The sequence below is a fragment of the Capra hircus genome, chromosome 5, assembly GCF_001704415.2.
Source record: "Capra hircus breed San Clemente chromosome 5, ASM170441v1, whole genome shotgun sequence".
NCBI classification, from domain to species: Eukaryota; Metazoa; Chordata; class Mammalia; order Artiodactyla; family Bovidae; genus Capra; species Capra hircus.
Window position 1 is genome coordinate 35,400,254 of NC_030812.1, and position 1,003,678 is coordinate 36,403,931.

Genomic DNA, 1,003,678 nt, shown 5'->3' on the forward strand with positions numbered 1-1,003,678 from the left:
TCAAGACTGCTTTGGCTATTCAAGGTCTTTTGTGTTTCCATATAAACTATAAAATTTTAAGTTCTAATTCTGTAGAAAATGTCACTGGTAATTTGATAGGTATTGCTTTGAATCTATAGAGTGCTTTGACTAGTATAATCATTTTCAAAATATTAATACTTATTTCTCCATCTGTTTGTGTCATGTTTGCATCATCTTTGATTTATATCATCAGTGTCACATGGGTTTTTAGTAAAGGTTTTTTGTCCCTTTGGGTAGGTATATTCCTAGATATTTTATTCTTTTTTTGTGATGGTAAATTAAATTGTTTCCTTAATTTCTGTTTCTGATTTTTGTTATTAGTGTATAGAAATGCAAGATTGTTATGTATTAATTTTTTATCCTGTGACTTTACTAAATTCATTGATTAGCTCTAGTAGTTTTCTGGTGACATCTTTCTATGTATAGTATCATGTTATCTGCAAACTGACAATTTTATTTATTTTTGAATCTGGATTTCTTTTATTTCTTTTTCTTATCTGATAAACCTTACAGAATTTCTTTTAATTCTGCTTGTTCTAATGCAAAGGTGAGCATCATAGGGATAGGTGTGAGTATGGAAGCAATGAAGAGTGTAGAAAATTTATTAGATGACTTTATCATCATCATCATTAATTTTATGTGCTTTATTTCCAAAACATAGAATGGCTCATACTTATTCTTTCCTTAAGGAATTATATTTGTCTGGAAAATATTAGATGTTAAATCTTATTCTGCCTTCAGTTTTTAGTAAGAGTAATTCCCCTCCTCCTCTAGATTACTTTTATTTAAATGAATTTGTTACTCCTACTGAATATACTTGAAAGCAGTATTCATGTCCCACTCATCTTAAGCTTTCAAACAGTGCAAAGGTTAGCATAGAATAGAATCTTTATTAATAATTTTATGCTCTAGATTTTTCTCATATTTATTGAGGTATAATTGACAAAAAAATTTTAATATGTTTAAAATGTGTATCCAAGTACTGCATTTCGGACTCTTTTGTTGACCATGATGGCTACTCCATTTCTTCTGAGGGATTCCTGCCCACAGTAGTAGATATAATGGTCATCTGAATTAAATTCACCCATTCCAGTCCATTTTAGTTCGCTGATTCCTAGAATGTCGACATTCACTCTTGCCATCTCTTGTTTGACCACTTCCAATTTGCCTTGATTCATGGACCTGACACTCCAGGTTCCTATCCAATATTGCTCTTTACAGCATCGGACCTTGCTTCTGTCACCAGTCACACCCACAACTGGGTCTTGTTTTTGCTTTGACTCCATCCCTTCATTCTTTCTGAAGTTATTTCTCCACTGATCTCCAGTAGCATATTGGGCACCTACTGACCAGGGGAGTTTCTCTTTCAGTATCTTACCATTTTGCCTTTTCATACTACTCATGAGGTTCTCAAGGCAGGAATACTGAAGTGGTTTGCCATTCCCTTTTCCAGTGAACCACGTTTTGTTAGAACTCTCTATCATGACCCTTCTATCCTGAGTGGCCCTATACAGCATGGCTCATAGTTTCACTGATTTAGACAAGGCTGTGGTCCATGTGATCAGTTTGATTAGTTTTCTGTGATTGTAGTTTTCATTCTGTCTGTCCTTCAGGATGAGGATAAGAGGCTTATGGATGCTTCCTGATGGGAGAGACTGACTGTGGGGGAAACTGGGTCTTATTCTGATGGTTGAGGCCATAGTCAGTAAATTTTTAATCCAATTTTCTATTAATGAGTGGAGCTGTGTTTGCTCCCTCTTGTTTGACCTGAGGCAAAACTATGGTGGAGGTAATGAAGACAATGGTGACCTCCTTCAACAGGTCCTGTGCACACACTGCCACATTCAGTGCCCCCATTCCTCCAGCAGACCAGTGAAGACCCACACCTCCACCGGAGACTCCTAGACACTCACAGGTAAGTCTGGGTGAGCCTCTTGTGGGTTCAATACTCCTTTCTCCTGGGTCCTGGTGCACACAAGGTTTTGTTTGTGCCCTCCAAGAGTCTGTTTCCCCAGTCTTGTGTAAGTTCTGCAATCAAATCCCACTGCCTTCCAAAGTCAAACTCTCTGGGGGTTCTCAGTCCCTTTGCCAGATCCCCAGGTTGGGAAATCTGTTGTGAGTCCGAGAACTTTCTTGACAGTGCAAGAATTTATTTGTTAAAAATTATTCTGCAGTTTGTGGATCGTCTGCTCAGTGGTTCTGTGGTGGGGTTAATGGTGACCTCTTCCAAGAGGGCTTATTCCACAGGCTGTGTAACCCAGGTAGCTGCACCCTGAGCCCCTTCCCCTTGTGACAGGCCACTGCTGACTCATACCTCTGCAGGAAACTCAAATACAGGTCTGGCTCAGTCTCTGTGGGGTCTCTGGGTCCTGGTGTGCACAAGATTTTGTTTGAGCCCTCCAAGAGTCTCTGGTTGGTATGGGGTTTGATTCTAAAATTTTCCCCTCCTCCCATCTTTCTGGGACTTCTCCTTCGCCCTTGAACATGAGGTATCTTTTTTTAGTGGGATCCAACATTCTCCTTCCTGTCGATTGTTGTTCAGCAGCGAGTTGTAATTTCGGAGTTCTCACAGGAGAAGATGGGTGCATGTCCTTCTACTCTGCCATCTTGCCTTTGCCCTGTAATGTAGCACATTACATATATGTGTGTGTAGATGTATATATATACACACAGAAACACACATACATATAGAGACACATACAGAGAGAGAAGAGAAGGAAAAGAAGGAGGAGGAGAAGGGAGAGGAGAAAAAGAAGAGGAAGAGAAAGAGAAAAAGAAGATTTAAGTTCTACTTTATTAGCAAATTCAATTACGTAACACGTTGTTTTCAACTGTAGTCACCATGCTCTATTTATGTACTCAGACTTTTTTATCTTATAGCTGAACGTTTATATTTCTTTACCAGTTTCTCCCTATATCTCCCATTCCTTAACCCCTGGTAATTATTTTTATATTCTCTGCTTTTATGAGTTTGATATTTTATTTTAAAATTCATATCTAGGTGATCACGCAGTATGTCTTTGTTTGGCTTGTTTCACTTAGCATACTGTTCATAAGGTCTATCCTTGTTGTTGTAAACTGCAGGACTGCCTTCTTTTTCATGCCTGAATAATATTCATACATCAGTCAGTTCAGTTCAGTCCCTCAGTTATGTCTGACTCTTTGCAACCCCATGAATTGCAGCACGCCAGGCCTCCCTGCCCATCACTAACTCCCGGAGTTCACCCAAACTCATGTCCATCAGGTTGGTGATGCCATCCAGCCATCTCATCCTCTGTCATTCCCTTCTCCTCCTGCCCCCAATCCCTCCCAGCACCAGGGTCTTTTCCAGTGAGTCAACTCTTTGCATGAGATGGCCAAAGTATTGGAGTTTCAGCTTTAGCATCAGCCCTTCCAATGAACACCCAGGAGTGATCTCCAGTATATATACTTATGCATATATGTTTTCTGTCCAGTCATCCATTGAGAGACATAAAGTTTGTTTTTACATCTTGGCTATTGTGAATAATGCTGCAGTGAACAGGGGAATGCAGATATCTGAGATCCTGTTTTCATTTCCTTTGAAATCTCACTCAGAAGAGAGATTGCTGGATCACACAATTATTTTATATCTTTGAGAAAATGCTATTCTCTTTTCTATGGAGATGGCACCAATTTACATTCCCCACAATACTCAAGGGCTCCCTTTTCCCACATTCTTGCCAAAATTTGTCTTTCTGATGATAGCCATTCTAATGGGTGTGAGGTAATTTGTTGTTCAGTCACTCAGTTGTATCTGACTCTTTGCTATCCCATGGACTGCAGCATGCCAGGCTTCCCTGTTTTTCATCTCTCCTGGAGTTTGCTCAAACTCATGCCCATTGAGTCAATGATGCCATCCAACCATCTCATCCTCTGTCACCCCTTTCTCTTCTTGCCCTCAGTCTTTCTCAGAAACAGGGGCTTTTCCAATGAGTGGGCTCTTCACATCAGGTGGCCAAAATATTGGAGCACCAGCTTCTGCATCACTCCTTCCCATGAATATTCAGGGTTGATTTCTTTTAGGACTGGCTGGTTTGATACCCTTGCTGTCAAATCTCATTATAATATTTATTTGCAATTCCCTGATCATTAGTGATTTGGGGCAATTTTCATGTATCTGTTGGACATCAATATATCTTCTTTCGAAAAATGTTCATAAAATCATCTGCCCATTTTTTTAATCAAATGTTTCTGTTTTTTGCTATTGAGTTGTGTGAGTTATTTATATTTATTTTCAAGATGGACCCTTTATTATATATATGATGTGCATATATTTCATTTCACAGGTTGCTTTTTCATTATGTTGGTAGTTTTCTTTGCAGTAAAGGAGCTTTTAGTTTGAGGTGGCCTAACTTCATTATTTTTCCTTTTACTGCCTTTGCTGTTGGTTTCAAGCCCCCCCAAATCATTGCCAAGACCAAGGTCAAGTAACTTAGCCCTTTGTGTTTTTCTGGGAGTTTTACAATTTCAGGTCTTAAATATAAACCTTTAGTCCATTTTGAGTTGGTTTTTATGTATAAGATAAGAGTGGAGAAGGAAATAGCTACCCACTCCAGTATTCTTGCCTGGGAAATCCCATAGACAGAGGAGCCTGGCAGGCTAGTGTCCATGGGTTGCAAAAGAATCAGACCCAACTTAGGAACTAAACAACATCAATAAGATAGATGCCCAGTTTTATTCTTTTGCATGTGGCTGTCAGGTTTCCCCAAATCATTTATTAGAGACTATCATTTCCCCATGGTACATTCTTAGGTCCCTTGTCATATCAATTGAACATATATCCATGGGTTTCTTTGTAAGCTCTCTGTTTTGTTCCATTGATCTATGAATCAGCTATTATGCAATAAATTTAGTGTTCCCATGGGAAGAGGTGAATTCAGGAGGCTCTTCTCTCCTTCTTGGACCAGAGTCTGTCTATAGCTGACTTTTAACTCAGATTTTAGACTAAGGGGAAAGAAAAGAAGTTCTAACTCACATGGAGTCCAGAGAGTTGAATAAAAGTGGGTTTGAAGCCAAAGCCCCAAAGGCAAATATTTAAATATGTGCCACCTATGTGCCTAGGAACTGGGAACGGAATGTGGGAGTTGGAGAGTAAGCCTGGGGAGATGACTGCTGCTGGATGGAAACAGCCTGAGGGGACAGGAATGAAGCAACCTGCAGCTCAGAATGCTTGTGGAGACCTGGATTGCCATAGAAACGAGGCACCATTAAAAACCTATGAGTATCTCAATATATGCACAAAAAGCTTTTGATAAAATTCAACACCCATTTATGATAAAAACTCTCCAGAAAGTAGGCATGGAGGGAAACTACTTCAACATAATAAATATCATATACAAAAAACCCACAGCAACCATTATTCTCAGTGAGGAAAAAGGGAAAGCATTTTATCTGAGATCAGGAAGAAGACAAGATGTCAACTTTCCCCACTATTATTGGATATAGTTTTTTTTTTTTTTTAATTTTTTATTTTTTTTTAAATTTAAAAACCTTTAATTCTTACATGCGTTCCCAAACATGGATATAGTTTTAAAAGTCCTAACCACAGCAACCAGAGAAGAAAAATAAATAAAAGGAATCCAAATTGGAAAATAAGTAAAATTTTCACTGTTTGTAGATAACTTGATACTATACATAGAAAATCCTAAAGAAACCACCACAGAACTACTAGAATTTACCAATAAATTTGGGGAAATTACAGGTTAAAAAATCAATACACAGAAATCTCTTGGACTCCTATACACTAACAATGAAAAAATTAGATATTTCTATGAAATTAAGGAAACCATTCCATTAACCATCACACACAAAAAAGATTTAAATACTTAGAAGTAAAACCCCAGTACTTTGGCCACCTCATGCAAAGAGTTGACTCATTGGAGAAGACTTTGATGCTGGGAGGGATTGGGGGCAAGAGGAGAAGGTGACGACAGAGGATGAGATGGATGGATGGCATCACTGACTCAATGGACATGACTCTGAGTGAACTCCGGGAGTTGGTGATGGACAGGGAGGCCTGGCGTGCTGCGATTCATGGGGTCGCAAAGAGTCAGACACGACTGAGCGACTAAACTGAACTGAACTGAAACCTACCTAAAGGGACAAAAGACATGTACTCAGAAAACACTGATGAAAGAAATCAAAGATGACATGAACAAATGGAGAAATACACCATCTTCTTGACTTGGAAAAATAAATATTGTGAAATTGCTGGAGAGGGTGTGGAGAACACAGAACCCTCTTACACTGTTGGTGGGGATGTAAACTGCTATAACCACTACGGAGAACAGGATGGAGGTTCTTTAAACAACTATAAATAGAGCTACCATATGACCCAGAGATCCTACTCTTGGGCATATATCCAGAGAAAACCATAATTCAAAAATATACATGTACTCCAATGTTCATTGCAGTACTATTTACAATAGTTAAGATATGGAACCAACCTAAATGTCCAACAGAAGAATGGATAAAGAAGATATGGTACATATATAGAATGGAAGCTTACTCAGCCATAAAAAGGAACAAAATTGTGCAATTTACAGAGACTTGGATAAACCTAGAGACTGTCATATAAGATGAAGTAGTCAGAAAGAGAAAAACAAATATATGGTAACATATATATGTGGAATCTAGAAAAATGGTATAGATGATCTTATTTGCAAGTCAGAAATAGAGACTCAGACATGGAGAACAAATGTATGAATACCAAGGGGAAAGGGGGAGTGGGATGAATTGGGAGATTGGGATCTACGCAGGCCCACTGCTATCTATAAAATAGGAACTAATGGGAGCCGCTGTGCAGCACAGGAGCTCTACTCAGGGATCTGCAGTGACAGAAATGGGAAGGAAATCCAAAAAAAAAAAAAAAAAAGAGTATTTATGTATTTGTATGGGCTTCCCTGAAAGCTCAGTTGGAAAAGAATCTGCCTGCAATGCAGGAGACCCGGTTATATTCTTGAGGCGGGAAGATCCGCTGGAGAAGGGATAGGCTACCCGCTCCAGTATTCTTGGGCTTCCCTGGTGGCTCAGCTGGTAAAGAATCCACCTGCAATGCAGGAGACCTCGATTGTATCCCGGGTTGGGAAGATCCCCTGGAGAAGGGAAAGGCTACCCACTCCAGTACTCTGGCCTGGAGAGTTCCATGGACTGTGTAGTCCATTGGGCCACAAGGAGTCAATCATGACTGAGCGACTTTCACTTTCATGTATTTGCATAACTGATTCATTTTGTTATTCAGCATAAATTAACACAACATTGTAAAGCAACTACATTCCAATAAATTTTTAAAAAATTTTCCAAAAATATTCTTGTATAAATCAAAGTGAAAGAGACCACATTTGCTGAATACACACATAGCTCACTGCAGTAGAACTTGCCTCCCTGTTCCCTTAGCCTCAAACTCTCTAATCTGTTCATTCAAATCAATTAAAGCTGAGCATCTACATCCATAGAAAAGCTTCTACCTTTCCAAAGATTTTAAAATACCTTACTGTCACACATGTTAAGACTTCAGGGCTCCAGAGACTGATTCTCAGGATTTACCAATCATGGGGGACAGAGCCAACCTTACCCAGCACCTACAATTTTCATTCCCAGTTTGACACATAAAGACAAGTGATTTTATTTTTCCTAATCTCTGGGCTAAGTGCAGCTACCACTTTGGAACCCAGGGAAGCAGACTCAGATGTCTACTGTAGGCCTTACAGCCTAAGGATGTTCACCTACAAAATAGAATTAACAATATCACCTACATCATAGGGCTTTTGTGAGGATGTAATGATTATTTATAAGTGTCTAGCACAGTACCAAACATAATGTATGTATGCAGTAACTGTATTTTTTCTAACACTTATTATTATTCTCAAGTGCCAAAGAGACTGGTAGAAGAATCTTATTTCTAAATCCTTTACAAAAAGCCTCTAACTGCAGCCTAAAGCCACTAGTTTGCTGCCAATTATTCTGTTGAATTTTCTTCCCAAGAGATATTCATTTATTCAGATCCCTCAAATGAGAGTCAATCTTTCCCCGTTAGCAAATACATGTCATACTTTCTATAGTTCTCTTCCTGAGCCTATGACATACATTAGTATTCAAACACAAAATTCTTCCTTCAGAGCCTGCAGGCAGCTGCAAAATCTAGCTCAGTAGGGCTCTGAGAAGCCCTGTCTCACCCTGGATCCTCTGGAAATGAGGCAGCTGTACCACAGGGTTGTCCCGTGAGGGCTTTTAATTCAGCCAAAGCCCTGCAGAGAAAGGCTTCAGGTCATCATTTCAGAAAAGTTCGGGAGACATTGCAGAACAACCTGATTTTTAATTACCAAAATTGTAAGAGGGATAAGTTTAGATTTCTTGAGATCCCTAGAAATAGCATCACAATTTCCCTTCATTTGGAACAAATGAAGAATATAAATTCTTCACACAAACTCTAAGAAAATGTTGCCAACTGCAGGCCAGTCCTACCCACTCCTCTCTGAACTGCCCCACTCACCAACTAGCTGGATCAATACAGGGTCCTAAGCCATTACCCCAACTCAAGGAAGTGCCAGCCTTTACAGGTACCTCTTATTTAGTCTATGTCCTCAAAGATACCTGCATCTTAGTGTTATTAAAGGAGCACCCAAGACTAGTTACTCCAAATTCCCTTAAATATTCTGAAAGTTGTTAAAAATCAAGAATGAGTTAGACATGAGTTCACATCCCTGCTCTGTCATTTACTAACTGAATCTTGGTGAAGCTCACTTTCTAAATAAATGGGAATGTATTCTAACAATATTGTCATATCCACAATATCTAATGTATAAGGTTGTCAATATTACATTCTTTTATTTATAGGTTATATTTATATAATATAGTCCCTGAGATTAGTGACTTTTTAACTCAGAAAAGAAAGAAAACCAAAGAAGGTTCACTATAGGACTGAATACACAATTAATCTGATTAAAATAACTGATATATGTGTGTGTGTGCTCAGTCATGTCTGACTTTTTGTGACCCCATGGGCTGTGCATCAGGTTCCTCTGTCTGTAGAATTTTCCAGGCAAGAAATACTGGACTGGGTTGTGATTTCCTACCAATAAGTCCCAAAAGAATAAAAGAAATTGAAAATTACTCCTAAGTTTAAACAAGCTTCCATGGTTACAATGCAAATGATGAACTGTACAAGAAAAGGGTGAAAACTCCCACTTTGAAAGCATGAGGTCTGCCCAGGTCCTGGTCAACATACTTGTCATACTGTTGAAAGGTTGCTGCTGTGAGCTGTGTGTTACACCAGAATTTGTGACCTCTGGAGGAGAGGATTTTGATCCAGGGTCAGAGATGAGGCTTGACTCCTTGAATCTTTTTTGTGTTGCAAAGTTTTATTAAAGTATAATAGAGATAAGGAAAACTTCTAACATAGACATCAGAAGGGGACAGAAAGAGTGCCCCCTTGCTAGTTTTTAGCAAGGTGTTTTATGTCCTTTAGAAAGCTATTAATCAGATAAGAGAGACACATCAAGGCTGAGGGAGTTTCACCAGGCCCCTCTCCCACAATATACACTTTTGTAGGAATGCACAAAGTGTGTCATCCCCTAGCCATAAAACAATTGACAGGGATACTGGTTTGTTGAGCCATTATCAGCCCAAAGTTTGAGAAAAGAAAAGAAGTTAGTCTTAGGCAGAACCATTTGAAGAAAGGCAAATTCCAAAGTAAATACATAGTTTCATTAACATAAGAAAAAACCATTTGGTTTACTCAAGGCAGAACCAGGTGTCCTCAACAGAGAATTTTAAAAAGCCTCTTTTAGTTTTGTGAGAGTGGGGAAAAAAAAAACATCTGCCACTTGCAGTTTATTTCCTCCTGCCACCTGGGGACCTCTGGCCTTTCTGCCTGTTACCCTCTCACTAGGATATTCTTTGGAGTGAGATGTAACATTTCTTTGGTTTCCTTTCTCTGTTGCCTTCTAGATCCTACAGCTGAGGCCTGTGTATGCCTCCCTGCTGACTATAATTTCTTGATCAATCCTAGGAGAATTGAGATATTTGAAGACCTTTAGCCCAATTCTCTGGGAGGTGGCATCTAGTGAGTCTTGCTTTTTATCTAGGTCTAAGTTTTGGTTTACGTTTTCCTGAGATGTACGAGTTCCTCTTTTGTACTTAAATTCCTGTTTCATTCCTTGTAGGAGCTTCTCAGAACCTTTAAGTTTAAAATTTTTCATAGTTTTCAAATCCCCTCCCAAGGACTAGACTCTGAATGTCTGCACAGAAAACTGCTCGAATCGAACACCAAACTGTCTTTTGATATGAATGAGAAAAATATTGAATTGTTAAGCTATTGAGATTTTAATGCTGTTTGCTACTGCACTTAGCCTAATACTTAAATTTTCAGGTGGAAATAGAAGGAAAGTGGTCAGCAGTTTGAAAATCAGGAAAGTACTGTGGTATGGGAAAGACATTTGCAAAAATCTGTTACCAAAAATAATTTGGTAGGCACACCTTGTGCTTACTGAATTGTAACTCTAGGAAAAGAGGTTAGAAAACAATCTTAGTAGATACAAACTAGTGTTGTCCACATTTGGCAGGTTATCGGAAGTGGTCAAACAGGAGATGGCAAGAGTGAATGTGGACATTCTAGGAATCAGCGGAATAGAATGGACTGGAATGGGTGAATTTAACTCAGATGACCATTATATCTACTACTGCGGGCAGGAATCCCTTAGAAGAAATGGAGTAGCCATCATGGTCAACAAAAGAGTCCGAAACGCAGTACTTAGATGCAAGCTCAAAAACGACAGAATGATCTCTGTTCATTTCCAAGGCAAACCATTCAATATCACAGTTATCCAAGTCTATGCCCCAACCAGTAACGCTGAAGAAGCTGAAGTTGAATGGTTCTATGAAGACCTTCAAGACCTTTTAGAACTAACACCCAAAAGAGATGTCCTTTTCATTATAGGGGACTGGAATGCAAAAGTAGGAAGTCAAGAAATGCTGGGAGTAACAGGCAAATATGGCCTTGGAATACCGAATGAAGCAGGGAAAAGGCTAATAGAATTTTGCCAAGAGAATGCACTGGTCATAGCAAACACCCTCTTCCAACAACACAAGAGAAGACTCTACACATGGATATGGAGATGGTCAACGCTGAAGTCAGATTGATTATATTCTTTGCAGCCAAATGTGGACAAGCTCTATACAGTCAGCAAAAACGAGACCAGGAGCTGACTGTGGCTCAGATCATGAATTCCTTATTGCTAAACTCAGATTTAAATTGAAGAAAGTAGGGAAAACCACTAGACCATTCAGGTATGACGTAAATCAAATCCCTTATGATTATACAGTGAAAGTGAGAAATAAATTTAAGGGCCTAGATCTGATAGATAAGTGCCTGATGAACTATGGAATGAGGTTTGTAACATTGTACAGGAGACAAGGATCAAGATCATCCCCATGGAAAAGAAATGCTAAAAAGCAAAATGACTAACTGGGAAGGTCTTACAAATAGTTGTGAAAAGAAGAAAAGCGAAAAGCGAAGGAGAAAAGGAAAGATATAAGCAATGAATACAGAGTTCCAAAGAATAGCAAGAAGAGATAAGAAAGCCTTCCTCAACGATCAATGCAAAGAAATGGAGGAAAACAACAGAATGGGAAAGATTAGAGATCTCTTCAAGAAAATTAGAGATACCAAAGGAATATTTCATGCAAAGATGAGCTCAATAAAGGACAGAAATAGTATGGAACTAACGGAAGCAGAAGGTATTAAGAAGAGGTGGCAAGAATACACAGAAGAACTATACAAAAAAGATCTTCATGACCCAGATAATCATGATGGTGTGATCACTCACCTAGAGCCAGACATCTTAGAATGTGAAGTCAAGTGGGCCTTAGAAAGCATCACTATGAACAAAGCTAGTGGAGGTGATGAAATTCCAGTTGAGCTGTTTCAAACACAGAAAGATGATGCTGTGAAAGTGCTGCACTCATTATGTCAGCAAATCTGGAAAACTCAGCAGTGGCCACAGGACTAGAAAAGATGTTTTCATTCCAATCCCAAAGAAAGGCAATGCCAAAAAATGCTCAAACTACCGCACAATTGCGCTCATCTCAAACACTAGCAAAGTAATGCTCAAAATTCTCCAAGCCAGGCTTCAGCAATACGTGAACCATGAACTACAAGGTGTTCAAGCTGGTTTTAGAAAAGGCAGAGGAACCAGAGATCAAATTACCAACATCCGCTGGATCATTGAAAAAGCAAGATTTCCAGAAAAACATCTATTTCTGCTTTATTGACTATGCCAAAGCCTTTGACTGAGTGGATCATAATAAACTGTGGAAAATTCTGAAAGAGATGGGAATACCAGACCACCTGACCTGCCTCTTGAGAAATCTGTATGCAGGTCAGGAAGCAACAGTTAGTACTGGACATGGAACAACAGACTGGTTCCAAATAGGAAAAGGAGTACGTCAAGGCTGTCTATTGTCACCCTGCTTATTTAACTTATATGCAGAGTACATTATGAGAAATGCTGGACTGGAAGAAACACAAGCTGGAATCAAGATTGCCAGGAGAAATATCAATAACCTCAGATATGCAGATGACACCACCCTTATGGCAGAAAGTGAAGAGGAACTCAAAAGCCTCTTGATGAAAGTGAAAAAGGATGGTGAAAAAGTTGGCTTAAAGCTCAACATTCAGAAAATGAAGATCATGGCATCTGGTCCCATCACTTCATGGGAAATAGATGGGGAAACAGTGGAAACAGTGTCAGACTTTATTTTTTGGGGCTCCAAAATCACTGCAGATGGTGACTGCAGGCATGAAATTAAAAAACGCTTACTCCTTGGAAGAAAAGTTGTGACCAACCTAGACAGCATATTCAAAAGCAGAGACATTACTTTGCCAACAAAGGTGCATTTAGTCAAGGCTACGGTTTTTCCAGTGGTCATGTATGGATATGAGAGTTGGACTGTGAAGAAAGCTGAGCACCGAAGAATTGATGCTTTTGAACTGTGGTGTTGGAGAAGACTCTTGAGAGTCCCTTGGACTGTAAGGAGATCCAACCAGCCCATGGTAAATGAGATCAGCCCTGGGTGTTCCTTGGAAGGATTGATGCTGAAGCTAAAGCTCCAATACTTTGGCCACCTCATGCAAAGAGTTGACTGATTGGAAAAGACTCTGATGCTGGGAGGGATTGGGGGCAGGAGAAGAAGGGGACAACAGAGGATGAGATGGCTGGATGGCATCAACAACTCGATGGACCTGAGTTTGAGTAAAATCTGGGAGATGGTGATGGACAGGGAGGCCTGGCATGCTGCAGTTCATGGGGTCACAAAGAGTCCATGACACAACTGAACAACTGAGCTGAACTGGACTGAACTGAACTACAAGAAAGAAGGGAGCTTCCCTGGTGGCTCAGAGGTTAAAGCGTCTGCCTCCAATGCGGGAGACCTGGGTTCAATCCCTGGGTTGGGAAGATCCCTTGGGGAAGGAAATGGCCACCCCCTCCACTACTCTTGCCTGTGGAATCCCATGGATGGAGAAGCCTGGTAGGCTACAGCCCATGGGGTCACAAAGAGTTGGGCCCGACTGAGTGACTTCATTTTCACTTTACAAGAAAGAAACGAGCTCAGGAAAAAAAGAAAAACTGGCCACATTATAAGTGGAAATGAGAGGCACTATAAAAAGTCTAAAAATATGGGCCATCAAAGGGTTGGGAATATCTTTGTTTCTAGAGCCCAAAGACTAAGTGATGTGATTGAGAAAGGCTTTGAGTAACCAAACTTCTACTGATCAAAGTGACTTAAGTCTTGCACCAGAGACCATACATATTAATAATGATTTTTAGCCCACCATTAAATTAAGAAAAAATAATTTGAGGGAACAAGCAATAAAATCAAGCTGATTAGAGATCAATATCTGGAAAGCATCTTTGGGTATGGTAGCAGGCATATGGTACTGATTGCCAGCAAATAGACTTGAAACTTTGGTCATGAGGAAATTGCATGGCACAATGAAACCACATGGGTGGTCGAAGGGAGGTTGTAATTAAACAACATAAAACAATCATTTGATAGACAGCGGGCTGACAAAACTCTGCAGCCCAAGGAAGGAACAGCCCATTTCAGATGTGCCAATGAAGAGGAGATAAGGAAGAATCTCCCACAGGATAGACTCTAACTGAATTCTGCCAAGAGAATGCACTGGTCATACAAAATACAGTTTTTCCACAACACAAGAAACAACTTTATACACGTACGTCACCAAATGGTCAATACTGAAATCAAAGTGATTACATTCTTTGTAGCCGGAGATGGAGAAGCTGTGTACAGTCAGCAAAAACAAGACCAGGAGGTGACTGTGGCTCAGATCATCAGTTTCTCATATAAAAATTCAGGCTTAAACTAAAGAAAGCAGGGAAAACCACTAGGCCAGCAAAGTGAAAGTCACTCAGTTGTGTCCAACTATTTGCGACCCCATGGACTACACAGTTCATTGAATTCTCCAGGCCAGTGGGTAGCCTTTCCCTTTTCCAAGGGATCTTCTCAATCCAGGGATCGAACTGAGGTCTCCCACATTGCAAGCAGATTCTTTACCAGCATTGTACAAATTAAATCCAATTCCCTATGAATATGCAGTGGAGGTAGCGAATAGATTCAAGGGGTTAGATCTAGTTAACAGTGTGCCTGAAGAACTATGGAGAGAGGTCCAAAATACTGTGCAGGAGACAGCAAACAAAACCATCCCAAAGAAAAAGAAAAGCAAGAAGGCAAAGAGGTTATCTGGGGAGGTTTTACAAATAGCTGGAGAGAGACAAGAAGGGAAAAGCAAGGAAGAAATGGAAAGATATATCCAACTAAACACAAAGTTTCAAAGAACAACACAGAGAGACAGGAAGGCTTTCTTCAATGAACAGTATATAAAACTAGAAGAAAACAACAGAAGAGGAAAGACTAGAGGTCTCTTCAGGAAAACTGGAACTATTAAGGGAACATTACACCCAAAGATGGGCACAATAAAAGACAGAAGCAGTAGAGATCTAGCAGACACTGAAGAGATCAAGAAGAGATGGAAAGAATACATGGAAGAACTGTACAGAAAGATCTTAATGAATCAGATGACTGTGATGGTGTGGTCAGTCACTCAGAGTCAGACATTCTGGAGAGTGAAGTCAAGTGGGCCTTAGGAAGTGCTGCTGTTAATAAAGCTAGTTGATGTGATGGAATTCCAGCAGAACTATTTAAAACCCTAAGGGATGACGCATATGCCATTCAATATGTCAGCAAATCTGGAAAACCCAGCAGTAGCCACAGGACTGGAAAAGGTCAATTCTCATCCCAGTTCCCAAGAAGGGTAGTGCTAAAGAACGTGCCAACCACAGGACGATTGTACTCATCTCTCATGCTAATAGGGTCTTACTTAAAATCTTGCATGCTAGGCTTCAACATTATGTGAACCAAGAATTTCCAGATGTCCAAGCTGGGTTTAGAAAAAGAAGAACTAGAGATCAAATTGCCAATGTTCGCTGGATCATAGAGAAATCTAGGGAATTCCAGAAAAACATCTACCTCTGTTTTATGAACTACGCTAAAGCCTTTGACTGTGTGGATCATAACAAACTTTGGAAAGCTCTTAAAGAGATGGGAATACCAGAACATCTTACCTGTCTCCTGAGAAACCTATATACGGGTCAAGAAGCAACAGTTAGAACCCTGTGTGGAACAACTGATTGGTTCAAGATTGAGAAAGGAGAATGACAGGGCTGTCTGCTGTCACCCTGTTTAACCTATATGATGAGTACATCATGAGAAATGCTGGGCTGTTTGAGCTACAAGCTGGAATCAAGATAGCTGGGAGAAACATCAACAACCTCAGATATGCAGATGATACCACTCTAATGGCAGAAAGCAAAGAAGAATTAAAGAACCTCTTGATGAGGATGTAGGAGAAGAGTAAACAAGCCAGCTCAAAGCTAAATATTAAAAAAAAAAAACAAAAAACCTAAGATCGTGACATCCAGCCCCTTTACTGCTGCTGCTGCTGTTGCTAAGTCGCTTCAGTCGTGTCCGACTCTGTGCGACCCCATAGACGGCAGCCCACCAGGCTCCTCCATCCCTGGGATTCTCCAGGCAAGAATACTGGAGTGGGTTGCCATTTCCTTCTCCACCAGCCCCTTTACTTCATGACAAATAGAAAGGGAAAAGGTGGAAGTAGTGACAGATTTCCTCTTCTTGGGCTCTAAAATCCCTGCGGGTGGTGACTGAAGCCATGAAATTAGAAGATGATTGTTTCTTGGCAGGAAAGTGATGACAAACCTAGACAGTGTGTTGAAAAGCAGAGACTTTGCCAATGAAGGTCCATATAGTCAAGGCTATTGTCTTCACAGCGGTCACGTACATTTGTGAGAGCTGAACCATAAAGAAGGTGGAGCACCAGAGAATTGTGTCTTCAAACTGTGGTGCTGGAGAAACTCCTGAGAGTCCCTTGGACAGCAAGGAGATCAAACCAGTCAATGTTAAGGGAAATCAATTCTGAATATTCATTGGAAGACTGATGCTTGAGCTGAAGCTCCAGTATTTTGGTCATCTGATGAAAACAGCCAACATATTGGAAAAGTCCCTGATGCTGGGAAAGATTGAGGGCAGGAGGAGAAGAGGGCATCGGAGGATGAGAAGTCTGGATGGCATCACCAATGCAATGGACATGAACTTGGGCAAACTTTGGGCGATGGTGGGGGACAGGGAGGCCTGCCATGCTGTAGTCCATGGGATCACAAAGAGTCAGACATGACTGGGCAACTGAACAACAGACAGTGGGCTGACAAAACTCTGCACCCCCAAGGAAGGCACAGCCCACTTCAGATGTGACAATGAGGAGAAGAAATGAGGAAGAAAATTCCCCAGGATAGAGTCGGGGGGCACAGAGCACAATGCACAAAAGAATTCCTTCCAGACAGCTGACTGGAGAAGAATCAAAGATCTTCCCCTGCTCTCTGGGTTAGGAGCCTTCACAACACTTGCCCATCTGGACCACCCCTGCTGGGTAATGGCTGTGTCTCCTTGTTTTACCTTTCCAAATGGAACTACTCTTTTGGTGAACACTAAGGATGGACACTAAGTACATAGTGACAAGTCTATGACAAACTGCACCTGACAAGTTATAGAGGACATATCTTATCTAGATCCCACATACATTATCTGTATGTGGGAAACTGAGAGAGGATGAAAATTTGGTTACCAGAAAAAGCAAGCAAAGGTGAAAATACTAATGTTCAGCAAAATGCACATTCCCTTTCTACATTTCCGAGTGTCCCTTACAGTTAGGTATGCTCAGATAATTGAGATCTAGCTAATGGAATGTGAGCAGAAGTGAGGTAGTCTAATTCTAGGCATAGTCCACATAGCATCCTGCAGTGGAGGCCTGCAAAGGCCTAGAATAAAAGTAGAAAACAACAGGCCACGGGCCAAATATTGCTGGGGTTTTTTCAACATATTTTTATTAAAAGTAACTTTTTAAAAACAAAAAATAAATCATTAGAAGAGTGGCATTTTTGCCTTTTATATCTGATTTAATAGAAGACAGATGGGCTGTCTTGTCAGCTTCATTTGAACATGTTTTGGTAGAAATATAAGGAAAAGTGGACCTCACACAGCCAGGCAGTTGGAAAAGAAATTTCATGAACCTTCTGAAAGGGTTTCAGGTACCGAAGAGTCCTCAGATCATGCTTTGAGAAATAAAGAAAGAGAGTGCTAAGTTGTGTCTGACTCTTGTGACCCTATGGACTGTAGCCTGTCAGGCTCCTCTGCCAGGCACGAGATTCTCCAGGCATGAATACTGGAGTGGGTAGCCATTTCCTTCTCCAGAGGATCTTCCTGACCCAGGAATCGAGCCCAGGTCTCCAGCATTGCAGGAAGATTCTTTACCAACTGAGCTAAGCAGGAAGCCCCAATACTTTGAGAGAGAGTACAATAAACTGTACTTTCTCAGTTAATGACTATAGTGAATCAGTTTTAGAAAGAGTGATTCCTGCTATGGGCAAAACATTTTAAAGAAATTGCAAAGAGTGGCAATGGGGAAGGAAACTTGTATTCTCCCATTAACTCACTTTAAATTATATCAATTCTCAACTTAAGTTCATGAATTGCTCTTAGCTAGCCAAGATTACATATTAATATTTTTTCCAAATTTACTTTTTCAAACTAAGAAGAGAAAGCAACACGTCATACAAATGTTCACATTTTACAGTGGCTTTATAGTTTATAAAACCTCTTTCTGCGTCCACCTGATGTCATTTAGCTCTTAGAAGCTGCTTTATATAGGAGGAAACCTTGGAGCAGAGAGGGGACTTGCCAAGACTGCCATCAGTAACCAGGCTTCCTTGTAACAAGCAATGTGCTCATAGGACAATTCTGCTCTGGCTCTAATGAAAAAACATCTCTCTTTCAAAAGCTGGCTTTCCAACCTAGGAACAGGGGACTTTTTATTTATGTTCACTTTTCAAATACAAGATATAGCAAATAGATATGAACTGAATTTCATTTGACACAGCATACAATATGGCTGCAGGAAGAGCAGACTGAAAAGACAAACACAAACACAGAATTCTATCTGTTTTATAATTAAGGAACAGTCCAGGTAGTGCTAGTAGTAAAGAACCCGCCAACCAAGGCAGGAGACTTAGGAGACTCAGGTTCCATCCCTGGGTTGAGAAGCTCCCCTGGAGGAGGGCATGGCCACTCACTCCAGTATTCTTGCCTGGCGAATCCAATGAACAGAAAAGCCTCACAGGCTATGGTCAATAGGGTCTCAAAGAGTTAGACATGACTGAAGTGACAGCATGCACAGGGTGAATCATTAAATGAATAATGAAACAATTGAACTTGCAAGAATTCTTTTCTAGTGCCCATATTTTCAGAATTCCCACTCTCTGCCATCCAGTGGACACACCTACCATGTTTTGAGACAGCAGGAGAAGCAGTGGAAATGAAATCATGGTCCTAGATTCCCGATGCAACAGTGCATTCTTCAGAAGTTGCAGATACCTGGTTAGCTCAACATTTTATGGAACAATCATAACGTGGTTCCCACAGACGGCATGGTCATCAGCCACAATATTCCAGGCCCCAAAAGCTACTGCATTCCACTTGTCTCACTTCAAAGCTCTTCTTGCCCATGTTGTCCGTGGTGCCACTTGGGGTGTCCACATCCATCACTGCTGCCATATTGGAACCATGCCCTCTGTGGTCCTCACTGCCTTTTTGTTCAACCATGAAGGGAATTTAAAAAAAAAAAAAAAAAACCTGCTTCATTGACTACACCAAAGCCTTTGACTGTGTGGATCACAACAAACTGTGGAAAATTCTTAAAGAGATGGGACTACCAGACCACCTTACTTGCTTCCTGAGAAATCTGTATGCAGGTCAAGAAGCAACATGTAGAATCAGACATGGAACAATGGACTGGCTCAAAATTGGGAAAGGAGTACATCAAGGCTGTATGTTGTCACCCTGCTTATTTAACTTATATGCAGAGTACATCATGTGAAATGCCAGGATGCATGAAGCACAAACTGGAATCAGGATTGCTGTGAGAAATATCAACAACCTCAGATATGTAGCTGATACAACTTTAATGGCAGAAAGTGAAGAGTAATGAAAGAGCCTCTTGATGAAGGTGAAAGAGGAGAATGAAAAGCTGGGTTAAAACTCAACATTCGAAAAACAAATCATGGCATCCAGTCCCATCACTTCATGGCAAATAGATGGGGGAAAGATTTAATGTTCTTGGGCTTCATAATCACTGTGGATGGCGACTACAGCCACAAAATTAAAAGATGCTTGCACCTTGGAAGAAAAGCTATGACAAACCTAGACAGCATATTAAAAAGCAGAGACATCACCTTGCTGACAAAAGTCTGTATAGTCAAAGTAGTCATGTATGGATGTTGAGAGTTGGTCAATAAAGAAGGCTGAGTGCTGAAAAAATGGTGCTTTCTAACTGTGGTGCGGGAAAAGATCTTGAAAATACTTTGGACAACAAGGATATAAAACCCCAGTCAATCCTAAAGGAAATCAACACTGAATATTTATTGGAAGGACTGATGCTGAGACAGAAACTCCAATATCATGGTCATCTGATGAGAAGAGCCAGCTCATTGGAAAAGACCCTGACGCTAGGAAAGATTGAGGGCAGGAGGAGAAGGAGGCGACAAAGGATGAGATGGTTGGATAGCACCACTGACTCAATGGACATGTGTTTGAGCAAAGTCAGTGAAACAGTGAAGGACAAGAAAGCCTGGTGTGCTGCAGTTCAAGTGGTCGCAAAGAGTCAGACACAACTTAGCGAGTGAACAACAAATGAGCTGAAATGGCTTTACATTTTTAAATTATTTTTGAAAATAAGGGTGATAATATTCCACAATGTTCAAAATTATATGAAATTTAAATTCCAGTGTGCAGGTGGTACAGTGGTAAAAGAATCCCCCTACCAATGCAGGGGGCACAAGAGACATGAGTTCAGTTCTTGGGTTGGGAAGATACCTTGGAGAAGGGAATGGCAACCCACTCCAGTATTCTTGTCTGGAAAAATCCATTCCCAGGGAAGCCTGGTGGGCTAGAGTCCATGGGATCACAAAGAGTCAGACAGCACTGAGCACACACATGGCACTGGTCATAAGCAGAGTTTTAGTGGAACACATTCACATTCATTTCTGTCTTGTTTAATGCCCGCTTTTATATTATAGCAGAGGTGAATCTGCAACAGAGACCATGCGTGGTGCCCTCAGTTCAAACCCGTTGGCTGTCTCAATGCAGTCTACATTGCAACGATGCAGTTATAACAACACCGTTTGACAGCGGTCTATATCACTCTACTGTAACTTTTTTTTTTTTAACTAACAATGCATATTCATCAGGTCAAAACTGATGGACTTCATATGGTGCATGTTTAAGGCATAGTGGAGTGTGGATTATTTTGTTATCAAATTAGGTGCCAAAGCATTGTGTATTTTCCCAATGACCTTTTAGTTGGGTAGGCAAAGTAATCCCCACCCCCAAACTCCAGTTGTGAAGTGAAAGTCATTCAGTCGTGTCCAACTCTTTGTGACCCCATGAATTATAAAGCCCATGGTATTCTCCAGGCCAGAATACTGCAGTGGGTAGCCTTTCCCTTCTCCAGGGGATCTTCCCAATCCAGGGATCCAACCCAGGTCTCCCACATTGCAGGCAGATTCTTTATCAGCTGAGCCATAATGGAAGTCCAAGAATACTGGAGTGGGTAGCCTATCCCTTCTCCAGTGGATCTTCTTGACCCAGGAATCAAACCAGGGTATCCTGCTTTGCAGGCAATATTTTTACCAACTGAGCTGCCAGGGAAGTCAAACCCTGGATATCCATACCCTAATCCCTGGAATGAGTGAATTTGTTATTTACATGTCAAAAAGAACTTTGTATACATAAAGTAAAAATATTAAGAAAAAAAAGGACTTTGCAGATGCAACTAATTTAAGTGTCTTGCAATAGGCAATTTAAAATTTAATCTCTATTCAAGACTTTATTTATAAATGTTCAGATTAACAGCATTTTCTACATCAAATCAAGGACACAACAGTGTGAATAAATCCTGTCAGAAAAATAAGACTCTTTGTAAATAAGGGAACTGTATGTTTATAAGCCAGTCTTGAGTTGCATGACTGATACCTTGTATCACAATGGGTAACTTTTTTCTTTTGTTTTTGCAAATATATACACACATCAGCAAGTCAGGGTCCCTGGGGGAGTCCCTTGGGATGCAACAGTGTAAGCAAAATAGATCTCTGTTAACGCGTTAACAGAATGCACCAAACTGCTCTAGGATTCTCATTTTAAAAAACAGAAATCATTTGCATTTCTATATAACAATGAAATTGTTGCAATTCTATTTTTCTAACAATGAAAAATCAAAAAGAGAAATTAAGGAATCAATCCCATTCACCATTGCAACAAAAAGAATTAAATATCTAGGAATAGATTTACCTAAGGAGACAAAAAACTGTACACAGAAAATTATAAGACACTAATGAAAGAAATCAAAGATGACACAAACAGATGGAGAGATATTCTATGTTCCTGGGAAGGAAGAATCAATATTGTGAAAATGACTATACTACCAAATGCAATCTACAGATTCAATGCAATCCCTATGAAATTACCAATGGCATTTTTCACAGAACTAGAACAAAAAATTTCACAATTCATATGGACACACAAAAGACCCAGAATAACCAAGAAGTTTTGAGAAAGAAGAATGGAGAAAGAGAAATCAACCTTTCTGATTTCAGATTATACTACAAAGTTATAATAATCAAGACGGTAATGTACTGGCACACAAAAACAGAAATATAGACCAATGGAACAAGACAGAAAACCCGTAAATAAACCCATGCGCCTATGGATACCTTATTTTTGACAAAGAGGGCAAGAATATACAATGGGGCAAAGATAGCCTTTTCAATAAATGGTGCTGGGAAAATTGGACAGCTATGGGTAAAAAGAATGAAATTAGAACACTTCCTAACACCATACACAAAGATAAACACAAAATGGATTAAAGACCTAAATGTAAGACCAGAAACTATAAAACTCTTAGAGGATCACATAGGCACAACACTCGATGACAAAAATCAAAGCAAGATCCTCTGTGACCCACCTCTTAGAGTAACAGAAATAGAAACAAAAGTAAACAAGTGGGACCTGATTAAACTTAAAAGCTTTTGCACAGCAAAGGAAACTATAAACAAGGTGAAAAGACAATCCTCAGAATGGGAGAAAATAATAGCAAATAAAACAACTGACAAAGGATTAATTTCCAAAATATACAAACAGTTCATACAACTCAATGCCAAAAAACAAACTCAACCAAAAAGTGGGGAAAAGACCTAAACAGACATTTCTCCAAAGAAGACATACAGATGGCTAACACATGAAAACATGCTCAATATCACTCATTATTAGAGAAATGCAAATCAAAACCACAATGATATTATCACCTCACACTGGTCAGAATGGCCATCATCAAAAAGTCTACAAACAATTTAAATGCTGGGAAGAGTGTGGAGAAAAGGGAACACTCTTGCACTGTTTGTAGGAATGTAAATTGATACAGCCACTATGGAAGATGGTATGGAGATTCCTTAAAAAACTAGGAATAAAAGCACCATATGACCCAGCAATCCCATCCTAGGCATATACCCTGAGGAAACAAAAATCGAAAAAGTCACATGTATCCCATTGTTCATTGCAACACTATTTATGATAGCTAGAACATGGAAGCAATCTAGATGTCCATTGACAGATGAATGGATAAAGAAGTTGTGGTACATATACACAATGGAATATTACTCAGCCATAAAATAGAATGCATTTGAGTCTGTTCTAATGAGGTGGATGAACCTAGAATCTATTATACAGAGAGAAGTAAGTCAGAAAGTGAAAGATAAATATGTATTCTAACACATGTATATGGAATCTAGAAAAATGATACTGAAGAATTTATTTACAGGGGAGCAATGGAGAAACAGACATGGAGAATAGATTTATGGACATGGGGAGAGGGGAGGAGAGGGCGAGATGTATGGAAAGAGTAACATGGAAACTTACATTACCATATGTAAAATAGATAGCCAATGGGAATTTGCTGTATGGCTCAGGAAACTCAAACAGGGGCTCTATATCAACCTAGACTGGTGGGATGGGAAGGCAGATGGGAGGGAGGTTCAAAAGGGAGTGGATATATGTATACCTATGGCTGATTCATGTTGAGGTTTGACAGAAAACAATAAAATTCTGTAAAACAATTATCCTTCAATAAAAATTTTTTTAAAGAAAGCTAAAGGCAAAGATAGAAATGAGTCCACAAATTAATCAAATCTTATTTTCCACACATCCCACGTTTGGGTTTTATTTAACATTAACTCTACAATGTCACCCTATTACTATTTGCATGCTTGCAACCCAGAAAGATATATTTTTTGCTTTGGTGTCTGTAAAAAGGGATTTTAAATGTAGAATTTAAATGCTGCAGCTGAGCTGAGTGCATCATATGCTGAGGTTTACCTGTCCTACTTCAAACAACTTCTCAATTCCCAGCCTGAAGTCAATTAGAAATCAATGAACAGAAGCGGAGAACTTGTTAAAATATAAGTTTATTGTCTTAAGAAATAAGATTGCTTCCTTTGCAATACAGTATTCTCTCAGTGGCCAAATCACCTACTACAAAGTGATAACTTACTTTGTATCAATACAAATACTGAAACACCATTAGAAACACTTTCCTTTTTACAAAACAATTTATGCCAACTTTATGATGTAAAATAGCCTCTCATACTAAGAACACTAAAAGTATCTTAAATTATTTCCCTGTAGTGTTAAAAACGCACAGTTTAAAATCCCTTAATGGAAGACCTGCAGTAGTTCTGGCTGTCTGGTTCAGAATCTCATTATTCTAAAAAGACACTGAGACCATTATTATCCTAGTGTTTCTAAGGTAATCACAAGGCCCTTATTAAAGGGGAGGCAAGACAGTCAGTCAGAGGAGGAAATGGACTGATGGAAATAAATGTTGGAGTAATGTAATTACTGGCTGAGGCCACGAGCCAGGACTCCTCTAGAGGCTGTGAAGGTCTCCCTGCAATGCAGGAGACCCTGGATTGCAGGTCTAGGGTCATGTCCTGCAATGCAGGTTCAATCCCTGGATCAGGAAGATCCCCTGGAGAAGGGAATGGCAACCCACTCCAGTATTCTTGCTTGGAGAATCCCACGAACAGAGGAGCCTGGTGAGCTACAGTCTATGGGGTTGCAAAGATTTGGACATGACGGAAGCAATTTAGCACACATGCATACAGAGGCTGCGAAAGGCAGAGAACTGGATTGTCCCATAGAACCTCTGGAAGGAACGTAGACTTTGATATTAGCCAGTTAGACTCACTTTGAACTTTTAATCTCTAGAACTGTAAAATAATAAATTGTGTTGTGTTAAGTCACTAAGTTTTCGGTGTTACAGCAGCAATAGGAAGCTGATATTGTATGTCTTAATATTACCAGACAGAGTACACACTGAAATATTCCCAACTGACAGGAAAATATTGTCCAGAAAAATTAGAAAGTTTAAAAACAAAATACCTTAACATAGTAGAGTTCCTTCACAAAAGTAAAGAAAAAATAATTAGATTGCAAGCTAAATAAATTTTCCAATGGCTCATTTGTTAGCCAAGCAAGAAAGCTGTTTACTTATGTTGAGTTAATTAAATTGTGTTTGACTGTGGCTGAAAAAAAAAAATGCATCCAGAAAAAAATAATTCAAACCTATTACCCTTTGATGAGTATAGTTGCTCAAAAAGTTAAGGATGATGGAAACTGAAGGAAAGTTACAGGGCTCTAAATAGCCCGGAGTTAAAACTCCCCTCTGGGTCTTCCCCACTATTCTATACAAAACAAAGAACTCTCTCACCCAAAGGAGAAAAAAAATGGACATTAAGGTTGATTACATCCAACTCCCAGCAGGTCCCAGCCTCAGGCCTATCTCCAGAATTCCTTGTCCCAGCTGTTAAAGAGATAACTAACCCGAACAAGATCATGGCATCTGGTCCCATCACTTCATGGGAAATAGATGGGGAAACAGTGGAAACAGTGTCAGACTTTATTTTCGGGGGCTCCAAAATCACTGCAGATGGTGACTGCAGCCATGAAATTAAAAGACACTTACTCCTTGGAAGGAAAGTTATGACCAACCTAGATAGCATATTCAAAAGCAGAGACATTACTTTGCCAAAGCTATGGTTTTTCCAGTGGTCATGTATGGATGTAAGAGTTGGACTGTGAAGAAGGCTGAGTGTTGAAGAATTGATGCTTTTGAACTGTGGTGTTGGAGAAGACTCTTGAGAGTCCCTTGGACTGCAAGGAGATCCAACCCGCCCATTCTAAAGGAGATCAGTCCTGGGTGTTCTTTGGAGGACTGATGCTAAAGCTGAAACTCCAGTACTTTGGCCACCTCATGCGAAGAGTTGACTCATTGGAAAAGACTCTGATGCTGGGAGGGATTGGGGGCAGAAGGAGAAGGGGACGACAGAGGATGAGATGGCTGGATGGTATCACCGACTTGATGGACGTGAGTCTGAGTGAAATCTGGGAGATGGTGATGGACAGGGAGGCCTGGCGTGCTGCTATTCATGGGGTCACAAAGAGTCAGACACGACTGAGCGACTGAACTGAACTGAACCCAAACAACCCTGGAGAAGAACAGACCCCCTTAAGACAGTAGATTTCCACATATATGCCTATGTATACCTACTCTTTTCTTGGGTTAGTGCCGCAGCTCACTAATCTGACTGCTGCCCCTTCCCGCCTCATTAAAGGTGATCTGTTCCTGTAAAGTGCCGGTCTCGTTGTTTTTCCTAACCTTGCCTTCTCTAACTCCCTTACCCTACAGAAGCAACATCAAGAGTTGACAAAAACATTAACAATAACGTAGATGATTTTGTGTGGTTTGTTCTTGATCCTTGATAAGTAAATACTACCTGTACTACCAGTTGCTCATTGGATGTCGAGTTTTAAGCTACTGAATCATCTTAGTAGAAATACAGGTGAGTATCTGTCCAGAGAAGTTTAGAAAATATTAATTCAATACAACATGGAGTGGAATCTTCTAAGATGTATTACAACTGATGATGGTAAAAATATGTGTGGATCAGAAAAAGGTTCTGTGGACAAATGAACAAAAATAGTGAAAAAATATTTAAAGCCTATGGTTGTTAATTGTCTTATTTATGAGCAAAGTCTTTGCAGAAAGTATTTGAATCTATTATGTGTTGTTGAAACAGAAGTATCAACAACATATCCTATTTGCTTTCATGGATTTATCCATTATCACTTCCATAAACTTTTGTCAGGAATAGAAACTGGATTTCTTACATTTCCCTCCTACATGGTAGTTGAGTAGTGGATGCATGGTTTAGCAGTTTTAATATCTTACTGTCAAATTAAACAGATTCAAAATTGAAATTTTCCTGAATAACAAAAGCAGTGCTCAGCCACTATTGTCAAAAACTAAATTACTTTGGAAATCCACTTTTTCCACAGAATTGATAATGTTTACTGAATTCAACCTAGAATTTGAAGGCAAAATACCACTTAAGTATGAGACATGTACACTGAGAAGTCATTTCTGTAACACCCTGATGTTTGAGCCACAAGTAATGTCAAGCTGCTTTATACACTTTCTGTACTGTAAATTTAAAACAAGAAAACAAATCTCCATTCCCACATAAATTTGCAGTGATATACTTTTCCAGCTCAGACTCCTGTAACAGCAATACTTTGGACATAGCAATGCAAGTTCAAAATTTTCCTTATTTCAAAATCAACACAGTTGATCAGTTAAGGAGCTTCCTTCTAATCTTCATCAGAAGTGATTAGTTTGCAATGTAATGACAAGTTAAAAGGCACGAGAAGAATCTAATAGAATCCTAAACCTATCTTTTAAGATATGAATATGGCCAATTAAAATCATACGCTCATGGACTGATATCAGTATTGGCAGATCATATCATATGAAAAGATGAAATATGAAAAAATACCTTAATACAGAGTAGCATTACTCTACTCTGCAACCATTTTGATTATAGGGAAAGCAATTTTAAGCCTCAATTAAGCAAAATTATATCCCTCAACAAAATAATCCAGTTTTTCTCACTGAGAGGCTTATATTACAAAGAACTATACTTAGTTATTATATTTTTGAATTTTATCAGAACAGTATTTGCTGAAATTTATTTTCTCTCTTATTCAGTAAATACCTATATAATATCTTTGATTTTTCCTCTTGATTGACAAGGCTTAAAATATTTACTGTCTGGCCCTTCAAAGAAAATGTTTTTTACTTTAATATAGAAGAGGTTGAGCTAACAGATAACTGGAGACTAGAATGCTAATTGCTAGATGGTGAGTTGATCACTCAAGACTCGGTTGGACTGCTGAATTAGAAATTAACTTTCATTGTGGTAAGCCACCAAGGTTTGTGGGTTGTTTCAACAACCAGTGCTACTTACCATGACTAAAACAACCTTTTCATTATGATTGAAATTCACATTTAAGGAAACCTCAGAAACCATGAGAATTTCCAGGAAATACTAAGTCGCTCTGGGAAAAAGCTACAGATGCATTATCTTAGCAAAGTATTAAATCAGCACAGGGAATTCATCTTTCATTAAGTCAGCCGACATTGTTCAAGGCACTGTGAGGAAGGTTATATGCAAGGTTGATTTGATATTTCTCTGTGAATTATAAATTACCACTTATTTTTGAACTGAGTAATCTAATGCATTTAAATCAGCTGATCATTAGAAGTCAAATGTTATCATTTGTTCAATGGAAATCTTCTCTTAGATGAAGAAAGAACATGCTTTTTTGCTCTTCTAAATGAGGAATATCTCATCTCTTGGAATGATGCTAAATTTTTCCTTGCTTGCAAACTAGACAAGAATACATTTTGAGGTCTGAATAGGACATTACTTTGAAATACCCCCGGAGACAGCACTGGGCAAACTTCTGTAATGAAATGCAGCCACCAAATTTTCAATATTTTGTCCAATTGTATGGAGAACTAGGAAAAGCAAATCACTGAGGAAAGAATTTTTTTTTTCCATTTGGCATTGTGAAGTGAACAATTACCTGAGGTAATAAGTATTTCACTTTCTGATTCAGAATAGAGTCAGATCCATAAAATTAAATCATATAAGCAAATCTCAATGTTTCTTTTAAAATCACATGTTTTAAAACTATTTTCTAGATGGGTTTAATATGACTATGTATCCTAGGTCTCATCCTGATCATTCTAATTAGTTTTCCCCCAAATGTTCCTAAGTATGAGAATCCATTGGGCAAGTGATTTTTAGTATGTCTGTTTTGGTACCCAGAAACGGATTCATTAGGTCAAGTGAAAGTCTAAGAGTCTGGGAGGTTGAAGTGGCTGTTGCATAATATGAATTGGGTTCACTCAGCCTGCATTTTGCCTTCTTCAACTCTTACAACTAGAGTTCTGGCTGCAAACTATCCCACTATTTAAAATGAACTTGCCAAAAATTTGGAAGGTGAAAGCAAAGTGGAAGACATCTTTCTACCCTTTTTCGGCTATTTCTGCTCTCCAGCACGGTTATGGTCATGAGTTTTCTCAGGTAATATTTCATTTTCTGTTACCCAGTTTTCTGTGTGTTAAACAGTGGCAGTTTCTGAGGTAATAGTGGGGTCCCTTTTTTTCTGGCACAGTTCCAGTGTTGACTTACAGTTTTGGAATGTTACTGGAGGCCCAAACAGGAAAGTATCTGTATAACATCTAACTATTTTGTAGGCATCTAATTCTCTGCCTCATGTCAGTTCCTGCTTAAAATACCCTGAGTTGTTTTTGTTTCTTAAACTCAACTGTGACTAATAAAGAATATGACATCAATGTTAACACCATACAGCAGTGGGTTCTAGAGCAGTACAATTGTTTCTATCTCTTAAAAACATTCTTTCCTCACTGTATAGGGATGTGTTTCTGAGATTTATTAATGGCATCAAGATGACCTTGAGATCCTGGGTTGACATTTGGGAAGCAAGTAGGCTAGCCTGTTGATTCCCTACACTACCTCCCTTCCCAGCACACACATCAGAGGATCAAGGATCATAGCAAACCTTTTCACCGTTGCTTCCAGGTGGAGAGAACACCATTAGGCAGAAACCACAGACCCTTATTAGAAGAAATGAAAATTTAATAGATATGGGAAGGCCATCCAAGTATAAATTTCTTAAGGGCAGATAATTTTCATTGGTTTTTTAATGTTACAATCATCACACCTAGAACAGTGCCTGATAGTCAATTATAATTACATAAAGCATTTAATGAACTGATGAACTGTCAGTGAAGATTTGTTGAACAATGAGTTAGTATGCTATGCCTCGTTTAGTCGCTCATGTTCAACTCTTTGCCACCCCATGGACCATAGCCCACCAGGCACCTCTGTCCATGGGGAGTCTCCAGCCACCAGAGAATCACAAGAATACTGGAATGGGTAGCCTATTCCCCCTCTAGGGAATCTTCTCAACGCAGGAATCAAACCAGGAACTCCTGATTTGGATTCTTTACCAGGGAAGCCCAATGAATTATTAGTATAGCACTAAAAGGTGTTACTACTTCTTATCAAGGTAAAAATTCCAGAGCCTTGTCTTTCTTCAAGGCTTGGATGGTATATTAGGACTTAAAAAAAAGGGGGGGGGGGACATTCAGGATATAGAAACAAACATTGGCTATAAGTAGCCTGGAATTTTATTTACCAACCTAAATCTCTGAATACTATGATTTTCACCTCTTTCCCTTGCCCACTGGGCTGGCCACTCTGTGATTCTATGTTGTGTTTCAAAGCTGCTCTGAGTTACTATTGGCCACAGACAGTCCCTCAAGTTATATCCTAGAAATGACTCTGGTACCTTCTGTTGGAACCAAGCCTAGTTTTGCATGATTTTAATTTTCTAAGCCCCTTACAACTAAGTAAGTAAAGTGGGTGTTGAAGTGAAAGCTGTTCTTAGTAACAGGAACTAAATCTAAATTATCAAAATCAGTATGCACAGTTAGTGTCAAGTGACTATAAGGTAACTTAAAATTAAGGCCCAGAACACTAGGCTAATGCATAAATCCCTTTTGGCTAAGATCAAGATTATCCCAAGAAACATTCATATGGCTGAGGATTGATGGTGGACATTGAAATATAAGAGCTAAGATAAGAAGTAGGTTATACAAGTTGATATAAACTCTGCTGCAGAAAATTTTATTTTTTATTCATTTATATCAGTCCCATTTGCTGACCTTTATCATCAAACATGAATTCCCAGGTTTGAATAGAGGGGAGCTCTGAGACAAGAGTTGGACACGACTGAGTGATTTTCATTTCACTTCACTTCACTTCTGAGACAAGAATACCCAAGCAATATTTTGTCTTGCCAAATGAATTGAATCTTTCTGTTAGGATTCCCTCACTTCCATTATCATTGTTGTATTTACTCTTTAAAACCATGGTCCAATGAGGAAAAAAAAAAAAAAAATCCTTCAGCACAGCTGAGCTGTATTGGCATTAAAAAAATGGCCTATATTGTAAGATAGATAAAATTAAGCTCAAAGAAAATATAAACCACATATAAACTATACACTTGCCTAGGAAAAAGCTCCCTTGTAGCCTTCATAAAAACCTGATATGTTGTCACCTAACTTGGCTTCCAGCTCTCTTTGATTCATTCTTATTTCCATGAAACAGAATGCATCTGTCCTCAGATATGCTGATAAATTTCCCCATCTTCTTACTTTGGCAACAAATCTTCTATTCTGGTGAATATTGAAGTTGCTCTTATACAACTCAGTTAGTCTTTCTAAGGTTTGGCTTCCCTGATGGCTTGGTGGATAAAAAATTCTAAAGTTATGCAGGAGACACAAGAGATGTGGGTTTGACCCCTGGTTGGGAAGATCCCCTGGAGAAGGAAATAGCAACCCACTACAGTATTCTTGCTTGGAAAAACCCATGAATTGAGGAACCCAGCAGGCTACCGTCCTAAGGGTGATAAAGAGTTGGACATAATTGAGCGAATATGCTCAATGCATGACAGTCTTTCTAAACTGCTTCTGTTCATTTCAGTCGTGTCCGACTCTTTGCGACCCGATGAATCACAGCACGCCAGGCCTCCCTGTCCATCACCAACTCCCGGAGTTCACTCAGACTCACTTCCATCGAGTCAGTGATGCCATCCAGCCATCTCATCCTCTGTCATCCCCTTCTCCTCCGGGCCCCAATCCCTCCCAGCATCAGAGTCTTTTCCAATGAGTCAACTCTTCGCATGAGGTGGCCAAAGTACTGGAGCTTCACCTTTAGCATCATTCCTTCCAAAGAAATGCCAGGGCTGATCTCCTTCAGAATGGACTGGTTGGATCTCTTTGCAGTCCAAGGGACTCTCAAAAGTCTTCTCCAACACCACAGTTCAAAAGCATCAATTCTTCGGCACTCAGCCTTCTTCACAGTCCAACTCTCACATCCATACATGACCAAAGGGAAAACCATAACCTTGACTAGATGGACCTTAGTTGGCCAAGTAATGTCTCTGCTTTTGAATAGGCTATCTAAATTGGTCTTAACTTTTCTTCCGAGGAGTAAGCATCTTTTAATTTCATGGCTGCAGTCACCATCTGCAGTGATTTTGGAGCCCAAAAAATAAAGTCTGACACTGTTTCTACTGTTTCTTCATCTATTTCCCATGAAGTGATGGGACTGGATGCCATGATCTTCGTTTTCTGAATGTTGAGCTTTAAGCCAACTTTTTCGCTCTCCTCTTTCACTTTCATCAAGAGGCTTTTTAGCTCCTCTTCACTTTCTGCCATAAAGGTGGTGTCATATGCATATCTGAGGTTATTGATATTTCTCCTGGCAATCTTGATTCCAGCTTGTGTTTCTTCCAGTCCAGCATTTCTCATGATGTACTCTGCATAGAAGTTAAATAAGAAGGGTGACAATAGACAGCCTTGACATACTCCTTTTCCTGTTTGGAACCAGTCTGTTGTTCCATGTCCAGTTCTAACTGTTGCTCCTGACCTGCATACAGATTTCTCAAGAGGCAGGTTAGGTGGTCTGGTATACTCTTCTTGCTAGTCTCTGGAACTCTGCATTGAGGTGGGTGTATCTTTCCTTTTCTCTTTTGCTCTTCACCTCTCTTCTTTTCACAGCTATTTGTAAAGCCTCCCCAGACAGCCATTTTGCTTTTTTGCATTTCTTTTCCATAGGGATGGTCTTGATCCCTGTCTCCTGTACAATGTCACGAACCTCAGTCCATAGTTCATCAAGCACTCTATCTATCAGATCTAGGCCCTGAAATCTATTTCTCACTTCCACTGTATAATCATAAAGGATTTGATTTAGGTCATACCTGAATGGTCTAGCGGTTTTCCCTACTTTCTTCAAATTAAGTCTGAATTTGGTAATAAGGAGTTCATGATCTGAGCCACAGTCAGCTCCCAGTCTTGTTTTTGCTGACTGTATAGAGCTTCTCCATCTTTGGCTGCAAAGAATATAATCAATCTGATTTCGGTGTTGACCATCTGGTGATGTCCATGTGTAGAGTCTTCTCTTGTGTTGTTGGAAGAGGGTGTTTATGAGCAGTGCATTTTCTTGACAAAACTCTATTAGTCTTTGCCCTGCTTCATTCCTCATTCCAAGGCCAAATTTGCCTGTTACTCCAGGTGTTTCTTGACTTTCTACTTTTGCATTCCAGTCCCCCATAATGAAAAGGACATCTTTTTTGGGTGTTAGTTCTAAAAGGTCTTGAAGGTCTTCATAGAACCGTTCAACTTCAGCTTCTTCAGCATTACTGGTTGGGGCATAGACTTGGATTACTGTGATATTGAATGGTTTGCCTTGGAAACAAACAGAGATCATTCTGTCGTTTTTGAGATTGGATCCAAGTACTGCATTTCAGGTTCTTTTGTTTACTATGATGGCTAGTCCATTTCTTCTAAGGGATTCCTGCCTGCAGTAGTAGATATAATGGCCATCTGAGTTAAATTCACCCATTCCAGTCCATTGTAGTTCGCTGATTCCAAGAATGTCGATGTTCACTCTTGCCATCTCTTGTTTGACCACTCCTATTTGCCTTGATTCATGGATCTGATATTCCAGGTTCCTATGCAATATTGCTCTTTACAGCATTGGACCTTGCTTCTATCACCAGTCACATCCACAGCTGGGTATTGTTTTTGCTTTGGCTCCATCACCTCTAGTAGCTTTGTTCTAAACTGCTTAGCACACATCAGAACAAAAGACTAGACTTAATTTTTGTGATTCAATTTCCAACCACTGTTGGAACTTAGCAATCACTGTTTGAATAGCAAACATTTGTTGGAACCCTTACAGTTATCAAGCTTTATGTAAGGTTCTAAGCATACAGTCGTGAGAGGTCACTGCCTTTCCCATCAAAAAGCTGTCTGTGGTACCATGGACAGAACCATAAAATCAACTAAAAGGCAAGGCATGATATATTGGAACTGAATTATCAAAATAATTACCAAATATGGCAGGTTTTGCAAAAATTAAGGTTTAAGATCAGAAGTAAAGAATTAGAGCATGAACTTACAGTTGCCAGAAGGAAGGATTTGGGGAAGGGATAGCCAGGGAGTTTGGGATGAACAGGTATACACTGCTATATTTAAAAAGAATAACCAACAATGACCTACAGTATAGTACAGGAATTCTGCTCAGTGTTATATAGAAGCTTGGATGAGAGAGAGTTTGGGAGATAATTGATACTTGTACATGTATGGCTGAGTCCTTTTGCTGTCTACCTGAAATTATCACAACGTTGTTAACCAATTATACTCCAGTACAAAATTAAAAAGTTTTTTTAAAATGAAGGTTGAGATTCTTCTCATGGAACAGAGTGTTGGATGTAGCAAACAGCCACTGGTGACATTTAAATTGCAGCAAGGCTGGACTGTAATATCTGAGATAGAGCTGTTTTCTAAATCAGATTGCATCAATTTTGAAAGTGGTTTTTTCCTCGAATAGCCAAAGCAATCTTGAGAAAGAAGAATGGAACTGGAGGAATCAACTTGCCCGACTTCAGGCACTACTACAAAACCACAGTCATCAAGACAGTATGGTACTGACACAAAGACAGAAATATAGATCAATGGAACAAAATAGAAAGCCCAGAGATAAATCCACACACCTATGGACACCTTATCTTCGACAAAGGAAGCAAGAATATACAATGGAGTAAAGACAATCTCTTTAACAAGTGGTGCTGGGAAAACTGGTCAACCACTTGTGAAAGAATGAAACTAGATCACTTTCTAACACCACACACGAAAATAAACTCAAAATGGATTAAAGATCTAAATGTAAGACCAGAAACTATAAAACTCCTAGAGGAGAACATAGGCAAAACACTCTCAGACATAAATCACAGCAGGATCCTCTAGATCCACCTCCCAGAATACTGGAAATAAAAGCAAAAATAAACAAATGGGATCTAATTAAAATTAAAAGCTTCTGCACATAAAGGAAAATATAAGCAAGGTGAAAAGACAGCCTTCTGAATGGGAGAAAATAATAGCAAATGAAACAACTGACAAACAACTAATCTCAAAAATATACAAGCAACTTATGCAGCTCAATTCCAGAAAAATAAACGACCCAATCAAAAAATGGGCCAAAGAACTAAATAGACATTTCTCCAAAGAAGACATACGGATGGCTAACAAACACATGAGAAGATGCTCAACATCACTCGTTATTAGAGAAATGCAAATCAAAACCACAATGAGGTACCACTTCACACCAGTCAGAATGGCTGCGATCCAAAAATCTGCAAGCAATAAATGCTGGAGAGGGTGTGGAGAAAAGGGAACCCTCCTACACTGTTGGTGGGAATGCAAACTAGTACAGCCACTATGGAGAACAGTGTGGAGATTCCTTAAAAAATTGCAAATAGAACTGCCATATGACCCAGCAATCCCACTGCTGGGCATACACACTGAGGAAACCAGAATTGAAAGAGACACATGTACCCCAATGTTCATCGCAGCTCTGTTTATAATAGCCAGGACATGGAAACAACCTAGATGTCCATCAGCAGATGAATGGATAAGAAAGCTGTGGTACATATACACAATGGAGTATTACTCAGCCGTTAAAAAGAATTCATTTGAATCAGTTCTGATGAGATGGATGAAACTGGAGCCTATTATACAGAGTGAAGTAAGCCAGAAAGAAAAACACCAATACAGTATACTAACACATATATATGGAATTTAGAAAGATGGCAATGACGACCCTGTATGCAAGACAGCAAAAAAGATACAGATGTGTATACCAGACTTTTGGACTCAGAGGGAGAGGGAGAGGGTGGGATGATTTGGGAGAATGGCATTGAAACATGTATACTATCATGTAAGAATCGAATCACCAGTCTACGTCTGATGCAGGATACAGCATGCTTGGGCCTGGTAAATGGGGATGACCCAGAGGGATGTTGTGGGGAGGGAGGTGGGAGGGGGATTGATGTTTGGGATTGCATGTACACCCATGGTGGATTCATGTCAATGTATGGCAAAACCAATACAGTATTGTAAAGTAAAATAAAGTAAAAATAAAATTTTTTTTAAAAAAATTAACAACCTATCAAGACTAAAAAAAAAGAAAGAAAGTGGTTTTTTGGTTGTGAAAAAACAAAGTTGATTTAAAGGTTTATATGACTTTGGCCATCTTTCTATTGTTTTATTTTAAATTACATACAAAAATTTATTTTCTTTGGACAAGGGATAATTAACATACAGTCATAATTTTGACAGTGTTATATCAATATTTTTAAACTCAATGTTAATAATCCAGGGTCACAGTGACTTTAGATAATTTGAATTTAAGTATTTTATTATCTCTTTGATTTCAAATGAGTCACCTATCAATAAAACACTGGACTATAGGTATGCAAATATTTGAAAGTTAAATTTGAATAACAAATAGGTTCTGCTGACCTTTTTCTTTCTAAATCTCTAGAGATCAGGAATGAAAAATGCAGTCAATTTGCACATTTTTATTAAATATTCTCTGTACTGTTTAGTGTTTTTATTATTTTCAACAATAGACATATTTTCATTAAATATGTTTTTTCATATATTACATATATTTTCATTTCATTAAGAAGTTTATTTAAAAATAATTCTTACAAACTTTCCTCACTTGGGAGCTAAATATTTCCTCTCAGTTTCTCTAACCATGAAACCATTTCACTTGTATTTGGCAAGACAAAGGTGAAGAGTTTTGTTACAAATCATTGTGAGAATGCACACAACTGTTCAAATGTTTTTGAAACTTTTAAACTTGCTGTCAACACTTACATGGCATCAGTGAATAATCCTGGGAAATTTTGAATCCTGTTTCTTCATTTTCCTTATGAGATTCAGAAAAGAGAACTGACGTACATAGGACCACATACTTCCTTAGTTTATGACAACAGTGGGGATATAACCCAGAATTTTAAGACACTTTTATTATAACACAGCTGTCTCTTTAATTAGTTATGAAATAATAACAGGTATCTTTTGAAACAAAAGTTGTAAGTAAAAAATTCTTTATATCCCACAAGTGTAAATAGATCCGTGATAAAAAAGTGATATAAAATCTCAGTGTTCTAATTTAGGATATACTAAGAAAATTTTGTTTAACATCAGTGTTTGACTTGAGTGATAAACAAGGTAGCATCTAATCTTAAGTCAACGTAATACCTGAATAACATATTACAGTTTTTTCAATCCATGAGCATTTAAAATTAATTTTTATTTAAGTATAGTTTCTTTACAAAGTTATGTTAGTTTCCACTGTGCAGCAAAGTGAATCAGCTATACATGCCCCTCTTTTTTGGATGCCCTCCCCATTTAGGTCACCAAAGAGCACTGAGTAGGGTTCCCTATGCTATACAGTAGGTTCTCACTTTTTCACCTGTTTTGTAAATGTGAATCCCAGTCTCCCAGTTTATTCCACCCCCTCCCCTATCCTGGTATCCACTCATCCATTCTCTGCGTCTGTGTCTCTATTTCTGCTTTGCAAATAAGTTCATCTGTATTTATTTTCTAGATTCTACATATAAGCGATATAATGTGATATTTGTTTTTCATTTTCTGAGTTACTTCACTCTATATGACAGTCACTAGATCCATTCACATTTCTGCAAATTCTTCTATTTTATTCCTTATTATGGTTTATATCAGCAAAAACAAGACTGGGAGCTGACTGTGGCTTACATCATGAACTCCTTATTGCAAAATTCAGGCTTAAATTGAAGAAAGTAGGGAAAAACACTAGACCATTCAGGTATGACCCAAATCAAATCCTTTATGATTATACAGTGGAAGTGACAAATAGATTCAAGGGATTAGATCTGATAGACAGAGTGCCTGAAGAACTATGGAGAGAGGTTCCTGACATTGTACAGGAGGCAGTGATCAAGACCATCCCCAAGAAAAAGAAATGCAAAAAGGCAAAATGGTTATCTGAGGAGGCCTTACAAATAGCTGAGAAAAGAAGAGAAGCTAAAGGCAAAGGAGAAAAGGAAAGATATAAGCATCTGAATGCAGATTTCCAAAGAATAGCAAGGAGAGATAAGAAAGCCTTCCTCAGGGATCACTGTAAAGAAATAGAGGAAAACAGTAGAATAGGAAAGACTAGAGATCTCTTCAAGAACATCAGAGATACCAAGGGAACATTTCTTCAAAGATGGACTCAATAAAGGACAAAAATGGTATGGACATAACAGAAGCAGAAGATATTAAGAAGAAGTGGCAAGAATACACAGAAGAACTATACAAAAAAGGTCTTCCTGACCCAGATAACCACGATGGTGTGATCACTCACCTACAGCCAGGCATCCTAGAGTCTGAAGTCAAGTGGGCCTTAGGAAGCATAACTACAGACAAAGCTAGTGAAAGTGATGGAATTCCAGTTGAGCTATTTCAAATCCTGAAAGATGATGCTGTGAAAGTGCTGGACTCAATATTCCAGCAAATCTGGAAAATTCAGCAGTGGCCACAGGACTGGAACAGGTCCATTTTCATTCCAATATCAAAGAAAGGCAATGCCAAAGAATGCTACAACTACCGCACAATTGCACTCATCTCACATGCTAGTAAGGTAATGCTTAAAATTCTCCAAGCCAGGCTTCAACAGTACATGAGCTGTGAACTTTCAGATGTTCAAGCTGAATTTAGAATAGGCAGACAAACCAGAGATCAAATTGCCAACATCCATTGGATCATTGAGAAAAATGTCTCCTTTTGCTTTATTGACTATGACAAAGCCTTTGACTGTGTGGATCACAACAAACAGTGGAAAATTCTTAAAGAGAGGGGAATGCCACCTGACCTGCCTCCTGAGAAATCTGTATGCAGGTCAAGAAGCAACAGTTAGAACTGGATGTGGAACAACAGACTGGTTCCAAATTGGGAAAGGAGTACATCAAGGCTGTGTATTGTCACCCTGCTTATTTAACTTATATGCAGAGTACATCATGCAAAATGCTGGACTAGATGAAGCACAAGTTAGAATCAAGATTGCTGGGAGAAATATCAATAATCTCAGATACACAGATGACACCACCCTTATGGCAGAAAGTGAAGAAGAACTAAAGAGCCTCTTGATGAAAGTGAAAGAGAAGTGTCAAAAAGTTGGCTTAAAACTCAACATTCAGAAAAGTAAGATCACGGCATCTGGTCCCATCACTTCATGGCAAATAGATGGGGAAACGGTGGAAACAGTGACAGACTTTATTTTGAGGGGCTCCAAAATCACTGCAGATGGTGACTGCAGCCATGAAATTAAAAGATGCTTGGTCCTTGGGAGAAAAGCAATGACCAAACTAGACAGCATATGAATAAGCAGAGACATTACTTTACCAACAAATGTCCATCTAGTCAAAATTAGTTTTTTCAGTAGTCACATATGGATGTGAGAGCTGGACTATAAAGAAAGCTGAGCACTGAAGAATTGATGCTTTTGAACTGTGGTGTTGGAGAAGACTCTTGAGAGTCCCTTGGACTGCAAGGAGATCCAACCAGTCCATCCTAAAGGAGATTAGTCCTGAATATTCATTGGAAGTACTCATGCTGAAGCTGAAACTCCAGTACTTTGACTGACTGATGCAAAGAACCTACTCATTGGAAAAGACCTTGATGCTGGGAAAGACTGAAGGCAGGAAGAGAAGGGGACAACAGAGGATGAGATGGTTGGATGGCATCACCAGGAGCTGGTGATGGACAGGGAAGCCTAGTGTGCTGCAGTCCATGGGGTTGCAAAGAGTGGGACACACCTGAGAGACTGAACTGAACTGAACTGTACCACATCTTTATCCATTCTTCCCTTGATGGGCATTTAAGTTGTTTCCAGGTTTGGCTATTGTAAATGGTGCTGTGATGAACACTAGGGGTACATATGTCTTTTTGAATTATGGTATTCTCAAGGTATATGCCTAATAGTGAGATTGCTGGATCATATGGTAGTTATATTTTCAGTGTTTTGAAGAACCTCCATAATGTTCTCCATAGTGGCTATATCAATTTACATTCCCACTGATACGGTAAGAGGGTTCTGTCTTCTTTACACCCTCTCCAGAATTTATTGTTTGTAGATTTTTTGATGATGGCCATTCTGACTGGTCTGGGGTGATTGCAGTTTTGATTGACACTTCTCTAATAATTAAGGATGTTGAGCATCTTTTCATGTGTTCATTAGCCATCTGTATGTCTTCTTTGGAGAAATGTCTGTTTAGGTCTTCCACTCATTTTTTGATTGGGTTGCTTGTTGTTTTGCTATTGAGCTTCATGAGCCATTTGTATATTTTGGAGATTAATCCCTTGTCAGTTGCTTCATTTGCAAATATTTTCTCTCATTGCGAGGGTTGTCTTTCATCTAGTTTATAATTACCTTTGCTGTGCAATAGCTTCTAAGTTTCTCTAGGTCTCATTTGCTTATTTCGTTTTCAATTTCATTACTTCAGGAGGTGGGTCAAAATAGATCTTGCTGTGATGTATGTCAAAGAGTGTTCTGCCTATGTTTTCCTCTAAGTTTTATAGTATCTAGCCTTACATTTATGTCTTCAATCCATTTTGAGTTTATTTTTGTGTATGGTATCAGGGAGTATTCTAATTTCATTCTTTCACATGTAGCTCTCTGGTTTTCCCAGCACCACGTATTGAAGAGGCTGCCTTTTCTTCATTGTATATTCTTGCCTCCTTTGTCATAGATTAAGTGACCACAGTCACTTAACCTATGACATTAACCCAGACATAAGTGTGTGGGTTTATGTCTGGGCTTTCTACCCTGTTTGTTTCTGTCCTTTGCACCAGCACCATACTGTGTTAATAATCGTAACTTTGTAGTATAGTGTGACGCCAGGGAGCATGATTCTTCCAGCTCCATTTTTCTTTCTCAAGATATCTTTAGCTCTTCAGGGTCTTTCGTGTTTCCAAACAAATAACAAAACTTTTTGTTATAATTCTGTGAAAAATGCCCTTGGTAATTTGATAGGACTTGCATTGAATTGTTTAAAGTAATATAGTCATTTCACAAAATTGATTCTTCTAATCCAGGACGTAAATATGTTTTAAACATTCCTGCTTGCAGAGCACTGTCTTACTTTACAGAGGAAATGATTGGGGGAGTTGGAGAGGATTAAATGAAAGTAAAGGACATCATGTTTTTATTTAAATAAAACCTTCAATGTAGAAGTGGGGTGGGGGGAGCCCCATGAACAAATAAACTAACTTTTTTGCTAATTAAAAAAAAATTTGTTATTTGCTAAGATATAGTGAGAGACAAATAACTCCCTAACTTCTCTCTTTTCCTTGCATCCCAGGTTCCATTCCAAGTATAAATAATATACCTCAGTCTTAAAAATAGTTCCAGAGTCTGATCTCCTCTTACTACCTCTCCCATTAGGTATCAGTTTAAAGATCTGGACTCCATTTTTGGATGTTTGATTATTTACCCTTCCCTCTCACCTTTCTTCCCCAGTGCTCTCCCTCCTTTGGCACCAGGGGAGAGACAAACCAGGTGTGGGAGCCTGCAGTTCAGTCCCCCTCTGCCTAGCCTAAAGCAATATCCTTTTCCTGCTCTAAGACATTTTTGAACCATCTTGGGGCACCTACTCGGTTCTCTCCACAAACCTTGTTATATAAGTAATACGCGTTTCCATGCCCCCTCTTAATGTGTGATGGTGGGGTGAAGGGGTGAGCTGATAATCATGGCTGACATCTGAAATCAGTTTCGACAGAGGTACATCCAAAGGAGTGACCACAACACGTTATAACCCTTGTTTAAGCTACCACTGCCTCTTGCCCCAAGTATTGCAATAACCTATATTATTGGCCTCCCAACCTCAGCTCTTATCCAATTTTTGTCTATTTTTCATAGGGTAACCAGGGTAATGGGCTTCTCTGGTGGCTCAGATGGTAAAGAATCTGCCTTCAACAACAGGAGACCCCAGTTTAATCCCTGGATTGGGAAGATACCCTGGGGGAGCGTATGGCAACCCACTCCACTATTCTCAGTTCAGTTCAGTTCAGTTGCTCAGTCGTGTCTGACTCTTTGCGACCCCATGGACTGCAGAACATGGAGCTTCCCTGTGCATCACCAGCTCCCACAGCTTGCTCAAACTAATGCCCATCAAGTTGGTGATGCCATCCACCATCTCATCCTCTGTTGTCCCCTTCTCCTCCTGCCTTCAGTCTTGCCCAGCATCAGGGTCTTTCCCAATGAGTCAGCTCTTTGCATCAGGTGGCCAAAGTATTGGAGTTTCAGCTCCAGCATGAGTACTTCCAATGAATATTCAGGACTGATTTCCTTTAGGATGGACTGGTTGGATCTCCTTGCAGTCCAAGGGACTCTCAAGAGTTTTCTCCAACACCACAGTTCAAAAGCATCAATTCTTCAGTGCTCAGCTTTCTTTATAGTCCAGCTCTCACATCCATACATGACTACTGGAAAAACTGTAGCTTTGACTAGATGTACCTTTGTTGGTAAAGTAATGTCTCTGCTTTTTAATATGCTGTCTAGGTTGCTCATACCTTTTGTTCCAGGAGCAAGCATCTTTTAATTTCATGGCTACAATCACCATCTGCAGTGATTTTGGACACCAAAAAAAAAAAAAAAAAAAAAGAAAAGTCTCTCACTATTTCCATTGTTTCCCCATTTATTTGCCATGAAATGATAAGGCTGGATGCCATGATCTTAGTTTTTTGAATGTTGACTTTTAAGCTAACTTTTTCACTCTCCTCTTTCACTTTCATCAAGAGGCTCTTTAGTTCTTCTTCACTTTCTGTCATAAGGGTGATGTCATTTGAATATCTGAGGTTATTGATATTTCTCCCAGCAATCTTGATTCCAACTTGTACTTCATCCAGCCAGGCATTTTGCATGATGTAATCTGAATATAAGTTAAATTAGCAGGGTGACAATATACAGCCTTGATATACTCCTTTCCCAATTTGGAATCAGTCCATTCCTTGTCCAGTTCTAGCTGTTGCTTCTTGACATGAATACAGATTTCTTAGGAGGCAAGTAAGGTGGTCTGTTATTCCCATCTCTTGAAAAATTTTCCACAGTTGTGATCAACACAGTCAAAGGCTTTGGCATAGTCAATAAAGCAAAAGGAGATGTTTCTTTGGAACTCTCTTGCTTTTTTGTTGATCTAGTGGATGTTGGCAGTTTGATCTCTTGTTCCTCTGCCTTTTTAAAATCCAGCTTGAACGTCTGGAAGTTCACAGTTCACATATTGTTGAAGCCTGGCTTGGAGAATTTTGAGTGTTACTTTGCTAGTGTTTGAGATGAGTGCAAAGAATGTTCAAACCACCTCACAATTGCACTCTGGTTCTTCTGCCTTTTATAAATCCAACTTCAACATCTGGAAGTTCCTGGTTGTATTCTGAGCATAATTTTTGCTATGCAAGAATTTCATTTGGCCTGCCACCTCTGCAAGGAATGTAAGGCTATAATCTTCAACTGAGAGCCATGAGCTGTGTTTACATTCAGTAGATGGGAAAGGAGAATGGCTGGGATCAGTTGGTTCTATGTTACACCAGGCACTGTGGTAATTAAATAGAATGATTATTCTACCAGTTGTTTTCTGAATGCTCCTATACTTTCTTTAGATTTCTGCCCTGCAATTTTCACATGGAGGGGCTTGCAGGATGCTATTTGGGAAGCTGCAGGTTGTCTCCACTGTTTCCTTTTTGTCCTATTGAGTTGACTCCCCATGTCAGTCCTTTAAAGCTAGTGGGAGCCCTGTGTTTGCATCCCTTCCAAAGAGATGCAGCCTTACTGAAAGCTCATGGGAAAGGGTATGCATTGACTCTTCCTCCAAGCAAGACGGTTTCCACAGAAAGCTGCATGAAGTAAGTGTCTCACAGGAACTTCAAGTTTTTACAGTTTAATCTCCCACATATTTCTTTTTGTTAAACATAATTTAAGAAATAGGTTTCAAATCATTTTTAAATGCAAGACTCAAGTATGTGTGATGTGCTGACTAATAGCCCCCATGGAGATATGGTATTATTACACTTTAAACTTGTGCAATCCTGACACTGGATGTGAAATAAAAACATGGCTTTCTATCACCTTGCATTTGAATTAGTGACTTTTAATTCAATTTCTCATACTTTACATTTGACTTTATTTGTAACTCTCTTTGTGACACTTAGCATCCTATGTCTTTATACTTTTACACCTACCATTTTTTATCATGCTATGTCTGGTATTGCAAGCTAGTCTTCCCCAGACTGTAAGCTGCTTGAAGGCAAGGAAGGTATTTTTGTGTCATCTTCTTGACAGTGGGCTATATCCTTCACCAATTGAAAATTTCTCTACATGGTGTAAGTCAGCACCCAGGGTTTCTTAGCCTCCATCCCAACTTTCTCTCTATTGAGAAATAGTCACTATAAACACAATAATAATCTTTAGTCAACCCCCAGATGTCAAAGTAACTCATATTAGGGGCAGAGAGGGCAGTACTTCTGGCAGTAAGATTCCATACCTCATACTTAACCCTGGTTCCATCAGCTGTTCTTAGTTAGTGGGGTGAAGCCAAGTTCTCCATCAGGAGGGTCAGTGGCTGTTCTCACCATGTTATTAGATTCACACGTTCTTGTGAATTATTATTTTCTTTTTATGGACTGTCTCTCTTCATCTCTAATAATGCTCTGTTTATTTTTACAGTCTTAACATCATCTGATGGTGACTTGTTTAAGTGTCTGTATTATAGACTGTTTTCCTACCTTTGTCTTCAATCTTATGTCTAAAGTATATATATAGTAAAGAGCATACACTGGCTTTTTCCTTTTATAACCAGCGAGAAAACTTATTACCATATAATAAAAATGATTACTTTTCCCCATTTCCCTAGCTAGCTGTAATGTTACAAGTTTAGAACTTTTAATCTGTTTCGCTCCCTTCACATTTGTGTGTGTGTGTGTGTGTGTGTGTGTGTGTGTTACTCTTTTTATGTGAAAAAATATCACTTCATAATCTTCTGGCTTCTATCATTTCTCTGCCATATTAAAGCAGTCAAAATACATCCCTGGCTATCTAAATGCTGTTCTCTTGTCTTTGTTTTTAAATTGTTTTATTGAGATATACTTTTATGTAGTTTCCTATTTATTCTGATGGGGGTTCTTGAATGAGTGGCTCAATATCTTTCATCAATTTTGGAAAATCCTTGTCTATCATCTATTTAAACATTGCATCTTGTCCATTCTCTTAGTCCTTTCCTATTGAAATTCTGTAAAATAATTATTTGCTTTAATCTGCATAGCACCTTTAACCCTAAATTCCATTTTGAGTGACATTAATATTGCTGCTCCTGCTTTCTTTTTGTTTGCGATTGACTTGTATTTCTTTATCCATCTGTGTCCCTTTTGAATAAAAGAATTGCATGATTCTTTTATTTTACGTAGGTTACTCATAGAGCTTCCCAAGTGGTACTAGTGGTAAAGAACCTGCCTGCCCTTTCAGGAGACTTAAGAGACATGGGTTCAATCCTTGGGTCAGGAAGATCCCTTGTAGGAGGTCATGGCAACCCACTCCAGTATGCTTGCCTGGAAAATCCCATGGACAGGGGAGACATGGGACAGACAAAACCCTATGGCAGGCTACAGTCCACGGGGTCTTAAAGAGTCAGACCCAACTGAAGCAACTAAGTGAGCGCGCAGACACACACACGTTACTTATAAACAATGAAAAGTCAAAGTGTTAAGTGTCAAGTTGTGTCCAGCTCTTTGTGACTCCATGGACTGTAGCCTGCCAGGCTCCTCTGACCATGGGATTCTCCAGGCAAGAATACTGGAGTGGCTTGCCATTCTCTTCTCCTGGGGATCTTCCGGATTCAGGAATCAAACCCAAATCTCCTGCATTGCAGGCTGTTTCTTTAACATCTGAGCCACCGGGGAAGCCTGCACACACCACACACACACCTGTTACTTATAAACAGTAAGTAACATAATATATAATATATATGATGTCTAACAATTCCTGTCTTCAAACCTTTCACTGGCATGAAGTTTAATAATTGATATACCTGATTTTATTTCTTCCTCTTAATTTATTGTCTCTTTTTCTCACAATTTACTTTTTCCTTTTAAAAAACTATTGCTGTTTTATTTAGTTTGCTATTCATTCCATCTTTCGCTCCCTGTTTATTTGGAAGTTCCATTGTTCTTTTTCAGTAAGGTAGGATCAGCACTGACCTTACCCTAGCGATCCATACACAGATCTTAATCTGTATTCATCAGCTGAAGTACTAATTCTTTGGCTCCATGCCATTAAGCAATTGCTTACCTAGACCACAGGAGAGGATGCCCTTTGGGTTTTTTCTCCCAGGACCACAACAGAATTCAAGACTCCCTTCATTCCTACTTGCCAGTAGCTTAGGGCAGCTGCTTGAATTCGGAACTAAACAGCTCAGAGTCGTTCAGAAGAGGAAGGAGGCTATATTCAGGTAACCCTGTTTCTAGAATCTCAAGTGCCTCTCATATACTACCTCATTTGATGCTCCCACAGAACATCTTCACAGTATATTCATTTCCATGATGACTGCATCAGGAGAGATAGGCTGTGCTTCACCACAGAGTGGCGCACATCTGTCTTTGCAGCTGAGCGATTGGTTTCATACTACTTTTTCAGGATGCACTCCTTGGGAACAATTTGGAGCCTATTCATTCCTCTCTGGAACTGTCTCTATTCCAATTAATACTCAGATTGGATTAGTTGGGAGTACTTTGTGTGTAATCTCTCTGTGTTACCTAGGTTCACAACCACAAATCCGTTCCAGAGACTTCCCATTCCAAGGACTGCCATGGCTGTGCAGGACAGATATGAAATGATAACTATTGTAGTTACAGCAATCATTATAATAATTTTGGTTACTGATTACTGATTGCTCACTTTACAACACTGGGCAACTTAAAAAATATATTGTTAATCTTTGCAACTTTACAGGGCAGTGTAATTATCCTCTTACTACAGATGAGGAAATGAGGGCTTCAGAGAGTTTAAATGATTTGCTCAAATTCTTTTAGATGTTCAGTGGAAGAGCCTGGGTGCTGACCACCTTGGTTTGCCTGTCCTTCCCTCCACTGCATCTCAGGTGCTCAAGCTGGGCTCAGACAAGCTGTTGGTTTATGCAGAGCCGCCTTAGGGGAGGGGAGGACTGAAGCAGTGTAGTTACAGCACCATCCGTGATCCCACCAATACAGCTCAGAGAGTTCTCAGAATGAGGATGGGAATTAGATGAGAATTGGAATGGAAGACTTTCTCAATTTCTTTGGACTTCGTTCTCTCCATTAGCACTTCCTGTGTCTGTCTGCCATGCCATGTGCAATGCTAAAGCCATTTTCCTCCTTGTCAGTGTCCCTCTTTTTCTTCCTTTCTCTGTTTCCCTGCTCCAATTCTAAGCCCTATTCTTAATTTCAGCTGCTAAAGTAGCATGTGATCACTAGCAAAACTAAAGCTTCAGGAGACTTTCCAGATAAGTGAGAAAACCTCTTCATCTGGCAGAAGTTGGGGCAGTAACTGAGGCCTTGAGAGGCAATGGGGCTGACTGGAGTGAGGTTCTGCTCATAGCTCTGCTCCCCCACACAACATATTACCTTGTTAAGACTAGAAGCGGTAGCTCATAGGGCTTAAGGTATGTTCTCTCTCAGAGGTACTTAAGGAAAATCCCTGAAGATGGATGACCAGATAAATAACAGGCTGACAATTGGCCATCCTATCACTCTTAAAAGGGTCTAATCTGTGCCTTGAGGAAATGAAACTCATATTCTGGTATGCCTCCATTATATAGGGTAGAATAGACACAGCAAAGATGAAGGCTGCAAAAATTAAATGTGGTATCTGCAGGTCTACTAACAGCTGTTACTGGCTATCAGTTGATGTAATTATATTTTCATCTTTAACTACTCATTTGTACTTTAAAATTTAAATGTCTTAGCAAGTAACTAGAATTTTTCCTGGAGGCTTTTCCTGGTGTGTGAGTACATATTTTTAAGCAGATTCATGTTTATGCCCCAAAGTCATCAGTGCTGACGTGAAAATAAAATTACTGCTTTGGACTCCAGCCCTGAAAGAAATCACTATCGGTTTTCTTAAAAAATATCTTATATACCTAGTCTATCTTTTTTTCCCCTTTTTTCCTGCATTCATCAGAAGCATCTTCCGCAACCTGTCAAGTATCTCCCCTCCAGCCATATGTAGATACTCCCAAGACAGGAGAAAAGGTGATTTTCCCTAGCTTCTGATCGGAGCAGAGCACCATGAACTATTCGTCAAAGAAGAGTATTTCTGTTAGACTTTTGGTTGCAAGCAACAGAAATCAACTTCAGCTAACTTAAATAAAGAAAAGTTACAGGAAGGATTTGGGGAGATCACAGAATCCTTGGAAAAAATGGAGAATCAGGCTTGAACAATACATGAGAATCAAGAAGACTTGGCATCAAGAAACACAAACTGATGGTCCCATAGGTGAGTCCAGTTAAAGATTTTGTGCAGTCACCACCACTACTGGACCCTTTAGACTTACAACCTTCCTTCTGGAAATATGATATCAATTATCTCTGTCTTTTTGCCCAGTTGTCTCAAGATTCAAAGCCCAAGGTGAGAGCATCTGACTGTCCAAGTCACATGTTTGTTGCTGGAGTGTGAGAAGAGGTAGTTTCTGACTCCTTGCTCTCCCCTAGTCAGGAGATCCTGCACTTAACGCACAGAGGGGCCATCCCCATAGTCAGAAGTGTATTCAAATGGTTGGTAACCAAAAAATCCACTTTGGATAGTCAACAATTTCCCAGTTCACTTAGATAATTATTCCAGCTTAATTTCACACTATCTTGATGAATCCATCAGATTTCTACACTCCTAGATTAACTGGATGAATGATAGCAGTCTCATGTGTCTATGTGTCTATGAACCCTGGCCAAGTGGGGATAGAGGCCCTTCCTATGGGACATACACATATGAGACATCAGAGCAATGATTAGAGTACTTCCTTCTCAAAATAGTTCTATGCCTAAATGGCCTTAAAGTCTAGAAGAAAAATCAGTGTTTACACCCCCAACTTTGAATTTTATGCCTCCTATATAACAAAGCCCAAGAAATGTTTTTTGAGTATATACTTATAAGAGCTACTTTTTATTTGGCACTTAGCTTCATACCAGGCACTGTGAAAAGTAATTTGTATGCATTATCTAATTTAATTGCTACTATTATTATCCTTATTTTACAAATGAGGCATCAAGTGTAATGAGGTTAAGTAACTTCTTCAGTGTTGCACACCTAATATGTGGCAGAGTCCTCAGAACCCTAGTCAGTCTAGAGTAAGCTGGGTAATGAGATACTTCCTCAATGTGTGCTCTGCTCTGAGCTCCCAAGAAATGACTACTGACATTTTATTTTGGCCGTGCCACGTGGCATGCGGTAACTTGCTTCCCGGATCAGTGATGGAACCTGTCCCCCTGCAGTGGAAGCTCGGAGTCTTAACCACTGGACCACCAGGGAAGTCCCACTGCTGCCATTTTAATTGCAGCTCAACCATCTTTGGGCTCAGTTTTATTATTATCATCAATATAAATGTATCAGAGGATAGAACAGAGCAGAAACCAAAAGCTGTTTCTGCCTCTCTCTCTGATTCTACTTTCTTATACAGTCTATCTGTATCTTTCTTTTTTTTCTCCTGGTGGGGTGGGGAGGGTTTTGAGGGGAGCAAATACTATCATTGGTGCTGTGTATGTACTAAGTCACTTCAGTCGTGTCCTATTCTTTGAGACCCTATGAGCTGTAGCCCAGCAGGCTCCTCTTTCCGTGGGATTGCTGAAGTGGCTTGTTATGCCCTCTTCCAGGGGATCTTCCTGACCCAGGGATCGAACCAGCATCTCCTGCATCTCCTGCATTGGCCAGCGGGTTCTTTACCACTAATGCCATCGGGAAAGCCCCATACTGTCACCTACAAGAGAACAAAAGGCTTTGGGACACAGTTGGGATTGCTATTTCAAGGAACAGGAGGAAATGGAATTTTCCACTTGGATTTAGAGAGGTAGGATGTCCACATACATAAACCAATTCCTAGACAGAAACTTGACACAGGAAAGAATCCATGAAACCTGGAGAGCTTTAAAAAAGAGAGAGAGAAAGAGAGAGAGAGAAAGTTGACAGTTGCTAATTGGTTAATTTAGTGCTTCACTAAAATAACTCCAAATTTGAGCACTGCCAGATGAACAGTAGGAAAAGTAAGCAGGAAACACATCTAATGCACTTAATGAAGTGAAATGCATGTGACTATTAGTCAAACAAGAAGCTGGTCTGCATTTTCTTGTCCACCCTTTACAAGGTAAGGTTTTCCTGAAGTAATATATGAAAATGCATAGAGCAAAAGGGATACTCAATAAATATTCATTCACTTTCCTCCTCCAACCCAATTTACCCCTTCATCCCATGTTTGCAAGGAGAGGATCTGAGGCTACTCCATGTGTTATCAGCAGAGAGAATTTGTGCATGCCTCTGGTCCCTCAACAGCAATTCCTGGAGAACTGCTATATGTCAGAGACTATGCTCAACACTGAGGAAAAGCAATAAACCAAACAGACATGGTTCTTGTTCTTATGGAACTCATAGCCTTGCACAGCCATAGACTTTAAATCAATTCAGTTCCGTTCAGTTGCTCAGTCGTGTCCGACTCTTTGAGACACCATGGATTGCAGCACTCCAGGCCTCCCTGTCCATCAGCAACTCCCGGAGTTTACGCAAACTCATGCCCATTGAGTCGGTGATGCCATCCAACCATCTCATCCTCTGTTGTCTCCTTCTCCTCCTTCAATCTTTCACATCGTCAGGGTCTTTTCAAATGAGTCAACTCTTTGCATCCCAGATGAACAGTAGAAAAAGTAAGCAGGAAACACTTTTAATGGACTTAATGAAGTGAAATGCATGTGACTGTTAGTTAAACGAGTAGCTGGTCTGCATTTTCATGTCCAAGTCCTGGACTTTAAATCAGTGATTGCTTAACAACTGTCATGATGTGTGCTATGAAGACACAGAATCCAAGGAGTGGAAAGGAAGGGTGTCCAGATCTAGAAATAGTCTCCCTTCCTTCTTTCCTCCCTCTTCTTTAGCTATGGATCCCACACCTGATATAATTAGGCAAGAATAGAATAGAAGGCTTCCCAGGTGGCACTAGTGTTAAAGACATAAGAGATATAGGTTTGATCGTTGGGTTAGGAAGGTCCCCTGGAGAAGGGCATGGCATTCCACTCCAGTATTCTTGCCTGGAGAATCCCCACGGACACAGGAGCCTGGAGGGTTACAGTCCGTAGGGTTTCAAAGAGTTGGACACGACTGAGCAACTAAGCACCCACAGAGAAGAATATAGTGCTGTCATTGTGTATGTTAGCTGAGTTGTGTCCAACTCTTTGAGACCCTATAGCCCACCAGGCTCCTCTGGTCATGAGGTTTTCCAGGCAAGAATACTGGAGTGAATTGTCATTTCTTCCTTCAAGGGATCTTCCTGACCCAGAGATCAAATCCCCATGTCCCGGGTCTCCTGCATTGACAGGTGGGTTCTTTACTGTTGAGCCACTGGGGAAGCCCAGTGTGTAGTGCTGTGTGTTTGTATGAATCAGGTTGTGCCTTGCCTTCAGCTCAGGCTCAGACCAAAGCCTTGAAAGGAGTTCCACCCAGAGTCCTTAGGGAGTGTACACATGGTTGGCTACTTTGGGTCGCCTCAGTCCCCAGGGAAGCTCCTGGCAGCACAGTCTGAGCCAGAATCTCAGGTATCCTTAAAATAGGCCAGCAAATGATGTCTGAGATGGCAGATGCTCTGGTTTTAATGGCAGTGAGGATGATGAGGTTGTGTTGTTACATTATATTTTCTGTGTTCTTAAATTTCCACGTGGCTTTATAGCTAAGGAATTGTTCTTGTCCTAGCACTGAGCTTTGAAGAATCTTTGTATCACAAGTATAGAGACATATAAGTGCTAATATGTGTGAGCACCCAAAAACTATTTCTTGACAATAATAGCTAAACTTTTATGAAACATTTACATGCTAAATCTGATCTCTTGGAGGCATTATTATCTTACTTCATTGAGACCATGAGGCTGTGGGAGTTTTGAAATTTAGTTCAGTTCCTAAGGTGAAAGTGTTAGTTGCTTAGTCATGTCTGGCTGTTTGTGACTCCCATGGACTATAGCCCACCAGGCTCCTCTGTCCATGGAATTCTCCAGACAAGAATATTGGAGTGGGTTGCCATTTTCTTCTCCAGGGGAAATTCTTTCCTAACACAGGGCAGATTCTTTACCACTTGAGCCACCAAGGAAGCCCCATTCAGTCCATAGGAGCTTAAATATTTCACTTTGAACAGAAAACTTTAAATCAGGATCTCAAAATTGTATTACTATCAGGGCAATTCTTTTTACTATGTCACCTAAGGCAAGTTATTTAGCTCCTTGGGCAATGGTTCTTAAAGTGAAGGTGTTGTAGCCATGCATTCCAGGAAACAAACTCATTCAGAAGGGCAATGCAGATAGTGGAGTGCAGTGTATTACACCGGCGGGCCCAAAGCAGAGTCTCCTTTTAGCCAGGGACCCCGACCAGCATTTGTGAAAACCTTTTATACCCTACATGTACGTGTCTGAACCCACCACTCCAAATTCCTTGAGACTTACAGAAACCAAGGAAAATACAATCCCAATAACCCCATCATTCACGTGCTATGTGCTCATGTGCTCAAACAGTCAAACAATTAGCCAATAATCAATAAACCTGAGGTTACACTCTGAAAGATACAGAAAAATTTATGGCCTGTCTGGAGGAAGGGGTGATAGTGTATGTTTTCTCTTAGGCAATGAGTAACCTAGATACTATCTTCAAGGTTGCCCAGTCTGGAAGGGGTCTTACCCTTCTGTTGTTGTTTTCATAGGCACTAAACACAGAGTTCAGAGCCCATTGGAAAGGTGGCCGAGCATGCTCAGCATGAACAGGCCTAAGATGGAGTCCAGGCCCTGTGAATTCCTTCTTCATTCCCCCATCTTGATGCTCTTAACTCATATTATGAGCATCATTCATAAGGATATATTGCACCCTGGCTCTCCGACCGCCAATTTGGGAGAATGACATCAATCTTCAGGTTACAAAGTTCATAATACATTGTAAAATTCAGGGTCCACAAAGAAGAACTATCAAGGCAACTATAACAGTGGTAAATATAGTTTTCCACCAATCGCCCTTCACCCAAGATAGGACCAAAGTCCAGAAAGGAATTTGACATTGCTTTTATCTGGTTTTTCATGTCATCTAAAGCAGCTGATACATTGCCAGATAAGTCAGGAATGTATACACAACATTCAACCTTAATTATAGCACAGGTCCCTCTTTGAGCAGCTGTGAGTATGTCCAAAGCCATTCTATTATGAATTACCACTTTTCTCATTTGGATATGCTCTTCATTTAAGGCTTGGATCACTTTTGTTCTATCCAGAAGGGCCTGTTTTGTGAAATTAGTCAAGGCTTCTACTTTAATCATGATATCTGTTGTCCTTATAGAGGATACGAATAAGGCAGCAATACACTCTTATCAAGGAGTACGTCAAGGCTGTATATTGTCACCCTGCTTATTTAACTTCTATGCAGAGTACATCATGAGAAACGCTGGACTGGAAGAAACACAAGCTGGAATTAAGATTGCCAGGAGAAATATCAATAACCTCAGATATGCAGATGACACCACCCTTACAGCAGAAAGTGAAGAAGAACTAAAGGGTCTCTTGATGAAAGTGAAGGAGGAGAGTGAAAAAGTTGGCTTAAAGCTCAACATTCAGAAAATGAAGATCATGGCATCCAGTCCTATCACTTCATGGGAAATAGATGGGGAAACAGTGGAAACAGTGTCAGACTTTATTTTGGGGGGCTCCAAAATCACTGCAGATGGTGACTGCAGCCATGAAATAAAAAGACGCTTACTCCTTGGAAAAAAAGTTTTGACCAATCTAGATGGCATATTCAAAAGCAGAGACATTACTTTGCCGACTAAGGTCGGTCTAGTCAAGGCTATGGTTTTTCCAGTGGTCATGTATGGATGTGAGAGTTGGACTGTGAAGAAAGCTGAGCACCGAAGAATTGATGCTTTTGAACTGTGGTGTTGAAGAAGACTCTTGAGAGTCCCTTGGACTGCAAGGAGATCCAACCAGTCCATTCTGAAGAAGATCAGCCCTGGGTGTTCTTTGAAAGGAATGATGCTAAAGCTGAAGCTCCAGTACTTTGGCCACCTCATGCGAAGAGTTGACTCATTGGAAAAGACTCTGATGCTGGGAGGGATTGGGAGCAGGAGGAGAAGGGGATGACAGAGGATGAGATGGCTAGATGGCATCACTGACTTGATGGACATGAGTCTGAGTGAACTTCGGGAGTTGGTGATGGACAGGGAGGCCTGGTGTGCTTCGATTCATGGGGTCGCAAAGAGTCGGACATGACTGAGTAACTGAACTGAACTGATACTCATATCATTGAAACACGGATCTTGTCCACCTAGCATGTAAATAAGGTAGATTTACCGGGGCTACTGGGGTAGATTTACAACAAGTAGGTTAGGCTTTTTTTCACACTGGCATTTATATCAAATGTAACCCCATGACCCGAGTCTATTGACCGTAGGTCTTACACAAAGAGAGCAAGGAGAGGTTATGATTGACAAGAGAGAGGAAAGTCTATTCTTGTCATCCCAGAAAAGAGCAGAGTGGTTTAAAATCTCCTTGGCAGAGCGGTGACACCCACCAAGGAAGTCCATCCATGACTGAGAGAGGCATAGCCCTACATACCCAGCAGTTGGAAGTGTTGTGGAAGTCTGCGTAGGAATGTGCCCATGAGATGAAAACATTGTCCTGAGTTGAAACAGAAGTTAAATTCAAAATCATGTTGATGAGGCCAAGCAGCAGGAGTTGATTGTGCGGCTTCATCCTGAAGGGGCTCATCCAGGATCTTCTTTTCCTTCTTCTTAAGGATGGCCTTGGTCAGCAGGGTCCCTCGGTGCAGTCCACTCAGCATTTTTTGGGTCTGCGTGGTATGTTCTCTTCACCCTCGTATGATGGATCCAAGGGACAATACCTGCAACTTTAACTGCAGTAGGGGTAGTTAGAATAACATAAGGGCCCTTTCACCAAGGGGCTAGCGAATCATGCTTCCAATCTTTGACCCATACTTGGTCACCAAGAGTAAACTCATGAATCTGTTCCCCAAGGGGGAACGGCACCCTTTTCTTGTACAAACTTGGTTACCCGATTTATTACCTTACCCAGTTCCATCTGCTGTGAAGTCCTATTCCCCCTTACCTGAGGCAAATTTGCTGACACCTATTTTATTATGGGAGGGGAGCCTCCCATTCACAATTTCATATGGAAAATAGCCCTGGGACTGTGGGGTCATCCTGAGTCTGAGCAGAGCCGTCGGAAGCAAGTTCACCCAGGAGCAGTCAGTCTCTATGATCCACTTGGAGAGTCTCTTTAATGTCCAGTTGGTTCATTCCACCATCTCAGAACTCTGGGCCTATATGCAGTGTGCAGTTTCCGTTTGATGTTTAAAGTTTTGCTTACTTGTTGTACTAAATCAGCTACAAAAGCCAGGTCATTGTCTGAACCAATGCTGGTAGAAGTCCAAATCTGGGAACTATTTCCCTAAGCAGGCACCGGGCTACTTCTGATGCTCTTTCAGTCCAGGCAGGAAAAGCTTCTGCCCATCCCGAGAACGCACATACCATGACCAGCAGGTAACGGTAGTGTCGGTGAGGTTTCATTTCATTGAAGTCCACTCCCAGGTGTTCAAAGGCAGCGTGCCTTTCTGCTAAATACCCAGAGGTTTTTGTCTGAATACCCGAGAGGCAGCATTAACCTGTGAGCAGGCAGCATGGCCTAGGTGGGTCGCTTGGTGTGTTTGGCTTACCAGATTGTGTGCCAGCTCCTCTGGTACCAATAATTTGCCACTTGGCAATTCCCACCATCCCTTTTCAGTCTTGATGGCCCCTTCCGCTTTGGCTAACCTGACAGCCGTTGTCCTTGTTTTATCAGGCTAGTGCCATCAGTATACAGGACCCAACTAGGGTCTGAACCTTGTGTCCTTCTTTAAAACAAACCCCAGCTACCTTACCTCCTCCTTGCAGATCTGTGCCTCCTTCTTCAACACCCGGTAACCTGCTTCCATCAGCAGCTGGAGCAGTGCTTTTGTCCCTTCCCAGCATTTTTCCTTGGTCTTCGGGGCCAGCAGCAGGTCATCCCCATATTGGGGAGCCAACATCCATACTCTTCCGGATGGAATGAGTTCAGGTCAGAAGCCAAGGCTTCCCCAAAGATTGCTGGGGATTTCTTAAACCCTTGTGGGGGAGTCCAGATGAGCTGTTGCTTGGTGCCCCCGGCTGGATCTTCCCATTCAAAGGCAAAGACGGGCTGTGACGCTGGGGCGAGGAGTACGCAGAAGAAGGCATCCTTGATATCTAGGCGAGTATAAACTTTAGTCCTCGGTGGGAGGAGGCTAAGTAAGGTTTAGGGGTTTGGAACAGTGGGGTGTAAAGTCACAGTAGCCTGGTTGACTAGCCTGAGATCCTGTACAGGCCTATAGTCCTGTCCTCCTTCCTTTTTGACTGGCAGGATTGGCGTATTACAAGCCGACTGGCACTCTACTAGAATGTCCGCTTGTTTCAATCTATTGATGTGGGGCAGTATGCCAGCCCAGCCTCTATCAGTTGTGGGTACTGGAGCCTTCTAACTGGGATGGTGCTTGGTTTGAGTTCTATTATCACTGGGGCTCGATATCTAGCCAGCCTGGGGGGAAGGGGGCTTTGTCTTTCACCCAGACCTCAGGGAATAATTGAATTAGCTCTCTCTCATGCTCTTCCAGCCCACCTGGTTCTTCCTTCGGAGGCTCATGCAACCTCCACTCATCTTGGGGTGGTATTGAGAGAGAGAGCTAATAAGTGATAGTGTCCATCCGGAAGGTGGGCCTCTCCTCAGGGGAGTAAGTCACTTGTGCTCCTAGTTTGGAGAGCAAGTCTCTTCCCAACAGGGGTCCTGGGCACTCAGGAATGTAGAGGAACTCATGAGTCACTTGGTGCCCCCCATCTGACAGTTTCTGGGCTGGCAAAATGATTTAATCATGTCTTCTCCCGATACCCCAATTACAGTGGTAGTCTTTTTGGACAGTGGTGCCACAGGTTTTGTTACTACCAACAGTTCAGCTCCTGTATCCACCATGAAGTCACTGTTTTGGTCCCCCACTTTTAAGGTTACCATGGGCTCTCGGGGACCTGATATCTCTGAGCCCCGGCAGCCCTATTTAATTTCCAAGTCAGCAAGCCCCACAAATGCGGGAGCTTCCTCTTCCTTCCTTGCCTTAGGGCATTCATTTTTCCAGTGGCAAAAGCTCAGCACCGGGCACACTGGTTTGGCTGTAATGGGGCCCAGGGCCTCCGTTGGGACCAGTTGAAGGACTGTCCTGTCCCTGGGGCAGAGGAGGCTTTCCGAATGGCCTGAGATAGACTTTCCCAGAGCAGCAGCTAGCATTGCAAATCTCGTCTGTTCTCTTTCATTCCATCTGGCTCTCTGGCAGAGCGCAGTCTCTGCTTAATTCCAACGTCTCCCTCCCCTTCTTGGCAGTACTCACCGGGAGAGATGGGTATAGCTTGGGTGGTTCGGCTGGAGCCGGATCCTGGAAGTGCTGGCCAGAGGTTCTGTCACCGGGATCAGAGCCTGCTGAGGTGGCGGCTCTACGACCTCAGGAAGAGCTGGCAGAGGAGCAGCGGCTGCTACAGGACTTCACCTGGCCCTGGATTGGGCATTAAGGCGGCCTCCAATCCTGATGGAGCACTGAGGCAGGAGCATCACTATCCAGTATGGAGGAGGGGTCAGGTCGACCCATCCAAATCCTGTAGAATTTCCTTTTTTATCATCAGTCAATTTTTGTGCCATTAATATTTTTCCCTTTCCCTTCTGGATACAGAACCTTGTCCAAGTAGGAGGGTCTTGAGCTAACCCTAGCTATGAGTCAATATATGGATATTGATCCAGGTGTCCCAGCTCTCCTCTGAATAGACTGCTTCCACTATTTTTAAGTTCATGGTGTTCTCTGGTGGCCATCCTATTCCCATAGGGGGCCATTTGACCTCACAGAGTATGTGGAGGCGGTTAGGCTTCATCTTCACCCCATAGTCTCCACCTAATCCCTTCTTAAAATTTTTAATCATGCACTCCAATACAGTTGCCTTAGATTCACTTCCTCCCATCTTGCTTACCTTCTTAGACCTTCTATTTTTTCTTTCGTTCTGTCTACGAAGTTCTCAGTACCCTATGTACTTCTGATATTTCCACTCAGTGACACTTGAATTGCCATTCTGCCTCCTTCCTAACTGGGGTGAGAAGAGCCTTACCTGCCAGATCCCAGAGGGAGAAGGGGGATTGGCATGCCTTCACCTGCTGGTCAGCACAGCCAAACCAGAAACCACGTGGTCCAAGACTGTTTCTCCCTTAAAGTCCGTTCTGCCTTGGTGGGCTTGATCAGGTGCGGATGAAAACACAGATGGATTAAATACACCATGTCCCTGGCCATCTCCAGAAAAGCCAATTCATACTCACTTATGTATCCCTTTCCTTCTAGCCTAACAATTCCAAGGGGGTCAAGAATTTCACAGCAGATGGGACACCTCCTGGGGGAGGGCAGAATACGAGCATACAAGGACGAGTTTCCTATCCTAAAAATCCCCTGGCGATCGCTGGTAATAATTTTCCCTGAGACGGCGTGGACACATCTCCTAAATGACCTTCACAAATTTCCTTCCTAAACCGTAGCACACTCGTCGACCTGTGTACCAAGCAATCGCTGCTGCCTGCCTATTCCAGGCCCTTGTGGGTCCGTGCCCCTTCTAGTCCCTCCCAGGGGGGTGGTCAGGCCCCCTCTTCCACCCTGCCGGGTGGGTTCCTCCTCACCTGAGCACTCAGTTCCCTTGCTGCTGTTCACTACCTGCCAAAGCGAAGAAACCGGGCATTGAAAGGCTGAATTCTTCCAGAGGGGCGAGGCGCCTTCCCCCCTCTAGGAGATTCAAGCCACAAAGCCTCCGGATGGCCTCAAATGAGACCTGTCTCCTCAAAGTGAGGAGTTTCCCAGCCAATGCACCAAATGTAGCCACACGTTCCGGGAAACAAACTCACTCAGAAGGACAATGCAGATAGCGGAGTGCAGTTTATTACACCGGCGGGCCCAAGACAGAGTCCCCTCTTAGCCAGGGACCCTGACCAGCATTTGTGAAAACATTTTATACCCCATGTGTATGTGTCTGAACCCACCACTCCAAATTCCTTGAGACTTACATAAACCAAGGAAAATACAATCCCAATAACCCCATCATTCATATGCTATGTGCTCAAACAGTCAAACAATTAGCCAATAATCAATAAACCCGAGGTTACACTCCGATAGATACAGAAACATTTATGGCCTGTCTGGAGGAAGGGGTGATAGTGTATGTTTTCTCTTAGGCGATGAGTAACCTAGATACGATCTTCAAGTTTCCCTTGTCTGGAGGGGGTCTTATCCTTCTGTTGTTGTTTTCATAGGCAATAAACACAGAGTTCCGAGTCCATTGGAAAGGTGGCTGGGCATGATCAGCATGAATTCCTTCTTCAAAGGGGTTAAACTAGATAAACTCTAAGATCCTCTCCAGTAGTGCCATCTTTTTAATTCAAACAGATGAATTCTGCCTTCTAATACATAGAAGAGAGAATGATGGTCATAAAGAGTTTTAAATCATTTGCTTTCCCTATTCAAGAGAATGCATGAAAAGAAAAAGCTGATGTTAATGAAACCTAGCCTGAAGCAATATTTAGTTTCTTTTTTTTACAAAAATATTTTCCAACTCCCCGTGGATAATCTTTATACCTGGTTAGATAGAAACTTCAAAAGTGAAACTCAAGTCTTTTCCAATGAATTTAAAATGAAATCCTAATTAGAGTATGTTCTATTTATATACAGGTGAGAATTGGGAGGGGGGCAGCTTTCCCCTACCACATTTGTAGAAAGCTTTTGAAAAATGGCAGTTTAGATAAATTTTGTCAATCTTCCCACCGTGGCTAGCTTTCAGACCTCCAGGAAGTTGGAAATGATTATTGTCCTTTCAACTAGAGCATAAGACCAAGTTTAATTTTCCCTGCTTTAGCCAAGATTTGGGGGCAATCATGAAAGAAAAAATATTAAAGTGCCTCTTACAAATTTTTCTGCCTCCAAAGAGAGAAAAATAAAATATTTCATGCTGCACCAGAGAACTGTATGAACTCATTCTTATTTGTAAATGTCAATCAAATAATAGTTATGGATACCTACAAAGTATAGTTTCTCTCTAATTTGAAATTGGCCAGGTTATTGACTGACGTCTGAGTACTGATTTCCCACAGACAGAGGAGCCTGGCAGGCTACAGTCCATGGGGTTGCAAAGAGTCAGACATGGCTGAGCAACTTCACTTTCTTGCACATTTCTGAGTACTGATCACAGTTGGAGTTTGGTGTGTAATTTGATGTCATTCTTCCCTTTGCATTAATTAGAAGCTGAGTGGGAGCTTTAGGGCTTTCGGTGGAGACAGTGCCTATAATGATTTATTTAAATTCTGACCATGTTTTCTAATTATGTAAATATCCAATCACCCTTATTGCTGACTTGACTCTTAAGATGTTGAGAACATTTCCTATACATAATATTTGGCAAAGTTTCCAGGCTCCTGTGCATTAAAAGCTATGAGAAAAGATGTGTTGCAGGGAAAAAAGAATCAAGTTGAGCGCTTTTTTTAAATAATTCAGCATTCTTTTGGAGTGAAAATCCAGCAGTTACATTTTGAAGTGCTAACCATACATCCAGCGATGTTGAAAATGCTTTTGTTCACTTGGAAGAGCAGAATGGATCATCAAACCCTCAGTGTATTTGCATGCAGTAGCATGTAGGGTGGCAGCCATTCCAGGGCAGGAAGTGAACACTGGGTGTTGACTGAATTCAGTCATAAGTTTGGAATGGCCATACTTTTTAATTTCTAAAATTATTGTCTTTTATTATGTGTTAATACTGGAGCTAATTTCACCAATCTTTGTTGCATACAAAGTAAAAATGTTACTGAGGGGAAAGTCCTGCAGAATTATTCAAACTATAGAACAAACTCCTGGAGTTTCTGCAAGATAAATTTGGTCCAGCTTTTAAAAATGTCAATTGGGCAATTAGATTTGCTTATTTATCCTACTTCAATATTTTTAATGACTTTAAAATTTCCACTCTAGTAAAAGAAGAAATGATTCTAGTAAAAAAAAAAAAACATGATTTTAATTAAATTTTTGTATTTTATCATTTTTATTAAATTAATCATTCTGTGCATAAAATTTTGTTTTTTGAAATCAAGTCATTACCCTTCTAAAAAATATCAAACATTTTCTTAAAGGATAAAGTTCAAACTTCTCCATGTGACAATTAAGATCCTGTACAAGTTGGCACTGACTTGTGCTTCCTGCCTTAGTTCTCATTGTTTGTTTTTTTTTTTTTAATAAAAATTTTATGTATTTAAGGTGTGCTATGATCTCACTGGGCCTAAAATTTGCATTTTTCTAATGATTTTGAGCACATTTTCTTTTTTTTAATAGTATACCTTTAAAGTTATTGAAATAACTATCACAAATAAGGCATGCTGCTGCTGCTAAGTCGCTTCAGTCGTGTCCAACTCTGTGTGACTCCATAGACAGCAGCCCACCAGGCTCTGCCGTCTCTGGGATGCTCCAGGCAAGAACACTGGAGTGGGTTGCCATTTCCTTCTCCAATGCATGAAAGTGAAAAGTGAAAGTAAAGTCGCTCAGTCCTGTCTGACTCTTAGTGACCCATGGACTGCAGCCCAGGCTCCTTCGTCCATGGGATTTTCCAGGCAAGAGTACTGGAGTGGGGTGCCATTGCCTTAAACAAAGATTAAGAATTTCTTTAGGGAATGGCCACAACTTTTCATGTGCAATTCCAAGAGCAAAAACCAAGTATTAGCAAGCTCTAGTTATTTCTTACCATTATACCCTGTTATTGTTCACTTCTTCCCGAAATTTCTGACTTGCATCTCTTAAAACTCTCTTTTCTGTTTACTGTGTGGCAGCTATGGTGGCTTTCTTGTTTTCCCAGACACCATAAGGCACAGGCCAGCCACTCCCACCCCTGCCCCAGGGGCAGGGCTGCTAACCTTCCAAATGCTGCCCAGCTTGCTCCCACTTTCTGCAGATCTCGAATGCCATCTTATTAGAGACATCTACCCCGTGCACAGGCCTCAATCATCCCCTTTCCTGGACCCCTTCCTCATTATCAAACTCTATCTCTCCAAGCTGGTTTATTTTCTTCAATTGTTATTATTTGACATATATTTATCTATCTTCCCTAACTTATTACACACAACCATTATCTCAAACTGACATTTTTTATTTATTGGAGTAAAGCTGATTTACAATGTTGTGTTAATTACTTCTGTATAGCAAAGTGATTCAGTTGTACATATATAGACATTTTTTTATATATTCTTTCCCATTATGGTTTATCATAGGATATTGAATATGCTTCTCTGTGCTATACAAGAGGATCTTGCTGTTTATCCATTCTATACATAAAAGCTTACCTTTGCTAACACCAACCTCCACCCCTCCCTCAAACCCCATCCCCTGGCAACCACTAGTCAGACTCTGTTCTGTTTCATAGTGAGGTTCATTTGTGTTATATTTTTGATTCCACGTGTAAGTGATATCATATGGTACTTGTTTTTCTCTCAGAGATAAGTTGGCACAGCCATTGTGGAAAACAGTATGGAGGTTCCTCAGAAAACTCTTTGTTTTGTATGTTTTTTATCTCTCTCCTTCTGTTGTATTCTCAGTGCCTAGAACAATGTGACAGTCATTCAACAAGTACTTATTGATTAAATGAGTGATTGAATTATGGTTGATAAAATTCTCTTTAACTTAACAATGTCCCTATTACTTAAAAAAAAATAAAAAATAAAAAAATAAAATAACCCAACAAAACAAAAACAAGAACAGAACAAAAATCCCACAACACCTCCCACTCAAGCCTTCAAGCCCCACAACTTTTCAGCATAACATTCCAGGCCTCCAGCAGTTGGGCTCCCATCTCCTGATATAATCTTAACTTTCACGGTATATTTGCCTCTGGCTCATGCAATATCAGCTCCACTCCTGAGGATACACCCAGCATCCTGGGTGTGTTTACTCTCACTCTAGGTTTTGTTCCAGGGGCAGTATGCATTTCTTTATTTACCTGATTAAATCTTCACTTTCTGCATTTGTTTGCTAAGACTGCTATAACCAAGTATCACAAACTCAGTGGCTCAAACAACAGAACTTGGCTTTCTCACAGTTATGGAGACTGCATGTCTGAAATCAGGTGTCCACAGGATCGGCTTCTTCTGAAGGCTACCAGGAAGGATCTGTTCGAGGCTCTTCTTTCTTAGTTTCTGGTGGTTTATGGCCAGCCTTTGGTATTCCTTGGCCTCTGCTACACTGCTCTGATCTCTGCCTTTATCTCCTCTGGTGTTCTCCCTGATGTGTGTCAGTGTCCAAATTTCCACTTTTTGTGAGGACATCAGGCATATACATCGGGGCTTCCTTGGTTGCTCAATAGTAAAAGAATCCACCTGCCAGTGCAGGAGACACAGAAGACTGGGGTTTGATTCCTGGGTCAGAAAGATCCCCCAGAGGAAGTAATGGCAATGTGCTCCATTTTCTTGCCTTGAGATCCCATAGACAGAGAAGTCTGGTGGGCTACCTTCCACTGGGTTGCAAAGAGTCAGACAAGAATGAGCACACACACAGTCGTATGCATTAGGTGGGACCCAGCCATCCTTCCCTGGTGGCTCAGATGGTAAAGAATTCTCCTGAAATGCGGGAGACCTGGGTTTGATCCCTGGGTTGGGAAGATCCCCTGTAGAGGGGAATGGCAACCCACTCCAGTATTCTTACCTGGAGAATCCCCATGGGCAGAGAATCCTGGTGGGCTACGGTCCATGAGGTCACAAAGAGTTGGACAGAACTGAGCAACTAAGCACAGCACGGCATGCATCCATCCTACTCCAGTATGACCTCATCTTAACTAATTACATCTGCAACAACTTATATCTAAATAAGGATGCATTCTGAAGTATTGGGAGTTAAGACTTTAGCCTATGTATTTTTAGGGGATACAGTTCAATCCATAGTACCTTCCTTCGAAGCCTAGAACAAATATCACTTTCTCCAAAATGCCTCCCTGATTCTTTTAGTGAGAGTCCCTCTCCCTTCTGTGTTCCCATTATGTTTTCTTTATGTCTGTATTCTTCCTTTGACAACACCTATTTCACTAACTCATTCACTTACCATTAAATCCTTTAGGGTTTTTAGCTTGTCTCTGGGAACATGCATCAATTAAGATATGCCTTCTGCCCTCCTGAAGCTCCTAGACTAATGGGAATGAGAGTCTAAACGCTAGAAAGACAGAGATTAATCCCTTGGTAAAATTTGGTTGATTTCAATATTTACTCTTTAATTTAATATTGCCATGATAGGTACATATAGAGAAGCAATGGGATAACAAAAGAGACTGTTTCAACACAAAAGACCCCTACTTTTCTCTGGAAAGATCAATAGAAATTTGGCTGACCAGATGGGAAACAACAGAGATTTCAAGGAGAGGTGGCAGTAGTTTGGGGCAGGCATGAAAGAACAAGCCATGCTTGGGATGTTGCAAGAAGTCAAGGAGGTTGGTAGTGTAGAAACATGGGGAAAGGTGGGAGGGGTCATCAGAGAATCAGACTGAGTTCTTCTGAGTCATAATTAGGAAATCAGAATGTTGACTATAATTCTTGTTCTCTACAATTTTGTCAAAAGTCTCAAAATTGAGGGCAGTTGTGAAGAGGAGCAACAGACATCTTGTGAGACCTTATTAAGATGAGTCCAGAGCACTCTTTCTCCCCACCCCACTCCTTCCAGATCGTATAAGAGATAAAGGCAGGAAATCGTGTGCTTAGAGGAATAGTGGGCTGCATATCTTTTTTCTCTTCATGTTCTCATACAGGAAAAAAAGGAAGACAGGTGGAGAGAGACAGCATAAATGAGCAAGAGACATTCAGAGGGGCTGGGAGTGCCAGCAAAAAGAAGCAGCCAAGGAGATCCAGACATAGAGAACAGACTTTTGGACGTAGTTGGGGAGAAAGAAGTTGGGATAATTTGAAAGAATAGCACTGAAACATATATATTGCGTATGGAAAGTAGAGAGCCAGTGGGAATTTGCTGTATGACACAGGGAACACAAACCCAGCACTCTGTGGTAACCAAGAGGGGTGAGAATGGGAGAAAGGTGGGAGGGAGGTTCAATGGAGGGGGACATATGTATATCTATGGCTGATTCATGTTGGTGTATGGCAGAAACCATCATAATATTGTAAAGTAGTTAATCTTCTAATTAAAAATTAAAGTAAAACAAAAACAAAAACCACAAGAAGCCAGCATTTTACTCCTATGCTGCTGATGCTTGTTCAACTACAGAAATTCTTAGGCTCTTCCCAGTGGAGGGGAAAGAATTCTTGGGAAACATACGTGGACCTACAGGCTGCATATATTGACATTTCCTGACCAGAGAACCTTGGAGATGAGAAGACGGGCAGAGCTCCACATTCAGGCAGCAAAGCTGGGAGCAAGGAGAACATCAGGGCTGGTTTCTCACTCAGCCTCAGGGTGGTCAAAGGCGCCTCACAGATGTTCACCCAGGGAAGGGTGAGGGTGCCTCAGGGATAAGACACAGTGTGTTGAGTTGCTGGGCAAGTGTTGCCAAGCAGGTGGGCGAGGGGCATGGAAGAGTCCAAAATAGGTTCCCGAGAGAGTGCTTCACCCACTATGAGGATTGTACACTATGGAGTTCTGAGGAGCCCACAAAAATGCTCCACAGGAAAGCCAGCATCTGGCTGCTGCTGCTGGAGGGCACCACTGCTGAGGAGAGAAAGACATGCTTCCTTATGTGATTAAATAACTCTGACCTCTTGTTTTTCTCAGTCTCTTTTCTCCAGCCCATAGCCTAGAGCTAGAAGCAAGAGAATGAAAGGAGGGATCTGAGAAAAATAAAAGGCAGACCATGCTCCTCCATCCCTTTCCTGCTACAGGACCCCTTAACTCAAATTTTAATTCAGACTGGGTAGGTGTGTTTTTCCATCTGAACTGCAAATTGGATGTATCATCTTATTCAATCCACTGGATAAACCTGCTACACATAGCTTATCTTACAGTGGATGCAGAGTTGCCAAAGGTTTTCGGTCAAGGAGATGTGTACTCAAGTTGTCATTGGAGAAGATAACACCAGTAAAATTCTACTGTTTTTCCACAGCCCAGTCATTACTTTGTCAGGTTAGCCTTCTCTTCCCTCACCTCAGTCAATTCTCCTGCTTCTAACATTTACCCACATAGCAGTATCTGTCTCTTTTTCAGAGAGGCATGGGCTAGTTTTGCGCTTATTATCGACATTCTTTGATAAATGTGCTCTCCCACACGTGTATGGATGGCTAATGAGGATGGAAACTGCCTGCATCTTTTCTTTTGTGCTGTTTTATTTTTAGGGCCTAGCATTCCTTCCATAAAAATAATAAATAAAAAGAAAAAAATACCTTGTTTTATTGTGCTTTGTCTATTGCCTGCTTCACAGATATTGAACTTTTTACAAATTGTAGGTCTGTGAAAATCTTGCATCTTCAGATGCTAATTAGCCATTTTTAACAATAAAATATTTTAAAATTAAAGTATGGAATTTTAAAGGCATAATTATATTGCACACTTAATAGGCTACAGGCATACATATATGCATGCTAGTCGCTTCAGTCATGTCTGACTCTTTCTGACCCTATATACTGTAGCCCAACAGGCTCCTCTGTCCATAGGATTCTCCAGGCAAGAATACTGGAGTGGGTTGCTATACCCTTCTCCAGGGGATCTTTTGTATGCACAGGCAGACCAAAAGTCCATGTGGCTGGCTTTATTTAGATATTTGCTTTGTTGCAGCGGTCTGTAATGTAACCTGCAGTATCTCCAAGTCTGCCTGCACACAGTTGCTATGACTAAGCTGTAAATTCTCTGAAAGTGGGAACTATGCACTATTGGCATTTATGTTACTAAGATTATCTAGAAGATTATTGCACAACTCTTTGTTGAAATTGGATTAATTTTATTAATAAATTACCTTTAGTGATTTTGAAATCCAAGGGAGCTGATAATTCCTACATGTTCTTTGGAGTCTCAGGATGTTCCCCTGTCTATTCTGTTCTGCTGGCCTCAGTCATGTTGTCTTATCTCCTCACGGTTTTGTTATGTCTTTGACTCCGTGTGTGATTTTGATTTGGAAAGCTACTTGTAAAAAAAATTCGAGGTATGAAACAATGTATTCCTTCAGGAAATTTTTTATTTGCTCTACAGGTACCTGGAGGTATTAATATTCAGGGATCATTTTATTGCAATTTCAGAATTAGATTTTCTGAGTGATATAGATGTTTTTGTTACCAAACAAAAGATCATGTTCCTAACTTGCAGTGAATCCAAATAAACTGAAATATTGGACTTTAGAGGAGAGAACAGTTTCTTGAAGCCCCAAGCAAGGAGAACACGTAGTTCATGCTGTGTTCAAAACCCTGAACTCCCTGGTGGTTTGGGAGAAGGAGTTTTTATAGGCAAAATTTGGGATAAGGGCTGTACGGTGTGTGGCTTTCTTCTGACTTCTTTTGTTCAGTCACTAAGTTGTATCCAACACCATGGACTGCAGAACCAAGCTTCCCTGTCCTTCATTATCTCCTACAGCTTGCTCAAACTCATGTCCATTGAGTCGGTGATGTCATCTAACCATCTCATTCTCTGTCACCTGCTTCCCCTCCTTCCCAACATTAGGGTCTTTTCCAATGAGTCAGCTCTTTGCATCAGGTGGCCAAAGTATTGGAGCTTCAGCTTTAGCATCAGTGCTTTCAATGAATATTCAAGGTTGATTTCCTTTAGGATTGACTGGTTTGATCTCTTTGCCATCCAAGGGACTCTCAAGAGTCTCCAGTACCACAGTCCAAAAGCATCTGTTTCTCAGTACTCAGCTTTCTTTATGGTCCAACTCTCATATTCACACATGACTACTGGAAAAACCATAGATTTGACTATACGAACCTTGGTTGACAAAGTGATGTCTCTGCTATTTAATATGCTGTCTAGTTTTGTCATAGCTCTGTGGACATTTGAGGCAGTGAAAATTTTGTTTAGTCTTCAGCCATCTCACCAGGATCAACAAATGTTCCCAGGGCAGACCAGCCATTAGGGGTCTCTTTCTCTTGCCAGTGTTGGCCTGATATTCCTCACTCTGTTATCTCTCTGAACACGTAACAGCTCTCTCTCTCTTTTCTTTAATCTTGTGTCCGTCTTTCCTAACTGGTCTCAGTGACAGTCCTCAAAGCTGATCCAACTGCCTTCTCGAGTCTATCATTACTGGTTGCTGAATTTTGAAAATCACAGTGTTGAACTGATAATGCATTTTGCAACTTTAAAAGAGTGACCACTGGCTTTGGCAGATTTTCAATTAGCCATAGTAGGAATCTTGGATTCTTGCCTGACTACTGGGTAACATTTTGAAAGCTACCAGGAAATGTTAATAAAAATATCAGATTTCAGAGTTCAGCCAAGTGCCTCCTGAACTTCAGAATTAAATTGAATAGATTTAGCTTCAGAATAGATTTAAATTTCTATGCAAGTCAGTCTTAATTCCCTATGAATCTATTTTCATCTTGGTTATGATAAAATGTGAGTAAGAATTAACACTGTGGTAATTTACATAGTTTCCACATTGACTCCATTTATTGAAACAGTAGGATATGTGAACAGGAAAAAAGAAATGGAAGAGTGATGGCCAGACTCTGTGGACAAAGCTTTCTGTGGTGACTTTAAGATTATTTATCCATTAATTCATCCAGCATTTATTAGAACTCCAAATTGTGTCAGGTATGATAAAGGATGCTGGAAATGGGAAGGAAAATTGAAAAGAAAGCCATGGTTCCTGCCCTCTCAGCAACCGCTTAGTGTACAATTACTCTAAGAACATTCCAAAACTTTCTGACACTCATTCAAGAATGTTTTATTTGTTCTACTGCCGAAACACATTTGGAGTGGGTCCCAAAATTAGCACTTCATGGCAACAAGAGATGGCCATTGGCTGAGAGCAGTGACCGGGGTGTCCTGGTCCATGCACAGGTTAGAAAAGAATTTCCAGACATGAGGCAAAATGAAAGGCAAATGAAGTTTATTAGACTGCGAGACACAGTCAGAACAGAGGGCCAAGCTCATGGGAGAACCGACATTGAACAGGGGTCTTTAGTCCATTTTTATACCCAGGGTACAAGGAGTGGGATAGTCTTTGTGGCTCAGTTGCTGATTGGGATAGTCTTTGAGTCTTTGTGGCTCATTTGCTGATTGGATGGGGCCAACACCCCATCCAAGAGTAAGGCCAATACTTTCTGCCTATGGGGTAGGAGGGGAGACAGGTTATACTGCTCAGGAGGACCTGAAATCAATTAATAGTTATAACAGGAGAGGGAAGGATGATAAGGATCTATTTTTTTTCTGTTCCTCCATTCCAAGGCCCTCTTTGGTTTGTTTGTTTGTTTGTTTCTGTTCTTTCCTCCTTGGGACACCACACAGGGGAAGGAAATAAGAAAGAATTGGTAAATTGGGAGGAGAGTTTGCTGCTGTGCTGTTTGGGTTGGGATGGGCAAAGAACTTGGTCTGCAAGGTCATCCCAAGCCCTAGCTTCCACTTCACTGTTTTCCCGTTGTATTGAAGGACTATTCCCTGGATGAGAATCCCTTTCTCCTACTTCATTTCTCCTCTTGTAACAGGGAAGAACAAAATCTGACTCTACGTTTTATCTGTTTCTTTAACCTTTGCTTTTTGTTGTTTTTGTTACTATAATCACAAAAAAGATATTCTCTATAGCTGTAAGCATACATAATGGCCTGCCTTGGGGAACCCTGCCCCCCTGCCTGAATGTTAAACTAAAGTGCCTCTGTTCAGCTCAGGGGGAAATACCCTGACCCTGCCCACTTGTGAATGGCTGCAGGAAAGAAGAAATTAACACACCCACTCCCCCAGGCTAGTCAAACCAGGAGATATTTTGCAAGACTTATTGCCTTTTTACTTTATTTCCCCTCCTCTTCCACTTCTCTGTTCTATAAAAACTGGCATCCAGACCCTGATAAGATGATATTCTAGGACTCTAGTCCACCATCTTCTCAGATGCTTGGCTTTCAGAATAAAGTCACTATTCCTTGCTCAACACCTTGTCCCTCCAACTATTGGTCTGTTATTTGGTGAGCAGACTTAGCTTGGACTTATAACCCTCTCACTGGGACCAAAGCAAAACATCACAGTGAGACTTATGCTCAGATGGGCGCATCTGTAATGAGATCTGGATGAGACACAGCACTGTTCCTGACATTTTAATAGATCAGAAGCTTTCATGAAAAGCCAGAAAGAACGGAAATTCTTCAAACTCACTAATTTTGCTTACACCTTAGATTTTTTCAAAGGATTCCTGGAAAGAAAGCAACTGATGGGCCAAGCACATTTACTAAGTTTGAAAGAGAATTAGAAAGTTAAACAGACTAGCCAAGTCCTGTGGAAATTAATCAGGCTCCTCATATTAGTTCTTCTTGTGTCTTAAAACCAGGGATAAGGCCTGGAAGTCACAATGTCTCTTGCCTTTCTCTCTACTGTAAATGATTCAACCAAAATGACATGTCTTGGTGAAGTACAAACATTTATGAATAAGCTGATCGAACAAACATGCCTTGAACTTGGATGTGGAAACTGCTGCTGCTAAGTCGCTTCAGTCATGTTCGACTCTTAGCGACCCCATGGACTGCAGCTCACCAGACTCCTCCATCCATGGGATTTTCCAGACCAGAGTACTGGAGTGGGGTGCCATTGCCTTAGACAAATATAAATGTTGTGATTTGACAGAGGCAATCTTCCCTGTTGGCTCAGCGGATAAAGAATCTGCCCACAGTGCGGGAGATGCAAGTTCTATCCCTGGGTCAGGAAGATGCCCTGGAGAAGGAAATGGTGGCCCACGCCAGAATTCTTGCCTGAAAAATCCCATGGACAGAGAGGCCTGGCGGGCTATAGTCCATGGGGTTGCAAAGAGTCGGACAAGACTGAGAGACTAAGCAGCAGCAACAGCAGAAAATAAGAAGTGGGAGGATTACAAACGTGAAAGATTTGAGAATTAAAGGGCTAAAATATGGAAGTAAATGCAACTGCCTTAACACCACTGTAGTCCCAAGGAAGCTAATCTGATATTGTCTGTTTTAATTGCAAAATTGTACTGTTTTGCTGTTGGTTTGCTATTATATTAGGTAGCTGATTAATTAATTAAGTAATTGAAGTGAGCTTGGTTGTCCAATTAAATTTTAATTAATACAATAATTGGAAGCAGTCAAAAAAAAACATTGCTTAGCAGCAGCCCTTTGGGACCTGCTTTTGAACAGATCAAAATGATTTATAATTAGATGTCAATTATTTACACTGCTGAAGAGCCCGAGGACATCCTGAAGTTTATTCTGAAGAGGCATAAACTCCTTTTCATGTATATTTATTATTAATTTTCTTAGAAAGATACCTCCACAGAGAACAAACTAGATCTTTGCTTGTTTTAAAAAATTCTAAACTCATGGCAAGGGAATTAATAGAATGTTCTTATTTGGGGCTTCCCTCATAGCTCAGTTGGTAAATAATTTGCTGGCAATGCAGGAGACCTGGGTTCGATTCCTGGGTCAGGAAGATCCTATGGAGAAGGAAATGGCAACCCACTCCAGTGTTCTCACCTGGAGAAGCCCATGGACAGAGGAGCCTGGTGGGCTGCGTTCCCTAGGGTCACAAAGAGTTAGGCATGACAGTGACTGAGCATGCTCAAGCATGCACGAATGTGTCATCAACTAGACTGGCTGATGTGCTCCTTCCCTTCCCTCCTTTTTTTATTGGTCTTTCCTGCCCTCCTTCCTTCTGCTATGATCAGGCCACCCAAGATGGCTGTTCTCTTGCTCTCTGTACATCTCCTGCTCAACCAGCCCCTGCCTCACTTACATCCTACTCACATGACTGAACTTCCTCCTTGCCTTCTTACCTTCTGCACATTTAGTGACTGTTCTAATTTTCAGATCAGAATATCTTCACTGTGATAGTTTTACAAAGAGGTAGTAAGGTACATGCTCCTCTACTGGTTTTGCTGGTAAACACTGAGACAACCAGACATCAGTTTCCCTTATAACTGATAACCTTCTTCTTCCCCTGATAGCAGATGGCTGCCATGTCTTGCCTGCCCTCTGCCGTCCATGATGGGGTGTTTCTCCAGGATTCTTTTTCTCCCAGTGTGTAAAATACCCTATCTAATGTACTACTGATGTATCTGTCACTGTTTCTGAGCTCTTTCTTCTTTCCTGTCTTCTTTTCTTTCTTGCTACTTCCATCCCTCCATTGTTTCTTTCCTCACTGCTACTTTGTTGGAAGGTTCTGAGCCTTTCTGTTTGTCTGTGTGTGGGGATACACTGATTGTTTGTTGAATGTACCTTTCATCAAAGATATTTTATACTCTTGAACTTTCATGAGTGTAAAGGAGAACTTGCATGAACATTGTCTCCTTTAATCCTCACAATTTAATGATACTTAGGGAGAAGGCAATGGCACCCCACGCCAGTACTCTTGCCTGGGAAATCCCGTGGTCGGAGGAGCCTGGTAGGCTACAGTCCCTGGGGCCGCTAAGAGTCGGACACGACTGAGCGACTTCACTTTCACTTTTCACTTTAATGCATTGGAGAAGGAAATGGAAACCCACTCCAGTGTTTTTGCCTGGAGAATCCCAGGAACAGAGGAGCCTGGTGGGCTTCTGTTTATGGGGTCCCACAGAGTCAGATATGACTGATGGGACTTAGCAGCGGCAGCAGCAGAGATAACATTTTTTCCCCCCACTTTACTGATGAGAAACTAAGTCTCAGAAAAGCAAAGTATCCAACTCAAGGTCAACTGTTACTAAGTAATTGAATGTCTAACACCCTCACCAGTATTCACCAACTTTACATGCCATGAAATTACAGAGTAAAATGCCTATTAGATGTTTCATGATTATGCTACCTGAGCAGATGGCAGAGTCTGGCCTGCAAATATTCTTTCCCTCTCAGCTCATTGTTCACTTCTCTATCTTAAGTGGCTAAGAGAATACCAGCATCTTTCCATGTTACATGAGCTTAAAGACTCTACCAACTACAATCTCAAACAGAGAATTCTCTGAAACCCAATCAGAAAAATTCAAAAGATTTTAAATGGTCTTCCAACTCTCTAATTTTCCCTGCAAAATTAGAACATTTTTGTTCTAACGTAGATTTTCAACCCAGAGGTCAAGTTTTTTATGTCTCCTATAAGATAAGATGCAGGTCCTTATCTAATGCTTCTTCCATGAAAGTCGACAAAAGGATCACACAATCTAAAGGTAATTTTGACTTGTGATTTTGTTAATGCATCCATGTTGAACCACTTCAACTTGCCCATTATAATTTCACATTTGTACTTGGTATAAATGCCCAGACTTAAGCATTTTTTTCATTTTAAAAAGCAAAGTCTAAAATTTAAAGCTATTTTTTAAAAACTAAATCTAAGCTATTTGAAAAACTAAGCTATTTTTTTAAACAAGCACATGATCTCTATTCTTCTTCCTCTTTCTGACAATGTTAAAATTTCCTAACTTGATAAATTTGTGAATTTAAAAAATAATCAGTGGGACAGCATGTCCTCTATTAACCTGGACCAGGTTAAATCCTAAAACAAAACCCCCCAAACTTGATAATAATATTCCATGAAAAGAGTTCTGAAGAGTCAAATATGGTCACTGTTGAAAGAGCTGATAAAGAAAATGGAGATATGACTTTTAAAATACATTAAAATACATATGCACATATATTAATGAAAAAATATATAACTTTGCATATATACATGAAGATATATATATACATTAACATCAGTTCAGTTCAGTTGCTCAGTCACGTTCGACTCTTTGTGATCCCACGGACTGCAGCACGCCAGGCTTCCCTGTCCTTCATCAACATCCAAAGCTTGCTCAAACTCATGTCTATTAAGCTGGTGATGCCATCCAACCATCTCATCCTCTGTTGTCCCCTTCTCATTCTGCCTTCAATCTTTCCCAGCATCAGGGTCTTTTCCAATGAGTCAGTCCTCTGCATCAGGTGGCCAAAGTATTGGAGCTTTAGCTTCAGCATCAGTCCTTCCAATGAATACCCAGGACTCATTTCCTTCACGATTGACTGGTTTAGTCTCCTTGTAGCCCAAGGGACTCTCAAGAGTCTTCTCCAATACCACAGTTCAAAAGTATCAATTCTTTGGTAATCAGCATTGTTTATAGACCAACTCTTACATCCATACATAACTACTGGAAAAGCTATAGCTTTGATTAGAAAGACCTTTGTCAGCAAAATAGTGTCTCTGCTTTTTAATATGCTGTTTAGGTTAGTCATAGTTTTTCTTCCAAGGGGCAAGTGTCTTTTAATTTTATGGCTGCAGTCATCATCTACAGTGATTTTGGAGCCCTCCAAAATAACGTCTCTCATTGTTTCCTCATCTATTTGCCATAAAGTGATGGGAGTGGATGCCATGATCTTCATTTTATGAATGTTGAATTTGGGGCTTCCCTGTAGCTCAGCTGGAAAAGAATCTGCCTGCAACACAGATGACCTGGGCTCGATCCCTGGGTTGGGAAGATCCCTTGGAAAAGGGAAAGGCTACCCACTCCAGTATTCTGACCTGGAGAGTTCCATGGACTCTATAGTCCATGAGGTCGCAAAGAGTCAGACAAAACTGAGCAACTTTCACTTCACTACACATTGACATAATACACATAAATATGCCAAGAATACTCTAAGATTCCATCATTTCCCCTTAGGTAGGGGGAATATGTTGGCTGATTTACTTGGTAATAGATTAGAGGAGGGCTTCTCCAGTGGCTGAGGCATTCGGACATGACTGACCGACTGAACTGAACTGAGATTAGAATCAGATGGAATGTTTTGAATTAGGTTCCTACCTATTGCTTTATTATTATACTTACATTTAATTTTTGTTTCTACAATTGGCTAAAACCCTAATAGAAGAAATGGGCTAGGGAACTAGCAGGTGTCACAGAACCCTGAAATTGCACGGACATGCAGTGGATACAGGCAACTGCATATATTACAATTGTTGGTCAGTTGCTCAGTCATGTCTGACTCTTTGCGACCCCATGGACTTCAGTTTGCCAGGCTTTCCTGTCCTTCACCATCTCCTGGAGATTGCTCAAACTCATGTCCATTGAGTCAGTGATATCCAGGCATCTCGTCCTCTGTTGTCCCCTTTTCCTCCTGCCTTCAGTCTTTCCCAGCATCAGGGTTTTTTCTAATGAGTCAGCTCTTCGTATCAGATGGCCAAAGCATATTCTTATTAAAAATCTTAGAAGATTGTGGCTGCAGAAGGAGGTCATCAAGAGGGCATGACCACCAGTTGACTGAAGAGCTGGACCTAGCTGGGCAATCAGGGGCTCCTCACCTCGTCACCTGGTGTTAAAGGATATATTCTGCCCACCGTTCCCACAGTGGAAGCTATTTTCAAGGATGCAGACTTTAGGGAGTAACACCCTGTTGAAACTATCCTGATTGTGTATGTGACTGAATCCCATCAAGGCGTCTATATAAACCTTTAAAATTCTGGCAGCTACCTGGGTGGAAATCTATTCATCTCTTGGCTGCCCAGGGCCAGTCTCATATGTAAGCTACCTTGCTTATCAAACCTGCCAACTCCCAATCTGGAATGGTCTGTCTCTTTCTTGGGACTCTCTTTGCATGCCATGTATGAGGACCAGTTTCAGATTTTATCTGGGAAGGTTCTGACGTTTTGAACCCACAGTGGCTTGGGGGTGTGCTATCTCCTTAAAGGCTGTTGAACAAAACAACCCACAACATAAAAACTGAGTCAAGTTTATTCAGTGATTACTGACTACTATAGCCTGAGAGACAACCTTTTACAAAGCTCTGAAAAACTTCAGAAGAGGTAAGGGGGACGGTCAGTATATATGTGATTCTGGCAAAAAGTGTACCTGCAACCAAGCTCACATCTCAGGAGAAGGTTGCTGCTGGTTATGAGGAACAGGAATCTTAGTTAATGGTTTTAGTGTTTTTCTCAGTATGAGAAGATGCAAGAAACCAGGTTCATAAAAAAATTTCCTCTGAAAATATCTATCTGAAGGCCTGTTCTACCAGTTTTTCCAGAGTACAGAGTGCCTCATTTCTGATCTCTACTCTGATCTCTATCCTTCCCCCATTCTGCCTTCATCTAAATACTCAGAAGATGGAAGTTAAAGTAAGGAAAGATTTTCCCAGGTGGCACTAGTGGTAAAGAACCCTCCTGTCAATGCAGGAGACACAAGTTCCATCTCTGGGTTGGGAAGATTCCCTGGAGGAGGACATGACAATCCACTCCATTATTCTTGCCTGGAGAATCTCATGGGCAGAGGAGCCTGGTAGGCTACAGTCCTTGGGGTCAAAAAAAGTCAGACACGACTGGGGCAACTGAGCACACACACACTCTCTTGTTTATAATTTTAAAATGTAGCTATTATAAATGAATTTCATTGGCTCTTTTACCCACTTGTAGATTCAACTCCTGCAATATTCACCCTCAAGTAGTTCTAAGAAACCCAAAGGACTGCTGTATGTGTTCTCACAGATAATTAAGCCCCCTTGGGACTTTGCTATTTCTCCATTAAGTTCCAAAGATCCCTTTGGGCACAATAATCTTCTAGTAAACTCTTCCATTGCTCCCCCAGGCATCATTGCCAGTGCACTCTGCTCCACAGTAGATACAAGTGCAGGGGCTGGAACGCCTCTTCCCTTGTGTTAGAATTTGTCAGAGGGGTCCCCAAGCAGCGCTGCCTGTACACAACACTTCCAGAATTTGTATGTAAAACTGCTCCTTCAGTTTTTAGTTGTCATTTTCTCTCTCTCTAGACATGCATCCGGGCTGGAGATATATTTGAGTGACAGCCACTATGTACTCAAAATGCTCATTCTCTTTCAATGACAAAGGCTTTATTGAGGTGTGTCATGCCTGCTTCCTTTTTCCCTTTTTATGAATATGTTTCCAGGAGGCTTCTCAGACCCTGTGAAGAGACTTCCGTTAGTGCCATGCCCAAGTATCCCAGACTTATCAGAATGCCAGCACTAGACGTAGATTGGACTAAGGATGAAACCCTTGCTATAGAAATAAGAACACACTGATGGACTAGTAGAACTGAAAAGCCAGTTGATGCTCTGATGCTTAGGCAAAAAATAACAATAATAATAATGACAATTTGAGAAGAGAGCAACTCAATGCCTAATGTCATATTCCTTTGGGGAAAAGAGTCTAAGGGAAAAACTACATAATTGTGAGCTAGCTTGGAGTTCTAAATCGACTCCTTCCTAAAATGAGGAAAGTAATTCTGGATATAGAGGCCTGGTTTTGTGACTTCTTGAGTATAAAATCTCTTTTATCTTTAATTTTCTCATCTGTACAATGGAAGATCCTAATAAAATTGGAGAAAACCATGGACTTAGATGCTACACTTCTCCTCTTTGGGCAAAATTACATATATAATAATTTTTAAGTCCCTCCTTTCAATTAGTGAAAACATGTGCATTTAAAAAAATTTTTAGTGTCAGAATGAAAACAATATTTTGTATAATACTCTCTGTAACATGTGAACATCAAGGGTCAGGTTGGTTTAACATTTTATATTTATATCACTTTTACAAAGTCAAGATAAGATAGCCTGAGCTTGAATATAGTTTCTTTTTGACAGAAGGCCTCTGTGCCTAACTGCAGCTTTCTTCTGTTTGTTCTTCAGAATGATCTGTTGAAGGTTGCTCAGGGGCCAGATCTGAATAAAATGGAGGTGGGGGGCGGGGCGGGAAGAGAGAAGAGCATCCCATTGATGCTGGTGTATCTCGCTGAATTCTCTGTCTTCTCTTGAGGTCTTGAATGGTACTCTAGGACACTGGGGGAGACAAGTGAGAGATCATTTGCATCTTCTGAGCACTGTGAGAAATTTTGCTTTTAAGCACTAAATTTCTCAGGTCTGATTAAGAAGAGCTAGGAATTAAAATGAAGTTAATGGCTCTTCCCTTTGAGCTTACTGAATTCTTTCCCTAAACCCCAAAGTTTACCCCTATTACTGAGTTGCTGGGTGGATTGACTTTGTACACTCTAAAGCACTATATGAATATTTTTAGGGTAGTCAACATGTAAGATAGAATATCAGAGCTGATTTATTAAGCAGCCATGTATTGCCAAGATTTAGGACCAAAGTCCCAGTGAAGATTGATGTTATGTGCCAGAAATGCAATATCTACTACAATAGCCTGGAGCTAAAAATTAGAATTGCAACAATAGAATCAATTCTCCATTCTTAACAGGTTCCCTTAATTAAACCTGCAATGATCCAATAGTCTTTGAGGACTGTTTCTCAGCTGCCATGCCCTGATCTGCACTAACGAAATGATTGCTGCCACTGAGGCCAAAGATGAGTAAAGTCACCAAGACAGGATGTCCTCCTCTGTGGTGTCTCCACTTTGGATGTTTGCTCTTCTGGTCAGTGGAACTGCTGGGTTTGCACTGTGCTCCAGCAAGAATTACAAATGGGAAATCCATCTTTCATGGTTCTGCAAACCACACTCATCACAGGCTACAGAGAAGGGCTGCCTTTTGCTCCCACTGTCTCTACTGTATTTCACTAAGAAACAGCTATCAGTCAGACACAGATGTTCCACTGTATATTAATGAAAGAGCTCTTCAAGTTGCCTTTGGATTTTTGACATGTTCTCCTTTCCTTTTTCCTTAGGAGAGGGTTAGAAACTTTACATTCAACCCCAAGTGGCTCTTCTCCTTTGTCACTAGCTTTTCCTTTGTCTAAACTATGAACCTCAGTCTTCTTCCCTTGGGTTAACATTTTCCCCCAAGGGCTTTACTGGGGGAACCCTCAGTTCCCAAAGCAAGTAAACTGATGTTATACCTATTTTCATTAGTCTTCCAGAAGTATTTAGCCAAGTCTGGATTCCAGAGGGAAATTCCAAATTGGGCCTCCCTGCTCTAAGAATAATATCCAACCACAGAGTATTGAGACTCACGTGTAGATTCTACACTTTAGGACAGTTTTAGTATGCAACTAGTTGTCTGAGGTGTGTTTCTCTTTGCCTAGAAATGGAATGGGGTACCTTCTGTAACTCAGTTGGTTATAAACTAAATTTTCACTGAAACTTTGGTATTTCACCCCACAAGTAATGTTCCTTGAAGGAAAGATGTCACATTTGGAAAAGTATCTCATCTGCACATGTTTGCTCATTTATTCAAAGACTGTTCTTTAGTATCTACTATGTGCATGTCCATCAATGTTCTAGCTGCTGGGTAGAGCAGTGAACAAGATGACAAAGCTCTGGGCTTTACGTTTTTCAGTTGCCAAGTTGTGTCCAACTCTTTGTTACCACAGGGACTGTAGCACTCTAGGCTTCTCTGTCCTTTGCTATCTCCCAGAGTTTGTTCAAATTCATGTCCATTGAGTCAGTGATGACATCCAACCATCTCATTCTCTGTCACCCCCTTCTCCTCCTGCCCTCAATCTTTCCCAGCATCAGGGTCTTTTCCAATGAGTTGGCTCTTCACATCATGTGGCCAAATTATTGGAGCTTCAACATCAGTCCCCCAGTGAATATTCAGGGTTGATCTGCTGAACAAATAAACATGATAAATCTGGATTGTGATATATGCTGTATAGGAAATTGTTTTAGTCATCTTGAGCTGTCATAACAAAATACCATGGACTGGATGACTTAAGAGGAATTCATTTCTTCGTGATTCTGGAGGCAGGAGATCTGAGATCAGAGTGCTCAGCATGGTCAGTTTCACATGAGAGCTCTGTTCCTGGCTTGCAGATGGTTGCTTTTTGGCTATGACCTCACATGGTGGGGAGGGGCTTCCCAGGCAGCTCAGTAGTAAAGAATCTGCCTGCCAATGCAGGAAACACAGGATCAATTTGTGGGTCAGGAAGATCCCTAGAGTAGGAAAAGGCAACACACTCCAGTATTCTTCTCTGGGAAATCCTATAGATAGAGGAGCCTGGCCTGGCAGGCTACAGTCCATGAGGTTGCAAAAAAGTCAGACATGACTTAACAGAAACAACAAATAGCAACACATGGTGGGAAAAGAGAGAGTGGCTTTTTAAAATAAGGGCACTAAACCAATCATGAGGGCACCACTCTCCTGATCTTATTTAAATCTAATTGCCTTTTAAAGGCCTTGTGTCCAAATCCATCCATCACACTCGGAACTAGGGCTTCAACATATGAATTTTAGAGAGGTGCAATTCAGCCCCTAGCATAGCTGAGAAAGTGACAACTCTGTGAGATGTTCAAATAGGAATTATTCCAGGCATAGGAAGAGCAAATACAAAAGCCCTGAATATCTAAAGAATATAGAAGGTGAATATGACTGGAGATAAAGGAGAAAGATATTATCAGCTTGAGTAAGATGGTAGCTCTGGAGAGAGAAGGAAGTGTTAACAGATGAAGCAGAAATACAAAAGTATCAAGGTTAATGGATTAGAGGTGGAATATGAGGAAGAGGAGGAATCAAGGTGACTACTGAGCACTTGGATGCACCATTAACTCTCAAGGGAATTGGGAACTTATGACCCAGGAAAGCAAAAGCCACTCTTTATAAACTGAGAAAATTGACAAACAGTTTACCCAAATGATCCCACAAAAATTCCTATATAGCTATGGGTTGATCATTCTGAAATATAATAAAGGTATCTTCAAAATACGTTGTTGTTTTTTTTTTTCCCAAAATGCGTCTCTGAGACTTCAAGTCTAGTAAAATGAAAACCAAAAGATGGAACTGATCAAAATCAAGTTATGGATCATGAATTCATATATATATTTGACTTGCCTTCCCTCAATTTATTTCAATTATATATATGCTCATGTGAGAAACAAGTTATTTCTGTATTAAAATAAATCACGAATAACTATCTTAGCAGTAAAGCACTCACCTGCAATGCAGAAGATTATCCATAATGCAGGAGACTCGAGTTTGATTCTTGGGTCTGGAAGATCCACTGGAGAAGAGAAGGGCTACCCACTCCAGTATTCTTGCCTGGAGAATTCCATGGGCAAAGGAGCCTAGTGGGCTACAATGCATGGGATCACAAGACTCAGACAGGAGTTAGCAACTAAACCACCATCACCATGAATAACCATAATAACTAACATTTATAAATGCTTTGTTCTCCTTTTTAGAGACTTTGAGCATGAATGCGATTGTGCTAAGCAGCTTCAGTCATGTCTGACTCTGTGACTCTATGGACTGTAGCCTACCAGGCCCCATTGTCTGTGGGATTCTCTAGGTAAGAATGATGGAGTGAGTTGCCATTTCTTTCTCCAGGGTATCTTTCTGACTGAGGGATCAAACCCACATCTGTCCTGTCTCCTGCATTGGCAGGTGGGTTCTTTACCGCTAACGCCACCTAGGAAGTCCATGTTATTAATTAAGTTAATGAACTAGTGCAAATAATTGATCCTTTCAACAGTGTTCTCATTAGGTGCACTTTACAAATGGTGAAACTGAGGCATAGTTAGCAGAAATGAACATTATAAAGTGTTACAGCTAGTAAGTGAGCAGAATCAGGATTAAGCACAGCAATCTGAAACCAGACCTCACCTCACTCTAATGTCTCATTCTTGATTAAGAAGGCTAAAGAAGCTTGGGCAATTAATGGGTTAAATACACTTATTTGCAAACTAATGGTTCTTGAAAAAATTGTAAATGTTTGTAAAAATCATCTGTAAAAACACCTTTATATATTGTGTAGGCTCTTATAAAGCCTACAATTTCCAATTTATAACACAATAAGGACTTTTTCAGGGCAATCCAATGACTTGGTCTTGAGAGAAACTGAGTCCACTTTGTGATTTCTCTCCTGGAGTTTGAACACTGGTTGTCATCATCCTTGAGAAGTTGTTTGATCTATTCAACTGACCTTGACCTGTTAAATTAATTCCAATTAATAACATTTACCTGTTTGTGCAAGCTGTCAACAGATCTATTACTATAAATATGGCTATTTGACAAATCAAAGGCAAAAAATAATTTATTTCTAGAGTGCAGAACTATTGATTGATTTCCTACCATGTGCCAATTACCAAGCACTGGGTCCTTTCACAGTTTTAATTACTCCTCAGTAAGCACAAGCGCTTCTCTAGTGGCTCAGACAGTAAAGAATCTGCCTGCCAATTCAGAAGACACAGATGTAGGTTAGATCCTTGGTTTGGGAAAATCCCCTGGGAAAGGAAATGGCAACCGAATCCAGTATTCTGGGCTGTAGAGTTCTATGAACTGAGCAGCCTTGTGGGCTACAGTCCATGGGGTCACAAAGAGTAAGACACGATTGAGTGACTAACATTCACTTTCAAACACAAGACCTGGTTTCCTGATTTTGGTATAGAGAAAGAAAATGACTGACTTTTTAATATGACAATTTTAGAACCAACAGTGGCTTTATATGCAGTTTATTTTTCTCTACATCATGATATTGTTTTCTTCTAATGAGTTATACATGAGTGCCCCTAAAAAATGATCCAACTTTCTTCAGTGATTTTCTGAAAGAATGTTTTTCAACATGTCATTATTTGCAGAGAAGTAAGTACTATTAATAGTTGGTGTGCTAGTCCAGCACTGCACTTAATGACAGAGTAACCTGAGATGAGATTTGGGACACAAACTTTTAAATGTTTCATATAATTGTAACTTGCTTTGTGTTCTGAGTGGTGCTCACTAGTTAATGCTGCTGCTACTGCTACTGCTAAGTTGCTTCAGTCGTGTCTGACTCTGTGCGACCCCATAGACAGCAGCCCACCAGGCTCCCCCGGTCCCTGGGATCCTCCAGGCAAGAGTACTGGAGTGGGGTGCCATTGCCTTCTCTGCTAGTTAGTGCTACATGTTGTCAAAACTTTTCCAGCATCTCATTTTTATAGATAATAACCTTAGCTTGATTCTTACTGAGCAGGAGGTACCTCTGCTAGTTTTTCTCAACAGGCTGTGTGGAGGGAGAAAAATCAACAGCCCGTTAATAACCTCAGTGCGATGAACAAGTCCAGGAAGAGACTCAGTCAAGTTTTGCATCCTCCTGACAGTGAAATACATGTTTTTCTTATTTAGATGCACAGTTTACAAGCCATAGTGGACAGTTTTGCAGAACTTCTCAAGGTTAGATCTTGTGCTTCTATAAGGCCTTACTGAGGGTGCTATGAGTATATCTATAACCACCCTTTCCTGCCAAGTTCAATTCCATAGAGCTTTCTATCCTTGAATGTGCTCAATAAATGTTAAGGCTAGCTAAGTAATCAGAAGAAAGCTTTCATCACTTGCAAAGCTGGGTGGTAGTGATTTAACAGAGAAATCTGAACAGTCTCCACATGGCAAAATGTACAAGATTAGAGTGATTGCGTTTTTGATTTTAAATATATGCCAAATGTATTATGAATTTTAACTTACTTAATCTTGGCGATTGTTAAGAGATAGGGATGGACTTCTCTTGTGGCTCAGCTAGTAAAGAATCCTCCTGCAATGTGGTAGACCTGGGTTCGATCCCTGGGTTGGGAAGATGCCCTGGAGAAGGGAAAGGCTACCCACTCCAGTATTCTGGCCTAGAGAATTCCATGGACTATATAGTCCATGGGGTCACAAAGAGCCAGGCATGACTGAGAGAATTTCACTTCACTTCACTTCAGAGATAGGAATAATGGAGGGTTGATTTTATCAGAGCTGGAAGCCATTTTTTGTACTTGATCATAACTGATTCATCCTGGTGAGTATATGGCTACTGTTAGTCTTAAACTTAAGGCAGAATATACTAGTGGAAACTTACAGTGGAGCAAAAACTGCACTTTTTATGCTGCTTATCATGAAAGATGCATCGCTGTTAAGTCATGACTCCTATACAGAAATAGGAAGAGTCCTGGAATGTTATTAAAATGAACACTGTTGGAAATAAACAGATTTGAGGAGAACCAGACTTTAGTTCATTGTGTCACTACTTATTCTTACCTTCCCAAGAAGAATGTCACCTATGTTCTTTTTCTGCCTTTTTCTCACTCACCTTTAAAGAGCTGTATTACTTTAACCATATATCCACCTATTCCTGCTAAACTCCCTTTTTGCAGGTACAATGACATAAGTTTCCACTAACAATCATTTACAGAATGGTTTGCATCTCAAAAAGAATATCCATTTCATTTCTTAGTGCAGTTCTTTCAAGTAAGAACCATTTAATTCCAGATGTTCATGTGATGAAACTGAGGCTCAGGACCAATGAGGACCATTTTCCATGGCCATGTGCCAATAATCAACAGAGTGGGGAAGGCAACATGGGTGCCCCAATTATGCTGCTCTGAATATTTCTGCACATGTGGGTCTGAACTACTTCTATCTGAATTGTCTGAGTTGTTTTTACAAATGGTGATTTCTGGGCTCCATCCCAGAATTACTGAATCAGAATCTCTTGCAATATAGCCTATAAATCTCATTTGAAGTACTACAAGTAATTCCAATGCATACTCAGTTTAAGAATCCCTCTATCATACTATAGTACCATTGAGCAAATCACGTACATAAGATTTTGGTTTTATGTTTGTTTGCTTTAACACAGTTCATCGTTAGAACAAACCTGTTTGTTGTACAGAACAGGTATTAACTTTCTGCTTCTCCCTTTCCCCCAGTGCCTTTTAAGGTTGATAAACTGAGACAGGGGGAAAGTGATTTGCCCAAAGTCACATAGCTTTTCCCAGATTTAAAAGCATTCATGCAATTTAAAGTGCCATTACCAGAAATCATTTGAGTAAGACTGCCTTTTACTGTGAACCTATGCTCTATTTGCTATGGAGGAAAATATTGTTTTAGTAATGCTCATTTCTGTGGTGTAGTCTGTGTCTATGCAGACTTTGAAGATGGAGTGTAGATTTCTAAATTAGGAGTAATGAGCAAATCTTGACAGAGAATGCAATACTGCTCTTTGAGAGTGACTTTCTATACTAAGTTCCATTTTGTTATATTATTTGTTTAGGTCTCCAAAGGTCTAATTCAACAAAGAGGAGGTGATAAATTCAAAGCTTCTGCTATGGGTCAGTGGGGATGTGTACCCTTTGATTGCGACTATTAGAATGTATACAATATGGAAGACATCATCATTGACTAACGATCTTTTCTGACTTTGTTGTCCCATTTGAGCACTTTCCTATTTGTGGCACTGTGGAAGGAAATCAGTTTGGCATTTACCTAGGATGGCATATTTTATTTTTTGCCATTAAAATTTTGGGGAAATGACATGGAAATTGCCATTGAAAAAGGCAAAAAGATTGTGGATGTTCTGTATTGAATTGATTGTAACTCATTTTTCCATCACTTTTTCCTCCTCCATCTCCCAAAGATGAGTGCAATTTATGGTAGTTTGAACATTCTTTGGCATTGTAAATTTGGAAAACTCAGCAGGGCCACAGGACTGGAAAAGGTCAGCTTTCATTCCAGTCCCAAAGAAAAGCAATGCCAAGGAATGCTCAAACTACCGCATAACTGCACTCATCTCACACACTAGCAAAGTAATCCTCAAAATTCTCCAAGCCAGGCTTCTACTGTATGTGAACCATGAACTTCCAGATGTTCAAGCTGGATTTAGAAAAGGCAGAGAAACCAGAGATCAAATTGCCAACATCCGTTGGATCATTGAAACAGCAAGAAAATTCCAGAAAAACATCTACTTCTGCTTTATTGACTGTGCCAAAGCCTTTGATTGTGTGGATCACAACAAACTGTGGAAAATTCTTCAAGAGATGGGAATACCAGACCACCTGACCTGCCTCCTGAGAAATCTTTATGTAGGTCAAGAAGCAACAGTTAGAACAGGGCATGGAACAAAAGACTGGTTCCAAATTGGGAAAGGAGTACATCAAGGCTGTGTATTGCCACCCTGCTTATTTAACTTATATACAGAAATGCTGGGCTGGATGAAGCACAAACTGGAATCAAGATTGTCGGGAGAAATATCAGAAACCTCAGATGTGCAGATGACACCACCCTTATGACAGAAAATGAAGAACTAAAGGGCCTCTTAATGAAAGTGAAAGAGTAGAGTGAAAAAGTTGGCTTAAAACTCAACATTCAAAAACCTAAGATCACAGCATCTGGTCTTATCACTTCATGGGAAATAGATGGGGAAACAGTGAAAACAGTGGCTGACTTTATTTTGGGGGACTCCAAAATCACTGCAGATGGTGACTGCAGCCATGAAATTGAAAGATGCTTGGTCCTTGGGAGAAAAGCTATGACCAACCTAGACAGTATATTAAAAAGAAGAGACATTACTTTGCCACCAAAGTCCATCTAGTCAAAGCTATGGTTTTTCCAATAGTCATGTATGGATGTGAGAGTTGGACTGTAAAGAAATCTGAGCACCGAAGAACTGATGCTTTTGAACTGTGGTGGTGGAGAAGACTCTTGAGAGTCCCTTGTGCTGCAAGGAGATCAAACCAGTCTATCCTAAAGGAAATCAATCAGTCCTGACTATTCATGGAAGGACAGATGCTGAAGCTGAAACTCCAATACTTTGGCCAAGTGATGCAAAGAACTGATTCATTTGAAAAGACCCTGATGCTGGGAAAGATTGAAGGTGGGAGGAGAAGGGGATGGCAGAGGATGAGATATTGGATGGCATCACCGACTTGATGGGCATGAGTTTGAGTAAGCTCTGGGAGTTGGTGATGAACAGGGAAGCCTGGCGTGCTGCAGTCCATGGAGTCACAAAGAGTTGGAGATAACTGAGTGAATGAACTGATCTGATTCCCCCAAAGATATGACCCCTTTGTGCAGGGTTCAAGTCCTTGTTCCGACCTTGGGCAACTCTAAAGGGCTCTCCCAGCTCTAGAGCTCCCTGTACATTGGGTCAATTTTGTTGCCCTCAGAATAAGAACCTAAGGATGGTCCAGTCACATCATTGGTTACTGATAGGCTGAGACCAGCACAAAACAGATAGAAAGTTATAACAGCCTATATTTGCAATAAGAAAATAGAAGTAACAGATCACAATGGCAAGGAGACAGGAGTTTCCATATTCCAGAGGGATGCTGTGGCTAGTGACTGTGCTAGAGAGTGCTGATGTGACTTCAGTAATGAAGAGCCAAGGGACATATTAATAAGTCTAGGGACAGGAGCAGAAGGAGAGTTAAAGGATGCTGGCTGATGAGTGTATACCCATGTCAGTCTCTGAACTCTGTATCAAGGGTTATTGGACTAAATGTGCACATGAGATCTCCTGAGGGATCTTCACTGTTCATCTCTTCTATTTGAGCTCTACGCTTCCAGTGTTTATTATATTTTTCCCCCTCTGATTCAACCTCCTCTCCCTTGTCTCTCCTCCCCAAATCACTTTTCTCCAACCCTAGCAAATTTTCCTTAATTTCTTAAGGAGATCAGCTTAGTTATCTGTTTGTCTTACTCCTCATCTATGACCCAAATTGCCCCCTAAGTTATACAGCTAACCTGGCTGGTGTGTGCATTTTGGACCCAGAGCCAGTTAAAATATCTGTCAAAATTGCAGAAAGTTACAACTCATTTTTATTTAATATTATTTTATTTATTATTTATTTATTCAAAATTATTTGATGATGCTTTCACGAAAAAAAATATGAGAAAGAGAAGATTCCTTAAATTTAGGAAGTAAAGGGATCCAGTGTTATTAGTTACTCAAGATGATTTGATTACCATAATTAGACCTTAATTTTGCTGAATTAAATTTTCTGGCATTAGAGAAAAAAAAGAAGATGGGAGATTATGTAGCACTGATATTCTGGCAGAAGAAAATATTTAAACTAGTCAACAGAAATTTTTTTCATAAACTAAAGTCAAGCATAAATTTATTGCATGTCATTAAGTAAGAGATGATACGACTTGCAAAAGATGTATATTAATAAATGCTTTCAGAATGGACAGCCCTTAAATCGATGTTCTTTGAAGCTAGAGGGCATGGTGTTACACTGTAAGGGCAATTCTGTAGAATAGCGGAAAACACACTGGACTTGGAATCAAAGATCTGAATCTGAATTTTGTAAAATCTTTATAGAAACTCTGTTAACATTTTTATCTCTAAAGAATACTGCTTGTTCATGAGTCTTTTTGTGGAAATAAAATAAATTCATATATATGAAAGTGTATATATTTGCCTGGCTTAAACTAGAAGATAAATCTTTTTTAAACTTGACCTGGGAGGAAGAGGAAGATATGGGAACATATTCATCTATCAACTGCATATATTTTTCACAGGGCATTTAACTTTATTTTTTGCATTTTACATGTATAATTTTCTTTCAGAAATATTATTTACATTTTAGAGAAAGAAAAGAGGTTCTTGATCCTGGGATGATCTTGGTGCACAGAGATTCACAGATTTTCAAAAAAAATTAACAAAACAACAGTAATACCATTTTTCTTGATTGTTCTTCTAAGGATGTGCTATTAGCCTCACCTTCTAAGCCAGGGGAGTTTCACAGTGGGCTGAACCCTCTCTGCTGCTGAAATTGGAAACTAGGAGGCTTTTATAGCTTGAGGGAGAATAGAGCACAGGGTCTTTCTTGGACCCAAATAAGGGACTGACAACCTTCCAGATTAGCCCACAGCAACAGAAACTGCTATCCTCTCACTAGCACACAAGGGAATACTGCTGCTCAAGAAGTAACTAGAAGTTTTTTAAAGACTCTGTGGTAAACATATCTATGTATGGCAACAAAATATATTAACTTCTGTAAAGAAAATTAAGTGTCCTTAAAGACATTCAATTATAGCTTCTCAAAGGACTGATTTTAAACTTAAATGTTTAATAAATGAATATTAAAAAAGAATTGAAATTTTGAGAACCAAAATGCTTGAGACAACTTAGTTTCTCAAAATACAGGGGAAACACACAGAGGTATGCAAACCATCAGGGAATATGTAAAAGACTTGGAAGACAGATTTAATAAATAGAGCATAGATTTAACGGGAATTCCAGAAAAGATAAATGAGTATATGGAAGAAAGGCTATAATTTAAATAAGAAAAGGAAGAGGAGTGAGAAGAAATTTCAACCGAGCTAAAGAATTACTTGAATCAATAGATTAGAAGGGCTTACTGAGATCCAGGAAGGAAGGATTGAAAAAAAAAAAAAAAAATCACATGTACCTAGGGATATCCTGGTAAAATTTTTGAACTCTAAAAAGAAGAGGAAAACATATTCAAGTTTCCAATAACAATGAAAACTCTTCAAAAGGAAAAACAATTTTGTATCAGGCTTCTCAGTAGCAGCAATAAAAGCTAGAAACCAGTGGAAAAAAAACCTTAGGACTGGTGAGAAGAGATGAGTCCAACCTAGGAATCTCTGAGCATGGTATTCTCCACTGTTGCTGCTGCTGCTGCTAAGTCGCTTCAGTTGCGCCCAACTCTGTGCGACCCCATAGATGGCAGCCCACCAGACTCCTCTGTCCCTGGGATTCTCCAAGAATACTGGAGTGGGTTGCCATTTCCTTCTCCAATTCTCCACTAGTTAGGATGAAAAATTTGAGGATATACAAATCCTAAGAATATGGCCTGCTACCACCCTGTCAGAGAAAAATCACTCAAGAATAGATTTAAATGGATCCAAACAGAAACTTCTTGATAGGAGGTGTGTAAGAGCAGAGGCATTCGTTTTGAGCAACTGGTTCTGCACTTGCACAGTTAAATCTAAATAGTTAACAATAGAGTGATTGGAGACACACAAAAGGAACACTAGATCATGATACTTAAAAAGAAGGAACACCCTGCGATCGGGACAATCCCTAAGAGGTTGGGTGGCCCAGAGCAACTCAGCGATGTGTGATGAGGAAAATAATTGCCTCCCAAAGATGTCCATGTTCTGACCCCCATGAATGTGCTATGTTTCATGGCAATGGAGACTTTGCAAATGTGAGTAAGTGATGAACCTTGAGACAGGAAAATTATTCTAGATTGTCAATCTAAGCATATGAGTCATTTCCATAGAGACTTCCCAAGATATGGACAGTGGAAAGTTTTACTACAGATGAATGGCCAAACACATGCCACATCACTGACTTTCAAGAAGGAGTAAAGCCCATAAGCCAAGGGATTTGAGAGTCTTCCAGAAACTGGAAAAAGTATGTATCCTTCCCTAGAAGTGAAGTGAAGTGATGTGAAGTCACCCAGTCGTGACCCCATGGACTATAACCTACCAGGCTCCACCGTCCGTGGGATTTTCCAGGCAAGAATACTGGAGTGGGTTGCCATTTCCTTCTCCAAGAAATCTTCCTGACCCAGGGATTGAACCCGGGTCTCCTGCATTAGAGGCAGACGCTTTACCGTCTGAGCCATCAGTCTCAAGAAAGAAACACAGTCCTGCTGATACCTTGCTTTTAACCCTTTGAAATCCATGTTAGACTTCTAACCAATAGAACTGTCAGATAATAATTATGTGCTGTTTTAAGTCACCAGGCTTGTGGCAATTTGTTATAGCAGCAATAGGAAACCAAAACATGGTAGTGTCCACTCAAGTCAGCTGCCCTTAAAAGAAGACCACACTGTTACTGACAGCACTATATGGGACTAGCCCGATAAATTCTATTAGAAACAGGAATGGGGACCTCCCTAGTGGTCCAGTGGCTAAGAATGTGCCTTGCAATGCAGGGGACATGAGTCCAGTCCCTGGCTGGGGAACTAAGATCCCACATGCTGCTGAGCACTAAGCCTGGCACCACAACTATTGGGCCTGCGTACTATCATTGGAGAATTTGTGCACCACAGCGAAATATCCGCGTGATGCAACTAAGACCCGACACAGCCAAATTAATTCATTAGCTAATAAAGCAAAAAATAAAGACAGGAATGGTCACTTCGGTTAAAAAATATACTTAGGCATTGTTACTTATAGGAAATACCCTTAAAACAAAGTAATATCATATTGAAAATGAAAGGACTCTAATAAAGTTACAGTGGCAATATCAGTATCAGGTAAGAGAGAATTTAAGGCTAAAAGCTCTAAAGAGCAAAGATATTGCAAAATATTAGAGTACTGCTTATGAAGACAACAAGGCACCATGTACGACAACCTAAGCAGCTCTTCGCAGAAGTCCATTTGTCTTGTCACTTTGGCAAAGCTATATTTTAACTAACCTTTTGTATCAGGTCACCCTGTATAAACCCCTAACTAACCTCTGAACAAAGCACACCTTTCAAATTTTTGATCACATGATGACTCACTTAACCTGTTGATTCTTTTCCCACATTAAAGAAGCAGAAATAAAAAATAAGTAATTAATGGATGACTAGATCACTTCCCCAACTTCCCCTTCAGTAATCTTGTGAGCAGATAGTGTGAACAGATAGCATCTAAAAAAGATCACATGCAGTTAACAAGCCTGCACGCACTGGTAAAGAATCTGACCTCCTACCTCAAGAATTAACTGAGATCATTTTCCTTTTTTCCCTTTAAAATCTTTCATGGCTGAGTGGAGTCTTCAGAGTTGTTTCAGGACACAAGTTCAAAAAAAAGAAAAGCAACGTTTTCCTTTCCTACACTTGTCTCTAGAGTATTTGTTTTTGAACAGTGAGCAGTGAAACCTGAGTTTTGTAATGGTTTTACAAACATATATTTTTAAAACCCTTATTGGAAATGCAAAGAAAATATGATTTTAAAATGTAGTCATAATATTTTAAAATGTAGTCTTAATATTTGTTTAAACTTTTTGGACTTTAAAAAAAGTCAATTTTAGTAAAGGAAATTAGAGAGCTTTCTATTTTTTCCCCTAAATCTTATAACAGCTTAGGAAAAATATTGCTTTCTTTAAGAAAGAACTCCAGTTTGAATAACCTCTTGTCTCTGGTAAATTTTTAATGGTACCTCTTTAATGATTCCCCAGAATCTTCCAGAGCAATTGATCATTTACTTTACTCTTTTAAGGGATTAACTTTGAAAATTTGTATTTTACCAGGATGCTGTGCTGGGCTTAGTTGCTTAGTCCCATCCGACTCTTTGCAACTCCATAGACTGTAGCCCACCAGGTTCCTCTGTCCATGGGGATTCTCCAGGCAAAAATACTGGAGTGGGTTGCCATGCCCTCCTCCAGGGGATCTTCCCAATCCAGGGTTCAAACCCAGGTCTCCCACACTGCAGGTGGAGTCTTTACAGACCTAACCACCAGGGAAGCTCAAGGAATCAAACCAGGGTCTCCTGCATTGCAGGAGGGTGATTTCACCAGGGTAGTTTTCTATAATTGTATCTGAATTTTTCTTAGTATTCCCTGATTGTTATTTGAAACTCTCTCTTATTTTCAGTTCTCCATGATTGGTCTTTAGTCTACATTTTCAGTTCCACCTTGCATTAATCTGCTTCATACTTCTGGCCAATCCTCAGCAAATCACCAATCCCTTCCATGTCATCCTTTTCTTTGAATGTTCTCTTAGCCTTCATGCTCTGATTGAATTTAGGTTTCTTCTTAAATCATCACTTCCCTTGAAGCTCTTTCAGACAAGAGAAATGCTGTGTCCTTCTTACTCTTCACTGTTATTTCTAGACCATTTCCCCTTCTTCTGTACATCTGTAGAAATCCCAGGTGATATTCTGCAAAGTTTTTTTTTTTTTTTTGACTCCTCTATACCCCATCACTTTTTCATGACTATCTTAGTATTTGGCCCCCTGTTATTGCAAAGGGTATCTTTGCCATAAATATATGACCAACTGTTGAAACTGGGGAGAGTTTCTCCCATCTAGTCCTGAATCTTGGGGATTTAAGTGTCCTCTAGATGCCCTTTCCAATGCTGCGGGCCCTAGGCTCCTTAATGTCTTCTGCAGTATTCTCATCTTTATCTGTGCTTGTGCCACATCCCTCTCATGGAAAATCCTAGGACATGTTACTGCAGACAACTACACAACCTTCCGTGCACATGTGTGTGCCCACTACGTCACTTCAGTCATGTCCGACTCTTTGTGATCTTATGGACCGTAGCCCATCAGGATACTCTGTCCGTGGAATTCTCCAGGCGAGAATTCTGGAGGGGACTGCTGTGTCCTCCAGGGGATCTTCTCCACCCAGGGATGGAACCCGAGTCTCTTACATCTGCTGTATTGGCAAGCGGGTTCTTTATCACTAGCGCCACCCGAGAAGCCTGCACGACCTTGGTAATATGGATTTCAACACTCCTCTCTGATTATAACCTCTGCTGTGCTTAGTTGCTCAGTCATGTCTGACTCTTTGCAACCCCATGGACTGTAGCCCACCAGGCTCCTCTGTCCATGGGGATTCTCCAAGCAAGAATACTGGAGTGGGCTGCCATGCCCTCATCCAGGGGATTTTCCCAACCCGGGGATCAAACCCAGGTCTCCCACATTGCAGGCAGATTCTTTACCGTCTGAGCCACCAGGGAAGTGATTAATCTATTAATTAGTTTACTCTCTCTGTTATCTACATTTCAAAATTCTGTGACTCTATTACAGAGGCATATAATCAAATGGTCACCTTCGCAGTATTTCTTATCTTTTTATGTACTCTCTTTCCTTATATGGCTACATCCCATATTCCGTCTATTTTTTCTTTTTGTGTACTCTTACCTCTTGTGCCTTTTTCTTCCTGCAGCCTATCTGTTTGACAGAAGTCTGTTAATGCCAACTCTCTGCCTATTCAACGTCTATACAGTTTATGTTGCGGTTGGAAAACAGGAAAACTATGTTGACGTTTTCTTCTTCAGTTCAAAACTAACCATTGTGTTGTCTGATAGTGTTTCCCTAGCATTTCTCTCATCCTCTCAGACAAGTATGTCACAACTTATCCTCTCCCTTCAGAATTCTAGCACCTTTCATCCCCTCTTATCTAATGATGTTTTCTCTTTCATTGAGAAAAAAACACCAAAACCTAAACCAGTAAGACCTCCCACTCCCTGGAGACCTACAAGCTCACACTGCAGCTCCCTACTCTCTAGACCTAAACACTTATGCTCTGCCCTCCCACCTGTTTCCATGGCTCTGAGTTACTGTTTCCACCTGTGCTCTAACTGCTTCAGTCTCTCATCTCTGAGAACATCTAGCAATTATCCCTTATTATCCCTTATCTTTCTCTCTCTCCTGAGTCATGCCTGGCAACATAGAGCATAAAGTAATAGTTTCCTTCGTAACAGTTCTTCTCATGGTGCTTTCTCTCTTCCAGCTATGTTCATTTAGCTGTTCTTCCTTTTACCAAGGGATCACCATAGAACCATAGAAACTCAATGTTTTCACTTCCTCCTTTCTCATTCTTTCTAAACCCCGCCTTAATCAGATTTTATAATTCACCATTCCAATAAAATAGCTCTCATCAAGGTCACCTGTGGCCCCTACCTTGCTAAACCCAATGACCGTTCTCAGTCTCCATCTTACTCAACTAATTGGCAGATCCAACACATGAATCACTCTTTAAAAAAGAAAAGGTTGATTGACTGACTGACTGATTTTTACATTTTTGACTGTGGTGGGTCTTTGTTGCTGTGCAGGCTTTCTCTAGTTGCCGTGAGCAGGTGCTATTCTTCATTGTGGTGTAAGGGCTACTCATGTGGTGGCTTCTCTTATTGTGGAACACAGGTTCAAGGTGTGTGGGCTTCAGTAGTTGCAGCGTGTGGGCTCGGTAGTTGCAGCGCAAGGACTTTAGAGGCTCAGTTGCTTAGCAGCATGTGGATCTTCCTGACCTAGGGATCAAACTGGTGTCCCCTGTATTGCAAGGCAGGTTCTTAACACTAGACCACCAGGAAAGTCAAGATCACTCTTTTCTTGAAAAATCCTCATGATTTGGCTTCTGAGACATCATCCTCTTGATTCTCATACCTCACTGGCCATTTATACTTAATCTCCTTTACTGGTTCTACCTAATCTCCTGACTTCTAAATTTCAGAGGATGCCCAGGCTCAATGTTAGAATATCTCTCTACCTTCACGTGGTGATCTCATCTCATCTCATGGCAAGAAGTACCATCTCTGTCCTCACTGCTTCTAAATTTATGTCTGTCTTTCCCTTGAACTACAGATTCATATAATACTTCATTTGCTAGGACCAAATCCTTGGAGTCATCTTTGACCTCTCTCTTACATCGCATAAAAATTTTAATTTGTCATAAAAGTCTTTTCAGATTTATTTGAAAACTACATCAAAAATTCAACCATTTCTTGTCACTCTTCCATAGCTATTTTAGTCCAAATCACCATTATCCCCCAAATGTATTTCAGTAGTCTCCTTTTTTTCCTGACTCTGCTTTTGACCCCCTAGATGTAAATGGCAGATAATGCTACTCCTTAAAATATTCTCCAAAGTGCTAATATTTTCTATTTAAAAGTGATCTGTGGACCAATCATTGCATCATCTATGAGCTTATTTGAAATGCAAAATCTCAGGCCATATCCCCACACCAACTGAATCAAAATTTAGAGATTTAATGAGATCTTCAGGTTGTTCATATTGCACACTGATGAGAAGAAAGGCCCTCTGAGTTCTGTCCCTCTCCCACACTCCCCATCACTTCCTGCCATGCTCCCCATTGATCCTGCCCTGGAATCACTACACCTTCTTTGCTCATTGCTGTTCTCTGAGTGCATCTGTCAGGCTTCATCTTCAAAGTCTTTGCATTAACTGTTCCTTCAGTTCGAAATGTACTTCCTCCAGATACCTGCTGTGCTAAGTCGCTTCAGTTGTGTCTGACTCTTTTCAACTCCATGGACTGTAGTCTGCCAGGCTCCTCTGTTCATGGAACTTTCCAGGCAAGAATACTTGAGTGGTTGCCATTTCCTCCTCCAGGGGATCTTCTCAATCCAGGAATCAAACCCGCATCTCTTATATTGCCTGCATTGTCAGACAGGTTCTTTATCACTAGTGCCACCTGGGAAGCCCAGATATTTGCTGTGTTCTTTACTCATGACTTTGCTCAAAAGTCACCCTTTCAGAGAGATCTTTGCTGACTACTTCATCTAACAGAGCAACCAAATCCCCACCCCTACATTCTCTTTCTCCATTTCCCAGCTATATTTTGCACAGTTGGTATAATATAAATTTATTTGTTTTTTATATATGTCTCCATGTTAAAATGTAAGATCTATGAAAGCAGGAACTTTCTGTCATCTACCATGGGAGTCTCTGGTTCTAGCACGCCATCAATAAAATATTTGCTGAGTTAATGAATAAATGCAATGGGCACCTCAGCTGCACCTGATTCTTTACCATTTCCCGTGCATACTCTATCCATGTGTCTTCCCCTATTGTTGAAATGGCAGCCAGACCCAAAACCTTCACTCAAACACTGTGTCTTCCGTTAGGCCTTGCCTAACTTCTCCAGGTGAAAATAATTTTTCTTTTCTCCTTTCATATTTAACCTTGTATTGTTATTGCAGCACCTACCACATCCTGCCTCATGCTTTGTGTATTCAAATTATCAATGATCTTTTTTATCAGTTTTATCGAGATAAAAATTTACATGTAATACACATGTAAAATACACACATTGTAACTGTGTAGTTTGAGGAGTTGACAGATGCGTACCCCATCCAACCACTTACTCAATCAAGATATAGATTATTTCCATTACCATAGGGACATCTGTCGTCCCTTTAGCAGTCAGTCCCCCTTGCCCCACTGATTCCTGTATCAGGTAATGACTAATCAAATTGTATCATTAGAGCTTACTTTGCCAATTATAGGGCTAGAATAAATTGTAAAATACAAACTCATTAGAATTTTATTGCTTTTGCCCAGTATACTATTTGAAATTTACCCATGTTATTATGTGTATCAGTAGTTTCTTCTTTTTTATTGCTGAGCAGTGTTCAAATATATAGATATACCATAATTTCTTTATCCATTCACCCATTGATAGACCATTTAGTCATTTCCAGTTTGGGCTATTTTGAATACAGGCCCAGTGAGCATTTGTGTGGGTGCCTTTTGTGGACATAAGATTTTATTTATTTTGTGTAAATACCTCAGGGTCAAAGAGGTGGATTTTATAAGCATTGTTTATCTATATAAAAATTAATTACATGTTTCTGAAAGTGATTATATAATTTATACTCCCATCAGCAATGTATGAGAGTTTATTTTGCATTTCCCTGATGACTAAAGATGTTGAGCATCTTTTCATGTGCTTACTGGCATTCTTATATCTTCTTTTATAAAATATCTATTTAAGCTTTTTACTTATTTTAAAAACTGACTTTTCTTATTGTTGAGTTGTAAGAGTGTTTTATATATTATTTATACTAACATCAATATATTTTCATATGTACTTATATATTCTGAATACAAATAATTTATTAGAAATTGCAAAGATTTTCCCCATTGTTGCTTGCCTATTTATTTTCGTAAAATCATATTTTAAAGAGCAAAAATTTAAATGTCTTTTTTGTAAGTACTATTTATGGTCTAAAAAAAATCTTTGCTTACCTAATGTCACCATTTTATAGTCAAGAATTATCTCTAATTCTAGGCAATTTTTGCAGGTATTCAGTGATGATTGTATGACTGTTGAATTTAAAATTATTAAAGCTGGCAGAGCATGGCTCTAATGTAGCTAATTGTCACCCCAGTTGTTTAGCTAATGATTAAACATGTGAGTGGTCAGCTCAAGTCATATGTGACACTACCAAAATGGGATTGCTTCTGTCATAATGTTCCTACTAACTGTGATCTTAGCAATCACTCTTCTATAGGCACCAAAGAAGCATAAATTCAGTATCAGTCACATACCTGGAACCAACAGGAATCAGATCTTTTTTATGAAAAACTGGATTTGCAGAGAGGCTATTGATACTTCCCTGGCGGTGGGTGTGTGATCAATCACTGGTCAGGGAAATAAAATTTCCCCATACTGCATGCTATGCAGTGTGGCCAAAAAAAGATAATAATAATTGAGAAAATAATAGTAAAATAAATAACAGAAAGGGTATTGAGTAGCTCGCAAGATTTAAGGGAATCTACTAAAGCAGGCTTTGTAAAAGGCAGGAGCCTAGATGGCTCTGGAAACCGAAGATTCTAGCATGATGCCTCCTCCGCTTGTGCGGTGGTTTTTGTGGACAACATCTCTGATGAGTACCTCCTCTGAACACCTTGACATCTATGGTCCACCAACTGGAGTGAATTTTAACTGTCCCTTAATTTCTGCATTATTTGTTCATAAATCAATATTATGTGGATTCCCAGCTCACACTAGTGGCAAAGAACCTGCCTTCCAATGCAGGAGACATAAGAGATATGTGTTTAATCCTTGGGTTGGAAAGATCCTCTGGCATAGGAAATGGCAACCCACTCCAGTATTCTTGCCTGGAGAATCCCATGGACAGAGGCACCTGGTGGGCTACAGTCCATGGGGTTACAAAGAGTTGGACATTACTGAAGCAACTTAGCATGCACACATGCAATATTATGGGCAGAAATATCAAATCCATTGAGTTTTTTGTGTGTATCAAGCTGCATTCTAGGTGCTGAGGATCTCCTCACAAACAAAATATATAAAAATGCTCTGTCTTATGAAGCTTAAGGTATTGAAGAAAGTGTGGAAAATAATGATAAATTTGATAAATAAGCAAAATATATAATAGGGTGATGTGCCTGTTACTGGTTTTCTAGAGAGTGTATCTCCTATTTTGGCTCCTATAATAATCAAGTGGGCACTTTATCATATATAAATGTATGTGATAATCACCTAATGAGATGTTGGGGAGGCAAAAAGAAAGAAAGAAAAGTATTATAATATGGATATCATTAATTTAAAGCATAGATGAATGCTTATTATTCACATTTTCCCAGTAACATTTATTGAACTCTTTATTCTAGGTACTATACAAATCACTTTCATATATATTATTATTTCATTTCATTCTAATAACAATCCTATAACCCCTAAATTACTATCCACTTTTTCTTGAGATAAGGCAACTGGGAGTTGAGAATGATTGGACTTATTTGAGGTTGGACAATAGAATTCATCCCCAAGTCCTTTCATTCTACATCCTGTGTTTCTTTCACTACGCCATTCATTAATTAACAGTGAGGACTGGCTACTGGAATTTTGAGTGAGAGGAAGTTTCTTGTGTGTTCAACTTCCTTCACATGGTTCCTGTTCCCTACCCTGACACATGATAAATTCCACAAATGTCCCTAATCCAGCAGAATAAGTGTTAATGATTTTACCTATAGACTTCATTGATATTTAAAAATAATAACTGGCCCCTACTGCAGTTCAGGGCTGATCATTTCCACTTCTGGGGATAAGAAATCAGAGGAAGAGAAGCAATTATTGCATCTTGCACTGACTGATGAAGTGTTTCTCATCCATATCAAGTCAGATCATAAAATACATAAAACTGCATAAAAAAATTACCAGCAAGTAGGAAAGTGTTTCCACTGACCTCAAAAACACTCAAAGTGTCACTAATCCGGGGGTCACAAGAAGGACCATTATCATTGCTTGTTTTCTTCCATTAAGTGTTTACACTTGGCATTCTATTTGGCAGTAAGCTCAAGGTTATGCTGTCAGTGCAAGATCATTAGCTTTACAATTTTGCAAAAAGCATTTACCTTAGCAAATGCTCATCCCAACCAGAGTGAACATGTTTATGTCCAGGTGTAAATTCTGTTGCTGGAAGATCTGCTTGCTAATTACACTGGCTACTGTTCTTTATTTTTCTATGCATGAATTGGGCAGCAGAAATTCATCAGAAACCTTTTCTTCCTGAACGACATTAGCTGAAGATTTTAGCATAAGCTTGAACTGTTGTGCCTTAGTAAGCAATTTCCTCCTGCCAGCTGTCCAGGGCAAGGTCTAAGAGGCTGTGCCTCTTTCACCCCAGCATCATCAAGGCAGCTAGAAAAAGTGACAAATGTCTAGTTGTTTTTGGTTAAAGTGGTGTCAGTTTGAGGTCAGAAAATGTTCAGGCTGATAAATATCTTCACTTTTTTCTTCTCTGAATGCTCTTTGAAAAGGAAAGATGTGATTTAGAGGGGAGGCAGAGGGGGTTGGTAGATGAAAATAACACTTCAAAGAGCAAGTAGAGCATGGTGGAGACTGTGTTTAGGGCTTGACAGACAAGGATGATGCTGTCCCTACCTACAAAAAACTCCCCAAGCCAAACCCTAAAACCCTCAGTCTAGGAGACAGAAGACCATATAACAAAGTTGTTGCAATATATTGCAGTATATATTTGTTACCAGGATTGGCTCAGGTGATAACAGAGGACAAGAAGTTCTATAATATGCTGTCTGCAAGCTGGAGAACCAGGAAAGCTGGTGGTGTAAGACAGTGGAATAAAGAATATGGTTAGACTTGTGAGTACATTGGAGTGGCTGCCATGTGGAATGTGTTGGAAGTTATGGCAAGATGAGGGGGAGGGAAAGTTAAGTGTTTCTAGAGTTCCAGGAAAAAGAGGGAGCTTCTGAATTATGGCACACTTGGTAAGGATATAGCTGAAGTGACATATTGGATGTAGAGACTAGGTATGCGGAATGATTGAATAACTAAAGTCAGAGAAAGCAAATCATCTAGGATAACTTCTTTCATTACTTGAGAATCTGGGAACTGTAGGGCCAGTCATCAAATAGGAAACGGATGCAAACTGTTTTAAAGCCAGTTTGGCAGGGCAGAAGACAACAGCTTATTTGGTAAATATGGTATCTTCTTGTGGAGAAGAGGTAGATGGGGGGGGTCTATGCTTTCTCTTATCCACAGATTTGCTACTGGATGGCGTGCCACTCTGAAAGTCAGTCAGGCCAAATTCTACTAAAAACTCAAACATAACTAGCCAAAAGGCACAAGGCCTGCTGACATGAACAGCTGACTCACTGAAAAAGACCCTCATGTTGGAAAAGACTGAAGGAAGAAGGAGAAGAAGGTGACAGAGGGTGAGATGGTATCACCGATTCAATGGACATGGGCTTGGGCAAACTCTGGGAGATGGTGAGGGACAGAGTAGCCTGTCGTGCTGCAGTCCACAGGGTTGTGAAGAGTTGGACATGACTGGCAACTGAACAATAACACAAGAACAGTGCCACACTCTGCACTGGCCACCTGACTAGCACTTTGCAGAAAAGGCTTAGGATAAATGATTCCAGAACTTTCTGAGAAAAGGGGCAGACAACTCTCTAGCCTGGTTAGGTTACAGAGTTCTGTGTGGAGGGGGAGATGCCCCCTGTTGGCATGTTAGCCAGAGGCTCTTCAGTTCAATTTGGTCGCTCAGTTGTGTCTGACTCTTTGTGACCCCATGGACTGCAGCATGCCAAGCCTCCCTGTCCATTACTCTTGCTGGGTTCTTATTCCCTGTTGTTGCAAGTGAAGACTGTAGAACATTCCTAGACAGTCATTTTTCCTGAACACTTTCATATCTTCAATTGTTATTTTTTAAAAATTTTAATATACTTTAGACTACTTAATTTAAGGTTTTAGATTTTTATAATGGTAATTCAAATGTATAGTAACAATGATTGAAGCCTGATTTCTGATGAGATACTTTTAATACAATAAATCCCCTTAGGGCATAGAATGAAATTAAGTTGTATAACTGTTTAAAACTTAAAACTACTTCACACTGTTTATGTAGTAAAATTTTAATGTAAGTGGTTAAAGTAAATTATCAATAAAATAGGAAGGCCTGTGGGAAAGTCTTTGTCTTTGCTCAGTTGCTAAGTCGTGTCTGACTCTTTGCAACTCCATAAACTGCAGCATACCAGGCTTCCTTGTCCTTCAGTATCTCCCATGAGTTGGCTCAAACTAATGTCTATTGAGTGGGTGATGATGGTGGGAAAGTGTTAGACACACTAAACATATTAATTCAATGCTTCTGATGTTCAACTATATACATTTGGCAGGTACATTTTAAATCTAAAGCTCAAGAGCAAGGTCTTAGAAATGTAGAATTAGCTGTCATCAATACAAAGCATATAGATGAAAAGGAGGGATGAAATGAACAGGCCTGAGTGAAACTAAAAGATGCTTGCTCCTTGGAAGAAAAGTTAAGACCAACCTAGACAGCATATTAAAAAGCAGAGACATTACTTTGCCAACAAAGGTCCATCTAGTCAAAGCTATGGTTTTTCCAGTGGTTATGTATGGATGTGAGAGTTGGACTATAAAGAAAGCTGAGCGCCAAAGAATTGATGCTTTTGAACTGTGGTGTTGGAGAAGACTCTTGAGAGTCCCTTGGACTCCAAGGAGATCCAACCAGTCCATCCTAAAGGAAATCAGTCCTGAATATTCATGAAAGGACTGACGCTGAAACTGAAACTCCAATACTTTGGCCGCCTGATGCGAAGAGCTGACTCATTTGAAAAGACCCTGATGCTGGGAAAGATTGAAGGCAGGAGGAGAAGGGGACAACAGAGGATGAGATGGTTGAATGGCATCATTGACTCAATGGACATGAGTTTGAGTAAGCTCCAGGAGTTGATGATGAACAGGGAGGCCTGGCGTGCTGCAGTCCATGGGGTTGCAAAGAGTTGGATATGACTGAGCGACTGAACTTTACTGAACTGGAGCAGTATACAGATCAGCTACAAATTTGTTTGCATAATCAACCCTGTGTGGATTTCTTGATTTCCATTCCTCATGGGTAATAATCAGAATGACTGAACTAATTGCTTGTATTAACTTATAAATCTCAAATAACCCTGTGAGGTTGCTGTTGTTCTGTCACTCAGTTTCGTTTGACTCTTTGTGACCCATGGACTGCTGCACGCCAGGCTTCCCTATCCTTCACCATCTCCCAGAGCTTGCTCAAACTCATGTCCATTAAATGGGTGATGCCATCCAACCATCTTATCATTTGTCACCCTCTTCTACTCCTGCCTTCAATCCCTCTCAGCATCAGGGTCTTTTCCAGTGAGTCGGCTCTTCACATCAGGTGGCCAAAGTTTTCAGCATCAGTCCTTCCAGTGAATATTCAGGACTGATTTCCTTTAGGATGGACTGGTTGGATCTCCTTGGAGTCCAAGGGACTCTCAAGAGTCTTCTCCAACACCACAGTTCAAAAGCATCAGTTCATTGGTGCTCAGCCTTATTTATGGTCCAACTCTCACATCCACACATGAAAAACTATGCTTTGACTATATAGACCTTTGTCAGCAAATTAATGTGTCTGCTTTTTAATATGCTGTCTGGGTTTATCATAGCTTTTCTACCAAGGAACAAGTGTCTTTTAATTTCATGGCTGCAGTCACCATCTACAGCAATTTTGGAGCCTAAGCAAATAAAGTCTCTCACTTTTCCCATTGTTTCCCCATATGTTTGCTATGAAGTGATGGGACCAGATATCATGATCTTAGTTTTTTGAATACTGAGTTTTAAGCCAGCTTTTTCACTTTCGTCTTTCACCTTCATCAAGAGTCTCTTTAGTTCCTCTTTGCTTTCTGCCACAAGGGTGGTTTCATCTGTTTAACTGAGGTTATTTATAGTTCTCCCAGCAATCTTATTCTACTTATTGTAGATGAAGGAACCAAATCACAAATAAGTAACTTCCCCAATATTGCATAAGTCCAAAAAAAAAAAAAAACCCAATATGGTGCTTGTGCCCTTTGCATTAAAGTAAAAAATTAAAGTTTTGTTAGCAATGGAGACAAGGGAGGTGGTTTTACTAGGTGAGTTAAACAAGTAAACATATATATTTTCTTTCTTTTATTTCTAAAACAGAAAATCAAATTACTCTAAATAAAAACTAAATGCTCTCCTTCTGGAAGGCCCAGCCTTGTCTCAGAGCTTAATGAATCTTCTTAATTAAACAATGTGATCACTAGGAAGAAGCATTTCTAAGTGGCAGGCTGAAGGAGAGGGCAGACAGCAAGAGTAATCCAACTTGGGACTCTCTGGAAATAGTGATGTGCGATTCTCCCCATGAGGGAAGGAAATTAGTTTGGCTCATCAGGAGGTCAGGTACTCCTGAGGAACAATAACTCTACCCAGACAGTCCTTACTGATTGTGTCTCTCTGGATGGCTGTGTGTCCTCTTCTCTCTGCCACATGAAGTCCTGAACTGAATTTGCAGCTCTCCTGGGGCCACCAGGTAGAGAGAAATAGTTCTGGGTCTCAGGTCACAGGGCAGCCCCGGGTCACAGCAATGAATTCTTTTTGTGGTCCCTGAAAGCACAGCCCAATGGCTTTTCCTCTGGAGACAGATCTGGCTGCCAGCTCGATGTAGCCTTTCTTCTCCTTGAGGTGGTCACACAGGCCGGGACCCCTCTAGTGGCTGTGATAGTGCCTGCGAGGGTGGGGTTTGGCATATCACATTCACAAGAAAGCTTAATTTTAAAATTTTCTTTTTTTTTTCCAAGATGACTTCATGGACCTGCATAGAGGCAGAGGCTGTGGAATGTGGGGTGTATAAAGAGGCCAGCAGGGTTCAGGTGCCAGGTTCACCCTTGCCAGCTGTGACATTGGGGCCATTGTGTCATCCTTCCCTGCCTTAGTTTCCTCACCTATAAAAGGAAGATTAGGGCTTCCTTGGTGGTGCAGTGGTAAAGAATCCGCCTGCAATGCAAGAGACTCGGGTTCAATCCTTGGGTCAGGAAGATCCCCTGGAGAAGGCAATGGCAACCACTCTAGTATTTTTGCCTGGAAATTCCCATGGACAGAGGAGCCTGGCGGGCTACAGTCCATGGAGTCTCAAAGAGTCAGACGTGACTTAGTGACTAAACAACAACAAACTAAAGATTATCATACTGTCTACGCCATAGCTACTGAAATTTTAATAGTCCCATGACAGAACATGGTAAGTGTCAGCTGCTATTGTTAAATGGGAACCACTAACTGAAACCGCCACCCTGGCCAGGCACCATAGTAACCACTTGCATGAGTCATTTTATAACAGGGACTCCTGGTAAACACAGAACTAACAAGCTACTATCAACTGACAGCAAGAGTTTGGGAAAGGTCAAAAGGAGAGAGGAGACTCCAGTTCACATGTCCTACCAATCTCCCAACCTCCTTCTTGCTGGAATCCACCTTGGCTGAGTGATGCTTTCACCACTAGGAAGGACCCTGAGTCAGAATAATTGGCAGAGACAACCCAGAAACTAACCAGATTACCACAAAACCAGAGACTGTGAGCCACAGGGCCAAGCAGGTCTCCTGGGTTCCTTTACCCTCCTTTCTCCACTAGTGCTCCTTCCCAACAAAGTGTCTTGCTTTGTCAGTGTATATGTCTCCTTGGAAATTCATTTCCCAGTGTTAGATGAGTCCATTCTCAGGTCCTGGAAGGGGTTCCCCTTCCTGCAACACCACTGTAATGATTATATGCAGACAGAGAGTGAAAGTGGGAAGACTTGACTAAGACATCCTTTATATAACCCTACCTGTGACTCACCTGTCTGTAATACACTATGAATTAATATCTTTCAGAAATTCCATTCAGTTCAGTTCAGTTCAGTCACTCAGTCATGTCCGACTCTTTGCAACCCCATGAATCGCAGAATGCCAGGCCTCCCTGTCCATCACCAACTCCCGGAGTTCACACAAACTCATCTCCATCAACTTGGTGATGCCATCCAGCCATCTCATCCTCTGTCGGCCCCTTCTCCTCCTGCCCCCAATCACTCCCATCATCAGAGTCTTTTCCAATCAGTCAACTCATTGCATGAGGTGGCCAAAGTATTGGAGCTTCAGCTTCAGCATCAATCCTTCCAAAGAACACCCAGGACTGAGCTCCTTTAGAATGGACTGGTTGGATATCCTTGCAGTCCAAGGGACTCTCAAGAGTCTTCTCCAACACTATAGTTCAAAAGCATCAATTCTTCGGTACTCAGCTTTCTTCACAGTCCAACTCTCACATACATACATGACAACTGGAAAAACCATAGCCTTGACTAGATGGACCTTTGTTGGCAAAATAATGTCTCTGCTTTTGAATATGTTATCTAGGTTGGTCATAACTTTTCTTCCAAGGAGTAAGCGTCTTTTAATTTCACGGCTGCAATCACCATCTGCAGTGATTTTGGAGCCCCCCAAAAATAAAGGCTAACACTGTTTCCACTGTTTCCCCATCTATTTGCCATGAAGTGATGGGACCAGATGCCATGATCTTTGTTTTCTGAATGTTGAGCTTTAAGCCAACTTTTTCACCCTCCTTTTTCACTTTCATCAAGAGGCTTTTTAGTTCCTCTTCACTTTCTGCCATAAGGGTGGTGTCATCTGCATATCTGAGGTTATTGATATTTCTCCTGGCAATCTTGATTCCAGCTTGTGCTTTTTCCAGCCCAGCATTTCTCATGATGTACTCTGCATAGAAGTTAACTAAGCAGAGTGACAATACACAGCCTTGATGCACTCCTTTTCCTATTTGGAACCAGTCTGTTGTTCCATGTCCAGTTCTAACTGTTTCTTCCTGACCTGCATACAGATTCCTCAAGAGGCAGGTTAGGTGGTCTGGTATTCCCATCTCTTTCAGAATTTTCCACAGTTTATGTATCCACACAGTCAAAGGCTTTGGCATAGTCAATAAAGCAGAAATAGATGTTTTTCTGGAACTCTCTTGCTTTTTCCATAATCCAGCAGATGTTGGCAATTTGGTCTCTGATTCCTCTGCCTTTTCTAAAACCAGCTTGAACATCTAGAAGTTCACAGTCCACATTTTGCTGAAGCCTGGCTTGGAGAATTTTGAGCATTACTTTACTAGCGTGTGAGATGAGTGCAATTGTGTGGTAGTTTGAGCATTCTTTGGCATTGCCTTTCTTTGGGATTGGAATGAAAACTGACCTTTTCCAGTCCTGTGGCCACAGCTGAGTATTCCAAATTTGCTGTCATATTGAGTGCAGCACTTTCACAGCATCATCTTTCAGGATTTGAAACAGCTCAACTGGAATTCCATCACCTCCACTAGCATTGTTCATAATGATGCTTTCTAAGGCCCACTTGACTTCAGATTCCAGGATGTCTGACTCTAGGTGAGTGATCACACCATCGTCATTATCTGGGTCATGAAGATCTTTTTTGTACAGTTCTTCCATGTATTCTTGCCACCTCTTCTGAATATCTTCTGCTTCTGTTAGGTCCATACCATTTCTGTCCTTTATCGAGCCCATCTTTGCATGAAATGTTCCCCTGGTATCTCTAATTTTCTTGAAGAGATCTCTATTCTTTCCCATTCTGTTATTTTCCTCTATTTCTCTGCATTGATCACTGAGGAAGGCTTTCTTATCTCCTCTTGCTATTCTTTGGAACTCAGCATTCAGATGCTTATATCTTTCCTTTTCTCCTTTGCTTTTCACTTCTCTTCTTTTCACAGCTATTTGTAAAGCTTCCCCAGACAGTCATTTTGCTTTTTTGCATTCTTTTCCATGGAGATGGTCTTGATCCCTGTCTCCTGTACAATGTCATGAACCTCCCTCCATAGTTCATCAGGCACTCTGTCTATCAGATCTCATCCCTTAAATCTATTTCTCACTTCCACTGTATAATCATAAGAGATTTGATTTAAGTCATACCTGAATGGTATAGTGATTTTCCCTACTTTCTTCAATTTAAGTCTGAATTTTGCAATAAGGTGTTCATGATGTGAGCCACAGTCAGCTCCCGGTCCTGTTTTTGCTGACTGTATAGAGCTTCTCCATCTTTGGCTGCAAAGAATATAGTCAATCTGATTTCGGTGTTGACCATCTGGTGATGTCCATGTGTAGAGCCTTCCCTTGTGTTGTTGGAAGAGGGTATTTGCTATGACCAGTGCGTTTTCTTGCCAAACTTTATTAGCCTTTGCCCTGCTTCATTCCGTATTCCAAGGACAAATTTGGCTGTTACCCCAAGTGTTTCTTGACTTCCTACTTTTGCATTCCAATCCCCTATAATGCAAAGGACATCTTTTTTGGGTGTTAGTTCTAAAAGGTCTTGTAAGTCTTCATAGAACCGTTCAACTTCAGCTTCTTCAGCATTACTGGTTGGGGCATAGACTTGGATTACTGTGATATTGAATGCCTTGCCTTGGAAATGAACAGAAATCATTTTGTCGTTTTTGAGATTGCATCCAAGTCCTGCATTTCAGACTCTTTTGTTGACCATGATGGTTTCTCCATTTCTTCTGCGGGATTCCTGCCCGCAGTAGTAGATCTAATGGTCATCTGAGTTAAATTCACCCATTCCAGTCCATTTTAGTTCAATGATTCCTAGAATGTAGACGTTGACTCTTGCCATCTCCTGTTTGACCACTTCCAATTTGCCTTGATTCATGGACCTAACATTCCAGGTTCCTTATGCAATATTTCTCTGACAGCATCAGACCTTGCTTTTATCACCAGTCACAGCCACAGCTGGGTATTCTTTTTGCTTTGGCTCCATCCCTTCATTCTTTCTGGAGTTATTTCTCCACTGATCTCCAGTAGCATATTGGGCACCTACCGACCTGGGGAGTTCCTCTTTCAGTATCCTATCATTTTGCCTTTTCATACTGTTCATGGGGTTCTCAAGGCAAGAATACTGAAGTGGTTTGCCATTCTCTTCTCCAGTGGACCACATTCTGTCAGACCTCTCCACCATGACCCGTCTGTCTTGGGTGGCTCCACATGACATGGCTTAGTTTCATTGAGTTAGACAAGGCTGTGGTCCATGTGATGAGATTGACTAGTATTCTGTGATTATGGTTTCAGTGTGTCTGCCCTCTGATGCCCTCTCGCCACACCTACTGTCTTACTTGGGTTTCTCTTACCTTGGACGTGGGGTATCTCTTCACGGCTGCTCTAGCAAAGCGCAGCTACTGCTACTTACCTTGGACAAGGTGTATCTGTTCACGACCACCCCTCCTGACCTTGTACGTGGAGGCCCTCCTGTGCCCGCACAGCCGCCGCTCCTTGGATGTGGGACTGCTTCTCTCGGCCACTGCCCAGGACCTCGGGCGAGGGGTAGGTCTCTCCGCCACGCTTCTGTATAGTCCACTGCCACCGGCGCGCTTCTGCGTAGGCCTAAGTTGGAGCCCAGTGTCTGCTCTCCTCAATCTCTGTGGTGACCCATTGAAAAAGGTGATAGTTCAAGTTTTCCCTTCCTTTCCAAAGCCTCAGTCCTTGACTGGGGACCCTTTCTCACCCAGGAACAGCCAGTGCCTCCTTGTTTGTTTCATTTTCGTCGTGTCAACATGGCTGATAAATAAGACAACTGCACTGCAACATGTTTTATATATTTTTCTATTTAAAGAATTTTTCTAAAGAAATAAGACTAACTTTTTGGACATAAACCTCAGGATGACCATATTTGATGATGCGGACAGACTCTTTGTGACCCCATGGACTGTAGCCTGCCAGGCTCCTCTGTCCATGGAATTCTCCATGTATGAACACTAGAGTGGGTTGCCGTTTCCTTCTCCTCACAGGGAATAATTAAGGTTAAAGGAAGTAATAAGGGTGGGAGCCTGATCTAACAGGATTACTGTGCTGACAAGAAGAGACCCCAGAGAGCCCACCGTCTCTCCCTCTCCCTCCTTTCCTCATTCTCTCTCTCTTTCTCCGTGTCGCTTATCTCAGCATGCACCGAGGGAAGACCGTATGCACACATAGTAAGAAAGTGTCTGCAAATACTGAAAAGAATCTTCAAGAGAAGCTGAATCAGGCAGAACCTCCATCTTGAATGTCTAACTTCCAGAACTGGGAGAAAATTAACTTCTGTTGTTTAAGCCTCCAAGTCTAGGCTATGTTGTTATGGCAGTCTGAGCCAATTAATACAGTGTTATTGATGTATTATCTAACCATGTTTGTTACGGTTCTCTGTTTATGCAGAGAACATTATTATTTCCTTTTTTATTCTATTATTTCCTTTTTTTTTCTTTTAAAAACGAACATTTTTCTGCCTTCTTTTTCTGCCTTCCCTCTTTTTCTGCCTTCTCTGGCCAGTTTGAAATGAACATTTAATATGATTCTATTTTCTCTCCTCTCTTAGCATACAAATTATACTTTTAGGGTTCTTTTTAGCGATTGCTGTCATGTGTGCAATGTATCTACCAACGAAGTCTACTCTCATGTATTGTGTACTGCTTTATATGTTGTGCAGTCGCCTTATAGCCAAGTATTATCACCACCCTCCCATCCTTTAAAACCATCCACTTCACTCATTTGTAAGCCATAATCACCCCAAATATTGTTTAGTATGATTGTATTGCTGACAAAGAGTTATGTGTCATTGTTTAAGAAGAAGAGTAAAATATTTTATCTTTTTTGTTCTTTCTCCAACTCTATCCATTTCTTTATATAGATTAAAATTCTCACCTATATAATTTTTCTGCTCTCTGAAGAGCTTCTAACATTTATAGAACAGGTCTACCAGAAATGAATTCCTTTGGTTTTTGTTTTAAAAAGACTCTATATTTCCTTTTTGGAATGATAATTTTACTCAGTACATAATTCTAAGCTGATTTTTTTGTCAACTCTTTAAATATTTTACTCTCTTATTGCCTGCATGGTTTTCTGACAAGGAGTCCAATGTAACTTTTATTCTCATTCCTTTTGGCGTTAGGCATATTTTTTCTGTCTTCTTTTACAGTTTTCTCTTTTTCTTTGACTTTTCTGCAGTTTGAGTATGACATGTCTGTGTATTGATTATGTGTTATTGATCGTACTTGGTGATCTCCTAGCTTCCTTTACCTGTGGTTTGATGTCCGTCATTGTGTTGCTTCTCATCCTGCTGACTATGCCACTTGCACTGCTGATCCTGTTTGTGACACCAGCTGTCTTGCTGTTCACACTGTGTGCACTGTTCGCTGAACCCAGGGTAGGCAAGGAACTAGCTAAGAGGCTGCAAGGAGACTCAAGGAACAACAGCAACTGCAGACGTGTTCATTCTCTCCTGGGTGGCATGGCAGCCATAACACAGTCTCCCTCCTGGCGGAAACAAGAGCTGCAGCAGCCGCCACAACGTAACCATAATGCAGCCAAAGCGCAGCCAGAACGTAACCTCATGTAACAGAAAACATGCTGCGGCTCCAGTGTAGCCCCAGCGGAGCAACAGCCAGGGCTTTCACGGTGAAGCTCACACAGGCGTACTGCACAAAGCAGCACGTGGCCAGGCGAGTACCTCGTGACGTGCAAGCACAGTGCTACATGTGAGCTCAGCTGTCACACAATCATCTACAAAACATGCGGCAAGAGCGGGAGACAGTGGGGAGAGGGAGCCCTACTGGCGCCATCTTGTTAGTTTTCCCACAGTCATTGATATTGGAAAATTCTCAAATATTATAAGTTTTAAAATTTTTTCTGCTTTATTTTCTCTTTCTTGTATTCCAATTACATAAGCGTAAAAATACATAAATCTTTTGCACTTGTCTCACAATTCTGGATGTTCAGCTTTTTAAATTATTATTATTATTATTATTTTACATTTTACTTAGAAAGTCTCTAATGACATATCTTCAAGTTTACTTATTCTTTCCTTGGCTGTGTTTAGTTTATTGATGAGCCCATCAAGGCATTCTTCATTTTATTTACAGGTTTTAATTTTTAGCATTTCCTGTTTATCCTTATAGAGTTTTATCCCTGTTTATAGTACCCATCTGTTCTATGTTGTGCACTTTTTCATTAGAGACCTTGATATATTAATCATAGTATTTTTATTCCTTAACCGATAATTCTAAAATCTATGCCATCTCTGAGTATGGTTATTATACTTGTTTTTCTCTTCTTAGACTATGTTTTATTCTTGCCTCTTAATATAATTTGTAATATTTTGTTGAAAGCTGAATATGCATAGGATAAAGGGAGTTGAGGTATACAGCAGCTAGTGTGAAGTTTTATGCTAATCTAACTGGGACCTGGGTCATGTTTAGTGTTTATTGTAGCTGTGGGTGGCAGAGGCTTCAGTTTTCAGTTTCCTTTAATGTCATTGTTTATATTTCTTCTCTTGTCTTGGGTTTACCAAAGAACTGCTTCTTAAATAGAATTTGTGTATTGTAGATCTTTTAGCTGTAATCCATTATAATGATATTGAAGCCCTACTGATACAATCCTGAGGTTTGGGGGACCAGAAACATTCTACAATTTTATGGTTGAATCTCAATCTTTTAGTGGGTCTGTGTCCCTGACCTATGACTTTTACAGATGTTCTAAAGTTACTTTTTTTCTCTCTGTAGGTGAGACAGAAGGGCTAGAAGGACCTGGAGTTGAATAATTACTCTTCCCTCAGGTGGATAAGGATCTGGTAAAGCTGTTTTTCTTAGAGGTTAGATTTTTATTATAAAGAATGGATTTTTCTCAGAATGATTTCTTTCTCACTTTCCCTGCAAGAAATATAGGAATTTTTTCTTAGCTGCTCAGCATGAGAACTTGGGGATTCTACAAGGTGAACCCTGGAAAGAGTGGAGGGCCCTAAAGACTGGACCCTCAAGAGTTCTCACTGTAAAGCTAGTTTACACTCAAACTCTACCAATGCACCAAAGTTATCATTTAAGTGCTCCTACCAGTTTTTGCCTTCAGTAGCTCCGAATTCAGATAAGCGGATGTCACCTGTGATTCTCTGTGTTTGGCTATGATCCTCTGTATTCACCTATCTTTCCCAGTCTCAGGGTGACAATTTGCCCCTGTGGCCTCTATTTCTCTGACATATCTCAGAAAAGTTGTTGATTTTCAGTTAGTTCAGCTTTTTCATGGTGTAAATATGGGAGCCTCCAAGTTCTTTACATGTTGTAGCTGGGGCAAGAAATTCATCAATTTAAATGATCAATTGCTTATTTGTTTCACTTGCTTATTATACTACAATTGGGCTTAAGCACTTGAATTAATGATTGCAGAAGAACAACCACTGATTGGTTAAAAACCATTTCAGCCTTCAGTGATGGGATTTTATTAGACTGTCCTTCTACCAAGCACCCACCAACTTGCCAACTTAAATACCAAGGTCTGTTACTTTCTGGCATGTTCTGTTCAAAATAAGGAAATAATCAATACTTCAACACTGATGTATTCCTGCAGGTGGCCTTTAAGAGTAATTCAAAAGAAAGAATATGGTCATAGATCACGTTTTTCTTTAGTGAAAACCTACAACATCCATTTGGTTTGATTGCTGAACTGTGGAGACAGAGAACTCAAAGAGAATGACCTTCTGCCCGCTAGCTCTCCAGGTTTCCTTTCTCAGCACCAGTGAGTTCTTCTCTTGGACTCACTTTAACATTTCCTTGTTCATGCCCTGCCACCCACTTACATACCAGGATGTGATCCTGAAACCATCTGCTTCAGAATTAATCTGGGCTGTGTGTTTTAAAGTGCTTGCTCTAGGTCCTGGGTTAGGACCTTGGGGGTTGAGGTGTAGAATCTGGAAAATCAGCTCCTTCTTATTCCTGACCTACCGCCACCTCCATGGTTTCTACATTCACTTAGCACATTTGAGTCAATTCCAATGAGGTGGATAAACCTGAAGCCTATTATACAGAGTGAAGTAAGCCAGAAGGACAAATACTATATATTAACACAAATATATGGAATTTAGAAAGATGACACTAATGATCCTACATGCAGGGCAGCAAAGGAGTCACTGACATAAAGAACAGACTTTGAACTCAGTGGGAGAAGGCGAGGGTGGGCTGATTTGAGAAAACAGCACTGAAACATGTACATTGCCATATGTAATAGAGATGACCAGTGCAAGGGCGGTGCATGAGGCAGGGCACCCAGAGTCTGTGCTCTGAGGCAACCTGGAGAGATGGGGTAGGGAGGGGAAGAGGGAGGGTGGTTCAGGGTGGGGGGCACACATGTGTATCTGTGGCCAGTTCATGTTGTTGTATGGCAAAAAACCATCACAGTATTGTAAAGTAATTATCATCCAACTAAAATAAGTTTTTTAAATAAAAAAATGCTTAATGCCACTGCTCTTACATTAAGCATTTAAGAAACCACTAAGTTTAACTGAGTTTGAAGGGATCTTCCCAATCCAGGGATTGAATCCAGGTCTCCCGCATTGCGGGCAGATTCTTTACCAGTTGAGCCACAAGGGAAGCCCAAGAATACTAGAATGGGTAGCCTATCCTTTCTCCAGTGGATCTCCTTCTTCAGGGGATCTTCCCGAACCAGGAATCGAACCAGGGTCTCCTGCATTGCAGGAGGATTCTTTACCAACTGAGCTATCAGAGAAGCCCTGAATGTACAGCAGGCAATTCAAAGGTATTAGGTAGATATATACTACCATTGTGCTATAAAGAACATCAAATGAAGATGTGATTCATGCCTTCAAACACTCAAATTTAGTAGAGGAGGCAGAATAAAATGAAGAATTATGGTGCTTATTAAACTTAGATACATGTGGTAACAGAAGCAGGAAAGACTATTTCTGAGTAAGGGGATCAGGAAAGATGAGTGGAGGGGGTGACATTTACATTTAAGCTTTGAAAGGTAAAGAAGGAAAAGCGTGTGTTCTACGCAGAGGGAACCCCAGGAGCAATAGCAAGGATCCTGGCAGTGACTGACAGGCGTGCGCCACTGTGGGAGAACTGGAGAATGACGTGAAACCAGACAGTCAACTGGTGACAGCCCTTGGATTCTAATGTAAGGAATCCTGTTTTATTCTGATAAAAGGAAAAGAAGGATGGGGGGGGTGGTTATTGAAGATTTCTAAACAGTGGGTGACACTGTGAAATATTATGCCAGGAATGTGAAAGCCAAGATCACAATGAAAGACAGGTGGGAGGTTGTGGCAACAATCCATGTGATAGATAATAAAAAGTTAGTCTGGGTGGGTAGTAGTGGAGGTGGAGAAGAAGGTATCAACTATATATTAGAAAGATTTAGATTTGCTGCCAGTTTCAATGTATTTTTTAAAAAATTGAATAATATCAAAGTTGATGCTGAGGTTTCTGGCTTCTGTAAGTAGATGCTGCTGCTACTGCTGCTGCTGCTAAGTCACTTCAGTCGTGTCTGACTCCGTGCGACCCCATAGACGGCAGCCCACCAGGCTCCCCCGTCCCTGGGATTCTCCAGGCAAGAACACTGGAGTGGGTTGCCATTTCCTTCTCCAATGCATGAAAGTGAAGAGTGAAAGTGAAGTCGCTCAGTCATGTCCGACTCTTCACGACCCCATAGACTGCAGCCTACCAGGCTCCTCCATCCATGGGATTTTCCAGGCAAGAGTACTGGAGTGGGGTGCCATTGCCTTCTCCGTAAGTAGATGAGTGGTTAACAATAACCAAATGCAGACTTATTAATTGAATGATGCACCTCTCTAGATGCTTCTAGAGATAAATGTAGTCTCTAAAAATTTGAGATAATGAAGGTTATGTATTATGCATTAAGGGTAGCATATCATAATGAAAGCAGATCTTAGACAAAATTCTGTGTCCCACATCAACATTTATTAGATATTTTCTAAATAAGCATGAAAGAGTGCATGCAATCTGCCTTGTAATCATAACATCCCATCCCTCTGTTCTCTTAAGTGACTTAAAACACCTTGCATGAAAGATTCACCTGAGGCAGACTGAACAATATTTTAGAGGCAGAATGTGGTCACTTTTCTAGTAACCATCAGGAAACAAGGATTCTCTGGTTTGGTGGCTGGATCTCAATGGTCCTGAAGGGATTAAGTCTTGAGTGCCTTCTCTGAGTGTCTTTCACCAGATTTGTGAGGTTCCTATTCTGCATTCATCCAAAAATGAGAAGTATCATTAAAATATCTTCATCACTTAAATATTATTAAAATATCTTATTACTAATTTCACCAATGAGAGATGACTTCTGGCATTCATCATACTGTGTAGTAAGATCAGTTCTGAGATCAACATAACTGGAACACTGTTGAAAGCACTTTGAAGTGCAACCTTTCTGATCTAATGTTAGCTGACCCCCCTAGAAATGAGATTTCCTATCAGGACCACTTACTGCCTAGAATATATTTTAAACAAATATGCACATTTTGTGTTACCGTGTGTTGAAGAATTTTAAACTAATTTTTACATAACAGCAAGATCTGTAATACAAGAAAAGGGATGGTTTTGAGAAAGGAAAAATAATTTGCTTATGTAAATCCTGACATTTTACAAAAATATATAGCTATGCATAATAGGATTTTGATCATTGAAACAATCTCTTTTCAGATTTACTTATTCTTTGCTTTTCCTTGGTATCATGTAAAATCCTCTGCCAATAGAAGCATATAGCAAAAGCTAAAAGTGGTTCTCCACTAGCAGTTTTCCATTTTTTTCCCTCCACAGGGATCTGCATTTGAGTAAACTGGTTTTCCAAAGAAATGAAAAAGGAAAATCCTATCAGAGCAAAACTAGCCAAAGAAATGACACATTTCCACATGAAGGAATTTTAAGTGTGTTAATTCTCTGAGTGTTGCAGAAAATGAAGCATACAATATGTCTGTAATCAAATTTGATTCAATGGTACTGAGGCTTCCCCCATTTTAAATTCTGTATGTTGCAGGGAAAGTGTAACAAATAAATTCTGTTTGTAGGGCCATGGTAAAGGAACACAATAGCATAGGCAAAAAGAATGGGTCAAACTCTGCTAGGATCTCTGATTTCTGCCTCCCAGGCCTCCTGCTGTCTTCCCATCACACTACTGGTATGAAGTCAGTGTACAGCACAGAGCAGGCTACACATATTGTCGGGGGGGAAGAAGTTACCTATTTTTCTAGGTTCTTTGGCTGAGCATAGAATTAAATTGACATGAGATAGGTTAACAGGAGAAAATCAAGCAAAAGTCTGATGACAGGTATACATGGTAGAGACCCAGGAAAACTAAGAAACTTGCCCCAAATGGCCAAAGCCCTCACCTTAAATACCATCTCCAGCGAAAAACAAAAAAGATGTTAGGGGTAGTGGTTTGAGATCTCCAAGTGGAAGAAGACAATTCACAGGGAGATGGAAAAGCAAATGTTTGCTGTGGCAGGCAGAGACAATAGGACATAGAGTGGACTCTGGTCTCTAGGCGCTGCCTGGAGTTTCCTCCACCTCAGCCAGCCCATATTCTTTGCAAACATTTCTGGTGGTATTCTGCAGCCATGAAATTAAAAGATACTTGCTCCTTGGAAGAAAAGCTATGACAAACCTAGACAGAGTATTAAAACACAGAGATATCACTTTGCTGAAAAAGGTCTCTATAGTCAAAGCTATGATTTTTCCAGTAGTTACGTATAGATGAGAAAGTTGGACCATAAAGAAGGCTGAATGCCAATGAATTGATGCTTTCAAATTGTGGTGCTGGAGAAGACTCTTGAGAGTCCCATGGACAGCAAGAAGATCAAACCAGCTGATCCTAAAGGAAATCAACTCTGAATATTCATTGGAAGGACTGATGCTGAAGCTGAAGCTCCAATACTTTGGCCAGATGATGTGAAGAACTGACATACTGAAAATACTCTGATGCTGGGAAAGACTGAAGGCAGGAAAATAAGGGGACAACAGAGGGTGAGATGGTTGGATGGCATCACCAACTCGATGGATGTGAATTTGAGCAAACTCCGGGAAATACTGAAGGAGAGGGAAGCAGGGTGTTTTGCGGTTCATGGGGTTACAAAGAGTCGGACGTGACTTAGCAACTGAACAACAACCACTTGTGATAGCTTTATTCTGGCAACAGACCCTCTACCTGAATTCTTTTAGGCAGTTAACTGGATAAAGTCAAAGTTTCTTCTCCAAGTCTTTTGAACCTACAGTATTTTCATCTCAAAATAATCCACAAGCCAAAGAGATGTTGTGGTAGCAAGCTTTACTCGCCTATGATACTTGTGTATCTATAGATAATTCATATGCCTATAAACTTGAATCTGGTTATACTCCTTTCTAGTTGTGCAACATTGCCCACCACCTTTCTGAACTTCCCTCAGCCTCAGTTTCTTAATCTGTAAAAAGGAGACAATGATTATGTCTATCACAGAGATTACCTGGGGATCAAATGAGCTAATGAGTGTGACATGCTTTAAAGAGAGCCTGGTTAGCAGTAAAGGATTCAGCACATGTCACTGTGTGCACTGCTGTGCAGTGCTGGGTGAGACTGAGCTCTAAACTTTTGCAGCAGCTGTGGTCCTTTGCTATGGCGACTCTCTTGTGTTTATGTAAGAATCTGATGAGTAGTTCTTCTTAGTTATGTATAGGCTGATTTCCCTTGAGGAAGAAGGAGCAGGCCATTTGGTCATGGACAAGGGAATTCCCTCTCAATTCCCCTTGATATGTAAAGGAGAGTAAAAATATGGGGCCCAGAAACCTCCTGGGAGGGAGAAAGATCTACATCACCTCTTTGAGATTCAATATTACCCCATGCTTTTAGTTAGTTATCTGGCAAAAAGGAACAACATGGACCCTAACGGGGTGTGTGTCCCATGGAAAGGGAGAGTCTAGGTTCAATATCAAGTTTAAAAATGCTTTGGAGGCAGAACTGCTTTCAGTCCATCATGATTCCAAGGCCGATGGAGTCTCAGAACCCAGCATCCTGTCCACTGCATTTTGCTTTGTATAAAAAATGGCCTTACACTGAGGATAAATAAACTAAAGAGCTCTACTTTGGGAACTCAAAGACAGGAGCAGGGGATTCTCTTGAGCCTGTTCTTTTTAAAGGCTATAAATTCCTAAGGGTGTCATCTTAGCAGTGTGAATCAACCCCTGTTACTAAAAGGGACCAATTTCCAACAGCAACTCCATATGGCAATGAGGAATCAATAATGAAAATGGACTTGGCATTTCTCTCAAATGCAGACAGGGCTGAGTGACCTAGGTTAACAATTGAAGTGAGAACACTTTAGAGAGATGTTACTGGATTCTGGATAATTTGGGCAAGCAAGCTTTTAGTTAGGAAAATGAAAATCATAATATATGATCTGATCATATATTTTGTAAAGCTCTCATACCACTTACACTGCATTCATTAATCCTTCCATTCATCTATCCACTTATTCATTCATTAATTCCTTTACTCATTTATCCAATCAATATGTACTTATTGAAGATGCTTTTTAAGATAGAGAGCTTTGTAAGATATATTTTTTTGCTATGATGGGTCAATAATCTAATCAACCAGACAGATTTCATAGAGTAGCTCATAAAAATATATGATTACATTCAATTTGTTACTCTCTTGCTAATGAAATATTGTATAATCTTAAAATCCAAGTCATTACTTTGTGCTAAATTATTTCACTTTGTGTGTGTATGTACATGTGTGTGTGCACACATGATTGGCAAGTTTTGTGTTTATAGATTAAGGGGAGGACAGAATACTTAGGCTGGTCCACTTGGTTTTAGTGTAGTGACTGCTATTTTGGTGTATAAGTTTGTTTTGCAAAACAAAATAAAAAATAAAAGCTCTATAATGTACTACATGGAGAAGAAAGCCTTAGAAAGCATGCCCTGGGTGGGATCTTCCTCATCTGTCTATGGAGATAATTGGCTCCTAAGGAAGCATTGCTTGTCTTTTCTTCTGATGCCCACACTGAAGAGGTAATGATGAAGACAGCTTGCCTAATCATCTCGTATTCATGAATATCCATACCCTAACACATCAGCTTTTGTGGTTCTAGAATAAATGAATTCCCACCCAGCTTCCTTGGTGGCTCAGATGGTAAGGAATCTGCCTGCAATGCAGGAGACCTGTGTTCACAACACCTGGGTCAGGAAGATCCCCTGGAGAAGGGAACAGCAACCCACTCCAGTATTCTGGCCTGGAGAATTCCATGGACAGAGGAGCCTGGCAGGCTACAGTCCACTGGGTCCCAGAGAGTTGGAGACGACTGAGCGACTTTCACTGTTCATGGATTATCAAATATTTCTGCATCTGTTCAGTAAAGGGAATATTATTAATAGTGCAGTAAAAATAAGGCTGCATCTATGTGTCTGTTTCTTTGCTAATCTTCTATATATATACGTATATATATATATATATACATATATATATATATATATTGAGCTCATGATACTGGAATAAACATGTTCTTTGCATGGAAGAAGACATCTAACCCAATATTCCCTAATTAATAGACTCTCTTAAAAAGCGTCCCAATATCCTTAGAAAGTCTTTGAGCACCCAGGCAGAATGAGGAAGGAGCTCACTGCCTTATTTAAGAATTCTTATTCATAGCAGCATCTCGCTGAAGTATTCTAATCAGCTGTCAGGCAGGCAGGTCTCCCCAAAGCTTCTGGACAGCCCAAGGCTCACAGAAAGATGGTGGAGAAGGGTCAGGCTGACAGATTGTTTTTGCTGTCTTAACGAGCACAAACTAACTGATTTTGCTGAAAAAACTCTCTGGATTATGATGGACAAAACATTTTTCATAACATGATATGTTTTCAGTGAGCAGTTCGGGTTTCTTCCTGTGGAAGCTGCCAATCCAGCTTACTTGTTCTAGTTTATTTCTTATCAATATTTTGCCATGATGACTCAGCCTCAGCAATTTCCCAAATACACAAACACATGGTTAGAAAGCAGAATATATGCGTGCACGCACACACACACTCACACATATGTACGTGTATATTTGTCCTTTTTTTTTTTTCTTAACCTGGGATGTCCAGTGATAGAGGCTGACATCAACTGCTGAGTTATTTTTTCTATTTGGTTGTTTAATTCTCTCTCAGGGTGAATGCTTTCTGTAAGCATTAGCATTTGGTACAAAGACCTTAACACTTTATCACTCCTATGTCTATGCATATGCCTCCACAACCCTGGACTGGCTTGCCAGGCCACTTGCCACAACCTATAAGTCCACATACATTCCAAACATGGGTTACTTTTTCTTTCTACACAGAATATATGACCAGGTGAACCAACCACAGCACTGCCCATTGGGAAGAATTTCTCTTTCCAGTGTTTTTCAAGGCCATCCCTTAATGAGCCGTATTAGATTTGGTGTTCAGCTGTGTCATATTCCAAGCCAAGCCACCCATAAACCAAGCCTGAGATTTTTTTTTTCCCTTTTAGTTGTTAATTTGGGATCTGTCACATATCTGAAAAACAGATGAGGAAAGGATACTATCATAATAAATGTGGATACTGTCAGTTCAAGCTGCTATAACAAAATTTCATAGATGGAGTGCCTTAAACAACAGACATTTATTTCTTACATTTCTGGAGGTTGAGAAATTCAAGATCAAAATACCAACAAACTTGGTGTCTGGTGAGGGCCAGCCTCCAGGTTCAGAGACAGCTGCCATCTTGCAACATCCTCACATGACAACGAGATTCCATTCTGGGATATTTATCTCCTTTTAAGGGAACATACTGACTCGATGGACTTGAGTCTGAGTGAACTCCAGGAGTTGGTGATGGACAGGGAGGCCTGGCGTGCTACGATTTATGGGGTCACAAAGAGTCAGATATGACTGAGTGACTGAACTGAACTGAACTTAACTGAGGGGCACATATCCCATCATGGGGTCCCTACTCCCAAAACCTCATCCAAACCTGGTTGCCTCCCAAGTCCCCACCTCCTACTGCCATCACACTGGGGATTAAGCTTCCATATATGAATTTGGGAAAGATACAAACCTTCAGTTCACAGCAGACGCCATGGTGGTGGGATGGGGTCTGGCTTACCCTCCTTCACCCTTCAAAGTGCTCTCTGGTCCTGCCTATACCTGAAGCCAGATGTATCACTCATCTTACAGTGAACATTTCCTGGGTGTACCCAACCTATAGTTGGCTTATAAGCAATTGAGTTATATGGTTAAGTGATGTTCCGTCTCTACCAGGGCCTAGTCCCACGTCAAGAGTTGTTTTACACATGTTTTACACTCTGCTGCAGATGGCATGGACTTGCTCCAGAAACCCAGGAAAACTGTTGTGATTTTCTCAGTGGGACATGGCACAAACGCCACTCAGCCTCTTTTCACATCACTGATGCCTCCAGCTCTGTAGGGCTTGTTGATCTTATGGTCCAAGTGGTGGCAGAATTTTTTGTTCCTCACCTAAAAACTGTTGCAGTTTTTTCTTAATCAAAGCTTAAATCCACTTAAACCTGGAAGCCTTTCATGTTGCCTGCTATATGGACTAGGGCTATGTTACTATATGTGAAACCACATTAGGCATTGTGATTCTTCTTTTCTTTTTGGTGGCAGATCCACTAATTTTGAAGGGAATGTGTTAGTATGTTCTCAACCACTGGACCCTGAAAATTTTACAAATGAATCAGGTACTTGCATTTTCTGAGGGCCCATATCCTATAGGATACATACCTCTTACCAAGACCTTCTGTATGTTAACCATCTTTTGCTCATTTGGCCCAGCAAATAGAATAGCACTGGTAAAATGAGTCAGTGTGAAGTTCTGTAGGATGTCTAGAGGATCCAGATTTCTTTGGACCATGTTTTGATAGGAAATGGCAACCCACTCCAGAGTTCTTGCCTGGAGAATATCAGGGATGGGGAAGCCTGGTGGGCTGCCGTCTATGGGGTTGCACAGTCGGACACGACTGAAGTGACTTAGCAACAAGAGAGTTTTCCTTCAACAACACTATAAATAAACACTTCTGTTAGATTCATGTGAATGCAATCTGATACTCCTTTTTAATTTTTTAAAATTTTGTATCAGAGTATAAGAAAAGTTATGACCAACCTAGATAGCATATTCAAAAGCAGAGACATTACTTTGCCGACTAAGGTCCGTCTAGTCAAGGCTATGGTTTTTCTAGTGGTCATGTATGGATGTGAGAGTTGTACTGTGAAGAAGGCTGAGCACTGAAGAATTGATGCTTTTGAACTGTGGTGTTGGAGAAGACTCTTGAGAGTCCCTTGGACTGCAAGGAGATCCAACCAGTCCATTCTGAAGGAGATCAGCCCTGGGATTTCTTTGGAAGGAATGATGCTAAAGCTGAAACTCCAGTACTTTGGCCACCTTATGCAAAGAGTTGACTCATTGAAAAAGACTCTGATGCTGGGAGGGATTTGAGGGCAGGAGGAGAAAGGGACGACCGAGGATGAGATGGCTGGATGGCATCACTGACTCGATGGATGTGAGTCTGAGTGAACTCCGGGAGTTGGTGATGGACAAGGTGGCCTGGCGTGCTGCAATTCATGGGGTTGCAAAGAGTCTGACATGACTGAGCGACTGAACTGAACTGAACTGAACTGATAGCTGATTAACAAAGTTGTGATAGTTTCCTGTGGACAACAAAGGGATTCAGCCATACTTATACATGTATCCATTCTCCCCCAAACTCCCCTCCCATCCAGCCTATGATACTCCTTTTTAGTTAACTTATAAAATAATGCACTCAATTTGCTACAGGAAGGCTGAGTCCCTAGGCAAAGTGTCTCTGCAGCAGAGATTGGCCTGAGGAGCTAACAGTTGGAGGTGTCTGCTGATCTGGGCAGCTCATCTCCAAGTTCGCCAGAAGTCATTAAGAGGATGTTATTGGTATTGTTGGTGTTTGGGGACAACTATTTGCAGAAACAAGGTTTCATTGTTTTGTTTTGTTTTTAAGAAGTGGACCAGAGCTATAACTAAGATACCTTATTACCTTTTGACTTGCAAGTTATCTATGTATGTAAACCCAGACAATGCATTCAACTGTGCTGCTGGAGAAGACTATTTTTGGGGCTCCAAAATCACTGCAGATGAGGACTGCAGCCATGAAATTAAAAGACGCTTGCTCCTTGGAAGAAAAGTTATGACCAACCTAGGCAGCATATTAAAAAGCAGAGACATTATTTTGCCAACAAAGGTCTGTCTAATCAAAGCTTTTGTTTCTCCAGTTGTCATGTATGGATGTGAGAGTTGGACTATAAAGAAAGCTGAGCACCGAAGAACTGATGCTTTTGAACTGTGGTTTTGGAGAAGACTCTTGAGAGTCCCTTGGACTCTAAGAAGATCCAACCAGTCCATCCTAAAGGAAATCCGTCCTGAATACTCATTGGAAGGACTGATGCTGAAGCTGAAATTGCAATACTTTGGCCAACTGATGAGAAGAACTGACTCATTTGAAAAGACCCTGATGCTGGGAACGATTGAAGGCAGGAGGAGAAGGGGACGACAGAGGGTGAGATGTTTGGATGGCATCCCTGACTCAATGGACATGAGTTTGAGCAAACTCCAGGAGATAGTGGACAGGGAAGTCTGGTGTGCTGCAGTCCATGGGGTCGCAAAGAGTTGGACAAAATTTAGCAACTAAAAAACTGACCCCTACACATCTGTTGATTCAGCCTTGTTCAGTTACTGAGTGACCCCTATCCAAATTTATCAGTGTCCCAGGAGAGCCATCCTCAGCAGTTGTGATGTGTTCTCATAAGCCAGCTCCTGTTTGGGGTGGGGTGGGCATTAAGATATTTTCCCCTTCTTATTTGTTGTGTCCAGTTGGCAGGGACAGAACACAGCCTGGTCTCTCACCTGCTGTCCAGCTCTACTGGTAACCTTCCTTAAATCCCACACCACTGCATGGAGGCCGCATGCCCCAGGAAACACAAACTGGTCAATTTCCAAGCCCTGAGTCATCCCTGTAACCCTGCTTGGGCCTCCCCCAGGAAAGCTTCCTGCTTCAAGCTGGATAGATTGCTCTGGAACCATGACAACACTGTGACAACTTTGGCAGATTCTGCTGCCACTCCTCCCATCAGATCCCTTGGATACAAAGCATTTTCTGCCTTCTTGAATGATCATTCCTTAGCCCTTTCAAATGGATGAACTGCACGGGGAAATGAAACCCTCAGATCTGACTCTCATTTCCCTCAATGTCAATTCATTACCTTGCTTTTCAGGTTTGGGTTCTGACACATACTTGAGCCCTTGGGTTTCAAAAAAAGACTCCTCTGCTCTGTCCTTTAGAAAAGACAACAGGGAGTGGGGTCATGGTGGGGTGGAGCATAATACAGTATATATCACTGCCTGGAATTATGAGGTTGTTGTTGTTCAGTTGCTAAGTCATGTCCGACTCTTTGCAACCCACGGACTGCAGCGCACCAGGCTTCCTTGTCCATCACCAACTCCCGGAGTTTACCCAAACTCATGTCCATTGAGTCGGTGATGCCATACAACCATCTCATCCTCTGTTGCCCCTTTCTCCTCCTGCCCTTAATCTTTCCCAGCAACAGGGTCTTTTCCAATGAATTGGCTTTTCACATCATGTGGTCAAGGTATTGGAGCTTCAGCTTCAACATCAGTCCTTCCAATGAATATTCAGGGTTGATTTCCTGTAGGATTGACTAGTTTGATCTCCTTGCTTTCCAAGGGACTCTCAAGAGTCTTCTTCAGCACCACAGTTTGAAAGCATCACTTCTTCAGCATCCTACCTTCTTTATGGTCCAACTCTCAAAATCATACATGACTACTGGAAAAACCGTAGCTTTGACTATGTGGACCTTTGTCCGTGACATATCTGCTTTTTAATACACTGTCTAGGTTTGCCATCTTCGGGCATGGGGTAGCTCCTCTTGGCCGTGGCCCCTGATCTCGGGTATGGGGTAGTACGTCTCAGTCACCGGGCTGCGGCGGCTGAGAGGACCTACCCCACACCCGAGGTCAGGGGTGGTGGCCAAGAGGAGCAACCCCACATCCAAGGAGCAGCAGCTGCACAGGCACAGGAGGGCCAAGAAGAGCTACTCCACGTTCAAGGTCAGGAGAGGTGGCCATGAGGAGATACCCCTGGTCCAAGGTAAGGAGCAGCGGCTGCACTTTGCTGGAGCAGTCGTGAAGAGATATCCTATGTGCAAGGTAAGAGAAACCCAGGTGAGACTGTAGGTGGTACAAGAGTGTATCAGAGGGCTGCTGCTGCTGCTGCTGCTGCTGCTGCTGCTGCTACAAAGTCACTTCAGTCGTGTCCGACTCTATGCGACCCCATAGATGGCAGCCTGCCAGGCTCCTCCATCCCTGGAATTCTCCAGGCAAGAACACTGGAGTGGGTTGTCATTTCCTTCTCCAATGCATGAAAGTGAAGAATGAAAGTGAAGCCCCTCAGTCGTGTCCGACTCTTTGGGACCCCATGGACTGCAGCCCATCAGGCTTCTCTGTCCTTGGGATTTTCCAGGCAAGAGTACTGGAGTGGGTTGCCATTGCCTTCTCCACATCAGAAGGCAGACACACTGAAACCATAATCACAGAAAACTAGCCAATCTGATCACATAGACCACAGCCTTATCTAACTCAATGAAACTAAGCCATTCCGTGTGGGGCCACCCAAGATGGATGGGTCATGGTGGAGAGGTCTGACAGAATGTGGTCCACTGGAGAAGAGAATGGCAAACCACTTCAATATTCTTGCCTTGAGAACCCCATGAACAGTATGAAAAGGTAAAATGATAGGATACTCAAAGAGGAATTTCCCAGGTTAGTAGGTGCCCAATATGCTACTGGAGATCAGTGGAGAAATAGCTACAGAAAGAATGAAGGGATGGAGTCAAAGCAAAAACAATACCCAGTTGTGGGTGTGACTGGTGATAGAAGCAAGGCCCAATGCTGTGAAGAGCAATATTGCATAGGAACCTGGAATGTCAGGTCCATGAATCAAGGCAAATTGGAAGTGGTCAAACAGGAGATGGCAAGAGTCAACGTCGACATTCTAGGAATCACTGAACTAAAATGGACTGGAATGGGTGAATTTAACTCATATGACCATTAAATCTACTACTGCAGGTAGGAATCCCTTAGAAGAAATGGAGTAACCATCATGGTCAAGAAAAGAGTCAAGAAAATGCAGTACTTGGATGCAATCTCAAAAATGACAGAATGATCTGTTTGTTTCCAAGGCAAATCACTCAATATCATGGTGATCCAAGCTTATGCCCCAACAAGTAAAGCTGAAGAAGCTGAAGTTGAGCAGTTCTATGAAGACCTACAAGACCTTTTAGAACTAATACCCAAAAAAGATGTCCTTTGCATTATAGGGGATTGGAATGCAAAAGTAGGAAGTCAAGAAACACCTGGAGTAACAAGCAAAGTTGGCCGTGGAATACCCAATGAAGCAGGGCAAAGGCTAATAGAGTTTTGCCAAGAGAATGCACTGGTCATAGCAAACACCCTTTGCAACAACACAAAAGAAGACTGTACACGTGGACATCACCAGATGGTCAACACCGAAATCAGATTGATTATATTCCTTGCAGCCAAAGATGGAGAAGCTCTATACAGTCAGCAAAAACAAGACCAGGAGCTGACTGTGACTCACATCATGAATTCGTTTTTGCCAAATTCAGACTTAAATTGAAGAAAGTAGGGAAAATCACTAGGCCATTCAGGTATGACCTAAATCAAATCCCTTATGATTATACAGTGGAAGTAAGAAATAGAGTTAAGGGACTAGATCTGATAGACAGAGGGCCTGACGAACTATGGAATGAGGTTCATGACATTGTACAGGAGATAGGGATCAAGACCATCCCCATGGAAAAGAAATGCAAAAAAGCAAAATGGCTGTCTGGGGAAGCCTTACAAATAGCTGTGAAAAGAAGAGAGGTGAAAAGCAAAGGAGAAAAGGAAAGATATATAAGCATCTGAATGCAGAGTTCCAAAGAATAGCAAGAAGAGATAAGAACGCTTTCCTCAGTGATCAATGCAAAGAAATAGAGGAAAACAACAGAATGGGAAAGACTAGAGATCTCTTCAAGATAATTAGAGATACCAAGGGAACATTTCATGCAAAGATGGCTCGATAAAGGACAGAAATGGTATGGACCTAACAGAAGCAGAAGATATTCAGAAGAAGTGGCAAGAATACACAGAAGAACTGTACAAGATCTTCACAACCCAGATAATCACGATGGTGTGATCACTCACCTAGAGCCAGACATCCTGGAATGTGAAGTCAAGTGGGCCTTAGAAAGCAGCACTAGGAACAAAGCTAGTGGAGGTGATGGAATTCCAGTTGAGCTGTTTCAAATCCTGAAAGGTGATGCTGTGAAAGTGCTGCACTCAATATGCCAGCAAATTTGGAATACTCAGCTGTGGCCACAGGACTGGAAAAGGTCCGTTTTCATTCCAATCCCAAAGAAAGGCAATGTCAAAGAATGCTCAAACTACTGCACAATTGCACTCATCTCACATGCTAGTAAAGTAATGCTCAAAATTCTCCAAGCCAGGCTTCAGCAATACCTGAACCGTGAACTTCCAGATGTTCAAGCTGGTTTTAGAAAAGGCAGAGGAACCAGAGATCAAATTGCCAACATCTGCTGGATCATGGAAAAAGCAAGAGAGTTCCAGAAAACCATCTATTTCTGCTTTATTGACTATGCCAAAGCCTTTGACTGTGTGGATACATAAACTGTGGAAAATTCTGAAAGAGATGGGAATACCAGACCACTTGACCTGCCTCTTGAGAAATCTGTATGCAGGTCAGGAAGCAACAGTTAGAACTAGACATGGAACAACAGACTGGTTCCAAACAGGAAAAGGAGCATGCCAAGGCTGTATATTGTCACTCTGCTTATTCAACTTCTACGCAGAGTACATCATGAGAAATGCTGGGCTGGAAGAATCACAAGCTGGAGTCAAGATTGCGGGGAGAAATATCAATAACCTCAGATATGCAGATGACATATGACACAGTGACTTTCTGTCACTAATGACAGAAAGTGAAAGAGAGTGAAAAAGTTGGCTTAAAGCTCAACATTCAGAAAATGAAGATCATGGCATCCGGTCCCATCACTTCATGGGAAATAGATGCGGAAACAGTGGAAACAGTGTCAGACTTTATTTTTTTTGGTCTCCAAAATCACTGCAGATGGTGATTGCAGCCATGAAATTAAAAGATGCTTACTCCTTGGAAGAATAGTTATGACCAACCTAAATATAATATTCAAAAGCAGAGACATTACTTTGCCAACAAAGGTCCATCTAGTCAAGGCTATGGTTTTTCCTGTGGTCATGTATGGATGTGAGAGCTGGGCTGTGAAGAAAGCTGAGTGCCACAGAATTGATGCTTGAACTGTGGTGTTAAGACTCTTGAGAGTCCCTTGGACTGCAAGAAGATCAAACTGGTCTATCCTAAAGGAGATCAGTCCTGGGTGTTCATTGGAAAGACTGATCCTAAAGCTGAAACTCCAGTACCTTGGCCACCTCATGCGAAGAGTTGTCTCATTGGTAAAGACCCTGATGCTGGGATGGATTGGGGGCAGGAGGAGAAGGGGATGACCGAAGATGACATGGCTGGATGGCATCACTCACTCGATGGATGTGAGTTTGAGTGAACTCCGGGAGTTAGTGATGGACAGGGAGGCCTGGTGTGCTGCGATTCATGGGGTTGCAAAAAGTCAGACACGACTGAGTGACTGAACTGAACTGAGGTTTGCCATAGCTTTTCTTCCCAGGTGTAAGCATCTTTTAATTTCATGGCTGCAGTCACCATCAACAGTGATTTTGAAGTCCAAGAAAATAAAATCTGTCACTGTTTTCACTAACAGGTGACTGAGGATAAAATGCCAAGGCAGCAGAATGAGAAGACATGAGACATCTCCCTGACGATTTTCTCCCCACACAGCTGTCATTCCTCTGGATCTCAGGCTGGTGAGACTGGCTTAGATATTTACACTTAGACCCCATACAATTGATTCAGTTAGGGCTGTGTGCCAGTTTTTTCTTCCAGCCCCTACAAAACTAATCAAATTAATGGATGCTGCTGCTGGTTCTCATCAAATGCCATTACAATATAACTCTTTCATGAATAATTCTAAACATTGACTCTAAGCAATTGATTATGAGATCTACATTTTTCAAATGGGAAGAATAATTGATGTTTTCAATATGTGAATGTCTTCTAAGGAATTCTGAGACACAAGTTATAAGAGTACCGCTATAATCATTGTTCATTTGAGTCCTAGAGCTCCTAGCTTCATGTTTGTTTTCTAATTTTGGCTTCCAGAGAACAACATGTAAGATCTTGCAAATCTGTTTCATCATCTCTCTTCACTCTGTGGTTCCTTCCCGTGGATGCCCTGAGTGCTTTGGGTCTGCAGAGAGCTGTGAACTACTCACAGTGCTACATAGAATGAGGTAGTGTACTTCCTTTCTTTGAAAACCAGTATCTCAGAATACATGGTCAGTCATCATGTCACAGCCTATGCAATCAATCACAGTAAACTCACCCATCTAGTCTGTAGCAGAAGCAACTGACTATTCAGGTGGGGATATAGAACCTCCGTCTCATGGACTGGAACATGGACTTCCAGTTGCCATGCTGATTGGCTGCTCTTTGTTTTAATTGCCTCTCATGCTTTGTCCTGGTTTGGTTCTCAGCACCTATCTTGAGTCTCCTTTACCTAAGGAAGAATTTGTACACATTTTCTGGCTCGATTGTGACACTCCATTTCAATGAGATTTTGGTTAATTTTATGTGTCAATTTGAGGGGCCATGCATTGTTGCTATTGTTCAGTCACTAAGTTTAATCGTTTTTACAACCCCATGGACAGGAGCCCACCAGGTTCCTATGGGATTTTCCAGACAAGAGTGGGTTGCCATTTCCCTCTCTCAGAGATCTTTCCACCCCAGGGGTCAAACCTGTGTCTCCTGAATTGGCAGGTGGATTCTTTAACACTGAGCCAATAGGGAAACCCAGGGCCATGGTTGCCTAGGGTTTGCTACCATGCAATCTATTTAGGGCTTGAAGAGAATGGAAAGTCAGAGGAAGGAGCAGTCCGCTTCTCCTTTCCTGCTTTGCTGATTGAGATTGAACGTCTCATCTCATCTTCTCCTGCCCTCATACTGAGATTTGTGGCATCAGTTCCACTGGTTCTCAGGCCTTAGAGCTCTGAATTACATCACCACTTTTCTGGGTCTCCAGCTTGCAGAGAGCAGCTGTGGACCTTCTTTGCCTGCACCATCTTTTGAGGTAATTCCTTGTAATAAATCTTCATATCTATATGTGCATATCTGTACATCTTCTAAATCTATGTTCTATTGGTTCTGTTTCTCTAGAGAGCCCTGGCTAGTATACCCCTCACTCCCCAGATCAAATGCAAAAATTTATCCTATTTCCCACCTAACTTAAATAAATTGTTTGGCTGAGTCCATTCCCTTACAACATTTATCATCAAGGGGGTCAGAGAATTTGAGAATATTATGCTACTCAAATGAGACAGTTCTAAGTACAAGTACACTGCTTCACTATATAGCTATTCAGTCAAATTTTACCTCAAGTCATTGCTATATGCAAGATCAAGGACTTTATAATGGAATAGTAGATTCAGATATGCAAACCTATAAAGAAAGAGAATGTTAAAGACACTTTGCTAGATGAAAGTGGGTCATGCATGGATAGTCATTTTCAGTTTGGAAGGTGAAGAAAGCCTTAAAGAGATGATACTTGAGTTAATCCTAGGGGCATGGTGGAAAAGGGTATTTCAAACGGGAGACACTGACAATAGCAGGGTTAAGTGATATGGAGGCTCACTAGGGGAGTAGTAAGTAGTTAAACATGGATGGATGATCAGAACCCTGTGGGCATGGAAGTCAGAGACAGTCTTTAGTGCCAGAGCGAATTCTGCACTTTAGCAATGATCCCTGAATTGATGTTTGTGAGACAGTCACCTATGGAACTTTAAAAACTCAGCTCAGTGGCAGTTCTATCCTAAAGCCACTGAGGTTGAACTCCTAGATGTGAGACATGACTGGGTTTACATTTTGTAAATGCTTCTCCAACTAGAAATTATAAAAATTGTCCCTGTCCTTTGTAAACAGGGAGCTAAAGGTGTTTCCTAGAATCCCCTGTGGTTAGGCAGACCCTGAAACAGAATTTTGGCCAAGGGCACGCGCTTCTCAGGTGGCTCAAGTGGTAAAGAATTTGCCTGCCAATTCAGGAGATGCAGGCAGAAGATGTGGGTTCAATCCCTAAGTCAGCAAGATCCCCTGGAGGAGGAATTGGCAACCCCCTGCAGTACTGTTGGCTGGGAAATCCCATGGATGGAGGAGCCTGGTGGGTTATAGTCTACAGGGTCAGAAAGAGTTGGACACATAGAGTGACTGAGCACACACATGCTGAAAGTGATGTGATGTAGGGCACTTCTAGGTCTGTCCCTACAGCCTACTGTGAGATTTTCCTCACCTCTCTTTTCTCACCAGACGTCATTTTTTAAATACACAGAAAACTCTAGAGTCAAGGAACCATTGTTGGAATATGTCTGGATCCCCAAATGGCTGAATGGAAGGCCACTCAGTGGACATCTGATTCAGTTGTAACATGAGGAAGAAATGAAATCCTATTATGTGTAGGCATAGGGAATTTGCATTTGTGCACAATAATATTAAAAACTATTAACTGAGCAATAAGTGGTCACTGAAAAGGTAAAGTAAATATGACCAGATTTAGAAAGATTGTTTCATTAATGTGTGGAAAATGATTACACTGGATAAAGGCAAGCATTGGGAAGAACACTGCAGCTATCCTGGGGAGAGGCGATGAGATCTCTGTGTGGCAGTCTGTGATAATGACAGACAGTAGGAGACAAAGCCTGTGAGATACAAAGTGAATGCAATCTATTCCCACCGGAGACCATTTGGATACGTAAATGGCAGAATCTGGCGGCTTTCTGGCATCTTTGAAACTCTAAATATTGCTCAAAAAATTCAGGAACATTATGATTTGTTCAAAGATAGTTTTATAGTAATTTCATCATTGTCAATAGTAATTGTTAGAGTTGTCTTTCTCGATTTGGCCATTGCTTTTTCTCCCATCTTACACATTTTGTTTCATTCAAGAGTGATTTTTAAGTACAAATCTTTTCTCATGTTGGTTAGATTGAAGTCAACTGAACTATCCAGATAAAATAATGTATTCAAGGCAAATGTCTCTAAGCTGAATGGAAAACAAAAATCCTGTTTTTAAATATCATTCTTTGAAGCACCACGGCTTGGCCGAAGCATCGCCTTAATGCCATGGGCTATGCAGTTGGGGCTTTTTCTGAAAGGCAAGGCTGGAGCAACACCCTGATTCAGAAATGGCTACCTCGACTGCATCCTAATACACTTGGAAGATGCTGAAGGGCAGGGGCTCAGGTGTGCGCGTGTTGGCTCTTGTCTAAATGTGAGGACACAAGCCCTTTCACTTCAGGATTTATGAAAGGTGGTGGATTACTGGCACGATGAGAAAGTCCTGATAGGAGAAGCTAGTAAAGCAATCATAAAAGGAAGGAAATAATTGAAGAACTCTAGAGCAGAGGAAACCTTGAGGAATAAGTTTGGCTCAGCAGCTCCAAGGGATTATGGTCATTGATTTCAGACAATTTAGCCACTTGCTCCAAACTAAGGAATCTGAACTTCTGTTAAAAGTGAAAAGGGATTACATTGCAGTTTGCAGAGTTCAAAACCATTACAGAGAGACAGAAAACTTGGAACAAACAGGCTAACCACATTCAATGCTGTGTGGAGCTGCTGGTGAAGGCAAGCCCCCGAGCTCCCTTGGAAGATGAGCACTGGAGGGACCTGAACCTCAGGCCTGGGACATTACCTGCCACCTGCACGGCTTGTTGCTGTTCACAGGATGTGTTCACGTGCAGTCTAAGCTTATTCTTTTCAAAAACTCTGTGAGCTCTTCCCACTTTATGGATTAGAAACTAAAGTTCATAGTGTTCAAGGGTCATATTTTCAAGATCAGTGCTTATTTATCACAATATAGCTTACTCACCTTGGTAAAGACTTTAAATGATAAATTATGGATGATTACTTCAAAATATGGTTGTTTCCAGAGTCCATGTTCAAATTATGCTTTTTAAAACTGGCCAATCACTAAGCACTTTTTATAGTTTAAATATTCATAACTATATATTATTACTCTGGCATCTGCCTGAGGGTTCATTTAAAACATGCAGAGGTCCATTCTTTCCTTTCAAACCAGGAAAGGAAACCATGCAAGAAACCAGTTCCAATGTTGGAGATTGTATTAGGACAAATCTGTGTTGTGGTTCTATAAATGTAGCTTAAATCAGAACACCTGGCAATAAATGCCATTTCATTCAAACTTACCTGTTTCAATCATATGATTTAACTTGCAAATTGCTTCCAGACAGCTGTTTGAAATTATTTAATTTAGATTCTTGAGAGATAAGAATTGCTAGAAAGCATGCATATTATGGTCTTACAACTGCTTCTCAGGTCATCCTCACCAAAGATCCTGTTTGAAAGATACTCTAGTTTCGATGGATCTTTATGAAGGATTGTAATGGAAAATAATGGGGCTTTGGATTCAGGCAAATTTGGGTTCAAATCGTAACTCTGTATTTGCTAGCTTTATTATCTTGGCCCAGTTAATAAACCTCTCTGAACCTATTTCATCATCTATGAGATTAATTAGGCTTCCCAGGTGGTTCAGTGGTAAAGAATCCACCTTCCAATGCAGGAGATACAGCTTCAATCCCTGGGTCGGGAAGATCCCCTAGAGGAGGAAGTGGCAACCCACTAGAGTATTCTTCTCTGGAGAATCCATGGACAGAAGAGCCTGGAGGGCTACAGTCTATGGAGTCCATACTTACTCTTAATGGTTAATGGGAGGATTAAATGCAATAGTTTGCACATAGAAAATAATCAAAATGGTTTAATATGGATATGAAGAATGAACAAAGATCTAGATAGAACAAAATATTTAAGATAAGGAACATCTATAAATCTGTTTTATTACTGTAGTTCTCAACTGTAAATTATAGTGGTCTTTCTCAATCATGCAGGTTAAGCCCTTAAAAAAGCTAGCAGTAAAATTACGTTGTGTTAAAAAACTTGAAACCTTATGAAAAATTATGTTAGAAGACAGAGCTTAGAAATAAGCCTATGAAATATATTAGATGTGTTTCATATTCTCTGAAATAAAGTAACTGATAATTCACACTCAAAATCAGTGGTATTTTACGCTCAAAATCTGGTATTTTACATATGTTAAAATAGTAATAATACTACCTAACGTTTTTTAGTGTTTCTCACTAAAAATTTTCAGAATGTCTATCCCAAAGGATCTGCAAGATATTTTTGTTCACAAGATGTCAGCTTTTATATGCTAATAATACACTACAGACATTGCCCTCCTGTCTGATCTCTCATCAAGGAAGCTGCAGTCTTTCAACTGTTACATGTTGATCTCGTCCTTCTCATCTCGTGTTGTCCCCTCCACCAACACCTATGTCTGTAGTTTGTTTCCAAGGTCTCATACCCCCACTTTTGGGTCTCACCACACTCCCTGGGGCAGATGCGGCATCATTTGAGTGTAAGGATGCTTAGGAAACCATCCAACCTTTTGGGTCACCCCCTCAGTTGTATTCAATATCTTTTTGAGTCTCCTGACTAACAGGCAGGAGTACTGCCCTCATGATAACTTCATATTGAAGTTCCTTTGACAACAACCACCCTCCATTCCCTGAAGTTTCAAGGCCCATGTGCACTAAATCTGCCATTTTTCGTTTCCAAGACTTCCTTGCTGCGTTTCCATCCACGCTCTACCATCTGCCTAACCTTCTCTTTCTGTTATAAATATCCATGTCATTTTCCAATTATCTTCAACAAGAGTGACTTGTAAGCCACAAATGCTACATCTCAACTTCTCTAATTGTTCAATTATAGTATAGCCTGGTCCAGCCTGAACGTGCAAGGTGCCTGACCTTGGGGCTCTTATCTATGTTTGTTCTCAATCACAACCGCATGTACACAAACATGTTTAAAAATAAAAATAGGGATAAAGAAGAAAAGTGCCAGTTTATCTGTTGCAGAACTAATTCAGTTGCTCTCTCCTTCCTAAGGGCAGAGTGGTTAATAGATCATAGAGTTTGGCTCTGCAGAACAAAGCTGGGGGAAATCAGGCCAGATAGAGTGAAAGTGAAGTTGCTCAGTCGTGTCTGACTCTTCGGCTCGTGTCTGACTGTTCAGGCTGGACCAGGCTGTACTATAACTGAACAATTAGAGAAGTTGAGATGTAGCATTTGTGGCTTACAAGTCACTCTTGTTGAAGATAATTGGAAAATGACATGGATATTTATAGCAGAAAGAGAAGGTTAGGCAGATGGTAGAGCGTGGATGGAGTTTAGTTCTGTAGAACAAAGCTGGGGGAAATCAGACCAGAGAGTGTAGGAAGTCACATCTCCACCTGAGAGAGAAAAGTCTATAAAAGCACAATACCCAGATTGGGGTTGCATACCTGAGAATGGGAGAAGGCAATGGCACCCCACTCCTGTACTCTTGCCTGGAAAATCCCATGGATGGAGGGACCTGGTCGGCTGCAGTCCATGGGGTTGCGAAAAGTTGGACATGGCTGAGCGACTTCACTTTCACTTTTCACTTTCAAGCACTGGAAAAGGAAATGGCAACCCACTCCAGTGTTTTTGCCTGGAGAATCCCAGGGGTGGAGGAGCCTGGTGGGCTGCCATCTACGGGGTCGCACAGACTTGGACATGACTGAAGCAACTTAATAGCAGCAGCACCCAAGAACGAGGGCTTCCCTGGTGGCTCAGAGGTAAATAATCTGCCTTTCAGTGCAGGAGATGGGGGTTTGATCTCTGGGTCAGGATGCTTTCCCTGGAGAAGGAAATAGGCTACCCACACCAGTATTCTTGACTGGGAAATCCCATGGACAGAGGAGACTGGCAGGCTACAGTCCACAGTCACAAAGAGTCGGAAACAACTTAGTGACTGAACAACAACAATAACGCAAGAGTGAGGTGTCAGTTTGCAGTGACGACAACTAAGTGTTAAGATATGGTAGGGTGCTGAGATTCTGGCTGTCAGGTAATACAGTTGGCATCACAAACTATCTTCCCCAGTCGCTCAACAGTAAAGAATTTGCTTGCAAAGCAGGATACACAGGAGATGCGGGTTCAGTCCTTGGATTGGCAAGATCCCCTGGAGGAGGACAAGGAAACCCACTCCAGTATTCTTGCCTGGAGAATCCACATGGACAGAGGAGCCTGATGGGCTGTAGTCAATAGCGTTGCAGAGAGTCAGACATGACTGAAGCGACTTAGCGTGAATGCATGGGACGCATAAGACAGCCAAAGAGTGTAACAGAATTGCTCGTAGAGCCCGGTCATGAGATATGACAGTGCTATCGACTCTTACTTTCAGATATGAATGTCTGTGTTGAACAACCTTCTGTTGTCTTGTCAGAGGTAGTGCCACTGGACACTACATGTGAAATCTGATGCTATCAAGGTGACAGGGGATTTTGTGTCTGAGGACTCAGAATAAATGAAGAAATAATTCTTAACATTTCTAATAGGATTCGCTGATGATCTTAGATATGTGCAAGAAGATAAGTGAACACAATAAGGAGCCACCACAGGGAGATGAGATAACTGACTGTGGTTATATGATTTAAATGGGTATGTGATGATAAGATTTATGTCTAGGAATATATTATAAGGCATAAATTCGAGTGTTTATTTAATTTTCCATTTAAACTGCTAATGAAGTACTCAATGATACAGGATACTAAAATCATGTCAAATTAGTACAATTTCTACACTGCACAGAAGAAAATACTATAATTACTGAACAGTAGAAATATAATTGTTTATAGTCCTTAAGCATCACAGCAATTAAGTCATCACATGTGTTATGCTTTCTTTAGAATTTTGGTTAGTAATTTTTAATCCTCTTCTTTTAACTCTCCATTTTCTGAATTTACTACACATTTTTTAAGTGTCCTTGATAGTCCAAAAGTTTTGGTATTCATAAAGCTCTGTGGAGTCATAACCCAGTGACATATAAGTCCAGATCTGAGACTAAGCATGGATGGGTGTGATTTTGACTTTGAGTTTAATTCATTTCCTAACCTTTAGTTGGAATAGGTACAAACGGAATGTACAATACAACAAAAGGGGTAGCAGAAGGAGGGAGACCCATGTGCAGATGACAAGGTCCAGAGTGGTCTATACAACTGAATACTGGAAGCCTTTGAAGGCTTGAATCTGGTTTGACTATTAAAATGTCATCCTTGAAAATAAAATAAAATAAAATGTCATCCTTGGAAATTATTCCATTTGATACTAAAATTCATGGAAACTCTAAAGACATATTTTCATATCAGCTGATATCCAGTTTCTCCAGGAAACCCCCTAAATCACCTAAGCATAGTGCTCTAAGGTTGATGGATTGGTTTGTTTTTTATCTTATCTCTGCTGACAAGATTCCTTCATGAAGTACTTCTTCTTTAAGAGCCATGTAAAGATCCTCAAATAATATTTTAATAAGGACTACATACGGATAATAACACCCACTTTCTAAATCAATTCCTTCCTCATTCTACAAGACAATGATTTTCAGAAAAAGTAAAAATATAGTCTTAAATGGCATTATCTACTTGTCCCAGAGCCAAAAGTTGAATGCTCCATGCTATGGAGATTTGGTAATGGCCAATGTTCTTACATATCAGGGATAATGTGGTAAGTTCCTTTGCACAGAAGGGGCAATGGGTTACCATAGTGAGCTTGATCTCTGCAATTTTAGTGTCAGAGATATTTATGTTCCTAAGTACCCCATGCATGCTATTAAAGGTAAAAGAAACAGCAGGGGCATGGTTCCAATTGCTGAGCAAACAATGGTAGAAAGATGTTTATTAAAGCTGACTCTCAAGTGACAGATAAATGCATAGTTCTATTATGCATGCTAATTTCAACATGCAGCAAGCTTAAAAGCAGAGAGATCAAAACAAGAGAGGTTTTAAAAAATCATAAAGACAAAATAGAGCTATGTTGGTATGTGACAAGAAAATAATTTTGCCTTAAAAGTGAATCTTCCCCAACCCTCTCAAGAAACATGTAACCACAATTTATGGAACAAAATTAAAAGCAAGCTGGGATTGTCCCATTTCTTAGCTTGCCTGGCTTTGAGTTAAAAAAAAGGCGGGGGGTGCTGTTGTTAAATTAAGATACAATTGATCCTTCTATTGTAAACAAAAAACTAGATCACATAATTACTGATGTATAATTCTGATTTATTAATGTACGATGTTTAGTTCTTAAAAAAAAGAAAACAACACAAAAACACACACACAAAAGAAGCCAATAAACAGACTTTTTCATGCGCGTCTTCTTTTCTACCTCACAAAGTTCCATGGCATGATTTTTAGAGGTGTTCCCCGGCTCAGAGTTGGCATATGTTTTTCAGTTTTCACTGTCCAGAGCCATATTTACAGAAAGATGTACAAATATTGTAGATGGTAGGCTGCACAACCCTCACATGATTAAAACTTCAGTTCCTTGGTTTTCTAGGGCTTTGTGTCAATGCCAATAAACTTCAGAGTTTACCTAACTGTGCCTCTCAACCTTTGGTCCCAAAGGTGAAGGGCAGGATTTTTAATCAGGTAGCAATTTATCTGTAATTAGGAAAACATAATTATGTATTATCATCTAATTGCAATTACTGGTTGGAGAAAGTCACATTTCACAAGTAGTGACCCATGCTGGATTGGCGTTCTCCTATTACTGAATTCTGCATCTGTATTTGTATTTGGCAGGAAGCCAATAAAAATTCAAAGGTAATCACTATGCTTCTCTGCAACTATGCTTCTCTGTCAAAGTCACCAACTCCACTGCTGAATAAGAAAGTGAGACATACTTTCTGAACCACATCTTGGCTATATCTGTTTCCTGCTCAGACATCAAGTGGAGATGAAAATAATTGTATACAAAAAAATAACCCATGTGAAGTAGGTTAGAGAACTGTTCCACGCTTCATTTCTGGTACAGTTAAAAAGTTTAATGTCTCAAGGCACCACTATGGTTGAACATTGGATACGCGGGTAACCAGCTAATCTAGTAGGCTGTAAAGTCAGTAAATAGCTTGTGCAACTGTGAAAAGCAATCTCTAGAGGACTGTTAGATATACTGTAGGCACAGGTATCATAATAATACAAATAGAAAACAATGAGTCCTAGAAAAAGCATGTTGAGCACCGTTGTGGCATCATTTGTATTTCTTTACCTAACGCTATGTAAACCTCACATTTACGAAAGGAAAGACTAACTTCTGAAAGTTACACTCAAGGCTGCTCTTTGTGCTTTCCCCAAAAGTGGATCTAGTTTGTCGGTGTACTTTTAGAAGTCGCTGGATCCCCGTCACCCTCAGCGGTGCTGGCTGATTCATTCAAGTGCGAGCTCAAGTTCTCCGATGTTAGGTGGGAAGACTTGTAGACGATCTCATTGAAGTCAGACCTGATGCACACCAAGGCGGGGTCATTCAGTGGGTCTTCCACCGAGGCCTGGGTGTTTTCTCTTGTGATTCCCATGTCCTTGCTGTGTTCTGAGGGAGATTTCCTTCTCATGCGAGTGTAAGTTTTGTCTTGATTCTCCATGCCTTGCTCATTTTTCAAAAACCTTCCAAAGAACCAAATGAAGAATCCAAACCACACAAAAGCTATTAAACTTGGAACAAAAGCCAGACACTTGACATCGAGGCTTGCCCCTATGAACCTGCTGTGGAGGAACATGTCTCCCTCAACATAAGTTTTATTAGTCCGAGGGTTGGTGTGGTTGGACCGCCATTCCCAGGATAGCTTGGTTCTGTTCAAATCCTTTAGACTCTCTGAGTCTTTGACTGTATATATCTTCTGTCCTGGGCCAATATATTGTCCATATTCATGAGGCTTATAAAATATCTGATTCTTCCACATATTAAGATCCAAAATCAAGACGAGAAAGATAATTCCATAGTTAAACCATTTGCCTGCATTAAAAAAGAAATACTGTGTATTAGTCAAAGACTGATAAAACTGCAATAGGGTTTTCTCCTATAAAATGGAGATAATGGTATTATAGCATAAACTGTTAATGTTTTAGACATGTCAACAATTTTTTGAGAGTACTATGCTGCCATTAAGTCAATTGGCAAAGGGAATTTACTAAATGGATGTTAAGCATGTGAAAATGTAACTCTTGATCCCAGAGCCAGTAATTTATGGTATTTACACTTAACTAGACAAAGTCTCCTGGCTTCTAAGGCACCACCACTATACTCTAATTGGGTTTCATGTAGGTTATTCTCTAGAACATTTCAATTAAGGTTTAAAAACAAGTTCTAATAAAATTCTTAGAAAAGTCCAACATATGATTGAATATCTCTTATGGTTTTATAATTATGTCTGGAAAAGAAATAAATCATTTTGCAATGTAAGCACAAAAGTGCATCAATTGAATTCACATTGCTGTTTGTTGGTGACCTGTTGATTAAACTATTAGTCAATGTGGTTTAGATCAATAATCCTTGAGCATTCATTTCAAGACTTTAAAAATAATTGCATCAAATTCTCATTGAACAGAATTCATTCATCAGACATATAAATATAACCAAATCTTTAGAAGATATGATTTGGAGAGACTATAACCACTATGACTTCTTTGTAGGATTTAAAAGTCCTATATAAATAAGATATTATTTAGAGACATATTATCTAGTGAAATCTTTGCATCTTTAAATGGAAATAATGTGGAAAAACTTTGAAGGGATACTATATTCCATTACAATTTTTATTATAATTCATTCCAAATTTTACAGTATGAAGTGTTAGCTTAGTAACACCTCATAGTATGCTATAGCAAATAATGTGATATATTTACAGATTCTAAAAGCTTTAGTTATAATTATTATATATAATGTCAAAATTATTTTGTATTTAAAAATAATTATATTGAACATTATTAAATTACAGCCTCACATGACAGCTAGGATCTTGGGAAAACATCTTAAACTAAAACTGGTAAACACGTATTTTGTAATACATACTTCAATAGAACACATAGCTTAAATATGACCTTCGGTGGAGGAAAGGAGGTTAGGAAAATATTTTATCATCATCATTACACATTTTCAAGCTCCTATAATGTGCAAATATGAAGGCTTTCCCAAACCCTTGTCTGGATCCCAAAACCCACTAGCTACATTAACTTGAGTTAGTTGCTTAAATTCTCCAAACTCCAATTTCTTTACAAGCAGAAAGTAGCAGTACTTATTAAAGCGGTTAACATTTCATGAGATTATTATATACTAAGTACAATGTTTGCTATATAATAGGAACTCAGTAATTGTCACTATTATTATCATCAAAGCCTTGCCTAAGTCACGATAATGTCTTCATTTGCATGGAAAGGTACAACTTCTGTATGAAGAGAATTTATTTAAACCACAGGAACAGAAATTATAACTGCCTGTCCTAAAATCATTCAACTATACAGGGTTTATAATATTTGTAATAAGAATTCTTGCCTGAATGATTAATTTGGCACACCCAAACTATAAATTAAACTGGGGACACTGGAGACATCTCCAGATATGAAAAGATGCTTATAACACCTTGTACTGTTAAGTTCAAGCCACTCCTGCCCTCTTGTATCTTCAAAATGAAAACAGAATCAACCGTAAAATAAATCAAGAAAGCTCAAGCCAGAGAAATTCCACCAAATACAAAGGCAGGCATCATTGCCAGATATTTATTGTATTCATAATAGACTCTGTGGAGGATACCTTAGTAGATCCTGAGGGTATATGTCACTGCCTTCAAGGAAGGAACTTACATCTTATGGGAGAAAACAGAAGAGAGACATCAACAGATAAATAATAATAATAAGAGGCCACATCTAAGAGGTATCAAAGGAGTAATACAAACGCTAAAGACATTGAGAAAATGGACTAAAAACTGAGTGCTAACTTCTGCAGAAAGAATTTTGAAGGAAGTAGCAATTCATGAGGTAGCGAAAGAAAAGGACAGGGAACAGTTTGGAGAATGTTCTGCTTCTTTTAGTATATGTTTTTATTATGCTGCAGATAGAATAATGTACAGAAAAAGATCAGCTAATGTGGAAGAGAGGGGGCAGAGAGAAGGGAAAGAATGGAGACTATCATAGGAAAAGAAGGCATAGCAAAATGAGGGACCGGTGATATGAAAAGTTCAGGGATTCTCATTCAGAGTCATGGAGGCACTAAGTTTGTAGCTTTCGTGATTGAAGCAGTTGCTGCTGCTGCTGCTGCTAAGTCACTTCAGTCATGTCCGACTCTGTGTGACCCCATAGATGGCAGCCCACCAGGCTCCCCCATCCCTGGGATTCTCCAGGCAAGAACACTGGAGTGGGTTGCCATTTCCTTCTCCAATGCAGCAAAGTGAAAAGGGAAAGTGAAGTCGCTCAGTCATGTCCAACTCTTTGCGAGCCCATGGACTGCAGCCGACCAGGTTCCTCCATCCATGGGATTTTCCAGGCAAGAGTACTGGAGTGGGGTGCCATTGCCTTCTCCGGATTGGAGCAGTTAGGAGAGGGGTTTTGGGTCCTTCTCTGTTGTAGGAGATCCATACTTATTCTCCTTTTGTAAATGACATCGGTTATGAAGCTATGGGGAGGGGAAGAGGTCCTTGAAACTGTATGACTGACCATCAACTTTTTGACTCACAAAGTGAAAAAAGTGCTAATTTCTCAGTCATGCCTGAATCTTTCCAACCCTTTGGATTGTAGCTCAACAGGCTCCTCTATCCATGGAATTCTCCTGGCAAGAATACTGGAGAAGGTATTCCCCCCTGACCAATGGAGGAAACCCTGGGTCTCCTACGCTGCAGGTAGATTCTTTACTATCTGAGCTCACAAAGGCCCCTTGGAAAAACCCTGCTTAGATCACATTTATCAACTCATGAATAGAGCAGTCTCCCATATGGGGTTTCTGTTTCTAGGGTAATGATGTCAGAAATTATACATAAGCAGCACCACAGAATCAGAAAGGAAAAAGAGGAATGCTCATGGAGCTTAGAGAAGGGTGCTTTTCTGGTAGCTAGAAGATGCTCAGTGAATAACAGTAAAAGGAAAAAAAAATCAGGGAAAAAAGTGGTAGTGAATGTACAGTGATCAAACTGAAGGAACTCTGCAGATAGAAAGAGCTTTTTTTCATACTTTCAAATTATTTTCTCTACCCAAGTTGAATGGTGCTGGGTCAGCCTGACCACTAAACATTCACATTAAAGAATCATGTTATGTCACTTCTCAAGTGACCTGGTGTCCAGAATGTGTTGCCTGACATGGATACCATCACTCTGCTCTAACACATCTTTACTGATTTGTGAGAAGGGAATCCTAGGGACAAAAACTGCAGCCTGGACACCAGCAGACGGAGATCAAATAGTACAATGTGGGTAATGCGTTTAACCTCTCCAGATCTCAACGATTTTAGTTTCAAATTGAGTTAACAGAAATAGATGCCTTCCAGTTCTATGATTCTGTCCTCTCCCTCCAAACCCTTCTATTTGTTAACTATGTAAATTCAATTTCTTGTGCTGTGAAATAATAATAATATAGTAATATAATATAATTATAATATAATTAATAATATATAAATAATATAATAATAACCGGTGTTATTATTCAGTTACTCGGTTATGTCCGACTCTTTGTGACCCCATGTACTGTGGCATGCCAGGCTTTCCTGTCCTTTACTATCTCCCTGCTGCTGCTGCTGCTAAGTCACTTCAGTCGTGTCTGACTCTGTGCAACCCCATAGACAGCAGCCCATTAGGCTCCTCTGTCTCTGGGATTCTCCAGGCAAGAATACTGGAGTGGGTTGCCATTTCCTTCTCCCTAAGTTTGCTCAAATTCATGTCCATTGAGTCAGTGATGCCACCCAACCATCCCCTCCTCTGTCATCCCCTTCTCTTCCTGCCCTCAATCTTTCTCAGCATCAGGGTATTTTCCAATAAATCAACTCTTCATATCAGGTGGCCAAAATATTGGAGCTTCAGCTTCAACATCAGTCTTTCCAATGAATATTCAGGGTTGATTTCCTTTAGGATTGACTGGTTGGATCTTCTTACTGTCCAAGGGACTCTCAAGAGTCTTCTCCAGTACCACAGTTCAAAAGCATCAATTCTTCGGTGCTCAGCCTTCTTTATGGTTCAACTCTCACATCCATACATGACTGCTGGAAAAACCATAGCTTCAACTATCTGGACCTTTGTTGGCAAAGTGATGTCTCTGCTTTTTAAAATGCTGTCTAGGTTGATCATAGCTTTTCTTCCAAGGAGCAAGTGTCTTTTAATTTCATGGCTGCAGTCACCATCTGCAGTGATTTTGGAGCCCAAGAAAATAAAATCTCTCACTGTTTCCATTGTTTCTCCATCTATTTGCCATGAAGTGATAGGACTGGATACCATGATCTTAGTTTTTTGAATGCTGAGTTTTAAGCCAGCTTTCTCACTCTCTTCTTTCACCTTCATCAAGAGGCTCTTTAGTTCCTCTTCACTTTCTGCCATTCAGTTCAGTTCAGTTCAGTGGCTTAGTCGTGTCCGACTCTTTGCGACCCCATGAATCGCAGCATGCCAGGGCTCCCTGTCCATCACCAACTCCCGGAGTTCACTCAGACTCACGTCCATCGAATCAGTGATGCCATCCAGCCATCTCATCCTCTGTCGTCCCCTTCTCCTCCTGCCCCTAATCCCTCCCAGCATCAGAGTCTTTTCCAGTGAGTCAACTCTTCACATGAGGTGGCCAAAGTACTGGAGTTTCAGCTTCATCATCATTCCTTCCAGAGAAATCCCAGGGTTGATCTTCTTCAGAGTGGACTGGTTGGATCTCCTTGCAGTCCAAGGGACTCTCAAGAGTCTTCTCCAACACCACAGTTCAAAAGCATCCATTCTTCGGCGCTCAGCCTTCTTCACAGTCCAACTCTCATATCCATACATGACCACAGGAAAAACCATAGCCTTGACTAGACGGACCTTAGTTGGCAGAGTAATGTCTCTGCTTTTGAATATACTATCTAGGTTGGTCATAACTTTTCTTCCAAGGAGTAAGCGTCTTTTAATTTCATGGCTGCAGTCACCATCTGCAGTGATTTTGGAGCCCCCCAAAATTAAGTCTGACACTGTTTCTACTGTTTCCTCATCTATTTCCCATGAAGTGATGGGACCGGATGCCATGATCTTTGTTTTCTGAATGTTGAGCTTTAAGCCAACTTTTTCACTCTCCTCCTTCACTTTCATCAAGAGGCTTTTGAGCTCCTCTTCACATTCTGCCATAAGGGTGGTGTCATCTGCATATCTGAGGTTACTGATATTTTTCCCAGCAATCTTGATTCCAGCTTGTGTTTCTTCCAGTCCAGCATTTCTCATGATGTATTCTGCATATAAGTTAAATAAACAGGGTGACAATATACAGCCTTGAAGTACTCCTTTCACAATTTTGAATCCATCTCTTGTTCCATGTCTGATTTTAACTTTTACTTCTTGACCTGCATACAGGTTATTCAGACACCCGTCAAACCACTTCAAAGGATTATCATGATTGTTGACTAAAAAATATTGTCACAACCTGAAAGTAGAGAGCTATTTTATTTGGAGGGAAGGTTAAAGACGCCAAATCTAGGAATTAGTTCTGACAAAACTGCTCTAAGGAGGCAGGAGGGGAAGTCAGGAAATTTGTAATAAAGGGAGCAGGCAGTTTGAACATCGAAGATCAGGTGTCAAGTTAAGGAATTTAGCATTGTATGTACTGGAAGATGCAAGCCTCCGGGCTCACTGAATTCATTCCTTTCACATGCACGTCAGCTGTCTGGGGCCAATCTTGTTTCCTTGTTCACCTTGCTCCTTGCATTCCCCCAGCCCCTAAGCAATCTCTGTGGGGGTAGCAGCATCTGCTGGATCTCAGTTTTGGGAGTCCTCTTTCACATTTGGAGGCCAGATATTGGTGATGATTGTGACATTTCTTGTTAATTAATATGGCAGGAGATATTTTCATTTCACAGGTTATAATGGAAAGTTGTGGACCTGCAAGGTAATGCTAATGGTAATGAACCTGCCTGCCCATTCAAGAGATGTAAGAGACGCCAGTTCAAACCCTGGATCAGGAAGATCCCCTGGAGGAGGGCATGGAAACCCACTCCAGTATTTCTGCTTGGAGAAGACCATGGACAGAGGAGCCTGGTAGGCTACAGTCCATTGGGTCGCACAGAGTCATACACGACTGAAGCGACTTAGCATGCATGCAAGCACAATGAGAAATGGTATTTGAGAGTTTTCTGAAATATATTGTTTGCCCAAAATGTAGGGTAGTATTATTTCTACAATTTCTTCTTTCTGTTTCTTCAATCCAGTTAATATACCATATAAGTAGAGAGAACAGCATGTTAATGGTTTCTAACAAAGATATACCCTCAGTGTTTCAGTTTGGATAAAACAGAATGAATTACTGAGCAGTGACATTAACAGGTAGATATCACTGGACCAATTGGGCTTCCCTGCTGGCTCAGATGGTAAAGAATCTACCTGCAATGTGGAAGGCCTGGGTTCAATCCATGGGTGGGAAGATCCCCTGGAGGAGGAAATGGCAACCCACTACAGTATTCTTGCCTGGAGAATTCAATGGACAGAGGAGCCTAGTGGGCTACAGTCAGACAGGATTGAGTGACTAACACTTTTACTTTCACTGAACTAATTACCTAAGAGGCCCCAGTGTGTATCTAAATGTAAATATGCATTGTGAATCAGCATATTCAACATGTTAAAAATCCCCAGCAATTGATAATTTGTCTACAGCTTGCAGTCCAGAGAAACGCACACAAAATGTGAAGCTAAATAACAGGGGATAGATTCTCCCCATACCTTCACTCCATTTCCATAGCCGAGAGACCACGTGGGGGTGGGGAAGTGTGGAGGGGAGAGAATTATATGAGGCAGGATTCCTATTGATTTATTTCCTTTTCTGCTTCTGTGAAGGTAGCCTTGCCCTTTCCCCACTGCTGTAGTTGCTCAGTTGAAAATGCAACTGCTGAAAATAGAGAAGAAAGGGCTCTTCTTACTTTTTTGCGTCCTGCCCACCTGACATAACTCCTGCTCCATTTATCCATCGGTACAGAGGAAGGATGTCCATCTTTCTCTGCAGTCCTTTTTTCCATTTTCCTACACAGTGCTTTGTTACCTTTGCAATATTCTCTCCTCTTTAAAAAATTACAATTATGAGATGCAGCAAACTAGAAAGCAAAATCAAGTGGGACAACTCAACTTAGTGTGCTTGTCCATGAAGTGAAGGAGTTGAGTTATATAACCCTTAAGATTTCTTCCTAGTTCTAAAAGTCTTCTTGATGAGTCTACGAAATAAACACAGCCTAAACCTTAATGTTTTATGATGGAGCAGAAAATCTCACCATTAGAACAAAAAAGATGCAATACACATTTTTCAGTGGAGAAAGCTTTCCTTAAAAAAAAGATGTATATTCTCAGAAATCCTGTTTACCATAAAAAATAAATTTGAGTCTCTGAAATGACTCACATGAAAAGGTGTAAGACACAGAAAAAGAAAAAGACTAACAGTGCTTCTATTGCCATTTTTTCATGTGTGTTGTTGTGAATGTACAGTCAAGCAACCACAACAAGAGGTTTGGTATTTTGGCATTAATTGCATGAGAGTTTTTGCATTTCCCCCTGTTGTTTCAACTACATAGCATAATGTAAATCAGCAAGGAGGAAGGGTAAGAATCCATACATTATTTCTATTTATCTCCTAGAAATACCTCACTGTCTCCTTTAATGAGAAATCCCTGCATGGTGTTGTGGGATTGCTTCTTTCGTGTGCTTGTAATGAATCTTACTGATTGGCAAAAATGATATTATGATGGTAATTTTATCATTTTACTTTGTGGGAGCTTAGAGAATCCTGGGCTAGTTAATTTTAAAAGAATTCTTCATTAAATATCAGCCTCATTTTAGCATAGGAAATGACAAGAGTTTGGGGAAAAGTGTTATTTTTTTCAACTAAGGAAAAATACTATATGTGCTGATATTTCTACCTATAATAAACCTTTCATGATTCAAATATGCAATTATAATATTTAAAAAAAAATCTTTTACTCAGTAGGGTTGCCAGTTAGCATTGAGGTTGAGCTGTGTTGTTAGCACCTCTCTAGCAAGAGGTGTCACCATTTGAGCGGACTCTATGCCCAGTGGTCATGCTCCACAAAGTCACCAGCATCCATTATGTGATCACAGGAAACCCTGACCTTGAAGAAGATGAAGTTTGTATAATTAAATAAGTAACAGTGTGCTGTAATAGGTTTCCTGGCCATGTTGAATATCCTCTATTTCCAGACCTGATCAGTGTAAACAGGGCACTCTGAGTTAGCCGCTCTTTAAGCACTGGCCCCACCCCCCCCATCCCCCTTGCAACCAGGTAATTTAAGAATATCCAGAAACCACATTAAATGCTTGGGTCATGAGGAGATGGTTGAGCAAATTGGAGATACTTACTAAAAAGTTCATGAACTAATAAGAACTGAGTTAGTAAATTATCTCAAGACTTAAAAGCAAATGAATATAGCTTCTCAAAATGCCTCTTGTCATTGTTACTTTCTTAAGTAGGAGACTACTCCTTTAGGACATAATCCAATATGATGAATACAGGTAGAAACTTGTGATGATGAAAAGCAAAAGAAAAGGATGTGAAGTTGTACTGAATTCAATTACCATCACACTCTGACTTTCTTGAGACTGGGAACTGTGCTATGCTCATTTCTGTATTCCCTAGATCCTTGTTTAGTTTTAGACACATGTTAAGTCCGGAAGTGTCCATTAATCAATAAGTAAAGTCTGAAATACTATGTCCAGGAAAATTTCAAGGAGTGAAGTTCTAGTCTTTCAAATCAAATGCCATTGTCACAATGATCTGGTGAATTCTAAGATACTGCTAAAATCAGATAAAGTCTGGAAAATTGGGAAAAACAAACTATTTATGTCTTAAAGAATATGATGTTACATATCTCAAGTCTTTCTTCTGGCTATAAAGAGAAATATCTGAAAAGCATGTGAGTTTTACTATAAAAACCCTCATCTATGCATAAATGAACCCAGGACACCTTAGTCTGGACAGGACAGACCAGCTTAGGGGCAGCAAGGGCTGACAGGCGATGGGCAGAGCAACCATGGCCTTGAAGAAGATGAGTTTGGGACAAATAAAAGGAATTGCTGCTTTAGGCAGAAGTAAACAGTTAATGCTAGAGCTTTACAAATGTGTTGGAAATGGAAATTGCTGCAGGAAAGGTTCAGAAAAATTCATAACTAAGAGAATAGTAAGAGATCCTTGTATGCTTTGGATAAATTCATGATCATTGGGGACTGTCATGGTGAAGAAGATGCATTGTATTTCCCTATAACAAGTCCCTTGCTAATTTTGCCAGACAGAATATTCTGCTGGACGGACCACTGGCCTGCCCTTGCCAGCACTTTCCAAGATCTGATTGACACAGGAGAGCTCCTTAAAAAACAATCCTTGGGAACTAATTTGCCAGAAATCATGCACCTATGGAAATAAAATGAAGGACATTATTTTTATGCATTATTTTCCACATCCTTGCCATTGTGAAGCACCTCTGCCCTCGCACTGCTCAGGAAACTGAAATAGAACACAGACCTAGGGAGGCTTGTTTACTGCTACATTTTCCATTTTTGCCGAAAGGTTCCCATGGGCCTCGTCATGCCAGTAGTGTGAATTCTCTCCTCACAGATGCACAGGCCTTCCTTCTGGCCTTTCCCCCAACCCTCTCCTAATTTACTCAGATGATGGCCACCAATGGGACACTTCTTTTGTCTGACTGGGATGACAGATGGCAGAGCTTCCAACGGGATTGGCATTAATAGGACTTGGGGAGCTTCAGAGTCTGAATTGAGAGGCCATTCCTCTCTGGCCTCCAGAGACTTGGTACATCATATTTTGAATCCATCTTTGCACTCATCTTATAGGTAAAAGGGGAGAGGGCGAAAGAAATAATTCTATGGTTGTATTTAGCATTTACTTTCAGGAGAATGAACAGCGGACTTGCACTAAAAGCACCAGTGTGACCCAATCACTAACCATTTATCCCCTTTATCACTAAAGTCAAAATCCCCAGGAAAAAATATTTTAACACACTCTTGGAAAAGAGATGATTTATTTTTATAAGCTGTAGCTCAGCTTATAAAATGAAAGCTCATACATACTGCAGCAAACCATCTGTCGGGGGGGATCCAGATGAGCTAAACAGATGCAACAATTCAAGTTATTTCTGACATGAATAAATAAAACTAGCTAGGAATCAGGATTAAAAAAATACTCAAATCCTAAAGGCTTTTAAAATGTCAATGGGAACTCATCAGTGTCAGATAACCCTCTACATATAGAGCATTTCATTGGGAGAGAGATTTTTTTTTTTTTCATTCCTAGCTTTGTCTTTCTCGAGGACTCAGAACATAACTGCTATTTACATAACAGCAAAGAACTCAGAATAGTTGATAAATAATCAGAGAGCCCTCTCTCAGGCTACCTAGTATTTTTTGAATTATAGGGAAAGCAGCTTCTGAATGGATAAAAGGAAAAGCTTTAGGTAAAAACAGTGAGAACTTAGTGAGTGCTTGCTTCACGGCAGGCAATGCTTTAAGTGCCTTGTACATATTAATTAATTTCATCCTCACTGCAATCCTATGGGATAAGTACCATCACTGTCCCCATTTAACAGATGAAAACACTGAACCTCTAAGAGGTTAAAGAGCTTGACAAGGGCCCTGCCACCAGTTAGTAGCAGAGCTGGAATCTACACACCAAATCTTTACATTCCATTGCCTCAGCATGCACTGAACGTCTTTTCCAGATCACAGAGAAATGATAACTGAGACCATCAAGCCATCCTTGACCCTGGAAGAATCCCAGCCATCCCTGTCTAGGCTCTTCTGGTACAGGACAAACAGAGAGAGCATTAGACACAGCTGTCTGGCAGTCTGTAGGATCCTTTTCTAGCTCTGTCTCCAGCTTCTTCTGGGCCTTTCTCCAGTCATGCTCTGCTTTGGGACCTCCTCTGTTTTGGCCCCAGCTCTGAATTTTCTAACTCCTCTCAGATATGCCTTTCTCACTGACGACCCCATTTAAAATTTTTATTTGTTTATTTGGCTGCATCAGGCCTTAGTTGGGGCATGCAGGATCTTCACTGTGTCTGGCAGGATCTTTTCTTGCCCCGCACAGTCTCGAGTTGTGGTACATGGGCTCTGGAGCTCATAGGCCCAGTAGTTGTGGCACATGGGCTGAGTTGCACTCCATGCGGGATCCTAGTTCTCCCACCAGGGATCGAACCCAGATCCTCCGCATTGCAAGGCAGATTCTTAACCACTGGACCACAAGGGATGTCCCTACCCCATTTCTATTGAATGTGTATGCTGCCCCTTGGGTTTCGTTTGATAAGATTTATAGAAAGCACATAAATGCTGAGATGAGAGGAATTCTGATTGCAGGAAATGTTTCTCAGTAGCTGTATTTTCCAAAGTATGATCCTCTGGCTACCTGCAGAAGCATCACTGGTGGTGCTCCAGAGAATGGCAGATTCCAGGCTCCACCTCATACCTGAGGCATCTGACTCTGGGTGTGCGGCTGATGGATCGTTTACACAGCTTTCCAGGTGATTCCCATACAAACTAAAGCTTCAGAACTATTGACAGATGGAGAGTGTTTCATGCTTAATGATCCCAGGGGTGATTCTATATTTACTGACCCAGAAAGTATTAAGGTCTACCTACAAAAAGCAGAACTTGGAGGAAACCATCAAGCTAGCATTTGCGGTTCTCTTGGAAGTTTGTGGGTACTCACTATTGAGCATGTTAAAATACAACACAGTGCACTATGTTTTAGATATTTTACCTGGGTTTGCCCAGAAACAACTATTTCACAACATCAAGTAAAGTCAAAGGCCTTTCAGGGCAGATGGGTGGTACTCCAGAATGGCTTCAGCAACCTCTTCCATCAATTCACAGAACAAAGAGAACAACAGCGACAAAACAGAAGGGGGAACGTTCTGATTTTCTTCAGTTTCCCTGGGTCGGGAAGATCCCCTGGAGGAGGGCATGGCAACTCACTCCAGTATTCCAGCCTGGAGAATTCCATGGACAGAGGAGCCTGGTGAGCTACAGTCCATAGGGTCACAAAGAGTCAGACCCGACTGACGTGACTTGGCACACACACATGCATTCTTAAGTAGAACATTCCAAATTATGTAAGCTTTGGGCATCACAAAACCTGCCCCTACCCCTGTCTATACATGACAGCATATATGACATAGCTATGCATAAGAGCCCTGAATTAAATATTTTTAACAGTTTTATTTTCCTTTCCGGCCAATGGACTCTCTGAGCCTCCCTCCCCACCTCTCCTCTCCTTTTTTTAAACTTGATGTTCTACACTCAAATAGGATATTTTTGAAAAGCCTTCTGATAGTCAGCGACAATATTAGTGCCATGATGGTCTGAGACAAGAGCTGATAGTAAGAACAGATGGTTCTGGCAAAAGCCCACCCAAAGGGATATGATGATACCATGTGTGTGATAGCTGTTTTAGAAGTCTGAGAGGCAGTGTGCTGCAGAGATTAAGTGGGGACTCTGAAACCACACTATGTGACCTGAACTCAAATTGATTGATTTACCCAGCAAATTTAATAGACGGGCCTCATTCATTTTGAATAGGAAAAGAAACCTGCTATATCTTCCCTATTCATGAGCTCATTCTCCAATTTAGGAAGGTCGCCTCATGCTCAAAGCAAAAAACAGCCTTCAAGTTGGGAAGTAAAGGTTTTTTTTGCAGCACTCAGATGTTCACGTTCTCTGCGCTCAGGCTATTTTTATTCGGCAGCACAGACGGTCGTGTAAGCACAGATTTCTTTGGCAGTTTTTATTATAGCAGGTGTAGGATCCTAGGCCATTGTCCTTAAAACACACACGTTCACTACCTGCATTTGAACAGCTTGAGAACTAATGCCATTCTTTATTTGATTATGTAGCTTACTGATTCTTGCTAAAAGAAAAAAAAAAGAATTATAAAACATAACTCTAAGAACATAACTTGTTTAGATGAGAATGACTGAGATGTCATGAAAGAATATTATAATAAATCATATTCAAGCCATTTCAAGAGCAGGACATATTTGTAAATGGAATAATCTAAAGATCCACAAGAGAATGACTTGAGGCAAACATGGAGCCTTGCCACAGCAGTAAGTTTCACTCAATCAAATGAGAAGTGGCCTGAACTCCCTAAAGGAATGTGGTCTGACTGGAGCTGTAGGATACCATTGTTTTGATCTCAGCAGCAAATGAAGTAGAAAGCACAAAGAGTATTCATGTTGAAAAAATATACCGAGCTGTATGTTGTGAAAAAGAAACCTACCTAATGAACAAAACCCAGGCAGAGTGGCCTAAGGAGTGTGGCAGAGACAGCTAGTGATATTTCCTAGGCTAGAATACAAGACCTGATACCACATGGCTGCTCAGTGGCAGATCACGTCTCTCTGTTCTCCTTGACTCTGTGTGGGGCTATCTCACTAGGTACTCCTCATGGAATGTGAGTGGAGGTGACACGTTCTATTTCCAGGCCAGGTGGCTAAGAAACAGACAAACTCTCTCAGTCATTTCCCCCATTCTTTTTATTCCCATTTGCCCACTGGATGCTGAAGCTGAAACTGTTAAAGCACCAGGAACTTAAGTCCAGAATGATGGTCCAGAGGCCCCCAGTGATCTGGAACCACCTTGCACTGCTAAGTGAGTAAAACTAAACTATATTGCCAGATGCTTCTAAACTGTTACCATTTTCATTTTTAAAGCAGCCAGCATGACTTTAACCAGAAGACAATCAAATCATGTTCGAAATTTTACCTGTTATGTGAATATGATATTCCTCCTTGAAGATCTTCTGGAAGAAAGGAATCTTGAACTGCATATGAGGAGTATGCAAACCGGGAAGATTTACATCAACGTCTCCCATGAAATGCGGAAATTCCCAGTCCTGCCAGAGAAAACCAACATGACAACATATCTGTGATTTGTTTCGTTCCTAAGCAGCAAAACACCAAAAATTGACTTTTTATAAGCACTTATTTTAAAATCATTTAAATGCAGCCAGCTGTTGGTTGTATCTGTTTTGTTCTGTGATGGTTGTTTTCTGTACATTAGGTAGCAGGATGCAATCAAAATTAAAATTAAGTCATAACTTATATCCTCAGATTTTCCCTTTAATGTGATAATAAGAAACCAATGCAGAATTGATGTGCATTAATATATGTTTCTTTCTTTCATTATGGAGGTCTGATCTTAAATTTTTATAGGAAGGAAGTGATCCATATTTTATAAATATGGGGTAATTTAGTTATTTTTTGTTCCACTATTTTTTAAAAATAAGAAATTTATACCAGCGTATTTTCTGTAAGAAGACAAAGAGGGTCTAATTCATTTAACCAAGTTCCTCAATTCACATCAAGGGAGTTTTATTAATCATCTATGCTAGCAACTATATGGAATGGAAAAATGCCAAAATCTTCTGTCCTGTTCTCTTGCAATTTAGCATCAGTTTGAACCAAATGATGGAAGGCCTGACATGCTAGCCTGAGAGATGCACAGTGAATTAATTCCAAAACTGTCATTAGTTATTTCCTTGTTGTCAAGGCAAAATCATGTGGGATGACCCTCCTTCTCACAAGGAAGGAAAAAAGATGCAAATGAGGATATTTTTAGGTGACTCATCTGCTCTTGGTTTTTGGATAGAAGCACCAAATTAAAGTTCATAACTAGCATGTGAAGAAGAAATACACTAAATAATGAAGAAACCTTAAGCTGAATCCATGTTTTTATTTCCAGTAATAAAATTATCCCTAAATTAACAAACAGTTCTATATTTAGTGAATATTTTCTAAAGAACTTGGAAATGAAAAAATAATAGAATATTAATTTAAAATTTTAATCCATTATTTTGACATAAAAAGTTAAATTTTTCTGAGATTTCTTTATATGAAGCTAACTGAGGTGTGCTGATAATAGTGTGCATGAACGTTTCATTCCATTTCCCTCTTTGCAGAAAATTCTGATTAAGGGAGAACAAACCTTAAAGGAAAGAAGAATATGTGAGTGGTGGTAATCAGGAAAGTTTTCAATGTTTATTAATTTTTTATCTATGGATAACTTTAAGCCAGTTATAAAAAATGAATATATAAGTATAAAAATAAAATGATGCAATATCATCCCTTACTACTGGCGTGTATGCCAGTATCTTGTTGGTCTTGCTTTTCCTGGTTTTTCATCATCAGCAAATAGACATGTAATTTTGGAAATTCAGAAAACCCAAAGCACTGATGCTGGATTAATTTGGAATATTTTGATCTAAAATATTAGTGTAAAATGGATTGGAATAATACTTGTGAACTATTGTATTTTATTAAAGTGCACTTTTTTTTTCATTGATATCATCTTGCTATGTTACTCAGAAGACACTTGCAAAGAATTAAAATTGAATTTAGTCCTTTGCTAAAATATAACTGACATTTGCCATAAAAAATTATGCTTGGCAATGATAACCAGAGAATCTTTCACTAGTCCAGGATAAGAAACATAAAACATTATCAACAGAGCAACTCCCTTTCTTACTTCTTGGTTTAAGGAAGAATTTAGGATTAACAGATACACACTACTATCTATATAAAATAGTCACACAATAAGGACTTACTGTATGTATAGCACAGGGAATTATATTTAATTCCTTGTTAATGGGAAAAAATCTGAAAAGAATCACTGAATCACTTTGCTGTATACCTTAAACTGACACAACACTGTAAATCAACTACACTTCAATTAAAAAAAAAAAGGGAGTGAATACTTCTTGGTAGTAACTGGGCAAGTGTACTTAGTGCACTTTTGGACTGTTATTGTTTAGCTTTTCATTTCATGAAATGAAAGCTTTCTACTGGGTATGAAATTGATTTTAGTTTGAAAGTAATCTCTAGAGATTTCTTGTATACTGGGATCAAATCCTCACCTCCCCCCAAATAGTTCCTTAATTATATCCCAACTGTACTTGGAGATAGAAAGAGGAATTCAGGAAATGTAGACTAGAGGACGGGAGAAAGTCTTCCTCTTCATCTAGATGGTGGCATTCTTTTCTTTCTTTCTTTCTTTCTTTTTTTTTTTAAAGAGATGAAGGCAGAGAGTTTGGGGGAAAATGTGAGAGTAGTATCTTACACCATCTGAGAAATTAAAAACAAAGAAAGAACTAATAAAAGAGATGATACGTAAAGTCTCTCAGATTCCCCCTTTATAAAGACCAGATTCCCCCTTTATAATGACCAGATTCCCTCTTTATAATGACCAGATTCCCCCTTTATAATGACCAGATTCCCCCTTTATAAGACCAGGGGCTTCCCTGGCGGCTCAGTGGTAAAGAATCTGCTTACCAGTGCAGGAGACGTGGGTTCGCTCCCTGGTCTGGGAAGACCCCACATGCCTCGGAGCAACCAAGCCTGTGCACCATAGCTATTGAGCCCAGGAGCCACAACTTCTGAAGCCTGAACACCCACAGTCCTGCTCCACAAGAGAAGTCACTGCAGTGAGAAGCCCACACACCACAGTTACAGAGCAGCCCCTGGTTGCCACAGCTAGAGAAAAGCCCGTGCAGCAAGGAAGGCCAGCACAGCCAAGCAATAAACAAGCAAAACGACCAGATATGGGTTTTAAAAGCTGTTTTCCTTAGTCTTTTAACTCCCTGCCTCCACCCTCTCCCTGCTACTCTTATTTTTGTAGTTTAGTTCCTCAGTCGTGTCCTGACTCTTTGCAACCCCATGGACTGTAGCCCTCCAGGCTCCTCTCTCCATGGGATTCTCCAGGCAAGAATTCTAGAGTTGGTTGCCATTCCCTTCTCCAGAGCATCTTCCAAATATAGGGATCAAACCTGGGTCTCCTTTATTGCAGGCAGATTCTTAAATATCTGATTCACCAGGGAAGCCCCTAGTTCAATTCCTACTCTGTATATTTCTGAAGATGCATTGCTGAATCAGTGTAAATTTTGACCTTGGCTTAGAATGGAATGGTAATAATAAGCATTGCTACCACTTTCAATACATTTTGGGCTCATCTTAATGGAGGTATCAGACGGTAGTGATACCTTAATTATGTTTTTTTTTAATATAGGAGATAAAAGAGGAAGAAGAATGATATTCTCAATCCCCACCTTCATCTCCAAATCCCACAGGCTTCTTGGGAAGGTGAGATAATGCCTGAACAGCAACTAGCACATTGCTGGAAACAGAGGGAAGAGACAGAGAAATAGTCAACGAGCATGGCTGATTTCCCAGCATCATTCCAAGGTCAGAGTGTTCCTGAGAGTGAAGCAGAGGAAGCAGACAGATCTGTTTTCAGGAGAATCACACAAAGCTGCTTCAGGGTCCAAGTGGAAAAGGACGAAGGTCATCTTCTCCTGCCCTCATCCACTGCATAGTGCTGGCCTCCTGAAGTCTCTGATGGGACTTTGGTCAGAGCAGAGTCCTCCCAGAGGGCACCAGGAGCAGGACCATAGGGAAGGTCATGTGAGTGACCTCAGTGGAGGATAGAAGAACAGGAGCAAACTAATTTCTTGTGCAATGTGTATCTCACACTGTAGTGACCTCCAGGATAACTGGTGGACTTTCACTGTGATGGGGGAGGCATTGCTACCATGCAGCAGGAGCTGGTAACCTAGCAACATGTGAAACTAAAGGCCAAAGAAACCCAAGGATACTTGGATCATACATTTTCAAGCACTGGCAATGTTCTAGCATCATCCTAAGCTACACACTTATAATTACATACAAAATAACCCCCCGAAACTTGCCATTATTAACTCATTTTACAGAAAAGAAAAATTTGCCTCAGAGAGGTTAAATTGTGACAAAATGAGGTAGCTGTCATATGGCAGAGCACAGGCGAAAGAATACATATTTTCTGCTGGGCCATGCTGCCTCTGACTATGAAAACTGATGACCCTTAACTGCTTTTGACTCATTACTAGAATTATCTATACCTGCTATACCTGTTCTGGGGGCTTCCTGGGTGGTAGAGCGGTAAAGAATCCACCTGCTAATGCAGGAGACACAGGAGACATGGGTTCTATCCCTGGGTTGGGAAGATCCCCTGGAGGAGAAAATGACAACTTGCTCCAGTATTCTTGCCTGGATCGTCTCATGGACAGAGGAGCCTGGTGGGCTACAGGCCATGGGGTCACAAAGAGTCAGACACGACTGAGCAATTGAGTGGGCATGTACACTATACCTGTTCTTACTGAGAACCACTGATAACAGTCATTGCATGTTCATCTCTCATCAAAAGTCAGTTCCATGAGTGGCTTTAAATGATTTCCCCACCCCAACCCCAGAAGTTTCTCGTATTTTATCCAAGCCTAATTTGACCAAGAAGATCAACTGTAACTTTTTCTCCATTAATCAACTGTCCCAGAGGTTGCTGATTTACATAGACAGTTGAGTAGGGAGATTTGACCAACAGGAGATTACTAGCAGGTACTGAGATTCTCTTGGCATCAAAACTATGGATGTACGGTAGTTTCACGCACAGATTGTATGTACATGTTATGAGAGCCATGGTGTTCTTCCCTTCTGCATATATTTAAAAAATTATATTCTGAACATCAGATGAAAACGTTGATGAAGCAAGATGTACTCAGCTACCTAGATTGGGGTAGAGACAGGTGGGTCCTGTGATTTTACATTATAATATGTTCATTTACTCTGTTCTTTAAGGAATGCTATCAGTATTCAGTAATTCAAAGCTTCCTTACTACGGTCTCCTCTCAAATCCAACAACGCCTTCAGCCGTCTGTCCCATTTGTGGCTCAGTGATGTGAGAATGATTTAAGTACATTGTGTCACTCACCCTACTCTGGTTATGATCAGCTTACGGTAATGAACAGACTTCTGACTTTGTATCTTGCTTCATATATGAGAAACAGCTAATTTTTATTCAGTTGGGTATATTTCCCATATAAAAATAAATGAGAAATGTCATGGTATATATCTACTCAGATTTCTTACATACAAGGGTTTACTTTTGCTTATAGCTATAAAAATCACATTTGAACACTGATGTCCAAATTGCATTTGGACGAGTAATTTGGGACTGATGTGTCCAAATGTGATTCCACCCAAGTGTGGCTCTATTATTCATGGATCACATCCGGATAGACTTTCAGGACGGTGTTCAATATACAGTCTCAAGATATCCTGGATTCATCATTTCCTCACATTTTCTCATTGAGATACGTGCCCTGGGGTTCAGGAAAAGCACTTGGTACTGTGCAGAGGAACTCAAGCTTGAAACCAACATGGTTTTGAATTCCCCAACTAGCATTCAATTTCCCAAATCAAATGAAGGGGCCCCCATTTCTATTTAGAGAAGTATTAGGGGATAAAAATGTAATAACAGTGAATGCTTTACCCTGCAAAAACGAAACCATGGTTTCAGAACAAAAATAATATTTTAGGAGCTAAAGACTGGCCACTTGGTTTTTAAGAAATTTAAGACATGATTTAGATAATAGTTTGCCAAAAGTATCGGTAACAATTTAGAAAAGAATTGACAATAGATTCCTAAAAACTGATTAAAAACACCACTTTTCAGTGTAATAATTTGCATATCTCTTTATAGGCACTTAGATTATAAGGATTTAAATGATTTCAAAATTCAACTTTACAGATTTGCTTCTTTCCCTTTGTTAATCTCCATTCTTCCTATTTCAGAACTGAATAGAGGTCCATGAATATCAGAACATTATTCTACCCAAAATGTTCCCAGCTTGTAAAGTATCCTTGGTTTTTCCATGCTTACCGTGTCCTAGCAACAAGATTTTAGATGACAGTGAACAGTGGTGGTCTAAAGAATTGTACTCATGCTTTGGAAGATATTTTTGCTTCTTATTAAGAATCTCAAGTGCCTGATTTCTTTCAGGAACAGTACACTTCTCCTAATTGGCAAAACTGCCATGGTATCACTTAGCTGAATAAATCCTTGGAAACCTTGATGTACAGTAGATGTTGCTTATTTGTTTGTTTATTACCTGCCTCTCCCATTGGAAAGTAAGCACCAAGCAACATAAGGAATTTTCTCCTGTTTTGTTCACTGTTACATTTCTCCATTCCTGCAGTATATACTAAGAACTCATATACTTGATGAATTGATGAATGGTGCTCTTTGAAAGTTAAAGATATACAATTACTTTTGGGTTTCATGTAAATGGAATTTAGTTAAACAGAGCAATAAATATGTGGTTTTGTAAATAATATTACACATCAAACTGAGATTCATTATAATGAAAAAAATGTGTTTTTCCCTATAACAAGGTGTATTGCAATTACACAGACAGTAATTACTTTTAAGAAATTTTACCATCAGGCTCTGGCATGATAGCAGTGGGTTTTTTAAGATAAGTTTTATTATATCTAGACAGCTTGAAAGATCATTCCTTTAACCCAAAGATTAAGTCATTTGCCAAAAATCACAGAGGAAAGGAAACAGTATATAATGGGAGGAAGAAAGCGGTCAAATTTAAATACCGTTAGATGAGGCAGTTAATCGTTGGGGAATTAGTAAAAATGCTCCTTGTGATGATCCAACATACCCTTTTAATTCCCATATAAGTGTAAAGGAGCTCATGAGACACGTTCAACCAAGTTAGAGAACAAGAAAAGAGAATGTAAAACAACATGTGATTAAAAAATTTTAGATCATTTCCCACAGTGGGTGACACTAGGAAGGTGATCAAGGCAACAACGAATATCAGAGATGCCCAGCAATAAACATGAAGGATGTACAAAAAAGAACGATCAGCAGGTTAATTCTTATAGGGATCTTTTGACAATTATTCTTATAAGTTATACTCTCATTTTCTCCTAATACTCATTATTGTTTTTTCCCGCTCTGGGCAAATGAATTCCATACTCTTTTGGAGTTCTCTTTCAGGAGTCACTTATGGTATTTAAAAGATTTAAAAGCTTTGGGGAAAAATCTTGTCTTTCTGATTGAAGTAGGCTTTCTTCAATGAGTAGAAGAGATAGAAGATCTAAGTCATCACTAAGACAAATCCAAGTCAAACTGTAAATCCTTACATAAAATGTTGAAAGAAGTTGACTCAAGATTTTTTACACATTCTAAGATACGGATGAACTCTCAGAATTGTTGTTCAAACAATCTAATTCATCCTAAAGGCATATTTTGTAGTGTGGTTTAACGTATTTGCTTCATCAGTAATCCTTTTCACTTGCAAAGGCCAATAGGAATTTCCCTGGCTAATTTTGAAGCCTGTGTACCTCAGTGAGATTTGAGTAAGTTTAGTGCCCATAGAGAAAGCAAATAAGTCAAGCCCAAAGTAGATTTGAGAAGTGAGTGTAGCTTGTTACTTTTAAGAGACTACCATGAGTTTCTGGTACCACAGCAGTGGGGTTTTTAAGGTAAGTTTTATTATATCTAGACAGCTTGAAGGCATCATTCCTTTAAGCACAAAGGTGGAAGAATGTCTGATGAAAAGCACGAGGCCTCATTTACAGATGTCCTGCCCGGGCAGACAGATGCAGTAAAGGACGAAATAAAAGCCATTCTTTAAGTGTTTACAGCTAACAGAAATGCATCATGTGGCCTCTAGGAATAATGGGAAATCAATATCCCTCACCAGGGCAGTAGAGTTCACCAATATGCACCGAAAGAGTGCTTGACATTTTACGGACTCCTATGTGTGTGTGGGGGTGAGGGGGTAGGGTGCAGGCAAACCATTGACTAGGACAAGTTGCTGAAAATGAAAGCTAATACAAAGACTAAAGAAACATGGTGTCATAACTCAATGATAGATCCTTTTGGATAAAATCTTCCATCCATCATCAAACAACAACTTGACTTATTTTGCACTTAAGATGAATGAATATTAGCTATATAATAAGTTGATATTTTAAAAATTGAGACCACCTAATAACTCTTTTCCTAAAGAGGAAAATGTGAAGTCTGGTGGAAGAGTTTTTGAACATCACATTTTCATGTTATTTTTCAGACACTGGCTGCAGTTCAATAGTAACAGCCCTTGCTTATTTTGTGCTTTATTGTATTTGCACATTTGGTATAAAATGTCACTGCTCCAGTTATCTGTTCTGGCTCTATGCATGCTGCCAGGAATGGTCACATACAATTGTCTGAATGACTAATTTCTTCTATAAGCTATATAGGAAAATTAATTGCATACTGTCAAAACAGTAGATATTGTCCTTGGTAAAATTTTAATTTAATATTGAAGTCATTTTTCTCTGTGAAAAAATAATAGTGGAGATCAGTGGATAAATGTAATTCAATATAAAAATATTCACAAACCATAGACAGGATATAAGGTTGATCAGATGTGTGGTTGAGGTAAAGGGCTCTAGTGTTTCTTGCAATAGGTTCCTTTTTCATAATTTATTTGTCAACAATGTCTCATGGAGCACATATTCTAATAGAAGAGAGACCAGTCAATCAGCAAATAGAAATACAGTATGATGTCAAATAGAGATAAATGCTCTAAAGAAAATAAAGCAGGGTAAGGGGATGGAGCACGGTGAGTTAGGGGCGGGTACTAGTTTAGTTAGTCAAAAGAAAGCTTCTTTGAGGGTGACCTTTGTATGGAGTACTGACTCATATGAAAGAATAAGCTCTGCACACCTCTGGAGGAGGACATCAGCTAGAAGGAGGAGCTAATGCAATGGCTCTGAGGAGGAAATGAACCAGAAATGTTCAAGAAACAGCAGGAATATAAGGGGCATATAGGAGGGTGAATGATGTGCAGAGTGGTAGGTTGGCTGCAGGAGGAATAAAGGCCAGTTGCAATGCGGGAGACCGGGGTTCAGTCCCTGGGTTGGGAAGATCCCCTGGAGAAGGGAAAGGCTACCCATTCCAGTATTCTTGCTTGGAGAATGCCCATGGACAGAGGAGCTCGGCAGACGTCAACCCATGGGGTCGCAAAGTTGGACATAACTGAGCAACTGAGGACAACACACAAGATGACTGTCGTAATTTAGGTGTGAGATGATGGTGGTTCAACAATGCTGATCAGGTCTTCAGATCAAGAAGTATTTTGAAGTAGCACCAACTGAGCTTCTGAATTTACCATTTGCTCCAGCAACTGGTAAATCACAGTATCATTTACTGAGAAGGTACAATTTGGGGAACCAATCAACTTGTAGAAGATAGGGAGGTAGATAAGAAATCTAGAGATCTATTTAGAATATGCTATTAAACACTGAGTAGAGGTATTGTGTAGGCAGTTGGCAAACTTAGGGGAGGAACCAAGACTGGAGATGTAGGTACTTCCCTGGCAGTCCAGGGGTTAAGACTCCAAGCTTCCACTGCAGAACCCTGAGTCCTATCCCTGGTTAGTGAACTAAGATCCCACATGCCATGTGGCATGGCCAAAAAAAATAAAAAATACTGGAGATGTAGGTGTAGGAGTCACAATGATATAAAGCCACAGAGCTGGATAAAATCATCTTGGAAAAGGAGCATAGAAAGCCAAGAGAAGATAACCAGAGACTGAACACTGAGGCACACTGACATTTAGAATTTGGAAGAGGAGAAGCCAGTAAGGAAAACAGAACAAGAATGACATATATTATAAGAAGAACAAAAGAAAGTTCAGATTAGAAGCCAGGTGAAAAAAGTGTTTCAAGAAGAAAGAAGTGGTCAACTTCACTGAATGCAGCTGAAAGTCTGAGTGAGAAGACTGAAAGTTAACCATAGGATTCAGCAATGTCAGGACTGTTGCTCTGGATAAGATCCCCAAGCTCTGGAGGAAGCTAAAATTGGAGACAAAAGCCTGACTGCCTGGTTCAAGAGAAAATGGCAAGTGAGAAGTAGAGACAATAACTGTAGATCTCTTATGAAGAGGTTTGCTCTTAGTAGGAACAGAGTGAAGAGGCAGGAGAGAGGCTGGAGAGAAACTACAAGTCTTTTAATTTCCAATAAATTATTGTTAGTATAAAATAAAGTCAATGTTGACTGAGTAGGGGACTCTGAGACCTGAAATTCCCTTTTTATATTTTCAACAGCTCCTGCAATGGCTAATGTGTGCACCAGCATGGATGCATTGGTTGTTTACAGCTGCTGTCTACTCTGGTTGATCAATACCTTCACTGTATCAGTAGTTAAATATTCTGACCATCACTCTTTGTGAAGTCAAGAGGGCTGCTTTTCTGAAACAAAACAAAACAACGCTAGGCTAAGTTCACTGTATCCAGAGTGCAATGGAGTTTTAGAAACAGTAGGCTGGATCCTTGCTGCTCTACTAACATGATTTCCTTCTGTCTTCATCTTTCTCAGAGAAGACAATCACAGAGTGTCTGCCTCTGACCCCCAGTTATCACTGTCTGGTGATAACATGAACAGAAAGTAAAACCTTTAGAGCAATGGATTTGAACTACCAGAAATCCCAGGCCTTTCTTCAATGAGTTTTAGGTCAAGAGAGTTCATCCTCTGAGCGCTAGAGAAAAATTATCAACCCTCAAGTAAGAGAGTAAAGACTAGAAAAACAAGATATATAGAGGCAGGTTGGAGGAATGAAAAGAACAAAATACATTTTGTTGCTGGGGAATTATACCTCAGTGAATCTAAAACTTTTCTGAACCTATTCTTAGTTCAGAGATCATTGGCCAAGAAAAACCGAAAATACATTGTTTTACTTGTTGGAAACCTAGGAGAGTGATTCTACCACCCTCAGGGTCCTTTTGAAAAACAAGTCTCCAAGCTGGGGTAAAGAAGCCTTGCATGCATCTTAGCAGTTGCCTGTCTTTATATTGACACGTTCCATTCAGAAAAGCCCGAGGTGACTATTGTCGGCTTGGTTTATAGAATCCACTCAGCACTTTTAGACTGAATGTGAAGTCTATATAAGAAGTTCCTACTAACTCATGCTACTTGCACATAGAATTGTATCTGTTAATTGAATTGTACCATACAATTCAATTAATTCAACACATATTGAATACCAACTATATGCAATGCATTTATTCTCAAAGAATACCAAATGGCATTAATAAATAAAGAAACTAGGCTCTTCCTTCTGCAGATATAGACAATGAGGGTCAGTGATGTCACAAGACTCCTCCCATATTATAACCTAACAGACAACTGGTAGAGAAAAGATTAGATGAAATTAAATCAGTATCACTATGTTTCACTACATCCCCCCTTATTAAGAATTCTATTTAACAGAAAAAAAAATCCTGTTAAGAAGACTGTATTTTCATACTATAGTCAGACAAAACAAACCAACATTTATCAATTTATCATAAACTTGCAACATTTCATACTATATTCAGACAAAACAAACAACATTTATCATAAACATTTATCATAAAGTGTATCAAGCACTTGATCGACAATAAACCACATGCAAATACATGTGGCAAGGAAAATTTTTCTCATTTTATAAGGGAATAAACTGAGGCTCAGAGAACAGTCAAGTAGCTTGCCCAGTCCTGCACAGTGACTATCAAAAGGGTTGGTTCCCAGTCTGACTCGAGACTTTTTTTTTATACCATATCAAGCTTGTTCATTAATTTTTTCATTATGCACTAACATTCCAACTATCTCCCCACCTAAAAGTCAGTTGTCATGTCAATGTGTATTTCCCTTGGATGCTAACTTACGTCTGTAATTAAAACTTTCCTCTTAGTGGTATGTTGTAGCTCATCTTGAAATAATATTTTCTTAGAATTATCTTGAAGCAGCACCTGCAGCACATGAGGAAGCAATCCTGCCTCGTTTCCATTGTAAAGTCAAAGAATGGCAGTGGGTCTGGGTTTACCCTGCAAGTCATTGACAAAGCCGCAACATACCCAGGCTGCGGTGCATGTTTAACTCTAGATGGTTTATGCTGTGCTGCTCTCAGTCACTTTGGTCATGTATAACTCTTCGCCACCTATGGACTATAGCCCGCTAGGCTCCTCTGTCCATGGGATTCTTCAGGCAAGAATTCTGGAGTGGGTTGCCATGCCCTCCTCTAGGGGGATCTTCCCACCCCAGGAATCGAACCCATATCTCTGGTGTCTCCTGCATTGCAAGCAGGTTCTTTACCCCCTGAGCCACCTGGGAAACCCCTAGATGGTTTATGGCCATCTTAGAATTTTTACTGCCAATTCATAGATTTGGCTCTAAACTTAGAATACTTGTAGTAATGAATACTCTCTCCCCAACTTCTTTGCACTTCAGTTTTCTTACCTGAGAATATTTTCATCATACTCTGATGGCAGACTCCTGTATCATTGCACTAGAAAACAGGATTAATTTGGGGGTGATTTGGTGCCCACTAGTGTTGACTTTTCCCTAGTGGCTCAGATGGTAAAGAATCTGCCTAAAAGGTGGGAGACCCAGGTTTATTTCCTGGGTTGGGAAGATCCTCTGGAGAAGGGAATGGTTACCCACTCCAGTATTTTGCCTGGAGAATTCCATGGACAGAGGAACTTGGCAGGCTACAGTCCACTTGGTAGGCTACGAGGTCACGAAAGTCGGATGATGATGAGCGACAAACACTTTCACTTCAGTGTTGGCTATTAAACCTTGCAACTTCCTAAAAAGACACAACTTTTATGTTTCTTTGGAAGCTGAATAACAGTGAGATTTGCATTACTAATGCATTGTGGCTTGACATATCATTAAGTGATAAAATTTTATATTATGTAGGTGACTCAAGGTAGCACAAAAACACGAGAAAGAGAACTATAAGAACAATATAACACATTTAACATATATTATCTTTATAGCTTTCTTCCTTGTGTATATATATAAATATGGTCATATATATTATAATTTAATGTAATGTGTGTAAAGAAGGAAGTGCCAAAGAACTAATCCTTTCAAATTGTGGTGTTGGAGAAGACTCGTGAGAGTCCCTTGGACAGCAAGGAGATCAAACCAGTCAATCCTAAAGGAAATCAACCTTGAATATTCATTGGAAGGGCTGATGCTAAAGCTGAAACTCCAATACTTTGATTACATGATGTAAAGAGCCAAATCATTGGAAAAGACCCTGATGCTGGGAAAGACTGAGGGCAGGAGAAGAAGGGGACAACAGAGGATGAGATGGTTGGAGGGCATCACTGACTCAATGGACCAGAGTTCATGCTAACTCCAGGAGACAGTGAAGGACCGGGAAGCCTGGTGTGCTACAGTCCATGGGGTTGCAAAGGGTCAGACATGATTTAGAAACTGAACAACAATACAAAAAGATATACATTCTGCACAGCTCTCTAAAAAATCTATTTTATTTTATCTCAAGTCTTCCTTGTTCCATATGTCATTGAAGTTACTGTGTTTCTGGGAACCTCTCCAAGGATTAATTCTTCTTGTTCATAATTATGATAGGTAGAAGATGACACAATTTTTATAAATATGTTATTAATAATCCATTTAAAGCCTGTCTTGCTATTTGATTTTAAACAGAATTATCAGTGTAAGCAACATTGAAAAGTCATCACTAATATTATGGGATTGAAGCCCCATATAATATCTCTGTTCAGTATATTAGATTTTAATGAAAAGTGTCATATTTAGAAATATTACAAACAATATCCTGTGGGAACAAAGTAACAGTGAACTTTGGGAAGGTGGTAAAAATTATCAGAAAATAATTTTATACTACCTCAGGATAATATCTCATAAAATTTTTATTTGTAAAAATTGGTAAGCTTATGGTTCTGAAAATTGACTTTTAATGTACAGAAAAGCTACATGAAAGCAATCATAAAAACTAAACATAAAACATAAAATTTTGCCTTCAAGCATTCAATTGTACTTGGTGAGTCATAGGTAAATTTGAAATTATTACATTTGCAGTTGCCAAAAGCTTTGTTTTATGGATATCTGTAACACATATACATAAATCAATTAATATGTTATTTTTCCTATATAAATTCAGGTGCACTTGATTTATTACTTCTCACTAGAGGAGAAGTTGGCCAATCCACATCATTATGAAACTGTTCAGGCAATAGACTGTCTTCAGAAATTAGTTTTATAAAGGTTCCAAATTGTTTTACAAAGTTATAGCTCTCTGATAGATCCCCACTCCCACTCTCAATTCAGAGATACTGGGTTTTTAATAATTGTATTTCTCTTTTAAATAATAAATCCACTCTTTAACAACTAAATACCCATACTAAAAACTTCAAAGAATCAGGTATCATTTGCTTCTAAATATAGATACACAATTGCCTCAGCCAGAAATGCAGATTTCTTCATATTTCTTTTCTGGAAAAAATACAGACCAAGAATGCTTGTGTGTTATAATGTAAGCAACTACAGGAGATACTAATTAACTCAGAATCAGTGAAATATTTCAATTGTACTTCCTGAGGCTCAATTACATACAATGAGAAAGAATATATATGATCAGAATTAACAATTTTTCTATTTTTCTTTTTCAAGTCAATGATTATGATTTAGTATGCCCTCACTGACAAGCATATAGTACCATCTATAGGTTACACATTCTATGATCCAAAATAAAGATATGCCCTCTAAAGTTATTTAAATGTAAGGAAATGGATTTCCTTTTACTAATATTATTAAACATTCTGCTTGTCATCCCTCCAGCCAGGCACTGAAGCATGAACTGTTATGACAAACAGCCACCATTCAATGAGCTAATGAAACAGGCTCTGCACGAGCATAGTTATTTACGTATGTTTCCTTGTTTTATCTTTAAAATAATGATACAAGGTGAGTTTTCCTTTTCCCATTTTGCAGTATGGAAACTGAGGTTCAGAAAAGGTATTTGACTTACTTACTATAATGTATAAGTGGGAAAGTAGCTGCCAAGCCCCAGGCATCTCAGTCTTAACTACTGCTTTTTTTTTTTTTTTTATGTAACTTGTCTTTTCCTTTCATGACATCATCTTTCATTGGCTAAATGTTTGTACACATGGCAATTTGTCATGTCAGCCCCTCTTTTCCATACTGGCCATACAGTAGTATCTCCAAGTTGATCTAGTTCTAGGCTCTACCTTCATGAAGTTTACAGTTTGAATGTAGCACAAACACACAAACAGAATAATTTCAGAAAATGATTAGTGCCAAAGAGAAAATAGGCTAGGATGACTGGCTAGGAGAAGTTACTTTAAGTAGAGCTGGAGAAGGTCTCTAGGTAGATTAAACCTCTCGAGTGAAAGGTACCAGGTAAGGTGATGTATGCTATGGATGCAACAGGGAACAAAACAGACCAACAGAGACCCCACTCTCAAGTATAATAACTTAAGTCAAGAGGGCTTCCCAGGTAGCACAGTGGTAAGATGCGGGCTCTATCCCTGGGTCGGGAAGATGCCCTGGAGTAGGAAATGGCAACCCACTCCAGTATTCTTGCCTTGAAAATCCCATGGACAGAGGAGCCTGGTGGGCTCATGGGGTTGCAGAGTCAGACACGACCAAGCACGATAGCACATACAGAGAGAACAAAAGATGAAAGAAGTCGAGTCAACTAGATGAAATGAGGGAAAATTAGTTAGTGCTGTGAAGGAAATAAAGTGAAGACTGAGAAAGATAATAACAAGGAGGCCACTCAGGAGGCATCCTGGAAGAGGTGATACCTGACCTGAGAACTGAGGATGGGATTGATCCAACCACACCAAGAGAAGAGAATATTGTGCAAAGCAAGCGCTCAATTCTCTACTTTATCAGGGTATTCTGCTTGGTCCTTGGGACACAATGGTGAAAAAAAGCCTATGGACACTATAATTTATTGGTGCGTGTGAACAAGTTGGAGGTGAATCAAATAATGATGGAAATAGAACCCCTTGTTTAATATATTGTTTGCAGATATCTTTTCACATTCTGTAGGTGGCCCTTTAATTTTGTTGATAGTTTCCTTCTCTGTGAAGATTTTTAGTTTGTTACAGTCCCGTTTGTTTATTTTTGCTGCTGTTTCCCTTGCTTGAGGAGAAATATACAAAAAAATATTGCTTAGACTGAAGTCAAAGAGATACTCTGCATGTCTTCTAGAAGATTTATAGTTTCATGTCTTACATTTAAGTCTTTAACTGGTTTTGAATTTACTTTGAATATGGTATGAAAAAGTAGGTCAGTGTAAGTCTTGCATGTAACTGTCCAGTTTTCCCAAGACTATTTGCTGAAGAGTCTTTTTGCCTTTGTATATTCTTGTTTACTTTGCCATAGACTAATTGCCTATATAAGTCAACATTCAGAAAATGAAGATCATGGCATTTGGTCCCATCACTTCATGGGAAATGGATGGGGAAACAGTGGAAACAGTGTCAGACTTGATTTTTTGGGGCTCCAAAATCACTGCAGATGGTGACTGCAGCCGCGAAATTAAAAGACGCTTACTGCTTGGAAGGAAAGTTATGACCAACCTAGATAGCATATTCAAAAGCAAAGACATTACTTTGCCAACAAAGGTCTGTCTAGTCAAGGCTATGGTTTTTCCAGTGGTCATGTATGGATGTGAGAGTTGGACTGTGAAGAAAACTGAGTGCCGAAGAATTGATGCTTTTGAACTGTGGTGTTGGAGAAGACTCTTGAGAGTCCCTTGGACTGCAAGGAGATCCAACCAGTCCATTCTAAAGAAGATCAATCCTGGGTGTTCATTGGAAGGACTGATGCTAAAGCAGAAACTCCAATCCTTTGGCCACCTCATGCAAAGAGTTGACTCATTGGAAAAGACTCTGATGCTGGGAGGGATTGAGGGCAGGAGGAGAAGGGGACAACAGAGGATGAGATGGCTGGATGGCATCACTGACTCGATGGACATGAGTTTGTGTAAACTCTGGGAGTTGGTGATGGACAGGGAGGCCTGGTGTGCTGCGATTCATGGGGTTGCAGAGTCAGACATGACTGAGCAACGGAACTGAACTGACTGAAGTGTGAATTAATTTCTGGGCTGTCCATTCTACTCCACTGCTCTGTATGTCTGCTTTCCTGCCAGTACCATACTGTTTTCATTACCATAGTTTTGTCCTATAGTTTGAAATCAACTTGCCCTATAGTTTGAAATTGCTCTTCTTTCAGCCTGTTCTTCTTTCTCAAGACTGTTTTGTCTTAAAATTATTTGTTCCGGTTTTGTGAAAAATTCCTTGGTATTTTGATATGGATTGCATTGGATCAGAAGATTGTCTTGGGTATTATGATAATTTTAACAATATCAGTTCTCCCAGTCTATAAGTACAGTGTATCTTTCCATCTGTTTTTGTTACCTTCAATACCTTTCATCAGTTATCTTACAGTTTTCCAAGTACAGGTCTTTTACTTCCTTCCTTAGTTTTATTCCCAGGTATTTTATTATGTTTTGATGCAATTGTGAGTGGGACTTTTCAAATTTTTTTTCTTTCTGATAATTTAGTGTATAGAAATACCACATATTTCTGTATATTAATTTTATATCCTACAATTTTATTAAATTCATTGGTGAGTTCTAGTAGTTTTTTACTGGTGTCTTTAGGATTTTCTATTTATATAGTATGTTATTTGCAAACAGTGACACTTTTATTTCTTTTCCAATTTTGATTACTTATATATTTTTTTCTTGTCTCATCTTTTGTGGCTAGGACTTCCAATACTATGTTAGATAAAAACTGGCAATAATGGGCATTTTTAGCCTGTTCTTTCTCTTGAAAAACTGCTTTTAGCTTTTTGCCATTGACTATGATGTTAGCTTTAAGCTAGTCATATATGGATTTTATTATGTTAAGGTATGTTCCCTTTGTACTCACTTTGTGAGAGGTTTTATCATAAATAAACATTAAAAATTTTCAGATGTTTTTCTGCATCTATTGAAATGATCATATGACATTTACTCTTTAATTTGTTAATGTAGTGTATCACATTGATTTGTTGATATTGAAAAATCCTTGCATCTCTGTGATCCCACTTGATCACAGTGTATGAACCTCTTAATTGTTAGATTTGGTTTGCTAATATTTTGTTGAGAATTTTTGCCTCTATGTTCATCAGCGTTACTGGTCCATAGTTTTCTTTTTTTGTGATATCTTTGTCTGGTTTTACTATTAGGGTGATGCTGGTTTTGTAGAATGAGTTTGGATGTACTCCTTCCTCTACAATTTTCTGGAATAGTTTGAGAAGGACAGATGTTGATTCTTCTCTAAATGTTTGCTGGAATTAACCTGTTAATGTCTGATCCTGGACTTATGTTTGTTGGGAGGGTTTTTTTTTTTTAAATAAATGATTCAGTTTTGTTATTGGCAATTAGTCTGTTCATACTTTTGATTTCTTTCTTTCTCTAGTTTCGGGAGAGTGTACATTTCTAGGTATTTGTCCAATTCTTCTAGGTTGTTCATTTTATTGATGTATAATTGTTTATAATAATCTCTCGCTATCCTTTGTATTTCTGTGGTTTCAGTTGTAACTTCCCTTTCATTCCTGACATTACTGATTTCAGGCACTTTCTCTTTTTTACTTGATGAGTCTGGCTAAATACATTTTTGTATATCTTTTCAAAGAACCATCTTTTAGTTTCATTAATCATGTACGGCTTTTTAGTAGCCATTTTATTCATTTCTCCTTTGAACTTTAAGATTTCCATTCCATCTACTAACTTTGGGTTGTATTTTTTCTTTTTTTTCTAGTTCATTAGGTGTTGGTTTAGTTATTTGAGATTTTTATTTTTTCCTAAGGTAGGTTTGTATCACTATAATCTTCCCTCTTAGAACTGATTTTGATGTATCCCAGAGATTTTGGATCATTTTGTTTTCATGTCATTTGTTTCCAGGTATTTAAAAATTTCCTCATTGATTTCTTCAGTGACCATTCGTTGTTTAGAGCACATTGTTTAGCCTCCATGTGTGTATTTTTGCAATTCTTTTCTTGTAGTTGATGTCTACTCTCTCTTTCTTTTTTTTTTTTTGTTATTCTGCTTGAGTAATTTCCACTACTTTTTCTGTTCACTGATCTGTTCCTCTGCATCATTTAATCTACTATTGATTTCTTCTCTTTTTTTCTTAGTTATATTATTCTTCAGCTCTGTTTGATTCTTTTTCACATCTTTCTAATTCTGTTAAAAACTTCTAACTTCTTACTCTGATCATCCATTCTTCTTTGAATTCTTTAAGCACCTTTATGATCATAACCTTAAACTATCTTTCAAATATTTTGCTTATCTCCATTTTGCTTAATTCTTCTTCTGGGGTTTTATCTTACTCCTTCACTTGGAACATACTTTTCTCTGTCACCTCATTTTACTTAATTCACTGCTCTTATTTCTTTGTATTTGCTAGGTTAGTTTCATATCCTGATCTGAAGAAATGACTTATGCAGGAAATGTCCTATGGGGCCCAGCAGGGCACTCCTCTCTGTCATCAGAGCTATATGTTTTAGGGGTCCTCCTATGTGGGTTATATGGGTCCTTCTGTTGTGGTGGGTTGACTACTGTGGGCAGTGTGGTAGGAAAGCTGGCCACTGGTCTGTTAACTATCTGACCTTGCCTTGAGTGGAGGCTGCCAGCTGCTGGTGGGCAGGACTATGTTCTGGCACAGCTGGCTGTACTGTCAAGGGCATCCTGGTCCCAGGGCTGGCCCAGAGGCAACTGGTTATGGAGTGCTGGGCGGTAGAGGTAGAGGTGGGTCCTAGAATGGTCCTAGAATGGCTGCTGGCTGCTGGCTGTGAGGTCCTGAGATCATGGTTGGAGAAGGGTTGCATGGTTAGTGTCTGCCTGCTATTGGATGGGAGGGTTGGTGGGGAAAGGGGAGGGGTCCAACATGACAGAGCTGTTGATGATCTTCTGGTGAAGCCAGATCTTGACACGACTTTCTAAGAGATCCAGGATGTTCCAGAATTGGTGTTAACCTGCTAGTGGGTGGGGCTGAGGCCCTGGTAGCACCAGCATCCCTGGTAGCACCAGCCTGCTAGAGGATGGGCTACATGATGACATGGCTGGCTGTAGGGCTTCACTAGTCCTGGGGCTGGTGGCTGAGGCTTACTCCTGGAGCTAATACTGGCCCACTGGTGGGCAGATCTGGGTCCTAGGGTCTCTGGCTATAGGGCCCAGAGGTTTCAGAGGTGGCTTAAGCCTGCTGGTAAGTAGTTTTAGGGCCCAGGGAGTACTATGGTTAGTGCCAGCTGACTGGTGGGCAGGGCTGTGTTCCAGGGTCTCTGATTGCAGGATCCTGGGGCTCCTGGAGTGACTGTTGGCTGGCAGGTGGATAGGGCTGAGGCTGGGCTCTCTGGTGGGTAAGACCTGGTCCTATAACAACTGGAGGCTTGGGGAGTCTTAAGACAGCTGGCTTGCTGATGGGTGGGGCTACGTCCCTGCCCAGCTAGCTGTTAGACCTGAAGTGTCCTAGGACTGGTACTGGTAGGCAGAGCCAGCTCCTGGAGCTAGTAAGCTAGAAGGCAGATTCCAAAATGCTGCTTAATGGCACCAGTGTCCTTGTAGTAGGATGAGCTCCCAAAAATGGCTCCTGTGAGTTTCTATGTCCCAGGGTGTTTGAATTGCTTCCTCCTTATCCAAAGGCTTTCCAAGATCAATGAGTGTGTATTCCCCAGCTTGCTTTCAAATCACTGCATCTACCTGGGGTCATAGAGCATTGAGATTTTGTGTGAGCCCTTTAAGAATACAGTCTGTATTTTTCATAGCCCCCTGGTTCTCCTGAAAGTAAGCCCCACTAGTCTTTAGAGCCAAATGTTCTAGGGGTTCAGCCTTCCCCGTGTAGGACCCATGGGATTGGGAACCAGATATGGATCTTGGACCCCTCAGTTCTTAGGAAGAACCTCTGCAATTGTAATAATGTTCATTTATGTGTTACCTAACTGGGGGTGGGGGGGATGGGTCTTGACTATATTGTGTTTTCATGCCTCCTATCTCACTGTGGTTCCTTCTTTCTATCTTTAGCTGCAGAAGTTCTTTTCTCCTTCTCTCCAGGTCACTCTCATAGATAGCTGCTCTTTGAACAGTTGTGAATTTTGGTGTGTCCAGGGCAGGAAGAGAGCTCAGGGTCTTCCTACCCTGCCATCTTGGTTACTTCACCAGATCCTCTTTTCTTATAAAATTCTGACTTAAGTTCTTTTTTTCCTCAAGATAGATACTCTTACTAGAATATGTAGTAAAATAAAAAATGCAACCTATAGAGCTGCCACAATGTTCAATGCATATTATTTGAACACTATTGCTAAAGCTATAAAAATATGAATGATCTGCAAAATTTCTGTGAGCTAGTAGAAATGTTTTTGGTGTCCTACATAAACCTAAGTCAGTTTGCAACATTGCTTTCAACTATAGAATAGTTAAACATGGGCATATGAGTTAAGAGACATAAGAATATTGAGAAAAGTGATTAAAACCTCAGGATTCCCAAGTCCATGCTTAACACTATATGCCTTACCCATATTGAAGCTAGTATTGACTTCATACTCAAGTTATCATTTAGACTGATGGTCATTTAGAGTAACATCAGCCTGGCAGTTTCCTTGGCCAGTATTTACATCACATTTCAACACTTATTAATGTTTACCTTAACCAAAGCCACTATTTTTTATCCTTGAGTGGAAGTAATGACTTTGGTAAATGACTATGTCATAAATCAGATAACCATATAAAAACTCACCACTAAAAACAGTTATATGCATATCATTTCCCCCAACGCCTCTATAATTAATAAGAAAACCACAATCTTATTTACCTCCCTGAAATGGGACGTTAGGTATTGATATTCACGTACACATCTAATTAGTTTCAGAGAACATTTGGCCATGTAAATTAAAAGGGCAGAAAAATTATCTGTTCTATCCAAGTAAATCTATTTTCCTCCATCTGGTACAAATTTGTGTTTTCTATGAGTCAACTTTCTCTTTTATATCTGGTTTCACACTATCAAAGTAATTAAATTAAATAAAGACATGATGGAAAATAAAATCAAACCACTTGTTTGAGCGTTGACAAAAAATTGATTTTTCGCTTTTAAAGTGGCTGCTTTGCCAACCTATAAACATAGTAAGTCTCTAGACAGATTTATTTTCTCACCATTTCTTTTTCTGACTTACATGCTAATTTTGAAGTATGTTTATATAGACTTGTTATAACATACTTATACATCCATATTAATCTGATAATTCTGCATGTAGAAATCTTTCAACTAAGGAAATAACTTGAAATTAAAAAACCTTATGCATAGTTTCAATTTGTTATTACTCAATCTAATGAAAAAAATAGAAACAAACTTAGATAGAAGAGTAAAACTAATTATGGCATATCATTCCATGGAAAATTGTATAAGCTTCTCAGAATTATAATTATGCAAACTTTATGACATATTGTTAAGTTAAAAATACATAATTTATAAAATTGAATATATACTATAAGTATAATCTTGCCTATATACAGTAAATAAAAATCCAAATTAAAAACTAGCAATATGGAGATAATATACCAAATTTGTTCTGTTATTGTGGTAAAATTACAGATGGTTTAAAAAGCCCTCATTTTTTAAATTTCTAAAGTTATCACATTTTATTTTAATTTCATAGCTAAAATATTTATAAGCACACTCTAGACACACATTTTTCAGAGCAATTCCTTTTTAAAAAAAAAACTCTTTAATTCTAATAGTCAATTTCTTTCTTTAAACTCTAACCTTATATTGTCTTATAAATCTTGCTTTTATTCAATCATGCTTTTATTTACTTTTGGTTGAAGCAATTCCTTTTCAGCTCTGGGTTCAAAGGGGATATAATATCACCTGCATTCTCCCAATGTCCCCAGTGTGCCGTGAGATTTAATGAGATAACACATCCGTGCAGCACTTTAGACTCCATAGAGAAAGATGCTATATAAAAACAATGCATTATAATTATTTATGTTTTATAAAACCCACAGAGATATTAGAGCTACAATTTACACAAGCAGACAGGGCTGGACTCAATCCAAATGTAGGCCAGACAATGTCCCTTAATGCCAATCCCTACAAGGCAGGAGAGGGAGGAAGTTGCTCCCTGCTCTGAGAGCACTAAAGGCAAACCCCACTCCTGCAATGTTAAAAACGTGATACTTTGGTTTTTATGTACAATCTTCTAAAAATTACAGTTTGTCATTTGTGTTTGCTTAATATACTGTTCTCCCTGGCTCTGCTGAGTTCTGAGTATATCCTCAATTATTTATGAGAAAAAAGCTTCCAGAACCAGGGTTAAAATTCAGCTATTACTCATTACTAGAAATCATCAGACGATCTGAGGCATTGTTACTAAGGAGGAATAACACAACTTCTGAATTGAATTAGAGGTCATTTAATATAGCCACCCCTTATCTCATGTACAAATCCCTTAGCCAGCTCCTCCTAAGTGCTCAATCACTTTCTGAGCATTTGCAGGAAAGTGACACTTTTACTTTCTAAAAACAGCTCTGACACTTAGCATGTTCGACTCTGCATTTAACTAGATCCTGCCCTCCATTGTCCTGCTTTCTGAAATCTCTCTAAGTGTCCTTCCTCTGACTTAAGTCATTTCACTATGCTTTGCTTCTTTGTTCATTTGTTTAGCCAACATTTACTTTGCAGGTATTGTGTAGGCTTCCTGTGAGGCTCTGGGAACACACAAGTTTGATACTTCTCTCTCCTACAGGATCTCACAGTCTAATGGGACACAGACACCAGGATAGAAAAATCATCAAATATGGTAAGTGCTATGTTGCAGGTAGGAAGTAAAATGCCAAAGGACAGAGTATCCTGCCTGAGAGCATTTACAAAGGCTTCCCAGAGGAGATGATCTTTGTCCTCTGTTGAAAAGACGACTAAGAGGGTTAATATGCTGTCAACTGAAGCGATTGTCAAAGAACAGAAAAATAGGTGTGAATGGTCCAGGCTTGTGCAGGGAAGGGTGAGAAATTCAATGTGGTTGAAACTGAGTGGCAGGGATGGGGCTGAGGGACCTGCTGACGGCTTTATTTCCAACACTTCCAAGATTGGACTTTATGCAACATGCAATGGGGCCAACAGAGATTCTGGAGCTGGTGGATGATGAGATCAAATCAGTCCTTAAGAAGATGACTGTAGCAATAATATAAGAAGATTAATGATTAGAGTGGGGAGAGTTATATTAAAAAGTTACTGTAAAAGTCTATGCAAGGCATGATGAGGCCAACGATAGGAATTTGGGAGTGAGATTCGAAAAATTAATGTTGGTATTGATGTCAATATATTGGATATAAGAACCAAAGGTATGGAAGAAACAAAAATCAAATCTGAACAGATGGTGACATCATTAACAACAACCACAAAATATAGGAGACAGAACAATTTGGGCCACAATAGTGAAGTTTTGAAATGCCTCAAATTCCTTTTCTTCTGGAGATGCCTTGGAGAAGGCAATGACACCCCACTCCAGTACTCTTGCCTGGAAAATCCCACGGACGGAGGAGCCTGGTAGGCTGCAGTCCATGAGGTCACTAAGAGTCAGACACGGCTGAGCAACTTCCCTTTCACTTTTCACTTTCATGCATTGGAGAAGGAAATGGCAACCCACTCCAGTGTTCTTGCCTGGAGAATCCCAGGGACAGAGGAGCCTGGTAGGAGGCCATCTATGGGGTCGCACAGAGTTGGACACGACTAAAGCAACTTAGCAGCAGCAGAAAGGTCATAAAACAAGTTCTGATGTCAAGTATGAGACTCCTATAGGATACTCAGTGGCAGTGTCCAGAAGTCAAGTGGTCTATCGGTCTACAGCTTGGGGAAGAGGTCAAAGCTGAAAAGAAATTAGAAAAAGATATTCCAAATAAAATAAACAAAAGAAAATTATCTAGAGGAACTCAGTTGAATACCTAGTGAGGCACTGAGATGATACCCCTTATCCTGTCCAACTCCATAAACTCATTCAAAAGACAATACTATAAATACTATAAATGAGAAATGAATGAAAGGAGCTTAATTTAACTACACTTTCCTCCTTTATAATTTACATTTGGGTTTAGTTTTGTTGTTGTTGAGTGTGGTTCTTTTCCTGTATCTGTTTTACATGTAATCTTGTCACTATCATTCTTTTCTTACTCATCTGTCTTCCCCAAGGCATCTCCAGAAGAAAAGGTTGTTGAGGCATTTCAAGACTTCTTATTCTTAAAAAATTGCCTTATTATCCCCCATCTTCTACCACACATACACTGTTACTGGGAAGTTGACCAATGAGGCTCACAATTGCACATGAACTTGGTTCTCTCTCTTACCAAGTGGCATCTGCCTTTTCCATTTCTTTCTTTTTTTCCCCTGACTTTCAACAGACATCGACCATAGAAGATAATGTTCATGAACCTGCTAGGAAAATACTGGAAAGACACTGAGGATTTTCATTAGCCTAGAATTTCTAGAACCGCTGGTTTTGCCTCCTGCTAATGACTGTTTAAAATGTTTTCAATTCTGCTGCTTCTCAGGCTGATCCAGCCTCTTGCTTCAGGCATTCTTTCTGTTCCTATGCACTCCCTTCTTGTGGTGCTATATATAGCTTACTCTATCAAGTCCCTCTATTCCTCCCATAGGATGGATTATTTCCCCCAGTTCTCCCCAATCCATCATACAAATGAACTCCTCACAAGCCAGTACCTAAGAGCTCTCCATACATATCTGATCATATCTGATTCAAGGGAAATACAGATTGGGTGATCATGGGTAATGCCACATGTCTCAAACAGAATAAGTAGGTGGAGTTTATGTAATTTCCAAATAGCCAGTGGAAAGGAAATTTCATATAAAACAGAACTAAATCTCTTTTTGTTTTAGACATTCATTTTGACAAATTCAAAAGACTATCTCATTACTAAATTCAAACACAAACTTGATCATTGTAAAGCAATATAAACCAAAAGATACAGATTTCTAAACAAATATATAGACCTGAAAAGGCCAAGTTATATAAGAAAAACTCATGTTTCAAACTACTGTGCATCATTTAAGTTTTACAGTACCATGCATGAAATTTTAGTTTCCTCGGCCTTTGGAAATATTAATAAAAAACAGCACTGTATATCCATTTACTTTGGGTCTGCTGATTTTATTATTTTCAATACTAATAAAAAGTTATATAAGTATGCTGGTCAGATTAATTCTAATTTCATGCTTTTCCCAGTGATTATGGTTCTGCATAGAATTTTCAAAAGAACTGAGATGACATAAAATTTCTTCCTATGACTAATTTTCTTTATAGATTAATACTACTAAAAATTATTCCCCAAATTAAAAGCACTTAACTTTCTTTTCAGTAAAATGTTCTTTTTTCAGCTTTTAATTATCAAGCATATATATCTGTCTTAAGAAACAGAAGGGGAAAAGGCAAGTAAAGTAAATAAAAATGAAAAGAAGATAAATCTGTTCACCAGTCTCCTAAATGACCCCAATGCAGAAAAGGCTTTACTGAGGGCGATTGCTTGGGAAATGCAATTTCAGTGTTTTTGTGTGTGTGTGGTTTTTTTTTTTTTTATGCCATTGGTGATATATCTACCAATTTCAGTGCTGTGTAGAGAATAGGAACGTCATTCTAAAAGCAGCTCTGATTTTAGAAATCACTTGGGATGAACTGTCAGAAAATATTCCAAAGTATGTTCTAATTGCTGTAAACTCACCTGAATTTTGACAAAAGCAATAGCTTGATTTTAATTTTTAAAATTTTTATTAAAAATCCACAATCAAAAGACAATTATATTTTCCCTGTGTGATTCATATCAGATTTCTGTATCAGAATCCGAATTTATTTGTATGCCTTGAGTGATTTAAAAAAGTATGGCAGGCAAGACTTTCCTAAAGAAGATAGGCTATTCCCAGAAATGAACTATTTTTAGCAAAAAGAGAAAATGAGAGTGAGAGTTTTTAAGAAAGTATCAATGATATGGGCATATACTCTGGATAAAAACTGGGTCAGTTGGAAACATAACCTATTGATTGGCTACTTTATCTTTCTTGTCTTTCATTTCCTTAAACTGACATTTGAAGCCAAGACCGTTATGGTCTTCTTTGGAGCACCCTGCCCACTAGGAGCACCCTGCCTATGTCAAGTTGGCTGATTTGGTCTTTCTCCTATGCTACACTGTAACAACTTGAAGGCAAGAACTATGTCTTATTCATCTTGTATGTTCTTCATGCCTGATATAGTTTTGAGAACAGAGTAAGAGGATAAAAAAATCAATTGAAAGAATGAGTGAGTGAGTAACTGAATCTATTCCATAAGGCAGCTGCATTTTACTAAGTTAGGAAAAAAAGGACAGATTAAGTCCTCAGGGGGGGAAGGATGCTACTTCCAAAAGAGTGCTCAGCACCTCCCTGGGAGCCTGAAGAGTAGATTTTAGAATGCATTCTCACATAGCGAGACATAGAACAGCGCTCTGATCTGGCAGGAATGTCAATTGCCAGCCTGTGGTTAATAATAGAGGGATGCTACAAGCACTTGGAAAGAAACAACTTGTACTTCTTAAACCAACATATTCTAAACGAGCTGAATTTTCTACATTATGAATTCTGCTAGAACACCCAGACAACCTGATTCTAGTTTTCATAGTTGTTAAAATAACTACATTATTTATATTTTACTGAATGGGTGACTTTTTTTTTTAGCATGTTTTGTAATAGATAAATTTACTTACTGTTTGTTGAAACAAACAATAGAAAATTTGTGTAACAGAGGGCCTGAAGAATGAGTTAAATTGATCTATCATCTACTAACTTTCATGGAAAAAAATTAAACATAGATTTGCAAAAGTCTGAAGATATTCCATCACACTTTATGATCTAAACCTTTGAAAGTGGTAAGGAGATGTATCATTGATATCAGTCTATGGTATTTTAAGAGGGACAAAAATGCGGTTTGTTTGAATTCGTATACCAGTGAATCTCTGTTACCAATGTATACTTGACTAATAATAATAATATAGTTTCAGTACTCACTGTGGTTAAGAAAGGCTTTCAACACCCAATTTTTATTATCTCACTGGCACAAGACTTTAAACCTAGAGATACAGGCTAGGATGTAAAGGAATCAGCTCTTTAGCAAAAGCAGCACCCTTTAAGGATGAGGAAAGTGAGCCTTGTAGAGAAACATGAACTCTGATGGGAAAAGAGGTCTAGTCTATTGTAATAATCCTAATGCTTTACTTCAAGCTTCCTTCTGTGTCGTGTGTGTGTGTGTGTGTGTGTGTGTGTGTGTGTGTGTGTGTGTGTTTTAGTCTGGTTCTTGCTGTTATCAGCACAAATTGCCCCAAAGATTCAAAAGTCTCCTTTTCTTAATATAAAAAGAAAAACTACAGTTGAAATAAATTGCTTTCCCCTTTGTTCTTTTTCATATAATTAGGTCTTAGCATTAACAGTCCAAAGAAAATTTAAGAAAGTAATTGAGATATGAATTCAATAAATACAAAGTTAGATATAATGCATATACTTCTATATGTGGTAATTAATAATTAATACCATCACCTACTAGGCTCTACGACTTTTTATCCTATGTGTTCTATCTTAAACTATGCTTTGGTAATTTCTGAGATGTCCTTAGTGTTAAACATTGTTGTTCTTTTAAGAAAATCTCCATAAAAACACTTTTTATAGCCTCCCAAACACAACTCCCAAAGGTCCCTCTATTTTTGTTTTTCAAACACAATGCCCATATAAGATTCTAACCAGAAGCTGAGTCAAGTACTTTCTATTACTCTGTTGGTCTCTGTTTGTGATTAGCCCTCTTACTAAATCATAAACATATCCCTCTGAGGCCACGATGCTCAGGCTTGACTCACTGGATACTACTCTTACAGAGTCACTTCAATTGCTCTCTGTGCTTGTGTGCTAAGTTGCTTCAGTTGTGTACAATTCTATGTGACCCCAGGGACTGTAGCCTGCCAGGCTCCTAGGTTCCTGGCAAGAATACTGGGGTCAGTCGCCATTTCCTCCTTTGGGGGATCTTCCCGACTCAGGGATTGAATCTGTGTCTCATATCCCCTGCCTTGGCAGATGAGTTCCTTATCACTAGCACGACCAGGGTGCTACCACTAGCACCTCAATTACTCTACAGTGAGATTCAAATATAGGCATTTTTTTAAAAGCTCAGGAAATTCTAATATGCAGCTTATTTGAAATTGTTGTTCCTAGACCTGACTATAGAAACATTTTATGGAAAAATTCTAATGATAGGGACAGCTACTGTTTTTGTACTTATTATTATTATTATTTTTTACTATTTCTTTGAGTTTTAAAAAATGTTGTCCTGTCACTTTGATCCAATGATTGGTAACTCTTGTAAGAAAAATCATCTCTATTATTAAGCAAAACACAAAGTTCCCTAAGAGGGAAGTGACAGTTTACTTGAAGAATGCTATGACCCTAAATTATTTTGGGAACAAAGCCAGATATAAGAAAATTAATTAATTACCTTGATGATTGTCTCTTCAGAACTCTCCTGTGCTCATGTGTGGAGGGTTTGGAGTTTATGTTGAGAGTTTCCTTTGCAACTAAATACATAAGCGTGCTACCAGAACTGTGAGGTTATGCAGCAAAATAGGAATCATTCAGAGAAACTAATACCTTTTTCCTCTGTGAATACTTAAAACTTAAGTGCCTTTGAGCCCAAGAGTATTCTTGGGTCCACATCAGAGATTTTTATGATTCTATCACATTTGTGAGTTTTTTGGAGTTCAAATTTATTTCTACATCTGAGGTTTAACATGCATGGCTTTGAAATCCTTCCAGAATCTGTTACCTTTGGGGAAAATTTCAAACTTTTAATTTAGAAAACTATTCACCATGGAATAAAATATTAAAGGATAGGTAAAAGTGATTTAATTGCAAGATTACACATATACATACTGTGTGTGTGTGTGTGTGTGTGTGTGTCGGTGTGTGTGTGTGTCTGTGTGTATATGTAAAGACAGACTGAATAAAAATCTTGATGGAGAAAATTAACAAATTATATTCAGTTGTCTAAAGAAATGGCAAATCAATGTTCTTATCAGAGAAAAAGCAATTAAAATTAATTCATTGGCTTCTAAAATGATCTCTTCTCACATGGCATCCCTTGGAGGAACATTATTTTCAATGATATGCTTGCTTAATACAACTATTTGCAAAGGGACAACCCACTTCAGTGAGCTGAAGATTTTACTTACATTTGGCCTAATGTGTCTTTCCCCTTGTGTTGGAAACCTCAGTTAAAACTTACACAGACTGTCAGCTAGGGTAGGCACTCAACTCTGAAATCACTCTGCTGACTCAAATTGTGTTCTGGAGGAAATTGGTCAAGCTACATTTGACACAATGAAGAGCAACTCAGCAACATATGCAGAAGTGACACGGCCTGGAAAACGGAACCAAGCATGTCCTGCTGCTCCAGCTTCAACTATCATGCAGTGTATGCAAAAGTCTAAGAGAAGACAGACTTATGAGTCCTTTCACTGCTGAGAAAAGGAAAAAGAGGGAGAGAGAGGAGAAGAAGAAGAGGCTCTGTCATGCGTCTTGTGTGCTGCACACAGCCTGTGTACTTTGAACAAGAGATTACGGACAACCACACTCTGCATTTTGAAGCAGGATGACCAAAACCCTATTAATCCACTTAAAGAGTGAAGGACATGGTACAGGCATCATTATGTAGGAACTGAAAGTTGATTTAGATCCACCCTCATGGAACACTGCAAGTGGCATACACCATTACTAAAGCAATATGTCACTTATAACTTACATACACTGCCAGACATTTGTCCAAAATACTCTTTTCTAGAGCATAATAAAAGGAGAGCAGTGGGAACAAATAATAAAAGTCTGGCTTTCCAGCTAAGACCTAGATTGAAATGATGTAAGTTAACTTATTTAAAGGTAATCAAATTAAACAAACAAAATGGTTTTATTTTTATGGAATGGATAGAATTTTAGACGAAAGTAATTCAATGCTATAAAGGACACAGATTCACAGATCTCAATTTCATCTGTTAAAAAATGAAACCTTAGTTAGCAGATGATCTGTGAGGTCCCTTTTACCTTTAAAATATTCTGTTCTTCTACAAGTGAGATAAATTATCTAGTAGAGGATAAAAAGCTATATTGTCCCTAACTGTCATTTTATTTGCAGACCATAAAAAAAGAGACAATTAATAGTACCAGGCTCACTATTCAGCATACTTTGAATTTTAAAATGTAGAATTAATTACATCCTTACTGAAAAATAACATTAACAATCAGAAAATAAAGTAATAATCATGATATGTTGACTGTGTAAATGAATCACAATTAGCTCTCTGTTCACCTTAATCCTTAAAGACTTTTGTACTACTCTGTCTGATCTGTCTTCAGCCCTTATTACCCTTGAGCTCAGCACTGACCAAGCCAGGCAACCTCCCAATCCAGGTTGCCCTCCCTGTGTGACTCCATCAGGCTTTCAAACTCCCTGTCAAGGCCATGGACATGGTTCTGACTCAGGTCTACCAAACACACTCAAGGATGATCAGCTTAGTGCCAAGCTCTTCCCACCAAAAATATTATTTCAGAGAGATGGTGACACAGCACATGCGAGACTGTGGACATTTAAAGCCAGTCACTATCAGAGTACCTCACTGATTATCACTTACTGATTTTAACTTTTTTTGTTTCTTTTAAATTGTGGTAAAATAACATAAAATTGACCATCTAATACATTTTTAAGTTCAGTAGTTTTAAGTACATTTACACTGGTGTATAGCCTCATTAGCATCCATCTCCAGAACTTTATCTGCCCAAACTGAAACTCTTGTATTTAATAAAATAAAACTCTCTATTCTATGCCCTGCCCCCTCAGCCCTCGGCAACCACCATTTTACTTTCTGCATCTACGAATTTGACTATTCTAGGTATCTCACATAAGTGAAACAAATAATACAATACTTGTCTTTGGGGGATGAGCTTATAGTTACAGCAGGCAGATAGCTACATATGAGCAGAGAAATGGGGGCAGGAGCCAGGTGGCAGGAAGTCACCCATAGGCAGACAAAGGAAAGCAGGAAATGATAGGAAATTGGATGATAAGTGTTTGAGTAGCAAAGAAAGGTGGGGAAAGGTGGGCATCTCTCAAGTCCAAAAGTAACCTTTTGCTCACTTTGCTCTCCTTACCTTTCTTATAATGCACCAACACTATGACACTTCTGTGTGTTTTAGTCGCTCAGTTGTGTCCAAGTCTTGGCGATCCCACTCTTTGTGATCCCATGGTCTGGGATGCCATGGACTGTTGCCCTACAGGCTCCTCTATCCATGCAATTTTCCAGGCTAGAATACTGGAGAGGGTGGCCATTCCCTTCTCCAGGGGATCTACCCAACCCAGGGATTGAACCCAGGTCTCCCACATTGCAGATTCTTTACCGTCAGTCACAGGGAGGCCCAGGACATTTCTGATTTAAGCTAATGGGGGGCAGAAATCCCTCCTCCCATCAGGAAAATGGAGCTGGGGTGAAAATCAGGGAAGTCGACCCCCAAACTCCTTTTCACCAGTGACTATTCCACCCTTTCATTGTATGCCCCTCATAACTAGCTTGCCAAAGAAACTCAGTGTGGCAGCTCCTCACCTGCCTGCCCGCTTTCCCTCTAAGAGTGTATCCTTGGTTAAATAAATTTTCCCTTTACCTCTCTGCTTCATCTCCCAATTATTTTGTGATGAAGAAAGAACCTCAAATTCACCACCACCAACAATTTTTTTAGGAGAATGTGTAAAACTGGAGGAGAATCACAGTTCTAATTATGGGCTATTAATAGACAACTGCTTAGTTTTAGAGAATTTGCTTATCATTGTAGGAAATAAGGCCTGAAAAGGAGAGTTGGAGCTGATTTCTGGGTTGCAAATATTGTCTCCTTTACCACTTCCTTCGAGTTGGCTGTCTCTTTTTCTTCACTTCTCCCTTATTTGTCAACAATGTTAACATCCTTCAAAGTCTTAGTGTCTCCATCTAAATTGCAAAGGGTTTTGTTTCTTAGGTTATTATAAAAGAAGAAAAGCACATTTTGGTCTCATACTAATAAAACAAAATATCATTCATGTAACCAGCTAACTCTTCCATTGTATTTAATGATTTTTTTTTTTTTTTGACTAGGCAGCACCTTTTTTTTTCCTTTGACTAATCAGCAGAAGGAGAAGGGGACGACAGAAGATGAGATGGTTAGATGGCATCACCAACTTGTTGGACGTGAGTTTGAGCAGGCTCCAGAGTTGGACAAGGAAGCCTGGCATGCTGCAGTCCATGGGGTTGCAAAGAGCTACACATGACTGAGCGACTGAACTGAATCAGCACCTTATTTCTGCTTTATCCTCTGCTCACCCTTTGTACTAGCAACATTTTGCCTAGATATGCAAATCGTTGCAGGCTGACCTTGATAAATGGTCTGTGTTTGTGTAATTTAGATTAGTTCAGTAATTGTTTGGAACAGAGGCCAGAAATCTTCCCAAGGGTATTAAACATTCACTTTCTGGACTTGGTGGTCTGAGGAAGGGAAGGTGAGACCAAGTTGCTTTACCACCTTTGCTCCAAGGTCATATCTCTTCTTGCTGCTTACAAGCAGCTGTCTTGAATCCATCAGCTGGAAGCAAGCTGAAAAGAAAGGAGTATTCCCTGGATTTCCCAAGATGCTAAGATGTGGTAAAGCTGGCTAACCTTTAGAAAAATCACAAAGCCAAATGGAAAAAGTGATAAAAGTGGTCCTGTGGCCTTTAGACATGACTAGCAATCTGCTGTGGTTCTGCTTTAAAGAGCTGGTTCCCCAGAAGACTTCTTGAGAGACTAGTTGGCTGACTGCTAGCTTTACAACCTATTTTAAGTTTGTTTTCTTATATAGAACTATTTCTTTTTTATCTTTTAAAATATCTAAGGGCTCTTACAAACAATGAATACCAGAAGGATTAGGATAACCTCTAAGAATCCTGAGAATCCTGAGTTTGTTAAAATTTATTTTACTGAAGTATAGTTGATTTACAATGTAGTGTTAATTTCTGCTGTACAGCATAGTGATTCAGACATATATATATATGTGTGTGTGTGTGTATATAAATATATACACACATTCTTTTTCATATTATTTTTCATTAAGGTTTATTACAGGATATTGAATTGGTTCCCCGGGCTTTGGAGTAGGACCTTGTTGTTTATCCATTCTGTGTATAACAGTGCTAACTGCTAAGTCATGTCAGTCGTGTCTGACTCTGTGTGACCCCACAGACGGCAGCCCACCAGGCTCCTCCGTCCCTGGGATTCTCCAGGCAAGAATACTGGAGTGGGTTACCATTTCCTTCTCCAAGGCATGAAAGTGGAAAGTGAAAGGGAAGTCGCTCAGTCGTGTCTGACTCCTAGCAACCCTGTGGACTGCAGCCTACTAGGCTCCTCCATCCATGGGATTTTCCAGGCAAGAGTACTGGAGTAGGGTGCCATTGCCTTCTCCGGTGTATAACAGTATGTATCTGCTTATCCCAAACTCCCAATACTCCCATTCTGCACCTCCCAACCCCCTTGGCAAACACAAGTCTGTTCTCTATGTCTGTGAGCCTGTAGAATCCCAAGCTTGATCTCTACCCCTTTGCTCCCCTTACCTGAATGACAGGAGGCTTAGTCCTGAACAGCTTTCTGAATGACAGAATTCACTACTGACCACAGAAGCCTCCTCAGAGAGCCTTGCTGCTTAGCATTTTTTTCTTCCATCAATCCAAAGCTGTTTCCTTTAATATCCTCCCCAACGCCATCCTATCCCTTGAGCCCACAGCCAACACATTTTCATTCCTTTTCCAGACTGTCTTTCATGAGCACTGCTGTAATTTCTACCCCAGTTCCTCACTCAACTAACTATATAACATATCCGGATGCCTGTTCTGGCAAGACTGCAAATTCCTTTGTGACGTGGTTACTTTTTCTAACACGTTCTGGCTAGCTCACAGACCAGTCTTAGAAGGTAATGCCTATATCTGAACCCAATGACAACCCAGTCCATCTCCTCAGGAAAGAGTGTGACAAACACCAACCCTGTTCTAGATGCTATGCCACTTTTAAAATATGAAAATGTGCATATGGTCAGAAATTCAAACATGCCTACAGACATATGTAGTGGCGGCTGTTTAGTTGCGAAGTTGTGTCTGACTTTTGCAACCCCATGGCCTGTAGCCCACCAGGCTCCTCTGTTCATGGGATTATCCCAGCAAGAACACTGGAGTGGGTTGCCATTTCCTTCTCCAGGGGATCTTCCCAGATGCGGGACTGAACCTGCATCTCCTGCATTGGTAGGTGGATTCTCTACCTATGAGCCACCAGGGAAGCCTATAGGCATATAGATGCCTCATTTAAAAACACTCCCTCCCCTCCTTCAAAGCCTCTAGCCCACATCTCCCCAGCACCGCTCTCCCCTTCCCCCCACCACCACAAACACAACTACATGGTATCTCTTAAGAAAACAAATTCTTTACATGCACAGCTAAGTAATTAAACAACTAGGATGATAGGGTTGAGCTGTTTCTTCCTCAAGCCTCATATATTTTGACAGGAAAGGCCTTCCATAGCTGGAAATTGGCCAAAAAGTGAGTAGGCAAATGTGCTAAAATAGAGTTATGGTGATACTGGCTAACCTTTCCAGAAAAGCAGAAATTACAGCCAGATTACAGTGTTCATAAATGAGGTCCTATGGCCTTTCTATCTGATAGGCAAAAAATGAATGATCTTTACTTTGATTGTTTTTTTCTAATTTATGAGTGAAGTTGAATCTCCTTTAATGTTTATTAACTATTTACATTTATCAACTATGTCTTTTACTCATTTTTCTCCTTAATATATTTATTTCACCTAGAAGTGATTCTGGTATTAAATATTTAGGTTGAGATCCAAATTCTATTTTTTTTTTTGCAAACACCTAGCCTGTTACCTCAGTAGTTATTGAATAATTAATTTTTTTCCCACTGATGTGAAATGTCAACTTCATTTTACTTTAGATTATTTCTATATATCTTTTAGATGTGTTCTAAATCTCTACCTTAATCCAGTGAATTTCTATTACTTCTTAATGCAGAAACTATTTTAGTTATGATTTCATGATATATTTTAATATCTGGCTCAGATATTCACAGCTAATTTTGCACATGTATTTTTCAATTTTAAATGTAGAACTGTCAGGTCCAAAAAAGTCTTGTTGATTTGGGAAAAAATATATATATATTGTAACACATGTATATATATTTATATATTTGACATATGATTAAAAAACATTAAAATACTGGTGATATTGAACCTTGCTATTTAAAAGAGAACATGTTTTTTCTTATATATATTTATAATTATATATTAATAAATATATATTAATAAAAATCATGTTATATATTTATGTTTATTATATATCATATATAATTAATTATTATATATGATATAAACATTTAATATATAAACACTAATATTTGTTTTATTAATATTAACAATATATTTATTCATATATTATCATTAAAAATATATTTACAACATATAAACATATATTTTATTATTATAAAAACAATATATTTATAATATATAAACACCAATATATTATAGAAAAATAGAATTATTAATTATATAAAATTATGTTGTATATTTATTAATTATATGAATATATGAATAAATATATATTTATATTATGTATAATTTATAAATATATGTAAGAAAAAGCAATGTAAAAACATGTTTTGCTTTGAATGTGTGCTCAGTTGCACAGTCGTGTTTGACTCTTTGCGACCCCATGGACTGTAGCCCACCAGGCTTCTCTGTCCATGGGATTCTCCAGGCAAGAATACTGGAGTGGGTTGCCATTTCCCTCTCCAGGGGATCGTCCAGACCCAGGGATTGAACAAGTGTCTCTTGCCTCGCCTGCATTGGCAGGCAGATTCTTTACCACTGCGCCACCCAGGAAGCTTGCTTTGAATGGCAAGGTTCAATATCACCAGAATTTTAATACTTCTTGTATATATTTATATATATTTCTAGCAGGAATTTTCAAGACCTTCTTCACATAAATATTTTTATTAATTTTATGGGAGCTGGTATATCTTTTGTTGTGGTGGTTGCACTTGTAAATGGGATAACATTATATTGTCTAAGTGGTTACTGATTATAAAAAAGCTATTTATTTTTTTTTAATTTTTTATTTTTTTTTTTAAAGTTTAAAATCTTTAATTCTTACATGCGTTCCCAAACATGAACCCCCCTCCCACCTCCCTCCCCACAACATCTCTCTGGGTCATCCCCATGCACCAGCCCCAAGCAAGCTGCACCCTACGTCAGACATGGACTGGCGATTCAATTCTTACATGACAGTATACATGTTAGAATTCCCATTCTCCCAAATCATCCCACCCTCTCCCTCTCCCTCTGAGTCCAAAAGTCTGGTATACACATCTGTGTCTTTTTTCCTGTCTTGCATACAGGGTCGTCATTGCCATCTTCCTAAATTCCATATATATGTGTTAGTATACTGTATTGGTGTTTTTCTTTCTGGCTTACTTCACTCTGTATAATTGGCTCCAGTTTCACCCATCTCATCAGAACTGATTCAAATGAATTCTTTTTAATGGCTGAGTAATACTCCATTGTGTATATGTACCACAGCTTTCTTATCCATTCATCTGCTGATGGACATCTAGGTTGTTTCCATGTCCTGGCTATTATAAACAGTGCTGCGATGAACATTGGGGTACATGTGTTTCTTTCAATTCTGGTTTCCTCAGTGTGTATGCCCAGAAGTGGGATTGCTGGGTCATAAGGTAGTTCTATTTGCAATTTTTTAAGGAATCTCCACACTGTTCTCCATAGTGGCTGTACTAGTTTGCATTCCCACCAACAGTGTAGGAGGGTTCCCTTTTCTCCACACCCTCTCCAGCATTTATTGCTTGCAGATTTTTGGATCGCAGCCATTCTGACTGGTGTGAAGTGGTACCTCATTGTGGTTTTGATTTGCATTTCTCTAATAATGAGTGATGTTGAGCATCTTTTCATGTGTTTGTTAGCCATCCGTATGTCTTCTTTGGAGAAATGTCTATTTAGTTCTTTGGCCCATTTTTTGATTGGGTCGTTTATTTTTCTGGAATTGAGCTGCATAAGTTGCTTGTATATTTTTGAGATTAGTTGTTTGTCAGTTGTTTCATTTGCTATTATTTTCTCCCATTCAGAAGGCTGTCTTTTCACCTTGCTTATATTTTCCTTTGTTGTACAGAAGCTTTTAATTTTAATTAGATCCCATTTGTTTATTTTTGCTTTTATTTCCAGAATTCTGGGAGGTGGATCATAGAGGATCCTGCTGTGATTTATGTCTGAGAGTGTTTTGCCTATGTTCTCCTCTAGGAGTTTTATAGTTTCTGATCTTACATTTAGATCTTTAATCCATTTTGAGTTTATTTTTGTGTACGGTGATAGAAAGTGATCTAGTTTCATTCTTTTACAAGTGGTTGACCAGTTTTCCCAGCACCACTTGTTAAAGAGATCGTCTTTACTCCATTGTATATTCTTGCCTCCTTTGTCAAAGATAAGGTGTCCATATGTGTGTGGATTTATCTCTGGGCTTTCTATTTTGTTCCATTGATCTATATGTCTATCTTTGTGCCAGTACATATCACTGATGAACATAGATGCAAAAATCCTCAACAAAATTCTAGCAATCAGAATCCAACAACACATTAAAAAGATCATACACCATGACCAAGTGGGCTTTATCCCAGGGATGCAAGGATTCTTCAATATCCGCAAATCAATCAATGTAATTCACCACATTAACAAATTGAAAAATAAAAACCATATGATTATCTCAATAGATGCAGAGAAGGCCTTTGACAAAATCCAACATCCATTTATGATAAAAACTCTCCAGAAAGCAGGAATAGAAGGAACATACCTCAACATAATAAAAGCTATCTATGACAAACCCACAGCAAACATTATCCTCAATGGTGAAAAATTGAAAGCATTTCCCCTAAAGTCAGGAACAAGACAAGGGTGTCCACTTTCACCGCTACTATTCAACATAGTTCTGGAAGTTTTGGCCACAGCAATCAGAGCAGAAAAAGAAATAAAAGGAATCCAAATTGGAAAAGAAGAAGTAAAACTCTCACTGTTTGCAGATGACATGATCCTCTACATGGAAAACCCTAAAGACTCCACCAGATAATTACTAGAGCTAATCAATAAATATAGTAAAGTTGCAGGATATAAAATCAACACACAGAAATCCCTTGCATTCCTATACACGAATAATGAGAAAGTAGAAAAAGAAATTAAGGAAACAATTCCATTCACCATTGCAACGAAAAGAATAAAATACTTAGGAATATATCTACCTAAAGAAACTAAAGACCTATATATAGAAAACTATAAAACACTGATGAAAGAAATCAAAGAGGACACTAATAGATGGAGAAATATACCATGTTCATGGATCGGAAGAATCAATATAGTGAAAATGAGTATACTACCCAAAGCAATTTACAAATTCAATGCAATCCCTATCAAGCTACCAGCCACATTTTTCACAGAACTAGAACAAATAATTTCAAGATTTGTATGGAAATACAAAAAACCTCGAATAGCCAAAGCAATCTTGAGAAAGAAGAATGGAACTGGAGGAATCAACTTGCCTGACTTCAGGCTCTACTACAAAGCCACAGTCATAAAAAAGCTATTTAATTTCTATATATTAAAACCAAATATATTTCTAACTGTCTCTAGTATTGTTCGTGCTGATTCTCTTGGTTTTCTGAGCATATGACCCTATTAACTAAAAACATGATAATTCTGCTTCTTTCTTTATACTTCTGATTTCTTTCTCTTGGTTAATTTCATTGGCTACCATTTCCTGCGCAATGGAATTATAGTATGGCAGACGTTTTAGATTGTTCCAGTCATGGTCGTTTCATTTCCTTTTTCAAATGACTTATTGCTTGCTAGAGGCTAGGAAACTAAGCCTCTAGCTTAGTTCCTAGGGTCACTTCAAGCTTAGATCCAACCTATAATCTAGCTCACACTGAGAAGAAGAAAATGTCTCCTCATGAGATTTGGAGGGTAGAAGTGAGGCAAATTGTGCCGTGCTTCTGGTCTGTTGATACTCTAAACCAGGAGCACCCTCATAGACATTCTGAGGTTTTCTCAATCATACAGAGACCCTGTGTCTAATGCCTTCTTTTGCAGGTACTGAGAGGTAGTGGGCAGAGCATTTGTTTTGCTGCTGTAGGTCATACCTGAGATGGTGTGGTCATGGAGCTAATTGTTGGGATTGCTGGGTTTCCCCTACTTCGTAATCCCAATGGTGGCAGCAGCTCTCCTGGCAGGCCAGTTTTAGACTGGAATTCTGGGTGACGGACTTGGAAGCTAAGCCTAGATCTTGCTCCACAGTCTTCAAACCATTTCATAATCACTTCTGCCACATGACAATATCTAAAATACTAATATTAGTTAGAATGGCTTCTGTTATCTACCAACCAACTCTAATGATAGAAGACCCTTAACTTGTTCCTAAATTGAAAGGAAATGCATTTAGAATTCTAATATTTAGCCATTAAGTATGTTGTTGGCTTTTGAAAATGGGATGCCTATGTGCACATATACAAATATATTTGCATAATGCCTTTGAAATACTTTTGAAATTATTCCTTTAATTTCCTCTATATTCAGGTTATTTACTCTTCTCATTTATAATTTTATGGTCTATTTTTTTCCTCCTTAGTTTCTTTAGCTTCCTGCTTTGAAAGCCAATGTATAGTAAATAAATATCCATTATCCATCCACTGTTTTTTAAAAATGTGCTATATTGATACATGTTACTTTATTTATTTATTTTTTTTTGCCTTTTTTTTTCTTGTATGGAGAATTTTATTTTATTTTTTTTTACATGTTACTTTAAAACCTGTTTCCACCATCTTTTTCATGTGTGTCTCTGTGTGCACATGTATGCACACACACGTGTGTGTTTTTAAAGAGTAGAAGCCACCTTTTACTTCTGTTAAATTTCATCTTATTAGATTTGGCCTAAAGTTTTATAATCCAATATATTATCTATACCTTTCAAGTTAGTTTCATCTGCAAATCTGACCAGAATGCAATTTACTTAGAAAGAAGTTAAGTAGGAGAGGATTAAAAATAAAAGCCTGTTGCAAACCTTTAGAAATCACGTTAAAGACTGATATTAATTTTTTAAATTAACATATTAGTCCAATCTTCAGTCAGTTCTGAACCCACTAAGCTATGTTAACACTTATCCCACATTTCTTCACCTTAATTTAGATCAAGATGTTGTGTTAAATTTCTCAAATAATTGACAATTTCCTAGGAGGTCAAGACACATTTTACAAAATAATTGTTTCAATAAATTTTTAAAAATACTTGAGACAGCAAAAGAGACACAGATGTATAGAACAGTCTTTTGGACTCTGTGGGAGAGGGAGAGGGTGGGATGATTTGGGAGAATGGCATTGAAACATGTATAATATCATGCATGAAATGAATCATCAGTCCAGGTTCGATGCATGATACTGGATGCTTGGGGCTGGTGCACTGAGACGACCCAGAGGGATGGTACGGAGAGGGTGGAGGAAAGGGGGTCAGGATGGGGAACACGTGTATACCTGTGGCGGATTCATGTTGATGTATGGCAAAACCAATATAATACTGTAAAGTAAGTAACCTCCAATTAAAATAAATAAATTTATATTTTAAAAATAAATAAATAAATTTCTCATCTTTGGAAAAGAAAACAAATTTCTACAAACCTCAGTTCTAATGTAACACCTATAGTATCCTTTAAAATAAAAAATTATCTACTTTAAATATTTCCAGTATTTCCCCATCATAGATCAGTGGTTCTTAATCATTCATTGCTGCCTTCTCTATTCTGTCAGTTGCAAAGGAATGAAATATTGTTAGACTGCACATATATTTATAAACACTTAATTTATACAGTTTTGTCCAAACTATTTTGCACTTCTCAATGCCAAAATATTTTGAATGCCTATGTGTCTATAAAAAGCTTATATCTAACAAATACAATACATATACTTACACATAAAATAAACACATAAACTCAATTATAAGATGTACTAACAACTTAATAATCATTTTTATGATGAAAAGAATATAGGAATAAAGTATTAAGTGTGTCCACTGGCTTTTGAGATGCAGTTAGATGTGAAAATGTGGGTGTTAGAATGGTATACATGCTGTGACTCTGACTCCCAAGGATCTCTTGCAAGGCTGGTTGTCCTCATCTCCATCAGAAGATACATTATTTTCCTTTTCAGACAAATGTGTAATTTGGTCCTTTTGAAATATGGAGTCAGGTTTCCAGTCTATAGCAGAGGGTGTTTCTCAAGGATGGAGGCTATGATTGACAAGAACTGGGATCACCCCCTCCACCTCCTTGTGCCTCTTTCAGCCTCTCCCAGCAGCTCTGTTACATTCTTATTTTACTGTATGCCACAAGGTATTTTCTACAAGTTTCCAAAACCGCAAAGGAATATTACACACAGCAGAAAGGAGTAGAAGTTATTGAAGGGATTGAGTTTCAAATAATAATTTAAAAGCTCAATCTTGCTTCTCACATGCTTAAATTCATAGCACTACCCCTGTCAGCAGCTTCAATTTCTGGGAATGCAAAAACTGCTCTAGCCAACAGTGGGTTTTGCTGAAGTTTACTCATATTGTTTTGAATAAATAATTTTGTAACAGCTTTGGAGTGCAGTGTTAGAGGGGAGGAAGGGCAAGGAAGAAATATCTAAGTGTAAACATTTATAAAGTATAGTCATAAAGTGCTCTTACTCATGTACTTACTAACATGTACTTACTCATGAGTGATATCATGTTTTACATATAGACCTTATTGGGAAAATGAAAAGGCTTTGGTATAAAAAGAAAAGCCTTTAAAATGTAACTTTCAGGCACTTTTTCCAATGCCTAATGGAGTGCTTTAAAACCTAAAACCAGGAATCTAGGAATTATTTGCTTCTGGTTTCCAATAAAGGTTTGTGAGAGTTGGACTGTGAAGAAGGCTGAGTGCCGAAGAATTGATGCTTTTGAACTGTGGTGTTGGAGAAGACTCTTGAGAGTCCCTTGGACTGCAAGGAGATCCAACCAGTCCATTCTAAAGGAGATCAACCCTGGGGTTTCTTTGGACGGAATGATGCTAAAGCTGAAACTCCAGTACTTTGGCCACCTCATGTGAAGAGTTGACTCATTGGAAAAGACTTTGATGCTGGGAGGGATTGGGGGCAGGAGAAGAAGGGGACGACCGAGGATGAGATGGCTGGATGGCATCACTGACTCGATGGACGCAAGTCTGAGTGAACTCCGGGAGATGGTGATGGACAGGGAGGCCTGGCTTGCTGCAGTTCATGGGGTTGCAAAGAGTCGGACACAACTGAGCGACTGAACTGAACTGAACTGACTGAATCAACACAGATCACTAAAAATCGGTAAAATGTCATAAAAGCTTGCATTCTATTTTCCTGAAAAACTAACTGTGTCATTTCTCTAGTGAATGGTTAGAAAATGAAATGGATTAGACATGTCCTAAAATACAAATTAGTAGTTCATGGCAAATAGGAACTACATGTATGTCTGTATCTATGTATAAAATATATGTACAACAGTGGTTTAGCTTGCATGAGAACTTTTTATTCCTTACCATCAATTCATTTATTTATTCCTCTCCTATTTTAAAAGAATCATAATGTTTATTATTATTATTATCCACTTTTTATAGACAAAGACAATAGGACTTAAGAGGTTTAGAAACTTGCATAAGATAACAAATTAGTAAATGGGGATCAGGGTTTATCCCAGCAAATCTGAGCCCAGGATCTATCCTCTTCAGCATAAATACTACATGGACTACCCTAAAGTATTTGGCAAGAAATCATTATCTGCATTGTTCTCTGGACAAAAATTATGAATCATCTAACAGAACTCAAGAAATTAAGTTAAACATGTTGACTGTCATGTCTTAAATTCACTCTATTTATAGAAAACATATCCCCAGGTGGTGCAGTGGTAAAGAATCTGCCTGCTGATGCAAGAGATGCAGGTTCAATCCCTGGGTTGGGAAGATCCTCTGGAAGGGGAAATGGCAGCCATTCCAGTATTCATGTCTGGAAAATTCCATGGGTAGAGGAACCTGGCAGGCTCCTCATGAGGTCACAAAAGAGTGGGACATGACCTAGTGACTGAACATGCGTGTGTAACACTCCTACTATTTGATAAATTTTAGTTTCAACTTTAATGATACAGATTTGAAATTCAGAAATTCTTCCTTTTAATCCTGACTCTGTATTAACTAGATGACCCTGAATATGACAACTAATCTCTCTGAGTATCTGTTCTTTTATAACTGGTACTCCACCTGATTGAACTGCTATGATGATTAATGAGATAAAAGAAGTGGGCATGAGTTAGATAATAAGAACATGATTTAAATAAAAAGTATTATTCTAAAATGACTTTGTTCATTGTCTTACTTCTTTTAGACTTTATTCTCTTAAGAGGGCTTCCCAGGAGGCACTAGTGGTAAAGAACTTGCCTGCCAATGCAGGAGGCTTCAGAGACATGGGTTCAACTCTAGGTTTGGAAGATCCTCTGGAGGAGAGTAAGGCAACCCTCTCTAGAATTCTTGCCTGGAGAATCCTCATGGACAGAGGAGTATGGCAGGCTACACTCCATAGCATTGCAAATAACTGGACACTACTAAATTAGCATGTATGTACTATCCTAAGAATCTACCCTAAACTTCTAGAAACTTTATTATGAGCATGTTAGTTTCATGTTCAATGCCACCAGCGGCCCACATTACTAAATCCGTCAAGTGTATGTGCCTCTAGGTTTTTTCTTTATTAAAATATTTAAACACAACTGATGTAAAGTAAAAAAAAAAAAGTCTGAGTCAAAGCTGGTATAAATTCTAAATCAATTGAGCGGGTTTTTTCCCCCTCTCTATCCCTTAACTCTTTGTATTTCTAATCCTACTTTCTTTTAGGGATTAGAGTAAACTAGACTAGAAATCTCTCCAAGAAAATTAGGATACCAAGGGAATATTTCATGCAAAAAACATCATAAAGGACAGAAACAATATAGACCTAACAGACGCAGAAGATATTAGGAAGAGGTGGCAAGAATACGTGGAAGAACTGTACAAATGATCTTCATGACCCAGATAACCACGATGGTGTGATCCCTCACCTAGTGCCAGACATCCTGGAGTGTGAAGTCAAGCGGGCCTTAGGAAGAACCACTACGAACAAAGCTAGTGGAGGTGACAGAATTCCAGCTGAGCTATTTCAAATCCTAAAAGATGATGCTGTGAAAGTGCTGCACTCAATATGCCAGCAAATTTGGAAAACTCAGCAGTGGCCACAGGACTGGAAAAGGTCAGTTTTCATTCCAATCCCAAAGAAGGGCAATGCCAAAGGATGCTCAAACTGCTACACAATTGCCCTCATTTCACATGTTGGCAAGGTAATGCTCAAAATCCTCCAAGCTAGTATGTGAACCAAGATCTCCCAGATGTACAAGCTGGATTTAGAAAAGGCAGAGGAACCAGAGATCAAATTGTCAACATCCTCTGGATCACAGAAAAACATCTACTTCTGCTTCATTGACTACCCTAAAGCCTTTAACTGTGTGGATCACAACAAATGGTAGGAAATTCTTAAAGAGATGGGAATCCCAGAACACCTTACCTGCCTCCTGAGAAACCTGTAAGGAGATCAAGAAGTGACAGCTAGAATCAGACATGGAACAACGGACTGGTTCAAACTTGGGAAAGGAGTATGTCAAGCCTATATATTGTCACCTTGCATATTTAATGGAGGAGCCTGGTAGGCTGCAGTCCATGGGGTCACTAAGAGTTGGACACGACTGAGCGACTTCACTTTCACTTCACTTTCATGCACTGGAGAAGGAAATGGCAACCCACTCCAGTGTTCTTGCCTGGAGAATCCCAGTGACAGGGAGCCTGGTGGGCTGCCATCTATGGGGTCGCACAGAGTCGGGCACGACTGAAGTGACTTAGCAGCAGCATATTTAACTTATATGCAGAGTACATTTTGTGAAATCCCAGGCTGGATGAAGCACAAGCTGTAATCAAGATTGCTGGGAGAAATATCAACAACCTCAGATACGCAGATGACACTGCCCTTATGGCAGAAAGTGAAGAGGTACTAAAGAGTCTTTTGATGAAGGTGAAAGGAGAGTGAAAAAGCTGGCTTAAAACTCAACATTCAAAAAACCAATCAAGGGATCTTGTCCCAATATTTCATGGCAAATAGGTGGGGAAACAAAGGAAACAGTGACAGACTAGTTTTTTAGGCTCCAAAATCACTACAGATGGTGACTGCAGCCATGAAATTAAAAGATGCTTGCTCCTTGGAAGAAAAGCTATGGCAAACCTGCTGCTGCTGCTGCTAAGTCACTTCAGTCATGTCCGACTCTGTGCGACCCCATAGATGGCAGCCCACCAGGCTCCCCTGTCCCTGGGATTCTCCAGGCAAGAACACTAGAGTGGGTTGCCATTTCCTTCTCCAATGCAAGAAAGTGAAAAGAGAAAGTGAAGTCGCTCAGTCGTGTCTGACCCTCAGTGACCCCATGGACTGCAGCCTTCCAGGCTCCTATGTCCGTGGGATTTTCCAGGCAAGAGTACTGGAGCAGGGTGCCATTGTCTTCTCTGGAATGGTAAACTTAGACAGCATATTAAAAATCAGACACATTACTTTGCCAACAAAGGTCCATATAGTCAAAATTATAGTTTTTCCAGTAGTCATGTATGGATGTGAGAGTTAGACCATAAAGAAGGCTGGGCACTGAAAAGTTGATGCTTTTGAACTGTGGTGTTGGAGAAGACTCCTGAGAGTCCCTTGGGATGCAAGATCAAACCAGTCAATCCTAAAGGAAATCAGTCCTGAATATTCACTGGAAGGATTGATGCTGAAGCTGAAGCTCCAATACTTTGGCCACCTGATGCGAAGAGCTGACTCATTGGAAAAGACCCTGATGCTGGGAAAGATTGAAGGCAGGAAAAGGGGATGACAGAGGATGAGATGGGTGGATGGCATCACTGACTCAATGTATAAGAGTTTGAGCAAACTCCAGGAGATGGTGAAGGACAGGCTAGCCTGCAGTCCATGGAGTCTTGAAGAGTTGGATATGACTGAGCAATTGAACAATAACAACTTTCTTTTGTTCCCATGCTGTACTCAAAGGGGCTTTGCTCATGGCTCAGATGGTAAAGAATCTGCCTGAAGTGCAGGAGACCTGGGTTCAATCCTTGGGTAAGGAAGATCCACTGAAGAAGGGAATGGCTACCCACAAGGGCTTTTTCTTGGAGAATTCCATGGACAAATGAGCTTGGTGGGGCTACAGTCCATAGGGTCACAAAGAGTCAGACATGGCTGAGTGAGGTAATGTTCACCTATATAATTTGCTGTCAAAAGTTTTTCCTAGGTACAAGATAAGGCCACTCAACTGACTCATTATTTATTGTGATCACCTTCCTTCTAAACCTTCTCCTATCTTGCCTTATTACGGTTTTTGTGAACTTTCTTTTTCTTGAACAAAAGATTCTTTAAATTCTAGGCACTTGAAAAGATGTTGAACATCACTAATCAGCAGGGAAATGCTAATCAAAACCACAATGAGATGTTATCTCACACCTGTCAGAATGGCTATCATCAAAAAGAATACAAATAATGAACATTGGCAAGGATGTGGAGAAAAGGGAACCCTCCTACTATGCTGGTGAAAATGTAAATTGGTTCAGACACTGTGGAAAACTTTATGGACATTTCTCCAAAATATAAAAACAGAATTTCCATATGACCTAGCAATTCCACTCCTGGGTTTATATCCAAAGAACTCCAGAAAAAGTTACATGTGCCTCAGTATTCATAGCAGTGTTATTTACAATTGCCAAAGTATTTAAGCGCTTTACATGTCCATCAACAGATAAATGCACAAAGATGTGGTATATATCCATATACACGCACACATGTACACACAATGGAATACTACTCATCCATGAAAAAGAATGATATTTTCCATTTGCAGCAACATATATGGATTTGGATGGCACAGAGGAGCCTGGTGGGTTACAGTTCATGGGGTCGCAGAGTCAGATGTGACTGAGCGACTAACACTTTTTCTTTCACTTTCATGATAAGTAAAATAAATCAGACACTTTATAATACCACTTGATATCACTTTATGATATATGGAACCTAAAAAATAGTGAATAAAACAAAAAAGAAGCAGACTTCACAGATGCAGAGAACAAACTAGTGGTTCCCTGAGGGGAGAGGAAGGGGGGTGGGGATATTAGTAGAGGATTTTAAAAAAGGATTATTATGGGATCATATGAAATCATATGTATGAAATTTCTAAAAATTGTAAATGGCTCCTCTTGATTTTCAAGACCGTTCATAACTTGACTTCAGGCTTCAGTTCCCACCACTAACTACCATGCATCCTGCTGGACATCCTTAATATCGTCCCATGTGTTCTGTCTATTCCTTTTTCTACTCAATCAACTCTCTTCCAGTCTTCATACCTCATTTTATGATGCCCTCCTTATAGTGTCTGATTTTTGTTTGTGTTTTAGTCTTGCTCTCTTCACTTAACTATAACTTCCTTAAGGTGAAAGTTCAGTCTATATGGTTTTTGAGAACACTTTTATGGTGCTAAGCACATAACTGGTGATCTTTTTTCTGTCTTAGGTGATACACCAAATACTCTCTCGGCAGCATGGTGCCTATTAAATGTCGAGCACTGTGTCAAGCTCAGATGTGAGGTGGGTTCAGATGTGAGGTGGGCACTATTCACCGGCTCACAGAGAACATAGAGTGGGGAAGGTTCAGTCCTGTGCACACATGTTCAGTAAACAGTGGCCTTTTCTATTTAGGGAGCCTAGGGGACTGACAATAGACCAAACCTTAGGCAGTTAAAGCAGGTTTCTCAGAGGAGGTGACCCTTAAGCTAAGAATCCCAGAAAGAATAAGAGTCAACCATGTGAAACAGGCCCTAATTTAATTTTTCAGCTTCCTATGATGATTGAGCTAAAAGGGATTTGGAATTGGCCTCAGGCCCAGAGCTGCACCCTGACTTTTCAAGAATCTCACTTGCAATCGCATTCTCCTAGCTCTTAGTTTGGTGGGTTTTCCATTAAGACACATGACTTTACTCAGGCAAGCTAATGATATGTATAATGCTATTTTCCTAAAGTCAATGAATCCATGCCCTTAATTACACTCCTGGTCAAACACTTGACTTGAAATAAAATGTGGTAAATTGAACATCAGTATTTCTACCACAGGTAAAATTCTATATTGTAATTACCTGTCTTTGATTTGGATAGAATTTGTAAGAATATTTAAGAAGAATGCAATTTTTTAGGCTTTAAGAAAAAGTTTGTCATCAAAGGAGCAATGGAGAGAAAGGACACTGTTATTTACTAAGTGCTTTGTTGTATGCCAGGCACTAACAAATCTAGTTTATAGTCTTAAAGAACTGTGTTGGTAAATACAACAAAGTCCTTTTATCAGTTTGGTTCAGTTCAGTTCAGTCACTCAGTCGTGTCCGACTCTTTGTGACCCCATGAACTGCAGCACGCCAGGCCTCCCTGTTCATCACCAACTCCCGGAGTTCACTCAGACTCACGACCATCGAGTCCGTGATGCCCTCCAGCCATCTCATCCTCTGTCGTCCCCTTCTCCTCCTGCCCACAATCCCTCCCAGCATCAAAGTCTTTTCCAATGAGTCAACTCTTTGCATGAGGTGGCCAAAGTACTGGAGCTTCAGCTTTAGCATCATTCCTTCCAAAGAAATCCCAGCACTGATCTCCTTTAGAATGGACTGGTTGGATCTCCCTGCAGTCCAAGGGACTTTTAAGAGTCTTCTCCAACACCACAGTTTAAAAGCATCAATTCCTCGGCGCTCAGCTTTCTTCACAGTCCAACTCTCACATCCATACATGACTACTGGAAAAACCATAGCCTTGACTAGACAGACCTTTGTTGGCAAAGTAATGTCTCTGCTTTTTAATAAGTGAGAAAATTGAGATTTCAGATAATTTAAGCAACCTACCTCAGGACAAGGAAGACATATTTGAAAAGCAAGCTTATATCCATGCAAAGTCTAATGTCTTTCCCTATAGCACCTTCTTCACCTAGTTGATTGGTCAGAGGGGTAATCTGTAATCCAGCTCTGCAGACAATACCAGGTCCCCTCTTTTAATATTCCCATAACTTCTTGTACTTTTCCATAAGAAAAATCACCATAGTTTGTTCTTTTGTATATATTTCTATATTTCATTGATTAATACCTAGTTCTGCCACTAGATTCTAGGCTCCAAAAGGGCAATGCCATTTTTATCTGCCACATTTAATACCCCAGGCCTGGCATGTTGTTGGCATTTAATAGGTACTTATCAAATAAGTGACATTGATAGCCTGTGGTCTGAAGCAAGAAATTTGGGAGTGGTTGATCAAAGACACTTCCAGTAAGAACAATACAGTCTCAGAGAGGTGAGAGATGTACAAGTTGCTTGAGCTGTTTTTGATAACACAATTGTTGTTTGCTGGTTTGAAAATATTAAGCAACACTCTCTAGTAATCTATCACACTTATCAATTGTAATAAAAATATATATAACATGATAAAAAAACAATACACAAATACCTATTTTAAATTTGCTAGTATTAGTTACAACTGAAAAGGTATAGCTTTACACAAAATTATTTTTAAGATAATTTAAAGTTACAGATATTTAAAATCCTCTGGTATTAGTTAAAACTATGTATTCAGTTCAGTTCAGTTCAGTCACTCAGTCATGTCTGACTCTTTGTGACCCGATGAATCACAGCACGCCAGGCCTCCCTATCCATTACCAACTCCTGGAGTTCACTCAAACTCACGTCCATCGAGTTGGTGATGCCATCCAGCCATCTCATCCTCTGTTGTACCCTTCTTTTCCTGCCCCCAATTCTTCCCAGCATCAGAGTCTTTCCAAATGAGTCAACTCTTTGCATGAGGTGGCCAAAGTATTGGAGTTTCAGCTTCTGCATCAGTCCTTCCAATGAACACCCAGGACTGATCTCCTTTAGGATGGACTGGTTGAATCTCCTTGCAGTCCAAGGGACTCTCAAAAGAGTCTTCTCCAACACCATAGTTCAAAACAGTATACACACACTCAAATGCCTGACTAGAAATAAATAGTATTCAATATAAATGGAATATCAATATTTTCATAGTGATATACTTCTACTTTTATGTCTGGTAGTGGTGTAGTCACTAAGCTGTGTTTGACTCTTGCAACCCCATGAACTGTAGCCCGCCAGGCTCCTCTGTCCATGGGATTCTCCAGATAAGACTACTGGAGTAGGTTGCCATTTCCTCCTCCAGGGGATCTTCCAGACAGAGGGATCAAACCCCGGTCTCCTGCATTGCAGGTAGATTCTTTACCAAGTGAGCTACGAGGGAAGCCCAAGTACATACATTTATGTATATGTAGTTTAATATCATTTTTATAAGACTTTAGCTATAAATTGATTCTGCCTAAAAGAAATTCCATAGGATCATGTTAGTGCATGAGATCCTATATATTAATCATGCTGGGGTCATAAATTTTAACTTAGACTACAATAGGATTCTATAGAATAATTTCATTAGTGGTCATATTATTAAAAAATATTTAAAGAGAGCCTTAAAAAAGCACATTTAGTTTAGTTTCATTTGGCCCAGTTCTTTGATACAGAACAATCTGGTATAACACAGTGAAAGACTGGCTCATTAGTCTAAATGAGGAGGTTTTTTTTCCTCTTTCTATTAAGAAGCACAATGCTCTGCAAAAACTTATTCCATTTCTGCAAAGTGAAGAGAAGAAGAAGAGGGATTAAAATAAAGCATTACATAATTTATTTCTTACAGCAACACTTGGTAGCAGTGTTGCTGATCCCATCATTTAAATAAGGTAAGCCAGACCCCAGAGATGTTCCATATGTATCCACTGCACCAGGGGTGGTAATTGACCCATGCGGGGTGTGTCTTCACTGGGCCTCAGTTTACATACATGTAACAGAAGAATAATCAGTGCCTGATTCATGTGATAAGTTAGTAAGTGTGATGCCTCCAGCACAGAGTTGATACTTGGTAGGCATTCATACAATTATTGAATTAATATTACTTTAATGAGCTAAATCTATTTGGGGAAGCATAGGTAAAACGCATGTGTCCAAGGTGATAAGAATGAAAAATTTCCTTGTCAGTCCATGGGTAAGTGTCACGGAGCATTGCGGTGGAGCTGGATGCCGTGAGGGACAGAAGAGTGGCAGCAGGCGGGGATCTAGTCCCCAGACAGCTTCCCTCTGGATGGGAGGGAGAAATCCAGTGTACAAGAAAGGGTATCCGACACTGTGAGTAGTAAAAAATGTTGACTTCTATAGGAAGCATAGAAAGGTAGTCAATACTGTCTGTTCAATTTCAATGAACTCACTGCATCATTAATTCATGAACAATTACCCTGTGATCCAAACTGTCAACAGTTAAGCTTAAATTGACAAGAGGTTCCTTCTTAATTGCTTAAAAGCTCTCTAACTGTTTGGCATGCAGGCTGAACAAAGAAGAAACAAATATGAAACCCTGAGGAACACTGAAATGGGCTAGAACTTAACAGCTATTAGTGTTAGGCTGGCCCCAGAGGGGACTCTTGGCTCATGAAATATTGCTATTATTAAAGTTGACAAGGATCTCCGAGGATCTAATATTTCATGTGACAGTTTCTGATTTGGCACCCATGGTGCTGTATTTACAGTATAGTGCCTTTGCTTCTGTAGAGATTAAAAAGACACTTAGACAATCAAGAAATTTGAGGAGGGTGGTCCTAAGATGTTGGAGGAATAGGACGGGGAGACCACTTTCTCTCCCACAAATTCATCAAAAGAACATTTAAACGCTGAATAAATTCCACAAAACAACTTCTGAATGCTGGCAGAGGACATCAAGCACCCAGAAAAGCAGCCCATTGTCTTCGAAAGGAGGTAGGAAAAAATATAAAAGACAAAAAAAGAGGCAAAAGAGGTAGGGACGGAACTCCATCCCGGGAAGGGAGTCTTAAAAAGAGAGAAGTTTCCAAACACCAGGAAACACTCTCACTGCCGAGTCTGTGGCAAGCCTTGGAAGCACAGAGGGCAACATAACAGGGAGGAAAAATAAATAAATAAATAAAACCCACAGATTATGAGCCCAATGGTAACTCCCCCAGTGGAGAAGCAGTGCAGACGCCTGCACCCGGCACTAGCAAGCGGGGGCTGGGCAGGGAGGAGGCGCGGGCTGTATTGCTTAGAGTAAGGATCTGGCCTGAATGCCCCGAGGGCAATCTGAGTGAAGTAACTTGGGCTAGCAAACCAGACTGTGGGATAGCTACCACGTGAAAAGCCCTAAGACACCACCAGTCCCATGCACAGAACAAAGGACTGAATAGAACTAGCCTGCTGCAGACCATCCCTCTCTGGTGACAGGCAGCCAGAGCCGGAAGGGGGCAATTGCAGCCCTAAGAGACATTATCTACCAAACTGCAAGAAGCCTTCTTTGCTAAGACTTCTTGGGGTTCTGGACAGTCAACATCCTCCTGAGAAGGTGCACTGGTTGTACACCCAGAAAACCGAGCGGTAGGGACGGGGGAGGTGATAAGTCACAGCGACTGTGCTCGCCAAACACCTCATCACTGCTCGGACCAGGGAAGGGCACAAAACGCAGGCCCTACCGAGTCTGCACCTCTGAGGACTACCTGAGTGCCTGAACCTGAGCGGCTTAGACCTGGGAGGTGCATGCAGCCCAGGGCTGGCCTTGGATGGTTCCCGGTGGAGCAACCTAGAGCCTGAGCAGTGTGGGCAGGGAGAGCACACGTGACATGAGAGGGGCAGGCCCAGTGTGGCTGAGGCACTGCGAGCACATGCCAGTGTTATTTGTTTGTAGCACCCCTCCCTCCACACAGCGCGACTAAACAAGTGAGCCTAAAAAAAGTGTCAACCACCACTCCCTTTGTGTCAGGGCGGAAATCAGACACTGAAGAGACCAGCAAACAGAAGCTAAAACAGAGGGAACCGCCTTGGAAGTGACAGGTACAATAGACTAAAACCCTGTCATTAGTACCAACTACATAGGAAGTGGCCTATAGATCTTGAGAAATATAAGCCGGACCAAAGTAGTCACTCAGTTGTGTCCGACTCTTTGCGACCCCATTGACTGTAGCCTACCAAGCTCCTCTGTGCATGGAATTTTCCAGGCAACAGTACTGGAGTGGATTGCCATTTCCTTCTCCAGAGGATCTTCCCGACCTAGGGATCGAACCCAGGTCTCCTACATTGTAGACAGACACTTTACTGTCAGCCACCAGGGAAGCCGGACCAAGGAACTATCCAAAAATGAACTGACCCCACAATACTCACAACAACACCAGAGAAAGTCCTAGATATATTTTTACTGTTTACGATCATTCTTTAAAAAAAATTTTTTTTTTTATTTTTAAGTCCTCTATTACTCCTTTAATTTTCACTTTTATAATTTACTATTACTTGGCAAAAAAAAAAGACCCTATTTTTTAAAGCAAATTTCATATATATATATTTTATAATTTTTGTGACTTTTTTTTCTTCTTTTCTTTAATATTATATTTTTGAAATTCCAAACTCTACTCTAAATTTTTAATCTTTGCTTTTTGGTAATTTTATCAATTTTATACCTTTTAAAACCCAATCTTCAGTACCCATTTTTACTTGGGAGCGAGATTACTGGCTTGACTAGTCTCTCCCCCTTTGGACTCTCCTTTTTCTCCACCAGGTCGCCTCTGTCTCCACCTCACCCCCTCTCTTCTCTGACCAACTCTGTGAATCTCTGTGTGTTCCAGATGGTGGAGAACACTTAGGGAACTGATTACTGGCTGGATCTGTTTCTCTCCTTTTGATTCCCCCCTTTTATCCTCCTGGCCACCTCTGTCTCCTTCCTCCCTCTTCTCTTCTCTGTATAACTCAGTGAACATCTCTGAGTGGTCCAGTTGAGGAGTGCACATAAGGAAGTGATTACTGGCTAGCTTGCTCTCTCCTCTACTGATTCCACCTCATCTCATTCGGGTCACCTCTAACTCCCTCCTCCCTCTTCTCTTCTCCATGTAACTCTGTGAACCTCTCTGGGTGTCCCTCACTATGGAGAAACTTTTCATCTTTAACCTATATGTTTTATCAACAGTGCTGTATAGAAGGAGAAGTCTTGAGACTACTGTAAAAATAAGACTGAAAGCCAGAATAGGAGGCTTAACTTCAAATCCTGAGAACACCAGAGAACTCCTGACTCCAGGGAACATTAATTGACAGGAACTCATCAAACGCCTCTATACCTACATTGAAACCAAGTACCACCCAAGGGCCAACAAATTCCAGAGCAAGACATACCACGCAAATTCTCCAGCAACACAGGAACACAGCCCTGAGCTTCAATATACAGGCAGCCTGAAGTTACTCTAAAACCATTGACATCTCATAACTCATTACTGGACACTTCATTGCACTCCAGAGAGAAGAAATTCAGCTCCACCCACCAGAACACCGACACAAGCTTCCCTAACCAAGAAACCTTGACAAGCCACCTGTACAACCCCACCCACAGTGAGGAAACTCCATAATAAAGAGAACTCCACAGACTGCCAGAATACAGAAAGCCCACCCCAAACTCAGCAATATAAACAAGATGAAGAGACAGAGGAATACCCAGCAGGTAAAGGAACAGGATAAATGCCCACCAAACCAAACAAAAGAGGAAGAGATAGGGAATCTACCTGATAAAGAATACTGAATAATGACAGTGAAAATGATCCAAAATCTTGAAATCAAAATGGAATCACAGATAAATAGCCTGGAGACAAGGACTGAGAAGATGCAAGAAAGGTTTAACAAGGACCTAGAAGAAATAAAAAAGATTTAATATATAATGAATAATGCAATAAATGAGATAAAAAACACTCTGGAGGCAACAAATAGTAGAATAACAGAGGCAGAAGATAGGATTAGTGAAGTAGAAGATAGAATGGTAGAAATAAATGAATCAGAGAGTAAAAAAGAAAAATGAATTAAAAGAAATGAGGACAATCTCAGAGACCTCCAGAACAGTGTTAAATGCCCCAACATTAGAACCATAGGAGTCCCAGAAGAAGACAAAAAGAAAGACCATGAGAAAATACTTGAGGAGATGATAGTTGAAAACTTCCCTAAAATGGGGAAGGAAATAATCACCCAAGTCCAAGAAACCCAGAGAGTCACAAACAGGATAAGCCCAAGGCAAACCCCCCAAGACACATAGTAATCAAATTAACAAAGATCAAACACAAAGAACAAATATTAAAAGCGGCAAGGGAAAAACAACAAATAACACACAAGTGCATTCCCATAAGGATAATAGCTGATCTTTCAATAGAAACTCTTCAGGCCAGAAGGGAATGGCAAGATATACTTAAAGTGATGAAAGAAAATAACCTACAGCCCAGATTACTGTACCCAGCAAGGATCTCATTCAAATATGAAGGAGAAATCAAAAGCTTTACAGACAAGCAAAAGCTGAGAAAATTCTGCACCACCAAACCAGCTCTCCAACAAATGCTAAAGGACCTTCTCTAGACAGGAAACACAAAAAGGGTGTATAAACTCAAACCCAGAACAATAAAGTAAGTGGCAATGGGATCTTACTTATCATTAATTACCTTAAGCGTAAATGGGTAGAATGCCCCAACCAAAAGACAAAGACTGGCTGAATGGATACAAAAACAAGACCCTTATATATGCTGTCTAAAAGAGACCCACTTCAAAACAGGGGACACATGCAGAGTGAAAGTGAAGGACTGGAAAAAGATATTCCATGCAAATAGAGACCAAAAGAAAGCAGGAGTAGCAATACTCATATCAGATAAAATAGACTTTAAAACAAAGGCTGTGAAAAGAGACAAAGAAGGACACTACATAATGATCAAAGGATCAATCCAAGGAGAAGATATAACAATTATAAATATATATGCATCCAACATAGGAGTACCACAATATATAAGACAAATGCTAACAAGTATGAAAGGGGAAATCAACAATAACACAGTAATAGTGGAAGACTTTAATACCCCACTCACACCTATGGATAGATCAACTAAACAGAAAATTAACAAGGAAACACAAACTTTAAATGATACAATAGACTAGTTAGACCTAATTGATATCTATAGGACATTTCACCCCAAAACAATGAATTTCATCTTTTTCTCAAGCGCACACAGAACCTTCTCAAGGATAGATCACATCCTGGACCATAAATCTAGCCTTGGTAAATTCAAAAAAACTGAAATAATTCCAAGCATCTTTTCTGACCACAATTCAGTAAGATTAGATCTTAATTACAGGAGAAAAACTATTAAAAATTACAACATATGGAGGCTGAACAACACGCTGCTGAATAACCAACAAATCACAGAAGAAATCAAAAAAGAAATCAAAATATGCATAGAAATGAATGAAAATGAAAACACAACAACCCAAAACCTGTGGGACACTGTAAAAGCAGTGCTAAGGGGAAAGTTCATAGCAATACAGGCATACCTCAAGAAACAAGAAAAGAAGTCTAATAAATAACCTAACTCTACACCTAAAGCAACTAGAAAAGGAAGAAATGGAGAACCGCAGGGTTAGTAGAAGGAAAGAAATCTTAAAAATTGGGGCAGAAATAAATGCAAAAGAAACAAAAGAGACCATAGCAAAAATCAAAAAAGCTAAAAGCTGGTTCTTTGATAGGATAAATAAAATTGACAAACCATTAGCCAGACTCATCAAGAAACAAAGGGAGAAAAATCAAATCAATAAAATTAGAAATGAAAATGGAGAGATCACAACAGACAACACAGAAATACAAAGGATCATAAGAGACTACTATCAGCAATTATATGCCAATAAAATGGACAACGTGGAAGAAATGGACAAATTCTTAGAAAAGTACAACTTTCCAAAAATGAACCAGGAAGAAATAGAAAATCTTAATAGACCTATCACAAGCACAGAAGTTGAAACTGTAATCAGAAATCTTCCAGCAAACAAAAGCCCAGGTCCAGACGGCTTCACAGCTGAATTCTACCAAAAATTTCGAGAAGAGCTAACACCTATCCTACTCAAACTCTTCCAGAAAATTGCAGAGGAAGGTAAACTTCCAAACTCATTCTATGAGGCCACCATCAACCTAATACCAAAACCTGACAAAGATGCTACAAAAAAAGAAAACTACAGGCCAATATCACTGATGAACATAGATGCAAAAATTCTCAACAAAATTCTAGCAATCAGAATCCAATAACACATTAAAAAGATCATACACCATGACCAGGTGGGCTTTATCCCAGGGATGCAAGGATTCTTCAATATCTGCAAGTCAATCAATGTAATACACCACATTAACAAAGTGAAAAATACAAGCCATATGATTATCTCAATAGATGCAGAGAAAGCCTTTCACAAAATTCAACATCCATTTATGATAAAAACTCTCCAGAAAGCAGGAATAGAAGGAACATACCTGAACTTAATAAAAGCTATATATGACAAACCCACAGCAAACATTATCCTCAATGGTGAAAAATTGAAAGCATTTCCCCTAAAGTCAGGAACAAGACAAGGGTGCCCACTTTCACCACTACTATTCAATATAGTTTTGAAAATTTTGGCCACAGCAATCAGAGCAGAAAAAGAAAAGGACTCCAAATGGGAAAAGAAGAAGTAAAACTCTCACTGTTTGCAGATGACATGATCCTCTACATAGAAAACCCTAAAGACTCCACCAGAAAATTACTAGAGCTAATCAACGAATATAGTAAAGTTGCAGGATATAAAATCAACCCACAGAAATCCCTTGCATTCCTATATACTAATAATGAGAAAATAGAAAGAGAAATAAAGGAAACAATTCCATTCACCATTGCAACAAAAAGAATAAAATACTTAGGAATACGTCTACCTAAAGAAACTAAAGACCTATATATAGAAAACTAATAAAACACTGGTGAAAGAAATCAAAGAGGACACTAATAGATGGAGAAATATACCATGTTCATGTATTGGAAGAATCAGTATAGTGAAAGTGAGTATACTACCCAAAGCAATCTATAGATTCAATGCAATCCTATCAAGTTACCAACGGTATTTTTCACAGAGCTACAAAAATTATTTTACAATATGTATGGAAATACAAAAAACCTCGAGTAGCGAAAGCAATCTTGAGAAAGAAGAATGGAACTGAAGGAATCAACCTGCCTGACTTTAGGCTCTACTACAAAGCCACAGTCATCAAGACAGTATGGTACTGGCACAAAGACAGAAATATAGATCAATGGAACAAAATAGAAAGCCAAGAGATAAATCCACACACCTATGGACACCTTATGTTTGACAAAGGAGGCAAGAATATACAATGGATTAAAGACAATCTCTTTAACAAGTGGTGCCGGGATAACTGGTCAACCACTTGTAAAAGAATGAAACTAGAACACTTTCTAACACCATACACAAAAATAAACTCAAAATGGATTAGAGATCTAAATGTAAGACCAGAAACTATAAAACTCCTAGAGGAGAACATAGGCAAAACACTCTCCGACATAAATCACAGCAGGATCCTCTATGACCCACCTCCCAGAATACTGGAAATAAAAGCAAAAATAAACAAATGGTACCTAATTAAACTTAAAAGCTTCTGCACAACAAAGGAAACTATAAGCAAGGTGAAAAGACAGCCTTCAGAATAGGAGAAAATAGTAGCAAGTGAAGCAACTGACAAACAACTAATCTCAAAAATATACAAGCAACTCCTGCAGCTCAATTCCAGAAAAATAAACAACCCAATCAATGGGCCAAAGATCTAAACAGACATTTCTCCAAAAAAGACATACAGATGACTAACAAACACATGAAAAGTTCTCAACATCACTCATTATCAGAGAAATGCAAATCAAAACCACAATGAGGTACCATTTCACGCCAGTCAGAATGGCTGTGATCCAAAAGGCTACAAGCAATAAATGCTGGAGAGGGTGTGGAGAAAAGGGAACTCTCTTACACTGTTGGTGGGAATGCAAACTAGTACAGCCACTATGGAGAACAGTGTGGAGATTCCTTAAAAAACTGGAAATAGAACCGCCATATGACCCAGCAATCCCACTGCTGGGCATATACACCGAGGAAACCAGAATTGAAAGAGACACATGTACCCCAATGTTCACAGCACTGTTTATAATAGCCAGAACATGGAAGCAACCTAGATGTCCATCAGCAGATGAACGGATAAGAAAGCTGTGGAACATATACACAATGGAGTATCACTCAGCCATTAAAACGAACACATTTGAATGAGTTCTAATGTGGTGGATGAAACTGGAACCTATTATACAGAGTGAAGTAAGCCAGAAAGAAAAATACCATTACAGTATACTAACGCATATATACGGAATTTAGAAAGATGGTAACAATAACCCTGTATGCGAGACAGCAAAAGAGACACAGATGTATAGAACAGTCTTTTGGACTCTGTGGGAGAGGGAGAGGGTGTGATGATTTGGGAGAATGGCATTGAAACATGTATAATATATATGAAACGAATTGCCAGTCCAGGTTCGATGCATGATACTGGATGCTTGGAGCTGGTGCACTGGGACGACCCAGAGGGATGGTACGGGGAGGGGGGGTGGAGGAGGGAAGGGGGTTCAGGATGGTGAACACGTGTATTCCTGTGGCGGATTCATGTTGATGTATGGCAAAATCAATACAATAGTGTAAAGTAATTAACCTCCAATTAAAGTAAATAAATTTATATTTAAAAAAAAAGAAATTTGAATGGCACCACTTCTGTGACTTGCTGGCTACTGGAAAAAAAGAAAAAGGAAAGGATAAACTTAAAATATGCATGCCAGGACTTCCTGGTAGTCCAGTGGTTAAGACTTCTTCTAATACAGGGGGAGCCAGTTTAATTCCTGGTTGTGGAGCTAAGATTCCACGTGCCTCATGGCCAAAAAAACAAAACATAAAACAAGCAATAATGTAGCAAATTCAACAAAGACTTTAAAATTTGTCCAAAGAAAAAAGAAATCTTAAAAAGCATGCCAATAGGGGAAAAATTAACCTTTATTTGATCTACAAATCAAATATTAAAGAAGTCACCTCTATACAGAAACTGACCAATTCACAAATGGTATGATTCCAAACTTTGTTTGTATATTGGTTCCTGGGCAATCAAACATTTATGGTTCATACTAGCTGAACCACATTTTACAATTTAGCTTAGTTGAGATGGTGTGAGTTTTAAAGAAATATAAAATAGTACTGTCACCTTACAGTAACATAACAAAATGGAGACCCTCTGGCTGCTATTGTCCAGAAAGAGGTTTCCTTCCACCTATGAGTACGGCAGCAGGCAGGAATATGTGTGGTCAACATGTGGATGGTGGTGAGGTGGCAATATGTCCTCATCTACCCACAAGCTACCCATGTGTATGGGATTTCTGTATATTAGTTCAGTTCAGTTTAGTTCAGTTGCTCAGTCGTGTCTGACTCTTTGTGACCCCATAGACTGCAGCATACCAGGCTTTCCTGTCCATCACCAACTCCTGGAGTTTACTCAAACTCATGTCCATTGAGTCCATGATGCCATCCAACCATCTCATCCTCTGTCATCCCCTTCTTTTCCTGTCCTCAATCTTTCCCAGCATCAGGGTCCTTTTCAATGAGTCAGTTTCTTGGCATCAGGTGGCCAAAGTATTGGAGTTTCAGCTTCAGCATCAGTCCTTCCAATATTCAGGACTGATTTCCTTTAGGATGGGCTGGTTGGATCTCCTTACAGTCCAAGGGACTCTCAAGAGTCTTCTCCAACACCACAGTTCAAAAACACCAATTCTTTGGTGCTCAGCTTTCTTTATAGTCCAATTCTCACATCCATTCAGGACTACAGGAAAAACCATAGCTTTGACTAGATGGACCTTGGTTGGCAAAGTAATGTCTCTGCTTTTTAATATACTGTCTAAGTTGGTCATAGCTTTTTTTCCAACGGGCAAGCATCTTTTAAATTCATGACTGCGGTCAGCATCTGCAGTGAGTTTGGAACCCCCCAAAATAAAGTCTTTAGCTGTTTCCATGTATTGTTAACTGATTGTTCTTGTCCTTGAATTTTTCATAACTTCAGTGAGTATTTAATTGGAATCAAGAGCTTAGACCTGTGCAATATGTAGCCACTAGCTACTGGGGGCTAATAGCCGCAAATAGTCATGGGCCTATTGAGTATTTGAAATGGGGACAGTAAGAATTGGGATGTGCTATTAGTAGAACTAAGAACGAAGGTTGAGCACCAAAGAATTGACGCTTTTGAACTGTGGTGTTGGAGAAGACTCTTGAGAGCCCCTTGGATTGCAAAGAGAACAAACCAGTCAATCCTAAAGGAAATCAGTCCTGATTATTCATTGGAAGGACTGATGCTGAAGCTGAAGCTCCAATACTTTGACTGCTTGATGTAGGGGGCTGACTCATTAGAAAAGACACTGATGCTGGGAAAGATTGAAGGCAGGAGGAGAAGGGGATGACAGAAGAATAGATGGTTGGATGGCATCACTGACTCAATGGACATGAGTCTGAGCAAGGAGAAGATGAAGGACAAGGAAGCTTGGCATGCTGCAGCCCATGGGGTAGCAAAGAGTTGAACATGACTGAGCAACTGAACAGCAACAACTAATTAGTAGAAACTACACACTAGTGACTTAGCATGAAAAAGGAATATAAAACACCTTAAGTTTTATATGGATTACAAGTTAAAATGATAGTTTTCTAGATATATTGTATTCAAATATATTATTAAAATTAATTTATATATTTCTTTTTAAAATATGGCTACTACAAAACAAAATTATATAGATCATTTACATTGTATTTCTATTGGACAGAGGTGTCTTACAGTATAGGAACTTAGGAGGCTAGAGGGATCCTAAGGTTATTAGGAGGCAGAACTCCAAATAACTCAGATATAAAGCTTTTCTTTTAACTGATACAAAAATGTTTATAACTTTAAAGAAAAACAAGAATGGCTCATCATTAGGGAATGCGAATGAAAACTACTTTACACCTATTACAAGGAGTATTATCAAAACCCCCAGAAAATAGCAAGTGTTGGAGAAGATCTGGGAAACTGGAACCCTTGGGCATTATTGATCAGAACTGAAAATGGTACAGTCACCATGGACACTGACATAGTAGTTCCTCAAAAAATTAAATTAGAATTACTATATGATATGGCAATTCCACTTGTATTTTATGTACAAGATAACTGAAAGGACTCATGTAGATATTTGTACACCCACATTCACAACAGTACTATTCACAATAACCAAAAGGTAGAAGCAATTCAAGTTTCTATGATGGATGAATAGATGAACAAAAGTGGCATATCCAAACAATGGAATACTGTTGTAGTTCAATCGCTAACTCTGTCCAACTCTTTGTGACCCCATGGACTGTAGCACACCAGGCTTCTTGGACCTTCACTATCTCCTAGAGTTTGCTTAACCTCATGTCCACTGAGTCAGTGATGACATCCAATTATCTCAACTTCTGTCACCTGCTTCTCCTGCCCTCAATCTTTCCCAGCATCAGGGTATTTTCCAATGAGTTGAGTCTTCTCAATGGGCTATTATTCAGGCTTAAAAAAGAAGGGAATTCTGACATGTGGTGCAACATGGATGAACCTTAAAGATATTGTATTAAGTGAAATAACCAGTCAAAAAATGCAAAATATCATATGATTTTACTTTTATGAAATATGTAGTATAGTTAAGTTCATACAGACAGAATGTAGCATAGTGGTTGCCAGAAACTGAGGTGAAGAGAGAATGAAGAGCTATAGTTTAATGAACATAGAGTTTCAGTTTTTCACATGAAAAATTATGGAGATGGATCATGGTGATGATTGTGTGAGCAAAAAAATTATTCTGATGCTATTAAAAGGGCGGCTTTATTCAGAACTATTGCAGTAGGTGCCAAGACCACCATAGTAGGGGAGAGATATTGGGCTCAACTCTAAACACAGTAGAGACAAATGAGAATTCATATCTAAGGAGCAGAGTGGTTAGGGAAGAGGGTGGGAGGTGGTGTCAATGGATGGAAAATTACTAATAGGACACATCAAGGATATGGAATTCTTACTAAACCAACTTAACAGGATTCTTGAAGAAGGCAGCCAGGGGTGATTAGATAAAGGTTGAACAGTCACTCTAAGCTGATGTAGTAGGATTTTTGCTACAAAGGGCTAGGCAGGCTTGAGCATAAGGCCAAGGCAGGAAGTCTAGCAGAGGAGAGCTCTTAGAGAAGCCTGACTAGGCTCTGGTCAAGGACAGTGGGTGCTATGTGTATGCTAAGTCACCTCAGTTGTGTCCGACTCTTTGTGACCCTATGAACTGTAGCCCACCAGGCTCCTCTATCCGTGGAATTCTCCAGGCAAGAAGACTGGAGGGGGTTGCCATTTCCCGCTCCAGGGATTTTCCCAACCCAGGGATGGAAACTGCATCTCCTATGACTCCTGAATTATAGGCAGATTCTTTACCACTGAGTCATGGGGTGCCCAGTCAGGGAGAGAGTCTTTGTCAATTGCACAATAATGTGAATATAGTTAAAGCCACAGAACTGCTTAGTTTTATGTTATCATTATTTTGCCACAATAAAAAAAAAATTACCAAAAAAAAAAAAGCAAGCTATGACTCATACCCATCATGGACTTCTCTTTTCTTTTTCTTACAGTCTGAATTTTAAAAACTTAATTCCATCTCTTAATAAGGCTAAGGACTTTGTCTTTAAGACAAAATATCTGTCTTATATCAGTGTCTCAGTATTTTAAGAAAATTAATTTGGTTGAAAACTTTCTCTTCCAGGTTTTATATTAATCTTCACTATCCTGGACAAGTTTCCTGAAAATGTTCCAGTTTTACAGGAATTTTTCTGAACACAATTCTGGATAAGTCAGCTGAGCAGTTCAGACTAGAACTGAATTTATCATGTCAAATTTGAATTGATATTTCTTTTAGTATAGCTCTAGCTCCTATTAAGTTTTTTGGTTTGTTTGTTTATTTGTCGCCATAGCATGGTGATGGTTCATATTCAGCAATAAGACGTTTTCATGCCTGTTGTTACTAAGTCTCTATTCTGTATGTTTGCAGCTTGACTTTTCAAAACCCTTACACTTCTTAATAAATAATTTAAAATTACATTTTTCTACTGTTCTAGAGGTGTGGTGCTCAAATATTTTGAACAGTGAAACTCTGAGAGATACTGTATAGGAATCTGCCACAAAATGGAAGGTGTTCTGATTGAGGTAGATAGTCCCACTTCCATTTACCACCAGTTTTGAGGTCTTGGTCTCCCCTTCAGTGGCCTCTGTGACATATCTGCAGAAGCTAGAGTTTTGGAAATGCAATTGTGTCTATATATACTGAGATATATTTTCTTACTTCTGACATCATATCATTTCCCTAAATTCCTTAAGCGATTCACTCTGATTTCAAGAGTCATTGAGGTAAGGCATCATGGATACAACAGACTTTGTTTATAATCTCTCTTTTAAAAACTATTTCTGACTTTCCCTTTACCTCATAACACTGGGCTTTTTAATGGTCTCTGAACTCCCTAGTAATGAGAATATCTTTCTGTGAAAGGAAGATTCTAGAATTCACTGAAAACAAATGAGCTGAAATGGTAGCAAAAATTCAAGATGCACAGTAGGGAAAAATGTTCCATATCTCAAGCAAAGACAGCTTTTAGTTATGGATTGTAACACTGATTATGACATTTGCTTTGCCTGGCTCGAATTTGCCTGGCTAGAATTATAATGTCTAGTCTGAGATAATAGTTTTCCAAAAGTAGCTAAATGAATGAACTATAAGATCTAATAGTTTTCTCATAGCTACATTTACTTACTGGCTGAATAAAATGCACTGTTCCTTAAAGCATCAAACTCTATGTAGAACTGACAGTGTTAGTTTTGCTGAAATTCTTGGTAGTTTCCATAATCCATGGCAAATGAAGTTAATTCAACTCAATATATATTTATGGGAACTCTTACTGCATCACATTGGCCAAATGGTGGTGATTCTAAGATAAGTATGATGGCTTCTGCCTTCTAGTGCACCCTGCACTGCTTTGGAACTTGCAAAGGAAATCAGCCTTAGCTAATACAATTAGTATCAACTTTCAAAATATTCTATAGTCAAAGCATAAAAGGGTTCTTAATCACCTTGAGAAAAAGCTCGGGTTTTTGATCAACTAGAGATAATGTCAAACTGCATTAGGATGACAAGTCTACTATTTAGAAATTATTTAGCTGGCTCACTGCTTTACAGAGAAAAACATATTTTTTTCTTTTTTCACAGAAGTTTACAGAACTTTTCACAGAAGTTCAGGCTTGGGTCTGGCTAATTAAGTCATGTGTATAATATTGAGGAATACATTTTTCTTAATGGGCATTTCATGACAGCTCTCTAGCCAACTCTGAAAGTGTAGAGATATGGGATTAAAATATTGAGAGCTTCTGACCCCCAATTGTGGGTTTCTTACTGACTCGGAACTTCAGCTGCACAGCACACTGATATCTGAAAGGATTGACTTCAAATACAATAATACGCTTGAGTAATTTGCTTCTAGAAAAACTACAACTCCTACTTCAAACTGTTGTGCAACAATAAGAAAAAATTTTCTTCTATACAGTGGAAGGGAAAATTGTCCATTAATGGCCACAAATATAAATATAACAGATGCTAAAATACGTAACATGCTCATTATCCCAAGACATTCAGTGATTAACTATGCACATTTTCTTTTGTTATGCAAAAACATGCAGCCGCTTTATTGAACATTATAAGGATTCCTAAGCAAGTAAAAATGAGCATGTCTTTCAGTTAACATGCTGTATAACACCAACCAAATTTCCAATGGAAGCATAAACATCTTCCACTTAATCATCTCAGCAAAAATTATTCATTTGATTCAGAACACAATGCTGCTACTCTTCTATATAAGTCAGGCAAATTTAATTATTTTCCTTTATACTTATCCTCTTAAACATAGTTTTATATCTGAATGCATTATATATTCACTTTAATTTTTGTAACTGTGGAAATGTGAATTATGTAGTTGTGATCCTTTCTCCGAAATTTTTAAATATTCACTAAACTTTTTCATTTAATTTTCAGTAATTCTTATTTTCAGAGATGCTAGAATCTTAGAATAAATGATATGTATTTTATTCATCTTTATATCCTCAGTACCTAGCCTATACCTAATAAATATTAACTACATATTAATATATGCAAGAGCAGATAAACACATCTTTGAGTGTTTCAATGACTTTTTTTCTGAGTAAGGTCACAGTGGTGAAACTTCAGAAAAAAGGTCATGTGAGAAATGGACTCTCAAGGATTCTGGGCCATTTGGCTCAGGGCAGAGGGAAGGGAAGATCTATCTGTTAGAGATCAGATAACTTATGAGACTCAAGTTTGAGAAGGAGAAGACTCATGAACTTGTCTAGATTTTTGAGAAAATTCAAGCCCTCATTTGGGCAACACATTGATGACTGTGGAAAGGGCTCATAGGAGTAAGTGTGAGGCTGCCAGATGAGGCTGGGGTTGGGAGGGCTCTCATAGGACACAGGATTCTCCTAAAGAAAACAAGCGCCATAAGAGATTCCAGAGAAGTGACATGATGAGAGATGCTGTGTAAAAGGAAATTCAAGGTGGGAGATGGATCTGAAGCTCTGAATTTCAACACACTGTTCTTAGTACAGCCTTCTGGTACAGTAGAGAATGGTTACATGCTTTGTTCCACTTGACAGTGGAAGATAACCAGCATGTTCCTTCCTAAAGTCTATGTGTTAAGCCAAACATCCCATCATTCCTTTGTCATTCTGGTTCTCGCAATATCCTGGTTGTTGACCTTTGGGGAAGTTCGCTGGTTTGTCAATGTCTCTTGAAACACAGTGCCCACAGTTTAGCATCAAGTAGAACCCACAAAGGAAAAGATTGATAGATTTCATCAGACCTAAAGTGAAAACTGTGGAAAATTATTCAAGAGATGGGAATACCAGACCATCTGACCTGCCTCTTGAGAAATCTGTATGCAGGTCAGGAAGCAACCGTTAAAACTGGACATGGAACAACAGACTGGTTCCAAATAGGAAAAGGAGTGCATCAAGGCTGTATATTGTCACCCTGCTTATTTAACTTCTATGCAGAGTACATCATGAGAAACGCTGGACTGGAAGAAACACAAGCTGGAATCAAGATTGCCAGGGGAAATATCAATAACCTCAGATATGCAGATGACACCACCCTTATGGCAGAAAGTGAAGAGGAACGAAAAAGCCTCTTGATGAAAGTGAAAGTGGACAGTGAAAAAGTTGGCTTAAAGCTCAACATTCAGAAAACGAAGATCATGGCATCTGGTCCCATCACTTCACGGCAAATAGATGGGGAAACAGTGGAAACAGTGTCAGCCTTTATTTTTTTGGGCTCTAAAATCACTACAGATGGTGACTGCAGACATGAAATTAAAAGACGCTTGCTCCTTGGAAGAAAAGTTATGACCAGCCTAGATAGTATATTCTAAAGCAGAGACATTACTTTGCTGACTAAGGTCCATCTAGTCAAGGCTATGGTTTTTCCAGTAGTCATGTATGGATGTGAGAGTTGGACTGTGAAGAAGGCTGAGTGCCGAAGAATTGATGGTTTTGAACTGTGGTGTTGGAGAAGACTCTTGAGAGTCCCTTGGACTGCAAGGAGATCCAACCAGTCCATTCTGAAGGAGATCAGCCCTGGGTGTTCTTTGGAAGGAATGATGCTGAGGCTGAAACTCCAGTACTTTGGCCACCTCATGCAAAGAGTTGACTCATTGGAAAAGACTCTGATGCTGGGAGGGATTGGTGGCAGGAGAAGAAGGTGACGACAGAGGATGAGATAGCTGGATGGCATCACTGACTTGATGAACGTGAATCTGGGTGAACTCCGGGAGATGGTCATGGACAGGGAGGCCTGGCGTGCTGTGATTCATGGGGTCGCAAAGAGTCAGACACAACTGAGCAACTGAACTGAACTGAACTGAAAGTGAAAATAGCTGCAAATTGAACGAACTCAGCCACAAACAAAAATGTGAGTCTCTGATTACCTGCATCAGAATCATATTTGGGCCTTCTAAGATTCAGACTCCAGAATCTTATCTTTACCTTTTATATAGTATTTTCTATGAGTAGTGCTCAGGAACTTTCATCAAACATGCATATGCACACACACACAGACCCAGACACACACATATGCATGCACACATACACAGCCACTCCTTACCACATGCAGATAACACTAGGTGATTCTTGAGCAGACTCAAGGATGACAACACCTGCAAATAATCTTAATAATAAAACTCAGGACAAATATTTATGATACATATTACAAGAAAAGAGGTAATATCGTCAATGTGCAGACAGCAATTGCAGCCAATGAAGCAAACAGTAAGCATCTTAATAAAAAGTGAACAACAAACTTATATAAAGAATGAATATAAATAGCCAATTGAGAAGGAAAAAATGACCATCCTTACTACATGTCTACCATCCCTTATATTCAATAAGGAAGTAGAAAAGCTCTGAAAATATTTTTTCCAGCATTGATACAGCAGTAAAATTTAATCTGACTTGAGCTCATTTGGTGGTAAAACCTGTCAAGAAGAGAGGGTATTGATGGGCTCTGTATGTTGTACTCATTGTGGATATTCATGTTTCACTGCAGAGAGATGCAGAAGGATGTTTTTGTTTTTAGTTGACTATGCTACCTAAGGCCCCTAAAGGTGGTTGGAGAATCTACAGTTCTATATTATCTTGCTGAAAGTAAAAAAGAAATCCAAGTTTTAAGAGTTGAATAATGATCATGGACATATGTAATTAAAGCAATGTATATAAAAATAAAATACTCTTTTTTGCCAATCAAATTGGAAACTATTAATACAGATCCAATATTCTTTGCTGTTGAGGTGAGTGGTCACCTTCTGGTGCTTATTATGGGATTATAAAGAAAATAACTTCTAGAGGGGAATTTAACTGAGTATATTAGAAGTCATTATAACATGTAACACTTTTTACCTAGAAATTCAATTTCTGAGAACTTATCTCAAGGAAATAATCAGTGTCATGTTCATTGAAGCATCACAAATAATAATAAAATGGAAACAAATGTTTAACAATAGGGAATCTGTTAATACCATCACTGATAAAATTATAATACATTAATTAAAATAATTTTTTGAAAGAACATGTAATGATATGGAAAATTTTAATAATATTGTGAAGTGAAAAAGCATTTTACCAAACAATAATAATGCAGAGGATGATTCTGTTTGGGGGAAAAATATGTATATATATAAGTTAAAGTCTACAAATAATGATGAATTTATCTGGAAGATTATATTGTAAATGATTTATTATTTATTCTGTTCTGTGCTTTCCAGTCTTTTTTTTCCAAAAACTTGTAACCTTTTTGTAACTTAGGAGTCTATACTTGAGGAGTGGAGATTAAGAAAGTGGAGTAGAAGGACATGGAGCTCACCTTCTGCCACAAATACGTCAAAAATATGTCTACACAAGGAACATTCTCACAGAAAACCAACTGAAACCTGGCAAAAGATCTCTTACACAGCCAAGTAAGAGTCACTGTAATTGGGTAGGATTCCTCCCCCCTCCAAGAGAAAGGTATCATGATAAGACCTGTGCCTGTGGAAGAGATCTGTGAAAGAGGAAAGGTTCCCTTGCTCAGGGAACCCCCACTGTCAGGTGAGAGGCCTCCAAGGACAGGTAGTGACCTGGTGGGGACTGAATCTGCTCACACAGAGTGTGCAAGTGCTGGCTTGCCCAGAGGGATAGGCACTGATGGCTGCCAGTCACTTTACTTTCAAGTTGGAAATCAAAGATGGGCAGGACTGCTGATATGCACAGGTACTAGGCGCTGAAACTCAGGCTTCAGTGGATAGTCCCTGGGAGAAGACTCAGTCTAGCTGCACAGAGACAGCCAGAAGGGCTTAGAGTGGTCCTGGGCCATCATGTGTGCAGAGTGGGATGCAGTGCCACCATAGGAGCTCCAATATCACGGGGCACAGGACAGGGCATGGGTCTGCCATAAGAATCCCTTTGTCAGCATGCTCACCAGGCCTGGCTCGAGTAGCAGGAAGCTTTGTGAGCTCACATGGGATGGAAGGGGGCTGACATCTGAGCCGATCATCATCTCTGCTAGGGGGAACAGGTCCAAGGGCAGGTCCAGCAGTGGCAGACATTGTTGGTGTACACACCAAGTGGTGGGCAGCATCACAGAATTTCACATCCTAGAGACGGATCCTGTAGAGGTGTACTCAGCCATTCCTTTCCCTACAGGGGTATTCCAGTTCCACTGATCCCACACTGCAGCTTGGAGTTAGATCTGGGGGCTTCTAATCCAACTGGAGGGCCAACCCTAACCTCAACAGATCTGTGACAGCCACAGAATGAAGAGGAGATCTTGCCCAATATCCAGTTCAGGTTCTAGTCACCATAACACTAATCAATCACAGCCCCTATCAAGGGGATAACAACCAGCATACTGAGGAAAGACACAGCAGGCATCCACACCAAAAACAACCCTCACGTCAAAAATATTGGACTCACACAGTCTATGCAGGGGTGTGTGCATGTATGCTAAGTGGCTTCTGTTGTGTCCAACTCTTTGAGATCCTAGCTCATCAGGCTCCTCTGTCCATGGGATTCTCCAGGCAAGAATACTGGAGTGGGTTGCTGTACCCTCCTCCAGGGGATCCTCCTGACTCAGGGATTGAACCTACACTTCTTACATCTCCTGCACTGGCAGTCAGGTTCTTTACCACTAGCACCACCTGGGAAACCCCTACAGAAGGATGCTGCCACATAAAAAAGAGTCCTTCAAGACCACATTAGATAATTGTTTCTCCTAAACTCATAGAGACATAGAAACTTAAGTAAAATGAAAAAAAGCAGAGAAACTACTCCCAATCAAAAAGAGAAATTCCCTGAGAGAACAGAGTGAAATAGGTCTCATCAGTCTACCAGATGCCAAGTTTAAAGAGGAGGTAATAAAAATGCTAAAGGAATTAAGGAAAAAAATTTTTTGTAAAGGAAGATTCTTGACATAAATGCTGATCACTGTAACAAGGAACTAGAGACTATAAAGAGAAACCAATCAAAATTAGACAACTCAATTGCCAAGATAAAATGTGAGCTTAAAGCAATGAATAGCAGACTAAATAATGCAAAAGAACGAATAAGTCATCGGGAACATGGAATAATGGAAACCACCCAATCAGCAGCAGACAAGAAGACAAATTAAAAAAAAAAAAGTAACATATGAGATCTAGATGACAACATAAGGTGTGCCAACCTATGTGTGATAGGGGCTCTAGGAGGTGAAGAAAGAGAAAAGGAGATCAAAAATGTATCTGAGGAAATTATGGCTGAAAACTTACCAAACACAAAGAAGGAAATTGATATCCAGGTATTGGAAGCATGTGTGGACATGCTCAGTCATTTCATTTGTGTTTGATTCTTTGAGACCCTATGGACTGTAGGTCACCAGGCTCCTCTGTCCATGGGATTCTCCAGGTACGAATACTGGAGTGAGTTCCCAGGCCCTTCTCCAGGGGATCTTCCTGACCCAGGGATCGAATAGCGTCTCCTGCATTGCAGGTGGATTCTTTACCCACTGAGCCACCTGGGAAGCCCTACAGAAAGCACATAGTGTCCCAGATAAGATGAACTCAAATAGACCCACACCAAAACATATTATAATTAAAATGGCAAAAGTAAAAGATAAAGAGGATTCTACAACAAGGACCTACTACGCCTACTCCATGGCACAGGGAGCTCTACTGAATGCTTTATAATAACCTATATGGAAAACGAATCTGAAAAAGAACAGATATATGTATATGTGTAACTGAATCACTTTGCTGTACACCTGGAACTAACACAACATTGTAAATTAACCATACTCCAAAATAAAATAGAAAATTAAAAAATAAAAACAAAAGAGAGAAAAGATTCCAAAGGTAGGAAGAGAAAACAAAAAGTCAGTTACAAGGGAACTCCCATGAGGCTATGTGCTTATTTCACTACAGAAACTTTGCAGGCCAGAAGGAAGTAGCAGGATGTACTCAAAGTCCTGAAAGGGAAAATTCTGCCACCTAAGATACTCTATCCAGCAGTAATATTGTTTAGAATAAAAAAAGAAACTAGAAATTTCTCAGACAAACAAAAACAAATAGAGCAATGCTAAACCTACTCTAAAAGAAATATTGAAAGGTCTTCTTGAATAGAAAATAAGCAAGAATCTATAGGAAATATCTCACATTAGACAATATGAAAGGAAAATATATAAAAGGACTGAAGATTGTAAGGTCAGACCCTGGGGGCTATGATGGGCCGCCCCTTCCCTCCCCTGCTGGTGGGGGAAGTCCCTAAGGAAGGGGCCTCCCAGATCCCGGGGACCAGTGACAGCACAGTTAGCCAGCTAAAGCTGTGCCACCTCCGCCACGTAGAAGGACTTATCAGCCCGCGACACCTCAGCCTGGCAACCTATCCAAACCCCCATCCGTTAACCTGGCCATCCCTCGCAGTGTGCATATATAAACAAACTTCTAACACAGTCCGGGTGCGTGAACTTCCTCGACCTGCCCCATTAGGGTCTGGGAACCCCACCTGGGAGCGCTTCACCATTAAAGCCTGTTAGACACTCTTTTGGTGTGCTGGTCGTCTTTTACCTAACAAAGATCACTTAAATTTCAAGGCAAAGATTGAGAGACAATCAAGAATTTTAATGTAATTATAACCATAATTAACATCAAAATGATAAACATAAAGATATAAAATAGGACATCAAAAAATCACAATACATGGAAGTAAGGAGTAAAAATGTAGATCTTTTAGAATGTGTTTCAACTTATATGACTATCAGCCTAAAGCAAGTAGATATAGTTATGGGTTAAATTTTAAAATCAGGGTAACCACAAATCATAAAGATACAATGGATTCACAAAACCCTAAAAGGAACTTTAGCATAATACAAATAATCAAATCACAGAAAGAAAAAAAAAAGGCAAAAAAAAGCAAGAACAACCACAAAATCACCTGGAAAACAATGTTTAACATCACAAGAAATACGTGCTTATTAAAATTTACTTTAAATGCCAATGAACAAAATGATCCAATCAAAAGACACAGAGTGGCAGATTGGATAAAAAAAAAAAAAAGAACCTGTAATATGCTGCCTACAAGAGACTCACTTTGGAGAGAAAGATACATATAGACTGAAAGTGAGGGTATGGGAAAAGGTATTTCATGCAAATGGAAATCAAATTTAAGTGGATAGAAATTATTTCAAGTATCTTTGTTGATCACAATGATGTGAAAGGACATCAACTGAAGAAAGAAAAACAAGAAAAAAATGATTACATGGAGATAACACAACATTCTACTAAAAATCAATGCTTCAATGATGCAAACAAAGAGGAAATCATAAAATACTTTGAGACAATGACCATGAAAACACAACAATATGAAATCTGTGGCATCCAGCAAAAGCAGTTTGAAGAGGGAAGTTTGTAGCAACAAAAGGATTTCCTTAAAAAAGAAGAAAAATTTCAAAAAACAACCTAACCTGCCACCAAGAATAATTAGAAAAAGAGGAACAAACAGAGCCCCAAATCAGCTAAGGATGGATTTAATAAAGATCAGAGAAGTGATAAACAGAGAACACAAAACAATAGAAAAGATCAACAAAACCATGAGCTGATTTTTTGAAAAGAAAAGTAAAACTGACAAATGTCTAGTCAGGCTAACCAAGAATAATAGAGAGAGGACTCAAAATAAACAAAGTAAAAAATGAAAGAGGGGAAATAATAAATACTACAGAAATCCTCTTCCTGTCTCACAGCCTTGTTATGGCACAGGGACTTGTGTAACTCAATGAAGCTATGAACCATGTCATGCAGAGCCACCCAAGATGGACAGGTCATAGTGAAGAGTTCTGACAAAACGTGGTCAGCGGGAAGAAGCAACTACAAACTGCTCCAGTATTCTTGCCATGGGAACCCCATGAACAGTATGAAAAGGTGGAAAAAAAAAGACACCAGAAAATGAGCCCCCCAGGTTGGAAGGTGTCCAATATGCTACTGAGGAAGAGCAGAGGGCAATTACTAATAATTTCAGAAAGAATGAAGTAGCTGGGCCAAAGAAGAAATGACGCACAGTTGTGGATATGCCTGGTGGTGAAAGTAAAGTCTGCTGCTGTAAGAATAATATTGCATAGGAATCTGGAATGTTAGGTCCATGAATCAAGGTAAATTGGACATGGTCAAGCAGGAGACGCCAAGAGTAAATACCGACATTTTAGGAGTCAGTGAACTAAAATGGACAGGAATGGGCAAATTTCATTCAGATGACAATTATATCTACTACTATGGGCAAGAATGCCTTAGAAGAAATGGAGTAGCCCTCATTGTCAACAAAGGAATCCAAAATGCAGTAATGGGGTGCAATCTCAAAAACAATAGAATTATTTCAGTTCATTTCCAAGGCAAATCATTCCAAATCACAGTAATTCAAGTCTAGGCTCCAATCACTGATGCCAAAGAAGCTGAAGTTGACTAATTCTGTGAAGACCTACAAGGCCTTCCAGAACTAACACCAAAAAGATATCCTTTACATCATAAGGGATTGGAATGCAAAAGCAGGAAGTCAAGAGATATCTGGAATAACAGGCAAGTTGGGCCTTGGAGTACAAAATGAAGCAGGGAAAACGCTGAGTTTTATTAAGAGAACACACTGGTCATAGCAAATAACCTCTTCCGATAACACAAGAGATGACTGTACACATGGACGTCACTGATGGCTAATACTGAAATCAAGTTGATTACATTCTTAGGAGCCGAAGATGGAGAAGATCTATACCGTCAGCACAAACAAGATCTGGAATTGACAATGACTCAAATCATGAGCTCTTTATTGCAAAATTCAGGCTTAAGTTGAAGAAAGTAGGGAAAACCACTAGATCATTCAGGTATGACCTATAACAAATCCCTTATGAGTATAGAGGAGGTGATGACTAGATCAAAGGGATTTGATCTCATAGACGGAGTGCCTGAAAACTATGGATGGAGGTTGATAACACTGTACAGGAGGCAGTCACCAAAAGCATCTCCATGAAAAGGAAATGCAAGAAGGTAAAATGACTGTCTGAGAAGGCTTTACAAATAGCTGAGGAATGAAGAGAAGTGAAAGGCAAGGGAGAAAGGGAAAGATATACTCAACTGAATGCAGAGTTCCAGAGAATAGCAAGGAGAGATTAGAAGGCCTTCTTAAACGAACAATGCAAAGAAATAGAGGAAAATAATAGAATGGGAAAGACTAGAGATCTCTTTAAGAAAACTGGAGATATCAAGGGAACATTTCATGCAAGGATGGGTATAATAAAGGACAGAAACATTAAAGATCTAACAGAACTAGAAGAAATTAAGAAGTGGCAAGAATACACAAATTTATATAAGAAAGGTCTTAATGACTAGGATAACCATAATGGTGTGGTCACACACCTAGAATCAGACATCCTGGAGTGTGAAGTCAAGTGGGTCTTGACTTCCTTGTAGGAAGCATTACAACAAACAAAGCTAATGGAGGTGATGGAACTCCAGCTGAGCTATTTAAAATCCTAAAAGATGCTGCTGCTAAAGGGCTGCATGCAATATGTAAGCAGATTTGGAAAACTCAGCAGTGGCCACAGGACTGGAAAAGGTCAGTTTTCATCCCAATCCCAGAGAAGGGCAATGAATGCCAAAGAATGTTCAAACTACCATGCACTTGCACTCAGTTTACATGCCAGCAGGTTATGCTCAAAATCCTTCAAGCTAGGCTTCAGCAGTACATGAACCAAGAACATCCAGATATACAAGTTGGATTTAGAAAAGAAAGAGGAACCAGAGATCAAATTGCCAACATTCTTTGGATCATAGAAAAGCAAGGGAATTCAAGAAAAAAAAACATCTGCTTTATTGGCTATGCTAAAGCCTTTGACTTTATGGATCACAATAAACTAAGGAAAATTCTTAAAGAGATGGGAATACCAGAATATTTTTCCTATCTCCTGAGAACCTGTATGCAGGTCAAGATGCAACACTTAAAACCAGACATGAAACAATGGACTGATTTAAAATTGGGAAAGGGATACAATAAGCTGTATGTTGTCATTCTGTTTACTTAACTTATATGCAGAGTGTATCATGTAAAATGTTGGGCTGGATGAGTCACAGGCTGGAATCAAGAGCGTCAGGAGAAATGTCAATAACCTCAGATATGCAGATAATACCACTCTAATGACATAAAGTGAAGAGGAACTAAAGAACCCCTTGATGAGAGTGAAAGAAGAGCATGAAAAAGCTGGCTTAAAACTCAACATTAAAAACCCTAAGATCATGATATCCATTCTCATTGCTTCATGGCAAATAGAAGTGGGGGAAAATGGAAACAGTGATAGATTTTCTTTTCTTGGGCTCCAGGATCACTGAAGACTGTGACTGTGGCCATGAAATTAAGAGGAGCTTGCTTCTTGGAAGGAAAGCTATTAAAAACCTCAACCGCATATTAAAAAGTGGAGATATCACTTGGCCAACAAAGGTATATATAGTTAGAGCTATGGTTTTTCCAGTGGCCATGTAGTGACATGAGAGTTGGACATAAAGAAGGCTGAGTACTGAAGAACTGATACTTTTGAATTGTGGTGCTGGAGAATACTCTTGAGAGTCCCTTGGACAGCAAGAAGATCAAACCAGTCAATCCTAAAGGCAATTAACCCTGAGTATTCATTGGAAGGATTGATGTTGAAGCTGAAGCTTTAAGACTTTGGCCACCTAATGCAAAGACCCTGATGCTAGTACATATTGAAAGCAAAAGGAGAAAGGGGTATCAAAGGACGAGATGGTTAGATAGCATCACTGATTTACGGACATGAATCTGAGCAAACCCCAGGTGACAGTGAGGGATAGATGAGCTTGGTATACTGCAGTCAATGTGGTTACAAACAGTCAGACATGACAGTGACTGAGCAACAACAATAACCACAGAAATATAAAGAAATTTTAAGAGAATACTATGAACCTCTATATGCCAACAAATTGGACAATGTAAAAGAAAAGGTCAGGTTTCTAGAAACAAACTCTCTGCCAAGACTGAGTCAAGAAGAAACAGATAATTTGAAGATATTAATAGCTAGAAGTGAAGTAGAATCTATAGTAAAGAAAAGCTCCTCCAGAACCAGATGGCCTCACTTGGAAATTCTACCAAATATACAAAGAAGAACACATATCTATCTTTCTCAACCTACCCAAAAAGACTGAAGAGGAGAGAACACTCCCCAAATAATTCTATGAATCCATCATCACCCTGATAGCAAAACCAAACAAACCCACTGCAAAAAGGAAAATCGCAGGCCAATATATTTGATGAATATAGATGCCAAAATCTTCAACAAAATATTAGCAAACTGAATTCAACAATACATTACAAGGATCATACACCATGATCAAGTGGGATTCATTCCAGAAGTGCAAGAATGATTCAACATATCCAGATCAACCAACTTGATACAGCACATTAACAAAAGAAAAGACAAACACCACATCATCTCAATAGATGCAGAAAAAGCAAGCATTTGAAAAAAATTCAACAGTGATTCATGATAAAAACTCTCCCCAGTGGGTATAGTGGGAACATATCTCAACACAAAAGCCCTTAATGACAAACCCAGTCAGCATAATACTGAAAAATGAAACGTTGAAAGCCCTTTTGCCACTAACCCATACTGTAAATCAATTGTATTTTAATGGAATAAAGTCAATACATTTTTTTAATTTATTTTTTTATTGAAGGATAATTACTTTACAGAATTTTGCTGTTTTCTGTCAAACCTTAACATGAATCAGCCATTAGGTACACATATATCCCCTCCCTTTGAATTTCCCTCCCATCTCCCTCCCCATCCCAACCCCTCTAGGTTGATACAGAGCCCCTGTTTGAGTTTCCTGAGCCATATAGCAAATTCCTGTTGGCTGTTTTACATATGGTAATGTAACCACCTGACCTGCCTCTTGAGAAACCTATATGCAGGTCAGGGAGCAACAGTTAGAACTGGACATGGAACAACAGACTGGTTCCAAATGGGAAAAGGAGTATGTCAAGGCTGTATATTGTCAACATGCTTATTTAACTTCTATGCAGAGTACATCATGAGAAATGCTGGGCTGGAAGAAGCACAAGCTGGAATCATGATTGCCGGGAGAAATATTAATAACCTCAGATGTGCAGATGACACCACTCTTATGGCAGAAAGGGAAGAGGAGCTAAAAAGCCTCTTGATGAAAGTGAAAGAGGAGAGTGAAAAAGTTGGCTTAAAGCTCAACATTCAGAAAACTGAGATCATGGCGTCTGGTCCCACGCTTCATGGGAAATAGATGAGGAAACAGTAGAAACAGTGGCAGACTTTATCTTTTTGGGCTCCAAAATCACTACAGATGGTGACTGCAGACATGAAATTAAAAGATGCTTACTCCTTGGAAGAAAAGTATGACCAACCTAGATAGCATATTGAAAAGCAGAGACATTACTTTGACAACAAAGGTCTGTCTAGTCAAGGCTATGGTTTTTCCAGTAGTTATGTATGGATGTGAGAGCTGGACTGTGAAGAAAGCTGAGTGCCGAAAAATTGATGCTTTTGAACTGTGGTGTTGGAGAAGACTCTTGAGAGTCCCTTGGACTGCAAGGAGATCCAACCAGTCCATTCTGAAGGAGATCAACCCTGGGTGTTCCTTGGAAGGAATGATTTTGAAGCTGAAACTCCAATACTTTGGCTACCTCATGTGAAGAGTTGACTCATTGGAAAAGAGTCTGATGCTGGGAGGGATTGGGGGCAGGAGAAGAAGGGGACGACAGAGGATGAGATGGCTGGATGGCATCACCGACTCAACGGACGTGAGTTTGAGTGAACTCCGGGAGATGGTGATGGACAGGGAGGCCTGGTGTGCTGCGATTCATGGGGTCACAAAGAGTTGGACACGAATGAGCGACTGAACTGAACTGAACTGAACTGAACTGAATGTAAGTTTCCACGTTACTCTTTCCATACATCTCACCTTCTCCTCCCCTCTCCCCATGTCCATAAGTCTATTCTCCATGTCTGTTTCTCCATTGCTGCCCTGTAAATAAATTCTTCAGTACCATTTTTTTAGATTCCATATATGTGTGTTAGAATATAACATTTATGTTTCTCTTTCTGACTCACTTCACTTTGTATAATAGGTTCTAGGTCCATCCACCTCATCAGGACTGACTCAAATGTGTTCCTTTTTATGGCTGAGTAATATTCCATTGTGTATATGTACCACAACTTCTTTATCCATTCATCTGTTGATGGACATCTAGGTTTTTCCCAAGTTCTAGCTATTGTAAATAGTGCTGCAGTGAACAGGGGGCTACATGTGTCTTTTTCAATTTTGGTTTCCTCAGGTATACACATAGGTGTGGGATTGCTGGGTCATATGGTGGTTTTATTCCTAGATTTTAAGGAATCTCCATACTGTCTTCCATAGTGGCTGTATCAATTTACATTCCCACCAATAGTGCAAGAGCATTCCCTTTTCTCCACACTCTTTCCAGCATTTACTGTTTGTAAACATTTTGATGATGGCCATTCTGACCGATATGAGGTGAGATATTGCGGTTTTGATTTGCATTTCTCTAATAATGAGCGATGTTGACCATCTTTTCACGTGTTTGTTAGTCATCTGTATGTCTTCTTTGGAGAAATGTATGTTTAGGTCTTTTTCCCACTTTTTGATTGGGTTGTTTGTTTTTCTGGCATTGAGTTGTATGAGCTGCCTGTATATTTTGGAAATTAATCCTTTGTCAGTTGTTTCATTTGCTATTATTTTCTCCCATTCTGAGGGTTGTCTTTTCACCTTGCTTATAATTTCCTTTGCTATGCAAAAGCTTTTAAGTTTAATCAGGTCCCATTTGTTTACTTTTGTTTTTATTTCCATTACTCTAGGAGGTCATAGAGGATCTTGCTTTGATTTATGTCATCAAGTGTTGTGCCTATGTTATCCTCCAAGAGTTTTATAGTTTCTGGTCTTACATTTAGGTCTTAAATTCATTTTGAGTTTATCTTTGTGTATGGTGTTAGGACGTGTTCTAATTTCACTCTTTTACACATAGCTGTCCAGTTTTCCCAGCACTATTTAATGAAAAGGCTGTCTTTGCCCCCATTGTATATTCTTGCCTCCTTTGTCAAAAATAAGATACCCATAGGTGCATGGGTTTATTTCTGGGTTTTCTATCTTGTTCCATTGGTCTATATTTCTGTTTTTGTGCCTGTACCATACTGTCTTGATGACTGTAGCTTTGTAGCATAATCTGAAGTCAGGAAGGCTGATTCCTCCAGCTCCATTCTTCTTTCTCAAGACTGCTTTGGCTATTTGGGGTCTTTTGTGTTTCCATATGAATCACAAATTTTTTGTTCTAGTTTTGTGAAAAATGTCATTGATAATTTGATAAGGATAGCACTGAATCTGTAGATTCCATTTGGTAGTATAGTCATTTTCATAATATTGATTCTTCCTACCCAGGAACATGGAATATCTCTCCACCTGTTTATGTCATCTTTGATTTCTTTCATCGGTGTCTTATACTTTTCTGTGTACAGTTTGTCACCTTGGGTAAATTTATTTCTAGATATTTAATTCTTTTTGTTGCAGTGGCGAATGGGATTGATTCCTTAATTTCTCTTTCTGATTTTTCATTGTTAGTATATAGAAATGCAAGTGATTTCTGTGCACTGATTTTGTATCCTGCAAATTTGCTATTCACTGATGAGCTCTGGTAATTTTCTGATATTATCTTTAGGGTTTTCTATGTACAATATTATGTCATCTGCAAACAGTGAGAGCTTTATTTCTTCTTTTCCAACCGGGATTCCTTTCATTTCTTTGTCTTCTCTTATTGCTGTAACTGGGACTTCCAGAACTATTTTGCATAATAGTGGTGATAGTGGACACCCTTGTCTTGTTCCTGATCTCAGGGGGAATGCTTTCAGATTTTCACCATTGAGAATCATGTTTGCTGTAGGCTTATCATATATGATCTTTACTATGTTGAGGTAGGTTCCTTCTATACCCATTATTTGAAGAGTTTTAATCATAAACTGGTACTGAATTTTGTCGAAGACTTTTTCTGCATCTACTGAAATTATCATATAGTTTTTCAGTTTGTTAATATGATGTATTGCATTGTTTTATTTGCATATATTGAAGAATCCTTGCATTCCTGGGACAAACCCAACTTGATCATGGTGTATGAGCTTTTTGATGTGCTCCTGAATTCTGTTTGCTAAAAGTTTGTTGAGGATTTTTGTACCTATGTTCATCAGTGATATTGGTCTGTAGTTTTCTTTTTTTGTGTTGTCTTTGACTGGTTTTGGTATCAGGGTGATGGTGGCCTCATAGAATGAATTTGGAAGTGTTCCTTCCTCCACAATTTTTTGAGAGTTTTAGAAGGAGAGGCATTAGCTCTTCTCTAAATGTTTGATAGAATTCTCCTGTGAAGCCATCTGGTCCTGGGCTTTTGTTTTTTGGGAGATTTTTGATCACAGCTTCAATTTCAGTGCTTGTAATTACATTGTTCATAATCTCTATTTCTTGCTGGTTCAGTCTTGGAAGATGGAACTTTTCTAAGAATCTGTCCATTCCTTCCAGGTTATCCATTTTATTGTCATAGAGTTGTTCATAATAGTCTCTTATAACCCTTTCTATTTCTGTATTGTCTGTTGTAACTTCTCCTTTTTCATTTCTAATTTTCTTGATTTGATTCTTCTCTCTTTTTTTCTTGATGAGTCTGGCTAAAGGTTTGTCAATTTTGTTTATCTTCTCAAAGAACCAGCTTTTAGTTTTATTAATCTGTACTGTTGTTTCTGCTCAGATCTTATGATTTCTTTCCTTCTACTAATTTTGGGGCTTTCTTCTTCTTTTTCCAGTTGTTTTAGGTATAAAGTTAGGTTGCCTAATGATTTTCTTGTTTCTTGAGGTAGGATTGTATTGCTATAAACTCTCCTCTTAGAATTGCTTTTGCTGCATCCCATAGGTTTTGGCTTCTCTGGTGGCTCAGAGGGTAAAGTGTCTGCCTGCAGTGCAAGAGACCTGGGTTTGATCCCTGGGTCAGGAAGATCCCCTGGAGAAGGAAATGGCAACCCTCTCCAGTACTCTTGCCTGGAAAATCCCATGGACAGAGAAGCCTGGTAGACTACAGTCTGTGGGATTGCAAAGAGTCGGACATGACTGGGCGACTTCACTTTATAGGTTTTGACTTGTCATGTTTTCACTGTCATTTGTTTCTAGAAAAATTTTTTTATTTCCCTTTTGATTTCTTCAGTAACCTGCTGGTTGTTTAGAAACATGCTGTATAATCTCCACAGGTTTGTGTTTCTTACAGCTTTTTTCTTGTAATTGATATCTAGCCTCATAGTGTTGTCGTCAGAGAAGATGCTTGATATAATTTCAATTTTCTTAAGTTTAATGAGGTTTGATTTGTGACACAAGATGTGGTCTGTCCTGGAGAACGTTTCATGTGCACTTGAGAAGAAGGTGTATTCTTCTGCATTTGGATGGAATGTTCTGAAGATATCAATGAGATCCATCTCATCTAATGTATCATTTAAAACTGTGTTTCCTTATGAATTTTCTCTTTTGATGACCTGTCCATTGGTGTGAGTGGCATGTTAGTCTTCTACTATTACTGTGTTACTGTCAATTTCTCCTTTTATGTCCGTTAGTGTTTGTCTTATGTATTGAGGTGCTCCTATGTTGGGTGCCTAGATATTTATAATTCTTATGTCTTCCTCTTGGATTGATTCCTTGATTGTTACGTAGTGTGCTTCCTTATCTCTTATAATCTTCTTTATTTTAAGGTCTACTTTGTCTGATATGAGGATTGCTACTCCAGCTTTCTTTTGCTTCCCATTTGCATGGGATATATTTTTCCATCTTCTCACTTTCAGACTATATGTGTCTCTAGGTCTGAAGTGGGTTTCTTGTAGACAGCATATATATGTATCTTGTTTTTGTATCCATTCAGCCAGTCTGTGTCTTTTGATTTGGAGCATTTAATCCATTTATATTTAAAGTAATCATTGATATATATGTTCCTGTTGCCAAAAATGGCAAAAATTGAGAAAACTTAATTGTTTGGGGTTGGTTTTGTAGATCTTTTTCCTTCTGTTGTATTTCTTGACTATATAAGTCCCTTTAACATTTGTTTTAAGGCTGGTTTGGTAGTACTGAATTCTCTAAACTTCTGCTTGTCGGAAAAGCTTTTTATTTCTTCATCAATTTTGAATGAAATCCCTTCCAGGTACAGTAATCTTGGTTGTAGATTTTTCCATTTCAGTACTTTAAATATATCCTGCCATTCCCTTCTGTCCTGCAGAGTTTCTGCTGAAAGATCAGCTGTTAAGCGCATGGGCTTTCCCTTGTATGTTACTTGTTGCTTCTCCCTTCCTGCTTTTAATATCCTTTCTTTGTGTTTAGTCTTTGTTAGAAGGGACGAGGGAGCCTGGTGGGCTGCCATCCATGGGGTTGCACAGAGTTGGACATGACTGAAGCGACTTAACAGCAGCAGCAGTTTGATTAATATGTGTCTTGGCGTGTTTCTCCTTGGGTTTATCCTGTATGGGACTATTTGTGCCTCTTGGACTTGATTGACTATTTCCTCTTCCATACTGGGGAAATTTTCAACTATAATCTCTTCAAAATTTTTCTCAAATCCTTTCTTTTTCTTTTCTTCTTCTGGGACCCCTGTAATTTGAATGTTGATGTGTTTGATATTGTTCCAGAGGTCTCTTGAGACTATCCTCAGTTCTTTTCATTCTTTTTTAATGTATTTTGCTCTTCAGAAGTTATTTCCACCATTTTATCTTCCAGTTCACTAATTCAGTCTTCTGCCTTAGATATTCTGCTATTGATTCCTTCTAGAGTATTTTTAACTTCAATAATTGCGTTGTTTGTCTTTGCATGTTTATTCTTTAATTCTTTTAGGTTTTTGTCAATTCTTGCATTTTCCCCATTTTGTTTTCAAGGTTTTTGATCAACTTTACTATCAGTATTCTGAATTCTTTTCCACTATTTTCTATTCATTAATTTGGACTTCTGTGTTTCTATCTGTTCCTTCATTTCTGTAGTATTTCTCTGCCTTTTCATTATTTTTGTAAACTTATTGTGTTTGAGGTCTCCTTTTCCCAGGCTTCAAGTTTGAATTCTTTCTTCCTTTTGGTTTCTGCCCTCCTAAGGTTGGTCTAGTGGTTTGTGTAAGCTTCCTGTAGGGTGAGATTTATGGTGAGTTTTTGTTTGTTTGTTTTTCCTCTGATGGGCAAGTCTGAGTGAAGCGGTAATCCTGTCTGCTGATGATTGGGTTTGTATTTTTGTTTTGTCTGTTATTTAGCACCCTGTCCTGCACAGGGTGCTACTGGTGGTTGGGTGATGCTGGGTCTTATATTCAGGTGGCTCCTTTGTGTGGTACTCCCTATGGTTAGTTCTCTGGTAGTCTAGGGTCTTGGAATCAGTGCTCCCATTCCAAAGGCTCAGGGCTTGATCTCCAGTCAGTAAAGAAGACTACACAAGTGGTTTGTTATGGCATTAAGTGAGATTAAAACAAATATCCAAAAATGAGAAACCAAAGATGAACCCCAGACAAATGGCAGTCACAAAATCAGGCAAACGATAATTAAAATAATGGGATATACACGTACACATATACACCCATGAGCAAAGTCAAAACAGTCCAACAAAAATAAAGTACAGGAGATTGATCCAGCAAACAAAGGTAATAAAAAATTATATTAACCAGTTAAGAACAAAAGTAACTAAAGCACAAACTGAAAAACAAAACTAAAGCAAGGTGCCAAGTGGGGAATAAAGCAATGAAAACAAAATTAACAAATATGTTGAGAGGACAGGAAAGAAAAAAAAAGAAATAATAGATATGCAAAGTTAAATAGAGGTAGATGAGGATTTATATACATTAAAGATTAACCTCAAGTGGAAAAGAACAGTAGGAAAGGCAAACAAAAGAATAAATGTAGAGAAAATATACTAGGTTTAAAAAATTAAAATTACAAAAAAGAGAAAAAAAAAAACAGAAGAAGAAAGAAAAACAAGGAAAAAAAGGAAAACAACTCCCCAGAACTGCAAAAGGCCAATGTAGAAAGGTAGAGGTTTATAACAACAATAAAAAATGTGACTGAGAAAAAAAAGAAAATAAAAGTTCAAAAGCTTAATTAGATTTCATAGTGCCAATAAAATCGACAACTCCAACAGCAGCAGGGTAGGGGTGGGGAGGGTGGTTTGAGGGAAAAAAAGAAAAAAAATCCAAAAGAATCTATAGAACAAGTCAAAACACAAGAATAATAAATGTTTTTCTTGAGTCACTGCTGTCAGAGTCCTTTCCCTTTCCGGGAGTCACAGTCCACCTCACCTCCCTAGGATGCCCTCCAACACTGTGCTGATCTCTGGACCTGCTGTGGGAGCAGCTCAGATTCTAATCTGGTCCTACTCTTGTGTGTTCTTGCCTCCATAGTCCACAGCTATCAGAACTAGTGCATCTTTTGTAGGAGCTCTCAATGACCTTTTATATATTCCACAGACACAGAGTCTGCCTAGTTGATCATATGAATTTAACTAGCTTGTACAGCTGGTAGAAAGGTTTTGGGCCTTCTTCCTTAGTCACACTGCCCCTGGGTTTCAATTGTGGTTTTATGTTCATCTCTGCACGTGGGTTGTTCACTGGGGTTTGCTCCTGAGGCTGCCCTGGAGGACTTGGGTTTGGTGGTACAGCTGCTTGGGCCGCAGGGGTTCTGGCAGCATCAGGTACTCTGGGGAGTTGTTGGCTAGGGCAGCAGGAAATAAAGTGCTCTAGAAGGATTCCCTTCTAGTAACCAGTATTGGCCAATACGCTCCAGTATTCTTGCCTGGAGAACCACCCTCCCTGACAGAGAAGCCTGGCAGGCCATAGTCTACAGTGTCGCAAAGAGTCAGACACAACTGAAGCAACCCTGCATGCAGATGTAAGACTCTCTTTGCCCGTGGCAGCTCTGTCCCAGAGAGAGTTGAGTGTGAAGGTGGTGCAGCTGCTTGGATTGTGGGGACCCTGGTGGCGCCAAGTGTGCAGGGACAGGGACTGCCTCCACCACAGGAGTTATGGCCCTATCAGTCTTTTTTTGAGCCTCCTGTAGCTGGCGATCAGAAGGCCCTTTTGGCCAGTGTTTCTCCTTAGCTCTGCCCATGCAGGCACTTAGAGGGCTTCCTTGTCTGGGGTCCTTCTCTGTTGTTTGGCACATCAGGCACATAGAGGGGCCCCTTTGGCTGGGGTCCTATTCTGTAGATCGGCACATCAGGCACTTAAAAGGGCACCCTGTGTGGGATCCTACTCTGAAGTTCAGTGCTCAGGTGTTTGATGGGCCAGCCTCTCTGTTGTTCATCTACCAATGCTGGCTTGTTGGGGGACAGAGTCTATGGTGATGGCTCCATCCCCTACGTGTGACTCAGCAGTGTCCCCTTGCTTCCATGGCTGCCAGACTTTCCTCCACTGGGAGTTCCCACCACAGTCTCCTCCTCACATCCCCTGGATCCATCTCTTCACAGTCAACAGCAGTCCTCACCCTGGGACTTCTCCGCAATCCCCAAACTCCAGCTCCTAGCCACTGCACCTTCCAGGGGATCTATGTCCCTGTCTGGGGTACGTATGGTTGTGGCAAGGACTGTCTGATTCTCATTCCATTTAGGCTGCTACAGATCAGCTGTTTCATTATCAGTCTGACTCAGACAATTGCCCCGATGTGGGGACTGGACCCCTGCTTCAGTACCCCCACCCACCGCGGGCAGGTCCAGTCCTGCTAACACTCCTGTTTCCCCCTCAGTTCCTTTGTCCTACCGAGTTTTGTGGGGGTCTATACACACTTTTCTGCTGGTCAGGTGCTCCTGTCTGCTCTCAGCTGGTGTTCTGCATGCACCTCTCTGTCAGAAGGTGTACTCCTGATGATTCTGTGGAGAGAGATGTGCTCCCTGTGCACCTACTCCCCTGCCACCTTGTTCTCAAGTCAATACATTTTTAATATAGTACCCCAAATTTAAAACAATTCTGCTGAAATATACTGACCGTTAAAAAATGTTGTATCCTGTATGCTTCTATTAGTATAGTCTAAGTCAACATAATAAAAGATGAATTAACAATATATTTATAATTTGGTATACTACACACAGGATTTCATATAAAGCATAATAATGATAATGATGGGCTTCTCTGGTAGCTCAGCTATCCACTCTACTATTCTTGGGCTTCCTTGGTGGCTCAGACAGTAAAGAATCTGTTTGCAATGCAGGAGGCATGGGTTCGATCCCTGGGTTGGGAAAATCCTCTAGAGGAGGGCGTGGCAACCCACTTCAGTATTCTTGCCTGGACAATCCCCATGAACCGAGGAGCTTGGCAGGCTACAGTCCATGGGGTTGCAAAGAGTTGGACAAGACTGAGCAACTATGCACACATGATAATGATAGTCAGAGTAATAACAATAAAACATCATAGGAAAATAAATCTAACGAAATTACAGGCAATCAGAAGCTATGCTGCCAACAACACTTCTCCAGGGAGAAGTGTTTCTCATGTCTCACCTCCTTTTCCTCCCATAATGACAGGAATGGCTTAAAGATGTGGGAAAACAAAACCAAAACACTCTAATTTTAAAAGATGGGGGTAGAGAAGTTCTACCTCAAAATAGTAGTTTGATAATATAAGTATTTTCATTTACTCTCTAAACATAGAGATTATTTACCTTATGTAAAAATCATGTACAGAAAGAGGAGTAACAAGGCATGGAACAATAGAGTGTAATACAAATAGCTCCTTTATCATTCCAGAGCACAACAAAAGTCAGGGGCTTTTAATTTATTTATAGGACTAACATGACCAAGATAAAAATTAGCAGGAAGGAAAGGATACACACATCTCACTTACAAATATACTTGCAAAATTGACTGCAGCAGTATACTATAAATAATGCACTATCACAAAGAGCAATAACTCTAGTGGTGTAAGGATGGGTCAAAGTAAGAAATCTGTTTTCATGGTTTACTACATTAAGAGTGCAAACTAAAAAACATACTAAGAAACAGCAACTCTATGATGTTGAAAAGTTGCTTTATTTTATAAAACGTTCACCATAAATTCCTGGGCTTCCCAGGTGGCACAGTGGTAAAGAACCTGCCTACCAATGCAGGAGACATAAGAGGCCTGGGTTCGATCCCTAGGTTGAGAAGATCCCCTGGAGGAGAGCACGGGAACCCACTCTAGCATTCTTGCCTGGAGAATCCCATGGACAGAGGAGTCTGGCGAGTGACAGTCCATAGGGTCACAAAGAGTCAGACATGACTGAAGCAATTTAGCACACACACACACACACACACACAAATTCCTGATTAAAAACTTAGCAAATGCTTTTCTTAATGTGTTAGACACCAACAGCAAAAATGAAACAATGATCAAACAAATCTGTAAGAAAAAAAAAAAAAACTAGAACCTCAGTAATGGATAGTATCAACTCATGTGCTTGATGTTCATAAAACAATTTTAGTATTGATCAAATATCTAGCAGAAGGAAATAAACTCAATCTAACAATTAAAAAAAACTGAAACACAATAAAGTGTTTTTGACCTATGGACTAGCAAAAAGATTAAAAGAGCAATAATATCTCATATTAGCAAAGATGGAAAAAGATGTTAATTTTCTAGCACTACTTATTTAAAAACTACTATAAACTTCATGCCTTAAAAACAATACAAATTTATTACCTTATAGTTCTGGAAGTCAAAAGTTCAAAATGGTTCTCATGGAGCTAAAATGAAGGTGTTGGCAGACCTGTCTTTGTTCTGATCCTAGAATCTGCCTGCATTCCTTAGCTTATTGGCTCCCTTCCTTTATGTGCAAAGCCAGCAATACTGGGCCAACTCTTTTTCAAGCTGCTATCCTTCTGATTCTGCCTCCCTTTTCCTCTTTTAAAGACCTTTGTAATAACATTGGGCCCTCCTGGGTATTATAGGAAAATCTCCCTATTTTAAGGTCAGCTGATTAGAAACCTTAATTCCAGTGCCAACTTAATTTCTCTTTACTGTATACCTTAACATATTTGGAGGTTCCAGGGATTAAGATGTGGATATCTTTGTGTGTGTGTGTGTGTGTGTGTGTGTGTGTGTGTGTGTGTGTGCGTGCTGGGGTGCATTATTCTGCCTACCACACGGAGTATCTTCAGTCGCTGTTGGGGGTATATAAATGATCACAATCTTTCTGGCAGACTGACTTTAAAATATCCCTGTAGATTACTGTGCATCATGGGACTATAGTTGTATATTAATTAGATTTGCAAGTTCCCTTTAAAGCACAGCTTTAAAACAGATCTCAAAAGAACTGTCAAAAATATTTACACTGGCCCTACTCCACCTAGTTTGGGGGCTGATGATCTACTCTTTCTGATTCACAAGCAAGTTACAATCATTCAGATAAGGGAATAATTTTCTAAAACATTTAAAAACACATCAGACTTATTCTTACTGAGGGATGAGGGCATCAGAAAGCCATTTTAGTGTTGAGATAAAGTGTCCAAATGAATTTGAACAGAAAAGGTGAGAGTGCTTCAATACTCTAGATCTCTGAGAGTCAGTAATTTTAGAGAAGTTTCATTATTCATTTAGGTATTTATCTTTTGGGGGACCATCTCAGAAAATACATATTGTATTAACAAGAGAACTCTAGCAGTCAAACAGAAAATGTTTCTGAGCTGCTAATCATACAAATGCAGACAGAATTAACACCTGGACCATGCTGAAGATGATAAGTTTAGTGTCTTCTCCATGACAAGGCTTGTCTCATAAAATTCAAGAAATTTTATTCTAATGAAATTATTATCTTTTTACATTTCATTATACTCTATCTCACACAGCTATATATATTTCCAGTTAGAACATCTCGTTTTATTAGAATTCCTTTTTCAAGTTTTCCCACTTTACATTGTTAAAATCTACAATTTTTCCCTCTCTTCACTAAAATAAACCATAACTTTTCAATTATAATATAATTTTATTATAAATAAATATAGCATAATTTTATTGTAAAATATAATAAACATATATTTAAAGGTATGTTTGTTACTAAGTTTGAACCTTTGAGTGATTCTATATTAAATACCAAGCAGACTTATATCATTATTAACATTATGTAGTAAGGACTTAAAAATAGATGATTGTTATTTTTATAAATTAATAAATTATCATGGAGTCTCTATGATTATATTTAGGATTACGAGCTTTTAAAGTTTTAAGTATTAATTCATTTTTTATAGTCTTTCCACCCACAATAACAGACATTTTTACCTAATGTTAAAGCAAGTTGTTGTTTATCTATCACTCCATTCTCAAGGAAGCCCCTCTGCTAAGTCAAGGCTCAGTCATAATATTCTTATCTCTTTTCTTTCTTCCAGGAATTATAAAAAATAAAAAAGGTTTGTCATGTTCAGAATATCTCTCTGATGACTTTTAAATCAGAATTTTTTTAACCTGTTTCATAATACAGGGAGGAACAATCACAGCAACACATTTTTCCACTCTTTCAGCCTCTTTTCCAGCTGTCTATAAGGGGTATATTAATGGTGGTCGTGGAGGAAACCACTTTCAGCTAGAAGAGTTTACCTGAGCAAAAAATGGGCTCAGGGAAAAGCAGTAAAGTTAGAACAAAGACTCTACTCTGGATTTGGATTGTGCCCTGCAAAATATCAGATGATAAATATTTCTAGAACCCACACCACATTTAATGTATAAGCTGTCTAATGTCAACAGGACCTTAAAGGAACCGTGTAAAAACAAACATTTTGATTTTTGATCAATAGAAATACAATTCTCATGTAGAAAACTTATAAGAAGCTCATAAAAGTACACTGGCCCCAAAGCCTAAAAAGATAATAAAATCACTTCCATTTGTAAATACTGTAAAACTTTTCATTTAAAACATGGTTAATGAGTCCCAGTGACTTGTCAGGTACTGATCTAGGTGCTGGTCTGAGTTTAACCAACACCTCTTGAATAGTCTCTATATTTGACTTACCTATGGCATGTAATTCTCACAACTTTTGAAATAGTGAGATAGTTATATACACATAAATGAATAAACACAATGCAATAGGGGAGTACCTCTAATTGAAATTTATAAAAATTGCCTTAGACATATAAAAAAAGAAGCACTTAGGTTTATCTGAGAGAGGCAGATGAGGCTTCACAGAGAAGACTGCATTTAAGCTGAGGATTGAAAGATGGCTAAGGGCAACCAAACATGCACGCTGAGGAGAGGCCTTTGCATTGCATGTGCAAAGACCTGCACCATGAACAAAGACATCATGGTTTTCGTAACCAATAGGTATTTAAGAATTAAAGGAATATAAGCTGTAAAAGGTGGGGGATGGGAGGGAAGGGAAGATGAAGGCCAGGAAGAAGCCAGCAGCAAAGCATGGATTAGATGATAAAAAGCCCAGTAGAGTGTGCAAATGAATTTCTATTTGAAGAATTTGGAGGATCAAATTTTTATGTAAAAAAGATTATTTTGGAGAAATGGAATAAGCCTAAAAAAAGAGAAATGGTATTGTACTCATATAAGTGAAAGTTGATGGTAACCCAAACTGAAGCAGGAGCTTCCCAGGTGGTACTAGTGGTAAAGAACCTGCCTACCAGTGCAGAAGACATAAGGGACGCAGGTCTGATCCCTGGGTTGGGAAGATCCCCTGGAGGAGGGCACAGCAACCCACTCTAGTATTCTTGCCTGGAGATTCTCCGTGGACTGAGGAGCCTGGCAGGGTACAGTCCATAGGGTCGCAGAGTTGGACATGACTGAAGTGACTGAGCACACACACTGAAGCAGAGGTTTGTATAAGGGTGTACAGGAGAAACAAATTCAAGAGATGTTTAGCAAAAAGAAGGCCTAAGCTTGACTGTTGGCTTGAAGGCAGGTGAGAAAGAAACATCGTTTATATTTTTCCCAGTTTTTTTTTTTTTTTCCACTTGAGTGACTAAGTTGATAGTAGTCTGAGGGATTCATGATTGGTTCATTTTAAAAATGATAACCCAGAGAAGTTCATGGAACATCCAGGAGTATATAGGTAGTGGGCAGTTAGATATCTAAGCCTGACATTCAGCAGAGGTATCTGGATTTGAGAAAGATTAGAGAAAGACCAGCTTAAATGGAGGACTTGATGCCATGATGCGGAGGAACTGTCTTGGAAAAATAGCTGGGAAAAAAAGACAAAGAGGCTAGGGAAGAACCTCAGGGTATACTGATATATCAAGGCCATGAGAGGAAACAAACATATAATTTGTCTTTGCACTAACAGGTAGTCCCATGGAAATCAAACAGGAAAAAAGTTCAGATATTCAATAATTAAGAGGCAGTCATAAGACAAAGTGAATGTCCCCATTAGATCTTATTTCTGCACTTACTCATTACATGTAAGGACCCACTTATTTTCATATATGTATAATCAGAATATACCTTGGCCTCCATGACCTTGTCCTCCCCCTGAATCTTGCACAGAAGCCCATCTTGAACTGAAAATAGGAGGATGGGACTGAGGGAAAATAATGCCAAAAGGATTAGAGAATATTATATATATTTTGAAATTTCATTGAGAAGCTGGATATAACACTGCATTTGATAGAACCAAACTTTCCAGAAAATCCTCTCCCTCTCCTAAGTTCTGTTAGCTATAGCAGCTGCCATCTCTATATCTTCTCTTTTTCTTTTCCCACAACAACTCCTTCTAACCCTCTGGCTCCTACCATCCTACTGCATATGCCGGAAGCCCCTCTATGTCCCTGAGTTTCCTAATTTTGCATCCATACTATCATCCTATTCATTAAAACAAAAGATATCTTGGCACCTAGTCACTTTAGAAGGAATGAAAATAATTATAAACAACCAATTTTCATTGCTTTCCCCAGGCATACTTTTATGTAGAAATTTGTTATAAAACAGAAATTGATACTTCTTTGGTTTCATGCTATTCTATTCTTCTCAACTTGCCAATTGAATGTACTCAGCTATCAAACAAATATTAAACAAATAAATGGTAAGCATCTCAGAAATACATTTTTTAGCAAAGGGATATTTAAAAATATATTTTCATCAAAATTAGAGAAAAATGCAAAACATACATATTTGATGTTAACTGTTCAACTTTTCACAATATGTACCACAAGAATGATGTATTTTTATAGGAGAAATGCAAAATTCAGAATAATTCCCCAAACTTCATCAAATGTGATAAATTCTGAGTACCATCTGGCAATGTGAATTTTCTTAGGGTTCTTTTGTGTAATTTTATGTATAGCCATCTGAATTGTAGTAACTACAAACATTCACTTATAACTAGGACATTACCTTAGAGCAATCAGTTTCAGAGAAATCCATTTGAGCAAATAAAAACTCATATTCACAGGCCAAATCCTCTAGCTATAAGAAGACCAGAAAATCTGCATTTTTAAGTGGCTCCCAGGTGACTGGAGTCACAAGAATCATCTGTAATGCCTAGTAATCCCTCAGCCCCACTGTATATTTCTAAATGAGAAACTTCTAGCAATCTCCCTATAGTCAGAGAATTCACACTTTTGTAAGTTTTGGTGATTCTTCCAAACAGGTAAGGGTTTAAATCATCCCCTTAGTGTACATCTCTACTAGCAGATTATGGATGCAATGCACTGAGACTTCAGCCTCTTTATATATCATCACATTACTATAGTTATCTGTGTATGTGTGCTCAGTAGTTCAGTCCTGTCCAACTCTTTGCAACCCTATGGACTATAGCTTGTCAGGCTCTTCTGTCCATGGGATTTTCCTGGAAAGAATATTAGTGTGGCAAAGATATATTCAAAATGGATTAAAGACCTAAATGTAGGACTAGAAACTATAAAACACTTAGAGGAAAACACAGGCAGAACACTCTTATGATATAAATCCAAGCAAGATCCTCTATGATCCACCTCCTAGATTAATGGAAACAAAAACAAAAAAAAGCAAGTGGGACCTAATTAAACTTGAAAGCTTTTGCACTGCAAAGGAAACTATAAATGAGGTGAAAAGACAATCCTCAAATTGGGAGAAAATAATGGCAAATGAAACAACTGACAACTGATTAATTTCCAAAACATACAAGCAGCTCATACAAGTCAATACCAGAAAAACAAACAATCCAATCAAAATGTGGGAAAAAGACCTAAAGAGACATTTCTCCAAAGAAGACATACAAATGACTAACAAACATATGAAAAGATTCTCAACATTGCTGATTATGAAAAAAATGCAAATCAAAACTACATTGAGATATCACCTGACACCAGTCAGAATGGCCATTATCAAAAAGTCTACAAACAGTAACTGCTGGAGAGAGTGTGGAGAAAAGGGAACGCTCTTGCACTGTCGGTGGGAATGTAAATTGATACAGTCACTATGGAAGACAGTATGGGGATTCCTTAAAAAACTACAAATAAAATCAACATATGACCCTGCAATCCTACTACTAGGCATATACCCTGAGGAAACCAAAATTGAAAAAGACACATGTGCCTCGATTTTTATTACAGCACTATTTACAATAGCTGGACCATGGAAACAACCTAGATGTCCACTGACAGATGAATCTTAAAAAAGTTGTGGTACACATATGAGATAAGATACTACTCAGTATAAAAAGGAACATATCTGACTCAGTTCTAGTGCTGTAGATGAACCTAGAGCCTATTACACAGAGTGGAATAAGTCAGAAAAAGAAAAATATTGTATACGAACACATATATTTGGACTCTAGATGGCACTGATGAAATTATTTGCAGGGCAGCAATGGAGACACCAGGAGCATATTGGGCACCTACCGACCTGGGCAGTTCCTCTTTCAGTATCCTATCTTTTTGCCTTTTCATACTGTTCATGGGGTTCTCAAGGCAAGAATACTGAAGTGGTCTGGCATTCCCTTCTCCACTGGACCACATTCTGTCAGATCTCTCTACCATGACCCGTCCGTCTTGGGTGGCCCCACACGGCATGGCTTAGTTTCATTGAGTTAGACAAGGCTGTGGTCTGTGTGATCAGATTGACTAGTTTTCTGTGATTATGGTTTCAGTGTGTCTGCCCTCTGATGCCCTCTCTCAGTGCCTACAGTCTTACTTGGGTTTCTCTTACCTTGGACATGGGGCATCTCTTAATGGCTGCTCCAGCAAAGTACAGCTGAAGACTTTAAGGGACTAGATCTAAGAGACAGAGTGCCTGATGAACTATGGATGGAGGTTCGTGACATTGTACAGGAGGTGGGAATCAAGATCATCCCCAAGAAAAAGAAATGCAAAAAAGCAAAATGGCTGTCTGAGGAGGCCTTACAAATAGCTGTGAAAAGAAAGGAAGTGAAAAGCAAAGGAGAAAAGGAAATATATAAGCATCTGAATGCAGAGATCCAAAGAACAGCAAGGGGAGATAAGAAAGCCATCCTCAGGGATCAATGCAAAGAAATAGAGGAAAACAACAGAATGGGAAAGATTAGAGATCTCTTCAAGAAAATCAGAAATAACAAGGGAACATTTCATGCAAACATGGGCTCAATAAAGGACAGAAATGGTCTGGACCTAACAGAAGCAGAAGATATTATGAAAAGGTGGCAAGAATACACAGAAGAACTGTACAAAAAAGATCTTCACAACCCAGATAATCACAATGGTGTGATCACTCACCTACAGCCAGACATCCTGGAATGTAAAGCCAAGTGGGCCTGAGGTAGCATCACTATGAACAAAGCTAGTGCAGGTGATGGAATTCCAGTTGAGCTATTTCAAATCCTGGAAGATGATGCTGTCAAAGTGCTGCAATCAATATGCCAGCAAATCTGGAAAACTCAGCAGTAGCCACAGGACTGGAAAAGGTCAGTTTTCATTCCAGTCCCAAAGAAAGGCAATGTCAAAGAATACTCAAACTACCACACAATTGCACTTATCTCACATGCTACTAAAGTAATTCTCACAATTCTCCAAGCCAGGCTTCAACAATACGTGAACCGTAAACTTCCAGATGTTCCAGCTGGTTTTAGAAAAGGCAGAGGAACAAGAGGTCAAATTGCCAACATCCACTGGATCATTGAAAAAGCAAGAGTTCCAGAAAACATCTATTTCTGCTTTATTGACTATGCCAAAGCCTTTGACTGTGTGGATCACAACAAACTGTGGAAAATTCTGAAAGAGATGGGAATAACAGACCACCTGACCAATATTCAGGTCAGGAAGCAACAGTTAGAACTGGACATGCAACAACAGACTGGTTCCAAATAGGAAAAGGAGTACAACAGGCTGTATATTGTCACCATGCTTATTTAACTTATACGCAGAGTACATCATGAGAAATGCTGGGATAGAGGAAGCACAAGCTGGAATCAAGATTGCCGGGAGAGATATCAATAACCTCAGATATGCAGATGACACCACCCTTATGGCAGAAAGTGAAGAAGAACTAAAGAGCCTCTTGATAAAAGTGAAAGAGGAGAGTGAAAAAGTTGGCTTAAAGCTCAACATTCAGAAAACGAAGATCATGGCTTCTGGTCCCATCACTTCATGGGAAATAGATGGGGAAACAACAGAAACAGTGACAGACTTTATTTTCTTAGACTCCAAAATCACTGCAGATGGTGATTGCAGCTATGAAATTAAAAGATGCTTACTTCTTGGAAGGAAATTTATGACCAACCTAGACAGCATATTAAAAAGCAGAGATATTACTTTGTCAACAAAGATCCATCTAGTTTTTCCAGTGGTCATGTATGGATGTGAGAGCTGGACAGTGAAGAAAGCTGAACACCGAAAAATTGATGCTTTTGAAGCGTGGTGTTGGAGAAGACTCTTGAGAGTCCCTTGGACTGCAAGGAGATCCAACCAATCCATCCTAAAGGAGATCAATCCTGGGTGTTCATTGTTAGGACTGATGCTAAAGCTGAAACTCCAGTACTTTGCCCACCTCATGTGAAGAGCTGACTCATTTGAAAAGACCCTGATGCTGGGAAAGATTGGGGCCAGGAGGATAAGGGGATGACAGAGGATTAGATGGTTGGATGGCATCACTGACTCGATGAACATGGGTTTGGGTGAACTCCCAAAGTTGATGATGGACAGGAGTTGGTGATGGACAGCGGGGCCTTGCATGCTGTGGTTCATGGGGTCGCAAAGAGTTAGACACGACTAAGAAATGAACTGAACTGAACTGAATGGAGACACAGACATAGAGAACAGACTTATTGACACTTTCTGCTTCCCTGCTTCCTTTTCTCTCTTCATCCTTGTTTTCTTTTTAGCACAGGTCTGTTTACACTGCAAATTCTACCCTTCTTCATAGCTTATTTGCCATTTCCACTAAGAAAGGTTCTTACTATGGGCACCAGGTAATGGACCCAATCTCTAGGATCACTAGACTAGACTGGACTTTGAGCCACTATCTACTCAATATTCCTCAAGGCTCATCTTGCATGTGCAACTCCAAAGTGAATGGACATTTGACTCAGAAACTACAGCTGCAGGAGGAGGAAGGAGTGGGTGGGATATATGTAGAGAGCAACATGGAAACATATGTTACCATATGTAAAATAGATAACCAACCGGAATTTGTTGTATGACTCAGCGAACACAAACTAGGGCTCTGTAACAACTGAGACGGGTAGAATAGGGAGGGAGATGGGAGGGAGGTTCAAGAGGGAGAGAACATATGTATACCTATGGCTGATTCATGTTACTATTTGGCAGAGACCAACACAACGTGTAAAAGAATTTAAAAAATAAATCAATCAACAAATAAATATTAAAAAAATTATACTAGTGTGGGCTGTCATTTCCTCCTCCAGGGGATTTTCCCAACCCAGGGATCAAACCTATGTCTCCTGACTCTCCTGCATTGCAGGCACATTCTTTACCCTTGAGCCACATAGCTAAGATCCAAAGAAGCCCAAATGACTAACTGTAATTCACAGCATAAGTTTGAAATACTTCTTAACCAAATTATTTTCCTCTAACCAGATTATATAATTTCAATATGTAAAAATATCACACTTCAAGTGCCTTTTTAAGACTATCATAAAAATAACATGGGTCAGGAAATGCTGTCACACTGTAGATGAGAAAAAATGAAGTGACTTAACCAAGATCACACTTTAAATCCTGCCTCTAGTCTGTTGCAGGAGTGTTCCCTTCACTCACGAAGCTTTCTGCTATATGGCAAGTGCTTTGCTTTGGACATTACTTGAGTATATTAATTCATTTGATATGTACAATACTACAAGATCTGAAAAAACTGTGGGCTTTGGAATCATAACAGCTGTGTTTTTTCTTTTTTTTAATCCCAATTCTGCTGAGGTCAGACTCTGTGTACCTTGGGCAGTTCCCACTTTGCTCATTTGTTAAATTATATACAATAACACTATCAATCCTTTAGGAGGGGTTGAGAAGATTAAATAAGATATTGTGTGCCTAAGCATCCAGGTCTTTGCCCAGAATATAGTAATTGCTCAGTGAATGCTAGCCTTTTACATTAGTTTCTACCCGGTATTCCTCAAGGCTCATCTTGCATGTCCAACTCCAGAGTTAATGGAACTTTGACTCAGAAACTACCTATCACATGGTCTCAACTACACTTTGCTCTCTCAAGACTGCTCCTTTGAAAATGGCTTGCACTCTGGGAATGATGCGGAAAGGAGATATACAAACGCAGAGGAGCAGAGAGGAGCCTTTCAAGTGCTAGATCCCACTTGTGGGTCAACTGGTGGGGTCACGTCCTCTTCATGAGGACGTCTTATCGGTTTGTCATTCTACAACAAACCTATAAAACTCTGACCTGTAGTATAATACTTCCAGTTTGAAACTTGCCCCAGTGAAGCCGAGGGCCTGATGAAATGACTGAATGTGTTAGTCTTCAACATCATACTTTGTTTTATCATGTATAATTGATGCAATGACAAATGGCAACACAATACATGCGATCCAGGGAGAACCATGATACATCCGCACAAAGATAGGGTAGCAGCCAGGGCTGGAACACTCTTTAGGGGTGATGATCAAGAACTGATCATGCCACAGCACCTGCAAACAATGCATCCATTGGAAAAATACTAATTTAAGGGAGTTCTGTTTTGCTGCCTCAGTGTGGCTTTGAAAAAATTACTGCTCATGTGCAATAGTGTAGAATTTATATCTTCCTAGTTTTAAAAAATCATATTCCAGCTCTTTTTTAAAAAACAAAATACCTCTGGGTCAGAAGCATTTAAAGGGGCTACCACTTGAATGTCTCTATTTTCCACTTGCTTAAACAAATCTTATCATTCCTTCAAGCTACATTCTCCCCCACATTATCCATAAAGACTTGAGTGATCTTTCCTGCTCACAATAATCCCTCATAGACCTTCCCACTTGTTTTCAAACTGGGATCTATTTCATATGCTATCCAGACTATTAGTTTCATTTTCGAGTGAGTGTGTTTGTCATATACTGCAATTGAATTCTAAATTTTATTTTGCCTGATAACCCCAATGCTTCCAGTTTACCTATCACCTTCTGCCAAAATCTGTTCTCTGGCACCTCCTGCCTGCTTGGTTGGCCTCCATCACGCTGCATAGACATGACTTATGGTAAGTCTGTCTGCTATTTGGAGACCAGTTTCTGGGACTACTAATTAATATTTGAGGTTCCCCTCTGTGATTATCCTCTAACTTTTCTTTTTAAACAAAATACCTTGGGGTCTGAAGCATTTAAATGGGGCTACAATTTGAATGTCTCTATTATCCACTTGGACCAACAATGATGTCAGAAGCACAAAATGGTGACAATAAAGCTGCGATTCGATCTCCTAGACACATATCATGAAGAGAACCAGCATTTATGGTTAATCCAGGTATTATTTAAAGGATAAATCCTTATTTCATATCATCATGTCGACCTATGACAGAAATCACCTTTACTGTGTTTTCAAACAGGAGTGTAGAAATCGCATAAGGAAAATGAAGATATAAAATAAATGTGAAGAGAAGTTTTAAATACTTTGAAGAAAGTTATATAAAGTATTCCCAAAGCTGAAGAAGATGCTAAAACTGGAGGACAGACATTTAAACAACCCTTTCTAAGTAAGCTGTAAACAAAACAGTTGAAATAACTCATCCTACAAATATATGCCAACTTGTCAAAACACTATGGCTATTTAATTAAAATAGCTTCATGCTTGTTGCTCTGCCCTATGTTCTAAAGGAACTGATTCCGCTCTCAAAACAAGTGCCCTACTAAAGTCAGGTGAATGGAGTTTTTAAATAAAGTCTATCAAGAGATACAATGTCTATTTTTTTAAATAGTCAATGATGCATGGAACAGAAAAGAAATACAATTTAGATTTGTAAATGTAATTCAGTGAAATGACTGTTGAATGTAATCTTCATAATTATTTTTTCAGTGCATTAATAATTACTTTTCAGAAAATATTACTTCTCTTTAAGTGCTTTCCAACTAGACCAAAGAGTCCTTTTTAATATTTAACTGAGCATTTTATTCAGATTTTTATTTGGATATTTAATTACTGTAGGATCATACTTCAGTGGAAATGACCTAATCTGATAGTATTGATGGTTCATTCTCCTGCTGTTCATAAACATTTTACTTCTTGAAAAATCTCATATTCTTTGGCTTTCCTGAAATAATGTTATATTCATCCCTTTATTTATTCTTTCATTCAGCAAAATATTTATGGTAAGGCTGCAACATACTGAACATAAATTAGCTGTGAAAATGAAAAAATACATTTCTTCTCCTTGAGCTCACATGTTATAGGAGGAAAGTAGGTATGTAGGTATGAAAGTAATAGGCAAGTACATAGATAAATTACAAGAAAGAGAAGCATTGAAAAGATGCATCAACAGTGTTTTCACACATATTCACCAAAATATAATCCTTAAATCTATTTTTCCCTTTAAAAGTCTCTTTTTTAAAAAGATTTCTCCCATCACTCTGAAATACATAAAGCTATTACATATACAATGAATATTTAATCCATATTATCTACCTATATGTATATTATATATATCTATATATATCTAAGAAACACACAAGGTATTGAGAGAAGATTTCTAGAGGACAAGCTGTTAAAGAGAAGAAAAGTTCAAGGAAACACATATGTGTTCAAAACCTCCCTGTATTTACCTGTAAATTCTAGCAGTTTAACTCATGACTTTCTCCACCACCTGGGCACTTTGTTCAACAGATGTTATCTTGATGCTAAGTTATACCAATCCAGGTATGAAGCGCAACAGTTTTTTAACCTTCCCACACCAATCCATCAGAGTTGTTATGTAAAGCATTTTTGATAAACGAAGAAAAAATTAAAATTTAACAATAGATATATTGCCTCACACACTAGCAAAGTAATGACTCAAAATTCTCCAAGCCAGGCTTCAACAATACGTGAACTGTGAATTTCCAGATGTTCAAGCTGGTTTTAGAAAAGGCAGAGGAACCAGAAATCAAATTGCCAACATCTGTTGGATCATTGAAAAAGCAAGAGAGTTCCAGAAAAACATCTATTTCTGCTTTATCAACTATACCTAATATTTTTACTGTGTAGATCACCACAAACTGTGGAAAATTCTGAAAGAGATGGGAATACCAGACCACCTGACCTGCCTCTTGAGAAACCTGCATGCAGGTCAGGAAGCAACAGTTAGAATTGGACATGAAACAACAGACTGGTTCCAAATAGGAAAAGGAGTACGTCAAGGCTGTATATTGTCACCATGCTTATTTAACCTATGGAAACGCTGGGCTGGAGGAAGCACAAGCTGGAATCAAGATTGCCAGGTGAAATATCAATAACCTCAGATATGCAGATGACACCACCCTTATGGCAGAAAGTGAAGAAGAACTAAAGAGCCTCTTGATGAAAGTGAAGGAGGAGAGTGAAAAAGTTGGCTTAAAGCTCAACATTCAGAAAACTAAGATCATGGCATCCGGTCCTATCACTTCATGGCAAATAGATGGGGAAACAGTGGAAACAGTGGCAAACTTTATATTTTGGGGCTCCAAAATCACTGCACATGGTGATTGCAGCCATGAAATTAAAAGTCACTTGCTCTTTGGAAGAAAAGCTATGACCCACCGGGAGAGCATATTAAAAAGCAGAGACATTACTCTGCCATCAAAGGCCCATCTAGTCAAAGCTATGGTTTATTCCAGTAGTCATGTATGGATGTAAGAGGTGGACTATAAAAAAGCTGAGCGCTGAAGAATTGATGCTTTTGAACTGTGGTGTTGGAGAAGACTCTTGAGAGGCCTTTGGACTACAAGGAGATCCAACCAGCCAATCCTAAAGGAAATCAGTCCTGAATATTCATTGGAAGGACTGATGCTGCAGCTGAAACTCCAATACTTTGGCCACCTGATGCAAAGAATTGACTCATTTGAAAAGACCCTGATGCTGAGAAAGATTGAAGGCAGGATGAGAAGGGGTTGACACAGGATGAAATGGTTGGATGGCATCACTGACTTGATGGACATGAGTTTGAGCAAGCTCTGGGAGTTGGTGATGGACAGGGAAGCCTGGCGTGCTGCAGTCCATGGGGTCGCCAAGAGTTGGACAGAACTGAGCAACTGAACTGAACTGACAGCATCACTGGCCTCTGTGGTCATCACCACTGCCTAGTCCTGCCCACCTCCACCCACTCACACACACTGGAAAATTTTACTGGCTCCTCCACTCACTCCTGCCTATATCTATCTTTCTAGCCTTTCACCTCTCCTCCTCCTTCTCTTCCTTTCTCTTCCATCTTTCACTCTGTCTCTCTTCTTGTCTAGTAAAAACCCCAGAACGTTCTCTAACTTATGAAGAGGAATTTCCTTCTTCTAAAGCCTTCATATTTTGGGAGGGTGGGTTAGCTGAATTTAAAAGTGTCAAGGCAGGAATTTTTACTTTCAACCTGAATAATTCATCTAAATATAGTCTTTTTCAAATATCTCTATTTTTTCTACTCATATCTATTCCATTAAATTGCGAATTCCTCTCTGCAGCTACAGACTCCTGTGCACTGTGTTACTGATCTTTGATCTCCTTTCCCCTATCCTCTGTCTCCAGCACCTGCTAAGATGAACACTAGAAATGAATTTTTAAATGTTTTCTTATCTTAATGGAACAAAACTGAGTTTTCACATTGATGACTATGATACTGCTGCTAGTTGGAAAATTTTTTCTTGTTCCTTGTTCTGTCTTCTAAAATTCAAGATGCTTGTCTTAATTTAATTTCTTTTCTGAAGCTCCTCCCTCCTGTTCCGTCTACACTGCTATCTCTCTTTTGTTTATTTTTCTTTTTTGGTGAACCCCTAAGACACATTTTGTTCTTTGCTTACCCTGTGTGTGTGTGCTAAGTTATTTCAGTTGTGTCTGACTCTGAAACTCTATGGACCATAGCCCAGCATGCTCCTCTGTCCATGGGATCTCCAGGCAAGAACACTGGAGTGGGTTGCCATGCCCTCCTCCAGGGGATCTTCTTCACACAGGGATCAAACCAACATCTCTTATGTTTCTTGCGTTGACAAATGGGTTCATTACCACTAGCACCACCTGGGAAGCCCTTGCTTCCTGGACAACATATATTTTTAATTCTTATATGTCTTAGGTATATCTTTTCTTCAATATAGCAGAAAAGATGAGTAGGTGGGATATATGTGCTTAGTCACTCAGTTGTGTCCAATTCTTTGTGACACCATGGACTGTAGCCTGACAGGCTCCTTTGTCCATGGGGGATTTTCCAGGCAAGAATACTGGAGTGGGTTGCCATGCCCTTCCCTCCAGGGGATCTTCCCAACCCAGGGATTGAACCCAGGTCTCCTGCAGTGCAGGTGGATTTTTTTTTTTTTTAACCACCTGAGTTATCAGGGAATCCCAGATGGAATATAATGGCAGATTAAATACTTAAGGAAGGAATTCAAGGAGTATATAAAAGTTAAATGACATAAACAAATTTGAGACAAGATTTCCTCAGAGGGAATGTTCTTTACAATTTACTTCTTGTGTTCTACAGTAATGTGTGATTTATATGAGTCATGTTATAGTTTATTGGCATCTGTTTATGCCTTAGTTCTAGCGAATTTACTAAAACTCAGAAAAATGTGCTACAACAAATAGTATTCAGAAAAATGTAGAAAAATTCTAGTTAAAAGTCATAAAAATAAATAATTGCACTTTCTCTGAAAATATTCAGAATGGGCCTACTAGTCCTGTTAATATAAAATCTTTATAGCCATACTATAAGATTCTATGGTTTTTTTTTAACCAAGCATTAAAACATCTTTCAATCATATAAGTTGAATTTTCCTACCATTATAAAAGCCTAGAACCAATTACTTTTAAATCACTTAAATAATTCTAATGAGGCAAAACCTTTTAGTAAAACTACTTCTCCATTTCCACCAATTTCTCTACTTTCCTATTTCTCTTTTGTTAGAAATATGTGGATATGAAGTGGATTAGATCAGAGCTTAGTTGGTTATGGACTTGTTAGGACGTTTGTGTTAGATATTTTTAAAAGCTTGAATATATATGCCTTCTGAGGCTCTGATTCCTTAAATCCACTCTCTCACCACATGTACTAGTTCCTTGAACTTCAACATGATGCTCCCAGAAGGGGACCAAGTTTGCATGAAACTCGGTGCCAAAATGCCACTACTTTATCCTCATCAAGCAGTTATTACTCTGAGTCTATTGCTGCACATGTAAGGCTCTGTGCTAGAGAGGCTCCAGGGACAGATAGTTATAAGCAATGGCTTATGCTCTACCAAGCAGGAAAAGGTGAAATGCTGATTTGCAGGTTGGGTAAAATGTGCCTCAGGAGTTGCAAGGAGGAAGTCATCCCATGGCTTTAATGAGGGGGCACTGGAATGGTATTCAGTGGTCAAGTCAAAACAAGCAGAACAGGACTGAGAGACGTGATCTGGGAAAGAAACAGAGGATCACAGACATCCTGGAATTAAGCTGCTGGGGTCAAGTAATAGTCCTCAGGGCTGGGGCAGAGCCAGATCATAGACGATGTGAGAGAATACATAGATAAGGTCAGACCACACAGGGCACTAACAGAGAGCTCCTGGGGTCTGGACTTCATTCTTTCACAATGGGAGTCACTGACAATATTTTTGGTTGAAAAGTGACATACACATCATGATGTTTCAGATTGGAAACTTAGGAGGGTGAGTTGTATAGGGCATATGGGCCAAAGGGACATCTGGAGGCAGAAGGTTCAACTGGAGATTAGTTTACAATAGAACAGAGGAGAGTCAGGACTGGAATGGTGGCAGAGGACTGAGAAGGAAAGATGAGGTTACAAGAGGCATGCATGCTCAGCCACTTCAGTCATGTTTGGCTCTTTGTGACCCCATGGACTGCAGCCTGCCAGGCTCCTCTGTCCATGGGGTTCTCCAGGCAAGGATACTGGAGTGGGTTGCCATGCCCTTCTCCAGGGGATCTTACTGACCCCAGGGATTGAACCCTCAGCTCCTGTGTCTCTTGCACTGCAGACAGATTCTTTACCCACCTGGGAAGCCCCACAAGAGACGTAGCAAATGATGAATCAGTATGCCTGGCTGGCTTACTAAGGGTTGAGAGAGAGAGCAAAGAAGTTAATCAGACCTCCTCTGGGGGGCCTCATCTTCTACTCCTCCTTGTATTAGACACCTATTAATCTGGTTTTTGAGGCCCAACTTCTCCCCCATTTATCTTTAGGACTGCTTCACTCCCAGCAGGACACAGACGGATGTAGGACAATCTGGTCCCTGCTACTCCTTCCCTGGAATCCAGAGGCAGACCCAACAGCCAGAGAGCAGTCTCTCTTTCAGGTGCTGACTGTGGCCATCTTCTTCCATGTGAACTGGAAAGCTGAAAAAGCTGCTTTACAGCAAAAGAAAATAAGAAAGTAGCAGCGAAGAAAAAAAGATGAGAGCTGGAGAATAAGGGCTTGGTCTGGGCTTCCTGTTACACTTTAGTCTCTGCTTTCGTGTGCCACTAAAATGCTACTGCATACCTCCTCTTTAATTCTGCAAGACAGCCTCATCATGCAGCCATACATTTCCCCCTTTCCCCTTTGACTACGTTGGCTTGGCAGGGTTACTGTTACTTGTAGCCAAAACAGTCCAAACTGATATATTCCTCAGCAGAAACTCTCCATCTTCAGTCAAGGTGTTCTGGGCACTCTCTGAACACTTTAGTATTTACTGACTCCACACTTTCATGCCATTTCCTGCATCTAGAATGCCTTTTCCTTCCAAATCCTGCTGACTCTGCATGCATAAATCCTGATTATCCTTCCTTCCACCTCTCTTTTATTAAATACTCTTTGAGTGACCCATAACATTGGCAAATTGTAACATTACATTTTCCCACTTCAATCCCTGATTTTAGTGAACCTATTGGAAGAATAATTAAAACTATATAAAGAAGGTAAAAGGTGGTGGATGGTAGTAGGAAATCAAGACACTTATACTCTCACATATACAAATGAAAAGATAATGGTCTACTTGACTATGAATACTTCTGACACTAAGATGGGTTCAAGAGGTACCAGTAGGCCACTTGGGCAAAGTAGATATTTTACAAATGATAGCATATTCATTAAGAGGAGTGTTAGATGAAAGAAAATAAAAATAGTCTTTAAACAACTAACGCATGACACATTATTGTGTAAGTGCTATAAACTTAATTTTACAAATATCCAGAGGAGGTCCTACAGCAAGTGAGAGACAAGGAACCTTGCCAGGGCTTCCCTAGGGCTTTCTTCACTATGCTAAACTTTCACACAGGAAATAAAAAAGATGTATGTCAAGTTTTAGATGAGACAATAATTCAATTTTATTTAATTCTTAAAAATAACAATGTATTTTAAATTGTCATCCATTAAAATAATACCATTTCCTGGTGGCCCAGACAGTGAATAATCCTCCTGCAATGAAGGAGACCTAGGTTTGATCCTTGGGTTGGGACGATCCCTGGAGGAGGGCATGGCAACCCACTCCAGTATTCTTGCCTGGAGTATCACCACGGACGTAGGAGGCTGGTGAGGTACAGACCATGGGGTTGCAAAGAGTTGGACACAACTGAGTGACTAAGCACAGCACAAAAGAATATATCCTAGGAACGATCTTGAGTCTCATGCCTGGGCAATGTTATATACCAAAACAAAGAAACAAAAATACAATCCCCCTCAAAAACAACAACAATAACCACAAAGCAAAACAGATTGTTATTCTCTTTCAAAACACTAAAGAATATCTTTTATAAAGGCATCTCTTTGCCTCTAGAAATGAGAAAACCAGTCTAGTATTCTGTGAAATCTCACATAAATTCTGAAGATAATGAAGTTTATTTTCCCTTCAGCAATGGAGCCTTTGTTCTGGTGACTTACAATGCCTCTGGAGAGGAAAACACAAAACTGCCTTATGAAAGCAGTAAGAGAATGTCTAGCAAATGGATGGACATTTAATGAACAAGACAAAGTGCCAAAGTGCCAAAGTGCCAAGTGATAGTTAATGTCTCTTTCTGCTTAACTCAAAGGAACATCCCTAGGACCCAAAGCATTCACACCAGAAGATTACATGAGTAGCACTGGTTAGCACAAAGCCACTTTACAAACAATCTGTTGCTAAGCAGGGCAGAAATATTGTTTACATAAAAATGGAATGAACTCTTGTGAATGCTGAAAGAAAGTGATAATTTCCATAACCAGAAAAAGCATTTTTATATTATTCCATTTCAACTGCTTTAAAACCCTGAGTTGCTTTGGCAATTGCTTATCTTGGCTTCATTGGTTTTATATCATCCTCATCTCTGCAGCTTTCCATTTACTAAATGACAGTGATTTTTTTTTCCCCTGAAGCTTTGGCAAAAAACAAAACCATTCTGTATGGTTTCCAGGGCCACCTTGCAATGGTCATACAATGACTTCTTGGTGCCCTTCTCATAAAAGCCCATTTGGCTTATACTCCCAGCAAAAGGGCTGAAAATATGATTAGAGAAGGCTCCATTAATAGCAACTGTGAACTATGCATTTCTCTAGCTTTATGGGGCCTTTCACTGAATGATGTTTACAATATAGAGAACAAAGCTTGGGGTGGCTTCAGTAGAGGAAGAAAATACAAAGACATTTACCTGCATTACAATAAGGAGGTCAAAGACCAAGATGAAAGAAGCCAGGAAGGCTCTGGAAACTTCATCACTGGGCAAAAATCCCCGATTCAGCTTGTCCCAGCTGATCCAGTCAGTTGTAATGACAAGTACAACCACAGACGTCAGAGTAAAAAGAACTGTCCTGCAAGGAACATGACAGTAAAGAACATTAGAGTAATAATACAAACAGTGGCGAGTGCACATGAGCTGCTGTATTAAACATCTACCCTTTGCCAAGTACTTATCCTAAGGCATAATCCCCAAAAGGAAGATGAAAAGAGAAGCAACTTGAGCTTTCTTTCAAAAGCAATTAGAAAAAGGTATGATAGTATCTCTTTCAAGAATGTTCCCAAAGAAAAATAAGGCACTGACTATAGAACAAATAATTACAACAAAATATTATAAATAACCTTACTTAGTATACCATACATTCCAAAGAGAGCATTGGTTGTAACTCTCATTATATATACATGGTTTTACTGAAGGTGGCAGACATACTTAAAGCAGATGGGTAAGAAAGTCCTTGAATTCCATGATCATTCTAAAAAGAGAGAATATAGATAGATGGGGTCTCCTTCATCATCCCCATAGCCTGACGAGCTCTGTAGAGAAGCCACTTCTACATGCCGAATGCATACCTCTTCTCATGGGACTCATATCATAGATCACTTCGGGCCTAGTGACCTATCCAGGTCACACAACGTCTGATTCCCCCATCCCTAGTTACATGATACTGTGTGTGTTAGTTACTCAGTTATGTCCGACTTTGTGAATGCACGGACTGTAGCCCACCAGGCTCTTCTGTCCACAGAATTCTCCAAGCAAGAATACTGGAGTGGGTAGCTATTCCCTTCTCCAGGAATGGCTTCCCAATCCAGAGATCGAACCCAGGCCTCCCACACTGCAGGTGGATTTGGTACCATCTGAGCTACTAGGGAAGCCCATAAGATATTAGGGGCCTGAGATTTTTCTTTTATATATTTTTATAGCCTCCATAAAATCATACACAATTATATGCAGATGGAGTTCAAAGAACATTGGTTGAAACTGTAACAATTATCAAATAAAGTCTTAAAGAAAATACTTAAATTGGTCTTTGATACTGATATTCAAAGTGAATCTGAAATGTGGGCGGTGAAAATGCAATCTGCCAGAGAATGTCCATCATGTAGTAGAGCCTCTGCTTTTAGAGTGATCTTTATACAAAGATATTGTTTTGAATTATATGAAGAAAAATGAAAAAGAAAAAATATTCTGAAAATAATTTTAATGTAAAGGAATAAATAAAATAGAGAAAAGAAAAATGGAATAATATGAATCATCCTAGAATTCTCTTAACAACTGAACAAACTACAAATTTCTAAACTAAAACTTGAAGTTTCCTTTTTACAACTTTCTGTTTGGAACAGGTTATATTTTTATAAAATGAATATAATGAACTCTTCTTTAGATTTTTACCCTATGAATAGAAAGATACATTTTTTTTATTTTAGAAAATAAAAATATCTTAAAATGTATTAAAATTGTGGATTCTAAAGAACTTGACTCATTATCTCCAAAGTATAAATTAAAAATTATCTATGCTAATGTTTAGAGCATCTTCAAGCATTTCCTGAAATCCAAATGGATTAAATGAGCATGAGAGAAATCCTAAATAATTGTTAACTACAACAGAAAGAAATTGCAAATATTATACAGTGAAACATAAGAACAATGGAATTAAAAAAATTTTTAAGTCAATTTGTTTTTGTCTTCTTGAGTTTTGAGAAACTTTAAGCAAGTTTGAATTAAATTACAATTTCTTTTGTCAACAAAAATATAACAACTTTCACGAAGAATAGATGGATATTGACTATTTTCTGAAGCTCTTTTTTGATAATAAAGGTATTTCCTCTTCACTCTTGGCTTTTCATATGTATGCTTCACAAGGATGCTATGAATATATATACTTCTTAGTATACACTGTATAACTTGTTCAGTCACTCAGTTTTGTCCAGCTCTTTGCAATCCCATAGACTGAAGCATGCCAGGCTTCCCTGTCTGGTACAGGTTGGTAAATGGCTGGGATCCCAGTTCTCTCAAGCTTGTCCCTTTCTGCCTATTTCACAAGGCTCCCGAACCTTCCTGTTATCCAGTATGAGAGGGTGAAGTCTTGGTGAAACAGGGTTACAGCTCCAAGGCTAGCATCCATCCTATTGGTCTGAGCCTGTGGTTGATAGGTTAGTATTTTTAATGTCATTGCTGCACTTTCCCCAAGAGACACCTGAAATCTTATTTTTGTGAAGACAGTTGATTACATAAGAATTAATATTTAATATTACTTCATTGGTCTAAGTATGGTAACTGATACTGTAAAATTGAATATTAATGCAGAGGCATATTTTTAGGTGACAAAATATGAGATTTTGAAATAACTGTTTGATGAATAATCACAAGTCTCACCTATTACAAAATTCACAAAGTTATTTTGTTTTAAAAATTTGTTTTATTGAAGAATTGTTGATTTACAATGTTGTGTCAATTTCAGTTGTACAGCCAAGTGATGCAGCCACACCCACACACACCCACACACACACACATATATATATTCTTTTTCATATTTCCCATTATGGTTTATCACAGGGTACTGAATACAGTTCCCTATGCTATACAATAGGACCTTGTTGTTTATCCACTCTATACAAAATTGTTGCATCTGCTAATTCTGAACTCCCAGTTCATCCCTCCCCTATACCCCTTTTCCTTGTCAACCACAGTCTGTTCAAAGGAGTCATTCTTACTCATGCTAATAATCTCACTGTACTGTGAATAGTCATTAAAAGTAATTATTAAAACTCTTTGGTAATTAGAATTTATCATAATATCTGTTGTAGAGCTTCAGAGCTCCACAGAACTTCCTGAGACCAGAATGTCTCAGAGCTTCCTGAGACCAAATCTATACCAATTCATGTCTTAGATGTTTAGTTTATTTGATATATTTTATTTACCCGATAAATAATAATACTCTTCCTAAGAACTTTTCCTAGGTGCTTTCTTGGCTTTATTAATTACTTCTGTTTTGACAAAGAGTATTGCTACAGATCTCAAGAGAAAGTTACTTATAATATTTTATTATTCCAAAGAGAAATTAAAGGAAGTATTCTGCCTGATATTTAATATTTAATACTACAAAAAGAATAAAAATGGCAATCATTAAATATGAATGCATAGCTCAGAGAAGGAGCTCTAAAAATAAAGTCAAGAGGATGGAATAAAGAAAAGGAAAAGGGGATCAAAATCCATTAATTGGTTATTCCACCTCCAAAATTACATTCAATGCCTTATCTAGATATAGATAAGATGTAGACAGTTTGTGGAAGCAAAACTATTGCTTGTGATTTGTTTTTCTGAACCACCTCTTATAAAACTGATAGATTGTACCATGCTATGATAATTCAGTTAAAGCACCAGTTTCAAAGAGCCATGACTCTATTAGGTTATACAAAAATAGTTACTTTTATGTGAAACTTCTATGAAGGAAACAGTAACAATAACAAATTACTAGTCATGGGCTTCCCAGGTGGCTCAGTGGCGAAGAATCTGCCTGCAGTGCAGGAGACATGGGTTCGATCCCTGGGTTAGGAAGATCCTCAGGAGAAGGTAATGGTAACCCACTCCAGTATTCTTGCCTGGAAAATTCAACAGACAGAGGAGCCTGGTGCATTACAGTCCATGAGGTTGCAAAAGAGTCAGACACAACTTAGCGACTAAACAACAACAAAAATTTACAGGCATGCCACCTGCAATATGTCACAGACTGGTATAAGAGCTTTACACAAATTAACTAGTATAATTCTTGTGTGTGTGTGTGTATAATTCTTACTACAATCCAATATCAACTAACTCCAAATTGCAAGTGCAGAAACTGAGTGAGTGAAAGTTCAGTTAACTGAACCTGTGCTATGGATTTTATCAATTACATAAAATAAAAGATATAAGATGACTCAAACCCAGGCTGACTCATGAAAATCTGTGTAATAACTGCTATACACACTGCCTCTCATTTGAAGCACTTGATTTTACTCTCTCATTACTAGATCCATAGCTAAGATCTCACTCATTTTCCATTTTTATTATTAATGTAAGTTTAATGTTGGAAAGTTATGATCCAGGAATGCTTAACATTGAAAAGTAAAAGTGACAGAGCCTCTAACAAGAACTGACAGGAAATGGTTAAAAAGGATAGTGAAAATGGATCCTCATGGATGCTAGCCATCAATGCAGCATCCTTTGGTTTTTATTTAACCAATATGGTTGAAAAGATGTTTACTCTGGATCATGATTCTTGGGAGTTCCAACTTCTCTTTTTAAATAGTCTCCAATTAAACAATTATCTGGATTATTTCTTTTCAAGCTGTAGCCAGCAGCAGCAGGACATCCTGGCTCATCAATTCTACTGCCTCTGGTTTCTGGCCACCAGTCAAACAGAAAGAACTCACACATAATTATCAGCTGAAGTGGTTAGTCTCACATCCATGTTTTCAAATTTCCAGTGTGTTTGCTTTCCCTCAATTACTGCTAACTCCTCTTAAATTAATAGGAATTAGAATGTGAGACCAAGAAGGGTTAAAAGAGCTTTTCTAATTCACTGCCCAATCTTTGGGCTTGGCTCCTGGGAACCACAGGGTTGCTATGGAATTGTGAATTTATATGTGCACTATTAGTTGTCAGTTAAACGAGAAAATTAAATGCTTCCAGAGAGGTTAGGGAACTTGCTCATGTCACATGGATTGCCAGGGACAGGACTTGCCCTGTAGTAAACTACTTTCTCTCTTTAGCTAAAAATCTGCAGATATGCTAAAAAATTTAATATCATCTGGATCTCATCTGGAAACATACTTTATAATCTACTCAAATATCTATTATGTATGTTGATTGGAAACAGAGTAGTGCATGTAAATGAATCAAGATAATTCCCCAATAGTGGTTTAATTCATAGTCTTAACCATTCTTTCACTCTTAATTTCTTGATTTTTGAAAAAATATTGAACTTCTATTTTAAGTAACTAGTTAATGTTGCTTTCCCTCTTCCGTTCATAACCACTGTAAGACAGACTTATTGCACAATTAAATAGTCTGAAATCAGAGATTAAATCAAGAGAGAGAAGAACTGGTATTGAGCTTGGATTATCCACAGAGGGCTAACTCAGTGTTAATCATCACACAATTTCATTTTGACTAAACCAGGCAGCAGGGATGTAGAGAATCTCCTAACTCATACGTTATATGCTGAATAAAACAAAATCATCAAAATTTGATCATGTTTTATACTACTAAAAATAGCAGTTTCATGTGATTCAACATAATAAATGTTTTCATATGTTTTAATAGATTAGCCATTACTCATGTTCTAAAATGTTTATAATCTTTTATTCCAGTCATGAATATCATATTTTTTTCTGATTATGTGGCACAATTACTGTAACTGCTAAAAGAAGTAAAAATCACTTTGATTTCTTTCTATAGTACTTGTGTTAAAATGTTGGAGCTCAATCAAAACAAGTCAGATAGTATTTTATAATTTTTCATAAGAAAATAAAATTCTGTGAAACTTATTAAAAATGAAAATTCTAATGTTATCACTATAAAAAAGAATGAATGCATGGATCAAGATGGCAAATTTAATCTTACAATTAAGTTAGTTATAGTTTCATATGTTAAAGTACTAAACACATAAAATGAAATGTGACATGCCAATAGAATTTAAAATGATTTAATATCATTATTTCTCACCATGTTGTTTAGAGGGGAAAATAAAACAAGCAGGCATAAACAGAATACTCTTCTTCACTTTCCATTGTAAAACTGAGAGCCAGTTCGAACATCCAGTTCCATTTGGAACACCAACTACCAGCACACAGAAGTTGTGACCTGAGAGATGGCCATGAGAGAATCCTGACACTTTTCATTTTGCTTGTTTTAATGACCAATGTTACCACTGCAACTCTGTGAGTAAAACCACCACCACCTAGAGCCTCAAGCCAGCTCATCCTGAAATTCATGGGTTTATTCAGCACCATCACCTAGCTAATGAAGTCAAGATTGCTCCTTAGAAGTCCATAAAGAAACGGTTTTAGTGTCCTTCCTGTTTCCCACTCTTACGAGCAAGAAGCACCAAGGGAACACAAAGGTGATGCTTGCTTAGTGACCTAGGGAAAGGGCACAGCTTCTCATGTGGCTTTCTTTAATGCTACAGTCAGTTCTTGGCCAACCTGAACAGATGTGTTAAGATAGGATCCTGTGAAACAAGATGCAGTTATTAAACTTATCTTGTTTGTGGCTCTATGGGGATTTGGAGATGGTAAAGGAAATTATTAGACTTTAATGCTGTCCATTAAACTATATGTTTATGTTTTATTTATCTTTATATCTCTCTATTATTCCATGAAGAAAAGTGCCCTGAATACAGCAGGAGCTCAAAATGCAGTGAACAAGTTGAAATGAAGAAGATGTTTAGCAACTCTTGTTTCTGAAAGGGCATGAAAGAGGTGGCTAAAAAAGGCACCTCTGAGTTGGGTCATCTGGCCATGCAGATTTTAATTTATGTGGACAGGGTCCTGGCATGCTAATCTACATAAACAATGCCCCTTGGAGTTCTGCGGTATCCAACCATTGCAACTTAATGTGGAATCCTGGCCATTGGCAATTTTGACATAAGAGGTGACAAATGAAATGGCCACATTCCTTTCAGTGGCCTGAATTTCTCTAGTCGTGTCTGAATGATGTCAGTTTACTCAGAGGTACTTAAAAATAGCTTATTGATACAGAGCATAGTTAGTTTTGGTCACAAGAAATCAATTTAGTTTCTTCGTGTTTCATAATTCTAGATGTGGAACAAAACACATGTTTTAGGAAAAAATTACTTAGTGCGCTGCAAAGTTCTTTGGATTTGGGCTGTGTCATCCATTACTAATTATCAATGACTGGCTGCTGCTGCTAAGTTGCTTCAGTTGTGTCTGACTCTGTGCGACCCCAGAGATGGCAGCCCACCAGGCTTCCTCGTCCCTGGGATTCTCCAGGCAAGAACACTGGAGTGGGTTGCCATTTCCTTCTCCAATGCATGAAAGTGAAAAGTGAAAGTGAAGTCGCTTAGTCGTGTCCGATTTCTAGCGACCCCATGGACTGCAGCCTACCAGGCTCCTCCGTCCATGGGATTTTCCAGGCAAGAGTACTGGAGTGGGGTGTCATTGCCTTCTCCGAATGACTGGCACATTACTGATATTTTAAAAACAGTAAGCATAAATCAATTGATTTAATCTAGTAAAGCTCAACATTCAGAAAACTAAGATCATGGCATCTGGTTCCATCACTTATTGGCAAATAGATGAGGAAACAGTGGAAACAGTGGCTGACTTTATTTTGGGGGGGCTCCAAAATCACTGCTGATGGTGATTGAAATGAACTAAATCTCTCAGTCATGTCCGACTCTTTGTGACCCCATGGACTGTAGCCTACCAGGCTCTTCCGTCCATGGGATTTTCCAGGCAAGAATACTGGAGGAGGTTGCCATTTCCTTCTCCAGATGGTGACTGCAGCCATGAAATTAAAAGATGCATACTTCTTGGAAGGAAATTTATCACCAACCTAGACAGCATGTTAAAAAGCAGAGACATTACTTTGTCAACAAAGGTCCGTCTAGTCAAGGCTATGGTTTTTCCAGTGGTCATGTATGGATGTGAGAGCTGGACTATAAAGAAAGCTGAGCGCCGAAAAATTAATGCTTTTGAACTGTGGTGTTGGAGAAGACTCTTGAGAGTTCCTTGGACTGCAAGGAGATCCAACCAGTCCATCCTAAAGGAGATCAGTTCTGGGTGTTCATTGGAAGGACTGACGTTGAAGCTGAAACTCCAATACTTTGGCCACCTGATGCGAAGAGCTGACTCATTTGAAAAGACCCTGATGTTGGGAAAGATTGAAGGCTGGAGGAGAAGGGGACGACAGATGATGAGATGGTTAGATGGCATCACCGACTCAACAGACATGAGTTTGGGTAAACTCTGGGAGTTGGTGATGGACAGGGAGGCCTGGTGTGCTGTGGTTCATGGGGTTGCAAAGATTTGGACACGACTAACCGACTGACCTGAACTGAGTGGAGGAAATAGTATTTATTCCTCACCTGCCCCCAAGCTCAGATACTTCTGCGACTGATGGTAGTCCCTTCAGTATTTACAGAGCAAAGGAAGAGGCCTGTGCAATGCAAAATTAGGCTTCATGGACCTAACGGGCATGCTAATTCTCTGTCTCTTAGCAAACTCACCAACCCAATTTTTCTTCCTAGTGAATTACCATGTACATACTAAATAATTCACCAATTCAATAGAAGAAAGCATGTGAAACATACTCTACTAATTGTTACCTCAGGTATAAAATGTTACCACAAATCAGTAATGAAAGTGGTAATAAAGATAAATACATAAATGCTTATTAACTACAGATAATGCCAGCAAGAACTATACACCTGTTTGTTTATTTAATGAAAATAAAATAAGAGCTATGATATTCCAAATACATTTTTGACTTTTAAACATGCCAAGCAGAAATTTTGAGTTAAACATACCATGTTTCATGTTTTCCTGTTAAATTTATTTTCTAAAAAAGAAGAGAAACTAGGATCTTATGGGGGTAAGCAGAACCCAACTATGATTTATTTGTTTTAAAAACTGGGATGAATTTATATACTGTTAAAAATGGAGGTTCAGGTAAAATTATGTGACTTCGTTGAAGCCAAGATATTTAATAAGTCAAGCCAAGGCTGAAAGTATATTTTCAGTATCTTTTCAAATATCTCTTGAAGAAGATGTATCATCAGGAGACTGTCCACTGGGAAGAATGCTTTCAGAACTTAAGTACCCCTGGAAGAAAGAATCTTTTCAAAGATACTGGGTACATAATATAATAGCTAGGAAAGCAGATATTACAAACACAAAATACTTCTATGAAAGAAGATGACAAAATAGACCACAGAAATAGAAAAATTCCCAACAGTCTTACAAAAATATGTAAAAGAAATTATGTCATGTCACAATGGAAGATCAAAAAATTAATATTAGGATTCATAAGAGACAACATGCTCCATTCTTGAATTCTAATGGAAAAGATTTTTTAAAACATCTAAAGCTTTATTACTGCAGATATATATTTATTTTCTCTTGGGAACCTGTGAAGAATCTTTGATTTGTTTATAAATAATTCAGGACAAACTAGAAAGAAAAAAAAAAACTACTTCACTAAAAAAGAGGAAAGGAGCATGTCAGCATTAGTCAGAGAACCAACTTATAAATTTGATTTAATTAATAGTAGATTGCTGGCATTTGAAAAGTAGGTCATCCATCTTATCTGGTCAATCAGTGGAGAATTTTGAAGCTGTGTAAAAGTGCAATTTTATCAAGAATTTAGATAGCTCCTTGAGAAAATAATGCTATTTCAGGTAATGTACAAGATTGACAAATAGTATTGCTTTTTGAATAAGAAAGTCATATTGTAACACATGCATGGACACAGAAAATTCAAGAAATATTTGAGCATGTAAGGCATAGACATAAATTGAAGGGACAGAGGAATGATCTCTGCCTTTAAGGAACTTATCACCAGCTAAAGGAAGGCAACATATACAAACAAATCCAAAGTTAAGCAAAAACCATGCTGCTATGGAAGTTTTCAGGAATATCTGATTTATTTTTATTCAGGTATGGAAAGTATATTGGACATTTAATGAAATTAGACCTAAAAATGAGTAGATTGCAATAGTGGAGTGGATATTGCAGATAAAAAGCAAATTTGAAAGAAAATATGGAAATAGTAGTAGTGGGTAGTAGTGAAACTTTTAGGAAGAGTGACATATTTCCAAAGTTTCTAGACTGTGTGGCTAAAAAGATTGTGAAGTCATTCACTGAAGTGAGAAATATGAAATAAAGCAGGAATGAAATATTTTGAATCCTGTTTTGAACACCTTGTTGAGTTTAAGGGGCTGGTAGGACATCCATATAGGAATGATCAATAGTCAGCTGGTGATAGGAATTTGGCCAAGGATAGATCAGGCCCTGGGTTTTGGTTCATTCAAATACAAGTAATTGTTAAAATGTGTGTTTAGTTGCTGAGTCATGTCTGACTCTTCTGTGACTCCATGTACAGCAGCCTGTCAGTCTCCTCTGTCCAATGAGAGCTTCCAGTTAAGAATACTAGAATGGTTTGCCATTTCCTTTTCCAGGGGATTTTCCCCACCCAGGGATTGGATCCATGGCTCCTGACACCTCTCCTGCATTGCAGGTGGATTCTTTATTGTTGAGCCAACGAAAGAACCCATAATTGTTAAAGACATGAAGCTTAATAAGATTTTTCAGATAAAAAAAGGGGAAAAAAAACCCAGAAAGTCAATGACAGAATCTTGAGGATCATCTCTTTTTATGGTATATCCAGAGAAGGTTGGTGGATGAGAAGGCCAGAGACATATGACAGGATATATGAAGAAATCCAAAATAAAACAATACTTTAGGGGATTACCTTGGTGGTCCAGTGGCTAAATATCCACCTTCCAGTGCAGAGAACATAGGTTCAGATTCCACAAGACAGAGGGCAGCTAAGTGCAATAAGAAAAGCCAGAGAGTCGTAATGAAGAAGCAGAGGGCCACTATGAAGACCCAGGGCAGCCAAAGAAACAACTTTATAGAAGCCAGAAAGATAATTTCAAGAATGAATATGTGGTCAAAACAGCCAAATACTAGGCAGAGGTTTTACAGGATAAAGACTGAAGATGAACCACTGTTGAGGACACTTTTTTCTTTAACATATAGACTCCTTTGAAAATTGCAAAATTGGATGTAAACTCAGACATGGGCCTAATTTGTGTTCTGCTCCCAGGATCTCTACTAGCAAAGAGGAAGAGACAATTGAGGAAATTATCTGGAAAATCAATTTAAGACTATTTGGTTGCAATTAACCAGTAATTGACGATTTTATTGGCATTTACTCAAATATCTCCAGCAAAATCATCATTTTGCTGAACAGCTTAAGTCCTGGAGAGAAGTTGAAGCACAGACTGAGAAAGAATAGGACATAGACCATTGCAGTAAAGCATGAATGGTATGGTTATAATGATACAGAGGATAAAATATATATGCATATAAATTTGAAAGGGAAAATTAATAGAACTCATGCTAAACTGGATGATAGTTATTGAAATAGGGAAGCTGGAAACAAAGTTGGTGTGAGAACAGATTATGAGCTGTCTTTCTTTAGAGAGCCACAGAAACCTATATACCCTCGGTATTTCGCTGGGTGCTGGGAGCAGGCAAAGTCTAAGAGGACCTTCAGTGATCCTTGTCCTTGTACAATCTCCTCCCTTTGAGTCTGGGCAGAACCTATGAATATTGTGAGATATCATTCTTGTGATTATATTACTTTACATATCAGAAGGGATTCTTGCATATTTAATGAAGATTACTGATGACTTGGCCTTTGCTTAACCAAATGGGAGATTATCTGGGTGCTCCTAACCCAACCACATGAGCTCTTTCAGAGCAGAGACTGGTAGCAGTAAAGGGGAATGGAGAGCTCTGCAGTGTGAGAGGGAGGCTTCTCTGTTGTTGAAATGGAGGGGGTCATTCTCATCTAGGAGCAGGAAGCAGCCCTGGCAGGCAGCACAAAAATGGGGATGCTAGTCCTATAATCACAGGGAAGTGAAAGATGCCCACAACAGAAATGAGCTTGGAGAGGACCACGTCTCCAGATGAGAAGCCAGCTGACAACCTGTCTAAAGCCTGAGCAGAGAATCCAGCCGCCACATAATACCAGACATGACCTACAGACTATAAGAAAAAAAAGTGTTGTTTTTTTAGACACTAAATTTGTGGTGATGTGTTACGAAGCAATAGAAAATACAGCTCTAGAAATTTAGGATTCTTGGAATCCTAAAATAATTGCTTACTGGAAATATTTCCAGGCCAGATATAGAATAGAAATGCTTAGGTCTTGAAATCTGACATAATTAAGATCAGTCAAAATCGTTACCTATCCAATCTGGAAAATAAACTCAGGCTTCCATGGAACATCTATTCACAGGAAAATGCTCACTTAAATTAAAAAAAAAAAAAATAGCCTTAGAAGAAAACTTGGCCCAGCTACTTGTCTTCAAATGCACAAATAATTGTAGAGGGAAGGTTCTTTCAATGTCTTTTCTTAAAATGTAACAAGAAAGAAAGATGCTTTCAAAGTGCATTCAAGCATGTTAAAATGCCATCTAATACCTAAAAGCAATTTTTCTTAGTTAAATTTAACTATCTTTGCTCTAAAAGGTTATTAGTCTGGATCCACTCTATGAGAAAAGCTCTTCATATATATATTTAAAAGAAACCTTGTCAAAGGAAGACAAAAAATGGTCATAGCTTAGAGTACTTATTTATGTGTACTCAGAAGATTAAGGCTTAATTTCTTATCTCTGAAATGGTGACAATGTTTATGATGATAAAGAAGAAGAAGTAAATGATAATGATAGCAGTTATAATGTAGTAGATATTATATTATTGCACTCAACTCTCATATAACCAATCCTATGAGGTAAGTACTATTAATCACCTCATTTTGCATAAGGAACACTAGACTTTCAGAAATTAAATAACCTGCCCAAGATCACAAAGCTTAGATTTTAATCAAATAGGGAGCTTAGATTTAAATCAGGGTATCTCTGACTTAGGGGCTTCCCAAGTGGTGCTGGTGGTAAAGAACCCGCCTGCCAATGCAGGAGATGTAAGAGACGCAGGTTTGATTCCTGGGTTGGGAAGCTCCCCTGGAAGAGGGCATGGCCACACACTCTAGCATTCTTGCCTGGAGAATCCCTTGGACAGAGGAGCCTGGTGAGCTGCATGGTCTCCAAAGAGTTGGACACGACTAAAGCAACTGAGTATGCATACAGGTACATCTCTGACTTCAATGCCAAGCTCTCAGCCACTTTGCTATTTTGGCTTACCTATTTATGAGGTTGTGAGGGATATATACACAATAAATGAACATTTTAAATATTGTTTTTACATTTTAAAGGCAATAATCCAATCATTCTTTAGTCTTATTTCTCCAAATTATTCAACAGGTATTCAAGCATAAAGCTACTATATATTATCTCATTCTCAAATAGGTAAGGAAATTTTCTTTTAAATTATAAGAGTTAAATGTTTTTTTTTTAATTAGAGATGATGTATTTAATATACAAACCCATATTTCTCATTGGTAATAATTTTCTGTGCTTTGGTGGCATTATGAGATAAAAGGGCCATCCACTCTGGAGTTGGTGGTATGCTTGTACAGGCACAGAAATATCTGATTTGGCCCAATGGAAACTTTGAAGGTATCACCCATTAACCTAATGAAATTGGGTGATTTTCAAAACTTATCATCATATTATGATAATTTGAAGAACATTTAAAGGATCTGAGGTGCATGAGTCTTGGTAGGTAGTTTTCAAAGGTAGGTATTTTTCTGTGTGTTTTTTTTTTTTAATAAATAAAATTTGGATGAACTGAATTCATCCAGTTCAAACTTATACATTTCACCCAGTCTACTGTCCTCATTCCTTAAAGCTACAGTTCAGGTACTTAGCTCTCTAATACCATCCATTCCTCATCTAAGAACAAAAGGCTCTAGTGCCATTCTAACTTCCTTTTCAGTTTAGAGAATTTAGAAGGTCATCCCTTTTCCTTCATTTCCACTGTTAGATGTTACAGTCTTTTCTCATGCCTAGATCATTCAACACTGATGATGTCACATGAATTTAACTGCGTGTTTGATAACAAGATGATGGGACTGTGTGAGTCCAATAAGCATTATTTTAGTACAATGGATGGGAACCTTCAAAAGAAATGTCAAACCTCTATTTTTCTTATGTTTGTGATAATAGTTCAAACTGTTCACTGTGGGATATAGGAGGCTAAAATGTTGGTACTAGCTAGTGGGGACTCTTTCTTCCTACATTCTTCCAACTTCCAGACCCCAGATGGGTTACTTTGAGAAGAGGTGAGATGTACAGAGGAGGTGGGATTGGGGAACGCTGCCATAGAGCGGAAGCTCAAATACAGAACAGTACAATCAGTTCAGTTCAGTTCAGTCTCTCAGTCATGTCTGACTCTTTGAGACCCCATGAACTGCAGCATGCCAGGCCTCCCTGTCTATCACCAACTCCCGGAGCCCACCCAAACTCATGTCCATTGAGTCGGTGATGCCATCCAACCATCTCATGCTTTTTCGTCCCCTTCTCCTCATGCCCTCAATCTTTCCCAGCATCAGGGTCTTTTCAAATGAGTCAGCTCTTTGCATCCGGTGGCCAAAGTACTGGAGTTTCAGCTTCAACAACAGTTCTTCCGATGAACACCCAGGACTGATCTTTAGGATAGACTGGTTGGATCTCCTTGCAATCCAAGGGACTCTCAAAAGTCTTCTCCAACACCACAGTTCAAAAGCATCAATTCTTCAGCACTCAGCTTTCTTTATAGTCCAACTCTCACATCCATACATACTAGGAAAACCATAGCCTTGACTAGATGGAACGTGTTGGCAAAGTAATGTCTCTGCACAGTACAATACATAGAGACAAAAAACTCAGCCATAGAAAAGAAGGAAATAATGCCACTGAAGCAACATGGATGGACCTAGAGATTATCATACTGAATGCAGTAAGTTAGAAAAAGACAACTACCATATATCATTTATACATGGAATCTAAAGTTTGATACAAATGAATTTATTTACAAAACAGAAATAGACTCACCGACATAGAAAACAAATTCATGGTTTCCAAAGGGGAAAGGGAGTGGGGAGGGATAAATTAGCAGTTTGACATTAGCAGATACAAGCTAATGTATAGATATAGATAGATATATAGATATAGATGTATGTTAAATTAGATAAACAAGGTCCTGCTATATAGTACAAGGAAAGACATTCTATATGTTATACATAGGGCTTCTCTGGCGGCTCAGTGGTAAAGAATCTGCCTGCAATGACGGGGACTAGGCTTTGATCCCTGGATCAAGAAGGTCCCCTGGAGGAGGAAATAGCAATGCACTCCAGTTTTCTTGCCACAGACAGAGGAGCCTAATGGGCTACAGTCCATGGGGTTGCCAATAGTTGGACATGGCTGAAGCAACTAAGTTTCCTGGCTCATCTAATAAATAAACCATAATGGCAAAGAACTTGAAAAAATATGTGTGTACATATATATTAGCTTTATCCTTGAATATCTATTGGATAATTTAGAGAAATAAGACTAAAGAATGATTGGATTATTGCCTTTAAAACGTAAAAACAAGCATAGATTAAGGCTATTTGAAAAGATAGGTTTGGAAAGCTATTTTAGGATCAAAAATGATACATTTAATTTTTACCTTTTCTACCAATAGCCTTTTTTGTAGTGGTGCAGTTAGGGAATTTTAGCAAATATTAAACCCCAACAGCTGAAAATTTAGAAATCTATTGGCTTCCCTGGTGGCTCAGATGGTAAAGCATCAGCCTGTAATGTGGTAGACCCAGGTTCGATCCCTGGGTCGGGAAGATTCCCCCAGAGAAGGAAATGGTAACCCATTCCAGTACTCTTGGTAACCCATTCCTCATGGACAGAGGAGCCTTGTAGGCTACAGTCAATGGGGTTGCAAAGAGTCAGACACAACTGAGCAACTTCACTCACTCACTCTTGGATATCCAAAGATAAACATCTTTTATATCAAGATGATAAATTGTGTTCTTTTGTTAACCACTTCAAATCCCATTGATGTTTTAGTGATGATCTACGCACTCCAGTGTTCTTGCCTGGAGAATCCCAGGGAAAGAGGAGCCTGGTGGGCTGCCGTCTATGTGGTCGCACAGAGTTGGACACGACTGAAGTGACTTAGCAGCAGCAAAAGCAGCATAAAAGGAAGAAAATCCGTAATAGCAAGGAGAACATGAGGGAGAAAGATTCTGATAAATTTTCAGAGGAAGGAGATAATTGGATTTGGATATGTGTGATTCGGAATGAAGGCTGCAGGAGCAGAGGCACAAAGGCTTAGCAGGCCGTCGTTTCAGTAAGCTTCCAGGGAGCTCAAAGCAAGGAGACAGCAGGTGTGAAAAACAGGAAGCGAGGTGCAGTGGGAATGAGCCTGATAGAATTCTCTTTATTCTCTTCTCCTATCCATGGTTTTGGGCAGCTATTTGAGTATAAAAGAGAGAATCTGTCTGACATTGGTACTGGTTACATGGTCTTCACTGAATGTCAGATTTAATGTCATTGCCTTAATTGCATGATCAGTCATTTTATTTGATTCTTCAGTGGATCAAATTTAAAATATAATATATAATTTAAAAATCATTAGTGGGTTTACAAATGTTGATCTGAATCAATAGACGAAACATGGAAGGCAATTACAGTTCCAATGACAAGTGTGTAATTAACCTCTACAGTGCAAAAAAAAATAATGTAGCTGATAGAAGTTTGAAGAATGTGGAAGGGCAAAAACGTACAGAGAAACATGGAGCCATTATTTAAAGGAAAGAAATAGAAGAACCAATACTAAGAAAATAAATACGAAGCACTGCAGAGTGGGCTGGAGGGGCAGTAGAAGGTAGTGGAAAAGTGAAAGGGAAGTTGTTTGGTCATGTCCGACCCTTTGTGACCCCACGGACTGTAGCCCACCAGGCTCCTCCACCCAGGGGATTTTCCAGATAAGAGTACTAGAATGGGTTGCCATTTTCTTCTCCAGGGTATCTTCTCGACTCAGGGATAGAACCTGAGTCTCCCACATTATAGGCAGATGCTTTTACCATCTGAGCCACTAGGGAAGTATAGGAGAGTAAATTTGCTACGTTTTGATAGTTTGTTGTTATTATTGTTTAGTTGATACAATTAAAAAGTGGGTCAGATGGTAAAAAATCTGCCTGCAGTGCAGGAGACCAGGGTTTGATCCTTGGGTCTGGAAGATTCCCTGAAGGAGGAAATGGCAACCCACTCCAGGGTTCTTGACTGGAGAATCCCATGGACAGAGAAGCCTGGCGGGGTACAGGTTGAGGGGATGCAAAGAGTCTGACAGGACTGAGAGATCAGCCATTTCACTTTCAATACAATTGTTTAGGATTAGAAAAAACAGAACTAAACAGGAAGAGTTTTAAATAGCCACTGTGGGGAGTGGAACTAGATGTGGTAATGGTTTGCTTTTTATTTTATGTCTTTTGGTGCCACTTCAATTTTTGTTTTTATCATAATGCATGTATCAGTTATAGGGCAATAAAACATCACATAACAAACTGCAAAATCATTCTAGTTTAAATGCCAGACAATAGAGCAGAAGAAATCATGTCTTAGGCATCAGACTTCCGTAAAGTTAATATTATTATATAACAGGAGAAAGTTTCCCAATTCATTTAATGTCTGACAAAGATAGAAACAAAAGGAAAACTGTGGGTCAATCTTAATATGAAATTGTACTCTTATTAATTAAAGTTCAAGGAAATTAAAATTTAAACCACAAAGAAATACTTCCACACACCTACTAGTTTGACAAAAATGTAAGTCTGACAATACCAAGATATCAATGAGGACATGGAGCAGTGTCAACTGAATTATGTTGTTTAAACTATTATACCACTTTCGAAAACCATTTACTGCTGTATAATAAAATTGAAAATGCCCATAGTATGCAAGCCACAGTTCTTGCAATGACACTAGAATATTTCTAGCATAATTGATCATAATGACTAACAAAAAGATAATTAGAGGCAGCACTAATTCTGTGGATATGTAAACTACCTTGTATTAATGCAAATAAATATTTACAGTGATGAAAATAAATAACTCACACCAACAACACAGGCTTCCCAGATGGCTCAGTGGTAAAGAATCCACCTGGCAATGCAGGAGACGCAAGAGATGCAAGTTTGATCCCTGGATTAGGCAGATTCCTTGGAGTAGGAAATGGAAACCCATTTCAATATTCTTGCCTGGAAAATTCTAGGGACAGAGGATTCTGAAGGACTACAGTCCATGGGGTCACAAAGAGCAGGACATGACTGAGTGACTGAGCACGGGGCCCAGAGCACACCAACAACACAGAAGGAACTCAGAGATGTAACGTTGACCAAAAAAAGCAAGATGCAAAAGTTTATATACAAATCACTTAAAATTCAAAATTTAAAATATGTAGAAATTAAAGAACACACTCCTAAATAGCTAGTGGATCAAGAAAAAATTGCAGGGGAAACCGCAAAATATTTTAAAATGAATGAACCAAAGACACAACAAATGAAATCTTATCAGATGTGCTGTTTACAGACAAAGAGCTGTAAATGCCTCTGTTTAAAAAGATCTCCAATAAGTAAGTTAACTTTGCACGTTAAGAAATTAGAAAATGAAGAACACTAAAACCAAAGCACAGAATGAAGGAAATGGTTGAGAAAGGCAGTCAACTGATGATTAATGTGTGTGTCTGTGTGTGTGTTTAACGTCTTTATTGCATTTGTTGCAATACTGCTTCTGTCCTACATTTTGGTTTTCTGGCCGTGAGGCATGTGGGATCTTGGGTTCTTAGCTCTCTGACCAGGGATCAAACCTATGCTCCATGCATTGGGAGGCAAGGTCTTAACCACTAGACTGCCAGAGAAGTCCCCATAAAAGGTGTTTTATCCATACATGGAATGTTCTTTGGTAATAAAATGTAACAAATTATTAATAAATGATACATCATAAACAAACCTAAATATTATGTGAAAGAAATCATCCATAAAAGACTACATATATGGTTCCATTTGTATGAAATATCCAGACTAGGTAAATAAATACAGACAGAACACAGATTGGTGAGTATCTAAGGAAGGAAAAAATGAGGAGCAACTGCTTAATGAGTACAGGATTTTCTTTTGGGGTGATGCAAATGTTTTGGAACTGAATAGAGGTGATAATTGTACATTTCAAATATACCAAATGTTACTGGTTGTATACTTTAAAATTATTAAATTTTTATGTCAATTTCACTTCAGTAATAAAATAATAATAAAAGTTGAAAAAAGACAAAAACATGTCCTGAATTTGTTCACTTGTCTCCATGTCCATTACTTACACTCTAAAGAACTGTCCTCTTTCATTTGGACTATACAGATACGCTTAGTTACTGCTTGTAGTTTTTGACTCTCTATGATATGTTGTACCAAGCACCAAAATGGCCTGTTTAACATAATCCAAGTTGTATTACTCACTTCTCCAATGGTATCTCATTATACTTGGAATGAAATCCAAAGCCATACCTACTGTTTACATGATCTCACCTTTTCCTATCTCCAATATCATCTGGTACCATTTTCACTCTGGCCTATTCCGTGTTCCTAGACACACCAAGTTCCTTCCTGCTTTGCGGCCTTTGAATCCCTGTTCTCATCTTTGCTTTTCTGGTTTCTTATCATACAGTATTCAGCTTACATCTCAGATAAGTGTTCCTTGAACTCCCAATCAAAAACAGTCACCCAAGCGTTCTTTTTCATGTCATCTTATTTTACTTCTCAAGAAGACATCTTTGCAAAGCTGTTATTTTTTCTGTTGCTTGTTTTTCATCTGTGTGTTCATCATTCACTATCCCTGTCTCTCATTTTCTGCAATTATACTGCCTGGCTTCTAACTCCAGCTCTGTCACTTTGGGAACAACTTACATTATCTGTACATAACTCGTAAGGTTGTTGTGAGGATTTAACAAGGTAATGTTTATACAATGCTAAAAATATTGCTAGTTTTAATATATGCTAGTTATCCCATGGACAGAGGAGCCTGGTAGGCTGCAGTCCATGGGGTCGCTAAGAGTCGGACATGACTGAGTGACTTCACTTTCACTTTTCACTTTCATGCATTGCAGAAGGAAATGGCAACCCACCCCAGTGTTCATGCCTGGAGAATCCCAGGGACGGGGGAGCCTGGTGGGCTGCCGTCTATGGGGTCGCACAGAGTCGGACACAACTGAAGCGACGCAGCAGCAGCAGCAGTTACTATTATTACTAATATTTATTTAGGTTCTTTCAGTGAATATCCATACACATGGTGAAATTCAGTATTACTTATTTAGGTTCTTTCAGTGAATATCCATACACATGGTGAAATTCAGTATTACAAATATATAAATATAATAGACAATATGTAGTCAAAGCACATCTTTATATGTTCTCCTTTTGTTGGTTTTATGTTAGCTAGAAAATCACCTGTTTGTTGTTCTCTGAGTAATGCCCATACACATATACACTGAATAATCAAGGTTGCCCATGCTGTCATTCACTTCCTTTGCAACAATGAGGTGAGAATTCTCTTCTCCTCTATGCCTTCCCTTAAATCTTCTCATCAATGTTATTCTCATCTGAGGGATCTCTGAGCAGGCTTCTCACTCCAGCCCCACCAACACACACACACACACACACACACACACACACACACACACACACACACACACACAAACCTTCCTCTCAGAAACACTGCCCCATGTTCCCCAAGCCTCAGAGTTAAGGTAACAGATATTCAGGGAATAGCACTGCTAGTGGGTCATTTACCCACTTCAGTGTTCTTGCCTGGAGAATCCCAGGGACGGGGGAGCCTGGTGGGCTGCCGTCTATGGGTCACACAGAGTGGGACACGACTGAAGTGACTTAGCAGCAGCAGCAGCAGCAGTGGGTCATTCTGAAGCAAATGGTTCAATGTTCACATTTGTGATTTGTGGGGAAAACAAATGCCAAAGGGTGACGCTTAATTAATAGTTACAAAATCAAGGTGATGAGAGAACACATCGAAAATGGATTCTGAATTTCCAGCTAGTGGTCGATGTTTTAGGTAGACAAAAGAGACGGAAACAATGAATGAGAAACAGATGAAAAATAATGTATTCATAAAGAAAAATATGCTACCTCATAATTCTCTGGTTTCTCAGATGGCAAAGAATCTGTTCTCAATGTGGATGACTGAGGTTCGATCCTTGGGTCAGGGAAGATCCCTTGGAGAAGGGAATGGCAACACACTCCAGTATTCTTGTCTGGAGAATTTCATGGACAGAGGAGCCTGGAAGGCTATGATCCATGGGGTTGCAAAGAGTTGGACATGACTGAGCAATTAATATTTTCACTTTAAATCACCGATTAAACTAATAGTTCTGTCATATTAACTGTACATTATATACATAGTCAGTGTTAGCTTGTTTGTAGGTATACTGAAAATTCTTTAGAAAGCCATGAAATTGAATAAGTAACATTTTAGAGACTAAAACAGGGATTCTAATTATAAAATTGAAATGCTGTAAAACATTAAACAATTCAATTACTTTGAAAATGTTAATGTGATCCTCCAGGATATAAAATGAACCTTCAATGAAATAAATTATGAACTATAAGAATATGTCCTGTTACTCTATTTTGTTTTAGCCAGTGAAGGGTGCATTTTCCATTTATGCTTTTCATGTACAGTAACATGTTTTTCCATTTTTTCCTTACTAGAGGCATAATGACAATTAAGTCCAAAAAAACTATCTCAGCAGTGATGGCAGCTCAGTGAAATGGCCAATTATCTCCAGGGTTAGCCATCTTATCTAGATGGCAATATCTTGCCTTAAAGGTGCCATGTCATTCAAGAAATGCTTAAAATAATAAATGCAGAACTGATCTCATGCTTTTCTAAATGGCATAAGAAATCATACTAAACAAACATACAGAGAAATATTACATTTCTAAAAAAAACTTTGTTATACATAAAAGCAATTCTGAATTCATTTTACCATATCATTAACTTCCCAAATTGAAAGTATTTTATCTATTTCAAACACCAGCCTATTTAAAGTGTTAACTTATAAATGCCACTACCTCTCAGTGAAAGAGCAAAAATCATAGCTTTCTACCAAGCACAATTTCAATAAAAAATACTACCTAAAAAATAGAGCAGGCATTAATACAAATTCTGGTCAAGAGATTTTTCCTGGCTTCCATTCTTGAAGTTAACTGCTTCATTTAGTAAGAGAGCAATATTAAAAATGAATCTCATTTCATGAAAATAGTGGTATATCATATTAATTGCTATAAAACTGTACAAAAGGGAACACAAACCACATGAAACTTTATTCTGGGAGCTATAAAGTATTCATAACTATTACCTTTGTACCTCAGACAAGCTATCTCCTTCATCTTCCTCAAGCATATGCATTTGTGGAAGCAACAGGAATGAACAGAATTCTCTATTCTTTTAGTCTCATTGAGTGAACAAAGGGCTTCCCTAGTGGCTCAGATGGTAAAGCATCTAATTCCAATGTGGGTGACCCAGGTTCAATCTCTGGGTTGGGAAGTCCCTTGGAGAAGGGAGTGGGAACCCACTCCAGTATTCCTGCCTGGAGAATTCCAAGGATAGAGGAGCCTGGTGGGTTATAGTCCATGTGGTCGCAAAGAGTCAGACATAACTGAGTGACTAACACTTTCTCTTTGGGCTTCCCTGATAGCTCAGTTGGTAAAGAATCCACCTGTAATGCAGGAGACCCCGGTTTGATTCCTAGGTCAGGCAGATCCTCTGGAGTAGGGATAGGCTACCCACACCAGTGTTCCTGGGCTTCCCTTGTGGCTCAGCTGGTAAAATATCTTGCCTGTAATGTGGGAGACCTGGGTTCAATTCCTGCCATCTACTTCCAAAGGAAAACTGAGTTTTTACTTCTTTACTATTACAGTTACCTGTTACAAAAAATAAATAATGTTTATTTTCAAATTTATAGAAATTGGAACACACATACATACACATTACATAATATGTGCATGTGTGATAAACTGAAAAAATTGTGATACATTCAAATTTTAGAATATTGAATATAGTTTGTATAATACTTTTTTTTACTTTGAAGACAGAACTTGTCTTTAGTATAAAAAATGTTTGGGAAAAGGCCTGAAGAAGTTGGCTCACACTTATATTAATCCTTAAGTGTTTCTCTTTTACATAAAGCCCTTTTGGATTTTCTTTTTAATAGCAAAACATTGGCTGTTTACATTCCAGTTCATTAAACAAGGTAATTTTCCAACTTTGAATAAAAGTCATTATCCTGTAATTTATACTCAAATCAGTAAAGAATTACAATAAGGTGAATTTCATGGGGTGCAAAGTGAAAAAAAAAAAACAAAAACACTATTCCAGAACTTCATTCAGAGGGACTTGCTTTTAATTGAGCTTTACAATAAGGCTTTGTTCCAAATTCCATTCAAAATGCTGGCACATGTAAAGGTTTTTCAAACACTCTTACTTTTCAATTTACTACTCAACTGGGAAAATTACAGTGGTTTTCTTTACCAGTTAAATGGCTCAATATCAACAGCAGGAGTTACTGAACACCGCAGTATCTTCTGTCTATGTCCTATGATTAAATTAGGCTGCTTCCTTAAGCTTTACGTTTTCATATGACTTTTTTGCATAACAATGATACAAACATTTGCAGCATTCAGTTTTTCAAATATACACCTTCAGAAAATGTGGTACCAAACGGCCAAATCTTCAATGATATCTAAAGACTTTCTAACTAAGATACCAAAACTCCAGAATTTTGACTCTATAGGAGCCAAAAACTTCAGCTTTTATGCACTTTCCATATTATATTTTGATATTTTGATCAGTGGTGTGGGTATGGAAAATTAGTTTCTGAGTTAGGCAAACATATTTAATTACAACTCTGCTGCTTACTAATTATGTGATAATAAGCAAGTTTATGCTCTTCGAGCCCCAGTGTCTTCATCTGTAAGAAAATGATAATATCTACCCTGATTTCCCCAGGGGATGGTTGGTGGAGAACAAGATGGTGGATTAAAAGGACATGGAGTCCACCTGCCCCCAAGAACACATCAAAAATATATCTACATGTGAAGCAATTCTCACTGAAAACTGACTTGAGACTGGTAGAAAAACTCTTGTTAAAAAAACAAAACACACACATCAAAAGCACAAAAAATACTCTTGTTAAACAAAAAAACAAAAAACACACAGAATCCGGCAGAAAGGCATGAGGAACAATCAGGTTGGGAGCTGCACCCCTAGGAGGTGTATGTTATATTAAATTACTGAAAGGGAAGGCCTGCAACCTAGGATACTCTACTCAGCAAGTTTATTACTTAGAACTGAAGGAGAGATAAAGAACTTTTTTGAATAAAGTAAATGTAAAAAGAGTTCACCTCTATTAAACCCACCTTAAAAGAAATGTTAAAGGCTTTTCAGTAAGAAATCAATATCTATAGGGAAGAAAAAATCTCACTAGTAAAGGGAAATATATAGTAAAGGCTGTGGATCAACTTTACTAAATAATATCAATGTGTTCTACTTATAAGTTTTTGTACTTTTATATTTTTGAAATTTATATCTTAAGGACAGTAAACAGTGTAATTTTGTAATCTGTATATAACTACTACCCAAAAATAAAGGAAAATTCCATGACAAGCTGTGAAGAACTCAATTTATGTGATTAACAGAGGTACTAGTATATTGAAGTATATGCTATATAAAATCTACTATGCAACTCACAAAAACAAACCAAAATATATTTAAAGCAACTTGTTAAAATCTTTTCTTCTTTTTACTTGTGGATTCTGATCAAGATTCTTAACCTCAAGATTTGGCCCATCTGCTTCTCTTCCAGCAGATGGAGCTATAATTACCATATGGTTTCTCACGGTGAAACTAGTGGGAAGTCAGGAAGTATGGAAGATAGTTTTAAAAAAACTAAGCTAAACTCTATCCATGAAGTGATATTTGTCCTTTTTTTTTTTCCCTTCTAAATAAGTGCAGCCTGAAGTATCTAACAGAAGCAGAAGATGTTAAGAAGAGGTGGCAAGAATACACAGAAGAACCATCAAAAAAGATCATGATACAGATAACCATGATGGTGTGATCACTCACCTAGAACCAGACATCCTGGAATGTGAAGTCAAGTGGGCCTTAGGACGCATCACTATGAACAAAGCTAGTGGAGGTGATGGAATTCCAGTTGAGCTCTTTCAAATCCTGAAAGATGATGCTGTGAAAGTGCTGCACTCAATATGCCAGCAAATTTGGAAGACTCAGTAGTGGCCACAGGACTGGAAAAGGTCAGTTTTCATTCCAATCCCAAAGAAAGGCAATGCCAAAGAACGTTCAGACTACCACAGTTGCACTCATCTCACACGCTAATAAAGTAATCTCAATATTCTTCAAGCCAGGCTTCAACAGTATATGAACCATGAACTTCCAGATGTTCAAGCTGGTTTTAGAAAAAAAGCAGAGGAACCAGAGATCAAATTGCCACCATCTGTTGGATCATTAAAAAAGCAAGAGAGTTTCAGAAAAACATCTATTTCTACTTTATTGACTATGCCAAAGCCTTTGACTGTGTGGATCACAACAGACTGTGGGAAATTCTAGAGATGGGAATACCAGACTACCTTACATGCCTCTTGAGAAAACTGTATGCAGGTCAAGAAGCAACAGTTAGAACTAGACATGGAAAAACAGACTGGTTCCAAATAGGAAAAAGAGTACGTCACCCTGCTTATTTACCTTCTATGCAGATAACATAATCAGAAATGCTGCACTGGATGAAGCACAAGCTGGAATCAAGATTGCCGGGAGAAATATCAATAACCTCAGACATGCAGATGACACCACACTTAGGGCAGAAAGTAAAGAACTAAAGAACCTCCTGATGAAAGTGAAAGAGTAGAGTGAAAAAGCTGGCTTAAAGCTCCACATTCAGAAAACTAAGATCATGGCATCTGGTCCCATCAGTTCAGTTCAGTTCAGTTCAGTCGCTCAGTCATGTCATAACTTTCCTTCCCATCACTTCATGGCAAATAGATGGGGAAACAGTGAGAGACTTTATTTTGGGGGGCTCTAAAATAACTGCAGATGGTAACTGCAGCCATGAAATTAAAAGACACTTGCTCTTTGGAAGAAAAGTTATGACCAACCAGACAGCATATTAAAAACAGAGACACTGTTTTGCTGACAACGGTCTGTCTAGTCAAGGCTATGGTTTTTCCAGTAGTCATGTATGGATGTGAGGGTTGGACTATAAAGAAAGCTGAGTGCCGAAGAATTGATGCTTTTGAACTGTGGTGTTGGAGAAGACTCTTGAGAGTCCCTTGGACTGCAAGGAGATCAAACAAGTCTATCCTAAAGGAAATCAGTCCTGAATATTCATTGGAAGTACTCATGCTGAAGCTGAAACTCCAATACTTTGGCCAACTGATATGAAGAACTGATTCATTTGAAAAGACCCTAATGCTGGGAAAGATTGAGGGCAGGAGGAGAAGGGGACAGTAGCAGATGAGATGGTTGGATGGCATCACTGACTCAATGGACATGAGTTTGAGTAAGCTCTGGGAGTTGGTCATGGGCAGGGAAGCTTGGTGTGCTGCAGTCCATGGGGCTGCAAAGAGTCGGACACTACTGTGTGACTGAACTGAACTGAACTGAACTGAAGTACATGTTGTCATGGCAAATAATGGTCACTGATATAGCCAGCTTTAAAGTGAATTCACTCTGAATAGTATTTTCCCCAAATACCACATAAGAAATAATGTACAGGGGTTTTTTTTGGTATTTATTATAGGAGATAATAATAGATGATACGACCAATGGTTTGAAAATAGAGAGTATTAGATAGCGCCTACAAAGTGGAAATTTTTTCTTAATAAGGACCTCTTTTTGATAAGTAACAATTATAGCATGTTTTAGGTACAATTTCTTTTGATGTCACATAGCTTCTCATCTAATATTAAAGGAGTTTTTACATCTATGCACCTGATGATCAAGGCAGGATCTGAGGGAAAGTTTAGACCTCTCCTGGCCAGAAGAGAAGTCAGAAAATCACAAGTGAATTTATAAGGCACAATTTCACAGAAATTCCCATTGTAAACACAGCAGTGACTACAAATTACTTAAGAATGTGCTTTCTTACTTTCTCTAGCCATAGGTAACTGTGGGATTATTTTGGTGGCCAAGCCCAGTCTTCTGGACAGCACTATGTGCCTTGGAAAAACACATCAGGTACCACTAGTCCCTGTGTGTGTGCTACGCTGCTTCAGTCATGTCCGACTCTTTGCGACCCTATGTATACCTATGGCTGATTCACGTTCATATATGGCAGAAACCAATACAATATTGTAAAGCAATTCTCTTCCAGTTAAAAAATAAAAAAGTGAGACGGTGACTCTTGAGGCTTCTTTGGTTTTTAAATTTTGTTTATTTATTGGTTCACTGTTGGCTGCACTGGGTCTTTGCTGCTTTGCACAGGCTTTCTCTAGTTGCAGCGCTGCCCCTCCCTGTGGTGTGCACGCCTCCTTGCCGTGGAGCACAGGCTCTAGGTGCAGACCCTTCAGCAGTTACCGCTTGTGGCCTCAGTAGCTGTGGCTCATAGGTCCAGAAGACAAGATCAACCAAGCACATTGCTTTGCAGCATTTGGAATTTTCCAGGACCAGGGACCAAACCTGTATCCCCTGCATTGGCAAGCAGATTCTTATACACTGTGCCACCGGAGAAGTCTGGTGACATTTATTTTAATAATACATTTAGTCCAACGTATCTAAACATTATCATTACAACCTGTAATCAAGACAAACTTAGGGAGTTGATATTTTACATTTTGTTTTCTTACTAAAGCCTTTATATCCATGGTATACTTTGCACATCTTTGTTCAGACTGCCATATTTTGCAAACTCAGTAGCCACTTCTTCCCGATGGCCCCATGCTGGAAAATGCAGACTAATGAAACACTCGGATGAGAGACTTAACTGATCAATACTCATCTCAGCATTCCAGTAGCCTGTGAGCACAGCCACTACTGTGTGTTTGTTAATTCTTTTATATGTGATTTTCGAGGAAATCTATCTTCTCCACTGAGATGCCTTAAAAGAAACATTGACTATTGAATTGTAAAAAGCTTTCCAAGGTAAAATGTAATTACAAATGTTTTGAACCCATCTTTAATGTTTCTTCAAAAGGTTTTGAATAAATATTGATTCCTTCATCTAACAAGGTTGATTTTTCTCCTCTAAGAGTTTAAATAAAAGAAATGTCAAAACAGTCTAATTTTTTTCCCTGGTGATGCCTTAATGTTAAAAATATTTCCCTAGAATATACACCATATGTCATCAGGAAAGAACATTTTTTTTCATAAGTGAATGAAACTTCATAATCAGCCATATGAGCCACAAGTCTTTCAAACTATTGAAAGAAATAGGACAACCATTATTCAATGACGCCATGTCTGTCCATATTATTATAGACAGTAACTGCCTAACGTAACAAGAGCTAATGCCAGAGGAAAAATATAAACACGTATTTTTAAAAATTTAATGGAATGAATACAGAACTTCTTTTAAGCCTTGGAAGGGTCTGAACTACTGTCTAACATCAAACATGATGCCACAGATTCATTTTGTTCACAAATGTCTACCTTATGCTTTAGTACCTACTGAGTTGAAATCAAAGCTAAGCTAAACAAAGAAATTCTTAGTAAAAAGGTAGTTAAGTTTCCATCATGAAAAAAGTAACATTTGAACCATTTTTAATACATAGTACAATTCATTTTTTTTTATTATACTGAGATATAATTGACAAAAGGGCTCCCGTGGTGACTCAGAGGTAAAGAATCCACTTGCCAAAGGAGGAGACAGATGTTCCATCCCTGGATGGGGAAAATCCTCTGGAGAAAGAAGTGGCAGCCCACTCCAGTATTCTTGCCTGGGAAACCCCACAGACAGAGCAACCGGGGGAGTTATACTCCATGGGGTCAAAAAGAGTCAGACATGACTTAGCGACTAAACAACACCTTGACAAAAATTGCATATATTTATGGTGTGCAATATAATATTTTGATAAACATATGTATTATGAAATGATTACCACAATCGAGCTATTTAACAAATCCTTGACCTCATATAGTTGTCTTCTTAGTGTATGATGAATAAATTTAAGACCTAGTTTCAGTAAATTTCAAAATAATGAATTAACTGTAGTCACCATGCTGTACATTAGAGTTCCAGAACATTTTTATTTTGCATAACTGAAACATGGTGCCCTTTGACCAATGCCTCTCCATATGTTTTCTCTTTATTTAAAGGTAATAAGCATGCAATGGACATAAACCTGGGCAAACTCAAGGAGATGGTGAGGAACAGGAAGGCCTGGTGTGCTGCAGTCCATGAGGTCATGAAGAGTCAGACATGACTGGGTAACTGAACAACAAGAAGCATTAATAACCTCTAGGTTTTCTGAATCTGCTTATTTTAAAGATATGGGATACAAATTATACTAAAGAAAAGTATGAAAACTAACAAATTTATGACTGAACAATAATGAGTTAAGAAATGTTATAGCAGAAAGAATTTTGTCTCAACTGAAAAACCTATGTGCACAATATATACTTTATTGAAAATACAAACACCACATTTTCTCATGGATTTCCTCCCTATTGCATATTATAACTCTTTGTTCTGAGAAGAACATGCAAAACAAAAATTCTCTCCTGAATGATGTGTTCTGTTTCACTGAGTAGAACCAACGTACTGAGAGTTGAGTGGTGTCCAGACTGGAGTGGCGCTTGAGAAAGAAAAGTGTCTCATGGGTGTCCAACATTCCCTTCCCCTCTCTTCCAGTGACCTAGTACATGGGCTCTTTGAGGGGACTGGAATGTGCCCTCCTCCAGGGAATCTTCCTGACCCAGGGATTTAACCTGAGTCTCTCGTACCTCCTGCAATGGCAGGCGTGTTCTTTACCACTAGCACCATCTGAGAAGCCTTTTCTTTTATGTGAGGAAGGGTTAACTAGGATGGATAGGGGCCATCTGTCAGGGGCAACATGAGCCAGCCACAGACCTGGAAATAGGAAAAACCTATGCATAAAACTGGGCTGTTTATCCAAACAATGTCCAAGTTATAAACCCTTTTGAAAAAGACTTAATACCAAACAAAGTATCATCACATGCTGGGACTGGTAAAACACAATAACCTGTAGAAAAAAATCTGTGCATTTTTAAAGATAATGAAAATGCTTTTAAAGCATTGATATTTATTAATCCAAATAATGCTATTTTCAGAAGCAGAAATCAAGTAAAATAAAAGCCTATGCTATTTTATACTTTTTAATTGTATCTGTAAATTCTTTTTGGGGTTTGTGACATCATACTAAATTCTAATGCATTATATTACTACTGGCCATAACTTTTGGTATAAAATGCAAGAATGTATGGTAATATAAGGCACTAAAATTCTACACTGAATAAATCTACATCAAAATCCACATGAAATACCCATGTATTATTTATAAGAGTAATTTCATCTTGTGATTCTGATCAAATCATAAATAATGAGATGAGGCTGAAAATGAAATTTAGCTTTATTGAAACATGTGATTGCATATTTCTTCCCTTTTTCATATTTAAAAGGTTAAAACATGACATTTTGGGTCCACATTCAATACTAACTTCTTTTAAGTATAATAATGAGATTCTATATAACTGACCAACAGAGCTTTAAATGTAGCTGCATGTGGCTGTAATTTTTAAAAGTGCAGAAATGCAATAAAAACACAGAAAAGGTATGCTATTTCTTCAAAACATATATGTTGCTTGTTATATATGAACATACAAATATATATTAAATTTTTATATAAACTTATATATATATATATAGTATCTGATCTTTATATGTGCATATAGTTGTATACATAGTATGTGGGTATATTGTTGTTGAGTTGCTTAGTCATGTCTGATTCTTTGTGACCCCATGGACTGCAACATGCCAAGGTTTCCTGTCCTGAGTTTGCTCAAACTTGTGTCCATTGAGTTGTTGATGCCATCCAATCATTTCATCCTCTGTCGCCCCCTTCTCCTTTGCCCTCAGTTTTTCCCAGCATCAGGGTCTTTTCCAGTGAGTCAGCTCTTCACATCAGGTGGCTGAAGTATTGGAGCTTAAGCTTTAGCATCTGTCCTTTCAATGAATATTCAGGGTTAATTTCATTTAGGATTGACTGGTTTGATCTCCTTGCTGTCCAAGGGACTCTCAAGAGTCTTCTCAAGCACCACAGTTCAAGAGTGTCAGTTCTTCGGTGCTCAGCATTCTTTATGGTCCAACTCTCACATCCACACACAACTACTGAAAAACCATAGCATTGACTATATGGACCTTTGCCAGCAAAGCGATGTATAAATTTGAAAACAAAGTTTTTTCAAAACTGCTGACCACAAATGATGCCCCTAAATAGTGTTTCCAGCAATGTAATTGGAGTTATAAATGACTGATATGAATAATGTAATATCAAATGCCCTTGGGGATCTAAGGTATTATCTGGATTGGCTCCCTAAGTCAGTTGATCAATAGCACACTTCACTTAATAACAATCCTGTAGTGATCATCAGTATCCAGTGATGTATCCTCATTTTGAAATATGAAAGGATTGTTTTTCAAAACTTATTTTCCATTTTAAAATTATGTTTTAATGCTCATAGTTATAGAAAAGCACATAATAGAAAATAAAATTACTCAAATAAGAATAATTTGATGGATGATTTCCTGCTAGTGCTTTGTAATTCTTTGACTGTATTTCATTCCAGTATTTTTTCTGTAGCTATATGTGCATACCTGTGTATGTGCAATGCATGTACCCACATGTGTGTGCTACAAAACTATTATTACGCCATTTCCAAGTTTGCATCCTGATTTTACACTAAACTTGTTACATGGTGGGTATTTTATCAGAAAATATTAATGTTCTTCAAAAATATTATTTTAGCTAAACAGCTAATGTTAAAGAATATTCCATGACAAAAGTTATTTAGCTTATTTAGACTTGCTATCTTTTTCTCATATGTCAGTATTATAGACCCTAGTCAATATCTAGCATTTTCTTAACTTATACTTTTACAAGCAGAATAATTACTGAATCAAAAGTTATGATTATTTGAGGGTAATTTCTGTATTTTAAAAGTTGTTTCTTAGAAAGTTGATTCAAATTACACTCCCCACCAGCAGTGTATAAATGTCTATTTTTATCTTATACAGTGGAAACTTAAAAAAATATCTAGGCCAATTTGATAGGTAAAGATGGTATCCTGCAGTTTTCATTAGAATGTCTGTGTTCAATAATCAAGTTGTTAATTTTACACGTTGTTATTTTTATGTATTTTCTATAAACTTTATTTTTATAGTGTTTTTCAAATTGATTCTTTAGTAAGAATATTAATCATCTCCGTTTAAAATACGTTCCCAGTGTATCAATCATTTAAAACGTTTTAAAATTATTTTCTATTGAAAATGTATATATAAACAAATATACACAGATATATATTATATAGTCAATATGTCAGTCTTTTGACTTGTGATTTTTTCTTTTGATGATGAGAAATTTGTTGAGTTTACTTAAGTATTCATAAGCCATTCTAATCTATGTCTTTAAATTTTTTGTTTCATAATGGTTACTATTACCTTACTTGAATTGTTGCCTCTCTTTTTTCTTTTTGGTCAAATGGGGTAAAGGGAAAGAAAGGAGGATCAAACAATTTTTTTCCCAAGATCATTTTCCAAGATTCTCTACTGACAAGACCTTTATTCATGTTTTTGTAATGTTTCTCTTTGATTGTGTCTGTGTATTTGTAAGGGTTCATGTAGAAGGGGTCAGTATAGCATAACGGCTTTTGTGCATTCTGAAATCACAGTGGATATTGTGGCTCTTACACTTACTAGTGTGTGACCTTCAACAAATTACCTAATCTGTCTGCTCACACCGCCTACATGTGAGTAACAATGTCAGCCTCACACAGATGCCATGAAAATGATATGGAGTCAACATATAAAGTGCCTAGAGAATACGAACTTCCTGCTGAATTAATGGAGTCACTCAAATAATCGCAGTTTCTAATCTCCTTGAGCCCATTATGTAGATTTGTCTTTAGGAAAAGGAGCTCCTTACAACCAACACTTGAAATTCAGCAATTCTGCTCTTGTGGCTTAGAATGTGGGGAGGCTCATCTAAGTCTACTGCCTTCCCACCTTCACTACCCACTGCCTAATTATTTATAGGAAAAATAATTGCAGGCTTCTTAGCATAGTGTTTAACAGCAACTGGTTCATTCCCTATTTCCAAACTTTTTCCATCCTTTAACACGGTTATGCTCCAGCTTTCTAGCTTCAATATGTTGAGTGGATGGCTGCTTCTTGCCTTAAGGTGCCTCCTTAGGGCAGAATGAATTGTTCATAAACCATAGGAGCCCACATTTTAAGTTGATCACCCTGAACATCCTTGCCAAATATGGTGAAAATTTCAGCAATGTGTATGCTAATATTTGCAGCTGTTTTTTTTATTCTGGGGCTAATATGAGAATGTTTTAACTGTATGATTGAAAAAAGATAATATGACCTCTCTAATGCACAGATACTCACCCGATTCATTAATGTTTCATTACCAAGGTGAAAAAGTAACCATACTGCAATTAACAAATGCATCACATCAATACATTGCATACTTCAGACTTACACAATATGACATGCCATAATTTTCTCAATAAAAATAAGTTTTAAAAATTCTCATTTATTTCTTTCCTGTATTTTGATAGGTAATTTTTTAAAGATATAAATGTAATATTAGACATACCAATTAAAACCACAGTTCAAAAATGCATTAGGTGCAGACAAATATTATTTGATTCCACTTATACCAGGTAGCTAGAATAGTCAAATTCAAAGAGTCAGAAGGTATATTGGTAAACGCCAGGAGCCAGGGGGTGGGTATGAGGAGGAATGGGGAGTTAGTGTTTAATGGCAGGAGAACTTCAGTTTAGGAAAGTAAACACTTTGGGAGATAGATGACGGTGAGAGCTGCACAACAATGTGAAGGTATTTAGTGCCACTGAACTGTACAGTTAAATATGGTGAAAACAGTGTGTTTTACATTATATTTTATATTGTATTTTTCCACAATAAAAAACATTTAAAAAATGCATTGGCTCTTGACATTTATGTTATAAGCACTGTTTTTTTTTTTTAAATTAGAGGCTAAATAGAGGACTGCATTCTTCTTCTTCTTTTTTTTTTTTTTTAATTTTAATTTTTTATTTTTTTTTTAAATTTTAAAATCTTTAATTCTTACATGCGTTCCCAAACATGAACCCCCCTCCCACCTCCCTCCCCACAACATCTCTCTGGGTCATCCCCATGCACCAGCCCCAAGCAAGCTGCACCCTACGTCAGACATAGACTGGCGATTCAATTCTTACATGACAGTATACATGTTAGAATTCCCATTCTCCCAAATCATCCCACCCTCTCCCTCTCCCTCTGAGTCCAAAAGTCTGGTATACACATCTGTGTCTTTTTTCCTGTCTTGCATACAGGGTCGTCATTGCCATCTTCCTAAATTCCATATATATGTGTTAGTATACTGTATTGGTGTTTTTCTTTCTGGCTTACTTCACTCTGTATAATTGGCTCCAGTTTCACCCATCTCATCAGAACTGATTCAAATGAATTCTTTTTAACGGCTGAGTAATACTCCATTGTGTATATGTACCACAGCTTTCTTATCCATTCATCTGCTGATGGACATCTAGGTTGTTTCCATGTCCTGGCTATTGTAAACAGTGCTGCGATGAACATTGGGGTTACATGTGTCTCTTTCAATTCTGGTTTCCTCGGTGTGTATGCCCAGAAGTGGGATTGCTGGGTCATAAGGTAGTTCTATTTGCAATTTTTTAAGGAATCTCCACACTGTTCTCCATAGTGGCTGTACTAGTTTGCATTCCCACCAACAGTGTAGGAGGGTTCCCTTTTCTCCACACCCTCTCCAGCATTTATTGCTTGCAGATTTTTGGATCGCAGCCATTCTGACTGGTGTGAAGTGGTACCTCATTGTGGTTTTGATTTGCATTTCTCTAATAATGAGTGATGTTGAGCATCTTTTCATGTGTTTGTTAGCCATCCGTATGTCTTCTTTATCTTTCTCCTTCACCTTCTTCTCCCTCTCTTTCTCCTCTCTCTTAATTGTTGTCTTCTTTTTGCTAAGTAACAACTATCAACAGCAACAACCATAAAATTCTAGTCAATAATCTTTATTGCTCTCATTTTGCTAGAGAACAATAAATATTTTTTCTTGGACAGAGTTAGGTGAGTCTGACATTTCCTTAAATGTCTTTAATGCCTACCCAGTGTCAAATACCCTTAGATGCTTTCTACAACCCTGTGGAAAAAGTGAGGCTCAGAAGGTTAAACAAAGTGTTCTAAGTCTTTCAACTGAGAAAGTTATTTCATCTCAGTGTAAATCAAGCCCCCATCAACACCCAACTCAAAGACTAGGAAGCAGTACTATAATGTAAAGATGAATCAAGAGATGTGAAAATGAAAAGAAGTCCTAAATAACAGAGATGGAGCAGGACTCCATTAAAAAATGGTACTTAAGATGAATTTCTGGAGATGTATGAAGGTGAATAACTGGAAAAGGGAGGAAGGCCCTCTAGGGAGAGCGGAACATGGTCCACATCCCCCACTTCCCAGGAAAGCATGGAGAGCTTGCGTTCTTGTGAGCAGGTGGCAGGTAAGCTGGTTTCAGTTCAGTTCAGTTCAGTCGCTCAGTCGTGTCCGAATCTTGGCGACCCCATGAATCGCAGCACGCAAGGCCTCCCTGTCCATCAGGGAGTTCACTCAGATTCATGTCCATTGAGTCAGTGATGCCATCCAGCCATCTCATCCTCTGTTGTCCCCTTCTCCTCCTGCCCCCAATCCCTCCCAGCATCAGAGTCTTTTCCAATGAGTCAACTCTTCGCATGAGGTGGCCAAAGTACTGGAGTTTCAGCTTTAGCATCATTCCTTCCAAGGAAATCCCAGGGCTGATCTCCCTCAGAATGGACTGGTTGGATCTCCTTGCAGTTACAGATGTTCAAAGATGCAAACAGTAAATGGAGGTGGACCTGATGCCCGTAAAGCCTTGAACACTATGCTAAGAATCTGCACTTTTTTGTTGCTGTTGGTAATGAAGTAGAAGGCAGGGGGTGGTAAGGCTGGGGTGGAGATGATCTCTGGGTGGCATATTACTATTTTGAGAATAAAGGTTTCTGAGAGTGATCTGGTCCAGTCAGCATTTTAAGAAGCTAGTGCTAGATGCTTTACTTTGTTATTTACTTGTCTGTGACCTCAGAAATACATGCTTGACTTACCTACAGGTGAATATCTTTTAACACCATTTTCTTTAACCATCTAGAGTACAGAGTCACTAACTAAAAGATTAGTTAGGAGTGTTGGTAGATTCAGTGTCAACTAATAAGATTATTCAATATTTATAATTATTCAATAAGTTAATTACAGTTTTACATATACATGACAGAGCTCTGAACTGTTTGCTCGGTGATCTGCGACAATGGTCAGACTAGGCTTGGTTTCAGGTTGCCATTACAGACCATTAAGTGCCAGGTCTCAGGGGAGCTGAATCTGTCACCTTATAAGCACCTTTAGGATTTCCTCAGTATAAGAAAAGCATCCAACTGATGGCTGATAGGCCCCAAACGCCCAGGTCCTAAAAGAAGTTTTGAAAGCAGGGCATTTTCACAGCTTATAAATTGGCCATGACAGAACTGTCAGTAACCACCTTTTAAATGCCTCCCTGGGATTTCAGGTTTTCATTTTGGAAGGTCTGTTTTCATTTTATACCCAGTTAAATTATGGTGATGCTTCAGCTTTTTCCTTTAATAATGTTGTAAATCTATTTCAAAGATGAATGCCTCGGCTTTGTGGCTCCTCCTTAGAGTTGTCACTCACTCTGGAGATGGCTTTGGTTCCTGTAAAGCCATTTTCCCAGGATGAGACTATATGTAAAGGGGAAATGGTAGGGGCATCCAGCAGAGCAATCATGGCACTGAGAACCCCCTCGAAACCTTGACCTTCTTTGGATATTTTGCCCATTATGTGGATTGCAGTTGTTTGATAATTTCAATTCCTGCAGCCTAGAATAATGAGCAACAATGCCCAATGAGAGATTATGAGTATAGCCCCACATACATTTGAATAGAAATCCCCAGAAAAACAAACAAAACAACCTTTCTCTATTAAATATGTTTATGTTCTTTGCAATTAAAAAAAGACTAGAGCACAAAAGGAAATATTGCCTTCTCATTCTGTTGCCTTTTTTGTTTTGCAAAAAATCTTTTATTAGTTGATTTAATCAGTAATATTACAATAGCTGCATTACTCACTAAGGACGTAAAGTGCAGCTAGTCACTACCACACAGACTTCTCTTTGCGAGAGGGAAGAGTAATGATCTGAAGATACAGATTACAGCGATAACATAAGTGAGCTATAATTTGAAGGCCTAAATGCCACTGCTGTGAGCAGAAATGGGAGTTTTGCTAATGCCAATACTTTCAATTAAATGGGCTGAAGATTATCTGGCATACACTTAATAGTGCCCAATTCATTCACGAGGCAGTTCTAGGTACCTGAATGCTAATTCCAAACTCCTATTTTCCCTCCTCTCTTGCACTTCTTTACATGATTAAAATAAACGTTGTTTCTGACTGATTGTCAGTCAAAGCTCCGTGCAGGATACAGTGTATACAGGGCCCAGAAACGTCTTTAGACCATCAAGCATCAGCTCACTGGAAGGTGCTGAATAAATTAAACCAAAAATATAAACCCTCGGTTGATGTCTTTGAACTTCTCAGCAAACATTCTTCATACATATTTAATCGCTCCATTGAGACTGTTACTGTTTGGAGAGGTTCCAAGCATTATTTCCATTCCATTAATTAGTAAGCTTTCAGAGTGTCTACTCCTTAACCCAAAATGATTGAGTCTACAAATGCCTTCCCACTTACTGACCTGCACGCTAATTGAGTTTGCATATAGATTAAAAGAAAAAGTGTGTTTTCAGAAATTGTTCAAAATATATGACTGTCATTTAAATTCCTTGTAGCAGGAGAAAATGGCATGTCAAAATGGTGACACTAAACATCTTGTCTGAATTGACTTTTTAAAACACGATGTGCCACAAACAAAGTTACAGGGGCTGGAAAAAAAGAAGCTGAAATAGATTTTTCAATGCGAAAGCACACTGTCTTCTTTAAAAGGGGAATAAACACTGTGGCTATATTAATATCTTATTCTGCCAGTTTCTAGCTCTCCTTCATGTGGTAAATATATTTATAGAAGGAAAACATAAATTTCTTGTATTCAGAAACAGAAAGCTGAAACACAGAATATCTTATCAATATTATTTAGTTCTACTCAAGGAAGAAGCTAAATGTTTCTTAACATTCTTTGATAAACATACTTAAAAATGGTGAGGTATTTCCAATGAAGGGTACATTACCCCCTGAGCAAAGTAAAATTCATACCTTCATATATATGTTGTTAAGATAAAATAGAACTAATGAATTTTAACTTTATGTGGTTCAACTTGAGAAACTGATCTTATAATTTTCATATTTAGTCACCTCTTTGCTATCCTACAGACTGTGGTCAAATTAAAATTCTTAAACCTCTAGACTAATATAGAATGAATGAAAGCATTTTCTACAAAATGATGCATTAATGATTGTCTTGACCCAGCACATATGGAGTTATAGAAATGCTATGTAGTGTACATATAAGACGTTTCTTTCACATGGTCATTTTCATCAAAGAATGTAAGCTAAATTGAGATTATAGAAAGTCCCATTTTCCTGTTCCTCCTACCATTTTCCGCTAATAATCATGTCCAGAGTTCTCAGGAGTACTTTCTTAGTTTCCTCCCCAATTTTCCCTTAGATAATTAAAATTAAAGAATAAATGGTTTGAATTCATTCATATTTAGTTTTTAATTTGATTTTTAACCTAAGAATATAATAGGTAAACTCTTAGACAGTAATGACAAATAGAATCTTCTCCAGGGTTTCTCAGGCTAGGCCTTCTAATTAATTGATCCTGGCTTTAAATTATACAAGAAAGTAACCTAGAGGCTATTTTTGCATATTCCATGAAGACATTACTTCTAATATGACCTAAATCTGATAATGCCAGTATTGAAAAGACAATGAACAAAAAGACACAAGATGAATTAAAAATCAAAGATTGACACAAGAATATTAAGGACTTTTAATTTCTACAATTATCTACTATTGATTGAGAAACCGTGACTAGATGACTTCAGGGGAATGTTAAAGATATCAAAAAAGGAATTTCTGTACTATATGCAAAACAAAAAAAGCAAGGAGAGAGTCACTGGTAAAAAGAGAACAGTTTCTTAATAAAGATGTCAATAGGATTTTTAAGTATCATAAACTCACTCTAAAATAAAATACCTGTTTTAATTTTATCTAAAATAGTTAGAACAATCAAGAAAATTTGGAAAATGAAAAACAAATGTGGACCACTCCTATATAAAGTACAAAGTTCCACAAATTAATAGTTTATTTCTTCAGAGTATAAATAAATGAAATATAGACTAAAACAATGGAAAACATCAATGAGACTAAAATCCAGTTCTTTGAAAAAATAAGCAAAATTGATAAACCTTTAGCCAGACTCATCAACGAAAAATAGGAGAGGGCCCAAACCAATAAAGTGAGAAATGAAAAAAGAGAAGTTATAATGGACACCACAGAAATACGAAGGACCGTAAGAGACTACTATAAGCAACCATATGTACATAAAATGGACAACCTGAGCAATTTAGTACTAACAGAAGGATGGAAAATGTGCATCACTAAAGAAACTTTAAGAGTTCAGAGATTAGACTATAAGTATTGCAGTATTTCAAATCTGTGAGGGAAAAGAAGGCTTGGTCAATGGATAGTGGTAGGACTACAAGATTTTCAGTCTAAAAAATAATGGTAGATCTCTAAGTTAAACTACATAAAAATAAAATATTTCTGCAAGGCAAAATACCTGCCACAAAACCCCAAAAAAGCTCACCATTACCAAATAAAAAGGAAATTATCAATACCATCAAATAAAGAGGAATAAAAGTCAAAACTAAAAGGAATCACCATTTTTAATCTAACAAAGGCATGGATTAAAAATTCTGATAATATGCTGTGTTGGTAAAAATGTCTAATAAAATACAAATTATCAAATAATCTCATGCATTCCCAGTGATAGTGCAATTTGGTAAAACTTCCAAGAAAATAAATTCATTATACCTATTAAAATTAAAAGTGTATATGCCATTTAGCCCAATAATTACATTTCTAGTGACATATACTGTTTCATACAAATATGAAATAATATATGTTAAGAAAATAATCACTGAAAACATTTGAAAACATATAAATGTATATGAATAGGGGAGTGGTTAAGTAAATTATGGTTCATCTATGCTATGTGGAAATATATAAAAAAATATATTATTAAACAAAAGCATGTGATGAACAAATGTCTATAATACACTCTCATAACACTAGTATACAATAAACAAAGCAATTAAATATACACATGTATATGTGTATAAAATATAAATGTACTTACATCATTTCTAAAATGATACAAAATGTAATTAGCAATAGATTCCAGGAGAACTGAGTGACTGGGAGATGAGACTGGAGAGGATGAAAAGGTCACAAGTTGTTGCAGTCTGTTCCCTCCTTTTCCAAAGGGATAAACATGTGATTATTCCATATGTGCTTGGCAGCCAAACCAAGAGTGGGCATGTAATTAGAGTTAGGCATTTTGGATGTAAATATTAGTCATATGTGCAATTTTGGGGAGGTGCCATTAAAAGAAGAGAGATATGCGTGCGCTTACTTAGTCCCTTCCCCTACCCACAGACTGAAATGTGAAGATTCAACTGGATTTCCAGTATGTACCTTGGCTTATGAGTTACAATGCTAAAGAGCAGTGCAGCAAAATGTGAAAAGGTTGGAAATCTGCAAACCATGCATCATTGTACCGACCCTGGATTGCTTACTTCTGGAGTCTTTCAAGCCACTGTTGATCTTAGGTTTCTGTAAATCTGAGTTTACATGATCCTAACTAATATATAAGTTGGAATCAAGATTGCTGGGAAAAATATCATTAACCTCAGATATATAGATGACACCACCCTATGGCAGAAAGAAAAGAGGAACTGAAGAGTCTCTTGATGAAAGTGAAAGAGGAGAGTGAAAAAGCTGGCTTAAAACTCAACACTCAGAAAACTAAGATCATGGCATCCGGTCCCATCACTTCATGGAAAATAGATGGGGAAACAACGGAAACAATGAGAGACTATTTTCTTGGGTTCCAAAATCACTACAGATGGTGACAGCAGCCATGAAATTAAAAGATGCGTGCTCCTTGGAAGAAAAGTTATGGCCAACTTAGCATATTAAAAACCAAAGACACTACTTTGCCAACAAAGGTCCATCTAGTCAAAGCTATGGTTTTTCCAGTAGTCATGTATGGATGTGAGAGTTGGACCATAAAGAAAGCTGAGTGCCAAAGAATTGATGGCTTTTGAACTGCGGTGTTGGAGAAGACTCTTGAGAGTCCCTTGGACTGCAAGAGATCCAACCAGTCAATCTTAAAGGAAATTGGAAGGACTGATGCTGAAGCTAAAACTCTAATACTTTAGGATGGACTCCTAAGATTCATCTAAGCCACAAATCTCAATTTTGGTGGGGAGCAGGGTGGCTCAGATGGTAAAGCACCTGTCTGCAATGCAGGAGACCTGGGTTCGATCCCTGGGTTGGGAAGATCCCCTGGAGAAGGAAATGGCAGCACACTCCAGTATTCTTGCCTGGAAAATCCCATGGACAGTGGAGCCTAGTAGGCTACTGTCCATGGGGTCGCAAAGAGTTAGACACAACTGAGCGACATCACTTCACTTCACTTCAGGGAACTGACACATGAATGTAACTAGAGACACTCACCAAGGCATGTTTAAGTCTTACAAACATAATTATGAGTGAAAGAAGGAAAATATAGAGCATGATTATATAAATCTTAAAATGGGAAAGGACTAAATCAAACTGTTTAGAAACTCATGTGTGATTGGTAAACTATTTTTTTTTAAGCAAGGAAATAAAATTCAAATAGTGGTTAACTTGGTTGTGGAGGGAAGAAGATAAAAAGGCTTTAACATGAAACAATCATTGGCGGGCCTCTGGGAAGTTGATTTTTTTTTTCTTGACTTAGTAGAGGATACACAGGTGTTCACTTTATAATTACTCATTATATAGTATGTTATGTTTAAGTCTTTTTCTCTGTGTGTGTTTTATTTCATAATTTTAAAGAAAAAAAGGTTTTAAGTGCTCCAGGCAAAGGGGATAAAATGTATAAAGATACAAAGGCAAGTGATAGTATCAAGTCATGTGGAAATCAAAGACATTCATTATGGCTAGAGGGAAGCGTGTCAAGGGAGTTGCAGGTGGGAAGTGACAAGGGATGAAGTTAGAGTCAAACATAAGCTTCATAAAATTGACTTTGAAATCCTGGTCTGAAGTCAAGAAACCTCCAGCTCCATTTTATTACCACTGCTTTGGCTACTTGGGGTCTTTTGTGTTTCCACACAAATTGTGAAATTTTTTGTCTTAGTTCTGTGAAAAATGTCATTGGTGATTTGATAAGGACTGCATGTAATCTATAGATTGCCATGGAAGTATATTCATATTTACAATATTAATTATTCCAATACAAAAATATGGTGTATCTTTCCATCTGTTTGTGTCATCTCCAGTTTCTTACAGTTTTCAGTGTAAACGTTTTTTTGTCTCCTTAGGTAGGTTTATTCCAAGGTATTTTATTCTTTTGGATGCTTGGGTACCCATGTAAATGGGATTGTTTCCTTGATTTCTCTGATATTTTGCTATCAGTGTATCAAAATGCAACAGATTTCTATATATTGACTTTGTATTCTGCAACTTTACTGAATTCATTTATTAGTTCAAATAGTTTTTTGGTGGTGTCTTTAGGATTTTCTATGAATAGTATCATGTCATCTGCAAACAGTGACAGTTTTACTTTTCTTTATCGATTTGTATTCCTTTTATTTCTTTTTCTTCTGATTGCCATTCCAAAACTATGTTGAATAAATGTGGTGAAAATGGACATCCTTGCCTTGTTCCTTATCTTAGAGGGAATGTGCTCTCAGCTTTTCACTGCTGAGAATGATGTTTGTTAACTGTGGTTTGTCATATATGGCCTTTATTATGTTCAGTTCAGTTCAGTCACTCAGTCGTGCCTGACTCTTTGTGACCCCATGAATCGCAGCACGCCAGGCCTCCCTGTCCATCACCAACTCCCGGAGTTCACTCAGACTCACGTCCATCAAGTCAGTGATGCCATCCAGCCATCTCATCCTCTGTCGTCCCCTTCTCCTCCTGTCCCCAGTCCCTCCCAGCATCAGAGTCTTTTCCAATGAGTCAACTCTTTCCCACTTTATGGAGAGCTTTTTACTATAGATGGGTGTTGAATTTTGTCAAAAGCTTTTTTGCATCTATTGAAATGATCATATGGTTTTTATTCTTCAGTTTGTTACCATGGTGTATCCCATTGATTTGTGGATACTGAAGAATTCTTACATCCTTGGGATAAATCCCTCTTGATCATGGTGGATGATCATTTTAGTATATTATTGGATTCAGTTTGAAATCCTATTAAAATTTTTGGAAGTTATCATAAGTGCCATCTTAAGTAGAAGCCATTGAAAGGCTTTAAACAGAATAGGCATTTTATTCTGGCTTCTGAGTGAGGAATGGATTAAGAGTGAGCAAGGATATTGGTAGGAAAGTGAATTAGGTAGCTATTATGGTATTTCAGAAGAAAAGGGGTGACAATCTGAACTAGGGAAATGGCAGAAAGGATAGCAAATACTGGGCAGATTCCACAAATTCCACAATTCTTCCTACAAGAAGGAAGAATTTATAGGACTTGATGAATTATTGGATATGGTGGTATAAATCGATGACAGTGCCATTCTGATATAGAAAGAGAGAGAATTAGGGAGACAGAGAGACAGAAGGTGGGCTGGACCAGAGGAGAAAAGAGCAGAATAGAACAGAAAGTTCCCTTTGGGAGACTCTGGGACATTCAAAATGAGATACTCATTAATCACCCATTTGGTACATATTTATTGGATGTCTGCTGTTCCAGGCACTGAGAATATAAAAGTGAAACAATAGAGGCTCTGCTCTTATGAAACTTTCATAAATCTGAAACTTAGGTAAAACCCAGGTGGAGGGAGAAACTGGAGCCATCATTTATACTTTGCATTTTGGGAATAGAGAATTAATAGTGAGTGAAAGTAAATATTTCTAGAAAACCATACCATGTGATTCAGTAAGCTGGACAAACAGCAAACTGAAAGACTAATTATAATAGGACAAGAGGTCATAATTAATTTGAAACTAATTTAACCTGATTGTTATTCAAAAGCAGGGAAATGAGTGTCAGCTCCTCTACTTACTCACTATATGATATCAAGCAATTCATGGACCAGACCACTCTTGTTTACTCATTTACAAGTGTTGAAAGTGTTATTTTTCAGTCAAGTTTGACTCTTTGCAATTCCATGGACTGTAGCCTGCCAGGCTCCTCTGTCCATGGGATTCCCCAGGGAAGAACATTTGAGTGGGTTGCCATTTCCTACTCCAGGTTATCTTCCTGACCCAGGGATTGAACCCAGGTGTCCCACATTGCAGGCAGATTCTTTACCGCATGAGCCACCAGGAATGCCCTCGTTTACGAAACTGGGATAATATTACTACTCCACAGAGTTGATGTGTTGATTCAATTGGATAGCATGAAAACACCTTGCTCAGGTCAGAAGAGTGGCTTGGCACTGAATCTAAATCTGGAATGACAATTATAGGGTGCTTTTAGATGATGCATGGAAAAGCATATCACTGGCACACGCATGTAACTGCAGAGTTAAGAGCTCACAATATTGAACAAAGGAGGATTTTTTAAATGTAAAATCAGTCTGGTTTATGTTAATCTTAGAAGTAAACATTTCCACTAATTTATGAAATTATTGTGTATTGAATGCGGCTCCATATTAAAAGCATTGAAATAAAGAGCAACATTTCCCCCAATGCTGACACATATAATTACAACAACCTTTTTTCAATATAGTGAACATTTGTTAGGTGTTGAAACACTAATTGTAGTTCCCAAAAGAAATCTTATGAACAGTGCAATTGCTGGAAATAGAAGCATATCTATGGTCTCTACCAGCTTTACAAGGCAGGAAGCAGAAGTATGGGAAAGGCTCCTAGGGATCAGAAGGAGTCAAAAGATGGTGTCTAAAAAGTGAAAAATGGGGGAAGTAATGGAAGTAATCTGGAAGTGAGCCACTCTAGAATTCCTGTGCACTGTGCATGAGCTGTGTGATGTGCCCTTCCTCTAGCACAGTACATTCATCTGAGCTCAGTAAGTACACATCCCTCTCTCACAACTATGTACTAGGAAAAATGACCTTGTCTCAACCAATGAGAGGTCAGGGTGGTGTGGCTCCACTCACTCATAAATACAGAGTTTGGGTTATTTCTTTTATTTGGTATTGATATCTCCAACATGATGTTCAATGGGCATCTCAACTTGACATTTAATATTGTATTGCTCACTTCGAAAAACTCTGGAAGTAACATTTCTTTTTCTTTCTCTGATCCTCAGCTTATTTGACATAACTTGGGTGTTTAACAGACACCTATGCAAAGAGATATCTTGATTCTCCTCTCCAAGTTGCTTCTCTGCCAATTTCCCATCTCTAAATGGCATCAGTATCTACCCAGGTGCTGAAGGTCACAAGTTACAAGTCATCTTTGGATCTTCTCTCTCTGTGCCTCCTCATGTCTATTTTTCCTCCAAGACATATTCTGAATCTATGAACACCTCTCTATCTCTACCACCACCTTTTTGGTGCAAGTCAATATCATGTCTTGCCCAGGTCACTGTTTTTCATATTATCTTCCTATAATTCATTGTCTACAGAGTAATTAGAATGACTGTTTTTAAATATTGACTGAAATTTCACAGTGGCTTTCTCCTCTGCTCTTTAGAGTGACCCTCAGACTCCAAACCACATCTTTCCCACTACTGCCTCTTGGAGTGACCTAATTTTGAAGGACTCTCCACAATTTTTTCACTCCCTGTGAGCCTCACTGGGTTTCTTCTATTTTTAGAATAGGGCATGCTTGGTTCCTATCGCAGGGCTTCTGCATGACCCAATTCCTCTGCGTGGAATACCTTCTCCTGATCTTCACATGGCTGGCTCCTTCTTGTCATTAAGTTCTCTAATTAAGGATCCACGGGAATTTCCCTAATGATACAGTGTAAAGTGGCTTCTTTCGGTCATCAACCTGTTTTGTCTTCTTTATGGCAAAAACCATTATGGGTTTTTTAGTTACTTGCTTGCTCGTTCAGTTTAACCTGTATAACTTCACCAGAATGTAAACTGCAGGTTTACCAGGTACCTTATCTGATTTTTCTCATTTCTGTTCAGTTTCTAAAACAGTTACTGACACACAACAGGTAATAAATATTTATCAAATTAATAAATAACCCCCCATGTCTGATATGTTTGCAAATCCTTCCAAAATATAGCTCGAATCAAGCTATATCTTTTCATCTCAGCTGCTTCCTAAGAAACAACCACTGTCTCTCTCAAGGATGCCTGTAATGTCCTTTTAATTGGTCTCTTTCTTTCCTTTAGCAGCTAGGGCAATCTTTACGAATATAAATGAAATCATATTGCACATCTGTTTTAAAGTATCTAGTGACTTTCCATCTCCCTTGGAACAAAATCATAACACCTAAACTGATCCAGGCTCTGACTGCCCACTAGGACTCCCATATCACTACCTTACCCATCCCAATGTCTGCTTTTTGTCTCTCCTTAACCTGACTAGTCAACAAAACTTTCTGAATGTCAGGTTCTTCAGCTGTAAAATCAGTGTTTCTGAAAAGGCATATGAAGCTTCACAAAACTTCACAAATATTTACTGGACACCTGCCATATGTCAGAACCTTGCTGGGTCCTGGGAATGGAAATGTGAACAGACTCAGTTGCTGCTTTGGAGATCAACATGTAAGTAAACAGACCACATGATGGTGCAATTAAAGCTGTAACAGAGGGAAATCTGGGTGACATGAGATCAAACAGAGCCCTGGAAGGGTTTGCCAAAGAGGAGACAATCCTAGAAAGGTCCTTTATAGGTTGTAAAGTACACTAGAGACACAACATATGTAAGTTAGCATTATTGTTCAAATATAGAAGTAAGTATAAGGTTTGTTTTCAGGAAAGTTTGCTCTTCCTTAACACATGATTTTTCCAGTGGTCATGTATGGATGTGAGAGTTGGACTATAAAGAAAGCTGAGTGCCAAAGAATTGATGCTTTTTGAACTGCGGTGTTGGAGAAGACTTTTGAGAGTCCCTTGGACTGCAAGGGGATCTAACCAGTCCATCCTAAAGGAGATCAGTCCTGGGTGCTCACTGGAAGGACTGATGTTGAAGCTGAAACTCCAATACTTTGGCCACCTGATGCAAAGAGCTGACTCATTTGAAGACTCTGATGCTGGGAAAGACTGAAGGCAGGAGGAGAAGTGTATGACAAAGGATGAGATGGTTGGATGGTGTCACTAACTCAGTGGACATGCTGCTGCTGCTACTAAGTCGCTTCAGTCATGTCCAACTCTGTGCAACCCCACAGATGGCAGCCCACCAGGCTCTGCTGGCCCTGGGATTCTCCAGGCAAGAGCACGGGAGGGGGTTGCCATTTCCTTCTCCAATGCATGAAAGTGAAAAGTGAAAGTGAAGTCGCTTAGTCGTGTCCGACTCTTCACAACCCCATGGACTGCAGTCTACCAGGCTCCTCCATCCCTGGGATTTTCCAGGCAAGAGTACTGGAGTGGGTTGCCATTATCTTCTCCCAACGGACATGAATTTGGGTAAACTCTGGGAGTTGGTGATGGACAGGGAGGCCTGGTGTGCTGCGATTCATGGGGTCGCCAAGAGTCAGACACGACTGAGCGACTGAACTGAACTGAACTGAACACATGATTAGGCAGAAAAAGCTGTCTGATAAACTGAATTTCTAGCTAACTTGCAAAGCCATTTTGTTCCAACTTGTGAATATTTCAAAAATCTAATAATCCATTTCTTTCTTTCATAAGTATAATAGACTAAACATGATTGAATCTTTTTTCCATGGCTGCAAATAATAAAGTGCCCTAGGGTCATGTTTCTGCAAATCAACCATGGCTGTGGCTCTGTAATGCAAATACTGAACATGCGGGAGATTAAACTTGACATGGAATTAGCCAATGGCATCCAGACCTTAGAAACTGCATTTGCAAAAATCTATGACATTAGATTACTTTTGTATTATATAACTTTATTATTATTTTTTAATAAAATTCATTGTTTGGGGATTGGGATCAGTTGGGCTAATTTTTTATTATGTTTATATTATGCATGTGCTAGGGCTGCCATACCAAAGGACTACAGACCAGCTGGCATGAAAACCAGAAATTTATTTTCTCTCAAGTCTGGAGTCTGAAGCCCAAGATCAAGTTGTTGGATGGCTTCTTCTGAGGCCTCTCTCCTTTATCTCTTCCTTGTGTCTTCACATGATCTACCCTATGTGTATCTCTGACTTAATTTCCTCTTCTAATAGGGACATACGTCATATTGGAATATGGTCCATCTTAATGACTTAATTTAAACTTGATAACTATTTAAACTTAAATACTATTAATTACTTACAGTCAAATTTTGAGGTATTGGGGGTTAGTACTTCTAATACGAATTTGAGGAGATATATTCAGGCCATAAATATGTATATGATATTTGTATATATATGATATTTGTATAGATATACATGTTACACATGTATTATCTATATTATATATCTATGTTTTGAGCTCAGTATATATACTAATTTCACTGGAGTTTGAAAGTGAGGCAAACTCTCCACACTTCAGGGTAGAAGAAAAATCTATGATACTAAAGTATTAGTATCATGATACTAAAGTATTAATCAGACATGACTGAGCTCTGAACTGAACTGATGATACTAAACCCAGGGGGTCTGTTGGTTGCATTTATAACTTGTTTAGAAAGAAATAATCCATCCTATTTATGCTATTTTAAGGGCATTTCCAGTGACCTTTATCTCTGCCCTCCATCCTGCTCTTATCCAGAAACAGAGCCCATATCTTAGCCCAGTGCCCACCAACATGGAGGAGATGGCCATAGTATCTTAACAAACTACAGTAAGTGTATAAGGGCAAGTTCTGAGCCAACACTGGCAGTGATTCTATGTGACTCTGGGAAAATGTGGAGGCTCCCCCAAAGGACAAAAGGACTTCCTGAAGGTGGCTACATCATATTCTTCTATTTCTTTCATTAAACATGTAGAGCACTGTTTAGACATAGAATCTACATGTACCATGATTGTCGTTCAGTCACTTAGTTGTGTCTGACTCTTTGCAACCCGCATGGACTGCAGGACACCAGGCTTCCCCGTCCTTCACTATCTCCTGGAGTTTGCTCAGACTCACATCCATTGAGTCAATGATACCATCCAGCCATCTCATCTTCTGTCATCTCCTTCTCCTCCTGCCTTCAATCTTTCCCAGCATCGGCGTCTTTTCTAATGCATCAGTTCTTTTTATTAAGTGCCAAAGTATTCAGCTTCAGCTTCCACATCAGTCCTTCCATGGAATATTCAGGGTTGATTTCCTATAGCATTGACTAGTTTGATCTCCTTGCCATCCAGGGAACTCTCAAAGCACCATGATAAGGTGAAACAAACATGAGTATGTGTTTTTAAAACTGTTTTATGACATTAGTTAGAAGCCTGAGTTTCTTTTTGTGTATAACAAGGATAATAACATCTAGCTCCTTGGGTTTCACAAAACTTAAGTGTGATAATATATTTAAAACAGTGACTGCAGTACAGTCTCAGAGATATTAGTATCCTTTCTCCTTCTCCCAATCCAGTCCAGTAAATTCAATCCACTGTGGACACAATTTTGTTAAAGACTATTGCTGCAGTGCAGATAAATAATCAGGGATCACTTAACTGGAGTCTTCTACAGCAAGGACAGATTTACTATAAGCAATGATGCTAAGTGAGCAATTCATTAACCTCAGAGACCTTCAGTTGGCACCACAATATTTTGCATAAAAAATTACACCATGGTAAAATCACTGGTGAAGATATTTATATACTAAAATTGCTTTAATGGTAACAAATAATAAACTGTCTTCATGTAACATTTGTGAGAAATTAGAATCCAGTTGAAGATTATAGGACTATACACACACACAGACATACACACATACATACCTTATACAAAAGAAAATATAAACTCATTTATTCATGAGGATAAACACACACACACATACACACACACACACTAAATTGCTGTTGATAGTTTCAACCTTGGCAACGTTCTTTTCTTTTAATTCCAGTAACTCTATTGCTGGAACTATTTTTGCAATGCAACTGGGGTAATTCAAATGTACGCCAAGTACATTTTAATGTGGTTTCATGGCAGTTTTTCGGCCTGTCATTTTCTTTCTCTGATACTCAAATTTCATTTCATTAAGTACTAAGTTGCTTCACAATACATTACAAAGGAATCTCAGCCAGCATTTTAGAAGTGTGAGGGGAAACCTAAAAGTGGTCTGCTCTTTCTCATTTGAGTAAAGTATTTTTATTTGAACATATAGTTTTTGTTCCCTTCCCTACCGCACATTTAGCACTCCACACCAAGATACATGAAAATGCTGCGCTGCGAGAGTGCAGCATGTAGTAATTTTACTTTATCAGAGCTGCAGATGTGAATAAAACATGCATATCCTGGGGCACTGAGCTCAGCATTCCCATCCCTTATGGATGGAGGGAAGAGTGGAAGCCTGGTGGTACAGGTGGCTGCTCTGCCCTAAGCTTCTAGAAGACAATGTTGGGGACACATGACCTGGGAGAGCTGAGGAAGACTGAAATGCAGTGAGCCTGTGGAGAACAAAGCTATGGTGATGTTTTTTAAATTCTCCACTTTTCCTACAATGACAGCTGCACTCATTGATTTATCATAGGCAGTCACATAGCCTCTGGCATGGTTTGGTTACTAAAAGAATATTCAGAAGAAAGGCCAGCTTCACAAAGGGACTGGGGGATCACACTTACACAGTAGGGTTTCAGAGGCAAAAATGAAGCTCCCAGTGACTTCCAAATCCTACTTCACATGCCTTCTAATACTTGAAATTTTTCCAAAGGAAATTTCCTTTTAGCCTAAGACTTTGTCAAAAAAACAAATATTTCTAAAAATAATAGGTAATTATTAATATTATAAGTAATTACTTTAATTAAGTATTACTTTAATATTACTTATTAAAACAATAAGTAATTCTTTTAGAAATATTTGTTTTTTTGACAGTCTTAAGCTAAAAGGAAATTTCCTTTGGAAAAATAATTACTGATTCTTGGTTGCCCCTTGTTCTGGACATGGCACAGATGAAACAGGGTAGAGAAAGGTGATCAAAGAGTATGTAGATTTGAGGTAGTTGGAAAAAGAGTCCAATTTAAAGTATTGTACTTTGTGGGTTCTTAGGTAGATTGACTGTCTGCAATGCAGAGACCTGGGTTCGATTCCTGGGTTGGGAAGATCCCCTGGGAGGAGGGCATAGCAACCCTCTCCAGTATTCTTGCCTGGAGAATCCCTGTGGACAGAGGAGACTGGCAGGCTACAGTCCATGGGGTCACAAAGAGTCAGACACAACTGAGCAACTAAGCACAGAATAGCACAAGCAGACTGACAATGATTGAAATCCATAAAGTCTAAGCCTGACTTTATCTAGTTGAGTAGAATAAAGATGATATTGCATGAATCAATAATAAAACTTTCATAGACCAAGGATTATGATCAATTCAATATATTCTCATATGCGTCCGCATGCGAGTATACATATGTGTGGGTTTATGTGCATCTGTGTGTGCACAGAATGTGTGTGGACCCAGTGTGTGTGTATGTGTGTGCACATCCTGAGGTGTTGTACTTGTGTGTGTAACGTATAAGGGAGTTAAGGCAAAGGCCGGTAACAGATTTCAGAATGAAGTTGCAGGTGTTGCACAAGAAGGGAAGCAAAAGGGGTAGGTCATGCGGAGAGGAATATTTTTCAAAAAAAAGATAAAGGAACACTAAGCTTTGTAAACAGTGCAAAGTTAGTAAGATGCAGGGGAGGTGTGCTGACAACCAGGTGATGGATCACATCCCAGGAAGTCCTCATCTTCTGAAAAGGCCCAACCAACTGGCAGGGTGAGGGAGTCAATCATACTTTTCAGAAGCTTCTCAGTATTTCTTTCTGAGCTAGTTAATTAAGGTGAAACTCGTGTGAATGGTAGGAAGCACAGCCCTAAAACTTGCAGGAAACTCATGGTTTATGAGGAAGGGAACACTTTGGATACCTAATGCTGATTCATGGTGATATATGGCAAAAAGTAACACAATATTATAAAGTGATTATCTTCTAATTAAAAACATTTAAAGAGTGGCATATTCTTAGCAGCCAAGTAAGTGCCAAGTTGGAGAAAAATAGAATATTTTAATAGTCCTTGTTTGGAACCATGTAAGAAAACATAAGTAAATACTCATTTTGGTGGTAAGAAAGACACACTGAAATGTGTGTTTTTTAAAAAATGCATAAAAACTGAAGCAGCAAGTTCCAAATGATGGTCAAGTTAGACCCCCCTCCCCACATGAGGAGAGAAGGTCTAGGGTGGAGACTGAAGGTTCTTTAACACAGCTGAAGGGCCCAAGTCATCTACAGGAATGCTTACATTATAATGCTGGAATAAGAAGAACTTAGAATAAGGAAATTTCTAGGGAGTGGCCCAGGGACTGGGGACTAAATGAAAGTTCAAGGAGAATTTTCAAATCCTCAGTCCATGACTTTTCCCCAAAGTTCATAGTTTCAGCACCTTCTTGTATACACAACCACCACACGTGATTTACAGAATAAAGTATTCTGAAAAGATTTAAATTCCTAAGAAGTGTAGCATAGGGCATTATAGTGCTGCTTGAATGCAAGGTCGGGGCGGAGATGCAGTGAGGATTATATTCTGGAACTATGGAGGCTTCCTTGGAGTCTCGGACAGTAAAGAATCTGCCTGCAACGTGGAGGATCTGGGTTCTATCCCTGGGTCAGGGAAGATCCTCTGGGGAAGGGAATGGCAACCCACTCCAGTATTCTTGCCTGGAGAATTCCATGGACAGAGGAGCCTAGAGGGCTACAGTCCATGGGGTTGCAAAGAGTCAGACATGACTGAGCGACTAACACTGACTGGCTGACTAAGCCAATATACTTTAATCCTTGGCAATTCCTAGTTTCTATTATCTCAGGGCTCCTCTGTAAATAGCCCTTGCTGTCTTGAACAGAGGAGTAGAAATAATACAGGATGGATACAATATGAATGGAAATAGGAGAAATTGGCTTTTCTAGCCATGAGTATTAGAAGTAAAAGAAAGATAGAAGACGGATGAAGAGACTAGACAGCAAGTATCTTACCCTGCTATACAACCAGGGTCCACTTCTTCCAGGAGGAAGTAGTGATGTGTAGAAATGACCACATTAAAAAAAGTCCTCCAGCATATCAGGGTTTCCCTGGCTGTAGTCCAAGGAAAGCGGCAGGTTTTTCTTACAAAAGGATGCTATTACAGCTTTAGGACACTGTAGAGGGGTAGGGCTATGTACAAGAGATTAAACTTGCTCCAAATACCTCCTGGAGAGGACAGCACAGGCCTGCAATCAAGACAAAGGGGTTTTTGAGACTTGAGTGGGAAAAAGCACATGGAATCCCTAAGTAGAAAAAGACTTAAAAGATCAGACAGAATTAATCATATGTCAGTCATCTCTGTCCACAGATAAAGCTAAATCAGCAACTCTACTGCAGAGATCAGCAAAGATACAGAGCTTTTCCTCTCCTCTATCATCAAGAAAGGCAAGAAAGTCTAAAGGGGAAAGGAGATCTGAAAAAATTGAACATTAACCCCAAACAGACAGACTTTAAGTAAGAATGAGTCCTCTAAAAGCGACCATTTAGATCCAAAACCTCAGAAGTATCATTAACTAGTAATTTAAATTTTTTTGATGATCTCTCAAACCTACAAATTCTAGTAACTGGAAGCAGGCTTATAAGGAAGGCATGATAGAGATCACAATATATTCTAACTTCTTTACCTACCTATAACATATATATGTTTGAGATATCTCTACATTGAGATGGGAATGAGATCAGTAAATAAAACAGAAAGTCCATAATTAGAATCTTACTGTAAGGCTAGAATACTGGCCATATAAAGCCTGCGGCTGCTAGCCAGGAGGTCATCCAGAATAGGCATCTTCTCCCATAAACTGAGTTTACTTAACAATTTGGCAGAAGGCCCCTCAAAATATTAGAAAAGGAGATAAATGGCCTTTTCTTCTTTCCGATCTTACGATGACACAGTATTTAAAAACTAAGCCCAAGTAAATATAAAATGTTTTTAACAGGACAGCATTTTAGAGATGGGGTCAATCTATATGCTACCAACATGGCTTATCACTGATGACGTTAAGCTTGAACATAGAGCTGGGGTTATGTTTGCCAGAGTTTTCCACTGGCAGGTGACTTTTTTCACCCTTTCCTTACTTTACCCTTTGGAACCAAGACAAAACTTTGGCCTGCATTCAATGAGTGAGCAGTTGAGTTTCACTATCTTGAAGGAAGGAGTTTCTCCATAAATTATTTAGAATTCTTCAACATGGGAGACTTCTATCTTCTTCTTCATTTATTTAATCAATCACGTGCTTGCTTGCCTAGTTGCTCAGTCGTGTCTGACTCTTTGTGACCCTACGAACTGTAGCCTACCAGGCTCCTCTCTCCATGGGATTTTTCAGGCAGGAATACTGGAGTGGGTTGCCACGCTCTCCTCGAGGGGATCTTCCCAACTCAGGGATCGAACTCATGATTCCAGTTTCTCCTGGATTGCAGGCAGACTCTTTACCCACTGAGTCACTGGGGAAGCCCATTCAATCATTTATGCCTATTCAATATTGATATAAACTCATGAATACCTATTTGATACTTTGAAGCATAACCCAGTACTATTTCATTTATTTTGCTGATCAAATTATTCTAAATTTGGTCATTAGAAGCTCTTTGAAATTGACTCATGAGTCCCTTTGACATGCCTCTGATTTTGTTTTTGAACACTTCCTTAACTTCTGGTTTCCAGGGCTTCCCAGGTGGCTCAGATGCTAAAAGGGTCTGCCAGCATTATGGGAGACCCAGGTTCGATCCCTGGGTTGGGAAGATCCCCTGGAAAAGGGAATGGCAACCCACTCCAGTATTCTTGCCTGGAAAATTCCATGGATGGAGGAGCCTGGTAGGCTACAATCCATGGGGTTGCAAAGAGTAGGACACGACTGAGCAACTCCACTTCCACTTTAACTTCTGGTATACTTCAAGATACTCTAGGATCACTTTATATATTATCTGACCCAGATCTAGGGTTGAACACTTCTCCCAAGTACCCTGATTTCTTTCATTGAAGAACAACATTAGAAACTAAGATTTGGTCGCTAGGTGTGCTTTTTGCTACCAGAGTGTCATTCTGCTTAAGCCCTCTCAGTGTACAGAACAGGAAATATATGTATATATTCCAACCCATATACACAAACATACCTAAAATTATTTCTGTAAGTATACATCTATCTTTATATTAAACTAAACATGAATTTATACTGATATTTCTGACTCTAATCTAGTACCACATTGCTCATTGTAACCTCACCCACCCACCCACCTTACTTATTTCTAACTTTCCAGTTCCACAGCTAGAAATCCACTGAAAACCATGCACCATTTATTTATTCATTGATCAACCTCAGTATACATGTGAAGCAGGCTCAGAATTACTAACCCATGTCCCCAGAGAAATAATTTTACCAAATAGTTATTTATCTCTAGCTCCCTTTTTCTTGGTTTTTCAGTTTCCAATCAAAACAGTTTCCCACATTTACTTAGATCAGCATCTTTTTTATTCATCTCCACCTTTCATGTCATTAAAAATCCTTCCAAAGCACAGCTTTCAATGGCTGGATAGTTTTCCATAAAATAACCATGCTAAAATGAACATTTCCTTACAATATTACTTGGAGTTGCTTTAATCAATATTCTGAACTCTTCATGTCTGTTCAAACACATAGATAAGCTTAGATAAGAAAATCATCTACATAGAATGATAGAGTTTTAGAATCTCAAGAACTTTGGATGTCATCTAGTTTATTCCTGCAATCATTGCTGAATTATTCTCTCTTTCTGGCATATTTTCTGCAGGAATATTAAATTCACTCTTTTCCAAGGAGAAGGTCCTTTGACTAGCTGTAATATTTAATATCTTCACACTTCTAGCATCCCCTAGTAAAATGCTGCATTTTTATTGTAGTTGTTAGTGCCAGCTTTTAGGACATCAACTGTAATCTTTATTTTCAACCTTGCAAATATGTTTTAAAGAAATGAAGTCCTTGAAATTCCTGAAGATAAAATAAGAAAAACAGCAATTGCTTTTTCATATAAACACTTCAGTGAAGATTCTGTTAATACATCATGCTTTATTGGCATATTAAACTACATATTGTACATCTTCTTCTTGCCTAATTCCTATAATTGAGAAAAAATGATATACAATTACACTAATTTAAACTACACAGAATGTTCTGATTATTACTATTGGCTTATATGACCTGTTACCTTAACATATCCAATCATCAGCAAGTTCTTTTAGTCTAAATTATATCGATTAAAAAATAATATAGAGAAGCAATGTGATATAGGAAACAAAAGTATATTAAACAAGGAACCTATAGTCCTGAGTGTTCATTGGCATAGAGATAATAATTTTGTTACCTTGACAGGTCACTGAACTGATTTTTGTTTTGATTTCTTTGTCAATAATATGAGGGTATTAGAACAAAAACAGATAAAGTCAAAGGATTCTTGGACTTGTCTCTTTTTTTATCCACCCAAATTCATTTGCAAGAAGAAAGACAAGGTTACAACAACTTATTTGTGAAAATGTGACTAATAATTATTAACTGTGCTTAATGTCTTAAAATCTTGGATTAAGTGAGGCTCACCAGTGCGATTCTGTGTAAGTTCTGAAATCAGCCAGCCTGCACTCGAACCCTAGACAACTTCTGTAAGACAGAGATTTTTTTTAAAGTGCAGATAATGATGATGATTACCTTTCAGAGTGGTGGTGTGGATTAAATGAAATGATGACAGTGAACGCCCAATGCTGGCCACATAGGAAACACTCAATAAATGATACCAATTTTGGAATAGATTTCTAAGGATATTTCAATAGTGAGGTAATAACAGAAAAGTTAATATGGTTGAAAGTAATATAAAAAGGACTTGAAAAAGTGAAAGTGAAAGTAGCTCAGTTGTGTCTGACTCTCTGTGACCCTATGGCTGGAGCTAATTTTCCTATGGAGGTTTGGGCTCCTGTATGGTTCATATACGGGCTTCCGTGGTGGCTCAATGGTAAAGAATCTGCCTGCAATACAGGAGACCCAGGTTCAATCCTTGGGTCAGGAAGATCTCCTGGAGGAGGAAATGACAACCCTATTCCAGTACTCCTGCCTGGGAAATCCCAAGGATAACAGAGCCTGGCAGGCTGCAGTCCATGGAGTCACAAGAACTGGACATGGCTTAGCAACAAAATCACCACTGTCATGGCTCATATATAATACTCTGGGTAGGGTAATAGCTACGTAGAGGTCAAGACCAGTCCTGGATTAATCACCGCAGTCTGGCAATAACTCAGACTCATAACTGGAAAAGTAACTATAATCCTGTGCCAGACTCATTCAGAAGACTCCAGCGAGAAATACGGTGGCCTGAACCACAAAGAATCAGGCAGAATAGCAAATGGAAAAAGTAGAAGGTCCTTGAATTGTACAAATGTCTGACAATTGCACACACTAGCAAAGTAATGCTCAAAATTCTCCAAGCCAGGCTCCAACAGTATGTGAACCATGAGCTTCCAGATGTTCAAGCTGGATTTAGAAAAGGCAGAGGAACCAGAGATCAAATTGCCAGCATCTGTTGGATCACTGAAAAAGCAAGAGAGTTCCAGATAAACATCTACTTCTGCTTTATTGACTATGCCAAAGACTTTGTGTGGATCACAACAAACTGTGGAAAATTCTTCAAGAGATGGGAATACCAGACCACCTGACCTGGCTCTTGAGAAATCTGTATATAGACCAAGAAGCAACAGTTAGAACTGGACATGGAACAACAGACTGGTTCCAAATAAGGAAAGGAGTACATCAAGGCTGTGTATTGTCACCCTACTTATTTAACTTATATGCAGAGTACATCATCAGAAATGCTAGATTGGATGAAGCACAGCTAGAATCAAGATTGCTGAGAGAAATATCAATAACCTCAGATATACAAATGACACTACACTTATGGCAGAAAGCAAAGAAGAACTAAAGACCCTCTTGATGAAAGTGCAAGAGGAGAGTGAAAAAGTTGGCTTAAAACTCAACATTCAGAAAACTAAGATCATGGCATCTTGTCCCATCAATTCACGGCAAATAGATGGGAAACAATGGAAACAGTGAGAGACTTTATTTTGGGGGCTCCAAAATCACTGCAGATGGTGACTGCAGCCATGAAAGTAAAAGACACTTGCTTCTTGGAAGAAAAGTTATGACCAACCTAGCTGCTGCTGCTGCTAAGTCACTTCAGTCATGTCCCACTCTGTGTGACCCCAAAGACGGCAGCCCACCAGGCTCCCCTGTCCCTGGGATTCTCCAGGCAAGAACACTGGAGTGAGTTGCCATTTCCTTCTCCAATGCATGAAAGTGAAAAGTGAAAGTGAAGTCACTCAGTCGTGTCCAACTCTTAGTGACCCCATGGACTGCAGCCTACCAGGCTCCTCCATCCATGGGATTTTCCAGGCAAGACAATTGCAGTGGGGTGCCTTTGCCTTCTCCAGACCAACCTAGACAGCATATTAAAAAGCAGAGGCATTATTTTGTCAACAAAGGTCTGTCTAGTCAAAGCTGTGGTTTTTCCAGTAGTCATGTATGGATGTTAGAGTTGGACTATAAAGAAAGGTGAGCACTGAAGAACTGATGCTTTTGAACTGGTGGTGTTGGAGAAGACTTTTGAGAGTTCTTTGGACAGAGAGGAAATCCAACCAGTCCATCCTAAAGGAAATTGGTCCTAAATATTCATTGGAAGGACTGATGCTGAAGCTGAAACTCCAATACTTTGGCCACCTCATGCTAAGAACTGACTCACTGGAAAAGGTCCTGATGCTGGGAAAGATTGAAGGAGGGAGGAGAAGGGGATGACAGAGGATGAGATGGTTGGATGACATCACTGACTCAGTGGACATGAGTTTGAGTAAACTCCGGGAGTTGAGTAAACTCCCCTGTCAGGGGATGGACAGGGATGCCTGGCATGCTGCAATCCATGGGATCTCAGAGTCAGACATGACTGAGCGACTGAACTGAACTAAACAGAGGAGATGGTATAGGATCACAGACCTGTATGTAGGATACCAGACTGTGTTTATGACATCTTCACATTCTTAAAATACTTTCTGTTTTAATGTTTTGTACTGGTCTTCTGGAACATTTTGGACTCATTAACCATGACAAAGAGAAATGAAAAATGTGTTTCTTATCACGTTTGGCCAAAGTTGGTGATGGTGGCAGGAATATAAATGATAGAGCCCCAAGGGAAGGGCAATACCTCAAGGGACGTAGGGCTACTCGTACAGATGAGCTTCCCGCCCCACCCCACCCCCCCCCACACACACACATCAGAATGTCCTCATTCCAGGGCAATGCTCTACTAAAAAAATATACGAAGGCCCTAGTTTTGTTTATAAAAGAAGAGTGTACTCATTTATTCTGGCATCAGATACTGAACACATGTTTATTAAATAGTCAGAAGGCCCTGGGAATACTGAGCAAAACAAAACATGATCCCTTCCTTGAACTCACAGTTGGAGGAACACGGTAAGAAAACCACAAAAAATGCCAACTTTCTTAACATAATTGGGAATAAAAGCCTAAATTATAAATCCCTGCCTCTCATTAGAGATTAGAGGTCTCTAATTATCTTCACTCAACCACCGGGCACTCAGCATCAGGCCAACACTGTTGCTTGTCTGGCTCTGAGTTTTGAGCCTAGTATGGTCAATAGGCCTCTGGCAGTTCCTGAGAGGCAATCTTGCCCTTTCAGGTAAATCCACGTGTGTGTGCAGCTCATGGGCTCAGTCACTATGTTTAGCTCACCCCAGTGCCTCTAACAACTATGGACAGTTCCTGCTCTGAAACCCCAGCCCTATGACAAGATTATTCATATATAAAAAATGTTTCTTTTTGCCAGATATCCATTTGGACATGAGAATGCTAACTATTCCAATTTTCTCACAAGTACTCTTTTTTTTTCTTTTTGCTGAATCTTCCATGATCTGAAGGTTCTAGTTCTCTGTGCTGCTTCTTGACTTCTGCTTTCTTCAAGGGCCTAATTAGATTCAATTTCCTCTGGGACTATTTCCATGACAACCTTAATCCTCTTTTGTAATGTTCTATTTCCAAATGGAACTCATGGTCAGCATGAGATAATTTCTGTTGATGAACCATATCATGTGACCTGCAATCACTGTATTTGTGTTTTGATTTGTCCAAACCAACTGCATGGATCTTGGGAGCTGAAATCCAATACAAGTTTTCTCTCTCTTCTACAATTTGAGCCTAACATGGAATCTATTTTAGCAGCTTATTGAATGCTTGGTTAAAGTACTGCTGATTCTGAATTACATAAAACAAACATATGGACAGGTTTAAAGAAGATTGGCAGATAGCAGCATTTACTTCTCAAAAGTTCACTGAGCCAAACTGAAAATGTGTTATACTAAGAACACATTCATTTTTTAAATGTACATATTATAAGAAAATATTAATAATGTGATGTGCTATCTAAAGCTCATCAAATCTTGAAAAAGTTCTAATAAATCTTTAAAGATTAATGATAATATTTTATTTCAGCACTCATAAAAGAACATGCATCTAAAGAATTCTAAAGAGGTTTGACAAATAAATATATTGCATATTTCTGTAATGAGTACTAAACCAGAAAACCAGATGAAAACAAAACAATCTTTTAATTTTTTTATCTCTCATTCTCTCTCTTCATATAAAGGACATTATTGAGACTATTGGTGAATTTGGAATAAGGTCTATAAATAAAATATTGTATCAATGTTAGTTTTCTGATTTTGACACTTGAACTGTGTGAGAAAATATCCTTGTTTTAGGAAATAAAATATCACTCTTTCTTAAAAGAAAATAGTTTTAGGAAATACAATAGAGTACTTGTCCTTTCCTGAAAGAAGGACATTCTCTAACATGAATATTGTCTAACTGTCCAAATCAGTAAATTAATATCAATACATTCAGTTCAGTCGTACAGTCATGTCTGACTCTTTGCGACCCCATGAATCACAGCACACCAGGTCTCCCTGTCCATCACAAACTCCCAGAATTTACCCAAACTCATGTCCATCGAGTCAGTGATGTCATCCAGCCATCTCATCCTCTGTCATCTCCCTCTCCTCCTGCCCCCAATCCCTCCCAGCATCAGGGTCTTTTCCAATGAGTCAACTCTTCATATGAGGTGGCCAAAGTATTGGAGTTTCAGCCTCAGCATCAGTCCTTCCAATGAACACCCAGGACTGATCTCAATATATTACCCTTACCTAATTATATAGCAAGTGAGAAAGAATGATAAAGCAAATGATTTTAAAATTTGTCAGCTGAGGAACATGGATGAAAGGTATGCAGGAATTCTTTTTACTATTCTCACAATTTTGTAAGCTATAAATATTTCAAAATAAAAACATAAGATTTGTAATACAAATCAGCAAAATATTTAAAGTATTATTTATGTTGGACATACTGTCTTAGTGGGTTTGCTATCACAAAATACCATAGACTGGCTTATAAACAACAGAAATGTATTTCTAACAGTTCTGGAGTCTGGAGAATCCAAGATCAAGACGCCCACAGATTCAGAGCCTGGGAAGAGCCTGCTTCCTGGCTCAATGCCAGTCAGCTTCTTGCAGTGTCCTTACTTAGTGGAAGAGGTGAGGGAGCAATCTGAAGCCTCTTTATTAAGAGCACTAACCCCATTCATGAGGCCTCCATTCTCATGACCTAATCCCCTCTGAAAGAGCTCACCTCCAAATGCCATCACACTGGTGATTATGTTTCAACATATAAATTATGGAGAGACACAGGCATTTGGTTTATAGTACATGCCTATGTAACATCTATCTCCTACCTCTAAAGTCTCTTAACATTCTTATTTTATCTCTTGAAGTATATTTTGTTCCAAATTTTCAGGCATCCTAAATCTTTCCTCCCCAACCACACATCCTCTGAAAATGAAAGCCCTCATTCCATTTATAAAACTCAGAAGTGGAGGCAGTCCTAAGCTGGCAGATCACTTTCTCCCCCACAAATTCATCAAAAGAACATTTGAACGCTGAGTAAATTCCACAAAACAACTTCTGAATGCTGGCAGAGGACATCAGGCACCCAGAAAGGCAGCCCATTGTCTTCAAAAGGAGACGGAGAAGTCTTGAGGCTACTGTAAGAATAAGACTGAAAACCAGAGGCAGGAGGCTAAAATCCAAATTTTGAGAACACCAGAGAACTCCTGAATCCAGGGAACATTACTCAATAGGAGCTCATTAAACGCCTCTATACCTACACTGAAACCAAGTACCACCCAAGGGCCAACAAGTTCCAGAGCTAGACATCCCATGCAAATTCTCCAGCAACACAGTAACAGCCCTGAGCTTCAATAGACAGTCTGCCCAAAGTCACACCAAATCCACTGACATCTCCAAACTCATTACAGGACACTTCATTGTACTACAGAGAGAAGAAATCCAGCTCCACCCACCAGAACACTGACACAAACTTCCCTAACCAGGAAACCTTGACAAGCCACCTGTCCAACCCCACCCCCCCCCACACCCCATAGCAAGAAGACTCCACAATAAAGAGGAACCACAAACTGCCAGGATACAGAAAGGCCACCCCAAACTCAGCAATATAAACAAGATGAAGAAACAGAGGAATACCCACCAGGTAAAGGAACAGGATAAATGCCCACCAAACCAAACAAAAGAGGAAGAGACAGGAAATCTACCTGACAAAGAATTCTGAATAATGATAGTGAAAATGATCCAAAATCTTGAGAACAAAATGGAGTTACAGATAAATAGCCTGGAGACAAGAACTGAGAAGATGCAAGAAAGGTTTAACAAGGATCCAAAAGAAACCAATTGAGTTAGACAAGGCTGTGGTCCATGCGATTAGATTGAATAGATGTCTGTGATTTGGTTTCAGGGTGTCTTCCCTCTCATGCCCTCTCACAACACCTACCACTTTACTAGCCAATCTAATCAAACGGACCACAGCCTTGTCTAACTCAATAAAACTAAGCCATGCCATGTGGGGCCACCCAAGATGGGTGGGTTATGGTGGAGAGGTCTGACAGATTGTGGTCCACTGAAGAAGGGAATGGCAAACCACTTCAGTATTCTTGCCTTGAGAACGCCATGAACAGTATGAAAAGGCAAAATGATAGGATCCTCAAAGAGGAACTCCCCAGGTCAGTAGGTGCCCAATATGCTACTGGAGATCAGTGGAGAAATAACTCCAGAAAGAATGAAGGGATGGAGCCAAAGCAAAACCAATACCCAGCTGTGGATGTGACTGGTGATAGAAGCAAGGTCCAGTGCTGTCAAGAGTAATATTGCATAGGAACCTGGAATGTTAGGTCCGTGAATCAAGACAAATTGGAACTGGTCAAACAGGTGATGGCAAGAGTGAATGTTGACATTCTAGGAATCAGTGAACTAAAATGGACTGGAATGGGTGAATTTAACTCAGATGACCATTAAATCTACTACTGTGGACGGGAATCCCTTAGAAGAAATGGAGTAGCCATCATGGTCAACAAAAGAGTCCGAAATGCAATACTTGGATGCAGTCTCAAAAATGACAGAATTATCTCTGTTCATTTCCAAGGCAAGCCATTCAATATCACAGTTATCCAAGTCTATGTCCCAACCAGTAACGCTGAAGAAGCTGAAGTTGAACGGTTCAAGAAGACCTATAAGACCTTTTAGAACTAACACCCCAAAAAGATGTCCTTTTCATTATAGGGTACTGGAATGCGAAAGTAGGAAGTCAAGAAACACATGGAGTAACAGGCAAATTTGGCTTTGGAATGTGGAATGAAGCAGGGCAAAGGCTAATAGAGTTTTGCCAAGAGAACACACTGGTCATAGCAAACACCCTCTTCCAACAACACAAGAGAAGACTCTACACATGGACATCACCAGATGGTCAACACTGAAATCAGACTGATTATATTCTTTGCAGCCAAAGATAGAGAAGCTCTATACAGTCAGCAAAAACAAGACCAGGAGCTAACTGTGACTCAGATCATGAACTCCTTATTGCCATTTTCAGACTTAAACTGAAGAAAGTAGGGAAAACCACTAGACCATTAGCTATGACCTAAATCAAACACCTTATGATTATACAGTGGAAGTTAGAAATACATTTAAGGCACTAGATCTGATAGATACAGTGCCTGATGAACTATGGACAGAGGTTCATGACATTGTACAGGAGACAGGGATCAAGACCATTCCCATGGAAAAAAAAATGCAAAAAAGCAAAATGGCTGTCTGAGGAGGCCTTACAAATAGCTGTGAAAAGAAGAAAAGTGAAAAACAAAGCAGAAATGGAAAGATATACACATCTGAATGCAGAGTTCCAAAGAAGAGCCAGGAGAGATAAGAAAGCCTTCCTCAGCAATCAATCCCTTTGCATTGAAGAAAATAACAGAAGAAATAGAAGAAAATAGAAGAAACAGAAGAAATAGAAGAAAATAACAGAATGGGAAAGATTAGAGATCTCTTCAAGATAATTAGAGATACCAAGGGAACATTTCATGCAAAGATGGGCTCAATAAGGACAGAAATGGTATGGAACTAACAGAGGCAGAAGATATTAAGCAGAGGTGGCAAGAATACACAGAAGAACTGTGCAAAAATGGTCTCCATGACCCAGATAATCATGAGGGTGTGATCACTCACCTAGAGCCAGATCTTGGAATGTGAAGTCAAGAAGGCCTTATAAAGCATCACTACGAACAAAGGTAGTGGTGGTGATGGAATTCCAGTTGAGCTATTTCAAATCCTGAAAGATGATGCTGTGAAAGTGCTGCACTCAATATGTCAGCAAATTTGGAAAACTCAGCAGTGGCCACAGGACTGGAAAAGGTCAGTTTTCATTCCAATCTCAAAGAAAGGCAATGCTAAAGAATGCTCAAACTACTGCACAATTGCACTCATCTCACATGCTGGTAAAGTAATGGTCAAAATTCTCCAGGAGAGTCTTCAGCAATACGTGAACCGTGAGCTTCCAGACATTCAAACTGGATTTAGAAAAGACAGAGGAACCGGAGATCAAGTGGCCAACATCCACTGGATCATCGAAAAAGCAAGAGAGTTCCAGAAAAACATCTATTTCTGCTTTATTGACTGTGCCAAAGCCTTTGACTGTGTGGATCACAATAAACTGTGGAAAATGCTGAAAGAGATGGGAATACAAGACCACCTGACCTGCTTCTTGAGAAACCTCTATGCAGGCCAGGAAGCAACAGTTAGAACAGGACATGGAACAACAGACTGGTTCCAAATATGAAAAGGAGTACAACAAGGCTGTATATTGCCATCCTGCTTATTTAACTTCTATGCAGAGTACATCATGAGAAATGCTGGGCTGGAAGAAGCACAAGCTGGAATCATGATTGCCGGGAGAAATATCAATAACCTCAGATATGCAGATGATACCACCCTTATGGCAGAAAGTGAGGAGGAACTAAAAAACCTCTTGATGAAAGTGAAAGTGGAGAGTGAAAAAGTTGGCTTAAAGCTCAACATTCAGAAAATGAAGATCATGGCATCTGGTCCCATCACTTCATGGGAAATAGATGGGGAAACAGTGGAAACAGTGTCAGACTTGATTTTTTTGGACTCCGAAATCACTGTAGATGGTGATTGCAGCCATGAAATTAAAAGATGCTTACTGCTTTGAAGGAAAGTTATGACCAACCTAGATAGCATATTCAAAAGCAGAGACATTACTTTGCCAATAAAGTTCCAACTAGTCAAGACTATGTTTTTTCCAGTGGTCATGTATGGATGTGAGACTTGGACTGTGAAGAAAGCTGAGCACCGAGGAATTGATGCTTTTGAACTGTGGTACTGGAGAAGACTCTTGAGAGTCCCTTGGACTGCAAGGAGATCCAACCAGTCCATTCTAAAGATCAGTCCTGGGTGTTCTTTGGAAGGACTGATGCTAAAGCTGAAATTCCAATACTTTGGCCACCTCATGTGAAGAGTGGACTCATTGTAAAAGACTCTGATGCTGGGAGGGATTGGGGGCAGGAGGAGAAGGGGACAACAGAGGATAAGATGGCTGGATGGCATCATCAACTCAATGGACTTGAGTTTGAGTGAACTCTGGAAGATGGTGATGGACAGGGAGGCCTGGCGTGCTGCAATTCATGAGGTCACAAAGAGTTGGACACGACTGAGTGAACTGAGAAGAAATAAAAAGAGTCAATATATAATGAATAATGCAATAAATGAGATTAAAAAAACACCCTGGAGGGAACCAACAGTAGAATAACAAAGGCAGAAGATAGGAAAAGTGAGGTAGAAGATAGAATGATAGAAAAAAATGAAACAGAGTTGAAAAAGGGAAAATGAATTAAAAGAAATGAGGCCAACATCAGAGACCTCTGGGACAATGTTAAACGCCCCAACATTCAAATCATAGGAAGAGAAAAAGCAAGACCATGAGAAAATGCTTGAGGAGATAATAGTTGAGAAGTTCCCTAGAATGGGGAAGGAAATAATCACCCAAGTCCAAGAAACCCAGAGAGTCCCAAACAAGAGAAACCCAAGGTGTTACACCCAAGACACATATTAATCAATAACAAAGATCAAACACAAAGAACAAATATTAAATGCAGTAAGGGAAAAGCAACAAATAACACACAAGGGGATTCCCATAAGGATAACAGCTGATCTTTCATTAGAAACTCTTCAGGCCAGAAGGGAATGGCAATGTATTTAATGTGATGAAAGAAAATTAGCTACAACTCAGATTACTGTACCCAGCAAGGATCTCATTCAAGTATGACGGAGAAATCAAAAGCTTTACAGACAAGCAACAGCTGAGAGAATTCAGCTCCACGAAACCAGCTCTCCAACAAATGCTAAAGGATCTTCTCTAGACAGGAAATACAGAAAGGGTGTATGAATGCAAACCCAAAACAATAAAGTAAATGGCAACGGGATCATACTTATCAATAATTACCTTCAATGTAAATGGGTTGAATGCCCCAACCAAAAGACAAAACCTGGCTGAATGGATACAAAAACAAGACCTTTATATATGTTGTCTAAAAGAGACCCACCTCGAAACAAGGTATACATACAGACTGAAAGTGAAGGTCTGGGAAAAGATATTCCACGCAAATAGAGACCAAAAGAAAGCAGAAGTAGCAATACTTATGTCCGATAAAATAGACTTTTAAACAAAGACTGTGAAAAGAGACAAAGAAGGACACTACATAATGATCAAAGGATCAATCCAAGAAGATGATTTAACAATTATAAATATATATGCACCCAACATGGGAGCACCACAACATGTAAGACAAATGCTAACAAGTATGAAAGGGGAAATTAACAATAACACAATAATAGTGGGAGACTTTAATACCCCACTCAAACCTATGGATAGATCAACTAAACAGAAAACAAGGAAACACAAACTTTAAATGAGACAATAGACCAGTTAGACCTAATTGATATCTATAGGACATTTCACCCCAAAACAATGAATTTCACCTTTTTCTTAAGCACACATGGAACTTCTCCAGGATAGATCACATCCTGGGCCATAAATCTAGCCTTGGTAAATTCAAAAAAATTGAAATCATTCCAAACATCTTTTCTGACCACAATGCAGTAAGATTAGACTCAGTTACAGGAGAAAAACTATTAAAAATTACAACATATAGAGGCTGAACAACATCCTGCTGAATAACCAGCAAATCATGGAAGAAATAAAAATATGCATAGAAATGAATGAAAATGAAAACACAACAACCCAAAACCTGTGGGACACTGTAAAAGCAGTGCTAAGGGGAAGGTTCATAGCAATACAGGCATACCTCAAGAAACAAGAAAAAGGTCAAATAAATAACCTAACTCAACATTTAAAGCAACTAGAAAAGGAAGAAATGAAGAACTCCAGGGTTAGTAGAAGGAAAGAAATCTTAAAAATTAGGGCAGAAATAAATGCAAAAGAAACAAAAGAGACCATAGAAAAAATCAACAAAGCTAAAAGCTGGTTATTTGAGAAGATAAATAAAATTGACAAACCATTAGCCAGACTCATCAAGAAACAAAAAGAGAAAAATCAAATCAATAAAATTAGAAATGAAAATGGAGAGATCACAACAGACAACACAGAAATACAAAGGATCATAAGAGACTACTATCAGCAACTCTATGCCAATAAAATGGACAATGTGGAAGAAATGGACAAATTCTTAGAAAAGTACAACTTTCCAAAACTGAACCAGGAAGAAATAAAAATCTTAAGAGACCCATCACAAGCAAGGAAACTGAAACTGTAATCAGAAATCTTCCAACAAACAAAAGCTCAGGACAAGATGGCTTCACAGCTGAATTCTACCAAAAATTTAGAGAAGAGCTAACACCTATTCTACTTAAACTCTTCCAGAAATTTGCAGAGGAAGCTAAACTTCCAAACTCATTCTACAAGGCCACCATCACCCTCACACCAAAATCTGACAAAGATGCCACAAAAACAGAAAACTACAGGCCAATATCACTGATGAACATAGATGCAAAAACCCTTAACAAAATTCTAGCAAACAGAATCCAACAACATATTAAAAAGATCATACATCATGACCAAGTGGGCTTTATCCCAGGGATGCAAGGATTCTTCAATATCTGCAAATCAATCAATGTAATACACCACATTAACAAAGTGAAAAATACAAGCCATATGATTATCTCAATAGATGCAGAGAAAGCCTTTCACAAAATTCAACATCCATTTATGATAAAAACTCTCAGAAAGCAGAAATAGAAGGAACATACCTGAACATAATAAAAGCTATATATGACAAACCCAAATCAAACAGTATCCTCAATGGTGAAAAATTGAAAGCATTTCCCCTAAAATAAGGAACACAACAAGGGTGCCCACTCTCACCGCTCCTATTCAACATAGTTTTGGAAGTTTTGGCCACAGCAATCAGAGCAGAAAAAGAAATAAAAGGAATCCAGATTGGAAAAGAAATAAAACTCTCACTGTTTGCAGATGATATGATCTCTACATAGAAAACCCTAAAGACTCCACCAGAAAATTACTAGAGCTAATCAATGAATATAGTAAAGTTGTAGGATATAAAATCAAAACACAGAAATCCCTTGCATTCCTATACACTAATAATGAGAAAATAGAAAGAGAAATTAAGGAAACAATTCCATTCACCACTGCAATGAAAAGAATAAAATACTTAGGACTATATCTACCTAAAGAAACAAAAGACCTATATATAGAAAACTATAAAATACTGGTGAAAGAAATCAAAGAGAACACAAATAGATGGAGAAATATACCACGTTCATGGATTGGAAGAATCAATATAGTGAAAATGAGTATACTACCCAAAGCAATCTATAGATTCAATGCAATCCCTATCAAGGCACCAACGGGATTTTTCACAGAGCTGGCAATGTCATCCCACTCCAGTACTCTTGCCTGAAAAATCCCATGGATGGAGGAGCCTGGGGCGCTGCAGTCCATGGGGTGGCTAAGAGTCGGACATGACTGAGCAACTTCACTTTCACTTTTCACTTTCATACACTGGAAAAGGAAATGGCAGCCCACTCCAGTGTTCTTACCTGGAGAATCTCAGGGATGGGGGAGCCTGGTAGGCTGCTGTCTGTGGGGTCGTACAGAGTCGGAGACGACTGAAGTGACTTAGCAGCAGTAGCAGCAGCAGAACAAATAATTTCACAATTAGTACAGAAATACAAAAACATTGAATAGCCAAAGCAATCTTGAGAAAAAAGAATGGAACTGGAGGAATCAACCTGCCTGACTTCAGGCTCTACTACAAAGCCACAGTCATCAAGACAGTATGGTACTGGCACAAAGACAGAAATACGATAAGTGGAACAAAATAGAAAGCCCAGAGATAAACCCACACACCTATGGGCACCTCATCTTTGACAAATGAGGCAAAAATATACAATGGAGAAAAGACGATCTCTTTAATAAGTGGTGCTGGGAAAACTGGTCAACCACTTGTAAAAGAATGAAACTAGAACACTTTCTAATACCATACACAAAAATAAACTCAAAATGGATTAAAGATCTAAATGTAAGATCAGAAACTATAAAACTCCTAGAGGAGAACATAGGCAAAACACTCTCCGACATAAATCACAGCAGGATCCTCTATGACCCACCTCCCAGAATATTGGAAATAAAAGCAAAAATAAACAAATGGGACCTAATTAAAATTAAAAGCTTCTGCACAACAAAGGAAAATATAAGCAAGGTGAAAAGACAGCCTTCAGAATGGGAGAAAATCATAGCAAATGAAGCAACTGACAAAGAATTAATCTCAAAAATATACAAGCAACTCTTGCAGCTCAATTCCACAAAAATAAACGACCCAATCAAAAAATGGGCCAAAGAACTAAACAGACATTTCTCCAAAAGAAGACATACAGATGGCTAACAAACACATGAAAAGATGCTCAACATCACTCATTATCAGAGAAATGCAAATCAAAGCCACAATGAGGTACCATTTCACGCCAGTCAGAATGGCTGCAGTCCAAATGTCTACAAGCAATAAATGCTGGAGAGGGTGTGGAGAAAAGGGAACCCTCTTACGCTGTTGGTGGGAATGTAAACTAGTACAGCCACTATGGAGAACAGTGTGGAGATTCCTTAAAAAACTGCAAATAGAACTGCCATATGACCCAGCAATCCCACTGCTGGGCATACACACTGAGGAAGCCAGAACTGAAGGAGACACGTCTATCCCAATGTTCATTGCAGCACTGTTTATAATAGCCAGGATAAGGAAGCAACCTAGATGTCCATCAGCAGACTAATGGATAAGAAAGCCGTGGTACCTATACACAATGGAGTATTACTCAGCCATTAAAAAGAATACATTTGAATCAGTTCTAATGAGGTGGATGAAACTGGAGCCTATTATACAGAGTGAAGTAAGCCAGAAAGAAAAACACCAATACAGTATACTAATGCATGTAATATGTATGGAATTTAGAAAGATGGTAATGATAACCCTGTATGCGAGACAGCAAAAGAGACACAGATGTATAGAACAGTATTTTGGACTCTGAGGGAGAGGGCGAGGGTGGGATGATTTGGAAGAATAGCATTGAAACATTTATATTATCATATGTGAAATGAATTGCCAGTCCAGGTTTGATGCATGATACAGGATGCTTGGGACTGGTGCACTGGGATGACCCAGAGGGAGGCAATGGGGAAGGAGATGGGAGGGGGGTTCAGGATGGGGAACACATGTACACCCATGGCAGATTCATGTCAATGTATGGCAAAATCAATACAATATTGTAAAGTAGTCTCCAATTAAAATAAAGAAATTTATATTAAAAAATAAAAATAAATAATAAAGAAATAAAAAACCAAGAGCAAAAAGGCTATTTGCCTATTAGAAAAATGAAACCAAAAAAATAAAATAAGAAATAGAACTCAAAAGTTCGTAAATACTAAAATACAAGGCCCTGTACAAAGTGAGAGACCATGCAACATATATGTACTAATTTTAAAAATGAAGAGAATGTGCTTTTCTGGAGTTTCATTCTTATTCTAAATAATAATGAAAAGGATAGTCAAATATACGGTTTTTCCAGTCGTCACGTATGGATATGAGAGCTGGACTATAAAGAAGGCTGAGCCCCAAAGATGCTTTGATGCTTTCAGATTGTTGTGTTGGATAAGACTCTTGAAAGTCCCCTGGACAGCAAGGAGATCAAATTAGTTAATCCTAAAGGGAATCAACCCTGAATATTCATTGGATGCTGAAGATCACTTTGGCCACCTGATGTGAAGAACCGACTCATTGGAAAAGATCCTGATTCTGGGAAAGATTGAGGGTGGGAGGAGAAGGGGGCAACAGAATATGGAATGGTTAGATCACATCACTGATTCGATAGACATGAGTTTGAGCACTCTGAAAGATAATGAAGAACAGGGAAGTGTGGCATGATGCAGTACATGGAATCACAAAGAGATGGGCACAACTTAGCAGCTGAACAACAACAACAACACTGGTATAAAGTTTTTTTCAATGACATTTTATATTTAGGAAAATAACATAATGTCTAATACCCATATGCGAAAGTTCCCCTTTCTTATTTGAATCAAAGAACATTAAAAGAGTCAAGATATTACTTCTCAACTATGTCCTTCCATAATTGACCACCTTACAATAAAACATGGCCCACCAAACTCAGAAGTGCTTGGTTAACCTCCAAAATAGTGATGGTTTGTGCAGTATAAATCTGAGAAAAGCTTAAATTCAGGAGAACTGATGACAAGAAACCACTATGGAGTAGAAGAAGAGTAGAGATGACAGTGTAATTGGCAAATGGCAAGGTAGAGAGTGTATGCATGCTAAGTTACTTCAGTCGTGTCTGACTCTTTTTGACCCTATGGACTATACCCACCAGACTCCTCTATCCATGGGGTTTCCCAGGCAAGAATACTGGTGTGGGCTGCCATTTCCTCCTCCAGGGGTTCTTCCTAATCCAGGGATGGGAACCAAATCTCCTGCATTGCAGACAGATTCTTTACCACTGAGCCACCAGCGGAGCCCCAGGTGGAGAGTAAATGTGGGCAATCCTTTCAAGAAATGTGAACTGAAGAGGGAGAGAATTGGCAAAGGTTACAATACCTGGTATTTGTTTTCTTCTTAGAACTTATCATTGTAATTTTATTTGCTTATTTTTCCTAGTCAATCAATAATCTAGTTGGTAAGAAAGACAGCAAATCATGTGACACAAGAGCTATGTATGTTTCCTGTTCACTGTTGCATTTCCAACAGAACTCCTAATACAGTCAATAGTGTGTTATTCACTCAGTCGTGTCCAGCTCTTTGTGACTCCATGGACTGTAGACCACCAGGCTCCTCTGTCCATGGAATTATCCAGGCAAGAATCCTGGAGTAGGTTGCTATTCCCTTCTATTCCCAACCCAGGTTTGGTCAACTGCATTGCAGGCAGATTCTTTACCATCTGATGAATAAATGAGTGAGACAAGCTTGCATGTTTCGTTGATCACTCTGGAGCAAAGCTTTGTCCAGCTTACACATGGAGACACTGGTTCTTGTTTGGTTTCTGAAATGTGAGTCACTCATATGCCCAGCATTATAATCAGATTTTGTTTAAACTTTAGGCTAAATAAAGGGCTTTCCTGATAGTTCAGTTGGTAATGAATCTGCCTGCAATGCAGGAGACCCTGGTTCTATTCCTGGGTCGGGAATATCCGCTGGAGAAGGGATAGGCTACCCACTTGACCACTCCAGTATTCTTGGGCTTCCCGTATGGTTCAGCTGTTAAAGAATCTGCCTGCAATGCAGAAGACCTGGGTTTGATCCCTGGGTTGGGAAGATTCCCTGGAGAAGGGAAAGGCTACCCACTCCTGTATTCTGGCCTGGAGAATTCCATGGCCTGGAGAAATCCATGGGATTGCAAAGAGTCAGACATGACTGAGCACTTTCAGTTTCACCTTAGGCTAAAAATATACATGTGAGAACAAACTTAGTCTCATCTGATCTGACACTTGCCTATACCTTCTATCTCTATTTCATCAGAAAACTTCCCAGCGCCAGTCTATGTCTGACGCAGGATACAGCATGCTTGGGGCTGGTGCATGGGGATAACCCAGAGAGATGTTATGGGGAGGGAGGTGGGAGGGGGTTCATGTTTGGGAACGCATGTAAGAATTAAAGATTTTAAAATTTAAAAAATAAAAAAAATAAAAAGAAAGCTTCCCAGGTGCAACAACAAGCATCAAAGCAGTTCAGTCTTTAACATGGTTAATGAATCCATCCCTTCTTCTAAAGACAGAAGGTACAGGGAGATCTGCCCAGCAGGGGAAAATGTAGGAATACGATATTCTGAAAACAAGAGCTGGCATTAAGGAACCAGAACTGCTGGGGGGAATTCAGAAAGAAACTGCACATGGGTGGGGACTGTCACAGGCCTCAGCTTGTCTTGGATGAACCTTGCCCTGTATTCTTTAACTGCCTTAGTTTTGATCAGTGGCCCATGAAATAAACAATGATTCATTTCCAGTTGATAACAGTAAAAGATTTGCCTTGCAGAGAAAGTTGAAGTATTATTTACCAGCCATCCTGGTTTGAAAACCAATCAATTGTGAGTTTTCAACAGTGAATGATGCGCCACAGAAACTGAGTTGGTGGCTCGCCCATCTCAGCACTGAATGTGAACCAAAATGAATCATGGGCACTAAACAACCAGCTGTACTTGGTGACACTGAGACTTTGTTGTTGTCTCATTCAGTCTGCGAAAAGCTGATGGACAGTTATGATGGGAATGATTTAAACAAAGATTGACAGCTCTTCTGAAATACTAATTATCTCCTGAATAGGAAACTTTAATTCTAACTGGCAGATTTTGACCAAAGCCCACAAAAACAAACACTGTTTTTTAAGGAGGACTTCTTTATGCTAGCAAAGACAGTTTAAGACACTTATACTGTGGTACTTTGTATATAAATATATATACAGGATGAAGATAAATACCTCAAAATATTCCACTAATAGTTACTAGGGAAATAGCAAGAGTGAAGATAATATTTGGGCTTTCTAATAGGTAGAGTCATAGAAATACTTGGAGCTTTGTTAATATGAAAGACTTGCACTTTTATTCTATTAGAGAAAGTGGGATGAGGCGCATTCATGAGAAAGAAGGAAAAGACAGGCAAGGGTTCCTACACTGCTGAGATGAATTGAGACACTAAACTTGGTTAAATGCTGCTTTTTTTTTTCTAGAATTTATTGTTCCTATTTTAATTTTGTGCATTTATATTATTATATGTGAACTCAGGGACTTTAGAAAACATGACCTATACTTTAGAAAAGTAATAAGTATGACTTAGGCCTCCCAGTGCAGGGGAGTACTCCATATGACCAGTAAATTTAAAACTGAAGAGGAATAATTCTGTTCTACCAATAACTGTTACACAGAAAAACTATGCAGTATTTCCAACCCATTATTAAAGGGCATTTTCTTTCAAAGATTTATAAATCAAAGGATTGTTCCTGGGCTCAGGGTTGCTATTCCAGGGCTTAGCAATTAAAAGCCTGTAACAAGGAGGTTCATGTGTGCTAAGTTGCTTCAGTTGTGTCTGACTCTGTGACCCTATGGACTGTAGCCTGTTACGCTCCTCCATCCATGGGATTCTCCAGGCAAGAATACTGGAGTGGGTTTCCATGCCCTGCTCCAGGGGATCTTCCCAACCCAGTGATACAACCCACATCCCCTACTTGTCCTGCACTGGCGAGCAGGTTCTTCACCATAGTGCCACCTAGGAAGCCCCATAAGAGGGAAGTACTAGTAAGTAAGATAACACCAATTTGTTGAATTCCTTTTCCTTAAACTTAACTCACCTTTAAGAGATGAGGGAAAGATCCTAAATTTAAAATTTTCAGGGTCAGTGTGTGGCTAATGTTAAGTCTCTATAGAAACATATCCCATGCTATTTTAATTGACTTTTTAGTGTAGGTAAAGCACATAATTTGTAACCAAGATGATTTTTTTTAAACTGAAAAAAAAAATTTCTAAACATTTTTCAGAAAAAAACTCCTAAGCACTATCAGTTTTTTAATAAACATATCAGTTGATCAAAAAGTCAAAATACTTTTAATTATCCTCATCATTTTCAATGAAGTCTTCTATCTGAAGAAATTTTCAGTAATGTCATAGAGTATCTTAGATTTGACAGTTCTCACCAAAGTAGTCAACATGACAAGGGTATATTTAATGTTTACTGTGTACCAGGAACACAGTCCTAGGGACACGGTAAGATGCAGTCATGCTCTCAAGTAATGTAATCTGAGCAGAAATATGGAGAGAACTGAGTCACCATTTGACTTTAATACATTTCTTTAAACTTTTAAAGATTTTTAATTTAAAACTCTATTAACTATTTATTCTCTATCTTCCTACTAAAACATGAGAATAACAAACAGTAAATTGTCACTACAGAATTTAAGAGCTTTTCATTCAATATCTGGGCAGCAAATAATTTGAAATGAGCTCTATCTCTTGGGGGGGAAATGAATATGCTCTGGATGAAACAAATACATTAATAACCAAATCAGTAAACTATATTTAAATTCTTCTGGGAAAAACTAATTTTTAAATGTAGATGTTCCTTTAGTTTTCTCTCCTACCTTCTAAATCCCCTCACTGTTCCTCTTTCCTCCTCTCCTAAACTTGGGTTTACCCTTGATACAAGAGAGGTACAAGTCTGGAATCTATCAGCAACATTCCAGAAAACCATTCTTGTCAAGCTCATCACTGATGGTAATTTTAGAGTGAAGTCTCATTGACACTTTGCATTTTGATCTTATTTGATATATCACCAGCATTTCACTGTTGACATGACTGTCTCTTGATATTCTCTCTTTTCTTGGAATCCATGACACACCTGTTTTGGAATTTTCATTCTTTTTGTCCCCTCTTTTTCTGTCTTCTTTGAAGATGCCTCTTCTGACTGCTCCTAAATAAAAGAGCTCTGCAGGTTTATTCTAGCAGATCTTTCACTCTGTGTGTGTGCGTGTATGTGTGTGTGTGTGTGTGCACTAAGTCGCTTCAGTTGTGCCATACTCTTTGCAACCCTATGGACCATAGCCTGCCAGGCTCCTCTAACCATGGGATTCTCCAGGTAAGAATACTGGAGTGGGTTACCATGCCCTCCTCCAGGGTATTTTCCTGACTCAGGAATTATGAGTCCTGCATTGGCAGGCAGTTCTTTACCTCTATCGTCACCTGGGAAGCCCTCTTTTTATTCTACACCCACTCAAACACTGTATATATATAGATAATGACAGCTACAAAAGTATAAAAATGTGAATCAAAATACAAATGTTAGTTGTATTCTTGTCTCAGACATCACTCCTTAGCTTCACGTCCACATAGAGAACTGCATAGTAGGCACCTCAATTAGTACAAGTTCAACATGCTCAAGTCTGGATTCACTACACCTCTTCTTAAGACTTGGTCCTCCACCAGGCTCTCCTATCTCAGTGAGTACCATAATCACCTTTTCAGTGGCTCAAGCCTAACCACTCAACAGTACCCTGAACTTCCTCTGCCTGACCTCAATCTACATACCTAACCAATCATCATGTTTCTGGCTACTCCTTATCCTGGATGACATCTCACCCCTAGGTAAACCATCCCTATAGCTCACCTCAAACTATATCACAGCACTTACACCTTGGTAGGTATTTCCTCCTACTACCATATTTCTCCTGGAGAAGGAAATGGCAACCCACTCCAGTATTCTTGCCTGGAGAATCCCATGGGTGGAGGAGCCTGGAGGGCTACAGTCCACGGGGTCGCAAAGAGTTGGGCAGGACTGAGTGACTTCACTTTCACCATATTTCTCACAGGACAGAACATTATGCTGTCAGAGTCCTTATTTTCACTTTCAAAGTTGCATTCTCAGCATCATAGAGAGCACCTGGTGCTCATAATACCAGTTGTAACATTCGCTGTTGTTCAGTTGCTCAGTTGTGTCCAACTCTTTTCAAGCCCATGGACTGCAGCACATCAGGCTTCCCTGTCCTTCTCTATCTCCCTGAGTTTGCTCAAACTCATGTCCGTTGAGTCAGTGATGCCATCCAATCATCTCATCCTCTGTCATCCCCTTCTCCTCCTGCTCTCAATCCTTCCCAGCATCAAGGTCTTTTCCAGTGAGTCACCAGTTTGCATTAGGTGGCCAAAGTATTGTAGCTTCAGTTTCAGCATTGGTCCTTCCAGTGAATATTCAGGGTTGATTTTTTTCAGGATAGACTGGTTTCATCTCATTGCTTTCCAAAGGACTCTCAAGAGTCTTCTCCAGCTCACAACTTGAAAGCATCTGTTTTGGGCACTCAGCCTTCTTTATGGTCCAACTCTCACATCCATACATGACTACCGGAAAAACCATAGCTTTGACTATAGGGACCTTTAGCAACCTTCAGCAACACGATGTCTCTGCTTTTTAATACGCTGTCTAGGTTTTTCTTTGGAGAAATAAATGGCAACCCACTCCAGTATTCTTGCCTGGAAAATTCCATGGACAGAGGAGCCTGTGGACTACAGTCCATGGGATCTCAAAGAGTCAGACATGACTGAGCAACTGAGCATACATAGGTGTGTCATAACTTTTCTTCCAAAGAGCAAGCGTCTTTTAATTTCATGGCTGCAGTCAGCATCCTCAGTGATTTTGGAGCCCAAGAAAATAAAAGCTGCCATTGTTTCCATAACATACCATAATACCAGGTAAAGTAAAGCAGTAACAACTGACATGCAATGGTAAGTAATAAAGCCAGGATGGGAAGTCAGGCAACCTGCTCCAGTTGTGCTTCTAACCACTTCTAACCATATTGTACCCAGTGCTTAAGCATTTACTTAAATAAGTTAATGAAAAGACTTTTTCTTAATTCAGCAAAATTATGTCTTGAAGGGCATGGGCATTAATGCCCAGGCGTAAATATATGATTGAGAGTTAAATCCCTAAGGCATAAATATAAAATTTACTTTTTACATGAAAATCACCAAGTGATATAACACATCAGTCTGACAAAATAGTAATGCAACATCAATCATCTATTTATTCAGCAGTAGGAAACTCAACATTTAGCAAGAAAACCAGGTGAAGCAAATCCTTGAATCCATCCACTGTGAAGTAGCCAGATTTAAATGGAGTCTGTTAACTTAGTGTGGTGTAAAAAGTGAAGGTTATTGATTCAATAGATACACTTACATGACCTGGGCTAAAAATGTTCTGCTTTTCCTCACAGAGGCAGCTTTTAATTAAAGATAGACAACTGCATAAAGAGGCATGTTGAGGTGGAAGGAAGGATGAAGGCAAAAAGACAAAATCCATCCAGAGAGAAGATATGGGCTCATTTATTACTTGGGAAGCGAGGCAAAAAATCTGTGCATACTCTAGTTGCCCCTGGAACCTTTCATGAATTATTGTCTACTGCAAAAATTTTGCTATAATGATGATGTAATTATACAGAACATATTAAATTATAATTAGTATCCTCTCTATTAAAAATCAATATGCAGTACTTTTCTAGTTAAAAATGTAGAGTCAGAGAATCTTGAAGTTTGATGAAAATTTTAAGTGATTTACCTTTTTTCTCATTCAATGTGAAAATCCTGTATAGCATCCCTGAAGGATTATGTAGTAGTCTTAGCAGGAATACTTCCACTGATGGGAAATTTAGCAGTACATCAGGCAGGCTCATTCAGCACTCAGAGACTCATGTTAATAGGGCATTCTTTCATACTTGGACCTAAATCTGTTTCGTGGGACTTACACTCATTGACTCATATCTTAGTCCATTTGGGCTGTAATGGCAAAATATCACACACTGGGTGACACATATACACCAGACATTTATTTCTCACAATTCTGGAGGCCTGAAGTGCAAGACGAAGGTATCAGCACGGTCGAGTTTGGTGAGACCCTCCTTCCTAATATATAACTGGTGCCTTCTCAATGTGCTCTCACATGGTAGAACGGGCTGTGGCCTTTTTGTTATAAATGCACTAGTCCCATTTCTACAGGTGCCATCATCACCACCTAAGCACCTCCCAAAGGTCCCACCATCACACAGGGCAACAAGAGTTCAACATAGGAATCTTGGAGGGACGCAAACATTCAGACTATAGCAGTCCATATTCTGCTCTCTGGAGTAAAGCAGACAGAATTACTCTCTAACACCTTAATCTTACAATAGAAAATAGCATTGCAGAGCTGAAAAGGACTGCACAAAATAACAAACATCCCTTTTACAGAAAAGAAAATGGAAACTCAAAGTAGAAATATAGGACATACACCTGGACATTAGTAAAGCTATTACTAAAACCCTTCTGACTGATATTTCCCCAATTCTCCAGTCCTTTTATTACTTTATTTCATTTATTATTATTGTTATCCTGTTACTCTCTCACACATATATATTAAGACAATAATCATTTCTTGATTAGCTCTTGTCTGGTCAAATAACCTTGTTGCTGCTGCTGCTAAGTCACTTCAGTCATGTCCGACTCTGTGCGACCCCATAGATGGCAGCCCACAAGGCTCCCCCGTCCCTGGGATTCTCCAGGCAAGAACACTGGAGTGGGTTGCCATTTCCTTCTCCAATGCATGCAAGTGAAAAGTGAAAGTGAAGTCGTTCAGTCGTGTCTGACCCTCAACGACCCCAAGGACTGCAGCCTTCCAGGCTCCTCCATCCATGGGATTTTCCAGGCAAGAGTACTGGAGTGGAGTGCATTGCCTTCTCCTAATAACCTTGTTAGACTTGAGTAATAACCATAATACTCAAAGTAGAAAAACCAGCATCAGCTCATTTGTTTCTCAGTCAAGAATAAAAATAATCATGGTCAAAAGTTGCCAGCCCAAACCATAAGAGCACTAGACAAAGTACCTTTAAAAAATATATAAAGTGAAAAAGTTAGTTTAAAACTCAACCTTCAAAAAGCTAAGATCATGGTATCCAGTCCTATCAATTCATGGCAAATAAATGGGAAATGATGGAAACAGGAAGAGACTTTATTTTGGGGGGCTCCAAAATCACTGAATTGGTGACTGCAGCCATGAAATTAAAAGACACGTGCTCCTTAGAAGAAAAGCTTTGACCAACCTAGATAGCATATTAAAAAGCAGAGATGTTATTTTGCCAACAAAGGTCCATTTAGTCAAAGCTATGTTTTTTCCAGTAGTCATGTATGGATGTGAGAGTAGGACTACAAAGAAAGATGAGCACCAGAGAATTGATGCTTTTGAACTATGGTGTTGGAGAAGAAGAGTCCCTTGGACTGCAAGGAGATCCAACCAATCAATCCTAAAGGAAATCAGTCCTGAATATTCATTGGAAAGACTGATGCCGAAGCTGAAACTCCAAAACTTTGGCCACCTGATGCAAAGAACTGACTCATTGGAAAAGATCCTAGTGCTGGATTGAAGGCAGGAGAAGGGGATGACAGAGGATGAGATGGTTGCATGACATTGCTGACTGGATGGATATGAGTTTGAGCAAACTCCAGGAGTTGGTGATAGGGAAGCCCGGCATGCTGTAGTCCATGGAATTGAAAGAGCTGGACATGACTGAGTGACTGAACTGAACTGAATCATCAAATACAAAACAAATGAAATGCAATCTCTTCTATGCAACAGAGTAGAATGGAAAAGATTGTTTATACCCAGACACACACAGCCATACACTATGCTTTCCAAGTCTAAGCATCTAATTAATCACAGGCCACAGTTTTTACCAAATGCTTTGGCACTATAACATCTGCACTGCCATCTTTCTAGCCTCCATCATCGGTTTCCTTGCCATTTTCTATCTAGCCCTTAAAAGACAAAAATTTTCACTTTCTGCTGTGACAGCACTCCACTTTTTAGGGTACATCAGGACAGGCTGGTTTTTGTTGCCCTATCAAACATCCCCAGATCTCAGTGGCTTAACATTTACAAAGACTTATTCCTCACTGCGATTCATGGGGTTGCAAAGAGTCAGACACGACTGAGCGACTGAACTGAACTGAACTGAACTGATTCCTTGCTTATACTACATGTGTTGTTAAGGATGCTGGCTCTATTCTGGTCTTTCATGGAGCCTGAATGACAAGGGCTTCAGCTAGACACAAACTCCAACAGTGGCTACCAAGAAAGGAGCCATTTTCAATTCTTCTCATTGGCAGTTAAATGCTTCTACTTAGAGGTAACCCAAGTCTCTTCCATGCACATTTTAATTGGTCAAAACAAGTCATGTGATCAGAGGGTACAGAAAAGTGCAATCCTCTTAATGTGTCTCCAGGGCAAGGAACTGAAGTATCTGTGAAGCCCGAATGACGCACCAGCTCTCCCAATTTCTTCTTCCACTGATTCTTCTACTAATTACATAAGAGTGTCTTCCCTTATTTTTTAATATAAAACTTTGGGAAATATCTTTGTGACATGTTTTCCCTCAAAAGCATATAAATTGTATCTCCAGAGAGTAAATAAAGCAGGGAGATAGATACTAACATAAATATTACACTACTTGTTATTTTATGTTCATGTTTATGCACATATTCACTTCAGATACAGGTGAGTGAAAATAGGCTTTGTGCATCCCTCTGGAAAATAGAACAGTATGTGGCATTAACTTGGGGCTTCCCTGGTGGCTGAGACATAAAGAATTATCCCACAATGTAGGAGACTTGGGTTTGATTCTGGATCAGGATGATCCCCTGGATCAGGGAATGGCTATCCACCGCAGTATTCTTGCCTGGAGAATTCCATGGACAGAGAAGCTTGGAAGGCTACAGTCCATGAGGTTGCAAAGATCAGACACAACTGATCACACACACATTACAGCATTAATTTAAGATTTAGATTTTAAATTTTTATTCTTTGTAGTTAACAAAAGGCCTGGGAATGGGGCTTTGGAAGGGTAGTTCTATAGTCTGTCCTTTTGCATTTAGTATTTTCAAACCTACCACAGTTGAGTCTCCTCCAAGGCTTAAAGGCCCATGAAATGTACCTTCGCACATTTACTGAAAGAAAGAAGAACCATTTCCTCTGGTGTAGAAACATCTATTACTAAGAATTAAGGAAGAACTTAGCCACATAGTTGCAAATGAAATATTTCTGACAGACTCAGAGATGTGAGTTAAGCAGCTACATATAGGTAAAAGGTAAGTTTACAACAGCATAATTGCATGTTGTAATGTTTATACTCTGGCACACAATCACACTGCAACTTATAAAGGCTTTCCTTTGCAAAATTTCTTTACTACAGATTTCTTTTCTTTACATAAATTCATCTCTCCTTAACTAGGGAAAAAGCAAAAAAAAAAAAAAAACCCTCTTTTTGAATGGGTAACACAGAGTATGTAAATACTATCTTTTATTTCATTTAAAACCTTGCCAATGATTTCTATATTTTTATCTCCTAGAGCTAAAAAAACAAATGTTCTTTATACTTGCTAAATCCCTTTTATCTGAAAAGTAGAAACAAAAAAGGAGATTTCTTTGCTTCCCACATCATTTCCTTATTCACCTTTTTACATCAGATTTTCCTTTTTCTAAAACCATGAATACTGTTGTCAACATAATCTGACTATATGTAATGGATAAAATAGGAAAAAATATGTTCAAAGTGGTATTTAAATTTTCCTCCAATTGTTTTATGCTCTCCATGCTCTGAAATAAAACAATGAAAAATCATCTCTCAAATATATTATCTAATAAACAAAGTGTGTGTTAGTTGCTTAGTTGTGTCCGACTCTTTGCGACTGCAGCCTGCAATAATCAACGGGCTGCCTTTGAAGATACATTTAATAATACAAAAAATCTGTAAACATAGTAAATGGATTTAAAAAAATGACTATGTTAGTTATTTATTTTTGGCCACTCCAGGGGGCATGTGGGATCTTAGTTCCTTGACCAGGGTTTGAACCCCTGTGCCCTACAATGGGAGCACCAAGTCTTGACCACTGGACTGCCAGGGAAATCCTCCAGAGTAAATGGATATTTTAAAAGAGACATAGCCCATAAACACTTTCAATATTAGAATTTACCTCCTTTTAAATCATGATTCTTTAAACCCCTGCACAGAATTCTATAGGGTAGAATGATCTTCCAGAATTTCAAACTCTTATTTAGCACCATTACCTAAATAATGATTAAGGATAGTCATTTGGAATTTGTACACCAATGTATCCTTGGTTTTTCTGGAAATAGTCAAGTGTAAAGATTAAGAATTGGAGCCTTAAAGTCAGAGACTTATACTTACACTAGTAACACTTACTTATAGGGTTATCAGGATGAAATGAGTAAATACTCAGCACAGAGACTGGAGCAAAACATACCTTCAGTAAAACATGCTATAATTATTATAATATATATTATCTGGTCAAGCTACATGGGGGCTTACAAACAGGAAATGATATAAAGTTAAATGCATCATAAAAATAGGCCACACTTGACTCAGAGACAAGCTGTGAATAAACATCTACAAAATCATATTCATTTTTATAGTAGTAAAAAATCTATTTTTGTTTACTTTCTAATTCAGTTCAGTTCAGTTCCGTCACTCAGTCGTGTCTGACTCTTTGCGACCCCATGAACTGCAGCACACCAGGCCTCCCTGTCTATCACCAACTCCTGGAGTTCACTCAGACTCATTTCCATCGAGTTGGTGATGCCATCCAGCCATCTCATCCTCTGTCGTCCCCTTCTCCTCCTGCCCCCAAACCCTCCCAGCATCAGAGTCTTTTCCAATGAGTCAACTCTTCTCATGAGGTGGCCAAAGCACTGGAGTTTCAGCTTTAGCATCATTCCTTCCAAAGAAATCCCAGGGCTGATCTCCTTCAGAATGGACTGGTTGGATCTCCTTGCAGTCCAAGGGACTCTCAAGAGTCTTAATAATTGAATTAAAAATACTATATATCTAAAGAAATATTTAGTAATATTGCTGAAGCATAAAGATAGCTTAGAGTGTATACTTTCTTCCAAGTACTTAGTAACCATGGTTTTTGGAGTCTGTACATGAAAAAATAAAATAAAATCTCTGAATTAAATCCAAGAGTAAAGAGATTTTTTCTTTTTGAAATGCAGGTAAACAATATGCACTTTATACAATTTATGAAGTTAAAATTATCATGAATTACAAGCCTTCTGAGTGTCAGAGTAGATAACTTTTCACACACCAGGTTGAATCCCTGTGCTTGCACAGTGTCACACAGCCTGGTGAAATGCCCTTCTTGCTGTTTCTATATTCCTACCATTTCTGTCTAAGCTTGTTCAAATATATATAACATTGACTCCGCCAAAAAACAAAGTTCTATAAGACATGGATTGTTTTCTCATTGCAATAATTGGGCTGGACAACTAAAGGAAATTACATAAAGAAGTGCCAATGAGCCAGATGTGGTCTGTAGTGAATTTCCCTCCCTGCACGATTTCTTTAAAGCAAAATTACATCCTGTCAAATATGCTGGATTATATCAGATTTCATTGAAAATTCTAGCTTATTTTTACTGAGTCAAAAACCTACTTACTCTGATAAAATCTCATTTGCTTTACTGTATTAGTAAATGTATCTCTTGTAAATGGGTATATGCAACAATGTGTAGGCAAAAAGTGATTAGTTAGGATAATGGTTTTCATCATTTTAATGATGGAGCATAGTGTCCACTAGAAATGCCTCTCTAGATAGAATTCTATATATTTAAAGAAAACTAAGTCCAACTCAAGTCCTTTGTGAATAAGGCAAGACACAGTCAATAAATGAAACAGTCTCTTACCAGAATAAAATGATCCTAACATTTCCTTTCTTCCAGAAAGCTCTTGCAGATTTTCCCCAATCAGGATAGGGTTTGTCCTGAAGCATCATATCAGTGACCTGCAACAATGAAAGAAAGTTATTAGGCACTTTCATAAATCTTCCATTCAGCTATATATATATATATATATATATATATGTATATATATACACACACATAAATATACATACATGTATACATATATATATACACATACATATATATATACATAAATATATATACAGAAATTATATATATATAAAATCTACATTTTGCTAAGAATAAAATATGTATTTTAACATTAGAACACATGCAGAGATAAAAATTATAAGGATATATTTCCTTCAGTTAAAAGTTTTCACAGTTCATTTGACTTTACATAATGAATGAGCATATTCAAGGTCATTCAACATATCAAATGGTGATATTCTTTTACATTAGATAAATAAAAACTGAGAAAATTCAAAAAAAAACAAAATCCATCAAGAGTCCAAAAGACTGTTCTATACATCTGTGTCTCTTTTATTGTCTCGCATACAGGGTTATCGTTACCATCTTTCTAAATTCGGGAGGGGGAGAGGGTGGGATGATTTGGGAGAATGGCATTGAAATGTGTATAATATCATATAAGAAATGAATTGCCAGTCTAGGTTCGATGCAGGATACAGGATGCTTGGGGCTGGTGCACTGGGATGACCCAGAGGGATGGTATGGGGCGGGAGGTGGGAGAGGGGTTCAGGATTGGGAACACGTGTATACCCGTGGCAGATTCATGTTGATGTATGGCAAAACCAATACAGTATTGTAAAGTAAAAAATAAATAAAATAAATAAATAAAAACATCCATCAAGATGATCTTATATAAGAAAGCATCTTAAGATACTGTTAACTTCTCCATAGAAACAAAAACATAATATTTAAATTAAATGCCATATTCTTTTAAAATGTTTCTAAATCAGAAACTCCAAAATTCAAATACTTCCTGATGTTTGAGATTTTTACCTATACTACTAGTCAAAATAGTGACTTCTTTTTTCTCCCTTTTCCCTTTCAATGGTACTAACCCTTTAAAAAATACATTTATTTATCTATTTCGCTGCATCAGGTCTTAGTAGCAGCACGTGTGATCTTTTGTTGTGGCATGCAGGCTCTTCTCTAGTTGTGGCACATGGGCTAGTTGCCCCGAGGCATGTAGGATCTTAGTTCCCAGATCAGGGACCAAACCCATACGTCCTGCTTTGGGAGGTGGATTTTTAAAAAATGGACCACCAGGGAAGTCCCATGACTTGAACCCTTTTATGGCTCATTTATTATAATTATCCAGCATTTTCTCAAAAATGTTCTACCTCTTTTTCTCACACCCACAGATGCTGACATCTTGGGTAAAGTCACATCACCACTGTGAGGTTTTTCCCTGCTCCTTCCACCTGTGGTCCTGAGTCATCCTTCTTATGTCTCATATCACTTTCCACCTTCTATTTTCCTCATTTATGTACTATTTCCCCTCTCTTCTCTACATTTTAAAATTCTTGAAGGTGAAGATTTGTCTTTGTTTCCCTTTTAACGTCCAAGAATCTTTTACATAAAAGACTTCAAAATATTTGCTCAAAGAAGATACAAGGAAATGAATTGATACAAATGCATGCTTGTTTTTACAAATGCATTAACAGCAAGATAGGGGTAAGAGGTTAAGAGGTACAAATTCCTATATATAAAATAAATAAGCTAAAATGATATATTGTACAACATGGGGAATATAGTCAATATTCAATAAGAACTTTAAATAGAGTATAATCTACAAAATATTGAATTATGTTATACACCTGAAACTAATATAATACTGTAAATCAATTATACTTCAATTTTAAAAAGCACAAAAATGCATTAACAAACTAAACTGCTCACTGGCCACATCTCATATTAATAGTTTCAGCCAATATTAAAAATAATCATAAGTAAATACCCTATTACAAAAGTATGTTTAAAAAGCTGATAGAGATGGGGAATATACTTTTTCTAATAAAAGAAGATGTATTTGTGTATGTACACACACATGTTCCTTTTTTCACAAAATATACCTTCCTTTTAAGAGAATATTTCATTAATTATATATTTAATTGATAAGAGTTCAAATTCAAACAAAACAAATTCAAAATTAAGAAACTATATAGGATGAGATATACTGAATTGAGTAAGGAAACATTTTCATCATCCATTAAAACATACTTCTTCATGCTCTTTTAAAGTGTTAACATTACATTTAAGTGTGACTTCCAACAATGATCTGACTGGAATGGAATGAGTGAGATTTAATCATTTATGATGAAAGATTTTGACTGGGTAGAGGGGGAATGTCTTCTGGATTAGTGACCCCTTCAGTACTACTGGAATTTCTGTGGAAGGCACACCAATTCTCAGGCAAGCCCTTCTGATGTGCTATTCAACATCTAAGAAATGGTCTATAAAAACACTCACTGGCATGCTAGTGATTAAGATGAAATCAGAACAGAGGGTGAGGAGCCCAGTCTCCAGGAAATATTCACTCATTTCTTCTTTATACTCTTTTCAACATCACTTCTTGGATAGAACTCCCAAGCTTCTCTTGGTTGATGAGAACCAAAGCAAGTTCATGGACCGTCACTGAGTAATATCGTGAATTTATTATACCTTTGTCTTAACTTGGCTTACACCAACTTTGTGTGTGATATGGTTTTACTACTGAATCTGAAGACTCAAGTATAAGTAGTCTTAATATAAACTTTCAGTTTATTTCTTTAAATTGTTAATGACTTTGGTAATTGTGAATGCAAGTAATATTATGAATTCAAAAGGAAAAACATTGGTTTCATCTACTTTTAAAGGAAACTTATTTATTAATGACTTTATTATTTATTTTCTTCATGACACTTTACAATTAGAAGATTTTATTTTCTCACTCAGACTACTGCCTATAGATTGTATCTTCAATCAAAAAAAGATTCATGATATTTAACAGAATGAACAAAGGGAAGATCATAGAATAAAAGTGAACCATGAATCAAGTGAGTTACATGCTTACGAGAAAACGAGTAAAGACAAAAGCAGAGACACTTAAATTCCATATATTCTTGGGCATAAAAAGTTTTATATCATAACTCCCCTTGAGGAAAGAATTGCTATTCTTCCGAATATAATGACTTCATCCACTATTCCTTCATAACCGTCTTGAATAACAATTCTCTTGTCAAATTTTATTTTTTACAAAACCTCAAGGTTAAGTAAATAAACACTTAAATAAATATTTCATGTTTCACCAGTTTTGTAACAGATTTAATTAATTCTGTTCAGCAATATTTATCCTGTTTCAGAAAGTGGCTGCATGGTAATAAATATTTTCAAGGTACAGAATGATTACTGGGTAGATTTTATTCAATTTTCAATGTTTTCTCCAGGGCACTTTCTGGGAAATACTTATTATATTTTCTAGAAGGAGGCAATCTGCTGCTATATACCAATTATTACAGCAGCATGTTTTGTAAAAATGACATTCAAGGATAAAGGCTTTTTTCAGGAAAATGGCAAGATGAGGCAAAGAACATTTTTCTGACGCTAGACAGCTGGTCTTTTTCACCTCCAGCTCCAACTCTTTTTTAAGTCATATCATCAGATCAATGTCAGGTCACTTGCAGCTAAATTGGCAGGAGCAGAGACAGTCATTAAAGGGATGCATTCAATAAAGAAAAATCCAATTACCTTCTGCATTACAGAAATCAAATGCATTTCTTATGTTGGTCAAGGACAGTCTTTGTGGGAAAAGTTGCAGGAAAGGGGTTGCTGAGGACAATGCAAAAAAAGGTTGCTGTGTAACATAAATACAATGCAAAACTTGCTGATGCTTCTCTCTAAGGAAGATTATTAGAATTTGAAATTGTGGGACTTTCTCAGCTGAGAGATATTTGTTTAACTCTTTGAGTTTCACAATTGTTTCCTTATCCTTTCCTCTTTACTAGGTCTTTGCATAAAATTTAGAACTTCATTATGTTCCTTATTGCATTATGCCTTGAAGGTAGTTTTACTCAGTAGAATACAAGCTTATTGTAAGGTTTGATAAATGACATCCCACTCCAGTATGCTTCCCTTAGAAATCTGTGGACAGAGGAGCATGGCAGGCTACAGTGCAGGGTTGCGAAGAGTCAGACATTACTGAGCGATAACACTTTCACTTTTACTTTCATTGTGCAATTTGACCAGAAACATGAATATCGTTTTGTTGTTTTTTTTTTTTTTAAGTTCTTTAAATGTTTGGTAGATTTCACCAGTGAAACCATTATGTCCAGGGGCTTTTATTTGTTAGGATATTTTTGATTACTGATTCAGTTTTCTTACTAGTTATAGATCTATTTCTTTATAATGTAGTTTTGGTAGGTTTTGTGTTTCTAGGAATTTCTTCATTTCATCTAGATTTACCCCACTTTTTGGTGTATTGTTCATAATAATCTCTTATAATCCTTTTTATTTCCTGAATCAATAGTAATGTCCCCACTTTTATTTAGATTTTAGTAATTTGAATTTTCTCTCTTATCTTAGTCTGTGTAGGCTAAAAGTTCATTATATTTATTGATTTTTTTCTAAGAAAAAACTTCTGGTTTCATGAATTTCTATATTGTATTTCTACTTTTGTAGAGAGGTAGATGAATATTGAGTTTTAAAAGTCAGTGTTAAGTGTTAGTTGCTCAATCATGTCCAACTCTTTGCGACCCCATAGACTATAGCCCACCAAGTTCCTCTGTCCATGGACTTCTCCATGGACAAAATACTGGAGGATACAGTAAAAATACAGCAAAAATACTGGAGTGGGTAGCTATTCCCTTCTCTCAACCCAGGGATTGAACCAGGGTCTCCTGCATTGCAGACAGGTTCTTTACCATCTGATCCACTGAATATGAAAGAAAGTAATCTTTACAGGAATCTAAGTGAAAACTTTGCTCTCGTGTGAGTTGAGTGTATGTGATGTGGAGAGTAATAGGGCAGCAGGAAAATAACAATGATGTCAGTAATACCTTACATTTCCTAGTGAACTTAATGGATTACAAACCCTTAGATGTACTTTTCTTAACAATTTTTCAATTTTATGTTGTTATATCCCATCTTTTGTCCATAAAGAAAAATTAGTGAGCAGGGTTACACAGATGCTGCTGCTGCCAAGTCGCTTCAGTGGTGTCCGACTCTGTGCGACCCCATAGACGGCAGCCCACCAGGCTCCCCTGTCCCTGGGTTTCTCCAGGCAAGAGCATTGGAGTGGGTTGCCATTTCCTTCTCCAATGCATGAAAGTGAAAAGTGAAAATGAAAGTGAAGTCACTCAGTCGTGTCTGACTCTTAGCGACCCCATGGACTGCAGCCTAACAGGCTCCTCCGTCCTATTAATATTTTGTTCAGCAGTTAGCCTGCCCTCCTTCTCCATATTTTATCTCTAACTAGCTTTAGATTTGGTGCAAAATAATCAACCCCTCTGTGTCTCAGTTTCTTATTCATCATCTCTCTGTGTTAGTTGCTTAGTCCATGGACTGTAACCTGCCAGGCTCCTCTGTCCATAGGATTTTCCAGACAAGAAGACAGAAGTGGGTTACCATTTCCTTCTCCAGGGGATCTTTCTGACCCAGGGGTCGAACTCAGATCTCCTGCATTGTAGGCAGATTAGATTCTTTACCATCTGAGCCACTGTTCTTCATCTAAGGGCACATAATACATATTAACAGGTATTATAACAGTAATAATTGATGTTCCATGGTTGATATCTGGAACTTCTACCCAATCATTCTGCTTCCTGTGACTATGTTGAATAACTAGATTTGGAATCAAAGGGATTGACAATCAAATCATCACTTCCATAAAGACAAGACGATCATATACTGAAGTGTTAGAAAGTGATGAAAATATCCTATAATGTTAAAAATATGCTATAGTTTAAAATTGCTGTTAAAAAGTAAGGCAATGGAGGTCAGCAACCAAAGCCTGCAACAATCTAAGATGGTTTCCTAGAAGATTTATGTAATGTAACTGAGCATTCATTTGCATTTTACCATTCCCCACCTTTTCCAGTCTCATTTTCTTAGCCCAATTATACATGCAGGTACTCAAATGTATGCGGTGGTGGTGGTTTAGTCGTCAAGTCATGTCCGACTCTTGTGATACTACGGACTGTAGCCCACCAGACTCCTCTGTCCATGGGGTTTTCCAGGCAAGAGTACTGGAGTGGGTTGCCATTTCCTTCTCCAAATGTAGGTACTGCATACAGTTTTATGTTTAGCATGTGATATTACTGAAAATACTGATTTATTAAAGATATAATATCAAAACATAATAACAATAACTATAGTTACATAGTGCCTCTCTTGATATAGCTATTATGCAGTGAAATATTATTTAAGGGATATAGTGCTATTCTATTAAGGATATATGTTAACAGTATTAATGAGCAAATTTACACATACAATTTGCATTCTCATTTGAAACTGTTCTATTTAACCATACACCTTGAATATTATACAACAGAACATGCAAAGCTATTTAAATAATTTCTTCCTTTATTTTCCTCTCCCATATCTTATGAGCATTCTACTGAAATATGGGTCTCCCAGGTGGCACAGTGGTAGAGAACTACCTGCCAATGAAGGTGATGCAAGAGATTCGGGTTCGATCCCTAGGTTAAGAAAATCCCCTGGAGTAGGAAATGGTTACTCACGCCAGTATTCCTGTCTGGAAAATTCCAAGGACAGAGGAGTTTGGTGGGCTATAGCCATTGGGGTTGCAAAGCATTGGACACGACCAAGTTACTGAGCAAACACACACACACACACTACTGAAATATAAAAGGTTTCTATTTTTTCTGAATATTATCTTATGGTAATGATAACCCAGTATGCGAGACAGCAAAAGGGACACAGATGTATAGAACAGTCTTTTGGACTCTGTGGGAGAGGAAGAGGGTGGGATGATTTGGGAGAATGGCATTGAAACATGTATAATATCATATATGAAGGAAATCGCCAGTCCAGGTTCGACGCATGATACAGGATGCTTGGGGCTGGTGCACTGGGATGACCCAGAGGTGGATGGTATGGGAAGGGAGGTGGGAGGGGGGTTCAGGAAGGGGAACACATGTACACCCGTGGTGGATTCATGATGATGTATGGCAAAACCAATACAATATTGTAAAGTAAAACAAACAAACAAAACTTCATTTAATAGATGTATTTTATTATTTCTTTCAATGTTATTTACTCCTTAGTACAGCACTGATAAAATATTTTTGCTGATTATTCTCCCTCTGCCTTCTCCCCCTCCATCACCTTATTGTACTTATTATCTTATTTTTCCTACTAACTTTTTGATTTGCAAAATATCTTAAATCCCTATTTTTTTAATCATCTTTAAATGATATCTTTCCCCCTCATCTAAAACAGATGAGAACATCAGAATATTATACTTTCTTACATCATATATCATTTCTATGTTGTTATGGTTTTGGAATACATCTACTCTGGTCTCTAATCAGAAGTCATGCAGTTTTTGGACCTTAGTCCTGGAAACAAATTGCCTCAGTGATCTTTTCTAGCACTATAGCTAGAGTTTTTCCACTACGTCAAATGCCTGAACTTTTTTTCTACGATACATTCTTTGGGGAGGTTCATGATAACAATGGAGCCTACACACAAATTCTTTCTTTACACTCCAATTCAGTTCAGTTGCTCAGTTGTGTCTGACTCTGCGACCCCACTGACTGCAGCATGCCAGGCCTTTCTGTTCCATCACCAACCCCCGGAGCTTGTTCAAACTCATGTACATCAAGTTAGTGGCGCCAGCCAACCATCTCATCCTCTGTCATCCCCTTATTCTCCTGCCTTCAATCTTTTCCAGCAACAGGGTCTTTTCCAATGACTGAGTTCTTCGTTTCAGGTGGCCAAAGTATTGGAGTTTCAGCTTCAGTATCAGTCCTTCCAATGAATATTCAGGACTGATCTCTTTTAGGATGGACTGGTTGGATTTCCTTGTAGTCCAAGGGACTCTCAAGAGTCTTCTCCAACACCACAGTTCAAAAGCATCAACTCTTTGGCACTCACCTTTCTTTATGGTTCAACTCTCAGATTCATACATGACAACTGGAAAACCCATAGCTTTGACAACGGACAATTGTCGGCAAAGTAATGCCTCTGCTTTTTAATACACTGTCTAGGTTGGTCAAATCTTTTCTTCCAAGGAGCATCTTTTAATTTCATGGCTGCAGTCACCATCCACAGTGATTCTGGAGCCCAAGGAAATAAAGTCTATTACTGTTTCCATTGTTTCCCCATCTATTTGCCATGAAGTGTTGGAACCACATGCCATGATCTTAAAACAGTCTAGGAGGCTACAGTCCGTAGGGTCACAAAGAGTGCACATGTCTGAGCTACTAACACACACAGTAATTAGGTGGAATATGAAGTTACTGAATCACAATTGTTTTCCTTAGAACTGAGGGCATTGTTTCCTTATTTTTAATACTCATATGTGTTCAATTTTATTTTATTAGGCTGTGCCGGGTCTTCATTGCTCTGCGCAGGCGTTCTCTACTTGCAGTGAGAGGGCCTACTCTTCGTTGAGGTGCTTGGGCTCCTCATTGCAGTGGCTTCTCTTGTTGCGGAGCACAGGTTCCAGGGCCCGCAGGCTTCAGTAGCTGGGGCACACGGGCTCAGCAGTTGCGGCTCGTGGGCTCTACAACATGGGCTGAGTAGCTGCGGTGAATGTGTTTAGTTGCTCTGCGGCATACAGAATCTTCCTGGAACTGCAATCAAACCCATGGCCCCTGCACTGACAGGTGGATTCTTATCTACTGCCACAATGGAAGTACCAATTTGTATTCATTTTTCACTGGAGGAAAACTGTTTACAATATTGTGTTGATTTCTGCCATATAACAATGTGAATCAGCCAGCCCTCAGTTCAGTCGCTCAGTCATGTCTGACTCTTTGCAACCATAACACTATTGAGTGATGCCAAGGAGAAATATCAGAAAACTGGAGCCTGAATTTTTTTTCCTTTTTTTTTTTTACAAGTGAATTTTATTTTTTTTATTGCTTGGAAGCCTGCAGTATCTTTTTTTTAAGTGTAATAATTTTGCTAAGTTTTTTGTTGTCTGTCTCTTTTCTAGACACAACTTGCCTTTTAAGTCTAAAGATTCAAGTCTTTCTTTAGTCTATTAAGTCTTTGGGGCATACTTTTACTTTTTCTGTCTTCGATGTCTATACCTCTTTTTAATTTTACTCCCTCAGTCATATCCTGTACTTTGACTTTGGGTGTGTTGATGAATGTTTCTGGAGATTCCAATTTGACTTTTATTCCTCTACTTTTTCTCTTCTGCATCTCTCCTTGAGCCTTTCATCTCTCATTTCTTCTACTGTCTTACACCATCCTCTCTAAATTCTTTTTTTCCTCTAAAGTCTTGCTCTGAAATCTTATTTTATAAAGAAAATGATTCTTCTAATTTTATTAGTTCACTGAGATGTTTTTATCAAAATTGTCCTCTGGTTTGTGGTATCATTTTTCTGGTGGAGGATTCAACTATTATTGGACTTTCTTGTTATTTTCTCCCTTTTTATTCTTAATAACAAAACTCTCATACTGGCTCATTTGGAATGGATTGCCATCTGAATGATGTGAGTTGCTCCTAGACTAGCATTCTGCAAGAGGCAGAGCCCTCTCCCAATCAAAACACCTATCCCCATGGTGAGAGTTAAAGCTTAGGCAGGCGGTCCAAGGCCTTTAAGGAGGAAGTGAACATTCTCACTTATGCTTTCCTTAAGCCTTGTGCATAATGTATCTTGCCCAAGAACTGGCCTTGCTTCAGGTCCAGAACTAATGACTACACAACACAATGTTTTACTCATAGGAATGCCTTTCTTAGGCTCTATGCTAATGATTTTAATTGTGACAAATCTCGCCTGGGAACGTGTTTCTCAAGACTCTTCCCTCTGATTACACAGCAACAGTATATCTCACCCAGAGATTTTCACCCAGAACCCATTCTCCCTGGCTAATCTTGTGCCAAAATTATCTCGGATGTATGCCCTGGGAAAGGATCTGGTGAAATTTTTACAAACCTTGAGGTATTCTTTTTATCTGTTCTCAGCAGCCAGTTGAGAAGTATATAAGGCCCTGCTTAAACTAATGCGGGTGGGTACTCTTTCCACGCCCTTCTGGTGTCTATGTCAGAAGCTTTCTCTGTCCTGTCACTTGAGATAAAATTTTGCTGCACAAAGCTCTGAGTGACTGAGACCTGTCTTTGGTCCCACTGTTAAATCTTCTTCGGAGACCACAAATCCAGCGACACCGTTCAAAGTAAGCTATCACCATTATTCCAGGCCTTTCAGGGAGTACCACTTACCTTGGAGAATTGTCCTTTGCCATCTGAGCCTGAGAGCAGTAGCCATCATATCTCCACTTAGCACTGTCTTGAAACATAGCTGACTGTCACTACATTTGGCAACCCTCCATCACAGATCAAGCATCTGATTTACTCCTCTTTTAAGATAAAGTTAGAATCTTTGATACTTATACTCTACATTTTGAGTTCATTGCCTATATCTCCTATCTTAAAATAAAAATTCTATGTTACTATTTAAAGTGATTATTAAGAGGCTTCTTTTTTTGTTGTTTGTTTTCTTAATTTTTATTTTTACTTTATTTTGCTTTACAATACTGTATTGGTTTTGCCATACACTGACATGAATCAGCCACAGGTATACATGAGTTCCCAGTCCTGAACCCCACTCCCACCTCCCACCCCATATCATCTCTCTGAATCATCCCCGTGCACCAGCCCCAAGCATCCTGTATCCTGTATCAAACATAGACTGGCGATTCGTTTCTTACATGATAGTATACATGTTTCAATGCCATTCTGCCAAATCATCCCACCCTCTCCCTCTCCCTCAGAGTCCAAAAGTCCATTCTAAACATCTGTGTCTCTTTTGCTATCTCGCATACAGGGTTATCATTACTGTCTTTCTAAATTCCATATATATGTGTTAGTATACTGTATTGGTGTTTTTCTTTCTGGCTTACTTCACTCTGTATAATAGGCTCCAGTTTCATCCATCTCATTAGAACTGATTCAAATGTATTCTTTTTAACGGCTGAGTAATACTCCATTGTGTATATGTACCACAGCTTTCTTATCCATTCATCTGCTGATGGACATCTAGGTTGCTTCCATGTCCTGGCTATTATAAACAGTACTGCGATGAACATTGGGGCACAAGTATCTCTTTCAATTCTGGTTTCCTCAGTTATCTTAAAATAAAAATTCTATATTACTATTTAAAGTGATTATTAAGAGGCTTCTTTACAATGATATGTATTTTTGGCAATTTTGAGACCATCAAAAATAATTACTACATCTGTGATATACTTGTCTCCTTTTTGAATAGTATCTATCAGATGACCTAAATAACATTCAAAGTTCACTTTTATTTAACATTGTTTTAGATTAATGCCTTCCCCAAATACAACTTTATTCAAAATAAAATTAAACATAATATGCGATTTTATAGTTATTTGAACATAAAGCAGGTTAATAATTTCTGAGAGATTATTTTGAAGAAAAGCTTTGCTTTATACTCAGTATAGTATATATATGTAACAAAATTTTAATTAGGTTATGTGGCTACCTATATTATCAGATAAGTGAAATATGAAAAAGTGTTAAGTTGATAGAATGATAAGCATTCTGTAAGAGCATTAATAATTTTCATCTCTTAAAGGTAACAATGCTAATCATTTTCCAGTAGTTTTCCCATGTCATGAAATTAAGGCAAAATATACTATCAGCAGGGACTTCCAAAGTGGCTCACTGGGTAAAGAATCCTCCTGCAATGTGGGAGATGCAGGAGATGCAGTTTGATCCCTGGGTTGGGACGATCCTCTAGAAGACAGCAGGGCAACCCACTCCAGTATTCTTGCCTAGAGAATCCCACAGACAGAGGAGCCTGGCGGGCTACAGCCCACGGGGTCACAAAGAGTTGGACAAGACTGAAGTGACCGAGCAGCACATACGCTATCAGCATATGGTGGCATATGATGGTCTTCATGGATTTCTCCAATTATTTCTTAAACACTTGAATAAATGTCCTTGTATAATTGTTATTATGACCAAGATTTGTCTTTTCTTTGTTCATTTTTTAACTTCCTTGTCCAAGTAAGAAAGTAAATTGAGATGATCAGTAATGTAATGATTATCCACTAGAGCTGCAATATTCTTTCCCTGACTTCACTGATGCTACTTTTATTTAGATTGAGGTATATCACACATATTAATTTGTACATATTAATTGTACAAAATTCTTTAGGTAGAATTATGAGCCAGTATTTGGAACTTACTAAGCAAGAATAGTCAATTAATGCCAAATATTCAATACCAAGCAAATCCACATTTTGGCATGTGCTTTGAAATTCCCTATAGTGGTTCATTCAGGGACAGGATGAGAAGTTACAAAGTTTCTTCAATTTGTAATATTGAAGAAACTATTTTTGAGGGCTTTAGTTGCCCAGAGAATTATGGTTCAAGACACACTAATTTACCAATAGCTAAAGCCAACATCAAAATGAGTGAATCTTCACATACCCAGGCCAAGAAGAAAGACTGCTTATCATTATGAATAACATGAACACGACAGTGAGTAAAAAGTCATTGGTCAGAAACCAGGAAGTGTCAGCACTTAAACTGGACAGGAGGAAAAGATGGTGAGCAAGGCTCCAGCATTTCTTGAAAATGTCCATTTTACTTCTATGTTTCTAAGAAGATGGATGGGAAGAAGTCCTTGTTCATACTGCAGCCATATATCCCCAAATTTCTCCCACCATCATCAGAATTGGAGTAAGGAGTCGGACTCTTTTTTTTTTTTTTTTGCTTGATGTTTGACTACTGACTACTTTTAAGCCTCACCATCCACTCTTCTCTGGATGGTAGAATATTCCTTTTCTTCCCAACCCTGTCCCTTCACTGCTTGGGAAGCTAGGAAGACACAGAAGATATATAGTCAAGATTCCAAAAGAGGTGGAAAAGGCCTTTATCAATGCCTGGAAAAATAAAAAAAATCAAAAACAATTTCAAACAAGAAGGATATTTAGTCTAAGATGCATGCTACTAAAAATTATCCATGTGCATAATATGTTTGGTTTATTATAAATTTATTTATAGATAAATTAAATAAGGACATGTATTAATCATCTACCTTAAAGAGTGAACAGGAGTGCACTTTCATGTGCCTTATCTGTGGTGTTGCTACATTGTGTAATTCTGGGGGGTGGTGTGTGGTAGCCTCTGGACGTGGACAGTGGCCAGCCTGTATATTTTTATGTGGTATTCCTGTTTTATAGGTATCTCTGTATCACTTACAGCAAAGTATTATTTTCTTATCCTCCCTCATTGGTCATTCCATACGGAAACAAAGTCCAAATGTGTTTCTTTGACACTAGGGAAATACTGTACCGTATAGGATAATGCATGTAGTTTTCTCCATTTCATTGCCATCTGATCCCCCACCGCACACACCATACCATATACACAGATGCACACATACAATCTGCCTTATACAACAGCACTTCCAGTTGAGAAAAAGAGCCAAGTCCAACCAGGAAGAATTATGCATGCTCACTGAGGTACATGAGCTGAGTATACAATTAAGTAAATGGAAACCAAGGATGAAAGTTTTCTAAATTACCTAGTGATGCCTTGAATGAATTGCTACAAGAAATATCTGAAAATCACTGGCAAACATCTATTGGTGAACATTAAACCTGGAATGTATTCTATAGCTTTTTAGAAGCACAACCAGGATTTCATATAGCATGAATATTAATGCACCTGCTTATTATCTCCAATGATAGCTGCACTGCTTTTGTGATGTATTACACCTTATTGCTGGATCCCTACTGATTTACAATGAGTCACGGGCTGTTTTATTATTAAGTAAGGAAATTAGGCATGTCTCAGAATATAGAAGCATTTAGAAAAAGATACCTGAATAACCTGAATACAGAAATAGACACAATCTAAAAGTACCTTCCCAGGCAAGGTCTGCAGAGTTCCCAACAGTGTGTTAACAGATGCAAAATAAATATGATGTGCCCCAGTACAATTTGCTGTATACCACACTGAATTATAATTTAGAAAAAATGGGAAGAATGAAAATTACTACTGGTTTTTCTAAGCAAGGAGCCAACAGGAAAATATTTACATTATCTTCTGACATGCTATTCCTTATGAGTGGCTAAATTATTAAATGATAGTAGCTGAATATTACATGGTTAAGAATTTATTTTTGTTTTGTGACTTGAAGGAATAAGCAGCTTTCAGTTTCTAGACTTTCCTTATTTTTTAATATAGATATTATTGTTACTAGAGAAATTAATTATACAAAATAGGCCGTGTTACAATAGCTTTGTAATTGTACATATGAATGGATGGCCAATAGAAAGACAAAGAGAAGATGCTTTCAGAAATGTGATTATAAGAATCATTATTCATCAACAGTCCTTATATCATAGAAAGAGCAAATATCTCCCCAGAGGGAAAATAAAAGTCATGTTAAGGACCTCAGGATCCTAGTTTCTGAATGAAATGTCTACAACAAGCAAGTTCTAATGAGAGAACCAATGGAGCTGGCTCAGTCTCCCAAACCCAGCACCATTATATAGCCTGCCATATGGCTTGCACAAAATTTATCAAAATATTTCAGTCAACTCTGATAGGTGACAAATCTCCAGACCTCAGATTTCAGTCAACTCTGATAGGTGACAAATCTCCAGACCTCAGTTGACTTAACATTCCTATTGTTAGTAAATAGTAAGTCCAAGAAAATGAACTTATATCAACCATCTGACATAGGTTGTCATTGGTTGCCCATATTTTCCATAAATTTGAGAGATTATCAAGTAAGGCAGCCACCAAGTAACATACCTTATAAGTTTAAGCAAGCATTATTTCTATGCTCCATTGTTGCCTGAACACAGATGGACTAAATGTTTGGGTGATATAACAGCAAGCTCAGAATTCAAAAGCAGTGACCTAAATATGTATCTTTGCAATAGGATTATTATTTCAACATTCATTGTCTAAAAGTAAAACTAAGTATTTTCATTTCTAATAAAAGTAAAATATTGGTTTTAGGGCATATTTTAAAATTAAACTCAGGAAGTATCCTTTAACCAAGCTGTTTTCTGTTGTTAATATATCACATGCAGCTACATATTTAAGATGTTTTAATTAAAATTATTAAAAGTTATATTTATATCAAAGAGCATATTATATATATTAAAGCATTAGGAATACAAATAAATAGTATGGCATGTTCCCACTACTTACCTTGGAAAAAACAGAATAAAAACAAAGACTTTTAAGCCCTCTGTGTACTCATCCCTAGTCAAATTCCCCTAGGGTTACCACAGTTCTAAACTTTGTATTTTGTAATTCCCATTTTCCTGTTTTTCTTTGTGGTTTTACATCATCTGGTTGTAAACATAAATATAATAGAATATTGTTTAGTTATTTATATTGTACATTTATAAACAAAATAATATAATGTGCTTTTCTTGTATCTGGCTTTTTAAATTCAATTTGCTGATATTATCTAGAATAGAGCATATAGTTATACTTCAATATTCACTGTATCTCTATTGCTCATTTATTTTCATTTTTCATATGGCTTATTTGTGCTTTTTTCATTTAATTTTGATTAATCTCATTAAAATTGTTTAATTTTATTAGGTTTTCAAAATTTTCTTGGTTACTTTAATTTCTCTTATAGTACCTTAGTCTTTATTATATGAATCTCTGCTCATATATTTCTTCCTTATCTTTTAAAACTGATCTCCTGCTTTTAATCACTATAAGTTCTTAATACTGAATACTTATTCATTTTCAGTATCTCTTTTTAAAATATATGTATTGATATTATGATGGTAGATGTATCAGTTACTAAATGCTGTCAATTTCTCCTTTATAAATTTTGAAGGTATGTTATAGGGAACCTATTAGTTTAATATTGTTACATGTTCCTGGTGAATTCATTTTATTCATCACAATGTGGTAACTTTTCTCAACCCTAAAATGCCTTATTTTCCCTTCTAAACATCCATTTAGCTTGATATGATGCAATTATATCAATTTTATTTTGGATAATGTTTACCTAGTACATATTTTCCATTCTTTTATTTTCAAAATTTCTCCTTTATATTTGAGGCACGAGTTTTGAAAACAGCATGTGGAAGACAGAATTCTTAAAGAGATAGGAACACCAGGCCACCTTACCTGCGTGCTGAGAAACCTGTACGCAAGTCAGGAAGGAACAGTTAGAACCAGACATGGAACAACAGACTGGTTCCAAATTTGGAAAAGAGTATGTGAAGGCTGTATATTGCCACCCTCCTAATTTAATTTATATGCAGAATACATCATGTGAAATGCTAGGCTGGATGAAGCACAAGCTGGGATCAAGATTTCTGGGAGAAATATCAATAACCTCAGATATGCAGATGACACCATCCTTACGGCAGAAAGTGAAGAAGAACTAAAGAGCCTCTTGATGAAAATGAAAGAGGAGAGTGAAAAAGCTGGCTTAAAACACAAAATTCCAAAAATGAAGATCATGGCATCTGGTCCCATCACTTCATGGGAAATAGATGGGGAAACAGGGACAGACTTTATTTTCTTGGGCTCCAAAATCACTGCACAGCCATGAAATTAAAAGACACTTGCTCCCTGGAAGAAAAGATTTGACCAACCTAGACAGCATATTAAAAAGCAAAGATATTACTTTGCCAACAAAGGTCTATCTAGTCAAAGCTATGGTTTTTCCAGTAGTCATGTATGATTGTAAGAGTTGAACCATAAAGAAGGCTGACACCAAAGAATTGATGCTTTTGAAATGAATTGAGCTTTTGAACTGAGAGTCCCTTGGACTTCAAGGAGATCAATCCAGTCAATCCTAAAGGAAATCAGTCCTGAATATTCATGGGAAGGACTGGTGCTGAAGCTGAAGCTCCAATACTTTGGCCACCTGATGCGAAGAACTGACTCATTAGAAAAGATCATGATGCTGGGAAAGATTGAGGGCAGGAAGACAAGAGAATGACAGAGGACAAGATGGTTCGATGGCATCACTGACTCAATGGACATGAGTTGAGCAAGCTCTGAGAGATGATGAAGGATAGGGAAGCCTGGTGTGTTGCTGTCCATGCGGTCGCAAAAGTTGGACACAACTGAGTGACTGAATAGCAAGGTAGAATTCTAAGAATGATTCCCAATGATCCTTGCCTGTTGGATCCAAAGAATTCTGCCAACAAATTCAATGAGCTGGGAAGTGGATTCTTCCCCACCTCCTCCAGGTAAGAGCTTAGGATGGTCAATACTTTGATTTCAGACTTGTGAGATCTGAACCAGAGAACCCAGTACAGCTCATGGAGATGTCTACCTTCAGAAATCTGCAATATGACTTTGGGTTAAGTGGTGAGGTTTGATAACTTGTGTGGAAACAGAAAACTAATACACAGCACATAGCTTAAAATTGCTTTAACCTAATCTGTCAGTCTTGCCCTTTAAAAACTAATTGTCCTTACTAATATAATTTCTTTCTACCACTTCATTTTTTATCCTCTATTGCTTCAACTTTTCTTTTTTTCCTTCAGTTTGCCTTTTTTTCAGATTGTTATTGTTGTTTAGTCATTAAGTCATGTCCAACTCTTTCTGACCCTGTGGACTATAGCACACCAGGCTCCTCTATCCTCTACCATCTCCTGGAGTTTGCAGAAATTCATGTCCATTCAGTTGGTGATATTATGTAACCATGTCATCCTCTGCTACCCCCTTCACCTTCTGCCTTCAATCTTTCCCACCATCAGGGTCTTTTCCAATGAGTCAACTCTTCACATCAAGTGGCCAAAGTATTGGAACTTTAGTTTCAGAATCAGTCCTTCCAATGAATACTCAGGATTGATTTCCTTTAGGCTTGACTTGTTTGATCTCCTTGCAGTCCAAGAGATTCTCAGGAGTCTTTTCTAGCACCATAATTTGAAAGCATCTTTCAGATTGATTGAGTTTTTATTAGTATTTCATTTCTTTCTTCTCCATTGATTTGGATGCTATAGTATTTATTTCTGTTTACTAAGAATTTGCTGTAGAAAGTTTACCCTGTATGCAAAAATACTCAGTCACAAAAAGGAATGAATTTGAGTCAGTTATATTGAAGTGGATGAACCTAGAGCCTGATATACAGACAGAAGTAAGTGAAAAAGAAAACCAAATACTGTATACTAATGCATGTATATGGAATCTAGAAGAATGGCACTGATAAGCCTACTTGCAGGGCAGGGATAGAGACACAAATGTAGAAAATGTACATGTGGACACAGTGGAAGAAGGAAAGGGTGAGATGGACTGAGAGTTGCATTGACATATATACACTATCATGTGTAAAATAAGTAGGTAGAGGGAGGGGCTGTATAGGAAATTCAGCTCCATGCTCTGTGCTTTGTGATGACTCAAAGGTGGGATGAGGTGGGGGAAGGGAGGCTCAAGAGGGAGGGGATATATGTATACTTACAGCTGATTCACACAGCAGAAAGCAACACAACATTACAAAGCAATTATCTTCCAATTAAAAATAAATTTAAAAATAAAGTTAGAAAAAAAGTAAAATCTAGTTAATCAATATCACCACTCTACTCCCAAACAATTCAATGAACTTATAGGGACTGAACTCTGATCACCCCTTCCCACTTAGATGCTAATTTGTTCAGAATCTTAGTTTCATTTGGCTTTTATTACCACCTGCCTATTTTTTTTAACAAATAAGTCATTATGGTACTTTTTCACAATCATTTTTGCTTATATTTAAAAGCATATTAAACATTTTTTGGTTCATATATCCCTTCTAGCATGTTTGCTTTTTAAAAAATCATTTTTCATGCATCTTAAATATAATGTTGCCTTGAGAAGTTTCTTTAGTAGGAGTTTGTAAAGATAAAGTTTGCTTTACTTCTTAAGAAAGTTTCTACTTGGTTCTTTCTTTACAAAACAATTTTTGCAATGCATGCTGTTCTAATTTTCTTTTAGCACATTGAAGATATTCTCCTGGACTCCTTTGTTGCTGGTTAGAAATCATCAATCTGTCATTTCAGATAACTTGTTTTGTTCTCTTGTTACTTCTAAGGATATTTTTTCCTTTGATAATACGTATGTTCACTCTCACTTGTCTAGGGATGGAAATTTTGAATTTGTTGTGATTTCGGAAGCTGAAAATTCATAATTTTAACATCAGGGAAAATTGAAACCTTTTTTTCCGTCAAATATTACTTCATCCATCCTATTTCAACCTCCAGAATTTTGATAAGAGGCACATAAAAGCTTGTTACCTCATGTCTTTTACCTTCTTTAAATATTTTCTATTTCTCTGTACATCATTATGGAAAATATATTTCAGATGTATTTTATAATTTAATAATTATAATTATCTATCTTTAATATGCTCTTTAATTCAACAACTAAAATTTTCATTTCAATCATTATATATTTTTATTCCTAAAAGTTCTGTTTGGGTCATTTTTAAACATGCTAGTAAAGTAATGCTCAAAATTCTCCAAGCCAGGCTTCAGCAATACGTGAACTGTGAAACCCCTGATGTTCAAGCTGGTTTTAGAAAAGGCAGAGGAAACAGAGATCAAATTGCAAACATTCGCTGGATCATGGAAAAAGCAAGAGTTCCAGAAAAACATCTATTTCTGCTTTATTGACTATGCCAAAGGCTTTGACTGTGTGGATCACAATAAACTGTGGAAAATTCTGAAAAAGATGGGAATACCAGACCACCTAACCTGCCTCTTGTGAGAAATCTGTATGCAGGTCAGGAAGCAACAGTTAGAACTGGACATGGAACAGCAGACTGGTTCCAGATAGGAAAAGGAGTACATCAAGGCTGTCTATTGTCACCCTGCTTATTTAACTTACATGCAGAGTACATCATGAGAAACACTGGACTGGAAGAAACACAAGCTGGAATCAAGATTGCCAGGAAAAATATCAATAACCTCAGATATGCAGATGACACCACCCTTATGGCAGAAAGCGAAGAGGAGCTAAAAAGCCTCTTGATGAAAGTAAAAGAGGAGAGCGAAAAAGTTGGCTGAAAGCTCAACATTGAGATAACGAAGATCATGGCATCCGGTCCCATCACTTCATGGGAAATAGATGGGAAAACAGTGGAAACAGTGTCAGACTTTATTTTTTGGCTCCAAAATCACTGCAGATGGTGACTGCAGCCATGAAATTAAAAGACGCTTACTCCTTGGAAGAAAAGTTATGACCAACCTAGATAATATATTCAAAAGCAGAGACATTACTTTGCCGACTAAGTTCCGTCTAGTCAAGGCTATGGTTTTTCCTGTGGTCATGTATGGATGTGAGAGTTGGACTGTGAAGAAGGCTGAACACCGAAGAACTGATGCTTTTGAACTGTGGTATTGGAGAAGACTCTTGAGGGTCCCTTGGACTGCAAGGAGATCCAACCAGTCCATTCTGAAGGAGATCAACCCTGGGATTTCTTTGGAAGGAATGATGCTAAAGCTGAAGCTCCAGTACTTTGGCCACCTCATGCAAAGAGTTGACTCATTGGAAAAGACTCTGATGCTGGGAGGGATTGGGGGCAGGAGGAGAAGGGGACAACCGAGGATGAGATGGCTGGATGGCATCACGGACTCGATGGATGTGAGTCAGAGTGAACTCCGGGAGATGGTGATGGACAGGGAGGCCTGGCGTGTTGCAATTCATGGGGTCGCAAAGAGTCGGACACGACTGAGTGACTGAACTGAACTCTTTCATTCCTTAGTTATATTTTCAATTTCTTCTTTATTTATTTGAATGCATTATTTGAAAATATCTTTTTATGTTCTACATGGAAGATTCTAAAAACTAAACTATCAGTGGGTCTGTTTCTGCTAGTTGTATTTATTGCTGTTACTTGTTTTTTTGTGTCTTTTGTAATTTTTGACTGCATGGTAGAGTCTGGGTCCTCCCAGTGACTCAGAGGTAAAGAATCTACCTGTAATGCAGGAGATGTTGGAGATGCAAATTTAATAAGCTGTCTAAATTGTTCATACAGAGAAGGCAATGGCACCCCACTCCAGTACTTTTGCCTGGAAAATCCCATGGACGGAGGAGACTGGTAGGCTGCAGTCCATGGGGTCGCTAGAGTTGGACACAACTGAGTGACTTCACTTTCACTTTTCACTTTCATGCATTGGAGAAGGAAATGGCAACCCACTCCTGTGTTCTTGCCTGGAGGATCCCAGGGACAGCAGAGCCTGGTGGGCTGCCGTCTATGGGGTCACACAGAGTCAGACACGACTGAAGCGACTTAGCAGCAGCAGGTTGCTCATAACTTTTCTTCCAACGAGTAAGTGTCTTTTAATTTCGTGTCTGCAGTCACCACCTGCAGTGATTTTGGAGCCCCACAAAATAAAGTCTCTCAATGTTTCCATTGTTTCCCCATCTATTTGCCTTGAAGTGATGGGACCAGATGCCATGATCTTAGTGTTTTTGAATGTTGAGCTTTAAGCCAACCTTTTTAATCTCCTTTTCCACTTTCATCAAGAGTCTCTTCAGTTCTTCTTTGCTTTCTGCCATAAGTGTGGTGTCATCTCCATATCTGAGGTTATTGATATTTCTCCCAGAAATCTTGATTCCAGCTTGTGTTTTATCCAGCCCATCATTTCTCATGATGTACTCTGTATACAAGTTAAATAAGCAGGGTGACAATACACAGCCTTGATGTACTCCTTTTCCTATTTGGAACCAATCTGTTGTTCTATGTCCAGTTCTAACTGTTGCTTCTTGACCTGCATACAGCTTTCTCAAGAGGCAGGTCAGGTGGTCTGGTATTCCCATCACTTGAAGAATTTTCCACAGTTTGTGGTGATCCACACAGTCAAAGGCTTTTGTGTAGTTAATAAAGCAGAAGTAGATGTTTTTCTGGAACTCTCTTGCTTTTTGAATGATCCAACAGATGTTGGCAATTTGATCTCTGGTTCCTCTGCCTTTTCTAAAACCAGCTTGAACATCTGGAAGTTCATGGTTCATGTATTGTTGAAGCCTTGCTTGGAGAATTTTGAGCATTATTTTATTAGTGTGTGAGATGAGTACAATTGTGTGGTAGTTTGAGCATTCTTCGGCATTGCCTTTTTGGGGGATTGGAATGAAAACTGACCTTTTCCAGTCCTGTGGCCACTGCTGAGTTTTTCCAAATTTGCTGGTATATTGAGTGCAGCAATTTCACAGCATCATCTTTTAGGATTTAAAATAGCTCATCTGGAATTCCATCAAATCCACTAGCTTTGTTCATAGTGATGCTTCCTAAGGCCCACTTGACTTTGCATTCCAGAATGTCTGGCTTTAGGTGAATGATCACACCATTGTGATTATCTGGGTCATGAAGATCTTTTTTGTACAGTTCTTCTGTGTATTCTTGCTACCCCTTCTTAATATCTTCTGCTTCTGATAGGTCCATACCATTTCTGTCCTTTATTGAGCCCATTTTTGCATGAAATATTCCCTTGGTATCTCTAATTTATTCTTAGTCTTTCCCATTCTATTGTTTTCCTATATTTCTTTGCACTGATCACTGAGGAAGGCTTTCTTATCTCTCCTTGCTATTTTTTTGAACTCTGTATTCAGATGGGTATATCTTTCCTTTCCTCCTTTGCCTTTCACTTTTCTTTTCTCAGCCTTTTGTAAGGCCTCCTCAAACAGCCATTTTACTTTTTTGCATTTCTTTTTCTTGGGGATGGTCCATCCATAGTTCTTTAGGCACTCTTTCCATCAGATCTAGTCCCTTAAATCTATTTGTCACTTCCACTGTATAATCGTAAGGGATTTGATTTAGGTCATATCTGAATGGTCTAGTAGCTTTCCCTACTTTCTTCAATTTAAGTATGAATTTTGTAGTAAGGAGTTCACGGTCTGAATCACATTCAGCTCCCAGTCTTGTTTTTGCTGAGTGTATAGAGTTTCTCGACCAGTCTTCTCTTATGTTGTTGGAAGAGGGTGTTTGCTATGACCAGTGCATTCTCTTGGCAAAACTCTATTAGCCTTTTCCCTGCTTTTTTCAGCTGCCTCACCATATTCCTAGTAACGATTTAATTTTTCCACACCCTTTCAATCACCCTCACATAGAACATGACATTTTAAAAGATTCCAAGTTTTCATCTTTAATCCTAGAGAGGCATGACTAAGATCTCAAAATAATTAATTCTACAATGAATAAAGATATTTAATAATGTTCAAAAGTGCATAGACAAATAAACTCATAGGTTCTCTGTTTTGTTTTCAAGTCTATAAGTACAAAGCTGGATACACTGAAGAAATGCCTCCCCTTCCCACACATACCTTATTTCTATCTTAACTGGTATAAAGCAGAGAAAATGCTAATCAAGTTTTCACTTTATATATTTGGGAGTTTAATATATGCTTTCTGATAGTCAATTAACATGCATTTTCTCCATGATCTTGGCATTACTATATTCCCAGAATGGGGAGCAGAAGGTGCTTGATAACTGATCCAGTGTCACACTGGCAGAGCTGAGATGCAGACTAAATGTCAGGATGTCCGATTCTAAAGTCCAAGCTGTTATCCAGTGTGCCCTGTGTCTACTTCATTAATATTAACGATGGTTTATTTCAACAAACAATTTACCATCTATTTTTAGAATTTTTTGTAGAAGGATATTTTATTTAGTCAATGCATTCAACCAATACTTCACCTACATTAAACATACAATAATTTGCAGAGCACTCTTATTAACATCAGTTCACATGTGTCCACAGCCATTCAATAGTTTGCACTCTTCATTTAACAATGGGGAAGCAGACACAGAGAAGATTCACGACATGCACAGAACAGTTTAGTATGACAGTCAAAGTAAGCCGTTTTATTCTTAATCCTCTCCCTTCCCTGACACTTACATTTGGAAAATGACAATCCCCTTTAGAAAAGACTGAAAATACTGAACATCCACCATATCCTTGAGAGACAGAGTCGGAGCAGGAAACCCAGGCCTAAGCTTCAGTGCGAAGGATCTTGGATGCAATATGTGGCCCCTGATTCTGAAACTGGAGACTCTGCTGCTGGAGAGAGAATGATGTCGACACATGAAAATCCTGTTCCCTTTAAACCATTCCCTGGTGGCTCAGATGGTAAAGAATCTGCCTACCATGCAGGAGACCCTGGTTCAATCCCTGGGTCAGGAAGATCCCTGGAGAAGGGAACAGCAACCCACTCCTTGCCCTGAGAATTCCATGGACAGAGGATTCTGGTGGGCTACAGTCCACGGTCACATAGAGTTGGACACGACTGAGTGACTAACACTTTCACTGGTCTAGTCCACTAAAATTGAAAATATTGAGGAAATTGTATACAAGAGGGGTGATTAACGTATTAAATCTGAAAATTAGGAAGAAACATTTTAGAGCCACAATTTAGTGCCAATCTTATACCCTTCCCTGGTGTCTCAAGATGGTAAAGCGTCTGTCTACAATGTGAGAGACCTGGGTTTGATCCCTGGGTTGGGAAGATTCCCTGGAGAAAGAAATGGCAACCCACTCCAGTACTCTTGCCTTGAAAATCCCATGGACGGAGGAGTGTGGTGCAGGCTACTATCCATAGGGTCGCAAAGAGTCGGGCACGACTTCACTTTCACTTTCACTTACCCTTATACATCCCTATTTATGTGAAAGCTGACTCTGATCATAAATAAAATAAAATGTGTGTCCACTGACTCATTTATTTTTCATCGCAAGATCTGGAAAATGTTTATATATTTTACAAGTATTTATTAAATGTTTCCTTTTTAAAGTTTTGATAACCACACACTGATGTACTTCTTTACATATGGGAAAACAACTCAGCTGCTTTTTCAACTCAATGTAAAGCAACGTTCAGTTTACTAAATACTCACTGATCATTAACTCTGGCTTCCACTAAGTGTTATGATAGTTCACTGACTTGTTTCAAGTTGTTCATTCTAATAATGAGAATAATAAGCCCTGTGTCCCTCACAAGATTGTTGTGAGCCTTGCGGTGACTAATTTTGTGTGCTAACTTGACTGGGCTAAGGAATACAGGAACCTGATGAAACATTATTTATGAGTGTGTCTGTGAGTGTGCTTCCAAAAGAGATTAGTATTTTAATTGATAGACTGAGTAAAGAAGATAACCCTTCTATTGATGGGCATCATCCAATCCATGGAAACTTTGAATAGACCATCAGGTGGAAGAAAGGTGATTTTCTTTTTTTTTTATTCCTGTTGGGACATTTATCTTCCTCTGTTTTTGGACATTGGTGCTCCTGATTCTTGGACCTTCAGAACTTGGACTGGGACTTATACCATGGCCCCTGTTCTCAGGCCTTTCAACTTATATCAGTAAACCCCTGGCTTTCAGGTTCTCTGACTCCCTGATATTCAGATTCAGATTGAATTATACCACTGGCTTTCCTGGCTCTTTAGCTCACAGATGGCATAGGATTTTCTGGCCTCCAAAATCTCAGGAACCAATTTCTATAATAAATATTCTCACACATATGTATATATATATATCCCCTATGTGTGTGTGTGTATATATATATATATCCTATATCCTATGCATATATCCTATATGTGTGTATATATATATGTGCATATATATATATATAACCTATATTTTTAGATATATATATATATATCTCCTATCAGTTCAGTTCAGTTGAGTCGCTCAGTCATATCTGACTCTGCAACCCCATGGACTGCAGCACACCAGGCTTCCTTGTCCATCACGAACTCCTGGAGCTTGTTCAAACTCATGTCCATCCAGTCAGTGGCATCCAAACATCTCATCCTCTGTTGTCTCCTTCTCCTCCTGCCTTCAGTCTTTCCCAGCATCAGGATCTTTTCCAATCAGGCAGTTCTTCGCATCAGGTAGCCAAATTATTGGAACTTCAGCTTCAGCATCAGTCCTTCCCATGAATATTCAGGACTGATTTCCTTTAAGATTGACTGGTTTGATCTCCTTGCAGTTCAAGGAACTCCCAAGAGTCTTCTCCAACACCACAGTTCAAAAGATTCAGTTCTTCAGCACTCAGCTTTTGTTATAGTCCAACTATGACATCCACACATGACAAGAAAAAGCATAGCTTTGACTAGACAGACCTTTGTTGACAAAGTAATGTCTGTGCTTTTTAATATGCTGTCTAGGTTGGTCATAGCCTTCCTTCCAAGGAGCAAGCGTCCTTTAATTTCATGGCTGCCGTCACCATCTGCAATGATTTTGGAGCCACCCCCCCACTCATTGTTTCCCCATCTATTTGCCATGAAGTGATGGGACCAGATACCACAATCTTATTTATATTTATATATATATATATATATATCTTCTATGTGTGTGTGTGTATATATATATCCTATGTGCAGAGATATATCACCTATGTGTATGTATATGTATATATATATCACCTGTATATATATCTACTATATACATATATATATATATATATATATATATATATACAGACATATATCTCCTATGTGCATATATACAACTCATATTAGTTTTGTTTCTCTGGTGACTCCTGACTAATACAGGCTTGGAGGAAAAGATACTATTAAGTGATCTAATATGTAATGTAATTATTGAACAAAATAAGCATATCAGAGTCCCTGCCCTCAAGGAGATTAGAACCAGGAAGTAGAATATACTCAAATTGATTCACTGCAGGACAGAACAAAATGTTAGCTGAGGTCCTTACAAGTCTATCATCTCTTATCTAAAATTTATTGGGGCCAGATATATTGCAGAATTTTTTTTTTAATTTTAATTTTTACTTTATTTCACTTTAAAATACTGTATTGGTTTTGCCATACATTGACATGAATCCAAATTCTTCAGATTCTAGAAGGGAAATGTGGTAGACATACAGTCTACCAGGTATCACTTCCACAATAAAACGCATTGTGTTTCTGTAACAAAACACATGAGTCTTCACAACTGTTGGTGTAAATAAAGGGCACAAAGAGCCTCATGTCAGTTCAGATGTGGTTTTGCCAAAAAATGAAGGCTATGTAGATTTTTCCATGAAGTAAGTTATAAAATATTTTTTTTTCTTTTTTAGCTTTCAAAACTTTTGAGGTTTTGGAATTGTGGGTAAAGAGTTATAAATCTCAGGAGTGTGTAACTGAAACATATTTCTCATCCATTTCTTACTCAATGTATTCCTTTCATTTCTCCACACAGTTATGTAGATAAATGGGCTCTCCTCCTGGCAAAAGCCAACAACAGGCATTAGAATCGCCTAAGCAGTGTTCCTGTCACAGGGTTGCTGAGTCTCACCCCAGGACATGCAGATTCTATTTGTTTGAAGTAGTATCCAGGGCTGAGTATCTTTTCCAAAGTCTATAAATGATTTTCTATACACACTTGTTATGAGAGCCGTGATTTCATATATTTTTGAAGACAATATCTTTGCTCTTTTGTTGTTCAGTCACTAAATTGTGTCCGACTCTTTGCAACCTCGTGGACTGCAGCACTTCCCAGCACCCCAGGCTTCCCTGTCCTTCACTATCTCCTGGAGTTTGCTCAGACTCACATCCATTGAGTTGGTGATGCCATCTAACCATCTCATCCTCTGTCACCCCCTTCTCCTCCTGCCCTCAATGCGTGCTAGTATCAGGGTCTTTTCCAATGAGTCGGCTCTTCGCATCAGGTGGCCATAGTATTGGATCATTAGCATCTTCCCTTCCAATCAATATTCAGGTCTGATTTCACTAGGATTGATTGGCTTGAGCTCACTGCTGTCTAAGAGACTCTCAAGAGTCTTCTCCAGGACCACAATTGAAAAGAAACAATTCTTCAGCAATCCGCTTCTTTATGGTCAGTTCTCACATTCATACATGACTATTCCAAAAACCATTGCTTTGACTATATGGACCTTTGAAACCAAAGTGACGTCTTTCTATCTGACTTAATTAGGGCTTCCCAGGTGGCACTAGTTGTAAAGAATTTGCCTACCAATGCAGGAGATATAAGAGAAACATGTTCGATCCCTGGATCAGAAAGAAATCCTGGAGTATGGAACAGCAACCCACTCCAGTATTCTTGCCTGTAAAATTCCATGGACAGAGGAGCTTTGCAGCTTATAGTCCATGAGGTCATGACTGAGCATACTTAATAGCTTAAGAAAATCAACAAAAAAGAATGCTTAACATTAAATTAACCACTCCTCAAATCCAAAATTGAAAATCGAAACTTAAGCATTTTGGATGTTAGATTTCACTCTCCGACATAAACCACAGTAGGATCCTCTGTGACCCACCTCCCAGAATACTGGAAATAAAAGCAAAAATAAACAAATGGGACCTAATTAAAATTAAAAGCTTCTGCACAACAAAGGAAACTATAAGCAAGATGAAAAGACAGCCTTCAGAATGGGAGAAAATCATAGCAATTGAAGCAACTGACAAAGAATTAATCTCAAAAATATACAAGCAACTCCTGCAGCTCAATTCTAGAAAAATAAACGACCCAATCAAAAAATGGGCTAAAGAACTAAATAGACATTTCTCCAAAGAAGACATACAGATAGCTAACAAACACATGAGAAGATGCTCAACATCACTCATTATCAGAGAAATGCAAATCAAGACCACAATGAGGTACCATTTCACGCCAGTCAGAATGGCTGCAATCCAAAAGTCTACAAGCAATAAATGCTGGAGAGGGTGTGGAGAAAAGGGAACCCTCTTAAACTGGTGGTGGGAATGCAAACTAGTACAGCCACTATGGAGAACAGTGTGGAGATTCCTTAAAAAACTGCAAATAGAACTGTCATATGACCCAGCAATCCCACTACTGGGCATACACACCGAGGAAACCAGAATCAAAAGAGACACATGTACCCCAATGTTCATTGCAGTACTGTTTATAATAGCCAGGACATGGAAGCAACCTAGACGTCCACTGGCAGACGAATGGATAAGAAAGCTGTGGCACATATACACAATGGAATATTACTCAGCCATTAAAAAGAATACATTTGAATCAGTTCTAATGAGGTGGATGAAACTGGAGCCTATTACACAGAGTGAAGTAAGCCAGAAAGAAAAACACCAATACAGTATACTAACACATATATATGGAATTTAGAAAGAAGGTAATGATAACCCTGTATGCGAGATAGCAAAAGAGACACAGATGTTTAGAATGGACTTTTGGACTCTGAGGGAGAGGGAGAGGGTGGGATGATTTGGGAGAATGGCACTGAAACATGTATACTATCATGTAAGAAACATGGGGCTGGTGCACTGGGATGACCCAGAGGGATGGGATGTGGAGGAAGGTGGGAGGGGGGTTCAGGATGGGGAACACGTGTGCACCATGGCAGATTCATGTTGATGTATGGCAAAACCAATACAATATTGTAAAGTTAAATAAATAAATAAATAAAAACAAAAAAAGAGTATCATGAAAGTGGGTTGTCTATTCCATTAAATTCTGTATTTTGAGTGCCATCTTGTCTGTTATTACTTTCCCTAGCTGGACACTTCTGTAGCTCACACTGTACACAGCTGATGTGGACTAATGCTTGGTCTACAGCTGGTCCTGTTTGTCATCTCTGTTCCTTTAACTGAGCAATTTAATCAGTTCTTGGCATAATTCTATGACGCTCTGTCAAACAGTCATGCTAGGTTGCTTTTCATTTTAGAACAGGTAACCCCAGAATTTCACACATTTTTAGTCATCTTATCTAGTATGTCACATTTTTCTTTCAGAAGAAATTATTTAAACTCTGGATAAAAACTGATTTTTCTAAAGTTACTTCTATATCATCTTATAGTGATACAGAGAAGTTAATTTTGATAGTATTTCTAAGTTCTTTCCTTGTGTTGAGGAATAGCAGCATATTACTGCTTTTCTTTGCCTATTTAAGGTTTCTGAACCTTTTTCCTTTTCCCTTTTACAAAAGAGATGTTTAAGCATTGCAGGTGGCTGAGATTTCTTTTGTTGTTCTAAGGAGTAATAAGATGATATTTTAACTTTTATTTCAGGTATAGCATGTTGTCATATCCCTTTGTATGTTACAAACAACTTAATAAAATTCATGCTCATGATAACATGAGCCTAAGGTAAATACCTTTATGTCCAAGAGTATACTGTTCTATAGAAGAAAATCTAACATTCTTTTAGTATCTCCAGCTTATCAAAACCATTCTCACAAACCTTTACATATTTTTCACAGTGATAGCAAATCTTTTCATACAATACAGAGGAAAACTATTTTCTGTAGCAGCACTTGACTGAAAGGAAGATTCCCAGCAAGTAGCTATTTGAAATGAGTACTGAGAATATAAAATAAATCCATTCCTAATTGCAGCAATGAATTGGACATGAGAATCGCTCACTCATTTATTCTATAAACATGAATTAAGAATTATCGATGTGCTAATGCACTATTCTAGATTCTTGGGCTACATCAATGAAACAAACAAAAATTATGGTATTAACATTCTGTTGGTGTTTCATCGCTAGGTCCTGTTTGACTCTTTTGTGACTCCGTGGACTGCAGCCCTGAGGTTCCTCTGTCCTTGGAATTTTTCTAGTGAGAGAAACACTTAAACAATAAACGTAAAGAAGTTACATATTATAAAGTGATAAGGGACATGGAAAAAATAAAAACTAAGCATGGTAAGACAGATGGGTGGGCAGGGGCAAGTAGCAGCCAAGATGGGGATGATTGCAATTGTACTTGGAGGGGGAAAGGACAGGCTTCATTGAGATGGTGGCATCTGAGCAAAACGGACAGAAGTTGCATGATGCTAAACACAGCGCAGCAGGAGCAGGGAGGCCTGTCAGTAAGGTCTGCTGGTCTCCTTAGTTAGAAATGCCACAAGCAGGGCTGAGTTGCTCTAGAAACCATGATAACATCTATAACTCTCAGTTTCTCTTTACCGAGTTAAGGGGCCCTTGAATGAGTTAAGCATTAAGATGCAGTAAGATGGAAAACCAGTATCAGAAAAACAAGAAGGAAAAATGAATCAGGATTAGCAGCAAACGGTCAGCAGAAAAGCAAAGTCAAAGTCGCTTATTAGATGCGAAGATAACTGAAGTTACTGAGAGAGAAAACAGAACCACCGGCCTAAAAGAGGAGCCCAAGTCAGGAAGAAATAAAATCAGATACGGAGATGTAAGTAGCTCACATTGCCCCAGTAATTTAATGTGATCTCCAAGGCCTGAGTGTAAGCCTTCCTGACTCATAAGGTATCTCATAACTATTTTACTGTACAATATACCTTTCAAATTTGTCCTGAAAGAGGTACTATGCACAAGTTCTTTCCCCAAACACTAGGTTAGACTATTTTTACTTCATTTCTTAAGCAATTCTCAGATCTACCTAAAAAAAGGATTTAATGTTATTAGCTGCCTCTTGAAATAGAAAGTTAGCATATTGATTCTTCCTTAGACCTCATGGACAGACAGATCAATGCTAAGTAAATCACTGGTTAGAGCTTCATAATGAGTCAGTGAGGATCTTACAAAGCGTCTCTCTGTTCAATACCTTCATATTTACACCCTTACATGAAGCAGCCTTCTCAAAAATCATATACTAATGGTCCAGTGTGGTTTCTTAAGAGCAGCAGATAACTGATTTTCAAACACTGGGACACAGTGTTTTGCCTGAGAAGCTGCCTACTGTTTTGTTTGGTTTAATTCTATTTATGACCCAAGACCCAGCACAAGTACAATATGCCCATTCCCCCCATTAGACTATGAGCGCCTCTAGGTTACAGATCACAGTGTATTCAACCTGAACCCCCTCACACTTTCCTTGGCACACAGCATTATTTTGAAAAACATTTCTGGGTCTGTTTCTGCTTTGTAAATAAGTTCCTTTGTATCAATTCTTTTCAGATCCCACATATAAGTGTTATCATATGATACTTCTCTTTCTCTGCCTGACCTACTTCACACAGTATGACAATTTCCAGGTCCACACATGTTACTGCAAATGGCATTCTTTCTTTCTTTCCAATGGCTGAGTAATATTCCACTGTATACCTGCACCACATCTTCCGTATTCATTCCTCTGTTGACGGACCTCTAGGTTGTTTCCGTATCTTGGCTACTGTAAACAGAGCTGCAATGAACATTAGGGTGCACGTATCCTTTCAGACCGTGTTCTTCTCCAGATATATGCCCAGGAGTAAGGTTGCAGTGTCATAAGACAGCTCTGTTTTTAGCTCCATACTGTTTTCCACAGTGGCTGTACCAATTTACACTTCCACCACAGTGTAGGAGGGTTCTTTTTTCACCACATCCTCTCCAGCATTCATTGTTTGTGGATTTTTTTTTTTATGATGATAGCCATTCTGACTGGTGTAAGGTGATACTTCATTGTAGTTCTGACTTGCATTTCTCTAATAATTAGTGATGTTCAACATCATTTCGTGTATTTTTTGGCCAAGAATGATCTTATGGTTACCAGAGGAGAAGGGTGGGAGGAAGGGATAGTTAGGGAGTTCAGGATGGACAGGTACACACTACTGTATTTAAAGTGGATAACGAACAAAGACCTACTATATAGTACAGGGAACTCTACTCAGTGTTATATGGCAGCATGGATATGAGTGGGATTGGGAGGAATATGGATAAATGAATATGTAAGCCTGAGCCCCTTTGCTGTCTACCTGAGACTATCACAATATTGTTAACTGGCTATTCAGTTCAGTTTAGTTCAATTGCTCAGTCGTGTCCAACTCTTTGAGATCCCAATGACAGCAGTTCACCAGGCTTCTCTGTCAATCAAATACTCTTGGAGCTTGCTCAAACTCAAGGCCATCGAGTCGGTGATGCCATCCAAATATCTTGTCCCCTGTCATCCCCTTTTCCTCATGTGTTCAATCTTTCCCAGCATCATGGTCTATTCCAATGAGTCAGCTCTTCGCATTAGGTGGCCAAAGTATTGGAACTTCAGCTATAGCATCAGTACTTCCAATGAATATTCAGGACTGATTTCCTTTAGGATTGACTGCTTTGATCTTCTTGCAGCCTAAGGGACTCTAAAGAGTCTTCTCCAACACCACAGTTCAAAAGCATCAATTCTTCAGTGCTCATGTTTCTTTATAGTCCAAATCTCATACCCATACATGACTACTGGAGAAACCATAGCTTTGACTAGATGGACTTTTGTCAGCAAAGCACTGTCTTTGCTTCTTAATATGTTGTCTAGGTTGGTCATAGCTTTTCTTCCAAGGAGCAAGTCTCTTTTAATTTCATGGCTGCAGTCACCATCTGCAGTGATTTTGGAGACAAAAAAAAAATAGTCTCTCACTGTTTCCATTGTTTCCCATCTATTTGCCATGAAGTGATGGGACCAGATGCCATGATCTTCATTTTTGGAATGTTGAGTTTTAAGCCAGCTTTCTCACTCTTCTCTTTCACTTTCAAGAGGCTTTTTAGTTCCTCTTCACTTTCTGCCATAAGGGTGGTGCCATCTGCATATCTGAGGTTATTGATATTTCTCCCAGCACTTTTGATTCCAGCTTATGCTTCATTCACCCTGGTATTTTGCATGATGTATATAAGTCTGCATATAAGTTAAATAAGCAAGGTGACAATATACAGTCTCATCATACTCATTTCCCAATTTGGAACCAGTCCATTGTTCCATGTCCAGTTCTAACTGTTACTTCTTGACCTGCATACAGACTTCTCAGGAGGCAGGTAAGGTGGTCTGCTATTCCTATCTCTTTAAGACTTTTCCACAGTTTGTTGTGATCCACACAGTCAAAGGTTTTGTTGTAGTCAATAAAGCAGAAGTAGATGTTTTTCTAGAACTCTTTTGCTTTTTCGATGATCCAATGGATGTTGCATATTTCAACCCTGATTCCTCTGCCTTTTCTAAATCCAGCTTGAACATCTGGAAGTTCTTAGGTCATGTATTGTTTAAGCCTAGTTTGAAGAATATTGAGCATTATTCTGCTAGCGTGTGAGATGAGTGCATTTGTGCGATAGTTTGCACATTCTTTGGCATTGCCTTTCTTCGGGATTGGAATGAAAACTGACCTTTTCCAGTCCTATGGCCACTGCTGTGTTGTCCAAATTTGCTGGCATATTGAGTGCAGCACTTTCACAGCAAAGTCTTTTAGGGTTTGAAATAGCTCAGGTGGAATTCCATCACCTCTACTAGCTTTGTTCGTAGTGATGCTTCCTAAAGCTCACTTGACTTCACATTCCAGGATATCTGGCTTTAGGTGAGTGATCACACCATTGTGGTTATCTAGGTCATGAAAATCTTTTTGTATAGTTCTTCTGTGTATTCTTGTTACCCCTTCTTAATATCTTCTGCTTCTGATAGGTTCATACCATTTCTGTCCTTTATTGAGCCCATCTTTGCATGAAATATTCCCTTGGTATCTCTGATTTTCTTGAAGCTATCTCTAGTCTTTCCCATTCTATTGTTTTCCTCTATTTCTTTGCACTGATCACTGAGGAAGGCTTTCCTATTTCTCCTTGCTATTCTTTGGAACTCTGCATTCAGGGTATATCTTTCCTTTTCTCCTTTGCTTTTCACTTCTCTTTTCACAGCTATTTGTAAGGTCTCCTCAGACAACCATTTTGCTTTTTTGTATTTCTTTTTCTTGGAGATGGTTTTGATCACCACCTCCTGTGTAATGTCACGAACTTCTGTTCATAGTTCTTCAGACACTCTATCAGATCTAATCCCTTGAATCTATTTGTCACTTCCACTGTATCATAAGGAATTTGATTTAGGTCATACCTGAATGGTCTAGTGGTTTTTCCTGCTTTCTTCAATTTAAGTATGAATTTGGCTATAAGGAGTTCATGACCTGATCCACATTCAGCTCCTGGTCTTGTTTTTGCTGGCTGTATAGAGCTTCTCCACCTTTGGCTGCAAAGAATATAATCAGTCTCAAATCCATGTTGACTATCTGGTGAAGTTCATGCGTAGGGTCATCACTTGTGTTGTTGGAAGATGGTGTTTGCTATGACCAGTTCATTCTCTTGGCAAATATCTGCTAGCCTTTGCCCTGCTTCATTTTGTACTCCAAGGCCAGATTTGCCTGTTACTCAGGTATCTCTTGACTTCCTACTTTTGCATTCAAGTCTCCTATGATGAAAAGAACATCTTTTTTTTTTTTTTTTTTGGTATTAGTTCTAGAAGGTCCTGTAGGTCATCACAGAACCATTCAGCTTCAGCTTCTTTTGCATTACTGGTCGGGGCGTAGACTTCGATTACTGTGATATTGAACGGTTTGCCTTGGAAATGAACAGAGATCATTCTGTCATTTCTGAGACTGCACCCAAATACTGCATTTGGACTCTTTCATTGACTATGAAGACTATTCCATTTCTTCTAAGGGATTATTCACCACAGTAGCAGATATAAAAGTCATCTGAATTAAAATTGCCCATTCTAGTCCATTTTAGTTCATTGATTCCTAAAATGTCAATGTTCACTCTTGCCATCTCCTATTTGACCTCTTGCAAGTTACCTTGATTCATGGACTGAAAAGTCCAGGTTCCTATGCATTACTGTTCTTTACAGCATCATACTTTACTTCTATCACCGATCACATCTACAATTGGGTATTTTTTTCACTTTGGATCCATTTCTTCATTCTTTCTAGAGGAATTTCTCCACTCTTCTCCAGTAGCATATTGGGTAACTACTGACCTGGGGAGGTCATCTTTCAGTGTCATATATTTTTGCCTTTTCAAACTTTTCATGGGTTTCTCAAGGCAAGAGTACTGAAGTGGTTTATCATTCCCTTCTCCAGTGGCTATACACTAATATAAAATACAAAGTTTAAAAAAATTACTGAGGACCAAACATTATAAATATATGGCCCTTGCCTTTTATAGATTTTCAAATACTTGATAAATGATTAAATGAAAATATAAATATTAGGCTAACAACATTAGCTCTACAGGGCATAATATGAGAAATTATATATAGTCAAAATTCCTCTTTTAGCATATAACACAAAATAAAGTATTTTTGAAAAATAGAAAAAAATGAGAATTTTGCTTTAACAAACATATAGATTAAAGGAACCAGAGAAAATATAAAGATCATAATGACCTTTATATTTTTTCCTATTTACTTCTGTCCATCTAGATTAGCTTTATATGGGGAATATAAATATGTAAATATAAAATCTGGATACAATTAAAAAGCACATATACATTGAAGTGTTTTAAGAAGCCTCCCCAGTGAGAGTCCATCTGTGCAAGAAACTAATAGGTACTAGAAAGCTTGACTGCCTTCAGAATTAAATGAGGATGCTTAAATATAAAATTACTGCTGGTTTAATATAAGGTTACTTTCTATATACTCCCAGGTTCTCTCACTTCAAATCACTCCTGAAGCGAATGTCAGGCATGCTTAAAGAAATGGTAATTCCTTCATTCCACCAGAGAACCACTACTGATTCTTACTCACATGAACTGAAATTTAACGTGTTTCTGAAGCACTACAGAGTAGTCATGATTTGGGAGATTGGAGATGAAATTACTTTTGCTTTTCTAGTGTAATTATTATTTATTTATATCTTTTACAAATTCATAACTTTCTTCCTTTTGGTTTTCTACCACAGAGTTTTTATAAAATGAAGGATGCTAAGGTAATCCTTCTATTAGGGACAGTAAAATTAGTCTTCCTAGATATACAAGGTGGCTAATCAAAATTATGTTAAACTGAATAGTTTTGAAAATTACTAGATTTTTAAACTATATTTCTTATAAAAATAGGTTATTCTGATAGTGAATCATTCTCATTTCACCTATCCTATTACATAGAATTATTAAGTGTTAAGTGTGACACAACATATGGGGAGGTTTGAAGGTAAGCAATTTACACATGCATGTCTCTCTCTTTGTATCTTTTCATGTACATTTAACAGCTCAGAGAGAATTTGCTAAGTTAGCTATCAATTAAAGAAACAAGTTATAAAGTGAAGAACACTGCTCTCATTTAACTTTTCTTTGTTTGCCGACCCTACATCTCTGAAGGAGAAAATATTCTGATTACCCTCATTGAGGCATAAGGTTCAGTGGGAAGGCAAGTCAACAATGGTTGCTTGACTCAGCTGTCAGTATTGGTGTTGTAAGGACTAGGACTTCCCATGATAATTATAAGAGCAGACATCAAAATCCTAACCATATCTCCTTATCACAACTCCCAAATGCCCTTTTCACCAAGTGGAGGTCTTGGCAGAGATTCTAGGCAAATCATCTGCCGATCATTCTTATTCTTCCTGCATAAATGCCCTTTGGAGTTCTTACTGGATACATATCATTATCTGGCTTATATTGCTGCAGAACCTTCTGGTGACCTGTTTTTAAATTTCTGCTGTCTGGTAGAATGGTTGATAGGTGGCAAGTGAGAAAAGACACTAATAATAACACTGTAAGAACACAGGAGCTTATCTGTATATATTAGGGTAGGTCTGAGAATGAACAAGAGATCCTAAAAACTGATTAATCTCAAACATCAATCAGATTCTTTTCTCCTGTGCACCATGTTACACAGAAGTGGGCAATAAATAAATGACCCCAAAGCCATGATATCACAGAGCAGAGACCCTCTACCTGTTTCAGGAAACAGACTACAATGCTATGGCACAGGCAACAACAACCATGTGGACATGCATCTAACAATAGGGATTGCTTGGATGAACAATTGCATATTTATCCTTAAAAAGTAATGTAATGTAGTCATTATTAATAATTCTCTCATGTGAATGAGAAAAATATTATAACTACACCAGAATTTAAACTGTTACTCTCTCTACCTGAGGATTATTGGCAATGCTTTGTTTTTTCATTTGTATATTTCTAAGTATAGTAAATCATACACTCCTACATATGAAAAAACATACAACACAATAATTGATTACAAATGGCTATAATGATGTCCACAGGAGTCTTTTAATACCCTAAATATGAAAAAAGTAAGCGTATATAATAAGATAGGGTAGGCAACTAATGGGCTTCCCTGGTGGCTCAGATGGTAAAGCGTCTGCCTGCAGTGCAGAAGACCCGGGTTCGATCCCTAGGTTGGGAAGATCCTCTGGAGAAGGAAATGGCAACCCACTCCAGTACTCTTGCCTGAAAAATTCCATGGACTGAGGAACCTGGTGGGCTACAGTCCATGGGGTCGCAAAGAGTCAGACACGACTGAGCGACTTCACCTTTACCTTCAGGCAACTAATAGATCTAGAAAGTTATTTTAGCTTAAAGATTTGGAGAAAGAGGATTTTTTTTTAAATCATCAAAAGAAATTCTTTCTGTGTGTAAGACTGAAGTGTCACTGGTTAACTCATCAAGCCTTTGCCAATCACTGCAACCAGGCTATGAGATACCTTCAAATAGCTGCATTTCTAGGCGTGTCAGGGTGTGTGTGCTTGAATTATCTATCAGGCTCTTTTCTGGGTTTGTAATAATGTTATCACTCCTCAAAACCTTTTAGTACGTAGAGAGGACATGGTGAAATGTCAGGTAGTTCTTTCTGTCATTGTTGCTGACAGATCTTACTAGACAAGATAGAGGGACATGAGATGCCTGTGGTTTGATGAGGGAATATTGATAATAAGGTGATGATAATAAGGAGGCAGTGATGGGAACCTGTTCACCAAAAATGTGTGCTCGTGCATATTACCCAGGGCTAAGTTAATACCAGGAAGTGGTCACTCACCTGGAGGCCACGTTTCCTGAGCCCTTCCTGCAGCTGGGTGAGGTATCTGATTAGTTCTCAATGGAATGTGAGCTGAAGTGATTTATTTCACTTCTAGGTGATAGTAGTTATGAGTGGGTATGCTTTCTCCACCTCCTTTTTATATTCTACCTAGATAAAGAAGACAATGAGATTTTTAAGGAATGGCATCTTTTCCCAAATGGAAAGAGTCCAAGTCCCTAAATCACAACATTGAAGAAAGTGACCTGCCAACCACCATGACCCACATTGACTGTTATATGGTACTAAAATCTTGGAGTTACTTGTTATTGCTGCACATGTCCCCCTAAATAACACAATGATGAAGCTATTCAGTCTTAACTGACTACTCACTATGTGCCAGGCATTTTGCCAAGCAATTTACATACTCTGTTCCATTTAAAGTGTTTCTCAGATTTTGAGATGTAGCTATGTCATCTTCTTTTAAGGGTAAAAAAAATAAGATAGAAGAACTGCATAATTTATCAAAGATAATTAAAATATTATATCTTTTATATGGGAGGTTTGAGAATCTTATTTAGGATTTCTGACTTTTCTACACATGCTTATAACAATGTGTATTTACAGGCTTGAAATTGGTTGAATGACCTTATCCAAAGAGATTGGTTAATGAATCACCTAGAGGGAATGCTGAAGTTTAATATACCAGTCAAGGAATTGGATGACATACAGTTCTATGATTCAAACCAGCGGGTGACAGGGCACTGGCAGAATAAATAGACTAGATTAGAAAAAATGGTCAAAGCATGTATTTTTAAAAATGCAGACACGTCCTGGATTTTACAAGTTAAAATAAGGTTAGATATAATTTTTATCATCATAGGCAATAAACAAATCAGAATGGGAGAGGCGGCATGGCTTAACAGAAGCCTATGTAACAAAACATAGTTTTCAGTACATTCAATATGAATGAATAAGTTGATGTGATTATTAAAAACAAATGTAATCTTGGCCTAAATTACTAGTGTACCTAAAACATGAAAGCTGATAGTATAGTCATTTTCTGGGTATAGTCATAGCTGGAGTAATGATTTATAGTGCAAAATCCACATTTCAAGACAAATGTTGCCAAAATATTGACTGTGGTATCAAGCTATCTTGAAGTCAAGTCAACTCAGAAATGACTTGAGCTGTAGCTGTTTGCCCTGAGAAGAAAATATTTAGGTGAATTATATCATGTACCTTTAAATATATAATATGAAGTTTTGGTATGTCCACAACAGTTGGAGCAATAATCCAAAAATATAAGCTTAAGAGAAGTGATTTCAGGTCACTGAAAGGAGAAGTTTTCAAATAGTCAGACTTATCAAGACATAGAAAGGGTTTCCCCACGAGGTAATGAGTACTCCATCACTGGAGGCATCCAAGCCTATCCTAGACAATTCATTGGCAAAGTTGTAGGCAACAATCCAGTGAAAATCAAGATCAATAACATTATCACGACATTCTCTTTCAAAATTGAGAAACCACAACTAAATGGATAAGTGTAAATTTTAATCAACTCATAGCTCAATCAGTCTTCACTTTATAGGGTATAAATTTTGAATTATTAATAACTTTCCTGAGGCACGGTGAATCAGGGAACGCAAAGATCTAAGAAAAATAAGTGAGGGTTTCTGACTGAGTATACCCAGCTTGCAATCATTAATTAAATTTGCAACAGTCCCTTTCACATTACCTGCAGAATCACAGCCACAGGCAAATGTAGAACACAAATAAGTTATAAGTATATAAACATTTCTGTTACACTCAAGGTTTGTGATTATACATGTGGAAAGGGTAGATTGCTTTAAGATTTAGGTGATGGGACTGCCAAGCGATTATTCATGTGGTATTAAGCCTTAAATGATCTATAACAGTAAATCTTTGGTGTAAAGAAGAAAAGGAAGACAGATGTTCAATATTTGCCCAGTATATTTTTGTTCATCCAGCAAAGTTTGCAGATTTAGATAACTGACCATTTTGCCCACAAAGGGTTGGGTATCTTTGTGTTCTAAAGCATTGTCTCCTTCCTAAAATGGTCTGCACTGCATTATAAACAATGCTTCTACAAGAAACCAGTGAGGAATGGGCTTTTCTTACTGGAAATGCTACTTGCATCTCTTTAATGGTTTATAACTCAATCTTTTAAGTCTGAGAAATGCAGCTGGGATAACAAGTGTGTCAACATGAGTTATGTGATGGGTCTTAGGTGTTTTACAAGTCACACTTAATCCCTTTCTTTCTGAGCTGGTGCTCCATTACACTGTACCACAGTTCACGGTAGCCATTTTTTCTCTTCTTAACTTGGTCACTCTCTTCCTATATTGTTTTATAAAATTCTTTGAGGGCAGCGTTTTAATTATGTTGAGACCATTATATAACATTCTTTCCATCACCAGCTAGAATTTCAGTACTGGAGCAAGGCAGAAAGTGAAATGACTAAGGAGTCAAGTGTCAGCTCAGTTCAGTCACTCAGTTATGTCTGACTCTTTGTGACCCTATTGACTGCAGCACACCAGGCTTCCCTGTCTATCACCAACTCCTGGAGCATGCTCAAACTCATGTCCATTGAGTTGGTGATACCATCCAACCATATCCTCTGCCGTGCCCTTCTCCTCCTGTCTTCAATCTTTCTCAGCACCAAGGTATTTTCCAATCAGTCAGTTTTTCGCATCAGGTAGCCAAAGTATTGGTTTCAGTTTCAGCACTGGTGCTTCCAGTGAAGTCAAGACTGATTTCCTTTAGAATGGACTCGTTTGATCTTGCAGTCCAAGGGACTCTCAAGAGTCTTTTCCAACACCACAGATCAAAGGCATCAATTCTTCAGCTCTTCAGTTCAGTTCACTTCAGTCGCTCAGTCGTGTCCGACTCTTTGCGACCCCATGAATCGCAGCACGCCAGGCCTCCCTGTCCATCACCAACTCCCAGAGTTTACTCAGACTCACATCCATCGAGTCCATGATGCCATCCAGCCAACTCATCCTCTGTTGTCCCCTTCTCCTCCTGCCCCCAATCCCTCCCAGCATCAGAGTCTTCTCCAGTGAGTCAACTCTTCTCATGAGGTGGCCAAAGTACTGGAGTTTGAGCTTTAGCATCATTCCTTCCAAAGAACACGCAGGACCAATCTCCTTTAGAATGGACTGGTTGGATCTCCTTGCAGTCCAAGGGACTCTCAAGAGTCTTCTCCGACACCACAGTGCAAAAGCATCAATTCTTCGGAGCTCAGCCTTCTTCACAGTCCAACTCTGACATCCATACATGACCACTGGAAAAATCATAGCCTTGACTATACAGACCTTCAGCTCTTAGCTTTCCTTATAGTTCAGCTCTCACATCCATAAATGTTCACTGGAAAAACCATAGCTTTGACTAGATGGACCTTTGTTGGCAAAGTCAAGTGAAGACCAATCAATTTTTGTCTTCCAACAGAATTACTTTTTAAAGGAAAAAAACACTTCCTTTTAGTTTAGTAAACCAAGGTTAAAATGCTGAAAACAAGCTCTCTGTGCAGTGTCCCTTGGAGTCTAGGTTGTTCACTGAACTCTCTTCCGTACACCTCCCAACCCAACAAACATAAGGCAGAAATTTAGTCATTCTGAACTTCAACTAACATGTTTGAGGCCTACTGGGTGATAAACTTTTAAATGGTTAGATAGTATCACTGACTCAATGAACATGAATTAAAGCAAATTCTGGGAGATAGTGGAGGATGGAGAAGCCTGGCGTGCTACAGTCCATGAGGTCACAAAGAGTCAGATATGACTTAGCGACTGAGCAATAACAACAGGTGATAAACTACATACAAGATGATGGGGATCCATAGATTAACAAACCGTAGATCCACTGAGGAGAACACAGTTTAGTAGGGATCTCTATGCATGTGATCACTAGCTAACAAAGACTTCCACACTTAAGCACTAATGAGATACCAATTACACATCTCAGTTTAACAACAATGTATGATTCACTCACTCAGTCATTTCACAGATGAATTTATTGAACACCTACCATGCGCCAAACATTACATTCTAGGTGTTACATGTATAGCAAAGAACAAAAAGATTTTTTTAAAAGTCCATGCTCTAGCAGAGCTTAAATTCTACTACTTTTAAGGGACTAGATCTGATAGATAGAGTGCCTGATGAACTATGGATGGAGGTTCATGACACTGTACAGGAGACAGGGATCAAGACCATCCCCATGGAAAAGAAAGGCAAAAAAGCAAAATGGCTGTCTGGGGAGGCCTTACAAATAGCTGTGAAAAGAAGAGAAGTGAAAAGCAAAAGAGAAAAGGAAAGATACACCCATCTGAATGCAGAGTTCCAAAGAATAGCAAGAGATACGAAAGCCTTCCTCAGCAAATGCAAAGAAATAGAGGAAAACAACAGAATGGGAAAGACTAGAGATCTCTTCAAGAAAATTAGAGATACCAAGGGAACATTTCATGCAAAGATTGGCTCGATAAAGGACAGAAATGGTATGGACCTATCAGAAGCAGAAGATATTAAGAAGAGGTGGCAAGAATACACAGAAGAACTGTACAAAAAGATCTTCATGACCAAGATAATCATGATGTTGTGATCACTCATCTAGAGCCAGACATCCTGGAATGTGAAGTCAAGTGGGCCTTAGAAAGCATCACTACAAACAAAGCTAGTGGAGGTGATGGAATTCCAGTTGAGCTATTTCAAATCCTGAAAGATGATGCTATGAAAGTGCTGCACTCAATATGCCAGCAAATTTGGAAAACTCAGCAGTGGCCACAGGACTGGAAAAGGTTGTAAGTGTATCCCCAGAAACTAATATAGCATTAGTTATAAAACATACATTTAATATATCTTTGTTGAAATGATTATGTTAAAGTTATTCATATTCTGGCCTAAAAAACTAAATATAAATTAAAATGTAATAGGCAAAATTTCACTGCCATGTTATATATTAAGTCAAAAGAAGTAAACAATTTAGGTTACAAAACTCAAAGAATAATAAAGTATATTAGAGCAGAGTTTAGAAATATTTTCTGTGAAAGGGATAGTAATCACTTAAGATTTTTGGTGTTTATAACTTCTGTCATAACTTCTCAATGTACCACAAAAAGTCATACACAATATGGAAACAAATGAGTGTGGCTGCACTCCATTAAAACTTTATTTACAAAAACGAACAGTAGGTTGGATTTTGCCAATGGGCCAGGGTTCTCTGACTCCTTTAGTAAAGTATCTGTACAACAGTATATTTGGCAATCTTTAAGGAATGGGAGAATTTATTTCAGATGACCGTTTTATCTACTGCTGTGGGAAAGAATCACTTAGAAGAAATAGAGCAGTCCTCATAGTCAACAAAAGAGTCCAAAATGCAGTACTTGGGTGCAATCTCAAAAATAACAGAATGAACACTGTTCATTTCCAAGGCAAACCATTCAATATCATAGTAATCCAAGTCTATGCCCCAATCAGTAATGCTGAAGAAGCTGAAGATGAATAGTTCTGTGAAGACCTACAACAGCTTCTAGAACTAACACCCAAAAAAGGTGGCCTTTTCATCATAGAGGACTGGAATGCCAAAGTAGGAGGTCAAGAGGTACCTGGAGTAACAGGAAAATTTGGCCTTGGTGTGCAAAATGAAGTAGGGCAAAGGCTAATAGAGTTTTGCCGAGAGAACAAACTGGTCATAGCAAACATCCTCTTCTAACAACACAAGAGAAGACTCTACACATGGACATTACCAGATGGTCAATAGCAATTTCAGTTTGATTATATTATTTGCAGCCGAAGATGGAGAAACTCTACACAGTAAGCAAAAACAAGACCAGGAGCTGAATGTGGTTTAGATCATGAACTCCTTATTGCCAAATTCAGACTCAAATTGAAGAAAGTAGGGAAAACCACTAGACCATTCAGGTATGATCTAAATCAAATCCCTTACTATTATACAGTGAAACTGACAAATAGATTCAAGGGATTAGATCTGATAGAGTGCCTGAAGAACTATGAATGGAGGTTTGTGACACTGTATACAGGAGGCAGTGATCAAGACCATGCCCAAGAAAAAGAAATGCAAAAAGGGCAAATGGTCATCTGAGGAGGGCTTACAAATAGTTGAAGAAAGAAGAGAAGTAAAAGGCTAAGGAGAAAATGAAAGATATAAGCATCTGAATGCAGAGTTCCAAAGAATAGCTAGGAGAGATAGGAAAGCCTTCCTCAGAGATCAGTGCAAAGAAATAGAGGAAAGCATTAGAATGGGAAAGACTAGAGATAGCTTCAAGAAAATTAGAGATACCAAGGGAATATTTCATGCAAAGATGGGCACAATAAAGGACAGAAATGGTATGGACCTAACAGAAGCAGAAGATATTAAGAAGAGGTGGCAAGAATACACAGAAGAACTGTACAAAAAAGATCTTTATGACCAAGATAATCATGATGGTGTGATCACTCACATAGAGCCAGATCCTGGAATGTGAAGTCAAATGGGCCTTAGGAAGCATCACTGTGAAAAAGCTAGTAGAGGTGATGGAATTCCAGTTGAACTGTTTTAAACCCTAAAAGATGATGTTGTGAAAGTGCTGCACTCAATATGCCAGCAAATTTGGAAAACTCAGCAGTGGCCACAGGACTGGAAAAGGTCCATTTTCATTCCAATCCCAAAGAAAGTCCAATGCCAAAGAATGCTCAAACTACCACACAACTACACTCATCTCACATACTAGCAAAGTAATGCTCAAAATTCTTCAAGCCAAGCTTCAACAATACATCAATCATGAACTTCCAGATGTTCCAACTGGATTTAGAAAAGGCAGAGGAATCAGAGATCAAATTGCCAACATCTGCTGGATCATCAAAAGAGCAAGAGAGTTCCAGAAAAACATCTACTTCTGCTTTATTGACTATGCCAAAGCCTTTGACTGTGTGCATCACAATAAATTGTGGAAAATTCTTCAAGAGATATGAATACCAGACCACCTTGCCTGACTCTTGAAAAACCTGTATGCAGGTAAGAAGCAACAATTAGAATCAGACATGGAACAATGACCTGGTTCCAAATTTGGAAAGGCTGTATATTGTCACTCTGGTTATTTCACTTATATGCAGAGTACATCATGAGAAATGCTGGACTGTATGAAATACAAGCTGGAATCAAGATTGCCGGGAGAAATACTAATAACCTCAGAAACACGGATGACACCACCATTATGGCAGAGAGTGAAGAAGAACTAAAGAGCCTCTTGATGAAAGTGAAAGAGAAGAGTGATAAATTTAGCTTAAAACTCAACATTCAAAAAACGAAGATCATGGCATCCGACCCCATCCCTTCATGGCAAATAGACGGGGAAAAAATGGAACAGTGAGACACTTTTTTTGGGGGGTGGGGCTCCCAAATCAGTGCAGATGCTGATGACTGCAGTCATGAAATTAAAAGATGCTTGCTCCTTGAAAGAAAAGCTATGACAAACCTAGATAGCATATTAAAAAGCAGAGACATTACTTTGCCAACAAAGGTCCATCTAGTCAAATCTATGGTTTTTCCTGTAGTCACGTATGAATGTGAGAGTTGGACTATAAAGAAAGCTGGGCACTGAATAATTGATGCTTTTGAACTGTGGTATTGGAGAAGACTCTTGAGAGTCCCTTGGACTGCAAGGAGATCAAACCAGTCAATCCTAAAGGAAATTTCCTGAATATTCATTGATAAAGCTGATGCTGAAGCTGAAACTCCAATACTTCGGTCACCTGATGGGAAGAACTGACTCATTGGGAAAGACCCTGATGCTGGGAAAGATTGAAGGCAGGAGGAGAAGGGAATGACAGAGGATAAGATGGTTGGATGGTGTCACTGAATTAATGAACATGAGTTTGAGCAAGCTCTGGGAGTTGGTGATAGACAGAGAAGCCTGGTGTGCTGAAGTCCATGGGGTCACAAATACTGAGCCAATGAATCAACTGATTGAAAAATATTTACAAAGCATGTTCAATAACATGCTGTGATCATAATTTTTAGAAAAGTGAGACTCTGCAAATTGTACACAGAGATTTATTCAATATGGTCAAAAATATAGGCGTGGAAAAAAGCCTGAAAATAAACAAATTGAATGGTAAAAGCAGTTACCAGCAAGTCATAAAGGTATGGGAAAATGTTTTCCCTTCAAACTTTTCTAAATTTTCTTAAACACTAACCACTTATTTTATGTTTATATATAGATATGGAATGCATCATTTTAGTAATTAGGAAAAATAAACATTAAAGATCTTTAACTGTAAAGAAAATTCACCCATAGAAAACTAGAAGAAAATACAGGGAGCTTATTTAATCTGACCTCTTGATAAAGGAGGATTTTCTATGCCCTTGTCTATGCATTTTGAAAATAAATTTCAAAGAAAAGCACTGAAACAAACAAAACATTTTATTAAAAAAAATCATTTAAAGTACCAAAAACAAATTGGCATGTTTTGTGCAGAAAATACAACAGATGAAACATTAATATAATTTCCATATTAAGTAATTATAGATAATAACAGGAAAAATTCTTGTCTTCTAAGCGGTCAAAGAATAAGTGTCAAAACAGACAATTCGTGAAGTTACATATATCTCACAAATGTATGGAAAAATGCACATTGTTACTCAAAAGAAGGCCATTAAACTAAACATCAGGGTAAATGGTTCCCAACTATAAAATTTCATTGCAAAAATACTTTGAACTGGTATCCTGAACAAAATACATGAAGTTATTACAATAACAATATAAGATCAAAAGATATTTTGAAATTACAAAAATTTGCCATATAGTTGGGTATGCAAAAGTGAAAAAGAAATACTGGCAGTATTATGTGTTGAATTCAGTTCAGTTCAGTCGCTCAGTCATGTCCGACTCTTTGCCACCCCATGGGCTGCAGCACGCAAGGCCTCCCTGTTCATCACAAACCCCCAGAGTTCACCCAAACCCACGTCCATTGGGTCAATGATGCCATCCAGCCATCTCATCCTCTGTCGGCCCCTTCTCTTCCTGCCCCCAATCCCTCCCAGCATCAGAGTCTTTTCCAGTGAGTCAACTCTTCACATGAGGTGGCCAAAGTACTGGAGTTTCAGCTTCACCATCATTCCTTCCAAAGAACACCCAGGACTGATCTCCTTTAGAATGGACTGGTTGGATCTCTTTGTAGTCCAAGGGACTCTCAAGAGTCTTCTCCAACACCACAGTTCAAAAGCATCAATTCTTCGGCACTCAGCTTTCTTCACAGTCCAACTCTCACATCCATACATGACTACTGGAAAAGCCATAGCCTTGACTAGATGGACATTTGTTGGCAAAGCAATATCTCTGCTTTTCAATATGCTATTTAGGTTGGTCATAACTTTTCTTCCAAGGAGTAAGCGTCTTTTAATTTCATGGCTGCAATCACCATCTTCACTGATTTTGGAGCCCAAAAATATAAAGTCTGACACTGTTTCCACTGTTTCCCCATCTATTTCCCATGAAGTGATGGGACCAGATGCCAAGACCTTAGTTTTCTGAATATTGAGCTTTAAGCCAACTTTTTCACTCTCCTCTTTCACTTTCATCAAGAGGCTTTTTAGTTCCTCTTCACTTCCTTCCATAAGGGTGGTGTCATCTGCATATCTGAGGTTATTGATCCAGCAATCTTGAATCCAGCTTGTGCTTCTTCCAGCTCAGCATTTCTCATGACATACTCCGCATATAAGTTAAATAAGCAGGGTGACAATATACAGCCTTGATGTACTCCTTTTCCTTTTTGGATCCAGGCTGTTGTTCCATGTCCAGTTCTAACTGTTGCTTCCTGACCTGCATATAGGTTTCTCAAGAGGCAGGTTAGGTGGTCTGGTATTCCCATCTCTTTCAGAATTTTCCACAGATTATTGTAATGTGTTGAATTATGTCACCCTAAAAGAGAGTTGGACTGTGAAGATAGCTGAGTGCCAAAGAATTGATGCTTTTGAACTATGGTGTTGGAGAAGACTCTTGAGAGTCCCTTGGAATGCAAGGAGATCCAACCAGTCCATCCTAAAGGAGATCAGTCCTGGGTGTTCATTGGAAGGACTGATGCTGAAGCTGAAACTCCAATACTTTGGCCACCTCATGCGAAGAGTTGACTCATTGGAAAAGACTCTGATGCTGGAAGGTATTGGAGGGAGGAGAAGGGGCCGACAGAGGATGAGATGGCTGGATAGCATCACCAACTTGATGGACATGAATTTAGGTGAACTCAGGGAGCTGGTGATGGACAGGGAGGCCTGGCGTGCTGCAGTTCATGGGGTCACAAAGAGTCGGACACAACTAAGCGACTGAACTGAACTGAACTAGAAGATATGTTGAAATCGTTCCCCATAGTACCTTATTTAGAATGTCATCTTACTTGAAAATAGGGTCTTCACAGATGTAGTTAGTTAAGATGTTCCACTGGAATAGGGTTGGTTAGCCCTTAACCCATTATGACTGGCATCCTTATAGGAAGCAGAAAGAGACACAGGGTGATGGAGAAGGCCTACTATATAAAGATATAAAGATAAAAGGGGAAAAGTCACTCACATGAAGGTGGAGGCAGAAATGAGAAAGTATTATGCCACAAGGCAAAGAATGCCTAGAGTCCCCAGAAGCTAGGAAAAGGCAAGATCCTATCCTAGGTTCTTCAAAGGGAACATGGTGCTGCTAACACCTTGACTTCAGTTTTCTAGCATCCAAAATTGTGGGAGAGTAATTATTTTTAAACCCTAATTCTTTGTTATTGCAGCTCTAGGAAAAATTAGTAACAGAACTGACAATGCTGAAACAACCTCTGAAAACTGTCCCTCAAGTGGTTTTCCACTGCTCCTTGTGCAAATGCCATCCTTTCAAACAGTCTTCAGGACTGCCTGATATGGTCACTGCTTACCACCCAACTTAGCTCCTAAGCACCTCTGCCTGGCCCACTCTGCTCCAACCACACTGGCCTCCCTTGAGTTCACAGAATCCACCAGTGACTTGGCTGCTTCAGGTCTTTGCGCACATTGTTTCGTCTGCTTGGAATACTCTTCCCTCCACTTTCTCTCTGCCTGATTCTTCCTCAAACTTCTGGTCTGAGCAAATATTTCACTATCTCTGACCAACACCTCTAAGTTACCATCCCCTGATATTCTCTTTCATGGTGCTCAGCTTTTAAAACAGAGAATATTAGAGCTGGGGAGTCTGCATAGATGTGGTATTCAGAGAGAGCCTCTCAAGAAGGAGACATGTTAGCCCACTGAAGGAGCAAAACATTTTTATTACATATTAAATACTATTGCTAATAAGCATAACTTGAGTGAAATCTCTTAGGAATCAAGTTGGCTACCTGTATTAAGAGGCTTAAAAAATGTTATCTAAATAAATAAATGGGGGAAGAAGGGATAGTTCTTCCTTTCAAAAGAAGTCCAATCAATGAATGTAAAAGGAAATGAGGGAAGTATAAAATTACCACTAGGGTTAGGGTTAGGGTTTTGCTTCAGGCAAAATCCACTAATAGATGCTAAAAAGACTGGGCAAAAGTTTGAAGAGAAATAGAAATATTTGTGTTGTCTTAAAGTTATATTTGGAGCCACGAAATTAAAAGAAGCTTGTTCCTTGGAAGGAAAGCTATGACAAACCTCAATAGTGGATTAAAAAGCAAAAATATCACTTTGTTGACAAAGGTCCAAATAGTCAAAGCTATGGTTTCTCCAGTAGTCATGTACGGATGTGAAAGTTCAACCATAAAGAAGACTGAGTCCTTAAGAATTGTTGCTTTAGAATTGTGGTGCTGGAGAAGACTCTCAAGAGTCCCTTGGACGGCAAAGAAATCAAACCAGTCAGTCCTAAAGGAAATCAACACTGAATATTCTTTGGAAGGACTGATGCTGAAGCTGAAGCTCCAATACGTTGGCCACGTGATGCAAAGAGCAGACTCATTGGAAAAAGCCCCCAAAGCTGGGAAAGATTGAGGGTGAGAGTTGAAGAGGGTGATAGAGGATGAGATGGTTGGATGGCATCACTGACTCAACAAACATGAGTTTGAGCAAATTCCGAGAGATAGTGAAGGACAGGGAAGCCATGTGTGTTGCAGAATCAGACATGACTTAGTGACTGAACAACAACAACAACAAAAACAACAAAGTTATATCCTCAAAGTTTTTTTCTTTTTTGTCAATTACAAAGAGAAAATGTGGGATTCTGGATCAAATCTTGGAACAGAAAGAGGCACTGGCAGAAAAACTGATTAAATTCAAATAAGATCTATGTTTAGTTAATAACATTATACTAACGTTAATTTTCTCTTTCATATAAGCGAATTATGGTTATATAAGACATTAATATTAGGGGAAGTAGACTGGAGGAGAGAAAGGTACTCTCTGTATTATTTTTGAAACTGTTTAGTCAGCTTAAATTTATTTCCCAAAAAAATAGTTTAAAACAAACAAACAAAAAATTAACCCACAGGGAAAAGAGTGCATTGATCCCTCAGGATATAAATTTTACTGGTTTTCCCCCAGAAAGTAGAAAGAATCTTACTTGGTTCTTTTAGAACTTGTTGGTCTATAAAATGAATGTGCATATTTCTATATAAAAATTCAATTAATAATTGAATATTTTTTCTGAAGTCATATTTTCTGATTTCAAAAACTACTACAAAACTATAGCAATTAAAATAATATAATAATGGCACACAGACAGATATAGACCAATGGAATAGACTAGAGAGTTCAGAAATAAACTCTCACATATATGGTCAAGTGATTTTTTTAAAAGATGCCAAGACCATCAACAGTGAAAGGACAGTCTTTTCAACGGTGTTGATAAAACTAGACATCATATGTAGTAGAGTGAAGTCAGACCCTTTCCTTCTATCTCATACAAAAATTAACTCAAATAAATAAAAAACCTAAACATATAAGAGCTAAAACATTAAAATTTTAGAGGAAAAAACAGGAGAAAAGCTTCATGACATTGGATTTGACAATGATTTCTTGGTTATGACACTTGAAGCACAGACAACGAAACAAAACTGATAAATTGTACTTCATCTTAATTAAAAACTTTTGTGCATAAAAGGACAATATCAACAGTGAAAAGGAAACTCATGGAATGGGAGAAAATATTTTCACAACATATATCTAGAATGGTTTCCTATCCAAAATACATCAAGAACTTCTACAACTTAGTAACAGAAAGTGAATGTGAAAGTCACTTAGTCCTGTCCGACTCTTTGTGACCCCATGGACTATCAGGCTCCTTTGTCCACGGGGTTCAGGCAAGAATACTGGAGTATTCTTCTCCAGAAGATCTTCCTGACCCAGGGATCAATCCCATGACTCCTGCATTGCAAGGCAGATTCTTTACCGTCTGAGCCACCAGGGACGATCTGATTAAATATGGTTAAAGGACATAAGCAGACGTTTCTCCAAAGAAGACGTCAGATAGCCAATAAGCACAGGAAAAGAGTCTCAACATCACTAATCATTAGGGAAATGTAAATTAAAACCACAATGAAATACTTCACATTCAATAGGACAACTATTACTAAAAAAAGTAAAAAACAAAAAGAAAACAAACAAACAAAAACCCAGAAAATAACAGCTGTTGGTGATACTAGAACCCTTCTGCATTGCTGGTGGGAATGCAAAATAATATTCCTGCTTTAGAAAACAGCAAGGTGGTTCTTCAGAAATGAAACACAGAATTATGATATGATATAGACATTCCACTTCTGGAGAAATATCTGAAAGAAGGGATTTGAAGAGGTATTGTACACCAACATTCACAGCCACAGATTAGCCAAAAGGTGGAAGGAACCCATATATCCATCAATGGGTGGACAGACATACAAAAGATAGTACATACATGCAGTGACATATTATTCAGCTTTAGAAAGGAAAGAAACTCCAGTGGATGCTTACAACATGTATGAATCTTGAGGACACTGTGCTAGGTAAAATAAACTAGCCACAAAAGACAAATATTATATGATCCTACTTATAAGAGGAACCTAGAATAGTCAAATTCATAGAGACAGCAGTAGAGCAGTTTTTGCCAGGGCCTGGGTGAGAGAAAGAATAGAAGTTATTATTTAATGGATATAGAGTTTCAGTTTGGAAAAATGAAAAAGTGGTGGAGATTAATGGGTAGTGACGGTTCCACAAAAATGTGAGTTAATGCCATTGAAGTGTATAACTAAAAAATGTTAACTTTTAATATTTTAGAACATATGCTTCAACATTCTCCATCATGGAAGAGTTTCCATGAAGGCATGCTGCTGCTGCTGCTACTGCTGCTGCTGCTGCTAAGTCGCTTCAGTCATGTCCCACTCTGTGCAACCCCATAGACGACATCCCACCAGGCTCCCCCATTCCTGGGATTCTCCAGGCAAGAATACTGGAGTGGGTTGCCATTTCCTTCTCCAATGCATGAAAGTGAAAAGTGAAACTAAAGACGCTCAGTCGTATCTGACTCTTAGCAACCCGATGGACTGCAGCCAACCAGGCTCCTCCATCTATGGTATTTTCTGGGCAAGAGTACTAGAGTGGGTTGTCATTGCCTTCTCCACCATGAAGGCATATGTATCCCTAATTTATTCTTTTTAATGGTTGCATTATATTATAAAATCTGAACACATCATAATTTAACTCTTTTTCTACTGATATACATGAGTTATTTTCAATTTTTGGCCCTTATACTCCACATAGCAGTGAAATTCTTAGCATATTTACTTTTTTGCAATGTGCAAGTATCTTTGTTGGCTAGATTTCTAGGATTAAAATTGCTGAATCAAAAAATATTACACTTAATATTTTGGTATGTGGCTCAGTTGCTTTCTTAAAAGTTTATAAAAGTGGACATTTCCCCTGATAATGTATGAAAATGATCATTTCTACATATCTTTGCCAACACTAGATTTTATGACTCTTTGCCCCTGCTTTGGCAATCTGATGGTATGCCACCAAAAAAAAAAAATGATTCAAATGGTAAATTTTATGTTATGTATATATTACCACAATAAAAATGTTAAGTACATATGTAGGGGATTCAAAAGTTCTAATTTGGGGAATCTCAATTAATAAAATAACATGAAAAAATTGAAAAAGCTTGATGCAAAACATGCATCATTATTTAGAATAGCACAACACTAGAAAGAATCTAAACAACAATGAAAGAATCCTTAAACTAGGTTACAACCACACAGAGTTATGCTGCAGTCATTGAAAAGATTTTGATAACACTGAATAAATGCTCATTGTTAGTGTGCTAAGTAATTAACACTGAAATGTAATTATAATAATGTAAAATGGCATAAAAATTTAAAATAAAATATTAACCATGGTTTTCTCAGGTAGTAAGAATATGAGTGTATTTTTTCCTCTTTTTTATTTTCCACTGTTTCAGTAACACCCACATATTTCTTGTACAAATAAAATGTTTTAGGTGGTTAATTGTCACAGCAAACAGGGTGGTCCATTAATGCTGCAGATCCAAGATTTTTTAAATCTGGCCTAACAGTATAGGAACTTAGGAAATAAAAGGACAGTTTGGAATTTTCAAGAGGATATTAAACAATTTATCTTTTAGCTCCAACCGTGTAGGGCTCTGAACTACACACCTGTATTATGCATACTGCTGCTGCTGCTGCTGCTAAGTTGCTTCAGTCGTGTCCAACTCTGTGCGACTCCATAGATGTCAGCCCAACAGGCTCCCCCATCCCTGGGATTCTCAAGGCAAGAACACTGTACTACTACTACTACTAAGTCGCTTCAGTCGTGTCCGACTCTGTGTGACCCCATAGATGGCAGCCCACTAGGCTCCGCCGTCCCTGGGATTCTCCAGGCAAGAACACTGGAGTGGGTTGCCATTTCCTTCTCCAATGCATGAAGGTGAAAAGTGAAAGTGAAGTCGCTCAGTCGTGTCCGACTCTTAGCGACCCCATGGACTGCAGCCTTCTAGGCTCCTCCGTCCATGGGATTTTCCAGGCAAGAGTACTGGAGTAGGGTGCAATTGCCTTCTCCAATTATGCATACTATGAACTGTATTATGTAATGCAACATCAGATATGTGTATCTGTATACATCACTTTCTTTACCCCACTGGGAAAGAAACTAGGATTCAACAAGACTATGTAACTTACTGAGTGTACCACAAACTGGAAGTGGCAGAGTTGAAGCAAGAACCCCAAATATCTGATTTCAGAGTCTATAATTTTCTACACTGTAATATCAAATCCAATAGGGGCAAGAAGAGTATACCCAGACATCAAAAAAGTATATTAGTCTCTAGGGGGAGGAAAAGTTAATAAGTTTTATAATCCAGCAGGACTACACTGCATTAAGTATTGTTATGCTGGAGGATTTGACAGCAGAATCATCCATGGAGATATTTCCTATGGTGTACAGCAAATTCATGTTTAGTATAACAAAGTACATTTTACTGCACATGAATTGAGATAAAAATCCATTAAAAAAATCCTCTAGGAACTATCCTATTGTACAGATCCCAAATTTCTGGGAAATTCAGGTAAAAGAAAGGTGTAAAAATCTTATAAGAGATGTGGTAATTTTTATAAGAACAGTGTTCCTTCAACAAACATTTATCAGTCAACTACAGCGGGCTAGATGCAATCCTACTATGGAATGAAACATTATAGCTTTAAGTCTTGACAGACTGAGGGTATATTTTAAGCTATTTCTATGGTTGATAAGAAGCCTTGTAAATTTGGCTAAGAAGGCTAATTTCAAAGACAGACAACTTGGAGAATTCTGTGTAGAAACTGCTCTTAACCATTCAATGAAGAAGACTTTGCAGAATGCTTAAATCTGTGTGAACATAGTCTGACTAGAGGGCTAATCGTTTTTTAACTGCAAGGCTTATAGCAGCATGACCACTTAAGTAGTATAACATGTTTATTTCAGATAATTTGATTTGTCCATCTAGAAACCAGTGGGTCTCGTGTAATTCACCCCATACAGACAACTTGCCCAAATGCAAGCATTTTCAATGTTTAGGCTGGTTTTCCCCGGGGGACTATTCTTAGTAAGGAGATTCAAGTTGACTCTGATCCAAAGACAATGTGAAGCTTCACTTCTTCCACAAAATTTACTGATATACCTCCCCTAAATATTCATTCTTATAGATTCTCTTAAAAACAAAAAGCTCAACTGAAGTTAGTGCTACTAACCATGAAGGTGGTTTAATGTAACATCCAGAAATGCTTAAGCAATTCTCAGAATATAGACAGTGTCACTGTATTCATTTCTGCTGCTCTGACTACCCACTCAACCACAGCTAAAATTGCCAGTCTCTTAATTCAGAAATCTCTTTATTAAGGCATTTTCTTAGGTTATTCTTTCCATGTCAAAACTATTATTCTACATTTCCATCCTATTGTTTCTGACCAGGGCTTTTGCCCATTTGCTCAGAATGGCATGATTCTGTGATTTTGGTTTATATTTTGACCCCTTGGTGCTGAGATTGCTCTAGTCTCCTTCATTCCATTGTGGATTCAATGGATGATGGAGGAGACATTATGCCCAAACCCACCCTAGCTCCTGTCTATGCCCCCAGGAGTCTTAGGAGCCAATTCAGTTAACTTGGGATTCTTCTCATTTGGGAAGGGAGAAAAACCAGAGGCTGTTCCAATCTAGGGGCTCAGTGCTAAGTGAAAATAAGAAAATGCTTCAGAAACAAATCCAGGTGACTTGGTGAATTATGATGAGTGGCTTCAATGATGCTAAATACCATTAGAAGATTAGATATGCTTGTCTTAAAACATAAAAGTAATCACGATTCTACCTAGAATGTTACATTTTAGACCTCCCATTTCTGAATACTAGCTAATCAATGGCAATCCAACAAAGTTTAAAATTAATATAGCTTAATGATGCTCATCATTTCCTTCTGGGTGAAGTTATGAAATAGTTTTTCTAATCATCATTCTAGTTAAAAATAAAGAAAGCTTTTCTCTTTTCATGCTCAATGCTATAAATGCTCACAAAATTGATGACTATCAAAAATCTTTATCACTGTACTTTCAAAGGTGTAACACATTTACCTATTGCTTCTAAAGCAAAGCATGCAAAGATAAGAGCTTATTTACAGACTGATTCTATTACCTTCTTGAAATTTCCATGAAAGATCATTTCAGAAATGCAGAGTCCAATAAAGACAGAAATTCTATTCTATTACTAGATAAATGTAGAGCTCTTTCTTAAAAAAAAAAAAAAAAGGTCTTAGAGCATTTTTTAAGCTCTCCATATCCCTAGATGTTATGTCATGGAATCATCTTGTAGACATAGGTATTAAGGATGTTTGAAAAGCCTTGGTGAGCAATTCAAAAATGATGCTCATACTGCTGAAGAATTTTAATCTCATTTCTTAAATGTGCTGGTATCTAGACTTCTGTTTAAATGCAAACCTTAGGAATTTGCTAAATTGCTCTCTTTTCTTCCCAAGAGGAACATGTAAACTTTGTAGCAAGCCATCTCTAAAGTTTTCCAGCTTATTTCTTCAACTGGCAAATCCCTTCTGTAAGAATGTAAGTGAGCCAGAAAAGAGGACTGAGGCTGGTCAGGAAGTGTCTTTAATCCATGAAATGGCAAAACAGATATTAACTACATGTATTTATCCAGTGCTGCTGACCAGTCAAAATATACAGATAGCATCAGTGAAGATTTCCCTAGGTTCCCTAGGGTACAAAAATAACTTGCAAAAGGCTGTTTGTTTTTAATCTATGATTCAGTACTCAATTTTGAGAAAGGCAAGTCTATAATACCCATGGAGATGACTGCACAACTAGGTGAACATTAGTCTACATTTATGAAACAGAGGCAAGATAACATCAGAGATGTTTTAAATGGAACAGGTCCTCAGGTCTCTGAGTGATCAGTATTTATTCAATCTGCAAACTCTCATAACATCATCTGTGCATTCATTCACTCCATCTTAAAGCTACAAATAACAACTGGAAGACAAAAGTCTATTTTCTGGAGCTCAAATACAGCATACTCCTTTTCTTATTCTTTAAATTCTCTTTCATGGTTTCAAATAATAGGCAAATTCTGATGACTCCCAAAGAGCTGTTTAGAGCCCAATTCAATATCTGTATTCAACTGCTGACTCACTCCTGTACCTGGATGTCCCATAGACACCTCAGACTAACAGCTGATCTCAATACATTCCTCACCATTTATTTCTCACCTTCCTGAATTATGGATCTTAGTGATACTACCTGGAACAAGTATGAATCACAACAAACTGTGGAAAATTCCTAAAGAGATGGGACTATCAGACCACCCTAACTGCCTCCTAAGAAAACTATGTGCCAGTCAAGAAACAACAGATTAGAACTGGATACAGAACAACTGACTGGTTCAAAATTGGGAAAGGGTAGTCAGGCAAGTTGATTCCTCCAGTTCCATTCTTATTTCTCAAGATTGCTTTGGCAATTCGAGGTTTTTTGTATTTCCATACAAATCTTGAAGTTATTTGTTCTAGTTCTGTGAAAAATATGGCTGGTAGCTTGATAGGGATTGCATTGAATTTGTAAATTGCTTTGGGTAGTATACTCATTTTCACTATATTGATTCTTCCGATCCATGAACATGGTATATTTCTCCATCTATTAGTGTCCTCTTTGATTTCTTTCATCAGTGTTTTATAGTTTTCTATATATAGTTCTTTAGTTTCTTTAGGTAGATATATTCCTAGGTATTTTATTCTTTTCGTTGCAATGGTGAATGGAATTGTTTCCTTAATTTCCTTTTCTACTTTCTCATTATTAGTGTATAGGAATGCAAGGGATTTCTGTGTGTTGATTTTATATCCTGCAACTTTACCATATTCATTGATGAGCTCTAGTAATTTTCTGGTGGAGTCTTTAGGGTTTTCCTTGTAGAGGATCATGTCATCTGCAAACAGTGAGAGTTTTACTTCTTCTTTTCCAATTTGGATTCCTTTTATTTCTTTTTCTGCTCTGATTGCTGTGGCCAAAACTTCCAGAACTATGTTGAATAGTAGCGGTGAAAGTGGGCACCCCTAACTTGCCTGACTTCAGGCTCTACTACAAAGCCACAGTCATCAAAACAGTATGGTACTGGCACAAAGACAGACATATAGATCAATGGAACAAAATAGAAAGCCCAGAGATAAATCCACACACATATGGACACCTTATCTTTGACAAAGGAGGCAAGAATATACAATGGAGTAAAGACAAACTCTTTAACAAGTGGTGCTGGGAAAACTGGTCAACCACTTGTAAAAGAATGAAACTAGATCACTTTCTAACACCACACACAAAAATAAACTCAAAATGGATTAAAGATCTAAATGTAAGACCAGAAACTATAAAGCTCCTAGAGGAGAACATAGGCAAAACACTCTCAGACATAAATCACAGCAGGATCCTCTATGATCCACCTCCCAGAATTCTGGAAATAAAAGCAAAAATAAACAAATGGGACCTAATTAAAATTAAAAGCTTCTGCACAGCAAAGGAAAATATAAGCAAGGTGAAAAGACAGCCTTCTGAATGGGAGAAAATAATAGCAAATGAAGCAACTGACAAACAACTAATCTCAAAAATATACAAGCAACTTATGCAGCTCAATTCCAGAAAAATAAACGACCCAATCAAAAAATGGGCCAAAGAACTAAGTAGACATTTCTCCAAAGAAGACATACGGATGGCTAACAAACACATGAAAAGATGCTCAACATCACTCATTATTAGAGAAATGCAAACCAAAACCACAATGAGGTACCACTTCACACCAGTCAGAATGGCTGCAATCCAAAAATCTGCAAGCAATAAATGCTGGAGAGGGTGTGGAGAAAAGGGAACCCCTCCTACACTGTTGGTGGGAATGCAAACGAGTACAGCCACTATGGAGAACAGTGTGGAGATTCCTTAAAAAATTGCAAATAGAACTACCTTATGACCCAGCAATCCCACTTCTGGGCATACACACCGAGGAAACCAGAATTGAAAGAGACACATGTACCCCAATGTTCATCGCAGCACTGTTTATAATAGCCACAACATGGAAACAACCTAGATGTCCATCAGCAGATGAATGGATAAGAAAGCTGTGGTACATATACACAATGGAGTATTACTCAGCCATTAAAAAGAATTCATTTGAATCAGTTCTGATGAGATGGATGAAACTGGAGCTGATTATACAGAGTGAAGTAAGCCAGAAAGAAAAACACCAATACAGTATACTAACACATATATATGGAATTTAGAAAGATGTCAATGATGACCCTGTATGCAGGACAGCAAAGAAGACACAGATGTGTATAACGGACTTTTGGACTCAGAGGGAGAGGGAGAGGGTGGATGATTTGGGAGAATGACATTCTAACATGTATACTATCATGTAAGAATTGAATTGCCAGTCTATGTCTGACGCAGGATACAGCATGCTTGGGGCTGGTGCATGGGGATGACCCACAGAGATGTTATGGGGAGGGAGGTGGGAGGGGGGTTCATGTTTGGGAACGCATGTAAGAAATAAAGAATTTAAAATTATAAAAAAATAAAAATAAAATAAAATAAAATATATAGAAAATGAAAAAAAATAAAGCTCATAAGTTCATGCTTTAATCATAAAAAAAAAAAAAATGCAGTTGGGGGAGGATGCTAAGACCAAATAATATAATGAAAGATGCTCCTATCAGCTCTGTCACTCAGGAAATTACAAGGGTTTTAGGAATTCTGTGCCAGGAAATGGAGCCAAACACCAAATATATATATATTTCTCCTCGTATCACAATATCACAGTAAAAAAAAATAAAATTCCTATTTATTTAAAAAAAAAATTGGGAAAGGGTATGACAAGGCTGTATATTGTCACCTGCTTTTTTAACTTCCATGTAGAGTAGTACATCATGCAAAATGCCAGGCTGGATGAATCACAGGCTGAAATCAAGATTTCCAGGAGAAATATCAACAGCTCAGATATGCAGATGACACCATTCTAAGGACAGAAACTGAAGAGGAACTAAAGAGTCTCTTGATGAGAGTGAAAGAGGAGAGTGAAAAAAGCTGGCTTAAAAGTCAACATTCAAAAAATTAAGATCATGGCATATTGTCCCATCACTTCATGGCTAATAGAAGGGGAAAAAGTGAAAGAAGTGACAGATTTTATTTTCTTGAGCTCCAAAAGCACTGTGGATAGTGACTGAGGCCATGAAATTAAAAGATGCTTGCTCCTTGGAAGGAAAGCTATGATAAACTTAGAGAGCATGTTAAATAGCAGAGACATCACTTTGCCAACAAAGATCCCTATAGTCAAAGCTATGGTTTTTCCAGTAGTCATGTACAGATGTGAGAGTTGGACCACAGAGAAGGCTGAGGCCTGAAAAATTGATGCCTTTGAATTGTGGTGCTAGAGAAGACTCTTGAGAGTTTCTTGGACTGCAAAGAGATCAAACCAGTCAATCCTAAAGGAAATCAACCCTGAATATTCATTGGAAGGACTGGTACTGAAGCTCCAATACTTTGGCCACCTGATGTGAAGAGCTGACTCATTGGAAAAGACCCTATTGCTGGGAAAGATTGAATGCAAAGGAGAAGGGGGCAGCAGAGGATGAGATGGTTAGATAGCATCACCAATTCAATGGAAATGAATTTGAGCAAACTCCAGGAGATAGTGGAGGACAGGAAAGCCTGGCATAATGTAGTCCATGCAGTCACAAAGAGTAGGACATGACTTAGCAAAAGAAAAGAAATTTAAAAATTTAATGAATGAATTAATCTATCCTAACCATAGATCAACAGGGAATAGGGAATAAATATAACAGGAGCACAAACTGAAGGATGGAAACTAAATGATACCATAGCAATAACAATAACTAATAGGCAATAAATACTTTCTATGTGCCATATGTGCTAGGCATTTTTCTAAGTGCTTTGTCTGCATTAACCCATTTAATCTATATGCTTATTGAATTTTAACTGTGAAGCCCTGTACTAGAGTATATCACACACATATGCATTTAGAAATGATAGCATATACCACTCTACTGATTTAATTCACAAAACCCCTACAAAGTAGACATTACACTCATGTTCCTTTTATGGAAATGAAATTCTTAAGTCAATAAAAATAATAACAGCTAGCATTTATGATGGCCCAAGTTCTACACTAATTGTTTTACAAGGATGTAGGTATCAGTTCATTTCACTAATACAGAAACTGAAGCTCAGATCATGTAACACCTAAGTAATAGGACTGAGATCTGAACCCAGCCCTAGATAAACTCAACAACATTTTCACTATGAATAAAAAGGCTTAACTTGTCTCTATCATTTTTTGTTTATTAAGACAAGAGACATTCAGAAACATTTTCATCAAAGCACCATTACAATCACTAACCTCCAGGAATTAACTTTTATTTGCATTAAATATTAAATGGGAGAAAACTCCCATTTTGGTGTCAAGTAAATGAGATGTTACTCAATATCAATAATTATCCCATTGCCCAAGGCTCATGAAACTTCTTGGTTGTAATCACTTAATAACTGTAACCTTTGGCATACAATGCCTCCATTTCTCCAACTGTAAAATGGGAGTAATAATACATATACATTTTAGCACTGGGTTTAAATACATCAATAGATTTAAAACATTTTGGGCTTCCCTGGTAGCTCAGCTGGTAAAGAATCCACCTGTAACGCAGGAGATCCCAGTTTGATTCCTGGGTCAGGAAGATCTGCTGGAGAAGGGATACTACCCGCTCCAGTATCCATGGGCCTCCCTGTTGGCTCAGCTGGTAAAGAATCCCCCTGCAATGTGGGAGACCTAGTTGATCCCTGGGTTGGGAAGATGCCCTGGAGAAGGAAACAGTTGCCTACTCCAATATTCTGACCTGGAAAATTTCATGGACTGCAGAGTCAATGGAGTTGCAAAGAATCTGACACAACTGAGCGACTTTCACTTTAAGTTACCTTAATTTACCAACAATGGGGAGATGATCAGGTTGATGAAAGGGGATATGTAATGCTCACTCTCAAACAAGATTCTCTGGGCTTCCCTGGTAGCTCAGCTGGTAAAGAATCCACCTGCAATGCAGGAGACCCCAGTTCCATTGCTCAGTCAGGAAGGTCCACTGGAGGAGGGATAAGCTAACCACTCCAATATTCTTTGGCTTCCTTGGTGGCTCAGCTGGTAAAGAATCTGCCTGCAATGCGGGAGACTTGGGTTCAATCCTTGGGTTGGGAAGATTCCCCTGGAGAAGGGCAAGGTTACCCACTTCAGTATTCTGGCCTGGAGACATCCATGAACAGTGTAGTCAGACATGACTGAGAGACTTTCACTGCATTTAGAAGGGGCTCTGGCACATGAGTGCAATAAGTTTTACATGTGATTGTTGTTACTATGGCAACTACAATAATTTCTTTGGAATCACCAATTAGAATCAGAGTGCTGACAGAAGAGCTTCATAAACAGTACAATAAAATCCAATATTATTCAGTGGTTGTATCTGTAGAAAATTATGTACAACTCAAAATTTTAAAATATAAGTAACAGTTTTCATTAAAATAATACTCATTGATGGATTATTTTGCACTTTAACCAATCATTTCCTTTTATAATTTATTTTCCAAAATGAAAAGATTTTAAAGTAAGGGAGAAAACTTGGATTTTTATATATTATCTTTCCTCCAAAATGAATTACATACACACACGCACACACACACACACACACACTGCTGTTATTTAGTCACTAAGTTGTGTCCAGTTCTTTTTGTGGCCCCACAGATTACAGCCTACCAGGCTCCTCTGTCCATGGGATTCTCCAGGAAAGAATACTGGAGTGGGTTGCCATGATCCTCCACGGGATCTTCCTGACCCAGGAACTGAATCTGCGTCTCCTGGATCTTCTGCATTGCCAGGCTCAATCTTTACCATTGAGCCACCTGGGAAGCCTACGTGTGTGTGTGTGTGTATATATATATATATATATATATATAGTATGTACATATTAGCAACAAAAACCTGTTTTTTTTCCCCAAATACAGATACAGAAGTTTGCATGTTTTGCAAATATTTCTTCAAAGCAACATTCCTATATGCAGTGACTTCTGTTCTAACAGCATGTAAACATAGATGTGTATCCACAGAGAAATGTTGATTCATCAAGGATCCAACGTTGCATACGTTCATTACTTAAAGAAACAAAATGATTAGTCAAACAAGGACTGTTTTTGTCAAGGCATTTTTTTTTTAATATAGGTGGGTAGTTTTTCTCAAAAGCAAGCTTAGATCCTATACATATTTCTAAATGGTAACTGTAATATTTGCAAATAACAGTTTCCAGCGCTCCAGCTTGGGATTAATTCAAATTTACCCAGGAATTTCAGATGAAGCCCAATATATTTATCACTCATTTGGAGGCTTCCCTGGAGTCTCAGACAGTAAAGAATCTGGCTGCAAGGCAGGAGAGCCCCTGAAAAAGGGAATGGCTACCCACTCCAGTATTCTTGCCAGGAAAATCCCATGGACAGAGGAGCCTGGTGGGCTGCAGTACATGGGATTGCAAAGAGTCGGAAATGACTGAACGACTAATATTTTCCTTTTCACTATATATATATATATATATATATATATAGACACACATGTGTCTATATATATATATATACGTGTATATATATATACACACACACACACACATATATATACACGTATATATATATATACACATATATATATATATGGAGAAGTACGTGACCAAAATAACTTAGATGCTAAGGTAATGACTGATTCGGTGATTTAAAAGAGTTGATGCTGTTTGCAAATGCATGAGCCTTATTCCAGGGAGTAGCTTGGATATTTACACATGCTCAGTCTTTATTTTTATCTTTGGAACACCTTCAGGAAATGTCATGTTGTTTTTCAGGTTAGCGGCAGGGTCCTGCTAATTTACAATCTGCCGCTTCTCTCGCAGTCTTCCATTGGCCAGGGTTTTTGTGCTTTCATCCGCTCTCTGATTTGAAACTAGGAACCTGGGTGGAGATGCCCATTATTCTAAATTGCCTACATTTGTTTCTGTACCTTCTCTGTCATTTCCACATTAGCACTTTGTTTCTCACCAGGCAATCTGGTAGCTTGGATTCTTTTTTTCAAGTCACTTTTAGTATCTCAAGAACCAGCCCAATTAAGTTCATTCTTTTGATGACTGCAACAGATTTACAAGTAATTAATAATAATTTTGTCAGCATTTTTACTTTTAATGGTATGTTAAGGGAAAACGGGAAATAGAGTGAAATTTGAGGGCATCGAGTGCTAATTCATAGGCATGCAGAAATTACATGACTCACAGTTTGATACCAAATCTTGTGATTATCTGGTGTACATTATACTTATGAATTTCAAGGATGAATGGGTAAAGCCTTCATTAAAAATTATGGACCCACTGTTTAGGAAAAAAAATGCTCACATTGAAAGTGGGGCTAACATTTGGTAAGCTTTCAAAAGCACAGCTCTGCAATTGTTTCAGCCTGATTAACCATTCACACCTTTGCATTCATTTTAGAAAACTAAACCATCTGACTTTGCTTTTGTTTCTTAAAATAATTTAAAAAGAGAGAGAGAAAGGTTTTTAAAAAGTAAATAATGTGATTGGACACTGCAGCATGTTGTTCCTGCAGGAAAAGAGAACAAGACCTCAAGTCTAACAAGCTGGCAAATAGTATTTTCTGAAGGGATGGACAATTGAAGAAGGCAGATATTTTAAGACGGTAACATAAGACCGTAATTATATATGAAGAGGAGCTCTTAGCATTTTGAGGCTCTACGGGTACCTGCTTTCCATTATATATTTTTCATCCACCCCTGACTTCCAATCACCCCAATCACGATAGAATTTCACCATAGGCATCGGCCCAGTCGCTCAGGCTGCTGGCATCCATCCTGTATCCTGCGACCCTAGCTCCTCCTCACCTTCTCTGCTTGCACATTAGCCACAATCTGTCAGCCAGCTGTGCAGCAGCAAGGCAGAGAGCAGGGCAGTCACAGACAGCTAGTGACAATATGGTCAATAATCACTTTTCCTATTGTATAGAATCTCTGTAATTGACTTTTACAGGCTTTGCTCATTCTTTTAAAAGTGTCCAAATGAAATTTAATTTTTACAATAACATTTTAAAAGTTTATTTTCCATCTATACTCAAATACCCTATACACAACATTTAATACTGAACAATACAGGATTAAATTTCTTAAGATGTCATGGCAACCAAAGATGAAATTTGAATTTGAATAAAAGAAGTTGGCCTCCCTTAAAAATCTTCTCTTAGCTGGAAAGAATGCTGATATAATTTTATGTGGAGTCTTGTCAAGTGCATTCAAGAAATGTCAAACCATATTTTTAGCCATGGAGTTTGCTTAATCCCATAAGACTCTTTCTCGCCTTTATGTTGACAAATGAACAGGACTGAAATATCAGGGATCTGGGCTTCTGTCAAGATCCACTTCGCATCAAAAGCTGTTGTTCTTGTGCAGCTGTTTTCTCAAATCTTCCGAATTAAAATCTACACTTACCTTATCTTTTGATTCCCCTGGGTTTTCTATTGAATTCCTTTGTTGTCACACCTTAATTGACTCCAAGCTTTACTTTTATAGACAAGTCAATGAACTGTTGTGGAAACATAATGTGGCAGGAAAATCAGATGAGAGGCTCTTGATAATTGTCATTGACTAGGAAAATGTCATTTTTATGCATCTGCTTCTCAAGTTTGCTTCTTGAATGGCATATTTAGCCTAAACTTCCTCCCTTCATATTTTTTTTACATATAATCCATTTTAGAGACTATTAAATTAGTATTTTCATAAAATCTGCAACCTGGACCCTACTAAAATAAACAGAACTAAAAATATATGACAAGAAATCTTTTAAAAAATGAGCATATTTTGCCTCTAATCTTGATAGAGGAATTCCAGTACTATTGGAATTAAGAGCCCATCAGGAGAGAAAAATTATAAGATAAAGTTTGATGGCAGTTAAATTTTAAATTATCTACTTTGCATCAAGATTATACTTTAAGATTCAGCATTCTTCAACACTACTTTTTAACCACTTATTTCAGTAAATATGAATTCTTATTTACCCGAGACAGTCCTATCATCATTTGGAAAGTTTAACTGACAGACAAGTATTTGTTAAAGAATATAAGCCTTTCAGTGGGAGTTTTCATCATTAAACATATTTCATGCAGTTCATATCTTAATTCCTATAAGCAAAGGAGACTCTAGCAAATGATATAACATTAGCATCATGCATATTTATAATTTAGAGTGAGCTACTTAAGGTTGACCTCATTTTTGAAAAAACTTATAAAATGGTGAATATACAATCTTGATGTTACTTCAGTTTAGCTTAGTTGTGGGAATAATAGTACAGTATAGTAAAAATAAAAAGATGTTAAAATTAGTAAAAAAAAAGTCTTCATTCAGAAAATGCAAATTGTGGACTATATTTTAAGATGTTCTCATTTATGAAACACTATAATTTTTAAATTAAGTAACACTAACAATATGAACAGTCATAATTCCACATGCTTCATTTTTATCTCACAGCAGTTCACAGTCATATTCCCTAAGCAATAATTATTAAAAGTAACCCACCCTCTGAGCAAATGGCAACAATACTTAGTGCAACAATATTTAGTAACATTTAATGCAAGTAAAGAATCAAATTAAAGCATGTAGAGAACTGGGGGAGTGGGTCATTTGATGGTGGGAGGATGGGCTAAAAGGAACTTTATGTAGAAGGTACTCTATAAGAATAGGCAAAATGATGACATGACTATCCTTCTCCATCTTATGAACTGGGAGAAGGTGGGGGATGCCTGTCCTCTCTGGAGAGGCAGACTTCTTGAATAATTTGTGCCAAAGCCAAGGCAGATGCTACTGGTTAGCTTTTTAGCAAAGCTGGTGTATATTCAGTACAGTCTGCTGTGCATATCACAAGAAGTCAAAGTTGCTCTGTAAGAAACCCAAATCAAGATCTAGACATACACCACTGGAGGCGAGGGGAAATGTATAGAGCACTCACATTGCCTTGTGGCAATGTGTGTGCCTCTGGGGTGCTGCCACTCAGTGAGAAGACCAGCCCTCTTCTCACCCATTCTGCCTCTTCATTCCCCGCTTCATCTCTGTCTTGGACAGTCTCCCAGCAGCAACACAAGATTCCTTCCTTTGATTCCCTTCAGCCTTACTTAATATCAGCTGGTTATGACCCCAAAGAATATGCCAAAATACTCCCACATCAAACTTACTGGAATCACCTAAGAGAAATGGTCACAAACTTGCCTGCACATTAGAGCTCGAGGAATTCCACACCCAGATTACAATCCAGACAATTTAAGTCCCCTCCCTGTTGTCTCAGGCATCAGTGGTCTTTGAAGCACTCCAGGAGATTCCAAAGTAAAGACAAATTTGGGAACCACTGCCTTGTGAAATGCAGATTAAAAAAAAAAACTGATTGGGGTTATCAGTTAAACAATAAGCTTGGTTCACTGTACATATTTAGAAACTGCCTCAGAGTGCTATGGATATTGACACCCTAGTGAGATTTGCACAGTGCAGTCAGCCAACAAATCCAGCGTGCGTGCCAGGTCTCTTGGTACCCATGCTGGTAATGGTGAGCCTGACCTCAATAACAAGTGTTTCATTAACACTTGAGAAAGTGTTCCTGGGAAAATGTTTCTGCCTACTTGAGCCTTCACTGTTTGGGTGAGATGAGCACTAAGTGGTACAAGGACTGGGGTTGTTCTCATCAGCTGTGATTAGAGCCTAGGTACTTCCTGAGTCCCCTACATGGCCATCACCAAACAGGGAGAACCAACCCTTAGAGAATGGATCAGTTTAGGAGGTATGCTTGAGACGTTCCAAAATGGCACCTGCCCGAAGCTCACTTCTCATCCCCATCTCTCCACGTTCATGTCATGTGTCAGTCAGTCTGCAGCTTCACAAAAGCAAGAAGCAGGTGGCAAGTGGGTAGCATCTGTGCTGAAGTTACAGCCTCCTTCTCATTCCTGGTATTTTTGCACTAAACTGAAATATTTTGTCTCTTTGTGGAAATACACTCTCTGGTTCAACACCTCTTCTCCTCCACCCTGTTACTGCGTACCCTTTTATCTCATACCAGACATTTCACACTGTACTAGAGTGGCCTGGCCCTCAGAGCATTTGAAGTTGAAACTCCAGTATTTATTATTTATGCAAGTTTAACACAGAAAGCCACTGTCACTCATTGAAACTTCACCACAAACTGATGACTTAGGATATTGAAAGAAGGTGGGGAAGATCTGAATAGACGAAAAGATGGTGCAGGACAACAATTCCTACGCAGCATGAATACCCACCAACACAGCAAGTCTTGCGAAGGGCTGGCTGGGGCAAGGCACTGAGGAGATTCCTTTAATAAGAGGAGGTTAACACTAAATGCAATGATCTTTGAATTCTATTTTACAATATTTAATATATTCTAATGTTTACTTCATCACTCATTTGTTATTACTCTGTAGGTGATTTTGTTGTTCAATTGCTAAGTAAGTTCTGACCCTTTGCAACCCCATGGACTGTAACCCTCAGGTTTCTCTGCCCATGGCGATTTTCCAGGCAAGAATACTGAAGTGGGTTGTCATTTTCTTCTCCAAGGGATCTTTCTAGATCAGGGATCGAATCCACATCTCCTACATTAGCAGGTGGATTCCTTACCACTGAGCCACCAGGGAAGCCCCTGTAATTGCTTACTATTAATATGTATTTAATAGGTGAGATTAATGAATAAGGGATGAAGTGTCTTAGGTTTCTTTGCAGCATCAAAATTGGGGAAAATATTTTTAAATTACACTTAGAGACAACTTAGTTCATGAGTTTTATCATGTAAAAATATTAGTAAAAATAAAAAGATAGTGGGAATGTAGCAAAAATATGGTATCTGTGGAAATGTTTGGGCTAAAATTGTGCTAAAAATAAAATTGTACAATCCTCTGTTGAGTAGAATACATTGTTAGCTTCGCAGGGCTTTTGACACTAGAGAACATATTTTCTCAAAAATATTATGATCTATGCACATGTGTGCTAAGTCACTTTAGTTGCATCCATGTCTTTGCGATCCTATGGACTGTGGCCCACCAGACTGTCCACAGGACAGAGAGTTTAGAGATTTTCAAGATTAAGAAAGTAAAATGTGTGAATAGGAACCAAGAATAATAATTCTGCTTATATTTTAAGCGCTCATATAATCAAAATAAGATTTGTAAAATATATATTTGCTTTATTGTACATGAATATGTTATTTTTGTATTTTAGAAAAAATCATTTTTCAAATGGTCTTTGAAAAGACATTTTATATCTCTACCAAAACAGTAAATCCAATTTGTTGGTAAAAGAAATATTTCTCTTTTTTTTAAATTTTTATTTAAAACAAAATGTTTCAACAATTTAATAATTTTTATTATCTTTAGTCCCCTTTTAATACTCAAAAGCATTATATTATAAGGTTGTAAAGTATGAGCTCCCCAGGTGGCTCAGGGGGTAAATAATAAACCTGCAATGCAGAAGATTTGGGTTCAGTCCCTGGGTCAGGAAGATCCCCTGGAGGAGGGCTTGGCAACCCTCTCCAGTATTCTTGCCTGGAGAATCCCATAAACAGAGGAGCCTGGTAGCCTATAGTCCATGGAGTCTCAAAGAGTGAAACACGACTGAAGCGACTGAACATGCAGTCATAGTAAAGTAGTAAGTCACTATATAAATATGCATTTAATGAATAAATGAGTTTAGATATCTAGCATATGGTTAGACAGAAAGTTGATTCATTCTGCTAATCTTTATTGAAGCAAAATAAGATGCATTATGGTTTTTTGAATCTGCACTTGGATTTTTAAAAAATCATCCATTGATTTTGTCACCTCTAGTTGAAATTGAAAATGTCAAATAGAAATTAGGATAATTATATGATAAGTCAAGGGAAAAAGTACTCAGATCTTGAAAAGTATTAGCTTTCATTTTTCTTCCATAGCTACAGGTTCACAGTATCTTTTTCATGATGTATTTTAAAACCTTTATGAGAGGTGCTATTCTTTTCAATGAAAACGGAAGGCTACTCTCCAGGTTTCCTGTTTCCTGTTTTATCTCAACCACTTGACTCATTTAGGTAATACTTCTCAAATATATTCTCGGCAAAGTAGTCAAGAATAATTTGGAATTTTTAAGTTGGTATGAGTGGTGTCCTGACTTTCTTTCTGTGATCCCTGGTATCTAGCATTAAAGGAACAACTGATGTGAACTTACTCTTCTGTTCTAGTTAATGTCTTCATAAATGTCAAAGGTCACTTCTTTTATATTATACGTAACTGATAAGTCCCATTAGTACTGTATGCTCAGTTTAGTCCTTTTCTTGTGCAGTAGCATGTTCAGGAAGCTACTCACTGAGCAACTGGTAGTCTAGTGAAGGATCCTGGAGTCAAGCTTAGGTCTGGCATAAAGAGCAAAAGGAAGTTCTTTATTTCCCAGCCAGATTTCAGATATATAAGAACAGAGAAGAAAATATGGCAAACATGGTTTTACTTCATCATTCGTTATCAAAATATTCCCTCTGCTCACTCAACTACTTCAGTCTCTTGAAATATGATGTACGAGCTTTTATAAACAACAGCAATGAGACATAAGTACTAGTACTTCATTGCTATAAATTTCATTTTGATGTTTATAGAACATTTAACTACAAATGCAACATACACTGTGAATATAAAAAATCTTTACTGCTCAAAAAATCCTTGAGGCAAACAACTGCTTAAAGGATAACAATTTTATGTAAACAAAACACTTGGGACTTAAAAAATCAGGAACTGAATTATCTATCTTAAAACTATCACATAAAACTATTATTCTACTTTCTTCCAGCCTCAGAAATAACATGCTTTCAAACACCTATATTTGTTAAAAGGGAACAGGAATAATGTCTGAGTTTTCTAAAGTTTAAAAGGGTTAGCTTGTACACTCGTGGTGGATTCATGTCAATGTATGGCAAAACCAATACAGTATTGTAAAGTAAAATAAAGTAAAAATAAAAATTAAAAAAAAATAAAAGGATTAGCTTGGCTAAGATGTGATGTACTATCACTTAGTACCTAAAAAGATACACACTCCCCTCTTCCAACTAATGACTAAATTAAACAAATTTTATTCACGCACTGGCAGAAAAAAGTATCAAACCAACAAAAGCTATATTCCATGTCTTGTTAATGTTTATGATTAAATACCCTCAAGAAAAGTATTTCACTTGACAGGATAGTAAAGTAGTTGAAAGCATTGAAAGCTAACTGAAATTTTACACACACATACACAAAATAGTGCTTGACCTACAGGAAAGGCACTAAACTAACAAAAAAAAATGTAAAAGATAAGTAATCCAACTACTTTCAAAATTACTACATAAAGAAGCACATAGCTTCTTTTTTGAGGGTTCTGAGCTAATATTAATAACCAGCATTCATTTCACTATATAATGGACTTTCAGAGGCAAAAATATCAGCATCTCCTAGCTTTTATTTAAACCTCAGGCAAATGATTGATAAATAGTGATCTAAAAAGTGTGGAATATTGAGTTAGAAAAATCACAACAAATGTGTAGACAAAAAGGACACCTGCCTTGTGGAAGTACAAACCAAGTAATAGAAGTATAGTATCATGAAAAGATGCTGCAACTAAGCTAGGGATGGAAAAGATGAATGTGAGCATCTCCTGCCTCTAGTGGGAGTGTCTCTCTATAAGGGATGTCCATAGTACCTTTCACATCTTAATGTAGCTCAATCCAATGCACTTTCCTGGTACCCTTTTTATGCTTAGAATAATATATTCCACACATTTTTAATAAATAAATATAAAGTACATACATAGTATAACATACTATGGAATTTCTGTTAGATATTGAGGTTAGGAGAGTTACAGCAGAGACGGACTTTGTGTCTCTATTCTTAAATATCTATATTCTATACTACAATCTATTTTACTCAGAAATCCTTTTTTTTTACATCATATTCTGTTAGTACTTTAAAAATACAAGAACCCTAAAAAGCAAAAGACGCTTGATCACCATTTGTGATGCTATCAGAAAATAGGAGGTTAGACTCTCCAGTCTTATTAATTTTTTAGTAAGAACTTATTATTTTGAAGGGACATGAAACACAATGCTAAAATATTTATAGATACATTAAAATATTTATACATGCAAAGTCAAAATGACCATATTTGGTTCCCTCTAAATTTTCCAGAGAATAAAACGGAAATATAAAAAATATTTCCTCCCTTAGATTTCTCATTTCAATCAAATAATCAAATGAACTGACAATGTTTTTTGACAGTTGTGGGTGCCATTCAGTATAACGTTCTTGGGTTTTCTGTGTTATAGTCAATGGTGTGTCATACCCACGTCCCCGTCACCTACTGGTATACTCCAATCCCCAGGAACACAGAACCTTCCCAGTGGTTCAAGTCAAGGACAGACTACCTGAGACTATGACCACATCTTTGCTCACCTCCTTCCCCATCTGTCCCTTGCTTCTCTCATCTCCTTACAGATTTCCCTGAAGAGCATTTCCTCAATGTGCTTCCAAATCCACTGGCATACACTTCACTGTGGTATCTCACTTTAGAGAGAATCTTCATAGAAAGAGAGCATATTATTTATTTAAAGGATTGATCCAGTTTCCTATTTCACTGTATAAAATAATGAAAAGCAATGTAAATTTACCAAGCATGGAGTAGCCTACAGTCATGAAATAGCTTCAGTGAACAGGCAGAGAGAGCAAAAGAGGAAAATATCAGAGTAACACTGGGTTCTTGGGTCCAGCTCCAACAGTTGTTCAGTCACTAAGCCATGTCTGACTTTCTGCAACCCCATGGACTGCAGCACACCAGGCTTCACTGCCCTTCACTATCTCTGGGAGTTTGCTCAAATTCATATCCATTGTCTCTGCTATATGTCTCCATTGAGTCAGTTGTGCCATTCAACCATCTCGTCCTCTGTCACACCCTTCTTCTCCTGCCCTCAATCTTCCACAGCATCAAGGTCCTTTCCAGTGAGTCAGTTCTTCCCATGAGATGGCCAAAGTACTGGAGTTTCAGGTTCAGCATTAGTCCTTCCAATGAATATTCAGGGCTGATTTCCTTTAGGGTTGACTGGTTTGATCTCCTTGCTGCCCAAGGGACTCTCAAGAGTCTTCTCCAGCACTACAATTCAAAGCATCAATTCTTTGGTACTCAGCCTTCTTTATGGTTCAACTCTCGAATTTGTACATGTCTACTGGAAAAACCAGAGCTTTGACTATACAGATCTTTGTCAAAAATGTGATGTCTCTACTTTTTAATACATTGTCTAGGTCAGGAAGCAACAGTGAGAACTGGACATGGAACAATAGACTGGTTCCAAATAGGAAAAGGAGTACGTACATCAAGGCTGTATATTGTCACCCTGCTTATTTAACTTCTATGCAGAGTACATCATGCGAAACACTGGGCTGGAAGAAGCGCAAGCTGGAATCAAGATTGCCGGGAGAAATATCAATAACCTCAGATATGCAGATGACACCACCCTTATGGCAGAAAGTGAAGAGGAACTAAAAAGGCTCTTGACGAAAGTAAAAGAGGAGAGTGAAAAAGTTGGCTTAAAGCTCAACATTCAGAAAACTAAGATCATGGCATCTGGTCCCATCACTTCGTAGGAAATAGATGGGGAAACAGTGGAAACAGTGTCAGACTTTATTTTTTGGGGCTCCAAAATCACTGAAGATGGTGACTGCAGCCATGAAATTAAAAGACACTTACTCCTTGGAAGGAAAGTTATGACTAACCTAGATAGCATATTGAAAAGCAGAGACATTACTTTGCCAACAAAGGTCCGTCTAGTCAAGGCTATGGTTTTTCCAGTGGTCATGTATGGATGTGAGAGTTGGACTTTGAAGAAAGCTGAGTGCTGAAGAACTGATGCTTTTGAACTGTGGTGTTGGAGAAGACTCTTGAGAGTCCCTTGGACTGCAAGGAGATCCAACCAGTCCATTCTAAAGATCAGTCCTGGGTGTTCTTTGGAAGGAATGATGGTGAAGCTGAAACTCCAGTACTTTGGCCACCTCATGTGAAGAGCTGACTCACTGGAAAAGACTCTGATGCTGGGAGGGATTGGGGTCAGGAGAAGGGGACGACAGAGGATGAGATGGCTGGATGGCATCACTGACTTGATGGACGTGAGTCTGAATGTACTCCGGGAGTTGGTGACGGACAGGGAGGCCTGGTGTGCTGCAATTCATGGGGTCACAAAGAGTCGGACACGACTGAGCGACTGAACTGAACTGAACTGAGGTTTGCCATAGCTTTTCTCCCAAGGAGCAAGTGTCTTTTAATTTCATGGCTGCAGTTATCATCCACAGTGATTTTGGAGCCCAAGAAAATAAAATCTGCCACTGTTTACATTTTTCCCCATACATTTGCCATGAAGTGATGGGGCTGGATGCCATGATCTTAGTTCTTGGATGCTGAATTTTAAGCCAGCTTTTTCACTCTTTAGCCCTCATCAAGAGGCTCTTTGGTTCCTCTTCACTTTCTATCATTTAAGTGGTATTATTTGCATATCTGAGGTTGTTTATATTTCTCTCCACAATCTTGATTCCAGCTTGTGATTCATCCAGCCCAGCATTTTGCATATAAGTTAAATAACCAAGGTGACAATATACAGCCTTGACATACCCTTTTCCCAATCTTGAGCCAGTCTGTTTTTCCATGTCCAGTTCTGCTGCTTCTAAATCTGCATGCAGGTTTCTGATTTTTCCTTCAGTTTTCATATATACTTGTTCAATGATTTTGCAGACTATGGTCCCTCTATTCAGTGTTTCATGGTTTAAATTCTTTTATTATGATAGTTCAGTAAATCTATTAATGCTACTTAGTTTTAGATATTAAATCAATTCAATTATACTCTTTATTCTGTCATTTTGAAATATCAGTGTAAAGAAATAATTAGAAAACTGGCATTGATCATGATATGAATTAATAAACTCAATTTCAAAAAGGTAACTAGCTAGATGTGATGTTGGTTATATTCTAGGTTAGTATTCACACACAAACTTACCATTTGCAGAACAGTCCTTAAAATAATGATGTGTATGTAACAAAAATTTGAACTAAATAAACTATAACTAATTTGGTGAAATGAAAAAAGTATAAACAATCACACCCTTTCCTTATTAAGCATGCAATAAACATGGGACAATAGAAAAACTCACCAAGTTTCAGGTATGTATTCATAATTACAAAATTTATTTCATATTTTCTATGTTTAAGCTAGAAAGAAGGGATGGTATGGGGAAGGATGTGGGAGGGGGGTTCAGGATGGAGAACACGTGTATACCCATGGTGGATTCATGTCAATGTATGTCAAAACCAATACAATATTGTAAAGCAATTAGCCTCCAATTAAAATAAATAAATTTATATTAAAAAATAATAAGCTAGAAAGAATAGTTTACTCTTGAATGCTGCAAAGGTATTTCTCATCTCTATTCTGTTCTAGATTTGTAAATAAATACTAACCCAAAAGTATAAATTATTTTCAAGTATGTACCATTCTTTAATTATTTCTGCCTCTGTCCACTGAGGTTTAACCAATTTTCTGTCTTATATAGTACAGTAAAAACTCTCTGCTTAAGTGGTTGAAGGGATTTATCTCAACCTAGTTTTCTTCCATTGCCCCCAGGAGCAGAACCATGCCCCTGAAATCAATAATGACCACTCAAGAAACCTTCTGGTGGGATCTGAGAAGCTCAATCTTTATATTGCCAAAGACTGTGTATTGTATAAAAGGTACATCACCATTCAGGAGAATGATACACTTGAACTTATTTACAAAACAGAGAGACTCAAAGACACTGAAAACAAACCTATAGTTACCAAAGGGGCAAAGGGTGAGGGATAAACGAAGAGTCTGGGATTAACATACTCCTACTGGGGGCTTCCCAGGTGGTGCTAGTGCAAAAGAACCCATTTGCTAATACAGGAAACCTAAGTGATGCTGGTTCAATCCCTGGGTTGGTAAGATCCGCTGGAGGAGGAAATGGCAACCCACTCCAGGATTCTTGTCTGGAAAATTTCACAGATAGAGGATTCTCATAGGGCTGCCAAAGAGTCAGACACAACTGATCAACTAAGCACATACTCTATAAAAGAGATAGCTAACAAGGCCCTACTATATAGCACAATGAGCTACAATCAATATCTTGTAATAACTTATAATGCAAAATAACACAAAATAATCTTTAAAAGAATATATATATATATGCCATACTGAGTGAAGTGAGTTACAGAAAGACAAATTTGATGACATCGCTTACATGTGGAATCTAAAAAAAGATACAAATGAACTTATCTATAAAACAGAGATAGAGCTACAGATGTAGAAAACAAACCAAGGGGATAAGGGGCGGGGTGGGGGGTGGAAATTAGGAGATTGGGGTTGACATATACAGACCACTATATATAAAATAGATGATGGCCTATATGGAAATAGAATTTTAAAAATGAGTGATATATGTATAACATGCACTTTGCTGTACACCTATACCTACCACAATCTGGTAAATCAACTATGCTCTAATGGGAATTTTAAAAACAATTGATTACTTCCATTCAAGGGTGTCTCCTAGCTCATGTCCTCCTGATTATGGACACAGGCTCAGCAGGAGGAAGTGCACAGACTTATTGTCGGAAGGCAGGAAGGGAGCTGGTATACAAAAGTGTCCCAAACAGTACAGCTCCCATCCCTCCAACCTTGACAATACTTTAGAATGCCCATTTTATAACACAAAGTGACAAAACTGAACAAGAACAGAAGATAAAGAAGTTACGGCTATGTGTTCTTACAATATATCTATTTATTCCCACAATAAATATTTCTTGAGCACTTTTTTAATGCCTGTATACACAGTATGTGGTCTTATGATGTAGGGTGCTTTATCATGGCATTAGTGTTTACCATCAGAACTGTCTTCACTTTATTTTTATCCTTCTTCACCTCTCTACTAGTGGTAAAACCCTATCTGCCAATGTAGGAGACAAAAGAGACTTGGGTTCGATCCCTAGGTCAGGAAGATCCCCTGGAGAAAGAAATAGCAATCCACTCCAATATTCTTGTCTGGGAAATCCCATAGACAGAGGCGCCTGGAGGGCTATAGTCCGTAGTCCACATGGTCACAAAGAGTCGGACACGACTGAAGCGACAGCACACACACAAGCACCTCCCCACAGCCATGGGCTTCAAACCTAGAATGTGATGTCCCTATCACTATTGTGAGCCATGTACCACCTACTGCTGTAAAACAAAGTCACCAGAGCAGGAGGAACCAGGGGCTGAGGAAAAGGATGAGGATAGAGATAGGATAGGGATAGATAGACAGCAAGTAATTTTTCTTCTGGTGAGGGACAGAAGCAGGTGTCATCACCATGTCTTCAAAAATCCCCTGTCACTTAATAGCTCAGCAGAGCTGTGACCTCTGTCTTTCAAAGGGAGGGGTGGTCAAGCTGAAGCCATGTGCTGTGGGACTGTCTGACCCTCCTCAACTCCTTGCTTAATGGCACAGAGTGTGGGCAAATATGGGGATACATGGCCATGGTGCCTACACCCATGTTTTTGCTTTTGTGTCTCTGCAACACAGTAAAAGGGCCAGCTCAATGCTGAATTAAATAACTGGTCATTTTATATATTTCTCTTATCCTAATTTTTTTTTAATCTATTAAAAAAAAATAGCAACTTTAACCCTGACACATGGCCCTCTGCCCAAGGCATACAACGGAGTCCGGAATGGCCAGGACTGCCAGAGAACTGAACCGAGCAGAGCCTGACACTTAGTAGTGTGAGGGCCAAAGTTTTTTGCCAGATTGGTTCATACTGGCCTCACCTGTGGATTACATCAGTTCTGATGTGCCTTTTAAAACCAAGGGAAACTTCTGAATTATTTCCACCGGAGAAAAATTCTCTATTTTTAAAATATATTGAAAGGCATACTTTTATCAGAAATGTAAATAATCACTTGCTTTTCCACAAGTCACCTTCATCATTGATATTCATTTCATGATGAGAATTCTTTGGACAAATGAAGGTCAAAGCTTCCCTAGGCTCCTCTCAAGAGGAAAACTATTATTTTTTTAAATGTTATCAATGCACACATATGTAGACATATAAATATTTATATGGAAACGTACTGCCTAGTCAGTGAATAGAAATGGGAATAGAAATGATGTGCTCTGGGAATCCTCTCTGTGTGACTGAACTTTCAAATCAAGAGAAAACTTTTTTTTTCCCCCATCTCTGTCCCTGTGACTAACGGGAAAAGGTCAGTTTTTCAGATAACATAAGCAGAAAGGGATTTTGATCCTTCCTCATTTTACAGAAAGGAAGAGATGAGAGACTTCAGAAGGTTTGCTGGCTTAAACCTGTAGCACAGTTTTCTTGACTCCCAATCCAGTCTTAATCTACAGTATAGGAAAAGGTAAAAAGTTATAAGGTTAGCTAGTAGAAATAGAAGAAATTAAAGTACTAAATTTAAGAGAAACTCTGACGATAATCTGGATGATAGAGAGAAAGACTACAGATTGAACTGTGGAATTATTGGTATTCCCTTAAACCACAAGAGTAGGGCAGGAGACTGCATGGTAAAAATCCAATCAGGAAGGGTTAAAGGGCAGAGTCATACCCTGCGTTTGCCTCTCAGTGCTGCCCAGACATTGCACCGACCTTATGGTTCAAAAGAAAAACAGCTTAATTATAAAAATAACATAACCAGTCAATACAGGCAGAGCTATATATACAGCCTGTGTATGTGTGTGTGCGCTCAGTTGCTCAGTTGTGTCTGACTCTTTGTGGCCCCAGGGACTGCAGACTGCCAGATTCCTCTGTCCATGGGATTTTCCAGGCAAAAATACTGGAGCAGGTAGCCATTTCCTTCTCCAGGGGATCTCCCTGACCCAGAGATCAAACCTACGTCTCCTACATTGCTGGTAGGTTCTTTACCACTGTACCACCTGGGAAACCCCTATATGGCCTAGGAAACACTATTTTGTGGGAAAGTCTGAGGAGAAGTTGGGTGGAATTGGGTCACAAATAAATAACGGTGTCATCACGGAAAAGGAAGTGGTTTCTGTATCAAATGGCTGACTTGAGCCCGCAAACTTCAAAGCAGACCTTATGTTTCATTATTCTGTTGCTTCTCCCTGCCTTTGAGAAGGGTCAGTGCACACTTCCGTGAAAAGGAAATGTACCCTGGGCAATAGGTAGAAAATCTCAAGTGCCTGGACCCCAGGTCTGAGATAAGGTGGGATTCTTATGCTCCTGGAGCTTCAGAGGAGGGATATAAAGTCTCCAAAGCCTAAAGTTTGGATCGATGACCTTCCTTTGCATTACTTCAAGGGACTGGGACCAGTCAAGACAATGGGGGTTCAGAAACATGAACAATAACAATAAAGCACTTATATCTCCCTTACACATCAGCATTTTAAGTCTGGTCCCAGGACCACACATTTAATCTTCACAAAAAACCCAGGAGCACCAATCGGAACTATTAATCCTTTTTAAGACACGTGCAAACTAAGGCTCAAAGGATTGTATATTATTTGTGGAAGGTCAAACCATAGGTGGCAAGATTAGAGAATCCAAATTTCTGAATTGATCCAGTTCTCTTTTGCATTTTATTAAGTAGTCATCATAAAATGAGTCAAAATCATAGTTCGCAATAAATGCAAAAATTTCCAGAAGGCATCAGCTCAGAATTTAAGGAAATTAGGAGTTTAAAGTTGATCTTTCCTTTTAAACGGTTTTCCCAGTGGAAACAGATGAGGCTGCCTGGTCTTAATGTCTAGCTTATGCTCATTCCTATTTCTAGTGATTACAAACAAATAACATTTTCAAATTTCAATTTTAAAAATAATAAAATGGAAAGCATCTGGTAATGGGTTCTGATAACATTCTAAAATTAAATAGAGGAGGGAGGAGTTTCAAAAACAGGCTAGGCAAACTCTTTTATGGTCACTTGCAAAATGATGACAGTAGTAGCTATTAAGAAATAACTGCTTCCTGTACCCTGAAAACACCTGTTTCAGGTAAGAAACAAAGCTATTAACAGAAATGGCAGTAACAGTTGTGACAATCGCCCTGCAGTGTCAGGAGCACGTCTATAGGGCATGTCCCTGCCAAGTTGTGTTTAATTTGGGCATCATCTTTCTCTTGGTAGGTCCTCTCATTTTTAAGTGAATGAATTTGAATAAAGCTAATTAGGATTAACTACACTTATGAAAGGTGTCAGCGAATGCTAAAGTGTTCCATTTTTATAAGCCCAGATGGCTCAGTGGTAGAGTCCACCTGTCAAGCAAGAGACACAGGTTCGACCCTTGGATCAGGAAGATCTCTGGAGAAGGAAATGGCAACCCATTCCAGTATTCTTACCTGGAGAATTCCATGGACAGAGGAGCCTGGTGGGCTACAGTCCATGGAGTCGCAAAGACAAGACTTAGCAACTAAACAGTAACAACGCTCTTTGCATTCTGAGACTCTCATAAACCTATAGGACCCAGAGCCTTTAAACGACATAGTGTCTTTAATTAACTCAGTGTTTAAATACAGAAATTACTCTCCTGGCAGATGAGCCCAGCATGAAACATGGTTTGTCTAATTGCTGCAGACACAAAGACTGATAAGGCACGAAAGAGACTAAAACAGATAACTCTCAGACCTCCTTAGTTACCATTCAGTTAGTAGGTTCAACTAGGAAAAGAAATGCAGAAAACCATTTTTAAAGTCCTTAAAGATACTTCATGTGTCTTATCAGACAGCCCAAACAGTATTTCTTACCTTAAAAGTGTACATGTCAAAAACAAGCAAATAATCCTTATAAAATTATTTAAAATTTCCCAGAAGAGTTTTCCATTAATTTGATGAATGTGTATGTCCCACACACATACATATCTATACATATACATATATACACACATAAATGTACTTTACATATACAAATATATCTCAGTAGACAGTCATCATTAGTATTATAATTGTATTGATGCTTTTTCCTGAGGTAAACAGATATTGCATATAATCTCTAGATTTCTCTTTCTCATGAATTTGTTCCCCTTGCAAGAGAAGTAACTTCTGTCCTAAACCATGAAAAATAGTGTGTACTGAATAAAATCCAATTCACATTGGTTGAGAAAAATAAAACTGTATCTTTAACCCTTGGGAGGACAGAGGAATGATGTAACAAAATAAATAGCACTGCTATGTCAAAAAGGAGCTGGGCTGACAGGAAGACCAACAATTAGAGCTCAGCATTTCCAGTGACTTACTGCTTGGAAATTTAGGGATAACTGGACTTGGATTATCTAACAAGCCTGTTACTGAAATGACTGTTTTAATTTGGTGAAACAAATGAGACTTTCTCATGTTTGAGGGCTTTGCAAAAGTGCAATAATGCTAACCATGAAAACAAGATCCTTCTTTTTTCACTTTGGAATGTTTTTTGAAATATAACATGAAATAAAATAATTCATGAGGCGATTGATTTAAAAAGAAAAATAGTGTGTATAACATTATGAGCATGTCTTCCATCTGACATTTGAAATGGGTGAAGTTAAAATTTCTTACCATCCAAGCTGTGACAAAGTCCCCCATCCAGGTCCCTACTGCAGCTAATTTCATGAAACTTTCATTTCGGATGCCCATATAGTCTGTAATGATATATGCTCTGTGGAAACAAACACACAAGACATTGTCCAGACTCAGACAACCATACAGTCAAAGCCTTCTGGTTCAGCAACATTCAAAAGGGAATTTTCCCCCTTTTAACAAACTTTCTTGCTTTTGTCTCACCAGATGCGTTTATAAATCTGAAAGGCTAGGAGGAGCTCTGAGGGTGTCTGGGTCAGTTCCAAATAGATTTGAAAACTGACTGTGGCTACACCAATTACCATGTGCCTTTCATTTTTGAGCTGCAGGACTGACAACAGCTTTTGGAAAATCAAACAGAAATACTCAGCAAAGGCATCATTCCATGCTCACTTAAGTATGAGGACAGCAGAAACAATTCCTGAATTAGAGTAACCAGAAAGGAAGAGAAGAGCTTACTTTCTTCCAGTTCTGTCTTCTCAAAGTCAGAACTATTGAAAAGATGCTAGGAGTAAGTTTTAAGTATAATGTCATATCTGAATAATGTTCAGAAGAAAGTCAAGACTTGGGAAAAATTTCCGCATAGGGAAGCAATGTAAAATTGTACTCAAATACATGTGACTTAAATTATTATTTAATAGCAATGGCCAGATTCCACTTCATCACTTGGCGTAGCTAGTTATTGTTTGCTTGCTATTAAACACAAGTTTATTTTCCTCAGAGCTCAAAGAAAGGTTCAAAGGCACACCCGACTACTAAAAACAAGTAATAAGATCATGCTTATTGCTTATTAAGCATTTTCATTTTCTCATTTGATAGTCAAGAAAATCCGAACTATCATTTTTCCCATTTGTAATTTCACTAAGAAAACTGAGATTCAAAAATATTACTTACCCTGCCCAATCAATACCACCTAACTAATGAATGGTACCTAGGAACCAAATTTCTCTGTACATATTTTTTAATTCTAAGTACTTTTTTTTACTCAGTTTTCTTTTACTTTAAATTTTGTTCCTTTTCTTAAACATGATAATACCTATACAACTTAGAGTGCCCATTAGATTAACCTTAAAACAATATGCAGTAGATAAATATTTGTTAGTTATCTATTGAAACTATGAAGAAGCACATTTTTGAAGTCATTGAGAGTTAAACTGCTTCCAATTCAGTTATTTTTTCTAGAGTTATTTCAGATAGTTTTTTTATCTGACATTTAAACACACAGATATTTACACAGATATTTAAATAGTTTTTTAACAACAAAAACAAACTTATAATTCTTAACAACTTTTTCCATGTGCTTCATCTACTTACTTTGGAGGGGCTATGTAAATATCTTAAGGTCTCATCTCAAAATTCTGGGCTTATTCCACGTGTTTCCATAATAGTCCCCCCCCCCCACCAAAAAAATTTAGCTACCAAAAACTGCATGCTAGCAATGTGCTAAAGATTGTTATTAGCATTTTAAAAACACAGTCCTCATCAATTTTCATATCAGAACAATGAAATGTATTGCTATTCCCATTTCACAGATGTGGAATTAAGGCTTTAGAGAGTTTTTGCAACTTTCTCAAGTTTAAGCATCCAATAAATAGACAAGATTTGAATATAAATTTGATTGACTCCCAAATCCATGCACTTAACTACTGTGCTATACCTTCTTCCTACAACTGTTAGTAGAGATATAAAAAGCACAAAGAATATCTCTGTTCCCAAGTATTTTAATAAGACAATGACAAGGAAGGATTACTTCCTGTGGGGATAATTCATAATAAGAAGCCACGAGAAGCATCCAGAAGCTACAGCTCCCTAGAGCTACCATCAGGTCTTGGATTCCCACTTATACTGAGTTCACGCATCTAAGCAGCTCCTGGTCACTGGACTCAGGGTACTATAGCATAGTAGCTCTTTCAATTGTCCAGCTTTTTCAATGACACCTACTTTGAAGATTTTGTTCAATGTTACATCTCTACCTGTTCACTCTGCCAATTAATTCCAGAATACATTGGGCTAGGATAGAAATTCCTGGCTACATTCTTTGTGGTTGTATAGATGTATATAAGAGAAGGCATGATTCTTCTATTTCAGTATCTGAAAACAAGGATGAGATGGTAAGCATGCAACCGACCAATGATCCAGCAGAAAAACCCTAAAATTAAAAAAATATATATATATAAAAATAACTCCTCAAATCTGCTTAAAGTCATCTAAGAGCTGATGAAGCAATGAAGAGAAGAAAAACCAAGATACCAGATTGGTGAGCTTTATGGGAAAGTTAACTGTATTTTCTCTGGGGACATTAGCTGATTCCACATGCAAGGCAAGAAGATGAGAACCTGGATTTTGCCCTGGCAGAGAACAGTCTCAGTAGGTTAAAGAGGCAATGTTTGAAATTTAAGGAATCAAGATTCTTGTGAGAAAGGAGATGCTCAGAAGAGAGTAAGAGACACAGCCAGTTTTCCTTTCAAGACTTTTGCCAAATTATGAACTTGTGCACAAGGAAAGCTGATAGACTAAGCAGAAAGTCTTTATAGTCTACGGCCACACCATCCTGAACGCACCCCATCTTGTCTGATCTCAGAAGCTATGCAGGGTTGGGCCTCATTAGGACTTGGATGGGAGGAAGTCTCTGTAAAGTATAGCAGAGGTCTGGCTACTTCATGCTGAGGAAACTATCATAGTTCAGAAAATTCTGAGAGTATAGCCCAGGATATACTAGGGTAATGAAGACTAAAGAAAACCTGTGATATATGGGTTCTTGTTGAAACTGTAAATCAACCCCTTTTCTAGTCCATTTCATGACTGAATTAAGGTGATCAGCTTCTATTCTTCGCACTTAACAGAGGAAAAAGTGAACCTTTTCAGGAAGAATAAAATATCATCTATTTTTATTTATAAAATCCATCATTCAATCAAAAGTTACTAGGATGTCAAGAAACAAGACCCTATCAAGATCCTGAAAACCAAGAGAGTAAACAATAGCTAAAACTATTCCATAAGTTCCAGGACGACTGCAAGTCATTTTTATCTATTCTTTCCACTGTTGATACCCCAGAGCCTAGAGCACTGCCTACCAGTGGTAAGTAATCAGTAAACATCTGCTTAATTTATGAATTAACAAAGTGACCCAAGTTATTCAGATTTATTGATGCAGCCCACTCCAGTATTCTTGCCTGGAAAATCCCATGGATCACGGGGCCTGGTAAGCTACCATCCATGGGGTCACAAAGAGTCGGACATGACTGAGCGACTTCACTTTCACTACACAGGTAAACCAATATATATTAAACCCTAGAAATAGCAATAAAATAAGATTGACATGAAAAATTTTTACATGTTTTCAAATTGTTTTCTATGTTTACTTCACTTCTCCAACTACATTTATATATCCTTGATGGCAGAATAACTATCCTATATTCATGTAGAAAGATACATCAGCACAAAACAGGAGAATGTCCCTCCTCTGTGGCTGTGGGCACATGGTGAGTACTGAATGCCATGATAAAGCAGAGGACATAGCAGAGAGAATTTATTTAAGAATAAATTAGTTAATATATTTAAAAGTAAAGAGTGATATTTAAAATTTATTACTTATTCTAGACATTTCTCCAAAGGAGACATACAGATGACAAACAGGCGCAAGAAAAGGTGCTCATCATCACTAATCATAATATTAGAGAAATGAAACTCAAAACTACCTAGAGATATCATCTCACACCAGCCATCATCAAAAAGTCTACAAACAATAAATGATAAAGAGAGTATGGGAAAAAATCTTCCTACACTTCAGTGGGAGTGTAAATTGGTACAGCCACTATGGAGAACAATATGGAGTTTCCCTAAAAGGCTAAAAATATAGTTACCATATAATGCAGCAATCCCACTCCTAGGCATATATCTGGAGAAAAACATGGTTTGAAAGGATATATGCCCCCCAATATTCATCGCAGTGCTGTTGACAATAGCCAAGATACGGAAGCAACCTAAATGTCCATTGACAAATGAATGGATAAAAACAATGTGGTACATATTATACAGCAGAATACTGCTCATTTAAAAGAATGAAATAATGTCATTTGCAGCAACATGGAAGGACCTGGAGGTTATTGCATTAAGTAAAGTCAGACAAAGAAAAATATCATAGGATATGGCTTATATACAGAATCTAAAAGAAAAACTGATACAAATGAACTTATTTACAAAACAGAAGTAGAGTCACACATGTAAAAACAAATTTATGGTTACCAAGGATAAAAAGCAGGCAGGGAGGGATAAATCGGGAATTTAGAATTGACATATACACACTACTATATCTAAACCAGATAAACAACAAGGACCTACTGTACAGCACAGGGAATTCTGCTCAAAAATCTGTAATAACCTAAATGGAAAAATAATTTGAAAAGGAAATGATGTATGTATAACTGAATCACTTTGTTGTACTCCTGAAACAGTACTATAAATCAGCTAATGCCTGATACAAAATTTTAAAAATCTCCAGGTTCCTCTGTCCATGGGATTTCCTAGGCAAGAATACTGGAGTGAATTGCCACTTCCTTCTCCAGGGGATCTTCCTGGCCAGGGACGGAACCTGCGTCGCCTGTGTCTCCTGCATTGCAGGCAGCTTCTTCACCACTGAGCCATGAGAGAAGCTTCTTTTTTAAAAAGAGCATATTGTATCAAAAAATTTAGCAGTTATTCTAAATGTTGCTGCTCTGGACAAATGTAAAGAAGAATTACAAATAGGCAGACCTGCCATAAAAACTTTCAACAATGAGTTCACTCATTTGCATATCTATTAACATTTAGCACTATTTCCTACTCAGGTTGTAAAGGACACAGTGTGCATATATTTATATTAGCAATTCTGGCCAGTTTGAATATCACAGTGGACTCTGAAAAAGTGGTTATGGAGCTTATACACTCAAGAGTTTTTGGATACTGATTCAAAATTAAATTTTATTTGCTAGGAGCCATTGTTAAGTTTCAGTTTTGTTCAGTTTTAGCTAATTATTTCAACTATTCATACATCTTTGTTTTGCTTTGTGCTTTAACTGGTTATCCGCGCATAGATCTAAAAAAGCCTGCACTCTTATCAGCCTTGCAGGTAAACATTCATCATTGATATTTTCTCTAAAAATTCTAAAAGAATTACTTTTCAGGCTATAACTTCATTCCCCCCTCCTTGAGATTTCAAGTTTAACTGTCAAATCCATAACATAAATGTGAAAACATCAACAAAATCTTGGAAAGGCTCATAGTCATCGTAACCTCAAAACATGAGCTACTAAGCTTATTGCACCTAATGAAACTTATGTGTTAAATGGCCATAAACTAAACAGATTCTAACATGGACTAACTAGTCAACAAAATGATAATATGAAGAATTGGCCCTAGAGGTGAGAGTCTTGAGCACAAGCAACAAAGGTTCCAGCTTACTTCAGTCTATTACTTACACGTAAGTGGATTCAGTCATGCCAGGTGATTTAGGAGCTGAATCTCTGAAAGTTTAACAAGAGGCAGTAAAGATAGATCACCAACCCAAAATGGATTCATGCTTCACTGAAGATCCATCTGTGGCCAGCTGGATTCATAATGTCACAGCTGTCTCTTTCAGCCACGTTTGGGCAACATAAACAAGATTGGGGGCATCACAAACAAGTAAATCATGGATAAGGAGTTGACTTAACATGAGTACAGACCTGTATTAAACACAATGAACCTCAAGCAAAATCTCTAAGTGGTCTTAAGGCTTGGGGTGAAAATCTGTCGACATAAAATGCCGGAAATTAAACATATTATTAGATTAGCCTTTCTTAATTTTTTGTAATGAAATGATTAAAAGTCTTTAATTCAGTCACTTGTTCAACTATTATCCAAATAACCACATTTTAGTATTTCTTCTCAAAATGTCTACTTCTTGACTATTGAAAAACTTAGAAGGAGGTCAATACATGTGTGTGAACTTTCCAGGAAAGACCTAGGGTATGAAGCTACAGAGCAAAATTCACTGGAAGGTGACAACTGTTGCAGACAATTGTTAGAAGGAGTATCCTTGCCTCGCGAATTCCATGGAAGAGAAGCCTGTCAGGCTGCAGTGCACAGGGTCACACAGAGTCAGACGTGACTGATGTGACCTAGCAGGCACCCACATACTGGCATAACCAAATTTGCTGATATCCTATTTTTTCCCTTTCCTGGTAATTTAGAATCAAGACTCAAAGAGAGAAAGAGGAAATCTCTTTCCAGGAGGTTGAATGAAGAAAAGCCCAGTAATTACTGGTGACAATGTTCTATCCTCTGAGAGTTGTTCTTGTTGTTCAGTAGCTCCTTGTGACACCATGGACTGCAGCATGCCAGGCTCCTCTGTCTTCCCAGAGTTTGCTCAAATTCATGTCGATTAAGTTGGTGATGCTATCCAATCAATTCATTCTCTGCTGCTCCCTTCTACTTTCGACTTCAATCTTTCCCAGCATCAGGGAGCATCAGTTCTGCCAACGAATATTCAGGGTTGATTTTCTTTAGGATTGACTGATTTGATCTCCTTGAAGTCTAAGAGATTCTCAACAGTCTTCTCTGGCACAGTTCAAAAGCATTAATTCTTTGGCACCTAGCCTCCAACTCTCACAGCCATATGTGACTATTAGAAAAACCATAGCATTGACTATTTTCTCTATTTCTTTGCACTGTTCATTTAAGAAGGCCATTTTCTCTCTCTCTGCTATTCTATAGAACTCTGTATTCAGTTAGGATATCGTTCTTTTTCTCCCTTACCTTTTGATTCTCTTCTTTCCTCAGCTATTTGTAAAGCCTCCTCAGGCAACTACTTTGCTTTCTTGGATTTCTTATTCTTGGGGATGGTTTTGGTCAGCATCTCCTGTGCAATGTTATGAACTTCCAACCATAGTTCTTTAGGAATTCTGTCTATAAGATCTAATCACTTGAATCTATTAATCACCTCCACTGTATAATCTGCCTGCAATGCAGGAGACATGGGCTCAATCTTGGAGTCGGGAAGATCCCCTGAAGAAGGAAATGGCAGCCCACTCCACTATTCTTCCCTGGAGAATTCCACAGACAGAGGAGCCTGGTAGGCTATAGTCCATGGGGTCGCAAAGAGTAGGACACAACTGAGCAACTAACAACCTCAACTGTATAATCATAAGGGATTTGATTTAGGTCATACCTGAATGGCCTAGTGGTTTTCTCTACTTTCAAATGAAGCCTGAGTTTTGCAATAAAGAGCTCATAATATGAGCCACAGTCAGCTTCCAGTCTTGTTTTTGCTGACTGTATAGAGCTTCTCCATCTTCAGCTGCAAAGAACATAATCAATCTGATTTTGGAATTGACTATCTGGTAATGTCCATGTGTAGAGTCATCTCTTGTGTTATTGGAAGAGGATGTTTTCTATGACAAGCCTATTCTCTTGACAAAATTCTGTTAGCCTTTACCCTGCTTCATTTTGTAATTCAAGGCCAAACTTGAATCTATTCGTCACCTCCATTGTTATTCTGCATATCCTGATTTCCTACTTTTGCATTCCAATTCACTATGATGAAAATGACATCTTTTTTTCTGGTGTTAGTTCTAGAAGGTCTTGAAGGTCTTCATAGAACCAGTCAACTTCAGATTCTTTGGCTTCAGTGGTTGGGGCATAGACTTGTATTACTAGGATGTTCAATGGTTTGCCTAGGAAATTAACCAAGATCATTCTGTTGTTTTTGAAACTGTACCAAAATACTGCATTTTAGACTCTTCTGTTGACTATGAGGGCTCAGTTCAGTTCAGTTCAGTCACTCAGTCGAGTCCGACCCTTTGAAACCCCATGGACAGCAGTCTGCAAGGCTTCCCTGTCTATCACCAACTCCTAGAGCTTCAGTTCAGTTCAGTTCAGTCACTCAGTCATGTCCGACTCTTTGAGACCCCATGAATCGCAGCACGCCAGGCCACCCTGTCCATCACCAACTCCCGGAGTTCACTCAGACTCACGTCGACTGAGTCAGTGATGCCATCCAGCCATCTTATCCTCTGTTGTCCCCTTCTCCTCCTGCCCCTAATCCCTCCCAGCATCAAAGTCTTTTCCAATGAGTCAACTCTTTGCATGAGGTGGCCAAAGTACTGGAGTTTCAGCCAGTAGTTTCATTCCTTCCAAAGAAATCCCAGGGCTGATCTCCTTCAGAATGGACTGGTTGGATCTCCTTGCAGTCCAAGGGACTCTCAAGAGTCTTTTCCAACACCACAGTTCAAAAGGATCAATTCTTTGGTGCTCAGCCTTCTTCACAGTCCAACTCTCACATCCATTCATGACCACAGGGAAAACCATAGCCTTGACTAGACGGACCTTAGTCGGCAAAGTAATGTCTCTGCTTTTGAATATGCTATCTAGGTTGGTCATAACTTTTCTTCCAAGGAGTAAGTGTCTTTTAATTTTATGGCTGAAATCACCATCTGCAGTGACTTCGGAGCCCAAAAATACAGTCTGACACTGTTTCCACTGTTTCTCCATCTATTTCCCATGGAGTGATGGGACTGGATGCCATGATCTTCATTTTCTGAACGTTGAGCTTTAAGCCAACTTTTTCGCTCTCCTCTTTTACTTTCATCAAGAGGCTTTTTAATTCGTCTTCACTTTCTGCCATAAGGATGGTGTCATCTGCATATCTGAGGTTATTGATATTTCTCCTGGCAATCTTGATTCCAGCTTGTGCTTCTTCCAGCCCAGCATTTCTCATGATGTACTCTGCATAGAAGTTGAATAAGCAGGGTGACAATATACAGCCTTGACGTACTCCTTTTCCTATTTGGAACCAATCTGTTGTTTCATGTCCAGTTCTAACTGTTGCTTCCTGGCCTGCATACAGATTTCTCAAGAGGCAGGTTAGGTGGTCTGGTCTTCCCATCTCTTTCAGAATTTTCCATAGTTTATTGTGATGCACACAGTCAAAGGCTTTGGCATAGTCAATAAAGCAGAAATAGATGTTTTTCTGGAACTCTCTTGCTTTTTCGATGATCCAGCGGATATTGGCAATTTGATCTCTGGTTCCTCTGCCTTTTCTAAAACCAGCTTGAACATCAGGAAGTTCACGGTTCACGTATTGCTGAGGCCTGGCTTGGAGAATTTTGAGCAATTACTTTACTAGCATGTGAGATGAGTGCAATTGTGCGGTAGTTTGAACATTCTTTGGCATTGCCTTTCTTTGGGATTGGAATGAAAACTGACCTTTTCCAGTCCTGTGGCCACTGCTGAGTTTTCCAAATTTGCTGGCATATTGAGTGCAGCACTTTCACAGCATCATCTTTCAGGATTTGAAATAGCTCAACTGGAATTCCATCACCTCCACTAGCTTTGTTCGTAGTGATGCTTTCTAAGGCCCACTTGACTTCACATTCCAAGATGTCTGGTTCTAGATGAGTGATCACACCATCGTGATTATCCAGGTCGTGAAGATCCTTTTTGTACAGTTCTTCTGTGTATTCTTGCCATCTATTCTTAATATCTTCTCCTTCTGTTAGGTCCATACCATTTCTGTCCTTTATTGAGCCCATCTTTGCATGAAATGTTCCCTTGATATCTCTAATTTTCTTGAAGAGATCTCTAGTCTTTCCCATTCTGTTTTTTTCCTCTATTTCTTTGCATTGATCGCTGAAGAAGGCTTTCTTATCTCTTCTTGCTATTCTTTGCTCAAACTCATTTCCATCAAGTTGGTGATGCCATCCAACCATCACATTCTCTGTCATTCTCTTCTCCTCCTGACTTCAATCTTTCCCAGCGTCAGGGTCTTTTCCAATAAGTCAGTTCTTTGCATCAGGTGGCCAAAGTACTGAAGTTTCAGCTTCAGCATCAGTCCTTCTAATGAATACTCACGACTGATTTCCTTTACAATTGACTGATTTGATCTCCAAGCAGTCCAAGGGACTCTCAAGAGTCTTCTCCAACTCCACATTTCAGAAGCATTAATTCTTCGGCACTCAGCTTTCTACTCTTTCTGCTTTGTAGAAGAGGGCTACTCCATCTCTTTTAAGGGATTCTTGTCTACAGTAGTAGATATAATGGTCATCTGAATTAAATTCACCCATTCCTATCCATTTTATTTCAATGATTCCTAAAATGCTGATGTTCATTCCTAATGTCTCCTGCTTGACCATGTGCAATTTACCTTGATTCATGTACCTAAGATTCCAGGCTCCTATGCAACATTGTTCTTTTATCATCGGACTTTACTTTCACCACCAGGCACTTGCACATTATTTCTGCTTGACCCAGCAGTTTCATTCTTTCTGGAACTGTTAGTAATTGCCCTCTACTATTCTCCAGTAGCATATTAGACACCTTCTGACCTGGTCGGCTCATATACTGCTGTCATATTTTTTGCTTTTCCATACTGTTCATGGGGTTTCCCAAGCTAGAATACTGGAGTGGGTTGCCATTTCCTACTCCAGGGGATCTTCTTGACCCAGGGATCAAACTCACGATTCCTGCATCTCCTGCACTGACAGGTGAATTTTTCACCGCTGCGCCAACTGGAAGCCCTTAACTATTCTCCAAGTAAAAAATTTAGAGCTTAAAAATGCGGTTTTGAATACTTTGTTCAGTTTTAACATTACTTTTTTTTTTTTTTCCTTCTAGAAAGGAATGCCACTAAATGTGCTGCAGGAAAAGGATCGTCAGTTTGGCTGATAGACTTAGGTTAGTTTTCAGACTCCTAAAAAGAACAAGGATAAATATATTGTGCCCACTCTTTATGATGCTGCTTCAGACAATGAAGGGAGCTTTGTTTAAATGTCAATGTACTATTTACATATACACATTTTCTAAATGTGCTAAAGTTTAAAATAAGATTCTTCTCCACAGTTAAAAATAATGTATATACATATTTTAGTTAAAATCAATATGTTGAATGTGTCTCCATTGAGATGCAGGACACACAATGAGAGGGTGTCAACTGAGTGACAGGGAGTATCTGTGCATTTAACAGATAAGAAGTAGATAAGAGGTTACATCCCTTAGACTGCTAATGTAAAGGGAGCTTGATTTTTAAATAAAACATGTTGACAAAAGACTAAACAAAGACAGATTAAGTGTAGCTTAGAGGAGAGGCTGCATCTCTGACAGATCAAAGACTTTCACAAGTCTCCTACAAAGTGTCAGGAGAAGGTAAGGAAAAGATAGGCTTAAGTAGACATCATAAAGACTACAGAGCTGAGAAAGCTTCACAGAAGCTTGGGAGAGGAGTCTAGAACTGAGTTTGCCAATAGTATGGGTGATTGAGGGTAGCAAATATAGGACTCTTAAGTATTTTCCAGATGTTAAACCCTACTGATGTGTCAACTAGCACACACTTCTGCCCTCAAACATCTCTGGGCCTGGACCCTCTGTCTAAGAGTCAGGCTCACCCATGGGGCATCTCTTCAGCTAATTATGAATGCCCAATTATTATCAAATGTGCTTCAAATTAAAAGTGAGATCAATCTTATTGCTCTATAAATTTGCTCTGCAATTTCACTAATTATATAGCTTCTTTTGATTTAATAATAAGGAATTTCATTCTCTGATTTTTACAGTGTTTGCTTCACAGGTTATACCACCCCAGCCTATGGTAACAAGAAAAGGAAATAAGGCCACACTTTCACCCACTTGTGAACATTTCAAGTCCATCCAATTTTCTCCCAAAGAATTCAAAGATATTTCACAGAGTTTCATTTGTGCTTTTAGAACTAGTACTCTTAGCAACTTTATTCCAGTTGATACAGATGTCAAAAATGGTACCAAAGATATCCTCTCTTGTACTGATGTCCACTAAAGTTGTTATTGCAACTATTTATGTTGTTAGTGTATGTGTCAAGCCCCAAAAGTACACTGTAATTCTGTCATTGTGCCTATGCCACCTTCCCCAATTCTGAGATCAGTCATCAATGTACCCACATTATTACCTTAGTTCTATCCCAACACGTCCTAATATCAACAGTGCTGCTGATACCCTAAAGCATCAAACACCCACAGAGAATATGGGGAAATGCTTAGTATTTATTATTTTAATTAATACTGGCTTATAACATTATATAAGTTTCATGAGTACAACTTTATATTTCAATTTCTGTGTATACTACAGCATGCTCACCACCAAAATTTTAGTTTCTGGAGAATTCTGCCAAACATATAAAGAGCTAGTACCAATTCGTCCCAAACTATTCCCCAAAACAGAAAAGCATGAAATATTCCCAAATTCATTCTAGAAGGCCTAATACCAAAATCAGATGGAGGCACTACCAAAAATAAAAAAATAAAGATAAGAAAATTACCAGCCAATAAATCTGATGAATATAGATAAAAATCGTTAACAAAATATTGGCAATCAAATTCAAAAATATGTAAGAAGGTTCATACACCATGATCAAGTGCAACTTATTCCAGAGACACAGGAGTGGTCCAATAAACATAAATCAAATACTGTGATATACCACATTTACAGGACTTGCCTGGTGGCTTGGTGGTAAAGAATCTGCCTGCAATGTAGGAGATACAGGAGACAAGGGTTCAGTCTCTGGGTTGGGAAGATCTCCTGGAGGAGGGCATGGCAACCCACTCCAGTATTCTTGCCTGAAGAGTCCCGTGGACAGAGGAGCCTAGTGCACTACAGTCCATAGGGTCGCAAAGAATCGGACATGACTGAAGCAACTGAGCATGCATGCATCACATTAACAAAAGGAAGGATATAAATTAAATGACCATATACCTAGATGTAGAAAAACCATTTGGCAAAATTCAACATTCATGATAAAAATCCTCATCAAAGTAGAGGTAGAGGGAACATATCTCAACATAACAAAATCTATTTAAGACAAATCCACAGCTAACATCATACTCAATGGTGAAAACCTGAAAGTTCAGTTCAGCCACTCAGTCATGTCCGACTCTTTGCGACCCCATGAACTGCAGCACCCTAGGTCTCCCTGTCCATCACCAACTTCCAGAGTTCACTCACCTACCCTCTAAAATCAGGAAAAAGACAAAGAGGTCTACTCTCACCACTTCTATTTAACATAGTATTGACTTTTTTGGCCACAGCAATAAGACAGGAAAAAGAAATAAAAGGTCTCCAGATTGGAAGGGAAGAAGTAAAACTATCACTATTTGAAGATGACATGATGCTATATACATAGAAGACCTGAAAGTGAAGAGTGAAAGTGAAGTCGCTCAGTTGTGTCTGACTCGTTGTGACCCCATGGACTGCAGCCACCAGGCCCCTCCATCTATGGGATTCTCCAGGCAAGAATATTGGAGTGGGTTGCCATTTCCTTCTCCAAGAAGACCTGAAAAACGCAACTAAAAAGACTATTAGATCTAATAAAGGAATTCAGAAAAGTTGTGGGATACAAGATTAATATATAGAAATCTATTGCTTTTCTATACACTAATAAGGAACTATCAGAAATAGAAAGGAAGAAAACAATCCCATTTTATATCACATCAAAGTGAATAATATACCCAGTAATAAATGAGGTGAAAGACCTATACTCTGAAAATTATAAAAATTTTGATGAAGGGAATAAAAATATGATAAAAAGAAACAGAAAGCTATCTCATGCTCTTGGGTTGGAAGAATTAATATTGTTAAAATGTCCATACTATCCAGAGCAATCTACAGATTTAATGCAATCCCTATAAAAATACCCATGACATTTTTCACAAAACAAAAACAAGTAATCCTAAAATTTATGTGGAACCACAAACTGTGCCCCAAATTGCCAAAACTATATTGAGAAAGAAAGAACAAAGTTGGAGATATCATGTTTCCTAACTTCAGACAATACTACAAAGCTATCCCTGGTGGCTCAGTGGTAAAGAATCCTCCTGCCAATACAGGAGACACAGGTTCTATCCCTGGGTCAGGAAGATCCCTGGAAAGGGAAATGGCAGCCAGTAGCCTTGCCTGGGAAATCCCCTTGACAAAGAAGCCTGGTAGGCTACAGGCCAGGGAGTCATAAAAGAGTTGGACACAACTTAGTGACTAAACAACAACAAGAACAAGAATGACAGTAATCAAAACAACAGAGTACTGGCATAAAAACTGACACACAGATTGACAGATCAACAGCAACATAAAAGGAGCTAAAAAATAAACCCAACACATGATTAATGGGCTTCCTAGATGACACCAGTGGTAAAGAACCTGCCTGCCAATGCAGGAGATACCGGAGATGCTGGTTTGATCCCTGGGTCAGGAAGATCCCCTGGAGAAAGAAATGGCAACCCACTCCAGTATTCATGCCCGGAGAATCCCATAGACAGAGGAGCCCGGCAGGCTACAGTCCATGGGGTTGCAAAGAGTTGGACACAACTGAGCAACTTAGCACTCACAGTACCCATGCACACTTATGGTCAGTTAATCTATGACAAAGGAAACAGGAATATACAATGAAGAAAAGCCAGTCTCTTTAATAAGTAGAATAATGAAATTAGAACGTTTTTCTCACACCATACACAAAAATGGACTCAAAATGGATTAAAGACCTAAATATCAGAACAGAAGCCATTAAATTCCTAGCAGAGAATGCAGGGAACACACTTTTTGACACATATTGCAGCAATATTTTTTTAAGTTCATTTCCTAAAGCAAAAGAAACAAAAGCAAAATAAACAAATGAGACCTAATTAAAGTTTTTGCACAGCAAAGTAAACCACTGATAAAGTGAAAAGATAACCTATTAAGTTGGATAAAATATTTGCAAATAATACATCTATTAAGAGGCTAATAGCCAAAGTATATAAGTAGCTCACCCAACTCAATATCAAAAAAGCAAACAACCAATTAAAAATAGGCAGAAAACTAAAATAGACATTTTTCCAAACAAGATATACAACTGCTTAATAGGTACATGAAAAAATGCTCACCATCACTAATCATCAGAGAAATTACTGTATCAATGATTTGCAGTTATGTTCTCTCACCTTAGGATTCATGTGTAAATCCATGGGGACAGGAATAAAATATGTTATGATTTATTCATATAATTCCTTCCATTTCAACACTTTCCCACTGTCCTTAAGCAAGATATCTTTGTTTTAACTGCCTTTTCAGTGTTATTTTCCAGGAGGCTCTTTGGTGCCATACATAACAGTACTTCAGAGGCAGGATTGCATGTGAACTTGGTGGAGTGAGAAGATGTGCTTCTCCTCACCAAACTCAAATGATATGACAGTATAGGAAGAGAAGAATAAACTTGCAAAGTAGGAGAAGAGATAACAGAAAATGAGAAATATTAATAAAGTTTTTACAAAGCAGATTGAGAGATGATGATGGTTTCAACTCGCCCTGTAGTATGAAATTCTTTGGGGATATTAAGGAAGGACCTAATTCTGTTTCTGAACCTTGACAATACTCAGGGACTGGAGGAGGTTCAGTATTTCTAGATGTGAGAGACAGAAAGGATTGAACTTAAAATAGGATTGGAAATCCTGCATAAGTAGTTTATGTACTTTCTTCCAGTCAATAAACACAGAAAATGACTTGTGTCTCACCTAGCTAAGAAGGACATTTGCTAGCAATATCTGGAGAAATTCAAGCAGACTTAGACCCCTTAATGAAAACAGAAGCCAAAAATTTATATTTTTTTAATATTAAACAGTGAGCCCCATTATCTAAAGTACTACTTATATGGGTTAAAGATAAAGTTCCATTTCAAAAAAATCGACCAGTTCTGACCTTCCCCCAAAAGTCATTAACAGTTGAGGATCACCCAGTGAGATAAGCCAATTCCCATAGACCACAACCCCCTTCTACTCGAGTCTTACTGGTCACAAGCCTGTCTACGCACAGAGACTTTCCAATCATCTTTTACTGCCCACTACTGAGAACGAACACACTTCACACATTACCATGTATTTGAGGTAAATTTTTAACAACAAAAAGCTCAAAACTAAATAAAAATGAGGTACTTAGAGGAAATAGACAATACAAAAAGCAGAGAAAAAGTGTACGGATAGAATAAAAATACTTTCCTGATATGCAATGTAAAAATTCAGTTATATGCTATCTACGAATGGCAACCTAATCCAGTATTCTTCTCTGGAGAATCCCATGGACAGAGGAGCCTGGTGAACTATAGTCCCTGGGGTTGCAAAGAGTTGGACATGACTGAACAACTAAGCACAGCACACGAAAAATATAACAGGACTTCCCTAGTGGTCCAGTGATTAAGACTCCACACTTTGAATGCAGGGGGCACAATGTGATCCCTGGTCAGGGAACTAGGGGCTTCCTCTCTGACTCAGCAGTAAAGAATCTACCTGCAACGCAGGAGCCATAAGAAACGTGAGTTCAACCTCTGGGTCTGGAAGATCCCCTGAAAGAGGGCATGGCAATCCATCCCAGTGTCCTTGCCTGGAGAATCTCATGGACAGAAGAGCCTGGTGGGTTGCAGTCAGTGGGGTCACAAAAAGTCAGACACAACAGAAGCAACTTAGCACACACACACACACACGTAAGGAACTAAGGTCTCAGATGCCAAAAAGAACTCAACCAAACAAACAAAAAATATAACTAAAACTAAGACTACATAAGTGTTCAAAGAAAAACAGTAAAAAATGTTTAAAAAGTACCATGCAAACAATAACAAAAAGAAATCTGGTATAGCTATAGTAACATCAATTAAGGAAAAAATATTATTGTAAATTAAACAAAATTTAAACCCATCAGGAAGATACAACATGCCATCAAAATTTAGGAATTAAAGTAAATTAATAAGACAGCAAGAAAAAACAGACACATTCACACACACACACACACACACACACATAAAAATATACCCATGTAAGTCCAAAATATACATTCTTCTAATGCAACCAAGAATATTAGACATATTGGAAATAAACAAGGCAAACATTTTCAAAAAGAAAATGAAAGAAAATAAACAAGACTACAAAGCAAATCTCAAAATTCTTAAATGACTGAATCACATAGAGGATATTCTTTGACCATAATGTAACTAGACCATAAATCAACAATAAAAAACTAACTTGACAATCCCCAGATCTTTGGAAACTAAGAAATACACATCCAAGTAATATATAAGTCAAAATCAAAATCTCAGTGGGACAGAGAAAACATCTTGGACTGGAAAGTAATAAAAAATATCATGAGATACACCTAAAGCCATGCTTAAACTTTCAATTTTAAATACATATATTAAAAAAGAAAAAATGCTAAAAATTAATGAATTAAAAATATTTCTCAAGAAATTAAAGAAGTAGTAAAATAAACCCCAAAAAGATAAAAATAATTTTAAAATTCTAAAAATAGAATTAAAGTGGGAGAAAAAATGGAAATATACAATAGATAAGGTGAGAGAATTTGGTCCTATGAAAAGGCATAAAATTGATAACTCTCCAGCAAGATGAGTCAAATATAAAGAGAGAAGGTACAACTAAAGATTTCTGAAAAGTAAATATGTCACAAATGAAAAAGGGGCATTGCTACAGATCCTGCAGATATTAAACAAACAATAAGAGGGCATTTTATGAAATTTAGAGGAAATCAACACAGTAGAAAAACAAATGCCCAAAATGTACATAGGAACAAAAAAAGAATTTTAAAAAACAGATATATTCACAAAATTGAATTTAGAAAGTTTCCACAGGAAAATTTCCAGGCCCAGATGTGTACATGGTCACCAAGAGAAATAAGCAGTAATGTTTATAGTATCATTATTTATAATAGCCTGAAACTGGAAACAGCGTGAATGTCTATCAGCAGAAGAATGGATAAATATATTACAGCACAGTCATACAATGGAGACTATTCAACAACGAAAATGAACAAATTACTACTATACAAAGCCTGGATGGAGCTCAGAAACTTACATAAATGTAGGCAGACAAAAATAAAAGAGAACATGCTGTATGATTATAAGTATATAAAGCTCAAAACACAGGAAAAATGAAACTACAGTGATTAGGGGAGTATTCTAAGTGGTAAAACTACAAAGAAAAGCAAGAAAGCGAAGAGCATACAAGTGAGATATGGGTTACTTTGGAGAAACAGAGGTTTATTATTAGGAAAGACAGTCAGAGGGTTTCCAGGGTGCTGGCAATTGTGTTGTTGTTGCTGTTTAACACAAATGGTAATAACATCGGTAACATGGGTGTCACTTAAAAATATTTCAGTCAGTTCAGTTCAGTCGGTCAGTCATGTCCAACTCTTTGCGACCCCATGAACTGCAGCATGCCAGGCCTCTCTGTCCATCACCAACTCCCGGAGTCCACCCAAACCCATGTCCATCGAGTCGATGATACCATTCAACCATCTCATCCTCTGTCATCCGCTTCTCCTCCTGCCCTCAATCCTTCCCAGCATCAGGGTCTTTTCAAATGAGTCAGCTCTTCGCATCAGGTGGCCAAAGTATTGGAGTTTCAGCTTCAACGTCAGTCCTTCCAATGAACACCCAGGACTGATTTCCTTTAGAATGGACTGGTTGGATCTTCTTGCAGTCCACAGGACTCTCAAGAGTCATAAAAGTTGGGGTTCTAGGTGACTCAGTGGTAAAGAATCTGTCTGCAATGCAGGAGATACAGATTCCATACATGGGTTGGGAAGATCTCCTGGAGAAGGGCGTGGCAACCCACTCCAGGATTATTGCCTGGAGAATCCCATGGACAGAGGAGCCTGGCAACCTACAGTCCATAGGGTCGCACAGTCAGATATGACTGAAGCGACTTAGCATGCATGCAGGTAAAAATTAAGTTACATATGTGCATGTTCGATATGCTTTTATGTAGGTATGTTATTTCCATATTTTTAAAAAATCACCAAGAAAGTACTTGTTATTATAGAAAAGACTAAGAAATGGTAGCTATTACTGTCATAGATGAAACACTGGGCTAGCAAAAGATAAACCCAGCTTTTGGGAGAAAAATTATTTTTAGGTTGAATTGGAAGGTCCCACAAAGCGAAGAGGAAGAACAAGATAAAATTCCTGAAATATGAGCAAGTCTGCGTGTATTGGAGCAGGGCAAGTAGTGAACTATCTTGGCTAGAGCAAGCACAACATAAAGGAATCATAAAAGATGAAGCTGAAAATTAATGGTGTGGGAAAGGGCACTGAGTACCCACAAGGTAATTTAGTCCCTGTTTCAGAGCCTGTGGACAATTCACATTTGGAATTTAGACTGTTTTGAGTTTCTTCCACAAGGCATTGCATTTTAAACAGCTTTCTGCTTTTTAACTAACCATGTTTCTTGGTATCTCTTAATGGAAAAGTGGTGATATAGCCTTATCAAATGTAAGGACTACCATTTTGCCATCCATAATGCCTGATAAGGTAGAGATTAAATCAAGCGCCATTTGAAAGACTCATAAACAAGGAGATCTGCTTCACTAATTTCAAGGGATGAAGCAGAAAGTCACCTCAAAGCACATGTTCCCTCGATTCCAGGAAGAATCATGCTGGTAATTTTCCAGAAGTTCCACGCATTAGGATAAGAAACTTACTGGGGAAGGGGAATAGGAAAGAGTGTATTAAATCTCTGAGACTCTTGCAAAAATTCTCCAAGATCCCTGACATGCAGAGCTGGTCACGGGGGAGGAAATGGGTCCATCTACTCTTCAAGAGAGGAGGTACACAGGCTTGTGAAGGATGTGACTGTAGCTCAAGGGTAGGACAGAATCCTGAGGCCTCCCCAAACCAAACCTGCCAGCAAAGTTTGACTGATGGGAGCTCTTCTAAACTTCTAAACATTCTGAAGGGGGATATGCTCATGGCCCAGGTCGGGTCTGGGCCAGGGAGGGCTCCAAGGCATAGTGGACAGGAGTGTGTGTAATGATGTGGGTGCAAGCTTCAAATGACATACTACATGGCAGCTAGACCCAAGAACAGTAGAAGAATAATCAATAGCTTCCTTGATGGCTCACATTTGAAAAAGACCCCAGGGACCCCACATTGGGTCAGGTAAGGCACAAAATTTAAGGTCAACTGGGTACGGAAAGAAAGCTGAGCACCAAAGAATTGCTCCTTTTGAACTGTGGTACTGGAGAAGACTCTTGAGAGTCCATTGGACTGCAAGGAGATTAGACCAGTCAATCCTAAGGGAAGTAAATCCTGAATATTCACTGGAAGGACTGATGCTAAAGCTCCAATAATTTGACTACCTGATGCAAAGAACTGACTCACTGGAAAAGACCCTGATGCTGGGAAACACTGAAGGCTGGAGGAGAAGGGGACAACAGAGGATGAGGTGGGGGCATGGCATCACTGACTCAATGGACATGACTTTGAGCAAGCTCCAGGAGTTGGTGATGGACAGGGAGGCCTGGTATACTGCAGTCCATGGGGTCAAAAAGAGTCAGACATGACTGAATGACTGAACTGAACTGGGTAGGTTAAATTTAAAAAGGGAGACTGGACTCCTTGCTAATGAATGCAGAAAGAGTCTCAAGTCATTAATTTGAAAAGTTAAAATTAATTAGGACCAAAGTTGTACTCTGAGTTTATGAAGCATTCATGCCACCAATATACAATGCCATAGATTTCTGCCCAATCAGCTTAAATCTGCTGGGAGTATATATCATCCTCCACAAATACTAAAAGCATAGGCTTTGGGTAGGAATTAAAGTCTATCTGCCTAGAGACTTCTCTTCAGCCACTTCAGATAAAAAAAGCATATTCAACCCTAAAAAAATCAGCCACTAAAAATGCCTCCCAGGCTGCAATTTAACTTGAAAGAGAGGGTCAGCTACTTATTCATTCTTCTGGCAATACTGACTGAATACCTCCCATATGCCTGGAACTGTGTGAGGTGTTGGAAATACAAAGATGAACAAGATGTGGTCATTACCATTTAGCAAATGAAAAAAGACATGCAAATAAGTCAACAGAGTCCTATGTGGACAATGCTGTACACCAGGGGAGAGGCAGAGATGAAAGACTCCCAATTCTTCTGGTGTGAAAGAGAGGGGCCAGGGAAGAGCAGGCTTCACAGAAGACGGACAGAGGAGGGAAGATGTATTTGAAGTATAAGGGAGCAGATGTACAAAGTCAGAGAGAATTGAAAGCAGCAAGAATGTTAAAGGGAGCAGCAAGGGCCACTCAGAGCTGCTGCCAGATGCACAGTGAGACAGGAAAAGGGGCCAGGAAGCCAGGGCGGTATCACGGAAGGCTTTGCATAGCCTTCACAATCTGCTTCTTAAAATAGGTTACTAAAATGGGAGCATCAGAACAAAAAATTCCAACTCCCGTATCCTAGCATTTACCTGGATGTTATCTACTTCATGTCTTTAAAATGCTTTCCATTTAGGAAACTGTTATCAGTAAGGGTTCTCCAGAGAAAGATCAGTAGGAGATGATACATAGATAAAACAGATAGATAGACAGACAGCAGACAGACAGGCTTAGAAAGACAGACACACTTACATACACACGCACAGACAAATATACATAAACAAAAAGCTTTCTTTCAAGGAACTGGCTTATACAACTGTGGGACTGGCAAGCCTGAGGTCTGCAGGGCAGGCCAGTAGGTTGGAACTTCTTAGGAAGGAACTGATGCTGCAATCATTAGGGAGAATTTCTGATTTCTTTGGGAAATCCGTTTTTGCTCTTCAGTCAGTTCAGTCACACATTTGTCTCTGACTCTTTGCAACCCCATGAACTGCAGCACACCAGGCCTCCCTGTCCATCACTGACGCCCAGAGTTTACCCAAACACACGTCCACTGAGTCAGTGATGGCATCCAACCATCTCATCTTCTGTCATTCCCTTCTCCTCCTGCCCTCAATCTTTCCCAGCATTGGGGTCTTTTCAAATGAGTCAGCTCTGCGCATCAGGTGGCCAAAGTATTGGAGTTTCAGCTTCAACATCGGTCCTTCCAATGAACACCCAGGACTGATCTCCTTTAGGATGAACTGGTTGGATCTCCTTGCAGTCCAAGGGACTCTCAAGAGTCTTCTCCAACACCACAGTTCAAAAGCATCAGTTCTTCGGCACTCAGCCTTCTTTACAGTCCAACTCACATCCATACATGACCACTGGAAAAACCATAGCCTTGACTAGACAGACCTTAGTCAGCAAAGTAATGTCTCTGCTTTTGAATATGCTGTCTATGTTGGTAATAACTTTCCTTCCAAGGAGTAAGTGTCTTTTAATTTCATGGCTGCAATCACCATCTGCAATGATTTTGGAGCCCCAAAAAATAAAGTCTGACACTGTTTCACTGTTTCCCAATCTATTTGTCATGAAGTGACGGGACCGGATGATATGATCTTAGCTTTCTGAATGTTGAGTTTCAAGCCAACTTTTTCACTCTCCTCTTTTACTTTCAGCAAGAGGCTTTTTAGTTCCTCTTCACTTTCTGCCATAAGGGTGGTATCATCTGCATATCTGAAGTTATTGATATTTCTCCCGGCAATCATGATTCCAGCTTGTGCTTCTTCCAGTCCAGCGTTTCTCATGATGTACTCTGCATAGAAGTTAAATAAGCAGGGTGACAATATATAGCCTTGACGTACTCCTTTTCTTATTTGGAACCAGTCTGCTGTTCCATGTCCAGTTCTAACTGTTGCTTCCTGACCTGCATTATAGGTTTCTCAAGAGGCAGGTCAGGTGGTCTGATATTCCCATCTCTTTCAGAATTTTCCACAGTTTATTGTGATCCACACAGTCAAAGGCTTTGGCATAGTCAATAAAGCAGAAATAGATGTTTTTCTGGAATTCTCTTGCTTTTTCGATGATCCAGTAGATGCAAATTAGAAGCTGCTGCTTATTTCCATTTTAATTAAAAATTGTGAACTTGACGCCCAAGGTCAGGAGCAACAGCCAAGAGGATATACCACACATCCAAGGTCAGAAGCGGCGGCTATGAGGAGATACCCCACATCCAAGGTAAAAAGCCATGGCTGGGCTTTGCTGGAGCAGCCGTGAAGAGATACTCCATGTCCAAGGTAAGAGAAACCCCAGCGAGATGGTAGGGCTAAGAGAGGGCAGACAGACTGAAACCACAATCACAGAAAACTAGCCAATCTGATCACATGGACCACAGCCTTGTCTAATTCAAGAAAACTAAGCCATGCCATGTGGGGCCACCCAGGATGGATGGGTCATGGTGGAGATGTCTGACAGAATGTGGTCCACTGGAGAAGGGAATGGCAAACTACTTCAGTATTCTTGCCTTGAGAACCCCATGAACAGTATGAAAAGGCAAAAAGATAGGACACTGAAAGATGAACTTACCAGGTTGGTAGGTGCCCAATATGCTACTGGAGATCAGTGGAGAAATAACTCCAGAAAGAATGAAGGGATGGAGCCAAAGCAAAAAACAACACCCAGTTGTGGATGTGACTGGTAATAGAAGCAGGGTCAGATGCTGTAAAGAGCAATATTGCGTAGGAACCTGGAAATTTAGGTCCATGAATCAAGGCAAATTGGAAGCGGTCAAACAGGAAATGGCAAGAGTGAAAGTTGACATTCTAGGAATGAGCGAACTAAAATGGACTAGAATGGGTGAATTTAACTCAGGTAACCATTATATCTACTACTGTGGCCAGGAATCCCTTAGAAGAAATGGAGTAGCCATCACAGTCAACAAAAGAGTCTGAAATGCAGTACTTGGAGGCAATCTCTGAAACAACAGAACGATCTCTGTTCGTTTCCAAGGCAAACCATTCAATATCATGGTAATCCTAGCCTGTGCCCTGACCAATAACGCTGAAGAAGCTGAAGCTGAACAGTTCTGTGAAGACCTACAAGACCTTTTAGAACTAACACCCCAAAAAGATGTCCTTTTCATTATAGGGGACTGGAATGCTAAGGTAGGAAGTCAAGAAACACCTGGAGTAACAGGAAAATTTGGCCTTGGAGTACAGAATGAAGCAGAGCAAAGGCTAATAGATTTTTGCCAAGAGAATGCACTGGTCATAGCAAACACCCTCTTCTAACAACACAAGAGAAGAGTCTACACCTGGACATCACCAGATGGTCAACAATGAAATCAGATTGATTATATTCTTTGCAGCCAAAGATGAAGAAGCTCTATACAATCAGCGAAAACAAGACCGGGAGATGACTGCAGTTCAGATCATGAGCTCCTTATTGCCAAATTCAGGCTTAAATTAAAGAAAGTGGGGGGAAAGCACTAGACCATTCAGGTATGACCTAAATCAAATCCCTTATGATTATACAGTGAAAGTGAGAAATAGATTTAAGGGCCTAGATCTGACTGATAGAGTGCCTGATGAACTATGGACAGAGGTTCATGACATTGTACAGGAGGCAGTGATCAACACCATCCCTAAGAAAAAGAAATGCAAAAAAGCAAAATGGCTGTCTGGGGAGGTCCTACAAATAGCTGTGAAAAGAAGAGAAACGAAAAGCAAAGGAGAAAAGGAAAGATAATGCAGAGTTCCAAAGAATAGCAAGGAGAAATAAGAAAGCCTTCCTCAGAGATCAATGCAAAGAAATAGAGGAAAAGAACAGAATGGGAAAGACTGGAGATCTCTTCAAGAAAATTAGAGATACAAGGGAACATTTCATGCAAAGATGGGCTCAATAAAGCACAGAAATTGTATGGACTTAACAGAAGCAAGGGCAACCCACTCCAGTACTCTTGCCTAGAAAATCCCACGGACGGAGGAGCCTGGTAGGCTGCAGTCCATGGGGTCACTAAGAGTCGGACACGACTGAGTGATATCACTTTCACTTTTCACTTTCATGCACTGGAGAAGGAAATGGCAACCCACTCCAGTGTTCTTGCCTGGAGAATCCCAGGGACGGGGGAGCCTGGTGGGCTGCTGTCTATGGGGTCGCACAGAGTCGGACACAACTGAAGTGACTTAGCAGTAACAGAAGCAAAAGATATTAAGAGGTGGCAAGAATACACAGAAGAACTGTACAAAAAAGATCCTCATGACCCATATAATCACGATGTTGTGATCACTCACCTAGAGCCAGACATCCTGGAATGTAAAGTCAAGTAGGCCTTAGGAAGCATCACTATGAACAAAGCTAGTAGAGGTGATGGAATTCCAGCTGAGCAATTTCAAATCCTGAGAGATGATGCTGTGAAAGTGCTGTACTCAATATGTCAGCAAATCTGAAAAACTCAGCAGTGGCCACAGGACTGGAAAGGGTCCATTTTCATTCCAATCCCAAAGAAAGGCAATGCCAAAGAATGCTCAAACTACCACACAACTGCACTCATCTCACACTACACTAGTAAAGTAATGCTGAAAATTCTCCAAGCCAGGCTTCAGCAGTATATGAACCATGAACTTCCTGATGTTTTGTGTGGATTCAAAAGCTGGGTACTGGAGTTTACCTGAGTTTACACATAAAACAAACCAGCACAGAAGTTATTCCCAATTTACAATTAAAGACAGATTTCTTTTTATGTTCAAAAATATAACTCCCATCAACATCTGATACAACATTTTAAAATCTCTATGATTGTAAATTTAGAATATAACACAGAATCCTTGTAGCATTGCCTCTATTTTCCCTAGCACACATACACACAAAAATATAAATAGAATCTCATGAAATATAGATGATACTTCTCATCAATACTCTGAGAAGTCCATACTGATTTAGCTAAACTTTAATATTTTATCATTCAAAAATATTGAATAAATACTGAAACAGTACAGCAGTTCTGACATTTTAATTCCATTTCCAAGATCTCAGACCTGTACCTTGATCTATAATGAGTTCCATTTGCGTATCATTCATGCTCAAAAATATGCTTCTAGACATCTTTATAGAGTCCTTGCGAACTGGTTGGTTACAAGGCAGAAGAGGGCATGGGATACACCTCTCAGCTTCTTAATAGTGGTTGCCATGTATGTGTCCCAACAACCAGAAACCAGGAAGCGAGCTGAGCAGTCAGAGTCTGAACTGGGATTCTAAATCAAGGATTAACAGATAACTAAGGTCTATTTAAAGTTGCTCAGCCAATTGAAAAAAATCAAATCAGCAGCTCCAGGGAGGAGATTTAATAGAAACATGGTCACCAAAGTACAAAACCAGACCATGTCCGTAGGCAGGCACAAGGGCAGCTGGGAGCAATGCCTGAGGTAAAAAGTAGACCCTCTGGTTACATATACGGTTAGCTTTTCATCTAGCTCCTGGAGCTAGAGTGAGGGCATGCTAGGAGTGCTTCAAATGAGCAGAAGAATAGGCCCCAGGGAGGTCTCCAAATAGACATCAGTGTTGGAGCCTGGTGAACCTTACCTGATTTTAATAGACAACGCATTAAGTGCACACATATAAGGAAAGCCAAGCACATGGTGCCTTTTACTTAACATTGCATTGATAAAGAAGTCAGTGGCTTTAGTTAGTCTAACAATACATATGCAAATCAGCTGCCCTCAAAATTGAGAACAGAAGACAGCAAAGAGGAAAACTATTATTTCTACTAATTTCAAGTATTTGTCACCTTTTAAACTAATTGTCCCTTTTCCCCTGAACTTGTCTCTTTGCAATACAGTTTTACCTGATCTGCGAACACACCATCAAGGGCACCAGCTAATGCATGGCCCCCATCTCCTACCATCTGCTTTAACTTTTCCCTCTTCAAGCCCTCTAGTCATCAGTATATTGACATTATGCCTGAGTCTTCCTCTCTGCCCAGACTGACATTGGTTCCCAGGTCCTTCACCAAGGATAACAGGTGGGCATGCCCATTCCATCCTTTAGTTTTGACCATGCTCAGCTCATCCTCAGTCTCTGTGACATCTAGACTCACCCCAGGAGCTTTTAGAAAACATCACTAATTGGACCTCTTTCTGACAGAGTCTGACTTAAGCTAGTGTGGGCTGCAGACATCAGCATTTTTTAAAATTTCCTGGAAATGCTAACATTCAGCCAGACTTGGAAACCACCACTGTAGCTAAGGCCTCTTTACACTACTCCTGGTGGTCTGGAAGGCAATTTTGGGCAAGCATCAAGACCACATTGATCTACAAAGGTTCTTGGGGGTCACTACAAAGGACCCTGTAAAGCAGATTATATTCTAAAAGTTGTAAGCTCCCTAAGAGTTATAAGCACCAAATGACACATTTAAGTACACTTGGACAGATGAAAAATGATCAGAGCTGGAGCTTATGAAAAGGAAACATTTACAGCCTCCTGACTTCAAACAAGGTCCTCATTTATTCATTGACTGAGTGCTCATCAATTTCATTCAGAATAAAGTTAATCTCATTCAGAATAACCATGACCATCCCACCATCAGGAGACATCTAAACTCTGCTCAGAGTGCTTGAATTCTTTTAGCTGCCAAAGTTCCTGATGCCAGCTCATGAAAAAATGATGGAAATATCAAAGAACAATCTGCTTCAGAATCACTGATTTAAAAGCACACAGCATATGATGACATGATTTTACCTTTGATGATTAACAAAACCAGAATTTATTTAAATTAGAAACGTTCTGATTGAAATAAGCTATGATCATGAGGGGATGTACCTGGCACCACTACATTCAAAGTAGAGTAAAAGAAATTAATATAGCCACACCCTCTCATATATATATATAATATAGCTGCATAACTGCTCTCATTCACTTTGCAGGTAGTTTTCCAATAAGATTAACTATGGGACAAACATGAATTATGGGTCAAGATGAGAAGTTTAATACTATTTTAGGTTCTTTAGAAATGTGACAGTCATTCTACTAATGGCTGCTTTATATCCCCCAATGATGACTGAAAATGGGAAAAATAAAATGCAAGAATTGTGCTTTAAAACCACAGACAAAAATGAAACTACTTGTGATAAAACAAAAATATAATGAGATTTATCCAAAGTGGGTTATACAAATAAACTGTGAAAAGTTTAAAGAAGTGGAAAGGTTCTGATTAATTGTCCATTTTATAAAGCAACTACGGATGCATGCTCGGTTGCTAAGTCATGTCTGAATCTTTCCAACCCCATGGACTACAGACTGCCAGGCTGCTCTGTCCACGAGATTTTTCCAGACAAAAATACTTACTCCAATAAAAATTAATTTAAAAAATAGTACTAATACCTGGAAAATAAAGGCTGAAGAAAAAATTTAATGCATATTAATTTTAACAAAATGATATATTGCATAAAATGACATACTGCATATGATACACTTACTTAGAGCTAAGTAAGAAAGAAAAAGTAGAAGACAGAAGAAGACGGCTGAGGAGTAACTCAGGGAGATCACCAGCCTCCCCTCAAATACATCAAGCACTCATCAAGATATCGAACAACTACTACAAAGCAACTTCTAGGCGACAGCAGAAGACCCCCGGCCTCCCAGGGGGGCGGGTTAAGCTCCCCGAAATGAGGTAGGAAAGAGGACAGAGACACATAAAGGGAAAAGGTGGAGAAATCCTGGATGGAACCTTGTGCCTCGAGGGAAGGAGGGAGTCCTGAAGCTGGAGGAGTTCCTGAGCACTGGGAAGCTCCCTTGCAGGTGGGCCCAAGAGGGGACTGTGGAGTCTTGGAAAACCAGGCAAAGTAGGGACTTAGAGGGCAGAAAAAAAAGAAAAGCTGCACTTTTCAGCCCATGAACAGCTCACAGACTGTGGACCCAACCAGAAGGTAGGCTCAGGGAGTGAGGGGAAGCCCATAGAAGCCCTGCAGCCTGTGGTGCCAAGAGTGGGGAAGCATATAAACTTCTCCAGCACACGCAACCCTCGCAGCACAGAGGGAAGGCCGGCATACCGAGAGAGGGGTGGCATACAAACCTCTGCAGTGCACACAAATTGTGAGGTGCAGAGGGCAGTCCGGTGAGCCCAAGACAAGTGCACATTAGCCTTACAACACAGAGGGAGGGCTCAGGGGGCCGAGGCAAGTGCACACAAGACCTGAGATCCAGAGGGTGAGCTCAGGGGCTGAGGATGCAGAGGGCATGGTCGGGGAGACAAGAAAAGAGCCACACAAGACCCTACCTAGCAAGCTCCGGCCAGCAGCAAAGCGCAGGATCAGGGAACAGAAGCTCTGGCAAGGATTCCAGGAATAAGTAGGGGGCTGGCAGCAATGAAGACATGCTGAGAGGGCCACTTTGAAGCAGCTGCAGAAATAGATGCGTCTAACACTGCCAAAGCCAGAAGGACTGCCCAGAGGCACACTGAACCCACAGACACCCCAAAACCTACCACTGGACACTGCATTGCACTCACAGAGGCGAGATCCAGCTCCATCACCCAGAACATAGGCACAAGCTCACCCAACCAGGAAAACACCACAGAACCCTAACCCACCCCATCCCCGGGGGCAGACTCCACAGGCAAGAAGAGCTAAGACCTTGAGAGTCTTTCTTTTTCTTTCTTGTAAATCACACTGCTTATTCCCCCTATATATTTCTACCTTCATATTAGCCAGAACATTAACCCACCCCCACCCCCGGGGGCAGACTCCACAAGCAAGAAGAGCTAAGACCTTGAGAGCCTTTTTTTTTCTTTCTTATAAATCATATTGCTTATTCACCCTATATATTTCTACCTTCATATTAGCCTTTTGTGATGCTATAGAGTTTTCCTTTTTGTTTTTTCTTGTTTAAAAAAAAATTTCATTTTAAGATTTCTTTTTCACCCTTTTTTTGCTAATTTTTCTGACTGTGTTTTGAAATATTCAACTGCTTTTCTTCTAGTTCTTTACTCGCTGTAGCTGTTCCTGAATATATATAAATCTTTTTCATATATGTCTATTTATCTTTGCTTTTCTATTTTTCCTTTACTCTTTCTCTCTTTTTGTCACCCTCTTTTCCACCCCCTCCTTTATACTTTTCCCTCCCTTTTCCTTTAGCCAGACTCATCAAGAAAAAAAGGGAGAAAAATCAAATCAACAAAATTAGAAATAAAAAAAGGAGAGGTTATAACAGACAACACAAAAATGCAAAAGATCATAAGATAATATTATGAGCAACTAAATGCTAATAAAATGGACAACCTAGAGAAAATGGACAGATTCTTAGAAAAGTTCAACCTCCCAAGACTGAACCTGGAAGAAATAGAAATTATGAACAACCCCATTACAAACACTGAAATTGAAACTGTGATCAAAAGCCTCCCGAAAAACAAAACCCCAGAGAGCTTCAGAGAATTCTATCAAACATTTAGAGAAGAGCTAATGCCTATTTTTCTGAAACTCTTCCAGAAAATTGCAGAAGAAACACTTCTAAACTTCTACAAGACCACAATCACCCTGACACCAAAACCAGACAAAGACAACACACACAAAAGAAAAATACTGGCCAATATCACAGAGAAGGCAATGGCACCCCATTCCAGAACTCTTGCCTGGAAAATCCCGTGGACGGAGGAGCCTGGTAGGCTGCAGTCCATGGGAGTCTCGAAGAGTCAGACGACTTAGCAGCAGCAGCATCACTGATGAACATAAATGCAAAACTCCTCAACAAAATTCTACCAAACAGAATTCAACAGCACATTAGAAAGCTCATATACCACGATCAAGTAGGGTTTATTCCAGGGATGCAAGGATTCTTCAATATCCACAAATCAATCAATGTGATACACCATATTAATAACTTGAAAGATAAAAACCATATGATCATCTCAATAGAAGCACAAAAAGCCTTTGACAAAATTCAGCACCATTTATGATAAAAAACGCTTCAAAAAATGAGCATAGAAGGAACCTATCTCAACCTAGTAAAGGCCATGTATGACAAGGCCACAGCAAACATTATTGTCAATGGTTAAAAACTAAAAGCATTCAATCTAAGATCAGGATCAAGACAAGGATGTCCACACTTCACCACTATTATTCAACATATTTTTAAAGGTCCTAACTATAGCAATTAGAGACAGAAAAAAATAAAAAGAAATAAAAGGAATCCAGATTGGAAAAGAAGAAGTAAAACTCTCACTGTCTGCAGATGACATGATCAGTTCAGTTCAGTCACTCAGTTGTGTCTGACTCTTTGCAATCCCCTAGACTGCAGCACACCAGGCTTCCCTGTCCATCACCAACACTCATATCTTGCTCAAACTCATGTCCATTGAGTTGGTGATACCATCCAACCATCTCATGATAGTATACATAGAAAACCCTAAAGACACTATCAGAAAATTACTAAGAGCTAATCATTGAATTCAGCAGTCATAACATATAAGTTCAATACACAGAAATCACATGCATACCTATATACTAATAATGAAAAAGAAGAAAATTAAGGAATCAATCCCATTCACCATAAGCCTACCTAAGGCGATGGCACCCCACTCCAGTACTCTTGCCTGGAAAATCCCATGGACAGAGGAGCCTGGTAAGCTGCAGTCCATGGGGTCGCTAAGAGTTGGACACAACTGAGTGACTTCTCTTTCACTTTTCACTTTCATGCATTGGAGAAGGAAATGGCAACCCACTCCAGTGTTCTTGCCTGGAGAATCCCAGGGATGGGAGAGCCTGGAGGGCTGCTGTCTCTGGGGTCGCACAGAGTCAGACACGACTGAAGCGATGTAGCAGCAGCAGCAAAAAGGAGACTAAAGAGCTGTATACAGAAAATTATAAGATACTGATGAAAGAAATCAAAGATGACATAAGCAGATGGAGAGATATTCCATGTGTCTGAGTAGGAAGAATCAATATTGTGAAAATGACTATACTACCAAATGCAGTCTACAGATTCAGTGCAATCCCTATCAAATTACCAATGGCATTTTTCATAGAACTAGAACAAAAAAATTCACAATTCATCTGGAAATACAAAAGACCCCAAATAGCCAAAGAAGTCTTGAGAGAGAAGAATGGAGCTGGAGGAATCAACCTTCTTGACTTCAGACTATATTACAAAGCTACAGTCATAAAGACAATATGGTACTGGCACAAAGACAGATATATAGATCAACGGAACAAGATAGAAAGTCCAGAGATAAACCCATGCACCTGTGGTTTTTTGACAAAGGAGGGAAGAATATACAATGGGGCAAAGACAGATTCTTCAATAAGTGGTGCTGGGAAAACTGGACAGTTATGTGCAAAAGAATGAAATTAGAACACTTCCTAATGCCATACACAAAGATAAACTCAAAAATGGATTAAAGACCTAAATGTAAGAGCAGCAGAGGAAAAGATAGGCAGAACACTCAATGACATAAATCAAAGCAAGATCTCCTATGACCCACCTCCTAGAGTAATGGAAATAAAACAAAAATAAACAAGTGGGACCTGTTTAAACTTAAAAGCTTTTAAAAAGCAAAGTAAACTACAAATGGTGAAAATACAACCCTCATAATTGGAGAAAATAATAGCAAAGGAAACAACTGACAAAGAATTAATTTCCAAAATATACAAGCAGCTCATAGAACTCAATACCAGAAAAACAAACAACCCAATCAAAAAGTGGGAAAAAGACCTAAACAGACATTTCTCCAAAGAAGACATACAGATGGCTAAAAAACACATGGAAAGATGCTCAACATTGCTCATTATTAGAGGAATGTAAATCACAACTACAATGACTACCACCTCACACCAGTCAGAATGGCCAGCCATCATCAAAAAGTCTACAAATAGTAAATGCTGGAGAGAATGTGGAGAAAAGTGAACCCTCTTTCAGTACTAGTGGGAATGTAAACTGATACAGCCACTATGGAAGATAGTACATAGATTTCTTAAAAAATCAGGAACAAAATTACCATATACACTGAGGCAACCAAAATTGAAAAAGACACATGTACCCCAAAATTCATTATAGCACTATATACAATAGCTAAAACAAGGAACTTCAGATGTTCAAGCTGGTTTTAGAAAAGGCAGAAGAACCAGAGATCAAATTGTCAACATCAGCTGGATCATGGAAAAAGCAAGAGAGTTCCCAAAAAATATCTATTTCTGCTTTATTGACTATGCCAAAGCCTTTGACCGTGTGGATCACAATAAACTGTGGAAAATTCTGACAGAGATGGGAATACCAGACCACCTGACCTGCCTCTTGAGAAATCTGTATGCAGGTCAGGAAGCAACAGTTAGAACTGGACATGGAACAACAGACTGGTTCCAAATAGGAAAAGGAGTACATCAAGGCTGTATATTGTCACCCTGCTTATTTAACTTCTATGCAGAGTACATCATGAGAAACACTGGACTGGAATTAGCACAAGCTGGAATCAAGACTGCTGGGAGAAATATCAATAACCTCAGATATGCAGACGATACCACCCTTATGGCAGAAAGTGAAGAGGAACTAAAAAGCCTCTTGATGAAAGTGAAGGAGGAGAGTGAAAAGGTTGGTTTAAAGCTCAACATTCAGAAAATGAAGATCATGGCATCTGGTCCCATCACTTCATGGGAAATAGATGGGAAAACAGTGGAAACAGTGTCAGACTTTATTTTTCTGGGCTCCAAAATCACTGCAGATGGTGATTGCAGCCATGAAATTAAAAGACGTTTACTCCTTGGAAGGAAACTTATGACCAACCTTGATAGCATATTCAAAAGCAGACATTACTTTGCCAGAAAAGGTCTGTCTAGTCAAGGCTATGGTTTTTCCAGTGGTCATGTATGGATGTGAGATTTGGACTGTGAAGAAAGCTGAGCGCTGAAGAATTGATGCTTTTGAACTGTGGTGTTGGAGAAGACTCTTGAGAGTCCCTTGGACTGCAAGGAGATCCAACCAGTCCATTCTGAAGGAGATGAGTCCTGGGATTTCTTTGGAAGGAATGATGCTAAAGCTGAAACTCCAGTACTTTGGCCACCTCATGTGAAGAGTTGACTCACTGGAAAAGACTGATGCTGGGAGGGATTGGGGGCAGGAGGAAAAGGGGACAACAGAGGATGAGATTGCTGGATAGCATCACCAACTTGATGGACGTGAGTTTGAGTGAACTCTGGGAGTTGGTGATGGACAGGGAGGCCTGGCGTGCTGCAAAAAATACATGGGGTCGCAAAAGTTGGACACGACTGAGCGACTGAACTGAACTGAAAAGATGGAAGCAACCTATATATCCATGAACAGATGAATGGATGAAGAAGCTGCAATACATATATACAATGAAACACTGCTGTTGCTGCTAAGTTGCTCCAGTCGTGTCCAACTCTGTGCAACCCCATAGACGGCAGCCCACCAGGCTCCACTGTTCCTGGGATTCTCCAGGCAAGAACACTGGAGGGGGTTACCATTTCCTTCTCCAATGCACGAAAGTGAAAAGTGAAATTGAAGTCGCTCAGTCGTGTCTGACTCTTCCCTGCCCCATGGACTGCAGCATACTAGGCTTCTCCATCCATGGGATTTTCCAGGCAAGAGTACTGGAGTGGGTTGCCATTGCCTTCTCCCAGTGAAATACTACTCATCCATTAAAAGGAACACATTTGAGTTGGTTCTGATGAGGTGGACAAACCTAGAGCCTGTTATACAGAGTGAAGTCAGAAAGAGTAATATAAATATCGTATACTGATGCATACATATGGAATCTAGAAAGATGGTACTGATGACTTTATTTTCAGAGCAGCAATGGAGAAACAGACACAAAGAAGAGACTTATGGACATGGGGGGAGGGGAGGAGGGAGACGGTGAGATGTATGGAGAGAGTAAGATGGAAATTTACAATACCATATGTAAAACAGATAGCCAATGGGAATTTGCTGTATGACTCATGGAACTCAAACAGGGGCTCTGTGACAATCTAGAAGGGTGGGATGGGAAGGGAAATGGGAGGAAGGTTCAGGAGGGAGGGGACATGGGTGTACCTATAGCTGATTTTGATGTATGACAGAAAAACCACAAAATTCTGTAAAGAAATTATCCTTCAAATTAAAAAATTAAGTTCCAAAAAAAGAAAAAGTATTTTCCTTTCATCAATACCTACCAAAATGTATGGAATAACAAAATTATGTGGCAAACAATCTTTCTAGTTTTCTCCGGCTCATATGCACAGTACTCTTCAGCCAAACTGACTCCCCCTTGCTTTTCTAGTTCTGTGAGATTTTGCACCAGGCTGTTCCCTATGCCTGAAATAGCTTCCTTTATCTTTTCAGCAGTCAACTCTTGCCTATCTCTTGAAATAAAGCTCGAGTATCAGTTTGTCTTCCTGTCCTCTTCTACCTTCTAAAGCAGAGTTGGGTTTTCTGTCTTCTAAATCACAGCACTTTTCCCTTTGGTTAAGGCACTTCATAAACTTTTGTTGGTTAAGTAAGTATTAAAAAGGAATGTGGGTCATTATTCTCTGAGAAAGGGACTGGCCTGAATATAAAATGTTATTACTTTTCACATATATACGTTCCCTTTATTTTGTTGATTTTCTTCCTGTTTTTTTAATCATAAAGGTAAAAAAAGGTTCACTATTAAAACAAAAAAGCATTAAAGATTGGAAGGAAGATATGATCTGACATTGCATTATTCACAACTATTACAATTTCCTTCCAATATATTTTCTACATATTTCCTAAATAAAAAAATATTAAGATGTGGCAGAAGATTAGAGAGATGATAGGCAACTAGATAGATAATAATTTATAAAAGTAAATAACACAATGATTACAAAGAAGACAACTGATAATCAATACACCCCAATAAATGTATAATGCAAAGATATAGTAAGACATTTTACTTACACGATCTCTTGACTTGAAGAAGCAGGAAGTACTTAAACAAGTCAAACAGTATCATTCTGACATCTTTCATGGTAAAGTGAATAGTAATGACAGACCACAAAGATAAAAGATTTGCATCCCCAATATAGACGACATTAAAATGATGCTTTAAATTAGGTGGGAAGTCATTTCATAGTTCTTTTATCTTTCTCTCCCTCACTAATCAAAAGCAAAACAGCCTGGTTTTGTCTCAAACTCCTAGTGACTTCAGGATCCGATATTGCATATTGTTTGCCACTAGCCAATGCACCAGCAAACCCAGGCAGGGGAACTCTGTCAAGGGTATGTCCAGAAGCCCTGGGACAGAGTGGATAGATACTGGGGACAGAACCAATTATGGGGCAATTGATTCAACTCATGTGTTATGAATAGTAAAAGGCACTGAGATAGACAGCTAAAGATTAGAGAGGACAACTGCAATGCTAAGCTGCTGCTGCTGCTGCTAAGTCGCTTCAGTCATGTCCGACTCTGTGCGACCTCATAGACGGCAGCCCACCAGGCTCCCCCGTCCCTGGGATTCTCCAGGCAAGAATACTGGAGTGGGTTGCCATTTCCTTCTCCAGCAATGCTAAGCAGAAAGTGCTATAATTTAAAAAAAAAAAAAAAGCTATAACTCAAGGAAGGCTTTAATGTAGAAATGGCATCAGAATTGAAATTTAATGTATGAGTCAATTTAAGGAAGCCAAGAGGAACAGGGGGAATTTCAGGTGCAAGAATAACTAGGCAAGAAAGATCATGATGTATTCAAGAAATTCAAAGTGCTAGGAAACTGAAGCCCAAACCAAGGGCTACTACATAGAGAGGATCAGAGTGATGAAGATGGAAATGCAGGTAGCAACTAGATCCTGAAGAAAGAATTGTTTACATTTAATCCTGAATGTAAAGGGGGCTTTCACTGATCCAAGGCTTGTATATCAGATGTTAATTTGTATTCTATTGATACTAAGCTGGCAGCAGCATGGAGAGTTGATTGATAAGGCCACAATGAGGTGAAATTTGACTAGTCAGGAGACTGCCAAAACAAGTTACTTGAAAGACAGGCCTGACTAAGGAATCAGAAGCAGAGAGGAGGAGGTAGAGACACAGGCAAAGCTAACAAGGAACAAGAACCGACAATTTCCTCATTTGCAGGATGAGGATGCTAAGAGAAGGGATGGACTTAAGAGAAACTTTTGTATTTCGGCTTTAGCAACTGAGTAGGCAGTGGTGCCATTCATCAAATTAGAAAATATAGGAAGAGAAGCACATGTGAAAAAGGAGATACACTCAGTATTGGAAAAGCTGAGATTTATCTTCCTGTGGAACACTGGAGACATGCAAAATAGGTAGCTGAATATATGAGTCTGTACTGGAATGCAGAGAAGGATGTAAGAGCACTTAGGTTAGAGGTACAGTTTGTTCTTTACAGTTATAAAAGTGGGTAAAATTCCATAAAGAAAAGAAAGAGGAACTGAGGTGAGAATCCCAAGAATATCAACCTCAAAAAAAATCCAGGCTGCCTAAAGAGATGACTGATGCAGAGATAGAATCTGTCCAGAGACAGAAAAACTTTGGATTATATTAAAGAAATATAGGGTTTCCTGGGTAGCTCAGCTGGTAAAGAATCTGCCTGCAATGCAGGAGACCCCAGTTAAATTCCTGGGTCAGGAAGTTTCCCCAGAGGAGAGAGAGGCTACCCACTCCACTATTCCTGGGCTTCCCTAGTGCCTCAGATGGTAGAGAATCTGCCTGCAACATGGGAGACCCGGGTTTGATCCCTGGGTTGAGAAGATCCCTTGGAGGAGGGCATGGCAACCCACTCCAGTATTCTTGCCTGGAGAATCCCCATGGACAGGGGAGCCTGGCAGGCTACAGTCAATGGGGTCACAAAGAGTCAGACATGACCGAGTGACTGACTAAGTACAATGAAATACAACAAGAAATTCAAGAAAATGGAACAAAATAAGAAATTTTAAAAAGAGAAAATAACTGACAGTATGAAATACTTAAGTGAGGTGAAAAATTAAGAGTTGAAATATAGCTGCAACATTTAACATTCAGATCATTGTTGACCTCAACAGAAATATACCATTGGTTGAGTAGAGGAAAATATTAGAATATAGAGTTTGATCACATTTAGGAAGAAATTAAAAGGAGACCATGAGTATAGGCATTCACTTTAATTCCAAAAGCCTGGCTATAAAGGGACAGAATGACACACTGATAATTAGGCCTCATAGGCTTAAGAAGAGACACATAACTGTGTTTCTAATGGAGGGAAGTGAATCAGAATTCATGTTATCCTGTATCATGGCTGTTTTTGTACATGACATTTCTTCTCTAAGTTGCTTTACTGCAAAGGCACTAACTCAGATGTGGCAGTGGGTCAACAAATGTTACTTAATGAGTAAATGGATGAGGCAATCAATCAGACAGAATGTGAGGAATATAAAAAATATTGTATTAGAAGTACACCCAGACTTAAAAATTATAGAAACAACCCAATGTCACAGAATAAAACTGGAAGGGAGACATGTACATCTGAGATTTAGTTCATCTGACACCAAAAAAAAAGTTGGACGACTTTAGTTTAAAAAATTCCAATCATATGATGAGGAATGACAAAGGTTCTGATTCATCCCCAAGTCTGACACTCATCATAGCACGGAGTTATGCAGAAGTCTAAGGTTCTGCTTCACTCAGGTAGTGGTGGATTTTACGAGATTTTCAATGTCTGCTATGTGTGCAAAAAGAGGAGGGGGTGGCACACGTGCGACATTACTCATGTACCCCAATGAAACAGTTCACACACCCAGCTCTGAAAGGCAAGAAAATATGTGATTCGTTTTATTTTTCTGAAAGTTCATCCAGAACAAAGTTTTAAAAAGAAAATCCTACAGTGAGCTGAAGGCTAGAGAGATGTTTTATGCATGGCTTGTTTCAGAATCTTTTTTTATAAAAACCAAAACTAGCGTGGCCACAAGTCTCCATGAAGGAATCTGGGAGAAGCAGCATTTAATAGCAAATAATAGTGTTTGCTTTATTGCATAATACTTAGAAGAACTGAATGTGTTCCCACCTCTACCCTTTACACCATCTACTAGTACTGCTCAGGCAGTGACTTCTCAGCATCCATGATGCTCAGTGGACACTCTTTTATTAATCTCAGAAGACTGCTGTGATGGAGGCGTGTGGCAAGTATGATTAGCCTTACTGACTAGAGGGGAAACAAAGCTCAGAATAAATTACTTTTAGAGGCTACTGAGTGAACCAGAAGTGGATGTGAGAATGGTTTCTTTGGTCAAGCAGATTCAAGACCTGATTTAGGCATATGCTCAACTATTCAAGAGTCGTACTGGACTTAGTATCTGTGAGTTATTGCGTGCATCTAATACACTGCTAAAAAAAACAGTCCTACATGCAGCGATGAGCCCTCTATGAGTTTTATCTTGCCACAAAGTACTGCAATTTGCACAGAGGCTCATCTGCAAGCACTAGCAACGGCTTCATCCCTGACTGCCTTTATGCAGAGAAAGAAGAAGGAAATATGGAAGAGGAAGCTGCCATTTTTCTTTAAAATAGAAACAACTAAACAATATGTCCCCTTTGGCAAAAGTGATTAGTGAAACAAATAAAGAGCAAGGATCAACTATTCCTTTTAAATTCTATCTGGTGAATGCACGGATCACAGTTCAACAAACACATCTGTGAATGAAGATTTTTGTCCATTTTAAACTGTTGAGAAGATCTTACTTATTTTACTATGAAGTGTCAGAATGAAAAATAAATAAACTTATAGACTCAAATAAACAAATACTGAAAGGCCTATTTGGCCCCTAGAAGTCAGGTCAGACACTAATGATTTTTTGTCATGTTATTAAATTGGTTCAGTGTAGGAAATGAGAACTCTTATAAGCTCTATGCTACAACCACTGCATATCGTGTCTCCAGAATATGAAAAAAAAAAATGTTTCATAGATATAATTCTGGCCATCTGTTCACAAAGAAAATAAGACTGTTCTATAAAAGTTCATTTTAATATTAATGTTTTTTCAAAGAAAATATGTGGATTGAGCAGATGTCCAAAGAGTTCTTGAATTTCTAGTATTTTTTGAATTAAATGTTTTAAAAAATCGTTATTTCCTAAAATTACTTTTTTCCTTATTTTTTTGGTAGCTGTTAATACTCTGAGCTCTGGAGGCATGCAAACTTAGATTCAGATTCTCACCCTACATCTTACTATCCCTGAGGAACAGGGGAAAGTTTCTTTCTTATCTGACTCCTAAAATATATTCATTAAATGTGGTTTGTCTGCTGTTGTTAGTGTTTTATTATACCATCATAAATTTATTATACTTTATTGAGAGGTAGACAAGTAATCATTCATTCTGACTGCCATCTAAGGAAGATAACTTATCAGTGCAATGCTAGTAGTAAAATAGCTTAAAAAAGAGAAAAGGGATATAGCATAATAAGTAAAATACTGTATAAGCTCTGTTTTACAAAAGAAAGTCTACTTTTCTATGAATGGGACTAAATAGTCTTGAAATCTGATAAAGGAAATAAACTATCTATAATGGGAACACATCTTTTATTCCTCAAACAAAATACTCACTATCATTCTGTCAATTATTAATTTGATGTCAAGTATTAATTTGGATTATATAAATAAGAGAAGAAATTTTCCTTATTTCCATTGTATTTTCCAGATATATATTCTATAACTGTTACTCAATATTATAACAATATATAATTGTCATTCAATACAACAGACAAATTGGAACAGCTAACCCACTTATGGCAGAAAGCGAAAAAGGACCAAAGAGCCTCTTGATGAAAGTGAAAGAGGAGAGTGAAAAAGCTGGCTTAAAACTCAGCATCCAGAAAATGAAGACCATGGCATCCAGTCCTATCACTCCATGGCAAATAGATGGGAAAACAGTGACAGACTTTATTTTGGGGGGCTCCAAAATACTGCAGATGGTGACTGCAGCCATGAAATTAAAAGACACTTGCTCCTTGGAAGAAAAGTCATGACAAACCTAGACAGCATATTAGAAAGCAGAGACATGACTTTGCCAACCAAGGTCCATCTAGTCAAAGCTACAGTTTTTCCAGTAGTCATGTATGGATGTGAGAGTTGGACTGTAAAGAAAGCTGAGTGCCAAAGAATTGATGCTTTTGAACTGTGGTGTTGGAGAAGACTCTTGAGAGTCCCTTGGATGGGAAGGAGATCCAACCAGTCCATTCTAAAGGAAATCAGTCTTGAATATTCATTGGAAGGACTGATGCTGGAGCTGAAACTCCAAAACTTTGGCCACCTGATGTGAAGCACTGACTCATTGGAAAAGATCCTAATGCTGGGAGGGATTAGGGGCAGGAGGAAAAGGGGCCGACAGAGGATGAGGTGGCTGGATGGCATCACCAACTCAATGGACATGAGTTTGAGTAAACTCTGGGAGTTGGTGATGGACAGGGAGGTGTGGTGTGCTGCAGTCCATGGGGTCACAGAGAGTTGAACATGAATGAGCAACTGAACTGAACTGAAGGTATAACAGAAAGAAAACTGGAGTCCAGTTTCCAAAAATCTTAGTCTCTGTCAATAATAGTCATGTCTGACCTAAAGCAAGTTATTCACCCTCTTAGAAAATTGTGTCTGCTTTCATACATTTAAAATGAAGATAATACAAATCATAGGGCCTTTGTGGGGTTTAAATGAATAAATAAATAAGGTGCTTTAGTAACATCTAGCAAATGATACTGGCTCAGTAAATGTTTGTGACACACACATGAAAAATGCAACCTAAACACTACTTAATTGAAAACATTTAAATAATATAATTTTGATTAAACTGATTGTGTGTGCTCAAAATAATTTTTAAAAGTAAAGGAAGAGAGAAATGGAGGGCGGGAACCCAAAGCTATAATTTAAGTGACTTGACTTGTAGTTACAGGTAATATGACTAACTAATAATTCTACCTTACAGCAACATTATTCACACTCAGTTCCCAATAACCATTCTAGGGCAGCTAACATTTGGTAGCACCTGTTGAAATAGTAGTCCAGAGTGGTTATTCATACACTGGCAACTCCACATCTGGCATACAGTGACCACCAATCCCTTCTCTTGTCTTAATTTCTTCTCTTCTACACGTCACGAGCAGTGTCAATTTCACTCTTCTTCCTATAGTTTATATTACAAAGCTCAAGTTCTGGGGTTTGCTGGGTCACAATGTACCCGTGATGTTGGACACTAGATTGTTCTCTTCAACTATGACATGAATTAGTTTGGGGGGAGTGGGGGGAAGGAATAAAATTAAATTACCTTTTAACTTCTAAAATCTGGTAAACACCAGATTTTTTAAAAAAAAGTCAAGGATGAAATACTGTCTCGGCTCAGGACAAAAGAAAAATGGTTGTATCAGTTCAGCCATGTGACGCTCACAAATAACATGAGCATTAATATCTGTCACCTCATTGCCATGTGGATTTTAGTAGTAGGTGCTGAGATCCATTGGTCTGCCAAGTGATAGGATTCTAGTGGAGGCTGCATCCATGAAGAGTCAATCTCATAAAAAGATAAGGGGAAATCTGTCCCAAAGGCTGAAAACTAAAAAAGGAAAGAGAAGAATAGAAAAAAATCATAGGGAATAAATATGAGGTGACATTATTGAAAGACAAAGAAGAATGCCACAAGCATCAATAAAGCAAAATAAAAGAAAGAAGGGACATCCACACATGCGTAGAAAGATACTGTGACAGCTACAATCTATGAAATCCCAGAGGTTAGAAACGGGACCTGCAAATCCCTTGGTCAAAGGTGAGCAGGGATTTGTGTTTCTCAGATCAGTTCTATAATTAATACACCTTCCTTTGGACTTCCAATATCAGGCAATACAGGAACTTCTCTGGTCAAATGCTCTGTTCAAAACTCGTAGAAAAAAATCTTCTCAAAAGGAAAACATATGAAGTTTGCTAAAAGAAGTAACTATATGGCAGGAAAAAGAAGATCTCAGAGAAAGTAATCATAAAACTTTTATCAAAAAAAGTGGCAACAGAAAGTTTCAAAGAAAGTGGTCATAAAGCTTTTCTGTCCTCAGCTCACTGCTGCTATTGTTTAGTTGCTAAGTTGTTTATGACTCTTTTGCGACTCTGTGGACTGTAGCCTGCCAGGCTCCTCTGTCCATGGGATTCTCCAGGCAAGAGTACTGGAGTCGCTTGCTATTTCCTTCTTCAGGGGATCTTCCTGAGCCAGGAATCAGACCCTCATCACCTGCTTTGCAGGCAGATTCTTTACCCCTCAACTCATTACAGAAATAGAAATTTTCCTCTAACCCCAAATACTGTAATGCCAACCAAAATAACACAATGAATGTGAGATAAGAAGAGTAGAAGAGTAGTGTTTGGACTATTTCTGAAAAACATTTGCTTATACTGCATATTGGGGCTGGAGGATGGGACAGAGATATTGTCAGGTAGGGAGAAAATGAGGAGAGAACAAAGAGATAGAAAAACAGACAAGAAATAGAAATGGAGAGGTAGAGAGACAGAAAGCCAGAGAGAGGCATTCAGAGAGATGAATAGGGGCAAAAGGAGACAGACTTACTGAGAGAAAAGGGACTGCACAAGATCCCTAAGTTACTTCTTTGCAGGCAGGCCACATTACACCTAAACTGGTTAGATGGAAGTAAATATATCTTTTTAGATCTATAGACAAACAAATTTAGAGAGTTTCATGAATAAACAATTCTACATAGCCAATCCCTTATCTGGGAAATATAAATTTCCTATGGCAAATATAAATCCTACATGTTTTGCTGTGTTTTCTTCTCAATATTAATGGAGGATGGTCTCAGTTTATCCTCTAGGAAATAATTTTTCACTCTTATATCTCCCCTTAGGCTTTTTCTTCTCTTGGCTGAATAATTATTCTTCTACCTATTTTCCATGGTTCTAATTTTCTAAGCTTTTAATTATCTTTATTGGTTTCCTGAGCATCCTCTGCCAATCCCTTCAAGCCCACCTCAGAGTGATCTAAAAACAGGAGCCACAATGAACATGTACAGATCATTGTACTGCGCCTGGAGGAAATTCACCAGCTACACAGGCCACATTTCCTTGGGCCATCACAATCTCCTCTTAATACAGACATTGCAGTTACTCTTACTGTTATCAATGGGGAATAGGGCATAAAAAGATTAAAGTTACTCGAGACTCAGACTGGTAAGTGGACAGATACATGGGCAGGATCAGGAGTTCAGAGGTGTCAGCCTCTGTCAGAGAGGAGAGAGAAGGGACATGAGGCAGGGATGGAGAAGGGAGGCCTGACTCAGGAGGCTTGTATGCCTTTAGTTCAGCTCAATAAAGTTGCTCAGTCCTGTCTAACGCTTTGCAATCCCATGGACTGTAGCATGCCAGGCTTCCCTGTCCATCACCAACTCCCAGAGCCTGCTCAAACTCATGTCCATTGAGTGGGTGATGCCATCCAACCATCTCATCCTCTGTCGTCCCCTTATCCTCCTGCCTTCAATCTTTCCCAGCATCAGGATTGACAGGTTTGATCTCCTTGCAATCCAAGGGACTCTCAAGCATCTTCTCTAAAACCACAGTTCAAAAGCATCAATTCTTTAGCACTCAGCTTTCTTTATAGTCCAATTCTTACATCCATACATGACTACTGAAAAAACCATAGCTTTAACTAGACAGACCTATTGCAGCCAAGGACGGAGAATCTCTATACAGTCAGCAAACAAGACTGGGAGCTGACTGTGGCTCAGATCGTGAATTCATTGTAAAATTCAGACTTAAACTGAAGTAGGGAAAACCACTAGACCTTTCAGGTATGACCTAAACAAAATCCCTTACAACTATACAGTAGAAGTGACAAATAGATTCAAGGGATTAGATCTGATAGACAGAGTGCCTATCCTCCCCCCAAGAGGGCTTATGTGTGCCTTGGTAAGGACTTTTGTTCTATTCATTGGGCAATGTATATTTTGATAGAGTGGAGAATTAGGCTTGTCTTAAGGGGTGACTATTCTGGCCACCGTTATAGTCTGATCTGGAGTTGGTGGGAGAGGTTTGTGCCCAGTGATTAGGACTTTCAGCGTTTCTTGAAACACACTAGGTGAGAGGTGATGAGTCCCAGATCAAGGCAAATGCTATAGAAATGGAAGATGTGGATCCACATTCAAGGGCCATTAACGGATAGAGGGAGGAGAACCCGTGAAAGAGACTGAGAGCAAGCAGTCAGAGAAGCTGGAAGAGAATGGGAAGAGTGGCACAGAGGCTGCCAAGAAGCTCCAGGACCTGCACTTGGCGGGTTGCTCTGGTGACCCTAGGGGCTGCTTGTTCTGAGCAGTGGGAGCAGCAAGCAAACCGCAGTGGGCTGAGTCAGAAGGACATAGAGATAAAACTATCCAATCTGGGAGTCTTACGATGATAGTGAGGAAATCTGAGGGAAACTGAAGGGTCAGATGAGTTTTGCCCTAGGAAAAGTTACAGGTGAAGAGAAGAAGCAAAACATGAGCAAAGTATTATCAAGCATTACATTTTTATGGATGAAAACACATCAGAACTTGGCAATGAGTGAGCCTTAACTAAAAATAGAATGAATTGGCACTAAACACTGCTACAATATGCTGTATCTAAGCATTAATATGTGCAATAAATCTGAGATGATTAGGATATTTAAATGGAATTTATTTGTCTTGGCATGTTTAGATATTTTTATATATTCCAAACTCTAACTAGCACTGCCCATACAGAAAAGAATGACCAGTGCTACAAATACAAAGAATAAATCTCAGTTCTAACACTCAGTTCAGTTCAGTCGCTCAGTCGTGTCCAACTCCTTGCGACCCTATGCATCGCAGCACACCAGGCCTCCCTGTCCATCACCAACTCCCGGAGTTCACTCAGACTCACGTCCATTGAGTCAGTGATGCCACCCAGCCATCTCATCCTCTGTAGTCCCCTTCTCCTCCTGCCCTCAATCCCTCCCAGCATCAGAGTCTTTTCCAATGAGTCAACTCTTCGCATGAGATGGCCAAAGTACTGGAGCTTCAGCTTTAGCATCATTCCTTCCAAAGAAATCCCAGGACTCATCTGCTTCAGAATGGACTGGTTGGATCTCCTTGCAGTCCAAGGGACTCTCAAGAGTCTTCTCCAACACCACAGTTCAAAACCATCAATTCTTCGGCGCTCAGCCTTCTTCACAGTCCAACTCTCACATCCATACATGACCACAGGAAAAACCATAGCCTTGACTAGACGGACCTTAGTCGGCAAAGTAATGTCTCTGCTTTTGAATATGCTATCTAGGTTGGTCATAACTTTCCTTCCAAGGAGTAAGCGTCTTTTAATTTCATGGCTGCAGCCACCATCTGCAGTGATTTTAGAGCCCCCCAAAATAAAGTCTGACACTGTTTCCACTGTTTCCTCATCTATTTCCCATTAAGTGATGGGACCGGATGCCATGATCTTTGTTCTGGTCACTATATATCATTACTCCATATATTAGCAGATAATAGAATGCTAGTGATTCCCATCTGGCATGTTTATGAGGTATGAAATAACCCATGTTTTAAGTTTTTAGCTTCAGCATTATTTTCAGTACACCATATAATATGAAAGTACCCAGCACTGTGTCTGGCCCATTATAGAGGATAAATGTATTGAGCTAAACTCTGTCCCTAATTTTGGAGTCCTGCTATACCTGACTGCTGTGCTCAAGAAGAATCTTTCAAATTTTAATATAGTATTAAACACTTCCTGAACGCTTCTGCAGTCTGCATTCCAATGTTCTCCTACAATCTGTAACTTGCATTCCTCTTAATGCAGTGTCATCTCATCTCACGGCCCTCATCTCATGGCCACATATTTCTTTTACTCCCAATTAGCAACCATTTCTAGGTTCATTTTAGCCTTTCTACTGATACCAGTTTTTCTTGGTGGACTTTTTCAAAGTTCTGTTCCATATACATATGGCAAACTCATATTCAGTTTCTTGGTCTCCACCAATAGCATCTGAAATTCTGACCTCTAGATTTCAAAACTGTGTTGTATGGAGTTCTAAGCCAGGATTCCACCAAACTCATCTGTCCTTCCAAGCTTCAGCTAGAGTCTCTCTATGTTTATCAGGTTCACCATATTTTATAGTGAAAAAAAATCAATCTCAAATGTTTTTAAAATTTTTAAACATCCTGTTATATCACTGTTCTTCACAAACCTAAGGAATGACAAATAATTAAACAAATACCCCAGTACGTATACCATAAAAGAAAAGTATTCATGTTCCCATTTCAAATTTGGATGAAAAAAGTACAGTGCTAATAGTAATCTCTTCAACCAAGTCCACTGTGAACTATAGTAACATTTGGGTTAATAAAAGCAAAATACCACTGAGATCTGCACAGGACAATGGTAAAAATAGATATAGTCATCAGGCACAAATCTATTTAAGTATTTTGTGCTGGAAAGTTCTAAAAAATAAGAAGGAAAGAAAAATGCTGATACCAAGACAAGACATTTTGTTAAAGGATAATTAGTTGCTGCTCTACTTACAATCTCCTTAAAAAAGGGCAGGTAATTTCAGGTTTTCTGTTCTGTCTTTTTTAAATATATAGCCTGAAGTTGGCTTTGCCTATAACCAAATAACAGCAGATTTCTAGGCAAATGGACCGGAAACATAATAAAGCAAATTAACACATCATGAGACCACTCTGATCCCTGAACAGTAGAAACACACATAAGATGATGGGATGGCCCTTTGCCAGCCACACCTGAGGCAGGAAATGCCTGGGATAAGATGAGATCAAGGAATGACACAGGGAATCACTAAGAAGCAAGAAAAGAAGAGCTTATCTATTCCATGGCTAATTTAAAAGTAATATTTCTCAAACCCATGCTCTATATTATTTGAAGAAACTGAACAAGACCAATTCCTTCCAGAAATGTTAAGAGCGAACAAGAATAGCTAACCGGAAATATTGGATGTCACCAAATAGCCAATCTGGCTATTCCTCAAGAGACCGAGAGACTGATGATAGTATACGGTCTAGCCCCCAGCCTCTAAGACTCAACAACCTGATTTTGGCAGCAGTCTAAGAAGGGCACCATCCCAAAGGGGTTATTATATATTATAATATATTAATAATACAGAGAATGCTAATGTCCATATCTCAAAAGGGAAATATAATTGTCACAAGGACCAAAGTCCTCATATTTGTTCAACTAGTGTATTCTTTCCCAATTAGCAGACAAATCTGCAAAACAAAATTATGACCAGAAACCTATATGGTTAATATGAACTCAAGCAACATCAGTTAGATAATTCAGTTCTTTAGTAATAGAAAACAAAAGTACCTGCTGCTTCTGTCTTCAAAGGAGACATGCTCTGGGCGATGGAAAAGGGTTATCACTGACACCCTCTCTCCTGGACAAGGTCAGCCACATCATTCTAACAGTGACTTCAATGACTATAAGTGCTATGTGGGGGTAGGGTCACTGTCTTCTTGTCCATCACTATGTCCTGTGTCTGGTGTCTGGTAGGCATTCAATCTAGATTTGTGGGCTGAATGAACTCAACTCACCTTTTTCTATGTTTGCAAGGCTAGCCAATAAACATGATATTTCAAATACATTAATATCCAATCAGGTTATTGTAGAACTTGCTGACCTACGGAAATTTTATTCTAAAGATGATTTTACCCCTATCTGCTCTGATCTATTAAATATGAACTCTCAGGAGGGATAGCTTATATTCTTTATTTCAAAATTCATTATGGATGCATATATGAACTATCCCCAAGCACCATAAAAACTCACTTTGACCTATTCCAGATTATTTCTGGTTTACATAATTCCAGTATGGCTGCTAGTGAAGATCTAGAAGCCATCTTTGAGTCATGGGGATTAACACTTACACTGGAATTAAGTGGGAACTGTGGGATTGAGTCTTTTCTTCCCTCTTTCCTCGTCATCCCCAGTGCTGCTTTTCTTCAACTTTCCTTTGAATCTAAGAGCTCATTTTAAATTCTCATTTCTACTCCTGTACTGACATATATTCACTATCCAACCTCCATTCCACTCTATTTCTAGTAAATCATTTCTATCTCTCATCTCATGTTTCTACTTGTTTCCATGTTGTCCCATCAAATTTCTATCTGTAAATCACTCATCCCCTCATTCAAAAGCATCTTTGATGCAAATTTTATGCAAGATGACTTCCCAGTCCTCATCATTGGATGAGTTTGCTTATTTTTTCTCAACGTTGTTGCCAAGGAATTGTCTGACTTGAAGATTCCATATACAAAATGCCAGAAAAATATTAAACTGAATAAAGCAAATAAATATATTGATGCTTCAGGATCAGATTCTCATTAAAAGGCTGGTATATGGTTGTGTAATACTTGTTTTAGTGCGATAGGTATGTATATAATAGGCAAATGCTATTCCTTTTCACTGCTTACCACATTGCAGATGCAGAAACAACAAGCTATAGTGATGTAGTGAATCCAATGCCTGATGTCAATGCCTGAATAATGTAATTTTTTCTTATCATCCTCCACCAAGAAAGAGCTGATCATCATGGCAATAACATAACTAGTTAATTAACTAATCTTGATTATATCATACAACTAATATAAAAATGTGATGGTATATAAATATTAAACAATGTCATATATTCTCAAGCAAATAATACTTGTTAGTTGTTTACAAATTAGTTACTGTCTAAAAGAATCTCTGACACAGTGAGAATTTTGAAATTTTAATTCCTTCTCAAAGCTTTTCTTTTCAATTGAGTATATACTACATACCTGAACTTACACATGTGTGTATTTTATTTCTTTAATTTCTTCTATTCATTAGTTGCTAATAAGTGAATTTTGAGAAAGTTCAAAATTCAAAGCTCAAAATGTATGCCCACAGGATGAATTTTCTTAGTAATAATGGAATTCTTGATGTATCTTCATAACACGAATGGGAAGAATTAAATATCAAACAAGAAAGAAAAATCTAAAATGGATGTTCCTACTGATTGAATTATGCTCTTTCATCAACCATCTGATCCTGCTCCTGTGCAAGAGATGTCAAAGATAATTTTTAATACTTTTTACTAATGTATTTCCTTCATCACTCTTCTAGGGCTTTCTATATAATCAGCAAGCTGGCCAAAATAAAAATTTAGAAACCATTACTATTAATAAATGCAGGCTCCTGGGTAAAGTGTCAAAGCATTTCTAAAGGGCCAGATTTTAACCTCCTATTCATTCCACTTACTTCTGTCCAATTACTAAATGCATGCCGTTCTAACTGAGGTGCACATTTTTAAAGTTTGACATTGACATGGCCACACAGCGATCACAACTGGGCAGAGGCCCATGACTTAATATGATTTATAGTCTGTCATTGGAGCTAATGCACAGTGAATGGTTCAAAACCCTTTTTCCTTTCTCCAGCCCTTTAAATGGAATCAAACACAGGCACAATATTAATTTTAAACTTAACTTACTCTAATTGAATGGCAATGCTTTATTACAGTCATGTATCAAACAAGGACCATAATACATCATAAATGCCATAGAGCTAAAGCAGATCCTTTTGCGTTTTGCTTTTCATTCTCCTTATTTTTTTTAATCCACAGCACTTGAAATACCACCATTAGTATATTAATTAGTAAATTAGCATTACTAAATTATTCCTATACTAGAGACAGCATTCTTAATGATATGCAAACTGCTTCACACGTCTTCAAACAGATATCATAGAAACCCATAGCTAAAGGAATCTTAGGTGGTCATCCAGTCTATAAGCCCTCTTTCAAGAAGAATTCATTTTCTCACATGTATTCCACATCTCTGTCCCTTAGATGGTTTCGTCTCTTAGTGGCATCCAATATTGGTTTCCCTGGTGGTGCGGATGGTAAACAATCCACCTGTAATGCAGGAAACCTGGGTTCAACCCTGGGTCAGGAAGATTCCCTGGAGAAAGGAATGGATACCCAGTCCAGTATTCTTGCCTAGAGAATTCCATGGACAGAGGAGCCTGGTGGGCTACAGTCCATGGGGTTGCAAAGAGTTGGACACTACTGAGTGACTAACACACACACACACACACACACACACACACACACACACACAGCATCCAATATAAAGTAATGAGTTAATTATATTTCTTTTTTCAAACATTTGAGTAAAAAAAAAAAACCCATATAGTATGAGATCTACCCTCTTAACAAATTGTTCACTGTATAATACAGTATTCTTAACTATAAGCACAATGTGTACAGATCTCTAGAATATTTTCATCTTGCATAACTGAAACTTTACACTCATTGAACACCAATTACTATTCCCCCTCTACCTACCCCTAGTCTCTAGTAATCACCATTTTACTTTCTGCTTTGACTACTTTATATATCTTGTATAGTTGGAGTCATATAGTATTTTTTCCTTCTGTGACTAGCTTATTCCACGTGGCATAATTCCTTCAAGATTCATCCATACTGCTGTATATATTAGGATTTCATTTTTTAAGGCTAAATAGTATTCCAGCGTGTGTATATGTGTGTGTGTGTGTGTGCGTGTGTGTGTGTACATGTCAATGCCAAACTCTCTGAGACCCCATGGACTGAAGTCTGCCAGCCTCCTCCCTCCATGAGATTTCCCAGGCAAGAATACTGGAGTGGGTTGTCATATCCTTCTGCAGGGATTTTCCCAACCCAGGGACTGAATCTGAATCTCCTGCTTGGCAGGCGGATTCTTTTACCACTGAGCCACCAGAAAAGCACAGTGTGTGTGTGTGGGGGGGGTGAATGTATGTGTGTGTATCTCACATTTTCTTTACCCATGCATCTATCAATGGACATTAATATTATGTTCACATTTTAGCTACTGTGAAAAATGCTACAATGAATATGAGAAAACAAATCTCTTCCAGATCCTGATTTCGATTCTTTTTGATATATACCCAGAAGCAGAATTATTGAAACATATGATAAGTCGTATTTTTAGTTTTTTTGAGAAGCCTCCACACTGTTTTCATAGTGGCTCAAGCATTTCACATTCCACAGGCTTGCACAGTTTTCCATTTTCTTTACATCCTCACCAACACTTGTTTTTTCTTACTTTTTGATAATGGTTGTCCTCACTGTGATGAGGTGACATCTCACTATGAGGTGACATCTCACTATAGTCTTACAGAATAGAACTGTCATAAAAACATATATAGAGACCAAATGAAACATCTAGAGAAATGAAAATAAATGAAAGCCCAGTAATAAATCTACACATATATGGTCAACTGAACTTCAGTAAGGTCACAAAGGGGAAAGGAGAGTCTCTTCAACAGGTGGTGCAGGTAAAACTGGATTTCTACGTGCAAAAAAAAAAAAAAAGAAAGAAAAGAAAGAAAGAAAAATACACATCATATACAAAAATCAACTCAAAAGAGACTAAAACTGAAACTTAACACCTGAAACTGTAAAGATCCTAGAAGAAAACACAGGCAAAATTCTTCATGACATAGATCTTGGCAATAGTATCTTGGATATGATACCACAAGCACAGGCAACAAAAGCAAAAATAGACAAGTGAGACTACATCAAACTAAAAAGCTTCTGCACAACAAAGGAAACAATCAACAGAGTGAAAAGGCATCTAAGCAATGGGGAAAAATTTGACAAACCAAGGCAGTGGGAATTTGCTGTATGACTCAGAAAGCTTAAACCAGGGCTCTGTGACAAGCAAGAGCGGTGGCATGGGGTAGGAGGTGGGAAGGAAGTTCAAGAGGAAGGGGACATATGTATACCTATGGCTGACTCATGCTGATGTGTGGCAGAAACCAACACAATATTGTAAAGCAATTATCCTTCAATTAAAAATGAATACATTTTTTAAAAATTCAGAAACCATATATCTGATGAGAAGTTAATATCCAAAACACATAAGCAACTTTTACAGTAAAACAGAATAAAACTTAATTTTAAAAGGGCAAACGCTATGATGCTAATCATTTATTAACATATAAAGTGCATCACATCAGTATTTTGTATACCTTAAACTTACCTAATATTATTTATCAACCATATCTCAATAAAGCTGGAGGAAAAAAATGAGCAAAAGACATGAACATATGTTTCTCTGAAAAAGAAATAAAAATAGTCACTAGTAAGTGAAAACAAATATTCAGTTCACTAATCATCAAAAAAGTGACATGTTTAAAAAATCATATTCAATGAAAAAAATGATGATGGGGTTGATTTATAACTCCCCAGAAAAAAAGGAACTTCCTATAGTTGAGCTGAAAAATCAGAAATTATTTTTGTAAATATCTGTCTGACTTTCACTGTAAATATCAGAATTGGCCTAAAATGAAACTGTAAGGTCTATGCTGATACCCTCTATTTCCCTTGAGAAGCATCCTGGTCTCAGAATCGAAAGAGACACGTGTACCCCATTGTTCATCACAGCACTGATTTTAATAGCCAGGACATGGAAGCAATCTAGATGTCCATCAGCAGACGAATGGATAAGAAAGCTGTGGTACAAAAAAAAAAAAAAAAAAAAAAAAAAGAAAGCTGTGGTACATATACACAATAGAATATTACTCAGCCATTAAAAAGAATGCCACCTCATGAGAAGAGTTGACTCATTGGAAAAGACTCTGATGCTGGGAGGGATTTGAGGGCAGGAGGAGAAAGGGACGACCGAGGATGAGATGGCTGGATGGCATCACTGACTCGATGGACGTGAGTCTGAGTGAACTCCGGGAGATGGTGATGGACAGGGAGGCCTGGCGTGCTGCAATTCATGGGGTCGCAAAGAGTCAGACACAACTGAGCAACTGAACTGAACTGAACTGAAAAAGAATGCATTTGAATCAGTTCTAATGAGGTGGATGAAACTGGAGCCTATTATACAGAGTGAAGTAAGTCAGAAAGAAAAACACCAATACAATATACTAACACATATATGGAATTTAGAAAGATGGTAACGATGACCCTATATGTGAGACAGCAAAAGAGACACAGATGAAAAGAACAGTCTTTTGGACTCTATGGGAGAAGGCGAGGGTGGGATGATTTGAGAGAATAGCATTGAAACTTATATATTATCATATGTGAAGCAGATCGCCAGTCCAGGTTAGATGCATGAGACAGGGTGCTCAGGGCTGGTGCACTGGGATGACCCTGGGGGATGGGATGGCGAGGGAGGTGGTGGGGGCATTCTGGATGGGGAACACATGTGTGCCCGTGGCTGATTCATGTCAATGTTTGGCAAAAACCACTGCTGCTGCTGCTAAGTCACTTCAGTCGTGTCTGACTCTGTGCGACCCCAGAGACATCAGCGCACCAGGCTCCCCCGTCTCTGGGATTCTCCAGGCAAGAACACTGGAGTGGGTTGCCATTTCCTTCTCCAATGCACCGAAAGTGAAAAGTGAAAGTGAAGTCGCTCAGCCGTGCTGGACTCTTAGCGACCCCATGGACTACAGCCCACCAGGCTCCTCCATCCATGGGATTTTCTAGGCAAAAGAGTACTGGAGTGGGGTACCATTGCCTTCTCCAAAAACCACTATAATATTGTAAAGTAATTAGCCTCCAATTAAAATTAATTAATTAATTTAAAAAAGAGAAAAGTATCCTGGTCTCTATGACTCATATTGTGAGAATTAACTGTTACATGTAAAAACACTTGATAAACTTATAAAAAACTATACAATTATAGGATTTATGATAAAAATGGGATTGATGAAAATGGTAACAATTAGAATACTAAAATGATAAAAGAATTTCCTGGCTTGATACTTTAGGGCATTGGGGATAATTAATTTAATTTGAATAATATGAGAAAATCTGTTGTTATTCTTTCTTCAGAAAAAGCAATTTAGCCTAATCCAGCTCGAAGCCATACCAGCATTTTTGTAGATCCAAAACTTTATCATGCTCACCTTGAACTTTCATAGGCTCTCCCTCTCTCTGGAACACTTGTCCTCTCTTCTTACCCCCATTACAGTCTAACTTTTAATCATCTTTCACTTTACAACTTGTAAATGTCATTGCTTCAATGGAACTTTCCTGCCCCCAACCCTTCTTCACACTAGGTCAGGTCAATTTTTTATCACAGACCTTCAAAGCACCCTTACTCTTCTTTTGCAGCACCTGAAAATATCATAATCATAAAGTTACTTGGTTGTAATATATGCTCCATGTGCACAGGATTTTGTTGTTTTAGTTGCTCAGTCATGTCCAACTCTTTTGTGACCCGTTGGGCAGCACCCCTCAAGCCTCCTTTGTCCATGGAAATTTCCAGGCAAGAATACTGGAATGGGTTGCCAATTTTTTGTCCAGGGGATCTCTCCAACCTGGGGATCGAACCTGAGCCTCCTACACTGGCAGGTGAATTCTTTACCACTCAGCCACCTGGGAAGCACACAGAGGTAATATCTGTCTTATTCTGTTCATGTCTGTCCCCTGGCACAGCATTCAAGCTCAGCAACTATTAATAGAAAAAAAAAAAATTTGTAACTAATACTCAGTCTCTCAATCTCTATGTGGATAGAGCTGAAGTTCCTCCATACAGCTTGAGTTCTCTGGTTCTCTATTTTGTCTGCATATTTTTTAATGATTTCAGTATTTTTTGTTCCTATGAGCTGGCCTCCACAATGGCTATTCCTTTGACAATACCACACTCTTAAGTGTGGGGTGAAAGGTGATGCAATTTCAATGCCTTTGGGTGTTCCCTAGGTGCTGATAAAGTAATATCATTTACATAAGCCAGCATTAAAGTACATCCTCTTCCACCTCCTAGATGAGTTGATTTCATCACAAGTCACTCAGGAAAACCTCCAGTTCTAGGTTTCATGCCCTGCCCAGTACTTGGGCCACAGTGCTGAGCTCAGTTGCTCACTGGTTCACTCTGAGACAGTCAACATCATTTTTAAAATTAATTTTCGTTGGAGTATAGTTGCTCTACAATGCTGTGTTAGTTTCTACTATACAGCAAAGTGAATCAGCTTTACGTATACATATATCCCCTCTTTTTTGGATTTCCTTCCCATTTAGGTCACTACACAGCACTGATTAGAGTTCCCTGAGCTGTACAGTAGGTTGAAACAGCAATATTTTGATAGAAGGTGTGATTGAGAAATATACTTTCAGAAATTCTATGATTTTATCAGTATGTGAAGAATCCAGAATGCAGTAACAGCCTACACAAAGTTGAGCACTTAATCCCACACACTGTGGTATGAGAATGACTTATTACTATACTTAGCTTTGGGGCGTTTTATTATAAAGAGAGGTAGCTGACATGTATCAGATACTTCACTGTGATCAGCCCAACCATTATTTGCTACTAGTGAATCATGCTAATTCATATTCCAAGATGAGTCATCTCAGATCAGTATTTCCTGTCACTTGGGGCAGTTATACTTGCCCCCTCATCAGTTCTACAAATCTCATGGCTTATAACGAATCTTCTCAGACCCCATCTTTGTTGCCAGAAAATGTGGGCGTAGCATTTGCAAGGCTCAGCTAACATATCCAAGTAGATGGTTACAGCATAGCATGAATAAAAACTGATGACCGGACTGCACTTATCAGAACTTTTTACAGGCTAGCAGAGAGGGGGAAAAACCGGGTACTATGCAATGTTCGATTGTTTCCGGTTTTTCTACTCAAGCTTCTCTCGGGTAAATATAACATCTTGACTGCTGTCCTTCCCAAAGCCTTGAATTTTGAAAAGAATACAAAGTTGATTGTATTCTGCCCTCTTTTGTGCCAACTGACTCTGCAATGCTGAGAACAGAAATCCTTTCCCTTCTGACCTTAACATCAATCAGTGGACATTGTCAAACTTGACATTTTATTGTCCCTTCCTTAGTGGCATGCTGTAAATAGAAACATTATTGTTATAAATTGTTCTTTGAAGTTTGACATTGTACAAATTGCACTGTGTACTCTATTTTATTAAATGGTGAAACTCAGCAGGCTTTCTATGAGGAGGCCAACCTGTGATACTCTGTTCTCCTAAGAAACGAGGGCTGTTGTCAGGCTAGGCAAAAGGTCTCATCGTAACCATTCTGTCAGCAAATAAGTCATAAAATCTTTTCTTAGAATACATGTCAGAGCATTTATCCTGATCTTTAATACATGTTGTACCATAGAGAGGCAATACACTATATCTCAGCATGGGTTGGTGCCTGCACACAGCAAAGAATCAACATATAATTGCAGTATCAAAAATCAGTGGTGATGATGGTGGTAGTTTAGTCTCTAAGTCATGCCTGACTCTTGTTACCCCATAGACTGTAGCCTACCAGGCTCCTAAGTCCATGGGATCTTCCAGGCAAGAATACTGGAGTGGGTTGCTATTTTCTCTACCAGGGAATCTTCCTGACCCACGGACTGAACCTGGGCCTCCTGCTTTGCAGGTGAATTATTTACTTTGGAGCCAAGAGTACACACACACAAAAAGGCAACAGGATGGAAGTAAAGACGGAATCAGGCATTTTATTCTATTTAAAAGGATATTTAAATAAATCACAAATATCTGAATATATGCCATATTTAAGGTACCAGGAAAGATGTATGGAATACAAAGAATGATAAGACTGTCTTCATAGAGCTTATGGTCTAGCTGGATAAGTATCGGATAAACACATGAAACAGTAAGAAAACAAGATAGTACAGGACAAATGACTGCTAATCATGATAGATGTTTAGGACAAGAATTTGCAAACTATGGCTCCTTTATATAAATAATCCTTATAAATTATCTGTATGTGATTTTATTGGAACATAGCCATGCTCACTTTTAAAAATACTATCTAAAACTGCTTTCGTGCTACAATAGCAGAATTGAGTAGTTGCAACAGAGGTGTTATGGCCCACCAAACCTACCACATTTATTGTCTTTACTGAACAAGCCTGTCAGCCCCTACTCTTCTAGACTACTTTGCTCTGGGCGGGTAAAGAAGGGTTCAAAGTATGGGTAGAAGCCAGTGAAGGAAGCAATGAGGGAAGAATACTCTGAGCTGAGGGAACCAAACAAACAAAAGTACAGAGGTGGGCATCTATGGGTTGCAGTGATAGAGAGACCCACCTGGCAGCAGGTGATTGTTTGAAGAAGTGGTGGCCATGTGGAAGTGGTGGTTTTGAGTTGGGTACAAGAATAACAAAGCACCTAAATGCCAAGTGAAGAAATGAGGACTTTCTCTTCATAGTCAGTAGAAAGGAGCTTTATTATGATAGCTATTGTCATGCGTTTTGCTTTGTTTTAGCAGATAAGTAAATCAAATGAAAGACAGAGTCAAGAATATATTACCATTCTTTTTATCTCAGTAAAGCAGTCATTTTATTTCATATAACTAGATAAGTTCACTGTGGAGAAAGGAAAACCATCAGCTTTTTACACCATTTCTATAAATCTATCCTTCCTTTTCATTCATTTCAAATAAAATTTAACATTGTTATTTATAGTTTCTTACTCAGAACATACTTGTGTTCCTTACACCTGTGATCCATATTTTCTTCATGTTTATTACTTGAAGAATAAAAGCCCTGAGCGGCAACAGAGATAAAGAATGGTCTTTGGCCCCATCCTTTTTGATTTACAGGGTGTATGGTGGTGTCATTTTGATTTGCCCAAAGGTTAAAGCTTAAAGACAGTACAGAAAGTGCAGTCCTCCAAAGAGGACAGAAAGTGTAGTCCTCCAAAGAGGACACCAGGGCCAGCTCCCAGGGAAATGGTATTTGATACTTTTGCCCCTGGCCATCTGCCATTTGAGTCTCGTGCCGGGGCTACAGGTCAGCCTAGGGAAAGTTTAACAAGTCTGTTGAAGTATCTACTGACTCTTGAGTGGTGGCCAATTACTATTTATGGCTATCAGGCCTCTCTGAAATGCACACGTACATGTACATTCAGAGGTTAAAAACTCATGATGGATGCAATCCCAGGATCCAAAGAAGAAAGACCTCCAAATCTGTGGGTTACCCATGAACAAAATCCACCTCTCAAATGTCACCCAGCAATAGCTAAATCAGACATTCCAGGCTATCTCTAAAGTTACATGGAGAATTCAGGCCTGCTTCCAATCGAATGATGCTCTAGAGAGTGTGCTAGAACCTGATTGAACTCAACTAACCTAGTTTCATGGAGAATTTTCAGGTTACACAAGTATGAAAGGAAATATGTTATAATGAAAAACGCACAAGCTCTGCAATTGGAAGAACTGAATTTAATTTTACTCATTGAGCTCCCTTGAGCCAATCACTTAATTTTCCTGAATGTAATTTTTTTTTCCTATCTGCACAATGACATCTCACAATATTATTGGCGGGGGGGAGTCAAATGGAAAATATTTGTTAAACTGCAATGCAAACTTCATAATAATTTATGAAGTTTAATAATTTATAAATATTTATTACCACTTCACATTTATACAAGCAGTTTCTAAAGTAGTGTCCAGGGGGCCCCTTATCATTCTTTGTATTCCATATATCTTTCCTGATACCTTAAACATTGCATGTATTCATCCCACAGACAGCAACTACTGAATGTAATTTTCAGAAGTTCTGCTAACATTAGATGGTAACAGAGAAGCAAAAGTCTTAGAGAAGTTATCCCATATAAGGTTCCCTTTGTTGTGGTTGTTCAGTTTCTAAGTCATGTCCGACTCTTTCCAACCCCATGGACTGCAGCATGCCAGGCTTCCCTATCCTCCACTATCTCCCGGAGTTTGCTCAAACTCATGTCCATTGAGTTGGTGATGCTCTCTAACCACCTCATCCTCTGCTGCCCTCTTCTCCTTTTGCCTTCAGTCCTTCTCAGCATCAGGGTCTTTTTCAATGAGTTGGTTCTTCACATCATGTGGCCATAGTATTGGAGCTTCAGCTTCAGCATCAGTTCTTCCAGTGAATGTTCAGGGTTGATTTCCTTTAGGATTGACTGGTTTGATCTCCTTGCTGTCCAGGGGACTCTCAAGAGTCTTCTCCAGCACCACAATTCAAAGGCACCAAATCTTTGGCACTCAGCCTTCTTTATGGTTCAACTCTCACTTCTATACATGACTACTGGAAAAACCATAGCTTTGACTCTAGGGACTTTTGTCAGCAAAGTGACGTCTCTGTTTCTTAATATGCTATTTAGGTTTGTCATAGCTTTCCTTCCAAGGAGTATGCATCTTTCAATTTCATGGCTGCAGTAATAGTCTGCAGTGATTTTGGAGTCCAAGAAAATAAAATCTGTCACTTCTTCCACTTTTTCCCCTTTTATTTGCCATGAAGTGATGGTACCAGATGCCATGATCTTAGTTTTTTAAATGTTGAGTTTTAAGCCAGCTTTTTCACCTTCCTCTTTCACTCCCATCAAGACACTCTTGAATTCCTCTTCACTTTCTGTCATTAGAGTGATATCACCTGCATATCTGAGGTTGTTGTTATTTCTCCTGGCAATCTTGATTCCAGCTTATCCTTACTTCTCAGAAACTGGATTTAAGATGAACTCTCATTCCACCTGGGAACATTGGTTTAAACGTCTGATGATACCAGCAAAGTAGAGTTCTCTTTTATATAGAAAGCCACAGCATGGAGAATATATTCAGCATGTAATTCAACACAGTCATTGTTATGCTACTGCAAACATACGAAGCCAATGAGCAAATTAGATTTAGCATGGGGGCCTGAGGCACAGTGGGGAGCTCTGAAAAGAAAAGGCATTTGGGGATTCAAGTCGTCACATTAAGTAGGAAAGACGAAGTGAATAATTATCTTCAGATAGTGACCTTTTCTGATAAGGATGAAGAAAAGAATGAAAAACCCCTATCAGGGAAAGCTCATACTTCAAGGAATAGATTCTCCTCTTATATTTGAAATATCACTTTAAAGCACAATTTGGCTTTAAAGTTGCATTTTAAATAGCTATAATAATTAACATAATGATGTTTAAGTAGCTTTTATATTGATACAATGTTATCATTGACAATGGCATAATGACATACTACTAGGAAGGGCTTTAAAAATAAAAATGACCTACAGATATGATAGCAATGACCTAAATAATTATCATGATGAACTTTTAAATTCAATGAATATTGGAAGACTTTTCAAAGTACCAAGTATAGTACAAATGATAATTAATTAGCATAAAATAAAAGTGTCAAGCCAAGTTTAGTACTCAACTTGTCCCAATTATAGACATATTAGAATTAAAAGGCTTTAGGATGAAAGATCACTCTTAGCTCTGGGTTTAAAAAACATAAACATATTTCCAGCTAATATAGACTACTACCTATATAATAGAATATATATATGGTTTAGTCTGGTATCTACCTTCAACAGAATATTTAATCAGAAATGAGCATTCTTTTGGTGGAGATCATAATTTTAAATTGGATTTTAATAAAAATCAATAAGAAAAAGATAAATGACCCAATAGAGAGGGGGAAAATGGACAAAAGACATGACTAGACACAAGATATTTCACAAAAGAAGAAATATGTAAAAGTAATAAAAATATAAAGGTATTCATTCTTATCAGTAATTAAGGAAATGAAAATCAAGACTATAATGATATCATTTTACACACAACAGATTGGCACAAATTAAGAATTCTGACAATACCAATTGCTAGGGAAGATACAGATTCAATCAAATGTTGCTGGTAACAAATGTGCATATGCATTTTTAAAACAATGTGCCGTATGGTAAAACCAGTTAGGCACTACGTAGTAAAGTCATTATTTGGATAAACTATGATCTTCCATGCTTAAACTACTCTTCATTATATGCCACAAAGAAATTCTGCAAATGTCAGGAGACACCTGCACTAATATGAATAGCAGCATAGTGAAAAATAAGGCAGTATACACACTTGCCCAAATGCCCAAAGATAGGATAATGAATAAATAGCTTGTGGTATATTCACACAGTGGAATATTTTACTGCAGAGAAAATGAATGAAAGTGCCAGATACAGTATCAGGGATAGAAAAAAGATTAATACAAAAGTTCAAAGATAAGCAATATTGACAACAGTTGTGGGGGGAGTTATGATACATGAAACTGGTTTTTGTTGTTGGTTGAGCCATGGTTTGTGGAATCTTAGTTCCCCAGCCAGAGATAGAACCCAAGCCCTCAGAAGTATAAGTGCTAAGTCCTAACCACTGGATAGCCAGGCAATTCCCCATAAAACTATTTTAAAATAAGAGCATGGGAATAACAAACACAAAATTCAAAATAATGTCTAAAGGGATCCAGGATACTAGTGTTCTGATTCTTGATGTGGGCAGTGGTGTTCATTATATCACTGTGCCATATAACATACCTGCATGCTACATGCATTATTTTGTATTTGTAAATTGGTATATTTAAAACTCTTTAAAGATTTACATGTAACACCATGTTACATAATTATCATTTCATTGTTGTTCGGTCACTCTGTATTGTCCACCTCTTTGTGACCCCATGGACTGCATGCCAGGAAGCACGCCAGGCTTCCCTGTCCTTTACCGTCTCCCGGAGCTTGCTCAAATCCATGTCCATTGAGTCAGTGATAGATTAACTTTAAAAAGGAAATCCTATAGAAAATAGTAGCTATAGAACCTATAAAAAATATTTCCTTCATACACACTTAAGAGATCATGTAAAGTGATCAGAAGCATCAATTATATTTCAAATTTTCCTAGTGAAAAAACTGAATTTAGACTAAGCGACTCTTAAAAATGCTAACTGCTGAGTTCTTTTCTAACTCTTACTCAAATTTTCTATGCTATCAGAGACACAATAAATAGCATGAATACAGCTTTTATTTTGTATTAGTAGAAATAAAGATTAATATGGTTCAATGTCATTCTAAAAGAATTATTCTACTTATTTTACATATATGCAAATAGTCATTTTTTTGTCCAAACAATCTTATATTTCAAATATATAGCTTACTATTTCATAAAGAGAAGTTGGCCTTTACCTAGGAAACTTTTTCTCATATCCCTGTTTGTTCTAAAAGGTTTTAATAGTTTCTCAGATTAAGATTTATACAACTCACTCTCTCTCATGGTGATGTTGGCTCTGGTTCCAAAACCTCACTGTTGTACATGTGACTTATTACATTATGCTGATGTGATTTTATTAATGGAATTGTGAGACACTGTTTCTAATAAGCACAACTTCCAGTAAAGCACCTGCTTGATAGGATTAAAGATTTATTTGTTTACTACCTCCGTCAGAAGTTTTGCATTTTGGACTTACTCCAGCCTTGAAGGAAGTCACAAGAGAGTCATTAACTTTAAAAATAATTATAATCAATAATTGTGGAAGCATCAGATTCAGAACCTAGAAAAGTGTTAACCAGAAGAAAGTCATTCTATAGCAGAAAGCTAAGATTTATATTCCAAGGCCATCTAATTATTGATTCTTTACAAATCAATTTCTTTATGTATAAATAGATGATTACAGATCACAGAAAATTCTGTCTCTCAGTGAGAACAGTCACAGAGATTTGCATATATTTTTAATACTGCATGGCACAGAGGAACTATAAAAAATGAATTGGAAACAAGAAATGCTAGAACACCATGCATCTAATTAAGATTACATTTAGCTGAGTTAAATCAGACACAAATATGGTTTGTGATTTCACAAATGTATTGTTTTCAAATTTATGGCAATTAATTGCTTCAGGGAGATGACAAACATGACTAAATTAAACATGTCTTCAAAACTACGTATTTACTGGGAACCTACTACATGTCATGCAAATGTTAGTGCAATCAAACATGTTATGATTATCCATTCACAATGTTAGCTCATAAATAATTATGATATAATTATGCCATAAAGTCAAATGCATTAAAAACTGTGTACTTTTTCATTGTAGATCAAAATCAGAAACTAATTTAGAACAGGAGTTGGCAAATTTTTCTGTAAAGAGCCAAATAGTAAAGATTTTAGGCTTTGTACAGATTGTCCCTGTGGCAACAACTGTGCATGAGTGGGTGCTAAGTCACTTTAGTCGTGTCTGATTCTTTGCAACCCTATGGACTGTAGCCCACCAGGCTCCTCTGTCTATAGAATTCTCCAGGCAAGAACACTGGAGTGGGTTGCTATGCCCTCCTCCGGAGGATCTTCCCAACCCAGGGATTGAACTCACATCTCTTCCATCTCATTTCTCCATTGTCAGGTGGGTTCTTTACCACTAGGCCATCTGGGGAGCCCTACTCCACTATTTCAGCATAAAAGCAACCATATACAACAAAAAATAGATAATGGACAACACACAAATGAATGAGCATAGCTATAGTGCAGTAACACTATTTATGGGCATTGAAGTTGCATTTTCATAATCTCTACATGTCATGAAATATTATTTTTCTCATTTTTCAACCATTGAAATATGTGAATACCATTCAAATTATTCAAATTTTCTCCTATAATTCTGTAAATATCTCCTCTGTATAGTTGGTTGCTAAAAGTTTTGGGGTTAATAAAAAGAGCATCTTCCAGTTGCTTATTACTAGTGACAGTTCTTAAAGGGCAGGCAGGACTTGGAAAGACAGAGATGGGTTAAGAGTATTTCAGTGAAGAAGGCAAACTTCAGTGACAATCCACAGCCTGCATGGATTAGAAGACACATTAGGACATGACTCAGTGACTTCACTTTCACTTTTCACTTTCATGCATTGGAGAAGGAAATGGCAACCCACTCCAGTGTTCTTGCCTGGAGAATCCCAGGGACAGCGGAGCCTGGTGGCTGCCATCTATGGGGTCGCACAGAGTCGAACACGCCTGTAGCGACTTAGCAGCAGCAGCAGCAGCAGAGTCAAAGATGTCTGGAGCGAACTACAGAAGAGGAAGGACAAGGCAAGTGGTGAAAGGGCACAGAGAGCAGATCAGGGAGTTTGGGTTTCAGAGGTGTTGTAGCATGAAGGTTGAAAGCACAGATCCTGGAGTCAAACTGCTGTCTCCTGGCTCTGACCCTTATTAGCTGGGTGACTGGCTCGCTCTGTTTCAGTTTCCGCATTGACAAGTGTGGACTATGATAATGCTAAACTCATTAAAGGAGAGGGAAGATTAAAAGAGTTAAGACATGTAGCACCTGGTATGTAATACCTATTCAATAAATGTTAACTTTATTTTTTTTGTTTGTTTTTTTTTAAGATTTAAAATGTTTTATTTTTTATTTTTTTTTTAATTTTAAAATCTTTAATTCTTACAGAGAGATGTTATGGGGAGGGAGGTGGGAGGGGGATTCATGTTTGGGAACGCATGTAAATGTTAACTTTAAAATAGACGTAAAAACCATTCTTAGCTCATGGGTCATACCAAACTAGGCAGGATTTGATCCATGAGCCATAGTTTACCAAACCTGGCTTAGATATAAAATTAAAGTCTTTTTCCTAAAGTTACCAGCTTTTTGCATGACACTGAAAAAAAAATTGTCCTTCTCATATGGCTTTAAGATTTCTAAAATGGTACTTTGGATAGAATTAGCAAACCTCAATACTCTTCCAGGAAAAACTCCTTTATTGCATTTAACTTGAATTCATTTTTAAAAGTACGTCTCTGAGGATGATGAATACTGTAATGTCTCCCTTTGGTCTTATAAAATCTGATGTTGAGTTCATCAGATCTGCCTTATCCAAAATATCTTGATATATCTTTAAACACTAGAAATGAAACATGTTGAAGCAAATATATTGTAAATTGAGTCAAAGTGCCTTCCCTGTGGTTCATCCAATCATGCATACATTCTTGAGTTGCCCACTGAGTACATCCTCTGCCACGAATGACCCACCATGGATGAACCAGCTGTGTGTGATAAACAGTGTCAAAATGGAATATCCAGCTGAGGAGAGTCACTTTCCTAGAATGTTAAATAGTTCTTTCATATGTGTTGCATGACATCTATTCTCAGCCAGCTCATCTACTCTAAATTATTTGATTCAGTTTTATTAACTGCTACAAGAAATCAAATAATTCTGTGGGATCTTAAATATTTATGGATAGTTGGGGCATCTCTACGCTCCAAAGGAATGCTCCAGCAAAACATTCCTTGAAGGAAAAAATGGGGGCTAATAGTATGAAAGTGTCTTTTAAACAAATGGTGTTCCATTTATTACAAGTAAACATTTCAAGTAATTACAACATTTCTTTTTTCTGAGTTTTTATCAACACAGAAGTTACAGTGATTTAATTCCTACACTTTTCCTTTCTGAATTTTGTCTCTTGACTTTACATTTCTTTTGAATTACTAGCTTTGTCCCTCAAACTTCTTTTGAGTTTGTGTATTATAACAACATATTTCAGTATCAGAAAATTTCTAAAGCTATGTCTATGAGAAGAAAACACTTTCCATAAATAAGAAAATTTAAGATATGTAGCAGGAACCTGGAATTGTTAGCAAATTGAATAATAAAATAGTGCTGCCGGAATCGTTAGTTTGGTTTGAAGTACTCTGCCAAAATCATGAAGCGGTAACATTTTGCAACTTTTTCAGGGTCACAACTACAAGTGAAATTATCTTAATGTTTCTAAATTATTCTTAGAAGGTAATCTTCATTAAAAAAAATGTTTATAGAATAGTATGGCAATTTAGCAGATGATATTTCAAAATGAGAATAAAATCTTCCAGGAGTCATTCTCTTCAAATCAACATAAAGACTCAGTGAGTTAACAAAGCTCAGGACTAAGGCGTGACACTGTATCTGGTCACTTTGGGGGCTAGAAAGTGTATCGTTCAAGCTATTGTTTAATGTTTCTAAGTGATAAATTTAGCTCTGCTGCTGCTGCTGCTGCTGCTGCTAAGTCACTTCAATCGTGTCCGACTCTGTGGGACCCCATAGACGGCAGCCCTCCAGGCTCCCTCATCCTGGGATTCTCCAGGCAAGAATACTGGAGTGGGTTGCCATTTCCTTCTCCAATGCATGAAAGTGAAAAGTGAAAGTGAAGTCACTCAGTCGTATCCAACTCCTAGCGACCCCATGGACTGCAGCCTACCAGGCTCCTCTGTCCACGGGATTGACCATTCCAAAGAAAGCCCCTCAAAAAGTCTTCAGGCAAATACTCTCATATAGGCTATCAACCAAAATGGTTCAAACATAAATGAAAACAAAACTCTCCAAATTTGGCAAAAGTCAGAGCAGAGTTCTTGACCTGTTTGCAGCAAGCTGTTATACCTGTGGAAAAGCCAGCTTCAGAGTAGTTCAGTAAAGAAATAGGTTAGAGGACGATATAAATGTGACTTATTTAAGCAACTGTTCTAATGAACACTTTCCACTGCCTTCAGCAGGTTAAGAATATTAAAGCTTCATTCCTGCTGAGCATGCCTGGATATTTTCTATTTGTTAACTCCCCAGGAACTTGTTGTAATGTCTCCTGGTGAGTATAAGATGGTGTTATATTCTGTAGTTGCCAGCTGGTAGGAGCAAAAACACCTGGGCAAGGTACTTGCTAAATGGCATATTTCTTCTCCATGGCAGGCACTGCAGGCTGAGAAATCTGCTTCTCAGTGTTACATTTTTTTAAATACACTGTACCAAGTGTCAAACCAATAATTTATGTCCTGTCTTTACTTTCCTTCCTAGAAATGGGTGGTGGCTTCTGTGTCTGTTGTTTTTGTCTCTTCCGTTGGGCTAGTGAATCCACAGTCAGCTCTTTCGTTGTAATTACTAAATAATTTTTGTTAGTTTGATTAATGTGTGTCTTGGTGTATTTATTCCTCCTTGGATATATCCTGTATGTGACTCTTTGCACTTCCTGAGGATTTTCTTTCCCAAGTTGGGGACGTTTTCAACTATGGCCTCTTCAAATATTTTCTCGGGCCCTTTCCCTCTTTCTTCTTCTTCTGGGACCCCTATAATTCAAATGTTGACACATTAATGAACTATAGAAATAACCTCTGAAAGTACTGTCTTCCATGAACAGCTCTTTATCCCCACTGCTCTCAACTACAAAGTTCATCTACTAAGAAGGCAACTATTTTAATCTATGCATTACCAGAAATTAAGATATTTTTGTGGACACTGATTACTCAACTATATAGCAGTATTGGCTAACTGGGAATATGTGCCACTTTGTTATCTATATTTAATTCCACAGTATAAATGTAGGAACATGAACAGAATCCTTCACTTGCGTACTGTATATTAGTTACCCAGTCATGTCTGACTGCGACCCCATGGACTAAAGCCCACCAAGCTCCTCTCGGTAAAATTCTCCAGGCAGAAATACTAGGGTGGGTTGCCATTCCCTTCTCCAGGGGATTTTCCTAATTTAGGACAATCAAACCAGGGTCTCCTGCATTGCAGGCAGATTCTTTACCATCTGAGCCACCACTTTCATACTAAATGGCCTTCAACTTCATGAGCTGTGAGGTGTTAACAAGAAATAAAAACCTTTCTAAACACCACAGTAACAATCCATTATCATTTTTTATAAAGAAGGGATGCATTAGTAACATTTCTACTGAGGTTTATTTCCCCTTGCTTTTGGTGTTCAGATTATGATTTGCTAGAATGTTACATGGCCTTATTGGACTTCCCTAGTGGCTCAGACAGTAAAGAATCTGTCTTCAATGCAGGTGACCTGGGTTTGATCCCTGTGTTGGAAAGATTCCCTGGAGAAGAGAATGGCTACCCACTCCAGGATTCTTGCCTGGGGAATTCCACGGACAGAGGAGCCTGGCGGGCTACAGTCCATGGAGTTGCAAAGAGTCAGACATAACTGAATGACTAACACTTTCATTTACATTGCCTTAAATATATAATCGAAATACAATTATTCCCAACATTAATTAACAAAATAAAGGAGGCTCATTTGTCAAAGTAACCTATATGTCACAGACCACAATAACTCAGAATAGGGTCTTAATTTTCTCAACAACCCACCTTTCTCTGATGCCATTTCCTCATTAGCTTTTAAAGAACCTCTAGCCCCTTACAAAATCCATTCCAATTATTTCTTAGAGTGTGTAGAATATTTCTCACCTGTGTTTTTCATACAGTGCCTAAAGAAGCACCTGACATCTGCCATTCTCCTCCACTTCCTCCCAGGATAATGTCAGTTCATTTTCATGGTGGTAGTGGCTATGAGTGTATCTGCTGCTTTAAAACCTCAAAGGGAACTTTATCACCACTGTCAACACTGCCCCTGGCGCTTGGCCAGTGCCAGTCCCCTAAGCTATGACCCTGATGCCACGATGCCAGCACCGACATGGTGGGACCACAGCCCAATTTTGCTGACATAAAGAGAAACACCCTCCCTCATTATCATGCCATTATACCTGACCATGGTTCCATGCAGCTTTGCCTTATGCTTCTAATATCTCCTAGATATTCTCATTTAAAAGAGCACTTTTATTTGCCCCCACCCATGGCACATGCCCACAGCTGGCTAAACCAAAAACACTAAGAGGAGTGAACATCATGTGATGGCCAAGTTCAACTTTCCTCCTTAATAAATTAAACAGTTTGGACTAAGCTCACTGCCTGACTCTACCTTCCCATTGGCGTGCTCTTTCCCAGGAGGAACCCATGCACCCTAAGATGAAGAAAACTATCCCTGTTTTACACATGATTTTAAAATTTTTTATAAATTTAAAAAATAATAAAATAAGGATTAGAAACAAGATCTGCTATATAATTTGTGAGACCTGGTGCCAAATGAAAATGCAAAAGCTCTGTGTTTGAAAAATACTACAAATTTCAAGATAGAGACATCAGAGAATTAAACCAAGGGCAGAGTCCTCTTTAAAGAAGGCTGAGCACCAAAGAACTGATGCTTTTAAACTGTGGTACTGGAGAAGACTCTTGAGAGTCCCTTGGACTGCAAGGAGATCAAACCGGTCAATTCTAGAGGAAGTCAACCATGAATATTCACTGGAAGAACTGATGCTGAAGCTGAAGCTCCAATACTTTGGCCATTTGATGAGAAGAGCTGATTCTTGTAAAAAAAGACAAAAGAAAAAACCCTGATGCTGGGAAAGACTGAAGGTAAAAGGAGAAGAGGGTGGCAGAGAATGGGATGGTTAGATAGCATCACCAACTCAATGGACTGGAATTTGAGCAACCAGCAGATAGTGGAGGACAGAGGGGCTTGGCGTGCTGCAGTCCATGCAGTCATGAAGAGTGGGACATGATGTAGCAACTGAACAAGAACAAAGGAATCCTCCTGAGTACCAGGCCCTGGGTAACTGCAGATTACACATCCTTGAAGCCAGCTCTGCACAGAGAAGTGAAGTAACTTACACAAACCCACACAGCTACTGTATGCCTAAACACAAAGATTTGAAAACAGAGGTCTGACTATAGCCAGCATTATGTGCCCGGATTCAAGGTCACCAGGATCTCTATTCCTTTTGCAGTATCACCGTTATCCTTTAGACCTGAGAGCACAACTCAGGTTCAGGATGGGAGTCACAAAGTGACCTTGGTCTACTTTATTACATAGAAACAAGTTTACCAGTGAGCCAGTATAAGAAATCAGCACTCAGCACCAAGGAAAAAGCACAAGGAAAGGGTAAATTAAAAATACCCAGTTTCTGGGAAAATTGCATGGACATTTGGAGTATAGAAGAAATGGACTAGGAAAAAATAATGCATAGTGTACATGGAAAATAGCTTGCATCCCTTTCTATTTTTTGTTTTAAATTACCTCAAAAGTAGGGATGCTCCCATGTTCTGAAGGATTCCAGGAAAAGAGACTAACCTTCATAGAAAGATTCAATTTACCTCTTTCTCTGAAATTATATTGCTGAGACACTGTGAATTATTTTAAGAATCACAATTTTTACTTAAATGCAGCTATTAAACATTTTTCTGCTCTAAGACAAAAACTGTTGATATAGTTTTTGATAAAATCCCAAGTCAGACAGATCTGAAATTAAAGCCTCATTTATATCTATTTAGTTCAGTTCAGTTCAGTCGCTCAGTCGTGTCTGACTCTTTGTGACTCCATGAATTGCAGCACGCCAGGCCTCCCTGTCCATCACCAACTCCCGGAGTTCACTCAGACTCATGTCCATCAAGTCCGTGATGCCATCCAGCCATCTCATCCTCTGTCGCCCCCTTTTCCTCCTGCCCCCAATCCCTCCCAGCATCAGAGTCTTTTCCAATGAGTCAACTCTTTGCATGAGGTGGCCAAAGTATTGGAGTTTCAGCTTTAGCATCATTCCTTCCAAAGAACACCCAGGACTGATGTCCTTTAGAATGGACTGGCTGGATCTCCTTGCAGTCCAAGCGACTCACAGTCTTCTCCAACACCACAGTTCAAAAGGATCAATTCTTCGGCACTCAGCTTTCTCCATAGTCCAACTCTCACATCCATACATGACTACTGGAAAAACCATAGCCTTGACTAGACGGACCTTTTTGGCAAAGCAATGTCTCTGCTTTTGAATATGCTATCTAGGTTGGTCATAACTTTCCTTCCAAGGAGTGTCTTTTAATTTCATGGCTGCAATCACCATCTGCAGTGATTTTGGAGCCCAGAAAAATAAAGTCTGACAGTTTCCACTGTATCTATTTCACTTACTAGCAATGAAACCTTGAGGTATTTGCATAGCTCTCTGGGCATTTTATCTATGATTGAGTGAGATGATGCCTAAAAAAATAATCATTCAATAACTATTCATCTCTATTTCTTTCCTTTATGTTAAACATTTAACTCTTCTCATAGCATTTGCATGACTGAGTTTTTGTTAGCTTAGTTTTATAGGCTCTTTGAATTTATTTCTGATATTAATCAGGAAACAACTAATGATGCATATTTAATAAATAAAAACAATCATTATGCTGCCTACATATTCAGTTTACCCAGGACAAGCCCAGTTGACATGCATTTCAGCTTAGTTATTAATAAAGAATCCCTTTTTATTCTCAAAAGTATCCCCTTCTGAATGACAGATGTTTTGATCACCCTGGCTATAATGCAACTAGTATAACTTCAAAAGTTAACAGTCCTCTCATTCCAGATAAGCTGTTTTTAACAAAAATTGTTCTTGTTTAATGGCTTTAGATGCAAAAATCAGTCAGAAAAGAGGGAAATAGCAGTCATTCATCAGCACATGCTTAATTGGCACCTGCTTCCTGTAATCCCTTCATGAGGCATGAGAAGGCAATAAAAATTAAAATTAGATTTCTTCTTGTCTTGTATTTTTTCTTGCCTTTCCAAAAGAGTTCATGTACTAGAAACTTTATTAAGAACTATGTTCCTAGATTTAAATAATCACACATCCTTTAATTTTCCCTTACAAAAATAGCTGTTCTTTTTCTTCTATTACTTACTTTTAAAATATTTCTCGATTTGTGTAGCTCAAAATAAAGAACTGCACACTAAAGATCGATTTGAATATAGAGTCAGAAGGTGGCATCATGCTGTGTCTATACCACACAGTGGAGACTGGCTTTAGGAGGCTGCTTCCAATACCTCTCCTCGCTACTATCTCCACAGTACATGGTGCTGCCCTGACCCACCTGGTGCTCATTGCAGTGCCTTGCTTTTCACCTTTAAAGACATATCTGTGTCCCTATCTATACTGTAGGCTCCTCATGGGTTTTAGGAAAATCACAAAAATAATAGTGTTAGTTGCTCAGTCGTGTCTGACTCTTTGCAACCCCATGGACTGTAGCCCACCAGGTTCCTCTGTCCATGGGATTCTCTAGGTAAGAATACTGGAGTGGGTAGCCATTCCCTCCTCCAAGGGGTCTTCCCTACCCAAGGATAGAACCCAGGTCTCCTGCATTGTAGGCAGATTCTTTACCATCTGAACCCCAAGGGAAGCCACCATAATAATAGTAACTGAAATTTATTAACTACTAAATATGTGCCAAATCCTTTATATTCTTTATTTACTCTTCAGAAAGCCTCTAGAGTTTTACAGATTATTTTTCAAAAATGAGGCCCAGAGGAAAGAAAGAACTCAGCTGGGTTCACCCTGCTAACAGGAATCAAAAGTAAGTATGACCCAGAATTGGTTTGACTCTTTTAAGTCTATGGTCTTAGTACTGTTCTTCTTTACATGACCCCAAAATACACAGAGTTCTCCAGGCACAGAAAATAGAATTCTCCAGGTAACAGGCATCATAAATGCTCAAAAGTAATTTATTTAATCATAGGTTTAAATAAGCTTACAATACAGAATAGATAAACAAATTTAAAAGGTTTTCAACAGGAAACTAAAGACAATGAGGTTTTCTAAATCAGTTCTTTTAACCGTGAATTATTCCTCAGCTTAACACCCAGCACATATCCGACAAACAATAAACACTCAATAAACATTTGTTGAATGACAGAACAAACTTATGTTCAAGACTACAGCCTTGGGACTTTTGTTCTGTTTTATTCTTTGTGTTGCCAGGTTGAGCTCCCTATTTAAAACAAAGCCCTTGATCAACCTGAGCCCAATGTCACGCTTGAACTATTGGCCTCAATGCAGATCTAGTGAATTTAGTCAGAGAGACAAGAATCTATCACAAAAGTAACTCAGAGCCCAGGAACCTAATTTTTGTCAGAAAAAGGCAAGAGACAAAAAGATACCCTTCTCTACTAAGGATTCAGAAAAAAAAAAGAAGCAATGGGGATGTGAAGTCTGTTAGTGAAAAGAGCAGTATTTTTAGCTTTCTCTGAGAATCTCTTCTAGCGTATCTGGCTGTGTGAGTGAAATAAAAAAGTACAAAATGAAAATAAGGAGGGAAATAATAAATATGTTTTACATTTTCCTCTTCTGCGTTTGTTTCAAATTTCTGTAATCTTACCTAAAAGGGGAGTTACTTTACTTCTTCTATGCCTTCTCTTGGAGAAGGAAATGGCACCCCACTCCAGTACCCTTGCCTGGAAAATCCGATGGATGGAGAAGCCTGGTAGGCTACAGTCCATGGGGTCGCACAGAGTTGGACACAACTGAGTGACTTCACTTCACTTCACAACTTCTCTTATTCTCAAAGTCAGACTGGAATAAATGGGAAAAGCCTCTACTGGAGAAACCCTGTTTATCTACATCTGTGAGCAGTGCACTGGTCTGTTTTCTCTCTATTCCTGGATGTGAAACTGGAAGCCTCCTGTTTCTTGGTACTGTTCTGACGAGTGAATTTCCACTTTGATCAATATTTCTCAGAATGTTTTTGCAGATAATCTGCATCAACATTATCTGGATACTTACCAAGTGGGGATTTCCAGACTCTGCCTCACCCTCACTTAACCAGAGCCTCTGGGTTAGAGTTCAGAAATCTGCATTTTAAAAGAAACTCCCTAAATGATTTTTAAGCACATAGATATTTGAGACACAACCACACTGACCTTAAACCAGGCCATGACAAATCTCATTTATAGGATAATTATAGGATTACCTATTTCTGAATTCGGTCCCTGAGACTTCCTTGAATTTTACCACCTTTGCTAATTTTTCTCTAGAGTCATTTTGTTTGTTTGTTTTTGCCAGAGTGTTTACGACACAGAAAACTGTTAGTATTTGAATGAGTAAAATATGCTTGCATCCAAAACTCAGTTTTTGGTTGTTTATTGGTTGTAACTTTAAGCTATTTACTCATCTATATGGTTTAGTTTCTTTACCTGTAAAACACAAATAGTAGTAAAACATAGTAACATCTCACACATTGTTGAAAGAATTAAATGCAGTTTGTTTTCTCAATGTCATAAATAAGTTAAAAATTCCATTCCTTATAGTTTTTTACATTTGTATTCCTTGTATCTAATATGAGGGCCTTGCTGTTCTATCTTAGCCAAGTTGGAGCCTTGGGTCATTAATTATTTCAGTCCCAAGGTCTCTCAGATAAAGCATCAGTCTTGTGAAAGGAAGGGTGAATGCACACCTGGACAGAAGATGGATCTAAGGCTGAAGAGCTACATGAGCCCCTGCCAACTATGTCCACTCTGAGACAGGAGGAAAAATGTTTTTCTGACACAGAGAGCAGCTGCTCTGCTTCTCAGAGCCACTCGGAAACCCAGCATCAAGCACATCTTATAGCAACAGAAAACCACAGATTTAGTCAAAAGACGAAGGGCAATTGTTATCTTCATAAAATAATCATGTAACTCACAAAATTAATAAAAAGACACTGCCTTTACAAAAAGTTCTCCTGGTGCATGTTAAACGTTTCTTCCAAAAAAATATTCTATCCGTGAATTTTCAGCAACTCTTCTACTGTGTCACAGACCAGGAGATTGATTCTGCCTCTTCTCTCTATAGAATGTTTTTCTATACTCCTTAACTTTCTGCATTGCCCCAAGGGGCTCAGATCTTGTGTAACCAAGGGGGAAAAAGCTACAGAGTGATTACAGTCCACAACCCTTCAGAGGGAGCAGGTGCCCTTCAGTGGTCTCTCACTGGAAAAGGCTGGATGCACAGAGTAATGCATCAGCCAGGGAAGAGAAGCCAGGCTTCTCATAACAATTCTAAAGTGAGGTGCCAGAAATAATGAATGAGTCAGCGACATGTTTTGTTGTCCATATGTGTGTGCTCAGTCATTCAGTCATGTCTGACTCTTTGGACCCCATGGCCTGTAGCCTGCCAGGCTCCTCTGTCCACAGAATTTTCTAGACAAGAATACTGGAATGGGTTACCATCTCCTACTCGATTCTTGTCCATAGTGAAAGCAAAAGTCGCTCAGTCATGTTGGACTCTTTGTGATCCCCATGGACTATACCGTCCATGGAATTCTCCAGGTCAGAATAATGGAGTGAGTAGCCTTTCCCTTCTCCAGGGGATCTTCCCAACCCAGGGATCAAACCCAGGTCTCCTGTATTGCAGGTGGATTCTTTATCAGCTGAGCCACGAGGGAAGCCCAGGTATACTAGAGTGGGTAGCCTATCCCTTCTCCAGTGGATCTTCCCGATCCAGGAACAAACTGGGGTTTCCTGCACTGCAGGTGGATTCTTTACCAACTGAGCTATCAGGGAAGCCATAATTTGTCACCAAAGGCCCAAAAGGATGTCACTCAAGGCCCAAAAAAAGCCCTACACACCCTGCCCTTTGAACTCATGGAACTCATTGCTGGCCATCTTCCCCTGAGTTGTTCTAGTCTTTGGTATTGACTCAACACAGCAGGTACATTTTTATTACCTCAAGACTTTTTTTTTTTTACTTTTTTCTCAGCCTGAATGTTCCTCCCATCGATATCTGCAAGGCTCATTCCCTTTCTTCTGCCAAGTCTCTGTTAAAATGTTATTACCTTTCAGTGAGGCCTTTCCACTACCCAAATTGCAAAAAATTCCACTGCCTAGCCTTGTTTTACTTCACTATGTAATGTTTAAAATTAATACAGATTCATATATTTCCAAAAATCTATAGATTTCACTCAAAAAGTTGATTTAATACTTGAGGGTTTATTCTTTTCTGAACTGTAAAAAGATTAACAACTTTTTAAAAAATTATTGTTTATGCCATAACAACATCCAAAAAAAATTGAGGTACTTCAGAAAACAAGCCACATACATAGTAAACCATTACATAAATAAGAATTATTAAAAGTTATAAGGAGTAGAGATTTAAATGGTGATTCCCCATTTTACTTATTTTAAACCCTGTGGGTGGGCTCAAACTCCTTGGCAAGAATCAAGAAAAACAACTGTGACAATTGGCTGTCATGCCAATTTACATTTTAGATGCTCACATCAATTTACAAAACTGTTTGCACTAAATATTTACAGTCCATACTCTTCAAGGCTTAGGGCTGCCTTCAACTAAGCAATGGCTTCAAATCAGAATGGGTGACACAAGTAACTCAAAATAGTTAGCTTGTTTATGCTGATTCACCAAGTGAGTAGGAAGATCAACAATTCCAGAGAATGCTTAGAAAACCATCTTTTGCTTCTAAAGTTAAGGCCCATTCCCATAATCTCATTTACTTACCCCACAAACCCTTGCCAGGCTCTACCCCCATCATTCTCAAAGATACTAACTGGATCTCAAAACTTATTTACTGTTTACTTCATTTGTATGCGATGTTTTCTTTATAGCCTCATTAACATGGACAGAGGGCCCATATAACAAGGGTAACAAAGTAAATTGCTGCCCCACCTTGTAATAGGGATGAATATATCTGTCTGTATTGGGTCCATTTCTTTGATTTTAACCTTCGCTTACTATCGCTATTGCTACAAGTTAAGAATATTGCCTATTAGAGAAATGCAAATCAAAACCACAATGAGGTACCACTTCACACCAGTCAGAATGGCTGCGATCCAAAAATCTACAAGCAATAAATGCTGGAGAGGGTGTGGAGAAAAGGGAACCCTCCTACACTGTTGGTGGGAATGCAAACTAGTACAGCCACTATGGAGAACAGTGTGGAGATTCCTTAAAAAATTGCAAATAGAACTACCTTATGACCCAGCAATCCCACTTCTGGGCATACACACCGAGGAAACCAGAATTGAAAGAGACACATGTACCCCAATGTTCATCGCAGCACTGTTTATAATAGCCAGGACATGGAAACAACCTAGATGTCCATCAGCAGATGAATGGATAAGAAAGCTGTGGTACATATACACAATGGAGTATTACTCAGCCGTTAAAAAGAATTCATTTGAATCAGTTCTGATGAGATGGATGAAACTGGAGCCAATTATACAGAGTGAAGTAAGCCAGAAAGAAAAACACCAATACAGTATACTAACACATATATATGGAATTTAGGAAGATGGCAATGACGACCCTGTATGTAAGACAGGAAAAAAGACACAGATGTGTATACCGGACTTTTGGACTCGGAGGGAGAGGGAGAGGGTGGGATGATTTGGGAGAATGGGAATTCTAACATGTATACTGTCATGTAAGAATTGAATCGCCAGTCCATGTCTGACGTAGGGTGCAGCTTGCTTGGGGCTGGTGCATGGGGATGACCCAGAGAGATGTTGTGGGGAGGGAGGTGGGAGGGGGGTTCATGTTTGGGAATGCATGTAAGAATTAAAATTTAAAAAAAATAAAAAATTTAAAAAAAAAAAAGAATATTGCCTATAGTCTGAAAGTATAAAGGATAGACCATTCTCAAGGCTCTGACCTTTAAAGGAGTAACACTTTTCCATTTATATAAAGAGTTGCAGTAGTCATGTATGGATGAGAGAGATGGACCATAAAGAAGGCTGAATGCTCAAGAATTGATACTGTTGAACTGTGGTGTTGGAGAAGACTGTTGAGAGTCCCTTGAATTGTAAGGAAATCAAACCAGTCAATCCTAAAGGAAATCAATCCTGAATATTCACTGGAAGGCTGATGCTGAAGCAGAAGCTTCAATACTTTGGCCACCTGATGCAAAGAGCTGGCTCGTTAGAAAAGACCCTGATGCTGGGAAAGATCGAAGGCAGGAGGAGAAGGGGACAACAGGATGTGATGGTTGTATGGCATCACTGATTCAATGGACATGAGTTTGAGCAAGCTCAAGGAGATGGTGAAGGACAGGGAAGCCTGGTGTGCTGCAGCCCATGGGGTCACAAAGAGCCAGACAAGACTGAGCAACCAAACAACACAGAGTTTCAGAACAGAGAATAGCATTTGTCATCTCAGAGGTTTACAGGAACATCATGACCTTATGAGTCTAGACAGATGCAAGAACAAAGGATTCTGATACCAAGAAGTTTGCAACAACCAACTACCTGCCTCCCCTTTTAGTATAAAAGAAGCCTGAATTCTAACTAGGTAAGATGGTTCTTGGTAATAAGGAATTCATGATCTGAGCCACAGTCAGCTCCTGGTCTTGTTTTTGTTGACTATATAGAGCTTCTCCATGTTTGGCTGCAAAGAATATAATCAATCTGATTTTGGTGTTGACCATCTGGTGATGTCCATGTGTAGAGTCTTCTCTTGTGTTGTTGGAAGAGGGTGTTTGCTATGAACAGTGCATTTTCTTGGCAAAACCCTATTAGTCTTTGCCCTGCTTCATTCCACATTCCAAGGCCAAATTTGCCTGTTACTCCAGGTGTTTCTTGACTTCCTACTTTTGCATTCCAGTCCCTATAATGAAAAGGACATCTTTTTTGGGTGTTAGTTCTAAAAGGTCTTGTAGGTCTTCATAAAGCTGTTCAACTTCAGTTTCTTCAGCATTACTGGTTGGGGCATAGACTTGGATAACTGTGATATTGAATGGTTTGCCTTGGAGACGAACAGAGATCATTCTGTCATTTTTGAGACTGCATCCAAGTACTGCATTTCGGACTCTTTCAACCTAGATAGTATATTCAAAAGCAGACATTACTTTGCCGACTAAGGTCTGTCTGGTCAAGGCTATGGTTTTTCCTGTGGTCATGTATGGATGTGAGAGTTGGACTGTGAAGAAGGCTGAGCGCCAAAGAATTGATCCTTTTGAACTGCGGTGTTGGAGAAGACTCTTGAGAGTCCCTTGGACTGCAAGGAGATCCAACCAGTCCATTCTGAAGGAGATCAACCCTGGGATTTCTTTGGAAGGAATGATGCTAAAGCTGAAGCTCCAGTACTTTGGCCACCTCATGCGAAGAGTTGACTCATTGGAAAGGACCCTGATGCTGGGAGGGATTGGGGGCAGGAGGAGAAGGGGACGACCGAGGATGAAATGGCTGGATGGCATCACGGACTCGATGGACATGAGTCTGAGTGAACTCCAGGAGATGGTGATGGACAGGGAGGCCTGGCGTGCTGCGATTCATGGGGTCACAAAGAGTCGGACACAACTGAGCGACTGAACTGAACTGAACTGAACTGAAGATGGTTCTTTGGCACATTAGTCCGCCACCTTCCCAGTGCGCTGGCTTTCCACATAAAGTCACTATTCTTTGCCCTAACAACTTGTTTCTCACTTTACTGGCCTATCAGATGGTGAGCGCTATGAACTTGGACTCAGTAACAACTTTATTGAATTTCAGCTATAATTGTTTATCTATGCAAGAGTGGGATTTCTTCTTTATCTCATTTCTGCTGCTTACCACATAAACTCTTTCCTGGTTTTAAGGAAAATTTCAGTTCAAAAGTCTTTATGAAGTCCCATACCCTGAATGATTTACACAGATCTTTTACAAAATAAGATTTGTAATTTTTTTCAGTTTTATATTTAATCTAAATAAAAATATAATCTTATATATACATTTCTCTATGAACTATCTATTCATTTTTTTAAGAAATAATTACTGGGTGGCCAAGATAGTATAGTAATAAGACCCTAAGTTAACCTCCTCTCACAAGCACACCAAAATTAACAATATTTACAGAACAACTATTGATGAGAATGACTTAAATATTAGAAAAGATTTTATACAACCAAAGATTCAAAAAAGAAGCACAATAAGATGGTAGGCGGGACAAAGATCTGGTATAATTAAGACCTGCACCCTAATATAATCGAGGCCCAGTAAAACAGGCAACACATGAACAGGAGGATAAGCACAATTGCAGAGGTTCTCCTCAAGGTGCCAGGAGCCCATACTGGGCTCACCAGCCTGGTGATGTTAAACAGGAAAGACACCTGGCTCTGAAAGCCAGTAGGAAGTTTTGTACAGGAGAGCCAGGAGGCTATAAGAAACAGAGGCTCTGTCATTAAAGACTGAACAGGAAATCTCACACACTCTGAGACCCAGTGCATATGCAGTAATTCATAAGGAACTTGGGTTAGACCCACCTGCTGATCTTACAGAGCCTCCTGGAGATGTAGAAGGAAACTGGGACTCCCCACAGGGACACAGACCTGGAAACAGCCATTTGGGGGAACTCCTTCTACCATAAGAACACTGCTGCTGGAAGTGACATTTAGGAGTCTTCCCTCTAGTCTATCAGTGCAGGGGCTTACCCACCCACCAGCCAGCTGGCACCAGTCTTGGGACTCCCCAGGGCTGAGCAGCCAGTCTTGCTGGGACTCAGCTCTGCTCATTAGCAAGCTGGCAACATCTCTGAGCCCCCTGGGAACTGCTAGCAGCTGCTGTAGGAGCTGGTTCACCCACCACTGAGCCAGCACCAGTCCCAGGATATCCTAGCCCATGTCGCCATCAAACTAGGACTCAGATCTGCTCAGCAGCTGGCTGACTTCCAGCCCTGAGCCTGCCAGGTTTTGCAGCCAGATGTACTGGGACCATGCCTTGCCCACCAGAGGGACAGGAACTACCACATGAGATAGGGTTTGACAGCTAACCAGGCAGGAGCCCAGTCTCACTAACCAGTGTGCCCACAGTAATCAGCCCCACCACAATAGAAAGCCCACACAATCCACATAGGGGGCACCCCTAGAGCCCTGGTGACCAGAGTGAATGTACTCCTGAGCCCCAGAGGCCATCTGCTACGTGAGGCAACTTCTATAGGATCAGAACATGTAACCAATCTACATAATATATAGAATTAAAAACAGAATTTTGACAAAATGAGGTGACAGAAGAATGTATTCCAAACAAAGAAACAAGCTAAAATCCCAACAGAACAAAGTTAAATGAAAATAAGCTATCTGTTAAAAACTTCAAAGTAATGATAACAAAATGTTTGACAAACTTAGGAGAAAATGAATGAATATGGTGAGAAGTTTAACAGACAAAAAATGTAAAGAACCAAACAGAGCTGAAGAATACAATAGCAAAAAAAAAAAAAAACACTAGAAGGAATCAATAGAAGATTAGATAATATGGAGAAATAAATAAGCAATTTGGAAAATAGAGTAGTGGAAGCCACCCAAGTTGAACAACAAAACAAAGTTCTTTAAAATGAGGAAATTTTTAGGGATTTTCAGCACAACATCAAGCATAAAAATATTTTTGCATTATAGGGATCCCAGAAGGAGAAGAAAAAAGAGAGAAAAGAGAAGAGAATTTTTGATGTTCTCTGAAAACTTCTCTAACTTAAGAAAGGAGACAGATATCCAGATGCAGGAAACACAGAGATTCACACCAAGACTCATTGTGATTAAAATGGAAAATATTAAAGATAAAGAGAGAAACTTGAAAGAACTAAGAGAAAAGTAGTAAGTTATCCACAAAGGAATTCCCATAAGACCAGCAGTTGACTTTTCAGCAGAAATTCTGCAGGCTAGAAGGAAGTGGCATGATACAGTTTAAATGATGAAAGGGAAAAAAAAAATCTACAATCAAGAACACTATACCAGGTAAGGCTATCATTCAGAGCTGGGGGAGAGACAGAGTTTTACAGAGAAGGAAAAGTTAAACAAGTTTAGCACTACTAAATCAGCTTTACAAGTAAATTCTCTAATCAGAAAAGAAAACCACTAGAAATATGAAAACTGTGAAAGTAAACATCTCACTGATAAAGACAAACATACAGGAAGGTAGCAGATCAACCACATACAAAGCTAGAAAGAATGTTAAAAGACAAATGTAGTAAAATCATCTATATCCATAATAAGTAGTTAAGGGATACACAAGACAAAAAGATGTAACCTATGATGCCAAACATTACAAAACTGGCTGAAAGTTAGGAGAAGGAAATAAGTAATAAAGATCAGAATGGGAATGATAAAATAGACACTTTAAAAAGGAACTATCAACGAAACAAAGATCTGCTTCTTTGAAAAGATAAACAAATCTGATAAACCTTTAGCCAGAAGTAAACAAAATTAGAAATGAAAGAGAAGTTACAACTGACACCACAGAAATACAAAGGATCACTAGAGACTACTATGAAAAATTATGTCAATAAAATGGACAACCTGAGAGAAACTATGAAGTCCTAGAAATTTACAATTTCTAAGACTGAAGCATGAAGAAATAGGAGAAAAACAACAAACAAATTACGAGTAATGAAAGTGAAACAATCATCAAGATCTTGCCAAAAACAGAAGTCCAGAATGAGACAACTTCACAGGTGAATTTTATTAAATATTTACGGAAGAGTTAACACCCATACTTTTCAAACTGTTCCAAAACTACTGAAGAGGAAGGAATGCTTCCATATTCACTTTATGTGGCCAGCTTCATCCTGACACCAACATCAGGCAAATATACCAATAAAAAGAAAAATCATAGATCCATAACACTGATGAACATAGAAGCAAAAATCCTCAACAAAATATTAAGAAACCAAACTCAACAAATGATTCTAAAATGGGTACAGCACCACAAAAGACCCCAAATAATGAAAACATTTAGGAAGAAAAACAAAGTGGGAGGTATCCTGATCCCTAACTTCAAAGTATACTACAAAGTTAAAATAATTAAAAAAAGTATAGTACAGGCACAAAAACAGCCAGGTGGACCAATGAAACAGAATAGAAATTTCAGAAGTAAACCTACAGTTATAAGGTCAACTGATCAAGAGCCAAGAATATACAATGATAATAAGACAATCTCTTCAATAAATGGTGTTGGGAAAACTGGGCAGCTTAACATGCGAAAGAACAAAACTAGACCACTTTCTCACAGCATATACAAAAATAAACACAAAATGGATTAAAGACCTAAATGTAAATCCTGAGATCATATAACTCCTATAAGAAAACATAGGCATACACTTTGATACTAGTCTTAGCAATATTTTTGTGGATCTGTCTGCTCAGGCAAGAGAAACAAAACTGAAAATAAACAAACGGGACTACCTTAAAAAGCCTGTACACAATGAATGAAACCACCAACAAAATGAAAAGGCAGCCTGCTAAACAAAAGAAGATATTTGCAAACAATTTGTATAATAAGGGATTAATATTTAAAATATACAGAGAACTCATAAAACTCAACTTGAAAGAAAAAAAAACTACCAGATTAAAAGAGGACCTGAATGGACATTTTCTCAAAGACACACAGATTGCCTGCAGATACATGAAAACATGTGCAAATCACTAATCATCAAGTGACTATAATCAAAATCACATTAAGATACCACTTCACACCCATAAGAATAGCTATTAGCAAAAGACAACAAATAATAAGTGTTGGTAAGGGTATGGAGAAAGTGAACACTTGCACTGCATCTGGGATTGTAAACTGTACAGCCACAATGAAAACCAGCACAGAGTTTCACTAAAATTAGCTCCACTTCTGGACGTTTTTTTAAGACACAAACACTGATTTGAAAAGATTTATACACCTCTACAGAGAAGGCAATGGCACCCCACTCCAGTACTCTTGCCTAGAAAATCCCATGGACGGAGGAGCCTGGTGGGCTGCAGTCCACGGCGTCGCTAAGAGTCAGACACGACTGAGTGACTTCACTTTCACTTTTCACCTTCATGCACTGGAGAAGGAAATGGCAACCCACTCCTGTGTTCTTGCCTAGAGAATCCCAGGGACGGGAGCCTGGTGGGCTGCCGTCTATGGGGTCACACAGAGTCGGACACGACTGAAGCGACTTAGCAGCAGCAGCAGCACCATTACTAAAACTAAGATAACAGGGATTTTGTAGTTGTGCACTCAATTAAGCATAAGCCTACTACTGCTTAAAACTGAAGAGAGAACAAGTAGTTTGTTATATTACATTGGAAATCATACCATTCAGGAGAGAAAACACTGTTTTAAAAATGGATTCATCACCTGAGTCATTATACATATGAATTGCAACACATTTCATAGAAATCTTCACCAACAGACTTGCAGAACATGTCCACACCTTTTTCAAAGAGCCATCTGACAAAATACTCTTGCAATTAAGTAACTTTAGCACCAGTTAGTAGCAGAATCATGGATTTGTTTTTGACTTAAATCACAAGTCCTAAACTTTACTGAAATCACAAATTAGCATGAGCTTCCAAATACTTCTCCAGTGAAAAACATACATGTTATGCAAATAGCCAATGTTTAAATTAACTTAAAATCAGCATCAAATTTAAGCAGAAACTCTTTAAACATTTTCCAAAGCAAAACAGAAATAATGCCAACTGATTGACATTGTCTCCATGGCTTTAAGGAAAAACCTTCACCCGACCTATTTAATTTTGGCTTCACTCCAGAAGTTTATCATCATCTCTCTGTTTAGAGAATCACCTCATGCTCTGTGGTTTTCCTTTTTGATCCAGTAAGTCAGTCATAGGTCTCCCTTTAGAACTGTCGCTCAACAATCCCTTCAAAGAGACCCCCAAGAGGCCCATAAATTCATCTTGGCATACAAACATATTACTAATCTCCCTACCACACAGTTCTTCCTTTAAGAAATTATTTTAAATTTCCCTCCTTCCTTCTGATTAATGCCATATTTGAAAGGAACCAGCCTATTAATTTACAGCCTCTTCTTTGGTTGCTCCTAGCAACCACCTTTAGCCACTTTCTTCCCTTAGAGTCATGCATCCTTTACAACATCAGAAAATTGCACAGAATTTTAATTGGCCTTATTATATTTCCCCAAAATGAAATGAAGTAAGAACAATATACAGAGAGAAGAAATAAAACCAGGAGTGACAATTTTTTGTCCTCTTTAACCACATAGAAACTAGTTTTTTAAAGAGGCTAGTCTATGAGAGATTACTTTGAGCAGTAAGACTGCATTTTGAAAGCAAAATGGCCCTGCTAATAAAATATTCAAGGTTATGCAGAGACTACAAACTGCCAATGAGGGATTTAATGGATCTTCAGCATTCTTTCATATTCTTAAAAATCTCTTCTTGCTTCAAAATAGAAAAACATCTATACTGAAGAAATACTAATATACAGTCCTCATATTTTAGTGAATAAAATGATCAAAGATTCTTGGAGACAGTATTTGCAGTCTGAGTCTCTTCGCTAGTTCTGAGAACAGTCACTTCTGTTGCAGGTGGGACCATACTGTTTCAGTTTCAGCTAAATGTTACAACTGTTCAAGGGAGAAGACATCAGAGCTCAGAGAGCAAGATGCACTGCACCCTTTGATCCATTAGTTGGAGAGTTAATGCTTTTTAAAAACAAAGAATTAAAATTATATTTTAGGATCTCATCTTAAAGACCTTTTAGAAACTGGACCTAAAATCATGATTATCACACCCTTATGGCCACAGGTAAACTTCAGGACATTCTTTCCATTTCAGTAAACTGTTGAAGCTTTTTGTCACAGCATTTATCAAATAATACTCTCGAGAGAGAAACATATCAGCCCAGCTCATCTTTTCTTGTTAGGCCACGGATCATAAGTCACTAAGTAAGTACCGCTTAGCTGTTGCATTGTCAGGGGACTCCCATGTTCCAATCAGCTGAAGTCCAGAGAAGACTCAGACAATCTGGTTAAAACCATGGCTCCAAGGTCTATCCCTTCAGCGGAACTTTAAACATGAAAGTTCACCTTCTCAGCAGCAATGGGTAGAGAAAATGACAAGAAACATATGTAATACAGCCCATAAGAGCAAAATTGTGAAGTAGTCAATACGGAGAGTGGATGACATTTGGATTATTCCACCAAGGGTAGAGTCTCAGAAGCAAAAATGGAGATATTTCATAAATGATATGGACGCCTACATAGATACTTAAATTATTAGGTGTCCTAAGATGCTTACATTTAGTTAGTGGAAATTTCTTTTTTAATAAAACTGTCATATACTTTCCTGATACATTTGAAGGAAACATACAGTCCTTACCTAAATATACCCCTGGACTTTATCCATTTCTATTTCAAATGGCAACATTGCTAGAAAAATTTATGAAACTAATGCAATAGCATTGGAAACTATCTTTCTCTGTTCCTTGGCAATCATTTTATTCAGTTGTTTACTCATATGGGCCAAAACTTTTGCCTTCCTCAAAGTCCAACATTCAACTGTGCTTCCTCACACCTATTCTTTGAGTCCATCTAATCTCACACTGCATCTTCGATCTCTTCTCTCTACCACTTCCTTCTACCCTAGAAGTTTATTAGTTCGACTATTCTAATCTTAAAGCAATATGAAACCACCATAACAAATTAAATGCTCAGGAAATATGGGCCCTCCTCCTTATGAAATGACTACTTTAATACTTCACAAACAGTGATGTAAATCTTACAAGAAAACAAAACCAACTAATAGTACCAAGTATATTTTGAATTTTGCAGTTTTACTGACGTGTAAGGATAACAGAAGGTGTCATGTCATACGAAGCATAGATTTTTCACACACACACACACACACACACAAAATCTCATTAAACATGATTTTTTTCTCAGTCTCTTTTCTCGACCCTGGCCACTACACCTTGCCAGGAAATCCACCGACTAGAAAGAGTAGAGACTAAGCCTTTCCTCTTTCTCCCTAATTTATTTTGCACAGTAATTTTTTTATTCAATATAAAACATAACCCAGCCAAGCCCCAGCAGCTTTCTCTCAATCTTCTTCTCAGAGAAGTTCTTCCTATCTTACAAAGATGGTCTTATATGAGCTGCTAAGATGATAACATGCTCTCATGTCACTACCCAAAACCTTCCTCTGACTCCAGACACCAAAGACCTACTATCATATTTCTCTCCTGCACTGCCCAGTTTCCCCAGAGAATAGAGGACCTCAGCCTCTGATTTTTAACCATGAACTCCTCATTTCCCATGCAATTAATCTTTTCAGCTCTCAATCGAAACTATTTTCTTGACCTTCATCAAAGATTTCTTAACAACCAAAGCAAATGGGTCTGTCTAATTTTCTTTCTTTGTGTATCTTTTCAGAACCGCTAAAAACCTTCCTCTTTGAACTCTTGCCTTGGGGATGTGATCATAAAAGCAGAGCTCACAGTCAAATAATCCCTGGTGCAAATCCAACTTTGCCACTTAAAAAGTGCATGGATGGCCTTATTTAACAACCTCCTTATTATAAAAGCTTCTTTTTCTGTTCTGGAACTTGGTGATAGTGTTTCATTGGGTTGTTATAAAAAATAAAGTGAGTTAAAGTCACCCATACAGTGACTGAACCGAGTAAAAAGAAAGTCATGCCCCCCAGCACAGTAGACAATTTTCTATTTTTCTTTCTCTTTTTCCCTCAATGACCATTCTTTTACTCTCTTTCACTGGTGTTGCCTCCTCCCATCTGCTAAATGTGAGCATATGCCAAAGTTAGTTAAGACCTTGTTATTTCCCCCTCTTTGTTCTGTCCTCCTCTCCTTCTTCTGTCTGTTAGCCTCTGTCTCTCTCTCCCTTTGACCATCCCTCCCTCCCTTTCTGTACGTCTCTCCATCTTTCTTTATGTACGTGTCTCTCTCTACTGCTGTGTATGTCTGTAAAAACTCACCAGCTAAATGGCTTTCATATATACAGCCCTACACTTTCTACTGTGACTGCTTCTTCTCTTAAAATCTTCTATGTCTAAAACTGAATCATCTTCTCACCTTTGAAAACAGCTCCTCTTCAGACAAACTTTTCTCTATAAATGTCACCACTGTTCTAGCAAGTAAAACTATTCAACTACTAGAAGATGAAGTCCATAGTTTTCTGGGTATATTAGGCTGAAGCCCTCTGCCTTTAGCCAATCTCAGCTGTTCTTCCACTGACTGTCAGAAACATCAAGTGAACCCCTGCTGCACAGCTTTTGCTTTTGCGGGGCCTCTTGTCAGAATAATCTCTGCATTCCCCCCAGCTTTAACTTACGTACCAAGCCCCTTCAAATACTAGACTACCTCTCCCTGGATTCTTTTCCAGTTGCTCCAACTTTCCCCTGGAATGACTGCACTGAATATTGTTGATACCACCCTTTTGCACCTCATCTGAGTTTCTTTACATAGTTTAGTAAAGGAAAAGAGAGACAATGCTAGCAAACAAGAAAAAATGAAATATTTATGAAATCTCTCTTATATCTTAATCACTGGGCTAGGAGTTTTCACTAATCCTCTCAATAATCCTAAAAAGTAGATACCATTGTTGTATGTGTAATTGTTCCAGGGCTAGGAGCATTCATATTTGTCATAATTGAAAATCATTTGATGATACTTACTTTCTCGTGTTTCAAATCCCCAAGTTACTTGGGATAGTCCTTGCTAAAATGTGTCATAACAGAATTATATAGCAACGTATAAGCTATTCTCACTATGTTCTTCTTATTTAGGCTGTCACCATTTAGCCGAGTGAGAGGATGGGTCTGTAACTTTAGTCCATAAAGCTGTCACTACGATCCTCATGGACAATTTACAGTGACATGCCCATAGGCATGTCAAGAAGAAATACACATAAATGTCATAGTCAAATGCTTGGTGGCAATTTATTCTGCTTTTCCTGTTGCTGTAATTTTAATGAGCACACTGCAAGTTCTTATGTGGGGCATGCAATCCATTAGAGAAGGTTGCTGTACACAGTATGTAGGTACTTGCCTGTCACAGAGTGATTTGCTGACAACACGAAAAATATGCCTTATTTCTTCAATGTGACAACAGACAAAATGGTGCAAACTTTTGTAAATGACTTACAAAACGCTGCCATGACTCATTTAAACTCTTTTTTTTCAAGTAAGGACCTCCCCAAATGGAAAGAGCAAGGTTATCACGTGTTTCTGAACTACTGAAATACATTTGCTAGCACAAAGATTGGCAGAATTGTCGCAAATGATGAGCTTCTCTCCTCAGAATAATGGGGACTCTGGAAAAAAATGTGATACATAACTCTTCCACAGCTATTTGTATGTTTTATCTTTACCTTAAGGAGATTTTGATAAAGTGATAAGAAGGTGGGTATCAATAAGCCATTTCCTTATAAATGTATCTGTTATTCTAATTTCTTTCTAAACTATAGATGCTCTGAATAAACTGAAATACATTATTTCCTTCTTTAGTTCATACAATGATTTCTCTGACCTGCAAAACTGACAAAGGAGAACGTACAAAATACATTGACAACACAGTGAACCAAGAAAAAGTGAAGGAAAGATCTAAAAGCTGAACGCATATGAACCTACACAGCTTCACATCCACAACTGCAGTTTGCTGCCTGCAATAACTGTATGTACATTACAGAAACCAATCCCCTGCCAAACAAGGAACACTTTTTAGAATGAATGTAGCTATGTGGATTTTTTTTTAAATCACCATGACAACTTTTACTCCTTCAGTATATGAATTTGCCAACCGCTTGAAACAATGTAAAGGAAGAAGTATCCTGAAAACAAGAACCAGTTATCGGTTCATCTTTAAATGGATAGTGGAGAAAAATATGAAAACCCAAGAAAGTGATTACATTAGTATTCACAGCATAGAAAAACTGATTCAGGTAAGATTACCTACCAGTGCCTTCCTGGGTAACACCTGGTGAAATAGCTTTCTGTTGTGATTATAGATCATGTTCAGTGAGAAAAATATAGGTTTCAGATTTTGTCATACTGATTTGACTACCTCTTATTGCATAAGTGAGCTTTCATTTTTGACTAGAGGCTGCTGAGATTCTTAGTGAATATATTATTTTGAGCAAGTTAAAATTGTCCAGTAAATGATGTCAACAAGTATGATGACTGTTCTAGAAAATAGCACCTCTATTTCCTACATCTTTATATTGTTGGTTTTCTCCAAATTAAATATTGAATCAAAATAAACAATGAAACACAGCTGCTCTCAAACAGCTTATTATCAACACAACTGGAATAAAATAAATGTTTCAACAATGATTCATTTTTATATAGAACAACCTTGGTTAAACAAAATTGGAAAAACTGGTGAAAGCCAGACATTATGAATTGAAGCCTATAAAAGCATTAGATAGATCAGATTCAGTCACTACTGCTTAAAACACTGACACCATTTAATGTAAAACAAATCAGCTTCATGCAAGCTTTGTTATTCATTTTATCTTGATATATATTTTATAATTTTATTTCTAGATAAACAAACCAAGAAATATAGAGAAGTTTATGGATTCCCCTGCAGTCACACAGCTCATCAATGGCAGACTTTGGCCCAGAGTCTAGATCTCTAAACACTGAAGAGTGTTCTTCAGGTTGCCCTCAGTAATTTAAATTGCAATTGTCGTATTTTTTGACAAATATTCAGTTTTCTAATCTATTAGCTGGCCATATATATTTTATCTTTTTACCCAAAACACATAATCATAGTATTGACTTTTTAAATAGACTTTTTTTAAGATTTTTTTATGCGGATCATTTTTTAAAAATTTATTTTGAATGGTGGATAATCGTCTTACATATTGTGTTGGTTTCTGCCATACATCATCTAGATGGCTAATAAACACATGAAAAGATGCTCAACATCATTCATTATTCAGTTCAGTTCAGTTCAGTCACTCAGTTGTGTCCGACTCTTTGCGACCCCATGAAATGCAGCACACCAGGCCTCCCTGTCCATCACCAACTCCCGGAGTTCACTCAGACTCACATCCATCGAGTCGGTGATGCCATCCAGCCATCTCATCCTCTGTCATCCCCTTCTCCAAGACATGAAATCAAAACTACACTGAGGTATCATCTTACACGGATCAGAATGACTATCATCAAAAAAAAAAATCTATAAACAGTAAACACTGGAAAGGGTGTGGAGAAAAGGAACCCTCTTGCACTGCTGGTGGAAATGTAAATTGATCCAGCCACTATGGACAACTGTATGGAGATTCCTTAAAAAGCTATGAATAGAGCTACCATATGACCCACAATCCCACTAGTGGCTATATTCCCTGAGAAAACCATAATTGAAAGAGACGCACATACCCCAACATTCATTGCAGCACTATTTACAATAGCAAGGACATCAAGCAACCTAGATGTCCATCCACAGATGAATGGATAAGGAAGTTGTGGCACATACGTGGATCATCTTTAAAGTCTTTATTGAATTTGTTACAATATTGTTTCTATTTTGTATTTTGGTTTCTTGGTCATGAGGCACGTGGGATCTCCTCCTTCCAACCTGGGACTGAACCTGCACCCCTGCACTGGAGGGTGAAGTCTTAACCACTGGGCCACTAGGGAAGTCCTAGCACTGACTTTATGGAAAATTTTCTCTTAGAACCTCTGTGACATTATCTGACATCATATGCTGATTTAGAGGAGAACATCTTTTACTTTCTTTCAAGATATGAGTGTTGTACACACAAGCAATTTGTGTCCAGGGAGTTCACACAGCTTTCTTCGATAGCCCCTTGTTAACTCCTGAAATGACTTATTCCCTGTCTGGTCTGTCATTATCTTGTGTATTTGCATATTATTTGCCTCCCACTAGGAGTTCCTTAAGAGAAAGGTTTATATTTGTCTTATTTAGGCATGAATCTCCAGAACTGCAGCAGGACTGTAACTGGCACATAGAGATACTTTTTGTTTAATAAGTGATTCATTCAGAAAACACCCTTACCAACTTGGTAATTTAGACATGTAGCTTACATTTCTAATGGAGTCAGGGGTCACACAATACAGCAACCACATTTGATTTAACACTTCAAAGTAATATATGAAAGAATCATTATTTAAAGCAATTTCTTTCTATATTCTTGGCACAGGCTATCTCTGGCTTTCCCTTGGAGAGTCTCATAGCCATGAGACTTGCTTTGATCAAGCTGTGGCATCCATTCCTCCACCCTACACAAGGCACCTGCTCGTGTCTGCTCTGTGTAACAGCTCATGCCAACCTTGAGAGGAATCCAAGCCTCACTCCATGAAAGAGAAGTGAAAGTGAAAGTTGCTCAGTCGTGTCTGACTCTTTGCGACCCCAAGGACTATACAGTCCATGGAATTCTCCAAGCCACAATACTCTAGTGGGTAGCTTTTCCCTTCTCCAGGGGATCTTCCCAACTCAGGGATTGAACTCAGGTCTCCCGCATTGCGGGCAGATTCTTTACCAGCTTAGCCACAAGGGAAGTCCAAGCTTTATTCCATACTTGACTCATTAAGCCTTAGGTGACCCAAACAAGGCTGCTATTTCTCAATCCTTGAAATCACAACATAGGCTCCATTTATAGCTTCACTTTCTGAAGGCAGTTTTCCCCAAACTTCAAATTTGTGGCTTCCTTCTTGTCTTTGATTCCTGGTTTAAGGAATTTGGAAAGGTAATATGTGTTGAGCATAGAGTCTGAACCAGACTCCTTGGTTTAAATTGTGAGAGTCCATCACGTATAGATATGGAAACGTGAGCAAGTTACAAAACCTCTTGGTAGCTCAGTTTCTTGGTTTTCAAAACTAGGACAATAATACAGCTTGTCCCAGAAAGTTATTATGAAGATGTGAGATTATGCAAAATACATGTGCTATGTATATTTATAGTTATACTTATTCATACATATACATCACTTAGTGCCTGCCTCAAGTGTTGGTTGCTGTTATCAGGTTGAATGGACAACATATTTGTTCATTTTTTTCTCCTGTGTCATACACTTTTCTCCAGATGTCTTTTAAGTATAAATTTATGTTAAAATACAAAAGAGACAATCAAGCTCAAGTCTCTGCTATCTGCTAAAGTTGCCACACATACGCATTTTAAAAGCTATATTCTAACACCCACAACTGCTTAAAATTCCAAAATATTTCCAATTCTCTGTTCAAGTAAGCATAATTAAAACTTTAAAAATTTAATCTCTAGAAGGAAAAGAGATCAAAATTTAAGGTAAAATATTAGTTTGACAAATGATAAACTTTGTGTTGGAAACACCTTTCTCAACATGGTATAAACAGGTAGTTTGAGAACTGAAGTTTAAAAGGGGGTAGCAATAACCTCATTCCCTGATTCTGGGAAGAAAATTAGTAGGATATTTAAAAAATATTTTTAATGTATTTTAAAATGCTCACATATGTATTTTCATGTATGCATCTATAATTCAATTTCTTACAACTTATCCTAAAATCAGTGCATGCTTGCTCAGTTGTGTCCAATTATTTGCAACCCCATGGACTGTAGCCAGCCAGGCTCCTCTGTCCATGGAATTTCCAGGCAAGAATACTGCAGTGGGTTACCATTTCCTCTCCCAAAGGATTTTACCAACCCAGGGATGGAACCCGCATCTCTGGCATCTCCTGAATTGACAGACAGATTCTTTACCAACCATGCCACCTGTAAATCATGACTGCTACTAATTTAGATTATGATTTTGTTTTAAAAAATAAAAAGCTGAAAACAAGCTGCCAACAAAAGAATGTCACTTGTCATGTGGTTCTAAACAAAGCAAGTCATTAGCTACTGTAGTTGCTGACCTTCAACACACACTGAAAGCAGTTTCAGGGTAGTGATCAGGAATAAGGCATTTTGTGCTCTGGGAAAACTGGCAAAACAGGTCTTCAGATAGTTTTCAGGATAAAATTTTTAGGAGCCTGATACTTGCACCTTCCCATACTTAGAGAAGCACTAAAATCATTAACTAAGGTATCTATTACTCATAACTAGCAGCCATCTTCCCCTGGCATGCGTCATGGTTGCACATACCCCCTTCACCAAAATTGCAGGCACACCCCTTACTTCTTCTGAACAATTTCTCAGTGCTCTCTGAGAGGCTGTCTGCTGGGCTACAGTCCTCACTAAGACACTGAATAGACTTCACTCACAGCTTTTACACTGTTTGTTTTCTTTCAGTCAACAAAGCTAAAAGTATAATAATAGGTTATATAATTTTGGATTAAATGTGTGATAAATCATTGTTTAATAACTGAATTGCATAAAATATTTAAAATGTGAAAATGGTAACATACATGTAAAAAACAGGATCAAGATATATAGTAGGGCAAAATTTTTGTTCAAAGAGCATGTGTATTAATATATAACTTATTTAAAATACATTTATATAAGCACTCAATATCCAGGTGGTTCTAGTAGTAAAGAATCCATCTGCCAATGCCGGAGACACAGAGACATGGTTTCAATCCCTGAGTCAGAAAGATCCTCTGGAGGAGGGGGTTGCAACCCACTCCAGTATTCTTGCCTAGAGAATCCCATGAACAGAGGAACCTGGCAGGCTACAGTCCATAGGGTCACAAAGAATTGGACACGACCGAAGCAACATAGCCCATACACACACAATTTATTTCAGACACTGTTCTAAACACTTTACAGATATTAACTAACTTACTATTCATATCTACCCTATAAGAATGTTGTTATTATTGTTACCACTTTACAAATGAGGAATATCAAGCACAGAGAGGTTAGCAAATCCCCCGGCATCACACAGTCAGTAAGTGTATATGCCACTATTTGAACTCAAGGGTTCTGCTCCAGTGTCCATGCTCTTTTCACTAAACGTTTTTCCTAAGACTGATTTTTGACTATCCATATTTTAAATTTTTCTACAGTGAATTTCTGTTATTTGTAGAAAAACTGTTCTCAACAGCTAAATGTTTAATCTTTCCCAAAGTGTGCATTCATTTTCATGAAAAAAGATGTCATAGATGTAAATAATCAGTAGAGATTTTAAAAGTTTTTATTTTTTAATCGTGTCTAATTTTAATCTTTCTGTCTTTACTTAACAAAATAAGCTTCCTGCTAACTTTGTAAATTAGTCTGTATCATAGATTTATACTTGCCTTCATCTAAGTTGTTTTCCATGTTAACTGTATGAATTTAAACCACACCATTGTCTACCTATTATAAACAGAGTAATAAATACGTTACCAAACCAGGTTTGATTTTCCTGATATGCAGCAGGCCAAATGGCTGAGATGCCAAGGTTTGCAGCAAAGAGAGGGTTTATTCACAAGACAGTCAAGCCAAGAGATAGGAGAACAAGCCTCAGATATGCCTCCCTTAAAGCAAGGGGCTCAGGGTATTTATGGGATAAAGAATAAAGAAATAGCTCTAAAGTGTGGGGAATGTGGGAAGTGTAGGGAAAAGTGACTGGAAACGGGTATAATAATTGTCATTCTGTGTGGGTGTAGCTAAGTGACAGGTCTCTACATGTTCAAAAAAGGAGGTGCTTACTAGGAAGATCCGAGGGTGGAGTTTTCAACCCCCTGACTTCTAAAGGTCACTGAGCAGACACTCACTCATGCAAATCTGGAGGGTCAAAGATCTTATCCAGTCTTTACCAGCCCAGTTCAAACTAGACACAGCTGACTCCAAGTTGCTTGAAAACAATTCAGGTAAACACCTTATTATGTAGGTGGCGTGTCATTTTGAGGACATGCAAGTCTTTTGTAGCAACAATTAAAACAACATTGATTAGTGAAGGCAGATGAAATGGATTTGATTAATGATCACTATCAGTTTTACATGTGGCTCTCTGCTATATATCTAAGTAGGGTTCACACAGGTTAGCTTATGGTGTGGCTGGTGTATAGACTATGCTGGTATTTGGGGGCATACAGAATAGGACAGGTCTACCTCAACAATCTCATTGTTATCTAAAATGTCATTCATCACACAGCCTAACTCATAAGCCTAAAAACTAACATAACTTTGTACTCCAAGTGATAACAGGTACTTCTGATCTTCAAACATTTCTTGCGAAGAATTCCAGTTTCTAAATTATATTATGACATCTTTTTTGAAAGATGACATATGGTTTTTAAGATAATCTCTCCATGCAGCTTTCACAATTATTATAACCAACCCTTTGATACAGTTCAGTTGAATTTCAAAACTGATTGTTCATATATTCAGGGAGATTTGCAAGAAAATCAATTTTCAGATTATGGAAAAGGGCAGCCTTTTGAGAAGTCTCAATATGACCCCAAGGCATTCTTCAGAGTCAAAGCAGTTTAGTTCCCTCAGACATGTTTGAAAATTTACAAATTACTAGATAAAATTATTCCTTTCTAATCCTTGATTAAGATTTACAGGCACATAGATTCTTTCTAAATACAAATCTTTCAAAATAATAAAATATTCTCAATATATGCTTTGAGGGAATCTCTATTCAAATTGGTTCACCAAAGGCAGAACCTTCATGGTGTTTACAGCAAACATTAAAAACATGTCACTAGTTATCAAGGATGTCATTTTTCAGCAAGTGCTTTGATCTGAATCATTTCTTTCACTCATGATTACAAAATTCCAAAAACATTTAAAGTGGTCTCACCCAAACGTAAAGGTCACACTTCTACATGAACTAACATTCACATCAGCATAGTTCCACTGCGCTTTCACTGTCAACAGAATGTAAAATGGGATTCTTCCTGTCTCACTTTTGGTTGGGGCTTTAAACAACAGGCACCGATCACTCCCAAATTTCAAGGTGATGGTATAATTAAAAAAATAATAATTGATCTTTGTCCCAGGCTCTAGACACAAAGCTTCAAAAATCTTTGGGTTTCCTAAGTCTCTTGTTTCTCATACAAGCCACTCTGGACCATATGAAGTTTACGCTAGCAAAGTGACCCATGGTGGTGGGGGAGAGGGGGTATGGCCAGGTAGCTTCTGGATGGAAAGGCTAGTGGCCAGAGAAACCAACCACAGGATTAGAGGGTTAGAACTTTCAACCATACCCCACAACCTCCAGGGAGGGGAAGGAGACTAGAAATTTAGTTCAATAACATTGCCAATGAATTAATCACATCAATGAAATAAAACCTAGATTACAGCTCTCAACACTGAGGACTGGAGATCTTGGTGAACATACTGATGTGTTCTGTAGGTATGTGCCTGGAGAGGGCCTGGAGCTCTGTGCTCAGGAGCCTTCTAGAACTTGCTACTCTAAGTATCAAGTTATCTGACTGCTCATTTGTATCCTCCTTTATAATAAAAGAGTCTCTGTAAGTATAGCACCTTCCTGAGTTCTGGGTCATTCTAATGGATTTTCAAACCTGAAGGAGGAGTGTTGAAATTCCTGAATTTGTAACCAAATTGGACAGAAGTGCAGACAGCATTGGAATGGAGGACTTGCAGTTAGCATTTTAAATGAAAACAGTCACGTGGAACTCAGACCCTTAAGCTGTAGGGCCTGTGCTAACTAGGATAGTTAGTAATTGAATTGAATTAAATTGTAGGATGCCCATTTAGTGTTAGAGACCACTAAAGAAACCTTACAAAGGAGGTGATCAAAAACCTCTTCAACAATCCAGAACTGCATACCTACATCTAAGGCAAGAGAGACAGAGATAAGAGGCTGCAAATTACAAGAGCTCTTTGTATTCCTTGGGATCGGGGAGTGATGTTCTTGAATGTTAAGCCCTGGGAAAACAGAATCAGAGAGATTCATACCTGTCTTCCAGAACTAAGACGATACACACAGTCTACAACCTGAGAAATCTAACAAGGAAGAGACTCTGGCTACCTGACCCAACAGCCTCGCTGAGAGTTCTCCTTGCACTGAGGATAGACCGCAGCTGCAGAATGAGCTAAGCTAAAGGGTTTGTAACTCTTTGCTTTGGTCAGATAAAGGACGTGCTTCAGAGGGCCGACAAGAGTTGTCTTAGATTCTAGCCAAGAAGGTCCCTGGGACAGAATGGAGAGACCAGAAGTGTCTGGGAAATGAGGGTGGAACCAGAATTGATAGAAAGAGAAAGCCACATCAAGGGAACTATAAGGGAGAAATTCCCAATAATGCTGCATCAGGGTCTTCAGGGAACCACAGAGCCCCCACGACCGCCCAGAGAGTGCCAACAGAGCTTGCCAGGACAGTTCAGAATCGAGCGTGACTTCCCTACTTCTCTGCCCTTCCTTTGTTGTGGAGCCAGAGGCAGCCGAGAAAATTGGGAAGAGAAATCAGAGTGCTGGGTGATGAGATAAAGAGGCCAACCACTGCCTATTTTCCACAGTCAGCCTGAAGCAACCCGAGTCAAAAGGAAAGAGGCTTTCACTGAGCACGCTGGGAGGTCTGATTATCGCCCCTGACCCAATGAGCCTGCTTCAAGGAGGGCTAGAAGTAGCCAAATGAAATTATTTTTTAAAGGATGCCAGAAAAGTCATGCGATATGGGCTCAGTTTCATCACAAAGGATTGGAAAGGGTGAACAAATCCCGTAGAACCTTGCCCCCAAAATGCCTCAAACATATTGAAGGAAATGAATCACTCAGTGATATAAATGTCTTCCTATAACTTTACCAGCATTGCTAATGTGCACTGTTTTATTATGTGCCACACACATTTTATCTACACGATAACTCTATGAACTATGGGTACTATTATTTTCATCTTTATATTTGATAAGGAAACTAAAACTTGGGAAAATGAAATAACTTACCAGTATTCCATATCTACTTAGGGGTAGAGCTGGTATCTGAATCCAGATCATTTTGACTGCAGTGATGGTGCCATTCATTAATGTATCACATTAGCTTGCCAACTGAATGTCAATTTTTAAAAGCATATTGATGAAGCAGATAATGATGATTAAGTCCATACGATTTCTTTTAAAGTTGTTACTACATATTCAGGTTAGTTGCTTCTCTATTAATTTGAATAATAAGTGGTGAGCATGTGGGACATGGCCATTCAGGGACTAATGCCCCCACATTATCCCCCAACTCACCAGGGCTCCCATTCACCCAGTCATTAGTTGCCGTTTTAAGGATTTTAGCTTCTTTATCAAGATGATACGACTTCTATTGTCAAGTAACTTGATTATAGAGAATCTAAACATCATAGATGTTCCTAAGTTGCTACCTGATTTTCCACTTGACAGGAAGGGAAATATGCAGCGAAAGAACACATAATGCTCAAATTTCCTCTTTCAACATTAGTTCTCCCAGGGTCCAGTTTTACAATAATTTTTAATTATTATATCTCCAGGCTTCCACTTTACTTTATTATTCATTTATTCCTGAGAAATGTAAAGGTTTGACATTCCTTGCATATATGTATATATACATACATATATATATATATATATATATATATATATAGAGAGAGAGAGAGAGAGAGAGAGAGAGAGAGAGAGCATAGCTTTTGCTACTGTTGTCCATTAGAACAAATGTGGATATTACCTGTTATTATCATCATCATTGTTATTATCCTCCCTCTAGCATCAAATTGCTATAGCTACTGTTAGCTGGGGGGAGGGTTTGCAATACCTCTGACATTCCACAGGGTTCATCATATTTTAAAACAGCAAGTTTCCCTCAGGACATCAAGGGCATCCGTGTGTGTGTGTGTGTGTGTGTGTGTGTGTGTGTGTGTGTGTGTGTGTGTGCATTTCCTTCACCGTTTCGGATCTCCCCACCCTGAACTCTATCTGCAGTCTGTGACACACTTGGGAATCCTTCGACTCCACAGTATATAACACATAAAGGGATTATTATTGTTATCTTCAATTATCTCAGATCCCAAGGATTGTAATAAATAAAAGCTCAGGAATAATGAAATAATAAATTTTCATTTAGAAGAAGTAGCAATCTGAATATCTTTAATACATGCCATCACTCTCACTCCTAAACTTCCCAGAACGTGGGTGATATTGCCCTTGAATGTCCTCAGGGCTGTCAGTAAGATTAAATCTTCACTCTTTACTGATGTAAATTCTTAACTCAAAGGAATATAAGACATCCTTTGTGAAACAAAAGGTGACAGATAAAAATGGTTTAAGAAATTACTCTTTAGAACTATATTATTAAGCAGCAGATCTCTGAAGGGTTCTCTTACCAGACTCAAAGTTCCTTGAGATAATGTACCTAGCAAGCACAATGCCTCAAAATAGGCTTGTGCCATCAATATTAGATTTTTAAAAGATTTTTAAAGGAGAGGCAGAAACAATCCAGAGAGATGGGGACAAAGTGCTGGTAGAGAGTGTCAGGAAAGAGGTTTATCTACGTATCAACTTTTCAGTACCGAAAGACAGCAAGGTAGACTGACCTGCTTCAAGCTCTCACTGCTTTAGCTGCCCTTTGGAAAGCCCCATCCAGCAAACAAAGGCTGTGGTCTGTTTCCCCCAACTCCCCAGCAGCTCTGTCCCCTGCTGGGTTCCTAGCTTTCCAGTGCCCCACCCCCACCTCCACAACACTTCACTCCAACTCCACAGCTTACCTCTCTTCATTCTGCAGTAAAACTGTGAATTAATGATTGCTTTGACCTACCTGTCCCTCTATCCCTCTAGCTGATCAAATATTGACTCCAGTTAACTTGTTTGTAAAACCTGCCAAATAAAGCTTTATTATTCACTGAGCATTGATCATCATTTGCTCTGGAATGTTTTTTATTTACAAGGTGACAAAAATCAAAAGTTAATTTTTTTGCCTTTCATTTGATATGAGGGTACAAATGATTATACTCTTACATTTCTTAAATGGTATATTTAAAATAAATTTTGTTTCAGTTTTCTTTATGTTTCCCATAGTTTTAATTGTGATTTATAATATATAATTCTTGAAAATGTTTTGATTAATCCTTAAAAATACAAAAATGTCAAGTATTTATACTCTTTCTAATCTGAGTCCCACAATAATACTTTGCAAAACTGTAATCATTTATTTATTATTTAATTCTTCAAATTATACCTGAGTGCTTATTGTGGGTAAACATTATTTTTACAAGCAATGTGAAATTTTTGATGAATAATTTTGTAAAGTAATTTTTAAGGCCATTATTTTATGCATGAATACATATACACTTGTCAATTGGTACTCACACATAACTTCTCACAAGCAAAGAAATAAAGACATGGATAGGGCCTAACACAGGGATGCTCCAACTACCATTAAAATTAGGGTTTAATATACATTTAATATACATCCACTGTTTAATATACATTTTCTAATACTGTCCATTCAAATATCAGTACTGTGCCAAGAGCAATAAAGAATATAATAGCAAACATTATTACATCATTAAACATCTCCTATGAAATTCTGATTTCTTATAATACTATTTATTTTAGCAAGCGTTATTTTTTTCAGAAAAAAAAAAACACCCCAAATGGTGTGTATTTATATTTCCTATGCTTTGAATGTTAATATGCTCACAGCCATTAACAGCTAGTGTGGACAAATACACTTTGCATGGTTTTGGCCAACTGGTATTATTTTACCATGTTAAAAATTTTCTCAACCAATGAGCACACTACCTTGCCAGGAGTAGAAGATACTTTGAAACCCTTATTGTTCATTTAACTGTGACCTCTATTTTCACACTGTATTTTATGCTATGAAAACAGTTTTAATCTGTAACAGCAGGAAAAAAAAATTTGCAAGTGACAATATACAGCAAAATTTGTCAGATTCTTCTATAGCTGTTGTAATATGTATAGCCTTTAATGTATACAAAAGAGAAAGCAGAATACAAAAGAGAAAGAGGAATACCACCAACACTAAGAGAAAAAAAAAATCTTTATACAAACTCTTCCAGAGAATAGGTGAAAAGGGAACCTTTCTCAACTTAGTTTAGGTCAGCGTAATGCTGACATTAAATTCTGATAAGAAATTGATGCAAAAGGAAAATCAGAAGTCAGTTTCACCTTTGGACTAAAATGCAAATATTCTAAACAAAATATCAGTCAACTATACCCAATAATGGTACACTTTGATCAATTTAGAATTTTACCCTGAGAGCCTAGCACTTTGGGTTTTACAGTGTATAGTCATGTAAGGAATTGCAGACAAAGCCTATGGAGTATGAAAATCAGCCAGTAAAACTACAGACTCCTGAACAAAGCAAAAATTTTGAAAAAGTAACACTCTCTTGAGAGTCCTTTGAACAGCAAGGAGATCAAATCAGTCAGTCCTAAAAGAAGTCGACCCTGAAAATTCATTGGAAGAACTGATGCTGAAGCTGATGCTCCAATATCTTGGCCACCTGATGTGAAGAGCCTACTCATCAGAAAAGATCCTGATGCTGGGAAAGACTGAAGACTCTTCAGAGTCCCTTGGACAACAAGGAGATCAAACCAGTCAATCTTAAAGGAAATCAATCCTGAATAATCATTGGAAGGACCAATGCTGAGGCAGAAGCTCCAATACTTAGGCCACCGGATGCAAAGATCTGACTTGTTGGAAAAGACCCTAATGCTAGGAAAGACTGAAGGCAAGAGGAGAAGGGGACGACAGAGAATGAGATGGTTGGATGCCATCACTGACTCAGTGGACATGAATTTGAGCAAACTCTGGGTGATGGTAAAGGACATGGAAGCCTGGCGTGCTTCAGTCCATGGGGTCACAAACAGTCAGACATGACTGAGCAGCTGAACAACAACAGTACCCTCTACAAAATAATGAATTAGAAAATAAAATACACCCTACAGAGGGGAATGAGAAAAAAAAAATTGTCTTGAATACAGACAGAGGTAAGGGATTTGGAGACTGAACTCACAATATTTATGTGGTCAAAAAATCACAAGCCAAGATATTAATATCAAGTAATACAAGGTTGCTAGGGGCTATAGTTATGTGTGAAGCAAACTCACCTTCTCTCTGCAGTAAAGCACTCTAAATGCAAAACTCAAAAAATTCTATCGATTCTAAATTCAAGAGTCTATATTATACTAACATGAGGAAATAAGCAACCAGAATATAGAAATAGAAGAAAACAATAATAAAATCATACAAAAAATGTTGAAATTATATTCAGCATGTAATCTAATATAAAATAACTATGTTTAATGATATTTGAAGAATTTTTTTCCCAAGATTTTAAGAGATCATTAAAAACAAGTATACAAACTTTGGCAGATTTCCTGAAAAATCTAACAGAACTTTGGGACTAAGAACTAAACAGACATTTCTCCAAAGAAGACATACAGATGGCTAACAAACACATGAAAAGATGCTCAACATCACTCATTATTAGAGAAATGCAAATCAAAACCACAATGAGGTACCACTTCACACCAGTCAGAATGTCTGCGATCCAAAAATCTACAAGCAATAGAGAAATGCTGGAGAGGGTGTGGAGAAAAGGGAACCCTCCTACACTGTTGGTGGGAATGCAAACTAGTACAACCACTATGGAAAACAGTGTGGAGATTCCTTAAAAAATTGCAAATAGAACTGCCTTATGACCCAGCAATCCCACTGCTGGGCATACACACCGAGAAAACCAGAATTGAAAGAGACACATGTACCCCAACGTTCATTGCAGCACTGTTTATAATAGCCAGGGCATGGAAACAACCTAGATGTCCATCAGTGGATGAATGGATAAGAAAGCTGTGGTACATATACACAATGGAGTATTACTCAGCCGTTAAAAAGAATACATTTGAATCAGTTCTAATGAGATGGATGAAACTGGAGCCGATTATACAGAGTGAAGTAAGCCAGAAAGAAAAACACCAATACAGTATACTAACACATATATATGGAATTTAGAAAGATGGCAATGATGACCCTGTATGAAAGACAGCAAAAAAGACACAGATGTGTATAGCGGACTTTTGGACTCAGAGGGAGAGGGAGAGGGTGGGATGATTTGGGAGAATGGCATTCTAACATGTATACTATCATGTAAGAATCGAATCACCAGTCTATGTCCAATGCAGAATACAGCATGCTTGGGGCTGGTGCATGGGGATGACCCAGAGGGATGTTGTGGGGAGGGAGGTGGGAGGGGGGTTCATGTTTGGGATTGCATATACATCCGTGGTGGATTCATGTCAATGTATGGCAAAACCCAATACAGTATTATAAAGTAAAATAAAGTAAAAATAAAAAGTTAAAAAAAAAACTACAATAATAAATGCAAAAAAAATGAATAAACTAAAAGTCAAGTTACAGGTAGCTGAAAGGAGAATGAGTGAAATTGAATTTAAATAAGAAGATGTTACTTAAAGGTAGTTAAGAAGCTTAGCATGGTCAGAGAAAATTGCTTGCATGATACAGATTCTGTGAAGTTTTCTGAGACTTGCTTTATAGCTGACCTATTAAATGGCCAATTTTATAAACATTCCATGTGGCTTGAGAATATTCTGTATTTTTATATTATTCAATGGAGTACTCTATTTTCTTCCAGTAGATCAAGTACGTTTTTATGTTCACATACATTTATTTTTTCTGTGTACTTATTTTTCCATGTCTCCTTTCATTTCTGTCAACAATGGTTCTCTGTATTGTGATACTGTATTACTAAGTATGTGACAAAATACTACTAGCAAGTTAAATATTTTGTTACCTAGTATTGATATAATGATAATCTCAATAGATACAGAATAAGCACAAAAAATTTAATATGACTAATGAAAAAAGGAAACAAATTCTCATCTAACTATGAATAACACAAAGCTTTTTGTCCAAGAATATATCAAAAAGAAAGAAAATCTTATAGCACTCATTGAAAATCAAAAGGAAGAGACTTCCCATTACCACTAAAATGTACTGGAGGTTCACATCAATGCAATAATAGAACAACAAGGTATAAAATGTATAAGGAGTGGAAATGAAGAAATAAAGCTGTCATTATTTATAGATGATAAGACTGTCTACAAAGAAGCCTAGAAGAATGTACATATAAATTATTCCAGTTAAGAACAGATTATAACCAGTTTGCCAAATATAAGGACATTCCATAAAACTTAATTGCATTCCCATACACCAACAAAAAAGTATTAGAAAACTTAATTTTACAAAGTGAGAAAAGATATCTAGAACAGTCACACGAACCATAAAGAATCTAGACAGTGGTATTCTGCAGTCACTATGTACAGCTTGCAAAACTTCATTGCTAAATTTTCAAGAATTGTGCAAGTCAACTGTTAATTAAAGCCATTGTTAAAAATAATATATAAACATACAATTAAATACCTAGCTGCATCATTACATTTTGCGATTATTTGTGACCGTGAGTTTATTTACACCTACTATTTCTGTTTGGTGGAATACTATACAATAGTGTGCTACTTCATATCTCTTTCCAGATCTACATTCACATTACTATTGGGCCGGACAAAAAGTTCATTCCAATTTTTCCATAACCTGGCTCTAGTAGAGCTTAGATGCCTTTAACTTCGTCTGAAATAATTTTGTTAGATTGTATTGTGACAGCTGTCATATCAGCATGCATTAAAGAAATTCTCAAAATTGGTGAATCTTTGTGTAGCCATTTTAACATTGAAGATGGAAGAAAAGAAGCAACATTTTAGCATATTATGCTTTATTATTTCAAGAGAGGTTAAAATGCAACTGAAATGCAAAAACACATTTGTCCAGTGTATGGAGAAGGTGCTGTGACTGATTAAACATGTCAGAAGTAGTTTGCAAAGTTTTGTCCTGGAGATTTCTAACTGGATGATGCTCCACAGTCAGGCAGACCAGTTGAAGTTGACAGCTAACAAACTGAGACATTAATTCAGAGCAATCAACATTATACCAGGCAGGAGATAGCTGACATATTCAAAATATCCAAATCAAGTTTCAAAACTCATTTTCACCAGCTTGGTTATGTTCATTGCTTTGATGTTTGAGCTCTACATAAGTTAAGCAAAAAAACCTTCTTGACCATATTTCTGCATGCAATTCTCTACTTAAACATAACAAAAACGTTTTGTTTTAAAAACAAACTGTGCTGGGTGATGTCAAGTGGATATTATACAATAATGTGTAATGGAAGAGATTGTGGGGAGAAGAGAAATGAAATAAACCACCACCAACCATGAACAGCTCAGATGGTAAAGAATCTGCCTGCAATTTAGGAGACCCAGAGTTGTGAAGATCCCCTGGAGAAGGGAATGGCTACCCACTCCACTATTCTTGCCTTGAAAATTCCATGAGAGAGGAGCTTGTGGCAGGCTACAGTCCGCAGTGGCAAAGAGTCAGACATGACTGACCAACTAACACTTCACTTCAACCACAGTGAAGTCTGGTCTTCATCCAAAGAAGGTGATGTAGTGTATATGGCAGGACTGGAAGGGTAGTGGTGTCAGTCACTCAGTCGCATCCGACTCTTCGCAACCCCATGGACTGTAGCCTCAACAGGCTTCTCTGTCCATGGAATTCTCTAGCCAAGAATACTGGAGTGGGTAAACATTCCCTTCTCCAGAGGATCTTCTCTACCAAGAGGGTGAACACGGGTCTCCAGCATTGCAGGCAGATTCTTTATCACTGCACCATCTGGGAAGCCCAACAGGACTGAAAAGGAATCCTCTATTACGAGCTCCTTCCAGAAGAACAAACGATTAATTCCAACAAGTACTGCTCCCCATTAGAACTGAAAACAGCACTTGATGAAAAGCGTCCAGAATTAGTCAACAGAGAACACATAATCTTCCATCAGGATAACACAAGACCACATGTTTCTTATATGACCAGGCAAAAACTGCTATAACTAGGCTGGGAAATTCTGATTCATTCACCATGTTCACCAGACATTTTACCTTTGGATTTCCATTTATTTCAGTCTTTATAAAAGTTTCTTAATGGAAAAATATTCAACTCCCTGGAAGACTGTAAAAAGCTCCCAGGCACATTCTTTGTTCAGAGAGTGAAAAAGTTTTGAGGACATACAATTATGAAATTGTCTGGAAATAGCAGAAGTTAGGGGAGAAAATGGTGAATACATTGTTTAATAAACTTCTGGGTAAAAGTGAAAAATGTGTCTTTCATTTTTACTTAAAAACTGAAGGAACTTTTTGTACCCAACCCAATAGCCTGAAATTGGCCATGGTAGGATAATATAGACCATGAAAATCAGCAACTCTAAAAACCATTCCTCTTCTCCCTTAAGCTCAGAAAACCTACTGTGAAACACTTACCAGGATATCACTGAACAAAGGAATGAATCTATCAAAAGACATAAATGATATTTATGGTGGCTATTATAAAAATTAATTTATTGAGTACTTAATGTGTATCTTTAGGAAATAACCAAACAGATAAAAGTCTGCTCTCACTTCTAACAATTTGTAATATGGGGTTAAACACTATGTGAGTAAAAGAGGATTACAATTTTAAGTAGGTCAAACCTCATAGTGAAGGAGAAAACTAGAGAAAAGAATAAAGAGAAGAAAAAAACTAAACAAATGGAAAAATATAACACATTCACGTTTTCAACCTCCAAATTTGAAATATATAATTTTACCACCAATCTTTCTATACATGGATTGTGATGCCGAATAAATATGTCAAAAGTTTTTGGTAGAACTTAATAATCTAATTCTAAAATTTATAAGACACAGCAAAGCTCCAAGAATAGTCAAGATTTTTTAAGGAGGGCAAGGTTGAGAGCTTTTGCTTTACTAATGCTAATTTATTATAAAGTTATAGTAATTAAGATAATATGACCATGTTAGAATAAAGAATCTACAAATAAATCTTCACAAATTTGGAGGACTGATATATACTAGAGATAGCATGAAAGACTGGATGGGAAGGGTATAGGGGACCTAGTATTACTAGTGCCTAGACAAACAGGCATTCTTTAAAAACAAAATGAATGAACAAAGAAAACTGGGCCTATATCTCGTACCATACATAAATATTTAATTCAAATTGAGTAAGAACTTAGATGTGAAAAAGAAAGCTTTAAAATATTTAGAAGATTGGAGAATGTCTTCATGATCTCAGCTACAAAGGATTTCTTAAACAAGAACTATAATCACATTAATCTGTGGAGAAAAATAGCTAATAAACTCAACTACATTAAATTAAAAACTTTTATTTATCAACAGAACAAGTAAAAAAGTGAAAAACAAACTACAACAGAATCTAAAAAGAAATGATAGAAATGAATTTACAACACAGAAACAGACTCACTGACTTTAAGCAGGTGCTTATGGTTGCCTGGGTGAAGGATGAAAGGAAAGGACAGTTAGGGAGTTTGGGATGGGCATGTACACACTATGTTTAAAATGGATAGCCAGCAATGGATATGACACAATTGCACTCATCTCACACGCTAGTAAAGTAATCCTCAAAATTCTCCAAGCCAGGCTTCAACAGTACGTAAACTGTGAACTTGCAGATAATCAAGCTGGTTTTAGAAAAGGCAGAGGAACCAGAGATCAAGTTGCCAACATCCACTGGATCATCGAAAAAGCAAGAGAGTTGCAGAAAAACATATATTTCTGCTTTACTGACTACACCAAAGCCTTTGACTGTGTGGATCACAATAAACTGTGGAAAATTCTGAAAGAGATGGGAATACGAGACCACCTGACCTGCCTCCTGAGAAATCTGTATGCAGGTCAGGAGGCAACAGTTAGAACTGGACATGGAACAACAGACTGGTTCCAAATAGGAAAAGGAGTACATCAAGGTTGTATATTGTCACCCTGTTTATTTAACTTATATGCAGAGTACATCATGAGAAACACTGGGCTGGAAGAAGCACAATCTGGAATCAAGACTGCTGGGAGAAATATCAATAACCTCAGATATGCAGATGACACCACCCTTATGGCAGAAAGTGAAGAGGAACTAAAAAGCCTCTTGATGAAAGTGAAAGAGGAGAGTGAAAAAGTTGGCTTAAAGCTCAACTTTCAGAAAACAAAGATCATGGCATCCAATCCCATCACTTCATGGGAAATAGATGTGGAAACAGTGGAAACAATGTCAGACTTTACATTTTTGGGCTCCAAAATCACTGCAGATGGTGACTGCAGCCATGAAATTAAAAGACACTTACTCCTTGGAAGAAAAGTTATGATCAACCTAGACAGCATATTAAAAAGCAAAGAATTTAATTTACCAACAAAGTTCCATCTATTCAAGGCTATGGTTTTTCCAGTAGTCATGTATGGATGTGAGAGTTGGGCTATTAAAGAAAGCTGAGCACCAAAGAATTTATTCTTTTGAACTGTGGTGTTGGAGAAGACTTTTGAGAGTCCCTTGGACTGAAAGGAGGTCCAACCAGTTAATCCTAAAGGAAATCAGTCCTTAATATTCATTGGAAGGACTGATGTTGAAGCAGAAACTCCAATAACTTGGCCACCTGATGCAAAGAACGAACTCATTGGAAAAGACCCTGATGTTGGGAAAGATTGAAGGCAGGAGAAGGGGATGACAGAGGATGAGATTGTTGGATTGCATCACCGACTGAATGGGCATGAGTTTGAGTAAACTTCAGGAGTTGGTGATGTACAGGGAGGCCTGGCATGCTGCAGTCCATGGGGTTGCAAAGAGACAGACACGACTGAGTGACTGAACTGAACTGAATAATGACCTACTGTATAGCACATGGAAATCTGCTCAATGTTATGTGTTAGTCTGGATGGGAGGGGAGTTGGGGGAAGAATGTATGTGCATGTCTGAATCCCTTCACTGTTCACTTGAAACTATCACAACATTTTAATTAGCTATACTAAAAAAAAAAATAAAAAATAAAAATAAAAAGTTTTCTTATAAAGGCCCTATAAAAATTATATGACAACTGGGATTTGCTTTCAGGGTGGAAGAGTGGATTATGGGGAGAGATATAGTTGAAGCAAGAGTAACCATATACCAAGAGAAAATTGATACCATTGTAGCAAAGCAATGGTACCCATGCTCAGGGCACTATTCTCTAGTTCTGTTATGTTTGAAATGTCTCATAATAAAAGATCTGAAAGACTATAAATTTAAAGAAATTATTAATGACACATATACCTAGAAAAAAGATTAACCTCCAAAGGACTTGAACTCATAAAAAATTTAATATGATAAAGAACTGAATGGCAAAAATGTGGAGTAGGGGCAACAAATATATTTTCCACAGAAGAATATGAAACATCACTAAGCATAAAAAGACACTCAACTCCACCTATAGCTATGGGAATGAAAATTAAAACCCCAAGGAGATATCATATCACATCTACTAGATAGGAAAAAGTTTAAAAGTTTGATGAGAAGGTGAATAAATAAAAGTTGATCCACAGCTGATAGACGTGTGAATTGGAACAGGCAATTTAGAGAATAATTTGGTGGTATCTGACAAAGTGGAGATACACATAACCTACAACCTACAATTTGATTCCTACTTAAGAGCCTTGTGATGAGAGGAGAGTGAAAAAGCTGATTTGATATTCAACACTCAAAAAACTAAGATCACGGCATACATTCGTATTACTTTATGGCAAATAGAAGGGGAAAAAGTAGAAACAGTGACTGGTTTTATTTTCTTGGGCTCCAAAATCACTGCTGATGGTGACTGCAGCCATGAAATTAAAAGACGTTTCCTCCTTGGAAGAAAAATTATGATAAACCTAAACAGCATATTAAAAGGCAGATACGTCACTTTGCTGGTAAAGGTCAGTAGAGTCAAAGCTATGATTTTTCCAGTAGTCAAGTACAGATGTTGAGAGTTGGTCCATAAAGAAGACTGAGCACAGAAGAATTGATATTTTTGAATTGTGGTGCTAAAGAAGATTGTTCGGAGCCTCTTGGACTGCAAGAAGGTGAAACCAATCATTCCTAAGGAGATCAACTCTGAATATTCTGGAGGGACTGATGCTGCAGCTCCAATAATTTGGCCACCTGATGTGAAGAGCTGGCTCTTTGGGAAAGTCCCTGATGCTGGGAAAGAGTGAAAGCAAAAGGGGAAGAGGGTGGCAGATGATGAGATGGTTAGATAGCATCACTAACTCAGTGGACATGAATTTGGGCAAACTGCAGGAGATAGTGGAGGACAGAGAAGCTGGTGTGCTACAGTTGATGGGAGTCACATAGAGTCGGACATGACTTTGCAACTGAACAACAGCAACAGTATTTTCTAGCTGTATATATGTACACAAACAGACATGTACAAAAATATTCTTATCAACAATGTTTGAAATGACAAAAGGACTACAAGCAACCAAAATTTCTACTAAGAACAGAAAGGACAAATTATGTGTGGTATTTTTCTCAATGTAATACAGCAGTGAAAATGAATAGAACTTAGTCATGAACAACAATATAGATACATCTCAGACCAACAGTTAAGTGAAATAAAGCAAGTCTTAAAACATACATTATCCATATTAAATTCCAGAAATGCAAACATAAATAATATATTCATCAAAAAGGATTTATATGTGATAATATATGAGGAAAAGCAAATTATTATGAAGCAGAAGTAGATTTTTTTCTGGAATTCTCTTGATTTTTTAGGTTTTTCAAAATGCAAAATAATCATTCATTTTTATTTTTCAATTTTAATTTTACTTGAGTGTGATTTGTGGAGTCAATAGCTCTGGTAGGTTTTCAATCACTAAAATATGATGCGAGCCCTCTTTCTTAGACGTTCTGCAGTCCAATACTACAATCTACCATAGCTACCAAAAACTTAAAATTCTGCATCTGCATGACTTTAAGAGCAGTCATCATAAACTTAACTGCACGAAAAGACACACATATATTTTAATTTATTTGGACTAATTTAACAACTATTATTTATGTTGATTAAATCATCATTTTATTATTAATATCTATCAATATTCAAATCTAACACCAATACTATAATATGCAAAGCCAAATATTACTGATTTACCCACGAGACCACTAAAAGCAAGGACAGAGCCCCTATTTTCATCACTCTCAATGTTTGGTCCCTGAGAATTTCCTTTACTTTCTCATGGTCACAGCTACTAATTACATTAGTAACGTTGCTGGCTGTTTCTTATCCAGCATTTCTAGACATTTGTAACAGGAGGGTTTCTCTGATATAAAATCTATCATAATATAATAAGTGAAAGAACAGGTTTCTTCCACTGTCTAAAAGTAGAGTTCCTATGAAACCTTTCAAAAGCTAAAAAAAATGAAAAGTGAAGGAGCAGTTACCTTAGGACATATTTTGCTAATGGATGGACAAAATAATTTAAAAAAAAAAAAAGCACTAATGCCCAGAAACACATTTCAAAGCTATGGCAGCTTGATGCTGAGATGCTGCCTGTAGTTCCCAGGAAAGGAGTTTGGCAGTGGCTCTCATGATAATGCAGAGCGTGCTGCCTCCATAATGACTCAGTGCAACAGAACAAACCCTAAACCCTGTTTTCACTTTCACCTTCCTTACAAAAGCAAAATTTCTTTCGGTTAGTGAAAACAAGTACTGATGTCGGTCTTTCATTAAAGTGAAGTGGTGTAAAGCAAACTTCAGAAAAGCAGGAAATAGCTGTATAACCCCTTTCCTAAGAAAGAATGAATTTTCCATCTCCTTATTTTTCTCATCTTTCTTTGGTTGAGGGATTTTAAAATGTACACAGTGCTCTAAGATTAACAGCACCAGAGAATGAATAATACAATAATGACACAAATGATTTTTGCTGTTGACAAGGTAGATGAGAATAAAAAGCAAAATCAGTACATCTCTTTCTCCACTGAACTGAAGAAAACATCAGGTTCTATTAATGGTCTTTGATTCCATCCTGAGAAAATCACAAGCATCCTTAAGCTGAAGGCAAGTTGAGTACATCTATTTGGCAGAACCCCATCTAGTCCATTACCCATCTCCAATCAAGAAGAGTTACATTAAAAGCATTTTTATTAGATTCTATTCAGTCATCCTTGAAGGAGAAAGAAGAAACCTAGAAACTGATGTCAAAATATGCTTCTACACTTAGAAAATCCTTTCTGTTGAAGAGATTAAGAGGATTACCCCCAAATATGGAAGTTATTTTTAAAGAAATGTTCAAATACCAATCACAGTGCATGACCTTGGGCAAACCACTCCATAGTTTTAAGAACTCAGCTATTTCACCTGTTACTGAAAAATGTGTGAGGAAAATCAGGAAATGCCCTAATGGTACGACATGGTATGTTTCTACCAAGGACGTATTATGAGGATCAGAGGATCGATTTTCAGAACTGGCACAATATCATGGCATAAATCTAATCCTGAACACTGATTCACTGGTTCATTGATTAATTTACCTCATGCCTATGTTCTAGACACAGGCACATGCATGGAAATATGTATTTTTAAAATAACAATAACCTATACCTCATCATTCATGGACCTGACATTCCAGGTTCCTATGCAATATTGCTCTTTACAGAATCAGACCTTGCTTCTATCACCAGTCACATCCACAACTGGGTATTGTTTTTGCTTTGGCTTCATCCCTTCATTCTTTCTGAAGTTATTTCTCCACTGATCTCCAGTAGCATATTGGGTACCTACTGACCTGGGGAGTTCCTCTTTCAGTATCTTATCATTTTGCCTTTTTATACTGTTAATGGGGTTCTCAAGGCAAGAATACTGAAGTGGTTTGCCATTCCCTTCTCCAGTGGACCACATTGTGTCAGACCTCTCCACCATGCCCGCCCATCTTGGGTGGCCCCACAGGATATGGCTTAGTTTCATTGAGTTAGACAAGGCTGTGGTCCTAGTATGATTAGGCTCCAAAATCACTGCAGATGGTGACTGCAGCCATGAAATTAACAGACACTTATTCCTTGGAAGAAAAGTTATGACCAACCTAGATAGCATATTGAAAAGCAGAGACATTACTTTGCCAACAAAGATCCGTCTATAGTCAAGGCTATGGTTTTTCCAGTAGTCATGTATGGATGTGAGAGTTGGACTGTGAAGAAAGCTGAGTGCGAAAGAATTGATGCTTTTGAACTGTGGTGTTGGAGAAGACTCTTGAGAGTCCCTTGGACTGCAAGGAGATCCAACCAGTCCATTCTGAAGATCAGCCCTGGGATTTCTTTGGAGGGACTGATGCTGAAGCTGAAACTCCAGTACTTTAGCCACCTCATGTGAAGAGTTGACTCATTGGAAAAGACTCTGATGCTGGGAGGGATTGGGGGCAGGAGAAGGGGACAACAGAGGATGAGATGGCTGGATGGCATCACCGACTCAATGGACGTGAGTCTGAGTGAACTCCGGGAGTTGGTGATGGACAGCGAGGCCTGGCGTGCTGCGATTCATGGGGTCGCAAAGAGTCAGACACGACTGAGTGACTGAACTGAACTGACTGATACCTCATCACTGGAGAAGGAAATGGCAACCCACTCCAGTATTCTTGCCTGGAGAATCCCATGGAAGGAGGAGTCTGGCAAGCTACAGTCCATGGGAGTAACAAAAGAGTTGGACACGACTGAGTGACTTCACAGCAGCATACCTCATCATACAGCTTACTGACAGTAAATAACAAGTGTACACTTCAAATACAAAAAGAAAAGCTAATAGTGTATAACATCTAAGGCTAGACCTGACAGAGGGCCCAGAGGCCTGGATTTACACATCAGTCATCTCTAGTTTTGAACAGTTTCATGAATACCACTTGTAAGGCATATGACAAACAGTATGTCTGGAGTTCTAGAATATAACCCTCTACAATTCACTCAGTCATTGTTAAGAAATTTGATGGAAGTATAATAAGCCAAGGTGCTTCCCTGGTGGCTCAGAGGTAAAGAATCCGCCCACAATGAAGGAGTAACGGGAGACACAGGTTCAATCCCTGGGTCAGGAAGATCCCTTGGAGAAGGGCATGGCAACTCACTCTAGTATTCTTGCCTGGAGAATACCATGGACAGGGGAGCCTGGAGGGCTACAGTCCATAGGGCTGTGAAGAGTCAGACATGACTAAAGTGACTTAGCATGCATACATGCATGTGACAAGCCAGAGTGATAAAAATTACTGCATGGTAATATTTATTATCTTAAAAAAGAAAGAAAAGTCAAACGAATGCAAACAAAAAGTAGAAAAGAGGTTCCCAAGGGCCAGAGAGTGAGGAAATAGGTTGGTAAAAGGATGCAAACGTTCAACTATAAGATGAATATGATCTGAGGATCTAATATATAATTTTGGTGATTATAGTTGATAACATTGGTGGTATAGTTGAAATTTGCAAAGAGACTAAGACTTAACTGTTTTCAAAAAAAAAGAAATTTGAGTGAAACATAGAGTTTGACATCATGTGCCTCACCATATGATACAGTGAGCCAGAAACACCTCTCAGGTAACATTCCTGACAAAAATGAATCCAATCATGAGGAACCATCAGATAAACCAAATTTACAGATGCTTGACAACACTACTAAACTATCCTTTCTTGAAATGCCAAGGTTTTATAAAGCTGATTTCATATGAAAGGAGAATAAAGAGATGTGGTGTCTAAATGCAATGCGTGATCAAGACTTGCATCCTGGACTCATAAAACAATTGCCAGGATAGATGTTAATGGAACAGATGTCAAAATTTGGATGTGAACTGTGGATTAACCATTAATATCATATCAGTGCCAAGTGCCCTGATTTTCACAATTGTCTTATGTTTATAAACAACAAAAAAAGTGTTTAAAGGAGACATTTTTAGAAAGTAAGTTGAAGTATTTGGAGGTCTATACATAATAACAATAGGTATATATGAAGATAAAATGATAGGGCAAATATAGCAAACATATTAATAGAGAATCTAGATATCTGGGAGTTCTGCTATTTTATAATTTCTTTATAAGTTTTAAAACATGTCAAATAAATGGAAAAGAAATAACTGGATATCTTAATCAAGGATCTGAGAATATAAAAATGTTCCAGGTAGACATGGTACAGAGGAGAAAGAAAGATTTTTTAAGTAACATATATAATGAATGATTATAAATTATGTCAAAGCTATAGTTTTTCCAATAGTCATGTTTGGATGTGAGAGTTGGACCATAAAGAAGGCTGAGAGACAAAGAATTGATGCTTTTGAACTGTAGTGTTAGAGAAGACTCTTGAGTGTCCCTTGGACAGTAAGGAGATCCAACCAGTCTATCCTAAAGGAAATCAATGTTGAATATTCATTGGAAGGACTGGTACTAAAGCTGAAGCTCCAATACTTTGGCCACCTGATACGAAGGGCTGACTCATTGTAAAGACCCTGATGCTGGGAAAGATTGAGGGCAAAAGGAGAAGGGGGCAGCAGAGGATGAGTTGGTTGGACAGCATCACTGACTGAATAGGCATGAATTTGAGCAAACTCTGGGAGATAGTGGAGGACAGAGGAGCCTGGCATGCTACAGTTCATAGGGTCACAAAGAGCGACTAAACAACAGCAACGACAATTATAAACTGTGATAAGTGCTACAAAAAAACACAGTACTTAAATAAAAAATAACAGAAGCAAAAAAAAAAAAAATAACAGAAGCAAGTAGGAAGTGGGAACAAGTGGGGACCATCAGTGGGAACTAATGATATAAAGGACAGGGAATGTCTTTCTGAGAATGGGACATATAAGTAGAGACACATGGAAACCTCAGAAAAAGTACCAAAGGCATATGGGACAGCATGTGCTAAGGTCATGAAGTGGTCTCAGGTTTTTGATTACAGTCTAAATTTATAAGGAAAGACAGAAAGAAAAATATGGCAGCAGGGAACCAAAGAAGCAGAAGTATAAAATCAGAATGTCCTATGGTATCATTTTGGACACATGGGCATGCTTCAAACAAAGGAATGCCATCATAGACATCTAGAAAACAGCCAGAGTAAGGAAAAAGCCAGTGCTTCTCATTCAAGCGCAAGAGTCAGAAAAGTCACAAGCCAAGAAGTGATAAGTCATAGACTAACAGGACGACCTACAGCCTCACACTAGCCAATATGCTTTATCATGCAAAGGATGGACAACGTTTCTGGTCTCACACTGATTTGTGTTGACAACTAAAGAGTAACCACTCTGGGAGTCATCCTTGAAAGAGAAGGACAGGTGACCTGAGCAGTCTGAAGTTTCCTCCAAATATACATATAAGTGGTCCACGTAGGAATGGATATCCCTCTGACTGTACCTGGATTTTATAATATTTCAGTCAGAATTGCAGCTGTGTAATGAATCTAAATTTTGGAATTATATCACATACATAATTGACAGATTTGAAGTACCATCTGTTACCATATTTAAACTTCAGAAATCTTCTAGAAATGTTCCTTTCTCAAAGAAAGAAGATTCTTTAATACAAATTTTATAGAATAAAAAATGAGATGTTCCAGCATCATTGAGGCTGCCAGCATCATTTTTTTTCCTAAAATACAACATCTGAATTCACAAATTGTACTAGTATTTCATTACTAAACGTTCCTAAACTCATGAAAAGTCCTTTCAACACATATCAATAGAGAAATGAAAAAAAGAGGAATTTCTCTCTTCATCCTTGTTTTCTACCTTTAAATAAGTGAATTCAATTTTAACATTTACTCATTTCTCCGTATCTTTCATTTACCCACATAGTTTGTTTTCCTAAATTTATACATGTGTTAAAGTCTCAACTCTGCCTATTGTTATGTTAGGCTTCCTTCTTCTCAGAAGGAGAAGCCCAACTAGGATGAATATTTATGAAAAGTTAAACAAATCTCAACTTTTCTAGTTCCTTCCTAAATGAAAACCAGCATTGCATGAATCTACACAGTTGTATATTCCTTGCTTATGATGATCAAATGCTCCTAAATTGTATCTGCTCAACCTGCCTTCTCCCTCATTGTGTGCTAATGTTGATGAAAAATGAAATTTTTAATGTATGTCAAAATTTACAGGCATTTTTTCATCTACTCCTTACAACCATTTAAGAGTTATAATCCCCATTCTATATAAGAGGAAAGTAGAGCCTAGCAAAATCACCTTATTTATCTAAGGCCATTCACTCTTTTCACTACTATATAAGAGGCCTATCACATAAATGGTGGAGCAACCTATTCATCTTTTAGCTATAACAGAAATTTAATCTGTATACATATATATATATATATAGCCTCCTTGGTTTTTATAAAGTCATATATATATATATATATATATATATATATATATAGAGAGAGAGAGAGAGAGAGAGAGACGTGGTTTAGTTGCTAAGTCATGTCTGCAACTCCGTGAACTGTACCCCACCAGGCTCCTCTATTCATGGAAATTCCCAGGTAAGAATACTGGAGTGGGGTGTCATTTTCTTCTCCAGGGGATCTTTCTGACCCAGGGATCAAACCCATGTCTCCTGCTTTGCAGGCAGGTTCTTTACCAATTGAGCCACCAGGAAAGCCATATATATATACATATACATTTTATATATATATATATATATATATATATATCCAAAGATATATATATATATATCCAAAGAGATATATATATCTCCAAAGATATACATAAGTGTCTATGTATATATTTTATACCTACAATGACTAATGGTTAATTTCCGTATGTTAATAAAAGTCTAGTAAGAAATGTTTGGGTAAATTTGCCTCTCAATCACCATAATACCTTGACTTCTTTTCATTTGTTATTTGTTGTCCCCCCTTCACTTTCTTCCTCCCTCTCTCCTTCTATCCTTCTCTCCCTCCTTTCCTTCCTTGCATTTGTTCAGCTGTTTCCTGCTTTCTTCCCCAAAAGACTTATAGCATAACTACGTGCGTCATATAATAGACATTAAATAATTTCCTTACTTTTTTCTTAATAATTTGTTTTTATCAGTGCATATGGTCAATCCCAGAGAAGGCAATGGCACGCCACTCTAGTACTCTTGGCTGGAAAATTCCACGGACGGAGGAGCCTGGTAGTCTGCAGTCCCTGGGGCCACCAAGAGTTGGCCACAACTGAGCAACTTCACTTTCATTTTGCACTTTCATGCACTGGAGAAGGAAATGGCAACCCACTCCAGTGTTCTTTCCTGGAGAATCCCAGGGACGGGGGAGCCTGGTGGGCTGCCGTCTCTGGGGTCACACAGAGCCAGACACAACTGAAGCAACTTAGCGGCAGCACGGTCAATCCATGCTCTCTAAATCATCCATCACAGAAAGCAACACTGTAAGGTGGAGGAATGCTCTCTTTCACATCTGCCTATTCAGCAATAATATTTTTATTGTATACATTTTCCAGGTCATCCTATTTTATTTGACTTCATTTTCTATTAGTGGCATTTCTGTTGCTCAGCATATAGTCTAAGTAGATGTACAAATTGACTTTATTTTAGTTGCTCTTTGTTGTAACCCCCTTAATGCCATGCACTAGACCAACTGCACACATCTCCTGATAACTGCACTTAGCAGTATCATGCATTGGTTCACAAAGAGTAAATGTCAATAGCTCATTGTGTTTTCTGAACCCACTTTACCATGCTAATCTTCTGGAAAGGACGTCCCGTCCTCATGAGGACAGCTTTTGAAACACTAAGTCACCTTACTGTTGGTGTTCAAGCACAGTCTGTTTTTTCTGTTAGGAGGATTGAGTTTGTCAAACCAAGGTGAATTAAAGCATGAAAATCAAAAAAAAAAAAAAAAGGCATGAAAATCAGCATCATGTTTGAGCCAGTGAACTGTAGTCTTATAATTAATCTATTTCTTCTTTTGTAGTTTTTACTAGGTACTACAACTCATTGATGCAATTCATTGGAAATTAAATTAAAACAAGAAGCCTCCTTGGTTTTTATAAATTCATCTCTGTACTTGGGTAATATTTTTGTGGTATGAGTATAATATATGTGAAGACTACATGTACATGAACCATAAAAAATGGACATATGAGAATTATTTTGATCATTAGAGGGATTTTTATCTTTGAATATTATATTTTTTAATATTTCACACTATTAACTTTCAGAGTTGTCTTTCACATAAATGCAAAATTATTCCCAAAGTCCTGATGGCTTTTTAGAACTGAGTATCATCTACTCTGAAATATTTTGCTTCTATAACATGCTCACATTCCTCATAACACTTGTAGATAACTTATATGATACTTGTATTTCACTTCATTTTACCAGGGAAACATATACGTAATACACATTTATGTCTGTGCTCTAGAAATATTTGAAGGAGAATTCTTTCGATCCTCAGAGCAACCTCATGAAGGAAGTAGTATCGTTACCTTCATTTGGCAATTAAAAAAATGAGGTTCAAGGAAGTTCCCCTAGGTCACCTAAGCTGTATGGCCAAGTTCTGAATACAGAGTCTATACTCTTAATTTCAGAGTGTTTTAGAGTTTAGTGGGACTTCCTTCATGGTCCAGTGGTTAAGACTTCACTTCCCTGGTGGCTCAGACAGTAAAGCATGTGCCTGCAATGCAGGAGACCTGAGTTTGATCCCTGGGTTGGAAACATCCCCTGAAGAAGGAAATGGCAAACCCACTCCAGTACTCTTGTCTGGGAAATCCCATGCACAGAGGAGCCTTGTAGGCTACAGTCCATGGGGTCACAAAGAGTTGGACACAACTTAAGTGACTTCAGTTCAGTTTAGAGTTTAACAACTTACTTTATGCCCTTTTTTGTCACTTCTGTATTGGCATGAGAGCAATAAAAAGAAACTGGCTTTGAAAGCTAGGGAGCTTTTATCATAGGAAATCCACGGGACTGGGAGAAACAGAGATTCCACTCCTGGAAGGCACATAGCAAAATCCAGGGGGGTAAAAGCAGTGACCTCATAAGAGACTTGGCCAGGCCTATTGAGGGTCTCATGTGGAGGCAGAGGGTGACTGTGATTCATTGCAGGGACAAAGACGGTGGCAGCAGCAATTCTGGGGCATGAGCACTCCTAGAGGCTGCCATTAGCCCCATCTCACAGCCTGTAGCTCCAGTGACGGGATGAATCAGCTCAAACAACTAACAGGGAGGGACCAGAGCCCCACCCACCAGCAGAGGGCTGCTTAAAGTCTTCCAGAGGATGGTCATGTCCATCAAAGAGATAAGACACAGCTACACCCAACAGTAGAGTCCCTCCCATCAGGAACCCTGCCACAAGCCTCTTAGCCTCATCTACCAGAGGGTAGACAGCAGAAGCAAGAACTATAACCCTGCAGCCTTTGAAACTGAAACCACAATCACAGAAAGTTAGGCAAAATGAAACTGCAGAGGAATATATCTCATAGGAAGGACCAAGATGAAACCCCAGAACAACTAAGTGAATTAGAGATAGCCAAAAAAAGAATTCAAACTAATAATACTAAAGATGATCCAAGATATCAGAAAAAAAAAAAAAAAACAGAGACAAGGGTTAAGAAGATGCAAAAACTATTTAACAAAGACCTAGAAGAACTAAAGAAAAAACAAACAGAGATTAACAATACAATAATTGAAATGAAAAATACACTAGAAGGAATCAATAGCAGAAAAACTGAGGCAGAAGAATAAATAAGTGAGCCGGAAGGCAGAATGGTGAAAACCACTGTCCCAGAACAGAATAAAGAAAAAAGAATAAAAAGAAATGAAGACAGTCTAACAGACCTCTGGGATATTAAATGCACCAAAATTTGCATTATAGGAGTCCCAGAAGGACAAAGAAAGAAAGTACCTAAGAAAATATTTAAACAGATAATAGCTGAAAACTTCCTTAATGTGGGGAAAAAAGCCTCTTGATGAAAGTGAAAGAGGAGAGTGAAAAAGTTGGCTTAAAGCTCAACATTCAGAAAATGAAGATCATGGCATCCAGTCCCATCACTTCATGGGAAATAGATGGGGAAACAGTGGAAACAGTGGCAGACTGCAGGCTCCAAAATCACTGCAGATGGTGACTGCAGCCATGAAGTTAAAAGACGCTTACTCCTTGGAAGAAAAATTATGACCAACCTAGACAGTATATTCAAAAGCAGAGACATTACTTTGCCGACTAAGGTCCGTCTAGTCGAGGCTATGGTTTTTCCAGTGGTCATGTATGGATGTGAGAGTTGGACTGTGAAGAAGGCTGAGCGCCGAAGAATTTATGCTTTTGAACTGTGGTGTTGGAGAAGACTCTTGAGAGTCCCTTGGACTGCAAGGAGATCCAACCAGTCCATTCTGAAGGAGATCAGCCCTGGGATTTCTTTGGAAGGAATGATGCTAAAGCTGAAACTCCAGTACTTTGGCCACCTCATGCGAAGAGTTGACTCATTGCAAAAGAGTCTGATGCTGGGAGGGATTGGGGGCAGGAGAAGAAGGGGACGACCGAGGATGAGATGGCTGGATGGCATCACTGACTCAATGGACGTGAGTCTGAGTGAACTCCGGGAGATGGTGATGGACAGGGAGGCCTGGCATGCTGCGATTCGTGGGGTCGCAAAGAGTCGGACACGACTGAGCGACTGAACTGAACTGAACTGAAACAGTCACCCAAGCCCAGGAAGTGCAGAGTCCTAGGCAGTATAAACCCAAGGAGCAACACACAGGACACAGAGTAAAGCAACCAAACAGATGTGAATTTGAGTTTGATGCCAGCTAACTATCTAAGCCTGCTATGATGTGAACACAGAGGCCTTGTTGGGCCAATATGTACACAGATGCCATCTTTGGGTCATTTATATAATAATATACAAATCTCCACTTGAAAGACTAAATGTCAGTTACTTTGTGCAGTGGAAAAGAATGATAATTAAATACGTGAATTCTCCTCCTGTTTATATTTTTAACAAACGAGCTGATAAGTTTTGCTCTGATTTTAGACTCTGAGTAGAAAAAAAGAAACGTCTAGGTTTTTCAAGCTTTGTAATTTCTATCACCAACCTCAGTATCACTAGAAATCATGGCATACATTTTTGGTTTAACAAACTGAGGAGTAAACTGAAGAAAAATTTCGGATTTTGTAATTTCTGTGTATCGTAGCCTCTGTGCTGTTTTCAGCATTCCTCTAAACAGAGCAGAGATTGTAGGCTGAGTTCTAGCTGCTACCTAATTTTAGCAAACTGCCAACTCCTTAAAAATGTCCATAAAATACCCTGACTATTGAAAACTCAAGAATGTTTTTAAAATCATTAGAGTTTAAATGGAAACTCCCTAGTCCCAGATTTCAATCAGCATTCATAGCCTGGGAGTTTGCCCAGAGTTTGAAGCATATTTGCTTAAATATTCACATAAAACTTTAGGATTAAGAGGCATAAATGATAATGTTAGGCTATTTCCTTCCATTTACAGATGGGAGTTAATGAGGTCCCCAAATCACAACACTAGATGGTAACCAGTGATAGACTAGAAGTCAGGAATCTTGAATTCAAAATGAGTTATTGAGTTCTACTATGCCATGCTACCACTTTATAAATCGCACAGCTGGTCTTTGACCAGAGGAAGAATATACCAGAAGTAATATGAAGCATAGCACCATGTGTTCTTTTGAGAACACTGATTCTTGTCAGATTGGGCTCCGTGTAAATTAAAGACATGAAGTAACTGATTCATTGATCATGATACCTGAATACTGCTAACACAGAAACTTACCATGTTCACTGAAAGAGTTAAGCTGCAGACCCACAGAGAATAAATTAGTGGTTACCAATGCGGGAGAAGGGCCATATAGGGGTAGGAGAGTGATAGATACAAATAGACGTAAAATAAGCTCAAGGATGTACTATAGCTACAACGTAGAGACTATAATCAATGTTTTGTAATAACTGTAAATAGAAAGCAACCTTTAAGAGTTGCATTAAATCTTTTTTTAAAAGAGTTAAGCTGTTTCTCTTACCAAATATATCATCATTGGATTTGTCCAAAAGATCTGGAATTCTTTAATCCCAGTTTGTTCTTAATTCTAAATTTATTTTTAATTAGTATAGTTAATAACTGCAAATTTATAAGGAAATTCTATTATCAACTAAAATATTTCCTGTGCTGCAGAGTGGTAGAGGAGGAAGGATTTCTATTTGCTGAGTATTATCAGCAATCAGCTTCTATCACAATGAGACAGCAATCATTCTGTTTACAGAAGACAGGCTTCATTCTGTGTTGTTTTTTTTTTTTTTTCCTGAAGTTGGGGGTTATACATGGAAAGAGAAAAGTCAAAGCAGCTAGGAGGATTCATTATTCATGATTATAGAACCTTTATTAAAATACTTCCAGAGATATAATTCCATTTTTCAATAATTAGGAATGCAGGCAGCATAAAAGGTAACATTTGACTAGCTGATAATCTATACATATTTGAGCTGATTGATGAACCTGTCATTTTAAAGAAGTAAAAGTTAACACAAAGTTATGTTTATGAACTAAATCATTACATACAACTTAAAATAATGGCCCACTAAACTTGAATTTCTTTGTTTGAATGCCTTTATCCAGAAGAAGATAAGAGGAAGAAAAGGAAGATGAGAAGGCAGAGAAATGTAGAGTGGAGAGACTTCCAGACCAGTAGGAAAAAACTGGGTCCTGGTCCTGATTCCAGGGCTTCTGAACTGTGCAAATATGAATGAGTCAATACCTTCTCAAAGCTTTGGTTTCTATGCTGCCTCTCTCAGGGCTGCTGTAGGTGAGCATGCTTGGGAAATGTAATGGATCTTCCAGCAGAGAACGGCCGGTATGCAGTCACTCAGGGAAGCCAGACTGCTGTCAGACTTGCCTGAAGTGATCATTGCCTTAGGTTTTGGTATGTTTCACGTTCTGGGGGAACAATGAGTCTCGTCACACCAGATGAGCTTGTCCCACGATCGGGGGGAAAAATGGCTGCCTTTCATGACAAAGCCCCACAAGAAACAACAGTCTTTCATACAGAAACACAAGTAAACAAGCAAAAAACTCCACAGGTAATTCGGATTCATAAATCACCTGCTTCCTTGACCTTTGCCCAGAGCTGGGAACCACTGACTTAGATGAAGTCTACTCCTGGTTCAGTGCAGCTACAAGAGGGGAGAGTTAATTATCAAGAGTATTTTCTGGATAAAATAATTGATAAGGCCCTAGGGGAGCTATTTTTCAAGACATATTATATGCTGTTGAAAGAATTCATAATAGTAGAAGTCCCCATTTATATAACAACCAACAGAATAAAACATACAAAGAGTTACTCTAATCATAACATTTTTCTTAAAATAAGTGTCTCTAAATTACTCTGGTCATTTCTAATTAAAATTCTTTCAAATGCATTTCATGCAATATACCCTATTCACCAAAAGCTTTAGAAAAGTGTTGAATATTTGAGTTTTTATTGTATAGTTATAGTTCCGCAAATTCAGTAGGTGTAAGATACAATTTTGACCTTTCCTTAAAGCGTACATGTCATTTTCAAATGATCTGAGAGAAAATCTAGAGCTTAGGAACGAAGAAAACATAATGAATCTCTTTAGTGAAAGGGTTCTTCCTTTACTCAATCAGCAAATACTCTTTTTTGTCTTTTGTAACCATTTCTGGAAGTCTACTTGACTAGCTAGGGTTAGCACAATTCCACACATTTTTATGTTGCTTCTGTAAATTCAAGACAAAGGCAGAAAGAGGTTGTGTCTGGGCACAGCTGCATCTCACAGCATGAAACGAAGCCCAGCAGAATGGTCTCATCACCACAAACAGCCAGCACACAACAAATTGGGAGTGATTAATGCGTGATCCACCAACTAGATAGTCTAATTAAATAACAGTGGTTAATTGCTAATTAGTATGTGACTTATGTAGATAGAAGCACTTAGACTTGTCAAATGTTAAAAAGAACACTGAAAAAATCAAAGTGCTGTCATTTCAATGATCTATTTAAAAATGAGGCAGCAGAGCTGGAATTTTTTTGCCATCATCTGTCTAGTCAAAACACATACTGGAAACTTGTTTTATCTTTCTAAAACGGATTTCTTCCTTCCATTTAAGTAATAATGTTACTTTTGATGAAAGGCTATAAGCACTGAAATGAAACAGTATTTTGATGTTTGTATGGGGGGTAGTGTAATTTCTATTACTCATTTAAATGCCAGCATATTTGAAACGTAGCCACTACTATTCACCTGGACACAGCTGGTTCTCCCTTCTTAGATATTTATTTTCTGTGTACTTAGAAAGACCTGGTTTCAACCAAAATCCCCTCTATTTAGCTGATCCAGTAACATATATTCAGAATATGTAAATCTACTATTCATGAAATTCACCGTCCTTGGGGGCTAAGGTGGTAGGGCCTGCAGGATCTGAGATCTGCTTTTGGAAACCGTGTAAGACTTGCTTCCACAACTGTGAGATTTGGGAGGGGTGTTTTTTTTTTTTTTTTTTTTTTGGCTTTTATAGAAAAAAACACCATCTGTCTCCTCATTACCCTTAAAAAAAGAAGGAAAAGAAAAGCCTGAGATGGCATACTGATGCCAACCTTTACTTTCAATTATTTATCATCTAAAAAGAACATACATGGAGAAGGTTTCATGAATAATGCTTTCCCCTTTTGTAGAAAATGTAGTGGAAACGCTACATGCATACTCCTAAATGGGCAGATCAGATCGATGCCCATCTTCACTAAACATTATTTTTTCATAACCTCAACCAAACAAACCAACTAAATACCTTTCCTGTCTCCTTGGTGATAGTGACACATGTGCTGCCTTAAAACAAAAACCCATAAACAAAGGATTGCACTCTAAAATCACAACACATTCGCCTGAAAGAGGCTTGCGGATGCAGGGCCTACTGCATAATTTATCAGTGTGTGGCCTGAATCCCACCCTCCTCAGAATCACACAGAATCACTGAGGATGCTTCCTGGCTCTCACTCCACACCTCTGGGAACTTGCATTTTTGATGAGCACTCCCAGGTGATACTGATACAACCTAAATTTTGAGGGCAGTTATGGTATTTACCATCCAGAGAGGAAGAGCCTTTCACTCACACATCTTCAGATATTTTGCTCACCCTTTTCCTCCATCTTCATCCCCATGAGCTCTGAAGAGAATAAAGAAAACTGACTTTCAACTCTGAGGAGAGAAACAAATGGTGCTGTTTCCCATCTAGGTTAGAATATTCACTGATTGAAATGTAGACAAATGGAGTGAAAGCCCTAGAGAAAAGAAAACTGGATATTCCAGAAATAGTCATTAAGTTAGAAGGACGAAAGTGGCAGCAGACACCATTCCCAGTGCAGGAGGACAGAGTGACAGAGGGGTGACTGCTGCGGCCAAGGGGTGGTCCCGTGCCCTCCTTGGAAGTGAGCTGAATGAATTCCTGAAACTAGATCCAGGACAGTTGCTAAAAGAAATCACCCCTGCAAGCTTGAGGCCAGGAGGAAATAGCTGCACGCATACAGCTGGCTGGACAGATGGCTGCCTCTTAACATAAAGGAAAAAAAGGAAGAAATGCTCCTGAATAATACCAGGTGGAGGAGCAGAGGGCCCATAAGCAGTGGTCATCAGAAAGCAAAGTACTAACCTGACTCCCAGTGAAGCAGAACACAGTCAACCCCACCCTCAGCCACAGCGGGAGGGAGGAGGGGGCTAGTGCCAGCAGTCTAGCTAGTGGGGGCACCCGCAGATTAGCAGCTCATTGCTGACGATTTCTGTTCTATCATTTCTGAAGGAGCAGATTGCAGCTTTGTAATATTTCTAAGCCAGTGGGCTTCTGTAATTAAACTGACCCCTCGCCCCTCAAAAACCTCTACATTCAGTTTTTCTTAACCCCATTACATATAAATGAGTTGTATATTCTACTGGGGCTCTTCTGTTGTTTTGTTATTTTTACTTTTATACAGCCAATAAATCTCAGTTACAATGTACATTCACTGGACTATTAGGGGTTAACTTAGGAACATACCACTTCTCTTTTTATTGATTCTATGAGAAAAATGCATTCCGAGTTCCAAAGTAGTAATTTAAAAACAGAATCTTGGAACAGTACATGTGGGTAATTGAAGACTTCCTGTACAACTAAATTCAGACAAGTTGCATCTTCTGAATAGATGTCTTTGGTACAAGTGTTTATCCACAGTGCCCTCTAGTGGTTTTAATTACCATTTCAACACACATCAAAAAAAAATGAAAAAGTTCTCTGAGCAAATCCTTTCCCATATTTGAAATGGCTATACGTATTCAGAAGTCTCAGAACCATACAATCTAAGAATTTCATATCTGAGAAATACTAGCAAATATCATTTATTATCCAGTCAAAATTTGATCACTGTTCACTTGATCATGACACAAAAATATGTTATTTGAGGAATTAATCTAGGTCTCCCTTGGTTTTGTTCTATTTAATTAAGAACATCAGTATGGACACAACAAGCAATTTAAGACAGACGTTTTTTCTCTGATTCAAATTTTCTATTTTCTTTTTGTTTTTTTGAAGTCCAGTTTCCTTTCTTCCGGATGATGCACTATTCCCGTACAAATGTTAAAGCTAGTTACAGAGTAATAACAGCCAAAGGGGAAAAATGTTTTCCATGATAACTTCATCACCTGTGTCTAAAACCTCAGCTCTCTGATTTAAACATTATTACTGCAGTCGCCCAATTTGCTTTTTTCTGAACTGAATCTCCATGGTTTTTCAGATACCCCTCAACAAATAAAACCTCCGAAGTGAAGTTAACAACAGAAATTATGGCAGGCTTTGTGCTGTCCTCAGGCTAAATGCAAGATAATTTATCTTAAGCTTAATTAAGTTATATTATTTTCACATGCTTATCACTGTATTTCACAGGATACAACAAATAGGGTTTCTAAAGAAAGATCACAGTAAAGAGAACAAAGAAAATGAGGGAAAAAAGAAGAGAGCCAACATGAAAGCACAACATTAAAGAAAGAAAAAACAGTAATAACCAAGAATGGAAATACGAGTGTTTATTTTCCTTGCAACATCTAGGTGATTAATCAAGTTTCAAAAGATACACAACCCATGGTAATGGGTAATGTATCACAGCCTTTGATTATGTATGGAGCCACTTATACTTACCAAGTCATTAGGTTAGGAAGTTGGCTATTACATAGTACTTCGGTTTCCAGAGTGCTCCTCCAGAACCAGCAACACCAACATCATCTGGGAACTCGTTAGAAATTCTCAGGGCCCACTCCCCACACTGTCTCAATCTGAATATCTAGGTCTTCACACACCTTGCAGGTGACTCTGATGCAAACTACAGCTGAGATCCACTGTGATAGTAGATCAAATACTGACCTTAATTGGAAGCGGAATTCAGAAAACTGTACTGTTTTGTGATGATTCTGAGCAGCCTGATCTTAGGCATCAGTTTCCTCATCTTTGTAAAGAAGACGGTATTATCCACCTGATGATACAGGTAGCAAGCTCCTTAAGACTACTCGTGCTTAAGCCTAATCACCCATTCATTCATATTTTTAAATACTGATTGAGCATCTACAATATTCCAAGAACTGTTCTCTATAGATACTTGGGATCTATCAGTGAACAAAAGAGTGAAAAATCTCTGCTTTCCTAGAGTTTATAATTCCAGTGGAATAACACACACCTTAAATAGTAAACATATCAGTTTCCTAGGGCTGCCATCACAAAGTACCACAAACTGGATGGGTTATAGGACAGACATGGATTGCCCAGTTATAGAGGTCTGAAACCTAGCTGTCAGCAGGGTCGGTTCCTTCTGAGAACCGTGAGGCAGGAGTCAGTTCCCAGCCTCTCTCCCTGGTTTATAGACAGCTGTCTCTTCCCTGTGTCTCTCAATCATCTTCCTTCCACGTGTGTCTATCTCTGTGTCTTTTTCCCTTTTTGTGACACGGATACCAGTTGTACTGAATTTTACCTGCCCACTGATCTCATTTAACTCAATTACCTCTATAAAGACCCTGTCTCCAAGTGGTTACCTTCTGAGGTCTTAATCCTTCTGGGGATTAGGACTCCACCATATCTTTTATGAAGAAGATACAATCTAACCCATAACATGCACTAAATGAAGGAATTCTCAGTAAGTTAGATGATAAAGCATGCTAAAGAAAAAAATCAAGCAGGATATTTGGGTTCAGGAGCACAGGAGTTGAGTCAGGATAGAATTTAAATAAGGCCAAAACAGGCCTCAGTGGTTAGGTGATATTTGAGCAAAGACATGAAGAAGGCTTAGTAGGGATGTCAGAGAAGAGACCCAAGCATTAACATATGGTTTCTATGTCCACTCGGTGTCTGATTCATCATTACCCTTTGTCTTAGCCAGCTCTTTGCTGTGTGCTATGCAAAGTGAATCTACACAGGCGACTGGCCTCAATTACCGGAGAGCAGTGCTCCTGACTATTTTTTCTCAGGCTCCTGTTTCAAGAAAATCTGGAGATTTTTGCCGAAAGTCACTTCTACCAACTGTCTAAAAGTCTGAGAAACAAGATCACTAAACCCAACATATATTTCCCCAGGACATCAAAATATCATCTTCTGTGAAACCAAAAAGTAGTTAGAGTCTGTTTCACCATGACTACTTTGCTAGTCATTAATCTGATTCCCTGGAATGCAGCTTTTCGTGACCACCACATTGCCTACCTTTCCTAAAAACAGAATTTCCTATGAAGTTTCCCTTTCTAAATATTCAAGATTTCCTGAAGGATACTGTTCACCAAATGTAGACATCATTATGAAAAGTTCATATTTTATACTTAAAAGTTTCACGGAGCTGAGCTTTAGAAACTGAACCTCATATTCTTCCAATAGTATATTTCTACATATTTTTTCATTATTTTGATTTCCTACAATGCATTTATAGATGTGCTCTTTACATGACATAAGTGGCTGTGTGTTTCTCCTGAGGAGAAGAGAGGGGGTATGGTAGAAATACTCCTGGGTAGCAGAGGGCCTGGGTTCAGTCCCAGCAATTAATTTACCCTGAGCCCTTAGGGTCAGTTGTCTCAACCTTAAATAAGGTAAATGAATAAGGGGAAATCTGTGCAGCTCTCAGACTTCCAGCTGACATCTACACACCTGAAAGAAAGCACACACTTCCATCAGTATCAGAGGTTCACTAGAACATTGTATGAGGCTGCAGGTGGAGGTTAAGGGTAGAAGAGTTTTCTGAAAAATTCCACATAAAACGTTGACATATCTGAGACCAAGATAAGCTGTAATGTCACTGTTATTTTTCAACACCACCACCCCCTTCTGGTCCATCTAGTCTCTGAGCCCACCCTGAGACTGGTAATCCATGCACCAACGTTACTAGTACCATTACCATCTCCAGCAGCCCACTTCTCTATTACCACTGCTCACTGCTATACTATTACTCCTACGGTTAGCATTGCTTGATTGAGTGCTCAGTATATGACAGGCACTATGCCAAGTATCGTGCTTACTATGTTTTAGTCTATAGTCCCGTGTGTGCAAAAATATCACTTTATTTTTGCTGTGATAGAAATTCCCACCTCTAACTCATATTCTGCCTGGAAGCAGAAACTTCATATTAGTCCTGATAAATGCAGTTCCTCAATGGCCCAGGTCTAAGGCCTTCTGCTCATCTTTCTTATCTTCTCATCCTCCCCATCTCACCTGACCTATGGAGGGAACATGTCCATATCACTGTCAGAGGCAAGGGCAGAAAGGAATTTGTTATTCTCTGCATCAGTTCCCACTGGAATTCTATAAGGTTGCCTGCCCATTCACTTGCCTTGACCCATCTACCTGCAATGATTTCCGTTCTGTGACCACTATGTTCTAGGAATGAAGAGGCTAATGAGCATGGATTTCCACCTCCCAGGCTGTACACAATGATTAATACCTAGGGCTACCCTTCTTCAAGGTCCCCAAGTGTGTGTGAGGAGACATGTCTTCCTGTCTACTCCCCTTCAAAGCCTCCTGGGTATTCTCAGTGGCCATCATCCACAGGTGTCTTACTTCCAGTGATGGTTAGTTCTGTGAGTCACTTTGAATAACCCGGTTTTTCATACACTATTCTAGGTGTTGCTATGAAGGTATTTTGTAGATGTAGACATAGCATCCTAAAATCAGTTGTCTTAGTGTCAATATTGTATGAGGGCTTCATCTAATGCATTCTTCCTTAAGGCCTTAAATGCAAAATAGAGGTTTTGCTAAAGAAGAATAAATTCTACTTCCTGACTTGGAAGAAAAGTTATGACCAACCTAGATAGCATATTCAAAAGCAGAGACATTACTTTGCCAACTAAGGTCCGTCTAGTCAAGGCTATGGTTTTCCTGTGGTCACGTATGGATGTGAGAGTTGGACTGTGAAGAAGGCTGAGCACCGAAGAATTGATGCTTTTGAACTGTGGTGTTGGAGAAGACTCTTGAGAGTCCCTTGGACTGCAAGGAGATCCAACCAGTCCATTCTGAAGGAGATTGGTCCTGCGTGTTCTTTGGAAGGAATGATGCTAAAGCTGAAACTCCAGTACTTTGGCCACCTCATGCGAAGAGTTGACTCACTGTAAAAGACTCTGATGCTGGGAGGGATTGGGGGCAGGAGGAGAAGGGGACAACAGAGGATGAGATGACTGGATGGCATCACTGACTCAATGGACGTGAGTCTGAGTGAACTCCGGGAGTTGGTGATGGACAGGGAGGCCTGGCGCGCTGCAATTCATGGGGTCGCAAAGAGTCGGACACGACCAAGCGATTGAACTGAACTGACAGCCGCACCAGCTCTTGACTTTCCAGCCTGCCGGCCTATTCTACAGATTTCAAACTCACAATCCCATGAGAAAATCCTTGGTTGAGTATGTGTGGTGTGGTGTGTAGTGTGCGGGGGTGTGTGTAGTGTATGTCTGTGGTGTGTGTGTACATGTTTATGGCATATATGTGTGTGTGGTGTGTGTGGTATGTTTGTGGTGTGTGTATGGTGTATATGTATGTAGCGTGTGTGTATGTCTGCGGTGTGTATATGTGTTTATGGTGTGTGTGTGTGGTATGTTTGTGGTATGTGTGGTGTATATGCGTGTGGTATGTGTATGTGTGTGTATGTGGTGTGTATGTGCATATGTTTGTGGTATGCATGTGTGGTATATGTGTGTGTTTGTGTGTGTGTGCATTCACTTGATCTGGTTCTGTTTCTATGGAGAACCCTAACTAATATATTTCTCCTCCTACTCTCACTTCTTTAAACCAAAGAATTTTTATTTTAATATTTGAAAATAGCATTCTATTCCATGTAAATTGTAAGTCGATCAGGCATCCTAGCTACTGTAAATGATAAATACTTTTATCCTCACTTTGCAGATAAGGGAATTCAAGCTTAGAGAGGTGAAATAATTTGCTAAAGGTCAGTCAGCAAGCAGCAAGCAAGTGCTGGCTAATCTCCAAATCGTTGGTCTTGCCCATTGGTTGATATACTCTAAAATTAGTCTTTCTAGTGGCTATTGTTTGGCATAATTTTATGTATCAACTTGACTATATCATGGGGTGCTCAGATTAAACCTTATTTCTGAATATGTATGTATGGTTGTTTCCTGATAAGACTAGCATTAAAAATGGTGGCCTCAGTAAAGCAGATGGCCCTCCCCTATGCGGATGGACACCATCCAATCTGTCGAAGGTCTGAATAGAACAAAAACAGCAGAGGAAGGGAGAATCTGTTCTCCCAGCCTGACTGCTTCAGCCCGGGGCATCAGGCTGCTACTCTTGGACTGAGACATGTACCATCAGCCCTCCTGGTTCTCAGGCCTTTGGACCAGGACTGGAATTTACACAGAAGGCTTTCCAGCTTGTACAGAGTAGATCATAAAACGTCCTAGCCTCGTAATCACATGAGCCAATTCCTTAGAATGAATCTCATTTTTACATATATATTTTTATCACATATATTACACATAGTTTTTACATTTTCTCATATGTATGTACATGTGTTTCCTATTGGTTCTGCTTCTTTGAAGAACCCTGGCTAAGACAGCATACCTCCATGCTAACACACCTGCAGTGACACCACAGCTCCCACAGACACACTTCTCCAACCTTCCCATTCGAGCCTGCTTGGGATCAGTCAGTTTCTACAGCCACACTTTATTTTCTAATGCATTTCAATTCTTTGACTGAATCTAGGGATCTGTGTGCATGTGTGGTCAGTCACTTAGTCATATCTGACTCTTTGCAACCTCATGGACTGCAGCCCACCAGACTTCTCTGTCCATGGGATTTTCCATGCAAGAATACTGGAATGGGTTGCTATTTCCTCCCCCAAAGGATCTTCCTGACCCAGGGATCAAACAAGCATCACATGAGTCTCCTGCACTGGCAGGTGGATTCTTCACCAACTGGGAAGCCCAGAGATTTGCAATGACAGCTATACTTGGCTGGAGCTCTGACAACTTTTCCAGTCCTTCCCTTTCTCTCTTCCAATGTCTGGATAACCTTGTCTCTGTAATTCTCAAGCAGTAATTTACATCCTATATTAGAGCAGAACCACTATACTCCTTGCAAAGTGATCTGAATATTGTACCAGTTGAGATGGATTTTTATCTTTGATCTTATCTTGACTACTGGATTCCACAACCCTTTTAAACACTGACCCCTTTGCCCCAGCAGTGAGCCCCACTACTAAAAAGAATGCTGTTTAGTCGATAAGTCATGCCCAACTCTTTGCGACCCCATGAACTGCAGCCTGCCAGGCTCCTCTGTCCATGGGATTTCCCAGGCAAGAATACTAGAGTGGGTAGCCATTGCCTTCTCCAGGAGATCTTCTCAACCTAAGGATCAAACTCATATTTCCTGTATTGCAGGTGGATTATTTACCAGTGAGCCACCAGGGAAGCCATTACTAAAAAGGATACAGTCTGCTTATCACCCTCTCTTTCCCAGTTCAGGTTGAGGGAACCATGCCTACCACTGAATATGTTGTAAGTAGTAGTATTAGAGCGGGTAGAAGCATGGACTTCCAGAGAAGACAGAGTCGAATTCAGATCTGGACTCCATCAATTATGTATGTGACCTTCAAAAAGGTATCTTTTAAGAGAGTCCTCATATGTAAAATGGAGAAAACAACAGCAATGGCATCAATTGAAACAGTAATGGTAGAAATACCTAAAAAGTCTCATTAGTAAAAATTAAATTAGAAAATAACATCAAGTGCCTAAATTACTCCAGGCCTGTGACAATCACTCAGCAAATATTAACACCAGTGATGATGTAGTGATGATGATGATGAAATATCACAGGTTCCATGTAGGTGACCTTATTTTTAAAACCTCATAGTTATGGGGAAGTGGGGAGGGCAAAGGAAGAAACAAGAAGCCCAGTATCTTTAATAAAGCAGTTGATAACTAGTCCCAGCTGTGTGAGAAGTAGCCTGGTCATTACTGGCAGGGCATTCATTGACAGTGCTGTGCGGTGCTGTGCTGAATCATTCAGTCACGTCTGACTCTTTGTGATGCTATGGACCATGGTCCACCAGGCTCCTCTGTCCATGGGATTCTCCAGGCAAGAATTTTGGAGTGGGTTGCCCATGCCCTCCTCCAGGGCATCTTTCCATCCCAGGGATAGAACCCATGTCTCTTACGTCTCCTGCATTGTCAAGCAGGTTCTTCACCACTAAAGCTACCTGGGAAGCAAGCCCACATTAACAGTAGTAGGTGGGAAACACAGAAACACAAAGGTACTTTTTCTTCACTGTTTCATATTCAGTTCTCTGTCCCTGTACCAGAAAAGAAAAAAATAAAAAATTAAAACTAAAATTAACAGGTGCCTATGTATCATTTCTCCTGTTCTTGCTGCTATTTTTGTTGGAGAGAAACACATGGAAATAGAAGTTCCAGAAAATCTCTGCTCCAGGAAAATGAATGTTAATTGTTGAGTGTGCAGATCTTGGAGTCAAATATATCTGAGTGCTATCACGATTCTACCATTTTCCAGCTTACCTAAGTTCTCTCAGCCTCAGTTTTCTCATCTATAACCTCCAAGGTTAATGTGCTAGTCAAAATATTTTGTAGAAAGCAACAGAAACCCAGCTTAAATGAGCTCAGGGTATCAATAGAAAGTTAGAACATATGAGTCATGGGAAGCCAGAAATAAAGATGAGTTTCAAGAACAAGTAAAACTAGAGATACTGGTGGGGTCCTTTTTTCTGACTCTTGTATCTTCTCTCTGCATTGTCAATTTAATTTTGTCTTACAAAGACCAACAAGGTACAGTGGTAAAGAATCTTCCTGCCAATGCAGGGTTTGATGCATGGGTCAGGAAGATCCCCTGGAGTAGGAAAGGGCAGCCCACTCCAGTATTATTGCCTGGAGAATCCCAAGGACAGAGGAACCTGGTGGGCTATAGTTCATGGGGTCAGAAAGAGTCAGACACAACCAAGCGACTGTGTACTCCCAGTGTACACAGGACCCAACAAACAAAGCCAGTGAAAGCTGCCAGGGTTTCAGCTACCAGAGCAATTCCAAGTTTAAAAATTTCTTGGAAGCACTCCAATTAGCTGAGTTTAGCCAGTGCACACCTCCAATCGAACCAAATAAGCCAATGGGATATGGTTAAATAAGAATGTGGTTTCTCCTACAGCAGTGGGGGACTGGGAATAGGAGACAAGACGATGCTAGGAAGAAAATCTCACAGATATCCACTAAATTTATATATATATATATATATATATATATATATATATATACACATTTGCCTGAATCAGGTCTTAGTGGCCACATGCAGGATCTTCAAACTTTATTGCACCATGTGGAAATTTTCTGTTAAAGTTGTGGCATGTAGGATCTAATTCCCAGAACAAGGATCAAACTCAGGTCCCCTGCAATGAGAGCACAGTGTCTTATTCACTGGACCTCCAGGGAAATCCCCTAGATTTATATTTTCAAACCCCTTAAATATAAAAATAATACTTATAGTGATTTTAAAATTTTAATGATACATTTCAGTGAAAAGGGATACATTAAATTTAAGTAAAAATGGTTATAAAATTGAATACAGAGTACAATCTAAATTTTAGAAAACAATATATACTAAAATCACTGTAAGAAAATGTACTAAAATATTAAGTGTTTTTCATAGACAACAGAATCATCAATAATTTTCATTTTCATAAAAATGTTTTACTGTACTATATTTTTTCTTAAACAGGACTTATTATTACTTACACAATCAGAGGGAAAACAATAAAAGATTTCTGTTATGATTATTGCTGTTTTAATATCATCTATTCCATACATGGTTCAGATTAAATTCTCCTGTATCTAAGATAAGTTCATATCCAGTTAGTTTATCACCTTAGTAACAACCCTAGAGCCTGAGACACACGTTTTATAAGCTGTCTTGTGCCTTCTATAGCATTTGTGAAATTATCTGGAGAACATGTACTTATTTAAAGAGAGATCTACAAGATGAAGTTTTCAGAGATGACCCATTAAAATCCCATGAAGTGAAGTGAAGTGAGCTCGCTCAGTCGTGTCGGACTCTTTGCGACTCCATGGACTGTAGCCCACCAGGCTCCTCCATCCATGGCAAGAATATTGGAGTGGGTTGCCATTTCCTTCTCCAGGGGAACTTCCCGACCCAGGGCTAATTTCATAATCTGGCTGTGTATTGTTACCATTATTGCTTTGGTGATTTTTGAGTTAACAGCCTGGGACTTATGATCATTCAGTATTCTACAGTCCAGAGTACCAGCTAGACTAGCTAATGAGAAGACAACTAACTACTAGGGCTGCTTTCCTCTTTGAAGGCTAGTCCAGCTCTCCAAAGAGTGTGGGAAAACAGTTTCAGTTTATCTGGTAATGGTACTGTCAGTTTCTGTAAAATCACTAGGGCATCTAAAAAAATCTTTGGAAGATACCAGTTTTCAAAAATGGTTATCTCATGGGGGTTAAACAAAAGCCCTAGAGGCTTCAGAGTCAAAGATGAGGTTAAAGGCCAATTTTGCAAGCCGTGTGACCTTCGGCAAATTCCTTAATTTCTGAAGCCTCAGTTATCTCACTTATAACAAAGATGCTGCTCCTAATACACAACAGGACTGCTATATGAACTAAATGATCTAAAACCTGCAATATACATATGATGGACTAGGACACACCAGGCACGAATCAAAACTCCATTTTCCTCCTTCAAGCCCCATCCCAACCCCCTTCCTTCTCTTCTCTCCCAGTCCTAACAAAGGCCACTTCTAACAATCATATGTCAGATAAGTAAATACAAAATGTGATTTCCTTTGAACACATATATTCATGCTGACAAAGGGAAATAGAAGCCTTTCAATTCATTGAACAGAAAAAGGAGCATTGGAATGTACTACTAGATAAAAAAGAAAGAAAAATATGAGATGGCAGGACCATGTAGCTATTGCTGATTTCCAAAATCCTGGACTTTACAAGTTGTTGCTTATGTGTAAGCCTGTTTGCTTGCTTTCCAATCTCTGGTCCTCAAAAACAACAGAACTCAATGATATACAAAACTTACATGAGTTCCCAATCATCAGGCTTAGGAAGACAACTTGCATCTCCTCAATCTAGCTCTCAAAGGAGTTAAAACATATTTAACTGAGCTGAGGGATATAATGTGAATGTGAACGTGAAGTCGCTCAGTCATGTCCGACTCTTTGTGAGTCCCCATGGACTGTAGCCTACCAGGCTCCTCTGTCCATGGGATTTTCCAGGCAATAGTACTGGAGTGGATTGCCATTTCCTTCTCCAAGGGATCTTCCCAACCCAGGGATCGAACCCGGGTCTCCCGCATCGTAGATAGCCGCTTTACCATCTGAGCCACCAGGGAAGTCTTATCATTATAATATCCACTGTATAGATGTCTTACACTGTATAATGTCTTACAGGAAGTGGGCAGGAAGTAGCTGAGTAGGGATTACATTCTGGCACAAGGACTACAGTTTGACTGATGCCCTGCAGTTTTATTTGAATACCTTTCACTCCAGAAAGAAAAATCTACTAGCTCAAGTACTTTCATCTCTGTGCTCCTTTCTCTGCCTACAAGTCAGGGCACAGTCTTCCCTTTCTGTGACTTTTATCATACTCTTTTTGAAGCAACCGTTTCACTCTGTTGTCTATTTTTATTCATTCAACATGCACTTACTGAGTATCTACCATGTGCCAAGAAAAGGACCCTAGGGAAAGACAAGCAAAGAAAACATGGTCCCTCATCTCCAGGCTCTTGAGTTTAGAGGTGGGAAGTGACAAAAAGGTTACTGTAGCCCTATGTGGTAAGTAGGTAGGAATGTAGGAATAAAAGTCTTTGAAAGCACTTTACAGATCAAATTACTTATTGGTGGAGGTGAATAAATTGAACCTTGACAGGAGAGTAGGAACACCACCTTAGGGAAGGAAGTAAACAGGGTCAGGTGATGAGAAGGATACTGCAGCTCAGACAAGGGGTGGAATGGAGGCCCAGGCCAGACCTGGAGAACTGAAGACCTGAGAAAGCATGGAGAACCGACATATTGTCTAAATTTGAGAATGTGGACTATGTTAGAGGACAGATACAGTATAGATAAGTCTGAAGAAGCAGTTGGGGCTGGATCAAGGACACTGCCAGTCATATGAACCAGTTCATACTGAAGTATATGCATAGCAGTGGCTATTAAGATGGTGATTAACATGCTCCGTTTGCACTTTAATTTCTCTTTTGTTTCTATGTGGGAAAATGGACTGCAAAGGTAGAGGCTAGAAACAGATCAGTGTGGAGGCTACTTCAGTCGTTTCAGTGAGAAGTGATGAGGGGCTAACTTAAGGCAATGGGGTGGAGAACAAATAAATAACTCTCTCTCTCTCCTTTCTGTCATCTTATACATAGAAAACAATTGTCATCCAGTCCGTAAGTCATGTCCGATTCTTTGTGACTCTATGGACTATAGCATGCCAGGCTTCCCTGTCCTTCACTGTTTCCCAGAGGTTGCTCAGACTCATGTCCATTGAGTCGGTGAAACTCTCCAACCTTCTCATCCTCTATCTTCCCCTTCTCATTCTGCCCTCAGTCTTTCCCAGCATCAGGGTGTATTCCAATGAGTCAACTCTTCACATCAAATGGCCAAAGTATTGGAGCTTCAGCTTCAGCATCAGTCTTTCCAATGAATACTTACTGATTTCCTTTCAGTTCAGTTCAGTTGCTCAGTCATGTCCTACTCTTTGTGACCCCATAAACCACAGCACACTAGGCTTACCTGTCCATCATCAACTGCCAGAGTCTACCCAAACCCATATCCATTGAGTCAGTGATGCCACCCAACCATCTCATCCTCTGTCGTCCCCTTTTCCTCCTGCCCTCAATCTTTCCTAGCATCAGGGTCTTTTCAAATGAGTCAGCTCTGCACATCAGGTAGCCAAAATATTGGAGTTTCAGCTTCAGCATCAATCCTTCCAATGAACACCCAGGACTGATCTCCTTTAGGATGGACTGGTTGGATCTCCTTGCAGTCCAAGGGACTCTCAAGAGTCTTCTCCAACACCATAGTTCAAAAGCAGCAATTCTTTGGCACTCAGCTTTCTTTATAGTCCAACTCTCACATCAATACATGACCACTGGAAAAACCATAGCTTTGACTACATGGACTTTTGTTGGCAAAGTAATGTCTCTGCTTCTGAATATGCTATCTAGGTTGGTCATAACTTTCCTTCCAAGGAGTAAGCGTCTTTTAATTTCATGGCTGCAATCACCATCTGATTTGATCTCCTTGCTATCCAAGTGATTTTCAAGAGTCTTCTCTAGTACCACAGTTTGAAAGCATTAATTCTTCAGTACTCAGCCTTACTGTTTTAAAATATTAATTTATTTTAATTGGTGGATAATTACTTTACAATATTGTGATGGTTTCTGCCATATATCAACATGTGGTCCAACTCTCACATCCATGCATGACTACTGGAGAAACCATATTTTTGACAATAAGGATTTTTGTTGGCAAAATGATGTCTCTGCTTTCTAATACGGTATCTAGATATCTGGTTTCTCTTCAGAGAGCAATAAGAACTGAGATTTATTGAGCACTTACTATATGTAGCAGGCGCTCTCCTATATGTTTTATGTTTGACTCATTTTGTCTTCAGAACAATTCCCCATCATGAGGAATTTGAGGTTCAGATGAGGAATCTGAGGTTCAGATAAGGAAAATGAGGTTCAGGAATTAACCTGGACAAGGTCCTCAAAATTAGACATTATCTTCTATTTCTTTCATTATATAACATATATGAAATAAATTTGCATACAGGTTAATATATACCTCTATATTATTGGTGCCCAAGAAATATTTGTGCATTGGGTATTACAATTATTCACTAGTGGAACAATGTTTTTTGAAAAGAGATAAGTTTTCATCTCCCAAAGTGCTCAAGCAGAGACTGTGTGATGACTTGTCAAGCGTGTTTTAGAACAAAATCCTGCTTTCTATGTAAGCTTCCAGAAAATTCTAAAGCCCCCAATAGTACTAACATTTCAATGACTGTATGATTCATTGAGTTCGAAGGACAAACACCTGCTAGTTAACAGAAAAATACCTGAGCTTGTAAGACTCTCTATTAGTAAGAAAAATTACCATTAATCTCAAACACACTTATAGTCACCATTTTCTCCTCTGTTTACTATTTCTGATGCCTTTTGTCAGTGCTCCTTATATGACTGGATGAAAGAAAATATCTTACTGTACCAGTATACATAAGGATACTTACATCACACATATTTCTTTGGAAATCCTCTCAAAGTGTAATAGAGAGAAAGATATTTTATCAGTATTAAATTCCTCTTAGGTACATTTTAATTTCCTAAAGCGCTGGGCATATAATAATATGCTAATTTTCATAGACAATGTAGCATTTTAGAGTGGAATTAGGAATATATTTTGAGGAAAGATTGGAAATTTCTCAAGTCAGGGAACTATGCCTTTATTGCTTTTCTGCTATTAACTTGCTCTGGGATTTTAAGCAAGTCCCTTAAGCCTCTCTCAGCTTCATTTGTACTTCATTTGTAAAATAAGGACTAATGCTTAACCACTACCTCACCAGGATATACTGAAAAAAGAATAAGCTCATACAGTCAGGCAAGATACTTTGAGATTTTTGAATCAAAGATCCAGCAGATTAAATTCTAACTAATTTAAATGAATTAAAGATGCATACAAATGAATTAATATAATATACAGCATTATACAAAACTTTTACAGTGTGAGGTATAAAAACATTTAAATAGAAGATCATTTTCTAAATGTTCTCACCTTTTAAATTAAAAGCACTCATCTAAATTTCATCTTCTAAAACTCCAGAAGATAGTGAAATGTCTCATGATAGTATTTTAAAAGGAAATAAGGAGTTACCTTGAAGTCACTTTTGTATAATAAAATGGTTTACAAATCTAATTTCTGAAACTGCACAAGAAAAGACCTCACATTTGCTTGACCCTCAATACCTACATTTGTCTACCTATGTCATGTGGCTTTAAAGAGGGCAAAGGGTTAACAGCTGCCAGGAAAGCTAGAGTTGTAGACTGAGGGGGTGATGACCCATTGCTCTAACACCCGTCATTCCAAGCATTGCCTTTAAGAGGCTGTTTTGAGTTTTTGTTTTTAATTGTTTTTCTTACAATTAACATTTCCTTAGGCAGATCAGCTTCTACATTAGGAAATATTGGCCTTGATTTATATACTAGGTTAAATCTTATCAGAGGGCATGTTTTTCATTTTGGAGATACAGCCTAAAATGCTATCTGAGAGCAAGTATATAATATAGCCATTATCTCATTCAAACATATTGCCTTTAAGGTATTCAGATATAATACAGAAATAAAAATCTCTTTCTTTGAGAGTCAGGAAATGCTACTGATGGTGAAGATAAAAGAGATTTTAATATCTAAGCTCATAAATGTAGGTAAATCATTCCATGTTGACTTTTAAGAATAAAATCTTAGGTGAAAACCAAAATGATTATAATAATTGTTATTATTATTACTATTACTACTTGATAAATAGAGGAACACATTCTATGGAGCTGGCATTTGCTAAAAAGAGTTTAACATTTTAGAAGATTTAAGCAGCTAAGTGCAGAATCCCTTAACAGAGAGGACAATTGTCCAGAAAATACATATACTCAAATTCAAGGAGGTCATCAATCTGACTGGAATCTTCTAAGTGAGAGCTGAAATCTCCCATACCCAAATGTTAAGCTACAATCACAGATTATCAACCAGGTTTTGAAAAAGGATAGACAAAACAGCCATGGGTAGAATACATGGTAGAATATTGAATAAAATTACAGTTAAATAAAATACAGCAGTAGAGAGATTCTAGACCTTACACTTGTGAACCCAAAACTAAATTTCAAGTACAAATGAGTCATTAGGAAAGCATAACTGCAAAACTGCCATCGGCCCAATTCCAATTCCAGTAAGGTCCAAATCAGAGCAGTGACTGGAAAGCAATGAACAAAATAATCATATGCCCAAGAATAACAAATTCTGAAAACCCATACCAGAAATATGAAAATAAAGTTGGCACGAATAAATTGCGCCATCTGTAATTCTATTTTCAAAATATTTTATAAGGACCAAATAATGAAAAATTGGATGTAACATTTGCTATCTTATTAGCACTTGTAAAGGGTCAGTAAACACCCACACTATTGGAAAATGATACTTTCCACTGAGCATCTTTGCTTAGAGAGGGTATTTGAATCCTCTCGAAAACATCACCCTCACGTAGTTACTACCTATCAAGTGACATTGGTTTTGAGGTGACATCTATTTCCCATGCCCAACTTCGAAATTCAATGGAAAAAAAGTTGCTTATAAGGAAAAAAAAAGGAATGCTTTTTCATTTATGTATCATACTTAACAAACACTAAAAGACATACAACAGTTTGGAAAAATGCCAGTTATGATTCTGAGCAGCTTCTAATTGACCTCCTAACCTCTGTCCCATGTAATTCTACTGGTAGCTATTGTTAAATATTTAGTTAGTGCTTTATAGAATTTCTAAAGGCATTATAATGTATCATACTTCATCAAATCTTAAGGTTTTCAGTCAAATCTACAGCAGTTTAGCAACAGCTTTCCTAAAAACAACAACAAATTAAACACTAATGTATTAGTGTAGTATAATCATAAATTATGACACTGATGAGTTTCAGTCGTTAAAACTTGAAAAATATATGACATATTTGGAATTTATATATGCTAAACCTTGTAACTCACGCTCTTTTATCTCTTGTGAAAAGTAATTCTAAACCAAGGGTTAAACAACACAAGCATATAAACCTATATCTCACTTTTGCAAATGCTGTCAGGCATCTTCTATATTTTTTAATCAACAAGTGAGTTTTATGTGCCCTACTCTGTGGGTACACCACAGAGTATTTTATTTTATTCATTTATAAGAAGATATTTAACTGAAACTTTTTCTATTACATAAGACTAAGATTCTAAAGAAGTTTTAATGGAAAAGGAGTATATTATTTTAGTTGTTACAAAATTAGAATATGGTACAGTATCCTGAGAGATTGAAATTGGTGGTTTTTTATGATTAACTGCAGGTATTAAATACAGTTGAAAGCAAGATTCCGCCTCATTTTCAAATACGCATGTGTTTTCCTGCCAAATATAGAAATGAAATTTAATTTTCAACTTTCTGGAGGAGGCCAAGAAAGACTTAACTTGCAGATATGACAGTACTCAGAAGTGGCTAACACTGAATCATCAGAGAATGTAGGCTGATAAATGAACTCACTTTGCTTTCAAAAGATAATATGTATATTCACCCTAACTTTACAAAAGAAGAAATGCATGTAGCCAATGTTATGTACGCTAAGTCACTTCAGTCGTGTCTAAGATCTGCGACCCGATGGAGTGTAGCCTGCCAGGCTCCTCTGTCCATGGAATTCTCCAGGCAAGAATACTGGAGTGGGTTGCCATTTCCTTCGCCAGAGGATCTTCCCCACCCAGTGACTGAATCAGGTTCTTTACCACTAGCACCACTTGTCACTAACTGTATTAAAAGTTCTAACTCATTAGTACCTAAAATAAAGCAAATTAAAATGAGATTCAAGTTTTGTCTATTGGATTATTATTCTTTAAACTGACCTGAGCACACAAGACTCCCAAGAAACTAATTAAAAACTGTAAGCTGGTTCATCCTACCTCCAACCACCACCAAACACACTAATTCAGCAACAATTTTCAGAAAAATTACTTTTGTGAGAAATTCAGAAACTATTTGAAAGGCCTCTATACATCAGAGAATGCAAACCCAGACTTAATGAAGCCAGCTGAGAGATTCTGGATAATCTCTTGTCAGAGTTCTGTCCCTGGTACAGTGCCATATGGTCAGGAAGAGACCTCTAACCCCCAGCTTCACTCAAGAAGGAAAAGGGACTTTTTTCATTTGTCCAGCAGGGCCTTCCCAGAAAAATGACTTCTATCTTGACTGTCAGACTTTGATGTGTTCAGCACAAACTAGCCACCAGGGGAAAACGGAGATGGTGTTTTGGGCTGGTCAACACCATAGATCTTGTCCCTGCTGAACACAAATGAGTGGATTAAAAAAAATATTCTATCTCCGTTTCCCCCTGGGGAGGGAAAGTGTTGATCCCTGTGTCCAATGATCCAACTTCTTTGGAACCACCCAAAGAATTATCATTTGTCCTGCCAATCTTGGAGCTCCAATGAGCTCTGACATTCCAGCAGCCCAGGGGAGAATGAAGGTGACATCCTGGATTGATAGATACCACAGATCCTCCTCTTTGTTCAGCATATCATGAGCAGATGAAGAAGCCTAACTCTTAGATTCCCCCCGGGAGAGAAAGTTGATCCACATCCAAGGCCCTAACTTTTCAAGGGATGCCTAAATAATTAGCATCTGACTTACCAGTTTTGAAGCTCTGACAGGTCAAGCACAGTCTAGCACAGTTTGGGGGAGAATAGAGACAGCAGTTTGCACTGGTAGGTGCTATAGCTCCTCCTCCCACATTCCCTAGGTCACCACAGGACAAGGGGGCTAAAACAAAAGCTGCCTACCTACTTCAACCTCATGAAGGAAACAGTTCATAGAGGCCTCCAGAATCCCTGGCAAGGATGCTTGATGGGGTATTTTTCTGTACAAGGCTGCTCTGTGAAGACTGAGATAGGTGTCTGGCTTGTCCACTGCATAGACAACCCACACACAGGGTCAAAAAAATAATAATAATATTGAGGAATCAGACAAAGATATCACAAGCAAGGAATAAGATACAACTTTAGAATCTGACCATAAAAAAAAAACTTGTATGATTTATTTTACAGATAATTCAAAACAATTGTCATAAGAGAGGTCAAGAGAACAATGCATGAACAAAGGGAGAATTTTAACAAAGAGATGAAAAATATGTTTTAAAATAACCGAACAGAAATCACAGAGCTGGAAGAAGGCACTAATTGAAATAAAAAACTCACCAGAAGTTCCAACAGCAGACTAAACAGAAGAAAGAATTCATGAACTCAAAGAAGTATCACTGAAAATAATTAAGTCAAGGATAAAAAAAAATGAAAAAGAGTGAAGAAAGCTTACAGGATCTATGGGACACCAACAAGTGAACTGTTATATTAGATTATCAGAGTCCCAGAATGTGAAGAGAGAAAGGAAAACATACTCAAAGTAATAATGGCTGAACATATGCCAACTCTAGGAATAAAAAAGAAGTCCACACTAAGATATTATAATCAACTCGTCAAAAGTTAAAACACAAAGAGACAATTTTGAAAGCAGCAACAGGAAAGTGACTTTGTCACATACAAGGCAACCACCATAACACTGTAAGTGCATTTTTCAGCAGAAACATTGCATGTCAGTAGTGGGATGATATATTCAAAGTGCTGAAAGAAAAACTGCCATCAATGCATGTAAAAAATAAAAATCACATGATTGTCTCAACACATGAGGAAAAGCATCTAACAAAATTAATGATAAAAATCTTTTGGGGTGGGGGGAGTGGAGCAGACAATGAAGCCCATAAAGCTATGTAAGGAGGAAAAAGACTAATATTATTTTATTTTATATTTTGGCTGTGCTGCATGGCATGTGGGATCGGGGAACTAAAGGGAGAGAACCTGCACCCCTGCAGTGGAAGCAGAGTCTTAACCACTGGACCAGCAGGTAAGTGCCAGGAAAAGGCTGATTTTAAAATAAAATAAAACTTATGGAAGTGAACAACACAATCTGAAATTTAAAATGGATAGGTTAAAGAATAGAAGTTTCGTTCAAAGTTTTGAGAGGTAATTAGTAACCTAGAAAACATCTGTGGATAATATATAGTACACCACAGAAAGCCACAAAGACAGAAGAATAAGATTTTCTTATTCTTAAAATGAAATAATTAAGAGGGAAAGAAAATAAGATAAAATGGTATAACATATGTCTTATAGAAACACAAGAAAGGATATTAAAGAAATGAGAGAGAGACAATATATACTGGGATAATAGTTGAGAATTTTCCAAAAATCACAAATATGTTAATTCTAAAATTTGGGAATTGCAAAAAATTCTAAGCAAGATAAATGAAAATAAATCACATTTAGATATATTATAGTGAAATGCAGAAAACTTCAAATACAAACAGATTATAAAAGCAATGAAGGACACAGAACAATTATTATCTAAAAAAGAATAAAAATTACACAGATATTAGTAACAATAGATATAAAAGGACAACAGAATAATATCTTCAAAGCGCCAAAGGAAAATAATAGTCATTTCTAATTCTATATCTAGCTACACCTTCATTCAAGAAAAGAAGGAAATTTTTTTTAAGTATTTATAACAAAAAGTTTATTTCATTTACTTCTAAGTACATTAATTGCAGGTGATTTTTGTTTCTTCCTTATACTTTTTGTGTTTTAAAAAATTTCTACAGTGATCTAATGTTGCTTTTAACATCTAATATTTTAACATTAACAATTACCATCAAACAGAAGCAGCCAAGATGGCACAGTAGAAGGACCCTAGAGGTCACCTCCTCTCACAAGCAACTAACTGCAGAATTATTAATGTAAAAGACTGAAACTTACCCAAAAATATCTTCTACAACTAAAAACATAAAGAAGGAACTACAAGATGGTTAAGAAAGTGGATACAAGATACAATTAAATCCCACACATCCTGGGTAGGAGACCCACAAACTGGAGAATAATTATATTACAGAGGTTCTCACACAGGAGTGAGAACTCTGAACCCCATATTAGGTTCCCCAGCCCAGGGGTCCAGTACCAAGAAGAGGATTCCCCCAGAGCATTTGGCCTTGAAGGCCAATGGGTCTTGATTGCAGGAGTTCCACACAATGGGGTGGGGGTTGGGGGAGGGGAATAGAGACTTCTCTCTAAAAGTGTTAGAGAAATTTCACATGCACCGGGACCACCCGCCCCCCAAAAAGCAATAATTTGATAGGAGCCTGGGCCAGACCTACCCGCTAGTCTTAGAGGGTCTCTTGGGGAGGCAGAGAGAGGGGCTGTGGAGGCAGCTATGATTCACTCTGGGGATAGAGATGCTGGTGGGAAACATATCAGGGAGTATTCATCTGCATGAGCTTTCCTAGAGGCTGACATCTTGGCACTAAGACCTGGCCACATTCAATAGCCTATAACCTCCTTTGCTTGGATGCCTCAGGCTAAACAACAAACTGGGTGGGGACACAGCCCTACTCATCAGCAGACAGACTGCCTAAAGACTTTCTGAGTCCACAGCTAATTCTAGACAAAATGCTACCCACCAAAGGGCCAAGACCCAGCCTCACCCACCAAAGGGCATACACCAGAAGCAAGAAAACTAGAGTCCTATAGCCTACAGGACTACACCATATCCACAAACAAAGGCCAGATGGTTCCTTGCAACCAGCTTGTCTTTGGGTGACGAGAAGGGGCTGCATTGCTAGGTATAAAGGATATCACCTACTGAGGGCCACTTCTCAAAGGTCAAGAAATGTAACTCATTTACCACATATGTAAAAATACAAACAGCAATTCACAGAAAATGAGTCAACAAAGGAATATGCTTCAGATGAAGGAGTAAGATAAAACCCCAGAAGAAAAACTAAGTGACATACAGATAGGCAATCTACCCAAGAAGCAGTTCAGATTAATGATCATGAAGATGGTCATGGACTCAGGAAGAGAACAAATACACCGAGTGAGAAATTAGAAGTTTTTAACAAAGAATTGGAAAATATAAAAGACAACCAAACAGAAGAAGAATATGATAACGGAAATGAAAAATAGACTAGATGGAATCAGTACTAGGCTAAATGAGGCACAAGAGCAGATCAGTGAGAAGAAGACAGAATAGTGGAGCCACTATCGCTTAACAGAAAAAAGAAAAAAATAATGAAAAGAGACGAGGACAGTATAAGAGATCTCTGGGACAATATCAGATATGCAAATACTCACATTATAGGGATCCTAGGAGAAGAGAAAGAAAAATGAGCACCTAACCATGTAATGCAAATATTTACTGACATAATGGAAAACTTGATAATAACACAACAGTAGCAGGGGACTTTAACACCTACCTAAATCAATGGACAGATCATTCAGACAGAAAATCAAAACTAAAACATTAAGCTTAAATGACATATTGGTCAACTTATTAGATATATATAGAATATTACAACCGAAAGCAGAATAAACGTTCTTTTCAGGGGCACATGGAACATTCCCCAGGATGAATATTATTTGTTGTTGTTCTTCAGTCACTAAGTCATTGTCTGACTAAGTGTTACCCCATGAACTGCAGCATGTCAGGTTTCCCTGTCCTTCACTATCTTTCTGAGTTTGCTCAGACTCATGCCCATTGATTCAGTGATGCCATACAACCATCTCACCCTTCTGTTGCTCCCTTCTCCTCCTGACTTCAGATTTAAGAACTTAAGAAGACTGAAATTATATCAAGTGGCTTTCCAAACACTATGCTATGAAATTTGAAATCAACTACAAGAAAAAATGGCAAAAAAATACAGAAATGTGGAATATAAACAATATAATACTAAACAAGCTATGGATCACTGAAGAAATAAAAGAAAAAGTTCCAAAATCTATTGGATACAGCAAAGGCAGTTCTAAGAGGAATGTTTACAGGCATAAAAACCTCCCTCAGGACAGAAGAAAAATCTCAAATAAACAATCTAAGCTTACATCAAACAGAGCTAGAAAAAGAAAAACAAACAAAACTCAAAGTTAGCAGAAAGAACAAAAAAGTAATGATCAGAACAGAAATACATGAAGACTAAAAAACAGGAGAAATGATCAATGAAACTAAGAGCTGGTTCTTTGCATATAAACAAAATTGATAAACTTTTAGCCACACTTATTAAAAGAGCCCCCCAAAATAAAATCAGAAATGAAAGATAAGTTACAACTGACACCACAGAAATACAAAGGATCATAAGAGATTACTATGAACAATTATATGCCAACAAAATGGACAAACTAGAAGAAATGGATAAATTCTGAAAAGCATACAATCTTCTAAGACTGAATCAGGAAGAAACAGAAAATGTGAACAGACTAATTACTAATGAGTTGAATCAGTATTCAAAAACTCTCAAGAAACCCAGAATCACACAGATTCACAGATGCCATCTATGAAACATTTCAATAAGAGTTAAAAATCATCCTTCTCGGATTAGAAAAAACTCATGAGGAAGAAATGCTTTCAAACTCATCCTAAAAGTTCAGCGTCAGTCTGATAACAAAACCAAACACATCATCAAAAAAAAGAAGAAAAAATAAAAAGAAAGAAAGAAAATTATAGGCCAATATCACTGAATAACAGAGATGAAAAAATCTTCAACAAAACATTAATATTAGTAAGCCAAATTCAACAATACATTAAAAGGATCATGTATCGTGATCAAGTGGGATTTACCCCAGATGCAAGGCCGGTTCAATATCTGCCAATCAATCAATGTGATATGCCACACTAACAAAAGGAAGAATAAAAAGCATCTTTCCTCTCAGCAAATGTAGAAATACCTTTAAAAAAAATTAAATATCTATTTATACTAAAAACTCTCTACAAATGGGTATAGAGGGAGCATAGCTCAACATAATAAAGGTCATTTTCACAAACTTAAGGCTGAAATAACACTCAACAGTAAAAAGCTGAAAGTGTTTTCTCTAACATAAGAAACAAGACAAGGATGCCCTCTCTTGCCACTTTTATTCAACATAGTATTGAAGGCCCTATCCACAACAATCAGACAAGAAAAATATCAAAATTGGAGAGGAAGGAGTAAAACAGTCACTACTTGTAGATGACATGATACTATACATAGAAAATCGTAAAGATGCCTCCAAAAGACTACTAGATTCATTAATGAATTCAGCAAAGTTGCAGGATAAAAATGTGCAGAAACCATTGTATTTCCACATACTAATAACAATCTATCAGGAAGAGAAATTAACAAAACAATTGACAGTTGCATCAAAAAAATAAAATATCTAGGAATACAAGTAATCCACAAAGTGAAAGACCTGTACTCTGAAAACTATCAGATAATGATGACAGGAAATGAAAACAACACAAATAAATGAAAATATATTCCATGCTCATGGTTTTGAAGAATTAACACTGTTAAATGGCCAGCTAACCAAGGAAGATTCAATGTAGTCCTATCAAAATATCAATGGCAACTGTCACAGAACTAGAATGAATAATTCAAAAATGTGTATAGAACAACAAAAAACCCTGAATAGAAAAGGCAATCTTGAAAAAGAAGAACAATGCTGGAAGGGTCATACTCTCTGATTTCAAACTATAGTGCAGAGCTTTAGTAGTGAAAACAATATGGTACTGGCACAAAAGCAGTCACAAAGATCAATGCAACAGAATAAAGAACCCACAAGTAAACCCACATTCATATGGTCACTAAACCTACAGCAAAGAAGGTGAGAATATACAGTGGAGAGAAAGACAGCCTCTTCAGTAAATGGTGCTGGGGAACACTGTAAAGGTACATGCAAAAGAATTAAACTAGATCACTTTCTTATACTTTCTTACTTTACTAAAAAAGTAAACTTACTGGATTAAAGACAGACTTCCCTGATGGCATAGTGGATGAGAGTCTGTTAGCCGACTGATGGGACACAGGTTTGATCTCTGGTCTGTAAGGACTTCACACGCGACAGAGTAACTAAGCCCCTGTGGAGCCCACGCACTATGGAGCCCACGCACGACAGCCTGCACTCTGCAACTACTGAGTCCCCGTGTTGCAACTCCTGAAGCCCACGGGGCTAAAGGCTATTCTCCACAACAAAAGAAGTTACTGCAGTGAGAAGCCCCCACACTGCAACAAACAGTAGCAACCGCTGCTCACTGCAACTAGAGAAAGCCCATGCGCAGCACCAAAGATCCAACACAGCTTAAAATAAAAATAATAGCAAGTAAGTAAATTTTAAAAATGGATTAAAGACTTAAAGGTAAGACCTAAAGCCACATAATTCTTAGAGGAAACCACAGGCAGTAAGTTCTTTGATATCAATCTCAGTAATAGTTTCAGGTGATCTGTCTCCTCAGGCAAGGGAAACAAATGCGAAAATAAATAGGACTTTATCAAATTAAAAACCTTTTGCATATGGAAGGAAACCATTAAAAAATGAAAAGGCCACCTACTTAATGGGAGAGGATATCTGCAAGATGTATATGCTGAGAGGTTAATATCTAAAATATATTAATACAAAGAACACACAAAACCCCATATCAAAGAGACAATCTGACTTAAAAATGGGCACAGGACCTGAATAGACATTTCTTCAATAAAAAAACATATAGATGGTCACCAGACATGTGAAAAAAAATGCTTAATGTCACTAATTATCAGGGAAATGCAAATCAAAATAATAATGATATATCACCTCACACCTATCAGAATGGCTATCATCAAAAAGACAACAAATAACAATGGTTGGCAAGGATGTGGAGAAAAGGGAAACCTCGTGCACTGTTATTGGGAATGTAAACTGGTATAACCACACTGAAAAATCGTAGTTTCCTCAAAAAATTAAAAAAAGAGTTGCCATAGGATCTAGCAATTCCATGTCTGGATATTTACCCAAAGAAAACAAAGACAGTAATTTGAAAAGATAAATGCATCACTGTTTCCTGCAGCATTATGGACAACAGCCTAGATATAGAAACAACCTAAATGTTCATTAATAGAAGAATGGATAAAGAAAATGTGATGTGTATGTATATGTATATACATACACACAATAGAGTATTCAGTTCAGTTCAGTTCAGTCGCTCAGTCGTGTCCAACTCTTTGCGATCCCATGAATTGCAGCACACCAGGCCTCCCTGTCCATCACCAACTCCCAAAGTTCACTCAAACTCACGTCCATCGAGTCGGTGATGCCATCCAGCCATTTCATCCACTGTCGTCCCCTTCTCCTCCTGCCCTCAATCCCTCCCAGCATCGGAGTCTTTTCCAATGAGTCAACTCTTCGCATGAGGTGGCCAAATTACTGGAGTTTCAGCTTTAGCAACCTTCTAAAGAACACCCAGGGCTGATCTCCTTTAGAATGGACTGGTTGGATCTCCTTGCAGTCCAAGTAGATGGAAATAGGGTATTATGCTAAGTGAAATAAGTCACACAAAGAAGGACAAATTACTGTATGATTTCACTTTTATGTACAAGCTAAAAAATAAAACAAATGAAAAAACAAAACAAACTCATAGATAGGGTGAACTAACTGGTAGTCATCAGAGCAGAGGGAGTTTGGGGATTGGGTGAAATAGGTGAAGGGGATTAAGAGGTACAAACTTCCAGTTATAAAATAAATAAGCCACAGGGATGTAATATAGGGCATGAGGAATATAGTTAACAATACTTTAATAATAGATGTGTAGGTGGTGACTTGTTGTGGGGATCATATCATAGTATATTCAAATGTCAAATCACTATGTTGTACACCTGAAATTAGCATAATATTGTACATTCACTATACATCAGGTTAAAAAATGTTAAATGGATCAATAGAAAACTGAATCATTTATGTTTAAATAGACAGTCAAGGGGGTTTTTGTATTGCATTGTTTACTGTTTGGTATAACTTTGCAAACAGTAAAGGTACTTATAACAAAAGCACAATTTTACAAAGTAGAAAAAGAACTTAAATATATAAGTATTCATCCAAAGGCTCTTACTCTTTTCTGATGAAATCTGTTATCCCAAAATGACAATTGAAGGCAAGTGGGAGAGTGAGTTGCCATTCAAGTGTAATGGATTTATAATGTTGTATAACAAAATATTATTAAACTAACAAATTATGAAAGTGAAAGTCACTTAGTCATTTCCAACTCTTTGCGACTCTATGAATTATACAGTCCATGGAATTCTCCAGGCCAGAATACTGGAGTGGGTAGCCATTCTCTTCTCCAGGGGTCTTCCCAACCCAGGGATTGAACCCAGGTCTCCCTCACCACAGGTGGATTCTTTACCAGCTGAGCCACCAGGGAAGCCCAAACTAACAAATTATAGAAGCTTCAATTTGGAGCGGCCACACTGGATCTCTTCTAATGGTCTGTTCTCCTGGCACGTGCTCATCGCTCAGTTGTGTCTGACTCTTTCGCAACCCTATGTTATGGGCTATAGCCTACCAGGCTCCTCTGTCCATGGGATTTTCCAGGCAAGAATATTGGAGCAGGTTGCCATTTCCTCCTCCAGGGGATCTTCATTACTCGGCAGGAATCCGCGACTCCTGTGTCTCGTGCAGTGGCAGGCAGACTCTTTACCACTGAACCACCTGCAGAGCCCTTTTCCATCATAGATTATTGTTTGTTTAGCTGCTTCAGTCATGTCCGACTCTTCTGCAACCCCATGCACTGCAGCCCACCAGCTCCTCTGTCTATAGGATTCTCCAGGCAAGAATACTAGAGTGAGTTGCCATTCCCTTTCCCAGGGTCCAACATGGATAAGCCTATTTTATCAGCAGTTCAAAGTGGAGCCCAAGGAGCCAAAACAGGAGGCCTGCTGGGGTTCTATACTCAGGTAATCTAGCTTTGTTTGGGAAATTACCTTCTTTTAATCACCTTCATTTTCAGTTTCTATCATTTGTTTGCTAAAATCATTTTTTTTTAAATTGACATACCTGGCACTAATTACAAACTGATTGTTGTTGCTGACTCTTTCCTTTCAAAACAATACTCCAAATACAAAGCAGTATCTGAAAATAAACTCAGTAAGTAGTAATCATACCACAATTACATTTCACAAGCACTTTTATTTTTTATTAATTTAAATTTATTTATTTTAATTGGAGGCTAATTACTTTACAATATTGTATTGGTTCTGCCACACATCAACATGAATCCACCACAGGCATACATGTGTTCCCCATCCTGAAACCCTCTCCTACCTCCCTCCCAGTACCATCCCTCCGGGTCATCCCAGTGTTCCAGCCCCAAGCATCCTGTATTGAACTTGGACTGGCAGTTCATTTCTTATATGAAAAAAATTTCATGCCTTTAAAATTGTGTTCTTCATTAGTATTTCCTAAATTGGGGGTAATTATCAAAATGTGCAGCTTCCCAGGTGGCGCCCATGGTAAAGAACCTGCCTGCCAATGCAAGAGACATAAGAGACATGGGTTCGATCCCTGGGTCAGGAAGATCCCTTGGAGCAGGGCATGGCAACCCACTCCAGTATTCTTTCCCAGAGAACCCAATGGACAGAGGAGCGTCGACAGCTACGGTCCATAGGGTCACAAACAGTCAGACACAACTGCAGCAACTTAGCACACACATGGCACATCTCTTTAGAATATGCCACATTTTAGAAAAATATCACCTTTTTTGTCTGAATATTGCTTTCACATAAATATAAAGATTTGACCTTGTAATTTTCAATGTTTCATTGCAATTTTACTAGCATTTGGGCTCTGGAAGAATCCTGCTGTTTTCCTTGCAATAAAATGACTTTAAAATAACTTTCCAGCCCACACTTTACTTGGAGAGCACAGAAGATGATGGCTGTAAAAAATCTCTAATCAATCTCTAAAGCACTCTTGAGAATTTCAAGTTACTGTTTGAATTCTTTGCATGCAGAGATTTGTAGGAATTTATGAACATTTTCTTTCTATTGTTTTCTATCAAATGATTTCCAGTTTATCAATTTGCAATTTTTACTCATGTTGGGTAAGTATGAAAAAAATAATCTCAAAGGGAGAAGCTTCAAATAAACTCATCAAGTAGAAACTTATTTCAGTTCAAGAAACTTCTAATAGAAATGCTCTTATTCTGTTGATATTTCCTTAAAACTCTCTTTCTCTCCCCATGTTTAATGGAAAGGTTCCATTTTGCAAATAAAAGAAGACATTTTGGTATGTGTGCTGATTTTAAAATGAACATTTCATTTTGCACGATTGAAGAAAAATGAGATTAACAAAGAAATAGTAATAGATTGTGATAGGAAGCTCTCCCCGTACCTCTTTCAGACACCCAATCTGAGTAACAAATGTTTCAGTTCAAACCACAGTATCGCATCCAAACTATTTCAATGCCTCTTTTGCTCTTTATTGGTTTCTAAAAGGGTTTTATCAATAAGGAAAATTTATGTTCTAATCTCTTCCACTCTGGAATATAAAATCTTTCCTAAGGTCATGATTTTGTTTAAGTCTCAAAGAAATGTTAGTAGCTGCTGATAAAAAGAGATTAACTGCAGTGGAAAAGGTCGGGTGCTCATCACCTGATTAAAACACTATGTCAATGTAATATAGTAGTCAAGGTACACCTTTCAGATAAAGCAGGAATGGGAAATAGTAGTATATTTTTAAATCCCCCTGGTTGTGAGCATTCTGGTTTCATACACTCAAGGGAGGCCATATGGGCTAATAGAGTGGCTTAAAAGCGTTTTGAAAACCTATCCATTACAAGGATTTTATTATGCATTGTGAACCAACACATAAGAATAAATACAGTTTATAAAAGAGTGCCTATCCTTAATATGTATCATAACTAATATTTTCTATTCTTTTTTTAAAATGCTTTTTGAGACCATAGACTTGTTAACTGTGACCTTACACAAGGCTTTTAATCTTGTCTTCCTTAATTTCAGTTTCCACTCCAACTCACAAAATTAAATGAGCTAAAGTATGTGAAGTTCTAAGGATCATGAACTCTCAGTGTATTAATATTTTATTCCCTCCTGTCCACACCACACTTTTACTTTCTTTAGAGTCTATGCTCATATTACGTTGACAAAAATAAAAAAATTAAAATGCATCAAAAATTAAAATAAATGTACACACAAATATGATAGCTGGCTATAGAAACAACTTAATCACATCTCCTTGCATCCATGACCCTGCATCATCTACTTCCTTACCAACAAATGCCTTCTTTTGACCAATGAGATTCAAGCAAATGTGACACAAACAGAGGCTTAAAAATTGCTTTTTCATTAGACTTCTCTTCCTGCTACTGGGAAATCTCTCTTGCAACTTTTGAAATGCTGCCACCATGTGAACAAGCCTGTACAAGCAGGCTACAGACTTGTGGTCCAGCTGACAGCAGAATTGAACAAATATATGAGTAAGGTCATTCTAAAGCATGTCAGACTACAGCTGAATGAGATGGGCAAAGGAATATCCACCCTGAATTGCTGACCCATAGATACACAAACAAATAAAATGGCTATTTCATTTAAGCAACTATTAAATAAGTTGGCTTTAAGCCACTCAGTTTGGGGGTGGTTTATTATGCAGCTTTTTCAACTGCATAGTTCTCATTTTTATAGTAAGACTTTAAAAATAAGAACTTGCTTGAAAAGATACACATTAAGAAATCCTTAACCAGGGGAAATGAAGTCAAAGAACGTTATTTTTTTTCCAAGAATTCATGTAGCTCAAGTCTTTGATGGCTGAGCTCCTAAACAAAATATATATTAATAATATGTAAATACTCTCTATTTTGTGACTAGTGATGTCACAAGAGAAGTAAAAGAAAGAATATTTTATTCCCAGGTTACTTCCAGGAGAGACGACAACTGAGGAATCTGTGGTGTGATTTTTCCTGAAGAAACATGGCAAAGTAATTTTTAAAAGAAAATAGAGACCTTTCCCTAGTATAAGCAAAGTGGAAAACGTTACAAAGGCACTTCAAAAACTTGTCAGGCATATGTAGGGAAAAAATTTACTGAGGTAAAAAAGTAAATCATAATAAGTTCACTATTAATTTTTTAAATTTTTTATTTTGTATTGGGGTATAGCCAATTAACAATGTTGTGATAGTTTTGGGTGAACAGCGAAGGGATTCAGTCATGTGTGTACATGTATCCATTCTTTCCCAAACCACCTTCCCATCTAAGCTGCCACATAACATTGAGCAGAGTTCCATGTGCTGCACAGTAGGTCCTTGTTTTTGGTTATTGATTTTAAACACAGTGTGTACATGCCCACCCCAAACTCCCTAACTATCCTTTCCTCCCATCCTTCTGCCTCCCAGCAACCATAAGCTCAGTCTCGAAGTGTGTAAATCCACCATTAATTTAAAAAGAAACTTCACACTGGGCTTCTTGAATACTTTATAGAAACCTGATCAAAATAGGCAATTTTAAAATATGGGTCACACTTATATGGAAAATCTAAAACAAAATTATACAAATGAACTGATTCACAAAACAGAAATAGATGCAAAGACACAGAAAACAAATTTAGGGTTACCAAAGGGGAAAGGGGTGAGGGGAGGGATAAATTAGGAGTCTGAGATTAACAGATACAAACTACTATATATAAAATAGATACACAAGGTCCTACTGTATAGCACAGGGAACCATACACAATATCTTATAATAAGCTATAATGGAAAAGAATCTGAAAAATTATATATATATATACACACACATACATACATATAACTGCATCACATTGTTATATACCAGAAACTAATACAACATGGTTAATCAATTATACTGTAATTTTAATTAATTAATTAAAAAATAAAATTTTAAAGAATGGGTCATAATAATGTACTTCATCCCACACAAGGCCAAAAAAAGAAAAAAATTATAGTGGCAAAATTTTCAGTGGCAAAATTAGATATGGGCAAGATGTGACCAAATCTTCGAAACAAAGAATTGATTCTGATGAAATAATTTCAGAGAAATAAAAATAAAATGAAAAACACTGAAAAAAAAAAAGAAATCTGCACGATAAAGCATACATATAGGGTTCAAGCAAAAATAAAAGTATCTTAAAATAACTAACTACAAGCCTATTGGATTTAACTATAACTTGATCCAAGGTACCATCTTTTAATGTGTTTAATTAAAAGGGAAATGGCCAGGAAACAAGAGAGTGTGGGTTTCTTGGTAAGACCTGTCTTTTTCTATACCTAGTAAAGAGGGCTCCTGTCAAGTCAATGGGTCCACTGAGTCTGCCTTTTCATATTGTTCATTCAGTTCATGAACTGTTCACGGGCTTCTGAGTCTGTCTAACAGGCCTCTCCCTTTTGTGGAGAGGGAGGCATTAGAACCGATGTAAGTAAACAGTTGTGCACCTACTCCCCTTTGTTCAGGTGCACACTCACCTGAATCCTTCTGACAATTTGAATTCAATATTGCATTCTTCAGGAAAACTATTTAAGCTGACCCAATTTTCCTAACATTTGTAGTTTTGTCCTAAAATAATAAATTCACATTCCTACTTGTAGATTTTTTTAAAGTACTGTTTATATAAAGAAAGCTGAGCACCGAAGAATTGATGCTTTTGAACTGTGGTCTTGGAGAAGGCTCTTGAGAGTCCCTTGGACTGCAAGGAGATCCAACCAGTCCATTTTAAAAGAGATCATTCCTGAATATTCATTTGGAGGACTTATGTTGAAGCTGAAACTCCAATACTTTGGCCACCTGATGCAAAGAGCTAACCCATTTGAAAAGACTGTGATGCTGGGAAAGGTTGAAGGTGGGAGGAAAAGGGGAAGACAGAGGATGAGATGGTTGGATGGCATCACAGACTCAATCGACATGAGTTTGAGTAAACTCTGGGAATTGGTGATGAACAGGGAGGCCTGGCATGCTGCAGTCCATGGGGTCACAAAGAGTCGGACACAACTGAGCAACTGAACTGAACTTAACTAGTACAAGTAAAACTACATATGAAATAAAATTTTAAATTGTACAGATTTTAAAAATTAAAAGATATATCTCCCGAAAAGGTAATTTCCATAGTAGAATTCATATTCCTCCTCATTTAGATGTCATTTTATGATGCAATATGTTGCTCTGCTGCAAACATTAATGTCTCCTTTTTTTCATAACAATAAAGGATTCTGGACTTAGAAAAGACCTTAGAGGTCATCAGGTTTAGCCAGTCACCCAAAGCAAAAATCTTTTCAGTACTCTCCCTGACAAGTGGTTTGCTAATAGCTGTTTGAACCCTGACAGGGAACGAACTCATTGTTCTACCAACTAGAACAGTCCCTTTAGTTTCAAATGGCTTTAATAGTTTAAAAGCTCTTTCTTATATTAAACCCAAACTGATTCTCTATAACTGTGATTCATTCATCTTTTCTCTTTTCTGTCCCTCTGGCACTTCAAAGATTAAGACTACTCCCAATTGTACATGACAGCTCTTCAAGTATTTGAAGACAGAGATAACATTCCCAGGACTAAAATCCAGATTTAACAGTTCCTCAAATCAAATAGTCAGAACATTCTTTATTAGTTTGGTCTGGTCTCCAAGTACAAGCAGATGGTTGATTAACTTTTTAGTATATGAAATGAGACCTGATCAAAATGTATGAGACGTGGTCTGCTACTGCTTGAGTATGATTCTTTTCCTTATTTTGGAAAACAACTCTATGTATTACGGCATGAGCTATCCTAATAGTCATTTCACACTAGTGATTCCCATTCAGCCTCCAGTCAGCTAAAACCTTAAGAGCTTTACTAAACAAGCTTCCATTAAAAGTACAGCCTGGTACTGATGAAATTATTTGCAGGCATCACTGGAGACACAAATATAGAGAACAGACTTATGGACATAGTGGATGGGGGGAGGAAGGAGAGAGAGTGGGATGTACGGAGAGAGTAACATGGAAACTTACACTACCATATGCAAAATACATAGCCAATGGGAATCTGCTGTTTGACTCAGGGAACTCAAACCAGGGCTCTGGAACAACCTAGAGGGGCAGGATGGGAAGGAGGTGCAAGGGAGGTTCAAAAGGGAGGGGATCTATGTATACCTATAGCTGATACATGTTGATGTTTGGCAGAAACCAACACAATTCTGTGAAGCAATATATCCTTCAATTTTAAAAAATAAATAAATTTAAAATTTAAAAAAAAGTACAGCCTGTATTTTTCCGGTAGAATCCAAGTGTAGGATCTAAAGTTGTCTCTAATTTTCCTCTTGTTACTTTCAGCCCATTACTCGAGTCTATGCATACATGGTATATGCATGCTCAGTGGTGTCTGAGTCTGCAACCCCAAGGATGGCAGTCTGCCAGGCTCCTCTGTCCATGGAATTTTCCAGGCAAAAAGTACTGGAGTGGGTTGCCATTTCTTTCTCCAGGGAATTGTCCCAAGCCAGCGAATCTGTGTCTCCTGCACTGGCAGATGGATTCTTTACCATTTGCACCACATGGGAAGCCCAAGAATTCTTAATTAATTTGGTTCAGTTCCTCAGCCTCTTTATCATCATCTATACTACTGATAGGCTGATAGGCCAGGGGAAGACCCAGAGCCCTGTAGCACACCATTAGAATTGCTAAGGGTCATCTGGCTATTGGTCTTTTTAACATGTGCTTCTCCCTGTAATCCTAAAACCAAAACACTCTGTGTATTTTTTTCAGTATAAGATAATGAATTGTTATGATAAAGACACTGGGTTTTGGCCAAAAATCATCTTTGTTTAGTTGAGAATGCAGTGTACCATGATATCCTGCTATAATGTTTTCTGTTTAAATCTTTAAAAAATAAATATATTCATGCATTATATTAATAATCACCAAATGAATCCTATATAAAGCAGGTATTATTATTTTTATTTTATAGCTGGGAAAACTCAATGTGGCTAAAACTGCAGGTTCTCTGGAGTCAGAAAACCTGCGTTTGAATTCTGACTGTGTCCAACACAATATTAGCTACTTAACCTTTGTTAGCCAACTCTCCACCTAAGATTTTCATGAGCATTAAATAAAACGATACATAGAAATCATGTAACACAGCACCTGGAAAACAGTAAAGTCTTAACAAGCATTATCTATAATTATTATAGCCAAAGACAAGAGAGTTAGAAAAGCATCAGAGGCAGGATTTAAAGCAGAGCTTGACCTCAAAGCTACTACAAATATGCCTAGTCAAGGACACATACAACTAATTTTTTTTCTTCTTAGAAAATACAACCAGTCTTCCTGATCCTATCATTTGATTTCATAGGAAAAAAAATAGGATTTTGAGACTGGTAAGAGAAACAATGGAACCAAAGACATAGTCTACTTAGAGATTTTATAGTGACAACTTAAGGATAAAAACCAGGCTAAGGTCTAGGCAGAGGAATCAGAGGTCAAACTGCCAATATCTCCTGGATCACTGAAAATACAAGAGAGTTCCAGAAAAACATCTACTTCTGTTTCATTGACTATGCCAAAGCCTTTGACTGTGTGGATCACAATAAACTGTGGAAAATTCTTAAAGAGATGACCACTTGACCTGCCTCTTGAGAAATCTGTATGCAGGTCAGGAAGCAACAGTTAGAACTGGACACGGAATAACAGACTAGCTCCAAGTCAGGAAAGGAGTATATCAAGGCTGTATATTGTCACTGTGCTTATTTAACTTATATGCAGAGTATAAGAGAAACACTGGGCTGGATGAAGCACAAGCTGGAATCAAGATTGCTGGGAGAAATATCAATAACCTCAGATATGCAGATGACACCACCCTTGTGGCAGAAAGCAAAGAAGAGTTAAAGAGCCTCTTGATGAAAGTAAAAGAGGAGAGTGAAGAATTTGGCTTAAAACTCAACATTCAGAAAACTAAGATCATGGCATCTGGTCCCATCACTTCATGGCAAACAGATGGGAAAACAGTGAAAACAGTGGCAGACTTTATTTGGGGGGGCTCCAAAATCACTGCAGATGGTGACTGTAGCCATAAAACTAAAACATGCCTGCTCCTTAGAAGAAAAGTTATGACCAACTTAGACAGCATATTAAAAAGCAGCCATTACTTTGCCAACAAAGGTCCGTCTAGTTAAGGCTATGGTTTTTCCAGTTGTCATGTATGGATGTGAGAGTTGGACTATAAAGAAAGCTGAGCACCAAAGAATTGATGCTTCTGAACTGTGGTGTTGGAGAAGACTCTTGAGAGACTGTTGGACTTCAAGGAGATCAAACCAGTCCATCCTGAAGAAAATCATTCCTGAATATTCATTGGAAGGACTGATTTTGAAGCTGAAACTCCAATACTTTGGCCACCTGATGCAAAGAACTGACTCATTTGAAAGACACTGATTCTGGGAAAGATTGAAGGCGGGAGAAGGGGACAACAGAGGATGAGATGGTTGGATGGCATCACTGACTCAGTGGACATGAGTTTGAGTGGACTCTGGGAGTTGGTGATGGACAGGGAGGTCGGCGTGCTGCAGTCCATGGGATTGCAAAGAGTCAGACACAACTAAGCAACTGAACTGAAGAACTAGGTCACAAGATCAAGATGAGTTACAAGATAGACAAGCAGTAGTTCAAAGCGGGAAATTCATGAGACAGCAACAAATTCCTCTGCTATTAAGTATTTGAGGGCAAATATGAATGGCATTTTTATTTTGGGGGTTACCATAAATTTTCATGACTTCTCTAACCTTCCTGGGCCTTAGACTGAGAGTCTATTGTTATTATAGGATGAGAAATGAGAGATATTGGTCAAAGGATACAAAATTTCAGTTATGCATGATGAACAAGGTCTAGAGATCTAAAGGTTAGGAAGATAAATTTATTATGTATTATGCAGTAAATTCATTATTCATTAGCATGACATAATATTAACAGACATATCAATATTACAATAAAAATCTCAAAAGAGACATACAAATCTTCAACAAATATGTATTTTTGAACATTCAACATCACTAATCATCAGGGAAGTGCAAATCAAAATCACAATGAGACATCACTTCACACCTCTTAGAATGGCTGTCATCAAAAAGACAAAAGATAACAAGTGTCCTTGAGGATATGGAAGAAAAGGATCCCTCCTAAACTGTTGTTAGGAATGTAAATTGTAGCCATTGCAGAAAACAGTACGGAGGTTCCTCAAAAAATTAAAAATAGAACTACCATTAATGATTCATGACCGACTGAGTATGTACCTAAAGGAAAGAAAATCATTATCTTAAAGAAATACCCATGCTCATTTCAGTGTTATTCACAGTAACCAAGATACGGAAGCAACCAAATTGTGTCTGTAGAATGATGAATGAGTGAAGAACATATAAATATGTGTGTGTATATATGTTTATACATACATACATATAGTGGAATATTATTCAGCCTTTAAAAAGATAGAAATTCTGTCATATGAAACAATAGGGGTGAACTTTGAGGACAACAGGCTAAGTGAAATAAGCCACTAACAGAAAAACAAGTACTGCATAACCTCACCTGTTGTGTTAGTCACTTAGTTTTGTCTGACTCTTTGCAACCCCATGGACTGTAGCCCACCAGGCTGCTCTGTCCATGGAATTCTCCAGACAAGAATACTGGAGTGGGTTGCCATTCCCTTCTCCAGGGGATCTTCCTTACCCAGGGATCGAACCCAGATCTCCTGCATTTCAGGCAAATTCTTTACCATCAGAGCCACCAGGGTATCCCAGTCTTACCAATATGTGGATCTAAAAAGTTGAACTCATACAAGCAGAGAGTAGGACGGTGATTACCAGGGGTTTGGAGGCAGGGGGTGGAGGATGTGGAATGGGAGACACTGGTGAAAGAGCACAAAGTTTCAGCTATGCAAGATGAAGAAAGTCTAGAGATCTACTATGTATCATGGTGACTAATGGACTGTAGTCTACAGGGCTCCTCTGTCCGTTGGACTTTCCAGGCAAGGATACTGAAGTGGGTTGCCATTTCCTTCTCCAAAATTAACAAGACTATATAATATACTTGAAATTTGCTAAAAGAGTAGATCTTAAAAGTTCTCACCACAAAAAAAAGGTAACTGTAAGATGATGGATATGCTAATTGACTTGATTTTAGTAATCACTTCACAGTGTTTATCCCACTCCAGTACTCTTGCCTGGAAAATCCCATGGACGGAGGAGCCTGGCAGGCTGCGGTCCATAGGGTTGCTAAGAGTTGGACACAACTGAGCGACTTCACTTTCACTTTTCACTTTCAGGCATTGGAAAAAGAAATGGCAACCCACTCCAGTGTTCTTGCCTGGAGAATCCCACGGATGGGGGAGCCTGGTGGGCTGCTGTCTACGGGGTCGCACAGAGTCGGACAGGACTGAAGTGACTTAGTAGCAGCAGCAGCCGCCACAGTGTTTATTTATATCAAATCATCACACTGTACACATTAAATATAATACAACTTCTGTCAGTTATATCTAAATAAAGCTGGGGAGGAAGAATATAAAGATACAAAATTACATAGTTGTTTATTTTATGGTTTTCTAGTAAAAGAAATATCTATTTCTATGTTGTAACAAAGTTGAGGAGGCTGTATTAAATACATGATAACTGGGATAAAAGACAACAAAAATGTTCATCTGGAACAAGGTAAGGTAAGACAGAGGGAGAGATAAAAAATGTGCTTATCTTAGTTACTCGATGAAGAAGACAAAGAGAATTAGGAACAGAAATTCAGTTCCTTCAAGAAAACAGAAAGAATCATTCTTCTTCCATCAGGTATCAGTCAGCCTAATGTGTATTTAAGCACTAAGCACTCTTAGAAATAAGTTAAAGAATCAAGAACTCAGAAATACAGTAAGTCCATCACAAAGTTTACTTTTCAAAGAATAATTCCAGCATCATATTCTTTCATTTTAAACAAACAATAATATCAATATTCTCCTATACAATAAAAAGGTTTCTGAATAAAATCAAATTTTAAAATTCTGAAGTTTACTCAAAGTCTTTAATTCTGGGGCTCAACCAGAAATGTTCAATCAGGGCTTCTCTAAACACTGAGATTAATGACAAAAGATGGTGAAATGCCACAGTTCTGTGTCAGGTGATGTCAGACAGGATGACACAGACAGATCTTCCCAGAGTATAACAAAGGCAGGAAATTCTTCCAGTTGTGGCTTCAACTCAAATGCCTGAAGGGTATAGAAAAAGTTACTTTATTCTGTTTAATTAAACCCTTATTTCTCCTGGCTGACAACTGGAATGGTTCTGTGGAAAAGACTAGGTCACATAGAATTCTTCTACAATCCATAAGAATTCTTGTGTAATATACCTAAACTGACAAAATTATGCAAAACTATCTTTTTTTGGCTTCACAGGTGCCTCAGTATTCAAGCAAATATCACTATTTTAAAATAAGAATTCATTAAATTATAGCATATAAAAATGGAACATAATCTTCATTTAGGAATAGATTAAGAAGTTCACCTGCAGTATCCTTTAAATGCTAGGCGTCCAAAGAAGTATCTCAATAAGAATAATGCCATCCCAGAAACTAATCCCAAACCAAGGACCCAAGGTTGCCTGAGTATGCGTGAATGAAAAGCTCTGCAGTAGTAAGCATATGGCAGTCCCAAAGTACATGCCATTGCTGGTCTTGTTTCAGAGTTTTACTCTTGATACACTCCAAAGTAGCAACCATTTTATAATGTGGAGAAATGACTTCAAAATGCGGTGCTGGAAAAGACTCTTCAGAGTCCCATGGGCTGAAAGGAGATCAAGAGTTGATCCCAAAGGAAATAAACCCTGAATATTCATTGGCAGGACTGATGCTGAAGTTGAAGCTCCAATACTTTGGCCACCTGATGTGAAGAGCTGACTTGTTGGAAAAGATTCTAATGCTGGGAAAGATTGAGGGCAAGAGGAGAAGGGAGCAACAGAGGATGAGATGGTTGGATGGCATCATCAACTCAATGGACACAAATCTGAGCAAACCCCAGGAGATAGTGAAGGACAGGGAAGGCTGGTGTGCTGAAGTCCATGGGGTCATACAGAGTCGGACATGACTTAGTGACTAAACAACAACAACAAAACATAGTGAAAAACAACCTGCCAACAACAAAATATCATCATTTAAAGGGCTACCTCACTTTGCACTGGACTTCCTTGGTGGCTCAGATGGTAACACTTTCAAATCCATCATCATCATCTCTTATCCTTCTCAAAACAAGTCTAAAAGGTAAGTCTACAGATATGCACACTGAGGCTTAAAGACTTAAACAACTTGCATAAGCTCTGATAATTAATAAACAGAGCCAAGACTCAAAGCTCCACCATCTTATTGAAAAACTTACATTTGCCCAGTTACAGTCACTTTGTCTCCAAATCCCCTAAACCTGCAACCACTGTCCATTATTCCAGCTCCAAAGTCTTATCTTCTTGGTTCCTCTGTGTATGCTTTCACTTTCTAAAAAGAGCAAGAAATATACGAAGGAAAATGTAACACTTTCCAAACATGTTTATCTATAACAAAAATTATATTTCTCCATGAAGGAAAGAAAACTACAAGAAAGCCCAAGTAAGTGGTCAGAAATCTAGAATCACCAGAGAAAATACATTGGAGCACTACCGGGGTCCAGCCCCGGTTGGATCCAGGGTATCCAAAGCATGGACAGCGAGGCAAGAGAGATATACAGATATAGAGGGAGGTGAGGAAAGAATTTGCAGTTAAGAGAATAGAGGAGAGAAAAGAGGCTGATATTCCTTGGTTTACGCAGAAAGCCAATAAAGCCTCAGACAAGAGACTTGCTCTGTTCACGTAGGCCACAGGCACCCTCTTGAATAGCGGAAGGTGCCCTGCCTTGGACTCCCTCTCGCGTGGGTCTTAGAAGCCCAGGCAGGAAAGTGAACTCAGAGGGCCCCTAAGCCCCAGGGAGTCAGCCTGAAAATCAGATAAAGAAAGAAACAAAGAAAGACACAGGGGAGCCAAGTGATGATGAGGCGAGGCCCAAAACTTTGTTTTCCAGTGAAGCTTATATACCTTGAGCTGTACATAGAGAAGAATGGAAGATGCAGAGTCATGCAGGGTCAGCAGTCCTGACCCTTATCGAGACCAGGTTTTCTTTCTGCATACCTTTCCATATGCAAAAGTTTTATGTGATTTACATCATCTTCTGGCCAGGAGGCCTGCTAACATTTTATGACCCTTCTTTCTGATAAAGGTTAGTTAACCAGAAAACTTATTTTCTCTAAAGGTGATTCTTCTAAAGTCTAGTTATACAAGTCCTCCTTGCATAACTACAGTTAGTATTCCTCACTGCAGCAGTTTAAAGGAAGGTTTAAACTGAAAGCACTGGATAAAGCTGCATTCCTATAGGGCAAAGGTCCAGTGGCTATAACAAGGAAGGAATTTATTAACTCAAGGTTTAATGTTGTAAATATCAAGGCTACTTACTTATATTTCTATTAATTAATGCACTCCCAGGTACACAACGAAAGATATGAAAACTTGGCAGCAAGCATTGGCTCAACAATGAAACCCTTAGCCAGTTCTATTCTAATGATTTTTAACCCCTTGAAAGGCTGTACATTCCTAGAATGTTTTAAGCTTCCTGTGCCTCTCACAATTGGGAGGCTGTAAACAATCACAAGCATAACTGCAGGAGTCTGAACAAACCTGTCAGGCAAGCTAAAAAGTCATCAGAGGGGTTTGGATTGGAACACTCTTATCATGCCCAGGAGACTTAATAACTAGAGTTCTAAGTTGATTTCCTTCAGAGAAAGGTGGTCGGGGACAGCCCCCATTAATATCAGAAGAGTTTGGCGAAAAGCATAAGATAGAAAAATGGACAAATTCTGATTTGGGGGTAGATGCTCAAGCAGGTCCAGGGGATCCCTCGAGTCCTGATCTGCCTTGCCTGTCAGGTCTCTGTGCATGACCTTGTCATGGGTGGGATCGATCCGGGGAGTCCCTCGAGTCCTGATTCCGCCTTGCCTGTCAGGCCTCTCCCGTATGACCTTGTCATGGGTGGGATCTCCCGTGCTGGCTCCCGGCAGAGCACATGCCTTATTTGTGTTCATGGTGATCAAAATGGCCACAGACAAACCTTCTTTTAAACTTCTGCAGTGAGGTGTACTAACTGCAGTTACACAAGGTTTCAAACTTTTCCCTGCACACATTAATGCACACACCATCCATGATCAAGTAAGCTAAAATCACACAGGAATCAAAATTAAAAATTGGTTTCACATAGCCAAGTTTGCATCTGGCACCTTCAGACAGATATCAGGTATACTGATGTGAAATTAAAAAAAACAATGTTGTGAAAAGAAAAAGTATGCATCCATCACTTAACCTGGAATAAAAACTTCTGGCTGAAAAGCAGCTTCATATTTTCATTCTATCTACAAACTCCCAGTCATGGGGAAAGTTGACAAAATATGATAAGTGAGTTGAAAAGTTTTGAAAGGTTTACTAAAGCTAAAGAACTAAATAAGTAAAATGCCAGTAGTAAACACAGTAGTTCTGTAGACACATCACTCCTACAAAAATCAAACTCCTACAAAAATCATTCAAAACACATTATTTCATTAACATGTGATCAGCGTATTACTTTGTGATGGGTAAATTAATGCCACAGTATTATGCCACTGACTTTTCATAAGATTTCCTGTATGCTGGACATTCATTCTCTGGTAGCAATTTAGGCAACTGAGAATTATGTTTTCCATTCACTGTAGTATCATTTAAAATGTCACACTCTGTGCATGCTTCAGTCATCTCTGACTCTTCGTTACCCTATGGACTGTAGCCTGCTGGGCTCCTCTGTCCATGGAATTCTCCACGCAAGAATACTGGAGTGTGTTCCTACTGGAGTGGGTTCCATTTCCTACTCCAGGGATCTTCCTGACCCAGGGATTAAATGCATATCTCCTGCAGTGCAGGCTGATTCTTTATCACTGTGCCACCTGGGGAGCTGTCTGTGATTCTGTCACCTTTATAGCCTGTTGAATAATAAATCTTTTAGAAAGAAAATTCAATAATCCATTCAATCAACAAATGCTCACTGAGTACTTATTATGTGCCAGGTAGAAATCTCACTGCTGCTGCTGCTGCTAAGTTGCTTCAGTCATGTTCGACTCTGTGCGACCCTATAGATGGCAGCCCACCAGGCTCCCCCGTCCCTGGGATTCTCCAGGCAAGAACACTGGAGCGGGCTGCCATTTCCTCCTCCAATGCATGAAAGTGAAGAGACATCTCACTAGGTGCTGTCAATATCACAGCAAAGAAAATAGGCAGAACACTGGCTTTAATGATACATTAGACTGGACTGAATTAATAGGTATATACAGAACATTCCATTCTACAACAACAGATCATACATCCTTTTCAAGTGTACATAGAATATTCCCCATGATAATTAGCATGCTAATCTTTAAAAAAGTCTTGATAAAGTTAAAAAGATTAAAATCTTATCAAGCAGCTTTTCTAACCACTATGGTATAAAACTAGAAATCAACTTCATGAAAAAAATAGAAAAAAAAAACTTCAAATACATGTAATTTAAACAACATGCTAATAAACAACCAATAGGTCACTTAAGAAATTGACAGAAAATCAAGAAATAGCTGGAAACAAATGAAAATGAACACATAACATTCTAAAATCTATGGGACACAGTAAAGGAAGTTCTAAGGATGGTTTTAGTGTTATAAGCCTACCTCTGAAACAAGAAAAATCTTGAATAAACAAACTAAACTTACATCTAAAGTAACTAGAAAAAGAACAAACAAAACCCAAAGCTAGTAGAAGGAAAGAAAGAATAAAGATCAAAGAGGAAATAAAATAGAGAATTTTTAAAAAGTAGAATATTCAATGAGACTAAGAGCTGTGCTCTTTGAAGAGACAAAACTGATAAACCTTTAGCCAAACTTACCAACAGAAAAAGCGAGAGAGAATCCAAAGAAATAAAATCAAAAATGACGTAGGAGATATGAAAACCAACCCCAAAATACAAAGGATCATATGAAATTACTACAAACAGCTATAAATGCCAATAAAATAGACAATCTAGAAAAAATGAGTAGTTTCTATAAATGGACACTCTTCCAAGACTGAATCAGAAAAAAAAAAATATGAAGAGACCATTTACCAGTAATGAAATTGAATCAGTAATCAAAAACCTTTCAAACAGGTCAGGACTTTTTTTACAGAGAAGAATTCTACAAAACATTTAAAGAAGAGTTAATATCTTTCCCAAACAATTCAGAAAAATTAAAGATGAAAGAATGCTACTGAAGTCACCTTCAAAGCATCAGCCCAATACTAAAAGAAAACAAAGACACACACATACACACTCTTACAGGCCAGTACCATTCATGAACATATATGCGAAAATCCCCAACAAAATATTAGCAAATCTAATCCAACAATACATTAAATGGATCATATACCATAATCAAATTCGACTTTTCCCAGGGATGCAATGATGGTTCAATATCCACAAATCAACCAATTTGATACATCAAATTTACAAATAAAGAATAAATATCATACAATCATCTCAATGGATGTAGAAAAAGAGCTTGTTACAAAATTCAACATCCATTTACGGTAAAAACACTCAATAAAGTGGATATAGAGGGAACATGATATAATAAAGGCTATCTATGACAAAGCAATCTAGAAGCATCTACTCTAACATCAGTAACAGGACAAAGGTGCCCACTCTTGCCACTTTTATGCAACACAGTATAGAAAGTCCTAGCCACAACAATCAGATAAGAAAAAGAAATAAAAGAAATCCAAATCAAAAAGGAAGAAGTAAAACTGTCACTGTTCGTAGATGACATGATACTATACATAGAAAATCCTAAAGACATCACCAAAAAACTATTAGAACTTATCAATTAATTCACTAAATTTGCAGAATGCAAAATATATACAAAAATAAGTTGCATTCCTATACACTAATAACAAACTATCAGAAAGAGAAAAATAAGAAAAGAAACCCATTTACAACTGTATCAAAAAGGAAAATACCTAGGAACAACTATAACAAAGAGTAGGTTAAAGACCTGTACTCTGAAAATTATAAGACACTGATGAAAAAAATTGAACACAATACATACAAATGATAAGATATACTGTACCCATGGATTGGAAGAATTAATATTGATTAAATGATAATACTACCCAAGGCAAGTTACAGATTCAGTGCAATCGCTATCAAAATACCAGAGGCATTTTTCACAGAACTAGAACAAAGTATTCTAAAATTTGTATGGAAATAGAGCCACAAAAGACCTTGAATTGCCAAAGCAAACTAAAGAAAGAAAAATCAGAGGTACCATGCTCCCTGATATCACCTGTACTCTCTGGTACTGGTACAAAAAGATCAATAGGACAGAATAGAGAACCCAGAAATAAAGCAAAACTACACAGTCAATTAATTTACAACAAAGGAGACAGGAATGTACAATGGGAAACAGATAGCCTCTTAAATATACATGCTGGTAAAAGTGAATAGCTTTGTGCAAAAAAATCAAGCCAGGCTACTTTCTCATACCATATACAAAAATAAACACAAAATAGATTAAACACTTTAATGTAAGACCGCAAACCATAAAACTCCCAGAAAAAAAAGCTAGGCAGTAAACTCTTGACATCAGTCTTAGTAATATTTTTGGTGATCCGTCTCCTCAGGCAAGGGAAGCAGAAGCAAAAATAAACAAATGGGATTACATTGAACTAAAAATCTTTTGCACAGTGAGGGAAACTATCAGCAAGACCAAAAGACAATGTACTGAATGGGAGATGGTATTTCCAAATGATATGGTCAATAAGGAATTAAGTCCAAAACACTCAAAGAATTCATACAACTCGATATTAAAAAAAAAAAAAACCTGATTAAAAATTGGGCATAGGACCTGAATACACATTTTTCCCAAAGAAGACAAACAGATGGCCAATAGTCACATGAAAAGATGCTCACTTAGTAATCAGCAATCATGTGGGAAATTCAAATCAAAATCATAATGAGATACCACCTCACATCTGTCAGTATGGCTATTACCCAAAAGGTAACAAATAACAAGTCTTGGTGAAAATATAGAGGAAAAACTACCCCCTGTTGGTGGGAATGTAAATTACAGCTGCTATGGAAAACAGTATGCAGGTTTCTCAAAAACTGAAAAATAGAACTTCCATATGATCCAGCAATTTCACTTCTGGGACGCAACCTAAATGTTCATAAATAAAAGAATAAAGAAGATGTGATATCTATATATACAATGAAACCATATTCACCCATAAAAAGATAAAACATTTCCATTTGTCATAGCATGAATGGATCTAGAGGGTACCATGGTAAGTGAAGAAAGTTAAACAAAGAAAGACAAATGTCATATGACCTCACTTACATGCGGAATCTAAAAACCAAATCAGACAAACAAAAAATTAAAACAGAATCAAACAGTTGGCTCCCAGAGAAGGGGGGATGCAGATAGGTATAGGGGATTAAGAGGTACAAATACCTGGTTATAAAATTTTAAAAGTCATGAGGATGCAATTTATAGCATAAGCAATATGATCAATAATACTGTAAAAACATTGTATGGGGACAGATGATTACTAGACTTATCATGATGATCATTTCATAATGTATACAAATGTCAATAAAGTGCATTTTCACCTAAAAAAATTTTTTAAAAAACTACCACCCTCATAAAACTCATAATTTGATGAGAAATATATACAAGTAAAAAGGCAATTAAAACACAGTGTGGTAAATATGTTATGATATGGCTGATGAGCAGAGTTATGCAAATATAAAGAAGGAACATTTTACCTGACCTTTAAGTGGTAGGACCATTTTCTAAGAGGAAGTGATGTCTAAGCAGAGACCTGAATATATAGAGTCAGCCAGAGGTGAGAAAGGTATTGTTCTATTTATAGAACTGAAAGTTCACTTTGGATAGAACTTAGTCTTTGGGCAAAAGTAACAAAAGAGCATAATAACAAGGTAAGCTGGGGCCATATTATTTTGAGCCTTTTAAGCCATGGAAGAAGTTGGACTTTATTATGAAGACAATGAAAACGGAAGAACTGTAAGCAGGGATATCTGCATTTTAAGAGGAATCACCATAGTGTGGAGAATGAATTGGAAGGGGTAGCTGTTGCAGAATCCAAGGAAAAAACCATAGGGGAGTAGCAGTAGGACAGACCTAAGCAGATCCATTTGAGAGGTATTTAGCAGGTATAATCAAAGAACCTTTGTGACATTGAATGTATAAAATAAGCAAAGAAAAGAAAGAATGAATAGTACCTAAGTGTCTGGACTCAGCAACTGGTTAGATACTAGTGCCGTTCACTGTATGGAACAAAGCAGGGCTGCGATGCGGGATTTGAGTTGAGTTCAATTTGGGATTTATCAAGGGTAAATATTGTTGAGATGCTTGAATGGATACTTATGGCAGTTAAAATGATATGCATCCCAGAAGAAAAATAAGCGATAAATATTTTAGAACTACTGACGTAAGAACTGTCAATCAAGCCAAGAGGATGAGTCTTATACAAGAAGGCTGATGAGAGCTGAAGGAAAACTAAAAAGCAATACTTGAGAGGAGAGAATAAAAAGAAGAGGGGAGTATATGGACATAGAAACTAAGAATATATAGCATCTCAAAAAAGCAGAAATGATCCTAAGTGCCAAGCGCTGGAGAGAGAGGTCAAATAAAGACTAAGAAGTGACCATTAGATGTTTTGACAGGAGGTGATAGGTGACAGTGTGGATTTTAGACACACCCAGAACAATGGCAAGATTTACAACAGAGAGCAAGCCAATGAGATGGGTGCTAAAGCCTTTTACGTGGATAAGAGAGAATAATCAGCAAGTTGCTAGATGACAGGTTGGAAGAATTACAAAGTGAGTGCCAGAAGCCTCGTGGGGGTTTTATATGAGGGCAGGGTATAACTTTAATTTTTAAAGGCATGATAATAAATTGCAGCCCACTAACAGACATCTATCACAAAGAGTATCTGCTCCCATCTTTACCTGAAACCATTACGTGAATTTTCTGCTTCATTCTGCAAAGTAAAAGGGTATTCCCATGTCTCTGTTGTGCTTTCTCTGGTTAGCGATGCTATGACATTACTAGCTGAAAGCATTTTATCGTATCTTTTTATATTTCTGCTTATAATATAATTCTTACTTCCTGAAGTAAAATTCAAACTCATTTCCTGCTAAAAGGATATACATATATATCAATGTGTCACACAAAGCTCACGAGGAAGTGTTAGGTGATTTTAGCTAAGAATTATTTGAGCAAGTGCAGGCTGCAGTAAAAACTGCCAAGTCTGGAAACAGTTTTAAATACAGGTACTTTCTCATGCCTAACTTAAAGAGCATTACACAATTACTCCTAAATTAAAGTGGTATATGGCACCTGTAATCTGATGACTCAAAGAATTTGCACTGCTCTAAAGAAAGAAATAGAAAAGACCTGCAGAGTTTTAACTACCCCTATAGTCAGAACAGGAAGAGAAGTTGCCTTGAATTAACCTTCCTTCACCAGGTTTTCAAGCCAAATATACACCTTTTTGGTAAGAAACACTTAAAAAGTAGGCTGTCTCACAACAAATCATGGAATTACATAACTGGACAACTTGAAGATATTACCTGACAATTGCTTTTTCCTTGATCACAAGTAGAACTTTATATCTAAAAGAAACAATCCATCTGCAAAAAAAAAATTGGCAAAAACTTTTGCCATGATGCTTGATATTGTTGTAAAAGCCCAATAGGTAATACGCTCTCCTTAGAAACTAATGACTTCCACTTGGGTGCCACACCTACAATGAGGTTAGTCCTTAAGACTGGAAATAAAGACCATACTGAGACACCAGGAAAGAATCAGCTCACTAAAATTCATTATTCTAGTTACTGTAAGAAAATTACTAGGAAGGTCACTGAGGGTCTTCTTTATGACAATTCATAGAAAAATTATCTCTGACTTCCATAAGAAGATGAATAGTACCTCTAAAACCCACCATATGATACACTACACAGTCTCTGTGCCTGATCAGTTCAGTTTAGTTGCTCAGTTGTGTCTGGCTGTTTGCAACCCCATGGACTGCTGCATGCTAAGCTTCCCTGCCCATCACCAACTCCCGGAGCTTACTCAAATTTATCTCCATCAAGTCGGTGATGCCATCCAACCATCTCACCCTCTGTCGTCCCCTTCTCCTCCTGCCTTCGAACTTTGCCAGCATCAGGGTCTTTTCCAATGAGTCAGTTCTTCGCATCAGGTGGCCTAAGTATTGGAGGTGAAGCTTCAGCATCAGTCCTTCCAATGAATATTCAGAACTGACTTCCTTTAGGATGGACTGGTTGATCTCCTTGCAGTCTAAGGGACTCTCAAAGTCTTCTCCATCACCTCAGTTCAAAAGCATCAATTCTTCAGTGCTCAGCTTTTTTTCTGGTCCAGATCTCATGTCCGTACATGACTACTGGAAAAACCATAGCTTTGACTAGACAAACATTTGTTAGCAAGGTAATGTCTCTGCCTTTTAATATGCTTTCTAGGTTGGTCATAGGTTTTCTTCCAAGGAGCAAGCATCTTTTAATCTCATGGCTGCAGTCACCATCTGCAGTGATTTTGGAGCCCCCCAAAATAAAGTCTCTCACTGTTTCAATGTTTCCCCATCTATTTGCCATAAAGTAATGGGACCAGATGTCATGATCTTAGTTTTCTGAATGTTGAGTTTTAAGCCAGCTTCTGCACTCTCCTCTTTCACTTTCATCAAGAGGCTTTTTAGTTCTTCTTCGCTTTCTTCCATAAGGATGGTGTCATCTGCATATCTGAGGTTATTGGTATTTCTCCCAGCAATCTTGATTCCAGCTTGTGCTTCATCCAGCCTGGCATTTTGCCTGATGTACTCTGCATATAAATTAAAAAAGCAGGGTGACAATATACAGCCCTGACAGACTCCTTTCCCAATATGGAACCAGTCTGTTGTTCCATGTCCAGTTCTAACTGTTTCTTCTTGACCTGCATACAGATTTCTCAGGAGGCAGGTCAGGTAGTCTGGTATTCCCATCTCCTGAAGAATTTTCCACAGTTTGTTGTGATCCACAGAGTCACAGGCTTTGGCGCAGTCAATAAAGCAGAAATAGATGTCTTTCTGGAACACTCTCACTTTTTTGATATCTAACAGATGTTGGCAATTTGATCTCTTGTTCCCCTGCCTTTTCTAAAACCAGCTTGAACATCTGGAAGTTCACAATTCACGTAATGCTGAAGTCTGGCTTGGAGAATTTTGATCATTACTTTGCTAGCGTGTGAGATGAGTGCAATCGTGCAGTAGTTTGAGCATCCTTTGGCACTACCTTTCTTTGGGATTGGAATGAAAACTGACCTTTTCCAGTCCTGTGGCCACTGCTGAATTTTCCAGACTTTCTGGCATATTGAGTGCAGTACTTTTACAGCATCATCTTTTAGGATAGCTAACCTGAAATTCCATCACCTCCACTAGCTTTGTTCGCATTAGGATGTCTGGCTCTGGGTGAGTGATCATACTATTGTGGTTATCTGGGTCATAAAGATCTTTTTTTGTATAGTTCTCTGTATTCTTGCCACCTCTTCTTAATATCTTCTGCTTCTGTTAGGTCCATACCATTCCTGTCCTTAATTGTGCCATTTTTTGCATGAAATGTTCCCTTGCTATCTCTAATTTTCTTGAAGAAATCTCTAGTCTTTCCCATTTTATTTTTTCCCTCTATTTCTTTGCTTTGATCACTGAGGAAAGCTTTCTTATCCCCCCTGCTATTCTTTAGAACTCTGCATTCAAATGGATATATCTTTCCTTTTCTCCTTTGCCTTTAGCTTTTCTTCTTTTCTCGGCTATTTGTGAGGCCTCCTCGGACAACCATGTTGCGTTTTTGCATTTCTTTTTCTTGGGGATGGTCTTGATCACTGCCTACTGTACATTGTCACAAACCTCCGTCCATAGTTCTTTAGGCATACTGTCTATCAGAACTAATCCCTTAAATCTATTTTTTACTTCCACTGTATATTTGATTTACATCATACCTGAATGGTCTAGTGGTTTTCCCTACTTTCTTCAATTTAAGTCTGAATTTGGCAATAAGGAGTTCATGATCTGAGCCATAGTCAGCTCCTGGTCTTATTTTTGCTGACTGTATAGAGCTTCTCCATCTTTGGCCTCAAAGAATACAATTAATCTGATTTCGGTACTGACCATCTGGTGATGTCCATGTGTAGAGTCTTCCCTTGTGTTTTTGGAAGAGGGTGTTTGCTATGACCAGGGCATTCTCTCGGCAAAACTCTGTTAGCCTTTGACCTGTTTTGTTTTGTACTCCAAGGCCAAACTTGCCTGTTACTCCAGGTATCTCTTGCCTTCCTACTTTTGCATTCCAGTCCCCTATAATGAAAAGGACATCTTTTTTGGGTGTTGGTTTTAGAAGGTCTTATAGGTCTTCATAGAACTGTTCAACTTCAGCTTCTTCAGCATTACTGGTTGGGGCATAGGCTTGGATTACCGTAATATTGAATGGTTGGCCTTGGAAATGAACAGAGATCATTCTGTCATTTTTGATATTGCATCCAAGTACAGCATTGCAGACTCTTTTGTTAACTATGACGGCTATTCCATTTCTTCTAAGGGATTCTTGCCCACAGTAGTAGATATAATGGTCATCTGAGTTAAATTCACCTATTTCAGTCCATTTTAGTTCACTGATTCCTAAAATGTTGATGTTCACTCTTGCCATCTCCTGCTTGACCACTTCCAATTTGCCTTGATTCATGGAACTAACATTCCAGGTTCCTATGCAATATTGCTCTTTACAGCATCAGACTTTACTTCCATCACCAAGTCACATCCACAACTGGGTGTTGTTTTTGCTTTGGTTCTATCTCTTCATTCTGTCTGGAGTTATTTCCCCACTGATCTCCAGTAGCATATTGGGCACCTACCAACCTGGGGAGTTCATCTTTCAGTGTCCTATCTTTTTGCCTTTCCATACTGTTCATACTATGCCTGATATTATCCATTAATTATTTGCTAATCTCTTTGGGACTGCTCTAAAGTCTTCCTACCATCAACATGGAAGAAGACAGTCAGAAAAACATAGCTGAAAATAAAATTAGTGCAGAGAAAGGTAAAATGGAGGAAAGTAAAGGAAAAAACTCATACCTACCATACATTCACAGGGATTTTGTGGCCCTTCTGGATGTGTGTGTGGTAAAAACTCCACCTGCCAATACAGGAGGTACAAGAGATGTGGGTTTGATTCCTGGGCTGAGAAGATCCCCTGGAGAAGGAAACAGCAACCCACTCCAGTACTCTTGACTGGTAAATTCCAAGGACAGAGGAACCTGGTGGGCTACACTCCATGGGATCGCAAAGAGATAGACATGACTGAATGACTGAGCACGCATTTGTGGGTGTATATAGCGTTATTATTGAATGTTTTCATCACATATAACCCTCTGTTTTAAACAGTATATTATCTACTGAGGAAAGCAAATCATTCCAAAATGTGGCAATTTAAAAATAGCAAATATTTATTATCTCACAATTTCTGGGGATCAGGGATCTGAGCACAGTTTACCTGGGTCTTCTTGCTGAGGGTCTCTCATGGGCTAGAATGACCGTATTGGCTAAGCCTATAATCTTCTCCAGGCTTGATATGGGGAGGATCTGTTTGCAAGCTCACTCAGGTAGTTATGGGCAGGCCTCAGGTCCTTGCTGCCTGCTGTTGGCAGAGCTCCTTGCCAGAGGGCTTTTCCATAAGACAACTCTCAATGGGGCAGTTTGTTCTCCAGAGTAAGGACTAGATGGAAAAGAGATGGGGAGGGGCAGGAAGGAGAAGGGAGGGAAGACCGAAGTCTAATCTTGGAATTAAAAAGCCATCATTTTTACATCCTCAATTCATTAGAAGTGAGCCACTAGATTCAACCTACACTTTAGGAGATAAGAACACAAGGCCTTGAATACCAGGAGTAGGGTCACTGGAACCATGTCAGACACTGCTGATTGCAAACACAGTTACAATCATATTCTTATATGACATGGACACTTATTTACTATTATTGGGATCTGGGGGGAGAAAATGGGGCTGTGGGAGTTCCCTGGCAGGCCACTGAATAGTTAAAACTTTGCCTTCCAATGCAGGGGGTGCAGGTTCAATAACTGATTGGGGAGCTAAGATCCCACATGCCTTGTGGCCAAAAAAACTAGACATAAAACAGAAGCAATACTGTAACAAATTTAATAAAAACTTTAAAAATGGTTCACATCAAAAAATCTTTAAAACGAAAAAGAAAAAAAATAGGGCTTCATAATACTGCCTGAAGCAAAATGGAACTGATTTTAACTTCCTTAAACTACAGCCATGGGTGCAGAAAATGGAATCAAATATGTCTGTCAACCCTTAACCTTGGCCTTTTTTTGGCCAATCACTAAGGCCCTTTCTGAGGCTTCACTGTGAATATGGATCCCTATCATTTCATTTTTTGCCTATGAACTCATTCTTATTACATTTTAACCTGATATCCACTTATTCCTGGAAAAGAGCAATGAGATCTTTAATCTTAAAATAATTTCATGGTCCTTATTATTATAGAGCGTGAAAGTCACTCAGTAGTGTCTGACTTTTTGAGACCCCATGGACTATAGAGTCCATGGAATTTTCCAGGCCAGAATGCTGAAGTGGACAGCATTTCCCTTCTCCAGGGGATCTTCCCAACCCAGGGATCAAACCCAGGTCTCCCACACTGCAATGGATTCTTTACCAGTTGAGCCACAAGGGAAGCCTAAGAACTTGACTGAAAATTAGTTCCAACCAGAGATACTCAGTGTACACATCAAGGCTAAGACTTTCCTCTAGAACAGAGAAGGAAAAATAGAATTGAAAGAGTGAGGTTCCCATTGTGGACTCTCCCCAGGCTCTCAGTTCTCCAAGCAGTGCTACACATTCAACCAATATTTAACAAAAGTAGAAAAGGTTCAGACCATTGAGCAGAATTTGAAAAGATACATTTGGCAAGAAAAAATAGCACTTTATGGAAACATTAAAAACAAAGTAAACTAAATTCACAGAAATATATGGGCAAATCTGTTTTGACTGCCTCTTGATCCTTCTGGGCAAATGAGAACTTCCTGGGTAGGTACATATAAAAGCAGGCAGAGAAATCCAGACAGCAGATGGCTCTAATCCAAGCCAATTTACTCAGGTCACCATTTCCCAGCCCAGTACTTTCTCTGGGCTATGATGGAAGAGATAATATATCACATATGCACCCATGTGATTTACTGTCTACCCTGGCTTCACCCAAAGTCAGGGAAGCAGCACTGCTATGTGTGGTGCTAGGCCCAGAAGCTTTCAAGCTCAAGCTTAATTTAACTCTTTTTTTCTTTTTTAAATTCTTCCGCTCTCATGACCTCATCCTTTGCCTTTAGCAAACTCCTCCCCAAACCTTCCCAGAAGTAGGCATTGACGTGAACACATATTTTTCTACTTCCAGTTATTACTTCACTCACACTAAAATATTACTTGCTTGGGAAGGGGGCCCTGTTGCCAGGGAAACCAGGAGTGCTTAAGTTCAGCCTCAGTTGGCTCCTCTATACTAACTGATCGAATTCCAGCTGTGTTCTTGACTCACCTCAATTTTGTACACCTAGAATGTAAAAAAAATTCCATGATACCTCTGATTCATTATACATTTTATCAATATCTTCCTAAGATCTCACTGACCTGTGTCTCTTCTCCTGAATTTACTAACTTACCTCATTTATTTCTATTAAGTAGGGATGATATTCAAAGTGTTTAGGACAGACACAGCAAGAGAAGTATCATTCAGAATGGATGTATTCACCAAATTGGTATACTAGCTGTAAAAAGAACTGAACCAGGGCATGCTACCATCAGTCTAACGAACCTTGGTACCATTCCTTCCTGCTATCAAATAGATTTCTCTTCCAATCAATCATTAACTATCTGATTGACCATCTAACATTATCACCATATACAAATGAGTATTAGAGTTTGATGAGAAATTCATCTATGCCTTTTATGTCAAATTACAAGATAATGACTTTTTAATCATTTTATATCTATTCCCTTCACAGGAAGAAAGACACTGTGTTAGAAGGTGGAGAAGTCTATTAAAGATACTTCATATAGGAAGGATAAGTATGATATATTTTTACTAAGTAGAATTCATTTGTTACTAATATAGACACTAATCTATCCTGAATGATACATCTTAGCTTTAAGATCTTTTCCTTGGAGCCTCCTAATTCTGAGACACATACTTCAATGGCTTTCAAACTTCCTCATATTGTACACAAAATTTGAGACTCTGGGGAAGAGGGTCCACAGTGATCATTAGATTCTCCAAAACTCCTGATGTCAGCTCTACCTTGTTGCAGAGTTTTTAAAAAATTGTTGCTGATTCTTAAGTAATCTATACATTTAGTCTACAACCATGACAGGTAATCTCTTGTTGTTGACCTTGACTTGGATCTCCTAGTCCAAGATTCTTACCTTATCTTTGTAACCCATCATCACCCATTGTCTGGCCATGATTAAATTTGTATGTAACCTGCTTCCTGAACCAGCTCTAGAAACTTCTTTGACCCCAAGGAGATCAATCTCTACAACTGGTGATTAGTACTCAAAGTGAGTGAGTGAGTGATAGTCGCTTAGTAACGTCCAACTCTTTGTTACCCTATGGAACTACTCAAAAAGTGTATTTTTAAATCAATGAGGCCAAGTTCAGGAAAATTAACAATGTCAATAGTCTGGTTTTGTCTGAGACCCTGTTCCTAAGAAACATAAAGAGAAATGGCTATTGTGAATTTTAATTAAGAACTGTCCCACACTTGAGGGTCTAAGTAATAAGCAAATTACCTGGAAGCAGTTCAGCAAATGGGTGCACAAATTTAGCTTCTTTACTAGTTTAGGTTACTGAATTTTCATAAATTTACCCTAAACTGACTCACCTGTAGATAGTGTAGTGAAATGATAATCAACACCATCTTCTCCAGACACTTAAATTGTTTAAGATGCTGACTTAGCTTTCTCCTTTCTTCTGAACCCACTATGTGCATTAACTTGACATAATCCCCACATATATATCACATCTGTTGCTCATGTAACACCTACAAAAATCTTAATTATTCCTCGGTTTTATATACATCCACATATTCAATTAAGATGAATTTGTAAGGTTCTTTTTATACATACTGCTGCAATTTCTTCTCCCTGGGTAGTTACTCATAACTTTTTTTTCCCCATTATATATATATATATATATTTTTTTTTTTAACTTTACAATATTGTATTGGTTTTGCCATACATCAACATGAATCCACCACGGGTGCACACATGTTCCCAATCCTGAACCCCTCTCCCACCTCCCTCCCCATACCATCACTCTGAGTCATCCCAGTGCACCAGCCCCAAGCATCCTGTGAGTGAGTGAGTGAGTGAAGTCACTCAGTTGTGCCCGACTCTTTGCGATCCCATGGACTGTAGCCCACCAAGCTTCTCCATCCATGGGATTCTCCAGGCAAGAATACTGGTGTGGGTTGCAATTTCCTTCTCCAGGAGATCTTCCCAACCCAGGGATCGAACCCAGGTCTCCCGTGTTGCAGGCAGAAGCTTTAACTTCTGAGCCACCAGGGAAGCATCCTGTATCCTGCATCAAATCTAGACTGGTGATTCATTCCTTATATGATATACATATTTCAATGCCATTCTCCCAAATCATCCCACCCTCTCCCTCTCCCACAGAGTCCAAAAGACTGTTCTATACATCTGTGTCTCTTTTGCTGTCTCACATACAGGGTTATTGTTACCATCTTTCTAAATTCCATATATATGCATTCAGTTCTGTTCAGTTCAGTTGCTCAGTCGTGTCCAACTCTTTGCGACCCCATGAATCGCAGCATGCCAGGCCTCCCTGTCCATCACCATCTCCCGGAGTTCACTCGGACTCACGTCCATCGAGTCAGTGATGCCATCCAGCCATCTCATCCTCGGTCATCCCCTTCTCCTCCTGCCCCCAATCCCTCCCAGCATCAGAGTCTTTTCCAATAAGTATACTGTAATGGTATTTTTCTTTCTGGCTTACTTCACTCTGTATAATAGGCTCCAGTTTCATCCACCTCATTAGAACTGACTCAAATATATTCTTTTTAATGGCTGAGTAATACTCCATTGTGTATATGTACCACAGCTTTCTTATCCATTCATCTGCTGATGGACATCTAGGTTGTTTCCATGTCCTGGCTATTATAAACAGTGCTGTGATGAACACTGGGGTACACGTGTCTCTTTCAATTCTGGTTTCCTCGGTGTGTATGCCCAGCAGTGGGATTGCTGGGTCATAAGGCAGTTCTATTTCCAGTTTTTTAAGGAATCTCCACACTGTTCTCCATAGTGGCTGTACTAGTTTGCATTCCCACCACCAGTGTAAGAGGGTTCCCTTTTCTCCACACCCTCTCCAGCATTTATTGCTTGCAGATTTTTGGATCGCAGCCGTTCTGACTGGTGTGAAATGGTACCTCATTGTGGTCTTGATTTGCATTTCTCTGATAATGAGTGATGTTGAGCATCTTTTCATGTGTTTGTTAGCCATCTGTATGTCTTCTTTGGAGAAATGTCTATTTAGTTCTTTGGCCCATTTTTTGATTGCGTCGTTTATTTTTCTGGGATTGAGCTGCATAAGTTGCTTGTATATTTTTTATATTAGCTGTTAGTCAGTTACTTCATTTGCTATTATTTTTTCCCATTCTGAAGGCTGTCTTTTCACCTTGCTTATAGTATCTTTTGTTGTACAGAAGCTTCTAAGTTTAATTAGATCCCATTTGTTTATTTTTGCTTTTATTTCCAATATTCTGGGAGGTGGGTCATAGAGGATCCTGCTGTGATTTATGTCAGAGAGTGTTTTGCTTATGTTTTCCTCTAAGAGGTTTATAGTTTCTGGTCTTACATTTAGATCTTTAATCCATTTGGAGTTTATTTTTGTGTATGGTGTTAGAAAGTGTTCTAGTTTCATTTCTTTTACAAGTGGTTGACCAGTTTTCCCAGCACCACTTATTAAAGAGATTGTCTTTACTCCATTGTATATTCTTGCCTCCTTTGTCAAAGATAAGGTATCCATAGGTGTGTGGGTTTATCTCTGGGCTTTCTATTTTGTTCCATTGATCTATATTTCTGTCTTGGTGTCAGTACCATACTGTCTTGATGACTGTGGCTTTGTAGTAGAGCCTGAAGTCAGGCAGGTTGATTCCTCCAGTTCCATTCTTCTTTCTCAAGATTGCTTTGGCTATTTGAGGTTTTTTGTATGTCCATACAAATTGTGAAATTATTTTTTCTAGCTCTGTGAAAAATACTGTTGGTAGCTTGATAGGGATTGCATTGAATCTGTAGATTGCTTTGGGTAGTATACTCATTTTCACTATATTGACTTTTCCAATCCATGAACATGGTATATTTCTCCATCTATTAGTGTCCTCTGATTTCTTTCACCAGTGTTTTATAGTTTTCTGTATATAGGTCTTTAGTTTCTTTAGGTAGATATATTCCCAAGTATTTTATTCTTTTCGTTGCAATGGTGAATGGAATCGTTTCCTTAATTTCTCTTTCTATTTTCTCATTATTAGTGTATAGGATTGCAAGGGATTTCTGTGTGTTGATTTTATATCCTGCAACTTTACTATATTCACTGATTGGCTCTAGTAATTTTCTGGTGGAGTCTTTGAGGTTTTCTATGTAAAGGATCATGTCATCTGCAAACAGTGAGAGTTTTACTTCTTCTTTTCCAATTTGGATTCCTTTTACAAATTACATTATATACATACTGCTACAATTTCTCTTCCCTGGGTAGTTACTCATAACTTTATCTTCACTGAATTATTTTAGTTGCTTAACTTTAAAAGTTTGTACATCAAATTCTCTAATAAAAGTAAATGACTTAACTAATAAATAGATTTGATTATCTAATAGTTAACATTTATATATACACATATATGTATGTAAGTATATTGAATAATATCTATTATATATAATGTATGTTTTCAAATATATTACAATAACACATTACACATTAAAAATAGTATATGAAGAAATGAAGCAAACAAACCTATTAATTTTTATATGTGATATATATGTGATATATATTTTATATTTTATATATATCACACATTTTATATGTGATATATATTTTTTACTATTAACTGCACATGACGTTGAATATTTTACACTTCTCAACATACCTGGGAACTATCCTCCTAATCTTTTAAAATATGTATTTTTAAGGAGAGATAATTAAAATATTAGTATTAAGCTATAAAATATTAAAATCTAATACCCCTTTAATTTCTTCAAATTTTTTTACCTTATTGATCTTTTATTATAAATGATACAGTATTTTTTTAATTAGGTAACAATATTCATTTAATATGCTGCTTAAATCAGGAAAGGTCTTTGAGCATCACTGATGAAAAACAAAGAAAAGAATAGCTTATTGCATTTATAAAGATGTGTTCCAGTAGCATTTGAGCTGGGTGCTATGTATTACATGCATTGATTTCACTACTAAATCAAGTAAGTTTATGGTTATGTATGATGTTTTATGACATAGAAAATTAATATTTATTGAAAACCTATAGGTGACAAGCATTGATTTAGGTATTTTTTATTAAATTGATAGTAATTATTATAATTGATGATAATGTAATAAGATCATTGTCATAAAGTATATCACTTCATTATATTAACCAAAGTACTTGCCGTTATTATAACAACTGATATTTAATGAGAGCTAAAGATTTGATAAAGTATTATGTTTTCAATTATTATAACAGCAACTTGCATTTATCAGGAGCTCATTATATAGCAGGAATTACATCAATTGTTTTGTTATCTCTGATTGTCACAGCAACACAAAGGTAGGTACGCATATCCCCATTTTATGTTGGAGGAACTCAGGCTCAGGAAGTAAAGTTTACCTAAGGTGACACAGTTAAAGGGTGTCAGGACAAAAGTCCATACTCTTTCTACTATACCGCATTGCTTTCTATACCAAACAAAACTAAAGGCAGCCAAGATTTTGGGCAATGTTATGTTTAATTTAGCTTGTTACTCCAATATAGAAGCATGCATTTCCCCCAGATTAATAATAATAATGAGGAAGGTGATAACAGTAATATAATAAGAATCCTCTCACAACAACCTATTTCTAAAAAGGAAAAAAGGAAACTAACTTTTTTGAGTTATTTTTGCCAGTAAGTAGCTAAGTTGGGGTACAATCCAGATATCTGATTCCTGGGTCAGAATTCTTCCCCAGTAACAAGCTGAGGATGAGATGGCTGAATGGCATTACTGATGCAATGGACATGAACTGGGGCAAAATCCAGGAGATGGTGAGGGACAAGGAGGCCTGGCATGCTGCAGTCCATGGGGTCATGAAGAGTCAGACATGACTGAATGAAAACCAACAAGAATAACAAGCTGATAAACTAACAAGAGAGTTGAAATAAGCAGCTATGAACAATGATCACAGAACACCTGGCAAGTGTGTCAAATCAATGTCAATTCTAGACAGATGATAATGATTCCCATAGAGTAATAAGGATCCTACAGAATAATAAGGAGATCAAACCAGTCAATCCTAAAGGAAATGAGTCCTGAATATTCACTGGAAGGACTGATGCTGAAGCTTCACCTCCAATACTTTAGCCACCTGATGCGAAGAAATGACTCGTTGGAAAAGTCCCTGATGCTGGGAAAGATTGATAGTGACAGGAGAATGGGATGACAGAGTATGAGGTGGCTAGATGGCATCACCAACCCGATGGACATGAGTCTGAATAAGCTCCAGGAGTTGGTGATGGACAGGGAAGCCTGGCATGCTGCAGTCCATGGGGTCTCAAAGAGTCAGACACGACTGAGTGACTGAACTGAACTGAAAAAGGATGCAAAATTGAGTATGGTTTTCATTGATGTTTTAAAATTTTATCAATTTAACCAACACTAGAAATAAACCTGTGACAACTGAGACACACTGCACTATTTTACCTTTATATTAATACTATCAAAACTAAGTAATGTGCAACCAATAGTATTAAAAGCAGCCGCTTGAGTCTTGTTGCTATACTGCCTCTGGCTAAATAAGTCTATCTGTCTCTCTCTCTCTCTCAATCTCCCTCCCTTTCTCCCTTTCTGTCTCTCTCACCAGCCTCCCTCCCTGGCTCAGCCCTCTTGACCAGACTCAGTCTTCATTTTCAGCTTTTCTTCTCACCAGTCCATTCCAGGCAACCAGCTCTGCGCCTCCCTCCCAGCCTTAGTAATTAATTGTGCTATTATTGTGAATTAAATGTACAAGCAAGTCAATGTTTAGCCTAATTAAGAATGAAGCCAACAAATTATCTAAAGCACCACTCCAGCAGAATTTGCATTCAGCCTTATATTAGTAGCCAATCAGGCTTTTCAGCTATTGATTCAAGCACTTCCAGGCTTCCTTAAAAGCCTCGTACAACTAGGCTTTCTCCTCACCCCAGCTCCTCAACCTTACACCAGGCCTCCATCCTTTACCCATCCCTAAATTCAATGTTTTATTACATACCACTGAAAGGAGTCTCAGAGACCTTTTTTCATTTACTACAGTTTAAAAGGATAGCTTTGCACTTAATAATTTTGTCAGTTTAGGTTATGGGAAAACTGCATTGTTTAACATTTTAAAGACTATTTAAATTTTTTCTTGTAATTTTATCAAAATAAATTAATCACCTTTCAAAACAGATAAACAAACTCACAAAAATACTCCTTCCATAGCATGCAGCTACCAGTAGGTCCTGCAACTTTGTATTTGAAGAGCAAATGAAAACCACAGTTCTTAACAATAAAAACATGTAGCAGGGCTCCTACTTCTAGACTACTGGTGACCAGAAAAGAAGTCTGATTAAGGAAACTAAGAGCTTTAGTGAAGGTTTTAAAAACAGTGAATTTAGTAAAGAAAAAAGTACTGCCTGGAGTAAAAAATTTCACCCTGATTTTTCATATTGGGCTGTAACCTACATCCCTGGCAACTGAAGCTGAGTCTTTTCTGATGCAATGTATGCACACCCTGATGGACCAGAGTATGATCATTCTTAAAAAAAAAAAAAAAAAAAGGATAAGAGGGTGACAGGCAAAAGTCTCGGGCAGCTGCACACGTGTACTATACAAAGCATTATTAGACCTTAAATGATTTCATGCAACCTACAGACAAGTCTAGGCTAGTCTCTCACTTGTTTCTCTGATTCATCCTTGCTTGCTTCTGCTGCCCCCTCTATACATACAAGCCATTCATCTTAGATTTTAAAATAGTGTCCATTTTAAATATTCTCTCTTGTCGCCTCCCCTCCACCAACTGCTCTTACCACATCCCCCTCACGGACAGCGCTCACTGCGCTCTTTCAGTGAGTACTCCAGATAAGTTCTTACTAAAATGTAAGGAAAGAAAACAGAAGAGAGAGACAAAGTCTCTTCCACTGTCATCACACCCACCACCTAATTCTTACCTCCATTTTCTAAATTGCCTGAATTACTTTGTCTTATTTCTCAAATTCTGTCATTGTAATACTTAACACATATTAACATATTAATTAATATTTGTAAAACTCCCCTGGAAAAGGTTCTCTATCAGGAAAAATAAAACATTTCTTCGTGATTAACACTAGAAAACATCAGCTTCTTCATATCCTGCCCTAAATACTATGTACTCTTCAGACACTTATTCTAGTTCATGTAGGAATTTTTTATCAGTGAGTCAAGTGTCTCATTTCTTCAGTGCTAAACACAATATTTATCCTTATAACACTAGAATAATTCCATAAACATAGAAGTGTATGTGTTCATAGAGATGTTTATTTGTACTATATTTAAACCTGCTTTAGAACATAAAAGGGGCCAAACACATCACAAAATAAGTACTTATAAGAGAGCTTACTATGTGGATTTCTTAAAATGGCTGTTAACCACTGACAGGGCAAATATTTCAACACCAAGTTTCAAAAATTCAGAAGGGGGAGGAGACTTCTTTTCAAAGGAGTAAACCTGCTTGTGATACATTGAAAACAGGCAGTGAGTGATGAAAACATGCCCTTTGCTGCCATCAAGTGGTCCTTTTCGGAATCTTTCTATGCATAAGCCTTAAGGAAATGGCAACCCACTCCAGTATTCCTGCCTGGAGAATCCCATAGACAGAGGAGCCTGGCGGGCTACAGTCCATGGGGTCGCAGGAGTCGGACACGAGTTACTGCACTGTCTCAGCTCAGTTCAGGTACTCAGGCATGTCCAGCTGTTGGCAACCCCATGGACTACCAGGCCTCCCGGTCCATCACCAATTCCTGGAGCTTACTCAGAACTCATGTCCACAGAGTCAGTGATGCCATCCACAGTTCATCCTCTGTCCTCCCCTTCTTCTGCCTTCAATCTTTCCCAGCATCAGGGTCTTTTCAGATAAGTCAGTTCTTTGCATCAGGTGGCCAAAGTATTGGAATTTCAGCTTCAGCATCAGTCCTTCCAATGAATATTCAGAACTCATTTCCTTTAGGATGGACTGGTTGGATCTCCTTGCAGTCCAAGGGACTCTCAAGAGTCTTCTCCAACAACACAGTCCAAAAGCATCAGTTCTTCGGTGCTCAGCTTACTTTATAGACCAACTCTCACATCCACACATGACTACTGGAAAAACCATAGCTTTGACTAGACAGACCTTTGCTGGCAAAGTAATGCCTCTGCTTTTTAATATGCTGTCTAGGCTGGGCATAGCTTTTCTTCCAAGGAGCAAATGTCTTTTAATTTCATGGCTGCAGTCATCATCTGCAGTGATTTTTGGAGCCCCAAAATATATAAGCCTCAATCTCAGTGCAAATGCTTTGCTTTCCCACCAGTTCATTTCTTACATATTACACATGTGGAAGAAAAGCTATGACAAACCTAAAGAATGTATTAAAAAGCAGAGACATCATTTTATAGACAAAGGTTTATATAGCCAAGAGTTCATATAGTCATATAGGCAAGAGGAGAAAGGGTCGACAGAGGATGAGATGGTTGGATGGCATCACCAACTCAGTGGACATGAGTTTGAGCAAACTCTGGGAGACAGTGAAGGACAGGGAAGTCTGGCATGCTGCAGTCCACAGGGTCGCAAAGAGTCGGACTGAGAGCCTGAACAAGAAAACATGTTTTAGCCTTTGAGGGGTCTGAAAAGACCAGGTAATCATTCCCTAAATTAGGGCTTAATAGTTTCCATTCTAAAAAAATTCCATGAGTAAGAAGCTCTTCAGAAAGACAACATTAAAAGGGGTTTGAAGTGTCCAAACACTGAAAACCCTTTCCAGCCACACACGACTCAGTTTCTACTAGTGAGGCCCTCAATCTGGACCGGGAGCAGAGCCTTCCATTTCTGCCCACAGAGAATTTCTAATAGATTGGCTTTGACACACCTAATGAACACAAGCAATTTAAAAAATTGGAGAGAGATTTATTTGGAATCATTTTTAATCAAGTCCTCTAACTCCAGGAGAAAATAGTTTCCTGTTTCTCTCCTATCGGTGTCCCACTGCCTTGAGGCTTCAGGCTTATATGTAAAGAAGGCAGCACACCGTGGAATGTGATTACTACATAACCTTAATTTTAACTTGGTTGATTGCTCTGCCCCCTTTTCTTTGAGCATCTTCGTGTTTCTCTCCCAAGAGACAGTTAATTAAATACACAGCTGAATAAAAGGAGAAAGGATAATTGCTATTTTTAAAGCACAGCGAAATGCCACGGCCGCAGCCCCTGCATTTCTGGGAATGACAACATTCATCTTAGAGTACCGGTTTTCTTGATTGGAACACGTAGCAGTATGATTTTGGTTATGAAACGAAAAGCCCCAGTAAATCAAAGTGGACACAATTTGAGAAGAGCGGGAACTAAATTGCTCTGTATAAGCAAACAGAAGCATTCTGGAAGTTATTTGGGGGTGGGGAGGTGCTCCAGAGAGAAGCAGAAACTTCAAACTGGGAGAAAAGAGCAGCCAGGGAGATTTGGCAGGTGTTCTAAATCCAAGAGAAAATGTATGTGAAAACCATAAATCACACCTGTGGCTATGAGTTCTTAGAAGATTTTCTGTGTTCCACCCAAGGCCTGATGTAAATCAAACTTTCTAGATGCTCCCTGTGCCAGTGGTTATATGTTTCCAGACCATCCTTTTTCTCAGAGGCAGCTTGCAGGACCATCTAATGTGGAGGCTTCCATTTCAGTTTCTCACTTATACGACCAAAGTCCCTTGTTTCTAATCCTGACATGAAAGTTAAAACTCAACTCCTTAAGTCACTGCCTCAGTGTCACTTCATAGACTCACTGTCTCGGTGTTCAGATCCTTCTTCATTATTGGCCTCAGGGTTTTTCTTTATCTTTGCGTAAGCTCAACTATGCATTTATAAAGAGTCTATCAGGGTGTGGGGAAAACTGGACAGCTACAAGCAAAAAAATAAAACGGGACTACTTTCCCAAACCGTACCAAAAACTCAAAATGGATTAAAGACTTAAGTGTATCTCTTTCAATTCTGGTTTCCTCGGTGTGTATGCCCAGCAGTGGGATTGCTGGGTCATAAGGTAGTTCTATTTGCAATTTTTTAAGGAATCTCCACACTGTTCTCCATAGTGGCTGTACTAGTTTGCATTCCCACCAACAGTGTAGGAGGGTTCCCTTTTCTCCACACCCTCTCCAGCATTTATTGCTTGCAGATTTTTGGATCGCAGCCCAATGTTCATCGCAGCACTGTTTATAATAGCCAGGACATGGAAACAACCTAGATGTCCATCAGCAGATGAATGGATAAGAAAGCTGTGGTACATATACACAATGGAGTATTACTCAGCCATTAAAAAGAATTCATTTGAATCAGTTCTGATGAGATGGATGAAACTGGAGCCAATTATACAGAGTGAAGTAAGCCAGAAAGAAAAACACCAATACAGTATACTAACACATATATATGGAATTTAGGAAGATGGCAATGACGACCCTGTATGCAAGACAGGAAAAAAGACACAGATGTGTATAACGGACTTTTGGACTCAGAGGGAGAGGGAGAGGTTGGGATGATTTGGGAGAATGGGAATTCTAACATGTATACTATCATGTAAGAATTGAATCGCCAGTCCATGTCTGACGTAGGGTGCAGCATGCTTGGGGCTGTTGCATGGGGATGACCCAGAGAGATGTTGTGGGGAGGGAGGAGGGAGGGGGGTTCATGTTTGGGAACACATGTAAGAATTAAAGATTTTAAAATTTAAAAAAATAATAATAATTTTAAAAAAAAAAGACTTAAGTGTAAGACCTGAGACCATAAAACTCCCAGAAGAAAACATAGGCAGTATGTTCTTTTATATAAGTCTTAGCAATATTTTTTTGGATCTGTCTCCTCAGGCAAGGGAAACAAAAGTGAAAATAAACAAATGGGACTACATCAAACTGTAAAACTTTTGTACAGGGAAGGAAACTATCAACAAAATGAAAAGGCCACCTACTGAACAGGAGAAGATATGTGCAAACGATATATTTGATAAAGGGTCAATATTCAAAATATACAAAGAACTCATCTAACTCAACATTAAAAAAAAAAGATTTAACAATGGGCAAAGGACTGGAATACACATTTGGTCTCTAAAGACACACAGATGACCAATAGGCACTTGAAAAGATGCTCAACATCACTAATCATCAGAGAAACACAAATAATAACCACAGTGAGATACCATCTCACACCTGTCAGAATGGCTATCATCAAAAAGACAATAAATAGCAAGTGTTGATGAGGAAGTGAAGAAAAGGGAACGCTTGTGCACTGTTGGTGGGAATATAAGTTGGTGCCACCATGGAAAACAGTATGGAGGTTCCTCAAAAAAAATAAAACTAGAACTACCATATGATCTAGCATTTTTACTTCTGGGTATCTATACCCCAAAAATAAAAACACTAATTTGAGACATATGCACCCCTATCGGAGAAGGCAATGGCACCCCACTCCAGTACTCTTGCCTGGAAAATCCCATGGACGGAGGAGCCCGGAAGGCTGCAGTCCATGGGGTCGCTAAGAGTCGGACACGACTAAGCGACTTCACTTTCACTTTTCACTTTCATGCACTGGAGAAGGAAATGGCAACCCACTCCAGTGTTCTTGCCTGGAGAATCCCAGGGATGGGGGAGCCTGGTGGGCTGCTGTCTATGGGGTCACACAGAGTCGGACACGACTGAAGTGACTTAGCAGCAGCAGCAGCATGCACCCCTATATTCATTGCCCAACATTATTTATAATAGCCAATATATGGAAAGAACCTAAATATCCATCCATATATGAATGGATAAAGAAGATGTGGTATTACATATATAATGGAATATTAATCTTAATAAAATAAATGGAACTTTGCCACTGCAACAGAATATATGGATCTAGAGGGTACTGCTCTAAGGGAAACGAGTCAGAGAAAGAAAATCACTCTATGATCTCACTTTTATGTGCAATCTAAAAAACAAAACAAAGACACAAGAAAATAAAATGAAGACAGTTACAGATACAGAAAAAATGATAGGTGTTTGTCAGAGGGGAGGGAGATGATGGGCTTGATATAGATGGAGATTAAGAGGTACAAACTTCCAGTTATAAAATAAATAATTCACAAGTATGTAATATAAAGCATAAGGAATATGGTCAATAATACTGTAATAACTCTATATGGGGACAGATGTTACTAGACTTATCATGGTGATCACTTCATAATGTATGCAAATGCCAAATTATTTAGGCAGTACATCTGAAAGTGATATAATATTACCCACCAACTATATTTCAATAAGTCAGTGTTAATCACATATAAAAAATAAAAATAAGCAAATAATATGAAATGAGAGGGGAAAAAGTCTAAGGCTGTACTGTATTTTTAAGCATCTCTGAATGTCTTTTAGGAGGAGAGGTTTCAGGTTAGCTAGTCGGCCACCTTGTAAAAACAAAATTGTTTATAAAATGCCTAGATGTAAACCTCTGCCCAGGCTGAGAGCCTTCTCTGCAGCAGAACCCACACCTACAGTCTCACACATTAATGGAAGATGAACTTAGTTTCATCCTGGTGACTTAAAAAATAAAGAGGTTATGACAGCATCACTTTGGTGGCAGGAGGTATGGAGCAGTGGAAGCAGAATCAAAGATAAGAGGAATAGGGATTGTCTGGACCTGGGTCCCTTTATCCCATCTCTAACTCTCCTCTTATCCCCTTTATCTCATTGCCTCTCAGCTTAGCTCCCCACAAGCAGCTGAAGCCATGAGTGAGTATATACCTCAGGGAATTCATTGCAATGAGAACTCTAGGAGCAGGCAACTTGACTCTTACCAAGTAAGCTGTTGCTAAAACTATTGAAGTTCTGATCAGATAAATCTAGGGATTTTGTTCTTGGTAACAAGGGATCAAGGGACTCTGGTTGAGCCTAAATTTATAATCAATTCTAAAATTTGGGTGGGGGGAAGAGGGAAAAAGCAAATCATTCTAGGGAAACATCTTTTTTTCCTATCTTAAATCCTAAATTCACTCTTTGTAGGCCTAACAGCTTCTGTTCTAGAAAGGAGTTCTAAACTACATGAACAAAAGTTTAGCCTTCATAGAAAATCCTTAAAGTCCTCTTTGGAATGGTTCTAAATCAATATTCCTTAGAAAGATCTAAAGACCAGGACACATAGGAATCCTCAATGTAAATCAGATACAGGGTAAAGAATCCTGAATTCCTCTCTACCACCAGCAATCCTCTGATAGAAAATCTGTCATTCATGATATCTGTGAGCCTGCTATCCTTCCTGTACCCTCTGGCTCCATCATTCCCTGCCTTAAACAAGAGAAGCAATGCCTCAGATAACATGGAGCATCTACCTCAAAGGCACAGTGGTATCCACCTCCTCTGAGAACTGATTTTCCTTAAGGTTGGCAGTCCTACATTAAAACACTCACTAGTTCAAATGACATGTGTCAAAATAATTAATAATTAATAATGCATCTTTTATAAATGGAGATTAAATTTTTTAATCTGCAGAAATAAACCATTTTTCCTGTGGTTGGACTTCTTTTTCAGTGATACCATTAAAAACGTCCTCTCAAGAAAAGATTCTTTTCAACAAAGATGCAGCCTATTGGTGAAAAGTTCAAGAATTACAGAAGAATATGAAATACTATATTTAGTCTGAGAACAAAAGACAATCACCTTCCATTTTACTTAAGATAGATACAAATAAAAAATTCTAAACTATTCTCTTCCTGAACATACCTACTACTTCTTTCAATTTTCAAATTCAGTTTGAATGATAAAAATACAAAGAAAGGTTCCATATGGTGTTGGAACAACAGGATCAACCATCCCTCAAATGTGTGCTAACCTTAGGGCAGGCTATATTACTAGAATTCACTAGTTAATGGCTCAACACCTTCTCTATTATTGCTTGAGTGATGAAACCTCTGGTCCTCAGTTTCTTGATATGTAAAATGGAGATAATAAAAATACCTATTTCAGAGGGACATTGTGAGGTCTGAAACAATTCAGGTCTGTTACTGTGGTCAATTCTTGCTAGCTCTCACTAAAATTAGCTTTATTATTAGCTATGGAGTGCTTTACAATGTGCCAGGGAATCTGCATTGCTGCATTTATTACTTTTAAATCTGCTTCTTTCTTCAGAATAAGCACTTGTGATTATCACAGACCTCACTTAGTTCCATTTTTTAAAAAAAAGAGTAGAGTAATACTCCATTGTGTATATGTTTGGGAATGCATGTACACCCGTGGTGGATTCATGTCAATGTATGGCAAAACCAATATAGTATTGTAAAGTAAAATAAAGTAAAAATTAAAATTAAAAAAATTAAAAAAAAGAGTAGAATCAAATGAAAAGTCAACTTCTAAGCAACGGATATATTTTACATACAAATGGTATTTAGTACTTTATTTCCAGCAACAGCTTAGAAAGAGTAAGTTTTACATGGATTCCCTCCACTTCTGGTCCCAGGGGTGAGAATACACAGCTCTCCTGAGACTTTTTTTAAAACTTATTTTGTATTGGGGTATAGCCAATTAACTAACAGTATTGTGATAGTTTCAGGAGAATAGTTAAGGGACTCAGCCATACACATACATGTATCCATTCAGAGACTTTCAACTGTGTCAGGTAATGCCAAGAACACCATTACCCGTTTCATTACACAGGTACTGGCTCTAAAGCTGAGGCTTATTCTGACTAGCCATGGGTTAGAATCTGCAACTCCACTATTTAAAAACAGACCCAGTATGAAAGGCTTCATTTGAAGCCTAAGAAATAACTAACAGACAATGGGTTTTAATAGCTTCCTAAAGCCTGAATGTTTGATCTATTAAACAATCACATTATTGAATTTACCACTTGTGAGTACGGACTAAAGTATAAATCTTGTGAAATGCCTGCCTTTCCTTGACTATTCATCTCCTTTAATGGTGAGGGAAAAAACTAATAAAGTTTTAATTGAGCTATCCCTCTCAGCATTGAAGAGTGGTGGCTAAAATCCATACATAACATCAAAACAACTGCACTATAGAACTGGTCGACAGAAGTGCTTTTACTACATTTAGAAGAAAAGGGTATTAGCTGGCTTTCCAATCTATTGAGGGGAATAGATCAAAACTTTCCTTAGGAACTGTTTCAGTGCACAGCAAATATCTAAGGTGGTTTCTTATTGTCACTAATCTAATTCTTAACGCTGTAAATTAAGCCATTTTCCTTGTATTGTGCCCTTAAAACTTAAAAAGAGCAAACCAATAACTGGAGAAGTTTTAAAAAATCTACAATCTACTTGTTAGCACATCTTCATGCCATGGTGATTTGATTAGTGATTTGATAAGTATAGATTACAACTCTGGACTTAATACAGGGTGGCCCACTTTTAAAACGGCCCATTTATAACAAAGGTCTCTCTGTTGGAACTGCCAGAGAGTTAAAAAAAAAAAAATGCCACCAGTATAAAAAACTTTTTTTTAGCCATGTATTGTAGAGCAGTGAAATTGTAAACGTGGAGACCTTCATTTCAGCACAGTTCTACTGACTGTGCGAACATAAACAAGTCAAGATTTCCTGATTCTCATACTCTGTCACTATATTAAGATTACTGCCTGCACTCAACCCACCTCAAGAGAAGACCTAAAGAATAAGGAACACAATAGAAGTATTATAAAATGCTATAAGCTTCTTGGTGTAAAGACTCTAAATGTCTTACATAAGAAAAATTCATAAATATCTTTTAAGATAGAATATTTGTAATAAAGATTCAGGCTACCACAAACTAAAAAATTATTGAATTCTTACAAGTTTCAAATATAACACTCACCACAGGAGAAAGGGGAAAGATAACCTACCCCATTGTCCCATCCATTAGAAGAATCGTGTTGTATATGTGAGAAAAGATGAAGAGAAAGAGAATTGTGCTGAAGAACATTGTCATCCATGATCCATGATCCTCACGAAACATTTTTAACCGGAGCAACTGACCTGCAATATAATCATTATTGGATATCAGTGTACATTACAACTCAAAATACATACAACATTATTTTAGTTAATTTATTTTATGTCACTAATATTCTGAAGTCTTTGCCCCTATCACTTGTCTTACAGGAGAAACTACTACCTAAGGTCCTTATTGCTCTTTTGTAAATAAATGATGAAGTCCAAGACAATCTCCACCTCATCATCCTAGAGCAAATACTAGCATGAAAATCTAGTGTACAGAGAGCACTTATTACACTAGCATGAAAATAAGATTAATTAGAACACTTACCTTATATTTTTTATTTCAGAAATATGTTTTTGGTTCATTTACTGAAACTACTTAAGTAAGGCAAATGGTAAAGATGTTGCATAAATTCTTAATTCCCTTTTGTTCCCACAGGCCCATTCCCAGTACTGGTCAGATGATAGGCAAACTTCACTTATGATAAAGTGCATGAAAATGTGAACAGTAAAAATGAAGTCTCTATCATAAGAATCAGGAGGCTTATTAGCCTTGCTGCTGCTGCTGCTGCTGCTAAGTCACTTCAGTCGTGTCCGACTCTGTGTGACCCCCACAGACGGCAGCCCACCAGGCTCCCCCATCCCTGGGATTCCCCAGGCAAGAACACTGGAGTGGGTTGCCATTTCCTTCTCCAATGCATGAAAGTGAAAAGCGAAAGTGAAGTCACTTAGTCACGTCCGACTCTTAGCGATCCCATGGACTGCAATCTATGAGGCCCCTCCATCCATGGGATTTTCCAGGCAAGAGTACTGGAGTGGGGTGCCATTACCTTTTCCTTATAGCCTTACTTGTACCTAAAATATCCATTCCACATACAGGCTGGTGCACAAGTGTGTGGGGTGTGTGGGGTCTGGTAGCATGTACATGTGTTATAGAGTCAGTGTGGTTCCCAGCAAAACATGATTGCTAATCATGCCTAGTATTCATTTACAAAGTTAATTACTAAAAATGGAGAGAATGGTGTATTAATCTATGGCAAAGGAGGCAAGAACACACAATGGAGAAAAGACAGTCTCTTCAATAGGTGGTGCTTGGAAAACTGGATAGCTACACGTAACAGAATGAAATTAGAACACTCCCTAACACCATACACAAAAATAAACTCAAAATGGATTAAAGATCAATATATGGAGCTGGAAACCATAAAACTCCCAAAGGAAAGCACAGGCAGAATACTGTTCCACTAAAATTGTAGCAATTTTGGATCTGTCTCTTAAAGTGAAGGAAATAAAAGCAAAAATAAAAAATGGGACCTAATTAAAGTTAAAAGCTTTTGCACAGATAAAAGGTGGTGGTGGTGCAGTCATTATGTCATGCCCGACTCTTGTGACCCTGTAGCCTGTTAGGCTCCTATGTCCCTGGGATTTCCCAGGCCAAAATACTGGAGTGGGTTGCTGTTTCCTTCTTCAGGGGATCTTCCAGACCCGGGGATCAAATCCAGATCTCCTGTATTACAGGTGGAATCTTAACTGACTGAGCCAAAGCTAACCACCAACAAAACAAAATGACAACTTGGGAGAAAACATTCGCAAATGATATGACTGACAATGAGTTAATATCCAAAATACATAAACAGCTCAAACAAGTGGACATCAAAAATAAATAAATAACCTGATTAAAAAATAGGCAGAACACTTGAACAGATATTTTTCCAAAGAAGACATGCAGATAGCCAACAGACACATGAAAAATTGCTCAGTATCACTTATCATCAGGGAAATGCAAGTCAAAACTAAAATGAGATATCATCTCACATCTATCACAATGGCTATTATTAAAAAGAAGACAAATTACAAATGTTGGCAGGGATGTGGAGAAAAGGGAACCCCTTTACACTACTGGTGGGAATGTAAACTGGTACAGCCACTAGGAAAAACGGTATGGAGGTTTCTCAAAAAACTAAAAAGAGAACTACCATTTGACTCACCAATTCCACTCCTGGGTATATAAGCAAATGAGCCAAAAAACACTAATTCAAAAACATATGTGACTCCCAATGTTCATAGTAACATTATTTGCAGTTGTTAAGATATGGAGAAAACCTAAGTGTCCATCAACATATGAATACACACACACACAGGAATAGGGCTAGAATGAAGAATGAAATTTTGCCACTTGCAATAACATGAATGAACTGGGAGGGTATTACACTAAATAAAAGTTAGACCAAAAGATAAATACTATATGATATCAGTTATATGTAGAGTCTAAAAAATAAAACAACCTAGTAAACATAATAACGATGAAAAAAGCAGACCCACAGATAGAGAGAACAAACCAGTAGTTACCAGTGAGGAGAAGGAAATGGGAGGGGCAATATAGGGATTAAGAGGTACAAACTATTATGTATAAAATAAGCTACAGGATATACTGTACAACACAGGGAATATACCCAACATTTTATAACATCCGTAAGTGGAGTATAACCTTTAAACATTGTGAAACATTCCATTTTATACCTATAACATATAGTACTCTACATCAACCACACTTCAATAAAAAAAAGACAAAAATGTTAAAATGCAAATACTTTAAGGAGGAAAATGTATTAAGATGAATACTAAAGTAAAAATTACTGGTATCATAAATAGGCCAGATAAATATTTTGATTTATGATAAAGAGAACTGAGAGCACTAGTATCCTGAAAGGTGAGAAAGATTAAAGGAAAACAACAACAACAAAATAAGAAAAAATAAACACAGGCCATCCTGGTTTCTCCTAAGAGAAAGTTTATCCAAATAATGAGAAAGAAGACGATGCACATATAGGAACTACAAATAAAATAGGGTAGGTCTGAAATCTTACAATAAAATTTCTCACGAGAGAAAATATTTCTTTTTGATGATATGTCAAAGCTATGGGGAAAATATGTATATTTCCATCTGGAAAATATCTCTCTAGGGAGAGACAATAGCTCTCACATAGGCTTCTGAGCATAGGAAGAAACCATCTTTTAAGATTTAACTAATTTTCCCTCATCCCTTTCTGTTATTAAAACAGCACTTTAGATTTCATTTGGAAACCAGGCTAACAGAAACATTACCCCAGCTAAAACTCTAAATGGAGCAAATATGGGAGATTTGGTTACCTCCTCTGGTTTCTTGGCCTGTACAAGAAAAGCGAAGGACAAATCTGAAAGTCAGAGGGAAAGTGAATTATAACTGAGAGAAGAATGTGGAAAATGTTCTACTGAAGCAAAGGATACTGATGCTGCAAATTACAGCCTTATACAACTTGTGATAATTGAATCAATAATTATAGAAATCCAGGGAATTGCAAGTCTCCACACAACACCTTGTCGGGAATATTATAAATAGGTATTAAACAGAGAATGCCTGAGAGTGAAAAATCCACGCCATAAATATCTTAAAGCAAACTGCAAAGAATATCATTCATTCTTTCAGCAAGTATTGAATGCGTGTTTCTCACATGCCAGTGCTAGAGGTACAGCTGTGAGCAAGGCAGGAAGATGTTCACAGTCAACCATCATTTGAGTAGTTGATGAAAATCTTATTTTAGACCGATGGGCTCAGTGTTCCCCTTGCTGCAAGTCCTTCAGCCTTGATCTATGTATTCAGTTCAGCAGCTGATATGCTGAAGAACTGCTAAGACCAGAAATCAGAGTTCTTTGAAATTAAAATGTGAATTTCTTTCTTAACATATGCACATGTCAAAAATTTCACTAATGGATATACTTTAAAAGTCAAATCATAATGCTGGTGACTCAAGAGTGCTTTGCAAATAAAATACAGTGGGCTAACTGTACCTGACGACTGACGACTGTACACGACGAGTTAGTAAAATGAGAGATGTGACAGGATCATTTATGCTGTCATTGCCGAACTCACTGCCTGGCACTAATTTCAGCCATTAGAGCCATTACAACAAAATGGCAAGTTAACACGACTTGCAATTCACTTGAAACACACAATAAAAGTCTTCAATGTATTAACGCCAGAACCAGAGTGACCCAAATGTTGAGTCAAATCAAATTAAAAAAAATTTCCCGTAAGCTACTTCAAGGTTAACTCATTGAGTGACCATCCTAATGCTAGAAATATGTATACACACACTGTCATCAGCTGACTCCCTCCCCATCAATTTAATTAAACCAGAAACCTCAGAGTTACCTAAGGATGTCACATGAAAGTGAGCTATCTCCACCCTATGGTGTGACCACACACACGTTTGTTTTCCCTGGGACAGCAGCGGCTTGTGACTGTTGCCCTGGCATAATTATTAAGAGTGTCCCCTTCCTTTCTGAAGTGTATTGGTTTGGATAATAAGTTATATGCCACCTTTCTTATAGGTAAAAGAATTCAGAGTTTTTTAACACTCTTCTTTAGAGGAGATTCAGGGAGATACCTGAGTGAAAACAGTCAACTGAAATAAAAGACATCACTAAGAGGGATATATCACTGACAAAGTGATAAATGACTTTTATTTTAATCATATGCATATTTGTAAATCTTAGTGTTTGTTTATGTTCCTAATAAAATATGTCTTGGACTGTATGGGCCATCACCTTTGATATGGTCAAGGTAATTGGAAAAAAAATCTTAAAAATATCGACAGCATTAAAGTGGTACACAAGCCCATGCGTTAGAAGAGAGGGTTGAAGGGCACAGTGATTAATTGTTACAAATGTTGGTGTAAAGTACTGAAATAGCCTAGAATCTCAGAATCTTTCCTGGAGATACAGGAGGTTTAGAACCACTAAGAATTATAAGACTCTAACAAGGATAATGACCTAAAAGCTAATTTTAAAATATATGATGAGCTTACATGAATTGTGGAAGATGGAAGTAGATAGGTGTAAGAGAATTACGGAGAAACTACTTTGTTTCTTGGCTTTTTTGCTGTTGTGTTCTCATCAGCAAAAGAATAAAAAGGAACATTTGCTCTTTACCTCCCAGCCAGACTTTTATGCTAAGTTCTGGGTCCCTTTTCTTTAGAAGCAGTTTTCAGCGGGAGACCTTGAACAAAGAAATAAACTAAACCACCTCAGAGGAGAAGGACTAGAAGCATGTGTGCTTCCAGTTAAGAGATGGGGGTACTCCTGGGAAGTTGCTGCAGCAAGGTGGAGTGGAGGGCTTCTAGATTCAGAGGGGATACAAGGATTCTGGTCTCCAAGGTGGCAAAACCTCACTTGGGTTTGAGTCCATGGATGCTGGTGAAGGCCAAAGTATCAGGGGTCATGGCCTTGGAATTCAAATAAAGATACTGAGCTGGCCTCAAGGGAAGAGCAACCATAGAGCAGTCACCCACTCTCATTAGGAACACAGCACCCTGGGTAGGATTCCAGCAGTCTGCTGGTGGAGGTCATCAAGAGGGTATGACAACTGGCTGACCCAGGAACAGAACCAGGGCAATGAGAGGTTCCTCACCCACATGCCTGGACTTGGGATATATGCTGCCCACTGGTTCCCTATGCTTGTATCTAAGTCGCTTCAGTCGTGTCCAACTCTTTGCGACCCCACAGACTGTAACCCGTCAGGCTCCTCTGTCCATGGGATTCTCCAGGCAGGAATACCAGAGTGTGTTGCCATTTCCTCCTCCAAAGGGTCTTCGCAACCCAGGGATCGAACCTGCATCTCCTTCGGCTCCTGCACTGCAAGCAGACTCCTTACTGCTGAGCCACCGGGGAAGCCCACACTGTTCCCCTAATGAGAACCATTTCCAAGAACACAGTCTTAAGAGAGAAATGTGTTTTTGAGACCATCAGGATGGAATATATGACTGAGCCCATTGAATACCTCTGTATAAACCTCTGATTCTGGCATGTAGATGCAGAGATCCACTGTCTTGCGACCACTCGAGACAAGCCTCACACATAAGTTCCTTTGCTTGCTAAGCCTACCAGTCTGGAGGAGTCTGCTTCATGCTTTGGTCTGCTCCTTCCCTCCTTGCACAGGGCCAGTTTCAGATTTCACCAGGAAGTTCCCAGGTTCCAACCTACACTCTCTTAGATGCCATCATGGTGCCAAAGACCATCACTGAAGCAGCGAGAGGAGAGGGGAAGGACAGGTTAATGCAGACTCAAAGATTTATTTCCAGGACTCAATAAGCCTTGGGACTGCTTTAAATTTTAGAGATAAAAAAAGATGCTCTAAAAATTACCAGTTTTGTACTCTCTGTTCACCTTAGTAAGTAGGAAGTCTGAGCAAGGCATTTAATTTAGAGGAGAAAATGTGGCATTGCACATACTACGCTGACCAGGAAATACGAAAGGAGATACTTTCCTCAAGAAGATGCCAAACTGAAGTTAACACTACTATTCATTAAGTCTTCTGCTCCAAAATCTCCTATATACAATGTGTCAATTACATACATAATGTATATGTGCAACTACTTAATGTATACAGATATACATAAATAAAATTTGCAGTTATTTAAAGGAATATATTTAATTTGCTGCAGTAAAAACTCAAAGTCAGCACAGCAGGCATTCTACATACCAGTAATAATATTTTATGCTGCTAATAACAAAAACAATGGTTCCAAACCCTTGCTTTTTATCACTATGGAATACTTAGGCTTCTGATGTACTCCAAAAATGGTGTTACAAAACATATGTTAAATAGATATCATTCTAAAATTTAAATAAATAAAACAGAAAACTAATATCAGCTTAAATTATAATAAGTTGATCTTTATGGCTTCTCATATTTTCTGAAGATATTTGTTCCTTGAACAAAAAATAATTTTCTCCTTACTATAAATGTTTAGAAAATAACGTAGATTTAGTTTAACTAAACAATAATATGACTTCAAGAAAGGCTTGATCCAGCACTCAAACAATATGGACCAAGGCTTGATTTATCTCTGTCTCCCAGCTCTTTCTTCAGAGTGGAGTCCCATCTTAACCAGCTCCTCCAATACATCTGCACATAATTTTTGTAATCTTAAAATGACTGAAGCAATCCTGAGGTATGTGTCTTCATTTTGTCTAGGGAGAAATGATATGTAGGAGCATTTCTTAAGAAAGTCATATGATTAACTCTACCTGGGCTTGTTTGGATCCGGAACCAATCACCATAACCAGAATTATGAAAAGCAATGATTAGCTAAGCCTATGTCACATGTTTCACTCCCAGAGCCAGACAAAGTTAGTTCCCTAGCATTACAATGATCCACAATGCAAGGCAAGTACTGCAAACAAGTTGAAAAAGGTGGAGCCCTACATCCTTGGGACCCAAAGTCCCTGGGTCCTTGAATCACTGCTTCGGACAGAAGAATCTGTCATGTTTTGGGCTTTATAGGAGTGAGAAATTCAATTGAGATATAGTCAGTCTATATTTTGTAGGATTTTATTACTGCAGCTAGTGTTGTCTTATCAGATACAAGATGACCAGTGAGTGAATCAAAGGCTCTGAGAAGGTAAGAAAGAATGGGGTTTATAATGGTCCAAGTTGTGGAATCTTTATTTTTTTTTTCTTTATGTCCCTAGTATTCAGCAGAACATATGGTAAATATTTTTGTTGGATAAAATACTGATGGGCAGATTCTGGAAGGAAAATTGAGACCTGCCCTCACGTCCTCCAAAAAATTCTACATGTAAAATACGCAGGGAAACACATCTTGTTGGTGATAATGTAGCCATCTCTCAGATAACACAACCTCAGAAAACCTAATGCCCAAGACTGTGCAGCTTCCTGTCTGCGGTACACGCACCACACCTTTGTGTAAGCTGCAACACAGTGAGGACCACGCTTGTCTTCCTCACCACTGGTGTCTCCATGGCACTGACACACAGCATGTTTTAAATCATAAACATTTGTCCAATAGATTAAAAAAGGAAGGAACACACAAACAAATGAGCAAACAACATTCCACTATACAACTAAAAACCCTCTGTCTTTGTAAATCTGGTGTCTACTACCCCCACCTTTTGAGCCCTGTGGAGCCCTGTAGTTCTTTAAGCTTCACCTCCTCCCCAGTTTCTCCCCATCAATTAAACATGTCCTGAGATCCATTTCCTCCTATTCAGCATTAAACTCCTGTTTCCTTATCATACTTTCTTTTCCCTAGCACCCTTGTTTTGTGTGCACCCTAGGTTTATTTTATATTTGCCCAACAAAACCCCAACTCTGACTCAGAGCTACAGTTTGCTTTCTCCAATTTCAGTAAACTTCCGGGGGAAGAGCTACACAAATGGGCTGATGTACTACTACCTAATCAAGGTCTCCAACTCCTGCTGTTACCACAGCACTGCACAGTAATACATCCATTTTAAATTCCACCTCAAAGCTCCTACTAAGCCTCTTTTACTCTCAGAATGTGGCCTTAGTCTCAACCTCAAGAAGATATCACTACCACTAAATATGACTTCCTTCAACTTTCTTCCCACTCATATACATCCATCCACTTTTCTACTTTCTCTGCTATTCCCACTATCTTCTTTTATATTTTTCTGTGCTCTTCCTGCAAAAACATCACACGTGCTTTTAAAACCATAGGCTCCCCTGTTTTGGTGCCTTGCTTCAGCAACCTTCTTTTCTCTCCTTGTATCCAATCTCTCTCTCTGGGTTCTCTTCCCTCTGCCTTCTAAGCTTCTTAAGTCCATCCTAAAAACAGTGCTTTCTTGACTTCATGTCCTTAAACTACCATCCATTCAATTTCCCTTCTCATCCAGACTTCAAGAGAGTAATCTTCATCAGTCCCCCTCATGAGGGGGGCATACAATGCAAGCACTACTGAAATTGTTCTGGCAAATATTAATGGTCCCCACCATTGCCAAATATAGTAGAAATATACTGGCCTTTAACTTACAGGCTGCATCTGACACAGCAGTTATCCACTCTGTCCTTTTTGGTACTCTACTTCTTTGGTTTCCCAAACACCAAATATTCCTTGGGCTTTTTCTACTTTCTTGTTTATTCTCATCAATTTGTGGGGCATCTCTTCCACTTGTCACATAAACAACAATGTTCCCCATGGCCTGTCCTCAGTCTTTCCCTTTGTCATATCCCTATAGAGTCTCATTCACTCTGTGGGTTTAATATCCAGTATCTCCAGCATAGATTTTTCCTCCTGAGCTTCAGACTGGAAGAACAAACCTACCCGCTGTATTCCTGGATGTCCTACTGTCAATGAAAACCCAGTAAACAAGAAAGAATCCAGGATGCTGTGGTGGGCCAGTGGCTAAGAATCTGCCTGCCAATTCAGGGGACATGGTTTCAATCCCCAGTCTGGAAAGATATCACATGCCACGGGGCAACTAAACCCACGCGCCACCCTACTGAGCCCCCATGCACAAATATTGAGCCCATTCACCACCACCACTGAAGCTCACTCCTCTCGAGCCTGCGCTCTGCAATAAGAGAAGCCACTGAAACTGGAAAGCTTGCGCACCACAAGGAAGAGTAGCCCCGCTTGCTGCAACTAGAGAAAGTCTGAGCACAGCAACAAAGACCCAGCACAGACAAAAAATAGATAAATAAGCTAATTAAAAAATAAAAGAATTCAAAATGTCCACCTCTTGTCCCAACACACAGTTTACCTACGACTCCAATCTGATCTTTCCCATCCCTAAATCCACCCCTACTGCTGACTTCATCATCTTATCATTTTCAAAATGACAAGGTTAGATTCATTCTTGATTCTTGATTCCTGCACACCTTCCATTTCAATCAATGGTCTTATTATTTTATAAGCTTTCATGCATGCTCTTCTCCCATAATTTGTTGCACTGGGACTGTGGCAAAAATCTGACTGATCTTCCTTACTCCGGCCTCTTCCCATCTCAATCCACCCACAATAGAGCTAACTAAAACATAACTATGGTCATACTACCCCTTCATTTTAAATCTTTCAGTGATCACTCCTCACCTAAAGAATAAAATTCAAGCTCCTTACCATGGTATAGAAGGCACTGCTTGACTTGAGCCAGGCTCATCTCTCCTCTCTCACCAGCTTTCTCTCTAGTTCCATCAACACTAAACAGACATTGGTCTCCTGTGTTCATGCTGAACACTCTGCTTGGGGTACTCTTCTTCCTCCATCACTGGACTGAGACCTATATTTCCTGTGGGCCTTAAAATTAAGGTCAGACATGATCTCCTCTAGGAAATCTCCCTCATTGTCAAACACTTCATATATTGGAGTAGTAGCCAGAAGAGCTTACAGGATTGATTCTCACAGGAGGTAGTAATTTTCCTCCAGTGAAGACAAGGCGATACGGGCACTAGTCAAGCACAGTGTAAAGGGGTGGGTTACATGACTTTTATCTCGAGGACTGTTTTGTTAATGAGAGATTAGTTCAAAGTCTGTTAACTCAAAAGTCTTTAGGTTAAAAAAAGGAATTAGTCTTACTCGTTAAGAGAAACAATATTACTTCTTATATTTTATCTATCATTGAATGCCTCTCTAATATATAAAATGAACCCAAAGTAACACACTGATAAGATTCTTTAACATTAATATTTAACATTTTAAATATCAGCATACTTGACAATTAATATGTTCAATTTCTTAGGTCTAGAAGAGGATAAAGTGTAAAATGAAATTGGATCAGAGCACTCAAAATTAATTGGACTTCACTTTCAATAAGACTAAAATAAGTATACGAAGAATTCATGACTGGTTTGTATAAACGTATAGTTTGTAAGAAAATGATATTTCAAGATTTACTAATTTTAAAATGCTAACAGAATAAAAATAACAACAATTAGAGAATTAGTCCACGAATAGGACCTCAACAAAGAAAATTATATAACAAAACACACCAGAATATCATTAGGGAAGAAGGCTATTCTAGTTAGACAAACACAATTTTATATAATAAGTATAAAATGATGAAACTTTTCTACCCTAAGGACACCATTTCATTAATATTCAGATCAAATCTCCTTACTTCAGTGTATTAAGAGAACTTAAAAACATTGAACAGATGGCTATCATTCCTTATTAGAAATAGGTGTTTACACAGAAAATATTTGTGTCATTGAGTTTGACAGAAAATCAAATATGGTGAGTTGAAACATAATTGTGTATGAAACTAAAAATCATAATATGCATTATAGGTATAACATGTATATTATAATATGCATTACAATGTACATTTCAAAAGGTTCTAGAAAGAAAGGAGAATCAGACCACATCCTCCACCATCTCCCAGAGTTTGCTCAAATTCATATGCATTGAATCAGTGATGCTACCTAACCATCTCTTCCTCTGCTTACTCCTTCTCCTCTTTCCTTCAATCTTTCCCAACATCAGAGCCTTTTCCAATGAGTCAGCTCTTCACATCAGGTGGCCAAAGCATTGGAGCTTCAGCTTTTGATTCAGTCCCTCCAGTGAATATTCAGGGCTGATTTCCTTTTGGAATGACAACATCATCACTATTAATAATTTTTTTGCATCATCATTATTATATGGACGCCAGCTTTGAAAAAAAAATATTTATACTTTTAAACTAGGTTTTAATTTAGTGTTGGGCATTCTATTGATCCAACAAAAAATAAAAATTAAACTGTCAAGACTAATCCCATGAAGGCTGATCCATTTTCTTCAAGCAATCCTGATCAATACGAGGCTCAGACACTGGCTCCCTGATCATAGGTGGTGATGGGACAGGAGGGACTGGCCCTCCCACAACCACACATATTGGGAAGGTTGGGAAGCCAAAATAAAGCCAGGAGCCAAAATTCTGCCATGTCCTCCAGGTTTCCTATTATTTGTATCCATGTATACATGACTCTTGCCACTCCAGTACTCTTGCCTAGAAAATCCCATGGACAGAGGAGCCTGGAAGGCTGCAGTCCATGGGGTCGCTAAGAGTCGGACACGACTAAGCAACTTCACTTTCACTTTTCACTTTCATGCATTGGAGAAGGAAATGGCAACCCACTCCAGTGTTCTTGCCTGGAGAATCCCAGGGACGGAGGAGCCTGGTGGGCTGCCGTCTATGGGGTCGCACAGAGTCAGACACGACTGAAGCGACTTAGCAGCAGCAGCAGCAGCATACATGACTTCATCACAACAAACTGGAGAATTTTAAAGAGACGGAAATACCAGACCACCTGACCCGCCTCTAGAGAAACCTGTATGCAGGTCAGGAAGCAACAGTTAGAACTGGACATGGAACAACACACTGGTTCCAAATCAGGCAAGGAGTATGTCAAGGCTGCATATTGTCACCCTGCTTATTTAACTTATACACAGAGTACATCATGAGAAACACTGGGCTGGAGGAAGCACACGCTGGAATCAAGGTTGCCAGAGAAATATCAATAACCTCAGATAGGCAGATGTCACCACCTTTATGGCAGAAAGTGAAAAAGAGCTAAAGAGCCTCTTGATGAAACTGAAAGAGGAGAGTGGAAAAGTTGGCTTAAAGCTCAACATTCAGAAAACTAAGATCATGGCATCTGGTCCCTTCACTTCATGGCAAATAGATGGGGAAACAATGGAAACAGTGATAGATTTTATTTTGGGGAGGCTCCAAAATCACTGCAGATGGTGACTGCAGCCATGAAATTAAAAGACGCTTGCTTCTTGGAAGAAAAGTTATGACCAATTTAGACAACATATTAAAAAGCAGAGGCATTACTTTGCCAGCAAAGGTGCGTCTAGTCAAAGCTATGGTTTTTCCAGTAGTCATGTATGGATGTGAGAATTGGACTATAAAGAAAGCTGAGCACCAAAGAATTGATGCTTTTGAACTGTGTTGTTGGAGAAGACTCTTGAGAGTCCCTTAGACTGCAAGGAGATCCAATCAGTCCACCCTAAAGGAAATCAGTCCTGAATATTCATTGGAAGCACGGATGCTAAAGCTTCACCTTCAATACTTTGGCCACCTGATGCAAAGAACTGACTCACTGGAAAAGACCCTGATGCTGGGAAAGATTGAAGGCAGGAGAAGAAGGGATGACAGAGGATGAGATGGTTGGATGGCATCACCAACTCAATGGACATGAGTTTGAGTATGCTCCGGGAGTTGGTGATGGACAAGGAAGTGTGACGTGCTGCAGTCCTTGGGGTCTCAAAGAGTCAGACATGACTGAGTAACTGAATTGAACTGAACAGAACAGATACATGACTTTTGCCTTCTATTTTGAAATTGGTTTTCATTCGCAGCTTTCCTCTTTTGTTCACAAGTCCTCTAACTCATCAAGACTGGCTCCTTGTATTTGCAAACTTACTATTTTTCTACCCATTCCACTTACAGATTAATTAAATAATGGTGTTAAAAATTTATGAACAGGTTATCAATTCCAGATATAAGAAGCTTGGAAGTAGCCACTTAACAAGCAAAAAGCTGAACAGACTGAAAACTCTAACTTTTCTAAGACCTGTAACACAGGCGAGGTCAAACCATTATAGAGGCAGACAGGTGAGTACAAAGAGTCACAGCTGATTACACAAAAACTTATTTAAAAAAAGAAATCACAAAAAACTGCCTTGGAAACCAGGCAGTGCTGGCATAGGAAAACCTGAACTGTAATTAATGCTGCAGGCTCACTGTGTACAAGTGCTGTTCTGTGCTATGCTGAGTTGCTTCAGTTGTGTCTGATTCTTTGTGACACTATGTACCAGAGCCCACCAGGCTTCTCTTTGTGACACTATGTACCAGAGCCCACCAGGCTTCTCCGTCTATGGAGTTTTCCAGGCAAGAATACTCAGTGTGTGCAAGACTGAAAGCTAGAAACTCCAGACACCTAGCCATGGCAGGGGTGGGAGGGAGGCTCATTTTTAAAATGCTCCAGAACACTCCATTCTTCTTAACAAGGACTGCCCTCAGAAGCAGCTGCTTCACCACACCTAACGTACTAAGTTTCAATCAGACTCTAAGTGATCTGGAGGAAAAGAAATGTCCAACTCCAGGCCTCTCAAGCTATCCTCTCCCGCCTTAGGGAACTGTGGGATAACTAAGAAGTACATGGTGGTTCAGTCCAGAGGTACAGGCTCACTGAAAACTGAGACCTAATTACAGAACTGTAAAATGCCTCCTTTGACAAAAACAGATTTTGATCTTGTTAGAAGTTCATAGGGAAAATTCTTCATTTTGTTGGTAATATTTTTTCACAATAAAAATATTTGTTTCACAAATTTGTTGAGCACCTACTATGTGTCTGGCTATGTTATGTACTATAAATGTAATGTATATAAATATAACTGTAAAAACACAACAGATGTACATTTATGACCAAGCTAGATAGCATATTGAGAAGCAGAGAAATTACTTTGCCAACAAAGGTCCGTCTAGTCAAGGCTATGGTTTTTCCAGTAGTCACGTATGGATGTGAGAGTTGGACTGTGAAGAAGGCTGAGCGCCGAAGAATTGATGCTTTTGAACTGTGGTGTTGGAGAAGACTCTTGAGAGTCCCTAGGACTGCAAGGAGATCCAACCAGTCCATCCTAAAGGAGATCAGCCCTGGGATTTCTTTGGAAGGAATGATGCTAAAGCTGAAACTCCAATACTTTGGCCATCTCATGCAAAGAGTTGACTCATTGGAAAAGACTCTGATGCTGGGAGGGTTTAGGGGCAGGAGGAGAAGGGGACGACAGAGGATGAGATGGCTGGATGGCATCACGGACTCCATGGATGTGACTCTGAGTGAACTCTGGGAGTTGGTGATGAACAGGGAAGACTGGCGTGCTGCGATTCATGGGGTCACAAAGAGTCGGACATGACTGAGTGACTGAACTGTACTGAACTGAACTGAGTGAGCACATTTAAAATCTGGTGTTCCTTTAGGGCCATGGCCCATAAGAGGGCTAAGAAAATGAAGTTAAGCCTGGAGATACAACATATTAGGAAATGAACTTGCATCTCTACAGTAAATCAGGATCTTCCAAAGAGTTCACAGTTGTCCTAAAAGAATAGTGTCTCCTGGACTCCAAACTTGGCAAACCCAAATATATTCTAGAGGAAAAGAAGCCTAATTTAAATCCTCAGAATTCCCATAGATTATATTATTAAAATATGAGTTCAGAGTTAATATTCACCAAATACAAAAAGAAATGTTACCATGCATGAGTCGACAGAAATAGCAAATAGAATGTTTAGACCACACAAGGACTTCAGATTTTGGAATTACCAAACATAAAGTATTTAAAATTGGCTGTCCCAACACATGCTAGCATTCCTCCACATTCTTAAACATACGAATTACAGTAATAATTTTTAATACCTTTGTTTACTAATTATGTTGACAGTGTCAATTCTGGCTTTGTTCTATTAATTAATTTTTCTTCTCATCATGGGTCATATATTCTTGCATCTTTGCATGCCTGATAATTTTTTTACTGAAATCTGGACCTTATGAATTTTCATCTTATTAAGTGCTAGATATGTTTGTATTCTTATTAAGTACTTTTGGGTTTTGTTCTGAGATGTATTTAAGTTACCTGGAAATCATCTGATCCTACTGAGCCTAGTTTTTCAGCATTGTTAGATCAAAGAAGTCTTTATTTTAGGGCTAACTTTGTCCCACTATCACCTCTCCACTCTACCTGACGCACCATAAATTCCAAGACTCTGCCTCTCTGACTTGTGGGGACACAAGCTATTCTTGGCCCTGTATGAGAACCAAGGATTTTACCCCTGATCCTTTTGAGTGGTTCCTTCCCTACCCTGAGTGGTTTCCTCACAGGTATGTGCTCATTATGACTCAATTGAAGACTTAAGAGAGATCTGCAAATCTCTGAAGTTATTTCTCTGTGCTCCTCTCTTACTGCTGTCTTTTCCTTGAGAGATTTTCTAATTTTCAGGGACCATATGGAATACTGTGGCTTATCATCTGGGACAGAAATTGAAATTCTGGCTACCAATACTACTAGAACACAAGGGACCAACTACCAGAAAAAGGAAAACTCAGAAAGTAAGCCCCACATTCTAGCACAATTTCCTATAGAGTATTTGCTGACACCTAAACTATGTAGACGAGAGGTATCACCTACAAACGGGTACTTGCCATGGGCACTTGCCATCTACCTCTACAAGGATTAAATCATGTGTGCTGCAGCTTCGGATTTTCAACACCCCTTGAAAGGAGTTTACAGTTGAGAACAGAGATGAGGCATTCTGTGCTCAAAGAAAAACTGGAAAGACAGGTCTTCAGATAGTTAGATATTTTCAGGAGTTGATATTATGAGCCCAATACTTGTATCTCCTCATCTACAAAAGCTCTAAAATCCTTCACGGTGACAACTGTTCCTCATGACCAGCAAAAGTTTCACAAGACTAGTAGAAAACTTCAGGAAAAATAAACGCTTGATTGCATGTGTTCCCCCTTCACCAAAATCACATATCTACTGTCCTCCCCCCATAGGTCATCGGGACAGTTTCTCAGCACTGTCTGAGGTGCTGCCTTCTGGACTGCAGTCCTCATTTTGCCACAAATAAAACTTAGCTCTCAACTTTCACATTGTGCATTTTTTTAAGTCGACAGAGGTAAGACCAAGTGAAGAATAACGGATACATGAAAATCCCTAAATATAGGTTCTAGTAGTCTCATAATGCTGATGAAACAAAAGCTGGAATTCAGAATACACCAAATCAGAATACACCAGGAACTCTGAGTGCAGTCCAGGATATCAGATGTGGTACATAAAGAGCTATAACACAAGACGACAAACCAGAAACAGACCAGTCCAAAGTCTAAAACTCATTTTCTATCTGCATTCAAGAAGAAAATTAAATCTTCCCTAGGAGAATTATATCTTCATGAATCTATATAATTCTTCACATATTACCTTTGACATTCAATTATACTGGAAATAAAAGCAAAAATAAACAAATGGGATCTAATTAAAATTAAAAGCTTCTGCACAACAAAGGAAACTGTAAGTAAGGTGAAAAGACAGCCTTCGGAATGGGAGAAAATAATAGCAAATGAAGCAACTGACAAACAACTAATCCTAAAAATATACAAGCAACACCTGCAGCTCAATCCCAGAAAAATAAACGACCCAATCAAAAAATGGGCCAAAGAACTAAATAGACATTTCTCCAAAGAAGACATACGGATGGCTAACAAACACATGAAAAGATGCTCAACATCACTCATTATCAGAGAAATGCAAATCAAGACCACAATGAGGTACCATTTCACACCAGTCAGAATGGCTGCGATCGAAAAATCTGCAAGCAATAAATGCTGGAGAGGGCGTGGAGAAAAGGGAACCCTCTTACACTGGTGGTGGGAATGCAAACTAGTACAGCCACTATGGAGAACAGTGTGGAGATTCCTTAAAAAACTGGAAATAGAACTGCCTTATGACCCAGCAATCCCACTGCTGGGTATACACACCGAGGAAACCAGAACTGAAAGAGACACATGTACCCCAATGTTCATCGCAGCACTGTTTATAATAGCCAGGACATGGAAACAACCTAGATGTCCATCAGCAGATGAATGGATAAGAAAGCTGTGGTACATATACACAATGGAGTATTACTCAGCCATTAAAAAGAATTCATTTGAATCAGTTCTAATGAGATGGATGAAACTGAAGCCGATTATACAGAGTGAAGTAAGCCAGAAAGGAAAACACCAATACAGTATACTAACACATACATATGGAATTTAGAAAGATGGCAATGATGACCCTGTATGCGAGACAGCAAAAGAGACACAGATGTGTAGAACAGACTTTTGGACTCTGAAGGAGAGGGAGAGGGTGGGATGATTTGGGAGAATGGCATTGAAACATGTATACTATCATGTAAGAAACAAATCGCCAGTCTATGTTTGATACAGGATACAGGATGCTTGGGGCTGGTGCACAGGGATGATCCAGAGAGATGATCCAGAGGGGGTGGGAGGGGGGTTCACGATTGGGAACTCAAGTACACCCGCGGTGGATTCATGTCAATGTATGGCAAAACCAATACAGTATTGTAAAGTAAAATAAAGTTTTAAAAAAAAAAAGGTACACAGGAAAATAAGATAAGAAAATTACTTAAAACCCAATAGGAAAAGACAGATAATATAAAGTGTTTAATGATGCACATAGAAATCAAAGTAACCAATTAATATGTTCAAGAAAATAGATTAAAAGATTATGAATTTTATCACAGAACTGGCATCTATTTTTGAAATCAATTAAAAAGTCAAAAACTAAAATTAATGACTAAAATTAAAAACCAATATATCAATTAAACAGCAGGCACATATGTACACATTGTATAATCTCATTTATATACACTTCTAGAAAATGCAAGCTAGGCAGAAGAGTTGTTGCTTGAGGTTTGGAAGGATCAGAAAAAGTAATTACAAAAGCTCATGAAGAAACATTTCACAGATGTATACATATGTCAAAACTTACCAAACTGTACACTTACACATATGGACTTTATTATATGATAATTATACCTTGATAATATTGTTTTAAAATAAAACAACAAGTGACTTTTTTGAAGGTTCATTGGTTTAGAATCCATGCTTCCACTGCAGGGGGCACAGGTTTGAATCCCAAGTTGGGGAATTAAGATCCCACATGCCATGCGGTGTGGCTAAAATAAACTAATTAATTAAATAAAACAACAATTATACTATCATTTAGGTTTAATACATATGTGGAACTTATGACAAAAATATGTCTAAAGGCAGAGGGGATAAATGGAGTTAAAAGCTATAAAGGTCTTGTAAAGTGTTGACAATTAATATTGTGATCACTAAAAGAATAAAATATGTATGATAAACAAAGAAATAGAATGAGAAGAAATAAAATACAAAAAAATTGTTTTATTTATTTAAAGGAAAGCAAAGAGGAAGAAAAAAAGAACTTAGAAAAATATTAGACAAAAAGCTAGTTTGTAGCAAAATGATAGACTTAAACATGCATATATTGGTAATTACATGAGGGCAAATGCACTAAAATTGTAATTAAAAGACAACTGTCATAAGGATTTAAAAAGTAAAGGAAAAATAAATATTGAGAGCATGTATCTTCTACAGACCTTCAAAAAATTTCTAAAGGTTGTACTTCAAGGAAAATGAACTCGACTCTGTGATTGACTTCATTTCCAGAGAAGGAAATATCTGAGACAAGAAAGAATGGTGAGAAAAGAAACTGACCAACACATATCAAATCTAAACAATGTTTGTATAAAATAATAAAAATATTAATGCCTACTTTGTGGAATTAAAAAAAAGAACCAGAATACTCAACAACAATCCCATATAAGAAACAATTGACTTTAGTTAAAACAGTCTAATTTGTATCATTTGAGAGGTGCTTAAAACATTGATTAGCTGTAGAGTTGCTAGGTTTTTAAATTTTACTTGAAATAGTGATATTTCAAGGGTAGACACTAAAAGAGTAGGTATTGAAAGTATAATTTATAAACCAAAGGAGGAGTAGAGGAGGGATGGAAAAGTGAAAGAAACAGAGAAATGGACAAAATTTGTTCATCCTCCCTTCCCAAAAAAGGACAAAAAGAAGGAAAAGCTACATAATGGGAAAAACACAAAAAAGTGGGAGAATCAGATCACAATATAAAAGTAATATATTGATCATATATAGTAATAATAATTGTTAGAAGTTAGAAAACTGACAGAAAAATGAAATCTAAGATGAATGTTTGCAAGAGAGACAGGAGAACATAGAAAAGTTGAAAGCAATAGGTGTAAAATTGTGTATCAGACAAAACTAACCAAAAGAAAGCTAGAATGGGTATGAATTCCAGACCAATAGACTTTAAGTGAAAAAATAATATTAGGACTAAAGAGGGTAATTACATAGTGACAAACATTAAATTCTCCAGGTAAATACAATAATCTTCAAGCCGGCACAGTACATCATGTAAGATACATTCAAAATATATAAAACAAAATCTGATAGAACTAGACGGAGAAACTAAGAAACCTACCACACAGTGTGAGATTTGAACATCCCTCTGTTATTTATTGATAGATCATGTAGACAACAAACTTTAACAAACAAACAAAATATTTGAATAATAAAATTAAAACGACTTAATAGACATACTGAACTCTGCATATAGCAATTACAGAATGCATACTCTTCTAACATGCATTGAAAATTTTACAAATTGATCATGTATTATGTTACAAAAGAAATCTTAGCAAAATTTAATGATTAGACAACACACAGACCACAGTTCCAAACACAATCTAATTAATTAACAATCAATAAAAAAAGTTAATGATTTTTATATCTCACGATCCAGAAAATTTTAAAATGTATTTCAAAATAATTCACTCATAAAACAAAAATTTTAACCAAAGTGGAGAAATATTTAGAATTGAACAGTTTTTTTCAACAGAATTTACTTGTATATTTTCCATTTTCTATAATATTTGAAGACATAGGATAGCTTTGAATAAGCTTTCTATAATACTGTGTTTTAAGCTTATCCAGTAAACTAAAATGTGGTACAAATTTTATACAACTAAGATTAAAAAAAAAAATCTCCACAAGAGAAAACAACTGAGCAGCCCTGGTATTAAAACATTTTCCCAGAGAAAAACAGATAAACAATTGCATTAAAAGGCAGTTTTCAAATATTTAAACTACACTAGGACTCCTTTCCAAAAAATTCCATATCAAATATGTAGAATACCAAAAAAGCATTACAAAATGGGAAATTTAGTCACCAATTGCTTACATTACAAAAGAAGGCCTGAACCCACCTAGACAGCATATTAAAAAGCAGAGACATTACTTTGCCAAGAAAGGTCCGTCTAGTCAAGGCTATGGTTTTTCCAGTTGTCATGTATGGATGTAAGAGTTGGACTATAAATAAAGCTGAGCGCCGAAGAATTGATGCTTTTGAACTGTCGTGTTGGAGAAGACTCTTGAGATTCCCTTGGACCGCAAAGAGGTTCATACTAAATGAGATCAGTCTTGAGTGTTCATTGGAAGGACTGATATTGAAGCTGAAATCAATACTTTGGCCACCTGATGTGAAGAACTGACTCATTTAAAAAGACCCCGATGCTGGGAAAGATTGAAGGCACGAGGAGAAAGGGACGACAGAGGATGAGATGGTTGGATGGCATCACCAACTCACTGGACTTGAGTTTGGGTAAACTCCAGGAGTTGGTGATGGACAGGGAGGCCTGGCACGCTGCAGTCCATGGGGTCACAAAGAGTCGGACAGGACTGAGCAAGTCAACTGAACTAAAGTGAGGCCTGAACATCTATAAACTAAATATTCAACTTAAAGAAAAGAGAATATACCTGGAAGGTGATATTAAAGACAAGAACAAATAATAATTAAATTGAGGGTAAAAATAAAATACAAAGAATCTACAAAGCTAAAAATGTTGACATTTTATAAAACAGACAACTCTCTTACCAGATTAATGAATAAAAAAAGGGAGATGGCTGAAAAAAGTACTAGAAATGAAACAGGTACATAGTCACAAACACCAAAAAAATAGGATACAAAATGAACAAACTTTTTGAAAAATATTTATTGTGCCAAAACTGATTAAGGAAGTATAAAACTTGAATTATTCTAAAACCATGAAAAAAATTCTTCAGTAGTTGAAATATCTTTCTATAAAGAGAATATCATTTCCAGACAGTTTGATAAGGAGTGCTTTTAAACATTCAAGTAACAATTAATTTCAATCTTTCAAAAACTCTTTCCTCTAGGACTTTATAGTTCATTAAAATATCTATTTAAAAGAGTAAATATTGACTAAGATGGCTAATGTTAATTTAGACAGGAAATTCAGATGTTATTTTTTCTCAGACATATTCCATAGCTTATGAAAAAATTTCTCAGAACTTAAGCACTGCAGTTCCTGAAATCCTATAGGCTACAAGCTTGGTACAAACATCCAGTTGGAAGAGGGGAAAAGAGGGCTGAATCTATAGTTACACAGCACTTTACATAAAATGTAGGAAAAATCTATTATCCATATTTGGGAGGGATATGCCAGGGTGCTTTTTCCTGAGTTTAGGTAAGAGTTTCACGCTGCCCATTTTAAATTGAAATATTTCATTACTGTACCAAAGATACCTTAACAGGTGTTTGCAATGAATAATTCCAAGACATACAAAACCAAATCTCATTTTTCTCAAAGTATATTTAATGAGCACAAAGATCAACAAGGGCTTCCCAGGTGGTGCTAATGGTGAAGAACCCATCTGCTAATGCAGGAGATATAAGAGATGAGAGTTCGATCCCTGGGTCAGGAAGATCCCCTGGAGGAGGGCACAGCAACCCACTGCAGGATTTGTGTCTGGAGAATCCCATGAACAGAAGACTGACAGGCTAAAGTCTGTAGGGCTGCAAAGAGTCGGACATGACTGAAGCAACTTGGCACAGCATAGCACATAGGTTAACAATCTTTTAATTTCAATATTTTTTCCACAAATATTCTTTATGCAGCTCCTAAAAGTACTGGGGATACAACTGTTTAACACAAACCATGCTGTGCAGATTGTGGCAGGTGACTAGTTTGAGCCTACAGCTGGGATTCAGAGAGGTCTGATGAATTTAAAGGAAAAAATTCTAATAACTTAAATAATTTTATCTTCTTGAAATATTCTAGCTGAGTATAAAAAGAAATAGGCAAGACAACACTGCTTCTAAAGCATCATGGTACACATTACCATGAAGCTCAGCCCATGAATCCAAGTATGAGCCCTGTGAGACCCAGAAGATCATGCTCTTCGGATACTTGGGAATAAAATAACATGCAATTCAGAGATGCAAATAGAAACATTTTTTTTTTCCATTCTTGGGTGGAAATTGGTACAAATCTAAAAGAGGAAGGATTTCATGGAGTTCATCTTTATTTCAGCAGTTTGATAGATTACAATTCTGGGAACACTAAGAAACCAGAGGATAGGCATGGATCTCAAACTGAGTAGGTTAAAACATGAAGCCATAACTATGGAAGCACCAGCCTCTACCAGCCCCAACCCCACCCCACCTCCAGGCAGTGGACATCAACAGAAGGCACTAAAACAGAATATAGATTCATCAGCCTATATGATATGCTTCTGGGGACTGCAAGAAATTAATGTTTGAGATTTAGAAAAAGGCTAGAATGGATACATGTATATGCAAGTTTGAGTCCCTTCACTGTTCACCTGAAACTACCACAGCACTGTCAGCATTGTTAATAAAAAATAATTGTATTTTGTAAATACACAATAAAAAGTTATAAAAAAGAAGCTTAGAAGCTAGAAGTTTCAAAGAATCAGTGAAATTGTTTAATGCATATAAATATGACCCTCTAACCCAATTTAATACTTTTAACTAAAATAAACGTTTGTAAGTTGTGACAGCCAAACTCCAAGATATTTCCTACCGAGTCTCACCTCTTGCTAGTTATCCCTGGTGTAGAATCTTCCCACACTGAACTGTGACTGGCTTGTATGACAGGTGATAAATTGTTGAAGTGACAATAAGTGACTTCTAAGACCAGGTTTGAAAGACACTGCAGTTTCCACCTTGTTCTCTCTCTTGAATTGCTCACTCTAGGGGAAATCAGCTGTCATGTCTTGGGGACAATCAAGTGGTAAGGAACCGAGGGCTCCAGCCAATAGCTTGCACCAACTTGCCATCCACTTGAGAGAGTCACCTTGGAAGGGAACTTTCAAGACAAGCCTTCACATGCCTGTAGCCCTGGCTGAAATAGTCACACAACCTCATGAGAGATCCCAAGGTGTAACCAGCCAAACTCCTCCCAAATTCCTAACCCAGAGAAATTGTGACATCAGAAATATTTATTACTGATTTAAGCCTCTGAATTTTGGGATAGTTTGTTACCTAGCACTAAAAACTCTAAGCTCTGTAATTATTCTGGCAGCTAATAAGAGCCACTTGAGAATCTGAAGCATGGAAATCACAAAACCTAATAAGATATATGATTTTATGATGAAAGATCTAATATCACAAAATAGAAAATAATGCTTACTTTACCTAATAAAGTGTTTGACATTATGGTGACAGGGCACAAGAAACTTTGTGGAAAGAATCTTCACAGCATGAAAGTCTTGAAATAATTGAGTAATTTTAAAGGGCAACCTTTGTGTAGAAAATGTCACTAATGATATTTTCTTTTGATCGCTACTATAATTCACATGATGTGTCATTTTCTCACCATATTTTATAATCTTTTAGTCAGACTTTTGATTCATATATTACCAATAAAATAAAAAAGATAGGAGTTATTTTAAAGGATCTATGTGTGTCTATATTTTAGAGGATCTAGTCATTATTGTTATTTTAGAGGATTAGTTATTTTCAAGGACCTATTCATTCAGTGTCCATGCAAACTGAATGAATAATAATGCATTATAATTTAGCTGTTAGGGGTACTTTTTCATTTTTGAGTATGCAACAATATTGCTTTCAAGTTTTAATCTAGTAATGATTACAATTTATCTCTGATATAAAAAGAATAAGCAAGCAAAACAAATAAGGACCCACATCACAGTCTGGATAGCCAACAAAATGCATTTTACAGAAAAGAGCTAAATGTATACAGACCATTAGAATCCACTCTTCCATTCTTGTTTGAAGTCCTACTTTCATACAATCCACTTTTTATTTAGTTCTTATATAATATGTGGACACATACATAGTGTTATGGACTTCAAGTCTGTGTTATAGGTATTTTATTAATGAGTTACTTATGTAGCTTTATTATAAGGCTTGATGGAGATAATTTAATATTTAATATTTATATATCAAATATTAATGTGCATACAAATTTGTATATGCAAATTTATTTCCCATCCTGAACATCACAACTGTTTCTATGACTTAATCACTGTAGAATATTACTGACATTTAATTTTCTGTATGTGAAGGCATGAAAATCTGTGGTTAGAATACTGGTATATTTCTCGATACTTTCAATTCAAAAAACTGTTTGTCCTCAAAGAAATTCCATGACTATACAAAATGAACTGACTATTTTTGTGGCATATCAACTTGAAATTATGACATGAAATTTTGTTTTTAATCAAGTATGCAAACCAATAATTTCAGAGATACTGGTAGGAAAATCTTTCCAAATATCTCTTTTGAGTTAGTCTCTTGTACAGACTTGAAAAGAGTTATTTTTTCAATGTCTAGGGGAAGTAATAACTTATGATGTGTTGGTGATGATAAATATTGATATTGTAACAGGCTAGATGCTACTGTGGTTTATCATTAAGACTTAGATAAAACAGTGATACCTATTACAGGAGTATATTAGGAATCATTTGTATAATTGCAAATGTGTGACCAGATGTCACCCTAATTTTCACACCAAATACATGAAAAAAAACATTTTTAGGTAGTTGTTAAATGCAAAGTAATACGTGAACTCTCGGCTATTCCTTTTATTAAACACAGGAAGATAAATATGTTTTCATTGTCCATACCATTTTTCCTAACCACCAACTTATCACAAGATGATTAACACTGCTGGGGGGATGGTTTCCTTCCAGGTGGAGAATGCTCCACTGGCTATACCACTTCTAACCGCTCTCCACTTACAGGGCAGAAGTGACATATCTGACTGATCATTTCAGAAGAAGAAAATTGGCATATATTGCTTAGTGCCTTTTCCCTAGAGACCTGGTTTCTCCTGGAGAGCACAACAAATTCTGCTCTGCTCCTCCAGGGGAGGTATATCAGTGCAGTACTGCCTGGGACTGGGAAGCCTACTTAACTCTAGAGTTGAGTGTTGAGAAGTCCCCTTGCCTGCAGATACAAGCTACGCATACTCTCCAGCTCACAGTATTCCAGAATAGAGATATTATCTTGATCACCATAATATTTCTGTCTTACTTATTAATTTGTTTGGAACTTGGGCAGAGATGAGGGGTGTTTCTTCCTGGATGTTCTAAAGAATTTGAAAACATCAGTGATTAGAAAAACTAAATACCCCACAAAATGACAAAATAAAACCATGAAGACACCAACCAGCATTTTCATGAATTCTAACTTTTATACTAATGTAAACTACCTCAGTTGTTTGAGTTACAATAACAAGATTCAGAAAATTTAAACAAAGTTTACGTTAATAAATCAACATGGTTTAACCAAGAAAACTTCAAAGCAAAGCTGATTTCTAGACCAACTGAAACATAATATTAAGACGATGTCATGCTAACATAAATTCACCAAATTCATCACTTTACTGTAATGCCTTTACTTAAAAAAATCCCACAGACATTTAAATGACTAAATATAATTAAGCCAGAGGCACAAATAAGGCTAGATTTGCCTGCATGTTAATTTCTATAGCATTCTCTATTTTCCATCACTATCAGGAAATCATCAAGAAAGTCCTTAAGTTCAAACAAAAAATTCAAAAGAATTAGGTTCATAATGAACCTCTATAGACAATGAAGTTACTGCTCCATTCTCTAACTATACAGTCCTTCCTATTAACAGAATCCATTGCAAGCATACTGCTTTCTAACACCAAAGAAAGGAATAAACTAGGTAAATGTTGAGAGAAACCAAAGTTTGTGAGATATATTTGATTCAGTGTTAAATCCAACAAAAAGACTCTTTATTGTACTTTTCTCTGGTCCTGCTCACAAGAGGTGTTCTAGTGTAGGCAATCTGGAGAAAGAAAAATTTAGGACTAGGTACAGTAGAGACTCTTGAGAGTCCCTTGGACAGCAAGGAGACCAAACCAGTCAATCCTAAGGGACATCAACTCTGAATACTCATTGGAAGGAATGATGCTGAAGCTGAAGCTCTAATACTTTGGCCACCTGATGCAAACAGCCAACTCATTGGAAAAGACCCTGATGCTGGGAAAGACTGAAGGCAAAAGGAGAAGAGAATGGCAGAGGATGAGATGGTTAGATAACATCACTGATTCAATGGACATGAACTTGGGCGAACTCCAGGTAATGGTCAGGGACAGGAGGCCTGGCAAGCTGCAGTCCATGGGGTCACAAACAGTCGGATACAACCTAGCAACTGAAAAATAAAACAACAGTAGAATTCAGGAAGAAAGCCTACCTTAAAAGCATGGTGTGCAATTTGGGAGATGTGTGAATAACAAGAGGAAAGAGGTCAAACAGAAGAAACGATGGAGAAGCAGCCAATATAAAAAAGTCATTGAATGGAAAGAATGTCAACTGAGTAAAGAGGTAAACCTCATTTATCCAATGAATATTTTTGAACAACTCTCTTTGTAGAGCCTGATCTTAACTGCTGATATGAATATAAAAACAGTTCCTTCCCTCAAGGTACCTGACATTTAGTTGGGGAGATGAGACACACAGTAACAAAAAGTAAATAATAACTGTATTGTTATTTCATTTCTGATAATAGAGAAAAAAAGAAGAAAGAATGGAAAACAGCGGGGAAAGCAAAACTTTTACTGATTCTTCTCTTTGCCAAGGTCTTTCACATAATATCTCATTCAAATGTCATAGTAAGCACCACATGTGATTCTTCTGAATAACAGATGAGAAAGTAAAAGCTCAGAGAAATTACATAAATTGTCCAAGATCATACAAGTAGAAATCAGATGTCTATAATCTAAAGCTAGCTCTATCAGATTCCAAACCTCTTTCTCTTTTAGAACAGTAATTTTTTAACATAAACTGTATATAAAGAAAACCAAGCACTGGAAAATGAGCAAAATATAATTCATTCATCTAGGCATCCACCAAATATTTATTAACTACCTTCTCTGCTGAAGTGCATGCATGTGCTGTGGGGAAAGGATCAGAAAGAAAACAATGTGCTACATTTTTGAAGTTTCTAGGCTATTGCTAGGTAGTTGAGTAGAGAGAGACTGACAGCTTAGCAAATGGAAATAATGCAGAGCTAAGTAAGAAAAGCATACACACACACACACACACAAAAACATAAAATGCTACAGGGCTCAAATAAGGATAGAGACATTATTTTAAGAGAATCAACTAAAGCATAATAGAAGATGGAAAAGTGGGCAGGTTTATTATAATGAGAGTCAAAGACTCCAGTTATGAATGACACCATGAGTAAAAGATATGTAAAGCAAGATCAGTGACTAACAAAACAGTAGTTTAAATGCAGTATAAGATAAAGGAAGCAGGCTACAGGAGGGAAAGCAAAAAGGTAACTGGAGTCAGGCTGTGGACTTCAAATATCTAAGCGTTATTTTATCTAAGTTTCATTTTAAAGTATTATTTTATCTAAGTTTCGTTTTAAACACAGTGAATAATTGGGTTTCCAAAAAGAGAAGAGGCATTCTCTGAGTTATGCTTCAGACGATATATTCATACAGAGTTATCCACATTCTAAAGAATAGATTTTAAAATGCCTATTGAAAGAGTACAGGTTTGAATTGGTATGATGGAAAAAAAAAGAAATAAGGAGCGGGTAGGAAGGGGTACAGGACACTTAAGGGATAAAATCTATAAAATTTGGCAACTGATAGCCTACTGAGTATAAAAGAGACAGAGATCAGAGAATGGCTTTAGCATTTCAAACTCAGGAGCCGGGAAAATGGTAATGGCAGTAGCAGAATAGGGAAAGATGTAGAAATGGACAGATGTCAGAGACAAATCTGGAATGGAGAGGTCCTGAAAGAGATAGAAATAACATGAGTGAGGTTGGACCTAAAGATATAAACTTGAACTTCATCAAGCCAGAGCCAGTCAGTGAATTCTACAGAGTAAACCAAGTCACTGAAAGAAAGAGCATCCAAGGAAAGAGGAAAAGAATGGAAAGGAAGGCTAGGGACACAGCACGATCTCCAGTGTCTGAATCACAGAAGCTTGAATTTTTGAATCACAGAAGCAGCTATGTCATCTAGTTCTCTTAGTACTTACAGGAAACTGGAAGATAAAAAAACAAAAATGGAAGTGAAAAAGAAGAAAAAGCAGAGTAATACAGTAGATAACATTCACTATGGAAATCAAATAAGGAAATATCAAGGAGAGTATGGTGAACGGTATCAAATTTTACAGAAATCAAAAAGAATGAAGACAAGAAAGAGGATTTTGTGTGAAGACAGTCATTTGAGACTGAAGACAGCATTTCCAGAAGCTTGGTGAGAATGAGACAGTGGCTTTGAGTGCTGGCCAAGGCAGACAGTTGCAAACTCAGTAGAACACAGAATAATCCCCAGTGTCAAGGAGGCAGGCACAGAGGGAATTTCTGGCCTTCCAGTGGTTAGGATTCTGCACTTTCACTGCTCAGGGTGTGGTTTCAACTCCTGGTCTGGGAACTAAGATTCTTCAAGCCATGTAGATCAGCCAAAAGGAAAAAAAAAAAAATGCATATAGGAGGCTGACACAGAATCAAGAGGAATCAAACCCACATGAAGAACTGCACCAAGCAAGTATCAAATTAGTTTAAAAAAAGAAGAAACAAGGGGGGGAGGGGGAGGAAAGAAGGAGAGGGAGAGAGACAGAGAAAGGGAGAGGGAAGGAAAAACATCAAAGAAAATCAAAGAACAGGTCTAGAGTCCAGAAAGCATTTATCTTGAAATACAGAATCAGAAACAGCTTCTAATTAACTACTCAATTATACAAAGCCAAACAAAAGGATTAGCATGGTGAAATAACCTTTCGTTTCAGTTCAGTTCAGTCGCTCAGTCATGTCTGACTCTTTGTGACCCCATGAATCGCAGGACGCCAGGCCTCCCTGTCCATCACCAACTCCCAGAGTTCACCCAGACTCACGTCCATCAAGTCGGTGATGCCATCCAGCTGATTAATTCTTAAGTGAGGTTGGCACTGAAAAACTTTGCTGTTAACCTTTGTAGGAATTTGGCAACAAGTTAAAAAAGAGATATTTTTTTTTCAAAATGCCTGCAAGAGATGTTCTAAAAATGAAACAAAAAATATGATTGCTGATGATATAAAAATAACCATCAACCTTCATCAGACTACACCAGATGGAGCCTGCATAAACAAAAAGGGCACAGTCACTTATTATCAAAATAAAAAAGAAATGCTTGGGCAAGGGCAGAATGATTTCTCTGGTAAGGTCTATGATCTGCCAGGAGCCCTACAGCACCATGGAGGCCATAATTTTGTCAAACAATGTGAGTGTGTCTGGCAGTTATGTTCTCTCACAGGCTCTGTCCTTGGTAAGAGTATTCTGGTGGAGCAGAAATTGAAACTGAAGGATTCCACTCCCCACTAGAGAAGAGTAAGATATCTAACAAACCAGTGAGGATGACTCAGTGCCACAGACCAAGAGACTGGAATAGAGATCAGAGCAGAAATCTAAATCAACCTCAACAGCCAAGGTCTAAAATCACAACCTAAGTCTCTACAACCAGACAATAGGACAACAGCATTGCTGAGACTCCTCACTCAAGCTGAAACATTCTATGAGTTTATAAGTCTTCATGAAACTTTTTGCTTTTTTGCCTGATGAAAGTCTTAAAAGAAACCTAATATTAGAAGCAAGTAAAATAATTGGCTTAAAACTTCAGGTAAGAATTATGTAATGTCCTGGTTTTACTTTAGCCCATGAACTTTTAAAAAAGTAAATTAAACTAAAAATTATACACATATATTTATGATATACATGATGAGTATATCATCATGAAGAGTAAGGAATATCAATAACCTCAGACATGCAGATGACACCACCCTTAAGGCAGAAAGCGAAGAAGAACTAAAGAGCCTCTTGATGAAAGTGAAGGAGGAGAGTGAAAAAGTTGGCTTAAAGCTCAACATTCAGAAAACTAAGATCATGGCATCTGGTTTCATCACTTCATGGCAAATAGATGGGGAAACAGTGGAAACAGTGGCAGACTGCAGGCTCCAAAATCACTGCAGATGGTGACTGCAGCCATGAACTTAAAAACACTTGCTCCTGGGAAGAAAAGCTATGACCAACCTAGACAGCATATTAAAAACCAGAGACATCACTTTGCCAACAAAGCAAGGCTATGGTTTTTCCAGTAGTCATGTATGAATGTGAAAGGTGGACTGTAAAGAAAGCTGAGCGCTGAAGAACTGATGCTTTTGAACTATGGTGTTGGAGAAGGCTCTTGAGAGTCCCCTGGACTTTAAGGAGATCCAACTGGTCCATCCTAAAAGAAATCAGTCCTGGGTGTTCATTGGAAGGACTGATGTTGAGGCTGAAACTCCAACACTTTGGCCACCTGATGCGAAGAACTGACTCACTGGAAAAGACCCTGATGCTGGGAAAGATAGAAGGCGGGAGGAGAAGGGGATGACAAAGGATGAGATGGCTGGATGGCATCACTGACTCAGTGGACATGAGTTTTAGTAAACTCTGGGAGTTGGTGATGGACAGGGAGGACTGGCGGACTGCAGTCTACAAAGAGTCAGACATGACTAAGCAACTGAACTGAACTGATGAGTAAGGGTGAGGGCTCAAGAAACAGACAACAGAGGCTTGAATTCAGGTTTACTTACAGCCCACTGGGATGACCTACAGCCAGCTATGTAACCCCACCCCACCTGCGGGTCTTCATATGCCAAATGAGGGTAATAACATTAACTGCATCATAGGATTGTTAGTACCTGATACGTGGCATGTGCCCAAGGTGAGTTATTATTTTATCTCTACCTCAGTGAATCACATTTGATCTCTGCATGCAAATCACCACATTTACAACTAGGCATAGAAAGGTCTTAAAAGTGGTTTCAGATAATATGAATATGCTCTGGAAAGCTCCAACCCTAACTTGGATCTAATTATAGCAGCAAAGAAGGATGAGCCACTAGGAGGAGCTGCAGAGGGAAGTGTAAGCACTGGATGCATGCATACTATGTCGCTTCAGTCGTGTCCGACTCTTTGCAACCCACGGATTGCAGCCCACCAGGCTCCACTGTCCACGGGAATCTCCAGGCAAGAAGCATTGGGCGTAACACTGAAATCGTATCAGCCAGAAGAAGGCCATATCTATTTTAGGACAACAAGAAGTGAGAAGGAAGGAGAGGCTCTGCCCAGTATATCTACCTGGCTTATGGTTTAGCCCTTTCAGCCCTAGGGAACATATGAGTCCTGTGAGGGAGTAGGAAAACTGCTACAGATAATCTTTGATTTCTCAGTCCCAGGAACTGTAGGGAGAGCCCCACCAGACCCAGCAGTTACATATTCCAGCAGCAGTGATACGAAACATTTCACTGGGTTCGCCTTTCTAACAAGGTAGAAAAATGTAGGGACAATGTAGAAAAATGTTCACATTGGAGTGATGTAACTAGTTTTAAAAGGTGGCATCTCATGAACATCCTAAATGTTCAACCAAATATCAGGGTGCAATAAAGTGACAAAATCATGCAGCCATTAAGATGGGCGTAAAAATGATGTCTGATGGCCTGGAAGGGGTAGGACTATGATAAATATTGAATATACACTCTAAGTGCACGTCTTATTCAGAGAACACATGTCAAAATATTAACAGAGGTGGTCTCTAGATGAAAGGATTACAAGAGAAATGTTCTTCTCTGAATCTTGCTACAGTTTCTAAATTCTATACAATTGTCTTACTTTAGCTTAATAATTTTAGCAATTTTTTTAAGGAAATAAAACATTTAACAAGGTTTGCGTTAAGTCACTGAAAACATTTGGCAGTGAAGAGCAAACAGCTGGGACAGGAAATCCCCCCTCACGCCTCCATTTCCCCTTGAACCTTTCTCCCTCCAAGCTTTCCCTCTTCTGATGGCCAAAGAGATCGGTACAGTCAGGCTGCCCCAAAATATAGCCGGGGAGAGAAGAATGAGTTAGGAGTAGCTATGAATTTAGCCTCACCCTTTCCCTGACTTCTATTCACCATAATGGGCACAGCAGTTCTTTCTCTAGATCAAACAGAATTGTTAGAGCTGGAGGCTGCTGTTGCTACTGCTGCTAAGTCGCTTCAGTCGTGTCCGACTCTGTGCGACCCCATAAACGGTAGCCCACCAGGCTCCCCTGTCCCTGGGATTCTCCAGGCAAGAACACTGGAGTGGGTTGCCATTTCCTTCTCCAATGCATGAAATTGAAAAGTGAAAGTGAAGTCACTCAGTCGTGTCCGACCCTCAGCGACCCCATGGACTGCAGCCTACCAGGCTCCTCCATCCATGGGATTTTCCAGGCAAGAGTACTGGAGTGGGGTGCCATTGCCTTCAGAAAGTAGCAATGTCAGTAGTAGCAATAGTGAATTGTGGCCATATCCTCCCATTTAAAAAACTTTTTCCTTACCCTCATTTACCCCTCTATTTGAAGATAATATATACTCAATAAACATTACTGGATTTTTCTCTCCTTCCCTCTTCCCTTCCTCTGTCCCACCCTCCCCTCCTTTTCTTCCTTCCTTCCTCTCTTCCTCCCTCCTTCCCTCTTTCCCCTTCCTACTTCTTTTTTCTTTCTTTTAATAATGAAAGCAAACAATTCTTTATGCCCCCTTACCTGAGCAATCCTCTAATTAGGCAATTCTAGGGCTAGAAGACAGCCAGTATTCTAGGACTAAAGTGCAATAAACCCTTTTGTGATCAAGCAAGAGTGCTGGCTATGCAAAGTTATCACTGATTGGGATGTGCATCAATTAGTATAAAAAACTAATGGAATTTTAAGTTAGGGAGATTAATTGGTCAGGGGACAAAAAAGGGCAATAAAGCTCTAGAAACAAAATTATGGTGAGGCAAAGAGAGCTGTGGGCTGATAAACCAGACTCAAAATAAGATGTCCAGGGTCTATAGAAGAGGAGTGATTTTGGTCTGTCCTCCATTTCCAGCCACCTGTCACAGTGCTCGGACCCCAGGGGGCAATGTCTGGTCACAGGAGAATTAACTGAAAGGGAAACCTAAGTGTGGAATTCCTTCAGTAAATGTCACTGAGTGGTGGGCCAAACCTCATTCTTAGAACAACGGGGAGGACCTGTACCCTGAGGGCAGTGCAGGACAGGGCTGCCTGTGGGCCTGAGAGGGACTGTCATTCAATACTGACAGGGTATGGAAGCAGAAAAAGAAATGGCAATAACACTGCTCAAGTATCAGTGCTTTGCTTTGGGGATGAAAGTCAATCAGACCATCCTTTTACAGTATAAGCTGCTGGGGCTCTTAGGCAAATCAGGACGAGATGGAAATCCCCAAGGAGATGCTGTATACTTTCTGATATGCAGATGTATAATTGGTTTTAATTTATATTTTCAGAGGGGGAAGTGAATTTACATCACTGAGTATTATCAAGTGATCCATAACTGTTACATTATAAACAAGTCAAATAAGATCAAATCCCTACTAGTGGAAGCTTTCAGCTTCTTCTCCTTTTGATCCCAACATTCCCATATACCCAAATTTTTTTTAGACAGAGCCAATCAATTTAAAATCGAGTTGATCTCACGAATGAGTGCAAGAAGAATGAAGATGAACCACTACTACTGCCCAGTTTCATCATTCCTTGCACCCTTCACATAGAGACTTATCACTTTGAGACTGTAAGAGTAACACATTGTTCCCCATGTCTCTCTCTATCATGCATTTAACCAGAGGCCTAGAGCTCCAATGGCAGGAACTGTGTCTCTTCTGTTCCCCACTGAATACCTAGCAAAGTGCTTGACACACAGTAGGAGCCCCAGGATGATTTGAGAAATGAACGAGTTAGTTCATGCAATCACCATATCATACTTGCAGCAAGGAAGAATAAGAAGTGATCACAATCTCAAGGAAGAATGAGGAGTGTGTTCATTTTCATTGAGATTCTTAAGAGACCTGCAGGTAGGAGAAGGGGAATAAAAGACTTATGGAGAAGAAGAGGAGAGAAACCAAATCAGAGTCAGAACAAGTTTACTAACTCCATTTCTTCTCTGTAGATAAGTGTTGCTAGCTTCAAGCCCTCCAAACCTATCCTTTCCTTACCCTCCCTCCTGGCTCCAACTCTCCCACACATCAATTATACAACAGGTTGCAGGTTCTGGGTTTGCACTTAATTCAGTGTAGCCCAAAACTTATCCTGTGTTCCTCTGTCTACCCCAGGATGCCCCAGAGAAACAGTGAAAAGGATAGAGCATTTCTGCCTTTCACATCTGGGTACTTATACCTAACATCCCCAAAACAAGGCAGAATTAAGTCTGTTAAAATGCATCAGTATAAATAGGAGATTTCATGATACCTTTTATCTTATTTGACAAGATATATTTAATATTCTTACTTGCAATACTGCTACTCTCAATTGTATTTCTATAAACAAACAAAAATAATCATTTTTCTTTTTGCCATGATGGAAGTTAACAAAGTGCTTAATGAAAAACAGAAGTCAAGAGTTTCCTTTACTCTCATATCAAAGTATATTGCATGACTCTGTGCCTTGCACAAATTCAATTTATATTGATTTCTCAAAGATAATATACTCGAGCAATAATGGCAACTTGTCACACAGTGGAAAAAATGGGAAAGATTAATAAACTTAAGAGAACAACTGGGTCTTAGATTTAGAGTAACAGTTGCACATGGTCAAATATACCTCTAACCGCTTCTGCTCCCCTGTGTCCTGTTCCCATGCAAATGCCATTTAGATAGTCCCAGCTTTCCATAAAGAAAAGTCCTTCTGTTAGCTCCCTTCCCCTTGGACATCATATATGTCTTTTATATTACAACAGGACAAATATCCAAGACAAATTGTATTAACCTTTGTAAACATGTTGATAGTAAAAAGTTTAAAATATTATCATAAAACTATGACTTTTTTATCACTAGACATTATTTCACTTAGTATTTGTTAAGCATAAAGCACTTTTCTGTGACGGAAGATGAATCAGAATCAGACACTGAGCTAAAAAATTTGAAGTCTGGTATTATAGTTATGCCCTTGAAGTCAGGTTATCTAACCAGAGTCCAAGAACCCATAGACAGTTCATGAATAAGCTTTTGAACCTAGGTCACCTGCACTGCAGGTGGATTCTTCACCATCTGAGCCACAAGAGAAGCCTGAATAAGCTTTCAGAGGCTTATTAAGGCAAACACATTATGTGTGTGTTAAATGTTGGTATGTCCATTTGGCAGGGTCAGATGTTTGATAGATATCAAATTTTCAAAAGGATCGGTGGCCCCAGTGAGGTTAAGAATGACAAACTTGGAGCTTATATAAAGAATTCCATCTCTCAAAACATTTCCAGTTGCTCAAAACATTTTTTGAACTTTTCTTTTGGAATGTTTCAAAGCCTAGGACATCTTTAGTGAACAATTTCAATGATGCCAAGTTTTCCTTGGAGTAGGGAAGGATAAGTTATTCAAAATTATAGTGAAAAACTATGATTGGTGAACACTTAAACTGTGAAGTTTATTTCTGGTTGAAATGAAAATATAAAGAAATGAGACTAATTTCCTTGGAGGACATACAGGAGATGAAAGGCTACATGTTAAATGACAATTACATGGAAAAGCACCTTTAAAACATCAGCGCATGTGCTCAGTCTCACCAGCTCTTTGTGACCCCCATGGACTGTAAACTGCCAGGCTCCACTGTCCATGAAATTCTCCAGGCAAGGATACTGAAGTGGGTTGCCATTTCCTTCTCCAGGGGATCTTCCAGACCCAGGAATAAAATCTGCATCTCTTGCATTTCCTGCACTGGGATTATTAACTGCTGAGCCACCAGGGAAGCCCCCAAAACATTAGCACCTTAAGGATAATATTAACTTGGGGGGGGGGGATCATAATTTTTCATTCATTGAACAAATATTTACTGAGTGTCTACCATGCGCTGAGCATTCTTGTAAATGCTGAAAATACAGACAAAAAATAAAGACAGAAATCCTAGCCTTCATGGAGCTCCCATTCTACCATCTTTATTTAATAATTCATCTAACATGAACTGATCAGCAGAGACATCACTTTGCCAACAAAGGTCTATATAGTCAAAGCTATGGTTTTTCCAGGAGTCATGTATGGATGTGAGAGTTAGACCATAAAGAAGGCTGAGTGCCAAAGAACTGATGCTTTCAAACTGTGATGCTGGAGAAGACTTTTGAGAGTCCCTTGGACTCAGTCAATCCTAAAGGAAATCAACCCTGAATATTCATTGGAAGGACTGAAGCTGAAAGTAAAGCTCCAATATTTGACCACCTGATGCAAAGAGCCAACTCACTGGAAAAGACCCTGATGCTGGGAAAAAACTGAAGGCAGGAGGAGATGGGGATGACAGAGGATGAGATGGTTGGATAGCATCACTGACTCAATGGACATGAGTTTGAGCAATCCAGGAGATGCTGGAGGACAGGGAAGCCTGGCGTGCTGCAATTCACAGGGGCACAAAGAGTAGAACATGATTTTAGCAGCAGAATAACAACAGCAGCATGTATTGATCAACTATGAATAAGTAATAGAAATAAAATAGATAAAGTAAAATAGAAATATAAAGAAAACAATGTTTAGATAGAAAAGGTAGTTTCAAAATACAATGTAATGCTTAACATACTAGTAAAAATATTTGGTAAAAATGAACAGAATCATTGAAACCACAACATGGAAATAAAGAAATAAATGATATTATGAGCATGATAATGCTAAGAAAATATATTTTCTTAACTATATTCACTCATCTGATCCCAACAAAAGCAAGAGAAAAATTTTAGGGATTTGGGAGCAGAGGATCATAAGAAAACATGCAGAGAATGAAAAACAATGTTGTCAATGAGAATAGGCTGGAGGCAGAGTTCACTCCCTTCTCTATAAAGAATAAGATGTTAGAGCTAGACCCAGGAGTTCATGGAAATGTTCATGGAAAATGAAAGTTTTTGCTCCAAGCCTAAGTAACTTTCCTAAATTAAATGGATGAATTAGTCTTCATTCTTCTCTAATTTGAACACTTCAGGTTATTTCTAACACACACTCTATAGAAAAGGTTGAGATGGCATTTTTCTGATATTATTCTTACACACACTTGAATAAAAAATCACAAGTGGTTTTAAAAGTATATGTGAATTGATTTAACAGTTGATGTAACGAGAGTTCTGTAATGGGAGAAAAATCTAGACCCATGGAGTCTGTGAGGAAGAGAAGGGAGATGATCTTGCTTCCCACTCCCCATCAGGACTGCCTCCCACCCTCCCATCACATGCCTCAAAAGCTCAACTGGGTACATACTGGGAATGAGAAAAAGGACAAGTATCTTAATGTGAGTACTAAGAAACTCATCTGATGCCCATCAACTGAAGCCACCATTTCAAAGCTTTCACTAAAATTTTGGGGAGCTAGAAATCTTGAGACTGGACATACACACAGAGAGACAAAGGCTTAAAAAACAGATTCTGATATGCAAATACTGAAGCAAATGCTATTTTTGGAATGAAGAAACCAGAACAATAAAGGGACTAACCTGCTTGGTATAATGACAAGGAGAAGGTGGTTTTCTTGGATACAGAGAGTATTAGCTGTATGATTGCTTTTCCACTTCAGATGGATAAATGATCAGAGAGAGGGAAGCTAAGACACTCACCTGGGATAATAAAATGGTAGAAAAGAGTTGGCCAGGACCTCTCCTATGCAAGGGCACGGTGAGGACTCTAGGACTAGTACTATCAAAATCTATTTTAATACATGCTATAGGTAATATAATGCACTCATGCAATCTTTAGGCCTGAAGTTAACTGTAGATTAATATATGCATGCGGAACTGAAAAACATTTCCCTGGTGAGTCAAGATTTTTCTTCAGGCCATGGAGATTCAGTGGCAAATCTAAAATCAAGACAGCATCAACAAATCTCTCTGATTCAAACACATTCTGCTCTGCCATCTAGATTTAGAAACAGAATAATGCTTTCTCTGTCTAACCATTACTTTCCCCACTAATTTCAATGCTTCTTTCACTCACAAATGAAAGGGACATTTTCCCAATCTTTTAAAAACCAATTGCCCACATTATAAATAGTTGCCAGCAATCCAGGGTATACTGAGAAATTCCCATTTTAAAGATGAAGATAACATTTAAAACACTAATATCACAAAGGATTTTAAATTAAAAAGTTGTTTTTAAGGAAATACAATTTCTTTTAGTGAACAATTTAAAGAATCTGGTTTATTCTATGATTTTGAAAATACAATTTCAAATCATCCTTTTTAATCTGTGAGGATGCTAAATCGCTCAGGTAAACTGATTTCAGAAAACCTGAATTGCTTCTTTTCTTAAATTATACTAGCTGGCAAGACGATCATGCAGTCACTTAGATAAAACACAATACTCTGTAAATGCATATGACAGTGCATTAAATAGTGCATATAATTAAATATGATAGTGATTAAAGACTTGAGCTTTTGTGGAAGAGAAGTTGAGACAACAAAAGAATGGTACTTGAGTACACAAAGGAGACATTGAGGCAGAAGTTAACACTCAACCACTCTTGGTGGTAGGAAGATTAAAAAGGATAGAATTCCTGTTTCAAGAGGTCAGACAACCAGATACCCATGGCTAGGCATATAAGTGGCCCAGACTGAGCTGAGCTGCCAGAAAGAGGGTTGCTTGGCTTGAATCACCTCCAAAAAAAATCACCTCGACCACCTGGCAGAAACTTGGTTTAAAAGCACAGTTATATCAGACATTTTTACATTTTCTGTAATGTTAGGGCTCCTGAAAGGCCCATATCTCAGGCTATAAGTGTTCCCTCATTTCCTTACCACTAACCTTTTCATCTTTATCTAAAAATCCACATCAGTGGGTGATATCTTTCAAGTATTATAAAAATTTTTAATGAAACTGAAAGCACGCTATTAGTGTAACACATGAAAATCATTCTAATAAAATTTTCTGCTGCACTGATATTTCCATTTATAAAAAGTGGGATGACTCATTCCAGTGTCTCCTCAGCTAATTTTTATTTTTCTCTGCTCTATATTCAATAACTCCCTTTTGCACTCAATTGACCTCAGGTCCTCAACACTCAATTTCTTAGAAGTTTTTATTAAAACAGCAGCAGAAGCAGTAATCAGTAGTGTTTAGTGACCTTTTCCCATCCAGCACTAGAGAAACCAGATTTTCCTTTTCATAATTTCATGATATCCATTTCCTTTTGACTTGGAGCCAAAAAAAAAAAAAAATACAATACTTATTCTAAGAAGTACCTGCCAGCTGGCACCAAAGAGAGGTCTGATACATATTTTATTCTTGTTATAAATGTAACCAGACACTACAAAATCCAGTACATTTCAGGAGATATTAAAACTGGTAAGACTAAAATTACTAATGTCTCAATTTAAAAATTCCTTTAATAGCTCATGAGTTTTCCAGAAAAGGTCAACTAGAAAATAAAGGTCTTCAATCTTTTAGTCTGTAATTGAGCAGAAATAATTTATTGGTAGGAATTGTTTTTCTATTTAAAGGTATTGTTGGACATTTGTCCTTGCCAAGCTACTGTTGGGTTTTAATCATTTATCCAGTTTTTCAAGATAATATTGAGATCTAATTTCCCAAATTACAAGCTACTATTTTTATTTAATGTCATTTGAATAGTGAATGGCTTGTTCCCTAATTTATCAATTTAACACAAGTGTTAAATAGCACTATATCTAGGCCTGGCTCCTCTACATCACCATATCTCTCTCTAACTTCTTCTAAAATCCTGATAGTCACCTTTGGTGACATTTCTGTGGTCTGTCTGCTTCCAGTATGCTCCAATTCCATAGCTCCTTTCTGTAGAGTGGGAGCCACTTAATCTCTCCTGGATGTTCAGTCTTCTCTTAGGCTTTGGACCAATAGCATCCTTCTGAGACAGAAACTCTGGCTCAATGTAGGGCACCAGATATCAAGTCAAACTTACTGTTAGTCTGGCTCTGATAACTGATCCTTTGGCCAAGTTTTAACAATTAGACTTCCGGCTTGCTCCTGAAGCCTAGTCCCAGTTGAGCTTTTAGATGCAGTAACTGGGTCTCTTGCTCACATCCCTCTGTGCCTGGTTCTCTGTCCTGACAAAACAATTATGTCTGCGCTCTGTATACAACAGAGCACCTTCCTGAATGGACTTCCTCCCAATGTCTGTAGTTACATCCTGGTCCCATATCCCATCCCAGCCTCAACCTCTTCCACTCAAGGGCAGGTCTAGTTCCAACTTTCAGACCCTCTAAACTTCTGGTCCAGTGGAGTGAGCACTGCCATGCCTGACTCTGTCTCAAGATACACAAAACCAACTGTAAATTCACCAACATACTGTTAGAAAGGAAGGCATCTGGGAAGAAAAAAGAAAAACAAAACTCTTCTATGCTACTGGTGGAAATGCAACTTGTTCCATTCTTTTCAAAAAGCTATTGTATGATTTGTTTTCAGAAATTTTTTAAAATTCTAGTATTTTGACTCAAATAATTCCCTAAGAGTCTTCCCTTAAAATGTCAGACATTCAGGCAAAGATTTATACACAGAAATGCTTCATTTATATCAACAGGAAAAATGACCTAAGTAATCAATGAAATTTGGCTCAATAAATTACAGGATAGCTATATGACAGGAAATCATAGTCTTTTTAAACTGTTATCTTATAAAACTTAATAAAATGGAAAAAATCAGAATCAAAATTGTATTCTGGTTAGTCAAGACTGGTGGAATGGTTGTTCAGTTGATAAGTTGTGTGTCCAACTCTTTGCGACTTCATGGACTGCAGCATGCCAGGCTTCCCTGTCCGTCACTATGTCCTGGAATTTGCTCAAATTCGTGTCCATTGAGTTGGTGATATCTAACCATCTCATCCTCTGCCACCCTTGTCTCCTTTTGTCTTCAATCTTTCCCAGCAACAGGGTGGAATGGTAGATGAATTTAATTTTCTTTCCTGTCTCTCTCTTGCATGCACATTTGGTTCTATTGATATCAAAAACTCTATACTAAGTAAGTATTGTTCTAAACCTAGAAAAATATAAAGAATATAAGATATTTTTAAAGCATGAGAGTATCTTCAAGTATAATAAAGAATCTAATTGATTTCTCTTTTTCATTGGTGTTTCATTGGTTAACAGGGATGGTTTCCCAAAAACAGTCACACTCAGTGCTGTAACTTCTTAATCTGCCTCTGTGTGGTGCCTGCTCCTATCCTCAGAATGCTAAGGCTTGCTAAAATCTTAAGGATCTTAAGGAAAAAGCAGGCAAGCAAACAAATACACCATAAACACTGTATCTAAATACCTTATTCAAATGTAATACAGTGTAGCAAGCTCCAGCTGTCTAATCCCACCAGTAGATTTTTTAGATTTTTACTGCTATTAGGAGAATCAGACAACTTGAGAACAGATTGAGAAAAGTGTAGGTGGGCTCCAAATTTCAAAATAAAAACTCACATTCAATTCTCACCCAAGGGATTAATATAAACACTGAGTGCTACTGATTTGACCAGCTTTATATTAACATATGTATGAGGATAAAACAAGTATACATGAATGGTATGACAAACCTCTCCAGAGACAAGAAGAATAGCTATGTAAGGTTACAAATCTATACAGTGGTAAATTCAGCTCTGATGGCCCCCAAAGCTCATTTTCTTTCTAATACACTACTTAGCTAATGAGTCTACTAATTTGAGATAGAACAAGTATAAAGTACCTTGAACCGTGCTATGCACTGGGCAAGTGCTCAATAATGATAGTCATTTTTACAGCTGCTGAAAGTTAGTGATTTTTGTACATTCTCACTTCAAAAAGAATTAAAATGTGGTAAAAAATACCTAAAATGAATTTCAAAGGTCTCCTATTCATTGAATTAGCCTCTATTCATTGCAAAACACAGTTTTCCACATGAGTCCAATATGCAAATTTCACTATGTGGTAAATTTCTGTTTATTCAGAATGATCAGGGAATAAGGCTGTTTAGTACTGCTACTTCAAAATGCAAATATAGACCACCAATGTGTTACACAATAAAATTCTCTAACATACACTGAAAATAAGTTTGTCTCTTGATAGTCCAGGAGACAGTTTGGAATCTTTTACAAATCATGAAATTGCCACTGTGGTCTAGACAGAAGACCCATCAGTAAAGACATTCAAGAAACCGTGCTCTACACAATCCAACTTTCTCTTCATGCCTTACAAAGTTTATTACTATTAGGATGGCTTCAACTGGAGCTAAAAAAATATTTTCAGTTTCTTAATTAAATATACGCGGTACCAGACTTCAAGCAATATGAGTTTCCAAAAACAGCACAATCATCAACTCTCTCATGTGGTTGAATTAGGCCTTGTATTGAATTCTCATTAGTCTGAAAGGTTCATGTACGGGGGCAGAGGCTTCATTTTCAAGATCTTTTTGATAACAGATATAATGCTTGGTTATCACATGTATTTGATAGATACTCATTCACTGACAGCTGCTCCATGCCAAGCGGAAGATGACTGCTGTCTTCTTTGGTGGGACTAAGAATCTGGAAGTTCCTGAATTAGTCAGATAGGTTGCTTTTCCAACTACCTGTAAAGCCGCTTTCATCTTAAAGTCAATCCTACCTTCTGTATGTCTCAGACTCTCTCGTTCTACTGCAAAGGTTAACAAATCAGTTCAGGAGTTGAATTTCAAGAGAAGCGTTATATAAGAGAAGCAGTCTGGTAGAGCACAAATAACTACTGTGCTGGACACTGTGAAGTAAGTTATTCAATACCAACATCACAAGGTGCTCTCACCCATACAGAACTGCTGAGGGGACACTGTATTAGGTCAACAGGATCGACTCACTGCTGTGACTCTGCAGTCACTACTTTCCTACATCCTAGACATCTAAAATGGATTACAGGTGAGATGAAAATAGCCTCCCACTCAGTAGACAGATAAAGGCCAGGTCTAGAAATGTGAACTTCAAGTAGGGTCTACTCTTACTAATTATGACTCAAGTAGGTCTTTTATTAATCACTCTTAATCATAATGTATTCTAAAAGTCTAGATTAACACTGAAAACCTAGAAGTGTATAAATAAAATGCTCATTATGTTACTAAGAGAAACATAACACTATTGAAAGAAAATAAGAAACTCATGAGGACTCAAATTCACAGGATTAATTTTAAAATTATCCAGTAGCTGTATGAACTCGTCTGGAGGGAAGGATTAAGAATTCTGTTTTGACTAGTTACGTTTCATATGCCAATAAAAAAACAGTGGAATTTAGAAGTCAAGACTATGAAGGCTGTGTGCATGTGTGTATGAAGTATATTTAATAGTAACCTTCATAGAGATGACAGCTGATACCATGGTAACAGACAAGAACAAGAGAAAAGTAGGAACAAAGAAAACAAAACCCAAAAGAAAAACCACTGGGAATGCTTGTATTTCATAGGACAAAAAGAAAGGCAAGCACAGAAGGAGATGTCAGGGGAAGGGGGAGTCAAAATAATCAATGCTTTAAAAGCCAAGGAAAACATACATTTTTCAGAATGTGGTCCATCAGTTTTAAAATGTAGTGAGAGACAGGAAAATGTGGATTGAAAAAAGATTGAATCTGGCAACGCTTTGGTCAAGGCATTTTGGGTTGCAAAACATATTCAAGTGAATGTATGCAATCAAGACCATGAGATCAAGATCTCAGGGATCATCTGAGAGGCAATCTCATATAGAAAGAAATCAAAGTGAAGTTCAAACTTAGAGGAAGTTGGACTGTGGAACAACTACAACCAGAGCCACACTCACAGAGTCTCCGATTGCTGTCTCTCTTTGGGCACAGACCAATATGGTCGTTTGACTCAAAAACATAATAAATTATAGGGCAAACATCTACCACAAACTGAAACTTTCCAGTCTAAGTGCAAACTCATTAGAAAATCTGAAAGGCTGATAAGCTGCAGTTCAGCTAATGAGTTCATCAGCCTTGGGTTCTGTGCACTTTTCCTAGTCCAAACAACTGCAGCAAGGGGCAGTCACAGGTGACAATGATCACAGGCCCTGGAGACAATCACAGTCACCAGGGACTTCAACAGAGGCCATGACTGAGGCAGAATTCTCCTGTGTAGAAGGCAGGGACCAAGAAAAGATATGTTTGTTTCTGGCAAACTGGAAGTAGCTGTTACAAAGTCATCAGTGTTCCAACAGGTGGGGGTGCATATATCATAAACTGAACCCAAATTTTTCCTCTTGCTGAATATCAACAGAGTAGGAGACCCAAAGAAGTTGTAGACAACCATACAATTACAAACTGTGAACAATACAAAACCTACAATATAAAAATGACAAGATGACCAGAGAAACAAAAATGGCTTCATGGAGGAAGTGACCTTTTTTTCTGACATCTGAAAAATGAGTAGGATTTTAACAAGAGGTGGGAAAAGGAAGTGAAAGAGGGATGAGGCCCCACCTAGGAGACACCATCTCTAAATGCTAGTATGAGAATCCCTTGAGGGTGAAGAACATTTCCTGCTCACCTTTATATCTCTAGTGCCTTGTATCTCACAAAGTAGCATCTCAATCTATATTAGTATTTCAATATTAATAAGTACAAATAAAAAAGGAACTAGAGGTAAATATTAGCAAAATTAAGAGAAAGTTTTTGGGTCTGTTGATAAGACAAGAATATCCAGTACTTAACATGTGAAAAGTGAAAGCATAGTCACTCGGCTGTGTCCAATTCTTTGCGACCCCATGGACTGTAGCTCACCAGGCTCCTCTGTCCATGGGATTCTCCAGGCAAGAATACTGGAGTGGGTTGCCATTCTCTTCTCTAGGGGATCTTCCCAACCCAGGGATTGAACTCGGGTCTCCCGCATTGCGGGCAGATTCTTTACCATCTGAACCACCAGGGAAGCCTTCCACTTAAAAGTGTAGTGAGAGGTATAAATGGAAGGGTAGATTTATGACTCTACTACGGAGGGCCTAGGCATTAAACCTCAATATGGTATATCATTGTCCTGGAAATAAACCGGATAAATTACAGGCCTATTTCTGCCAGAAGTTCTCTAGACTGGTCCTCATCTGTAATATGAGGATGGCAAACTCTCTCCATACACCTCAGACACGGTTATAAGAATCAGACCTGTAAATGGATACCCCTGCTGAAGGATGAAGGATTTGGAGACAGAAAAGAGCCAAGAAGAACTGAGGGAGTCAACTAGCCATCTTGAAAATGGATCCTCGAGTCCCAGGGACTCTAGCTGATGGCACACCAGGTGCACAAGGTAGCAGAGCCCTTTCTGCATTTCTGGCCCACAAATCATGAGCAACGTAAAACTGGTATTCCCTTGTAGCTCAGTTGGTAAAGAATCTGCCTGCAGTGTAGCAGACCCGGGTTCAATCCCTGGGTTGGGAAGATCCCCTGGAGAAGGAAATGGCAACCCACTCCAGTATCCTTGCCTGGAAAATCTCATGGACAGAGGAGCCTGGAGGGCTGCAGTCCATGGGGTCACAAAGAGTCGGGCACGACTGAGAGACTAACACTTACACTTACTTACTTAAGTTTAGGTTAGATTTTTAGGTAGCAATAAAGCAGTGAAAAAAAAAAAAAAAAAAAAACAGAGAAATCAATTCCAAAGTGGAAAATAGGGAAGCATTTGTAGAAAAGGAGTTTTGAAGAATAAGTAACATTTGGATGCAAAAGAACAGTTAAAGGGGACTGTAATTTTTCATAAGAAGATGAGTAGAAAATAAATCATGAAAGTGAGGGGAAACGTATCATATTTAATTAATGGCCAGAGACTTACGCTGAAATAAATATGGAATATATAAGAGGAAATTTTGAGACATTTTTAGTGGGAATGAGATTGGTTCAAGATCAAAAATGTGTTGAAGGCCAAAGTAAGATATCAGAACTGCATATTGTAGCCACTGGGTGACTGCAGTTCTTAAGAAGTAAACTGTCCTAATATCTTCTCATCACTCCACAGCTCCCTCTCTAGTCCAACACTTCAAGACATCTTAAGACTTCTAGAACTGAGTGTCCTTCCACTCTTGCCCTAGTTTTTGACAGCAACTAATACGATCACTTAAAAATATGTTAGATTATATTATCCACTGTTCCAAAAGCTTTAAGAAATTTCCATCACAGTTAGAATAAAATTCAAGCTTCTTACCATGGTCTCTGAAAACAGCCCATATAATCCAGTTTCTATATCTTCAAACTTATCTCCGTCTATTCTCTCACCTTTCGCATTCCACTCCAGCTACATTAAATGTTGTGGTTTCATTCTAGGCATTTCACCGGCTATTGTCAATTCTTAGATGTTCTTTTGAGTCTCTACTAAAATTTCACTTCTTCAGACAGGCCTTCCCTTGTGACTCCATCTAAAACACCACCCACTCTATCTCATTGGTCTTTATCTAATTAAGCTGCTTTATCTTATTTCATAACCTTGATTACCACCTGACATTGTGCTACCCAAAATAGGAATTTTATCAATTTTGCTCATCACTGCATCTCCAATACCTAACACTGTACATAATGCATTTCAGATATTTACTAAGCTTTTAGTGAATGATTGACATCAGAGCTACTCTTTAGGAGGAGTGTGCAAAAAAGAGTTAACATAGCAGTCCTGAACAGCAATCTTTAGAAAGGCCAGCTGACAAAGCTGGCCTTTGGCTGACACATGGGAATTTGGATGTTGGAAGAGTTCCCATCATCTATAACTAATAAGGCTGTCTCTTCATAAACTGTTTGCATAAATAATATGACTATGCTAAAAGCATGCTTTCCTTTTGGGAGTCTGGAATTTGGATATGCGCCAGAGGCAGAGGGTGCCTATATGACCAGCCCTCGATTAAAACTCAGGGCACTGAGTCTCTAACGTGCTTCCCTGATTGGCAACACTTCACACAGTTGTTACAACTCTTTTCTGGAAGAATTATGTGTGTTCTGCATGCCTTCACTGAGAAAGAACTCAGGAAGCTTGTGCCTGGTTTCCCAGCCTTGTGCCTCACGTAGCTTTTCCCCTCCTGGATTTTGCTTTGTATCCTTTCAACATAATCACAGCCATTGAGTAGTACATACTGTGGCCTCTGAGTCCTGGTGAATCATCAAAACTGGAGCTGGTGTTGGGGAACTTCCCAACGAAGAATATTCTGCCAGCAGCTTATAAACTGGACTTGAGGACTGAAGTAACTATGGGAAAAGAGGCCAGTTAGGAAAGAATATGCTTCAGTGGTCCAAGAAAAAGGCAAGGTGGCAGCAGTGGAAGCTAAAAGAGATTAATATGGGAGTATGCTGCTACTGCTAAGTCGCTTCAGTCGTGTCTGACTCTGTGCAACCCCATGGACGGCAGCCCACCAGGCTCCCCCGTCCCTGGGATTCTCCAGGCAAGAACACTGGAGTAGGCTGCCATTTCCTTCTCCAATGTATGAAAGTGAAAAGTGAAGTGAGTGAAGTCACTCAGTCGTGTCTGACTCTTTGCAACCCCATGGACTGTAGCCTACCAGGCTCCCCTGTCCATGGGATTTTCCAGGCAATAGTACTGGAGTGGATTGCCGTTTCTAGTTCCCTAGAAAAAAAAAAAGCAAACTTTTAAGATAAGACATTAGATTACAAGATTACTGGGAACGGAGAACTAAGGAAGATGGGATACTAGATGCAAACTACTCAGACAATGGAGAGAAAAATTAAGAAAGTATTGTGGTTTTAGGGTAGCCTGCTGCTGCTGCTGCTGCTAAGTCACTTCAGTCGTGTCTGACTCTGTGCAACCCCATGGACGGCAGCCCACCAGGCTCCCCCGTCCCTGGGATTCTCCAGGCAAGAACACTGGAGTGGGTTGCCATTTCTTTCTCCAATGCATGAAAGTGAAACATGAAAGAGATGTCGCTCAGTCATGTCCAGCTCTTAGCGACCCTATGGACTGCAGCCTACCAAGCTTCTCCGTCCATGGGATTTTCCAGGCAAGAGTACTGGAGTGGGGTGCCATTGCGTTCTCCAGGGTAGCCTGACTGTAATATAAATATATATATACACACACACATACATATATACGTATGTATATTAAAGTGAATATCAATATACATGTAGAAAGCTCGAAGATGCAATAGGTATTTTCCAAAGAAAACACTTAAGAGATGGAATTAAGAATGGAAATGAGGACTTATTTAGTACAAATGTAAGTTATTCTGTGAGGTCAATGAGGGCAGGGATTTCAGAGTGTTTGTTCTTTGGCATATTCTGAGCACCTAGAAGAGAACCTAACACATGGTATGCACTCTTCTACTCAAGAAAGATGAGAGGTCATACAAGAAACTCACAAAGCTTGAAATATGGGAGGATGCAGAGACATCAAATAAGATTACCTCATACCTCTCAGTATAGTAAGAGGCTGCTAGGTTTAGAGGAGGATGGCCCAGGAAAAGAAGAGGTAAGGTCCATGATCACCTCTCGGGGAAAGTCATTAAGAAATCAATAAGAGAGTAACTAAAAGTACTTTCTTTCTACCCAGATTTCCTCTTCAGATAAAAAAAGGAATATGAATCTAAAATACTCTTAGAATATATGTAACATAACATCTAATTGGGCTGAACTGAAACACGGCCTTATTTAATAATATTCATAATAAAACAATCCTTAAAGTCCTTATCCCTAGGCCTAAAACCTGATGAGAAAAGACACTAATTTTATCTTAAACGCATCCAGAATGGCTAAACATACAAATGACCTTCATTTAACCTGGAGAGGAAAATAATTTTACACTATTTTACACTATTTGGTGTGAGATTTATTAACAAATTTTCAACAGTGGTCTTCAAAGCAAAACTAAATTGTGGAAACAGTCAACCTAGTATAGAAGTTGCAAAGGGAACTGTTACCATTTGAAAGGGAAACAAAGAAAATTAAGCTTCAAACAGTTTATAACTGGTAGGAAAACAGAACATAGGAAATAGTTCCATGTGTGTGTGCTCAGTCGCTCAGTTGTGTCTGACTCTTTGTGTCCATGGACTGTAACCACCAAGCCCCTTTGTCCATGGGATTTCCCAAGAAAGAATACTGGAGTGGGTTGTCATTTCCCACTCTAGGGGATCTTCCTGACTCAGGGATCAAAACCACATCTCTTGTGTCTTCTGCATTAGCAAAGGCATTCTTTACCACTGAGCTACCAGAGAAACCCATATTAAATGTTTACTTTTCTAGTACCTCATGAGAAACGCTGGGCTGGAAGAAGCACAAGCTGGAATCAGGAGAAATATCAATATCAGATATGCAGATGATACCACCCTTATGGCAGAAAGTGAAGAGGAACTAAAAAGCCTCTTGATGAAAGTGAAGGAGGAGAGTGAAAAAGCTGGCTTAAAGCTCAACATTCAGAAAACGAAGATCATGGCATCTGATCCCATCACTTCATGGCAAATAGATGGGGAAACAGTGGAAACAGTGTCAGACTTTATTTTTTGGGGCTCCAAAATCACTGCAGATGGTGATTGTAGCCAGGAAATTAAAAGACACTTACTCCTTGGAAGGAAAATTATGACCAACCTAGATAGCATATTAAAAAGCAGAGATATTACTTTGCCAACAAAGGTCTGTCTAGTCAAGGCTATGGTTTTTCCAGTGGTCATGTATGGATGTGAGAGTTGGACTGTGAAGAAAGCTGAGTGCTGAAGAATTGATGCTTTTGAAGTGTGGTGTTGGAGAAGACTCTTAAGAGTCCCTTGTACTGCAAAGATATCCAACCAGTCCATCCTAAAGGAGACCAGCCTTGGGTGTTCATTGGAAGGGCTGATGCTGAGGCTGAAACTCCAATACTTTGGTCACCTCATGCGAAGAGCTGATTTATTGGAAAAGACTCTGATGCTGGGAGAGATTGGGGGCAGGAGGAGAAGGGGACGACAGAGGATGAGATGGCTGGATGGCATCACTGACTCAATGCACATGAGTTTGGGTGAACTCCAGGAGTTGGTGATGGACTGGGAGGCCTGACAAGCTGTGATTCGTGGGTCACAAAGAGTCAGACACAACTGAGTGACTGAACTGAACTCTCCTTTTTCTAACTTACATGTCACCGGAAGTGTCATGGATGCTAGGAATACCTTCCAGATCTCCCTTCAAAACTGAAGGATCTGTTTTCCAAGCTGCTGAGAATGCTGTCAGCTACCAGCTCCAACTCTCAACCCTCTCGAAGAATGGTCCTTTGATGAAGAGCTACTTCACCCAGGGAATTGCTCCCTTCCCCACTCTCATCCAATGATTGCCTGGAAGGTGAATGATTCACCTGTTGTTCTAAGAATGAAATGTAAATAGAATCTATGTATTACTTTTTTAAAAAACAATTTTATCAAAGTGGTTATTAAAGTATATCCACCTCCTAAATTTCTTTTATTTAAAAAAATTAAATATGATTAAAGTGCAAAAGCATATACCTGACTTTCAAAACCACTATTTCAGTTCCACCATTAATCCATGTGAGCTTAGACAACTTAAATGCTTTGAATCCCGGTTTCTTCACTATAAACAAAAAGATAATAGCACCTATTTCATCAAAATGTTGCACAGGTAAACTCAGGGGATGTATACAAAAGTGCATAGTAAGAGCTGGACACATACCCCTTCCCTTCTCTCTGCTCATTAGCAACGGGGCAGGAGTTTAGAGTTGCTTTCCCTTAACAGCCATGCATTTACACCGATGATGCAAACTACTAATAATTAAGAGCATGCAACTATGAATCATGTGTAGAGTTCATGGATAATACCGCTGATTATTAAGGTATGAGAAAGTAGTATTCATACTATATAGAAGCTGATAAATAATAGTCACTTAGCACTTACTAAGCATTTACAATATGGCAGGTACAGTTTGGATTGTTTTTATATACTATATTTTATTTAATCTTCAAAAAAAAGACACTATGAGGTAGGTATTATGCGCTTCGGCAATACAAAATTGATGATGCTTAGAGTAAGTAAGTAAAGTGTTCAAGATTACCCACCTGTTAAGAGGTAGAACCAATATTTAACTTAGTTTTCCTGCATATAGATATTTATATTAGTCTATAAGCTCTCTTTTGCTTTACTCTTCTTCTACAGATTTGCCCCATACAGACCTCTGGCATACCAGAAATGCAAAGACACAAAGAGTCATCTTGGAGACTACAGCCTGCAGAGCAGAAAGAAGGAATCCTTAATCCCCAATTTGCTCTTCTCTGCTCTTCAATCCCACATTCCTTCTGCTTCCATGCTTAGTCGATGGAATCTGTCTTCTCGCCCCTGTCATCCTTGAGTAGACTGACCTTTATCTGGGCATTGTAGTGTAGTGAGGCTACAGCAGCCCTCACTCTGACCCCAAATGAGTGTAATTTCTGCTCTTCCTTCTGGTCCTCCAGGTCTGGCAGTGAGAGGCAGCACATTAGATCTGCTGGGATCAGAACTGTGGGGGCCCCTGTTCTGAGCTCCCATGTCTACACTGGCCCAAAATCCTGGTCACAAAGTAGACCAAACACAAAACAGACTCCAGTTACACCTTTTTAAAGAGCAGATTTAGTTTAGTTTCTTGCAAAAGCCCCTGTATTTTTCACCAAAGTCTGCCTTCCAACTGTTCAAATTTTCATGATGCTTTTGTGCATCATGAAACAGCAACCTGCAACAATCTGTTTTAATCAGTTTTGTATACATTGCAGAAAATAGCAGGCAGAAAAGTACATTCTTTATTCTTAGCCTGCACTAATCACTCTCCCCAGAGAACGGCTATTTACAAGATATCAAATAACATTTTCTCCTAGGAAATCTCCTCCTGAGAACTGGATTCTAGCTTTGTTTCAAGCAGCAGTCCTGACTTCCTGTCATGCCGGAGAATGACAGCAGGGGCAATCATTCAATGCCTCACTGAAAATAGGTGAGTCCCTTCCATCTCTATCAAGAGCAAAACGGTAAGGAGGAGCTGCATCCTGTTCTCTTTGAAGCACTCACGTGTTGACAAGCCTATCTGGGCATGGGGCACCTTGATCTCAAAGAGTGTCCTTACAGAGCCCGCCCTAACTAGGACCAATACACACAGAGCTGAATTGTTCACACCAAAAGAGGCCAGCTAGCCACCCTGCACTCAAGTGACTGAGATTGCTACCAATCCATGAGGTGTCTGTTGGCTCAGTGCCTCACTTTCACAAACGGGATGGGATAGAAAAACAAAAACAGTAGGAAAGGAGCAAGATCATGGGAGATGGTGGAAACAGTTGCTTGGAAGACTCCACTGAATTGGATACTTTATTTTAAAAAAACATTTATATATATATTGTTCTCCTGAAAGGACATGGGTCAAGGTCTCTCATTAACAGAAACCTTTACTAGAGGCTACGAACCAAGCATAGATTTCTGGAAACGCTAGACAGAACTGAATAATGGTCATCATTAAAACTAATATTATAAATTTAAAAGCTGACTTTTGGGGGAAAGTGAATTTAAACAAAATTCTTATTCCATCAAGAGCTGATCCATCTAGTAAATAAATACTATGCAATATTAAACAGTGATTTTAAAGTCTGTTCCCACACTGAAATTCATGAAGGCTTTTTGATTAATAAAGCAATCAATGGCAATAATATTTTCATTAGAATGGAACAATTATTTCAGCTCTCTGTTGTCAATATGGGTAACTTCTGTCTCCATTCTCTAATGCGGCAAGGCCAACCTTATGCTTCCTTCTTATAACATATTTGGTTGGCTTGTTCCTCAGTTTTGAATTTTCCTGGTATCTGTGTTATATTTTCATAATCGGAACGGTTTTTCATATAATTGTTGGATTCCAAAAAATGTAATATGTATAAAACAAACAAATTTTAGAAATGGGCTGCTAGGGTCTCCAAATGAAAGGAAAATCAAACTGACTTATTCCCTCCTAGCCACTCTTTATATGTAGTTTCTCTTACATCAGCTTAAAAAGGCAATAAATGCTTTGGAAAATTTTGGTTAGCTCAATGGCTGGATGTTGCCTCATCTACTAATTGTTCTGCTAGACGTGGTTGAGAAATCTATTCTGTTCTCAGTGTTAATATCTCAGTGATCTGGCAGTTATTTTTGACAGGCTTTGAATATGAAATGGGATGATGAAGAGATATAAACTGAATAATTAATCTCCATATGTACACATGATACATCAAGAAGAAACATTAAAAAACAATAAATAGATGAACCAGACTCTTTCAATAGCTTCACTTTTTAAAATTCACGTCTACAAATAACTAAAATCAGTTTCAGAGAATTTAATATAAATTGTTTGAATCTTTTCTCCCTCCATTATCCAACAGTGCTTACTTGTTTGGATCAAATAATTTAAACACTCTTTGTTTTTCAAATAAAAAGGGCAAAAATATAGAACTCTTTTTATAATAAAATACAAGTATCTCAGTTGGAAATTTGAGAAAAGAAAAAATAGCTCAAGAACTTGAATGAGAGCTTTATATTTTTAAAAGCACACCAAATTAGAATGCTATTATCCTGTCTCAACTTCAGTATCACATAACTAAGAAAAATCAGTCCCAGAACTGAAATAAGCTGTAGTTATGAACGAAGATGCTACAGAGAAGTGTACATCTTTATTGTTGGTCTTAGTTTCTTTTTCCAAATGTCTGAAATAAATTAATTGACTAGTTTAGGATCTTAAAATCTACAATTGATGGCTGAAATAAGCTGCTATACTCAATACATTCCACAAGACGGTGCCCTGTCCCTAAGAAGAGCGTCCTTTCTCTACACAGCTGAACTACAGAATGCTCATGCTCTCTGACCCAAAGCGAATTTAAAGTCGACTTTCTACAAATGAAACCTCTAAGAAATTAGCAAGCCCTTGAAATAATGCAATTCTTGATGTGAAACAATGAAAATTATTGCCTTTGGAAATTGTACATCTCCCTAAATTGCTCTCAAATTCAGGGGCAAAATGAGGGAACTCAGTGAAGAGAAGGAGCTAAACATAATACAACTATACCAAAACTATTCAGAGCAGTACTGTGCAATAGAAGTATGAGAGTCTCATGTGTAATTTTATTTCTCTATATCCTGTCTCTCTTTGAGCCTTCATACATGGTGGGTCATTTTCCCCACCAAATGGTTTAACATATAATTCCATATAATGAGAGGCTTCCTATGTGGCATTTTAGTGAATTTCTCAAAGCAAGGATTGAGTATCCCCTGTATCAAAATAATGTGATGCAAACAAAAGATCTTCTCAAACATTTACTGAACCAAAAAGTTAATTTGCTATAGAAGACAACTTTAAGTCCCCTGAGAAATTTTAAATAACTTTTACTTTCAAGGGAATGCACACCCCCTGGCAACCACTAACCTGTTATCCATCTCTGTAATGTCACCATTTCAAGACTGTTATATGCAATTGTAAATGTTTTAGTAATCACAATCAAAAAATTAAGAGTGAAATTGATTATATCTTACTTATCTGAAATACCATTCCAACATTCAATCAGTGTAAAAATTACTAGTAAAATATTTTATATCTTTTCTGTGCTGATTTTTGTGTGCACTTTACAACATCCAACACTTCTCAGCTTGTACCAGCCTCACTTCACATGTTCAACTGTCACATGCAGCTACTAAGGTCCCCACCCAGGTGAAGGACTGTAACTACAGATTGACCACAAGATTCCCATAATACTGCTCTATTACCTCACCACCAACCAATCAGAAAAAAAGTCACATATCCTGCAGCCCTCACCCCAAATCTTGTTCAAAAGAATTATTCCCTGAAAATCATCAGAAAGTTCAGCTTTTTTGACATGAGCCATAAGCCACCAATTCTCCTCGCGTAGCCCTACAATAAACTTTACTCTGCTCTAAAAAAAAGAGAGAGAGAATCTAACCAAACAACTTACAACTAAAAAGTTAAACATTCAGCCTATTTTTTAGGGTCAAATAATATATATAAACAAAAATGCAAACAGATTATTTCTTACCCTTACTACTGACACAAAGAAATCCACAAATGCTTTCTTCTTATAAATGATATAAAAATAATTTATCTAAATTCCCTTATCTCCATAAGCTTTGAACTGAAGACTAACTTGTGCACACTAAGTTGCTTAAGTCGTGTCTGATACTGTGCGGCCCGATGGACTATGGCCTGCCAGGCTCCTCTGTCTGTGAGCTTCTCCAGGCAAGAATATTGGAGTGGCTTGCCATGCCCTCCTCCAGGGGATCTCCCTGACCCACAGATCGAACTCGTATCTCTTATGTCTCCTGCATTGGCAGACATGTTCTTCACCACTAAGGCCACCTGGGAAGCCCCAAATAGATTCCAGCCTTATTTAATACTGACATAGCCAGGTATAAAATATATAAGAAGATACGACAGAGCAAATAGTTGAAAATTCACACATACGTAAGATGGGTATTACATGTCATGCCTATAATAATAATAAAAACAAAGATCAAGGATTAAAAAGTAAATTTAACAAGCATCTTTTCATTATGGGTTGTAGAACTCTCCATTTAACCAGCCCTGATAGTTGGAACTTTCTAATTCCAGACAGAAAAAAGCATAAATGGCCTATTTATCACTCCTGATTCTTTTTTTTTTTTTTTCATAATAGACTGCACTTGTACATGAAGAATGGGAAGTTGATACAAAAGTATTCTCAACAAAAATGAAAAGGATTGACTTCTCATTAGGACATAAGAGAAGCTGACCGTTCATTTTTGTTAAGAATCCTTTTCAGGACCTAAAGTCCTGCCTGAAAGTAGGCTGGGTTTTATTTTTCTTGTCAACAGGAGCACAAGTTTAAAAGACAACCTTGTTTCTTTTACAAGATGGGTTTATGAGCACAGTGAAATACAATCTCTTTGTGAACCTGCAGCAGCAAGAGGTCACACATTCTGGCTCAATGGAAAAGCGCCTGAAGGAAAACACTGCCTCTGGGCCTGCAGGGAAGTCTTCAGGGACCCTCTGAGCCCAGTTCCAAGACACAACAAGCTGAAATTGGGCAATACAACTTTTTCCTTAAGATCTGAACATCCAGTATGAGTGGGCACTCATCTGCAGTTCCTCATGCTCCCCAAACTTCTGCAAAGCCTCAGCTACTTAATTTTACAAGACAATTTTGAAATTGGAAATGAGTGACTGCAGGCTGATTTTCTTTATGCACAGAAAAAATAAAAGATAAAAATTCAAGTTAGTGAGAAATGAAATTTTTAATAATCCTCTAACCATGTAACATGGTTAGTTATATGTTATATTCAAGTAGCAGTATCAATATATAGTCCAGGAAGTTATCAAAGTAATAAAAAGAAAAAAAAAACTGAGAAAGAAAGTAATGCCTTAGAGTAGTATGCAAATTTATAGGAGCTTTTACATCCCTCTAACTACTTAATCTTTACAAAACTGTAGAACTGAAGGCAGTTGTTACTTCAGTTTATAAATGAGAAAACTAAGACTCAGAAACTCTCCTACTGAAAGCTGATGAAATAAGGAATGTAAAAAATAAAATGCTACTTGAAAAATGTTAGACACTAGAGGGAGGCACTCCAGTGACTTGAAGGAAACTTTCATTTATTTTCCTTATATATGAATTATTCTTCTGTCCTGGTAAAACAGATTTCCTTTCTCAAGGTCTATTACAACCTTCATGTACATTTTTCCCAGCCAGTCAGAATCACTCTCAATCGAGCCATGGAGGCCCAGCAGCAGCTTCGATAGCAATGTGGCTCTGGGACCAGCGGGCTCTCAATTATTCAAGATAACACAGAAAGGCTTGGGGATAGATTACCCCAAATGCAGCAGGGACAAATTATCAGTTAGCTGAGCTAGATAAACTTGAATAAGTGAATGCTTTAACCTGTGCATACTGATAAGATATACATTGATGAAATCTGCAGAGAGGAGTCAGGGATCTCCTTAAAATACAGCAAATGGGTGAAAGGTGATGATTCAGAATCCAGCCTCTCTATGGAAAAGCCACAGCCCACATCAGACTTGTAATGAGGAATAGGTAAGAACTGCCCCTCTCTGCATGCTAACTACTGATACACTTGCCCCACCGAATAGCAAAACTAACTTATTTACTGCTTGGGGTCCTGTACTGGCACAGCTTGTAAAAGTTTGCTTCAGAGAGATGTGTTACCCTCACTGACCTCACCACTGGGGGGAGCTGGCAATGGGATTATAGACAGAATTATATACTGATATATATGGTGTCACCGATAACCACCATGGAAGATTTTCATTTCCATTTCACCAATTTCATTGAGTACTTTAAATTTTTTGTTCATAAAGTTTTACAGATGCCTTAAAATTATTGAATAAAAATGCTTTAAAGTTTATTGATTATAAAGTTTTAGAAAATATAAGATAAAAATCTTCCTTATTCATTTAACCTATGTTACGAGTCATATAGGGGGCTTCCCTGGTAACTCAGCTGGTAAAGAATCCGCCTGCAATTCAGGAGACCTGGGATCGATTCCTAGGTTGGGAAGATCTGCTGGAGAAGGGATAGGCTACCTACTCCAGTATTCTTGAGTTTCCCTGGAGGTTCAGAATGTAAAGAATCTGCCTGCAATGTGGGAGACCGGGGTTCGATTAGGGTTTAAATTCTGAAACTCTTACAGGAGAGGAATAATTTCAACATATACCTTGGATAAATCTATTTATATGTACAGCTGAAACACAACCATATTAAACTAATGTAGTGGTAATGTTTGGATCCCTAATCTAATAATGTTTGACAAACTTATTCACGAGTCAGTATGTATGACTACCATTTATGATCATTTATAATTAAGCTAAAATATATTTTGTTTTGGTTAATCCACAATGAGGTACCACTTCACACCAATCAGAATGGCTGCGATCCAAAAATCTGCAAGCAATAAATGCTGGAGAGGGTGTGGAGAAAAGGGAACCCTCCTACACTGTTGGTGGGAATGCAAACTAGTACAGCCACTATGGAGAACAGTGTGGAGATTCCTTAAAAAATTGCAAACAGAACTACCTTATGACCCAGCAATCCCACTGCTGGGCATACACACTGAGGAAACCAGAATTGAAAGAGACACATGTACCCCAATGTTCATCGCAGCACTGTTTATAATAGCCAGGACATGGAAACAACCTAGATGTCCATCAGCAGATGAATGGATAAGAAAGCTGTGGTACATATACACAATGGAGTATTACTCAGCCATTAAAAAGAATTCATTTGAATCAGTTCTGATGAGATGGATGAAACTGGAGCTGATTATACAGAGTGAAGTAAGCCAGAAAGAAAAACACCAATACAGTATACTAACACATATATTTGGAATTTAGGAAGATGGCAATGACGACCCTGTATGCAAGACAGGAAAAAAGACACAGATGTGTATAACGGACTTTTGGACTCAGAGGGAGGGGGAGAGGGTGGGATGATTTGGGAGAATGGGAATTCTAACATGTATACTGTCATGTAAGAATTGAATCGCCAGTCCATGTCTGACGTAGGGTGCAGCTTGCTTGGGGCTGGTGCATGGGGATGACCCAGAGAGATGTTGTGGGGAGCGAGGTGGGAGGGGGGTTCATGTTTGGGAACGCATGTAAGAATTAAAGATTTTAAAATTTAAAAAATAAAAAAAAAATAAAAAAATAAAAGAATAAGCACAGCTTTCCAGGGACCCATTTCAATAGATACTTTCAGAGTATCACTGGCACACATTTCTAAACTGATCATCTATTATATTTAAGTCACTGTGCTGTATCTTCAGGGGCTTTCAATTATCAAACTCTTATCCATGAGCAATAATCAATGTTATTTTTTAAATAAGGTAGGTACTTTACATTTGTTCTTTAAATTACTAAAATGTCTCATTTGAAAATGGTTTTTATACAGTACCATGCTTTAAAATGTCTAAAACATACAAAAAATTTTCCCTTTTAACTGTTTACTGTTTTCCTATGTAAAAATAAATTTTCAATCAAAATCTCATAAACCTAGTGAGTTACCAAAAGCACAAATTTAGCTACATCTTATTGTTTCCACCCTATTTGATTCTCATACTTTTAGCTGCTACAAAATGTGTTCCTCCCTCTTATCTACCAAAAATTATAGATTAGTTCTAATAACTTCCTAAATTGATACACTTTTGCTATTTCATTTACTATATCCACTTCTGGAAAACTGGTTGCTTGACATGAACCAGGCCAGGATGTAAGCAGGTTTTTTCAGCAGTCTTTCTGAGGATGATTGCCTCTGAGAACATCAATAACTGGATAAATCCCAATAGTTTAGCTGTTTTCCTGTGTAAAATAATATAACAATTAATTAAACTACAAAAGTCATCCCGACTTCAGAGCACACTCTTCAAAGCTCTGAAATTCCCCCTGGGGACTGTAAGAAGCTCTCTAGTCTAGAAAGCAGTTTGGATAAGAGTTACAGTGGCTTCTCAGAGCTGTGATGTTTTTCCTGATTTTTCAGTTTTTATTACAAAAGTAAAATTTCCTTATTGTAACATGTGACAAAAAGATAATGTTTCAAAAGCTGAGTAGATCTTTTCACAACTCTATGTTCAAACAATTTTAAATATATATACATACAAAGTGTGATTCCTGGAGGAGGGCACAGCAACTCACTCCAGTATTCTTTTCTGGAGAATCCCCATGGACAGAGGAGCCGGGCAGGCTACAGTCCATGGGGTCATAAAGAGTCGACACAATTAAGCAACTAAGCACAGCACAAAGTGATTATATGTGTGTATATATATATATGTGTGTGTGTGTGTGTGTGTGTGTGTGTGTGTGTGTGTGTGTGTGTGTGCTTTTTAGTTTTATAAACACAAAATTACATGTACATTATTCTGGAACTTGTATTTCTCCCTTAGCAAAATGGATATCACTGTGGGTTAAGAGATATAATTTTAATGACTACATAATACTATGTAACATGGATAATCCACATTTGTCAGGGAACTTTTAACAGGACGATTCCTGTGTGCTGTTTTCTGTCTCTCATAAATCTTCTGTTCCTTATCAGTTCCTGGTTAACGGAACAAGTCGAGCGGCATGCTGCTCCCCAGGACTGAGGTCGTGAGATAAAATACATGCATGGATTTCCTTCAGTAAACATTCTCCTGAGGACAAAACTGCTTAGTCACGACCCTCTTTCTTGAGACATGGATTGTCTTCTGACCTTATGACCATTGCTAATTATTTGTTTCCTTGATAACAGTTGCTGTACGTTTGGTTTTCTGACCTTTATCATTGTCGAAAGAAATTCCTTGTATAACAGCCTATATATACTCACAGAAAGATCATTAAAGCACCCTTCCTCCACCAGAGGCTTGGGTCCCCGTGTCTCTCTCTCTGTCTCTCCCCTTCCCTCCAGCTAATCCTCTGGAGCGTGGAAACCCACTGAGCTCACTCTCCCGCCTGGGCTTTCAAGACCTCCTCGAGAGGATGCCCTGAGCCTTCGTGAGAAGTGCAAGCCCTGTTATAGGGTTTTATTGGTTCTCTGTGTAAACCAGGAAATACTAGCTTCTTTCTTTCTTTCACTTTCTTATCGTCGACTCCGACCACCAGGTTTTGGTCCATCAAAGGACCACAACACACATTTTATTCAACTTTTTCTTATTTGTTGTCATTCATATTGATTTCAGCTATTTGCTGCTACAAGTCCCATAAATGTGCAAACATATGTTTACATAAAACCAGTTTTATTTCTACAGTGTGAAAGTGAGTGTTAGTCATTCAGTCATGTCCAAATCTTTGTGATCCCATGGACTATAGCCTGTCAGGTTTCTCTGTCCATGGGATTTTCCAGGCAAGAATACTGGAGCCGGTAGCCACTCCTTTCTCCAGGGGATCTTCCTGACCCAGGGACTGACCCCAGGTCACCTACATTGCAGGCAGATTCTTTACCATCTGAGACATCAGGGAATAGATTCTCCCAATTAATAGGTCAAAGAGTACAGCTGTTTTTTAATAAACATACTTCAAGTTGAAAATCAAGTTTATAGGACAAATAGGACAGATCTTAAGATTCCAATATTCTCACCAATAGAATATAACCAGAAATAATCTGTGCCACTTCCAGGCAGAGGTAGTTGAAAATAAGTATGCCTTTTCCAGGGGCTTACTTGGTAGCTCAACTGGTAAAGAATCTGTCTGCAATGCAGGAGACCTGGGTTTGATCCACGAGTTGGGAAGATCCCCTGGAGGAGAGCATGGCAACCCAGTCCAGTATTCTTGCCTGGAGAGTCCCCACGGACAGAGGAGCCTGGCGGGCTACAGTCTATGGGGTCACAAAGAGTCAGACACGACAGAGCAAATATGCACAACACAGCATGCCTTTTCCATCCTCTTGTCCTCTGTCTGACAGCTGGATATAAATGAAAGGAGTGCCCTTGAGACCTATATGTTGAAGATCAGCCTAAGTTCCTGAATGACCCTAGAGATGACAGAATACCAGTGAAGGAAACCGAGTGGACAGCCCAAGCCTAGCTGAGGCCAGCCATGGTGAGGAAGAGGTGGAACACTTTGGGTAGGAGCCAACAGATGAACCAGTCAAAGACCCAGAGAGCCCAATCAGCCACACTTGAATAATCTAAGAGAAACCAAATCATGAGTTTTATCACTGCTAATCTTTACCGTAAGTACAAAACAAACAATAACCAGAATGAAAGGGACAAGGCCACAGAGACAGGATGAGCCACTGGACACCATGCAGATCATGAAAGGCACATTCTTCTATCATAATTCAAGATGACATTTTGGAGAGGGAGAGGAAATCTGAAACAATGAGTTTACCCAAAGGGACCAAGCCAATCAAAACTACCCCAACAAGGTGTTTGAATTTGAACAGACTAAAAGTTTAAGCTGTTCAAATTATTCCACATGAGTAAGTTTACCAAATGAGACTAAAGGCAGAGGTTCCAGCTATGCAGTGGATTGGGTCTGTGGATGCACATCATTCTGAAAAATTAATACATAAGGGAAAGGAAAAAGAGCGAGACATAAAGACAAGGCAAAATGGCCTCACATTTTTTTTCCCTTGCCCATTGTTATCCAAACTCAATAATGGTATGATTATTTGTCAATCTTCTTTTCAACAATAAATAAAGCAGCCCAACATGTTTTTGTTCTAGGCTCTGTCCCAAATTAGATTCTTTGAATTTTAAGCAGCTAGATGATCAGTCCAGCCAAAATCACAGTCAAGAGAAAGAGCAAATGAAATAAAGAGATTGAGAAATGAGTTTATGAAAGAAACTCTATTAGACACAATCCAGCATGACTTTTAGAATGGAAATGAGAAACACAGAATTCAAATTGAATTGCCTGAGCTACTGAAGCATAAAGCAGTAACATTTCTCAGAAGAAAAGATGTGGATTTCCAGTTAAAACTCAGTTACATCTGGTCCATGGGTCTGAGCACCCAGGACTATGTCTAATAGGAGACACGCAGGCTACTGGATCTCCTAGAAACCTCAGCTTAGCCTTCCGGCTTATCCTCTTACCCTACTAGACTCTGACTCTGTTTATATACACCTTGTATACCATACCACAGTTCAGTTCAGGCGCTCAGTCGTGTCTGACTCTTTGCGACCCCATCAATCGCCGCACGCCAGGCCTCCCTGTCCATCACCAAATCCCGGAGTTTACTCAGACTCAGTCCATCGAGTCCGTGATGCCATCCAGCCATCTCATCCTCAGCCGTCCCCTTCTCCTCCTGCCCCCAATCCCTCCCAGCATCAGTCTTTTCCAATGAGTCAACTCTTCACATGAGGTGGCCAAAGTACTGGAGTTTCAGCTTTAGCATCATTCCAAAGAAATCCCAGGGCTGATCTCCTTCAGAATGGACTGGTTAGAACTCCTTGCAGTCCAAGGGACTCTCAAGAGTCTTCCCCACAACACAGTTTAAAAGCATCAATTCTTCGGAGCTCAGCCTTCTTCACAGTCCAACTCTCACATCCATACATGACCACAGGAAAAACCATAGCCTTGACTAGATGGACCTTTGTCGGCTAAGTAATATTTCTGCTTTTGAATATGCTACCACTCCACATATACACATACACGTATTCTTCCCCATGATTCCTTTCAACCCCTTGTCCTGGGGTTTAGCAAATGATACAAATAAACTATTTGTATTTCTTTCTTAAAAAATACATCATTTATATAATACCTTGGCACAACTTGTATCTAACAAATGACTGAGGGTTAACTTGTTTTTCACAGAGGAGAATTAATACAGTTGGTATTAATCAGTCCAGTTCCCTTGAGGATCTTTCATTACTTGAGAAAACTTATCAAATATCAAGTGTTATTTACTAGTGAGAAAACATAATTCCCTCCTGGATCCCCAGAGAGTTTAGGCCATCCTGGCATCACTCCATCCCACAAGATCCAATTTGGTATCACCATTACCCTTCTAGAAATTAGAGGTTTGAGTGTGTATTTAAATGGTGACAAAGCCAGTACATTAGACGGTAGCTCCAATTAACTCAACTGATACATACAGTGTGTTATTTGTGTGCCAAGTACTAACAAAGGACTTAAACTGAAGAACAAGTCAAATTAAAAAGAACACGAAGAATACAGGATCAACTATCCAAAAACTTGCTTAGATTAAAAATAAGAAGAGGGAATAGGGATTGGAGAAACAAACAAGATGAGGCTATCTTCCAGGATTTAATACTGCTGATAAGTCTTTCTGGCCTCTCACCCCTGAAGAGACAAAGTCCACAATACTTCTTTTTTATTGTGACAGAAAAGCAGAAGGTTCTCTTTAGTCTTCATTAAGTAATGCTCAAAATTCTCCAAGCCAGGCTTCAGCAATACGTGAACCGTGAACTTCCAGATGTTTAGGCTGGTTTTAGAAAAGGCAGAGGAACCAGAGATCAAATTGCCAACATCAGCTGGGGTTGCAAAAAGTCAGACAAGACTGAGCGACTGAACTGAACTGAAGTCTCTCTAATCTTTAGTATTTTCACTCCCTCCTACAGAATTATGAACTAAGAAAGTTTAGTCCATTAGTCCAAAGGAAAAAACACCAACAAGTACCAAAGTGGGAGAAACTAGGATAGGAAAACAAGAGTAAAATAAAGAAATGAAAAGAAGTCAAACAGATGAAAGGACAGTGTGTAAAGATATGTATGGAATTTTCAGTTCAGAGTAAAAGTAAGCTACTACAAAAACTATTATAACTCATTACTGGCTGTAATGATAAATAAGGAAAAATTATTGAAAGAATAAAGAGAAATAAAGGAGAAAGAAAGCATATGCAAGAAACAAAAACAAAATAGCAAAAACTCAAGGACTGATCTTGGTAAAAGGCAAGAGATGAAATTTCAGAATGAAACAGGAAGTGACAAGAAAAGGTAAGAAGTAAAAGCTAACCAAAAAAGAATACAGTAAAAATGAGTAGAAAAGTAAAGAAAGAAAAAAACCTTTAAAAGATTAAAATTAAAATGAGCAGCTTCTTTTTAATGACATAAAACTAACCAAAATGTTTTCCTGCTTTAGTTTAAGTCTGATTTTAGTTAATATCCATGACAAGCAAAAACAATAGCAGATTCAAACTTTTTATTAAATTTGATATGAAAAATAACTGATAAATTAGAGCTTCATCAAAACTGTGAACATCTCAATGTGTTGGATGAGCTTGATTCCTTTATATTACACATTAGAGTTAACAGATTTCAGATATATGTTGATATACTCTCATATATGAAAAGGTTTTGATTAAAGTAGATCCTTAGATAATTAACTTTCTAAATAATTCCTATGCTGCACAGCACTTGCTAAATGTGCCAGATTATACTGTACTAAGAAGCTTCTTTAAAAAGAAATGTAAGATTTTCTTTCATTTTTACACTGAAGGATAACACTCTAAGAATTGAAATCTATAAAGCATTATCATTCCATAAAAAGGATAAAATAGAAGCAGTTTTGATAACAAATGCTGTCTCTATTTTAAACTATCAGCACATTTAGTGACTCTTTATTTGCGACATCTTTCTGTCTTTCTTCAAGCATTCATCTCTACTGAGCACCTGCTTCTTAAATTTTTGTTTCCCATGGCATTTTTGAAGAATTCTCTACTGATCTTCCTCCCTCCTCTTCAGCTACTGCCCCTACATTTTAGACTCTGACTTTATGATCTTCTATTTCAATATATTTTCCATTGCAGTAAAATACCTCATTTGTATCATCATTTCTTTCCTTCTTTCTCTTTGCCAAAAAAGAATCACAAGAAGAAAAGCAAGCTATAATCTGTGGATATTACACAAACTGCAGAATGCTTGTAAGGATATTAAGAATTCAAAGATGCTAAATTTTACTTCAACATGATTTCTTTGCATCATGGAGCAAGTAACACTGTAACACTTGATGGTAGAGTAGGGAAACTCATTATTATCTTAAATGTCATAATTTAAAGATGGAAAGATTCAAAAGTACCTTTGCAACTGGGGGATTGTCATGCTCAGCCCCTGCAAGTAGGTCATATAATGATTTATAATCTTTCATTCTTGAGTAAGCTAGTTCTCTGGTAACATTAAAACACACATACAGGGTAGACAATGAGAAGTATTTGGAATTTTCAACTAAAAATTAGCAAATTAGATGCCTAAAAGAATTTTCTTACTTCTTAATACCTGCTGTGTCACTGTGTTTTCCATTGGCCAAATAGGTACAATGCCTTAGTCACAGGTTTTCTATGACAATTTTTTCATTTATTTTTAGAATAGTATCTGTGCTCATAATGATGGTCTGTGCCAATACTGTTTTCAAGCCAATCCTTGATTACTAAAGCATATAAGCCCAAAATGGAAAATGATGAGCCTGTGGTTTGTATACATAGCAAGTGGTTCTGAAGATAGGGAACTTTGAAAAGCCTTAGTCACAACTCACCCCATGAAACAGCAAAGACTGTTACACTCATTTACATCAAGTCTTTAAGAAATTACCACTTATGATTTAATCCCAATTACATATTTAATAATAAACAAATATGTTGACTAAGGAATTAAGGAATTAAGATAGGACCTAGAAAGCTGATAAGGTGCCTTTTTCTATCAGAACAACACCTGAATGAATGGTTGAACATCCAATAAGACCTAGTACTGTACTCTGAACACAGGGAAAAAATATCCCTCATAAATGCTTAGAAAAATACCTCTAATTAATGTTTCATGAAACATTAATTTCTTGTTGACATACATCAATTACCCAATCAAATCAATATCAAGTCAACCTGCTCTCAAGTGCTGCAAAATTGCTCTGTAACAGCTTAAACAGCTGTATTAAACATTAGTCACTGTTGTGCAGCCAAACTAGACATTTTATTCAGAGTTAATTTTTAGTCTTAAAAGCACGATACCAATGAGGATGAAGCTGCGATGAGAAGGTTGCTTCTTTGAATCATCTAACATAATAGATACCTGCCTTCATTCACTCATCTATTCATGTGCTTCAAGAAATGCTTATTAAATCCCTACAATGTGCAATATGCAAAGGGTTTATACAAAGACAAATCAGGAAGGAGGCAACATTTGAAATAAACTGTGATGAACAGATAAGTTTTGACATGTAGAGATGTAAGGGAACAGACAGCATGACTTCAAAAGCCAGAAAATGATGAGGCAAGAACAGGGAACAGAAAGCAAGATAACTGGGCCTCATATTTCAGACTTTAACCTATTGTGTTTTACTCTGTAAGCAGAAAGAAAATGAGAATAAGGCACTGACTGATTGACCACAGTATCAGAGTACACATTTGAAAGCATGATTCAGTTTGCCCACAAGTTTCTGTCACTTGTGGGAAGAAAACAGCCAGGTTCTGTTAAGGTATACAGCATATTTGTAGGAGGTAATCATTCCTGAAATTCTGCTTCATCTCTCCATGTCCTTACCACAATAAACATCTGACATTTTGTTTTCATTTGTAAAGTGCTTGGAACAATGCCAGGCACATAACTACTATACAAGTATTAAATAAATGAATGAATAAATCCTTGAATCTCTCTTTTGCGTAGAGAATAACACCAACTCCTCAAAGCCAAAAGAAATGGGAACATTTAACCCAGGAAATTTTTTTGTGGACAGATTTTTGATAATGAATTCAATTTATTATATCTATATAAAAGTTATTCAGATTATTTATTCTTATTTCAGTTTTGTTAAACTAAGTCTATTAAGAAATTTATCCATTTCTTATGTGGGGTTTGGGGGGAGTTTATTGGCATAAATAAATTGGTATTCCCTGTGTTTTAACACGTTTAGAAACTGTAGTGACATTCCCTCTTTAACACTTAATATTGGTAAACTGTTTTCTATCTTTGCTTCTTGATCAATCTTAGTATAACTTCAAGTTTTATTTTTTCAAGATAATCAACCTCTGGCTTTGTTAATTTTGCCCATCGTTTGTCCTTTTTCTCTTTCTTTTCTGCTCTTATCTTCTCTATTTTCTCCTTTCTAGTTATTTTTTGTTTGTTCTTCTTTTCCTAACCTCTGAAGATGGGAACTTAACGCAGTGATTAAAAATCTTTGTTTTATTTTCTAACATAAGCATTTAAAATATAAATTCACCTCTAAGCATTACTTTTGTTATATCCCATAAACGTTGATGTTATATTTTCATCACCATTCAGTTAGAAATATCTGCTGACTTCCTTTCTAAACCCTTTGATCACAGGCATCTGAAGAATGGGTTAACCTTCCGAATCTTTCCTGGTTTCCTGTATGTGCGCTGTGGCTGTGTGCTTTTGTCTACTTCTAATTATAATTCCATTGTGATCAGAAAACAGACTCTGCATTAGTATCCTCTGAAATTACTTTGAACTCTTTTACATTCCAAATAGTAAATGAATAAATAAAAAATCCTCGATTCTCCCTTTTCCTTACAGAAGAATAAACTTTGGTGAATATTCCATTCCACCTGAAGAGAATGTATATTCTGATGGTTTTTGTTTGATGCTTGACATTAGTTTCAAAATAGCTTATATTTTTATTAAATATTCTGTCTAATTCTATAAATTATGAAAAGAACAATAAATCCATACAACTATATTTATAGCTTTGCTTTCTTCCCTTTAATTCTGTTAGGTTTTGTTTCTGGTGTTTTGAATCTCTATACTTGGGTACACATATACTTGCTGTATCTTCTGGATGAATTGACTCATTCATCATTTTGAAATGTATGCCTTGGTTACTCTGTCTGATAGTCAGACATTCACACCAGTTTTCATGTACTGTCTAGATGATATATTCATTTTCCATCCTGTCAACCTCAATTGCTCTATGCCTTCATACTTAAAGTACATCTCTTACAGACAGTGAGCACATGCTTGGATAAAGCTTTTTAAATTCAGTCATGACAATCTCTGCCTTTTAATTGGAATGTATCTAATTATAGATATCATTGGGTTTAGGTCTACCACTCTGCTATTTGATTTATCCTTACCCCACCTGTATACTTTGCTACTTCTTTCCTGTCTTCTTCTAGCATAATCAAAAACTTTTAATTTTAATTTACTTCCTATTTAGATTTCTCGCCTATCCTCTTTGTATTATTTTTCAGTGATTGTTCTAAAGATTGCAACATGACTTCTTAACTTACCATAGTCTAAGATTAACACTGTGTCAACTCGTGTAAAACATGAGACTCTCACTACAGTATAGTTTCATTTACCTCCATTCTCTGTGCTATTATTGTCATATATTTTATAAAGTTTCATAATATATTTTTTCCTTTATACATCCAGTTTTAAAGAAATTAAAAGTGAAAATATAGTCTTCTAATCTGTCCCCATATTTATGCTTTCTAGTGCTCTTCAGTCTCCTATAGACTTTAGTGTCTGTCTGCTTCCACTGCTTTCCAAGTTAAAGAAGCTTCTTAAGCATTTCTTATAGTGAAGGTCTGCTAGAGATAAATGTCTTTACGTACCTTCATTTTGGAAATGTATGTTGGCTGGATATAGAATTCTGGAATGAAACTTTTATTTCAGTAAAGATATTTTCTGGCCTTGTTTGCAACAAGAAGTTAGCTATCATTCATACCATTATTCCCCTATATAAAATGACTATTCTCCAGCTGCTTTCAAGACTAGCATTTTATCTTTGATTTTAGCAGTTTGATTATGAACTTGTTAGTGGTCTTCTTTGTATTATCCTACCTGCCAACAAACAATGCATAAACACTGCTTTAAAGTCCTTGTCTGCTAACTGAGTTCTAGGTAATCTAGGTATCTGTTTCTATTAACTACTTTTTCTTTGGACTATGGGTAAAACTGTGCTTGGGTTTTGGTTTTGTTTTTGTAAATAAAATCAATTTTTATTGTATACTGGACATTATACATGATACATTGTAGAGACTCTGCATTCTGCTATCTTCCTCTAAAGTGTGTTGATTTCTTATTCAACCATTCCCTTAAATTGTTGACTAATTATCTTGAACTTGTGTAGCTTTGATTTTATACTTGGATAGGATGGGTCTATGTTGGTTTCCTCCTCAGGTCTGGGGCAAATTGCGTGGCCCTAGGATACAGCCTTCTAAGGGGCAGCCCTTCTGAAGTTTCAGTGGAAAGCCCAAGGTGTTTACCGATTCTTCTAACTTAGCAGGACTCAAATTCCAAACTTTTTATCCAGTGGTGGACAGCCAGTAAAATCTCCACCCAGCTCTTCAACCCACCAGCTATAGTGCTTTTATTGGGATTTTTGAAGATCCCTCCAAGAATGTACAGTTCAGAGTACGTTCAAGCATAGTTTACACATGAAATACAGGGCATGCCACTCTGTGGATATGACTTTTCCAGGATTTCCCTCATTACATTGCAACTGCTCTATCAGCCCTGAACGGCATATTCTGAATCCTCAAATCCAAAGAATTGTGTCTTTCTACTGGAGTTATAGCTCTTCCTCCACTTAACAAACTAAGAAATATCTTCAGCATTAAAGCTATATATACATGTATCACACCAGTATGGCTCCCTTTTATCAAGATTAAATCCTCTCCTGTTTCTGCCTTCTTTTGGTAATTCTCCAGTGCCTTAAAATAGTAGTATTGGGGGAGGAAGAAGCATAAAAAGTTAGAATTTCTATCTGCAGGAAAGTTAGTCTGATATAAGCTACTGCATATTACTAGAACTGGAATCTCAAACACACCCAATGTGTATGGAATAAATATGATTATAGATAGGCATGTCAAACTCAGTGTGTCCAAAACAGAAACATGATTTTTCATATCCAAATCTCTTATTCCCCCAATCTCCCTACCTTATTAAGTAGCAACACAATCTACCCAGTTGCTCAAAAAGGTACACACACACACACACACACACACACACACGATCCCTCTTTAAATCTTATGAGTATCACCCACATTCAATCTATCATCAAATCCTAAAAAATCAACCTCCAAAATGCATCCTAACACCATCCACTTCTCTCTATCTCCATACTACTGCCCTGAATCAAACCATCATATTCTTTCATGAGGACCAATACAGCAAGCAATCACCTAACTACCAGTTAGAAGTTAGTCTCCCTGCTTTCATTCTTTCCCCCATAAAGTCATCCTTTTCAGAGCAACCCAAATAGTCACTATAAAAACCTAAATCAAGTAATGTAATTTCTCTGCTCAAATCCTATGCTGGTTTAGTCTTAAAATGAAATAAAATTTCTTTACCATGACCTGCCAAGTCTTACAACATTAGCTCTTACCTGCTTCCTCCTCCCTCTTCAGCCTCCATGAATATCCTTGATGTTTCTCAAGCATACCAAAAGAGATTTTTTTCAATTTTTGATTTTTTATTTGCTGTTCCTTTCATTTGAAGTGCACTGCTTCCAGATTTCCCTTGGCTAGCTCCGTCTCACCATTCAGGTCTTAGTTCCAATATAACCTAGTCAAAGGGAGCTAATTTGACCACTCTATTTACAGCAGCCTCCACACACACCCCAGGCATTTTCCATCAGCTCTCTGTCTTGTTCTCTTTATAGAATTAGCATTATTTGAAATTCTCTCTTTGTAAAATTGGGTTTATTTTTAAATTATGATATCAGTCAGGTTATGCAATGACAACAAACAACTTCAAAATTTCAATGGCTTTAAACAACAAAAGTTTATTCCTTTCTCATACTACATGTCCACTATGGGGAAGCTAAGAGCTCTATTCCACACTGCCTTCACTCTGGGACTCTGAGCAGCAACTACCTGGAAGACTGCTGCTCACTCAGGAAATGAGGAAACAAAGCTGTAGGGTCTTGCATGTGCAATCAAATGCTCTAGATCAGAAGTGCTACACCTCATGCCTACTTACTTACTAGTCAGTGTTAATCACAAGAGTTACCACAGAGTTAATCACAAGACCACGAAGTACAATCCCAGAGGAGAAGGGTAAGACAGAAGCATCTGATGAACTGCATGAATGACCACAATTGTTTATACCCCACCAAAGTACATTGACATATGAGAAAAAGAATCTTGTTTTCTTTCCTATTATCATTCACCATTGTATCCCCAGTGCCTAGAATTGGGTCTCCCATATAACAGGCACACCAGAAATATCTTTTGAAGGGATGTGTAACACCTCTTTTATTAATCTTTCTTGGTTATCTAAGGCTAGAAAATCTAGATTTGCTCAAAGTATTCGGTCTGAAAATCCTCCTCCACCCACTGCTGGTAGTTTTCTGAGAAAGAGCAAAAATAGTCTTCTTTCATTTTCAATTTGATCTACCATCTAGAATTTGGCTGTTAAATAAATTCTCTGTCTTGGTTTAAACAAATGCTTTTGTTTACAAAATTCAGTGATCTGTTTAGGCTCTCAATAGAAGCAGGAAAACAACCTAGGAATAAATGAGTAGGGTCATTTTTCATGTGACTAAACCAACAGACTTACGGCTGGGGTTATAAAGCAGAGAAAACCTGGGAAGGGCTGTGAACCTCCATCTCTACAACACCCGACCCCCTAATGTGGACAGAACATCTATTCATCCCTAGAGAAAAAAAAGATCCTTTTTCTTACTCTATGGGGGAAATACAACTGATGCCTTCAGTAACATCCTCCCCGCCGTACTGCTAAAAACACTACTACAGAGTTAACGCTGCTGGCAGAGGGATACGAACAGGCAGAGTTGGTGCTGTTGAATGGCTAAGACGTGTCCAGCTCTTTGCAACCCTATGGACTGCAGCACGCCAGGCAGAGTAGAGTGCCTTTAAAATTACTTAAAAATTAGCCCATCCTTTTAAAAAAGCAGCTTTTTTCCTTTCTATATCCCACTGGAGTGGGGTGGGCACCCCCATAAAGGAGCATAATGGGGAGTTCAGAAGAGTAAAGAAATTGACAGAATAAAAGTCACTGACTGTGCAGTATTTAACAAGCAGCAGGGCTCAAGAGTTTCATTAAAATACCAATTTGAAATACAGTATATCTATATTAGGAACTAAATTCTTAAAGCTACACTGATGTATTTGCTTAGGATTTCCCATTTACTTAAGGGAAAAGGACTGTTTACAATGAAATGACTGTAATCTTGTCAGCACATGTCAACCCCACTCCTATTTTCTGCTCACACTGCTCAGCCTCTTTGCTGCTCATCAGACACTCAAAATAACATACTGCCTTGGGGCTTGCTCTGCTCTCTTCTTTTTTAGTTTCCTCCCCAGAAAGCTACTTGGGTTTCTCATTCATCTTTCAGGCCTTTGCCCAAATGCCACCTTTACAGAGAGGGAATTTCAGCAACTTCCCAGGCCCCTCCCTAAAGTCCTCCTGCTTTATTTGTTGCCACAGAATTTACTGCCCTCTGACATAACATGTAATAACTTGCTTATTGTACATTTTTCCCCCTAGAATGTAAACTCATTCAGGGCAAGGACTTTGTATTGCTCAATGCTGGATCCCCAGAGCCAAGACAACGTTCAGTAAGCATTTACTGAACAAACAAAATCAAGCCCTAAATAATTAAGGCTGCCATACTTTTCAAGTGAATTGAGACAAATCAAAGAGCATGATTCAAAAAAATGGACAACAGCAGGCAAACACTAAGCTTCAAAACAGAAATTCAATGCTTTAAGTGTCTTCACAGTTTTATATATATATATATATATATATATATATATATATATATATATAAAAGCATAAATCTGCTTTTTCCTTAAGGTCTTCTAGTGTTACAAATAACCAGAAAAATACATTCATTTCTTTCAGCAAACTGAGAAAAGAAGGTAGGATGATTTAATAATAATTTAAGTTTCAATCTTAGAAATGGATCAGTATGTTTTATGTTCAGTAAATGATGGGGCATGGACTCAGGAAACAGAAGTACTTAAAATGAAGATTTTATTTTTAAAAGGAAAAGAAGAGTGAGCGTGCTAGGACTTCCTTCACACCCTTTCTTCCTTCCTTTCCTGATACTCCATCTTCATTGCCACTTCTAAACCAAGCCTTGCTTATCTGAGGTCAGGTGTACTCGAGCGCTTGCAGCACACCTCCTGCTTCAAGGCCAACTGATCCTGTGTTCATCTTCCTACAACACTATCTTGATCTTGTCATCTTGTCATCAAAATATTTGATTTTCTTCTTTGATTTCACATATTTGGGGGGTTGGGGTTTTTCCTCACTACAATATTATACTACTTTTGTAATTTAAATTAAAACAGGCTGGCCATGCTCCATGACTTACTATGTTTCCAAAATAAATTTTAAGTTCCTGAACTTTAAATTCAATTCTCTCCACAATTTGCCTTGCAACTTCCCTTTCCTGCCTCCAGTCAACTCACATCTGCTGCTGCAGATTCTCACTCTACCTCAAAACCATTTGTCCTTAACCCCCGCTCCCCCAACAACTTTGTGCTTGCCCAGCTTAGAATGCCCTCCTCTATCCAGTAGTGCTTGCTCCAGCTTGGAATGCCCTCCTCTATCCAGTAGAATTCTACCGGAAGTGCAAGGGAAAACTCAGATTCAGACTCAAGAACTGTTGTACAAATGTGGTCAGATACACACTTCCTGAGACACGGTGAGTTTGCCACTATCATAGATGCTCAAATGCTGGCTGAAAATATATAAAGGATGTTCTCGCTAAGTCCATTCACACTGAGATGCTGTGGTTCCTGTGAATTTCCGAATTCTATTACAAAGACTTATATAACCATTTCTGTTTAGAATAAACCCCTCAAAACAGACTGCCCATCTTGCTTACATGGCAATTATCACATGCCGGCACTGCCGTTATAGTACAGCTGTATTTTCGTATGTGTGTGTAATCTCTTAGCTCACTGCAACCTCCTAAAAGACAATGTCTCATAGCATCTAGCACTGTCCTTTGCAAATGATAGGTAGACAGTGTTTACTACTGATGATGCTGAAAAATGGTACAGTTCATACAGGAAGAGTGGATAAATCAAGAAGCTCCAGGAAATACCATTTCATATTCTCTCATGAGATGGTCAGCCAGGTGCAGTCACAATAGGAAACACAAGGAGAGACAGAGGAAAACACTATACTCACATGTTCTAGAGGGACAGTCACTGCATGCCACAGGGGGGGCACACAGGGACAGGGGCATGGAAGGCCAAGGGAGCAGGCTCAACCAGCCAGGCAGGGAGCGGAGAGTAAGGACCCATGGGCGAGTACTTTTATGGGGGTCAGGGTCAGGCACACAAAGCGTGTGATGGATTTATTGGTGTGTTTGAACATCACTAGGGCTTCCCAGGTGGCTCAGTGGTAAAGAATCCACCTGCCAATAAGAGAGATACAGATTAGATCCTTGGGTTGGGAAGATCCCCTAGAGGAGGAAATGGCACCCCACTCCAGTATTCTTGCCTGGACAGAGGAGCCTGGTGGGCTACAGTCCTGGGGGCGCAAAGAGTCAGACATGATTTAGCAACTGATCGTGTGTTCATTGAATGTCACTAGGGAGACACAGTTTAGGGAGTTCAAGAAGAGGGACTTGTGGCCGAGGCCAGCCTCCTCACCCTGGTGCCCCGGTCACCTGGGTCAGGTGTTTGTAGGAATGTGGCAGCAGCAGGAGAGTGCGAAGTTTAAAATTTACAAACAAACAATCAACTTACAATACAAACACTCTGGGGCTGGTGGAAGGGAAGTTCTGACTCACTCTCCCAAGTTTACATGTCTGCTCACGCACTTACTCTTAGCGGGTCTATTCATTTCGATGGGCATATTCTCAAGAATACACAAAGAATCACACAAGCACAGACAAGCCTAGGGAAATCCTGACATGTAATCACATTCCTCTGGAATCTGGGGAAGAAGTAAAGTCCAGCAAGGCTGTGAGATTACTGATGGCTACATGAGCAGAGACCATCGTGCTCAGATCTTCCGGGTCAGCACCAACCACAGGCTCTTCCCAGGAAACTGCACAACATTCTGTGGGGTCAGCTAAATGACATTCCTTGTCCAAAAGAGAGGGCTGGTCAGGCAGGAGGGGATGCCAGAAAAGATCCCTGCACACGGGCAAAGTGGAGCGAAGCCATGGGGAGTGGCCCTGCAAAAACCAGTCCTGAGGCAGGCAAGGCTCGCAGGCTGTCAGTTCACCATCTGGGAACCTGAATAGGCGTCTGTCCGGGCACCAGGAGACTTCAGTTTGTGTTCCAATTTTACAGCTGGCTATTGTTGTGACCTTGGAGCCAAGCTAATCAACCCTGAACATTTCTGTTTATCCATCAGCAATAAGTCTGGGTCACAGCCATGATAAAAATACAAACCGAAAACAGCAGGACTACTTCAACCACCACTGATTCAAAATCAAATGTGCAGCTTCAAGTCTACCACTGAAAGCAACTGGAGTTTGTCTTTGGCAAGGCTGTGCATCTCGTGTTCCAGCCTGATTCCCTGTGTTCCTCCAGTCTTTCTAGTGGTTTTTCTTCTCCCCTTCTACCTAGAAATCTGCACAGCAACCCAGCTACCACATCAGAACATTCTCCAGCATTCTCCCATCCACCAGCACTTATCCTTGGAATCTAGATCTCCCGAGGATGTCAACTGTTAACCTCTCTGTTGGTTCATCACACTCCCAAGTAGCATAAAACTTTGACCCAGTAAAAAACCTTCAAGAAATGATTCTAAGGTATGGGTATTAATAAAAGAGAAAAGAAACAAATGAGGGGAAACTTATTTGTCAGTACTCTTTCAAATCACATTCCTCTCCCACCCAGGACTATTCTACTATTTGAAAAACAAAACCTCAGCAATGTGATTCTAAATGAAAACTGATCAAGCACTCTTCACTTCAAATTTTAGTAAGTATTGTTTAACTGGTTAGTTACATTTCACTCATCGGTGGAAGCAGTTTTCTCTTAGCACCATGTGTGTGGGAGGTGGGGGGTCTCTCTGCTGCAATCACTTCCATTTGATAGATGCTTTCATAAGAAATTTCTACCATTACCTTCCATAAGAAGGAAATGAGAAGAGAAAGTGGAGGCCACTATTGACTCTGGAAAGGAAAGGGTGCCTTGGCCCCTGAATGACTCATTTCTACCAAGTACAGTAAAAAGTACCTAGAAAGGTACTTGGTTAATAATTGCTTAATTACCATGCCCTAATCTGAATTAGTTTTAGTAAATCCTTGAGGTATCTTTTATAGTGTTTGTATCCTCTGTCGTATGGGAAGCAGAGCAGCCAGAGGATCCTAACACATTGGAAGCTGTGGCTGATGCCCTTTAGTGCTAATGGATGCTCAGCTGGCTGCACCGCAAACTAACCGAAGGCACGTAAGAAGCAGGTGTGGGGAGAAATGGCCACAGACTTGAAATTTCCAGCCTCACCTTCCCTTCTTGCTCAAAGACAGAGAAGAACATTAAAGTAACAGGGGAAATTTTTTGGAAAGGGCTGCCAAGTTTAATAACTCTCAGACATCAAATTCCCCTATGAAGAGGGGTGTTCCTTGGGGATTATTTTAATGCTAAATGTCCATCATTTTCCCAGCTTACATTTCCTAACTTTACATATCAAAAGCCTTTGCTTTTTTCCTCCCATATTAAATGCCACTCCACGCAATGGTGTAACATTTTCTTCAGTATGAACTCTGTGGTCACTCTGACTCTAAAATTATTTTACTCTACAAAAAGGAATCATGTGCTGACAATTCAAGTGTCTAGAAAAATGAAGACTCTGGCATTGTGCATACACTGGTTGAGAATGAAGATGGTGATAAACATTTAAATAGTATCTATCATGAGTATCAAACATGATCTTGTATCTTGAGAAGACAAAGTTTAAAACTATGGATATTCTATGCATGTTGGCTACATATATGGCATTTGTTCTCCAAAATGAAGTACGTAGCATCTTGAGAGTGCAATACTAAAAATAAGGCAATCGGACAGTCACTTTGGGTAATAATAAATACACATATTTTTAATGTACTATAAACTATCAGGATAGTTATTATCAACTTTTAGGGTCATTTGTACTATTCAGCTATTGAGATCTCAAATTAGCACAAAAGAGACTGGATCATACTCACATCACTGCATTAAGTTAATAATTTTTCCTTACAAGATATCTGATTAAATCTGTTCCTTCATGTTTTGACATTCCTATATCCCGAGGACTATCTTATCCACACTTTCTGAAACGTCTGAATATTTTCTATTCTGAAATGATAAAATCATATGCATAACTCAAATACAAAGAAAAAATTTCAAACTAGACTTAAAGCCAAGACAACAAAAAATAAGTTTTTACCTTTATTAAATCCATTAAGTGACAAAACATTGTTGAGTTACTTGGTATTTTATAGGTGACAGACTTTTGTTTAAATAAAATGAAAGGAAAATTCCTAGAATTTGTCTCCTCAAATTTCTGTATGTTTTGAGAATGCTTTATTGAGAACTTCCTGTTTAAAACTAAAACAGACCAAGGTACACAGAAGACAGCACACTCTTAATATTTTACATAATATAAACACAAGGAAAAGAAACCTTCAACATGTATTTTTATTTTGTTTCTAATCAGTCAAATCATTACTTTTTTCATCACAGCCTTTGAAAAAAGAATTGTGAATTCTATGCAGATAGATATCTTGAGGAAACCAAAGATTTATATGAAACTTTGCTTATAGTCAAGTACAGATCCATTATCCAATTTCTGCTATTCTTTAAACCAAAAGACTCTATCTTTGCAACTGATTTACTGGCAAGACCTGACCAAATCTGAATTCTTGTTGTTGTTCAGTTGCTAAGTTGCATCTGACTCTCAGCCACCTCATGGATTGCAGCACTCCAGGCTCCTCTGTCCTCTACTATCTCCCAGAGTTTGCTCAAATTCATGTCCATTGAGTTGGTGATGCTAATTAACCATGTCATCCCCTGCTGCCTCCTTTTCCTTTTGTCTTCAACCTTTTGATTGAATTCACTTAGCAGCAAAACCTAACCTGAGCTGATCTTCATGTGACTTCATGTACCACTTCATGTGACTACATATACATTCAGCTACGATATATAGATGTATTTGATGATGGAGTATTTCTTCAGTCCTGTAGGGCAGTGAAGTCGCTCAGTTGTGTCTGACTCTGCGACCCCATGGACTGTAGCCTACCAGGCTCCTCCGTCCATGGGATTTCAAGGCAAGAGTACTGGAGTGGGTTGCCATTTCCTCTTCCAAGGGATCTTCCCAACCCAGGGATCAAACCCAGGTCTTCTGAGTTGTAGGCAGATGCTTTTACCCTCTGAGCCACCAGGGAAGTCTATTACTGTAAGTACAAACACTGAAATCTTTAACACATCTGGTCTCTAGGTTTGGGTAAGCAGTGGTGGGACTGGATGAAGATAAGTGAACCCAATCTGTGCTTACTGAGTACAGGTCAAGGTAAACTGGCTTTCACTTTGTTCTCATTACCTGAACCTATCATTTACTGAACTCATTATCTCTAACTGGATTCTCCTAATGACTTTCTTTTTTGATAAGATTATCATTCCATTAGTCAACAATACCAGCTTTCCTAGATCCCCATTACCTCACCCTTACTCTCACCTCCTCACATCTCATTAGCTGTGGAAGCTGCAAAAGGTTCCAGTACCTCCCACTCTGTTGCCCACTATCTCACCCCTATGCCAGACTGGCCTGAGTGAGAAGTCTCAAGCATAAGGCTCCCAAAATACTTTCCTATTCCTTTCAGTTCAGTTGCTCAGTTGTGCCCGACTCTTTGCAACCCCACGGACTGCAGCACGCCAGACCTCCCTGTCCATCACCAACTCCCAGAGTTTACTCAAACTCATGTTCATCAAGTTGGTGATGCCATCCAACCATCTCATCCTCTGTCATCCCCTTCTCCTCCTGCCCTCAATCTTTCCCAGCATCAGGGTCTTTTCCAATGAGTCAGCTCTTTGCATCATGTGGCCAAAGTATTAGAGTTTCAGCTTCAGCATCAGTCCTTCCCATGAACACCCAGGACTGATCTCCTTTAGAATGGACTGGTTGGATCTCCTTGCAGTCCAAGGGACTCTCAAGAGTCTTCTCCAACACCACAGCTCAGAAATATCAATTCTTCTCCTACTCCTTTCTTCTCCCCTAATCTCTCTCTAATTTCCAGTAGATTCTGCTTCAGGATTAATCCTGTAATCATCTCCCATCTGTTCAGATACTTCCCTTGATTCAAATACTGCAGCGATAAAGTCCAAAGTCTGAGACCACCACATAAGACAAAGAATTTAGACTCAGCCTATCTTTCCACTGCATCTCCTGTTCTTCCCTAACACAAACGGTTCACTCCAGTCAAAATGAGTATGACCTCTTCAGTTTTCCTCCACTCCAAAAAAAGCTAAATTGTTCTCGTCTCTTTTGCCTACACCATCTACCTCATGACCTGAAATCTGTAATTAATCCTTTGCTTCATATTTGATAATTTTAAACTCACTCATGCTTCAGACTCCCTTAAATCCCACACTGGCAGCAATTTTCTTTCCCCTTGTTGGTCCACTGTGACCTCCCTTTTTGAATTCCTACAGCTCTCACTATCTGTTCTATTCATTTGATACTTGATATGCATTTCCTATATTATCAAAGTAATTAATTTTTCATCCATATGTGTCTTATCTTGAACCAGATTTTATATTCCCTGAGAACAGGGACCATGTCTGATATCTTATAAATGAACAAATGAATACTCTTCTATAGCTTACAATAAAAAGGTAACACTGGCAAAGACAACAAGTAAAAGACAAAAAAATTTAATGTATTTATTCATTCAGACTTATCAAACAATACTATGTTCCAGGCATTGTTTTAGGCACTGAGGATTAAATGATAAGCAACAAAGCATTATTCTTGACCTTGTGAGGCTTATGGTATGACTAAGAAATAAAAAATTAATAAATAACTTATACAAATAATTATGTATATGTAAGTTTGAAAAAAGGAACTAGACAATATTAACAGGCCCAGAATCATTTTTATACACTATACTAGTCAGTTCATTCTTAGTCGACCTGCCTTTTACCCACATAGCCTGCCCTTCATCCAAATTAAAAAGAAAATTGCAACTAATAGGCACTCTGCAGATGTTAGAAAACAAAAAGAAACAGAGAAATACAAACAGCAGGAGCAGTTTGTTTGAGAAATAAGTCTGTCACAATCTTGATGCTTTAATATCCATCCCTAAACAAAGCTATTCAATCAGAAGACATTACTTAGACTGATCACTTTTGCCTTTCATAGAATTCCTTTCAGGGAATACAATATTGTATAATTGATTTTTAGCTTAAAAGTTATACTCTAAACTTTTAAGAAAGTTCATTTTTAAACACAAGAATATGAAATCTACTTCTGCACTTGCCACCTCACCATTCAGTGTTTTCTATAAGGGGGGAAAAAAAAAGACCAAAAAAAAAATCTCCTTACTACAATTTAGGGCAAGAAATTCCAGAATTTACTGCACAGAAAAATTCCCCTATGAATGCAGTTTGCATCCTTTCTGTCATTTCGGATATCCAAAGCTATGTGATGTGTCACACACTCCCTTTTGTCCAGCCTCTAAGGAAGCACAAAACCTACAGCAAAACTCAAGAAATCAAAACATATTTGATTCTATGGAATCATTTTCTACTCTAAAAACATCATACATGCTAAACATAAATGCTTTGTAAATCATTTCAATTCCTTTTTTGGAATAAAAATGATTTATTGGATAAGCTCAAAAAATCGTTTCCCTTTTTATATGTCTTGATGTTGTTCACTTGCTCAGTCATGTCCAACTCTTTGCAACTCCATGGACTGCAGCACACCAGGCTTCCCTGTCCTTCACATCTCCCAGAGTTTGGAGCATAATCAGTCTACTGGCATAGTAATTTTAGGTTTCTCTATTCAGTTCAGTTCAGTTCAGTCGCTCAGTCATGTCCAACTCTTTGTGACCCCATGAATTGCAGCACGCCAGGCCTCCCTGTTCATCACCATCTCCCAGAGTTCACTCAGACCCGCGTCCATTGAGTCAGTGATGCCATCCAGCCATCTCATTCTGTCGTCCCCTTCTCCTCCTGCCCCCAATCCCTCCCAGCATCAGGGTCTTTTCCAATGAGTCAACTCTTTGCATGAGGTGGCCAAAGTACTGGAGTTTCAGCTTTAGCATCATTCCTTCCAAAGAAATCCCAGGGCTGATCTCCTTCAGAATGGACTGGTTGGATCTCCTTGCAGTCCAAGGGACTCTCAAGAGTCTTCTCCAACACCACAGTTCAAAAGCATCAATTCTTCAGCCCTCAGCCTTCTTCACAGTCCAACTCTCACATCCATACATGACCACAGGAAAACCCACAGCCTTGACTAGGCAGACCTTAGTCGGCAAAGTAATGTCTCTGCTTTTGAATATGCTATCTAGGTTGGTCATAACTTTTCTTCCAAGGAGTAAGCGTCTTTTAATTTCATGGCTGCAGTCACCATCTGCAGTGATTTTGGAGCCCCCCAAAATAAAGTCTGACACTGTTTGCACTGTTTAACCATCTATTTCCCATGAAGTGATGGGACCGGATGCCATGATCTTCGTTTTCTGAATGTTGAGCTTTAAGCCAACTTTTTCACTCTCCTCTTTCACTTTCCTCAAGAGGCTTTTTAGTTCCTCTTCACTTTCTGCCATAAGGGTGGTGTCATCTGCATATCTGAGGTGATTGAGATTTCTCCCAGCAATCTTGATTCCAGCTTGTGTTTCTTCCAGTCCAGCGTGTCTCATGTTGTACTCTGCATAGAAGTTAAATAAGCAGGGTGACAATATACAGCCCTGACGTACCCCTTCTCCTATTTGGAACCAGTCTATTGTTTCATATCCAGTTCTAACTGTTGCTTCCTGACCTGCATACAGGTTTCTCAAGAGGCAGGTCAGGTGGTCTGGTATTCCCATCTCTCTCAGAATTTTCCACAGTTTATTGTGATCCACACAGTCAAAGGCTTTGGCATAGTCAAGAAAGCAGAAATAGATGTTTTTCTGAAACTCTCTTGCTTTGTCCCATGATCCAGCGGATGTTGGCAATTTGATCTCTGGTTCCTCTGCCTTTTCTAAAACCAGCTTGGACATCAGGAAGTTCACAGCTCACGTATTGCTGAAGCCTGGCTTGGAGAATTTTGAGCATTACTTTACTAGCGTGTGAGATGAGTGCAATTGTGCGGTAGTTTGAGCATTCTTTGGCATTGCCTTTCTTAGGGACTGGAATGAAAACTGACCTTTTCCAGTCCCGTACAATCCTATCAAAGGCATTATTTAAATTCATGCTTAGTTTTTTAAACAATGCAATCATCCAACAAAATGGAAAACAAAGGCATTGGAAAAGTACAAACTGATAGTCTAATGAAATCCAATTTTGTAAATCCTAATATAATACCTCAACAAGATTCGGTGTTAAAACTAAAGAAATTTAATTGAAATGTATTAATTCTGATTTAACATGTGGTCTTAAATTATATTCAACATTTGGGAAATTTGGGATTTGTGACCAGTCTGAAATCTTACAAGTTTAGTGTTAATATGTAGGAAAACGAACTCTCTCATTTTATTCCAGTCATACAGCACAGGTGAGAAGGGGATAGTTTTAAATGGATTTAATCATTTCTGTCTCTGATAAAAAGCAGTTTCCAATTTGCAAGAGTCAGTATTTTTATTTAGGACAAATCCCACTACAAACTATAAATCATGACAGGGTTTCATGTTATGAACTAAATTGCTTATAGTTTTCATGTCTCATAAAAATAAGATTTATAACCAATGAACTGGATTAAATTGTGTGCTCATACAATCATTCACTCTTCCTCACACACACTTTAAAATGGCAATATTGTGTTGACCTTCTGCAACATACTATGAGGAGACTTTTCATAGTAAAATAAATGAGGGAAAATTCAACAAGTTAGTAAAAGGAAAGGGGTAGTGACATTCTATTTAGTATTTTTATTTCATTAAAGAATTACAAAAAAAGAAACTGTTTACTTGGTCAAACAATAATTTTGATTATTTTGTAAACCATTCCAATTTCTATAACAAAAGTGTCTGTGCTTGTAGTGAACAATCCCATACCTCTTAAGACACATAAACCATCATCACCATTACCACCACCTACCACAAGCTTGCATCTACAAACTGTTAGAGGTTTAATATGGCCTTTTAAAAAAATGAATTATGTACAAAGGGGAACAAAGATGAAAACATTCATCACATTCCAAACTAATGAGGACAATGTGTGTGCCTGCATTAAAATGCGGGTTCTTTTCCACGAGGCCGCATGGCTGTCAGTTCCAGAGTTTCCTCCTGTACGTGCTTTGGTGCAAGTGGACACAGTGGGAGCTGGAGAGAAAACAACTTCATCTGATAGGAGGCAGTCAGAGAAAGTGTCACAGAGAACATAATACTTGAACTTGGATATGAAGGAAAAAGAGAAATTGGCCAAATTAACAAGAAGGGGACAAGCATGATGAGCACAGGAGAGCACGCATGCAAAGGGACAGAGAATTGAGAAGACAGCAGGTTTGAGAGCTAGCAAACAATTCCGTAGCATGTGGAAAGAGACCAGGCTAAAAGTCAGGCAGGAGCAGACAATAATGTGCTTTGAAGTGTTGATTTCTTTCTGTAGCTGATAGGAGCCATTTACCCACGTTAAAATATATATATATTCTAGTAACAAAATTCAGAATGAGTTGGAGGAGGAGAGAACTATTAGGCGCAAATGACCAATAAGAATTTGTGCGTGAAGGAAGAAACAACAGCCATGGAGAAAGAAAGGAGAAGACTAGTCTGGAGTTCATTAAAAAATTAAATTAGGAGTCCAGTTATCTTACCTAGTAATCACCAAGAGTTGCTGAAGATTACTATCCCTTTTCTAATACCCCATGTAATTTCATAGACTTTTAATAAGGGGAGAAAAGAAAAAAGTAACTTACCAAATAGAAGAGATAAAGCTGACTATTCTATAAAATCTTATCTATTGTAAGCAAAAAAAGAGGACACATTTTTGCTAAAATAATTTGTAGTAAATAAACTACATGAAATCTGGAGTGATTTTTTTTTCCCCCAGGGGTGAATTATATCGGTAAGCAAATTAAAAAGCCATGACTAAATGTAATTTTAGTATAAGAGATAAGACCACAATAGAGTAACTTAACAAAATATAATAATTACAAAGCCAAATTATCTGCCTGTGTTATTAAAAACCATTACCTTCACCTAAATTTTCTTTTTTTTTTTTCACCTTATGATTTTCATTCAGTCTTTTATAATATAGGCAGATAATCTGGTTATTGGATATTCTGGATAAACTGGATGTTCTGATCTGAATTTGCATTAGTTTTCTATATTGAGCAAATTTATGGAGTGGGTTACAGATACATCCAGCCATTGCTTATAACTGATATCTATTGTTCTGCTTGTCCAGCACCCTTCACCCATCTTTGAAAACCGATCATCTCCTGCTTACCCTTCCTCTTGACCTCTTATATCCATGTGATTAGTATCATAACACCACACCTGTTCAATGTTCAGTGGATGGCCCACCTCATATCTAATTCCTAGTTATCCTTCGTATCAATGACCCCTCTCTGCATTTAACTTTAGCACCCACTATCTTCAGAACATACCCTAGTTGGGAATCACCACTAAAGAATGGCTGTACTTCTGCTATAACATGCCATCTAACCACACCCATCAGTCCTTCCCCTTCTGTGAACAGGATTACCTGTTCACAGTTAGGTTTCGTCCACATCTTCAGGCCCCTGTCCACTCCTCCCAAACCATTGTCTTCCCCCCCTCCTTTCCACGTCCAGCGAGAACCCTCTGCTAATCACATCAATAACTCTTTCCCTAGAACTTTCCATTTGTTTCCCATCCTTCGTTTCTAATACAGCAAGCCTGAGCATTCCCCAACCAGATGAATCACTCAAATTCTGTGCCAGGTGACAGAATTCTCACAGAGAAAGCTGCTCCACTATTCAGACTGCTGTCATTGAAATTTATAGTGACTAACCACCACAGCCCTTGGCAATCATCAGTAAACCTTGTCCTAGTCGGTTCACATCCACATTCCCTCCTGTAACTCTTTCAAACTTTGACCACTTTCTGGGATAAGGATCCACCTTCCAATGCATGGGACATGGGTTTGATCCCTGGTAAGGCAACCACGACCCTACATGCCTCTGGGTAACTAAGCCCATGAGCGACAACTAGAGAGAAGCCCCCACACTAAGACCTGATGCAGCCAAACAAATAAATAAGATTTCTTAAAACAAACAAACAAAAAAAATGTTGGCCATTTTCGTAAGCCCCTTGTTCATCAACCCGTCTATCTTCATCTTAAGCTCTTCCTTCCTCACAGTGAAACAGAAATCTCCAGGTGGGAGGACACTCACCTCTCCACTCCTCTGCCTCAAATATACCTACTAGAGTACCAACCTTGATCTCACTCATGACTATCTCTGAGGAACCAAGTCTCTCTTACTGTCCTAAGACCACTATTTGTGCCTGGGTCCTAAGTCACAAACCAAAGAAACCTTCAGAGATACTTCTTCCTTCTATACCTTTATCTGTGCTTCAATCTAACTTCTTCCCCCACAATGACAAGCAGATCAATTAATCTCACCTCTCCAATAAAACCTCCATCACCTGAAATAACAAAATCTCCCCTTGGCCCCTTAAGTTTTAGCTACTTCCCATTTCCTCATCAAATTTCTTGAAACCACATATTTTATAATAAATATAAAAGATGTACATTTTCTATGTTTATGTAATAGAAACAGATGGCTACAGTTTGAGGAATAGAGATTGAGAAGAATATATCGGTATAATCATGTGTATGTAAGCACATATATTTTTGTTTATTTCCTAAACCACTGCCATCTGTTTCTAACCAAGCTTCTAGACTGAAAATACCCACACTAAGTGACCTATGATCTTATAATTGCTAAATTTAAAGTTTCATTGCTAAATTCTCTTCTTAATTGACCCAGGAGCATTTAAAACTTTCTTTTTCCCCACAGCACTTACCACCTCTTCACATTTTATACATTTATTTGATTAGAACCTTTCTCCCTCCTGTAGGATGTGTTTATGAGGGCAGATAAATAACCTGCATTTTTGATTCAGAGTCTAGAATAGTGCCTGGCATAATAAGTAACCAATGAATTTGTTGAATAAATAGTATCCACCTCCTGGCCAAAATAGTTTGGGCCAGAGGTAGGAACCACACCCAAACTGAGTCAACTCTGAATGTGAGAGTTGGACTGTGAAGAAGGCTGAGCACCGAAGAATTGATGCTTTTGAACTGTGGTGTTGGAGAAGACTCTTGAGAGTCCTTTGGACTGCAAGGAGATCCAACCAGTCCATTCTGAAGGAGATCAGTCCTGCGTGTTCATTGGGAGGACTGATGATGAAGCTGAAACTCCAATACTTTGGCCATCTCATGCGAAGAGTTGACTCATTGGAAAAGACCCTGATGCTGGGAGGGATTGGGGGCAGGAGGAGAAGGGGACAACAGAGGATGAGATGGCTGGATGGCATCACCGACTTGATGGACATGAGTTTGAGTGAACTCTGGGAGTTGGTGATGGACAGGGAGGCTTGGCGTGCTGTGATTCATGGGGTTGCAAAGAGTTGGACACAACTGAGCGACTGAACTGAACTAAAGAGTTTAAACTCGGGAACAAGAGTCAAAACATTCTAAGTGGATATAAACTGACCTTAAGGGTGAAAGGAAAATAAAGCATATATGATAGAGAAGTTGAGACAAAGAACATCCTTTGTCTCATCATCCAGATAGAATTCAAGCCCTTGTTTCCATTTATCCCAAGTATCAAAACAAGTTCTATCCCTGGTCTCTGTGAAACATCCCAAAATCCATACAGTAAGTTATTTTTAAACATAAACTGATTTACTCTCTTATTCTGTTGCTTACTACCAAGAGATTCTTTACTATAATACAGGTCTCTGGTTGACCAGGAGGCTTAAAATAAACATCTAGAACCAATGTTAAAAATTACAAAGACAAAAAGGAAAGAAATGAAAGTAACAAGTTAAGAGTTCCCATTCTAATTCCCTGAATGAACGATAGGTATAAATATATGGGCAATGGTTAGCCTACTTTAATGATATGGAATCATTCTGTTTATGATTTACAAACCCTTTATGACATCACACTTAGGTACTACTTCTGGGGAAAGAGCTATTTACACATCTTCTTTAAGTAAGATTTCACACACATTCATTTTAGAGGTAACACCTTTTTAAAAAAAATTAAGTTTAGAACTAATTTTACCTCATGCTAATATCCCTCAGGACATAGACAAGTATACCATTCAACAGAGTATACCTGAGGAACCAGAGCTACCACAGGACACAGCAAATTAATGCTAGAAGGCAAATGAAATGCATTCTAAACTGGCATTTAGAAATAACAAAGCTCTATCTTGGAGAAGAGAATTTAATAATTACCTACATTACATTCATGGGTACTTACCAAACAAACGCTGATGGAATAGAAATTTGCCAGCTATTAGTCCTATGAGAATGGCAAGTAGCCATAGAAGCACCTTCAGAAGCCTCCAGCCAACTCCTCGAGGATATTTATTTGTTACAAATGAAAAACAGTTTCCAACAACAATAACATTGGCTTCTGTTTGGCTATGAGAAACTGGGTCCTCCGCAAATATTAAGAAGTTAAAGAAGATCACCAAGTAAGCCACGATCATGCGAGACCAGGGGTGCTGGAAGTAATAACGAAAGTCTTTACCCATCCTTCAAAACTTCACTTCCACAGTTTACCTGCGTGAGAAAAGATACACAGGGTTAGAGCAAAACATCAAGTAGTCCCTCTCTTTCTGCTACCTGTTCAGATTTACAACAACCCAATAAACAGAGATTTGGAAAAGACCAATTCCTAGTTATGGGACCAAGACAAGTTTGAGACTGAGAATAGTAAATACTGTCCCTTCCCTGTTATCTCATCATACGTCTGATCATACGAGGACTTCGGGAAGTAAAAGAGTAGGGAGAGAGAAAGGGATATGAGAGGGCACAATGGGGTCTGAAATTGGGATGATGACTCTTCCTATTTTAGATTATCATTTTTATGTTTTAATCATAAAACAGATCATTTAAAAATTAAACACAGAGGTGAACTGATCACAAATTAACAAAAAATAAATATCCTCTTCTGCCCAACTCCTTCTCCTTGGAGTTAAGATCCCTTAATAATTTTGTGCCTATACTTTCAGATCTTTTTTTTTTTTACATTGAAAAATGTGTGCACATGTACAGACTTTTATCAACATTTTCAGTCTTATTTGTCAAATAATTTCAGCACCGAATAAGTTTCATGAAATAGCTAAGCCTATGGCAGAGTAGTTGCAAGCAGAACTTGGGCAACTGCTTTTGTGAACTGAGAAGAAAGGAAAAGGTTTCAGAGAGGAGGACACACTCAAATTGGAGTTTGGAGGATCGATAGAATTTTTTTCCCAGCGACGAACGCACATATGCCTAACCTAGGTGCATGCGAGGGCCCAGAGGCACTGCAAAATACGTAACGTGCCTCAAGAGCAAGGCCCTAACACAGATGTGTACTTCAAGGACAGAAGCCTTCTTAAAATGCTGATACCCAGGCCCCACCCCTAAATCTTGCTCAGCTCTTCTCTCTTTCCTCTTTGGGGGCCAGTCTGCCCATAGAAACAAAAGCCTTTCTAGGTCCTCCAGGGCTGGGACTGGGTGACTAGTTTATCTAATTCTGGGGTTCAGTCTTGGTGAGCCCATTTGGTGCTCAGACTAAGCTGTAACTCTTTTCTTATCCAGCAATAAAGCTGATTAAATTTAGGATAATAATAAAATTCTCATTTTACACATAGAAAAAGATACAAAGATCAAGTCACAAGCCTGAATTAACTTGAAGTCAATGGAAGACCTGAGAATAGCCTCCAAAGCTGCCTCCCAAGTTCCAGTCCAACATTCTGGGTGGATGAATATCAATTAAGACCACAATCTAAGCTAATGAAGACTTGGGTTAATTATTTAGAAAAGTTATGGAAACACACAAAAAGACTGGCAGTAAAATTTAGCAACACAGATAGTCATTGTGCCTTCTTTTCATAAAACTTCCAACCAATTTCCTTTTTCATAAATACTCTGAAATATCTGTTCTTAGGGGCTGGAGCTCAGATCACTAAGGGATGGCATTTTTTTTTTTTTTACATGAGGTTCTTCACCCAGTTGCAGACCTACATTGTTCTCACACCAAAGAATTCAGATAAAAGTAGTTAAGAACAAAGACAAACATCATGCATTTTCACAGTATTCAATACAGAAGAATGCCAGAAGGGGCCAGCTGTCAACTCAATTTCATGCAAAATCTTTGGAAGTGTCCAAAGACCACTTTTAGAAGAGAATACACAGAAACACCTCAAGGCCAATGAGTCCTGAAGCAGAAATAGTTGCTACCTGCCCATCAGAACTGGACAGGGCTGTCAGTTAAGAAGTTAGTTTCTCTGAAACTTCTGCTACCAGTGAGGAATTCTGGTGTGGTTCCCCCATCAACTCCCTTCACCACCCACACACAAGCAAGGCAGCCGGATTTAGACGACTAAATACATATAACTCTGATTCATTTTTAAATAAATGTTTTGTGGAAAGCAGGCATATATTTATTTTATTGCCGTTGTTTTTAACTTCAGAATCTTGCTTTGTGGGCTCTGCAATTTCCACATGTCCAAACTGAGTTACAACATTCAAAAAAATTTGGAGGTAGCTGTTCCTCTCCAATATTTATATTGTTTCAAGAGAGAACTATAGTACTGAACAACAATCCTGCCTTAGTACAGGTCCTAACTCCCACAGCCATGCTATGCATGCTACTACTACTCCCTTATGAATGATAAGAAAACAAAGAAGGGACTTTCCTGGGGCTCCAGTGGTGGAGAGTCCACCAGCCAATGCAGGGGACGTGGGTTAGATCCTCAGTCTGGGAAGATTCCACAATTAAGCCCATGAGCCACAACTACTGAAGCCTGTGTGCCTAAAGCCTGCACTCTGCAACAAGAGAAGCCCCCACAACTAGAAGCCTGCACACTGCAATGAAGAGCAGCCCGGCTTACCGCAACTAGAGAAAGGCTGTGCACAGCAACAAAGATCCAGTGCAGCCACTAATAAATTCATATTATAATAATAATATTTCCTATCATGTTTACAGCTTAATCTTCATTTCCTCTAACAGATTCAGTGACTTAGACACTAGCTGAGTGAATAGGATCATCTGGTCTTATTCTTTTATGGTAAACATGTTTATATATTCTTGCCTCACACTCCAAAGTGGAATCAATGCATCCTAGTGGGCCCCAAATTTCAAAACTTACATAACCTGAACAACAACAGCACTCATCTCCACTTCCTGACTCCCTATGTGAGGAGGTTGACAAAAGTTTGCCTAGTGATGTCAGCCTGTTGTCCAGACCACCAAAACTGCTTTCCCCTCTGTACTTCCCATAAAGCATTCTGATGATTAATACAAACTTTCAGTGACTGTACTGTTAACCCAGGATTGAGGCTGTTCAAACTGACTGTGCTACAGGGTATACACAGTCTAAAAACATTTTTTTTAATTTTTTAAAATTCAATTCTGCTTCCATATTGAGCTTTTATATTAAGTAAATGTGCTTTTATCTTAGCTCTTAGCAGATCATAGTGAAGTTATCTATTTATGTATTTGTCTCCCTCCCTAGATCACAAAGTCTCTAGGGAAAGGGCTGTTTACTTTCAGGGCATAGCACAGTGCTGGCCTCATAGTGGGCAACCAATAAACTGGATAAACTGAGTGCAACTACAAAAGAGAAGCCCCCTTGTATAAATGAGATGAGAAGAAGGCAGAGCAACCTGCCATTCCTTCCACTAAGGAAAGAGAAGAGCATTGAATCCAAAGACTTCAAGAATGATAGGCCAGTAACAAGCACTGATACACCCTCAACCCCATCCCTACAGCTATCATACCATTTCAGCACCAGGTTCTGCACTGTTCTCATTATTACTAACATTTATTAAAGACTTAACCACTTCGCAGACAGTATGCTAAAGGGCTTTACAAACATCTCATTCAAATTTTATAGCAACCTAATGAAGAGATACTCTATTGGAAGCAACGTTTAAACTGAGTTTAGTAGCTTGCATCAAAGAACAGAACAAGCCTATGCCAGAGCCAGGATTCAAATTCAAGCCACGTGCCTTCAACATTCTATACTACATCTTCTCCACACAAAGACACAGATTCCAAAATCTTGCCTTTTTTCATGTTGTTTAGAAAGTTCCTAATGATAAAGCCAATTGATATAAAAGATTCACAGTACTTCTAAGATAAATGAATCTACTATTACTATTCAAACTGACTTGATACCATGATTGGAAAGAACTGGGATCATGTGACTGACCAGGATTGCTCTAATTTTTTTCCTTCTCCTTTGAACATCAGTATAAGTAGTTGAATTGATCTGACTGTCCTTTTGCAATGCATCACTGACATCCATTCTGATTTTCCAACTCTACTTATACAGAACACTGCACCTCTGAGAACTAGACTAATTCACACTATTCAATTTCCTCTCATAATAATAAAATCATGAGATAGATGCCACCATCAGTATCTTGGAAGCTGCTGCTTTCACATAACAGCAGTGACAGGTGGAAACTTTATACCCTGCCTGATAATCCACAGGCCTTCAGTCATGGTTTATACTCTAGAGGGACTGGTATTTAGTGTAGATATCAGAAATGTCATGCATTTTATTACAAGCCAGTATTTTACCTGGTGAAGTAAAGTGAAAGTGTTAGTTGCTCAGTTGTGTATGACTCTTTGGATCCCATGAACTGTAACCCTCTAGGCTTCTCTACCTATGGAATTCTCCAGGCAGGAATCCTGGAGTGGGTAACCATTTCCTTCTCCAGGGGATCTTCTCAACGCAGGGACTGAACCTGGGTCACCTGCATTGCAGGCAGATTCTTTACTATCTGAGCCACCAGGGAAGCCCCATTTCACCTAGTACTAATAGCTAAGAATGGAGAAATGGAAAGTAGGTGATTACATGCAAGTTGGGAGGAGGAGCTCAGCAAAGGCACAGGAAAGGACGTCTGGGACAGACATAGAGAGGTATCAGTAGTTCTGTGCGGCTGGAACACAGAGCACTTGGGGGCACCCTCAGATAGTTAAGGATAATCTGGGGCTATTATTAAGGAAGATTACACAAAAGGAATGTTCTTTATTTTACTGATTAGAGACCACAGAATCAAAGTTTTCAAAGCAGTACAATTGCTTGCAGCAGGGTTTTGAAAGATTTCTCTGCCTACTTGGAAAATGACAAACTGGTAAGAGGCATGATGAAAATGGCAACCCTAGCTGGGAGGCAGCTCCAACAGTTTACATTAAAGATAATCAAGTACTGGGCCAGGAGAACATCAAAGCCCTGATAATTGTTTTAATCATTTACTTGATTGGACCAAAGCACCCTGCCTTCCTCACTTACTGGGGTTTTTCCAAATAAGTGAAAATCTCAAGGAACTTCAAGAGTACAAATTTTATGTTTCCCTCAGCAGGAACCCTGGCTCGGGTGATGCTTTATGCATAATGACAAGTATGAGCAAGATGGAGTGTATCACTTCCATTAAAAAAAAAAAAAGTATGAGTTCATATGGCAAAGTCCCTGATGAACTAAAAAATTATGCTATACAAAAGACAGTATTACTAGCCAAGTGCCCCCAAAGTCCAGCTCTGCTAATGCAGGTCTTAGAATCTAGTGATACCTAACCAGGTAATATGAACATCATTTGCACTGTGCAGCACTGTGCTAGGATTAAAAAAAAGAATTTCTCCAAATGTTTTGAAGCTCCTTGGTATTTATGCCTGAAAATTCACCTGAAATCCTTCTTATCTCTTGTCAAAGGGCTTATTAAAGATGACCATGCCTGTACCCTGCCAAAAGTGTGAACTTTATTTCAGCACCTTGAATCTAATGTCTTGAAAAATAATTGTTGAAAAGATTCCTTGTACTTTGTTTTTCGTGGTATGCACTTTGTGCTGCAGACAGCTGTGTGTGGGATACTTCTTGGCTGTTTTAGTACAAGACAAAGTTAAAGGTTATTTACTTCAGTTACCTAGCTATAGTATTATATTAATGTATGTAAAGCTCTTTGCAGTTGACAGAACACTATTTATTGATACAATCGTTTCATTTAGTCCCTGGGAAATAATCACTTCAAAAATTGCCTATCAAAAGGGCAGACAGAGCTTTAAATTATTTAATACTATTTCCTTAAAAGATAAATAACAACAGCCTGTTTATATCATGTTTTACCACTTAGTGTTTTTATCAGGTGAAATCACATCATTAGAATGGCTTCACACAAATGATCAAAAGCATCAGGAAGGCAAAACAAATGGTGATGGGAGAAATATGGTCCATTTCTACCTGACCTGCTACTCACTAGCTCTATGACCTTGAGCAAATCCCAAACCACTCTGAGATTCCACTTCTTCACCAGCAGAATCCTCATGAAAATACTTTCCTCACAGGGCGGTAGTGGAAACTAAAGGAGATTTCACTTGTAAGTGGCTGGTCACTTTCAGACACTTCCTTACCTGAGGACCACTATTAAAACGCAAGTGACTTCTGGTCATTCCCATTAAACATGAGCATGGAAATAACATCAACTGTATATTACATTTACTGAGTGCTTTGTATATACTATTCTCAGTGTCTCGGGGTTTTACTATAACACAAAGCATGAATATCATCCTATTTTACAAATATTGAAAATGAGGCTCAGAAAGCACAAGCTACTTGTCCAAAATCATATATAGAGAGTGGTGAAGTCCAGATTTGCTAATTCCATACTAATTCCATAATTTCATCATTCACTTGTTCACTATTCACTATTCAATGTTCACCATTGCATATTTGTGCCAAGCACTGGCCTACACGTGAAGGTTACTAACAAACAACACCCCTGTTGCCTTGAACCTTAGGATCTAGATTGAGAGAAAAAGAAATTAAACAGAGAAAAATGAAACAGACAGTATTTTAGAAAGTTATAAGTTGATGCAGAAAATGAAAAGTTAACATGGGGTGTCAGGGAAGTTAAGAAGGTCTCACTATAAGGTGACAATTGCAGACGTGAAAGAAGGAAGTAAAGCAAGCAGACATCTGAGGAAACAATGATCCAGACAAAGGGAAAGGCCTGAGCTGCACATGATTAGTGCATTTAAGGAAAAGCCAGGAGGCTAGTGTGACTGGACAGCATGTGGGTCCAGGGGAGTATGAAGGGACTAGAGATCTGGGAGGCAGTATCATGATCAGGCCTTGAGGCCATCCTACCACATGGGCTTCACTCTGTGCAAATGGGGGACAGAAGAGTGATGCAATCTGACCACTCTGCCTGATACTTGGAAATGCACCAGATTCTGGATACATTTGAAAAAGAAGAGATAACAAGATGTCCTGATGGACCGGATGTGGACATGGCCTGACAAACCCCAGAATGGATTTGCCATTTCCTCAGATGGGGAATGCATTTCCTGAGAAGAATACCTCTGGAACAGATATAGGCACTAACATTTTGGAGTGCTTTTTATATTTGGGGCTCTTGGCAAGTACTTTCCATGCATTATCTCAACCAACCCTTAGACCTAACCTTTGGATTTACCAGTGAAGAAACAGTTTTAAAAGGTTATCTGCCCAAGGTCATACAGATACCAACTGGGGGAAGCAGGCAGAACCACCTCTTTATGACCCCAAAGTCAATACTCTCATTTATTGTGTATTTCCTACACTGAAAAGGATAACCTAAAAACTTCCAGTGGGCAGGAAGCAAGGGTGAGAACTAGGTGGTGACTTACACCTACGGGGCACTCAAAAAATCTTTGCTGATGGATAAATAAGCGAAAAAGTAATGTGCGGATGACAGTTGGGTAACAGACCAGAATTGTGTGAGAAAAAAAAAAAAAAAAAGCACTGAAGATTCTATACCAGACAGAGCAGACTCTTGATAAAGGGATATCCAAGTCTGTAAAAAGAGAAATGGCAGAAGGTGAGAAAACCAAATATATATATTTGCCTGGACCAGTCCTGAGGTAAGAATAGGTCTTAGTTTACTATCTGAATTGTTGGATGAAAAGGCAAGCATGAGGAAATGACATAGTATTTTACATAATGCAAGTGCTTAATACAGGTTTTAAAAATACAAATAGCAATAATAACAGAAGTAAAGTTGGAGCTTCTCATTTTTTAGTCCAATACAAGAGACCACACAGCCTTTTAAATAAAAAGCAACCTTTTAAGTCAATCAATGAAACTGCTATAAGTGGCTTTGCACAGATATCAGGTCTGTACTTGTGGTACCCTAGCTAATTTAGAGGATCACATCCATAAATCACTTCCTAGACTTTCTCTTCACATTGTTCCAATCTTTAAATTACTTGTTTTCCTTGTTAATACCCTCCAGTCTTTGGGATAACAAAGCACTGAACCAATGCGAGTTTTTAAATAGGAAACTTGAAAGCAGAGCAGGTCTGAGGTCCCCTCTAAACATGACATTAGCCAGCTATCCCATCAAAACGGCCTTTTCACGTCCTAAGTCGAAAAACAATCAACAATTAATTCTTCTAAAATACTTAAGACTTTCTCTTCAGTGACAGGTGCTAATGAAGAATTAATTGTCATGATCATATTCCGGACACAACATCAAAAAAAGTAAGAGTTAATGAATAAAATAAAATTTACTCATATCTGAAATTGCTTTTTAACTGAGGGACAATTTGAAGAAGCAAATTAAATACAATAAACAAGTACTGGTTTCTGAGTACAAGGCTCAGATGAAGGTGGAGTGGGGTGAGAACAAGTATCTGAGTCAAAATGTCAAAATCCATAATTACCTTTAAAGTACAAGACTGGGGAAGGAAGAATATAGAGTTAGTATAAACATGACAAAAACTCAAGTGTTTTACAACAGAAATAGCTCTTACAGGGACTCTTACTACCCTTTATATTCAATAAACTGGAAGAACTTTATTCTGAAGACAAAACAAAACCCTGAAATTTTCCTAGAAGTTCTTCTCTGGATTTCAAACAACATATCATTTATAACTAGAGGGAAAACACATTTATTCAATGTACTTTAACTCAAAAAAACACTTCGTCGATCATGAGACTTCTATCTACACATAATACTAAAACAAGCTTGTGATGTTTACTAGCATCTCTCATACACACTCGCCTATTGTTCCACAGCGGGTAGAATGAATAAGGGAGCCAACGTGGACCCACATGGGTCAAACACACTTGTGGGCCTCCGGCATTTTCAAAAGTAGGAACAGAGAGGTAGCTTTATTAATCGTGATGAAGGTAGTAAACACTCAAAAGTGCTCAAGTTTTGTGCGGTCTGGGGGGGGTTTGTTTTTAAGGAAAACAGTCCTGAACTACAACCTGTTAATTTAATTAACGCACAATACTGGGGCTTCCACTCTGCTCGCATCCTAGGAATCACTGAAGCGAGGAAAGTTCGCCGTCCATCCTGGTGACGTCCCTCACCCCCCCGAGCCCGGGAGTTTGAGGGTGCCCCCTCCCCAGCCCTCCCCCGAGCCGCCTCCTCCCTCTCTCAGGAGGGCAGGTGCGCGCTCCCCTCCTGGCCACTTCACCGACCCCTCGGCGCGCCAGCCCCGGGCAGGAAGGAGAGGCGGCGCGGGGCGCGGGGGCCGCGGCCGGGGCCGCAGCCGCGCGCAGGGACGAGGAGGCGGCGCGGCTGCGGGCGGCCGGGCCGGGAGGGCTTCGCCGCGGCGGGACCGAGAGCCGGGGTAGGCGCGCCGGGCGCCCGGGCCGCGTACTCACCGAGGGGGCCGCGCGGACTCTGGGCGTCCGCACTCGGGAGACCCGGGGGAGCGAAGCCCTCTGCCGCGCTCGCGGCCTCTCTGGGAAGCGCGGCGAGACGGGCCAGCGGCGTCGCTGCCGCGGCTGCTGTCACCGAGCTATAAATACTGGCTCGGCCCACACCCGCCGTCGCCTACGCCAGGCGCCCTCCGCAAAGTCCGCCGGCCGCGGGCCGGGCAGCGAGAGCCGGAGCGCGAGGGCGACGGCGCCGCGCCGATGACCGCGCCGGCTCCAGCTGTGCGGCAGCCTCCGCAGCTGGAGGCATGGCCTCCCGCCGCCCCTGCCCCCGCCCTGCCCTGCCGCTCCCTCCCCTAGCGCCCGCGCCGCGGGCCGAGCTCCGGGGCCGAGCTGCCCGGCCCGGCCCTCCTCTGCAGAGCGCGCGGGGGCCGACTTTGGTACCCAGAGCAGTGGGGGTGGCGGCCGGGGGCGGCGGCGCTCCAGCCTAACCTGTCAGCAGCAGTCCCTTCCCGGGGAAATCGGAGATTTCTTATAAAACCCACATCCTGTGGAGAACCAATGAGGTTCCCAGGTGGAACGTCCTCTTAAGAGCTGCAAACTTTCTAATGCAGTCAGGTCACAGGGCATCCTTTCTGCTTTTGTCTGTTGGTGTGGAGGAGTGGGGATGGGGAGAGACAGAGACCGCGAGGATGTGACAAAGTCTTAAACTTACTTTCCAGCTTGTCTGGTTTCTGTCTCTTGCTCTCTCTCTCTTACACACACGCTAATATATTCACACATGTATATACATGTTTATAAGCACACATACATTCATACACACATAGAAATGAACAGATAAATGTACACATGCATACATATATATTCATATATACACAGATAAATGCATAGGCACATTTACACACGCATGTATACAGAAGCACACACAAGCACAATTTTTAACGTTTTTGCAGCCTGAAGCTCAGAAAACTAACATTCTGAGGTGCTTAAATGATTCATTTGCAGCATGCAGGAGGAAGACCCTCTTATCACATTTGACCGGTTTCTTTCTTCGATCCCTGGGTTGGGAAGATCCTCTGGAGAAGGAAATGGCAATCCACTCCAGGACTATTGCCTGGAAAATCCCACGGACAGAGGAGCCTGGTAGGCTACAGCCCATGGGGTCGCAAAGAGCTGGACGACTGAGCGACTTCACTGTTTTCTTTCCTACTGTATGTATGTGTGGCCTTTATTTCTCTCCCTACCCAATAACAACTGCTACTTCAGTTTACAGGTTGCTTATAATGTATTAAAAGCTGCTGTCAGGGATACTGATATTCTATGCTAATAGAAGTGAACACTAGTTTGTCTAGTCAAATGGAAAATGGGACAATTTATAGCTACTTCCCAGAAAAGGCAATGGCAACCCACTCTAGTACTCTTGCCTGGAAAATCCCATGGACGGAGGAGCCTGGTAGGCTGCAGTCCATGGGGTCATGAAGAGTCAGACACGACTGAGCAATTTCACTTTCACTTTTCACTTTCATGCATTGGAGAAGGAAAAGCAAACCCACTCCAGTGTTCTTGCCTGGAGAATCCCAGGGACGACAGAGCCTGGTGGGCTGCCGTCTATGGGGCTGCACAGAGTTGGACACGACTGAAGCAACTTAGCAGCAGCAGCAGCATAGCTACTGCCAGTAGCAAACCTGGGAGAATAGCCTCTCTCCTGGACTATCAGCATGATTCAGGAATTGACTGGGCAGCAAGAGGGAGAGCTGAGATGTCAGCAGATTTTGGAATGGGGTGGAGAGAGCCATTCTCAAGTCCTGCAGTGTAGCGAGTGTACGCAGGGTCCACTGGGCATGCACTACCATACTTCTCACTGTTTGACATTTGTTCTGCTTCCAAGAATGACCACATAAATCCCCACTGTAGGCAGTTTGTGATCATCTTATTGAACTCTCAGCATAGTGAAGCTTTCACAAGTTTCCCCAGGAATAGCTGTTTCCTATGCTTGCACTTTGTACATTTTACTATGACATTTTTTACATGTGCTGTACTTTTTTATGTCTTTTCCTCCCCCATTAAGCTATAAATGCTTTTGAGGGCAGAGACTAAATCTTACCATTGCATCCTCACTACTGAACATACTGAGTTATGGTAATGGCTCAATAAATAGCAGATTAATTCCACAGTTTAACCATTCAAGTCTACCATCTTTTTATATTTAAAAAAAAAAAACTTGTTAAACCATGTAACTAATTAACATGAGCTCCATATGCTGTATCTGGTGCTTCCCAGGTGGCAAAGAGGTAAAGAATCCTCCTGCCAATGCAGGAGACACAAGAAATATGGGTTTGATCCCTGGGGCAGGAAGATCCCCTGAAGTAGGAAATGGCAACCCACTCCAATATGCTCACCTGGGAAATTCCCTGGACAGAGGAGCTTGGTGGGCTACAGTCCATGGGGCTGCAAAGAGTCAGACATGACTGAACAACTGAGCACACAGTCAGCGTATGCTATATATATATATGCCACTGTACCAGCAGGAAAGTTCTATATTTTAACTACAGTTGATTTACAATATTATATTAGTTTCTGTGCAGCATAGTGATTCAATATTTTTATAGATTATACTCTATTTAAAATTGTTATAAACTAAGGGCTATATTTCCCTGTGCTGTACAATATATATTTTAGCTTACTTATTTTATACATACTAGTTTATACCTCTTAATTCCCTACCCAATGTTGTCCCTCCCTCCACCCCTCTCCCCACTGGTAATCACTAGTTTTTTCTCTATATCTTTGAGTCATTGTTACATTCATCCGTTTGCTTCATTTTTTAGATTCCACTCCAAGTAGGGGTGACAACATACAATATTTGTTTTTGTTTGACTTATTTCACTAAGCATAATACCCTTCTAGGTCCACCCATGCTGTTGCAAATGGCAGAAATTTATTCTTTTTTTTTTCATAGCTGAGTATTTTACTGACACGACTGAAGTGACTTAGCAGCAGCAGCAGCAACAGTTTACTGTTGTAAATATATACCACATCTTCTTTATCTGTTGATGGACACCTAGGTTGCTTCCATATATGTCTTGGCTATTGTAAATAATGCTGCTATGAACATTGGGTTTCCCTGGTGGCTCAGATTGTAAAGGATCTGCCTGCAGTGTGGGAGACCTCGGTTCGATCCCTGGGTTGGGAAGATCCCCTGGAGGAGGGCATGGCAACTCACTCCAGGATTCTTGCCTGGAGAATCCCCAAGGACAGAGGAGCCTGGCAGGCTGCAGTCCATGGGATTGTAAAGAGTCTGACGTGACTGAGCGACTAAGCATGCACATGAACACTGAGGTATATGTAACTTTTGAATCCATGTTTTTGCTTTCTTCAGATATATACCCAGGAGTGGGATTAATGGATCATATGCTAGTTTTCTTTTTAGGTTTGTTTTTTTTTTTTCTGGAGGAACTGTTTACTATAGTAGCTGCACTGATTTACATTCCCACCCACGGTATAATAGAATTCCCTTTTCTCCTTATCTTCACCATGTGTTATATTTCCCTTACATCTTCATTTAGAGCAAGAAGTCTTCAATAAATTAAAACTGGAAAATCTTAAAACTTCAAGAACTGTGCAGCATAATACTGAGGCCTGTGGCTTATTAACTACCCCACTCCCAAAAAACAAGCCAAATGAAAACAAAAGGCACTTTTCCTATCCCTGAAAGGCAGTGTGTACAACACGCTGTATTTCAAAGGATAATGGGGTGAAAATCACTGAGCAACTTCTCTCCAGATTACTTGAAAGAGAGAACTTGCTCCACTCTATGACTGGTTGAATTACACAGGTGTCTACTAGAATGAACTTCAGTTAATCAGAACTGAAATATCTGGCCTCTTTTACATGGTGCTGTTATCCTACCTTTAGATCCCTATCTTCTTAACACATGGTGTGGTTTCCTTAATAATAATTTTAAGAATAAGCTTAACCAAAGCTTACTTGGAGAAGGAAATGGCAACCCACTCCAGTGTTCTTGCCGAGAGAATCCCAGGGACAGGGGAGCCTGGTGGGCTGCCATCTATGGGGTCGCATAGAGTCGGACACGACTGAAGCGACTTAGCAGCAGCAGCAAAGCTTACTAGTTGTCCTTAACTGAGAGGTCTCAAGTTTTAAAGAATACAGTTCTCCAGAACCACTTCAAGGCAAAATATTGAAATGAGCAGGATTTTCTTCAATAACAATGTTCCCTTTTTACCACTGATCAAGAGGCTTGTGTCCTTTGCTTTGGTAAGCCAGGATCTTACCTGGTGGCTCAGATTGTAAAGGATCTGCCTACAAGGGTCTTACCCACCCAGGATCTCTAGTTCAGCCCTAACAACCAGACAGGGCAATAGCCTCTACATTTGATCTTTCTCACAATAAAATGCAACAATAAAAGCCTGATTTATTGAAGGCTTATTGTGCACCACACCCAGTTCATGTATTAAAATGTTAAAATCTTTGCAACAGGCCTGTGAGATAGATAGCTGCTGTTAGTTTCACTTCCATGTTTACCTTTGAGAAAAGAGACACACAGAGACTGATCAGTTCATACAGATCTCATGACTGGTCCGAGCGGTGGAGTAAGGATCAGAAACCAGTCAACGGATCTCATCAGCCCAGATTTCAACCTCTCATCTTATCCTTCCTCCTGTGTACCGCAAAAGGGCTATGGGTTTTTACAGTTAGAGATCTGGAATAGGGACTATTGGTGTTGAATCTGGTTCCACTACAACCCTAGCCACACCCTGAGCAAATTGCTACTATAAAACTACAATAAGAATCCCTAGGGCTTCTTTTCTTCATCATTATGTTACTGTTATCCTTATTTTCTAGTCTCTTTCCATCCCAGTTGCTACCTACCACACAGACCTATCGGGAGTTTTAAATGCCTTAATATGTATAAGACACCTATACAATACCAGTTACATAATGGGTGCTCAATAAAGGTCATTCTTCCTTCCCATCAAACTTTATTGTGCTATGAAAACCTTCTTTCAGGTCAAAGTCTATTGGTCCAGTACACAGATGATGATTGCTTACTCATAGAAATTAATCATTTCTCTAATGTTGGCCAGCAGTGTTTGAAAATGGTATAGACACAAGCCCCAGAAAGATGCCAAGATGGCAGGGCTATGTATCTCCCATTAGCCCATCCTTATTTTAACCAAACGACTCCATTTCTTTTCTTTATAGGCAGCAAACTGACCCCAGTTTCAGACAGTGTCCGGGCAATGATAGAAATAGTGGAAGTAGGAAACTCTCAAATGAAAACTCTCCAATCATCTGCCTACTCCACCTCCTCAAGCAGAGTCAACCCTGCCGATAGACAGGCTTAAAATGTGTCTTGTTTACATATAATTTCTTTGTAAAATCCAACCGAGTGCAGAAATTAGAAGTAACCACATGAGATTATGTTTCACTGTTTACCTCATCCCATTAGACTACTAATAGAGCTATACTCCATTTGAAAAAAAAAAAAAGACAAGCTCAATATACATTTCAAAATTTGGTGAAAACCTTTTATCAGACCAAATGATCCTCTCTAAATGGACCTTTGAAACCAAAAGGAAACTATAGGAGGAAGCATCTGTAATCCATATCAAGTGTACCAGGAAACCCTTTCATCAATGATTTGATGAACTCCGAGCAAAACTATCTTTAACTTCCAATAGGTCAGTCAGACTGATATTAATTGCACACTCCAAACACAACCAGCACAATTTCCTGTTGCCAAAGAGGCAAGAATAGACATTTGAAGCTGATCCATAATTTTCTTCTGGTATTTAAAGGCCAGTGACTCTATTGCCAGGATTCTTCTCAGCAATCCTAACTGTGAATGTCTATCCCCATGGTACGCAGTGTACTCTGATATATTTTAGTTAGTCCGCAGGTCCTGAATTTTGCTTGGGGAAAGATGACCATCACATGTCTACTGCTTGGACCATTAGAGCCTTTGCTGTGGGATCCTGGTTCTGCCCAGATAGTGGCAATGTGGTATTAAGCCAATTACTGAACCTCTATACATTACTAGTACTTGCCTTATAGGTTGTTAGAGGGATTAAATAATGTGTCTTACAATTTTAACATTTGGCCTGGTTCATATAAGCTCTCCATAAATGATCTTCTTATTACCATAATTATTTATCTCCTCCCTGCCCTGCTTATATTTCCATGGAGTTTCTTTTACCAAATGACTGATTCACCTAGCCCCCACTTTAGCCTATAAAGGGCTTGGCAGAGAGATTTTTCTGTATAGGTTTTAAAACAAAAGAGTCATGCAGACAAAGCGTAGACTAGCAGCCATAGGAAGAGTAGAGCTGTCACCTGCTTGCATTTGCCAGGCCAGCATTTGCCCTGTCTCATGCCCATCCTGAAGAATCTGCATAAATGCAGCAGTTCCTTCAAAGAGCCATTTCTGCTATGATGACCGGGAGGGTCAACTGTTTCACTGCCCACTCACTTTAGTTGTTTCTACTGCCTCTTCTTGATCTCTCCCTTCTGCCTCACACCCACTCTTACATATACAGAGGCCCTAAGAGCTGACCAGCCCTTCACTTCCAGGACGCAGCACTTGACTGAGGTTGGGGATGACTTCATCCACAGGAATGTGACTGCTGGTTTTAAATGGCAAATTTGCTTTTGGGAAGTTTTGAGCTGACCTTCACTTTCTTCCTGCTTCATTTCTCCTAAAACAAATGGCCTTTTTTTTTCTTCTTCAGACTGTTTCCAGTAGATCCACTTAGACAGGTTTCATAGACAGCCCAAGGGGGAGAGGCTAGATTCAGGGACTTCAAAACTCTTGATTAGCAGCTTCAGCTGCATGCAACAAATTCTGATAAATTCTCTTTTATTTTTTATTCTGATAAAATATTTTCTAATTTTCCTTGTTATAGCTTCTAGATACACCTATCATTTTAGAGTGGATATTTAATTTCCAAATACATGGGTTTTTTTTAAAGTATCTTTGATATTAATTTCTCATTTTGATACTAATTTCTCATTTAAATGCTTTCTTCCCTGCAATCACCCTCTGTGTTTTTTCAGCCTTCAAACTTTATTGAGGCTTTCAATAATTAAGTCAAAGATCTCGCTTGGTAAGTGTCACATTGCACTTGAAAATATGTGGGTTATTTTCAGGTATCTTTTGATATTGATTTCTAACATAATTCCACAGTGATAAGAGAACAGTTTCTGTTTGATTTCAATAGCTTTAGAGCATGAGATTTTTGTACCTTGTTTTATGTCCCTAGAGATGTTCCAGTGTCTCCTGGTTTATGGTCTGTGGGAAATTGAACAGAATTTGTATCCTACTCTTGTGTGAAAATTGTATAAATCTTACCTATGTCGAATTGGTTCATAGTGCTTTTCAGATCTACTATATCCTTCTACTTTTCCAAATATTCATTCTGTTAATTTTTGAGAGTTTGATATTGCAATTCCAACTAAAAATCTTAATTTATCTACTTAAAAATAATGGTAACATATAGTGGAATATATGTGACTATGTTCTGTATTTTCCAAGTCTCCTGTAAATGTGTTATCATAATTAAAAAAAAAAAAAAGAAAGAGAAAAAAAATGAGGGGGAAAAAAACCCTCTTAATTTCATGTAAAGTACCAAATACACCACCCAACCTATAAACCTATCCAAGGCAACTAGTCCATTAAAGCACTGCAAGGTGCTGAGGTTTCAAAGATAAACACAGCATGTCTGTCTCCGCAGGAAACTCATGATGTAAATAAGCAGACAAGAGATGGATTAAAATCACCATAAATACTAATGAAAGGTGACATGTGATGAAGGCCAAATGCATTCAATTTGACCATAAGGTCTATAGAAATTTGCAGTGGAGAATAAAGCCATCCTTACGAATTGCTGTATCACACCAGATGGAAGAAGATGTTTGAAGTAAACACTGAAGGATAACAAGAATCTAGATAAGCAAAAAAGGGAGAAAGAAGAAATTCCAGGCAAAGGGGAATACACAGAAACAATGCTCATTACTCATAAGGTTTTTGGTCAGCACACACTGAAGCAGGGGAGAGAGAAAAGACCAGTAGGAGAGAAAGTGGGAAGAAGGGATATGGAGAAGAAGCTGGAAGAATCAGGAATGTTATGGCTCATTCACAGGAACAGGTTGTATGGGATAGTGAATAATGCCTTTGAAGAAGTAGGGAAAGCCAGTTGGTTGAAAAGGGACTTTTCAGTTCCAGGTATTTTAGCACTAAGAGCCTCAGGGCAGGAAGATAGGATATGGGAGAGTAAAACAAAAGATAAGGAAAATAATTAGCAGCAGGAATTTTTTAAATTAAGAAATGAAAATGATTTACTTCTGTATTTGAAGAAAATGGCCACGTGTTCATGTAGCCATGAAATGAAAAACAGTAGCTTAACTCTGCCCATAGACTAGAAGGGCTGTTCTCCCTGCCTCCTTTAAGGGTTAAGGGGAGCCATCCCCCTCACCCTCAACTGTCTCAACTTTTGGAAAAATAAGGAGGGGCTTTGCAAGCCTTTTTTTCAGTGCCTAGGTCCTCTCTTCCATCATAGCTGCTCATCCCAGAGGCCTGCCTGGCCCACTCCTCTGAGTTTTAGGATATCATTAAAAAGATTAAGTCTGTGCAAACAATGACAGGTAAAAGTGTCACTATTTAAGGATGACATAATATTCCATATAGAGAACCCTAAAATCTCCACCCAGAAAGTATTAGAGTAAATGAATTCAGTAAGGTTGCCGGATACAAGATTAATATATAGTAACCTGTTGATTATGTGCATGTACTGCGTATGTGCTCAGTCACTTCAGTCATGTCCGACTCTTTGCGACCATTTGGACTGTAGCCCACCATGCTCCTTGGTCCATAGGATTTCCCAGGCAGAAATAGTGGAGTAGGTTGCCATTTCCTTCTCCAGGGGAGTTTTCCCGACCCAGGGATTGAACTCGTGTCTCTTATGTCTCCTGCATTGGCAGCTGGGTTCTTCACCACTAGCACTACCTGGGATGCCCGAATTTCTCTATACCAATAATGTAATATCAAAATGAGAAAAAAAATTTTTTAATCACATCAAAAAGAATAAAATATCTAGGAATAAACCAAGGAGGTGAAAGATCTATACTCTGAAAATGATAAAACACTGATGAAGGATATTGAAAATGATATACAAAATGGAAGATAACTTATGCTATCGGATTGGAAGAATTAATATTGCTAAAATGGCCATATTTTCCAAAGCAATCCAGAAATTTAATGCAATCCGTATCAAAATATCCATGACATCTTTCACAGAACTATAATAAACAATCCTAAAATTCACATGGATAAGAATATACAGTATACATACACAATGAAATTTTAGCCATAAAAAGAATGAAATTATGCCATTTGCAGCAATGTGGATGGAGATGCACGTTCCATCACTGGGTCAGGAAGATCCCCTGGAGTAGGAAATGGCAACCCATTCCAGTATTCTTACCTGGAAAAATCCCACGGACAGAGGAGTCTGGTGGGCTATAGTCCATATGGTTGCAAAGAGGTGGACACCACTGAGCGGCTGAGCACGCACATCCCTTACATGGGCCTGTACACTGTAGAAGAGAATGCGGAAGCCTTATGAGGTTAGACTTTAAGATAATACTATACTCAGGGAAATAGGTTGGACAGGGAAAGACAAATACTGTATGATATAACTCATATGTGGATTAAAAAATACAAATAAATCTATATGCAAAATGGAACAGACTCACAGACATGGAAGGCAAACTTGTGGTTACCAAAGAGAAGAGGGAAGGAGAAAGGACACATTAGGAGTATGGGGCTAACATACAAACTACTGTACATAAAACGTAAGCAACAGGACATAGTTTATAGCACAGGGAATTATAATCATTATCTTGTAATAACCTAAATGGAGTATAATCTGCAAAAATACTGAACCACTATGCTGTGCACATTAAACTAATATAATATTGTAAATCAACTATATTTCAATAATAATTAATTTTTAAAAAAGGATAAGTCTCAAAGCATTATCTTCACTTAGTGAATTAGGTATTAACTTCAAAATACTGTACTTAACTTCAAAATATTGTAGACTAATTTACATGGTACAATCCACATCCTTCTATCTACAAGTAAGCAAATTATCTCCTGTCTTCATTGTATTTGTTTTTTAGGCTGCTGTGACAAATTACCACAAATGGTGGTTTAAAACAACAGATACTTATTTTCTCATATTTCTAGGGCCCAGAACTCTGAAGTCAAGGTACCATCTTGATCAGGGTGTTCTCTCTCCAAAGACGCTAGGAGAGAATGTTTTCTTACCTGAAACACCCAGTGGTTCCCGGTGTCCCTCAGCTTGTCAGCTCTGTTACTCTGATCTTCATGGCATCTTCTCTTCTGTGTCTTTGTGTCCAAATCTTCCTCTCTTTTCTCTTATAAAGATACAGTCATTAGATCCTTATAAGTGAAATCTAAAAAGAAATGATAAAAAATGAACTTATTTACAAAACAGAAACAGATTCACAGGGTTGGAGAATGAACTTATGGTTGCCGGTGGGGAGAGAGAGGGGATTAACATGTATATATGTTTTCCATGAAATGGATAACCAATGGGGTCCTACTGAATAGCACATGAAACTCTACTCAATGTTATGTGGCAGCCTGGATGGGAGGAGGGTTTGGGGGAGAATGCATACATGTATATATATATATATAGCTGAGACCCTTTGCTATTCACCTGAAGCTATTACAACATTGTTAATCAGCTATACTCCAATATAAGATGAAAAGTTTTTAAAAATATAAATAAATAAATCAGATGCAGTCATTGGATTTAGGACCTGCCCCAAATCCAGCATGATTTCATTTCAAGATCCTTAACTAATTAAAACTATAAATACCTTAGTTTCCAATATAATCACTTCTGAGTTACCAAATGAATCTGAATTTTGGAGGAATTCAACCTATTATGTTTGTATTCACAAATAAGCAAGTATCCCCTGTCCAAATGTCATGGTTTTACTTGCAGTACTGGGTTATTCATCCAATATAGGGTAAAAATACATGGGAGAAGTGATTTACTTAATGTAAAGTGTTTTTTGTAAATATCCCTCTGAATAATGTTATCCAATCTCTCACATTATGACTCCAGCATTGTACAGCCCTGAGTCTTTTTTGCTTCTATTTGGAGAGGTATATTATGCCTCTAAATGCCAAAGTGCTGAATGTTATTTAAGTTTCCATTCCAAAATGTAAAACCATCATTTTCAGGAAGTTCTACTGTGTCAGATACTTCTCTTGATGTAGTGGTGAAAAAAACAAAGCTTACGCCCTCATATAGCCTGTTTTAGTGAGTGTATAGGTGGTAAACGCAAAAGGCATAATGATAAAACTTCAGGCAGTGAGAAATGCGATTAAGGAAAGTAGAGGTGGGAGGGCCAAATTAGGGGCATGGGATTAAGAGATATAAACTACTATATATAAAATAGATAAGCAACAAGAAGATACTGCATAGCACAGGGAATTATACCCATTATCTTTTGGGAATTATACCCAATAACTTTTAATGGAGTATAATCCATAAACATACTGAATCACAGTGCTGTATATCAGAAACTAATATAATATTATAAGTCCACTACATTTCAATGGAAAAAAAAAAGAAAAGAAAAAAGAAAAACAGGCAGAATCAGAGCATGGAGAAAGATGGAAATTTTAGAAAGGGTGGCCAGGGCAGATTTCTCTTGAGGGATATTTGTGTAGAATAATTAAGGTAGGTCTTTGCTGCCCCAACCTTCTATTTCCTTCATTGCATTTTTGGTAGAGGTGCTAAGTAATCCACATACTACATTAAACATAATCTTCCTGCAACATAGCAACAGTTCTTCATGTCAAAGGAGTTTTCTGTGTTGCCAACCTAGCACAGATAGATACATCTGTGGTGTATATATTTGCAATCACTGCACTGTTCCAGGCACTATTCTACATGTAGGCAGATACAGAAAATACACAGCAAAACTCCCCTGTATCATGTAACTCCCCTAGAATGATGGGAACTTGCCTTCTAGCATTCAACACAGAAACAGAAACCTGGGGTTTGATCTCCAGCTCTCCTACATCTTTCTTACCCTTAGAAAGCCACTATGTACTCCTAAGCCTCAGTTTCCAAGTCTGTAATATAAGGAAATCGCTCCAGACAATCTCTGAATGCCCTCCCGACTCTAGTACTGCACTGTTTTAGAGGACGTGGCAAGCTGACCATTATATCTACTACTGCGGGCAGGAATCCCCTAGAAGAAATGGAGTAGCCATCATGGTCAACAAAAGAGTCTGAAATGCAGTAGGTGGATGCAATCTCAAAAACGACAATGATCTCTGTTCGTTTCCAAGGCAAATCATTCAATATCACGGTAATCCAAGTCTATGCCCCAACTAGTAACACTGAAGAAGCTGAACATTTCTATGAAGAGCTACAAGACCTTTTAGAACTAACACCCAAAAAAGATGTCCTTTTCATTATAGGGGACTGGAATGTAAAAGTAGGAAGTCAAGAAACACTTGGAATAACAGGCAAATTTGGCCTTGGAATATAGAATCAAGTAAGGCAAAGACTAACAGAGTTTTGCCAAGAAAATGCAGTGGTCATAGCAAACACCCACTTCCAACAACACAAGAGAAGACTCTACACATGGACATCACCAGATGGTCAACACCAAAATCAGATTGATTATATTCTTTGCAGCAAAAGATGGAGAAGCTCTATATAGTCAACAAAAACAAGACCAGGAGCTGACTGTGGCTCAGACCATGAATTCGTTATTGCCAAATTAAGACTTAAATTGAAGAAAGTAGGGAAAACCACTAAACCATTCAGGTATGACCTGAAACAAATCCCTTATGATTATACAGTGGAAGTGAGAAATATATTTAAGGAACTAGATCTGATAGAGTGCCTGATGAACTATGGATGGAGGTTCGTGACATTGTACAGGAGACAGGGATCAAGACCATCCCCATGGAAAAGAAATGCACAAAAGCAAAATGGCTGTCTGAGGAGGCCTTACAAATAGCTGTGAAAAGAAGAGAAGTAAAAAGCAAAGGAGAAAAGGAAAGATATCAGCATCTGAATGCAGAGTTCCAAAGAAGAGCAAAAAGAGATAAGAAAGCCTTTCTCAGCAATCAATACAAAGAAATAGAGGAAAACAACAGATTGGGAAAGACTAGAGATCTCTTCAAGAAAATTAGAGATATCAAGGGAACATTTCATGCAAAGATGGGCTCAGTAAAGAACAAAAATGGTATGGACCTAACAGAAGCAGAAGATATTAAGAAGAGGTGGCAGGAATACACCGAAGAACTATACAAAAAAGATCTTCACGACCAAGATAATCATGATGTGTGATCACTCAACTAGAGCCAGACATCCTGGAATGTGAAGTCAAGTGGGCCTTGGAAAGCATCACTACAAACAAAGCTAGTGGAGGTGATGGAATTCCAGTTGAGCTATTTCAAATCCTGAAAGATGATGCTTTGAAAGTGCTGCACTCAATATGCCAGCAAATTTGGAAAACTCAGCAGTGGCCACAGGACTGGAAAATGTGTTTTCATTCCAATCCCAAAGAAAGGCAATGCCAAAGAATGCTCAAACTACTGCACAATTGAACTCATCTCACACGCGAGTTAAGTAATGCTCAAAATTCTCCAAGCCAGGCTTCACCAATACGTGAACCGTGAACTTCCAAATGTTCAAGCTGGTTTTAGAAAAGGCAGAGGAACCAGAGATCAAATTGCCAACATTCGCTGGATCATGGACAAAGCAAGAGAGTTCCAGAAAAACATCTATTTCTGCTTTATTGACTATGCCAAAGCCTTTGACTGTGTGGATCACAAAAAACTGTGGAAAATTCTAGAGAGATCGGAATACGAAACCACCTGACCTGCCTCTTGAGAAACCTATATGCAGGAAGCAACAGTCAGAAGTGGACATGGAACAATAGACTGGTTCCAAATAGGAAAAGGAGTACGTCAAGGCTGTATATTGTCACCCTGCTTATTTAACTTCTATGCAGAGTACATCATGAGAAACGCTGGGCTGGAAGAAGCACAAGTTGGAATCAAGATTGCTGGGAGAAATATCAATAACCTCAGATATGCAGATGACACCACCCTTATGGCAGAAAGTCAAGAGGAACTCAAAAGTCTCTTGATGAGAGTGAAAGAGGAGAGTGAAAAAGCTGGCTTAAAGCCCAACATTCAGAAAGCGAAGATCATGGCATCCGGTCCCATCACTCCATGGGAAATAGGTGGGGAAACAGTGTCAGACTTTATTTTTGGGGGCTCAAAAATCACTGCAGATGGTGACTGCAGCCATGAAATTAAAAGACACTTGCTCCTTGGAAGAAAAGTTATGACCAACCTAGATAGCATATTGAAAAGCAGAAACATTACTTTGCCAACAAAGGTCCGTCTAGTCAAGGCTATGGTTTTTCCAGTGGTCATGTATGGATGTGAGAGTTGGACTGTGAAGAAAGCTGAGTGCTGAAGAATTGATGCTTTTGAAGTGTGTTGTTGGAGAAGACTCTTGAGAGTCCCTTGGACTGCAAGGAGATCCAACCAGTCCATTCTGAAGGAGATCAGCCCTGGGATTTCTTGGGAAGGAATGATGCTAAAGCTGAAACTCCAGTACTTTGGCCACCTCATGCGAAGAGTTGACTCATTGGAAAAGACTCTGATGCTGGGAGGGATTGGGGACAGGAGGAGAAGGGGACGACCGAGGATGAGATGGCTGGATGGCATCACTGACTCGATGGACAATGGACGTGAGTCTGAGTGAACTCCAGGAGTTGGTGATGGACAGGGAGGCCTGGTGTGCTGCAATTCATGGGGTTGTAAAGAGTAGGACACGACTGAGCGACTGAACTGAACTGAGTTAAAAATTATTTCAATTCAGGCAGCCATCAATATCCCTGGAATCCTAGATCCTAGGGGAATCCCTAGCAGGGATCCTAGATCCTGGGATCTGTAGTTAAGTGAGTGGTATGACCGTAGGAAGAAGATGACAATATCTATTTTGAACCAGACGTCCCAGTTGGCAACTGGCTAGATGGGGAGCAGATTTAGCCTCATGGAGTTATGGAGCTGCCAAAAACTAGACAGAGAATTCAGTGGCTTCAAGAAAAGATTGAGTTAATACATATGAAACACTTAGAATAGTGCTTGGCACAGAGTAAACCTCAGTAAATAAAGTTGTTATTAGTATTGGCTTGTCCCAGAAGAACTAGGTTACACTTAGGAAGCCACAGGAGGATAGTTGAGCAGACACGACAAAGAACTAGATAGGAAAGCAGCTGATTGGTGGGCATGCTATTGCCCACCATATACTCTTGCATCCTGAATGCTAGTCCCTACCCACCAAAGGTACAAATGCAGATTGTACCTGTATCTAGCTTGGGCAACTATGTTGATGATGATGCATTTTAGTGAAATAAAAAAATAAATCTGCATGCAAGCTTTAGAAAAATAATACATTCGGATTCAGACAATAAGTCTGAGATATTCAGGTAAACATGATGGAGATTTCCAGCAGGCAGTTGTGTATGCAGACCTATAACTTAGGCAAGAAACTCAGACTGAAATAACAGATGTGCCAGCCAACAGTACCCATTATGAGTCAGTGTTTCTAAAGTGTGGTCTCCAGACCATCTGTGTTACAGTAAAATAATGTGGGTGTTAAGAGCAAATTCCAGAACCCACCTACTGAATCAGAATCTCCTGCAGTGTGTTTAGTAGTTTTAATAGGCTCTTGAGTGATTCTTATGTACAATTTAAGTTGGGGAAACATAGGTAGAGGGAATTGTTGAAGTCATGGCTCTGTTGGTGAAGTCGCATAAGAGAATGCAGGAGAAAAGGCAGCCAGGGAAGCCTTGTTGATACAGCCTTGCAGCTCCTGGAATTCCATCACTTCATGCCACCTATTAAGTGAGTAGGGCTCAACCTCAGCTTCACATTAGGGTAATCTGATGCTTGGGACTCATCACAGACCAATGAAATCCATCTATCAGAGGGAATGTGGCAGGTCCTTTCCCTCCAGAGTCCCAAATAATTGCCCTATATCAAAGCTTGAAAACTGGTGAACAATTAGGCCTGTTAAATTATTTTCTTTGACCTCACACTACTCTAAAACTCTAACTTGGGGTCCAGCAACTAGGACCCTGTGCTTCCAACAGCACAGGACACAGATTCATCCCTGGTTAGGAAACTAAGATCCTGCATGCCACATAACGAGGTAAAAAACAAAGCAAAATAGAAAATTCTAACTTAGTTGCAAATATTTAAAAACAAATAGATTTCACATAAAAAAAAATGAATGCCTAGTTTCTCAGAAAACTTAAAGAACTGGCCTTGCTGTGCCTATATTCTTAAATGGCAAAACAGCTACTTCAAAATGGCCTTCCCTAGTCATTTGAGTTACCTGCCTGACCTCTGAAGGCATGAGTCCTATAATATACTCTATCGAGGGGCTTTATCCTCCCAGTTTTCCCCACCCTCTGCATACCAGTCCCCTTGAATTCTAAGTACCTCTTGTCACTGACCCCAGTCCCCCCTGAACATGGCACAGAAATAGGAAAATCACATAAAACAGGCCCTACCTCACCTTCTGGTTTGTCCTCTGATTCACAGGCCACTTCCTGGAGCTGGAGTCGCCAGCATCTCAGGTCACATGGAGAGAACTGGGGCAGCTGTGCTGGGAGCAGCACTCGCTGCAGGCCAAGGTGAAGTCTGACACCGACACTGATACCACTGCCTTCTACAGGCAAGGCCAGGCTCCTTGCTGCCACGGACCAGCGACACCTGGGTTCCCGAATGACCCTTCACCTCAGTAAATCACTCTTCTTTGGGATGGAGCAGCGCTGTTTGTTGTTTAACCAGAGAGCTTCCTTTAGGTCCCTGGAAGGGTGGATTCGGTAAGAGAAATTTGAGAAGCGTGGCCTGCTCTGTGATAATGAACTTCCTCAAATCTCTTGTTTCCCTTATATCCACAAGTACTAGCTAATGGATTAGTCATTATTTTTGAAAATAGCAATACTGGACATCTGCATATAATTTTTAGTGTTTTAGTGCTGTGAGGATATATATATTAATATAAGTAATTTGTCACTTAAAACTGCTAAGCTGGCACAAAGTGTTTTCTATCCACAATAACAGGGAGAAACTTGAAAATCAGCATTTAAGCTGATGTGCAAAGTGTTTCAACTAATTTGTCATCAGTACACAAAAAATACATTTTGTTTCAAATACTTATTTTTAAAAATAAAACTTACTCATACAGTTTTGTTTGAGATAGTTTTCTGCCTTACTCAAAAGAGTGTTTTTGACCATTTAATCTCCTACCTTGAGTAAATAGGCATTATGAAGAAAAGATTACTAGAGTTTTTGGAGTTATTAATAGATACACAGGCCTGAGTTCAAATCTTATTTTTGCTATCAGTTCAGTTCAGTTCAGTCGCTCAGTCATGTCCAACTCTTTGTGACCCCATGAATCACAGCACGCCAGGCCTCCCTGTCCATCACCAAATCCCGGAGTTCATTCAGACTCATGTCCATCGAGTCAGTGATGTTATCCAGCCATCTCATCTTCTGTCGTCCACTTCTCCTCCTGCCCCCAATCCCTCCCAGCATCAGAGTCTTTTCCAATGAGTCAATTCTGCATGAGGCGGCCAAAGTACTGGAGTTTCAGCTTTAGCATCATTCCTTCCAAAGAAATCCCAGGGTTGATCTCCTTCAGAATGGACTGGTTGGATCTCCTTGCAGTCCAAGGGACTCTCAAGAGTCTTCTCCAACACCACACTTCAAAAGCATCAATTCTTCGGTGCTCAGCCTTCTTCACAGTCCAACTCTTACATCCATACATGACTACCGGAAAAACCATAGCCTTGACTAGATGGACCTTAGTCGGCAAAGTAATGTCTCTGCTTTTGAATATACTATCTAGGTTGGTCATAACTTTTCTTCCAAGGAGTAAGCGTCTTTTAATTTCATGGCTACAATCACCATCTGCAGTGATTTTTGAGCCCCCAAAAATAAAGTCTGACACTGTTTCCACTGTTTCCCCATCTATTTCCCATGGAGTGATGCGACCGGATGCCATGATCTTCGTTTTCTGAATGTTGAGCTTTAAGCCAACTTTTTCACTTTCCACTTTCACTTTCATCAAGAGGCTTTTGAGTTCCTCTTGACTTTCTGCCATAAGGGTGGTGTCATCTGCATATCTGAGGTGATTGATATTTCTCCCGGCAATCTTGATTCCAGCTTGTGTTTCTTCCAGTCCAGCGATTCTCATGATGTACTCTGCATAGAAGTTAAATAAGCAGGGTGACAATAAACAGCCTTGACATTCTCCTTTTCCTATTTGGAATATACTCTATCTAAAATAGATATTCTTGTCTAAAATATTTAGCCAGTAATGTGTAAGTTATGGAACACAGTGAATTAAACAAAATAGTAAAATATCTGGCATATTCTGGTACATCTATTATCTTCTTTTTAAGTTTCATTTCCAGGGATAACAGATCTCATGAAAGGCCTCACATTTTTACAATAAAATTCTTATATGAATATCTCACCAAAATTTTAGTGGAAAAGTTCATCAGCCTCTTTGGGTCCATGACTTTCACTCACTGTCTCTAATACATTTTATGAGTTCAATTGTACAGTAGGTCTAATATTATTATAATTACCACTATTGAATAGAATTCTCTGTACATAAAATGACTGTCAAATTTCAATGGATCAACACTTCAAACAGTATTTTAATTAATTCTTCTAGCAAGCACTTACTGTGTATTGTAGAAACAACTAAGACAGCATTATCTTACATAAGATGTATTATATAAGAAGCTCATCTTTTAAAGAAAAAGACCAGTATTATTATCATTCTATTACAACATAGAACCTGAGGAATAAGTAGTCTATGAACTACTAGCTTTGCCTAGAGACATAGGACTCACAGAAGTAGTAACAAGTGATATTCCAAGATTACTATGTAAAGAATTTTATCATTACAAATAGAGACTATTTTAATAATATTTTACTTGTACATTATATTAATTTGTTTTCTTTTCTGTGAACCCACAGGTTGCTTTGTGTATGAATGCCTTGTCCCTAAATAGATTCACTGCATTTAAGAGAGGTAAATCCAGGGAACTTTTAAAAAAGATTCTATTTCCAAAATATCATACCATATAACTTTTTCATAAAATATTTGTTAAACATAAAAAATGTTACAGTGCTCTTTAGACCTTTAAGAATTTTATAAATATTAATTATAGCCATTTTAAAAATTATTAGAGTCAGTTTTATCATGTAACTGACTTATGTTACAATATTATCACTACTGAACAAGCAGTAATCATAAATTTACCTGAATCTACAAAACCAAAGTTTTTAATTACTTCATATGAGTTTCTCTGTAGGACTTAATAGCAAGAAAAGAAAAATCTTGTTTTAATGTGGGTGTGGGTGATTATCTGGATTCACACAACCCAGATAGCTATGTGGCTATCTTTCCATAGCTGGCCTCTCATAGAAGTCAGCTCACATTTGTCCCTTAGTAAAGACACACATGGGGCTTCCCTGGTGGCTCAGTGAAAAAGAATCCGCCTACCAAAGGAGGAGACACAGGTTCAATCCCTGGCTTGAGAAGATCCCCTGGAGGAAGCAATGGCAACCCACTCCAGTATTCCTGGCTGTGAAATCCCACGGATAGAGGAGGCTAGCGGGTTACAGTCTATGGGGTCTCAAAAAAGCTGAACATAACTTAGTGACTAAACAACAACCGAGATACACATAAGCACGTGGGCTGAGTCTTGTGTGCTCAGAGAGAAGTCTTGAATTCTTGAGTATCAGTTCCATATCCACAAATGCCCAGCTCTCTTAAAGTTTATGGAACTTTATGAGGCTCATCATCTTTTATTTCTTTGTAGTTGTCCCCATGAAAGAGACAAACAGAATCATGCTAAGGCCACACCCACATGGGGGCACCCACAGCTAGTTCACCCACCATGGTTTTCTATACCCTCATAGCTGACATTTAAGAAATACACAAAATAAATTACTGGAAAAATTTATCTTCCTTGGAGGTCCAAATTCCTGTCCTTCCCCACAAATGAAACATAGTGATTTAATAATTCAGTAGTCTTGCAAATAATCACATTTGAAGTATGACAAAGGAGAATTAAAAGGGGAGTCAGGGGACTTTCCTGGTGATGAAGGGAGTCCGGGTTCAATCCCAGATCAGAGAACTAGATCCCACATACCACAATAAAATATCCCACATGTAGCAACTAAGACCCAGTGTAGCCAAATAAATAAAATAAACAAAAAAATCTTTTTTAATATACAGCCCTTTAAAAAGAAAAAAAAAAGAAAGGAAAGGAGCCAAGAAAGGTGGGTTTGGTCAGCTCTGCCAATACAGATACTGCCAATCTGTATCACCATGGATAAATTTATAAATCTCTGTGCCTTAGGGCCTCAGGGCACCCAGGTTTGGAATTCCATGTACTTCTGTGTACTTTTACTAACATACATACACAAGATTTCTTCATGTGAACAGTAGGGGTATTGAACACACAGAGAATTGAGCTTATTTAATCTGTAAGATTCTATAGTTATAAATAATTTATACCAAGTGGTAATAAATGCAAATTTTATTCATTTTGTTTTTTAAAACATCTCATAGATAGACAGGTTTGGTAAAGATTTAAATCATTTATTTGTCTCTGTGTATTTGAGGTTAATTTGTCTTATATTTATGGGAGAGCAGTGCTCTTCTTACCAATGATTTTTTATTATGAGGACAATAACATGGGCAAGATGCATGAAATTGCACATCTGCAAAATAAAGAATGCTTGTTCCTTATTTTTCTACAGCAATGCACTGATTCTACATTGATTCCTTTAATTACATGCTCATAAGAACTAGAGAGCTGGAATATCTGAAAAATATGCAATGGATAAACATAGGCTTTTTCTTCTTTTTCTAATTTTATCTTACCATGTTTATGCAACTGCCTTTATCTGGGAAATATAAGCTTAGATCGCTTCCATATAGAAAAGGATCACAAAATGATTAGAATGACAATACAACTCTTTCTAGAAGTCCCCAACAGCCTAGAGAGTTATGTGCTATAACGATGCATATTTCAATTTAACCACCTAGTCACAACTAGGATAATAGAGAAAATCAATGCTGTTGGATTAAACATGCCTTCTGAAATATCATAAGGGGAAATGCAACAGTATTCCAAGAAACAAGATAGGGAAGTTCGTCTTACAGTGGAGTCTGCCACCAACCAAGCTTTAGAATTGAAAATCAGAAAAACTTGCATGCAGTAGATAGAGACTCAGAGACAGGTAGAAGCCCGTATTCTTTTTTTCCTTCACTAAAGTTAAGAAAAAAAACAAGTAAAAGCATGGCATAGACTGTGTCTACACCGCTTCATAGAAAGTGAATGATTAGGTCAACAAACTAGTTCAAGAGACTCTTCCCCCAACTTGTTTAGTGACTTAATCAGCAGCCGTGACCTCGTGCTGCCCCTCCCGCTACAATTCTGTCTTTGGCTTAATGTTAACCTCCTGTTCCCAATGTATGTGGTTCATTATGGGGAATGAAGGAAACCCCATACTGAGAGGTATTTCAAGTTGAAAGGACAAATGACAAGTCAAGCAGGAAAAGGAAAGTGATGAAAAAAAATCAAGAATGGAGAGATGTTATGAAGATATGCAGTTCTTTAAAATATCATGGACATACACATCCCTCTGATCTCTATTTCTCACTCCATTAAAAAATAAATCAAAATCTGAACTGAGCCCACAAAGGTGGTATTAAAATTTTAAGATTAAGAGAATTGATAAACAAAGAGAAGGCTAAGGCGGAGAGGAGGGAGAACAGATGCCTTATAAATTAGAAAACATTTGTTTAAAAGTTCATTTTATTTTTCAGTAAAGGTAATGTTGAAAAATGTCAGCACATACTTTTATGTACTTCCTATTCCCCACAGGAATGTTGATTCACTCAAATATCTAGAACTAATCATGCATAAATGGGTAGAAGTGAGAATCTATTTGTATAACCTTATCTGCAAGTTTTAAAATGCAAGTAGGGAAAAAAAATCTAAGTCCTAAGTGCACTCGTAAGGTGGACTTCACATTCTACAAATTCATTAGAGAGGCATCTTTGAAAAGCAAGACCGTCTTCTGTATTTTTGAGCTGCTAATTAAATGCAAGCATATACCTGTTCTCTCTCTAAGTACACATCTGTAAGAAGATAAGCCAAAGTGGCCATAAAGTTTCTTTGTTTCTATGGTTTTTTTAAATAACATCATCACTCATGAGATAAACTGAGAAGCAGCTCTAAATTTAGATCACAAAACTAACTTCTCTGAAGAATAAAACTCTTATGTTTGCATTAATATAGCTGATATAAGTAAATTTTATGCTAATGGGAAATAAACAATTCAGTGTTCAGCCTGAGTTTAGGGAAAACTGTGTTTTTATAAATTCTGCATTGGTGCTAAGCAGAATCAAACAATTTAATGAGTGGTCCATCCAAAATCCCCCAAGACAATTGTGTTCATATACTAACATAATTTATAGTCTGAAAAATAAAACTTTTTAAAAAAGCTCAAAAGAACGGTGTAGTCCTTGTCCACTGACTCTAAATTATTTAAATAGTTTCCACTGCTTTCAGGAGGAGTGGAAGCCTTCCTTAGTTGCTGTCTAAATTCATGAAAATCCTAAGCCCATTCCAGTCCTTTAAGGCCATAAACTCAAATTTTGCTCTTGTCAAGTCAGGACTTCAAAAGGAAATAAACAAATATAAATATTCTTCTCTATCATAAAACAAAAGAAGTATCTCCTAAACCACTCTCGATTCTTCTTCCAAGAGGAATTTTTATTCAATAATTACTTTTTAAGCATAACTCTAACAGGAATATATTTCGCTTATCAGCTTGTTATCCTTTCAGGTAAAGCCAATGCCTTTGATAGAGATCCATTAAAATTACTTTCTGAGAGTAGGTTAACAGTTACACTGTCTACACAAATTGCTTTTTCCAGCAACTTAAAATTATATAAATTTGTATTCAGTTGAATCAATTAGCATTATTTTTAAAGAGCATATTTAAACCAATATTTATATTCATTTACTTATTGACTTTTCAAAGGCCCCTTATCTGCTCAAATGCTCCAGAATCCAGTGTGCTCCTTGACAACTGAAAGGGTTAGGGAAATTAGGATATTTCTGTATCCTTTCACAGCTCCTAGCTTCTAGATAACTTCAATTTATTTTAAACTCTTCATGAATTTAGGTTTTGTGAAATTTGTTATACCCTTTTGCAATAAAATTAATATAAATATATATCAGACATCAGAGAAAATAATCCTAACATCATATCACAGTTTGGGTTTCAGAAAATTTATTTTCAGTAATTTCAACAACATTACCCTAGAGGAGGAAATGGCAACATATTCCAAATATTCTTGCCTGAAAAATCCATGGACAGAGGAGCCTGGTGGGCTACAGTCCAAAATGTCTCAAAGAGTCGGGACACGGCTGAGGCACAATCTCAACAATATTAATATGTTACTTTAAATAACTCTTTAGTTCATGATAGGTAAGTCACTTTTAAAAAGCAATAATCATAATGTAGCTAGTTTTAGAAGCTTACGAAATCTGAAGAATTTGTAAGACACTAGCCGTTTGATAGCTAAGTCTTTTCCTTCTTTGCAACTAGCTTCTAAATCCAGGGTTCACCAAAATTGCTGTTGCCTCAGCTACTCTTTTATCTCAGTCATCTCCCCAGAGTTTTAGGCTGTCACGGGTAACGCGCAGGAGGTGAGTACTGTAGAAGAGAGAACTGTGGGATGACAATGCCTGTAATGGGGCAGAACGCACAGCCCGCTGTTATCCCTCACCATCCAAACAGCTTTTTGTTTACCTCCTCCCTTCCCCGAAGGCTGACAATCCCAGATGACTGCTCAAAGGCCATCTGAAGTGGTAGCCCCCGGCTTCGAGTTTAAAATCCTTTACAACCAGCATACAGAATAAGTATTTAGAAATTTTTTTCACAACATAGAAGCATCCTTCAATAGTAGAAGTCTTACTCAATGTATTAAGAATATGCAAAGAAGCAGATGTTTCATTTAGGCATTCTGAAATTTGACACACTATAGCTTGAAGCCATAAACAGTTAAAAAGTACAATACACTTTAAGGTGGCAAACCAAATAAATGGAGAGCTTTATTCCCACTTTCTCTTGCACTGCCCTCCTGCCCTTTTGCCTAACCAGCTGTCTGGTCTCTTGATTTAGCATTGTCCTCTGTTCAAAATGATGCTGTGGATGGCTGATGGTGTTGTTTTGCATGTGTGCAAGTGTGGCCAAAAGACACTGCATGAACAGCAGTTCTACCCATCGGGTGTATGTGGGAAGGCAGCCATTTGGTTTACGGCTGTGGTAGCAGTTTTCACAGCCTGTTACTGTTTATGGCTTTGGGCTCTTCACCTTGCATGCTACCTGACACCTTGACTCCAAACAAGTGACCTATTTTTCTTCACTCATGATCTGCTGTTGCTGTTTCCTGGCATTTTAGAGCCAGGCTGCCTCATTAGAAAACATACCTCTGTGTATCCTTATAACACCTCTCCTGTCTTCGGCAATCCACTCTGCTTCAGTTCCTCAGACAGCTGATACTTGGGTATTCTAGTGTCAGAACTGAGACAACTGGTGTGGGTGAGAGGCAGGGAAAGACTTCTGACTCCCTAAATGTCTCTCACAACCTGTCATATGACTTATAATTCTCATTATTGCTAAGGCACCGGTGAGTTACATCCAAAGTTAAAGTGTTAGAGGTCCTCATAAATGATATCTGGAAAGGATAACCAATAATATCATAAAAGTCACTATTTCTTTAAAATCTACTCTGAGCTAGCCACTGTATGTATATGGTTGTTCTTAAAACCCCAAAACTCCTGCAAGGAGTTATCATTGTCTTGTATCCATTATACAGATGAGGAAAGTGAGACTTCCAAAAGGGCTAAGTAAATTTTTTCAGGATGATATCTAGCAAGTGACAGGATGTGATTCAAACCCAGGACTGACTGATCCAAAGCCCAAGGCTGCCACAGGATACATTGATAATGCAGCTGAATAGCCCTGGTGAGTCATTCACACTGAGCACAGGAGCGGGGCTGCTCTGTAAATGTTTAATGAACCTGTGAATGAGCACCTTGCTGTGAATTAGTTTACCGGACTGGCTTCTGGTTACCTGGCAAGTATTGTGAACAAGTGACAGCCTGGACAAGTTCGCTGGGTAGGACGAAGGAATGGTGCGGTCCAGAGCAGAGGGCCCAGCACCAGTCGGCTTACATGAGACACCCTCCAGAGAAACCAGGGAAGAATCAAAAACAAAATTACTGCAATGTTACAGGATGGCAGTGAGGAGAACAGAAAGAAAAAAAAAAAAACCCAGCAAAACTAAGAAAGTACCAAAACAACTCAGGGCTCTGTTGTAGCTCAAAAACTACTACAGGGCAATCACCCTTTCTTGCCTGCTTCAGTGTCTCACTTTCTCAATGTCTTGAACAACTTCAATGTCTCACTGCCATCACACAGGGAGGCAGTCATGGATGTGAGCTTAAAACCAGAGCTTTCCCCTCTGGGAAATAATACAGCCTCCCATATGCGCATTCAGACTTTAAGTTCTTAAAATGCAATTTATCTCACTTTGAGCTGTATTTTCCTCATGCCCATTATCATTATCTCAATGTATTTCTCCTCTGGACTTGAATTGTAGAACAGAAAGATCTATATCCTCTTGAACACCATATAATCAGGTTACCCAAGGTGGCTGTTTTCTTGCTCTTTGTACACTCCTGCTTGACCAGACCTTACCTCACCTACACCCTACTCACAGAGATGACCTTTCCTCTTTAGCCATAAAGCCTAATTAGTACATGCTGACATACTTGCTCTTGGCCCCAGCTAGAGGTATTTCTAATCCTTAGATAAGAACGTCTCTACCATGATAGCTTATCAAAGGCAGGGGTGAGGGGCCTGCTCCTCTACTAGTTTTCCTGGTAACTGAAGAGTCAACTTGACATCAGTTCCCCCATAACTTCATCCCTCCCTGGTACCAAAGACTGCCACCATATCCTGCCTGCTACCTGTGGTAGATACTACTCCAGGACCTCACCTCTGACACGTAAGCTCCTCCTACTCATGAAACTTGGCTCTCTCACTGAGTCTAACCCTTCAGTCTTGAGGCTGAGCAAGTACGGGGCTGGCAGTGTGCAGCGCTTATTCTAGCACCCTAGTAAACATCTAAGATGTGCCGCAATGATGAGAATTTACTAGAGGATCCACTGGGGAATCTCTATTTCTCTTCACTGTTAACAAGCTAGGATAGTGACATGGAAACATCAGGGCACCGACAATGGCTGTAGGAGGAAGTAAGGGAAGGAAGGCAGATGGGATAAAAGGCTGGAAGGAGGGAGGAAAACCAATTTTTAAAAACGAACAGGATCAAAGTTAAAGTGGGTTGGAGGTTACTGTGTCTAGAGCCAGGGAAAGTGAACTGTGACTTAACTGGACCTGTGCTGTCATCCTGCGAAAGAATGGTTCAGGAAGAAACAACAGCTAAGGGCTGTGAAATGAGCTCCCATGAGAGGGAGCCTAATGAACCCTGACAGGAGAAACGGACTGATGTGGGCTCATGTGAGCTGCCACGGCAAAGGGCTACAGTGTAAAGAAATAAGCTGGGATATTATTTCTAAGGCAGGGGAAAAAAAGGAGAGTTCATGATATGAAAGGTGAGAAGGAAAACCAGTTCAGAAAACCTGAATGAAACCCAGCATCCTCGGGAAGGCTGGTAAAAGTATTATTGTGAGGGCAAGAGGGATGGACATTGAGCCAGTGACTCATGTGACTCCAAGTAGAACAGTTCTATAACGAAGCCGAATGAAACCAGACCTGGGAACCAAGTGGCAAAGTCAGCTTCTTCTTAACGACAGACCAGCCTAGCCCTAGGATCAAAGTAAACCAATTTAAACAAGATTGATCAGGGAATCTCCTGGCGGTCCAAAGGTTAGTACTCCACGGTCTCACTGCCAAGGGCGCAATCCCTGATCAGGGAACTAAGATCCCACAGGCTGCACACAGTGTAGCAAAAAAAACAAAACAAAACAAAACAAAGCAAAACAAAAAGTGAAAGGGCTAGTGACAGACTGGCAGGTAGGAATGAGAAGTACATGGAAGGATCTATTAACCAGTGAAACCTTGGCCAACCTAATGACTGAATAGCAAAGCACAAAAGTAAGAATTTTCCATTTCTTTCCCTGGTATACCAATCTACCCTTCACTTTCCTTTTACTGTATTAAATCCAAGGTGCTCGTGACTTGTATTAAAATGTGCTGCATGGGAGTGAGTAAAGAGAAAGAAAAAGGATGAATCCTCACGTCTCTGAGGAGTCCTTGGTCCCATTCCACTCAATTCTGCCTGCAATGCAGGAGACCCAGGTTCAATCCCTGGGTCAGGAAGATCCCCTGGCTGGAGAAGGGAATGGCTACCCACTCTGGTATTCTTGCCTGTAGAGTCCAATGGACAGAGGAGCCTGGCGAGCTACAGTTCATGGGGTCGCAAAGAGGTGGACAAGGTTGAATGATTAATACACAGACTCATCTTGTGGTTACAGAGCATATAGAATACCAACTAGTGATAACATCACTTTAAAACTATCTGTATCCCTTGCTTTCCAAATTCTAACTGTTATCCAAAATTCAGGAACCAAAGGAATTTGGATAACACCTCTCACTTTACTAACCTGCTATCCTGGGTCTCAGTGAACTAAACGAAACAGTTTTGGTGAAACGAAGTGTCTTACTTATGAAATATATTTGGCTGCTAATAATGAAGACTGGCGATAACAATGGCTTAAAAAGGAAGGAAGATGTTATTCTTACATGTAAAGGAAGTCTGAAGGTAGACATTCTAGGTCTGATACTAGAAAGCCACAGTCAACAGGAACTCAGGCTCCTCTCTTTCTTTTCAACTCTCCAAATCTGTGGCTTTTTTTTTTTATCAACGTTACCTCAAGTCCAATACAGCAGCTAAAGCTTCAGTTATCATATCCTTATTCTAGTAGGAAACAGGAGGAAGTGGGAAATTAAAAAGGGCTTTGGTTTAAGAAGGCTGTCAAGACTCACCCAACAGCTTTTCTATCTCATTGGCCAGAATTTAATCACAAAGTCACATCAAGCTGCAAGGGAGATGGAAATGCAAATTTTATCTGGGTACCTAGCCATGTCAATAAAATCTGAACTTTCTTTTTAAGGAAGAATATTGTCTAATACCCATCAGTCTCACCAAAATATATTATTAATGCCTTACAAATACATATGATCCAATATAATTAACGACTTTAGAACAATCCCTTTCCTGGAATTCATTGTATGACTGTTCCCATCATTAACATATAAAATGTTAGTTAATGCGCTAACATCCCTAAATAAAGCTACCACATGGACTTAGTCTTCCAATAAAAAACAGAATAGATGCACTGAAGCTTTAGTATAAAGTCTTTGTTATGGAAGTATACTTAATAAAAGGTTAATCCATTTTGGATTCCAACCAGGAAACTATGGTTTTCACACATCTCCAAAGGGTAGTTAAGGATGTGGGTGAAGAGGCCTTAATTCTCCCACAATCTTGCTCAGCTCCAGCTCCACCCGTCCCCCAATTATTTGATATGAACTGTTTTCTCAAATTTATTTCACACACAGAAAAACACACACAAGCACAAAACCGACTGCTAGGTAAGCTCAACTTCACAATCCCTTGCACGGCTTTCCAGCCAGACTGCAGATTTCAGCCCTAAATTCCTCTAATACAGAAATGTGGAAGTTGCCTCTGCTGCGACTACAAAAATACTTAAAAGGACATAGATGGTTGTCCCCCATCTTGGAATTAGTATTAGACAGGCTTTCTCACGTGTGCCACTAAAATGTTAGATGAGCTTTTAGGGGTTAATTAGAATCACTAGAAAAGACAGAGAAACAGGGAAAGAAAGAGAGAACACTTTCTTTCCAAAGGAGTCTGCAAATATTCCCATTAGCCATTTAAACCATCCTACCCACATAAAGACATTAGAGATAATGAGAATGAGGTTCAAGATCCCGTTGCTAAGGCACTTCTTCAAACCGGGGTGAAAATCCCACTATAAATAATGCATTAAAAAGCTGGGTGCTTTGTGTTTTCCTGCACTTTGATTCCAATATGGATCCTTATCATTATAAACAGCTCTTTTGAACCTGAGTGTTCAGTTTCTTTCATTAGAAAGTGCGTAAGATTACTTCAGCCTAGATTTCACTCAGGGAGACTGACAAAGAGATATTATTTGCTTGAACTGATCTTTAACCCAAACTATTCTGTTTCCTTGGTGATTCATTCAAACACAGAGCCCCACTGAAATGGAAGAATCTTCTGTAATATACTCTACTGTGTTCAAAGTTTTAGCAATCTTGCCAGGTGTTTATTACAGATTGTTGGGGGTTGTAATTACATGCATAAAAAAGTTGTTTAATGCTTAAGCCTTATTTTTTTATGACCAAAGTTTTTCTTTTTCTTATTTGATGCTGTATAACTCTAAGGAAATGTAAATAAGACAAAGCAGTTAGTGATACTGTGGTTTTATGGACCCATATAAGAAAACAAGGTGGATCAGTGGGTAAAGAAACCACCTGCAATGTGGAGACACAGGAGACGCAGGTTCAATCCTTGTGTTCAGGAGATCCCCAGGAGGAGGGCACGGCAACCCACTCCAGTATTCCTGCCTGGAGAATGCCGTGGGAGAAGCCTGACAGACTACAGGGATACAAAGAGTCAGACATGACTGAAATGACTGAGCAGCACTCAGAAGAAACCAACACTGGGTCAGTACTTTTGATGTTTGAAAATTCAGTATAACTTTACTTGCCCTGTTTTTAATCACACTATTTTGAATCATACTGCATGTTTCATACTGTATGCTCTAAAACTATAGTACTGTGTTGAACTTAATTCCAACTAGCAGATATGAAGCCTAACATATGTTGAGCACCTAATATACATCAAAAGCTTTATAAAATCATATGTCCATGACAATCATGAGACATTGATATTGGCATAAGAGAAAAATGAGGTTCAAGTTAAAAATTTTGTTCAGGGACATATAGATTCTACATGGCTTTTTTTCTCCTAAAACAAGGTTTGTTCTTTAGGAAGTTCAGTTAGGTTCAGTTGCTCAGTCGTGTCCAACTCTTTGCAACCCCATGGACTGCAGCACACCAGGCCTCCCTGTACATTACCAACACCTGGAGTTTACTCAACCTAATGTCCATTGCCTAGAGTTTATTCAAACTTATGTCCATTGAGTCGATGAGGCCGGCAACCATCTCATCCTCTGTTGTCCCCTTCTCCTCCCACCTTCAATCTTTCCCAGCATCAGGGTCTTTTCCAATGAGTCAGTTCTTCACATCAGGTGGACAATATACTGGAGTTTCGGCTTCAACGTCAGTCCTTCCAATGACTATTCAGGACTGATTTCCTTTAGGATGGACTGATTGGATCTCCATGCAGTCCAAGGGTCTCTCAAGAGTCTTCTCCAACAACACACTTCAAAAGCATCAATTCTTCGGTGCTCAGCTTTCCTAATAGTTCAACTCTCATATCCATACATGACTACTAGAAAAACCATAGCCTTGACTAGATGGACCTTGGTTGGCAAAGTAATGTCTCTGATTTTGAATATGCTGTCTAGGTTGGTCATAACTTTCCTTCTAAGAACTAAGTGTCTTTTAATTTCATGGCTGCAGTCACCATCTGCAGTGATTTTGGAGCCCCAAAAAATAAAGTCAGCCACTGTTTCCATTGTTTCCCCATCTGTTTGCCACGAAGTGATGGGACCAGATGCCATGATCTTAATTTTCTGAATGTTGAGTTTTAAACCAACTTTTTCACTCTTCTCTTTCATTTTCATCAAGAGTCTCTTTAGTTCTTCTTTGCTTTCTGCCATAAGGGTGATGTCATCTGCATATCTGCAGTTATTGATATTTCTCCCGCCAATCTTGATTCCAGCTTACACTTCATCCAGCACGGCATTTCTCATGATGTATCCTGCATGTTAGTTAAATAAGCAGGGTGACAATATACAGCCTTGACGTACTCCTTTCCTGATTTGGAACCAGTCTGTTGTTCCATATCCAGTTCTAACTGTTGCTTCCTGACCTGTGTACAGGTTTCTCAAGAGTCAGGTCAGGTGGTCTCGTATTGCCATCTCTTGTAAAATTATCCACAGTTTGTTGTGATCTACACAGTCAAAGGCTTTGGCATAGTCAATAAAGCAGAAATAGATGTTTTTCTGGAACTCTCTTGCTTTTTCCATGATCCAGCGGATGTTGGCAATTTGATCTCTGGTTCCTCTGCCTTTTCTAAAACCAGCTTGAACATCAGGAAGTTAACAGTTTACATACTGTTGAAGCCTGGCTTGGAGAATTTTGAGCATTACTTTACTAACATGTGAGATGAGTGCAATTGTGTGGTAGTCTGAGCATTCTTTGGCATTGCCTTTCTTTGGGATTGGAATGAAAACTGACCTTTTCCAGTCCTGTGGCCATTGCTGTTTTCCAAATTTGCTGGCCCATTGAGTGCAGCACTTTCACAGCATCATCTTTTTTTTTTTTTAGGAAAGCCTAAAGCAAATGGTGCCGGAGAAGGCAATGGCACCCCATTCCAGTACTCTTGCCTGGACAATCCCATGGACAGAGGAGCCTGGTAGGCTGCAGTCCATGGGGTCGCTAAGAGTCGGACACAACTGAGAGACTTCACTTTCACTTTTCACTTTCATGCATTAGAGAAGGAAATGACAACCCACTCCAGTGTTCTTGCCTGGAGAATACCAGGGATGGGGCAGCCTAGTGGGCTGCCGTCTATGGGGTCACACAGAGTCAGACACGACTGAAGCGACTTAGCAGCAGCAGCAGCAGCAAAGCAAATAGTGCAGCTCTTTATAATAAACTATCTCACAAAGTGAAGAAGATATGCTTTCATCAAGTTTCTTATTCAGAGCCAAGGTAGATGAATGATGCTTTATGCTTTATTTGTATACCCAGCATATACAAACGCATGGACTACACACGTTAATGATGTACACACTGTTTTCTCTTTCATTGTATAAAAACTTCATGGAGGATGTAAGAGCTTATATGTTATTCTGTGACAACTGACCAGACAGATCTAGGTCAGAAGTCCTAAACTACTGGCAGACAGTCATGGATTTTGGTTTGCTTTTGTTTTCTCACTCATTTGGGATTAAAAAAAATTTAGATGGGAACTTTATATAAAATCCAAATTTCTGAGTTTATTTGAAAATCAGAAGATTGGTTATCTGGGCCCAGACTCCCATGGAGCATCAGTCAATTGAAACTGAGTAGTCGTAGCTCCCTTTTGATGGAGTCTGTGCTCCATCTGGGTCCTGCAGCCTCCATCTGTCAGTTTTATTCACTTATGTTATTTAACTGTCCTTGGGATGCTATGAGTTTGTGACTTCTAAATGAGGTTCTAAGCAGCTGCTCCACCAAATTTTAAAAAGCAGAAATTCTAAGATTGTCAAATCCAAGATGCATCTGCCCTCTTATAGTAATTGCATTTCATTCATAGAACAGTGTGTATTGGCTAAACTAGCCAACTTGGCCCAGGACAATTTGATACCTAAGCCAAGCAGGCTCAATCATATGCTCCCCTAGGAATCTGAAACTTAGAAACAACTATTTAATCTCTGCATGTGGCTAGAACTGTGACTGTCAATTGGGAAGGGTAAGGTGGCCATACTCTATCATTGAGTGCACAGAGAGATCCCATTAGGAAAGAGAGCAAAAAAGAGAGAAGCAGAAATGAAGCCAGGCTCTGTATTCTTATAATAAATCTTGTTATTTGCATACATTGTCTTAAATGGTTTCCGTCTCTTAGAAACATTTGCCCTAGTCTTGAAAGCTACTGACTTCCTCTCTCTATGCTTCAATTTTCAATCTGAAAGTTAAAAAATAAAACCTGAGAATACATCATTCAGCCTGTCAGAGAGGATTATTTCAGTGCTCAAACAAGGCTATATGTTTTCTTTCAAAACTTAAGTGTCAAATCATTAGTCGCTCAGTCGTGTCTGACTCTTTGCAACCCCATGGACTGTAACCCACCAAGCTACTCTGTTCATAGAATTCTTAAGGCAGGAATACTGGAGTGGGTTGCCATTCCCTTTTCCAGGGGTGGAGGGATCCCTTCTCGACCCCAGGATCGAACCTGGGTCTCCTGCATTGCATGAAGATTCTTTACTGTCTGAGTCACCAGGGAAGCCCCTTAAAACTTTAAACCGTTATACAAATCTAAGGGACTAGTATCATGACAGTTCTGATAAATGTTAAACAACTGGAGACGTAGTTGATGAGAAAAGGTGGGAAAATATTCATGGTTAGAGCAGAGGATTCATATATATAAATAATAAGAATAAGAATACATAATTTGACAGGGCCAACAATAAGGTGCCACTGTTTTATATCAGTTAGTTTCTAAAGAAAGAGGTAGCATTAGAGTATGCAATTTTTATAACTGTCTGAGTAGTCACTGCTGAAAACATAATTACCATAAAAATAAAGGATTTTTAAAAGAAGAATCTTACAATACAGATTTTTCAAAAGAAAATTCATTAAATTGCATAAACTAAATGGAACTGTCTCCAAACAGTTGTTTTACTGAGTAGATATACAATCATTTTAATTACCAAAGAATCACACGGTTTGATAACTTAAAAGAACATCCCTGAGAAACTGCTCAGCACTCATATTTTGCAGTTCCACTGAGGATCAGTGACTTAGCAACATTCATTTCCACATGTAAAATGAAAATCATCAAGATTTTTTTTAAATTCCAGAAATGTTTACAGAACACAGTGATCATGATTATATCCCCAATTTCAGAAACAATGTAATGAATGAAAGGAATATTGAATGAATGAGTAACAGATAAATGTGAGATGCAAAAAGCAACAAGATAAAGTCCTTGGACTACATGGTCTAATAGGAAGACGGGTCAGTTCACATACATCTGTGACTACAGGAAAGAGTAAGAGAGATGCTAGAACAGACACATGAAATGCTAAAGGTATTTGAAGACCTAAGACTCCTTACATATTAGAGATTGAAAAACGGCTTCTTGGAAGTTGATAGGACTCCAAAGGGTGGGTTAACTGTTAAAAGGTAGAGACAGTGGAAACTGGGCATATAGCTAGAGAGTGAGGGGTTGTCTTCCAAATTAGTAAAACAGCAGAAGACAACATGCAATGGCCACAGGCCACTGTTAGGAAAGACACTGCAGAGAGCCTTGGGTGCCAAGATGAGGAGTGTGGCCCATGTTCTGTAGGCAGTGAGAGGCAATGAAAATCAGCATGTGGGAGATCGACCAGTCAGAAAAGCACTTTAGGGAATGAACCTGACAACTGAGTGTGGATTTGTTCATGTAGGGCCGATATAGAAAATAAAGCAAGGAAAGAAGAGTAGAGCAACTAGACACAAAAAAAAGGAATCCAAACACAAAGGGAACCTAAAAACGGGTTCTGTTTTCAGAAGCAAAACCAGCTGAATCTGTAAGAATTGGAAAATAACTGGATGTGACAAGTGGAAAGATATATAAGTGAGGGATTCCCTGATGGTTCAGTTGGTAAAGAATCTGCCTACAATGCAGGAGACCTGGGTTCAGTCCCTGGCTCAGGAAGATCCCCTGGAGCAGGAAATGGTTATCCACTCCAGTATGCTTGCCTGAGAAATTCCTTGGCAGTGGAGCCTGGGAGGCTCCAGTCCATGGGGTCACAAGAGTTGGAAATGACTTAGTCATTAGATAACAACTATGTTAATTTTGTATGTGATACCTGTGACGTGGTTATTATAAGCAAGGTCTCCTAGGTCTGGAGGCAGCTGTGTGGCAGGTTAGAAGGATCTGCTTTTAAGTGATGATATCACACCGAGAAATACTGAAGTCTATAGAGTAGGGCTAGTTTGATGAAGATATAATTAATTCATTTTTCACAAATTTTGACAAATGAGGTAAAGACGACAGAGGAGTTAAAGGGTACTAGGCTTCTCCAGAGAAACAGAATCAACAGGATGTATGTATACACGAAAGGAGATATTTATTTTAAGCCAATGGCTTAGGCAATGGTGGAGACTTGACAAGTACAAAAATTTCTGATGAGATAATCCCACAGACTGGAGGTTCAGGGGGAAGTTTCCATATAAGTCCAAAGGCAGTCAGACTGGCAGAATTTCTTCTTGTTCTAGAGTTCAGTATTTGTTCTAATAAGGTCTTCAACTCATTGAATGAGGCCCATCCACATTATGGAAGACTATCAGCTTTATCAAAGTCTACCTTCTTAAATGTTAATTTCATCCCTACAACATCCTCACAGTAACATCCAGACTGAGTATGACAATAATACTCTGGATACTGTGGCCCAGCCAAGTTAAGAAGATCAGTTAAGTGCAGTGTCAAAGAAGAGAAAAAGGAGTATATCAAGAAGCAATCATCAAGAGTATCAGAAGCCTCAGGCATCTATAGCGGACTGATGGCTGAATTACAACATTCCAAAATATGTCTACATCCTAATTTTGGAACCTGTGAACGTTACTTTATTTGGAAAAGGGATCTTTGCAGATGCAATTAAGTTTACTGAAATGAAGAAATCATCCTGGATTATCTGCTGCTACTGCTGCTGCTGCTAAGCAGCTTTAGTCATGTCCGACTCTGTGCGACCCCAGACGGCAGCCCACCAGGCTCCCCTGTCCGTGGGATTCTCCAGGCAAGAACACTGGAGTGGGTTGCCATTTCCTTCTCCAATGCATGAAAGTGGAAATTGAAAGTGAAGTCGCTCAGTTGTGTCCGACTCTTAGTGACCCCATGGACTGTAGCCCACCAGGCTCCTCCATCCATGGGATTTTCCAGGCAAGAGTACTGGAGTGGGGTGCCATTGCCTTCTCCGTGGATTATGTGAGTGGGTCTTAAATCCAATGGCAGGTGTCCTTATGAAAGTAAAGCAGGGGAAGATTTGATACCCCAGAGGAGGACAAAAGCAATGTGACCACAGAAGCAGAGATTAGAGTGCAGCTGCTGCTGCTGCCAAGTCGCTTCAGTCGTGTCCGACTCTGTGCGACCCCATAGACGGAAGCCCACCAGGCTCCCCCGTCCCCAGGATTCTCCAGGCAAGAACACTGGAGTGGGTTGCCATTTCCTACTCCAGAGATTAGAGTGATGGGGCCACAAATCAAGAAATGCCACCAGCCACCAGAAGCTGGACAACGTAAGGAAAGATTCTCCCTTAGAGTCTCAAGAGGGATAGCAGCTATGATTTCGGACTTCTGGCCTTTAAAACTGTGACAGAATAAATTTCTGCTGTGTAAGGCCGTTTACTTTGTGCTAATTTGTTAATTAGTAGCTATAGGAAACTGATAAAAATATCTGAGAATAATACAATTGATTTTGCTAACAAGAAGGAAGACATGATGGATGAATGGATAAACAAAACATGGTATAATACACACACTAAAATATTGTCTAGCCTTTAAAAGGAAGGAATTCTACATGCTACACATGGATGAAACTTGAGGACAGTTTGGTAAGTGAAATAAGCCAATCACAAAAAGATAGCTACTGTATGAGTCCAATTATATGAGGTACTAAGAATAGTCAAACTCATAGAGACAGACATAGAATGATATTAGCCAGGGCCTAGAGGTTGAGTTGGAATGGAAAGTTATTTAATGTTGATATTAAGTTTTAATTTTGCAACAGGCAAAGAATTTTGGTGATTGGTTGCATAACAGGCGATTGTATTTAACATGACTGAATCGAACATTTAAAAATCGTTAAGATGGTAAATTTTATGTGTATTTTATCACGATTTTTTAAAAAAGATAAGAAGTCATGTAATTGGTATCACATTAAAGATGCAAGCAAGAGAGATTAACCAAATAAGATTTCTATCATAATCTAGTCTCTTAAATAGGTAAAATACAAGAACCACTAGCACTCTACATACTCAATAAACCGTTTTTCTAAAGTTAGTACAATAACCTAACCTGAAATGAACATCAGACATAACAAATTATGAAATTTAAGTGTACTGTCAATATTGACCGGAAACATTTTCATAAAACAACATCCGATGAAGGCATCAAGAATCCATTTGCTAAGGAAATTATCTGACTACATGTAGAAATGCTGATGGACAGTTAAAAAGAAAAAAAAAAAAACATTTTGGCCATGCTGTTCACATCTTAACAAACATCTTCCCTCCTCAGATTTCCTGTTTTGCTAGAGGAATTTTGTTGTTTCATAAACAATGCAGACAAGCCCCTTGCAGTTTTAACTCAAACTACTGTACTGGCAGAAAAAAAAGCATTATCTGGCAGATGCTGTGGTGGTCTTATCCAACCTACCTGGACTTTCCTCCTCTTCAGGGTTGAATACACAGGGATCTTTTCTAAGGATCAACATGGGAAAATTAATTTTTCTCATCTGTACATTTGAGTAATGTCAACCTCCTTAAGCAATTTTCCCTACTCACCAGAACATGAGTCAGTCAACAAATTGCAGAGGCACTCTCTGTGCTCAACAATGCTGTGAAAACTGGTAAATCAGGGTGAACTGTCGTGTCAGGAAGAATTTGGTTAGAATGGAACTCCTCCTTATGTTTCTTAAATCCAAACAAGTTATAAAGCTCAGATTAAATTTTGGTTATTCCAAAATATGAAGATGTGTTTGAGAAATAGAGCCTAAAAAACAAGGAACAGAACACAGCAATCTTTTTTTTGCTGTGAACCCCATTAAGAAAAGCAATTACCTACCTGCTAATTAAAAATGTCACATTTCAAAAGTGATTTTGTTAACTTGTCTTTATATTATTGGTCTGTACAAAGTATTTGTTGATAATCAGATTGTACATTTTTATACTTGTCAGTTCAAGGCCCTAAAAACAAAACACCAAGCTTTCTACCCAGAAAATTATAATCCAGGAGTTCTAGAAAAGTAGTACAAAAATAACTACCAAGATTATCCTTAGAGGGATTTCCCTGGTGGTTCAATGGAGAAAAATCTGCCTGCCAATACTGGTGAAAGGGGTTCCATCCCTGTCCAAGAAGGTTCTGCATGCTGTGGGCAACTATAGCCTGCACAGCACATCTACTGAGCTCACACTCTAGAGCCCACGAGCCACATCTACTGGAGCCTGAGCACCCTAGAGCACGCATGCTGCAACTACTGAAGCCCATGCGCCTTAAAGCCTGTGCTTCGCACCAAGAGAAGCCACCACCAGAAGGCTGTGCACCCCAACTAAGCTACGCGTAGGGTTCCCCCCCAACACACACACACAGTTAGAGAAAGCCCATGGGCAGCAACAAAGACCCAGTGCAGGCAGAAATTTAGACAATAAATAAATTATCCTTAGAAATGGAAACACATGCTCATAAAAGCACAGAATGGAAAATAGTTTTTAATAATATGCTACAACTTTATCCTCACAAATGAATCTTGAATAATTACCTGATTGAAGACTAAAGGACCAATAGAAAGCAGAGCAGTGTTAGTTTGGAATGATGGAACTGACCACAGAGGAGTACTCAAATCAGCTAATTTTACTTTCAGTGGCTGTTTCTTTTTGGAATGAAGAGAAAGGAAAACCTTGTCTCTAAATGGGCCCAACTAAAGAAAGAAAAGGTTTAAGTCTGAAATTAATTTAAAAGCCTTTCAAATTTTGATGGGAAACTGCCTATACTTTTTAAAAAATCGGGAGGAGCGGGACCCTTTACATTAAATTGTACACACAGCAGAAGAGTAAACCAAGAAGGATATCTTGCACATCTTTTTAAAGCTGAAAACTTGTGTTCAGTAAAATGTTCGTTTCCGTTTTTGAGCATCCTTTTGCTGAACCAGTGAAAGGCGTTGGCAGGGCAGACCCCAGAAGGGAAAGCTATCTTGCCAGCCCTGTGGTGCTTCACGGTGGTGGAGCCGGAGAAGCGGCGGCAAACACCGGGGACAGTGACCCTAGGCAGAAAGCTGGAGTAGCTGGAGTTGAGGGCCGAAGGTGTGGACCTGCAGTCCCGCAGCTGGGAGACAGTCCGGGTGACCGGAGGCGGCGGGAGCGCTGGGGGCGCGCGAGGACGCCGGGGGCCTAGCGGGGCGGGGCGGCGGTGGGTCGCAGGCCGATGACGCGCCGGGGCCGGCGGAGGAGCGGCCACTTCCTGGAGCCGCCGTCCGGGGCCGCTCGCTGCACTCAGCGCTGGAGCCGGGAGCTCGCGGCCGCCGCCATGTCCCACCAGACCGGCATCCAAGGTAACGGCGCCGGCGCTGCCCTTGGGGAAGGGGCTCCCCGGAGGCCCCGGGCAGGCCGGGCGGGGCCGGAGTCGGGCCCGAAGCACTGGGAATGTGTGTCGGGGGCGAGCCGGGCCTCTGAGTCTCTCTGCGCTCCCGTGTCCCGGACTCTCTCGGCCTGCCTCCCTCCCTTCCCGGGCCCGGCCGCCGCCACGTTGCGGAGGGACCCGAAATTCGCCGGAGCAAAGCAAGTGGGTCCGGCGGCGGCCGGGGTGAAGGGGGCGTGCCTGCAGCCGGAGCCGACCTTAACCCAACTTTAACCGGTTGGGAAGACCTGGAGACGTGAAGGCGATCGGGGTCCTTTTATTGTCAAGAGACAGGCGAATTTTCTTTTTCACGGTCCAGAAGAGTTGTTATATTATTTGAATTATAAAAAGAAAGATGCGAAATCTTTTTCATTTCTACTAAGAATGCTTCCCAAACTCTTCCGCGCTTTCTTCCAAAATGGGAACATCAGCACCGTTGTATGTATCCTAAGTAGGAGGCGTCTTGGTCGTTCTTAGGTACTCCTCGGGGAACTGAAAAGTCTGATATGTGTGGCATCGTATAATTATCCCATTCAGGCAGTTGAATGTGCAATTTTAATTGACCTGTGTTATTTCCTGGTTTGCGAATGGGCAGTCTGAAAGCTCTCACCTCGTCAGAATCAAATAATATGTCCCGGGGTTACTCGCGATCACTTAACGAGTTCTAGTATAAACACAAGATCTTCCTGTTAATAGACAACGAATCTTTTCCCCAGATGAACATCTAATTGTGTTTTGTTCATAAGTCTTTGACACCACCCCATACCTCCTCCTGCACACACAAAGAAAAGCAAAATAGTCTGGAATCTGAAAGCAGTCTTTTGTTTGCGTTAGTTTTCATGCATGGATATCTAATTATTGACTTTGATGCTTGAGTCTAATAACAAGCACTATTAAAAGTGGTTCTTGCTGTCAATATACACCCCAAGAACAAAATCAGAACGAAATTGAAGTTTTAATAGCGCAAGGGGTAGGTTATTAAGTATACATTTGCTCAGTGAGATTACTCCAGCTTTTTGAGAAATACTAGTCAGAAAAGTGTGACCAGAAGTATAAACTTGAAGGAATTTTATTGACTTCAATCAGGATAGGGCATTTGACGTTTATTGTCAGCTTTAAATATGAAAATGTAGAAAATGAATTGATGAAGAGAGTGTTTTTATTTATCGTAAACTTGAAATTGGACCAGAAGAGAATGAAAGCAGATTCTCAGCATTTTCAAACAATCAGTAAAGGTATTTCTCAGATTTGTAATTTGTTCATTATTGGGTTTGAGAAACTTTAATATATTCATTCCCAATTCTAATGTAGCTAGGACAGGTTAGAATTAATATACTTTTAAAACATACTTAGTCTCTTAGCTGTGTATGGGGCTTCCCTGGTGGCTCAGTGGCAAAGAACCGACCTGCCAGTGCCCGAGATGCAGGTTTGATCCCTGGTTGGGGAAGATTCCCTGGAGAAGGGAATGGCAACCCTCTATGGTATGGTGCCTGGCGGGCTACAGTACAGGGGATCGCAGAAGAGTTGGACATGCATGACTTAGCAACTGAACAACAACAACAGCAAAAGCCGTTTTCAGTGTCTGGTATACCTTTTAAGTTTTATAATTTAAATGACTGTTAATAAGAAAATATTGCATACTCAAGATTTTTTCTTTGTATTATATTTCATGTTTTCCTTATTCAATAAGCATTATTATTGTAGCATTAGAAAGTATTAATGCATAAATATTACTTTTCTGTATCTTTTTGCACAGCAAGTGAAGATGTTAAAGATATCTTTGCCAGAGCAAGAAATGGAAAATACAGACTTCTGAAGATATCTATTGAAAATGGTTAGTTAAACATTTTTTGTTCTTGAATTATTGGGTGTTATGTAAAGCTAAGTCATTGTCAGTGATTTGGACTATTAATAAATGTGAAGCGGGTTGAAAGCTTGCCTTTAGTTAACCTGTATCCTCTATATTTTGGGCATTTCCTAAAGGCCCTTGCTTACCTTCTGAATTCTGTAGTTGACTATCAGGGAAACAAAAAGATGTTGGTTTTGGTGTGAAATCTTTCTCTTTCACTTTTTTGAGTCTCAGTTTCTGTAATGCTATCTGTATCTAATGTCAGTGGTTGCATCTCTGGAATGAAAATCAGTAACAGGCGATTATCTGAAAAATAAACAGTTATTTGTGAATTATTTTTCAATAAAGTTAGTTTGAAGTAGAAGGAAAGAGTTTTAAACTGCCTGTTTTCTCAACTTGATTGTAATGTTTGCTGAGAAATGAGTCCCTTTTCTTATTATGGGAAACAGTTCTGAGAATATAATAAACTGTAAATTGAGCCTTTCAAAATAAAGCTGAAAGCAGGGAAATTAATTGGGTGGGAGAGTCTTTTAATTTGGCTGGTTTGAGTGTGAATAATTAAATTATAATTACTTAATCTCAAATGAATATGTTAAAACATCCCATTGGCCTAATTTCTTAATTACCTTGAAATATTTTGCTTTGGAAAAATATCTTGTTCTTTCATAAACTGGAAGTAAATCTAATTTGGTTTCCAGTTTCTCTTATATGTTAAAAATACTAAAATAGTTTGAAAAATATGCAGTTTTGCATGTTAACACACTCAGTGAGAATAAACATATACTGTAAAGTAGCCTGTTTTAGAACTATTGAACTAAAATTTTAAGTGTTATCACTTTCTAATTGACTTAGTTAGGTAAGTAAAATGGAAAAATTGGTATAACTCACATCTCTACAACAGAAAAATCACTATTTTGTCTGTCACTTATCCTGTGTTTTGTTTTGAGAAAAAATTTTAAATAAGGAAATTATGAAGAATAAATGACAGATACTTCCATCCCTTCTTAAATTAATAACTGCTAAGATTTTTTCAACTTGCTTCAAACCTTTGTAATTTGATGTTTAAACAACTGTACTTTCCAACCTTCTCCTGAGGAAACTATATTAGGAACTTTTTTTGTATGTGCAATCCCTAAATAACATGTAGTGCTGTTTTTGAGTTTTTAAGTTCATATGAACTGATGTCTTTTTCTGCATCATTCCTTTTTCTGTAAATATTTTTATAATTAGTTTTGATAGAGGTGAGGTGAGGTGAGGTGAGGTGAAGTCAAGTCACTCAGTCGTGTCCGACTCTTTGCGATCCCATGGACTGTAACCTATTAGGCTTCTCCGTCCATGGGATTCTCCAGGCAAGAATACTGGAGTGGATTGCCATTTCCTTCTCCAGGGGATCTTCCCGACCCAGACGCTTTAACCTCTGAGCTACCAGGGAAGCCCCTTTGATAGAGGCTCATTAATTCTTTTTAAATATGAATAGAATTTTATCATGACTGCCACATATTTTATGTCCCTTCTCTTACTGATGAACATGTGGGCTGTTTTCAGTTTCCACTGTTATTTTATGGTGCTGCAGTGAATACCTTTGTATATATGTGCAAGAGTTTCTCTATGCAGAATACAGTCTTGATTCTCCCAATAATGTCTCAAGGTGACTGTACCAATTTATGCTTGTGGACAGATTTTTAAATTTGTAATACTATGGCCAAGTAGGAGCTAAACCTGTTTTTATTTAGTATTTCTTAACTGTGCAATTCAATGTTAATTTCAGAAATTACACCTTTGAGTGGTTGGATGCTTAGTTAAATACATTTTGTTGATACTTTATAACAAACATTTGGAAAATAGACTATAACTACCGTTTCTTCAACCATCTAACTCAGCTATTTATAATCATTTTTGTATGTTCCTTTGTTGTGTTTTTCATAACATTATTTTACCTGTCTTGGTCATAATTTTTACTTTTTAATACTACTTTATATTTTTGTATATACTAATATTTTATTATATACTCCTATATAGTGTATTGTTACAGCCAAGGTCCTTTTCATATATTGATGTGAATAGAGCAATTAATAATTACATATTAATTTATTCTTCTGTTCTTCATTATTCCACCATTTGGTATTTCAAACCATTTATGTGTCTTAAAAATTGTTCTTCACAGAGAAACTTGTGATTGGGTCGTGTAGGAAGCCTTCAGATTCCTGGGATCAGGATTATGATTCTTTTGTTTTACCCCTGTTGGAGGACAAACAACCGTGCTATGTATTATTCAGGTTAGATTCTCAGAATGCCCAGGGATATGAATGGATATTCATTGCGTGGTCTCCTGATCATTCTCATGTAAGTAATTTTTTGGTAATTTGTTTAACATTAAATGGAGAAGGAAATGGCAACCCACTCCAGTATTCTTGTTTGGAAAATCCCATGGACTGAGAAGCCTGGTCGGCTATAGTCCTTGGGGTCTCAAAGAGTTGGAGACGACTGACTTCACTTCCACTTTCACTTTAACATTAAAAGCTAAAAAATTTTTTTCTGAAATATTCCTAGGCCAAGAAAAAGTTAGGAAGCAATAATCTTTTTCATAGAAGGGAATGACGATGGAAAAAAATCCTTGGATTGGTAATGTAGAACCAAGGATAATTTACCGAGATTCAGAAATCTTGACCTTGATTGAAATCAGAATAATTATTATTGATTTTAAATTTAAAAATTTGTGGCTATTATAAATGACTTTCTGGACCTCTGAAGAATAAAGGTTACTATTTTGCTCTGATCATAATAAATAATTTTTACAGAACTAACTGAGCATCATATGAAATATTCTTAATAGCTACCATTCAGGTGATGAGCATACATACAGATAAGTATTTCTTTTAGGAAAGTTGAGTGATGGTGGTTTAGTCACTAAGTCACGTCCGACTCTTGGACTCTTGCGACCCATTGACTGTAGCCAGCCAGGCTCCTCTGTCTATGGGGATTCTAGAGGCAAGACTACTGGAGTGGTTTGCCATTCCCTTCTCCAGGGGATCTTCCCGACCCAGGGATCGAACCTAGGTCTCCTGCATTGCAGGCAGATTCTTTACCAGCTGAGCTATGAGGGAAGCCCTTAAGTGATAGAACAAAAAAAATTAATATTTGGATACAGTCCAATATTTTAAAGACTTAATTCTTTCTTCTTATAGAAAAATAATAATTTTTAAAGTTTTGTAGATATCATTCTCAAAAGTCATCCCCTCCTATTTAACTCTGTATATCTTGTCTGAAAGAAATATTGGATTTGACAGTGCAAAATTATGAAATGATTTCTACTGGTTGGCAGTTATCTTTAGTAGTTTCCCGTAGATGCTATAAATATCAGACTCCTTAATAATAGTATATTTTATAATCTTTTCATCTTTGTCCCTCATAGAATGTTTTATACCATAGTTATGCCATGAATATTTGATTTTTAATTAGTAATATCTCACCTAGACTTGCTTTGAGTAGAATGTCACTATCAAGATTACTTTATTTCAATGACTTTAAAGTAGTGTTTTAAGTAGCTTCTTTTAATTCTTGAACTCATTTTATACTTTGAAAAAATGAAGAATTTTTTAAAATTTAGCTTTTTCTACTTTTTGAAAAATGACTTATAAGTTGAGATCTACCTTAGTAGCTATTGATGTTTTAGATGCCAATGTTATGATGCCTATCTGTATACGCACATTTTAGCATGTTACACTTGATGGACTTTGTCATAGTTTGTTTTTAATGTGCTTGACGGTTTTAAAACATTCATTAAATGCTCTTTTTGTAATGATAGTCTTCACCTGTAAACTTACAAGTAAACTTTCACAATTACTAGGTTCGTCAAAAAATGTTGTATGCAGCAACAAGAGCAACTCTGAAAAAGGAGTTTGGAGGTGGCCACATTAAAGATGAAGTGTTCGGAACAGTAAAGGTACAAAACTTATATTATATATGGAGTCTATGTGTTGCAGTTAAAACACTTAAAGAACTTCTAGGTAATGGAGTAATTAATGTGAATTCTGATTGGTAAATCTGTAAACATAAGAATAAGAGGAAACATTTCATATGATATGCATATTAACTGAAACATACAATACTCACCCTTTAAAAATATGTTGACATCTCAGTCTTCAAATGTTAGAATCTCTCTTAGAGATAATTTAGTTCAACACCTCATTTAGTTCAACCTTTTCATTTTAAGGATGAGTTAATAGGCTCAGAAAATGAGAGACTACTTAAAAGAAACAGTGGTTTTTAGGTATTTTGGACATTAATACTCATAATATGGAAGCAATAACTATTTTATTTAAACTAGAATATTGAAAGGTAAATTGATGATTGGGGTAATTGTTGATTAATATGTATGTTAAGATTAAGAATTTACTTCATTATAAAATTTGTATGGTAAATACATGTATTTGTACATATACCCCCACATTCAGAAAATTACAGTGTATTTTTTGAACACATTTTTTGTTTTGTATTCAGAGCTTTTATTGTGATTCAGTGACTATTACATTCTGATGGGTAGAGCACAAGAATGGAAATGCTTTGCTTATTCACATTAGTTGTGAAGTGGTCTGGTTTCTCAATTCTAGTTTCAGTCTTCCAAACCACAAAATGTTGATGAGAAGTAAATTTATTTGAAGTAATTTTTCTTTTAAATAAGAACTATAATTATTTTCTATAAATAATTATATAAAATAAGAACTATAATTATTTTGTATAAATAATTATAGTACAGAATTCATAATCTGAGGATGCTGATTATTAAATAATTGTGGGGAAGGCTTCCCCAGAAAGTTAGTAGTAATTGTCCTGTAGACTTGAAGCATGATCAGGTTCATCATGTGTCTGGCATTACCACCACCACCTCATACAAAAGAGAGTAATTATAAAGCTTTCGGAAATGAAGCATAGCTACTCCCCTTAAAACTTTTTGAAAACTGTAGAATAAAATATTTTTAAAAATAGAGAAGTAGTAAGATTCTTGTTACCATTTATTTTTAATTAAAATATTTTTTTGTTAAATTAATAATTTTGTTTTTCCTAAAGTAGCCTGACAACTAGTAATAGTCAATTTCTGTGCTTACAGGAAGATGTATCATTACATGGGTATAAAAAATATTTGCTGTCACAGTCTTCTCCTGCCCCGCTGACTGCAGCTGAGGAAGAATTACGACAAATTAAAATTAATGAGGTATGTTACCATTTTGAAATCTTGCAAGATTTTAAGTGCTTAAAAGTATTGTAATTTTTAATTAATAGATGAAGAGGTAACTGGAGAATAAATAAGTTGAATAGCTAACATTCTGTTCCATTTAGAGACAAGACCGTGTTCAATGTGTTTTTAGGAAAAACTTGGAAGTAAATATTAAACTTCATGTCAATTTCATAAATAGCTTTCTCCTGTCTTTATAATATATGGGTTAGATTAGTAATCCTCCTGTTGGAAGTACAGCTTTTCTTAATTTTATACTTTGAATTCTAAATAAATGGGAAAAGTATATGTTACTTACATAGTGTGAGGGATATGATATCTAATAAGGTTGCCTGAGGAAGGTTTGTTATTTCAGAGAATACTAATGGCTAAAGAGAGTAAAACGTCTGTGGGCACTGCCTGGATGGGTGTGTGCACATACGTATATATACATATATAGGAGATGGTTATATGAGTACTTGTTTCGCATATGAGTCAATAAATTTCATCCATATTATAGTTTATCATTTCTAATGTATTTATTGCAGCAATAGGTACTGTATTTCTACTGGAATTTTACAGAAAAGAACAAGTAGCAGAAACTACTGTTCACTTCTCTGAGTAATGGACTAATAAGAATCAGTCTGGAAAATGAATATTATTTATATTGACCTGATAGCAAGGATCTATCATTATTTTAACTCAAGTTATTGGAGTATGGATTTTTACGTGATTTTTTTTTTAACAAGTTTGATAGTTTGTTTTATTCCTTGCAATCAGAACCCAGAGGATCTTATTGGGGTATGCATTTGCATATGTTCTATAATGTTTTCATTATCCAATGCCATTTATGCTGTAGAATCTCCATTCATTTTTTTTAAGTAAACTTTCAATTTTGACTTTGTTGCAGTACTGCAAATGAGACCCTATACTAAAATATCTTTTATTGAGTATGAAAGTCTTAAATATGTGCATTGAAAGCTTTCTTGAAGTACTCTTCTTCCAAAACGTGCACACCCATGTTCTTAGGAATGAAAGCTCTTAAGTCTGGAACTTCTGCAGTAGTATAATTTGTTGAGCTATGTTGTCTTTGTATATTGTTTGTACTCCTTTCAGCTCTGCATGGTGTTTGTGTTGCACTTTATGTCTAGAGGAACAAAGTTCTATACATACTGTATTTATATCACAGTGTTCATAAGTTTTATCAAGTAAAATATCATAATTAAAAGTATAATCTGAAGATACTTCAAAGAGCTTGTGTATAGCTCATGGCAGTTGTGCCAAACCAAATATATAAACAAAGTCCTGCTAACATTGCACACTCACTCAGATGTTCACTTTTGGCATTTTCATCAAAATGTGGCATACACTCTGCATGTTGACAAAGTGCTAGCAGAACCTGAAACAAATGTGAACAATTTGCCTTTTAAGTTCATAGTGTTTTAAGTGTTACTTATAATTATATTTAAATGGGCAGAATTAATTATATTAAAATGGTGGAATGGCACTCTGTAGAGTTTAGGTTTTCTTTGCCATCTGACACTGCTTAATGCTAAAATTCATCAGTAAATTGAATCTGTCATACTAGGTACAAACTGACGTGAGTGTGGACGCTAAGCATCAAACACTACAAGGAGTAGCATTTCCTATTTCTCAAGAAGCTTTTCAAGCTTTGGAAAAATTGAATAACAGACAGCTGAACTATGTGCAGTTGGTAAGAGACATATGATTTTTATGAAGTGGCTTCTCTCTTCGGGACCTTTGGCTTATATTAATATAAGGTTTGTTTTTAATGGATTTTAAGTGTTTATTTTTTATTCAATTGTTTTTAAACTTACAAAAGCAAATATATTCACTGGAAAAAGTGAAATTATGTAACTTTCCCCTTATCTCCTTGTTTTCTTAATTATAAATTTTAAATTTCTGTGTATCTATTTTAATAACTTTTGTTTCTATTGACAGGAAATAGATATAAAAAATGAAATTATAATTTTGGCCAACACAGTAAATACAGAACTAAAAGATTTGCCAAAGAGGATTCCCAAAGATGCAGCACGTTATCATTTCTTTCTGTATAAACATTCTCATGAAGGAGACTATTTGGAGTCTATAGGTATATGGCACTTTTTTTTTTTTAACATGTTGCTTTTTGTTTGCTGACTGGCATTTCATCACTATATTCTTGCTTATTTCTTGACCAGAGGGCTTAATTGTAGTTTTACAAGATTTAGTATTGGCTTTAATTGATATGCTGCTAATTGGATTTATTATTATTTTAATTTACAGTTTTTATTTATTCAATGCCGGGATACACATGCAGCATAAGAGAACGAATGCTGTATTCTAGCTGCAAGAGCCCTCTGCTAGAGATTGTAGAAAGACAGCTACAGATGGATGTCATTAGAAAGGTAATTACCTAATTATTTATCTAATTTATCTTATTAATACATTTAATACCTATTTGAAATTCTTCAATTTTTATTACATTTTTATTGTTTTTCATGTAATTCATGATGTACTGTAATTTGTAAATGAAAAGGTTTTTTTTTTTTTCCCTTGTTCTCATCATGAATCCTTAGGAAATTCTCTTAAGTGCTTGGGGATGATCTATTATGATTCCAGCCTCCCTGTAGATCTAATGTTTAGCCACAAGGTACATACGGCTATTTAAATATAAATAAAAATTAAATGAAATTTAATTTAGTGCTTTCAGTTCCTTAAAAGCACTAGCCACCTTTCAGATGTTCATTTTAGCTACATGTGACCAATGGCACTGTATTTGGTGCAGAATTTTGAGGGTAAGTCCACATTGCAGAAAGTTCTGTTGGACAGTGCTACTAAAGCTGCTTATTTCTTATTTTCTCAAGACTTTATTAGTAAGAAACCACAGTCTTCATTTATAACTGAGTCATGGGGTGTTGAGAATCTTTCCAGTTGTTGGGAAAGAGTATGAGCATAACATAAATTTGGGGAACTAAGTTACAAGTTCTCTTAAATGCAGGTGAGTCATGGGGAAACATATGGGTTTATTCTTGACCTCTTCAACTCCTAAAACACAGGTCCTTACAAATTACCAGTGTTTTAGGTACTGAGCATTTTAAGAGCTTTTGAAGTTCTTAAGAATCACCTATAGCAGGCTCACTTTTTCTACCAGAAGACCAGATAGTGTTCTAGGCTTTGCCAGACCACATATGGTCTTTTTCATATATTCTTGTTTTATTATTTTGTTTTTTACAACCCTTTAGAAATGTAGAACACACTCTTAACTTGAACAAGATTTGTCCTGCAGGCCACAGTCTGCCAGCCTGTGTAACAGAGTGATTTCAAGTGACCCAAGTGATGAAGGCTCCATTAGTAATGTTTCTGGAAAATATAGTGTACTAAAGCAGAACAACTTAAGAATATAGTGATGATTCCTACTATACTACTTTTAAACATTAGTTAAACTGGAGAAGAAAGAACCAAACAGAAAATAAATATAGTGGATTATATATTAAAGCAAGTCCATTTAGCTCCCACCTCCTCCTCCCAAAAAAGATTCAAGTGAACTATTTTCATATGGTCTTGGGTTCTTTCTTGCTGGAATGGGTATTATGTATTTATCTGTGAGCATTCACACCTGCAAACGTTGTTTATATTAGGTTTTGAATGTTGTGTTTTTTCATACTGCATTACACTTTGCTAATTTCACCTCTTACAGATCGAGATAGACAATGGGGATGAGTTGACTGCAGACTTCCTTTATGAAGAAGTACATCCCAAGCAGCATGCACATAAACAAAGTTTTGCAAAACCAAAAGGCCCTTCAGGAAAAAGAGGAATTCGAAGAATAATTAGGGGTCCAGCTGAAACTGAAGCTACTACTGAATAAAAGTATTATAATACTAGTTTTTTAAAAGTCCAGCTTTTAGTACAGGAGAACTGAAATCATTCCATGTTAATATATAGTAGAGGGAAAAATTGTACTTTTTGAAAATTAGCACTTTTCACTTCTGTATGTTTATAAAATTAATGTTCAAGAAGACTTATGATTTCTGAGTTAAATCTAGAAAAGAGTTCAATATAATGTTTAATTTCATCACAGTTTTCATAGAGTGATTATTCCACACTTTTCATATAATTCTTAAAATTTTATACAGTTGGGCCAATTCCAGAAAAGGCTAATGTCTAAAAGTAAGATACAAGTCTTATTACTGTTTGGTGATACATCTTTTTTTTTTTTTTTTAAGGGAGAAAGACCTTAAAATATTCATTCCACTTAATGAATATGTTAAGGACCAGGTTAGGTTATTTTCTAAGCTGAAAACTTCATGTGCCTAGGAAAAAGTGGAAAGTTGCTTGCTCTGAAGAGCAGTGCTCACTCAGACTGTGGGGTCATATCTGCAGTGTTTAGACAGTGCTTTATTGCAGCAGTCTTTTCTATTTGACTTTCTGGTTTTTTAAATGGCTTTAAAATTGCAGATGATCAGCTCACTCTGAAACCTTAAAGGTACTAGATATTTTCTATACTATAGGACTTCTGATGATGTTGAAAGACATGTTTAAACAACTTTAGTACATTCTCATTCTAGTGCTATAAAATTTTTTCCATTTCAAAAACAAGTCATTTCATTATATGTAGTGTGAGGCAAAATATTTATGTTTAATTGAACATGAAGTTAATATTCAAAAAAACAAAATTGATGTCAACAATATTGAAAACATTTTAAACATCACAACTGATTTGTCTAAAACCGTACACTAATAGGCAAATTGTTCTTTATCTCTTTTGAATGAATGTTCAGATTTAATAAAATTATTTTAAAGTCCTGGTACTCATCAGCCTAACACAGATTAAGAATATGTTTCAGTTTATATCATATTTCAAAACACATTTAACTGTTTTCTAAAGCTTTACATTTTTAGTTAAAACCTCCAGAGATTTTGAGCCTCATTTTCTTCAATACTTGAAATAGAGGGAGCTAGAACACTTCATCGTGTGTAATCTGATAAACCTGCTGCAAGAGCCATAATTTTGAGGACTTTTCTAAGTGAATTGTGGGGATCCAGGATTTAGAATTTCTTGATCTAAACTTTATGATGCCTAAAGCAAATATCAGACATGCACATTTCATAGTATGAAATAGAAAGTCATTTTTACACTTTATTATCTAAGGTAATATATGCACCTTTCAGAAATCCAATGTGTGTTCAACTAAAGCATGTTAGAATAATTATGAATTGACAGATTTTTTTTTTCTAGAATTAGTATTTGTGTGGGGGTTTGTTTGTTTACAAGTAATCATATTTGCATATTTAAACATGCAAAATAATTACAGTAATGTTGCACTTTTTTACAAAAGAGTTACGTTTTTCGGTGGGTACACACACACAAACACATACACACTACTGCATTGAGAATCCTGGAACTGTGTTGACTATAGACCAAGCTGCTGAAGCTCTTATTTTCAGTCGGGAAGAATGTTAACCTGTCATAATGGTATAAAATAATTTAGTAGTGAATGTTTTTCTTTCTATACCATCCATGTGCAATTATACTCTTAAGCTCTATTACACTACATGAAAGTGAACATTCCAGAATATAGATGTGATTATATAATCTTTAATTATTAAACCAATGATTGTTGAAAATCAATGATGCATTTGTTATAGAGTATAACTCATCGTTTATGTTTTAGGTGATGTCATAACAATAGAAAGTGAATAAAGTATTCCCAGTAAATTTATATAGCAGTGAAGAATTACATGCCTTCTGTGGACATTTTATAAGTGCGTTTTATATTGCAATAAAATTTTTCTCTTTAAATTGCGTCCTAAGTTGGTTTTCTAGTATAACCTTTCTTTTTTATTATTTGGATAAGTCTACATAATGCAATTGGCTTTCCTGGTAGCTCAGGTGGTAAAGAAAACACCTGCGATGTGGGAGACCTGAGTTCGATCCCTGGGTTGGGAAAAGCCCCTGGAGAAGGGAATGGCTACCCACTCCAGTATTCTGGCCTGGAGAATTCCATGGACTGTACAGTCCACGGAGTTGCAAAGAGTCGGACATGACTGAGCAACTTTCACTCAAATAATGCGATACTTGTTGATGGGTTAGAAATCCATTCATCTGTTAATGAACCTATCTACATCAAAAAGGATTTTAACTAGTTTGAAACCTAAGCAGGTTCTATCAATAGAGTGCTTAATAGATGAGAACTTTCCCACTACTGCAGCAATAATGGAAATGGCATTATTGGTTTCTACTGTGATAGCAGCAACCCAGAAGAGTAGGGTGACCAACAGACTTGACAGTAAGCTGTTAAGAGACATTCATCCAACAAATACTGAGTGCATTCTGGTTTGCAATAAAGGATCAGATTGATCCTTTTCATTAGGGCTATATTGCAAACTGGATGTCTTTGGTAGCAGTTTTACCAAGACAGAATTTCATTAAAAGGGCTAATTTTGAGAACTATTTTAAAAAGTTAAATTCTTTAAGGCATTTCTGCTCATTTCTGCCTGAGGTTCCTATACTGGAGTTTGATACATACATTCTTCATGTGTTCTCTTTGCATATATGATCATACGTTAGAAACATTGGAGGGTTTTTGTTTCTGTTTTTAAAAATCCCTGATTCTAGGGCTTCATCTCCAGAGATTTTGATAAAGAGTAGGTGGGCCCAGGAATCACAGTTCCACAAATGATTCATGGGTAGCCATGACCGGGATACAGTTTGCCTTAAATGATATAAATTGAATGTTTCCCTCCATTCAGTCCACAAACTATTCCTACCTATTGGTCTATAGTGGTTATGATTAACGGTGATAATTGGCCCATGGCTCTCTCCGCATCCCTTGATCAGTCCAATCGGCTCAGCTGCTGGCAGGACCGCTGAAGGACCGAGCACGTGGCTGCTGCCTCAGGAAAACTGCTGTTCCTCACCCTCTCTCCCAGTATCTACATGCCTTACGTCCTCATTTAATGCAGCCTCTGCTCAAGTGTCACCTGCCTAGAAAGGTCTTCCCTGACCTCCCAAGTCTGATTGTACTTCCTGTCCTCACACCTTAATCCTGCTTTATTTTTCCTCAAAGCACTTAAGAAATATGTATCTGCGTTGCTTGTCTCCATACAAGTTTGGTGGCTTTTACACTGATACATCCTCAGCACCTGGAACAGTGTCTAGGACATAGTGGATACTTCATTTGTTGAATAAATAGAGATTTTGCCTTTCCTTGGACAGTGGGGAAAGGAGCACGCTGAAGCAGTGATAGGTTCGGCACAGTGGCACCAGCTGCCATTGCTGTATTTCTGGGCAGGGCAAATGTCACTAGCACTTGCCCAGCCTCTTGCCTTCAGAAGACCATAGTGTCTACCCCAGGAAACTCCAGTATTGACCCATTCCCGAGTGGACTGTTCTGCGAAGACCAAAGAAATTTCTACTCAACAGCTAGTGCTGATCCATTACATCTGCGTTTGGTAGAATTCAGTTAGACTATAGTGTCTTATAAACCCTTTATTTATATTTGAAAAATCTGTTCACTTCCACCTTTCCACTTCTGGAGACTTGGGCTGGAAAAGAACAGGAACTTCAAAGATCTACTCTCCACATACAAACAGCACCCGCCCCAGCAAAGGGAGTGAAAGAGGAAAAGGTCTGAAGGATCCACCAGGTCTGGGCGAGGGAGAGGGGAAGGAAGGAAGGACAGGCTGAGGGGTGGGTCTCTTAAGAAAGGAACAGAGATGGGGCAACAGAGATGTCTTTTAGTTTGAAGAGGCTGGAAAGTTCTCGGAGGCCCCTCCCCTCCTCTTCCCTCCTACTCAACCAATGCTGGTGCTAGGGCAGGGGGTCTCCTGTGCCCCCTCCACATTCGTGGCTTCATGAATGGAGGTGGGGTTAAATCAATTTCTTAGTCTCCTGTTATCAAGCTGCATGGATCAGAGCCCGCAGGTCATGTCTTTGTGTGTGTGTGTGTATTTGTGTGAGAGAGATGCTGTCACATCCTGGCTACTTGACTGTATCAGTTATGTATTGCTACCATACTAATGGTAGCTACAACTACCTCTAGATTAGTGGTTTAAAATAGCAATTATTTTCCACAAGTCTCCTGGTTGGCTGACCTCTCTCACATCTGTGGTCTGCTGGCAGGTTGGCTGGTCTAGAATGATGTCATCTGAGATGTCTTTGCTCAGTACGGTCTCAGCAGCAGCCTGTTAGCCCTGGCTTGTTCTCATGGCAGTGGACAATGATTCAAGAGACAGAACAGAGAAAAGTAGTGCACAGGGGCTCTGGAGACCCAGGATTGGAACTGATATATCACTTTGTCTATAGTCTATTGGCCACAGTAAGTTAACTTCTGAATCCGAGGACCAGAAACATGAAATTTACCTCTTGATGGGAAGAATTACAGAAGTTATTGCAAAGGGCGTGGGTCCAGGGAACAGTGGAGAATTGCTGTCTAACACAATGAAAATGAGTGAGAAATTACTTAAACTTGGGGGCATCAATTTTCTCAATAAGAAAAAAAAAATAGGACCTACATTACAGAGCTATTAAATGTGATCCTGCTGTAGACTTAACGCTTGGCATAACAGCTCAGTTCAGTTTAGTCACTCAGTCGTATCCAACTCTTTGCAACCCCATAGACTGCAGCATGCCAGGCCTCCCTGTCCATCACCAACTCCTGGAGGTTACTCAAACTCATGTCCATTGAGTCGGTGATGCCATCCAACGATCTCATCTGTCATCCCCTTCTCCTCCTGCCCTCAATCTTTCCCAGCATCAGGGTCTTTTCCAATGAGTCAGTTCTTCGCATCAGGTGGCCACAATGTTGGAGTTTCAGCTTCAGCATCAGTCCTTCCAAAGAATATTCAGGACTGATTTCCTTTAGGATGGACTGGCTGGATCTCATTGCAGTCCAAGGGGCTCTCAAGAGTCTGCTCCAACACCACAGTTCAAAAGCATCTTCGGTGCTCAGCTTTCTTTATAGTCCAACTCTCACATCTATACATGACTACTGGAAAAACCATAGCTTTGACTAGATGGATGTTTGTTGCCAAAGTAATGTCTCTGCTTTTTAATATGCTGTCTAGGTTGGTCATAACTTTCCTTCCAAGGAGTAAGTGTCTTAATTTCATGGCTGCACTCACCATCTGCAGTGATTTTGGAGCCCCCAGAAATCAAGTCTGTCACTGTCTCCCCATCTATTTACCATGAAGTAATGGAACCAGATGCCATGATCTTAGTTTTCTGAATGTTGAGTTTTATGCCAGCTTTTTCACTCCTCTTTCACTGTCATCAAGAGGCTCTTTAGTCGTTCTTCACTTTTTGCCATAAGGGTAATATCATCTGCATATCTGAGGTTACTGATATTTCTCCTGGCAATCTTGATTCCAGCCTGTGCTTCATCCAGCCCAGCATTTAGCATGATGTACTCTGCATATAAGTTAAATAAGCAGGGTGACAATATACAGCTTTGAGATACTCCTTTCCCTATTTGGAACCAGTCTGTTATTCCATGTCCAATTCTAACCGTTGCTTTCTGACCTGAATACAGATTTCTCAAAAGGCAGGTCGGGTGGTCTGGTATTCCCATCTCTTTAAGAATTTTCCACTGTTTGTTGTGATCCACACAGTCAAGTGATTTGGCATAGTTAATAAGCAGAAATGGATGTTCTTCTGGAACTCTCTGGCTTTTTCGATGATCCAACAGATTTTGGCACAACAGTTAGCTCTCCTCAAATGACAGGGAAGATGATTATGATCAATATGATGACAGGCAGCATAAAGTACACAGACCGATGTCAGATGTCTGAGTTAAAATTCCAGCTCTGCAATTTACTAGCTGTGTAATATTGCACGTTACTTTTCCTCAATTCCCTCATTTATAAAATGTGGATAATATTATCAAATTCATAGAATTGTTATGAGGATTGTTGTTGTTGTCTAGTTGCTCAAGTGAAAGTGAAGTTGCTCAGTCGTGTCTGACTCTTTGCGACCCCATGGACTGTAACCCACCAGGCTTCTCTGTCCATGAGGTTTTCCAGGCAAGGATACTGGAGTGGGTTGCCATTTCCTTTTCCAGGGGAACTTCCCAACCAGAGATCGAACCCAAGTCTCCTGCACTGACAGGCAGATTGTTTACCACTGAGCCACCTGGAAAGCATATACTTATTATTGTATTATATAATATAATATTAGGGATAATATATATTTATTGTGAAGATTATATATCAATATAATATTAACATTACTATATAATATTATCCTATATATAAATATATATTTAACACAAAAGCATTAGTGGAAGAACTGAAGGACTATATATATACATATACACACATATTTATGTATATCCTGGATAATAATTAAATTTCCTTGTCATTTCTTTTAGCATATTTTTTAAGTTACTCTCTTAGTGGTATCCTGGGGATTACAATTAACATCTTAATTTATGCAAAAATCTAATTTCAAGTAATATAAACCTGATTTCAATAATATACAGAAACTTTGTTCCTGTGTAGATCTGTACCAGCCCCCTTCTTTGAACTATTATTGTCATATAAATTACATCTTTATGCACAAACACTGTGTCTGCCAACACAGATTTATAATTATTGCTTTATGACATTTATAATCACTTGGTTTAATCACACACACAAGATATCTGTGATGCCTCTTACATTTATGTGTATAATACCTTTCCTGGTGTTTTTATTTCTATTTATTTCCTGTGGATTATAGTTAGTCTCTAGTATTCTCTCATTTCAGCTTGAAGGATTTCTTCTTTTCTCAAAGGGCAGATTTTCTTCTGATAAATTCTCTCAACATTTGTTTCTCTATCAATGTCTTATTTTCTTCAATGTTTTAGAATTGTTTTGTTAGAATTACTGGTTGACACTCTTTCTTTCAGGCCTTGAATGTCTGGGTTTCCTGCTGAAGAATTAGATAATGAGCCTTTTGAGGATCCCTTATATCTGCTAAATCTCTTGCTTTTGCTGCTCTCAAGATTGTCTTTATTATGATGTATCTGGGAGTAAGATCTCTTTGAGTTGATCCTACTTGCAGTTCTTACTTTCTCGGTTGAGTGGCCTAACATTTTTCATCAAGTTTAGTAAGTTTTTAACCATTCTTTCTTCCAATATTCTTTCTAGCACTTTCACACCTCTCCTTCTGGAACTCTCACTATACATACTTTGGTCACCTTGAAGCTGCCCCACAGATTTCTGAGGATCTGTTCATTTTTCTTCATTCTTTTTCTTTCTGTTCCTCAACTGATTTCTCTTCAAGACTGATGATTCTTTGTTTTTTGCCTGCTCAAATCTAGTTAGGCCCTCTCATGGATTTGTCATTCCAGCTATCGTACTTTGCAACTTTGGGATTTCTCTTTGCCTTCTTTTCATAATTTATATCTCTTCACTGATGTCATGTATTTGTTAGGACATTGTTCTCACATTCTCCTTTAATTCATTATACACAGTTTCCTTTAGCTCTTGAACATATTTAAAATACTGATTTAAAAGTGTCTGTCTCATAAGCACAACATCTAGGCTTCCTTAGGTACAGGTTTGAGTGAAATTTTTTTCCCCAGATATGAAACATACTTTGCTGTTTATTGGCATGTCTATTTTTATTGAAAGCTGGGAATTTAATATAATATAATGTGGAAACTCTGGACATCAGGTTGCCTCCTCCCCAAGGTTTGTTGTTGTTGTTAATTGTTTGATTTGTTGTTTATGTAGTGACTTTATGAGCTAATTTTGCAAAGTTTGTATTCTTCATGATATGTGGCCACAGAAATCTCAACTCAGCTTAGTCATCAGCTGATGAATCAATAAAGATTGCTTGACACCAATAAATCCCCCAGTTTTTGCCACAGGCTCTGTGTGCACCTCTGTGAGACACATCATCCACACTCAGCCAGGCAGTTTAGACTCTCCTTTAGTTTTCACTTCCTGCTTGTCCAGAGCCTGAAGGTCAGCCAGAGGTTAGAGCTTAGGCCATCACAGATTTTTTGAGCATGCACATGGCCTTTACACATGTGCATGGCTTTCTGCATCCCCAAGAATGTATTGAAGACCTTTCAAAGCCATAATGAAGGTCTTCTCCCTCAGTTTTTCCTTTCAAGGATTTTAACCTATTGTTTGTACTATTCATCACTTTAGGCAGCTGTGATTAAAACATTTGCCAGCTACCCGATTTAGACAGAGGAGCCTGGCAGGCTACAGTCCACAGGGTCACAAGAGTCAGACACGATTTAACAACTAAACCAGGATATATATATATATATATATATATATATATATATATATCTCAACGCTACTCCCTCATTCATCCCCCACCCGCTTCCTCCACTGTAACTGCTGTATAGTACAGGGAGCTCAGTTTGATGCTCTGTGATGACCTAGAGGGGTAGAATGAGAAGGCAGAAGAGAGGCTTAACAGACAGGGCATATGATATTGCTGATTCACGATTTCGTATAGCGGAAACTAATACAACATTATAAAGCAATTACATTCCAATATAATAAATAAAATATACTAAACTGAGATATAAATTTCCCAGTAAATGGTTTTGACAATGACTCTACATAAAAGCTTTTAGTGATACGTTAGCTTTAGTCACATCAAATAGAGATAAACCTTTGAATAGAGTCTTCCAGGGAACCGCCAGACAAGTTAAATAACTGCAGTTCTTTCAGAATCAGGCTGTGAAGAACTCCAGTTCTGTTCTGTTCCCTCTGGTACCAAAAATGTGGGCTATTTTTTTTTTTTTAAGTTACTGCTGAGCTAGGAAGCAGGGGATGGGAGTAGGGTAAATTAAAATGCCACAAAGTTTGTTGTCTTTATTTATTTTTTGTTGTTGTTGTTGTCTTTATTGAGATTTAGCTGTTTTCCTTGAATAAATGCTCATGGGGTTGCTGCAAGCTTTTGATTAATTTCCACTTCTGAAAAAGTCAATTCTGACAACTATTGCCGGCCTTTTTTTTTTTTTTTCTAATAGAGAGAAGAATTTTTAAAGCTCCTTTGCCATTTTCTAGGCCTGAATATTCAAGGGCTGATACTATTATTAATCTTTCTTGGCAAAAGAATAATCTTGGTATGGCAGGGCTTCCTAATATGTTTAACAGAGTAAGTAATAGCATGTTCCCTTCTAACTTATGAATTGATTTAAGAATATTTGACCAATGAATGCCAACAATGGAAGTGGTATTATTTTTAAACAGATATTGGTCAGCATGTCAATATTTTTAAGGTCAATATTCATTAACTTATAATAGTCAAACTCTGTTATGGTTATAAAGGATGCTAGTCTTTGTCTAAAATATATAATGGGATATGATTTCTTGACAATAAAAGTTCTATCATTATTTACACACTTTATAAAGGAGAGGGTGGGCTAAGGATGTAGTCTCCATTTAACTTTTTAATTCTTTTATTTTCCAGGTTTATTGAGATAAAATTGACACATAACACTGTGTAAGGTTAAGGTGTATAACATGGTGACTTGCTACACTTACATATTGCAAAAAGATTATCACCATACTGTTAGCTCCTTTCTAATTCTTTAAAGAGGTAAAGACACTATCTGGCTGTTAGAATGGCTGTAGCAGAAGGGGCCTGTCACAACCTAGAGTTTAGATATCAGTATTATGGAACAGCCTGAGATGATCAGTCTCTGAAGATTTAATTCATACTACCTAAATTTTCAAAGTACTTCACTATAAACCAGAATGTGATCTTTCCTAATCATAAAAATACATTCTGGACATCCCTGGTGGCACAGTAGATAGGAATCCATTTGTCAATGCAGGGGACATGGGTTTGATCCCAGTTCTGGGAAGATTCCACGTGCTGCAGAGCAACTAAGCCTATGTTCCACAGCTTGAACCCACACACTGCAACTACCAAAGCCCGTGTGCTTAGAGCCTGTGCTCTGCAATAAGACAGGCCACCGCATTGAGAAGCCAGCGCACCAAAACAAAGAGTAGCCCCCGCTCACTGCAACTAGAGAAAGGCCGCTCATAGCAACAAAGACCCAGTGCAACCAAAATAAATAAATAAATGAAATTTTTAAAAAAATTCCACAGTAAAAACTGATATGTAGATTACAACAGTCTTTGTCACTGTACATTATCTTCCAAAAGGTGAACCCAGACCAAAAAATCAAAATTAAAAAAAAGACTGCCAGATAAACATGGCATTCAGTTCAGTTCAGTCGCTCAGTCATGTCTGACTCTTTGCAACCCCATGAATTGCAGCATGCCAGGCCTCCCTGTCCATCACCAACTCCCAGAGTTCATGCAAACTCATGCCCATCGAGTTGAAGATGCCATTCAGGCATCTCATCCTCTGTCGTGCCCTTTTCCTCCTGCCCCCAATCCCTCCCAGCATCAGAGTCTTTTCCAATGAGTCAACTCTTCATATGAGGTGGCCAAAGTACTGGAGTTTTAGCTTTAACATCATTCCTTCCAAAGAAATCCCAGGACTGATCTCCTTCAGAATGGACTGGTTGGATATCCTTGCAGTCCAAGGGACTCTCAAGAGTCTTCTCCAACACCACACTTCAAAAGCATCAATTCTTCGGCACTCAGCTTTCTTCACAGTCCAACTCTCACATTCATACATGACCACTGGAAAAACCATAGCCTTGACTAGATGGACCTTTGTTGGCAAAGTAATGTCTCTGCTTTTCAATATGCTATCTAGGTTGGTCATAACTTTCTTTCCAAGAAGTAAGCATCTTTTAATTTCATGGTTGCAGTTAACATCTGCAGTGATTTTGGAGCCCCAAAAAATAAAGTCTGACACTGTTTCCACTGTTTCCCCATCTATTTCCCATGAAGTGATGGGACCAGATGCCATGATCTTCATTTTCTGAATGTTGAGCTTTAAACCAACTTTTTCACTCTCCTCTTTCACTTTCATCAAGAGGCTTTTTAGTCCCTCTTCACATTCTGCCATAAGGGTGGTGTCATCTGCATATCTGAGGTTATTGATATTTCTCCCAGCAATCTTGATTCCAGTTTGTCCTTCTTCCCACCCAGTGTTTCTCATGATGTACTCTGCATACAAGTTAAATAAGCAGGGTGACAACATATAGCCTTGATGTACTCGTTTTCCTATTTGGAACTAGTCTGTTGTTCCATGTCCAGTTCTAACTGTTGCCTCCTGACCTGCATACAGATTTCTCAAGAGGCAGGTCAGGTGGTCTGGTATTCCCATCTCTTTCAGCATTTTCCACAGTTTATTGTGATCCACACAGTCAATGCAAAGCAAAGGGTTCCCAGGTGGCTCAATGGTAAAGAATCTGCCTGCCAGTGCAAGAGATGCAGGAAACATGGGTTTGATCCCTGGGTCAAGAAGGTCCCCTGGAGGAGGAAACGACAGTCCACCTCAGTATTTCTTGCTGAGAAAATCCCACAGACAGATGAGCCTGGCAGGCTACAGACCATGGGATTGCAAAGACTTGTACATAACAACTGAGCACATAGTGCGAGGCAATCAGATTAGATGACCTTAACTACTACCTTCTCCAAATTATGTGATGCATAAATAGCCAATAGAGGAAAACATCTGACATAATCTGAAAAACAGTATTCCTTTTCCCAGGATAGTATTAGTAGTAGAAACTTTATAATGAAGTCTTCTTGGCTCACTGAGACCCAGAGGTCTCTGATAACACAGCGTAACACACAAAAAACTGATTCAGTTTAGGTTATTTTCTTTTTTAAAGTTACAGTACATTCTAGTAACTTCTGAGACTTACACTGGTAGCCTCCTTTCTTTCCTTTTTTTTTCTGAGCTTGCTGCTGCTAAGTCACTTCAGTTGCGTCTGACTCTGTGCAACCCCATAGACGGCAGCCCACCAGGCTCCGCCGTCGCTGGGATTCTCCAGGCAAGAACACTGGAGTGGGTTGCCATTTCCTTCTCCAATGTATGAAAGTGAAGTCACTCAGTCGTGTCCGACCCTCAGCGACCCCGTGGACTGCAGCCTTCCAGGCTCCTCCGTCCACGGGATTTTCTAGGTGGGGTGCCATTGGATGTTGTTAAATGTTCTATGTGAAGGGAATCTATGACAACAGATAGTGTTAATGTTTTCTTAACAGTTTTCCTTACCTGATGCTGTTTTTACGAATTTACTTGTATGTTATCATTATCTGAACAGAGAGTTTCTCTTGAGAACAAGGACTTTGCATAATACATTGCTTTTTTAAGTGCCTGTACCACAGAAAACAATCAAAGCTTGTTGAGTTTAATGATTTTTGTTTTAGATGAGAATATTTCATATTTTTTCCTTATTTCATCTGAGTATTAATTTTGGAGATTCATTATGGTTGCCTCCATACTATTTTTGAGACTAGAATGTGAGTGATTAAAAAGCCAATCCTACCTGTGTCTATTCTTATAGTGGGGCAGTTCAAACTTTAGAAGGAGTATGGGGAGAGGTTGGTCAAAGGGTTAAAGTTTTGGTTATAAAATAAGTAAGTCTGCAGGCTCTAAAGTACAGCATGGTGACCAAAGTTAGTAATATTGCATTATATACTTGAAATTTGCTAAAATATTAGATCTGAAGTATTCGCACCACACCAAGATAACTAAAAAGGTTACCATATGAGGTGGTGGATGTATTAATTAGCTTGACTGTGGTATTCATTTCACAATGAACAGTTGGGTCCCTCTACCCATGGGTTCTGCATCTATGAATTGAAAATATTTTGGAAAAAAAAAATTCCAGAAGGGTCAAAAAAGCAAAATGAATTTGCCACATTGGCAACTACCTACCTATTTACATTGTATTTACAACTATTTATATCATGTTTACATTGCACTAGATATTATAAGTAATCTACAGGATTACTTATATACAGGAGGATATAAAATATACAGGAGGATGTACATAGGTTATATGCAAATACTACATCATTTTATAGAAAGGACTTGGGAATCTATGGATTTTGGTATCCACGGGGCCATGGGACCAATGCCTTGGGGATACTGAGAGCTGTATATCAAAGCATCATGATGAACATCTTCAGTTCAGTTCAGTCGCTCAGTCGTGTCCGACTCCTTGCGACCCCATGAATTGCAGCACGCCAGGCCTCCCTGTCCATCACCAACTCCCAGAGTTTACTCAGACTCATGTCCATCGAGTCCGTGATGCCATCCAGCCATCTCATCCTCTGTCGTCCACTTCTCCTCCTGCCCCCAATCCCTCCCAGCATCAAAGTCTTTTCCAATGAGTCAACTCTGCATGAGGTGACCAAAGTACTGGAGTTTCAGCTTTAGCATCATTCCTTCCAAAGAAATCCCAGGGCTGATCTCCTTCAGAATGGACTGGTTGGATATCCTTGCAGTCCAAGGGACTCTCAAGAGTCTTCTCCAACACCACACTTTAAAAGCATCAATTCTTTGGTGTTCAGCTTTCTTCACAGTCCAACTCTCACATCCATACATGACCACTGGAAAAGCCTTGACTAGACGGACCTTTGTTGGCAAAGTAATGTCTCTGCTTTTCAATATGCTATCTAGGTTGGTCATAACTTTCCTTCCAAGAAGTAAGCATCTTTTAATTTCATGGTTGCAGTCACCATCTGCAGTGATTTTGGAGCCCCCCCAAATAAAGTCTGACACTGTTTCTACTGTTTCCCCATCTATTTCCCATGAAGTGATGGGACCAGGTGCCATGATCTTCATTTTCTGAATGTTGAGCTTTAAGCCAACTTTTTCACTTTCCACTTTCACTTTCATCAAGAGGCTTTTTAGTTTCTCTTCACTTTCTGCCATAAGGGTGGTGTCATCTGAACACCTTAAGTATACACAATTTTTTCAACTATATGTCCATAAAGTTGCAAAAAAACAGAATATATGCTTATTTTGTTGCTTAAGTTGGCATAAAACTCAACATTCAGAAAACTTAAGATCATGCCGTCAGACCCATCACTTCATGGCAAATAGATGAGGAAACAAATTGAAAGACTTTATTTTCTTGGGCTTCAAAATCATTGCAGATGGTGATTGCAGCCATGAAATTTAAAGACACTTGCTCCTTGGAAGAAAAGCTATGACCAACCTAGACAGCATATTAAAAAGCAGAGACATTACTGTACCAACAAAGGTCCATCTAGTCAAGGCTATGATTTTTCCAGTAGTCATGTATGGATGTGAGAGTTGGACTATAAAGAAAGCTGAGTGCCGAAGATTGATGCTTTTGAACTGTGGTGTTGGAGCAGACTCTTGAGAGTCCCTTGTACTGCAAGGAGATCCAACCAGTCCATCCTAAGTGAGATCAGTCCTGAATATTCATTGGAAGGACTGATGCTGAAGCCGAAACTCCAATACTTTGGCCACCTGATGTGAAGAACTGACTCACTGGAAAAGGCCATGATACTGGCAAAGATTGAGGGCAGGAGGAGAAGGGGACGACAGAGGATGAGATGGCTGGATGGCATCACTGACTCAATGGACATGAGTTTGAATAAGCTCCAGGAGTTGGTGATGGACAGGGAAGCCTGGCGTGCTGCAGTCCGTGGGGCTGCAAAGAGTCAGACACGATTGAGTGACTGAACTGAACTGATGATTATTTTGAAAATGAAAAAAGGAATTATAGATAGCTGGGACTATAGTTATTTTGTATAGCTATAGAACCAAAAGGTGAACAGAGCAACAAATGCTTTGTGTTTGCTTAGTCACTCAGTCGTGTCTGACTCTTTGGGACCCAATGAACTAGCCTGCCAGGCTCCTCTGTCCATGGGGATTCTCCAGGCAAGAATACTGCATGGTGTGGGTTGCCATGCCCTCCTCCAGAGGATCTTCCCAACCCAGGACTGAACCCAGGTCTCCTGCATTGCATGTAGATCTTTACCAACTGAATCATCAGGGAAGCCCAATAAATACTTTAGAATGTCTTTAATCTGTCTTAATTATATGTCAGGAAAAGTAAAGAAAAACATTGACTATTGTTTTCTATTATCTGCCTGTTCCTCTTAGAACCTAGGAAAATTTAGAATTAAAAATTTAGTTGGCTAGTTGGCAAAATTCAATGGGTCAAAAATACAGGGAAAAAAAGCAATTGTTCTTTCTGGTAATGGGGCAGGCCACTGGTTCTCAACCCTGCTCTCATTACTTATTGGTTTGCACAATCAGTTGTTGGAGGCAACATGAAAAGTTCACATCAAAGTCTCCACCAGTTTTTTAAAAAATCTGATTTTTTCTGTTTCTATAAAAGATTAGGGGGAAGCATATTCCAAAGGCAGTTAAGAAAATGCTTCAACTAGATGTCACTACAGGCCATTAAATTCTGCCTTGAGGAAACAGTGAAAAGAGCTTGTACATTGTACATTTTTCTTCTCAGAACTTTAGTCCTGTTCAGCTGTGAGTTGAGGGAAACCCCTCTGTCATTCATTCCCAGAGCTGAGTCACACAAACTCAGGCCCCACCATGCAGCACATAACCATCGGGCATGAAACAGTGCGGACTCTTGCTCTGGAATCTTGTATTTACTATACTGCTGCTTTCAAAATTGTTAAGACAGAGTCTTAACCTGAGAGAGAAGCCATATCTAATTTTGGTAAGTCTGATATCAATTCCATTTAATGGAACGGAAATATCTACCAAATTATACTGTGAAATTTTCAAAATCAGTGAAATGGGCTACTCATTTAGAATTTTTTTAATAGAGTTTGGACACAGTCCATAACAACTATATACATGCTATTTTATACATATGCGCTTTTTTTTTTTCCTGGAGGAATAAAGATCAAATTCTAATATTTCAATGCCAGCCAAACTAGAGAAGGCCTATTTAAGCTGAAGACGACACTAGTGTTCTTGGCATTTTTACTCAGAAGAATTTATATCTGTATAATTAGTGTTTTTCTGAAAATAAGTGATTTCCTGACTTTTTTTTCCCCAGCGCATTGGAGATACTGCTCACCTGATTAGTAATAACATTTGTTTTTATTTAACCAAGCAATGACATTCATTTTTATTTGACCAAGCAATTTTCTTATTTACGTCTCCTCAACAGAATCCACTTTGTTCATGAGAAGAACAGTGGTAGAGGAGTTCCTATTCACTTTTCTGCTATTTGATAGTCATAAATGTATAGGCTTTAGAATTTGAGGAAGTGGGGTAAGCATCCATACTCTGCCCCTTGATTAGCTGTGTGGTTTTTAACAAGCCATTTCTCCTCTCTCTGCCTGCTTTTTCTTTTGTAAATCACAGTTAATAGACTCTTTCTTACAAGACTGTTCTGGATATGGAAGCAGATAAGCCAGGGAGAGCATTAAGCACAGTTTCAACAACAAAGAAAACTTCCTGAAACATCAGCCAAGCCACATCAGACAACTGGCCTGTATATAAAGGAAATGCTGAGTACAGAGTAGATGCTTATGAAATTATTTCTGACTGATAAAGAGGGTAAAGGGAAGGTAACCTGTCACATGAGAGCTCTCAGAGAACACAGTGGAGGAAGCCAACTTAACAGAAATTGAGTCTGATGGAGCAGATTAGGTACATTGTGCAATCTTATGGAACTAAGAACATCACTTCTGCTACCTTTTGGCTCTTCCCCTGCGGAGAGATAGGGTCTTAGCTAATAACCCACATCCTTCTCTTCTCTCTGAAAGCCCATTTCCTGAGCAAATGCATGCTTTGGAGAGGTGGTTAGCGAACAACCCAGATCCCAGGTTTAATGGACAATTTCTTTAGGGTGAAATTGAAGGGTAGAGCATCATTTTCTGTCTTTCCTTCTCACGCCTCCCTCAACTCTCAAACAACCCATCTCACAGTCATTAAGGTACCAATGGTGCAAGAAATCTCAACTGCATACAACACGAGAGCTTGCTACATCTATACTGTGGGCATCCTCTTTTTTTTTTTTTTTAATCCTATTTTTGCTTTCTAACCACTTTCATTTTGCAGACAAAGACTCCTTTGCCAAAGGCAGGATAAATAAACTCAGACATATCCTGTCTCTTTGACATCTTTGTTTATCCATAAACTGTCAAAAACACAGATGAAAATCCATTGAAGAGTGGATGAAGTGGTTAGACAAAGGCCAAAAGAGACTGTTGCATAGAAGCTTGATGTTAGGGAAGATATTATCTAAAATGATACCAAGCCAGCTTGGTATGATAACAGGAACAAAAATTTAAGTTACCAAGTTACTCAGCTAAGAACAGACTCAATTGTGTAAAAAAGTAATCATGAAAAAAATCAATGTGAGAAAGCATCTGTATAGTTAGTAGGAAACTGACTGCACCATTGGGATCCCAATAACCATGAGGTAAGTTAGTTGAGAGGTGAGGCAAGGGTGAGGAGAAAGAGAAAGCTGAAGGGTTAAGAGCATAGGCTTACATATGAGAGTGGATTTGAAGCCTGGCTCCTCGTTTACCATTTAATTTCAAGAAATAATTAAATTCTCATTATATTTTCAAACAGCATCATTTTCAGTTATAAGCCATAACGTACATCAGATTATGTGGGTTCCTAGTGAGATTGTTATCAAGTGATTTTACTTATTTTCCTTTTCCACTAGCAAACATTTCTTTTTGCTTAAATGCTTAGTTTACAAAGGTGATTTGAAAAGTGTACTATCTTTGTTTCCCAAGAAAACATTTAGGAAAGTCTAAATAATATAGAGGACAATCACCTTCTACTATAGCTCACTCTGCCCATTCTTGAGAGGGGTTAATGAAAGAACTAATGGTATCAAGATTATTGAATGAATGAGTAATTGCAGATACCTGGTATTGTGGATATAACCTATGAACATGGCGGAATGTCCCCATGGGAGAACCATAGGAATATCTATATTCATTTTCTATTGCTGCATAAAAAAAAATCACAGACTTAGTAGCTTATAGCAACTCATTCATTATCTCACAATTTTTTATGTCACAAGTCCAGGCATAGAAATCCATGTTTGCTACTGAGGGTCTCACAAGGCTGAAATTTAGGTGTCAGCAGGGGCTATGGTGTTATCTGAAATTTGAAGTACTCTTCTAAGCTAATTCAGGTTTTTGGAAAATTGAGTTTCTTGGTGTTACACAACCAAGGTTCCAGATTTTTCTTGCTGACTGATAGCTGGAAGGTAGCTCTCATCTCCTAGAGGCTATCAGTAAATTATAGCCAATGTGGCCTTCCTACAACATGGTAGCTTACTTTAAGGTCCATAGGAGGATCGCTCAGACTTCTTGTAAGAGCTTACCTTATTAGGTCAGGCCCCCAAAACAGCATCTTATTATTGATACTCAAAGTCAGCAGATGGGGGACCTTAACTGTATCTCAAAACACCTTCAAATTTGCCAATAACATAATCTAATGGCCACATCATCATGGGAGTACCATCAGGGCATCACTGGCTTATGGTGAATGATTGCTAATAGCACACTGTGAACATGACCCTATAAACAAATGAAAACTATAATAGGATTTTATAATTATTTATATAAACATTAAATTTTATATCCCTTTACAAGTTACAAAGTGCTTGTACATACTCTGCATCATGACTACCTGTCAGAGAGGCACAGTAGATATTAATCCAACACTACAGGTGAAAAAAACAAGGCTCAAAGCAGCTAAGACATTTCCCAAATCCTTACAGAAAATTAGTAGTACAGTCAGGCTTCAGCACAGGGTCTTTTCACCCTATAGTCCCGTCCTCTGTTTAGCTAATTCTGAGTTTTCAAACTGTGTTTGCTGAGGTTCCGAGGAAATATCTCAGGGATTACTGTAAGAACTCAGAGTGACTCTAAGAAAGTTGGGTTGTGTTGCAACAGTGGTTCGACTATTGTTTGTCCTCTATATTGTGAGTTCTACATAAGCTTTAATAACCACTGCATTTCACCATGCTGCCTTATAAAAGATAAATACTTACAAAAAAAAACCAAACACTTTAGTTTAAAAAATGATTTAGATAGCTGTATAGAAAAATCCAAGAGTCTATTCCAATAAAGTTTTAAGAAACTGTCATTTCTTCCAGTAGCTGTTGAACCTTTTATAAAGAAAGAGAAAACAAACGCATTAAATAATTGATTGGAAACGTACACGTGGGAAAAAATGACAAATCCCACCTCCTTCACATTTTAAATACATATAAAAATGAATACCTTCTTAATGTCTGGTCTCTTATTTTTCTTTTCATGCAGACACTGACTGGCAACAGAGTACATAGTTTCAATGGAAGTGGGATCAATGTCATTCATCTTCTTATCAACATAATCTTCAATTGTCTTTTCTTCATCTTCAATTTCTTCTTTAATATCTAGCTTTAAGGCAAAAGTTAAAACTTTAAAAATTTCAAATAAAAGAGAAACAAGCAGGTAAATTCATAAGTGTATTTATAAATAAATATAAATTATAACTAAATTAATATTACTATGTTATAAAATAATAATTTAAATTATTTAATCTATATTATAATAACATTTACTTGTATTTACTATCTGCTGTTGTAACCTTATTAAGAATTGAGGACATCTAGGACAAACTCTATTTATTTACTTACTTATATTAATACATACTTACATATCTCCTTCCTAGAAACATTTAGCCATTGCTCTTATGTCCTCATTAGCAGCCCTTACTAGGCTTCCAGCACAGTGAGGTCTACTCCTGTGCTGTGCCCCCAATGATGCAACTTCAACTCTGAATGCAGATCTTCCTCTCTGCACAAGCACACTGCTCTGTGGGTACTCACACTGTTGAATCAAGAGAAAAAGGGAGGAGGAAAAAGGGGGCAAGGCCATGATAGAAAGGTAACGAATACGGAGAGAGGCGGAGAACGAGAATGCTGTAGTGGTTGAAGTGGTCCCCCAACAGAAATGTCCAAGTCCTGATTCTCAGAACATGTGACTGTAACTGTATTTGGAGAAAAAGGTGTTTGCACATGTAATTATGTTAAGCAATTTAAGATAAGATCATCCTCGATTACCCAGGTAGGCCTTGAATCCAATGATAAACATCTGTATAAGAAAGAAACACATACACATACACACAGAGGGGAAGACAGTCACAGGGGCAGACACTGGAGGGATGTGGCTACCAGTCAAGGAATGTCAACAGCCACTGGAAGATGGAAGGGGCAAGGGAAGACTCTCTCCTAAAGTATCCAGAGGGAATGGTGCCTGGACAAAACTTTGATTTCAACTTCTGGTTTCCAGAACTATGACAGAGTAATTCTGTCATTGCAAGTCCTATTTTTGTGGTAGTAATCTTTTTCCCTCTTATATTTTTTAATCTATACACTTTCTCTGTATAATACAATCAACATCCAAAGCTTTATGTATGCCTGTACATGAACGGCTCAAAAACTGTAACTCCAGCCCAGGCTTCTTTCCTGACCTCCAATAACCAATGGAACAGAGGATTTATTTCTTTAATAAAGACAAAATTTCACTAGGTGCTACAGAGAAGCCTGGTGGGTTACAGTCCATGGGGTTGCAAAGAGTTAGATATAACTAAGCATGCACTCACCCTGTATAAAATATTATGAAATATCATGAAAATATTAACTTTTCATAATAATTGGAGGCTTTATACTTTACTGTAAAATATTAGATACCATGTAATATTCAATTGGTAAAGAATCCGCCTGCAATGCAGGAGACCCCTCCAATCCCAAAGAAAGGCAATGCCAACTGCCTTTCAATTGGGAAGATTCACTGGAGAAGGGACAGGCTACCCACTCCTGTATTCTTAGGCTTCCCTTTGGCTCAGCTGGTAAAGAATCTGCTTGCAATGTGGGAGACTTGGGTTCGATCCCTAGGTTGGGGCAATCCCCTGGAGAAAGGAAAGGCTGCCCACTCCATTGTTCTGGCCTAGAGAATTCCATGGACCATATACTTCATGGGGTTGCAGAGTTGGACATAACTGAGTAACGTTCACTTTCACTTTTCAATATTCATTGTACATATCCAAGAACCCATGGCAAGCTTTATAATTTATACTTATATAAGGGACATCTGTAGCAACATTATAATATAGAGATATTACATTTATGGTTTTTCTTAAAAATACTGCATGAGCCTTTGAGAAAATATATTATACCTTTTGACTTTCTAATCTTTGTTCTAGGGAAATAATCTGGTATACACATGTCTGAATTTTTCACAGTGGTTTGTCCCATTAGAACACAGAAATTAGAATAAAATCAGTGTAGGCCTTACAAATAGCTGAGAAAAGAAGAGAAGCTAAAGGCAAAGGAGAAAAGGAAAGATATAAGCATCTGAATGCAGAGTTCCAAAGAATAGAAAGGAAAGATAAGAAAGCCTTCCTCAGCGATCAATGCAAAGAAATAGGGGAAAACAACAGAATGGGAAGGACTAGAGATCTCTTCAAGAAAATCAGAGATAACAAGGGAACATTTCATGCAATGATGGGCTCGATAAAGGACAAAAATGGTATGGAGCTACCAGAAGCAGAAGATACTAAGAAGAGGTGGCAAGAATACACAGAACTATTCAAAAAAGATTTTCACGACCCAGATAACCATGATGGTGTGATCACTTACCTAGAGCCAGACATCTTGGAATGTGAAGTCAAGTGGGCCTTAGGAAGTATCACTATGAACAAAATTAGTGGAGGTGATGGAATTCCAGTTGAGCTATTTCAAATCCTGAAAGATGATGCTGTGAAAGTGCTGCACTCAACATGCCAGAAAATCGGGAAAACCCAGCCATTGTCACAGGACTGGAAAAGGTCAGTTTTCATTCCAATCCCAAAGACAGTCAATGCCAAAGAATGTTCAAAATACTGCACAACTGCACTCATCTCACACACTAGCAAAGTAATGCGCAAAATTCTCTAAGCCAGGCTTCAACAGAACGTGAACCGTGAACTTCCAGATGTTCAAGCTGGATTTAGAAAAGGCAGAGGAACCAGAGATCAAATTGCCAACATCCGCTGGATCACAGAAAAAGCAAGAGTTCCAGAAAGACATCTACTTTTGCATTATTGACTATACTAAAGCTTTTGAGCATCGAAGAATTGATGCTTTTGAACTGTGGTGTTGGAGAAGACTCTTGAGAGTCCCTTGGACTGAAAGGAGATTCACCCAGTCCATTCTGAAGGAGATCAGCCCTGAGATTTCTTTGGAAGGAATGATACTAAAGCTGAAACTCCAGTACTTTGGCCACCTCATGCGGAGAGTTGACTCATTGGAAAAGACTCTGATGCTGGGAGGGATTGGGGGCAGGAGGAGAAGGGGACAACAGAGGATGAGATGGCTGGATGGCATCATTGACTCGATGGACGTGAGTCTGAGTGAACTCCGGGAGTTGGTGATGGACAGGGAGGCCTGGCGTGCTGCGATTCATGGGGTCGTAAAGAGTCGGACACGACTGAGTGACTGAACTGAACTGAACTGAACTGAACTGAAAGCTTTTGGCACAAAGTGACAAAGAACTAAAGAGCCTCTTGATGAAAGTGAAAGAAGAGAGTGAAAAAGTTGGCTTAAAGCTCAACATTCAGAAAACGAAGATCATGGCATCTGGTCCCATCACTTCATAGCAAATAGATGGGGAAACAGTGGAAATAGTGACAGACTTTATTTTCTTGGGCACCAAAATCACTGCAGATGTTGACTGCAGCCATGAAATTAAAAGATGCTTACTCCTTGGAAGAAAAGCTATGGCCAACCTAGACAGCATATTATAAAGCAGAGACATTGCTTTGCCAAGAAAGGTCCATCTAGTCAAAGCTATGGTTTGTCCAGTAGTCATGTATGGATGTGAGAGTTGCACTAGAAAGAAGGTTGAGTGCCGAAGAATTGATGCTTTTGAAGTGTGGTATTGGAGAAGACTCTTGAGAGTCCCTTGGACTTCAAGGAGATCCAACCAGTCCATCCTAAAGGAAATCAGTCCTGAATATTCACTGGAAGGACTGATGCTGAAGCTTTACCTCCAATATTTTGGCCACCTGATGTGAAAAACTGACTCACTGGAAAAGAACCTGATGCTGGGAAAGGTTGAAGGCAGGAGGAGAAGTGGAACAATAGAGGATGAGATGGTTGGATGGCATCACTGATGGGATGGACATGAGTTTGAGTAGGCTCTGGGAGTTGGTGATTGACAGGGAAGCCTGGAGTGCTGCAGTCCATGGTATGGCAAGGATTTGGAAAAGAGTGGGCAACTGAGCTAAACTGAGGTATATGAATAATTTTATGAAAAACATATGTGGTAGTATTTATGTAAGTTTTTAATTTTATAGGACCCTGTAAGTTCTTAAAATTTAGTATACAGGAAAACAAGGCCTGGCATAACTTTACTGTAGTTTTAGTGTTCAGTTAGTCTATTTATATAATTGTCAATGAATCCCTATATAATACACAGGTAAAATTTTCTATAACTTTATTAAAAATATTCCATAATAGAAATGGAGAAAGAATTTTATTAGCAATTCTAGTCTGACACAAATTTCTAAGGAAGAATGTTATTTCTCCTCTGAAAATGGTATTAGTAATCACCATGAAAGTAACAAAATAAAAATACACTAGAGGAGATCTCAGAAATCATACAGCTCCATTGTGATTTTCAAAGAAACTAGAACATAGAATATATCAGTGTCTTCTCTAAGCTTCACAAATATTTCATGGCAGAGCTGAGATTAAAAATAATTGATTCTTTTTCCATATGCCACTATGTAATTGCCAACAGAAAGATTGCCAGTAGAAAATGACATTTCCAGATGTCAAATTTACCCACATAAATTTCGATTATAAATGAAAGAGAAAAGAGTTGGAAAAGTGAAATCTTTCGATTACCAATAACTGAGGTTCACGGTGTTCATCCACAGCTGGAAGTCCGGTTATTATTTCTAGTAAAACCTAAGAAGAAAGTAAAACCCGTAAATATAAGACTCAAGACAACACATAAAAACTGGAAGGAACATGGCTCTTGATTATGAAATTGAATGAACCATTTCCACACACTGCATGCCTTTTAGGCATGAAAGTGGAAAGAACACAAGCTGTCGTCATTTCTTACCACCCTTTCTTCCCTGACACCTCAGAACTCATCCATCTCCACACGCAATTCTTTAATACTGGCAACTCACTAAACAATCAGCCCCCTAAATATGTGTTCTGGAGATACTCTTTTTCCTGTCTTGCAGAAGATATTTCACAAGAATAATTTTCTCTGGCTTTTAGGAGAATACTATTTTCTAAACCTCAGGCATATCCTAGAAACTTGTGCCTTAACTTCACAGTGTTATGACAGTAGACATCCATAAAAGAAACACATATGAGTGTAAAAGATAAAGGATTTTCCAATTCTCCAACCACTCCTGCCCCACTCCTTACACCATCATAAAAGGTTATTATCAAACTGGTAGATCAGAAAATGCCGCAACATATTTCCTTCAAAAAATTTCCTCTTTAAAATATGACACTAAAATGCATACTGTAGGACACAATTTATATACTAAGTTTCATGCTAATTCATGTGGCAAAAATATTATTTCTTATAGTAATTTCAGAAATCAATTTAAAAGCCTTACAAATTCAGAGAAGTTTTTATTACTTTCTCATTTAACTAGAGGTTAAAGTGAGCAATTTGTATCTTTACATATGAGAGCTAAGCAACATAGGTGTATTCAAAATATTCTATTTCAATTTCACAAGTACAGCCAGAACGATTATTGCTACTAATTATATGTATAGTAAAATATAATATATTACAAGTATGTGTGCATGCATGCTAAGTTGTTTCAGTCGTGTCCAACTCTTTGCAACCCCATGTACTGTAGCCCACCAGGCTCCTCTCTCCATGGGATTCTCCAGGCTAGAACACTGGAGTGGGTTGCCATGCCCTTCTCCAGGGAATCCTCCTGACCCAGGGATCAAACCTGTATCTCATACCTCCTGCATTGGTAGGCAGGTTCTTTACCACTAGCACCACCTGGGAAGCCTATTACATGTATACATAAATACACATATATGAAACTTACCACACCAAAGCTGTAGATGTCAGATTTGGGTGTAATTTCTCCTCGCAAAGCTTCGGGTGCCATATAAGCTGTTGTTCCCACAATTCTGCTAGTCATGACTGTCTGGGCAAACTTCTCAGAAGCCCGTGCAAGCCCAAAGTCAGATATTTTGGCTGTAAAGTCTTCATCTAGTAAGATATTTGCACTGAAAAACAGTTTTTCTTTTTAAACAAATCAAATAGTTCCTTAGGAAGGTATAACACTGTATGTATTTACAGAGTATTTTATAATACACATCATAAAAGGTTGAATTTATGTAAATAAATCTGGATTAAGGATTATAGCTAAAGCAGCATAAAACTGTCTTCCTTTTTGTTTCTATAAGGAAAATTTGAAAAAAAGTGAAGTAAAACTCTTCACATTAGTGATATTTTTATTATTTCACAAATAATTTATTATAGGGCAACTTCCCTCAAAGTATGCGAAAGCACCCTTCTTAATTCCTCCCCTAAAATTTCTCAATTCATTTAAAAACAAACTTCCAACCAGAGTATCTCAACTATATCATTTCTTAGGGGGTACTCTCTCTGAAATCTTTTGAAGAGGAAATAATATGGCTAAAAGATCTTAATTCATTTATTTTATGCATTTGCTCATACAATCATACTTTCATTCAACAAAACTTTATTGAAGACCCACAACGTGTTACAGTATTTAAGCTCAGTGCTGGGCCTGGGGACAATCTTAGAATCTTGTCTGTGACAAAGGCATAGAAATAATTTCTAAAAATTCCTAATGGTGATGCTGAGAGAACAACTGTGTGTAGAAGAACTGCAGAAAACTTCAAGCAGAAGGTGAAAAGTGTGTGTAGTCTTGAAGGATTATTAGAAGTTGAGGTTACTGAGGGAAAGAAAGGCATTTGAGGCAAATGGAACAGAATGGACACAGTAATGAAAACAAAAAACATACGCTCAGTTTGAAGTAACTAGTGTCAATGGAATGTGAGGAGAACTTGAACTTTATCCTGGAAGCAACCGAATGCCAGCTGAATGTTTCATAGTGGGGAATGATTTTATCAAACTTGATTTTTAGAACCACAACCTGGCAGTATATTAGAGCATAGACAAGAACTGGCACAGACCAATTAAAGGATGACCAGGAAAGTTTGTGAAAAAGCAAATAAGAGATAGTGAAAGTGTAAATAAAGGCTGAGGAGAAAAGGAGGTGCAAATTTTGAGATACACTCAATAGAACCTTGTAATTTATATGGTATGGGGAATGAGGAAGTCTTTAGCTTAGAAGATGGGATGAATACTGACTTCACTTGATTAGGAAAAAAACACAGAGGGAAGAATTTGGGTTGGAAGAGAAATGAATTTGACTTCTAACATGTTGACTTAGGAACTGCTATGGAACATTATGGTAGGGTGATTTAGTCTGGAGATACTGAAAATAGAGGACTGGAGGCTGATGATATAGATTTGATTCACCCACATGGAGGTAGCAGTTGAAGTCAACATATCCCTCAGTAAGAATACGCAGGATTAACAGAAGAGACAATGAGGTAGCAATCAATTAGAATACAGATCAGTTAGAATACACCGAGTAAGGGATGGGAGATGGTGTATCTTCTCTTTTCTAAGGCCAATCCCTCTACAGGACTCCTATCTACATTCTCAGGAACCTTATTCTATAAACTACCTCACTTCTCTCTTCTGTTCTATCACATCCCTCTTCCCACAGGCATAAAAGCATGCTTTGGTCTCTGCCATCTTAAAAAAAAAAAGTTTGCTGAATGACACATTGATTTCCAGCTATCCCCCTTCATGGGCTAAATAAAAGTGTCTCATTAGATTTGTTTAGACTCATATTTCACTCTCTCCTCAGTTCAGTTCAGTTCAGTTCAATCATGGCTGATCTTTGCGACCCCATGAATTGCAGCATGCCAGGCCTCCCTGTCCATCACCAACTCCCGGAGTCTATACAAACTAATGTCCATAGAGTCAGTGATGCCATCCAGTCATCTCATCCTCTGTCGTCCCCTTCTCCTCCTGCCCCCAATCCCTCCTAGCCTCAGGATCTTTTCCAATGAATCAAGTCTTTGCATGAGGTGGCCAAAGTGTTGGAGTTTCAGCTTTAGCATCAGTCCTTCCAATGAACACCCAGGACTGATCTCCCTTAGGATGGACTGGTTGGACCTCCTTGGAGTCCAAGGGACTCTCAAGAGTCTTCTCCAACACCACACTTCAAAAGCATCAATTCTTCGGTGCTCAGCTTTCTTCACAGTCCAACTCTCACATCCACACATGACCACTGGAAAAACCATAGCCTTGACTCAGTTCAGTTCAGTCGCTCAGTCGCGTCCGACTCTTTGCGACCCCACGAATCGCAGCACGCCAGGCCTCCCTGTCCATCAGCAACTCCCGGAGTTCACTCAGACTTGCATCCATCGAGTCAGTGATGCCATCTAGCCATCTCATCCTCGGTCATCCCCTTCTCCTCCTGCCCCCAATCCCTCCCAGCATCAAAGTCTTCTCCAATGAGTCAACTCTTCGCATGAGGTGGCCAAAGTACCGGAGTTTCAGCTTTAGCCTCTTTCCTTCCAAAGAAATCCCTGGGTTGATCTCCTTTAGAATGGACTGGACTAGACAGACCTTTGTTGGCAAAGTAATGTCTCTGCTTTTGAATATGCTATCTAGGTTGGTCATAACTTTCACTTTCACTCTTTCACTTTCATCAAGAGGCTTTTTAGCTCTTCTTCACGGTCTGCCATAAGGATGGTGTCATCTGCATATCTGAGGTGATTGATATTTCTCCTGGCAATCTTGATTCTAGCTTGTACTTCTTCCAGCCCAGAGTTTCTTATGATGTACTCTGCATAGAAGTTAAATAAGCAGGGTGACGATATACAGCCTTGACTTACTCCCTTTCTTATTTGGAACCAGTCTGTTGTTTCACGTCCAGTTCTAACTGTTGCTTTCTGACCTGCATATAGGTTTCTCAAGATGCAGGTCAGGTGGTCTGATATTCCCATCTCTTACAGCATTTTCCACAGTTTATTGTGATCCACACAGTCAAAGGCTTTGGCATAGTCAATAAAGCAGAAATAGATGTTTTTCTGGAACTCTCTGGCTTTTTCCATGATCCAGCAGATGTTGGCAATTTGATCTCTGGTTCCTCTGCCTTTTCTAAAACCAGCTTGAACATCAGGAAGTTCACAGTTCATGTATTGCTGAATCCTGGCTTGGAGAATTTTGAGCATTACTTTACTAGCGTGTGAGATGAGTGCAACTGTACAGTAGTTTGAGCCTTCTTTGACATTCCCTTCCTTTGGGATTGGAATGAAAACTGACCTTTTCCAGTCCTGTGGCCTCTGCTGAGTTTTTCAAATTTGCTGGCATATTGAGTGCAGCACTTTCACAGCATCATCTTTCAGGATTTGAAATAGCTCAACTGGAATTCCATCACCTCCACTAGCTTTGTTCGTAGTGATGCTTTCTAAGGCCCACTTGACTTCACATTCCAGGATGTCTGGCTCTAGGTGAGTGATCATACCATCGTGATTATCTGGGTCGTGAAAATCTTTTTTGTACAGTTCTTCTGTGTATTCTTGCCACCTCTTCTTAATATCTTCGGCTTCTGTTAGGTCTACACCATTTCTGTCCTTTATCGAGGCCATCTTTTCATGAAACTACCACCTGAATTCTGACCCAATTACTACATGGAGATAGATTTCCTGAAAGTCACTAATGACCTTCATGGCACTAATCAAATGCTTCATTTAAATGTTTCTTAAAATGGGTCATTTTTCAGTTTTCATTCTGACTTCCAAAAAGCAACTGAAAATTTTGACTAATCCTTCTCAGGCAACTGTCTTTCCTTGTTCTCAGGGATACCACACTCTCCTGGTTTTCAGCTTCATTGCATCCTTTCTTAGATTCCTTTTTAGACTCATTTTGTTCTACTTGGCCATTAAGTCTTAAAAAGTTCCTCTGGGCTAAATCTTGTAACCTTTCCCTAACCTGTATCTTTCTCAAAGTTAAGGTAACTATATGCTAGCTCTTCAACCCATACATAGTAACACAGAAATTGATATGTTTAGCTCAGACTTCTTTTAGCTCCACCATGTATGTCATGCTGATTAACATCTCTACTCACTTCTGTATCTTAAAGGAACCTTTAATACAACATGTACAAAAGAGAACTCACATTTTCCAATCCCAACCTTGTCCTCTTTCAGTGCTTTCTCTGTAAATGAATCACGCCACAATCATTCCAGAATGTGGTTCTGGAAGCCATAAATCCTCCTGTCATTCCTGACATGTTCCTCTCCCTGAATGCTACCCACCCACCCTGCAGGCAAGAGTAAGCAAGAATCTGTTCACATTTCTTCATATAAACTGTTATCACCAAATCTTCTATGACAGGCTCCAAGCTACCCTTTCTTACAAATGAGTCTCTATACTCAATCCAAGTGAAAAACTCAACTATGATGCCACATTCCTCCTTATAATTATTCAATGGCATTTGATTATAATTATGATAAAATTAAAGCTCTTATATTGGTCTATTAGGTCCTACACAGGGCTTAGCTCTCTTCCTACCTTATAATTTTATCTTATTTCTCTGTCAATCACTCCTTCAATTTCTGCACTTTAGTCATTTATTTTACCTCCTGTAATCCATCATGTTCCCTCTGAACACTGGTCTCAGAAATGTGCTTCCTTATTCCCAGAATACTTTTTCCCCATATTCTATAGCTGTCCTCAAATTGTGCTCACTCATGTCCTGTTCATTCTTTGGATCTCTGCTTAAGTATAATTTTCTCAGGGAACTCTTTTTTATACTAATCCTATAGATTATACACTAAAGTTCTACTATTATTTTGTGATTATCTGATTGCTGACAGATGCTACAAATGCTACTTTTGCTAACTATACCATCTACAGTACCTGTCGTATAATGGATGCTCAATTAATATTTGTTAATTAAATAAATACATAACAAGGAAGATAACTGAAATGTACTCATGAAGAATGAAAGTGATTCAAAAAAGAGTGATGATCCAGAAAATAAGAAAATAATTCTGACAAGAAGAACAGAATAACATATTGTGAAAAACAAACAAAAAGACACAGGTTACTTAGGATGAGTACTAGAAATAGGTCACTGGGTTTGAAATAAGGGAGATTATAGACGTCCTTAGTGAGACAAGCTTTCATGGCAAGTTAAGAAGTTCATGTCAATAGTGAATAGGAAGAGTGAGAGAAAATTATTCTTTAAAGACCGTTCTCCAAAAGCTTTTTAAAGGCAGCATTTACCTTTTAATATCTCTATGAATATGATGGTTTTCATGTAAATAACTGAGGCCATTAGCTGTACCCTGGGCAATCTTGCATCTCATGTACCAAGAGAGTGGGGGAGTACCATCCTTACGAAGTAAGAAACAAACCAATTAAAAATAAAAGAGGAGAATAAAAAAAATCTATAGAAAATATATAACAGAACATTTCTTCTAAGCAGCTACTGACCATATTATTACATTGCTAACAATTTAGAACTACCACTTTTTAAGTTGTTAAACAAAAAGAGCTAAATAAGATCAAATGGGAGTTAGCATTTCTTATCAAACAATAAAAATATATGAGAGCATCTTCAAAGTCTAGCCTGGACTGATAATTTTACATTTTAGATTATCATCTGATAGAAAGGGAATTCCAATTGTTTAAATAACAACTGCATAGTTTTTACAAACTAGGAAAGATATTAATACAGTTTAAAAGATTCTGTCATAGAGAAAATATTAGAATTCCAACACAGAAACAGGAAGCCAAACAACCTAATAAAAAATACCTTACCAAGCAAGCCAGTCTGTCCAGCAATGAACCATTGGGCATGTAAACATACACTAAGCAGAGGTCATCGCCATCACTTGAGAAACCAAGGAGCTCTACTAAGTTTTCGTGTTGACACCTGTGGCAAATAATTTTCCATCCAAAATTATTACCATATATACACATATTTCCCTGAAGGTTACGTTATTCAATTTAGAGCTTTAAAAGAAAACAGAGAAAGAAATAATTATATGCTATACATTATTGCAATGTGATATGTATGTTTCTAAATCTTTTTATATGTTTAGTATAACTTTATAATGTTCTGTAAACAGTTCCCTTTTGGTCAATATTATCAACATAATTTTGATTTTAAAATTAAAGCTCAATAATTCATATATAATAGTTTGGTTAAGAACTAGGTAGGTGTTTACCATTGTTTCACATAATTTTTAATGACAGCATAAACAAGAGTTCAAGAAGTGTGTTGAAACGTGCATGACAATCCTTTCAAGAATTCTCAAACACATTCAAAGCACTGATTTACAGATATCTGATTTTCAATTACATCTAATTTATACATTTTTGATCTTTAACAGTATCTGGTTATTTATAACCTAATTTAAGTTTCTTTATATACTTGAGAGTAATAAGACTAAATAAAGCTGAAGTATAACAAAACTGCAGGCATCTATGGTACAGTAAGTACAAAGAAATCTGGGCTCAAAGTCCTAAGTTTAAAAGTACAGCCCTGCTACCTCCTGGAAATGTGACCTTTCACAAGTTAATAGCCTCACTGAGCTTCAGCAACTTTCCCTGGTAAATGTGGGTAATAATGCCTATTATGTAACATAAATGCTGTGAGAATTAAATGAGCAAATACATATGAGAGCCCTCTGGCTTCCCTGGTGGCTCAGGGGTAAAGAACCAGCCTGCCAAGCAAGAGATGCAGGTTTGATCCCTAGGCTGGGAAGATTCCCTGAACTAGCAAACGTCAGCCCATTCCAGTAATTTTTGCTTGGAGAATCCCATGGACAAAGGAGCCTGGTAGGCTACAGTCTATGGGGGTCACAAAAGAGTCAGACAGGACTTAGTGACTAAAGAGCAACAAATATGAGAGCCCAGAATATATTCTATGACATGCAAATTAAAACAGCAAGTATTCCATTTTCCACCAAATTGGCACACTTTAAAAATGAGTAGATAACATTTGCTGAGTTTATACTAACAAGGCATGTGGTACTTGATTTACCTGCTTTGTTTAATTAACCCTTAAAATAACTTAATGAAACATTTCATTATTAAAATAATTATCCCATTTTACAAATGAGAAAACAGACAATTAAGAAACTTGGCTGAGGTCATTCTGCTAGTAAGGGCCAGAGGTTGATATTTATTTTAAAAACAGCAATAATATTTAATGGTATTGTGGTAGCAGTTGTGAAATCGCAATAAACTGCGGGTAGAAGTATGTGAAGTGAAAGTCACTCAGTCATGTCTGACTCTTTGTGACCCCATGGACTGTAGTCTGCCAGGTTGCTCTGTCCATGGGGATTCATTCTCCAGGCAAGAATACTGGAGTGGATTGCCATGGCCTTCTCCAGGAGATCTTCTGGACCCTGGGACTGAACCTGGGTCTCCTGCGTTGCAGGCAGATTCTTTATCATCTGAGCCACCAAATTACTATAACAACTACAAAGTCATTTAGACAAATACTCAGAAAGTCTTTAAAAAGTGCATGTATTCAGAACCAGTAATTCTTCCAGGACTGTCTCCTGATGAAAAAAGCATATTTGCACTTAAATATTTATGTAAGAGATTTAAAGGTACTTTAATTTGTAATACTGAAAATTAGAAACAAATATGGAAGGGTAATGATTAAATAAAACATAATTTGTATATATGCTAGAATGTTATGCAATAATTTTAAATGTTTCGACATGGAAAAAATGCCACACACTCATCATGAAACAAGTACATCAAAATACTAGCAGTGGTTATCTCTGAGTGATATATTCAAGGGATGAATATTTTCCTATATTTTCCAGATTATCTATTTTGAACAAGTTACTTTTAGGACTGGAGAGTGGAAGTAGGAGTAGAAAGAACAAATCCTGGACAGTCTTTGTATCTTTTTCAGTGTACATTATTTTTACTGAAAAAATTAATTCCAATCTATTCTTTTCTTTCTTGAAGTTAAGCAACTAGAATTGGTCATTTATAGCAATGGGGCTAATGAGAATAAATTGGTAAATCCTATTTAGGATTTATTTCAAAATCGCAAGATCTGGATTTGAAACCCACATATTTATGTTTAAGTGACCTTGGATAAAGTTATTTAATGTTTCTGTATCTCAGTGGGGAAAAAAAAGTGTGTGTATTGGGGGTGATTACAACAATTGTGGTTATAACAATTGGTTAATGCATTACAGGTTTTGGTCTATGGTATAGAAGGTGAAAAAGAGGAAAGTAAAAAAGCTGGCTTAAAACTCAGCATTAAAAAATGTAAGATTATGGCATCTGGTCCCATCACTTCATGGCAAATAGATGGGGAAACAATGGAAACAGTGACAGACTTCATTTTCTTGGGCTCCAAAATCAATGTGGATGGTGACTGCAGCCATGAAATTAAAAGATGCTTGCTTCTTGGAAGGAAAGCTATGATAAACCTAGACAGCATATTAAAAAGCAGAGACATCACTTTGCCGACAAGGGTCTGTATAATCAAAGCTATGGTTTTTCCAGTAATCGTGTATGGATGTGAGAGTTGAACTATAAAGAAGGCTGAATGCTGAAGAATTGATGCTTTCAAACTGTGGTGCTGGAGAAGACTCTTGTAAGTCCCTTGAGGGAGATCAAGCAAGGAGATCAAGCCAGTCCATCCTAAAGGAAATGATCCCTGAATATTCATTGGAAGGACTGATGCTGAAGCTGAAGCTCCAATATTTGGCCAACTGATGTGAAGAGCTGACTCACTGGAAAAGACCCTGATCTAGGAAAGATTAGGGGCAAGAGGAGAAGAGGGAAAGAGGTTGAGATGGTTGGATGGCATCACTGATGCAATGCACATGAGTTTGAGCAAATTCAGGGAGATAGTGAAGGACAGGGAAGCCTGGTATGCTACAGTTCATATGGTCGCAAAGAGTCAGAAACGATTTGGCGAGTGAACAACAACATATAGTGAAGTATCAATCCCTATAATTATTAGAATAAATTTCCCAATTTGTTTTTCCTTCTCGTTCTGATAATTTTCAAACATACTGAGTCAATGGCTTCTAAACATTCTTGCATATAACACTTCCCTGGTTTATGGTGTTAACATATCAAATGGACTATTTGCCATGTATATATTAATATATAAATATATATTTATACACACATGCATACATATACTATAATGTACCTCTCATAAATTTTGGGAACAGAAAACATGATAATGGAATCATAGTTCCATTATCAACTATCCAGATAGTTGAAATTCCATATAATTTTGCCATGATTTAGAATAATGACTGCTGTTTAATCTACACACATATGAGTGAGTATATGTAGCCATAGAATTGTAGAGTTAAAGTTCTGTCAAGTTTGTTAAACTATTTTAGCTTATATTTAAAAATATCACCAGTTCTTGGCATACTCTGGGTAAGAAATAGGTCCTTTCTTGCTCTGCTCTCTTCCATGGTACCATACTGCCAAATTAACTTACTTTGCCATTACTTTTATTTCTTGATCAAATTGTTGTTTCAGTTCTTCAGTACTAATGTCAACCATCTAAAAATATAAAATAATATACAATGTAATACCATACAATAACCCAGAGGCTCCTAAAGCTAGAAGGGGTACAAGAGATCAGCTGGCAGATCCTGCTTTTTTTTAAATATATGTAAGTCATCATTCTCCCCATTTTATAAACAACTGAGAACCAGAAATAGTGATTTGCTCAAGGTCTCATGGCTGGTTAAATGGAAGGAAGAAAACCATATAACTCATATAACTACATATACTTCAGTGATTCATTGTGGGAACAAAATGAAATAATAAGAGACTTTACTGTAAACATTCTGAAAAAAAATTCAGTGTGTTAGGAAACATAAGCAATGTTGAAGGCAAAAAGAAAAACAAGATGTGCAAAAGTATTTGCAACATATATGACAAAGGGATCTTTATTATAAAAAATGCATTGTATTGATATTTTAGAATATGAGAATAGATTTAAAATATAAGATATTCTAATAGAAATGCAAAGGGTGCAAATGAGAATTTTTAAAATTTTTTATTGCAATATTTTCTAAACTTTATTTTTAAATGAGAAAAGTAAATAAGGAAGATATTTTTATAAAATTTTCTTAGCATCTTAATGTTTTAATATTGATTCTACATGGAGCACTGTGTAGAATTCGGCTTCTCTATTTTATGAATCTCCCCAAATTATGTGTATAATTGTATGTATGTGAATACAACTAAATTCTTGTAAAGACAGTGTCTGTAGCTTTCAACAAAGTTTTAAATGTTAAGAATTGCCAATTTAGAATGATGTTTACTGAGAGAAAATACACACTGAAATAATATGTTTCCTAAAGATTAATTTAATATTTATTATTCCCTCATAGCTCAGTTGGTAAAGAATCCAGCTGTAAAGCAGGAAACCCCAGTTCTATTCCTGGGTCAGGAAGATCCGCTGGAGAAGGGATAGGCTACCCACTCCAGTCTTCTTGGGCTTCCGTTGTGGCTCAACTGGGAAAGAATTTGCCTGCAATGCGGGAGACCTGGGTTCAGTCCCTGGGTTGGGAAGATCCCCTGGAGAAGGGTAAGGCTATCCACTCCAGTATTCTGGCCTAGAAAATTCCATGGGCTATACAGGCCATGGGGTCGCAAAGAGTCGGACACGACTGAGCCACTTTCACTCACTCACATATAGCACACTAGGAAACAGTGTAATTTTTTCTCTTCCAGAAAATATAACTTACTGCTGCAAGCTTCTTCACTGCTACAGTCCTGTTGTTCACGTAGCCTTTATACACAACTCCAAACCCTCCTTCTCCCATTTTGTTACCACCAACAGAAATGGGCCGTTCATCAAAGTTATTTGTGACATCCTTCAATTCAAAAAATGAAAAACTGTGAAAACCTGTAATGTCAATAGAATAAGAAAACGAGTGCTTCAATAAAAAAGAAATTGGTTTTCATAATTTCAGTATTTTCTCAATTTGGATATTTCATACCTATGCAAATATTTAAACTCTAGTCACTTATTTTCTTTATAAAATGATCCTTTCAAACTATGTAAATATTTACTTCTTTTTTTATCACAGCTTCTGTGGTTGTTCATATGTCCTATTACATCTACTCACCTATAACACTAAAACAATGAAGATGCCACCTAATAAATCAGGAGGAAAACAAGACCACAGAAGAGCTATTGCCAGAGAAAATAAACAAAAGGAGAGCTTTATTTTAAAGCAGTGATGGTCTCATGACAAACTCACTAGCAGAAAGCAAGGCAAATATTACTTACGTGTATCACTAAATTCTAAACTTGTATTTTCTGGACTTGAGGAGTCAGGTAGCACATAGTTTTGTTCAAGATTCTCATCAGATATCACAGATGTCCTGTCTTTGCCACAGAGGGGCTTTGGTTTCTGCTGAACTGTTACAGTTACTTTAGAAGGCAGTGTATTAACATTTTTGGGTACAGCATCTAACAAGTGAAATAAGATACAAGTTGTTGTTACATAAGAAAAAGTGTTTGTGAAAAAGTTAAATTAGGAACTCAATTTACTTAACATCATTCCAGTTTCTACCCATTAGCCCCATATTTTCACAGCACTCACGAGAATTTACCTAGTAAGAATTTGTAAATTTGGATAAGGATGGGCAAGGCAGTGTTTCCAGAAAGTGGCCTATAAGTCACCTGCAGCAGAAGCACTGAAGTACCTGTTTTAACACATTGACCTTGAACTTAATTCAAGAATTCTGATAATGAGGTCTGGAGTAAAGCCTGGGAAGTTACATGTTAATCAAGAACTCCAGGTGATTCTTATGCCCTCTGAAGGGTAAGAACTGCTGGTGTAGATAGTGTCAAAGGGAAAAAGTAGTTGATGGGGAAGGAAGGCAACCAGACACTAACCCACTGGAACACAATGTAAGAAATCACAGAGTCCCATCAGGATGGAAGTTGAGGATGAAAAAAAGCAAGAGCTGTTTGTCATCATTCTAAACTTCCTATTGGCATAAAGCTACCTGACTTTAACTGCATGTTCAGACTGAATCCTGAAGTCTTACCAGTTTCAGGATTTTCTCAGCAGCAAGTCTGCAGCATCTGGGGTGCTTGTTAAAGAGTTGGGGAGAGTTGAAAGAATGAAGAATCTTAAAGGTAAGGTTAATCTACTCTGAGAAAAAAGTAAGAGAAGAAACATTCCTATTTCTGTCACTTGTCTTTCCATCCTAGTCACTGATATCGTAGACACGCTCAGTTTACCTGGTAGCAAAAGACTTGCAGGGGCAAAAAACTCATTTTGGACCAAAATATCCACAAGATCACCAACTGTGCAATTTGTGGTGCCCCAGTCAAACAGTAATTCACACGTGGGGCTTTTTCCAGTTTGCAGTAATGCTTCAAATCTCCTTAAAGCAAGTAACAGAGAAATAAGATTAGTATGCAAGCAGAGTTAACAAGTAAGTAGGTATTATTCCCCTCAATTCCCTTCTTGTCCACAGCACTTCCTATGATTAAAAAAAGAAAGGGGCAGAAAGAGAGTCAACAAGAATTACAGAGAATAGGAAAGACAGGCAGAAGGAAGAAAAGATGCTGAAGGTGATGATTAGTTGACAGACACTGAGTATTTACAGTGGGCTACAGGATGCAAAACATGAACTCATATAATTCTCAAAGACACTGTGAATATCATGCTAATGTACTAAAGAGAAAGCATGAGAGGTAAGCAGTCCACAGTCACACAGCCAATAAACTTGTATACAAACTGAGATTCAAACTGATATCTCACTGAACACACAGGTGTACTCTCAACATACTAAGCTATTCTAGTTCCCTTCATGACTTATTAACACTGTTAGCCTTGTGATTTTTAATAAATCAGGCTGCTTAAAGAAATAGAAAATACATACACTTGGAGAATTATTCCTTGGATCTTAACTATACTCCATTTCAACTGAGGGAAAAACAGATCAGTTTTTCATGAAAAATTTCTTTAAAAATAGTTGGTGAGAAGTTGCTGTATAACATAGGGAGCCCAGTTGGGCACTCTGTTGATGACCTAGAGAGGAGGGATGGGGGAAAGGGAGGGAGGCTCAAGAGGGTGGGGATATATGTATAATTATGACTGATTTGTGTTATATGGCAGAAACCAACACAACATTGTAAAAATTAAAAATATATATATAAAAAAGAAAAAACTATCAACAGTTTTGAAATATTTAAAAATATTTAAAAACCTAAACAACTTAGCTCTCCCTGTTTTTTCCTGAAAATTTGTTTATTTCAAAAAAATTTCAAACCTACAGAAAAGTTGAAAGGAAAATACCATGAGCAACCATCTAGATTCACCAAATGACCAGGTAATGTTTAACCATGTTTATGCTTTCGCCCTCTCCCTCTTCATCTCTGTGTCTGTGTGCTCACTTTACAGAACTTAGACCAGATGTGTAGTAGAACTCTCACAGTCTAGATTTGTCTGACGAATCTCTCACGATTAAATTCAGATGAAAAACTGCTGGTAAGAGCATTACATAGATGACAATGTCTCCTTTCCACTGCATCACATCCAGGGGCACGTGCTGGCAGTCTGTACCAATACTGATGACACCAGCTGGATTACTTGGTTAAGGAGGTGTACTGCAGATTTTTTCTCTGCAAAAACACCTTTCCCCTTTGCAATTCATAAATCATCTGTGGAATATACTTTGAAATCGTATGGGTATCTTGTTCATCAACACCCTTTTGCCTTGGGGTTTCAGCACTCACTGATGAGCCCTCCATAATCAATTACTCACTGGTAGTTGTAAATTGGTAATTTTTAAGTTCTCTCATTCTTTCAATATTTGCTGCCATTATTCTGTAAAGAAGAGTCTTTTCTCCTCATTCCCTCAACTATGTTTTCTGCGTTTTTTTTTTTGTTTTTTGGCTGTGCTGTATCGCGGGGCTCAGGCTTCTCCAGCTGCAGTAAATAGGCTCCAGAGTACATGAGCTCAGGAGTTGCTGCACACGTGCTTGACTACCCCATGCCTGGCATGTGTGATCTTAGTTCCCCGACCAGAGATCAAACCCACATCCCCTGCTTTGGAAGGCAGATTCTTAACCACTGGACCACCACGGAAGTCCCGTCTCCCAAGGTCTTCAAGTGAATATCAACAAACTGTCTATAATAATGGTTTTTGAGGTTTAAACTTAAGCTTCCTCCAAATAATTTAAGATGCTCATCCTTCACATGAGAAAACACTTCCTGGAAGGACTAATATGAAAACTAAAGTTTCAGATTTTTTTCAGGTTAATGCTGAAAGTCACAAATAAATTTATTTCCCTTTGCTTCCAGAGACATATTTTGACATGAGTTTTGGCTGAAATAACTGACAAAAACAAAATTTGTACTTATCTCAAACTGAATCAAGTAGAGACAAATAGAATGGAATTTTTCTGAAGACAGTGTTGAAGAATCCAGGGTAAGAACTAAGAAGTCAATTTATAGATGTATACATGTATAAGCAACTTTACAACATCAATTTGAAGAATTCCCCAAATATACCACTTAAGTGAATTAGAGACTCATACGTGAATTTAACCATAAAAATTTATTTGCAAATCACAGTATTGACCTGGCTGATATATTGGAGAATGAAGCAAAAGTCGCCAAAAAAAAAAAAAAAAAAGAAGAAGAGGGATTTATTACCATACCTCCCCTAGAGAGAGATTTATTTTCTGAACTGCAGCATTAGACAGTATTTGTGCCTATTAATCATTCTAAATTGTGATGTAAGAATTTAAAAAGAGAAAGATTTTTATGTTACCTTATGTGAAACTGATTGTATCTATCATCACCAGATGGTTTTTTAATAGCGACTGCTAACTTCTTCCATCCTTCTTGAGGATCAATAAAATCGGACAGCTTTCTAATTAGTCCAAGACTGAGGCAGCGCACGTATGTTGATGCTGTTATGGGTTTGTTCATCTTTTATTCCTAAAATATGGAAAATTCTCATTAAAAGTTCACAGTAGCTTTAGTGATGACATCTATAAGCTTATACATCACACTTTGCTCTAACATAGGAAATGCTGGCAACTTATTACACTGTAATAAAGGAAAACTCCAAGGTCAAGACATTGATATTTTAGTCTTTCTCCGCCTCTAAATATTAATTAAAAATTACAGGATTATTTTTTTCTGACATTAATATTTTCTAAGTGAAATTTACAAAAAGGTGCAAAAGTGTACTTTTTCATAAAAATTCATGTAAACGTATTCAGGAATCAAATGTATTATGAAAAATATTTTTCAATTTAAAATATTTTTCTCAATCTGTATTTCTTTACTAGTAAATATTTATGCAACATTCTTTGGTAGAAGTAAAAAAAAAAAAAATGTCCTGAAATAATTTGTATAGCATTCAAAGATGGTCTATTCACTACCTTTTTATGTAACATGTTCTTCCTTGACTCTGCCGCAATCTTTGACTCCATCAGACTTGCCTGACGATAATTCATTCCCTACTAAGGTGAACCCTGTGGTTTGCCACCCAACTACTCTTTAGGCAGAACCTTTATTTGCTCACTGCCCTATTCTTCTGTTACTCCATCCTGGAGAGCTGTAGCTAGGGACGTCACAATTTTTCTTATATACCAGCACTGCTGAATATAGCTATGGAGAACCCAGTAACTGAGCAGACTGGTGTGAATACAAATTTAGGGGACCCCTTTTCACTGGGCCTTCAACACTGCTGTTTATCCTTTCACTTGCCTTTGCTCATCCCCCTGAGTGACTATTTCATACCTTTAGCTCTCCCCATAATTTATCTGACTTCTACCTCACTCATTCTCAGCAGGCCAGTGGCCTTTCCTTCTAATTAATCAAAACAAGTAGATTTAAATATTCTCCTATCAATTACTCTCCTGCTCCCTTACATACTTTTATTTTAAAAGGGCAATATAATTAATTTGGGAGTAAAGACTAGATTCATGTGGTATGAAATTCAGATGCTACAAAAGGGTAAGAAGAAAGAAGTCCTCCTGTGTCTTAGGCTCTATATTGGCAGTTTCTTTTCTGCGGCCTTCTTTGATCACATCTAGATAGGTCCACCTACTCTCAACCTAATTATCTTTCATCATTGCACAATGTGTTTGTAATGATATATTTATTTGTTCAGCTGCTTATAATGGTCTCCGTCATTAGACTATAAGCTCCACGAATTCATAGGTCATGTTCATTTTATTCACTAATATATAGCTAATTACTAGCATACCCCAGAAATTGGTATTCAGTATTACAAATGAATGAATTTCTTGCCCATGCTAGGTGACTTATATATTTCACTTGATCATAACAGTGACTAAGGCAGGGCTGGGATCTCTATTTCATGAAAGTAGTAAGTGAAAGTTAGTTCTTGAACCCATGTCTGACTCCAAATTCATCTCATATATGCCTGTTTCTCTAATTCAATTCATTGTTCATGTCATTCTTTTTTCTAGAAAGACCAGTCATTTCCTTTCATTCATTCATACACTTAATAAAGATATATGTCAGGCTTTGCACTAAGTGACGGGAGCTACAGAGAAGAGAAAATCTTTGTTTTCAAGCTTCTCAGTCTAATGGGGGATACAACCACTTACGCTCAGTATAAATGTTACAAGAAGTGTTAGCAGTGTTAATGGGGCCCAGAGGAGAAGCATCAAGGAAGAAAGTCTAAGGAGTCTGAAGTCTGAAGACAGATTTGGGTGGGTGGGTAGTTGGAAGGAATGAGGATAAACCCCAAAGGGAATTCCAGGCAGCAGGATTAGCATGGCAAAGGGCAGGTTAGGCTAAGTCCAGGAGTTCGCTATGGCTGGACCTAGGATACATATCATTAAGCAGTAAAATATGAAGTTGGAGAGGTGGGCAGGGCCAAGTCATCATGCCCCTCATATACTACAATGGGAGATTTAAACTTCATATGAAAAGATACAGGGGAGCCACTGCACAATTTAAGAAAAGGTGGTAAGTGATCTTATTTGGCTAACTGGATTCCTCTGGATAAAACTTGAAGGGGTCCATATTAAGGAAAGAGATCAGTTTGAAAACTTTACAATAATCTGTAAATCAAAGTCTTAAGAAAGCATTCAGTCAGGGGATGGAGAAGAAACAGCTTCAAAGATGTGGGAGGAAAATCAAGACATTAGAAGGATGGAAGACTGAGGAAAACAAGCTGATTCCTAACTTTTTGGGCTTGGGTAATTACGTAGATGATAGAGGAAATAATGTGTTCAGTTCTTCACGCGTGCTCGCTCAGAAGTTTGCAACTCTACAGACTATAGCCCGCCAGGCTCCTCTGGCCACAGGATTTTTCTGGCAAGAATACTGGAGTGGGTTGCCCCATGTTCAGTTTTGGTCAATGTTAGATGTGAAATATCTACCTCTAGCACCATCTGGGAAGCTGGCACTAAGTAGCTAAATATACAGTCTGGAGATTAGGATAGAAGTTTTGGTAATGAATCCTCAAGTATGAGGCTTCTCACATATTCCTATATGAATAGTTGGCTGAAGCAACAAGAAATATGGGCCTCCCTATTAGGAATATAAAGAGGAATGAAGGAATGAAGGGGAAACAAAAAAAGAAACTGTAAAAAAAGTATTGATAAGTCATGGAAGCTAAGAAAACCAGGAGAGTAGCATACCAGAGATTTCTAGAATGGGGTATAGACTGCTATAAAAGTCCCTGAGAGATCAGATAAATACTGATGGTGTGCTCAATTTGGAAACCAAAAGGCCTTTGGGTGACTTAAGAACAGTTTTGGTGGAGCAATGAGTGCATAGTAGAAATACATTTTCCAAGAAGACTTTGGGTTCTAATGTAGCTCTTCCACAAGCCAACTGTGACTAGCATCAATAACTCAATTTCTCTGGACTATGGTTTCTTCATCTGAAAACCGGAGATGGTCATATCTAAGAGTTTCTGTATAGATTAAAAATCAAAAGATGCCTAATTCTATCAATAATAAGTGATCAGAGAAAATATAGTGATGATTATTGCAAGGCAGAAGTTATTCTTATGTCACATTTTTAAAAAAGAAATGTGCAGAGTTTTATTTAAGCTCAATTTCAAAACAGCAGTGAAAGGCAACCGAAGGAGAGGAAGTGGAAATAAGAGGTCTGAGAACACAGCCAAGCTTTTCATGGTGACAGTCATGTTACTAAGCATAGTATCCTTAATATGCTTATAATCTTGCCAAAATACATTATTCACTCCCATGCTTTCTTCAGTAAAGTATTATAGATAACCATTTACCTAGATCAAAAGTGGTTATCCGTTTTTGGACAACCCAACACCATCATTATGAACAAAAGCCTGTGACACCTTCTAGACCTAATAGGTTATACAGGACTGCCCTTCTCAAACTGGGATGTTTGCTAATATGCCATAAATTAAACACAATATATTAATACCATCCTCAAAAATCAATTTAACTTAATGGTAAGTAATTTGAAACATTTTGGATATATTTTTTAAAAACCAAAATATTATTCATTCATGAATATTTACTGAGTCTCTATTTTGTGCTGGATATTGATCCAGGTCCCTGGAGATAAAGCATTAGGAAAATAAGAAAAAAAAATTAACTGAATTCATGGAGTGAGTGAAGTCACTCAGTTGTGTCCGACTCTTTGTGACCCCATGGACTGTAGGAGCCTACCATGCTCCTCTGTCCATGGGATTTTCCAGGCAAGAGTGCTTATATTCTAACAGATGAAGATGGGTAGTAAGCATTTACTCTACAGTACACTGTGCTGTGTTAAGTTGCTACAGTCATGTCCGACTCTTTTGTGACCCTATGGACTGTAGCCCACCAGGCTCCTCTGTCCATGGGATATTCCAGGCAAGGATACTGGAGTGGATTGCCACTTCCTTCTCCAGGGGATCTTCCCAACTCAGGGACGGAACCCGAGTCTCTTATGTCTCCTGCATTAACAGGTGGGTCCTTTACCACTCGCGCCACTGGGAAGTCTTTATATGATGCCAAATGAAAAGGAAAAAAAAAAATAACTGAGAAGGGGTTTTAATTTTAAATAGAATACTCAGAGTCGGCCTCAATAAGGTGCCATGGGATTAAAGGTTTAAGGGAATGAGAAAGCTAGCCACTGGGATATCTGTGGTAAAAGTTTCCCGGCAAAAGGAATAGAGAATATAAGGGTCTGGAATGGGCTCACTGAGGAACCACAAGAAAACAGTAAGACTGGAGAAGAGGGAGCAGGAAAGCAGAGTAGAAGGGAGCGGTAATGGGGCCAGGTCCCCTAAGGTCCTACTTCATTTTCATCTTCTGAGGGAGATGAGAAGACAGGGGAGATTTTGAGAAGAGGACAGATGTGCTCTATACTTAAAAGGACATCGGGGACTGCTGTGGAAAATTATTGTTGTTTAATCTCTGTTTAAATTATTGTTGAATAAAGTATATTAAAATGAGGGCAGAAAAGCAGGAAGAGATCAATTAAGAACATCAATAATCCAGGTGGGAGGTGCTTGTGGCTTACATCAGAGTGATAGTAAAGAAGGTAGAATTCCTAAGATGATGGATATTTTCTGAGGTAGACACCTCAGAAATCACACAGAATCCTGTATGCTGCTACGAAGAGTGAGAAGTTGGCACCAAGGTTTCTGGCTTGAACAAGCTTCCTGACCTTTACAATAAGATGGAGAAGACTGTGAAAGGGCCCGGACCCTCTGTCCCCAAGAGGAGCGCGATGTGAGCTAGTATCGCGCCTTGAGTTAGGCGGGGATGGGGGTGGAGAAGACGCCCGTGGTTCCGCCCCTCTCCGCCCCCTTCCTGACCTTTACAATAAGATGGAGAAGACTGTGAAAGGAGCATGTTTAGCCTGGAAGTTCAGGATTTCTGTTTGGACAGGGGTAAGCAAACGTCAAATGAACGTTTAGCACTCAAACAAAAGTAAAAAGAAATCTTAACTTTCTGACAGGTCTCTTCAAGGATTACCCTCAGAAAGGGAAAAGGCAAATCTGAATATCCTCTGCTCTCAGCTCTTAAGGCAGAGACGTTTTTGAGGCACTTGCTCAGTTGCTAAGTCCCGTCCTACTCTTTGCGACCCCAAATAGCCCCCCAGGCTCCTCTATCCTCCACTATCTCTGGGAATTTGCTCAAATTCATGTCCAGTGAGTCGGTGATGCTATCCAATCATCTGTTCCTCTGCTACCCCTTCTTTTGCCTTCAATCTTCCCCAGCATCCCATCCTAAATGGCTAAAATGCTTTCTGAGGTTGCTTTTCATCCCTTTGCTCCCTCTCGTTTCCAGGCTGTCGGTACCCTTTCCCCATCTAATAACGTACTGACAATGCCGCTCCACTTTCTAATTTCCTGGAAGCCTGAGAAACTAGCTAATTAGAATTTTGTGGGGGTTCAGAATGCTTTCCACGCGGTCAGCATCTTTGTTGGGTGCTGGTCCTACTTCCTGGTTCTGAGGAAAAGAGATTTCATTTCGTAAACAGGGTTCTCGGAACACATAGCTCGGGAGTTGAGAAACTCGAGGCGGGGTCCGACCACCGAGTGACGCGTCTCTTCGCCCCACGGTCCTCCAGTGGAGGACCCACCAATTTTCTAATCCCTAGGGACCCACCCAAATCTTTACCCTGGAGCAGGCGCTGCCCACGCAACCTACTTCCCCTCTAACTTTTCTCACTTGGGCTGAAGGGAAGTCGATTTTCCTTCCGAGCAGTCCCTCCACAACCCTGAGGCCAGGGCGCAGACCTCGGACACTTGGCGGAGAAGGTGGCGCGCAAGTCCGGAACCCCTTACCTGCCCGGGCGCGGGGCGCAGGGGCGCACAGGGCGCCGTGGGGCTGAGCCAGCGACCTCAGGTTCCAGGTACTACGAAGGGCCGGGGCGTGCCCAATCCGTCAGGTCCCGCCCCCGCCCCTCTCCGCCCCCTTCCTCTTTGTGCTTCCCCCTCGCCGCTTCACTGAGTCAAAAATTCCAGAGAGGCGTTTCTTTAAGTAGGAGCCTGTCCCTTTAAATACTCTTCTGTCGGAGACTAGCTAGCTTCCGGGCATGCGCACGGCGAGGTGCGGAGGAAACCCTTCAGCTGGACTTGAGGTAGACTGGGCTGAGCTTCTTGGCGCCACGTGGGCTTGTGCAGGGGGCGATGACAGTATTGGCATTGAGACCCTGACGCTCTGTCCCCAAGAGGAGCGCGATGTGAGCTAGTATCGCGCCTTGAGTTAGGCGGGGATGGGGGTGGAGAAGACGCCGGTGGAGCCAATGGCTGTGTCGGGGGTGCTTTGGAAAGCGCCTGAAGTCTAAGCTGCAGGAGTCAGTCCTGCTGGTTGGTGGCAGAAGTAGGAAGTAAGAGTGAATTAGGTGGAGCGTTGGCGGTGGAAGGAACAGGAGGAGCTACTGTCCTTTTTTAACATCCTCCTAGACTCTGCCCTTAGCCACAATCCAAATTCCCAAGCCTTGGGTCAGCCAAACTGCCCTCTCCATGTCCGCCCGGCAGGCTTATCGACACATCTGTGGCATGGAAACTCGACTCTGTGTGGGTTCCTTGGCTGCCCTTCAGCACGGTTCCACTCTTACTAGGATGCTTGGCTGTAATTCCCTCATCGTTGTATTCTCAAATTGTTCTCCTGTGCCACTAGCTTAGAATGTTTTCCTATCTTCTTCCTACAGCTGAGCTCTTATCACATCTTGCTTTGCTTTTGATCTCCTCTAACTGTTCAACAGATTCATCCTGCCTAGTACTATCAGTCATCTTACTAAAACATCTTTTAGGATTGTGTTATTTTCCTGCTCAGACACCTCCAGTGGCCATCGATTAACCACTCAATGGATTCTAAGCCCCTGACAGGGCATTAAGTGTTTTACCTAGTTTGGCACTAATCCGGCCATATTTTCCAGAACTGTGCTAGAAAACACTTTCTCCTACTGCTCTGTATCTGGGCTGTTCAGTTTTTTCTTAACACGTTGCATAGTTTGTTTATGCCTTTGCCTCATTTCTGTCTCCTGAAGTGTTTTGAAAATGTGGCCACTTCTTGCATTATGCTTTACTGATTATTCTAGGCAAAAGTGACCTCCTCTTTCTTCCTCTTCACTCTTACTGCCCTTATTTTGTACTAGTCATTTTATTTATTCAATAATCAGTATTGATTGTGCACCTACTATGTGCTTGATTCTGTTCTAATTTGTGAGATAATCAATGAATAAGGCAGACAGGATTCTTTCATGGAGCAAACATTCTAGTTGGGGTAGGTATTTAGTAAATAGTGAAGTAAAATGATTAAATAGAAATATGCAGAAAATTAATTAAGATTTTATGGAAAATAGTGACTTGCTGGTTTCTTCCGATTATTGGTCAAGGAAGATCTCTTTAAGGATATTATTGAACAGAGACTGATTTAATCAACAGGAACAGCTGGCATAAAGGAACTGAAGAAGGCCAGTGTAGCTGGAGTATAGTGGATAATGGGGAAAGGGTACAGGATAAATTTGGAGAACAGAGTTCAGAATCTTAGAAGTCTTTGGAAGCCAGGGTAGGTAATTTGGGTTTTATTATAAATGTGATTAGAGGGTTTAAATAGGGTTGTGCTATGATTAAATTTTCCTTTTTTAAATCATCATTCTGGCTACTATGTGGAAAATTGACTATGGTGGACTAGTAATAGAAGCAGAGATTAGAGACCTTCATAGTGTATAAGAATTTCTGGAATGAACGTATTAAAATAGAGGTGATGAAAGGGCAGTAGGGATAATCAGAGAGCCAGATGCTTAAAGGTGATGCAACTTTTGGTGATGAGAAAATCAAAGCTAAGACCGAGACAAAGTAGAAGGTTTGAGGTTGAGATTAAGGAACTGAGGGACTGTGATGTTAAATGAATCATCCATACGGATGGTTGTGGCGGTCAGGCTGGATAGTATATTTTAAGCTAGGTGTTAAAGTCATTAGTGAGTGAAGAAGAATTGTCCTGAGACCAGAGAGGGTGGCAGCAAATAGTACAGCCTGATGGCATGAACTTCAAAGGAAATGGGATTTGAGGAGGTAGAGGAAGAACAAGTGGTTTGGAAGCAGCAGTGGCAAACACGGAAAATATTTACAACCTCCAGGTCCCCAGGTGGGTATGAAAGGAAAAATAGCTGTCACATAGGAGGACTACAGAAGAAGCAGCCCAAGGGAAATAGCCAGGTTTCAGTTCAGGCAAGAAACTGAGGAGTCTGTGCAGGAAATTAAGGAATGAGGAAAAATAAATATATCCTATTTATTTCCTAGGACAGTTGCATATTAGGAAATTTCTGTGAGTTCCACATTACAGAAAGGATGGAGTGGAAGTGGTTTTCTAAATTGGTTCAGATGAATAGATACACCGTAGAAATGGGATGAAGGTCCAGATGATGTATTACCTGGAGAGCATGATGAACACAAAGATTTGGGCAGTACCAGTTCCTTGGGCCTTTTATCTCTCCTGAAACTCCACTTGGTAGCCATGGGTTGTGCGAAGAGTGAGTGAAGGTTGCTTCAAGAAGCTCTGCAAATGTGTCTTCTCTCTGATGCCAGAGAGAGATGGTTGTACTTTTCTTATGGGTCAGCTGAAAAAGTTTGTATCTGAGCTTTCATGAAGGTTTAAGGTCCAAGGTTAACATAAGCCTTCCTTGAAGCCTAGTCACATTGCATGTTGGTTTTATTTAATTAATTTTTTTGGCCATGTGCCTCAGAATCATGCCCAGCAGATCTTAGTTCCCTGACCAGGGATCAAGCCTGCACCCCCTGCATTGAAAGCTTGGAGTCTTAACCACTGGACTACCATGGAAATCTGCAAATTGTTTTAGTACTTCATTATATGTCATTGTGGACTGTTTTTTCCTGTCTTCCCCTCAGCCTTTACCCTACCCCTATCCCTCCATGTATTAGTATCTAGTCACAGATTCTCTGAAATTAACTGGAAATTTTAGGTTTCAGGGATGGAATTCAGACAACTCATTGTAAAAAAAAGTATATGTTCCAGTCTCTTCTTTGTTGGTCTACCAATGATATTTTAAAGGTGAGCTTAAAACTAACCCATTTTAATCCTGGAATTTTAATAGATGAAAACGTGGAGTGGGTGAAGAGTCAAGATGCAAATGACCAGACATGCCATCTTGGTATAGGAGAGTCAAAATACACATGATATATAGAAATAAATTAGTAATGTCATTTAAGGGGACTCAGAATTGGAAGGGAGAGAGAGAAGCAGAATTAAATAAATCCTGCAAACCTATTTCTTTTTTTGTTATCCAGATTTTTTTTTTCTTCCTGGTAATTGATCACCTCTGTTTCTTTTGTAGGCATTGTTCAAGAATGGAAGAGGATACAGATTTCAGAATCAGATTTAGTTCTTTGTGTTTCATAACTGATCATGTTGGTTTTCGTGGCACCATAAAAAGCTCACCAAGTGACTTCATTGTTATTGAGATTGATGAACAGGGAGAGTTAGTTAATAAAGCCAGCGACAAACCTGTTTACAAGGTTACTAAAGTACTACCTGAGCCAAATAATTTGGCTAAAAAAGCAAAACTAGATCTTCAGATTTTATCTTTTGAAGAGACAAGCAATCAAGAAGTTAGTACTTTGGCTGGTAGCTCCAGTGAAGACCACAATTTTGTGCCTTGTTCAGAAATGGAAGATACTATCAAAGATAGAACTTACAAAGGTGAAGAAGAAAGTGTTGACGTATTAGGCTCCTTGTTAGATGAAAAAACTAATGAATTACTGAATCAGTTTGCCTGTGATATAAAAGAGAAGTGGGACTCCAAAACTGAGCTAACTGGACCATCTCCTGAATTCTCATTAGGCAGAATCCTTGATAAGAACCAGAGGGCTACCTTGCATAGTGCTATTAGGCAGAAATTTCCTTTTTTAATAACTGTAGGAAAAAACTGTGAAATTGTCGTAAGGCCAAATCTTGAGTATAAGGAACTTTGTCACTTGGTATCCGAAGAGGAAGCATTTGACTTTTTTAAATATTTGGATGCAAAGAAAGAAAATTCCAAATTTACCTTTAAACCTGATACAAACAAAGAACACAGAAAAGCTGTCCACCATTTTGTCAACAAGAAGTTTGGAAATCTTGTGGAGACCAAATCCTTTCCTGAACTGAGTGACAGTGCTGATAACCCAAATGTGGTGATCACTGTAAGATTTCGGGTCAAAGCACACAAGCACTGGAAGAGGTCTCTTCTTGAATGCCAGGGAAGAAAAGATACATACACAGGTAACAAGACATCATTACCATTTTCTTAGGTATACTTAGATAAAATTGTGTGAAATCTGTGTAATTTCAAATGAATTAAATTGACATGTCCAGAGGGATATTGAAAACAACATATGGGTCCTTTTTTAAATGGAAGATAAGCCTTTCAAAACATACTAGTTGTAAAATATTACCCTTATTGATGGAAGTGTGATTAACACGTTTTTAGTTAATGTAGTCACAAATGTATAAAGGTAAAGAATTACTTTGTTTAATAAATCTCATGGGGATGAATCTTGATTTCATATTTTGAAAATTATCTTAAGTATTTGGAAAGAAGTAAAATATGTTTCCTGTACTTGGGGAAGTGAAGAGAATACCTTGTAATCTGGAACAGCTGGACTTCATAGCCTATGGAAAGAATCCTGCAGACTTAGAGGGAGTTCCTTTGTCTGACACTGTCCATCTTTTAAAGAAGAGTTTCTCGAAATTTTGCATTCATACAATCATCAAAAGGGCTTGTTGAGAGAGATTTCTGAGCCCTGTTATCAGATTCTGATTTTTATTCTGTGTAATACACTTCCTTGGTCTGTTTTTCACACTTTGCAGTTCCTAGCCAGGCTGTTCCTATACTTGTAAGATATTTTAGTGATGTCTGTCCAGTTCCATAGATTTGGTATATTTAAAATACTATTTTTTTTTCACACTATTACTAACTGATACTCAAAGTTTGGCTCCAGGACTAGGATAGTTCTTGTAAATTATTATGGATCTCAAAACAGGTTTTGCTTATGTTGTAATTATGTTTAACTTACTGGCAATTTAAAATGAATTTTTAGAAATATGAATTTATGTTTATCGATGGAGGTGGTCAAAAGGTACACATTCCCAGTTATAAAATAAGTCCTGGAATATTGTGTACAGACAGCATGATTGTTGTTGTTTTTTCACTAAGTCATTTCCAACTCTTTGCCATCCCTCTGGCTGTGGCCTAAGTTGTGTCCGACTCTTTGGGACCCCATGGGCTATGGCCTGCCAGACTCCTCTGTCCATGGGATTTCCCAGACAGGAATACCGGAGTGGATTGCCATTTCTTCCCGACCCAGGGATCAAACCTGTGGATTCTTTACCACTGAGCCATCAGGAGGCCTGTATAGCATGGTGACGATAGTCAATGATATTGTATTATATATTTGAAAGTTGCTAAGAACATAGATCTTAAACGTTGTCATCACAAGAAAAAAATTATAATTATGTGTGGTGATAAATGTTGACTTATTGTGGTGGTCATTGTACAATATGTTCAAATACCGAATCATTGCAAATTTTTAAAACTTTTCATAAATAATATCCACCCTGCATATTTTTGAAACTTGCTGTTTCCATGTTTTTAGAGGTTCTTTATAGAGAGATACAAAGAACATACAGATCTTTTCTTTTCTTTTCTTTTAAACATGATTTCTAAAGAATAGATATTATAAGTTTTGTTTAGCTATTTCATTTATTCAGAGATAGATAGATTTCACATCCTTCTGCTTCCTGAGTCAAGCTTATGTTAAATGTTCATTTTTCTTAGAGTGCTCTTCAGAGAGACTCTTGTAGCTCCTGATGATGGTTACAGGAGCTGTACAAAACAGAAATTATTCTGCAGAATACTTGGGATTTCCTTTCCATGATATGAGGGAAGAGGACAGTACTTTGAAGTGTCATATGTTTATGGTGAACTGAGGACTGAGATATTTTCTTACTGTCAATGTTGGTAGGTTATATAGGCCAACAGGTTGGCAGGGGTCGGGGGTAGTGCTTGGTGGTAATTGTTACTGGGCTTGTTCCTCCTTCCACTTTTGCGATCTCATTCTCACCTTCTCATCTAATAGACATTTGAAGGCTCTACCATGAGGCAACAAGCTCTGTTTTATTTACTGATTTCCTGGCCTGGAACTCCCAGTCTACAGGGCACACAAACTTAAAGAGATAAATTATGGCATGGTGTTCAGTGTCATGATGTAGATAATGACAGCTTGTGAAGACATGTAGGTTTAAGTAATCAACTCCTTGTAACGTTTGTTTTTTCATCTATTCAACAAATATTTGAATACTTACTGTGTTAGTCTGAGGGTATAATGGTCAATGAAACAAACATGATCCCTACTTTGGGAGCATTCAGCCTTGAGAACCTGGAAGGAACTTGAGGGAAAACTGCTGTGGCCCTTGGATCTTGAAGCATGAAAAAAAGTGTGGCAAATAATAAGTGGAGAGAGCATGTGTTTTAGACAAAGGACCTCAATGCATCCAAGTCCACAACAGTGAAAGGCTTTAGTTCATCCAAGGATTGTGACAAGTTCTCTGGGTTACAATTATAGGATATATAAGATAGCCCAAGTGCAGACTGGAGGGGTGGATTAGGGCCAATATGAATGCCTAATCAGGGAATGTGGATTTTTTTTTTTTCTGTAAGCCTTTAGTGAACCAACTAGCATTTTAAAAATGAGAGCTGAAATCTGTGAGGTTTGTATTTTACTGATTGTATTTTGATTAAAAATACTCATCTAAATTAATGATTTGATTCACTATAATGATCTGTCAGTTTGCTAAGAATGTAAATGATGTATTTAGCTGCCTTTTTTTGTAATTGAGGATTTTTTGTTTGTTTCAGCTTTTACCCTACGAAAAGAAAATATAGAAATGTTTGAAGCAGTTGGTTTTTTAGCTGTCAAACTTGGTGTGATTCCTTCGGATTTTAGTTATGCAGGACTTAAAGACAAGAAAGCCATCACTTATCAAGCGATGGTGGTTAGAAAAGTGACACCAGAGAGGTAATAAGATGTTTAAAGGAGAGAACTTTATTTTCTTATTGCATCAAATAAATAAATACTAGATTAAAAACTGAGAATAATACTGGGAGCATATTAACCTCACTATCAGTAGTAATTATAGGCTTACTGAGCAGCATATTCTGCATTAATAGTATAATTATCTTCTAAATAGACTTTTATTATTGTAAAAGTAATACATGTTTATTGTAGAAGATTTAGAAGAGTATAAAAGAATATTAAATGTCACTAAAATTTCTCTTACACAGAAATAACCACAAAAACAGTTTGGTCTGTTTCAGACATTTTTCAGAGACTAAGATATTTGCAGATGCTACAGAGGCCTTTTTTATATATGTGAAAATCATACTGTATATGTAATTTGTATTTTACTTAATAAAAGTAAAATAGTATTTTTAATGAAAATTTATGTCCTGAAATATTTCAAAGTCATGTTTATTATATGGACTAATTTGTTTAACTTTCCCTTGTTTTGGGATATAGAAATTTGTTCCAATTTTTCACTGTAAATACTACTGTGATTAACTTTATTACACTTAAATCTGTGCCTTATGGATGCTTTCCTTAAGGTAAAGTTAAAAAAAGTTGAATCATTGGACTAAAATTCTGCCTAACTTGACGTATTAAAAATATATTAATCTTTAGTCATCAGATATTTAAGTACTATTTTCTGTTAAATATTTTTAAGTTCTTATATGAGGGATAGAAAAATGTTTATAATTTTGTCTTTGTGGTCAAAAAGTGCACTGTGCTAAGAAGGAATGACTTTAGATGTTGAAAGGTATTTAGATGTTAAAAACTGTTTTTTAACCACCAAAGACAAAATATTTTATTAGTTTCTAGGAGGAAAGAGTAGTTTGATTTGGCTTATGGGTATGGAATTTTAATTACCCTTTAACCAATAGTAAGATTTTAGCAGATGCAGAAAATCTGAAGATAGTTTGGAGGGCCTGTAAGCAAAACAGTCTGCCTGATAAAGCAGATGGTTCCTTTAAGGTCTACAGAAAATATAGAAAAAGAAAAGTTTACATCAGTTCTTACAGGCTCTTAGAAGTTAGGATAAGACAATTGGGATCTAATATTGGTGAAGAACTGAAAATTTGAGTAAAGAAGTGTTCAGAGCAGAATTGTAGGAAAGTCCTCAGGCGCTAGTGGTTTTTTGGTAACATTGGAGAAAAACTGAGAAGGAAAGGAGCCAAGTCTAAGGACAGAAGAGCGAAGAACAGTTAAGAGGTTCTATCACTTGAACTGAGAAGTCAGAAGGCTACATAGAGTGATAGCATTAGGAATATGTGTTCCAGTTCTTAGAATAACTCTGTTAATATAATCCTATGATAAAGGGTTTTTAGTGCACATCTGTTGAAATAAATTAAAGATGTGTTTTTGAAATAATCCCTCCAGTTTTTCAGTATTCCAGTATAAGTGGTTGTCTGCCATCTGTCATTTAAACTTTATTTTAAATTAATTTTTGACATTTTTAATATTGTAAACATATTAATAATTTTTAACATTAGTTTAAACACAAACTATTTTTTAAATGTAAGAGTTAACTGAATCCAAATGATAAATGATTTATCATTTATAGGTTAAAAAATATTGAAAAAGAAGTTGAAAAGAAAAGAATGAATGTGTTTAACATTCGGCCTGTAGAGGATTCCCTTAGACTTGGTCAGCTCAAAGGAAATCACTTTGATATTGTCATCAGAAATTTAAAAAATCAAATAAATGATTCTGCAAACCCGAGAGAGAGAATTTTGGAGGCAATAGAAAACGTTAAGGTAAGAAAACTGCACTGTAGAGAATTTTGGGAAAATCTTTATTTACATTGAGATATGAAGGGAAATATTTTCTTTTGTACATTTTCTTTTTGTGTGCATGTATAATTATTTTAAAAACTGATAATTGGATCCATTTTACTTATTTTTAATTTTTTCTTCTTGGTATATATCTTTGTATTGAAAAAAACACAATGTTAGTGTAATTTAAAAAATTGTGTAGACTCCCCCAGTTGGAAGGGTAAAACCTATCTATTTAAAAGGACAGGTTTTTTTTTTTTTTTTTTTTTTTTAGCGTCTGCCATTTAGAGTAATATTACAGGCAGAGAGATTAATTTGGGGGGAGACTTTGTTCAGCGTTTCTTTTCAGAAATCTTTGGTAAATAGTTTTTATATTACTTTTCAGAATGTTTTTTCTTTTCAATCTAATTTTGAATTTTGTTTCAATGTATGCAAATGGTAAATCATATACATTTTATTATTCTTACAGTAAAAAAATTACTTACTGTAAGTTTTAAAATGATATTTGCTGGGCATCTAAATGTGTACATATAGCCATAGCCTTCAATCTGATCATATAGACTGTAGGTCAGCAAACTTTTCTCTGTGAAGGGCCGGGAAAGAAATGTTCGTGTTTTGTAGACATATGGTCTCTGTTGCAGCTACTCTAGTGCTTTTGTGTGGGAGCATCCATGAACCATACATGAATGAATGAACACGGCCGTATTCCAATAAAACTTTACATACAAAAGCAGTGGTTACAGGGCCAGATTTGACTTGTGGACCAGTTAAATAGCTTGCCAACCCCTGATCTGGACCAGAAATTCTCAACCTAGGGTGTTTTAAAAAAATTTCAATAATCTGTTTTTTCTCCCAGACTGATTGAATAAGAACATTTGGGGATGTAGCTTAGGCATTAGCATTTAAAAAAATCTCCCTAAGTGATTCTACTCCACAGCTAACATTGAGAAACACTGCTGCAAGTTTCTGACCACAAAGACCTTTTCATACAATTTTATGCCTCTCCAACAGGAAAACAAACAGAAACCAGATTTTAATCACTATTATTCCTAACAGTCAGGAAAATATCTTCACTAAAGATATTTAAAATCCTCATATGGTTATTTTTTCCTTTTCTCTAGACTTACCTAAGACTCTTTTTTTTTTTTTTTTTTTTCTTTTCCCCCTGTTAAACTATTACAAAGATATCTCTTAGAAAAGGGAGTGGGGCTTTCTGAACTCTGATGTTATTTATTGCCTGTCTTTCATTTGGTACCTATTTATATACATTTTAAAATCTCTGTAGGAATAATCTTAGATTTAGCCAACTTTCCTTTAGTTCTTATGATGAGGGGAAGCGAGCTGAGAAGTCCTGAAAATAAGAAATCTTTGGAGTTTTGTTTTAAAGGGTTATAACTCAGATTGCTATAAACATTTTATTGTAATCAACCCTGAATAACTTGGCAGGGGTACTTAAAACTCTCCTGGTGTTTTTAGGATATTGTCTAATGTTATTTTTCCAAATTTGAAATAGTTAAAAGTTTTAACTGTGAGACTTAATACAGGGGGTACTTATTCTATCTGCAGTTGATCTTTGTGGCATGAGATCAGGATGCAGTTCCTTGTGTAGCATGCTGATTACAGATTATCTTTTATTTGCATCTGTTATTGAACAGTCCTGGAATTGGTGCTCGATAATCATCATTGAATGAATATATTAATATATTCCCCCCATAGAGTGAGTGTAGAGAGCTCTTTCGTTTTTCAGGAAACCATATGGGGCTGCTGTTTGCTTTGTGAGGACATGTTTAACCATCAGCCAGTATCCTCAATGGTTGCAGTAGTAAATATCAATTTTCTGTTCCTACTGACGTGATGCTATGCCATTGTCTTGGCCCAGACTTTCAGAAACTGAGATAATCGAAAAAGCAACCATTATATACAAAAAAGCCAGGACTTGCTGGGTTTGAAAATAAACCTGCTTCGTATTTCAAGCATCTGCAGACAGCCGAATCCTCAAAATCAGGAGGAGCTTCAGGGATCAGAGCAGATGCAGTACTAGGTAACAAGTTCATCCCAGTTTTCCCAGAGCTTTCCTGATTTTAGCACCAAGAATCCCACATGCCAGAAAACTCCTCAATAGTGGGAATGAAAAGCTCACATATTTTTAAAGCTTTTTCACTTATTTTCTGATTTTCAATCATTTATTCTTTTCCTTTGTATTCTTTAACCATATAGTGTTTCTCAGCCCACTTGGTATCCATGTGTGTATTGCCAATTACAGGATTCTTTTATTACAATAAAGACAAAGAGAAAGACTTGGTTACATATTTTGACACAATAATTGTCTTATTTATCTTAGTTTGAGACTGTAACAAAGAACCATAGGCAAGGTGATTTTTAAACAAGAGAAAATTACTTATAGTTCTGGAGGATAGAAGCCTGAGATCAGGATACCTGCTTGGTCTTCTTATTGTATTCACATGTGGTGGAAAGAGTCGGCTAGCTCCAGCACCTTTTCTTATAAGAGTTCTTATCCTATTCATGAAGCTGCTATGCTCATGATCTAATTCTCTCTTCAAGTCCTTATCTCCGGATACCATCACACTGGAGGTTAGGGTTTCAACATGTGATTTTTGGGAGGACACAGACATGAGTCTATAGTAATATATTTTTAATTAACTGATTTTTGTGTGTGTGTTTACAGAATAAAGGGTTTGTGAATTACTATGGACCACAGAGATTTGGGATGGGAAGGAAAGTTCACACAGACCAAATTGGATTGGCTTTGCTGAAGAGTGAAACGGTATGGATTCTGAAAAGATATGAACTTACCTGTTTTGTCAGATGTACTTACTGCATGAGCCAGCTCATTGCTTTCTTAACCCAGCATATAAATGCATGTATACCCCCAAATATATGTACTGTACATCATGTTTATTGAATAGCAACTATATTCATGATATCACTTTACAGCAAAACAGATGCTGAATAATATTTGTTTGAATGAATGAATAGTATAAAAGAAGAATGAGTTGGAGGCTAGATTGAATGCCCTGTTTTAAGATTCTTACCTACTCTAAGATGCATACTTAGAAATAAGTTGTAGTACTGGAAACAGTGATAAAATACAGGAACTAGTAGATATGTATTTTTTTTAAAGGAGCATCTTTTAATCTGTTTATGTTTTAAAAGAAAATATTAAAGTTGGGAATTTGTTAAACTTTTATTTATATTTATTTTTTAAAAAATTGTTTTTAAGACCAAAGACAAAGAGTTCTGAAACTTGAGAACACAAATGAAATTAGTGGCTTGCCACTTGCCTATGCTTGTTCTCTCCCCCTTTTTTGTTGTGTGTGTTGGAAAAGCCTGAGTTTTCTGTCATCACTTAATACAGTGTTCTTACTTCTATGATAGAGGCAAAAAATGACAGAAGATGTATGGAAGTTGTGTCGACCACTTTTCCAGTCCATAAGGTTTTAAATCTGTATATTAGGTTGCTTTGCACTGGAAGTTAATTCTAAATTGTTTAGCTTATGAATGCTTAAAGATAGAATTGCCATGTCAAATATCATGTTAAATGCCTATTCTTTCAAGATGTACCTTTTTTTTTTAAAGTAAGTAATTTGTCATTTTCATCTAATATGTATTTGCTTGTTTGGTCTTTAAAGGTGAAAGCTGTAAAATTGTTTTTTACACCAGAAGATTTGGATGATCCTGTAAATAGAGCAAAGAAATATTTTCTTCAGACTGGTACTTTAAAAGTTTCTTTACCTCGTATATAGTTAGGTAGATATACAAGTGTTATATCATCAGGATAGCATTCATTTCTACATAAATGAGATAAGAAATAGACTGTAATATATTATATATTTAAGCATTTTTATTATGTGCCCTAGGTACTCCATTTTTATGGGACTTTTGTATAACTCTTACTTTGGGGTTGGGTGAGGGGAAAGATGCTTTGTGAGTTTTTCCTGGCCTAAATCCTCAAAAAAGATAAGAGTTCCCAGTTCTAAACTGACATTGATATAAGTATAATTCACTGCAATCAGGAGACTGAAAAATAAACTAAATAAAAGTACATTTGTTATATCTGGTACTTTGTGCATTGTTTTTGATCTAGTCTCCATTTAGCCCTGGTTGCTAATTTTGAAAACTTTAGCTAAATATATGTAGAATACTTAATGAGAAGCACTAAAAACAATTTGTTGAGTGTGGTTCTAGAGTCAGTCTGCTGCTGCTGTTGCTGCTAAGTTGCTTCAGTCATGTCCGACTCTGTGCCACCCCGTAGACTGCAGCCCACCAGGCTCCCCCGTCCCTGAGATTCTCCAGGCAAGAACACTGGAGTGGGTTGCCATTTCCTTCTCCAATGCATGAAAGGGAAAAGTGAAAGTGAAGTCGCTCAGTCGTGTCCGACTCTTTGCGACCCTATGGACTGCAGCCTACCGGGCTTCTCCGTCCATGGGATTTTCCAGGCAAGAGTACTGGAGTGGGGCGCCATCTACATGGGTTTAATACAACTTTAGTACTTGCCAGCATATGGGCTTGTGCAGGTGATTTAGCCTCATTGTTTTAGTTTCTTCATCTTCAAATTGAAGCTAATAATGGTACCTAAAAGACTGTTAATATTTAAATGAAATAATAGACTTAATGCTCTTAAAATAGTGCCTGGCTTATTCTGAATACTGAATAAATGTTATGTGTATTTAAGTAGTAACAGCAACCATAAGATTTTAGATTCATTAAATATATGATCAACATATATGTGCATATTAAATTTCACTTGCATACAAATAAAGGACATCAGTTTCTAATATCTCCATTATTTTTAATTAGGTACATATTACATATATAATGATTAATAGGTGAAAAATATTTTTATGCCACACCCAAATCTGTAAACCATATGAGCATTTCTCATTGTTATGAGTAATCTAAGTAACACTAAACAAAGTTCAAAATTACATCTATTGTAGGGTCCTCAGAAAATAATTTCCTTATGGCAGTGACTGTTAAACTTTAGTGTGTGCAAGAAACCTGGTGCGTTTGTTAAAATGCTTATTCCACTGCCCTACCTGAATAAGCAGCTTTGCCATGGAGTCCAGTAATCTAATTTTAAAAAGCATGCTGAATAGTAGAATATTGAATAGTATACTTGAAGGATCCAGATGTCAACCCTTTCTTATTCAAAAAATTCTGTAAAATGTCCATAATAGCTCTTTAAAATCTCAGCTCAGGGACTTGTATAATGCTTTAAAAAAAAGTGTTCTAAATAACTGCAAATTAGTTAAGCTCCATCCTGAAACTGGAGTTACTAATGTCCTCTTTTTAAAGCAGGGAAAGTGAATGAACCATATGATTAATGATTTTTAACAAACAAAAAACCTCTTCAAATGTAGCTCTGGTTTATGGTTGGTGCTGAGCCTCATCTTCATATTCAGGTTCCCAGGATAGCTCAGTACATTTAGAGAGCATGGTAAAGCTCTTAATAACTGGCCTTTGAATAAAAGGAACTGACTGATCTCTTTGTTTCAGAGGATGCTAAAGGCACACTTTCCCTGATGCCCGAATTCAAAGTTCGGGAGAGAGCACTGTTAGACTCACTGCATCGCTTTGGCATAACAGAGGAGGGCTGCATCCAGGCGTGGTTCTCCTTCCCCCATTCTATGCGCATATTCTACGTTCATGCATACAGCAGCAAAATCTGGAATGAGGCAGTATCTTACAGGCTTGCAACTTATGGCTCAAGAGTTGTGGAGGGTGACTTGGTCTGTTTGGATGAAGATGCTGACAATGAGCAATTACCAAGTAGTAAAGTAAGTATCATTTCATCAAGAGTAGTTATGTATCAGGAGCACTTATTTTCAGGAACTCTTATTTTAGAAAAAAATTAAAACTAAACCTGCTTTTTTTTTTTTTTAACTTGTATTTGCTCATCTGCTTCTACTCTGCTGTCAGCTGACACTTTACATGCCATTAAATAGAAGTATACAAATGGTCAGTGGTATGAAGTGAGAGTTACAAAGATAGTAAGCTTTCCTTAAAAGAACACGTTCTTTAGAAAATTCCACAGCAGTTCATGAATCGGGCTTCCCCAGTGGCTCATCGGTAAAAGCATCCGCCTGCCAATGCAGGAGATGCAGTAGACGCAGTTCCATCCCCAGGTCGAGAAGACCCCCTGGAGGAAGAAATGCAGCCCACTCCAGTATTCTTGCCTGGAGAATCCCATGGACAGAGGAGCCTGGCGGGCTACAGTCTGTGGGATTGCAAAAAGTCAGATAAGACAGAGCAACTGAGCACACACCCAATGCATGAAACAGGCTCCTTTAAAATCCAAAACAGGACAGATGGAGATGTCATTCCTGCCACCACTCTATTGTGATTTCCTCTGCCACTATCAGAAAATCAGTCTCTTTTGGCATATTTCCTTCTAGATCATTTTATATGCTTTCCCATAAATATCCACAGAAAGTGGATTTTTATTGTTAGTTAACAATGAGAAAAAAAAAATACAGAAATTTGAGACTCGAAACTCAAACCATGAAAAGGAAAAAGAATAAAATTTCTATAATAATGCTATAGGATATGAAATGTCATTTCTTTTATATAAGTGGTTTTACAACTTGTTTTTTTCTCTCTTAACAAGATCTGAGAGACATTTATATTAATGAAATATAATTTGTCTTATAAAATTGATCCTTCCATTTCCTCCATGGTATTTTGGATATTTTGGATATTGGTATTTCCAACTAGGATTTTTATGGTATTTTAATCTCTGTGAATTTGACCTAAATAATGAAATTGAATTCCATAAATCACATAAATTCATTTCATAGCATTGTAATGCAAAAAGAGACTATTCATCATTATCTTAATTCAATCTCAAAACTATATTTTAAAAATTAATGAAGGGATTTGAGTAGTGCTTTTGTATATAACATCATAAAATCATTGAACTTTAGGGGATAAAAATATTTTAGAGACTTCTTTTCTAATTCCCATTTCATAGAAATGAAAATTGAGACCCAGGCTGGAGAGGGGACAGGTTAAGTGACGTAGGTAGCAGAATTCAGAAGACCTAGTTGTCTGATTCCTAGCCCAGCTTGGTCTCGACTAGAGAAATCATGGGGTATAGAAAAGTGTCAGCATGCGGAGATAGGGCATGGTCCTATTTTTCAAAAGTGGAGAAAAAACAGACTCCAACCTTACCATAAAGGATGATTTATCTAAATTAACGGCAGAGTTTTAGATGTATAAGTTAGGATTTTGTTTGTTTGTTTGTTTCAAGTGATAGAAGCCCACCTCAGACTACCTTAAGGAAAGCAGACAAGAATTTCTTGGCCCTCATAACTGAAGTCCATGATTGATTCAGGTACAGCTGTTATGAAGGGGCTTAGACAGTGTCCTAAATCATCCATCTCATTTTCTTCATCTTTCAGCTCTGCTTTCCTCTCTGTTAGATCCATTCTCAGTTTCTTCTCCAGCAAAGAAGTCTTTTATTTCCTAACAGTTTCAGTCAAAGCCATGGAATTGAGTCTCAGAATGGCTTGGTTTGTGTTCCATGTCCCCAGACCAGTTACTGTGGACTGCAGTATGTGATTGGCAAAGCCTGTGTTCCAAGGACTCCTTCCTGGAACCATCCCACCCAAACCACATTCAAGAACTGGGAGGGAAGCTCCCAGGAAATTGCAGATACACTATCAGAAAAGGAGTCAAGGCTGAGTGATGAGTGAGCCACAACAAAGAGGTCTGCTTTACTATTCTATTAAATGAATGACTTGTGAATATTTAGATAAGAAAGCGAGGGACTTCCCTGGTGATCCAATGTCTAAGACTCTGTGCTCCCAAGGCAGGGGGCCTGGGTTCCATCCCTGGTCAGGGAATTAGATTCCACATACCGCAACTAAGAGTTTTCATGCTTCAACTAACATTCACATGCCACAGTAAAGATCCTGCTAGCTGCAACAAGATCGAAGATCTTGCCGTGCCACAAGTCAGACCTGGCATAGTCAAACAATAAAATATAAGAAACATTAAGGGGAAAAAAAAGTGATCACTAGGAGTTTTATTAAGAATGGTCATTTAACTGAGACACGGATTCTGAAACTGTGTAAAAAGAAATCTAGCAGCATCTTAGGTTTTATTTTACCTCATATAAATGGAAGAAGGGCTATGTCAGTTGATTCCATTTTGGTAAATAATGAAAAGCATTAAGTTTTTTAATACCTTTCAGAAAACATGTCCTTTTAAATATTTCTTGGCAATACATTATTTAGTAAGTCAGCCGTTTCTAATTCAAATTGTCAGAAGTTCACTTTGACAAGATATAGCAATAATCTCTGAAATGCATGTGTCTCATAAGACTTTGTTCCAGGTAACATTTGCAAGGATATTTTTGTGATCAAGATTTTGTCTGCTTTTCTTTCAGGAGATATAGGAGAAAAGAAAAACTTTTCTCTTTCACATTTTGCAGAGTTTCTTTTCATTAGTGGCGAAAAGTATCTGTATTTTTTAAATTGATTATTTATACTTTATTAGTTAGCACTGAGAAAAGAAAAGGCAAGAATTGGAGGCTCAGGACATAAAATATGGAAAATATGGAAAAGGGAAAAACAATATTTGTAGAATATTTCATGTTGCACATCTACATTAAAAATTGTAGGAAACTATAGGAATCTAATCTGAGTCCCTTTTCGATAGAATTACTAGGCCTACTGCTGCTGCTGCTAAGTTTTTTCAGTCGTGTCCGACTCTGTGTGACCCCATAGATAGCAGCCTACCAGGCTTCCCCATCCCTGGGATTCTCCAGGCAAGAGCACTGGAGTGGGTTGCCATTTCCTTCTCCAATGCATGAAAGTGAAAAGTGAAAGTGAAGTTACTCAGTTGTGTTCAACTCTTAGCGACCCCGTGGTCTGCAGCCTACCAGGCTCCTCCGTCCATGGGATTTTCCAGGCAAGAGTACTAGGCCTACAGATGTAGCTTAATTTCAGGTGACTTGGCAGATTTTCATAATTCTTTAGTGAGTAAGATGGAGAAATGTGAATTAGACAAAGAGAAATTCACGTGAATTCATCTTTGTGGAGATGCCATATGACAAAGAATGGTTAGTTCATCAGTTGATATCCGCTTGGAGGGACTTCTCTAAAGAGAGCTACGGTGTTCTGTACTTGAAAATGTTTGTTCCGTATTTTCACAGATTGCTTAAATTGTAGTATTTTAGGAATGCTTATGAATTTGTGAAAGGCAAAGAGCTGGAATTGATGATGCAAGAGAGATCATAGCCCCATGTATTTTGGTCAGATCACATCTAGAATATTATGTCCATTTCTGAATGCAGCAGTTAAAATGGGTTATTAACATGTAAACAAACAAATAAACCCAAAATGAAAAACCAAAAAGGAGGGATATTATTGATCTGAGTAGGGAGAATTGGGAAAGCAAGCAAGTTTAGAGACGATCTAGGCATTATATGGTGAATGCTTTAGGAAAATGAGACTGTGTTAATCCTCATGGAGTGATGGTAGCTACCTTTATACTTTTGAGCTTTCATGTCTCAGAGAAATCAGAATTATTTATTCTGTGTCCTAGAGCAACATTTCTCAAACTTACCACTCACTTTTTTTTCCCACGTACGTGTGACAATTATTCCCAGTCTATGAAACACATTTTGAGAATCAGCACTATTTCTCATAGAGTACTATGATACCTGTTGGGGACAGGGGTTGGAGAGGGATTTCATGGAAACAGATTTTTGATTTAGTGTAATAAAAAAATACTTTGCTATTTAGAAAAAGATGATTGATAACTGAGGTGAAGGTGCTGCTTCAGAGTGATAAGCTACCCCATTCTCTGTTTCCCCTGCAGTTATCGGGTTAAAGCAAGAAGAATCATTCTAATTTTTAAGTAGTCTGCTCCTATAGAAACAAGCTGTGAAAAGATCTTATTTGAGTATGAGTATATTCAGTTAAGAAGTTGTATTATACATAACAGAGTTAGGAAAAGTTGAGGGAGTTTGGAACATTTGTGAATCATCTGTATTGTCATCATGTTTTTAAAAAATAGGTTCATCTAGTAACTGAAGAAGAGGAATCAGCTAACACATATGCAATACATCAGGTAAACTTGCTTAAAAATTAGTATCATTTAGACTTAAATATAGACATTGTGCTGAAAAGACAGTGTACTAACCATTTCTCCTCCCCGCCTCCTTTTTTTCTACCACTTTTTATTCAGATATACTTTATATACAATAAAATTCACTTCTTAGTTTATAGTTCTATGAGTTTTGATAAATGTAGACAATCATATGACTACCACAAGAATCAAGATAAAGAACAGTTTCCCGTCTCCCTCAAACTTCCTGTGTCCCTTTGCAGTCACCTCTCACCCCTGCCCCTGCCCCAACTCAGCTACTTCCTGCCCTACAGTTTTGCCTTTGAAAAAATGCCATAGAAATGGATTCATATAGTATATGTGATTTTTTGTATCTGGCTTCTTCCAATGAGCATAACGAATTTGAAATTTTCATGTTGTATGTATTTGAGTTTTTTACCGGGTGCCTTTTGCTGCCTACATTTTGGTTCCAGTTAAAGGAAAAATATCTAGAAGTCATCAGCAAGGGAGGAAACCTCCACAAAATGTAGTTTACCCATGAGCAGCTGAGAAAATAGAAATTAATTTGGCAGCTTCTTCTGTACTTTCATGTTTTATTAATAAGTAAGCAAGGAAAATGGAAAATTGTCAAATTTTCTGTGATTGAGCAGTAGGGATTATTCTTTTTGTTCCAGAAAGAATATGCTTTTAGCGTTGTATGACTGAATAAAGATTAAGTTTGTTGGGTAATTAGATATACCTCCACTTCTTGTTCCATTTCTTCTACCTTAACAGCAATTTGTCAAATAATATCTGACTTGAGTTGGTTACCTTGTTAACTAAGAGTCCTTCTTGATTTCAGTTAGCTCTTCTTTTTGCCTGGCAGCATTAAAAAGAATCAAAATAGTGTAGTATTCAGTGGCATGTTTTAGAGTGATTGCAGTGTTTGTATTCTGAGTGTGTTTTTACATATTCAACTCCCAGTCATAAAAGTAAATTTAAAATATGATTGCATATCGACTTCCCTGGCAGGCCAATGATTAAGACTCCATACTTCCATTGCACGGGGTGCGGATCCAGTCCTTTGTTAAGGAAGTAAGATCCCGTGTGCTATGCAGGGTGGCCAAAAAAAAAAAAAGAGAAATGATCACGTATTTTTCTGAAGGCTGTTTCATGTACCTTTTTTTTCCCTTTCCCTTGCATAGGTGGTTCTTCCAGTGCTTGGATACAATATTCAGTACCCTAAAAACAAAGTAGGGCAGTGGTACCAGGAAGTACTCAGCAGAGATGGACTACAGACATGTAAATTTAAAATACCTACCCTGAAACTGAATGTTCCAGGATGCTATAGAAAGATTTTGAAACATCCCTGTAATCTCTCATACCAACTGATGGAAGACCATGGTATTGATGTCAAGAAGGAAGGTTCCCACATCGATGAAGCAACTTTATCCCTTTTGATCTCTTTTGATCTTGACGCTTCGTGTTATGCTACGGTTTGTCTGAGGGAAATAATGAAGCATGACTTTTAAAACTAATACCCTTGATATAATCAGTATGTGCCACTTTTTAAAGGAAAGTGAAAAGGGAGCTAAAATTTGAGTGTCTACCATGTGCTAGTAGCTTTATAATTGTTATCTTCTTTAATTACACACCATCGCAATGAAGTAGGAATTTGATACTCACATTGAAGAGGACGTACAGTTAGCAAGTGGCAAAATCTGAACTTAAGACTCCAAAGCCTTTGTTTTTTTCTATTAACTAATATCTCGATGACCTGTATTCTGTGCTATGAAAGTTAAAATCTTTCTGGACTATTAGGAGCATACTGCAAGATAACATTAAAGACGGTAACATTAAAGAAAAACTTTTGGAGTAGTGTTTATATCCTCAGGCTCCTTGCTTAAAATGTAGATTAAACTAGGTTGTGTATGGTGGGAGGGGAAGATGAAGCATTTTGTTAATTAGTGCCATTCTCTTCTATTTTTGAAATTATTGATGAGAACAGTACTTCAGGAAAATATTATCCCTCTATTTATTAACATGATATGCAAGGTGATCTAACCAGTCCATCCTAAAGGAGATCAGTCCTGGGTATGCATTGGAAGGACTGATGTTGAAGCTGAAACTCCAATACTTTGGTCACCTGATGCAAAGAGCTGACTCATTGGAAAAGACCCTGATGCTGGGAAAGACTAGGGGCAGGAGGAGAAGGGGACGACAGAGGATGAGATGGTTGGATGGCATCAGCGACTCAATGGACATGGGTTTGGGTGGACTCTGGGAGTTGGTGATGGACAGGGAGGCCTGGCATGCTGCGGTTCATGGGGTCGCAAAGAGTCGGGCACGACTGAGCGACTGAACTGAACTGATCCCAGGGTAGTATTAGTATGATACCCCTTTATGAAATAAATGATCTTTGATGAACATTGAAATAAATTTTTATACAATTTCTTTATTTTGACTTATACTGACCCTCCACTTTTTTGTAATTTTTGTTCTATCATCTAGAACATAAATTTTTAGAGTCAGATCTGCGCTCAGACTCTAGCTCTGATACTTACTAGTGACTATTATTGATTCTTTCTGAGGCTCATTTAAGGAATCAAGGTGGCACCAACCTCATAAACAACAAATAATAGAATTATCTCCACCTTTTTAATGTTTCTAGAGGAAGAAAACATTTTACCCATTCCGACATTTAAAGATGTCTTAAATGTATTTATTTATTTATTTTAATTGGAGGATAATTACTTTGCAATATTGTGATAGTTTTTGGCCTACATTGACATAAATTAGCCATGGGTGTACATGTGTCCCCCGATCCTGAACCCCCTCCCCGCTCCCTCCTCACTTCATCCCTCTGGGTTGTCCCACAGCACTGGCTTTGAGTGCCCTGCTTCATGCAGTGAACTTGCACTGGTCATCTGTTTTACATATGGTAATATACGTGTTTCAGTGCTGTTCTCTCAGATCATCCCACCCTCGCCTTCTCCCGTAGAGTCCAAAAGTCTGTTCTTTACATCTGTGTCTCTTTCCCTGTCTCGCATGTAGAGTCATCATTACCATCTTTCTAAATTCCATATATATACATTAATATACTGTATTTGTGTTTCTCTTTCTGGCTTACTTCACTCTGTATAATAGGCTCTAGTTTCATCCACCTCATTAGAATCGACTCAAATGCATTCTTTTTTTTTATAGCTGAGTAATACTCCGTGTGTGTACCACAACTTCCTTATCCATTCATCTGCTGATAGACATCTAGGTTGAGTCCATGTCCTAGCTATTGTAAATAGTGCTGCAATGAACATTGGGGTATTTGTGTCTTTTTCAATTCTAAATATTTGTTAGGTTAACTATTCCATGTCACAAATCTCTTTAACCACTTTATATCAGTTTAATTTGGGAGCAAATGGAATATACTGATTAGAAAAAATCTGAGCATTCTTTTATTGCTGGTAGCATTACATAATGATTTAAAATACTGTAGAGAGTATTATGTTAGTAATGTGGTACTTTTATTTATTTAAGTCAGTCAAACCATTTTGGATATATTAACATAAGGAAATAAAATTCAGAAGAAGAAAAAACCATATGTAATGTGAGATTTGCTTAGTGTAACATTTTCATATGTAGAAAGAATCAGTTTGAAAGGCCAACATTAGCTAACCTAAAGTGAAATGAGATGGAACAATTTGATGGCAAAACATGTAGGTATTAACAATGAAAGTTTTATGTATGTGAGAAAATATTGCCCCTCAAAAGTATATGTAAAACACAAATGGAGTGTATACACTAAATGCAGCTTTTACACAGGAGGGGCACTTCAGAATAGTGATTAAAAGCGTGGATACTGGAGACAAACTCCTGTAGTTTGAAGCTTGGCTCTGCCATTTACAGCAGTGTGGCCTTAGAAGTTTGTGTGTTTCAGTTTCAACTTCTAAAAAAACAGGGATGGTAATAAACATACCTCTTAGGATTATTGTGATGATTTTGAGTTAATATATATAAAGCAGCTTAGAAAAGTACCTAGCACTTAGTTACTGTTAAATAAATATCCACAAATCCAAGTTTGGAAGGGAACAGAAAGAAATGAAAAGGCCATTCTGTTAATGTCATAGAATGTTTGGAATTTTTTTAATACTAGAATATTCCTGTTTTGTCTTTATATATTTTAATAATTAATAAATTCAGGACACCAAAATTGCAGATTGTTGTACTGTGATTTTCAAAATTACCTTATTACCTAATGATCATTGAAAATGAAATGATGCTGTATTAAGTAGTAAAAAAAAGTAGAAGTAATATTTTAACTTTTATATGATAAATTATATCTTGTAAATATAATCTGAAAGTGAATTACTCAATAATTAAATTCCAGTTTTCTTTTAAACATTGGGTAGCAATTAGAAAATATGAAAATAAGTGTGCCATCATTGACAGTATTTTCTTTGCCTCTAGGTGGCACTATAATTTTAGCTATCTTTATTTAGCACTTTGGCCCTGTGTAAAGAAAGGATCACAACTTATTTCCCGTTACCATAAAATGTATTCAGATACGGTTCATGTGGAAAATTATTTAATATACTAATACTATTTGCTATGTTAATTTCTATTTTTTTTCCCCAGTAAGGACTTGAATAGACTTTGGACCAAACGAGTAGTCACCTAGGGTTTTGCAGTTTTTCTAGAGCATTTTAGGCTCTCAGAAGAGTCTTAGGATTAGCTTTAATTTTCAATGTAATATTTGAAACTGAGCAATAGTGACTCAGGCTTACTAAGGTAAAACAAATTTAGGTCTTTTATTAAGATAAAGATACTTGGATTTTTTGTAAGCTATCATAAACAAAGTCATATGCAACTTTGATCCAGGTAACAATTGCTGAGTGTTGTGACAGACACTTCCGCTCCTCTTGTTGTAATCCATGTTTCCACCCTGTTAGGTGGGTAGTGTTTTCCCTGTTTTTGCAATGGGAAAATATTTGAGTGGTTTACTGACCTGTTCAAGTTCAAGCAAGATGGTATTTGATTGAACTTTATTATGCTTCTAGATCAGTATTGCGTTCATCCACTTAATATTTGCCTTCTGAGAAGTTTTTGGTTAATAATAATTTCTATTTCTACCAACTTAATATTTCTTGATATTGATTAATAGACATATTGGGGCATGTCTTGAGAGAAAGAAAATTACTTTTGAGATTCTGAGAACAAAATAAAAGTAATAGGAGATCATTTAGGGAATTTCCAAATCATTTGAGGGTGTTTTCTAGAATATTTTGGGGCTTGTATCTCAATGATAGGCAACACCATTATAGGCTATTGAAGGTTTCTTTAGATGATACCTGGTACAATATTAAGTTTCACTGAAAAAGTACAGTGAGAAAATTGTTTTGTTTTCCCAGTACTCTTCCAACCTTTTCATCAACCATTCTATTTAAGACAAGGAGAAAGCTGACTATTTCATATTTACATATCACTTGCTGGGTTTACCTTTTTAACAGAGCTAGTGGAGGCCCTAGGCTCAGGAGTACCACCAGGCAATAATATCTAATGAGAATTTCATAATACTGCTGTGTTTTATTGACTTTATTTTTCTAGGTACATTTTTTTTTTATGGCCAATAATATTGGTTTTCCACTTTTTTGATGTTTCTTTGAAAAATAAGTTTAATTTTGAAAAGAGGAAATCAATGTAAAGGTAATAAGCAACTACTAGTATAGATATAGCAGTAATTAAAACAGCAATACATGAACAATTGAAGTTTGGGGAATAATGAGAGTACCTGAATTCAGAGAGGGCCTGTCACTGTGTTAGTGTGTACCTGGTGGCTCAGAGGTCAAAGCGTCTGCCTGCAATGTGGGAGACCCGGGTTCAATCCCTGGGTGGGGAAGATCCCCTGGAGAAGGAAATGGTAACCCACTCCAGTATTCTTGCCTAGAGAATCCCACGGACAGAGAAGCCTGGTGGGCTACAGTCCACGGGGTCGCAAAGAGTCGGACATGACTGAGCGACTTCACTTTCACTTTAGTAACCCACTGAATTTCTCTGTTGTTATGTCAAGTGTGAAGTTATGTTAGTAATCCTTTTCCAGTCTAGGACAGTATAGCATCAAACAAAATAATGAAAAGTACACAAATTCAATATATTATAAGCACAAGTACTAATGATCACGTGTCATATCTTAAAATTGTACTGATAGGGATTTTCTTTTAGAAAATCTTATGAAAGTGCTAGTGTGTAGCACCTAGCAAATTCTTAATAAATGTAACTAGTGTTATTTTAGTTAATATTACATTACTGGGCTCTCTGTTGAAAGTTTTATAATTGAATGGCTAATGAATTTCCCTTGAGATCTGATCTGACTCTGTCTTAGCATAAAATGATTATAATTCAACACACTTTTACATTTATTTTTTATAAGTAGAATCACACATTTCTAAATCTGGGAATTCAGCAGTTCATTCAAATTTAGATCTTTAAGAACTATCTGGGTCACTGTTTTTCAATATTTTCCACCTGAGAACTACCCCTAAGAGACAAGAAATGAAGCTGCATATAATAATGGAAAACTTTCTTGCATTAATGTTGGAATAGAAGAGGTTGGAGGGAGATATGGAGAGGAAGGAAAATAGGACTTGTCATATTTTTTCTTTATTTACTTCTGAAACTGAAGAATGCTTAAAGAATACTGAAATTTTAACAATTATAAGGTGAGGAAATTGAAGGATCATGATTGCATTTTTTCAGAATGGTCTGGTTGCTCATGCCAACATATCACTAGAGAGACAAAAATTTATGCATTGTACATTTTCACAATACTAATTGTGGTTAATGCAAATAACTTATTAATTAATTTATCTATTTAATTATTTATTTGACCATGCCACATGGCTTGTGGGATCTTAGTTCCTGGGTCAGAGATCAAGCCCAGGCCCTCAGCAGTGAGACTGTGAAATCCTAACTACTGAACTGCCATATATAAATAGTTTAAAATGTAGTACCTGTGCTATAGATTTTGCTTTCAGACTCAGAAAGATTCTTAAGAATAGCTTGATGTCTTATGGTACTGTTTTAATTTATTTTCCTAAGCCCCTCTCCTTTTACCTATTTTTGATAGGCCCCCAAACATGCCCCTAAATTCACAGCACTCTGTAAGATGCAATGGGGAAAGACAAATCAGTAATATCCCTGCCTTTGAGGGATATCCTTGACAATATCATTTGATTTGAAATGCCATCTGCAAAAAGAGTATGCAGACCACTAGATGGCAAAGAGAAAAACAAGTGGTGTCTTCATTTCACTTCCGGCTCACTGTAGGACCAATAATAGACTTCTTGACCACGCAGCACCTCATTCTGAATCCTTAAATGATGCTAATATTAGTGTTTCTAAGCATTGTGAGATCTTCTCTTAAAATATGCTTTGAACTATTCAGTCTAGATGCTGCTTTCTAGAAAGCTACTAGTTTAAAGAATGGAAAATGGTGTTAATGGAGTTAATCTTGTGTAATTTCAGTGTGGGCTGTCAGGAATACCTTTAAGTAAAGAAAATGACTCTAATCTTCTTAAGCAATTCATTTTTTCAGCAACTGAGAAGCAGGAGCTAATTTCACGATACCCATGAAATTAGTTATATTTAGACACTGGAAAATAGGGCAAAATATAAGAAACATTAAATTGCCTTTCCTTTATCAGTTTCCTATCTACATACTCAACTAATTACTAATATTTTCTGTTACAAAGAGGAAATTTAATCATGAAGTCAAAACAAGCGCTATTTGGTTGTTTTTAGGGGGAAGAGAACAAACAGCTGGTCACTCCTCAGCTGAGGGTGTTTGAGCAACAAGATGAGTGGGGAGTGGAGAGGGTTAGGGACTCAATTCTTTCTGCTTTGATTCCGAGTCACCCTTTTCTGGTAAGCCTTACTGGCATTTTCTTAGACTCATTAAGTCAGAATTCTGAATTTTTCACTACAATAGGGTTTTAATCTTAGCTAATTATTGTTTCCACCCCCACCCCTGGTCATAAAGGACTAGTGTTTGTTTCTGAAAAGGGAAGGTTTAGACTCTTTCTATTAACATAACCTTTATAATTTCCTTAGGCTATGATAAAATGTGCTGGGTTTTTTTGCATATGATTTTAAAAGGAAACTAGTTTTTCCATGAAATATTTTAAGAGAAATTAATAGATTTTATGATATGTAAATAATAACAATGCACGTTTTACATTTAGAAACCGGTGGACAAACTGAGATGCAGTTATTCTGAATTCTAAGAGCATTCTTCCAAAGCATTGAAAGAGAAAACTAATTTCATATGAAGCATTTGATGATTTGTGTTTTTAATGTACATATTGTCTCTCGTTTTGATTGTTGTTATAATTTTCTAACTGACTGCCCCCATTCTTCACTCTAACTGGTCTATCTTTGTATACTAATGTCAGTTACCCTCCTGCCCCGCCTGAAAGTAGAAATCTGATCCTGTCATTGTGTTGAGACCATATAACATTTCTGTGGCTTCCCAGTATTAATGGAATGAAAATCCAAATTCCTAAAGACAGCACATGTAGACCTGCACAGTATGGCTTCAGATTATATTTCAAGTGTCATCTGCCTCCTGTTCTGTGAAAACATACCTTTTGTTCAGTTCTGTTTGTTCCTTTCCAAATATAGCAAGTTTTCTCATGTTTTCTCTCTCAACCTCTCCATTCCTCTCTGTTTAGACTTAATAAATGTCTCATCTGTAAAATCTGTGTCCTTATAACAGCCCTACATCACGTTATACTTATTTGAGTGAATATCTGGTCATCTATACTAAGTATTCAAGGGTATTCATTTTTATACCTCAGGTACACATCCATGCCTCACATGTAGCAGGCTTAATAATTTACACCTAGGTAAATTTGCTTGGTAAGTATAAGTATCTCAGGAAAATTCTAAAATAGTCTTTTATCCTCACAGAAAATTTAGAGTATTAGAATTGAAACCCCTTATAATGCCTTTCTACTTCTACATGAATTGCCAAAATAATTTTAATCTCTTCATCTTTGTCATCACTACCTATAAAATGACTACTTTTGATTTAAATATTAAATTCATTGCAGAATTTCACTTACAACTCAGAACCAGCTCTCAGGGAATGTAACTATTCTCATTTTACAAGTGAAGATTCTAGGGCTTGAAGAGGTTAATAACTTACCCTAGTTTTCAAAGAATATTTACCCTAGCTCTCCTTGTTTTCAAGCCCATGGTGATAAATACTTTGCTCTGCTGGTTCCTAATGCAAAGTGTCGCAGTGCAGTTTGCTTATTAATTAGTGATTAATTTCTTCCCATTTCTGAATTTGCATGCATATTTCTAATACTTTATGACATTAAGGCAAGTTGGGGGAACATAATGATAATGGAATTTTAATCATTGAGCGCTATGTGTTTAACATTTTACATCTTACCAGTAAGTATTCATCTGTGGGTTAAGTACTGTTATTTTTATTTTATAGGTGAAGGCACAGAGATAGAGTGCAATTAAAAAACTTGAGAAGGGTAAAACATAGAGCCAAAGCTGAAGCCCAGATGCTTTTTCTTATAGAATCCAAAGACTCTTAAGCCATGAACTTGGTTTGAACTTAAGTGGTAGTGAGTCCACGTCATAGAAGCTAGCACAAATGTTCTCTTGAGGAAACTTATCCCAGGTTTCCCATTTATGTTCAGACACTAAGCAGCACAGGAAAAAAAAAAAAAGTAGAAGAAGCAATACATCATGTATGAGTGTCAGCAGAAACAAAAGATGGTATAAATAGACCTTCAAAATTCTGGACATGGGCTTCATGTTGACTACTTTTAAAGAAGTAAGAAACAAGCTTGAAAATATGCAGGAAACAAGAAAATTAAAATACTATCTAGCATATTTGAAAAAGAACTAATATACTTTTCAGAAGTGAAAATTGTAATAATCAAAATGAGTTTAATAACTCATGAGTTTATTAACAGTGCCCAAAATTGAAAGCAAAATCAATTCAGTTCAGTCACTCAGTCATGTCCAACACTTTGTGACCCCATGGACTACAGCATGCCAGGATTCCCTCTCCACCACCAACTCCTGGAGGCTGCTCAAACTCAAACTCATGTCCATCAAGTTGGTGATGCCATCCAACTATCTCATCCTCTGTTATCCCTTTCTCCCACCTTCAATCTTTTCCAGCATCAGAGTCTTTTCAAATGAGTCAGTTGATGTCAGGTGGCCAAAGTATTGGAGTTTCAGCTTTAGCATCAGTCCTTCCAATGAATCCTCAGGGCTGATTTCCTTTAGAATTGACTGGTTGGATCTTCTTGCAGTCCAAGGGACTCTCAAGAGTCTTCTCCAACACCACAGTTTAAAAGCATTAATTTTTCAGTGCTTTGCTTTCTTTATAGTCCAACTCTCACATCCATACATGACTACTGGGAAAACCATATCTTTGACTAGACAAACATTTGTTGGCAAGGTAGTGTCTCTGCTTTTTAATATGCTTTCTAGGTTGGTCATAGCTTTTCTTCCAAGGAGCAGCCGTCTTTTAATCTCATGGCTCCAATCACCATCTGCAGTGAGTTTGGAGCCCAAGAAAATAAAGTCTGGCACTGTTTCCATTGTTTCCCCATCTATTTGCCATGAAGTGAGGGGACCAGATGCCATGATCTTAGTTTTCTGAATGTTGAGTTTTAAGCCAACTTTTTCACTCTCCTCTTTCACTTTCATCAAGAGGCTTTTTAGCCTCTTCACTTTCTGCCGTAAGGGTGGTGTCATCTGCGTATCTGAGTTTATTGATATTTCTCCCGTCAATCTTGATTCCAGCTTGTGCTTCATCCAGCCCAGCATTTTGCAAGATGTACTCTGCACATAAGTTAAATAAACAGGATGACAATATACAGCCTTGACGTACTCCTTTCCCAATTTGGAACCAGTCTGTTGTTTTGTGTCTGGTTCTAACTGTTGCTTCTTGACCCGCATACAGATTTCTCAGGAGGCAGGTAAGGTGGTCTGGTATTCGCATCTCTCAGACTTTTCTACAGTTTGTTATGATCAAATTGCCAACAGTCAAAGGCTTTAGCATAGCCAATGAAGCAGAAGTAGTTTTTTTTTCTTTTTCTGGAATTCCCTTTCTTTTTCTATGAACCTACGGATGTTAGCAATTTGATCTCTGATTCCTCTGCCTTTTCTAAATCCAGCTTGAACATCTGGAAGTTCATGGTTCACATAGTGTTGAAGCCTGACTTGGAGAACTTTGAGCATTACTTTGCTAGCATGTAAGATGAGTGTAATATGTAGTAGTTTGAACATTCTTTGGCATTGCCTTTCTTTGAGATTGGAATGAAAACTGACCTTTTCCAGTCCTGTAGCCACTGCTGAGTTTTCCAAATATGCTGGCATATTGAGTGCAACTTTCACAGCATCATCTTTAGGATGTGAAATAAGAAAATAGTAAACCAAAATATAGGCCTAAAGAAATCCAGAATGGAACAATGAGGTTAACAACAAGAACAAAAAAGTGCAGAGATGAGACATGAAGGTTACAGTCAGAAAATTCAAAATGCATTTAATTGGAATCTGAAGGAACTGAATCTGAAAAAAAATAATAAGGTAAAGGCAACACTTCAACAGATAGTGGCTGAGAACTACCTGGAGCTAATAAGACAGTAAAATACAGATTTAAGAAGTCCAATCAATCCCAAAGAGTATAAATAAAAATAAAGCCACTTTGAGACACATAATAGTTAATATATAATATATCAGTAATTTAAAGAAAGCTTAAAAACATCCAGGTAAAGATTATTCTCTGGGTATGGTAGCTAATTCCAGACTAGTAATGAAATATATTGAAATAACTCAGAAAGCTTATCACCAGAAGAAATTAAAACAAACATAATCCCCAAGCAGAAGACAGAAGATCCCAAATCAAAAGCCTAAGGTAGAAGAACAAGTGATGAACAAAAAATGTGGTAAATATGTAGTTAAATATAACCAAGCGTTGACTTGACAAAATGCTGATGTCTATAATACCTTTGAGGTTAATATAGATGATAAAGTAAAACATAGCACCTGGGAGGGAACTAAAATGTATTAACAATATAAGTTTATCTGTAAAAATGGATAAATATATTGATTAATTTTTGTTAAATTGGAAAGATGTGGTATAATGTCTATAATGATCACTAAAAGAATAAAAACAGTCATAACATCCAAACTAGGTGCTGGAGGATTGCTCTAACAATGTGTGCTCCTCAAATTAGAGCTGTATGATTAGTTGATAAGAGACATTTGATTAGATACAAGAATCATTTCCATTGTCATAAAAAATTTTAACATTGAATTTTTTAAGAAAAATAGGAAGAGTTAATTCCTTCAACCATGATTTCAAAGCATTTTAAACTTTGCATATATGATGGAACAATGGACTGGTTCCAAATTGGGAAAGGAGTACATCAAGGCTGTATATTGTCACCTTGCTTATTTAACTTATATCAGAGTACATCATGCAAAATGCTGGACTAGATGAAGCACAAGCTGGAATCAAGATTGCCGGGAGAAATATCAATAACTTCAGATATGCAGATGACACCACCCTTATGGCAGAACGTGAAGGGACTCTCAAGAGTCTTCTCCAACACTTCATGGCAAATAGATGGGGAAACAATGGAAACAGTGAGAGATTTTATTTTCTTGGGCTCCAAAATCACTGCAGATGGTGATTGCAGCCATGAAATTAAAAGACACTTGCTCCTTGGAAGAAAAGCTATGACCAACCTAGACAGCATATTTAAAAGCAGAGACATTACTTTGCTGACAAAGGTCCATCTAGTCAAAGCTATGGATTATCCAGTTGTCATGCATGGATGTGAGAGTTGGACCATAAAGAAAGCTGAGCATCGAAGAACTGATTTTTTGAACTGCGGTGTTGAGAGTCCCTTGGACTGCAAGGAGATCCAACCAGTCCATTCTGAAGGAGATCAGCCGTGGGATTTCTTTGGAAGGAATGATGTTAAAGCTGAAACTCCAATACTCTGGCCACCTGATGTGAAGAACTGACTCATTGGAAAAGACCCTGATGCTGGGAAAGATTGAAGGAGGGAAAAGAAGGGGATGACAGAGGATGAGATGGTTGGATGGCATCACCAACTCGATGGACATGAGTTTGAGCAAGCTCTGGGAGTTGGTGATAGACCAGGAAGGCTGGCATGCTGCAGTCCATGGGGTTACAAAGAGTTGGGCACAACTGAGTGACTGAACTGAACTGAAACTTTGAGTGATTGTAAAAGATTTAAAAATATTTAAATTTTTCCCACAAAATGTATGTATGTATGTATATATATATATATGTAGTATTTACTATTTTCTATACTCTATCACTTATTATTCTCTTAATCTTAAGTTTAACCAGAAAGTGTGTGGATGTTGCTATTTCACACATAAAACCCATGACTAAGCCATGATTAGAGAAGCAAGCTCAAATTCTTTATTAAAATTTAAAAAATATTTTTAACCTTTATATATTTTCAATACTTACTGTCTTCCACAGTAGGTGTATTTTATTTTTCTTATATTTATATAAAGAGAATATTTTTTCCTTAATTCATACTCTTGAATTCTTTCTAACCTACTTTGCTGCTACTGCTAAGTCGCTTCAGTCGTGTCCAACTCTGTGCGACCCTATAGACGGCAGCCCACCAGGCTCCCCTGTCCCTGGGATTCTCCAGGCAAGAATACTGGAATGGGTTGCCATTTCCTTCTCCAATGCATGAAAGTGAAAAGTGAAAGTGAATTTCCTCAGTTGTGTCTGACCCTCAGCGACCCCATGGACTGCAGCCTTCCAGGCGCCTCCGTCCATGGGACTTTCCAGGCAAGAGTACTGGAGTGGAGTGCCATTGCCTTCTCCGAACCTACTTCAGTGTGATACAAATATTTTCTACATATCAAAGAAGAGACTGGGAACACTATATTATATAGAGCCAGAGAGAATGGAGGAGCGTATGATCATTGTGCATTTTAAAGGCTATGTTAAAAACAAAAAGTATTAGAAAATATATGTATATAAATATGACTACTCATAGTTATTTCCTTGTGTTTCCCCTTTACTTTTCTTTCTCTTTGGCTCATGCCCCTATGCCCTCAGTCTACATTTGACAACTGACTTGATCAGTTCCATAGCCACAAAAAGTCATGTCGTTAGCTTCATAAGATACTTCTGTGACCTTTGTACTGATGGTTTCTTAGTATTCCCAGAAGAAAACTCAGTAGGAGACAGCCTTCAACTTCAATGCCTGCTCTAATTTCACAGTGAAATATATCCTAGTACTTATAAGCCCTTTGTCACTCATCTAACTCTACTAAGTATTCTCCATGTTTTAGTGCTCTAAAGAAAGCTGGGGACTATTTCAGAATTTTCTCTGCCTGTTTCTGAAGTGTTAGAATGTTTATTTTTATCATGCAGTCACTTTCTAGGTGACAAATCAAGTAAAGTAATTTGACAGTCAGCTTAATTGCTCTAGTAATTGCCGTGGAATAGAATTTCTCCTAGTTGGAGCTATTAGGAAATATTTCACATGTGTTTAATAAGACAAATTAGAGAACTTAACAGTTAAATCCTCAGTTACTGTTTTTATAATTGGGTTTAATGTCATCCAAGAGACATTAAGTCTTATAAGTCATTAGGTCTCTGCCAAAACACCTTCAGGTGACTTGTGATATGAATGTGGTTGTGTAACTGGGCTTTTTTACCCTTCTCATGAATGGAAATCATAGCAATATGCAATAAGGAAAACAGCATTTCTTAAAATCAGCAAGCAATATGATAAGCAAATTTAAAGTGCAGGTAAATACTGCCAAGAGCAGTTTTTACTGAAAAAAACTTGCATGGTAGGAAGTGGGGGGAAAAATGACAAGAGAGTTCAGTAACAGCAGATCTCAAAAACAGCAAGAAATGCTTTTTCTAAATATGAGGGGTGTACCCTAAAGAGAAAAATTCAGTAGGTAGGCTGGTGGCAAAAATACTGCCAAACCTGGTTTGAGGCTAAAGAAAATCATCTCAAATAATGACGTTGTATCAGTACTTGTAGGAAGCAGAAGAGAGAATCTTTGAGTCATAAATCATGGAAGATTATCCTGGCCTTACCCTCCTAACCAAGAACTTCCTGCAAATAACTGGCCCAGGAGAATTCAAGTCATTCAATACTGAGTAACAAAGAAAACTGTCACAGTCTCAATACAAACATGAATATGTGGGTGGCGGGGGGGAGATAAACGTGTGGAAAAGAGAAGCAAAATTTACTAACAGCCTGCAAACGAGTGACCATAAAGAAGATAAAAATTGTGACACATACTTTTATTTTTTGGTAAAGCAATCACTTCTATGAAAGAAGACAAAAAAGAGACGTAAGGGACTTTCCTGTTGGTGGTTAAGACTTCATGCTTACAATGCAGGGGGTGCTGGTTCAATCCCTAGTTGGGAAACTTAAGATTCCACATGCCATGTGGTGTGGCCAAAAAATTAAAAGAAATGGAAGAAGAAAGAAAAGAACATAGGAAATATAATACATGATAAATGGAGGATGAGAAGAAACCTGAGACAGCAGATTTCAAAAAAGGCGCAGAAGACAAAAACAAAACCATCAGAGAAGTGAAGATGAAATCGAAGCAAGCACTAAACAGTAGACAAGTAGAAAATATAAGGGTCAAAAAGGTAAGGAGAACAAAATTGAACTCTCCTAAATATGTGAAGACTTACATACACACAGAAATGACAAAATATTGTGGTTAAGATGCCCAAAACCTTTGTGTTTGTGATGACAAGAAAATCTGGGACGAAATAAAAATTATGCTTTTCTCAGTTCAGTTCAGTCACTCAGTCATGTCCAACTCTTTGCAACCCCATGAATTGCAGTACACCAGGCCTCCCTGTCCATCACCAGCTCCTGGAACTTACCCAAACTCATGTCCATCGAGTCCATGATGCCATCCAGCTATCTCATCCTCTGTCATCCCCTTCTCCTCCTGCCCCCAGTCCCTCCCAGCATGAGGGTCTTTTCCAATAAGCCAGTTCTTCGCATGAGGTGGCCAAAGTACTGGAGTTTCAGCTTTAGCATCATTCCTTCCAAAGAACACCCAGGGCTGATCTCCTTCAGAATGGACTGGTTGGATCTCCTTGCAGTCCAACAGACTGTCAAGAATTCTCCAACACCACAGTTCAAAAGCATCAATTCTTCAGCACTCAGCTTTCTTCACAGTCCAACTCTCACATCCATACATGACCACTGGAAAAACCATAGCCTTCACAAGATGGACCTTGGTTGGCAAATTAATATCTCTGCTTTTGAATATGCTATCTAGGTTGGTCATAACTTTCCTTCCAAGGAGTAAGCGTCTTTTAATTTCATGGCTGCAGTCACCATCTGCAGTGATTTTGAAGCCCCCCAAAATAAAGTCTCACACTGTTTCCCCATCTATTTGCCATGAAGTGATGGGACCAGGTGCCATGATCTTCATTTTCTGAATGTTGAGCTTTAAGCCAACTTTTTCACTCTCCTCTTTCACTTTCATCAAGAGGCTTTTCAGTTCCTCTTCACTTTCTGCCATAAGGGTGGTGTCATCTGCATATCTGAAGTTATTGATATTTCTCCTGGCAATCTTGATTCCAGCTTGTGCTTCTTCCAGCCCAGCATTTCTCATGATGTACTCTGCATATAAGTTAAATATGCAGGGTGACAATATACAGCCTTGACGTACTCCCTTTCCTATTTGGAACCAGTCTGTTGTTCCATGTCCAGGTCTAAGTGTTTCTTCTTTGCCTGCATATAGGTTTCTCAAGCTTTTCTAGGAAACTATAAAACAGTGCTGTATGCCAGGAAGTGTGATGGACTGAGTACTGGGGTGAGATGAGTTCTTAATAGTTAGTAGAGAGCCATGTTGTTTCCATATCTGAGGGTAGGTAAACCCACTCTAATTAAACTGCGGGCTATCCTCAGAACAACTCAAGTCCCAGGAAGATTCAGAATAAATACCCTTTCTTTCCAACAGCCAAGTTAGGAAGGAACTTGCACTGTTTGAGAAATAATCTAAAAAATACTGATGATACTTTATGCTTAACACTGGGGATGAAATTTTAAAAAATAAAACAGTCAATGAAGCCAGAAAATATGATCCGTATTTAAGAATAAACTTAGCAGTGAAATATTATAGTTTCTGTTAAGATCAGAAAAAAAAGGTAATATATCTGCATTCATCACTTTTGTTATACTAGACATCCTAGCCAATGGATAAAGCAAGGAAAAGAAGTGCATAAAGTTTGGAAAGGAAAAATTAAATTTCTACCTTTGGAAGACAATATGATTTTATACAAGAAAATACAAAGAAACCTACAAGAACAAAAGAAATAGCTGAAAGTAATAAATGATTTTAGCCGGTTCACAAACCACAAACTCAGTGTACAAAAGTCAAGATTTTTTCCATATAATAGTGATGAATAATTGAGCAGTGGTATTTTAGAAACAACACTATTTACAGTAGCATGAAAACATGAAATATTTAGGAATATATTTAACAAAGATTTCCATGTCCTATATATCATTAACAAGATAGTATTTCTGAGAGGAAAAAAATGAAGAAAATGAAGATAGATATGATATTCATTGAGTGGAAGACTCAATTCTGTTCAGATGTAAGATCATCCAAAATTGGTATGTACATTTAATGAAATAATAATCAAAACACAGCCAACTGTGTAAAAAAGTGTGCAAATAATTTGGAATCCTATATGGCAATTTTTCATATATTTAAACATATCATATAAGTCAGCAGTCCAATTCCTAAGTATTTATCAAAGATTAATGAAAATATACATCCACAAAATTTTACAAAATTTTGTAAAAAAATGTTCACAGTGACTTTGTTTGTAATAGTCAGCAATTGGAAACAACCCAAACATGTATACAAGGAAAACGGATAAAGAAATGGTGGTGTATTCAGACAATAAAAGGAAAACTTTAAGATACATGCAAAGGCATTAATGAATATCAAAAGTATTGCACTGCATGAGGGAAGCCAGGAACAAAAGAGAACATGTGTTGTGATTCCATGTATATAAAGTTCAAAGAATGCAAAATAAACTCTGGTAATAAAAATCAGGACAGTTGGTGTTTCAGTGTGTATGCGTGTGTGGTGGGGGCAAAAGGGAAGAAGTTTGAATCTAAGGCCAGGAGAGAATATTTTTGTGTAAACGAAATCTTCTACATCTTATTTGGGATGTGGTAAATGGATTTATAAATTTGTTAAAACTCGTTAGGCTGTATACATTTAAGCTTTGTACATTTCACTATATGTAGATGGTGCTTGAGTAAAATACCATGTCTGTGGCAGTCACTGAACTCTTTCACTCGGCTATCCCTTCAAAAGTGACCCTGCCAAGTGGCAAGCTATTAGCCCATCAGCTCCAGCTGCAGCATCTTCAGAGTGTGCTGACGTACTGGAGCTGACATGTTCTGTCTGCTACTGCAGCCGGTAGCGTGGATGACATGGATAGTAGAGACCCCTCGATGGGCAGTCTCTCTGTAGACTCTTCTCTGGCCTGGTCATAATGTTTTCAGGGAGCTGCGTTAGCCTGAAGCTCTTTCCTAACCAGCTGTCCTTCCTTTCTCCTCTCTTTGCTCAATTTTCTGACCGGTACCTTGGTCCAAAAGCTTTTCCATTCTACTTCTGTTTCCTCACACCTTGCCTTTCAGAGACAGTATCCTTAGTGATCTCTTGCATGTCTAACTCCATTTTGGTTTTGGACACAAACTTTCAATTAAACAGTAATCTGGGATAGAAATGAGGCCAAAAACATTTATCAGTACATTTATAATGGCTTAATCCCAGAAAAGTTTTTTTTTTTTTTTTGGAAAGATATCACTCTTTGTGCTTTTATGCTATATGCAACAGGTTCACCCAAAACAAATATTTTTAATGGTTGAATATAAAGTTATGAACAAAGGCAAACGCCAACAGAAAGAAGTCGTGATCTTAATATCAAACTGAAATCATAGTCTTAATATCAAGTTAAGAAGTCTTAATATCAAGTTAATATTCAAAACACATTAAGAAGAGGAAATTTTCATTTTGACAGCATGAGGAGACTTTCTGGACGCAGGTAACTTTTAAAGGCAACCGACAAACTTAAGGATAAAGAGAGTTAGGTGAAATTTCCCTTGTAAACCAATATTTGAACATGCAAATCATTCAATAGTTAATTTAGTAAACTTTGTAGATGAGACAAAAATTTTAATTTATATTGTATATTCTTGGATCCAGCTCTCTCTTCAAAAAGTTATCTTCTTTAACATCCAAAATATATATTCTGTCTGAGAAACTTTTATAACATCTGTTTGAAATAGCTATGCCTATTTCCAAAGTAATTCAAGTGCACTCCCGGCATTTATCTCATTGAAACTATAAATTTATTTCTGCGATTATTTGATTAATGTCTCATCATATAATGGCCTCCATGAGGGCAGGAGCATTATTTTTGGTTGATTGGTTGTCTTACTTGTATCATTGTATCCTTCATATCTTACATACAGTGTGTGGCACGTAGTAGGTCCTCAGTGATACTTATGAATGAGTAAATGAAGAACAGAGCGCAGTAATATTGGCATAATTCCTTCTGAAGGATTACAGCTAAATTTCTTCCTTCTAGATGAAAGCCTTTCTGGAAACAGAGAGATGCTGTTCTCACTTAATTGAGTCATCTCTTCATTCAACAAATATTTATTTAGTTGGCAAACACTATACTAAGCATGAAATAAACAGTGATAGCAGGAATAGATAGAATTTCTGCCCTTGAGGAGCTCACAACCTAGTAAGCAACTGCTTAAGAAATTCTCAATTCCCTTTCTAATATTTTATGTACCGCTATAATTATGTATTTGTAGTAGTGCTATATCAGCATTCATAAGCTCTTTTCTTATTCAATCCTTGAAGCACAGATGTCATCTCCATTTTACAAATAAAGGAACAGTTATAAAAAAGTTATGTTTCACATAAATTAGTTCATGTTATTTAAAAAATATTTATTGAATGCTTACTGTATTTCAGGAACTTTTCCAGGGTCTGGAAATGCAATACACAAGACAGAGAAGGACACTTCTAGTGGGAGGTTGCAAACAATAAAGAAGTAAAAAAGCAAATTTTAATAGCTTTAGTATGACAGAAGAAATGATCAAGCGATGGAATTAGTAAACAGAGGAACTTCAGGAGAGGACTCTCTGAGGCAGTGACACTGAAATTAAGAAGGTAGGAATTAGATAGGACATCTGAAGAGTCATGAAAAAGAAAACCTTCATACGGAAGGCAGAGTGGAAGGCATTGGGCAGGATATGAATGAGCTTAGCATATTCAAGGGGGGAAAACACTAATGTTACTGGGGCTGTGGGTTACATGGTATGAGTGAAGATTCAGGATGATATGAGTCAGGTCATATAAGTCCCTACAGACCATGGATCTATTCTGCATGCATTGATAACTCAGCTAGTGGGAATTCATATAACGAACTTAGCATGGGTATTCATAATTAAGATTTCTTAGCAAATATAAAGTAAGGAAATTGTGGTTAAACCTGATTTCAAAGAAAACATAGACTCAATAGAGAAGCTGAAAGTGATTATAATCAGCTGGGTAGTTTCCCTTAGGTTGATGAATTGCCTTGCAGACATTAAAAGTGGTCTCTTTCAGAAGTGTGTGTGTGGAGGGGGGGAGCAGGGGATTGGGGTTAGGGGAAGGGGTGGAAATGCCCAGGAGACCTGAGCATGTCATTCCTTGGACAATTTTTGAGAAGACTTCTTGTAAGCAGGAATAGGATGAGCTTTTGAGTTTATAGAATTTAAAAGCAAAATACCCCCACATCTTAAGGAAAAGAAAAAGGAGAGTGATTCTGGTCCTTTATGTGATAAAGAATGGAAACAGCCCTGTGTGACTCAGGAATCAAGTGTGGACAAACTTTGTGGGGTTTTCCCTGGGTGAAAGAGCTCATACTTTTTTCCTGACCTAAGGCTACCTGAACAAGGGTGTACATCATATGAACACAGTCTGTCTATTGCACTAGATTTCAACAGTAGCACCAGGTAGCATAAAAATCAAGAGCAAAACTGACTCTGCTTCAGTGTGGAAGATACCCTTTTCTACTGGGTAAAGCCAGGGTTTTTTGGAGAGTTCAGGGAAAAGGAGGATCCCAAAGAGAGATGCTGCACTTCCTACTCAAGAGGCAGATATGGGCCTAAGGAATTAATTGGAAAAATATAGAAGTGACCACATGCATGTACCCCAAGACTACATGGCAATTTGTAAATGTTACATATGCCACTAGAATTTTGACTTGTCTGTGGGATCAAAACAATTTGTGGCATACAAAATTTGAGATACAGCAGCTCCTTCAGAGTCCTAAAATCAAGCTAGTTCCAGAGTTTATCTTTAGAGGTAGTATTTTTTTTTTAAAGTATAGAGTATCTATTAAACTCTACACATGGACATCACCAGACGGTCAACATGAAATCAGATTGATTATATCCTTTGCAGCCAAAGATGGAGAAGCTCTATACAGTCAGCAAAAACAAGACCGGGAGTGGACTGTGGATCAGATCATGAACTCCTTATTGCCAAATTCAGACTTAAATTGAAGAAAGTAGGGAAAACCAATAGACCATTCAGGTATGACCTAAATTAAATTCCTTATGATTATACAGTGGAACTGAGAAATAGATTTAAGGGACTAGATCTGGTGGACAGAGTGCCTGATGAACTATGGACGGAGGTTTGCAACACTGTACAGGAGACAGGGAGCAAGACCATCCCCAAGAAAAAGAAATGCAGAAAAGCAAAATGGCTGTCTGAGGAGGCCTTACAAATAGCAGTGAAAGGAAGAGAAGTGAAAAGCAAAGGAGAAAAGGAAAGATATACCTATTTGAATGCAGAATTCCAAAGAATAGCAAGGGGAGATAAGAAAGCCTTCCTAACAGATCAATGCAAAGAAATGGAGGAAAACCATAGAATGGGAAAGACTAGAGATCTCTTCAAGAAAATTAGAGATACCAAGGGAACATTTCATGCAAAGATTGGCTCAGTAAAGGACAGAAATGGTATGGACCTAACAGAAGCAGAAGATATTAAGAAGAGGTGGCAAGAATACACAGAAGAACTGTGCAAGAAAGATCTTCATGACCCAGATAATCACAAAGGTGTGATCACTCACACTTACCTAGAGCCGGACACCCTGGAATGTGAAGTCAAGTGGTCCTTAGAAAGCATCACTGCGAACAAAGCTAGTGGAGGTGATGGAATTCCAGTTGAGCTATTTCAAATCCTAAAAAATGATGCTTTGAAAGTGCTGCACTCAATATGCCAGCAAATTTGGAAAACTCATCAGTAGCCACGGGACTGGAAAAGGTCAGTCTTCACTCCAATCCCAAAGAAAGGCAATGCCAAAGAATGTTCAAACTACCACACAATTGCACTCATCTAACACGCTAGTAAAGTAATGCTCAAAATTCTCCAAGCCAGGCTTCAGCAATACATGAACTGTGAACTTCCCGATGTTCAAGCTGGTTTTAGGAAAGGCAGAGGAAACACAAATCAAATGCCAACATCTGCTGGATCATCGAAAAAGCAAGACAGCTCCAGAAAAACATCGATTTCTGCTTTATTGACTATGCCAAAGCCTTTGACTGTGTGGATCACAATAAACTGTGGAAAATTCTGAAAGAGATGGGAATACCAGACCACCTGACCTGCCTCTTGAGAAACCTATATGCAGATCAGGAAGCAACAGTTAGAACTGGACATGGAACAACAGACTGGTTCCAAATAGGAAAAGAAGTACATCAAGGCTGTATATTGTCACTCTGTTTATTTAACTTATATGCAGAGTACATCATGAGAAACGCTGGGCTGGAGGAAGCACAAGCTGGAAACAAGATTGCCGGGAGAAATATCAATAACCTCAGATATGCAGATGACACCACCCTTATGGCAGAAAATGAAGAACTAAAAGTGAAAGAGGAGAGTGAAAAAGTTGGCTTAAAGCTCAACATTCAGAAAACAAAGATCATGGCATCTGGTCCCATTACTTCACGGCAAATAGATGGGGAAACAGTGTCAAACATTATTTTTGGGGGCTTCAAAATCACTACAGATGATGACTGCAGCCGTGAAATTAAAAGACGCTTGCTCCTTGGAAGGAAAGTTATGACCAACCTAGATAGCATATTCAAAAGTAGAGACATCACTTTGCCAACAAAGGTTCATCTAATCAAGGCTATGGTTTTTCCAGTGGTCATGTATGGATATGAGAGTTGGACTATAAAGAAGGCTGAGTACAGTAGAATTGATGCTTTTGAAGTGTGTTGTTGGAGAAGACTCTTGAGAGTCCCTTGGACTGCAAGGAGATTCAACCAGTCAAACTCTCTAAAGGAGATCAGAGATCAGTCCTGGGTGTTCATTGAAGGGCGTGTTGTTGAAGCTGAAACTCCAATACTTTGGTCACCTGATGCAAAGAGCTGACTCATTTGAAAAGACTCTGATGCTGGAAAGATTGAGGGCAGGAGAAGAATGGGACAACAGAGGATGAGTGGTTGGATGGCATCTCCAACACAATGGACATGGGTGTGGGTAGATTCCAGGAGTTGGTGATGGCCAGGAGGCCTGGTGTGCTGTGGTTCACGTGGTCACAAACAGTCGGACATGACTGAGTGGCTGAACTGAATTGATCCATTAAACTTCTTTTTAGTTAGCTTTTCTCTTTATTTGGCATTCCATTTTTTACTGGGTTTTGATTTCTAACTGTTTTCTATATTCAGTCTTTTTTGTCAATACTCAAATAGCAATTATCGAGTTGTTTTAATAACTTATTTTCTACATGTTGTGTGAACATGCATTTGAAGCTGTTGTTTCTTTCTAGACCATTTGCTTTACAGGGTTGCTTCACTTGAAAAACCTCCACAGAAATTTTCTGTGTAGCCATTCAGTATTTGATTCTTTTTTTTGGCTGCCAGACTCCTCTACCGTTTCCTAACGGCACTCTGATTTGCTGTTTTCAAATTAGCCACCTTTTTTTGTGTGAAGTGTTGCCATGATGGAAACCCAAGTGCTTGATTAGTTCCTACAGAAAACAAAGAAGTTCATTGGCTATTCCTGCCAAACACTTCCTCTCACCCTCCCCAGTAGTGTCAAGAGTAAGGTAAGTACCTCAATATGACGGATCAGTTGCTGTCCAGGGACAGAATACTTGAGTGAGGTAATGAGAGATAAAAGAAACTTGTTTATATTTGAGCATTTATGGTCACATGGGATTGGGAAGGCCTTCTGGCGTTGTCTGGTTCCACTTTTCCAACCTTGTTCTTTAGCTTTCCCTAAGGGCATGTATGCTACTCATATCATTATTTTCTTTTGACTTAATTTAGCCAGATTTGGTTTCTGTTGCTTGTTACAAAAGAATGCTAAATAATACACAAGCCATGCCAAGGTCTTCCTCACTTCCCATTCCAGCAAATAAATCCTCTAGGACTACAAGTCCTACTAGGAAAATGGATAAAAAGCTGATAATGAAATGCTCATCACAGTTTTAATTTTGGAATTTATTACTCCTGCCAGAGACTGTTTGCATTTTCATAAGAAATGCTTTAGTGGAAAAAACGTTTTGGTAACAATGTGGTAAGGTCTTACCCCAAAGTTGCCCAGGGACCACTTCAATGGTGTTTCTCACATTTCTAATGCAACAGCATTCCCTGTGAGAGTTTCAGCAGAAGCCAAAAGGGCGAAGAAGAGGGATGAAGAGAGATGAAGACAGCAGGAATTGTTCTAAGTTCCATGTTTCCTAGAAGCACCTTGTAACTTAACACATTTTCCTTCTCTCTTATGTATGTTATACTTGTGTTTCCACTTTTTGAGTTTTGACTTGGTGCTTTCAAAATGAGTAGATGACACAATGCAGTTTTTATAGTTTGTAAGACCATGTTGTGTTAAGATTTATCAATTTTTTAAATAGTATATAAAAAAAGTCCTAAGATTCAATTTTTCTCTTTCTAACTTCTCTTTTATTAAGGCCAATGATAACAAGCATTTATGAAACTGGATATAATTTTATTAAACCTTAAATCTGAAATAAGCATTAAAATCCAGAAGTAAGGTTTTAAAAGAAGGTTATTTTAAATTAATGACTAAAATAAGGTTACCTTATTTAAAATAAGGTTTTTTAAAGTGTTATAGTATTATTTTGCTTAAATAAATAAATTTTGTCTAAATAAATACAGTCTTTATAAAGATCATGGTTGTGTTCATTTTGGCTTACATTTTCTTTTATTGTGTTTTGGTTTCTGGTTAGTATATCCCATTGTTGTTGTTCAGTTGCTCAGTCATGTCCCACTCTGCGACCGCATGGACTGCAGCATGCCAGGCTGCCCCATCCTTCACCATCTCCCAGAGCTTACTCAAACTCATGTCCATTGAGTCAGTGATGCCATCCAACCATCTCATCCTCTGTCATCCCCTTTTCCTCCCATAGACATTTATTTTAATTTATCCCTCAATTAGCAAAATAGAAAATTATCTTATATTACTCTATATGTTCTATATCTAACATATTTGTATATATTGGAGTTAATTATTTGTAGTTATTTTCCTGTTTCAATGACATGTAAGCAACATTTAACATTTCTATTACATTTAAACTTTTTATCTCTTTCTCTAACATAGATGGACTAAGTAATCTGAATATCTATGCTTTATATTTCTAGCCTTATTATTTTGCCATTTTCTTCTTTTCTTATTCCTCATTTGATTAGTCAATTCCAATCATTCTAAAAGAATGCCTCAAGTCTTTTCTCTTCCAGGAAGTTTTAAGAATGTTCCAGCATAAACCTTTGTATCTCTAACACTCATCTAATGTGAATTATGTGTTTCTTTGTGATAGTTTTTTTTTTTCGGTTGTCTCATTATTTAACATATTTCCCCTTCACATATTTCCCCTTCAACTAAACTGCAGAGTCCCTGAGATCAGGGACTGAGGCAGTAGAGCTAAGTATTTTAGGATCGCAGACGTTTTAGTTACAGTGCTTTAAGTGAATCCCTGCACTCTATTTCCCTGACAGCTTCTCTAAGCTGTTTCTTCTGCTGCTTAAAACCACTGTAAAGTAAATGTCCTCTTCTATTTTTCAATAATATGTACTATTTACATAGCATTTGAGCCCAATTTATTGGATTTAATCTTGATAATATTCTTTTAAATATACATTATTATCCTCATCTTATAGACAAAGCTCCTTTTGGTCAAAGAAACAAGGATGTTGCATAAGATGATAATGTAAGAGGTGGAACCAAGCCTTGAACCTTAGGGCACTCATCTAGACCACAGTACTTTGCATACTGATAGTATTAAATTAGGTGATTGATGAGTTGTCTTTTGCTGAAAATCTTTTCCTACTTGGGCATTTCTTACATGTAAACAACTGTGAATATCTTTGAACTTCTCCCTATTCATTTCCCTACAAACTTCCCTCTTCCTACTTCAAGACTTTCAAGAACAGGAGAGGATTAATTTTGTATCAGCTGCCATTTCAGTATGTCTACTCGGACCCTGAAATTAATTTGAAATTTCCTGCTTAACTTGAAAAGTCATTTTGTGCTTTCTAACCTCATCTCTTGATCACCTTGCTGTGACTGCAGAGTGAATCACTCTCTCATGTTCACTGCTCCATGGCTTACTTCCTTTCTTCCCCTTGAGCCATTACATATGTCCCTCTGTACAAAATATGTTTCTTGTTGTTTGAATCTGTTTTTAATTCCAGTCTTCAATCATCCTTCATTGCCTGGAGTACTTACAGCTTGTCTGAAAGCCCATTTGTAATTTTACCCCTTTACTTTAGATTTCTTCTCTCTTTCTCTTTTTTCTCTTTAGGAATCTCATTCTATTGATTTTCTTAGAGTATTATCTCTATATCTACTGTTTGTTCAAACTTTACTGTTTTTCTCTTCTCACTATAGTAGAATGAGTTGAAATTTATCTGTTAATCACACACATATTGTTAATTAGAATTCACTCTGTAACTATATGGACTGAAAAGAAAAACCTATCTCTGCCTCTTTATTTTTTTTATCAATCTAAAGTTTAAAAACTAGGATTTTATTCTGTTTTAAATATGATAGAATTTCAGGAGTAGGTAAAATTTGGGTAAGGTAGAAATTTCTGTGAAGACTTGGATAGATTACATCAAAAGAAATAAGCTGATTTTGGCATAAATGTGGTGCTCAGTATCTGTTAAAGATTTGAGCCTCTGTCTCTTTCTTTGTTGGTCTCTCTCTATCTCTGTCTCTCTCTTTATCTCTGTTACTAGGAAAATCAGGATATTGCCTATCTCTGTATGTTGATTGCTTTTTTTCCTCATAGCAGCATGAAAACACAGTGGATGTGATAATCCAAGTTGCCTCAACCTCTTTCTTAGATTATTCCAGTTTCAGGGTTTAGCTATCAGGCCTAGAGGCAAAATTGCCTAGTAGGCAAAATTTTCCTAGAGGAAAACAAACAAACAAACAAACAAACTCCATATTCTTACATGCTGCTGCTGCTGCTGCTAAGTCACTACAATCGTGTCCGACTCTGTGCGACCCCATAGACGGCAGCCCACCAGGCTTCCCCGTCCCTAAGATTCTCCAGGCAAGAACACTGGAGTGGGTTGCCGTTTCCTTCTCCAATGCATGAAAGTGCAAAGTGAAAGTGAAGTCGCTCAGTCGTGTCTGACTCTTAGCGACCCCATGGACTGCAGCCTACCAGGCTCCTCTGTCCATGGGATTTTCCAGGCAAGAGTACTGGAGTGGGGTGCCATTGCCTTCTCCGTATTCTTACATATGAAACCAAATTGTCTTATTTCAGGCTTCCATGTAGAATATATATGGTTTATGCATTATGCTTGAGAAAATGCAAAACTAGTCAGTAATACTTAATTCTACCAGAATGAGAGTGTCATACCATGGTCTTCACTAAATTGGTTTATCCCTTGACTTTAAGGGATCCTATTCCCTGATGGCTCAGATGATAAAGAATCTGCCTGCAATGTAGGAGACCTGACTTCGATACATTGGTCGGGAAGATCCCCTAGAGAAGAGAATGGCTACCCACTCCAGTAATGCCTGGAGAGTGCCATGGACAGAGGAGCCTGGGAGGCTATAAACCCTGGTGTCACAAGTAGTCAGACATGACTGAAAGACTACATTTTCATGACAACTATTGTGATCTTGTATTTCATAAAATCCTATCATGCTCATAAATTAGCTCAAGAAAGTCTAACATACTTGGAGTCTGGATCCCTGTATCAAGAATTTCTTTATTCTTTAATTCTTTTACTTCTTCTTCCCAGCCAAAGGTATCTGAAGTTTCAGATCAGTTGCTTATTATGAGATAAATTCTAGCCCTGTGTTAAACATATGGGGAGCTCTAAAATTACAGACTCCTCAGCTCAGTAATAGACCTCATTTTTACTGTTGATTATCCATGACTGCTTAAAGCCTAATGGGAACCTAAGCCTTTTAAGGAGAAGGAAATGGCAACCCCCTCCAGCATTCTTGCCTGGGAAATCCCATGGACAGAGAAGCCTGGTAGGCTACAGACCATACGGTTGCAAAAGAGTTGGACATGATTTAGCAACTAAAAAACAACAATCAGCTCTGTGCTAAGCTCTTTGACGTGAGTTTCTGATCTTCTATGGCCCAGAATCTCTAATCTTAGGTCTCATTCTTCTAGGGTGTCTTCAAATCCTTCCAGATTCCTGATCTACTGATTTCTAATCAGGGTCCAAGTACTTGCCAACTCCAGTCTACCTTTGCTAATTTTGTTGACCTGGATCTTTGCCTGCTTAGATCTTCTTTAGTCACGGCCTTGATGACTGTTATGACAGTGTTTCTACTTCTGTCTCTGTGAACTCCACCTTTTTCATTTCTGTCTAAACTGTGGCTAAGTGCTCCAGTTGGTCATTCTACAGCTCGCACATTATGTGTGAGGAGAAAATGTTGTCCCTCTCAAGATGACTTAGCACCTCGCACTGATATTTTTAATAGCCCATACATGGTAAAGAGAGATCTCAGTACTTGACACTAATCTCCAAGAAAATTAGTTGGTGCAATATCCAATGTCAGATATGATAATGTTCAGTTGCCAGTAACAGAAAACCCAAATAACAATGGTTTAAATAAGAGAGTAATTAATTTACTTCCCAAGTAAAATTCTAAAATGGGCAGTGCAGTGCTGTAGAAGAGATTTATCCTGCAAGGTGTTTGGGAACCATATGTCTTCTATCTCGCTTTGCAATACACAGATTTCCATTCCAAGGTTTGCTTATATCCAAACTGGTTGCTATAATGTTTTCAAGGCAGAAACGGAAAAAAAGGACCAAGAGAGGATCAAAAGGTATGGGCCTAATATTTTTAAAGAAACTTCCCTGTCATTAGCTAGAATTCAGTCACTTGCCCATTGAGCAACTAAGGAGACCAGGAAATATGGTTCATCTTCTGGACATCCATAAGTCCAACCAAAATGTCAAAAGCTGTTTGAGAAGAAGACTCCATGAACAGTATGAAGAGGCAAAAATATATGACATCAAAGATGAGCCCCCAGGTCAGCATGTCCAATATGCTACTTGGGAATAGTGGAGAAATAGCTCCAGAAAGAATGAAGAGGCTGAGCCAAAGGAGAAATGATGCTCAGTTGTGCTTCTGTCTGTAAAAGTGGTGAAAGTAAAGTCTGATGCTGTAAAGAACAATATTGCATAGGAACCTGAAATGTTAGGTTTGTGAATCAAGGTGAATTGTACCTGGTAAAGCAGAAGATGGCAAGAGTGAACATCAACATTTTTGGAATCAGTGAACTAAAATGGACAAGAATGGGAGAATTTAATTCAGATGACCATTATATCTACTACTGTGGGCAAGAATCCCTCAGACAAATGGAGTAGCCCTCACAGTCAACAAGAGTCCAAAATTTAGTACTTGGGTGCAATCTCAAATACAACAAAATGATCTCTGTTTGTTTCCAAGGCAAACAATTCAATATCACAGTAATCCAAGTCTATGCCCCAGTGACTAATGCTGTGGAAGCTGAAGTTGAACAGTTCTATGAAGACCCATAAGATGTTTTAGAACCAACACCAAAAAAAGATGTCTTTTCATCATAGGGGACTGGGATGCAAAAATAGAAAGTCAAAGGATACCTGGAGTAACAGGAAAATTTGGCCTTGAAATACAAAATGAAGCAGGGAAAAAGGTAACAGAATTTTGCCAAGAGAACGCAACGGTCATACCAAACATCCTCTTCCAAAAACATAAGAGATGACTCTCCACATGGACATCACCAGATGGTCAATATTGAAATCAGATTGATTATATTTGTTGCAGACGAAGATGGAGAAGCTCTATATATACTGCAAAGACAAGACCTGGAGCTGCCTGTGGCTCGGATCATGAGCTTCGAACTGCAAAACTCAGGTTTAAATTGAAGAAAGTAGAGAGAACCACTAAGCCAATCAGATATGACCTAAATCAAATCCTTTATGATTATATAGTGGAGGTGATGAATAGATTCAAGGGATTAGATATAGTAGGTAGAGTGCCTGAAGAACTATGGACGGAGGTTCAAAACATTGAACAGGAGGCAATGACCAAAACCATCCCAAAGAAAAAGAAATGCAGGAAGGCAAAGCGGTTGTCTGAGGAGGCTTTACAAAAAGGTGAGGAAAGAAGAGAAGTAAAAGGCAAGGGAGAAAGGGAAAGATATACCCAGCTGAATGCAGATTTCCAGACAATAGCAAGGAGGGATAAGAAAGCATTCATAAGTGAGCAAAGTGAATAAATAGAGGAAACCGATAGAATGGGAAAGACTGGAGATCTCTTCAAGAAAATTGGAGATTTTTCATGCAAAGATGGGCACATTAAAAGACAGATACAGCAAGAACCTAAAAGAAGCAGAAGAGATTAAGAAGAAGTGGCAAGAATACACAGGAGAATCGTTTAAAAAAAAGGCCTTAATGACCCAGATAACCACAATGGTGTGATCACCCACATAGAGCCAGACATTCTGGAGTTGTGAAGTCAAGTAGGCTAGTGGAAATGATGGAATTCCAACTGAGCTCTTTCAAATCTTAAAAGATGATGCTGTTAAAGTGCTGCACTCAATATCCAAGCAAATTTGGAAAACTAAGCAGTGGCCATAGGAAAAGGTCAGTTTTTATTCCAATCCCAAAGAAGGGCAAGGCCAAAGAATGTTCCAACTACCACACAATTGCTCTCATTTCACAAGAAGCAAGGTAATGCTCAAAATTCTTCAAGCTAGGCTTCAACAGGACATGAGCCATATTAACAACCTCAGATATGCAGTTGATACCAGTCTAATGGCAGAAAGTGAAGAGGAGCTAAAGAGCTTCTTGATGAAGGTGAAAGAGGAACATGAAAAAGCTGGCATAAAACTCAACATTCAAAAAACTAAGATCATGGAATCTAGTTCTATCACTTCATTGCAAATAGAAGCGGGAAAAGTGGAAGTAGTGATAGATTTTCTTTTCTTGGGCTCCAAAATCACTGCAGACAGTGACTGCAGCCGTGAAATTAAAAGACACTTGCTCCTTGGAAGGAAAGCTGTGACAAGCCTAGACTGTGTCATAGTAGTGATGCTTTCTAAGGCCCACTTGACTTCACATTCCAGGATGTCTGGCTCTGGGTGAGTGATCACACCATCATGATTATCTTGTACGTGAAGATCTTTTTTGTATAGTTCTTCTGTGTATTCTTGCCACCTCTTAATATCTTCTGCTTCTGTTAGGTCCATACCATTTCTGTCCTTTATCAAGCCAATCTTTGCATGAAATGTTCCCTTGGTATCTCTAATTTTCTTGAAGAGATCTCTAGTCTTTCCCATTCTATGGTATTCCTCCATTTCTTTGCATTGATCTATAAGGAAGGCTTTCTTATCTCTCCTTGCTATTCTTTGGAATTCTGCATTCAAATAGGTATAGCTTTCCTTTTCTCCTTTGTTTTTCACTTCTCTTCCTTTCACAGCTATTTGTAAGGCCTCCTCAGACAGCCATTTTGCTTTTCTGCATTTCTTTTTCTTGGGGATGGTCTTGATCCCTGTCTCCTGTACAATGTCACAAACCTCTGTCCATAGTTCATCAGGCACTCTATCTATCAGATCTAGTCCCTTAAATCTATTTCTCACTTCCACTTTATAATCGTAAGGGATTTGATTTAGGTCATACCTGAATGGTCTATTGGTTTTCCCTACTTTCTTCAATTTAAGTCTGAATTTGGCAATAAGGAGTTCATGGTCTGAGCCACAGTCAGTGCCCTGTCTTGTTTTTGCTGACTGTATAGAGCTTCTCCATCTTTGGCTGCAAAGAATATAATCAATCTGATTTCATGTTGACAATCTGGTGATGTCCATGTGTTTCAAATTTGTTTCAACTTTGGTGATCTCTTACTTTATTATTAGTGTCTTCTGTTTTCTGCAGTCTTCTTTTTCTTTTACACTTGCAGTTGCAAAATACGAAAAATATGCTACACCTTTCCCCCCTAGAAACGCTCTGCTCAATTTGTATTTCACTTTGGGGAGGGAAGCTTAGAGGATTTTTAATGTTTTTTCACTTGAAAGGGCTGAATTTTCAAAGGCTATTTTCCAACAGATGTCATTTATTAAATGGTTATGTTTCCTTATTAATCTTAACATTTTTCTCATCTGTCCTGCAATGAAAATGTAACCAAAATAAAACTTTACGGACAGTTTGAAGCATCTACTGTGCATCCCTTTCCTTTCTCTGCCTCTGGAAGCATCCGTGTCTTAGAACAAGAAGGGAACGATAATACAAAGAGGGCTTTCTTGGTCTCTTCCTCTGCCATTGCTAGGAATTTTTAAAGTCGATATGTGTTTTGTAGTACACAAGTGTTATTTGTTGGTCACTAACATTTTGTGTAATAAAATTCACTTCTCTCCAAACTATTCCTTTTTAAGCAGAAGTTTAAATGAGTTAAAAGTAATTTATCCTTCCTTCCTCCTTTTGTTTGGGTACCAGGGTTGGAGGGGACAGGATGCATGTATCCAAGAGTGATGAGATGTTAACAAAGCCAAGAGAGTGTAGTCCCTCTACACTTAGGGAAGAAGAGTCTCCAAAATAAATAAATAAGTAAAAAGAATATATATAAGAATATTTACATATACTTGTGGGATCTTAGTTCCCCAGGCCCTCCTCAGTGAAAAAGTACCAAGTCCTAATCACTGGACTGCCAGGGAATTCCCTAAGTTAAGGCTGTTAGCTGCTTAGTCATGTCCGACTATTTGCGACCCCATGGACTGTAGCCCACCAGTCTCCTCTGGCCATTGAATTCTCCAGGCAAGAATACTGGAGTTTTCATGTTGTTACAAACAGTCTTAATCACTGGACCGCTAGGGGATTCCCTAGAATGGAAATTCAATATGAGAAGAAGGGGGGTGCTTTAAGAATCAGAAAGCAAAATACCTTTATAAGTTTAAAACAAGTGAATAGGATTTTCTTGGTGGTCCAGTAGTTAAGAATCTGCCTGCCGATGCAGGACACATGGGCTTGATTTCTGCTTTGGGAAGATTCCACGATGCCACGGGGCAACTAAGCCCATGCCACGTGCTCTAGGGCCCGCATGCCACAACTACTGATGCCCACACACTCTAAAGCCCATGCTCTGCAACAAGAGAAGCCACTGCAATGAGAAGCCTGCACACCACAACTGTAGAAAAGCCCACATGTGCAGCAACAAAGACCTAGCACAGCCAAAAATAAAATTAAATAATTAAAGTTTAAAAATATATAAATAAAAAGTGTAAAAAATATAAACAAAACAAGTGAACATATGACCACATTAATTCAGCAGCTTCTGGAGGTCTTGGAGGTGGCCAATGCAAGGGCAAAACCCTGAAGTATCTTTAGCTTCGTGGTAAGTTTGCCTCTGCTTGTCCACAGGGCTGTTTATAGTATGTATTATACTTTGTGCTGTTTTTGCCACTGATTTGTGTTATACCTCACCTGGTCCTCTATTTGACTTAATGAACTTTTTGGGCTAAGTGTTGAATTTGTTATTTCACAGAATAGAAGTTAGGCAGTCTGGCCCAGGCTTAGGACTCTTGCTGAAGAGCCTGTTTTGGTCCATGTACTAGAATCTAGAAACTGCCCTTCTGCTTTCTCTATAATAGGAGATTGTAAAGCGTTTTTAACTTTGATTTTTTGGAAGGAGAATGATTAATGGATAATTTTCCCATTGTAAAGAACCATGATAAATTGTGTTCCTTCATTTTGTATGTACTGATTAAACAGAATATTTCAAGTATATAAAAATCCAAATGCCACGAAATGTAATGACTATAACCATGTACAACATGTGAGCCCTCACAGCTGGATTAAGAAATACAAAGTTGGGTGTGTTGATGTGTGTGGATGTATATGATAATTTTGTCAGATTAACTGGCAAAGGTTTTCACCCAAAAACAGAATTTCTTAGCACTTTATATATATATAGGTTATTGAAATACAGTTTAATTATAAAGAAATAGGATTAATTTTAGATAAATAGAATCTTTAAAATAAATACATTTCTCCTTTAATGGAGTTATTTTTGGAAGTGATATGCTTATTCCTACATTATTGAAATACTTGTTTTGGAATTTCCTATAGAATTTGTTTTATAAATACATTATTTTTGTGTATAAATATATATATGCATATACATATACACAAACACACATACATGCACATAGAGTTTTGTTTCTTTGACCTATGTGAAAAAATGTATAAAATCATACTATCGTGGTTGTATTCATGTGGGAAGATGGAAGGGTAAAACAAAGAAACAGCACATACATACATAGGGGGACTCTCTCTCCACATTCATCTATAATTAAGTGCATTCCATGCCTTTTTTTTTGGAGCGTTTTACTTTGGAATTTGAAAATTTTAAAAAGATTTTAAAGGGCATTTAGGAAAAAAAATTCATGCAAAAATAGCCAGGAAAGTTTTCAAAATTAGGATGATAACCAGAGAACTTATCCTGTCATTAACATATATTTTAATATATTAACATAAGTCTTCAGCAATTTACATTATTATATGAATATGCATTATGAAATTAAATGCTATTGTATGGTGTAAGACTAGACAAGTCGATGGGAAATGAGCCCAGGTATCTGTTATGATTCAGTATTTGGATTCAGTACCACATAAAATCACTAGGCAGGGTCACAAAATAATGACAGCAGTTTACTGGGCACCAGGCGCTGCTTTAATCACTTGATACATATTATTTCATATTTAATCCTCACCTCACAATAACCTTATGAGCTTGTACTGGAACTATTTTATAGATGTTGAAACTAAGAGAGATTAAACTTGCCAAAGATCATACACGTGATAAGTGAGAGGTGAGTTTTGAATCCAGGCAATATGGCTCCCAACCCAAGCTTCTAGGCACCGCGCATTATCACCCACAGTGAGTGCGTGTGTCTGTTCTCAGTCACTCAGTCATGTCTAACCCTTTGTGACCCTGTGGTCTGTAGCCTGCCAGGCTCCTCTGTCCATGAGATTCTCCAGCCAAGAACACTGGAGTGGGTTGCAAATTATCCACAGTACCTCTTTCCAATTATAAGTGCTAGTTATTTTAAAGCATTTCTAGTACAACATGCAAAATAATTTTTTAGATTTTTTCACTTTTTAAATTCCAATTTTTATTCACTGATTACTTCTAAAATATTTCACATTTCAGTTTCTTTTTTGGTAAATTGTCTTATGCCCCTGATATGGTCAGCTTTGCTTATTTATTTGTAAGAATTCTACCCATATTAAAGATATTAACCCAATAGTCATATTCAAATCCATTTATTTCCTACAAAATGGAAATCCGATTATTTCCTACTTTGCCCCTGTTTTATCAACTGTATCATTTCCAATCTTCCTGCATAATCCTTACTATCTAAGGTCTTAATTTAAACACCTTTCAGTGAGGGATTCCCTGAAACCCTAGATGGTGAGAGCCTCCTTTTCTAGGCGACCAAAACATCCTGTTCAGTTCAGTTCAGTCGCTCAGTCATGTCCGACACTTTGTGACCCCATGAATCGCAGCACGCCAGGCCTCCCTGTCCATCACCAACTCCCGGAGTTCACTCAGATTCATGTCCATCGAGTCAGTGATGCCATCCAGCCATCTCATCCTCTGTTGTCCCCTTCTCCTCCTACCCCCAATCCCTCCCAGCATCAAAGTCTTTTCCAATGAGTCAACTCTTCGCATGAGGTGGCCAAAGTACTGGAGTTTCAGCTTTAGCATCATTCCTTCCAAAGAAATTCCAGGGCTGATCTCCTTCACAATGGACTGGGTGGATCTCCTTGCAGTCCAAGGGACTCTCAAGTCTTCTCCAACACCACAGTTCAAAAGCATCAATTCTTTGGCACTCAGCCTTCTTCACAGTCCAACTCTCACATCCATACATGACCACAGGAAAAACCATAGCCTTGACTAGACAGACCTTAGTCGGCAAAGTAATGTCTCTGCTTTTGAATATGCTATCTAGGTTGCTCATAACTTTTCTTCCAAGGAGTGTCTTTTAATTTCATGGCTGCAATCACCATCTGCAGTGATTTTGGAGCCCCCCAAAATAAAGTCTGACACTGTTTCCACTGTTTCCCCATCTATTTCCCATGAAGTGATGGGACCGGCTGCCACGATCTTCATTTTCTGAATGTTGAGCTTTAAGCCAACTTTTTCACTCTCCTCTTTCACTTTCATCAAGAGGCTTTTTAGTTCCTCTTCACTTTCTGCCATAAGGGTGATGTCATCTACATATCTGAGGTGATTGATATTTCTCCTGGCAATCTTGATTCCAGCTTGTACTTCTTCCAGTCCAGCATTTCTCATGATGTACTCTGCATAGAAGTTAAATAAGCAGGAGTTAAATATACAGCCTTGATGTACTCCTTTTCCTATTTGGAACCAGTCTGTTGTTGAATGTCCAGTTCTAACTGTTGCTTCCCGACCTGCATACAGATTTCTCAAGAGGCAGGTCAGGTGGTCTGGTATTTCCATCTCTTTCTGTGATCCACACAGCCAAAGCTTTGGCATAGTCAATAAAGCAGAAGTAGATGTTTTTCTGGTACTCTCTTGCTTTTTCCATGATCCAGCATTCTTAGAACACTATTTCTAGAGCTAGGGACATGCTTGGCACTCAATATTTTAGGGACAAATATAGATGGCCATTTGGGAAGTAGCAGTGGCTGCGTCAGCGCAGGAGTCCTGAGAGGAGCTACTCAACGTTCAAGGTCAAGAGGGGCCTCGGTGAGGAGATACCCCTCATCCAAGGTAAGGAGCAGCGGCTGCGCTTTGCTTTGGAGCAGCCATGAAGAGATACACCATGTCCAAGGTAAGAGAAACCAAATAAAATGGTAGGGATTGCAAGAGGGCATCAGAGGGCAGACACACTGAAACCATACTCACAGAAAACTAGTCAGTCTAATCACACGGACCACAGCCTTGTCTAGCTCAGTGAAACTAAGCCATGCCGTGTGAGTTCACCCAAGATGGGTGGGTCATGGTGGAGAGGTTGACAGAATGTGGTCCATTGGAGAAGGGAATGGCAAATCACTTCAGTATTCTTGCCTTGAGAACCCCATGAACAGTATGAAAAGGCAAAATGATAGGATACTGAAAGAGGAACTCCCCAGGTCAGTAGGTGCCCAATATGCTACTGGAGATCAGTGGAGAAATAACTCTAGAAAGAATGAAGGGATGGCGCCAAAGCAAAACAATACCCAGTCGTGGATATGACTGGTGATAGAAGCAATGTCTGATGCTGTAAAAAGCAATATTGCATAGGAACCTGGAATGTTAGGTCCATGAATCAAGGCAAATTGGAAGTGGTCAAACAGGAGATGACAAGAGTGAACATCGACATTCTAGGAATCAGCAAACTAAGATGGACTGGAATGGGTGAATTTAACTCAGATGATCATTATATCTACTACTGTGGGCAGGAATCCCTCAGAAGAAATGCAGTAGCCATCATGGTCAACAAAAAGTCTGAAATGCAGTACTTGGATGCAATCTCAAAAACGACAGAATGATCTCTATTCATTTCCAAGGCAAACCATTCAATATCACAGTAATCCAAGTCTATGTCCCAATCAGTAATGCTGAAGAAGCTGAAGTTGAACAGTTCTATGAAGACTTACAAGACCTTTTAGAACTAACACCCAAAAAAGATGTCCTTTTCATTATAGGGGACTGGAATGCAAAAGTAGGAAGTCAAGAACCACCTGGAGTAACAGGCAAATTTGGCCTTGGAATGCAGAATGAAGCAGGGCAAAGGCTAATAGAGTTTTGCCATAGAACGCACTAGTCATAGCAAACACATTCTTCCAACCACACAAGAGAAGACTCTACACATGGACATCACCAGATGGTCAACACTGAAATCAGATTCATTATATTTTTGGCGGCCAAAGATGGAGAAGCTCTATACAGGTAGCAAAAGCAAGACCGGGAGCTGATTGTGGCTCAGATCACGAACTCTTATTACCAAATTCACACTTAAACTGAAGAAAGTAGGGAAAACCGCTAGATCATTCAGGTATGACCTAAATCAAATCCCTTATGATTATATAGTGGAAGTGACAAATAGATTTAAGGGACTAAATCTGATAGAGTGCCTGATGATCTATAGACTGATTTTCGTGACATTGTACAGGAGACAGGGATCAAGTCCTTCCCCATGGAAAAGAAATACAAAAAAACAAAATGGCTTTCTGGGGAGGCCTTACAAATAGCTGTGGAAAGAAGAGAGGTGAAAAGCAAAGGAGAAAAGGGAAGATATAAGCATCTGAATGCAGAGTTCCAAAGAATAGCAAGGAGAGATAAGAAAGCCTTCCTCAGCAATCAATGCAAAGAAATAGAGAAAAACAACAGAATGGGAAAAACTAGAGATCTGTTCAAGAAAATTAGAGATACCAAGGGAATATTTCATGCAAAGATTGGCTCGATAAAAGACAGAAATGGTATGGACTTAACAGAAGCAGAAGATATTCAGAAGAGGTGGCAAGAATATACAGAACTGTACAAAAAAGATCTTCATGACCAACATAATCATGAGATTGTGATCACTCACCTAGGGCCAGACATCCTGGAATGTGAAGTCAAGTGGTCCTTAGAAAGCATCACTACAAACAAAGCTAGTGGAGGTGATGGAATTCCAGTTGAGCTATTTCAAATCCTGAAAGATGATGCTGTGAAACTGCTGCACTCAATATGCCAGCAAATTTGGAAACCTCAGCAATGGCCACAGGACTGGAAAAGGTCAGTGTTCATTCCAATTCCAAAGAAAGGCAATGCCAAAGAATGCTCAGACTACCGCACAATTGCCCTCATCTCACATGCTAGTAAAGTAATGCTCAAAATTCTCTAAGCTAGGCTTCAGCAATACATGAACCGTGAACTTCCAGATGTTCAAGCTGGTTTTAGAAAAGGCAGAGGAGCCAGAGATCAAATTGCCAACATCCACTGGATCATGGAAAAAGCAAGAGAGTTCCAGCAAAACATCTATTTCTGCTTTCTTGACTATGCCAAAGCCTTTGACTGTGTGGATCACAATAAACTGTGGAAAATTCTGAAAAACATGGGAATACCAGACCACCTGACCTGCCTCTATATTCAGGTCAGGAAGCAACAGTTAGAACTGGACATGGAACAACAGACTGGTTCCAAATAGGAAAATTGTTTCCCTAATTTCTCTTTCTGATTTTTCATTGTTAGTATATAGGAATGCCATTAATATTATTATTAATACATAATAATTCTATTATTAATTTTATATCCTGCAAATTTACTAAATTAATTGATTAGCTCTAGTAATTTTCTAGTGGCATATTTAGGGTTTTCTATGTAACACACCATATGTAAGCACACCAGGCTTCCCTGTGCTTGACCATCTGGAGTTTGGTTCAATTCATGGACATTGAGTCACTAAAACTTATCAGTGCTGCAATGTACTAGAGGTAGGATGAGTGGAATAATTTCTCCCAAACATATCATGTGCTAATGCCTGGAACCTGTGAGTGTTGCCTTCTATGGAAAAAGGGAGATAGGGAGGTTATCCTGTTTTATCTTGATAGGCTCTAAATGTCATCACAAGTGACTGGGAAGAGAGAGGCAGAAGAAACTTAGACATAGAAGAAGAGAAAATAGTGTGAGCCTGGAGGCAAAGATTGGAATTATGTGGCCGCAAGTCAAGGAGCATAGTCAGTCACCAGCTACTGGAAAAGAGAAAGCATTCTCCCCTAGAGCCTCCTGCGGGAATATGGTCTCCCTGAAATGTTCATTTAGAAATCCTAGGCTTCAGAACTATGAGAGAATAAATTTTGGCTATCTTAAGCCATAGAGTTTCTGGTAATTTGTTATAGCAGCTGTAAGAAACTAATAAGTACTAGTCATATATTCACGATACTTGAATCTGGCTTATTTTTATTCTTTGAACAACGTTCTAGGGAAACAAGAAACAAAGCTAATGCATATTTTTTAAAATGGGAACTAATGCTGCTAATTTCGTAATATATACTGTTTAAAGAGGCATGCTGCAGTCCATGGGGTCACAAAGAGTTGGACATGACTGAGCGACTGAAATGAACTGAACTGAACTGATAATTCATATACCATAAAATTCACCCTTTTAGAATATAATATACAAAATATACTTTGTTAAGTATATTGATAAAGTTATAGAACCATTACCACTATCAAATTCCAGGATGCTATCTTCATCATCTTTGCCCAAACAAACCATATTCCCATTAGCCATCACTCCCAATCAATCTTTTATCCCAACCCCTGGCAATCACTAGTCTACTTTTTGTCTGTATGAATTTGCCTTTTCAAACATTTGATATATTGCATCAAGCAATATTTGTATTTTTGTTTCTGGCTTCTTTCACTTAGCATAATGTTTTCAAGGTTTCAACGTATTTAAACATGTTGTAGTGTATTTCCGTTTCATAATTCACTTCTTTTTGTGGTTGAATAATATTTCATTGTGTATATATACCACATTTTGTTTATTCCTTCATCAGCTGATGAACACTTGGATTAGTTATACTATTTGGTTATTAGGTTCTATAACATTCATCTGTAAGTTTTTATGTGGACATATTATTTCATTTCTCTTGGTTGTATACTTGAGACTGGAGTTGCTGGAGCATATGGTAAATTGATATTTAGGTTTTTGAAGAAATGTCAAACTTTTCCAAAGTAGCTGCATCATTTCATATTTCCAATAGCAATGTATGAGGGTTTGATTTCTCTGCATCTTTGCCAATACTTATTATCTCTCGATTTGATAGCTATTCTATAGTATGATGTGGCATTTCATTGTGGTTCCAATTTGTATTTCTCTCATGATTAATGACATTGACCAGTATTCCATCTACTTGTTGGCCATTTATATATTTTCTTTAGTGAAATGTCTATTCAAATCACTGAGCCATTTTTTTTAATTGGGTGGTTTCTTTTTATTTTTGAAACGTAAGTATTCTTTATACTCTAGATACAAATCTCTTATCAGATATAAGATTTACAAATATTTTCTTTCATTATATGGGTCATTTTTTAACTTTTTTTTTTTTTTTAGTATAGAAGTGTTTAACTTTGTGAAGTCTAATATTGCTTTGTTTTTCTTTCGTTGCTTGTGCTTTTGGTGTCATATCTAAAAATGAAAGTAAACATTGCAGTTGTATCTGACTTTTTGTGACCCCCATGAACTATAGAGTCCATGGAATGCTCCAGATCAGGATATTGGAGTGGGTAGCCATTCCCTTCTCCAGGAGGTTTTCCCAACCCAGGGATCAAAACCAGGTCTCCCGCATTGCAGGCAGATTCTTTACCAGCTGAGCCACTAGGGAAGCCCAAGAATACTGGAGTGGGTAGCCTATCACTTCTCTAGCAGATCTTCCCAACCCAGGAATTGAACTGGAGTCTCCTGCATTGCAGGTGGGTTCTTTACCAGCTGAGCTACCAGGGAAGCCCGTCATATCTAAAAAGTCAATGCCTAAATCAAGGTCACAGTGATTTGTGCTTATGTTTTCTTCTAAGAGTTTTATTGTTTTAGTGCTTACATTTTTTTCTTTGGTGAATTTTGAGTTAATTTTTGAATATGATATGAGGTGGGTCAAAAATGGCAATCTGCTCCAGTATTCTTGCCTGGAGAATCCCATGGACAGAGGAGCCTGGCAGGCTATAGTCCATGGGGTTGCAAGAGTTGGACACAACTTACTGACTAAACCACCTCCACCACCATTAGGTGGGTCTAACTTCATTCTTTTACATATGGATATGCATTTGTCCCAGCAAAATTTTTTGAAAAGACTACTCTTTCGCCATTGAGTTTTCATGGCACCTTTGCCAAAAATCCTTCCATGTAAGGGTTTATTTCTGGACTCTGAATTCTATTCCAATGGTATACATCTAGCTATGCCAGCACCACATTGTCTTGGTCATTATAAATTTGTCGTAAGTTTAAAGTCAGGAAATGTGAGTTCTCCAACTTGTTTTTTCTTTTACAAGATTGTTTGACTATCCCGGGTCTCTAGAATTTCCAAGTAAATTTTCTAATTTCTGATTTCCATGTAGAATTAGATTGTCTACTTATTCCATTGAGCCAACTGAGGAATTTCCCAAAATTACATTGAATCTATAGATCAATTTGGGGCATATTGCATCTTGCAATATCAAGTCTTCCAATTTATGAACAATGGGTACCTTTCTATTTTTTTAGGTCCTTAATATTTCTCAGTGGTGTTTTCTGGTTTTCAGAACACCTCCTGCTTTTCCTTTGTTATTTTTTATCCTAAGTATTTTATAGTTTTTGTAATATTATAGTTGGAATGGTATCTGTTTTCTCAGTGTGTTAGATGTAAATTATTTGATGAACAGTTTTGATGGGTTTGTATTGCATGATATTTTAACTGTTATGCTCCTATGAAAAAAAATGACATCACAACTTTGAACAAGAAAATTTTATGTGAAAGGCTAGCCAGGCTATCTTGGCATTGTTGTTTTGCTACTTACATGCTAAGTTCATACTTTAACCCAATGTATCCCAAACTTCATCATCTTCCTTTCTGCCTTCATGACTTTTGTCATATCTGCATGGTATTGAATATATTTTTAAAAATATAATCACTTTTTAAACTTGAATAAATTTAACTAAAGGAAATTTTATATCAAAGATTTAGGGAGCATTTACATAAATCACTTCTAATATGCATTACTATAAATTTATTATTATTAAAATGTTCTTTTTTGTACTCCCTACAATTAATTTTAGACAATGACAAGTTTGCTACTTTTGGGGAATCTCTTCTATAATCTCTTCACCTTAATTTACTGGATAAAATAGAAATTTTCCTAAACTTTATTTTAAGGTAGCTATGTTATCCCTTTGTGACATGAAGCAGAGATTTAGAGTCATTATTAGAACACCTAGACAGAAAACAAGAGTAATTCTTCCTGTTCTTCATTTTTTTTGCCTAAGGAGTAGCTAAAGGATATATTTCAGTTAGCGATACTCTCATGAATAAAATCTGCTCTCATTCAATGCCCCATGGATTACATCATGCTGCTATCTGATAAATATAAATAATTTCTTTCTAGAGGGTAGAGACTGTGTATTTAACTTGCCTCATACAGCATGCAGCATAACATTATGTTCATTTGGGCACTTAATAAATGCAAGTTGATGATATAATGCATTTGTTAATCACCAATCATCCTGAAAAATAATGATGTCCCCAGAGCTGATGGGTCTACCCCAGAGTTTTTTATTGAGGGTAGAACATTATGAGAGGCCTCCACTTAAAAAGAAACAGTAGAAAACTTGTTCAGCTTTTCAACAAAAAGAGGGAGCTTTTGTCTTTGATAATTAAATTTCTTTTCAAAGTTAAGGATTTACCTGAATGTTTATTTAAGTTGGAGAATAATAATACTTTTTAAAATAAAAATTTAAACATTTTATCCAGAAAAGAAAACACTTCATCTCTCTGGATTTTTAAACAACTTTTCAATAGAAACCAGGCCACAGGATCCTTGGCGCTAAGAATTAGTTAAGGGTTAAGAGGTAGGGAAACACACTCTGGGCTATCTCTTGATGCGAGAGTGTTGATACATTTAGAGAAACACCAAAATTAGCATCATTTCACTGTTCTATTCACCTGCAAGCACTTCTGCCTCAAACCCCCAGTTCAGCATCTGAGAAGCAAAGGACAATCTTCAAGAAGGAAAGGCCTTAATTTTATATTATTTTTTAAATCAGTTATTGCCATGGTCTAGCAGCGGGAGAGCTAAAAGATTAGCTATATTCTGACTAGTTACTGCTAGAAATACATGATTTATGTAATGTGACTTTGAGTATAAAATTTCATAGATGGAGCACTTTGGGAAAAAAAAAGAGAACCCATGCACCTAAAGAAAGATGAGAGAGTGTCATTTAAAAAAACACACAAGAGTACTTAGGAAGCTTTATTATCAAATATGGATAGATTGTGAATTATAGACTAGTACCATGTTTCTGTATGCCTGAAAGATACACCTGAAATGAATTATAGTGGTTTTTAATTTACTTTTTAAATTTTATTAAAGAAACAAGGAGAGCTTTTCCCCTAAGAGCAAACAGTTAATTGTACGGTGTCATGACCTGCATTTTTCCTATTTATAAGATATGTGTTCCTATATGTGTTTTGATTTCATTGTAACCTTGATTGAAGAGTTGTTAGCTTGATTAAAAAGATGATAGGGCATCTATCTGACTAGTAATCTAAACAGAAATTCCTGCCTAAATGTGACAGGAAACTTCTTGATCAAATGCCCAGACTAAAGGTAATGTAATTATTTGTCTTTCTGATAAAAATGCCTTTTATAATTCAAGATGTTTGGATACTTGAATGCAGTGTTTAGGATTAATGAAACACTCAGTATTCCTAAAGCCTTAAACATCTATAAGGCTATAAATTTGGTTTGTTTGTTCTCCTAAAGACAGAGAAGTTTGACTAGAGCATCAAAGTATAAAGTCTGGAGGATGAACTGTTTTTCAAGAGCAAAATTAAAACTAGATCTACATTTCTTTTCTGAGATTTTTTTTTTTAGAATAGCAAATACATCAAATAAGAAAGGCAAACAGAGAGATCTGTGTGCTTAAGCAATAGAAAGTTGAAGAGAATAGCTAAAAAATCTAAGGTCAGGTCTCTTGATGCTAGGAGAATTCAGCCCTTTTGCCAGTACATGTACAGTTTTGCTTTCATATAGTAAAGGTTGTTGGATTAATATGCCAGCAAATTTAGAAAACCAGCAGTAGCCACAGGATTGGAGAAGGTCAGTTTTCATTCCCATCCCAAAGAAAGGCAATGCCAAAGAATGCTGAAACTACCGCACATTACACTCATCTCACACGCTAGCAAAGTAACGCTCAAAATTCTCCAAGACAGGCTTCAGCAGTATGTGAACCAAGAACTTCCAGATGTTCAAATTAGATTTAGAAAAGGCAGAGGACATGAATCCACCACAGGTGTACATGCGATCCCCAAAACCAATACAGTATTATAAAGTAAAAATAAAAAGTTAAAAAAAAAAAGAAGGGGAAAAATAATCATGGGACTAAGCAGTTAAGGAGGAAGGCTTTGAGAAGGAAATGAAACTTGAACTCAGTATGGAAGTTGTGGCAGAATTTGAAGGATTAGAATAGTAGCAGGCATTGTGTAAAGTGAGAATTACAATGTGGAAATGATAGCAATGGATGCCCACTGTAACATCTGAGTAAGGATCTTATTGTCTATCCAACTGACAAGAGCAACATAGATTTAAAAAAAAATAAATAAACCATGTGACAATTTAAAAAAAAAGAAAAGAAAAGGCAGAGGAACCAGAAAGAGACCAAATAGCCAACATTCGTTGGATCATAGAAAAAGCAAATGAATTCCAGAAAAACATCTACTTTTGCTTCATTGACTATAATAAAGCCTTTGTGCAGATCACAAGAAACTGTGGAAAGTTCTTCAAGAGATGGGAATACCAGACCACCTGACTTGCCTCCTAAGAAATCTGTATGCGGGTCAAGAAGCAACAGTTAGAACTGGACATGGAACAAAGGACTGGTTCCAAATTGGGAAAGGAGTATGTTAAGGCTGTATATTGTCACCCTGCTTATTTAACTTATATGCAGAGTACATCTTGCGAAATGCCAGGATGGATGAAGCACAAGCTGGAATCAAGATTGCCAGGAGAAATATCAATAACCTCAGATATGCAAATGACACCACCCTTATGACAGAAAGTGAAGAAGAACTAAAGAGCCTCTTCATGAAAGTGAAAGAGAGATTGAAAAAGTTGGCTTAAAACTCAACATTCAGAAAACTAAAGTCATGGCATCTGGTCCCATCACTTCATGGCAAATAGAAGGGAAAACAATGGAAACAGTGAGAGACTCTACTTTTGGGGGATCCAAAAATCACTGCAGATGGTGACTGCAGCCAAGAAATTAAAAGATGTTTACTCCTTGGGAGAAAAGCTGTGACAAACTAGACAGCATATTAAAAATGTAGAGACACTGCTTAGCTGACAAAGGTCAATATAGTTAAAGCTACTGTTTTTCCAGTAGTCATGTGTGGATGTGAGAGTTGTACCATAAAGAAGCTGAGTGCCAAAGAACTGATACTTTAGAACTGTGGTGTTGGAGAAGACTCTTGAGAGTCCCTTGGACTGCAAGGAGATCAAACCAGTTCTGAAATTCAAAAAAGCAGTTCTAAATATTCATTGGAAGGACTGGTATTGGAGCTGAAACTCCAAAACTTTGGCCACCTGATGCAAAAAACTGACTCTTTAGAAAAGACCCTGATGCTTGAAAAGATTGAAGACAGAAGGAGAAGGGGTCGACAGGATGAGACGGTTGGATGGCATCACCGACTCAGTGGACATGAGTCTGACCAAGCTCCAGGAGTTGGTGATGGAAATGGAGGGGTGACGTGCTGCAGTCTATGGGGTCACAGAGAGTCAGACATGACTGAGAGATTGAACTGAACTGAACTGATCTGTGTCTTCTTGGTATTGGGCACAACAAATCCAGCCCTTGTGTGCCTTTGCCATTCTCCTTCTCTCCCTCTTTCTCCTTTACTTTTCCTCCCAATGATTTGGATTTTTAATCCTTGTTAAAGCACATTTTCATATTCCTGTTGGCCATTTGTGTTCTTTGGGGAAGTGTCTGTTTGGTTCCACTGTCCAGTTTTTAATCCGATTGTATTTTGGCTATTGAGTTGCATGAGGTGCTGATATATGTTGGATAGTAAGCCCATATCAGAAAACAGATTTGTAAACATTTCTCTAGGTTGATTTTTCATTGTTTGATGATTTTCCTTGGTATGAAAATCTTTTGCTTTTTAGTTTGAATGGTCCCTCTTGTTTCTTTTCACTTTTGTTGTTTTTGCTTTTGGTGCCAAATTTAAAAAAAAATCATTTTCAACACTGATGACTGATTTTATTTAATAAAAATAGACAAATGGGAATACATCAATATTTTAAAATGTGTGTTCATCAAATGACAATCAACAGATTGAAAGGCAACCTATGGAATGATAGAAAATATTTGTAAATCCTATGTAAAATGAGGGCTTCCCTTATAGCTCACTTGGTAAAGTCTGCCTGTGGCACAGGAGTCTGCCTGCAATGCAGGAGATCCAGGTTCGATTCTTGGGTTGGGAAGATCCCCTGGAGAAGGAAATGGCAACTCACTCCAGTGTTCTTGCCTGGGAAATCCCATGGACAGTGGAGCCTGGCAGGTTACATTCCATGGGGTCACAAGAGTCAGACATGACTTAGTGACTAAATCACCAGCATGTAAGAGAAGGGGTAAATATTTAGAATATATGAAGAATAGTTACAATCATATGGAGTTATAGCTCTTCTATATTTTTCAGTTGAATGATTTGCCAAATCAGATTTTAAGTTATTTGCAAAAATATTCTAAGAATATAGTGTACCCATATGTACAGATGAATCTGATAATTTGTTATATACAGGGGTATTATGAAAATGAGACCTTTTTGATTTGATCTGTTTTTCTCAAATAAGAAAAACTAGTAACATTTTACTAGTAGCTTATAAAGTTTGAATTTTTTTCTGTGAATACAATTTATTTTTATAAATAAATGCCAAGTTTTATGAGCTTCCCTAGTAGATCAGTGTTAAACAATCCACCTGAAATGCAGAAGACATGGAAACTCAGGTTTGAGCCCTCAGTCAGAAAGATCCCCTGGGGAAGGAAATGGCAACCCACTCCAGTAATCTTGCCTGGAAAATTCCACAGACATAGTGGGATACAGTCCGTGGTGTCATGAAGAGTCAGACGTGACTGAGTGACTCAACAGCAATAAAAGTCATAGCTCTTTCTTCAAGCTCCTGGTTTGTAGACCCAAACTAAGACTCCCCTCTCATGCTTATTTGCCATAAAAATATGTATACTTATATATTGGAATTTAGATTTTTATGCCCTGTGACCATACAACTTTTAAGTAAAAATAGCTTAAGTTTTCACTATGATTATTATGAATGTAAAACTGATAAAGTACGTATATTTTGATAATGGTAAATACAAAAATAAACTTTTATTGGTAATGCATCTCTTTAATGAGACGGAAATTTTGCTAGCTCTACTAATTAGTTTGTGTATCCATAGATGATTATCCATGCTAAGTGTATTTCCTGAAACAATATCCTATAATAAGACTCAGGATGGATGAGAATTATGCTTTCCCTTCTAAAGAGGAAAATGGCTATCATGAAAGGGGCTATGGGCAAGAAAAAACTTGCCTTTTTGTGAAAGGCAGTTTCTCAGGTAGAGTCTTGGTACATTGTGGGGTCCTTTTATAACTGATCATTTAAAAAATATCTATGAAGATTGCAGTGATTCTGTTATGAGCCAATGAGTGACAGCAGCCACCAGCATAGTAGTGCATACACAGCTATAAGCTTAGCTCAAGCCTCAGGCTGTCTGAGCTCAAGCCTCAGGCTCTCTGCTAGACTGAGCTTGTTGCCTGCAGAATGCTAACTTGAAGGTATCTAGAAACAACCAAGAGACCTGGAGAGTATTCCAGAGAACCTAGATTTTCTTCAGGGTATACCAGAGGCTTTGAAATTGTGAACCAACTAAATTAATTTAGAGGCTATGCCATAGATTGAGTGACATTAATTCATTTTTGTAATCTTTAAACTGATTGTCTGCAGGTAATACCCTAATTGAGAAATTTGGCTCCAAAGTAAAATTTTCTAAATGCTCTGATCCTCTGACAGTTTTATCAGTGTCTTTTTTCAGTTATAAAAATTCAGAGAAGGAAGGAATGAATAATTACTCTTAACCTATGACCCAGAACTAATAGCTGTTAACATTTTGGCTTTCAGGGATTTATTTTTGGTCTTTTCCCTTTGTATATTCTTTAGTTTTAGTTTCCCATGGCTGCTGTAATAAATCAGCAGAAACTGGGTGACTTAAAATGACAGAAATTTATTCTATTTTAGTTCTCGAGAATCTATGTCTGAAATGTGTTCCACCAGGCCAAAAACACAAGATAGTTTCAGGTCTGTGCTCCCTTCGGATGTTCTTGGAGACAATCCATTCCTCGTCTCTTCTAGTTTCTGGTGGCGGCTGCTACTGCTTGGCTTGTGGCTGTATCTCTCTAGTCTTCAAAGTCAGCATCTTCAAATCTCTGTTCTATCTTCTTATCGCCTTCATCTCTGTGTCAAATCTCTTCTACCTCTCTGTCATAAACATGCTTTTCTATTTTAAAATAAAATGGTCTAGCCACTTAAAACTTAGTTAATTAATTTTATTTATGGTTGTGCTGGGTCATTGCTGCCTGCAGGCTTTCTCATCTTGTGGAGAGTGAGGGCTCCTCTCTACTTGTGGTGTGTGGATTTCTAACTGTGACGGCTTCTTTTGTTGAGGAGCATGGGCTATAGGCCCACAGGCTTCAGTAGTTGCAGCATGCGAGCTCAGTAGTTGTGGCACATGGGCTTAGCTGTTCTGTGGCTGTGGAATCTTCCTGGACCAGGGATTGAACCTGCGTCTCCTGAACTGGCAGGTGGATTCTTATCTACTGTACTGTCAGGAAAGTTCATGTAAACACAGTTATGACTGCATTTAGAACTCATCCAGATAATCCAAGATAATTTGTTCATCTCAAAATTCACACCTTCAAAATCTTTTCATATAAGAGAATGTTTTAGGTTCTGGGATTAAAATCTGATATCTTTGATTGGGGGGCATGTTCAGCTTATGACCCATATGAGTATATAGACCATTTAAGTTAAAATTTAGGATGTTGCTGATAAAGTTAAAATCCCATGTGATGTTTGCTCCCAATTCCAGCCCTTTCTACATTAGAAGTCAACCATGTTTAATTTGTTATCCTTTTAAGAACCTTTTACCTTTCTATTCATATACATCCATAGGAAATGTAGGACGTTTTTGTGTGTAAGCCCCAAAATGTTAAAAAGCTATTCTGGTCATTTTTGCAAGTTGGCTTATTTTTACTCAAAATTTTGGGGGATGAAGTTACATTGACATAATTTTAAAAACACTATTTTGTTAAATTACAGCATTTCATCTTTACTATGTACCACATTTCATCTATCCTATTATTTATGGACGTTTAACTTATTTTTGATTTTTGCTGCTATACACAATATCCTTATACAGATATCCTTCAGTATGGACATATAGTACTGAAAATGTATGAAAGGAGAGCTTTCCCTACAACCTGACATATATACTTCATGTTCTCAGATATCTTACATTTTTCAGATTATTAATCTAGACATATATATTATTAAAGTAAAATTAGTTTTATTTTCCATTTTGTTTGCCAATTTTCAAATGCTGCATGTTAACTCTGCCACATTTTCTCCATTTGTTTCTTCTGTCATGTAGCAGCAGTTTATTTTATATGCGTAAGTCTGTTTATTTTGTCTATTCTATATAGTGAGACAAATTTTATATTGTCATTCTATACATTAAGTGCCTTCTCCAGAGCACTTGTTTACACTTAACTTGCTCACTTGTTCAAAACCTCTTTCCTGCCATTATAATAGAAATTCTATTGATTTGTTCACATTTGCATCTCAGCACATAGAATAAAATCTGACACATAGTAGAGGTTCAGTATATGGTTATTGAATACATTTGTCTGACTGGTCAGCTAATACAGTCATTTTCAGTGATATTTTGTCTGATATCTTATTATCTTTGTATGTGTGTGTATCACTAGATATATAAATACAATAAGTCTCCTACTTACGAATGAGTTCCATTCTGAGAATGCATTTGTAAATCCAATTTGTTCATAAGTCCAACAAGTTAGCCTAGGTACTCAACTAACACAATCAGCTAATGGTACCATAATAGGTTTATAATGCGTTACACACAAATAATATGTACATAAAATCACAAACAATAAAGAAAACATTTTAAATCTTGTGGTACAGTTACTTGAAAAGTATAGTAGTGCAGTACAACAGCTTGGCATGCAAGGGCTGGCATACATGTTCACATCATTTATAGTTCACAACTTGAAGGTTTGTATGTAGGGGACTTCCTATAGTTAAAATATCTGGCCTTAAACTAGAGGAGAGAACTGCTTCATAACGTTGGGAGGCTTTCATATTTTTGTATATCTTATGAGCAGACACTGATTGGCCTTTGTTTAATTTTGAAGGATGCTTTTACACCAGAGGTGGCCCATGGATCAATTTGGCTCATCATCTGCTGTTGTAAGTAAAGTTTTATTATAACTCAGCACATCAATTTACTTACATATTGTCTATTTCTGCTTTCATACTACAATAACAACAGTAGAGTAATTGCAACAGAGACCAGATGGCCTGCAACGCCTAACATATTTACTACCTGTTTTCTTTACAAAAAAATTTGCTGACACCTAGTACAGCAAATAGCCTTGGAGATAGAAATAGTATCGCCCTCAAATTAAAGGCAGGTTTCTTTGTTGTCAATATAAAAATATGTTATTCTTTGGTAGACGTTCACACAGGCTTACTGCCCATTATGAAAGATTTGAATTCCCTAAGCTCAGGATTTCAGTCCTGTAATGCAACCTACCACATGTGCAGATATCACAGGCTCTGTACATCAGCCTATGTGGATGAGACTCAGGGACACAGGAAAAATGCTGATATATATAGCCCGCTGGTGTTGCTGTGACCAGCAAACCTCGTCTTTTACTCCAGAGACTCTTGTCTTCCACAAGCATCCAGGAAACTGTGACAGACCGGTTGATTAGCTTCAAGTAGGGTAAAATCTTGGATGTTTCATACTTCTTGACTGTAATATCTGTCAGACTTTTAAGATTTAAAACTCACATATCTATTGACTGCCAAAAAATGTTCTATTAACCTGTAACAAGTTACCTCTAATATCATAATTGTGATATAAAAGCTTCCATTAAAATGCATTTAGAAATTTCTGTGTCAGATCTCCTCTGCCACATAGTCTTGACAGTTTTTTATATCAGTGTCACAAAGGTAAGGACATATTAGGCTAAATCTTCTTTAACAATGTGGAGTGTAATTGTAATTTGTGAATTTTTTTCGGCCGTAGATATATTTTTAATCTGACCTTCCTAAAAAGACAAAATGTTTACTACATTCTCAGTTCAGTTCAGTTCAATTGCTCAGTCCTATCCGACTCTTTGCAACCCCATGGGCTGCAGCATGCCAGGGCTTCCCATCCAGCACCAACTCCCGGAGCCTACTCAAACTCATGTCCATCGCGTCGCTAATGCCATCCAACCATCTCCTCCTCTGTCGTCCCCTTCTCCTCCCTCCTTCAATCTTTCCCAGCATCAGGGGCTTTTCCAATGAGTTGGCTCTTCACATCAGGTGGCCTAAGTATTGGAGTTTCAGCGTCAGCATCAGTCCTTTCAATGAATATTCAAGGCTGATTTCTTTTAGGATGGACTGGTTGGATCTCCTTGCAGTCCAAGGGACTCTCAAGAGTCTTCTCTAACACCACAGTTTAAAAGCATCAATTCTTCGGCACTCAGCTTTCTTTATAGTCCAACTGTCACATCCATACATGACTACTGGAAAAACCATAGCTTTGACTAGACAGATCTTTGTTAGTAAAGTAATGTCTCTGCTATTTAATATGCTGCCTAGGTTGGTCATAGTTTTTCTTCCAAGGAGCAAGCATCTTTTAATTTCATGGCTGCAGTCACAATCTGCAGTGATTTTGGAGCCCCCCAAATTAAGTCTCTCACTGTTTCCATTATTTCCCCATCTATTTGCTATGAAGTAATGGGACCAGATGCCATGATCTGATTTTTCTGAACGTTGAGTTTTAAACCAACTTTCTCACTCTCCTCTTTCACTTTCATGAAGAGGCTCTTTAGTTCTTCTTCACTTTCTGTCATAAGGGTGGTGTCATCTGCATATCCGAGGTTATTGGTACTTCTCCCAGCAATCTTGATTCCAGCTTGAACTTCATCCAGCCCCAGATTTTGCATGATGTATTCTGCATATAAGTTAAATAAGCAGGGTGACAATATACAGCCTTAACATATTCCTTTCCCAATTTGGAACCAGTCTGTTGTTCCATGTCCGGTTCTAACTGTTGCATCTTGACCTGCATGCAGATTTCTCAGAAGGCAGTCCAGGTGATCTGGTATTCCCATCTCTTTCAGAAATTTCCACAGTTTATTGTGATCCACACAGTCAAAGACTTTGGCATAGTCAATAATGTAGAAGTAGATGTTTTTTCTGGAACTCTCTTGCTTTTCAATAATTCAACGAATGTTGGCAATTTGATCTCTGGTTCCTCTGCCTTTTCTAAATCAGGCTTGAACATCTGTAAGTGCACTGTTCACATACTGTTGAAGCCTGGCTTGGAGAATTTTGAGCATTTCTTTGCTAGTGTGTGAATCCAGTTGTGCAGTAGCTTGAACATTCTTTTGCATTGCCGTTTTTTTTGTGATTGGAATGAAAACTGATCTTTTCCAGTCTTGTGGCCACTGCTGAGTTTTCCAGATTTTCTGGCATATTGAGTACAGCACTTTCATGGTATCATCTTGTAGGATTTAAAATAGCTCAACTGGAATTCCATCACCTCCACTAGCTTTGTTCTTAGTGATGCTTCCTAAGGCCCACTTGACTTCGCATTCCAGGGTGTCTGGCTCTAGGTGAGTGATCACACCATTGTAGTTATCTGGGTCATGAAGATATTTTTTTTATGGTTCTTCAATGTATTCTTGCCACCTCTTCTTAATATCTTCTGCTCTGTTAGGTCCATACCATTTCTGTCCTTTATTGAGTCAATCTTTGCATGAAATGTTCCCTTGGTACCTCTAATTTTCTTGAAGAGATCTCTAGTCTTTCCCATTCTATTGTTTTCCTCTATTTCTTTGCATTGAGCACTGAGGAAGGCTTTCTTATTTCTCCTTGCTATTCTTTGGAACTCTGCATTCAAATGGGTATATCTTTCTTTTTCTCCTTTTCCTTTAGCTTCTCTTCTTTTCTCAGCTATTTGTAAGGCCTCATCAGACAACCATTTTGCCTTTCTTTCTCTTGGGGATGTTCTTGATCACTGCCTCCTGTGCAATGTCATGAACCTCCGTCCATAGTTCTTCAGGCTCCCTGTGTATCAGATCTAATCCCTTGAATCTGTTTGTCACTTCCACTGTATAATCTTAAGGGATTTGATTTAGGTCATACCTGAATGGTTTAATGGTCTTCAATTAAAATCTGAATTAGGCAATAAGGAGTTCATGATCTGAGCCACAGTCAGCTCCCATTCTTGTTTTTGCTGACTGTATAGAGCCTCTCCTTCTTTGACTGCAAAGAATATAATCAATCTGAGTTTGGTATTGACCATCTGGTGATGTCCATGTGTAGAGTCTTCCCTTGTGTTGTTGGAAGAGGGTGTTTGCTATGACCACTGGCTTTTTATTTGGCCACATTTGTACTGTTCTAACATTGCATATTTACTTGATATGCATTGATTTTCTTGATTCTTAATTCCATTTTTTAAAACTCTGTCATCATATCCAAATCTCATAGATGTTCTGCTTTATAATCTACCAGGCCAGCTTTTCACTCTCCCTGAGACATCTGCAAATTTATTGTATATTTTTAAGATTTGAAGAGAGACATTTCTTATCCTTTTAGAAAAAATCACTATTTTTGGTAAATCATTAGTTTTTTAATGCACTCAAGTAATTAAGCTAAAATTTCACAGTAGAAGAACACGACCATTTCCCATAAAAGTGTGACAGTATTCATAGCTCGAAGAGCAGAAATAAGAATGGAAGAGATCCTTTGGCCTCAGGTAAAAGCATGTTCCACCTGAAGAAAAAAGAAGAAAAAGAAAAACCACAATAATTTTTAACATTGGAGTCGCTGGATATAAGATGTAAAAGTAAGATTTATATTATCTTAGCATAATCTGATTTTTATAAAAAGGCTATAAGAAACTTTTTTACACACACATTTTTCATTAATCTAGCCTTATAGTTTTTATCCTTTGACAATAGTTGAAATGATCTCTCATAGTCAAAGCAAAGTTGTCAGTATGTTTTTGGAAAGATAATGGGTCACAGATGATGACATGAATCCTCATGAACTCTTTTTCTTATAAGAGAAACTTATAAAGAGTTCATGACCCTTCAAGATAAGTGATTTTACCATGGAAATAAGGGATAGTGAAGGAGATCCTATTTCAAAAATAAATTTTCATCTATTTTAACATTTGAATGAAATCATGTTTTTCTATAATAGATTTTTTTTTTAAGTCAGAGGGCAGCATCTAACATGATTACAGATGTTTAAATTAATGTGAAGAACATGTTCCAAACAAGAAAGATGTTTGAAGGGGATACAATTATCCTTATCTCTTTTAGCAATATCTAAAATGGTTATAAGAAATCTGTTTCTTAGTTTTTTGGGTTTTTTTTTAGGATTGTGTGCCCTTGAGCTAACCAGCCATTGCATTTTTTTATTGCCTAAGAAATTATTTAGATTAATAATCACTGAGAAGAAACGATTGCTAGAGACTCTAAAATAAAATAGGTAATTATACTTTGTTAGTAAGCGTTGCTGTATTGGTCAACTTATGCCTGTATGCCTTTCAAAATAGCTACATGTCAAGTTAACCATGGGCCACTACTATGACTACTATGAGATTTGATCACTAACTATTCATGATTTTACCTTTCTACCTTATGACTTTCCAACATTTTATTTAGTGTTAACCTCTTCTTTTCTAATAGCTTTCCTGAAATTAGTGCATCTGCCCTATTTCTTCCATGTTTCCCACAGTTGCACCGGAGGTTGCAGGTATATTATTACTAAGCTTTAATTTCTTTGCTGCCTGCCTGGCATATGGACAATGTATTTCTGCTCTTGGACTGTCTGGAAATTTAACCATTTCTCTTCACATAAGCTAAACCCAGTTTCAGTGATGACAGCTTGGCCACATGCCAAGATTTTGCTCTTAGTTATTCTTGCCTGGTTATTTATTATAAACCATGTATCACATGTAGTCATTACGAAAATGTTATCAGTTGTAGAGTGAAAATTGTAATAAATTTTAAAATGTGGCAGTGAAGAATCTTATTGCTTACTGGTTAAAACTAGACAAAAATATCCTCATGCCCCATAAGTCAGACACAGATAATGGCACCAATGGGGTTTCTGATAAGACTGTTTAAATTACAAAAGAAAAGTTTTTATTTTTATAGTATTTGTTAGATTTACATAAAACCAACCTGATCCACACAATTCTATGATTAGATAATTTTTAAACTCCATTTATAGTTGATGAACTTAAGTTTTAAGAATAAGGACTTGTTCTAGGAAATATACTTTTTGAGTTACAGAGAGGGTTTCAGATTCTAGTATTTAGCTTCTCTACAACAGCATGCCTACCTTACCAGAAAAGATGTAAGTTATAAGAGGAGAAAAGAGGAGGAGAGGATATTTATGTTCTGTGTAATTCCCTGATCTTTTCCTTTTTTATTTGGCCAGGAAGTATCTTTTACTATTCCAAATTATTACTAAAATGTGTTTATTTGAAGAGAAAGGAAGGCGATTTCAGGCTTTTCTATCCATTTCCATTAGAATGGATTAATTTATTACAGTTATTACCTCAATTTAGCCATTTTGGAAGAATTCAGTTTGCTGGTAGTCAAAACCTGAGAAAGTCTTTTTTAATAGGAAACAGGGATTTGCCTTGAAGGGAGTTGTGGTGTGGTGACTAGTAAGATGGGGAGACAGAAGAATGTGGGAGTTGAAGGGTATGAAAAGAAACCCTAGACACATATAGCCCCTTCTCCTATGTGCTCAGGGCCTGACAAGAAACCTGGGATGGAAGGAAGGCAAGGCCAGGGTTAGCCAAATTATACTCTGATTCAATTTTCTTTCCTGCCTCATTCATCTTATCCTGGTTCTGCTTGATTTTCAGAAAGCCATTGTCAAAAGATAAGGTTTCACAGTGGAGCCCTCCTGTTCATGTCAGTTAAGAGAGCAATGTGTTGTGGTGAAGATTGACAGGGGTGAACTGAAGTGGGGAGGGAGGCAGAGGTAGGAGCTGCCTCTTGTGCTTTGCTCTATCACTAATGGGAAGCAGATAGTCCGCAAACCTCTTGTAAAGGCTCAAATCTACCTTAGGCAGGCATTGTAAACACTGTTATGGCATCCTTTATGCTATCTTTGTCTTATGATATGTGGACCTTTCAAAAGGCAACAGCATTTTTAAAACATGCTTTATTCTACTAAGACATATCTGAATTGGAATTACTGAGTTCCTTCCTAGGATCTGGTTATGTTGCCACTGCACGTATTTGCCTTTCACAGACCCATTCTTTTTTGTTTGTTTTTTCCTCTCTTTCCTTTAAATCACTTTATTTATTTTAATTGAAGGCTAAATACTTCACAATATTGTGGTAGTTTTTTGCCATACGTGGACATGAATCAGCCACAGGTGCACATGGATCCCCCACTCCGAGCCCCCCTCCCCCCTCCCTCCCCATCCCATCCCTCTGGGTTGTCCCAGTGCACCTGCTCTGAGTGCCCTGTTTCATGCATCGAACTTGGAGTCACAGATCCAGTCTTTTACAATGACTTAAAGGGCTTAAGGGGCAGCTGGGTATTTTACATAGGGAGAGAGAATTCTTTATAAAAAGATCTCATATTTGGTGAAGAAATTTTACCTAAATTGAAATGCAGTGAAGGAATTACAGATTCTATTTCAATTTAATAACAGGTCCTTTCAAACATGAAGTTTTATTTAAAAGCTTAACTATACCTTTGCAAGTAGAGTAACTTTTCCACACAAATTCCTCTTCATTCATAAGTTCTTTCCTACTTAGAAAATTTCCATTCCTTAATGATTTATATTCACTCAATGATAAGATTATATAAGAATTAGAGATAAATTCAGCTAAAGATTAAAGAATATAATTTTTCATTAGACAATATCTTTAAACTATTTTTAGAAAGATTTGATAATTTAAAACACGTATTCTACATTTTAATGGTTGGTGTTCTCTGATTTTGTGGACTAGATCATTAACCAGTAGGCTGCAAATTATGGGACGAGTCAATGAATGCCCATGTGGGATTATAATTCATAGACAGAGACAAATAGTAATTGAAATGACCTATTTGGGTGAATTCAACATATGTATTACTATTTTGTAAATTTCTACAGTGTGATTGTAAATAATGATTTCAGGGAATTTACCAGAGCAAGACCCTGAGGGACCTTCTTGGGGGCAAACCTTTGCGTCCTCTGTATCTTGTTTGTAGAAAGGCTTTAGACTCCTAGGCTGTCTCCAAGCTCCAAAGAGCAATTTTAATCACAGAAGTGAGAAATGAAGAAACAAGGGAAAGCAGACAAGGAAGACAAAACAATAATAGTTCAGCCATAAAACAAAATCAAGGATCTTTGGTTCCTCCTCAAGAAGGGCTATAGGCAATGTCCTGAGCCAGATCCTTGGATTGTTTTGCAGATATTTAAATCATACCAGGTGGAAGAAGCTAACTGCATGATAATGAATACATAAAACCATACTGACTGGAGTTGAGGATTGACTCCCAAAATACCACCCTGTTACCTCACTACCAACCAATCAGAAGAATGTCCATGAACTGATCAGGTACCCTGTGATACACTTCCTCACCTTGCCTTTATAAAGCTTTCCCTGAAAGCCATCTAGGAGTTCGAGTATTCTGAGCATTAGCTGCCTGTTCTCCTTGCTTGAATTCACAATAAATGTTGTACTTTCCTTCATTACAACCTAGGATCAGTAAACTGGCTTTGCTGCAGGTTGAGCAAAGTAGACCCAAGTTTGGTTTGGTAACACATGGTAATTAGCATATTACATTTTCTTCTTAATCTGAGGACACATTTGGACTTTAAAATGTACTGACAGTTTACAGTGAGGTGAGTAGCTCACTGCAATCCAAGCCAAGTGTTTGACAAATGCAAAAACTGCTCAACTTTTTGCCCCAAAGAGGCAAGTTAATTTAAACACTTTCCTGTAGAAAATCCCTAATTTTCTACCATCTTTCAGGACTCTCATTGTATTCAAGTTCCAATTATTGACTTGTATATTCATATGTTGTTTAATACAGACCAAAGTGACTACAAAGGAAAGGCTTTGGGCTACTGGGCGAAGATTACAATCATGTTCTTATTGGTGTAGAAAGGGCCAATTGTGAATTTTTTCTAGAAAGAATCTATCCCAGTCTCTATGTTGTATATGAGGTTGAAGCTGTAGTGATTAGTAAGTTTCTCTTCATGGGTTTGAGAGAGAGTAACAGATAGCTTACTAGCCTTGTCACTCATTTTCTAAAATGTGAAAATTCTGATTTATCTTGAAAGGAAAAAGGTGATCGTACATTTTTAAAAGATGAGCAAGATAGGCGTCAAATTTGTAGCTATTTCTGCTTTCAAAACACAACTAATTAAGATGCATCAAAATCACTTAGAATGTTTCAACTTAATGAAAGGTGGAGTTGGCAGCAATTTTAATTAATTCACTTTCAGGTAAATTCACTGAATTAGAATTTGTGATAACATACTAACATGCATTAACTTTATAGACTATTTAAAGTTTTGGTAATAAGAATGTTTGCAGTAAAAATAGTAAGCAGTATTAAACCAATTTTAAAAATACAATGTTTCTTTAAAGCTTTAGCACAGCAATTGTGGATATGCAAATTATTTTGATAAATAAGAATATTGCATATGTTAAAAAGTGGAACAGAGCATCTGTTTAGAAATACATTATCAGAGGAAGAAGGCACCAAAAAAATATAGTGATTAGAGAGCCAGAAGAGGTTATTGTCACAGAAGAAAAGTCTGGAGAATCTGTGGAAGTGAGCAGAGTTAATGAAGCAGAAAGATCCAGGAAAAAAATAAAGACAGAAAGAATTACATTTCATTTGGGAATTTGGAGTTTATTGGTGACTTTTCTGAAAGCAAATTGAGTGGAATGGTGCAGTTGGAAATCAGGTTGCTGAGGCTGAAAGACAAAATGGAATGTGAAAAATTAGAGATGGAAGATTAGGTTCATTTTTCAAGTCTAGTTGGTTAAAGGCAGGCTAGGGAACCAGGAATTTATAGGGCTGAGGGGGAATTTTAGGGATGAAGGTAACTGAGTGTTTTGTACACAGGAGGAAAAAGCCCACCTTCAGGAGGGAAGGTAAAAAGAAAGGAGATAAATAATAAAAAATATTATTGAAGTATTGAAATGAAAAACAAATACTTAGAAGACCCAAATTCCTTTATTCCATTAATACAAATGGAGTTACACCAAGAAGCAGTTTCTTTTTGAACAGTTTAAAATTCAAAATTAGGACAAGGAAAAATAATTTCTAAAAATCATAACAGTGTATTTATATCTGAAGTTTATTGAAGATGCCTACTTTCCCAAGTTATTTTAAAAAATCTTTTCATTATTCTATTTTCTTATCAAATTTCACTTAGTTGGAAAGTGTTTCCTATTTCCTATTTTGGAGAAGAGTTTGGATAAAGTTTTTGTTGGTGGTGGTTTATTCGCTAAGTTGTATCTGACTCTTGTGACGCCGATACTATAGCCCACTAGGTTCCTCTGTCCATGGGGTTTTCCAGGCAGGAATAGTAGAGTGGGTTGCCATTTCCTTCTCCAGGGGATCTTCCCCACCCAGAGATTGAACCTGGGTCTCCTACATTGCAGGTAGATTCTTTACCAACTGCACCACCAGGGAAGCCCTTGGATAAGTTTAATATTTCTTAAATGTTTAGTAAAATTCACCAATTCACTTCTCCCTCCTTTTTCTTTGTGAGAAGATTTTTATTATTATCCAGTTCATGTAATGATGTAGAAATACGTATATTTAGAAATATGGGACTCTAAGTTTCTACTTCTTTCTCAGTGTTGATAAGTTGTGTTTTTCTAGAAATTTGTCTATTTCATTTAAAATTTTAAGTTAATTGACATAAATATTTTGATGACTTATTGCCTTCAAATATTGGTAGGAAATATAAATCATTCCTTTTATTGGCAATTTGTACCTTTTTTCTCTTTTTCCTTGGTCAATCTTCTCAGAGATTTACAAATTTTATTAGTCTTTTCAAAGAATAAATTTTTGGCTTTGTTTATTATATTTCACTGATTTCTGCTCTTATTTTTATCATTTCTTTTATTTTACTTTCTTTGGGTTTAATTTGTTATTCTTTTTCCTAAGTTCCTAAGATGGATACTTAGATAATCTGTTTTAGTCTTTTTTCTAATGTAAGTACTTGACAAACTTTCCTCGAAGCACAGCTCTACTTGCATACCGGGGCTTCCCAGGTGGTGGTAGTGGTAAACAACCTGCCTGTCAATGCAGGAGGCCTAAGAGAGCTGCGTTTGATCCCTAGGCTGGGAAGACGCACTGGAGGAAGGCATGGCTACCCACTCCAACATTCTTGCCTGGAGTATCCCACGGACAGAGCAGCCTGGCGGGCGACAGCCCGTAGGGGGGCAGAGTCGGGCGCCTGAGCACTCACGCGCTACTTGCATAACACAAGATTTGAAATATCAAAAGTTCATCATGATTCAGCTCAAAGTATTTTTTAGATTTGTATATTTCAGGTTCAACTCATGGGCTAGTTAGAAGTGAATTCCCAAAGTATTCTGCAAAGTATCTGGGGTTTTAAAAATAGTATTTTTGGTATTGATTTCTAGCTTAGTCCTATAGAACTCAATTATTTTGAATTTGTTGTGATTTGCTTTGTTATTTAGGTGTATTGTCAGTTCTGGTAAATGCTTTATATATGCTTAAAAATAATGTATATTTTGAAGTTTGAGGTGAGGTGTTATGCTAATTAGGTCAATTTGATAAATGTCTTATTCAAATTGTCTATGACTTCACTGTGTATATCCTTATTGCATCAGTTGCTAAGTGTATTAAAATCTACCCTTATGATTACATATTTGTCTGTTTGTCCTTTTAATTTTTGTCAAATTTTGCTGTATATGCTTTGAGGCTATGTTACTTATGTGCATAACAAATTTGAATTTTACATTTTTTTTTTGGTGGACTTACACTTCCACCATAATGAAATGTCTTTATTTCTAGTAATGGTTCTTCCTAAAAGTTTATTCTGTCTGATTCAGCTACATAAGTATAGCAATGCAAGTATATTGCTTCTTACAGTTTATGTCTGTGTGGTATAACATTATCTACTTAAAAAAATTTTTTTTGGATATTTATGTGTTTTTTGATGTTTCTCTTGTAAGCATATGTTGTTCACTGCAAAGTGATGTCTCTGCTTTCTAATACATTGTCAGGTTTGCCATAGCTTTCCTTCCAAGGAGCAAGCATCTTTCAGTTCGTGGCTGCAGTCACCATCCACAGTAATTCTGGAACCATTAGTTGTTATTTAATTCATTCTAGTGATCCTTGAGTTATAATTATAGTATTTAGTTCTTTTACATTGTTAATTATTGGTATCTTTAGCTTCAATATATTTTTATTTATTTTCCTGTGTATAATTAGCCCTTTCTTCTTTCTTTAGGGTTAATCATGTAATTGCTATTGTTTCATTAAAAAAAAAAATCTCAGCAGGTAAGAAGCAAAAGAATGAGGGATATACTCACTTTATACCTCATGTACTTTCATGGAATCACTTCTTCTTTTTCCTATATTTTAAAATGGCTTTTGTAAAAATAAAGCTGTCTATTTTGCTCAGAGTTTCTGAGAAGTTATTTTAGATAGTTTAGCATTTTCTAGTACCTTCACATGAAATCAATGAAAGTTATTTTTTGGATCACATTTCAAAAGAATCATTTCCAACAGGTAGGGAATTGTGGCAGAAGTTAAATAAGTGGATTTAATCTTGAAAGTGAGAGATTATAACTGCTTGATTGTTGCTAGTGACTCAAGATTAGCATTCCTTTTACAGGAAAAGTCTGCCTCAAATCCATAGGATAAAAAAGTAAACAAAAAAGAAGTCAAAATAACTATTATGTTATGCCTGAATAAATAATTATGGAAAAATGTGCATGTAGCTATCGCAACATATAAAGTGTCAATTGCTCCTTTAAATACATCAGAGGTGGATACATAATTATTTTGTGTCTTGGTTCTTGTTTTCTCTCTTAGTATAAGGACAATGCAGCAAACACTGAAGTCTATTTTTGTTATTGTTCCAATACATATTCCCATTAGACCCTGGGAAAATTTCTAAAGGTATTTGTACCTATCTATTCTGTCAATGTGTTTGGACTGCAGAAGATAATTATGAGATACACTGAAACCTTGATTTTATGTTGTTTATGAGCCACTGAAATTTCCAGATTTTGTTGTAAATCATCTAATCCAGTAGAAGCAAATGGAATTTGAATTTGGTTGGTAATTCAAGCTTTTTCCCACCCAACTTTAAATTTGGCTTTGATTTCCTCACCTGTTGGTTAAGAGTTTTTAATTTCATGACTGAAATGATTTAATATTCATTTCAATTAAAAAATGCTTGCACGTGGTTGTTTCTAGGAAGCAAAGGGCCTCCAGTGTCTGTTACACTTTTTCCAGCACCAGAAACTCTATATCCTGAGGTCATTTTCATGCTACTGATGGTGAAGAAAAGCAATGACACAAATGTAGATGGTTTTCCCTCCTCTATGTTACTTTATCCTATCCCCAAATGAACCCAAACAACATAAACTGACTGACCTCTTCTAAATAGATGAAATATGTTAAGAATGATAAATCAAACAGGACAAAAAAAAAAAATCTCTAAGCACCACAATAGGTACTTAATCAACATTTATCTAGCACTTTCCATGTGCCAGACCCTGTGTTCATTTCCAAGTGGTAACTTATTTAGAACCTCCTAACACTCCTACGACTAAATAGCAACAACAAACACCCCTACGAGGTAGATACTGTCATTATTCCCCACAGTTTCCATAGGAGGAAATGTAGGTATTTGAGAGGCTGAGAAAACCGGCAAAGTTTTCTAGCAGTGGAGCTGAAATTCCAGCTCTTCCATCTGTGTTCCTAACCGCCTAATTGTGCTGCAGCTCAGTAAATGATGATGGGTTTATTGATTATTTTAAGTGAAAAAAATGATGGCTTGGTGAATCTGACCTTATAGTGATTTCTTCGCTTTACGGTTAGTGTATAGCCTCCTGGCCTGTCTCCCTCATTAGATGGTAACACATGTGAGAAAAGGAACATTATCTGATCTGTTAGGTTAGCCAAAAAGTTCATTTGGGTTTTTCTGTAAGATGGTATGGAAAAACCCAAACAAGCTTTTTGGTCAAACCAATATCTTTGTATCCTTTGAATTTTTAGCAAACCACACTGTAAACACTCAACCATTTACAGTCTAAATAGAGTCTTATTTGCAGATGAATTACTAGTCCTTTCTTATAAACCTCATATTGCCCTGAATTGAGCCAGGAGGTGTCACTCACATTGTAAATGTGGCACACAAAGGGTAAATATTATTAAAATGGATAAATATATAATACAATAACATATTTAAGGCATTCCTATATGTAATTGTTTTTGGAACAGCTGTCAATTTAGGAATCGTTTTTTTTATTACGTATTACGAAGTAGAACTTATTCTTCCAATCTTTTTCCTATATTATGTAGTTTTTTTCACAGTTAAACTTAGAAAATACTAATTTACATGCGAATGCTGACCAAAAATAGGAAAAAAAATCAATTTTATTAGGAATATTCTAGAAAAATGGAGGCAGTCCAAGCCATGCCTTTAGTTACAGCTAGGGTGACTGGCCAGTGAGGGCTGCAGGTAGGGGGCTCACTGGTTCTCTCCACATGAGGACTGTGAGTGTGATAGGGCCACTAACTGCTTCAAAAATGAGCAGCCCAGCATTAATCTTGGAAGAATGTTTTGAACCAGAACAACAATATCAGATCACAGAAAAGTGTTTGGAAACCACTGGGCTAGCTGAGCTTCTTGAGTTTGACTACAAATTACCTGATTCTGGAAATGCAAACAACCCCATAGATGCTGCTTGCAAACCATTTGTGCTATAGCTACAGGAATGAAAGAATAGAAAAGAAATATATGCCAAATAATTGGACAAACTCTGTAGAGATCAAAAGGCTTGAGAATAATAGAAAGTTGAAAAAGTAGGAAAAAGAGAAATCTCTCTATGTGGGAGTCAGAGCATGAGTACAGGTAACAACGGTTGGGCTCATCATAGATCACGCCAACGCCAGTGGGGGCTTACCAGTATAAGCGGAATGGGTCTTACAGAAGAATAGAAAAGGTTAGCTATGTAAGAAAGAACCAAATTAAACAGGTCTAGAAAGTTAGGCAGCAGAGTTAGACTATGGACTGTGATGAATGAACACGTATATATTTTTGAGGAGCTGAGTAATTTTACTTAATTTCTTTGTGTGTGTTAGTTGCTCAGTCAGGTCTGACTCTTTGTGACTCCATGGACTGTAGCCCACCAGGCTCCCCTGTCCATGGGCTTCTCCAGGCAAAAATATTGGGGTGAGTAGCCTTTTCCTTCTTCAAGGGATCTTCCTGACCCAGGGATCAAACCTGCGTCTCCCACATTGCAGACAGGTTCTTTATCGTCTGAGCCACCAAGGAAGCCCTTAATTTCTTTGCTTGCTTGCTTGCTAAGTCACTTTAGTCGTGTCTGACTCTGTGCGACCCCGTAGACGGCAGCCCACCAGGCTCACCCACTCCTGGGATTCGGGGTGCCATCGCCTTCTCCTGATTTCTTTAGTATATGTATTTATTAGTACTCTGCAGAGGATCTATAAGGGGTGAATATGTCAGATGTAGTCAGGGCTGCTAAATGCTTAACAACTGCTGTCTGGGGGGAAATGGGCCCTGATTGGTAATATTCACTGACTTCTGTGGCATAAATACCCACACCACAGCCAGCTTCAAGCTACTCACACTGAATTCAGAATTGAAATGTGCACAGTCTAGTCTTGCCAGCTGGTACAGGCCAGCTCCAGCCCACTCCTGTATAATCCCAGTCCTCACAGTTCTTAAAAGGGAAGTCTTTGTAAGAGTTGTCTAGCAATATTGCTGAGGACAACTTGGCAGAGGAAGTTATCTGGCTGTTTGCTGTATCTAAGCATAAAGCAATATGTAGAAATGGTAGCAGTGGAAATGGGGACAAAAAGAGGGATAATAGAATCATTTTAAAAGAAGAAATGGCTGGAATTGGAAACACACTGTGGGTGATGAAGGGAAAGTCAAAGATTGACTTCAGAGCTTTGAATTCAGGATGCTGGGAGAACTATTATTAGGAACAGAATGGTTAGTATATTAGCTGTCCCTACTCTCCACTCCTGTGCCCTTTCACCCCAGCAGCTGAGGCTCTTTCACTTCTTTTTTTGGCTTAATCCTACCCCAGGCACTGGGAATAATCTTGGCCTATGCGAAGAAAGTGCTTAAAAACTTTATGAGAAGCAGCTGTGTGATAAAATGAACTGAACCAAATCCTGTGTTCAGGGACTGAAGGTTTGGTTTCAAATCTGGGCTCTACTACTTGCTAGCAATCCAGCCTTTGACAGTTTGCTTCCAATAATTAGCCTTTAGTTTCCTCATCTGAAAAATTAGGATCATTGTGATTAACATTTCACTCTCATATCTACTATCTCATTTAATCCTTAAGACAACCTTGTACAGAAGGCCAGGTATTATTAATTCCTCATATTCCTCATGACAAAAATCCAAGTTAGAGGATTTAGGACCCATAGCTAATGATACAGAGATGGCAATGGCGACCCACTCCAGTACTCTTGCTTGGAAAATCCCATGGACAGAGAATCCTGGTAGGCTGCAGTCCATGGGGTCGCGAAGAGTTGGACACGACTGAGCGACTTCACTTTGACTTTTCACTTTCCTGCATTGGAGAAGGAAATGGCAACCCACTCCAGTGTTCTTGCCTGGAGAATCCCAAGGATGGGGTAGCCTGGTGGGTGCCATCTATGGGGTTGCACAGAGTTGGACACGACTGAAGCGATTTAGCAGCAGCAGTAGCAGCAGCAGCTGCTAATGATAGAGATAGGAATCCAGGTGTTAATGTTAATGATTGTTATAATTTTTAAAATCCTGACTATGGGACAGGTATTTTGTATGTGCTAAGCATTTTCCTTATATCAATATTATCCCAATTAATCTCACCATCACATTGTGAGCTACAATCTCTATGTAAAGAAGTTGAGGTTTAGAATTGAAGTAAACTGTCCACATTCAGAAAGCTATTAAGTAGTGAAATCCATGTGTTCTTCATGACACACTAGCATTCTCACTCTCTTTTAAGGGAAGGTATATCAAAGGTGTAATAAAAATTTAACTCCACTGTGGATTTCATTTTATTATTCAATCTCATCTGAATTAATTATTCATAAATATTATAGATATGTAAATGGTACAAGAGTTCAATCACCATATTTTAAGAAAGTCATACCTTTACTGCTCTAAACCAAAATATAAAGATATATTTTTCAGAACATGTTTTAATCATTATTTTAATTAGAAGAATGGATGCATATTTAGGCATTACAATTAAAATCAACATTTAACTGATAATGCAGACATGATTTTAGGGGCATGATTTTTTTTTGCATTTTAAAATGTATATTGCAGACAGAACTTAACATTTTAGAAAAAAGTGTGCATTTCTAGGAGCTATGGAAGTGAGTATCATATCATAAAATTTCAAAAACTGTTTCCACAAATCAAGAAATAAATTTAAATGAGGCAATTAGTAGATAGATTCAATTTCTTTCAAAGAAAGTATTTCTGGGAAGTTCCTGAGGAAAATACCATCTGACCAAAGGTCATTCAAACTGCCAGGATGCAAAAACAACCTTAAAGTATTTCAGGAAATTATATTTAAATTGCCTAATTATCAATTTTTCCTATAAAACTCCAATTAAACATAAATCCAAGAAGTGTGTCCAATTATAAGTTTATACAATTAAGTCTATTTGTAAAATTACAGATTATTGGAAATAAAAAGGCTAGGGAAATTTCTTCCTTTCCTTGGTACATTAGACAAAATTACTCTATGACAGAACCTCAAATTTATAATGCATCCTTTGAAAAGTCAAGCTTATAATGTTATACCAATGTCTTTGTGCATGCGTAGCCGCTCAAATTGTGTCCAATTCTTTGGGACCCAATGGACTGTAGCCCAGCAGGTTCCTCTGTCCCTGGGATTACCCAGACAAGAATACTGGAGTGGGGAGCCATTCTCTTCTCCAGGAGATCTTCCTGTCCCAGGAATCGAACTCATTATTCTATATCTAGAATTATTGAAAACAATAATATAATTGTTTTCATCTTCCAAACTTCCTTTTAGAATCATTTAAATCTAAACCAAATATTCTTCAGACTCTATAACAAAATTCTAAAATTGTCATCTTAACTTGTATTATAAAATTTTCCCTAAGTAGTATTTTCTCAGGAATGTAAAAGAAAAGAACCCATGAAATCCACAAAAATTTATCATTCTTATTTCTATCTACATCTCAGAATGGGTTCCCCAGGAACTCAAAAGAGAGTATATGGGATAAGTATTAAGGAGCATTCTTCTAGGAAAAAAGGAGGTGACAGAAGTGGGCAGAGAAACAAGTGGAGCTATGTTATGGCCCCAGTGATAGTCTCAGGAGTGGCTCTGGAGCTGAAGTGGTCCTTCAGGTTATGCAGAGTTGGCACAAGGAGGCTAGATTTTTATATTCCTTGTAGATTAGTCACTGGATGTGAACTGACCTTGGGGCTTCCCAGGTGGCACTAGTGGTAAAAAATCTGTCTACTAATGGAAGAGATGCAAGAGACACAGGTTCAATCCCTGGATTGGGAAGACCCCCTGGAGTAAGAAATGGCACCCCACTCCAGTACTCTTGCCTGGAAAATCCCATGGATGGAGGAGCCTGGTGGGCTGCAGTCTATGGGGTTGCTAAGAGTCGGGCACGACTGAGTGACTTCACTTTCACTTTTCACTTTCATGCTTTGGAGAAGGAACTGGCAACCCACTCCAGTGTTCTTGCCTGGAGAATCCCGGAGACAGAGGAGCCTAGTGGGCTGCCATCTATAGGGTCGCACAGGGTCGGACACGACTGAAGCGACTTAGCAGCAGCAGCAGTGGCTAAGATCATGTGGACTGACCTTGGAAGTGGAAATGATCTCAGCTGAGGAAATTTTTTAAGCTAAAGCTTTCCACATAAAGGTGGCTGTTTTCAGGCCACAGTCTCAGTGGCTCTGTTCTTACTTGTTTTGACTTGATTTCATTAGAGACCCACCATGCCCTCTCTCAGAGTTGAATCCACCTGTAGACTTGCTTTGTATGGCCCTTCACAATGTTTCAATAAAATCATAAATTCATTGGCTTCATTTGAAAACAGAGTTTTCACATGAATGTTCTTGGGTTTTCTGACAAAAATCAGAAAGGCTGACAATTCTCAGTGAAAACACTTCCTCTGGCAAAAATAAGCAGCTGCCCCCTTGCATAGGTAGGCTGCCCAGTGCTCATCACTCAGGTCACATACACTTCTAGCATCCCTAGGGCTCTGAGCCTGTCATACATACTCTTGTTCCTCCTGAGCTATAAAGAACATTCTCCAGCCTGTCCCCAGGCTGCAGTATGTCAACTCCTTTAAGAAGGAAGTGCAAAGGATCAATCTTTCCCTCTCCAAGGCTCCAGTTCCTTCTTAGCATAGCTCTGGAGTCTTCTGGTTCTAGAAGTATCCTGGGGCCTCCTTGAAGGCCAGATCTCCCCAAATAACTAACTTGTTCCCACGTGAGTGGGGCAGTTTTTCCCAGGTGGCAATAGTGGTAAAGAACCTGCCTGTCAATGCAGGAGATATAAAAGACAAAGGTTCAGTCCCTGGGTGGGGAAGATCCCCTGAGGGAGGGCACAGCAACCTACTCCAGTATTCTTGCCTGGAGAATTCCGTGGACGGAGTAGCCGGGCAGGCTGCAGTCGATCGAGTCACAAAGAGTTGGACATAACTGAAGAGACTTGGCACACATTCATGCTTTGAAGAAAATGCCTCAGAACCAAAAATGCTTTTATTATATATTTCTGACAGGACCATGGCACTGCTAGGCAAACGTTTACATAACTAAGGGAGATGGTGTAAGTGATTCTCCACAGAATAAGGAAGATCTATCTCTTTCCAGTAACTTATCCTTTGGATAGAATAATGGGGCTCATGGCCCCCACACTTCAGTGAGTCTTCACTAAAGAAAGTTTCCTATTCATTCTGTGGTAGGTAACAACCACTAATAGGATTCTTTGCTATATATGTAAAACAATTTTAACACAGAGAAAAAAGTATTACAGAGATATGAGCCTGTTAGTTTTAATTTAGTTGACAAATTTTAATAGACTCAATGATTCAATTGATATTAAAGTAGTGAACATTTTCTCTGATAATTATCAGATTTGAATGTTAAAACTTGGGCAGTCTTGCCTGAAAATGAAACAGCATCCAAACATCTTGTGTAATTTAAAGTTCTTATACTACAGCCATTTGCCAGAGCCCAGTTTTTCATGGCTAGGCAAGGCACACGTCCTTTTTTCAACATTAAAAATACTAGCATGAAAGGATACATGTCTTCTTGGGTTTTGTTTCATAATATAATATTATATGACAATAGAGCTGAAAGAGTTTTTAAAGATCATCTAGTAGAACCAAAGTATTTCATTTTTGCACATTAAGCCCTTGACAGATGTTTTTAGATCTAGTTGTATTCAACTAGTTTCCATTATGCTTCTAGGCTTTGATCTAGAAGATTCTTTATCTTTGGTCTACATATTAATAAGATGAATTAAAAACCATTAAGAGCCATTGCCTTTCATCTCCTGAAGCAGTACGTGTGATTCACTTGCTTAGCCCTGCTTCTTTTTGATGATGTGTCATTCCTCTCACTGGTTCCTGGTAAGAATTCTTTTTCTTCCTTGATGAACCAGTTCCTTTATCTTTTTCTACAAAAGGGTCGGCAGATGTCACTTCACATTTGTCAAGCCTAAAGCACATAATCTTTTTAGCATGGGATATTTTTAAGTATCTTCCTGGGGCTTTCTCTTTACCATCTTAATCCTCCAAATTGCTAAGTAATTGAATTACGTAATCAAGAAACATTTGCAAACTTTGGGAAGCGAGCATGAACTTTGTATCTCATTTCCATATACATGGGACCATTCAATGACTGATTTGGGGCAATTCACTCAATTGTCTGAAATAACTATAGTTTCAGAATTTAGGGCAACCACATTTAAAATTTAAACACAAACTTTTAAGATTTAGACATTTAAGTCACTATTTTAGAGATATTATCTGTGCGTGCTCGGTCGCTCAGTTGTGTCCGACACTTTGTAACCCTATGGACTGTACCCTCCAGGCTCCTCTGTGCACAGGAGTCTCCAGGCAAGAATGCTGGAGTGGGTTGCCACTTCCTCCTCCAGAGGATCAGCCTGACTCAGGGATCGAACTGGTGTCTCCTACAGCTCCTGCACTGGGCGGTGGATTCTTTACCACTGAGCAGCCTGGAAAACCCTCTTAAAGTTACTGTGGGACAGAATAAATATGACTATGAGACAATTTATATTTCTGTAAGACAGTACTTAATAATATTTAAGACACTCACTTTCACTATGGTATTAAAGGAGAGAATTTGAAAAATAACTTTCCTTACCTTTGGACATAGTATCATTCTTCTAGTGAAAGTGAAAGTGAAGTTGCTCAGTCGTGTCCAACTCTTTGCAACCCCATGGACTGTAGCCTACCAGGCTTCCCTGTCCATGGGATTTTCCAGGCAAGAATCCTGAAGTGGGTTGCCATTTCCTTCACCAGGAGACTTTCCCAACCCAGGGATTGAACCCAGGTCTCCCACATTGTAGCAGATGCTTTATCGTATGAGCTACCAGGGAAGTCCTTCTTCTCTTATTCAATGTTTAATCCGATCCTTAGGAAAATTAGTTTAAAACATGTAGTTAATACTTTAATTGCTTCCTGGGAGAATATGTAATTTATCACATACCCACAAGCAATTAAAAAAATATATTTCCTAGAAATTCAAATAGTTCGAAAGAATTTTGTAAAGTTTAAAATTAGTCTTGCCTTAAAAATTACAGTAATGTGTTCCAAATATCATGTTGACTTCTTCATTTGATTACCCTTTTTTTTTTAAACAAAAGCTTCAAAGCCAAATTTTTTCAAATAAACAATGCAACAGATAGAAACAGTACATTGGCTGTGACTTTGAAATACCAAATTGATAATCTATTATTTTCTAAAATCACTGTATGTATAATATAGGTTTACTAGTTTTACTTTGTCACTATTAACCATTTCTGTGCACAAAATGTTAATGGAAACATAAAAATCTTATTTTTGAAGTTATTTTAAACTTGATTTTTAATATGAGTGACATACGAGCACAGCTTATATTATGTTCTGTGTGCTCACATTCAGTTGTTTCAGTCGGGTCTGACTCTTTGAGACCCTATGGGCTATAGCCCATCAAGCTCCTCTGTCCATGGGATTCTCCAGGCAAAAATAACTGGAATGGATTGCCATGCCCTCCCTCCAGGGAATCTTCTTGACTTAGGGATCAGACTGAAGTCTCTTGCATTTAAAATGTTGAATTTGGGTTCTTTAGTGCCACAGAGGCACTGGGGAAGCCTGTATCAAGTACTAACAACCTAAAATTAACCAATATGCACCTGAAATGGATAACATTGAAAAAGGTATAAAAACTGAATTCCTGGATAATTTTAGGAATTTTCGTTGCATCTTCGATGAGGTTGTTGTTACTGCTGTTATAATTAAATTATGGCCTTTCCTTATCAAGCCTTAGCTGAAAGTAAAATTTCATGATCAAGTCATTAATTACTAAATGTAAGGAAATGCTGACAACTCATAATTTAATCATCAGAGATGTAATAGTTCTGTTATAATTAAAGGCTAGTCTAATCCAACAAGTCTATAAAATTTGCTTAGTTTAATTTCAAGGGTATGTTTATAGTGTGGTTTGTTTGATTAGAAAATAATTTTTTGCTTTGCTCCAGTGGAAATTAAATATGTCTCCCAGGAATATATATTACTAACCTACATACAAGATGCTAGAATGTAAGGCAAAGTTTGTTGAAACTCTCAGAGTCAGAAAATTTAATGTATCTACAAGTATTGGGACTAGGGAGATTTACTGAATGAGGATATCCATATGATTTTTTTCTACAGTGGTACAGACATTATTAAATAAATCCTTCTTGCAGTTTATGAAATTTCCTATAAACAGATTATCCTGTACCTTTTCGTAAGGGTTCATTTTGTTACAGTCTAGTCTACTGCTATTAATTCTCATTGTATTATCCAAATATTCTCACCATATTATCCAAATAGTTTAATGAGTTAGTTACATTTAATATGTTTGAGAGAAATGTCCTTACTTACTTGTATGACATACAAAATTATTTGAGACTTATTTTGTATGACTCATTTAACTGATTATTACCTGTGCTTTCGCAACCTTCCAGGGTGTTTCTCCTTAATGGGCTAAATCAGCATATTCACTTTTGCATAGTTCAATTCTCACCTTCCTTCCACACATTTAGCATTTAAGAAGCAGCACAAATCAGAATTTTTTTGACAGTGTGGAGACCAATCTTCCAGAAGTGAGTATTTGCACTCCTAAGTGGAAGTAGAGTACCTGGGCCTGGGTTTATACTATACTTACATGTTATCAACCCCGCTGAAAGCAGTTCTGAAAGTTTCATGGGGCCCTTGTCGACTTTGGATTCAGGATTGCCACTTCTTCAAGGGTGCTAAAAATTTATTTAATTTTTCCATGAGGACTGAGGAAGTGTTATGTTAATGTTAAAGTGTTAGTCTAACGGTCAGTGTCAGTCTAATGATCAGTGTCCATTAGAATACAATCCCTACACTTGATCTAACCACTGCTCTGAATCACAATCCTGGAGGCAAGAGGAGTTCTGATGAGCCTTAGGAATGCTACTGAAATGACTAACTATTAGACTTACCTTTCTCAGAGCAAACTCTCATATTCTTTCTGGGTTGATAAGGATGTGTTCACATTTGACATTAGCCATTTTGTATTAGGGACTTCACTGGTGGCTCAACTGGTAAAGAATCAACATGCAATGCGGGAGACCTGGGTTCGACCCCTGGGTTGGGAACATCCGCTGGAGAAAGGAAAGGCTACCCATTTGAGTATAGTCATAAGGGATTTGATTTAGGTCATACCTGAATGATCTCCCTGGAGAAGGAAATGGCAATCCACTCCAGTATTCTTGCCTGGAGAATCCCATGGATGGAGGAGCCTGGTGACCTACAGTCCATGAGGTTGCAAAGAGTTGGACACAACTGAGCGACTTCACTTTCACTTGAATGGTCTAGCAGTTTTCTCCACTTTCTTCATTTTCAGTCTGAATTTGGCAATAAGGAATTCATGATCTGAGCCATAGTCAGCTCCTGGTCTTGTTTTTGCTCACTACAAACAAAGCTAGTGGAGGTGATGGAATTCCAGTTGAGCTATTTCAAATCCTGAAAGATGATGCTGTCAAAGTGCTGCACTCAATATGCCAGCAAATTTGGAAAACTCAGCAATGGCCACAGGACTGGAAAAGGTCAGTTTTCATTCCAATCCCAAAGAAAGGTAATGTCAAAGAATGCTCAAACTACTGCACAATTGCACTCATCTCACACGCTAGTAAAGTAATGCTCAAAATTCTGCAAGCCAGGCTTCAGCAATACGTGAACCGTGAACTTCCAGATGTTCAAGCTGGTTTTAGAAAAGACAGAGGAACCAGAGATCAAATTGTCAACATCCACTGGATCATCAAAAAAGCAAGAAAGTTCCAGAAAAAAAATCTATTTCTGCTTTATTGTCGATGCCAAAGCCTTTGACTATGTGGATCACAATAAACTGTGGAAAATTCTGAAAGAGATGAGAATACCAGACCACCTGACCTGCCTCTTGAGAAACCTGTATGCAGGTCAGGAAGCAACAGTTAGAACTGGACATGGAACAACAGACTGGTTTCAAATAGGAAAAGGAGTGCATCAAGGCTGTATACTGTCACCCTGTTTATTTAACTAATATGTAGAGTACATCATGAGAAATGCTGGGCTGGAAAAAGCACAAGCTGGAATCAAGATTGCTGGGAGAAATATCAATAACCTCAGATATGCAGATGACACCACCCTTATGGCAGAAAGTGAAGAAGAGACTCTTGATGACAGTGAAAGCGGAGAGTGGAAAAGTTGGCTTAAAACTCAACATTCAGAAAACTAAGATCATAGCATCTTGTCCCATCACTTCATGGCAAATAGAAGGGGAAACAGTGGAAACAGTGGCTGACTTTATTTTTCTGGGTTCCAAAATCACTGCAGATGGTGACTGAAGCCATGATATTAAAAGATGCTTACTCCTTTGAAGAAAAATTATGACCAACCTAGACAGCATGTTAAAAGGAACAGACATTATTTTGTCAACAAAGGTCCATCTAGTCAAGGCTAAGGTTTTTCCAGTAGTCATGTATGGATGTGAGAGTTGGACAATAAGGAAAGCTGAGTGCTGAAGAATTGATGCTTTTGAACTGTGATGTTGGAGAATTCTTGACAGTCCCTTGGACTGCAAGGAGATCCAACTAGTCCATCCTAAAGGAGATCAGTGCTGGGTGTTCATTGGAAGGACTGATGTTGAAGCTGAAACTCCAGTACTTGGCCACCTGATGGGAAGAGCTGACTCATTTGAAAAGACCCTGATGCTGGGCAAAATTGAGGGCAGGAGAAGGGGATGACAGAGGATGAGATAGTTGGATGGCATCACCGACTCAACGGACATGGGTTTGGGTGGACTCTGGCAGTTGGTGATGGACAGGGAGGTTTGGCGTGCTGCACTTCATGGGGGTTGCAAAGAGTCAGACTCAACTGAGCTACTGAACTGAACCCACTCGAGTATTCTGGCCTGGAGAATTCCATGGACTGTATAGTCCATGGGGTTGCAAAGAGTTGGACATGACTGAGTGAGTTTCATTTTCAGTCTTTTATATTAGACTCTGTTCACAAGTGATTTATATGCATACCATGGTACACATACACATATATACATGACATATATTTTTATATTGATTAGTAGGCTAAATATGTAAATATACTACAAGAATTTTCACTTAGGGATAAAATGCCTCTGGATAAAAATGTCAGACTAGCCTAAAGATTAAGTAGTTTTTAAAAATCATTGTTGTCAAAAATGTATGTCATTTTAATGTATAAAATAAATATCTATGACTGAGAAAGAAAGAGAGAATAGGAGGGAGGAAAGGAGAGAGGAAAGATGAGAGATGGATTAAATGCTGACTACATTTGTATTTGTAGCATCCAACAGCATTACAACCTGAAAGAATGTTCATGACCTTCTATGCCAACCCCTTAATTTTACTTGAGAGGCAAAAAAAGCTCCAGTGAATTGCGATCTGGTTATATCTTTTGTTCCCTCTGAACTTTTCAATTTGAGAAAATTTTAGGGACTAGGAGAGTAGAAAGGGTAAAAGAAGAATGAGCAAATCAAACTGAGGACGCTTGCTGCCTCTGAATGACTCTTGCAATAAGTGGTAAGTGCTCAGATATCTATATTAACATTGATGGTATTTAATGCCCTGGTCTCATGGTCCTGTTTGGATGACAAGCGTATTTACATCAGAGGAAAAGCCTTTCCTAGATCCTGCAGACCTATTCTTTCCAATGCTGCGTCAATCCTGGCTGAACAATTCCTGAGGGAGGGAGAAACAAAAAACGTGTAGGAAACCAAGAACAAAGAGTCTGCATTCTGGGACTTGTTCTTAAAACATGCTTCTACTTCTAAGCTTCTGTGAATTTTTCTTTCAATTTTTCCTTCACTTACCTTCTTGCCCCTTTTTCCTTTCACATTTTCTGTCAAAACCCTGTTTTGATTTTAATGTACAATGCAAATGCTAACTCTTTGTGATATTTGTTCAAATGCTCCCAATAGATTTTATTGTATTGTCTTCTATTGTGTTAGTTATTTGCGTGTCTGCCTCATCTGTTAAGTCACAGAGATGCCTCTGGAACTAATGGGTGATTTAAAGGTAAGTGGTGTAATTGGACTTCAGACCCCATTTATGTTGTAATTGGGAAGAACCAGTACAATTTCTTGGATATAACTGTTCAGCCTCTGAAGACTAAAGTTGAAAAACCACTACCAATATTTTAATGACTGAAAGGATTATTTTATTCATTTCTATAATTTGGAAATCTTGGAATGAATAGCTTCCAATGAATTAATAAATCAGTAGTCATCCAATCAGATAAGATAAAAGAAATCTACTGCATTTTAGCTTAAAACACAATGAACACACTCAGCATTACTGCTTGAACACCATTCTTTCTCAAATGTTAAACTGGGAGAAAGATAGACCCTTAAACGTTGGGAGTGTCAGGGAAGAGAAAGACTCAAGGCCCATGGAATTGATTTATGAAGAAGGGTGGTGAGAATTTATGGAGTGGAAACTAACAGATGGTTCACACTTTTTTTTCCTTCCCATGATCAGCCCTCCCTGAGCTCCTGCTGGAATATACATTCTGCATATTTGCACAAAGGCCAAAAGCTTTTGGGAAGCTCTGGTGCAGTCACATGTAATGATGACTCTCGGCTTCCCATCTATAGATTCATACTTGTGGGTATTGTGGGTGATGAGCTTTTCTTCTTCTTACAAAACTGTCTTACCAGACATAATTTAGCAGAGGCTTGGGGAGTCACAGGTGTGCTTTTTAAGCTTCTAGTCTAGACAGAAAGTATAAAACCATTAGTCAACCTCTTTGAATTCATTTAAGTGAATCATGAGTTAATGTCCTTCAAATCCATTTAATAAACATAAGTCACTAATATTTTTCCTTCTTTTAAGAAACAGTCATGGTTGAATAAATATTCTTTTAAAAGCCAAGTGTGTTTTAAAAAAGCTTATTTATGTTTAAACCTGCTTAAACATTTCAGTAAAGAAAAATGGAGCTTGTAAAATATGTACTTGGTTCCATAAGGTTCTTGACTTAATTCAGTTTTGATTAAAACGTAAAATAGATTTCTAAACATATAGTACTATTAAACCGAGAAATTGAGTTTAAAAGGAACTTTCAGTTCAGTTCAGTTCAGTTGCTCAGTCGTGTAGGACTCTTTGAGATCCCATGAACCGCAACACACCAGGCCTCCCTGTCCATCACCAACTGCCAGAGTCCACCCAAACCCATGTCCTTCGAGTTGGTGATGCCACCCAACCATCTCATCCTCTGTCATCCCCTTCTCCTCCCCTCTTCAATCTTTCCTAGCATCAGGGTCTTTTCAAATAAGTCAGCTCTTTGCATCAGGTGGCCAAGTATTGGAGTTTCAGCTTCAACATCAATCCTTCCAATGAACACCCAGCACTGATCTCCTTTAGGACAGACTGGTTGGATCTCCTTGCAGTCCAAGGGACTCTCAAGAGTCTTCTCCAACACCACAGTTCAAAAGCATCAATTCTTCAGCACTCAGCTTTCTTCACAGTCCAACTCTCACATCCATACATGACCACTGGAGAAATCTTAGCCTTGACTAGATGGACCTTTGCTGACAAAGTAATGTCTCTGCTTTTTAATATGCTGTCTAGGTTGGTCATAATTTTTCTTCCAAGGAGTAAGCATCATTTAATTTCATGGCTACAATCACCATCTGCAGTGATTTTGGAGCCCAGAAAAATAAAGTCAGCCACAGTTTCCCCATCTATTTGCCATGAAGTGATGGGACAAGATGCCATGATCTTAATTTTCTGAATGTTGAGCTTTAAGCCAAGTTTTTCCACTCTCCTCTTTCACTTTCATCAAGAGGCTCTTTAGTTCTTCTTTACTTTCTGCCATAAGGGTGGTGTTATCTGCATATCTGAGGTTATTGATATTTCTCCCAGCAATCTTGATTCCAGCTTGTGCTTCATCCAGCCCAGCATTTCTCACGATGTACTCTGCATATAAGTTAAACAAAGGGTGACAATATACAGCCTTGATGCACTCCTTTTCCTATTTGAAACCAGTCTGTTGTTCCATGTCCAGTTCAAACTGTTGCTTCCTGACCCGCATACAGGTTTCTCAAGAGGCAGGTCAGATGGTCTGGTATTCGCATCTCTTTCAGAATTTTCCACAGTTTATTGTGATCCACACAGTCAAAGGCTTTGGCATAGACAATAACTCAGAAATAGATGTTTTTCTGGAACTCTCTTGCTTTTTTAATGATCCAGCAGATGTTGACAATTTGATCTCTGGTTCCTCTGTCTTTTCTAAAACCAGCTGGAACATCTGGAAGTTCACGGTTCACGTATTGCTGAAGCCTGGATTGGAGAATTTTGAACATTACTTTACTAGCGTGTGAGATGAGTGCAATTGTGCCGTAGTTTGAGCATTCTTTGGCATTGGCTTTCTTTGTTATTGGAATGAAAACTGACCTTTTCCAGTCCTGTGGCCACTGCTGAGTTTTCCAAATTTGCTGGCATATTGAGTGCAGCACTTTGACAGCATCATCTTTCAGGATTTGAAATAGCTCAACTGGAATCCCATCACCTCCACTAGCTTTGTTCGTAGTGATGCTTCTTAAGGCCCACTTGACTTCACATTCCAGGATGTCTGGCTCTAGATGAGTGTGACAGACCACACCATTGTGATTATCTTCATTGTGAAGATCTTTTTTGTACAGTTCTTCTGTGTATTCTTGCCACATCTTAATATCTTCTGCTTCTGTTAGGTCCATACCATTTCTGTCTATTGAGGCCATCTTTGCATGAAATGTTCCCTTGGTATCTAGTTTTTTTTTGAAGAGATCTCTTGTCTTTCCCATTCTGTTGTTTTCCTCTATTTCTTTGCATTGATCGCTGAGGAAGGCTTTCCTATCTCTCCTTGCTCTTCTTTGGAACTCTGCATTCAAATGGATATATCTTTCCTTTTCTCCTTTGCTTTTTGCTTCTCTTCTTTTTACAGCTATTTGTCTGGCCTCCTTAGACAGCCATGTTACTTTTTTGCATTTCTTTTTCTTGGGGATGGTCTTGATTCCTGTCTCCTGTACAATGTCCTGAACCTCCAACCATCATCTAATCTGTCTTCCAATGCAAGAACCATGTAATAGCATATAATAATGTAATCCCCATATTTTGGTTTTTTGGTTGGACAATTCTCCCTTTGGTAAGCCAGCTACCCTACAAGATAGCCAATTTGTTATTGGTTACTTTCTAGTTTTTCTTTAAAAAAAATTTAAACAATTTTAATTAATATGTTTTCTTTTTCAAGTTCCAATCTACATATAAGGATGATATTACCATAGATCAATATTTTTTCTATATAGATGTCTAATCTCTCTCCAAGAAAGGTTTTTTAAGTATGTGAAGGGACATATTATGCCTCTGCTTCAGACTTTTCTAGATTATGCATTCATACTTCAAAATCATTTTTCATGTAACATTGATTCCTGGAGCCTTTCAACCTAGTCACATTTACCAGGAACACTTCCTAGTTTGTCAGTGTCCCCTCTAAATTTATGATAAGGCTTTTATAATAGATTTTTGGATAACCTTAGATATTTTAAGTAATCTAAGTACTTTGACTTTAAAACAAGACACCAAAAGATGACTTATAAATAAAAATTATTAAAGTTCACTATTAAGTATTTGAATACTTTTTCTGATATTCTGCACTATACATTTACAGGCAAAAAATTCACCTCCAAGTTCTTCAAGAATAACTAGGTATTTCCAGCTTTACATAAGTAAATCTGCCGTTGTCCATGCACACAAACCTAACATTTTGCCATGTATATTTGCATACGTTCTTTCCACTGACAGTTCTCACTTCCTCAGAGAAACCTCATTTGTAAGCTTCTTTTGCCCTTGACCCTTGAACTGATTTTTTTTCCTCTTCCATGTAATTCATCAGGCCTGAGGAAGAAAACCACATCCTTTTTGCCACTATCAATAAACAACCTTTCTCTTTTTTTGAGGTTTATGCCATTTTCCTTTATTATTGTCTTCATATAGATGGGCTTCCCTGGTAGCTCAGCTGGTAAAGAATCTGCCTGAGATGCAAGAGACCCTAGTTTGATTCCTGGGTTGGGAAGATGCCCTGGAGAGGGGATAGACTACCCACTCCAGTATTCTCGGGCTTCTCTGGTGGCTCAGCTGGTAAAGAACACACACGCAATGCAGGAGACCTCGTTTCGATCCCTGGGGTGGGAAGATCCCCTGAAGAAGGGAAAGGTTATCCATTCCAGTATTCTGCCCTGGAGAATTCCATGGACTATACAGTCCATGAGAGTCATTAAGAGTTGGACTGAGCCACTTTCACTTTCACATTGTCAGTAACACCATCTATTGTCTTCTAGGACAACCTCTCTTCTTCCATAAGTAGTTAGATCACAGTGCACTTATCTCCATTTTATATATATTACATTGGAATCTCACCATCTCCAGTGTTTTACACGTCCATCCCATTTCCCCCATCTAGCTACACAAAGCTTGAATAATTCTCGCTTGAATAATTCTTCGCTGACAACTTCCAATGAAGTTGGAAATTGCCTCTCCTGTAATTTTCACTGATCACTCCTAACTTTTGCAGCGTCTTCAAACTTTTATACATTCTGTAAAGAGGCAGGCATTTGATTGCATTTCTTCATTTCTAAATCTTAAGCTCTAAAAATATCATTTCTGACTTGAAGTGCTTTAACTTTCTAATTTTTGGACCTACTGAACCTGCATTGAGTACCCATTGATTCTTGAATCCTTTGACTTTGCTTAATTCTCTCATTTCATCATCTCTTTAATTCCATCTTTCTTTTTATAGACTGCTTCCTATCAGCTACTTCAGTCAGACTTTTACAACTTCTCTACAATTCCCATTCAGATCTTAACTTTCCTTTTTTTCAGTTTCCTCTTGCTGGGTAGTAATTATTGATAGTCAAAACTTGACTGATGATTTGTATGCACTTGAATTATTTAGCTTCAATTATCTAATTGTTTCATTTGTAAGGATTGAGGAGATACTACATGGGCCAGCATCTGTGCTGAGTCCTAGCTATGGAAAGAGGAATTTAATTCAGCTCTTGTCTCTAAGGAGGTAGCAACCTAATAAGGAAAATAGTCACAAACAAATAATTTTATACCCATGAAATATGCTGGAATGTAGGAAATTTCAATAGTCAAAGCTATGGTTTTTCCAGTAGTTATGTGGTAGTACATAACATGTTGAGTAGTCTTCTCAAGAGAAGACTCTTGAGAGCTCCTTGGACTGCAAGATCAAACCAGGAAATCAACCCTGAATATTCATTGGAAGGACTGATGCTGAAGCCAAAGCTCCAATACTTTGGCCACCTGATGCGAAGAGCCGACTCATTTGAAAAGAACCTGATGCTGGGAAAGATTGAAGGCAAAAGGAGAAGGGGGGCAGAAGATGAGATGGTTAGATAGCAACACTGGACTCAGTGGACATGAATTGAGCAAACTCCAGGAGACAGTGAAGGACAGGAGAGCCTGGCACACTGCAGTCAGTGGGGTTGCAGAGTTGGACATGACTTAGCAACTGAACAACAAAAACATAAAGAACAAAAATAATTCTGCCTGAGTGTACAGGAAGTAGGAAGTTTTCAGAGAAAAAAAGAAGTATGACTTCTTTTCAATATCTTGACCTATCTTGACTGATAAGAAATATTTTCTCATGTGCTCTAAAGATTGAGGGTGTGCAGAGAGGAGGAAAGGCAGGTTGAACTTCATGAATAAGAACATAAAGCATAGAGGGAATCCCTTGGTGGTCCAGTAGTTAAGACTCAATGCTTTCACTGCCATGGGCCCAGGTTTGATCCCTAGTCAGAGAACAAAGATCCCAGGAGCTGTACAATGTAGAAAAAAATAAATAAATTGTGGAAATGCAGAGAGGATTACAAACCTAGAGTGAAGATAATCAAAATAAGATACTGAGACAATAATAAAAAGAAAGAATTGAGGAATACCGAAAATATTTTTATGCTCAAGAATTTCAGATTTATTTTATAAGCCAGAATTGCCAGGCTGGAGTTTTATGAGCAACAGTTTCCCATGTTTTCTTCTATGAAAGATGTCTTTATGATCATATTTGTTGTTTGTTGCTTAGTTGCTAAGTCATGTCCAACTCTTTAGTGATAATATACATTGGGAAAATTCTATAATACTTAGCCCTTCTGAAGTATTAATAGTTCACATTCATGCATTAAAAATTATGAAATTCCTGTATGAATAGCTATTTTGTTTAACCCAGGATCTTCTAATGCAATCACGTGTGATTTCTCCTTCCTCCGAATCCCTCCTTGTTGCTTGAATAGGGCAAACTTTTGGCATCTGAGCATTTTTAAGAAAACAGAAGTCTGTGGCGTATATTTGCTGAAGTATCATTTTGAATTGTGAGTGCTTCAAGGCTGATGTGTGAGCATGAGTCATAGAGAGCAGGTAAGGAAGTCTAGACAGACATACAGAATCTGCGGACTTCAGGGTAACAGTACTGCTGTCTGTGATATCTTATTTCATTTAATTTTCAAAACAACCCTGCAATGCTTGTATTATTATATCAATTTTAGTAGGAGTCACTAATGAAATTATATGCTGGTATTTGGAGATTGCAAATGTCTTTGGGCACATGTGTAATAATTTCAAGATCTACTATATTTATTTTGTCCTTTATACTAATTTGCATGCTTTTTGTAGTCAAGGCTTCATTTGATGGCTCTATTCTTCTTTTTCTGTTTTACTATCTAAATTTTATTTATTTTTTAAAATTTATTTTATAGTAGTATGATGTGTGTGTGTGTGTGTGTGTGTGTATGTATATATTCTTTACCATTATGGTTTATCACAGGATATTGAGCATAGTTCTCTGTCCTATACAGTAAGACCTTATTGTCTGTCTATATATCCTACATACAATAGTTTGTATCTGCTAACCCCAAACTCTCAATCCTTCCCTCTCCCACCTCCTCTCCCCCCTTGTGATGGCCCTATTCTTCTACCACCTTCAGTACTTTGGACAATTTGTTGAAACCTTTAAGTTCTCACTCAGTGTCTAAGAAATGAGTCAATAATATGGTTTCAGAGAGAGGAGGTTATACGGTATATATCGACTGGTTAATTTGAGGGGAAACATCTAAAAGGAAAGTACTATATGGTGAAAAAAACTAGTAGAGCCAGAGAAATGCAAAATAAATTTCAGGCAACATAATTATGAATTTAAATGCAATGAAATATTTTCAAGATCCATTGGAAGTTTATAGGAGAAGTATAACAAGAGGCATGCTTCCATGGACAGAAGAGCCTGGCAAACTACAGTCCATTGGGTCATAAGAGTTGGACATGACTTAGTGACTAAACCACCACCGCATAACAAGAGTACATTAGTAGTTGCATTTTAACTCACTAAGTTAAAAAGATATTCAGTTAACTGAACACCATTAACATTTAATAATGAAAACACTGCCAACTCCAAGCCCAGTGAAAATTGCTCAGCATCCAGGAATGGTATTAAAGATTGAATAGAAGTGGCAAATTAAAAACATATAGACCAACTTGCATAGAAATAAATGTGAATTGCAATGTGTATTAGTTTGCTATGGGTGTCATAACAAAGAACCACAGGCTAGGTGGCTTAGACAACAGAGACTGGACACAACTGTGTCCAAAATCTAGGTGTTGGCAGGGTGGGTTCCTTCTGAAGGCTGTGAGAGAAGGATGTGCCCAGGCCTCTCTTCTTGGTTTGTAGTTAGCCATCTTCTCTTCACTTCATCTTTCGGCCATTTGTGTATCTGTATCCAAAATTTCTCTTTTTATGACAGTTTTATTGGTATTCTTGCCTTGAGAACCCCATGAACTGTATGAAAGGCAAAAAGATAGGGCACTGAAAGATGAACTCTGCAAGTTGGTAGGTGCCCAATATGCTACTGGAGAAGAGTGGAGAAATAATTCCAGAAAGAGTGAAGAGACGGAGCCAAAGAAAAAACAACACACAGTTGTGGATGTGACTGGTGATGGAAGTAAAGTCTGAAAAAAAGAGCAATATTGCATAGGAACCTGGAATGGTTAGGTCCATGAATCAAGGCAAGTTGGAAGTGGTCAAACAGGAGATGGCAAGAGTGAACATTGATATTTTAAGAATCAGTGAACTAAAATGGCCTGGAATGGGTAAATTTAACTCAGATGACCATTGTATTTACTACTGTGGGCAAGAATCCCTTCGAAGAAATGGAGCAGCCATCTTAGTCAACAAAAGAGTCCAAAATACAGTACTTGGATGAAATCTCAAAAACGACAGAATGATCTCTGTTTGTAAGGCAAACCATTCAATACCACAGTAATACAAGTCTATGCCCCAACCACTAATGCAAAAGAAGCTGAAGTTGAACGGTTCTGTGAAGACCTACAACACTTTCTAGCTAGAACTAACACCCCAAAAATATGTCCTATTCATTATAGGGGACTGGAATGCTAAAGCAGGAAGTCATAGCTACCTGGAGTAACTGGCAAATTTGGCTTTGGGGTACAAAATGAAACAGGTCAAATGCTAACAGAGTTTTGACAAGAGAATGCACTGGTCACAGCAAACACCCTCTTCCAACAACACAAGAGAAGACTCTACACATAGACATCACCAGATGGTCAATACCAAAATCAGATTGATTATATTTTTTTCAGCCAAAGATGGAGAAGCTCTATACAGTCAGCAAAAGAAAGACCAGGAGCTGACTGTGGCTCAGATCATGAACTCCTTATTGGCAAGTTCAGATTTAAATTGAAGAAAGTAGGGAAAACCACTAGACCATTCAGATATGACCTAAATCATATCCCTTATGATTATACAGTGGAAGTGACAAATAGATTCAAGGGATTAGATCTGATAGAGAGAGAGAGCCTGAAAAACTATGGACAGAGGTTCATGACATTGTACAGGAGGCAGGGATCAAGAACATCCCCAAGAAAAAGAAATGCAAAAAGGCAAAATGATTGCCTGATGAGGTCTTACAAATAGCTGAGAAAAGAAGAGAAGATAAAGGCAAAGGAGAAAAAGAAAGATATACTTATTTGAATGCAGAGTTCCAAAGAATAGCAAGGAGAGATAAGAAAGCCTTCCTCAGCAATCAATGCAAAGAAATAGAGGAAAGAAATAAAATGGGAAAGACTAGAGATCTCTTCAAGAAAATTAGAAATACCAAGGGAACATTTCATGCAAAGATGAGCACAATAAAGGACAGAAATGGTATGGACCTGACAGAAACAGAAGATATTAAGAAGAGGTGGTAAGAATACACAGAACTGTACAAAAAAGATCTTCACGACCCAGATAACCATGATGGTGTGATCACTCACCTATAGCCAGACACCCTGGAATGCAAAGTCAAGTGAGCCTTAAGAAGCATCACTACAAACAAAGCTAGTGGAGGTGATGGAATTCCAGTTGAGCTATTTCAAATCCTGAAAGATGATGCTGTGAAACTGCTGCACTCAATATGCCAGCAAATCTGGAAAACTCAGCAGAGGCCACAGGACTGGAAAAAGTCAGTTTTCATTCCAATCCCAAAGATAGGCAATGCCAAAGAATGTTCAAACTAGTGTACGGTTGCACTCATCTCACACACTAGCAAAGCTCAAAATTCTCCAAGCCAGTCTTCAACAGTATGTGAACTGTGAAGTTCAAGTTGGATTTAGAAAAGGCAGAGGAACCAGAGATCAAATTGCCAATATCCACTGGATCATCGAAAAAGCAAGAGAGTTCCAGAAAGACATCTACTTTTGCTTTATTGACTATGGTAAAGCTTTTGTCAGAAAGTGATGAAGAACTAAAGAGCCTCTTGATGAAAGTGAAAGAGGAGAGTGGAAAAGTTGGCTGTAAGCTCAACATTCAGTAAACTAAGATCATGGCATCCGGTCCTATCAGTTCTTGGCAAATAAACGGAGAAAAAGTGGAAACAGTGGCAGACTTTATTTTAGGGGGCTCCAAAATCACTGCAGATGGTGACTGCAGCCATGAAATTAACAGACACTCACTCCTTGGAAGAAAAGTTATGACCAACCTAGACACTGTATTAAAAAGGAGAGACATGACTTTGTCTTTCAAGGTCCATCTAGTCAAAGCTATGGTTTTTCCAGTAGTCATGTATGGATGTGAGAGTTGGACTATAAAGAAAGCTGAGCGCCGATGAATTGGTGCCTTTGAACTGTGGTGTTGGAGAAGTCTTGAGTTTTCCTTGGACAGCAAGGAGATCCAACTAGTCCATCCTAAAGGAAATCAATCCTGAATATTCACTGGAAGGACTGATGCTGAAGCTGAAACTCCAATACTTTCGCCACCTGATGCGAAGAGCTGACTCATTGGAAAAGCCCCTGATGCTGGGAAATATTGAAGGTGGGAGGGGAAGGGGACAACAGAGGGTGAGATGACTGGGTGGCATCACCAACTGAATGGGCATGAGTTTGAGTAGACTCTGGGTGTTGGTGATGGATAGGGAGGCCTGGTGTGCTGCAGTCCATGGGGTCACAAAGAGTCAGATATGACTGCATGACTGAGCTGAGTCTTATGGACTAGGGCCCATACTAATAAACTTGTTTTAATTTGATTACTTTTGTAAAGGCTCAGTCTCCCAGTAAGGTCACATTCTAAAGTTCTGGGGATTAGGACATCAGTATTTTGATGGGGAAACAATGTAACCCATAACACAATTTCCATGTAAATCTTGGATAAGAATAGCAGGATTTGAAAGAGAAATTCATTTAACACTTACTTACTGAATTCAGTTGCTGCTGTTCAGTTGCTAAGTCATGTCCCACCCTCTACAACCTCATGGACTATAGCACATCAGGCTCCTCTGTCCTCCACTATCTCCTGGAATTTGCTCTAATTCATGTCCATTGAGTTGATGCTATCTAACCTTCTCATCATCTGCCACCCTTTTCTCCTTTTGCCTTCAATCTTTCCCAGCAACAAGGTGTTTTCCAATGAGCTGGCTCTTAAAATCAGGCCAAATTATTGGAGCTTCAGCTTCAGCATCAGTCCTTCCAATGAATGTTCAGGGTTGATTTCCTTTAGGATTGACTTGTTTAATCTCCTTGCTGTCCAAGAAACTCTCAAGAGTTTTCTTTAGCAATGCGTGTACACCCGTGGCAGATTCATGTTGACGTATGGCAAAACCAATGCAATATTGTAAAGTAATTAGCCTCCAATTAAAATAAATAAATTTATATTTTAAAAAAAGCATCAATTGTTTAACACTCAGCCTTCTTTATGGTCCAACTCTCACATCTGTACATGACTACTGGAAAAACATAGCTTTGACAATATGAAACTTTGTCAACAAAGTGATGTCTTTGCTTTTTAATATGCTGTCTAGTTTTGTCATCGCTTTCCTTCCAAGGAGAAAGCATCTTTTAATTTCACAGCTTCAGTCACCATCTGCAGTGATTTTTTAGCCTAGGAAAATAAATTCTGTCTTTGCTTCCACTTTTTCCCCTTCTATTTGCCATGGAATGATGGGACCGGATGTTATCATCTTAGTGTTTTGAATGTTGAGTTCAAGCCAGCTTTTTCCATTTCCCTTTTTAACCCTCATCAAGAGGCTCTTTAGTTCCCCTTTACTTTCTGCCATTAGAGTGGTATCATCTACATGTCTGAGGTTGTTAATATTTCTCCCAGCAATCTTGATTCTGGCTTGTGATTCATCCAGCCTAGCATTTCCCACGATATACTCTGCATATGTTAAATAATCAGGGTGACAATATACAGCCTTGACATACTCCGTTACCAATTTTGAACCTGTCCATTGTTCCATGTATGATTCTAACTGTTGCTTCTTGACTTGTATACAGGTTTCACAGGAGGCAGGTAAGGTGGACTGGTACCCCTATCTCTTTAAATATTTTCCACAGTTTTCTGTGATCCACACTGTCTAAGGCTTTAGCATAGTCAATGAAGCAGAAATAGATGTTTTTCTGGAGCTCCTTTACTTTCTCCATGATCCAACAGGTGTTGGCAATTTGATCTCTGGTTCTTCTGCCTCTTTGAAACCCAGCTTGTACATCTTGAAGTTCTCAGTTCATGTACTGCTGAAGGCTAGCTTGAAGGATTTTGAGGATAACCTTGCTAGCATGTGAGATGAGCATGCAATTGTACTAGTTTAAACATTCTTTGACATTACTCTTCTTTGCAATTAGAAGAAAAGACTTTTCCAGTCCTGTGGCCATTGCTGAGTTTCCCAAATTTGTTGACTTATTGAGTGTATCATCATTTAGGATTTTAAATAGCTCAGCTGGAATTCTAACACCTCTACTAGTTTTGTTCATAGTAATGTTTCTTAGGGCTCCCTTGACTTCACACCCCAGGATGTCTGGCTTGAGGTGAGTGACCACACCATCATGGTTATCCTGGTCTTTAGGACCTTTCTTGTGTAGTTCTTCTGTGTATTCTCGCCACCTCTTCTTCACATGATCTTAGCCAAAAGGCCAATAAGCGATTGCCACCTCTTGTTAATCTCTTCTGCTTCTGTTTGGTCCTTGATTTTTCTGTCCTTTATCATGTCATCCTTGCATGAAATGTTCCCTTGATATCTCCAATTTTTCTGAAAAGATCTCTAGTCTTTCCAATTTTATTGTTTTCCTTTATCTCTTTGCATTTTTTTTTATTTAAGAAGGCCTTATATTCAATACATCAAACAAAGTAAAGATATGTCTTCAAGGGTCTTACAGTCTCTTGGGTGAGACAGATAGGTAATGACAGTACCATTTATTCAGAGCTATAATAATAATTTTCAAAGAATTAGCTAAGACAAGAAAAAGAGAGAGGTAAAAAGAATGAAGAATGAAGAAAGGCATCAGTGAGGAGATCACTTGAGGTTTTAGATGATATGAAGATGCATAGAAGATAAAATTGAGGAGAAAATTCTAACCGAAAGAACCGTAAGAGTTATTTTGAGTATTGTCAACTTGTTTAAAGTACATGTTGGAAGTAAAAGACAAAAAGCTTGAAAATTAGGTAGGAAGCCTGCCATGACCAAGAAGGTCATGCAAATGAGAACCACTGAGTCATTTTAAGTAGAGAAGTAACATAAAAGTATCGCCTGGAAGGCTGTTTCCAGGACAATTTGGAAAGGAGTAAAGCAGAAATAAAGAACATTGCACTAGCCAGATGAGAGACCATGAGGTCCTTGATGAAGACTGTAGTGGATGGAGAACCAAGTATGAGGAAGAGAGGACTTAATGTGGTGGAACTGACTCGATTTAAGGAGCAAAGTGTGGAATTAGGTGGTTATTTAGATAACACCTAGATCTATAAATTGAGCAATTGGGTGGGTAGGTTTACATTAAATAAGATAGGGGACACAAGAACTAAGATTTGAAGGTAAAGATAATTAATTCTGTTTTGAACATGTTGAGTTTTTGATGTTTGTGAAGGCATCCAAATGGAGACGTTTGGTAGAGACTAATAATACATATTAAGAAGATTAAGGGAGAGATCAGGCGTAGAGATAAGATCTGGTAGTCATCAGTGTACATGTTCACTCACTCACATAGCAAGTATATATTGGGTGCCTACTATAAACCAAACACTGTGTTTTGGTGAGTATTAAAGCTAGGAGACTGGATTGGGTTATCCTAGTGAAAACATGAAATAAATATAACTTGGGCTCTGGGAAACACCAATATAAAAAGAGTAACATGGAGAGAGAAATGGATAAAGTGGGTTGAGAATGAGCTGTCAAAACCTAAGAATTCAAAAATTGGAGATTATCTAGAAGGAAGAGATGTTTAAGAGTGCTAAATTCCATTGTAGGAAAATTTTGATAAAGACTTTAAGGACTTGAACACTCAGTTTCTCCAGGAAACAACTGGCTCCTTCAAATGGGGTAATTAAGAAGTGTGTATGTGTGAGAGAGAGATTGAGAGACTGTGCTGTAGAAGAGACCCTCCTGACGTATACCTTCCGCACATATTCTGGCCTCCTATAGTGACTCACTGACAAAACTCAGTGGGTTGCCAGAAGGAAAAAGAAGAGCAGTCGAGGTGGTTCATCTAGGTCAGCTTCCTTGAGCAACAAGCTAAATGGGATAGAGTGGAGAGTAAATCTGCTGGGGTAAAGAATATCCCTCTCAGATTTTAAAAGGGATTATTATATTTGGCAATTTGAGAAGCCAGCTTACAGTAGGCTAAGGGGTTAATGAAAAGTGTGAAGCATAGATACATCTGTAGACTTTCAAAATGCATATGTGAGAAAGGAAGGGAAAAGACAAGTCTTAGCTTTATGAAGATGCAGTGCTGATGCAGAACTAAGATGAGACAGATTTGGTGATATATTGATATTTAGGCTGAGTGAAAAAAGTGAAGAGATACATATCTGATAAGGCAATGTCTAAGGGGACTTGAGGGGGTAGGTCCCAGAATAGGAGGAAAGAGGTACTTTTGGCCTTCTCCAAGCAAAGTGCCCTATTTATGAAGTGAATATATGAAAATATGGTAGAAAAGGAAACAATGGAAGTCTTGGGCAGGATGATGATTCCATGAATGTGATCCATGATTGGATCACATGAATGTGATCACCTCTCAGAGCACTTAACTCCCAGGCTGATATAGCCAACTGTAGTCCCCAGCGATGACAAGTTCTTTGAACCTTATCCACTGCCCAGCTTATGTGTGTTTTTATGCAGATGCAATTTTCAAAACCTCATCCTTGAGGGATGTCTCCAGGAAAAGTCAATATCTCAGACTCCTTGATGGGCAGAGGGACACTAGTTTTTCTATTTTGGGTGTTGTTCAATTTTCTGCTTTTCTCTATGCTTTTCTTTTTTTTCCCCTCTCTTTCCTCCTCTCAAAATTTAGCTTTGGTTAATTTTCATTGTCCAAATGCACATTCTAACCTTGAGTCTACTTAACCTTCCAGCCTCGCAGCTCACCACCAACTGGCATTCTCTTCCATATCTGTTATTTTCAGCCTTACATGGTAAATCTGATTGACTTAGCTCTACTTTTCCTGTGTAGTCTTTCATACCAAAGCATGTTATAGACTTCTGGTGGACTTAGTGTTGGGTTACCTTAGTGTTACTTGCTGACACCTATCTAGCTATCTTTGGTGTGAAGAGGTAAAAGCATATGGTCCATTGTTTACCTGGTAAAAGCTGTGAGACAGAAGATCCTTCTGGGGAGAGTCTGATAGAATAGACATTCCACAGCACCGTTTTTGTAAAGCAGAATTTAAATATCTGCTTCAACTCATTTATTTTACTCCTTGAACAGTGTTCTTTTGAAATTCACTAATACTCATATTAACCAACTTTGATATTGCATTTTCAGGCGTGGTGCTTGTGGTATATAACTTCTAATTCATCTCAATTTTATATGCAAGCATATTGAACTAAAGTAATCATATTCACAAAGTCTCTGTGTAGTCAAAGCCATAAATATGTAAGATTTCATTATAGCAAAAAAGTAATGCAACACTGTAGACAGTAACATAGTAATTCAAAGAGCCTAGCATATATTTATAGTTGACATTGCACATTGGGTCTCTTTCTGCCTCACTTAACTCTGGGATTAAGATTTGAATCTGATCTCCTTGTCCTTGAGTTTATCTACCTCTTTTCAAGAAAACAAATGATTTCTGTCTAAAGCTAATTATAATTTACATGCAGTAAATTTACCAAATTGCTTCCAGATCTGCACTTTTTTATTTTAAGAAGCAGACTAGAAAGAAATATTTGTTCTTTAAAAAGAATCACTATGTTTGTCTAAATGTACACTTTCTTTAGCTATGTATGCTCAGTTAATTTTCTTTTGGGTGAAAATGGTGCCTAGAGAAACTTGAATGACTTGGAATGGGCATTGCTTTCTGCAATTACCTTACAGGAATGCAAATTTATTTGTGGAAACTGGCAAAAACACAACTTTCTGGGAAAGTTTTGTTGTTGTTGTTGTTGTTATGACCATGAGTTTAGGCAAACTCTGGGAGATAGGAAAGGACAGGGAAGCCCAGCATGCTGTGGTCCATGAGGTTGCAAAGAGTCGGACACAACTGAACAACAACAAAAGAAGAGAGGGACTATATAATCTATCTCCTGTTTCAATATGGTTTGATTGGCAGTGGCTGACTTAGGGCTGTTTTGAGAAAAAAATAAAGAATGAAGGATGTGGGATACAGGGAACTGTTCCTTAGAGATCTCTGCTGTACGTATGGAAACGGTGCTCTCCCATCCCAATATTAATGCCATATCAGAAAGAGATGAAGAACATTTCTACTAAAAACAAACATGTCTGTAACAAACAAAATTTGAATAGGATAAAGCATATATGACTCTATGTATTGATATATACTCTCATGTATATATAAACATATAGACTACATATAGACTATCCAATAAGTTATCAGAGGCTTTTGAAATGGGAAAGGCATACTTTCATTCTCTTACTTCCACTGAGGGGACTGTTTGGATATGAGGACAATAGGGCCTTGATTTGCTCCATTCCCAAGTACAGATCCAAAATAAAACTCCTAATACTATAACAAGTCTCCAGATGCAAAGGAAAAATAGCCTTTCTAGTTTAAGGAGGGTAGAGTGATAAGAGGCTGTAGAATGGGTCCTGAGGTTGACCTACTATCAGATCTGAGGCAAGAAGTTGAAGACAAGTTAAAGCAAGGAAAATTGACACCATTCTGTATAAGAAATAAGCAGGAATGTGATTATGGTGAGTAGCAGAGAAGATAATATGGGAGAACAGAAAGAGAGAGATCAGGCACCACGTTGGGGGCCTGCAACTTAAATGTGGTCAATAGGGGATTCCTGATTCTGGGGCAGTAGAATTTTTAACAACAATGGTTCTAGCTTTCCATTCTATAACATCATGTAAACTCTCTTTATCTTCATAAACAGTGTAAAACAATCAGTGTAAACATTTTGGTGGAAAAGACGCTTGTTTATATAAGCTCTGTTAAAAAAAACACCCACAAAACCCTATACTGTAAAATTGCTCTTAGACCTTATTTGGTCCACATTATTGCAGATCACTTCCTAGGAAGCTTAGATTTCTGTTTCTTGTGATAGGGTACAATTTCCACTTTCCCCAAAGAATTCCTTCACACAAGACTAGACAGGTAAGGTGGACTTTTTCTTTTATTTGTCTAACTACTCTAGAGTGAACTAGCTTTTAAGAAATATTTTTTCTTCAAATCCATTTAAAAATAAGTATGCATTGGGACTTCCCTGGTGGTTCAGTGGTTAAGAATCCACCTGCAAATGCAGGGGACACAGGTTTGTTCACTGGTTCGGGATGATTCCAGATGCCACAGGGCAGCTAAGCCTGTGCACCCCAACTACTGAGCCCAGGAGTCACAGCTATGAAAGTCCACGTGCTCTAGAGCCCATGCTCCACACCAAGAGAAGCCACCATAAAGAGAAACCCATGCGTCACAATTAGAGAGCAGCTTCCTATCGCCACAACTGGAGAAAGCCAATGCACAGCAATGAAGACCCAGCCCAAACTAATAAGTAAAATTTTTAAAATGCATATTTGTGCATTATGTTCACTACTATACTCCCCATGTTCAAAAACAGTTTTTGACACTTAGCCAGCATTCAATAAATTTTTATTGAATAAAAAGCAAGTAAAAATTTTACGAGATAACTTAGTTTTATTACATGTGATGCAATCTGATACAATCTAGACAAGTTGCTGACACACTTAATTTTTAGAATGTGAATCAACAACCACTAAACTTAGCATATGACCGACAGGTGGTCATGATCCACAATTTGAGAAACATTGATTTAAATAATAAGGATGGGATTTCTGTGTCCAGCATGGTTATGTGAGCCAACTATAGCCATATTTTCTACTAATTACAACTAAAATATTAGACAAAAAAAAAAACAAAAACCCTATCCGAGGACTCTGAAAGTTTATTTTTTGAGGAATGGATTAAAAACTAAAGGCACAAGGTATGTTTCCCACTTTTTTTTCCTCATGCTTTGCTGCAAGGGTAGATCCCAGTCATGGAGCAGCATATAGTGGAGTGGATACATGAGGGGCTAAATATTCAATAGAGAGTCCATCCTTATAATCAGAAAAATAGCAAAAGAGGCTCTGGGGACTGGAGAATGAGGAGATAGTCTCAAAGCAGAGAGATCCAGAGAAGAGATACTTTAACTGTGTATAACCTAGCAGATATCTTGGGCTCATTTTTTTTTTCCTACTATAACAGGCTCAAACAAACATAGAATGCGTTTTTAGCACTGAACCAAGATTTGAGCCACCACTCACAAAAACGGAGAAGTTTAACAAAGAGAAAATATAAGGAACCAAATAGCTGAAGATATAATAGCTGGAATAAAAATGCACTAGAAGGAATCAGCAGTAGATTTAGATGATACAGAGGAACAGATCGGCAAACTGGAAGACAGAGTAGTGGAAATCACTGCATCTGAATAGAAAAAATAATTTAAAAAATTGAAGATACTTTAAGAAACCTTAGGAACAGTATCAAGAGTACTAACATTTACATTATTTATTGATTGATTTATTATATTATTTATTATACATTTATTTATAATGTATATAATGTATATTTATAATGTATAATACATTTATTATACATTATTTATTATAACATTTACATTATTCCCCTAACCTGGGGAAGAAAATAGACATCCTGGTTCAAGAAGTACGGAGAGTCCCAAATAGAAACAACTGAAAGAGTATCACATCAAGATATATTGTAATTAAAATGACAAGATTAAATATAGAAAGGGAAAACAACAAATTATATACTAGGGCACCCCCATAATGCTATCAGCTGACATTTCAGCAGAAACTCTGCAGGTCAGAATGTAGTGGCATGATACATTTAAATTAATGAAAGGGAAAAACTCACAACCAAGAATACTCTACCTGGTAATGCTATTCAGATTTGAAGAAGAGATCAAAAGTTTTACAGACAAGCAAAAACTAACTGACTTCAATAACGCAGAAACTGCTTTCTAACAATGTTGAAAGGACTTGTATAAACAGAAAAGAAAAGATCACAGACATAGGAATATTAAAATTACAAAGGAAAAATCTCATTGGTAAAGGTGAACATATTGTAAAAGTCATAGATCAACCAGTAGTAAAGTTACTAGGAAGGTTAAAAGACAAAAGGAATAAAATCATATCTATGCATAATGTACAAAATGAAAATATGCAAAATATGATGTGAAAAACAGTAAATGGAAGGGGAGGAAAATTGAGGGTTGTTAGAATACTTTCAAACTTAAGACATATGCACACATACACTCATACCCTTCATGGTAGCCACAAACCAAAAATCTGTAACAGATATACACACAAGGAAGAGAAAGCAATCCAAACATAGAGTCATCAAATCACAAGAAGAGAGCAACAGAAGAAATGAACCAGAAAAGAACTATAAAAACAACCCACAAACAATTAACAAAGTGGTAATATGTAAATATGTATCAATAGCTATATTAAATGTTAATGGACTAAGTGCTCCAATCAAAAGATAGCTGAATGGATACAGACTGAAAGTGAAGGGATAAAAAAGGGTATTCCATGCAGGTGAAAATAAAATCAAAGCAAAGGTAGTGTTACTAATATCAGATAAAATAGACTTGAAAACAAAGACTACAACATATATGCAACCAACATAAAGACACCTAAATACATAAAATAAATATTAACGAACATGAAGGAAGAAATTGACAGTAACCCAATAGTAGTTCAAAGCCCTCAAGAATATTAACAGATTAATCTAACATATTAAAAGGATTATACATCACAAACAAGGGGTATTTATCCCAGGTATGCAAGTTTAGTTTGACATTTGAAAAGAAATTCATCATATAACTGACTAAAATAGAAAAATCACCTGATTATATGGAATAGATGCAGAAAAGCCTTTGGTAAAATCTGACAACCATTTGTGATTAAAAAACTTTCAACAAAATAGGAATAGATGAAAACTTTTACCTCAATATTGTAAAGTAATTAACCTCCAATTAAAATGAATAAATTTATATTAAAAAAAGAATACATACAAATTCCCCTGTAGCTAACATCACATTTAATAGGCAGAAATGTGAGTCTTTCCTGCTAAGATTAAGAGGAAAGCAAGGGTGTTCCCTATCATAAAGTAAAAAAATAATAATAATAAAAAATAAAGAGCAAAAAAAAAAAAAAGGCAATAAGTTACAGAAAAAAAAAAAAACCACAAAGGCTATACAGAATGGGAAGGAAGAAATAGAACTGTCTTTGTAGATGACATGATTGTTTATGTAGAAAATTTGAAAGAAATGATTAAAAACAACAAAGCAAAACAAATGCTGGAACAAATAAGTGATTATAGCAAAGGTGTGGATAAAAGGTTAATGTAAAAAAGTCAGTCAGTTTTCTACATGTCAGTGATGAACAAGTGGAATTTCGGATTTAAAACACATTACTGTTTACATTAGCTTTCCCCAAAATGATAATTTAGGTATAAACCTAACAAAATATGTACAAGATCTATGAGGAAGACTATAAAGCTGATGAAATATATCAAAGAAAAACTTAAATAAATGGAGAGATGGTCATGGATAGTAAAACATACTATTGTCAAGATGTCAGTTCTTACTAAGCTGAGCTATAAATTCAATGTTATCTCAGTCAAAATTCTAGTGAGTTATTTTGTAGATATTTACATACTGATTCTATAAGTCTCCATGGGGAGGCAAAAACCCAGGATAGTCAACTCAATTTTGAAGCAGATGAAACAATTAGAAGACAGGCCAGGGACTGAGAGAAACTATTTGCAAAAGAAACATCTGATAAAGAAAATACTGTTATTCAGTTCAGTTCAGTTCAGTTCAGTTCAGTCACTCAGTCGTGTCCGACTCTTCGCGGCCCCATGAATCGCAGCACACCAGGCCTCCCCGTCCATCACCAACTCCCGAAGTTTACTCAAAATCATGCCCACCGAGTCAGTGATGCCATCCAGCCATCTCATCCTCGGTCGTCCCTTTCTCCCGCCCCCAATCCCTCCCAGCATCAGAGTCTTTTCCAATGAGTCAACTCTTCGCATGAGGTGGCCAAAGTACTGGAGTTTCAGCTGTAGCATCATTCCCTCCAAAGAAATGCCAGGGCTGATCTCCTTCAGAATGGACTGGTTGGATCTCCTTGCAGTCCAAAGGACTCTCAAGAGTCTTCTCCAACACCACAGTTCAAAAGCATCAATTCTTCGGTGCTCAGCCTTCTTCACAGTCCAACTCTCACATCCATACATGACCGCAGGAAAAACCATAGCCTTGACTAGACGGACCTTAGTCGGCAAAGTAATGTCTCTGCTTTTCAATATGCTATCTAGGTTAATCATAACTTTTCTTCCAAGGAGTAAGTGTCTTTTAATTTCATGGCTGCAGTCACCATCTGCCGTGATTTTGGAGCCCCCCAAAATAAAGTCTGACACTATTTCCACTGTTTCCCCATCCATTTCCCATGAAGTGATGGGACCAGATGCCATGATCTTTGTTTTCTGAATGTTGAGGTTTAAGCCAACTTTTTCCCTCTCCTCTATCACTTTCATCAAGAAGCTTTTTAGTTCCTCTTCACTTTCTGCCATAAGGGTGGTGTCATCTGCATATCTGAGGTTATTGAGATTTCTCCCAGCAATCTTGCTTCCAGCTTGTGCTTCTTCCAGTCCAGCGTTTCTCATGATGTACTCTGCATAGAAGTTAAATAAGCAGGGTGACAATATACAGCCTTGATGTACTCCTTTTCCTTTTTGGAACCAGTCTGTTGTCCCATGTCCAGTTCTAACTGTTGCTTCCTGATCTGCATATAGGTTTCTCAAGAGGCAGGTCAGGTGGTCTGGTATTCCCATCTCTTTCAGAATTTTCCACAGTTTATTGTGATCCACACAGTCAAAGGCTTTGGCATAGTCAATAAAGTAGAAATAGATGTTTTTCTGGAACTCTCTTGCTTTTTCCATGATCCAGCAGATGTTGGCAATTTGATCTCTGGTTCCTCTGCCTTTACTAAAACCAGCTTGAACATACTGTTATTAAAAATATGTAAAAGTGGACATTAAGATGGCAGAATAAGAAGACATAGAGTTCACCTTCCCACACAAACATATCACAAATGTATCTCCATGTGGAACAATCCTTACTGCAAACCAACCCAAAACTGGCAGAAGAACTCTTACACAACCAAGGCTGTAAGAATGATAAACCTGGGCTTCCCTAGTGGCTTAGGGGTAAAGAATCCACTGGGCAATGTAGAAGACATGGGCTCCATCCCTGGTCCAGGAGGATCCTACATGTTGCAGAGCTGCTAAACCTGTGCATCACAACTATTGGGCTAGCACTCTAGAGCCCATGAGCTACAACTACTGAAGCCCTTCTCTGTGCTCTCAACAAGAGAAGCCACTGAACCACAGTGAAGAGTATCCCCCACTCAGCTGAATTAGACAAACCCACCATGTAGGGACCTGTGCCCCTGGTAGGAAAATGGAGACTACATGAGCAGACATCCATTACGGGAAATGGCTGAGTTGAGCCACAGTCTGGGCATCCTAATCCTGGGGTCCAGTGTAGAGGGACAAGTCCCCTTGTCTGGTTGAATGGCTGCTGGGTCAGTAGAAAGGCTGGAGAAAGCTGGACTCTGCTCATAAGGAGAGAAGTCTTCCACAGCAGTTGCTGGGTTTCCTGTGACTACCACTCTGTACACCTTAGCTCGAGCTGAGCAAATCTCACTCTCTCCAAGCCACAGTGTGGCACTAGATCTGGGGTTCAAACCAGGGAAAAGACTTGACTGTGGGATGCAGAGGTGACCTAGCCCTGGGGTGCAGTTGGGGTAGAGCAGCAGCCATTTTTGGTGCTTACGCAGCACCACAGAAGCTACCAAAATCTCTGATGGCAGCCATTCTACCACAGCTAACCTCCTGACACATGCTGAGATTTCATGCGGGTCCCTGCCAGCCCTTTCACAAAAGGGTGGGGGTGGCAGAGGCAGGGGCGGTGACCAGTGGCTATGGGAGACAAAAGAGGCTTACACCTAGGGCTGCGTATGAATGGAGCTCCAGAAGCCTACTCAAGAAGTACACTGGACCTCTGTCTGTGAGGGGTGGGTAGCACTCTCTTCAGCACTCCCCTCCCCTGGGGCAAAGGTCCTGGTATGGGGAGAGGGAAAACACAAACTTAAAGGGAACAAAGCTAGCTTCAGCCTGATGCTCAGGGCTTCTGCTCCAACAACTTGGGTTCAGACTCCACCCTTGACAGAGTGGTGGTGGCCACTAAGCAGAGAGGAAGTCCGGCCTCACACCCAGCACAAGACTAGCCCCGCTACCCCAGCCACACCCTCTACCAAGGTGGTAGCTGCCTGCACAAACTGCGTAAAGACATAAGTGGTGTTCACATCAAATCCAGCCCTCCCGCCAAAGACATTGAGCGCACACAGTCTGTAGATGAACGCTCCCACAGGAAGACATCCCTTCAAGGACCGAAATAGGCAACTATTTCACCTAAATTCATAGAGGCAGAGAAAGTTAAGAGGATCTTCACAGGGGAATTTTACCAAACATATAAAGAAGAACTAATACCTATCTTTCTCAAACAATTCCAAAATATTGCAGAGATTGAAACACTCCCAAATTCATTTTATTAGGTCATATTATCCTGATACCAAACCCAGACAAAGACACTACCAAAAAAAAAAAAAAAACAAACACCAAATGACAGGCCAATATCTTTGATAAATACTTTAAAAAATCTTCAAGAAAATACCCTCAGATGGCAAATATTCTTAAGATCCCCAAACTGATTTATAAAATCAATGTAATCCCAATCAAAATTCCAGTTTTTTTGCTTTTTTTTTTAATAGGAAAACATTTTCATAGAACTTTCATGGAAATGCAAAGGAGCTAGAATAAACAAAGCCATAAAAAAGAAGAAAGTTGGAGGATTTACCCTAGTAAATTTCAAGACCTATTGTAAAGTTAGTTTCCTATTGATGATAAAATAGACACATTCATAAGCAGAACAAAACAAGAATTTGAATGGGAAAAAAAATCAACCCTTACTATACACCATACATAAACATTAGTTTAAAAACAATCTAAATGATCTAATCTAAAATGATAAAATTTCTATAAGAAAATATAGATGAAAACATTAACCTGTAATCCAGAATATATAAAGAACTGTTTCAAGTAAACAATAGACAAACATAATGGAAGATAATATGCTCAAAGTTGTTAATCATCAGGGAAATAAATACAAATTAAAACCGCAATGAGAACTCACACAAAATAATGTCTAAGATTTGAAAAACTCACCCAAATTGGAACCAACCTAAATACCCATCAAAAGAGTAAATCCAGAAGTTTTTGTAGAGTCAGACAATGAATACTATTCATCAGTGAAAAGGAAGATATTTTTGGGCTTCCCCGGTGGCTCAGTGGTAAAGAATCTGCCTGCCAATGCAGGGGACACTGGTTCAATCCCCGGTCCAAGAAGATCCCTCATGCTGCAAAGCAACTAAGTTGTCCTTCATGCTGCCACAACTACCGAGCCTATGCTTGTGCTCTAGAGCCTGGGAACCACAACTGCTGAGCCCCCGTGTCACAACTATTTGTGCCTAGAGCCTATGCTCTGCAACAAGAGAAGCCACTGCAACAAGAAGTCCATGCACCGCAAGGAAGAGTAGCCCCCACTCACGGCACCTAGAGAAAGCCTGCACACAGCAAAGAAGACCCAGCACAACCCAAAGTAAATAAATTAAATTATAAAATGGGAAGATATCATCACTACACATAAATACTCTAGTGAATCACAAAATGGTTATGCTGAGTGAAGGAAATCTGGATAAAATAGAGCACATGGTCTATAATTCCACTTTTATAATACCCTAGAAAATGCAAACCCATTTATAGGGACAGAAAGATCAATGATTGCTTGGAGACTGCATGAAGGAGGGATGGATTACCAAGGGTCACATGATAACTTTTGGAGATGATGGAAGTGTTTTTTTTTTTCTTTTCCTTTGGCTGTGGTGTTTACAGGTGTCTATGTGTGTGCTCAGTCACTCAGTTGTGTCTGACTCTTTGTGATCCTATGGACTGTAGCCCACCAGGCTCCTTTCTCCACAGGATTCGCCAGGCAAGAATATTGGAGTGGGTTGCCGTTTCCTTCTCCAGGGCATCTTCCCAACCCAGGGATCAAACACGCGTCTCCTGCATCTCCTGCAGCGGCAGCCAGATTCTTTACCATGGAACCAATATATGTCAAAACTGAATCAACTATAGACTTTAAATTTATGAAGACTTACCTCACTTATATATCTTAATTATAAAATGAAACAGTATCAGTGGACACTCTTTGTAGCTCTATACCAAGCAAAAACAAACCTTGTTTCTCCCTTAAAAAAAAAAAAAACCAACTAGAATTTGATGCTAAAATATTAATTTTAAGGAAGTATACTAGATACATATAGCATGTATATACATTAATACATATTTAATATTTATTGTGTACATTAAATCATAAGCTTCATGGGAGGTAAGAATTAACCATAACATTTGTGTATCCGTCTTCCATTGACCTGGAACAGAGACAGTAATGGAATTTTAATGCCTTTTTATGAAAGCATCTTTTATTAGACTAAAAGAGTTGGGGCAGTTTATCCCACCTTTCCTATTTAAGATCTACTGAAGAGTGTCAAAAAGACCAAAAATGCATAAAACATATTAAGATGAAAAAAGAATGGAAAATTACCCAGAAACATATCAGTAAAACAAAAACATATCTCTGCTAAGAAGACCATCAGGGTACTCTCAGGACATAAATTTATAAAAGCCTTTCAACTGAAACACACACACACACACACTCCACTTTTATCTTTGCAATCAATGAAAAGGAGAATCATAAATTGGAGACCCCCTCACACTGTATTTAAAAGTAACCTACAATTAACTTTAAAACAAGTTACTTTATCCAGACTAACTGAAGGGTAAAAGCTTTGAAAACACTCAGCTGTTTCAGTCAGTGCTTTTATGCGTTTAAGTAATGGGCCATGCTTAGAGATGCTCTGCTTTCTGCCCTACACCAGGCAAACCTGTGTTGGGCTGTGACTTGAAACCCTATGCCCCTGCACATTTGTTAAGTTTGAATTCCAGCTGATGATCTCTCGGTCACTTGAAAACTTCACCCAAATTTTTGTTGTTGTTATTATTATCCTTTGGCTGATGCTCTCCAAAAACAAACTCCTAAAGAAACTCAGTTTTTCCTCCTAACGCTGACTCAGAGAAATGTTCCCTGTTGTTTGTTGATTTTTAACTCCTCTGGGTGGCAGTGGAGAGGCTGAAGCGAATGGATTTGTCTCAAAACAGAGGGTATTTGTACACAGTTTTATGTTACACAGTACATCAGACACTTCAAATTCCAAAGTGCTGTTATAATTTTTAAATAATACATCACTGAAATTTAGTCTTAATGTAGAACATTCCAGTCCTCCACAAACATTTATGAGCTCCATTTTTTCCTGCTTATTAAACAGCAATCTTCCTGGCACATACATCGTACTGTGCATCCTAGCCAAATAAACTACTGTCAGATGAAATTAGTAAAATTTAATACATATTTCATGCAAGGTTGCAAACAAATTTAACACCCACTATAAATAAATAAAGATCTTTTGATGTTAGGATGTGAAATTTCGGTCATCTTGAATTTTTGAGTCTCAATACAATTTAATATTTATTTGTTAAGGTAGTGTGCATTTTGATTGCCATTAGGTCTAGTGATATGATACACAGAGGCTATTTTGCAGCTGTGGAAAGGATTACCAATAGTTTTGCCCTGCCAACAGTTACCACTCTGAAAGAGCGTGAAATACTGCATGCAATTCATTGCTCTGTGTGAACATAATCGTTATACTGAGCTGCCTTGTAAAGAACTGTGATCTTTGAACTTTGGGAGTTGCTTAGGCACTGCAGAAATGAAAGAACAGTTAACTGGGAAAGTTTTAAAATTGGCATTGCAAAATAACTTTCCTAAAATGATTACACTGAAAGAAAAAAATGAGAAGAAATACCCCATTCATTTTCATTTTTCTGAGACTCAAGGAATGAGATTATAAAATTAAAAACTAAATTTTTCTGTCAAACTGTAAGCATCTAGTTTGGGGTGAGTAACAGAACTCTCTCCCTGGTACATTTTATTTCTTTGTCTCCCTTCATTTATGGAGAGAGTATGAGGAAAAGCAAGTAGTGAGCTTAGTGCCTGTGGATTTGGTGCCAGGCAGCTACTGTGAAACAGAACAGAGAACATTTGCTTCTCTAGCAAGTCCTCCTAGGAGTCCACATTATCTCCCTAAAACACATCCTTTATGTTCTGTGGAATCTCAAGTTCACTGCTGAAATTCAGCCTCATTACCAGAGGAGGTTCTGATCTGCAGTGGGAAAATACTTCCTTACTTAGAACATTCGTAGATCACAAGCGTGGCAGGAATTTGTCAGTTAAACTGATCTCATTTATTCATTTTTTAAAAGATTGTATTTATTCAGTCAAGGAGTTTGGAACTATTTCATCATGCTCTTCACTCTATCCTTCATATTCCTCATTGTTTTATTCATTTATTTTATTTAAACTCCACTGTTATTTTTTCTTTGAAATCATTTTCATGATGAACTCTGGAACAAAGGGTGTTAGAGGTGTAAGGGGTTTGTTAAGTCACTTCAGTAGTGTCCAACTATTTGTGACCCCACGGATTGTAGCCCACTAGGCTTCTCTGTCGGAGAAGGCAATGGCCTCCCACTCCAGTACTCTTGCTTGGAAAATCCCATGGATGGAGGAGCCTGGTGGGCTGCAGTCCATGGGGTCGCTAAAAGTCAGACACGACTGAAGCGACTTAGCAGCGGCAGCAGCAGCAGGCTTCTGTGTTCATAGGATTCTCCAGGCAAGAATACTGGAGTGGGTTGTCATGCCCTCCTCAGAAGGGGCTTTAAGGATCATATCATCCAATATTTTCACTCCACAGTTGAAGAAATGAGGGTTCGGGGCGTGAAGCTAGTTGCAGAGCCCAGAACTAGCTTTCTGAGTCCCCAGTTTGGAGTTAATGCTCTTTCTGTCTTTCCTTACTTGCTCTCAACACACATGATCTCTCCTTTTTGGGGGGTGAGGAAACTCGAGCTAAGTTTTTACATTGGCAGCCTTATGTGTTATAATGGAAAGGCATCAGTAGTCCTGCTTGAAGCAACATTTCTTCACTGCTGGCAAGTATGCAGGGAATTTCCACCATTAGATCATCATCAACAGGAACAAAAAAAGATGTCTACTGTTTCTTATGAATGAATGTTGGGTCCAACACAAAGATTTGCCCTTTGAAAACTCCTACAGTGATTCTGGCAAATGGATATTCTGTCCCTTGACCCTTACCCTTTGACATTCATTAGTCCCAACTCATTTCATCAGATACAAGGAAAATTAGAGTCATCTTTTCTTGGGATATTGGTCACCAGTCTTGAAGAATGTGCAAGGGGACTTCTGATACTATACTTCCTAACTGTGTGGATTGCACAGTGGTTCTAAACAAACAGATACTGTATTAATGGTTTAGAAGTAATTGAGAGGAAAATAGGAAGGAATGAAAGAAGAAAGGAAAAAAGATAAGACAAAACTGATGGGAAAAAAGAAAGTCTGAATACCATTAATTGTTACTGGCTTGAGTTTTTCCTAACTTGGGTATGGCCAAAAGCCATATGAGTTGATAGGGTCATACAACATTTGTCCAGACTAACAAAGGAACTCAGCATTAAAATGAATTCTCATTAAATTATTAAATGAGCTTTTCTTGAGTCCATAAGAATAAAGAAATTGAAATTAGGGTTTTTCTAAGATAATAATAACCAAATAAAGAGAATAGAGAACTCATGAGCTTTAACTCATGACATTTCCCTATCTGGTGCATCAGTGTCTTCTGGTCACAGGTGGGTGTAGGATTTCCTTGTTACTCTACTGCTTTAGCATAGGCGGAGTGGAACACATGAATTCCTTTTATTTATTTATTTGTAGTTTAAAAAATTTTATTTATTTATTGTTTTTGGTTATATTGGGTCTTCATTTTTCTCTAGTTGAGGGGAGTGGGAGCTACTTTCTATAGTTGCAGTGTGTGGACTTCTCACTGCAGTGGTTAATCTTGTTGCAGAGCACGGGCTCCGGGGCACTCAGGCTTCAGAAATTGTAGCTCACAGGCTCTAGAACATGAGGGCTCAGTAACTGTATTGCACAGGCTTAGTTTCCCTGCTGCATGTAATTGTCCCAGACCAGGGATTGAACCTATGTCCCCTGCATTGGCAGGTAGATTTTTAAACACTAGACTGCCAGGAAGTCCTCTTTATTTGCAATTTTTTTCTTAAAAAATTTTTTTTAACTTATTTATTTTTAATTGAAGGATAATTGCTTTACAGAAGTGTGTTGGTTTCTGCCAGACATCAACATGAATCAGCCATAGGTATAAATTTCCTAATTTAGTGTCCTTGAAACTTCAGCGTGGTATAGATAAAATGTTGTCATCCATGATGAACAGAGTGATAGCTTCTGGAATCACGGTATAATAATGGAAAAGTAGGTTATGCTGGTTTTGTGTTTTTAAATTTTTGATATACATATATATTTTATTGAGATATAATTGACATACAGCACTATTTAAGTTTAAGTTATACAGTATAGTGATTTGGTTTACATACATTATGAAAGGATTATCACAATAGGTTTAGTAACATCCATCATCTCATATAGATATAATATTAAAGAAACAGAAAAAACTACTAGGATTGATTATATCAGGGAGTAATTAATATATCAGGGAAGGAGCAGGGATGAAGTCAGAGTCTCTGGTGTAGACCTTGATAACTGGATGAATGATGATGACATTCAACGGACAAAATACAGTGAATAAAGGAGCACGGGGGAAGAACTCATACGGATTTGGAGACAAAAAGTAAGACAAATGTGGGAGATCTGGCAGGTAGTTTCATATACGCGTCAGAAGTCCAAGTGAGAGAACTGGGTTGAATAGAAGATTTGGGGACTGTGAATTTAGTGATACAACTGAAGCAATGAGAACAGAAGCTACTTCCTGTGGAGAGTATGAAGTTGAGAATTAATGAGGACTAAAGGTTGACATTGGGAGAATACCTACATTAATGAGATCCTCAGAAAAAAAATGCACATTTGATTTCTATGATGTAGAGGAATAACAATTAGCTAAGATGGTGGTGGTCAGGTTCTCTCCCCATGTCCTCTCGCTGTGCCCCCACATTCTGTAAACAATGACTTTGCATGGTTACGTAATGGCTGAGATCATTCAGAGCAATGTGCATCCATGCCATGATGTCCTCGCTTGGCCACATGCCCCCTTTGTTCTGTACACCTTTATAAGCACCACCTGAAAATCGCTTGCTGTGGCAGCAGTAGCAGCCATTAGAGAACAAAGCATGTCTGCAACTCCTATGGCTCCTCAGATTTTTTCCAGCTTCCCCACTCGAGCCTTGCCTACCCTGGGTTCAACGATCAGCAAGACCTATGGTGACAAATTTTTAACTGTTGAATAGCAAAATAGTAGCTATACTGTATAATAAGCTCAATACACTGTTTGGTCCCCCATACTTCGATTCTTTAAAAACTAATATATATTTCAGTAAGTATCAAATGACTCCAATCCTATACGTATATTCAGCAGCATCATCATAAACAACAAAGTCAAAGCTCTAATGGATAGACAGAGTGGATCCGATATGCCTCCTACCCCAAATTGGTGACATATGTGTGTGGGCTCTTATCTCATTAGGCTTGTGATGTCTCTACAGCAGGTGTCAAAGCAGCCATCAGACAAGCGGATTCTGGACTTCCACACAGCTGGCATTCTTCACCCAAGCACATGGCTTCATTCTTCCTTCTTTCATTCTTTATTGGTGCTCTGTCTTTGAACACTTAACAAAAATATTTCGAGGACATGTAGCAATTATAAGATATTCATTGACCTGCAGCAACAGAGTTAAAAGTAATAAGGGTTGCTATGAGTTAAAAGCAATTATGCTGTGTTTAAGGAAGCATATAAACTGAATCACTGTTAGATCCCTGTGAACGGTTTGTTTAGAATGCTTTAAAAAAGATAAGAGGGAAAAGACAGTGGAAGTAAATTAAAAGAAAAAAGAGTAAGTAAAGTTGCAGTATGTCAACCATCAAGTATTATTTGGCTATACCCTGAGACTTAACACATATTTTATTTCTCTCATATTTTAGAAATATTTTATGTTTTCTGTTTGCTCTGTAGATTTAATGTAGTTAGAGGTCAGGTCTCTGCTAATCTCCTGCTATTGCATGCCAGTGAAACAGGATATTATTTTAAGATTAGAAAGACAATTTGTTTATTTTACATCCACATTTGGGGAAGAATACACTGTAGCCTCTTATTGCCATATACTGAGGATCACTCCCATGCACAGAATTATAGCCATTCACATCAATGTGAAGGCTCATAGGACCACTAGAGCAAAATGTATTCTCTCAGATTGGAAGCAGAAGTGGTGTGTCCACTGAATAAATTCATACTTCATACTTAATCTAAAAAACAAGATACAAATTGATTCTTGGTCCAAGGGGGAAAAGGATCATCAGTTCAGTTGATCATGCAGTTATGTCCGACTATGTGACCCCATGAACTGCAGCATGCCAGGCCCCCCTATCCATCACCAGCTTCCTGGAGCTTGCTAAACTTATGTCCATCAAGTCGATGATGCCATCCAACCTTCTCATCCTCTGTTCTCCCCTCCTCCTCCTGCCTTCAATCTTTCCCAGCGTCAGAATCTTTTCTAATGAGTCAGTTCTTTGCATCAGGTGTCCAAAGTACTGGAGCTTCAGCTTCAGCATCAGTCTGAACAGGATCATAGTCAAGTCACAAGGCATCTGTGCCTGGACAGCTCTTTCCCATCTTCGGTCGTAGCATGGCTCGCTTGACGTTAGCCAGGCCATTTTCTTGTCTATAGCTTTGTCTGTGCTGTGACGGCTGTGCTTGTGTACCTCAAGCAAAGAGCAAAGGACTGAAAGAAAAGAAATGCTTGCTCACAAATGTCTTGTTTTAAAGCTGGGAGGTCACAACACAGTTACACCAAACCTGTCACAGGGCTATGTGGACAATGGCACCTGGAACAATGCTCTTAGAAACAATGTGTTTCTGATGACTTAGCCAGTGTGACACTTCTGAGTGTCACATATATATATTTTTTTAAGTTGGAATAAGTTTTCCTGTTATATCTTGGGATACCTAGTATAACTGGAAGCTTTTACCTTATAGTACATTTTCTTTTATTTTCATAGCTTTTATAATTACCAAATATTTGTTTCAAAGATTGATAGTCTTCTTTCGTGTGCAGTTCAGTTCAGTTGCTCAGTCGTGTCTGAATCTTTGAGATCCCATGGACTGAAGTGGGTCATTATTTACAGTTTCAAACAGATTGAAAAATACATATCCTGAGATAAAAACTCTTTGCGCAAGTAAATCAATCTAATCTAAAATGGTTTAAATGTGGCTATGTTATATTCATACTGTGAAAGAGAAATTTTAGGTCTAAATAAGTAGGGGTAGTATCTTCAACTTTGACTTTGAGGTACTTTCTCAAAGTATTCTGTCACTTTTGGAAACTAAGCGGTTTGCTTTTTTTTTTTCCTGAAGTTACATTGCTATAGTTCTCTGGTCAATTGCAGCTTATTCCACCCATCTTACTACACCACCCAGAGCACCTTGAGGCAGCAATATTCTGCTGAGAAATTGATGTGATTAGCATTCTAAGTCCTATCCATCTTTGTTTTAAATGAGGTACAATTTGACCTATTAATTTTTTTTACATTGGATGTGATGTCTGTATAAAGGGAAGATCCTCATCCACTCTATGGAATTCTGGGGCATATTTAACATTATTTTCCAAATCTCTTATGTGAACAAATATATCAGTATCTTTCATTATCCATAGTTTGACCTACTGGTCCATTATTTTGCAATTCTGTTCCATTTTGCAGAGTACTATTTGAAGTAGTTTATAGATGACATGTTTGGAAAATGCAGAATGTATTCACCAAATCAACTAAGAACAACTTTAAGGATTATTTATGACCTAAAGCATAGACTTAAACTCAAAAAAAAAAAAAAGAAAACACAACAATCACTGTATAGTGACATTATGAATGCTTTCAAAACCCATCCTAACAAAGCTCTACTTGGCTGTTACTGCACATACTGATACCTTTAAGTGATGAACATATTTTTTGTGAACTCAATATGCACATGGTAGCAATCAGCATTTCAAATGAAGGGAAATGATAAATTTGTCTTTATGTCTCCTATATAAAATAGAAAGGGAAATATTTTTGTCATTTAATAAAAGAAAAATGGAAACATAAGTGTGCATAATCCAAGCAAAATCATATCAATAAGCCTGATATTCACAGTTGTCTTGATTCTAGCTTTGCGCTGCCCTTCTGGACATGGCAAATATTAACCACCTTCTGATCTATCATGGGGCCCCAAGGATGAACAACTGAATGACCTTCTTCTCATATCCTTTTAACTTTAACATCTTTTTACTTCCATGTTAATATCTGTCTAAATGCTCCAGATTATAATCATATTTTAAAAGAGATTTTTGATGGCTCAGCAGGTAAAGAATCTGCCTGTGATGCAGGAAATAGCAACCCATTCCAGTATTCTTGCCTGGAGAATTCCATGGACAGAGGCCTGGTGGGTTACTACCCATGGGATCACAAAGAGTTGAATATAACTGAGGATAAAACTAAATTCGGCAGCTAATCTATAAAGAACAATATATGCGATGTCTATAAGCTATTTTTGCTATTTATACCACTGGGTACAAAAATTTAATTGCAAGAAACATTATTATTCAAATATGAAGCATATGGGGTAAGGTACATTATGCATTGTACATCAATTTGTACACAGTACTAAACCAAATCCTTGCTCCTCATCAGATATTCTTAAACATATTACCAGCATTTATAACTATCTGAAATTACTGCATTTACTTGTTGATTTATTATTTATCTCCCATCGTGAGTATGTAAATTCCAGGAGAGCAGGGACTTCTGATGGTCTTTCCCATTGCTATATCCCAGGTGCTGTATCTCCAGCACTGACACAGATAAGATACCCAGTAAATATCAGTTGAAGGGATAAATAAATGAATGAATGAATGCTATATATCAGGATCTGCATCTGGGGTCTAGAAGATACCTATGTCTTCCTTCTAACTGTTTTATTTAATAGTTGGAAAAGTGGAGTTTGAAGGAGATGAAATAGGTTGTAGCCATCTACTTGGGATTATCAATAGTACTGCTACTGCAGCTGCTGCTAAGCCGCTTCAGTCGTGTTGGACTCTGTGCGACCCCATAGACGGCGGCCCACCAGGCTCCCCTGTCCCTGGGATTCTCCAGGCAAGAACACTGGAGTGGGTTGCCATTTCCTTCTCCAATGAATGCAAGTGAAAAGTGAAAGTGAATTAGCTCAGTTGTGTCTGACTAGTAGCGACCCCATGGACTGCAGCCTACCAGTCTCCTCTGTCCATGGGATTTTCCAGGCAAGAGCACTGGAGTGGGGTGCCATTGCCTTCTCTGATCAATAGTACAGCGGGTACTAAAATATGGTCTCTTAATTCCTGGTCTAGTGTACTTTCAAATGCAATTGAACTTGATCATGAATGGTGGTGACTTTTTAGATGGAAATGGTAGAAATTACTTCTCCAATTGGTTCAAGTAGAGATCCTAATTATAATACATTATAGTAATTAGACTACTTTGTATGAATATATGTATACAAAGAACTGGTGAATGAAGATACAAATTTGAGCATACTGTCTAATAATAACAATTAGTTGTTGTCTAATAACAACTATGTGCACCATATCTATGCCAATTAATAAGAGCCAATGGATGTAAGGCCTGGCGTGCTGCAATTCATGGGGTCGCAAAGAGTCAGACATGACTGAGCGACTGAACTGAATGGATGTAAATGGTTATAAGTTGAAATAGATTCGACTTTTTCTATAAAATTAAAGTTAATAAAGGATCATTCTTATTTTAGCTCTTAGAAACTCTGCTTCTTGCTTCTTTTTAGATGGTGTTAGCTTCTGGTATTGATTTAAACATTTTTTGGAATTATTTGTTATTTATTCAAAGACTTTGTATCATAATATAAATGTCCACACACAAAACTTCTCATGTCTTCTGATAAATTAGTCTCCTTAAAATCCTGTCTGATATTTCTTCTATCTTTCCCATGCAGATACAATCCCCCAAAGAAATATATTGCTCTTATACTTTAAAAAATATTAATTTACATTTTTTACAGTGATGAGTCATTGCAAATATATTTTTACAGATAGCTTACAATCACTGATGATAGATAAGCTGGAAGGAAGTCTCCTGAATATTCCAGGAGGTAAGGGAATATTTCAGGTCAAAATCTTTCTACAGTGTAACGACTAAGACTTTCCACACTGTAACTACAGAAACAGAGACCTTTCACCTGGAATTAGCATCCTATTCTGAGCTTTCTCCCAGATTCACATCGGTTAAACTTTCTTGACTTTGAAACTTTATCATATACTTCATTAACAGACCTTCTTCAAATTGGTTGGAAACCTAGTATAACGTGATGTCCAGGTTAAAATTCAATAAGAAATACCACGGAAAATATCAGGTCTATATCATTTTCTTTGATTTTCACTTTTTGAATCTTTGAACTATGTCAGTCCTTAAAGGGCCTTGTGCTGACAGGACCAAGTGAAAATTCTTCAGAATGCCTTTCCAAAGGCACCTCGGGGTTGCTTTCCCTCTGCAGCTCATTGTCTCCCCTGGGCCTTGTTTGCCATAACCCAGCAGGTCACGTGATTTTCCCACTCTCCCTGACACTTATCATGTTTTATTCTCCACTTAAAACCATCTTCTACTATTTCTGTGTAAACCCCTCTTTTAACACCCAGTTAAAATATCACCTCTATCGCACCATTATTTTCTACCGTCTCTCTGTTCTCCACAGAACATTTGTTACTTCCTTCCTTACCACACAGTATTTTACATTTACCTCTGATTACGTTGTATAGTGATTGAAAAAATGTCTATGCTGGTAACAGACTCAATAAATCTGTTTGAATCAGAAACTAAGACTTGTTTCTGTTTCTTCAGGGTCTAGAACAGTACCTGGCACTCGGTAAGATCTCAAAAATTAATCAGTGAGTCATGAGTGCATGAAGGAATTCATTAGTGACATGAAACAAATGATTTATTATCTGTATTAATTTGCTAAATGTGAAAAACCTGGTAAATACAGAGATTCCTCCATATGACTTAAATAGTCTTCTTTAGGAAAACAATAAAAACATTTGAAGCATATAAAATGCCAAGAAAAAATTAACATTGTTTCAACTTTGCACGTTTAAGCATAATAAACACATGCCATGATTTAACAGCTCAAAATAAGGTGAAAAATTAGCACACAACCATCTGTTCTTATGAAAAACCTTGAAAAATTGGTAGAACTCATTGTCCTCAAAAGTTTTAATAATTTTTACAGTAGGAATAAAAGTCAAGGGATGTTTATTATAGTTTATTTGAGATAATATAGACTATTCAAGGATGTCTGTTGGTAGATTCAAAATTGGAATATAAATGAGATTTTGCTACAGTTAATTTATAGAGTGTCTGTTTTATTTCACTGAAATTTTCCTCACTCAATACTTCTTTGTCTTTTCCATTCTCCTTCCCACTCTCTGGAGAGATGAATTTCTTTCCTTTTCACATATGTGCTCAATATGGAAACTAATTATTTCTTCCTGATATTGTAAGCAATGATATATAAGGATGTGTATTCATATACACACATATATGTTTGTACACATAGATGTATATGAATTGAATATTATGAGTAATATGTAATACTAATAGCTTTGAGTACTTATTATATGGAAAGTTTTGCCAAGAGACAACATCTCATTTATTTCTTATAATTCTCTTTCAAGAAAAGTATTTCATAAATAGAGGCTCAGAGATTGCCTCCATTGGGAGGTACATTGAAAAGGCAATGGAATGTCTGAACTTTTAATTTTTTAACTAGGAAAGAATCCTTTATAAGCTGTTCACAATTTTGTCCATCTGAAGGTGGAGCTGTCAATTCATCAGTGGAAGAGATTTTGATTTGGTGGTGGAGGTTATGGGAATCACCAGAAGCCAAGCTTAACTTACACAAGTGTAAGACAAAAATCCCCTAATGTTCCTGGAAGAGATGGTGACCCAACCATGAACTTGAAAGATAATGCATTCACTGAGATGTTAGGGCTTTTTTCTATTCAGTACTAAACACTTCACACTTTCAGTAGGATCATTCCGCACTGAAGACAGAATCTCTCACCAAATCTGCTTTTAAGTTTCCAAATGCCTAAAAATACTGATAATTCTTGGAGGAAGAGAGACGGAGAGAGAGAGAGAGAGAGAGAGAGAGAGAGAGAGAGAGAGAGAGAGAGAGAGAGAGTCTGTGTGTGTGTGAGACAGAGAGAGAGAATTTTGTTTTTGCCTAAACATTGCTGTTACAAGGTCCATAAGACTAGACTGTAGCAGAAAACACAGACCTGATTTCTTCCTCTTTGTGCAGGGAAAGCCTGACACTAACTTGACTTCACTGTGGTATCCCACACAGTGTTCTTTGAGGCTGATTTAGCTGTCTTTGAGAACCATGCTGGGGTGCCCACTGTTGTTTCCTTCTTCTGGCCATGGGGCCCAAGCACACTTGGTGAGTGCAGAAGGGGCTTTTCTCCCTGAAGAAGTGTGTGTTCTCACTGTCATGTTCCCATGGGAGCTTTGAGGGAGGGGGAGGCTGAGGCAGAAACAGAAGCTGCGTGAGAGCCATATGGAGTTTGGAATTTGAACTCTTCTTCCTTTGTCTAGTACTCTGGGTGGTTGATTTAGGAACCAGAGGTGATGTTGACATCTAGTTTCCCATTGCTGGGTGGAAATAAAAGGAAGTATGGTGGCCTCGGCCACTTCTAGTGTTGGGTCCCACATACTTCCATTACTCTGGGGTATCGATAATTTCAGTAGTGACTTCGCTGTGCCTACTCGAGAGTGGGAACAGGATATTAAGAGAACAACCTGTCAGAATACTTGGGAGGCAAAAGGAGGTGACCTGCAAAGCTCTGGAGCAGGGAAGTCCTGTATGAGGGGAAACACAGATTTGCAGAACACACTAGCATTGCTTAATGTGATTTTCTGTTGTATCAACTCAGCTTCTATAAAATAACCTTCCCAAGAATTGCTTTTCAGCATGTTTTGAGGTTAGGATTGGCCAGGGAGAGTCTGGAAGGCACACCTGAAGCAGCAGCGACTATGCTCTGAAGGTCGAGGAGAGCGCCAGTGCTGTGCGTTGTTGCTGATCTGCTGGCCTCGTGTGTGGGTGTTGGGCCACCACTGGCCTGCAGCCCTGCAGCTCCCCCTCAAGTCTTCCTTTAGCTTCTTAGCTTCCTGGGCCAAGTGGGTGTGCAGCACCATGGAGAAGGGGATGAGCCCTTTCTTCAGGTCATCCACATCCCAAGTTTGGAGATATTGGGAGACAGATGTGGGGTCTACTTTCTACTTGCGGCTTCCAGTTTGTTCTTTGGAGTACCATTTTGCCCTCACAGATTCCCATTTCACACAAGACTGTGGGCACTGTTGACCTGCTGGCACTTCAGACCCACCATCAGATGTGCAAGTATTTTTCATTAAATTCTTCGTCAGCTCCCACAAGTTCATAAGGACCAATCCCTATTTTTTTTAAATCCCTTATTCTATGTCAGTTACAGCATTTTCACTTCCCTGATCAAATGCTAACTGATACACTTGAGGAAACCTGAAGACTAGAGAGAGGCATCTGGGTTGCATATGTTCTCAATAAAAATGTTTGGAAATACTGTGAATACCTGCAATTAGAGAGAATGATTAATATGCTTATGAATCACAGTTCTATTATCATTCCCTTTGAAGGGTAATCATTTATCATCTTAAATAGGACTATATATTATATGTCAATAATGTCCAAGTATAAGCCAGGGACATACTGAAAATCCAAGTGACATTACAGCATAATTATCAAGTTCAAATTCAAATATGCTCATTTAAATAGTCACTAAGAACTCTGCTAAAATTTTTAGTTTAAAGTTACAGATGATTAGTATTCCATCCCATTCAGTTTTTTTTTTTTTTTTGGTGCTACCACTCCTATTTTACTGATCAAAGCAGGTCAGATAATTTTGATTGCATTCAAGAGATAATCATTCTGTATGTCCAGAGTAGGAAGAGATTGAGAAATACTGACACGCATCAACAATAATTATCAATTAAGTTCTAGTTCTCCTAGTTCTTGATCAGTCCCTCCACATATCCTATCAGCTTCAAACCACATTCACTATGCCAGGCACCGTACGTGAGGGACACAATTATGCTAACAAAGACATCAGTTCAGCTCAGTTCAGTCGCTCAGTCATGTCCGACTCTTTGCGACCCCATGAATCGCAGCACGCCAGGCCTCCCTGTTCATCACCATCTCCCGGAGTTCACTCAGACTCATGTCCATCGAGTCCGTGATGCCATCCAGCCATCTCATCCTCGGTCATCCCCTTCTCCTCCTGCCCCCAATCCCTCCCAGCATCAGAGTCTTTTCCAATAAGTCAATTCTTCACATGAGGTGGCCAAAGGACTGGAGTTTCAGCTTTAGCATCATTCCTTCCAAAGAAATCCTAGGGTTGATCTCCTTAAGAATGGACTGGTTGGATCTCCTTGCAGTCCAAGGGACTCTCAAGAGTCTTCTCCAACACCACAGTTCAAAAGCATCAATTCTTCGGTGCTCAGCCTCCTTCTTCACAGTCCAAATCTCACATCCATACATGACTACTGGAAAAACCATAGCCTTGACTAGACGGACCTTAGTCGGCAAAGTAATGTCTCTGTTTTTGAATATGCTATCTAGGTTAGTCATAACTTTTCTTCCAAGGAGTAAGCATCTTTTAATTTCATGGCTGCAGTCACCATCTGCAGTGATTTTGGAGCCCCCAAAATGAAGTCTGACACTGTTTCCACTGTTTCCCCATCTATTTCCCATGAAGTGATGGGACCGGATGCCATGATCTTCGTTTTCTGAATGTTGAGCTTTAAGCCAACATTTTCCCTCTCCTCTATCACTTTCATCAAGAGGCTTTAGAGTTCCTCTTCACTTTCTGCCATAAGGGTGGTGTCATCTGCATATCTGAGGTGATTGAAATTTCTCCCGGCAGTCTTGCTTCTAGCTTGTGCTTCTTCCAGTCCAGCGTTTCTCATGATGTACTCTGCATAGAAGTTAAATAAGCAGGGTGACAATATATAGCCTTGATGTACTCCTTTTCCTATTTGGAACCAGTCTGTTGTTCCATGTCCAGTTCTAACTGTTGCTTCCTGACCTGCATACAGATTTCTCAAGAGGCAGGTCAGGTGGTCTGGTATTCGCATCTCTTTCAGAATTTTCCACAGTTTATTGTGATCCACACAGCCAAAGGCTTTGGCATAGTCAATAAAGCAGAAATAGATGTTTTTCTGGAACTCTTTTGCTTTATCCATGATCCAGTGGATGTTGGCAATTTGATCTCTGGTTCCTCTGCCTTTTCTAAAACCAGCTTGAACGTCAGGGAGTTCACGGTTCATGTATTGCTGAAGCCTGGCTTGGAGAATTTTGAACATTACTTTACTAGCATGTGAGATGAATGCAATTGTGTGGTAGTTTGAGCAGTCTTTGGCATTGTCTTTCTTTGAAATTAGAATGAACACTGACCTTTTCCAGTCCTGTGGCCACTGCTGAGTTTTCCAAATTTGCTGGTATATTGAGTGCAGCACTTTCACAGCATCATCTTTCAGGATTTGAAACAGCTCAACTGGAATTCCATCACCTCCACTAGCTTTGTTCATAGTGATGCTTTCTAAGGCCCACTTGATTTCACATTCCAAGCTGTCTGGCTCTAGATTAGTGATCACATCATCATGATTATCTAGGTGTGAAGATCTTTTTTGTACAGTTCTTCCATGTATTCTTGCCACCTCTTCTTAATATGTTCTGCTTCTGTTAGGTCCATACCATTTCTGTCCTTTATCGAGCCCATCTTTGCATGAAATGTTCCCTTGGTATCTCTGTCTTGAAGAGATCTCTAGTCTTTCCCATTCTAAACTAGACAGTTTGGGCATTCATTACTGTGATTGAGAGCTGAAAGTAAGACTCAGAAAGCCACATCATTTGAAATCATTTTTCCAGGCCTCTGCTTTGGCTCTTGACTCTGAGGATTTCAAATCCCTAGCGACACACTTTTAGATTCCAAACCTGCTTCTGCTTCTCCCATCTGTTTGGAGACTGCTGGTTTTCAACTCATTGGATTTCAGTTTCTCATTGTGCTCTGCTTCTTCCTTGCCTCTGACATCTTCTGAAGTCTTTTCCAGTTCTGCCCTAGGGAATCCAAGGGATAGATCAGCCCCACCCCCTCTCTTGCTGAGGAGGTATGATTCAGGTAAGTGAGGACACAGAGGTGAAATACAGATTTGTAATATAATGAAACAAGTGCTATATTGTTTATGTATGAAGTGTTACAAATTCATCAATGCTGACGTAATCAGCATTGTAAAATGTGACCCCCATCAACTTCCTGCCCCAATAGCTATGTATTTATATCTGCACTCTGTTATTCTTTCATTCATTCTACAAATATTTATTATGCAACCACCATATGCCACCCACATATGCTGCTTTCCTCCATGGTACAGATACCTCTTCTGCTGTTTCAGACTACCACCTTGGCTTTGGGGATGCAGTATACAACAGTGATTAGGCTGCTGCTGCTGCTAAGTGGCTTCAGTCGTGTCCAACTCTGTGCGACCCCATGGTAGAGTTAATCTGCCTGAGTTCAAATCTTGACTCACATTGCTACCTGCTTAAATTTTTTCATCCAGAAGATGAGGATAATCACAATATTTACCTCTTACGAGTATTGTTAAGGTTAATACAAACAATGCTTTGAAGCCCTACCCTAGTGCCTGGAATAGTTAGGTAAATACTCAGTATGTATACTGTTATTATCATGGCGACACCATCTTGTCATCTACTATACAACCAGTTTTTCATTTTGCTATATTTTCAGTCTTTTTTATTTGTTCCTTCTACCCCATACAGTCTACAAATAAATGCTCTTGTCTCATTTATCAACAAATGTCCTCCATTCTATGTATCTCTCTAGCTTCTACACTAGTCATTCTTCTTTCCTTTAGGATCAGAATACTTAGAATATTGACACTATTTTTAAATTTCCTTATATTCAATTCAGGGCTTCCTTATAGCTCAGTTGGTAAAGAATCCTCCTGCAATTCAGGAGACCCTCGTTCGATTTCTGGGTCAGGAAGATCCCCTGGAGAAGCGCTAGGCGAACCACTCTGGTATTCTGGCCTGGAGAATTCCATAGTCCATGGGGTCACAAAGAGCCGGACACAGCTGAGTGACTTTCACTTTCAGTTTCATTTTACTTTGAGCCCTTTCAACCATGCTGCTACCTTGACTTCAAAAACCCCATTAAATTTTCAAGTCCAAAGATCACAACGGCCCTCTTTAATTTGACTTACCACATCTTTCCTGAAACTTTCTTTCTTTGACTTTTGCACTCTGCTCTTTCTGATTCTTTGTCCCATTTTCAACCATTTCTTCTCAGTCACCTTTGCAGAATCCTCCTATTCATATGCAGTTGGCTAGAGAATTTTGCCATTTCAACATTCTGTACACATCTCATATGTCTCCCTTCTCTTTTCATGCAAAGTTTCCTTGGCCCAGATCCTTATTGTATTTTATCTGAATCATGCAATAGTCTTCAAATTGGTCATACTGTTTAGTTTCTTGGCCCTACTCCATGTTTCTTCTATAGCAGTGATTTTTCGAAATACAAACATAATACATTTTACATTCCCAGGCCAAAGCAGTATAGAGATAAATATATGCACAACATCAGTGTCAAAATAGTTTTTCTCCTCCCCAAAATTCAGTCTAATAATGCAAAAAAATCAGGAAAATTCCAATAGAGGAGAGTCCTACAATCTACCTGGCTAGTCCTCCTCAAAACTGTTAAGGTCATTGGAAAAAGGAAAGTCTGACAAAATGTCACAGCTCAGAGGAGCCTAAGGAGATGTGACAACTAAATGTGATTCTAGATGGTGTCCTGGGTAAGATCATGGAGCAAAAAGGAACATACGGTAACTACTAAGGAAATCTGAATAAACTATGGGCTTTTGTTAATAATCATTTATCAGTATTGGTTAGTTAATTATAATGTAGGTAGCATATTGATGTAAGATGTTAATAATAGGGAAAAACAGTCAAAACTCTCTATTATCTGCTCAATTTTTCTATAAATCTAGACTGTTATGAAGAATAAAGTTTATTAATAAAAAACAGTATTTCCTCTTTATATTTCACTGACCCCTCCCTATTGAGAAACCTCTAGATCTCTCAAATTCTTCTCCAAACGTGGGAGCCTGGGGGGCTGGTGGCATTCCATGTATACTCTGAAGTATGTAGTCTTTTGGTCATCCATTATTTTCCTTCTCCCTTGTTCTATCTCCTAAAGAAAAAAGAGAATAATGTTTTCTGCTGAAAGATCTGGAGTCCTCGCCAGGGCGCTGATGCCAATGACGGTGTCCAAAGTTTAAGGCTCCAATGTCCTTGCAAAGCAGCCAGTACCTTTCGTCCTGCCAAATCTACTGACTCCACTGCTGTTGATTTGATGATATTGTCTTGGGATCTGAGATTCTCATGGGAATCTTGTGAAACAGTCCTTTTGTTTATTTATTTATTTTTTTTTTGAAAAAATGTAAAGTGCATTTATTTTATTTTTAATTGTAGTTTTTTGTTGTTGTGTTTTTTTCCCTACACCACACAGCATGTGGGATCTTCCCCCTAAGCTGGGTTGGAACCCATTCCTTCTGCAGTAGAAGCCTGGAGTCCTAACCACTGGACCACCAGGGAAGTTTCTGAAATAGTCTTGTAGATTGCTCGCTCGTCATTACAGTTCTTTCTTCTTGGACCTCAGGCATCAATCTACAGGGACTGGAATTAAGGGTAATCAGAGCTGCAGACATTGTGTTGCTAAGCTTAAAGCACTGCTCTTCTGTCACTGACTTTAAGAGTCCTAGGAACTCTTGCTTCTTACAGATTGACTTATTTTCCAGGGTGTTTCTTGATCACTCGTGCAAACGGACTGCTGAGGGTCTACACCACTTAGTCCTCAAAAACCTGTCCAGACACGTCTGAATCTGAGGGAGAGAACAGCACAGGCTCAAGTTACATAAATATGATCATGTTGTCCTGCTGTTTAGAATTCTTCAATGCCTCTTTTCTCTCCACTTTCCATGACCTCACAATGCACTCTCCTATCGTGGTTTAGTACATCTATCTGGGCTCAGCTGGAGACAAACCCTACCCTGACTCTCTAGTCTAGTGATGCTGAATTACTTTCAACAACACATTTCATACATTTGCCACGCTTCTCATGTCGGTATGCTTTACCCGTTATGTTCAGAAGTAGCATATTTTCTTTATGTATTTTCACCACTGTAATAGTCTTTTGTATTAGTTATCTATTGAGGTTTAGTAAATCGTCTCCGAACCTAGTGACTTAAAACAATGGATATTTATTATACAGTAAGTCCCTTACATATGAATGAGTTCCAATCCAAGAATGCATTCTTAAGTCCAATTCATTTGTAAGTTCAACTAAGTTAGCTAAGTACCCAACAAACACAATCGACTATATAGTACTGTACTATAATAGGTTTATAATACTTTTCACACAACATCAATATATAAAAAACAAACATACACAAAAAATAAAATATTTTTAATCTCCCAGCACAGTACCTTAAAAAAGACTGTAGCATGGTACGACAGCTAGCACACAGGAGCTGACATCAAATGGAAAGGCAAGAAAAGTTACTGACTGGAGAAGGGAGAGGAGGTGGGAGATGGTAGGGCTGAAGAACTGTCAGCAATTGAAGACAGAGGGCAAACTGCAATTTCACTCACACCTGACTTGGATGGAAAGTGTGCTTCCATCTTCAAAAGTTCACAACTTGAAGGCTCGTATGTAGGGGACTTACTGTACCATAATTTTTGTGGGTCAGGAATCTGGTCATGACTTGGCTGGGTTCTTTATCCAGGGACTCTTACGAGGTTGTGATCAAGGTGCGAATCAGAGCAGTGGTCTCATATGAAGGTGCAATTAGGGGAAGATCTACTCTGAAGCTCACTGACCTTGCTCTTGGCCAGTTCAGTTCCACATAGGCTGAGGGACTGAGGGCCTCAGTCCTTCATTGGCTTTTGACACCAGCCTCCTTCAGTTCTCTGTTATGTGGCCCTCATAGGTAACTCACAGCATGGTAACTGGTTTCCATCAGACTGAGGAAGACAGCAGGAGAGAATGAGCAGGGGAAAACAAGTCTTTTGCATTCTAATCACAGAGGATTATTTTAACTTCTTTAAAGGGACTTCTCAAGTGGCTCAGTGATAAAGAATCCATCTGCCAATGCAGGAGATGAGGGTTCAGTCCCCGGGTTGGGAATATCCCCTGAAGGAGGAAATAGCAACTTACCTGGAAAGTCCCATGAACAGGGGAGTCTGGTGGGATATTGTCCTTGGGGTCACAAAGAGTCAGAGAGTCAGACATGGCTTAGCACAGAGGCATACAACTTCTTTAAAGTGATAGGATACACCTGTTAGAAACAAGTCACTAGGCTCAGCCCACATTCAAATAGAGGGGATTATACAAGACCTGGAACACCCAGTCTGGCATCATTGAGAATGTTCTGTGATTGTCCTGTGGCAGCAATAAATCCCACCCATAATTGGTTTGCATGTCCAGACATGATGACACCACATATGCACCAAGATGGTACAAAAATGTTTATTACTCACATAATGGGGTCTTTCTGAAGAAAGTAGGGCAGGCATAAAAGCCAGTCTGGAATTTCTTGAGAGAAGGGAGAAGACAGTAGCTTTAGTTTTTATTATAGTGAGGAGGTGGGGCCTTGGTCAGGGTTCCCACGGGAAAGGGGTTGGATAGTTTAAACTTTTCCACCGGAACCAGTGGATGGAGCCCCAAGGCTTTCTCACTGTCTTGCTCTGATATGGGTGGAATGGAAAGGGGGAGAATAGGGCATGAGAGGTGTCAGGAATCAAAGAGCAAAATGCAATTGAAGTCAGACTCCTTGTTCCATGAGGCTATTTTAGAGGCTGTCTGCTGTATCTGTTATCATATAGTTGCTTATTTTACTTGTTTGCCTTTTACTAGATAACAACGTATTTTAACTTATTTTTATGTTCTCAACCCTTAGTGTAGTGCTTGACATATCATGGTTACCCAATAAATGGCTGAATGAACAACTGAATGACTGCATATATAGACTCTCTCGTTTCTCTTGATTCTTATTTATCCCCTGTTGTATGCCTATTGATGTTTTCAAGATTCAGCTCAGGAACTATCTTCTCTATGATTTTTTTTGGACCTATTCCTCCTTGCCCCCTTTGCCCTTTTCTAGAACTGATCACCTTCTTCCTTGTGGTCAACCACTCTGAGTACAGATTTTTGTCACAGAACTGATGCACTAAGTGGCATTTCTTTCTTTCAGAACTGTATCCCTTACTAGTCTGAAAGCTCACTGAAGGCAAGAATTTGTCTCATTATAAACATTTGTACCCAAAGTATCTAGTATGCTATCACACATAGATGTTTAGTTACTATTGCACAAAGGGTTCAGTTCATTCTCCCAAGGACAAAGGAGTAAGACAAAGCTGCAAAAAAGAGGATGTTTAGTCTGGATATTGAAGAATACAAGGTTGACAGGTAGGGACACAGGATTGGTGAGACCTTAGAAAGAGAGTAATTTAGACCCACTAAGTAGCAGTAGCAAATACCATGAGTTACAAAAAATCATAGTGTAATAGTAAGATTTAGCTGGTTTGAGATGTGGCTAAAAAGGAGGTTCACATCCAAGCTGTGAAACTTTGTAGGCTAGATTAAGAAGGGCAGAATGTCTCTTTATGATAATGGGGTTTTAAAACTTGGGTGCAGCTGTTAACGTAAGCAAATCTATTTCAGAAAAACAATTTTGATGGCAGAGTAGAATGGATTTGAGTAGGAAGTGACCTGGAATCAATCAGGAGTAGGAATTTGTGGTTTCACTGGGACAAAGTGAACTCTGCCTGTGGAAAATCAGAGTGTAGATAGTAAGCACCAGCATTCTGAGTGAGGCTGAGAGGAATCCAGTGCTCTGATATTTGTGAGATGTGAACAACAGAAAATACCATTGAAAGGATTGTGAGGGTATATGGGCAACAGAGATGAAGAATCAACTAAAGAAAGAAAGATTTACTCTGATTGATAATTGATTAATTGGTATCCCCAGTGAGAACTTTAGCTCACTTTCAGTTTTGGATACATATATTATAAGACTAATGAAAGAAAACAAAAGAAAAGGAAAAAAAAAACTTATGTTTATATAATACGTATATTATGCCCAAAGCATTACAATGAATACAGTATACAGTTTTTCCTGTTTCTGTGGTACTAATTTCATGGAAGTATATTATCTCTCTAACACTCTTTTTTTATTCTGAAGGAATTATTTCATTTTTCTCATGTCAAGTCTCAAAACTATTTTCTAACATGGAATTTCACAGCCTAAGCTTTGTGTTCCAAGAAGAATGTTGCAGTTGTTAGAGGCTAGATTATCTTCCTGGCAAAAAGAGAAATAGACATGCTTCCGGTCTTTGGTATTCCTAGTTTAAGCTGGAGTCTGAAGGCACTGTGCTTAGAATCCACAGCCATAGACACAGAAAAAGTCACCTTAATAGTGAGGTAGAAAACAGGATAAAGAGGTGCCCAATAGCTCTATTTTTACATTACTATAGCCCTTCCAAAGAGCAGCCTAAGAATTTTGCACAGCGTTTTTTTCAAGGATTTTTTAACATTTCAAAGTTGGCATAATCTCAGACTTCACCAGATACTTTAATAGGACCTCTCACATAATTTCAGTTGTAATTTTATTGTTAGATGATTAATAAAAATGAAAAATAACAAAATGCTTTTCTGAATTCAGTAAGCCTTTTAAATGAATTTATAGTCTACTAAAAGCAACAGTATATGCATACATTTGAAACATTAGTAATACATGTGTTAGTGTGATAGTAGGGTTTATTCAGCTGTACATTTGATTTATCTGAACCTTTTTAGTAACTTCATTGCCCTTAACAAGTTTTTGACCCACAGGTTAGAAACTGACTTGATCCAACTTCCTCACCTCACAGATGAGGGAACAAATGATTTAGAACAGATCATTTACATGAATTACTCAAGGTAACAAAGAGTTCTAAAGGAAGGGCAGAATCTAGAATTCCTGGCCTTTAGACCAGTTAATACCAAATTAGCCGAAAACATTAGACCTATGAACATAAAGGCAGAATTAAATTACAACATGTTTGCTAACTGGTCTGATGTATCAATTCTACTCTTCAGAAGGTGCTCTCAGACGCTGAGTTCCCTGGCCTGTATGACATGTCATACTAGGCCCTATATTGCTGCTGCTGCTGCTGCTAAGTCGCTTCAGTCATGTCCGACTCTGTGCGACCCCATAGACGGCAGCCCACCAGGCTCCCCTGTCCCTGGGATTCTCCAGGCAAGAACACTGGAGTGGGGTGCCATTTCCTTCTCCAATGCATGAAAGTGCAAAGTGAAAATGAAGTCGCTAAGTCGTGTCTGACCCTTAGCGATCCCATGGACGGAGGAGCCTAGTAGGCAAGAGTACTGGAGTGGGGTGCCATTGCTACTGAAAATTAAAAATTATTTTCCTGATTTGAAACAAGCTATGCACAGAGTTTAAAAATCTAAGTATGAGAGAGTCTATCTACCTGCTTATGTATGTATGCCCAAGAACTTGGTACTGTGGCTCTGTTTCTTTCACATTCATTTTTTCTCTTTGAGTGTAGGAAAGATAAATAAAGAAAATAAAAGCCAGAATAACTTGGCTTGCAGGAAGAGGAGCTAAAAAGGGTCAGAAGGGTAGACGTTTGAGATGCTCAACCTGTGTGTGGATGGCTCTGTTCCACTGATTCCCACTGGAGGAGTGTATTTGAAGTGGCATAATAATTAGGCTCAAAAATTTACCCTCAGTGTGCCCTTCAAACAAAAAGCTTGGGTTGAACCTTGGGGCAATTCATCTCAGTCATTTTTAGACCTCTGTATATTACAGCTGCAGAAGAGAAGTCTTGAGAGAACGAGGTTTTCTCCTTTTTGAGACCTAACATTGCACATTTTCTGATTAACCAGAGTGTTGGTAAAAACCACTTCCCTTTAAATTTCATATTGGTTATTTATTCTTTATGATTAAACCATTATGATTAAACCATCAAAACCACAGCATAAAATTATAATTAAGCCTCATTTTTATGAAGTTACACATGTCTTAAAAACCTTATTCTTATTATTAGATTTAGTATCTGCAGACAGAAGTGTAAAGTTTTCCTGGCCAGATTCTAAACTGTATGTATTATTTGTTTCAAATAATCAAAACTAGGAAATGATAATGACATTACAGAGTTAAAATACAGTTATCACTTCTTTCATGAAATATACTAAATATTTGTCTTTCCTTGATTTGTGGATGGTTTTTAAATAAATGTAAGTTTGAATCCGATGAAATAAAGGTTTGGATGTTATTTCTTTAGAGCAAAGTTAACATATAATCTTATGTGTAACAGACACTCAGTATTGTCAATCAAAAAGGTCTTAAATATGCTTAAGGAATATGGATTTCAGCAAACAACCACTTGCTGACACTTAAGATAAGCACTTTAGAAGTGCATGAGAGTATAATGTTATGTTCTGGCATGGAGCAAGAATGTTTTATTTTCTTACCAACATTTTATTTCCCTGAACTCTAAAAGAAGTGACAGGTTATTTTGTCTGTAATGGTGGTTATTTTCAACTTCAAAAACTTTTCTGTGATCTTAAAACCTTATAATTTGTTCACAGTTACAAGTTAATACAGGCACAGAGCAGCATCTGTATGCAATTTTAGCTGAGAGATAGAGTGGGAACTTTTAGTCCTTCCAAACTTATTTCATTAGACATGCATTATTTAGGACAAGCATAGTACTGAGTTAGCTTAAGCCTGATCTGTTGGAAACTGGAAACATGGACATTTAGTCTTTTTGAGGGGGGTGGGTCCTGGCGATGTCCCCCATTGGGCTAGTTCTCTGTTATATGGACAACCAGGAAGAAGGGCAGAAAAGGAGACACTATACAAAAGCTCTTTCTGCCAAGCTGTGTAGTAGTGCTTTCTCCTAGGCTAAATCACCTAGTGAAGGGAAAGTTGCTCAGTCGTGTACGACTCTTTGCGACCCCATGGACTACACAGTCCGTGGAATTCTCCAGGCCAGAGTACTGGAGAGGGTAGCTCTTCTCTGGGGGATCTTCCCAGCCTAGGAATCAAACTGGGGTCTCCTGCACTGCAGACAGATTCTTTACCAGTTTTCGGCTTCCCTCATAGCTCAGTTGGTAAAGAATCTGCCTGCAATGCAGGAACCCCTGTTCCACTCCTGGGTGGGGAAGATCACCTGGAGAAGGGATAGGCTACCCATTCCAGTATTCTGGCCTGGAGAATTCAATGGACTGTATAGTCCATGGGGTTGCAAAGAGTTAGACACCACTGAGCGACTTTCACTTTCTTTACCAGTTGAACTACCAGGGAATCCCTATATCACCTATTTCAGCTCAGTTCAGTTCAGTCGCTCAGTTGTGTCCGACTCTTTGTGACCCAATGGGCTGCAGCACACCAGGCCTCCCTGTCCATCACCAACCCCCAGAGTTTACTCAAACTCATGTCCATTGAGTTGTTGATGCCATCCAACCATTTCATCCTCTGTCATCCCCTTCTCCTACTGCCTTCATTCTTTCCCAGCATCAGGGATTTTTCCAGTGAGTCAGTTCTTCACATCAGGTAGCCAAAGTATTGGAGTTTCAGCTTCATCATCAGTCCTTCCAATGAATATTCAGGACTGATTTCCTTTAGGATGGACTGGTTGGATTTCCTTGCAGTCCAAGTGCCTCTCAAGAGTCTTCTTCAAAACCACAGTTCAAAAGCATCAAATTTGGAAAACTTAGTAGTGGCCACAGGACTGGAAAAGGTCAGTTTTCATTTCAATCCCAAAGAAAGGCAATGCCAAAGAATGCTCAAACTAATGCACAACTGCACTCATCTCACACGCTAGCAAAGAAATGCTCAAAATTCTCCAAACTAGGCTTCAACAGTACGTGAACCATGAACTTCCAGATGTTCAAGATGGATTAGAAAAGGCAGAGGAACCAGAGATCAAATTGCCAACATCCATTGGATCACTGAAAAAGCAAGAGAGTTCCAAAAAACATCTACTTCTGCTTTATTGACTATGCCAAAGTCTTTGTGTGGATCACCACAAATGATGAAAAATTCTTCAAGAGATGGAAATACCAGACCACCTGACCTGCTTCCTGAGAAATCTGTATGCAGGTCAAGAAGCAAAAGTTAGAACTGGACATGGAACAACAGACTGGTTCCAAATTGGGAAAGGAATACGTCAAGACTGTATATTGTCACCCTGCTTATTTAACTTCTGTGCAGAGTACATCTTGTGAAATACCAGGATGGATGAAGCACAAGCTGGAATCAAGATTGCTGGGAGAAATATCAATAACCTCAGATATGCAGATGACACAACCCTTATGGCAGAAAGCAAAGAGCTAGAGAGCCTCTTGATGAAAGTGAAAGAGGAGAGTGAAAAAGTTGACTTAAAACATCACCTAAGTCTGCAACAAAATTCACCTCTCCTTTGCTACATCTTTTCAGGTGTTCCTTTGCTGGGCATTGCCATGACACTCCCTTTTTGAGTCTGCCCTTCCAAGACAGTGACTAACCCACTCCAGCTTTCTCTCTTCCTCTTTTCCTTTCAGGCATTGTTCAACAGCCTTACCATGGCTTTCCAGAGATGCAGGACTTAACATAAAGTAGTCTGAGAAGAGAGAAAAAAAAAAAAAAAAGTATTGTAGGCAAGGCTCTTCAAACCACACAGAGACTACTTTGCTTTCATGAAGAAATAAATCCCATGAATAGCCCTATGGAAGTGAAGGTTAAAAAAATTTTTTTAAGTTTATTTTCAAAGAAGGGAAGAAGAAAAAGAATGACTGCAGTGTTTTGTTGAAGTCTCAATTATCAAAAAATATATGGAGTTGGGAGGCAACATATTTGTAATAAAGTTGGAGATGGTCTATTACTTATATGATCTTAGGATAAATGCTGGCAATGTCGATTTAAAGATCACAAGTTGGAGAGAAATGATAGGAACTGTATCCGCTTTTTGAAAATTAACTGCCTTAATATATCCAGTCTTTATATTTGCAATTGTGCCCAATGTTAAAGCAAATGATTAAAGCAAGTCTTCCCTAAGAGATTATTAGAAAAATTTGGTGGGTAAAATTTTAGATGGAGTAGGGTTTCTGAAGAAATCTAAAGGTGAATCTGTATCACTTAAAAACAAAACCAGGGACTCTGCTTGTTAATTTCCATGCAAGGTTTTGCCGACTGTCAGTCAGGACAGGAACTGGGGTGCTTTGTGGCAGCAGCAGAAGGCTGGCAGTGAAAAATATATAACAATGCCCCTGTTTTCTGTTTCCAATTCTTGCAGCATTGAGCTGGAATCCAGAAAATGTGCTGCTTTGAATAATTCAACTTTCAAGTCTGTTGGTGGTTCATGACAATTTTGATTTTACTTTTCCTTAACATTTTATTCTTTGCTTAGTTTTCGCCCCTAGTTGTTGGTTTTTTAAAATTCCTCTTCCTTAAGTTCTTTGATTTTAAGAATCAGTGTGATGATCTCCTTTAGAAATATTAAACAAGGCTATTGAGTCAGAAACAGGATATACAAAGAAAGATATACGAGAAAAATCAAAGACAACTTTTAAAATAAGAAGTCAGCCTGAATTTTACAAAGCTTTATGGATTTATAATGACTCTCTCACCCCATGCTAATGTTCTACGAGAGCTTTAGAGCTCAGTTCTTACCCAGAATCTCCTTTGTAGATAACAAGCTTGACATGCTTTAAATATTTATAGTGGGGTCCCAGAGTGTTACTGAAAACAATGCAGCTTCTAGCATATGGACTATGAAGCCAGAATCTTCATTACTGTCACACATGGTGATAGGATGGAAATAAACAGCCTAAAACAGGCAAGTCTGGAGAGGCTAGATCAGCTAAAGGATGATAAACATTCACATGTGTCCTCCCAATATGTGTTTTATTATATACATTTGTGTTTTCTTCTGACTTAAAAGAATAATTTTTGTTTAAACAGCAGGAAAATGTTTAATGGAGAAAATGTACACTGAAAAACATAATTACTATTTTCCTAATAAAAATTTTCTCTCTGCCTCTTTCTCTTAGACACACACACACACACACACACACACACACACACACACCTCTGAGCTTATCTTTGCTAGCCTTCATTCTCTTCTCCATGCTGGCTTTTGCTCCACATGGCCGTGAACATGGCTGGGAGCAGCAGCTCCAATGTTGTTAACATGGTAGGTTTGTTACTGTGAGGAAAGATAGATATGTTTCTGCATATGACATTTCTATGGAAAAATGCTGATTAACCAAAGTTTGAGTCTTGTGTCAATCTTTCTTACCAGTCCTTGTTGCTAAAACAATTGAACCATTTGAATGGCAAGCCTGATTCATGTGCCCACGACTGGAAGCCTCACTTAATATCAAAAGTTAGAGCCAAGGAGGATCAGGTCCATCAAAGAAGAGCTGCATTTACTTGAGGAAGGGGAAAGGGGCATGTTCAGCAGGTAAAGATACAGGTGGCTGAAAGTGAGAGTGCAAGTGTTAGTTGCTCAGTCATATCTGATTCTTTGAGACCCCATGGACCGTAGCCCACCAGGCTCCTCTGTCCATGGGACTCTCCAGGCAAGAATACTGGAGTGGATAGCCATTCCCTTCTCCAGGGGATCTTCCCAACGGAGGGATTGAACCCAGGTCTCCTACATTACAGGCAGATTCTTCACCGTTTGAGCCACCAGGGAAACCCAAAATATCAAATTTAATTTTTTTTTTGTTGCACCATGAAGCATATGGGATCTTTGTTCCCCAACCACGGATATAACCTGTCTCCCCTGCAGTGGAAGCGTGGAGTCTTAACCACTGGACCACCAGGGAAGTCTTTAAAAGTGTTAGTCATTCAGTCAAGTCCGACTCTTTGCGACCCCATGGACTATAACCCGCCAGGCTCCTCTGTCCATGAAATTTTCCAGGTAAGAATACTGCAGTGGGTTGCCATTCCATTCTCCAGGGGATCTCCCTAACTCAGGGATCAAACCCAGGTCTCCTGCATTGCGGGTGGATTCTTTACCATCTGACTCACGAGAGAATTGCCAGACACACTGTTTTGCAAGAACTGATAATGAGATCTTCCACAGATCATGAAAACATCCTTATTATTTATTCAGTGGACATTTATTAAGTGTCTCCAACTGTAACCCTTGACATTCAGTTTCTCCTGTCTTGGAATATAGGAGTGAGCAGTAGGTGAAACTCAAATGCAAATCCCTTTCCCTGGTGGAATGATTTACTCAAGCTTCTTGGCACGTTAGGGTGTCCCCCTATAGCCATAAGAGGTTGTTTCTCTAATTCCAAAGCAATTCTGTAATTTGTCAGAGGCCATTGCTACTGATATGTCATAGTATCACAGTCACACGCAAGCTGTTGACTTCCTCTTCTCTGTGCCTATTCAGACACTGAGCCCACACACTTGCTGCTCGGCCTCTCACAGCACCCATATGGACAGACCAAATCACAATTCAGGGTTTGTCATCTTCCCTTGGATATCATGCCCATATCCTCATGCTTTTCAATACTTTCTTTTTATCCCTGATCACTCTCACCTTCAGCTGACATAAGAAATAACTTTCTTCCCATCAATGAAATAATTTTTAAAACCTTTTTATTTTATGTTGGAGTATAGCCAAGTAACAATTGTGATAGTTTCAGATGGACAGCAAAGGGCCTCAGCTATACATATACATGTATTCATTCTCCCCCAAACTTCCCTCCCATCCAGACTACCACATAACATTAAGCAGAGTTCAATGTCCTCTACAGTAGATCCATGTTGGCTATCCATTTTAAACACAGCAGTGTGCATGTGTCAATCCCAAACTCCCTAACTATCCCTTCCCCCATCCTTCCCACTGTGGAAACCATATGAAAAAACTCTTAACTGGCTCCCAAATAGCATCATTGCAATGCTTTAGAGATAAAAATCCTTTCTTAAGTTCAATTTCTTAAACTCTTCTCCTGAGGTTTCTAAATCCAGGTGTTGGGAACTGGTACCACTTATTATGGATCTCTCAGGTTTGTCCCTGGTGCATGTCTGCTGGTACCTCAAGACTGAGTCTTACCATCTCCACACTGATCACTCAGGTTCATCTGAAGACCACATTCCTCATAGGTAACTAGATTTGCTTGACCCTGGGCTTGTTCAAAGGTCTCAGTCACTGCTCGTTCAGGCAGACTCTTTGAATCTTCATGTAACTGGAATCTGATAAATCCATCTTTTTATTTCTTGATAAATTAAAAATTGGGAGTGAATGTACATGTGAGGCTTTTGTCTTGCACCCTTTCTACATGGCTAACTATAATATGAAACAGAATGAAACAAGATCACAACGAAAAGAATACAGAAAAGGTCAGGAGAATACAGACCAGGGACTAACTGATTCCAACTGGGGGAATCAGGTAACATTTAAGAAAAGGTGATATTTGAGCTGAACTTTGAAGGGTGGTTGGATTTTGATTGGGGTTATGGAAGCATTTCAGCTTGAGAGACAGAGTTGTGACATTCATAGTAAGTTTGGGAAAATAAAAGTCCACATCCACAGAACTTCATGGGGCCAAAATGTATTCTTAGAGATCTACTTAAATTTTCCTCTTCATAGTGGGTCCAAATACAAGTCAAAACACTTATATGTTGGAAAATGAATAAGATAATAGATTTTTTGAATCCCTTCCATGAATATTGAAGAGTTCAATCTTAACTGGGAGGGAGCAAGCATTAAAAAAAGGTCAGAGCAAGGAAGTAATATTTCTTTTGGAAAAGTATTATTGAAAGCAATGTAAATGTTTGATAAAGAACTGCTAGACTGAAGATAAGGTGACCAGTTAAGAAACTACAGGGGAGACCCTCTAGTCATCTGTTGCAATCCAAGGAGGCCTGCCCATGTGGCAGGCAATACTGAGTTTCCACTGAGTCAAAGATCTCTGTTGTGTTCTTATACACTGGCTTCTGGAACTCAAGTAAAGGCCCTCTCATCTGAGGTGAAATTCCTCTTGGTAGATTGGACCTAAGCTGGTCTTTGAAGAGAGATCAAGCCCTGAGCCTTTGGAGTGGGAGCACTGACTCCAAGATCCTAGACAACCAGAGAACTAATGCTAGGGAGTATCAAATAGTGAGCACTCACACAAAGGAAACCACTTGAATACAAGACCCAGCATTACCCAACCACCAGAAGTATCCTGTGCAGGACGCCTCATCTAAACAGCAAACAAAACAGAAAAACAAACCCAATCATCAGCAAACAGGATTACCACCTCACTTGGCCTTACCCATCAGAGGAAAAACAAACAAAAACTCAGCACAAATCTCACCCTATATGAAGCTTACACAAACCACTGGACCAACCTTAGGAAGGCAGAAACCAAAAAGAAGAAAGAATTCAACCCTGAAGCCTGGGAAAAGGAGACTTCAAACACAATAAGTTAAAAAAATTAATGAAAAGGCAGAGAAATACTACACAAATGAAGGAACAAACAAGAAATACAGAAGTCCAAAGAAATGAAGAGGAAATAGGCAAACTACTTGAAAAAGAATTCAGAATAGTAACAGTAAAGATGATCAAAAACCTTGAAAACAAAATGGAGAAAATGCAAGGGACAATTAACAAAGACCTAGAAGAATTAAGAAACAAACACAGAAACAACACAATTACTGAAATTAAAAATAGTCTAGAAGGAATCAATAGCAGAATATCTGAAGCAGAAGAATAAATCAAGGAGCTGGAAGATAAAATGGTGGCAATAACTTCTGAAGAGCAGAATAAAGTAAAAAGAATGAAAAGAATTGATGATAGTCTCAGAGACCTCTGGGACAATACCAAATGCACCAACATTCAAGTTACAGGGGTCCCAGAAGAAGAGGAGAAAAAGAAAGGGTATGAGAAGTTTTTTTAAGAGATCATAGTTGAAAATTTCCCCAACATGGAAAAAGAAATAGTCAATCAAGTCTAAGAGGCACAAAGAGTCCCATACAGGATAAACCCAAGGAGAAACACATCAAGACACATACTAATCAAACTAACAAAGACTAAACACGAAGGAAGAATACTAAAAACAGCAAGGGAAAAGCAACAAGTAACATACAAGGGAAATCCCATATGCTTAACAGCTGATCTTTCAAAAGAAACTCTGCAGGCCAGAAGGGAATGGCAGAGTTTAAAGTACTGAAAGGGAAAAATCTACAAGCAAGATTATAGTACCCTACAAGGATCTCATTCAAAATTGATGGAGAAATAGAAAGCTTTCAGACAAGCAAAAGTTAAGAGAATTCAGTACCACCAAACCAGCTTTACAACAAATGTGAAAGGGGCTTATTTGGTCAAGAAATACAAGAGAAGAAAAAAGATCTACAAAATCAACCCCAAACAATTAAGAAAATGGCAATAGGAACATATATATCAATAATTACTTTAAATGTAAATGGATTAAATGCTCCAACCAAAAGACACAGACTGGCTGAATGGATACAAAAGCAAGACCCATATATATGTGGTCTACAAGCTTCAGACCTCAAGACACATATAGACTGAAAGTGAGAGGATGAAAAAATATATTCCATGCAAATGGGAAGCAAAAGAAAGCTGGAGTAGCAATTCTTATATCAGACAAAATAGACCTTAAAATAAAGAAGATAACAAGAGATAAGGAAGGATACTACATAATGATTAAGAGATTAATCCAAGAGGAAGACATAGCAATTGTAAATATCTATGCGTTCAACGTAGGAGCACCTCAATACATAAGGCAAACATTAACAGATGTAAAAGAAGAAATTGACTATAACACAATAATAGTAGGAGACTTTAACACCCCATTCACACCAATGGACAGATCATCAAAACAGAAAATTAATATGGAAACACAAGTCTTATATGATACAGTAGAATGAGATGGATCCCATTGATATGTTCAGGGCATTCCATCTAAATGCAGAAGAGTACACCTTCTTTTTAAGTGCACGTGGAACATTCTCCAAGATAGACCACATCTTAGGTCACAAATCAAACCTCAGTAAATTTAAGAAAACTGAAATCATATCAAGCATCTTTGCTGACCACAATGCTATGGGACTAGATATCAATTACAAGAAAAAATCTGCAAGAAACACAAACACGTGGAGATTAAATAACATGTTTCTAATTAACTAACAGGTTACTGAAGAAATCAAAAGGGAAATAAAAAAATTTCTAGAAACAAATGACAATGAAAATATGACAACTCAAAACCTATGGGGTGCAGTAAAAGCAGTTCTAAGAGGAAAGTTTATAGCAATACAATCATATCTCAAGAAACTAAAATAAAAAAATCGAACAGACCAAATAACTTTACACTTAAAACAACTGGAAAAAGAACAAAAACCCCCCAATATTAGTAGAAGGAAAGAAATCATAAAGATCTGAGCAGAAATAAATGAAAAAGAAATGAAAGAAATAATAGTAAAGATTAATAAAACTAAAAGCTGTTTCTTTGAGGAGATAAACAAAATTGATAAGTCTTTAGCCAGACTGATCAAGAAAAAAAAGAGAGAAGAATCAAGTCAACAAAATTAGAAATGAAAAAGGAGAGGTTACAACAGACAATGCAAAAACACAAAGAATTGTAAGAGACTATTATGAACAACTATATGGCAATAAAATGGATAACCTGGAAGAAACGGACAGATTCTTAGAAAAGTTCAATTTTCTAAGACTGAACCAGGAAGAAATATAAATTATGAAAAACCCAATTACAAGCACTGAAATTGAAGCTGTGATCAAAAATCTCCCAAAAGACAAAAGCGCAGGACCAGATGGCTTCACAGAATTCTGTCAAACATTTAGAGAAGAGCTAATGCCTATCCTTCTAAAACTCTCTCAAACAGATTGCAGAGGAAGGAACACTTCCAAACTCATTCTGGGAGGCCACCATCACCCTGATACCAAAACCAGACAAAGACAACACACAAAAAGAAAACTGCAGGCCAATATCACCAATGAACATAGATGCAAAAATCTTCAACAAAATTTTAGCAAACAGAATTCAGCAACACATCAAAAAGCTCATACATCATGATCAAGTTGGGTTTATTCCAGGAATGCAAGGATTCTTCAATATACACAAAATCAATGCAATATACTATATTAACAAACTGAAAGATAAACACCATTTGGTAATCTCAATATATGCAGAAAAACCCTTTGACAAAATTCAGCACCCATTTATGATTAAACCTCTTCAAATAATGGGTGTAGAAGAAACCTACCTCAACATAGTAAAGGCCATATATGAGAAGCCTACAGCAAACATTATTCTCAATGGTGAAAATCTGAAAGCATTCCCCCTCAGATCGGGAATAAGACAAGGGTGTCCACTTTCACCACTATTATTCAACATAGTTCTGGAAGTTCTAGTTACAGCAATCAGAGAAGACAAACAATAGGAATCCCGATCGGAAAAGAAGAAGTAAAGCTCTCACTGTTTGCAGATGACATGATACTGTACATAGAAAACCCTAAAGATTGTATCAGAAAATTACTAGAGCCAATCAGTGAATTCAGCAAAGTTGCAGGATACAAAATCAATACACAGAAATCACTTGCATTTCTATATACTAACAATGAAAAATCAGAAAGAGAAATTAAGGAATCAATCTTATTCACCATTGCAACAAAAAGAATTAAATATCTAGGAATAAACTTACCTAAGGAGACAAAAGAACTGTACACAGAAAATTATAAGACACTGATGAAAGAAATCAAAGACAACATAAACAGATGGAGAGATATTCCATGTTCCTGAGTAGGAAGAATCGATATTGTGAAAATGACTATACTACCAAAAGCAATCTACAGATTCAGTGTGACCCCTATCAAATTACCAATGGCATTTTTCACAGAACTAGAACAAAAATTAAACAATTCATATGGAAACACAAAAGATCCTGAATAGCCAAAGCAGTCTTGAGAAAGAAGAATGGAGCTAAAGGAATCAGCCTTCCTGACTTCAGATTATACTACAAAGCCACAGTCATCAAGACAGTATGGGACTGGTACAAAAACAGAATTATAGACCAATGGAACAAGACAGAAAGAACAGAAATAAACCCATGCACCTATGGTTACCTTATTTTTGACAAAGGAGGCAAGATTATACAACGGGGCAAAGACAGCCTCTTCAATAAATGATGCTGGGAAACTGGGCAGCTATGTGTAAGAAAATGAATTAGAACACTTCTTAATACCATACACAAAGATAAACTCAAAATGGATTAAAGACCTAAATGTAAGACCAGAAACTATAAAACTCTTAGAGGAAAACATAGGCAGAACACTTGCTGACATAAATCAAAGCGAGATCCTCTACAACCCACCTCCTAGAGTAGCAGAAATAAAAGCAAAAGTAAACAAGTGGGACCTGATTAAACTTAAAAGCTTTTGCACAGCAAAGGAAACTATAAGCAAGATGAAAAGACAGTTCTCAGAATGGGAGAAAATAATAGCAAATGAAACACCTGATGAAGGATTGACTTCCAAAATATACAAGCAGCTCATACAACCCAATGCCAGAAAAATAAACAACCCAATCAAAAAGTGGGAAAAAGACCTGGGCTTCCTGTAGGAGATGCCTGAATGCTTCTTTTCCTCTGTTGGAGGCTCTTTTGTGGCTCCTCTGAGACCCACCTCCAATGGTCTCAGGACCTCCATATCGTAACATCCCCTGTCATGGGTGATACTTTCTTCAGCTTGTCTTTCAGGACAATGTTCAGCTTTACAAGCTGTGTCCTGGAGGTAGAGGCATCATAGTCTTTCTCTGCTGGATTCCCACCTCCCAACCAGACAACTCTCTTAGGTTAGGATCTGGCTTACTTCAACGACATTTGTTTGGTCCACCAGAGCTGGGCTCTGCATCCAGGTTCTACCAAACTCTAGAAACACAAGTTGGTCTTTCCTACTACCCCACCCTCCTCTCTCTACTCACCTACATGCCAAAGGCCACTGTGCCAGACACCACTGCCACACTGCTCCAGGGGTGCATCTCATACCTACGCTCTCTGCCCTCTGAACTCCAGGGATTCACTAGGTTCTCTCAAGGACTCTTCTACTTCACTCTTGTATTATACCAAGATGAATCAAGGGGTTTATCCTCTTAGAAAGGGGCATACAATGGGAGAATGAGATGTCTGTTTACCTTTCCTTTGGAGTATGCTACCTCCAAAGAATGTTCAAACTACCTACCACACAGTTGCATTCATCTCATGCTAGCAAAGTAATGCTCAAAATTCTCTAAGCCAGGCTTCAACAGTATGTGAATCGTGAATATCCAGATGTTCAAGCTGGATTTAGAAAAAGCATAGGAACCAGAGATAAGATTGCCAACATCCATTGAATCATCGAAAAAGCAAGAGAGTTCCAGAGAAAAACATCTACTTCTGCTTTATTGACTATGCCAAAGCCTTTGACTGTGTGGCTCACAACAAGCTGTGGAAAATTCTTCAAGAGATGGGAATACCAGACCACCTGACCTGCCTCCTGAGAAATATGTAAGCAGGTCAAGAAGCAACAGTTAGAACTGGACATGGAACAATGGACTGTTTCCAAATTGGGAAAGGAGTACGTCAAGGCTGTATATTGTCACCCTGCTTATTTAACTTGTATGCAGAGTACATCAGGTGAAATGATGGGGTGGATGAAGCACAAGCTGGAATCAAGGCTGTCGGGAGAAATATCAATAATCTCAGATATGCAGATGACACAAGCCTTATGGCAGAAAGTGAAGAAGAACTAGAGAGCCTCTTGATGAAAGTGAAAGAGGAGAGTGAAAAAGTTAGTTTAAAACTCAACATTCAGAAAACTAAGATCATGACATCAGGTCCAATCACTTCATGGCAAATAGATGGGGAAACAGTGGAAACAGTGTCAGACTTTATTTTTTATTTATTTTTTAGGGCTCCAAAATCACTGCAGATGGTGACTGAAGCCTTGAAATTAAAAGACACTTGCTCCTAGGCAGAAAAGCTATGACCAACCTAGATAGCTTATTAAAAAGCAGAGACATCACTTTTCCAACAAAGGTCTGTATACTCAAAGCTATGGTTTTTCCAGTAGTCACATATGGATGTGAGAATCGAATAATTGATGCTTTTGAACTGTGTGTTGGAAGACTCTTGAGAATTCCTTGGACTGCAAGAAGATCCAACTGGTCAATCCTAAAGGAAATCAGTCCTGAATATTCGTTAGAAGGATTGATGTTGAAGCTGAAACACCAATGCTTTGGCCACCTGATGTGAAGAACTGACTCATTGGGAAAGACCTTGATGCTGGGAAACATTGAAGGCGGGAAGAGAAGGGGATGACAGAGGATGACATGGTTGGAGGGAATTTCTGACTTGATCAATATGAGGTTGGGTAAGCTCTGGGAGTTGGTGCTGGACAGGGAAGCCTGGCATGCTGCAGTCCATAGGGTTGCAAAGAGTTAGACACGACTGAGAGACTGAACTGAACTGATGCCACCTCCATCAGTCTATCCAAAGATTGCTCTTTGCTCCCATCACTAGGAATTCATCTTGCTAAAACCCCTAGGGAATTTCGAATGAAACTCTATCCTGATCTTCTACAGATTTTTAGAAGTGATGACTTCTAGAATAGTTATGGTAAGTCCTTTAGATCAGAGACATAGTACTTTTCATCCATTGACCTCAGATTTGGGACCTCAGCTGAAGACTCAAGACTGGTATAGAAGTCCTATTTACTACTCTTTTATATGGCTAAATATATGCCTAAATTATGTTTATATGAAAATAAGAACATTATTTTGGAGAAGGAAATGGCAACGCACTCCAGTAAACTTACCTAGAGAATCCCATGGACAGAGGAGCCTGGCAGGCTACAGTTCGTGAGGTCACATAGAGCTGGACACGACTGAACTGACAAGCACAATCAGCACAGGCCTAAATGTGAATATGAGTGAAGGGTTCTCCAGTAGGAGTGTGGGCTCTGGAGCCAGAGAGGCAAGATCCATATTCAGAGTCTGCTGCTTCTTAGATACATGATGAAAACACCCAGTACTTCACTTCCTTGAACTGAAAAATGGAGTGCTATTTTTTCCCATCTTCTGTGAGACAATACTGTGATAAATAAATAAATAATAAATTTAAAGAGCTTAGGGTTATTGCTTGACCATAGTAATATTAGCTACTATTTTTGTTCAGTTGCTAAGTCGTGTCCCATTCTTTGTGACCTCATAAAGATCACAAAGCCTGTGCCAGGCTTCCCTGTCCTTCCCTATCTCCCAGAGTTTGCTCAAATTTATGTCCATTGAAGTCAGTGATGCTATCTAACCATCTCATTCTCTGCCACCCCCTTCTCCTTTTGCCTATAATCTTTCCCAGCATAAGTGTCTTTACCAATGAGTCAGCTCTTTGCATCAAGTGGCCAAAGTATTTAAGCTTCAGCATCAGTCCTTCCAACGAATATTCAGGGTTGAATTCCTTTAGGATTGACTGGTTTGATCTCCTGGCTGTCCAAGGGACTCTCAAGAGTCTTCTCCAGCACTACAGTTTGATAGCATCAATTCTTTGGCATTCAGCCTTCTTTATCATTCAACTCATATCTGTACATGACTATAGGAAAAGCCATAGCTTTGACTATACAGACCTTTGTCAGCAAAGTGATGTCTCTGCTTTTTAATACACTGTTTGCCATAACTTTCCTTCCAAAGAGAAGGCATCATGGCTACAGCACTGTGACAGCAGACTCCAGTGATTTTGGAGTCCAAGAAAATGAAATCTGTCACTGCTTCCACTTTTCCTCCTATTTGCTATGAAGTGATAGGACCTGCTGTTACTTTTTTCTATTTTTGGTATTCTCCCCAATTCTTCTTATAGTGGTCTTTGTTTCTTGCTGTTCTCACATTACAATGATGGAATAATAGCAAAGATTATTATGTCAGAATTTCTCTCAAATATCTGAGTTAAAAATATGTTCCTAAGTTATGAATTACAATAGATCCATTTCAGTTTGGTCAAAATGGTTAAGATCAAAAATGGAGTCAGTCACTTAGCTAAGGGTGAATTTTGTTCATCGAGTCAATGAATTGGAATTAGGTGGTATTTGAAATTATAGTATTTGAAATTAATGAAATTACATTAATATGGAATTAATGTATCAGGGTTTATGGCTTTCAAGAATGGATATGAGATTGCTGGGCTAGGGATGAAGAGACCTGAGTTCTATTCATGGGTCTATGATTAACAAAGTGTGTGAATACAGACAACTCACTTTACTCCCCAGGCCTTGGTTTCCACATTAGACAAATGAAGGGTTGCACTAGACAAGAAGACAGCATGGGGAAGAGAGTAGACTCTGGTGACGGAGCTAAACCCATGTGAACCCTGACACTTACCAGATCTGTACTCATTAGCAAGTTATTTCATCTCTCTAAGTATAGCTCCCTTTGTACAAAGAGAGGATGCTAATAGTGCCTGTCACCCATGGTCGTTGTAAAGATTAGAGAGTTCATCTAAAGTGCTGAGCCCAGAACATGGCACATAATACATACCCCAGAATGTTATTTTGATAATAACTAACTACTGTTATTTCTGGCTTCATGGTTAAGTCCTTGGATCATCAACTGACGATGTGAAATTTGTATCTGTGCTGACTGCATTCCCTGAGGTCAGCCCTTTGTCTTTTGGCTGCTGTCTCCTACTTCCTCCTGACACAATAGTTAAATATGATGATCTCCTTTTAGTAAGTGTACCTGGATCTCTTTTAAATCATGTTCTTTAGTAATAAACTAATAGTACATGTATGTCTTTCCACATGCAATTTGCCAGTAAGTAATCTACCCTTATACTTTATACTGATGTGTGTGCATGCCTAGTTGTTCAACTGCATCTGACTCTTTGCAACCCTATGGACTGTAGCCTGCCAGGCTCCTCTGTCCATGGGATTCTCCATGCAAGAATACTGGAGTGGGTTGTTATGCCCTCCTCCAGGAGATTGTCCCAACCCAGGGATCAAACCGAGGTCTCCCACATTGCAGGTGGATTCTTTACCATCTGAGCTACCAGGGAAGGCACTTTACACTGATATTTTATACTGATCTTTTTACACTGATACTCTATACTGATTTCCTTTGGTCTTGAAGACAAATGACCAATGTTTCATTTTCACAGTATATTGAAGAAACCCATCCCATAGCAAAACCCATAGCAGTGATTTAAATAAATATTTATCAACATTTATTGTCTGCTATGTGCCTGGCCCTGTTAGATCCTGGGGCACAGTGTCAGAAAGGCATATCTCTGGCCTCAAACAGCCTTACAGTGATTAATTCCTAGAAATATGACAAATTTGGTGTGCCTTCCAAAAGGTTGTGTATGCATGTATTTAAATAGGTCTTTAAGGCTGGCAACAATAATTTTCAATAGGTGATATAATCTTAGGAATATTTTAGGCCATTTTATTTTCCCTCAATTGATTCTAGTGGTTAAGAACCCACCTGCCAATGCAAGAGACATAACAGACAGAGGTTCAATCCTTGGGTTGGGAAGATTCCCTGGACTAGGGCATGGCAACCCCACTCCAGTATTCTTGCCTGGAGAATCCCATGGAGAGGAGTCTGGTGGGCTATAGTCCATAGGGTCTCACAGAGTTGGACATGACTGAAGTGACTTAGCACCCACCCAATATTTTCTTCTACTAGGTGACTTGGTCCTGCTGAAGAAAGTGGCCTAAACATGGCTTTGGTGCCACCACAGACTCCTCTCCAGCCTTAGGTGGCTTCTCAGTGCTTCTTGGCCATCCTTAAATATTTCCCCCAGAATCTCCTTCTGCCCTCATCAGAAACAAAACCTTTCAGACTTTCTCAACTTACCTGACACCTCTCATCTGCTTCCTGACCTTCCTTTCCAGAAGGTGACTTGGTTACTTACCTTAGGGTGAAAGTCTAAGTCTGAATGTAGAATTCTCTTAACTTCCTGCCACCACACTGAGATGTTAATTTGGGTTATAACCTACCCTTTACTAGCTGGGTATCTCTTTCTGCCCATGGCCAGTCCACATGCTTCTTCCCAGGATACTATCGCCTCCTGCCTCTGACTTCTCTCAGTCTTCAACTGTTTGCTCTCTACTAGCTCCATCCTGTCAGTGTTTGAACATACTCAAGACACTTCTGCCTTTAAAAGGTTTAGAAAACAAAGCCCTTTTCAAGCATATGCCTCAGATGCCATTCTCTCTTTGCAAAGAAGTTATTTGAACTTCATTCTAAACTCACTGTCTGCACCTCCTCACCCTTCCTCTGCATTAATCCTACTCCAGTTTTACCTCAGTGGCTCCATGAAGGTCATAGATGACTTCCTTTCTGTGAAATCCAATAGATATTTATCACTCCTCATTTTATTTGACCTTCTTACTTGACTACACCTGTCCTTCTGGAAATACTTTGGTTCTTAAGCAATCTAATTTTGAATCCTATTTCAACATTCTGTCCTGATATTTTAAGACAGCATTTTGAACCATCCCAACAGCTCTTTATTCCAACTGTGATGAACCAAATGTGCAGATGTGGGCATATCTTTACGCTTGTTACTATATTTAAAAAAAGATATGATGGCAGAGCAGAGCGATTGAAAGAAAGAGATTGGGAGAGGAAAAGAGAGAGAGGGTGAGAGGTGATAGATGTTTTCAATTGCTTTGAGAAATGTTGGGCCAGATTTTGAGAGAAGAGGTTGCTGGGGATCTCTGGCTACATGGCACTCAGGCACTACTCTGGAAAAAATAAAACCCTGAGTATTGTTTTAACTCAAAAGAGAGACAAAGTGAGAGGGAATTTAAATAAGTTCACATGTGGGGCTTTGTAATAATAACTGCAAAATCATGCCTGCCTGTTCTTACTGATTAGTCATAGATGTGGTTTCCATGGTGATTTCACACATAGGCAGAGCTCACCACCCTGCTCCTCCTATCTTCTTTCTGGCTTACATTAAATGAGACAAAGCCCTAACAAGAATAATTAACAAATATATCAGTGCTTTCAGCTCTGATCCAGATTGCGGAAAACCACTGTCAAAAATAGGTAACTTAGCTTACCTTCCTTACTTTGTATTCATAAACAGGTATCTAGGTATTTTCCAAATTTCCAACTTCATATGGCTCAAGCTCAGCAGGCATGTTAGAATTCTTGTTTACTTCTGGAAGAAGGGAGAAAATGATGGTAACAGATGATATCTGGTTTGCATTTCAGCAGCATTTCTGTTCTGGATACTACAAACCTTGTGTGTTCTCAGAATTACCTCAAAGGTAATGGGAAGTTACAATAGCACCTATTTGTATTTATCTAAAGCCACATAAGTGAAAAAAAGCTATATAAAGAATTGCTTAGGAAGATATATGTTCAAAGTGATTCCTAAGAGTTCATTTAATTTAGCTGTGGATGACAGAAGATGGCTTTATCTTTTAATTATATACATTGGATAATTTTGGTCAAGCAGATTATGTGGTAGATAGATAGATAGGTTATGCTCACAGTTCTAAAAATATTAAACAAAACATATTTGCTTTTACTGCACTATGTGATAGGGACTATTAATGTTTCTTAAAACAGATTGAAATAGTTTTTAAAGAGTTTTTCTTGGAGGCAGCCACTACAAAAGAAATTTTAGGGTCCCCAATGGAGGCCTTAACATGTATTTGAATTTCCAATACATTCACTATTCAACTGAGAGTAAGTCTGGTAAAATATGTAACTTGGACAATGGGTTAATAAAATGTATGCAGCAATAAAACAGGTAAAATGATTTTCTTATATGGCTCATAACTGGGCTCTGAAACCTACACTTTTCCAAGCATTTTTCATGCACTTGCAGACAAAATTAGGGAAAAGCAAACAACCAGAAAATAATATAGAATTATACTTGCTTCATAATGTCTTTCTTAAATTTTCCATAAAAACATCACGCTTTTATGTGAAATACATTTTCTGTCTCAGTTTACACAGGTGAGTACATGAAATAAAGGAGAACCCACATTTCTGTTGAGTCTATTTCAGTTTTTATTACCCTTTTGTTAAAGGAGTTCTTTTTATATTTGTGGGCAGTGTAAAAGGATGGAACTAAAAAAATCAGTGTGCATAAATCTTATTTCTATAAAACATCTCAAAAATGGTTGTTAAATACATTCTTTTCACTTCAGTGTGTTTGTGAAACTTGGTTGACTACATTTAATTTATCTGAGCTGCACAGACCTGCACTGGATGGCGAAATATTGGTTTTAGCTTTTGGTTCCCACCACATTTTGTTTCATAAAGGAGTAAGAATTTCTTCAAGTTCCTGGATTATACCCCAAAATGCATTGCCCATTTTTGCTGCTACTGCTGCTGCTAAGTCATTTCAGTCGTGTCTGACTCTGTGCGATCCCATAGACGGCAGCCCACCAGGCTCTCCCGTCCCTGGGATTCTCCAGGCAAGAACACTGGAGTGGGTTGCCATTTCCTTCTCCAATGCATGAAAGTGAAAAGTGAAAGTGAAGTCTCTGTCATGTCTGACTCTTACCGACCCCATGGACTGCAGCCTACCAGGCTCCTCCATCCATGGGATTTTCCAGGCAAGAGTACTGGAGTGGGGTGCCATTGCCTTCTCCTCCATTTTTGCTACCTTTCCTTTAAAATGAAGATCTAATATCCATATTGACCTATTTCAGCCCATAAACTCTTCCACTCCCTGGTGATTGTGTGTTTTTTATACTTTATTTCAAGTCATAAAATTACAGAGACATAAAATGTTAGGCTTGTAAATGGTCACCAAAATTATCCAGTCCTGTCTTCATAATTTATTGATAAGAAAACACACTGAGACCTTAAAAGGCTAAGTAAAGAGATTTGACATGTTTGCTCTTTTTTTGTGACATTGTCCTAGAGTATCTGTCTAATTAGTCCACATTTTTATAAAATAAATGGTTGTAATTTTTGAAAAATGTGACATTGTATGTCGAAATGAAATGCATGGATGGATTTTTGCTCAGTGTCATTCTCTTCTGAGTGCAGGCATGTAGTTGGCTTTTTGCAAACACACTGGTAGAATCTTGTATTTAAACCCTTGGGCATCATCTTGTTACTGCCATGGGTTTCCAGGCACCTCCCCAGCTAGAACAGAGTTGTATTATTAGCTCCCCCTTTGCTTCCAGAGTTTTCTAATTCAAGGTGGCCTGGGTAAGAGCACTCTTTCTTCTTCTGGCCTTGGGAAGATAACATCCTTTCCTTCATTGGTTTGCTGAAGGCTCCTTTTCTTATTTTCACTCCATCCTGGTGGCATTTCAGCTTATTTGGCATTCAATCATGTCACTGGGGTAAACTTCAAGAATGGCTCCTGTGTTTTCTGATCTTCTGCCATCCCCTGGTGAAAAACTACTGGTTGTATGCCACAGTGCTCATTTCCAATTTAACACCTCGTTGCTGCTATTAAGTCACTTCAGTCGTGTCCGATTCTGTGTGACCCCATAGACGGCAGCCCACCAGGCTCTCCCGTCCCTGGGATTCTCCAGGCAAGAACACTGGAGTGGGTTGCCATTTCCTTCTCCAATGCATGAAAGTGAAAAGTGAAAGTGAAGTCGCTCAGTCGTGTCCAGCTCTTAGCGACCCCATGATTAGAGGAAAGCTATTTTTACTTTTTCTAAATATAGTATATCCTTGCTCTCTACTGTAGGATTTTAAATAAAGCTTAGTGAAAATAATTTTTCCTGACATTTTCTATCCTAATAGATTGCTATAATTTTGTCTTATTAGCAAAATGAAATGAACCATATATTACTGAATTAAGTCCAGAAGGAAGCATTTTGTTCATATGTATCTTTATACTATAAACAATCAGGAACTTGCTTTCAATAATTTTTGACCAAAAGACAAACTTTCAGGAGCAAGACACATAAATTCATAATACTTTGCAGAATTCCAATTATAAAGGCCATTTAAACAGAAATAATTGTGTAAATGTTTTGAAAAACTTGCATCCTTTTAAAGCAGTTGATGCTTCCAATTATATTTCATTTTTCATGGACTATTATTATTTGTCTCCATAGAAACTCAGTTGATGTATTCAGTGTGAATCCATTGTGTCCAAAATACTTCTATCAAATAATCCTATAATGTTTATACAACCAACAAGTTATTTTTATCAGAATTGTCCACAATTTTGGCTTGTGAGATTTCTAGTTATGACTCTAGTTTTGGATTAAATTGTGTCTGGAATTAAATATTTATCTTAAAAGATTATTTTAATATTTAGTTACCTGAAGTTCTTTCAAATTTTTTCCATATAGCAAAAAAAAATAGTGAAGTTTCTTTATAGTAACATGTTACTCTAAAAATGTCTATTATAGAATGTATTGCATCACATATACACAGAAAAATGATACATATCATTATGATATGAACATACACAAGATTTCAGATATATGAAATTTCACAAACTAACTGTACAATTAGAACAAAGATCAAGAAATAAAAAAGCACTGGCATCTTGGAAGCTCACCCATCTTTACTTTAATCTTTATTCTCCCCATCCTGAAAATTAGCCACTTCTAATAAAATTGACTAGTTTTCCTGCTTTTGTATATTGCAAATAGATTGAATCACTTTGTATGCTCTATTTTTTGGGAGGAGGAGGCTCTAAGTCTTTCTCTAAATATTTTTTCAGTGAGATTCATTTCTATTGTTGCATGTAGTTATAGAGTATACATCCTCATTCTGTCTAGCATGCCACTATGTACAGATATCACAGTCTGTTGATCTATTCTACTGTTGATTGATTTTGTGGTATTTTCTCATTTTTGGCTATTGCAAAAATAGTGCTGTTGTGAACATTCTTGTACATGTCTCTTATGTCTCTTCTTGAACTCACTAATGCGTTTCTTGTGAGAATATACTCAAGAGTTATATACTACGCATATGTTCAGCACTTTCTAAAGTGGTCATAGTGCTTTGCACCCCCAGCAGTGTCTGAGTATATCAAGTCATTATCACCATTTGGTACTTGTCATCTTTCAAATCTGTCCATTCTGTGGGTATGTAATAAAATGTGTAATTTTAAAATTGTGTGTTTTTTTATTTTAATCTGTATTTTCTTGTTGACTAATGATGTTGAGCACATTTTCCTACATTTATTGGCTATTTTGATATACTGTTTAACCAAATATATTTTAAATATTTTGATTATTTTTAGATTTAGTTGTCTATTTTTTTATTTCAAGTTTTTTCTAATATATTCTGGTTACAAATTTTTGTCAGATAAAATGTACTATAAATAATTTCTTCCATACTTTTCATTCTCTTAATAGTGTCTCCAACAGAAGTTCTTAATTTCATTGTAATTCCAAGCAAAACTTTTACCTGTATATATTTAGAACAAGTCCTTTGTCACATACACGATTTGCAAAGCATGTCTTCCACATTCTTTATTTTTCTAATGGTATCTTTTGATTAATGAAAGTTCTTAACTTTACTACAGTCAGTTTTGATTGACACTTTTGTATCCTTTGTAAAAAAAAAAGTTGGGGTATAGTTGCTTTGCAATATTGTGTTAGTTTCTGCTGTACATCAAAGTGAATCAGCTATATATATATATATATATATATATATATATATATATATATATATACACACACACACATATATCCCACTCTTCATATATATATATACACATATATCCCACTCTTCATTTTCCTCTCAGTGATTCTTTTATGATCACCTTCCTTTCTTGTTTCATTCCCTTCCTTATTCTCAGAAAACAGTTGGGAAACTTATGGACACCTAGGATGACTTTGTCCTATACCTCAACCACCTTGTCAGACCTGTCTCAGTTTTAAACAACCAAAGTGAAAGAAACCGTATTTTCTGAAATATGACTATTATTATCAATACAGTTTTATGCAACAGACTCTGCTTACTGTAAATCTTTCTTGACAAGATCTACAGACTAGGATGAAGAAAGAAAAGAACAGAGGAGACTCTTGGAAGCAGCATGTGTTTTCCTCAAAAGTCAGAACAATTGTCTGGTGATAATGAGACATTTAAATCAGATTAGCTTTCCAAATGATTTAGATATCACTCTGCAAAGTATGGATCTTCCCTGTAGCTCAGAGAGTAAAGAATCTGCTAGCAATGCAGGAGACCTGGATTCAATCCCTGGGTTGGGAAGATCCCCTGGAGAAGGTAGTGGCAATCCACTCTGGTATTCTTGCCTGGAGAATGCCATTGATGGAAGATTCTGTAGCCCACAGAGGTGGGTTACACTACGTGGGGTCACAAAGAGTCAGACATGACTGAACGACTAACATTACCACTATCCCCTCCTTCTTGGACTTCCCACCCACCACCCCAACCCCACCCTTTTAGGTCATCACAGAGCACTAAGCTGAGTACCCTGTGCTATGTAATAGCTCCCCACTAGTTATCTGTTTTACACATGGCAGTGTATATGTGTCGACTCCAGTCTCCCAATTCACCCCACCTCCTCTCTCGGGCCCACAGGTCTATTCTCCACGTCTGTATGTCTATTCCTGCCTGCAAATAGGTTCATCTGTACCATTTTTCTAGATTCCACATGGGAAGAAAACTATTTGACATAAATCACAGCAAAAAAATTTTTGACCCACCTTCTAGAGTAATGGAAATAAAAACAAAAAATAAACAAATGGGACCTAATTAAACTTAGAAGGTTTAGCACAGCAAAGGAAACAATAAACAAGATGAAAAGATAACCCTCAGACTGGGAGAAAGTATTTGCAAATGAGAAAGAAAAAAAAGAAAGAGAGTCGTTCAGTCGTGTCAGACTCTTTGCTACCCCATGCGGTATAACCCACCAGGCTCCTCTGTCCATGGGATTTTCCAGGCAAGAATACTGGAGTGGGTCGTCATTTCCTTCTCCAGGGAATCTTCCCAACCCAGGGATTGAACCCAGGTCTCCTGCATTGCAGGAGAATGCTTTAACCTCTGAGTCACCAGGGAAGCCCATTTGCAAATGAAGCAACTGACAAGGGATTAAGCTCCAAAATATACAAACAGCTCATGTAGTTCAATATTGAAAAGCAAACCACACAATCAAAAAATGGGTTGAAGATCTATATAGACATTTCTCCAGAGAAGACACAGATGGCCAAGAGGCACTTGAAAAGATGTTCAATATCACTAATTATTAGAGAAATACAAATAAAAATTAATGTGATATCACCTCACCACAGTCAGAATGGCCATCATCAAAAAATTTACAAACCATAAATGCTGGAGAGGATGTGGAGAAAAGGGACACCTACTGCACTGTTAGGTGCAGCGGTGGCCACAGGACTGGAAAAGGTCAGTGTTCACTCCAATCTCTAAGAAAGGCAATGCCAAAGAATGCTCAAACTACCGCACAATTGCACTCATCTCACACGCTAGAAAAGTAATGTTCAAAATTCTTCAAGCCAGGCTTCAGCAATACATGAACAGTGAACTTCCAGATGTTCAAGCTGGTTCTCAAAAAGGCAGAGGAACCAGAGATCAAATTACCAACATCTGCTGGATCGTGGAAAAAGCAAGAGAGTTCCAGAAAAACATCTATTTCTGCTTTATTGACTATGCCAAAGCCTTTGACTGTGTGGATCACAATAAACTGTGGAAAATTTTGAAAGAGATGGGAATACCAGACCACCTGACCTGCCTCTTGAGAAACCTGTATGCAGGTCAGGAGGCAACAGTTAGAACTGGACATGGAACAACAGACTGGTTCCAAATAGGAAAAGGAGTACGTCAAGGCTGTATATTGTCACCCTGCTTATTTAACTTATATGCAGAGTACATCATGAGAAACGCTGGGCTGGAGGAAGCACAAGCTGGAATCAAGATTGCCGGGAGAAATATCAATCACCTCAGATATGCAGATGACACCACCTTTATGGCAGAAACTGAAGAGGAACTAAAAAGCCTCTTGATGAAAGTGAAAGTGGAGAGTGAAAAGTTGGCTTAAAGCTCAACATTCAGAAAATGAAGATCATGGCATCTGGTCCCATCACTCCATGGGAAATAGATGGAAAAACAGTGGAAACAGTGTCAGACTTCATTTTGGGGGGCTCCAAAATCACTGCAGATGGTGATTGCAGCCATAAAATTAAAAGACACTTACTCCTTGGAAGAAGAGTTATGACCAACCTAGATAGCATGTTGAAAAGCAGAGACATTACTTTGCCAACGAAGTCTGTCTAGTCAAGGCTATGGTTTTTCCAGTGGTCATGTATGGATGTGAGAGTTGGACTGTGAAGAAAGCTGAGTGCTGAAGAATTGATGCATTTGAACTGTGGTGTTGGAGAAGACTCTTGAGAGTCCCTTGGGCTGCAAGGAGATCCAACCAGTCCATTCTGAAGGAGATCAGCCCTAGGATTTCTTTGGAAGGAATGATGCTACAGCTGAAACTCCAGTGCTTTGGCCACCTCATGCAAAGAGTTGACTCATTGGAAAAGACTCTGATGCTGGAGGGATTGAGGGCAGGAGGAGAAGGGGACGACAGAGGATGAGATGGCTGGATGGTATCACTGACTCGATGGACGTGAGTCTGAGTGAACTCCGGGAGTTGGTGATGGACAGGGAGGCCTGGAGTGCTGCGATTCATGGGTTTGCAAAGAGTCGGACACAACTGAGCAACTGAAGTGAACTGAACTAAACTGCACTGTTAGTAGGAATGTAAATTGATACAATCACTATGCAGGACAGTATGGAGGTTCCTTAAAAAACTAAAAATAAAACTACCATAGGACCCAACAATCTCATTACTGGGCATATACCCTGGGAAAGCCATGATTCAGAAAGACACATACACCCCAGGGTTCTTTGCAGCACCACCTATAGTAACCAGGACATGGAAGCAACCTACATGTTCATCAGGAGAGGAATGAAGAATATGTGGTATATGCATATAATGGAATACTATTCAGCCATAAAAGGTAACAAAAAATTGGGTCGTTTGCAGAGATGTGGATGGACTTAGAGGCTGTCATACAAAGTGAAGTGAGTCAGAAAGAGAAAAACAAATATTCTATATTAACACATATATGCGGAATCCTTTTAAAGAAAGTTTTGCTGATCCCAAGGTCACATATATAATATGTTTTCTTTAAAAGTCTACTGCTTTATCTTTCACATTTAAATATGCAGTAAATCTGGAATTGATTTTTGGGTCTATTTGAGATAGAGAATCCTCTTTTAATTATTACTATTTAAGGGATACATGCCCATTGTAGCTAAAATTAAGAATACATATTAATTATGCTCTACCATCCAAGAATACCATCACTGACACTAGTGTGTATCTTTCCATATACTTTTGCTATCATTTCTTAGTTTTATTACTTAGTGATACTGTTGTAAAAGTTATTATTATTTTTTATTCCTCTCATTTATGAACCAGAAATAAGATGTCTAGTTTTTTGTTTCTGTTTTCTCTCCTTGGAACCTCTCCCTTATCACCCATGACAAAAAACAAATCAAAAAAAGTTTGCCACTAGGATAATGTAACTACCCATATTTAAGCTACACATATTTACAGACTAACTTGTCAAGGAGACTTTTGAGTTTCCCTTTTGTGGCAATTGTCTTCGTTTGTGGCAATTTTCTTCCACCAGTCATTAGACACATTATCTTTAGTATAATTTAAGAGCCTAATAGTTTGTTTTCTAGTATTTTATTCTGCTTACATATTTATTAATTTCTTTATTCTGTTTTCCTTTAATTTTAAAAAATATTTGAATTACTTGTTAATTTTTCCTTTATTTTTTAAAGTTATCTGAAATTTTAAAATTATAAAATAAATTTCTTTTGAGTCTTGTTTTAATTTACCCCTATGTTCACCTTTTTATTATTGCTGATATTCTAAAACAATCTTTTAGAAATCTTTAGTATATGTTTTCTACTTGACCTAAGAATTATTTTAAAACTCTCTCTAGAAGCATCTTTAATTTTTCTGCTTTTGTTATTTTTTTTTATTTTACTAGACTGTGATCAAAGAATGCTGTTGCTGTCAGAACTATTTTTATTTATTGGAACTTATGTATGCTACATGCTTATACAAAAGTCATATCTCAAGATACAACTATTTTATTACTTATGTTATTTAGGTCTTCTGTATTCTCACTTATGTTCTTGCCCTCTGCTATGTCATGAACTGATGGATGTGTTTTAAAAACTCCTGCAATTAATCTGTTCTTTCTTGTATCTCCTTTTAATTCAATTTCTACAACGTGGTGTTTGTTTCTATGCAATATGGTTTTATATATAAAACTGTGATGTATTTGTATTTTATTTTTCATCTTTGTTGTTCAGTCACTTAGTCATGTCCAGTTGTTTGCGACCCCATGGACTGCAGCACATCAGGCTTCCCGTCCTTCACTATCACCCGAAGCTTGCTCAAACTCATGTCCATTGGGTTGGTGATGCCATCCAACCATCTCATCCTCTGTCATTCCCTTCTCCTCCTGCCCTCAATCATTCTCAGCATCAGGGTCTTTTCCAATGAGTCAGCTCTTCGCATCAGGTGGCCCAAGTATTGGAGCTTTAGGTTCAGCATCAGTCCTTCCAATAAATATTCAGTGTTGATTTCCTTTAGGATTGACTGGTTTGATCTCCTTATAGTCCAAGAGACTCTCAAGAGTCTTCTCCAATACCACAGTTCAAAACCATCTTACTCGATATATTTTTCATTTTGTTCTGTTACTCAACATTTGTTTCAATCTTAGCTTCAACTTAAAATTATTCAAACCTATCATTCATTTTGCCATCATTTACCTATCCTCTCTTTGCATTTTGGCTGGCAGAAAAATATTCTCTGAGTTCTTGTATATTCAAAATTGTTTGTCTATTGTCTGTCCGTAAAGGATAGTTTGGGTGGGTACAATCCTTGTCTCATGTTTTTTTTCCACAAGTATGTATATTAAGGATATCATTCCACTGTCTTGAGATGTTGAATATTACTGTGGAGAATGTGAATATAACTTATTTATTTTATTCTCATAAACAATATTTATTTTATCTGATTGGGTAAAAACATTTCTATTTGTTTTAAAGCCCAATAACTTTATTAGGAAATGTCTTCATGTTGACCTTTTTTGTCAATTCCTTTGTAGCTAGTGTGTCTTTCTAGATACACTGATTCAGGTGTTCTATTTCAACAAAAGCTCTCCTGAATCATGACTTTAACAATTTTTTTTTTTCTGTTCTTCTGTTTTTTTTTTTTTTTCTTCAGGGATGACTCAAAATTCATGCAGTTGATTTCTAATACATATCTTTTTATTTTTTCCTCCCTAATCTATCCATTCTTCTTTCCTTCTTTTCTTTCCTGCCATAATTTCCATTTCAACATGGTCACTTTCCTCATTTTTCCAAATTCTTTATTTCTTAATATTTTTCTATTTTCTGTTAAACTGTTTTCAATTTTGTTTTAGTTGTGATGTTCCCCCAACTTCTTTTCTGAATTTTGCTAGAATATATTTTATTTCTTCCTTTTATCTTTCTATACTGACCCTCATTTCCTGTATTTCTGATTTGAGGTCTAATTTCAAAAGAAATCTCTTCATTGTTTTATAAGTAATTCTAAAATATTTGGTCACAATTTTTATCTGCTCCTTAACCAGATTTCTCTGACATTCTTTTTTCCAGTGGTAGGTAAATTTTGATCCTCTTTCCCAGCTTGCTTCTTAGAGTATATTTGCATTTATTGTGGGCAATCCTTAAGGAAGAAAAGCCGTCTTTGAATTAACTGAATTGTTCTGGACCAGCTCAGCTACTTGTTGGGGTTGAGAGGTGCAGTAGCTTTCCAGCTACTTTCTTTCTGTCTTATCACAAAGCTTCCTATAGCTCTGGCTTCATTTTATTGTTTGCATAGGCTGTTTCCTCTGCTTCTCTTGACAAAACATGGTCTAGGAGAACTCCTGCTAATGAACCTGCTCACATACTCAACTTCTGATGTGTCACACAGGGCCTATAATTTTCAAAAAAAAAAGGGTGAATACTCATCTTAAGAAAGTGTATTTTTCCCTCATATTACTTAATATCTGTGCTGGCCAAGCCTTCTTTCTCCTTTGTGAATATTTTATTTATTTCTTTTCTTTATTTCTTTGTTTATAGTAACTGTTCTATAAGCTTGGAGTTATAATTATCCTTTGATTTTTTTAAAGAAATTTCCAGAAGAAGGTGAACTATCCAAATCTATGCAGCAACGTTCATCTGTTAAGTCGACTTTTCCATCATAATTGAACAATATGAACTATGCCAGTCTTTAAAAACAGTGCATATGAATGTGGGACATTCTACACAAATAAGGAAAGAACCACCCAAAAGAATCAGAAGTGATAGTACCCTTGGCTCTTATAGGATTAGAAACAGTGTCTGTTCCCAAACCAGACTGGAAAACCTTTCCATTCGTAAGCATTGATGTACACAGACAGCTCTTGCCTCTAATTAATTATTATTAATAAAAATATATAAGGGCAATAATAATCCCTATATTGAGCACTGCTTCAGTGTCGCTTGTGAAGTCGCTCAGCCATGTCTGACTCATTGTGACCCCATGGACTGTAGCCTATCAGGCTCCTCTGTCCATGGGATTCTCCAGACAAGAATACTGGAGTGGGTTGCCATTTCCTTCTCCAGGGGGTCTTCCCAACCCAGGGATTGAACCCAGGTTTCCCGAACTGGAGGCAGACACTTTAACGTCTGAGCCACCAGAGAAGCCCTATGTTCAGTCGCTCAGTCGTGTTCGACTCTTTGCAACCCCATGAATCACAGCACACTAGGCCACCCTGTCCATCACCAACTCCCGGAGTTCACTCAGACTCATGTCCATCGAGTCAGTGATGCCATCCAGCCATCTCATCCTCTGTTGTCCCCTTCTCCTCCTGTCCCCAATCCCTCCCAGCATCAGGGTCTTTTCCAATGAGTCAACTCTTTGCATGAGGTGGCCAAAGCACTGGAGTTTCAGCTTTAGCATCATTCCTTCCAAAGAAATCCCAGGGCTGACCTCCTTCAGAATGGACTGGTTGGATCTCCTTGTAGCCTAAGGGACTCTCAAGAGTCTTCTCCAACACCACAGTTCAAAAGCATCAATTCTTCGGCGCTCAGCTTTCTTCACAGTCCAACTCTCACATCCATACATGACTACTGGAAAAACCAAAGCCTTGACTAGATGGACCTTAGTCGGCAAAGTGACATCTCTGCTTTTGAATATGCTATCTAGGTTGGTCATAACTTTTCTTCCAAGGAGTAAGTGTTTTTTAATTTCATGGCTGCAGTCACCATCTGCAGTGATTTTGGAGCCCAAAAAATAAAGTCTGACACTGTTTCCTCTGTTTCCCCATCTATTTCCCATGGAGTGATGGGACCGGATGCCATGATCTTCGTTTTCTGAATGTTGGGCTTTAAGCCAACTTTTTCACTCTCCTCTTTCACTTTCATCAAGAGGCTTTTTAGTTCCTCTTCAGTTTCTGCCATAAGGGTGGTATCATCTGCATATCTGAGGTGATTAATATTTCTCCCGGCAATCTTGATTTCAGCTTGTGTTTCTTCCAGTCCAGCATTTCTCATGATGTACTCTGCATAGAAGTTAAATAAGCAGGGTGACAATATACAGCCTTGACGTACTCCTTTTCCTATTTGGAACCAGTCTGTTGTTCCATGTCCAGTTCTAACTGTTGCTTCCTGACTTGCATACAGATTTCTCAAGAGGCAGGTCAGGTGGTCCGGTATTCCCATCTCCTTCAGAATTTTCCACAGTTTAGTGTGATCCACACAGTCAAAGGTTTTGGCATAGTCAATAAAGCAGAAATCGATGTTTTTCTGGAACTCTCTTGCTTTTTCCATGATCCAGCGGATGTTGGTAATTTGATCTCTGGTTCCTCTGCCTTTTTGAGAACCAGCCTGAACATCAGGAAGTTCACGGTTCATGTAATGCTGAAGCCTGGCTTGGAGAATTTTGAGCATTACTTTACCAGCATGTGAGATGAATGCAATTGTGCAGTAGTTTGAGCATTCTTTGGCATTGCCTTTCTTTGAGATTGCAATGAACACTGACCTTTTCCAGTCCTGTGGCCACTGCTGAGTTTTCCAGATTTGCTGGCATATTGAGTGTAGCACTTTCACAGCATCATCTTTCAGGATTTGAAATAGCTCAACTGGAATGCCATCACCTCCACTAGCTTTGTTCATAGTGATGCTTTCTAAGGCCCACTTGACTTAACATTCCAGGCTGTCTGGCTCTAGAGAGTGATCACACCATTGTGATTATCCGGGTCATGAAGATCTTTTTTGTACAGTTCTGTGTATTCTTACCACCTCTTCTTAATATCTTCTGCTTCTGTTAGGTCCATACCATTTCTGTCCTTTATCGAGCCCATCTTTGCATGAAATGTTCCCTTGGTATATCTAATTTTCTTGAACAGATCTCTAGTCTCTCCCATTCTGTTGTTTTCCTCTATTTCTTTGCATTGATCACTGAGGAAGGCTTTCTTATCTCTTCTTGCTATTCTTTGGAACTCTGCATTCAGATGCTTATATCTTTCCTTTTCTCCTTTGCTTTTCACTTCTCTTCTTTTCACAGCTATTTGTAAGGCCTCCTCAGACAGCCATTTTGCTTTTGTGCATTTCTTTTCCATGGGGGTCTTGATCCCTGCCTCCTGTACAATGTCACGAACCTCATTCCATAGTTCATCAGGCACTCTATCTATCATATCTAGGCCCTTAAATCTATTTCTCACTTCCACTGTATAATCATAAGGGATTTGATTTAGGTCATACCTGAATGGTCTAGTGGTTTTCCCTACTTTCTTCAATTTAAATCTGAATTTGGCAATAAGGAGTTCATGATCTGAACCTCCTGGTCTTGTTTTTGTTGACTGTATAGAGCTTCTCCATCTTTGGCTGCGAAGAATATAATCAGTCTGATTTCGGTGTTGATCATCTGGTGATGTCCATGTGTAGAGTCTTCTCTTGTGTTGTTGGAAGAAGGTGTTTGCTATGACCAGTGCATTTTCTTGGCAAAACTCTATTAGTCTTTGCCCTGCTTCATTCCGCATTCCAAGGCCAA

At 38.5% G+C, this 1,003,678-nt stretch overlaps 4 protein-coding genes and 1 pseudogene across 8 annotated transcripts; 2 read left to right on the forward strand and 3 right to left on the reverse strand.

Annotated features, from left to right (window-relative positions):
- On the reverse strand, window positions 18,917–19,242 carry LOC102170390 (annotated as a pseudogene).
- Window positions 139,094–729,145, reverse strand: TMEM117 (transmembrane protein 117). 2 transcript variants are annotated; one of them, XM_018047901.1, is made up of 8 exons: window positions 728,876–729,145; window positions 719,485–719,789; window positions 630,790–630,922; window positions 432,763–432,862; window positions 350,238–350,335; window positions 264,377–264,536; window positions 154,798–154,927; window positions 139,094–140,843 (listed from the first exon to the last, which is right to left on the reverse strand). In XM_018047901.1, the coding sequence occupies exons 2-8, from the start codon at window positions 719,759–719,761 to the stop codon at window positions 140,197–140,199; spliced, it is 1,545 nt and encodes a 514-aa protein (XP_017903390.1). In that variant the 5' UTR covers window positions 719,762–719,789; window positions 728,876–729,145; the 3' UTR covers window positions 139,094–140,196. The 2 variants fall into 2 exon arrangements, with proteins under 2 accessions (XP_017903390.1, XP_017903391.1); XM_018047902.1 differs by lacking the exons at window positions 719,485–719,789; window positions 728,876–729,145 and having other exon boundaries at window positions 630,762–630,854.
- On the forward strand, window positions 768,129–781,286 carry TWF1 (twinfilin actin binding protein 1). The gene is made up of 9 exons (XM_018047903.1): window positions 768,129–768,354; window positions 770,176–770,253; window positions 772,433–772,611; window positions 774,116–774,211; window positions 775,376–775,480; window positions 777,069–777,194; window positions 777,443–777,593; window positions 777,767–777,888; window positions 779,181–781,286. Exons 1-9 carry the CDS (start codon window positions 768,228–768,230, stop codon window positions 779,349–779,351), a joined length of 1,155 nt encoding a protein of 384 aa, XP_017903392.1. The 5' UTR covers window positions 768,129–768,227; the 3' UTR covers window positions 779,352–781,286.
- On the reverse strand, window positions 797,320–825,459 carry IRAK4 (interleukin 1 receptor associated kinase 4). Its single transcript, XM_005680065.3, has 12 exons — window positions 825,233–825,459; window positions 819,251–819,420; window positions 816,708–816,853; window positions 815,745–815,927; window positions 815,197–815,357; window positions 813,936–814,000; window positions 810,254–810,368; window positions 809,717–809,826; window positions 804,417–804,600; window positions 803,230–803,292; window positions 798,578–798,736; window positions 797,320–798,462 (listed from the first exon to the last, which is right to left on the reverse strand). The coding sequence occupies exons 2-12, from the start codon at window positions 819,409–819,411 to the stop codon at window positions 798,427–798,429; spliced, it is 1,383 nt and encodes a 460-aa protein (XP_005680122.1). The 5' UTR covers window positions 819,412–819,420; window positions 825,233–825,459; the 3' UTR covers window positions 797,320–798,426.
- On the forward strand, window positions 824,271–846,223 carry PUS7L (pseudouridylate synthase 7 like). 4 transcript variants are annotated; one of them, XM_013963857.2, is made up of 10 exons: window positions 825,518–827,540; window positions 828,376–828,464; window positions 828,748–829,673; window positions 832,309–832,468; window positions 834,072–834,264; window positions 836,969–837,067; window positions 837,933–838,014; window positions 839,800–840,080; window positions 844,327–844,380; window positions 845,562–846,223. In XM_013963857.2, exons 3-10 carry the CDS (start codon window positions 828,761–828,763, stop codon window positions 845,886–845,888), a joined length of 2,109 nt encoding a protein of 702 aa, XP_013819311.2. In that variant the 5' UTR covers window positions 825,518–827,540; window positions 828,376–828,464; window positions 828,748–828,760; the 3' UTR covers window positions 845,889–846,223. The 4 variants fall into 4 exon arrangements, with proteins under 4 accessions (XP_005680121.2, XP_005680119.2, XP_013819311.2 ...); XM_005680064.3 differs by lacking the exons at window positions 825,518–827,540; window positions 828,376–828,464 and adding an exon at window positions 824,271–824,332; XM_005680062.3 differs by lacking the exon at window positions 828,376–828,464 and having other exon boundaries at window positions 825,417–825,528.

Coding starts and splice junctions, on each gene's coding strand:
- PUS7L (XM_005680064.3), top strand. CDS start 828,761: ATGGAAGAGGATACAGATTTCAGAATCAGATTTAGTTCTTTGTGTTTC. Junction 838,015..839,799: donor GAAATATTTTCTTCAGACTG/GTACTTTAAAAG, acceptor TCTTTGTTTCAG/AGGATGCTAAAGGCACACTT. Junction 840,081..844,326: donor AGCAATTACCAAGTAGTAAA/GTAAGTATCATT, acceptor TTTAAAAAATAG/GTTCATCTAGTAACTGAAGA.
- IRAK4 (XM_005680065.3), bottom strand. CDS start 819,411: ATGAACAAACCCATAACAGCATCAACATACGTGCGCTGCCTCAGTCTT. Junction 815,358..815,744: donor TTTAGAATTTAGTGATACAC/GTAAGTAATATT, acceptor TTGACATTACAG/GTTTTCACAGTTTTTCATTT. Junction 814,001..815,196: donor CAGTGAAGAAGCTTGCAGCA/GTAAGTTATATT, acceptor TTATATTTTTAG/ATGGTTGACATTAGTACTGA.
- TMEM117 (XM_018047901.1), bottom strand. CDS start 719,761: ATGGGTAAAGACTTTCGTTATTACTTCCAGCACCCCTGGTCTCGCATG. Junction 350,336..432,762: donor ACTTTGTCACAGCTTGGATG/GTAAGAAATTTT, acceptor TCATTGTTGCAG/GTCACTGATATGATGCTTCA. Junction 140,844..154,797: donor ATATCATATTCACATAACAG/GTAAAATTTCGA, acceptor TTTTTAATGCAG/GCAAATGGTTTAACTATGGA.
- TWF1 (XM_018047903.1), top strand. CDS start 768,228: ATGACGCGCCGGGGCCGGCGGAGGAGCGGCCACTTCCTGGAGCCGCCG. Junction 768,355..770,175: donor CCACCAGACCGGCATCCAAG/GTAACGGCGCCG, acceptor CTTTTTGCACAG/CAAGTGAAGATGTTAAAGAT. Junction 775,481..777,068: donor GACAAATTAAAATTAATGAG/GTATGTTACCAT, acceptor CTGTCATACTAG/GTACAAACTGACGTGAGTGT.